General features: G+C 35.0%; 3 protein-coding genes, 2 long non-coding RNA genes and 1 pseudogene across 23 annotated transcripts in view; 4 read left to right on the top strand and 2 right to left on the bottom strand.

Annotated features, from left to right (window-relative positions):
* DCLK1 (doublecortin like kinase 1) overlaps positions 1-176,402 on the top strand; it is a 415,491-nt gene extending 239,089 nt beyond the window's left edge. The window contains exons 5-18 of one of the 9 annotated variants that reach the window (XM_007495323.3): positions 57,291-57,407; positions 72,007-72,101; positions 91,502-91,586; positions 94,783-94,891; positions 102,186-102,243; positions 102,704-102,823; positions 109,318-109,464; positions 118,849-118,982; positions 120,808-120,885; positions 121,252-121,348; positions 127,575-127,655; positions 139,425-139,538; positions 145,217-145,290; positions 170,418-176,402. In XM_007495323.3, the coding sequence (XP_007495385.1) occupies positions 57,291-57,407; positions 72,007-72,101; positions 91,502-91,586; positions 94,783-94,891; positions 102,186-102,243; positions 102,704-102,823; positions 109,318-109,464; positions 118,849-118,982; positions 120,808-120,885; positions 121,252-121,348; positions 127,575-127,655; positions 139,425-139,538; positions 145,217-145,290; positions 170,418-170,475 (1,367 nt within the window). In that variant the 3' untranslated portion in view covers positions 170,476-176,402. Of the gene's footprint in view, positions 1-57,290; positions 57,408-70,651; positions 71,012-72,006; positions 72,102-76,841; positions 81,732-91,501; positions 91,587-94,782; positions 94,892-102,185; positions 102,244-102,703; positions 102,824-109,317; positions 109,465-118,848; positions 118,983-120,807; positions 120,886-121,251; positions 121,349-122,646; positions 122,955-127,574; positions 127,656-129,865; positions 130,513-139,424; positions 139,539-145,216; positions 145,291-170,417 lie in introns of those variants that run through there. The other 8 variants (XM_056794751.1, XM_056794754.1, XM_007495321.3 and 5 more) reach the window with 8 other exon arrangements.
* A 26,785-nt stretch (positions 176,403-203,187) lies between these two features.
* Positions 203,188-299,705, top strand: LOC103103645 (uncharacterized). 2 transcript variants are annotated; one of them, XR_008911390.1, is made up of 4 exons: positions 203,188-203,380; positions 227,246-227,320; positions 289,625-290,548; positions 292,516-299,705. It is a non-coding gene; the product is annotated as an uncharacterized LOC103103645 (long non-coding RNA). The 2 variants fall into 2 exon arrangements; XR_008911391.1 differs by having other exon boundaries at positions 289,625-299,705.
* A 78-nt stretch (positions 299,706-299,783) lies between these two features.
* NBEA (neurobeachin) lies at positions 299,784-1,129,362 on the bottom strand. 9 transcript variants are annotated; one of them, XM_056794740.1, is made up of 58 exons: positions 1,128,501-1,129,362; positions 1,026,036-1,026,267; positions 1,021,875-1,021,975; positions 1,021,528-1,021,623; positions 993,922-994,043; positions 981,681-981,807; positions 976,862-976,981; positions 976,231-976,377; positions 967,090-967,287; positions 966,252-966,385; positions 948,202-948,310; positions 941,386-941,538; positions 936,947-937,115; positions 926,761-926,840; positions 926,084-926,146; positions 925,900-925,997; positions 917,191-917,283; positions 910,655-910,763; positions 881,589-881,670; positions 881,232-881,355; positions 880,025-880,217; positions 875,486-876,502; positions 872,238-872,455; positions 870,244-870,397; positions 845,606-845,786; positions 843,714-843,844; positions 830,320-830,427; positions 818,000-818,168; positions 816,351-816,446; positions 781,034-781,472; positions 762,483-762,637; positions 759,814-759,940; positions 738,853-738,980; positions 702,025-702,086; positions 682,652-682,716; positions 637,192-637,300; positions 630,821-630,987; positions 569,575-569,699; positions 548,374-548,517; positions 519,817-519,953; positions 430,665-430,782; positions 430,293-430,395; positions 428,066-428,181; positions 412,861-412,973; positions 394,189-394,329; positions 378,766-378,885; positions 363,158-363,310; positions 352,284-352,451; positions 331,063-331,125; positions 330,651-330,740; positions 328,217-328,409; positions 324,591-324,662; positions 320,555-320,710; positions 315,595-315,765; positions 305,402-305,503; positions 304,332-304,528; positions 303,743-303,894; positions 299,784-301,606 (listed from the first exon to the last, which is right to left on the bottom strand). In XM_056794740.1, the coding sequence occupies exons 1-58, from the start codon at positions 1,128,798-1,128,800 to the stop codon at positions 301,516-301,518; spliced, it is 8,901 nt and encodes a 2,966-aa protein (XP_056650718.1). In that variant the 5' UTR covers positions 1,128,801-1,129,362; the 3' UTR covers positions 299,784-301,515. The 9 variants fall into 9 exon arrangements, with proteins under 9 accessions (XP_056650718.1, XP_056650719.1, XP_056650720.1 ...); XM_056794741.1 differs by having other exon boundaries at positions 328,217-328,394; XM_056794742.1 differs by having other exon boundaries at positions 762,501-762,637.
* Positions 515,411-518,055, top strand: MAB21L1 (mab-21 like 1). The gene has a single exon (XM_001367787.5). It carries the CDS (start codon positions 516,147-516,149, stop codon positions 517,224-517,226), a length of 1,080 nt encoding a protein of 359 aa, XP_001367824.1. The 5' UTR covers positions 515,411-516,146; the 3' UTR covers positions 517,227-518,055.
* LOC103102398 (uncharacterized) lies at positions 520,448-554,632 on the top strand. Of its 2 annotated transcripts, XR_008911389.1 has the most exons (4): positions 520,448-521,024; positions 527,171-527,297; positions 528,641-528,762; positions 551,605-554,632. It is a non-coding gene; the product is annotated as an uncharacterized LOC103102398 (long non-coding RNA). The 2 variants fall into 2 exon arrangements; XR_468184.3 differs by lacking the exon at positions 551,605-554,632 and having other exon boundaries at positions 528,641-531,547.
* On the bottom strand, positions 997,164-1,021,517 carry LOC130453817 (nascent polypeptide-associated complex subunit alpha-like; annotated as a pseudogene).
* Positions 1,129,363-1,153,433: the final 24,071 nt, after the last annotated feature.

Here is a 1,153,433-nt window from a genome sequence, read left to right as displayed (position 1 = left end):
AGCTTAAATCCCTTTTAATTCAATTTGCAAGACTCCATACACATACATATACATAAGATGTATACACATACATCTTAACAGCCCTTATTAGGTGTACTACATGCTTGACCAAGAGCCTGTCATTTCTATATTTCATGTCATGATCCAGAAATCCAAATCACATTTTCAGACAGCATCTCCTCAACCTACTCACCATTCTCCTGGTAGGCAAGTCACTTTATCCATTACTGAATGGTTAGGTGTTTGTTTGTTTTTTTATAATTTACCAACATATTTTTACCCATTTGGAAAATAAATTCCATCAGAAACTTTCCAAAATGGCTTAATATGAATAAAACAATATAAAAGAAGTTGCCTTTTTCTTAACAAGTAATAGGAAAAAATAGAAATAAGTGAATTTTTATCTTATCTGTATTGTCAATTCGAGATTTCTCTTATTGTAGATAATTTTTTGTAAAAGCATTTTGCTTAATCATTTCAAAAGAACATAATTATTCAAAACACATAATTCATTATATTTTGGAAAGAGGGGAAATTTTTATTAAGTCATATGAGGACACATGGAATAGATTCATCCTTTTTATTCATGAAGGTACTTGAAATTGTTAACTCTGAGTATACTGAGCCAAAGGAGATTAAGAACAAATGGTTCAATTTTTTAAATTATAAATTGAAAAATAAGTGCATCCTTTTCCATAGGGCATCTCTACAGTTAACAGAAATCTTATAAGTATAATATAGTATTATCATATTGCTATAAATTTCTGGTATAGCATAGCTGTAGGTAGCCATATTTACCTTTTTTTTTTTAATACATTGCCTTGTTAGGGGCCAGCTTCAGGGAAATGAATGTGGGATTTTTATATTTCTGTGTATTCTCTACTCCCACACTTCTCCCCTCCCTTCCAATTCTCTGGGCATATAGCAGATTCAGAAATACATATCAAACCATGCTGTTTGTGTAACCATCAGCCATCTAAAGAAAGTCTTCCAAATTATGGCTCACCACAGGAAAACACTATGCTAATCTCTGCTTAAAATATTCTCAGGATGAATGACTAATTATTAAGAAAATTTCATGTTGCCATGGTACTTGAAACATGTAGGTGGAGGGTCATGCAGTTGTGCTTTGAATTCTGCAAATTTCCAGGTTATAAGCTTTCATCCTCATTGTTTTTAAATTTTTGTTTCATTTTAAATACATTGATATGAAAATAGAAAAACCAGGCTAAAGCTCATTCAGTTTCTTTTTTTTCTCCCTAGACATCCCTCCCTCCCCCCACCTTCTAAGTTACTTATGACTATTCGTGGTATAAATGAAAAAGGAATTGAAAGCCCTTGCCTTCAAAACAGTAGCCAGTTATAATGACAGGTGCTTTTTTTTTTCTTTTTGGAGGACGGCTTCTCCTCCAAAAGTCAATTTAGAGCCACATAGAATTTTTTAAAAAGCCTTATTGCTATTTATTTTGGATAAGTAAAAATACAGTATTTATCATCTTTTGTGGCTAAGACCAATAAAGTAATCATTTATTACTGTAAAGGAAGACAGGGTTCTTTGCTGTCATGACAAGAGCATAAGGCAAAGATCTCTGGGTCTGCCCCTTTACAGCAGTTTTGCCAAGTGCCTTCTTGAACCTGTTTAAGTCTCAAGGGAATTTTAAAGGTGTTGCCCAAAGCAACAGTATTTATTTGATAAGGGTTTAGTCCCACCACTAAATCACCTGTGGCCCAGCCCAGCTTTGTGTAAATTAGCTGAAACAAAGTAAAATAATTGTTATTGACAGTAAACTTTTCAAATATTACTTCTTTTAAAAAAACTTTTAATATGCAACAACAGTTGATGTCACCATTTATTTTGCATTATGAGATCACAAGATTTTGACACATTCTATAATTTTTCATCATGATACTAGTCATCATGTTGGCTAGTAAGCAAAATTTTAATAATCAGTCCACTTTTCCAAACCTACCTGTAGTTATAGAGCCCATACTTTTACAGATGTTTTTAAATTAGATGAATTTCCAGACCATCCTAGTATTTCTATCTCTTTTGTATCAATTTCTTAATCATTCATGGTGTGGCATAGAGCAAGGTCATGCTGCTATATCCTATTTTATTATTTTATTTTTATTTTATTTATTATATATGTAAATTAATTTTGGGGATTTAATTCTGTTTTCTCAATATATCAGTATATTTATCCAAATTAATTTTTTCCTCAATGGGCACAAAACTAGTCCACCTGAAATAAAGGGGAAAAAATTTCCCCAAATGTTTTTGGAACTGATATTTTTTAATCTGATGAAGATACCCAGATCTTAAAGCTCATTTGAATATCTTTAACAATTGTTTGAACAGACTTGAATGTAAAAGTGAGTTTCAATAGAAAATGACTACCAGAACTATAGTCTTTGTATGGTATTACCAGGCAAAACTATTTTTCTTAATAGCAAGTTAGCAGCTTAAAAACAAACAAAAATTAGTCTACTTATTCTTAACATTCCAAGCTTTCTGCCTGTGCTTCACTGAAATGAATAAATGGTAGTCCCTTCAATGACCAGGCCCTTCTGAAAATTTTTATTTATTTCCTGATGATTCCTGATGATATTATATTTCAGCGACAACATGATAGTTCTTGAGGTGCTTTTCAATTTGGGTCAAACATTACCCTTCCTTTTGGTATGAATTGATCTTGTTTAATTCTAGGCTTAAATAATCCTTGAAGCACTTGATTTCACTCATCATTATCCACTGTATTATTATCTCTAACAGTCACTGAAACATGCTCTTTAAGAGCTATAGCTATTCCACATTTCCTTGGAGTTTTATCTTTTCTTAAAATCCACAGAATTAAAAGTACCACAAAAGAATAATTCCACAATATCCATAGCATGGTGTCTTGTGCTCACTTGCCACAGAACTCTAAATATAGGTAAGGAACCAGTATAGTATTTCTTTATTTTGTCAAGATCATATGTTCTGAATCAATCCAGTTGTCAGAAGCTTATGCCACATTCAAATAATGTCACATTCAAAAAGTATACAATGGCAGCTTTACCACATGGTTGCTTTGAATCAAGGTGCCTGGATTCACAATATTGGGGGAACAAAAAATTACTGCTAAATTACCTTCTACAATCTGAGGAAAAGGAAGAGGGAAAAAGAGGGAAGGATGATCTAACCAATGTAGTTTATTGTTGCAAGATAACTGTAAACATTTTACAACTTAAAAGATCACTATGGTGTCGTCTCCCCAACCCCACATAAAGACTTCAGTGGATCCATGCAATGCTATCGGGATTGGACAGCTTCTAAGTCTGTTTCACAGGCCACCACAAAATGTAACGGTTTCAGACAACTCCAAATTTGAACAGTAATGTGATTCCATGTGGGGGCTAAATATTCCTCCAGTGCAATCTGTACCAGCAGAACAGATAGGAACTGTATATCAAATAGCAAAACATGCAATCAGAACAGTGCCAAAGAAAATAACAGAGAAAATCCAGCAGCAAAAACCTTCTCAACATCCATTTGTAAGTGGATATAATCACTCATGAATTCGATGTTTTTATACTGATTTTATTGATATCTTCTTTTTATATTACTTATATGCTGTGCTCCCCCCCTTCACCATATTCTCTTTCTTTTTCTTTATGGAGAGTCATCTCTTATAACAATGAATTTTAAAAAGAAAATATTGGGTAAATTTTCAGCAAGATTGATTAATAAATAAAAAAACTAACATTCTATACAGTGTTCTATAACCATAGGCCTGTTCCCTTTCCCCCACTTCTACAAAGATGTAAGGGAGGTATGTTCTCATATATCTTTTTTGGAGCAGCAATTTTATTCTTCATAATATTGCAACATTAATTTTTTTGCATTGTGGTTGTAGTTCTTCCCCCGTCTTTTCTCTGTATCCCACATATTTATATTTCTTCTAGTACAGTAGTAGTCAGTTACTTTTCTGTGTCACATTTGCCCATAGACTCTTTTCCCAAGGATAAATATTCCTAGCCCTCAGGTATTTCTATTCTGAAATGAGAAAGATGGAGATGCATGGAGAGGAATAACTCTCCAACTTTGTCACCTGGCAGTGTTTTGCTTTTTCTTGGTGCTACATCTCTCAGATCTCTTGGCATGGTTCTGGATCTCCTTTCTTTCTGCCATTCCACTTATCTATCCCCTGCTGATCACTGCTCTCTTCTGATTTCCACCTTTAAAAGTTTTTTTCAGTAAAGAAAGTACATCTGGTATACAAACAGAAATGATATGCATCATCTTGCAATCCCATGTTAGGATAATACACAAAGAATACATTATATGCATTTGACCAGATGGACACCATCTGGCAGTATGTGTAACTTCTTCACATGTTACTTCCAGAGTATCTTTTATCCTAGTTCTTAATCAGATAGTCTTGGCACCTTTATGGTAACTTGTCAATTTTATACCTTCAGTGTTCTAATAGCCATTAATTTGGCTTTCCAAATCTGAACCTACAGATAACCTATAAAGGCTTCTTCTTGCCCCTGAGTCTTACCCTGTAAGTGGTCTCTGCTAAGCTATTAGCCCCCTCTAAGGCATTTTTCTGGCTGGAAATTAAGAAAAGAGATGGCTTGTCTTTTATTTCTGAATGCCAAAGTGTAATTTGAAAACAAAGATTTTTTTCCATGGCATTCTTCAAAAGGCATCATCTTTGGTAAGTGTTTATTAAGCATCTCTTATGAGCAAAATGCTGTAATAAATACTAGGAGTGAAGAAGTTTTTTAATTTTAATTTTTCCCATTATATATTAAAAAACATTTACCCTCAGTTTTTTATAGTTTTGAGTTTGATATTTCTTGCACCTTCTTCTCCCTACCCACTTATTGAGAAGGCAAGTGATTTGATGGTCATGTTGTGAAAGAAAACACAGGAAAAAAACAATAAAAAGAAAGTTTAAAAAGTATGCCTCCATCTGCATTCAAATTAGGAGTGAAGAATTTTGAAATGACAAGAGTTCTTTCGCTCAAAGAGTTCACATTCTAATTCATTCTAATGAAGTCGGGGGAGAGTTGGATAGTACATGGAATGTGCACAAATAGAAATAATAGATAGAGTATGATGAGGGCAAAGAATATATGAGAGAGGAACACTTTCATTTGGGATGAGGATCAGGATGGCTTTAAGGAGGAGGTGAACCCTGAGCAGATCTTGGAAGAAGAGAGAAGCAAGACTAAAAGAGAAGAGGGAGTGCTTTTGAGACTTAGGGATGATCTGCACAAGTGCCCAGCATTGGGAGATGAAATGATAAGTATAGGAAATATCTAAGTCATCCACTTGGTTTGGACTAGAGAGTGTGTAAATCAGAGTAATGTGAAATAAGATTGGTAGGGTATATTGAAGACAGCCTGTGAAATACCTTAACTTAAGCATAAGAAGGTTATGTTTTTACCCCATAGGCATTAGAGAATCAGTGAAGCAGTGAGCAGAGAAATGACTTGGTTGGATATGCATATAGGAAAATCATTTGGGCAGTTGTGTGAAACTTGGATTAGAAATACAAAAGGAGGCTATTACTATAATCCAGGGAAGAAGTTAAGGTTATCTGACCTTGGTATCACTGAATGAAGACAAGGGGAGAGATAGAAAACAGGCTATGGATATAAAATTAACATTCTCTGGTGCCTGATTAGATGGGTTGGGGTAGATAATTGAGAAAAAAAAATCAAAGATTGAGATTTTAAACCTTTGCTGGTACCCTTAACAGAAATAAGGGGGAAGGAGAAAGGAAGGAAAGTGAAGGGGGGAAAGAAAAGAAGAGGAAAGAATAAGCACTTATATAGAGCTTACTATGTGTCAGGTGCTTTTATGAATACCTAATCTGATCTTCACAGCAACACTCTACAGTTGAGGAAACTGAGACACAGAGAGTATAAACAACTTGCCAAGGGTTCCACAGTAGCCAAAGCTGCATTTGAACTTAGCTCCTCCTGACTCTGGGCTCAGCACTCTATCTACTGTGCCACCAGTTATATCATAGAAGAAGAAAAATATTATTAGGGAAAGAAGAGTTCAGTATGAGCCATGATAAGTCTGAAGTGTCAGAATAACATGTAAATGTAGATGGTCTGCAGCCTTTTGAAGATATGTAACTGGAGGTAGGGCAAAGGAGAGATAGAGCTATAGTCAAAATTTGGCAATTATTGATATACAAGTGACCATTGAACCAATATACATAGATCTCCAAGGCAGAGAGTATAAAAAAGGAAAAGAAACTGATCTGGTATAGTGTCTTGGATGGAGGATGAGAATGCATATACTTAGGGACCAAAGAAGGAAGATGAACCATTATAGAAATAATTTTGGAAATATCTTGACAAGTTGGGGAACTCGGTAAGAATACTATCATAGAAGCCAAGATGGGAGAAATTATCCAGGAGAACGGAGGATGGTCAACACTGTCATATTTTATATAAAAGTCAAGAAGGAAAAAACTGAGAAAAGGCCATCAAAATTAGTAAGAGATCTTTTAGTGACTTTTTGAAAGGGAAGAGTCAGTGGAATAGTGAAGTTTGAAGTCAGATTATTAAAAAATTGCTGTGTGGAATGATTGACAAGTGAGTAGAAGTGAGCTCAAAGTGAGTTCTATATCTTGGAGTATAAAGGATGATAATTTTGGAGAATGCTAGAGTAATGAGAAATTTTCTTAAGATGGGGATAGACTAACATAGTAATAATCCAGTGGAAAAGAAAAGATTGAAGCTCAGAGAGAGGAGGAATGATCATATGCCAAAGATTGTTCATGAATATGAAGAAATTTACATTTTAGAAATTCTCTTTGGAATACTAGAAGAGGGTCAGTTAACTTTTTAGCCAGAAAATCCTTTCAACATTGAGCTTTATTTTATCTCATTCTTATTCTCTGAGACATGAGGCCTCCACAAAAGTCCTGCATTAATAACCACTTATTGACATTGAGATAATCTCGAAGTCCATTGGAGCAAAATGTTTGTTGTATGGTCTACCAAACTAAAATGGCTTTAAGTGCAGTCTAGATAGCAGAAATAGAGAAAAGCTCATCAATGAAAAATTAGTTTTACATAATGAATTCTTTGACCAGTACAATCCATTGAACAGACAAAATATATAATTGTACTCAGTTCCTTTCAACCTCCCCAACTTACTTTTGTGACAGGATAGAAGACAAAGCATAGAGTGCTTTGAGAATCATGAGTTTTAACTACCTCTTCAAACATTTCTCCAACAAAGAGATATTAAAATATATGAACAAGAATCTAACAGGTTAGAAATGCAAGGATGGATTATAAAATGTATTTTTACTTGTGAAAAGCACCCACTTAAGAAAAATCATCTCATTTGCCAAACTCTGTAGGTGTTACATTTAGAGTAAGCATTTGTTTAATTGTTCAGAGCCTTTTTTCCACCTTCAAATAAATCCAGGTTGGTGTTTTTTTTTTTTTTTTGGAACAGTGTCTTATTGGGACAGAAGAAACCAAAATAAGATAGACAAAATGGAGGGCAATGGCAAGAGAACTTGAGGAGTCAATCAGCTAATAACCATCCAAGCCTCCTCAACTCTTCTGATTAAGATATGTAGGTATAGCAAGGCACCATATCAAGGTTGTGGAATTTTTTCTGGCCATCAATTGACTGGGTAAACCTAAATATATAAGATATTTGCCTAAGGGGGCAGCTAATTGGCTCAGTAGTTTGAGAGGCAGGCTTAAAGATGGAAGGTTCTCGATTCAAATGTGGCCTCAGACACTTCCTAGCTGTATCTTGCTGATCAAGTCACTCAACATCCATTAACTAGCTCTCACTACTCTTTTTCTTGGAACCAAGTACACAGTATTAATGCTAAGATGAAATGAAAGGTTTTTTAAAAAGGTACTAGCCCAAGTATGGTCAAGTTAGAAAGGATAGGGACTAGAAGTCATCTACCCTTGCTGTAGGTAGCTATTTTTGTTATTGACAGTAGGTTCAATATCAGAGTTGAGCTAAGATTTTTTTAAGTGGAGCAGGGGTGGTGAATTTGACAAAGGAAGAAGGACCTTAGTAATGAAAATGTTCCCTGTCACTCCTCACGAATGTTTTCAATTATATAATCAAAATACAGTTGAAGCCTACTTTGGTCCTAATGATGCTCATGGATAACCAGCAAAGTTTAAAAAATGTTTTTAATGCCTAACTGACAGAGAAGTCATTGCAGTGAAATGACTTTTGTAACATGATAGGCACAGAGAAATAATATAACATCTTGGAAATTGAAAGGGGATAGATTAGATTCTCTACTTAATCAATCTTCATGACAGTGTTAAAGGTTATTTCCAACATTAGTTTTGTTTCCAATATGATTGTTGTTGATTCACTTGATTGCTTCAGAAATGTCTCTAGGTCTTGTATTTTTTGGTTGCTTAGTCCAGCAAAATGGTGATTTTTCTGACCTAAAGATTAAAAATTAATAATTTTTACATATGGAACATGTGACCACTATTGTGTACTCCCAGTTATAATTAACCTTTAACCTTCTCTTATATGTTTCCTCATTTGTTAAATGGAACAGTTAACTTTCTCAAAGGGGAATTCTGTGGACCAATTAATGTTATGTGGATTCCAAAGCACAGTGAAACAATTAATAATGGTATTTATTTGCTAGTTATTGTTGACATAGACAATCATTTTTAGTCTAGATTAATTTCTGTATATACTAAATCTCACTAGTTTTCCTAACTTCATTCTCATGATAATTTTGCTACATCTACATATCTTTTAAAAAGAAAAAAACAACAACAAAAAATTTCCTGTACAAGTGAAATTGGAATGAAATAATCCAGAGAAGATGTCCAAAGGAATCATCACTTCCCCATCAGTGCTTTAAAGGATACCAACCCAACTGAAAAAAAAAAAACATTGATTGGTTTTCTACAAATTGCATACCTTTATCTGAACTGCTACATTTTATCTCTTCTTTATCCAATTTCTTCCTACCTATCTGTAACTCTTGTTTTCCTTAGAGGCATAAGCTTTCACTTGCCTAGCATTTTTGAAAGACTCACACACCCAGCATCACAATTCCACTTAGCAACAAGAATTATATTTAACCTAGTTCTGTCTAACACTATAAGGAAAGTCAGAGCTGCTACTGGATTTTTAAAATGAGAAACAATGTGGTTCAATGGGCTAAATTACATAATGAAAGAGAAGTTGTTTATATGACCTTCCTGTGTCTCCTCCATTGCCCCTTCCTCAAATGGGGTCAATTGAAATAACTTATCTGAAGGAGAAATTAGGAGAAAAATATTTCCAAAAAAATAGTAAATGTATTGCCTAATAGTGATGCCATGGAAATATTAATTAACAGAATTTCTTTTAGAACATTCATATTATAATGCAAAGTGTTTAGGAAAACATACAGTAGAAATGGGCAGCCTGGAGAAATCAAGTTAAAAATAATTGTGAATTTATGTTGCAATGATAGGGAAACTTATTTAATCAAAACCATCTTTGAGTTGATCTTTTCTGAGTTTCATCTTTTTCTCTCTTTCATGAATACACATGTTGTAGAGAGAAAAGAACAAATATCCTAGATTTTTAAGGCACTGCTGTCTTGTGGAAATTCTTGTACTTGAAGTCACTTTTTTTTAAAATTTCTGTAATCAGGGTTCTAGCAGATTCATGTGAAATACTAATAATGTTAGGGCTTTTCCAAACTGTATAATTCTTATCCATCTCTTTCAGCAAATCCCTTATAGAGAAATATTTTTCTTAAAACCCTCTCTCCTTTGTTCTTTATCTTACCATAGGAGGAAGGGGAGAGTAATTTGGTTAGGTCAAAAGGAACTGAGAGTCATTATATATCATAGAGATATATGGTAGCTTTAATTTTGTTTCAGCTTATGGGGAACAATGATTAATAATAAAGAAGAAACAGATAAGATATTTTCTAGAAAATGAATGATTGATAAAAGTGGTAGGCCATACAAGTAGCCAAAATGCAGGATAACACATGGGCATCCCGAGTGTCAAATTGGTATCCATAAAATATTGAAAGACCTAGAAAAAGGGTTCAATCACATGAGTTAGAGCCTCTAGGAACGAGTATGGAAAGACATAGACAAGAATCACTTAGGTTGAGGAGGTGTGGATAAATTATAAGTCTTACCATTAAATTAAGGAACACAAGCATCAATAATATCATGCATCCTTTGGAATAGTATGTGTCTAAGGGGATATAAGACAAATAATAATAAAAAATTAATCTTCACTTAATAAGCAATATACCAGGTACTGTCTATTTTTCATATTCTCTCTCCTTCATTGTTATGTCAGTAAAAAGTACCCACAAAAACTCATGTGCCTCTTCAGCTCAATTCTGTTACTCAGTATAGAAGTTTACATATGTTTACAGAGACAAAGACAAAGACAAAGACAGAGTGGTCCATTGCCTTAAAGAACAAATGAAATTGAGGACCACATGAAAAAGTGATTTTACTCATATCCTATTTTCCACCATAGGAAAATGCAAAATGTTCATATGACCTGGTATGTACATTGAAAACAGAGAACCTGAAGTTTTATTCAATAAATAGAAATTTAACTGAGGAAAGAGAATGAGAAGAAAGGAACAAAGAAAGGGGAAGGAATAGAAAAAAAACAGGGGAAAAAGAACATCGAGAAAAGCAGGGAATGAAAGAAGAAGGAAGAAGATAAAAGTAGAAAGCAATGAATATTGGCAAGGACATACTACACAAAGGTGTGGAATATAAAAAAAATCAATTTTTTTAATAAATTTATTTTGCTAATTTCCCCCCTCTTTTTCCTTTTAATGCTTTGTTGTAAGATATGGCTCTATAGGAATGATATGGGGGAAGAATACAGAGGAAATCTAGGCCATATAAAAACAAAAGATAGCAAAATAGATTAAAAAATAAAAATGAGATAAAAGGCTCCCTAGGTTTGGAGGTAAGATTGTGGGCTTTGGTCTTCAGTGTGATCAAATTTATTTGCTTTAAAAGCTGATGGATTGATTAAATACCATTCATAGCTGTCTCTGCTCTAATCCTTAAACTCTGAGAGATAAATTAATGCTAAATTCCACACTCCTATTTTAATACATAAGTTCTGCAATAGCAGTAGACTATAAAATACCTGGAAATGTAAGTTATTTCTTTTATTTATTAATAACACAAAATGTGGCTTCACATTTTAGATCTAGCCCATCATTATGCCCCCATTCCCTTATCATTTCTTGGGGTTTCAGTAACAAAGGAACAAATTTTAAATTCTGTGGAAAATTAGTTTCTTATAATGCTAAAATGCTTCTAAAGTATCCTTCTTTGTTAAGAGTTTTGGTGACATCCAAAGTAACAGCATTCTCTGCTTTTTTGATATATACAAGCTTCCGGAAACATATGTTTTTGTCATATTGCAGTATGGGAAGTATTTTAGGATATAAGTTCTCTCTTATTCTTTGGTAGAGGAAATCTGTACATATAAATTCAGTTTCTCAGTACAAAGTTATAAGAAATAAATCTGTTTGCTAAATCAGTGATAAGACATGAGTATTCAAGGTTCAATTTCAGTTCTCTTTCTGCCATCACAGAAGACAAATTGAGAGCTTTGGTTGGATAATCAGATTTAGGCATAGCATGGTACAAGCCAAAGCTGTCATAAGGTGATGTTTTCTCCTTCCTGTCTTCCTCCTACTCTCTTCCTTCTCTCTTTTACTTCCCTCCCCCTCTTTTTTCCCTTTTTTCTTTTTCTCTCTCCCCTTCTTTGCTTTCTGTCAGACAAAATATCTGAATAATTAAATGAAATTTCTTCTTGGCTAACTAGAAATCTTTCATCTTCCAAATAGAAATAATGGTATCTGCTGGGGAGGGGGGGGGGATTATCTAGCACTATGTAACAGTTACGATTATTTATATATCTTGCTTAGGCCTTCAATCAATCAAGACTATAAGGAATATATTTTATTTTTTGGCAAACCAGCTGCTGTGCATTGTCTGTCCTTTTCCAAATCAAACATGATTAGAACAAGGGAGAAATAGAAAGTTAAAGAGTTCCTGAATGAATAATAGCTATGTTATTATAATGTCAGCATCATTCTATTTTCAGATCTTGAGCTCAAAATCTTAAGGGTGTGAATATGTCTAGACTAAAATTTCAAATTGGCAGTCCCTGAAGAAAAAAAGAGGAAAAAATCTTGTACTTGGAAGTGTTATTCTCTTAACCTGCAGATAGTTTATATAATAAAATAACAATCTGTACTGACAATCTCTGACTTACAAATTAGAGTTTTAAAAATCTGTTCTTCAGTGCAAACTTGAAATGCAATTTCCCATAGGAATTATTTTCTACATGGAACTTGGGTTCCAAAAGTAGTCCACAAAAACCCATTTAACAGATAATCCACATGGAAATTAATAGCAATGGTAGTTTTGAATTCTTCTCAATTGAATTGGTCATTGAGAATCTTAGAGTTGGATGTTATAGTGATGGAGGTATCAATCAGTTCACAGAACATTTGTAGGAGAAATCTGGGGTGGGGGAAGGGAATGATTGTGTATGTAGTAGAGGGAGGAGGAAGTTGTCCATTCATTTTTATAATTCATATACAAATTGTGCTACTTGGTTAGGACTGCCTTATTTTCCTTTTCTAATTTCCTTTTGTGGGGGACTGAGGTGGGGGAGATAGAGATGGAAGGCAGAGGCTGAACCTGTGAAATCTTTGGTATGGGAAACTCCCACTACCAATGGAGATCAGCAGCAGTTCTACAACTTACATAGTCTTAGAGATTTACATGGGCTTGTGAGAGTGACTTGTCCTGCATCACATCAGCAAAATATACCAAAAGGAATATTTAAACTAGCTCTTGATGACTCTGACACAGACTGACTATCCACTAGACCTGTGGTGACATTTTCTTTTTTCCCTTTTTTTAAGTTTATGTATTTAATTAATTTAGAATATTTTTCCATGATTACTTGATTCATGTTCTTTCCCTCCCCTCTAAGTCCCTCCCATAGCCAATGAGAAATTCCACTGGGTTTTACATGTGTCATTGATCAAAATGTATTTCCATATTATTGATATTTGCACAAGGACAATCGTTTAGTCTACATCCCCAGTCATATCCCCATCAAACCATGTGATCAAGCAGTTGTTTTTCTTCTGTGTTTCTACTCCCACAGTTCTTCCTCTGAGTGGATAGTGTTCTTTCTCATAAGTCCCTCAGAATTGTCCTGGATCATTATATTGCTGCTAGGAGAGAAGTTCATTACATTCTATTGTACCACAGTGTATCAGTCTCTGTGTATAATGCTCTCCTGGTTCTGCTCCTTTAACTCTGCATCAATTTCTGTAGGTCTTTCCAGTTCACATGGAATTCCTCCAGTTCATTATTCCTTTTAGCACAATAGTATTCCATCAGCAATGTATACCACAATTTGTTCAGCTATTCCTCAATCAAAGGGCATCCCTCATTTTCCAATTTTTTGCCAATGGGGTGGCATTTTCAATCAAACTTACATCTCTATAGGCAATATATTGACTTAGAAAACCACAAATTAACATTACATATGTGTATTTTATTTTTATTTTGCTAAAGATTTCCCAGTCTGGTTTCAACACATCAGGAATTTTGCTTCATGAGATTGACTCCTCTGCTCTATGTCCTATTTTCCTCTTAGTTTACTGGTATAAATATGACATCAGACCTTAGTAGAAGACTAACAAAGCCTAGTTTGAAGGCCAAAATTTCAATCATCCAAATATTTAAATGGAATTTTCCTAGATCTATCTTCATTTCCTTTCTCTATTTTTCAATTAATAAGCTTTTCTCTTTAGTTCTTTTCTTAATATTGCCACCACCTTGGAATGTTCTCCTTCTTATCTTTGTTTTTTGTTCCATTGCTTAAAAGTCCAATTTAGCTTTTAGACCATCCCTGAAGATTTCCTGGTTTCCAATCCCATCTTTCCCCAGTCTTTGATAACTCCTTAGGGTTCTCATATAGCACTCATATAGCATTTCTCTTGCAGTATTGTGTATTATAGTTCTGTGTATCTGTGTCTTCTGTACTAATATAAATCAGTTTTATTAGAGTATGGGTTACATGAAGTTCAACTTCCTCTCTCCCCCAGCATCAAGCATACTGTTTTGTGTATACCAGGTACTCAATAAATGTTTACTGAATGAATTCTCAAGATATCTTAACTTCTACATTCATAACTACCGATCTTCCAGATGCAATTCCCACGCCATCAAGCTTCTATCTCAAAATAAAACATACTTCCTGAGATCCTAGCAAAGGATGTTATTACTCTGAATTTAATTTTCACAATGTGGGACCAGATGCTGGGTAGCAGCTGAGCCTTTTCTGTGCCTACCAAATATGCTATCACTGAATCTGAAGCCAGGCAAGTTTTCATTTCCCTGAAAAGAAGACTGAGTTTACATTCGAATAAACAAAAAACTTTACAGTGCCATTTGTTTTTGAGATACTAATGACACTTTCCATTAATTTCTAACTTGAACTATAGATTAAGGACAAATTAAATTATCTCCAATTTACGGATAAACTTCAGATCTGTTGATTATTTTAATAACTATATAGTCTAGTCATTAGTAAAGATCTAGGGATTATCATAAATAATGATCATGTAGTCTCAATTTATCATTAATGTACTAGGACAGAAAAAATCATTGTTAACCCAAGACAATAAGAATTACTTTAAATTGTGTAAGGAAGTACTGTCAAAACCAGAAAAGATAATACCAAGCTCTTTCTTTTACTAAATAGGAAAATAAAAATTGTTCCAATTATATATTAAAAGACATTTTATCCTAGGTATTTGGGGTTTGGCAATTTGCCACAAATATAAACAATGGCCTTTTATAACCTTACAATCAATCTAATAAGAATGACAAAACATCAAAAAACAAGAAAAATAGCCATTGACAAAATGGCTAATTTGGTAAAAGAAAAAAGGCTTCATTTTCTGACATAGTTATTTTTCAGGTAAGAGAAACAGTTTGATGAAGTAAAAAAAAAACAACAAAACACAGATTTTAAGTCTGGTTCCAAATCCTACCTCTGCCACTCTATGACCTTGGGCAAATCATGTTCTTTCTATAGGCCTCGGTTTCCTCATTTGTTATAAAAGGAAATTAGGCTAGATCTTTATGGTCTTTTCCAGCATTAAACCTAAGAGTCTATGATTTCTCTGTTCCCATTGCTTTTAATCTTATAACTACAGAGTTGTTTTAGCTATAAATTCAACATGAAATTACACTTACAACTATAAAGTCAAGGACTTGTGTGAGACATTTTAATTATATTAGGAATATGCTCTTATCATGATGTTTTACCTTCATCTGTGAACATCTACAAAGAACTGACTTTATAATGATTGCTGGTGATTTTTATGCATTCTGTCATTTATTTTTAGTGCTTAGCGGTAATGTTTTAGTGGCTAACATGTAATACTATAAAATTTGCCAAACACTGTACATATATTATTTCATTTGATCTTCACAAACCAGATTAGTTAAGTACTATTATGATCCTCAATTTTACAGATGAAGAAACACTTCTTATAGAAGAGTTCCACAGACTTACAGAACAGACACAGAGGATAAGGGACTATTCTAGGAGTTCACAGCTAGTGAGCATCTGAAGAAAGATTCAGATTCAGGTCTTCCTGATACGAAGTATGCCATTCTATCCATGATGACACAATGTAAACATAAGATGATACAGCAGATCCTCTAATATACATAAATTTGTATCATCATTTCTAGCTTTGTTGTCTTTTAACAGATATTATCTATCCCACTTGAGCTATATACTAGCTGTACCAAGTATTATTAGCTCCATTTTATAAGTGAAATATCTGACATTCAAAAGAGTTAAGAGGCTTGTCCAACATGTGGCTAGCAAGAGTCTGAGATGTCACTAGACCCCAGGTTTCTGCTTTTATAGTCGAGGGCTTATGACAGTAGATCATCCCAGAGAGATTTCTTGGTAACAGTAATGATCCAGAAATGGAGTTGTATTTCTAGATATGTAATTAAGTTTAAAAATCAATATTAGCACACCTGCATTGGTTTGTTTTTTGAGTGACTTTTAAAAATTGTTCGATCATATCCATCCTAGTTTTCCATCTACTTTTCTTCATCCTTATAATTCCTTTTTTCTGATCATATGTTTCCTGAATGAAGTCTTTTGTGCCATTTCTTACATGCAAGTTGTTCATTGGTAATATACTGCAGACTACTGATGTGTGCCATGTATCTTTCCATTTAATGTTTATCATTAGAAAAACTTGTACAAGAAAGTACCTATTTTATGGTAGTAAAAATTATTTTGGTCTCTGGCAACAAGAAATAATTTAACATTGTTTTATCATCTGATCTTTTGGACATTTAGCAACAACATGGATTAACCTGATCAAAATAACAGGAAGTCTCAAGTTAAATTTTTCCAATTATCTTGCATTTTTGAGAGAGAGAGAGAAAAACGGGAAGAAGACACATTAATGCTAGACACTAACCAGAGCTCTCTTCCTCCCCACCCCAAATCTTGCAAATGCAAAGTCTACAGTAATTTTTAGAAAAACCATGAGATTTTTCCCAAAGCCTAATACCCTTTTACTAAGTCTTTGTATCAAGACATGTGAGCATAATGGAATCCATGTGCATGGCTCTTTGGATTTTTATAAAGTCAGCTTGGGACTCATTCCATGAGTTTATACTTAATAGAAAATTTAGCATTTTGTTTTGAATTTATGTTTAGCCTAAGCTTATGTACAGTCATCTTAAGATCAAAATATTCTTTCTTGTCTTTTTTTTTTACTGAACTGCTGGAAAATGTCTGGAGCCTAGCATATGGTCAGTCACTGATGTAATAGTGGGCTATGATTTCTTTTGCAAATGATTCACAAATGTTTTCATATTTCACAAAAGATTTGGGGGGAATTCTTGATTTTTAATACTTTGTTCTCAAGTAACCTTTTTTTAAGAAATGCCAATGAAACAAAAAAACTCATTTCTTGGATCTATAATCAAAAGTTCACCACTAGTAGTAATAGATAGTTCCTTAAAAGTTCATTTTATGGTGGCCCTGAAATAGTTTTAATCTGAAGCTAAGTTTTAGAAGCATTTTTTCTGATGTTCAAATGCCATGGATGTAGTGAAAGCTGTTTGGCTGCCAGCCACAGCCAACACCAAATATGATCATTATAATTTAATTCAGTGATGACCAAGACACTCAGTCATAAAAAGGTCATTAACTAAGTAAGAAACCCTGAATTTATAGGTTTTAAGGTATATTAAAAAAACAAGAGTCTGGTCAGAGTGACATCCTGTTAAATACAAAATGTAGAAACAAGCCTGATTGAAGTTAGAATATTATTCAGCAGGTTGTATATCAGTGTTAATTCAGTTAGGAAATGCTGGCTATATCTTTACAACTGGGCAATACTGTCCTCTCAGAGTCCTATTGAAATGAAAATAGTTAATTTGAAAGCTCAGTGGGTACAAAGGAAGAGAGAATACTTTGCACTGCTAACCTTGAGGCCAAGAGGGCTTGGTGAAATCTGCTTCACAAAAAATACCCTGGATTCCTTGGAAGTGGAAACTTCTTGATTAAGCACCATAATAAGCCTGCTTGCAATTTGAGATGTATGAAAATTGTCATTATCCTTGAAGTTGCTGTATATGTGACTTTGTTCATCTAATTAAGCCAAGAAAACAAATACTGTGCAAATTTTCTCTAATTTCACAACACCTGATATATGAAATTTCAGATTTAAAACAGATTATCATGTGGTTATTGGTACTAGAAGAAAATGTACTGCTTTTCAAAATGATTCATTCCTTTAAACTTGGTGGGAAATTTTTTTTATTTCATCTGATCCCAGCAAGTCCTCCAAAATCACCTGTTGTAACTCCTAGTTCATAAGATATGGGAAGTCAAAAGATAGGTAGATCAGATGATCAGTCCAAACATGGAGACAGCATGTACTAAGTTATGGAAGGGGGAGGTGAAAGCCAGACAGGGGATCTAAAGTTGACAACCTTGGCTGAAGTGTAAAGTGCATAAATGAAAGAAATATGAAATCACCATGAGAAAGTAGAGTGGACGGAGCTAAAGAATAGCATTAAATGCCAAACAGATGAGGTTGTATCTTAGAAACAGTAAAGAGCCACCAGAGCTACTTAAGAGGGGGAATGATATGGTCAGAGCTACTTTAAGAATATCTTGGCGGGGGCAGCTGGGTAGCTGAGTGGATTGAGAGCCAGGCCTAGAGAAAGGAGGTCCTAGGTTCAAATCTGGCATCAGACCCTTCCCAGCTATGTGACCCCTGGGCAAGTCACTTAACCTCCATTGCCTAGCCCTTAACACTCTTCTGCCTTGGAACCAATACACAGTATTGATTCCAAGATGGAAGGTAAGGGTTTTTTAAAAAAGAATATCTTTTTGGTATTTCTCTAATGCTGAATTATAGAGAGGAGAGATTAAGTAGGAGAAACCAACTATCACATTAGTTGAAGAGATGGGTGAGAAGAGCCTGTATTAACATGGCGGCCATGAAGTAAAAGAGATGGGATTAGGTATGAGGAATGTCATAGAAGTAGAATTAACAACATCTGACAACTACTTGAATGGGGGTGGGAACAAAGCATGAGTTGGGAATAAGTTCTAGTTGCAAACATGGGTTGACAGAAGAATTGTAATACCCTTAACTGAAGTAGGAAAGTCAGGAGGAGGGCTGAGTGGGCACCTGGTGAAAGTCAAATGAGACCTGTTCTGGATATGTTGAATTTGAGATGCCTATGAGACATCCAGGTAAAGATGTCCAAGCAGGATGTTGAAGATATAAGACTGGAGCTCAGGAGATAGATGAGTGCTTGAATGTGTAGGTGTTAGAGTCACTTTTATAGAGATGTTAATTGAATAACTGATGAGTCCACTGAATCAGAGTATAAAGAAGAGAGGTCTTATTACAGAGCCCTGCTATATACTAACAAGTGAGAGAAAAATAGCAATTAAAGTCCTGCATGGGAGACTGAAAAATATCAGTGAGACAGATAGTAAATAGTAGGAGAACCATGGCAAAGGAGAGTCATATAATCCAGGGAAATGGAGTATATAGGAGGAAAGGGTGATCCACAATATAAAACTTTGCATAAAGATCAAAAAAGACAATATTATGTGGAAGATATAATGGGTAAAGTTTCAGGAAATACAAAAATGAGTTTAATTAAAGGCAGTATGATTTAGTGCAAAGGGTTAGCAAACAGTATGACCCAAAAGCCAGATCCAACAGGTAGCCTGTTTTTGTATGTTGTTCAGTGTGATTCATTTGAGTCCAATTCTTTGTTACCCTGTGGACAAAGCATACCGATATTGTCCATGAAGTTTTCTTGGCAAGGATCCTTGGGTGAGTTGCCATTTTATTTTCCATTGGATTAAAGTTAACAGAGATTAAATGACTTGCCTAGGGCCACTGAGTTTGAACTCAAGTCTTCCTGTCTCCAGGTACTGCTCTCTGTCCACTGAGTCACCTAACTGCCTCCTGTTTTTTAATGACTTACAAGCTTAGAATTGTTCTTAGTGTTTTAAAATAAACTTTTGTATTTTAAAATGTAAAAACCATTCTTATCTCACATGTCATACTTGTCATGACTAATTTAGTAAAAAGTCAGAAAGAAATATATTTGAACCATGTACCAGACACTTACTAGATGTGGTATTCTGGGTAAGTCACTCGAATGTCTTTGGGCATCATGTTCCTCACTTTTAAAGGGGGTTAGGCTTGAGCTTTAAAAAAGCCCATTCCAACTCCAAATCCATGATCCTATGAATAAGACACAAATCATACCCTCAAGAGGGTTTATAATATAATTGGCATAAAATAAACCCATATAAGATCAAGTATGATAAAGACCACAAGAAATATATAAAGTACTTTGAAAACTCATTTTAGAGAGAAATTACTTTTAGATTTGGGGATTAGGGAAGATGTCAAAGAGGGGATGGCATTTATGCTCAGCCTCAAAGGATGGATACTGTTTTAATAGGCTTAAATGAACAACTAAAACGAAATCTTAGAGGCAAGAGAGTATGTATGGAACTAGGTTCAGGGAACATCAGGGGAGCATTGAAGCAATGGAATTAATTTAGTAAGATAAAAAGTACATGTGGAATAATGGAAAATATGTATTGAAATTGCTATTGGAACTATATTATAGTGGCCATTACCAATCAAAATGGCCATTTTGGAGAATGCCTATACTTAATGGATGGGCAACGAGTTAGTGCAGTGGATAGAGTGCCAGGCCTGGATTCAAGAAGACTCATCTTCCTTAGTTCAAATCCAGCCCCAGATATTGATTAGCTAAGTGATCCTGGGCAAGTCATTTAACTCTGTCTCAGTCTTCTCACCTGTAAAATGAGATGGAAGAGGAAATGGCAAACCATTCTGGTATCTTTGCCAAGAAAACCCCAAATGACATCATAAAGAGTCAGACAAGACTGAGGCAACTAAACAATAAAGGCTAAGCTAAGGAGAAGGCAGCAAAAGAAATGGTTATTGAGAGTGAATCTTCATAATGCAGCACCAGGGAAACTAAGGACTACAAGTATACAAAGAGAGGTGATCAACACTACAAAATGTTAGAAATATAATAATAGCTAGCATATATATAGCATGCTTTAAGGTTTGAAAAATGCCTTACATAAAATATCTTATTTAAGCAAGAAAGATAGATTTCCCAGAAGGTTTAATGCCATGACATTCAGTTATTCAGAGGTCACTGAAACTGCTGAAACATAGGGGTGAAAGCTATATTGTAAAGGATTAAGGCATGAATGGGTATTTAGGAAGTGGAAGTAGCAAGTATAAAATTCTTCTGAAGGCAAGGAAAGGAAGGTGAGAGAGATGGAATGGTAGCTCAGAAGGATAGAAGAATAAAGAAAAGGATTTTTATGATATAGGATACTTGAGTACATTTGTAGGCATAGAGAGTCAAGGATTGGGAGATGGCTCAAGGATATATGGAGAATGGATCAAAGAGACAAAAATAAAGGGATAATGGTTGGATAGATGGGACAAGGTACCAATGGTTGTCGCAAAGGAAAAGATCAGTAATATAGATGGAGAAATTAACCTTGAAGAAGTCAAGAACTCTCAGCATAGTGGGTCAGATTATTTGAAAGGGAAGTACATTCCCCCAAAGGATGGAGACTGATAATAGGTATTTTATAGTAGAGGTTAAAGTCTAAAGCAATAACAATTAAAAATGTTCCCCATTTCCCCTCTTTCTGTAGCAGCAGAGTATAGAATTGAACAATATAAACAAAAGATGGGGGAATGGATTGCCTTGAGGTATATAGAAGTTTAGACACAGTATCTTGGGAGTATTATCACAGTATCTTAGACTCTATCCTCCTCAAAGGAGTACTTTCTGTAGACCTCTGAGGGATTTCACTGGAATACCTTGGGGTATGTGCTTCAGAATTAGCCAGCAAAAGGACCTGAGGCATTCTTCATCAAAAGGAATTGGTTCATGATTCAAGAATGAGTGCCGGGGGCAGCTGGGAAGTTCAGTGGATTGAGAGCCAGGCCTAGAGATAGGAGGTCCTAGGTTCAAATTTGGCCTCAGACACTTCCCAGTTGTGTGACCCTGGGCAAGTCACTTGACCCCCATTGCCTAGCCCTTACCACTCTTCTGCATTGGAACCAATACATAGTATTGACTCCAAGATGGAAGGTAAGGGTTTAAAAAAAAAAGGAATGAGTGCCCATGCATTGTGCTATTCCTGTGAATACACCCTGCCTTTGGTCAATTTCTTCTTAAAGGAACCATAACAGAGAGCCAGGGCCTTTGACAATGAGCAAAGTTATTCTGACTTTACCAAAGACTTCCTCTGAGAATTCATAGGATAAAAGAACCTCATGGAGTTTTAAAGGCTTCTCAAGTGGAGCACAGGATCCACTCCCACTTTAAAGAGCTGAAAAGGCTTCTTTATGCTGATTGATTATTGGCCAGAGGCCAATCTAGCTGAGTTGGGTATTGATCAAGGACCAGCCTAGCTAAATTGAGTGAGTATTGGCCAGATTAGCTAAGTGGAGACACAGACAGACAGACAGACAGACAGAGACAGACAGACAGACAGACAGACAGACAGACAGACAGACAGAGAGACACAGAGAAAGAGAGACACACAGAGACAGAGAAAGAGAGAGAGACACACACAGAGACAGAGAGAGAGAGAGAGAGAGAGAGAGAGAGAGAGAGAGAGAGAGAGAGAGAGAGAGAGATTTATCACCTCAACATTAGTCACTGAGTGAGGTTTTTCCGTTTTTGGAAGAGGCAGCAACTCATGAAGATTCTCTTCTAAGAGTAGTTTGGAGAAGGGGTTCTGTATTGGAAATGAAGGAGTATTCAAATTTGCAAATTTCTGATTTCATGGATCATTTGAAGTATAAGAAGAGATTATCTGACATTAAATGGTATGTAAAGTTGTCACTATGTGTGTGTGTGTTAGGCATAAATATTTCATGTGTATGTCTACAATTAGTATTACTTTTACATTTCAAATTTAACATTTATTTCTTTCAATCTTTAGAAAATCGAGTTTCAATATAGACAACCTTTCCTAATGTACAGTACTAAATATGCTTTGATCCTTATCTCCCTTATATACAAATTTAAAGAAAAAAAGTACTGGAGTTTTCATTTTTGCAACTACCTGTCCCTTCATCCTAATTTCCCTACTTCCTTTCCAAACTCTGTCCCTATCTATTGTCCTGGGATTCCTGGGAGGCACATGGGTGACTCAGCTGGGAAGTTGAGAGTTTGATCATCATGGAGCTTAGGTAGGGCAGTGAATATTGAAGCTGGGAACAGTGGCTTGAGGAGAGAGGCAAAATAGAACCACAATGTCAATTTTATATCCATAGCCTCTGAAATTTGGGGACAGCATAAAGATGGAAAAAAGGTATTTGGTGCTAGGGTCCTGAACTATGTTAAAAACCCAAATGAGATGTGGAACCCTGATGGAGATCTAACAGACTTAAGATGCAGAATGAGATACATTGTTGGAAATAGCCAACGTCAAAATTGATTTTGCTTGACTTGAAAAGTTGGTTCCATGGGCTTTCTCTTTTTCAATTAAGGAGGGTGGGATGGGTTAGAAAGAAGCTAAAAAGAGTTGCCTATTCTGCCCTCCCCCCCCCCCAATAAAAAAGAATGAAAGAAAAGAACATCATTGAAGCACAGGAAAGAACCAAAGAAAGGCCAAAAAGAAACACAGAAAACCTTGGACAGCTTTGAAAGCTACATATTGAAATTTTTATGTATTTTAAAGGTAAAACAGGTCATAATATTCATAGTTTCATGTGCAAGTCTCTTTCTGTCCTACTCTACCACATATAAGGAAATGTTCATTTTATTTAATATTTAATTTCAGAATTTTAAAAATTAATATTTTTAGAAAGTGGCAGGGTCTAAAAGGGCTTGTAAGGAAGGAATATGCTCTGATAAGGGTAGACACAAAATTTTGGAGGTAACCAAAGGATGTAGATGGCTTTAACACATTTTCACCTTTAGCAATTCTTGGGAATAAAACTGTTGTAAAGCTTATACTTTATTAAAGCTCCTTAGAAAAAAGGAATATAGAGTCTAATGTATTTCTTCCTGACCCCCTTAAGTTTTAATTTTACTGTCTGCCTTAAACATTCACCTCAATAAACATTGGTAAGTTCCTTCAATGTGGCAAGCATTATGCTTGTTGTGACAATCACTTCACATTAGTTAAACTTCTCAAAGAAGTGGGACCAACCTGTGTTTTTCCTTTTTTGTCTATTTCTCATTTTTACAGAGTTACCAGCTTGTTTACAATAGATCAGAATGGAGCTACTGTCACCATCTGCCATGTTGTCTTCTCATTTTATCCTTTATTAAAATTTTATCTGCTTTTTAAAATTTTTGCGCTGAACAGTCAGTAATCTGCCTGTACACAAACAGCTAATTCTGAAATATTTCCTATGTCTAATTAGTTTTGGAAATATTATCCACTTCATTTGTTGTTTGGTACTCACCGTGACCAATGTCTCTGAAGCTTACCTTGAGACAGATGTGATATACAGATATTTCTTTGATCATTTTTTTCCTCTTTAATACCAGCAATGGAACTTCCCACATGTGGATCCTATGTAATTAAGTATATGTGAAAGCATATGGAAAAGTACCATTGGGGCTTAAAAAGATAAAGTCAAACATAGTAGCAGAAGCTAACCATACAGAGAGACAAATTCAGTATTAAAGCTGATCTTTTTAAAGGCATTGGATCAATGTTTCAGATATATCAAAGATAAGGATTCCAGAATATTGGTAAAGGCTATGGATGGTACTTGCCTCTCCCCTGGGGAAAAAAAAAAAGAGGAAGCAAAAAAAAATACAACTAAGACATTAGCAACTACTGAACCATATGCACACTTTCTCATCTCTAAAATTTTAATGAGACTGATCTATCCACACATTGGATATCATTACTGCAGATATGAGAAGAGAACAAACAGAATTTTGCAAATTTCCACAGCAGCCCACATCTTCACAGTCACGCATTGCAGAGAAAGGCAGAGAAAATCAGATCCAGCTGTGTCTATTATTTGTTTATTTTTTAAAGGTATTTACATCCATAGGACAAAATTTAACCTTTAAAGTTCTCAAAGTATGTCTCCCACAAATCAGCTAAAATCCTAGAAAATTATATAATGGATATGACCACCAAGGTAACTTTGTTTACTGACTCTCTGAATATCAGCATTGAGGGAGGTTTAAGAAAGGGAAGCATATGCCTATCTAAGATATCTTTTAGGGTCATGAGAGACATCCTACCCCAGCTAAATAAAAGAATAACATCTTATATTTAAAGAGATCCTCTTTATGAATAGCATTATACTTATGGTTTGGGTTCCCAGAATGGTGGGACCTCCTCCTCAAATGAAATGAGATCCATGATCATTTATATAATTCAAGATAATTTTTTCCAATCAATCTAAACTACTTTTTTAATCAAATTTTATTTTATTTACAGCTCCCTTATTGAGGTTGTGTATTTCAGTCCTCTTTTGAGATTGTCTTACTTAAAATTTGCCACTTTCTAATTGTGTGACATTAAGCAAGGCACTTAAGTCATCTGACCCTGGTGTGCTTATGTGTAAAATGAAAGGTTTGGGTATGATATTCTTTAAGCTTTTTTCTGTCCCTAAATATATTATGTTAGGACTCAGTGAACTCTAAGGTCCTCTTCAATTCTTAAATCTATGATTCTAATTGTCCATTATTGAGCTATTGGAGTATTATTTAACATGGCAGTTTCTCCTTGTGTTTCCATTGCTTGCCCAGCAATAACAACATCTGATTATAAAGAGAACATTGCTGATGGTTCTTTGCTTCTCAAGAAAAGAGATCATTCATCTTAATACAGTTTCTTCATCTATCCATCAAGTTACATCAACATAATTTAAAAACTACATCTTTATTTCTTGGATGATTATCTTACCTTTCCACAAAGTGCTCCCACTAAAGCCCCTGTAATTCTACTTCTCTCTGGAAATGACTGCTGAATATTTTATTGCCTCATCAATCTTATACTCTTTTTCCAGGCTAATATTGAAAATTATCCCCTTGTTTATATGTATGTATTTAACATTATATCTGGAAAGCATTTGTGGATCCAGTGCTTGTGAGAGATGCTATCAAAATTCAATACTATAATTGTATTCTTCCTACAGTGTTTGGCAGGAACTAAGTGTGGTTAATTGAGGTGTGGAGGAGGGGAAATATAGTTTTTTTGGCTAAGGATACCCTTATCTGGTTTTGCATGAGACAGAATAAGCTTCCTTAATATATCATGTAGACACTGACTTTGCAATTTCTAATCACAGAACTGCTATTGAATTAGCTACTTTTATTTCTTGGATTGATAGGATGAAATCTTTTTGGCAGTAAGTAGGATGATACTTTTTCCCTTCCTAAAAAATGACCCTTTCCCTCCAACTCTAACAATTTTTTTCACTATCCTAAAAATCAGTTTTTCATCAAGCTAATAAATCTTAAGCAGTCAGTTTCTGGAAACCACATCATATAGGAATTGCCATTAAATGATCAGAAGTTCCCCCAAGAAATAATACCATATTTTGAAGTTGTTTTTTCTGAACAGGTTCTTAGCATCAATTAAATAATAGATATTACCAATAATATAAAACCAAAGATAATATGACTAGAAATATCTATTATCATTTTACATTGTTCTAAGCCGTATAAAATTGGCCTTAATACACAACTGCACTATGTACTGATACTATAAACATTGGTTTTACAAGGACTCCAGGGTATTGTAAATGTATAAACAAAACATTAGAAACACAACTCTAGTGTATCATAAATCTGACTTATCAAAAACTCATGCTAGATACAAGAATAGTTCATAAATGAATAGCTGTTATTGCCTTCTTAGTATTTAGAACAGCTTGGCGGGGTTTGGGTTTGTTTTTGCTTTTTTAGAGATTTAGGTGTCTCGTTTCTCTTAGGGGGAAAATGTATCCCAGGATACTATTTCTAAATACTAAATACTAGATACTAAACTATTTCCCCACTTTCTTTTGGATAATTAAAACACCATTTTGTTGAATTTGATTAAGTTCCCATTGATAAACAGAGGTGTTTAGAATATGATATATTTATATGTGTGCATATATGAATATGTAGATGTAGATATAGGTATATACACTTATTTATGTAATCCTTTGAGGGAATTTTTTCTTTACTTACAGAACTGTGACAAGAAAACTTTCTTTTTTCATGTATTGGAGAGACAGAATATATATTTCTGTTGGGGTTTTTTTTTTAAGGGGTAAATGTCATGCTACAGATGTGAAATGTTACAAACACTTTCAGATGAAATCATTATTACTAGTTTAAGTTAGCTCTTTTACCTTATCACAAGAGATTTCTCATACAACATAAGTAATCTGTATGTGTTCATTATACAAAAACAAAACATGAAAAAATCTTAAAGAAAAAGAATCGGTCATATTAATCTGAGTAGATTTCAAAATTCAGATTATCCTTGATAAGAATAGTCAGGAAGGTGGCAGCTATGTGGCTCAATGGATTGAGAGTAAGAGAGATGAGAGATTCTGGGTTTATATCTGGCCTCAGACACTTCTTAGTTATATGACCTAGGTAAGTCACTTACCCCCCATTGTGTAGCCCTTACCAATTTTCTATCCTAGAATCAATTCACAGTATTGATTCGAAGACAGAATGTAAGGGTTTTTTTTAAGTGAGGCAGAATCTAAATATTTAAACAGTTTATTAAGACACCTTTTGTCCTTTTTCAGATATTTTCTGTGAAAAAAAAATCTTACTGCCATTACTTGTTTTCACTTCTATCCGAACCTTGCTATAATATGAATTCCTCCATGTGTCCAGCTCAATTCATAAATCATGCCTTTCTTGGACTGTATCTAAAGATTTTTTAAATGATAGCCCCTAAAGGATCCAGGTCAATCCAGGGGAACCCCACTCTAACACTCTAACCTATAATGTGGTGCCATAGCAAAGATAGTATTCATACAACATTCAGTAAACATCTTATAAATACTAAGACTGGGCTAAAGCATTGAGGGTAACACTAAGAGACAACAGCTTAGTTCTCAGCTAGCTTAAACACTAATAGATGTTATAAGACCTGCACAGGTATCATTCTTGATCTGTGTTCTTATTTAAGTAATGAGAGTATGAAGTAAGGTACAATTGGATAAGGCAGAGATTGCTTCCAAAAGGGTAGATCAGAGAAGAATTAATGGAGGACATAACATTTGATTTGGGTCTTTAAAGAGGGTGTTAGTAAGAAGAAATGAAAATGGGAATTTATTCCAAGACCTCCAGTGAATTACCTACTGTGTGGAAGTATATTCCAATCCACCTTCCCAAAAAACTTAAGTGCCTATTATGTTCAAAGTGCTGGAAACACAAAGATGAAATATCTTCCATAGTATATCTCTCTAAGAAATGGATAGTTTTATAGGGCAAGTAGGATACAACATGTATTCAGATAAGTATTATACAAAGTAAAGTTCGATGGGTGGAGGGCAATTAGATGGTTCAATGGATAGAGTCTGAGGTCTAGAGAAAAGAGGTCCTGGGTTTAAATCTGCCCTCAGACATTAGTAGCTAAGTCATTTGACCTCAATTTCCTCACCATTACTTCTCTTCTGCTTTGAAAATGATGTTTTGTACCTATTCTAAGAAAGATAGTAAGGTTTTAAAAAAAGTATGATCAGGGTAAAATTGATGAGGGATAGAACTTTTTCAACTGGGATAGAAGAGGCAGTTTCATAAAAACAGTAGCAATTCAACTACTTCGAATAAGAAAAAGGATTTCAACAGGTAGAAATGAGGTGAGAAGGTATTTTAGGTATGTAGTATATGCTGTATGGGAAATACCAGGCTAAGACAGAAGAATAGAATAGCTTGCAGTTCTGTAGAGTCAAAAAATTAGGTCAAGATCAGATTGTCATGAATCCTAAGTGCCAGGTTAAGAAGTTTATCCTTAAGATTTTTGAACAGAGGAATGATGTGGTCATATATTAAGAATGTTATTTTGGCTGTTGTGTGGGGGACTAGATTCAGGGAGAGTAGTTAAATGCCATTAGAGTCATCCAGGTGAGGTATTTCTTTATTCTTTTTAACTAAGAGGTAATTATTTGTTCTTATTAACCACATGAAGAGGTAAAGGGCATTACTGTAGCAGCACTGTGAGCAAAGAGTTGGGGATAGACTCAAGATGTGGCAGAAATGGAATTTGGCAAGTGATAAAAATTATGGCAGCAAAAGGAAAGGTAAAAGTTATAGATGATTCTATTGTTTCGAATCTGGCCTTAACTATGATCATAGTGGTGCTATTGATAGAAATGGAAACAGCACACTAGCATTGTTCTTGGTCCAAAGGACAAATATAGTGTTGGAAGAAAAGAAAAGTATTCTAGGCAGGAGGCACACATTGGCAGAAATGTAGTGGTAAGAAACCTAAGAGCATTTTGGGGGATCAGTGACAATGGAAATTTGACTAGAACACAGAGTATATGAGGAAAGGGAATAGTTAAATTTTATGTTGAGATCCATTATGTTTCCATGTGTTTGAGGGAAATGTGCAAAAAAAAAATATTGGGAATCAGAGGCATTATGGTATGGTGGAAAAAGCATTGTCTTGGAAGACAAAGACCATGGGTTCAAATCCTCATTTTGTGTCCTTTGTTGGACTAATTGCTTAATCAATCAGACCTCACTTTCCTTATCTCTAAAAGAAGGAGGTTGGTATAATGACCTCTCAGGTTTCTTCCAGCTCTACAGGATACATAACTCTAAGATCCTATAAGTGAGTTTGGAACAAGTAATACCACCGAAAAGAGTTTTAATGAGGATGAAGCTGCTCATGAAGATCCTTCTGTTAATATGGCAATAAATGTATATCTGTCTTCAAGAGACACAAGCTTGTCTTCAGAGACCTATCACATCCAGATTTCTCGTTGAATCAGAAAGCAAACAACTCAAAATTTAACAATTAGTTTTTCTGTTTTTATATATACAATATTACAGCTAGTAGCAAGTTAACCAATGTATGTCATTTGGAGTAATAATTTCTGCTTCATTCTGTCTTACAAATGACACAAAGCTAGAAATAAGTTAACACAATAAATGATAGAATCTGGATGTAGAAAGGTTTTGACAGGCAGAAATAATGAGCTAACTTTAATATGAAAAATTGCAAAGTCTTATACTTATAGGCCCCCTAATTGCAAAAAATCAGAATAAGAGTCTTGTATAGAGAGTGGCTTAAACAAAAAAGAAAGAGAAAGAGAAATACCCTAGGCCTTTTAGTTAACTGCAGACACAACACATGCCAACAGTGGGATGTAGCAATCAATTAAGTAAATGCAGCCTTAGACTACTTTAATTGAAGGGTAGTGTATAGAATAAAAGAGGCAAAAGACCCACTGTGCTCTGAACAAGTAAAAAGAAATTCATTTGCAATATTATGTGCAATTCTAGTGCCACATTTAAGAGGGATTTTGGCAATAAGAAACATGGCCAAGAAGACAAGTAAGAATATTAAGATGACACAAAGCAATCACAGCATGAAAATCATTTGAAAGAACTTTGAAAGAACTAGAGAAGAAACCAGGGTACATTTGGAGAGTGGAATGGAGAGATCTGCTCACCAGGCTGTCTATGAAGAAGATGGAAGGGAGGGAGAGGATAATCACTGTCTTGAAGCTTTTGACAGCTCTTGATTGAAAGGATTAAAATTTCTTTGCCTGTCTCCTTATGGCAGAATGAATATCAGTGGAGGGAAGTAATGGGGATGTAGCTTGAAGTTTAAGTTGTCCTAAAATAGATTTGCTACTTTGTGAGGTAATGATCTCCAGGTCAATGAATGTTCCTTTAGCTTATGCTCTCCTTGATTTGGGATCCTGCCATTGATTATTCTCTTTTTGTTGTTATTCAGTTGTTTCAGTCATGTCTGACTCTTTAGGATCCCATTTGGGGATTTCTTGGCCCAGATACTGGAGGGGTTTGCCATTTCCTTCTCCACCTCATTTTACAGATGAGAGAACAGAGGCCAGCACGGTTAAGTGACTTGCCCAAGGTCACACAGCTAATATATATATATATATATATATATATATATATATATCAGAGACCAGATTTAAACTGAGGAAGATGAGTCTTCCTGACTCCAGGCCTGGCACTCTATCCACTAGACTTCCTAGCTACCATCATTATTCTCTACTTCCACCTAAACTAAGATACTAAATTTGAGGTTAGACCTACCATGTTAACTTAAAGTTTTATCTAATGACAGTAATAATAAAGTAACAACCTTGATATAATTCTTTAAAGTTTGCATCATTTTCCCCATTTGATATCCCCATTTGAATCTCACAACTATCTTGTGAAGTTGATATAAGTAGTATACTATACTATGTATAATGAGGAAACTGAAACTTTGTTCAGGAAAGTGACTTATGCATGGTAACATGAACCAGGAAAAGTAAGAGACAGAATTTAAATGTCTGATACTCAGAGATCCGCTTTGCCTAGCTGCCTGTCTCATAAAGTCATCTAAAATATGACATGTTTGTGGGGTGGCAAGATTTTTAGGTTTTCCACACCTCCCAAAATGTTATTTTTTAAGTATAAACACACCTCTACTGATATTTAGGAAAATAAATGAAATGAACAGCATTAACTGTGGTTTTGTACTTTTAATCAACAAGCATTTTTAAGCACTTACTTTGTGCCAGACACTGTGCTAAGCTCTGATGGCACAAAGGATAAAAACAGCCCCTGCCTTCAAATAGGGTACCTTTCAATTGGGGAGACTCCATGTAAATAACTAGGCACTTCTAAGATAAAGAGAGTAGATGGAGGGTAATCTCAGAATGGAAGAAACTAGCAAAAAGAGGAGACTAGCAAAGGCCTTCTGAAGGAGGCAGGATTTGAGATGAGCTCTGAAAGAAGCCAGGGAAGCTTAAAAATTAGAAGTGGCAGGGCAGAGCATTTCAGTCACTGGAACAGCCAGTGCAAAGGCAAGGAGATTAGAGGTTGTATTTAGGGAACTGCAAATAGACCAGTGTAGCTAGAACATAAAATACATTGAGGAGTGTAAAGTTTGAGAAAATTGGAAGAATAAAAAAAGTCAGGTTATGATGAACTATTTGCCAAACTCTTTCTTAATTCTGTATTTGATCCTAAAGGTAAAAGGGATCTGTTGACTTGTGAGCAGGGGTTAAAATGGTCAGACAAATGTTTTTTTTTAATTGCTTGGCAGATTATTGAAGGATGGATTGGAGTGGGAAAAGACCAAGCAAGGAGAATAACCAGATGATTATTGCAATAGTTCAAGTGAGAGGTGATGGGGACCCAAACCAAGGGAGTGAATGAATAAGCAGAAAGGAAGGGATGTTTACAATAGGTGTTTAGAGTGAGTGATATAGTGAGAAGCTTAGAATGACACCAGTTACAAGGTTGAATAACTAATACATGACTAGAGTTCAGGTGGAAGATTAGGACTGGATGTATATCACCTGGGATTCACCTGATTAGAAATGACCATTGAAGTAATGGAAATTGATGGGATCATCAAGTTAGAATAGAGGGGAAAAAAGAAGAGGATGCAATACAAAGATACTGCATTCCCTCAGGATTAGTGAGGATCACATGGATAAAGAAACATCATGGTATTGTGGAATTATCACTGGCCCTGAAGGCAAAGAATCTGTCTTTAAAATCTTACTCTTGACACTTACCACCTGTGTGACTTTGGTCAAATCAACTCCCCTTCCTGGTCCTCAGTTTCTTCATCTGAATGGGGGGGGGGGTAACTGGATGTTAGTCTAGATGTATTCTAAGGTCCCTTTCAGCTATAGATCTATGAATCATTAAATGATACTTAGAAGGAATAGTTAGGCAGGTGGGAGGGGAACTAGGAGAGAGCAGTGTCAGAGAGGAGAAAACATAGGGAGGAGGTAGTATATAAGAGAAGATAATTGACTGTATCAAATACTGTCCAGAAATCAAAGAAAATGAGGGCTGATAAGGGTCATTACATTTAGCAATTAAGAAATTATGAGTAACCAACAAAAATCACATGGTTATCTCAATAGATGCAGAAAAGCCTTTGACAAAATACAACACCCATTCCTATTAAAAAACACTAGAAAGCATAGGAATAGAAGGGTCGTTCCTAAAAATAATAAACAGTATATATCTAAAACCATCAGCTAATATCATCTGCAATGGGGATAAACTAGAAGCCTTCCCAATAAGATCAGGATTGAAACAAGGATGCCCAATATCACCTCTATTATTTAACATTGTACTAGAAACACTAGCAGTAGCAATTAGAGAAGAAAAAGAAATTGAAGGTATTGAAATTGACAATGAGGAGACCAAGCTGTCATTCTTTGCAGATGATATGATGATCTACTTAAAGAATCCTAGAGAATCAACTAAAAAACTAGTGGAAATAATCAACAACTTTGGAAAAGTTGCAAGATACAAAATAAACCCACATAAGTCATCAGCTTTTCTATATATCTCTAACACATCTCAGCAGCAAGAATTGGAAAGAGAAATTCCATTTAAAATCACCCTAGACAATATAAAATACTCAGGAATCTATCTGCTGAGACAAGCACAGGAACTATATGAACACAACTACAAAACACTTTCCATACAATTAAAACTAGATCTAAACAATTGGAAAAACATCAACTCCTCATGGGTAGGACAAACTAACATAATAAAAAATGACTATCCTACCCAAACTTATTTACTTATTTAGTGCCATACCCATCAAACTACCAAAAAACTTTTTTACTGAATTAGAAAAAACCATAACAAAGTTCATTTGGAAGAACAAAAGATCAAGGATATCCAGGGAAATATTTTTTTTAAATGGGAAGGAAGGGGGCCTTTCAGTCCCAGATCTCAAACTATACTATAAAGCAGTGGTCATCAAAACAAAATGGTAATGGCTAAGAGTTAGGAAGGAGGATCAGTGGAATAGACTTGGGGTAAGTTAAGACAGTCTATGATAAACCCAAAGATCCCAGCTTTTGGGACAAAAATCCACTATTTGATAAAAATTGCTGCGAAAATTGGAATGCAGTATGGGAGAGATTGGGATCTCACACCATATACCAAGATAAACTCAGAATGGGTGAATGATCTGAATATAAAAAAGGAAACTATAAGTAAATTAGTTGAACACAGAATAGTATACATGTCAGATATTTGGAAAAGGAACGATTTTAAGACCAAGCAAGAGTTGGAAAAAAATCACAAAATGTAAAATAAATAATTTTGATTATATTAAATTAAAAAAGTTTTGTATGGACAAAACCAATGCAACCAAAATTAGAAGGGAAGCAACAAATTGGGAAACAATCTTCATAACAAAAACCTCTGAGAAAGGTCTAATTACTCAAATTTATAAAGAGCTAAATCAATTGGACAAAAAAATCAAGCCATTCTCCAATTGATAAATGGGCAAGGGACATGAAAAGGCAATTTTCAGTTAAAGAAATCAAAACTATTAATAAGCACATGAAAAGTGTTCTAAATCTCTTATAATCAGAGAGGTGCAAATCAAAACAACTCTGAGGTATCACCTCATACCTAGCAGATTGACTAACATGATAGCAAAGGAAAGTAATGAATACTGGAGAGGATGTAGCAAAGTTGGAACATTAATGCATTGCTGGTGGAGTTGTGAGTTGATCCAACCATTCTGGAGGGCAATTTGGAACTATGCCCAAAGGGTGATAAAAGACTGTCTGCCCTTTGATCCAGCCATAGCACTGCCGGGTTGGTACCCCAAATAGATAATAAGGAAAATGACATGTACAAGAAGATTCATATCTGCGCTCTTTGTGGTGATAAAAAATTGGAAAATGAGGGGATGCCCTTCAATTCGGGAATGGCTGAACAAATTGTGGTATATGTTGGTGATGGAATACTATTGTGCTCAAAGGAATAATAAACTGGAGGATTTCCATGTGAACTGGAATGACCTCCAGGAATTGATGCAGAGTGAAAGGAGCAGAACCAGGAGAACATTATACACAGAGACTGATACAATTGAATACAATGAACTTCTCCACTAGTGGCAATGAAGTGATCCTGAACAACTTTGAGGGATCTACAAGAAAGACCACTATCCACATTCAGAGGGATAAACTGTGGGAATAGAAACACCAAAGAAAAATAACTGCTTGATTACATGGGTCGAGGGAGATATGATTGTAGATATCGACTGTAAATGATCATCCTAGTGCAAACATCAACAACATGGAAATAAGTTCTGATCAAGGACACATATAATACCCAGTGGAATGGCACAGTGGCTATGGGAAGGGTGGGTGGAGGGGAGGGAGGGAAAGAATATGAGTCTAGACCAAATAATAATGTTCTAAATTGATGAAATAAAATTAAAGTTAAACAATAAATAAATTCCATTTCAGTTCTAAAAAATAAGAAAAAAATTATGAGTAGCTTTGGAAAGAGCAATTTCAATTGAATGCTGAGGTTGGAAGCCAAATTGCAGAAGATTTAGAAGAGAATTAACAGATAAATGGAAGCATCAAGCATAGAGAGCTTTCTTAATGAGTTTATCTCTAAAAGAAAAGAGAAATTTAGGGTGATGGCTAGCACAAGTGGTCAGATCAAATAAGGAACTTTTTAAGGATGAGAAAGCCATAAATATGTTTGGAAGCAGCCTGGAAGGGGCTGGTAAATGGGGGAGAGCCTAAAGATAAGAGAGTAAAGAAGATAGAGGGGGCACTCTGCAAGAGAAGATAGAATAGGATACATTTATATAGATGAGTTGGTCTAAGGGAAAAGCCATCTTTTCATGTGATACTAGAGTGAAGGAGATAGAGAAAATATCTAAATAATTTGAGATGAGGAGAAGAAAGGAACGGTATGGTTCTTAGCAAATGACTTCAGTGGTTCAGTAAATACTTAAGAAGAATGAGAAAGGTCCTCAGCTGAAGAACAGGCACAGAGGAGTGGTGTAAGAAGCTTGGGAATGGACGAGAAGGTTTGGAATGGTAGAGTAAGAAAGTATTTAGATAAGTGTAAAATAGAATGTACACCTTGCTAATATCAGCTTCCCTCTGCCTCATGCCGGCTTCTCTTGCTACATACAGCACTGAACTGGAAAGGGGAAAGAAGGAATAGAAGAATTCTTATTCACAAAAAAAGAAACTATCTACTAAAGAAATTTTGTGAATTACTTTGCCAGGCATAATATGCCTTGTCAATTGTAGCAGTGAGTCATCTGGTTTATGGACCAGGGCCAAATCTAAATAAAACATCATCTGATTTCAACTAGTTATGTTTCAAGCTCTTGTGTCTCCTTCCAGCCAGAGTCCTGTTAGATTTTAAAATTGTAAACCCTACAAAGCAAAAATGTCATATCATATGGCATTATTTAAAGTACCTGAAATTTTTATTATCCCTCCAGTAATATAAATAAAGGAATTGTATAAGTGCACTTAGGGCTTATTTTCAGCTCCCTTTTGAACTGCATCTTCAAATATTTTTCTGGTAGGTTTAAGGGGACTAAAACCAATTCAAACCTCTTTTTTTTTTTATACTAACTCCAAGAATGAGTTTGAGAAAATGGTGTGGTGGAATGAACACTGACCTGGGATAAAGGTGACCTGAGTTCCTCTGGACTTCATTTTCCTTCTCTGTAACATAGGGGTCCTGGATGAGATCATCTCTCAGGTCCCTTCTAACTGTAAAATTCTATATTTTGAAATGCTCTCCTGCCTCTTCCACTCCCCCACTCCCCATTGTTTCCTTAAGGTCTACTAAAGTTGCCTGTTTTCCATTCTATTCCAAATGCTCAACCAATGAATTTTGTTAGGCAGGTTCCAATTAGTCATTACCATCTCCTACTATTTGGAGCTTGCCAATGAAAGCGTGAGACAAATGTTCTAGTTCATTTTTATAAAAGCCCTATTACATTCACTGTGTTCATGCACAATAAGCTGGTATCTGCTTTAAAACAACTGTTTTCCTTCTTGTAAATATTAACTATTCAACAAAACACTTTAGTGCCTATTTACTTCCTTTAGCATTATGCCTAGTACCAGGGATACACAGACAAGAAAATAGCTCTTACCTTTGAGGAGGCTACATTTTCTTACAGAAATATAGTATATAGCCTGCCCTTGCCTCAGTTTCCTTATCTGTAAAATGAGCTAGAGAAGGAAATAGCAATCCATTCCAGTATCTTGACCAAGAAATCCCCAAATGGGATCATGAAGAGTCGGACACAACTGAAAAATAGTATTTATCCAGCTAAGTAAATCCAAAGATGTTTAAAGAGGAAAATAATCTCTCTTGAGGGAAAGATGAACCTCTTAGTACCTCAGCTAAGTACTCAAAAAGCAGATACAGAGATTTTAATAGATGTGAATCTCTTTAAATCCCTGGCTTCCTTGAGTCAGGAGTTGACTCAAGTATCATCTTCTGCTGGAAACCTTTCCCCATCTTTTCCAATTCTCAGGAGTTATTATCTCCACAAGGTATTTTTTCTTTATCTTTCATATACCTTTTAATAATAACAATAGCTAGCATTCATATAGCCCTTTAAGGTTTGCAAAGTGTCTACAAATATCATCACATTTTGCCGATATCCATATTGTCTCCTCATTAAAGTGTAAGTCACTTAAAGCCACAGAGCCTTTCCTCTTTTTTCTTTTTATGATAAGTACTTTAATATGCTTTACTGATTGGAAGAACCTTCCAGATATTGTACTCTGTTTGGCATCACCTTCAAAATCCCAGGATCATCTCCACAGTGCTAGAGTAGAATTTCTGGGTTTGCGCATGTATGTATGTATATGTATACATACATATATATATGTATGTATATACATATTTAGGCATAGTGAGTAGAGCACAGAATTTGGAATCCTGCCTCAATAGCATAACTCCTCTGTTCCTCGGTTTCTTCATTTACAAACTGGGGATAATTTATTACATACTTGCTAGCTCATAAACCTGTGCAAGTCATTTAACCTCTGCCTGCCTCAGTTCTTTCATCTATAAAAGGAGTATAATAATATCATCTACCTCCCAGGGTTATTGGAAGGATTAAATGAAATAATATTTATAGGAGCACTTATCTCACAAGGTTGCTATGAAGATTAAATATTAACATATGTTAAACACTTGACAATCCTTAAGAGCACTATATTAATGCTAGCCGTTTCTTTTCTGGGTCTGGGATTTCATTTGTATGAGGACTTCCCTCTGAGGAAACTAAGGCACATTTGCACTGAAGCTTATAATCTTATGCATTTATCTGAGAACCCTGACATGATAAGTTACTTACCTAGGATCATAAAGTCAGTGTATTTCAGAGGCAGGTTTTGAATCCAGGACTTCCTGATACAAAGATAAGATCCCTATCCACTACACCATGCTTCCTCGTTCTACGTTTTCCACCCCTAATTAATGGAGATTTACATGTTTTAGTGGAAAGAATGATGAATTTGGGGTCCAAATCCCAGTTCTGCTTCTTACTACACAATGTGATCTTAAAGCATTTCATTTCTTAAGGTTTTGGTTTTTTCATCTATAAAATTAAGAAGTCAAATTATCTTCCTTCCATAGCTCCTTCTTTCTTTCATTCTATGTTCCTATGTGATTCTGTGACCTGAGCTCAATATACTATGATCACCCAGTTAGATGTAAAGATCGACATGATGTAAATCAGGAGCAGTTAGAGGAAAATAGCCCTAGATTCTGTGTACAGGATTCTATGCATCCTGTGTACAATAATAGTTATTTAAGTCTCAATAAATGAAAACTAATCCAAGGCTTTTTGGACACCCCCTCCCTATCATAAATAACTATGATTATGGGAATTCAAGGAAGCTCTATTCCCTTTCATACGCTTGATAAGTTTCAAGAAGTTATTTTGGCAGTGAAAGTTTTACAAAACAGTAAAAATTTACCAAAAGCCAGATGACCTTTGAAGTCTCATCCAGCTCTATAATTTTATGATTCTATGGAACACCATAAGGAGCTTAATTAAATGGAGTGCTTCTGGCAAAAGTTAGGGAAAGAAAATGTTTTCAGAGCAGAACAAATAGAACAATTAGGGTCCTGCAATGTCTTCCTTATCTTGAATGAGTATAAAAGAGGAAAGAGACAAAAAGAAATTTTAATTAACCCCCCTTTAAAAAGAAAGAATTGGCTCATAAAAAGCTTCATTTAAAGCTGGACGGGGCCTCATAAGTCAAGTCAAGTCAGTCATCATTTATTAGGCATGTGCCAGCAAGCACCGTGATAAGCTTTGGAAATTAAAAAAAAAAAAAGGCAAAAATAATCTTGTCCTTCAAGTAGCCCACAGTCTAACGGTGAAGACAACATGCAAAGAACTTTGTAGATAACATGCAACTGGAAGCTAGGTGCCACAGTTGATAGAGGTCCAGACCTCAAGTCAGGAAATCCCGAGTTCAAATGTGATCTTAGACACTTAGCTATGTGGCCCTGTGCAAGACATTTAACTTTTGCTTACCTCAGTTCCTTTTCCTATAAAATGAGGATATCTACCTCCCAAGGTTATTATGAGGATTAAATGAGGTATTTATAAAATGGTTGCTATTATCATTATTACTATTATCATGTATATAATAAATTAGAAGTAATTTCGGAGGGAAAGCACTAGCATTAAAGGAGACCAGGAAATTTCTTTATTTGTAAAATTATAAAATTGGACTAGAGACTAAGTAACCTACAAATCTTCTTTCAGTTTTCTTTTTAGCCCTTATCTCTATGTTAGAATTGATACAGTTCCAAGGCAGAAGAGTAATAAGGGCTAGACAATTGGGGTTAAGTGACCTCCCCAGGGTCACACAGGTAGGAAGTTTTTGAAGTCACATTTGAACCCAGGATATCCCATCGGTAGGCCTGCTTCTCTACCCACTGAGTCACCTAGCTTCCCTTCCCACTTTCAATTCTAAACTTTTAATATCTTAGTATTCTATCCTTGCTGAAGAATGACTTAGCATTCTACCTTACTGAAAAAATTGAGTCCAGGTAATGAGAACTTCCCAAGCTGCCCTCTGTGATTTCTCTGAACCTGTAAGCATTATCACCCACTCTTTCCTTCCCATACAGAAGAGGTCTCAATACCCCTGCTCCATTTACTGTACCCTTGATTCCATTCCCTCCTGCCTCCTCCAGGTCCTCATTCTAGCAGTCATCCTCCCACACCCATGCATCTTTAATTTCCCCCTCTCCACTTGTTCTTTCACATCTGTTTACAGACATACTTAGATCTCCACAATTCTTTAAAAAGAAAAAAAAGCTCTTGATTCCTCAGCCCATTTAGCTTCCATCTCATTTCTCTCCTCCCATTCACTGCTGTCCTTGAAAGAACTTTGTCTCTATCCATTGGCTCCATTTTTTCACCACTCATACTCTCTCTTTATCTCTTTGCAATCAGTCTTCTATACCCACTGCTCTAAGATGACCAATGGCTGAGTTACCAAATCTAGTGGCTTTTGTTACTTCTCATTCTCCTTAACTTTTTGGTATCTTTGAAACTATTAACCATCCTCTTCTCCAGAATATTCTCTTTTCCCATCACTTTAAAGACTCTACAGTCTACCTCTCTGTTCCTCCTAGCTACCTAAACTGCTCCTCCTACCTAACTGATTCTTTCTAGGTCATCTCTTCTTTTCCCAGTCACCTTTTTCTATGTATTTCTTCAAGGTTTCCACCTCTTTTCTCTATCTTTTATTTGGCAGTCCCATTTGCTCCTATATCATCAGCAACCACTCCATCAACTCTTTTACCTCCTGCTCTGTTCTCTCTCCCAAGCTCCAGAACCCTATCTCCAATTTCCTTTAAGAATTTTCCACATGGGAGTTGTGAATTGATCCAACCATTCTGGATGACAATTTGGAACTATGCCCAAAGGGCACCAAAAGACTGCCTGCCCTTTGATCCAACCATACCATTGCTGGGTTTATACCCCAAAGAGATCACAAGGAAAAAGACTTATATAAAAATATTTATAGCTGCACTCTTTGTCGTGGCAAAAAATTGGAAAATGAGGGGATGCTCTTCAATTGGGAAATGGATGAACCAATTGTGGTATATGTTGGTGATGGAATACTATTGTGCTCAAAGAAACAATGAACTAGAGGAATTCCATGTTAACTGGACAGACCTCCAGGAATTGATACAGAGTGAAAGGAGCAGATCCAGGAGAACATTATACACAGAGACTAATACTCTGTGGTACAATAGAATGTAATGGACTTCTCTACTAGCAACAATGCAATGATCCAGGACAATCCAGAGGAACTTATGAGAAAGAACACTATCCACATTCAGAGGAAGAACTGTGGAAGCAGAAACACAGAAGAAAAATAACTGCTTGATGACAGGGTCGAGGAGATGTGATTGGGGCTGTAGACTCTAAATGATCACCCTAGTGCAAATATCAATAATATGGAAATGGGTCTTGATCAATGACGTATGTAAAACCCAATGAAATTGCACGTCAGCTATGGGAGGGGGGGGAAGGTGAGGGAAAGAATATGAATCCTGTAACCTTGGGAAAATATTCTAAATTATTTAAATAAAATTTTCTAAATTAAAAAAAATTCTCCACATGGATGCTTTAATGGCATCTCAAACTTGACATGTCCAAAACTGAACTTTGCATTTCCTCTCTAATCCTGTTCCTCTTGACTTCTACTTTGTCTGCCAGTCATCCTACTTTTCCAGTAGTTTCAATTTTCAAAACCTTACTAACTTAGACTATTCCTTCCTCCTCACCTCATATACCCAATTAGTGGCTAAAACCTTAAGTTCCACATTTGTAGCAGCTCTAGTCACTTCCTCTCTATTCCCATCCCTACTTTTCTAAGACATGCCCTCAGTACCATTTGGATAGATTATTTCAATAGCCTCTTCACTGTTATTCTTGTTTCCAGTCCCTATTTCAGTATTTCTTTCATGTCCTGTCACACTGATATTCCTTATCAATAAATCATATCATGTTATTCCTCTGCTCAAAAATATACTGTAGCTGCATATTGCCCCATCAATGAAAATTATAATTAATCTTTTTCCTGGTATCCAAGACCCTCTACAAATTGTAGTCATTTGCCTTTTCAGTTTTATCTTTTACGTATTTTCATATTCCCCCAGCCAGCCAAATTGTACTAACAGATTTTCTTACCTTGCCTGTACTTTCTAACTTGTCTTGGCATGTTCTTACTTCCTACACTGTTGAATTCCTACACAACCTTTAGAAACCAAATAAAATGCCATCTCTTCCTTGAAGTCTTCCTGATTGCCCTCATCAGTGAAAGCCCTCCCCCTCCAAATTAATATAGCACTTGGTCATGAGATTCTTTGAATATATGTAGAATTAACAATTATAGTTATTTATGATTTTATCTTATCCTCTAAAAAGAATAATAAAAGTCACAATATAGTCTTGATGAATTTGGAAATTGATCTCATGAAGTGATCGCTGATTTAGAGAGGAGTGGCTATTAATGCTGTATCTCTCTTCTGTTAGCCAATGTTGATCTTAATTCTCCATTGTGGCTCTGGCCCTGACTGAGCCACTTCAGAATGGTATTATTTTTAGGAGAATTATTCTAGAAAACAATCAAGAAGTTCAGCCAACCATTGTTTACTTCTGAAAAACAACTTAGTTGCATTTTAAGGTTCCTTAAGGGATTCAGACTGAACATCTGCTCCTATCTCCACCCCAAAGTGCCCCTGCCATCACCACCCCATGATGTATCCAACAGCTAACCCAGATACCAATGGAAACCAGGCAACCTACTCTGCTCATGACACAGACGTTCCAATTCAGTTTTACAAAGTGGTTTTTAAAGTAACTTAACTATGTGATTGATTGTATGAATAGCAGCTTTTTTTATTTAGAAAGAGAAATTTTGACTTGATGAAATTTGTGACTAATTCTTAACCATTCCTCATTTCCAACTTTGCCCAAGAAAAATGAAAGCATTAGCCAGGGTCTACCAAGAGCTGAAAATATGACTACGTATTTGGGGGAAAAAAGTTAGGAAGATAGAGCAAGGCACAGGAGTATGAAGTCCTTAGGACTTGTCCTTTCCAGAAGCTGATCTTTTAATGTCATAATGTAGGCAGTTTTATTTCTAGAAATGTAAGATCAATCTCTATTATTTAATCTTTAAGTTGGGCTAGTAGCCTCTTTTTCTTCCCAGAAATCTAGGAGACAATGAGGCCCCTCTGATAGCCTCAACTGAATCAGTAATTGCTAACTGGTAGAACTTCATCTGTACTGAATTATTTTTTTAAAGGAAATAATTTATTTCATCCCTACTTCTGGCCTATCTACTGGATTTTACAAAGAATAACCTAGAAATGATAGCTAACTGGTCCAGTGGATAGAGTACTGGTCCTGGAACTAGGGAAACGTGAGTTCAGGTCCAACCCCAGACATTTAACTGAATGTATGACTACGAGAAAGTCACTTAATCTCTTTTGGCTTCCATTTTCTCAACTGTATAGTGGGGATCATGATACCATTTATCTTCCAGCAGTATTGCAAGAATCAAATGACAATTTTTGTAAAGAGCTTAGCATAGCATCTAGTACTTACTAGCTATAATTCTTTTTCATTAGATTGTCAGTCTTGAGAGCAGGGATTGTCTTCGTATTTGTATTGGTATCCCCAGCATTTAACATAGTACTTTGTCATATAATGTATATTTGCTGACCAATTGAAATGACAGAATCCAAAGGCATAAATGATTCACAGAGAACTAGTCTATATATGGAGCACTTAATTTGTTTTTTTGCAGTTTGCCTCCCAGTAGTTTATCCAGAATTCTTTGGAAAAGGTGGCATTGTCTGTTTAAATAATAATAACAATAAGTAGTTATATAATGCTTTAAGATTACAAAGTATTTTATAACTATCTTATTTGATCTTTGCAACAATCATAATTATAAATGCTAGTATTGTTTCCATTTTACCAATGAGTAAACTGAGGCAGAGAGAGATTTATCCAGGATCACACAGTCTGCATCTGAAGCAGAATTTGAACTCGGGACTTCCTGGTCCCAAGTCCAGTCTTCTATCCACTATGCCACCTCACAACCTTAAGTGCTATACCAGCACAAGTCCTTTCTAGAAGACACCAAGGGTGTGTATTTTATTAGTACAGCCTCCTTTAAGCCCCTCCAGAGAGGTCACAGATACCTTCTAATACCTACTAACAAACAGATCTAAACCACTAATGTGAAACATTTGCCTATCTTGGCCTTGGGGAGGGGTCTTTATGGAAGGAATATATAGCTTTCCTTGGCAACCTGTTCCTGAGTCGATCATTCCTTATTGTCTAGATATTTTTTCTTGTATCAAAGCCAAATTTTCCTTGCTATAATTTTAGCTGGTTCCGTCTTGTTCCATCCTTATTTTAGATGTGAAACAGCTTCTTACTGTTTTCCTTATAATAGTTCTTCATAAACTTCAAGATGATTATTAAGCCTTTCCAACTTTTCTCTCCTTCAGAAACTGTCATGCCTGTACTTTTTAGGTCCCATTTTCCCAATGCTTTTAGCCATGTAAGTTATTCTTCTTTGAAGTGATTATCTCTCAGATTCTCTGATTGCCCTTAAAAAGGAAAAGTCCTAAACTAGACATGGCTACTTGGACCAGGGCTTCATCAGCTTAATATAGTGATGGAATGATGTTCAGTTTCTTGAATATTAGTCTCTTGCTAGAACCTACTTAAGCCAGGCCAGCCTTCAGGCAACATGTTATTCATTGTAACTTCTGAACTGTATTTGTTCATTCCTGGTATTATTGTCAATTTATTTTTTAATGCCATTTGTGAACTTGGAATATTTCTCCCTTATGAAATTGAAGGTCACAGAGGAATTTATGTGCAAGGTGTTAAGTCAGTGTTATCTCTCCAAATTTAACACAAGGCAGAAAAGTAATAAACTCAAATGTTTTCCAAACTTGGACCCAGATTTAATATCCTTTCCCAAATGCCCCTTCCACATTTTAGTGACGAGTCTTTCCAATGACTTACATCTCAAATGTAGTTATGCTTCCTGTATGCCAGCTATTCCTAGCTGATATCCTAGAGTTCAACAGATTTATCCTTTGTGTCTCACTTAGTCAAGCTCAATGCCTATTTCACAGAATCCCTAGAATGGAAAATGTGCCTTGCTGACAACTTGCATGAAGTGAGTACTTCTTAAGCTCTACTTTCCCGGGTCCCTTGGAGAAAGAGTGGCCTTCCAGGTGCCCTTCAGGAGAAACCAGCCTGCCCATCTATTCAAAGGATGAGAGGAAGAGAGGATGGGAGATCTTTGAAAAGGAGAATATGATATTCCTTATATTTTGGTTCCATCCGATTCTTCCCCTAAGATAATTCTGTTTTCCCCTAAAGGTTTCCCAGTTGCTTAGGACATTCAAATTCACCTGTCCTCCAGTTATAGCCCTTTTTGGATACTTCCTTAACCTTCCAGAGGGGCTTCCTTAGACAAAGCTGCCCTAGTTCTCATGGAAGGAATGATTTTTTTTTCTGTATTTAAGATGGAGTTTGATGAGTCATTACTCCAATACTTCCTATTATTCTCTTCCCCAAAGACAAATATATTATCCTATACTTGAATTCAACTTTTCAAGAGTTTTCACAATCCCTGTTCAGGATGCCATTCATTCACCTTTCCTCATCCCAGGCATTTGAGTTTATCCGCATATTCACTGAGCCCTGAACCACTCCCTGAAGATAGATTCCCTAGCAGGAACCTCAGCCTGTCCCTAAATAGTTTATCTTTTGACCCTGTCATTCCAGATAAATCTTTCTCAAAGATCTACAAATTATCCTAGAGTGAGACAGTATGTGTGAAATATATAGAATACCTTTTCTAAATGGAAGAATATCATATTTTCATTCATGTCACTTTGATACTTCATTTTGGCCCCTGAGGCATACCAAACCCTTATTTCCCACATCACTCGTAATTCTTGCTTGACTTCCATCTTGGGTTTGACAAAAGCCAGGTGGCCTCAATTTTTCTTTCCAGATGATTTCTTGTTATTCTTCCAAGGTCTGAGTTTGGCCTTGGGTGGAGCCTAGGTCAGGATGACATTTTGGTGTTCTTCCAAAAATAGACTTGGGTCAAATCTGAATCTGGATGGTGAGTTGTCCATTTTCTAGGATTGGTTTTCTAGATTAAGTTTACCTACATTTTAGTCCAATATTCTCTCTTTCCTTTCTTCTTTCCTTTTGTATAACTACTTTAAATACTAAGACTAATAATTTCTTAGTTATTCCACAAGCTTTTAAAATTATTATTGCTCAGGTCTAATAGCGTTTGTGACCTTCATAAGATCAAAGTTTTGGAGTTGGAAGGAGCCTTAGAGAATGTCCAATCCAACCTCCTCATTTTTCAGATGATGAAATTGAGACTTTAAGATGTGAAATGACTTGTTCAAGGTCACACAAGCAGTATGTGGCAGAGAAAAGATTCAAACAAGTTACTCTGACTCCAAATCCAGAACTTTTCAACTCACCCAATATTTATTAAGTCCTTTCAATATTTAGAAGGAGCTACAGGTGAAATGGATTGGATTCTGGGTCTCAAGTCAAAGACCTGAATTTACCCCCAGTCTCAGACATTTACTTGCTATGTGACCCTAGGCTTAAACTCTGTTTGCCTCAACTATAAAGGATAATCATAGTACCTATCTTGGAGGATTGTCTTGAAGATCAAATGAGATATTTGTAAAAAGTGCTTAGCATAGTGCCAAGCACTATATAAATATTTATTCCTTTCCCCTAAGCATTAGATATACAAAGACAACAATGAAATTATCCTTACCTTCAGAAAGCTTATAACTGTTCTGTATCCCTAAAGCAAATTACAAATGCTTACATATAATGGTAATAATATTATCTCTTCTCTAACCAAGAGGACTGTGACCTCTGGCAATATGTAGGGCACTATGGCATATCTTGGTGGTATAGTGGATATAGTGCCAGGACTAGAGTCAGAAAGATCTGAGTTCAAATCCCATCTCTAGTCAGTAATATTGGGCAAATCACTTAACCTGTTTGCCTTAGTTTCCTCATCTGTAATTGGGATAGTAGTAGCGCCTATATCCTAGCACCTACAACATGAGGACGAAATATTTGTCAAGTGCTTAGCATAGTGACTGGTGTGTAGATCCTATATAAATATGCATTTATTATTATTGTTCTTATTATTAATGTGGAAGCCATAGTGATGAATAGTACAATTAGACTCTAGGGTAGCCCTGGGAAGAGGCAATAGATCTCATAGTCTTCCTCCAGTATATCCTCCAAGTTTAAGATAGCTCTTAAGCCACAAAAATTCCATTTTGAACTATCTATTATTTCAGTTGGTTATAACAATCTCTGGGTCAAAATCTTCAGTGAGACCTTAGAACCAGAAAATCCATTGATTCCCTACTTTGATACCACTAAAATGGTTAGCTACAAATGAAGACAAATATTCTACAGTATTCAACCTAAATTAGGGGTTTTTGACCAGGAGTCATGTTCATTTGTCTATTTAGATAAAAGATATAAATGTTGGTATAGATTTTGGTAACTCTTTATAAATTTGATTTTCTGTGTAACACTATATATTTTATTTCATGAACTTAAAAATGGAATTTTATAAATGTAAATTTAATTCTGAGGAGTTCACAGATTTAACTAGATTAACAAAAGGGATACATGACACAAAATGTTAAGAACTCCTATTCTAAATAATGTCAATCGTCTGTACAGTTTTATAAGTCCTTTACCTCTGGGTGCTGATGATTCATCTTCATGTCAGAAGGTTTCTGATCATATTCAATGCCTTCCAAGAACAGCCCAGTCTCTTCTTGGAGAAGAGTTAAGTTTCAGGGACTAGAATCAGACTCATGTGTCAAGTATATGTTTATCACAGTTGATATTGAGTACTACTAGCTCTTTGACTGAATTCTGTTCTTCATTTCATGATGGTATTTGTCAACATAAAGGATTGAGTGTATTCCATAAACTTATCAAGATAGATTTCTTTCTGATAATGCAAATCACAAACCATTTGTGCCACCTCATCCTATAGGAATTTTGTCTGTGGCCATCCATAAATTCACTACAAAGGGTTTGGCCAATGTGTAGCGGATGGAGGTAGGGGAATTCTTGATCTCCTGACATTTGGGGGATACCAGAGAATCACATGGATCTTCCCATCATACTTTTGTATTTCCTTTATTCCATTTCTCACTTCCTCATTTGTAATGAGGGCTATTTATACCCAAGCATTTTTTTCCCTTACCACCTTGTAATACCTCTTACTTCCTCCAGTTCTGAAACAATCAAAACACAATAGTCATTGCTATAAGGTCTGTTAATCCACTCTCCACCTCTGTGATTTTCCAAATAAATATGCTATTACCTAGACACCATTCCAGGAAATGCCTTTGTCCACTAGAATATAAACTCTTTTAGGCAGCAGACTGTTCTGTTTTTATATCCCTGGTACTTAGCACAGCACTTTGCAGCAAGATATTAACTGCTTAATAAATGGTTTTTATTCACATGCCTCTGAGTGATAATCAAAACTATAATATTCTGTGACAACAGTCATGCAACATTTAGCCTGAATATAAAGCAAAAAATAAATTTTATTAAGACTTGGTAAAAGTTGAGGCTTTGGATAATGAACTTTGAATATATGGTTAAAGGATTGGATTTGATGCAACAAGCATGAAGAATTGATTGCAGGGACCTGAGCAAATGACCAATGATGAATCATGGTTTTGGAAATATTAATTAGGCAATAGTATACAGAGCAAAATAAAGCCATTTGATGAGTAAGTAGGTGATTAAAGAGATCTTTGCATAAGTACTCAGATAAGAGTGGGGGAGTAGAATAGACTGATCAGATCTGGGACATAATATGGAGAAGGAAGTGACAAGATTTTCTAAATGAATGCAGAGAAATGGTAAATGATGACTGCTAGACTGTAAGCCTTGGATATTGGGAGATAAGTAATGCCAGTAATTGCATAGGGAAGTTGGCAAAGAGAGCCATTTTGGAAAATAAGATATGACCTTAATTTTATTTATGTTATACTAGTTTCCTATTTGGTAGGAATACGAATAGAGAGAACACAAAGGTAATATGAATTATTTAGAGGATAAGAAACTTCTAGAGTTTGTGATAAAGAAAGGGGAGCAGCTAGATAACTGAATGGACAGAGAGCCAGGTCAGGAGATCCTGGTTCTGGGGTTCAATATGACCTCAGATACTTCCTAGCTGTGTGAACCTGTGCAAGTCAATTAAAACCAATTACCTAGCCCTTACCACTCTTCTGCCTTGGAATTGATACTTAGTATCAATTTTAAGATGGAAGGTAAGTGTTTTTATTTTTAAAAAGAAGGAAAGAAGAAAGGAAGAGAGGGAGGGAAAGAAGGAAGAGATGATCTTAATCTGGAATATGTAAGGGTTAAATTTAATGGTTGGACAATAATTTTATGAAATTATGTGATCGCCAATATTTATATCTTGAGTCAGAAATTTATTTACAAATATTTACAAAATAGAGAGGAAATAATAAAGTAGAGAAATGTGAAGAGGTTCAAGAGGTTATCTATCCTATCAACCTAAATGTTTACTCAAGGTCTGCTTAATCCAGGCACAGATTAATTAGCTCTCAACCGGGAAGGCTGGTAGTGAGTAACCATGTGGCCTCCTCCAAGATGAAGCTAATCTCTTAGGAAACTAGGAAAGTAGTCAGCCTTTCACTCACCCAACAAAGTAGTCCAGGAGTTAGTCTAAGTTGAAGCTGAGTTCCAAGCCCACAATCCAAGCCGCAGTCTCCAGTAAAGCTCACTCGAAGACTATCTAAGACTAGCTCCAGAAGACAATCTCTTCAGACTGTCTTCTCAAAGACAATCTGCTCTGAGGGAATTCAGGCTTGCTTTTATGGTGACTCCCCATCCCTGCCCCTCTTCACAGGGGCCAATCACAGTTTCCAATTTGTCTACACTGCCCAGGGGACAGTGTCTATAGAATCAACTTCTCACCTTCTGAAGGTTAAATTCTTATCTAAGGGTGTGAATTTTCTAAATCTCATCTTCTGGAGAGGTGAATACTCATAGGGTGTGAATTCACTAAGTGGTTTGAAGCTACTCCACCTAGTTCAAGCTTCTGTTGATTCAATTAAGTGGTGGTACTTAAGGTAGTATTAACTCAGGATAGACAAAGGGAATAAAGGATTCCCTTTCATAATTGTAAACTCATAATAGACAAAGAGAAAAAAGAATTCCCTTTTACACATACACAACCATAGTTAGGGAAGTTAACAAGGATTAAATTATGAAGACAAAAAGGGAAACATGTCTGATGAGGAGAGATGGAAATTGTTCTAAAAGATTGATGGGAATGCAAAAGAAAGACATGGTTCCCAATAATAAATTACTCTACCTTGCTTTAACCGTATCTTAAATATTGTGTCCAACTTTAAGGAACATAATGTTGGAAAGGATATTAAAAAGCTCAAGAGTATCTAAAGCTGGAGCATCGAGGATGGTACAGAACCATATTTCACAAGTTGTATAAAGATTATTGAAGGAACTACCTGCATGATGATATAAACTAATAATTGATGCTAACCAGAACAGTAAACACAGAGGGGGGGAACATGGACTTTACTGGTAGTGAGAAAAGAGCTCAAAGAAAAGAATGAAATAGTTAACTTGCTTGTGACATTGAAAATGATCATGTGTGTGTGAACAGAGCCATCAGGCAGTCTGAGTGATCCCTCTTTTGATGTTAATGTTATAAAAATCATGGAACCACAAAATCATTTGCAGAACCACATAGGGTTTCTGCAGTCAATTCAGTGCACACTTGGTATTGCTGCCTCTTTATTTCATGAAGTGCTCTCCAGCCAGCCAGACCACATTTGAAAATGTTGTGTACCATCTGGAATGCTTAGCCTGTGACAAAAATAAAAAGTAAAAAATTATTGACCCAATTTAATGATTACTGTGCATTTATACATATAAATGAGGATTTGATTTGAATCTCAATGACTAAAATTTTGTACTACAGCTTTCCATCCTTAGTGCAATATTGATTGCCTGTATAACATAGAGCAAATAACTCCTCTTTGTTCCTCAGTTTCTTCATCTGTAAAATGAGTCTGTTAGACTAGATAGATTTTAAAGTCTCTTCCATGTCTAGAACCTATGATGCTTCTTCCCTTGGTATGTTTTTCCTGTTGTACACATTTCTTATTCTTTTTCAAACTACTCTAGCTTTACTGGCTGCCCTTCTTTTTCATTTCATTTCAAAGCTGGAATTACCCCCAATTCCAGCTTTCATAGTTTATGAGTGGCAGTACTTATTTACATGAGAGAAGTTGTATTATTGACTAGACATTAAATCAAAAGATTTCTGATGGCCAGTTTTGTCCTTTGTCTACTGTTTAAGCCCATTTTTATTAAGTTTTCTAGGACAGACGGTGTTTTGGGCCCTTATTTGCATATAACTACACAATGAAAAGTAACTATTTTTCATCTTTACCTCTATGATAATGACTTGCTTCTTTGCCATATTTTAAAAGTGCATCAGTGATTGTCTTTGTAGTCTGGAACAGTCAAGAACAAAATACATTTATTGTCCTTACTGAACCCTTATAGAGGAATTTGTTCTTTTACGTGATTAAGAATCAAGAATAGAGATCAGATAGCTTCTTGAAAGTTATCTCATTCTGGCACATGTTAAAAGAGGTTCAAAAACCAAGTTCATTCTTTCTTTTAAGTATTATTCAGCAACTAGACTGCAAGTTCGAAAGAAGTTCAGTCACTCTAGTAACTTCACTTTTTACCTAATAGACATCCTAAAAAGGAGAAGTGAAATTAAAAGGTCCAATATAACAGTCAGGTTCTCTGGAGGATGCTGGTGATGACTTTTGTTGTTGTTGTTCCTGAAGTGACTCTCAACATCACTTCAGCTGATTTTCCCAATTGTTCCTTAAAGCAGTGAATATCAGCACCAGGTGAAGCTTGAGAGGCAGATAGAATTTGTGCCTTCTAAATTCATTCATTTATTCAACAAGCATTGCTCACTTTTGTTTTTTCTTTCACCTAAGTTTCTCAATATTTCTCTCTTCCCTTACTTCCTAATAAAGTCATCCCTTGTAATCATATTAAAATAGCCAAAAGATGATGGCATAATGGTTCAGCAAAACTAACCAACAAATCAATTGAGCATGACATATCTAGTCCCCTATAGCTATAGCCCCCCCACCCCACATCTGCAAAAGAGGGAAGAAGCTACATTTTCATACTGTTCCTTTGGGACCAAGCTAGGTCATTACAACTACACAGTATTCAGGTTCCATTTTTATTGTTGTTGGTGTTGTTTTCCATTTGCATATCTATATCAACAAGCATTGATCAGTTGTCTGTAATGTTCCACATACTGTGCTAGGTAATGCAAATACAAAGATTAAAAACAAAATCCATCCCAGCTATCAAGAAATTACAATATATTAGATCAAACCAAAATAGAACAGTTCATCCTCACTCTTCTCAGTATATTATTCACTGTGTGTGTTTGCCAGGTGTATTCTTCTCTCTAGGGTATTAACACTCTAAGGTAGAGGATACATTTTTTAATGTCTCCTACTTTTTAAAATCCCAGGAGACTTACCATGTTGACTATATGCAGATAATCCCCATAAAGATTGCAGAGAGGTGATAATACCCTTCAGAACTATTCCTGGAGGACATGAGGAATTTTTAAAAAGAAAGACTTAATTAAAAGCATATTTTTAGGGAAAATCAGAGCTTTCTTGTTCTATTATGATAAACTGCTAAAGGACAAAGTCATGTTGTAAGTTCAATGCAGTTCAATTCAATAAACGTTTATTTTGGGTCTCTCTTGGCACCAACACTGTGAATATGAAGACAGAAATGAAAAAGTTCCTTCCTTCAAAGTGCTTACATTCTATTGGGAAGAAACATGTATATAAAAAAGTAAACACAAAATATATATCAAATAATTTTAGGGGGTAGGCATCCTGCTCTGGTTGTTTAACTAAAGAATGGGATTCAGAGTTGAAAAGGGCAGGATGGCATGGGAGTACAAGATGTATAGAAGTGATATAAATATTTATAAGGGAACAAGAAGCAGTGGACAAGGAAGGGAAAATTAATTTGGGTAATCTAATACTCAGAAAACAGGAATTCTCAATAGAGCCTTAGAACAACTAGAGTGCCATGCCCTTTATAGTGAAGATAGCCATGTTGATTTTATTATTGATCCTTTATCAACAGAGGGAATAAAGGAATGGGAAAGCAATGGCATCAAGTCAGATGGTGAAAGCTTAGGCTTTCCTCTCACTGTCAAGGCACTCCTATAACTGGGATAGTTATAGAGGGATGAGACATGTTTAAAGTGCTCACCTTCCATTCCTCAAACAGGTTGGCCTTGCCCTAGGGCTTACTCCAATAATGAGTAGAAAGCTCTATTTTCCTTTATGACTCCACATTTTTGATAAGTCAAGATTTGTAGCTATATTAAAACATCCTGCATTGCTCTTTTCTTAAAGGCTTACCTAGTGTTCTTTAGCATCAGCAGCCTTCTCTCAGCACAGCCCCACCAAAAACCATCCTTCTAGAGCAAGAGCTCTTAACCTGGGATCTGTGACCACCATGGAAAGATTTCAAGGAGTATTTGAACTTGAATGGGAAGGGGTAGAAATCACATCTTTATTTTCATTAACCTTTAAGTAAAACATTTCTTTCAAAGATTTAAAGACAGTATTCTGAGATAGGTTCCAAGGGCTTCAGCAGACTGTCAAAGGAACCCATGATGCCAAAAAATAAAAAAATAAAATAAAATGTTAATAATGTTTGTCTTAGTGAGGCCTATGATAAAATGGATGAGAGGTCAGAAATAATGAACTATATCAGCACAAGCAAGTATTTCCCCTAAAAATCAAACTCCACAATCAGGCAGGGGTTGCAGAGTTTCTTCCTTGCCAGAATCTTTGACAAAGTCCTCTGTGTCAGCAAATAAGCTTTTGTACTTTCTTGGTCATTTAGACTGCATTATTAACAATGTTTCCAATGTTTGGTTTCAAACCAGCTGAGTTTTGGCATTCTCCCTAAACTAATTAAGCATTTGCTCTTCTTCACTGCATTTTTACCACTATAAAATATAATACTCATCTAAATTAATTAAAACATTTTAAAATCTAAAATTTAATGGGGAAGAGGTTGTTTTGCCTTAGGGATTGGCTCTGAATTAGTCCTAAAATGAATTTGCTGTTTGGTCTAAGAAAAAAAGCAGTGTCAATACATTTTTTCATCATTGTTACTCTTTTGCTGTTTGACCTCATCTTTTTAGTACCATATAGTTACCAGTGAAAGACCCTTGATGCTTCATTTTTATCCTGAAGGCAAGCAATAGGAATTTATTTCCAGGCCTTGCAGTTCTTAGCAATTATCATTCAGACCCAGCAGTGCTTAGTAATTATCATTCAAGCCTCACGAGCCCCCTAGATATTGCATCTTTTCAGTTTATAGCACAGACATTAAAAGTGTGAGTTTAGTATACACACACACACACACACACACACACACACACACATACACACACATATATATAGTTATAGAAATGGTAGCATTGGTGTCATTTCATTTATCTACCATATTTCACTCATCATAATGAAGAATTATTACAGTAGGAAAGTAATAGCTTTCCATTGGCTGTTCCAAAATGCAGCACTCAGATTATTTCTGTTTCCAAACACGTTGCCTCAGATTCCTTCAGTAGCCAATGATGTAGGCTGTTTTCTGAAGTTTCTTACTTAAGAACTTTCCTCAGGGGCAGCTGGGTGACTCAGTGGATTGAGACTCAGGTCTAGAGATGGGAGGTCCTAGGTTCAAATCTGGCCTCAGACACTTCCCAACTGTGTGACCCTGGGCAAGTCACTTAACCCCCATTGCCTAGCCCTTTGGCTCCCAGACAGAAGATAAGGGTTTTTAAAAAAAAGAATTTTCCTCTCCTCTAACTTATTGTTTCCCTACATGTCCTATGTTGATGCCACATCTTACCTCTTGCTTTTAGAAATTAGAGGAAGGGGAGACATCAATTTTTATTATGAATAGATACAGAATTTCCCATGTTCTTAACTTTTTTCCCACTGAAATCCTATGAAAATTTCTATTAGGCCATGTCAACATGGCTTAACTCTAGAGGTTTTGCCACAGATGACTTTTCAGCCATTTATGTCTTTGGTTGACTAGATTAACCTTTTTAGCCAGTATCCTAACATCATGGTTCATCACTGCAGTTATTTATTTCAGCTCCATGATAAAAGGCCTTAGATTAGCAGGTGTATATTGAGATGAAAACAAAAACCTTGTCAGTGAAATTAAAATATGTGCATGGCATAATACACATGTGAGAATGTGCACATGTACACACACACATTCCAAGCTAAATCACAGAATAATGTGGTTTAACCTAGTGCATCTTTGAAGTTTCTTTTTACCAGATCTCCCGATGTTAGTAATTTGCTTTTTCCTTTCTTGACAACATTTTTGTGTTTTTTGGATGACATTTCCATATATGACCCTCTTTTAAGAAATAAAAAACTCTGCTAGAGAAATTTCTTCTGGGGAACTTGAAATCCTGGTCATTCATTAAAGACAAACATCACAAGTGACTGTTAGGGGGTGGGAGGACTTGGGGAGACTTAGGGAGCAGTAGTGGATTTGATCTCCTTTTGGCCCTAAAAACAGGAAGGAGAAGCAACTAAATAAAATTTGAGAAAGGATTTCCTCTTCCATTTTGATTTTTCTCAAACAGTTTAAATAAGGTCTCTAAATACAAGCCACTCATCCCAAGAGAGAATCTACTACTTCATTCTGTCCCTGGCCTTTCTAGCATGAGCACAGCATAGACCCACAATTTGCAACATTCCAAAGCATGGTACAGGTTTTTATTAACAGAATAAATATCCAAAGATCATTATACAGAGGCATTTTAGGTAATAAGGGGGAAAAGAGGGCAGCAAGGTGGCACAGTGGATAAAATTCCAGATCAGGTCATGAAAGCTCATCTCTTATGAGTTCACATTTGGCTTTTACTAGCTGTGTGACCCTGAGCAAGTCACTTAATCCCATTTGCCTCAGTTTTCTTATCTGTAAAATGAGTTGGAGAAGGAATTGGTTAACTATGCTGCCATTTTTGTAAAAAAAAAATCCAAATGGGGTCATGAAGAGTTGTACACAAGTGAAACAACTGAACAGAAGGGGGAAACAAAAGCATTTTGGCATAAGATATAATATGACAAGAAAAAAAAGATTATCTTTCCTGTCCACATCAATCACCAGAATCATGTCTGAAACTTTCAGCTTGTATGAAATTAGAGTTAAAAGGTATCATCTTGAGTGCAGAAATGAAGATTTACATTTTGTACACTTGCATAATGTTACTGTAGTTGACTAACACAAAAATGATTCTTTGTTGTTTAAGATTATTCCAGTTGAATTTAGTGAGCTTGAAAGCAAAGGATTGAAATTTTGATGAGACCCAAATTGTTTCCCTTCCCCAGGCCAGGAACCATTTTGCAGGCATAATGTGAGTGTGCCTACAAAGCTGTGTGGGTGTATGCAAGCTCTAACCCGAACATGTCTCTATGTCAGTGTAGGAAGGCAATATTGCCTCTCCATTGATTTTACTGTTGTCTCTTATGAGCAAATGGTGTTATTTCCCTCAAACTGAGATGAACTGCGTGGTTCTCATTGGGTTATTGTTCACCAGAGGATTATCCAGGAACAACAAACTTGCTTTACTTTGCTCAAGCCTGTCATAATTGTCAGAAACTTGCGTCACCTCAGAAGTAGTGCTTATGTTTTGATTTATGAGACTTGCCTTTCCTATGTCATTTTTCTTAGAAGAAAGAAGAATTTAGATGGAAAACACATAGAGAAAAGTACATACTCTACTTTTATTCTTCAGCAGTAGTTCTTCATCTTTTGTAGGTCATAGAACCCTTTGCTACTCTGGTGAAGCCTATGGACCCCTTCTCAGAAGAATATTTTTAAATAATTGAGGGATATACCAAATTTTATTTAGAAGCACATGAAAATTAAAATATAATTGTTTTTCCTCACATCCAAGTGCATGGATCCCCTGAAATTTTTCCAGATACTTGTAGCCTGGGTTAAGAACCCCTGCCCTATAAAGATAAAGACAACATGACAGTGCCTATAAGTCTTCTCTAGCAATTTTTACTATTTGTTTTGTGAAGTTGCTATTCTTCCCAACAGTTTCCCAAGATGAAACTAATTTGATTCTTATGGTAAGGCTTAGTTTGATATCAGGAAGAGCAACTACGTCCTTTTACAACATGTATCCTGGCACCACTGTCAGAGACAAATTCCCCAGCTGGATGGATCATAGGTCTGACCCAGTGTGCCTGTTCTTATATTTAAATTCGCATCTCTTTTCTGGTAATGCTATTTTAATCCTGCCTCATCACTAACAATCCTCAATAATAACTTGTTTTTGTCTTTCATTCCTTAGAATGTCGGGTGGTAAAATCCACTTCCTACACCAAAATAGCTTCAACATCCCGAAGGAGCACCACCAAGAGTCCTGGTCCATCAAGACGCAGCAAATCCCCAGCTTCAACCAGTTCAGGTAAAGTAATGAAGAAAATTATTGTGAAGCAACTAGTTTTATCAATTTAATTTTTGAATCCTAGTAAACAGTGGATATGTGAAGCTTTTGTGTGGTGCTAATAAGATGGTATAATTTTTTTAAATTACAACTTTAGACCATCATACTGTAATAAAGGATAGTCGCCAATTGTAATAATTAAAAATTAAACTATGAGGCTATTAGTAGATTTAATAATTTAGTTTAATTAAAATAGAGATATTAAAGAGAGGGAAATGTAGGAAGGAGGTAGAGAATTGTCTAGCCTACCCTAAGTGTTGATCCAAGGAAATCTAGCTTATCACCCACAAAGGCTCCCTCGGGTCCCATTCTCCAGCCAGAAGTCTGCAGGAGTGTGAGCCTTCAGCAAGAATGTCACCAACACAAGTGAGAGAATGTCCAGCCAGTGTCACCATCCCAAGAGAGTCACCAAGGCAAAAGAGGCTAAGCAGTACCTGTGTCCCACTTATATGCATTTTTCTCCACCCATCAGCTCCTTCCCATCCCATGTCACACCTCAGGAACCAATTATAGTTCCTTTGCACTGCCCGGGGTGCAGTGCCTATCTGATCAACTTCCTTTCTCTGATAGTGTGAACTTCCTTGTAATCAGTGCTAAAATATCTTCAAGTTCCTGACTAAGTTAAAAAAAAAAATCAAAGGGAGGATAATTCCATTTTCACAATACTAATTTCACAGAATTGTTACAGGAAATGTGTTATGAAAATTGACAACATACTTTGATGAAAAGATTATCCAGTAGGTAATCTGAAGGCCCAAAACATTTGAGTCCACCTATATATTACTGTTCCAACATCCCATTGGGATTCCTGAAATTATCACTACTATATTTATTCCTTTGGGTTAAGATGTTGTCTTGAAGAGCCTTTGGTTAATATAAACTAGATAAGGCCCCATAGCTGTAGGTCTTTGGCCACTAAGGGGAGCATGGATGAACATAAGGGAGATTTTTGAGAGTGGTTACCAAAACCAGGTGGAAGTCATAGCTGATTAGTAATAATAGTTTAACAGCATAGCATAATGGATAAAGAGCTGGCTTTAGAGTCAAGAAACTTAAAATTCTACCTCTGATACCACTTAACTGTGTGACCTGGGCAAATCACTTAATCTCTGTGTTCCAGATTATAAATTGCCAAGAATAGGGAGTTCCCTATATCAATGAAATTATAGACTATCTCTGTACTACTATTTTTATTGTTACAATTCATTAACAGCATTTTCATAATAATTTATCCAGCAAACTTAATGATTTCATATGAAATGATAAGGAAGCCCTGTTCTCAGTCAATTCATATAAAAATTTGTATCTTTTACTTTGTGTATGTTTACTGTGAGACTTTTATAGTATTTATTTACAAATGTTCAAACCAGTGACTTTCAAAGAGCTATATTCATGTATCTACTCAGCAAAACTGCATCAAGCACTTCCCCTTGTGCCAGGCACCATGCCATTAATGTTTCCCAATTCCTTCTTTGTCATATTCTTTCTTTTGGCTCCATGCTTCCTCATCAGACTTACTGGTAATCAGTTCAGATTCTCAGGCAAACAATAGTAAATATAAAATTTAGCCTCCTTAAATCTGTCAACTGACTTATTCAGAACTTGCTTCCTGTATAGGAGAAGTATGGAAAGAGAAGCCATCTCTTTCCAATGATTCATCATTTCTGCTCCAATGACCAGTTCTTCCTTCTTGGTCATAATCAGATTCAGAATAGCAGTTCCAATCATCACTTCCTCCATATTTTGAAGAGTGATTTTTGTCATTAAGACAAATCAAGAATTTCTCAACTCCTTTGCTTTTAGGAGAGAGAGACCTCTTGCAGATTTAGTTCACCATATGTTCATATGTGGCTATTATGTAGAGGTCCCTGGGATAAATGCTGGGAACATAAAGGCAAAAATGGAATTCCTCATGTATTCATCCACAGGAGAGATGAAGCACACAACATGGCTACAGATAATAATAAAATGGTGTCATCTGGGAAAGGAGTGAGGGAGTTGAGGACTCCCCATATGGGATGCATTGAACCTTGAATATAAATAAGGATTCCAAGAAGCAAAGGGTAGTGAGAAGGGGATAGGGTTAAATGTAAATAATAATTACTGATAAAAAATATTTGGGGGCTGGGGTGGTGAGAAGTTCTAGAACTGGAATGAGTACTTCAATACACTGATTCAGATTACCTAGGAAGTCATAGGAAACTAATCAACAGGCATTTAATTAGTGCCTTCTATGTGCTATTCTGCTATATGCTATATATAACTATATTACTATATACTATAGTATGATAGGCACTGAGCACACAAAAAAATCAAGTAGTCTGTGACCTCAAAGAGCTCACATATTCTCAGATGAGACAATACCTACATAAATAAGGATATACAAGCAAAAGACAATGTGAAATTGTGTGAAAGAGGGAAGGTGCAAGCAACTCTCTCAGCCTTGGTTCCCTCATCTATAAAATGAGGACAATAACACCTGCATCCTTTGACAGGTTTGTTAAAGGATCCAATGTAAGGTACTCCAAAAACTTTCAGATACTACATAAATGCAAATCATTAATATTACATGAAATTTTATAGAGGATTTGAGAAAGACTTTATCTTCTCTTTAAGTGTAACCTTAATTTTGTCTCCTACTTAGAGCAATTTAACATAGGGAAGATACTGAGGGTCCTTTGTTTCTACTTACCTGGCTCCACCACTAATTAGCTATGTGAACCAGTGAAAATCACTCATAGACTACTATGGGCTTTGGCTTCTTCAACTGCAAAACGAAATTAAATGGTCCCTAGAGAAGGGTATTTCTCTAATAATTCAGAAATTCTATATTGCCTTATTAGGAAATAATGTCTTTCTTTCCTAGTTAATAGCAAATAGCTAGCCTTCAAATAAACATTTAAGGATTTGCAAAGCATTTTACATGTCACCTCATTTGATCCTCACATGAACCCTGTGGGGTAGAAGTTATTATTATTCCCATTTTATAGTTGAGAAAACTAAGGTTGAGAAAGGTTAAATGACTTGCCCTAGGTCACACGTCTAATAAGTGTCTGAGGCAGAATTTGACCTCCAATCTTCTTGTTTACAAGTCCTAAATTCTATTCATGACATCATATACGTACTCCTTTCAGTAAGCATTTACCAAATGTCCACCTTGCAGTAAGCTCTGTCATTTCTATATATACCATTCTCTTCTCCTCTGATATATTAGACTAGGCTATGTAAAATCTTACAGTTTTCAGCACATTCACATATGTCATTGGTTGTTGTATTTATTTTATATTTATTTTTATATTACATTTATATTATATTTTATATTTATTCTCTATAAACTTCAATATATACATTTTCAGACCATGAACTCTTTGAGAGCAAGGATTGTGTCTTTTCTCTTTGTCTTTGTATCCCCAGTGCCTAGCACATTATTTGGCATAATTTAAATGCTTAATAGGTGACTGCTAATTGATTGACAAACTGTTGTAGCATTCCATCACATGTATTTGACTCAAAGATTGAGGCTTCCAGAAACTATTTCCCCTTCCCCAGTCACAACAGAAGTTTTCCTTGAATTTTTTTTTCCTCTGAGAGACTTTCAACAAACACTCTCCTTTTTTCCACAGTGGCCTTTCAGAAGAACATTTTTTGAATTATCAAAAATCCATCTTTAATTACAAATCAGAAGAAAAATTAAGGTTATAAAACTCAATTAACAGAACTAATAAAAATTGCATTAGACATTAACTTAATCATCAAAGGGATTCCCACTTACCAAAATAGAGAATATCTAGTAACCATTTTAGAATAAGTATATTCAAAGCAAGTAATTCTCTTTCCTCATATATTCCACCCCTTCCTTCTTTGCTGTAGAGATCAATACCATCTTCCTAGTCCTTCCTGTTAACAACCTAGAAGTTATCCTCTAATCCTCACTATCTCTTACCATCCCACCTCCAATCCAATATCAAAGCCTGGCAGTTTCACCTCTGTAACATCTCCCAGATATGTTTTCTTCTCTACTCTGACACTGCCAACACCCAAGTGCAGATCTTCATGACTCCAAAAACCAGTCTGATTTGGTTTTATCTTGCCAAGTTGCCCAAGGCACAGTGACTTGCCCAAGGTCAAACAGCTAGTAAATGTCAGATATGAGAGTCCATATCTTACTGCACCAAAAATATTCTTACCTAATATATTCACTTAACTTCCCTGGCTGTTGAATTAATTCCTCATCCACAAAATGAGAGGTTCCCTTCCAGCCTGGAACTATGATCTTATAACCTCCTTTCTTTTTTTCTTTTTTTTTAAACCCTTACCTTCCATCTCAGAATCAATACTATATATTGGTTCCAAGGCAGAAGATGTTAAAGGCTAGGCAATGGGGGTTAAGTGACTTGCCCAGGGTCACACAGTTAGGAAGTGTCTGAGGTCAAATTTGAATCTAGGACTTCCCATCTCTGGGCCTGACTCTCAATCCACTGAGCCACCTAGTTGTGATCCTCCCCCATGATCTACTTTTTACCATACTGCTGAATTATTATCTCATCTAAGGGAAGACTATTACTTCCCATTCATTACTTCCCATTCATTGTCTTTTTTTCCCACTCTTATCCAAAATTGATAAATGAATGGGTTTGATGAAGCCTGGGTATGGAAGAGGCTCAGGAAGGGAGAGATTTGGGGGATTCAGATTGATTTATTCAGGTTGTATCTCTAACCTAGTCATGTTCACTAGGATGGCACCATGACTGATTTTCCAATTCACATAGTCTGGGGGGGGAAATAGTAGAGGAAAAATATGTGGAAAATGTCACCATAAAATAATGTGATTTTAATGTGGCTTTGGAAATTCTCTTACAATTAATTAACTTCAGAACTCACAGAACATCTTTTCACATGTCCTCAGTAGTGAAAAATGTTTATCCTCTCATCAATAGCAAATGTTTGTCCTCTGAGGGTGGATTTAATGTTTGAATATAGCCAAAAGTCACATGGAGCCAAGCTTGGTCATCAAGTCGCATTAATATTGTTTCTAATAGAGAACAAAGTGTGACTCACAAGAAGGCTAATTTTCTCATTTGGCTCATAAATTAGCTCTGAAGGTAAGTATGTAAGACAAGTTCCAAAAAGGTTTTAAATGCTATTGGAATATGTATCTAACTTCCAAAGAGGATGACTTTGGAGGATTGTCCTTCTTTTGAGCCCTCAGACATTTGTTTTTAGTCTCCATGCTATAGAATCACACTTCATTTGCTGTGAGGGTGAGGTCAGAGGAAAAATAAAACAGTGGCCGTTGAGGTAGAGGTTCAGAGATGAGAACACAAATGTAGCCAGATTTGTTATATTTGTTACTTGGAGCGTAGTTTAATAGGTAACCAAAAAGCAGCTAAATGTTAATAATATTTCATATAAATTTTTTCCATATACATCAAAGAAGAACTTTATTATAGTAAATGGTGCCCTGGACTAGGAGACAGAAGAACTCATTAGGATCAAATTGTAGCTCTACCACTTACATTGTCCTTGAGTAAGCCACTTATGTGAGCCTCAGTTTCTTTATCTATGAAAAAGGAATGATATTCATAGTACCTACCTTTATTAGCTTGTTGTAAGAATCAGGTAAGATATTGGAGGTCTTCAAACAGAAGTTAGATGGCCACTTGTCAGGTATATTATGAGGCGGATTCCTTTTAGATTTAGTTTGGAATATGTAAACATAGATATTCTTGTCAGCTCTAAAATACTCTGGCTCTGTGTCCATAAAGTGGTAGATAAGGGTTAGTCTATATTATTTAATCATTTTAAGACATTTATTGATTATCTGTTTTCAGACCTGATTCTCAAAATACTATGAGATATACAGGTTTTTCCAAAAGTCTTAGTGCATGCACACTTTATAAAAATTTGTAACAAGGAAAGAAAGTTTCTATATAAGGAAGAAAAAGTATATAAAGCTTACAGCTCTACTAAGACTTTTGGGACAATCCTGATAGGGGAGTTTTTGTTATTCCCTTTTTATAAATAATGGTATGAAGAATGAATTGTGGCAGTGGGAAGGTGATTAGACAAGAGACAAGAAGTCTTTATGAGGCTGTGATAATAGTGTTTTCTAGAAAATGAGTCCTTAACCAGAGGTAGTGACTTGTGGATGGAATTGGAGATATGAATAGAGGCATGATTTTGTGTATAGAATACTGAACTTAGAGCAAAGGAATAAGATCAAGTTCAAATCTCACCTCAGGCTACTTGTGTGACAAAGGATAACTCTGCGCCTTAGTTTTCTCATATTTCAAATAAGGGCTTGAATATGGTAGCTTCTAAGGTCTCTTCTAGCCCTGACGCTGTATTCATTATCCTGTGATCCTATGATATGTGTGAAACTAGAGTCAACAAGCATTTGATTGGAAATATGGGATGATGGAGAGAGTAAAAGGATTATCTCAAATGTATGAGCTTGGATGACTAGGAAAAGTGGTATATTTGGAAAGAAGTTGGAGAGAAGGGCAGGTTTGTGAGAGTGAGAAGTTGGGGGGGAAGGAGATGAATTCAGATTTTGGCTTCATTTTGGATATTCATAGAACATCCTGTGGTAATATATAATAGCAAGTCAAAAATGCAAAATTAGAACTTTTGGGAAATTTTGGAGGCAAAAATAAGAAAATGGAAGTCATTGACATAGAGGGGAATATTACTTGGAACCTCTGGATTGCATGAGCTTGTCATGAGAGAATATGAAGGAGACAATTAGGTGGGTTCAGTGGATAGAGAGCCAGGCCCGGAAATGGGAAGTCCTGAGTTCAACTGTGGTTGTGTGACCCTAGGCATATCCCTTGATCCCCATTGCCTAACCCTTACCACTCTTCTGCCTTGGAACCAATACATAGTATTGATTCTAAGACAGATGGCAAGGAAAGAGAGAGAGAGAGAGAGAGAGAGAGAGAGAGAGAGAGAGAGAGAGAGAGAGAGAGAGAGAGAGAGAGAGAGAGAGAGACTATGAAGAGAAAGAAAGAAGTTTGATCAAGAGTACAACCTTCAAGTATATCCCTGTTTAAAGAAGAGAAAGGAACTGGCAAAAAAAGGGGGGAGGTCAGAAAGGTAGGAGAACCACAGGAAGGCCGTGTGACTCATTAAGGAAGGAAAGAGTATCAAAAAGGATTAACTGATTCACAGAGTTAAGTACTACTAAGAGGTAATGGGAAATGAGGAGTGGAAAAAAGAACATTAAATTTAGCCATGTCTATAGTCATTTTATTAGTCCATCCTGAGCAATAAGAAGAGAGGTTCTCATTCTTCTCGGCCATAAATTTAATTCCTAATATTGTTGAATAACAATATTACCTACAATGTACTCTTGCCTCTTTGGTCAAACATAATATGAATCCTTTTTTGGTATTTATATAGTAGTTACCTACCTATCTTCTATCATTGACCATGGCTTTGCTGTCTCAATGTGGATAGACAATGAACGTGAAGTAAGGAACACCTGTGATTCCAATGTGGCCTTAGACACTTACTAGCTATGTAACTGGACATGCCACAACCTCCATTCACCATGATTTTCTCATCTATACAATGGGAATAACAATAACACCTATGTCCATGAATTGTTGTACTAATAAAATGAAATATGTGTAAAGCAAAATTCCTGGAACATAGTGGATAGTATATGAATGTTAACTATTATAATTATTAGATTATATAAGAAAGGAGCTATATATAGTTTGTACAGTGCTTAGAAGGACAATCCATTAAAACAGGTGTTTAATAAAAGCTTCTCTAAATGATAATGCAATGAGGGGAAGAGAAAAAGGGAGACATAGATCATGAAAATTAGAATTGTGATATATGTGTTATATTTGCATATGTACTATATGCTACATACACATACGAACATAGAGAAACATAAAGCATTTGTTAAGTAGTATTTATGTGTAAGGCACTGTGCTAAGCACTGGAGCTACAAATAAGCAAAACAGTCCCTTCTCTCAAGTAGCTTACATTTTTAAGTGAGGGAGGGGATGATATATTAAGGGATGGCAGAAAAGGAGACATATAAAAAAAATAAGAAAACATAAAGGCACCAAGATCTGCAAAGGATAGAACATCAGACCTAGTCAGCAAGACTATAATTCAAATACAGCCTTGACTAGCTGGGTGACCCTGGACAAGTCACTTATCCTTGTTTGCATCCATTTCCTCATTTGTAGAATGAGATACAGAAGAAAATGTCAAACTACTTCAGTGTCTTTACCAAAAAAGAAATCCAAACTCAAATGTAGTCACAGTAAGTTAGACATGACCAAATGACTGAACAACAACAAAAAATAAATGCACTGCAGCATGATCTTAAGATGGGAAAAATTTTTGGACGCCTGGTTTTGAACAAGACAAAGTAAAAGCTCGCCTATAAGATTCCAGCTTTGTAGGGCCATAATCCAATGCTTTCATGAGAGGGAATGAGAGTGATAGTGGGGATGTAGACAGCATAGTTTGGAGATGGCTTGGAATTGTCATGCAGTCCTGGTTCAAGATATGATGAGGAAAAAGCTCACCTCGTTTTCCTACATAAAATCTTAGATTAGTTCCTACATAGAATTAGTTTCCTACATAGAATCTTAGAGGCTAGTTCAACCCTCTCATTTTCTTCAGATGGGAAAAGTGAAGCCCAAGAAGGTCAAATGAGGGGCTAAACAACTTGACTGAAGTCACAATCAACGGCAGCAGAGGCAAGAGTAGAATCCAATTCAATCTAACAAATAGATAGTTTTTGTCTATTGTTTGTAGAATGTTATACACAGGGGGAAATGTTTTGATAATTATTTCAATATAATTGGTTTCCTTTGTAATCCTATGTATTTTATGAATTTTAAAACATAATTCTGAGAAGGAGCTCACAGATATCACCATACTGCCAAAAAAGGAGCATATGACCCCCAGAAAGATTAAGAACCCTAGGTCTAGGGTTTTGTTCTCACTGCTTTCCAGAATCCCTTTTAGCCTTTGTCTTCATCAAGGAGTATGTACTATATAGAAGGAAAAAATATATCATTATGAAATTATCAACAGATTAATTAAGAAATGACACATATTTGTGGCTTATACTTTGTCATCTTTTTTAAAAAAGACATTGAGAGTTTCCTGGCTTTCCTATGTATATAAAGATCCAAGTTTCTCTGCCTTGTGCCACTAGGAATTAGATGTTAGCCACAAGAGGATTAGGTCGCAGATGGTGAATGGGTTTTTCATTCTGATTACAGGACCATTCTATTTAATCCCTGAATTTCACATTTAATCACACTTATGTACTAAGATCCTAAAATTTCTTCTAATTTAACTGCTCAAATTTTATTTTCTGTAAATTTGAAAAACCTTTTCTCATACCACATAGAAGAGTAGGCAATAGCCAAAGCTAAGGAAATAGGGAGAATTTTTATTAGTTTATCAATGCAATTGGTCCAATCCTTCATCCTTAAAATAAGATCTCTCATCAAAAAACCAATCACCTTTATAAGTCACTCAGAGATTTCATCTTCATACACTCTGTGAAGTAACACCCCCTGTTTATGAGCTCTGAGAGAGTGGACAAGTTATGGCCCAAAATGCTAATGCAAAAAAAAAATGCCAGTCTCCCTAATGACATGCTACTTTATCAAATACACCCCAAAAGACTATTGGTTTAGAGTAACTACTAAGAGTTGCTATCTATGCGAGACATAAGGAGGCCATGTACCCATTCTATCACCATGCATTTATGAACCCCATTTTCATTTGTAGGAAAGCAAATATTGTCAGCCCTGCCCTTTTATTTACCTGAGAATTACCTCAGGTAAATTGCTCATTCTTCAGATGGGAAAAGTGAAGCCCAAGAAGGTCAAATGAGGGGCTAAACAACTTGACTGAAGTCACAATCAACGGCAGCAGAAGCAAGAGTAGAATCCAATTCAATCATTTACCTGAGGTAATTCTAGTGACGGTGTTGGTAGTGCTAGTGAGACCTTAAATGGCTATCTCAGTAGCCATTTCATGATTTACAGGCCTCATACAATAATGTGAGAAATTTGATCCAGTACTATAAGAAGCCAGGAAACAGAAGACTTCTATCTTCTTCTCCTTCCTCAATAGCTATCCTTAAAAGCCAATTCTGGACCACAATAAGCTTTTGTGGATTGATTTTTGTTGTTATTGTTCAGTCATTCAGTCATATCTGACTCTTTATGACACCATGAAACATAGCTGTCCAAGGGTTTTTTTTTTTTATCAATGATTCTGGAGTGGCTCCAATGGATTGAAATAAGTATACTGAAATAATATATATAAATATAACTATAACTAAAATAATAGTTTATTTTAAGATAAGGGAAGGAAGGGAAGGGAATTGGGATGATCTATCTAAAACCATGTTAACCTACACTATCTAATACTTCTCTACCTACAAATTTATTTCCTACAACTAGTTAAATTAAACCCCCTTAGCTAATATATAAAAGTGGGAAGGAATTGAAGGTAGCAAGAACAGGGTTCAAAGGAAGGTCTCACTGACAGTTGTCCTCTGGAGTCTTGAGCAGCTCTGTTGGAAATCACTATCAGCAGCAGCAGGAACCCACAGGAACAGACTGGATCACAAGGAAAGCCACAGGAGAGAGAATATCTAGCTTTCTAGGTCCACCCCAGAAGAACTAGACAGAAAATCAACTCCTGACTGCTCAACTGTGTCTCCCAGAAGAAGAAACTGCCCTCTCACTTCTCTAGAGTTCTGGAACCTTGCTCTTCTACCTTGCAGGATCTCCTGCTCCTGCTTTCCTTATAATAGGATCCAGTGGATCCAATGGATCATTTTGCCAGGCAATCAGAGATTAAGTGACTTGCCCACTCACAACAGCTAGGAAATGGCTGAGACTAGATTTGAACTCAGGTTTCCCTGACTTGAGGTCCAGTGCTCTTATCCACTGAGCCTCTATCTCTTTATAATTTGAAGACATAGTTCTATTGTCCCACTTTTGATAAGCAAGATCAACTTCCTGTAGTGATGATGGAAGACAAGATTAGAGGCTTCAGATGGGAATTTGAGGGAAACAGAATTCTTTCAGTGTCATTCAGTTGGTTTCTGTTAGTAGTGACTTGTATCTAGCACTCTGAAAACTGAGTGTTATATTGAGTTGAAAGAAATGAACATAGGGTAATCTCGTAGCATTCCAGGTTAATGTTACTCACTCATTGAGTAGAAAGATGGGGGCAACATGTGCATTACATAGTGGGAAGTCAGCATGACACAAAGAATCCCTTATTTCCTCCAAACACCACCTTCTCTAAGAAACCTTTCCTGATTCCCCCAAATGCTAGTGCCTTCCCTGCCAAAATTACCTTGCATTGTTCTACGTAAACTTACTTATGTCCATGTTATCTCTTCTGATATGGTATGATGGCAGAAATTATTTTATTTTTGTCTTTTTATCCTTAGGCCTTGGTGTAGTACCTGACAAATCATAGCAGATAAGATACCATAGTAGATTTATTTTAAATGCTTGTTGATTGATTGGCTGATAGATTTGGTTAATGACATCAGACTAAATTATTAAGACAGATTGCTGCTCAAATTAAATAACTAATTGTCCTCTTGGCTGTACCAGTCTTGATATATTGAATTTTAATGAGGTGTATTTCATGGCTAATGGAACAGAGCATAGACAATCCTTTTATTTTGGCATTTGGGGATTATTGGCACCATCTGATAAAAAAAACAAATGTGTTTATTGTATGTATCAAAGTTACTCATATAATAAGATTATTCATACCAAATATCATTTAAGAGTGTGTCATGTGGTATTTCTCTGAAAAAAATTATTCAGCCTGTCAGACAGAAGTATAGATTATACATTCAAAGATGTTTAGCAAAGGCAAGATTTATCAATGTAATTCTGACCCTAAGAATATAAACTATCTCCAGCATATATCCAGGAAGTGTTACAAAAATTCATTTTTAGATGGTCAGTTGGTGCTCTTTCCATTAGAAATCATATCATACATGTCAACAAAGTTCCAAAGAGAGACCACAGAGGTCCACTTAATTCAAAATATAGCTAAGCCATGAGACTGAGAATATCATAGATTCCAACCATCATTTAGAATGTGTGAAAAGTGATCCTGAGTTGCAAGTTGAGTGCCAAGAACATATTTCTTCCGGATGACACCCTGGCAATATTAGTAGAGACTCTTCCTCCTCCTGTTTTGCACTTGGCCACAGCAGTGGAAGTAGGACTCCTGAGGCTTTAACAGGAAGAAGAGAGTAGGGAAAGAAAGGAAGAAACAAAGAATGAACTCCAGTGACATTTCTAGAAGTGGCAGGCAGGTAAATGAGGCCCTGGTGAGAACACCCCTTCAGATGTAACATATGCTTATAAATCTAGTCTGCTGGAGTTCAAGTTTTTTCCCCTTACTTTAGTTATTAAGAGAACCTAAAAAAGAAAATGTTGCCATAAGCTTCTAAACATTTGCTCAGTTGTCTATTTCCTCTCCATATGTGCCACCTATTGGCAGTGTAAAGCCCCTACCCAGGGGTAGGCAAGAAGGAAGGAAACATACAGTCCAGTCATCGAACCAGGAGGGTTAATGATATATAGAGAATCCTGTTTTAACCTTAGCAAATAGTTCCTGGAACAAAATAAGAGTTTAACAAATGTCTTTTGACTTAACTTGTCCCCTTGAGCCACATCATTCAACATTTCCCCCATATCTATAGAAACTTGTAAGTTTTTTTATTTGCTAAGCATCTAATTGAGTTTTCCATCTGAAACTTAGTAGACAAGAAATGGGAATCTAAAAATGTTGGTAAATTAAAGATTATTTAAATTTAATGGATAAATTTAAATGGTTCCTTTTTATGTGATGCCAGGATAATGTGCAAGGTAAAGAATAAGTATCAGATTCATCTCCAAGGCAGAAATAAAAATCTGTACAGCCTGAAACTGATGCAGGTTGATAGCAAAAGAAATAAGAAGAAAAGAAAAAATGTACTTGTTTCTCAAGTGATGTGGCCCAGTGCTTTTATAAAAATGTTTTATGTTTTTTAATCAACAAATATGCTGTCTTACTTTGAATTTTTATGAAATAATTATTAGCCAGTAGACACTATTTAGCAAAAGGTTTTACAAAAGTTATTGTCGTTTTAATTTTTTCAGATGAGTCACTGGGTATATTGCCCCCAAAGGCATTTCATTATGATTCAGTGCACAACATTTGAAATTGTTTGGGCTTATGGGTGGGGGCTGAGATGGCTCGGCTCTCTGAATTGGTGGCATTATGCTTAATTGACACCTTTGATGTAGCCCTAAGACAGCACCTGCACCTCCCACTTCTGCTCCAAAAGACGTCAGCCTTACGCAGAAAAGGCATCTGCTGATGAATTCTGCATCTCATTCAGCTTGTTCTGTGAGCAGCCTTAGCTATCCTTAACTAATCCCACGGCTCTCCATCTCCACTATAGCTTGGCTTAGAGCTCGGAGGATTGTTCCCTCTGTTATTGTCAGGTTAAAACCCTAAGACTGTTTCCATGTTAGAACTCATAGAAGGTAAGTTAAATTCATTGTTGATTCCCCTTGTGCAAACTTGTGTTGTGAACCATTCCGAAATCATGTGTGTTTATTTACTGAATCCCTGTTCTTGCCTGTGGTACTGTACTACTGTCATTCACTGATTGTAAAAGAGAGACAGCTGGGGTGTCTTTAGATTGCATTTCTTTAAGTGTTTGGGTCACTTTGGAGACAAAGATGGTCTCACTCAGACCAAAATTGAAAAAGGAAACTTACTTGGCATGTGTGTGTTTAGTCCAGCTTAATAATCATTGTGTAGAAATCCTGAGAAAGGAAGAAAATATTAATGTTGGGGAGTGTTGAAATATTTGAAGGAAATTTTCATTTTCCTGAGAAGCCAAGGCAAACTGTGATGTGGTGGCCATAAGGGTCAGTAGCAAATTATTTTATGTTTTGGTGGCAGATTTCTCAGAGGCTATTGTAACAAGGTGATGCTTCAGGATTATTTCAGGGCAAGGAATGAGGGATTAATTTTCAGTCATAGTAATTTGTTTTCACAAGTAAATCACTGTGTATCCCTTGCAAAATGGGCTAAGGTTTCATTTCTGAGCAGTTGCCCAAGGCAACGGAATCAATGATAGCCAAAGAAACTCAGGCCACTGACCATTACTATGAGTACAACTTACCCACATTCCTGATATTTTCTGATGGCACAAGTACTTTGCAGTTAAAGTTGATGAAGTTTGCCAGCAGGTTGTTAAAAATGTACTTGGTCCTAAGATTAATTTAATATTTAACCAATATATAAGCCACTGCTACATTAAACACAGGGTTAGATTGAATTCCTGATTTTCTGAACAACTATTTGCCACCACCCCAAAGTTATTTGCTTCTCCATCCCAGGAGCTGGTATAATAGTGTTTAAAGTGCTGAGAATTTTAACAAATGTTTATGTTTTTGAGAAAATGAATTAATGTAAAAACAATGTTTAAAGTGCCATTTTTCTTTCTTTTTCTGATTCTTTGTATTTCTAGTTAATGGAACCCCTGGTAGTCAGCTCTCTACTCCCCGCTCTGGGAAATCTCCAAGCCCATCTCCAACCAGCCCAGGAAGTCTGCGGAAGCAGAGGGTAAGGAAAAAAAGGAAAATACTTTGTAAGTAAGACATGCTGTGTATCAGATGGAGAAGTTGGAGTATAGATGCCTTCTCTCTAAAGTACTATTATTAGAGGGAAGTACTGGTATAGGAGATTAGCCATTATAGTTCTATTACTATATGGCTTAGTATTAATTAGCAACTAGAATACAGGAGTTTTTTGTCTTGCTTTGAAATGCCATAATTGGCTTCTCTTTGAAAGGACATGTTTGGTGCTTTAGATCTTTTTCCTTCTCTCCCCCATCCAATTCCTAGTCAACAGAGAGTTTAGGAATACTCATGTTCAATTGCTTGTTATCTATCTTTATTTTTCTATGTGCTATCACTTGTAAAAAAATGATCATCTCTCCTTTAAGGTAACATAAAAATCTCTGGTGGATTGAATGAAATCTGTGGTGGTATTGAGTTTTGGTGACATAAAAAAGAATGGTCCAATATGGCCCTGGGTCAGAACAATGAGTTGTAAGCTATCCCTAGGGGGAGACCTGTTTTGTGAATGAAATCCACATGAGGCACCTTCCCTTTTGAAGGGATGTTATTGGTTGCAGTGTTTTCATTGTGGTTGTTGCTATAGCTTGGTTTTTTCCCCTCTGCCCTGCTGTGTAATAATTCTGTACCAGCTCAACTTGTATGCTGAGCTGGGATCTTAAGATCATATCAGGAAGGAATGAGTAGGTGACCTGAGGTTAGTGAAGGTTATAAGAGGCAATGCTAGTTACATGAGTATAACAAAGAAGAGAGTGAAGGTCAGCTATTCATTCATTCAACAGATATTCATCTACCCTTCTCCAGAATCTATCTTTTTTGTCCTCTTGACTCAAACCAAAGAACTAGAACAAAAGAAAGGGGAGGAAGTTTGTGAAGGGTGAAATAGGGGGCTGTGTAATTTATTGTTTCTACTTTTAAGGTGAGAACAGACTCTTGGAAGGCTTTATATCAGAGCCTAAACAGTGCTGATTTCAGCAAATGACATCCTTTAGAAACTATTGATTTATATTTATATGGATTTTTGTGTTAGTTGTCTTTGTTTCTCTACTTTAAAATAAACCTCATACTTCAGACCTTCACCCTCTAGTCACATCCAAAAGTCATTTCACTTCTTTTACATTGTTTCTATATGATTGTGCTATTAGAAAAGTTAAAAACTTAATCACAAAATAATTGTTGGGGGTGGGGTTGGCTTTTTTGGTCTTTGACACCAAACATCTAATTTTACTTTATTTCATTAAATGGGCTGTTATTTTGGCATCATCTAGTAGAACAGGGGTTAGTTTGGGTATCAGAAGATCTATGTTTTAATCTCAAGTCTGTGACTGCCCTGTGACTAAGTAATTTCAACTCTCTGAACCTCAGTTTCCTCATCTGTAAAATCATGGTGTTGGATGAGGTGATTTCTAAGGAACCTTCTAGTCTAAACATTATGATTCATGCTCATTTTTAAGCCACTTTGGAGTGATTAAAAAAACCAGCATGGTACTATGGAAAGAGATTTAGCTGGAAGTCTGAACCCTTGGGATTTAGTTCCAGCTTTCTTACTACAGCAGGAACTTGGGCAAGACAGTTCCCTTCCCTTCCCTGCACCTCAGTTTCCACATCTAGAAAAAGTTAAAGTTCTCTTCCAGTTCTAAGAGAAGGATTCTATGAATGTTCAGTTGGAACATTTTCACTGTAGTCTTCTAGACTGCATTTTCAGAGTTTTAAAAATTATATTCCCCTAAGTAATTGATTCATTCATATTTATGGAACCACTTTTTAAAATCCAGCAAATTTAATTTCTTGAAAAAGATATATCTGGGAGGGGATGATGTTTATCCCTGTCTCATAAACATGCCCAGAGAGAGCGCCTAGTTATCTGATATGAAAGATCCTCACATAATAATAAGCCATAACAGCTGATGTTTCTTTAGTTTACAAAAAGGCACTTTCCAAACATTTCCTCATTTGAACCCATCAATAATCCTGTGGGGTAATTGTTACAGATATTATAATTGTACACATTATACTCAGGAGGAAACTGAGAAGTAGCTTTTCTATGATCAGAAAGCTAGTGTCAGGAATGAAATTTTAATCCACATCTTTCCTATCTCGAAATATAGCTCTCTTTCCACTAATCAAGATACCTCATAGGAAGTGTTTAAAATTTTATTATTAAAAAATTAATTTAATTTTTAATCTAAAATTTAAACAAAATTTAATGTATCCAAGGGAAAAGGGGAGAAGACCCCACTCCACCATGCTAATGTCTAACCCTCAAAGTTAATGATATAGTCCAAAGTTACTTTAAATTAAACAAGTGTTCCATATTTAGGAATAATTGCTATTTCTAGCTTTTTGTCTCAACACTTAAGATTCTTTTTATATGCCTTATGATAAAGCAAGGTTTTGTACTTTGTTCAATTTTTCCCCTTGGGATCAGCATAGATATCGATATAGATATAAAAGTGATTCCTGCTGCCCTTCTTTATTTCCGTTTTAATTTTGACTTTTGCATGTTTGAAGGAATCCCTTCTAGAAGTAGGTAGCAGCTTTTGTAATTATTGAACAGAAAGCATCTTTATGCTGCTTATTATATAATTATCATTCCTGCTACCCTGAACAATCATTCTTTGTGATTTTTAAATTACCAAGTATTCCTATCTTGGAGGGAAAACTGGCATAAAGAACTTTGGGCAAAAGGAATGTTTTATTGCCATCCTAAGACATTTATAGACCAGGAGTATGGCTTGTATGTAAGAGCTAAGTGAAAAAGCAGACAGTCATAATTTTTAGCTTCCAAATCTCATAATTATTGGCCATCAATATACTCCCTCCTTCCATGTACCATATCTATAAATGAAGATGCTTTCCAACTGCTTGTGTTTAGGGTGCTGCTCCTTCTTCTACAAAGGAGATCTTTTATCTTACTTCTAGCCAATTGCACCACACGACCTTGACCAGTTTAAATGGAAGCAGAATATTCCCTAAAAATGGATTTTTTTCGGACTTAATGTTCTTGAGTTTTTGGATAAATTCCTATTCAGGATATACTAAAATAAATGAAAGATGGTATTGCTAAAAGGAGAACTTGAAAGAATAAATTAACTCTTGTTCATTGCAAATTTGAAAACAGCTATTTCTATTTCTCCACTTGTGTTGCTTAGCAACAAGGTTCAGAAAATGGATTTCCTTCACCACCACCCTCTAACACACACACACACACACACACACACACACATACACACACACACACACACACACACACACACACACATTTTGAAATATAGAAACTTAGGCCAGTGACATTTAGCAAGTTTGTTCTTTAGAGGCATATCAAATCATTTGGCTTCTTTAAAAACAATAAAGCAAGCCAAACTTCCACTTCTGATGATAAATAATTAGGGTTAGAACATATCCATATCTATTAATGCTCTTTAAGTTTCTTGTTTTTCTTCCCTTTTCCTAAATCACGTTCCTATTTGGAACCTCTTCTGCTCTGTTTGACGGACCTTTTACATTTTTTTCATCACCAGAGGCTTCCCTTCTCGAGGAATCATATATGGATGCCCATAGTAGTTTGTCCACAAACCTGTCTAATCTTCTTTTAGAACATATATTCCTTCAATTTCTCATTTACAAACTCTTGACTCTGGATATGCAATTCCCTATTACCACTGGTGACCTTTTTGGACCTATGTCTTAATATACTAGTCAGAAACATGTTGTATTGTGTAGACTGAATGAAGTTACCCATTATATTCCCAGATCGCTGGCTTTTGTAGATTATCTGATCAGTCTGAGGATGATAAGAGTGGGCGTTACAAAATAGAAATGAAGCCTACTCCAGACACACACTCTTTGCTGAAATGAACTAGTTGCCAGGCTACCAATAGAAAGAATGGGGGCGGGGTGTGGGTTAAGGGGGAAGAAGAATATGAGTGATAGGAATCCAGGGGAAATGGCACTGAGCAAGAGGAAGAAGTTTTGCAGTCTTCCTTTTCTCCAAATGCAAAGTTTCAAAGCCACAATTATGAGGTTCACAATACATAAAACTGTAGCAATTGACCTGCTGACTTAGAACCAGAAGCTGGAAGCCTTCTGTGGGCTCAATTTCAGCTCCTGATAATTTATTTTGTGACATAAGCATATTCTTCTTCTACCCAAAACAAAAAGGAAATTAGAAAGAGAGAAAGAGAGAGAGAAAGAGAGAAGGAAGGAAGGAAGGAAGAGAGAGAGAGAGAGAGAGAGAGAGAGAGAGAGAGAGAGAGAGAGAGAGAAGGAAGGAAGGAAGGAAGGAAGGAAGGAAGGAAGGAAGGAAGGAAGGAAGGAAGGAAGGAAGGAAGGAAGGAAGGAAGGAAGGAAGGAAGGAAGGAAGGAAGGAAGGAAGGAAGGAAGGAAGGAAGGAAGGAAGGAAGAGTCACCCAGATCTTAGTAAGTGACAAATCTGTCATTTATGAGACCTCAGTGACTGAGCTGTTTCCTTTAATGGTTATTTGAAGAAAAGAGGGATAAATGTCATTTAAGCAACAATATCAGTAAAGTATAACAAAGTTCATTTTGTTTTTTTTAAGATGTATTTTTCAACAACACAAAATTATTTGTCATTAATAGTCATTAATATGAAAGGGGTAATTATGCAAACCAAAGGCCTTCATTAAGTTTTGTTCCACACTTAAGACAAGTACCAAGCACCAAAGGAAAACGAGTAAACGATTCTATACCGCCCTTCATCTTACAGGACCTGTATCGCCCCCTCTCTTCGGATGATTTGGATTCAGTAGGAGACTCAGTGTAAAAGAGAAAATGGAGCAGTGTATATGGTTTGTGATTTGGTGAAGGTTTAACATTTCATAAGAGAAATTTTAACAGCAAGATGCACAAAAGAGTTTTGCATACGTAATCTTAAGAATATAGGGCCAAAATCATATACAATTTATATGGGCATTTTATATTTCTGACCTTAATCTTTAAAGGGGAGATTTTTTGATACCTCTTATTGGGAATTTAATTTGGAGGGCACAAAGGAGGTAATCTAACAACTTGGATTTTGGTATAATTTGGTACACATTTCCTATAAAAACCAAATATTGATTATAAGAATGCATTTTAACAACTAGATTAGCAAGATAGGTTCATATCTTCAGGAACAAAGTTGTTTTGGAACATACATAATTAGATATAGAGAGAATACTTTTTATCATTGCCCATAACTAAGTGGAATGGTGACGTCAGTCTACTTTTTTTCCAATTTAAAACTGGTACTGTTGATTAGGTTGGGATTTGAAATGTATCATTATTGCAAAAGGATAAATAGATTCCCGCTTATAATCTGTTCCCCCATTAGACAATAGACAAATGCATTCATTCTATAATTTAATATTTCTAAGGAAAAATGAATGGGAAAGGCACCATATCTCATGAAGGCTCTGATAACTGTGTCCTTTTCTTATTTCAGATGATTAAGTAAATTTAAGCAGAGAATTCTGCCTAGACTGATAACACCATTGATATCCATTTTCACATGCCAACCTGACAAACATACATAGTTGCATTGTTGTATTGTAAATGTTATAATTCTTCTCTTCTGGCATATGTGTAATTTTTCAAATCTGTAAAGGCTGGGAACACTTTTTTTTAAGCTCAGGTACAAAGAAAATGTGTTCTGGACTCTTTCCAAGAAATCCATTTGAACCTCCATAAATGGTACTTTATAGCAGGCCTGTGATATCTAAATCCCCACTCAGATATAATGTCTATATCTTGCTTTTATTTGCAAATTAATATGCAAAACTCATTTTGTGTTACACCAAGTAGGTCTATGGTAATAACTCATTGTTTAACATTAACCTACTAACTCTGCTCCTCTTATGCTTTATTTTGAAACTTAAAGTCAATATCTTAAAGTTAAATTATTTTTAAACCTGAATGTTAAATTTTAATTTTTATTGTATTTAAACCATATCCTAGTTATTATTTGCTTCTCTTAGTTCAGACACTAACCATTTAAGACTAGCAAAGCATGATTTTGATGTTCTGAAGACGTGTCATATCTCAGTAGGTGCTAACTTAAATATTTTCTGCCATTAGGAGGTTTATTAAAATGCTTTAAGAATTGATTTGAAGATTAAAATTTTTAAATATAAATTTGATTCAAGATGGAGAACAGTTCAGTTGCCATGTATGATTTTAAATGTTTCTGATTTAGATCCTTAATAAATTGTACAGCTAGCAAATTTTGCCATCTGGTGTATAGTTACATGTGTTACCACCACACTTCCCTACTAAGTAAAATATTCCACCCAAATACAAAAAAAAAAATTAAATGCCAGGCAACCAAGCCAGACTGAGCATTTGAACACTCCCATACCCTCTCCCTCCCACCCCCCACCGAATAATTAGTACCTCATTATCCTGTCGTTTGAGAAGAGAGCCTGATTTGGCAGCTAGTTCAAGAAATGCAAACTGAACCATTCCATCTTGAAAGAACAGTTCATAATACCTGTGCCAGGCTTCAGGTTTTTCAGCCCTTTCCAATAGAAATTAACAGAGACCCCTGCTGAGATCAAAAGGCCTCTTTGTGTTAGTGGAAACAGTAAACATCTGTGAAGTTGTCTGTGTTGGTGTCTGCTCCAGTTATGTCTTGGTAAAATGCATTATTATTAGAATAGGATCATGAATAGATTTCATAGACATTTAGCTGAACTATAAAAGATACCCAAAAAAAGGATGAAGAAAGTTGTAAAATAGTTAACTTAAATCTGGTGAGGGTCAGTTTCTCCAGAATGAAAATATTCTAATTGCAATAACTTCCCCACTCTGTCAATCTTACAGACAACTACTACACTGAAAAGTCCATTGAATATTGTTTGTTCTGGATGGATGGTAGATATTGCCAATTGATCTGGATTCCATAGCTTTGTTTAGACACGGCCAAAAAAGAAAATTGGACTTTGTACTAATTGTTGATAGATACCATAGCGAACTTTCCATTCAGGCAGCTCCAAGGGAAATGCAATTCCACAGCATCTAATCTTTGAAACATATGACTTTTATTAAAGGACTGTTCAGGGGCCATATATATCATTTACTCTTGAAATGAACGTCCCTTAGAGGTTGAAACAACACACCATTTATAGACTTTGAGATATCCTTCTACGCAGAGTATAATTCCATTATACCCAAGCAGAAATGAAATATTTTTTAGCAGCAAACCAGAAGGTTTCAGTTCAGTGGTGGAACAGAACTGATATTATATGGACACTTGAGATTTGCCTGCATTTTAGCAAAACTTTTTATTTTAAGTACCTTATCTTTTAACTTTTTTTACTAAGTAGGAAAACACTCTAACATCCTTATGATGTTTTGGTCTCTGGGTGGTTCTACCCTTTTAGAACTTGTTTAGTATGTGCTATAAAGGGATTACATAGCAGTTGGGTACTTTGTAATTTGTAACTTGCTTGTCTTGGACATTGTGGACAGACATTAGGAACATTTCTCTGCTTTGGGCATTTAAAATGCAATTAATGGTTCAAGTTGAAGTACAGCATGAACAAAGGACTGGAAGTTCTGAAATCCATGCAGTGTCTTTCCTTTACGTTTTGCTTAGTCAAAAAAAAAAAAAAGCAAAATGCTTGCCTCTCTACTGCCTTAGGGATTTAAAAACTGCCATGTACCCCCATCAATACCAGACAGACCTGTGTATATATACTGGCTCACCTTAAATAAAAATTTTAAAAATCATAAAAATACATTTAAAGAATGATTCTACCAATATATGCATTCCTTTCCCCAGTACCAACTAACGGGAATATTTTGGCATCTCTCTCCTGCAGATTCTCATTCGACTATCTTGCAATTATTTGGCTTTTTAAAACAAAACAACCTAAAAACTACATTCCTTAAGGAAGAATAAGATTTTTTTAATTAGTGATGTGATCTTCAAAAAAGCAGATTTCATAAATATTTTCATTATTAAACTAACCCAATGTGTTAGATAGGTGACTATATCTATACAGGACTGTGGGTGCATGTAAATATGCAGGGCTTGTGTGTGCATCAGTAATTGAGTATTTGTGTTATGTGTATATACCGTAACATGATAAAATAGAGGATTTGTGAAACAGCCTTATAAATTACTGGCTCTTCTAGATTTATCTGTAATATCTTCATCATGTTATAAATTGTAGCCTTATGGCATATAAAAGTCAGTGGCATGATGAAGTTCAAAATTAGTTTGCTACTTGTTCTGGCTAAATAGGTCTTACTTAAAACACTGTTCACTGAAGACCAAGCAAATTTGAAGGGTAAGTACCGTGCCAGTACAATTTGATGATAGATTTATATTATTCTGTCTTGGTGTTTGCTTATTAAAATCCAAGTATCCCAAGACTCCTATTTTTCTATGATATATGTATAGCTGATATCAGTGAAAAAAATCTTTGTGTCATAGATGGGAAAGTAGTTGACTATTTAAGCAGGAATCTTAGTGGGGGGGGGGAACTTGTTCTAACTGAATAGTAGAGGTAAACCAATATGCCTTTGATTTCGTGTTGGTTAAGAGCAGAGCCATGTAATCTACAAGGCAGTACTACTGCACATGCTTTTGAACCATTGTATTCTTTGTTCTTGATATACTTGAGATGATTCTCTTACTATATTTACTGTACATGTGTGTATATGTGTGTGTACACACATATACACACATATGTTGAAGTGAATACAGATGCTATTGTCCCTATGTGCATATTTGCATTCCTCCTAGCACCTGTATTTCTGCATGTGTATTAGTGAAACCAGTATATGTTTCAGATGCCCCCACAGCAGTACAGTGTGGAAATGAATGATATGCTATATTCAGTATACAATTGTCTGATGTAATTTGCTATACTGTCAATTGAAAATGAATGTAATTTTGTGCCTGTAACACGGATGGGGAGAATGAGAAATTTGAAGCTCTCCTTATTATGTTTCAGGGTGCATAGTATATGCTATTATTTAATTTTGATTCTCTTTTAAAAGATGATGGATAAATTCCAAGATAGCATAAATGGTGCATGTAATACCTAGGAATGTATATTATATACAGCTGTGAAAGGTTTTCAAAATCCACTGTAGAAAGTGGCTTATGATATGAAATGTAGAGGTTATAGGCACAGAGCTACGGTCATTCATCCTGTATATTGTTTTGAATTTGCATTTTACCTGTAAAAGAAGGACTAAATTTATTTCTTTTGATGTCTTTCTACTTTGCAACTCAATACAATTTTGTACATATTGGCTGAATTTTCCCAGAGAGTTTGACGTCAGAGATTTGTGCTTATGCTTTTTAGAGTTGCTTGAATGTGTACTCGAAAGATAGCATTTTGGTATTGATGTGTTTTTGAAAAAACAACCATTTTTATTATGAAATTCCATTAATCCAACCCATCAGCCAAGTCTGTGAGAATAATGCTGATGAAATGTTTCATTTGAACTTGCCCATGGACAAAATCCCCATCACTTTGTGTGACTGTTTCATTGCAGTCTGTTGTATTCACATTTCCATTGGACTATGTCGTTATTCTTGCAAACTACTTTGTGATGCTTACCACGTTAGAATGACTTACATAATAAACAGGAAAAACAAAAATCCGTGTTGTTCAGTGAGTTTCTTTTGGAAAATTCAAAATGAAGACATTGGGGATGATCTTGAAGGTTTATTTCTTTACTTGGGTGCATAATGTCCATGCGATGGGACTAACTAGCCTATCAACAAATGGACTATAGAGAACATTATAGATTTCTCCAGAGAGGGGTTACTCAGGAGCCTCTGAAATATGGCGTGCTGACAGTAATACCAAAAGGAATGGGATCTCTGAAAAATTACGTTTCACATGGTTCCTTTAGAGACAGTATGTGTACCTGCCTAGGGTTCCTTTCAGTGGAATTTGGCAGCTGTGTTAGCAGCTGGTTGATTTGTAGAACAAGTTTGTTGTGTGTAAGGACTGGCTGTCTCCTAGTACATTATTCCTAAGTCATCTAATTGTCAACAAAAGATTATTGCAAACTATAAACAGCCCAAACTATAGATGTATTATTAAATAAACACTGCTTCTTATTTCTTTTGATTTTTATTCTTTATTTTAGGCCAGCTGATACTTCATTTCACATAGAAAGAGGAACAAGAAGAGAAAATCCTGCTGCTTTAGTTAACTCTTGATATTTAACACTTAAAAATAATAATTGAGTATAATGACCATTTAAAATCTATTTTCATTATTGCAATGTATGGAACAATGAAGTTATAGTTTATTTTACTAAGTAATCTACTGTTATTTTCATCATATTAAATAATAATCCATTTAAATTATGTCCAAAGTAATGGTAAGATCAACTAGAAATTCAGTTGAAAAGTTTCAAAGTCCATGTAATTATGAATATTCTTCCTGATTTTCATTAATTATTACCCTAAGAAGACTCCATCAATGGAATAGGAAAATTAGTGAACCTCCATCACCAGAAGTGTTAAGGCAATGGCCAGATGTGACCACATGTCAGGGATATTGTACTAAAAATTATATAATTGAGTAGGAAGTTAGCCTAGATGTCCTTCAAAGTTCCTTCTAGCTTTGGCACTTTGTAATTGAATGGATAACAACTATCTCTTAAGAAACCAAGAGAAAATTTTCTTTCCTTAACTTTAAATTTCACAGTATCTTTGTTCATAAAAAAAGTCAACAGTACATTAAGAGAATCTCTCTAACTTTCCACATACAGATCTGGAATAAAATAAATACAATGAAATAATTTTGTTTATTTTTAATAAATTTTGTGGTTATACAGGGCCAGTAGGACTTTTACTCTGCTGATAACCAGATCAATGTATTTTTTGCACTTTTTAGAACTTTTAGTTCCCTTAGCTTCTTCAGTATTAGCACTGCTCTGTCATTCCCATGTTCTTCATTTTATATGTGTAAGTGTTTATTAATTGACATATCTTGACTTTTGGTATAAACATATTTTTCCAGTAAAATTCTACACTTTCTGGTGTTCATATGTAGTTTTTACAAAAGTGCATGACTTATTAAAAATGTTTAAATTCTCTCTGATCTATGTCCATTAATGAGGAAGGTAGAATTAGAGCCTCAAACAATCAAGTTTCTTTTGTACCTTATTTGTCAGATGATGGTGGCTTATTCATGAATATAGATTCTTATATTAACTTGGTCTTGGAAAGAGAACAACTGTATCACATTTCTTCCTCCACATAAGTTCACTGACTTTTACGCTTTCAGCACCAAGCTCATAGTTTCCTGTGAGGTAATTTCTGTAGATATAAGCAATTTTCTTCATTTTTTTCATTCTCAGCAAATCCTGCCAAAAAAGCAAATTACCTTAGTAAATTAAAGCAAGAAGGAATCCTCTCCTAATGGAAGAAGGTCTCTGTTTGCCATTCTTTCCCATTTTAAGTTTTAAAAAGAATTTCCTCTTGCAAATTTGAAGCAAAGGTTGACCTTTAATTTCATCATTCTTGAATATACAATATTCTATTAAAATTATTTTAAATATATTTTCTTTTTAGAAAAATATGGCTTTAAGGTCTTTTCTCATATACATGGGTTCGCTTTTGTTGAGAGTATAGGTTCCCTAGAGGATAGGGATGGCCTGCTACAATTCAGGGGTTTAGTAGTCAAACTATATTTAAATATTTTCTAAACACTAGGCACTCTAGCTCTGCCATCTTTAAGTTGCATATATTTAAGCTTCTATTTTCTTGTCTGCAGAATCAGTTATTTGACTCCTAGATGGACTCTAAGGTCCTTTCTAGATCTAATATTAAATAATTCCCATCCATACCATCCCATTCTCAAAAAAGTATCAAAATCTAACATTCCCTGAAATGCTGTTCCACTTTCACTTAGGAGGGATACAAAGTTTTCATATACGTTTGCTTAGAGAAGTGAGTTGATTGATTGAGCCAATAAAAAGTTCTTCAAAGTCCGGGTTCAGTTCCGACAAGCCAGATTTTCCAAAATCCCAATAGGTCTTTTCCATACTTTTATTTTTTAAGTTTCCACATGTGATTATGTATGATCTGAAGATTTGTGATAGGGCATGTTTAAGTAATGGTGAATGCTGGCAAAGCTTTGTAATTTCCTCTCATTTGGCCAATTCTTCTATCCCCAGAGAGACAAAGTACCATTCTCCCAATCACTGCAAGATATCACTGGGGAAATTCCTTAGGACATTTCTACAGATAGCCTGGCTTAAAACATGAACCCTCCTAGAGGGATTTATATTTGAAAAGTCAAATCAAATAGAGCCAACAACATTAATTAAGGGCTAACCATGTGCCAGGCACTGTAATGAAGTATAGAGATTTAAAAACAAAATTAAAAGCAGTCTTTGACTACAAGGAACTCACATTCTAGTTGAAGAGACAACATACAAATAACTATGTACGTTAAAGATGTTGTTTAATCTTTTCAGTCATGTCTGACTCATCATGATTCCATCTAGGGTTTTCTTTTCAAAGATACTAGAGTGGTTTGCCATTTCTACAACTCATTTTGCAGATGACATGACAGGAGTCAAAAATAGGGTTAAGTGACATGCCTAGGGTCACACTGCTAGTAAGCATCTGAGGCTGTTTAAACTCAGGTCTTTCTGACTCCCAACCTGGCATTCTTTCAACTGAGTCACCTAACTACCTCCTAAATATGGATGGGGCACAAACCCTGCCAGTGCCTTCTCCATTAGCCAGTTGGTTGGTACAGCAGATAAAACATTAGACCTGATCAATAAGAACTATGTTTAAATCTGGCTTTAGACACTTACTAGCTATGTGTGATCCTGGGCAAAGTCATTTAGCCTCTGTTTGCCTTAATCCACTGGCAAAGGAAATAGCAAACCACTCTGATATCTTTGCCAATAAAACCCCATGGACATTATAGTCCAGGTAGTCACTAAGAGTTGGACATGACTGAATGACTGAACAACAGAAGGAGTTCAAATTACCCTTCCGTTCTTCAAAGTGAGGTGTTTCTCTAGTCTATCATTCTACCCTTCTCATGAGCCTTAGCCATGAAGCCAAGAAAAAGGACACAAGACTGGATATTTGAGTCATTTACATAGTAATTGATATATAAAGCATAATTCCCAGCACACATAAACACACACAGAGTTTTTTCTTTTTCTTTCAGAGTAAAAGACTAAAGTCCTTCTCCATTATGACATGGAAATGATCATGAGTTCTTGAAAGCCTTGCCAGCAGAGTGAAAGCTTTGGCAGAACCGGTTACCAAGCTGGAAAGGTTTTGAGAATGGGGAAAAAAAATAATGAACAATGTGTTTGCAAATCATCTAGCTAAGTTCAAGAAAAAATCTCATCATAAGAGGGTTGGTTATCAAGTGATGACTTTCTTTCAGCTGCATCAATTCCAGAAGATGACCAGCTAAGGCAAAATCCAGTTGCTTTGGTAAAGAGAGTACTCATACTTCCCCAAATCTTGTATCCTTAAAGTATTCAAATATGCTAGAAAAAGAGAGTCCTTTGTTGTGAACAACTAAAGGAGTACACATGCTCCAAGATGGCCCAGTAGAGTGGAAAGAGTTGGGAAAGATTCCCGAAAGACTTTGGGAATCAGATGACCTGAATTTGAATCCCATACATTCTATTTACTGCCTTTGTGAATTTGGGCAAATCTTTTAACCTCCCTAAGACTTGTTTTCTTCATCTGTCAGATGAATGGATTGAAACTAGATAACATCTTAAAGCCCTTCTTGCTCTAAATCTTGTATCTTGTGCGAAGAGGAACTATTAAGCAGAGTTAAATTTATTTTTTTAATCCTTACTTTCTGTCTTAGAAACAACTCTAAGACAGAAGGGCAAGGGCTAAGAAAACAGAGTTAAATGATCTGCCTCAGGTCACACAGGGATGTGTGTGTTGCCTAGGAATGTATCTAAGGCCAAATTTGAACACAGGTCCTCCCAACTCCAGACCTGGCACTTTATCCATTGTGTTACCTAGCTGCTCCCACAGAGTTAAATTCAATCTTGTGCAGAATCTGGAAGAGTAAGGGAGGGAAGACTTTCTCCTCACTTTCCATCTACATCACACTGTGTTACAACTAGTATATCTATCATGGCACAGGGGCCATAGAAAGGACAAAAAGGATATACCACAATGATCTATTCTATGTGGCCATTTCAAAATTGTATAGTATATACTATTCAAAGACTGAGAATATGAGGTTTGTAGTAAGTTAAAACTCCTTGTTAATAGAGAACTACTATTCCAAAAATGGATCACCAATCTTCAACCTGAGAGAAAGAAAAAGAAACCCACTAAACATTTGCAGCATTACCAAGGATTCAGAGGATCTTTTGGTGCCTCCACATCAAAATCATTAATGTAAATTATTGCATTACAGAATTGTAGTCATGCTGGTCAGAATCACATTCTAGGTGACAAAAGTCTATGATACCAGTCAATCACAAGGCAGCTCACATAGCATCACTTTTACTGTCTGCCAGTCAGATATTGACCAGTGATGCCAAATTTTTAAGACTATATATATATATATATATATATATATATATATATATATATATCTTACAAAGCTGCTTTGATATTCTCTAACTCAAATAATAGTTGGTACATGCGTATGACTATATTTTAGATATCAGTTTCAGTTTATTAGAATTCTGTGTTCATTTGTTGTGTTAAGGCAGTTCTAACACTTAAAATATTTTAAATTGGATATTCTATTTAAGATCCCTAATATCTATTATAACCCTGGGTAGTTTTTATTATTTATAGTAGTTCAGCATCTTCCTTCAGTATCAACAAGATACTGAAGATACATTCTTCTTTCCTCCAAAAAAATTGTAAAAACTATTTTAAAAACCTTACATTATCTTAAAATGGATACTAACTATCAATTCCAAGGCAGAAGAGGAGATACATTCTAATATCCTGTGGACACCAAGCAAAATTTTTGAGAGATTAGAAAATGCTTGCCAATTATCTTCTCATTGTGACATTGATCCAGACATTAGAACTAAGTTTCAGCTTGCTTTCTAGACTTCCATATTAATAACAGTTCAAAAAGAGCAATCAGTACACTCAACACAGAAAGCACAAAGTAAGGTAAGAGTGATATAATTAATTATCCAGTTAAACTGAGTACTTTGGCATTCTACCTTGATAAAATGAATTATATCTTGTCAATATCTTCGCTTCCTGCTGCGTGGACCCCCAACTGAGTGGCAGTGACAGAATTTGCCCATCTGTCTCTGTTTTTAAATTCTTGATTATTGGCCGTATGGTTTACTCAAGGAATCTGGGTAAAATGTGGCTAGAACGATTGTGTCAGCATTTCCATTTACCTCATGAAGAAGTGTGATATGTTAGCCATCTGTTTTGTGAACCTGAACTAAATAGCTATACTGAAGCAATCTTTCTTAAGCAAATGCATTTTTGAAGGTGTGCCATAAAGACATCCAGGTGCTAGCAACCTGTACAATGGTTGATATTAAATCTTCTAGGAAGTGATGACATTTCAAATGTCACAACATCTTTTAAAGCGGCTAATTGCATTAAATTCCACAGGTTGAAAACATCTTGATCTTATAAGATCTTCCCCCATCATAATTTTAATGGTGTGTTCAACTGTGTCACGTGGTATTACACAACTAACTACTTCAGATCCAACAAGGTGGTTGAAGCAAACACAAAGCTTTGCCAAGCATACACATTCTATGATAGTTTCTCCTTATCATAAGTCCCAGATAATTTAAGTACCATTGAAATTCCAAGTATTTACACAACATGGCTACACACACACACACACACACACACACACACACACACACACACAACCACCTATATATTTAACCAACCTAATAGCCATTACTACCACAAAAGTCAAGCACTAATGCCTCTTCATGGTGTGGGAAGGATCCTTGTTTCTCAAGGGCTATGCCAAGAAGTCTTAATAAGTCTGAAAAACCTCAAATATGGACCTGCCAATGGGCTTTAGCCTGGAGGTCAGTCTATCTGAATTCAGAGATGCTCACTCCAAAAATATTTGGCTACCACAATGAACTTTAGGCACACTAGCTCAGCTCCATGGACAGTTTGTTATCGGCTTCAGGAGACAGAGCATCTCCATTGATGAAATCGGGAATCTTTCAAAGTACTGATGTAATAACTGTATATGAATTAACAGGAAACCTGGATTCAAGTTCCAAGTCTGCCAATAACTGGTTATATCACTTTGGGTAACTTACAAAATAATCTTCTAGGCTACAATTTACTTATGTATCAAATGGTGACTAGAATAGACAGGATGACATAAGTCCTTTCTGGCTATAAAAGTATGTGATTCTAAAAAAAAAATTTGTAGCTTAATCCCAAGGGAAAAGCTTATTTATAGACTATGATGTTCATTATTAATTCAAATTCCCAAACTTTTGAATAATAATCCATCCCAGTAAAAACTCAAAAGAAACAATCTTGAAAGAGAATGTAATGTCCAATAATGTAAAGCCCTGTTTAAAAAAAAAAAGAGCTATAGCAGTTAAAAAAAAACTTAGTATGCTGGTTTTTAGAGAAAAAAATAAGAAAATGGAAATAATAGCTAAAATGTATATAGTCCTTTACGTTTGCAAAACACTTTGCATGTATTATCTCATTAACCCTATGAGTTAGTTATTATTATTATTATTTCATTTTATGGATAAGAAAACCAAAGCTGAAATTTGAAGTGAAACATAAGGTAGTATATTGTCAGCAAATGTATGAGGCAGGATTTGAATTCAGATCTTCCTAATTCCAAATCCAGCTCTCTATCCATTATGTTATCTACATGTCTCAAACGTTTAGGTGCCAGAGCACACTATTTGTACTTCATTAATTTTCCTTTAAAAGTGATTACTCTCCTGTTATATTTCTCCAGATTGACATTTGCAATGACTTGAAATTAAGTTTTTACAAATAGTTACCTAGAGTTGAAACCACCTAATTGTAAGTTTAAGGGAACATGTACAAATCCTACTATTTAAACAGGATTCCCCAAACCTGAGTACTTCAGTTATTTAAGTGCAGAAAATATATTGAAGCCTGTGAAAAATCTATGGTGTACTTAATAGACATATGGTGGTAATTTGGGGAGTGGAATTCCCATTAATTAATAAGTAAACATTTTTCCCTGTGTGTAGTTAAAAACAAACTTTTGGAATTCCTTAGTGGCTGACTTGGAGAAATCTTTGCTGAGAATCTGTTATAGATGTGTTGATGCAGGTGCTCATTTTTCAAATTCTGTTTTTGCATTCTAAAATTGAAAACATTGCATAACAAGACTCCACCTGTCATCTCATACCACAGTGTGTCAGCTTTACTAAACACCATTTGTGATGCTGCTAGAGAAAACTCAAGAACCTAAAAAATTCAAGACAATGTCTAAATTTCGGCCATGTAGTTAGAGCTTTTCTGCTTAGAGCACTGTTCTGTCTATGCCTAAAGGGATGCCACAAGGAATAAGAGTTCTCAGTGCTCTGAAAAATAGCCCCCAAATGTGGTAATGCTATTGTTTATTTTCTCCATACACAGTTGAAACAAATTTGCCTCCTTTTATCTGGATTTCATATTTCAACTAGAAAAGCTTTAACAAAATGATCATCTATAAGAAAGACTAGAACTTGATTTAAACTTCTCCTGATCTTCGGGAGATCCAATCCAATCCAATCCAATCCCAATCCTGATCAAATATCTTTTACAGAGTCAATAGTGACAGTGGAGTTAATGTCACACTAAGGACCTCTTGTTTTGAGACCACAGGTTTGCATCCCCAGTCATCTTGGGACTGCATGCTATTGGCCACAAAAGGAAATGAGAAAATAGTGCAAATCTATCCCCACCAATGGAAAAATAACTGATTGAGCTCCCTGCTGATGGTGGATTACTTCATATTTGGAGGAAAGCACATAACCCAAAGTCTGTGGAATTCAGTACTATAACCAATTACTCATGAAACTGCTAGAATACCCTATATGGACAAGAAGGCCTTATTGGTGCCCAGTTAGGCTTTTTCTACAGTGTTTGCTGTCAGCTATGTTGAATTGATGCATATCTCAATTGGACCTCAACACATCTCCTGTGGCATTTGTTAATTGAGAAACTCCTGACCCAGTTCAGCTAGTAATTCTCCAATTCCCTCAGTATTTCATAAGATGTAAAACCTCTGAAGGCTTCTACTTGGCTCAGGAAGGAAGTACTCTTAGCTACAAAACAACTAAGGACAACTGGATTCTTCTTCATCTTCCCCCTGCCAGTTCCTCCTTTTAGTTCAGTGCAATATAGAATGAGAGAAGAGAGGAGGAGAGAGGTCAATTTTGCCTTCTCCCTGGCTGCCCCCTTGTCATCTCAATGATAGATTCTTTCTCCCTTCTCTGCTTTGCAGTCAGTCAGCACCATGAGCCAATTCCTCCCACTCACCACCTCCTGTTCCTATCAGCAAAACTAAGTGGCTACATGGATAAACCCAGGGGAAACAGAAGGAAGATCATTTAGGGCAAGCTGTGTACACTGTTTAGAAATAGCATTAAAAGAAAATGTGCAAATTGTTTTCTCAAAGGACATATTCTGAAATGGAAACTGTCCATCATGAAAATGCTGCCCAATAGTCTCTTCCACTATAAAGTGTTTAATATTGGGCTTATAGGCTCTCTAATGGAACAAGTTTTTACAATATTTGTTTTCAATTTGTTCCTAGGTCAAAATGTACCAAAGACACTTTAAGAGACTCATAAAGGTCTTTTATTCCTTTCACACACTCTGATTTTCTTTGGGGCTTTCACAAAATATTACTACTCCTTGCTTGGATTTCTGTGAAGTAAAAACAATAATCTCACCCTTGACATTTTCACAAGAATGTAAGGGGAGATGCTCCGCAAAAATAGTATTTCAAGAATCAACACACTGTAATGGTGAGGAGGTATTTTGAGATTCATGACTAAAAAAGCCATCATATTTGCACCAATTAATATGGATAATAACTACTGCTTGGAGGACCCATGGAAGAATGCAATATGGAGTCATGAAAAGGAAAATTTAAATTGGGTAAACACCAGTAGGTTTTTGATGAGGAAAAGAAGAGTCATAGGATATCCAAATTCTGCAGTAATTAATGTAATGGCTGACAGAAACTTTTTAATTCTAACATGGTAGGAGGAAAGAAATGACACTTGATAAGCCAGCTAGGAATTCCTCTTTCTGAATGTTAAAACAAAATAGCCCTACGTGGGGATCGTAGCTCTCTTCCAAGATTTCTGCCCAGTCAGGGCACTTGGAGACCCAGGTACACCTTCACCTATTGTTGAATATGTGTTTCATCCTCTTTCTCTGTTCACTTCCAGAGCTCTCAACATGGTGGCTCCTCTACCTCACTAGCATCCACCAAAGTGTGCAGCTCCATGGATGAAAATGATGGACCTGGAGAAGGTGAAGCATGCATTTTAACTTAATGCCAGGGCAGAAGGTTCAATAAAAGGGAGATTGAGTTCACTTTATATTGGAAGAGTATTATTGGGGAATTATAAAACTAGAGTAAAACTATACCCGGCAAGAATAGGATGGTTGATGCCTCTCATAGGAAGTAAAATAAAGATAATCTATAGGTTTATGTCATTAAATTTTCCAAATCCACGTTCACTTTGAATATGTTTAGGATTTTTAAAAAACTCTTACCTTCTGTTTTAGAATCAATATTGTATATTGGTTCCCTGACAGAAGAGCAGGAAGGAGTAGGCAATGGAGATTAAGTGACTTTCCCAGAGTTAGGAAATATCTAAAGCCAGATTGAAACCCAGAACCTCCCATCTCTAGGCCTGTTTCTCAATCCACTGAGCCATCAAGCTGCTCCCAGTAAGTTAAAGATTTTAACCATTAAAATACTTTAAGAATACATGGTTCAGTCAAACCATCATTAGGCTAAATTTACTCAAAAAGAAAAAGTCAAATTAGAGAGTAATTAATAGTTTCATAAATTATTATTTGTTCTGCAACAGAATTTCTTTGTTCTGTGGTATGAAGACCCTAGACCAAAGATTGGGAATATGAAAGTTGTAGATTCAGCTTATTCTGTTGCATGGGACAACCCACCGAATGAACCGAAGATACAGAATAATTGTGTATATAAAACATAAATGAAGAGAAAATAAGAAATTATGTGAAAGCAATTTAAAAAGCAAAAGTCATATAAAATACATCACATCCAGATGATCTTCATAGAACTACCATAATATTATCATAAGAATTTCAAGACTTGCCTCTAGCCCATAGAGGCTAAGTTGACCCAGGGCAAACCATTTAACCTTGATGCTCACCCCACACAGCTCTTTTAACCCCTAACTGTCCCAGGAAGTTCTCTAAGACTTTAAGAAGCTGCCCAGGTAAGGATCTTCACTAGGAGAGGAAGTTTTCTCACTCTTATGGGTGAGCCCTATGCTAATATAATTGTAGGTCCCATCCAAAATATCACCATCTCAAAATGATGATGATGATATTGCTGTTGAGTAGCAAGTTTCCTTGGTTCCTTTACAATTATTCAATTTACCAAAAGTAATTAATTTATACTTTTCAATATAATACATATTAAAAGTGAATCTCTGGGAGCAGCTACGGGATTCAGTGGATTGAGAGCCAGGTCTAGAGACAAGGGGTCTTGGGTTCAAATCTGCCCTCAAACATTTCCTAGCTATGTGACCCTAGGCAAGTCAGTTAAGTCCCATTGCTTAGCCCTTACCCTCTTCTGCCTTGGAACCAATACGTAGTATTGAATCTAAGACAGAAGAGATGGGGTTGGTTTTTTAATGAATCTCAGTGGCCAAGATTTACACAAAAGACCTACACTTTGTAGATGATGGTGAGCACAAAGACCTCAGAGGGATCCTGTGGGGTGAATGTCCTATAAAAGAGCATTTCAGTGCCTTTGGTCTTTTTTCAGAAGGTCCAGATCTGGAGTATCTGCCTCCCACACTATACCTAATATCTTTATTGCCAGACATAATGTTTACAGAGAAACTTAGAGAGGAAATCCTAGCATGAGAGAGAAATTCAAGGCCTGTCTAAAGACTTGAAACTATTCTACAAAAAGCTTGTAATCTATAGAATCCTAACAACACTACCCCCTTCCAACCTCAAATAGATTGGAATTCTCTGCTTAAATGTAAAACCAATCCAGAATCCTTTAGTTTGTTACCTTTGAACAGCATCTAGTACAGAATCCCAAATGTGAGGGGAGTGGATAACTGGGAGAAAGTAGGGTGGAGCAAGGAATACCAGCCTCCAAACTGATCTTAGCAAAGCAACTGTTAGGAGAGTGAATTGTCATTTGTAGGTCAGTATCATCTGTACTGAAATGCTGAGGTATTGAGAAAGCAGTAGCATCACATCCGAATTTCCCAGAGCTTTCGGCATTTTCATGGGCCCCAGAGTTGTGATTACAGAGGCCATTCCCAGAGGATTTTTAGCAGGGTAGCAAAGTTGGAACACAGAAATCTTGAGAAGCCATCTGATGTTTATGAGTTCCCATCTCCGGATCCCTCCAACAGCAACAAAACAAAACTCAACACATGTCACTTGTTGGAAGGAAAGGGAAACACAGAACCTTTCACTGCCTATTATTATCCTAAGAAGTCATTTTTGCCTCAGGAAAATGATCAAAGCATAAAAGAAGAACACATTTTGGTCCTAGCCAACAAGCCTATCACATTTTTGCATACAGATTGTATGCAGTCAAAGCTTTGAATTCCATGGACAGCCTTCAAAAGTTTGTAACACTGGATCCTGAGGTTGAGAATTTTCAAGAGTGTGAATTCAAAAACTATAGCTTTAAGATGATTTTTACATGTAAGGATGTTAAAGGTTAGGCAGTGCCTTCCATGGTCCAAATATGGTTTGTTTAAATCTTTGGCCTTTAATGTTAAAAAATATTATTGGGCATTTATAAACTTTTATTCCATGTGCCTTTTCAAGCCAAAAAAGATAATGATGCATTAATAGACACTAAAGTATTTGAAACCACAGAGCTCTTCGGTTCTCAAGCATAATAGATACTGTTATTTTACCTAAACATCTGCTATGCAGGTTGACAGTAATGGTAATGTCATTGAGAACATTTGCTTAAAATCTTTTCATTGCTATTGAGGTGAGAGTGGGCGGGGGAATCAGTATAGTTTATGTCTTTCTCAATTTCAAAATATAGTAAAGTAAATGCCAAAATGGTGACCATCTCTTTGGTATATTCATTGACAAGCAAGACCCAAATCCAATCAAAAGTTCTACTTTCTCCTCATGTATATCCCTTAGTAAGTCATTTCCTGCACACAGGGGATACTTATAATTGGTAACTTGCAGCTATAAAAAAGATCATCTGAACTGTCTACTTTTTTTGAGAGTGCATTTTACATTAATGTAGGCAAAGGCTAGAACCCATACGTTTCCTTTTATTTTAACATTTGTCTTAGTAAAACCTGTTGAGTATATACAATGTCAGCAGTAGGATTTTACCATATAGTCTGTGAGATGTTGGTTCTGAATAGGTTCCAGTCTCTGCAGTGCTTGTCCTAACTGCCTGTTCTGGGCCACATCTGGGTTTCCTTTCCTACCAATAAAAATGAACTAATGATTCTTTCAGAAGTGTTGGACGAAGGCTTCCAGGTTCCAGCCACAATAGCGGAAAGATATAAAGTCGGAAGGACAATAGGCGATGGAAATTTTGCTGTGGTGAAGGAGTGTATAGAAAGGTGAGGAGGATTATTTGCTTCTAACTGCAGAAGAAAGCTTTGGGGGTTGTGTTTTGTAAGACTATAGATTGATTTGCAGACTGTGGCACATATGGAATAAGTCAATGTCTCAATGCCAGATGTTGAAAAAAAAAGGAGGGAAAAACCTGTGTTATAACAGTTTTGAAAAACATAGATGACTAGAGACAATTTATAAATTAAATGTTTTTATTTTCTTCTGAAATCAGCAAAACTGCCAGATGTCTTGCTCAAAGATTTGTTGTTGTGTTTAGAAGACATTGAACTTAAAAAATGTTCTTTTTATATATTTTATCTTTCTGTGGGTCATGACATTCATACACATAATTTGTTTTCCCTGATATGGAGTACCTTGTGTTTAGGTGTGGTAGCACATGCCTGTAATTCTTGTTTCTGAATGTTGCTGAGAGTGATAGATCCCTTGAGTTTGGGGACTCTGAGCTGCCATAGAACTAAAGCTGACTGAGTGATCACACTAAGTCCAGCATCAATGTGGTAAGCCCCCAGGAAGAAAGGGTCACCAGCTACAAAACAAGGGCCCAACCAGCCCAGCTTGGGAAAATGGATTAAGCTGAAGCTTCTGTGGTGATTAATATTGGGATTGGACCATGAAAGGGTGCTGCTCTACCACTCAGGTTACATGGGGAAAGGGAAGCTTACAAAGTAAGATTTAAAGCATTCCATTCATTATTTCCTAATTCATTCCACTAGAAATAGAAAATGCATTTCATGTATTTGCATTAATGAAAAGAAATAAACCAGGTACCAGCTAGAAAGGAAGGATTAGGACATAAGATATAAAGGTACAGCATAGTAGATTAGAAAAATTATGGAGATTGGAGTCATAAAACCTATATCTAAATCTTGGTTCTGCCATTTACAAGCTATAAAATAGACAAGTTACTTAATCTGTATGTGAGCCTCGATTTCTGCACGTAGAAGAAGGGGCAATTGATAGTTATTTCACAAAACTATTGTAAAGAGCAAATTGGGATTTGCTCAAATTATAATTTCAGAAAGAGATTATGGAATTAAAAGCATTTTATAAAACCCAAGGTATTACACAAAGGTTGGCTGGTATCATCATTGATATCATCATCATCCCTGATTCAGTGTCTGTGTTCCTTCCCAATGCCTGATCACGAGCACATGTCACAGAAACAGTATAAAAGAGTTAAAACTGGGGATAAAGAGACAATAGTGTTTAGATCTGGATTTTCTTATGTTGTCCTTCTGCTGGTAGAAGGGCACAGCTGGTCATCATACTCTAACTTATAGATGGATGGACTTAAGAATAATTCATTTTGATTCGAGACATTTATTAAGTTCCTTTATGCAAGGCACAGTGCTATATGCTGGACCATTGAGTCAAGTAGAAAACTGTCTGCTTACCTGAGGTATACAGGCCATCTTGCCTTCATCCCTGATCTTCTCTGAGGAAGGGAAGCCCTATTGATTCTGTTAAAAAAGGCACCCCTTCCTGATGCAGGCATCCCAACAGTGTCAAAAGGAAGATATTCACTTCTTGTGGCTAAATGGCTTATACTTTAGACTAGAGACTTATAATACACTTTTTTCCTAATTTCCAGATTTTTCCTTCCCTTCCAATGTTAACACAGTTTAACAGGCAGCTAGGTAGCATAGTGGATAGATCTCTGGACTTGAAATAAGGAAGCCTTGATTTCAAATTCTGCCTTGGCCACTTACTAACTGTGTGACCCTGGACAAGTCCCTTAACTTTTCTTAGCCTTGATTTCCTCATAGTTAAAATGGAGGCAATTATAACATCTACATCTCTAGTAGCAATCACAGGATTGTTGAAAGGGACAAATGAGATAAGCTACATAAGGCACTTTAAGAACATTAAAGTGCTATATTAATAGCTGAAAATTAGTAGTATGAATCAATTCGCCTTGTTTCCAAACCATTAATTTGTCTCGTTTCCATTTGTAGCTTTCTGTGCTTTTCAGCACTGTTCCAGAGAGACTTTCCTAAGATTTTATCTTTGTCTTGGCTTATGAGACCCAAGGACAAAGTTGTCCCATGAGATCTGAAACAGAGACTGGTCATTTACTAAATAACAACTCAGGAACCAGTGGGTTATAACAACCCCTTCAAAACAAAGCTGATGAACTGGTTGGTATACAACTAAAGAAAGAAATGATAAAGTCATACAGCACTTGTTTCTTTGGCTCTGGGATGAGACAAAAAGATTTTTTTTAGATTTAGATTTCTCGTTATGTCATATTAAATACCAAAACCCTGCAATGTCAAAGTCCCTCTAGTCTATAATGAGCAGGAAGAGGGAGAACTGAACATTGTGACCTGAATCTTCAGGGACCCACTTCAACCTGACAGTGCCCCAGCTGTCCTCATAGTACTTTGTTGTTCAGTCATCCAGGCATGACCTACTCTTCATGGCCCCATATGAGGTTTTCTTGGCAAAGCTACTGGAGTGGTTTGCTATTTCCTTCTCCAATTCTTAGAGCCCAGATCAGTCCAAAAAGACTGAAAAAAATCTCGCCATAATATCCCCAAGTCACAAGGATAAGGAGGGATTCATTTCTTGACACTTCTTTAGATAATCACATCAACTCTGACTTTGTAGTACCCTGTGTCAACAGATGCCATGTGAGAATAGTTTGTGCTGGGCTCTAGGGAAAACAAGACAAACATTAATTTGTCCCTGCCCTCGAGGAGGTTTCATTCTTACCACTAGTTTGTCCTCTTCTTCTAGTTTGGCTGGTTACTTTTTCTATACTATAGAGGGAGGCAATGTAGCATAATGTAGAGAGAGAGGACCAATCTTGCAATCAGGATGATCTAAATTCATGTCCCATTTCTGACACATATTGGCTGTGTACGCCTAGGGAAGTCACTCAACCATTTAGTGTCCCAGTTGGCTCTTAGAACAGTTATAAAACAGTTATCTGGGGTCTCTATACCCTTGAGTCACAGTTCTGGACCAGAACCATCAACAGTTGCCTCCCTCAAAAATGAATTTGTATATCAACACTTTTGGCCATGACAATGGATCTTCTTGTGCTCAGTAGCCAGGAAGTTTCATTTTATCCACTTGTAGTTTTTGCCTTCACTAAAATAAGTTGAATCTTCCATAAAACAAATTAGCATTGCCAACTAGCTGGCATTTAACCAGCTTGGATAGTACTTTTTCACCAAAGTCCATTGCTTCTTCAAATGGTTCCATACTCCAGTGCATTAACTATTTTACCAACATGGTTATACTTTCCACAACCTGAACAACAGTTGTTCATGGCTTCAAGTCTTCCACATGGGCATCCACCCACCATACCAGAGATGGCAGGAAGAGGCAGAGTGAAGAATGGTGTTTATTTTTGTAGTTTTGACTTTGATTTTGACTTTGTTTATCCTGTTCAGTATCCTTAGGCCTTATGGACCCTTTGCCTACAAGGGATGGAGTTACCACAGCAACAATATAAACCAAAATCTAGAGCCTTTCTGGTAATTTCATACAATTCAAAGTTTAGTGGTAAACACTAAATGGAAATAAAAAGACAAATAAAACTTGTTCTCCCCTCAAATATCTTCTAAGCAAATAGGGAAGACAACAAATAGCTATAAATTCATAAAGAATATGCTATATGCCTGTGACAGACAGGAAGAAATTCATGAGAATTTAGAACAGGGAAGAGATCTTCTGCCTTATTTTGACTCCAAAAAAAAGCTTCATCGAGGAGGGGACATTTGAAGCTGAGACTTGAAGGAAGATTGGAATATTAGTACATTATATAGGCTATAAAATTTTTAAGATTTCTTCATAATCTGCTTGGTATTAATTTGGTACTTTGATGATGGATTCATAATTTCATCAACACCCTCTATTCATACTGATTGCAGTTTCTTCTTACTTCACATACTACTCCATTCTTGTCCATTTCACAAATCAATCTTCTATAAAGTATCTTCTCAAGTTGCTGCAGCATGTTCACATTTTAGTATCTCTAGGGTACCACTTAGTCTATCTGTCTGAGAGGTCTCAATTCATTGTGTGGTTGGCTCACTTCCTTTCCCTGACAGTCAAAGCTTAGCAGGGCGTCTTACTTATAAAAGATTTTCTTTTATACAAGTTGTCCTTGATTTTTAAATCCTTACTTTCTGTCTTAGAATTGATACTAAGTATTGGTTCTAAGGCAGAAAAAAGTAAGGTCTAGGCAATAGGAGTTAAGTAACTTGCCTAGGTCACATATATACTATGCCTGAAGCCAAATTTGAACCTTTAAAGAACGAAGCCAGGAGTCTGAATAGCCAAGTTTGAGTTCTGGTGCTATTTACTGACTTTGTGGACAATATTAAGCAAAATTCCCAAATGCTCTAATCTTCCCTAAGCAGATTAAAATGTAATTGAAAATGTTTGAAATGGGAGCCAGGAAAAAAAATTGGCTTAGATTTATTTTAGATTGAACTAAAGTAATCAGAGTTTGGCACGAGAGAGGGTTTTGTTCAGTTTTTACCCCTGATATTTATCATTAGTGTTACTGAGAGAGATTGGGAAACGATGTGCTAACAGATTATCTGAACACACAACTCTGTTTTCCTCGCTGTGTAAAGGAAAACTTCCTTGAGGTATAGGAGGACCCTGACCCATTTGAATCATGGAGCCCTCTACTGGGAAATGCATGACATCAAAGGGATTTTTCATTTGGAAATATATTACATAATATACATAAGAGAGCAGTATATTTCCCTTAAATTATTTACTGAATGCCTATAATGTGCTAGCATTGTCCTGGCTGCTGCAGGAAACCAATGAGGTACAACATAGAGATTTGTAAGAATTTCCTGAAATGTATTTTCAGTGCCTTTCCTTTTTCAGACCAATTTTTCTTCTATTAAGAATACATACAAGAATTCTAAGCTTAACCTTTAGGGTTAAAGAAAGAAAAAAGATATTAAAGATTTTTTGGTAAATAGATTTCTTTGTTTTGTTAGTAAAGGCCTCCCCAACTTATCTCTAAATAGTATGCCAGACTGTGGGTCTGATCAACTTTTTTGGTTAGTTTTTTTAAAATGTTAAGCTTTCTAGGATCTTAAATATTTATACTTCCTCACCAAATTAGAATTAAAATGGAAATCAAATTTGTGAACTCGTCATTTATTATGCTGATTAAATACACATTATGTATTGTGAAAAGAAAGCAGCTTTTATGCTTAGTAAGTCAGTGGGTTTTCTAAATGCTAACCTGTGGTTAGAGCACTTAACTTCTGAAATTAAAAGCTATTTAAAGTGTTGGGGGATGACTAAACTTGGCCTTCCAGGAAAGTGGCAGGGTTTACTGTGCTCTGCTAGAAGGAGGCAACCCAAGGGTAGCCAATCCGAATTTTAACTGGGACTTTGTTACTCTGGGCAAGACTTTCAGCTTCAATCATCACTTCCCTTGCCTTTCTGCAAACTGAGATAGTGAATAGAGACTGATTGATCACTTTAAGATCCTATGGCCCTTTTGTCCCAGTTGCCCCTACAGACATCACTCATTCATTCACCATCCTTCACCAAAACAAAACAAAAATGAAGCACACAATTCAAACCACAAATAATCCATGTTCGATGAAAAGTAATGTAACCCCTTTCTTCCTTAGGGAATTGGTGGAAATAAAATGAGATAATATCTCATGAAAACACCGAGTTCTTAGGCAAAACAGTAGAATTTCTTTCTATTATGCATTCTTGTTTCTCTGGTTAAAGTAATCTCCATTATTAGAGGCTCTGTTTAATAGTGCCAGGATTGCCTAGTCTTCTTCATTGTCACTAAAAAGTGAAGGGTTTTTGCTTCTTACCTGACAAGTAGTCAGGAGTGCTGCCTTTGGAGTGACTCCAATTTATTCTGAATCCCTCAAGTATAAATAGTAGATATGATTGTCTTGAGTCACAAAAAAACCTGGTTTTCCATGGATAGTCTCAGTTCACCCATTTCTTCTAGTCTCTACCAGGTCCACATACTTGCTTTAATCTGCTTCTGTTCCCTGAGGCATTTCTACTTAATAGAACCATAGTGTGAACAAGTCCCACTATAACAGAAAACAGTCAGCACAACTATATGGGCTCTCACCAACATTTTGCCAAATGCCTACTGTAAGCCTGTGGAAGACACAGGGTAGATTCAGTAGGTCATAGAGTCAGAATTCTTTCCTCCCACCTTCTCTGCAGTACTCTCTCTTGTGTCCACTCACAGATAGACACTTGGGCCATAAAGTCTATATGTGCACAAGGAGACAGACCGCTTTCTAAGTGCCTGAGAATCATAAAGAAACGTATCATGGCCACAAGCTCTAGAGTTGTGGGAGATAACGCTGATCCCATCCTCCTGCCGGGTGATGTATTTAGTGACAGAGGACTTGAATTTGAACCTTTGGGCCTTAAACAAATCTCCTAACCTCTCTGGACCTTGATTTCCTCATATGGACACTGAACTAGAAGGGTCTGAGGTACTTTTGATAACTTCTGTGCTAGATGATTCCTAAGATCTCTTCTACCCTAAAGTTATGATCCTGGGACCCTTTGTATTCAGAGTTGACCTTTTTCATAGTTTAGGGTACAGTAATTGAGTAAAACATTATTATAGTATTCATCATTGTCTAATATTATTTTGGCTATAGTTTGACACATTAAACAGTTTTTCATATACAAACATAATTCTTCATAAAATTGCCCAATTTAAATCTGGAAGGTCCTAAAAAGGACTACCCTAGCAATAATAATAGGTGGCAGAGTCAATACTTGAGCCTCCAAACACCAAAGCCATTGTTCTTTTCAACTGGTACACACCACCTCTCCTATTAGTCCCTTCTTCAGTTAATAAATTTACATTTTTTCTGTGAAATATTAAGATCCCTTTTAAAAAATAGTCTGGTATGTTAGATAGACCATCTAAAGAAGATTTATCATTGATGGCAGCCAGAACAAAACACAATGAGGAGGCCTGACAGATGAATTGCAAATTGTACCAACAGAAAGAGTAGCCACAACATTGAAATTATAAATCCATCCAAGTGTCAAAGTAAAAACCCTTTAGGCATAATTATGCCATAAGAAATCAACACCCCATTAAAATTATTCAATTTATCTGAAATTGCTTTTCATTTAAATATGTTCATAATTATATACACAAATGTACTTCGTGCTAACACAGAGCCTGGCACCTAGTAAGAACATAGTAAACTACTGTCAATTGGTTGATATATATGTGTATTTACATATATTATTTATAGATATACATATGCATGTTTTCCCCTGCAGATCAACTGCTAGAGAGTATGCCCTGAAAATCATCAAGAAAAGCAAATGTCGAGGCAAAGTAAGTACTATGCCTTTGTCATCATCTTCATATGTATGAATATTCTTATGAAAAGTTATATTTTCAATAGAACAAAATGCTTTTAAGATTGCATGACCAAAATAAACACAATCTCTAGAGTATGATAGCACTCAGATTTGGTGAAATATAGCATATGTCTGTAGTTGTAACATTAGATTCCATGTATAAACAAATAGCTCTCAAAATTGCTGTAAATATTTGGATATTGGTCCTGTTTCCTATTACTTTATTCTTTGCTTTCTTTGGTTTATTCCTTTGTTAGACTGTCAATGGGAAAATATTTGCTGTAATAGATTCTATAATGTATGAGACTCAGTCAGGACATTTTTCAGCATTTTATAGATTGCTACGATACCTGAAACCTGTTTCCCTTTATCCTCCCAAAGGAAAAAAAGCATTCTTCTTATTTACTCATGAAGGTGATTTTTCCTTTTGACAGGAACATATGATCCAGAATGAGGTCTCTATTTTGAGAAGAGTGAAGCACCCCAATATCGTTCTGCTGATTGAGGAGATGGATGTGCCAACTGAGCTGTATCTTGTCATGGAATTAGTTAAGGTATGTACTGAGGAGGAGGGACTTCACCTTCTACAAAAGAGGAGACATTATTCATCTATTCCACAGACAGAATTCTTTCCTCCAGGTGTTATCTTTTATAGCTCGTGCAATATTTCTGTCTCTCATTTCATGCATTGGCTCAACAGATTTAATACATATGTACCCCTATCATATTTGATGTATCTAAACACAGTAGAAGAACATTATTCTGCTTATTTCATTGGTAAAACCCAAAGTCTTCACCATTGCTCATAAAGACAAGAATTGAATTCTCTTAATCATTAAACTGAACCAGAAAGATAGAGAAGCCATACCAACTAGATATTAATCCATCAAAGTAAAAAAGTCTTTTAACCGTGAGACCAAACTTAAGGAATAAGGAAAAGACACCTTAGGAAATTCTTCAAAAGAACTGGTTTCTTTTTGATTAAGTATATAAATACACATGTGCATAACATGCATACACACACACACAGAGCTAGATCCCATTAGAATGGATAAGGAATCCCCTGAAGAGGGATGGCATTATTTGAATTCACACCGTGATTCCAATAAGTCAAAACCAATTATCATATTTTACACCATTAGAACTTCAAATAGTATGAATTTGAATATATCAGATCACTTCAAGGGATTCCCTATTCAAACTATCTGGAATCTAACTGGATACATATATCTATATATATACACACACACATATATATGCCTGTTTAGCTTTCAATCAATATTTATTTATTAATGTACTTAATTGAAAAGAAACTCCAGTTCTATGAAAGAAGTTAAAAAGAAGTTTAAAAAAAAGTAAAGATATTCCAAGATATTTGTTTCTTACTCCTTATTCTTGGTGTCATGGCTGAAAGTCTTTTACTTTGACAGATTCATCATCTAGTTTGGCACAGCTATTCTCTCTTTCTTGTAATTTAATGATTAAGAAACTTCAATTCTTGTCTTTATGAGAAATGATGAAAATTTTCAATTTCACCAATGCAATAAACAAAGCAATGTTCTATTGAATTCAGATACATCAACTCTCATATAAGGACATATGTATTAAATCTGCTGAGCTAATGTATAAATGAGAAAAATATCCACACTGTACAATTCTATTGAACTGGAACCAGTTACCACAGTTTATATAATTAAAATTTTAAATAGTATGGATTTTAATACATATGAGCACTTTGGTGGATCCCTGGATTTCCTATAAATGCATTCATATTACACATTTGCACATGTAATACCATGTTACATAGATATTACAGCCATGTCATAGAATACATTTTCCTTTTAAGAATGCAGATGGTACACATTAATCCAGTCTCTAAGATAACAGTGTCCTCCTATGTAGAGTTTACATTTTAAAATTCCATGATGATCTATTTTTCAACACCTCTCCTTTTTAGTTTAATTTTACTTTTTAGTTTTAACTCTCCTATAATTTAGTTTAATATTCATTGTCATTTACACTTTTTTGCTTGTGAGATATTCTTAACTGATTACTTCCCATCTTTCAAGCTCTATGACAGGTAAAGATCCATGTCTATTGGGACCATCTTTGAGTCCTCCCTTCTGAAACAAAGAGGAAATAAATAGCATGGCATAATGAAAAAATGCTTCAATTTGAGTCAGAGAACATAGGTTCAAATCTTTGCTCTGCCATTCACTATCTCTGCATCTTCAGGAAAATAACTTTCTCTCTCCCTGAGCTCAGTTTCATTATTGGCAAAATGAGGTTTCTGAACTGGATGTTCTAAAGTCTCTCCTAGTTCTAATCCATCACCTATGAAGCATATTTGTATTATTCTAGCATTTGAAGAATTGAGCGTTTACTTTGAGGAAGTACTAGATTTCTGGTTAATGGGATTAGATTTTAGATAAAAGTGAAAAGAAATTGACTTAAGGAATTTGACACAAAACCAATTTGTTACTTTTAGAAAAATATGTATTTTTAAAAATATTTTAAAAGTAATCTTGACTGTTTCATTTTGGAGCTTTCACAGTTTGCTTTATACTTCAACTATACTTCAATTAATGAGCATATTTGGTTGGGGAAAATTCATATTTGGAATATAACTTCATTCTCCCTCATGCTGTTTTCCATTTAACAAATTATGTATTCAAGGATAATATTTAGAGGAGGGTCGTTATTTATCTTGGTTTCCCTTTATGAGATGTTTTGTTCACTTGTGAGTAGCAGAATGGTGATGTGAACAGAGATCTCTCATTACAGTTCTGAAGTCCTAGTTCTCACTAATTCTATGACCTTGAGTGAACAACTGAGGATCTCAGTGCCCCAAGCAACTCTTTAACACTATAAAGCAGATTCCAATCTGCAACAACAAATGGGGTTTCCTGACTAGGAGATCTTGACACCAAGGAAATCACAGATTGGATCCAAAGTAATTTCATTTTTAATGGCTTAGTGCTGTTTCTTTCATCATTAGTTTCATTATATAAATATTATAGAATGTTCTTTTCTCAGCACCAAGGACAGTATTTTTACAGCAATATTAATTGTCAGTCCAACAATTGCTGACTGTTTTTGCTACCTACCATGTGTTGTTAGAATTAACTAACCATCTGTTATTGACTGACTTTTGAAGATCAGAGTTTAAATCCAGTTTTCAGACAGCAGTGGAATCCAAAAGGAAAAGACGTAAAATTGTAGAGAGTTCTTTGCCAGTTAATATGATACTGTGGATTATTGGTCATCATATGTTCACACTATGGCTGCCAATAAATTCTAATGAGGGGAAGCCATTTCACTGAATGGTTCCATGGAACCATTAGGACTCCCAGATGCTAAGGAATCTTAGCATATGCTGAGGAACCTTTGGGATGGGGGAGGGGACCTGTGGGAAGGGTTATTTGCCTTAAGGCCATTCACTTCTTCACTGAACAGTAGATAGGCCGGCCCTATTGCATAGTCCTAAGAGTTGGGTCTCATTGCTTGGAGATTATGTCTAGAGGCTTCTTGAGAGGTCAAAATTAGACCTAGACTGGACTCAAAAGACTCAAGGAAGTTACACAAGTTTAAATCCTCTTACAAATAAATCCCAAAATACCTGTCTTCCTTACTAAAACCTCAACCTTATTATAGAGAAAGCAATCACATAATATTCCAAATAGTACCATAGATCTGATTTGAATATTCACTAGAGTTCCAACCATCAATCAGGTTATTTTTTATCCCTCTCCAAAGTACAAAATATAATCTCCAAAAATCTATGATTTCCTTACTTATAAAGGAACTTTTTAGTTCACAAAGAAAACAATAAAAATTTTTGGCCCATACAAGTCATTTCATCAGGGTAGGAAATTTCCTGATGTAAAAACCCCTACAACTAATGCAGACTGGTAGTTACTGCTAATTTATAGTCTTAAAAAGTTGCATAAGATGCTGAGAAATTCAATTACTTATCTGATAGTCATACACTTAATATGTTAGAGACAACACTTGATTCCAGGTCTTTTTGACTCTGACACCAATTCTTTATTATATGATACTGCCTCTATGTTATAATTAGGGGTGCTATATAAATAAAATCTAGCCACAGCCTACTGAAGCATGGAAGAATCTCATTCCTAATTTTTCCTACAAGATGAAAAAAGTTAAATAAAAAAACCAACAAGAGTCATCTGTCTCCTCAAGAATAATTTATTACAAGTTTTCCTTTGTTAATCAGCAAATATTTACAGAGTATGTGAAATACATGTTATATGATAAGGATCAGTTTTTGATCATATATGATTAAATTAATAATATAGACAATAAGTGATATGAGAACTCTAAGAAGGAGAAGGAACTGAGGAAAGAGGTGGTTTGGACCAGACTCTGAAGGACAGGTAGAACATTTGGAGAGGTCAAGAAGAGATGGAACATACCAGGTAGGAAAGTTTCATGACAAACTTTAAATCTAGGAATTAGCTGGCATATTTGGGGAATAAGGAAAATAGTAAAGCTAGATGAAAAGGTATATATGGGGACATATAGAGAAATCATTTTGGAAAGATTACTGAGAGCCATAAATGCCTAACTGTCTGAACTTTATAGGTTCTATAGAACTATATTCTATAGGTAGGAGATAAGCTATTGAACATTCTTAAGGAAACAAGAAACATGATATAATCTGTGTTTTTTGAAAGATTCACTTGATGGTCAGGGACCTGGTAGGAATGATTTGAAGGAAGAAGATGTCAGGGATGGTTAGGTGATGAGGGCCTAGACTAGAGGAATAGCAGTGAGGCTATAGAGGCAAAGACCTTTTAAAGGAAGAGTGAACCAAATTTGATGATTGGGATTTAATCTCTGACTTCTCTCTTTCTCTCCTTTTTTCCTTCCACAAACAAAAATTAGACTACCAAAAAAAATACTCTCTTACCTTTATAAGTAACAATGAAAATGGACTGAATCCTGAAATGGAACAAAGGAACTGGTTAGAGACCTATAGGGCATCTTTCTGCACAATCAAATGACTATATTCTTCAGAAGATTTAAGGGAGGACATCACATAGGATGAAACACATGAAAAACTTAAAATCTGTACTATTTCTAGAAGCATGGGGTAGAGAAGTGTTAATGAGTCATGAATATATTGAAAAATTGAAACAGAAGTAAAACCCAGACAAGATATAATAGTGGTTGATAAGAAGATGATTCTCAAATCTATATTTCCTACCAAAATTCCTCATCTGAGGCAGCATAGTACAATGGAAAGAACACAGGTTTGGAGTCAGAGATCTTGGGTTCCAATTCTGACTTTGCTATTTACTACCCATACCACATAAGGCAGGTAATTAATCTCCTTGGGCCTCAGTTTCCTCATCTGTAAAATAAAGGGGTTGGATCAGATGGCCCCTGAGATCCCTTCCAATTCTAAATTCATGATCCTATGGCCATATCTTTAATGACTAATAGTACATCTACCTTTGATTGTCCCACTGTTATTTCAAATTCAACACATCTAAAATTGAACTCATTTTTAAACCTATACTAGTTCTACTTCTACTTTTCAAACCCCTCATTTCTATCATTATTACTATCATTCTCCTAGGCCTCATTCTCCACATCAGAGAAGTCACTAAATTTTGTTAACTACTCCTTCAAAACATCTTCATTGTTAGTCCAAATACTATTCACCTAATACTCCTTTTTTACAGCCAGATAGCAAATTGGATTATAGAACTGATCATTATACTCAATAATTTGCTCTATTATTTTCCAGAATAGTTTAGAACTATGATCAAATACTATTAGTACATCAAGTTCAAATTGTTGGATTAAAAGGTTGAAATTGGAGCTTAAAACTATTCTACTTTATCTATGTGATGAATCATCTCTAAAAGTTCTCCTGTCAAATTAAAAAAGAATAATTATAATTTTAAAATATACTCGAATAACTAAGGAGTTCTGAAAAACTTATGTTTAAACATTTTATTCTTGCTTTCCTTCGCTCTTTTTTTTGCTTCAGTCCCTCCTTTCCTTTTTCATTTATTCCCTCCCTTCTTCCTTCCTTGTTTTATTCTCTCCTCATTTTCTTCATTATCCTTCTTCATCTCCTAAGTCATTGTCTCCTTCATTCATTCCATTCCTTCTTTTATTCATTCTCTCCCTCCTTTCTGCCTTCATTTCCTCTTCCTTCTCTCATTCTTTTATTCCTTTCCTCCTCTCTTCATTCTTTCCCTTCTTCTTTCAATCCCTTCCTCCCTTCATTTTTCTTTTTTTTTTAAAACATATTTTCATGGATTTTTTTAATTTTTTTTCCTCACAAAGAAATCTCTGAAATTGAAAAAATCAAATGTTTCCCTGTGTTCTAATAGGGCTATTTTCAATAAGCTTAATTGGTCTTTTCATTTCAGAAGGCTACAGGAAACGTATATTCTTTTCCCATAATTCTTGTTTCTTGTTTTGAAGGTTGTAAATATGTCTTTTGATTATATTGAGAGGAAAGTTTATGCATGATATAATAATTCTGCCCAGGGTATATCAATGGCACAAAGCATACAATCACTAAGATTTAGCTTTGATGACCCATATTTATTAATTAGTAGGCAATTGAAAATGGTATAGCATATTTTTCTTCCCCCTTTCTACTTTGAGCTGGCTTTTTACTTTAGGAAGAGAAGCTATTCTAAGAGGCAAGTATAAGGGAAATTTTTAAATTACCAAATCGAGGCAGCTATGTAGCATAGAGGATAGAACCTCAAGCATGGAGATGGTGGGTCCAAGGTTCAAATCTAGTCTCAGACACTTTTTAGTTGTAAGACCCTGGGCAAGTCACCAAATCCTGATTGTCTAGCCCTTACTACTCCTCTACCTTGGAACTAACACTCAGTATTAATTCTCAGACAGAAGGTAAGGTTTTTGTTTTTTTTTTTTTAATCCCAGTCTCTGACTCCATCTTTCACTTTCCCTGTAATTTGTCGGCTTGCTCTGTAGGTGGCCCCAATAGACCATCTGCTAATGTTCTGCATTTCTACTGTTTTGTTCTCAGGGAGGCGACCTTTTCGATGCTATTACCTCCACGAACAAATACACAGAGAGAGATGCCAGTGGGATGCTCTACAATTTGGCTAGCGCCATCAAATACCTGCATAGTTTGAACATTGTTCACAGAGACATTAAACCGGAGAATCTGTTGGTAAGAAGAAATAAAATTTCTAATCTCATCAGTTTGGGAGTTCCTTGATATGATCACATGTTAACCTTTCTGAACTATTCCTTCCTTTTAACCCTAAAAATACAACTTGAAACCATTTCTTCAAGCTGAGTACGGCAAAAGCTACGAGCAATGAGACTGTCATCAATGGTCCCTCAGGGACTGGGAAGAGATAATGTTGCTAATCCCACGAAAAGACTGACATACTTGAAAAAATCAGGGCCATTGAAGCAGTGACTACTTTAATGTGTTGGAGCAACTATTGAGAGTCTATTCTGTGGTCTTTGTAGATTTCTTACTTACAGGCCCTACTTTTGACAATTATTCCTTTATTGTATATTTTGAGACAAATGGATGACAATTAACATGCCACCATTCAAACCCAACAAATCCTTGAAATCATAAATCTGGTAACACTAGATGTCTCAGCATTAAGAGGAAGAAAAGGTCTTAGAGAAGGCTAGCATTAGAACCATCAGGAATTTTTCAAGTTCAGTTAAATATTTTCAAAATTATTTCTTTATTAAAGTTGCTAGAAGATTAATGTGACCCTTTCATTTCCTACTCATATTCCCTGCTTTTGACTTTTCCTTTTCCTTCCCTAAATTAATCTCAGCATTCCAATATTATTTGTGTTAACTTCAGAGAACCTTTGAATCTCTCCACCTACTCCTGGAGAGACATATAGTATAGATAATAGAATGTGGAACAGAAAGGAGTGTCAAATGGAAGGGGTCACTAGGAAGACAAGGGTTCAGATCCCAACTTACTAGTATGTGATCATCAGCAAGTCACCTAAACCTCTCTCAGCCTCAATTTCCTTGCCTGTAAGTTGAGGGGGTTGGACTCAATGATCTCTAAGGTCCTTCCCAGCTCTAGAGCTATGAATCCATCATCCTAAAACAGGGAGATACAGATTTGATTAAATAGGAAAATGAACTCCATAACACAAAGACCTATTCTATGACTATTCAAGTTAATTGTAAAGAATAGCATTATGTTTTCTTGAATTATACAAGAGTCACTCATAGAAACATAAAGTATTTTTCTCTCTAAAAAGAAAAATGCTTGGTCAGCAATCAATACATAAATAGGGATCTTTTTTCCTGAAGGCTCCAAATTGAACCATTTGTCATCTCTTTAAATGACTTCCTTTGTTGTCCATAATCATAAATTTGTAGTTTATTGGTCTATAAGTGTACCCTCCAGGGACAAGAAAAGAAAATTGCAGATTCTTCTTGAAAAGTCCATCTTAACTCTATTGTCCTTTCCACTGCACATTCTGCTTTGTGTGTTATTCCATAGAAATTAAATGGGTAAAAGTTAAAAGGAGGCAGATTTCAGCATAAGAATTAACTTTCTAATAAGACTTAGCTAAAAATAAAAAAGGCTTCTCCCAAAGTAGTGATCTCTTCCTCCCTTGAAATGTTCAGGTGGTAGCTGGATAATAATCTACCATACATGTTTTTGTAGAGATTCTTAGCAGAAAATTAGACTAGATAGTTCTTATATTTCCATCTCCAATTATCAAGAAAGATGGGCTATCAACTAAAAATGCCAAGGTTTAAATTCTTTTTTTATGATTTGAAATTTTTTATTTAATTAATTAATTTAGAATATTTTTCTGTGGTTTCCATATTCTTTCCCTCCCCTCCTCATACCCCCTCCCATAGCCAATGAGCAATTCCACTAGGTTTTACATCTGTCATTGATCAAGACCTATTTCCATATTATTAATATTTACATTAGAGTCGTTATTCAGAGTTTACATCCTCAATCATATCCCCATTGACTCATGTGATAAGCAGTTGATTTTCTTCTGTGTTTCTACTCCCACAGTTCTTTCTCTGGATGTCAATAGTTTTCTTTCTCATAAGTCCCTCAGAATTTTCCGGGGTCATTGCACTGCAGCTAGTAGAAAAGTCCATTACATTCAATTGTGCCACAGTGTATCAGACTGAGAAAGAATGCTATCCACTTCCAGAGGAAGAACTGTGGGAGTAGAAACACAGAAGAAAAACAATTGTTTGATCACAAGGGTTGATGAGAATATGATTAAGGATATACACTAAGAGATCGCCCTAATGCAAATATTAATAATATGGAAATAGGTCTTGATCAATGACACATGTAAAACCCAGTAGAATTGCACTGTGGGGGAAGGGGAGGGGAGGAAAGAACTTAAATCATGTAACCATGGAAAAATATTCTAAATTTATTAATTAAATAAATTTTTTCCATTAAAAATAAATAAATAAAATAAGGTTCTCCTGGTTCTGCTCCTTTCATTCTGCATCAATTCCTGGAGGTCTTTCTAGTTCCCATGGAATTCCTCCAATTCATTATTCCTTTGAGCACAATAGTATCCCATCACCAACATATATTACAATTTGTTCAGCCATTCCCCAATCGAAGGGCATCCACTCATTTTCTAATTTTTTGCCACCACAAAGAGTGTGGTTATAAATATTTTTGTACAAGTCTTTTTCCTTATGATCTCTTTGGGTTATAAACCCAGCAGTGGTATGGCTGGATCAAAGGGCAGATGGTCTTTTAAAGCCCTTTGGGCTTAGCTCCAAATTGCCATCCAGAATGGTTGGAGCAAGTCACAATTCCACCAACAATGCATTAATGTCCCAATTTTGCCTCCCCTCCAACATTTATGATTCACTTAACTTCCATCAATCTCAGTTTCCTCATATGTAAAATAGAGATGATATACCTGTAGCACCTACTGCAAAAGATTGTTGTGGAGGTTCAAACAAAGGGGTAATTAATTTCTTAAGACTAAAAAGTTAATAATAGTTTTAATGACTTAAAGAGAATGAGAAAAACAGCAATTTACTGATGAAGTTCTATTTTACTTCTTGGAAGCTGAAATTTTTAAAAAATGAATCCAGTTATCTGAAAATGAAACCCTATGATCTAATATCATGATTTCCTGAACTAGTTGAATTAGTTTCTTTAAAATAAGAGTCAAACTTTAAATACTGAATTATAATTATGTCAACTTCACAAATGCAAAATGATATGAATAAATGTCCTCTTTAGTTTAACCCAGGTTTCATGTAATCATTTTGAATTTCTTTTTAGCCCCTTTACTGGTTAAATAATTCCCAGGATACCAGTGATCCTTTGGCCAAAATCTAAACAGGGTTATACATACTATAGTCCCATAGTCTGAGCACAGCAATGATGAGGACTATGTTTGGTTGGATACATCTGCTATAGTAGTCAGCATTTAGTCCCCTAACACAGGATCACAAGAACATTGCACATTTATCCTCAGAGTTTAGGGTCATCTATGGGGTTTCGTGTGGTTTTATGATCACCTGCTGCCTTTTATTACTTTATATTAAAGACATTTTTTAAAAACATCTTTTCCAAATGGTCTGGCTTTCCCATCTAAGACAAATCAGGTCTATACACAAACATCTTTTGTTGAGGAAGTTATTGTTAAGTGCCTAAACCCAAAGAAACAAAAAGCAAAAAATCGTCCCTTTTCAGACTCCTAATGTAAAATACCAGTGTGCCAAAAGTCTGCATACCTAACCTTTCACTGTGTCTATTCTCGGTAGGACATGCCTTCATGTTTTAATTGGGCCCTTTTTTCATAATTGCTGCTATTTAACACGTTTATTCTGTCAAATCATGGGATGTCTTTATAGCCATATAATAAACCCTAGAGAACAACTTCTCTGACTGTAGCCATCTGCAATGATCACAAGAGCAGCTTACAAAATACTGACAGTCTTTATAGTAATAGGATACATATGGCAGCCCACAATTATGTGTAGCTGCATTCAATTAGTGCTGTACAATTACACAGTTTTATTGCTTCGTTAAAACAGTGAAAGCACTACATAGTGGGTAATTTGCACTAATCCCCGTCTCTTTAATAGCCCTTCAGCATTTAAATGTAGGGCAGCATCTACAGTATTTATTGTGCCTAAGACGAACATTAAATTATCTCTCACGGTGTGATTACTCCTTGACGAACAATTAATGTCCCACCACCTCAAATGTGGGTTGTGGTGGTCATGGGCTTTACTTAAAATGTAGTTAGAATGAAAGCAAACTTATTTTCTTATTTTACAAGGGGACCATATCACTGAAGCAACTCAAATCAAGTTATCTGAGTAGTCTACACTTGCTGCTTGCAGTTATCAACTCTGAAGTATGCTTACTAAGTCACTAAGCTCTAAAGTATGGTTACTAAACAGAGGCATTGAGGAACAAAGTCAAGTGGCTTCGGTCAGTAGTAGATATCCTAGGACTTGGCATTGTAAACATGCACTTGTTAGATGCTTTGAACTAAGTTTTTAATTAAAAGTTAGAGATCTTTAAAGTAGATTTATAGCTGCCATTTGGGAAAATACTTTCTTGGAATTAATTTTTTTTTGGTGAAACAGATGTATTCAACAATCTGTGGTTTTAACAAAGTTTTAATTAGATTTTTAAATCATGTTACCCATGCCCATCTTTTATTGGTGCAGCAACAGAGAAGTGTGCCTCCATCTGTGATTGTTGCCCTCTCTTATGAGAAGACTCATTTGTAAGTTCATTAGAATTCTCCCTTAGCAAATTTCTCACTGGACTACGGTATACATTCCTCTTAATTCTTCTATATCCTATAGAAGAAAAAACCCAGTTTCACAGTTTCATAAATCATATATCATCAAGTAAATGACAAAGAATTTTAAAACTACAGTCCTAAACCTGAAACTCTAGACAGTTGATTAACTCATAACAAGTTTTTGAAACACATCTTGTTTGTTTATGAATAGAAATGTTTTCAATTATGTTCTAAGCTTTGGTCTCTGAGTTGTTATTTTCTCTCTTAAGCAATACCATGACCTGTTCATGTTAATTTTCTTTACAATTTTATAACATAACCCATAGGAGGAGAAAAGTTTTGATGCAGCCTTTAAGCATGGAAACGTCTTTAAAATACTATTGTTAAAAGAGGTGAAAGAGGGATCCAAAAAAGACACTGGAATTTTATAACTGTTGTAATTTAAATTGTTTCTTGAGATAGATTAGAAACAATCATTTCTTCAAGTCAGTCAAGCTTTTATTTGTTTTAAAGTAATATTTTTATACTTGTTAATATTTTTTGAAGTTTTGGACTATATCACAGAGCTGTGTTAAATATTTAGTATCCATGTTAGCTTGTGTTAAATTATTGGCATATTTCAATATAGCATTTGTCAAACTGTCTTCTGCAAGACCTTACTGGTCTGGGTGATATAAAAGGGGTTCCATTAGACAATTTTTATGTTATATAAAAATAGAAGGAATGAGTCCTGGGCAGAAAGACCACTCAAGGACCAAACCCAACATTGGTCAGATACTACACAGGTCCCAGGACTGAATTTAATGGACTCACTTCCTCTCTCTTTCTCTGGGTGCAAGAGAGATAGTCCTCATATAAATGGCAGCCTAGTCCTTTTCACTCTGACCCCACATAAACATCATCATTTCCCATCACACTATACTCAAATGTCCCTCCAATGTTACCTCATTGCCTTCCCACTCATATCTCACACCATGGCCCTAACCTGTCACACACTTAATTTTCTGTCCTTGTACCCAGTATCTCATATACACATACCTCATGGATTCCCTTCACACTCATTCTCTGACACATATCTCATTTTTCCCACATAAGAACCTCAGTCTGGGCTACTGCTTTTTCTAGTATGTTTCAGAGGGAGTTTGGGGTTTCCGGATTTTTTTATTTGTTTATTTTTTGGTATGGGTTTGCCTAGATGGTCACCGGGGCCCCTTCCAATTTTATGAAATTTTATGATTCTGTGACTTAGTCTCATACCACTATTTATCAGGCATACATATACCCTGTCTTCTCATACTCTGACTTACTTTACCAGATTTCTCCCACCCTATGTCTGTCACTAATATATACTACAGAGTCCCTTTACAGTATATATCTGACAGCCCCATATGCACCTACTCATCGACTCTTGCTACTTTCTCTTTCCCTCTTCCTTTCTCTCTCTTCCTTTATCCGTTCCCCTCTTCTTTCTCTGTTTCTCTCTTTGCCTCTCTTTCACTTCTTTACCTCCATTCTCTTGCTCTCATTTCTCCCTCCCCCTCACACACACCACACAGACTACACCTCACATCACATGTCTATCACACATGCAACCATCCCTTCTCACATTGAGTTTGGCACACGTGCACTTTCATACAATGGCCTTTATGACCTGCATTTTGTTCCAAAAGAGAGATGTAACAAAAATACCTTTGGTAAGTACAAAGGAATGACATGATCCTCAGTTAGACCTGGAATGTGATTTATGACTCGCTCCGTGGGTGGCTGCTTTTGTTCTTAGATTATTGTAGAATGTGGGGAAAGGCATCTATAGTTAAAGCAAACACTGTATTAGGAGAAGAGCCATGGAAATTCTGAAGAAGAGGAGACATAGCAAAAATGATGAGCTAAGTCTACCTAATTGGACAAAGCACATGCCATCAGTATATGGGTGACAGTGGAAGAGGACTAAGGGCTGAATTGCTTTGCTTCATAGAAAGGTAACAAAATAATTGAATTATAGACGCCAGAAGAATAGACTAGGTGACCTGTGAAGAATTTTCTATTTCTAGATGCTATGACTAAAAAGGAGCATCCATTTAAATTCAAAGGCTACTCAGTTCTAAGAATGCATTTAAATATTTTTCTGGGTGAATTGAAGGGTTGGCACTCGAGTATCTTGCATATTAAGCTCACAGAAAAATAGCAATTGTGTAAATGAAAAAGAGACACTCTTTGCCTAAGACACTTTTTCCATTGACTTGAATTTATTAGTAGTAGTAATAATAAGCACCTTCAGAATTCAGAGCACAATGGCAAGGTACTAGGGAACAATCTGGGAAGTGAAATCATCTGGTATTGATGTGTTGAAGCCTCTGACACTATCAACTGTGCTTGGCCAATGCTAGACAGCTTCCATGAAGCAAGATGGATAATTTCTCAGCATGTAGAGTAATTAAACAGGATCAGCTTGGGTTGATATCCACTTCAGAATGCCACAGGTCTATCTTTAGGGGTTTTGCTACTTTAATTTTTGTTCGGTGTCTTAAGGTAAGGCATAGATGGCACGTTATCACAAATTTTCAGATGAAGCAAAAATTGAAGTAGCTAACACTGAAAGAATTAATATCCAAAGGGATATTGACAAGCTTGGATAATGAGTTATATCTTTGAAGATAAGCCCCAACTGAATTTAAAGTTTTATCCTTGGATGAAAAAAAACAGCTTCATAGGAATAGGAAGCATGATGTTTTTCATTTTTAAAAATATACCTAGGAGAAGAAATGTGTTATGGGATGGATAGGACATTGGATTTGGAGTCAACGGACATGGCTTTCAGACTGAACAAAATGGAACAAATTAATTTGTCTCTTTCTGTGAAAAATATCAACATTGTTCTAGATGATATCTAAAGATTCTAACTCTAAATCTGTAATCCGTGAAACTGTTAGCTCAGAATAAGCCAACTCTTGAGTGATAAAACAGCCCAAAAAAGATGAAATCTTAAGTTGTTGAATTAAAAGCATCAAACTGTCCAGGATGGAGGTGATCATTTCAGTGAATTCAGCCTGTGTTAGAACACTTCTATAATAGATTGCGTTTAGATCTGGGCAGTATATTTTAAGAAGGAAATTGACAAAGCAGAATGAATCCGGAGGAAGGTGATGAGGGAACCATAGCCTATACAATGAAAGGATCATTTGAAAGGTCTTCTCTGAAGTAGAGAAGACTTGTTAGAGGAGACATGAGAGAAATAGAGAGGGTATCCAAGCTCTCTTCAAGGTCTGTCATTTGGAAGAAGAATTACTTGTTCTACTTGGTCCAAAATACCAGAATTAGGAGCAATTCTTGGTAATCACTGAGAGGTAAACTTCAATTTGATGTTTAAAAGTTTTTAACATTAGTATCATCCAGAAGAGGAATAGACTACGTCAAGAGTTAACAAGTGCCCCCTCACTGCAGTTCTTAAGGATGAGACAAGACGCATATTTGTTGGGGATGTTATCGAAGAAATTGTGTTTAGGTATAGTTAAAGCCTAGAAGACCTATAAGATTCCTGCCAATTGTGAGTTTTTGTGGTCCTGTGATTCAATTTCTGGGAGCAGCAGATAATTACAATCTTTTAACTTCTATGGGCAATCTAACGTGCTTCAGGTGCAAGACCCATTATGTCTCTGAGTAGATAAACAATTGCTTTCTAGAAAAACAACTCCACATGCATGATGGAAATTACCATAGAAGACCTTCATCCCAATTATGTGTCTGGAATTGGAGTGAGAACTTTCCCTCATTCTCAGACTCCCTCTCCCTAAAAGAGGAGGCTCCAAATACTATTACCACCTAAGCAGCTGGATCCAGATAATCTTTGCTGATGAAACAATGTAGCTAGCTAAAGACATCTGCACTTTACACTGCAACAAAATGAGGAGTTAATCTATTTCTTTCCAAGGAAGGCAGACATAGTATATGTATAGTAGCTGCTCTCCTGATGTGCAGTGAAGTGGCTTGCCATGCAACAGCTTTGATTGCTGAGGCAAATAACAGATGATCATAGAGTGATAACAGAAGAACATGTAGGAAATAACTTCCTTGAAGAATTCTTTCTGATGTGATGAGGAAAACAGCTTTTATTTTCTTTTAAAAAATCTCTTGAGGATATCTTAGTTTTTTCTATGATTTTCTTTTTCTCCTTCGTAATTGTTTCTGATGGGGAGCTGAGGCAAAGACTCCTGAGTGTCTTTGTATCACTCCTTTGAAGACAGAATTTGGGGGGATGATTTGTATAATCATTTCTGGTCATTATAGATTGGCATTAAAGGAATATGAAATATATAGGGTTTTTCATCAAAAAGAGTGAATAAAAGTACTTGTAAATTTTTCCCTCTTGTCAATAGCATGCTCTCAGAAAAATCCCCAAAACCTAATGTGCTAATAATAATCTTCCTGGTAATAGTTTCAAATCGCTTCAGTTGAAGTGCAAACAATTTCTTCACAGATTAGAACAAAAATTAAAGAAAATACCGAATAGAAACTGTCAAAATTTGGTGGTATCTAGCACTTAATATTAGACAGATCATTTTAATGAATATGTGTTTATGTAATGAGATGATTTGAAAAATTATTTCCTTTGCTTATTAAAGAACTGAATTTTTAAAATCCTTTTTATTAAGGACAGGAATCAATAGCTCTTAACATAAATCAGAAGAGACATTTTAGAGGATTTAAATTCCATTCCCCTTCATTTCTTCAGTAAAAACCTTCGTGATCCTTTTATGTTTTTCATTAGCTTGTGATTTTTATATTTATTTTAGGTTTATGAACACCAAGATGGCAGCAAATCTCTAAAGCTTGGAGATTTTGGCTTGGCGACCATTGTAGATGGCCCCCTGTACACTGTCTGTGGTACCCCTACATATGTGGCTCCTGAAATCATTGCAGAAACTGGGTAACTTCTTTACCATTTTTGTTTTTAATAGTAGTAAGTGATGAAAGATTGGTGCTGCTATTTGTAGGTCTGGCAGAGTTATCTAGCCTCTCTCATCTCACTTTTGTGATCTTTGCAGTGAACGCCTTTTCCGTGTGTTGTTCAAATCAAATCACCAATTACTGCAGTCTTGTTTAAGTCTCTCATTTGCCCTCTGTTAAGGGTTAGCACAGCAGTGATTAACCCCAGAGGAGAAAGTCTTCAGACTAACAGTGAGACATACCGTGATAGTAATTAACTCCCTCTAGGAGATAAAAGAAACAAAATTTGCTCTGGATGGCGATTACAGTTTCCTGTGGTTACTTTCTCTGTTGCCCTTAATCTCCAATCACAATCCCATTTTGGCCTTCTTTAGGATATATTGATTTAATGTAGCATGTAAACACTCACCAGTGGTAGTGACCTAGAGGAAATTTGCAGATTTCTCTATGCAGAAACTACTAGCTAAAATTCTTTCAAGCCCTAGAAGGAGTACCATAATTCCCTTCTTTCTCTCCTCCCCCCTCCTCCTATCCTTCCCTCTCTTCTCTCTCTCTCTCTCTCTCTCTCTCTCTCTCTCTCTCTCTCTCTCTCTCTCTCTCTCTCTCTCTCTCTCTCTCCTTTCCTTTCTCTCCTCTCTTTCCCTTTTTATCTCTTCTCTTTCTTTCCTTCCCTTTCTCTTCTCTCTTCTTTCCCCTCTCCTTATCCTCTCCTTTTTTCCTTTTCTTCTCTCTCCTCTGTTTCTGTCTTCTTTTTCTCCTTCCTCTTCTCTCTCCTTCCTTTCCCTCCTCCTTCCATTCATTCTCCTTCTCCTTCCACTCTTCTGCTTCTTCTCCCCCTCTTTTTTCTCTCCCTTCCCCATAAATATCCTCCCCCATCCTCACTCTTTCCAAATAGGCCTAATCCAGAAAGTTCTTGATACTGAGCATCTACTACCACAAGCAATAGAAAAATTTTTATACTTTTTCTGTGCTTATTGAAATAATAGTTTCTGGCTAGTCCATTTCCCTCCTTTTCCTCTCTCTTATTTCCTTCCTACCCTAATACCCCCTTTAAACCCTCCCCTACCCCCAACCTAGTAATCTCTGGACAGCCTAGAGGTAAATTTTTTCTCCTACCCTTTTTTGGGGGAAGGCAATCACCAAGTAGGCCAGAGAGAAAAGCAGTCAACAGGGAAGGAAAATATAAAAATAAGAGAAAAATGCTAAATTGTAGTCCTGAGAGACCTAGATTAAAACTTCATTTCTGCCACTAGATATGAATAATTAGAAGAAAGAAATTTAAATTTCTTAGCTTCCATAAAGTGATGATAATGCCTACATTACTTAGTTGATATGGTTATAGTGAGATTAAATTGGATAACATATGCCAGCTATTATGATAGCTGGTGGGGGAAAAGGGAGAGAGGTACAAGTTGACAGATGGGATAGCAAACAAGAACTCTCAGAAAAATGACATAAATAAGCAAGAGAATAGACTCTTTCCCTGACTGTGACCATAGCAACTATCTCATGTACCACAAGATTGGAACAATCACATTTTCCTTTCTGGCTCAGAGTCCAAGTTTTATTATATTTTAGTTCAACACTTATACATGTCTGCCTGTAAACATGGGTACACTTCCTCTGATTTTCATTCATGTGCTTTGGATGGAAAATCTTTTTTCTCCAGTCTCAGTCTATCTAGTGTTAATTATTTTTTAATGGGAGGATGGAGAGAAAGGGTAGAGATGTTAATGTATTGTAATATGTGCTAAAATTTAGCCAAGCTTGATTTCTCTAAATCATAATATCACTTACATTTTTAGGTATGGCCTCAAGGTGGACATCTGGGCAGCTGGTGTGATTACTTATATCCTGCTGTGTGGTTTCCCTCCATTCCGTGGGTATGGACCACAATATTCTATTCAGCTCCTAACAATGTATTTCTCTATTCTCAGAATGATCCATATGTCTTTCTTGCACTGAATACAAAGAAGTCTGCTGCAGGGGAAAGGGGAGATCTTTATTTGTAATGCCTATTATTTTTTCCATATTGTGCATGCTAATTTGTATAATGTTCATAAATCTCTGTGCTATTTTTAAAATTTGTTCACTCTTAAATTTACCAAAACAAATCCTCTTTGACATTTTGAATTGCTTAAAAACATTCATGTTACAAAGTTTATTGGGGGAGGGAGTGCTCCAGTTCATGATTATATAGAGTCTACAGATATACCCTGAATTTGCTTTTCTTTTCTCCCTGTAAACAGAAGTGGTGATGATCAGGAAGTGCTTTTTGATCAGATCCTGATGGGTCAAGTGGACTTTCCTTCTCCATACTGGGACAATGTATCTGATTCTGCCAAGGTAGAGTTTGGAGGATTTTGAATTCTTTATATATGTTAACACTGGGAATGTGTGCTAGTTACCCATGGCAAAGAGTCTATTGATAATGTACAAGTATCACTTTCTGGCACATTACACTGGGATAGATTGTCAGAGATTTTTACAGTTAGTATCCTTAGCTTCTGAAGTTCTTTAAAATCTTGATGCTGCCAATTCTGAATTCAATCTGAATCTACTGATAAGCAGCCAGTAGATCTTGGTTCAGACCCATTTGCATCCATTGTATCACTCCATTGTATTTTAGTTCACCTGAAGTTTTGATTCTTTCTGTATCATAGTGTTTGATAATTCAAAGTCATTTAGCATCACTAGAAGAATACTATGATTACATAAATGGGTGTTGGCATCAGCAAGCAGACAGGGATCAATAGGATCTTTGTAATAGACATACCCACTGTACAATTTTAGTACTTGTCCAAGACATATACTCACTAACTCATAACACTATCCATTCAGCTATATTATTATATGTATAATACATATTTTTATCACTTCATTTTTCCCAGTTCATATAGATTTAAAAACCCTTCTTTGTGTAGATTTATATTACATAAAATGTCCTTGTCATTCAACAAGTGTTTATTAATCACCTAGAGAAATGTGCCCAAATCAGCAAGGGTTAGAAGAGGTATATGATAAGATGCCTTTCTTTAAGACCTTTATGATCTTGTTGGAAAACCTAGATGTGCATACTTAAGAGAATTAAAGAACACAATACTGTCTATAATCAAATGTCAAAATGTACTAGAGATATTGGCATGCTTCATAGTGCCAGCCATGAAGGATTAGAGAAGGAAGAAATCCTCATTTAGTTAGAGCAGTTCAGAAAAGCTTCATGAAAGAAATAGGACTTAAATTGGGCCTTGAAGGACAAATTGGACTTGACTAGATAAAGAGAAGGGAAAGAGAATATCATTTCATCCAATAAAATCAGGAGATCCACTTGAAAAACAATTTTTACTGTTAAATACCTGCAGTAAGAAAAAAAGTGTTTTAGAAAAAGGAAGACTTTTCATTGCATGATTTTACTTTGTACAACTGTCACCAGTACTGAGTTAGTTTCCAAAATTTTTTAAATCTGTTTGGGCTATTAAGAAAGAATTATTTTGGCTTTTGTTCCCCTTCTTTATGAAATATCCTTTGTATTTTGAAAAGTTCCAAATCTGAGTATAATTTATTATTGGATACCCCTGGCTCCACCATTTGGCTCTGGTCTAGCCGCTCATATTGAGTTTCAGTTTTTTTTTTTTAATTTTAAGATCAACCCCATCCCAGATCAGCATGTGGACTCAGGGGAATGGTGGAACTTGAAGAATATTCAGAAGAGAGCTACTAAGATGAAAGAAATGGGTCTTATTCATCCCAGAGAAATAAGGTTCATGGATGACTTAAGAACCATCTTCAAGTATACGTGGCATTATTACTCACAGACTGAACAATAAAAAATGTGTTTAATCTCCAGTGAAAGGATTTGAAGTTATGCATAAGAAATTATTTCCTTATAATTAAATTTGTCAACTTTGGAATGGACTGCCATATGGAGTTTTATTGTATGCCTCCCTTGGAGGTCTTTTGAAAATGGGATCAATTTTTATCTGTCAGAGGTAATTTAGCTGTTGGGCTTGCCTAAAGATAGGGGGCTAGATGCAATGACTTCACATGTAACTTTGATTCTGTGTCATGACTCAGCAGAGGTGTGTTACCTCTAGGATTTAGAAATTCTGGTTTAAAGCATAAGTGATACATTTGGCAAAAAAGGATTACTTGGTTCCCCACCATTTTGTTGGGACAATTGAGAAATCAAAGAGACGCACCATAAGGGCATGGTTTTAAAGTCAAATGCCATGGGATAGATGATGTAAGCGTCCAGAGCTCTCAAGGATGATTTGCAGGATCAGCATAGGGAAGTAGAACGATAATCCATCTGACAGAGAATGAGTTGTTGTACCACCATCAAAAAAGAAAAACATCACATTCAACCCTTTAACACAATTAAGTGACCAATGAATTCGACTGCCTTGGGGGCATATTGCCAAGTGATGCCAACACCATCAAACTCAATTAAGAAATCCAGTGTGCTGGAAGATGAGCCAACACTCATTCAGCTCACTTTTCAACCATCATTTACTAAGCATTATGCAAGGGACTGGGGATACAATGTTGAAGAACAATTCTTTTCCCAGAATCTTATATGCTGATAGGTAGCATAAGGCATGTCCAAAACAGAAAGAAATATGAAGAAAGGAGAAGTATAGAAAACTACTTTCTGAGAAATCTGACAATCAAGATGAGACCACTTTCAACTGGGGTATAGAAGGAAGGCTTCATTAATATGAAATGTCAAGCCAAAGCTATGCCATTGACCAGTCTGTATGTTAAAAGAGTGTGTGATCTTACCTTCTACACTCTATGTATCTTCATGCCATGTCTCCTGTCTCCAACAGGATTTTTAGCTCCCACCCAGCAGTCCTGGTTCCTGACTAGTGAGGATTTTCAGTAATTAACTTGACCCTGATCCACCATGTGACTACTCTCCAGGCATTCTTATGCCATGCTACTGCCTATGTATACTTTCTACTGTCTAATACTCCCTGTTTTCAGTTCTTAGTTCTGAGAACCATCATCAAATCAACACTAATATTCCTGGGAAAGACATACCAATTAATTCCCCTATAACTCTATTTGCCAACCCTATAATTTTTCAGTCCAATAACACCCCTTACATGTGTTCTCTTCCTTTATTAGAATACAAGTTCCTTGAGAGCTAGGACTTTCTTTCTTCTTATATTTGTATTCCCAGCATCTAATTTAATGTCTGGCAAATAGGAAGCAATTCGTAAATGCATGATCATTCATTCATTCATTCAACCTTCTGGATAAATTTCTAGAATTACAAGATTAAAACTTGATACAAGATCAAAGTCTTAGAGAAGCTGGTCATGGCAGTATTCATTATAGCCCATCCTTACACCCCCAAGAGAAGGGTAAAGAATGTGAAAGATTCAAATAAATTGCTAGGAAGGTGTTTGGTTTGGGCTGAAAGGGAGAAATGCTAAAACCCAAGCAAGGAATGATACTGGGGATGATTAGGAAGTGACTATCCAATGAGTCAGGCTGGTATCAAGCTCTCGGAGATCACATTTCTCACAGGGAACAGAAACACTGCTATTTTGAAGCAGAAATAGATCCAGGGAATTCAGAGACCCCCAAAGCAATGGCTTTAACAGCTGAGTGAAAAATGGGCTCTAAATGTAATTGGCATGAGATATACAAAAGGTCTCATTAGTCACATCTGTACACTGCAAAGTACACAGTCAGCAGAAGTCTATATTCCATTCCCACCCAACTGGGAAGTACCTCAAAAGTTGCCTGATTTCTGACTTTCACTACATAAGCTCAAGATCTCTGGTCTGTTCTGGGTGACACTTTTTCCATTGGGCACATACCCAAACAGCATCCAAATTTGTGGGGGGAAAAGGAACATTCAAAATTACAAATACTCTCTGTTCTAAGTAGAAAAGACTCAAACACAATGTTCTCTAGTCAATTACATTCACTGTCATCCCTCCAAAATGAGGACTCTTGTAAGCAATTCATTTCAACAAATCTTTTCAAAGCATTTATAAGGTACAAGACATATAATGCTGTTCAATCATTTCTCAGTCTGTGCAACAATATGTGACCCCATTTGGTGTCTTCTTGGCAAAGATACTGAAAAGATTTGTTATTAACTTTTACAGCTCATTTTACAGATGAGGAAACTGAAGCAAAGTTAAGTGACTTGTCCAGAGTCCCACAGCTAATAAGTGTCTAAGGTCAGATTTGAATTCAGGAAGATGAGTCTTCATGTCTTCAATCAAGACAAAAGTAAAAAGTCTTTGCCTCTAGGACCTTATATTCTTAAAATATGTTCACAAGGAATACAGAGTAATTTCCGAAGTTAGAGAACACTGATGACTTGAGACATTAATAAAATAGTTGGGGGGGTTGGTCAAAAGTGGCACCTAAATTATGTGGTTTGAAGGAAGTTAGGAATTTCCAGAGACAAAGATGAAGAAAAATGCAAGGAAGACAGCCAGAGAACAGTGAATAGGCCAGTCTGACTGAATTGGGGAGTGCATGAAGGGAGAATAATATGAAATTAGTCTGGAAGGGTAGGTGAGAATCATATGAAGAGTTTTAAATGCCAACCTGAGAATTTAGTATTTTATGTTAAAAATAGTTAGTCACCAAAGATGTTTTTGAGTCAAGTTATAAAGAACTAAAAGTTCTATCTTTGTACCTTTGATCATAGTCCTTCCTTCTTCCCAGAATGTCCTCCCTTTACCTCTACCTAGCAAAGTCTAACCTATCCTTCAAGACTCTATTCCAACATCCCCTTCCTTTATCACTCCCAACAAGGAGGAGGCAATATTTCATTCCTCTAAATAACTATAGCACTTCTTCTCTGTACTGTTGCTAATGCCTTTACTGTTTCTTTCCTTATTTTTAGTTATTTTCTGTCTATTTTATCTCCTGTGCTTGATTATCTCTCCCAGATTCACTTACCCCTCCTTAAGGGCAGGTTCTTATATATTTTTGCATTTCTCAAGGTTCCCCGCAGAGTGCTTCCCACTTAGTAAATGTTTCCTAGATGGTTGCTAAATGAATGAACAAATCCTGGATATTCTTGACTTGGTTGAGATTGATAATGGTAGTATAACTGACCCTTATATAGCTTCTTCACAGTATACCAAGTTCTCCAAGTGTCACCTCATTTGATTTGCACAGTAGCCCTGTACCTTCTACATTATTATTATTATTCCCATCTTCCAAATGAAGAAACTGAGGTTAGAGAAGTTAAGTGACCCAGATAGATAGTGAATGACAGAACAGGTCTTAAAATCAGATCTGACTCCACATTTTCTGCTCATTCTGCTAACATTGCATTGTCTCCTAAGAGAAATCATCACCAAAGAGGACTCGACACTAATGGCCTGTGACCCTGTGCGGGGCATTTTCAAAGCAAATTCAGTTTACTCTGTTATCTAGGCATTCACAAGTAAAACAAACTTACTGCTGGCACAACAATGTGACCTAATCTGTGATTTTAAGGTCCCAGGACCTTCATTAATCCTTGGATTTGTTATCCTCACTTCAGGACTTTCAAGTCTTCCAAAAGACATCACATTGGCTTTTTAACTAAGTGCCTCCCAGTTAAGCTATCTTTAACTTCACAAAATATATATTATATGTGTGTGTGTATTTGTATGTATGCATATACATATCAACACATTTATTTATGTGTATATAATATCTATGCATATATACATAATAATTCCCATATATAAGCCATTATCATGTTCTTTCTCTGCCCTTCCTTTTTATTTTATTTTTTTTAACCCTTACCTACCATCTTGGAGTTAATACTGTGTATTGGCTCCAAGGCAAAAGAGTGGTAAGGGCTAGGCAATGGGGATTAAGTGACTTGCCCAGGGACATAAAGCTGGGAAGTGTCTGAGGCCAGATTTGAACCTAGGACCTCCCATCTCTAGGCCTGGCTCTCAATCCACTGAGCCACCCAGCTGCCCCCTTACCCTTCCTTTTTAAATGAAACATATTCTCCAGTTTCAAGAAGAAAGATGATTTTCCTTTGATAGCAAAACAATAAAAATAAATAAATGTGATTTTTATACATACATATACATATAGATATAGATATAGAAAGAGAGAGAGAGAGAGGTAATCTAATTAGAATTAACTTTTTTCTTTTCCTCTAGTTTAAAACTGCACCCATCTACTTCACCATCCCATCTACAAAAAGCTGGCCACTTTAAAAGGAATTTCAGAATTTTTGTATTCCACATTGAATGGGATTTTTTTCCTATACCAACCATTGGTTATAAAACTATAATTTTTAAAAAATCTTTTCTGGTTGTTTTTTTCAGGTATGAAAGGGTAAATCAAAAGAGAAAACTTAACTTGATTTGAAAATGTCTAGCATAGCATCACATTACATAAGTGTTGAATATTCTTTTGTGATCATTTATCCCTAGGAAGCAGTTAGCCTAGTTAGCAGAATACCACATTTAAGAAAAGATAGAGTATTAGGACGGATTTCCAACTTGGAACAGAAAACTAGTCATTAAAAATGTGTTTTTTTCATTATAGAAGTCATATAAACTAGATCTAATTTTGGGTTTCACAGGAACTGATTACCATGATGCTATTGGTGGATGTTGATCAGCGGTTTTCAGCTTTGCAGGTCCTTGAACATCCATGGGTCAATGTAAGTAAATTTTTACCTTTTGTGTTAAATCTTCATATTTCTTTTTTAAATTACTAACAAATTTTCTATTGACTCTTACCTTTTTGAGACTAAAACTTAGGGGGGAAAACATATTTCACATCAGTCACTGAAGAGATTTTTGTGCTGGATATGAGAAAACAGGAAAACAAAATCAGCCTTCTCATAGCTTTCCTTTGTTGCTACAAAGTTCTATCTTAAAAGTCACTACAGAAATTCAAGTGAGAAAATACACCAATAGGGAATATATATATATTATATATTATATATATATTAATATATATATTAATATATATATATATAATATGTGTATATATGTTTATGTGTGTAGAAAATATATCTATATGGATTTGTGTTTACAGACATTACTTTACTCTTTAAGTAAATGGGAATTCTTTGGCAAAACTGAGTATTATAGTAAGTATAGAACTACCAAATGACTCCACTCCAGGCACCATGGTGTCCAAAAATTAGTGCTTTTCTCACCCTGTGGTTCTAGTGATTCTTTAGGAGGTATAAATGATCATTCAATACCAATACTTCAAAAGGAGATGCTTTTAATATTTATGCTTCTGTGAAGTCACAATGGGAGGCGCTCTTTTTAACAGTTGGGTAATTGCACCAGTGTCACAATGGCTCAACTCATTCAAGATCCTATATGACAAAGATCTTGTTATAATGGCAAGAAACCACTGTGGTCTAACTCCATAGTTATGGAAGATGTGATTTAAAAAAAAAAAAGAAGAAGAATCAGTTGCACACAAAGCAGCATCTGGAATATATTCTTGTTTACCCTTCAAGTCCTTAAACAAATCAGGGGCTGAATATTGACCTTTCATCAATTCATCAAGGCTGGGTTTTGTTGTAGAACAAAGCAATAGGAAACCTACCAATCTTGCAGACCAGTCTTCTCCAAAAATCTATTTCAGGATATCCTCAGTAGTCAACCTTAATCCCTTCAACCTGACCTTCAGAAGTTTAAGGATGATAAGTTTTAGTAATATAACTCTTCACTGTACATTCCAACACTTTTAAGGTATATCAAGTCATATATTTCTCTCTTCCTTATCTCTGGTAAACTTTTAAAAATAATAATAATAGCTAACATTTATAGAGAGCTTACTACATGCCAGGCACTATACAAGGCATTTTATAATTATTCTCATTTGATCCTCACAACAATCCTAGAAGGTGGATACTATTATGATTCCCATTTTATAGAGGAGGAAATGGAGGTAAACAGAGGTTAAGTAACTTGCCCAGCATAACATGGTTACTGTCTGAAGTCTGATTTGCATTAAGATCATTCTGACTCCAGGCCCAGCACTTTATTCCCTGTACTACCTAACTCCTATAGTAGAATAATGAGTAAGCTATATTTGCAGCTTTCACTTCCTTAGCATGTATTAACTCCTTAACTTCTAATGATTTCACACACACACACACACACACACACACACACACACACACACACACACCATTAAAATAGCTTTCTCCAAAGACTCCAATGGTGGCTTAGTCAACAAATCCATTGGCCTTTTCTTCAATCATCATCCTTCTTTTCTATGTCATTTAACATTCTGATTGCCCCATCCCTCTTGATGTCTTTTTTCTCTTTTCCCTTGGCTTCTGTAAGCCTCTTCCTACTGACAACTTCTTAGTTTCTTTTTGCTTGATTCACCTACTTGTGCTGTCTAACTTTGGTTTTATTTTATCTCTTTGAACTCTTCTATTTGATTATCTTATTTAAGATTATTACTTCAATTTTCACTTACTATGCAAATAACTCAAATCCTAATCTCTTCTCTGGCCTATAGTGTAATTATCTGTTGCACAGTTATATCTAGAGTTCCTATTAGGAACTATTCAAATCAATATATCTCAAATGAAAATTATCATTCTCTCATTTGAATCTATCCTTCAGTGTCACCACCATCTTCCTAGTCACCCAAATTCAAAACCCAGGTCATCTTTGACTCAGTCTCCATCCTAGATTTAATTGTTTGCCAAGTCCAGTTGCCTTTGCCACTATGATATTTCTTGTATCTGTCTCCTTATCAGCCTAATTCAGGTTCTTATCATCTCTTACCTCAACTATTGTAATAATTCCTTACTGGTCCTCCTTGCTCTATTCTTTCCCTTCTGCAATAAATCTTTTTACATAAGTAACAAAATATTTTTCTGATTTACAGGTCTCATCATATTATTCCCATACTCAGAAACCTCCAGTCCTCCCTATTGCCTCTAGGAAAAAATATAAACGCCTTAGCAATCTGCCTCCAGCCTACTTTATTTGATTCTGGATCTTTTCACATGTTCTAGCCAAAGTGATCTACTTGGATTTTCTCCAATTTTATCCTACCCTTTCCTGTCTCCATCCATTAACAGGAGCCAAACCTACCATCTAGACATCAATCCTTCCTCATCGTTACTTGTCAAAAACCCTTTTTTCATCAAAGACCCACCCAGCTCAGTAGCCGGCACTTTTCTGAGGGCAGACTGACTTAATAAATTTTCTTTGCCCCTTGCCTAACAATGCTCATAGTAGGTGTACTTAATGTTTGTTGACTTGTATCCTAATAGGTTAAAGGCATTATATAGTTTCTCTCATTTGAACAGCTCAACAACCCAATGATATATGTCCCAGGAGTTACTATCCCTATGATACAAATGAAGAGTCTGAGACCCTGAGTGGTGAGCTGCCTGGCCCACCCCATCCTAGTTATATGCCTAGTGTCTTTGATAAGATATGAACCCCCCGCTTTTCTGACTGAGCCCACTGCACTTTTAACTCTACTCCACCACTTGTTGAATTAAATCTTAAGTTTCTGTGAAATAAATTTTCTGTATTCTGCTCATTCTGTTGGCAGGAGTTCTCTGTCTTATGTGTGACAGATAATATTCATATTTAAAATTGTTCTTTGTATTCATGTGAAATAGCGATTCAAGTCTCACAAGGAAAGGCTATGTCTTGGGACTTTGTAAATGTATTTAGGTCAGTCTAGAGACATCACTGGAGAATTTCATTGTGAATTCCCCATGCAAAGACATTTCACACGGGGATCCTTTAAGGTATCTCCAAACCTGCAACACCAAGATGGAGCATACAACTCTGTGATGAGTCCCTATACTCATGTGCTAATTCTGCCACTAAAATTAAAATCTTTGAATGAGTGATGGTATTGATGAGCAAGGTCCTTTCAATCAACCAATAAATTCAGGAGGCAGTGGATTGAGAGCCAGACCTAGAGATGGGAGGTCCTGGGTTCAAATCTGGCCTCGGACACTTCCTGGGTGTGTAACCTTGGGCAAGTCACTTAACCCACGTTGCCTAGCCCTTACCACTCTTCTGCCTCATAACCAGTATACAATATCAATTCTAAGATGGAAGGTAAAGGTTAAAAAAAAACAACAACAATTAAATTCATGTCATGACTTGGCATTACGAGGAATTGGTGGTAGTTTGCATTTTTTTCTTGGACACTCAGATTGACAGTCCTATCCTGGGCCCTTTCTTCTTTTCTCATCATCATAGCTAAAGTATATAAAGCTTAAGTTTATAATATGGCAGTATGGAAGAAGTACTAGGTTTGAAGTCAGAAGAATTGGGTTCAAATCCCAACTCTACTACTTATTAGCTTAATGAACCTCACTTAGTTATACCCACATCCTAGGGCTAGTATAAAATTCAGATACAAACTGTGGCACCTTTATTCCCACTTTACAGATGAATGGAAATTAAGCTTTATAAATAGTTTACCAAATGTCACCTAAATTTACGTGGTATGGCAAATTTCACTTCAGATCTTCTGACTCAGGTCCTTATCATTATACCCCCCACCCCCCCACCCCCCGCCTCTTCAAGAAGCACATTTGCTCTATACAATAACCCCAGATATGAAACTATTAAATATGCTTCCCAGTCCAAATATTTTACACATAGGGCCATTCCAGTTTTATGGTATAAACTGGGTTCATTTGCTTTCTCAATGTACTTGAGAATAGAAATATTTCTGATTCTCATTAATCAGCTTTAAAAGGATCTGAGTCTCAGTACCAGACAAGATTTTGTGTTCCATATCAGTAAGTAGGCAAAGAGACGAGTAGTCATTCACATAATCATTCTTTAATGCTTCAAAACAAATCTGGATGAAATCCTATCCTAGACATAAGGACAATATGCACCTTAGTCATTTAGAAGGAATTAAACATGGGAACTAATAAGAAATAGAAATATTAAACCAAGGACCTCTCATCCTCTTATATCCATCACATCTTTGTAAATGTGCTGGCCATTCCAGGATTGCCATTTGCTTCCATGAAAGTATCTGACCTGAAATAGCAAACATATTGATGACTCTTTTCTAAAGGTTCTTGGGTAATTGTTAAAAATATCCTACTCTACCCCATTCCATTAAAGCTACAACCCCACAGAAAAAGAAAAAGTTCCTCATCAGGTAGTGGTTTTTGTAACCATCTTTGACCCCAATTAGGGTTGAATTACCACCAAAAATAAGTATATCCCCATGAGTATAAGCTAGGAGAGAGTTTCCAGGTCACTATTAGACAGCAGACAGACTCCAGGTCACTCTTGCTCCAACTTCCCTCAACCAAAAATATCTGCTACATCACTGGGAAAATTGAATTCTTAAGAAGTCTAATCCTTATACCAATCCCTAGCCCACCAACTTTTTTTAAAAACTGTCAGGGTTAGATGGTCATTATTCCTAACCCTGTATTTCTCAGAAACATATTAGTAAGATTTATACTAATGTTTATATGTCTGCACATATAACTTTAAACAGAGCCCAATGCCATAATGAAAGATAAACAAATTGTGGAGTACACAATTTATCAGCCTATACCTTTTGGCAACCCACTCAATATTTTTAAAAAATATAGTTGTAAAATGCTTTTGAATCATTTCAATTATGTCTGACTCTTCATGACCCCCATTTGGAGTTTTCTTGGCAAAGATATGGGGGTGGTTTGCCATTTCCTTTTCCAGCTCATTTTACAGATGAGGAAACCAAAGCAAATAGGGTAAAGTAATTTGCCCAAGGTCACACACCTAATAAGTATCAGAGTCTGAATTTGAACTCAGTCCTTTCTGACACCAGGACCAACACTCTATCCCATAGCTTCTCCAGTTGTAAAATATAGGGAAACACAAAGCTATCCCCTCACTTCATTAAATCTTAGACTTTAGTCAAGTGACAATTTCTAGTGTTTCACTATAGAAAAGCAGAAATAGGAGGCTTTAGGATAAGTCTAGGAACAATGTTTTAATGCAGGAGTTGACAACTTTTTGAAAAATTGCATGCTAAGTTTCTTCTTTGGGATGCTGAGATGGCAATTTGGAAGTAGTGAATTCCAGCTACAAACTCTTCTACAGACAGCAACCACTCCTCTTATATACTTCTGGAAAGGCATAAATTAGCAACATCTCTCTTCATTGTCAATTGAGAGCAATGGTTATACCAAAAGTAGTGGACACCTCCAAAAAAAAGGAGTCAGAGAATCTTAAGTTTTGAGAGTGGCCTTTTTCAGGAATGAGTCAAGAGAATTCTAGAAACAAATAGCCTCTTTATAGCTCTAAGTAAAAACTTTCATCCTGGTTATTTACCGCCAGATTATTTGTTGAATAACTGATGTCTTTGGAATTTATCAGGACAATCTCAATAGGCCCTACCCTAATACATTTTCAGTTTCAGTTTTTATGATAAATATAGTTGGAATGTTGCTGGAAACAGCATAGCCTGGTAAGTCCATTCCCAAACCACTAAAACGACCTCATGTCAACCATTTCCCAGATGTTTTTAATTTAAGAAACAAAATTGTGCAGACTTACAACTGTTAGCATTGACATGAATGGACAGCCTGCTCTTTCAGAACTAGTTTCTTGCCTCTTGGTGCTTCCTTGGTAGAGTTTATTTCAATTTCTCTCCTACACAGTATATCTTGACCCAGTAAGGAAGATGTGATACATTTCCTAGAACTCCTAATCTTGCTTTTATTTTGATACTCAATGCATCTTAGACTCCCAGAAAATTCATCCTAAAATCCAGGACAAAGTACAGACAGTTTTCTAGATGATTTAACTAATATAAATTCCCTGCATATAATCTGAACTTCAAGACAAATGTTTCCTTAAACTCAAAGAACAGATAGTTTGTTTATCATTCAGTAAATTTCAAGATATTCAGATTTGTAAAACTATAATAGTAATATCATTTCTATATTACCCAAATTGATGCATTTTCTCCTCACAAGAAAATAAAGTAGATTTCTAATTAAGCTTTTATAATCATAATTTTGTATTACTGATGTTTCTGAAAGAAATAAATGAGCAACCAAGCAATTAGGAGTTATAAATTAGAAACAAAGAGAGGTTCATTGAAACCTTCAATTGGTTTTCATAGGAGAGGAAGTTGTGCAAAAATCAGAATAATCATGTGATCTTTAAGGAAACAATTAAAACACTTTTTAGGAGCCAGCTCATTCAATCTAATTTTCTCTCATTATTTTTACAATGATTTGTTCACTGGGCAAATTTGGAATTGAAGAGAAAATTTCCCTTAAGAAGTGAATAGCCAAAGGGTAACTGAAGCCTAGTTACCTAGAAACTTGACTATAGTTAACATTATTTCTAGAAGCTTACAGTTTTTGTCCACTTTACGTTATATGTACCCGTGTCCTGTTTGCCACTTTTCTTTATATCTGCTCTTCTGTCTTAGAAGAGAATTCATCAATTAGATTTGTTAGTCAACAGCTCAATCTATAAAGATGTCCGAGTGCATTGCTGACATACTGTAAACTTTTCATTAAATGAGTTTGCATTCTCCTCCTACCACATTGTGCCTTCTCAGAACATTAACCTTCATTTTATCAGTGGCTATGAATTCATGAAATGCAAAACAATTTTAAGAACAGCTTAAGCCAAACATTAAGGAGGTAAGTTCTTCCTCATACCAATTGTGTTTACACAAACACACACATGCACACTTCCTGAGTCCAAATGCAGCATTCTATCATTATACCACAATGGCTCTCTGTAGCAACCTAATAACTGGCCAAAGGAATTTTGATGAGCTTTCCAAAACTCAGAAGTGTGGATGGCTACCTCCTCTGCTCCTTACTTTGCATCTTCTCAATTCTCAATCAAGAATCTCCTCTAGACATTACTCTAAATTTCTGTTTAGATTATCTTAAACAATGATAGTAAAGGGATAAGGGAAAAGGACAAAAAAATCAATAGATGGTCTACCTAAGGAGTGCAGCAAAACTATGTGACTTTTTAAGCTGACCAAGAAAAGATTTCACTGTTCATGTCTCTAGTCCTTTGTGGATTTTATTCAGATGCTCTGTAAGGAGCATAATCCTCTGGATCTGGCAAACCAGACAAAAATTAAAACAATTGGTAAAATGGGACTGTTGAAATGAGATGAAGGCCACTGGTGGTCTGAGTAAATGACTGTTCTCTTTTCTGCATCCACAAAGACACATCAGGCTTCATAGATGATCTAAGGTTTTGGTGATAGATGTTGATCTTCCCCAGATTCTAAACAAATCCCAATTTACTTCAAAAATTTTCTTTTCAAACACAGTCTGAATTTGACCTTGAGTTTTCTCTACCAGAAATCAGAGACTAAGTAGGATAGAGTTAGTAGACATTGGGAGAGGGAACAGCTATCTAGGTGGTTCAGCGGATTGAGATCCAGGGCCAGAGATGGGAGATCCCATGTTCAAATCTGGCCTCAGGCACTTCCTAATTCTGTGACCCTGGGCAAGTCACTTGACACCCATTGCCTAAGCCTTACCACACTTCTGCCTTGGAATCAGTACTTAGTATTGATTCTAAAATGGACAGTAAGAATTTTTTTTAAAAAATAGGTACTAGGAGATTGTGCAGCTCAGGATTATTAATGGCAGTCAGAAAAGCTGAACAAGCAAGTAGGACACCAACCCTCTTATTTTATGGCAGTTTTTTTCTATTCTGGATTCATTTCTACTCTGGTACATTCCCTGATAAGTAGTTCAAGTTCTCTATTAAACTTACAGATACCCTGAGATCCTACAGCAACAAAAATCCTGGCAACAAATGAATAGGTTGAAAATGCCAGATGGGAAAAAGGTAAAAATGGACTTAGGGACAGTTCAGCAAGATAATACTCTTAAAATGATTCTTTCTAGTGGCAAAGGAATGGAAGAAATGCTTACTAACGAATAATTCTCTCACTCCACACGCCCAATTGAAAATGGAGAGATGAGGGAATGTTGGCTATCCAAGAAGCAGCTGCTGTAGTTCTTTTTACGTTTTACACCCTGATTTTTTTCTTGTAGGCTGCAATATTCTGCCAAATCATGGATGGGAATTTTTTAATCACAAACCACTAACCTCAAACCACAACCAACCTATGTCAGACTTCAGGAGGTGCTCAGAGCCCAGAATGTGTGTTAGTAATACTGAAACTATTTGCAAAATGTTGCCAGCTTTGTCATATCCATCCTGAAAATTCAGAGCACATTTTTGGCACATCGTCTACACTGAGATGATAATAATTCTAAAAATAAACACTAATGTTCCCTATTTATTTAATGAGGAATGCTTTAAGTTGTTTGTTTCATAAATACAAACTGTAATAAAACCACTGATATGCACCTGAAAGAGACCTTTGAGACTCTGTAATCCAACACTTTCAGTTTACAGATGAGGAAACTGAGGCCCGGGGAGGCTAAGTAATTCACACAAATAACAACTTAGCCAAGCCTACTGGTTGTTATTAATCAATGGGAAATAAATATAAACTTTGTCCCCTAAACTACTTGTTTATTGCCTTAAAATTACATTCTACTCAAAATTTCCAAATGGTACTGACAAATGGAAAAAACACCTTTGATTACTTATATGACTTAACTATACTCCAGAGCATAAAGACTTACTTTTACCTGAGCAAAGCTCAGGACTTCATTAAAGTCTGAAAAGTGATTTACATCCCAAAGTGGGGCCTGGCATCATCCCCAGAAGTGCAGGGCTAATGGAGTCCACCTAGAAGACTTGCATAGGTTATTAAGAATTAGGACTGGACTAAAAACCTAGAGGTGAAAAAGTAAAGTCTGATGAGGGACCTAAAACATAGTAAAGCTAAAAACAGACACTCAACTAGAAGCCAGCAAGAGACACTAATTCACAGTTAATACTTCTTAAATTTTTTTTCCATTCATTCTTTCATGGAATAGGAAAAAGATGCTGCAAGGCAGATATGATTTGGATGTGAAGGAATGTTTCCTAATAATTAAAAATATTCAAAAAGCAGAATAAGCTGCCTTGGAGCTAGTGGGCTTTCCCATCAATTGATATATCTCCTGGAGAAGTCTGTATGTTCATTTGATGGATATATTGTAGAGGAGATTTTTGTTCAGGAATATGTTTTGTTCAGGAATACTAAATGGCATTAGAAGTCACATCAAACTCTAGAATTCTTTGAAGCTGTAATTTGCTTTCTTTAAGTTTGTTCATCATACTGGTTGCCTCTCAGATCCCATCTAAATCTAAGTTTCTGTAATTTCACTATACCACACTGCCACATTTATATAACCAAAGCTTCTATAAAACTATGTTATACATAAATTGCTGATCGGGATCTGTGAGAGACATTTCCACACTGGGGGTTTTTTATATCAATGAAATTACCTGGGTTTTCCCATCCCCCCTCCAAAAAAAGTGCAGTACATTAATGAGTTGTCATGATTTGATTAACATGTGGGTGGCCCAGTAGATAGAGACCAAGGCCTGGAGTCAGGGAGACTCATTTATAAGTTCAAATCTGGCCTCAGATACTTATTAGCTGTATGATCCTGAGCAAGTCACTTAACCTTATTGGCCTCTGTTTCATCTGTAAAATGAACTGGAGAAGAAAATGGCAAACCATTCTGATATCTTTGCCAAGAAACCCCCAAACAGGGTCACCAAGATTCAAACACAACTCAGCAGCAATACATTATTATTATTGTCCTGTCTCTTCACTTACAAGTAGGATTAAACAAGTTTTGCATAAGAAACAGTAATCATATGTTTTGGTAACAGAAATGAGGAAATTTGTATTAAAGAATAACAGGAAATGAGAGCAGTGAAAAGGGGGGGAAAGTTGATGAAGACCATGAAAGATGAGTTTGGCAGAGATTGGATTCGACCTGAAGGTAGCCAGCACTTTGGGTTTTCTAAGAGAGGAGTAATATGATGAAAACAGTGTGTGAAGAAGATTATTCTAGCAGCTGTATGTAGGATGGTTTGGAGGAGGGAGAACCTGGAGGCAAAGTGAGCAATGAGGCTGTTGCAATAGTTTGACCACGATGTGATGAGGTCCTGAACTGTAGCATTAGCTAAGGGAAGGAGAGGAAAAGGCCAGATCTCAAAGGGAGAGAAAAGAACAAGGAATTGCCAGTCAGCGATCAAAGGAATTATAGAGACAAACATGGAGGAACCAAAAGTGGCCCCATTAAATGATGCTGATGAAACTATTGAGGATTTCATAATATTCACAGATCCCCCTGTATGGGAACCTTCAGCTTAGAGATACATAAATTAAAACTATTATTATCATAGCACAGTTATAGATATGCAGCATTGGAGCCAGGACCCCATTGTATTCATTTATTATAATATTGGAGGCACTCGAATAGTTTATTCCTATGAATTCATCCCTAATTGAATAGCATCTGTTAAAATATCATTAACTCCTTTTGTCATCACAGAATGCCCCCACAATATGCAAATAATGAATTAAAATGGCATCCCTTACAGTATCATATCAACAGGATAGATAGGCTGTGAGATCAGTAGGAAGGATTTAAAATCTAAAGAATGTTCTGACTATAAAATTTTGTCAGAGAAATTAGATTACTGAAGTAGATTATGAAATCTCCTTTCCACAAGGTCTTCTTTTTTTTTATTCTTGAAAAATATAAGTAAGAGATAGCATGGTGCAATGGACAGAGAACTGAGTCAGGAAGTCAGGAGGCAGGAAGATTTGTGTTCAAATCCTACCTCAGAAAATTACTAGCTTTGTCATCTCTAAAAGAAAGTGGCTGGACTAACAACCTCTGAGGTCTCTTTTAAAACTGTAAAAGCCAATCTTTTAAAATTTAATGATGCAAAGGGAAGAAATTACCCAAAGAAGTAACTCAGAAATCTACTCATCTAAACCAGTGTTAGACTGAACTGTTATTTAAACAAAGCCTAGGTTTGCTCAGTAGCAGAGCACTGAAGCATACAAATCAGTCCCAATACCTAAGTGCCAGAATGGTGCGCAAGGAAGGTTAGTTGAAGAGGCTCTTACTGTAGAGAAAGGATGGTTTTCATCGATTTCTGGATTTTGAGATCAATTTTGCTTTTTATATGTATGTACTTGGAGCCACATATTTTTGTTATTAAAGAATTGAGTAGTATTCAAAAATAAAAAGGTAAGAGCAAAAAGTAATTTTAAAAAATATTTTGAGAATTATAACTGAGAATAAAATGACAGAGTAAAACCAGATTAATTTTGTAGCAGCTATGAAAACCAAAGGGACCTTCAAGTTGAATTTCTAAGAGTGCTGTTGTTGTCATTGTTGTTTTAATGAGAACTTATGTTTTCTATTTCTAAGATCACTTCTTGTTTCTAGGAGGGGGGAAACCCCCTTTTTTTAATAAACTTTATTTTGCATTTCTCTGAGAATTTTCCTTCTCTCTACCTTTTTATTTCCTTTCAGGATGATGGCCTCCCTGAGAATGAACATCAGCTGTCAGTAGCTGGAAAGATAAAGAAGCATTTCAACACAGGCCCCAAGCCCAACAGCACAGCAGCCGGGGTTTCTGTCATAGCAGTAAGCATCTGAAATACACAACTATAACATTTTAAAAGGAGCCTGAGAGACAGGCTCTCCTAAGGAGACTCCTCCGCCAGTAGACATCAGATTGGGTCATTTTTTTAGACAGCTCTAGCACTAAATGCAACAGAGGAGATTCTAGTTTCTGAGATGTATTGGATACTTTTGCAGATGATTTTTCCCTGTGAGGCACATCATTATCCCACACCTCCAGGGTGTCCTGAAGTATACAGTCATTTTATAATTTATTTTTAAGCCAAAAGTCTCCTCCACACTGGACTTTCTGCCAGGATAAGCTTTTTGGCTGGAAAGATTAGTTCATGATGTTCTTCTGCCAAGACCCAAGGGGATGAGGGGCAAGCCGAGCAAGAGGACATCGCAGGAAGAAACTGTAGCAAAAAAAGAAAAAACTCACTAGAAATAGTTTTACCAGGCATAAATGTAGACTGAAATACAGTAGAATGTTTGGGCAGTCAAATTTCAGTGAAAAAACTCAAATGCTGTGAACACCAAAAGGAATCCCAATGGCTTGCTGCTGCTTATAAATTGTCATTCTTATTGTTGAAACTCTTTTAGCGTTTACCATTTTTGAATGCTGCTGTGCAAGAATTTTTTTCCTTTTGCATACTTTTAGATATACATGACACACAATTTGATAGCAGCTCTAGGCAAAGATTAAATTGGACAGAGAAATATGGAAACTTCATACTTGCTTGTGTCACATTCTAGTATAAATATAGTTAAGACCCAAATTATTGGAATTTCTAATATTTCCTATTTTTAAAAATTCTTTCTAAATTTCAGTGGCACAGTCAGTATGAAAATAAACACTGATGTGTTTTTCCTTTTCTGGGATGAGACATAGGAAAGTGGTTGATACCATGATATATTAAATTTGAGAGTATGCGTGCTCCTGAACAGTACTCATATTCATAAGAACAAGCCTGAGTTCTTAAATACTTCTCTGGGTGTTTTTAACTTTTTAAAATTCCCCTTCTTTATCTTCAGTACATTGGTCGAGCATGAGATAAAGTTAAAGAAAATGAAATACCACACTAAACATGACTCTTCCCATATCTGATTACTATTCAGTGTTTGTTCCAGGCTTCCATCAATTGCAGATGGTACATATGTACACTTTCTTGCCCTGTTCCTACTTTCATGTTTCTCAGCTCAACCCTTCCATGGTGGGGTTAAATCAGCATGAAGTAAACTTAACTCAAAGACAAAATCTGGCTCATGAGGGCGAACTGATTGTATTTAAGAAATGCATACTCCTCAGATGATTCCTCAGTATTATACGGATTTAAATTTTCAAGCTGTGTTTCTTACTTTTTCATCTTAGTTTTTCATTTTTTTAAAAACTGGCTTCACTGCAGAAGAAAATTGTCCCTCTTGCTTTCCATACTCCTCAACTTTCAGGCATTATCTATGACTGTGGATATATTTTTTAAGTAATTTTAAACAATGTCCATAATAATTCTCCCAGTAATGAAATTTCACATATCCATTGTTCATTTGAAATGTGAGCCTATTCCAAATTGTTCAATTCCTAAAGTTCTCTTTCAATATGGTCTATCAGCTCACTTCTCCATGAAAACACTATTCTATTGCCCTTTCCAAAGAATGTCAGCTTCAAGAAATGATGCTTTTTTTTGCCTTTATTTTCTTTTGGTTTCTTTTCCATTCTGTTTGGTTTCTTAGTTAAACCTTCCTCAGTTGTTCACAGTAGTAATGGCAGTTTCTCAAGGACTAAAAAGGCACCAGTACATCTTACTCATTGACAAAGAACTAATAATGGTGGGATGGGAACTCCCTTTTTTTGTTGTTGTTGACTCTGGAGAAATGCTAGACTCTTCCCTAAAGAGATTTCTAAAACCAACACATTTACTACAAAAGAGTCCTGGGTCCACTGGCATACTTTTTTTCAAATATTATGAGACTGTTGTGACTATAGTTAAATACTAATTTATCAGTTCATCAATAAACAGATTATAAACCACTCCAAAGGGAAAGTATACTTCTAAATTGCCAATGGGTTGGATGAAACTAATTAAGGGTGATAGACTTAAATTGCTTTAAATAATGCATTATTACTGTAACTTTGAACTTCTTTTAACTATTATCTATTAACTATCTATTAACATCTATCTCAAAATTTATAGAATTTGGAGAAAACCAAGTCAATATTTTTAAAGTATATTACAGAGTATTGGTGTAAAGCTCAATGGCTATTTTTAAAAAAAATAGAAAGTACTAGGGGGGAAAGTATGCATTTATATGCAATTTTATAAGCCACTTAGCCAGGTCTGTGTGGTGGGTGCTAATAGTGAGTATAGCATATATACTTCTATCCTCCCATGCATAGAATGTGTAGTTCTTAGTACACAACATGGCTAGGTCTGGAAATTTTCTTTTCTAGGGTAACAGTGGGCAAGCCAATGAATTCTTTAAACCAGCTTTCCCATTTTTTAAAAGAAGTCATCCCACCTTGGAGGATGGTATGAGGGGAAAGTATGCTAAATATGAAATATTACCCATCTAAAATTAAAGTATAACCTAATAATCCAGTCTCCCTATCATTTATTTAGCAATCATTACATGCAAGGTGCTGTGTTCAGTGCTGGTTATAAGCATGATATTAGACATTAATTTAATAAGTCCCATTTGATATGAATTTATAATATATTTTGTTTTCTTTGCCCTTGAAAATGGGCAGGAGGTCTAAATTTTTTAAATTTCATTTATGTGGTTCTCTATACCCTCTACCAAAAGGAGATGCAGCTTATCTCTCTTCTGTAACATAGCTTTAGATAGCTTCTTGAGGCACTGAAAAGTTAAATGACAACACAGTATTGTCAGTGGCAGAACCTGAACCCACCTCTTACTGACTCTAAAGCAAGCCCTCTGTCCATTATATCATGCTTCTCCTCACAACTTAATTAGTAGTCCAACTAAACACTGAGAAGTTCCCTCTTTAGTCATTAACTTTTTAAAATAGATTTTTTTATATGGATATTGGCATAAAACTATCTTTTAAGAAGACACTAAGTAACTTTGAACCCAAATAGAATTTTTAGTTTGGAATAACCCTTTCCCTGACACTTATTCAATGTCCATATATTTTTATTAAAATGTTTAATATCTTTATATTAATTTTCCACAAATTATGTTCCTTAGCCAAGTGTCCTAAATCCATTTCTTCCCCAATTTTCTTAGGTTAGGGTACACCAGGCCAAACTGTCCTCAAAATTGTCACTCTAACCCTTTAATGTTTCAATAGGAAAAAGTGACTATGTTTAAAGAGAGAGGGGTCAGAACAGGGATGGTGAAGCCTTTTGCAAACACCACATGGTTGAGGACTATGCCATTATTTAATATCCCCCGCACCTTGCACGTAGGAAATGATTACTAAACTAGGGGTTAGGGCAGAATTTTTCTCAAAAAAAAAAACAACAAAAAACAAATATTGAGGCCTTTAATTTTACTAGGGCCTTGTCTCTGAAGATCTGAGATCTAATGATCATTTTCCATTTTAAAAGGCTGTTTATGAAACAATAGAAATATTTCTATATTCTGTGACCATTTTTCTTTTGTAGGGCATCAAGAAAAGGGGACCCAGATTAGTTCTGCAAGAAATATTTTTTCGTATTTAAGGTCATTTAGTTCATGAACACAGTTAATTAGGTGTTCAGGTTTCCCCACTGTTAGTCCTTCTTGTTTGTGTTGTTAACTCTCTTGTTGGTGTTCTTTTTTCCTTCTTTCATTATTAAGACCAAAGAAAAGACTAATGTCATGAGTTTCAATTACACGAAAGCCACGGTTTTAGCTAGGGGAGCAGCGGCCCAGACCGAGGCCCAGAGGAACAAGGTAGCACATTTCAGAGAGGAGAAGCCACCCTGACAGCTTCGGGTCAGCCAATGACTCCAGGGAACTACCTTCTGCAACCCAGCCCCAGACGCCATTGTCTGCAAAAGGGATTCGGACTGCCTTCCCCAGGAGTTAAGCTGTGACAGAATAAAACAAAAGACCAGGGAGGGGGAAACAAAGGGTGATTAAAACGCAATCTGGGGACTTAGAGCAGAATTGGAGATGACATTTTAACAGTGGACTTTTCTTGGGCTGAGGGAGGAGAAGCCGCAGGCTTTATTAGATTTGCTGAGCTTGGTGGAGCACCTATGACAAAGCTGTCTCTTTTAATTTCTCCTTCCTCAATTATTGCTGTTTATCATCTTAACCTCTACTCTCCATAATACCTAAAAGAAAATTCTTGAATTTTCCTTATGCAAATAGGGTAGGTCAGGCTAATTGCAGAAACCGCTACTAATAGCTAAAAAGAGTGCCTCCGCTTTAAGGAGAGAATGGCTGCAAACAGCCCTTCGTCCCTCTCAGTGGGTTCATGTTGTACTCTAGTCAGCCAGTAGATGGCAATAAAGAACTAGCTCTTCCTCGGCTACATAGTATGAAGCGGTACCCACGCCCTCCTTTTTCTAACAGGAAGTATCCTTTGAATTTTTATAAATGAAACAAAGTGTATTAAAAAAAAAAAAAAAGCTTAGATCTTACACTTGTGCCGGAGACACTGGGTAAAGTGTAATTTATTGTCAACATGATAAATGCCCACCGTGGTATGACTAGTTAAAGTATGGTACCTGAGCATATTTTATAAAATACTTTTGTGAATTTCTAGTTGGTAGCTGTCATCAGCATTGCACCAATACTGTTGTGTTTTGCTTAAAATAAAGCACACAAGAGCTTTTCTTAAAAGAAAAGATCTGAAAGCTATTGCCTCCTCCGTGGAGACTTGGAGGAGGAAGGGAGAAATAGAGACATATTTTTGTTATGAAATATTTTTTTCATGAAAACGGGTGGTTGCTTACTACTAATCCAGTTGATTGTTGTTATTGGAGAATCAGTGACTCTTAACAAAAGATAAGCCCCCAAACTGACCACTTTAAGTATATGCATGTGTATGTATATCTTATTGGATAAATGCTTTCATTGCTTTTGTCCATTTTGTCACAGGAAAAATGTAGTGAATGTTTTATGTTATAACTTTGGACTTCACACTATTATTCAGACTCAGGTAGAAAGGTGAAGCAGTTAGTCATGGCTGAGTAGCCCTGCTTTTGAAGGTTACTATTAAAAGAAAGAATTCTGAGTTACTGTGATTGATGGAGCTCTAGAACCTGATTTTTTTCATCATTTTACATTCCATTATTATGAAATAGTCCAATTTAATGTATATGTGTGCATGTGTGTTTGTGCACGTGTGTGCAGATTGTTCTTCTCTTAGATGGGCTAGAGCTGATTTCATTATTAAAATTCCTCATTTAATTGGAAAAATGATTTTCTATTCTCTGCCCACATTGAAGATCCTTTTATAATATTTTCAAGTGAGATTTATGTTTTAGGTATGTAAGTACCATGAGTACCTGTTTTAGGAACTATTTCTATTCAGTGTAATTGGTTTCTAATTTACCAATATCTATAGAAGAGGTTAGTTTCTTCCTTCTTTTTAAAAATATTTCAAATGTGTAGATTGACCATGTTAGCCACCTTTCTGATATGAACAATACGAAATATGTGCGCTAAATGAGGAACGGCTTGGTCTGGAGTCTTGATTCTTTAGCACAATGTCGATCCACTGAGTTGCCCCATTTCTCTCTGCTCAGCTGGACCACGGGTTTACCATCAAGAGATCAGGGTCTTTGGACTACTACCAACAACCAGGAATGTATTGGATAAGGTATGAGATGGTGCAGCTCCAACAGTCAGTGTTTCCATGGCAACGTGCTGGCAGTCTCCATTAACCAGTTCCTTCAGTGGATAAACATGCTTTTGATTTGTTATCCAGTCCATATGCTGCTTTATCAGTTTCATTTTAATCTTGATTGAGATGCCACACCCCCTCATTCCTTTTCTTCACCCATTATTCACACTGACATTGCCAGCTTTCTTTCCATTGCACATGCTCAGTATCAATTTTCCTTCCTGTTAAAAGGACAGTATATTTAGTGTTAATGCCAAAGCATTTTCCCCTCCGATGCTGGTTAAAGCATCTGTTTGTGATGCTCTTCTGTCATTTAACAAGCAGAGGAGCAGGAGTGCCTTAGTCTATCTTTTCTTCTTGTACAAAATGTAGAATTATATACTGTCATTTTAAAGCCATCAAGCACAATCTTTACCGTAGACAGAACAATGCATTTGCACATTTAGTACTAGAAGCTCTTCAAAGTACAATGAGTTATACGATGCATTGTGTATGTTGGTAAGCTTGTGTTTTCAAACCCTCCACATTTTTTGTTACCTTTCTTTTTTTTTTTCCTTTTGAAAATCCTCTGTGTAGTAGCTATTGCATGATTTTTATTTGAACATTTTGTAACTGTCAGGGGGTGATTATTTTAGGTGACTTGATCTTCTCAATCAAAGGGGACTATGGGAGGTGTTAACTTTTTTTTTTTTAACTGGGTTAAGAATTCTACCGAGACAGATAGTCTTAGGATCATTTTCTATGCCAGGAAGCTAGCTCTGGCATTTCCTTCAAGGGCTATTTGCTATTTATGTCCCTCTAAGTGGTCCATGAGGAGGATTGGCTTTTTGATGGCTTGAGAGTCTAAATGAGAATCCCTAGTGAATATCATTCTCAGTTTTAATGGAAGTAGAAGGATATCCATAAAAAGTCATATAATGTCTAAGTTTACTATGAAATATTCCACCAATTTTGTATATACATAGCAAAATGACATCTTCAAGTGTTTGCAGGATTGTCATAATCTGCCTGACCTCTTTTCATGAATTAGACAATAATCTCACCTAAAAATAGCAGCCTCTGCTATCATTATTAAATCCAAGTGATTACCACCAACTTTCCCTCCAAAATTAAATAGACATCCTAACCAGGGTGCTTCAAAGAACAATAAAAGGTTCTTTTGACAATCTGAAAAACACTCCAGTCATGCCTACTTCATAATTTAAAGCAAAAGAGACACAATAATCTTTTTTCCATTGGTCTTCCAGTGAAGTGTTATTGGCCCCTCATGGGCTAATGTGTCCATATGTCACATCAGTCTTTAGTCAGTGGAGGAAAGTAGCTTAAATAGATTTGAGGAGAGCATTGCTTTAAAACCATTTTCCTTTTCGATGAATTCAGTTCTGAGCTCACTCTGCTCCGTGCCTATTCCTTTTAACTTGGTACTGGGAAAGATGACATCTGTGTTTAACTGCACCTCGTTTTCCCTCAAATGTATTAACTTAACACATAAGAGAGAAAAAAATTGTATATAATTAAAAAGAGGAGCACAACCATAGCATTTCAAAAAGTTGGTACATATATATGTGTGTGCATGCACACACATACACACATATATATAATGACAACGTATATGAAAAGAAATCTTCCTAATTCCACAGAGAATATAAATGTCTAGTATCCGAAAGTCAATATTAATAATCAAGTATGACATGCTATTTCTAATAGATCTTTAGTATTGCCTCAACTTGGGACTAGAGAGGGGGGAGATAAAGGGCAGGAGGAAGTCACCCAGGAAATAAATAAATAGTATAATATAGAAAAGGCCATTTGACTAAAATGCTTGTAATGATTTCCATCAGCTGACAAAATGACACATCCTTGAATAATGGGCTGGAGCAGATGGGTGATAATCTCTTTTTTCCACCATACATAAACTGCTCAGTTTTCCAGCTGGGGGCAGTAACAACAATGTTTATAGTTAATGCTGTTCTAAACAGTGCACCCAGTGTGTAAAGCTAAATTGGGGAAATGATGCTAAAAACTCATACGCAAATATGCTTAATTAGGAAGTTTTATAAGGCTGTTTAGCCACAGAGCTAACACTGGATGGAAACTGATTGCAAATGCTTCCCTTTTATCTCTATGGAAGTGAGAGCATTTGTCTAACCACCATGGTAGCCAACTTTCTAACATAAACAATCATTACAGTAAGAACATTTTCATTCAGTGATTGTTATGTTTACAAGGGCTCATGGCTGTTGTAGACTTCTATAATCAAAACACCAGGGAGTTCATTCCTACTCTTTGATAAAGAGCTCACATCACTGCACATGGTGGGCAATCATCTCCTCTGTATGCCCAGAATTTGAATTCTCCCCTCATTTACTTGTTGGTAGATGCAGAGGAGAACCATTTCCTTCTTTTTTTCAAATTGTCTAATCCTGTTCCTTAATGCAACACCTGGCATCTTTTCATGTTGGGAGCTGGTTGAGCCTTAGCCATAGTATAACTCCTCAAATTCACCCAAGAGACCTTTCTTCCCCTGTTAATAAATAGGCTAAGGGATGCTACCCCTGCAATGAACTCCTCATCCCATCTCTGGATTTCTGATGTTGAAATTGCCACCATGTTCCAAGGCTCTGGATCCACTAGAGGAGAAAACATTTCTCTTCTGTTGCATTTTCTCCCTCCTGAAAATGTTAACTCTCTCCAGAGAGAGAAGCAGCCACACACATCCCATATCTCTCAAGTAAAGCTGACATCATGGCAGGTGGTGCAGCCTGGTAATGGAATAGTATTATAATACACAGTGTCTTTAGCAGACAGAACAGCAAAAACACTGGGATTCAGAAACCCAGTTAAATAAAGCAAATACAAAAATAAGGTTCAGAAAGAATCACTAAGTAAGATCAAAACACTGAGATTAGCTCACTTCCCACTCATATCCCCAGCAAAATGTGTCATATATTCCAGGATCATAATAAAACCCAATTGATGAGGCTGAGCTAGAGTAGTAGTGTGTCTTTTTTGTGAGGCTATTAAATGTTGCCATGCTCTGTTGTTAAAAGGTATGGATGGGGTCAAGAAAAAATACCTCTTACCCTGTGCAACTTTTAAAGTGTGGTTCTGGTAAAGCAGCGTGACTCTGCAGCTTTACAAAAGAACAGATCTACGGCCAGCTCCGTTGCCAGCTATTGGACATCCAATCCTGAGTCGCAAAGTTGCAATGAACTATTTGCTTTGGACTTCTTTAGCTCTTCAGGAAAGGAGCTCCCTGCTGAATGTCAGGGCACTGCTGGAAAGACAGATGCCTCTGCATGAGCACGGGCACTTCCCAATCTCCCTCCCCTGGGACTTAATCTGTAACAGGAAGTTTGGGGCTTTAATCTTGGCTCCCTGGAAAAAGGAGAGTAGGAAGAGACTGGCGGGGGCCGCTGCTGGCTTCTAAGGAAGCATTAACTTTCAAAGCCACCAAATTATGGCTCTAGACAAAGTCTCAAAACAGGGAGAAATGTTTGGTTTTGCAGCTGTGCCTTGACACTGAAGAGCAAGTTATTGGACTGAAATGCCTAGAGGGGTCAGAAGCACCACTTATTGCAACTTACAGGGTCTTGGATGTTCAATAAAAGAAATGCTGGAATGGTGAGACATCTGCATTGCATTTTAACAAATCAAACAGGTTACTACTCACGATTTTCTGAGAGCCCCTCTTTATAGGGATCCCAGTAATTTGAAGATGTCTTTTCTTTGAATCGTGTGTTGCTAGGGCCAATCAGTTGCCATGGGAGTCGAGATCTTAATCCTTTGGGCGTAAGTACTACGTGTGTGAAAATACTGTATTTTTTTCTCTGAGATTTTTGTTCATCTATATTGATTCAAAATTGCCTGGAATCTTCTGCGGTTTTCAGCTGTGGATCAAACTTTGCTTTCTTCTCTCAGATTTAAAAGACAATGTAGAGTGGGGGGCGGGGAGGGTTGTTTTGTTTTTGTTACATTGATAACGCCCTTGGTAATAGCTTGTCTCCTAGCACAATAGCGCCTGTATCATCAGTGCAGTTGTAGAGGAAAGCTCATCATGTTATCATTATGAAATGATAGTAGCAAATGCCAGAGAACATGTCCATAGAAATTAGAATACTGTCATTTCATTAGGGAACTTTTTGCCTCCTCCTTTTAGGTGAAGCCTACATTTCCCTTGGGGGTGCTGCATCCCTTGCAACTCTCCAGGGCAGGTTATTCCTTGTTCTATTTTACAAGACTTACCAGCAGGAGGAGGGAAGAGTTGACATACTTCTCATTCCCTAAAGGCATATTCACACCATTTCCCCCTAAAGAAGCTCTCCTCCTTCAAAATGCATGTAATTAATGCACTCCCTCCCCACCCCCACTCCCTTCTTTACTGCTATCATTTGCCAACTCTAGGTTAATATCTCACCTTCAATGGCTTTAGCACAGGAATCATATTTTCTTCCTACTCTATCCCCTCCCTAGCTCATTCCCTATCATCCTCCAGAATGTCAGAACTTGTCGGTGACCATTCTTAGTATGTTCACTCTCAGGATCACTCATCCTCTTTAATTCTCACAGCCATTATCTCCAGTCTACTTCAGCCACACATACCAGCATAACAAGTTTATACCTGAAACCTTACTGTCCCCAGTTAAGTATCCTTGGATACTACTACTTACCAGAGGATTCTAAGCTTTGAAATTTGGTTCTCTGGCCAAACATTTTTCTACCTCTACGACTTTTTCTTCTCTCTCACAGTAAACTATTAATCCCATGATCCTTTCTGGTAATCTCAGTCTTCCTTCCCTACTCTGGTTTTCACTTTTCTCCCTATTAACTTTTAATCTCACTATCAACTACTTCAGTGATCCAGTGGTCATCATTGAATGGCTTACCCCCTTGTCTTCCTGCCATTCTTTTAGTAATTTTTGACTCTAGGTAGTCCCTACTGTCTTATTAGTAGTCCATGCCCACTTTCAAGCAACTGAGTCTTGTTAGAGTCACAGAATCAAGCTAATTTCTGAACCCTTGCTTCTGCTAAGTAATTTTTAAAATTACTACTACTATTATTAAATAATTATTACATAATATATTTAAATAATATAATTGTCTATATAATATAAATGCTAGATGCACAATTAATAGAGTGCTTGGCCTGGAGGCAGGAAAACTCATCTTCCTGAGTTCAAATCTGGCTTCAGATACAGGCTGTGTGACCCTGGACAAGTCACTTAACCCTGTTTACCCCAGTTTCCTCATCTTTAAAATGAGCTAGAGAAGAAAATAGCAAACCACTCCTGCATCTTTTCCAAGAAAACACCAAAAGTCACAAAAAGTATAACACAATAGGAAAAAAAATGACTGAAAAGCAATACTAAATAAAATCATCATCATAATAATCTCAAGCCTTTATATAGTGCTTTAAGATTCATAAAGCTTCTTACATAGCTTATATCATTTGAACTTCACAACCTTGTGAAATAGATACGGCTATTATTCTTATTTTACAGCTGAAGAAACTGAGACTGAGAATGGTTTAATGACTTGCACATGGTAACATAGCTATTAAGTAGCAGGTAAGATTCAAACCCAGATCTTCCTGAATCCAAGCACAGGTTTCTATCAGCTTACTCTATGTGGCTGCCCTAACTCATTCCTCACACCCATGGTTCCAGGCCTTCTATCTTACCTAGTCCCTAGACATTGACAGCAAGTGACTTCATATCCTCCTTTACTGAGATCAAGGCCTTTCTACCCAGCTCCCCAAATCAAAACTTCCCAGTGTTTTTAGCCTTTTTTCCTTCCTTCCTTCTCACCTCAGAGGAAGAGGTGTTCTTACTCCTTGCCGTAGCTAAACTGTATCCCCTTCCACCTCTTCCATCCACCATCTAACTCCATCAAGCTTTCCTTCTATCAAGAATCACTGCCCTCATCTGTCAGCAAACATATTTCATTATAAGAAGAAACCTTCCTTTGGTCCATTTATTCCTTTAAACTACTAGTCAATCAATAACTATTTATTAAAGTATCTACTATGTGCAGGGCACAAGTCAAAAAGTAAAACAATCCCTGCTCATAAGAATGTAAGAATCAATAGCAAGAATATAAAGCAAATAAATAGAAATATATGCAAAGAAGTTAAATATAATATCAGAGTGTTTGGCAGGACACTAGGAGTTGAGGATATTAGGAAAGCTTCCTGTAAAAAAATGATGCATTATCTACATCTTAAAGGAAGAAAGAGTCTCTATGAGCTAGAGGTAAGGGGTGGGGGGTATTCTAGGCATGTGAAATAGTGGGGAGTGGTTAGGGTAAAAGTTAGGTAGATAGAATAGAGGACTTTTAAATATAGAGATCTTGGTTGGGTTTTATCCCAGAGGCAATAGAAAGCCACTAGACTTAGTTAAATAGGGGAGTCACAGGGTGAGATTGTTGGATATGCTTCTACTGTGCTTATGGAAAATTAGCAACAGTGTATAGTGTGGACAGGAGTGAGGGAGAATTTAAGCAAGGAAACTAATTAGAAGGCTGTTTCAATAATCTGGGTGAGAGGTGATAACCACCTGGACTAAGATGTTAGTCATGTAAATGAAGAGAACAGATTGAATGGTGAAATATTCTGAAGGTAGAAACCACAGGATCTGACAATTGTAGATGTGCGTTTCAAGAGAGTGAAGAGTGCAGGATAATACTAAGGTTACAAACCCAAAAGATGGTAGTGCATTCAATAGAAGTAAAGATAGAAGAGAAGGCTATTAAAAAATTCCATTTTAGACACATTGAGTTTGAGATACCTGGGATATTCGGGTTGTAATGTCCAATACACAATTATTCCTGTGAAATCTGAGGTCAGGGGAAAGACTGTTCCAAGTATATAAATCTGGGAGTCATCTGCATAGAGATGATAAATAAACCCAATGGATGTTGATGAGGATAGCAAGAGACAGTGTGTAGAAAAGATTACCAAGAGAAGAAGGCTAAGGACACAACTTTGGGGAATGCCCATACTTAAAGGACATGACATAAATGATGAGTCAATAAGAGACTGTGAAGAAGTAAGTGGTCAGACAAGTAGGAGACAAATTAGAACAGTGTTGTAAAAATCCAGAGAATGGGGACAAATGCATTAGGTAGGTCTGGAATGAAGAGGACTGAGAAAAGACCATTGAATTTGATAATGAAGTCTGGTAATTTGGAGCAGTTTTAGTTGAGTGCTGAGATCAGAAGCTGTATTGCACAGAGTTGAAAAAGGAGAGAAGAGGAAGTGGAAACTGAGTATAGACAATTTTTTCCAAGGAGTTTGCCCAAGAAAGGGGGGTGGGGGGAATGTAGGATGATAGCCTGAGAAGATGGTGTGATTTAATAAAGTTTTTTAAGGATGGGAGAGACTTGGGTATATTTGAAGGCGGTAATGAAGGAAACTGCAGATAGAAAAGTTAAAACTTTGACAAAGACGCAGTAATCAGGGATGCAATTAACTGGAGAAGACAAGAAGTTGAATCAAATGTAAGAAGGTTGACCTTGGCAAGGAGAATGGCCTTTATCAGAGCCTGGGGGAAAGGAAGAGAGGGTGGGACTTGGTGTCAAGTGATTTTAAAGAGAAAGGGGGAGAGGTCTGGGGAGAAAGGGAAGTCTTTTCTTCAGCAAAAGAGGGGCAAAGTGCTCAACTAAAAAGTGGGTTGAAATTGAGGGAGGAGTGAGGAGGGATAAAACAGCTTGGAAGAGCTCCGATGGAGAACAATATGGACAATCAATTAGAGAGAAATAAAAGGACTGCCTTGATATAATGAGAATCCAACTAAGGCTAGATAACACCAATTTGTTCCTATTCAGTTTGATTGTAAGACTTAATTCCACCTGCATTCAGCAACTAGTGAATGAATGCAAAGAATGGTAGAAGCAAGACAGAGCTAAGATTTGGCAAGAGATAAGTGATGGAAGGACAAAGGATAAGGGATTTGAGAGCAGAGGACAGTATAGTTGAAATGGTTGTTTATTGAGTTGAGATTGGATTGGGAAGAGAGGGAAGAAGCAATCCGGAGGAGTAGGGGGATTAGAGGTCTAGATAAGGATAAAGAATAGGTTTAGGGGTTTAAGGCATATGGCAAGGTGGTTATGGTCAGATAGGGAATGACATTTTCATCTCTTCTTTTCACCAACATTTTTTTTCAATCTATATCCAGTCATTCTTACTTCCTCACTACCCATTCAATCTGAAAGCATCTGCAGTATGATTTCTGCCTCTCTTAATCTAATGAAATTGTTCTCTCAAAGGTCACCAATGACCTCTTTAATATAAAATCAGTGACCTTTTCCCAGTCCTCCTTAACTTTACTGAATCTTTTGACATGGTTGACTGCTCCTTCTTTCTACTTTATCCTGATGCCTCTCACTCTCTAACCACTCCTTCCTTTTCCTTATTGACTCTTCTTCTTGTGCCTCACCTCTCCCAAGATTCTGTACTCAACTGTATGTCTTTTTAATCTAAACCCTCTTCCTTGTAATCTTACCCTCTCCTACAATTTCAGCTTCACTGGGCTACAATCCCAGATCTCCATCTTTAGCCTTGACCCCTTTCTCTACATTTCAGATCCACCCTGCCAACTAACTCACTATTAGATTTCTCTGGACATTCTGTCAGTAACTAACTCATAATGTCCAGAACCAAATTCATATTTCTCAAAAAAAAAAATTCAAAAAACAAAAATAACCCTATTCTTCGTTCTGACTTTCCCATTTGGGTCATGTTATAAGGAAGAGATAAGTTTAGGTTTGCAGAACACAGTGGCATGAGATTGGTCTAACCTAAAATTATTTCTTCCTTATAACAGTCAGAGGAACCACAATTTACTCAGTTCTGATATTTAACCCTTTGGGGCTGTGTCTCCTCCCTTACCTCTCAAATGAAATCAGTTGCCAGTCCTATTGATTTTATCTATATCAGCTCTCACATTCATCGCCACCTTTTTGGTGCCATTATCACCACTTTAGCCCAGACACTCCTTGGAGCTTCCTAATTTATCTTCCTAACGCTGATAAAGCATTTCATTGTCCATTCCTTCATTCATATTCCTTCAATGACTCCCTGTTACCTAGCAAATAAAGACCCCAACTCCTATGCCTGGTATTCCAGGCCTTCCTTTCCTGTTATTTCATAGAACTCTGGACTGTATATTCTACCTTGCACACTCATTGTGCTCTTGTCAGCCCCAGAGATTTTGTGAATGTCATTCTCAACGTCTGGAAAGCCTACCTGGATCCCAGGTCCTCAAACACAAACTATTGTAATCTTCCCTTCTCTTCCCTTCCCGATACAGCTCACATGTCAAATTTTCCCTGATTCTCCTCCCACAGTTAGAAATAATTTTTACTAATTCAGTGTTGGCACATGTAGCATCTGATACTTCTTTTATGAATTTATAATTTGTACCGTATCATAGTAGATATGATACAATAGGATCAGGATTATGTTTCATTTTATCCTAACCCCTGAGGCTGGCTTGAGACAGCGAGGTGGTACAGTAGTAGAGCACTAGGTTTAGAATCAGAAGATTCCTCTTCCTGAGTTCAAATCCAACCTCAGACACTTACTAGCAATGTGACCGAGGCAAATTTCTTAACCTTGTTTGCCTCAAATGAGTTAGAGAAGGAAATGGAAAGCCATTCCAGTATCCATGCCAAGAAAACTCCAAATGGAGTCATGAAGAGTCAGGCACGACCAAACAAAAGGTTAGCTCAGGACTCTTTAAAGAATAGGAGCTTAATAAATGTTTAATAAAAGACAGCATGGTATAGTAGAGTATTGGAATTGGAACCAGAAGTCTTGTGTTCAAACCTCTCCGTACATATTTCCTGGCTATAATTTCCTTCATTGTAACATAGGGTGAATATCAATGCCTTTAATACTTACTGTATAGGATTGTTATATAGCTCAAAGGAGATAATATATGTAAAATATTTTTTCAACTTTTTGGAAAAACATCATAAGTAAAATTCAGTTATAATTGTTGGGAGTGAAATAGTTTAGCTATACAGTCCAGTAGTTACCAAGTGATATTTTGTACACAATAAAATTATATAAGGGAAATGACTAAGTTTTGAAATTTTAGAATAAAACTCCTTATCATTTACATATTTTGTTATAAAAGCTCCCTCTCATAGAATCAGGCATTGAAAGTAAAGCATCAGATTCCCCCCAGGTGATTTGTAATGTATTATCTTTATTTTTTTAATTTTATCTTTATTTTATTCCAATTACAAATTTACACGTTTTCCAAAGTTAAATGATTCAGGTCATCCCCCTCCTCCCTTCTTGCTCTACTCCTGGAGTTGATAAGCAATTCCACTGGGTTATATTATCTTTATTTTTTTAAGGAGTTTACTTTATACTATTTGTTAATAGCTAGGCAAGCAGGGTTAAGTGACTTGTCCAGAGTCACATAGCTAATAAGTGTTTAAAGTCATATTTGAACTCAAGTTCTCAGGCTCAGTGCTCTATCTGCTGTGCCACCCAGCTGCCCTCCTTGTATGACCTTTTCAATTATAGTTTTACTAAGAATTTTTAGTATCAAAATCTCACTTCAAATAACTGAATTAAAACCTGTACTAGGAAAATATACTATTGTTCAAAAGGCCAACTTCTAAAATGCTGTGTTAAAACTCTTTCAGCAAGCAACCAGATGGCACAGGCCTGGAGAGTTCAAATCTGCCCTGAGACACTTCCTCCTGTGTGACCCTGGTCAAGTCACTTAACTCTCAATGCCTAGCCCTTACAGCTCTTCTGCTTGGAATTAGTACAAAGTATTGATTCTAAAATGGAAAGTAAGGGTTTCAAAAAAGACCAAACTCTTTCAGGGACTTTGCAGCACAGTGGAGAGCAGGTCTGCATTTGGGAAAATCTGAATTCAAATCTGACCTCAGACATTTCCTAGCTGGGTGTCCCTGGGCATTACTTAACCCCAATTGGCTAGCCCTTGATGCTCTTTTATCTTGGAATTGATACTAAGACAGAAGGTAAGGGCTGTAAAACATACACACTCACACACACACAATCCAAACTCTTCTAAGAACATTTGGGGAGAAAGAAGTATCTTGTCTTCCATGGTATTGGACTGACAGTGAAGAAAACCTGAGTGCAAATCCTGCTTCAGACATTTCCCATTTTGTGATCCTGGGCGAGTCACAGAATCTCTCAGCTCTGGTGGCTTCATCTGTAGAAACAATAATGGAATAAACCTTTATGGGCTGTATCAAATGAGATAACATATAATGCCTACTATGTGCCAGGCAGTGTGCTAAGCACTTTACAATGTTCTCATTTGATCCTTGCAACAATCCTGTGAGATAGATGCTATTATTATTCCCATTTTACAAATGAGAAAATTGAGGCAAGTAGAGGTTAAATGACTTGCCCAGGGTTAACACAGCTAGTCAAGTGTGTGAGGTCAGAATTGAACTCAGGCTTTCTTGACTGCAAGTCCAGAGTTCTGAGCACTGTGGAGTCCCCTAGTGAAGTGCTTTACAAATCTTAAGATACTATATAAATGCTAGTTACTATTATTATTATTATTATTATTAAACTGATAGCTGGAAGAAACTTCTGAGGTCATTTAATCCAAACATCCACATTTTAGAGAGTGGAAACAGGACTAGAAAAGTGAAATGGCTTGCTCTTAGTCATACGGGGAGTAAAGCAGCTCTTCAGGGATCCCATCCCCGATCCTCTGACTCTGAAAACCTATATTTGTATTATTATGCCACCTTGGAAGTAGGTGAATTCTTCAGCAGTCAAGAGTAAATCAAATTTTGGTGAGTTGTCAATTTTTAGAAATCACTATACCAAAGAACCTTTGGCTTACTTGCCATTATAAAACTTATGATTCTGTTGCACTGTGCATTAAGTCTTTTAAATTCAAATTCATGCGGTATTTTTAAAGCCAGGTACACATGGTTCTTTTTGTCTTTTTATCATGAATGATGAGGTAGAAATAAAATGGAGTTTCCAATTTAGTTTTGGGGGTTGTTTTTTTTAAGCCCTTATCTTCCTTCTTAGAATCAATACTGTGTATTGGTTCCAAAGCAGAAGATTGGTAAGGACTAGGCAATGAGGGTCAAGTGACTTGCCCAGGGTCACAGCTAGGAAGTATCAGCGGTCAGATTTGAACCTGGAACTTTATGTCTCCAGCCCTGGCTCCATATCCACTGAGCCACCCAGCTACCCCACAATTTAGTTTTTTAATATACTTCTAGAACAGCTGATGCTCTGTGATGAGACAAGCATGTGACCTTTCTCTTCTGAAGATGGATTCAGAACTTGCCAAATATCACTAATGAAGATCAATGACTGCCATTTTCAGCATCTAATTTATGTGTGTCACAAAATGATCACACATTTTCGCCCATTTTCACCCTTCTGGGTAAAGGACAATTATAGCTAAAAAAGCAGATTTGGAAACATTGAGAAGCAGGATAAAGCCATAACCCCAAAAGAGCTTCTTGAACAGTCTCACTCCTGAGGCTATAGAAGGAGTCAATGAACTAATAATTTTGTATCTTGAAACCAGATTAGTAGATTTCTCAGTTTCATTCTGTAGAACCTCCCAGCTTATTACATTAATGATCACCTTTACTACTGGAAAATTCCATATAATTTACATGGATATACATTGTCATGCCTGGCAAGATCCCATTGTGTTGGGGGTGGCATAAGGGAGGGAAGCTAGGAATGGGTTTTCTCCTTAAACACACACACACAATTTAAGTATTATAGCAAACCAGGTAGAAAATAAAGAGGGCAGAAATGTGGATAGATTTGTCCATTTAATTTTGCCAACAAGCAGTTGTAGCTCTGTCCCTACAGAGTGAGAGAGAGAGAGAGACCAGGACTGAAGGGAAGGCTTTCTTAGATTAATGCATGAACATCTGCATCTATAGCTCAGACTCCTAGGTGGTATGAATAATGGATGGGCTAAAAGGCAAAATGCACAATAATGTTCTTTTATTAATGAAATGAAGATTTTTTGATGGCCAGCAATAAATTAGAAGGAAACAAAAAAACAACTCACTATTTGCTTCTGAAAAATGCAGTTACTTAAATCCAAAATTACTAACATGACAGAAAACATTGCCTCATTCCTAAAAAGAGGCCCTCCCCATTGCAAATCTTGCACGTGTCCCAGAGCAGAATTGCTGTAGCCTGACGGCTGAGAATTACGATTTTTGCTAAAAGAAAAGATTATCAAGGAACAGACTAGATCTATAATGATATTAATAATTATTATAATTTTCTAGCAGTAGGAGACCTAACATCTTTTGGTCTGATCTCATCATTTTGTAGAGGAGAAAATTGAGGTCCCAAAAGGTTGAAATGCCTTGCCAAAGCTGCAAAGCCAGTTAGTGGCAGAGCAAACAGTATTCTCCTGATTCAGTCAAGTTGTTGTTGTTGTTGTTGTTGTTAAGAAATCAAGTTTAAGTCTGGTAGCTCAGTGGATTGAGAGCCAGGCCCAGAGAAGGGAGGTCCTGGGTTCAAATGTGTCCTCAGATATTTCCTAGCTGTGTGACCCTGGGCAAGTCACTTAACTCCCATTGTCTAGCCCTTACCACTCTTCTGCCTTGGAACCAATACACAGTATTGATCTAAGACAGAAGGCAAGGGTTTAAAAAATTTTTAAAAAAAATCAAGTTTAACATGGTAGATGGTTGGGAAATGTTTGCTAAGTCAGTTCAGAAAAATCATAACTAAAACATATCCTATCTTCTATTTTACTGATGCCTGAGTATTTCCCTTACTTGGGGAAATTAGCCTAGAGAGAGCCAATTTCTCTTTAAATTACACTTTTAAAGAATTGCCTGATAGCATTGAGATGTTAAGTGACTTGCCCAAGGTCACATAGAATATGTCAGTGTGCCTGCCGTCAGCCACAAATTAATATCTTTGTGAGTGAACCCTGGAAAGGGAGGTTGAGGACTGAGGGAGAATGCATGGTGAGGGAAAAGGAGAGGGGAAACAAAAGAAGAAAGACTCAGAGTTTAAGGATTCTGCAACCTGGGCTCCAGCAGAGGTGATTAGATAGGATCACTCTGATGGTGATAAGATAGGGGAACACAATAAAGAAAGGCTCAGGGACCAGAGAATAGTAGCAAAAGAGTAGTCCTTACAGTGAGTAAGTTCTGAGGGAATAGAGCTCGAGTAGTCCAGAGCTTCCTTGGGTCGGGGCACACTCATTCTTATTGGGGTTACAAAAAGGCAGGGCAGGGGAAGGGACAAAGGTGGTCTCCCAAGACTCACACAGTGGGATCGGGAGACAACAAGTATGGCTAATGCCCAGATCTAGACTACATATGGCCTCAGGCATCTAAGCTTGTTGGATACAGATGTTAAGTGATTGTTATTGGAGAAACAAGGATGGCCAGTCTTCAGAGCGCAGCCTCAGGGTTGGTTTAGGAATGTGGCTAGGTTAAGTACTGAATGGAGAACATAGAACTTAAGCTTGGTAAAGATGAGGGGCTAGCTCCCAGCACCCCCAAACTACATGCCTGGACAGCCAGAAATGAGATTTTTAAACTCGGGTCTTCTGTACTTCAAGTCTCACATTCTGTGTACTTAATGGCTGCCTCTTTCTCTATACCTTTATGTATTTATAGGCATAAAGATATATACGAGCTCCATTTATGTAGCATATATAGATAGATCAAGTATAAAAATAAGTTTTCCAAACATGATGCCAGAAGCAAATGCTGAAAGATGCCAGAGGAGTGAGTGGAGAATACCCAAGAAGGTAAATGCCAATTACCAGGAAATAAGTCACTGTGTAGTTTCTCAGCTGCTCATTCATTAAGCAAACATGGATTAGAAGTCCTCCAGTGCCTCATCATGCTACAGAGGTGACCTTGGGTTTGTAGAAAGCTATATTCTAGGAGTATAGAAGCTTCAGAAACATCTGCCCATCTAGAAAGGGCTCAAAGGTTGAGCTCAAGAAAAGATTACACGTTATTATTTTATCGTTGCCTGGTTGTTTTTCAGTCATGTCTGATTCTTTGTGACCCCATTTGGGGTTTTCTTGGGAAAGATATTGGTATAGTTAGTCATTTCCTTCTCTGGCTCATTTTACAGATGAGAAAACTGAGGCAAGCTGGTTTAAGTGACTTTCCCAGGGTCACACATCTAGTTAAGTGTCTGAGGCTAGATTTGAACTTAGGAAGATGAGTCTTCCTGACTCCAGGCATAGTACTCTATTTGTTGTGCTACCTCACTGCCCTTGGATAACACATTACCCAGGGATAAAATTAGCTAAATTTGAAGAGGCTCATCATTTTGTTGTCAGTAGGATGATGAATTTTTCTGTCATACCTAGCCTGTGTCCTAAGGCCCCAGAGGTTGTGGTTTGCATCTCCAGTCCAGCAAAGTCATAAATCTTTAAAACTTGATATGTTGCGATACTAAATTCTGGGAGAATCACAGAGCTCAGATTGTCTTCTGACCTCAAGTAGTTTACAGCCAGGGGAAGGGGTAGAGGAGTGGGGATGAGACACATAAATGAGAAGTATAATACGAATTAAAATGAGATCAGATTAAGCTAGGTCCGAATTAGTCAAAATAATGACTCACAAAGCGGTTGTATGTATTTGAAGTTATAATTATGGAAAATATGGGCACAACTCAATGGACATGTGTAGTGCACATTCAAGTAACTCCACTGCTTTGGGGACTCATTATTCTTGCTAGGTTCTCTTCTCCGGCACCCCCAAGTCATAAGATAAGCAAAAAGTGTTATAAAAGTTCACAAACAGGTGAAATTAGTAATAGCTTTTTTGAGGCAGAGGTGAAAAAGGAAGACTCTCCCTGGAGGAAGTATAGAAGAGGGGTCTTAAAGGATTGAGAGGATTTCACCAGAAAATAGCATCCTTCATTAATAGAGCAATGAGGGGGAGAAGGCTAAATCTGAGTTAACTTTTACTTTCATTAATTACCCTCAACATCTCCGGACCGCAGTTTTCTATTCTGTGATATTTAAAAAATAATTTAGACTTGCCCTACCTTCATCACCAGGTTGTTTTGAGGATGTATGAGATTATGTATTGTGTGACCTTGACAAGCTGATTCTTTTTGATGGTACCTTAATGCCTTCATCTGTAATATGAGGGAATCAGAAAGGAAGGTTCCTTCCATCTCAAAATCTACATCCTGTATATGCAAATATGGTCTTTAAGATGTCATGTGCCATAAAATGCAAGACTTTTTTATAGCCCATGAATCTGGAATAAATTTCATTGTAACAATATAGGTCATCAGCCAATCACACTACAATAATCCATTGTTATGACAAATCCACTACTGATATAATCAGTGTCTTGGAAAAATTGCCTTCTGAATTATTTCCAAAATACATCATTTCCCTAAGAAATCCAACTAGTGTTGACGAATCCATCCAAGCTGCTAAAATAACTATCTTTGTGTTGTTACTCCGCAGTTTTCATACTAGCTTTATTTTTCCCCTAGACAGCCACATATTCATTTCTTGTGTTGGGGCAGTTTTACATGATATTTATTTTATGTGGGACAGTCATATCTAAGTAAGTTATTCTCCGTAATTCTTTAAAATAAATATCTAGTCTGCTTAATGGGTTTTTCTGACCTATTATTATGGCTATATCCTAGAGAATCACATAGCCTTTATAGATTTATTTTAAAATGGCAAAATTAAAGTTTCATTTAGCTAAGACTAGTAGTAAACTCTGAATCCTGAGAGTTTTCATGTTTACTTTCCTTTACTTGAGAATTAGCACTGAAATGTGAACACACAAGTTCAAGATTTATACTTCCTGAGGCCTTATTAAAAAATGCCTTGAGATTTAAGGTCCTCTTGTGAATTATTAATGATGCCATAACTTACTAAAGAAATATATGATAAATCTATTGCATAACCCATTCATTTGGTCCTTATACCCCAATAAACCTTTCAACCAAGTAATACTTCAATATATCCACGATCTCATTGATATGGGTCACACCTACAATGGTACAAATTGAGATCCATGCCTGCTTTCTCATCCTGTCTGACTCTTGTCCATGTTCTCCCATAAATCCCCAGGCATCCATCCAGTTTACTGGGTGCCTTTTGGATTTCTTGACATTCTGTGGTAAATAATGCAGCAAACTGACTGTCCATCAGTTAGCTCTCAATCTTGATATTTTTACATAAGCATCCTACCTCTTTCTCTGGTCATAAATCTCCTGTATCGTGGTTCTTTGGGATGCTTTGTATGTACAATTCATTATTTATAATTTGCTATGACCTATTCATGCCTACTATGTATCTCCAAACATTGCCCTCTGAGTAACCCTTGGTTTTGATTCCTCAGAGATTGTGATATTCTATGACTCACTACCATATACCACATTACCCGAAGAACATTGCTGTTAAAAAAATTGTCATTTTAGGGGCAACTAGGTGGCTCAGTGGAAAGAGAGCCAGGCCTAGAGATAGGAGGTCCTGGGTTCAAATTTGACCTCAGACACTTCCTAGCTCTATGACCCTGGGCAAGTCACTTAATCCCAATTGTGTAGCCCTTACTGCTCTTATGCCCTGGGACCAAAACAAAGTACTGGTTCTAAGACAGAAGTTAAGAGTTTTTTTTTTTTTAATTAAAATTAAAAAACATAATTTTGTTTCAGGGACAAGTAGTGATTTATTATTCTCACAGAAGTAACCATTTGCAATAAGGTATGCTAAATTAGGAGTCAGATATCCTGAATTTTAATTGTGCTTCAGTTGCCTTCTACTTGTGTTGCCCTGAGCAAGTAGCTATGCATTTAAATGCTTGTTTTTCATATGTAAAATAAGAGGACAGGATGACTTCTAAATTGTTTTCCAGTTCCATGATCTTATGATTTGATCAAAGCACTGAATCACTTCCCAAATGCCACATCCCATCCCCTTTTCCGGTTTGATTTTAGACTCAATATATTGTCCATTCAGCATATATTTATGGGTTTTTCCATTCAACTACTTGTCAGACCTTAAGTATCCATAGAATACTCAATTTCACTAGAAAACTGGAAAATAGAAATTTTATTTAGCAACATAAATTTTTAATTAAATATCAAGCTTATATCGCTTCTGAAACATACAAATAGGGGGAGTCTCTCTCTCCCTCTCTCTCTGTCTCTCTCTCTCTCTCCACTCCAGTTCTGCATTGACCAAATCAGCTAAATGGAGGTGAGAGAAGAGAAGAAGGGAAAGAGAGAGATAAATATGAATATACGTGCCTTATATTTTTTTCTCAGAGATCCAGAATTTAAATGATGTTGCCTCTGCAACTGGCTGCAATGCAGATGTCCAGTGTGCTTACAGCTCAGTGAATTTCTGAGAAAATGCCTTCAAGTGAGTTTAGTTAAATATTTGGCCTTACAGCACTTTTAAGGATTCACTTTGCTAGGGCATATATGGCTATTTTCTTCATTTCCTCGTATTTTCTGCATTCTGAAATGCCTATTCAACTATAAAAGAGAATGAATATAAATAGATGAAACCTTAAATGTGTAATCAAGTTCTTGGACCCAGAGAGTGAACCAAGATAGCCCAATTCTGTATCTATGATAGTGCTTTAGGCCAGTAATCAAGTCTTAAAGGAACACACAAGCCTGAATGTGACACCTAAAATTCAGGTTCTCATTTATCCAGATGGTTATTAAGCACTTGCTGCGTACTGATGCACTTCTTGCTGAGTGGGCTAGGACTCAATATTTCAGCACATATTCATGAATAACCCATTATGAATGAGGCACTAAGGTATCTACAATATAATTCATACCACTGAGGACCTTACAACCTTGTGTAAATAAGATAAGATGTGCACATAGATTAATAGGATACAAATTAGACCACGATAAATGTCTAGAGACAGCTAGATAAAGTCTGGAAGGTCTTATTTCAAATCTGATCTCTCTCATTACCTGTGTGACCCTGGGCAAGTCACTTAACATCTCTGCCTTCATTTCCTCAACTGTAGAATGAGGATAATCACAGTACCTCCTTCATAGTATTGTTGTAGTTCTTATTTGATATAATATTTATAAAGTACTTAGTACAGCATTCCCTTGTCGATCTTTATGTGATATAAGACCAGAAGGAGAGTTAATTCAGGGGCCAAAAAAGCATTTGAGCTAAGTCTTAAATTCATTTCAACAAAGGTATTAAAAGCTTAGTAGAACCAGAAGTAATACTGAGAGCCAGCTAGGTAGAAGAGGGATAGAGTGCCAGACCTAGAGTTGCATGACCTGGGTTCAAAATCTTGCCTTAGGCAGTGACCCTGGACAAATTACTTAACCCCAATTGCCTAGTCCTCCTTCCTGCTCTTCTGCCTTAGAATATTGGTGCTATAAAGGAAGGTAAGGGGTTGGTTTTTGTTTGTTTTTAAAGTAATACTGAGAGACTCTCTCTATAATGGATAGAGACTGGCCACAGAGGCAGGAAGACCTGTGTGCAGTTCTGGCCTCTCACAAGTACCATCCGCCCAGTGGCCCTATGGGAGGCACTTAGCCACTACAGGACTTCCTAGGACTGGAAGTTTGGAAGAATTTACCAAGCTGCATTGGTTGAGGGAGTCTCCTTATCTAGGAGTTCCCCATGTCAATGATGTCAGGCTGGGTCTCTATCCCACCCCCCTGTATGCTAGACCCTGGGGATACAAGCAAAAATGTTTGCCTTCAAGGAGCTGATATATGATTCTTTGAGGGAAATAGATAGTTATAATGTTGACGGATGACGCGGGGAGACAAGAAACAGAAAGAGACGTGGGTATATACAGAGGATAATTGGTTTGGTTTGCTTACAACAAGGGTTTTTAACCTGAGCTCTGTAAAACTTTTTTTTTACATGTTTGGATAACCATGTTTCAGTATTACTGGTTTCCTTCATAATCTTATATATTTTGTTTTCTAAAATGTTATTCTGAGAAATAGTCCACAGGCTTCACCAGATTGCTAAATAGGTCGGTTTCAGAGCCTCTGAGATCAAGTGAACCAGAACCCAATTCTGTACAAAAGTTGAATGTCAGGCTAGAGAATTTGGGCTGTAATTTGGTAGTCAATGGAAATGAGGGGAAAGACTTGAAGAAGATTGTAGAGGCAGTACTGAGCAAGGCATATTCAGAGGACTCACAATCTGCTCTGAGTAGAAGATTCAAGTTCACAAGATAAGACTGGGAAAATTGGGATTCGGTCAAATAGTGTAGAAGACTAAATGCTTAAGAGTTTGGACTTTATCCTATAAATAATGGTGAGCCATTAACAAACTTTGAGAAAGAGAATAACCTGATGAAATTAATCAATCAACTAGAATTTTTTAAATTTCATTTTTACTCTTTTCCAGTTTATGTCAATATCATTTTTAATAATCCTTTTCTGACAATTGTGATCTATGTTCTCTCCCTCCCTTCCCTCCTCCCCTTCTCCAACAGGGCAGGTAATGGGATATATTATATCAACTAGATGTACATGTCAACTAGAATTTATTAAGGGTCTACTTAGAATGTGCCAGGCAGTTACTGTCTATCTAGAGATACAAAGAAAGGCAAAAAACAAAAGGGGCAAAAGTCTTTGCTCTTAAGACCTCAGTCTAATGGGGGAGACAACACGCAAACAACTATGTACAAATAAGATATATTCAAAATAAATAGGGGAAAGCTTGAGAGGGAGGGCACTAAGATTAAGGAGGACTGGGAAATATTCCATGCAGGAGGTAAAATTTTAGCTGAAACATGAAGAAAACCAGGGAAGATAGGAAACAGAGATGAGAAATGAAAGGGTTCTAAATGTCTGGGACAGCCAATAAAAATAAGCAGGAGGTGGTGGGTCTAGTTCAAGAAAAGGAGACCAATATCCCTAGATTTAAGAGTATCTGGAGGGAAAGGTGTAAGAAAACTGGAAAAGTAGGACATAGACAAATTATGAAGGGCTTTAAGGGCTATATAGAGGATATTATATTTCATCCTGTAGGTAATAGGGAGCCACTGGGAGTTTATTGAAAGGGGAATTAAGGAGGTCAGATGTATGCTTTTAAAAAGATTAGTATGAAATGGTATTTATGGGATATAATCAGGAAACAATGTGAAGGATGGATGGAGATAGAGAGATGAAGAAAGGAGATTAAGAGAAATATGTTGATCCAACTATGAGGTGATAAAGACCTAGACTAGTCTCATTTAGCAGAAAAGAAATGCTTGCAAGAAACATTGCAGAGAAAGAATTGATAGAACTGGAATGGTGGCAGAGGGAGAAATAAAAAATGACTAACTACAAACACTGATTAAGTACCAGTGTGTGAGGCACTGAGGTAGTTAAACTGAGTAAACAAAAGGCACAAAGAAATTGTCCCCACCCTTGAGGAGTTTATTCTACTGAAAGGGGTTATTTAGGCAGTGAAGGGAAGAGCAGATATAGCAAGCATGTACACAATTAAGTAGAATACAAGGAAAACTGAAGAGTCGATAAATATTAAATACCTACTGTGTGCCAGGCATTATACTAAGCTCTAGGGATAGAAAGAAGGAAATTCATAAAGAAATACACAGTTTAAAAGGAGAGACAACATCTGGACATCTGGAGGATTAAAGCAGGCTTCATGGTAGAGGTGACACTTGATTTAAGCCTTCAAGGAAAATAAGAGTTCTGAGAGGCTGAGATAAGGAGGGAATACATTTGGCATATGAGAAGCAGTTTATGAACATTCACAGAAGAGGGAGATGGCAGGTTGAGTTAGAAGAAAAGGAAATAGAGGGCAGGTGGGTAGCTCAGTAGATTGAGAGCCAGACCCAGGGACAGGAGGTTTGGGGTCAAAATTTGGCCTCAGATACCTCCTAACTGTGTGACCCTGAACAAACCATTTAATTCCCATTGCCTAGCCCTTACCGCTCTTCTGCCTTGGAACCAATATACAGAAGTTGTATTGTATAATATACAATGCTTTTTAAATGGAAGGTAAGGATTTTTGAAAAAAGACAAAGAAAAGAGATAATAGTCCCCTTTGACTGGAGGATAGATATCATGAAGTAAATCTGAAGCCATATTGTAGAGGGATTTCAATGGTAGCCTAAGGAGTTTTGTATCTTGTCTAGGAATAAGACAGTGGCAAGCCACCAAAGTGTTGTTGAGCAGGAAAGTGGCATACAAGTTAAATTTATATACCTTAAGAAAATTATTCTGGCTGTTTTGTGGAGAATAGTTTGAAGAAGGGAGGTGGCTGTGAGAAAACCAAATAAGAAAATATTACAGCATTCTGGTCATGATCAGATAAGTTGGTGGCAGAATGAATGATGAGAAGAGGAGAGATGTGGGAAATGTTGACAGAACTGGCAATATAAGGAAAGACAAACCCTTCATTCTGTTGCTTCCTAGTAGTGTGATCTTGGGGCACAAAGCTTAACCTGGAGATGTCAGACTCTGGTATAATTCCCAGAATGGCAGAACTCAATTAAATTGTAATGGGGAAATGTCTAGCAAAATAAATAAAAATACAATACCATATAATGTGCATTTGTGGTTTTCAAGCCACTGGGATCCGTTTCTATTTTAGTTTGGCCACTGGCTTTGGGCTTCATTACCTTGTCTCTAAAATTAGCACATTAGACCAGATCATCCCTAGAGGATTTTGCAGCTGTATAACTCTGATACCAAAAATACAGTAATCAGACTATATTTCCCATCACATAGAATCATAATATTTTCCCCTCAAGAACAAATATTAAAAGGATAGCTGATTGATAGGATCATCTTCAACCTTGAACCTTAAAAATAAAGGAAGGGAAGGAACCTAGAAGCTGAACTACAAATCTCATAAAAGCTAAAAGGATGGAATTTGGGGGAATAGAATAAATGGACAACATTCAGTGTAAAGAGACTATTATCTAGGTCCACTGTTAAGTATCACTCTTAAGAAGCTGGAAAGAGAAATCTCCCTATGGGGTTAAGAGAACATTAGGGAAGAAACAAGAATAATCCAAAGAGAAATTCAACTTTAAACCTATCAGGGCCTGTAAAACAAGCCCAATTGCTAAGCAGTTGCAGGGTCCTAGATCCTGGTAGATAGTGTCAGGGTTATTGGATGGGTGAAGGTCAGGTAAAACTGATAGGAAGGTGAAAATCCAGAAAGTGATTCAAGGATTTTTAGTGTTTAACAAAGCAAAGTCAGGAAATATAATAGTGATGTCAGAAAAGTGGTCTTGACAGTTACTATGAGAAAAGTCCTCAAAGATATTTTTAAAATCTCAAATGTGTTTCCTTTTTCTTATTGTTTGCCTGGCCTATTTTAGCTCTTCCATTTGGTATTTCCAACTACTTATGTTTTAAATTCCATTCTGTATCCAGTTTTAAAGCAAAAGATCAGTATTCAATTTTATGGCAGAGTTTTTTTTTCCTTTCTCCAGAAGGTTGAAGTAGAAATATTTTAATTACCAAGAGGAGAGTGTCTGACTTTGGGATTAACTGCAGAATGATCGTTGTGATTCAGACTAAATAGACTATTTCTTGGGAACACTTGTATATACATATCCACTTCTTGACCATGTTTAAATAAAAGTGAGGAATTTAGTCTTATGATAACAAAAAATGATCATAAAATCAGTAGGCATGAGATCGAGAATTATATATGAGGGTCGAGCAGTATGTAGTAAAGGAGTCAAAGGTAAACATCACTGTGTTAATACTCTGGCCCTGTTATTTAGAAACTAGACCTGACTTATTAAAGTTTATCTTCCTCATTGATTTCTAACAATGTTATACAGAGCCTAGATAGGGAAAAAAAGGAGCAATTCAGCCTAACTAATCCATTTGCTGTACTCATTCTATACACTGTCTCCCTTTCTCTCTTTATTACTTCATTTGGGGGCTTTGATTGCCCTATTTTAGATCTTAGATTGCTGTAATGCTATTCTGCAGTTGAATGAAGGATTTAGTCCTCACTTTGTTCTCAGAACTAGTCTGGCTATAAATTTATCTCTGTTCTTTGAAGAAGTTAACAGTAAATTTTCAAGAGGAAAAATGGTGGCATATATCCCAGTAGAAGAAAAATAATCTCCTGAAAGCAGAATAACCTCTAGGCTACATCCTTTTTAAAAGGACTTTCATGGAAGGAAACTTTCAACTTTTATGTGCATTTGATATTTTTCTTTGGTCTTTTTACTTGCTCTTCTCTCTCTGTTTAAGCTTTCTTTTTGAGACTCTGCCTCCCTTTCCCACACCTGTTAAATCTCTTGTGAAGTCATAAGGTTCCAATTCTGATGTCACAGTCACTTCCAGGACTGGAGCCAATTATCAGGCACATGAGCTTATGGCTTGGTAGTAGGTTCAAGTAAGAGAAGGATGACTGGGAGAGCCAGGATGTTCAAAGCTATGTAATTCGACAGAGGCTTCCAAAAAGGAATCTATCATATAAACGTGTAGGTAGAATCAGTGGGGGTGGTCCCGCTTCAGTTTGGTTTTATTTAAAGCAACAATTAGCCTTATTAAAATTAAACCAATCCTAATCCGTTACACTAGTCCTCAAACAGCTAAACAGGAAAGAAAAGAAAAGAAAAGAAGTAGAAAAAAACTAGAGGCAGAGCAGTGAGAGGGCTGGGGGAGAGCCCATCTCTGCCACCATGTCTGATGGTTTCATCACCTTTCATTGTGATCAGCTAGAATGTTGATGAACACACCCTACACCAGCTTACCTTAGGTCACATCACACCGACAGCCCTACAGCTCGAGTTTGTCAGTAACTCTCAGGCTAGACTACAGGGGGCAGAGGTTAATCTGTATGTAACTGAGTTGAAATCTGAATCTCAGACTGTATGGAACTAACGTCCCCCAGAAGTTAAGCATATGGCATCCATCCATGCTGCACACACTTGATGATGCCCGGGCTGCTTCTTCAGTCCCGGGGATCTGTGTTTGTATAAGTTGTGAAGCAGCATGACCTGCTTTGTCAACCAGACTGAATGAAAATGGACAGGTTCATGAGGCCTGCATATTCTCCCATATTTCTCACACAACTCCAGAAGGGGGATGGTTTGCATTCATTTTGAATTTTTCGCCCAGCCTAATTTTATTCTTTCTCATTTTATGCCCCTGCCAGACCACCGCTCTTGATAAGGAGAGGCAGGTTTTCCGACGAAGACGCAACCAGGATGTGAGGAGCCGGTATAAGGCACAGCAAGCTCCCCCTGAACTCAACTCTGAATCGGAAGACTATTCACCAAGTTCATCGGAGACTGTTCGCTCACCTAACTCACCCTTTTAATAAAAAAAAAACTAAAAAAAACCCTAAAAAAAAAACCCTTTTACAAAAACCACAGCCCTTGCTTAACCCTTTGAGACTCTTAAATTCTCCAAACTTGTGTGAAAGTTTCATCTGATCTATCTGGCACTAAAATGTTTGAATGACAGAAAAGAAAAGTGTGCTTATGGTCATTTTGAACCCATTTCCTTATGATGAATGAGATGACACACGTTTTTTGTTGAGATGGCAACTTGCTGCTAATAGGATCCTCAAAGGGTTAAGTATATTTTGCAATTACTTTTTTTTCTTTTTAAAGATAGAAGCAATGAATGTTTTCATCAGCCAAGCTAGGATCTGCAGTATGTCATTATAGCACACGTTAACCCTCTGAGTGCATCGATTTCTTTAACATTATATCGGGAGGCCTCGTTAGGGAATTATTCAGGCCTTTTGGACTTATACACAGATGTTTCAGTGCTGTCAATCTGGATAGTTGGGGTGAAGCAGAGTCAGTAACTAAGCCAGACATCCAGAATATAATCTTGCTCCTCCCTCTTTGTGGGTTAATGGCAGCTTCCTAACATGGGTGGGTATAAGAAATAAAACACTCCTCTTAGAAAAGCAAATGGATTCATGATAGCTAATCAACGCCGGTCCCAATGGGGTCTGGCTCCTGGAATGGAGGGAACTGGTTTCATGTCAGGGGAACTAGGTGGTGCTCACCCCCAACAAGTCTACTTATGATGGTGTGCTGATGCCCCTGTAAATGCTGCTTCCACATCATCTGCTGCTAGTGCCAATGTAGACTCTTGGGAATAGTTATATCCCATCTTTATCTTAGTGTGTGAGGATCTAATCAGAATCACATTTTTTCTACAAAAAAGAAAACACAAAATACTGGGAGAAAAAAGCAATAACCTTGCCAGTTTCTCTGGAGCACTGGAATTTCCAGTGCAAAGATGGAAAATGATCCAGCTCTTCATCACTTTGGGTTCCTCCTGCTCTGAGATATGTATATATACCATAAGACCAATATATAGGGGAACTGGGATAAAGGGAGGGGGGATCTTGCCTTCTTTGCAAGACAGTAGCTGAAGGCTTAGCTGAAGGGGAGAAAGAAAGTAGAAAGATGAATCTGAATTTTCTTTAAAAGGAGAAAGAATAAAAATGCTTTTTTAACCAAAAATATTGGTGATACGATTTAAACCACATGCATTGCTTTAGACTACTTACCCAGGCTCTCCCTGGTAATACCAAACACATCAGCAGTTGAGGGAGGTTTAGATAGGAGCCTTACTGTTATGAGGACATAACAACCATCGCCAGCTATGGCTTCCTGGCATATCTGGCAACAACTTTCACATAGAAATTCTTTTCTTTTTTCCCCCAGCAATAGGCCAATTCTTGTCTAGGGTCTGTTTTTCACTCCTATTCTCTGCTCTTAGTAAATGCATCTTTCTCTCATGCTGTGTCTCTAGTGAATTTCCAGTAGCATATATAATCTTTGAGCAATGGGATTTCATATGTCCCTAGTTCTTTCCTTTGAGATCGAGTCACTGCAATGTTCAAAGGAGAGTGAAGCCTTGTTTGCTTGGAGGCAGGAGGCTGAACCAAATAACCTCCTAAGGTCCTCTTCAGCTCCACGTTTTGTAAAGAAGGAAGCAGTGAATCATATCTTTTAGCAAAATTGCATTGACTGACTTGTACATTAATTGCTTTTCACAGTGTTTTTGATGTTCTTCCCTTAAGGGTTTTAAAAGATAGTGTATGTAGTAGCAGAAATTTTGCTCCGAATTTTGTGTTTGGCTTCTCTAGTCTTTTTTTCCCCCCTCCAATAGAAAATGATCTTCAGAGTATACTTTTTACTCTTTCATTCATGCACCATAGTCAATATTTCAACATTTCCATATTTAAACTGCAGTGCTTTTGGTGGCACGGTGTCCCAAAGCATTTTACCTTCCCACTATTAAGTTTAATTTTTTTAGTATGTGTCATCCTAACATATATGTCAGCAATGTACACTTCATTGGGAGTTTTGTTTTTCTTTCAAGAGCCTGAGGTCACAGCACATGTGATCACAAGCTAAAGTAAATGAATTGTTTCTGAAGAGTAAAGGGTTCCCCTTTGTATTTTCAGAGCTCAATTAAAAGAACCCAAAGAATCCATGTTGGTGTGGTTCTGAGTAGATTAAAACCTTTGATTTGGATGACAAAATTCTAAAGCTAGAAATTGCGGTACCTTTTCATTCAATAACCTAATTGGTAGTTGAAGACACAGATCTGGTGAGAAAAAAATCGCCTTCTCTAGACCGATGAAGTAAAACACTTTTATAAATCTTGGAAATAGTCATTTAATTGGCCTCACCTCCTAACACAAGAATAGGAAGAATCATATGGCCAAACAGCAGTCTGCTCTAGAATAAATGTGCTTTTCCTTTCTTCCTTGGGATCAGTTCGTTTATAAATTCTATTTGGGGGGATGGCACTAAATGTATTTCAACAGCATCTGGTATAGAGTAGGTGCCCCACTCAGTCAAGCCTTTGTATCAACAAAGTCTGTGAATCACTCCATAGATTGTATGCAGCTTTGGTGCCTGAACCCAATGGTGTTGGGGATAGAGGATACCTCAATTCTGAGTGATGTATGCTAAATAAACTGTGGAAGAAAAGGTACCCAGCTTATTGAGAAGGAATATTGAGTCATCCCACAGAATGCAATTTTGATTGGCATTTATTTAGGTCCAGTAAGTCAGAGAGCATAGCTGTACTCAGAGGGTTAACATAAAAGCACAAAGCGTGCCAATTACATTGGTGTATGCAAACTGCTTCACTTCTTAGTCTTTGTTTCCCGATTTTGTTTCCAGAAAATTAATCCCAAGATGATCTTCCATTTGAAATAGCTATGTGTTGTTCTTCTGCAAGGAATTTCTATAACCAAATTCATCTTCCTTTCTGTTGCACCAATCAGAAAAATTCAGTGTATTATCATTATGAAAGTATGAGTCTATAGTTAAAAGTTGAAATTCTAACCCTACCAGTGATTCCAGATCTTTTTTTCCCTAAGTCTTGATAATCATTTATGACGGTGACATAGATGACTGAAGCCGTCTTCCCTTTAGAGCAAAGGAATAACAATATGACATTTTCAAGGGAGTTCTGAGATTCTGCTTTGTGGTTGAGTAGTGTACTAGTTAAGGGAAAGCTACTTTATTATGCATTGTGTAAATCATCTTTGTCAATGCGAACTGTTCATATTAATGAACACATCCATTTTCTTTTCTTCACATTGTAGCAGAAACCGTTTTACTTGTTAACAATCAACCAATATGTGATTTGCTTCAGACTGTTAGAGGGAAAAGAGAGATTCAAGTCTTTGAAAAATGTTATTGCTTTATACAGTAGCCCTCATCTACTTTCCATGTGGTGCATTTAACTAAAATAACCAACAAGAACCCTGTGAATAAACTACTGAAAAAGCCTGGCGTCTTGTATTCAATGGGGCCCGCCACCACAGCCCAGTCCGGTAGTACAGTAGCATATGGTGGTTAGCCAACCTGTCAAGCACTGTCGAAATGAAAGCAATATATCCATGAATGAAAGGTAAATTGCAATCCTTTGCCCTTTGAGGTATATTTCAGTCAGGGAGGGGAACAAAAAGGAAAAAGAAAAAAGAAAAATGGGCTCTGAGGGTCACAGTGCTACCATATGACCACAGGTCAAGTACATTAAATCACTGTTATTTGCTGGCCAATGGGCCACATTAGAAAATTGTATCCCCTGTATTGAGTTTAGATTGTGGTGAGGGAGATCTTTCTTAGCATTATTGTGGTACCCGCGAGCCCTGCTCTAGTCAAGGGTCTGTCAGCATTTCCATTACAAACTCCTATTTTCAAAGGTTTTTAATTTGACCATAAAAAATGTGCTCCCGGCTGAAACTTGGCATGTACTGCCTCAACCAGGGGGTGAAGGAGGGCTTGCTTTCTCATCTCCCTCCACCCAGCTCTCCCTGCAGAAAAGAAAAGAATTCATTTTGGCCCTTTACTGACAGTTATAGAAGGGCACCAAGAAAATCAGACATATTAGCTTGAGGGTGGATATTCATTTGCATAGGGTTTTTTTTTTAAACCATAAATAAATCACCACCCAGGTCAGTTGGCCTGTGGTATGGGTGATATATTTCTTTCTGTAATTTGTGAATCATTTTTAAAGAAGATTTGGAAGTGCTTGATTGACTTTGTTATCCATTCAAAGATTTGCAAGGACTTTGAATAGGCAAATCAGAGGGTAGGGCTTTCCTTGGTATTCTCAGCCCAATCCCTTTATAAATTAGAAAGAATCCTCTCCAATAGGCTATCACTTTGCATGCAGTGATAGAAGGTCACACATATGCTTATTTAATAGTGGAGTATGGATTTACACATTAAACTATAAGAGTTTCATGGAGCCATTTAATTCTGCTAGGCAAAAATACTCATTAAAAGCACTCCTATGATTGGTGGCTAAGGTGGAATGGAAATCCTAGAAGGAAGTATCTTTAATTTTTCAAAATACTTGCTCAAATACTTCACCCTGAATTCTTAGCCACAGCAAAGATGTCTTAAAATGTTAGTTAACTTATGTTTCTGTGTGAGAACATACAGAATGGTCTCACCAAATATGTTAGGAAAAAAAAAAAGACTCTGGGGGTGCTTTTAATGGGGGCTTTTTTTTTTTCAAATGGTACAAACATAACCTATCATCCAGTAACATTAAGGGTCATAAACTGGTGGGAAACAGGAAATTCAGTGTAGAGGCTTAGGATGCCTCTTTGAATTTCCTTGGTTGTACTTCAGGATTGCAGCTCCCATGACCATTTTTCAGTGAGCTTCCAAATGGCAGGTGTTTTTAACATGAAGTCTGCAATATTTTGGCCCACTGAGGCAGTCAAGGGATCTAATTTCATCCTCCCCTGGAGGGAGGGGGCAGCAGTCTTTAAAATTCAATTTTACCTGTAACTTAACTGGACTTCTTTCTTTCTTTTGGGGGTGGGGGGTGTCAATATAATTAAGATCCTTAATGTTACTTGAATATAAAATTGTTTCATTTTGCTGTGAACATAGTTTGTGTGTTTAAGTAACATCTGTCCAGAAACCATCCCTGTTGATATTAAAAGAAGGTAGTCTTTTTTTTTTAAGTGATAATAAAGACACTATAGTATCAGCTCATTCAAGTCTAATAAAGTATGGTAAGAAGAAGGTCTTGAATAGTTCCCAAGGGACAATTTTTCACTCTTTGGTGTGTTCTCAGAAAGAAAAAAAAAACCAAAACTGGTCCAAGGTTAGCAACATCTCTGTAACTTTTTTTATTTTATTAGGAAATTAATAATACCATTTTTCATCCTGACTGAAAGAAAATTATTAAAGGATTAGTTGAGTGTGAAATTAAGTAGTATTTTTCTCATGCATGCTAAAGAGGTATGCAAGGAGCTCACTGCATTCAAACAAGTCTCTGAATGGTTTCAATTCTGTGCAAGACAAAATTAACTGTTTCCTTTGAAAATACTGAACTTAACAGTTGCTGGGTGGATCAGATGACAGAGGTTAATCTTTAATTTTCAGGAGACTAATGAAATAACTTTCAAATGATTTGTATCAATGATTAAAGCTGAAATGAGGTCCAATTTTTTCTAATCCCTCAGTTTATGCTAACAAATGTAGGTTAATGTGGAATGGAATCATCTGTGATATATTATGTTCATTTCTGAACTCAGCTTTTTTGATGTTGCTTGTTTTTATGTAAAACATGTTCTTTAAATTAATAAAAATAGTAGTACTTGGTGTATAAACCACTACGGAATACCTTAGCTACAGTGTCCATCCTCAGTTTCTGTTGCCATCATAGCAAAAATTGCATTTTAGTTCCATTTGTAGCAACGTGGCCCAGGAGGAAGCATCCAGCTGCACACATAGGGAATTTTTTCCACATGAGGTTTTAAAAATTTGTCATGCAACCATTTTGCTGTTTTCCCACATATCCTATGTAGCAGAATGTTTGGTGGGCATCATTAAAAAGAATTCTTTTTCATACTTCCCACTCCTCCTCCAAATATCCTGCCTGGGACTGTGGCTTGGATAAACATGGGGAAATTAAATACCATTCCACCCTTTGTTACCCCCTTCACACTATGTATGCTAGTTCTCAAGAGAAATAGCACTGCCCTCTTGCCCACTAACCTGTAATTTGTTGACACTGGAACAGAATCTCCCCACTGGGCATCCCATAGGCAATGGTGGCTTTAGAGAAAACAGCCAGACTTAACATGACCACCATACCCTTTCCTATGGACATTAATAGTTTCAAAGATAAGCTAGTCGCTAGGCACAATGGTCGGTTGTATGGATGGAGAGTGGTGCCAGTCCTCTTACATATGCTGGCACCTACACATGAGGTCATCATTCCCTAACTTGTCCATCTGTACTCCTATTGCCATTTCCCATTTTGTAGCCCAAGTGTTGAAATCACCCCTGATCTTTTAAAGACTGTGCCCCAAACTCTCGCTAAGGTTCGAAGCCACTGCAGATCACTGTATATTGTATTGTTTTGTTTTGTTTTTAAACAAGATTGGCAAATCACCAAGTGATCTGTCCTGGCAGGGGGAGGTGGGGTGGAGTGGGGAGGGTGGGAATGTGGGAGAAAAAGTCTGGAAATCTAGGATACAAGAATATATACAAATAGAAGTGAATAAGGAGAGTTTTCAGTTCTTGTTGCTCACTTAGGTTGGTGGTCTGGAAAATGGGCCAGGTGGTGAGTGTTCATAGAGGCTGGTGTGCCTCTGCTCGTTACTTGGGGCAAATTAATTTCTGAGTCTTAGTTTGTTCACAAGTCAAATGAAAGGGTGGACATAAAAGATCTCTATGGTCCCTGTTAGACACTAATGGAATGAATGGTACAAGAAAAAAAGCATTTTGGGTCACTATGGCTTTCAGCTGAAATGGGGAGTTGTGGGACTCTTCCTTCCAGCTCATTTCAAAACAAGAAAGAAATGAGAGGAAATAAAGCATATATTAAGTGCCTGTCATTTGCCAGGCATTATGCTCAACACTTTACAAATATTATCTCATTTGATCTTTATAACAATCCTTTGGGCTATTATTATCCCCATTTTACATCTGAGGAAACTGAGGCAAGCAGAGGTTACACAACTTGCACAGGATCAAAGAGCTATTGTGTGAAGCTTGCTTTGAAAACTCAAGTCTTCTGACTCCAGGCCCAACATTCTCCACTAGGCTCCCTGTTGGTCGAGGCAAAAAGTATTTCTGGAGAAACTGTGATGTGTAGTTTATAAATATTTATTAAGCCCCCATTATGGACCAAGTACTAGGCTAAATAAGGCAAAAAATAACAATGATAATCAAAATAACATTGACTGCCCTCAAGGAACTCACAGTCTAAAGAGAGATGTCATGCAGATAACTAGGTTTAACCAAGATATATAGAGGATAAACTGGAAAAATATCAGAGGGAAGACAGTAAGATTTTAAAAGATTAGGACAGATTTCTTCTAGAAGGTATGGCTTTAGCTGTGACTAGAAAGCCAGAGAAGCTTAGAGGTGGAGATGAGGAGGGAGAATTCTAGGTACGGAGAACAGCCAGAGAAAACGCACAGAGTTAGGAGTTAGAGAGCTATGTGCAAGGAACAGCAAAGAAGCCAGTATTACTAGATCACAGACTATGTGGAGGGGAGGAAAAAATAAGAAGACTGGAAAGTGAGGAGAGGGTCAGGTTAGAAAGGGCTTTCGATGTCAAATAGGGCAGAGCAGGCTTTGGTTTAACAGGCAAGGTCTAGAAAGAACATGTCTTCCATCCCATCTCAAAAAACTATCTTGATAAGAGAGGTGTCAACTAACGGTGAAATATGTGGCGTGATGGTAGAGGTGGAAAGAATCACAGAGGCTATCTGAGCTGTATATTCCACCACCATCCCTGCCACTTCATTTTACAGAGGAGGAAACTGAGACCCCAAAACTTGCTTAAGCGATTTGCTTAACATCACAGTGTCTGTCAACCAATGATACAATTACCAAGTATTGTGAAAGAGAATTCTTTATTCTCTTTGTCAATTTTGAGTTAACACTTTGTTAGCCATCAAGTAAGAGAATTCATGAAAAAGTAAGAGAATTCACAAATCACTTACTTGATGGCTAACAAAGTGTTAACTGAAAATTGACAAAGAGAATAAAGAATTCCCTTTCACAATATCAAAGCAGGGATTTGAATCCAGTTCCCCTTCACTCCAGAAATTAGAGCTCCACAAACTTCCTTTATCTTTTTGGAAAGGGTTTGTATATTTTAATGCACCTCTCAGAAGGAGTAAAAACTGAAAGACCATCAAGGTACCTTCCAATGCATCACCATAGCTAGTTTTTTACCCTTTGCCAAATCACAGCTGTACTTTGAGTCCCCCTCAAGTGGAGACCATAGCTCTGAAGGCTTTTCACTATATGCCTTTAATAGGAATGTTTGATCCCAAACTGCTAGATAGGGACTTTGCCCTAGTACTTTTTATAACTATTCCCCTCTCTTGAGTGAGACAGACAGAGAAAAGGAGGGATAGCTGGATGGCTGGATGGATAGATATAGACAGATACACACACACACACACAACTATACAACGATAAAACTAAGACCTATACTCCAAGAAATCTTCTGCCAGCTGCATCTTCAGCCTGTCTCAGAGAGTTCCTAATTTCTTATCTACCAAAGTGATCACATTGCTCAGGAAAATGTCAGCCTGATGTCTTGGAGTTCCAGAAATCCTCTTTGTCTGAGAATAGACATCATGGTCATTGTAGTAACACACAACTTATTCAGACTACATACAAATTATATTGAAATGTTACATAAATCTGAACATGGCCTATGGAATAATCCTGATTAAGATTCTTGAATTCCTGATTAAAAGCCTCCTCCACTCCCCCAAATAAGGAAATAATTTCATTAGCACCCTTAGAAACAAGATTGGAAGCTAAGTATGTGAAAACAAAGCAGTAGTATGGATGGTATCGAAAAGACCAGACAAAAATATTTACCAAAAGAGAGAGAGAGACAGAGACAGAGAGAGAGAGACAGAGAGGAGTTGGGAAAGAAAAGTCATGTCTCCAGCCTTTGAACTAACAGTTATAAATTCATCAACATTTGTAAAGGAAATCATGAACATAGAGAATTATGTGAACTTCAAAACACCACGTAAATGCTATCTTTTTTATTACTCTTATTTAGGAGAGCCTCCTTCCCTAGGCAGCACAATGGATAGAGAATTGAGCATGGAGTCAGGAAGACCTGAATTTGAATCCTTTCTTAGACACTGACTAACTATGTGACACTGAGCAAGTTACTTTAACCCCTTTGAGCCTCAGTTTCCCCCTCTGTAAAATGGAGGCAATAATAATAACACCTACCTCCCAAGGATCAAAGAAGATATTTGTAAAGCACTTGGCAAATCTAAAAGGGCTATATAAATGTTTGCTATTATCATTATGAAAATGGTTTGGACTTTACCAGCTCCATGAAAGGGTCTTAAAGATTCCCAGGGGACCTCAGACCACATATTGAGAAGCAGTGTTCTCCAGAAGAGACTATCTGCCTCCCCTTCCTTCAGTCTAGGCCTGCCCATCACAGTCTGATCCACACCACTGGGACCTATAAAAAACTGCAGGAACACAAAAGAGATAAATGTTTCCTCTTCCCATTAGTCTTAAGTCAGGTGAAAGAACATGCCAAATGCTGTGACTTGAAAATGGGAAACTATATTAGTAACTTCCTTTAACGCCAGAAGCACTGGTAGCTGAAGAATTAAGAACCTAGTACATATGTGCAGGGTAGGGAAAGGCGGTGACACATGCATGCACGCAAGTTTGGTATAAAGGCACACGAAGAGGGGAAGGGGGGAAAGACCACTGACATTTGATAAAATTACAAAGGGTTCCAAATTGATCAATAGCTCATAAAGCCAGCACTGTCTTGAGGAGAAATCCAGAGTTTGGGTAGGTGGTTCACCAGTTTGCCAATTGACCACTTTGGTCAAATTTTAACCTACTTTATAAATAATGTGGTCCTTAGATATAAACCTTGTCAACTTAATCCTCAGAGAGGACTTTTTATCCCCCTATCTTCTTTCACTTCACTGAGTTCTGGAAAAAGATAAATCCATTGACCCCGAAAATAGCTCTCCCTTTTCCTCCTAGGCCATATCCACAATACCATCTTTCTGTGGAGCTGGGTGATAATTAATGTGCTGCCAGAGAGATTTTTTCATTATTCCATCAGAATTACCTATTAATTTTCAAGATTTCTCCGATTAAGCAACAGATCTGACAGTGCCAGTGGCTTGCTCAGGGTAGGAATCTCTTTTCCATTTCAACAGGTAAATCAAGGTCCAAAGCAACCCAGACATTTTCAATTTCTTCTTTTGACACATTCCCCTCAGTCCTCAATATTGTATAGATTCTGTTTTTTAATAACATTTTCTAAGGGCCCTGCTTTCCTGCAGAAGAAACCATTTTTGCTACATAAATAGCTCCCATTGTTTCCACTTACTTTGTAAAGGAGGGTAATGGATCCTGCTGGTTTCTTAAAATTGAAAAGCTGAAAATTTCCACTGGGGCTTGATGTTAATACATGCAGCTGCTGATTAGTGTTTCCTCGAAGTGCTTCTCCCACTCTAGTGGCCCCCTGAGTCATTTACTTCTAGAGACCCCAATAGCTTGCCATGTTCTCATGAGAACAGAAACACTGTGGAGTGGAAGCACCTTAATTTGGTTGCTTCTAGAAGTTTTTAGGAACTGACTATACTGTATGATGTGCCCCTTCTTATTCCCTATTATATTTATAGGCATGAATCTGGGTAAAAGAATGCCAATGGAATCCTCAAAAAGGACACCTCTGAGGCCAATGGATTTGTGGTAGTTGTGTGATCCTCGATTTTTTTTTGAGAGGGAGTCATTTTTTCCTCCCCACCAAACTCAACTGATTCCTTGAGCCACTGCCCAGCTGTCATATACTGGGGTGGACAGTGACAGGGGAATCACTCCTTCCCCTCCAAGGCTCAGGCTAGATTCCCAGAGTTTAGCTCTGCCTGTCTTGCCCCACCAGTCTGCCAGCAGGAAGACTTTCACTATGAGACAGATACTTTCTTTGGAGAATAGAAGAAAGGGCAGAGCACACAGAACCTGGATAGGATTCTTAGCTTGAGTTTCCCTACTTCCCCAGATGCATCAATCCTGAAGGTCACTTATGTTTTAGCAAGAACAGCAAGAGGAAACTACTGGACTGTGTAACTTGAACAGTTCAGTCTTTAAACTGCTTCTTTCCCCAAAGGTACATTAGCTGCTGAAGAGCTATGCTGCTACTTTATCACCTGGAGCCAATATTTTGATCCCTCTTATGAAGTTCTATATCAAACTTAGCTTGATAGCAAATCCAGGCATCATCTTCATCCCACCCTTAGATTGCCTTTGGGTTATTTCATCTCTTCACCAAGACAATTTGGGAATTGGATGAAATTTGTACCCATATTTGAGGCAGAAATCAGATATCAATCTTCAGAAGAAAGAAAAGGTGATAAATGAGGTCTTGGGCAAGCTATGTTCTGCAACAAGCAAAGGGAATATATAATCTTAGATGAATTATTTTCAGTATGCAAATTGAGTAAATTAATATTTACCTTGGTAGAGAATCAACCAAGAGAGTAGATAAGTGGCACGGTGGATAGAGCATTGGAATTAGGAAGATCTAGGTTTAAATCTGATCTCAGACACTTATTGGCTGTATGACCCTGGGCAAGTCACTTAATCCTATTTGCCTAGCCTTTGCCCTTCTGTCTTAGAGTCTTTACTAAGAAAGAAAAAAATAAGGTTTAAAAAACATTCTGACCTATTGAGGTTGAAGGTTTAGTTTATTTTTTTTTCTGTTCCATTGTCACTTGTCATGTCTGTTTTCAGCCAAAAAATGGGGTTAGACACTGGATATGACAAGTTTCCAGTGGGTTTACTATAGAATAACAACAACAAAAGCATAGTGTATGTGTGTGTGTGTGTGTGTGTGTGTGTGTGCTCATAATGATTCAGGGAATGTAGGTCAACAAGAATACATGGGAGGAAACTTCTTGTTGTTGCTTAACTGTTTTTCAGTGTTCATCATCTTATTATCCACCCTTAAAGCCCAGCTTCCCTTCCCTACATCAGTGTTAATAGCTTTCTGCAGCCCAGGATCTGGTTCTCTGCTAACGTAGTCTCCTTAGAGTTCAGTTTGCTTTCTAATATTGTGTTTCACCTCATCAGTTGGCATAGGAACAGAAGGCAGCCAGAGTAACTTGAGATTTGAGTCGTCAGACTCAAAAGTCCTGCTGTAAATTGGGAAGACACATTCTGGCACTTGGAAAATGAAGAGAAAGTCTCTAGTGCAGGATACAGTGTTCTCAGTTCAGAGCAAAAATAATCTTTGGCTTTCCCCTGATGCTGATGCCCCTTAGAGATATACACTGTGAAAGGCTGCCTGCTTAATGTCCATCACAAGTTTTGGGTGGAGGGGGATTATAGCAGGAGAAGATGGAGATCAGCATTTTAGTTCACTATAGTTTTTCAAAAAAAGAATCAGAGAAGCCCTAGCTAAGGTAAAAAGCAGAATTGCCCTCAAAAATTGACTCTCTCCCTCCATTCCTTTTTTTAAAAAATCATGAACATTTGGTAAACTTGCAGGCTTTTAACCTAATGATACGGGAGAAACTGAATATAATCATTTAGTAAGAGAGAAGCTACTTTCCTAAGAGTTGGCCTTATTTCCTGGGCAAGACGAAAACTAGGTCCTATTAGTATTAGAAACTCAACCTATCTGGGACACAACTCATTATTTGCCTTTGAAATCTACTCCTCTAACCTGTTGGAGAGCATCAGGCTTCCAAGTTCACACACTGGGTCTCAAGTCTTCTCTCACTCCCCTCACCCTCCCATAGGCAATCTGTTACCCAATCTTCTCCATTCCCAATCTATGAAATATGGATGATCTTTTTCTTACCTTTCTCAAAGGGTTGTTGGGAAAACAGTTTTTGCAGATGTCAAAGCACTGTATAGATGTGAGTTATTATCATGTTAAAGGAAGCCTATGATTATAGATAAAAAATAACCCACATTTATGTAGCCTTTTAAGGGTTACAAAATACCTTCTTTATACCAGCTCTGTGAAATAGGTAGTGAGCTTTATTTAAACTGTGTTGGAATTAGTGGTCTTTGGAAAAATAATCCCAGAACTCAGGTGGGACTTCATCTTATGTACTGTAACATGCATTTGCAGAGGCAATTCACTTAAAACTTTCCAGCTTTCTTATTTGCTGTGGGAGCAAACTTCCTGTTGTGGCTTAACTGTTTTTCAGTGTTTATTATCTATTACATACCCTTAAAGGTTAGCTTCCCTTCCCCACAATATCAGTCTTAATAGTCTCCTGCAATTTAGGGAGACTAGGAAGTCCCTGGGAGATTCTCCTAAGGACTAGCTCTAACCTGTTCAGCCCTGGGCAGTGGTCTTCCTGATGTTAGCCTTGCTTCTGCTTTTCACAGCACAGGCTATTGTTAGAGGAATGCTTCTGGGCTCTTAAAATTTTTTTTTTTTAATTAACAGAAATCCATCTTCTCTCCCTCCAATTCCTCATCTCATTAAAAAAAGAAAAGAACAAATATGATCCTTTTAACAAATACAAATAATCGAACTGACTCCTTGACCATTTTTAAAACAATATATGTCTTACTCTTTATGAGGAATTTATCCCTGCTTTGTCAGGAGGTGGCTCATACACTTCATCATTGGTGCTCTGGAATCATGGATGGTCATTGTGTTGCTCAAAATTCATACTGTTTTCTAGACCACCAGGTGCCACAGTGAATAGAGTGCCAGGCCTGGTGTCAGGAAGACTCTTCTTCCTGAGTTCAAATCTGGCCTCAAACCCTTACTTAGCTGTGTGGCCCTGGGTAAGTCACTCAACTTTTTGCCATGATGATGAGTTACCTCATCTGTAAAATGAGCTGATGAAGGAAATGGAGTACCACTCCAGTATCTTTGCCAAAAACAAAACAAAACAAAACAAAACAAAAAACAAATAGGGTCAAAAAGAGTCAAACACAATTGAATAGCAACAAAAATTATATTAAGACAGCCATAGGATAAAAGTTTTGAAAAGAGCAAGTCATTTTTTAAATAGTCATAGTTTTCAGAGTTGTTTGTTTTTATAGTGTTACTACCACATACAAATTTGCTCTTGTTCTACTCATTTTATGCTTCATCAGATAATGTCTTTAAAATTATTCATTTTTATGATATCGTTGTTATAGAATAAATTGTTCTGAGTATGCTTACTTTCCTCTGTATCAGTTCATTCAAGTCTTCCCATGTCCTCTTGAAATCATCTATTTCCTACTATGTGTAAAGATTAAAATTTAGGGGAGATGGGGAGACTGAGGCAGGTAGAAATTAGTTTCTCTCTGCAAGGAGTATTATATTTTTTAGAGGTTTATTAAAGGATAAAGATTAAAGAATATACAAGTAAGAAACATGTGCCTAGGCCAGAGGCCTAGACAAAATAACCTCACATCACGCAAGAGACCGCCTGCTCCAAAATGGAAGTCCAAAAAGAGCCAAGAGAGAGAGCGAGAGCCTCAAAAGCCTTTGAATCAGCTTAAATACCTTCTCGATCTCGGCCCCGGTGAGATTACAAGGCATTCTGGGGAAGTGGAGCAAAGGCTCGTGGGGATTGTAGTCCTGTATTCGAGTCTATTTTTTACATATGACAGCTCTCTTTGTGTTGGCAAAGAATTGGGAATTGAAGGAATACGCATCAATTGGGGAATGGCTGTACAAATTGTGGTATGTGCTGGTGATGGAATAATATTGTGCTATAAGAAATGATAGGCAGGATGGTTTCAAAAAGACCTGGGGTAACCTACATGAACTGATACAAAGTGAAATAAGTAGAACCAGGAGAACATTGTACACAGTAATAACAATATTATGAAATCATCAACTGTGATTGATTTAGCTCCTCTCAGCAATAAAATGATCTAGTACAAATCTGAAAGATTTATGACAAAGAACTACTGAAGTCAGATGCAGATCAGAGCACATCATCTTTCACGTTAGTTTATTTACAGTTTTATTTAGGGGTTTTAGTTTTATATGAGAATCCTCTTATAACAATGACAAATATGGAAGCATGTTTTGCATGATCAAATATATATATATATATATATATCCCAGATCAAATTGCTCACCATTTCTGAGAAGTTGGAGGGAAGGGAAGGGAGAGAGAATTTCACCTTATAATTTCAGATGTATGTTTTTACATGTAATTAGAAAAATAAAATATCTTTGAATTTTTAAGAAATCATCCATTTCCTCATTCCTTATAGCATTATAGTATTCCTACACATTCATATTCCATAACTCGTTCATCCAGTCCCTCATTGAAGGACATCCCCTCAGTTCCTTTTTCAGAAAATCTTTTTACAATACTGTGTATTGTTTCCAGGGCAAAAAAGAGATAAGGGCTAGGAATTGGGGGTTAAGTAACTTGCCCAGGGACACAAAGCTAGGAAATGTCTAAGGCCAAATTTAACCCAGGACTTCCCATCTCTAGACCTGGATCTCAATCCACTGAGTCACCCAACTGCTCCACTCCCCCTCAGTTTCTAATATTTTACCCCTGTATACTTATACTAATTCACCTTTATATTAACTTTTAAGCTTTAAAAGGGATGACTAGACTTTTTGTGGTGGTAAAAATTTGGAAAATGAGGAGTTGTCCCTCAATTGGAAAATGACTGAACAAATTGTGGTATATGATGGTGATAGAATACTATTATGCTATAAGGAACAATGAATCGATGGATTTCTATAAGAGCTGAAAAGACCTCCATGAACTGATGTGAGTGAAATAAACAGAACCAGGAGCACATTATTCACAGTAACTGAAACACTGTGGGATGATCAAATGTTTTTGACTTTGCTACTAGTAGCAATACAATGATCCAGGACAATTCTCAAGGACTTATGAGAAAGAATGCTGTCCACAGATAGAGAAAGAACTATGGGAGTAGAAATGCAGAAGAAAATGTACGATTTATTGTTTCTCTATATGGGTATGTGATTTGAGGTTTTGGTTTTAAGAGATTATTACAAAAATGAATCGTATGGAAATAGGATCTAAGTGATAATATATGTAAAACCCAGTGGAATTGCTTGTCAAGAATGGGAGGGGGCAGGGAAGAAGGGAGGCAGACAACAAGAATCATGAAATAATGGGGAAAAAATACAATAAAAGGGGTTACTAGGTGGTGCACTGGATAGAGCACCAGGCCTGGGGTCAGGAAAACCTGATTTCAAATACGACCCTAGACACAAATTGGTTCTGTGAAATATATTCATGTGGGTAATTTATAGAGCTCCTTGGAAGACCAAATTCATGTGAAGGAGACCAGACCCAACACAGCTAAAGGAAGATAATAAGAGTATTGGAAATGGAAGAAAGGTCTTATTGGAAAGATGAAATAAATCCAAAAGGCACTGAAATAATAGGTGGGTGTGACTTCTGACTCAAAGTCACTGAAAGGTTTTGAAGGGTGAGATAGGAGGATAGAAATTCCAATTTTTAAGAAAAAAAAATGGGATCTTCAGCCCGGTGAATTTAGTCTAAATTTCCTAAATATCTCATTAGAGGGATGGTTAATGAACATCTAGAAAAAAGAAAGCAGTGAAAATCACTTGGCTTTATCAAGACCATAATCAATCTTTTTGAATAGTTAAGAGATTATAGTTCAGAGAAATAGTGATATAATTTGTCTAGATTTATTCTGTCTAGGATTTAAGAAAGCATTTAACTCATACTAAGTCACTTATGCTATTCTTATGGAAAAGACAGAGTAATGTGACTAGATCACAGTCAGCATGCTATTTCATGGATTTTGTAGTGATGGAATGAATGATTGGATTCAAAGAGGAATTATTGGTAGTTCAATATCAACTTGGAAGGCTCAGTGGAGATTCTGAATCAACAATTAGTCTTGTACTGATGGAGGTAATAGATAATGTGTTTACCATATTTGCAGATGACACAAATCTGGGAGAGCTAACAAATGGGAGAGCTAGGGGAGAGCTAAAAAGATGGATGACAGAACTATGATTTTAAAAATATCTTGGAAGTCTAGAATGTTTAATAGAAAATAATGTTGTGACACTACAACTTAAAAATTAATTTCTAAAGTATAAGGTTAAGGAAGTATGGCTAAATAATAGTTTATCTGGAAAAAAATGAGGTTTTAGTGGTCTTAAAACTCAATAGTGTAATATAGCAGTCACAAAAGAACAAAGGGGGTGGGGAGGAATGGCCAAAAAAGAACAATTATTTCATTAGTTATTGTGGCAATGTTCAAAATAGCAAATTCGTAATCATGAAACAGAAGATGCACATTAACAAATACTCCTTAATATTCCTAATGAGTTGTTCCAAACTCATCTGATACTGATTTAGTTGGAGTAAGCAAAGACTATTGTCCAAGAGTCTAATAATCTCACAGTACTTGGTTCTGGGCAGCTAGGTGGTATACTGGATAGAGTGCCAGGACGGGAGTCAGGAAGACTATTCTTTCTGAGTTCCAATCGGGCCCCAAACACTTGACCCTGGCCAGGTCACTTAATTCAGTTTGCCTCAGTTTTATCATCTATAAAATGAGTTAGAGAAGGAAATGACAAACCAATCCAGTAGCTTTATCAAGAAAATCCCAAATGGGGTCCCAAAGAGTCAGATATGTCTGAACAACAATAAACAACATTTGGTTTCTTGTCAGAAATATGATGTTAATTTCTGGGCAACACATTTTTGGAAATGCATTTATAAAGTGGAGAGTGTCCAAAAAAGGATAGGGAAGAGGCCCAAGTTCGTTCCATATGATGATCAGTTGAGAGAGTGGAGAATTTTTATCCTGGAGAAGAGCATTGACAGGCACATGATACATGTCCAAACATATGAAGACCTGCCATTTGGGAAATGAATTATACTTGTTCTGCTTGAAACCAGCATGCAGAACAAGTGTGATGCATGCATGCAAAACTGCAGAGGCAAATTTAGGCTAATTATGAGAAAAAATCCCCAACAATTAGGAGAATTGTCCAAATGTCCAAAAGAAGTGGCTGCCTAAAGGGAAAGAGGCTCCACTTTTCCCAAGCAAAAGCTAGACTGCTATTTGTCAGAGGTCATCTAGTCCAAACCATACATGAAAAAGTTCTCCCCTACAATCTTCTTAAGATCCTTCCAATTCTGAAATTCTGTGAAACTCTGATTCTGTAACAAGCCAGAGTCAACGTGGCCCCTAGGATTACAAATTGGCCGTGCCATCCTCAATGGCCTCTCAGTCAGAGGAGCAAAATCGATTTGAAAGAAATGAGCAAGTTGGATTTAAGCCTTGAATGTTGAAATGAACATATCTTCAAACTTGCCTTAAATAAAGCCTTTGAGACCCTCTAGTTAATATAAGAATCTTCTTTGGCTTCCATTTGAAAGTTCTTTGGCCAACTTTAGCTATCACTTTGAAGTATGCACCAGCATCTGTTGTAGAAGATGTAAAGGTTAAAAAAAAATTCTAGGAAGAGCTCAGTAAGAGCCTTCAAATTAAGTCAATTATACTTTGGAACTCAGTCACTCAGTTCAGAAGAGGAGGTAAAGGTTTGAAGTAAAGACCAAGATTAACCCAAATCTTTTTCAATTACACAGAAACCCAAAAGCCTACATAGCAAGGTATTTTTTCCAAAAAAGAATCAGATGATCCTAGATATGACAAGTACCAAAAACAATACACACACTCTCACAACAACACAAAAGTAGATATATTTGTAAGATAGGAAGTGACTCATCACTGGCATGGGAGTAGTTTTTGAAACTGTTTGAGTCAGACCCTTGACTTTTTGGAGCAATGATCAAAATTATTTAAAAGCTAGAAGAATAAATATGAAGAAAAGATGGCATTTTAAAAGTCATATAATTGAAACAACTCCAAAAGATATAATTTTTGAAAGCATGTAATTAAAACAACTTTATACTAAGCTACTTAAACAAGTTACTAGCATTGAAAATGGGGAAATAAATGGAGGAAGGGATTGATAGGTACCAGCTATAATACAATAACACAGAAGTTTAACCAATCTAAATCAATTGTCAGAATAAGGAAGAGGAAAGCAAAAGAGTCTAAAAACTCCCTTAGTCAGCAAATAATGGACATCTTCCAGAGAAATGACATCCAAACAATAGCAATTTAGAATATAGACTCATTTTAAAAACTTTGCCAAGAAGGAATACTATACTTCACTTCCTTTCTTCTATTTTTCTGTTTTTTTATTTTTTGAGATCTCTTATACTAAATGATTAACATGGAAAAAATGTTTTTCATGGTTGCACATGTGTAATCTATATCAGATTGCTTACCAACTCAGGAAGGGGAGAGAGATGGGAAGGAGTGAGGAAGGACATATGGAAAGGAAGAAAAGAATTTGGAACTCAAAATTTTTTTTAAATCAATGTTAAAAATTGTTTTTGTATAAGGATGACAAAAGATCATGAATAAATCTTACCTTATAAAACAGTTAAGAGTCAGTGGAGAGAAAAGTAACTTTTTAAGTTAACTTGGTAAGAAATCCAACCACACTTTTATAGTTCCTATGTAATAAATCTATTATTAACTTTAGAAATAGCTCCCAGACTGGATAGCTCAATAGTAATAGATAAGAAAAGATCACATCTTCAGCTTAATGTATCTGTGTTCCCAAAGGAAAATACTGTCATTCCCTTCTAGCAATAAAAAGTACTACCCATTACTGAAACCCAGGGACAATCCCTTAATGCTAATCTTGCTATCTGCCTAAGTTATCCCCCAAAAGAGAAGTGAAAGGGGATAAAAGGTTAATTAGATATAGGGCAACTATTTGCTTCCATTACAAAAAAAAATGTTAAAAACACAAACATTGACCAGAAAAGACCTAAGCAACAGTAGCTTATAATTACAATGATAATTTCCTGGATATTGATGTTTAAAACATCAAAATATGAGGCATTTTGCAAAATTGCTAAACTAGAATTTCATCATCCTTCAGCTCTCTACTGTCACAAAAACTTCCTTTAAGTCCATATTTTCTAGCAAGCCTAGTCAGGGGGTAAAGTTTATCTTCTTATCCAAACCCATTTTCTCCTTAAAGTTCCATAGAAGATGCCACTGGCTCTTTCTGAAGTGAAGGCATCCAGGACCAATGGACCTCTTGAAATCAAAAGTTTGCTTCCAATACTGGAGACATCATCTCAGTCTTGCTGCTGTCACCTTTATTAAACAAAGACCCAGAGAACCTTAATGTTTGATAAATGCAAAGACCGCAGACATTGGGGAAAGAACTCATTATTCAACAAAAAACTTCCAGGAAGATTGGAAAAATAGTCTAACGAAAACTAAGCATTCACCAACATCCCATACTATATAACAACCAACATAAAGTCCAAAAAGGTACATGATTTACATAAAGGATGGCATCATAATTAGAGGAACACAAAAGAAATTACCTTTCAAAAGTGTGGATGAGGAAGAGTTCATAACAAAATATAGGCCAGCATTATAACTGGCATAATGATATAGGACTCCATGGCTATCTTTCATGACCAGGGATGACCTGAGCTGGGTCAGGAAGCCTGATTCTTTTAGGAGCTCATTATTCAGCCCCTCCTTTGACTATCCCAAGACATCTTTAATTGGTGATAGCTATTTAAGAGGTGGTCCATCAGACCCAAACTGACAGTGAAGTTTTGCTTAAAGATTGGGGAAAACCCTTCTCCCCTTCACTGACTAACCAAGTCTTGTTAAAAAGAAAGACATTCCTTGGAATTCCCAAGCACAAAGAAAATCCAAAAAGTAGCAAGCTATATGGTATCTCCCAGATGGTATATCCCAGACATCGGATTACGCAGTAATTCTATCTAATGTATAGGAATTAATAAAGTACATGAAAAGTTCATTCTCACACAATTCTAGGCACAGATGGTGGAGTCCATGGGCCCAAAAGCTCAAACCACAGTGACCTTGGACTCAGGGTTCTATGCCAAAGATTGCAGCCAGCTTAGTGAGGAATTCCTGAGAAACCAGGGTGCCAGAATGCAAGGAAGGGGGAAGGATGAAAAGGTGTTTGTACTTGGAACTTAATGAGACCATATATATAGGAAATGAGTTAAACTGTGAACCTAATCTCCCTCTTCTCCCCATAAAGTGAGGTGGCATAAAGAAGAATTAGGCTTCCAGGTGTTTTGGGGCAAGGAAGGAGAAATATTCTTAAATTTTTTTTTTGCTATATCATTAAATATGCCTTCACAAAATCTAATTGACTTTTTTAATTGAAAAGTTTTATTTAATGCATTAATTTAGAATATTTTTCATGGTTACATGATTCATGTTCTTCCCCCCCACACTTCCCCCCCCCCATAGCCAACGTGCAATCCCACTGGGTTTTACTTGTGTCAATGATCAAGACCTAATTGACTTTTTAAGTGGCCTCTTGTCCCCCAGTTAATTGTAACTAGGGTTCTAGGGACCTCTAATATTGAGAGAACCCCAGAGGTGAGGATTTAAGTCAATAGCAAAATTATTAATTTAATAATAGCAGAGCAAAATAGACACCTTCAAACCCTCGTAAGGTATTCAAGAACCCTAGAAAAACAGTGAAATGTAATATACTGGTTTTGGGGCATTGGGGCCAGATAGTTGTTACAGTTTCATCAATTAAAATAGGGTAGTTGGGAAGATGGGCAGATTTTTTTCCGTCAGATGATGAGTTGGGCTTTCAATACTTCCAAGTCTGAAACACTAGGGGCAATGCCAAGCAAACAGCTAGAAATACGAGATGCATTGAAGAGATAAGAGAGAACTAGAGATGTAGATATGAAAGTCATCTGTAGAGAGATAATGACTGAAAGCCTGAGAAGGGGTGAGATTGCCATGTAAGATTATATATAAAGAGAAAGGGACAGAGCATTAGTAAAAACCCATTTATTAGGGAACAGGAAAATTTAAGAGCTCATGAAGGAAGTAGAGGTGTAATGAGATAGGTGGGATGAGAACCAAGAGAGTGAGACATTATAGAGTTCACAAGATAATGGAATATCTGGCGGGGGGGGGGGGGTGGGTGGGGGGGAGTGAGGTGGAAGGATAGGTTGACAATGTCAAAGGCTACAGAGAGGTCAAGAAAGATGAGCATAGAATAAAAGGCTCTTAAGATATGGCAGCAAGGAGGTAATTGGTGAGAAAGAAAAATTTTTTGTTGAGTGAGCAGAATGAGAGCAATAAAGCAAGGGATTGAGGATGTCATTTTGGGTAAAGAAGTGGAATCATCAAATATAGGCAGGCTAGTGAAGGAGGTAAAAACACCAAACCAATAACAATAGTACAAGGTAGAACAGCAAAGAGAGATGTACAAACCGAATGGTATGAGAATTCAGAGAAGGGAGAAATCACTTCAGGCCAGGGGAAAGGGATAAAAATAAAAATAACTACCCATTATTTCATACTTTAAAGTTTGCAAAATACTTTGCATTTGAGCCTAGGGTTTTATTTAGGAGTTGCCATTTCAGGTTGAAGGTAAAGGAAATGAGCATTCAATTCAGCTATCGGAAATAGTGAAGAATAAGAACAAGAGGAAGGAAGGTACAGGTTATATTTAGGAAATATCAATGGTCTTATTTGGTAAGTACTATAGGACAAAAGATGCAGAATATGGGTGAGATAAGGCTGGTAAAGTGAGGGAATTGAGGGGATTAGGGCAGCAAGTGGGTAATTGTGGGAATTGAGTAAACCTCTGTGATTTCATCTTGTGAATTTAATTCTGGAGTTAGCTCACTTCCCTTTCTTTTCAATTATGGGTCTAGTTGAACTTTTGTCTTACAAGAAAACTTTGCTCAATTTTGGGAATTGGGAGAAAACCTTATTGCATTGTTTGAACTTAGCCCTTTGTGGCTGGGAAAACAGCACTAAGTTATGTTGACCAAAAGTGCAGTCATATCATAAGATTGATGCAAGGAATCTCTCAAAACTGTACATCTCAAGCAATTCATATGTCGTATCTGAAAACTAGTCACATACTAAGCAGTTATTGTTTCCATGTTTCTTAGATTGTTTACAGACACTTGTGAGGTGAGAGATCTCTCTTTGTCTGATTTCACTCCCTCCCACCTTGGAAAGTCCCTAATCTTTCATCTAATAAGAAGTCAGATTACCTAAAATGTTATTGTTTCCTTTAATTAATTGTTTTTAATTAATTGTTTTTCATGTATAAAAAATTCTGTCTTCTCCCTATTGTCAGAGTTACGTTCTAAGTAGAGGAAGGGGCCTGGTCCTGATTTGTTATGCAGTTGACATGCATTGCTTTTTATAAATCAATATGCTCAAAAGATCGACTCTTTGTTTCCTCAGTCATTTCATCTTTTGTTCAACATATATGATAGGAGGGACCAGGCTGGGTGATTCTCAAATACCAAGCTAAGCAGTTGACCCTATTTCCAAAGGGAAACCATTAAAGATTTTTGAACAAGGCAGAGACATGATCACAGAAGATTTGCCTTGCAACAGTCAATGACATAGTTGAGTTGTTAGATGGATCAACAACCTACATGTTCATAGATCAGGTTTGGGTTAACACTTTTGTTCTCAACAAACAAAATATTGCTTTTCTTAGTTCACTTCCAATATTCCATCCAATGGTTCTTTGTGACCAGGGGGAAATGTCTTAGGTTTACCCTGTTAAAAATTATATCAGTGAAGAATAATGTATTTGATCACAATCATGTAAATGAAAACAACTCTGAAAAACTTCAAAACTCTGATAAACATTATAACTGGCCATGACTTCATTTTTATTTTTTTAATTAATTATTTAGTTAGTCAATTTAGAACATTATTCCTTGGTTACAAGAATCATATTCCTTCCCTCCCTTCCCTCCCCCCACCCTTCCCATAGCTGATGTGCAATTCCAATGGGTATTACAAGTGTCCTTGATGGAAGCCTATTTCCATGTTGTTGATTTTTGTACTAGGATGTTCATTTTGAGTCTATATCCTGTAATAAGTTAAAATAGTTGAGGCCAGAAACTGTAATGATTAAAATAGTGGAAGACTTAAATTGTGGCAGTTAAAAGAGTGGATGAGTAAATTGTGACCGCAGAAAATATGTTTTCACTACAGTGTCTTGTTTTTAAATCAATATATAAGGTGGTCACCAGGGAAAAATTCCCAATTGTTCAATATACCCAAGTCAGCTGGGTTTTATAGAGATTTTAATTAATACAAGTGAGGATTTAATGAAAGTGAGAGAGAATAAGAAAGGAATAAGTATGAAGGGCCTTAGCCGAAAGGTCTAGACCTGAGTCTTAAGAGAGAGATCAGTCAATCTTTAATCACTCACCACAAGATCTGTCCAAAGCAAGAATATAGACACCAAATCAGCCAGCCATCCTTCTCCAAAGAGAGATTCTTCTGACTGTCCTCAAGAGACTGTGTCAAGAGACTGTTTCTGCTCTCAGATTCTCATCTCCTTATAAAGGGAATTTTCTCCTATGTCACCTCCCCCAAGTTCTCCCATCTACCAATCTGCTATCAAAGGACAGACCATTCTTAGTTCACACCTAAGACTAATCTTTTGAGTAATTCACACCTGAGTAGACTAGAATCTCTGAGTAAGTTCTCACCTCTTTGCTCCTTGAAAGTTCACAAGTTGCCTGACATTTATAGGTACTTAGCACCCTTTTGTATTAGTCCTAAAAATAGGCACAGCTTAAAAACTTTTTGCCTTATTATAAGTATGGGTTTAAGTACTTTTCATTGTTCAGCAAAGAGTTTTCAACTTTATCTTCCCCTAAGGCATGCTTAAGTATGGTGAAGTAGAGTCCTCACATTCCTGATCAAGTACCTTCACTGCCCAAATGGGGAATGGTCTTAACCAAATCTTATGAAGTAGGGTCTGAGAATTTTTAAGGTTCACAATCCCCAATCATATCCCCTCGACCTATGTAATCAAGCAGTTGTTTTTCTTCTGTGTTTCTACAGTTTTTCCTGTAAAAAATAGACTCGAATACAGGACTACAATCCCCATGAGCCTTTGCTCCACTTCCCCAGAATGCCTTGTAATCTCACCTGGGCCGAGATCGAGAAGATATTTAAGCAAAGGCTTTTGAAGGGTTTGGCCTTTTTTGGACTTCCGCGTTGGGAGCAGAGGCGTCTCTTCCATGATGTGAGGTTATTTTGTCTAGGCCTCTGGCCTAGGCACATGTTTCTTACTTGTATATTCTTAATCTTTAACCTTTAATAAACCTCTAAAAATATATATATTCCTTGCAGAGAGAAACTAATTTCTACCTGCCTCAGATGCCTCAGTCTCCCCCTCTCCCCTAAATTTTAATCTTTACATTCCTCTGAATGTGTATAGTGTTCTTTCTCATAGATCCCTCCAAGTTGTTCAGGATCACTGCATTTCCACTAATGGAGAAGTCCATTACATTCAATTGTACCACAGTGTATCAATCTCTATGTACAATGTTCTCCTGGTTCTGCTCCTTTCACTCTGCATCAATTCCTGGAGGTCATTCCAGTTCCCATGGAATTCCTCTACTTTATTATTCCTTTGAGCACAATAGTATTCTATCACCAACATATACCACAATTTGTTCAGCCATTCCTCAATTGAAGGGCATCCCCTCATTTCCCAATTTTTTTGTCACCACAAAGAGTGCAGCTATAAATATTCTTGTACATGTATTTTTCCTTATTATCTCTTTGGGGTACAAACTCAGCAGTGCTATGGCTGGATCAAAGGGCAGTCTTTTAGTGCCCTTTGAGCATAGTTCCAAATTGCCCTCCAGAATGGTTGGATCAATTCACAACTCAACCAACAATGCATTAATGTCCCAACTTTACCATATCCCCTCCAGCATTCATTACTTTCCATTGCTGTCATGTTAGCCAAACTTCTAGGTGTGAGGTGATATCTCAGAGTTGTTTTTATTTGCATCTCTCTGATTATGAGAGATTTAGAACACTTTTTCATGTGCTTATTAATAGTTTTGATTTCTTTAACTGAAAATTATCTATTCATGTCCCTTGCCCATTTATAAATCGGAGAATAGCTTGATTTTCTGTACAATTGATTTAGCTCTTTATAAATTTGAGTAATTAGACCTTTGTCAGAGGTTTTTGTTTTGAAGATTGTTTCCCAATTTGTTACTTCCCTCCTAATTTTGGTTGCATTGGTTTTGTTTGTACAAAAACTTTTAAATTTGATATTAAAATTATTTAGTTTACATTTTATGATTTTTTTCTTGCTCTTGCTTGGTTTTAAAATCTTTCCTTTCCCAAAGGTCTGACATGTATACTATTCTGTGTTCACCTAATTTACTTATAGTTTCCTTCTATATAGTCAAGTCATTCACCCATTCTGAGTTTATCTTGGTGTAGGGTGTGAGATGCTGATCTAAACCTAATCTCTCCCATACTGTCTTCCAATTTTCCCAGCAGTTTTTAATCAAATAGTGGATTTTGGTCCCAGAAGCTGGGATCTTTGGGCTTATCATACACTGTCTTGCTGAGGTCACTTAGCCCAAGTCTATTCCACTGATCCTCCTTTCTGTCTCTTAGCCAGTACCAAATTGTTTTGATGACCACTGCTTTATAGTATAGTTTGAGATCTGGGACTGTTAGGCCACCTTCCTTCGCATTTTTTCCCCATAATTTCCCTGGATATCCTTGATCTTTTGTTCTTCCAAATGAATTTTGTTATGTTTTTTTTTTCTAATTCAGTAAAAAAGTTTTTTGGTAGTTCAATGGGTATGGCACTAAATAAGTAAATTAATTTGGGTAGGATTGTCATTTTTATTATGTTAGCTTATCCTACCCAAGAGCAATCGATGTTTTTCCAATTGTTTAGATCTAGTTTTAATTGTGTGGAGAGTGTTTTGTAATTGTGTTCAGAGGAAGAGGATAGAAGAGGACAATGCAGATGAAGAGGAGAATTTAGGAATTAATGGACATTGTTAAAAGACTGAACATTTATAAACTTAAAAGACTTTGTGAAATTTTCAATGAAGAGTATTATAGGATGTACGGACTAATGAATTTCTAGTTGGGGATAATGTAGTAGTAGTAGTAGTAGTGGTAGTCTCTCGGTGATCAAGTATGACTATTGTCTTTGTGTAGTTTCATCTACGGTGTACCCTCATGTGGCTTTGGAGTCCAAAGGCTGAGGCGAAAATTTTGTGGCACATGGGGCATGGGACGCCAGTTGTTACGGGAGGTGCGGCTGTGGCCTGGTGTCAGCGTTCATGCGCGGCAGCAAGACATCGACGTTGCTCATCTTCAAAGGTGGTGGCGCCATGGTTAATGTGGGTTTGCCAGCTGCTTCTGTCAGAGGCAGTGAGTTCTAGTTGCTTTGGTGTGATGCCAGCCCACTTCAAGTTGGACTTTAGCTGATCCTTGAATCTTTTCTTTGGTCGGCCTTGTTTCCTGAGTCCAGCTGACAGTTCACCATAGAATACCTGTCTTGGTATTTGCTATGGGTCCATGCGGATGATGTGTCCAGACCATCTTGGCTGGGTTTGGAGGACCATGACTTCGATGCTAGTGGAGTTGGCTCTGTCGAGGACTTCCTGGTTGGTGATTCAGTCCTGCCATCGGATCCTCATGATTGACCGGAGAGAACATTGGTGGAATTGCTCCAGCTGTTTCATGTGCTTCCGGTACAGCGTCCATGTCTCACAACCATACAGGAGCGAGCTCAGGACCACTGCATTGTACGCTTTGAGCTACGTCGCAGTGCTTACACCTCTGTGTTGGAGGACTTTGCAGCGCAGCCGCCCAAGTGCCTGGCTGGCCTTTTGGATCCTGGCATTTAATCTTGTGGTCTAGGGACCCGTCGTTGGTGATGGTGCTGCCCAGGTACTTGAAAGTGTTGACGTTAGAAAGCTGCGTGCCATCAATTGTAATGCACGGCTGGTTCGTTGGCCTCCCTGGTGCAAGTTGGAACAGCACCTCTGTTTTGCTGAGGCTGATAGTCAGGCCAAACAGTTTTGTTGTGGTGGAGAACCTGTCCACACTGGTTTGGAGATGATTTTCTTGGTGGGCCATGAGAGCACAGTCATCTGCAAAGAGAGCTTCCAGGATGAGTCTCTCTGTTGTCTTTGTTTTTTCAGTCAGGCGGAGAAGGTCGAATAGTGAGCCATCCAGTTGGTATTTGATGTAGATGCCCAGGTCTAGATCCATCACAGCATGTCTTAATACTTGGGTGAAAAATAGGTTGAATAGTACCGGAGTGAGGACACAGCCTTGTTCACGCCATTGGAGATGTTGAAGCGATCGGAAGTCTCTTCACCAGATAGGACTTCCCTTGTCATGTCGACATGAAAGAGCTGGATCAGTTTGATGAATTTTGCTGGGCAACCAAGCTTGCTGAGGATCACCCACAATCCGTCCCTGTTCACTGTGTTGAACGCCTTTGTCAGGTCTATGAAGACAATGTAGAGACTCAGGTTCTGCTCAAGGCATTTTTCCTGCATTTGCCTCACCGTGAAGACCATGTCGATGGTGCTGCGATCTGGTCGGAAGCCATATTGTGATTCAGGCAGGTTCTGCTCTGAAACAGATGACAGGAGTCTGTTGAGTATAACACGGGCGAGGATCTTTCCGGCAGGGGAGAGTAGTGAGATGCCTCTGTAGTTGTCACAGGCTGCTCGTGAGCCTTTGTTCTTGTATAGGACTACGATGGAGGCATCTCTGAGTTCTGGGGGCATGTCTTCCTCTTCCCATATGCTGATCAGCACTATGTGGAATGCCTGGAGTGCCTTTCCCTTTAAGGCCTTGTACACCTCGGATCCCGTCTTTACCGGGTGCCTTGCCCTGTACTCATTTGTTTGATGGCTTTTTGGACTTCCTCTATTGAAGGAGGGACACCAAGTTGTTCAATGGTGCGGTTTTGGGGGATCTGGTCAAGGGTGCTTTGGTCAACTGAAGAGGGTCGGTTGAGAAGCTGACTGAAGTGTTCTTTCCACCTGTTGCTGATGCCTATTTTATCTTTTATGAAAGTGTCACCTTCAGAGGATAGCAAGGGAGTGGTAGTGGGTTTTGATGGCCCATAGACAGTCTTGAGGGCACTGAAAAATTGTTTGTAGTTTTTCGTATCAGCTAAGCGCTGGATTTCTTCTGCCTTTTTTTCCCACCATCGGTCTTGCATCTTCCTGATCTCACGCTGTGACGTGGCTTGGAGAGACTTGAATCTGTTCTTTTTAGGAGCAGAGTTTGGGTTATTTTGCCACTCCATAAAGGCTTTGTTCTTCTTGCTCAATAGGTCTTCAATGGCAGTGTTGTTCTCATCAAACCAGTCCTGGTGGTTGTGTTGTTTTGGGCCTAGGACTGCCTTTGATGTTTCCTTCACTGCGTCTCTGAACTGGTTCCATTTCTCGGTTGAGCTTCCAGTGAGTGGTCCCTTGGCAGACAGCTTGTCATCCAGGCAGGACTGGAATGTTTGCAAATAAGATGGATCTCTAAGAAAACTCACGTTGTAAAATGAGAGAACTGTTTGGGCGAGTTTTGGATGGCGAGGCGCAACGCGCATTTGAAGAGTCGCTCTAAGCAATCGGTGGTCTGTCCAGCATTCAGCTCCTCTCATGGCTCTGGTTATCTTTACATCCTGGATGTCTCGGTGGCGTACAATGATGTAGTCAATGAGATGCCACTGTTTTGATCTTGGGTGCATCCACGTTGTTTTATATTTGTTCGCCATTCTGAACACAGTGTTCGTGATGGTGAGTTCGAACTCTGAGCATTTGCTGAGTAGCAGTAGGCCTTTGTTCATTTTGCCCACGCCGTGTTTGCCGAGTACTCCTTTCCATCTTTCATGGTCCTGTCCAACGCGGGCGTTGAAGTCTCCCAGTAGTATCAGCTTGTCTTTGGTGGGCACTGCAGGACGGCACTCAGGTCAGAGTAGAACTTCTCGATGGTCTCCTCTGTGCTGGTCAGTGTAGGGGCATATGCGCTGATGATTGTGGCATACCGGTCTTTGCTGAGAGGCAAACGGATCTTCATGAGCCTCTCGCTGATGCCCACAGGCAAGTCTGGCAGCTGTTTGAGCAAACTGGTCTTGATGGCCAGGCCAACACCGTGGATTCTGTCTTCATTTGAGGCTCTGCCTTTCCAGAAGAAGGTGTATCCAGTGGTGGGTTCACTGAGTGATTCCTCTTCTGGTAAGCGTGTTTCACTTAAGGCTGCGATGTCGATGTTATATCGTGCCAGTTCTTTACCGATTAGAGCTGTTCTTCTCTCAGGTCTTGGGGTATTCTCTCTATCAAGTAATGTCCTGATGTTCCATGCTCCTAGTAGGAGTTTCTTTGTATTTTTTCTTTGATTTCGACCGCTTAAAGGGATGACCCGCCAGCCGCGGTGTGCTGACCGGGTGTTTGTAGGGCAGGCAATGTTTGGGACACCTTTTCTAGTCCCCTCCCTTGATTAGGGTGAGCAGTGCTGTCCTAGAGAGGGCTGCTCAGTCGCCTAGGATGCTGCCGAACATCCCTGCTGCCCACAGGGCTGAGCGACCACTGGTCCGTGGGCCGCCTACGTGCAGGATCGTGACTACAACTGCCAGTGGTCACCTCTACCTGTTGCATCGCCACTCCCCCATTGCCGCAGGTCTTGAAGAGGGTGGACGGGGTTAGGATAGATGAGTGTGCACAAAGATACTTGTGCGTGAAAGAGATTTAAGTGGAAAAGCCGATGCACAGAGACAGTCCCACTCTCTCGGTGTTGGAAGCCTGGGTCCAATGTCACAAAAAATTGTTATGTCTGGAGACTTCCTCAGCTGCATTGGATGGCTGTGTTGTCCTTTGTGCTCCAACACGCCCTAAGCACTCCACAGTGCTTTGCTGCGTCGCCATCTCAGCCGTTGAGCCTTCTTATTGGTTTCTTCTGTCTGTTCAGTCGAAGCAGTCTTCACATGTTGGGTGAGCAAAGCCTTGGTTCACCAGGGGTCTGCGACCCGATGGCTACCCTCACAAGGTTTGGTCAGCCTGTCAAAGCCATTGCCCGGGGTGTGGCCGCTGCCACATGCTAGCAGCTACTGGGAGCCACAAGTGAGAGCTGGGTGTCAGGTGGGGGTCAGAGGCTGGAGAGCTGCCCTAGGAGGGCACGACAATCCCTCCATACCAGAGATACTACCCCTCCCTGAGCACTCCATACACCCCTGGGGATAATGTATTATAGTAAATAATAACATAGCATTTATTCACATACAAACACAAATATATTTACTACTGTGGAATTGCAGAAAATTATTCAAGAGGAGGTGAGAAGAGAAAGAAAGATCTGAAGTAGGGGTAATTATGTTGCATACAACAGTAACATAACTCTTACATAACAGTAACACTGACATTAAAATAGCAAAACAACAAGCAAAATTAACAACATAATAAAACATAAACACAAAACATAAACATAGTTAGGTTACATTGAATCACTACTTAAATGAGTGAAACAATGTACAGTTAGGGTACTAACAGTGTTATGATTAGCATTAGATATGTTATTTACTAATAAATGGTAGTTACATACTTAGACTTAGTTTAGGTATAGAAATTTAGTTGAGAAGTATTTTGAAGATAGAGATTAGTTAGGTAAAATTAAGTAAGATAATAAAATTAGATACTGACTTGTACTACATCATATATTACCCAGCACAAACAACATATGACATCACATATCAAAAAATTGTAAATAAATATGTAAATATGTAAATAGGGTGTATAATAGGATTGTAAATTAATTGTATCATAGTATATGTCTATATGTAAATTATGTCTAAATATGAAGTGTACATAAGTGTGTATATGTACATATGTATAGCATACATGTATATGTTGTATATATGTACTATATGTATGTATGTAAATTATATACATGACTCACTAATATTTATTGTTCTATGTATTTGCATAAGTGAGTTTAGTGTTTGATTTTCATTGTAAAACTTATGCAATGTTGTGTTTATTGTAATTTTCAAAATTTTTTCTCTAAGTTTAATGTTAATGTACTGCAATAGTAGTACAATGTTCTGTATTAGCTGATAAGAGTATTTAAAGTTTGATGTTTGCATGGAAGTTATGTTCATCTTTTGTTTGATGTTATTTGCTGTTTTGATTTTGCTTCTGTTTGACTTTTGTACTTGTTCATTATTTACTTTGTTTTCCTTTTCCTTTTTCCTTGTTAAAATTTCCTAGAACAGGTTAGTGTTAGAGTAAGAGAGTTGAGTGCAGGTTGTTTGTTATTTTGGGTAGATTTCTTTGTTTAAGTAATTGGTAAGTATTTTAGATTGTGCACAAATTCAAAAATAGTGTTTCCAACACGATTTTTGGTTCATGCAAAAGGGGGGAGTGTGAAAAAGGATGAAAGGTTTACAAAAACTGAGAATTGAAAACCTTAGAGAATGATTGACAGGAGCATATGATCAAGGGTCATGTGGGAGCCTGACGGATCTGGGAGAAGATTCTATCTGCCCAACTGTCTTCTCTCCTGAAGGATTTGAGATTAAGGTTGGAAGAGGATTTTTTCCTGTGACAGAGGAAAGAGTTTTTCTGGATCTTTTTGGCTGGCAGTATCAATAAGAAGATCTCTGGACCTACTTGGACATCTACCAACTTAAGATCCTGGCCCTGTTTGATTTGGACTCCTGGTGTGAGACTTGATTGGACTCCTGGTATGAGACTTGGATATTGGGAAGTTAATGTTTATCTTAGTAATATAGTTTGGTTAGTTATAGATATTAGCTTTTAAATTAAGTATAAGTTTATTCCTAAACCCTTATTCCTTCCTACCCTTTCCAAACAATAAATCAGAATTTATATGTTTCCCTCTTGTTCTTTCCTCACCCCAAATCTTACCATAACAATATTTGTGTCTTGGCATTTCATCCTATCCAGTTTGTCACTGTTCCCTCTAAGTATAATTCTTCTAGCAATCCAGGTTATAATAACAATTTTAAGAGTTACCAATGTGCTCTTTTCTTATAGAGATACATATCATTTTAACTTATTGGGTCTCTTTAAAAAGTTGGGGTTTTTTTTGTTTTGTTTTGTTTTGTTTTTCTTTTTTCCCCCTTTCTTAATTATCTTTTGATGATTCTCTTGAGTTCTGTGTTTGGGCGTGACATTTTCTGTTCAGGGATGGTCTTTTCTTTACAAATGCTTGGAATTCTTCTATTTTGTTAAATTCTCATACTTTCCCTTGTAAGAATATAGTCAGTTTTGTTGGGTAGTTGATTCTTGGTTGTAGACCTAATTCCCTTGCTTTCCAGAATATCATATTCCATGCCTTTTGGTCCTTCAATGTAGATGCAGCCAGGTTCTGTGTTATCCTCATTGTAGTTCCTTGGTATTTGAATGACTTCTTCTTAGCAGCTTGTAATATTTTTTTCCTTGGTCTGATAGTTCTTGAATTTGGCTATAACATTCCTGGGTGTTGTCAGTTGGGGATTAAGTACAGGAGGTAATCTGTGGATTCTTTCAATCTCCACTTTTCTCTTTTGTTCTAGAATATCGGGGCAATTTTCTTGGATAATTTCCTGCAGTATGATGTCCAGGCTTTTTCTTTTGTCATGGTCTTCCAGCAGACCAATGATTCTCAAATTGTCTCTCCTGGAACGATTTTCTAAATCTTCTGTTTTGTGAATGAGGTGCTTCATATTTTCTTCAATTTTTTTTCATTCTTTTGATTTTGTTTTATAGTTTCCTGCTGTCTTATGAAGTTGCTTGCTTCTAATTGTTGTATTCTGGTTTTCAAAGACTGGATTTCATCCCTGGCTTTTTGGTCATCTTTCTCTTTCTGATCTTCATATCCTTTGTCTAATTTTCAAGCTGATTAATTTTGGCTTTCAAGACACTCTTTTCTTGTTTTAGTTCAAGTGCCTCTGTTTCCAGATGACTTATCTTGCATTTTAAGTTCTTTTCCCAGTTGTCTTCAGCCTCTCTTAATTGTGTTTTGAATTCTATTTTGAGTTCTTCCAAAGCTTGTGTCCAGTTTGCTGGAGTTTCTGTGTTTCTGCTTGGTGTTTCTTCATCCTTCTTTGTTACATTTGTTCTTTGTTCATTGCCTGGATAGAAACTGTCAATTGTAATTTCTTTTTTCTTTTTCTGTTGTTTGCTCATATTTGCCCCTTCTTTTTCTCCTGTTGTTGCCTGCACTCTTACTCCTCTCATTATGTTTTGGATCTGTGGTTTAGGGCTTTTCTGTCAGTCTTCCCCCTTGGAGCTTAGTCAACAAATCTCTCGGTGTGGTCTGTGGGGAAGGGGTGTTGGAGCTTTAGCTTCCCTGCCCTCTGAAAGCTTTGATGAGATTAAGTTCAGCTGGTTTGAACTTGAAGAACTGGATGTGCCCTGAGGTCAAAACCTCTGGAAGGTGGAGGGCAATATGGAGTGTCTCTGCTGCTGCAACTAGGTTGCCTACTCCACCTTTCTTCTCCAACTGATGCCCCACCACCTGTATTTGATGCTCTGAGCTTGGCACAGCTTTGCCTGTGAAGTACTCCCTCCAGACCAGCACCCTTGTCTACCCAGAGGTTCCAGCTACTGCTGGAGGTTCAGCGCTCTAGGTGGGGCAGGGGTCCCAGGACCTTCCTTCTTACTTCCCCTTAAATCAGACCGTTGTTCTCAAATTCAGGCTTTTTTTGGGGGGGGAGTACCTTTTAAGTTGAGTCCAGCAGAAGAGTTCCTTGGCTCTGTCTTGTTGTTAGGTTTGATTTTCAGTCCCCTAGGAGCATTTAGTTTGTAATTGGTATGGAAGGGTTTTCAGAGGTCTGAACTTTTGCTGCCTCTAAGCCACCATCTTGACTCAGCCTCCCTGACCATGACTTCAGAGGGCTAATGAAAAAGCACATTTGTGCCTCTTGGTGGAAAGGTAAGAGACCAGAGATTCTGACTGGGACATTTATTTTTCAGATATGTTGATTTATTTTGCTTCACTACACTTATTTGTTAAAAGGACGAGCTTTGATATGGGGAGGTAGAAAATAAGAGATGCAAAAAGAAAATCAGTGAGACACGTAAAAAGGTATATGAAAAAATTCATAAGGAAATGCAAATAGAACAATTTCATTACAATCTTCTTAAATTTAGAGAGAGACTGAGGAGTAATGGAGAACTGACCTTAAGGTAATAAAGATCCTATGAGGAAGGCTGTCTCGAAGAATTCTGGACAAGACGCTTAGCCATTAATTGTTCTATGTAGCTTGTTATGATGGAGAAGATTCCATCATCTGCATTGATGAAAGGGTTTTCCTCACCTGGGAGTTTCCAATGCCAAAGAAATTCAGGCTTAGTCCCTATTTCTCTGCTAAAAGTCAATTACATTTTTAGAAGCTATATAACAAAAGTTCTTAATTCTTTATACATAATCTTTTTGCTCTACCTTGTATAATACCTGCTCTGGGCTCACTCTCCCCAGGTATCCCTTGAATTGTTAGGTAGGTCCACAGAGGATGACTAAATACTTCTCCTTTAAGTTTTCAAGGAGTATCCCCAAATTTATGAGCCTCTATCCAATTTGTTCCTCATTGATCATCAAGTAATTAGTTACCTTTTAGGAAGGCGTATTAGTAATAGTTGGTATGAAGTCAATTGTACCAAAAGTCTGGGATGCCCTTTGCCAAAATTGCATATGGAATCCCTGAGGAAAGTGACTCCCTCCATGGAGATCTCAACAAGTTGCCCTTGGGGAGAGTAATTCTGATAAATATTTAATAACCTGTTTTCTGAAAAAAAATGTACAAATGACAAATTTTTTATTTGAATCTGCATTAACAATATTTTCTCCATCATTTGAGTCCAGACATTCCATGAAACAATAAACCAGACCCTGATTTGTACTTTATTCTAATTTCTGAGGTTTAAATGCTAACTCTGAATTTTTAAACAATAGGTTCTCAGGAGCTAGTAAGAGTGGGCTCTAGCATATGCCTGCTAAGTATATTTCTGTGTTGGGCTCTAATGGATATTAGATCTGTAGACTTCAGAGTGATGCTTTTCTCTACCCTACCTTAATTTATCCTTTATCAGTTCCCTGCTGGGTGTGGTATCTAGTGTCTCTGATAGCATGGTCAATGGGGAGGGAAGAAGACCATGGCTTACCCTCTGGACTAATTTTTCTATCCTCAACTCCACACTCTAGTACAGGAGTAAGGCATCTTCACCAAACCTTGTTTTTTTCCCATGTTCTTGGTTTTCTTGCTTCTAGACTCCCTTCTCTGATCTACAGAGATCCAGGGTTATACCTCAATTGTTTCAACCAATCCCAACCCATTTCCTATGAAGCATCATTTGATTTGACTGACATGACTGAACAACAACAAAAATTTGATTGATTGAATAGAGGTGGCAAGGAATTTTTCACACCTAGTTTATACCTCTAATTTTGTAACTCAAAGAAGCATTCTCAGCTGTCAGCAGAGATGAGATATCAGAGTCTCTTCTTTGTTGCATTAATTAAGTGGTTGGAGAAGGTGGGATACCCCTTTTAAGTTTGCAATATTGGAATGTTTCCATTTGTGGATGATTGAGTTTAAACTGAAAAAAAGAAAATTTAAAAAGTAGTAAGATAGTAAAGATTAAACACAATTCATCACTTTGCCAGATTCAACAAACACCATTCTGATGTTGTAACAGCTACTAATTAGGCCAGCAGCCTTCAGGAGAGGTGCTGACTCAAATTTAGGAAGGAAAATTAAAACCAAGTATCAGGGAAAAAACAAGGGAAAATAATTATGAATTGGTCAGGACTTTAAATAAGGCAGAGGCGCAGAGCCAGGACCATTCCTTTTGCCTTGGTCTCTTTTGCTGATGACACTGAAGAAAAAGCTGGCTTCCCAAGCCCCCCCCCCAAAAAATCCATTTTTAACCCTTTATGTTGGAGAAGCCAAGAACACTAAAAATAAAGGAAAAAAAACCCCTAAGATGCTCTTAAAGACTAGCAATCAGCACTTTAGGGAGGGGACAGCTGGCCCACATTTCATCAGCCTGGGTATGAAGTGTATTTTTCAAGGTCAGAGTCATTTTGTAGGACCAACATGGTACAGATGAAAATGCATTTTAATGAAGAGAAAACACAAAGAATGTAGGTTCAGTTCCAGGTAGTTAAAAGATACCCGACTAGGGGAAAACTAAGTACACACACGCACACACACTCACACACACATCTGGGATTTATTAAAAAGACTCGACCTAACCCATCCCACCAATTTAACCCCACCTCCCCCCATGGTAATAAGAGGAGGTCAAAGAGGAGAGGAGAAATGAGCATTTGGACACAGCAAGTTTTGAACCAAAAAGGAATTAGCAAGAAAGAGGGGCCTAGAGAAAGCCTGAAAGAATGAGCATTCCCCCAAAGAAATAAGAGCTTAGGGAGAGGTTAGCCCCATTGTTTCTCCACAATTGGAAGGGGGATCAGAAATAAGATATTTGCCCTGCAAACATACATTTTGTGGTTAATGGAAATTATGATGTAACAGAAACTTGGGCCAAGGTGATTCTGTGATTATATTACCAAGGTATTTAATCCCACAGATGGAGTAGGTTCAACAGGGAAAAGGGGGAAGTGTGACAATAAGTGTGAAAGAAAACATTACACTTAAAATAATGGCACAATGAAAAGGCAGTGGTAACCCAAATGATGAGGATAAGACTACTGGCTCTGGAGTTTAAGCCTAAACAACCCTGAGATTGGCAAATCAGAAGATAAGGCTCAAAAACATTACATTTTATGTGTTAAAGGTAAGCAAGGAGTCATTCTGATTAGTGTCAAGGTCACCAAAAGAAATTCTAGAATCACTAAGGAGCTTTAAAATCCCACATGGTCTGGGAAGTTCAGTAGTCTGGGAATCACAGCCCTCTTGAGGCTCTTCTTTGTCCTTTTTAATATAAATTGTTTTTTCTTTGTCTCCAGGCCATCTAGCATTCTGCCTTGGTCCTAAACTAAAATGAGAACTTTTTTCTTTCATTGATACAAATGATCCATTGTCACTTCTGTGTCCAATTCTATGGAGCTTTGGCCTGGCTATTGTTTATCTTTTTTGTGTGTTTTCTTATTACAGTAACTCTGACTAAATTACCACACAAAGTCTAAATTCAAATAGTAAATGGAAATATTTTTTTCTTGTCAAACTCTTGATTTTCATCTTCACCTCTGGCAGTTATTGTCCCTGGCACCTTGGGTAAATTTCTGAGTTATACTGCCTATCTGAGGAAAAAGTAGGACTTGCTTATTTTCTCAAATTTTCTCATCTATGTGGTGCATTGGAGACAGCACAAGCCTAGAGGCAAAACGATTTATTTTCCTGAGTTCAAATCTGACCTCAGACACTAGTTATAAGATCCTGTCTTAGTCACTTAACCCTGTTAAGTGGACAAGTCTCTGTACCCAAATGGGATCACAAATAGTCAGACACAACTGAAAATGACTGAAGGACAATAACAATTTTTTCTGATTACTTGGATCTTTATAAGTTAATGTTTCTCAGATTCCCTTAGGCAATTGTTTGACAGTATTTTTGGGAAAAGGCCTGGGTTGGGGAGAAGGTGGTAGAAGTGAGAGGCAGAATGAAATTCCATGATACTAGTCTAGGGAGATTAATTTTTGTATAACTTTTTAGCCAGACTTCTTTATCTTTGCAAACTCCCTCTCTCCTTACTTCTCCCTTCTCCCTACTTTTTCTCTTTCTATTTGTCTCCCTCTCTCTCTCTTATCTCCCCTCTTTCCCTTCTTCCTCCCTCCATCTCTCACACACCCTTTCCTTCTTCTTCTTCCTTCTCTCCTGTTCTCCCTTGTCTTCTCTTCCTCCTCCATCCTTCCCTCTCTCTTCTTCACTTGCTCTCACCCTCCCTTCTTGTCTCTGTGCCCCCGTTTTTATCTCTCACACACAGTATATTTCCCCACAGTTTCAGGAGAGCCTTTTCACTCTTACATTTGTAATTAAGAAAAACATTGTCTCTGTCATCTCAAGATGTCAAAATGATGAGTTAGAGGGAGGGAAAAAATGTCAAAGATTATGGAACCTAGAGAAGAGAAAAGTAAGGCACTTTATTAGCAATCTTGAAATAGAAACACAAAACAATGTGATAGACCTGGGGAGAAAATCAAAGATTAGAGAATAAATAGTCCCTGCTCTCATGGAGCTTTAAATCAATCAATAAGCATTTATTACTGGATATGGCAGGCTCTGGGCTAAATGCTGGGGATGCAAAGGAAGCAAGTGATAGCCCCTGCCCTCCAGGAATTTACAATCTAATGGTCTGGACTTTTGCTTTGTCTAAGCGGCCATCTTGAAGCCTCCCCCTTACAATCTAATGGGAGACACCATGTGCAGATAAATATATACAAAGCAAGCTATATACAAGATAAAAGAGAAATAAAACACTGGAATTAGGCACCAAGGAAGGCTTCCTATAGGAGGTGGGATTTTCATTGATTTAAAGGAAAGTCAGTGACTTCAGTAGTTGAAGTGGAAGTAGGAGAGCATACCAGGCATGGAGAAATGCCACAGAGAATGTCCAGAACCAAGAGATGGAGTTTCTTATTTCTTATTTGTGGAAAAAGCCAGTTGACCAGATGAAAATTGAGAAAGGACCATCAGATTTTGCATTTACTATAAGATCATTAGTAATCTGGAGAGAGAAATTTCTGTTGTGTGGTGAAGGGGAAGTAAAACTACAAATGTCTGAGAGATTAGTCAGAGGAGAAGTGGATGAAAAGAGGAGATTATTCTAGGCCTCTGAGAAAGGAAGGGAGAATACAGTATAGTAGTTTAAAGGGTCAGCAGAATCTAATGTGGGTTTCTTTGGGATGAAGGAGCTGGGACATGTTTGTAGACAACGGAGGAGGACTAGATGATGGAGAGATTGGAGATTAGGGAGAGAGGGAGGGTGACTATGAGGAAAATCTACTGAGGATTGGATCAAAATACATATAGAAGGGACACAGACTGGAGTAAAAGGAGGAAATAATCGTGGATGACTAAGAGAAAAGAAGACTGAGCTCAGAGTGAATGGGTTCAGTAAAATTTGAGACAAGATCCCCTGCTAAGAGGGAGGAAGTGGTGTAAGTGTTTAAGAGGAGATTTGTGTCTGCCTCCAATGGGGACAGTGGCAGAGATAGGGGAGATAGATGATAGTTCTCTTAATGCTGGTCTATGAGAACCCTTCAGTCAGGGAGTATAAGGACTGTTCCCAAAATAGTCTCTTTCTATTTCCCAAAATAGCTCGCTTAAAGTTGAATCCCTCCACCCTTCTTTTCCTCTCTTCCACCTCAATGAAATATACAATAAAACCCACACCCAAAAAGTGCACTCTAATAACAGTGTAGCCTCTGTAACAGCTGGGGTTTTGTTTACCTAAGCAAGAACTCTGCCAAGATGATTTTTTTTCTCAGTCCACTGACCCCTGGATTTTCTGCAACCCCAGGCAGAGATAAGGATGGCAATGCACAGCTCCAGAAGGGTCCTGCCAGCATGCTTGGAGCCCAAAGATAACCCGAGGGGTTCGGAGGAGCCATTGGCAAGGACTGCTAACATGACAAGTGCTGAAAATGCTCGACATCTCCTTGGGCTTCTCTGGGCTAGTGGAAGGGCATCTCGAGACACAGCCATGCTGGCTCATGGGCCCCTCTTGGTGCAGCTCCTCTCCCCGCAGCTGGTGCAGGAATCACCGGGGAACTCGGGCTGATGCTCAAACCAGAAACGTCAGCAGACCCAGCCAAGCCCTGCCGTCTGGGGGCATGTTCAAACCTACAAGCTGCTGGTGTCTGCCGGAAGACAAAACCCTCCTCCAGGCCCTGCTCTTCTAATTTCTAGGGTTGTTAAAGGATACCTCAGCTCGCGATTGGAAAAATGTTAGTAGGTATAGCTTGGAAAATGGTAAACACCCTTTTTAAAAATGGGAAGGGGCATGGAAAGGGAATAGGAGGAGATGTTTGGTGTGGGGATGTTCCTTGGCACACATTTGCATGAGAAAAGGGATTTGGAAAGAAATAGAAGACTGACTACCTTGCCTAGAGAGTGCCATCTGCCAGGAGCAGCCATCCCCAGCCCAAACTGCTAAAAGCCACTCCCCCAATTAGCATATGTTCCTGTTTATTATAAATCATTAATCCACTTAATATGCATTGTTTTAGCAGCTTTTTCTGTGTCCTAATGGCCCTGTGGAAAACAATTCTTTCTAGCAATCCCAAGGACTTCTTTCATAATTTCAAGTCAATTCCCTCTCATTCTTTCTGATTCTTCCCCAGCAGCTGTTTCCCCACTGTTGAACACACACACACACACACACACACACACACACACACACACACACATCCTCCTTGCTAGTGACAGTCAGATAGCAGGCGGCGAAACAACGCACAACTTCAACCGGATGTCCTCAGTTTCCTCAAAGTAAAATGGGAAAAACCTTGCTTCTGGTCACTGTGGGGCCTAGTAAAATCACAGCAGACCTCTGATGTTTGGAATGTAATTCCCATCAGATGAGAAATCCAAGTTAAAAGGGCCTAACAACTTAGTAAGATTCACCATCAAAATTGACAAAAATTCTATAATGAAACAATAGAGAAGACATTTAGGAGGACTTTCTTCAGAACTTTTACCACGTCTGAAAATGTTCATTTTAAATTCACCATTTATTAAGGTCCTGCTATGTGTAGGATCTCAAGAAGGGAGAAGGCGCAGGTACATATCCAACAGAGTAATTTAGAATGATGACTGTAACAAAGATTAGCAAAGTAATGGGGCAGCTCGGACCTTAAGCATTGCCTGTTCCAATCTGGCTAGAGCAGCATTTCTCAAACTGAGAGAATCCCACCCTTTTCCCTCCCCTTGATTTGAAGACACCCAGGCCAGCTGCTAGAAAGATGCATGAGAGGATGAAGGTTTCTTAAATTGGGGGGGGGGGGCAGGGAGAGGAGAGGAAGAGAGAGTCAGAGAGAGACAGAGAGACAGAGACAGAGAGAGACTGAGAGAGAGGCAGAGACAGAGAGAGAGAGGCAGAGACAGAGAGAGAGAGAGAGAAGACCAACTGGAACAAAGGCATCATGATGTAGTAATTAAAGTATAGGGGTTAAAGGCTTGTAATTAGCAAGACTTAGGTTCAAATTCTGCCTCTGACACATTAGTCTGCCCTCACACCACTTTGCATTTGCTACTCTGCCTAGTTTCAGCTTCATGAAACAAGTTACCTTCAGCCTGATCCCATCTGGTTCCCCCTCACCTTTCTTGTCTCCTTTTGTGTATTGTTTCTTCCTTTAGAGCATAAGATCCTAGAAGGCAAAGAGACTATCTTTCTTTTTATTAATTGTTTCCCCAGTGCCTAGCATATTTGTTGTTCAACTGTTTCAGCCTTGTCAGATTCTGTGATGTGACTTCATTTAGAGTTTTCTTGGAAAACAGCTCATTTTATAGATGAATAAACTGAGGCAGAGTTAAGTGACTTGCCCAGGGTCACAAAACTAGGAAGTATCTGGGGTCAGATTTGAAGCCAGGTCTTCCTGACATCAGGTTCAGTACTCTATCTACTGATCTGTCATAATAGGGAGGCACTTAATAAATGTTTATTGGATTTGTTGGGTTGACAGTGGACAAATCTCTTAGTTTCTCTGTGCTTCTGCCTCCTCATTTGTAAACTGAAGGAGTTAGATTAGATGACTTATAAGGTCACTTCCGACCCAAGATTTGTTTTTCTGTGGTTTAATCCATCAATACCCCCAGGCAACTCAAAGTCAAGAAGGTTCTAATTTGCCTGAACTTCCTTTACTAATGAAATAACAAGACTAATAAAGGATTTGTTTAATGCTAGGACAGGGCTGCCTAGGTGTACTGTTTGTAATGTAAATGTAATATGAAAGCAAAACAATAAAACTTTAAGGAAAAGAAATAACAGGTCTACCTTAAAAAACTGGAAATAAGAGTAGATGTTCTTAGGTGAATAGTTCAATAAATTACAGCATTTGCATATCATGGAAAATTACTATGACCCAAGAAATTACAAATATATATCAGTAGGAAGAGAAGCAATCAGACAATAAATGTTTATTAAGTGCCTACTTTGTGCCAGGCACTATGTTAAACAAGGAGACATGTCTTGTCCCATATTGTCTTAAGGGAGACCCTAGAGCATTAAGAAGTGACTTGCCCAGCATACAAAGACTATGTGCAGAGATGGGACTTGAAATCAGGTGGATGGAGGCTGAAAGAAAGTTAGGAGACTGGCAATGACCTGGGATGCAGCGAATGACCTTGGCATCTTTGATGTCTTACCAAGCTCTAAGCCCTCCAAAATGCCTACTTCAGTTGCCTTCATGACTGTTGGAATAAATTATTCCCATCCACCCCATTCCATCAGAGAAGTCTTCACATGTTTGTGGTAGATTATCACAACCCCAAATCATCAACAAATTTCAAATCTGTCACTTGTTCTCAACCTGGTTTAGCCCACCTGCCATGAAGGTTTTACTTGGGCATGGCTACTGAGCAGATTCTTGGAGCCACAAATGAGAGGTAAACACCAAAAGTGGATGAGCAGCCCTGAAAAGAGCCCAGTAAGCCCTAACAACAGAGATGCAAGTCCTCCCTTGAACACCTTTTCTGTAATCCAAGAATAACGCCTACAGTATGGTAAAAATAAGTTGCTTTTGCTGGTGCAGTAGGTTAAGGATCTGGTCTGGATCAGAAAGACCCATCTTCCTAAGTCCAAATCTAGCCTCAACACTTATGAGTTGTGTGACCCTGGGAAAATCAGTTAACCTTGTTGGCCTCAGTTCTCTCATCTATAAAATGATCTGGAGAAGGAAATGAGAATGTATAAACTAATGGAAGAAACCTGTAAACAAATATATACAGGCAAGCTATATCCATGAAAAATAAGAAAAAATTATTTTAATAATTGGACACTGGAATTAAGAGGAGTTAGCAATGCTTCCAAAAGGAGGTAAAATTTTAGTTGAAACTTGAGACTTAAAAGGAAGCTATGGCAGTCAATAGTTGCAATGGAGGAGGGTATGGGGAACAACCAGAAATTGGGAAAAGTCTCTGATGATTATAGCCTCAGTAGCCCCAAATGATTTTTTTTACTATGGCTGAGGCAGCTGGAGGGTCATTGCTAGTGTACTGTCATTTATTAAGTGCCTACTATATGCTTAAAGGGCAGGTAGGTGATACATTGAATAGAGTACTCGGCTTGGAATCAGGAATATCTGAGTTCAAATTCAGAATCAGTCACTTTACTAGCTGTGTGACCCTGGGCAAGTCAATTAATCCCTAAGTTCCTCATCTGTAAAAAGGGAACACAATGGAGAAGGAAATGGCAAACCACTCCAGTTTCTTTGCCCAAAAAATGTAGCATTGGACATGACTGAACAACAAATGCCCTCTGAGGCATTGTGTTGGGTACTTGGAATACAGAGACAAAAGAAAAAAATATATAACAGTTCCAGGCTTCAAAGAGTTTACATTCAATTTGGGAAAACAACATGGATACAGATAAAGCAATTATACATATCAAATACAAAGAGAGAGAAATTGATTGTAGCAACCTCATAGGAGTATATATTATAGAGCAGTGGCCATGGATAGAAGGAATATCATCACCCAGAACTCCTCATATTTATGGAATCATAGATCTGGACACACAGATCCAGATACACACACACACACACACACATCTTTTTTGCAATAATAAAACTCAGTCCTGCTAAAAGGTCTACTCTCTTGTCTGTTATCAATGTCTGGCATTCAACCCATTCTCATAACAAAAATTCCAGCTAGACCCTGGAAGGGAGCCACAATGCAATGCAGTGGAAAACATGCCAGAATGGTAGTTAGAAGGCTTGGATTTGAATTCTTCTTCCATCATTTATTGCCTGTTTGACTTTGGACAAGTCACATAATCCCTTTGGACCTCAAGTTTCCTTACTTCAGTGTGGAATGGAATTTGCGGGGAGCTTTCACCCCCAGAAATCACTCTAATGAGCAGACAGGAAACTTAGATGCTAGCAGAGAAAATGGGTCCTTTATTTAGGAAAAGGAGAAAAGGATGGGAGCACTGCCTGGAGTGGTCTCTTAGCAGCAGTGCCAACAGATATTCACATGAATTCAGAATTTATAGGCACTTAACACAATACTCTTCTTGTCACCTCCACTTGTATGTAACACAATGTTTTTGTATGTTAAATTTCTTGATCTTTTCCTCCCCTCCTTAAGTTTTCCCAGCACTTCCAAACCCAAGGGAGCTTTCCTTACATTGGCAATTTCTAAGTTGAATCAGAATTTAGACATGTCCAAGGCCTTTCAGACTGAAACATTTAGGACAGGGAGCTAAGATCATAATTGTAAGGTTTAAAACTTTTCCCATGGGAAGTGGGGCACTGACAATTTTCCATGGGAAAGAAAAGAAAGTGGGGGGAGTTTGGCCATATTAGAAAGGAGTGAATTAAAGGGGTATATTTCTGTATAATATATAAAGCTACTTGGGGAGGGGGATTTTCTCTATTCTTCATATGGAGATCTCCCTTCTGAAGGGCACCTAATTTTCACTAATATTTTCTAGAAAGATGCCAATCTATGATTACTAATACTAATACTAATTAATGTATACTGGGGGATAATGCACAATTTCATCACATACACCTCTAAAATGAAAAATGACTTTTAAGGCCCCTCCAAGACCTAAATCTACTAGACCCTCTGATATACTTTCAAATACTCCTGGCAAGGGGGAAAAAGAATCAAGCACTTATTAAGCACCTATTATGTGCAAAGAACTTTACAAATATTTGGTCCTTACAATAACCTTGAGAGTAGATAGTATTATGATCCTCATTTTACAGTTGAGGAAACTGTGAAAGGGAATTCTTTGTTCTCTTTGTCTATTCTGAGTCTACTCTTGTGAAAGAACTTGGTTAAGAATATCTTAAGTACCCCTACTTAGTACCTCACTAGATTGTGAAGACAGGATTAATTCTCCTTTGTCTACTTTTGAATTGAATCAACAAAAGCTTGAACACCCTACTTGGCACTAGTTGGAGAAGGTCTCCATCCTTTCAATTCAATCAGCCAGGAAATGAGAATTCACACCTCAATCAGTCAGGAATCTGTGAACCCTTTTGATAAATATTCACCTCTCCAGAAGGTGAGAAGTGGATACTACAAACACTACCTCCTGGGCAGTGTTGGGCAATTTGGAAGCTGTAATTGGCCTTTGTGGAGAGGGGAAGGAACAAGAAGCCATTATCAAAGGCCTTGAATTTCTGGGGCTAGAAAAGTCCACTCCAAGAAGGAAGGCAGCTTCAAGAAGGAGTTGGACTTCAAGAAGGAAGTCGGATTAAGGAAGAAGGTTGGTTCAAGAAAGAAAGTCAGGAGTCACCTTCATCTCAATTCATCATCTTGACCTGCCTCTTGGAGGGAACTTAGATAGCTGACTTTCCCTTCCTGTCTTCTGGAGAGAGTTTAATTCCAGTTGAAGGTCAACAAGTCCTGGATGAATCGAGCACTGGAGCAATATTTAGTTAGATAGGCTGATGTCTTCTCTACCTTTCTGTATTTTTCTACTTTCACTCTCTCCACCTCTTATAAATAAAAGCTATTAAAAGTCATTTCGACTTTGAACAATGATACTTTAAATCAGTGACTACCATATTATTTATAATTTTCATATATTTTAGTCAAACCAGTAAAATGTAATTCCTATAAAACTGAAGCAAACAGTCACATAGTCAATGAGTATCTGAGGTTAGATTTAAATCCAGGTTTTCCTAACTGTTCAGAGTTCAATTCACTTTGCCAGTCAGCTTACAGTCAGAACTGCAGAACTGAAAGGCATCTGAGGTCTTATCTAGTTCAAACCCCTCATTAAAAATTTAAAATATATTTTGTTGTTATATTATTGTTGCTATTTGTCTTTTGTTTCTGAAGAGGATTAGTGCTATCATAGGGTAATGTATTGACTTGTGTGTGAATTGGGTTTAAATAAGAGAATTGCAAGCCCTCACACCAGAGGTTCTAGTCTTCCCTGAATACCTCATCCATCCTCAAAAGACATGTGAAGAATAAACAGAAAATAATCAGTTTCATAGGGGAAGGCCCTAGCTGCTTGGAAATCAGAAAAGCTTCCTGTAAAGGGGGCCTTTTGACCTGAGTCTTGATCATATCACAGCTCAGTGAACCATCATTTGTAACAAAAGAGGGAAAAGGCAGTTCAGAAAAAGGATAGCAAATGACTCTGATAGCATATCTAATGCCCTACCACCAGGCCACCATAGTACCTGTTCTCTGCAAAGAAGAATAAGGATGTGCCTTGAATTCTTTTGTGGTCAGCTACACCCCCTGTCACATTTTGTGGATGAGGAAACCAGAAACAGGGGGCTGAAGGGGTTAAATTACTTGACCAGCCAACAAGCAACAGATCTGGGATTTGAACCCAGGTCTTCCTCTTCTAAATCTAGATCAATTTCTGCTGTACCATATTGCTTTCATTCTGGTGACCAGTGCCATAAAAATTTCAGTTAGCATCTCTGGGTCTCAAATTCATATAAACAGAAATGTTTCTGCTGAGTCACATGGAGCAAAGCTGTTTACAAAGATGACCCAAGGCACTGGGAGATCCTGACATGCCTTCTGAATCATCTTGAGAAGATTAAATTATAGTCTTGTGTATATGGAGGCCTAACTGCATTTTGTTGTTTTCTAATTCCTAGATAATTGGCAATTTGGCTTGCAGTGGTAGCAATCAGTGACACTCATCTTCTAGCCATTCTGGACAAAACCAGAGTGGATGACATCATCCTACATGAAACCCCAGCACCCCAGAGGGAGAAGAACGCCAAGGGCCTGGATCCCCATTTCAGGCCTATCATGAACAAACAGCTTGGATTCCCTTCCCAGGTGGCTTTAGATTGTAATCATGTCAAGGCAGGGTAGTCAGCCTTTGTTTTGGCTCCTTCTGACCATTGTCAAGAACCAAGCTCATTGTCTTCATTACTATAGCAGGAATAATACCTCACAGGTGTATTGCAATGGATTCCTGGGTCAATTTTGCAGTGGGCTTTGAAGACTCCAGTTATTGTGTGAATGCAAAGTGTTCTTATTATTATTCTACTCCATTAAGCGTGTTTTCTTTTGTTCTCTCCCAGCACATGGCCTTCACTTCTGGCAGATCAGCTTTCCCTCATCTCTTTCTACTAGAGTTTGCTGCTGTCCTCACCTATGGAATCCCCCTTCCCTTCATTCTTATGGTTCAGGTGAATTTTACACCCACACGCTCATATCAGCCTCAAAAGTTTCACGTTAATACATAGTTAGCCTCAGAATCCAGGCTTTTCAGAACTCTCATTACTTTTCTCAGTATAGACTAGCTTCTGATAATTAAAACCTGCTGTCTTGTCTTTAGACAGCAGAACTTGTCTTTTTTTTTCTCCTTTCCATCTGGCTCTATCTCCAATCTGGCATGAATATACCTTCTTTGCCCTTTCTGACTGGCTTCCTGTGTGGTACCCAGGATGTTTCCATTCACTGCTTTCCCATCATTAGTTCAGTTGTCACTCTTTTGAATCCTTCAATTGGGTTTAGTGGAAGAGATCTGCTACCCCCTAACCTGTGTTGGAAAGTAAATAGTTTTCTTTTGGTTTCCAGACATATTGTCATTTTGGATGTTATAAAAGAGCCCACATTTTCCCTGGGGCTCATTCAACTCAATGTGCTTCAACTGGTCATTTTGCCACTTTGGAAAGGCCAGAAGTGGAGGAAGAGGCAGAAGGGTTTTTTTTTTGGTTTTGTTTTTTTTAATATTAGAATGGCTTTGGTATGCTTCTGCTATATCTTGGAGCTTTCCTTTTTGTGTTAAGCAGGATAGAAAGGCTCAGAATTGAGTCACTTTCTATGTCCTCTCCTTGAAAAACTTTGAGACAAATATTTTCCTCCTAGCTTCTTTGTCCTAACATTACACAAGTGCTCCGCCTACTTTAAACTACCACCTGTCAAGAGTCTCTTGTATTTTTGTCTAACACGTGTCCATTTTATGGGACTCTTTTTTTTATCACAGTTTGTTGAAAAATTGCTTTTCCAAAATTTGGCTTGATATTAAAATTTTGATTTTGTTCATTTATGTTTAGGTTGGGTTTTTTTTTTCTCCATTCCATTTCTAAAGTCCCCGGTCATCAGAGGTCAGAGGATGCTCCAGGCATTATCTATGGAATCAGTTTTCAGAAAGTGTCTGAAAAAGTCCAGCTTCAAAGATTGACATTTCTCAGCTTTCAGCTTTGGTTTATCTCAGCAGACAACCTATTGGATCCTTGCCTAGGAACATAGATATATATTGTCATTGCACTAACATTATGAAAGGGATGCCCCATCTCCCTGCCTCTAGGTGTCAGGTTAGAAAACCTCAAGACAATAAATTGAATCTCTGAATAATTCTCTTTTTTTGCCCTATATATCAACAAGAATGTTATGTGATTGAAAATAACAGATTAGAAATATTCCTGAGTGGGTCTGTCAAAGATTACTGTAGCAAAGTTGTTAGAATACATGTATAATTAGGAAAATGAGGTGCAATACTAACTTTCATCTCATTTCCTAGGCTTCTTCTGCTCCTGGATAAAACCCAATGCAGGCCAAAAGTCAAACATTTAAGTGATTTCTCTCAGTCACTGTCATTTTCAGGTGGGGTAATGTACCAAGTCAGGATGGTTAGAGAATTACTTTTCTCAAAACTATTTGCTTCTAAGGAAGAGGTTGAGATTTACATCTTTTCCCAAAAAAGAGATGACACCAGAACTCAAGGTAACTGTGTAGAAATAAAAAATAACCCATATTTCAAATACCATCTGATACTTATACTTAACCTTTCTCAGCCTCAGTTTCCACATATACAAAATCGGGATACTAATAGCTGTACTTAAAGCTTAGAATTGTTGTAAAGCTCAAATTAGATGACATTTGTAAAATGCTTTGCAAAACATAAAGTGATACAATCTAGTGTAAAACCCATCTACCAGAGGATGTAGAGATACTGAGATTAAGCTGAGATGAATGGGATTTTGTGTTTGATCCACTGATATGAGATACACAAATTTGGAGGCAGCTTCATCCCAAATGTTCGTAGGCACGATTTGTGCCTGACCTGTGGCAGAGCCTTCTGAGATCCTATTGGTGTGATCAGCCACAGCTGGACACACTGTACATTGGCCTCCACAGAGTGACATTCTGGTCTTCTTTGTGTAGGAAGGACAACCAACCAACTGATCCACTGACTGAAAGAGATCCTGTCACCTAATGGAAGGCAGAGTCTCCCAGCAATAAAGATGAGCCTCTAGGATCAGGGCTGAGCTCAGATGTTCTGCATTTGAATTTTTGGAGAGAATGGAGCTGGCATGATCTCGCCATTGTGTTAGCATTTGAATAGCCTATTCAAGGGGAGACCAAGAGGGGAGAATAAGAGATATATTGATGGTTGGTGCTGAATTTTCCATTTGGGAGGTCTGATACTAGAAGGTTTTACCCATCTCCCTGTCCAGGAAAGTGGAAAGAAAATCCAAAGTTTACCCTTTTTTTGGTTTAGTTTTTTTTTTAATTTCTGTGCAATCATTATTGAAAGTCAATATAATATGAAAGTGAGGTCTGGCTAATAATAATAGCTAGTATTTTAAATAGCACTTTTTGTGACTTGCCAAATGTTTGACAGAAGTTATCTCATTTGATCCTCTCAACAGCCCTGGTATATAGGTGTTAACCTCCTCATTTTACATATAAGGAAACTGAGGCAAGCAGAGGTTAACTGATTTTACTAAAATTGCACAGCTAATATGTGTCTGAGAGTAGGTTTTAACTCAGGTGTGCCTGTCTCTAGGTCCAGTGTTTTATCTACTGAACAACCTCCACCCCTGGACTGTGAGCTTTTTGAGAGTACACAGTAGCTGCTTAATAAATGCTTGTTGGTTTAACTTCATTTGATTGAACTACATCAATTTTTGTCTGGTCTGTGCTTCCTTATTAGGAGTAGAGTGTAGGGGAGAGGCAGTGGCCAGGAGGTAACACAGAGAGGGACTGAGATAAAGAAAACAGACTCTTGGAAATTAACAGCACCTTCTCATCTGGAAGCGTTAAAACTAAATAAAGCATTCCTATTGATTTATAGTCTATAATATCCCCAAAGCAGGGGCAAGATTAAATTAATGTGAACTTGGGACCCCAAACAAAGCCAGAGCTGTAAGCAAGCATTTTAAATAATGGGAGACAGTGGCCCTCAGGCAAATTCTCCTTCTCTTGTTCCCAGAGGATCAAACTGTGGAAGGTCTCAGTCCCTGCTGGAGCTGAGGGCAAGAACTAGAGAGAAATTCAGCCTGAAAAGGAAGTGGTCAACTATGGCTGGGAAAAAGCAGCTCCTTCCTTCCACACATGGGTGGGATACACTGAGAGGGAGTAGATAATTTTCCTCTCCAGCCAAACACCTCTACATATCCAGCTATGCACTATTTATCTAGTGCTTTCTGGCTTACAAAAAATATTTCCCTTATAAGAGCCCTGTAACACAATAATGGGAAAAGTCAGGATATTGTCTACCATTCATGCTCAATCATATCTCCACCCAGAGACGTGCTAGATCCAGTTCTAGAACTTGCTAAAGGGCCAGTCCATACAAAATGAGAGTCAATTTTTTATTTTGTTCTCTAGATTGGTGGTGAGTCAGATTAACTGAAAAGTATGTGCATACATTTCCCCTCCATTTCCCCTTTATAAACATTTGCCAGTATATTCCCCTATTGTCTTATAAACATTGCTTGAGTTCAGAAAGAGTGTAGAAGGCTCAGGGAATGAAGCCATGACAGATTGGAAGCCTGATGACTGCATGCTTGTGGTGGTGGTGATAATGATAACCAAGATCTCATTTGAACCGTACAACACCCTATCTATACCATCTCATCATCATCTTGGTTATTGCTACCATACTCAAACAATAGTCTTTCAGTTACAATGACCTCACCAAAGCCTTCATCTTCCCTCTGATGTCTTTCGCAGAACCTCAGTTCATTTCATGAAAAGGGGCATGGGAGTAGCTAGATGACTCTGGGGATTAAGAGCCAGACCTATCAAAAGAGGTCCTGGATTCAAATGTGACCTCAGACAGTTTCTAGTTGCATGAACCTGGGCAAATCACTTAATCCCCTACTACCTAGCCAAGGGGAGGGAAGGGAAGTTCCAAGGCAGAAGAATGGTAAAAACTAGGCAGTTGGAATTAAGTGACTTGCTCAGGGTCACTAGGATATGTCTGAGGTCATATTTGAACCCAGGACCTCCCATCTCCAAGTTGGGCTCTCTATCCACTGAGCCACCAACTGCCCCAATGTGTACTTTTTTTGTTTTATGTTTATCAGTTACCTAAGATAGAAGTAACGACATTCTGATTCATCTACAGAAAATCTTTCCTGTTTGTTGGCAACACCAACTTACTTTCTGTTGACTAGTCCCTTCTTCTTTTGGCAGCCAGAACTTAATTTTGCTGAATGATTTGCTTCACTGACATCTTGCTCTCGCAGGTCTTATTTCTTTAATGAAGCCCTGTTCGGTCCAAACTTTTTGGCACCATGTTTGTCAAATGAATTTTGGAGGGTGACTTTGCATAGCCTAGAGCTCTGCTTGGTTTAGCCTGACAGAGCTGTCTATTCCCAGGATGTAGTGGGTGTTAGGGAGGAACTTAGCTGGGGCCAGGAGAAAATAGATGGGCACTAGATATCTCTTTCAAGTCAAGTCTTTGGGAGGGAGAGGTGAAACTTCATGATGTCCCTTGTATTGAATTTTTCCTAAAATCAGGCGTGCTCAAATTTAGCTGTTAGCAGAGAAACTCATCTGCAGAATAGTTGTTGAATTGTTTGTTTTTTTAATTATCTGCACTTCTGTTCTCTTCCAATGGTGCAGATAAATTGAGAGTTGGCAATGTTTGGAATTCAATTATTGTCTTTTTAAATCAAGCAACATGTTCCTCTCCAGCCTTATAAACATGACAATGCTTATCAATCCCTAAAAAATCATTTGGAAAATGAAGAGTTTACAAGTATCCATTTGAATCCTACAGCTATGTGCTCACAGCCAAAGCACAGAACAGTGTGTGGCTATTTAGGGGATTCAGGACACCTGAAATAGTCAGTCAGCTACACTCAGGAAAAAAAAAAAAAGTAGATCTGGGCATCTGACTTTTGCAGATAATTATGCATATGTTGGTTTGTGTCCTCAGCTGTGCATGATGGTCCTTTTAGGACTTCCCTAGCTCTGGTTCTTTTTTCTTTTCCTCCCTTTCAAGTAAGACTATCTAACTTTGTTCTTATAGATTAAAAAATAAAGGAAATATAAAACAAACAGCTTCTAGGCTTGTGAGAAACCTTAGAGTGATAATTTTAAAAATAGCAAAAAGCTAAAAGTATCCTTGCCAACCCAATTCTCATTAGAAAGACCACTGGACTCTTTCAGCAAATTTGAATCCATAAAGCCAAGACCCAGATGTTATTAAGTATAAATATTTATAAGACCTACAAAGATTGTCTCAGCTCAGTTTTGCCCTAATGTGGTGTTGTTTTAAACCCTACTCTCTAGCTTCTTACAGCCCTTTATAAGGCAGGATACAGTAGAAGATACATTACTTTTAGAGAAGGAAGAGGAACCCATTCCTCTTTCATGTTTTATGACCACTTTTTTTCATTGAGGGGAGCTTGCTTTTCTCAGAAATCACTTCTGGGGCCATTCTTTTCATGAAGTCACTAGAAACTACTGGGGTTACATCTGTGAATTTTGGGAGCATTGTATATGGTAAGCACATGCTGAAATATGCGTCCCCTATGGTGAAAGGATGAATTTGAGAGTTAGGATCTCTACTTTTTTCCCAGCTCACTTCCCAATTTACAATAAGCCCTCTGACCCTGGAATTGCTCAGTTTCAAGATCCATTAAAATTCTTCAATTTCACTATCCATTAAATAAACATGATAGAAACAGATAGTGTCAAATTTAGCTCATGTTTTGAAAACATAGACTCTTTATCCATTTTGTAATGAGAAATTTTAGCCTTTAGATTTAATGTCCTTTTTTTATGTGTACAAGTCCAGAGAGTAAGTATGTGGTTTTGCTCAGTTGGTCAACAAGCATACTTTGTGCTAGGCACTGTGCTAATATCATGGAAAGAATTCTGAATCTGCAGTTAGACCAGTGGTTGAGCTCTACTTCTGCTACCTGCTACTGGCAAATTTGACTTTATTCAGGTCATAATCTCACAAGAGTTTAGGTTTTCATCTATAAAATGGGAGGACTAATGGCCAGAGACTGTTATTTGGGGTCTGGTCCAGTGATTTTTTTGCTATAGTGAACTTTTGGATGTGAAAACTTCCTCTATCTGGCCTATCTTAACCTGTCTGGGCATTAAGAGGTTAAATGACTTACTCTGTGTTTTGCCTCCAGTGTGTTTCAGAGGCAACTAGGTGGTGAAGTGGATAGAGTACCTGACCTGGTGTTAAACCTGGCCTCAGATATTTACTATCTGTGTGACTCTAGGCAAGTCACTTAACCCTGTTTGCCTCAGTTTCCTCATCTGTAAAATAAGCTATAAAAGGACATTTCTTTGCCAAGAATTAGGTCATGAAGAGTTGTACAAGATTGAAATGACTAAACAACAACAAAAATATTTCAGATCCTCCAGATTCTAGGCTCAAATATTTTTAGCCTAACAAGAACCTTTTAGAAGAGGTAGCTAGGCAAGTTCACATTTATGAGAGGGAGCTGGAATAGAGGCTAGAGAGTGGACCTCAAAACTGAAGATGAGTGAACTTGGAAGACCTGAGGCAAAATGCTTGAGTCTCACTTTCTTTATAATGGCTAACATTTATATAAAACACAAGTATTATTTCATTTTATCCTTAGGTCCACTCTGGGAAGTAGGTGCTATTATTAATACCTTCATTTTACAGATGAAGAAATTGAGGCAGGTAGAGGTTAAGTGATTTTCCTAGACAAGTAATAAGTATTTGGGGCTAGGGGGAGGACTTGTTCTTGGGTTTTCTTAATAGTAAGTCTACTATCTGTCCACTCACTGCACCACCTAGCTGCTTCTATCTGTAAAATGCCCAGATTGGACCAGGAGCCATCCAAGGTCCCTTCCAACTCTAAATCTGTGCTCTCTGGGGAGACAGTCCTTTCCAAAGGACAGGTGCAAAAATTTGCTAAGTGATTGATAAAGAATATTTGCCTGAAGGTAGAGTTTGCCTCAGACATTTTGAAACAGGAGCTGAACTTATATGAAATCAGGGTAAATGTTCTTTGCCTGGAAAATTACATGTAATCCATTTGTTATTAAAACACACACACACAATACAGTGCAGAGGTTTCTTCCTCATTTTTCTCTTAAAGGTTTGCCAGCCTTTTGCTCTATTAAGAGGTTCAAATGAGATATTTGTAAAAACAGCTTTAATATGATGCCTAGCATCCTCCACATGGAAAAGGCAAGAAAACATGAAGGGATTCCCCCAGCCCCCAAATAAAAGAGGAGCTCTAGATCTTAGGACAGAGAAACTCTGGCTCCCTGGAAGCGGGCCTAACACTTTCCCGGGGTGGGGGGAGGAGGGGCAGCTGCAGTGGCTTCTGCCTGGGCCCCATCCTGCTGTTACCGGCAGAGGCATTCTGGGCAGGGAAAACACAGAGCCACCACTGCTGCCCATTTCGCTTTCAAAGTACCTGGCTTTGATGGTTTCTCTGCAGGTTTATGAGGCTTCCTCCCCACCCCCCTTCCCTCTCTCCTCTGCTTTTTCTTGCTTGTTGAATAGAAGCAGTGACTCCCGACTGATAATGGACGTCTGCCTGGATAACTCGCTGTGCCTCTTGAAGGCAGCCATCAGCTGGGCTGGAGAAATCGGCCAGTGCCCCATTGCGCCCCACCGCGCCGGCCCGCTGGCCTGCTTTCCCTGATTAATGTAGATGTAAAGATTTTATCCTAGTTTCTGGCGGCCAGACTTCAAGAAGCCATCGCAAAATCAATGTGCACAGACTAACTGGGAGGGAGGAGTTTCCCTCAGGAGAAATGCCACAATGACAGGCACTTAATTAATGCACTACACTAAGCTTCCTTCCTTCCCCAAAGATTCTGGCCTCTTCCCTCACAGGTACTGGGTGTCAGGGGTGTGCACACTGGCCCCAGGACCGCTCCTGCCCAAACTACACATTTAGAACAAGCAATAGCAGAAGGAATGCCAGATTTGGAGGTCCCAGATACAGATGTAGGCAGACACATATGCCAGCCAGCACTTCGATAGCACTTAAAAATTTTTTTTATTTAGAATATTTTTCCATGATTACATGATACATGATTTTCCCTCCTTTCTTCCCTTCCCCCTCCCGCAGCTGACAAGCAGTTCCACTGGGCTATACATGTATCATTGTTCAGAACCTATTTCCATGTTATTTATATTTGCAACAGAGTGACCTTTTAACATCAAAACCCTAATCATATCCCCATTGGACCACATGATCGATCCTAGATTTTTCTTCTGTGTTTCTGTTCCCACAGTTCTTTCTCTAGATGTGGATGACATTTTCTCATCTCTGGATTGTCCTGGATCATTGCATTGCTGCTAGTAGAAAGGTACACTTCTGTCTTTGATCCTAATAATTATAGAGATCAGACCTGTGATTTAATCAGAATAGGAAACTCCCTGAGAAGAAATTCTTTGCAACTTTATTATTTTAAACCTTTACCGTTAGTGGCACTATCAATTCTAAGACCAAATAGTGACAACAACTAGTAACTGGAGTTAAGTAACTTGCCCAGGATTAGAGTCTGAGGTTACAAAGTATATGAGGTCATCCAACTTATTTTATATATATAAATATCATTTTTCCTCAGAACTCCTAACTGATGAGATGTCTCCATATCCACTTACCTACAAATCCTTCCATCCATCTTCAAACCTGGCCCCACTGTTACAGCCTCTGCCTCTATTCCTTACCTACAAATCTAACTCCCGCCCAGGGTCCTGATTGGAAAGAATTCTCCTTATCTAGTTGAACCCAGACTCACTATGCTGCTCAATGGCCAGTTTCATGTCTACCATGTCTACCCCCTCTCTCTTCCCACTCCCCACTATTCACCCTTGAGGGTTGTGCACAAGTAGTTGAGGGTGAGCACACCCCCCACACACACACACACACATACACTGGAAACAGTAATCAGATCAATAGTACCTTTCCTGAAAAAGACTTAACAATTATCCCCTCTATGATCATCACTCACCACCTCTGTAACTTTCATACCCAATGCCCTCCTTGGCCAACACTTCCCTGCATATGTTGTCTTCCTCCATTAGAATATATCATGAAGGCTGTCCCAATGCATGATGCTCAGAGGTGCCGTAAAAGGGGAGACAGAAAATAGTTTGCACTATAGATTTCCCCAGAAATAGGTAATATTTTATTTGCTGCTTTAATCATTGTGTTCTACCTTCAGTGTTAAGATTTACCAAGTGGACAACCTTCCTTTCCCCAAGCTTAAAGTTTAAATTCTTCAGTTAACACTGCTAAGGAGTGGGACAGATAATCAGCATCCTCAGAAGTTAGGGCTCAGGAAGAAAGGTATGCTCAGCCCCTAAGGGAAGCATAACTATTACAGAGAGGTAAATAGCCTGAAAGACTGAAAAATAGACTGGAGATGATTCCAAGATGCTGGTAGCTTCTCCCAGAAACTGAAAGTTCATTGAAGGCAAGCTGTTTTTCCTTCTCTTCCTTATTCTTCTGACCAAATCTAGGATTTCACCAGTTTGGGGGGCTCTAGGTAAGGAATTTCTCCTCTAATGTAGATTAAAACTGCAACTTACAGTCTTAAAAAGTCATCTATTGTCCAAATAAGTTAATCGACTTGCCCAAATCACACAGCTACAAAGTTTCCATTGTGGGCTATGTTAAGGAAGGCAAGTGGAGAAACACAATGAATACCAGGGTATTCAGATTCTTAGATTCCACCTCCTCCTTCATCCACAAAGCTCCTGGTCTTTGTGGCTTCTATGTGTCAGGGTTCTTGGTTGGTGCTTGGTGACTTTGAACAGTTGGTAGTAACTGTGTACAGCCACATGTCATTTCTGCATGGTTTCTGTTGGGCTGCTCTTTCTTCCTCGTCCTTTATACCACTCTACAGATCCAAATGAAGTAGCAGTGCAGGAAGGAAGGTTATTGGGGGGAGGGTGTTCTCTGGACATCACTTGGGTGTCCCATTGAGGCTACCGAGGGACTTCTCTGCATACCAGAAACAGAGAGTGACATACTTAGTCTTCTCCCCAAATAAATCTTCCCTGAGCAACATTCTCCAAGGAAAGAAAGCCCCGTCAAGGACTTGGCCTTGGGCTCATTCAAAACCACATTCAATTGCCAAGTTTCCCAGATGTTTGCATGGTATGCTTTATGTTTTGCAATATTGCAGAGTTGTTCCCAAGTGACAATCATCCATTCACCAAGTTAATGCTTATTAAGAATGATCTATAAATTGTGACAATGCCAAAGAATCAGAGGATCATAGAGAGAAGAAATTGCCCCCAATGAGAACAGCTGAGCAAAGCAAAGCAAAGAAATAGCAGCAATATTAAAGATTGAGGGAGGCCTAGAAAAGGGAATGTGTATAACTTAGAGGAATGCAATGAGAAGTTTATTGCTTATTTTATGACTAGACATTTATTAATTTTTCTCAGGATTGTTATGGGGTCCCAACCTTGCCATTGAAAATTCACATGCAGTACCAGAATTAAGGTCAAATGACTTTAGAGTTGGGGTGTAGCAATCCCATAGGGCTGCCAATATTACAGGAAAGAGAGGTAAAATTGTATTCACCACATTTTGTAAAACATTGACATGCATCTGGTACTAAACTTGGAATGCTGAATTTAGTTATGGTACCTAAGTTTAGAGCCTAGTTCTACTACTTACCTGTGAGACCTTGATCAAGGTTATTTAATTTATCTGCGCTATAGCTTCCTCATTGGTAAAATGAGTGACTGGACTAGAAGACTTCCAGCTCCAGGCTGTACTCCTTTCCATCATGCCCCAGAAACCACTTCATCCTGAAAGAGCACTGGAACTCATACCTTGAAAGCATCCTCTTCCACCTGATGCCCCTACCTCTGATTGTGAACTTCTATTCAAGAATGGCACCCAAGGGGGCAGCTGGGTAGCTCAGTGGATTGAGAGCTAGGCCTAGAGATGGGAGGTCCTAGGTTCAAATCTGGCCTCAGATACTTTCCAGCTGTGTGACCCTAGGCAAGTCACTTGATCCCCATTGCCTAGCCCTTACCACTCTTCTGCCTTGGAGCCGATACATAGTATTGACTCCAAGATGGAAGTTAAGGGCTTTTATATATATATATATATATATTTTTATATATATATATATTTATATATATATAAAAAGAATGGCACCCAAGTCAGCCATTTCTTTACTTCCTGCTGCAATGATAGAAGTCACTTCCTAAGTCTGTCCTACCCCACACCCCATATTTTGCCTGCCAACACTGCTGGATGTGGAGGATAAAATGTGTGGAGTAGAGCTCTTCTCTTTCTCTTTCTCTTCATTTCCCTTTTTCATATATGTCCATTTTTATTAAAATTATATTGTTAAGAACTACTAATGGACTCCTGACTTAAAAGAAAATCTTATAATAGCGACCACAATATTTTATTAATATTACATTTAATAATTTTATTTATTTCATTTATTACACTACCAGACTGTACTCTCCTGAACTTCATCATGCTATCACACCAGGTACTTTTCTTGCTAACCCCTACCCCTCATTTTCAACTTCATTATGTGTTATCCTCCCAATTAGAATATAAGCTCCCAGGGCAGGGATGGACTTTTTTTTTCTTTTTTGCTTATATTTGTATTCTAGTGCTGTGCAGTGTCTGGCACATTCTAAGCACTTAATAAATGCTTGCTGACCAACTGACCAGTAGAACCAGGATTAGAGAACAAAAGTCTCTTCTCTTTCATTCTCAGGGTTTTTCCATTGCACCATCTTCATAGATATGTTGAGAACTAAGAATTCTTGCTCAACAACAGAAAGGAACTAAGACCTCATTGTATCCCACTATGATCGAAAAGGTTACATGAATTCTGAGAATAATATGAAGATAGGGCCCTTGGCAAAGCACTTTAGAGACAAATCATTTGAGATTTACAATTACCCTTCAAAGAAGGTGCTCTTATTATGCTCCTATCATAGGCTTCACACCCCATGGAGAATAGACCTATAAGAGTCATCCAATGGAACATGTGCCAAAGCTTCCCTGGAAACTTCTAGGGAGCCCAAGGATATATATGGATCAATGCTAAAAAGGCTTGATGCTTTGTGATAATGAAGGAACCTCCTTATTCATTTCTGGAGTGGGTTTGTAGAAAGACAAATAATGTTTTAAAAAAAGAGTTTGAACCTTTTTTTTGGTAGTCAGTCTCCTCACAAAAATTATTCTAGTCCTTATGCTACATCCAGAGTTAAGAGGGTCCCTTAGTGGGGAGATAAAGAGTTTGGAGTCCCAGTTTTCTGGCAGCAATTGTTCGATGTTAGACTAATTTTGCAGATTAGGAAACTAAGGCTAAAAGAAGTTGCCCAGACTTGGGCAGCTAATTAAGTGGGAGAAGACTCCAACTCTCATCTTCCTGATTGCAAGTCAGGTGGCCACTATGCCATACTAGGGACAACATCTAGATGGTAATAAAAGGACTTTAGCTTTTGTTTTCCTAACTAGCTGAATTAGTACCTCAGGACTGAAACTAGAAAAAAAACAAACCACCATAGTTCTGTGTTAGCAAATCTATAGCATGAATGTTGGAGCATACATGAGGGGCCTGCTCCCTTCCTCTTCTCTGCACATGCTGGAGGACATTTTTTCCACCACCACCCTCTCTGCCCAGCAGTCCAGTGGGAGCTCTTTCTCCCTCTTCAGTCGAGGGGGTAAGTGGGGGACTCACATTCCATGTGAGGGCTGCAGTTTGGACACTCAGTCTCGAAAAAGGTTTGCTATCACTGCTGTAGTTGATGCAACTCTGTGATCTCATCAGTTCCCATTGGTTCAATGATGATCTCCATGTAGATTACTCTTATACCTATACAGCCAACCTTAATCTTTGTTCTGATATTCAGTCTCACATCTCCAGTGACCTGCTAGACATCCCTACCTGTATAGCTCCATCTCAACATTGCCAAAATATAATTGATTATTTTCTTCCTCTTAATTTCCCATTTTCTATTGAAGGCACTGTCATCCTTTTAATCACCTCAGTTTGAAAACTAATCATCTTTTACTCTTCCCTCTTCATCACTCCCCACATCCACTAAGTTGTCAAGACTTCTGTCTTTACCTTTCACATCCATATTCTTCTCTCTATACTTAGTTACCTCCCTAGTTGCTATACTCTCATGTTCCACATATCAGTCAAAATCATTTTTCAAAAGTATGGCTCTGACACTGATAATCTCCCACCCAAAACTCCACAGTAGCTCTCTATTGCCTATAAGTTAATTTACAAACTCCCTGGCTTGATATTTTAAAAACTTCATCTGGTTCTAGGTTCCCCTTTCTGACTTATTTTACACTAATCTCCTTTTTCACATCTTTGTAGTCTACATTCCAACTAAATTGGTCCAATTGCTATTCTCTAATCTTAGAATTCCAACTCTCCTCTCTGTGTGTTTTGCACAAGCTCCCCAATACCGGAAAGCCACTCTCACATTATCTCTGCCTTTTACAATTCTTGGCTTCCTTCAAGCCTTAACACAGGTTAAGCCTTAACACTGCTTTGGGAAGCCCCTTGTGACTCCCCCATTTGGTGCTACCTTCTTCCTCAAATTATGTTGTATTTACCAATATTTTGTACATGCTGTATCCTCCTACTTTAAAATAAAGACCACTTTTGGTTCTACTTTTACATTTCCAGTGACTGGAACATAGCTGGCACTTAATGTTTAAATAATGTTTAGAGTAATTGGAGTGCACGAGTGGCAGGGCTATGCTAGAACCATCTCCATTGATCATGAGAGTGGACTATTAAATTTTTAGTATGTAGCTTCACACACTTCAGAAATCAGCAAATGCTACAAATCAAATGATTTATTGTTTTGCTGATTGTCTAGACTTAACACGATGGAGAAAATGTTACCATGTAAATTAAATTTAGAAATGTGTCCTGCATTTCAGAGCTTATCATTAATTAAATATTTACCAGCACACACCTGAGGGGGGTGGGAAAGATTTGGTTTTACCCACTCACACAGTGTATATGAATCCCAAATAATAAGGTAATTAATGTTTTAACAAGGTGATAAATACTTAAAGATTGCTTTATGCAGTGTGGACACCTTTTCTGGAATGAAATAGAAAGTGAAGATGACTTCAGATAAATAACAATTTACTACATACCAAGGGTAATCTTTTAAACTGTAGTCAGTGAAGTAAAAGAAGAGAAAGCAGATCAAACAATGGTGGGAATCAGAAGAGGTAGAAGAACTAGGGTCTGAGAGGGAATTAGTGTTGTGGGCAAAGAAGAGATTTCTTCATTTTCTCTTCTCTCTCCATTGGCCGTGGTATTCAGCAGTGGAGATACCTACAATGAAGAAGACCTCATAGATCAGAAAAATAAATTAGAGTTTGAGGTAGAGTTGAAGGAGCAAAGATCCTTTATCGATAAATACAAATATAGTAGCATTCAAGCTACTTTCAGCTGCAGAAAAGACTCCATGAAGAAGGAAAGAACATCAAGGCTCCATAGCTCTTGGAGTTATGAACTGCCTTGGTCATGTGTACATCATTACCATGGAAAGGTTGTACTCACTTTCCCCACAGATGCTTGTATGCATTTGTGAAAGAGTGTTTCTCAGGATTATGGAAAACATATTTTGTAGTTACTGCTCTTACAATTCCACCTCAGTAATACTTTTGCTTTGAGCTAATTTTATCTGCTGCTGCCTGGTAAGGGGAAGAATAGTAATAGGGACTCGTGAGCTATGGTTTTAGGAATGAGTATATACAGGACACTCATTCAACCTTGAGGTAGGAACCACCAGCTACCCAAACTTATTGAATGCAATTGAACTTTGGGATAGAGTATCAGAATATTATGCACCATTGAGAATTAGCATCATTTTAGAAATCAGAGAATAATGTGATTACAACATAGTAAATGGTTACAGAAATAGTTATAGAGTACACAATTTATATTAACATGTTTAATCCCTAAAAGCTTATTCCTATCAGAAAAACTACACATATAGTAACTTTATACTGTATTAAACACACACACACACACACACAGATTAAATAACTTTCCAAAACAATTCATGGTTCATGGAACAGGCACGGTTTCTACTGAGATGGAATAAGTGGTTTGCTGAGAAACCACAGTGTCTCTGAAACATCCCTAGCACATTTGATATTCCCTATTCTAAATGGAGTTTCATTTGTTTTTAACAACTGAGAGCTTTAGAGATGAAATTGTTGCTCTGAATTTAAAGGGGATCCATCATCAAAAAACTTTGATTATATAACATGGGAGGATAAAGAAAATTGTTTTAAAAGGGCTGATCCTCTATATAAAGACAATGTGCCTATCCCTCACTGCATAGATATTGAATTTATAGACTTTTACTTTAAGGAAGGATTTTAATATATGCTCTTAAAAATTACATGCAGGATATTTTGCCATAATAAGAAAATTCAGCTGTATAACAGGCATAAGTGTGGGTGGAATATACATTTAATGATAGCATATCTTTCTCCAACCTCAGTTGACTAGACTACATTTTCTTTCTTGCATTAGGAAAAGTCCCTAGGACTGAGAACAATTAGGTTGGATGGGGTGGAGATCTGAGAGAGAGATGCACTCGTGTACACACACACACACACACACACACACACACGTGTGTGCATGTTCACACTCATGTATGTGTACCTGGAAATTCCAAGCTCAATACTTTACTTATGATACGTCAAGTATAGTGCTAGCCCCAGCTACTCACCAAGGATTAATCCCAATACAAGGCCTAAAGGGCCAAAACGTCCACAAGAAGTCTTGTTTGTTGTTAGTGGAAAAAAAAAAAGAAATCATTCATTACTGTATTATTGGTTTTTCTTACTTAGGTGTATTTGATACTCACTTGAAAAAAAGAATTGCTTTAGTGGGGAGTTCAGGATCATGCCTTACTTTTCCCCACTAAAATGAATAGAAATAGAATTTTGGTTGGCAGAAACATAGCATCTTGGAAAGAGAGCCAATCAAAAGTCCTGAGTTCAGATCCCATCCTATAGACACACTAGCTATTTGACACTGAGCAAGATACTTTTACTTCACAAGGAAGAGCCTAAGATAGCCCTGAGGTTCTGAATTTTATTTTCCAGAGGGAACATTGCACTATCAACAATTAGGAAGATTGGAAGAAGAACCTAGTTTAGGAGAGAAGGCAACTTGAAGTGTTCTATGGTGTAACAGAAAGACCATTGTATTAGGAATCATGTTCAAACCCCTAGCTCTTACATTCATAACCTTTATGACCTTGGGCAAGTTGCTTCACCCAGTTTTTTTGTTGTAAAAATGGAGGGCAGGACCTCTAAAACATTTTCCATTTCCAGATTATAATACAGCAATTATATGGAAAATTCAACTTAGCAATATTGAGTTTGATATGCCAGGGAGCCATCTAAAAGATAACCAAGAGATGTTTATCAGTCTGTTGATCAATGAATAAGCATTTATTGAACACCTACTATGTACCAGACACTGTACTAAGCACTGATGATACAAAAAGAGGCCAGAAAAAAATTCTTACCTTCAAAGAGCTTACAATCTAGTGGAAGATGGGAGAGAACACATGGAAATGAATATATACAAAGCAAACTGTATACAGGTAAGATAAGAAGTAATTAACAGAGAGAAAGCACTAGAACTAAGAGGGGTTGAAGAAGGCTTCCAGTAAAAGAAGATTTAGTTGGAACTTGAAGGAATCTAGGGAGATCAATAGGTGGATCAGAGGAGGAAGAGTATCCATGCAATGCAGACCAGCCATAGTCCAGAGCAGAGAGATATGATGTTTATTCATGGAAAGGCCAGAAGGCCAGTGTGAAAAAGAGTACATATGGATGAGTAAGTTCTAAGAAGACTGGAAAGGTAGGAAAAATTGATCCTGGAATCAACAGGGAGTCACTGAACTTCACTGTTTAAACTAAAGGGTGATATGATCTGAATGGTAGATGGATTAGTGTAGGCAGACAGACCCACCACCAGGCTATTAGAATACAATAGATATGAGGTGAAGAGGGTCTGAACTAGAGTAGTGGCAGTGTAAGAGAAGAGAAAGGGACATATAGGTATACCTTGTTTCATTGTCCTTCACATTATCAACCTTCAAAGATACTGTAGTGTCTGTTTTTGTTGTTGCTGCTTTTTTTAATTGAAGGTTTGTGCAACTCTGCATCAACCAAGTCTATTGGCACCATTTTTCCAACAGCATGTGCTCTCACACCAAATCTGTGTCATATTTTGGTAATTCTCTTCAAAAATCTTCATTATTATTATATCTGTTATGGTGATCTGTAATCAGCAGTCCATGATATACTGTAATTGTTTTGGGATGACATGAATGATGCCCATATAAGATGGTGAATTTAAATGATAAATGTAATATATTCTGACTGCTCCACCAAACTGCTATTCCCCATCTCTCTCTCTCTCACCCCCTTCTCCTCAGCCCTCTTTATTCCCTGAGACACAAAAATATCAAAATTAGGTCAATTAATAACCCAAAATGACCTCTACGTGTTTAAGTGAAAGGAAGAGCCAATCTGTGTGACAAACTTCATTGTTGCCTTATTTTTAAAAATTGTCATAGACATTTCAACTTTCTGTCACCACAAGATCAGTTAGCAGCCACCGACACTGAGGCAAGACTCTCCAAACCCATCAAAAAGATGGTAGATCCCGGAAGGGTTGGATGATGGTTAGCAATTTATAAGCAGTAAGGTATTTTTTAGTTAAAGTATGTACATTTTTATATATAATGATACTATACATTCAATAGATTAAAATATGGCATAAATATAACTTTTGTATGTGCTCAGAAACCAAAAAATTCATGTGACTTGATTTATTGTGATATTTGCTTTATTGCAGTGGTCTGGAACTGAATCTACAATATCTCTGCAATATGTCTGTCTTCCAAAGATGTTCCAAAGGTGAAATTAATAGATTGGCAACAGATTGGACATGAGGGCAGCAGGAGAGATAGATAGTGAGGAGACCAGAAAGATCCCTAGGCTGTAAGCCTAGTGTTCTGGGAGGAGAGTCAGGATTAGGGTTCAGGGGAGAGGTTAGAGTTTAACATACTGATGCTTAATGAACTTGTTGAAAGAATTAGGCTTGCCCCACCAAGAAATCAAAGAAGATTGGAAAGGATCCACATGTATAAAAACATTTATGGCAACTCTTTTTGTGGTGATGAAGAAGAGGAAATTGAGGGGGCATCTATTAGTTGGGAAGTGGCTAAACAAACTATAGTATAGACATACACACACACAAATATATATATAAAATGCTATTCTATTGTACCATAAGAAAGATGAAGGAAATAATTTCAGAGAAACCTGGGAAGACTTTCATGAATTTATAGAGTTAAGTGAGCAGAAATAGAATGATTTACACAATTTAAATATAATTTATACAATAACCACTTTAAAGACAAACAGCTCTGGAAGATCAATAGTAAGACCACTCATAATTCCAGGACACATGATGATACATATTTCCTACCGCCTAACAGAGAAATGCTCAACTGTCCTTATTTTATCACAAGAATTTTGCTTTTCTTTTTTCCAAGAGTTGAAGGGAATGATGGAGGAATAGAAAATAAATTCTTGTTTATTGAAAAAGTTTAAAAAAATTTTTTAAATCTTAGCTAAAAAAAAAGGAAGGACTAAGTTTATTGGGGAAAGTCTAACATTTTTAGAAGAAATTCTTATACCACTGCACTTGGGGCATGAAGAATGAGTAACTTCTCTAAAAAAATAAAACAACATTGAAAGAAAGGGAAAAAAAACACTAACTGGAAATGTAGCTTCTTCATTATAGATGTTAAGTGCTTCTCAGAATTGAAGAGCTACATAAACCTGAATGGTCATGAAATTTTGATGAAAGTTGTTTTAGGACAGTCATTTATGTCTGTGACTATCTTCAAATCACAGATTATCATGGGACCAGACTCAGGTTAAGAAGATGGGGAGGTAGGGGGCAGCTGGGTAGCTCAGTGGATTGAGAGCTAGGCCTAGAGATGGGAGGTCCTAGGTTCAAATCTGGCCTCAGATACTTTCCAGCTGTGTGACCCTGGGCAAGTCATTTGATCCCCAATGCCTAGCCCTTACCACTCTTCTGCCTTGGAGCCAATACACAGTATTGACTCCAAGACGAAAGGTAAGGGTTAAAAAAAAAAAGAAGATGGGGAGATAGTAGCAAGATTGAACACTGTCATGGCATTTGCTGAGGAGGACTGAGTCTATGGAGTCTTTGTAAGATATTATTAGAAGTTAATGTCCCTAAGGAGGATGTGGATGAGTGACAGAAATGTCTAAGCTATCTCTCACTGGGACCAGATGGCATTTGCTGGAGAGTTCCAGAGGAAATTACTTAGGTACTTCTGCTTTGAGAACACAAAATGTATTTTAGAAAATAACTTTCTGAAAATTGGAAGGGTGCTAATATGCTGAAGCCATACTTAATGTAAAGGAACCAGGGACCTTACCCTGTGTTTGTAGGAATTATCAGGTAAATATGCCTCCTGGGTCTTCACCAGATCCACTTGGAGGAAGTGATAGGGGATGATGTTTGACCATCAGGATTGAAACTAAAAGGAGGCTAAGAAGAGCCAACTTACAAAGGTGTTGCTGTTATACAGTGTATATCCACCTGTTAGAAATTAAGATTTAGTGTTTTAAAAAAATCCTTGTCTTTTGTCTTAGCACCAATTCTAAGACTAAAGAGTGGCAAGGGCTAGGCATTTGGGGTTGTGTGACTTGTCCAGATTCACCCAGCTAGGAAGTATCTTTAGTCAAATTTGAACCCAGGTCCTCCTAACTCCAGGCTTGGCTCTCTATTCATTGACCCCTCTTGCTGCTTCCATGCTTAATACTTAATCCAAGGTCAGATCCAGAACTTCAAGGAAGCTCAGAGGCCATCTGGTCCAGCCTCTTTGTTTTAAAAATGAGGCAATAGAAGTAAAGCAGGCTGAGTCTCTGGAGGTCACATAGATAGTATGAACCCAGGACCTCTTGACTCAAAGTAACATCAATGTTACTTCTACTGTCTTAACTATCTTATGTCACTGTCTTAACAAAAGCATAATAACTCAGAAGAGTTTCAAATATGACTGAAAGTCCATCTGGTTAAGACTCAGTTAGTAGAATTCACTTATGGCCTGTCCAATTTCTTTTTCTAAAATAGATTTATTTAAATATTCCATTTCCTCCTCTATTAGTCACAAAGAGATAGAAAAGCATTGTGAGATGCAAAATGGGTAATTTTGATTATATTTAAGGTTTTTTTTTTTTTACAAATAAAACTAAGGTATCCAAGATTAGAAGGAAAGCAGAACATTTTGGGGAAAATTTGTAGACAATTTCTCAGATAGGGGTCTCATATATAAGATGTATAGAGAATTTTGTCAAATATATAAGAATATGGGCCATTTCTCAATTGATTGATGGTCAAAAGATATGAAAAGAAAGTTTTGAATGAAGAAGTCAAAGCTACATATAAGCATATGAAGTGTTCTAAATTATTGAATAATCTAAATTGATAAGAGAAATGTTAATCAAAATAATTCTGCAATATCTCACACCTATTAGATTGGCTGAAATGATGAAAGGGAAAAGTAATAAATGTTGGAGATGTGAAAAAATGGGGACATTAATACATTGGTAGTGGAACTGATCTAACCACTTTGGAGAGCAATTTGGAATTATGCCCAAAGAATTATAAAACTATGTATATATAATATAACCTTTGACCCAGCATTTGCACAATTAGGATTATCTCGGGAAGTGATCAAGGAAAAAGGAAAAGAGCCTGTGTGTTCTAAAATATTGACTGAAACTCTCTTTGTGGTGGCAAAGAACTGGAAATTGAGGGAAGACCCATCAATTAGGGAATAGATGTAGTAGATGAATACTACTGCATCATAAGAAATGACAAGCAGGTTAATTTTTTAAAAACACAAAAAGACCTAAGGGAAATTATGAATAATGAAATGAGCAAAATCAAGAAAACATTACATGTTGGTTGTCTCTCGAACCGAGGACGACGATTGTCTTTGTGCGTTTTTGTGCACAAAGATACTTGTGCATGAAGATTTAAGTGGAAAAGTCGATGCACAGAGACAGTCCCACTCTCTCGGTGTTGGAAGCCTGGGTCCATTGGCACGAAAAGTTGTTACACCTGGAGACTTCTTCAGCTGCATTGGGTGGCCATGTTGTCTTTTGTGCTCCATCATGCCCTAAGCACTCCACAGTGCTTTGCTGCATCGCCATCTCAGCCGTTGAACCTTCTTGTTGGTTTCTTCTGTCTGTTCTGCCGAAGCAGTCTTCACATGCTGGGTGAGCAAAGCCCTGGTTCACCAGGGGTCGACGTTGACCCGATGGCTACCCTCACAAGGCTTAGCCAGCCTGTCAAAGCCGTTCCCCGGGGTGTGGCCTGCCGCATGCTAGCAGCTACTGGGAGCCACAAGTGAGAGCTGGGTGTCAGGTGGGGATCAGAGGCTGGAGAGCTGCCCCAGAAGGGCACGACAAGCCCTCCATACCAGAGATACTACCCCTCCCTGAGCACCCCATACACCCCAAACAAACAAACATTACATACAGCAACAGAAATATTGTTTGAAGAATAACTTGTATATGTGCACCTCCAGAGAAAGAACTGGTAAATAGAAACAAGCAAGACTTGTTTTATATATACATATATAATTTTGTCAAATGATGCCTTTTCTGAGAACTTTAATGTAACAAGCAGATAGAAAAAAATGTCTAGTGGAAAAAATCCCTAAGAATTAATTTTGGTTAATATAATTTTCTCACAGGATCATAGGAGCTGAGTTGGAATGGACTAAATTACATAAGATTCCTTATAGCTGATTGTATTTCTGTGTGACTTCAATCATCCCAAGTAATCATAGTATAGTGTGGTTAGGGTCCTGGCTTTGGAGGCAGGAGAATCTGGGTTCAAATCCTACCTCTGACTCTGGGTAGTCACTTAAATAAGAAGGGGTTGACTCTACCTCTAAAGTCCCTTCCAGTTCTAAATCTAAAATCCTATTATCCTGGTCTCCTATCTCAACCCATACTCAATAGCATTTCTGATAAGATCACATGGCTGTCACTTCAAGACAAACAGCAATGGGGAACCCCCACTAGGTCTCAAGACAATCCATTCCACTTTAGGACAGTTCTAATGATTAGAAAATTCCTCTTTACCCCAAGTTGAAATCTGTCTATGACTGCTATCCATTGCTTCTTCCAAGGCCATGCTAACCAAACTGAATCCCTCTTTTATATAATACTGCAAATACTTAAAGACAGCTAGCTTATGTCCTCCTTTTCCAGATTTTATTTATTTACATATCCTCAGTTTTTTTTTTCAATTAATTCTCCCACAGTATGAACAGTACTATTGCCACCAACTTTCCTTTTCCAGATGAACTCTGGATATACTGCAGTTGCTGAGTGTACTTTATAAAATGGAGCAGCCAGAACCGAATGGTATTCAGATGTGGTCTGACAACCATTAAGTACAATGGAACCAAAACCTCCTTCATTCAGTATTCTACGTCTTAATTCATCATGTATAAGTTTGCATTATTTTTTTTTCCTCTGTATATTATGGCTTAGATTGGAGTTTGTATTGCTAAGAATGTTCTGAACTACCCTACCTGCTTTCAACTAAGCAGGTCAGAACTTGGGCACTTTGGGATTACAAAACAATCCATTCCCTTATCTTGCTGGAAGATCCAGAATTCCTGAGTCTGGATTGGTAACCCAGTGGAAGATGCTTTCTACAACTACGTATTCCCTTTCTGGAAGGAATGTGACTACCACTAAGAAAAGATCAAGAAAATCAAAGTAGGGCTGGTTGATAAGATCAATACTTTTAGAATTTCTCAAACCAATCCTTTTTTTTTTAATTTTACTGATATATTTTGGTTTTATTTTACAAAATTTCATAGATGACTCCTACTTTGTGAAAAGTCTATTATGATAAAATAAAATAGTTAAATATAACTAATAATATGGGGACTTCATCTGATTGAAAGTAGATACAACATTTCAGGTCTGTAATACCACCACTTCCCTTTCTATTTTTTTTTTAAATAAATAGATCACATCACTGTAAGATAGAAAAAAAATAATTTGCAACATATTTGCATAATTACACAAAGCAAATTCCCTCAGTGGCTACATGCCAAAATATGTCTCATTCTGAACCCTAGGATTTATCCCCCTTCTCTGTAACATGGTGTGTTTTACCATTTATGCTCTCATGAATGATCTTTTTTTCTAGAAAACCCTTACCTTCTTTCTTAGAATCAATACTGTGTTTTGATTGCAAGGCAGAAAAAGGGTAAGGACTAAGCAATGGGATTTAAGTGGCTTGCCCAGGATCACATAGCTAGGAAGAGTCTGAGGTCATATTTGAACCCAGGACTTCTGGTTTCTAGGCCTGGCTCTCAAACTACTGAGTTACACAGTTGCCCCCATGGCCATTGTTTTGATCCTAGGTCTTACAGTTTTCAAAATTATCTGTTTTTACAACATTATTCCTACTGTATAACTTGTATATTCAGAAACATGATGTGTAATACATGCTATCATAAAATTGTTCTCCAGGTTCTGCTCATTTCATTTTTTATCAATTTGTAAAAATCTTTAAATTTTTTTTTCATTTTTAGAAAATTGATGTTATAGTATAAATTGTTTCTTCTGGTTCTGCTCACTTAATCAATTCATGTAGGTCATTCCTTATCATTTTAGAAGATTATCTATGTCCTCATTTCTTACAGCACAAAAGTATTCCATCACATTTATATAAGACAACTTATTCAGCCATTCCTCAATTGATGGCCATCATTAGTTTCTAGGTTTTTTTCTATTTACTTCACCAACACAAAAAGATTTGCTATAAATATTTTTGTACATATGGCAATTTTTATACTTTAAATTTGATTCAATTCAATAAACATTTATTAATGTACCAGGTTCTGTGATAAGCTATAGGGATATAAATAAGAAAAAAAGAAAGACTATCCAAGCCCTCAGGGAGCTTACAATCTAATGTGGGAAAACAACACACAACAAAAAGGCTGTTAAATCAGGGCTGGAGGTGGAATAACAAGGAGCACTCAATGCCAGGGCATCATTTTCCTTGCATCTTAAACCAAGCAGAGTTGCAAATGGAAAGTGATGGATTAGCTAGAGAACCCGAATCCAGTTTTCTCTAAAGGAAAACTTTGGGAAGAGTTTAGTATTCCATCCTCCAAAGATGAGTTTAACAACTTGATGATGAGATTTCAGCGACTCGGTTTATCCTGAGTGGGACACCATGTTCCTTGGAGTTCAAACCAAGCAGAGCCCCAGATGGAAAATGCAAAGTTGGCTCTTTCTTTGGTTTCTTTTAGGTATAGACCTAGCATGGTATAGATATGTCAAAGGGCAAGAACTGTTTAGCGACTTTTTGTGTATAAATCCAAATTGCCTTCCAGAATGCCTGTACCCATCATAGGTCTTCCAGCAGTGCAACAATGTGCCTATTTTCCCACAGTTCCTCCAACATTTGTTCTTTTCTCTTTATTTGGTCATCTTTGCCATTCTAATGAGTAAAGCATAATCTCTAGATTGATTTAATCCACACTTCTCTATTTAGTGGTGATTTGGAGTATTTTTTTATATAGCTAGATACCTTAGGTTTCTTCTCTTGAAGATAGTCTGTTCATATATTTAAACTAGTTATCAACTAAGTAATGAATCTTTTTATTATAAAATCAAACCATTCCTTATATAATTTAGAAGTGAAATCCTTATCAGAGAAATTTACTACAAAGATTTTTTCAGTTAACTGTTTTTCTTTTAGTCCTAGTTTTACTAGATTTGCCTGTACAAAAACTTTAAAATTTTATATAATTAAAAATTTTCATTTTATCTTCCATGATCCTCTCTCTTTCTTTATTGGTCATGAACTTTTCTTCTATCCATAGGTCTGATAAGTAACTTTTTCTTTTTTCCTCTAATTTGTTTATGAGGTGTGACCTTTTATCTCTAGGCCATGTATCCATCTGGAGTTTATCGAGAATAAGGTGTGATGTGTTTGGTCTAAATCTAATTTCTTCCATATTGCTGTCTAATTTTCCCAGAACTTTCCCTGAAAGTAAAATGTGTTCAGTAGCCCCAAAAGTTTCTTGAGAGTTTTTGCTAGGTGATGGATTATTATTCCCATATCATATCCTTTTTTTTTTTGTTAATGTGTGCCTATGAATCTTTTGTATTGCATTTCCTTGGAAAGAAAAAAATAAATTGCTTTCCTGTACCTGATATTGATGACTTGTCCAGAGAATACTTTTCAAAAAGCAACTCTATTAATGTTTTAGGAGTGGATCCTAAATATGAGCCATGCTTTAAAACAAATTCCCTGGAATTTTAAGTTGGGGCCATGATAAGTCAGAGAGTTCAACAAAAATCCAGAATCTCCCTTGTGCATAATTAGGTTCATCCAGGAATAAACCCAGATCCATATGAGTCCAGAACAAAACCCCCTTGTGAATCAATAGATCAAATAGAATCAATATTTGATGCCTTCATTTTCCTTGTGGTAAATCTGTCGTCCTCTTCTTCTCCATCTCCCCAATCCAAGTCCTGACTACAAACCAACCAATGTGCCCAGCATTTTGCTAGGTACTACGATATTGCAAAGAAGTATGTGACATGGTTCTTAACTTGCTTGTGAGATAACCTTTCCAGTATTAAAACAAAATTCAAAATAGCATTTAATAAAATATAATTTTACTTTCAAAGACCAAACTATGACCCACAGACAGTGAGTATCATAGACTCAATGACAAGGAGGGAAGATCAGTGTTGTCTGGAGCTATCATAGAAATTTTTCTTGAATAGGTAAGGATGGAACTTGAAGGATTAGTTAAATAACTGGAAGTTGGGGGGATGCATTCTAGTTGTTTAACACAAAATCTTTCTGTTATGGGCCTTTCCCAGAAGCAAGAGAAGAGGAACACAGAATTGACTGGACTTGAGTATGGAATAGCTGAGACTTCTCCAGGATCCAGCACAATGAACCTGAGATCAATAAGTTGAGGGGGTGGGCAGAAAGAAGTCAGGCTTTCTTGTAGCAAAAAAGTAAACTCCGATCTGCTGTTGTCTCCTGTGAGACCTCAGTAAGTCAAGTCATATAACCTCTCTAAGCCTCCTTTCCTCCTCTGTAAACTGAAAAGCATGATAGAAGCAATATTCACCCCCCTTCCCCTATCTAGGTTAGGCTGATTTTTCTTTAAAGGTATAGAGAGAATGTTGGAGGGGATGTGGCAAAATCAGGACACTAATGCATTGCTGGTGGAGTTGTGAATTAATCCAGTCATTCTGGAAGGCAATTTGGAATTATACACAAAGGGCTTTAAAAGATTGCCTGCCCTTTGATCTAGCCATACCACTGCTGGATTTGTACCCCAAAGAGATAATAAGGAAAAATATTTGTACAAAAATATTTATAGCTGCACTCTTTGCGGTGGCAAAAAATTGGAAAATGAAGGGGGTGGCCATCAATGGGGGGGGGAATGGCTAAACAAATTGTGGTATATGATGGTGATGGAATACTATTATGCTCTATGGAATGATGAGCTGGAGGCTTTCTATATGAACTGGGAGAACCTCAATGAACTGATGCAGAATGAAATGAGCAGAACAAGGAGAATGGTGTACACAGAAAGTAAAATATCGTGGACAAATCCAGTATAATGGACTTTGCTACTAGTAGCAATGCAACAAACCAGAACACTCCTGAATGACTTATGGGAAAGAATGCTAACCACATTGAGAGAAAAAACTATGTGAGTAGAAATGCAAAAGCAAAACACAGGACATCACTTATCACATGTATCTATGGGTTTGTGATTTGGGTTTAGGCCCTAAAAATATCACTCTATAGCAAAAATGAATAATATGGAAATATGTATCAAGTGACACCATTTGTACAACCCAGTAGAATTGCTTGTTGGCTCTGGGCGGGGGAAGTGAAGAGGGGAGGGAAAGAAAATGAATCCTGTAAACATGGGACAATATTCTAAAAAATAAATAAATAAAATTTAGAAAAAATATAGAGACATTCCTCTAGACTTCATGGACTTGGGGAACTAGCCATCACAACCCCATCTCCAGAGTAAAAAGGATCCAGGAGGAGCAGGAGGACCTCTCACATGCTTGGTTACTAGATAGAGATAAGAATTTGGCTCAGCTGAATTAGCTCAAGGGGTTCTCAGTGTCTACTCTTGAAAAACCTTCTGCTATGGCTAAGCAATTTTCTTGTATTAACTGTTGAATGGTAATTTCGGGTCTATATTTGAACAAAATGATCCCCTCATAATTCAGTCAGACACAGACCAGAATAAGGGAGTAAGACCAAATATACCTTTAAGTTCCTTCTAGCTTTAAAATTATTATTCTCTGAGGGTCTACTACAATAGTCATAAAGAATCAGAGGCAGAAAAGAAAGTCTAGCATTGGAAGGTGTGTTAGAGGGCTATTCATGATGAAATGAGAGGGGGAGAAATCCAAAAAATCTAAGCATTAAGTCACCAAATCAAGGAAAAGCTCCAGGCAATGGATGAAAGCCGTGATAGGGTTATAAGCTCAGAGAGGAAAAGCAGAAGCAGATAATAGAGATCATAAAGGTCAAGATAAGAAGTCTGAACTTTATTTACTACACTATTTGGAGCTTTTGAAGTTTTTATAGTAGGATAACATTGTTTTAGGAGGGCAAGGCATCACGCATTTATTCATTTTTAATTAATAATTTATTACTATGAGCTAGGCATTGTGCTATGCAATAGAGTTATTCTCTGCCCCCAGGGAACTTATTTTTTTCTTATTTAATATTTTATTTTTTCCAATTACATCTAGGCTACACATGTGGAATCAATCATGTAAAACACATTTCTACATTAGTCATGTTGTGAGAGAAAACAAGAAAAAATTAAAAAATAAAGTAAAAAATAGTATACTTTGATCTGGATTCAGGTTCTGTCAGTTCTTTCTCTGGTGTTAGAAAACATTTTTTATCCTCCTAAATCCTTTGGGATTACTATGGCTCTTCGTATTGTTAGAAATGGCTAAGTCTTTCACAGTTGATTATTAGTACAATATTGCCTATTATTGTGTATAATTTTATCCTGGTTGTGCTCATTTCACTTTGTATCAGTTCATGCAAGTCTTTCCAGGTGCTTCTGAAAGCATCCTGTTCATTTCTTACTGTACAATAGTATTCCATCACAATCATATACCATAACTTGTTCAGCCATTCCTCAAATTGATGAGCATTCCCTCAATTTCCAATCCTTTGCCACCACAAAAGAGCTGCTATTAATACGTTTGTATACATAGGTCCTTTTCCTTTTGTATTTATTTTTAATCTCTTTGGGATACAGACCTAGTAGTGATATTTCTGGGTCAAAGGGTATGCACAATTTATAGCCCTTTGAACACAAAATGAACTTACATTCTAATGGGGGGAGACAATACACAAAAGAAAACTAGAAAATGTTGAGTGGGAGGTGGGGGAGGTAATGAACAAGAAATGGGGCATGGTGTTGGAATTTAGAAGCATAGCTAGAAGGGAAATGAAGGCTGTCTGTTCTGGGCCTCTTCCAAAATGGAGGCGCTGGAGAGAATTCAATAGCAGGAAAAGGGGGACAGCTGGTTGAAGGGATGAGAAAGCTACAGGGAAAGATATAAATATTACATACATGAATTCAGATCCTGATTATGCCACTTCTTATTCCTGTATCCTATGACTGGTAATTTATCCTTTATAAATTTTAGTTTTCTCATTTGTTAAAAAAGGGGGGGGGGCATCTAGGTGGCACAGTGGATAGAGTTGGGAGGACATGAATTCAAATGTTACTTCAGATGCTTCTTAGCTGCATGACCCTAGGTAAGTCACTTAACTCTGCCTAGCCCTTGCCTTTCTGTCTTGGAATTGTTAATAAGACAGAAAGTAAGGATTTTTTTTTTAATGAAAGGTTTGGACTAAGTTCCCTTTTTGCTCTAAATCTGCTATGATCCCTGTATGTGGTGCAGAAAGTACTGAGTTTAGAACTAAAAAAGCTGGGTTCTGATCCCAGCTCTGCCATTTAACCACCTGTGTAACTATGGACAATTCATTAAATTTTTCTGGGGGTATGTTTACATAACTATAAAATGAAGGGGGCTTGACTATATGGATCTCTAAAGTCCCCTTCTTCTATGGTCCTTCTAAAGTAAAAATCTATGATCTGAAAAAATTGTATTTAATAAATTCTAAAGACCCTCTAGCTCTAAGTTCCTACTATTCTTCAAACTGTTTAACAGATAATTTGCTTTCTATATGTGGTTTAAAAAAATCTATTTAGTGAAAGGAGCAGGAATCCATATCCCAGCTGTAGTCCTCCCCCATTTATCCCAGGAACAGCTAGTAAAAGATAGCTTTGCTCATGATGTTAGAAAGCTGGGTTGTAGCCTAGGCTGGGGACTTCCTAGTCCCTGCAGCATCATTGCACTGCTTGGCGCATTAGCATTAAAAATTATGGTGATAACATGATGTTCTTCAAAAAGAAATAGACTCAAAGCCAAAAAGCCTCCCTTCTCTTCCAGGAAACCCGAGGAGATGTAATTTAGACACAGGGTATAGCCTGACACATGGATATATTGAATAAGAGCAATTCACACCAGCTGGGATTTCAGTAGGGGAGAAAAGCACTTCTCTCACCTTTTACATGAGTCAGTAGATAAAAATGATTTGACTACTTTCGATAAATTCCATTTTAAAGGTATGTTTGGGGGAAGAAATGGGACCCATAGGAGAAAGGGCCAAACACTGGAGTAGATTAAAAACTGGCTTTAAAAGGGGAAAACCTTTCAAAGAGCTGTGAAATCTGGGGAGCAAAGGTGACTTTGCCTGCCTCTGGGAACTCAATGGAAACAGAAGTATTTAATGCCCCTGTAAGTGATAAAGATGTTTTATTAGACAGTAAGCTGGTTCAGTTTGTAGATGGCTCCTTTTTTATTTGGTTGGGGGGAAAGGAGGGAAGACTGAAAGAAGCATATTTCCATACACTTTGGACACTGGGAGGAAAAATAGAGGATTTTGGTGGGGACAGAAAGAGAGGAAAGATAGGAGAGGGCAGGTCATACACTCTAAATTACCATTTTGACCCTTATGAAGTCCACAAGGAAGATGTCTGTCTAGTTAGATGACTGTCCAAGATCTGGAATCAAAGGATTTAGAACTGAAAAGATCTTCAAAGGTCACTGAGTCCAACACTCATTTTACAGATGAGGAACCAGAGACCCAAAAACAAGTCCAAGGTCACAGAGAAAATAAGTCAGGAATGCTACTAAAAATTGAATTCAGATCATTGACTCAAAGCCAATGCTCTTCCCACTATATAAAAGCAGCTGTATATTGGGAGAAATAGTAGTTACCACCCCTTCTAGGTCACAGCATTTACTTGAGGTGACACCTCATGGCCTTTTGATGTGATGACCATTGAGTTAAATAAGCTATGGTTTGAAATGGAGAGTCAATGGCAACATCCAGTCATTGTCCCTAAATTCTTATCGAGAGCCATTCCCAGGGAACATTGCGACTGAGAAGTAAGAACAACTGAATTTAAATCATGGCTTTATAAGATGGATGATGAAGCATGTCTTCCTTTTCTCAAAAAATAGGCAGTGGACTATAGTATGAAAGCATATAGGAAGCATTATAGATAGTGCAGGACATCTTAAGTTCCAATTCAATTTCAGACACAAGTTCTGTGTGATCCTGAATGGTTCCTTAGAGGTCTTCTTACTTTCCTCCTCTGTAATATAGGATAATAATAGCACCTACCTCCCAGGGTTGTTGTGAGGATCAAATGAAATAAAATTTGTAAAGTGCTTTTTGAACCTTAAATGCTAGTTATTATTATTAGCACTGAGATCTCATTTGTATTATGAAATATCAAAATATAATATTTTGACAGTATTATGGTTTGAAGTCCCTGATCTCATCTGAAATCCCAATCAGGTTTCTTTGAATAAAAGATTTAATCAATGCAAGGAGACAATGCCTTACAACAGGAGTTCTTGGTTTCATTTGAGTCAAAGACCTAATCAGTTTGGATCAGAGAGGGAGAGAAGCCTGATTCCCTGAAACTAAGATTATTAGAGAAACAATTTGTTGTGTCTGTGGTGACTGAATATCTGCCAGTTATATACCCTGTGCTAAATGATGGCGTTACAAAGAAACAAACCCTGCCTTCAAGGAGATTACATTATGATATGAGACATAATATGTAACTTGGCACATACAAAATATATACTAATAAAGAGAAGATGAAAGGTCACTTCAGAGGAGAAAGCATTAGCAGCTGGGAGTGCAGAGGGGATGAAGGAAGACCTCTGAAGAAGGTAGGACTTGAACTGAGCCTTGATGGAAGTCAGAGAAGCTAAGAGATAAAGGTAGAGGTAGAGCTTTCCAGACAGGGGAGCTAGCCAATACAAAAACACAGTTGGAAGATGGAATGTCATTTTCTATGAAAAGCAAATAGGCCAGTATAGTTGGATCACAGAGTTTGTAGAAGAAAAGTACAAAAACATTGGAAAGGAAGGAATGGATCAGGTTAAGAAGCACTATCTATGTCATTGTCTTTTAATTAATTCAACCAAAATAAGTCTTTGTAGGTACTTAATCAGATTGAAAAAAAAAAATTTGTTTCAGGAAAATATTTCTCCAAGAGTATCCCAACATTGGCATTACTATTGTTCCACCTTAAACAAATCAAAATCCTAAACATAAACTATTCCATTTTGTTTCAAATTATTTTAGCAGGCTTTTTTATTTTTAAATTTTATTATTTATATTAAAATTTTTATTCTTAAATTTTAAGGCCCAAATTTCCTCCCTCTCTTTTATCCCTCCCTTACCCCAAGAAGACAAGTGAAATGATATCAATTATACATGTAAAATTAGGCAGACAGTGCAACATTGCTGTTATTTCAGCAATGATCTCAGTTCTCATTTCACTTATATATATACATACATACACACACACACACACACACACACACACACACACACACATATATATATATATATATATAGGTCTTGCCATGTTTTTTTTTCTAAAACTACCCTCCCCCCCTTAACATTTCTTATAGTGCAATGGTATTCCATTACAATCATATGCCACGAGTCCCCAATTGTTGAACATCTCCTCACTTTCTAATTCTGATGGCTCCCAGCACTTTGCCACCACAAAAAGGAATGCTATACTTTTGAACATATATATCCTCTTCCTTTTTCTTTGCTTTCATTAGGATACAGACCTAGAAGTGGTATTTCTGGGTCAAAGGATATGTACAAATTTATAGCCCTTTGTGCATATTTCCAAATTGTTCTCCAGAATGGTGGGACCAATTCATAAGTCTATCAACAGTTTATTAGTGTAATCTATTTTTCCTCATTCTCACAATTACATCTTTTCTGATAGATGTAAGGGGGTACCTCAGTGATTTTAATTTGCATTTCTCTAATCAATAGTGTTTTGAAGCCTTTTTAAATATGACTTGATTTGATTTCTTCTTCTTAAAATGACTTGTTCATATCCTTTGATCGTTTATCAACTGGAGAATGGTTTATATTTTTATACATTTGATTTGGTTCCCTACATATTTGAGATGTGAGCACATCCCATTCACATTCACATTTATGATTACTATATATCCTTTCATTTATCCTTCTGTCCTTTTTATCCTGTGCCTCCTTAAAAACTGGTTTGGCCCCTAACCACTGCCTCCCTTAATCTACCCTTCTCTTTATCATTTGACTCTCATATATCTTATCCCTTTCCCTTTCTATTTCTGATACCCAACTAAGTGTGGGTATGTGGATATCTGTATTTATCTTTACCTCTTTAAACAACTGTCAATGATGGTAAGGTTCAAACATTGCCTGCCATCTCTATCCCAATATACCCCTCCACTTAAAAATTCTTCCTTGCATACTTCTTTTCTGTGAGAAAAAATTTCCCACTCTCTCTCTCCCTTCCATCTCTCTTTCTCATTCCATTTTTTCTTTTGGAGATCATACCAACTTAAAGGACTCACATTCCTGGCATCAATGTAAACTATTTCTAACTGCCCCAGTAATGATAAAGTTCTTAGGAGTTACATGTATCATTTCCTCATATAGGAATATAAATAGTTTATCTTTATGAAATCTCTTAAGATTATTCTTTCCCATTTACCTGTTTATACTTTTCTTGAGTCTTGTATTTGAATATCAAATTTTCAATTCAACTCTGATCTATCCATTAGGAATGAATGCTTGAAAAGTCTTCTATTTCATTAAATATCCATATGACCATGGGCAAGTCACTTCACTCTATATGCCTCAGTTTCCTCATCTATAAAATGATCTGGAGAAGGAAATGGCAAACCACAGTAGTAACTTTGCCAAGAAAACCCCAAATAAGATTTATTCATTCCTATACTGATTTCTTCAAAAAATATTTAAGTGCCTACTGTGTGCTAAAGAGAGGAAGACAAAAGTTTGAAATAAGGCATGATCATTGTCTACATGGATATTATAAAAAGATAGGTCACAAACACAAATTATATATCTGATGGTAAAAGTTCAAATCAAAGTGCTATATGACTTTTAAGAAAAGAGGAAAATATCATTAGAGGATTTGGCAGAGATAAACCTGCACAAATTTTAAGATGCTTTTTAAGCGGTTTTGGTTTTTTTTTTACAACTGCCTTCATTACTCTCCAGACTTTTCTCTATTAAATCCAACAACTTTTAAAAAATAATATTTACACATAAGAACAATTTTAACATTCATTTTCTTTAAATTTTTGAGTTCCAAATTGTCTCCTTCATTCCCACCCTCTCCATCTCCCTGAGACAGTAAACTATCTGTAAATCCAAGACTTCCCACCAGAGACAATCTCTCCACTCCTCAGGCCCCTTCTTCTGAATGGTCAGTTCTTCCTAGAAACTCAGTTTTAAGGAAAGTAGCTAAGCTGACCACATTCATTTCTTTTTTTCCTCTCTGGGCTCCATTCAATTCTCCCAACATCTTTTTTTCTTCTGTTCCCTTTTGGGTATTTCTCTCTGTATTCCTTTTTGCTTTCCTTTTATGTATTATTTTTTCACTATAAAATACAAGCTCCTGGAGGGCAGGAAACATTCATCTTTTTGTTTGGATTTGTATTCCTAGCAGAGTACCTAGAAAATAGTAAGGGCTTGTCAAATGTTTGTTGAGTTACTGATGACTATAGAAAATTTCTATTCCAAAGCTTATTCAAAATGTAGAGGTGACATAGGGTATTTTATCCTCTGGTAGGATCTCTCACAGATTCCACCAAGCTAGAAAGGCTTGATAGACTGTCTATTTGCCTGAGAGTCACCTAGTGAAGCAGGGAACCAATCAACAAGCAGGGAACAATCAATAGGTTGGCTGATAGATGATGAATTCTTTGATCATGGGAACCCATGAAACAAGCATATGGACTGGTTCTCAAATTCTTATAGCTACCCTCCATCTCTTCAATGATAGAGAAAAAGTGACAGAAAAAAGGAAAGAAGATGCTAAGTGCCAGTTTTTAGTCTATCTACCAACATTCAGTTAACTCTAAATTAATTAGAAATAACACTGACTCAAGAATCAGAGGACCTGGGTTCAAATACCACCTCTGCTGCTTCAACCCAGGTAATCTTAGATAACTTATAATCATAGAAAACTTCAGTTTCCTCATCTAAAAATGAGGGCTTTGGACTAAACCACCTCTGAAGTCCCTTCCAGCTTATTTTATAATCCTATGATCCTGTCTTAGGCATTTTGCAACTATTGTGACAGAGGTTGGCACATAAGAAAAGTGCCAGGCTGAAAAGTGTGTGGAACTGATCATCTCAATGAGGGAGGGGCCCCACGAGTTAGAATCTTGTGGAGAAGACTCTGGCTGGTAGAGGAGTTGGGCTTTAAGTCTTGAGAACAGAAGAGAGAAGGTGGAAAAAGACTTTCTCCTGAGGGTTATCCACCTTTCCTGCTGGTGACTGGAAATCTTTCTCCCCAACAATTCCCAACTGAAAAGACTATTGAAGAGGAAACTTGAGAAAGACATTTTAAATCTGTCTGACTTTACTTCAGCTCCTGTTGCCCTGAGTCTGAATTGTGGTCAAGGGGCCAAACCCAGAGTGTGTCAACCTGACTTTCTCTCAGGGGGTCAGGCTGCCAAAGTCTGAGTTCCCCCCAAACTCGAGGAGGGAGGGAAAAGGGTTTTAGATAGAGACAAGAACTCCCTTTTCCCCACTTCCCTCTCCCATTCTTTCCCTGCTAGTTATTTTTTGTATTATCCCGATTGAGTTAAGTTGACATTAAATAGTTATATTTTTCCCCAAGCTGTGTGTGTGAAGTGAACAGATCAAGGGGTCAAAATTTTGGTCTCAAATAGTGGAGAGGGAACAAGAGGGACAAGAGCAAATCTGAGAGAGCAGCCTTAGCTAAGGATGGAAGGCAGAAGAGGGAAAAATCTTCAAAAACCCTCTTCTCTCTCTGAGCCAACCCTAAACATTAGTTGTCTCCCCTGAACCCCGCTTTGAGAATCTATACTGAAATACTCTATACTGAAAGACTGAACCCCTATAATTCAAATTAACCTTCCCTCAAATACACTATGTCACCCTATACAAGATATATAACTTCTCAGCTCTCAGTTCTTTCACCTATAAAAATCTCTATTTCACAGGATGTTGTGAGAATAACTGAAAAAATATAAATTTACAACCCTTAAAGGGCTACATAAATGTAAGTTATTATAGTAGGACCTAATTTTATGCAAGCAATATGTTCCAAGACATTTTGTGTAAGTTGAAAATCATGCATACCAGCAAACTCAATTATTTAATAAGTATTTCTTATAAGAATATACTTAGGCACTTGATGATTTGTCTTAGGCATATCAGAGCTACCAGCTTATTTTGGGACCATTATTAATAACTCAATAGCATTAATGAAGAGAAGCACTGTGCTGACATGACTTGTTACAAGTGAGAACTCCAAAGACTGATGGGGGAGCTGATGTTTGGTACAAAAACGACTCACACCAATGCTTCTCAGAATGAAAATTAGCATGATTGGGTGAACTTCAGTGAGATTTTACCCTGCTTGAGAAAAATTTTATGTATTTTTCTGCCTTTATTTTTTTTAATCATCATTCCAACATATCTGAATTTGAGGGTGTTGAGTTCAAGTAAAATGAGATTCTACTGTATTAGCATTTATTAAGGGCCTACTATGCAGCAGCAATCACTCTGATAAGAACTTGTGATTTAAGGACAAAAGTGAAAGAGTTCTTGCACTCAAAAAACTTACATTTAGGAGAGTGTGAGCAAGGGGGGCAACTTCCAGTTTTCTCCTTTCTTAAAAGAGGGTCCTTCCTTTCAAGCCCAGCCCATCAAAAAAATTGACTTAGTCCTTCAACATATAATGAAATAGGCTTCATAAAGGGCATGAAGTTGACAAAAATACCATTTCATCAAAATCTTTTTCATCTCACATTCCAGTGTGCATGATGAGTCGTAAACGAAGGGAAAGAGAATTCTATGATTCTGAAGATAGAATTACAGAATTTGACAGTGAGCAAGGAACCTTAGTTGTCCATCTATTTCAACCATCAAAAGGAATGCCCACTATTCCCCAACACATTCAACAAGGAATCGTCCAGCTTACAAACTTCTAAAGAAGGAGAAGCCACTATCTCTTTGAGGCAAGTCATTCTACTTTAGGGAAGCTCCAATCATAGTGTAAATGTCAAAATCTATTGCAAAAGGACAAAGAAGTCAATAAACTCTATGTGGAATTCAGCAAAATTCTCCAAACAAATCAACATAGATCTTGATACACAGTGACCTGGATTCAAAAATAAACAAAGGCAAGAATAGTATCCCACCCCAAAAGTGGAAAAAAAAGTGGGATTAAGAAATGAAAGAAGTAAAAGACATAGAATATTCAGTTATGATAGCGAGTAAAAAGAAAACAAAAAACATTATCCCCCAAAATGAATGAAGACTAGTTTCTCTTAAAACAATTATTTTCAAAAGGGTCTAGGTGCAGTTAAATAATTAATCAGCTAGAAAAAAGATAAAAATCAACAACAAATTAGAAAGGATAAAGCTGAGGTGACAAAATGCAATTCTAGTCTAGCCAAATCTATTTTTAAAAGTTGTAGTGAGGGATTGATGAAAAATAAGGTTTTTTTCACTCTGATTATCACCAGTTTGGAAAAAAATTAAACTTTATTCAGGAACCCTAGTAATTAATTCCTTTGCTCGTAAACAGGTAGTTTGTTATGACAGGCAACCACAAGAAGCACCAAGATAGAGGATGAAGGTTTTTTACTTCTAATAAGCTAAACATGACATTTTTTTCAGGGATCTTACAGAGTGTGCTATATTTGTATTTTCTCTACTACCAAGTTAGCAATATGCATAAAGTCAGTTTTCTTCACAAATGAAGAGAAGAAAGGTTCCTAGAGATCAGGGATTTTTAACCTAGGGGTCCACAGATAGATTTCAGGGGTTTATGATCTTGGAGAAGGAAAAAAAATACATCTTCATTACAATGTAACTGGTTTCTTTTGTGATCCCATATATATTTCTTTATGCATTTAAAAACATTATTCTGAAAAGGGGACTACAAGCTTCACCAGACTGCCAAAGAGGTTCATCACACACATAAAAGGTTAAGAACTTATGGGCCAGAGCAATAATGCCTTTCTATTGCTGAGGATGAATGGAGAATTCAGTAAAAGCATGGGAAATTGCTTCAAAGAGAAAACACATTACAAAAAGATTCTAAAGTGGTAAAGGCCAGCCATAATTTCATGTAGGAATTGAAAGATAGAAAAATGAGAAATAGAGAAGGTTGGGCAGAAAAGGAATCACTGAAATCTTGGAGTTATACAATGAGCCAAGGAGACGCTTAGAAGGTAGAGAGGCTAAGGAGAAATTTTTAGTAATCTTAGGAATAATGATGTTGATTCTCAGATGCTGCCCAAAGTGTCATCCAAAAATAGTCAAAAGAAAAGGTGAATGTGAATAGTGGTGGTTGGTGAATCTCTGCTAAGGGAAACCGAGGCAACTATTTACTTACCTGACATAAATAACAGAAACAAATAACAACCTGTCTCTGGTCTACTTGGTATACATATCTTTAACACGAGAGGCACACCAAAGACTTATCAAACCTAATTACTTTTATCCCCTCCTTATGACTCATGAAAATATACTGCATGGCCAAAATCTAGAAAGCAGATTAAAAATTTGAGTTCAGGACTATATCTACTATTGTTAAAGGGATGAAAACAATTATAAAAGGAAATTATCACACACATAAAAAAAACCATAATGATTTCATTAAGACCATGTCATGCCTTGTCTGAAATGATGCAGACGGAAGTAAGCAGAACCAGGAGACAAATATACACAACTATAACAATATAAACAAAATAACAATAAAATGAGACTGAACAGTATATAAATATGATGTCTAAGCTTGGCTCCAGATAAGAGATGAAAATACATAATTAATTTCATTGGAGAGAGAGATTCAGAGTATGCAATGTCACATACATTGTCAAACATGGTTGAAATGCTGGTTGATTTGGCTTAACTCCCTTCATTGGAAGGCTTAATGGTTAGAAGAGGTAGAATGATATGCCTAGAAATGACTGTGATATAAAGACAATGCATTCAGAAAACTTTTTTTTTAATTTCAGTATAACAATTATCTTTTTAGGGTTACTAAACTGGTATACAAGGGTAAGACACAGACTACCTAGATTTAGCAAAATATTTAGCCAAATACCTCATAAGCTTTCCTTGTGGAAAAAATGGGAGGGATGTGGGCTAGATGATAATGTAATTGGGTGAACTGAGGACTAAAAACTGGAACCAAAGACTAGTAATTAATAGTGTCCTTTTTACCCTAGAAAAAGGCCAGTAATGCAATGTCCCAAGAATCCTTTCACCCTGGTTCTCAAAATTTTTTTGTCATTAACTTTGATAAAGGGATAGATGGCCTATTTATTAATATATGTATATTTTATATGCATACCCATAGTATGTATATGTATGTATAAGACCAGTACTCTACTCACTTTTCCACCTATATGGCAGTTCACATGAGAAAAAAAGCCTCCAAATTCAATGAGCCAATAATGTGGCATGGCTGCCGAATACCAAAATCTAATTTGTTCTTGGTCTGTTACAGAGACAGAATGTCCATAATAAGGCAGGTAGCAGTCATGCCAAATTCTGCTCGGCTCCTACCACTTCAGGAGTAGTGTGTTCAGTTTGAGGAGGCCAATTTTAGGACATTATCAACAAGCTGGAGCACCTCCAGAAGAAGGAAACCCAGATGTTTGGGAAAATAGAATCAAGGCCATATGAGGATTGGTTGAAGGAACGGAGGATGTTCAGATTGGAGAAGAGATTCAGCCGGCGGCTATGATAACTGTCTCCTAGTATTTGAAGGGCTGTCATGTAGAAGAGGGATTAGACTTGTTCTGCTGAGCCCCACAGGGCAGAACTAGGAACAATGGTTAGAAGTTACCGAGAGGCAGATTTTGGCTGATGTAAGGGAAAGCTTCCTAGCAATTAGAGCTATACAAAAGGGGAATGAACTGCCATAAAGTAGTAGATTCTCTAAATAGAAGTTGGATGACCTCTTTTTGGACATATTGTTGGAGGGGGGGGTCTCTATTTTATTATAGGTTGTTGTAGAAAGTCTCTGAGGTCCTGATTGAAGTCTCCCCAATTTTAAAAGGAATTCCCTTCATCTTTCATCTACATACTGGTCCATATATCTGGTGCCTTACTTCCTTTTATGTAACTGGCCTTTTATAGATCTACCAAAAGGCTTGGAATGGGAAAAGAGATGTGTATGGCTGCCTGCTGGCAGACTTAAGATCCTCTCTCCTTGGAAGGGTTTGTTTAGATTTGATCTGATGGCAAACTACCTAGATTGCAATTGACTTTGACCTTAAATTCCAAACTGGCTCCCTATTTTTGTAGAAAAAAAGGATTTGTAAATAGAAGGGAAGATTGAAGGTTCTGATGCTGGCAGAAGTTGAAACCAAAACAGCAATCCCAGGTAAAGTCTCTCTTTACATATATTCAACTTTTGCCATCATGACTTGAGTCAAGTGACTTCTTTATCCTTAATGGTGAAAAGTTATAAACATTTTTGAGGTTCTTTTCTATCTTTTGCCTTTTTACAACCCTCCCTACAGGTTTATCCTTATTCTTTGAATTGGATTTGCTTAATTGGGTCTCTTTATAAGCTTTCTTTAAACTTGTTTTTCTTCCTACTATCTCTCAGCTTTATGAGGTAATACTATTACTTCCTGCTTCTCATTGAACTTGTTTTTTCCCCATGCTGTTCCCAGTCTAAGGTTTCCCTCCACAATGATGATAAGCTCTAGTGTTCTATTTCTGACCCTGCACCCATCCTACCCCCATAGCCTATACCTAATTCCTTCTCACTGGCTGAGCTGAGAAGACAGAAAACCCTTGAATCTAATAGGTAATAGATACACAATCTTGTTCTTACCTTTGTGGCCCCAGCTACTTTGCTGCTTTGCTCACATTTTATCCTTTTTTTTTTGAGGGCCCTTATTAAAAACCAGGATTACAAATGGGGTGGGTTATATCCTTCAATAGACTGAATATAGCAATAGAATATCATTCACTACTCACCCTTAACAACATGATGTTCAGCCAAGCAACACAGGCTAGTTTGGAGAATTTTTCTGGTCAGGGTTTAGGGAAAATGGAAACATTCTTTGATCTTACAAATATTTAAGAACCTACTGTATTGGGGCAGCTAGGTGGCACAGTGGATAGAGTGCCAGGTCTGGAATCAGGAGGGCCTGGAATTCAAATCTGGCTGTAGATACTTCCTAGCTGTGTGATCCTGAGCAAGTCACTTAACCCAGATTACCTAGCCCTTACCCCTTTGCTTATGTCTTAGAGTTGTTTCTAGAATAGAAGGTAAGAGTTTCAAAAAAAGAACCTACTACATCTAGAGTATATTGCTAGATACATTTGGACATGCAAATTTAAGATAAGGTACCTATATTTCTTTCATGAAGCTTGCAGTCTAGTAGGGGGACAAGATAAAATACAAATAATTATGTAAAGGGATCTAACACAGGCACAATTCTAAACAACCAGGGATTTTATAGTACAGTATATAATAAAAATAGAAACAGAAGATATAGTCCTGCTAGCTTTACCTAGACCTTTTTTCTTTCCCTTCTTTTATTTGCATGCCAGTCAAAGGGTATTATGGGAATTGAGGGAAGTCTTACTGCTTCAACCACAACACAACTAATATTAGCTTTATGGGGGCTGGGATTAATGATTAACAACATGATGATGATGACAATGATGATTGAACTTAGGACAGTGCCTGGCACATAATAGGTGTTATGTAACTGTTAGCTATTATTAACAATGAAAATAATGACTAACACTTATATAGTGCTTTAAGGTAAGCAAAATGCTTTGCAAATGTTATTTCATCTTATCCTCACAATCACAGAAGACAGATGCTATTATTTTTCCTATTTTATAATTGCAAGTACTGAGTGAGGCAGCTGTTGGTAGCCTGCCCAGGCTTGCCCAACTAGTAAGTATTGGATGCAGGATTTGAATTCAAGTATTCCATGACTCCAGGTCCAGTGCTCTAATCACTGAAACTGACTGGAGGGAGGAACATAATGGAGGCACCAGGAGGGAAAACGGTCACAAGAACAGACAACCTTAGTCTAACTAGTTCTGCCAGCTTTCCTAACTGCCTGGATAAGTGTGGTAGCTCCCAGCACTTCAATAAGTGCTTCAATAAAGGAGCTTCTTTTGCTAGGGAGAAGCTATATAATCCAGCAGAGAATGGCAAAGAGCAGGGGAAAGCAACACAAAAGAATGCAATGGCATAGCTAAATCCCAATAGACCTCCAGGATTAGAGATGTAAGTATATCCTTGTCATATGCATCTTACTGTGTACCCCTCATGTTTTCTGACTACAGGTTTCTTATATATGTGCTCTCCATATTTGTCCCCTAAATCATGTTTCTCCACATAAATTGACTAGGTGTAGTCCCTGGTCTCATGTATACCCTGCTTAAGCCCTTTCAAGTATGATCTGTTGGAGACTACATCCTATGAACCTAGGGAAAGATATTTTCTTATTCGACAGATTTTGATTAAATGTCTTTTGCTTTGTATAAATATGTCCTTTAGCCTTACAGAAGCAACCACATTGGTTGGGGCTCATGTACTATAATTTTAAAAGTACCTAAGTTTAGAGTAACTTTTTAGGAGAGCATCCTTAGAGGAGGCCCTAGGGACTATAATTAATGCATGCCAAGTGTCAGAGTAATACAAAACAAAATACTGAAATCTAAGGAGAATACCAAACAAAGAAGGCTTATTTTTGAGTTCAGTTTCAGAGGATGAGGAGGATTCAAAAGTAAGAGTGAGAAGAAAGGATATTTCATGTACAGGGAACAGAGAACAAAGGTACAGCGGTGGGAAAGCACAGGTAAACAGTCAGGGAACAGAGAATAGTACGGTTTGACTGGAATGTAAACTGTATGAAACAGGGAAAAAAAACCCAACCCTGAAATGTAGCACCAAATTGTGGAAATTGCTGAATACCAGACGAAAGAGAAGGGATTCTACATGGTAAGCAGGAACTCTGAAATTTTCTGAGCATATCTGTGGTATGGCCAGATTTATATATAAGCATCTAAAAAAAAAAAAGCCGTTTCAAGTAGAATAGTTCTATATAGAAGTTAAGGGAGTAACCTAGGGAATAGACCTAGAGACTAAGGACAGAAAGATAGAGAAGGAGAGGACTTGGCCTGGGAGTGAAAGTAAATTGAAATAGAAAAAAAATGTTACCCTAAACCTATCAGAGTCAACTTGAAACAAAGGAGCAGTGGAAACCTCTTTAACTTGCACCAGACTAAATTATATAAGTCTATGATGCTCTATATAGTTTATAGTTTCCTCTTTGTAGTAGTAAAAACAGCTGCAATTTTTAACGTGGCTTTGTTGTAGTGACCAAGACAGAAGCATTCCAAAAGAAACATGGAAGGAAAGGAAGAAAGGCATGAATTTCGGGGACCAGAGAAGAAGTTTAAAGCTTGGAGCAGCCTGACATGGTATTTAGAGTGCTAGACTTAAGAGATGAAAAGAATATTCTTTTCTAGGAATGGATTGGATTAGGAAGTCTCAAATTCTTTTTCAGCTCTGACTTTTTTATTCTATGAGAACTGAAGACAGAACCTAGATTCAAATCTCATCTTACTACTTACTAGTTATTTGAATATTGGTTAATCAACTAATGCTTCAGTTCCTCATCTGTAAAATGGTCCTAACTATAGTACCTACCTCATAGGATTGGTATGAGGCTCAAATGATGCCCAACTGATGTAACTCTAGAGGACAATTTTTATGAAGAGCACCTTTTACCCTCTCCTCTTCCATTACCCAAAGGCATGGAACTGATTTTCCTAGATCATGCCTAACTCTATCCACCATGGTTTGGTTTAGACTTGGCCTCTTGTTGTCTCTACTCTCCTTCCTTCTCTCACCTAGATACCTCTTAGAGATGATGAGATCAATTGTCTAGGCTAGGGCAAAGGTCCTAGTTCCAACACACATTATAAATAAAACTCATTAAATGCTCTGATCTCACACAATCTGTTGCTTGCCAAAGAGAGAGGGTGGTCTTTTAACCATTTGAATTTTATTTAATTTATTAAACACGAGTTTCCCTGTTCACCTATTATATTCAGTAGACTAAACCAGGGCATGCTTAAAATCATTTACATCTTTATCTAGTAAAACATTTCTTAAAAATCCAAATAACCATTAAGTAAAAATTTAAAATAACAGAAACAGAAATGAATCATGTAACCTATAAAATGCTTTAATAAAACAGAAAGGAGAAATAGAGATTAGAATAAATTCACTATAATTCTAACGTTTTCTCCAAGTAACTCAACGATGGATAATTCAGTCACTCAACGATGGATTTTCTTTATAAGCTGAGTGGTGAACTAAGCAAAAGAAAAGGCTCCAGTGGATATGAGGTTTAGAGCCAGTGTCCTGGAAAGCATCCTTCATCTGTTGTTCCTCCTGCTGAAATTCTCTCTCTGTAGTCCTTCTCTAGAGAGATTTAAAAAAATCTCACCATAGTAAAAAATTCTGCTTCCCAATTCTAGTTCCTCAACAGCCAATTCAAGTCCTGTCAAAATAAATATTACAGAGGGAAAACATTCAAAGCACTGCATGATTATCTATTATTGTTTTTTACCTATTTCATTCCCTTTTATCTTAGAGATAGAAAAACTGAGGCCAAGAAAAGTTAAGAGCTCTTGTCCCAGGTAAAGACAAATGATAAACTGAGATTGGATTTGAACCTTGATCCTTTGGTTACAACTTATTCAGTCATGTCTTACTCTTTGTGATCCCATGGACCATGCTATTCATAAGGTTTTCTTGGCAAAGATATTGGAGTGGTTTGCCATTTCCTTTTCTGGTTGATCCTTTTGTCAGGTAACCAGAGGCTAAGTGACTTATCCAGGGTCACACAGCTAAGCAGTATCTGAGGCCAGATTTGAATTCTGATCTTCACTTTAAACCCAGCACTTTCTCCACTGAGTCACCTAGCTGCCTCTTCACAGAGTTACAAAATATCAGATTTGGAAGGGATCTTAGACATCATCTAGTCCAATACATATTTGACCATTATGTCAATCTCCATTATGATATTGCTAATGAGTAGTCATCCAACCACTATTAGATCACCCATGAAAGGGAATGTAGAGACATCTCATTCCACTTTTGTCCAGCTCTGATTATCAAGATTTTCTTTGCTTAGCCAAAACTAACTTCTACTTTTGCTCTCTAGTTCTGTCCTCTGTTGCTAAGAACAACAGGTCTAATAATTTTAAAGGACAATATACTTGAAGATATCTCTTAAGTTCTACTCCTTGGATTCTTTTCTACTCTAAACATTCCCTTTTCCTTTGAAAGATTCTAATATGTTAAAGCCTTGAGTATTCTTTTTATGCTTACTGCTTTACTATAGATGAGCTCCAACTGTCAATGTCCTTCTTAAAACATGGCACCAAGAACTGAACACAACACTTCCTCCAGTCATATGTCTCATTGTGTCAGAATACCAAGTGGAACTATCACTTTCATTCTGGACATCATGTTCTTCCCACTAATCCATCTAAGTTTTGGAATAGAATGGATTCAACATGAGGGTTATCATCTCTCAGACTCAGCTCAGAATTTTATTCCCTGCCCCCACCCCAAGGAGTGAATAAATTTGAAATCAACTGTTATATAGCTACCCATAGTGTTCCCCACCCCTTTTTCTTTGCTACAAAGAAATAGATTCTCCTATATAAGGTTCACAGGCAGTTAACTCAAGAATAATGGAAGTAGGTTCTGGCTAGAGAGCCTTCTTTTAAGTTATCGTTTGTCTTTGTTTCATTGAATTGATTTCCATTCAATTTATTTAATGCCTGTGATATACAGGATACTTTTGCTAATACAGGTGCTAAGGATACAAAGACAAGACAAAAAAAACCTAAATTGGTAATAATTTATATCATAATTTACTTTGCTACCTTGGTAGAAAAATTGTTATTCTAAATAAAAGAATGATTCCCCATTGACAGAAAGATTCTACTAATGGTTTTGTTTGCAGCTAACATTTTGCTGAATACTTTTAACCCCAGAAGATTACAGAGTCCCACTCAAAAGAGATTGTCTATGATATCCACATGGGAAAATAAAGTAAATGAAGAATGCATATTACCTAGATTATAAATGCAGTTGAACAATTAACATATTTGTACAGGTACAACAGAGGAGCAATGAGCTGGGCCCTAGATATAAACAGAGAAAAGATTAGACAATCACTTTGATCTCAAACTGCTTGCTGTCATAAAAGCCTCTGTTTTCTTAATGTCAATTTCTCTTGAATTCTATTGGACCAGGGTTGGACTATGTAGCTATCATAGGATAATCAATCTAGAGCTAATGGGATCTCAGAGGTCTAGATCAATCCCCTTGTTTTTTTCCTAGAGAAATTGAGTCATAGGGAAAGTTGGAGAGGCTGCTTATCACCAATTTGGTCATGGTGTGATTTTTTCAGTTAAATCTCAAAGTTTGTCTACTAAAAATGGTGGGAGCACTCTGACTGAATCATGGATCATTAAAGTATTGAAGTAGTTTTTTAGGAATGATAGCAAGCTGGCTAGATAGATAGAGCAATTGATCTTAAACCACTCAATTCCTCAGGGCTTCAGTTTCCTCATTTTTAAAAAAAGGGTTAGAAATGACCTCTGACATCCCTTCATGGTTCAGGTTCTGTATAATCCATATTCTTGAATTATTGTCCTGTTCCTCTTGAAATTACTCTGTATAGATCTACATACATATCTTACTTCAATAATTACTTACTGGCATAGTTATCTAAGAATTTTGTATATGTGTAGATCTTTATATCCACAAAACTAGCAGAACCTTGCAGATATCTGGTGCTTACTTAATATATAAGCTATTTGATGGCAGGGATTTTCAGTTGTCTTGGTTTCACCAGTGCCTAGCACATAATAGGTGTTTAATAAATGTTTCTTGATGTATAGATGTTAAATCGAAGAATAAGATCCAAAAATAAAGCAATACTAGGAATGATTTCAAGATGGCACTAACATCTTTGGAGAATGTCCTCAGGTTTTCAGCCGTACTAGCTGGTTTGCAGCAGTACAAAGTTCTTTGAATCTAGGTACGGTGTGTTTGTGTGGTTCTCCTTAGTTCAAATAATTTATAAAGGAAGATTCAAACGTAGATATAGCAGCATAATCAAGGAATCGCATCCGCAATTTATTGCTTCTGAAAAGCATGTGTCAATTGATCCCTTAGGGTGCCAGTTCCAGTGAGCTCTCCAACCAAAACACCCCTCCCAGGTCATCACTGCCTCCTATCCTTGTCTTCCTTTACTCCAATATAAGATGTGATTGTCTTGCTTTTCTATCTCTAGGGCTTAGCACAGTGCTCGACAGATAGTATAAACGTTTTTCATTTATTCATTCAATTTGGAGTTGTGGTCCTGGTTGACTTTATTCTCCTTCCTTTGGGAAATTAAGGCCCTAGGAAAAAAAATAATAAATGCATTCTGCTCCCTCTGAACCTATCCCTGAAACACCTTTCTTCTTCCTCCCTCCCTCCATCCCAATCATGCAATGGCCTGAAGGTGTTTTTTTTTTTAAGATTATAAAATTTACAATTTCCCCCACCCCCATCCCAATTCAGCAGAATAAATCACAAATAATCTGATCATCCTTTCCAGGGCTTGTTTTATATGCAGTCTCCTCTTCAAAGAAACCCTCACTTTCTAGGTTTAGAGCCCTCACTCTTTGTTCTTGCCTGTTTATTTTTTCTCTTGCGTTTTAAAGGCTTTTCCCCTGAGCTGTTGTTTCCAATTGTCCTTCCACTTTCTTCTATTTCTTTGTTCTCCTCTCTCGACTCCAACTTCTATGGCCCTTTGTGTAAGTGCGTGTGTGTGTGTGTGTGTGTGTGTATGTGTGTGTGTGTGTGTGTGCGCGCGCGCGCGCCGTGTGCCCCGTTATTCCTCATTTTTGATAGGAATGAACTACTGCTCTCTGGATCTCTGTGGCAGTTACTTTCTGCAAACAATGCACCGGGTATCCGGCGGCGTGCACGAGAAACTCTTGTTTCCTTCTAGAACTGCAGGCTCCTTGGGGAAGGGACCCAGGAGCTGACCTCCAGGTGTGTTGTGGCCCCCAAATCGAGTGCAGCCCCTTTAGTGCAACAATACTCATTTACTTGAATGCTTCGGAATCACTGAGAACCATTTGCAGCTCTCTTCATGAAAGAAACGATCCTTCCGCCGTCAAGTGGTACAAAGATGGGGCGGGGCTTTTTTATTAGTCCCTCCGAGCCCACGTTCTACGTGCAGCTCAGACCGAAAATAATCAGTTTAACGTGTGTTAGTGCGTGCACGCACAAAACCGCGGGGTCCGGCTGTAGGTGAAAGCAGATTTACACACTGAAATCAGAAGGAGCTCGCAGGAGCCATCCTTCGCTACATTCCACGACAATAAATGGTCACACGATGGAGGGCTGCCAACAATAATCCCCGAAAATCTTTTTATTCTTTCTCAGAAAGTGCTTAGAGTTTGGGAGAAAAATAATTTTCCAATGTGTTCTCTCATGCATCTGCAAAATTTAGATTTTCGTTTTGGGGGAGGGGAGGAGGCCACATGTAAACAAAGGCCTCATAAACGAACAGGCGACTTGTAATTGGGGAGGCGTATGCTCAGTGTCATACGTTTTCCTTAAAACGAAGTGTAAGGACGTTTATGGGAATTCTTATGAGTGTGTGTTTGAGTTCGGGGAGTCGTCCTGCCCTTCTGAAGTCTTCACGGTGTACCTAATGCTAAGTGGGGTGGGGGTGGGCTCTGGGAATGGGTGGTTTTGGTTAAGGGGAGAAAAAGCTCCTTCCTTTTCTCGGCCCCCTCCCATTTTGTAATAAGGCTACTAAGTTACAAACCCGACTTAAGCGATGCAACATTAAAAAAAAAAATAAAACCATTGTGCAAAACTGAAAAGAAATTGGGGGAGAAGGGTGGGGAGACGCTGTGAAGTTTCCATGGAGATGTATATTTGGACATTATAAAGTAGCCAACCCTAGGCACAGAGAATATCTGCATACAATGTAATGTGCAAAGTATGAATGTGTCACGTTTTGGCTCCTCAAAGTAACGCATCGGGGGTTTGCTTCATAAAAGCAGATGCTAAACCAACTGCTGACCTCGTTTTTAGACGCCGGGAGAATGTCAAAAGGAAAGATAATTCTTGACTTAAAAAGGAACATTTTTTCCATATGAAGTGAAATAGCTTGGATTTGGGTGGTTGGTGTTTTGTCGTCCGCCCCTTCCTTCTCCCCCCCATGCCTTGGAAAAACAACTTTTCTCTTACTGTGGTGAGTTCATCCTCTAAAAGTGAATGAAAATCTGTGTCCCAAAGAAGGGGGTGGGGAGAAGGAGTGGCCTGTGAAAACATGTGTTCTTGTTTATGAAGGAGAGGTGCATAAGTGTGAAAAATCAAGAGTAAAAAATGGAAGAGGTGAAAATAGAGAGAGTTACTTATTTTTTCCATTTGTGTGTCTTTGGAAAAAGTATAAGTGGTTTCATCATGGCGTGGGGGTTGTAATGTGATCTGATACGAAGTAAAGAAAAGCTCGAGCGGATGGAATATTTTTTTGAGAGGAGGTCCTACAAGTGTTTAAAAATCCCAGAATAGAGACCATAGATTCACAGATGAGAGACACAAGTTGCTGCCTGATTGGCCTCATTCCCAAGCACTCAGGAAAATCCCAAAATCTATTTAAAAGCTCCACCCTCTCCCCAATTTGTTTTCCTTGAGAAGTGAATGAGTCCAGATCCTGAATTTTTACTCTCTCCTCTGGGCTGATTAGCAAATGTTCTGTAATTCTTAGTAAGTTGCCTGGAGCACTAAAAAGTTAAGCAATTTGCCTGGGGTTCCACAGCCGATATCAGGGAAGGATTTGAATTTAGGTTTTCTTGATTTTAAGGCCAGAAGGGCTCTAGCCTGGGCACTTTGCTCTCAGTCAGGGATTACAGGTGATTAAGTTATCCAGCTCAGGTAAATTAACCCGTTTGTATCCACAGCATTTAGCACAATGCCTGCCAGGCTCATAGTAAATTTAATAAATGTTTGTTGACCCTTCCCCCCCTCCCTTGAATAGAGAAGATGCTTTTTCCCCCTTGTATCTCCTTACAGATGGCTCTCCCTGGGTCCATAATTGAGATGGTGGAGATAGGCTTAAGGCTGTACTGTATAAATTTGCACTTGTGATCTGTTGCCCTGTCAGTCTGTGACAGACCTTCCAGAGCTCCTGCTGTGTAGAGACTATTGTAGTAGGGAAGGGAGAAGGGAAGTAAGAAGTAAAAGGTATGGTCTGTGTCACCCCTCCTTTCCCCTCAAGGAGCCATATAAATATCCTTAAAATATTTGGAAATGTCTGCAGTGGAAGCTGTGCGCCATCCTTGTTCCCCAGGCTTCATGGAAGCAGGAAATTGTTCTAATGCTTTTGAATTCTAACTTCAGGTAGGGCAATCTCATAATCCTCATCATCATGGTCAGCAACATTATCATCAACATTTATTGTGTAACTGCAGTGTTATTCCAGACCTTGGGGAGACAACCGATATTGAATAAATCACAGTTCCTGCCTTTATAGAGTTTGCTTTCTTAATGCAGAAACACGGAATACTTAAAGGATTTATGATTGACTCAATGTTTGATTCTCTTTCTGCTAGGAACAAAGATCAGTTGTCTGTGATTTAGTAGATAAACTTCAGGAAATTTTCTGAGGCACATAAATGTTAAATGACTTGCCTAAGGTCACACAACTGTTAAATCATTACAGAGGCAGGATTTGAATTTAGGTCTTCTTGATTTCATGGAGAGCACTCATGTACAATTCTCCTTTGCTTCTTGTTGGCTGATTTTTGTGATATGGATAATCCCATATTCTCCAGACCCTACATGATTACTTGTTTGAAACCCCACTTTAATGTTATACTAGTCAGCTGTGTATCTGATTTGTTCCCTTATTAAGATAATTTAGAGAAACAAGACAAAAACTAGAATTTCATTGGTTCAGGGAGCTCTACTCAGGACCTTCTCAACAAAGTTAGAAAGCTGCCTGAAGTACTGAGAGTTTGTTTCAAACACTAGTCCTTGAACCAAGGGCTTCCTAACTTTCTGGTTAGTGCTCTATCCATATCATATGAGTTCTCAGGTCATAGTAACTTACATTTTTATACCACTTTAAAGTTTTAAAAGTGCTTTCCTCTCAACAATTCTGTGAAATACAATAAAATGCTTTGATCACAGTGCCATAGGTAGCAACTGATAAGATCTGAATTTGAACGCGTAACTCCTGATTCCAAATCAACTATGCCTCCTACTACACTACATCTTTTTGTGCTAGTGAACCAATTGATTATAATTTATTAAATGCCTGTTGTGCAAGGAATTATACTAGGCATGGAAGGGATGGTTAGGTGATGTGAAGATCCAGAAATGTGTAAGACCTGATACTTCTGAAAGAATGCTTGTCTGATCCCTAGGTAAAGAATTCTCACTTGACCTTGGCCACTCTTTGGACTAGAATATTTGTATAAATGAATAAAATGAAGAGCTTAAGAATGAACAAGAAAAAATTTAAGTGGTCCCATTTCCTAAGTCTTCCAATCTGAAACCTTGCCCCCTTCCTGCAACTTATGAGCAAGTAGAAGGGGAAGAGGAAAAGGGATTTTTTTTTGCTCCACTGTAAATTGGTGTCCAGTTCCAAGCCCAATCTTCTTGAGAATCCTTATTGATTGCCTCAACATTGTACATGAATGCTTCTGGGGTCCTGTAGCACTCAGTATGTTCTACCCCATCATTTGGACTATCTTTAAAAAAAAAAAACCTTTTATGTTCTGTCTTAGTATCAATTGTAAGACAGATATGTGGAAAGAATTTGGCAATTGGGGTTAAGTGACTTGCCCAAGGTCACACAGCTAGGAAGTGGCCTGAGACTACATTCAAATCCAGACTCCCTTGACTTCAGCCTGATGGCCTATCCACTGTTACCTAGCTACACCCTCATTTGAACTTTCACTTTTACTCTCTTTTATTTTTTTCCCCCCACATATATAAACTGTCTCCCTGGCTAGACAGGAATACACCTTGAGGGAAGGTGTAGTGCTTTATCTTTGATTGTCCCATGACAGAACATAGTAGACGTTTTCATTTGTTGTTGCTAGGAAAAATGAAGATGAGAGGGGAACAAAAGGAAATAACTCCTCACCCCCCAAAAGAGCCAGAACATAGCTATCTCTAAAGGACTGAGGTACCTTCTCTTCTATCTTCCAACTTAGGGTGATGATCAGAGAAAAGCAGGAATGGAAAATGGAGGAAGAGAAGACTCCAATGGCAGGGATGAGCTTCAAATTGGATTGTGTAATCCTTTAGTGCAGGGACTCTGTAATTTCTTCATCTTTTCTATGCTTGGAGTCTAACAGAGTATGGCATATAGGTGCTCAATAAATGTTTATTAAATTAATAATATCAACCAAGAAATAATGGAGAGCAGAGTGTTCATTTCTATAGAATTTCAAAGCTAGAAGAGTCCTTAAGATCATCATCTTGTTCAACATTCCTTCCCTACTTCCACTTTACAGATGAGAAAACTGAAATTCAGAGTGGTTAATTTAGGTCCAGACTACAGAGACAGGATTGGAATACAGGTCTTCTGTCCTTTCTTTTTCAATCTAAGGAGTCTTCAGTGCTATTCAATGATCTGCAAATGAATGTATAGTTAATAGGAATTTATTCTTGCTTGACCTAATTTCCTAAAAATGGCAATTTTCCTCATAAAACAAACAGACCAAAAATGAGGGCATACTTCTAGTTCCTATTCTTTTAGGTGGGATGGGTGGGAAGAAGAGGGTTGGGAGAGTTCCTGACCAATGATTTAATCTCCATCTACTATCCAGACTGTAAGGATGATATTAGAAAATAAGTATTGTTTTATTAGTTTAGGGATAAGAAGTAAAGTGGCTGCTTGAGAAAGAACCGGAGTTTGAAGTAGAGCTGAGAGAGCATGTTAAGTTCAGATGTGACTATTATAACCAGATTTCTATGTCAATTACTCTCTCTGGCAGTTGGCAGAGACACTCTCAGAGACTCTCTCTCAGGGTTGGAGGAGGTAACATCTTTGCCTCTCTGTCTGAGGGAAAGATCTGAAGGAGTCAGTGTTTCCCTTTCCCGAGTTGGAAAACACTATTGAATATCTATTGTGGTTTTAATAGATTGGTTTATATCTGAGAAGACCAAAGAAAGATCTGGTCTTTGGTTTGGACTCTGTCTTAACAGTCTTAACAGACTCAAGAGTCCCAACTGGAATAGCAGCCTTTGCTATTTTATAATTTAAAGGTGAAGTTAAGATTTATAAGGATATTAGCAGTAGTTTTATTTAGATAGGATAAATTTGGATTAGTTAGGTCAGGGAGGATTAGCGTAGCCTGTGAAACACAGGAGAAGCAGTTCCTTGCAGAACCTAGGAGTTTATTTGGGTGAATTTAGAGTCCCTTAGAATTAGAAATCCTTTATTTATCCTTATATATTTCAACAAATACTTTATGTTTATAATAAGAATCTCTTTAGCATCCTTGCACCTGGCCCTGAAGGGAAGTTCACATTTGAGCTTCACTTCATCCCAGAGGATACTTTTAATTACCTCTATCAAAAGTATCTGAATAGTTTGAACCTGATTGTCCAGTTAAACAGTTTTGAACCTATATTGGAACTGATTTTCCATCTAAATATTTTATTTTATGTAGCTCGCTAATTTATTTTTACAGGACTAAGTCTCCTAGCACTAGATTGCCCCTCATTAAGATAGTCAGTATAGTGCCGTGGCATCAAATTCAAAATGTTATTGTTATAGAGATATAATAGAGATATCACAGAGAAAAAAAGCCTCTTCTAAAGACCACTGATAGTATTTGTAATGTCAGCCATTGTTCACCATTGCAAATACATTCAAGAAAACTCAGTGGGAGAAAGTATAAGTATCACCTTGGGTAGAAAATACAAATCCCGTGCCACAGTGCTAGTAAATAGTCAGGTAAGCCTGTCAGTCAAAAAGCATTTAAGTACCAGCTATGTGCCAAGTACTGTGTTAAATGATGGATATACAAAGAAAGGTAAAAGAGTCCTTGCTCTCAAGGAGTTTATAGTCTAATACTTAGAGTGTCATTAAAATGTAGCCATGTTACCGACATCATAACATTTTAGAGATAGAAGGAAGATTTTCTGGATCCAAACTTAGAATTTTATAGCCTATGAACCTGAAGACCATGGAAGTTTAATAACTTCTTCAGGACAAGTTGGAGCCAGGACTAAAACTCATTTCTTCTGGATCTCAAGCCAGTTCTTGACTGGCAATAAAAATTTTTAAATGGCTTTGTACTCCTACAGGAGATAAACTGTAGAAACTTTGCAGTGCTGGGACCAGTCCTTTTAATCATTGTGTTTTTCTGAGCATGAAGCCACTGTCTCAGTAACTGTTATCCATGGATAATATGTACCAGAGAACTTGACCTCTCAGTTCATAATCCTTATTCCTTTAATTTTCCCAGCTCCATAATATTTTATAAATTTGAAAGCTTACATCCAGTGCAGAGTTTGAACCATTCTATTATCTTCATTTACTTCAAGCAGTTCCAAGAATGGATTAGAAGAGGGTGGATACAGATACCTCAAATCCTTCCCTTTTTCCTAACTTCCCTCCAATCCCCCAGGCTCACGCATAACCTGGATGTCATCCTCTAGTCTTTACTCTCACCCTCCAGATCCATTTGGTTACCATTTTTTTTGCTTTTGAAACTTTTCTGGTTTATGCTTCCTTCTCTCTTTGGTCACTGCCATCCTGACCCCCTAGGCTAGGATTTCATCCATCAGCTTATGCTAGGACTATTGAAATGGCATTAATGGTTGATCTCCCTGTCTCAAGGTTCTCCCCCACTGAACTATATCCTTCCTCCACCATGTTGCCAAACTTAAAGTATAGGTCTGTCCTTGCCATCTATGTCTATTCCCATTCAATCAACTCCCTTGGACTCCTTATGATCTCAAAGCTACAATATAAAACACTCTATTACCACTTGAGAGCAGGGATTATTATTATTATTCATTTTTCTGTAGCCCCAGCACCTAGCATAATGACTTGCACAGAGTAGATGCTTAATAAATGGCTGTTGATCATCTCTGTTTGGGTTTTAAAAACTGGACCTTTCATATCTTTTCAGCTTTCTTATACCTTACTGCCCTCCACATACTTTTTGATCTAATGACATTAGCCTCTTTTCAGTTCCTTAAAAAAGATAGTCCATCTTCTAGAAGTTCTACTGACTGTTGTCCCCCAGGCCTGGAACTCTCTTCCCTTACTTCCTTCAGATTTCAGCTAAAGGCCACTTTATGGAAGAAGCCTTTTCCATTCCTCTTCAACCTTAATGCTTTCCCTCTGATATCTATCTTCAGTTTGTACCAGTGATGGCAAACCTTTTAGAGACAGAATGCCAGACCCCGCCCCCACCCCACTCCCCAGACCAAGTGCTGTACCTGTCCCCTCCCTTCCCCCCAGACCATATACCATTCCCTACCCCACCACCACATGCTGGATATGCCCTACCTCCATCTTACCCCACACAGGGGAGGGAGAAAGTGCTTCCATTGGGCTGTTGGACTGTTTGTGTTTGTTATTTCTTTGTATCCAGCACGTCACATTGTACCTAGCACTTAATAGTTACTAAACCAATGCCTATTGCTTTATCTTGGTGTCCTTTCATCATCATAATAATTTTTTAAAAATCCATTAATTGCATGGACATGTAAAGTGAACCAAATTAGCAAACTTTTTAAAGCAGATCGTCTGGCCCCTTAAGAGACACCAGCAGTAGATTGAGATACAAATCACCTGTTGTGGGATTAATAACTTTTTTATTTATTAAGCAAACGGTCAGGATAGAAGGTCATGCCAAGTTACTGGAGGGAACTTTCTGGAGAGGGAGTACCTCAGAAACTCACCTGAAAGTCCTAGCTTTTATCTCAAATCCCAACTGGCATTTCCAGGCAGCATTTAAAGGTTGCTGGGAGCATTTAAGTGTTCCTAATCCTGGAAACTATCAACATTAGAACCCACAGAACAGAAAATTTTATTTCCGGTGTCTTTATTTCAGGAAAGAAAATAGCCATTAGCTGATGTTATGAGAATAATTTGAGGACTTTCAAAGGAAGTATTTTGTTGTTGTTGTTTGGGCATGTTAATTAAAAAGGAATTGACTCATGGATATATGATGGTTTTTGAGAAGAGCCATGACTAGCTTGGCCTTCCCTGGAGGGAGCTGAAGTGGTGCCCCTTATTGAAGCTATTGTTTAAATCTAGACCAGAGCATCACAGAATTTTGAGGTGGGAATAAATGTGCTTCTTGGTATCTCCTTCCCCTTTTCCTCTTTGAAGGGTTGAGGGAAATCCCTTCTCGATATGATATGAAGTTAGGGGACAACGTGGTGGTACAGCCTGAGAGTCCTGGTCTCTTTCGCCTTGTCAGGTAGGGCTCCTGCTAACCACTTGCAGAGGCATCTGGGAACTAAGTACAGATGACTTCTGTTTTGACTCTTCATTTTCTCACATTCTTTTTTTCCTTCTTTTAAAGGTTGTCTGTCTTCTATCTTTCTTTTTCTTTCTTATTTCTGCATCTCCCCCCACCCCCCATTCTGTTCCTCCTCAACATAATTTTAAAGTGAAAACACATGGTTGCAACCCTTCCCCTCTCCATTTACTCAGCTGCACCTACTTATTCAATTTTAACTGGAGGACCAGTTTACAAACTTTCAAAAATAAATCCGGGGCCAGTGCAGAGAACTATATAAACAAAGGTCTGATTTCATTTCTACTTGTTTCATAAAGTTTGGGTTTTCCTTCCCCCACCTCCTTTCACAAATGACCTGCCTAGGATTTAAAAGACCTGTCCTTTCCCCTCCTCCTCTTTTCTGGAACTTTCCCCTTGACTTCTAAGGCAGTGACAAAATTAATAGGCCTTAGAAAGAAATGGAGAGTTTAAAATTGATGGCTTCTGGCAAACTGTCAACTGATATTAGTGATATCATTCAACAGAGTGTCAATTTGAGAAGCTTCAGCACAGGGCATTAGAATGTTAGAAACCTGATTAAAGGATTAAATGAATTCTACTTTATCTCTCAGCAAAGGACTTGTAAAACTAGTTCACTTGACTGGCTAATCCTTGCTAACTTTTGGAAGGAACAGGAAGGAGGCCTTTAGAAAAAAAGTGCCCAGAGAAGGGGAAAGTCATTTCCGGCTAGTTTAGCTACCCCCATTTCAGTAGAAGAAAAGAAAATTAACCTCTTGTGTATCATAAGGGAAATAATCAAGTGAAAATTTCTGGAAATAGGGCAGCCCTAAAATGATAAAGATCATCAGGATTCCTGCCCTTTTTTTCTCCTTTAGGAATGGGATATAGACCTAGGATTACATTTCTGTAAGATACTCCTTCTATCTGCACATTTCCTACAATTTATAGTTTGAGAGAGTTGCCTGGGGGCACTGGATGTTAAGTAACTGCCAAACTATGTCAAAAGTAGAAGTTGGACCCAAGTCTTCTCAAACCCAAGGTGGCTTTTTATTCTATATCTATATATACTATATTGCCTCTCTTTTGGCCTTGACAAATAAGGCCATTTTAATTAAAAAGCAAATATTTTTCTGGATAATTTCCAGAATAAGAACTCTGAGAGAGGGAGACTTCCTTAACAAGGACATCTATTCTGTTTTTCATTTATTTGATTATAACAATAGCTAGAATTTAGATAGCGCTTTAAGATTTATGAAGCACTTTACAAATATCTCATTTTATCTTTATGAAAACCCTGGAAGTAGAAACTATTACTATTCCCATTTTATAAATAAAGGAACTGAAGCAGACTGAGATTGTGATTTGCTTAAGTCGTGTAGCTAGTATTCATCTGAGTGCAAATTCAAACTCCTGTCTTCCTAACTCTGGATCCAAGACTCTATCCAGTCCATCTTCTAGCTGCCTAATTTGATATTCACAAATACACTAAAGATAGCAATCCTGATGTTGTGATTATACTTTCAATTATTTTCCAAACATAGACAAATAATTGTGAGTTTATGGTTAGCTTTTGAGTGTATTCCTTTTATTCATCCAACAGATTTGACCTTTTTCTACCCAGGCCAGGGAAACAAGCAATATTATTTTCAATCCTGTGGTTTCTTTCTTTCTCCTTCTACTACTCCCCCTAATGAATTATTTGGGATGCTTCATTTAGTTGTGCTTTTTTTCCCCCTTTTTTAATAACTGTATTCCTCAAGGTATTCTGCTCAAAAGCTTTCATAGTAGTCCATTGCATAACTATAGGATAAATTCTAAACTCCCAAATGTGAAAACAAATGTAGAGAGGTGAAAAAACTAAGGACAACAAAAGGTTTTTGTTTTAATTGTTGTTTTAACCTCTATTAAAGAAAAGCGATTAAAAGAAGAATAAAAATCATAGAACCACCAGTGGTAGATGAGAAATGGAGAAAAAGCAGAGCTTTTCAATTGAGACTTTGCTTTTTTTTTGCCTATAGAATGGTCTTTATGCTGATTAGTATTAAGATAGCACAAGGGTACCTATCAGTCTTTAATGAGTTCAAGGCACCTTGTCTAGATGATTGACATCCCAGTATACTGTAATAACTTGTGGACATGATTGCTGAGCTATGGTTAGTGACCTCTGGAAAATTTTGGAAGATAGGATAGCAAATATTCTTAAGAAAGTTCATCAATCTTCAGACTATAAGCCCATGAGCTTTACCTTTGTTCTTGATTATCTCCAGAATGTATTATTAAAGATATGTTTATTGAACATTTAGCAAAAGAAACAGGAAATGCAAAACTAGCATGGTTTCAAGAAAAACAGGCTATAACAGACTCATCTTACTTCCGGTTCTCGGACCAGAAGGAGGTGATGCAGTGGATAGAGTGCCAGACATAGAGTCAGGAAGAATTATTCAAATCCAGCCTAAGACATAAGTCATCCTCAAATAGTCACTTAACTTCTCTCTGCCTCAGTTTCCCCATCCTACCACCCAGGTTGTTGTAGAGATTCAAATAAGATGATATTTGTAAAATGTTTTGTAGTCCTTAATGCACTATGTAAATTCTATTTATTCTTCTTCATCATTTCAGGACAATGAGACTACCCAATAATGGAAATATCATAGACAAAGTTTAGCTAGATTTTAACAATTTTTAGAAAGCCTTTTATTCTTGCTATTCTTTCAGACAAAATGGAAAGATTCAGTGGCATAATAATAATAATCATAGTAGAGTTAGGTGGATACAGATTTGGTGGAATTCATGACTAGTAGTCTTGACCTTTGTCTTGCCACTGGACTTCTGTGCCTCTGGAAGACAGAATAAGATTGATGACTTTGTGCAATTTCCCTTCTCTTAAATCCAATTTATGCATGAGTCAAAAGACATTATCTGTGATGTCCTTTGTATTTGAAGGGGAGCAAAATGACAACAGCTTACCAGCAGAACCCAGTTATTAATAGTTTAGTATCAATTTGGAAGATATAGCATTTATTAAGTATGAATTTATGTCCACAGTCCTTATCTCTGGGGATCCAAATAGAAGCCAGCAGAATAGTCCCTGCCCTCAAGGATCTTCTTTTCTAATGGAGGAAGACAGCAATGAAGAGGCAGAAAATTGGGGGAGAGATACACAGGAGGTGGCAGGACTGGAGTGGAGATTTAGAATAAACAAAAGAAAGTCCAAAGAAGAGAAGCGCAAAACTGACCTCTCAGCCTCTGGGGTAGAGTCCCATTCCCTGATGGAGAGATGATGGCCTTGGGGGAATAGCGGTGCACACAGGATGGCTGGCATAAGCAGGAAATGTAGGCAAAGGTCTGTTTGGGTGTGTTTCAACATTATCAATGACTAGGATTTATCACTGAGTTGGGGGCAGCTCTAAGGCCAGCACTCTCTTTTTTTCAGGTTTGCTGTTGGGACAAAATGAGAACTAGCAAGCCATTAAACAATGAAAAGAAGGAAGGTGGGGCAAGAGGAAATCCAGTGGAATTTAGAATATTGGTCTAATCAGCAGGGAAGGGGATAATGAAGAACACTGTGATTTGACTGGTCTCAGGCACTTACCAAATCTCAGAGAACAACTAGAACTTTTTGCCTGTTTTGGTGACCATGAAGTTGTGTCAGGGAAACTGGAACCAATTAGGCTGGAGGGTTTTTCTCTTTTTAGAGAATCTTAATCCTTGTTGGAAGAGCAGCTTGAGCCTGCTCCATGGGAGTGGGGGTGGGAAAGTTGTTGATCAAGAGAAGGAAGCCTGGGCCAGTGGGATCCCTGGCAGTTTTTCCCCTTTTAGGGGAAGCTAATCCCTAAGTATTAATAAAGGGTTAGGGGCCTGTGTGGGCTCCTCCTATTGTGTGCAGAAGGAAAATTGCTGCATTAGGGAAACACTGGTAAATATTAGTCCTGGCCCAGCATGGAAAGCATCCTTACAACATACGCAAGTGCCACAGAATTGGAGCAATAGCTAACACACCTAGTGATGAAGTTAGGAGTCTAGAGAAAATCTTGCCTGGGCTAATTCTAGTAAGCTGATTTTTGTTGGTTTTAACTAGACTCCCAGATTTCATTGCTTTAGAGATTTCATGGGAAAGAAGTGCAGATCTGTCATATCTGTGTAATTTTATAGGTCCCTGGGGACGCCGAAAGGTGAAGTGACTTGGCCAGGTTCACCTTGCCAGGATGTGTTGGAGGCAGGATCCAAACTTAAATATTCATTTTTCAAAGCTAGCTCTTTCTTCACTTCTCTGTCTGTCTCTTTACCTTCTCTCCCTCTTGCCTCTTCCACCTGCATAAATGTATGTGTATACACACATATGTGTATATATATACATATATGCATACAAACATACATAGGTTTTAAACAAACCCTTTCCTTCCACCTTAGAATCAATACTGTGTATTGGTTCTAAGGCAGGAGAGCAGTAAGGGCTAGGCAATGGGGGTTAAGTGACTTGCCCAGGGTCACACAACTAGGAAGTGTCTGAGGGCAGATTTGAACCCAGGACCTTCCATCTCTGAATTTGATTCTCAATTCTCTGAACTACCTAGTTGCCCTCAGGCTATATTATTATATGATAAATTGCCCCTCTGTGTATTTATAATTGGTTTCAAAAATTTACCTTCACAAGCACAAGACAAAAGAGGCATTCCCAGAAAACAGCTAAAGAAGACACAGGAATTTCAATGGGGGTGAGCTGAATGTGTATCAACAATGTGATATGGCAGCCTAAATAACTAAAGTCATTTTAAACATAGTGTCCAGGACGATGGAGATGATAGCTCTGCTGTACTCTACCCTCGTTGGAATGGAAGGCTTTCTCAGATCCAATAAGTTAACATAGAAAAAGTACTTTGCAAATCTTTAAAGTGCTTAATGCTAGCTGCTAAAAGCTAAAAGGCAGCTGCACAGTACAGTAGCTATAACATTGGACCTAGAGTCAGAAAAACTTGAGTTCAGACCTAGTCTCAGACACTAGCTGTGGATCCTAGGCAAGCCATTTAACCTCTGCCTGCCTCAGTTTCCTTGTCTGCAGAAAGGGATGATAATCACACTTCTAGGTTGTGGAGGAAATGAGATTATTTTTTGAAAAGCTCTTTTTTTCAAACATTAAAGAGCTACCTATGAATATAGAAATGCTAGTTATTGCTTTTTTGGAAGGCTAGTAGGTGATCATCCAGAGGAAAGGAGCCAGGATAATGAAGGGGTTTGAGTTCAAACCATATGAGGATTCATTGAAGGAATTGGGGATATTTAGTTTGAAGAAGAGGAGAATTAGGGGGAATTGATGGCTGTTTTCAAATATCTGAATAATTGTCCCAGGGAAGAGGAGTTAGAGTTGTTCTTCTTGGCACCAAGGTGAAACTAGCTCCAATGGTAGAAAGTTGAGAAAAGGCAGACTTAGTTTTGTGTTTTTCTTTTAAACCCCTCTGGTTTCAAATCATTACTTTCTGTCCCTCAAACTTAGTTTTAATATCATGAAAACTTTTTTTAATGTGTTGCTGCAGCAGAAGGTAATAGGTTTCCCCATATTAGAAGTCTTGGGGTTGGGGGCAGCCAGGTGCAGTGCAGTGCAGTGCAGTAGATAGAGTGCCAGATTTAGGGACAGGAGATCCTGAGTCCAAATGTGGTCAGAGACTTCCTAGCTGTATGACCCCGGGCAAGTCACTTATCCTCTGTTGCCAAGCCCTTATTGCTCTTCTGCTTTGGAACTGACACAAGGTACCTTGGGTTTTTATCAATAATCCATCCGAAAACAATTAGGGAAACCAACTGAGGCAATTATTTCCATATGAAAATCCAGTTAATTCGTTCTAGACACTTCAAAAAATATACCAAAAACACATTTTATAGAGAATAAGTATAGTAGTTAATACTAAAAACAATAAGAAATGAATATAAAAAACTAATGTAAGGAATAAGTCAACATTTAAAATGGCATTTACCTTTCTGAAGACTCTTCAAGGTGTAGGGAAGACAGGGAGGAGGGGAGAGAGAGGTTATTGTTTGGAAGGGGAATCCCCTTCCATATATGGCCCTCAGGTATCAAGGCCCTATCTGGAAAGACTTTGGAAAGAAGCTGACATTTAGAGGAGATGCTACCTTGATTATGTTCGTCTTCTTGGCTGAGATACGATGGGAGAATTTCTACTTGACTGAGATGAGGTATCTCACCCCCAATGAGAGTCCATTCATTTTGTATATTGTCAGGTATATACCTTTATCAGACTTTCATTTGATATCTGTATGGATAAATGGATTTATTTGATTTTCAATACATGTATTGCTCACATTGAGCAGGAGAATGGATGGGTCCCCTTTGTTTTTGCAAATTAGCATCAAGGTCAAGTGAGCACACCAACGAAATCTGAGACAAATTTTTTGCAGAAAAAAAAATCAAGGAAAACCAAACATTAACCCAGGTCAATGAAAGCTGAGGTATTACTGTATTTGGTATTAATTCCAAGACAGAAGGTAAAGGCTTAAAAAAAATCTTTAGGCAAAGGCTGCATAATATTTACTTGCCAGCTTTGTTATAGATTTATTGCTTGAATATAGATTATACTAAACCTCTGTGGTCCCTTCCACCAGTTGAACTCTGTGTGATCCACAGCCTGGCCCTACAATATACCTTTCCAACATTATCTGTGCACCCCGCTCCTCCCCAGCCCCTTTCCTCACTCCTAACCTCCAAAATGACCACTGAAACATGGTGAGGATTTCCATGCCTTGCCACATTTACTTAAAGTATTTCCCTTCAGTGGAATGATATCTCTTCCCCATTCCTTTCCACCCACTGAAATCTTACCCATCCCTTGAGACTGAGCTCAAATCACACCTTTTCCAAAAATATTTTGACTACTAAGTCATCTCTCTCTTCTTTGTCCTCCACTACAGGCATGGATAGTCTATCTATGCCATTAACTTTGGCATTTTACTTTAGGCAAGGGAGAGGGAAGGTCAAGATTAATTGAGAGATATGTATAGATAGAGTGGGGGGGGGGGAGGGATGGAGGGGGAGGGGGCAGAGAGAGAGAAGACCCTAAGGCCATTTAGTCCAAAGTCTTCATTTCAAAGATGAGGGACCTGAGGTTCAGAGACTTTAAATGACATGCTAAAAGTGATAAAAGAGGTGAGCGACAGAGGCAGGATGTGAAGCCTGGTTTTCTGATATCAAAACCAGTTATGACTTGGAGGATGATAGTATACAGTGAACTTCCCCTGGCAAGTTACAGAGAGAATCCAGTTTTTTCCCTCCTCTTTTGTTTTCAGTTAACATTGAATTACATTTAAAGAGGGCAGTTTACTCACAACAGTCTTTGGGGTTGGGCAGTTCCATTTTATAGAAAAGAAGGCTAAGACTCAAAGAATTTAAATGATGTGTCACACAGGTGAAAAGGATTACTTCAGTCTGGGAGATGGTGAATTTGGTAGGATATTCATGCAAAGACAAAGAGCAGGAAGTAGGGAACATGGGAATAAATCTTAGTGGAAAATTTGGGGTTAAGGATAATGATTTGAAAGTCATGGACTAGGGAGGGGGACATGGAGTAAGATGGCTCTCCTCTATTGATAGGGAGAGTCTTAAATGATGCCATAATGCCTGGGTGGTTTTATAGGCAAAACAGTTTCAACTAGTGAGAAAAACATGGGAATCAGACTTTGGGGACCTGAATTTGGGCTCTTCTCTTAGACTATCTAATAATGTGTGTCCCCTGACATGCGGTCCTAGGCCCTATTTCTCTTTCTAGAATCTCTCTCTTTGCAATTTCATTAACAATTCTGGTTCAATTATCACCTCTATGCATGACTCCTAGCCCAGTATATTTAGCCCTAGTCTCTCTCCTGAGTCCAGTCCCACATCCATTATTTTTTCATTTTGTTTTTATTGTCATGCAAAACACACTTCCATATTGGTCAGTGTTGTAAGACCAAACTCATACATAACCAAAGCCCCAAAATAAAACCATAAATGCACAGATGTGAAAGATGACTCTAATAGTTCTTTCTTTGGACATGGATAGCATTCCCTGTCACAAGTCTTTTAGGATTGTCCCAGATCATTGCACTGATGAGAATAGCCAAGTTTTCACAGATGATTACTGTCCAATATTTCTCTTATTGTGTACAATGTTCTCCAAGTTCTGCTTATTTCATTCTGCATCAGTTCCTGCAGATCTTTCTATCCTTTTCTAAAATTATCTTATTTCAAATATCACAATGTTATTTAATTGATGACACTTAACATAATTTGTTCAGCCATTCCCTAATTGATGAACATCCCCTCATTTTCCAATTCTTTGTCACTAAAAAAAGACCTTTTATAAATGTTTTTGTACAAGTAGATCTTATCTCCTTTTTTTATTATCTCTTTGGGAAAAAGCAGTATTATATAGGATCAAAGGGTATGCACTGTTTTATAGCTCTTTGGGCATAGTTCCAAATTGCCCACCAGGATGGTTGGATCAGTTCATAACTGATTTTGCCATAACTGATTTTCCCCTACAATATTTACACTTTCCTTTACTGCCATATTGGCTAATCTGATAGGTGTGTTATGGTACCTCAGCATTGTTTGAATTTGCATTTCTCTAATCAAGACCACCAATTTCTTGGTGGTTAATATATCTCCAGTAGATGCCTTATAAATCTCTCAAACAACACATACAAAAGAAAACTCATTCCATCCCCAACCCCAACCAGCATTCTCTCCTTTATCAATGGTACCACTGTCATTCTGGTCAACTAGGCTGTAACCTTGGAGTCATTCTTACCATTTACTTCTCCTTTGCCTCTCATATATAATGCACTCTTCCCTCCCAGCTCTGATGAACAATTCCACTGGGTTTTACATGTATTATTTATCAAAACCTATTTCCATATTATCAATATTTACAATAGAGTAATCATTTAAAATCAACATCCCCAATCATATCCCTATTGAACCATGTGATCAATCAAATGTTTTTCTTCTGCATTTCTGCCCCCACAGTTCTTTCTCTGAATGTGGAAAGCATTCTTTCTTCTAAGTCCCTCTGCATTGTCTTGGATCATTGCATTGCAGCTAGTAGAGAAGTTCATTATATTCAATTGTGCCACAGTGTTTGAGTCTCTGTGTACAATGTTCTCCTGGCTCTGCTCCTTTCACTCTGCATCAATTCTTGGAGGTTGTTCCAGTTCACATGGAATTCCTCCAGTTCATTATTCCTTTGAACACAATAGTATTCCATCACCAACATATACCACAATTTGTTCAGCCATTCCCCAATTGAAGGGCATCCCATCATTTTCCAATTTTTTGCCACCACAAAGAGCGCAGCTATGAATATTTTGGTACACGTATTTTCCCCTACTCAGTAGACCCTTAATAATTTATTGAATGGAATTACATATTACCAATGACTTGAGCTTGAGCAGTGACAAAAGACAATAACAAGGAATATGTCTATGACTAGAAAAGGAGAGAGGATGTTCATAGAAGGAGATTGAAAAATAAAGAATAGAAGACTTGAGAACTGAACTAGGGTCACAGAATGTTAGAAAAACAAACCCTAGGAGTTTTAGAGAAGTCTTTTATGAAGGATTTAAGAAACAATACACATCAGAATTAATCCCAAAAAGAAAGCATAAAAGGGCTTCATAAGGCCAATAGATGGAATATTCTCTCTAGTGTGCACCAAGTACTGAGGGAGAATCATAACATATATATACAGCATGCTAAGATGTACAAAGAACTTTTTTTATAAGATACCTATGGGAAGTAGTCAGTATGGGTATTAGTTTATTTTTAATGAACTAGAAAATCATAAGTGTTTCCCTGTGTAGAATATTCTTTCTCCTCTTTCTTGGCTCTTGGAACTTATAGTTTCATTCTAGATTTTGCCCAAATGCCATCTTTTGCAGGTTCCCCTTTTGTTAGTGCCTTCCCTTTTCCCTACTTTGTATCTACTCTGTATCTTGTATGTACCTACCTTACCCATTAACGTAAATGTTATCTTTACCATTAGACTAAGCTTCTTGAAGGCAGGGACTGTTTTTTCTTTTTCTTTGTATATCCTGTGCTTATTTACTACAATGCCTGTTACGTCATAAATGTTTGTTGATTGATTGGTTGATGATGATTTGTCACCATCATTATTTTTTCCATTCCTAAAGCAAAATCTTCCTTAATAAATTTTTCCTTTTATCCTCCTTTATGATTTATTTCAAAGTCCTTGAGCAAATTCTTTATTCTCTAACTCTCCCAAATCCTCATAATCCATTTTCTGTTTAATCTATTAGAAATGTTTTCTTAATATCTACTAAAAAACTTTGGACAACTGTTTGAGAACCTTGTTTTAGGATTTTTATTGTCATTCTACCTTTGTAGAAAAGGCCATATGCTGAATCATGAGGATAGGGATAGGCAGGAAATCCTCTTCCATCTTTTCTGGAGGCTTGATCTTATGCTTCTAGCAAGTTTTTGTGGGTTGGTGAGACTCCAGCAAACTATTCTTTTCCAAATGAAGTTACGTTAAAATTACTAACTTTAAAAAATATTCTGGACACAGAATATACATATAATAAACATGTAGTATAAGAGGTAAAATTATGAAATAAGATAATAAAGAATAAAACTACAGGATAGCCTTTATTTTACTATTTTACCATTTTATGTATTTGTGTTTCATATAAACATATATGCATACATTTTCCTATTTCTCTTTCCCTTGCCTTTTCTCATCTCCCAGGCCATCACTCTTCTTTCTACATCCAATTAGCTTTCTGGAATTCTAAGGCTCCCACTTCTTATGGTTCCCTCAGGGTTCTTTTCTCCTCTTCTCCTCTATCACAGAGATTCTTAACCTGGGGTCCATGTGTACCCATGATTTCTGTGGATAGATTTCAGGGGTTCATGAACTTGGATGGAGAAAAAATTTACATCTTTATTTCAGTATGATTGGTTTCCTTTGTGATTCTTTACATTTTATGCATTTCAAAACACTTGAGTAAAGGCCCATAAATATCAGACTAGAGGTCAGCTGGGTGACTCAGTGAATTGAAAACCTAGCCTAGAGATAGGAGGTCCTGGGTTCAGACCTGGTTCCAGACACTTCCTAGCTGTGTGACCCTGGGCAAGTCACTTAACTCCCATTGCCTAGCCCTTACTGTTCTGCTTTAAAACCAATATACCCTTTTGGTTCTAAGACAGAAAGTAAGGGTTTAAAAAAAATAATGAATGTTACCAGACTGACCCTAAAAATGGTGACTAATTTCTTCCCCATGGGGATTTTCATTTTCTCTGTTGTCAATATTTTCTTTCCTTCCTTCTCTAGGGTTATTAGTCATTTATTTTTCATTCACCCTTCCTGAAAACATGGCAGATTTTCTTTCAGCCTCAAATTTCATACACAATAGTTTAGTAACTTTTGAGTTCCTTGTTGAATTTTTGATGGTGGGAGCCCTGTTACTAGGATATCTATCTCTTTTTGCTCTGAGAGCCAGCTAGGTGGTCCAGTGGCCTGGAGTCAGGAAGACTTAAATTTAAATGAGGTCTCAGAAACTTATTAGCTCTGTGACCCTGGCAAAGTCACTTAACTTCTGCCTAACTCAATTTTCTCAACTGTAATATTTTCTCAACTGAGGATAATGATAGCACTTACACACCATACAGAATTGTTTTGGGTTTCCAATGAGATGACATTTATAATATGCCTAGCACAGTGCCTGGCACAGAGTAGATATTAATTAACCTCCTCATCTTAGAGTCTTAGGGTCTGGATCCTTTAAACATGTCATATTACTTTAATACTCTTAAACAAATAATTATTCATATAATCATAGGATTTAGAATTAGAAAAAATCTTAAATTTTTAAAACTCTTAATTCTTAAAACTCCTCATGTAAATTCTGTCAATTTCATGATTTTAAAATTCATACTAAAACTTTAAACTCTTAGATCTTTCTGTTCCTGGATAGTCTTTTATTTTTCTTCCTCCTCCCCAGTAAGTAAATTTTCTAACTTAAAAATGAAAGAAAAACAACTTCTAAAGATGTGACTGTTGTTACTTAATCCTTTCATGATAAATTTACTTGCTTACCTTTCTTGTTTTTTGTTTTTTTTTGGTGGGGAAGGTTCTAGAATTTTACTTGTAACATTCCTTCCCTAGCCCTCTGCAATAAGCCATTTGGGTTGGAAAACAACCAATCCCTATATACAATCAGAAGGGAAAAATTGCTGGTCATGGAATCTTCTCTTTTCCCTACGTCTGTGCTCACAATACCAGAGGAGGAGCCAAGAGGTCCTACCTAGGGTCAGAAGTCCTGGCTTTTGTTCTTTGACTGTGTAAGGAACATGGGTTGAGTACTGAGTTTTGAACTGTTTCCTGCCCACTACTTTGCCTTCTCATTGGAGAATGAGTAGAGAAAAGTAAACTCAAACTTTTCATATCTTAGAACACCTGGGTTTGAAATGGCTCTTTATACTACTTCAGCCTTCTGGGCTCTGGGAGAGTCTATGAGCACACAGTTGGCAGAACATGTTTTATTATACTTTGTTCTATTGCACTTATGTATATTACTCTATTGTTCTACTTGATTCTAGGCCAAGATGAAATACTTTTATGCAGTTAAGAATTTCTGCTTCTGTGGGGAATGAATTCAGGCCACACACTGCAATGACTTTAATGAGGGCTATTTCTAGGAGTTTAAAATAAGGAGACTTGATCCTTTTTCTCCCACCCATTTCCCCTTCCCTTATTTGGTGACAAGGGCCTCTGTAAACAAATGATGGCATTGTAAACTAGCATCTGCATTAGAGGCAGGAAAAAGAGAAACTCATGCACAGAACTTATGGGTCCAAATAAAATTCATTGACAGATATTCTCTATAGCTGGCAGGAGATGTGAGGGAGAACTGCAAATCCCCAATTCTGCTTCCAGATGGGTGGAAAAAACAGTTCCAAAGATGGCTTCCCAGCATCCCTTTTTGTTTAGCAATCCCATCTCTGACATGTGTTAGAGATGCTCCCTCATTTTTGAGAAGTTCCACGGTAGTGATTGATGGGGGAACAAAATGTTATCTGTTACCTCTGCTTCCAGATCTACACTTTGGGATTTTTGAGCTCTGTAATCAATTGAGGAGGACATGCAGGATAGGATTTTTGAATGCTGTGTCCAGTCCCCAATCTACATGAGGTCTTCTAGCAAGAGATATGTGAATAATTTCATGTACGAACCCCAGGTGTGAGACGTGGCTTGAGTCTGAGTGAACATTCCTTCATGAAGTTAGAATTGAATAGAAAGGGAGACCATTGGTAGCTTTAAGGAGAAAAGTAAAAGAGTAAAAAGAAATCAAGAGTACGTAAGTAAATGTGATAATAACCAATTAATGTGGGTATAAGTCTTCCCCAGGGAGTTCTCTTTTTTAAATTGCCTCATCATGAACAGGAAGAAAGTCTTAAGTTGAACTTGTGAAGAACCCTGCCATATAAAGGTGGTCATTAACTCAAATAAAAAACAGAGATATCCATCTTTTGTTCATGACCTGAATTTCTAATTTGATTCTCCCAAGCTAGTCGGTAGCTTCTAAATCATGCTATTATTTGAGAACAAGCTAACATTCATTCTGTGCCTATTGTTCAGTATTTGTAAAGATTAAAATTAATATTCAATACTCCAAGTATTATTTTAATACTATTCTTTAAAATCAACTTAGAGCAAAGAGGAATTAAAAAAAAAAAACTCCAGCAAGAACCCAAAACGCCCCCTCCTTCCTGCTCATATGAGCCAGAGAGAGCGCATGGGCGGACACAAACTCAAAACTCCATCCATGTAAGGAGATGCACAAACAGGAAAAGGAAAAGGGGATTGTGGGAAATGTCTCTAGGGTTCAAGATTCTAAATCAATACAATTTCACATACTGGGTTTCTTAGGTCTTTGAAATGGGTCGCTAGGCAATTTGCTTGGATCTGTAAATAGGCCATAAAGCAGGAAATGACTCCTTTATGCAAAGGTCATAAGATTTGAGCTCATTCAGTGTATCCAGATTCAGGAGAAGATGGGACTTATGGGAAAGTGGCTCAGAGCTGTTTTAATTTGGATATATATTAAGGTATTTTGATTTATAGATGTACAATTATAATAAAATATATTTTATTTTAAATATATTTATAATTATATATATATATTTATATATGATCATAACTATGTTATTTCATTTTATAGGGGCATATATATTCCACAAATGGTTCCATACCTGTCTATAACGAATTGGTGATGTCCTGAAGAGAAGCAGAGGAGGGGAACAGAAGAGTCAGAGAAAGCTCAGCGCTTTACGTACTCAGCATTTTAACCTAGTGAGCTGGAATCACAAACCATGAATGACACTCGAATGCCAGGATCAGCATCTTTTCTTTTAAATGGAGAGTGGCTAGCAACACCACTTAGTGGTTAAATACAGATGAAAACACTGATTCACGGTCAGGAGAAGTAGCATGCTTATGACCACATAACTGGTAAACATCTGAGCCCGGATTCAAACCCAAATCCCTTCATACTACCTACTGCCAATGACTCCAAAACTGATCAGGGAAAGGACCTGTAATGTCACCCTTCCCACCTGTAAAGATTAAAATTTAGGGGAGACTGAGGCAGGTAGGAATTAGTTTCTCTCTGCAAGGAGTATTATATTTTTATGAAGTTTATTAAAGATCAAGGATTTAAGAATATACAAGTAAGAAAAGGCACGTGCCAGGTGGGCCATGAGACCCACCCAAAATTTCACTCACATCATGAGAGGCGGAGACAGGAAGTAAAGAGACCCCGCTGTGGGCGGAGACCCTCTAAATAACCATTATGCTCTGGACCCATTTGAGAATTCAGTGAGATTAGAGGGCATTCTGGGAGCTAGCAAGGACTCCTGGGGAATGGAGTCCAGAGTTCAAATCTCAATTTTACACACCTTAGTCCTATGGAGGACTTGTTATGCATTGCTGTCTGTGGAAACTTTTCTAGAATTAGAACAGTCTCGAGTTTTAAGCAGAGTGGGTATGAACTAAAAGGTCTTGTGCTGAGAAGAGAGACGAATGACTCCAAGAAGATTGGAACAGTTTCTCTTTCTCCAACAAGCAGGATAGGAGAAATCGAGTGGTAAGATGGTAAAAATGTTTTTTTGAAAATTTATTTTCAGTTTGGGATCCTCTCTCTAGGCAAGCCATTCCCCTCCCCACTGAGAAGCCAAGAAAGACAACTTGTAGGTAGAGGAATCACAAAATAGGCGTTTCCATGTGGTGCCAGGCAAATGTAAAACAGAAGATTTTCTATTTGATCCTTGAGGTGCTAGGGAGCCTCTGGAGTTTACTCACTAAAAAGAGGACACAGCTAAACCTGTGCTTTAGGAAGATAACTCTGATAGTGGAAGAGAACAGTCAGAAAAAGGAGAGAACTGAGGAAAGGAGACTAACCAGAAGGCTATTGCAATGGTCTGGGCATGAGGTGATGAAATCCTGCCCCAGAGCCTTGACTTTATTAGAGGAGAGAATAGTACATACAGGAGAGACGGGGAGAAAGAAGGCAGAAACAAAAGGACTAGCCAACAGATTGGATATGGGCAGCAGTGAGTGTGAATGAGGAGTGGAAGATGACATCTAGGTTGGGAACCCTGGTCTTTAGGAGGATATGTGATGCCTTTGACAGTAAAATGGAGGTTAAGGAGGCAGGATTTAGGTGAGGAAAAACACCGAGTTCTGGTTTGACATTTTAAGTTTAAGGTATCTATGGGACGTCCAGTCAAAATGTCTTAATAGATGGTTGGACATGTGAGACTGGAGGTCAAGGAAGAGATTAGGACTAAAAAGTGCTGATAATTACCTGCATTGAGATGATATTTAAATACATGGCAGTTGATGGGATTGCTAGGGGAAATAACATCGAGGAAAAAGAAAAGGGCGCCCAGGCCAGAGTCTTAGTCTTGGGTGGGGAATGGATACCTTTAGACTCCTGAATGCCTGCACTGAAGATTCAGCAAAGGAGTCTCAAAAGGAGTGGTCAGAGGAGAATTAGGGGACAAAAAACTTGCCAAAGAGAGACTAAGAAGTCTGGTCAGAAGAGAACCGAGAAAAGATCATTCAATTTGTAATTAAGAGGTCATTGGTAACTTTGGACAGAGGAGTTTCAGTTGAATGCTGAGGCTGGAAGCCAGACTGCAGAATTAAGAGCCTGAGAAAAAAGGGGAGGCATTAATTGCAGATAGTTTTCTTAAGGTCTTGAGCCATGAAAAGGAGGAGAAATAAAGGATTATAGCTAGCAGGAGGGATATGAAGTGAGAAAAGGTTCAGGATGGGGGAGACATGGACTTGGAGGCAGAGTTTCTGTAATTTGCTTGACCCTCCAACCAGGGCTTCTGGGTCTGAATTCAGCTCCTTGGGAACTCCTGCCAGATCAATTTCAACACATGTCCTGTGAAGGCGACAAGAGGAGGCCATCCCCTCCCCTCCCTAGGATGTCTCCCCCTGGGTTTGTAGAGCAGGGTGCACTCTTAGAAACTGGCAAGTTTTGGCTGCGTCTCCCCTCAGGGCCGCTAGCAGGTCGGGCTCAACATTTTCATCAGTAGAACCTCCATCAAACTCCAATCAGAACCATGGTGGGACAGAGCGCTTCGAAGGGGCTAGTACAAAAGACCATGCATTGAAGGAAGGCAATAAGGAAGCGTGCATTAATGGGTTAGAGTCAGGAAGACTTAGTCCCGGTTGTAATGGGAATGTTGGCTACTGCTCAGCAACTCCAGTCACCTCTCTAAACTTGACTAGCAGATGGCATCCTATATTGCTATAGAGAGTTTCCTCACCAGGAGGAAGTTCCTTGTACCAGTGAGCACAGGCTCTCTACAACAGTTGGAATAGGCTGAACTGGTAAGAAGGCTGGTGTCAGTCTTACTCCAAGCCCTTTGATACCTCCACCTTTGGTGATTCCCCCTCTCATTGGGTGTGATTTTTTTCTCCACTTCTTTGGCCCATTCCTTTTGGAGAGAGACTTTGCCTTCAAAACAGGTCCATAAAAATGGCAGAAACCTTACTTTTAATGCCAGCCTAACCAGTTCTTGCCTTATTTGTCCACAGAAACCCTGGAGAACTTGGCCCAAGAAAGTTGTGAAGAAAGAATCAATAGCTTTCCTTCCCTTAGCACAAATTTGAACTCTTCAGGAATTTGTGTTATTTCTGCAGAGGGGTCATGCTCATCTTTATATCTTTCCAATTTCAGTATATGTAATGCCAAAGCTAGCGCTCAATAACTTGCTTTTTTTAGCTCGGATACCCCATATGAAGACCACATTCTGGCAAAATTATGTGGTTTTAAAACTTTGTCTCTCCCCTTCTTGCCAAAGCCTCTCAATGGCACTGTAACAGTAACACACACACAGATTATCAATGTGAGTAGTTGACAGCTTTATCAGGGTTGCCTTCTTAAGAGGCAAAGCAAACATTTATGCAAGAGTAAACTGGAATTCAGAAAAATAAGGATGAACCTGCTAAGGTGGTCCTGGGATAGGCCCCAGTTGAATCAGGAGGAGGGCAGCAGACTTAGGTTGGAGTGCTCCCATTCAGTGTCCTACTCCAGATCGCCCATCCCTTCTTTTGGGTCTCCTTTTCAAGAGGGCCATGAACAAATTCTTTTAATCTTTTTGGTTTTTTTTACTCATCTTTTGGCCCTCACTTGAAACTGGCTCCTTCCTAGTTTCATTAATTTCTTTAATTTTTTTTTTAAACACTTACCTTCTGTCTTGGAGCCAATACTGTGTATTGGCTCCAAGGCAGAAGAGTGGTAAGGGCTAGGCAATGGGGGTCAAGTGACTTGCCCAAGGTCACACATCTGAGAAGTGTCTGAGGCCAGATTTGAACCTAGGACCTCCTGTCTCTAGGCCTGGTTCTCAATCCACTGAGCTACCCAGCTGCCCCCTCATTAGTTTCTTTAGCATCTTTCTCACTACTGGTTATTTTTTCTTTCATTCCATACCACACCAACTCCCTTGTTGCAATGGGAGTTGTCACAATATTCCTTTCTTCCCAGTGCCATCTTCAGACTCTTCATCTGTCATCTTTACTAAGCAAACTCTTTTGAGGTTCATGCTCTCCAAATTTTTCACTTAATCAAAATCCTGGTGACTTTTATCTATTAACCCCCAATACAATCTCATTTCGTCCTAAGAAATACAGTGCCTGATTCACAGTCTTTCTCCCCGCCCCCCATCTTTTATGCTTATGTCAGAGGACTTCAAGATTAATATTGATGGGACCTCAAATACTTTAACTTCAGAGGTTGTCAGTCTACTCAGTTTCCATGACATATTTCATTCTATCTCAGAGACACACACAAAGACAGTTAAATTCTTAATCTCAATGTCACCACAAGTACTTTACTTTCTTTTGAATGAGCTCAGAATTTTTTATTGGAACATATTCTTTTATCAAGTCATCTTTTCTTCTGTCTTATAAGGCCTAACCCACTTCTTTGTCTTCGCTGTGACTTTCGTTTCCTTTGCCCCTCTGTTCTTTTTCTGGTCGTCATCCTTGAACTGGTTGTACTCTCCTCTGTTCTCTAGCTCAACTTCCCAGTTCACTAAATCAGCTCCACACTAGCCTCTGCTCCAGAATTCCTTGCCCCACCTCTGTCAGGCTTTGACAAGCTCTGACCCTAGTCAGAAGGCTATTTACTAGTCCTCCTCCATGTGCTATTGAATGGAGTGGTAGGAAGTGACAAAACCATGTTGATTGGATCAATTACAAATATAAATGATCTAATCTCACTAGCCCTCACCTTAGTAAAGCAAAGACTGTATTTCTCTTTAACCAATCAACTTGTCAGAGTGGCTATTCCAAACCCTCTCATTTTTCATTGTCTCCCACAGTATCCCAAGCTCACTCTTTTAACCAAAGATCCTGACTCATACATCAAAGAAAAAATGTAGGCCATTCACTGAAGACTCTCCCTTTTCCCCTTCTCTTCATTTCACACCAGACATCTTTCCCCATTATCTCTGTGTAATTGTTTTCCAGTTAACAAACATTTACTTTCTCTACCTTCTGTCTCCTGTCCCGATTAAAAGAAGAAAATCTTTGTGAAAAATACTCACAGTTGAGCAAAAGTAGTTTCTGCATTGGGTACACCCCCCAAATATGCCCCGATCTCCACCCTGAGACCATAACTTCTCTGTGATAAGAATATCACTTCCATATAAATGTCTTTTGGATTCATGGTTGATTATTGAGTTACTTTGGATTCCAAAGTCTTTCCAAGTTGTTTGTCTTTACAGAATTGTTGCTATTGTGCATGTTGTTTCTTGGTTCTGTTCATTCCACTCATTTCCCCATTATCCCTTTTGTCATTTTTTGAATAATATGCTAGTATTACATTGCATGAATAAATGATAATTTGTTCAGCCACTCCTCAGGTGAGAGCTTTCCCCTGTTGTTACCAGTTCTTTTCCATCACAGAAGCAGCTGCTATAAATTTTTCATGTGTTTTTTTCCCTCTTGTTTTGATCTCTTTGGGTTGTAGGCCTAGTGGTAGTATCACTGGGTTAAATGGTATGCCCAATTTAGTATCTGTTTGAGCCTAGTTCCATATTGCTTTACAAAAGCCTAAACTAATTTATAGCTCCACCAACAATGTATGTGCTCATTTTCCCACAGCCCTTTCAACATTTGTTGTCATTTGAAATGTCCTTTTTTGGTCACTTTTGTCCATCTGATGTGTATGGGGTCCAACCATGGAGTTTTTCCTTCTTTTTTAACCCTTACCTTCTTAGTATCAATTCTAATACAGGAGTGATAAGGACTAGGCATGGTCCCATTGATAGGAATTGTCTAAGGCCAGATTTGAACCCAGATGCTTCTGTAGTCAGATTCAGTATAGCTGCACTTGGTAGTTGACTTTAGATAATAGCAAACAGAATGGGTAGAGGGTCATATAACATATTGAACCAGATATTTTTCCTTCTTTGTCTTTAAAGGAAAGAGACATCAGGAAAAAACTGTCCAATATATAACACAAGAGACATCTATAAGCATGCCAATGGATGGGCTGAGCAAGGAAGGGATCATTTTTATTTTCTAGAGTTCCCACCATCTTCAATCAGGGACAGAGAGAATGAAGAAAGAACTCACAAATATAAGGCTTATGAATGGAACATTACATTCTAGAGTAAGGGAAAAGGAATAAGAAAGAGAAGGAATTAAATGGACTTGTTATTTTTTGAAAGGAGAGACAAAAAGTGAACATTATTTGAACTTGGAGAGTAAATGAACGAGGAGTGGCAATGTGTAAAGAAGATTCTTAGTATAATATAAAGGCAAGACAGCCCCTCAAACCAAAACAAAGTCCAATAACAACAAAATTGTCTCTATTCCCTTAATTCTGACCTCAAGGATGGCGAGGGATGGTCAGCAACAGAAATGATGCCTGAGCTCTTTTCTGTAGAGAGCGTTTCTTTGGACTGAATTGAAAGGCTAGGGAAGTACAGTTTTTGCCCTTAGCAGCATTCATTAAGGGCATTCCATATGCCAAATTTGGTCTAACTGCTGGAGATAGAAAGGGAAAATGAAAAAAAAAAGGCTTTGCTTCTAGGAAGCTACATTCTGTTACCACACATGCACGTACATACACGCACGCACACATATGCCACTCTTGTGTTCAGTGCCGGTGTCCTACTTTGCTGCAATGTTGTCTGAAGAGATCTTGGTTCGATTATTTGGACTGTACAGTTGGCATAAAAGTGGAGGACCTCTCCCTTCTCATCCCTCCCTTGAGAAGTCTATGAAGTAATGAATCCACTAGGTATCAGCAATGGAAGGACAGAAAACCCCTGAGCCTTGCTTACAAAATCAGAAATCGATCAGATTTCCCTTCCAAGTTGCCAGTGATTCATTTTATGAAGTGGAATTTTTGGAATTCTGTGTTCATCTTTAAGCACAGCTAGTAACATTCTGGATAACAAGATAACAAGGGAGAGTGTGTTGTGCTAGAACACTGAACTATGGGTCAGGAGATCTGGATACTATTGATCTCTAACTTCCTGTGTGACCATGACCAAATCTATGGTCAAGAGTGCTGTATTCCAAGTTAGAAAAACAGAATTTGGATCCTGGTCTGCTACTTATTATGCGACCTTGAGTAAGTGACTTCATTTCATTGGCCCCCAGTTTCATCATCTGTAAAATGAGATGACTGGGCTATGTGACTTCTAGGTAACCCATCTGGCTCCAACTGTGAAATCACCTCAATTTTCTGAATCTCAGTTTCTTTGGGAAATGAGGGGGTATCAAAATGCCTTGCAAATTTGAAAGCAATATATAAATGTTAGCTATTATTTGTATTGGATGAGATGGTCTCCGAGGTCCTTTCCAGCTTCATAAATCCTGTTTTTCTTTCGCTAGCACATATTCTAGCTATTTGACAGGGTGGCTGTCTTAGTCCGAGCAAGGGGAATATGGAAAAAGAGCCTCTCATATTTAAACACTTGAGGTGTGCAAATGAGGGGCAGGGGATTAATATGAGGTTTCTCCCCACATTCCCTGTTGTGAACCTTTAGTGTGTAAATCACTTCTGATTGATTTATGGTGCCCCACTTTCCCTGCAACAGAAGGAAGTCTCTTCCTGCTCTCAAAACTGAGTATGTGTCTCTGGGCACCTGGAATGGCCCAGATGCTATTCATCCCTGACAGTGGGAGGAAATGTTTGCTAAAAAGTTCTTACTCTCTCATCAGTGAGGCCCAACCCGTATTCAGAAATAGCCAACTCCAGAACAGCAGTTCCTAAGTAGAATGAAAGAGAAGTCCCGTTGGCTCAATTATTACTCAAAAATAGCCAAGAAATTAGCAGTGTAGACTTTCTTGGGTCATTTGATGAGGCTTTTCCCCTCCCTGTTAGGGATTTTGCTTCTTAAAATGGTCTTTGGGTTTGAGTTCTACATCTACTATTTACTACTACCTTCATGTGTCAGGACCTAATCTATAAAATGCTATCCCTTCTAGTCCTGAACCAGTGATCCTTATGTTAAGGCAAGGGATCTATCTGTCCCTTCCCCCATTCCACTCCAATTCAATCAATGACAGGCTTTTAAAATGTGTAAACTAGATTGTCTACATGCACCAGTCTCTTTTACAAGGTCCTCTTTAATTGGATCATGAAGGGAATTGTGGTTGGGGTAAACTAAATAAAGAAGCTATTAAATAGTGGGGGAAAACTTCATTAGTAGTTTCCAAGTGGCAGCCCAGTAAGGAGAACTCCAGGTTTAAAGGGGATCATTTTGGGGAGATGTTTGGGTATGTTTCTCTCCCATCTCTCCTTTTCCTAACCCCTTTTATTTACCATGTATTGTAGAGACTGGGCCACTAGCAGACATGTTTGAGATTAAGGACAGACATGAACAGATATACAAAGAAAGTCACCCAATGGAGAGGGAAGCTTTAAGGAGCGTGCCCCATTGGGGGAGAGGAAAGTGCCAGCTTTGTACTCTCTAGGGCCCAACAGAGGGCATATCTAATGGGAATGTTGTGAGGATATTATAGAGGGAGTAAAGGACTTCAAGGAACCAGAAGGTGGGAGTTACCTCTTTGTCACAGGTTTCCTTCTGATATGTCTATCTACTAAGTTTGAGTCCAGTCTCCACCAGGACCATATTTCTATACAATGAAAAATACATTCCTAATTTGGGGAAAACAATTTTTAAAAAATTACTGCTCTTATTCTTTCACAGGTAGGTAGGGAGTGCAGTGGATAGAATACCAGGTCTGGAGTCAGAGAGAATCATTTTCCTGAGTTCAAATCTGGCCTTAGACACTAATCAACTGTGTGACCCTGCTCAAGTCCCTTAACCCTGTTCATCTCAGTTTTCTCCTCTGTAAATGAGTTGGAGAAGGAAATGGCAAAACATTCTAGTACCTTTGCCAAGAAAACTTCAAATGGGGCTACAAAGATTTCCAGACATGACAGAAATGACTAAATTAACTCTGCTTTCTCATTAAATTCTTTTTTTCCCTCTAAAAGCTAATTAAGTCTGATTGTCAATGGCTACCACAAATAGGGCTTTAAGAGTGACAATTTTAGAGCCTCAGCATCCTAAGAGTTATTCCTTGAACTCTGAGAATATTAAATAGTAGCTACCCTTTGGAGGATCTAACTTGCCAGTCCCAAGTTTGGAAGATTGGGTGGATGGCTGGTGGTGGTAGAGAGTTTGTGATTTACACTGCTACTCTTGGGTTTTGGGAAGGGGGTAATTCTCAGATTACCACTTGATTGAATTACTACTAAAATTTCTTCCCACTATTTAAAGTACCCAGCTTTGTGGTTCTTTATTTGGCTACTCAATCATGCTGGTTCCTCTTGACCCAATTAGAGTTCACACATGATAAAAGGTCACAGGATGTTACATCTTTAAAAAACCTAATCATGCCTGATGATTGTTAGTTATCACTTATAGTTATAATAGTTATAATAATAACAATATTAGTTGCTTAAGGAATCAAGCCAATTTTTAAAACAATTCAGATTTTTTTTAGGGGTGGCTTTACAGCTCTGTGGTAGGGGATGACACTGAAAGATTGAAAGACACAGAAGAAGCTGGCCAACATTGTGGAGATTAGAAAATAGAAATGGGGCAGGAGGACTGCAGAAACTTTATTACTCAGCGACTTTGCCTGGAGAATCACTTTTGGGACAGACTTGGGTTGGTATTGTTGATCCCTGGATTAATGTGCATCTCAGTTCTTTTCATTTTGAGTAAAAACATTTTCCTTTAACAGACTGAACTGATGCTTGTAGTTTTGCTGCTTTGCTCTCTCCAGCAGTCCAATGCCCTGGTGCTGAATGAGCCCCTTTTGTGCTTGTTCCTTGTGCCCATAGCTAAAAGACTGGGGAGTAGTTGTTTGAGTGTGTATGAGTATTGTTCCTGCCCACTGGGCTCCTGATGGGTCACTGCTCAACTACTCTGTCATCTATTTTTTAGCCCAGGAGACCTAAGCCACCAAACCATATACTTTCAAACCAATATTAATACTTAATGACACTCAGCATGTATTAACTTATATATCTTTCACTATCAGTCAAATTTATGATCATTTGGATACTTACAAGATTTAAAAGAAAAAGCAGTGCCTAATTACCATGAAAGTTCTATCACACTCTGGTTACTGCTGGTCCAAATCTCTGCCATACGGCCCAGTAGAATAGCTCATATTTCCGCAAATTACTAAACTTTATTAGAACTTTGGCTTGTGTTTTAGGTACTCTGGACCTTGCGTGGAAGGGGGTATTTGATTTCTTAAGGCTTTATGACATTATTATCAATGCATGTTAGTGAAATGCTATAAATGAAATATGAAACAATCAGTGAATTCTTTGCATATTTTATTTTTCTTTTTTGATTTCCAACTCACACACATCTGGCATATTTTACATCTTTGCAATAAAACATGGTTACAATAGCTTAAGGAATTTATATATCCAAAATATTTCACCATGGTCTCAAGATGAAATGGACTTATCTTCCAGATGTTCAGTATTCTCCCAATTCTAAGCTACAAAACTCAAGATATTGCTTACAGACTGGTGATGAATAACTTAATCATTATTTTGATTCCCCATGATTTCAGAATCTCATAAATACAAACAACAGTGAAGAAGGATTTGGTGCTAAAACTTACTAATACAAGGTGGGGAACAAATAAGTAATCACAGCAATAAATAATGATATGTTTCTGGTGCAAAGTGCCAATACAAAGAATCCATTATCTTGTTTTATCTTTTAAATAAATGACTGCAAGTGAGTGTAAATTCTGAGAAAATTACATTCCTGTTACATGCCTCATAGCCCTACCGACACAATATGTACATCTATGACAATACAGTCACCAAATATACAAAGAAGAAACATGAAGTAAGGTGTATGTACCCCTGGGTGTATAACTTGATTGGTACAAATGTATGGAAAATAATTTGAGAGCCATTGTTTAATATCATAAAAGATGAAATGCCTTAGGCTGCGAATGTGAATTTAGATGAAAATTTCACAAGAACTTAAATTCAATCATTACAATGAAATCCAACTTGTTCTTAAAGAAACCAAGCTATCTGGAGAAATAAAGAGAAAATGTGAATATCGGATCCCCTCCCTTAATGTACACAAACTAAGCCAATGGATTGACTCCAGAAGTATAGCACTCTTGACACATTATGATGGGGAGTCATTTATGTACTAGTAAACTGAATGAACATGACTCCTGCTTATACAATGAAAACCAGAACCATATCCCAAAGCCCCCATTTCTGCTTGGTTTTCAAATTAAGAAGGAAAGGATTTAATTTTCATTGTATAAAATGGCAAATGATGAATCAATATCCAAATGCTTTATGAGCAAAACTTCACTTAGAAGGGATGAATTTAGATTTAAAAGTGCAAACCATGTTTTTGTGAGAATGTCAAAAATTACTGATTCAGTCCAAATTCAACCCCTTAACACAAGCTGTGCCCTCGGACAAATCTCCAGTTTAATTTGTGTGAATGCACCTGTTCCATCAAGACAGCAGTTTTAAAGTACATGCAAGGTGTAATTCCACAATAAAATTAAGAAACGTTTTGTTCTTTATACAAGGTTTTACTTTTACAAAAGTATCCCTTTAAAGTTAAGATGCATCTGATGTACAAAGTATCAAACGTATTTTTTTTTTCTCAGCTTGAAAAAAGGCTGGAAATGGGATGTAGATTAGGTTCCTAGCGTAAGCATTGTAACAACTGGACCCAAGGTTCCTCAGAATTGTCAAAAGTCTCTTGTGACAGTCCTACAACCTTTTCTCAATAAACAACAATATATGAAATAATTACCAAAACATCTCCTAATTCATATAATTTACATGATACAAGCTTGCTTGGTAGCAGCTGGTGTTCAGTTGTGAAAAAACACACAAAGTAAAATGGTTGCTTACTACAATGTACAGCTATTGCTGGGTGTAATGGAATGTACAACGGAGGCCAATGGAGACGGGTTTTTTCACCAGAGATAATGTCCTTCATTGTAGCACTTGTGCTCTCAGCTTTAACTTAGATTTAGGTTCTCTGTCCATCTTCAGTATCTATTTTGATGCTCGTAATGCCATCGATTAAAATCTATATTAAAAGCTACAATGCTACCAGAAGCCATGCCAGTTATCAGTGTCCTGAAAAAGCAGAGATATTTGTTAAGTGTTTGTACCAATATTCAGACTATATTACGGATTTGCCACTTTATGCAGCAAAATCTCATTAATTTAAGATCACACTTACTTGCTCTATGCAATAATATAGATGGGGATAAAATTTATATTATGATGGAGAAAATGTCCATGACAAGTCCAGACTTAGGAAAAAAAAACTATCCTTTAAAGTATTTAAGAAGAAACCAAGGAATATTAGAACACAGACTTACAGGGATCACAGAGCCAGAGCTGGAAATTGGTCTTAGAGATCATTCTACTCTAGCACCCTTCATGAGAATGCTGAAGCCCACCCAGAGGTGAGGCAACCTGTCCAAGGTCATACCTCTAGCTTGTCCCAGACATGGAATTCTCTTTCAGGTTCTTTCTTTCTTTTTTAAAATTTTATTTATTTATGTTTAATGATATTTTTCCATGTTTACATGATTCATTTTCTTTCCCTTCCCTCTTCACTCTCCCCTCCCGGTGTCAACAAGCAATTCCACTGGGGAGTACAAATGTTGTCCCTTAATACCTATTTCTATATTATTCATTTTTGCTACAGAGTGACTTTTTTAGGGCTAAACCCAAATCACAAACCCATACATACATGTGATAAATGATGTCCCATGTTTTGCTTTTGCATTTCTACTCCCATAGTTCTTTTTCTCAATGTGGATAGTATTCTTTTACATAAGTTTTCAGGTTCTTTGTCTCTTCCATTATACAGAGACAGTTTTTAGTGCTTCACACATAGTAGTCCTTAAAAAATGCTTACTAACTAAAAGAGATCAGTGACCTCTCTAATTAGGCATAGTCTTTCTCTGTTCTTGGGCACAGGAAGCGTTAACTTCCCCTTCAAAAGGAGGGCCTAAAATCAGACCAAAATGTAGGAGAATGAAGAAATGGAGACATTCCTCATTCCTCATTCTTGCCTCCTAAACAATGCATTTCACAGTACTTAACCCCATGGAACACCCCTCCCACCCCTCAATATATAGTCGATAAATGCATTCATGTCACTGACTTTTTGACCTAGGGGATGCTCACCATTTTCCCTGTTCCTCATTCATTTAATCAATTTCTTATTTCATCAACTGCCATATTATATAAGTATAATTTTATCTAAAAGCACAATTAATGTTGAATTACATACTACATTAAGCATGTTAGAATTTATTTCTTAGAAAAAGAACTGAATTTGGAGTCAGGACCTGTCTGTGAATCCTTTTACTCTGGCCCTGTCTGCTTTGAGGGTCTCTATTTTCTCATGTTTAAAATGAGGGAGCTGGACTGGATGATTTCTAGCATTCTTTCTCTCTCTTGATTTAGACCTGGTTGACATCAAAGCAAGGAAATCTACCTTTGTTTTGCATTTTTAATATTCTATGCATTTTGTGATGAATAAAAGGAACTAGATTTTTGCTAACAAGAATAATCTGTCAATTGAGCAGTAACCATGAATAACATGAAGAAAAGAGCATATTAAATATGAAATGAAATCCAAGTATCCATTAAGTCTTTGCCTAAAAATTTAATTCATACATAGTTCCTGGGCACACTAGTTGGTTGACCCATATGCCCCAACCTAAAATGAATTTCTGTTTAACTGTAAAAGACTAATGTCTTTACTGGATAATACTTTTCGAATCCCTGAATTTAAGAAGCCAGGTTAGGTTCTGAGAGGTACACTGAGAGAGTACAACCAAACTTATTAAACATCACATTCAAACCAATTTATAATAAAATATACTTAAACATGTCAATAACAACTGATCTATAGTTTACTTTGAATGTGGACAATAGGAAAAGTGGGAAAAAAGTAGAAAAGTGGGCATCAGGTATGAGGTCTGGCCCTCCAAATTGTCTAGAGTTCACAGTTCTTTCCTTGACCCCATTTCTTCCACTTCTCATATTGTAGTACTGTTCCTATGGCCATTTTTTTCACCATTTAATTTCTCTTATTAAGGTATATCTTCTTTTCCTTTGGATCTTGGTTCTTCCTCAGGGCATAAATTGCAAGAGTGCAAACTAAGAACAGCATTATGAAACATACTTCATGTGGGAAGGATGCTTTACTATAATTCGTAATAAACAGATTTCTTCTTTATTGCCACTCACCTTTGATCGTGGGACAAATCCATTGCCCTAATGCCAGCATCACATCCAGGATAAATGTAAAGCTGTTTGAAGTCACAAGCCTGCCACACTTCTACAACTCCATTGTCTCCTCCAGTGACCAGGTTCTGTCCATCACTGCTCAAGAGGATGGCCTTCAAAAAACACAGAAAACCAAACCTTTTCTCAATAAACAATTTATGAAATTCTCAATGTTCTTACAAATAGGCAAAACTTATTGCTACAAAGAGCTCAATGAATGGGTAATAATAATATTTTGTTTTCCAAAGTGCTTCCTTAAGCATTTATCTTATGTGAGGTTTGGCAGGCAATATTATTATTTCCATGACTCTCACAAGTCTAGAGACTAAGGATTTTTATAGAGGTTCATTAAGGTTCCCTTTAATTTGCAGAGAGTTTATTAAAATGTTACAAAATAACTAAATTTGCCTCCATTGGAAAGTTATGGGGTTTAAACAAGTTACTTGCTGCTAAGGTTCCTTCTTTCAATTATAAATCCTATTATTAACCATGGAGTTCATAATAAATATATTTCCTTCTGAAGTTATTGTGTAAAAACTGTGAGGTTTACCCTGGTTGAATCATTGATCTCCATTTGAGCTAAAAGTTTCCCATTAATGCTGAAATTACTGAACCGTCCTCGTTCATAGTATATGATACAGTGGCCTTCACTGGACACAGAAATCAGTCGAGGGAATAAGCAGTTCTCTGGTCCCTCCAGTGCTCTCAGCAAATCTCCAGTGATTGTATGTACAAGGCAAGGGCCTTCTGAAAGGGAAAAGAATGGCAACATTCAGACAGAAATGGTGATTACAAACTCTGTATCTACTTGTTCCAAATCTAGGTACTATATCTATGTTCTGGTTTATTTTTATGAAAACATAAAAGAGAATACTGGTATATTAACTAAAACTAAATACTCAAGTTACAAGAATAGTTCACGCTAGTTTGAACTGTTTTTGTATAATCAAAAAGTACCAAACAAAATTTATTAATATATACTTTGTAATGATCACTAGTATAAAAATTTGGAAACAAAGCAGCTACAGAATTGATAGTAACTATAATAGTCTATTGAGAGCATATATAACAGAGAAGGTTTATTCCTAATGCTGTATTATTTTAGTTTCTAAACATTGCTCTGTATCATTATCTAATGGCACTTTCTTCATTCCTTTGTTTTGGACGGTCCTAAGAATGCTCCCTATCCGAGAGTGACTTCTAAAGTGGGGATATTTAAGATTGAGATTTTTATGTCTCATCTTGTTGAGTAAATGGAAATTAGTCTCAGCCAAATATGTCTGGGGCATCCTTGAGTATCTCCATTGCAGTGAATGGAGAAAGTCACTCTTAACGGGCTTAACCTGATTTCTTATCAAGACACTAAACTCCTATAAACAGAGAGGGACTAAGAAATTATTAAGCCTATCTCTTCATTTGGTATCTACCAATTAGGAATGTGTTGAATAATGAACTTCCAAAATTGTATTTAATGACTCAAGATGCTGAACGTGCCTGTCTTTGATCACTAAGAAAGCTCACTGAAACCAAGCCTAAGAAATTTTAATCATCACATAATTGAAAGGAAAATATTCAACAAAAGAAAAACCTACATAAAAAAAATTTTGAATAACATCTAACCTTTAGCACCACTGATAACAAGTCCAAGTTCTGCACAGACTGATACACAGACAACTTCGTGGTCATGCCCTGTAAGGACAGCTCGGGGAGCAGGATAATCACCTGTAAAACCCAGAAAAAAATTGTTAATATAAATCAATGCTCAGAAATAAACCAGTGTCTTTTTGAAAGGTACAAATTTTAAGTCCTCAGTAGAAAGGTGATATGCAGAATTCAGATATGTGATTACTTAATGTAAGATATGTTTTAAACTGATGATGGACAAGAACTTTTTATTGTTGTAAACCAGCTGTAGAAGTCTAACTCAATTTATCATTACATTAACACAGGGAAATGTGAAGCATAAATACTGTCAAATACTAAAGAGTACTCTGGTGTATGACTTAACCGGTACTAAGTACTGGGGTACAAAGAAGTAATTAAGACACAAAGTGCTGAAACAAATTTGGTCCTTTTCCTGCTGAAGCCTATACTCAAAGACAACAATGAACTGAACAAATCTTGGGGAAAAAATGACACGAACAAATTAGCAGTGATCAACTGATTATTAAGTTGGACATTGTAAGATTTGATATTTTACATTATATTTCTTTCTAAACTATATGAATAAGAAAATAAATGTGAGCTCAATAAGAAGCTACTGAATGGAGTAAAAGCATAAGCATGAAAGGGACACTGAGGAGAATGACAGAGAGATTACTGAGTATGGAACAGTGATCTGGTCTGAAGGTGACTGTCTGAGAAAAACAGTGTCAGCCAATGAAGGGCTTTGGTGACAATAAATATTGACTGCTGGGAGCATAGCTGAAAGAAGAGAGATCAGAAAGAAATTTTTCAAAAGTCCAGGAATGTAATTTTGAACCTGGACCTAGGAAGAATCTAGTTATGTGGAAGTGAGAGTAGACTCAAACAATTAATGTGTAACCTCAAATTCTTTATGAAAGCAGGTGAGATTGTCACTTAGATGGATGGATACATAACATTGCTGTCATAGCATCATTTATCAGGTTTGGATGAATGTTCAGATGTGGGGATAAGGAAAATTAAAAGTGGTTCCAAAATTCCAAATGATAAATAAGATGGTAGACTGTCCACAGTAATTAAGAATCTGTACATATGTAAAAGTGTTAAACAATGCATCGAGTACCATCATGGTGAGCCCTAGGAGCAGGAGGCTACCAAGCTGTCTAAGGAGGAGGGAAACAGCCCAGGTTAGAAATGTAGCAATATGCTCATCAATACTGGGATCTGGTTCACAAGTGGCCATTTTGGAGATCCAGCCTGCAACAGGAAGACCTAGTCTTAGAGAAAGTGAAAGGGAGGGAGAGGGTGACTTTAATTTCTATTTTACTTAGGTATACATCTATATAATATGCTCTAACTTGTTCTTAACACCCATATTTCCCTAAAAATGAAAAGGATTTTCCTTTATTTTAGATTTTCCAGAAACATATATTTAAAACCACACATCAGAAAAATTTTGAATGTCTCAGTAATTGTCCAAATTTTATGTTTATGACTATTTTAGAGGAAAAAATCTTTTAATTGTGTATTATCTCAGCATAAGTTTATATAAAATAAAGGTAAAGCATTAAAAGACTTTTCATCAAGATTTCCCTCTCATGTTATGAAATAATTCTAATGCTTGTTATTCTAGAAAAAAGTAAACCTAAAACCAAAGCTATCTATTAAATAGGTCAAAATCATCTCAAATGAGAAAAGTAAACAACTACTGTTCAAAATGTAATGCCCACAATAGACACTTAATATTAAAAACGCTCATTTTATTTGTATGATTCCTGCTTGATTTAGGAAATTTAAGACTCTATTTCAGGATAATCTTTTTAGATCTTTTGGGTAAATTATGGAAGCTGATAATTTGAATAACTGTTTCATGACTTCTGAAGATACTTTTTCTTTCATGCTCCATAAATATTCACATTGCTATATAAATGTGCTATAAATGTTATTCAGGGTTCTTCCAGTTAGTAAACCTTTCCCATATTTCATTTCACTGACAGGGACAGATGTCACACAACCCAGCAATCATTTCAGATCTTAAGAAGTATCCCATCACTGTCCCATTGCAAATGATAAAAGTAGATGGAGGCAAAAGGTTACCCACAGAGGGACCTGCAAGTGTTGTCACCCTATGAAGAACAGAAACACCACCACTTTTACTTCAGAATCACTTTTTCTAGGCAAGGATCTTCATCTGTGATGGAATTATGAGGAAATGAAAAGGGCTAACTTTTCCAGATTTGAGATCCTTTGTGTTTAAACAGTTGGAGTAGGAACTGATGTTGACATTGCACATATGCAATCTTATTATTATTACCCCGAGAGATAATATCATTTAATCTTTTCATGAATGTTTAGAAGATGAGTGCTTAGAAAAATGTGGAGGTATTAAATACTGCTATACAATAACTAAAGTTTTTTGGTAAGAATGAATGTTGAAATTTCTAATGAGTTATTTAAAATTTCAACTATAGTAATATTGATTAGCGGGACTAGAAATTATATCAAAAGAAATTTTTAGTTCTAGTATATTGAAAGAGAACAAGGGAGAGTGAAAGTCATGCCAAAGCCTGTTTGTTCACCAGTGCTATTGCCCTGGAACCAGGAGGCTGGTTTTCTTTATGATGCTCAGTGTTATTGCTGCACTTGTGACCTCTGTGTGCATTGAAGGGAAATAACATACCAGTCTCAAATGATAACATTGCTGTCTGCTCTTCTATTTAGGCCTAAAGTTTGTCACAAGCTATTGGATATACCAGGCTGAGATGCTCAAAGTACTTTCATTGCTTTTCCTTATTTGCAGGTTCCATTTAAAATGCCCTCATGGAAGGTTCTTAGCACATTCTGAGGATACAATTTAGGATTATCCTATCAGGTATGAATCAGTGTGTTAGGGAGTCATATCAAAATGAGTGTAATCATGACTTGGTAAAGGGCAGCTTCAGAACTATCACAGAGATTAATGGTGAATGGGCCTGCGATGTCTTTAAGCAAAAGGTACACTCATGAAAAAAATCAAAAAGTATATTTGTTGTCATTTCATTGATGTTGCACAACTAGCTACACTGAACTCTCCAAATCTTTCATGCTGCTGTTTGGCTTCCTCTATGCCCTGCTCTCATTCTGAGACTGTATGTTCACTGAGTGTAAGTCAAGCCCATAACAGAATGCTTTTTACAGTAAGCATTTCTTATGCATTATTTGAAATAAATGCCTTAAGGGATATGGGAACATATCTATGGTATTGCTGGACAAATTACAAAAAGAAGAAAGTGTAGTTGCAAGTACCATCTTCTGAGTTTCTTTTTATCAATTAAGTCCCATATAGTTAAAGGATTACCTGAGGGCTTGAAGTGAAAGCACCTTCCCAGGCCCATCCCATGCACAATATTCTCAAAATAAGTCTTACACTGAAGGAAGATGCTGTGTAGGACCATGGTGGCCCTCCCCTTTGACAACCATACATCCCATATGCTTAAGCTCTCTGGAGAGATGATCACTAAGTGCCACCAACTTTTCTTCTAGATCTTGCCCTAGTCCCTGCCTCTTATCAGATCCTGAACCCCATTTCCAGGTGTAGCAGAGCCAATCGGTGAGATGCTATTCCTCAAACACCATTGCTCAGTGGGTCTATAGTGAGAGAAGATACTTCCCCCAAACTAGAATCTGGATGTAGAAAGTACCTAGGAGGATATAACTGTAGAGAGAAAGGGGAAGAAACCTCTATATTTATGCTGAGAGGATGAGAGCATCCTGTTTCCAGAATTAATAAGAACGTTAGTCAATCCCACATGTTTATTAAGTGCTTCTTTGATGCCAAGTAGAGTATTAAGTATAGAGAATACAAAGAAAAGAAAAAGGAGTAGCTAGGTGGCTCAGTGGATTGAGAGCCAGCCTCAGAGATGGGAGGTCCTGGGTTCAAATCTGGCCTCTGACCTGTCCTAGCTGTGTGATCTGGGGCAAGTCACTCCAATTGACTAGTCCTTACTGCTTTTCTGCCTTAGAACTGATACTCTTTATTGATTCTAAGACAGAAGGGAAGGTTTAAAAAAAAAAAAGAAAAATTCTAGTAAGATCCATGTTCTGTGAATACTGATGATTTTGAGACTCATACACTAGCATCAAAATTCTTTCTACAATGAAAATATCCCTTTTGTGTGAAAAATATCATTTGACATTGATTAAGCTCCCTTTGGACCTCTAGAAATTAGAACACACATGGTATTGTATATGACCCTTTCCTGAAACTCTAGGAAAAACCTGAATTACATACCATTTTTTGTGCATTTAGAAATATTCATTGGTCAGTTGGGAATGTGGGTTTGGACATTTAGACAAGTTCCATAGGAGAACGTAGGATGGAAAGAAAAGGAGAAATAGGGCTTTGTAAATTCTTAGTAGTGGGTGGTAGGTTTGAGGGGCAGTAGCTAGTACTGAAAAGTAAAAATGGGAGTTAAGAGAAAGTATGGATTAAAGTTTTCTGGTTCTCTTGCAGGTTTCTTATTTTATGATTTGAAAAACTCAAAAATGAAAATATTTCCTTGAAAAAGAATTGGGGGGGGGGCACAGCTGGGTGGCTTGGTGGATTGAGAGCTAGGCCTAGAGACGGGAGGTCCTGGGTTCAAACCTGGTATCAGACACTCTGGGCAAGCCATTTCACCCCTACTGCCTAGCCCTTACTGCTCTTCTACCTTCTTACAGAAGGTAAAGGGTTTTTTTTTTTTTAAAGAATTGGAAGACAAAAGCAATAAGAATATTATAGATACTAAGATGCTATTCTTCTCAATTTGAAAAGAACAATAAATTTTCTGCTTTCAAAATATATTGCAAATAACTTAAATAATTTATACATACTTATACAATTTATTTTAAGTATTTTAAATAAAACTCTTCATACTTTAAAAGTTCATTATGCTTTCAGATGTCAGTGCAGATTGAATTCTGATTTTCAATTTCAGTGTTTTTTTTAAGTGAAGAAAAAGCAATGTTAACCTGCATCTTTTGTGACTATCCTCTTGGAAGCTATAGTATATAATGAGAAATGTCAAGTCCCAAGATCAATAAGATTTCAGACTCTAGGGATACAACAGGAATAGCATTGATCCTCTTAAAGAACACCAGTCAGAGGCAGAATGTAATATATTGCCAGGAGAGGCTCAAGAGGATAACCGGCCAAGTCCAACATACCTACCTGACAAAAAATTCAATCAGCTTTTCATACAAGCTGCCTGCTCTCCCCTCCTTTCTTTCATGCAGGAGACTGCTTCCAATTAAAGTGTGCAAATTAATTTTTATCACTTCCAAATTAGTTTCTGAATTTGTGTAAAAGTCTGTTTTAGATGAAAGCATCTGTCCCTCACTTTTCTTCAATTCTATCATCTAGTCAGGTATAGATTCCAAGCCTCCAAGATAATTTTCTCTGCTCAAAATCACAGATTTTAAAGAGTGACATTCAATAAAGAAATCATAAAATATATAAATGAAACAGTTACAATCAAAGTATAATGTATTTGAGGTAATCTTTGGCTGTTACTTTTATGATCTGAAACTATTCTATGTGCATTCCTTTGTTTATAAATTACCCCTGATGAGTCAATATGGTAAGTTCTTAAAAATCATTTAAAGAAAGATTAGCAGAGCTGGTAATGGCGATTTAAAAGTCTCTGAGTTGAGATGCTTGAATTATTCACCATTAGATTTAAGATGCAATGGCAGACTGTTTCTCTACCTACAAGATATATATATAGAAAAAGGTCTTTGTCTTCTAAGATATAAAAAGAACTACCAATCTTTTAAAAATACCAAAAATAAACATGTAATTTTGTGATGATGTGATAAAGAATCCTATGAGGGGAATGAGAAGGGAAGGGGATAAGCATTTATATAGGGTACTAGGCACTTTACAAATATTATTTCATTTGATCTTCACAACAATCTTGTGAGGTAGGTGCTGCTATTATTCCTATTTTAAAGGTGGGGGAAACTGTGATAGAAATTAAGTGACTTGCTTAGGGTTATAGAATTAATAAGTGTCTAAGGCTGGATTTCAATGCTTTAGTCATTGCACCACCTCAGTGCTTAAGAGTTTGCCTATCTATCTAGCACATTACAAAATAGTCAATCTCCATATTAAGTTCTCAAATTAGGCTAGCTAATGGAGCTTGGTTAGCCTGATAGATCCTTTTAAAATGAAGATATTCATATAGCTATAGTTAGGCTTTTCAAAAACTTTTGTAATAATTTATTATGCCCAAATTTCTGAATTGTAGTTTGTGTCTGTCTTAAAACTATATAGAGAAGTCCTCCAATTATTTACAGTTATGGGGAAAAGTTAATTTGCTCAGAATTTTGCCCCAATAGAGCTATAAATAAAGGGAAAATATTAAAAAAAAACCCTTAACAACTGCTTGACTACAGGGGTGGAGGGGATATGAGTGAGGAGAGACTCTAAATGAACACTCTAATGCAAATACCAACAACATGGAAATGGGTTTGAATCAAGAACACATGTGATACCCAGTGGAATTGTGTGTGGGCTATGGGAGAAGTGGGGGGGGGGAGGGAAGAAAAGAAAATGATCTTTGTTTCCAATGAATAATGTTTGGAAATGACCAAATAAAAATTAAAAAAAAAAACCCTTAAATTGTAAGCTTTTTCAGTTCAGTGACTGTTTGGGTCAACACATCTGACTAGATCATTGTGAAGGTAATCAATTTATTCAAATGAATGTGACTTAAAAAAAAAAAAACTTTGCCTAATGTTTAATAAAGAAATTGTACATAGCTGCTCTGGTCCTATGTATATTTCAATCTACAATCAGGAAATTTTAGAATTCGAGATCTAGGACTAGAAGGAACCTTAGAGGCCCTCTTGTCCATCCTCCCTCTTCTCCCATTTTATAGATAAGTAAATGGAAGCTCTGGGAAGTTAGTGGTCCAGGACCACGTAAGTAGTAATTCTCAGAAGTGAGATTTGGAAGGCAAGTCATCTGACTTTAGTTAGTGATTTTTCCACTGTACTACATAATCTTCCAAGGTCAGAAGGTAATCCAGTACCTCCTTTTCTCCCCCTGACCTTTCCTTCCTGGGACAGGGAAAGCCTATTTACATTTCTTTGTTTTAAACACTGACTTTGTTTCTATAAATGCATTTAACCACAGGACTTTGCAAGCTAGTCCAGGTGGAAATGCAGTTTGAAGGAGGCAATGGGGCTGGGGGGCTGGAGGGAACATCTCCAGTGAAAAGGGAAAGAGAAATCTAACACTGAGATACTCGCTAGAATGCTTTCTGCCTGAGAATTTGTATCTTAAAAAAAGAGGGAATTTTAGATGCCCTGATAGAATTTTTTCATGGCAGAGAGGAGCATCTATATGAGAAAACCTATCTAAACAGTGAGTTAGTAATAGCATAGGACAAAATAGAAGAATTAAAAGACTTGAACAACCACATTTGAATCTCTATTGAATTCATATTTTAGTTTGACTCAATTGTCTTAATGGCTAAAATGGCTGTTAATGAGAATACATCTTTTAAAGAATCTTAAATATGGATTTGATGAATGGCTGTTGTGTGTGCTCTTTAAGTATTTGCTGACAATCCTATGTTAGATGGCAACAATTTGTGATTCCAGCAATATATATTCAGATGAATAGATAATTTGCTTCCCAGCAGGAAAGGCAGTTTTATAAGTGGCTGTTTTCCCCTAAATTATAAAATTGTATGTTCAATACTGAATTTTCTGTGAAATGGTTTCTTACATTATAGACTATAAAATAAAGTCAAAAGCTAAACATGATGATAACATTAAAGTTGAGTAAAGATTTCTGTTTTGAGTATAATGAGACAGATTTAGGTATATGATGCAGATCCATACATAGTTGCATAAATTATATAGGAAAAATAAATTCTCATAAATTATAGCATATATATATATATACACACACAGATATAAAAGATATCTGGATGATCTGCCATAATGATATGCATCTATATATAATATACTACTATAAGAATAACTTATTAAAACAGTGACACTTTTAATAAATATCCTGAATGCTTTGTTACATTTTAATATAATTACATATGTATTAAAATAATTCAATGACATTTACATATTTCCTTTTGTTGGGGGTTTTGTAGGTCTTTATGAATATTACTGAATTTAATGGAATAAATATCTTTCAAAACTTTCCTTGCTAATTGGATGCAGAGAAGCTAAAGTCAATAATTAACTATCTTTGGGTTAAAAGATCATTATAAAATAAAGCATCTAACCCAGATAATTACTAAAACCTGACATTTTTCTTTGATTTCTTCACCTTCTTGAAGTCTATTATACACAATATCTTATCTCTGCTACCAGATGACAGCTTTTAAGAAACTAATCCTTTTCTGAAATATCATTTGTATCATTTTTTTGCTTAATTCCACAGATGCTACCTAATTGGATCTAAATTGTTCCATACTTAAAAGAAAAAACAACCTAATAAGTCCTAGGCATTAGATCTATCTATACACATATGTGATACAACAGAGAAACGCTGATTAATAGAACTTTTTTCAAGATTTAACATTAGCATGAAGCAAACTTCTGAAATTCAATGTATAGAGATAATCTGGGGCTATGAACCTGTCATAGGTCAATAAAATGTTACCAAATTTAGAAGTTGCCCAAATGAAGGGTTAAAATTTCTTTTTAGAAAGCTCATTTTAAAGCAAGATTAAAAAAAGCCTGCAAAAGTGTTAAGATGTTAGTAGTTCTGATCTTCATAATAACATTGTACATAGTCCAAATCAATAGTTAAGAATGTGGTTCACAATTCTATGTAAGGAACAGGTACATGATATACTTCTTTCTCTCATTCTCTGCACATACATTCCTCACATCTCATTTTCATTTGGCTATTGTGTTCACATATGCATGTCTCTTTCTCTGTCTATCTCACTGTATATTCTCCCCAAAATGCACTAAGACTTTTGGGACTGTGTGTGTATGTAAACCATGTATAAAATAGTTATAGAACCTTAGAAATTATAAAACTTCCACCTTTTTTCTATATTTAACAAATGACCATTCATTCATAGGGGGGCTTTGTGTGTGTATATATGTATGTGTATGTGTATGTTTTAAATCTTGAAAAAGTTCTATTAAGCAGTATTTTTATGTTGCAACTTACCCAAATATCTTTAGTGATTAGGATTAGAGAAAAAGAAATGAGACATTGAATAGAGGATAAAATAATCAATGAATATGAAAAATGATGTAAATGATACACAAATTCTGTCTCTTTTTAAAAAATTTCTTCTGCATTTTCCTCTTTTCTTGCTTCACTATCACTGTTAAAAGGCTTTTCCCCATTCCTTTTGCTTCTCGTAACTACGGGGAGCACTTGAGGGAATATGAGGGTGTATCTCATCTACTTTGAAAGTCTGAAATAGGCCAACTGTGCTGGTGGCAGGGGAGCAGCTGTGCTTAATCAAGCTATCCCAGAAGGCCTTTCACGTGGCATTCCTTCTCTACTCTCTATCCACCCAGACACAGCCCATTTTTGCCCATATTTTGGCTGGCAGCTGGGCAGGAGGTACACATCTGTATTCCTTTAGGAGTCACTCTATTGTGTCACAAATATTTAAATAAACTGACATTTGGTAGTTAAGTAGGGGTTTGGGAAAGAACAACTTTGAAGCTGTGTACTCAACCCATGGAGGGCAAAAGAAAAATACTCTATTATATCTGTATCTCTTTATAAACAAGTAAAAAAATTTTTAACATTTGTTTTTAAAAATTTTGAGTTTTAAATTCTCTCCTTGCCTCCTCTCCCTTCCTCACTGAGAAGGCAAGCAATTTGAGAGATGGCATATACTCTTTATTATTTATATTAACTACTGTATGCGTGTTTGAATTCTGACTTGCCTGAGTAATTGAAAAGTACTCTTAACTAAAAATACTAATTTGATAATAAAATAATTAACTGCTTTAAATTAATTGTGCCAATTAGTTTATTTACAAATAATTATTTAGAATTTCATTAGTCAGCTAAAAGTAATTTTCAATTTTCAAAATGATATAAATATTATTAAAATGAGTAGTATAAGCTATTTGGAAAACCATGCAGCAGAATATATGAAAACTAATTAATTCTCTGATAAAACAATTTATATGTAAGTACTTACTGCTATTGGGATTATCTCCTATGATATGGTGTCTTCCACTCCAGTACCACAGTAACAGGGTAGCATCTCGAGATCCAGATACAATATAGCAATCTCCCCCTATGTAGGATTCAGATCTGGCCAGACAAGTGACTACATCCCAATGGCCAAATACAATCTGAGTTAATTTCCCTGTAATTAAAATAAAAAGTTCATTTGTTTTTCCTACTTTATAAAAATAAAATCACATATATTTTGATTCCACTTATAATTAAGGGAAAGAAGACTACATATCAGTAAATATGCATAGTTGTCCAACTTTAGATAGGAATGTGTACTTATTCTGAAAAGCGATAGTAGGTCACCTTCCAGATTTCAGAGAAACATGATGTTAAAATAATCCTTTCTGGAGTTTGGGATTGGCTATCCTCAAGGAATTCTGTGTTTAATTAAGTCTGTTTGGAGAAGATGAACTAGAATTTAGTACAAAGGATTTTGAACTTCTTAATCAGAGAGAGGATACAATTGGTCATTCAACTTAATTTTTTCTAAAATAAATTGTATAGTTTTCTCAATTGGGAAAAATCTGCTTCCACAAAAGAAAAATAAAACCTTTGTTACAAATGTGTATGGTCAAGCAAAGAAAATTTCTGCATGTGATAATCCCCCATCCCCCAAATGTTTCAAATTGTTCTTCACTTTTCTATAAGGAAAAGAGTAGCATATTTCATTATTAATCTTCTGAAATAGTGATTGACCATTGTACTGATGACAATTTCTAATTCTTTCAAAATTATTTGTCTTTAACATATTTGTTGTGATTATATAAATTATCATCATGGTTCTGTTAAATTCACTTTGTATTAGTTTATAAGTTTTCCCAGGGTTTTTCTAAAACCATTCCTTCATCATTTCTTTTATTAAAAAAACATATTCGATCACATTAAATTATCATAACTTGTTTAGTCACTCCTCAACTGATAGTAATCCTCAGATTCCCATTCTTTACCACCTTAAAAAGAGCTATAAATGCTTTGGTACATTTATTTAGAATTTATTTTGCTTTGGACCAATCCCCTCCTCGATCTACTTTTTCTCTTTTGGCAGTGAGGTTGTGTCACAATATAGCATGCTGGGCTTAGAGTCAGGAAGACTTAAGTTCAATATGACCTCAGGCATTTACTAGGCGTGTGACCATGGGTAGGTCACATAACTTCTGTCTGGCCCAGTTACATCATCTGTAAAAAGTGAATAAAAATCGCACCTACCTTCTAGTATTATTTTGAGGATCAAATTTGTTTGAGAATAATACTTATAAAACATTTAGGATAGTGCTTGGCACATAGTAGGCAGTTAATAAATCCTCCCCTCTGTTCCCCTTTCCCTTCATTTTTCTTATTAAATGAAATATATTGCTGTGTCCAACTTGGTGTGTTCTTTTGTCTTCTAACTAGTTAAGATGAGAGTGAGGTTCAAATGTCAGTGACTCTTCCCACTTCCTCCTCCTTTTCTGGATAGATATTCCTGCACCCTTTGGTTAAGTGAGGTAATTTTCCCTAACCTTTCATTTTTTCCCCTCACTAGTGTATTCTTCTTGTCTCCATTCTTCTCCTAAGCCTTATCTAATTAGACAACTTCCTTCTTTGATCCCTGATGATAGTAGGATTCAGAAAGGAAACATAAATCAGCTCCAATATTAGAATGTAAGTACTTTTCCTTGTTTACTACATTATGATTGTTCATTTTGTATTTATCTTTTTATATTTCTCTTAACTTCTGTAGTTGAACTTTGAAATTTTTATGCAAATCTACTTTTTATCAATTTTATTTCATGAAAAATCCATTTATCATCCTATAGCATTAAACCTAGTATTTCTGGGTAAATTATTCTTGGCTTTAAGCCTAAATATACCTCTTGCCTCTTCGAATATCATGCTCCAATCTTTCTGCTTCTTTATAATGATGGCTGCTAAATCATGTATGAATCTGACTATATATTCTTGATACTTCGAGTTATTTCTTTCTGGCTGCTTCAGGATTTTTCTTTAACCTGGAATCCTTGGTCTTTGGTTATCATGCTCCTAGGGATTTTTCATTTGAGGTTTTCTTTAAGGAGAAGATCAGTGGATTCTTTCAATTTCTACTTTGCTCTCTGCTTTCAAGACAAGGCTGGCAAACTGTGACACATGAGCCAAATCTGGCCAATTGCCTGTTATTATGTATGCCTACAAATTAAGAATAATTTTTATACTTTTAAATGGTTAAATCTAAAGAATAATTTTGTGATACATGAAAATGATATAAAATCAAAATTTTAGCATTCATAAATAAAATTTTGTTAGAACATTTTAATTTATTGCCTATGCTGATTTTTCATAACAATAGCAAATTTGACTGGTTGTGTTTGAGATTGTATGTAGTATTCTCATCACTTCCCACTGTTGCCTGACACTACAAATTGCAGTTATGCAGTTATAATTTGATAGCATTTTGAGTGCTTTCTGTTTTTCTGAATTATTACATTAAAAAAATTACCTGTTTTTACCAAGTTTTATGAATATTTTTAAGCTTAGGGCTGAGGCAGAAATTTTTCTTAAAAAGAAGACTTATTCAACCATTATTGTTTAATGCTTTTGATAATGTTTTTTAATTCAACTTAAAATTACAAGGCAAAATAATGCTTATATGTGAAATATATTACAGTAAAGCCATAATATAATATGAAGCTGCTTGCTCTCTCTAAAACAAGAAGCAAGATCTCCATTCCCGTACAAATTTGCACCAGATATATTTTCTGAGCTCAAACTACAGTTCCAGTAGTGTTTTCTAAACCTCAATTCAAAGGCAGAAGAAATTTCTATATTTCAAAATCCATTTATCTGGGAAATTTAGGAGTTACCTAATGCTCAATTGGAAGGACTAATATGCAATATAATGACATACTAAAAGATAATAATCGAGAGAAATTGAATGAAATTCTGAAAATGCCTTCAAAATGATCAATATGCTCATGGATTGATGTCAGTAGTTGGCAATACCCATTTGTGCGAAAAAAGTGTCTTCAAAGATAAATCATACAAAATTTCATAAGGCAGCAATATTTGCAATCAATTTTGAATGAAAAGAATCTTAAATCTGACCCCTAATTAAGCAAAATGGTAAGCCTACCAAAAGAATTCCATTTTTTCATTAGTAGACCTATATTTCAGAAATGTTCTCAATTATTATTACATTTTGAATTTTTCTATAAAAAGTTTGTGGAAATTTGTTCTTTTGGGTTATCTGGATATCCATAGATGGATATTCAAAGACAAAAATGAGTCATGCTTTGTTTGAAAGGAGCTTAGGTTCTACTATTGTACATAAAGTGTATACTGAAAAGCAAATGCAATATATACAAAATAGATACAGATTAATTTGGTGGGGAGGGCACTACAGCTGGAGGATCAGGATAGGCTTTCCCTCAGAGACCCTGGAGATGAGTTTTGAAAGAAGCTGGGAGTTCTATGACATGGAGGTAAGAAAGAGAGTCTGCAATATGGGAAACAGCCTATGAAAGTAAACAGAGGTAGGAGATGGCATGTCATGGACAGTGAACAGCAAACAGGTCCATTTAGCTGAAGAGAAGAGTGTGAGGGAAAGTAACGTAGTAAGGTTGGAAAGTAATTGAAGCTGGCAAGTTCAATGGCCCTTTCTCAGTCCTCAGTCTCCTTGTCCTTTCTGCAGCCTTTGACAGTGCTTATCACTCTCATATTCTCTTCTCTTTAGAGTTCCAGGACACCATTTTCTCCTGGGGACCACTTCTCTCTGACTCATTTGCTGGATCCTCTTCCAGATAAGGCTCACTAACTAAAAGGATTCCTGAGGATTCTGTCTTGGACCTTTTCTTCCTCTGTATTACTTCACTTGATGATCTCATCAGCTTCCATGGATTTAATGACCATTTCTATGCTTATGATTCATAAAAACACCTATCCTGTCCCCATTCTCCTTCCTGACCTCCAATCAATCTCCCATTTCCAATTGCCTTTTACGACATCTTGAGTTGTGTGTGTGTCAACATCTTAAACTCACATATTCAAAACAAAACTAATTATTTCCCCCCAAACCTTGCTCCCTTCCCTATTACTAGGGAGTAATCATTGTCCTCCCAGTTCTGCAGGCTCACAACCTAGGAGTCATCCTGGACTCTCTCACTATCTCTCACCCCTGGACCTTATGCTGCCAAGGCCTTGGCCACATCTCTCAGATATGCTTCCTTCTCTCCTGACACTGCCACCACTCTGGTGCAGGCCCTTCTCATCCCACAGCTGCATTACTTCAGCAGATCCTGCTGGTGGATCTGCCTGTCTCAAGTCTTTCCCCACTCAGTCCATTCTCCATTTAGCTACTAAAGTGATTTTCCTATGCACAGGTCCAGGCATGTCACCCCCTTCCCCCTTTACTCAATAAACTCCAGTTGTTTCCTATTGTCTCTAGGGACTAATAATACAAAATGCCTTGTTTAGCATTTGAAGCCCTTCATATCCTTGGTCCTTTCCTCCCTTTTCTAAGTCTTCTTAGACCTAGCTCCTTACCACTGGCTCTTCCACTAATGAGCCTCTCCATCTCTCAGCTCCAGGCTTTCTCTTTAGCTTGTCTCCATGTCTGGAAAATTCCATTTCCTTCACTCTATAATTACTGACTTTCTTTAGTTCCAACTAAAATCCATTCTTTTACTAGAAGCCTGCATCAACCACTTAATTCTAGTGCCTTCTCTTAGTTATCTCCCCTTTATGTATGTATCTCCCCTTTCTTGTGTATATTTGTTTGCATGTTGTCTCCCCCATTAGATTTGAAGATCTTCAAGGGTAGAGACTGCTTTTTGTATCCCTTTTGTAGCCTCAGAACTTAGAACAGGGTGTAGGGCAAAGTGGACACTTAATAAATGTTTACTGATTGATTGAAAAGTAGATTAGAATCAGATTGTGAAGGACTTTACCAGTTTCTGTAGAATAAACTCTAAAGCTCTTATCCCAGAATCCACAAATAAGGATGTAGCGATTATCTGCTGTGACAACAAAACAGTGTGCATTGATTTGTATACTCTGATCCACAAGGTCTGTGATCTGCCGTTTGTTCACACCAGAATTATTTGCTGTAAATAAATGCAAAAAAAGCTAATAAATAAATTACTCTTATAATTTTACCAAGCAATCACGGAAGAAAAAACCTGTTTAAATTCTATTGAACTATGAATTTGTGATACATTTAAAAATATGAATATTTAAAAGTACTGATAGTGACAGAAATGTTAAGATTAATGTGATTTTCACTTTAAGGAAAATAAACTTTTTCCATTGGGGCAATTATTATAAAACTACTTCAAATACCTTAAAATATACATAAGTAATTTAAGTACTCTGCTGAAAAAAGAGATTAAGGAATTAAGGAAAACATGTTTGAAATACAAAAAAGCTGACTATTCTAGATATGTACAAATTCAAGAATATCAGCTAAAAACAAAACAACTATTACAAGTAATTTTAATCAGCAAATTCTATATCTAGTCATATCTGTATAATGAAAATATATCTATTTATCCCAGACTGTCATGTTCTGACTGCATTTGACATTCATGTGAAATAGACTTGAGCAAAAAATTTGTTTTCTGGGCAGTTCTATAAGGAGCTTTTAGGTCAACAGCTTTAAAAACTTTTATTGTCAACTAGTAGAATATCTTTCCAGAATGGGCTTGAGTTGGAAATGGAAAAATATATATATAGAGAGAAATGGGAGAGGAAGAATAGAGTATCAGTGTATAGCACTGGGATGAAATCTGAATAGAGCCAGCAGCCCAGAGAAAGTGATTTCCCTAGTGCCTGTCTTTTTGCTTGTCTGTCCCCTGTACTTCTCCACCCTTTCAGGATATATCAGTGTGCTGAATCCTTAAACAGAAAACAGAACCTTCTGTATAAACGTGTTTAAGATCACCAATCTGCCTCCACATCTATTAAATCTAAATGTTCTTTTCATATACTCTAAAAATAGCTATTAAAATGGTTAATAGTTGAAATAATCTAAGGATAGGCCACAGGAATAAAAGATTAGTCTTTAATTGGTATTTAATGGAAATTAAAATTTTTCTATCACATATTACACTGTGATTGTTTAGCAATCACAATGGCAGTGATTTCTAGATGCCAAACTATTCCATAGAATCCAACATAATATCCTTGGTTCTAACACTAATGCTTTCCAAAAGGAATTTGAGAATGGTTTTATGGAAAGATGGCAAATAACTGCTGAAAGGCTTACATCCTATCTTATTTTTAGACTTAAAGGTCAGAGTAGATCTAATAATGAGATAATAATAATTTGAATTTAGATATGCTTTATAGTTTACATAAAGCATCTCATTTGATTTTTTAGCATCAATTGTCAGTGATAATACTTAGTATTACTACCACATGTTGTGGAGAAATAGAGGCTCAGATGTTAAATAACTTCCCTCAGGTCACACAGCTACTAAGTAGCAAAAATGGGACTATACTTGAGGTCTTCTGCCTCCAGTACACTTTTTCCTTTCATCCCCTTGGCCTCTAGGCAACATGCAAATTGATGCAAGTGGGTATTTTCTGTGCAGTACTGAAAAAGAACAACTAACAGTCACACTTTGTAGGTTTGAGCTATATATCTGTATGTCTGTATGCCAGCTAAGTCTGTGATCAAATACTGATCCCCTAATACTGACTATCTTGTACATACATGACAGCTGGGTCCAGTGAGAGAATATTAACACAAATCCATCATAACTACTCAAAAAACAATTCAAAGTGCATGCCTTATTAATGGAGACCTACTAATACCATTTTCTTACAGAAAGAACTGAACCAATATTTGGTAAATGCACTTCAAAAGCAACAGAAATTATATAATTTTCAGGTTTTGCTTTCAAATCTCCTCTAAAATGCTTACACAAGATCAACTGAAAGCTTGTTTTTCTCATTATTAAAGTCCCCTACTTAATTTATGGGAGCAGATTGTGGAGTAGAAGATAGTCTTCAGGATGACCTGGGCTTATATTCTTCCTTGGTGGATGACCTTAGGCAGTGCTTTAGGCACCCAAGACAAGAACTTATAGAGCCTTTGCTGATTTAATGGGAACTTCTTCAATAGAGACAGAGCTCCTTAGATTGTTGAAATGACAAATCCAGAAACAACTCTCCCACTTCCCCCCCCAGGTCAAATCAATTTATACAAGGAATAACCTAATATAATAGAGTTGTTAGGAACAATCTCTAACATTAAACCTTTGTTATCTTGACTTTAAAATCTTGGTTTTAGCACCACTGAGCATTTTCCATACAAGCTACTCTCCCTGAATTCCTGTTCAGTCAAACTTCTAAAAAGTCCTTTAGATTCAGTGTCTTTATTTCATCACATTTCAATCATTTCCCAATTCCCTGAAATGTGGCTTTATGCCTTACCTCTCTAATGAACTTATTTTCTTCAAAATTACAATTGATTTCAATGGCTTTATTCCAAAGTTTTTTCTTGGCCCTCATCTCTTTTGATCTCTCACTAGCTTTTTATATTATTGTGTAAAAAAAATATCATTATTTAAATTGCAATGTTTAAATTCCTTTTGAGAAGAATTTTAGGTAAAGAAGATGCTACTTCCCTGAATTCAGAAACTGAACTGTTGGAGAAGCCATTATGAAGAAGCCTCCAGACCACGAACTGCACAAAATGAACTTTGGGTGTGGTTAATGAACATTTATTTGCAAGCATACTTTCATGCCAAAGGGGACTGCCCCCTAACTGGCTTTCTGTCAATGCGTCCAGTAATTATTGGTTTTCTTCTTTTCTTTCTCTTATCCTCAATTATTGTAATCTTTAAATTGATAATGTTTTCATGATCCTTTGGAAAAAAATTAATTTTTTTGCAAATGATCAAAGGGGGGAATGTAAAAAATAGACTCGAATACAGGACTACAATCCCCACGAGCCTTTGCTCCACTTCCCCAGAATGCCTTGTAATCTCACCTGGGCCGAGATCGAGAAGATATTTAAGCAAAGGCTTTTGAAGGCTCGGGGGTCTTTTGGACTTCCGTTTTGGAGCAGAGGCGTCTCTTCCATGATGTGAGGTTATTTTGTCTAGGCCTCTGGCCTAGGCACATGTTTCTTACTTGTATATTCTTAATCTTTAACCTTTAATAAACCTCTAAAAAATATAATACTCCTTGCAGAGAGAAACTAATTTCTGCCTCAGATGCCTCAGTCTCCCCATATTCCATAAATTTTAATCTTTACAATTGACCACTCTTAGATACTTTTTTCTCCCCTGGCTTCCATGTCACTGTTCTCTACAAATCTTCTACTTCTCTTATCCAGTTTCCCTGAATCATTATCCATCTCTTCCTTAGCATGTATGTTTGTGATTCTCTGTCTTGGTCCTTCTCCTTCTCTCTCTAGACTCTTTTCTAGAGATTTCAGAAGTTCCCAAGGATTGAAGTGTGATATCTACCCTGATGACTCCCAAATCTCTCTATAATATTAATTTCTCTCTTAAACTTTAGTTATATATCAGCTCATGCTGGATAGCTTCTGGGTATCATTACAGACACCTCAAACTCAACATATTAAGAAAAAAGTTCATTATCTCCAAATGCCTCCACTAAACCTTTCCTTCCTTCTAACTTCTCTATTTTTGTTTAGGGGAGTTTCTTGTCACTCAGGTTCTTTCTAGAGCTAATGTGAGTGAAGGATCAAAGAACATAGATTTAGAGTTAGAAGGGACTTAAGAAGCAACTTCATCCCATTGCTCTATTTTATAGATGAAAAGAATGAGGTCCAGATGGGTTTAATGCCATATCTATTTGTATAGATATATACTATGAGATATAATTTTAATATTAGGTAAGGTGAGTTAATATTTAGCTTTTTGTAAAAAAAAATCATACCAAAAATATGAAGACTCAATGTTCTTTGAAATATTTTTAAACCTTTACCATATGTTCATTTTTTTTACATACCAATTAAAGGATCCATTTCAATGGGAAGATGATGGGCTTGATCCAAAGAGTATCCTGGGGCTCCCCTGAGGCCTGGAGATAAAAGAATGAGTAAAATTATTATGAACTATTATGTAAAAATGATTTTTACCAATTAATAGTTTTATAAGGGGGCAGCTGGGTAGCTCAGTGTGTTGAGAGCTAGGCCTAGAGACAGGAGGTCCTAGGTTCAAATCTGGCCTCAGACACTTCCCAGTTGTGTGACCCTGGGCAAGTCACTTGACCCCCATTGCCTAGCCCTTACCACTCTTCTGCCTTGGAGCCAATACACAGTATTGACTCCAAGACGGAAGGTAAGGGTTTAAAAAAAATAGTTTTATAAGATGATGTATGTACTGCATGTACACAATATACACATATATTATTCTTTTTTGGAATAATTTTATTAAATCTAAAAATAAGAGTAGTAATATTTTTATAGTGCTTTCCCAAGTGTTTTAAATACTTTATGCCATTTGAATAATATACAATTCTTTTAGGGTTATAATTAAAGACAATTAAAAAACATTTTCTAACACAAATGCTGAGGAAAGTTATAATTTTCATACTTATGCAATGAAAATACATGGCTCTACACTTAAAAGTGTGACTGCACACATAAAATGATATAAAATATGAGGACATTTATAAGATGATGTAAGCTAGCAATAAGAACCTTAGAACAATTTTGGCCCAAGTATTTATATAATTTAGCTGAAAGTGTCTTGGGTCTCATCATCTAGGTATTTGCCTTAATTTCTCTCTTTTATTTTGAATGTGCCGATATCCTCAATTTCTTTCTTATACTTCCCATATTAAAAAAATCCCATTCTTTTAGTTGGGAGTTGCTAAAATTCCAAAACCTTGATAGTAAAAATTTGGAAGTATATTGACTAGAAGCTAGGAATAACAAATAGACCTGTTATTTCATTGGTACTGGTAACTCCTAAATGAGGAAATTCCCTCTACCAAGGTAAGCTGGTTTACTTTCTGCAACTTAAGAGTTTTAGAGAGATGCTTAGAACCCCTGGAGATGAAGGGATTTGGCTAGAATAACAGAGCCATTATGTGTCAGAATAGTAACTGAACCAAGGCCCTCTTCACTCTATGATGAATTCTCGTTGATGTTTGCAAAGGCACAGATGAAAGTTCTTATATTGGATGTAAGAATAGTGAATAGAAGTGATAATTTAATCTCTTCTCCCATTTATCAGTTGAATAAGATAAGATTTTAACCTTAAAAATTTGGAAGGAGTGCATTCAATGAAGCTGAATTTAATGCAATATGGCATTATACCTTTAAAGAATGAAACCAACTCTCCGAACTCATGGTGCTTCTTAGACTGGCTACCCAAGAGTTCCTATTCTCCTATAATTAGACATTCTAAGAGCAATTTTCATACTTCTGCCCTTTGTAAGCAGCTTTTAATAATTTCAGTTTTAATGAGAATATAGTAGAGTTATAAATTAATATTATCCCTTTAAGACAGAAAAAAGAAAACTTCTAGTAGCTTTAAACAATTAACAATTTAGTTTAATTAAAATAGCGATAGTAAAAGAATATTGTAAAGGAGGAAAATATAGGAAAGAGGTAGAGAAAGAAAATTTCCTAATATCTCTGCTAGTTATCTATTTCTACCTTACTATCTAAAACTGCCTATATTTACCTATAACTGCCTATAACTACCGCTAATAACAACCACCCCATAAAGTTCCAACCCTATCTACCCCAATCAAAACCAACCCAATCAGTATTTAAACCAACCTCAATTAGATCTGTCAACAAAGACCAGCAACCTTCCAAAAAGTTCAAGGAAAGGGGAAAAAAACTAGCAATCCAAACCAAAAACCAAAAATCCAAAAGGCAAAAGCCCTCTAAAGGCTAAAGCCAAAATCCTTCTCAGTAAACTCAGGCCCAACTTTATGTTCCAGCAACTAAATGCCAACCACCAACCCAACACACTCCCAGTAGCCAACTTTCTGGTGACTGCCAGTACCTGGCTGCTAGCAACTGACCCACGAATCCAACACTCAGTCCCTTTTATCACCTCCTCCTACCTCACTTCCTGTCTCTATGGTTTCTACTTCCTGTCCCTTTCGGCTGGTTAATCCTTACAATGTCTCTATGGTAAGAGGACCTCCAGGTCCCCCATTAGATTAAAAAAGGAATAAAGAATTCCTTTTTACACCTTTCTCTCAGGCTTCCTACTAATAGTTTAAAGTTTATATAATTCTATTTGTGGTTTCCAAATCTCTCTTCATTTTGTAGAATGGCAAACTGATGAACAGAAAATTAAAAATGACTAATTCCAAAGTACAGAGTTAAAGATATATCAAGAGAGCATTTAATAACAACAGTCTCTATATAACCAGAGGAGCCTCCCACAACTGAAAAACCGGTAGCAAAAGCAACAGCTGATAAATAGCCCTCCAAGGTTTGCAAAGTTCCTTATATAAATTATCTCCCAGCTGTATAACTTCAAACTTTAACTTGCTGGCTCTGGTCCTAAATGGGATAAATGGGCATCTATTGCCTTGTTATTTGCATTCTTTCTCTCAATTAGACTGTGAACTCCTTGAGGATAGGGGTTCTATTTTTGCATGTCTTTGGATCCCTGGTGCTCTGTTCAGTGCCTAGTAAATAATAAGTACTTAATAAATCTTTGTTGACTACTTGCTGACTCAATCCCAGGTCAAACCAGGTGAAAACATTCTTTTTTGTTTCTCATGGGAAAGGGATGTGGATACTGAAGTATATCAGGTTATTCAGGATACTGAAAGTATATCAGTATATATATATATATATATTTAAAAACATATATTAGCTAAAATCCCAATTTGAAAGAATTTTTATCTTCTTTATAGTTTCCTGTGCATTAATATAAGGGACACATAATTAAAAAGTCAAATATTTTTGTGATATTCTTGTTATATGTTTCAAAATAGAGGAAGGGAGCTTTACCTAATTAAATATGATGATAGCAATATCAACAAAAGAAATAGTTTAAGGAATTTTCATGAGACAAGCTGAAAAAGATGGTTGTCTAATTCTGACTAAATTAAAAACTACGTATGTTAGAGAAATAGAAATTTAATTAAATCAATTTGACGTGGCTAAATTCATCTCTGGCTGGAACTAGTATGGGATATTTTAATAATGATGAGTTTGGCTAATCAAATTGTTTGGTTATATCCAATTCTATCATGGCTATATAAAAAATGGAATGATTTTTCAAGGAATAGTTGGAATTAAAAAAAAATTACTTCACAAAAGTAAATTGTAAAGTCACAAAACAACTTAGTCTATGCCTACCACTACAAAGTGTAGAAGAAAACTGAGACAATTATCCAGACAATTCAGGTATAAAAACATTCCTATAAACTCAACTTTTCTTAAACTAAGGCCAAAATATTTTTAGAAATCAAAATTATTTTAAAATTTTCTTTGACTTCAACTTCATTTTATTTGTTTTGATGTGTACCGAACACTTTTGAGTGATTTCAGACAATCTTGTTTTTTATGTAATTTATTTCAAGCTCTCCTTTATCTTAAAAACTGGTTGCTACTCAATAAATATTTAAATCATAGTTTGCTTTTGAGTACATACCTACTGTGTTGTGCCATCTATTCACTGCAAAAAGTCTGCTGCAAGTCACAGTTACCACTGCAGGAATGGTAAGGTGTGGAAGAGTGTTGGCTGCCACATGTGTGACTGGAGAATTTGATGGAAATTTCAGCACCATTATAACATCCTGTTGCATCTGATCTTTAAACATGAGTGGACTCTGTGGAAGGAAACACTGTTGAATAGAAAGGAGAGGAAAGCAGAAGGAAACAGAAGGGATAACATAGTTAGTGAGGAAGTCCAGGAAAAAATGAGGTTAAATAGAGTATGGATACAAATAGGCAAAATGGAACAATCAGAAGTTATACTGGTAACATATGACAGAGGAGAGCTTTGGCATAAGGAAAAAGCTTGTAAATTCATATTCAGAAAGAATCATAAGGGTCTATATGATCGATATTATGGATGACAAAATAAAATAATCAGTACCAATTCAAATGTAGCAGTCAAATAAACTAACTAGTAAATTTAGGTGATTTGACTAAAAATCAGCTGTCCTGATAAAAACAAATTAATAAATTGTTAGTATGTCATAGAACCCATTCCCCTAAAAAACAAAACAAACAAACATCACTACCTTAATTTTTAAAACTTTATAGTGGTTGTTTTGGTGTCACATAAACAACTTCTGTACTGATTTGTAGTTATGAGCTATTAGTAAAAGATATTCAGATACAATTTTTTAAACATATAAATCAACTAATCAGCAAATAACTGTTGAGTGACCATTATGTGTAAAGAACATAGAAAATATAAAATTTCAAAATAATCATTATTTGGTGTCCACAAAACTTTCATTGCATTGGGCTTTGTAATCACTTAGCTCATAATTTTCTATTCCATGAACTCAGAAAATTTAAACATTCTAGCTAAATAATTCCACACTATTTTAAATACTAATAATGTCTCCCAGGAAATCAGTGTTTGTGACTGGGCATTTCTCCAGGATAAGCATTTTTCTAAATCTGGGAAGACTAACCTGGGAATAAAGTTTCTTTGCCAAACTTTTTTTTTCTTCAAAAAATGAAGTATTGGAGATGGTTCTCTGAACAATTCACTGAAAATGCTTCATGCTCTGTATTTTGAGGTCTTTTAGTTATTTCTACATAATATTCAAATATACTACCAGAAGGAATTAACAGGCATATATCTAGAAGGAGCTTTTTAACAGTGAAACCAGATTCATCTAAGGGAAAGTTTCTGCAAAATGTTTAACTAGAAATTAATCAAATCTGTCTCAGCCAAGGAAAAATCTATCCAATGACTGGTTTCTTACACAGCCATAATGCTTCTGTCCATCTGAGTGGGTGCCCCTGGATTTTCATGGAAAAGTATGACAAAAAATGAAAAAGAAAATAGAAAATCCTGGGGGCAACTAGGTAGCTCAGTGGATTGAGAGCCAGGTCTAAAGACGGAAGATCCTGGGTTCAAATGTGGCCTCAGACACTTCCCAGCTGTGTGACCCTGGGCAAGTCACTTAACCCCTCATTGCCCAGCCCTTACCACTCTTCTGCCTTGGAATCAATACATGGAAGGTAAGAGTTTAAAAAAAAGAAAAGAAAAGAAAAGAAAAAATGCCAAGATACTTGATTGTGTTATTAAGAGTATGATTAAATATGCATTCTTGGGGAGTGTATTGCTTTAAACAGCAAATAAATAATTGTACAGAGGAATTGCCTTACATGAATATTATGGACCATAATCTGAAGTTCTTTTTATTTTTAACATGGCTCTCCTTGATTTGATGATTACAGATGGTCAAGCACAGTTTTATTAATTCACTGCTAACACAAAAGTCACTGAAAATTGTAATTTTTTAATGTATTAAAGTTTTTCAGGAAATTTCAATCTGAATGGGCACCAAAAATAAAGCCATTACTACATGACTATGTACATCTCATGAACCTTTCCCCCAAAAACTATGAAGAAGATAAATATTTTGCTTTTGGAAATAAATTTTGTTGTTTAGACCAAAATCTACATAAGAATGCCTCTACTCTTCCCTGAATAATGGGAAGAAGCTCAATATAACCATTAATTCTTTAGTTTCATCTTGTACATATGTTCACAAATCACTTTTAAAATGTTTATTCCTTTTTTGAAATTCAATAAAAGTATGCATATATTCAATAAGAGGACAGTCAAGACAGAAAATGGCAGACAAATTAAAGGTAAAATACTTTTATGAATGCAAAAAAATGCAATCCAAAAAAGTATCTTGAAGGTCAGAGCTACACAAACTTTTCTCTCTCTTGGGAAAAATCAAGATTCAATAAGGTACATAGTAAATGAATGAAACCGTAATTAATTAATTACACATTTTAAAAAGTGTTGCTTAAACAGGTATTTCATATGACCTATAAAAGATACTCAGATATAAAGGAAATAAAAAGTTTCCTACAGGCTGATGTCTCACCAGGTGCATGGCAGAGCTCCGAGGTGGATGTGGCTCAATAAGCAACTGAGATGGCGTCTGTCCAAAGTTCTGTATCTGTGCCTCCATGGCCTGCAGGGAAAGAAGAGTGATTGTCATAATCAATATGCATCAAAGAGGTAGGTCAACACACTATCTGACAATGCAAGCATATCCCAAGTCAGCCATGAAAAAAGTCTAGAAGATTCACGTGGTGCCCTTCTCCCAGGGCGCAGACTTATCCAAGTGTTAGTATTTTGTCGACAAGCTTTGCTTCTCTTTTCAAGCATGCTGCAGTTATCCAGCTAACCATTCTTGTTTCCGGTAGCTAAGGGACCATGTGAGAATGTTAACCTGTGACAACATGCAGCTAAAGACAGGGGAGATTTCTTAACAGTAACTGCAACACATATACCTTGATAAAATCCTTCGTAAGAAGAAAAGTATGAGGATCTCTAATAAAATAAGCCTCTGGAATCTTAATAGGAAGAAATGGAAAAGTAAAGTCCATAAGTAACATAAAATTAAAAAAGAATCACATTTCTCATCAAACATGTCTGAGGATACCAAAGCAAATACATCCATGTAATAATCTCATTGGGAAACCCCCTTTTATGAGAGTTTAGCTTATTGTATTGTCTTAGAATTTTCATGACTATTTTTAAGAACACTACTCTGTATCTGTCATAATTTTATTTGATTAAATCTCAGGTTGGCCTCCCCACAGGGGGATAAAGGAAATCTGTAAAGCACCCTTAGTGACTGACTCTTCTCTTCTCTTCTCTTCTTTTCTCTTCTTTTCTCTTCTCTTCTCTTCTCTTCTCTTCTCTTCTCTTCTCTTCTCTTCTCTTCTCTTCTCTTCTCTTCTCTTCTCTTCTCTTCTCTTCTCTTCTCTTCTCTTCTCTTCTCTTCTCTTCTCTTCTCTTCTCTTCTCTTCTCTTCTCTTCTCTTCTCTCCTCCTCTTCTTCTCTTCTCCCTTCCTTGTTTTTCTAACCCCTTACCTTCCACCATAATATCATTTCAAAGACAGAAGAGTGGCAAGGGCTAGGCAACTGAGGTTAAGTGACCTGCCCACAGTCACACAGCTTGTGACTGGGTATTTCTTAAAAGTCTATATTACATAGAAACAGTGTTTACATTATTACTTTCAGTGAAAAAATATTTTTATATTTTAACCTTAACAAATATGAGGATTCTAAGCTTTACACTATTGTATTGGTAAGACAATTTTCTAAAGGATTATTAAATGATATTTCTTCTTCATTTTAAAATTTGAAAACCAAGATACTTCAGTGTATTAGCTAGACTCACAGGGAATTTTTTTTTCTTGAAATACAAGTATGTAATTTAAGTCAACAAGCAGAAACTTAGTATTTATTATGATCATTATTGTGTTACCACACTCATTTTCTACTGAAAATTGTGTGCAGTTCGGTTGCTCATAAAAGTGAAATACGAAAACCACTGGTTAAGGCTTTAAAAAGTCAGGTAAGTTGGTGGAGGTCTCTTATAATATAGTGTTGCTACTAACTAATTGTATCAGCTTCTGCAATTCTCATTTATAAAGTGCTAAAATTTAACAATTTGTCTGCCTGGACTACATTTCAAGAAAATGTTTATCAATAAAAATGTGAATTGTTAAATTTATTAGCAATATTAAACACGAATGCATCATTAGCCACCATATTTAATGGGTGCATAAATGGAACCTAGATTCTCTTGCTTGTGTAGGCACTGAAGTGAATTATTATATCTCTAAATGCTGTCCAATTTTAATGTACACATTTGTTTGCATGGTGTCCACTCATAAGCAATGCCTAACTCAACTAAATTCTACTTATATAAATATCATCTGACTTTGCATCCTAATGAAAGATTTATGATAATGAAAAGGGTTGGGGGAGGAGAGTATATCAGTTTAAGTTCATTTGCATTACAAACATTTGAGGATTATTTGAAAAAGGAAAAAATAATTTTATGGCTAAGAATGTCCTAGAAAGCAAATGCCCATTACCTAGTTTAATATATTAGTAGTAGCAAAATGCTCTCTAATAATAAATACTGATTGAAGACTATGTTTATACTCATTAAAAATATGGAGCACCAGACATACTTCACATTTTTCTAACTCTTTTCTTCATAAAAAGGAAGAATTAAAATTATAAAACAATTGCCATGTAAATATGAACTTGAAGGACTGTCTTATTTTTTCTCCATCTAACTCTAACAATTCCTCCTGTACTCCTGGCTTTAGGGGCTTTGCACTCTCCACTATTATAGCCCTGGATCCATGTATGCAGTGATCAGGTATAGTGTGGGAGAACCTGGCCTTTAATGTCAGACTCCTTTGATCATTCTCTTTGCCTCATTATACCTTTCAGCCTTCTGCCCCAGGGAAAATGACTTATAGGTTAGGTTAGGTTAGATTTAGTTTGGTTTACATCTAGGATCTCCCAAAGGGGCACAGTGAAATAGTACTCAATGGGCAATATGAATCAGGAAAAAACACTTTTTTCCCTCTAAACAAAGGAAATGCTAACATGCCCAAGATAGCCAAGTATATGTTGACAGAATGACCTAAACAGAATACAGTAACATTCACATAGCTACTATTTAGATCTCCTAAAAACAAATACATGATTTCATCACTGCTAATGAAACAACATTTACCAAATACACTCAGGTGGTCCTTCATTTATTATATTATAGGTACATGGCAAAATAATTTTTGAAAGCATTAGCTATATAATATTTTAAATTTTCTAAAAGCAAAACCTTAAATGATATTCTTCTCTGAGGTATTAGCATCTTTATTATAATTATTCATAATACTAGTGAGCATTTATATAGTGCCTAAGTGCCAGGCACTGTGTTATCACTTAAGTTATTTCACTGTTATTTCATTTGATCCTCACGAAAACCCTGGGGGATAAATGCCATTAGTATCCCCATTTTATAGTTGAGGAAATTGAGGCAAAAAAAAGGCTAAGTGATGGACTTGCCCATAATAAGTGTCTATATAATAAGCTAATGCGTGTCTAAGGCTGGATTTGAACTCTCCTTTTAGGCATGAAATGTTTTGTTCCTGTTTTTGTATCCTCAGTGTTTGCATAATACTTGACACAAAAGGTGCTTAATAAATGGCTGTTGAGAGAGAAGCTGGGTGGCTCAGTGGATTGAGAGCCAGGCCCAGAGATAGGAGATCTTGGGTTCAAATCTGGATTCAGACATTTCCTAGCTGTGTGACCCTGAGCAAATCATTTGACCCCCATTGCCTAGCCCTTACCACTCTTCTGCCTTAGAATTAATACACAGTACACAGAAGGTAAGGGTTTAAAATAAACCAACAAACAAATAAATAAATGAATAAATGGCTGTTGAATGAATAAGCCATTCATTGTATTAAATTAAGACTCATAAGTTCTGTAGCCCAAAAGAAAAAACAGATAAATGTGTATATATATATATATATATATATAATTTCTTTTTTCTTAATACATATATACAATATATACAATACTTATTGGTGTCATATGAATAATTTCTACCCTGATGTTTATAGCTATGACCTATAAGTAAAATGTATATTAAGATAAACATTTAGTATTTAAAAATGCATAAATCAACTAATCAAAAATAATTGTTGAGTGGCTATCATGTGTAAAGGATATGGAAAATAAACATTCAAAATAATTATCATTTGGTCTCAAACAAATGTCACAAAACTAATGTCTTTAATTTTAAATCATTGTTTGAAAATGTATTCAAAATACCTGGTTAGGATTTCTGAGTGTTATTGTTAGGTGAATCCAAAACATTCTTGTTGTTAAAGTGCAATTGTTGGGGCAGTCAGAGAGCTGAGTGGACAGAAAGCCAAGCCTGGAGACAGGAGGTTCTGGTTCAAATGTGGCCTCAGACACTTCCTACATATGTGGCCCTGGGCAAGTCACTTAACCCCAATTACTTTACCTCTCTTTTGCCTAGGGACAATATTTAGTATTGATTCTAAGACAGAAAGTAAAGATTTAAAGAAAAAAGTGTAATTGTTAGGTGAGAGATACATAAGTGGATAGTGATAATCTGATATTTTCTCAAGTAACAATTTTAGGACTCTGGACAAATTAATATATTAAGCATCTTAAGATGGAGGAAAATGATCTAATTCATTCATTAAACAATTCAATAAATACTTAAATATTTTCAATTAAATTGGTAGTGTGAAAGGTTGAAGAGTCCATATCTCTTATGTAGAATTTGGCAAATTTCTGAAAAGACAACAGAAAGATCAATGACCAAGAAGGCTAAGAATAAACAGCAAGTTTTTCCATCTAGTATGGGATTTCACAAAATGACCAGGAGCCTTCAGGCTTCTTTGAGAGCAGGCATGATAGCAACATGGAAGGCAAGAGTCAGTAAGAATGTAAGGACATGGCCCAAGGCCTGAAGCAATCTGGTGAAAGAATATGCTCTGGGGGCCTAAACTGAGTGGGTAGAGATGGAAACCAGAGTGAATGCTAGGAAACAGGGCCTCAACCAAGTGGAATCTCAGTCCTAGTATATAACAGCAGCATTAGGATCAGATTTGACATCCACAAATCAGTACATGAGGAAAAAAGGACTTCAGGAAGAGGGTAGAGTTTAATCTTAGCCACCATATCCAAAATTCTAGAGGCAGCATTAGACTACTGAGAGGACAAGACTTGATGGAATAGTGTGAGAGATGGATGCTGGCCTTAGCACAAAGTCCCAATCTAGAAACTAATAGTGAGGAAGCTGAGTAAAGAGGAAAAAATACCAAATGCAATGAAGAAATACTATGGATTAAGAGGTTAACTCTCTAAAAGGAAATAACTTTATAACAAATATAAGTAAAGCTTTAGAGTAAAAATTGTTTGGTCACAAGGAATCCAAATTAAGCCAGAGATTAAAATAAAATGTGAACTCTCAAAAATCCTGCAATAATGAACATCTTTTGTAATAGGGGACTGGCCAATAAGCCCAATCCTTTTGATTCCATGCAGGTGACATCAGTATACTTGGTGGATACACTTCCTCATGTGGAACAAGCTAGGGAGACTGCTGCTGGAGAGTTAAGATGATGTGGAATGGAAGGTCCTTGGAGAGACTTTGGACTAAAGCCATTTTGTAACTGTAGTTACCACATGGTGAACAACAGCCTCCTTGAGTTATTGCAGTTGCATAACTGGGACTGGGGAAGGCTTTTGTTGGCTTTGGTCTTTCTCTTGTCTATCCTCTCTTCTTGGTTTGAGTCTGTCTGATAGTATCTGGTGAGAAACAATTCTGTAAAGGGAGAGGCCCTCTTCCAAAGCTGACATATGGCCTAGTGAATATGGACCTCAGTTATTTGCTTTGGTGAAGGGATTTGTGGGCCATAACCTTATGAATTTCAAAGGGTCAGGAGAGTGAGCCAATGAAAGTTCAGGAGCTGGGTCCACATTGGTCTTTGCTGTTTAGTACTGATGGCCTGAGAAATGAAAAGGAATCTTCAGGATCCAGCCCAGAAGAGCAGCACTCAGGACTTGTCTGTCAGTAATGTGGAGATGAGATATAAATTTTGTGATACCAATTATATGTATCACCCTGGAGACCACACAGGGGAGGGCATGCCATAAAGTATTAATGGGGAAATGTATTTTTTTGTTCTTGCTCTATCTCTGATAGCTAATTGTAAAATTTTAAAAGCTAATTGGTGTTAATTAGCGAAATGGAAAGGGAGTGTGAGTCAAATCATTATGGTGAGAGGGAGCTTGAATTGCAGAGAGAAAAAAAATTCATCTAGGGGAGACTTCTAGATAGGTGGATGGAGACCAACTGGGTTAGTAAACCTAGAAAGATACTGGCTACACCTAGAAGACAGAAAATAGAAGCCAATAATTCTTTGAGACAAGAGGTATTAGAATAAAGTAAAAAGATTGAAAAAAAAATTGTAAAGTTTCTATTATCAAAAGCAACCAGAAAGAAAACAAGCAGAAGGCAGTGGTGATACTGGGTTTTCAAAGGCTAGCTTGGGGGACTAGAAGCATCAACATGTCCTACCATCTTGGAAAAGATAGCTGGGTGGCACAATGGATAGAGCATCGGGCCTGGGAGCTGAGTTCAAAATTGTCCTCAGACATTTGCTAGTTGTTTGACCCTGGGCAAGTCAGTTAACCCTGTTTGCTTCAGTTTCCTCATCTGTAAAATGAACTAGAGAAGGCAATGGCAAACTACTCCAGTGTCTTTGCCAAGAAAACCCCAGATGGGGTCACCAAGAATTGGTCATGATTGAAACAACTTAAAACAACAAAAAACAATCTGGAAAGATTTCAAGTTTGGGCTTGAAACACCAAATATCTGTTGTTTGAGGACCAGCTGTGAACATTTTTATTCAAGATGTCCCAAAAATGCAAATATAAAAGAATGTACAGTGTATTTTTAAAATATGAATTAAAATGAGTCACTTTAAGTTTAAGTGTTTTTAATATGTTCAGGTCTTTTTTTCTCTATAACATGTCTATAAGGGAATTAGATCATATAAGCAAGAAACTCATAACAAAATGTTAAATTAACATAAAAATGTGATCATGCCCAGTGTTCCCTTTATGAACTCTAATCAAGGCCTTTTAATTAGAAAGAGAGCAATGTGGGGGCAGCTGAGTAGCTTAGTGGATTGAGAACCAGGCCTAGAGATGGGAGGTCCTAGGTTCAAATCTGGCCTCAGATACTTCCCAGCTGTGTGACCCTGGGCAAGTCACTTGACCCCCATTGCCTAGCCCATACCACTCTTCTGTCTTGGAGCCAATACATAGTATTGGCTCCAAGACAGAAGGTAAGGGTTTAAAAAAAAAAAGAAAGGGAGCAATACCAGTGGCCAAGTAATTCCCACATGGTGCTAAAATGATGACGATAGTGGAACAATTGGAAAGAAAGGCAGTTTGAATGAATCCAGCTCTCAGTGACATGTGTAGACTATTCACAGACTAGAAATGGAGAGAATCCTAAGAAGCTATGTGGAACTGGAAGACTGAGAGGACAAGCAGTGGCAGCATCTATAAAGAGTCTCTGAGAATGAGGCTGTGAGCAGAAAGGGCATGAGGAGCTTTTGGACAGACACTGTGTCATTAGGAGTTTTGGGACAGAGTCTTGGTCATTGAACCCTCCTTCCATCCTCTAGTATCCCACTATATATTCTCCAAGTTGGTAATTCTTAGTTATTCTTTATTTCCTTTCTTTTTTTGAGATCCTTCATGGAAGTTTAAAATCTTTTCCCTTGGGCACAGGGAAAATATATTTCTTAAAAGTATATTTCTCTTTGTCTTAAAATTTTATTTTGCTGTATGTATAACAATAGACATTTTCTTGTTTGAATATACTTATTGGGACTGCATTGAGGAGTGAGAAAGAAATGGTCCTCCAAAAGGAGATATGTATATAGAGAAGGACCCAGATGGATTGGTGGTAAAAATCCACCTAAGGACCTTCCCAGAGCCATTGAAGTGCAAAACCCCTTGAGACTATATTGAAAAACATAAGAGTTAAGTTTATTTTGCAACTTAAGGTTAGGGAACGGATAGTAAAGATTGAAAATGTTCCTAATTCTACAAAGCTATATCTCCAACCAACTTCTATGCAAGACTTTCTCATGAGAGAGCTCTGCTAATCTTTCAAAATCTTCCTATCAGCTCCCTGTTCTTATCTAAACCCCCCAAAACTGACTAACTACCTAGATTAAGTATCCCAGATTGTTAAACAGCCAACCTTAAATTGTCTCTAAAAAGCTATTGAGAATAGACTCACAGGTGGACTGAGTCCTTCCCCAAGCTTGGGGTTGGCTTCCATAGTAAAAACCTCAAAGTCCCAGATATTAAAATCTTTGGATTACCTGAGCCAAACTGACACAACACTGCAGGGAAAACCAGATCACCTCCTAGATATCTACCAAGGCACAGGAACCTCCAAGTTTTTCCACAAACTGGTCAGGTCACAGTAGCTGATAGAGCTGCTGTTCTCCCTTCCGGCTCAGGGACAGGAAAACCAATGAAGTGATAATTAACTCCCCAAACTCTCCTCTGCAGTGCCTTCTCATTCAAGAATCTTTTTCCAGGGTTCCCAGGCTAAATTTTCCTCTCTCCCTTTTAGAGACAATTTTGCATTTTCTCTTATCCCTTATCTCTCTATTCCTACAGAAGGAAATGATTGAGGTTAAAGCATTCCAGGAAAGGAGAGGGAGAAATTTAGACATGAGGTGTTATGCCATAATGCTATGTGTGCTCTGGGGGCTTCAAGCTTTTAAAAAAAAAGGAAAAGAAAAACAATTATAGATTGTTTTGTTACAACTTTACAAAGCAGAGAAAAAATATTTATACTGGGAAACAACTTAGAAAATGAATCATTAGAGTAGGGATGGATGGTTAGATGCTCAATATACAACCTGATCAATGCTCATATAGATCCCTAAATAATAAAGGAAAATTTCAAAGATAATTTTGCAGAATTTCTTTTCCTCTTTGAGAAATTTTAAAATGAGTAATATTTTCATCTTTAAAATGTGGAGGAAGCTATACATAATCTCTAGCATCTGTTTCAGACTGAAATTTGATGAGTATGAATATTTTAAAAAATAATTTTTATTAGTAATAGAGTTAACACAGTAAGAGCTCTGGACTTGGAAGTCAGATAACCCTGAGTTCTGACAGCTACAATTACTTAAGAGCTCTGTTAGGGCAGCTAGTTGGTGCAATGAGTGGAGAGAGTGAGGGATGGAAATCAAGACTCATCTTTTTAAGTTCAAATCTGGCCTCATATACTTATTAGTTGTGTGACCTTGGGCAAGTCTTCTCACCCTGTTTCTTTCAGTTTCCTCTTTCATAAAATGAGCCGGAGAAGGAAATGGCAAACCATTCTAGTATTTTTGTGAAGAAAACCCAAGTGGAGTTACAAACATGACTAAAATGACTAAATAATAACAACAAAGGACTCTGTGGGTCAGATGAGCCCTTCCACCTATCTGACCTTAATTCCCTCATATGTATAATAAGAATAGAGGTAGTTTTTGCCTTACTGGATTTTTGTGAAGCTAAAATGAAATAATTAATGCAAAGCTCTTTATAACTGCAGCTCTGATTATCACTAGCTCTCCCCTTCTCTTTCTTGGATCTTCGTTTCTCTTCTTTTCCCATTCAGTAAAGCCTCTAACCCTCCTGACATACACATACTTTCCTTCTGACCAAAAAAGCAGAGTTACAAAACAATATTAGAATATTAATTTTTCCAGATTTTCTCTACTTCTTCTACTCGTCTGGCCATTTTTATTCGTATTTGCCACATGTCTTTGTCAGTACTGTTTTCTCTGCTTGTCCCTCTGCTCCCTTTCAATTTCACCAGTATCCTCTTTTCAAGGTCCAGCTTAAGACTTACCTCCTCCAAACTAAGCTGTTCTAGAATAATCACAGCAAACAATAATTTTACCTTTTAAAATTTCTTCACCATTTTTATTTCATACTCTACCACCTAACATTTGATCACCAACATAGGGACACTGAGTTTCATCTAACATGTATTATCTTTTTTCATTTTATATGTATTTATATATAATATTCTTCCTGGGAGAAGTGACATGTGCATATGCCTAGTATAATTAGAATTAGACTAGAGGAATTAGAAAAATCTGAAGAGGAAGCATGGTGGAGTGAATAGAAGCCTGGCCCTGATGTTAGGAAGTGTTGGGTTCTAAGTCCTGCCTTGGGCAGACACACATACTGCCTGGGTGACTGGCCATGTCACTTAAGCATCTGGGTGCTTTAGATAACTCTCTAAGAAGATAAATCATGGAGAAGGTACCAAGGAGGCTGCTCATTTGTGAATTCCCCATATCAATGAAATCTCAGCTTCAGTTCTTTTTTTCCCACGTAAACAAAACAAAATATAACACCTCCAATTGACCTTATGCTTAGATCTTGGTACTGAAAAAAAAATGGCGGAAAAATAATTGGGCCTACAAATTTTGATTCTAGAGTATAATTTAAAAAGTAGCTATGGGGGGAGGGGCAGCTGGGTGGCTCAGTGGATTGAGAGCCTGGCCTAGAGATGGGAGGTCCTGGGTTCAAATGTGGCCTCAGACACTTCCCAGCTGTGGGACCCTGGGCAAGCCACTTAACCCCCATTGTCTAGCCCTTACCACTCTTCTGCTTTGGAACCAATACACAGTATTGACTCCAAGATGGAAGGAAAGGGTTTAAAAAAAAAGTAGCTATGTAAGTATGAGTGACCAATATGTTATTTATTTCTTCCCTTTGTTCTAGTGAAGCACTATTAACATATCTCTTCATGCATGGAGGACAGGAAGCTGTCTTGTGCCAAACTTCCAAATGACTCTTTAACCTTTCTTTTGAACTGAACCCAGAGATACTTTTCTTCTATAATGTCTTTACAACTTGATTCTTGTTCCCTTCTTTCCTTCAAAATGTTACTTTTTTTGGAAAAGATATCAAGCTATGCAAAAGAAGGCAGAATGAAATCCATAGCCCAATATAAGTGTTCTGATCACCAAGTGGCTAGATGAATTCCTTTTTCCTATACTTGAGCCATATGAGTATCTGAATTTGGTTTTGACATGTGTAGGAAGGAGCCTGGCACAGAGAGGGACTTTTGGAATGTTGAAAGCAGGGACAGGAGTGATAGCTGGAAGGAGCAAGGTGGCTTCTGGGAAATTAAACAAAGGACGGGGCCTTTTGCTCACTGGACTCAAGAGGAGATGGGAGTGGAAGACCTGAGCTCAGGACCCCAAAACTTGAGATATCTGAGATTTGCCTCACTTTCCCCTGACACTGAAAAAAGATTCCTGACATCACTGAATCAATGACCAAAGGAGCACAGATACCAGCATCTGCTGCTGAGGGGTGATCAACCCTGAAGCCTCATGGGGGTCATCCCGAAGACCTGTCCTAACCTGTGCTTTCCCAAGAAAGGCACTAGTGACCTATTTTAGTGTAGTCTGGTAGGTAGATTATAGATAAAGGAAGAAAAGACAACAGAAGCCACAGCCATTTTGCTTGGCTTAGCAGAGAGGACACCAACTGCTTGGATAGTCCTTAGGGTTTCCTAAATCCCTCATTCCTATTCCTCCCTTGTTTCCTTGATCAATAAATCACCCCTTTCTGAAGTAAATCACAGTCAGATAAGGTCGTCTCTATAGAGGCTATATAAAAAGAATAAAGGGAAACGAAGAGGGAATTGGGGAAGGCTGTCTACACAAGCTTTGGTCAAGCAAAATACAGAGCTGTCTGCCATTCAGCCAATCCTTGACAGGAGTGTGTTCAGAGGAGGTTTCTGGGGACCCAGGCATTAGCAAAGCCCTGGGAAAAGTCTATTCCTCAACCCATAGAAGCCTCTTGTCTGGGTAACCGTCTCTGTCCATCCCTGCTCAACATCATCACAGGGATACGCCTCTTGTATGATTTAGTGTGAGAGAGGGAGAGCTAAACAGACTTTTAATCTTTCTTATCCCTTATTCCCTTCTCCTCCCCCCTCAACTGTTATAATCATAACACATGCTACCCACCTCTTAGCAGAGAGATGAAAGTATCTCAGTAAAGGATGGGATGTAATTTTTTTTGGACAAAGACAATGAGGAAATGTTTTGTTTGAGTATAAATATTTATAATAGGGTTTTGTTTTTCTTCTTCCTTAAAGGGGAGAGTGGTAGGGAGAGGTGGATTTTTGTTGATAAAATACATTTTTAAAAAATGTGGCTGAGAAAAATCAGCACATATAGTTTAAAAAGTGAAAGACTACATCTTTCAAAGCAGTATAGTATATTGTGTTGAAAAAGTATAAAAATAATTGATCATTTCAATAAAAAACTAATAAACAAAAATCATATAGGCTTTCTGTTGGCGGGCAAGGAAAATATTTCACTTTTCACCCAAGTTTTTGAGTAACATGTTGATAAATAAAACTCTGTAAGACATAACACAGAAAACATGAGTGTCTTTATTATACTGCTTGACAGCAGAAAATACTGGTTTTTTTTCTTTCTTATATGAATTGAAATTGATAATTCAGTTCTCTAGAAAATGCTTCAACCTTTTCAGGTCAAAAAAAAATAAATGAAAAAAATCCCATGCAGTTTACACTGTAGTTTGCCATACCTTTAAGATAATACTCAGTAGAAAGAAAAACAGAGCAGGAAAAGGTTGCTAGATTTTTAAAAGTTTGAAATAATAACAGGAAAATGATACTTCATGGTAGAATATATTTTAAGTGATAACACTTTGGCTACTGGTTTATTGTTAATAATAAGGCAAGATCATATATGACATTATTTTTTAATGGAAGAAAAAAGCAAAGTAAAACAGGAAAATAATATCCATATTTTATGATTTTTTCTCTGTAAATATTCAGGTATATATAAAATTTAAAATATGAGCTTATATTCTACTGTATTCAGAGAACCTGTAGAAATAGCAAAACAGCAGAAGGAAAGTCTATTCTCTCTTTTTCTTTATAATGAACCACAGGAAGGTTAGGTCTACATACATATTAGTAAAGAGAAATTGAACATCCAGGCCAAATGCAGTTAATTAAAAAAAATAAATTATTTGCTTTGCCTCAGTTTTGTACCATTGTGACAGGAATTTTTCTTGGATTGCATCTTTACAATTTTGTCTTGGTTCTTTACTACTGCATCACTATAGGTCTTAATAAAATTAAGAGATTTTTCTCCCTTTTATGCCAAAATAGTTTTTATTCTTTCATTATAACGACATGGGGGCAGTGAGGTGGCTTAGAGGATTGCAAGTGAGGCCTAGAAACGGGAGGTCCTGAGTTCAAATCTGATCTCAGATACTTCCTAACAGTGCAAGACTGGGCAAGTCATTTAACCCCATTTCCTAGCCCTTACTGCTCTTCTGACTGTGAACCAATACACAGTATCAATTCCAAGACAGAAGGCAAGAATTAAAAAAAGTGTAGTGACATGTTACAATTGGCTCATTGGGCAGAAGGATTCTTTTCCTTTGCAGGTGGCAGCACTATGTATGTCTTTCCATCTTTAAGATGGAAATTCATTCATGGAAATAAAATTAATTTTTTTAAATAGCATTTAAGAAGAGGTACCAGAAAGCTGAAGTGTATCTTTATGCTGGTGACTATACTATGTGATATATGGTAATTGGAGTTGCTGTTGAACCCAAAGAAAATGACTGGGGTGTAATAGGGAACTGTCCTAGAGAGATGTGAGGTGATACAACCCACCTAGAAACTCTCCAGGGCCAGTAAAGCACAAACCCATTGACTTATAAAACACAAAGTTTATTTTAGAAAGGGAATAAGGGAAACTGGTAACACTCTTAAAAACTAAACTCTACCCAATTTCTAAGTCCCCTGTGAAAGGAGTCTTCTGTTTCTTCTCTGGGCCCTGCTCTATCTAAAAAACAAAAACCCCACACACTATCTGACTTTCTAACCTTATCTGCCTACTAGTGATTAAAAAAGGAAAGGGAAAAATCTGAGCTTGGTTGCACTAAGTAACTCAAAGTCCAGATGAAAAATCTTTGGATTACCTTAGCTCCAGAGGATTTCTGGCAGATGGACCACTGGCAGATGATCTTTGTATTCAGGGAAAATGACTCTCTCCAAGTAAACTCTCTACTAAGAAGTCAAAATTTCGCCACAAACATTTGACTATCTAGGGGAAATCTCTCAGAGCAAACCCTCCTTCAGCTTAGTGGAAATTCAGGCAGAATCTCCAACCTACTTCCAGCTTGGTGGAAATCCAAGAAGTAAGTCAGTTATTATCAGTTCAAACTCCCACAATTCCTTTCTCTTTCCCAGAATCCTCTTCCAGGGCTTATATCAAAATTCCCTTCTTTTAACTAATCCTTGAAACAGTCTATCCTTAATTTATATTCCTACAGGGAGTAGATGTTGAAGGAGGAGGACAGACTGATTTGCTATTCTATGTGACGACTATTGATAAGTTGCTTTCTCTGTCTGGATTGAATGAATTGTTTAGTACATTTTTATTTGTGTCTGACTCTGTGATCTCATGTGGGATTTTCTTGGAAAAGATGCTAGAGCGGTTTGCCGTTTCCTTTTCCAGTTTATTTTGCAGATGAGGAAACTGAAGCAAACGGGGTAGAGTGACTTGACCAGGGTCACATAGCTAGTAAGTGCCAGATTTAAACTTACAATGATGAGTCTTCCTGATGGTAGGCCCAGCACTAGAGAACTTTTAGATTATCTGGATAAGAAAGGATCTGAATGAGACAGTGAGAGAAAGGGTAATGTCTCTTTCTCATTCATGTCTTCAAGAAAAGAACTGAAAGATCCAGTGTGGGGTGACTCACACTAAGACTTCAAAGCAGAAGCCCAGAACTCCCTTGTGCTTGGGGAGCTCATTAGAACAGTTCCCCTCATTCATTTTTGGGAATTTTTAAAAAGTATCAGGGATGTATATAGAGCTGCTTTAGGTGCTGGGAGAGACATGATGTTTAGGTAATGCACCATCCCTCCCCTCATGTAGCTTACTGTCATAAATGTACATGTAAAAGGCATTCTTCCCTGACAAATTCTTGCTGGTGTACTGATTCAAGTTCAGGTGAGCCCTATCCTTATTGCCTTGGGGCCTGTAGAGCTGAGCCTGTTACAGTTATGAATTATGTATGTAACATAGGAGAAAAGGTAACCTTTTTTCCTTGTATACAAATTGAAAAGAAAGTAGTTAATATGGAGGATCTATATTCACTAAAAGGTAAAAATTCCCCATAAAAATAGTTGAATTTAACTTATATAAACATATGTGCTACGGTTGGCAGGTGGCATAATTATTCCAAAATAAAATTATGTACTTATTTTTAATTGAATTTCCATTTTGAGGAAATAATTAGGCTTGGTTATAGGCAGTAGGACATGCTTTAAAATGTTCTTCTCTATTCCTGACATAAATGGAAAGCCATAATTTAGATATACTATACAGACTTCAAATGGCTTTAAGTAGGCACATTATCAATATGTTTAAAACCTTTAAAAAACAAGCTTTGAACATCTCTTACTGAAATAGCTAGGTACTTAGATTGAGTAATATCAACTTCAACAAATTGAGGGAACACAATGTGTTTTGAATAATTGTTAATTTATGCTGAGGTAACAACTGTGTAATATAACTGAAATCTATGTTAATAGAAGAAAAGGAAATCCCTTCCAGCTATTTCTGTTACAATCAGCAGGCTGTAATTTTCACCCCTCTTCCCTTGAGTAAAATATGACTTTAAATGCATGTTAAAGTGTTTGCTGTTAATTTCTGAAAATCAATAATTAGCACTTCTCAACACTACACAATAAAAATAACATGAGGATGAAGAAAAGCACCATCATATAAATGACATACATTATTCTTGGAATATCTGCATTATTTATGCTTTTCTACTGAAAGGCAAACAACCAAACCAATGAGTCTGAATTAGCTAAAGAACTGTTATAATTACTAGGGAAACAGATAACTAAATCAACTATAGACTTATTCACTAATTAAAATGAATTTGATGCCATTAGTTGCTTGATACTAATTCTATTCTCAAATTGAAGGATGATATCTTGTCTCTACAAGCTTTATTGCAACTAACAAGAAATATACTGGGTTATAAGATCTCCAAAGTCTTTTCTAGTCCAACTTTGAGAATCTTAATCTTTCTAAAAAAAAATGATTCATAGGAGATTCAAGAGACTCTCAATTTGATCCTGGAATTTAATCATGGTGATTTTTTTCATTTCTGTTATGATTTTTGCTTTTGAATTTGTTAAAGGAGTTTTATTTCAGGCAAATTTCCAGTTATTATAGAAAAAGCTCAACACTTTTGGAAATCTTTATTAATTATTTTGTCACTGGTTATAATCTCTGCATGGAACTACTTTCCTGGAGAAATATATCTCCTAACCCATATATGGAGGCAATTAGACCCCATTGAATTTGTACATAGGCAGTACTTTGGGTATGATTTACTCAAGCAGATCTAGAAGGGTGGTTTTGAAAGCCCTTGTCAGATCAAAGAAATCAGAAATGGGGGGGAAAACCCACCACCACTAAGCAAGGAAAAAAAAGTAAGAAACTAGAGTAAGTTATTCATAACAAGAAACAATGCTTGTAGAGGCTAGCATCAGAAGTCACTATGAAATCTCTTATCAGAATGGTAAAATATTAATTTTTTCCTCATAAATTTTATGGGTTCAACTACCAGGAAAGGCCAGAATTCCAGATCCTGTCTTAAAGACATATCTGTCTTGTTGGTTCTTGACAGCCATATCATGTCAGTTCTCTGTAGTAGCAAGGAATATTTCAGTAAGAAAATAAAGCAAAAATTGATGTGATCTATTCTGTGTCCTGTGGGCATATTTTCACTATAACAGATCCAAAGGGATGCTTTGTTATTCTTGTCAGATCAAAGAAAGAGATAAAAGTAGAAAATATAATCTAGAAAAGTAAAACCCAGTAAAGTCAAATAAAAAGACCACATTTTAATGATTTTATATAACTTCAATATAATAAATATTGGATACTGAATTTGAAAAACAGTCCTAAATCAGAAATGTTTCATCAACCATATACTTTAGTGGATGTTAGCAAAACTATACTGTAGGATTAGTTAGGCATAACAATTCATTGTCAAACTAGTCATTTTAATAATTTTCCATTTTGGCCATGTGGGCTGTAGGTTTGTTTAAATGTTTTGATAAAATGAACTGTTCAGAACAAAACCAGGTATAGTGAGTTGTGAAAAAATATGCATGTGTGCAATAGAAATGGCTTTCTTAAGCTGATTTTATATAGGGCTATAAAAGGTCTTGAGAAAAACATTTTTTAAGTTGATCAAATTAATGCTTTAGCTATATGATATCAAACAAGCAGTGTGGTTATATTTAATGGACTTACTTCTTTAAGCTGTTTTTGATTGGTTGCTTTAAGACAATGATTTATTTTTAGTTATTTAAAGACTGTTTTAGATATCCTCTTAGAAACAAACATATTATCTTGACCATGAGATAATATGAAACCCGCTACAATTATTTCGATGATCATCAATGTAATCAATCACTTAATAATTTTAAGATAAAATTCTTCCACAATTAAAATTAAAATACAGTAAAAACTAATTCATCTAGTATCTTAAATAATTCTTGAAATGTCCATAAGAATTTTATGTTATATACTCTGCTGCTCACCCAAGCAATACTAAAAATGATGAAGCAATAAAAAACCAAACTATCTTATAGTTATGAAACAATTATTAAATTATGTTCATTACAGTATAATTATGTATGGTCTCCCCAGAAATTGACAATCTCTCAAAGGAGGATCAACCTGGTTGCCTTTAGCAAAGTTCATCATATTAGCTATAGAATGCTCACTTTTAAAACCATATCCTCTCTCAAAGATTACCTACAAATGGCAGAGGAGACATAAGCTCCAAGGAGGGAGTCCCCATGCTGATGCTATGCCATTTCCTTAAAGTATTAAAGGCCAAACACATAAGATTTATCTATTCTAATTTTATTTTGAAGAAAAGTATAATAGGAAACAAGATACTGGCCTAACAGTAATGAAGCCTTGTTTTTGGTTCCAGCCTTATCACTAATTAAGTGTACAGGCAAGTGTACACCTAAATTCTACTTAAACTAGTTGAGCTCATCCATGAAAAAAGTGTCTAGATTATGATGTAAATCAAAAGCAAAGACAATTCAAAATATCATCAAATACCCACTATATTTGGTGTTTACATATTGAGGAGAGAGATACTGGCTTTGTACCACAACTGTTCTGTCATGTTTCTCCACAGGAGAAGATTGTCATGATAAAGTTCATTATCAATTACTGCTTTACAAGTACAAGATGAGTTAAGCTGTCATAATTTTCTCAGCCAGAGATCCTATCCTGTCAAAGTGTCAATTTTTAATCTGACATAGGAAAGAAAATTATCTGTTATTCTGACCTCTAATTTCTTGACATTTTAATGCCATAATTGCTGTGGTTAGTGCTGTTACCATGATTTCACCTGTCACATAAGAATGAATCAATAACCTTAGGCTGCTCTTCCAGTTTTAGCATTTATTTCAAAGCTCAAAGTTTCGGGTATGTTTTAACAAAAGAGGCCAATTACAAAGGTACATATACATACGTTAGAAATATAGAGTCTACCAAACCATTTAAGACCTGAGCCCTAAACTATTAAGTTAACTACATTTCAAAATCACAAAACTGCAAGATGTACTGAAAATAAGGCATTTTTCTGCTAAAATATTATAGTGATTATGGCAACTTCAAAAAGGAAATATAAGATTAAATCTGAAAGTATACTACAAGCTATGAAAATATGAGGAAAAATTAATATCTTCTTTTATGAGGAAGTTAGTAAACTTACATAAGTATCTTAAAAGTTCCAATCTTATTTTGGCCAACCACATTTTTGAGTTACACATTCTGGGAGATCAATTAACTCTTCTACCTGCTGGTATAGCAATGCTTATTTCAAGAAACAGGAGCCTCTTGAAAAAGTTAATGTGCTTTCCAGAGTTCCTATTTACTCCTGGGAATAATTCATATACTAGGAGGATCTAATTGGACCCCAAATTAAAAACACACTTTGTTCTACTGCATTTGGTCTTGATATGGTACCTATGAAAGGAGTCTCTCCAAGTGATTTTTGGGAGGGAAACACATGTTATTTGTTATTTCAATTTTATAGTAAGAATAGTTAAGGTAGAGAGAAATTAAGTGATTTGTCCAAGCTCACAAAGAAAGCAAGCAGAAACAGGATCATATCATATCTCTCCCCTTGAACAATGCAACTTTTCCCTTCACATGCCATTAGTCTTTAAAGTCTTAAAAGCAGAATTATTTTGTGGAAATAAGGTGCTTGAGAGGCACATTAACCATTTTAAATCCGGCAAGGTCATTTACTAAGTTATTGATTCAAAGATATTTTATTTTCCCCAATTACATGTAATAATAATTTTCACGTTTTCCAAAATTGTGAGATTCAAACTGTCCCTCCCTCCCTTCCTTCTTTCTACTCAGAGATGGTAAGCAATTTTATCTGGGCCATATATGTAGGTAATATTCATTTTTAGCAATTTGATTGACATCATAATTTAGGGTCAAAGTGGACTTTTCTGTGAGGATATAGTTTTGGGAAAAGAACCACATAGGCATATTCTAGTAAGCCTTCTGATATCTGATATTCTTGAACTAAGATAAAGGGAATTCCCTTAATACCACTGCAGGTGATTTAGGTGGTTACACTTAATACCTCCCTGGGTTTCCCAGGACTCCTATAATCCCATTCTAAATAATCTAGACTTTATGTTTGCATATGGGAGGAAAAGGGTGCAAGTAAGAAGCATCTCAGAATAAGGCTATATGGAGCATGGGGTACTATGTTTACCAAAGTCAAAACATAAAGCCAGTAATCCTGTTAAGCCCTCTGAACGATTACCAAACAATAGGAGAAAGTTTTGGCTGCTTATATAATAAACAAATAGTCTGGCTGGAAACTTCCACTCATGACAACAGTCTAAATAACTTTATGAATTTTTTTATAAGGCATCACATAGTTCAGGTTAAAGATATAGACTTAGAGTTATTTTACACTTAAGGAAACTAAATGCTATGTAACTTGCCAAAGATTAGTGGTAAGTGGGGATATTAGGGCATTACTGTCCACCTCTGTACAAACCTGTTTTATTCTTTGCCACAATAATGATCTGCAAGCATGTAGATATCAATGATATTAAATAGAATTAGGGTAGCATAGGGAATAGAGAATTGGCCTCAGAGGCATAGAGATCTGGGTTCAAGTTTGTTCGACATGTTTAGCACTGTGACACCAGAAAAATCTCTTAACCTCTCAGTAGTTCAGTAATCTCAGAGACTGCAAGTTTCAGAACACTTTCTGATCTTCATTGGTAGAAGGAGTTTGCTCATTGGTAGCTCCCTGCATCTCTGAAATCACAGTCAAGAGATGAAGATACCAGAAATGTGCTAATCAAATATTGTATTACTCTACCATTCAGAGAAAGTTTGATGCTTTCTATATTATCTGCAACTCTTATTTTTCTTTGGTAGTTAGGGAGGGTTTTTTGTTATTTGGAAGTCTGTAAAAATTTCTAGATCTTAAACAAAAATATTCTTTTTTTTTTTTTTATCTTTCCCGTCTGTCTTAAAATCAATAGTTAAGTATAGGTTCCAATGCAGGAGAGCAGTAAGGGTTAGGCAATTGGGGTTGAGTGATTTGTCCAGGGTCATACAGCTAGGAAGAATCTGAGGCCAGATTTAAAATATTGTTATTTTAAATCAAAGAATATTTTGATCTCAGTGTTAGAATATAAAGATAAAATCTTTGTTCCTTTTAGTTTGTTGGAAACTGGTTAAATGTTATACATATAGCCATAAGTAGAATGAAAATTCAAGTTTATAACAAGCACAACTTCCATTATTCAGTGAATAACTTATAAGCTTAGGTTCCTGTCTCTGAAAATCTGGTTACAGAGCTGTGTACAGTTAGGACTCTAAGTTAGGTATTTTGGTAAGCGATGCAATTTCCTAATTTTGAGTTGTACAGAACTTACCTTCCCATTTGTGCTTCAGGAAATAATTTTAGTCTTTATGAATGCAATTTTGTATAATATTGCTTCTAATTACATACTTAGGATGTATTCTCTGAATATTTAGCTTGAAGGTCTAATATAAGGTTCTTCCTACTTTTCTCAGCGAGTTGAAGTAAATTGATTTTTAAAAAGAAAAAATATAAGGATAACCTATATAGATGCAAATGTTACTTTAGTAGTGATTCTTTCCAAAATTTACAACTTTTCCAACCTCGAGATAAAAAAAAATCCATAGTCTCATAGTATATAAATGATGATTTGTTTTGTATACAGCAGATGGAAGCTTTCTCAGGAAATGAGCCCAGCTTCACTAAAGCATCATCTACTTAGCTGCTGTGGCATCATCATGCTTTTCACTCATTTAAAAATCCTTTTTTGCCGTGTTGTAATGATTTCAATAATATTTTATATTAATTATTTCCCTAAAATACACACACATTTTATATTTATATACATAAACACATGCATATATATGATTCCACTTTATAAACTATAAATATTTCATAATGAGAATGCACTGAAAAATAGAACTTTTGATTTTAATGAAATATTTTTCTGCATCAGCTATCTAGAATGTTACAATTGTACTTTTTTATCTTAAAACTGCACTGCCATATTTTCATATGAAATATTTATATTCAAATGTTCATATACTTTTTATGAATGAATAGCATAGACATAATATATGCTTAATTCATCTTCCAGAATAAACTAGAAAGTAAAAGAAAGTGAATACAGTATATTGAAATGTATCATCTGATGTGTGTCAGAAATTCTGGGAGAACAACAACATGTTGACCTCATTGCTTGTTTCTGACATCTAACATATTCATTTTTTCACATTTGTCAGGAGTCTGAAATTCAGTGTTTTGTATAAAGCCATGCCGTCGGGAAATTTCCTCTAAAGAAGAGGGTAAGTCAAATTCATGTTTTAGCAATGACAGAAAAATTTAGAATAATATGGGATTTAACACCTACCTCCCTGAGCACAGGATCAGTGATACTATCCAGGTTTACAGAGCCTTCATATGTTAGGTAGTGAAAAACATTCAGGGCACGGACTGCTTCTGGTCCTCGCTGTTTGTAGCCAAATATAAGGTCAATCCATTGATGGAGTTGGCAGGAGACAAACTCACTTTCTAGGGCCTGAAATGAAGAAACAAAGAAATGAGAAACTTCCAGATAATTTTTTTCTTATGTGGTTCTTAGGAACATTCTAAGTATAAATCACTAGAACATGTTCCTTGTAGTTAATGTTTCTGATCAGAACTTTTGGAAACTGGAAAAAGAAAACAAATAATAGTAATCATCCATCTTGGAAAAATTTTTCTTACTTTTGAAAATAGTCATTTATTTATATGATTCAAGTAAAATGTTATTCTGAGAAAACATTTTACTTTTTTGGTGTTTTCCAGTATAATAAGATATTTTTAAAAGAAAGATGCTTATGAGCATCTTTTTTTAAGGATAAAGATAACTTAAAATATCAATTTTAATACTATTTTATAACACATAATTGCTTATTTTTCAATATTATTAACCGATTAAGTCAAAGTTATATTTATTATTTTTTTCAAATTTATATTTAAAAACTTCAGGCAGTCCCAGAGAATACAAATCTTGAATGTTGCTTAGATTCCAAATTATCAAAGTGATGTTTCAGTTAACAGTTTGTTAGATACATGAGAGGGAGAGTGGAGAAATGGAAGGAGGAATGGCTTTGAAATCAGAGTGAACCTTGGTTCTACTTTTTGCTGGGTGACCCTAGACAAGATAGTATTTATTCTCTGTACCAACTCTGAGATCTCTTTTAGTTCTAAATGTGATACAATGCTACAAGGGGATAAGATATAATGCAATTGCTGAATAACAAATTTTGGGAAAAGAACATTGGGAGCTAGTAGTGACAGTGGCCACACAGGGCTAATTGTGCTGCAACAATAATGAAGACAAGAATTTATGTTTACATAGCACTTTATCATTTACAAAGTGCTTTCCTCACAATAACCAGGTGAACTGGGTAATGCTAGTGCTAAAAATCTTCATTTTATTACTGAGGAAATGAAGCCTGTGGAACCTTGAGGCTCCAAGATGCTGCATGATTAGCCAGACTCTGCTTGAGTATGTTTGGTGATGAAGAACTCTCTCCCCAGGATCCAGGCTCACAGAAGCACATACTTTCAGAAGGGCCCCTGGAGCTCACTGAGCCAATTCACAGTGGCTGAGGCTCGGAAGATAAGATGCCCTGCCTGAGGTCACAGAGGCAGTGGACATGGGAGCCAGTGTCTGTCTGACACCTGGTCCTGACTCCAGATCTGATGCTCTTCACACTGTTGCTACACCTTTGAAGGGACAAAGTTCATTTTTAAACCGGTTATTCTGAACCTAAAACTTGTCATCAAGTGTGCTTTTCCTGGCTTATCCTTGGCTATACCCATCCTGCTGTTTTGGGGACTGTTTATTCTTCCCAATTTGGTATTTCTTTGGGCTTGGTGACTGTTGCTCCTGGGATCCTGATAATGGGTTTGGTTGTCCTCAGCTTCCTGCTGCCGCCCAGAAGGGCCAGCAAGCTCACTGCTCCCTTGGCTCAGAACACCCAGAAGTGGTCAAGTTTCAAGTGAGGATGCTGAGAATGCAGGAGGAGTATGATATGGCAGCATCCTGGACTAGATGAGTACGAGGGCGTTTTCCCGGGGAGGAGAGGTTAGATATGGAGGCAGAAGGGGTGAAAGTAGCAGCTGAAGACCTCAGTCTAAACATCCTGAAAAATCATGACAATCTCTGCATGCGTTGGGGGGTGCAGGGCATGTGTCAGAGCAGTAGACTAAGCTTAGATTCAATAAGATTTAGGTTTGAATTGTGCCTCGGACACTTACTAAGAAACAAGTCAGTTATCTTCTTTGAATCTCACTTTCCTTATCTTTAAAATGGGGATGCTAAGACTGTCTAGCTCCCAGGATTGTTCTTAGTGCTGTCCCTGGCACCTAGTAAGTGTTGTTAGCTAGTTTTATTATGAATATTATTAGATGAGATAATATAAAGTGCTTATATAAATAAGAGCTATTATTATTACTTTGTTCTTGTCAATAATATCTAGCCTTTAAATAGCACCTACTGTTGCTGGGTCTTTAGAAATATCTCATTTGATTTTCACAACCATCTTGGAAGGTAGGTGCTATTCTTACCCTCATTTTACAGTTGAGGAAAGTGAGGCAAACAGGTTAAGTAACTTGTCCAGTCAGTCTGATGGGTAGACTCAAACTCAGGTCTTTCAGATTTCCAGTCTAGAACTGTATTCATTATGCTGCATAGCTGCCTCTTGAACCTGGGTCAAATCACTAGCTGGCTATTATTGTTTTACATTTAATGGTCTTCAGTCTGTTCGCTAGATAGATACAACAGTATTAGGGTATAAGCTTACCCTCTGTGATTTCCCTGATGGCATCCTTGGCAAACTCTAGTAGCAGGCAGAACAAGAGTGACGGGCAGCATCTCCTCCTGTTCCTCATGCTATGCTGAATCTCTTCCTGCCCAGGTGATTCCTGCCTGTGCTTTGGCTCTTTCAGTCCCGGCAAGACACCAAACACCACTGTCTCAAGTGCTTGCAGACTGCTCTGCCCTAATTGGCTAGAGAAAGGACTTGCTGCAATTTCTCCTAGGCCCATGTTGACAAACTTTATGGCACATGTGCCAGAGGGGGCTGCCCTCCTCCCCATCTCTGAATGCCTGAGGACATTTCTCACATGACCTACCCCTCTGCCCAGCAGCCCAATGGGAGCACTTCCTCCCTCTCCTGTCTGGGGTACAGGGTGACTCCCATGTGGTACAAGGGTGCAGTCTGTCTCTAAAAAGTTCACCATCACTGCCCTAGAGTTTTCCTAATCAGAATTCAGCAGGGTGTGTTTTGTCAATTGGAAAGTCTGATTAGGAAGTAAAGCTCCTTTCTACTCCATCATCTTGACTCCTCTCCTGGTTCTGTCAGGCTACTATACTGGCCACAAGGGAGGAATCCGTGTCTTCAGAGCATTTCATGCACAGTCATAGCTGGCCTGCCTCTGTGGTCAGTGCCATTGGCAGGGTGTTGGGATTTATGACTTATTTCAGGGTAACTTGCCAGACACAAAGGTATCCTGGTTACTGTGCTACTTGAGCTACAGCTCAAATGAGCATCATGTTTACTGATTTCTTAAATTCATAGGTGTTCTTTCATCATATTAATTGGGATGTAGACCTTACCTGTGGTATTACTACCAAAGCCCAAATGGTCAGGATTTCAGGGATTTTCAGGCCTTCACAGCTACTGCCATGGTCTCAAGGCACATAAGAACCCCCTCCCTTTCCCCAGATAAAATTCCTTTATTTTTCATTGCTCCCTAATGCCATGGAGAAAGGATCATGCTTTTAGGGAGTTAGTAATACCATTTATTAAATCTATGAACACACACAAAAAATCAATAAACTCTTATAAGAAAGTAGTCTATTGACTTGAAAAGCAAAAAGGATGTGCCAAAAAGGCCCGGGGGTATAAAGGACAACTTATTGATTCAGTAATTATTGAACAAGCTGCCCAAAAGTACATTAACATTTGTACTGTACTTGTTCATTATTACAAAGCCTTCAACTCAGCTCACTACTGATGGCTTATTCGCATACTTCAAAATACAAAACAGACCAGAAGTATAGTAAGAATGATAAAAGTATTTTATATTCATATGGAAAACCATTATCCATTTAAAAGATGCTGCCAACACAACAATGTTAAGAACAACTGATATGACATTTTTCAAGGAGATGCCTTAAGTGTACTTTTTAAAAGATTGTCATCTCTACTAAATATAGTGAAGTATGCCTTCCAGATTAAAAAGGAAGTTGAACTAAAATATCTTCATAATCATCTGATGTACTTACATAGCTCCTTCTACTTGTGAGATTTCTCTAATCATATAAAAATATAATTTGGATTTGATATGTGTCAAAATTCTTATCACACAATAAAGATAGAGGCTGAAAGCTGCACCTTCATATTGAAGTCACTCAGTAGATGAAAACAGTATCTACAAAGACCTTGATCTCATCTAGGTAACACATAGCAAGAAGTATTGATAACAAGAAGATGGGATGAATAAATGAAGAATTACTGGATCCAGAAATTAAAGGTGAATAGGAAGAAAATATTTAAAGAAATCAATACTTATTCAACAATAATCTTAATGCAATGCATATTTTTAGAGCTGTAAAATGAGCCGTAACAAATTTGGAAAGTATTTTAAGAAAACCCCATATAATATTAACAAAACACAGACCCCATTAGCCTAAGGCAACTATAAAAAATTAATGTTTACAAGTAAAAAAAAGGAAAAAGATTGATAGCTTCTTCTTAGCGCATATCATAACAGATCAAAATTACTGAAATACTTTTGGGATGAGCAAATATCATTTCATTGAATAACAATAACTTGTTTGATAACAGGTATGTGTAATCAGAATTGTCAAATATAATCCAAAGATGTTTACCTCTGGATGGAATCAAAGTCTTGACATGGAAAATGTCTACATGAACTCAGTCAACAATGTTCAGAGAAAGAAAACCATATTGGAACCTGGCCATTACTGTTCCTCATAACTGCCAGACAATTCACAAAACAATGATTTTAATAAATGTCACCATATCTCTAACCTGCATATGATGAAAAGTTATATAGAGACCTTGCATAGGGTATAGGAACAGATATTACTTGGCTGTTTAAAGCCCACTTCTCAGTTCCAAGTTGGACTGAGGGGGAGACCTATTCATAGGAGTTGAAGGGAAGAGTGTACCAGTGAGCTCTACTTAAGGGAGGGATTAGCTTTAAGTGAAACAAATCCTTAAAATGTACAGAAATACTTGTAGCTTTAAAAAAATGCCTTTACCTTTTGTCATAGAATCAATATTCAAAAGTGTACTTAGAATTCATAATGAGGCAGAGGAATGGTAAGGGCTAGGCAGTTGGAGTTAAGTGACTTGCCCAAGGCCACAAAACTAGGAAGTGACTGAGGTAAGATCTGAACATAGGGTCTCCCATTTCCAGGCCTGGCTCTCTATCCACTAAGGCACATAGCTGCCCCATTGCTCTTTTTAAAGTAGCAAACTATGAGACTCCTAAAGGATGCCCAATCATTTTACTGAACAAATTACAGCATATTAATATGATAGAATACTATTTTGCTTAAGAAGTGAGGAAATGGTTGCAGAGAAACCTAGGAAGATTTGAGGGAACTGTTGTAGAATGAAGTCAATAGAACCTGAAGAATAATTTATACACAGACAACAATGTGGTAAAGGCAATAAAAAATTGACCCTAGTAGCTCCTAGTCACTCTCAATATCAAATACCAAATTTCCCTTCATAACCTGTTCCTAGCTTACTTTTCCAGTCACTTTACACCTTGCTCTCCACTGGCCTCTGGGCTGTTTCATGAACAAGAAACTCCATCTATCAGCTCCAGACAGAGAACTAGAAAGGCAGAGGGATCAAGCTGCTCCCCTCCCCCTCTCCACCATGCCTGATGATATTCTTTCACATTCCCCCACCCCTCTGCACAGCAGTCAATGGGAACATACGGGGTAAGGTGGGTGGCTCACAGGTAGCAGAGCTGGAGGGGAGCAGAGCACTCAGGCCACTCCCCTTCCCCTCACTACACTTACTGAAGATATTCCTCACTTCCCCCACCCAGCAGCTATGTGGGGTAAAGGAGAGGCAAGGTGTACCCAGCACTTGGTGAGGGGAAGGGCACGGCACTCAGTCAGGGGGGTGAGGTGGGGGCAGGCTCTCTAAAAGGTTTATCATCACTGCTCTAGAAATGTGTTGGTCTTTTCAAGTCTGTCAGAGAACACAGAATTACAAAGGTTCAGTGCCCTTAAGGCATCTGGACTGATTGATGCCCTCTAAGTAGGAGCTATGGCTACTTAATTGCCTGGGAACCTTCATGTAGAAGCCCCTGGTTCTTCCTTTCCTTCTCTCTGGAGCATAAATTCCTAAACTTCCTAGATAAAGCACTTAAAGGCTAAGGGAAATGGAAGGCCTCTCAGCTCTTCAGCTTCTGTGATAGTGGACCTTTGAAAGACAGAGCGCTTTGCCCTTACCACCTCCCAGTCTGTGCCTCCCTCTTCCCCTGGCCTTAACCCAGACAGGGAAGGGAGGAAGTGCTCCCATTGGTTGCTGGGCAGAGGGGCAGGTGATGGGAGAAATGTCCTCAGGCATATGGAGAGAGAGAGGGAAACAGCTCTACCCCAAATCCCTCTGCCTTTCTAGTAATGAAGTCTGGCAGGTGACTGAAGGCATGCCCACAGAGAGGGCTCTGTGTGCCCTTTATGGTATGTGTGTTATAGGTTTGCCATTGTGGGCTTAGGCTTTCTTCCTCAGTGCATTAAGGATTTTAGAGGTCCTTCTTTGGTTTACCTTTGTTCAATGAGGGGTTCACTGTAGTTTTTGTTTTTAAATAATTTTTGGCTAATATTCTCTTATTTTATTATTTCTGTAATACATGTATAGGAATGGGGCAATTCCTACTTTGTCTCTAGTTCTTGGCTACACTGAAAAGTTCTACTATAAATATTTTGGCATATATAGGTTCTTTCTCTGTTTTGGGTAGGGCTTATTTGAGAATATGTATATACATATACCCATTGATTAACTTCTAATTCTAACTATATTGACTTCATTTGTGGCAAAAAACTTTCAAATTTATGTAATCAAAATTTTCCATTTTATCCATGTGATCATCTCTATTTCTTATTTGGTCAAGAATAATTCTAGTCGATACTATTTCCTTCTACAGTCTTCTGTTTGCCCTTTCATATCCAGGTCATATAATCTTATAAAGCTTTTTTGTGAGATGTAGTTTGAGTTGCTAAGCTCTACTTAATTTCTGCCAGGCTGCTTTTCATTCTTTTTTTTTCAGTAATTTTTAATCCAATAGTGAGTTGTCATGGGTTCCTATACTGCATTGGTTCTCAGTCTTCTATTGCTAATCTTTCCCATGGATTTTTTTCCTTATTAGCAGCAAATGGATTTGCTCTTTTAGTATCTGTATAGTTGGACATCAGCACTGCTAGGCTTCCTTTGTTCTCATTCCCATCCCTACCCCCATTATTTCCCAACACATTTGATCTTTTGTACATACAGATGAGTTTTATTATTTTTGTAATTCTACAAAATAACTAGTAGTTTGTTATGGCATTGAATATCTAATTTAATTTAGGCATTTGTCATTTTTATTACATTGGCACAGCCCAATCACAAGTAATTAATATCTTTCCAATTATTTAAATATTCTAGTGTAACACTTGGTTTCAAGGTTGAAGTATTTATTTGCATAAGACTCTTACAATTAATACAGAAAATAATGCTATCTGTCTATGTGAGAGGCAGAGTTGGTTGGGAAGTTTTGGAGAATTTTCTTCATTCTTGCTTTGAGATAGTACACAGGAGATTTTGGTCTCTCTAGGCCCAATTCCAGGGAGCAAGAGAAAGGATTTTGGAAAGCACACATTTAGGGAAAAGCTGATTCTTCAATACATCACTGATTTCCAGCTTGTCTCCCTAGAGACTGTGGGGAATTTCCCCTTGGGTGAGATCAGTACCTCTCTTAGTTAGGCAGAGATATTTTATTCCTGTCTAAAGAGTTCATTCAATCCCTGAATCTTCTGGTATATTCTAATCTGTGTAACTTCTCTGATATCTGGTTTTTATTTGTTTGGATAATTGGGTTTGCTTCCTATTCATTTTCATTGGCCCTTCATCTAATCAGTATCCGGAAGAGAGTCACTGCACAAGACACTTAAGTGTCTTCCCCCTAAAGGGTGACTAGGAAAGTAGTTTGAATTTTTAAAAAATACCCCTATACTAGAAAGATTTAGGAGAGCAGTTAGATTTAATTCTAGTTTGTTTTCTTGCTAGAGGAGACTCATATCCCCTTTTCCTGTTTCCGTTCTAGGAAGAATCAATCTCCCCGGGAAAGGGGGTGTTGAGATTTCTGAAATCTAGTCATGTTTCACCGTGAATTACATTTAGACAACCTGTATACATACAGATAATAAACATGAGCACAATATCATAAGCTATGTATGTAAAGAGGATTTTTACAATGCTTTCTATAATATATGATCTGTAGTTCTCTACACCCTTTCTAATCACACACACACACACACATATATATATGATATATTTTTTACTTAAAAATTTCTTTAAAACTGAAAGTGTACATCCATCCTCACTCTTGAAGAATGTAAGTGAAACAACATTGCTTGCTATAGAATATACATATGTATGCACATATTTATACATAACTAAATTAGTAAGGCCTTATTAGGATCTTTATGTTTTAGAAATTCATTATCTTTTTCTTCTTTGGAATCTGAATAACCATTTTCTATGTAGAATCTCAAGGAAAAAGCCAAAACTACATGAGAACTTTGATTCTTCATTTAAGGAAATTATCCTGTAATTTGCCAGACAATTGGTATGTATCCTTAAGTATTAACTGTTTCTTGCCCTTTGCCTCCACACTTAAAACTTCCTGAGGTGTCTCTTTTGTCCAATAATAGCACTATTGATAAATGTTTGTCTATATTCATATGGTTCTATAGCACCTAGCAATTTAAACAAGATCTTCCATATCTCCCTTGCTGACTAAACTTGGGTAAATCAAGGAATATTATGGTTCTATATGCTCATTTCCCTCAATCCATTATCGCTTGTCAAGATTCTAAAGTGTATATCTAGAAAGAGATACTTATTTGCTCTTCACTAATCATCATTCTGGAGCCTCAAAAAGGAAGGATAATCCAATACACATCAGAGATAGGATTTTTCCTCTAAAAAAATGGAAAAGAAGCCATTTTTGATGTTGCCAGTACCAAATCTAGATAGCTGTCATATGCCAAATCTGGACACAGATTGGGGGCAGGAGGTTCTAGAAAACCCTCTCTTTTCTTTCTTTTTTTTTAAACCTTTACCTTCCGTTTTAAAATCAATACTGTGTATTGGTTCCAAGGCAGAAGATCAGTAAGGGATAGGCAATGGGGGGTTAAGTGACTTGCCTAGGGCCACACAGCTAAAAAGTGTCTAAGGTCAGATTTGAAGCTAGAACCTCCCATCTCTAGGCCTGAGTCTCAACCCACTGAGCTACCCAGCTGCCCCCTACTCTCTCTTTTCTAATTGGCTATAAACATATCTTTTACATTCTATAGATCTCTTTTGGACCTATAAGCATTATGGGCTTCCATTTCTCACAGAGAGGATACTTGTGTTATCACATAATTCATCATTTGGAGAAGCATTTGTGACCAAATAAAGAAAATGAAAAGAGTAGGAGAAACTGATCAAATCTTCTCATCACAAGTTCCTCATACTTAAAAGAAGCCTTCATTACAAACTGCTATAGTGAGTGGCTTTATTTCAGTGGGCCAATGAGGCTTCAGGGTACATTAAGAGACGCTCAAACAAAAGGAAAAGCTCGGATACCAGGAAAAGGAGATCAGAATCATGCTGTACTCTGTACTGGTTAGGCCACATCTGGAATATTATACATGGTTCAGGCTGCCATGATTAAGAAAGTCATTGATAAACTAAAAAGCATCTTGAAAAAACAACCAGGGTGGTGAAGGACCTGAAATTTATGCCATATCAGGACTGGCTAAAGGCACTGGGGATGTTTAATTGGCAGGAATCCAGAGATTTAGACATGTAGCTGTCTTCAAATATTTGGAGGGGTTCGTGTACAAGTTACCTAAACTTGCAGTTCATAAACTTATGTTAAAATAATTTAATGATAATATTTTACTGTTTGGTTTCCTTTGCTATGCTGTTTATTTTGTGCATTAAAAATATTATTCTGAGATGTCCATAGACTTCACCAGATTGCCAAAGAGGATCATGACACAAAAATGGTTAAGAACATTTGGCCATGTGGATCAGGAGTTAAAACTCTAATCTGGGAAGTGGTTCAAGAGAGTAGGACTAGGAGCAATGGGTGGAAATTGCAAAAAGGCTAATTCAGTCTTGATGAACTGAAAATCTTCCTCATACCTAAAACTGTTCAAAAGTGGAAAGGGCTACAGAAGGTGGGTTTAAAATGATTATTAAAGGAAGTCAGGGAAGTAAGGAATTGGAGGTGATGAGGGAGAACATTTCAGGCATGGGTACAGTCAGTGCAAATACAGTTAGGACTGCCACTGTAGTAGAATCATTCTGTACAGAGAAGGGCTCAAAGGTTAAGAACCTCAGAAAGTGGGAAGAGGCCATACATGCTATAAAATTTTAAATCCAAGTGGAGGACTTTATATTTGATTTTAGAAGTAACAGGGAGTCACTGGAATTAATTGAGGGAGGAAGGTGACATCATTTTGGCAGCTGAGTGGAAAATGATTGAAGTGGGGAGAGATTTGAAGTAAGGAGACCAATTAGAAGGCTAGTGCAGTTGTCTAGATGAAAGGTATTGAGGGGATAATACATTCCAGAAATGAGAGAAAGCCTATGCAAAGAAAAGGCCCAGAGAGAGGAGAGAGATAAGATGCTGAGATGAAGTATAGCAAAGCTTACTTTGGCTGGACTAAAGAATTTGTGAAGGGAAGAGATGGGTAATAAACCTAGAAGCATAGCATGGGGGGAAACAATATGCACTGAGAACAAATACTGATTATGTAATGGAGCTGGCAAAGGACAGATGAGTAAAATCCCTCTTCCCTTCTTACATTTTTTTCTATAAACATGCTGATTTATATGAAATTCTCATTTGTTAAAACAAAAAAGAAATATATTGATTGTTTGACATCCACATAACAACTCAAGCAGAAATCAAAATCTCTCTTACCATTCTGTTGATCCGTACAAAGTCTTCTGGCTTTTTAGCCCATGGGGGAAGGTCAACATCATTTACAGCAACTTCATCTTCTCTTACTCCCAAATTATATCCATTACTGTTGACAAACATCTCAGGTAGATAGTAAAACTCTGGAATTAATTCCTGCCAGTGATAAAATTATAGCATATTATATCTACTACATAAAAGTTAAAAAATTATTGACAGTTAAAATATTGTGTGTACGTGTGTGTGTATAATAGACATGGTTTTTTTTTTTTGTTATATAAGACAACTCCTCTATTTTTTTTTCCTGTGGAAAAGATAGTCAAGGAAGATATGATTAAATTCTCTTTTTTGGTACTATGATTTGAATGTTCATTTTATAATATGCATTATTCTAAAAGTTCATCTTTTCTCAACAATACTTCCAAAACATATGTATTCAAGTGGGCATATTAACTTAAAAAAAAAAAAACAGGCCATGTTAGCATCAAGGAATGGAATATTTTTTTAAGAGCAGAATTTTTTTTGATGAATGAAAATCTATCTAAAATATTTTAAAACTGTAAAACAACATACAAATGTGAGCTAGTATTATTAAATCTAAGATACCTTTTTTAAGAAATCAAATTTTATACAAAAAATAAAACAAAATTCTCTATTATTTAATCAGTGTTAAGTTCCCACTGAGGAAAAGATAATTATGTAGAGTATTTAAAAATAAAAATTCTGGTTATTTTTTGTTTTGTCTTTTCAGTTGCATTACCATTTATAATATACTTCATTTATAATGGACTTTTAAAGATGGAATTCATAATTTCCTCTTTGAATCTAGTAAAGGAAAAGCTAAAAGAATAGTTTTTTAAACTAATTACTGGATACTATGAAAATAATATAATAACTCAAAATATTTAACACAGGTGATTTGAATGGTGAGTACTTAACAAGGAAAGAATACCTGGGATGCTTGGATTCATGCTTTCAATAAATTGATTGAAAGTATGTGATGCATAATGTGCAATTTATGTAACTTAGAAGAAAAAAGTAAAATAGATATGTTTTTTTTAACCATGTTTTTTAAACCATATTTTAAAACCATAAATTTCTCCACTTATGGTTGTCTTGTGGCCCAGAATTAGAATTTAAAATGTTAGTCTTAATTTGTATTCTTTTTCTCAAATATTTATTTACTTATTTCTTTCTACTCCCCACCCAATATTCTGGCTTAGCCTGCCTTCAGGGAGTGGACAGAAATGCTATTCCATCCTAGTTTCCCCAATGTCCTTTTGACCTGAGCTGCCCAATACTCTGAGAAGACTTCATATAGAGGCCACACCCCTAGTGATATTAATAAACCTTCTGAACTCATTTGGCAGTGATTAACAAATTCCCTGCTGCTTATACTTTACCTATTCCAGTGATCCTGAATCTCTAGTTATGTAAACCCCACTCTTTTGTCTCATACTGTCTTCCTTACTCCTATAGCTCTCAACCAATCCCAAATGTCATATTTTAAAGCTATTTATCCCTTCCACTGGGCTTTCTGGAGAACCTGCTCCATTTACAATAAACTTGTTTTCATCTGCTCTTTTCCCATTCCCATTCTGTGAAACTTTTGAGCCCTGGCTTCATAGCCTCCCTGGTCACCCTATAGGGCACTGGTTGCACTTTCCATCATTCCCCCATACAATCACTGGTTTCCCATCACCACTTCCAAATTCTCCCTCAATTACCCTTGGATTTTTCATTCCCTCATCTTGATTTTAAAATGAATTGGTTCAGATTTATACTATACTTTACTACAAATGTATTTACATAATCCCAACTGGACCCTAACTGCAGAAAGGTAATCCCTTTAAACCTTTCTTGTCCTGTTCTTACAGTGGCTGCTCTAGACATTCTTGCTTTCTCTCAAGTTTCCCATAGGACTCTCTCACCTAATCCTCTTAGCTCAGGACATTGGTTCATAGTTGACTGAAAAAAATGGAGACAAGTTCACTAATAACTCTGTCTTCTCATTTTTTGAAACCAAGTATAGCACTTTAAATTTAACTCAATTAAATTTGATCTTGTGAGATTTACCCTGCCACTTTAGAATGTTCAAATTTTTTAAAACCTAGTCCTAAAGTTGGACGATTGGAATCCAGTCAATATGTTAGCAAAGATATTGAAATAAGTTGGCAAACAAATAAATGCTTGACTCAGCTGCTTTTCTTATGTAATACTTTGTTGGTAATGTTCAGAGCCGTAACTAGACATTCTAATACTTGAAGAATTGTGGGGAAGAGCCCTTGAGGGCAGATTTCCAGATTGTTGCTGAGGTGGTGACTTCTGGGGGAAAGAAGATCAAGAGAGGGATTCAACAGGGGTTCATGAAGTAGGAGTCCAACCTATAGCACTTCATGGTGTATTGGGTGAATTTTACTTAAGTCAGTAGAAGGTGAAGCCATGCCTGTAAGCCTCCCCCCCACACCAAGTGAAATCCAATTGATGAGAAAGAGAGAGCAGGCTGAGGTGTAAACACGCATACCTCTGGGAAACTATGAGTTGAAAGAAGGTAGGTACTTTATTATTTTTTTAAGTCCAGAAGGGTAATATAGATAATTAGTTGAATTAAATGAATTAATATCTCTAAAAGAAGGCCTGATAACTTATTTTCCCCCTGCCTATATCAATCTGTTTCTACCTTAATGGAATTCATTTTAAGGTCCATTTAACTCAAATGCTCCCCTTTTCAGGGTGATTTTTCTATCCCTATAGTTCATTTTGATCTTTCCTTTATAGCACTTTATATACAATTTGTACTTTTTGTATTTACTTATTATACTCTGATTTGTAATATTGCTATTTGCATATATGCCATGCTTATATCCCTATGACATGAGCAACTCCTTAAGGATAGGGATCATATTGCATTTGTAATTCATACAGTACTTAGCATAGTGTATCTCACAAAGTTAAGAGCTTACTAAATGTTTACTGAATTAATGAAAGAATAAATGAATTTTACATAGATGCAAGAAATACCTCCATAGTAGAATTAACAGAGCTTAGCAACTGTCAGGATGCAGGGAATGAGGAAGAAGGAAAAATCTATATGATTCTATGACTTTGAATAAAAGTGACTAGAAGGAGATGGAAGGCTAAAAAGAACTTTGGGTTTCCAGAGGAAATTGAGAATGAGAGCTTTTGAATGCAGATATAGCAATGGATGTCTCTTAGTTATCCTGTATAGTCCCTATATAACTAATGCACTTTCTTTACCAATCACACATCTCTGTAAATATTCTTTTCACTGCTTTTCCTATATAATTATTTCTTAGTAATATGCTTTAAACCATCAGAGCCATCATTAGACATTGTAACTTGGGAAATTATGAAGAAGGGCTCTTGAGGAGAGGCTTCCAGGTTGTTGCTGGGGTGGCTACTCCTGTGGGAGAGAAATTCAAGAGAAGAACTCACTTTGGGTTCAGGAAGATATTTGGAGTTGGCACACACTGGTCTTCACTTTCCTGGTATAATGGGTGAGCTTTTAAAAATTCATTAGACATACAGTAATTCTTGTGCCACCCTCATCCCCCAAGTTTGTCCTATAACCTTACAGTGCAGATAATAACCCTTAATTTTTGACTCATATTTACAAGGAGATGGAACCTAGAGAGAGTGAGAAGAGAGGAAGGCAAGGGGGAAGACAAGGAAAGGGAGAAAATCCTTGGGGAAGACATGGTGTTGGCCATTTTTCATGACTGGGATGCAGCAACAATGTACACCAGGGGTGGCAGGAGCCCAAAGGACCTCACAAGAGGGGTCCTACATAGTTAAGGATTCCAGTGGAGGGACTGAGTAAAGAAGCATGGGAGGCCATGTTGGAAAGGTGCTGCCGGATTAGCAAAGGATGTTTTTGATGTATTATGTTTTAGGTTTGGTATATTTAGGTGGAGACACAGCATATTGCTGAAACTATAGAGCTATATAACTCAGATCTACAGATATAGATTACAAAATTCAGGTCTACAGATATTGGTGTCATTTGTGTACAGAGATCATCTGATGGAGGTCATTCTTTCTACTACTCTACTAAAACTGTTTTATTGATGGTCAACAATGATTTCTGAATAGCTAAATCCAATGATCTTTAATTCTCATCCTATTTTCACCTTCCATGGTCCTGGATCCTTTGCTAACAGCCTAAACATTTTTGTTCATTTGCCATTTCATCTTTCCCTTCTTGTTCTATGAATATAAATAAATATAGGTGTTTCCCAGATTTAATCTTGTTTGTACACAGTGGTTTTTTAATATTGTGTCCCCATCATACCTGAATTCCTTGAGAGCAGAGTCTGATTTCTTCTGCCTTTTTTTTTGTATTCCCAGCATTTAGCACAGCACATGACACATAGTAGGTGATTAATAAATGCTTACTGAATGACTTAATTGTTGAGTATAAAGATAAAACTATGTAAAGGAACTATAAGAGTAGAGTACATTCGTATTCTATGCTCCAATATAGCTTACGGAGTTTTAGTCTCTTAAAGATATTTTTAGACAAATCTCAGTGAATACTTATAGAAAGTGAAGACAGGAAGCAGCATAGTATGTTGGAAATAACATTATCTGTGTGAAGCTTGGCAACTCTATGCCTCAAAGTGTCTATCTATAAAAATGGAGATTTGGACTAGATGCCTCTTAAGGTCTTCACCTCTATGTTTATGATCCTGTAATAACAAAAATAATAATGCTAACAATAGCAGTTTGTATCCATATAATACTTTAAGTCTCTAGTACCAATATTAATAATATTTCAGTAGTACTGCAGAGAAATCTGTGCTAAATATTAAAATACTTTCACTCAACAAAAGTTAGAATTTATAAAGAATGTGTTAGGCTTATGAATATAATAGGAAGTGTCAAGTAATTTAACACTTCTATATTGATAGGGTAACTTGGTGGTGCAATGGGTAGAGTGCCAGGCCTTGGGTCAGAAAGACTCATCTTCCTGAGTTCAAATCTGGCTTTAGACACTGTATAACCCTGTGAAAATTACTTAATTCTGCTTTATTTCCTCATCTGTCAAATGAAATGGAGAAGGAAATGGCAAATGACTCCAGTTTCTTTGCCATGAAAACTTGAAATGAGGTCATGAAGAGTTAGACATGGCTGAAAAACAACTGAGCAACTCTACATACTAAGTCAAACTTTAAAATAAACTACTATTCAAAGAATTTATTTGTAGCTTTGTCCCTTTATTACTACTTTTAACTTAATACACCTTTGTAGGGTCATTAAATAAGCAGCTATAATCAAGGAAAAAGGGAAAAGTTTAGAAATAAACTGAAAAAATGGATTTAAAAAACTCATTGTATTATTTTATAATTCATTTGACAACAGTGTTTATAGCAATATGTAATAAGAATTGCTGATTTAACTCTATTCTAAAGCCTTTCTTGGATGCCTCATTGTACAATGAAGCTAATCCTGGATTCTTAACTATTATATATGTCATTGTACTTTTGGCAGAAACTGAGCTAGGAAGAATTCAAGTACAGTTAGGAACATATCACGTTTGTCTGTGACCACGTGGAATCATGAAACCTTCAACTAAGACATGAAGAAGTTGTAACCCTCACACAAATCACAACACAGACTTTTCAAGTAATTAAAAAAAAATTAAAGTAAAATTTAAAGTTTGTGCATAATATAAAAGAACCCAACAGATTGAGTTTTATAACTTTTTTGGAATTTGAACATTGTTTGACTGTTTCTACCAAGATGGTTGAAAATTTTAAAATTCCATCCAACACTCTCCTTTTTTTATGTAATGGAAAATAAAGAGGTAGTGAAGCAAATAGAGAGTTAGTTTTGGAGGTAGGAAGATTTGGGTTCAAATCCTGATTCTATAACATATAATTAAGTTACAATCTCTGTATCCCAGGCCATTTTCTAATACTATGTAAATTATAGAAGAATTGTTGTGTACTTAAGATAGAGATCTTAAAAAATCAAAGGTCTACCTCAACACACATACTCCTGGTGTGCTGGTAAATGTTTAATAAGAGGTTCTCCATAGAAAACTAAGAAATATGTTCATAACCTACTTTTAAGTTTAATCTGCATTAACATTTCCCCCATCACATTCTTAAGTCTAGACTAATCAACAAAATAATAAATCAATTTCTGATTTGTAGTATTCGCTAATTTCTGAGGTATAAATGTTCAAGGTGAAAAATTAATAATCAGTTGTGTTCAAGCTGGCTCTGGAAGACCTGGGCTTCTGCCCTCCTTTCCCCAGACAAATAACAGGTTAGAAATTAAACTTTTCATTGACCTTCCTATTTGATAGAACGATGGTTGTTTTGAGGTAAAGTTTGGTCAGCAGACTTGGCCCCTGTTTCCTTTACAAAATTCTAAATATTATTATAAATGTCTCTATTTTATTGTAAAATTTATTATTTTGTCATGCCATTTAACATATAAACAAGTATTTTAAATTGAAGAGTTATATAAATAAAAAGTTCAATTGAACTTCAATATTTTATTCAATTTATTATACCCCAATGTCTTTTGATATTTTTCATTCTAGTAATCTCTTCTCAAGCATCTACTCAGTAAAATAGGTTAGATTTCCATTTTTCAATAAAAATATAACTTTCAAAGGATTTCACGTAGATTAAAGTTCCTTAAATAAAAAATAATGCTAAAACGACAAAATGAGTATTATAGCAGACATTTTGTGTCTATAAATGTGATTCCTAGTTTATTTTAATAGCTATACTAAAACCCCAAGGAACAGTTAATAGTATTATATGCCTTCTTTGTACATATAAGAAAACATCCTCAAACACATTTTCTAATTTATAAGCTTATGACAAGTTCAAGCTGCTGAGAAATTAGACTTAAAAGTATGTCTTAGAGTGAAAGAAGACCACTATTAACACTATCATAATTGTATACCTCTTACATCAAATCTGACATTTTAGTTTAATATGTTTTGCTAAGGGACTATACCACTTTATGGTTTTTCAGTGAAATCAAATCCATTCCAGACGTTTTCACTTTTCTAATATAATTCTACTGAAAGGCTTTAAAGCTGCCATTTTTTTTCTTTCTCTTTTCCAAAAGATTAATCCCAGGGCATCCATTAATTCTGCAAGAGCCTCATTATGGGTCAATGAACCAGTGGCGAGCACCTCCATTAACTGTATGAATTTATACTATGTCACCTTAATGACATTTTGTCATTGCTACCTCTTCTGACATCTACATAGCTACTGAAAAAGTAGCATAACAAGTTTGTTGAGGCATTAGGAAATATTAGTGTAAGAAAATGTTATTTGTATTTCAATGCTATCAAAAATTGTCCTAGAAGAGGAAGGTGTAAGTGCTTGAAAGCTAACTAGTCAAATTATGCCTATTTCTGGAAAATATTTCTGGAAGTCACTTTACTAAGACATATCCTTTACCCAACTTGTACTCATTATCAAAGGAGAAGGCTGACATTAATAAAGATACAATAAAACTATCTATTTCATGCCAGTTTTCCCTTGTGCATTACCAAGCTAATAAAAATATATGCTCTATTGATTGTGTTCAAATCAAGACAGGGAATGAATGCTTTTATTTGCAAATGACCCAAGAAAGTATATTTTAATATGTCAATGATAACAAGGAATGGAATTCTTGTTTACTATGCATGCTTAATAAAGACCAAGATATAAACAAGTTAATATTAATGTAGTATGTGTTTATATGCAGAAAGAAGTTTGCAAAGTAAGTTGAAACTTTAGTAATTCATTTGGCTATTTTGAGAACAGTGTTGTCAACTGACTGGGAATTGATTTTGAACTGATTATGTTTGAATGAATTCAGCCATACTCTTTTTACAAGTTTCAGTAGGGTAGGCACAGACTACATATTATCGTTCTCTAATTTGCATCTTAGTTCTGTAAAAACTTTTACATAAAGATAAACACAAAGAAAACTGAATGATTTGAATATGTTAATTCTAACTGTTCAATCCAATTTGTACAGGTTTTTTTTTTTTTTGCATGTCTATATTTTTATTTTTTACAATAAAATTTCATTTTTCCAATTAGCAAAACTCTATCCTCTCCCCTAATTTAAGTCTAAAAATATCTTGTTATAAACATGTATAGGTGAGCAAGGCACATTTCTTTAACTTTCATGTATATAGTATAAATACATGTGAATAACATATATATATATATAATGTAGCCTCCAGTAGTGAGAGTAGGCCCAATAAAATCAAAGGCATGGTCTGGCCAGAATCACTCCATACATGGGGCCCCCAAACCTCTACCTGATGTACTTGGTAAATAACTAGTTGTTCTAGACAAACTCACTGAAGTCAAGATTTCCCTGAGAATCTGGACTAGATGGTTACATATTTCTCAGTGATTTATTATCCTATAGAAAACTCTGCTTAGAGTCACTGAGATAATCTAAATCCATTATCTCCATCTTGTAAATCATTACTAAACATTGTCCCTGAAAAAGGTTTACATAATCCCCTAGCATACACCATTTTCCCTAGACCCCAACCCATTAAACTTTGTCACTGCTCTAAGAGACTTGTCTGCATGGTTCTTGGACGGTACTGACCCTCCTGTAATCCCAGACCCATCCTTTTTGCGACCCATAATCTGTGTCATTAGAGCTGGATTCTTCATATATATGTACAGATATGTGTTTATATATTGTTTATATTTTTGTGAGAGTGTGTGAGACTCTGCACTACAAATTTTTCATCCATCAGGAGACTAACGGCATATTTGATCATTAATTCTCTGGAACTATAGTTGATCATTATGGTGACTAAAGTTTCTAAGTCTTAAAGTTGTTTCTATCTTATTGTTATTATATAAATTGTTCTCCTGCTTCTATTCACTTCAGTTGTTATCATTTCATACAAGAATTCCCAGATTTCTCTGTGTCCTTCATAATTTCGTATAGCACAACAGTATTGCATTACATTCATATACATTTCTCAGTTGATGGGCACTTCCTCAGACTTTCATTCTCTGCCACCCTAAAAAGAGCTATAAATATTTTTTTATATTCTTGGGATTTGTATTGCCTAGAGTGGATTTTTCCTTTAACTTTCTCTCTGATTCCCCCTTCACCCCTTTCTCTTGTTTCCCTCCCATTTCCCTGTTGAGTAAAACAAAAAATTTGCACCCAACCATATGCATGTGTAATCTTCCCTTCAATGACCAATTTGGATGTGAGGTTCAAGTATTGGCTACTTCTGCCAACACTTCCTCCTTGTTTATATAGATATCTACTTGTGCACCCCACTTTCCTTTCCCTATTCCTCCCAATGCATTACTCTTCCCCTTCATTCATTCTTTTAAGAACATCAAGATATTACAGTATTATTCCCAAGATTTATATATAATTAGATTCCCTTTATGACCCCAGATGATGATAAGTCTTGAAAGAGACATCTCCCCATATTGGAATATAGGCAGGTAAGGTGAAGTTAGGTGGTTCAGTGGATAGTCAGGCCTGGAGATGGGAGGTCCTGGGTTCAAATTGTGAAATTGGAATCTGCTACCCTAAAAACTATGATTCCCAGCAAAACTATGATTCCCAGGAGCCCACTCACTTCCTGTCATTATGTGTTGACTTAGACAGGAGATAAATTAGGTGGAGTTCCATGTCTAGCTCTTTTTCCTTCCTGCTGGTGGCTTTTGTGGAGTAGGTCCTTTTTAGCAGGTAGATTAACTTGGTCACATGGTTCTATTTTGTCAGATAATAAACTTTAAAAATATAATACTTCAAGTATTGGACATTAATTTAAATCTTAAAAAAATCTAACCTCAGATACTTCTTAGGCATATGACCTTGATAAGTCAACTTAACCCCAATTGCCTAGCCCTTACTGCTCTTCTGTCTTGGAACTAATATTTAATATTGATTCCACAATAGAAAATAAGGGTTTTAAAAAAATAACATAAACAGTTTATTCTTTAGTCCTTTATCATTGTTTTTGTTTACTTTTTGTTTTTCTTAACACTTGTTTTTGAACTCTATGGAGTTCTTGTCTTTTCATAAGGAAAGACTGAAAGTCTTCTAATTCATTAAAAATTCATATTTTCTTCTGTGAGATTAAATTCAGTTTTGCTGGGAAAGTTATTCTTGGCTCTAAGCTTGTAGGTCTTATGGAATATTATATTCCAAGCTTTCTCCCCCTTTATAATGGTATCTATTAAATCATGTGTGATTATGATTATACTTCCACTTTAGGGCATTTTCCCCTTTGACCTGAAATCTCTATATTTTTGCTACAATGTCCCTAGGAGTTTTCATTTTGCTGACTGGTAGATTTTTTTCCCCTCCTATTTCCATTTAGTTCCCTGTTTCTAAGAGATTTGGATAGTTTTCTTTAAAGATTTCTTAAAGTTACAATGTCTAGGGCTCCATTCTTCCCCCTTCCCCCACCTCTCCCTCTCTCTCTCTCTCTCTGTCTGTCTCTCTCATCCACTCTCATGCTGTTTTAGTAATCCTTTTATTCAGCTGGTCCAACTATTGTTAAAATTCCCCCACCCATTTGTTTTCTAAGTCAAATGTTTTTGCTGTGAGATACCTTATATTTTCCATTTTTTCCCCAGGACTTTAACTAAAAAAAAAAAATTTCTTGCTATCTCATGAAACATTAGATTTCAATCTGGTCCTTTCTAATTTTAAAGGAGCCTGTTTTTTAAGATAAAGTTTTGAGGGTTTTTTTTTTTACATTTTTGTCAAGATGTTAATTCTATTTCCAATTCTTTCTACCAAACTTCTCACTTATTTTCATCTAGGGTTCATTTCATTTGTTTAAAATTAAAAAAAAAATTTTTATATGTGTGTGTGTGTGTGTGTGTGTGTGTGTGTGTGTGTGTGTGTGTGTGTGTGTGTGTGTGTGTGTAGCTTTCCTTTGGTCTAGAAATCCTGCTCTGGTTATTCCTCTGAGCACTTGGGACTGGACGAGAAACTAAACCCGAGAACCCACTCTGTGACTACACTGCTTTGCTTGCTTCTGAAACTGTTCTACTCTTGGGTCACAGCTCAAGACCAAGGACTGCTCTTGCAAGTTCCATCTCTGGTCTGCCCTGCATCTGTGACCTGAAGTTGGGTAAAGAACAACAAAATTCATTACTGCTCCCATAGGAAAAGGTGTTGTGGTATGGGTTTGGGACATTGTCTTTTCCTTTGGCAAAATTTCAGTTCACTTTTACTCCCTGATCACTGCAATGGTTTGTTCCTATATTTCAGGAGAGTTCCAGTGCCCACTGTCCATAGGCCTTTCTCTCTTTCTCTGTTGAGAAAGACCTGGGCTGTAAAAATAACTCACTATGATTTTTTTTCTCTTGGATTTCTCCATCAGGATTTGGCCTGCTAAATTTTTTAGATCTATCTGGAGGAGTTTTGCAGGGAAGCTTGCTGTCCTGCCACTCTGCCATCTTTGCTCTACTAAAGGCCTATATTGCTTTCTCAGAAACATCATAATAAGTCTGGACAGAAAACAAATCTTATATCACAAGCAGTGTTGAATTGAATAGGAACATAGTTATAAACCAGATTTCAAATGCAAGCAGTTTTCTCTATAAGAACCGAACCCTTGCCAACTCTATGATTCTAAAAGAGAAAGAAGAGAACTAGGTGGCATAATAGATAGAGTGCTGGGCATGGAGTTAGGAAGACTAATATTCCTGAGTTGAAATCTAGCCTCAAACAATTACTAGTTGCAGGGCTCTGGGGAAATCATTGAACCTTGTTTACCTCAGTTTCCCCATTCATCAAATAAGCTGGCAAAGGAATAATAAGGCCCTCTTTGCTAAGACAACTCCAAATAGAGTTAGGGAGAGTTAGACATGACTGGAACAACTGAACAACAACAAAAAAGAGAAAAAAAATGCCTATAATCATACTATTATTGTTATTAATTTTTGAAAAACAATATATTATGTACATTATTAATCATTTCTGCTATTCGTGAAAAAGTACACTATTTTTAATCAGAGGATTAGGATAAGAATTTAAACAATTTATAAGGTGACTTCCAATATACATTCTGCCTCCTTTATAATAATTCTAATTTATCCTTGCTATGATTATTTCAATATTAAACATTATTTTTATCTGACCAGAATTAGATTGGGATTCTTCTAATACTGTATAAAATAAAATCCAGATCTTAAAATGTTAGGTTTAAGCTATGACTCAGTGTCAATTCTCATATTAAAAAAACATTGAGGTCAAGTTACTAGATGAAGAGCTATGCTGTTAATCCATTCTGTCTAGGCAGTGAAGGGTTCTTAACTTAAGCAGGAAACTGGCAGAAATCAGGGAATATTGAAAGATATGCCAATCCTTTAGTCATGTGTTAGTTGCAAAAATAAAGTAAATGGGCTTTAACAACCTTATGTGTTCTTATAGAGCCACTACTCTAGTTCACATCCTCATGACTTCTTGACTAGACTATTGTAATAGCCTCCTAATTGGTCTCTGAGCCTCAAGTCTCTCCTTGCACTAATCTGTTCTCCACACAGCTAGCCAAGTGACTCTCTTACAACACAGGTCTGACCATATCATTCCCCTGAGCAGTACTATGTTGCACACTTTGTTAAACACCTAGAATTCAAAAAGAGGCAAAAGACAGTCCCTCCCCTCAAGGATCTTATAATCATTCACACATATTTTAGCACAACAGAAGGCATTTGTTACAAATTTACTTGGGGGCTATATGTCTCAATAATAGCCTTTTGGTTTACTTAGAACTAGGGTAAGAAAACCTGAGCAGTAAACTCCAGGGGCTCTTATTATCTTTATAATAAACTGCTATTCTTTCTATTTAAAGCACATTTTAATCGGGTTCCATTCTGCTTTTCTAGACCTTTTTTTAGAAAATATTCTCTACTCAGTCTACAATAGAACCAAACTATTTTGTTTATTTTTCACAAATGAATTCCATTACTGTGTTTCCATGCTGCCCCCTAGTACCTTGCATATATTCCCTCCTCACCTCTATCTCTAAGGATCTCTTCAAATGCCATCTATTACAGGAGGCCTTTCCTGATTACCCAAGTTGCTAATGCCTCCTATTTATTTCAATTATACTTATATAGTCTTAGGTGAATCCATGCTGTCTTCCTTTAGCTCTGTGGAGGGCAAAAATTGTTTTAATTTTTGTATCTCCAGTGCCTACCATTGTATTTGGCACATAGTAGGTACTCAATAAATGTTTTATCACTTGATTTTCTAGCAACTCCTTTCTTTGAATTTCCAAAAGAGATAGGATCCAAGAGACAGTGAAATTGTGTCCATTTACAATCCTAGATATCTTTTAGCATAACTAAAATAAAAATTTTTTCAATACAATAGAAGCTCAACTCTATCACAAAAATAAATTTACTAGTTCACCTTTTTTGGGAATACTGTATGTGTAATATATGTTTTCTATCATGACATGAGCAATATAGAAATGTACATTGCATGAAAGCAGTGGTAAAACCTATATCAGACTATTTACTGACTGGAGGAGTGGGAGTGACGAGAAAATCTGAATCCTAAAATGTCAGAAAACCATTGTCAAAAAATTGTTTTTACTAACTGAAAAAAAAAAATAAATGAAGAAGAAAATTGTGGAGCAGATATTTTCCAAAAACTATTTGGGATGTGCTTTTTAATTTTACCTGTTTATACTATGTGATGCATGTAAATCAATCAATACTTATTGAGTACTTACTATGTTGCACACTTTGTTAAACACCTAGAATTCAAAAAGAGGCAAAAGACAGTCCCTCCCCTCAAGGATCTTATAATCATTCACACATATTTTAGCACAACAGAAGGCATTTGTTACAAATTTACTTGGGGGCTATATGTCTCAATAGCCTTTTGGTTTACTTAGAACTAGGGTAAGAAAACCAGTTCTTAGTATGGAATCTTATAAAAGGGTCCTGCACTTGAAATCAGAAGTCTCTGAGAAAAGTATGAGTCTAATGATCATTCTTTAATTTATATCTTCTGGAATTTTCCACTTCACAAATTCTCCATTATTTCCTATAGTGTTGCTGCCTGAGAGTTCATGGGGGTTGGGGAGGGTTGGGAGAGAATGGGGGCTGAGCCCCGCAAATAAAGCCTATGGTTCTCATAGGCCTTGGAACAAAGGTTTAGGTTCTTAACCTAAAGTCTGTGAACTTGTTTTAAAAAATATTTTGATAGCTGTATTTCAAAATACTTGGTTTTCTCTGTAATTCTATGTATTTTATTTCATGCATATAAAAATATGATTCTGAGAAGGGGCCCACAGGTTTCACCAGACTAGCAAAAGAGTCCATGACAATAAAAGGTTAAACTTAAGTAGAAAAAAATATGCTTTAAATCTTTAGGTCAACTTCCGGCAAAGGATACCACTGTTGGAAGAAAAATAGAAGCCTTCACAGTTTCAAAAGTTTGGGATTTACTTTAGGTTTTCTTATCTTTCCTAATCATGTCTATTCACTGTTTATCAATTAGTACTTGAAAAAATGGCTACTTAATAGGAATAAAACCCACAAGATTCTTCCTTAGATATATGTTTATGATGTTTTTTCCTTAAGAAAAAAATGTAAAGGTTGTTATTTTATCTGTACAAAATCTTCTAAATAGCATGGAATTTGCCTTTCTGAGTGAGGTGTTTCACAAAGAGTATCAACATATAAAGGAAGTAAAGGGCAACTGTGACTCTACTATCTTGTTGGTATAAGTCAGACCTTAAAAGGTTCCATAACATCCAATTTTTATATTGCATAATATGACAGTAATTAAATAAATTTGCCTTAAAATGAGGGCTTAAAACTAGACACACCTAAACTTGTGTGCAAATTTGATCATGTAGCCTTATTACCAGGGAAAATGAGAACCATGAGAATAAGGAAAAGATTTTATTGTTCGGATCCTGAAAGTTTTTTTTAATAAGATCCCATGTAAATGTACAATAAACCTTTGTATTTAACAATAGTTAAGTAATAACGACTGTAAAATTACTCTGCTCTCTGCTGTTTCTGTATATTGTGTGTATGTTGGTTTAATCTAATGCGTATTGTTGCATAATATCCCCAGGCACAGTCAAGTAAAAGCTAAAGCTGTACAGAAAAGCCTACATTTTAAATGGGTCTTGTCATTAATGCTTTATTAATTGCCCCAGGCTATGCAAACCCAGGACTGGGCAAGCTATAACAATATGACACTTTAAGGTCAAATCCAATTCCTGCTGTGTTTTATGGAATAGACCAAATATTGAATTAACAGCAGGAAAGAGCAATTTATTGGGCTTTTCTCCTTCTCCTGATTATTTGATCTAAATTAGATTGGAATTTTTAAAAGAACAAAACACCTTAACCACAGAATAAAACAGTAACTTTAATAATTTTCTATTGTATATAAGATTATTTTCAGAAGCTTAGATATACAGCATATTCTTTTTTAAATTAGGGTAATGTTCTGAGAATAAAATGTAAAATTTTTCTTATTCTCACTTAAAAAAAATCAAAATTGAAAGTACATAATTTAAGTTTTAGAAACTGTATTGCAGGAAAAAATATTCTGCAGTTTCTAATTTCCCTAAAGCTTACCTTTACATCTGATGTATCTCTTTGGCTTGTTCTCCAAGATCTTGCAACTGATGAGAAGGTTCGATCTGGGTGGTCAAATTTTCCATCATTTGAATTAAGAAAGAATGTTGTGAAAGGTTCCTAAATAAAAGCAAAGCAAAGCATACATTATTAGTTAACACACAGCAGTTTTCCAGTAGGAGGCAATAAGGAATCACTGCAGTTTTCTGAGTAAGGGGTTCGGTTATATGCTAGATCTTATTCCAAAAATAGGATTGGTCAAACAAATTGCTGTGATGGTATATTAGATTAGCTATACTTCATATTTCCCTGCTTATATTATTATTTTATAATTATATTATTATTAATTATATCATTACATATAATTATGCAATTAGATAGTTCTGACTCTGAAGTCAATGTGAATAGGACAAATATCCATGGATAAATTAAAAATTCCATACTTGCATTCAGAAAGTTTATTTTCTTTGTGGGTTTCATTTATTGAGTAGGGGGTGTCAGGCCTGGACCTGCAATTTTGGAAAATTACTTTGGTGGTTGAATGGAGGATGGATTGGGGTGAGGAGAGACTCTAAGAGGTGGACAGGCTATTGCAATAATCCCGGCATGAGGTAATGACTGCCTGTCCTAGAATATGGCATGTCATGGGAAAGAAGAGATCATATTTGGAAGATATAAAGGTGAAATCAACAGGCCTTGGCAAAAGATTGTCCATGGGGGAAAGGGAAGTGAGAGAGAGTGGGGAATCCAATAAGTCTTAATATTGTGAGCCTGAGGAACTGGGAGGATCATGTTGCCCTCTGCAGTAATAAGGATGGAAGGAAGCTTGGGGGAAAGTTAGTGAGTTCTGTTTCAGATATATTGAGTTTAAGATGACATTCAGTTGTATGAAGATGTATGAAAGGCAGTTGGAGAGTCAATACTAGAGGTCAGCAGAGAGGTTGGGGTAGGAAAGCACTTTTGTGAATCATCAGCATAGAAATGGTTATTAAATCCATAGGAGAAGATTTGGAGGGGATGCAATAGGCTTAAAACCAGCTAACAATGAGAGAAGACTTTACATTACATTTAACCATCAATTAGTGCTATAGGCACAAGGTAGTGGGATAGTGATGAACCTGGAACCTGGAAGACCTGAGTTAAAATCTGTCCTTATATACTTAATTATCTTTGAGGCCTGGGTTAAGTAATTTAACCTCTATCTATCAGTTTTCTTATTTGTAAAATGGAGATGATATAAGGACATATTTCCCAAGTTGATCTTTGTAGAGGATCAAATGAGATATTTGTAAAGTACTTGGCAAACCTTTAAAACTTTATAAAAACCCCAGCAAACCTTATTAAACTGCTATTATTATTATTGCTAAATAAATACTAAATTATTATGCTAAATATTAAAATATATAATTATAATAGAATAGAATATTAAAATAATAAACTACTATGCTAAATACTAAACTATTATGCTAAATAAATACACCTAGTATATATATGTATATATAAAATATTTATATATGTGTGTGTGTGTGTGTGTGTGTGTGTGTGTGTATGTGTTTACATATCTTTTGCAGGTTTAAGTGGGTAAGGGATACTTTTATCATAAACAAGAACCACTTATGTGGAAGTCAAAAATTAGAAACAAAGTGGGTTCCTATAATTGGGGAAAAGTTGAACAAATTGTGAAGCAAGAATGTAAATTCAATTATACTATGTTGTAAAAAATGATAAAGATGAGGAATTTAGAGAAACATGAGAAGACTTGTATGAACTCAGGCAGGAAAAAAGAAAGCAGGACCAGGAGAGCAAAATGATGAAGACGAAAACATTAATTCTGAATTCTGATTAAAAGGTAAGATTGGTAATAGAAGATAATTTATAACCCAAACCTCCTAGCTCCGTTTTGTAAAGAAATGGGGGGTGAGGGGAAAATATTGGTTCTGAACATTGCAGACACTTACATGGTCACTGTGTCAGTTGGCTTTGATTAAATGTTTTTCTTTGTTACAAGGGAGGATTCAATGGGGGTGAGTGGGGAGGATAATATATCAGGAAATGACTTTCGTATAAAAACAGATGTTATTAATACAACCTTTTTAAAAAATTACAGGATACTTTGGAGAGTGAATTTCCATTAAAAAAAACAAGTTAAAAACATCTCAAATAATACTGGCTAGCATAATTAAAATGAAAGCAATATTTCAAATGGTGCTTTATTGTACACTTATTTATCATAAGGAATAAAGAGATAAGACTTGGCATATAGGATAAGATTTTGTATGTTATTCTATATGTACATATTTAAAATGTTTTGTATATTATAAATCACTTCAAGTTAATTGGCTAAAAGCTGTTAAAATGCCACAAATATTTTAAAAACCTTTTTATTTTATGATATTATGTCTTCAGTTTTAAACCTGAGAAAAATAAAAAGAAGTCTCCCTCTTTAATTCTAAATAAGCTGCAAGGACCTTTTGAGAACATATCCTTAAAGACTGAAAAAACAATATTTTTGAGATATTATGATTAGGACTCAAAAATTCCTTTAAATAAGACATTTCTTATTTTCATTATTTCATGGTGGTAGCTTGAACTTTTAATTTTCCTTTATTTTTCTAATTTTAGAATACTTTTTTGGGGGGTTATATATACACATATGAAAAAGAGATTATAATATACACTGGCATGTTTTTACAGGAATGTGAAAATGCTACCTCTTAAACATAAAACAATGCAAAATAATGAAGCACTAAGAATGGAAGATAGATCCCCACTTCTAGACAAATGTGCATTTCAATTCTTATCACACAATTAGCATAATTTAATGAAATGGTCTAGAAAGTTGATCAGAGGTTGTACAAATTAAACAGGTTAAAAAGTTCTTTCTGAATGGGAAAGGGAAAAAATGGCTGGCAGATTAAAAAAAAATGTCATTGGGATAGAGAAGTCCCAGAGAATAAAGTCCTTCTATCACTGCAAATCTATAACTGTCTGTAATTGAGAGTTTTAGAAAGTTGCTCAGGGCACTGAGAGTTGACTTTGATTTGCCCATAGTCAAAAAAGCAATGTGTCAGAAGTGGGATATGAATCTAGAGGTCTTCTTGACTGAGGGGCTCCCTCCCTCTCTATCTTAGAAAAAGCCTGAGAAAAAGAATTGAAATAGAAAATAAAATATCCACACAATTCTTAGATTTATGGGTAGCTACACATATAATGATAAACTTTTAATTTATGAAAAAGGAAAATCAAATATAATGAGTTTTTGTTTTTCTGTGGATAACACTTTGATGACTCACTCAAAAAATTGAATAGCTGAAGGATCTCTAAAGAAACAATGTTAAATGAAATCTAAAATAATACAAAAACTTTACTTCAATCACTATTTAAGCTACTGATGGTGTCTAAAATGAATTTGCATCTCTGGCACAACTCTAGTAGAGTCAGATTTTAACTCAGAAAACAAGATGAGAAGGGAGAAGCAACAGAGCAGTATAATCCACACAGGACATTCAGTCTGAGTCATTCTGAGTTATGCTTTGACTGACTCTATCATAGTATTAGATACATTTTACCACTGAACTAAAATATTTTTTTAATAAAAAAAACAAAAATGAAAACAGAAAAACATTTTTACTAGTAACAACAAAGCCTATCAGGTTTCAGAACCTCAATTAGTACAGGAAATTGAGCTCCTGTGTGAGCTAGGATTTTATAAGTCTGTGTGCTATAAATAATAGAGCTTCTGTGATAAAAAAAGCTGTTTTGCCAGATTTCTTAGTATACAACTAATGAATGCCTGAAAGCAACAAAAGAGAATTAGAAAGCCATCAGTGAGGTTTTGTGAGCCATAATATTTAGTTTAATATTTTACTTCTATCCAAGGAAGGATGTAAAAGCCCCTATAAATTCTTAGATATTACTTCTGAATTCCAACATGACTGAATATTTTATTTGCATTTAGTTCAAGTGTTATTTTATTAAACAGGATACTGTGTGGATGAATGCTATAATTAGCTTTCTTTCCTGAATTATATATAATTTTGTGGGGATTATGAGGCAATCTTTTTATTTTGGCACTTAGGAATCTATTTTTCCCTCAATATCTTAGGCAATTTAAATGGGTTCTGCTTGAAGGTTTTTTGTTATATTTATCAAGGTCAGGCTTAATGAACAACAATAACAATGAAAACTTAAAACACCTATGAGGAAGAATTAGTTGCTTTTGTGATTGTTCATAACAAAGATCAGTAAGAGAAAAAATGGTGTACAATATAGGAAGCCAGTCATTCAGTTAGGAAGATGTGCTCTAATCTTGCCTCAGACATTTAATAGCTGTGTGATACCTTACAGTTGGTAAGTTACTAAACTACACTGGACCTCTGTTTTTTAATTTGTTAATGAGGGGATAGGATCTGATAACCTTTGAGATTCTTTCCATCTCTTCCATCTAGATAAATCTACGATCCTATGAACTTCCTCAGTGCTTCTCTATCAGGTTTTCCAGTCTTCATCTACCTCCTCCAATGGATTTGAACTAATACTGACACCACACTGTAAGTTATTAATCTTTACTTGTATTGCATTAAAAATAATGGTTTGCAAAAATGTTATAGGATATTTTCACTTAAAGAGGAAAGAGATGGGATAGTGACAAAATTTCATTAAAATCCAGCAAAGAATAGAATATATTGCTGCTTCTTTTCTTGCAGCATTTATTCAAGGTTAGTATTGAGATTCAACCCCTTTATTTTACAGATGAGAAAACAAACATCAATAGATGTTAGGTTATCTACACTGCAGAACCAGGATTTGAACTATATATATATATATATATATATATATATATGTGTGTGTGTGTATATATATATACATATGCAGAAATCACAGAATTGTGGACTTATAGAATTTGAAGAGACCTCCACCATCTTCTAATCCAATTATAATAAGAAGGAATCCCCATTATAACCAGATAAGTCATCAAGTCTCTCCTTGAATAAAAATATGACTGAATATTTCAGTGACACAGGCATTTAATGAGGAGAGATCCACCTTTTTTTTTTTAAATAAACCCTTACCTTCCATCTTAGAATCAATACTGTGTATTGGTTCCAAGGCAGAAGAGTGGTAAGGGTTAGGCAATGGGGTTAAGTGACTTGCCCAGGGTCACACAGCTGGGAAGTGTCTGAGGCTGGATTTGAACCTAGGACCTCCTGTCTCTAGGCCTGGCTCTCAATCGATTGAGCTACCCAGCTGCCCCCCCCACCCCCCTTTTTAAAGGAACAATCTATGCAACTTTTGTGTAGCTCAAATTTTTAAAAGTTTTTTTTTTTTCCTGGGCATATCAAGTATACATTTACCTCTCTGTCATGTCCAATCAGAGGGCCAACTAGAGCATTTCTAACCTCTCCTCCAAATGTCAACTCTTTAAAATATTTGAAGGCAGCTTTCATGTCACTGCTTAGTCCTCTTTCCAGGCTAAACATCTTTCATTCCTTTAATTGATTTTCATATGTCATAGACTCAAGACTTTTCTCTTTCCTGGTTATCCTCTGGATCCTCTCCAGTTTATCAATATCTTTCTTAAACCAGAGTGCCCAGAATAGAAATAAATACTCTACATGTAGTCTAAACAAGTTAAAATACAGTAGAGCTATTACAATTTTATTACTTTAATTTAAAAAATGAAAATTTAACAACCAGTAAGCAAAAATACATATAAAGAATAAGAAAATTGTATAAGAAACTGAATTTCTTTTATATGTAGTTTTTAAAAAATACATATTGAATTTAACAAGGATTTATTAAAATTATAGCTTGTTTCCCCATTTGTACATTTTTTACTATATTAAAAAGTATGGTTGATTTTTTTTTTATTTTTGCACTTTTATTACTAACCACTAATTCAACCCATCTCCTGTCCCTCCTTTCCGACCCTGAAGTCCTTATCTGAAATAAATACAGCTAGTAATACAAAACAAATCAACATGACCATTTCTGAAATTGCATATATCAACCTGCATTTTCAGTTGGTTAACTCTCTCTCTTTTCCAAGAGGTCAAAGAATAGAACACAGAGGTACCACAGAGTCCATATAATCCAACCCTCTTATTTTACTTATTAGGATACTGAGACCCAGGGAGGTAACATGTCTTTCAAAGTCACAGAGGTAGTAAGAATTAGGGAAGGGATCTGAACCCAGTGCTCTTTCCACTGTATCAAAATATAGTGGCATGCTTCAGTGTTTCCTGGAATGCTCTATGGATGTAGCCTAAGGTTGCACTAACATTTTTGGCTGCCTTATCATATGGTTTTGAGCTTGAAGATCATTAAATCTCTTAGATTTTTTTTTCCCCTCTAGACTGTTATGTAACTATGACCTCTCCTAAACTTATGAGAGTGATGTGTTAGAACAGTTTAAGACCTTATATTTATTCCTATTGAATTTCATCTCATTAGATTTAGGTAGCTAAGTGGTATAGTAGATACAGCACTAAGGAAGGAGCCAGGAAAACCTAAGTTCAAATCTAGCCTCAGTCACTTACTTGTTGTGTGACTATGAATAAGCTACTTAATTTTAATCTATGGCTACCTCAGTTTCCTTCTTTGTAAAATGGGGATAATAATAACACACCTCCTAAGTTGTGAGAATAAAATGAAATACTACTTTTAAAACTTTGCAAACCTTAAAGTACCATATAAATGCTATTATTATTATTATTCACTGTGTTCTAGCCTGTCAATATTCTTTTTTTTAATTTTCTTTATCCAACATGTTGGCTATCCTTCCCAGCTCACTGTCATCTAAATATCCGAGGACCATATCATCTATGCTTTTTATTCAGGTCAGTGATAAGAATATTAAACAACATAGAACCAAGGACAGAATCTTGGAATATTCCACCGGAGATTTCTAGTCAGGCTGACATTGAATCAAGATCAACTTCTCTTTGAGAATAACCATTGAGCTTGCTCTTAAATTGACCTAAATATTATCATGTAGTCCTCATTATTCCTTATCATTTTTAATAACACTTAGATACTTTTCCAAATGCTTACAAAAGGAAATATGGTTAGTGTGATGTTCTTGATGAAGCCATGCTCAGACTTTATAATTATGGTTTTATTTTTTTAAGGTGCCCACTTACTGTCTATTTTAATGATCCATTCTGGATTTCCCCCAGGAATCAAAGTAAAATTCTTTGAAAAGACCACTGAAGTCAAAGACACATAAAACCTAGGTTTCGGTAACAATTCTGCCATTGACTAGCTCTGGTACTCTTGTCAAGTAACTTCCCTTATATGGGCTTCCATTAGCTCTTCTATAAAAGGAGATAACCTCTAAGGTATGTTGCCTATGCATTAGTCTGGCTATATTTAGAGAAGCTGATGACCAAGTTAATAAGATCATACCTGGTGCATCAACTGTGCCCTGGTTATGTTAGGCAGTTTATTATCCTTTTATATTCAGCCAAAATACTAACGAAATAGCATTTAAGCTATATTTCTAAATTTGAATATTAAATTAAATCCAATTCAGTAATATATCTGTTGATACTGTGAAAATAATACTTTAAGACAATACTTTTTAAAAATTAAATTTTATTCTTTTTCTAAAGGAATATCTGCCACCTCTACCTCCAACTTCATCTCTTTTCTGCTCCCATTAGGAAAGGAAGAAAGATATCCCTGTTACATGTCAAGAAAACCAATTCTTGCATTGATTTTACCCTTCTAAAAAATGTCTCAATCTGCATTCTAGGCTCATTGCCTGCCTTATCAGGAGGTGGGAAGACTATTTTATTATTAGTTCTTTGGAATCCTAGTTGGCCAGTGTTGAGCAGAATTCCTAAGACTTTCAAAGTTGACTGTTTTTATAGCATTGTTGTTATTGAGGTGCTGATCCTAGAGTCAGAAAGAGCTAAATTCTCATCCAGCTTCAGACACTTGCCCAGGTCATATACTGTGTGATCTCAGGCAAGTTACTTAACCTGCTTGCCTCATATTCCTTAGTTGTAAAATGAAAATAATAATATACCTAACTTGCAGGATTGCTGTGAGGAATAATAAGATAATATTTGTAAAAATATTAGTGCCTGGTACATAGTAGGTCCTATATAAATGTTTCCTTTCTTTCCCTTCCCTTAGGTAGATAGGTAGCACAGTGGATAGAACACATAACTTTGGAGTCAGAAAGATCGGAGTTCAAAGCCAACCTCAGGCACTTAACTAATTGTGTAACCTTGGGCAAGTCATTTTTCTTCATCTTTAAAATTAGCTAGTGAAGGAAATGGCAAACGACTCCGTCTTTGCCCAGAAAACCTCAAATAGGGTCATGAAGAGTTGGACATGACTGAAATGACTGAACAATAATTTCCTTCTCCTTTTTGCATACATTATTCTCCTTCACTCAGCATCAAAATTCCATTCACTTCACTCTTCAGTGGTTCATACAAAATCTTCTGAGGTCTCTCTGAAACCATCCTGTCCTCATTTCCCACCACCTTCACTGCTTTTAGACTTCCTTACAAGTCTCTCATGCCTTCTTTCCTCAGGAGGCTCATAACAGGTAAATCTCAAGCTACAAGATTGACTTTGTCCTTCATACTCATATTTTTTCAGTAGCCTCTGTCCTTCTGATTGGACCCTCTTTAACACTTTGGGACTTCTTTGTAATTGTCTATTATAACTGACTCTCCACTAAGCTTTTTATCTTATTTATGTCATTTCCTCCTCCATTAGTTTGGATGTTTCCTGAGGCAAGGACTATCTTTCTATTTGTATTTGTATCCTTAGTGCTTAGGTGGAACTTGGCATACAGTAAGCATTTAATAAATATTTATTGTATCCATCATTCCTCATAGCACAACAATATTTGATCACATTTGTATACTACAACTTATCCAACCATCCCTTTGGGTACGATCTCAGTTTCTAATTCTTTTCCACCACAAAAGAACTGCTATAAATATTTTTGCTTTCACAAAAGAAAACATTTTCCATAAAAGGAAAAAAGGTAACAAAGGAAATTTATCTTAAGTAAAATAATCCTCTCTTAATTCACCCTATATAGATGGCCTAGATATCAATGTGCTATTTGAAGACAAAATTAAATTACTTCCAGTCATTAGTTTTTTGTTATTATAAATAATTTCAATATGGGTATTTACAAAGTCTGTATATCAAAATTTTAAGAGCTAAACAAAATTTGATGTTTTCAATTATTTTACCTTGAATTAAAATTTGTAATAATTTAAATAGATTCATACAATTCTAATTCATACAGATTGTACAGCTCCACAGATTTGTTCTCTCATTTTAACTGATATGAAGTAAAAAACAAAGAACTAAAAATATTATTTTTAAGGAAAAAAATTTAACTTTGATATAGATAACATGTTATTTAGAGGTAGCCTACATAGTGATGATGGCTAATTCATACATTATGGGTCAAGTCTCTGGACATTGAAAATCCAAATTTCTTTCAACTTTCTGAGGATATAACTTATTAAAATTCAAATATTAAAAATACAATAAAAATATTAAAACAAGATATATATCTTTAAATTAATGTAAAGCTATATATAATATATGTACTGTATAGGCTATATAACCAAAAAGAGAGAGGGTTGGGTATTTTTTGCAGCTATACAGAACTTATCACAGGCCTTGGTACACAGCAAACACTTAAATGCTTTTCATTCATTTATTTCTTTGAGGTTCATTATTCAAATAATGATCCAAAATTATTGATGTATTACAGGGTTTTGTCTGGCTCTCTGTTCTCTCTTTTGAAAACCTTTTAAAATCCCATGCATTTAATTATATTCTTTACTCAACTGACTTACTGATCTGTAAAGCCAACACACAAATCTCTCTAAAGATTCAGTCCCATATCACATTTTTCTGTTGCTCATTTTGGACTATATATCTTGGTGAAAATCTCAAACTCACTATGTCCAATCTAGAATTCAATGATCTTTTCTCCCTGAATACTGCTCTTTATACAAATTCCTGAATTCTGTAAAGGGTCCCACTAATGGGCTCATGACTTAACTCCTTGACTTCTCATTTTTCCTTACTCCAAAGATCTAATTAGTTGCCAGTTTTTGCCATTCTACTTCAAAACATCTTGCATATGGCCCTTTCTCTGTAATCATAGAACAGCCACCTTAGTACAGGTCCTAATTACTTCTCACCTGACCTCTTGCAATGGTCTCCTAATTGGTCTCACTGCTTAAGTCCTTTATTTAAAAGCAAATTGTCTTAAGTACCAGTATGAACATGAGACTTTCATATTCATACCTGTAAAATACAAACTTCTCTATTGGGCTTTGTAAAGCTCTTCCCAACTTGGCCTCAAACTACTTTTTTCTGTTTCCTTATATTTTTCCCCCTCCTACATTCTACGGTCCTGCTGAGCTGCCCTTCTCTCTGCTCGCCACACATGGAAAGGTATCTTCTGTGTCTTGAAACTGGGAAATTCCCATCCCTGAAATTTTTCGTTTGCCTTTAGCTCATAAAATCTCTTTATTCCTGTGAGACCCAGAAAAAACAACACCTTCTATTCCTGACCACCCCCCCTCGCCCCAATTGTTAGTATTTTCTCTAACTACAGCTGCGCCTGATTCTTTGTGAACCCACATAGAGTTTCTTGATGAGGAAATGAGAGTGGTTTGCCATTGCCTTCTTCACTGGATTAAGACAAACAGAGGTTAAGTGACTTGTCCAGGGTCATAAAGCTAGCAAGTATCACTTTGTATTTATTCTGGACATATTATTTTACATATACTCAGTATATATTCATTTTGTAAATGCTTATATATGTATATACTATCTCATGTAATGATAGAATGTAAATTCTTTTAATACAGGGACTGTTTCATTTCTTTGTATTTATCTTTGTATTGTTTCACTTTTTTTTTTGTCTTTGGGTAGCTATGAAGTTCAGTGATTAGAGTACAGGTCTTAGATTTAGGAAAATTTGAATTTGAATCCTGCCTTACACACTTACTGTGTGACCATGGGAAAGTTTACCCTCTCTTAGTCTCAGTTTCTTCCACTGAAAAATGAGGATAATAATAGCACCTACCTGTTGGGGTTTTTATGAGGATCAAATGAATTAATATATGTAAAGTGCTTTACAAAATGTAAAGTGCTGTACAATGCCATCATCACTTTGATGATGATGATGACACATACTATCACTGGGTCTGCATAAAGTAGGAATTTGCACCCAAATGGAAATAATCTTTCCTTCTTCAAAAATTGCTTGGCACTTTTTAATCTCTTTTTATTTACTACATTTCATTTTAAACTATGATTTTACCCACCTTATGAGACTGTACGTTCAAAGGAGAAATTCTTAAATATCTTTTTATCACAATCAGAACATAACACAAAGTATTGTCTATAAGCACTTAACATTTGTCTGTTTAAATGAATTGTAGAATGTGGCCTTATAGCACTCTAGATGTGGTCTGACCAAGGCCTAATAATAGTACACTAATCACTTCCAGTTTTGTAGATATTATACTCTTTAATGAAGCTTAAGACATGGTAGCTCTTTCATCTGGTACCACACTGAAATTATGGCCAAGTAAAAACTCCAGGTTTTAAAAATGAACAATTATCTAGTGATATATCTTTCATTTTGCCCTTGTGCTATTGACTGGCCTTAATAATTTATGTGATTCAGTCAAATCTTCTATTATATTGGTATTTTAAGGGGTTCCCTTTATATCATCTAACATATTACTTTTGCTTCTCATCTCCATATCACTGGCAATCTGATAAGGTTTCTCCTTTAAATACTTCATTATTTCAATAAGTCTGTGATACTGTTGACTTAGGTATTCCCTCCACTGGTGCACATTACAACTCACATTTGCTTTTTCATTTTATGCTATGCTTTTCCACTTTCTTTCATAGCTCATTAAAAGAAGATCCATCCAATATGATAGAGCCTTGATCTAGGCCTTCATTCTGTTTTGCAGTTACCAGTAAGAGCTTTGGCTATCAAATTTCTTATTTCTCAATCTTATCACACAATTGCATGACAAGCAGACAAATAAACTGCTTTGTTTAATGATTATACATTTCCTCATGTCTGTCCATTACTGAAAATATGGCCTTCATAATTTCAGTCCAGACCAGCTAGGATGGTCTGGACACGTCATCCGCATGGACCCACAGCAAATACCAAGACAGGTATTCTATGGTGAACTGTCTGCTGGACTCAGGAAACAAGGCCGACCAAAGAAAAGATTCAAGGATCAGCTCAAGTCCAACTTGAAGTGGGATGGCATGACACCAAAGCAACTAGAACTCGCTGCCTCTGACAGAAGCAGCTGCGAACCCACATTCACCATGCCGCCGCCACCTTTGAAGATGAGCGACGTCGACGTCTTGCCGCTGCGCGTGAACGCCGACACCAGGCCACAACCGCACCTCCTGTAACAACTGGTGTCCCAGCCCCATGTGCCACAAACTGCGCCTCAGCCTTTGGACTCCAAAGCCACATGAGGGTACATTAATAGATGATAATGCACAAAGACAATCGTCATTCTCGGTCGCCAAGAGACTACCACTACCAGTCATACACTTCTTTGAAGAAATCTTTTATACTGTTTATTAATCAATCAATGAATCAATAACAAAGTATTTATTAAATATGTGGCATTTGTCCGGACCTAGGCAAAACACTGGGATCTAAATATAAAAATTAAATGGTCCTCGACAGCAAGGGACTTATATGTTATTGGGAAGATAAAAAGTACAAAAATAAATACAAAGCAAATTGCTATTTGTAATACTGCTCATCATCTATTGTATTCCTTTATAGAGTTCTACAAATGAGTTAAAATTATAAACTAGCAAAGACCTGGCTTCTGCCTTTCTTTGCTTGACAAATTCTGTAGGCCATTAGTTTCTAAGCTCTTTTGGCTTTTTGTCTTGGCAACTTTTACACTGACTAAACTTTTGCAGAAAATGATGGTGATCAAAGTGGCTCACTTTTCTCCCCTATCCAATCTTACTATCCTTCACATAGCTACCATTGTTGTTTTCTTAAAATAACAAGTGTGATCATGTCATTCTCCTCCTTAATATACTCCAATGGCTCATTCTAGCCTCTAGGATTCTTAAATTCCTTTGTTAAGCTTTTAAAATCTTCCAAAAATTGTCCCAAAAAAGAAAACCCTTTCTTCACAACCATATTATCTATTTCTCTCCTTTTTATACTTAGTTCAGTCAACATGGCCTTCCTGTTATTTGCTCTCTTCCTCCTGGACACGGACTCCCAGCTTACCAAAATCTCTAATAATGCCTTTCCCCCCCCAAAAAAAATTCTGCTAATGCAGTTTCTGTGTGGTCTCTCCTTGTTTCCCCTCTTCTCCAATGACCTTCTGTTTATTTTTTTCATATACTTATTTATGAACCTATTATTTACCTGGATAAAATATAAGCTTTTTGAAGGCATGGACTTTTTTCTTTTTGTATCCATCTTCCTCTCCAGCCCTCCTCTCCACCCTCACCCCCACAATGCCTGATACAAAGTAGGTACCTAACAAATGCTTGCTGAATGCCTCATCTGCCTTTTTTCCATTTCCTCTTTTTCATCATTGACAAACCAATTTGAATGTTAATTATTGCAATAATTTACAGCATCTTATCAACTTTATCTTTTCTTTTAATTTGATGTTGACCTGGCCTTGGTTCTAACTAGTTAATTATCTAATTGAATGTAGACAGCCAGTTCTGCCATGATTTCCCACTTTTGGTAACCATTTTTGGTTCAGTTTTTGTGACAGTGTTTATGCTCACCAAATTTATTGCCTTTTGACTCTTCTAAAAAATGTATTTATGGTATATAAGTTTGAGACTCCTAAGTAGTTTAAAGCTGTCATATTCTTTTGTTTCTCCAACCTAAGTCATACTGACTTGATAAATGTTTCACCTTTTTCTTCTATTCTTTATTACACTGAAATAACTGAATCTAAAACTGAAAGTTAACTTCAATTGCCTCATAAAAATAGAAAAAAATGGTTGATCTGATCTTTTGATATGTCACTAAAGATATACATATCTCCAGGTTGACAATATTATCCCATTAATGAATATTTTTTAGATAATATTATTCAATAAATTTTAAGACCATCTAATCCTACCTTTTTCTAGTTCATATTTCTCTATTTTATTTTTAAAGATGTCATGAGAGTTTTTGTGTACACACCCACTTAGGATTTTCATGGTATCTCTTCCACTAGAACTCCTTGAGGACAGGGACTATTTTTGTATTTCTTCCAATTTTCAGTATTTAGTAAGTGCCTGCCACATAGTAAGCCTTTAATACATGCTTTTTAACTATTTATTGATATTATTTCCTAATCCCTGTATTCAGGAATCACTGTCTCTAGTTTTCTTCCCTATTAAGAAATAGAATAAAAAATAGCAGATATCATTATGTTCACAGGCAGAGTTGCAAGGGAGTTAAAAGTCATCTAGTACAACACTAATTTTCACATATAAGCAAACCAAATCTCAGAGAGATTGTCTTATCCAGGCACAAAGCTGGTAAGTGGCAGTTGAATTTGTACCCAAGTGTTTTAAGTCCAAAAGATGTAGTCTTTCAATTACGCTATTGATGAAGCATTAAAATTGGGCCACTTTGAAAATTCTCAACTCTATATTTTTACAATGATCCATAGGAAGCACATTTCAACAAAAATACTTAAAACTGTCATTAACGTGCTTTCAGGTTAAAATTATCTTGAATCAGTGTGGAATATTAAGTAGAGAGTTGATCTTGGAATCAGGAAACCCTGGGTTCAATTCCCACTTCCAAAAAATACTAGCCATTTGGCTGAGTAAATCATGCTGACTTCTGAGTAGTTCAGGAAACTGTAAGACTTTAGGTTGCAAAATAGTTGTGAGAGCAGCAATGGTAAAGGGAATTTTCTTGCTGGGATTTCTTTACAGAAATGAATCATACAAGCAGTCCTGATTTAAAAAAAAACAAAACAATTTACTTACAAATCCATTAATCCTGGAGCAGGAGAAGTAGATAAATTTCAGTGCTTATAAATATTGGTGAGTTTGAAGAGAAACAATGAGAGTGGATAAAGCCAGAAGCCAGGAAAAGTTTTTCTCATAATTTATTGGGGGAGGGTTACTAGGGATACTAGGAGTAGTATCAGTTAGCTGCAACTCAATCCATACACAACACAAAAAACTATATACTAACATTATCTAAAAAAAATTTTTTAACTACTTGATTAAAGTCAAGAAACAAAAATAAACTTCATTAGTCTAGGCAATGGAGTAAACTTTGGACTCTAAAGTTCCAAGGCCCTGGAATACAAAATGCCTCTTTTATTACAGACTATTTTGTAAGTTCTATAGCTAAAAAGTTTCCATGAAAGTACTTACAATTCGAAGTAGCCAGGATAATGTAGATGGTGATGTTGAATAGTGTGTGCTATAGTGGCAGGGTGGGCTCTGATCATCTTCCCAAGTCTCATAGCGTTCTGCATAAAAAACTGCCCTTTTGGGGTTCAAAGCGCCAACTGGCTATTAAGAAAAAAAAGAAATCCTGTTATTTATTTTAGAAATATGCTTTTTTCTTTTTCCATTAACGAATTTGACTCAGAGAGCAATGCTACCTTATTTTCTAATTCGTATACACTAAAGCTGTATTTGAAGTTCCTTTTCAATGGACAGAAATTATGAAATTATGAACCTAAAATATAGCTTCCTGGGCAGTTAAGAATACCTTTCCTCCACTGTTTAAGCAACAATACAAGGTTAAAGTAATTTAAATGATTTAATCCCTTCTTTCTTATCTACTCCCAGCCACCTAGATTTGCAAAGTTGGTGTCATCCTTGAATCTTCATTCTTACTCACAAAGTAACCTGTTGCCAGATCTTATTTTACCTTCACCTCTCTCATATATGTTCCCTTTTCTCCCCTCACACAACTCCCATCCAGATTTGAGTTCTCATTACCTTCTGTCTGTACTGTTGAAGTGTTCTCCTATTAGCCTTCCCAGCTCTCTCCACTCCAGTCCATTCTCTATTCAGCTGCCAAAGTAATTTTTCTGAAGTGTAGGCCACCCTAACCTATGTGCAGATCTTAAACACAATAATCCCTGTCTTATGTCCATGCCCTTATCCTGCCAGTCCCCTCTGCCTGGAACATTCTCCCTCTTCATTCACATTTATCTTTTAGCTTGCCTGCTTTCTTTCCTCCAGAACTCAGCTCAACTCCACCTTCTACAGAAGTGCTTTCTTTGTCTCTCCAGTTGTTAATGTCTTCCACTCAGCTTATCTTCCAGTTTAGATTTATCAATCATTTATGTACCCAGTTATTTTCATGATTGTCTTCCCCATGAGAATGTGAGCTGTTGGTTATACCCCCTTACCCCCCATCCCCGTTCCCTTTCTTTCTATCCTTTGCCCTCAGCACAGTGCCTGGTGCATAATAAATGCTTAATAAATCCGTTGTGACAGTTGGATTGTAAACTCAGTTTGGGAAGCAGATGTTCAAAATGGACCTCTATCTTTGATTCTATATTGACCTCTCTCTCAAACCACCTCTACCCTGTCTCTGTCGAGGGTACCACTATTCCCCTAATCAGTCAAATTTGAGACCTAAGAGTCAATTTTCTGTGATTCATGATGCTAGGATTCAAACACAGGTCCTCTAACTTTAAATCCAAAGTTCTTTCACACTATACCAAAGAACGTTCTATGTACATATTAAGGGTAAACTTAGTGAAGACATCTTTATAATCATATAAATGATAGAAAATTAAGATCTCTCTATATTATTTGCTTATTTCATTTTTGACATAATTAAAAATATAGCCCCATTCTCCTCAAAGTATTTCCCATATGAAAATTATATATGACTTCATGATACTTCTGATTATATAGTTCAATAATCTACTTAATATTGACAAGTAAGGCAAAGTCCACATAGATCAGTCATTCCCAGTGTAAGATTTTTCAATGAAATTGCACTGATTGCATTATTATCCATAATATTAGAAAGCATTCTCAATTAGATCAGTGGTCACTCAAAACAGATTTATTGAGCTATCAAATCAATATCAGAAAAAAACAAAGTGAATGAAAAAATGTTTATTATCCAATTTATGAATTGCAATTGCATGGGTTCTTAAATTCAGAAAGGACTTTTAAGTTCATCTAAGGGTTCTTTACTTTATACTTGCAAAGGGAATATGAATAGATTTCAGAGGATCTGTGAACTTGGGTGGGGAAAAAATACCTCTTTTTTCACATATGATTGGTTTCCTTTGTAATCCTTTATTTTATACATTTAAAAACATCATTCTGAGAAGGAATCCATATACTTTATTAAATTGCCAATGGAGTCCATGACACACACACAAAAAGCTAAAACTTCTGAGTCTCCTCTTTTACAGATAAATGAAACTGAGGCCCAAAGCAGCAAGTGACTGCTTAAAGAAACCTAAGAGCAAGACCAGAATTGGATTCCTCTCTACAGCATAATGAACAAATAGTAATTAACTATTATTTCTTTGACTTCAATGAAAATAAATCTACCGACTTCTTTGGGATATACTAACACTTTGGGATAGCTTTAATTGTCAGAAAAATGTCCCTATATAACACTTAAAATTTGCCTCGTCACTTCCAGTCATTGCTCCCAATTCTGCCCTCTGGATCAAAGCAGAGCAAGTCTAAATAATCATAAAACGTATCGATATATAATTCAAAGAGACCTTAAGGGTCTCCAGTCTAAATCCTTCATGCTTCAGAAAATGAAAACCAAGGTCTAGGGAGGCTTAGGAGATTTTAGTATCAAAAGCAAGTATCAGGACTAGAATCTACAATTCCAAATTAAATGTTGATTCTGTTGTAACATTACTTTAAAACAGCTACTATATTGATCCTAAATCTTTTCTTCTTATATGGGTTTAACATTTCCAGCTATTTCAACTTCTCATATGTCATAATTTTGAGAAGATTCATGATCTTGGCAGTCTCACTCTAGCTGCTCTCCAATTTATAAATCTGCTTCCTAAAATGTTGTCATTAGTCCACATATCTTGAACAGAAAGTACACATTGACAGTGAACTGGGTCCCAAACTGAACAATGAAAGCAGACCAGGCTAGACTGCACTTGGGAAATTATGTTAGTGGATCCCTAGCTGCTCTTTGCTGGAAAACAACAACAACACCCTCCCCCCCCCCCTTTTTTAATAAAGATATGCTCAAGGGGATGCTAAGATCTGAAAAGAAGAGAAATGTATAATATCAGAAAATTCAAACTTGCAAGTACCTCATAGGTCAAAAGAAAGACATACTGTGAGTGTAATTAGGTTAGAAGATATTACTAACAATGAATTTTGCTCAAGAAGACAGATAAAACACATCAAAAATCTGTAAGCTATACTAAAAGTTATAAATGCCTTATTAGGTGATTTTTGCCTGTTTTGGGGAAAGAATATTCTTGGGTTTTTTGTATATGGGTTTATCTATAATGATAAAACAAAATGTACTAATACTTATTAAAAAGAATATTTATGACCAGATTGTATAAAAAGCATGAGGGCAAAGAGATGGACAACCAGAATACTGTAATGCTTTCTAGAATATTAGAACCACAGAAAATACCAGCTTTTGGGGATATATAAAATATATATGAATTATTAATTATGAGAAGGCAGTAAGGTAGTGTGCTATTTATAGTACTGGGCCTAGAGTAAGGAAAACTTGGCATTCAAAGTCAGAAAAGAAACTTACTGTCTATGGCTAGTTTGGGAAGTCACTTATCAATTTGCCTCACCTGTAAAATGAAGATAATCATAGCACCTACCTCAATAGGGCTGTTATGAGGATCAGATAATACTTGTAAGGCACAAAGAACAGTCTGGTACATAGTAGATGCTATACAAATAATATGATAATGAAGATGACGAATGGGTAGAATTCTACACTTTTGAAGACAGCACCTATATCATTCATATAGTAGAATAATCAAAGTGTTGATATATTCAGATAAGTCATGAAAAAGATCCTTTGCCCTGACTATAATTAACTTCCCTATTGAAAAGCATATTTTCTAGGACAACACTGCTGTAATTCAAGCTGAAGTGGCTTTTTCAAACCTATGTTATTTGTATAATTGCCTTGAATCTCTATAGGGACCTAGACATTAATAATTCAAAGCTTGCATTCTTCCTGATTTCAAATTCAGGATTGTAATAGCAACATTCACCTGATTTTGGTCTGGTGGTCTTAAGCTATAAGACTTATATTGTTTTCTGCTTTATACCATTAAGAAAAACATTTTAGAGAATAAATGATTAGATGAGTAATATGTAGCATGTCTAATTACTTTATTTCATAATTTAATGTTAATAGAATTCTGCAAACTTTCCCCCAAGGCTTAATTTTGACACTAAAATTAGGACAAAAATTAGGACTTCAAAGAGGGAAATATCACACAAGGGAAAGGAATCAGCTAATAAATGGCTCAAGAGATTTTCCTTTAGCTCCCAGAAGGCTAATTTGTATAGCACAATGAAATAAGCAGTTAATGAGTCAGAATTCCTAAGATGAATATAAAATTTACTTATTGGTTTGGTTAATTTATTTCCTAAACCCTATATGTGACTTCATCTAAAATAATAAATTTAAACAAAGAAACAATACTACCTAGGCTATAATTCTAATATAAAGAGGTTTTTAACATTTTACATTTCATAGATTTTTTTGGATTCTATCATTTTAAAATTACACATAACTTGAATATGCATTCTATATAATTACATAGATATTGTTTGAACATTTAAAAATTGTGACAGCTCCATTCTTTAATAAATATGATGAGTTATTTAGTCACCTTAAGTTTCTAATGAAAAGCTGATTTAATCTCCCTAAGCAATGTGATAAATATTTACAGCAGGATTTACTAGAAGTAGTTACAGTTATTAATTTATTCTATAAAAACAAAAGAAATTACTTTAAAGTTTACTATAAGTTTTCAACAAATGAACAAAAATAATATCTTTTAAAAAAATTAAATGTGGTAACAACAGCCCAAATGCTATACTTTGTTTTGTTTGCACATTAATGTAAATGTGTTATTTTAGTTTTTCTAAATACTTTGTTTTTATTACACTTTACCATGTCATGATTATGCCAATATATTTTTCACATGTGTAAAATGTCTTAACAATTCCAAAGGAACAACCTTACATGATAAAGTTTGCCCTAGAAAAACTCACAAAATATTTTTTTAAAAAGAACAACATAATCTCTAATGCAATCTTTTTCAAGCTTTCTTTTCAAATAGTGGAAAAAGGATAAAGTAAATGTATATATTTTTCTGTTTCACTCAAGTTTCAATCAGTTATCTATGTATTACTAATTTTAACAAATTAACAAATAAGAAGCTTATCAAAATATTTTAATTTAATTTCTATTATCTTCTCATTAATGAGTAAAAATTATAAATTAATTTGTCAAAACTCCTGATCTTAGTATGTGTTGACATCTGTTATTTCAACTTTTACTGATGTTTTTCATTTACTTCCAAGAAATCATGAATCTAGAAGGAAAGGGAAATCTAAAAATTTACTTGGAAAAGAAATACTTCATTATGGTACAAGTTTCCTTTTTTAGATGGTTAAAGTGAGTATAGCGTAAGTTTGGAGATTCTCTGTTAGAGATACAAAAGTAATGCAATTAAATGTGACTTGGCTATTCTTTTAAAATGAACATTAATAAAGAGATAACCACCAGATTTCAGACTGGGTAAATGATTAACAGAGAAGAAATTTGAAATGTGATGTTCCAAAAAGCAATATAATGGTTTATCACCAAGAATGACTTAACCTGTAAAACTTGAGCATAATTCTACAGAGGGGAAATTACTTTTAACTAATTACTTAAAGAAATTTCAAGACCAGATACGTAAAAACTCTGAAATTCAAACATAAGTAGTCAAAAGGAATATAGAAAGGGAAATACATTCAAGTATTTGGAAAAGACTTATACTGTGGAGCCATATAAGGGATGTTCAGGGAGGAACAGCACCTCTGGTAGAAAGGCCTGTCAAGTTCTTTTCAGGATTGCTCATCAACCGTTGGTGTTCACCTTTCAACCAACTCTCATCTGCAGATCCAAGGAGTTGTTGCATGCACAGCAGCCACACTCCGGCAAAACTATCTCACAGATAGGCTAAAACAGGTTAAGGGAAACAAGAGGCCTCAAACCCAAGGAATGGGTGGATGAGAACAGTTTGTGTCAATGGCTATGAAGGTGGTTGAAGAAGCAGGAGCATGGTCAGATATTGAAGGCTGAGATGACATGATCAGACCAGCACTTTAGGAAGATCATTGACAGCTGAATGGAGGATAGATTGGAGTGGTGAGAGGCTTGAGTGTGGCAGAACCACCAGTGGACTATTATAATTGTGCAGGTGTGAGTTGATAAGGGCCTTCACAAGGGCAGAGCCAGTATCAGATCAAAGGAGAGAAGTAGGTATAGCTGAGTGATGTTGTAAAGACAAAATTGAAAAGCCTCATATTTTTCTTTTTTAAAGGTTTCTCTCTTCTCTCTCTCTCTCTCTCTCTCTCTCTCTCTCTCTCTCTCTCTCTCTCTCTCTCTCTCTCTCTCTCTGTGCATGTGTGTGTGTGTCTCTGTCTCTGTCTCTCTCTCTCAACTTTCTTCTTAGAATCAATACTAGGCAGTATCTGAGACCAGATTTGAAACCAGGACCTTCAGTTTCTAGTCCTGGCTCTCTATCTCCTGGGCTACCTAAGCTGCAAGAATGCATGTGATCTCTTCCATCTCTCTAAACCCTTACTTTTTTTCATTTTTGAATCAATACCATGTGTCAGGTATAAGGCAGAAGAGTGGTGAGAAATAAGTGAATGAGTATTAATTGAGGCCAGATTTGAATCCAGGATATCCACTTCTCTTGATTATAAATTAGCTTAATTGCTAATGGCCTCCATGATATATGATGGAATACCTAAAGAATCCTAGAAAACCAAACAAAAAATAATCAAAACAATTAGCAACTTTAGTAAAGTTGCAGGATATAAAATAAACCCACAAAAATCATCAGCATTTCTCTATATAACCAAAAAATCCCAACAGCAAGATAGGAAGAGGAATCCCATTTAAAATAACTGTAGACAAAATACTGGGGAATCCACCTGCTGAGACAAACCCAACAACTATATGATCACAATTACAAAACACTTTTCACACAAATAAAATCAGACCTAAACAATTGGAAAAAACTAATTGCTCATGGGTAGCCTGAGCCAATATAATAAAAATGACAATTCTTCCTAAATTAATTTACTTATTCAGTGCCATACCAATCAAACTACCTAAATCTAGGACAATTCTGAAGGACATGACAAGGAATGCTATCCATCTGCAGAGAGAAAGAACTATTGGAATTGTAATGCAGATGAAAATACACTTTTCCACATTTGTTTGTTTACGATTTTATTTTGGGGCTTTGGGTTTATATGAGTACTCTCATAACAATTACCAATATGGAAGTATGTTTTGCATGATAATACATGTATAATGCAGATTACATTGCTTACCATTTCCCAGAGTGGGGTGGGAAGGGAGGGAGACAATTTGGATGTTATAATTTCATAAAACGTATGTTGAAAATTGTTATTACATGTAATTGGGAAAATAAAATATCTTTGGGTAAAAAAATAAAATAAAATAGAAACATCATTCCTCATTTTATTTCTTCCTTGTTTCATATCATAATAAACATGGAAATATATATTATATAATAACATATGTGCAACCTATATTATATTAACTGCTTTCAGGGGAAGGGTAGGAGAGAACATGGATTATAAAATGTAAGAAAAAGAATATTAAAAATTATACTGACATATAATCTGGAAAAAATTTAAATATATATCATTACAGGTCTATACCAGAGGAAGATCAAAGAAAGAGGAAAAAGACTCATATATACAAAAAAATTTATAACAATTACATTCATGGTGGTAAAATATTGGAAATTGCAGAGGAGCCCATCAATTGGGGAACAGTTGAACTAGTTATGCAATGTGAAAGTGATAGAATACTATTGTGTTTTAAGAAATGATGGAAATGGTTTCAGAAAAACCTGGTAAGACTTGTATGAATGGATGCAAAATAAATAAAACCAGGAGAAAAATGCAATAACAACAATTATGTAAAGACAAAAAACTGAAAAATTTATGAATTCCAATAAGCACAATGGAATCAACTATAGTCTAGCATCAACTCATGATGAAATATGCTATATATCTCAAACTGAGAGGCAATGGATTCAGAGGGCAGATTAAAGCATACATACATGCATACATACATACATACATATATACACATATATATATATACACACATGGTCATGGCTAATAGGGAATTTGTTTTACTTGCCTATATATATTTAAAACCCTTGTCTTCTGTCTTAGAATCACTATTGTGTGTTGGTTCCAAGGTAGAAAAACCTGTAAGGGCTAGGCAATGGTGGGGTAAGTAACTTGTCCTTCGTCATATGACTAGGAAGTATCTGAGGCCAGATTTGAACAAAGGAGCTCTTGCCTCTGGGTCTAGCTCTCAATCCATTGAACCACCTAGCTAACTATACACATTTTTAATAGATTTCCTCTTGTTTTTTATTTTCTCAGTGAATGAGGAAGAGCGAGGTGAAAAAGGAAGAGTACTTAGAACTGAAAATTTAAAAATTCATCAAAGCACACTATGATCCTTTCAGTCACCCAAATCTAAAACCTACATTTTTAATCTCACTCTCATTCATCCCATATAACCATTCTGTTGCCTATTCTTGTCATTGACATCTTTGCAATATCTCTAACATATATATGCCCCTCTCCCTTCTCCTATAGCTCCCACCCTAGCTCATGTCCTCATCATCTCCTGCCAAGACCATTTCAATTGCCTTCTAAATGGTCTTCTTACCTTACATTTTTCCCAACTCTAATCCATTCTCAGTTGCAAAAGTAGTTTTTCAAAAGCAAAGGTTTGACTATGCCACTTCACTGCTCAGTGAAATAAGTGGCTCCCTTTTATCTCCATGACCTTTCCTTTGGCATTTAAGAATTCAATAGGTAGGAGGATTGTGAGAGACTAGAAATGGCATTTCTAATCATTGAACTGTTCCTCAAACATGATACTCTTATCTTTGGTCTTTGTGCCAGCTATATTCCATGACTTGAATGTTCTGTCTACTCACCTCCACTTCTTAACTTCTCTGGCTTCCTTTAAGGCTTGACTCAAAGAGCAGCTGGGTAGCTCAATGGATAGATAGCCAAGTCTGGAGATGGGAGGTCTTGGGTTCAGGTCTGGTCTCAGATACTTTCTAGCTGTGTGACTTTGGGCAAGTCTCTTGACCCCAAATTTGTAGCCCTTACTGCTTATTGATTCTAAGACAGAAGGTAAGGGTTTTAAAAAAAAAAGACTCAACTCAAATCCCACTAGCCTTTCCTACTGCCTTTCCTAGACACCCCCAACTATGCATTCTTTCCATCCTTGAGAGCTCCTTCCATGCACAATTTACAGATCTTATAAATACCTAATTAACTTCATGCTCCTTGGAAAGGACCATTATTTGCCTTTCTTTGTACAGTAACATTTAACACAGATTCAGGTATATAGAAAGTGCTTAATAAGTGCTTGTTGACTCATGGAAGCATTCTTGGTAAGAGTTTTTGATCCTTTTGAGAAAGGTTTGTTTTTACTTTTTGATCTATCTGTTGCAGAATGGCTTTTGATCTTACGTATTACTGTTTTCTCTCTCCCTATATAAGACCTAGAATTTGCAAAACAGATAAATATTCCTTTATCAGAGAACTGACAGGAATGAGGAACAAGATAAGGCCAAGCACTGTGAGTCCTGTAAATTTTCACTAGGAATCTCCAATCAGGTTGACAATGAATGATTTATAAATGAATCATTGAGAATCATTTTTTAACCAACTGTTAATCCACTTATTGGTACAGTCAATCTAAATTTCACCATCATATTCATAATGATCCAGCAAAGGCTATCAGAAGAGAAAAAATGATGAAAAGTTACAATGTCTAGAACTATTAAAGGGCCATTTCCTTTTCTTTTTCTTATTACATCTTGTAACTTAATTCCTTTATGAACATATTGTTCTCTTTAATGACTAGCAGAAATTTTCTCAAGCCACTTTATTAATATATTCTTAATACATTTTACCTGACTGCACTAACAAAGGTTTTAGTATACCAATAGTTTTATCCAATGTGAATTTCTTGGCCTTATACCAGTGATAACAAGGTGCATCTAGATGAATAGATGGATATGTGGTCTCACAAAATGCTGAAACTGCAACATGAATAATGGTATCCTGGCTTTTCTTATACAAATTACCTATAAGACAATTTGTTGTGTTGGGGTAGAAAAAAGGCCCACTAAGACCCTGAACACAAACAGGGTTGAAACAACCCAGATGAGAAGCCACTCACTTTTGGAAATGATAATTTTGCTTTAGGGCATGCAGGCCTTGATGGTAAGCAAATTCAGTTATTCAGAAAGAAATATTCTACCCCATAGATCCAAAATACCTAACTGTCTCTGCCAATATTGGTTTGTGCTATGTATACCTGTATGCAGAAGAGAACCTTAACAAATACCCGGGGGTCCTCAAGTCTCAGGTGAAGGCAAATACATCAAGTAACCTTCCTCAAACTTTGGAAAATTCAGAGTCAGATATAATGATTCTATGGTCTCAGTCAAAAGAACTGGCTATATAAGATTCTTATACAAGTTCATCACACTACAAAATGGAAAGAATTTGCCACATTTTGGTGACTGATTATTATAAAGGTTGTGGGAGGTTGGAAAGATGTAGGAGTAGTAGCTGAAGGGAGAAGGGTAGAGGTCTTGTCTCTCTACTGGAGAAAAAAATTGAGATAAGTAAAGAGAAGGAGGGAATATGTGAAAGCATCAAGAACAACTTCAAGTTTAACCAAATCTTCCGTCATGGTAAAAACTGTTTATGGCCAGATAAAGGGTGGGAACATTTGTTTAGTAAATGTTTGCTGAATTAAATTAATTTGAACATGTGAGGGGTGGCGAAATACAAATACAAAGAATGATATTTTTAATATCTATTTTAATTCCAGAAAATTATACTTTTAAGAGTATTTGTTTTGTGAATAGATTTGTTGTTCAATTGTTTTAGTCATGCCTGACTCTTCATGACTGAATTTGGTATCTTCTTGGCAAAAATATTAGTGGTTTGCAATTTCCTCTGCCAGCTCATTTTTACAATGAGGAAACTGAAGCAAAGAGGGTTGACTTGTCTAGGATCACCCAACTAGTAAGTGTCTGAGATTTGAATTCAGGAAGATGAGTCTTCTTGATCACTATTCACTGTATAATCTAGTTGCTCCAGAAAGCCTCACTTTAGCCAAAACTTTAAAATAAACTAGAGAAACATGTACCAGTATTTTTCTGGCATAAGATCATTCACCCTCCTCATTTACAATGTAAACTTTGTTATAAACAGATCACAGAGATTTGGCAGTATCAAGAGTGCCTTGTTGATGTGTATTCACACTTCAGTGCAGTCATTTGCATTATTACATTTAGAAGCCTCAAGGCATTATCACTTCCTTTTTTAAAAAGTGCCATAATAATTTCAGAAAATGGTTATGTTTATCATCATCTGTCAGTCAAATACCTTCTATATTAACAAAATATATTTTTCCACTCAATGGATAGGTATATGTGATGTCTCATACACATGTCAATATTAGTAGAATTTTCTTTTGTGAGGAAAACTATTTTATATAACTGAGTGCATGACTGAAAGTAAATGAGGAAAAATTCCAATTTATACTTTAATAAGCAGTGACAATATGAAGCTGGAAACGTCAAAATTGTGCAATCACAATTATTTGGAAATCAGGTTCAAAATGACTACACAACTAAAATAGTAAATTTTATATTTCACTACATGGGCATATTAAGAAAACTGATAAAGGAGAAAAATGGGCATGTTGTTTCATAGATTGATACTAAAAGATTATGTATGACAGCTTGTTTCATTAGCTTTCTATTCTGTCAAATGATAAATATAACTTCTAACCCTGAAAATGTAATAAATAAAACTTGAACTTATACTGCCTAATCAAATGAAAGATTCCATCTATCATACTATGATAAAGGATGTTGATTGTTCCCTTTGCAGCCCTTTCATAAAGTCCAATTAAATGGGGCAAGGAATATTAAGAAATAGAAAACATAAGGAGATAATTTGAGGAATATGGACCTTCATCTTTAATATTTAAACAAAATAGTATTTGTAGTGCTTATGGACTAACAACATGCTATATTGCCAGAAAATTATTCAATATTTTGGAAAGCTTAAAAAGGGATCAAAATTACATCATTAATTTAATCATTGCTATAAAGAATACTATTTTGTATATTATTTGCATGTATCATTTTATACAATCTGAATCTCCATGAGAGCTATGGATTCACAAATAGGATTTTTTCAATCTTATCAAGATGGTAAAATCTAATATACCATTATTGTGATTATAAGATTGACCACTGGGCATGAACTCAAATACACAGATGGCATTCAAACCATAATCTGAAGATAACTAAACTTGACATTTTTAGAATAATCACTTCTAACACCTGGTACTGAGAGTGGAAACACTAGCGTGCAGTCAATGACTTGCCTTACAACACAAATAGCAAATAAGTTAGCAGTGTTAGTGGCATATAGATACAAAAGTAAAGCTATGACTATCTTTCAGTCACCTTATCCTCTTAATTACCTTTTCTGAGCCCCACAAATGTCAGATGGCACAAAGACAATATACATTTTATACTACATTTATATAAACAGCATTCATTTATTTATTCAACATATTTTTATCATCTGTTTATTATATTAAATGCTGTTAGAAAGGCATCTAATGATTGGCTTGTCTATTAGATTTCTTATCAGAAATAAGTAGGTAGTCTGAGGCCCAGTATTAGGTGAAGGAGACATATACTAATTGTAATAATAAATCAAAGGAATTAGACCAGGCAGTGAGGAAACAAAACAATCACTTTGTAGATATATTTAGAGAGTCCTAGAGAGCTAAAAAATATTAGTTTAAATAACTAATAACTTTTGCAAAATTGCAAGATGAACCCACTTAAATCATTAGCATTTCTTTATATTACTAACAAAGTCTGGTAGCAAAGAGATAGAAAAAAAGAAATTCCTTGTAAAATAACTGTAGACAGTATAAAATACCTGGTGGTCTATTTGCTAAGACAAGACCAGGAACTATAGGAACACAACTACAAAATGCTTTTTTAGACAAATAAGTTAGATCTAAATAACTGGAAAAACATCAATTACTCATGGGTAGGTCAAATGAAAATAATAAAAATGAAAATTCCACCTAAACTAATTTATCAGCTCAGTGCCCTGCCAATTAAACTACCACGAAATTATTTCATAGGTCTAGAAAAAAAATTCAAATGGAAGAACAAAAGGTCAAGAAAATCAAGTGAATTAATTAATGAAAACAAAAGTAAAGAAAAGGTGGCCTAACACTATCAGATCTCAAACTATACTATAAAAGTGGTAAAAAACAATCTGGTACTAGCTAAGAAATTGAGTGATGGACCAATGGAATAGCTGCAAATTAAGCCAAAAATAACCATAGTATTTTAGTTTTAGATAAATCCAAAGACCTGAGTTTCTGGGACAAGAACTCACTATTTGATAAAAACTGCTGGGAAAACTAGAAAACTATGGCGGAAGCTGGGTATGGACCAACTTTTCACACCATATACTAAGATAAATGAAAATGGGTACATGACTTAGACAAAAAAGGGTATTACCATAAGCAAATTAGAAGCATGGAATAGTTTGCCTATCAGATCTATAGATAAATGAAGAATTTATTACCAAACAAAATATACAGACTATGAGCAATAAAGAGCATTATGAGATGTAAAATGGATAATTCTGACAACATGAAATATAAAATTTTGTACAAACAAAGCCAATGAAACCAAGATAAGAAGGAAAACAACAAACTTGAAAAAAAATACTTGTACAGCAAGTGTCTCTGGAAAATATATAGACAATTGAGCCAAATTTATTAAGAATAGAAATCATTCCTCAATTGACATATGGTCAAAAGATATTGGCAGTTTTCAGATGAAGAGATCAAAGCTATCTATAGTCATATGAAGAAATGCTCCAAATCATTATTGATTAGAGAATTGCAAATTAAAACAACTCTGAAATGCTATCCCACACCTAGCAAATTGAATAATATGGCAGAAAAAATGATAAATGTGAGAGGGGATGTGAGAAAATTGGGACACTAATGAATTGATTCAATCATTTTGTAGAACAATTTGGAACTATGCTCAAAAGGTTATAAAATTGTGCATATCTTTGATCCAGTAATATCCTTAAAAGGTCTGAATTCCAAAGAGATCATTAAAAAAGGAGAAAGGATCTCTATTTGCGCAAAATTCTTTATAGTAACTCTCTTTGTGGTAGCAAAGAATTGGAAACTAAGGGATGTCCACTAATTGGGGAATGGTTGAACAAGTTGTGATATATTGATTGTAATGGAATATTATTATGCTATAAGAAATTATGAGCAGGAGATTTCAGAAAGACCTATATGAACTGATGCCGGGTGAAGGGAGAAGAACCAGGAGAACATTATACACAGCAACAAAAATAATGTGTGATGGAACAACTATGAATGACAACTATTTTCAGCAACACAATCATCTAAGACAATTTCAAAAGATTTAAGAAAAATAATATTCACATCCCTGGAGAAAGAACTAATAATGGTATCTTAATGAAGAAGACCATTTTTCACTCTTTTTCTTCATGTTTTTCTTGATGTGTCTTCTTCCACATTGTGATGAAAATGGAAATATATTTTGTATGATAGCACATGTATAACCAATAACAAGTTGTTTACTGTCTCAGGAAGGGCAGGGAAAAGAGAAGAAGGGAGAAAATATGAAACTCAAAATGTTAGAAAATAAGCACCAAAAATTGTTTTCACATGTTAAGTGGGAAAAAAAATACTGAAGGGGGGAAAAAAGGCTCAACAACAACACACTTTCCTTAGAGGCAACAACAAATTAGATAAGACTAGGATTAAGACCCTGGTATGAATCCTGCCTTAAGCAGTAAGTTGGTAATTCATGCCAAAAACCCACAGACTCAGTGAATTCTTCTTGGAAAATTAGGATAACGATAACATTAGCCTCCCAGAGCTGTAGTAACTATCAAATGAGATAATATTTGTAAAGTGCTTTAAGGTACACCTAAAAGACCTAAGTAAATGTCAGTCATTTTTAATGTGACATCTTCCCCTTACTCCTATAATACTGTCAATTTCACTAGGCATTTATTGGCTCTTATTTATACCTGGTTCTGCTGATTATATTATCTTGTGCATTTATTTTCATAGCTATAGATAAATTCTTTGAAAGAACAGCCTATATCTTCACCTTTTTTGTATCTCTGAAGTACACAATAGGCACTTGAACATTTGAAGACTGAGTGCTCTTAATCTACCTCTCCAGTCCTACTTTACTTAAGTCAGAGTCTGAAATATGATGAATTGCCTAGCCCAGGGGTCCCCAAACTTTTTACACAGGGGGCCAGTTCACTGTTTCTCAGACTGTTGGAGGGCCAGACTATAAAAAAAATAAACAAAAAAAAAACTATGAACAAATCTGTATACCTCTCTCTGTCTGGGATAGAGGAGGCTGCAGCATTGGCTGTGATGGACCTGTCACACCTTGCACAGGCCCATTACTACCACCACTATACCGGTCAACAGTATACACAGTGTGGAATCCCCTTCCCCAGATCGCTGCTCACCATGCTGACGTCTTCTATTGTGCAGCCACATAATCCTTTGCCTGGCACCTCGTTCTTGTTCTCAGTTATTCTCAGAACAAGGCACCACGCAAAGGATTATGTCACTGGAAGTAGTACTGTATGTGAGCGACGCCGCGCTTTGTGGCGCCCCCACATACAGTGCTCCTCTCACTGTACATCAATGAAAGAGGTGCCCGTTCCAGAAGTGCGATGGGGGCTGGATAAATGGCCTCGGGGGGCCACATTTGGCCCGCGGGTCATAGTTTGGGGCCCTTGGTCTAGCCCTTCTGACTTTGACCTCTGGTGATTTAGGCTGGATGACTTGACTCAAAGTCTATACTGAATTCATATAATGTCATTCACGTGACTTTTTACTGATATGTCCTGCCACTCCAGCATGTAAAATTCAAATATATTTGTAGAGGTTATTAATGATAATATGCAATTCTGCCCTGGGAGTCAGCATTTCATAGTGGATAGAAGCTGACTTTGGAGCTAGAGGGACTTAAATTCAAGGCTCAACTTTGACAAAGGCTGACTGTGTGACCCTAGGCTTAACCATTTAACCTCTCAGTAGTATAGTCATCTCTCTTAGACCATTGTAGAGAAGGTACTGACTTGTATTGATAAAAGGAGTTTCCTCATATATCATTGAAATAAGAGGTCCATTTACTATCTTCTTGAAGCCTAATGTATTTTCCATCATCTAACCCAATAAAACACAAGGACATGGCCACAAAACACAGAAACAGATCTCAAAACATTTTCATGAGCTTTATAATACTTTATATAATATTTATATTACATATAATATGACTATATTATATATAATACATAATAAGTACAATTTACCCAAAGAGGAAAAAAGGAATAAAAATCTATTCCTAGTTCATCTTCAGTCCTTCTTTTACAATACATAATGATTTCAGGGACTCTAAATTGCATTGATTTCAGAGAGAGTCTTATAGAGTTTTTTAAGTAATGATTCCAATTTTATTATATTTGCTTGGGAAATAAAATGTTTTTCTAATTACCAGAGCCTTTAATATTTTTTTTTTGTTGAGTGAAAAAGGCTAAACACACAAAATATTTCAAATTTTTTGAGATTACAAAGAATACATTCATCATCAAAGTTTCATTTTGTAGTTTTCAGTATAGCTAAAAAATTTGCATTATGATTTATCTTTGCTAGTGTTTTATTATATCATTAATTATTATATTCTTAAAGTTTATTGGTATTTTCTCATCAGTCTATTAATAGTTTCTCTTTAAATTGTATATTTTAATATAATTTAATATTTACCAATGATTATTATTTAGGACAGTCTATCATGCTACAGAAGTCCATTTTTACGAAGTCACTATTTAGAAATTTAATGAAGCATGAGTTCAAAGCAATAACTTATTAGCACATTTAATTTGCTAAAGTTTTTCTGTCAAATTAATCTCACACGATATGAAGGAATCGTTGCTAGAGCATGGCATAGAGCAGAAATAGAGGAGAAAAATATGACAGGCGATGAGTTCAAATACTTGGTACATTAATATTTGCAAAAATATAATGAATATTCATATTTATGTAAAACAAAATGCCATTTGAGATTTAGAATTTTGTAGTCTTGATATGCTTAAGCTCTTTTGTCAAGTTTCAATCCATCTATAATCTCATAAATGTAAATATTCCCTTCTGGTACAGATCCAAGTTCTCCCTCCCTTTTCATTCTTAAAGGATCCACCTGCCATGGAAGTCTTCTGTCTTTTTACATTTTGTGGGCATCAGTATATCTTAGAGACTATCCAGCTAGAATTACCAACCTGTTGTTATGTAACTGCCAACCTTTTCCAATCATCATTTCCTCACAAATCCCCTACATCTGAACTTATAATTAATAAGGGAAAGATACTGCACAGGCTATCTCCTCTCACCAAGAGACTTCTTAGAATCTTAGAGTTAGAAAGGACAGTAGAGATCATCTAGTCTTAACTCATATGAACAATAATCTCTTTTATAACCCTTGAAAAATGATCATTCATCTTTTACCTCAAGACTTTCAATGAGGGGGAAAATCTATTTCCTAGTGCAGCCCATTCCACTTTTGGATATTAATAATTTTTTGGAAATTATTTTTTGCCCTAAGTCTACATTTCTCTATTTACAACTTTTATATATTTCTCCTGCCAAGCAGAACAAATTCATTTCTTCTTCTAAATGACAGAACTTCTGGGGACAGCTTGGTGGCTCAGTGGATTGAGAGCTAGGCCTAGAGACAGGAGGTCCTGGGTTTAAATCTGGCCTCAGACACTTCCTAGCTGTGTGACCCTGGGCAAGTTGTTACTTAACCCCCATTGCCTAGCCCTTTCCATTCTTCTGCCTTCGAGCCAATACACAGTATTGACTCCAAGACAGAAGGTAAGGGTTTAAAAAAAAAATTAAATGACAGAACTTTTAAGACTTGAAGACATCATGTTATCCATTTCCATGCTAAACATCAGTTAGTCAATGAAAAAGCAAGTAGACACAGTGATAAGCATGAGGGATACACTAAGTGAAATGGTCTCTATCCTCAATGATCTTATTATTATTACTAAGATAACATTTATTAAATGCCTACTATGTGCCAGGCATTGTGCTCATCACATTACAAACATAATCTTATCTAAATATCACAACAATCCTAAGAGGTAAGCAGTATTATTATTCCTATTTTACAGATTTGGAAACTGAGATAAATGGAAGTTGAGTGACTTCCTCAGTCACAGAGCTAGTGAGTGCTTGAGGACACATTTGAACTTCTGTACTCAGGCCTAGAGTTGTACCCACTACATTTTAATGGGGTAGTAAACATAATACACATTCACATGTAAGCATATGTACAAAATATGTGAAAAAAAAAAGGTGGTTCTTTTAATCAATTTACCTATGAAATGATTTTAAGGACCTTAACTTTTCCTTGCCTTTTTATTTTTTAAACTCTTATCTTCTGTCTTAGAATTAATGATAAGTCTTTTGGATGCTAATCTACTTTACTTTTCATATTGTTAAATGGATGTTATTAGAATTATGTCTTTAATGTCCTATCAAGCATAATTATATCTGCATATTGTAGAATGAATTGGTTTTCTGTTGAAAGATACCTTTGAAAGATCTCTGAAGTTTCCTGGAAGGGTCAGGTCTAATTCTTCTGATTCATAGTTTGTTAATACCCATGGAAATACTGGATATTGGTTCAGATCGTTGTATGTTCGTCCTGATAAAGAAAAAATATTATGTGAAATATTTTATACATGAAATGATTATTAAATATTATAAATGTATGTATATATGCCACAGAATAAACTATGGTATTGCAACTTCCTTATTTTGTCAAATTGTGTCTTCAATTAGAAAAAAATCACTTATCTTGCTGTGTTTATTATGTTAATTAAATTATAATTTATATATCAAAAGATATCTTCTCTGTAGTGTAAGAAAACATATTCAAGATTACAAATCTTAACTATATAACTCAACACTTCTAGTTCATGTCTATACAAAGCAAAGCTCTTTAATCATAGCATTTTTAAAAAACATAAGATACAACTTAACCACATAGCAAAGAAGGAAACAAATTTGGAAACTTTTTATACCAGTATCATAAACTTTATGCCTGATTTTGGTGTTATGAAAAGGAATTCCATTATATGGTTGGGATTTAACTGAAAGCAAACTTGCTCAACTTTCTCCCTTCTTTCCATTCACTGACATCAATATAGGCAGATACTATGTTTAAATTATCTTTGTATCTTGCTTAACATTTTATCTTACTAGCCAAGATAAAAAGGTAATTTTTTAAAATGCTACCTACCATTAAGAAGCTTAAAAATTAACAAGGAGATAGGGCACATACATGTAAAATATAACTCTTTAATAGCTCTAATGTAGGATAAACTAAGGTAAACATTACAAAAGAAAATGAAGTATTATTTAAGGACTAAAAGGGAGGACCTTTGACTCTTCTGGTATAATTAATTCTATGTGTAAAGGCAGAGTATGGGCAATTTTTTTCGTGAGTTTGGTCAAAGTGTAAGAGAGGTGTTGGGGAATAGTGTTGTATAAGGCTGGAGAGGTAGGGTGATAGAGAGTTCTTAAGTGCTTGTCTTAAAAGTACAGATTTTATAGTGAAGATATAATGTACATGTAATTTTCCTCATTCTTTATGTATTTAGCCCTGCTCTAGGATGATATTGAACTACATGACTAGAAGTCTGAGTCTGGATTTGTTGGTAACATTTTTTTTTCAACATGATTTGGTCAATGTACTAATGAAAGAAATAATGTAAAAATAAACCATTATGCATATTAAGAATTAATAACAAATTATAGTATTATGAGAATCAGAGGCAGCAATTTGGTTTAGTGGAGAAAGTGTTAGATTTGAAGTAAAAAAGACAGAGTAAAAATGTGGTCTCAAATACTCATTAGTTGTGTGACCCTGAGCAAGTCACTTAACTCTGTTTGTCTCAGGTTCCTCATTTGTAAAATGAAGAAGAAAACAGCAAACCACCCTAGTATCTTTGCCAAGAAAACTCCATCTGGAGGTTACTAACACTAGAATATGACTAAACAGTTATTGTGAAGATCAAATGAAATAATTATGTGAAAACATTGAAGATTGTATAATGCTACAAAATGTAGTGTACCATTATTACTATTAATAGAACTCACAAAATAAGTATTATGTTGCACAAAGTTGGTTCCATTGAATATGATATGAATTTATAAATCCAAAGACCAATTAAATAACTTTTAAGTTATTTTATTATTTTTTATTTATTTATATTATAATAAATAATTTTTATTATATTAAAGTATTTACAATTTATAATTCACAATCTGATGTGTGTTAATATTAAAAAATAAATATCAAGTTAAGAACATCAATTTTTTAATCAGAAAAACTTCCTACTGTATTTGATCTGCAGGGAAAAGGAGATAAAGAATATAAATCATGAAGGAATATCTTTAAAATGTTCAACTGTCCCAAAGGAAATAAAAATGTAAACATTTTACTTTAATTTAGCTGATCTGAAGGTAAAATATGCAATAATGTGAAAAACTTCAGTTAAAAATGGAAATTATGAAAGAAACAAATCATGTTAATAGCTTACCATGCTAAAATTTACATGCTGTCATTTTCCATTTAATTGAAATAAATGTAAATATACATTTAGTTGTATATAAACTCCTCTTAGCTCATAAAGTCCTCCACAAGCTAGCCTTAACTTTCCTTTCTAGGCTCACTGGACATTACTCTTCTTCTTATCTTGTGTGATCTAGCCAAAATGGCATTTCTAGGCCTCCTATAATGACACTCCATCTCCCTTCATTCACTCCTACTGTACTTCTTCCTCAAAGGACCTTTCTTTATTCAAGATACACCATCTACATAATCGCTTATGGTAACATTTCTTGGAATACTTCTGAAGTAACTGTAAAATTATTTATATTTTTTCAAAATTATTTTAGTAATTATATTCAATGATAAACTTTTTAGCAGGATATTAATTCAAGTGCATATAATGCCATGTGCAGATTATTTTAAAGGAGCTATGTTAATAGTAATTATAAATTTAAATTTTTCACATTAAAAGAGTGGGAAAATATCTAAATTTCAATTAAATAATGTACTTACAAATATAATAATATAAAGGAGTGATTGCAAGTGATATTAAATTCAGTGGCTCATAATTTTTAATAATGAATAAGGTTTACTATTTTAATCCTCTCAAATAAGACTATTACTATTTTAAAAAATGGCTGGCTGCCATTCATTAAATCACCGTAAGTAATTCATTTTTATAGCAATACTTTTCTGTTCTTATATAAAGTAGATATGTTCTTTAGGTGTTTTAATTTAATAGATAAACTTTTGGTAGATTCCAAGTCTTGAGCTATGGCAAGAGCCAATTTTTTTTTTTACCAAATAGGCTCATAAAGATTAATGTTAAAAGGCTGAATATTAAATATTGCAAGTCTATGACACTAATCTACTTGAACGATAAAAGTGAGGCACAGTAAATGAGATCTCAGAAACACTGGATATGTTTCTTCATTATAAAAAAAAGGTTAAAAAACTTTTTAATTAAACCATCCAATTTAATGTTTTTATATGGCACTTTAGTTTTGAAGGTAAAGTGATCCAGAGACAGCTGACAAAGAAATTATAACTGCAATTCCTTGGTGAAAATGTTAATGACAGCAAAATATTGTTTAATTAGATGATTGCAGCATCTGGATTAACACTCTTTAAGAGCGATGTTCCTATGCTTGTCTGCTTCTTCACACTTTACAGACATTTTGTCATCTCTAGGTCATTAGGAAAGAATTTTTAATGATTTTTCTAGAAGCAAGCAGTTCAAGTTACATCTAATTAGATGACAATAATAAGCCCAACACATGCAGTAGCTAAATATATACATAATTAACCAGTGAGGGCTTGTACATCACAGGGTAAAAAAAGTGGAAAATGCTAAACAGGAGAAAAAGGTTGGAATAGGGGAAAGTTATGCTGAATTCATTAGCTGATCATATGAAAACTTCACAAACCTTTATTAAAAGTTTAGTTAAAGGGGATCATTTATAACAAGCTTTATTGGAAAATCATTTTATCATTTTTTAAAAGGCAAGATGATGAATTTTTAATATTTTAAAATATTACTCAAGTAACACAATAAAATGTATATTTTAGAAACATTTAACCAAAATAAAGGAAACTAGAAATTATAAATTAAAATTAGATTTTAGTAAAATGCTACATATCATGTGATTCATAGACACAGATCTCCAAAATAAATGTATAGCTTTCAAAAAATGAGAATTTTCATTTAGATGAATTATAATTCAAGTAGCTTCTTTTCTTTTCCCATAAATAATATTTAGCTATTTGAAGACCTATCTTTGTTTCACATGTATTATGATGTGAAAAAATCTATTGAATGCTTAATTTATTAATGTACCAAGATGCTTACTAGCATAACTGAAGAACATCTCTGCAAGACAAAAAAGCACAGTCACGTTAATTTTTTTGTAAAATCAAAAGCATTATCTAACATTTGGTTTAAAACGAGTATCAGATATACTCAATACTCAGATCCTGGGAAGAATTTAAGGAGATCAAATTGAACTCACGAAATACTAGCAAACAAGAAATCTGTGAAATGTTCAAAATCATAGAGAATGTTAAGAAACAAAGTTGAAGCCACTGGCTTCATTTCCTGAACACAGGCTAAAATTTCAAAATTCTAAAGAAATGGTAAAGAAATTGAAGTGAAGCCACATTTTAAAGATCACTCAACCAGCAGGCATTTTATTAAATGCCTAGCTGGTATTTGCCAAGAATTTTGCTCCTAGAATTGCGGGGTTTAAGGGGGAGTCTGTTATTAGAGTGAAGAAATATTAATCCAGTAGTTATGACTATGAATGTAGACTATGGAATATAGCATTCCAAAAGGCAAAAAATAGTCTACAATCAAGAACAATTTACTCAGAAAAAGTAGGTATACTACTACCAGGGGGAAAAATGGACCCTCAATGAGAGGAAATTTCAAATATTCCTAATGAAAAGAGCTAATAACCACATTGGAATTCTGAAATACAAATATGAGAGTCAAGCATGAAATAAATTGATAAATACTAATGAACAATTACTTGATAAAGATAAACTACTACACTCTAATGGGAAGGAGGATGATAAAAAAAGTCTCTCCACAAACCTACTATCATAAGAGGTCACAGATATGTGATTACCTCATAGTTAAATGAGAAACAAGATCTTGTTATGTTTTAATGATGCTGAAAGAAAAAATTAAATGGGGGTAAAGATACACTGGGGAAAACTGGTAGAAGGCCATGGAAACTTATTATTTCTCATAATCAGGTTAGACAAGTAAAGGGAACCCCTTCCTCCCAGGGTCGTGAACTTTCTTCTTGTCCAACCAATCTGATTAGCAGTTGGAATGCTCAAAACAGAGGTCACAGGTTAAGAGTCCTAGGAACATGACCTAGAACTAAGGGTTAAGAGTGGGTCAGAGAGACTTTGATTGGTTCTTGAGAGGTGATAGATCAGCTCAGAGAGAGACAGGAAGAGATGTGGGAAAAGGGGCTTTAAAGGATGAGACCATAGAGGAGATCGAGGTCTTGGGAGAGAGTTTTCTGGGATTGTTTCTTCTACTCCATTCTGTGCTGATGGCTTGGGCAGAAGACACCCTCGTGGGCTGGCAAGATTCTTGCTCCAAAGAGACAACTGTTCTTCTATGTGGAGATTGGAATGTTGTCCAGTTATAGCTTATGCAGATGATATTGCATAAGCAATAACAAAAGTGGGGGAAGTATTTAAAATATACATAAAATGTGCCAGAGAAACTGGAATGAGTGAACAAAACAAAATGTGAAGCTATAAAAATTCTGAATGGAGGATGTTAATGTTCAATTTGTAAAAGTGGAGGATGGGCTGGTAAGGGTTTTTGGTTAAATCACTGAAGGAAAGCAAGAAGAAAGAGAGAAAGAAAGAGAGAGAGAAAGAGAGAAAGAAAGAGAGAGAGAAAGAGAGAGAGAGAGAAAGAAAGAAAGAAAGAAAGAAAGAAAGAAAGAAAGAAAGAAAGAAAGAAAGAAAGGAAGGAAGGAAGGAAGGAAGGAAGGAAGGAAGGAAGGAAGGAAGGAAGGAAGGAAGGAAGGAAGGAAGAAAAAAGAAAGAAAGGAAGGAAGGAAGAAAAAAGAAAGAAAGAAAAAAGAAAGAAAGAAAGAAAAAAGAAAGAAGAAAGAAAGAAAAAAGAAAGAAAGAAGAAAGAAGAAAGAAAAAAGAAAGAAAGAAAGAAAGAAAGAAAAAAGAAAGAAAGAAAGAAAAAAGAAAGAAAGAAAGAGAAAGAAAGAAAGAAAGAAAGAAAGAAAGAAAGAAAGAAAGAAAGAAAGAAAGAAAGAAAGAAAGAAAGAAAGAAAGAAAGAAAGAAAAAGAATATGTTGCAAAGAGCCACAAAGAAACAATTCAAAAGACATGGAACATACCCTATGACAGGCACTGTACTAAGCTCTAGCCATATGACCAAATATAAGGGTTATTGTTTGGCATTTTAAAACTTTCATAACTTGGCCCCTTCCTACCTTTCCAACCTTCTTGCTTAGAGGGATTTGACTTCCCTCTCTGTACTCTATGATTCATGCATACTGTAGTTAAATTTTACCACATACAGTCCCCATTTCTGGAATGCTCTGGTCCTTTACTTCCACTTAATGGTTTTCCTGGCTTCCTTCAAGACTCAGATTAATTCTACCTTCTCTGTTGGAAGTCTTTTCTGCATTCCCCATTCTCCAATATTGGAAATACTAGTCTCTTCCTTCTGAGATTACCTTTGATGTACACTTTATAACCTTTTATGTATATAATATTTGCATATTGCCTCCTCCTATTATAATGCAACCACTTTGAAGGTAGGGACAATGTTTTCACCTTTCTTTTTATACCTAGAGTTTAGCACAGAGCCTGGCACATTAATTATTGTTGACTGATGGCTGAAACATAGATATAAGATGGTAATGGATGCCATATGCCTATGCACAAAAATGTCTGATATAACACAAAGTATGCAAAAGGCCAATTAAAAAAAAAGTATTCTATAATTAGAAGCAATGAGGTGTAGTGGTTGTGAATTCAGGAAGACTGAGATTTAAGTTCTACCCCAGATATATACTAATTATATGACCAAAGGCTGAGCCTGAGGCAACTCTTTAAACTACTAATTATAGGAGATCTGCCAATCTAAACTGTTAGGAGGAATTGCCAGAATAGGAATTACCCACATTAGTAAAATTATAGGCTCAAACCAAACACTCAATCTTCACAATTCTTACAAACAAAAAACAATATAAAATCAGCACATTAAAGTATTCAGAAATGTAAAATTATAAATTAAGATGGATCACTGGTTTTTCAGACATAATACTAACTCTCTCAGATAAACATTCAGATATCTCTCAGATAAACAGGACAAAACAACTTATTTTCCTTTTGGTTCACATCTTTGATAAGGAATTTCAGTTTAAGAGAGGGAACAAAAACCCTGAAGATACAATTTTGTTTCACAATGACTTATTGTATCCACTCAGAGATTTTTCTGTCTATTTTATGGTATCTTCCTTTGAAAAGACGTTATTCTTTTGTTAAATCCTTTTAAAGTTTTCATTTCTAAATTTTGTCCCTCCCACCAAGTGAGAAGGCAAGCAAGCACTCTGATATTCATTATATGTGTAAAATTATGCAAAACATACATTCATATTAGCAGCGTAAAAAAAAAAGCAATAAAATAAGCTGAAAAAATATGCTTCAATCTGTACCCAGAATTCACCAGTTCCATCTCTGGAGATGAGTATCATTTTTTCACAATGAGTCCTTTGGAACTGTCTTGGATTGTATTGATTACATTTGCTAAGTCTTTTACAGTTAATGTGATCATTACCATTTTGTTGTTAATATGTAAAATGTTCTGCTTTTCATTTAACTTTGCATCAATTCATGTAAATCTTCTCAGTTTTTTCTGAAATCATTCTCTTTATAATTTCTTATATCATTCTATCACAATCATATACCATATGTTTAGCCATTCCTTGGCATCCCCCGCCAACTCAATTTCCAATTCTTTTTCTCATCACAAAAAGAACTGATAGATATTTTTGATCAAATGGCCTCTTCCTTTGTCTTTGATCCCTTTGGGATACAGATTTAGTAGCAGTATTTCTGGGCCAGTGGGCCTGCACAGTTTTATAGCCCTTTGGACATAGTTATAGATTGTCCCTCAATTCTTCCAAATTTCCTCCAGCATTTATCATATTCCTTTTCTATCATGTTACTGAATATAATGTGTAAAGTATTTTTAAATTGCCTTGGTCTAATTATTAGTGATTTAGAGCATTTTTTAAATATGACTATTGATAGCTTTGATTACTTCTGAAAACTGCTTGTTCATTTCGACCACTGGTGAATAGTTCCTATTGTTATAAATTTGACTCAGCTCCCCACATATTTGAGAAATAAGACCTGTATCAGAAAAACTTTCTATAAAAAAAATTCCCCCAGTTTCCTTCTAATTTTGTCCAAATTAAATTTTGTTTGTGTAAATTCTTTTGAACCTAATGTAATCAAAATTATTCATTTTATATTCTATGATCTTCTCTATCTCCTATTTGATCATAAACTCTTTCCTTACCTACTGGTAATTTTTTTCTCTAATTTGTCTAAATCATGTATCCAATTTTATTGGTACTGAAGTATTGGGATTATAAATGTTATTGAGGAAGATGCTATAGTAAAATACTTTGCTTGCTGATTACAAAGTATCTTTCAGCTCTCCTTGAAGGAAAGCCTGGAGTGACTCCCCCTTTACTAGGCTGGTATATGACTAGTTGAAGACTAAATATTTATAGAAAAAACTTTTATTTACATTTAATGAATATGAATATAAGGATTAGTAACAAGAAAAGCCTTAACATTAAAAGGAACTAAGTATCCACCCACTTTCCTATGTTTGCCTCTGTTAACCTTAAAAATTCTCAGACCTTACTTCATAAGGTTGGGTTAAGACTATTCCTCATTTTAAACAATGAAGGTACTTAGATCAGGAATGTGAGACCTCTACTCTACCCCTACTTAAGTCTGCCCTAGGGGAAGATAAAGTGGTAAACTCTTTGCTGAACAATGAAAAGTACTTAAACCCATACTTAAGCCATGCCTATTTTAGGACTAATACAAAAGGGGGCTAAGTACCTATAAAGGTCAAGCAACTTGTGAATTTACAAGGAACAAAGAGGTGAGAAACTTACTCAGAGCTTTCCTGGTGTGAATTACTCAAAAATTTACAGCTTCTTAGGTGTGAATTAAGAATGGTCTGTCCTTTGAAAAATGTCTACTGTGATTGGTAGATGGAAGGACTTAGGGGAGGTGACATAGGAGAAAATGCCCTTTAAATAGGAGCTCAGATTCATTCAGATGGACATTCAGATTGAGGATTGAGCTGGTGGAGGCAGCTGAGATGATGCTGGCCTGGTGTCACTAGAATCCTTGCTTGGACAGCTCTTGTGGTGAGTGATTAAGGACTGACTGATCTTTCTCTTAAGGGCTTAGGCCTGTGTTGGCCAGGGCTGCCCTGGGCTGGCCTATCCTTTCCTCATTATTCCTTTTTTTCTCTCTTTCTCTCTTTCTTTAATTCCTCATTGTAGTAATTAATTAAAATCTCTATAAAACCCAGTTGACTTGGGTATATTTAATAATTGGGAATATTTCCCTGGCGACCACCTTATATATTGATTTAAAAACAAGACACTGTAGTGAAAACATATTTTCTGCGGTCACAATTTACTCTCCAACTCTTAAATTTACTACAATTTATATCTTCCACTATTTTAATTATTACACCTCACAGCAAAGTCTTCAGTTTCTTCAAGCTACTCTGACCTGCTTAACACTTACTAAAAACCCATAACACGCTATCTGACTAAAACCTAATCAATAATCCTTATTAAAATAACTTAATATTGTTTAAAATGTCTCCAAGTAACGAGAGTCAGTTAGCTCAATGTCTCCCAGGTTAAATGACCAGAGTATATCTCTGAGATGTCTCACAGAGCTCAGGCAAAACAGGCCTTTGGTCCTTCTCCTCCCCAAAACTGTTCTCCAACACAGCAGATTTGACAGCTTTCTCTTCAGAGTGAATTCTCACAGCCAGGAAAGTAAGAAACCTCTTAAAATCATTACAAAGTTCTTTCTTTCCTATCACCAGCAGAGAACAAGGTCTGAGTTGAGTCTGCCTACAAGGTCTGAGTTGAGTCTGCCTTCATCAGAAGCTAGAGAACAACTCCCAGAAGACCCTGACCAAGTTTCAGAACTTTGCCTGCTGTTTCTCCTTCCAAGTTCTCAGCTCATGCCCAGGACTCTGCTTTGCCTACAGTCTCAGAAATACCTTTCTTAAAGTTTCTTATCTTATGTGGTAGAGGCATGCATGCAATAAGACAAGAAGCTGGAGATTGATCATCTGTCAGTCAAATGAACATTCCATTTGGAATGTTACTGGGAAACAGTTGGAGGCAAGAGCCAACAGTTTGACTGGATTTAAGGTCTTTGGCTGATGGTGGTGACTGAAGCTGAAGGTCTTTTGGCTTTGGCTGATTCAAAGGAAGAAGAAAGACAGTAGTCCTCATATATCTCTCTGACTAGTTCTGTTTCATGCCAGTGACTGAATTGCCATTTCTCTCAATATCCTCCAACCTAGACTCACTGTAGAGAATAGGGAAAACCCTATTCCTCTTACCTCCATCCTCCACCCTTATCCTGTCTTCCCCAAATAAACCCCTTGTTTGACAAAGAAGATTAAGAACTATTTCATTAAAACCTCATAGCTCTCACCGAGTGACTTGAAGGAGACTGAATGAAGAAGGGGGGAGGGGAAGCTGAAAGTCTTCTGAAGAGGGAGGAAAAGGGAGGAGGTTAGGCAAAAAAGATAACTACCTGATCCATTAGTTATCTAGTGTCCATCAAAATACACCCTCAAATGTCATCTATTACACTTATCAATACTTAATCAATATCCTTATTATAGTGCCTTGGTAAATGGTAGAAAATGTTGGTCTATGCCTAATTTCGGCTAAACTGCTTTCCAGTTTTCCCAGCAGTTTTTGTTGAATAGTGAATCCTTGTCCCCAAAGCTTGGATCTTTGGGTTCATTAAATAATAGATTACTGTAGTTTTTTACTTTTGTATATTGTATACTTAATCTATTCTACTGATCAACCATTACAACTTTCTGGTAATTTAGGTTGCCTTCATTCACCTTTATTTCCCTACTGATTCCTGCTGGGTTTTGTTGGTAATAAATTGAAAATGCTGCTAATATATGTTGACTTATTTTATAAACTGCAACTGTGCTAAAGTTGTTACTGTTTTTTTAGTTGATGTTCTAGAGTCCTCTAAGTATCCCATCATATCATCTGTAAAAAGTGATAGTTTTGTTTCCCTGTTCTTATTGCTATTCCCTCAATTTTTTTTCTCTTTTTGCTATAACTAGTAATTCTAATATAATACAGAATAATAATGGTGATAATGTACATCCTTGCTTTTGGTGATAATGTACATCCTTGCTTTACCCCAATCTTATTGGGAAGGCTTCTCGTTTATCCCTATTACAGATAATGCTTCCTCTTGGTATTAGATAGATATTACTTAGCATTTTAAGAAAAGCCCTATTTATTTCTAAGCTTCCTACCGTTTTTAAAAGAAATAAATGTTGTATCTTGTCAAAAACCTTTTCTGCATCAATATAATTGCATAAATTCTGTTGTTTTTTGTTATTGATATGGTCATTGGTGCTGACAGTTTTCCTAATTTTGAACTAGTTGGGGATTTCTGCTATAAATCATATCTTAGTCAGGGTATTATTAAAGCCATCACTCAAAGAGGTAATAAGGATGGCATAATGTGAACTGAAACTTCTATTTAAGAATTTAATGTCATAGAAAGTATTTAGAGTGTTTGAGTAATTGTTATATGGCTAGTTATCATAGTTAACCTAATCTGCCATAAAAGAACAATAATCCAGCAGATCAAATACAATTAATAGGTAGAATGCATTGCCTGTAGCAATGTAATGATTTTGTTTTTCATGATATATTAATCAATATATTGGGGAAACAATTTGCATATTGTTAAAGTCAATTGGAAGGTCATACAAAAAGTCTCTACAATCAGATAACTGTTGATGTATGTACTATGGGATTAAATCCTAAATCTACCATTGTAAAATTGCAACAAATAAATAACTTAATTCCATTTTTCTTGTTTAATTTATTTAACATTAATCCCAATATAAGCTCTCAATTACAACTTTCACTGTTCCTTGAACATGTTATATTATTGCCATCTTTGTACTTTTTCCTTATACTGCTTGGAATGTATTCTCCACTAATCTAAGATCTACACTTAGCTCTGGAACTTCTGCTTTGGGGCCTATATTATCTCTATTAGAAAATACATTACCACTAATTAACAGTCTACTCTAACCTATCTTCCTGCCATTCACCCTGTTGCTGCATGCATCCATCCCATGTAACACCTCTCTTCCTCTAGACCCACTCATTTGTACCTGCCTTTTCTCTGGAGAGCCATAATCAAATTATTATTGCCATTTATCCTGAAAAGGGAATATCCATCAGCTCTCCTACTGCTCTATACATGGGTTCTAGATCAGAATACCCTTTCTTGGCTATGACTTCTCTTATTCAAGGTGTTCCAAAAATCTTAGTTCAGGTTTAAGCTTTAATAACCATTATTATAAGTATGTATAATATATTTATTGAACTATATAAGTATATACAATATATATATATATATATCATGAATATAAATATCTCAAAGCCTGATAATGATTTTTACATTTCTATACTCAGTGCTTAGCATAGTACTTAGCACATGGTAACAGCTTAATAAATACCTTTTCATTCCTTTATATCCTTAAAGATATATCTCAAATCCCATTTCTTTACAGAGTCCTTCTCAACTATTTCAGCATATTCATTTGTCATTTCTCTAACTCCCATAGCATTTCTCTCTCTATACCACCCCTTCATAAGCACTGTTTAACTTCTCCAACTAAATTGCAATCTCCTTGAAGCTATAGGCTATGTCTCATATTTCTTAGTATAGCTCATAACACCTAGTACTTTCCTTTGCATTTTTCCCTTACTTGCTACTATTTCAGTTTATGTCTTCATTATCCTATACTACTTGAAATAATCTCTCATTTACTTTCTCAGATTAGCCTCTCTTTGTAGACATTTTTGGAAGAATAGTCTCTCCCAAACACTGCTCTGTATATACTAACACACATACAGATAGGGATTAGGATCGATGATTAGGATTTGTCATCTTATTAATATAGTAACTCTCAGATGAGGAAACTCTTTCAGCCAAAGTAGGTCAGCAACTTCTCTGTAATTTATTACCTCAAGGAGTTACCTAAAACACAGAAGAATGGTGACTTGTCTATTGCCCCAACCTTTAGCAACCAGCACCCTGATTAGTTAGTAGCCATCAACATTAAGACAAGGCCCTTCATCAGCAAATGGATTATAATTCAAAGAAGGTTCAGATGATGATTAGGATTTTTTAATTAATAAAGTATTTTAATTAAGGGATGTTCATTATTTTAGATGTAATACTATTTCACTTTTAATAGACTATAGTATAGTGTAAACATAATTTTTAGATGTACTGGGAAAACAAAAATTCACGTGATTCCTTTATTGTAATTTTCACTTTACTACAATGGTCTAGAATCGAACCCACAATATCTCTGAGGTATACCCATATTAAAAAATATGTATATGTGTGAGCACATATCACACACATATACATACATATATGTGTACGTATATATACATAACTATACATAATGATACAACTACAGAGTAAGGTTCTTTGGGCAAGCAACTATGTTTTGCATCTTTTTATACTTCACTTTTAAACACATCTTATACTCTTGAACTAGAAAGTTAAAGTACCATACATTAACAATTTGTTTCCTCCAAAAGAAATACAAATTTCTTTGGTCCAAGAGAGAGAATATATAAGGTTTTAAGTTTTTAATTCCCAAAAGACAAAATTAAGGCAAAGATAATTTTATAATGTAGTCAATGTATTCATGATTTATTTCCTGATCTTTTCATAAAAGTTCACATCTGTGTTATAATTAAGTTGGACTTAATAGTTAATACAAAGTGTCAAGTAATTTGAACTCATGCATGATTATTTAATTGTAACTAAAACTTTGCCTAGTATCACAAAGCTAGTAAGATTGTGGTAAAATTTAAACTCAAGTCTTCAAGTCCTACATATTCTACCATATAGCACTTAGCTTCCTCTCATATGCTATTAAGTATGTTAAAATATAAAAAAGAAATTACTTGAAGTAGCCTAATATCACCTCTAATACCAATGTCAGCAAAGTAGTTTCTTCCTTTGTACAAAATAAAATTGCTGCAGGATTTTGTAGATTCAAAATAACATCACGAAAAGCACGAATATAATACATACTGAAAATATATGCTATTTGATTAATAATTGTTCAATATTATTGACTGCCATGCCCCTCATGCCTCATTTAAAAAAATAGATTTAGTTTGCAGGGAAAATTCCCTGTATCTAAAGGAGTTATTTTTTATTTTTCATTTCATTTTTCAGTTGTTAATTTTTCCAAATGCCAAGTTTGAAGTGATCAATGCCAGGTAGACAAAACCTTAGTTATATTAATAAAATGCAAGAAGTAAAAGACACTGATTTAGAAGTAATAAGACCAATCTTCCATTACTAATGTGTAACACCTGAGTAAAAAAATTTCAACTGGGTTATATTAGCTACTTTTTTGATTAGCTACAGAGATCTCTGGAATTATCCTGAAAAAAAATATAAGAGAGATAGTCCTATTACCAGGGCACTATAGTACTCCCACCTCAGAGAACTGGGATTACTTGGTCTACAGATCAAGTTAAAGATGATCATTTTCCCCCACAATAAGAGTGACTTCCCATTGCTCTGGGAATCTTTATATGTTTAATGAATTGTATAGTAATAAGAGTCTAAGTTTTTTTTTATCCACAAATCAAACTAAAATCATTTATCTCTATTTGATCCTATAATTTAGAAATAACAAGAAAAAGCGGAGAAGCCTCACATATATGCTTAATTAGTGATATTCACTGGATGAGCAAAAATACCACATTTCATTTCATTCAAAGGAAATATCCTTTTCATTTGCAAATAATACTGCCTGTGCTGATGACAGTTATTCATTATTTGAAATATCTAATCTGATTTATATTTTATTTTGAAGGTCTGAAGAAGAAAAAATGTAGTAACCCAATCATGCCACAATCTAGATGACATCTGTACTAGGCAGAATACTGTAGTTATTCTCCTGTCTAGTTGCTGTTGCTAAAAATGACGAAGTAGTGAAATTATATTTTCCCATTATTATTTGTAGACACTCCTATGCAAAGGTTTGTTGACTCTAATAAAGCTTCAGACAAAGCTGTCAGAAATGGAAATGGCAGAAAGAGAGCAAAGAACAGTCTCTTCATCAATAAAAAATATAAAATTTAGGTGCTAGACTGTGCATTTTCTGAAAAAACTTAATACAATTGCTTCACAATCTAGCATAACATTGTAGACAAACTTGAAAGATAAAAATGTATTCTATCACTGATGGTGGTGATGATTTTGACCAATATTAACATACTTATGAGGAATTAAAGAGTCAGATACCTTACCTGCTATGGTATTGAGGAACATTAAATATTCAAAGTTAGAGATCTCTCGTCTTTGCCAACGTTGTGTCATGTTAGAAGATTTATAAAGTTGTCGGGGAGTGGCCAAGGATATTCTCCTAGTAATGAAATACAAATTAGATACTTTGAAGCCACAAGTATTTTCAAATCAAAATGCACTAAATTGTCTGATATGTACATATTAATAATTTCAATGACAATTATTAGAGAACTTAGTAATTTTTCAACTATTTTTATCAATAATAATTATACTTAAAAATAAATTCCAGATTTGACTAATATCTAAAAGGTTTATAACTGAGAAGATGGTATTTTAAATTTCACATGATAGATACTATTCATTTTAAAAGTAATTCTATTTCATGCTTGTAACATACTGTAGTCGAAAACATGGGTCTTTTAAAAAGTTAAAAATCAGAAGATGGCTTAGCAGAATCATCTTAACAATAATATATAGTTAAGGAAATTGTCTCAAAGTCATTAGTCAATAAAAAATAAGTTTGCTTTCCAGTGTTTCAGTTTATAAATAAAAATAGTTGCCACTGTCCTGCTCCATTCTTCTCCATCAACATCTCCAATATTCTTTTTAATCTATTAGAAGCAGCTAGGTTGAAGAAGCAATGGATAGAATGTTGGGCCTGGAGTCAGAAAGGTCAGAGTTTAAATCCAGCCTCAGATACTTTCTAGCTGTTTCATATCTCAGGTAAATCACTTAACCTTTATTTTCCACAATTTATTTTTCAGGCTATAATTTGTGTGTGTATATATGAATATGAAAGGCCCTCCAAAATTATCCTTGATCTCTTGTTCTCTTCATTTCTTGAATTGGCATTTTTTCACTCCCGTGTTTTCAGTAATGACCTCTGTTTCTGTCGACCTTCCTTCTGAGCTTCAGATCCATATCTTTAACTCTCTTCTGGGCATGTTCTCATGAATATCCTACTGCTATCTCAACCTCAATGTCTCCAAAACTGAGCCTGTTACCTTCCACCTTAAATCTGGAGTAAGGAAGATCTGAGTTCTAATCCAGACCCAGATACTTACTAGCTGTGTGACCTTTTTCAAGGCACTTAACCTTTATTTTCTAAGCACTAGCTAAGCACTTTACAAGTATTATCTCATCTGAACCTCACAGTGCCAAGTGCCTTTATCTTTCCAGCTTTCTTTGATGTACTATCTTCCCTTTTTGGAATGTAAGCTCTTTGAGGACAAGGATTCTTTCTTTCTATTTGCATTTGTATTCATAGAGTTTAACAAAGTGCCTGGCACTTAGTCAGCATTTAATAAATGCCTTTAAACTTTATTTGACTAGAGTACAGGACCTCATTACTGTATATCTAGCCTCCTACTTATAGTTTCCTAATTAGATACTCTTTCACCTCACATAGTACCTAGCACAAAATAGGAGCTTAATATATGCTTGCTGACTGATTGACTCCCTCTTTGCTTCTATCAATTATTTACACTATCATAGTATCTCCCAAATAAAGTTAAAATCCCTTTTCCTGGGATTTGAGGCTTTCCACATTTTAGAGTCATGTAGCCCTGACCTTATCTCATAGAACTCCCATTCATGTACTTATGTTTCAACCAAACTGGATTACTATCTATCACCCAAACATTTCTGCTTTCATGATTTTATTTGCTCTGTTGCTTGTGCCTACTGTGTTCTGCTTCCTTTCTATATAATGAATTTCTATGCAACCTTTAAAGACCAAGTCTAAAGTCACATCTTTTATAAAGCTTTCCCTGAACTCCAGCCCTTGATGATAATGAATTTCCTTTTAAGACATCACAAAGCACTTTGCTTTATACCACTGCATGCATTTAGCATTTATATTGTTTATTAAAAATTATATGCATTAGTATCTTTTGTATTCTATTAGAATATCAATTCAAGACAGCAGGCATGGGGTTTTACATGAACTTTATATCTCTTCTAGTGCTATACATATAAAGTGCATTTAACATATATTTAATTGACTTTAGTGTAAAACTATATCTAATTTTTCTTATTAAATAAATTTTATTTCAAAGATACAGTTTGTATTTGAAGAAATATATTTTCCTACAAATAATATACAAATAGAAGTATATTCCTTGAAGTAAACATAACTTATTAATCATACTGGTATAATTATTCTATAGTTATCATATTGAATATCAAATATGTTAAGAAAACACAAAACACTTGTAACATGGTAGTTACCTGGCTTGTGGCAAACCATAGCTGGTTCCTACACCAACCCGAGGCAAGCTGTACACAACTTTTTTTACTGTTGCTTGGTCAGGAAAATTGAACATTACTGAGGCTGTTTGAGAAGAGAAAACATTATTTAGAAAAGAAGAAAAGCACAAAACATATGAGACAATTTTCAAGTATTTGTTGTTATTGTTCTGTTATAGCAATGCATTATCTTATAAAAAACTAAATTTATACTCTATTCAGAAAGTGGTTGAGTTGGAACTCAGAACTTTTTTTCTGATATGAGGACAAATGAAAGAAAAAGAATCAAGAAAATTTTCAAACAATGTTCAAGAATTATGAGCATAATTTCCTTTGAAATATTTAAAGACATACTTCTGTTTGCCATAAACACTTCCAGAGCAGTGTTTTGGAGAAGATAGCGTCTTGAAAATACAGCTCGAATCTCGCTGAACATCCATTTTCCATGAAGTCCCTCTGTGTATGCAAGAACCTAAAATAAAATATTAAAGTCACTATATCTATGCAATTATGACTAGTTTTTATTGTTTTATTTTTATCTCTTAATTTCAGTACAAATAAGTCAGAGATTATCAGCTTGAACAATGACAGTCTAACAACATCACTAAACATCTAATACTTCTTTACAAAAAAGGCTCAACTTTCTTGTTTTTAAGAATATCGTTGCTTAGGAAATGAAAGTAGATATAGGTTAAGTTGCTAGTGATTAAGTAGCTTAGACAATATTTAGGTATAAATATCTTCACTATATAAGCACTATTAACATAACTTCTAAAAATGGAGGCATAAGAAATAGTGAAGTGAAAAATCATATCAGAATAAACTATCAATATGTAGAACAGGATAATGTCTTTTTTTGGGGGGAGTTGGTATTTGATATATGGACCACAAAATGAACCTATCCATGACCTCTGGCATAAAAATGTATTCTTTCAGCTGGCAAAAAAAAAAAAGGAATACTGTCCCCAGGCCTTCTTAGAGAAGAGTCAGGACACACAGCAAGATGGTGGTTTTACAAAGCAGAGGGTTGGTCAACAGAGACAAAGGTTACCCTGGACAGGAACAGAGTCAGAAAACTAGGCATAGAAATAGAAGATTAAAACAAGAGGCTGAAGACTACAGGATTCAGAGGCAGAAGGATGCTGAAAAATGATTTTACAGATGAAAGAAACTGAGGCATAGAGACTAAATGACCTGATCATAACTATAAAGATCTGGTCTAGGATCAGGCAGACATTTCATGTGTATACATGGAATGTAAGTGGGGTCTGAGGTTATGAAAGAGTACAAAACAATTGGTTACATTTTCCAATTTTAGAGATGTATGTATGTGTGTGTTTTAACACCTCAGCCTGAAAGATCAGACCTCACCTATTTTTATAGACTGAGAAAAGAATAGGCAGCCACTCCAGATTATATTACCATACCTTTAGAGTCATAAATCAGCTGAAAGGTTTAGATAATGCAAAACCATAATGCAGTTATAAATTTTTTTAATTTGGTAAAATAAAATATCATGTCTAGCTAGTCAATCCAAGGCATCAATCATGCACAAGTCAAAATCAGTCAAGATTCCTTGAAAGACATAGAAATAGACAATAGAAATAACTGGTTTCATACCCCTTTGAAGTATAAACCAGGAGATACATACTTGAAAAAAGCATTCACCAACCTTTACAGCAGCATAGTGAAATAAAATAGTAAGCTGAGGAAACCTATTTCTTATTGAGAGAGTGAGGTAAACTGAGGGGAAACTGTTGTTCTCTGGCTTGTGACTTGAGAGAGCTGCTACAGGGACCTGAAACTGCTTGGTAGTAATGGATGTAGAAATGAGAAATGCTGGGGGATGCCACCACACAGGGATGCTGGTACACTGAAGACACTGTTCTGGGGTTTACTCTGGGGTTTGCCTACTGGTCCCTACTGATTGCTAATGGATCAATCTATTTCCTAACCCCCTTCCTCCCTCACTCCCTCCCTTAACCAACCTCTCCCTTTTGCCTCCCTCACCTCCCAAATCTTCTTGAAGCCTTTGTTTCTTCCCTCCCTCCTGAGTGAACTATAAAGATACTCCAGTTGCTTTCTCAGTCAGGGGGTTTATTGGGGTAACAGGATGGGAAACTGAGGTAAGAGGTATGAGGGTTTCCCTAGACTACGGGGATAATTTTAGAAAGTTTTGAGGAAGTATTCCAGACAGTTAGGGAGATGGAAGACAACTGTTTGAATCTTCTTTCTTCTTTACCAAGAAAATCTCTTCAGTGTCAACTTCAACTGCTCAGAACCAGAGAACCCCTCCCCCCCAACAAAAAAACAAAAACAAAAACAAATCAGCTTCACAAAGGTCTTTCAGCCAGCCTCAAACTTCCAGGGAGCGAGAGAGTGACCTCCAGTCAGAGACACAGAGACCAAAAGCCAAGTTTCTATTCTCAGTGTGGCCAGCAAAAGCCCCCAACTGCCCCTCCTGGGAACATTCCATTGGAATACTCTCTTGACTGACATCTAGAGCTAGATCTCCAGCCCTGCATCTCATTCCACAAGTCCTGCAAAACCTCTCTCTCTCTTCATGTCTCTGCCACAATAGTCTGGAGAGGGCTAACATGATGCTTTCATTTGCAAATAAATGATATTGTACTCATTGTATTAAGCCCTAGAATACTGCAGAGTCCTCTAAATGAGGTCCATGATCACTAAAAGAGTTAAACCTATCTGTAGAAGAAATGTAAAGTAGATGAAGAAAGCCTAAAATCAAGATGATGATATGCATTTGAATGTACAATCCAGAGTGTTTCTCCATTGTTTCACAGATATTAGGGTAGACATTGTAAAGAAGCAATGATCTGAGCTCAGAAAGAGAAGAAAGGGTAGAATTCTTTAAATGATCTGAAACTCTTTCCTGAAACAAGAGCAAATCTCTTCTGAGATTCTTTTTGGTGATGGCTAAGTTTTGAAATACTACCCATTCAGAAATTGAAGTTGAGTCTTAATCAAACAAAAATGGAAAGAAGCACAGAACAAATGAGAAATTATGCAGGAAGAATGTTGTAGAAATTAATGTACTTATTTCTATGCCTCCTACCTTTTAGCAGAGAGGAGGTGGACCATGCAGTATGAGTGGAATGAGGTAAACATTTTCAGATACATATACACTAATTTATTTTGCTTAACTCCTTAACAGTTCCTAGAACAATAGGTGCTTAATAAGGATTTTTTACATTCATTCATTCATAAAAAAGAAGGTTCTTTTTTGAGAGTGAAATAGAAGAGAGTAATTAGGAAGTGAAAGTGATGGGGAAAAAAAACCCATCAATATGATATTTTGATGTACCTGGCAGGAATGATCAGGAGACTCCTCATTTGAAGAAATTACAAAATATATGGGGCAGATAACAAAGGTGATCCAGTGTTATAGTCTTACATGAAAAGAAATATTCATACTTGCATTTTCACTTTGTTATCCCTTTAGGAAGGGAAGACACTGGTCAATTTATAGGGCAGCTAGTCATCGAATGGCCATATGATCAGACAGCTCCTGGTGGATTTCAAAAAGCAAAGAATTCTCTAATGAATGATTTGAGGCCACAGATGGGCTCTGTTGTTGGCTGAGAACAGGGCCAATGGTCAAAGAAAAATCCAGTTCTTTGGAGGAAACTTATCTCTTGGAAAATGAGCCCTGGTATGTAGGAGGTGAACTGAACAGAAGAAGAGGTCTACTTGTCCCTACTGAGTAAGTAACCTGTTCAACCAAGAATTCACCTAATAGAAGTCACATAATTATGAGAAGAGAAAGCATAGTGGCATCTTAAAGTACTTTAGGTATGTGACCACTTTTCCCATGGATACCTTTTGTACTTGTAGAAGTACCATGTTTATAGGGTATGTTTTATTAATATTGTTCACGCTATGCTATTTCAGTGAGGGTTTTTGCTTTGAACTGATGTCTATGAGGTAAATAGTAGAGGCAAGTACATAAGTGAGGGGTTCTTAAGTAAAGTTTTAGAAGTATGGACACACAGAGCACCTTGAACCAGGGGAAATTGTTCCCTGGGAGATTCAACGTGTGAGTATAAGTTGGGATAAGTAGGGTACCTTGGATAGTGTTGCACTGTGGGGGGCTCATTCAGTATGTGTTTGTGATATAATTTGTATTTGCTGGAATCCACATGAGAAAAATTATTTTTGTTTTGTTTTCAGATTGAAATGGGACAGTGTTCTAATAGAATTCAATTACAAGTCAGACCACATTCTTTGATATAATTTTTACAAGGATGAATGCCTATGTACTTAAAATCTGTTGTATTTCTGTGTCCATTGCAAGTACAGGGGCTGATTGTGAGCATCTCAGAATATTGGTACCTGGCAGAGCATTTATCGCACATTATTTTTTTCTGGAGGCAATTTGTGGATTCTTTCAATTGGCACTTTGTTTTGTGTATTTGGAAGTTCTAAGCAGTTGCCTTGTATTATTTTCTTCATTTTTGACTTGTGTTCTTCTGGGAATCTAATAATTGTTACATCTTTTTTAGACCAATATGTTTTGCTTATATGGAGATTATGCTTTCTCTCTCTCTCTCTCTCTCTCTCTCTGTCTCTCTCTCTCTCTCTCTCTCTCTCTCTCTCTCTCTCTCTCTCTCTCTCTCTCTCTCTCTCTCTCTCAAAAACAACAACAAAAAACCCTTACTTTCCATCTTAGAATCAATACTGTGTATTGGTTCCAAGGCAGAAGAGCAGTAAGGGCTAGGCAATGGGGGTTAAGTGATTGCTCAGGATCACTGAGGTCTAGGAACTATTAAGGAGTTAAGCAAAATAAATGAGTGCATATGTATCTGAAAATGTTTACCTCATTCCATTCATACTGGTATCTTTGGTATCTAGGATGGTAGATGGAGGGAAGTGACTGAGACCAGATTTGAACCTAGGACCCTCCCATCTCTAGGCCTGGTTCTCAATCCACTGATTCACCCAGCTGCCCTCCATGTTTTCTCATAACATGATCACTTTTTGCTTCTCTTCCTCCAGGTTGTTCTTCACTTGTGTTCTTTGCTTCCCCAATCAGTTGTTCCCTCTTGTTTCTTTGATACTATGGATTCCAGTTTTTCTGTTCTGTGGATAATCCTGACACGCAGGCCATAATTTTTGTTTCATAATTTTTTATTTCTCATTAAACACATTGAGTAATATCCTAGTGTGGTTCTATACTTTTTGAAAATTCACAGAGACTGTTGCCCTCATTGGGGTATTAGTTCAATTTCCTTTGTCTCACAACATTGATTCATAGATGTATGGGCTCCTTTAGCAGATCTGGAGGCCACATTTCCTCCTGTTATTAATATCTTCCCTACTGGTTTATATGTGCAAGGTCATTAACAGTGTTTTTTTTTCTTCCTCTTAAGAGGAAAATTTCAGGCTATTTTCCTTATCCTTAGGATATTGTTTTCCTTGAGGCCATCTATGATAAATACCTCTACTTTCTCTTTGGGATTCCTTACAATTTGGCTTCCAACTTCATCATTCCATTGAAACTCCTCTCGCCAGTTATGAATGATCTCCTAATTGACAAAAACAATAGTGTTTTCTCATTTTTATTTTACTTGATCTTTCTGCAGCATTTGATAATATCAACCTCTCTCTTCTTGATATTCTCATTTCTCTAGGTTTTCAGGACACAGCTTTCTCTTATTCTTCTCCTACCTATTTGACCACTCCTTAGCCTCCTTTACTGAATCATCATCCAGGTAAGTCCTACTAACCATGGGTAACCATGGGCTATTTTCTATTCTCCTTCTATACTATTTTGCTTGGTGATTTTATTCACTCTCACAGATTTGTATTATCTTTATTCTGATGATTCTCAAACTTACCTATCCAGCTCTAATCTCCAATTTCATATCTTCAATTGTCTTTTAGATATTTGCAACTAGATGTCCTACACATACTTTAAACTCAATATATCCAAAACCAGACTCATTTTCTTTCTCTTTAAATCCTTCTCCACCACCCAAATTTCCCTATTACTATTGAGGGCCCCATCATCCTCCCAGTCCTTCAGACTTGAAACCTAAGTACCACTCTTGACTTTTTCTCACTACCCCTCAGCCCTCTCATTCAACTTACTGTTAAGACTTTTGATTTTACCATTGAAGTATTTCTTGAATATTCTCCTTTCTTTTATGTGATACTGCTACCACTATGGTGTAGGCCTCATATTTCCTTTTACCTGGACTGCTACAAAAACCTCCTGGTTGGTCTGTCTGTCATATGTCTCTCTTCTTTAGTCTCTCTTCTATTTTACAACCAGAGTGACTTTTTTAAAGCATATATCCAATCATATCACACTCCAGAGCTATTCAATAAACTCTAGTGACTCCCATCACTTCGAGAATCAATGACAAAATCCTCTGGCATTCAAAGTCCTTCACAAATCCTATACCTAACTTTGCAATATTCTTCACTCTCCATCTCCATTTCAGTTATACTGACTTCCTTGCCATTGCATGAACAAAATACTCATCTCTTGGCTCCAGGCATTTTCACCGTATAGTTCATGTTCTTGGAATGCTGTCCTTCCTCATCTTCATTTCCTGGCTTCCTTCAAGTCTCAACTAAAATATCACCTTCTATAGGAATCCTTTCCAAATCTCCTTTAATTCTATTACTTTCCAGCCAAAGTAGCACTTGTAGCTTATATGTATATACTTGTTTTCTTGCTGTCTACACCTTTAGCTTGTGAGTGCTTGCTAGCACTCAGCACCGTGCCTAGCACATAGTAGGCACTTACTAAATGTTTACTGACACATCAACTTATATTCTCTTATTACTCACTTTTTCATGACTTCCCCTTTAATGCAGTTTTCTTTTCCCTTTGAGAGTTGGATTTGTTTTATCTTCTGCCCATCCTGGAGAATTATATTTCTGAGAGGACAAAACTGGCCCTACTTGTATCCTAGCCAATTTTCCTTTAAGTCTAGTAGATGCACTCTATCATCCTGCCACAATTCCTTCTCTTCCTTAAGTCTCTGGTTAGCACAGAGTGCTGTCACTGGGCAGTACCAGTCAGGGACAACAGTCTGCCTTTTGATTTTCTGTGATACAAGCAGGTGGTCAGGTAGGAGAGGGGGAATAAGCAAAGTTAAGTTCTATGGTAATCCCTCAGGTAAACTAGTGTCACTTTGTCAGTGTGGTCCTAGTCGGGGAGAAGTGCTAAACCAGCTCCTTAGGGGTTAGGGATTAGCCTTCTCCATTCAGGTTATCATCTCATTAGAGTTCTTGGTATCTTAGGATGGTAGACAGAGGTTAATCAATAAATCAATGAACATTTATCGAGTACCTACTTTATGTCAAGCACACACCCCAAAAAACAAAAGATAGTCCCTTATCTCAAGAAGTTTAAAATATAATAGGGAGTAAAAGCTGCTTTACTTCTTTGGTATAATTTTTATTTTGGAGAGATTTGAGAGGTCATAAGGAATGGAGAAAGTTCCTAGTCTACTACCTTGCTAATCACGTTGCTTAAAAAAAACAAACAAACCAAAAAACACAAAAAACTAAGTCTATATAAATTACTTGTTTTATTTTGGCTAGCTTGCAGTAGGGCAACTTGTCTATTATCCTAATGATGTCAATTCCACAGTTGGTCTAGAAACTCTCAGTAATCAACTTTAAGCACTTACTTCCTTTTTGAGAACTTCATACCCTTACTTAAGAGGAGCATTTCTGATTTTATTTGATTTTTTTAAAGCTAATCACCTTGTCCTAATGAAAGACTAGTTTGAACCAGAAGTTCTAATAACCAATGTGTTATAGGAATCCAATGAAGAAATTCTAGGTTTTCTGTGCATTCCCAAAAACCAGAGGAATTTTCACCCCAAAAAATGTTTTTTTGGTCTGAAGATGAAGTGGTGACTTTTCATTAATGCAGATCCCATATTCATTTTGGGAGTTGTGTTGAGACAAAAATTACTCTTTGAGGTGTGTAAATGGAGATTTTATAACTTTGGACTTTTATCTCCCAGAAGTCCCTACTATTTCCCAAAATTCCCTTTTCCTGCATTCTCACATTTTGGGTGATTGTATTTAATTGTGGCTGTAACTCCTCCCTCCCTCTCTCTCTCTTTGACCTGCGACCAGGCAGTTATTTTGCTTTTGTTTTTATTAATAAAACTTTAAAAATATAATATAGTTATTGATTATTAATTTTTAAAACCCACATTTGGCTGACCACAAAGAAAGAATTCTCAAATATTTTAAAGATAGAATAGATATATTTTTTCAAGCCTGAGCTACTGCCCACCTGTTTTTGCGCCATTGCAGCCACTGTGCTCCACCTGCTGCCACTGCTGTTGCTGCTGATTCAGCCTGAGCTGTATGGCCTAGTCTCTGGCCCTCGGACAGCCAGGGACCATACCTGCCTGCCATTCTGCCCATGTTCTTCCCCCCGACCAAGGGTGAAATAAAAAAAAAAATTCTTTCTACCCCAATCCCTTTTCTCACCCCACATGGGTTTTGAGCCTGTGCTAGCCATTTTTCAGCTTGGAGAAAAGAAATTGCACACCTTCTAGTTTACAAGCAGATTTTTTTTTAAGCTGACCCTGGACTTCTAGTTTAGGAAACTGTTACTAAAGGTTTTTTCACAGGGAGAGGAGTTAGTTCCAAATCATTGGATTTAAAGTCAATTTTGGGAAATAAGCTTGCTTTTTTCCTCTTTCTCTTGACCCCCAAACACCAAGGAACTGTACTTTTTATATCATATGCAAATACCCTATTGTTTCCCTCAAAGTTTTGCCTCCTTTGTTTATTACTCTGTAAACAGACCCCTTTGCCTCCTTTGTTTATTACTCTGTAAACAGACCCCATCTATTGTCTTTTTTTTTTGAGGAATAATGCTATTAAAAAGCATAGCTCAGTTTCTTGCCTACCTCAAACAGTTTCCATTTCCACAGAGCCTTATAGAGCTCATGCAGCTTACAGATTTATAGTGTGTTTTCTTACTTCTGATCCTGGAGGTTTTTGTGCTGATTGAGATACTTTGCAGTTGAGTGCTAAACTAATATTAAGATTCAAGGGAGAGATCTCCTTATATCCCATTGTCATTTTGTCCTGCCCAGTTTCTGCACCACATCCCATATAGGATTCTTTATATTTTGTCCAATGCTTCTATCAGAAACTTCAGAGCTTTGACAAAAGAAATCTAAATGGGTAATAAATACTGGGGGGGGGGGGGAAGAACCTTTAAAAGAGATCTGGAAATTTACTGATAACTATTTTGAGTTTATTCTTCTCCGATAACATAGAACAAGTCTATTAGATTGATGAAAAGGATTCTGATTGCACTGCCTGCCTGTACCTTGTCTTTTCCTTATATCATTGATTGCTTTAAGGTTTAATTTTTTTAAAGTTTATCTGTATTAATCTAATCAATATCTTTCTGTTATACTGAATTATTTTAAGCTACTATGTTTTTCCTATATTGATTTTTGATTTGTACCTTTACCTTTGCTGAAGAACAAAATATCAATTGTATAAGTCCATGAACATCTTGCCCCAAACCCTTGCCACTAGATCCATTGAAGATCACATGTTGCCTTTGTTAATGCCACATAGATGATGATGGATGGATCTCAATAAAACTGGTTAAATTGTATGCAACCTTTGGAGTATTTAATGAGTTCAGAATTTAAAAGGTAATATCTAAGGAGTCTTCCATATATAATAAAGAATTGTAAACCTCAAAATTTCTTAGACTTATAAATGTTGGAAATTTCACCATTGGGAAATTTCATACTTGAAAAATTTCCTATTGATAGTGGGTCTTGACTATTGGAATGTGAACCCCATTGGCATGGGAGGTTCCTTCTCCTCCCTTCTTAAGATTACTTTAGGACAGAAACCTTTTGCTGAACAATGGAAAGGACTTTGACCTATGCTTAAGCATAGAACAGGAATTTCTTTGAGTCATGATTGATTTTAGAATTGATACAATGGAGATACTTGGAATCAATCTCCACCCTATTCAGTCCTAACAGGATTGAGTAAGGGCTGCAGCCTAGATCAAAATTTAATTATTCCAATCTCTACCCTACTCAGGTTAACAGGATTTAGAAAGGGCTGTAGCAAAGGATCAAAGATTTAATTATTTGAAAATATGACCTTCAACAGACATGTGCAAAGCCAGAGACCTCTGGGCGGTCCTGGGTTAAGCTAGAGCCTCCATTGGCACAGGGAAATTGATGGACAGGTGATTGGTAGATGTGAGGACTGAGGGGAGGGAACTTGGATGGTTTCCTTAAGGATAGGGGGGTCTGAAGACTCGAGGGGAGGGTTGAGGAGTTTGTCGGAGTGGTTGCGGTGTGCTCTGAGAAGCTTGCGCTGAAGGAAGCTGAAGGTGGGGGCCCTGGAGACTGTTTCTCCATTTTTGGTCACGTGAGTAATAGGGACTGATCTCCTTTCATTGCCCCAGCTATCTAAGGGCTTGGGCCTTTTGGCCCAGCCTAAACAGAAGGGGTATTTAAGCCCTATTCCCTTCTCTCCCCTTTCTCTCTCCCTCTATCTCTCTATCTCTAATTCCTTTCTTCCTCCTGTTTGTAATTAAAACTCCATAAAAGGTTGACGGCTGACTTGAGTTTTCATTAAGGAATTACATAGCTGAATTCCTTGGCGACCTTAAATTAATATATATCAGTCTTTTAAAAGTGATTTCCTTGTCACAGAATGTTGTATTAAAGGTAAAAAGTTCATATAAAGCAGGAAGTCAAAAGAGCTTCTGTGCATGCATAATAATTTAACTCTTCAGTTTAATTTACTTCGACCAGAACAATATAGATTTCTTGGTGATGTTCTGGACCCAAATAAGTTTTACTTTGTTTTAAAAATATGTTTGCCTAGGTTGAAAGATTTGGTACATCTGTAAAAATTGTGACAAATATCTATCAGTTCATTGGTTTTTTAAGTCACTCAGCAACTCATGTAAAATATGGTAGTGGGTTTGTTTGCTATTGTAATTAAGTGGGCTATTGTGAATTTTGGGGACTTTTGTACTTTCTTTGAATGTGTATTATCTACTGTACTACTGTCTAAATTCTTTTTTCTTTATTCTTCTTATTCTTATTTTTGGATTGAGCCAGGCTTTTGCAAAAAACACACATGCATATACACAAAGTTGGTAGGATTTTTGCAAAATGGTGTGATTTGTTGCAAAATTATAAATGAGGGTATAGGATATGAATGTAATTAATCTCCCAGCTGTGGCAGAACTGGACCCTCATGAACGACTTAATTTTCAAACTAAAGAACACATAGAATTTACTGGTAATGGAGGAAGGCACTCAAAAGGACAGTGCTTGAATCTGCCCATATCACTTGAGTTATTCAGAATTGGGACTATAGATAAATGTGCCAAAAGAACTCTATGTGGTTTTCTGGGGACAAAAATGTCTAACTGATTTCCTCTCAGGGAAGGACAGAGGCACAATGATGAAAGGGAAGGAATGAAGAGCTTAGAGTCAGGAAGACAGAGGCCTCTCCTCTTCTGTGAATTTCAAAACTACTCCACCCTGTTCAGACCATTCTTTGGAGGATGGGATTTTAGCTATTTCCTGATCAATGACAATGGAGATACTTGGAGTAACAGAGTCAGGTCTTGGAAACTGCAATCTCCATCCTACTCAGGTAGAGATTAGGAAGGGCTGCAGCAAAACTCAAGATTTAATTATTTGAGAATATGGCCCTCAACAGACATGTGCAAAAAAGGACAGACCTCTGGGTGGTCCTAGGTCAAGCTAGAGCCACCATTGGCACTTGTGAGGCACAGGAAGTGAGGTAGGGAACAGCCTCTGGAATTCGCACACTTCCAGTAGACAGGGCTAGATGCCAGTTTGTGCTAGAGTTTGAGGAGGGAGGAGGCCCGCAGACAGCTTCCCTTCAGATCGGACTGATTTTCTTCTCTACCTTGGCCCTTTGGGTCTAAACTCCCTCTAGCTCACTCAGAAGGTTGAGTTAACCTTTTCCCCTTTTCTCCTCTCTCCTTCTCTCCCTCTCCCCTTTTCTTACTCCCATTGTGATTAAACCTCCATAAACTCCATTCTGACTTGAGTGTTTCATTTTAGGAATTTCATAAGTAAATTCCTTGGCGACCATAACTTATTATAACAACCTTTAAAGGTGATTTTTCACCTTAACACTTCCATGCATTATAAGTGTAATCCTGGGTAAGTCACTTAATTTCTATGTATAGGACATTCTCTATGACTTAGTAACATGCTTAGGACCTTATCACCTCTAACTTATTTGATTGAACATCCCAATAGGTTTTACTTCATCTAGTCTCTCTGCACTCTAAGCCATTCTTTACATAACTGTTGAAGTTAATTTCCTTAAGGCAGTTCTGACCACTCACTCCTGTCACTCCTGTATTCAAAAATCTCCAGTGGCTCCATATTGGCCATAAAAAACAAACATCTTAGCCTGGAATTTAATGACCTCCACAACCAGAATCTAGACATTCTACACTAGTGTTCTTCACACATTCATTCCATGTTCCAGCTAAATTTGCCTATTTTGCTATTTCCAGGATTTGGGATTCCATGTTCCTTTTTTGTGCCTTTGCAAAAGCTATCTATACACCTGGAATAACATTCTCTACACCTTAAAATCTCAACATTCTTTCAAGGTTCAGTTTATTAGACACATTCCAAAGGAAACTTTCTCTGATTCTTTAATTAGTACTTTATTTTCTCAAATTATATTATACTCATTTATCAGTTTAGAGTTTGTGTCCTTCCAGGAGAATGAAACCTCTTTGGGGGAAGAGATTATGTTTTCATCCAAAATTCTAGAATAGACAAAGTCTTAATAAATGTTTGTTGTCTTATATTAAATACAAAGGAAGATGGGAGATGGTGTGAGGGGCTACTAATAGTTGGAAAAGGTATTGTGGTGGGGGGATCACTGAGAAGGCAGCAACTATGCTGTACTAAATCAAAGAAAAAATTATATGGCAAGTCATTCTATTTTACAGAGAGCATGTTCCAGGGAACATGTTCAAATACTGGGAGGAAAGAAAGGACAGAATTAGATAATGTTTCAGTTTGGCTGAAACATTCAATATATGAGAGGGTGTATGTAGTATGAAATAAAATTGATGCCTGACAACAAGAGTCCCAGATGAAACTTTAAATAGTTTGTTTTAAATCTTGTAGAAAACATAAAGACAATGAAGGCTTTTGAACAGGGTACCAACAAAATTACTTTACAAGTTTATTTTAATAGAGTTACTATAATTAGATCTGAAATGAGACCATAAAAGTATTAAAATATTTTATAATTTAAAGTCTATTGGCATTATATAACAACAAAGCAATATTTGGTAAAGTGATTCATCAGTGAGACTAGAAACAGATCTAGGTGTGGAACTAGTTTTAATTCAAATTATAACCACCATCACCACCCCCATCCTGCTAAAATATTTGCTCCTAACCAAATTTTCTAATCATTTGAGGGTTTATTACAATATAAAAGTGACACGATGGGCTATTAAGGGATGAAATAGCTAGGTTTCCACTTTAATTTGCCATTAAGATTCTCTAAAGAGAGGGAAACTTTTATGATTAATTCTGGAAACCTTAAGTCCCTACTCTGAAAAAAGCAAGGTGGTAGGGATACAGAGACAAAACCAAAATGCTGCACCATAAAAAAAAAAAAACAATCCAGAAATGATTTATGTATCAATAAGACTAAAACAGATATATCTTAGAACCAGATCTTGGAAGGCTTCAAATGCCATGTTAGGAAGCTTATATTTTAACCAAAATGTAAGATAGAGACAATGAAGGATTTCATTCAAGTCTGTACCTTAGGTAATTTTGGCATCCGTGTAGAGAGTAGATTGGAGATAGAAGACAGAAAAGAAACCTACTTGGGTTGCTTCTAAAACAAGTCCTGGAAGGAGAATCTGGGGAATTGAGCTATGACTCTGTGTTTGTGTATGTGTGTGTGTGTGTGTGTGTGTGTGTGTGAAGAGTAGGGGAATGGCATGAAAGATATTGGAGACAGTAAAATTGCCAGTGATTGGCAACTAATTTGATATAGGAAAGTAAGATGACATGAGACTACTAAATTTTGGTAAATGGAAGGATGGTAGTGGCTTCAATAGAAATAAGGAAGTTTGGAGGATAGTGATTTGTTTGGAGGAAGGCTAAAGATATCCATTTTGGACAAGCTGAATTTGAGATATTGTTAGAACATAAAGATGAAGATGTTCAAGAGGCAATTAGTAAAATGGGGATAGAGTTCAAGAAAGAGGTTAGGGAGAGATTACAGAGTTGGAAGTTAGTTGCTTAAAGATAATAATAAAATCTATGGGGATGATTAAGAAGGGAAAGAGTGTAGATAAAAAAAGGGGAATGAAGGCCAGAAATTTAGGAAAGGTTTGGGGATGCAGGCCAGAAATTTAGGAAAAGTTTGGAGCATCAGGGATGATGCAGCAGGAAAAGAGACTAAGAAGGAGTAGAACTATTTCTAGAGAAAAGAAACAAAAGAGAGTAATATCCAAGAAATCTAAGAAAGAAGATGTAGCAGTCCAGCCCATAGGTATTATGGAGAGACAAGGATTGTGAGTGAGCACATGGCCACCCTGCGCATGGCAATGAGTTCTATTCCCAGCGTGGCTGAAGTTTAGGGGCGAAACCTTGCTTTCCTTTGTCTCACTTGCCCGAGGATAATAACCCCACCTTCACCTTGTCATAAGTTGCATTATCCAATGGCAATACGCCAGGTAACTCATCCATATGTATTGAGGTATCATGTAACTGATCAATATGTATTGAGCTCATTTGTATATCAAAGAGAATATAAGGGACGTGACACAGCCAGCACGCCCACTGGGAGGACACCGACAGGTTTGCAATGGAGCAACTTCTCCCCTTTCTCTCTCCTCTCTATCTTTCTCCCTGAGGCCAGGCCTCCCTGTTTCTCTCTCTTTTCTAATGCTAATACCTAGCATTATCTACCGCCTTTAGTTTCTGATCTCCTTTCCTTCTGAGCTAGCATTATCCTCTGACCAGTACAGTGTTAAATTGAGACCATTGGATGGGAATAGCCTGAATTAATAACCACCAGTGGTCGGAGCAGGCTGTGGCTCCCGAAAAATAATAATTGATTACTGACTCGATTATTTAGATCTCTAAAGTCGGCTCGTTCACACCCTTCGCGGGATCTAAAACTTCTATCCTGTTTCTATCTTCTCTCCTTGCAACCTCTCGCGGGCCGGGAGGTTGCATCTGGCGCCCAACGTGGGGCGCCATATAAAGCTTCCTCGGAGGGGAGAGAAGCTTTAAGGTAGGAAGATAGAGACAGGATAGAAGTTTTAGATACCACGAGGGGGATGACGGAGTCAAATTAGAGATATGAGATGGCCAGAATGAGTCTTTACTAATTTTCCATGAGCCACAGCTAAGCTCTGATCAAAGGACCCTTCCGAAGGCTTTTACCAGTCCAGAGATCCACATTTAATACCACACAGGTCAGAGAGATGAAAGAGAGATAGAGAAGATTTAAAGATGGAGCTTGGCCAGAGGCCAAGCTCCTGCCAGGACAGCCATCAGCTAGCCTGAAAGAGAGAGAGAGAGAGAGAGAGAGAGAGAGAGTGAGAGAGAGAGAGAGAGAGAGGCAGAGCTGGCTGGGCTACATATACCCTTTGATACACAGTACATAGGGATGATCCTCATTGGTTAATGACAAGGCATAGGTGTGGTTTCTCTTAACCAGGCAAGAACAAAGAAACCTGTTTTCCCGCCTAACCTGGGGGAAGCTGGGGTCAAGGGTCAGAGGCCTTCCCAGCCATGTGCAATACTGAGCATGCTCAAGACTAAGCATGCTCTCTTTTAAGGCAATCTGCACATACCAACTGTTCCCCTTGCCCATAGCTAGGGGTGGACTGCTACAGAAAAAACATCTAGGAGGAGGCTGTGTTAGAGACTGCAAGTTATCAGAGAAGGACTGGTTTAAAAGTTAACGTTTCAATGAGCAATTGGAGTAGTAGATTGCTTGTAGTAGAGTGGTTGAGGTTAAAGTAAGATTTCAAGAGACTGATAAGTAAGCATAAATAATTTACTATGAATTTTTGTAGTAAAAGAGAAGGGATAATATTTTTAGAAGTAGGGTTAAAATAAACTTATTTTAAAATGAAAGAGGAAATTAAGGCATGCCTGTAGGCAATGAAGGCTATAAAGACTAACTCTGAGGGTGGGTAGAAGAATGATCATTAAAGGAAATCAATCAATTAATAAGTATTTATTAAGCATATACTGAGTGCCACCTATTATTCTAAGTACTAGGTACTGCAAGTATGAGGTTGTCTTTTCTTCTTTGGACATTAGAATAGATGTGAGAGCAGAAGAAAATGGAGAGGGATCTATATAAGCAACTTTATGACTTTAATAGACTAGATCTTGGATTTTTTTTTTAGAATGTGGTATAGGATAAATTTCCTAATAACTGACTGAGCTATAATTATACTTTAGATATCTTTAAAGTTTTACTCTCTAAAAAATCCTGTAGATATATATCTAGAAGACTAAAAAATACATGTATGATATTAGTAGTTTTCAATATTGACGTTCTTTTTTAAAACTTCTATAATAATAGATTACATTTATAAATTTAAGATTTACAAAACATTTCCCCAAAACTCTGTGAGTTAGGTAATAGAAGTATTATTGATTTTTTCATATTAAAATTGAGAAAAGTCTTAAAGTTAAATGACTCACGTATCATTTAGTCTATTAGTTCTGCTACTGAGAGAATTCAAACACAGTAATCCCAACTTTTTTTTTCTCCTAACTTTAGGTCAAGCTCTCTTTCTGTTATGCCACAAAGACTATTTTTTTATTCATATATGCCAACACAAATATAATATAATTGAATTTATAACTTGTGAGGATACAAATCAGAAATCTCAAAGGAATATTATGAAAAGGAAATTACTTCCTTCAATCTAATGCACCTCCAAATTGAAGAAAACAATATACTCAATGTCCAGTCAATCTTTCTATTTGTGGATTGTCATAAATATTAATAATGGAATCACTTAATATACATCCAATATTATGGGGACAAAATTTAGTAGTCCCTGGAATATAGCTTTGAGAAAATTATTGTTTTCCCACTAATTATGTGTTTTATTCAATTTTTTTCTAAGATCTAATTTTACTCTGACAAAGAATATTTTAATTCAACTTAAAAAAGGAAATCTTCTTTCACAAAAAAACCCATGTATTAAAAAGAAATTCACAAGTTAAACTAAAGCCAAGTAAAAATTATACTTCCTTCAACTTTTTAAGCACTAAAATAGGTTACCTTCATAGAAGTCTTAAAAAGAAAATCCAACATATGATAGCTGACAATTGCAAACTAATCCCTACCTTACTTTTTATTTATTTTGTGAACTGCAAAGTATGGCTAATAGATAGTCTAAGATGGATCTTAGGTCCAGTACAAGCTTTTCAAGCCTAATCAAAGAAGTGTAAAGAACAAATAAAAAGATGAAAGTGTCTTTGCTTTTACATATGGAAAAAAAAAATCAGTGAAAGGCAAAAAAAATAGTGAGATGTTCTATAGGGGAAGGTTAAGTCTGATGCTAATGCTTACTTAAAATGGTGACAGTCTGGAGTAGTGAAGCCTTGCTGGGCTGCTTTAATTTCTCCCTGGAATAGCTCTCTCCCAACCTTCTGCAGCACATCAAAGTCTCTGGAGCTCAATTAAAATTGGATTATATTGAAATGCTCTATCTACCGGCCTGTGTGCTCACTAACACTTTTCTCCCAGTAATACTCCAGATGACAGTTGCCCATCCCAATTTAAACAGTTGTCATAGAGACGGTGAACTAAAGCAGCAGTAACTAACAATACAAAGGAAAGGTAAGTGTGAGGGTTTCTGTGAATGAAGGGCTTGCTTTTCAACAATGCTGTTTATGCCACCAGTGGCTAAACAGAACAGACAGAAAAACACTATCAAGATCTATATGAATATAAATATAGCTAAACTTTTCAATTACCTTATTTTTCAAGATGATGGCCACATATTTTAGCATTTTGATCAGTACTAACTACTTAAAAATACCTAGATTTTCATGGTTTTCCCAAAGGAAGGTAGCTATCAGATAATGCCATAGATTATGACTAACATTTTGTAAATTAAAGGTGTCAACATATTCTGTCTAATTACAAATTCACTATAAGAATAGTTATCTGACAGAGGGTTTATTCCACCCCCCCCCCACCTTAGTGTTTAAATTCCAGTTCTGAAATAACTTTTGGTAGTATATGAATAAAAATTCAAATGTTCTATCAACTCTGGGGTAGCAACATTTATTTCTAAATCACAATTCTGATTTCATTTCTGGTTTTAATTAATAAGTAACATATAGTAATATATAATCTTATTTAATTTTTCTTTATTAAATCAAAGCCCATCAACACACCGAGAAAATGCTGGCATTTTCCTAAAAGACCAAAAATAAAGAGAGTTTAAAGTTGGCAGTCCTGGAATACGATGTATTTGACTGTGTTGATTGCTAGTAATGATATTATTTTCTTATGTGGATGGCATGTTTCTGGCACTTTAAAAGTTCTCAACTTTTTTTTTAGTTGGCTTATTTCAAGTCTCCAGATTGTTTTTTTCAACCATTGTGCTGATCACCATGAAAAAATGTGTAATTATTGCTATTTTACAGTATTGTACAATATTTCTTTTAAGCTCTCACTAACTGTGTTCTTTCTCTCCTGGGAAGGCTATGTTAGGATTTTGAAGCAGCAACAAGGCTGAGTGCACAAAGTGCAGGCCAAAGGGGAAGAAAACAAAAATGTGTCAGAAAATCTAAAAACTGCACAGATCAAAATTTGTCAAAACAAGGCCCTGGTTTAAACCAACAAGAAGGGCCCCTCCAGCTTGGGCCTTGACAAAGCACAGCCTTTATATTTATTTATTTTTTTATTTTTAGCCCAGCTGTAGAAAATACCATCTAATGAACCTGTCTGGGGCGGCTGTCCCCATCCTGTCAGGCATGTCAGGAAATGACAAGCACTGGGGACAGGCCGCCGCCAGTCATCGACAGGCCTGCCAGCTGGAGAGTTCAGCCCCAATCTAATCACACCACCAGAAAATAACTTTCACGCTTTCAGCCTGACAGGATGGACTCAAGGAAAAAAAAATTAGGACTGGAAACAATGCTTTTTGTTTCAATTATATACCTTTTTCACACAGTAATTAAAAAGAATCTACTGGCACATGCATTTCATGCTGCTTCATATTAATGCAACACAGTGTAAATGTCATTATTAAAATAAAGAAACAGATGCAGAAGTTGTCTAGATGTTAGAGAGAAAACAGGAGTAAGACTACCTCTGCCCCTTCTTTGAAAGCTATAGTTCTGAAATGTTATTTTAAAAAATTTAGTTTTGGTGATTTAAATCATACTTCTATCTATAAAAACAATCAAGTATATGATCTTTAGACAGGATAATGTCATTGTTTTCCTTTTATGTGAAAGTTAAAAGATTAATAGAAGACACTAAGTGTTTTCCTACAGCAATGGAATATTTTCTGTATTCTGTATTTAGAAGGAAAGTATCATTAAGAAAAAAATTAGTAGGCTGAAGCTATGTGACTCCAAAAAAAGGGGTTAAAAGTATATAAAGCCCTCTCTGTGTTTGCCTATACTCTCAAATAACATATTTAGCAAATTTATTCACTGCATCAATCAGTTGTTTTAGATGATTATTAATTTATCATTTTGGAATGAGGGAGGCAACAGCTAGAATCTGTTCAAGATTTTAAATGACAATATAGAATAGTAATGTAAAAGAATGGCTAGACATGAAAAAGTATGACTATTTGTTCATTGTATGCCTATGTATAAGTAAATGAAGGAATATATAAACTTCCTTTATGCATATTGGTGTTTTTAGGGAATATTTCATGACAGATTGTCAACATTCAATACTGAAAAGCTCATCCAAGTGTATAAAACATATAAGATAAAAATTTTAATCTATAATATGTCTATACAAACAAATCTGTATATAAATATGTATATATATGTACTCATGTGTGCTTAGAATATATTTTAACTGACACTTTATTATTTTGAAAAAATTCTAATTCTTTCAAATCAAAAGAAGATTAATGAGTTCCAAAAGCTTAAGCAAATAAAGGTAGCAAACCTATATTTAATAAAGGCTTCTTCTTCTTTGGATTCCATTAGTATAGGGAATGCCTATACTGGGAAATCTGAGAACATAAGTGATGTGCTGAAGAATCACACATCTAGGATGAGTCAGAGGTAGAAAATGAACCCAGGTGTTCCTGGTGTCAAGGCTACTCTCTATTTACTAGATCACAATGTCTTTCTATTTTAACAAAAAGAAATGTAATGATATACTAAATTCAAATATACTTCTTAAACTGGTTTTTATATTGTGTTAAAAACATGGGGTATACCTACATATCAATATTATATACTTACATTTACCAGAAAGATTAAAAAGCTTATGCTTTTATACAATAGAAAAATAAATTCTCCTGCTAATGATGCTTCAGATTGGGATGTTAGGCTTAATATACAAGCCATAGGAAGAACTCTGAAATACAATCTTGTTATCAAGTTGATAGTGCAAATAAGTAGGTTGAATGTACTAACTGAAATGGAAATACTTCTAGGAAACCAGCAATAATAACCTTGCGCATTCAAAAGTGCCATGAGTTCTCTAATGAATACAAAAGGAGAGGAATTCATTTTATATTCCACTTTGAAGATAAATGAGGTAGAAAAGGGCATATATTTGCAATTTTACATTTTCATATACTGCATATATATATATATATATATATACATATTTTGAATGTGTAGCAATTTTATTCAAGGACCCATGTAAGATTTTGTCATTAGCTTACACAGTATTTCTTTATTGCTGCTTTATTTAATTCATTTCATTCATGTGGGTACAAGGAAAGCTATGGCCTCTTGACCCCAATTTTCACTTAAAGAAACAAATTTCTTTTTTGCAAACTAATGTAATTTTTCTTCTGTCAACCTTCAACCCTTAAAATATTAACCCCATTCTTATTATAGTAAATATTCATGTTTTGTCACCCAACTTTACTTATAATTAATGAAAATTCCTAGCTTTTAATCAAGTAATGAAATTATTTCTGGTATTACTTATGCCAAATGATGAAAAATAATAGCCATATTTTAATGAGTTACTTTTTTTGTTTCTAAATAAGTATAATTTAATTTCTATCCTTCATTTATATTTGCCAGGTCAATGAGCCCATGTAATACTGACCTCAGAGTCAGGAAAATCAGAATTCAAATGTTATCTCACACATTGCCTACCTATGCAAACCTGGTAAAAAAAATTCTAAACTCTCTGACACTCAGTTTTCTTATATGTAAAATGGGAATAATAATACCTACCTCACAGGGTTACTGTGAGGATCATGAGAGAGCATATTCAAACTGTTTCACAAACCTGAAAACACTATATAAATACTAGTTATCAATAAGAATTTTGAATGACAATGACTATGCCTTCTGAGAATCAGCTTTACTTTTCTGTTGCTCTTGGATTCAACATGTAAAAAAGCAGAATTCTTGAATAAAACTATGATGCAACAGATTAATCAACAAAATTGAATATCAAGTATGTATCTGAATATTCTCAAATAATTCTACTATCTAATCAAAATGATATATTGGAAGTTACCAGTAAATACAAATCTATTCCACTGATAAGTTTCTTTAAATATGTAATTAAGGGTATTCTGTATCAGTTAAATAGATGACATATAGAAACCTCAATCATTTTTCACTGTTAGAAGAAAACTAAGTCAAGTAATAGCAAACAATCCCAGTCTTGACTATTGGAAAAATTTCATAATTATAAATTATATGATTTACCAAAGCTTCCCATAAAGGTGAAATGTTAAAGAAAATTTTTTAATGTAGTTTAAAAAACTACAAACAGGCTTACATAAATGACCAAGCCACTTTGGCAATGTCAATATGATGACAACTATCTTGATAATTAGTGACAAATAGATGACTGCCTACTCCCCTAAAATGGGGAGCTAACACATGGCAGAAATGTATTTGGTTCAATAATAGATTGAATAATAATACATAATATTCATTTGAAATTTTAAGTTTGCAAAACACTTGCTATCCATTATCTCATTTTATTAGAATAACCTTGTTATGTAAATATTATGGGTATTATTATTATTACTGTTTTACAGATGAATAAACTAATGATCAGGGAGATTAAGTAACATTCTCAGGGTTAAAGAACTAAATAACATATGTGGGATTTGAACCCAGATCTTCTTGATTACAAGGCTAATACTTACCCTATGCCACATCGTTTGCTAAGAAAAGCAAATTAGCTTCTTTTTAAAAATTAAAAACATCATAATAAATGCTAATTCAATTATTTTATAAATAACACATGAATCTGGAAAACTCACAATGTGGGGAAATCATCTGAAGCACATAGCTAACTAATCTGCCCAAAGTTACATACTTATTAAAAATCAGTGGTGGGATTTGATTCTAGGTCATATATATTCCACAGTTAGCAATCTATAAACTGTACAATGCTTTCTCTGAAAAACAATTCAGTAGCTTACTTGAAAATTAATAAATTATATAATATAGTATATTTTATATAGTACATTTAATAATTAATATAACAATAAATCCCTATTCATACATTTCCTTAAAAACAAAATTTAAATGTTATTCTATAGCATTTACCTGTTTCACCTAAAATATTTGTTTATTGGTTATACAAGAGTAAAACAAATTCAAAAATAGTATGTGAAGTTGAAATGAGATTGCCTTAAAAGAATACAACTGTGCCCCAAGTTACTGTGGCAGCTGAATTCCTGAAAAATATTATGTAAATCAATATGTTTGACTGGTCACAAGAAGCAGCAAATGAATTCTCCTTACATATTGTTGGATACCTAGGAATGGGGAAACATGGGTAAAAGGGATGAGAAGTGGGAGAAAGAAATAAAAATTACATAAAAATTTTTGGAATGGCCCTTATTTCTCTGAGTTTTAATGAGAAAAAGCTTCATCTCTTGGAAAATTGTAATTAGGAAGGAAGGAAACTGTCTGCTTCCAGTCTGTCCCATCATCATACCCTAGATCAAAAATATTAGCCTGTATACAAATTAGATTCATTTGTCCTAATTAGATTTTTTTTAAAAGGGGAAAAAACCTCTTAGGAAAGTTAGGTCTTCTGGTTGTTAACATATAAATTTAGTTTTTGGTTTGTGTTTTGGACAGTGGTGTAATATAACTTCCTGCTATTCTAAAGATCCTCAAATTGGGAATATCAGAGTTTAGGTCAGCTCAAACACCTGTTGGATCAGATATCTATGGCTCCGGTTATGCTCCAGGGAACATTCAAACACCTAGATCAGTGATAGCGAACTTTTTAGAGGGGCAGGTGATGTGAGAAATGTCCTCAGGTGCTTGTGGAGCCAAGCAGGGAGCAGCCCCTCCCTACCTTTCTATTAATGAACTCTGTGCTGGGGCAGTGGTGTGACGTGTGCCAACAGAGGACTCAGGGTGTCTCCTCTAGCATGCCTGCAGAACTAGATGGTGGTTAGCAGGCTTGCTTTAAAACCATTCTACTCCAAGCAATAGACTTCAATGTGGCCTACTCCTATTCTAATGGCGAACTGCCATTCTGGTCACTATAAACAACATAACTAGGAACAGCTTACTTCTCTTCTTTTATGATGGATCTCCCACAATGCTGAAATTGTCACTGTTTCTGAAAGAAAATTTCTAGTTCACAAACAGTAAATCAACAAGTGTTTATCAGATGTCTACAATAAGTTGCTAGAATTACAAGTACAGTGGGGTATCCTTATCTTCAGTTTTGCTTTCTCAGGTTTCAATCAACCAAAGCTCCAGAAAGCCTGATCTGCATTTAAGGGAAACTGCTTTGGCAGCAATATGTAGGATGGACGACAGTGGGAAGAAGGGAACTTAGTTAAAAGAGTATGTGAGGGACTGAGAAAGATGATAAGGGCTTAAACTGAGGTGATATCTGTGTGAATGAGAAAAGATGCAAAAGATGTTGTAGGGATAGGAAAGGCAAGATTTGGCAACTAATTGGTTTTATGTAATGAACGAGAATGAGGAATCACAGATAATTTTGAAATGATGAACCTGAGAGTTTGGAAGAATGGTGATGTCTTCAATAGAAAAATAAGTTCAAAAGGCAGGAAGAAGGTTCAGGATAAAATTGACAGTAAGATCAGTTTTGGATAAGCTAATTTTTTAGGCAATTGGTGATGCTGACTTGAAGTTCAAGGAAAGGGAGCTGATTTCTGTGGATAAATGAGAGTAAAACCCTTGGGAATTAATGAAGTTACTAAGAGTATAAGGGGCTGGGAAGGTGGGAGAAGGAAGGGAGGGAAGGAAGGGGAAGGTGGGAGAAAGGTGGGGAGCAAAGGACCTAGATTGGAACCTCTGGGGACACAAGGGGCTTAGACATATATGCTTTGTATGATAACTCAGCAAAATGGACTGAGAAAGTGCAGTCAGACAAGTAGGAGGTAAAGCAGGAGAAAGTAGTGTTATGAAAACTGCCAAGAAAATTTGTGAGGAAAGCATGGCCAACAGTGTCACATGCAGCATATATGTTGAGATGAGAGGGCCAAAAAAGATGATCAGATTTGACAGAGATAGAGTAGTCATTCAGTTGAGTGACTGAAGTCAAAAGCCAGAATGCAAAGGATTAAGGAGGAAAAGGAAAGGAAGTAGAGGCAATAAATGGTGATAATTTTTTCAAAGAGTTTGGCTAAGAAAGGCAGGAAAGATATAAGTCAATAACTTGATGGGATTGTAAGGTCTAGTGAAAGTGGTGGGCCTTTCACTGCTGTGGTTGAGACTGTCCAACTCCTTTTGAAATACATTTTTTGATTCCATAGTTTCCCTTTTCATAACACCTCTGACCAGGGCCCTCAATTTCTTTCATTCTTTGAATTTTGGTATTCATAATTTTTCAAGCAAAAATTCACATTGTATAAACTAGATGCTTGAGTAACATATCAAATTCTACATAGCCTACCATTAAAGGCTAGTTGCCCTCCTTTATACTATGAGAATTTGTCTATTCAAAACATGAACTTCTATTTGATCTCTATCTCCAGTTTTTCCCTGTAGTCACATTATATATCCAATTACTAACAAAGAGGCTTCACCATATATCCTGGATCATATCTGGCTTCCCTCCTAAAACTTACACAGAACTAGCCTTTCCTGGTAGCTAGTGAACTAAGTAATTAGCTTTTTCTCCATCATTCAGATATTGAGATCTATGGCCTGACTGGATAGAATTACAATTGTATTATGCATCTACTCCATATTCTAATAGTCCTTGTGATGTCTCTACTTCCACATCAAATTACATTTGCTGAAACCTTGTCCAACCTGATCAGACAAAAGATGAGAAAAATAGTTCAATAGGTCATAGAATCATATAGGTGATGAAATTACCTGATTGGCAGGGACCTAGCCTTGAGGAGAGATCTGCACATGAATCAGGAAACAACATATATGCTTCAGAAATAATAGGTGCTTTCCACCAACACAAACCCACTAAGCATCGGCCTTGAGTTCTATAGAGGCATTCAGAGATAGGGTAGGATGGGGAAAACATGGATGGTGTCCAGACCCAAATCAATACTGATATAACTGAAAAAGGAAAGGGTATGGCTAGAGAGTGCTACCACCCCCTCCCTCCATTCCCACAAAAAAAAAAATACCCTCCAAAAGTTATTTCTGTAAGAATTATTGGTTCATCTGTAGTAATTGTTACATTACTAGTCCTGTCCTGATCCCCCATACTTCCAGTCTGAACACAGTTCCAGCCCCTATTTCTTGATGCCTCCTCATCAGTTACCACTTTATGCCTACACTCTTCTCAGTTCAATGGATTTTCTGCTCCCCTACTTTTTCTACCCCCAAGTATGATCAAGGTTTCTTAGTTGCCCTTAAACACAAATATTTCTTGGATTCATCATTATAGGAAGTTAAAACTTGAAATTTATGCAACTGATTTTTTTTTGTATGACTACGAATAGACCTCTTTATCACTATTAGCTTTCATAGACCTCTCTATCACTATTAGCTTTCATCAATTTAAATTTAGCCCACTGTTCCACACCATCAAAATGGCTCTAGATCAAAGTTGGCAAACCTTTTCAAGAGTGTGTGCCCAAACTGCACCTTCAAGCTATCTATGAGCCCCCCACATTACACCAGACAGCAGAAAGAGGAAGTACTTGCACTGGACTGATGGGCAGAGGAGAAGAGAATGGGAACATTGTCCTCAGGTGTGGTGGAGAGGGAGAGGGGAACAGCCCCCTCCTGCACACTGGGACATAACGTGCCACACCTTTGCCAAAGGGGCTTTAGATACTGTTCCTACTATCTAATATATTTGCTACCTCAAAGCTTAATGTCACCTATGAATGTGATTAAAATTCCTTTAGCTAAATAATTGGTAAAAATTTTGAACATTACAAAGTAAAAGAGAAAGCCTGGTGACATTCCATAAGATGTTCCTTTGGGTCAATACCAATCTATTAACCAATTTTCATTTAACCAGTTGTAGGCTTTAATCCAGCTCATATTTCTCCATTCTTATTCTCTAGGTTCTAATGAGATTTTATCAACTTTCTTAATAAAATAATGATAACAGGAATAGTTCACATCTGTTTTATACTTTATAACATAAAACATTTTAAGCACAATAATCTTGTCAAATATGTATGTTAAATGCTATTAATAGAATCTAGAATCCCTACTTTCTTCAAGGGTTATCTTGAGTGTCATCTTCTTATATTGAATCTTTTTTGATACTCTCAGCTACCAGTGCCTTATATTTTTACATACATGTTGTTTCATCTTGCTAGATAGCAGTCATTTCAGAAATGTAGTTTCATTTTTTGTCTTTTATTCACAGTACCCAATATGTAGTAGTTGCTCATTAAGTGCCCATTGATTGACTGATTACCATTTTACAAATTAGGAAATTGTAGTTCAGAGAGGTTATGACTTATCTGCTGTCAAGTGGCTAATATGAAGACTGATGCCAGGATTTTTACTCTAGTTTTATGATTCTAGGGTCTGTTTTCCTTCCCCTAACCTAAGATATCCCTCTGAAATTTGCATGTACAGTACTGTGTGCTTGGGTCCCATGAACTAATTAATTAGCACATGACATGTAAGAGGAGGAATGGCTCGGAGAAAATCTTTGTTCACCAAGGACCTGGCCTACCTGATCCTTCATTAGATCTTACTATCTAGGTGAAAACATACTTGGGCTCCCTGCCAGAAAACAGCATATACCTGATTGCCTCACTTAAACATACAAAAGATAAATACTGCAAAAGACTTACTAGTACTGTGACTCTTAGATTATTATACCTCTGAACTTGACTCCCATTTTCCTTTTAGCCTCTCATGCAATGTCTCTGCAAGTTGTAGGGCAGCAACAACTGATGCTCTTCAAAGATGTACCAGACCTGTTCATTTTATTTTCCTCTCTTAAGTACCCTGGTTATGCATTCCTAGGCAAGATAATCAAATCCAGTGGTTATCCACTGCCCTGAAATGTCTAAAGGAAGTCTCTATAATTGGTCTCCTTTGTGTCATGTGTCAGAATGTGGCTGTGCTTCTTCCTCCTTCCTACATAAGCAACATTCAAATGATGTATCATTCTAATAATAATGATGATCATAAACTCATAATGTATAGCACTTTAGTACTTTTATGTACATTGTCTCATTTAGTCCTTGTAACCTCCTTGCCAGGCAGGTGGTATAATTACTATACATAGAAAGTGGCAAAGCTACACCTAAAATTTAGGTATATTAAGTCAGGAGTTCTGTCTTACACCAGAAGAATCTCATCAGTTCTCCTCGCCCTGCCACAGTCAGAAGTGTTCCAAGAAGTTTCTATGGAGCAGTCTCACTTGTACCATACTCCTTCAGGATCCACTTGGGCTAATTCCTCTATAATGTTCTGACAATATGTCCATAGTATTACTTTGGTCTAACAGCATATTACTATTCTAAATCTTTAATATTTAAATTTAAATCTCACCAAAACCTCACAACTCAAAGCCAAGGTAGGTAGTTCATGTGTTATTTTCTCCATTTTATAGTTGAGAAAACTGAGGCATAAAGTAAAACGTTTAATTCAGCAAAGCCAGGACTCAAATCTAGATCCTGTTAATTGATTATAAAAGTCTAGTACTTCTAATACAACATCCTGGATAAAAAGGAAAATAGGCTTAATCTGGCATCACTTCATTCATTTAGCAGATCCTGAAATACCTACTAGGTAATAAGGCATTGTGGATACTGCTAGTTTTTCTATCTCTGTGACATAGTGCTTGACCTAAAGGAACTTAAATTCTACTGGAGAAAGGGAAAGACTTATAAAATGAAGAACAAGGGTGTAGAAAGAATATTCTTAAACAGAAGTAGGAGGTTGGAGGACTTTGCAGGAAATCTTTGCAGAGTTTGACACTGAAGGCAGAGAAAAATTTCCAAAGAAAGATCAAATGGGAGTGCATTCCCAGTGTATGGGGTCTATTTGAATATAAAAGAAATAACAAGGTAATAACTTGGCTTATTTTTAGTGAATATGTATTAACTTCATGAAGCTCATTACTTCCCTAAGTGTTTGCAAAACATATTTAAAATAATACATTCTAGAATTTTGCCACGTATGTATATCTAGTTTGAAGGTCTTTTCTTTTTAACATTTTCTGAAAATCAGAACTTTAAAATTTCCCCCCCCAATAGAATCTCTGCTCTTCACGACTTCTCAAGGATCTTCAAAGAGCAGTTCAGCAATCATATCTGCATATTTTTTCACAATCCAGGGATATAAGACATTCAACCAGATCACAAGGTCATTTAGGGTAGTTAAGTGTTCTCTTATCTTGGGTTTTAATCCTTTCCTAGCAATTATTTTAATTTTCTTTATATGGATAATTTTCTTTGTAAAAGAAAACAGAAAACTGGCATCAAGAGAAACTAAGTGGCATCTTGGGTAAATAATTAAGAAAATAGTTATAGTTGAGCAACAATTCCAGTAATAGAATCCAGTCTATTTCTCAATTAAATGTGAAGTACAATCCTTGAGATACTAATATATAGGATTTGTATTTAGTTTTTAAAATGAAGATCACTAAAATTTTACATTACCCCAAGTGACTAAAAAATAGTACTAAGTAAAAAAAAATTGAAGTGATCATGACAAATTAAAAAAGTGGTCAAAATATAAAGTGATAAAGAAATCAAAGAAAAAAGAACGGCATTTAAATTACAAAAATACTTATAGCAGCTTGTTGTTGAAGTGAAAAATTTGAAACTAAGGGTTTTTCCAGAGAAAACGTTAGAATTTTATGAGTTGATATAGACTACAGCAAGCAGACACAAGAGAACAATTTACAGAATGTTAATAAAATTGAGAACAACTCTGAAAGACTTTATAAATATAATTAACACAATGATAAACCATAAATCTAAAATACTGAAGATGAAGCACTCTACTCATCTCCTAAAAGAGAGATGATGAACTCAAAAAGAATAAAGAAAAATACTCATATTTTGACAGTTAATGTAGGAATCGCTTTGCCAGATTATGTACATATGTCCTGAGAAATTTGTTTTTCAGGTCAGTTTTAAAATTTTGGTCAATGGTAGAAGGAATAACAGGAAGGACAAATAAACAAAAAATATGCTAGTTTAAAAAAATACAACTGATATAAAAATTAAGTTAATTCAATTTGCTGTTCTTGGTTTAAACTTCCCAATCATGCAGCTCTAGAAAATACTCGGTCAGTTATTCATTTCTAAACTGAAAAAAAATTTAGGAAATACTCTTTCTATAAGGAAAAACTAAAGTAATTGGATCACTTGGGCAACAGCAAAGGCTAAGGGAAGATTTTAGCATTTCCACCAAAGGTATGTAAATATCTGATTATTGGTGGCAAAACATCAGATTTATGAAAAGATAACTATAACTCTTGTTACCTAGGAGCTTTCTGTCTCCATCCCAAATATTCATATGGACTATTTCTGCCTGACCTGTGGTCAGGCAGTCACCACAGAACACACTGTACAATAACCCCAATATAGTGATGCTGCCATTTTGGCCCTCTTTGAGGGCGAAAGCCAACAACCACCATTGTTCTTATAGACAAAATGTTTAGTATACAAATTATCAATCCTGCCTTTGAATTAATATTTTATAAAAATAAGTAATAGAGATTCTTCTCCCACTAAGAATAGGGAAAGGAAGATAAGCATAAAATGCAAAAATCAGATTCGGCATTAGAAGAACTTTCTGACCATAACTGCTATTAGAAAAATGGAAAAAAGTCTTTCTGGAATCATTTAACTATAAGATAGAAGACATCTTTTCGTTTCAAAGCAGTATTTCCTAGACATAAGGAGGACCAGAAAAAGGAAACTTTTTTAGTAAGATTTTCTTTTCCTTTTTCCTAGTGCATAGTCTAAGATGAAAGAAAATCAGTTTCAGAGTATGTAAGAGCTTTAAATATGTCCTAAAGCTTGCTTCTCAACCAATATGTCATAACTTTGGTATAAAAGAGGCTTTTATGTATTATAAATGAAAATTTCTTCACTTTCCTTTATTAGTTTTGAAAAAAAGGGAGTGGTATTAATCACTGTGTAGGAAGAGAAAAAATAATTGAAGAATGTTTTTATTTATAATGTATATTTATATAATATGTAATGTGTCTGAACAGTATGAATAGCTGAACCATGAGATATGATTAGGAATAAGAAAAGGAAAGAGGAAGAAGGTGGGATAAATGAATTACCAGTGAATTTGTATGATCTGTTTTAGCCTATTTGGTAAGTTCATAAATATATATGAACTAAAAAAAGTTGGCAAACACTTTACTACAAAGTATGGTTACAACCATAGTCTTATTAAATTTCCTCTATCATAAATTTCTTTGCTTTTTTCTTTTTTCCTTCTTAGTTGCCTTGTCAGTGTTTTAACATTGTGGGATAAAATAATAGGTTTTGATATGAGGGAGACAGTCTTCATTTCCCAAAAGGGAATAAATGGCTAATAAAAGACAGTTTATATCCCTAAAAGAAGAGAATAATCTGCTATTTAAAAAATTGTAGTGTCCTTTATAAGAAAAGAATGTACTTCATTATTTCATTTGTCTGTGCCTCAGAAACCTAATCTCAATTTAAATGATTAATTCATCACCAGAAGTCATTACTGTAAAACCTAAGACTTTAAAATATTAGTGATCACTAGAACAGAACAAAAATGAACAAACATATCTAAATAGAATAGTGTTAACAATATATAAGAAATTATATAATATAGTGGACACAAGCATGGCCTTACAGATCCATTTTCTGCTACTAGCTGTGATATCCAGGGCAAGTCACTTAATCTACCATTAATTCCCTATTCGTTGTCAACTCCTCATTGCATCTAAGAATCCAGTTATGGATGATATGCTGATCTGCATTTGTGGAGGGAATTTCCACAAGAGGAATTTTATATACTGATGATATCATAAATCTGAATACTTTGTCATCACTTTTGCTCTTTTCTCTCCCTAAGGGGAAAAAAATCTCCAAAATACCAAATCAAAAGCAAATTGAAAGTGCTAGCAAAGATTACCAGCATTTTGTGAAACAATAAGTGAGGTAGGAGTCATGGAGTTTGGGTGGTGGTTAGCACAAACAGTCTGTCATAGAGATAAGACTGAATAGTGAAGGCTAGAAGTAGTTAACTTATGGAATGAAGAAAAAGAAGAAACATAGAAATGGTAAATAATCTAGAAGTATGGAAGAAGGGCCAAACGTTATTAGCCAATCTCATAATATTCAATTCAACTCCTTACAAAGGAGAACAGAAGTTTGCTATGATAAGGGAAGACAACCCTTTTGCTTGTTGTCATTCAAAAGACTCATCTTCCATAGCCAAAGGTGTATGTACATAAGGAGGAAGGGAAGGGGGGATGAGGGGAGAGAGAAATAGAGGGAGGAAGGGAAAGAGAGGAGGGGAGAGAGAGAGAGAGAGAGAGAGAGAGAGAGAGAGAGAGAGAGAGAGAGAGAGAGAGAGAGATTGATTTTAACTACAGAAGCAGAGGAAGGTCAGATGAATGGCCAGCCCCAACCCTATTCCTATCTTGGCACCAGATGGATGCACAGTCACAAACAGGAGCAGCTCTGCTAGTGGAGCAGCAATGCTTTGCTTTGCTCACATATTTTTTCTCTTACATAAAAAAAAAAATAAGGGTAGCCTTTTTCAGGTTACTCAGGTCTATTAATTATCCCTCAACTATAAAATGAAGTCAGTAAATATTAACCCTTGAAATAACCTAGTAAAAAGCCTACACAAAGTCCTTTCTTTTGGAAATACTTCTATACAAAGTAGTTATAAAATGTATTAAATCTTCCTTATATACTTATAAAAATAACATGTCAATAGGCCATAGTAATAATGGCCTCTGTGGGAAGATGATAAGGTTAAGTGTGATCCTGCAAGGACAGGATGCTCTTCTAATGCAGAAATAGTTAAGAAAACTGAAAAGACAAACATTAAAAATAATGAAGTATTTAAAGTTTTACTTTTAGAATGAGAGTGTACATGAGATGCACCTGCAGACACATTATTGAAAACACTGAGCTATTATTGTTACAAGATGAAATAAGTGTCTGGTTTTCAGTTCTCATAGTCATTTAAATCCTACTTCTTTGCTAGCTTTTTATGCATAGGAATTCCACATATGGGAAGAACATAAAATTCAGTCATTGTTCCTTAAGTAATCTTCAAGTTTGGGAATCATTTAAGTACATATTGAGTCTTGAAGTCTGATAACTTGACTCACCTTTGAGCTAAGTTCTCAGAAATTTTTGTATGGTAACAGTTAAAAGTTGATTCCACAGCTAGAATAAACAGGTCTTTCAGAATTAGAATGGAATTTTAGTCTCCAAAGGTTTTGAAGGTTTAGGCAAAACACTTCTTTTGTTATGAGATCAAAAAGACTGTGGTTACTTTAGCTTACTGAATTGCATTAGTACATTAAACATATGTTTCTGAATGCTGAAATGCTGAAAAAAGTAAATGGAAAGTAATTGGTAGATAATATTACATGAAAGTGTCATAATGTAACCTATGCTAATTATATCCACAATAATATATAACAGGAAGAAAAAGTCAAAAAATTTTTCTATTCTGTTAGAAAAATAGTGGCTTCTTATGAAAGACAAATACGTACATCAAAACTAAGAGTTAAGATTGATCAAAGAACTTATTGGCCCTTTTTCTTAATTATATACATTTTAGTCCAGTCAAGAAATTACCCTAATGCAATTTGATCTTTCTCAATCCACCATTCTAATCTCTAAGTAGCTCTTTAGCATTGCCACTGCTCTTATGCCTACACAGATGTAGAGGCCAAAAAAACTGCACACAGCTAATGCATTTCCAAATCCTATAATACAGATAATTTTCAAGGGCATGACTACTACTGGTAGCTGGCATAAGGCATAAAACTTCCATTGGTTTTATATTGTAACTGTAGAACATTTAAGAGGTAATAGCCATTGTGTGTTTTTTACAAACAGGAAGGTGACTAAAAAGTGCCCTGTCAGTTTTCTGCTCCTTCTTGCCAACTGCATTAAAATGCAGCTCTGAGCATTTTTTTTTTTGTCTGGAATTTCAGGAGCAAAGAGTACAAAAGAGCTGATGAGCAATGAATGCTTCACCCTTCCTCAATTAATCTTGTCTCTCTACCTTTGCTTTTGCTTTCCCTCTACATGAAGGTAATAATGACACCCTCATCCATTATCCTTTTATCCCTGTTATTCTCGTGAAATTGCTTAATAATATGTTACAGATTCGTCTTCACTCACATAATTCTTCCTGTCATTTGCAGTATATCATCCTGCAAACATACAGCCCACTTTCACTGGCCGTTCTTTGAAGATTATTGTCAGTGACATCTTCAGGATGCGTTTGGAATCTGGAGCATCATTTCCGTTGCGATGGGGAATTACACTGACTTATCTGTCATTGCCAAAAGCACAACAAGCAATTCAGTGTTAATGCAAAGGTAACACGGGTTTTTATCATGCCGCCAGAACAAGAGCGCTTGTAAATTTATGCTAATGTGGCCCTTTTATAGTTTAATAACCTCCTCCCCTACTAGAAAAAGACATACACATATTCAAACACTCACAAACACACCCAAATATATGCTCACACATCCTGGTATTTTACTAATCTGTTTCACAGTATGTTAGGTAATTTGTAGCTGATCCTCTTGTAATTATTTATTTTAAATCTTTTTATGAATGTTAATCTCACATAGAATAGCATATCCTGCAGTATGATAGCTATAAGAAATAATAAGAAGTAAGACTTTATTTTTGAAACCAATATATACTAAATTATTTTTGATGGAATTCTTTAACTTAAAGAATTTATAAAAGTGTTTCAGGGTTGCTGATTAACTTTGCTTTCCTCAACAAGAGTTCAGGACCACTACAAATGAGCAGTTTTCCTTGATTCAGGGTGGCATTCCAGAGGGACCCCAGCTATCCAACGTGCATGCCAAATCTGACAACACATGACAAGCTGGTCGGCGTGCAGTAATTTGACTAATTATACCGGATTAGAGCATATTAATGCAAGCTGTTTTCTCCAGAGTTAATGACCTGCTGACTGGGTTCTGTAAGGCCCCACTAGGTCTACTGGCAGCTAAAAAACAAAACCCTGTTTTCTAAGCCCTCGTCATTTCACATCAGCAAATGAGTATATCAAACTACTGAGCAGCAAAATGTAAGCGACATTTTGTGGCTACAAACCCATGCAGCCTTTCCTAACTTTCCACCTCAAGGGTTTCCTTTATATAAAAATAAAATCAGTTTCTTTTTTTTTTTCCCTGGGGGAGGGGCCTAGGGAACAAAGTCTAAGAAGAGAAGAAATATTTTCAGGTGGCTTTTGGAATGCTATTTTGGGGATAGAGAACTAAATGAAAATAAATTAAGAACAATAAAACTAAGTTAATTTTCATTGGTCATTTATGATTTTATAATTACCACCTACAGTTTACAGCATCAAGATTATATCAGTAGAACAATAATAATAAAGACTTTATGAAGAATAAAAAGAACTTAAAAAAACATTTTTCAGGCCTTTTAAAATTCCTTTGAAAGTTATAAGGCAAAAGGAAGCTTTATATATCAAAAGAAAATGGCTGTAAGATTTTAAATGAACAAAAGTATTCTTTTACATGTTAACATTTTCCAATAGTTGTCCTATTTCTTTTAAATTAGTAAAATTTAAATTAAAAATCATCTATAATGTCAGAATGTACCTATAGTCACATCACTTCATATATTTGAAAAACCCTCACAAAATATAAGACTGCATACATATAAATGCACAAACACATAGAGGGTTTATTAAAATATATTATTTTCTAGAACTCTGTAAATCCATATCACCATGATTATAGACAAGTATTGAAAATTAAAGCTGGTAAGACTAAATTTTATTATCTTGTTACTTATGCATATAAATACATTGATTTTTCACTCAATTAATTATATAAATTTAAGAAAATTAGTATGGAGTAAATGTACATGTTATAGTTAGTCTGGTGAACACTGACAGAAGCAGATTATATAAAAAACAAATTCAACAGTTATTAGTGAATGCTGATCGCCTTTTTTTCTTTTTAATTTTTGAAATTTTTATATCGCTGCTGAAAAATATATTGGCTTAAATGTTTACTCTGTATTTTAGGTCTCAAATATTTAACTCAATTGAAAGTAACCTGAATGCAAATGCTCAAGATTAAAGGAGAAAGTAAAGAATTATGAAAAAGTTAACAAATATCATCATCTTTCAATCTTTAAATATTTGAGGAAGTTTTTACTTAGTGGAGACTGGCTAACAAATAATGTACTCCACTGTAAATTCTCCTCTGAAACTAGAATGTAGACTAGCATATAGTATATATATATATATATATATATATATATATATATATATATATACATAGCATATAGTATATATACAATATAAATATTTACTAAGGTAAAGTGAATGGAAATGATTGATTATAGACAATGAATATATTATCTTAAATTATTTAATCTATACTGAATCTTACCTGCCATTATTGATATTTATGGTCTTCATATTGCCCAAGAAAGATTTATTTTTATAATATTCAATTTGTTTTATAATATTATTTTAGTAATATATATATAAATATAATAATATTTTACAATATTCAATTTAATATTCAAAACCTATTTAGTTTTAGTTTCACATGCATGTCTATATAAATCATACTTTTACCTTCATTCATACCTAAAATCATTGTATGATTTTTATAATTTATTCTTATAATTGTCCATTTTTATCTTCCAATTATTAAATCATAGATTTGATAGTCAACAGGCAATAGAATAGAGGAACAAAAACCAGGAAATTATATTACATACTATGTAAGTTAATCTGATCTTTTTCATCTTTAAAGAATAAATAATAGCATGTGGTACATATAAGGTACAACACAATCAATCAATCAATCAATCAATAACTATTAAGTATTAGGCACTGTGCTAAGTAAATATTAAGGTATAAGCACAAAGAATGAACCTATTCACAAGGTATTCCAATGTGAATTACAAGAGTATAAATACACATATACAGAATAAAATGAATATAAAGTAATTAAATTAAATTAAATTAAAATTAAATAAAAGGTAGCTTGGGAAGAAGGGCCCTAGCAGTTAGGAGCAAAGAGAAAGATTTCAGGGAGAAAATGGTGCTTGAGCGTGTCTTAATGGGAGAGAAGGATTCTATTAGGAAGAGGTTAAGAGGAAATGCATTCTATGTATGTGGGATAAAAGATACTAAAAGTGTATTTACCACTCTGAATAAGTGGCTACTTCTACAACTTGGACTCACATATCTGTTTATGGCACAGTGAAAACAGTAGTTATAAAATATTCCCCCAGATGAAGAGGCAGCCCTTCTTGCAAAGGCCCTCTCTAGTTAGACAAGCCTCCCAAATCACCAGACCTGTTTCAAGTCCAGCTGCCACAGACCTCAATGAAGGGAGAAATCTTTGTGGAGAAGGGGTCCATGTTCCTTATAACCACTAGCAACAACTATTGAACAGTGGCCACCAAGAGGCAGGCAACAGGCACACAAGCCTTAGGGAGTGGAAGCAACCTCCAGATCATAGGTCATGCTTCTAGTACAGCCTTGGCAGCCTTCTTTCAATCTAGAGCTCTGAACCCAAAAGCCTTTGGAACAGCAGTACTTCCAACACAAGCACCTACAGCCATCTTCCAATTGTGGAGATGTAAGCTGGGAACTGATCCTGCAGGTGCTACAGCCACATCTACTGAACACAAAAAAGAAAGTGCTTCTAATTTTCCTCTCAGTCTCTTCTTAACTGTAGGGATGCTTTGGACCTCCTCTTTCAAATGAAGCAGCTCTTTCAAAGTTCTCAGCAATCTCTTAATTGAGGAATTTAATGGCCCTCTCTCAATCTTTATCCTTCTTGATCTCTGTGGAGCCTTTGACACTGGTAATCACTCTCTTCTCCCTGATACTTTCTTCTCACTATTTTCATGACACTACTCTGTTATATCTATGGATGTCCCCTAATAACCTGTCCTGAGCCCTTTTCTTCCTCTATTTGGGTTGGTGCTCTCATTCACTCCCATGTATTTGATTGTCATCTTTATGCAGATATTTATTTATTCTATCCTACCCTCTTCTCTCCTACCCTCCACTCTCCCAATTCCAACTGCCTATTGGATATCTTGAACTGAATGTCCTGTAGACATTTTAAATTAAAATCCAAAACCAGGCTTGCAAATTAGATACCAACTTGAATGGTTCTCTACATTAATTCTTTATTCCATCAGTTGCCAAGCCCTATTGATTCTGCTTTCTAACTTCTCTCACATACCTTGTCTTCTCTCAAAGAATTGAGGATAACTAAGGTGAAGGTGACCCAGAAGAATGGTAATACCCTCAACAGAAACAGGGAAGTATGGAAGAGAGATGGGTTTGGCAAAGTTTAGTAAGTATTTAGTGATACATAATCTACAAGGAAATTTTTATAATGCTAGTTCTTTTTCTCCCCTCCTAGACATTAACTTATATATGTATGATATTTATATTCCTGGGACAAAAGCATAAACAGCTTTTCAACCAAAGGAGATATCTAATATTAACATCTGAAACAAAAAACACTTTGACTATAAATATGTATTTAAAAAGAAAAAAGTAAATATCTTTATACAAAATTATTTCATTTATTGAAAAAATTCATATGGGAAAATATCTCAAAGCTCTAAAAACAAATTAATAATAATTTATTAGAGAAAAAAGCCTCCATGATATATCAATCTAAATAGATCATCTAATAAATAACTACAAATATTTCAAATCCTGATATAATTGTCATCTTAGGCATACCAATGTAGATGTGCTCCAACAAATAGCATTGTTAAAGGTTGGTGATGATTCTATTTGGATCTGGGAAGGCATTTGTGAATCTAAAGAACTGAAAATTAAGTCAAAATAAATTTACATTGGAATTTTTTAAACATTATTTTATTTGGTCATTTTCACACATTATTCATTGGAAACAAAGATAATTTTCTTTTCCTCCCCCCCTCCCACCCCCCCCTCCCATAGCTGACACAGGATTCCATTGGGTATGACATGTGTCCTTGATTCGAACCCATTTTCATGTTGTTGGTATTTGCATTAGGGTATTCATTTAGAGGCTCTCCTCAGTCATGTCCCCTCCACCCCTGTAGTCAAGCAGTTGCTTCTCCTTGGTGTTTTTACTCCCAGAATTTGTCCTCTGCTTGTGGATAGTGTTTTTTCTCCTAGATTCCTGCAGAATGTTCAGGGACGTTGTATTGACACTAATGGAGAAGTCCATTATATTCGATTGTACCACAGTGTACAATGTCTCTGTGTACAATGTTTTCCTGGTTCTGCTCCTTTTGCTCTGCATCACTTCCTGGAGGTTGTTCCAGTCTCCATGGAATTCCTCCACTTTATTATTCCTTTTAGCACAGTAGTATTCCATCACCAATATATACCACAATTTGTTCAGCCATTCCCCAATTGAAGGGCATCCCCTCATTTTCCAATTTTTGGCCACCACAAAGAGCACAGCTATGAATATTCTTGTACAAGTCTTTTTCCTTTTTATCTCTTTGGGGTACAAACCCAGCAGTGCTATGGCTGGATCAAAGGGCAGACAGTCTTTTAGCACCCTTTGGGCATAGTTCCAAATTGCCCTCCAGAATGGTTGTATCAATTCACAACTCCACCAGCAATGAATTAATGTCCCAACTTTGCCACATCCCCTCCAGCATTCATTACTTTCCTTTGCTGTCATGTTAGCCAATCTGCTAGGTGTGAGGTGATACCTCAGAGTTGTTCTGATTTGCATCTCTCTGATTATGTGATTTAGAGCACTTTTTCATGTGCTTATTAATAGTTTTGATTTCTTTGGCTGAAAACTGCCTGTTCATGTCCCTTGCCCATTTATCAATTGGAGAATGGCTTGATTTTTTGTACAATTGATTTGGCTCTTTATAAATTTGAGTAATTAGACCTTTGTTAGAGGTTTTTGTTATGAAGATTGTTTCCCAATTTGTTGTTTCCCTTCTCATTTTGGTTATATTGGTTTTGTTTGTATATACATTGGAATTTTTTTTTAATCACTGTAACAAATAAATTTTGAATTACCAAAAAATAAACATCACATACCACATGGGACAGAATTTCATTTTTAAATGTCCCTTACTGACTAATCAAAGCAATGTTTAGTCATGATTCCAAAAGACCAATGACAAAGCATCTTCTGAAAGAAAAGTGATGGATTTAGAGTGCAGAATATGCTTTTTTGGTCATGCAAGGCCAATGGAGAAATTGTTTTCCTTGATTATGGCATATTTATTACAAGAGTGTTGTTTTTCTTTTCCTTTTTACTAACGGAGAGATGGTCTCTGAAGAGAACAGATCTTTGTTCATTAAAAAAAAAATTATATCCCTTATTTTGTCCTTTACTTTATGACACCTTAAAACTCTTGGCTGCCCTAGGCTTGCTCCATATTTTTTTCTTTACCCAAGTAAATTATTAACACAATCACATTCTAAAACAAAGGAGATAATACACGGATAAGTTCTTCATACTTTATAATGCTAGCTTAAATATCAGGAAATTGATAAAATAGGAGAGTTTTTAAAATTTTAAATTTTTAGATCTAGATCATAATTTGTTTAGAAATGCATTTTTACAGACTATGGAATTTGGGTGATTCTCTTGCTAAATGGTCAAATAATACTGCATATCTTAATGGTTCTATGGTGACATTCAATATTAGGTTTGGTTAAATGAAAGCTGCCCCCAAACCATAAAATCAATTCTTCCTTCCTCCCAAACACTTTTATCCCACATTAAGTGAATGGATTTTATGTATCTCATTTATATGGATGGTAAAATAAGATTTTTCTGGGTAGAAGGACAATTACAGATTTATAGTCAATTGACACCATTAAGTCCAATAAAAACACCTTATTTTTGGTGATTCAGTCTTAGAAACAAAGGATTTATTATTAAACAATTAGAATAGCAGTCCAGTAATATACCTCTATACTTGTACTGTCTGGTAATATACAAGAAACAAACAAAAAATTCTAATTAACAGATAAATTTTGTTTGCTCTGATATATCATCAAATAGCAATCAACATAAACCTAGAGATTTAATCATTTAACATTTATTGAAGCTTTGATCTGAGAATATTTATTCAGAGTAGGTCTCAAAGGGTAGATGACATTAATAATGACATTTTTAGATATCTAGAAATCTAAGAATATATTAAACCAGATTTTTAAAATATGAAACTGATTTTACTGGTAAAAGGGACTCCCTGGTAAGGAAACTACTACATCAGCAATTGTTCTATATTGTTTTTATAATTGTTTTAAATAGCCTGGAGAGACTTTGAGAAGTTAAGTGACTTGCTCAGAGACATATGGATAATATAAATTACATATAAAATTGAAATCTAGATTTTTCTGATTAGGGGGCCAGCTTTCTAGTCAACATACTCCTCAACTATATCTATATCTGTATATCATAAAATATCTTGTTATTAATTTAAAAAGGAGTAAAGACTAGTTGACATCTTTTCACTCATTTCCTGAGAGCTAACTGGTTCTACTATCACTACTCATGCCTTGCTGTACTCCGACTGTGAATTACTCATACTTCTCCACTGCCCCTACTCATGTTACTGAATGGAGATGAAAGAAATCACACACTAAATTTACAACTAAAGCTAAAATGTATTATATGATCTCAACTGGGCCTCACTGCAATAAGATGAACCTTTTATTCTTCCTTATGTTACACCCAAAGGAAGCCATTCCAAATCTTTTTTCTTTAAGTCTTCTACACGTATGATTCTCCATTCCAGCTTAGCTAAGGGTCTCATTCTTGATTGTGACAACAGGCGTCATTTACATTTTCATTTGAAACTCCTTGACATACCTTCCTCTTCATCTTTTTTTCCTTTACCCCAATCTCTTTCCAAGTATCTTAGTCTAAATCTCCATGTACACTTGATTCTATACCCTACCATTTTCCCTAGAAGATTACAATCTCAATTATATCCTCTCTCTTTTTCAATTCTTCAACCGCTTTCTATGGATTCCTCTCCTCTTTGCTTTTCTTTGAACACAATGCTCTATCTCCCAACTCTGGGTATTTTCCCAGATTGTCCCCCTTGTCTGGAAGACTTTCCCTGCTTACCTCCATCTTGTGGCTTTCTTCAAATCTAAGCTAAAGAAGCCCTTCCTGGTTGTCCTTAATCTTAGTGCCTTCCCTTTATCTTGAATTTATCCAGTCTATATCTTGTCTGCATATTATTGTTTTACATATGGTTTCCCTCATTAGATTGTGAGGTCTTTGAGAATAGGGACTGGTTTTCTTGCCTTTCTTTGTGTAGCATTAGTCCTTAACTTAGCAGTTTCTTATTACCTCTGGGATCAAATATAAGCTCTCATTAAAAAAAAAAAATAACCCTTACCTTTCACCTTAGAATCAACTGTGGTTCAAAGGCAGAAGAGCAGTAAGGGCTAGACAAGGGTTAAGTGACTTGCCCAGGTCACACAGTCAGGAAATGTCTAAGGACATATTTGAACTCAGAACCTGCTGTCTCTAGGCCTGGCTCTCAATCCCCTGAGCCAACTGGCTGCTCCCCAAATACACGCATCTTTTTGGCTTTTAAAACATTTTACAGTGTGCTCCCAGTTTTCCCAAGTAACCAAAATGGCTTTCTCTCTGTTCCTTACTCATATAACTCTACCTCTAATCTCTGTGCCTTTGTACTGATTGAACCATGGATCCCTTTCCCATCTCTATCCCATGTAATAATTTATTCCTTCAAGAGTTAACTCAAGCATTACATTTTTCTAAATGAATCCTTTCCCAAGTTCAAACTTTACCTGTTCCTGTTTCTCTGGGCCCTAGTTTGCTCATCTGTAAAATGAAGAGGTTTTAACTCTAAGATCCTTTTCAACTTTACATCAATTATTCTGAGTTTATTTTCCCAACAAAGGTCAGGAATCACTGACTTCACTTGGGTCTTGTTCCTCAGGAGGTAGATCCTGAATAAGGCTGTAACCTTATTTCCCTCTGAAATCATTTTCAATTTCTTCTCTATATATTTTGTATGTACTTGGTGTTTGCATCCTATCCCCTCATTAGAATGTGAGCTCCCTGAAGGCAGAGGCATTTTCTTTTCTTTTCTTTGCGATTTTAGAGCTTGGCATGCTGCCTAGTGGACAGTACAAACTTCATCTGATAATGCTGTATGTTGAAACAAGGTCTAATCAATAAACATTTATCAAGAGCCTACTATTATGTGCCAGGCATTTTTTTAGTCTGGGGATACAAAGATAGGCAAAAACAGTTCCTGACCTTAAGGAGTTCACAATCTCATGGGTGAGATAACTCATAAAAGATTAGGTTTGAATAAGACATAAACAGAATAAAATGGAGTCAATAATGAATAACGATTATGCTATAACACACAAGAAACTGGAGGCATTATCCCTCAATAACCAAGTGATGTCATTTCACCACTCTATCCTTATTGTTTCCATTATTGCTAATTTTCAGGTTATGAACATTCACTCAAAAAGGTAGATATGGAATATTTCCAGCAATTTAGAAGAAAAAGAAAATGTAAATAAGTTTTGGGAGTGTTTATGTTTTTACACTGACACTTTAACATAAGGCTACAGATATTTGATCAGAACTCAAATATTTTAAAGTTACAATTTCTCTCCAAAGTTACAAATTCTCTACAATTTAAAAATTAAAGACTTTATCATCTAAGTGAATGGAAAAGGGATAACTATCACTATAGACTTTTTTAAAGCAGAATGATTTGATCCTATATTTGAAACTATAGCAATAAAATGTAATACTGCAGAATTCTAACAAATAAGATAAATTGTGAGTCAGGATTTATGACTTCTTATAATCTTTTGCATTAGTAACTTCTAAAGTCAACTTAGTATGATAAAACCACTGGTTATATTGGATTAATAAAGTGTTAAATTCAGAAAGCATACACTTAGGTGAATGTAGACATTATTTTACCATCCTTGCAATAACTCAGTAATTGGGATTAGAGATCTGTTTAAAATGTATCTCCCATCAAAATTTGCTCTGAACTCAAAAGAAGTATAAAAAATTATTTTCAATAAATGTTCTCCTATGAAGAGATTAGTAAATAGATTTTGCAATGAGAAATTTATAAACTAAGTTTAAAATGATTTGCTGTCAGTGGAGATTGCTATACCTCATACTAATACTTTAGACAGATAATCTGTAGGCTGCTAGGCTAGAAGCCCCAGAGCCCCTGTTGTCCAAATGTAAACAAAGATATAATTGACAAAAGCAGCATGATTACTATTTACCATGCACTCTTTATTAGGGGTCTAAATTCTCAGCAAACCAAATGCTTAAGATAAAGCTTTAAAAAATCAGCATCTTAAAGGGCATTAAAGTTTTTAATTCAATGGACAACCCAAAATGCAATCCTTGAGCTACTAAGCATTACCTAATAATGATGCCAATATATATTTTTTTAAACTGGAAAGCTGTAGTATTAGAAGACAACAAAAACGACTTACATCAGAGACTCCATTAAACATTTAGCTCGCATTTTCCACACATTGCTCCAGTGAAAAAGGGTAAGCTGTAAAAATGTGCTTCTGAGAGTTTCAAACCATATTGTACAGAAGTCACATCAAATTAATACTGAGGACCATTTAGAGCCTTTATTCTGAAAAGCTTTTGAAAAGGGATTAAACTATGAAAACTCACATGATACTAAAGTACCTATTAATGGGTTGGGGGAAGAAAGGAACAATGAAAGTGTTATTTTTAGATAAATCGTTACTTTGTATGTAGCACAAAGAATTTGCTGAAGGGGCACTGCAACCTAGCAATATCCCACACATCTAAGAACTGATTAGCAGAATTTTTTTTTCCACAAATAGTATTATGAAAATAGGGTCATTTTTTAAAAAGACATTAACATAAAATAGTTAAAGCATACTAACCGAAATAAAATATCAGTGGTCATGGAAGAACTAAATAAAACATCTTCCTAGGAATGCATTTCTTCAGAGATGACTATTTTCATTAAAGTATTTTCTTGAATAACACAAAGCTGATTTTCCCAAAGCCGATAACACACTAGCCCTTTAAATAAATCGCTTCAATTCCATATGAAATACTTAACAGAAGGAACAATTATGTTTTCAAAAATAGCAGGAAATAGTATGACGAGTGAGAACAAGAACCTAGATAGTTGTCATCTCATCAAAAATAATGAATGCTCAAGAGATTTCTAAATTCATATCTTCCTAGTCATTTGTCCAATAACAATAGGATACCAGGAGAGAAAAGGATTGGTATAAAACATACTCTTCTTCTTTAAGTCCTAGCTAGCACCTGTAACCTCCAAACAACTCTGCACCAGCTGATTCAACAAGACAACAACCCTAAAAGACAACTGGAAATGTTGTTGGTAGCCTGCTGCGCCTCCATTCAGTTAAGGGCTGCACCACATGGTGGATGACAGACAGCTTTGTGTCCATCCCATCTTGCAGCCTTTACCCCTTCCCCCTGACAGTCATGCACGCACAGAACAGTCTTATGGCTAATGATGCAAACATGAAGTGTAAAGTCTCCTTAATTTGACCCTTGTTAAACTCCTAATTGGATTGAGGCAGGCTCCAAGAGGAAAGCAACCCTGGATTATTAAAAAAAAAAACAAAAAAAAACTTGTACAAAACGAAGACCAAATTACAAAAGGCTGCTCTGGTTGCAGGACGCCACAAAGAGCAAGCAATGAATTGCAGCTGTCACTTAAGTTAAAAATCTAATCAATTGCCTTTTTTAAACAGGTAACTTTTTGAACAGTTTCTTCATTGTGATATTCTTCAGAGTGCGCTTGACCCAAATTTAATAAGCTGCTATTAAAGCAGACGAGCAGCTGTAGAGCAAACACTGTAGACTGATACTGTGCATTCAGAGTCTTAATGATTTTAAAATGACTACAACCACTGCTTCATTCAGGAGGAACAAAGCTCAGGGCTCTTTGCTCAACAATGTCTTAACACAAACTGTCTGAACAGACAGCATTCATTTGTCCTTCATGAACCCAGAAGGTCAGCTTCATTGCTGAGAACATCTCAACAGTTTAATTGTATTTTGTCTGTAGGAAGTCTGAGGAGAAACTTAGGGATTCCTTGTATATGAAAACTAGCTTTTCTGCAAGGAAATATACAGCTTAAGTACAGAGACAAGGGTTGCATGATATGCAGACAGGTGTAAAACATGAAGTAATTATAGAAGCTCAAATTAGTTCATAGGCCTCAGGCAAAAAGGAGAACAGTGCCTTGACAAAAGGGAATAGCAAATAAGGGTAGCAAACAAAAAATGGCTTGAATGTGTAAATTAGCAAGAAAAATGAGACAGAAAAGCAGCTTTACTCTACTATTATTCACCACATGAGAACAGAGCAGCTGAACATGATCAAGAGGGCTTTGGAGGAGAGAGGCAGGCATCAACACGGAAATGAAGCCAAAGAGTGGCAGCTCCGCACTTTCTAGTCAGTCACTCATTATGTGGTGAAGTGCTCTTGAGAAGTGCCTCTTATACTTGACCTATCATATTACTTCTTCTGTAAACACATAATCCCTGCTTGTTAGGTGGTGTCAACACTAGCATTCATTCACTGTGGTAGTCCTTTTGTGTAGAGATACTTTAGAAGTGCTGCCAAAACCAAAGAATTGACACCATAATAAAACAATCTGAATTTCAACCAGGTAAACAGATCCTGTGCTTTTCGGGTAAAAAAAAAAATTAAAAAAGCAGTAAGGAGAAGAGCATTACCTCAGGTTTCTCTTATTGGGAAAAACAATGTGCTTATGAAGCAAGATGATTTCCTTTTTAAAAGTGATAATGGTTAAGCTGGGCTATCAACTCAAGGTTGAGGACATACTCATACTCTTACATTTTAGAACCCAGTCAGAGGCACTCATTTCTGCCATTGGAGTTTTATCAAAAAAGAGAAAGAACTGAACCAAAGCCTACTACGGATGTTTATGCATAACTGACTAATTATATCCAAATAATAAATGTAGCCTGTACAAACTACTTTGAAAGGAAGTTGCTAGGGAAAAAAAGAAAATAGAGGTTTTGTCACATATATTCTTCAGTCAGCAAAGACAGATATCACAGGAATGCTATGATTTCAATGTATTCAGTGAACCATCATTAAATAATATTTTACTTTAAAATTTCATATCCCAGTACTTTAGAGCACAGCTTTTCTATTAGTATCCATATTTAGATAAATAATTTTATTTGGGTTACATATGTATCATGCTTATGAATTTAGACTCCTTCGAGAAAAAAATTCCTGCCTTATAAATATATATTGTAATCTTTACGACTGTAGATAAAATGGAAAATTTTTAATTTTATTAGATAAATATAAAATATTGAATAGAGTAGGAATGTTGTTTCACATTGACTTTCTCTTCCATTGTTTTGAAACAACTTTTGAAAGGTATAACTAAAATAATCATTATATTAATTCATTAAGAGAAGTGTTTCATCATTTAGCATTCCTGAAAATATCTACAAAATAATACCATGCAGGGATGTCTTCATATTCTAAAGTAATGAGTTGTCACTTTCCCCCCCCAAATCCTTGAAAAGCCATTTGAGTAACTGCTCCTTTGTTTCTTCTTAATGACATTTACATAAAGCAAAACTACTGATGGATTCTTCACAAAGTCAGGAGAAATTTTTATAGGGCAGTGACTTCACTAGTTAAATATTTGATATCCATGAGCATAATATCTAAAGGTAAGAAATCCCCACTTTTTAGGTTATTACCTGTTTTCAAAAAGTAACAAAACACACATCTAAGAGAACATAGGAAAGTGACTTTTGCCAATTTAAACAAAAAATATTTCCTTCCTCTACACACTTCTTAGAGGTAAGACAAGAGTATTTCCTTGAAATACAAATCCTTTCTTCCTAGAACAACGATACACACACACACACACACACACAGAGCAGGTGCTCATTTGATAAATGATAAATTCGGGGTTAAATTAGTGATATGAAAATTCATGAAATCTAACTAGCATTCAGAATCTACAATCTTTTCTTCAATTAAAGAGGCTAAATATACTAACCAATTCTAGTTTCCTAATCTATAAAATGAGGAGATCAAACTGAATGAAATACAATCCAACAAACAAATTTAAGTGCCAAGCTCCATATTAGATCTGGTAATACAAAGTTAGAAAAAACTGTCCTTGCCCTTAAGGAGTTTATATTCTATTAGAGAAAGGGGAAGGCAACATGTGCAAAGAAAAGGATATACAAAATATATGCAATATAATTTTGGTGTAGGGGAGGGTACTAGCTAATGGGAGGAATCTGACATGGGCACTGTACCCCCAGAAATCCAGGCAAACTATTATCAGGGAAACTCCCTTGCCTTTACATTCTCTGACTCTTAACCTAGAAATACCCAATGACCCCCCAGGGTCCTGATATGTTTATCCTCCTTGATTGACCTCTAGATTTAAAATGGACAAAGAGATGAATCTTTATTCCTCCAGGCAGACCACAGTCAGATGACCACCCCATCCCACCAAATGCCTGAGGGACTAACACTCTTTAGGTCACGTCCACACCAGGACATAGCATCTAAAGAGTATAAAAACCCGCAGAACTGATGTCATCTGGGGGACAGCCTTTCCATCCATGCTGTCCCCATGGGGAACAGCCTTTCCTTTCATGCTGTCCTCCCCGGAACTGCTCCCCATCTTGCTGTCCCACCTTGCTATTCTCCTGGCCATTCTCAACATTACTCTCTAAATTAATAAATTTCTCTTTTTGTTTTTAAGTTAAGTTTTGGAGTCTTGCATTCTTGCAAAAGGTATCCTTCCCGAACCCCAGGGGTACACATCCATACCCCATAACAGAATCAATATAGAGTTCCTGGAAAATGTGGCACCTAAAATGAACTGAAGGTTAGAAGTAAGCAGAGTTCATTACAACAATGGGGGAATAGTTTATCATTAGCAGTGATGTGAGATCTGCCTGCTGAATGTAGGACAGTAAGCAGGTCAGTTTGTCTAGAATGCAGAGAAAGGGGGGAAAAACCCATGTAAAGGTAGACTGAATTTAGAATATGAAGGGCGTTACAAACCAAAGAAAGGACTTGAAATTTGAGCCTATAAGTAACAGAGTTATTATTATCTCCCACCCAACTGCATCCTGGACCTCAGCATAGTCTCCAGAAATTCTTCCTCCTGCAAGAATATATCATCTCTGAAACTCAGACCTCCTCATTGTCAATATGGAATCTAGAAGCCCCCAAACTTGTGGCCTAGAAAGATTTAGTCATCCCCAGTTTATTTAGCTTAGAGGTGAAGGCCCCAGGTTTGACCTTGTGGCATGAGAGTTCCTCCCTGAAGGGAAGTCCAATTTACTAGTCTTAGAAGTAGTTTAAGTGGGGATGGCTAATCCTATCAGGTGTGGAGTATCTCTTTTGTCCCAAAGGTTTCTCCCCTTAGGCCAAAGTCCTTTACCAAGGTAGCCCAGCCCTTGTCTGGGTCTTTCCCTTTTGTGTCATTCCTAAAGCATTAACCCCTCAAGGCAATTCCTGTCTCAAACTCTACATTTTCCTTTGTTACCATTGTAAAGCCAATCAACTATCCCTCTCATCCTCAGTCCCCAAGTGCCTCTAGAAAGGTATTTAAGCTTCCCAGTTTTAATGGCTTCTTGGAATTGTCAAATCTAGCCCAGTAGGCCTTCCCAGGGGTCAGTGGCCAGAGCAACCAGAGTTTAATCCTTGGACTGTGCTAGGGCATGTGGTGCACACCTCTGCATGGAGGCCTAATTCAGCACTGTACCCCTTTCCTTAATTAAAGCGGTTTTTCTGACTATTTAATAGTTCTGTGTTTTTCCTAGTCAACATCATTATCTTCTACTCCTGAGGTCCCCTCTCTTCCTCTGCTTGGGGAGGCTGAACACTAGAGAGGAGCCTCTATTTAAGGAAGGTACCCAGATCAGGCACTTCATCATTTCTCATCTGGCTACACTCTACTCTTCACCCTTCCTAGCCCATGGTCTCTGAACCCTTTCCAGCATCTTTTTATGTCTTCTCCCACTGGATAGTGAACTCTGGAGAATGGGAACTATCTTTTGCCTTACTTTGTATCCCCAGCACTTAACATAGTGCCTGTTGCAGAGTAAGTACTTAATGCATTTTTATTGGAGTTTTTTTTTTAAAATAGGGGAATGTCACAATCGGATTTATGTTTTAAGTATGAATTTGGCAACTGTATGGAGGATGAATTGGAGAGAGGAAAGGCCTGAGGCTGAGAGATCACTTAGGAGACTACTGTTATAGTAAAGGTGAGAGGGGATGGAAATCTGAATTAGGATGGATTTAGTGTGGGCAGACTGAAGGGGATAGATATGAAAGCTATTATGCTGGTAGAATGGGCAAGTCTTGTACAAGAGAGGCAAGAAAGAGGGAAGAGTTGATGATAAATCAGGGTGACTGGAATGATGGTTTTTTTTAGAATTTCCATTCTAAAAGGAATGGAAAAGTTAGAAAAAGGCTCAGAGCAGTAGGGGGAAGGGGAAGAAAAGATATTAAATGTCCTCTAAGTGGATGGTCTTTGCTATTAAAAGTTATAAATAAGAATTTGCAAAATGTTTTTCTACTTTGAAATGTAATGGGGGGGGGGTGTCAAAATATTCTTTAAGAAAATCTTTGATATTTGATATTTCCTTTTCCAGGACGATAAACTAGTTAGGGATAGTAGAATCAAGTATGGATTTCTTGGAGATATGGAAGATATAGATGTGTTTGTAGAAAGCAAAGAAGTAGTTTGAAGAGGGAGAAACTCTCAAGGTTAGGAATAATAGGTAGGGATAATAGAGGGGCAATTTGCTGGAAAAGACAGGATGAAATGGAATTATGAAATCATGTAGAAGGTTTGTATAAGAGATGAAAAGGGCTTACTCTTCATGTGAACCATGGGTGAAGGAGGAGACCTATCAAACATATGACTGATAAGAGATGAAGAGAAAAGGAAAAGGAGCTCTTGGTGAGTAGCCTCCATTTTTTTCATTAGTGTATAAGGTGATATCCTAAGTGGAGAAAGTGATATCCTAAAGTGAGAGAGTTCCATAGGAGGTTTGAGGAGATACAACAGTCTCAAAGGCAAGTTAGATAGCAAATCCATTAGGTAAATATAAAGTAGTAGTAGTAGTATCATTTGATAGTAGTGAGGACCCATTCGAGCTTATATAATTTAAATTTTTGGTGGACCTAATCAGTAAGAGTGTCATGATTTTTTCTAGCTCCATTCAGTAACATTAATAGGAGCAAAGGCAGTGGGTGGGAGTATTGAGCTGTTACACTGAAGAGTAAAGAGGGAGTAGGGAGGGCAATGCAATTGGTTTGGAGATGATTTAGGATATTTGAAAGAATTCATCAAGATGTATGTTAAAGATCCTTGGAGGAAGGGGTAGGAATTGTAGTGGAGAAATGGCCAGTGATATGATTAGTTGTGACTGACTATATTTTTTTGTTTCAGTGGAGGAAAGATAAGTGAGTTAGTTAAACCTGACATCTAGAAAAAATGCATCAATACCATAACAATCAATAAAGGGGGAAAAAAATTAAAGTTCCAAAGAAGACACAGTGTAATTTTATTACTATTTTGATAAAATGAATATATGCTTGTTTTAAGTAAACTATTTAAAGAAATTCAGAGTTTCATATACAATCTTTTGGGTCTTTGTGTTTATTGATGATGGCTAAGTTCATAATAAAAATTAAATGAATAATGCTTTCCCAATAGGCATTTTTTGTTCTGTATTTCCCCCCAAAAGGTCATTTTTTTTAGCTAAGAAAAGGGAAACAAAGTAAAGAGTAACCCTATCTTCTCTCTGTTTTCAGTTACTGTCATCTTTCCTCCACTCAGTAGTCCTATCCCTCATTTGATTTTCCTCTTTTCCCTAATAAATGTTTCTCCTTAGCTTTCCTTGCCAGATTTAGTTAACTATGAAATTCAGTCAATGGCCATGATTTTTTCCTTCATTCCATGTTACCTGCTTTTGGTTCCATATCTTAAGTTGATTAACAAGTTTTCTGTGTAACCATATCAACCTCTTCAGACATTTCCCATTTCCTCCCTAATGAAAAGTTTCTCTTTGTGTCTTTATTACATAATATTAAATCATCTCATCCCTTTTCCCAGCTCTTCCAGAATACACCATGAAGTCCTCTGTAAAATTTTCCTTCCTTCCTTCCTTCCTTCCTTCCTTCCTTCCTTCCTTCCTTCCTTCCTTCCTTCCTTCCTTCCTTCCTTCCTTCCTTCCTTCCTCTTTCTTTCTTTCTTTCTTTCTTTCTTTCTTTCTTTCTTTCTTTCTTTCTTTCTTTCTTTCTTTCTTTCTTTCTTTCTTTCTTTCTTTCTTTCTTTCTTTCTTTCTTTCTTTCTTTCTTTCTTTCTTTCTTTCTTTCTCTGTGTCTTCTTTGGAACTTTAATTTTTTTCCCCCTTTATTGATTGTTATGGTATTGATACATTTTTTCTAGATGTCAGGTTTAACTAACTCACTTATCTTTCCTCCACTGAAACAAAAAAATATAGTCAGTCACAACTAATCATATCACTGGCCATTTCTCTACTACAATTCCTACCCCTTCCTCCAAGGATCTTTAACATACATCTTGATGAATTCTTTCAAATATCCTAAATCATCTCCAAACCAATTGCACTTCCAAATATACATAGATCAAAAAGGCAATTTATCCATTAGTTCTCTGATCTGTTTATAATGTAACTTTTTATATCTATGTTTGTATCTTGGTATATGGTGGGAAGTATCAATCAAAAATCTAATTTCTGCCATACTGTGATCTAGTTTCCCAATCTAGAACAAGATCTAGTTCTTGTCAAAAATTGATATTATAATCCAGTAGCTATCGTCTTTAGGTTTACTGAACACCAGGCTCCAAGGTTTGTTTGCATCTTAAGTTGAATACCTAATCTGTTTCACTGATCAAACTATTTTTTAAAGTATCAAATCACTTTGAGAGTTACTGCTTTTAGTTTTAGATCTAACACTGCTAGGCCTACTTTCTTGCCAATTTTCTTCCATTATTGTCTTTGAGATTCTTAACCTTTTGTTCTATCAGATGAATTTTATAAATTTTTTCTAGTTCTTAACAGTAGTTTGGTTGGCATTGCATTAAATAAATTACTTTAGAGAATACTGGCCTGACACCCAAGACAATATAAAATACTTAGGAATCTACCTGCTGAGACAAACACAGGAACTATATGAACACAACTACAAAACACTCTCCACACAATTAAAACTAGATTTAAACAATTGGAAAAACATTGATTGCTCATGGGTGGGAAGAGATAACATAATAAAAATGACAATCCTACCCAAATTAATTTACTTATTTAGTGCCATACCCATTGAACTACCAAAAAACTTTTTCATTGAATTAGGAAAAAAAAAACATAACAAAGTTCATTTGGAAGAACAAAAGATCAAGGATATCCAGGGAAATGAAAAAAAAAATGCAAAGGAAGGAGGACTTGCAGTCCCAGATCTCAAACTCTACTATAAAGAAGTGGTCATCAAAACAATTTGGTACTGGCTAAGAGACAGAAAGGAGGACCTCAGCAAGACTGTCTATGATAAGCCCAAAGATCCCAGTTTTGGGGACCAAAACCTACTATTTGATAAAAACTGCTGGGAAAATAGGAAGACAATATGGGAGAAATTAGGTTTGGATCAACATCTCACATCCTACACCAAGATAAATTCAGAATGGGTGAATGACCTGAATATAAAGAAGGAAACTATAAGTAAATTAGGTGAACACAGAATAGTATACTTGTCAGATCTTTGGGAAAGGAAAGACTTTAAAACCAAGCAAGAGCTAGAAAAAAATCACAAAATGTAAAATCAATAATTTTGATTACATCAAATTAAAAAGTTTTTGTACAAACAAAACCAATGCATCCAAAATTAGAAGGGAAACAACAAATTGGGAAACAATCTTCATTACAAAAACTTCTGACAAAGGTCTAATTACTCAAATTTATAAAGAGCTAAATCAATTGTACAAAAAAATCAAGCCATTCTCCAATTGATAAATGGGCAAGGGACATGAACAGGCAGTTTTCAGCCAAAGAAATCAAAACTATTAATAAGCACATGAAAAAGTGTTCTAAATCTCCTATAATCAGAGAAATGCAAATCAAGACAACTCTGAGGTATCACCTCACACCTAGCAGATTGGCTAACATGACAGCAAAGGAAAGTAATGAATGCTGGAGGGGATGTGGCAAAGTTGGGACATTAATTCATTGCTGGTGGAGTTGTGAATTGATACAACCATTCTGGAGGGCAATTTGGAACTATGCCCAAAGGGTGCTAAAAGACTGTCTGCCCCTTGATCCAGCCATACCACTGCTGGGTTTGTACCCCAAAGAGATAAGGAAAAAGACATGTACAAGAATATTCATAGCTGCTCTCTTTGTGGTGGCAAAAAATTGGAAAATAAGGAGCTGCCCTTTAATTGGTGAATAGCTGAACAAATTGTGGTATATGTTGGCAATGGAACATATTGTGCTCAAAGGAATAATAAAGTGGAGGAATTCCATGGGAACTGGAACAACCTCCAGGAATTGAGGCAGAGTGAGAGGAGCAGAACCAGAAAAACATTGTACACAGAGACTGATACACTGTGGTACAATTGAATGTAATAGACTTTTCCATCAGTGGCAATGCAGTAACCCTGAACAACTTGGAAGAATCTATGAGAAAAACCATTATCCACATTCAAAGGAAACACCGTGGGAGTAGAAACACTGAAGAAAAACAACTGCTTGAATACATGGATTGAAGGGATATGGTTGGGGATGTAGACTCTAAATGAAGATCCTAGTGCAAACATCAACAACATAGAAATAGGTTCTGATCAAGGACACAAGTAAAACCCAATGAAATTGTGTGTTGGCTGCAGGAAGGGTGGGTGGAGGGGAGTGAGGGAAATAATGTGATTATTGTAACCAAGGAATAATGTTCTAAATTGACAAAATAAACTTAATTCAAATGGGAAAAGTAAATTAAAAAAAAAAGAATATTGGCTGGAGCAATTAATATTTCTCCTACTTTTGTTACTTTATTCAACCAATTCTTGTGTGTAGGTTGGCAGGTAGGCTCCTAAGTATATATATATTTTTATGAGTCCTGTAGTTATTTTTTAAATGGATTTTCTCTATTTTTTCCTACTAGGTTTTATTGGTAACAAAAAGCAATGCTAATGATTTATATGGATTTATTTTATGTCTCAAAATTTTGCTAAGATTATTGCTTCAATTTATTTTGTAGCTGGCTATCCAGGGTTCTCTGAGCATCATATCATTTGCAAAAAGCAATACTTTTCTTTCTTCTTTGCTCTGTATTTCCTTGTAAAAATGGAGACTTGAACCTGGGATTCCATTTCCCAGGAGTCCTTGCTAGCTCCCAGAATGCCCTCTAATCTCACTGAGATTTCCACCTGAGGGAGGTCAAAATTTTCTATTTAACCTGGCTATAAAGGCTACTGGGTCTCTTCTCTTTTCCTACTTCCTCTTCAGAGCATACATGGCTCTCCAACTAGCAGGCAAGATGTGAGTGGTCGTGAATAGGCTCTCTGGGCCTAGCATGTGCCTTTCTTACTTGTATTTTCCTAAATTCCTTATCTTAAATAAACCTCTAAAAATATAATACTCTTTTCAGAGAGAAACTAATTTCTACCTGCCTCAGTTTCCCACAAATTTTAATTTTTACACCCTTAATTTATTTTTCCGTCTTATTTCTATAGTTAGAATTTCTAAGCAAATTCATCTATCTTTGCTTCACCCCTGATCTTATGGAAAAGATCTAGTTCATCCCCATTACATCTAATCCTTTCTCTTGGTTTTATATGTATGTATATATGTGTGTGTATATGTATACACACATACATACTTACAATGTTAAGGGAAATCTCATTTATTTCTTAATATTTTTTTCTTTTTTTACATTTTGAGTTCCAAGCTGTTTCTTTTCTTCCCTCCCAACACTGCCCTAAAGGCCAACATTTGACATATATATGCATGTGTGTTTCTGCATGTGTTTCTGTGTGCATGAGAGAAGAGGGAAAGAAGAGGGAGTGAGGGAGAGAAAGAGACAGAGACAAAGAAACTATAAAACTAATATCTTGGCAACTGATTCCATTAATTCCTGGCAAAACGAAGTGGAAAAAATAGAGAGTTTCAGATTTTATATTTTTGGTTTCAAAGATCACTGGAGATGGCAGCTGCAGCTATGTAATTAAAAGAAACTTGCTCCTCAGAAGGAAACTGGCAGATCTGGGCAGAATACTAAAAAAGTAGAGACATTGACTTCTGGGCTAAGATGGCTGCAGAATAGGGTCTTCTCCTCATCACCAACTGATATAAAGCACCTCAAAAGGACAAAAATCAAAATCAAATGAGCGAAGTGGTTCTACCATAGGACAAAACCTTGAAGGTAGGCAGGGTTTGGGCATTTTCATGCTATAAGGGGGTAAAATTACTCCTACCAAAGTGTGAGCTGATCACTCTTCTCCCACTCCACCTACAGCGCCAGAGTCAGACTGCGGGGTAATCTCTAGGTTCTCAGGGGGGTTGGCCAAGGACATCAAAGACTTATCCCTTAGAGCTATGAGATTTGGGACACCAGCAGGCTGAGGAATGTGAAGGCTGGACACAGAGGTAGGGCAGAGAAGTGTTACCCACAGCAGACAAGGCAGAGACTGAAAAAAAGCCTTAGGGGAAAAAATTGCTCTGTAGCTCAATACACAGAAAGCCTGCCCAATAAATCTTTTGGCTGGGAAGGGAAGAAAAAAACTAACACAGAAATGGCAACCAACACCCAAGAACCACAATCTACAACCACTAAAAAAAAAATAAGAAGAAAAAGACATTGACCCTGGACAACTTCTGTGGTGAGAGACAGCAGAGGGTGACAAACAAGCAAACACATCCAAACTTTCTCCCCCCCCAAAAATGGAAATTGGTCACAAGCTCTCCAGGAGCTCAAATTGGAGTTTAATAACCAAGAAAGTTGGAGGAACAATGGGAAGAAAAATAGGAGAAAGAAATGCAAGTAATTCAATAAGAAAATAACAGTTTAAAAGATAGGCTCTCCCACTTGGAAAAGAAGCCCAGAAATAAAATGAAATGATATGCAACTTGGAGATCAGAATTGACACGCTGGAAGCCATGATAAGCAGGATAGACCAAACCAAAAAGGAAAATCAATAGATCACAGCTGAAAACCAGTCTTTTAAAAACTAGAATTGGGCAAATAGAAGCTAGTGATCTCACAGGACAGCAAGAATTAATAAAGCAAAGTCAAAAGAATGACAAAATAAAAGGAACATGAGAAGATGACAGACTTGCAAAATGGGTCAAGGAGAGACAATATGAGAATCATAGGCCTACCTGAAAACCTGGAAATAAACAGAAACATTGACATCATACTGCAAGTAATTATCCAAGAACACTGCCCTGATATTCTTGAACAAGAGGGCAAAATAGACATTGAAAGAGTCCATAGATCACCCTCTACATCAAATCCTCAAAAGACATCCCTCAGGAATGTAATTGCCAACTTAAAGAGATTCCAAGCTAAGGAGAAAATGTTGCAAGAAGACAGAAAGAGACAATTCAGATATCAAGGAACACCAATCAGGATAAAAGGATCTGGCAGCCTCCATACTAAAGGATCTCAAGGCTTGAAATATGATATTCAGAAAGGCAAGAGAATTGGATCTACAACCAATGATCATCTACCCATCAAAACTGACTATATAAGTCCAGGGGAAAGTATGGGAATTTAACAAAATATAAGATTTCCAAGTATTTGTAAAGAAATGACCAGAACTAATTGGAAAATTTGATGTCCAAATAAAAAAAATCAATAGAAATATGAAAAGGTAAACAAAAGAGAGAGAGAAAAAAATTTTAAGGGTGTCATTAAGATCAAATTGTTTATATAACTATATGGAAAAATGTTATTTGTAACTGTCAAAAACTGTATTCACTATCACAGTAGTTAGAAGAATTATTCATAGGTGGAGGGTGGGGTACTAAATAGCTTAAGAGGTTATGTACAAAAAGAAAAGGGGGGAATAGAAGATGGCACCAAGAGAAACTTGAAGAACTAAGAAAAATAGGATAATTTATAACACATAAAGAGGCTCATGGGAGCGGGAGGGGAAGAATACTATTATAAGAAGGAGAGGAAGAGAGTGCTAATAGGTAATACTTAAACTTTAATTTTGGTGAAATCAATTCTGAGAGACAAGAGCATCTAGATCCATCTGGGTATCTAATTCTATCTTACCCTTTAGGGAAGCAGAGAAAGAAAAACCAAGGGGTGGGGGAGTGGGGCAGAGAGTACCAAAAAGGAGAGAAAGAGAGGTGGGAGGGAATTAAAGAGACCCTAAATAAAAATAAGAGGGAAATAAGAAGGGAGGGGGAGGGAAGGGAAGCAAAATAAGGGTTATAAATTTTAGATTTACTCCACCCTGCTTAGTCTTTAGAATTTTAGCAACCACGAATGTATACACCCCCATTTAAGGATTAAGAGTAGGGTAGGAAGATCTATGACTCATGTGTGCTAACAAGTGACAAATCAGAAAAAACTGGCTAACCCACTGGGCTGTCCAAAGTCAAGTTTAAGCCACCGTTTGTACATGTAAGACACAGGAAGTGAGGTAAAGAACTGCCTTTATATTTCGTGTCACTTCCTGTGAGAGGGATTTGGTGGTGGAAGTTGACTGTGGAGGAGCTCAAGTGTGAGACCTCAGGCTGCTTCCCTTAGACTGTCACTTGGTGACTGCAAGATTTACTTCCCTTTCCTTGGCTTTTCTGGAGATACAAGCCTCTGAGGAGGCCTCATGGCTGGAAGCCATGCTAGATTTAATCCTCTTTCCCCCTACCCCCTGGTTGGGGCCTCTGAAATCTTGCCTGGTATCTACTTTTCCTCTCTTTCTTTCTTCCTTAATATCTTCACTCTATTGCAAATAAATTACTATGAAATTCTATTCTGACTTGAGTATTTCATTGGGATTTAGAATTTAAATCCCTGGCAACCAACTAAAAATATATTCAATGCAACCATAAGTTTTATCCCTAACAGGGTGGAAATTAGGGGGACTGATTAAAACAAACCACTGATGTAGAATACACAAGGGGTAATTATAACTCTGAATGTGAATGGGATGAACTCACCCATAAAATGAAAGCAAATAGGAGAGTGGATTAAAAACCCAAATCCTACCATATGTGTCTACAAGAAACACACATGAGGAAGGTAGACACACACAGGGTAAAGGAGCAAACTCTGCTGGGCATCAACTGAGAAAAAGAAGTCAGGAGTCAAAATCATGATATCTGACAAAGCCAAAGTAAAAATAGATTTAATTAAAAGAGATAGGGAAGGTAATTACATCCTGATAAAAGGCAGTATAGAAAATGAGAAAATATCAGTACTCAACATGTATGCACTGTGAAAATGAAATTAATTGACTATCCCCTGATTGTGAAGATTAAATTTTAACCCCTGCTCATTTTTAGATTTAATCACCAAAGGTATAAACACCCCATTCACACTTGAGTGGGGGAGGTCTGTGACCCATGTGTGCAATAGTGGGTGATGAAACAGAATTGACTGACTGCCTCCTTGGCAGTCCTAAACAAGGATTTAGACTATGATTTGTCTAGGTAAAAAGTGGAGGAAGACACAGGAAGTGACACAATTAAAACTTCCTGTGAGTCTCAGTTCTTCATTCTTTGGAGTTAAGACTGGGCAAAAATCTGCTGACTGGACCTGAGACCCTGCTTCTGGTGAGGCTGTTCTTAAAACTCTTCCTTTGAACTGATGTGGTGAGTAAAAAAGCTGACTCCTTTCCTGGATTTTGTGAAAAAGACTAGGCTCAGGAGAGACCTACCTCTTGAGAGAGACTTCCCCAGGCTTTGTGGAGGCCGGCTAAGGACTAACTCTCCCTGCCTGGGTTGAAGCAGGGGCCAGGAGTAAATTACTTTGTGCTTAGGCTATGGACCTGTAAAGAATAATTTTAGCGTTGTGACCTAAACAATATTAATTATTTGGTCACCATGGATATCCCAAATATAAATTAAAAAAAAATACCCAAGTCAGAGGGAAATTTATGGTGATTTAATTGATATAGTGGAAAGAAATTAAGAAGAAGGAAGAAGGACAGGATGTAGGATTTCTCCCACCTGGCTTGTGCCAGGAGGAAGACCAGAGGCTCTAGGAAGGTAAGGGTTTGGAGAGTAAAGGAGGAAGGAATCAGCCAAGATGCCTGAACCTGAACCAGCTCAAGGGCAAACTCACCGCCAAAACCCAGTCAAATACCTGCCACCACACCAAGATATCAGAATGCTTAGCATGCTGCCAGCCAGAGTCGCCTCTCCGGGAAAAGAGAGAGAAGAGAGGAAGTGACGTGCCTTATATTGACGGTTTTATGTCACTTTCCTGCATCTCATCTGTACCAATGATAGCTTAGCTTGACTTAGGACAGCCCACGGGTCTGTCAGCTATTTCTGCACATGTCTCTTGAAGGCCATCTTCTTAGATACTTAATCCTTGAGTATGAATGCAGACATTCGTGACCTCATTAAATTAAAAAAAAAAGTAAGGTGGAGCAATGTAGAGTTCCTAAGACCTGATTCTGTTAGACCAAGTATGTCTATTGTTACAAATCAGGAAATAGCTAAATCAAATCTTCTAAAATACAGTCTGAATAGGGTGGAGCAGTTTCAAAATTCACACACCTTTTTTAGGAATGAACCTTCTTTTCACCAGCACATGGTACATTTACAAAGATTGACCATGTACTAGGGCAAAAACATTGCAAATGCAAAAAAAACAGAAATAATAAATGCAACCTTTTCAGATCATAATACAATGAAAATAATAATTAGAAAGGGTACATGGAGAGGCAAATAAAAAGTAATTGGAAATTAAATAATATGATTCTCTAAAATTGGCTGATTAAAGAGCAAATAGAAACAAGTAATAATTTCATTGAAGAGAATGACAATGAGGAGACATCATATCAAAATCTATGGGATTCAGCCAAGGCAGTACTCAGAGGAAAATTTATTTCCCTGAGTGTATATATTAACAAATAAGGGAGGAAAGAGGTCAATGAATTGGGCATGCAAATTAAAAAACTAGAAAGATAACAAATTTTAAATCCCCAGATGAAAACTAAATTATAAATCCTAAAAATTAAAGGAGAAATTAATAAAATTGAATTGAAAGAACTACTGAATTAATCAATAAGACTAGAAGCTGGTACCTTGAAAAAACAAAATAAAGTACTGGTTAATCTAATTTAAAAAAAGGAATGATGAAACTAAAATTAATAGTCTCAAAGATGAAAAGGGTGACCTCACCTATAGGAAGAGGAAATTAAGGTAATTATTAATAACTATTTTGCACAATTATATGGCAACAAATATGGCAATCTAGGTGATCTTGATGAACATTTACAAAAATATAAATTGCCTCCATTAACAGAAGGAATTAAATACGTAAGTAATCCCATAACAGAAAAAGAAATTGAACAAGCCAGCAAAGAACTCCCTAAGAAAAAAAACACCAGGGCCTGATGGATTCACAAGTAAATTCAATCAAACATTCAAAGAACAATGAATTCTAATATTATACAAACTATTTGACAAAATAATCAAAGAAGGAGTTCTACCAAATTCCTTTTATCACAGAAGCCAGAAAGATCAAAAACAGAGAAAAAAGAAAACAACTACAGACCAATATCCTTAATGAACATAAATGCAAAAATCTTAAATAGAATATTAGTAAAAAGAGTCTAGCAAGTAAGTGATCACAAGGGTTATTCACTATGATCAGGTGGTATTTACATCAGGAATGCAAGGATGGTTTAATATTAGGAAAATCATCCACATAATTGACCATATCAAAGAGCAAACCAACAGAAATCACATGATTATCTCAATAGATGCAGAAAAAAGTCTTTGACAAAATACAACACTCATTACTGTTGAAAACACTAGAAAGTATAGGAATAGAATTTCCTAAATTTCCTCAAAATAATAAAGAGTATGTATTTAAAAGAATCATCAAGCCTCATCTGTAGTGGGGATAAATTAGAAGCTCATGGGTAGGACCAGCTAACATAATAAAAAATGACAATCCTACCCAAATTAATTTCCTCATTCAGTGCCATACCTATCAAACTACTAAGAAACTTTTTTTACTGAATTAGAAAAAATTATAACAAAGTTCATTTAGAAGAACAAAAGAATATTAAGGAAAATGATGGAAAAGGAAGTGAAGGATGGGGGCCTAGAAGTACCAGATCTTAAACTGTATGATTGGAGCTGCAGATTCTAAATGATCACCCTAGTGCAAATATTAATAATATGGAAATAGGTCTTGATCAATGACACATGTAAAAGCCAGTGGAATTGTTCATTGGCTATGGGAGGGGGTCAGCAGACGGGAGGGAAAGAACATGAATCATTAACCATGGAAAAATACTTTAATTAATTAATCAATTAAATTTGTTAAAAAAAAAGGAAACAAAAATGAAAAGATCATCTTGTCAACAAAAGTCCATATAGGCAAAGCTATGGGTTTTCCAGTAGCAATGTATTCCTTTGAGAGTTAGAATGTGAGGAATGCTAAGGGCCACAGAATTAACACTTTCAAATTTGGGTGTTGGAGAAGACTTTTGAGATTCCCTTTGATAACAAGGAAATCATTTCAGTCCATATTTAAAGAATTTAATTCAGACTATTCACTAGAATGCCAAATACTTAAAGTTCAAGCTAAAATACATTGGCCACATAATAAAAAGATGATGTATTATTTAGAATGTGTACACCAAAATATATTTTCCACAATCCCAATTTCCTTTTCAGTGTGAAGATTGGATTTGGCTATGTCTTGATTATAACAATGAAGGTACTTAGCTCTTCCATTATTGTGAAGATTGAATTGTAATCCCCTGTCTATTTTTTAGATTTTAATCCCCAAAGTGTTAACTCAATATGTAAAATAGATCTACCCATTTTAACTTCAAAAAGGTGTTAACTAACCAAAAAGGTGTTAACTAACTAAAAAAAGGTATTAACTAACCACAAAAAGGTGTTGACTAACTACAAAAGGTGTGACACCCATTTCATACATTGAGTGGACAGTCCTGGAAAGGAGTGTCTGCTGTTATTGTTAGATGTAAAAATTTAGGGGAGGTGACACAAGAGAAAAAGGTCTTTAAATAGAGGAAATAGAGGCATACAAGGAGATTGATCAATCAAGGAACATTCAGTCACTAGGAGTTGGACTGGAGAGAGATCAGTCACTCAGGCTTGGAGTAAAGACACTTGGCTGTGGAACTGGAACCCTGGAGGAGCTCATGCAGGAGACCTCAGACTGATTTACTTTTAGATGGTCACCCTGGTGAGTTAAAGGTTGATTTAGTTTCTTTGCCTTTCTGGAGGTGTGAACCTCCGAGAAAGGCCCATCATTTTTAGACTCCTTACCCCTAGCTGGGCCTTAGAATTTCTACCTGGCTTTGAGGAAGCCAGAGCTCTATCTGCCTCTCTCTTTCTCTCTCTCTCCCCCCCCCTTTTCTCTCATCCTTAATATCTTCCCTCTATTGTAAATAAACTGCCAGTAATTCCATTTACTTTAGTAATTCATTTTTGAGATTTAGAAATTAAATCCCTGGCAACCACCAATTTTATATTCCAGTCAAAACATATAAATCTACCATCCTTTACATGCACCATTGGTTAATTTGGTATTGATTTTTTATTTCCTCCATGCTGGCTCTCTCCCCTAGAAGCTCTCTCTGGCTTGGACCCACATGGAGGAAGGGGGTGACTTTTCTTTCCCAGCAATTACTTTCCCTTTGCTCTAAGTTGATTTTAATAAATAGTATTAAAATAATACTTGGAGTATCAGATATTAATTTTATTCTTTACAATGGACTCATTCAAAAAACATCCTGATATTGGGAAAGACTGAAGGCAAAAAGAAAAGTGCACTGAAGAAGATGAGATGGGTAGAAAATGTCATGGAAACAGCTAACATGAAATTGCACAGATTATAGGAAATAATGTAGAATAGAGGGCTCTGTTTTGCTATGGTCCATGGAGTCAGAAAGAATTGGACATGACAACTGACTGAACAACAAGAAAGCAATTCATACTTGCATATAACAGTTCTTTCTCTGGAGTTGAATAGCATCTTCCTCCATAAGTTCTTAGTGGTTGATTTGAATAGTCATATAACTCAGGATATTCTATTTATTCACAGTTTCTTTTTGAACAATATTGCTATTACTGTATACATTGTTCTTTTGGTTCTGCTTTTTTCATCCTTCCTTATTCCATTCAAGGTTTTCCATGTTTTCCAAAAATTAATCTGCTCATCATTTTTATAGCACAGTAATATGCCATCACAATCATATACCACAACATAGTTATTCCCCAATTGATGGGCATTTCTTCAATTTCAAGTTTTTTGCTATCACAGAGAGCTGCTAAAAATATTTTAGAACATACAGATTATTTTTCTTTTTCTCTGATCACTTTGAGAAACAGACTTAATAGTGATATTGATGGATCAAAGGGTACATACAATTTTAGAATTCTTTGGGCATAATTGGAGATTGCCCTCCAAAATGGTGGGATTACAGTTTCACCAACAGGGTATTAGTGTCTCAATTTTTCCATATCATCTCCCAACATTTGTCATTTCTCCCTTCTATTTATTTCAGTCAATCTAGGTGTGAGAGGGTATCCCAAAATTATTTTAATTATATATCTTTGATCTATAATGATTCAGAGCCAACTATGTATAACTTTGATTTTTTCTTTAAAAGTTGCCTGTTCCAATTTGGCATTATGCCCAAAGGGCTTTAAAAAAAGCATGTGCTTTGATTCAGCAATACTTCCATAGGGTTGATATCCCAAAGAGATAAAAAAAAATGAGAAAGATACTGTTTGTACAAAAATATTTATAACTGCTTTTTGTGGTGGCAAAAAAATTGGAAAATGAGGGGGGGTATCCCTCAATTGAGGTATGGCTGAACAATTGTGGTATATGATGGTGATGGAATACTATCGTGGTATAAGGAAAATGAACTGCTTGATTTTTATAAGAATGGAAAGACCTACATGAACTGATATGGAGTGAAATAAGCAGAACCAGGAGAACATTATACACAGCAATATTGTGAGATGATTAAATGTGATTGACTTTGCTAGTAAAAGCAATGCAATGAACCAAGACAACACTGAGGGATTCAGGAGAAAGAATGCTATCCACATCTGTAGAAAGAACTGTGGGAGCAGAAATTGAGAAGAAAATAAATGATTTATCACTTGTTTATATGGATTGCTGATTTTGGAGGTTTGGTTTTAAAAGATTATTACAAAAATGAATAATATGGAAACAGGATTTGAGTGATAGTATATGGATAACCCAGTGAAATTGCTTGTCAACTCTGGGAGAGGGGAGGGAAGAGGGGAAGGAGACAACAAGAATCACATAACCATGGAAAAAAATTTTAAACGGCCTGTTCATATTTTTTGACTCTTCATCAATTGGTCAATGATATATTCTAATAAATTTGATAATGTTCTCTATATATTTAATATATGAGGCCTTTATAAAAGAAATTGTCTATAAAATTTCCCCCTAATTTTCTGCTTTCCTTCTAAATTTAGCTATTTTGGTTTTATTTATACAAAATGCTTTTTAATGTAATCAAAATTGTCTATTTTACATCTATCTGTATCTCTTGTTTATTCATAAATCCTTCTCATCCATAAGTGTGATTAGGTAGCATGTTCCATGTTCTTCTAATTTACTTATGATATCTCCCTTTATGCCTAGGACATGTTTTCAGTTTTACACACACATATTTACACACACACACACACACACACACACACACACACTATCTATATATCTATATATGGCTTAAAATATTAGTCTCTACATAGTTTCTGCTAGACTGCTTTCCAATTTTCCAAACAATTCTTACCAAATAGTGAATTCTTTTCCCTAAAGCTTAAAACTTTGCAATTTATCATAAACAAAGTTACTATAATTATTTACTACTATGTGTTGAATGCTTCCTCTCTTCCACTGATCCATCATCCCATTTCTTAGCCAGTATCAGAATCATCCTATAACATAATTTAAGATTTGGTATTGCTAGTCCCCCTTCTTTTATATATTTTAAAAGTTTCATTCCTTTGATAGTCTTTGCTACTTTTTCTTCCAAATGAATCTTGTCATTTTTTTTGCTAGGTGAATAATTTTTTTTTTGGTAAATTTTTTTGGATGGCACTGAAGAAATAAATTAATTTAGGTAAAATTGGAATTTTAGGATATTGGCTTGACCCATCTGTGAACAATTAAAATTTCTCCAATTATTTAAATCTGATTTTATTTGCATAAAAAGTGTTACATAATTATGCCACAGAGTTTTTTTTTTATTTGTCTTGGCAAGTATACTCCCAAGTATTTTACATTGTCCATAGTTATTTTAAATAAAATATCTCTTACTATCTCTTCTTGCAGGACTTTGTTGGTGATATATGGAAATGCTGATGGATTATATGGGTTCATTTTAAATTCTGCTATTTTGGTAAAATTATTGGTTCAATAAGCTTTTTAATTGAATCTCTAGAAATTTCCAAGTATAACACCATAGTGTCTCCAAAAAAAAAATCCATTTATTTATATGTTCCGTAGATTTGAAAAAGAAATAACTTGGCAAAGTATTTTATAAAAGATTTTTTTCTGAGTATGGCTCTGTTACTTATTATTAAGGTAATTATTTTATAATTTTCCTACCCATGTACCAAACCAGAATTTACAGGTATAAATCCAAACAAGACAGTATATAATCTTTATGATATATTGATGAAGTTTCTTTGCCAATATTTAAAAATTTTCTTCATTTATTATGGATATCGGGTTATAGTTTTCTTTGTTTTGACTCTCCCTGGTTTTAGAATCAGTGCCATATATTTGCATCATAGAAGAAATTTATAAGATGCCCTTTTCCTGGTTAGCAAAAATTTGTATATTAATGGAACTGTTCTTTGAATGTTTGATGGAATTTACTTAAAAATTCATCTAGTCTCAAGTTTTACTCTTTAGGAATTCACTTATGTCTTGTTAAATTTCTTTTTCTGAGACTAGATTCATTAAATTCTCTATTTCTTCTTCTGATAATTTGGGTATTTTTTATTTTTGTAAACATTTACATCTTTTAATTAAACTGTTGATTTTATTGTTGTGTTGCAGGACAAAACAGTTAAGAATAACCTGTTTCTTATTAATTTTAATGAACTCTTTTTTTTCATTCTTTAATTGGTATTTTCACCCTTGTTTTGAAGAAATCAATCAATGATTTATTTTGTTTGAAGTAGCTCTTAAATGTCAGTTCTTAATCTTATGGTTTTTTAAAATTTTTATAAAACTCTTCTTTGATTACAAGAATTTCTATTTTGTTGTTTAGACCCAAAATTTTGATACACATTTTTATTCATTATCTTTTATGAAATTATCTGTAGTTTTCATATTTTATTATCTAACCTATCCATTCTTTAAGACTGGTATTTATTCACTAATTTATTTTTAATCTTTTCTTCAATGGCTTTTATTAAATATAATTTTATTGTATTCTGTCCAACAAAATATATTAAAATGATATTTTATTTTTTAAATCAGCAAATATCCACTTTATACTGAACTGAGAATAAAAGAAAAACAAATCCATTGTTAGAAATAGATAGAAAGATAGATAGATAGATAGATAGATCTCTATATAAGCAAAATGAATTTCTACTCTGGGCATGTTCAGAAAAACATACTGTCTGCACTGATTCCTTCATCTGTCTTATCACTTACTACATAGGTAGCATATATTATCATTATTTCTCTGAAATTATAGTTAGTAATTACACTGATGTTTCAAAGTTTATCTTTACTGTTTTTTAAATCATCATTTTATACTGTTTTGTTGGTTCTCCTCATTATGTATCAGGTCATTTTAAAAAAATGTTTTTAGTATCACTGCTTTTCTACATGTGAGGTTTTTATGCCCTAATGCAATGTCAATTTTTGTAAAAGTACCATTCAGAGCTGAGGAATATGCATACTCTTCTTTTCATGCAATCACCAGAAATCTATCTATAAACATCTAACTCTTTAAAAGTTCTATTGTCTCCTTAATTTCTTTCTTCTTTATATTTTAGTTAGCTAGCTTTGTCTTGCTCTGGAAGGTATAAATTAAAGTCCCCCACTGTGATAGTTTGTTGTCTATTTTCCCCTGCAGCTTGCTTTAATTTTTCATTCAAGTATTTTGATGCCATGCCACTTGGGGTTAAGCATTAACATTAATTCATTGTCTATATCTTTCAGCAAAATAGAGTATCCTTGTTTATCTACTTTAATTAAGCCTATTTTTGTTTTGCTACATAAGAGATGATTGCTACTCTTGCTATTCTGAGTTAAGCTTAAGTATAACAGATTTTTCTTCAGCTCATTTTAACTCTTCAAGTCTTTGTCTCAGTTGTGTATCTTATACTCAACATAATGATGGAAATGATTTGTAAGCAGAATGCTTCCTTTTTCCTATTTTATAAGTTTCTTTCATTTACATTCACAATTATAATCATTCATTATACATTTCCTACTATTGTATACTCTTATACTTTTTTCTCTTTGCTTTCCATTCACTCTTTATAACAAATAAAAGGGTAGTGAAGAAGAGTGCTCAGCACTGGTGTCATTCTACTCTTTCCTTCTCTTAAACTCTGATCAGAGGTTTTAACCTTTCTTCCTTTAACCCCCTCCCAAATCACTGTTCATGATCTCCTCTCTAATATTGTGTTTGTTTGACTTTTTACTAGTTTGTCCCTTCTTGAATCTACCTAAGCTCTTACTCCCCTTTTCTCTTCTCTTTGTTTCTTCTTGTTTCCACCTTGAGTTGAATGTATTCAAAATATAGGTAAAATATGAAATTCTATAGGTATTCTCTTTTGGACAGTTCAGATAAAAGTGAATTTCCAGTGACACACTCCCTTCCTCATTTGGATAAACTTCCATTTGAACTCTCAGATTATGTGAGATAACAACTCTCCCCCAAATCTCTACTCCTTTCATTTTTTAAGATAACCAAAACATAGAAAAACTACTCCAGGCCCTTAGTCTTATTTGCCATCCTATACAAACCAAGTTGACATTAAAGTTGTTAGTGAATGCTTGTATCATCCCTACCCTCATGAGAATGTAAACATTTCATTCTTATGAAGTCCTTTTCAACTGCTAACACATATTTACCTTTTTACGTTTCTTTTTACTCCCTCATTTGTATTTCAAAATTTATAGTCAGCTCTGATATTTTCATCAGAAATGATTTAAAATCCTCTATATAAGCTAGTTTTCCAGGTGTGAATTACCTTGTTCAGCTTTCATGATTACTTAAAATATGACATAAAGGTTCTGTTTTTGGTTATGGCTTTCACATAGTCCCCTAATTATTGAATCAGTGCTCATAGATCTGTTTTCCAGGTAATTTGTTTTGACTTCACAGTTTTCCAATTTTTTTGACTGTTTTAATATTTCTTGATACTTATGGAGCCATTAATTTCAGGGAGTGTATTACTTGGGTATGGTTATCTTGTGCTAAACTGTTAAATCTCTTTCTAAGTCTTTCCTTCATTTAAGTTAAACAACTATTTGTTTGTTCTTTTATTACTCTTCATCCAAATGCTCTGTAGCACCAAGTTTCCCCATGCTCACTCCTGGTTTGTTCATGAATCTGATTAATATAGTATTATATTAATATAGTATAATATAGACTATAGAATATGATTAATATAGTATATTACAATGCTAATCCTCACCAACATGGTATACCTATTCAAAGATCTCCTTTGAAGACATTCAGATTAAATGTATTCCCTATTAAGTCCACCAATGCCTAAAATAGTTGAAGACAACTATCATGTTCTCCTTATTATGTTTTCTCTTCTAAAGGTTTATAATTTCTGATAGTATCATTTTTCACATGTTGCAGCTTTGAGTTCTCTTCAACTTGCTTATGAATGGTCATTATTTTCGTCATATTTATTACTCTAGTTTCAAATTTATCTAAATGTATCATCTATCTCATTTCTCCACATCTTATCTACAAGTACTGTGTGAGAGATTTTGTCAAATCCTTCATCAAAATCTAAGTACACTGTCTGGAAAATAGGATTCCCCAGGTTGACCAGTTTAGTTAAGCTATCAAATGAGGAAATGAAGCTAATTCTTATTTAGTTTTTTTCAGTCATATCTGATTCTTTGTGATTCCCTTTGGACTTTTCCTGAAAAAAGATAAAGGAGTTGATGGCCATTTTCTTCTCCTGCTCATTTTACAGATGAGGAAATTGAGGCAAAACTAGGTAAGTGACTTGCTCAGGGTCACACAGCTAGTTTCTGAGGGAGGATTTTTAATTCAGGTCTTCCTGACTATAGGTCTAGCACTCTCTCCATTGGGGCACCTAGCTACCCTTAACTATATAACCTGTTACGGTGAAATCATGCTAATTTTAATGATCACTCATTTCTTTCAGGTCACATGCCCTTAAGAATGTATTCTGGGGGTGGAGTCAAGATGGCTGCTTAGAAGCAGCTAAAATCAAGTGTTTTGTAAAACTCCTTCCATGCCAGTCAAAAACAAAGTGCTTCGAGGGGACAGAAAACCAAATCTAACAACAGGACTGAGCCAGGGGCCCTTCTGCTCATTTCAACTTAAAAGTAATAATGAACTGGAGGAATTCCATGTGAACTGGAACGACCTCCAGGAATTGATGCAGAGTGAAAGGAGCAGAACCAGGAGAACATTGTACACAGAGACTGATACACTGTGGTACAATCAAATGTAATGGACTTTGCTACTAGCAGCAATGCAATGATCCAGGACAATTCTGAGGGATTTATGAGAAAGAAAACTAACCATATTCAGAGAAAGAACTGTGGGAGTAGTAACACAATAGAAAAACAACTGCTTGATCACATGATTCCATGGGGATATGATTGGGGATGTTGACTTTAAATGATCACTCTATTGTGAACAATGATATATGTAAAACCCAGTGGAATTGCTGGTTGGCTCTGGGAGGTGGGTGGGAGGAGGGGAGGGGAAAGAAAATGAATCATATAACCGTGGAAAAATCTTCTAAAGTAAGTAATTAAATAAATAAATTTCTTTAAAAAAATAAAAAGGAAAAGGAAAAAAGAAAAAATGTATTCTGCATTTGTTGCTATACCCCAAAGAACCAATATTTTAAAATATAATGATAACAGCTCTTTTTTTGGGTGGTGGCATATCTGAGGTTGTTTTTATGCACCAAGTACAATGTTATGAATCCTTTGGATGTTAAAGAAATATTCAACTTAATTTTATTATTTTAGCTTAAGATACCTAAGCAAGAATAAAGTAACCATTCCGAGGAGACTTTCTTAAGATTCTGGCTTTCCTAGGTATAGAAACAATAATAGCTCACATTAACATAGTACTTTTCATTTAAAATAACTTGGCATTTATTATATATCACTAAATCCTTTGAAGTTTAAAAAATGTTACCTCAATTTTACAAATGGACTGTAGACTAAAGTTGAAAAGGACCTTGCTCAAGTTCACAAAACTAGACATTTTCATCACTAGGACTTCTAACTTCAAGATCAGAATCTTTTCTTCTTATAATCAAGCAGTAAGGTTCTTCTTTTCTTTTCTTTTAGGAAGTGGGTTTTGTGAGTGTGTGAGCATCAGTCTTGTGCAATTACCATATGATACTCAATACTATTTTGTACTCAAGTAGTTTATGATATGAGCACTAGAGTTTGTTTGCATTTAAATATTGAGATCATCAGACCTCATGGCTTAAGTTTTGAAAATAGGTTCTAAGTATGGTCACTAGCAGATCAAACAGAACATGAATTCCAAAACTGCCTATCTTTTTAGACTTCAGTATCTTGTTTGCTGAGTTTAATTCATAATAAAATAGTTGCTTTTTCCCCCACTAAAATTATTGTGTCTGTTCTCATTCTGATGTGCCCTCAGCAGACTATCAAATCTTAACTTGAACAACAGAAGTGTCATTCAATTCAAAGTTATAACATGGAAATAGTGATAAATTCATGGGATTTAAAGCAACTTTGAACTCTTAGATTTTTATAAGCCATTGGGGCACTGAGTATTTGGTGAGGGTATTTTTTGAAATGTCAGTCTCATCACTATTAGTACACTATTAGTACAAGTACTAAAGATAGGTCTGATATATGAAAAAAATGCTATTTGCAATAGGCATTTTCTTATTTCAGATTTCTTTGAGAAATCTAATAAAATGCTAATCGTATAAATCTCCCATGGAGTTTGAAAAATCTTCTTTATTCATGGATTTTTGCTTCCTCAAAATATACTTTTCCTAAGGCATCCTTATGTTTACGTCTATTTATTTTATTCATGTTTAATATCTCATTCAAAAATGAACTTACATGAAATATAACACAAATATGATAAATGAGATGATATTCAACTTTGTGGGGTGGAGCAAATAATTTGAATCTCATTTGATTTTGAAAGTATGCGCTTTTAATTAAGATCAAGTTAATTACATGTATTTGTGTTTTATCTCTGACATTAGAAGTTTCTTGAGGGAAAAGACTACCTGAATCATCTTAGTATCCACTGAATAATAATAGCAGCAATGATTATAAAAGACATTTATATATACTGCCTTTAGGGTGCTGCATGATCCTTTCAACATAGTATTATCATCTCCATTTTAGAAGTGAGGAAACTTAAATTAAGATTAAGTGACTTGCCTCTGCTCCCATAGATATTAAGGTCTTCCTGATTTCAAAATAGCATCCTCTCTATTATGCCACATTTCTGTATCTTACATAATATCTTGTACGTTGTGGGTATTCACTAAACGCCTGTTGAATTTTAGTTGTACATTTTCCCAATTCTTCAAGCTCATAATTGATTTTAAATGTTCACTGAGAATATAGACATAAATTAAGCAATCAATAATAAAGTAAGAGAAAAATTACATGGATTAAAATCATTTCCCAGAAATCTCAAGAATCAAACAATAGAATACAAATAAATCACTTAGAGAACAAGCTGAGTTCCAGGCTTCATTAGTTATAATTACCTCTGAACTATGCTCATCAGAGTGCACATGTGTCAGCTGGGAATGACACACAATAGAGTGGGCAACTTATAAACTCCTCTAAGCCCAGAAAGAGTTCATAAAACAACTGCTTCCGCATTTGGATTCAAGAGACAGTACCTCCTCTCTTGCATAAACTACTAGATAACACAGATGGGGCAATCCTATATGTGAGTGTTTCTTTTGTAGAAGCACTGGACTTTGTAATTCATTCAAGAAATAAACTATAAGAAAGCCAAATATGGGGCATTACGTCTGTGCTTAATTGCTTATTTGTCATAATTCTATAACATGAAGTACTAGTTATTCACTTATATTTAGTAAAAACTTTAGGCTAATAAAAGTCATCTACACACACACACACACACACACAGAGGAATTTAATGATTTTTTTAAAAGTCAGTTAAGGACACATGCCCCTATGTGGTTTCTATAATTACTTCAAATGGTATTTGCTGCTATTTGTCCCTGATCACACAGTGGTAAAAAGAAATACAAGTAAAAAAAGTTTCAGCATTGTATACATTGAATACGTTTCACATTTTTTTAACATTCCAAATATTGTTTTAATTTAATTTTAATTGACATTAAGTACTGATAAAGAATTTGAAGCTTATTTTATTCCTATAAATTTCAAATAATGAAAATTGTTATTAAACTATCAATTCATTGTATTATATTAAGTTATAATTTCTAAAAGTTAAATCAGATCACAAATATATAAGAATTCCCTGTAGTATTATAAAACCTGTATTGTAAATGTACTGTAATTAAAAACCTTTTGAAAAAAAGTTCATCTGTTTTTTCAAGTAGTTCTGCTTACATATTCAGTTTATATTTGTCAAAATACATATGTATGTATATTCATCAACATGGTTATATTTGCCAATATTTGATAAATGTTAAAATGTTAAATATTTTCTTTAATCAGAAACAAGGCTAATTGGGTAATACCTTTATAACTTTTACAACATGGCCTTGAATGTTTAGAATAATTAAGATTTAAACTTCACTGATAGGAAAAGCTGTATGCCAATTTATGAACATACTTGTGATATACCAAGTGAATTTGAGGTATAGACTAGTATGACTATATAGGTGAAAATTTCAAAATCACTGCAGTAAATTTCCATTTTATTTTATTTGTGATAGATGTAGTCTTTCAGTCATTTTTAAAAAGTTGTTATGCCTAATACCCATATATAAATAAGTAAATATAGGAGTTTATTAGGATGGAATACATTATCACCTAGATCAAAAGTAAGATTCTGCTTTCTGAAACCCAGCACACAGTACAAGGTGTAATATAACATGGTGGTTCTATAAAACAGAATCTGTCCCATATCTTCCAACCAACATTATTATAAACGTGATTCATACACATGCACACACACACACACACACACACACACACACACACACACACACACACACACACATATATGCACACAAATACAATGAAAAATTTCTAGTCAAATGTCTATGTTCTAGACACATTTTATTACAGGAATGATTCTGTTGAATAGCACGGGATGTTATAACTAATGTTTATACAAGTGGTTCTTTTTTTTTTTTAAGTTATGATTTGGAAAATGTTCCTTACATCATGATGTCTATGACCAAAGAGAAGGTCACAAAGAAATAAGTAATTTATGTGTATTTCATGCACAAATTTTATTTAAATTCATGCTAAATGGAAATCAGTTTTAAAAGTGTTGACCTTTACGATATATAATCTAGCTCAAGTATACTTGTAAAACTCTTTAATATGACAAAGTAAAACCTCAAATGAATAAACTTTCATAAATAATAATGAAACAGCTGCTTATATTTGTGGTTTATATGTCTTAGGAGTCCCATTAATCTTAGTGGATCATATGCTGGGGTAGTTCACCTTATTTGATATTAGACTACTTAAAATTTCTGTCCAATTTTTAAATTTCCAAAATATAGTTTTACTTTGTAAAAACATATTCATAAGCAGTACATTATTCTTAACAAAAGTCATTTTAAAATATAGAAGTGAATTTATTGTAATGTTTACTCAATAAAAAGCACTTCTGTGACAGAATTAAAAAAAAATTGACATTTTCATTTAAATATAAAGCTGTGATTTATTTTTAGTATTAATTTAACTTACATTTCAGCAAAGTCTATTACAACATCAAATATTAATGAAAGCTATTTATTACTACTTATCTTATGTAGACATTTACATCATTTCCAATACCAAAAAAAATTCCAATGGAGATGCTAAAATTTAAAAATACTTGGATAAATTCATTCACTAGTTAGTATAGTGTTCTGAGACATTTTGTAGTTAAGTAATCCATGAAACTTTTAGATGCTATTTAATATATTTATTTTAAATTTTCAGAAGTGTCTCTGCACACACACACACACACACACATGCACACACATGTGCGAAAACTGAGGCAATCACCTGGATCATTCAAGTGAAAAAATAAAATTTTGTCTTCAATTATCCAAATCTCAAGCTCTCCTTTGGCCTGAATGAACTGGATAATTACCTTATTTTTTCACTCTGTTGGGTTTATATAGACAAATCCATAATGAACTATGTTCAAGAGATAATATTGTACACTTGAAGTTAAAAACTCATTCAAAAAAATTATTGACACTGTTAAGGCATATAATAATGTAAATGTGAAAGGAACATGGAAGATACATAAAAATGTGAGCCTGTACCATTTGAGAAGTTTGTGATTTCAGTTTTAAGAGATACAGATATTGAAACTATCATAGCTGATAATTTCATTTTGACATGAGTTTAAAAGGTTAAGTTACTATCTGAAGTAAGGTAATCTGGTTGCCTTTCACAGCAGCCTGCAAGCTCTGCAATCTGCATAGAGAGGGGCATTTGTCATCATTAGCTAAGCAGTGACAGCTGGCACCCAGGGTGTCCCAGATTCAAGAAGTGGCAGAGGCACTCTCTTAGTTTAAGTTGCCATTAAGTACATGTTTCACGAGGATCAAGGATTTCTTTATGTAAAACTTTATGATATAACATCAGTGAACATATTTGAATTCTCTATAACATGTATAATACAATGATAGCACACAATTAGCAGGTTGCCTCTAGACAACAAGATGCCAGAATAAAGTATGAATAAACATCCTCAGCCTAATACCAAAGAGGAATTGATGTTTACAGCATTTAAACAGCTCAGGTTGTGTATTTTTCTAAGGCTGTTCTAAGATGCTTGATTCATTGTCTACCCAAGGCAAAAGAAAACTTTTTTTTCCTTGATAAATTTAGATTTCATAATTAACAAGTTTTAATTCATCAGATATGATCTATGAAAATTATAAACCAACTTTACAGGCTTTATAAAATATTCCAGTGTCCAAGACAAAAACTTCTGGTAGTAAACACTTAATAAATGTTTGTTCGGTAATTTGATTAAAAAATTTTACATATGGCACATTTCTTGCAAGACACTATTTCTCTGCTAGACAATTTCTCCCTTCAATTCAATTCACATCTGGAATATGATATGAAATCAGTTAAAATTAAATAACCACCATGTTCTATATGCCCAAAATGCTATAAAGATATTTGATAGTCTAAATAATGTGGGTTATATGGATTAATGATTTGCTTGAAAGCATTTTTTAGAAATGTTTAAAAAGGTGATTTTATAGCTTAACAAGTTAGACCAACTACAGATGTATGGGTCTAAAAGTTATCTATATGTTGTTTAAGGGAAGAAAAATAAAAACTATTGATAATAATACTACTACAATTTTGGGTACATTTTTTATTTGAGAGTCTATAAGGCAAAAGAAAGTATAAATACTGAAATGATTTAAACTAAAAACATTTATTTGAAAGAAACAGAATATTATGTTCCTTCTAAAGTCATCTTCAATGTTTGGAAATGTAATCAATAACACTAGAGTTTTATATTATTATGTAAACTAGTTTTCACAAATAAAACTAATTTTTGTGTTAATGTAAAATCTATGCAAATACATGCAGTCATTTATCAGGAAAGCTGACAAGCATTCCATATTGGTGGGGGAAAATGAAACTGCCTCAAGAATAGAGGCAATTAATTATTTCTGTATTTTCTCTTCCTCTGTCTTGAGGCACAAAAGTTATCCATCCAGTTAAAACAGCAAATGAAATAAAGAGTTTTTTTTTTATTTAAACACATATGGCTTTTGCCTGCAATACTGATCACCACAAGGTCTACAGATGCCCGTGGCTAAATTGTACACTGGCAGATGCACACAGGGGAAAACTGTGCTAATGCAGCGTGGAGAGCAAAACAAATGAAGAACTGAATTTGCAGAGAGAAAAACACTTCCCCCCCCAAAGAGTTATGCATTTTGCCTACCAAAGACGGATTAAAATGATAATAAAATTAAATTTTGTTTGCTGCATCAAGTCAGAAAACAACTTTAAGTTGATATATTACGTACATGTTAAATTGCTTTTATGAAAACTGGATATGTAAATATTTGTCATTTCCAAAATTAAAAGCTAACATCTTAAACTTATACAGTGAATACAAATATTTTTATTTATTCTCATCATGAAGGTATAATTAAAAACTGGAAGAATTTAGCAAACGTGAGACTAGTCATCTCCTTAGTAGTAAGAACATTTCTATAGTTATTAGCTATTTCTTCTTGTCAGGGTTATTCAATATCAAATGATGAGTGGGCATATTCAGGATTTAAGTAGTATCTGAAGCTTGTTTTTGTTTTACATAGGAGAAAAAAGTAATTCTTAGAGTAAACATTGCTGGAAAAACATTGCTCTCAAATTATTGAGAACACATTAATTTTTCCATTGGGAAGCATGCATGTTATCAAAATTTAAAAGAATCATCACAATAATTTGTCTCTATCATGTGAAGAAAACAAAATAGAAAACCCATTTTGATGATTAAAAAAGCAATATAAACCATTTTTCACTTCTCATGAGGTTAATCATCAATGAAAAATGTTTAACAAGGACCTACTACTTTTATGGCACTGAGCACGGTACTTGGAGATGCTCAGAAGCAAGATAAATTAATAAAACCTTAATTACAGTTAGATTTTATATTTGCAATCACTTAAAATTAAATGCAAATTAATATTTTCAAAAATCTTACTTAAAAAGCATACTATTTTATAAATATGTATTGGCTAAAATTAGCTTTAGAAAAAAAAAACTTACTCAAGAAAAATAAAAAACAAAATTACCATTTAAAGTTGAAAAAGACTTCTCCCCAAGGGAACCACACAAGTAGATTATCAATTATGCCATAAATGTTTTTTCCTTCATAGTACACTCGGGTTTTCAAGTCCATATTTGGTGAACAAAGTATGAAAATTCTCATTTGTCTAATTCATGTAAGTATGCTAACATCTTTATTAGTATTTTCCTTTGAGGCAAAGGCCATGAAAACCCCAACAGTTGGTCAAACTTAAGTTAGAAAGGCCTACATTCAAAACAAATTATTTATTATATATGACATAATGGATATTTAAATAATTTCTATTCCTGAACTAGTTAGATGTTGTATACACTAATTTCCTTTTGTTTATAACCATTAATTCTAAGTATGCTAATGCACATTTTAAAGTATATCCAGATAAGTGCTTATGGTCTAAAAAACACTTTATATAAAAGTTTCATGTGAGACTAAGGTGAAGAGTACTGAAATTATTCTGATTGCAAAGTAAGAGAAACATTAATCACTATTTAATGTTAGTAAAATAAAGCTGAAGCTATAACTTTAATTCCACTGGACTCTCAATTTTTTGAAGATACATGAAAATTCTTTATTTTTTCCTTTAGATGTGATCTTAAAACAATAAGTATTTGCTTTTTTTTTTTTGATCAATCACTTTTTGTCAACCATTATTAGGAAGAAAACAGAACATTAATAATTCTAATTAGTATTAGTGATTAGTAAACATATTAAATAGTACTTAAATAATTTTTTATAAAGAAAAATATAATTAGGTGAATTGTTATTTTTATAACCTACTTAATCATCAGCTCAAAAACCAATAGCTATAAGATTTATGATTTAATAAACTAAGTTTTTGCTTTCCCCCCTTTAAATGACTTTATATTGAGGATAATGTAATAAAATAATAACTTTTAGTCTCTATACTTATTTTTAGATTTATTACTGTGTTTCTCTATCACTTAAAACACTAGATTATTAGATCTTTCATTAAAAAGTCAACTTCAAAAACTAGAACTTTTGAATGGAAAAGGTAATTCTAGACATGCAGTCACTGGAAGTTGATCATCATAGAACTATAGCCTCAAGGTCAACATTGACTGTTTTTAGTTTCTTAAAAATATACAACATAAAACAATTTCTTTAGCCCTAGATGACCCACTATAAATGTAATAGAATACATATAGATCTTTACTGATTATATACTCTTCTATGAATTATGGATAGTTGTGAAGACATCAAATAAATATGTATAAAACCTGGGTGAGATTTATTTTAAGGAATACCAAATTACCTATAATCTGCTTAGAAAAGAGTCATATGAAATATATCCTGTCTGAATATTCCTAAAAGTTGCAAACAAAACAAAATTTAACCTATTCTTATACAAAATGAATTTAAAATGAATAATGAAACTGATTACTTTGTATTATATATGAAAAATTGGTATGTCTTAACACTTGTTTCATTGTGTTCAATAAATCAGAAACCTGAACATACACTATATTAAGAGATTTTGGAAAGATTTGCCTTATGTTTTAATATGACAACTACGTGTTCATGGCATGATTATTTTAATATTAATGATGAAATTCAGAAGACTCATGAGGCTCTGTTTATATTCCCCAATGAAACGGAAAACTTAGGTAGTTATCCAGTTAATATGAGTTAAAAAAAAACAAAAACAAAAACCTTCCTCAACTATCAAGATAGCTGAAGTAGTGGTAGGGCTTTAAAAAAAAAAATCTCTGATCCAGATAACTGCTTCAATTCTTCACTTGTATTTGAGTGTGAAGACACTTCTACAGTGTAATTCTAAATTGAATCTTAAATGTGAAAATTATTATCCCTTTAACATCTGGTACTTCCAATAGAAAGTTTGATAATCACCATGGGAAAAAAGGATCTAGAAAACAAGTAAGATACAATCTGTGGATATCTCTGGCTGTGTCTATATGAATGAATAGGTAAAGTAAGGCAGTTAGACCAAGAAAAGAATTCCCTTCTCAACTGTGGAAAATATTTTTGCCTCACTTATTGGGGTAATTCAGGAGATGAAATGTTGAAGATGCCCAATTTACTGAGATGCTTGATTCATTTCTATATTCTTTCAGAGACTTGGTAAAACAAACATGCTTCCACAGAACCATGCATTCATCCAATAGTGGGTCCTCCTTTAGTCAATATAAAAACATGAAACAATCACTTTGGAAAATTATTGGGACTTTTGAACGTTTCTTCAGACTATTTTTTGTTTCAAATGTTCTTATATTAGACAGCACAATGGGAATGGGGGAAAGTGCAGGTGCTATCAAATTGAATTTTCAGAAAAGGTCCCTCTGCTTTACTTTATGCAATGTGACACATAAAGAAAACTCTCCACAAATATCTGTCTTAAATTTCTCTAGTGTAACAAAAAATGTATTGTAGATGGCAGAACAAAACAGATGAAATAGTCTGGATGTATTAAAAAAAAGTATTAGAGAAAGGTAGAGGAGGGGAAAGGAAGAGTGGAAATCAGATCTATTCAATGAGCCTTCAAAGCCACTCCAGCAGTAGGGATAAATAATTTAATAAACTCAACTTCATATTCTTTTTTATCTCCCCGGTGCAATAAGCAGATATTAAAAAAAAACCTTAAATTCATGAATACTGGTATATAGAATCATAGCCAGCAGATAATGAAAAAACACAGAAAAGTAATATCTCCAGGAGCACTTAACATATATGTGCATATGTACTAACTAACCATTATTTTTCCCACATGAAAAGACAGTATGGTGGAAATTTATGAGCCTGGAACTCAATTTTTCAAATTAGGTTTATTAAAACACAGAAACCTCTTATTCATACATTCCTCAACATAATTGGGCTTTTTCTGTATGTACGCACTAATAAGGTGGCTATTTACATGTCACTTTGTCTACAGCATGTATGTACAAAGGACTAGATAATGGGGGGGAGGGATATCTGGGGAATCATACTTCAGGAAACATGACCTTTCTTTGCCATGCTTAAAATTTTTTTATAATAAAAACATTTATTTTACTTATAGTAATAGTACTATGATTAATAATGATAAAATAGCAAATGGATGCTATAAATTCTAACTCTAATTGCCACATTTTCAAAATGTTGGACCAAAAAGGGTGCCCAAATAATTCCAATTCATGGTCACAGAAAGAAAAAAAAAATCCTAAAATGAAAGACTCTGTTATACCTCAGGGTCCCAAATACCATGCAAATGTAAACATTTCAGTCACGAAATCATGAGATTCTTGTTCTCCCTTCAATTTGGTCAGTTTTTGACAATTATCATTCTATTATTAGCTCATGTGAAGAATGTCTGCATGCATACCATTTAAAACAATTCAGCATTTATTTCTTCAAGCTGGGGAGACTTTGGTAAGTAGACATTTGCTGCAATATTAACAATTGAATGTTTTCATATTTTAAGCAAAAATCTTAATAATTAAAAAAATCATTCCTAAGGATTTACCACAGATAATTTTTGTTTACTAGATAGGTGAACCAAAGTATTTTATGTTATCTTGGTAAATAATTCTACTATTTTAAAACAAGCTATACTAGAGATATTTTTAAAAGGAAATGATTTACAGAAAATATTTCAATATTTAAAACATAAAAAATCCTTCATTTTAACTGAATTAATGAATAAGCCACCGTGCCAACAACTCTAGAGATTGAACATCTCTCTCCCCTTCATGGGACATTACAATTACAAGAGAAAGAGGGTACAATATTTCACTGAAGACTTAAATTTTAATTTTCTTTTCAGCAATGACTGGTGTCTAAGATCAACTGAAAGGTTTTTGCTACACAAGGCAATTCATTTCACGTGTTCATTGTAACAGAAAATCACTGTGTTGCAGCAACAAGCAGGACTTGCGCAGGAGTAATATTATAGGTCGCCCAGTTCACCAACAGTGACAGCAGCAGATCTGTGAATCTTGTGTTATGTAAATCACTGTCAGCTCCATATGTGAAGGGTGCTCAGAAAACAGCAGCAGACTCACTTTCTTTGAAACGGAATTGCTTCACTTTCCTGGAATACACTTTGACTAACAAGTTACCCTAGTTTCTTCTCACTCTCCATTTTTCTTCCTCAAAGTGCAAATCGTTAGTGAAAAGCCCCAGGTTGCACCAATTAGTTTGCACAAAATGTTTCGTTGTTTAGCTTCGTTTTAACCCAATTAGGCCGAATAGGCTAGAGAATCTCTAAGATCTACCACCTGCGTGTCTGGGTTTTTCAGAGGGTCTATGGCTCCCGCCTACTGCATCCCCATCGCGTTTCACATTAAACTCAACTGGAGGGCTGATTGAGCATGGATACAAACATATTAAATCGCCCCGAGTAGGTGTTAATGTCTCCCAAAAGTGCCCGGGGGATTTATCTGCCCTCATATTCCATCACATCCAGAATCAAATATGTTCATTTCCAGGTGGCCAAAAAAGGAAGAAAAAAAAGTAAAACCCGAAATTTCAATCATAACAGACAAACAGAAGAGTCTCTGAAGGTCGGTAGGTCGTTGAAAAATAAAGTAAGTTCGTTCTACTCTGAGCCAGGAAAAAGGAATTGCTGATAAAATTCAATTTTAAGTAAAATTGAGAAACATTAAGGAGAATTCTGTTGGGTTTGTCTGACTTCTGGCTACTGGGGCAAAATACAGTTGGGGGGGGGGGGGGACAGGGAAGGAGAGAGGATAGGTAAACTAGTAGGCACCAGAGAAAGTGGTGGGAGATGCGACACACTGAGCCAGAAAAAAGATTCGGGAGCGAGACAGAGGTGGAGAGATGCAGAGGTAGAAACAGATGGAGAGACAGTGAGGGAGGGCGGCAAAAAGAAGCAGCTAGGTGTGGTACAGTAAGCGAGAAGGGGGCAGGGGTTAAGGGCAGGAGAAGCAAAGCAAACCAAAACGCAGCAAGGCGGTGGGGGGCAAGAGGCAAAAGGCAGTTTCCAATTTTAGGCTAGGCACTACTAAAGGCAGCTTTTTCCTGAGAAGCAACAGCCATACCCTGCTTGTCAGAAGTTCTGCTCTGACTTGTCTTCTCTTGCCTCCTTCTCCTTCTACAAAAGTAGCCCTGTGTTTACTAGTAACTGAAAATTAATTGAGAATGAAGAAGGGGTGTTTTAAAACCCAATTCCCAGCCCTACCAGAGGGAACAGTGCTTGGAAAATAAGATGTGTGGAATCTAAGAGCCCAAAATTTATTTTATAATTTCCATCCAGTAACAAAAATTTCATGGACTCTTCACAGGTTACTAGAAAAAGCAAAGAAGATATGGTTTTGTGATCTTTAAAAATAAATGGAAACAATAAGTAACAAAATGTTAAGTTAATATTTTTGTCCTGTAGGAATATTCTAATACAAATAAGGGAAGGTCTCTTGAGACCAGTTATCTATAAATGTTCGGAGTGGGGGTGGGGGGGAAGGAGGAGGTTTAAGGGGGAGAAGGAAGGGTGTCCATGGGGAAGAAATAAATGAACTGTTGTAAAATAGGAAAGAACAAAATTTATAAGTAGCTTCCCATCAAATGTGACTGCATGTTACTGGAATTAAATTTAGGTATTTCAAAATCCATCTTGGTTTTAAAATATAATTGAGAACCCTACTTAGGGATACTTCAGTTTTATGCCCTTTGCAAAAAAAAAAAATCAGAAATATCAAGGAAAGGCTATGAGTGTTCTATACTTTAAAAAAGGATTCATTTTTTAAAGTCTGATGATTAATTCCTAATTATTTAAAATTATTATCAAAATGAAAAATTTCATTTTGGAAGTTTGATTCTCCTTCAAATACGATAAACTGTTCTTTCTGAAGTATATATCAAAGGAGGCAGAGATGCTGCATGGCAGGATTTGGCAGTCTTTATACTCTGCAAATCTAGGCCACCATTGTGGACATTTAAGAGAGATAGTTCCTTAAATATAGACATCCAAACAAACCCCAAATTCCAAACCTTCAAATTGCCAGATTAGTTATATGCCAGCATGTCCACAATTTGTCTCTCTTGTGCCCTTACATATTTTAACAGTTTGAAATAAGTTCACATTAAAATAAACTATACAAAGAAATAATTTGCTATTTATTTTTTAAGCATTTTCCAAGGTTCCATATATCACACAGCTCAGCACAATGACAATGATGGAGAAAAGGCTTCAATAACAGAAGAGGAAAAACAGAGTTGGGAGGAAGGTTCCCCAAGTATCTAACATTTTTTTTTCATGAAGTTGATTAATTAGGGACAACAAGCACCAGCCGCTTTAACAGTTGTGATTTAAAGATTTGTTTCAACTGCCACAAATGAAAAGTCCAGAAAAGAGCATACAAAATTCTGCCTAGCTTAAAAATCAAGTTTAACCCCACGGAACGCGTAAATGTTATTTAAAAGCTATTTCATAGCTACTTGCTATCTAAAGAGAAGAAAACTTCAAAACTGAAAAATTACAAACATCTCTAAGGTTCAAAGGAGAAGAATAATCTGACAGCAAACACAAGTTAATGAATTTGTCTATGAAAACTCCCTTCTAGTTCATCAGCTGATGGATGACCATCAATACACCTGCAGTCACATTTCAGGCGGAGAGATACAACACCAAGGTTTCACTGCAGAAGAGAAGGATTTTGCCAAGTTCTTTCAAAATGTCAATATGCTTCGAGTAACACCAAAGCTAAGAGATTCCTCTTGATATCCAAAAGTATCTAGGTAGCCTGGGTGGTTTTCTGCCGGCAGCAGCCTCCTACCTTTGGTTTTCGTGTCTATATCCAAGAGGGGGGATTAATTAACCGGGTTTGAGCTGAAGTAGGCTGCGGTGACGAGCCCAGTGGCGATTGGCCGCCCGCCTGCCTGGCCCTGCCTTTATAATTTCCACTCGAGTGCATCTGGGCTCTTATACAAACCAACAGCAGCTTCTTCTGACATACACACACATACACACACAGACAGACATCCAACACTTTTACACCATTTGATTAACAGCCTGGCACACACTGTGATTACAGGAAAACATAAATAAATACGAAAACAGTTGATTATTTTGACTACTGGAAGAGCTTTTCTGTGTCTCAGTGCAACTTTTGTTTTTATTGCTGGGAAGGTGATCTCTCCATGCGTTTCTCCCACACAAGGATCCTTTAAAAGAGGGAGAGGAAGAGAGACAGACAGACACAGAGAAAGAGAGCCAGACAGGGGGAGGTGGTGGGGAAAAGTAATCTTTCCCTTTAAAACCGGCTGGGCTCAAAGATAAAAGGAACTGGAAAACAGCAACTGAGAAACAACAGCTACAGCGCTTTGGAAAGACTTTTTTTTTTGGGGAGGGGGTTACGTTTCAGAGGATAAGCAGCCTGTTTCTCCTCTGAAGTTGGCTCCAGCTTTAGCAGCCGCATTGGATCCCACAGCCTATTGTGAGACTCCGGTGTACAATCCGGATCTCTGCCCCAACATGATCGCGGCCCAGGCCAAGTTGGTTTATCATCTGAATAAGTACTACAATGAAAAATGCCAAGCCAGAAAAGCTGCCATCGCCAAAACTATCCGAGAAGTCTGCAAAGTAGTTTCGGATGTGTTGAAGGAAGTGGAAGTGCAGGAGCCCCGTTTCATCAGTTCTCTCAATGAAATGGACAATCGTTATGAGGGTTTGGAGGTCATTTCGCCCACAGAATTTGAAGTGGTGCTTTATCTTAACCAAATGGGGGTCTTCAACTTTGTGGATGATGGTTCCCTGCCCGGATGTGCCGTGCTAAAGTTAAGCGATGGGCGTAAAAGGAGTATGTCTCTCTGGGTGGAGTTCATAACAGCCTCCGGTTACCTCTCGGCTCGGAAAATCAGGTCCAGATTTCAGACCTTGGTGGCTCAAGCAGTGGATAAATGTAGTTACAGGGATGTGGTAAAGATGGTGGCAGATACCAGCGAAGTGAAACTGAGAATAAGGGATAGATACGTAGTGCAGATTACCCCAGCTTTTAAATGCACAGGGATTTGGCCAAGAAGTGCTGCCCACTGGCCACTTCCCCACATCCCCTGGCCGGGACCCAACAGGGTAGCAGAGGTCAAAGCTGAAGGGTTCAACCTCTTATCCAAGGAGTGCCATTCTCTAGCAGGCAAACAGAGTTCAGCGGAGAGTGATGCCTGGGTCCTGCAGTTCGCAGAAGCAGAGAACAGACTACAGATGGGAGGTTGCAGAAAGAAATGCCTCTCCATTCTCAAAACCTTACGGGATCGACACCTAGAACTGCCAGGTCAGCCCCTGAACAATTACCATATGAAGACTCTGGTTTCTTATGAGTGTGAAAAGCACCCTCGGGAGTCCGACTGGGATGAATCTTGCCTGGGCGATCGTCTCAATGGGATTTTACTTCAGCTTATATCCTGCCTACAGTGCAGGCGATGTCCTCACTATTTTTTACCAAACTTAGACCTCTTTCAGGGCAAACCTCATTCCGCTCTGGAAAATGCTGCCAAACAAACGTGGCGACTGGCTAGAGAAATACTTACTAATCCCAAAAGTTTGGAAAAACTTTAGAGGACAATTTTAACAAGGGCCGAAATGATTCCCAAGTCCTGATGAAAATTAAACTTCCTGTTTGAATCACAGTTAAATATTCCACTTGACAATGCAAACAACAACTTCTTTAAAAAGGAATTAACCTTTACACATCATGGGGAGGGGCGCTGAAGAAAAGGGAAAGAAAAATTCAAACTTGAGAGTATTGAGACTTCTTTTTGGATGATTTTACAACTCCCCTGAAAAGTCTATACCTGGAAACAACTCGGCTGTAAAACAAGATAGTGACTACCCTGCTATAACATCAATGGATTATAACAACCTCGGTGATTTTAGGTACCTCAGTCAGTGAGTAAAAGATACTTGGATGCTGTCATCTGAACAAAAATCTAATGTACATTTTAATTTGTATCAAATATTGTGATCTCACATTGTCTTTGAAAGTGTGGATGTTGGTGTTTTGTGATTTGGTGAACAGAAGTTAAATTGCCATTTTTGGATACTTCAGGACATTCTCTGCTAATGGAGATACCATTTAAAGGTAGATTTTTCTCATGGTACTTTTGTTAACTGTCTTTAAAATTGTCTGAACTTAAAAGTTTACATTTTTGTTTCAAATATATTGCTTGTTCTATTTCTAACATTCCATAAATATACTTGAAATGTTATTTAAATATATTCAGAAGAAATTTGGATTCTGCTTATATAATAACGCTTGAATATCTGAATTATATATTTGAAAAAATGCACTTGAAATACACTGGATAATTAGTTTTGTGAATTAGATTTTAATTTCTGTTGCTGGTTTTTATTTAATTACAAGCTAATAAATGAAGTAAAAGAAAAATGTGTTTCAATTCAGAATTAATTTTTTTCTACTTGAAAACTTGTTTTTATGCTTCATTTTAAAAATCAAACCTACATATTTATTCTTTAACATTTCCGAAATATACAAGTATAGTCACAAAAAATAAATACAACTTGAAAGAATGGTGAAAGAAAACAACTACAACTTTCACTACTCAAGATTATCAATTTACTGTCGGTTTCTGAAGTAGCATTTAATTATTGGGACAACAGTTTAACTTTTTTTTTTTTTACAGTGGTCAAAACCTAGAAAAGGTTTACTGATCCAAGTTGGGGTTTCATTGGGAACATTAAGGAAAAGTCAGATCACTAGAGCAAAGGCTACTGAATATGGCTAATTCTCATGAAATTTGCTTTAACATTTGAATAGATGCAATTTAGCCAGTAATATTAAGACCTGATCTACAATAATATTTTGCTTGATAATAATGCCAGCAAGAACCCCCAAATCAGCAAGCAATTTAGCTAGCCTATGCCTAGAGACCATGATAAAATGCACTATAAATGATTAAAATTACTTAATATTAAAAACAGTGCACTTAAAATTATATGTGAACTGTTTTGAAAGAGGGAGAGAAGAGTTTGAAGAACAGACTGCTTAACTTAAATATTTATAGTCAACAAGTGCTAAAGTGAGCAAATCAAACACAGACTTGAATGAAAAGATTTGCTTTATGATTTTTGTACCACAAAGACCAATTCTGTGATATTTATTTTAATTCTCTGGGCAGAATTGGACATTAGACATGACTGGGTGAAGACCTAGTCCCAACTCTATTGGGAATTCATCTTTGAAAATGCTGGAATAATTATTTCTGAGAAACACTTTAATGAAAGATTTCTGCAAAAAGATTCCTTTCCCACTCTCCCTTTACACTCTCATTCTGAAATACAGAAAATTTTGTTTACAAGTGTACTGTACTATAAAGGAGTGGAGGGTGGGGAAGTACTGTGGTACAAGCAAATCCTAATACCAGATCGTCCTCTATAACACTCAAAGAAATACTAAATAAACAAAATACAAGAATTTATGTATTTTAAATGCCACCAAGTATTTTGTAATTTCGTACACTAATATATACCTTTCAAAAATTGAAATCAAACCATGCAAAAGTCAAGATTTTTTAGGGAATCAGTTTTTTGAAGCTTTTGGGACAGTCTAAATCTACTAATAATTCTTATTTTATGGAATAAACAGTGATGGTAAAAATAGAGGCAGAATTGTCTTTAAGAGCTACCCCCTTTTCTACAAAAGCTTTTAGTAAAGGATCCACATTGTTTCTATTTACACTGGGGGGTTGGAGGGGGGAGGTGCGGCGGAATTAAAGGCATTACAATAAAACCTACTCTTAGAGAAAAGCCCATCATGTCTTTTGAGGCTGTATGAGATCGCTGTTACCCCTAGGGATTTCAGGGCAATTGGCTTAACTACCAAATCTGCCCAAGTTCATACAAAGGCATTCATTGAAAGACTGTAAAAATGTTCCTGCTGTGGTAATAGAGGATTTAAAATTATGAATATATTTGACTTTCATCATCTCAACAAGAGTTAAAGAATCAGAGTTGCAGATATATTGCGCCCATTTCCTTTGCATCTAGAAAGGCAGAACACCCTTCTCACTGATTATTTTTAAAAAAACGAACTCCACCAACAACACTTCCTCCCATACATATAAATATTAAAATTATGCCACAAATTCACCAGTGGTGTCAGTAGGTCCATGGGACTACATGTACTCACTTTGGGGTCGACCTTCTTGAAGGCAGGATCATCTTCTTCCACCTCAAAGTAAATTTCCGTAGTGGTAATGGAGAGTGTCCCTTTGGCCACCACCACAGGGGCTATGAGCTGAGCCGGCGTGCTGAGGACCACGGGGCCTGTAAGACAAGCACAGGGCGTCAGGAGCTGCAGGGCCACCGCAGCCTTCGCTGTCTCTACCCCAAGGATGGGCACTACTATACTAACCAGAGGTTTGGTTAATAGCTATTTGTAAGAATGTAGCTTTATCTCATTTTCCAAATACAAATTTCGAGGACCCCTGCTGAGAAAACGTAGGTTTTTACACTTTACTCTAGCATCGGTTTCAGAATAAATTATAATTTTGTAAAAAAAAAGCTGCCCCATCCGCGGTGCAAATCTCCTCTCAGAAAGAGTAAACGGCAGGCTAAGGTGCCAGTATTAACCACCTTGGAGGCGCAAGGGGACATGGCGCTCAGATTTCCAATGAAAAGTGCACTTTCCTCTGGACTCCATTACCCTAAAGACACGGGATTATGCAGTACACCATGCTAGGGTTGAGAAAGCGGAGCTTCTCAAGGGACACTGGGGCTGGGGAGTCGGGGACAAGGGGCTCAAAAGGAAAGCCACTGTATTTGGGTCTTGCATCCTTTAAACAATTGTACAGAACCTCAAAATAGCATGCACTTATTATCAAGCCACTTCTCATTTACAATTGGTGAAAAAAAAAAGCAATAATAGCGATCAACCTTCCTGGGGAGTCTGTTAAGGCAGAAAATGGAGAAGAAACTTTAAGACGAATCTTCTCAGAAAACCATCAGTGGCTACTTGTGAAGTTTGAACTTTTCAAGGGCTGGAGCTGGTCTTATGGGCCAAGGAGAGTGTGCCCGGGCAACAAGCTGAGGTTTGGCATGGGATTCATGGGACTAGAGCTAAGTTCAAGAAGTAGAAAATTCATGTATGGGTGGAAAAGGAATAGTAATGTAACGGAGTGAGAGAAGTGATCTTTGGGAATACCGGAGGTTAAACACTGGACGGGTGCAGAACCACACACAACACACACACAGAAACGGGGAATTAAGAGAATCCTCTTTCAGACGTCAGGTAGTTCTCCTGCTCACGTTCTAAGAACTCGGCCTGCTCCCTTCCGACCGAAGCGTCAACTTCGGCAGGGGAAGTGACTGGCAGTACGGATAGTTAAGCAATGCCAGGTACTGGTCGCCTCAGCCCTTCCCAGCCCCTAGCTCTCCCCGAGCAGGCGGGGGAGGGGAGGACGCCGCACCCAGGAGGAGGGCTAGGCAGACGTGAAGGGGAGGGAAGGGGGCGCGAGTCGGGCCTCGGGCCGTCCTCCCAGGCCGCGGGCACCGGCAGTTTCTTGGGTGGAGGGAGCCTGCTCATGCATTGCCTGCCTTAATTCATTCCCCACCTTTTCACAATAAGCACATAGACCAAATTAGCCCCGTATCATGGTATCTAACTGTCACGTTGTTTATGTTTTACTTTGGTTTAACACCCAATTTGCGATTCTACTGCACAGCATAGTGTCAATTCCTCGGCCGAATTAAAAGAAAGGACGAGAGTAATTTATTTCGTGTATAAAGGAGTATTTGAAACAGTTTCAGTGACAGCTTTCAGCCTCTGATTGTGACAGTTTGGATGCTATTGACGCAAACTCTATTTTCTTTCATTTTATTGTTTTCTATCCCTTAATAAGCCAGCATAGCCTCTTGACCCCAGTCAGCTGATGTGAATCACATGCGCCCGTTTGTCGGGCTCATTTTCCCTTTTACCCTCCATCTTCTTTCCGTTATTTCCACTGTGGGAGTCAGGCACAGTCGAGATCTACCTTGGCCCAGCAACGCTTTTCTTTAAAGGGCAAGGCGATCGATCCGTAGCGCCACTTTAAAGGCTCATCAATCTTAATCTAGGTTGCTCAAGTAATTATGCCTGATTCTCTTGTACGATTACAAGTGGATTTGGGTTTCTATTCCCCAGGCCCCTCTTCTTTGTGTTTATTGAAGGATTCATATAGACAGCAGTTCCCTGATTTGCTGATCCATTTGCCCCTTTAAACAGACCATCCAAAACCCTCCTTTAACTCTTCAGCACCCAGGTTACTTCACCAGGGCCACAGTATGCACTCGACAAATGGAATGTATGCAAAGAATGAAATAAGGACTAGGATTTGAGGAAAGTTGGGGGGGGGGTACGGAATGCTATGTAATTTTTAAAGATTAACAATGAGTCCCACTAAACCTTTCTGTTCCTTGCTAATTTTCAGAAGACTGTATAACTGGCTGACGATTTCTGGTTTGAGAAATGTCACTTGGTCATAAAGGGAAGTTTAAAAAAAAAGAAAAAAGTTCCTTCTAGGAAGAATAATTGTATCCTCTAACTAAATTCAAAGAACAAATGTTAACTCTAGATTGAGAAAAATCAGTAAACTTGTTATTTAAAAAATAAAGCCAACATTAAAACAATTAAAATGGTGAAATGACAAAAAAGAAAAGGAAAACCTACAAAAATCATATTAAATCATACTTTTTGATTTTCTGATTACCACAGTCACCAAAGTTTAGTATTCAATTTTTCTAATTCCTAATAAGAATACATTTTCTTGCTGGGTACTTGGCATGACAGAGATAAGAAAGAGGTTTCTTTAGACAGAAATTCCTATTTAGTTCCTGGGGGTTAAGCCATTTTCTGATGGAAGTGGTGTCTTTGAAAGTTCTCTGAGTGAGTCCCTCTTTAAGAAAACTAGAAAATAAAACATTCAGCTTCAATAGTGTGTCATTTTTACACTTGTCCTTTGGAAATCTCCAATTACAACTTCTAGTACCATAGCATGTTTAAAGAGCATTGAATCTTTTTGTTACAACCTTCAGGAAGCAAAGCAACAAGACTGAGGGAATATGGAGTTAATCCACTACTGCTATATAGAGAAGATTATGTTTTAATCCCCTTTATGGGAGTCTCTGGGTTTTAAGGATCTGATATTAAACTGTTTACATAAGGCATAATAATAATAACAGCAATAACTTCAGCACTTCCATTGGGCATCCAGCTGTCTCTATAACAAATACAACTGGGACAATTGTATCATTTTAATTGAGTATCTGGAAATTCTGGAACCCCGTCCAAACATATATGCTAAATTAAAAAAAAAAAAGCATCATTTCCATACACCAGGCAGAAGATATTCTGGCTGACTATTCCAGAAAGATAAGGTGAATGGTTACAAATGTAACTCTTTACTGTGGTTTGGGGATTGAACCTAAATATATTCATTGCTATAAGTACTGCTGTAATAAAAAGGGCAAATGGTGGTTACTCAGTTTTCCCTTCCATAAAAAAGTATGTAGGTATAGTAATAGATAATACTAAACCTTTTCCCATTGAACTCTGGGCCAAAGATTATAATATTCCACCGGGGATGTTAATAAAAAGACTTTGTTTTCTCCCCTGGAATTCGAAAGACAATAGTATATAAAGCACTGCCCCACACTATTTATTTAAATTAATTAACTAATTAAAAATCCCTTACCTTCTGTTTCACGGCTTGGCAACCAAGGTTAAGTGACTTGCCTAGGTTCACACAGCTAGAAAATGTCAGGCCACATTTTAACCCAGGACCTCCTGTCTCTAGGCCTGGATGTCTATCCACTGAGTCATCAGCTGTACCCCCATATTTTATGACAGGTGAACAAAAGGTATTATACTGGATGCTATAGTGACTACTAGTTAACAAATATTTTGAACACAGATCACCAATGAAAAATTTAAAGAATGGCAAAAAAAAAGAACAGCAATTCCATTCTTCAAAGTTCTGGAATCCTTTGAGATGCTGATTTTAATTTTGGATGTAGTTTGGTAAATACATGTGTTTTGCATTTGTTAAGGGAAGAGTTAGTCAAATATATTGAAAAGGATGGCAGCTAGGTGGCTCAGTGGATTGAGTGCCAAGCCCAGAGACAGGAAGTCCTAAGTTCAAACTTGAACTTAGACATTTCCTAGCTGTGTGACCCTGGGTAAGTCACTTAATCCCTATTGGCTAGCCTTCACCACTCTTCTGCCTTGGAACCAATGCACAGTATTGATTCCAAGATGGAAGGTAAGGGTTTAAATATATAAATAAATATATAGATATAGATAGAATGTTTTTTTTTTAAAGTTGTGTTTGGAAGGACACCTTTAAAATTGGGAGACTAAATTTAGTATTGTTTTCCTACTTAATAGTTTAATATTTACAAGTTCACAATAAAATCAATAAGAACAATGTGAAATGGAAGTTTTAAGGACTATTACTAAAGCAAAAGGATGAAATTAAAAGTGAATTAGCAAACATTGTCCTCTGCTCAATTTTTATCTCTGTTAGTTAATTTCAGAAAATATAAGCACTAAGAAAGTTTTTAAAATAAAGAAATAAATTCTTGCTGATCTGAAAAATATTTGGTAAATAAGAAAGTATATTTGGGGGGGGGTCTATTTATTTCATTTATATTCTAGGCTTCCCAAAATGATTTTGTCTAAGAATCCATTGCCCCGAGAAATATTCTGTTCATGTACCTAGGTGATTTCTTGGGCAGAACCTCTCTCTGAGTTTTGGACTATTTGACACCTCAAATTTACAATTTTAAATTTATGATTGTATAATCTAATACTCCTCTATTTTTATTAGGCAGTATTAACTGGAGTATTATCTAGTCAGCTGATACTGAAAACAGTAGTTAGAAGTAGATTCTATCATCTTATCTTCCAAAGCAAGTCAAGAGATTAAAAAGGTACCTTATCTTTTCAGGATTCAGTGCACCTCCCAAAGCACCCAACTTAACTAGAAGTAATAACAAGTAGAGGACAACACAATACTCCTCTTTCTTTTGAGCAATTATTATAACTTGATGTTCATTCTATCACACCAAAAATTAAAATAATGTTACCTATTTAAGATAAAAATTATATTCCTTATTGGTCATTTACCTTAATACTTATCTTGAAAAACAGAAGCCATAACTAGAATCCAATATTACTTAAGCATTTGTTAAGCACCTACCTAATATTTTCAGAAGCACTGTGCTAAGTAAGCTGGAGAGATATAAAACCAAAGCTATATACAGGATATGCAAAATATGTGACAAATGAATACAAGGTAATTTTGAGAAGGGCACTAGAAGCTGAAAGGTTCAGAAAAGGCTCATAATAGAAAATGACACTTGGGCTTATTCTTGAGCAGGATTTCCAAGAGTTATTGGTGAGGAAAGAGTTCATTCTAGGCATTCTGAATAGCCAATGAAAGAGAAGAGGGAGATGGAGCAAAATATCATATGCTTATATAGTCACAGAAGAGAGTAAACTGTATGAAGACTAAAAAAGTGGAATGCTTTAGGATGTGAAGAGTTTTAAATGGCAGAAAGAGGAATTTTGGGGGGGGGGCATCTCATGAACCTTTTTTTTTTTGACAGTCTAGTGAAATCTATGGATTTTTTAGAACCAAAATTTTAAATTTGTAAAATTAAATGCATAGAATTACAAGGGAAACCAGTTTCACTGAAATCGTCATCAAATTATTATTATTTTTTTGGACCCAGGTTAAGAATCTTTTCCCTAGAGGTAACAGGAAGGCACTGTTTATTGTGGGAATAGATAAGGGATGTGACATGGTCCAGCAAAAGATTTAGGAAAATCACTTTGGCCCATGGATTGGAGTGGGGAAAATTTTGAAGCAGAGATAACAAGTAGTAGAGAGGGAAAAAAAAGCTATTGTATAATAGTTTATAGAAGTACTTAGGGAGGAGACATTTATGTGCAATTCTGTGGAAAAAGAAAAGATAAAATTTGGAATCTGATAGGATATAAGGGGTAAGTGAAAGTGAGTATACAGGAATTTTAAACCTGGATGATTAGAAGGTGATGATACCCTCAAGCAATAAAAACAACAACTCTCTTACAACTTTAAGAGAGCATTTAATAAAACAAATGTTAGGTGTATTATTTTCTCAAGTTAAGCTACCAAAGAGCATTATCAAATGAGATAGTATTTTTAAAGCGCTTAGCAAAGTGCGTGGCATATAGTAAGTGCTTAATAAGTGCTTCCCTTCCTCCACTGGTTAATTATTATATATAAATATGCTAAATATATTAATAATACACCATACATGTTATGCTATTTCTATAGTGTTTTAAAAGAACACTTAACATAGTTGATTTTGGAAGACTGTCATAAAATTGCCCTGAGAATGAGGCTTATTCCAGAATGACTTAGAGATGTTCCTATGGACCAGATGATAAGGGACAAGTGGAACTTGATGAAATGTGCTGATTGAAATAAGCCTAAGAGTCACCAGGTTCCTAGGACACTAGATGTTATTTAATATTGAAGATCATTATTGTATTACTTATTTTTGTTTGTTTGTTTGTTCCAAGGTACTTATGCTAACTGAATTTTCTTGTTTAGTTTGGTGATATGTAAATTTCCTTTCATTTCCACACTCATTTAATTGCTATCCCCAGGGTTCTGGTCAGGTTGAGTGAATGAATCAGAATTTAACCTCAAGCTGGGTAAACTCCACACTCTCACTTCATTCTACTTAGTAGGGTAAGGGGGAAATGTCTTTCACCCTTTGAAATGTTATTTGGCTATCCTCCTAATATGGCTGAACCTTTCACCTCAGTCTATACCTCTCTCTGGGATAGCAGAGGTCGAGGGGACAGTGAAGTATCATTCACTTCTTATATATTTTCTCTCAGCTTATGTCTGGGTCGGTAGATTCCCAATTTCAGTGTCTCTGCCTAGATAAAAATTTCCCACCAAGTGCTGAACCCTAGGGCAAAAGAGGATAACTGTAAAGTGATTCTATTTTGTGACTATATATAAGTTTCACTTTTCAATACTAAAATATCCTTCAAATGTCTTCTATAAAACAACCATTCTTGAGATAACAGCATCTAATCCAATCCCTGATCTAAACACAGCTTGACTGGTGAATTCCAGTCAATTCCCCTCTTGTACTATGTAAAAATCATATAAAAGTCAAAGAGCCATACACATCTGGCCCTTTGGATGATCAGGAGCCTTAGAACTGATCTGGTTTTGCAATGCATGCCTTGCCAAATAACTGCTTATCTGAATGTTAAAAACATACAAACAAGTTGATTACATCCTTTAAATTTATTTCTGGAAATAGTTTAAGTTTATATTTATAATAAAAGTGTTAAAATTGGACTTGATGGAAGATTAAAAAAAACTCCCAACCAAACCCAAGTTTGAAAAACAATTATAATTTTAATGTAATGGTTCAGTTTGACAATTTATGTGTTCTTTAACTGGATAAAACAAACTTATCTCCTATTTATTTTCTAGTGATAGGACATGAAAAAGTGCAAGTTTATGTATATGTGTGTGTATATACATATTCTTTTTTCAAAAAAGAAGATGAAGCTGTAAAAGAGGATAGACAGTAGTGTTACTTTCTAGTTTCCTTGACTAGGTAAGTAATATCCTGATCATAAGTTTAATATTTGAGATACATGTTAAAGCCAATTTTTTTTTTTGCAAGGAGACAAAAATAGTTTAATCAGTTGGTGGTTATTAAAATACCTAAACATTTTTACTGACAACCAGATTTGGCAATATCGGGAAAGTAGACTTAGACTTTTCTTTTTTCTTTTTTCAACCCAAACCTTCAGTCTTGGAGTCAATACTGTGTATTGGCTCCAAGGCAAAAGAGTGGTAAGGGCTAGGCAATGGGGGTTAAGTGACTTGCTCAGGGTCACATGGCTGGGAAGTGTCTAAGGCCACATTTGAACCCAGGACCTCCCATCTCTAGGCCTGGCTCTCAATCCACTGAGCCACCCAGCTGCCCCCTTAGACTTTTCTTTTTACATAGGCACCAGCTTGACTGCTAGGTAGCTAGGAATTGATTGGCAGTCTATGAGGGCAGTTCTTTGTATAGTGACTGTACAATGCTTGCCTTTTATGCTACAGTGCTTAGCTGAAGTACTTCTAGGATCTTTCCTTGGCTTGATATGTAACTCGGAGGGCACAGAAGTGAAAACAATCAAATGTTTCCAGTGTATAGTTCATTTTCCCCTAAAAATGTATTTGTTGCTACTGAACAGTTCAAATGCCAAATTATAATAATAATGATTGAAATCTTACAAAAATGTTTTGAGTTACTTTCTCCAGATATAGCCAGTTATTTCAGATCACTAAGGGACTGTTGTGGCCAGTAGCAATGATTTAATGCAAACTAATTACTTTTTCTTCCCTCTAATATCTAAATTAACATAATCATAGAATGGATCTCAGAGGCCATCAAGTACTAATCTTGAACTTTAAGTTTGAGAAAATAGATTCAAGGGAATTTAAGACTTTTTCAGGATGATATAGGTACTAATTATTAATGATAGATTTTGATCCCTCTCTCTAGGTCCTCTAATGCCAGAACAATGTTTTAACTTACTTTATATGTTTTTTTTTTTTACAAAGCACTTTAAATGACTTATTTAATTACCTTGAAAAAGATGAAAAAGATAAGGCAAGAATTATTATCATATGAGAAAACTCAGAGCAGAGATAGTGACAGAGCCAGAAATGTAATACACAGTTGCCTCTACCAACTTAAAACCAAAAGGCTTAGAAAGAAGAGGTAAAAACTGTTATTTCTCAATGTTGTTAGCAGATGATGGAACAATATTACACAGTTCTAATTAAACTAACTTGATTAAGTAATTGTCCCTATCTAGAAAGATGATTTTAGTGGGTGGATTTTAGGCGCTGAAGTCAGCAGATACTACATATGAGTGTTTCATTGTTTTATTGATTGTCTAGACTTGAGAAAGGGATAGAGAAATAGTTGATGGAGATCATACTTAAAAGTGTTTCCTGTACTTTCTGCGAGCTAGTCCTTAAACATTTGCCAACACATTGCTGAAACTCTGTTGGAAACACAGGTAAGAGTCATATAAACAATTCTGTACTACCCTTAAATTTCTAGATCAATATTAAGTTTACTTCTATAGAAAGCATTTTAGAATAGGTCAGTTTCACAATGAAGAATTGTGCAAAGGAAGATAAAAAGCTCCAAATATAAGATGGTTTGTAAGACTAAGTATTTTTTTGAAACACTTGTGAGATCATAGATAGGTGAAATAGAAAGATTTGGTTTCCATTAAAAAAAACTAATAAAGTTGTATAATGGTATCATTGCCTATGGTAATGAGGTGAGCTATTCTTTTAACATAATTTAAAAGTATGTACTTAGTGTCAAAACAAAGGTGAATAGTTTAGAGTATTTTAAAGTCATGAATATTTCATATTTTGTAAAACTGGATTAAGTTTTTTTTTTTTTTAAACAGAATCTGATAGTTTTTCCAAGTTTGAATAGTTTTCCATTGTAAACTGAAGAGGAGGGGGGCAAAGAGTCATTTGAGATTCATGGCAAAACTTTTACTATTTTGTCTGGTCCTACATAAGGTTTAAAAAAACCTAAATCTGGAAATTTAAATATAGCATTTGTGAGAAGTAGGGATGAGTGAATATGGCTTTTCAACTTTAGAACTTTGTGGGTTCTAAGTTTTAAACTGAATTTGAATCCTTTGGGAATAGTATTTATGACTGGCAAAACAACTTCCTGATTCAAAGAGAAAAAAAGGGCTTATAAAAAGGCTCATAAGGCTTGTTGGACATCAAATAGCTTTTACAAAACAACATTTTGATGAGTTAAGTGTGAGTGAGTAAGGAACATATGGATTAAATTTCCCTTGAATACACATGGGTTTAAAAATTAAGGGAAAAGAAGTAGGCAAAAATGCATTGGGGGTTTTAGTGAACCCAAAATATTTAAAAGACACTCTACACTGATCCACAATCTTAGGCTCTTGCAATTCTTGTTAGAAATCAATAACATAAGAAAATATGGCCAAATTTCTGTGGTGCTAGAAAATACTAACAATTCTATAGGCTAATATAAAACTTTTATAGCATAAAAGTAGATATGTTTCAGTAGATATAATTTGACTGAAAATATAGTTGAATCTATATGCTAACTAGATGTTAATTAACATTTATTTTGGGTACTATTTAGATAGTAATCTATTTGTCTCTTTTATTATTTAATTCTTTTCTGAAAAACCCAGCCTTTACAATTATATTTTTACACACAAATTCATGTTCAACAATCTTAAACTATTTAGCCTCTTTCTCTTTGTCCATCATTTTGTCTGACTTCTGAGTTCAGTTTTACAAAAGAAAAGTGAAGTAGGGAAGTAATGATCTAATATTCAATCTATGAAAATGTTTGCTTTGATAATACATATACTTCATGTTAAAGCACTCTAGGTGCCTGAATTATCTGGATATCTGTCTTAATTCTCCATTATATTTGGGGAGGAGAGATCTAACTATTCACTGTAATTAATACTTGGTTATTCCAGTTACTAAAGGTAATATTATCATATATAAACCAATATGACATAGCCTTTGCAACATGAACCAGTAATATGGAAAAGATGACACTCAAATATTCCTTGAATGAATGAATGAATGTATTCTGAGATAAGATGATAGAAAGGGACTCTGATAGGAAGATTGTAGAAGTTTTGATACCCACTCATTCCCTTGATCTAATGGGTAACAAATGAAATTGCAGAAAATGAAAATAAGAAAAAAAACCCCATAAAGTTGAATTAATTTTCTAAGAATGGCAACTCTAGACATTCTGTTGAAAGGAAAGTAGCCATCATTTTGGATTACCTCACATTAAAATAATCTTGTTTCTTTTAATCTACATTTGCTACATTATCTGTTTTTCTCTTTTTGTCCTAACTTCAGGGAACACATTTGCTCTGAGTGCTAAACTCAAGCCCATGAAAACCTGTCTTTTTTGCCCCCTCAAATTTTAATCCAATTCCTTTAAAAATCTTTCTGTGTGAGCCATTTCCCAATTGATAAATGGGCAAAAAATATGAACAGACAATTTTCGGATGAAGAAATCAATGTCCTAAATAGGTATTTGAAAAAATGCTTCAAATCACTATTGATTAGAGAAAATCAAACCAAAACAATTATGAGATATAACTTTACACCTACCAGACTAGTTAAAATGACAAAGGCAAAATGTTAAAAGTTGGGGAGGATGTGGAAAAATGGGGACACTAATGCACTATTGTTGCAGTTGTGAAATGATCCAAACATTTTGGAGAGCAATTTGGAATTATGTACAGAGATTTATAAAATTTTGCATACCCTTAGACCCAGCAATACCATTGCAGGGTTTGTTTCCCAAAGAGATTAGGGAAAGAGAAAAAGAACCCATATGTTCAACTATATTTATAGCAGCTCTCTTTGTGGTGGCAAAGAATTGGCAACTGAGGGGATGCTCATCAATTGGGGAATGGCTAAACAAATTGTGGTATATGACTGTGGTGGAATACTATTGTACCATAAGAAACAATGAACAAACTGGTTTTTTTAAAAACCTGGAAAAAACTATATTATATAAGGAATGGTGAAATGAATAGAATCAGGAGAACATTATACACAGCCACAGAACTATTATTAAAGGAATAAACTGAGAATGTCACCTCCAGAAAGTGAACAGAAAGATAAAACACAAAAGATTTAATTTATATGAACATGTTGGTTTCCATGACGATATCCTATGTTATGTGAAGAGGATGGGGAAGAGATAGGACACCAGTGGACAGTATATATTATGGAGATATGAAGAAAAGTTTTATATATATACATATATATATATATATATATATATATATATATATATATATAAATGCTTTTGTTTGGATTTAAAAACACTTGGAATAATAAAAAAACAATTGTGTTTTTTTCAAGTCTTTTATAAAAACTTTTTTTTAAATGCTATGAACCCCTAAGTTATATAGCATCTTTAGTTTTGAAGCAGATAATGAATATAAACTCACGTTATTTTTCAGAGTAATTTTTAGACATGTCGTATATTATATAAGTAACACATTACTTACAGTAATTATAACTTATAGATTTTTCTTTCGCTACTTCTACTAGATAGGTTCACCAACACTGGCTAGGCAATGGGGGATAAGGGACATAGCTGGGAAGTGTCTGTGGTCAAATTTGAACCCAGGACCTCCTGCCACTGGGCCTGGGGCTCAATCCACTGAGCTACCCAGTTTTCCCCCAGGTTGAATTACTTAAAAAAATTCATTTTCATTTTCACCTCAAAATTCTCTTCTTCTCATATACTCCTTGATAAAATAGGAAAAATAAAATACAGAAACAGGTATAATTAAGCAAAATAAATTCCTGCATTAGCCATGTACAAAGAATAAAAACCTAAATCTGTACTCTTGGGCCAATCACCCTATCTGGAAATCGGTAGCATATTTTATCATAAGATGATGAGTGTATAAACACATACATATAAGCATATGTATATAAAATATATCTTAAATGTTATTACCAATAACAGTAGCATATTGTCCTTGAAAAAAAGAACTCCAGGAGACAAAAAGATTGAATAATTTGCTGTGGCACCTTAAGTAAATTATTAGAATAACCTAGAATGGATTAAGTTTCTTGAGTTTTAGATTGTTTCCTAGGCAAAGAAGAGAATTGAGCAATTATATAGATAATTCAATCAATATAAATAGCTAACCTGTATAATATAGATCAAAAGAACAATATCTTTGTAAATAATAGTTTTCTTTTCCTGAATTCACCAGATAATTATTATTATATCACAATTATTCAGTTTTCTTTTATGCAAATTCATTAATTAGTAAACTTTTTTCAGAGCCTGTTTTAGCAAGGTGCTCTGCTGGGCACCTTAGGGACAAAAATAGACATAAATCATGGTGCCTGCCATTAAAGTGTTTATAATCTAGTGTGGGAGGTAATATAGGTAATGAAATTAAAAATGATAATTGCTATAACATAGATATGATAAAGGTTGTATACAAGTTCAGGGGAGAAACAGGTCACTTTTTTTCAGGAATAATCAAGGTAAACTTCATGAGATAGGCTTTCAAGTATTTCAAGTAGGATTTTAAAAAGGAAGAGAAGAATAGAGAGGAACCAAGGTAGAAAGAATGGCATACAGCTATGATTAAGGAAAAAATTTTGAACTTTTCACAGAATTATAGAGTCTGAAAGTTGGATAAATCCTCAAAATTCTATCTAGTACAAACTTTGCATAAAAGTAATTCCCACTCTAATATATCAGATCAGGTCATCCAGCCTTAAAAACAATAATATGCCTTTATTAAATGCCTACTATTTGTAAGGCACTGTGCTAAGTGATGGGGATATAAATAAAGGGAAAAAACAAAAACAAAAAAACTCCCTCAAACAGTTCCCTGCTTTCAAGAGCTTCAGAGTCCAATGGAATACCAGTCAAACATGCAAACAACTACATAAAAACAGAACAAAACAAAACATACAGGATAAATTGGATGTAATTTCAGAGTGAAGGAAATAAAAGAGAACTAGGAAAGTCCTTTTAAAGGAGGTAGGACTTTAGCTGAGACCTGAAGGAATCCAGGAGGTGGAGATGCTTTGGGAAAGAATTCTAAGTATATGGGAGATGCAGCTGTCTCATTCAAGGAAGCAAGGAGCCTGGTACCCTTGTATTAAAGAATAAATGAGAGGGGAATATGATATAAATAGACCAGAAAGGTAGGAAGGGGTTATGTGATGGGCTTTAAAAAGCCAAACAAAGGTATATTTGATTCTGTAGTCAAAAGGAAATCAAAGGATGGGAAGAGAAAGAAGGCTGATATGGTCAGACATGAATTTTAGGAAGACCAATCTGAAGGTTGAAGAGAAGACAGACAGGAGTAAGGACAAACCTGAAGCTGAGAGACTAATGTAAAGAGTGAATATTATGGTTGAGACCGTAAACCTTAAAATTTCACAGACTTATGAATGTTAAAAATTTTACTCCACATAGAGGAATCCTCAAATTCCCTACTGAGAAACATTCCCCATTTTGATGTGAGAACTCGCCAGGATCAGAAATGGGAGGACCTGCTTTAGGGGAGAAAACTCATTGCTAAACAAAGAAAGTACTTGGATCCATGCTTATGGTGGGGCAAGGAGTTCTTTGAGCCAGGCCTGTTTTTAGAATTGATACAATGAGATGCTAGGTACCTAAAAGGGTCGGGCAAGTTTTCTTAATGAGATTAGTTGACTCAGCTGTGTTTTCACTGGTTCAGACATACTGAGGAGATTTGTCGACTTAGCAGGAATTCAGATGGGCAGTCCTTTGGAAAGCGTCTACAGTGATTGGTAGATTTAGGGACTTAGGGGAGGTGACATGGGAGAAAAACCCCTATATAAGAAAAAGCAGAATCTCTTGATAGATATATATCCTTTTGGAGAAATCCTTTTGTAGGATCTCTGATGAGGATCACTTGGGAAGAATCTCCTGAGAGAGGCTCTGGAGAAAGGCCCTTTGGAACAGTCTCTGGCTGGAAGGCTCTCTGGTGAAGTCAGCTGAGATGGAGCTGGCCTGGTGTCACTAGAATCCTTGTTTAGGCAGACCTTGTGGTGAGTGTTAAAAAACTGACTGATTTCTCTCTTAAGACTCAGGTCTAGGCCATATTGACTTGAGGCCCTTCATACTTATTCCTTTCTTACTCTCTCTCTCTTTCTTTGATTACTCATTGTATTGTTAATTAAAATCTCTATAAAACCCAGTTGACTTGGGTATTTGAATAATTGGGAATATTTCCCTGGCGACCACCTTATATTTGATTTAAAACCCAAGACACTGTAGTGAAACATATTTCTGTGGTCAAAATTTACTCACCCTCTCTTATATCTAACACAATTTATATCTTCCACCATTTTAACTCACTACAGTTTATGGGTTTCACTGTTTTAATTCTCAGAAGACTGAAAAAAATCTAAATTTAAATGGTTGCCAAGGGAAATCCCAAATAATAAAATACCCAAGTCAGCTGCCAAAATTTTATGGTGATTTAATTACAACAGGAGGAAGAAAATATTAGTGGGAGAGAGAGAGAGGGAGAGAAGGAAAGAGGGAGAGAAGGAAAGGAGTTTAACTCAGAACCACTCTGGCTCAGGCTGAGCCAAAGCGGGCGTTAAGGCCTTGGAAAGCCAAGGCAGAGAAAGGGTTCAGTCCTTATCACTCACGTGACTAGTCTGAAGGAAAGCTGTCTGTGGGGCTCCTCCAAGCTCAATCTCCAGGATCGAACTGAACTCTAGCCCTCTCCACAGGAAGTCACGAGAACTCCAGAGGCTGTTCTCTACCTCACTTCCTGAATCTCACATGTGCCAATGGTGGCTCAAGCTTGACTTAGGACTGCCCAGAGGTCTGTCCTTTTTTTGCACATGTCTGTTGAAAGCCATCTCCTCAGATAATTAAATCTTGAGTTTAATGCAGACTTTCCTAATCTTGTTAAACTAAGAAGGGAGGAGAAATATAGTTTCCAAGACTTTATTTTGTTATTCCAAGTATCTCTATTGTTATTGATCAGGAAATAGCTAAATCAGATCTTCTAAAGAATGGTCTGCTTAGGGTGGAATAGTTTTGAAATTCACACTAACTAGAATTCAATTTGCAATAATCCAAGAGTGAGATGATAAGGTGATAGGGTGTTAGCAGTGGCAGAGGAGAGAAAGGCTTATATACCAGAGATTTTGTGATGCTAGAAACAGGACATGACAACTGAATAGATATGGGGAATGGTAAGAGAATGATAAGGATTACACCTATCATTGAGGAAGAAGAGAAGAGGGCCCAGGAGAGAGATCTGAGAGACAACAATGGTAAACAGATTAGCAACCTGGATGAAAATCAAGCAAAGGAGATTGAGATAGAGTAGTCAGACAGGCAAGAGGAAAATCAGGAGAGAATAGTATAATCATGTGAAAAATTTTTGAGGTAGGGGAATGTAGGGGTATGTGTATGTGTAGGTATGAGGAAAGTAGCTAGAAGAAAGAGAGAACCTGAAATTTCATGGGGGATAGCATTACGAAGAGGGAAATCTGCTGGAGAAGGCATGATAGAATGGAATCACTAGTATATAGACAGAACATTAGCCTTGGCAGGAGAAGAGCTACCTGTTCATATGAAACAGGGATGAATGAGAAAGCAGCTGGGTGAAGTGAGATGAGGAGGGTAAAAGAGGAAGTTCTTGGTGAAGGGCCTCCCCCCCATCCCCCCCCCCCAACAGTGAAGTGAGATAAGGTCATTAGTTGAGAGGGTGTGGGGGATAAGAGCCATGGGAGATTTGAGGAAGCAAGAAAAGATTTGATTTAAAAGTCTTTGCTTGAAAATCTCTGAGGTTGAACCCATCTCCCCTTGAAGTAGCTCAATCAGCTTTTGGACAGCTCTAATTACTAGAATGTATTTTTGATACCAAGTCTATATTAGACTTTTTGCAACTTCCATGCTGGTTCTATATTAAAGTCTGATCCCTCCTCCATATGACAATCCTTCAAATACTACTGGAAGATAGCTAAACTTTCTCCACTCCTGTCCCTCACTTGCCAGGCTTAATTTTTCCATCCTATCTCATATATCTTGGATATTAACTTCCTATTTGTCATTTCTATTGTCACTCCAAAAAGATCATACTCATTTGCAGGAAAAGCAGAAACAAAAAGAGAACTGATCAGCTTTGCATCTGCTAGTGAACATCCTCTATTCTCAAAGCAAAGGTATCATTCTCTTCTATTGTCTTTTCTCTAAATGTAGCTAAAAACTCTTTTGGCTCTACCAAAAGGTGCTATTATATCAATCTTAACTCATTCTAAGCAGCAACATTTTAAACCCTGTTTTTACAGGATGATGCCATTTATCTTATAACCTTAACTTGCTTCCTAATTTGGACATTTTTAAAAAGTCTGTTAAGTCCACTGTGAATTCACATCAGTCTTCAGATAAATCCAATTTTCCCTCTTCATTAAATTATTTCCTTTTATGTCTTCAGAATTTCATTGTTGAATATCTCCCATCTTTCCTGGGTTGAATTTTCCTGACACTAATATGCTCTATGGAATTCTACATTTCTTTGCCTCTGAATCCTTTTAGATTAGCTTTCCCTAAATCTAAGCTAATAACCTTTTTTGGCTTAAAGTCATTTGGGTTAGATTGGTAAAACACCTGGAAAATGTTTTTATGAGCCCTTATACTCCATCTGTAGCCATCATTCTGACATTTATGTTTTATTGATACTACTTAGAGGTATGGATTGCTAATGAAAATGGAGGGGAATTATATGTAAGCATATTAAATAAAATGAGGATATATATTGTTAAATTGCTGAGAAACATTGTAAGTAGTAATATGTAAGAAATTTCAGCAAATGAGGTAATACATACTTATTAATTGTCTTCTATATGCCAGGAACTATGCTAAAATCAAGAAATATAAAGAAAAGTAAGAGTCCTTACTATAAAGGAACTAAAAATCTAATAGGAGAAACAACATTTTTTATGACTATTTACAAAGAAACTATATAAACTGAGTATAATCAACAGAGGCAAATTACAATGAAGAGAAATTTAAAAATATTCCATGCATAAGATTTTCCATTTTAGTTGGGATTTGAAGGAATCCAGGAAACAGAGATGAGGAGGGAGAGAATTCCATGCATGGAATAGACAGTGAGAATGATGAAAATTGGAATATAGAGTGCATGAGGAACGGAAAAGAGGCTGGTATCACTGGAGTACATGCAGAGCTCCTGGGGATATAAGATGAAAGAAGACTATAAAAGTAGAAGGGAGTCAGGTTATGAAGGGCTTTGAATACCAAAGAGAATTTTATTTTTGATCCTGGTTGTAATAGGGAGCCACTGGAGTTTACTGAGTAATGGATGACATGGAAAGACCTGATCACTGACATCTGAAGAGAGCATTAAATGGAATAGGGAAAAACTTGTGGTAGGGAGATCAATCTGGAGTCTATTGTTATGAGTCACGAGGTGATGATAAGCTTGCACCAGGGTGGTAGGAAGTTAAGGAGAAAAAGGGAGATGTTCTGAAGGTAGCTAATTGTTACCTTCTAATGTGCTAAAGCACATTGGGTAGAGTCTCTACAAAAGTTGAGAAGAGAATGAAGATGAAGAAGAGATTATAGATGAACTTGAAACAGAATGTGATGGCATGGCTTACGTTCTGAATTGCAATGGTGGAGAAAATATTTGTCATATGATGAGATACTAAATTCAATAAAGTACTTAAATGTAATTATAATGTTAAGTGATAATAGGAAAAAGGATTATCATCATCATAATAATGTTAAATGACACATGATTTATGTAAGCAACTTAGTTACAGTTCAAGAGCCTATGAAAACTGTAGTCTGAATTTTGATATAGAGATTTCAAATGAACTGCAATTCTATATCACTTCTCATTATTGCCAGATCTGCCAAGGGAGAAAAAATATTCTAATGCAAATGAACTGTATGTCATGTGTGGGACACAGAATCTTTCCATTAGTTGAAGAGTATTTCTAACTTCACATAGTAAATTAATCAATTGTAAATTTCAGTTATACTTTATCTTCCATGAAATAAACAAACTATACTCCCATAGCCAAGCCTGAATCAAAAGTAAATTATGGTAATTTCAGTTTGAAATCACCTCTAAAATTTTTGTGTATTAATTTCATATTTTAAGAAAAGGATGTGGTTAGCAAATTTAAATTTTTAGATGGATAAGGAAATCATAAATGTAATTGTGCTTCAGTGACTTCATTAAAATTTTGAAAAGTCAACAAAAATAAGAATGTGGCATTATGAATATTAAAACTATTTGTTTGGCATATCTTTGGCATTCTATATCTTTGGCATGCTATAGCAGTAATTAGCAATCATTTATGACTTGCCTTTTGAATAAATATCTTGGAAAGGAAAGGAGCTAAAACTGAAATAGATAATAAGAAATTTAAAAAGCAATTCTGTAACTATGTGGAATAGATATTTTTATTATAATCTGAAAACTCAAGAAAAAAGAAAGATGTAGGAGGAGTAGCATTTTCATCATGATTATATTTAAAAACTGATACCAGTTTTTCAACTTATTGAAACAAACTTATTTATTTTGAGTTATTCATTTGGCCTATTTGTATATCAAATGAAAATGAACAATTTTCAGAGTAAAATTTTTTGCACTTATAAGACTATATAAATGTTCCTTATGTGAACCGTAATAAATTCTCAGACCCTACTTCATAAGATTTGGTTAAGACCATTCCCCATTTTAAACAATGAAGGAACTTAGATCAGGAATGTGAGATCTCTACTCCACCCCTACTTAAGCTTGCTTTAGGGGAAGAAACTCCTTGCTGAACAATGAAAAATACTTAAACCCATACTTATAGTAAGACAAAAGTTCTTAAGCTGTGCCTATTTTTAGATCTAATACAAAAGGGTGCTAAATACCTATAAAGGTCAGGCAACTTGTGAATTTGCAAGGAGCAAAGAGGTGAGAACTTACTCAGAGGTTTTCTGGTGTGAACTTAATAAAAAATTTAAGCGTTCTTAGGTGTGAATTAAGAATGGTCTGTCCTTTGGAAAACGTCTACTGTGATTGGTAGATGTGAGAACTTAGGGAGGTGACATAGGAGAAAATTCCCTTTATAAGGAGACGAAAAGCTCTCTCTCGGGACAGTCTCAGGGAGGCTGGCTCAGAGGAACTCTCTCTGGAGATTGCAGCTGGCCAAAGCTGAGAATCCTTGCTTGGACAAATCTGGTGGTGAGTAGATAAAAGGCTGACTGATTTCTCTCTTAAGGCTTGGGCCTGGGCTGGCCTGGACTGGCTTGGGCCAGCCTATCTTTTTCTCATTATTTCCTTTTTCTCTCTCTCTCCCTTTCTTTAATTCCTCATTTGTATGAATTAAAATCTCTATAAAACTCAGCTGACTTGGGTATATTTAATAATTGGGAATTTTTCCCTGGTGACCACCTTATATTTGATTTAAAACAAGACACTGGCTTGAAACCATATTTTCTGTGGTCAATTTTAACAACCACTCTTATATCTGCCACAATTTATGTCTTCTACTATTTAATTATTACACTTATAAGCAAAAGAAAATTCTTGACTTCCAGGTTAAGATGGCCCCAGAGTAGATGCAAGGCTCTTCCTCTCCTTTCAACCGAATGCTATAGAGGGCCTCAAAAGGACAAAACCCTCAAAACAGATGAACAAAGAGGCTCTACTATAGGATGTAGCCTTGAAAGTAGGTAGGATTTGGGGATTTTCATGCTATAAGGGGATAAAATAACTCCCACCAAAATGCAAGTTGATTACCCCTTCCCCATCCCACCTAATATGCCAGAGTTAGACCCAGCACTCCAGAGTCAGAACGAGTATGAGGAAATCTCTAGGTTCTCAGGAGCTGGCTGAGAACACCACAGATTTACCCCAGAGAGCAATGAGACTTGGGACAGCAGGAGGCTGAGGAATGTAGACGTTGGGTGTAGATAGGGCAGAGAGGGGTTCACACAGCAGACACTAGAGACTCAAAAATAGCCTCAGGGCAAAAACCTCTCAGGAGCTCCATACATAGAGAGACTGTCCTCCTCACTCAGACCTCTGGCTGGGAAGAGAAGTAAAAAGCAACGGCCAACTCCCAAGAAACACAATCTATTACCACCAAAAAGAACAAAATAAAGGCATTGACTCTGGATAATTTTTGTGAAGAAAAAACTAGAATACAAAGGAGACAGCAGAGGACAACAAACAAGTAAACACAACCAAACCTTCCCCCCAAAATGGAAATTGATCACAAGCTCTTGAAGAGCTCGGATTTGAGATGATGAACCAAATTAGAAAAATAGAAGAAACTTGGCAAGAAAAGTTGGAAATAGTTCAAAAAAGAAAACAACAGTTTAAAAGATAGAAACTTCCACTTAGAAAAAGGAGCTCAGAAATAAAATGAAATGATAAGCAAATTGGAGACTATAATCAAATAGCTGGAAGCCATGAAAAGCAGGATAGACCAAACTAAAAAGGAAAATCAAAAGATCACAGCTGAAAACCAGTCCTTAAAGACTAGAATTGGGCAACTAGAAGCTAATGATCTCACAAGACAGCAAGAATTAATAAAGCAAAGTCAAGAGAATGACAAAATAGAAGGAAACATGAAATATCTCACTGAGATGATTGACCAGGAAAACAGAACTAGAAGAGACAATTTAAGAATCATTGGTCTACCTGAAAACCTAGAAATAAACAGAAACCTTGACATCATACTACAATATATTATCCAAGAAAACTTCCATGAATATTCTTCAACAAGAAGGTAAAATCGATATTGAAAGACTACATAGATCACCCTCTACACTAAATCCTCAAAAGACAACCACCAGAAATACAATTGCCAAATTCAAGAGCTTCCAAGCTAAGGAGAAAATATAAGAAGCCAGAAAGAGACAATTCTGGTGTTAAGGAGCAACAATCAGAATTACACATGATCTGGCAGCCTCAACACTAAAGGACAAGCATCATCTATAATGGGAATAAATTAGAAGTCTTCCCAATAAGATCAGGAGTGAAACAAGGATTCCCATTTTCACCTCTATTATTTAACATTGTACTAGAAACACTAGCAGTAGCAATTAGAGAAGAAAAAGAAATTGAAGGCATTAAAATAGGCAACGAGGAGACCCAGCTATCATTCTTTGCAGATGATATAATGGTCTACTTAAAGAATTCTAGAGAATCAACTAAAAAGCTAATGGAAATAATCAACAACTTTAGCAAATTTTCAGGATACAAAATAAACCCTCATAAATCATCAACATTTCTATATATTTCCAATACATCCTGGAAGAAAGAGTTAGAAACAGAAATCCCATTTAAAATCAACCTAGACAATTTAAAATACTTAAGAATCTATTTGCCAAGACAAACAAATTATATGAACACAACTATAAAACACTTCCCATACAATTAACACTAGACCTAAATAATTGGAAAAACATTAATTGCTTTTGGATAGGATGAGCTAACAGAATAAAAAATGACAATCCTACCCAAATTAATTTCCTTATTCAGTGCCATAACTATCAAAACACCACGAAACTTTACTGAATTAGAAGAAAACTATAACAAAGTTCATTTGGAAGAACAAAAGATCAAGAATATCAAGGGAAATAATGAAAAAAAAAGTGAAGGAGGGGGGCCTAGCAGTACCAGATCTTAAACTGTACTATAAAGCAGTGGTTCTCAAAACAATTTGGTAATGGTTAAGAGACAGAAGGGACGATCAGTGGAATAGACATGGGGTAAATAACCTCAGCAAGACAGTGTATGATAAACCCAAAGATCATAGCAGTTGGGACAAAAATCCACTGTTTGACAAAAACTGCTGGGAAAATTGGAAAACAGTATGGGAGAAATTAGGGTTTAGATCAACATCTCACACCCTACACCAAGATAAATTCAGAATGGGTGAATGACTTGAACATAAAGAAGGAAACTATAAATAAATTGGTGAACACAGAACAGTATACTTGTCAGATCTTTGGGAAAAGAGAGATTTGAAGACCAAGCAAGAGTTGGAAAAAATTACAAATATAAAAGAAATAATTTTGATTACATTAAATTTAAAAAGTTTTTTTTCAAACAAAACCAATGCAACCAAATTTAGAAGGGAAGCAACAAATTTAGAAAAAATCCTTATAACAAAAACCTCTGACAAAGGTCTAATTACTCAAATATTTAAGGAGCTAAATCAATTGTACAAAAAAATCAAGTCATTCTCCAATTGATAAATGGGCAAGGGACATGAATAGGCAATATTCAGATAAAGAAATCAAAACTATCAATAAGCACATGAAAAAGTGTTTTAAATATCTAATAATTAGAGAAATGTACATCAAAACAACTTTGAGGTACCACCTCACACCGAGAAGATTGGCCAATATGACAGCAAAGGAAAATAATAAATGTTGGAGGGGATGTGGCAAAATTGGGACATTGATGCATTGGTGGTGGAGTTGTGAATTGATCCAACCATTCTGGATAGTAATTTGGAACTATGCCCAAAGGGTGCTAAAAGCCGGCCTGCCCTTTGATCCTGCTATACCACTGCCAGGTGGTATACCTCAAAGAGATTATAAGTACAAAGACTCAGACAAGAATATTTATAGCTGTGTTCTTTGTGGTGGCAAAAAAAAATTGGAAAATGAGTGGATGCCCTTCAATTGGGGAATGGCTGAACAAATTGTGGTATCTGTTGGTGATGGAATACTATTGTGTTGAAAGGAATAATGAACTGGAGGAATTCCATGTGAAGTGGAACAACCTCAAGGAATTGATCCAGAGTGAAAGGAGCAGAACCAGGAGAACATTATACACAGAGACTGATACACTGTTTTACAATGGAATGTAATGGACTACTCTATTAGTAGCAATGCAATGAACCAGGACAATTCTGAAGGACTTATGAGAAAGAACACTATCCACATTCAGAGAAGGAATTGTGCGAGTAGAATCACAGAAGAAAAACAACTGCTTGATCACATGGTTCGATGGAGACATTATTGGGGATGTAGACTCAGAAAGATCACCCTAGTGCAAATATCAATAATCTGGAAGTAGGTCTTGATCAATGACACATGTAAAACCCAGTGGAATGGCATGTTGGCTATGGGAGGGGTTGGGATGAGAGGAGGGAAAGAACATGAATCATATAATCATGGGAAAAATTCTAAATTAAATAAAAATTTCCAAATTTAAAAAAGAAAAAATTCTTTATTTAAATTGCATCTAAATATTCTAAAATAATCCATCAACAGGCATGAGATGAAAATAACAGAGTAGCTTATAAACCAACATACTATTATGTATCTATTTATCCAGAGAGATGACAATTGTTAAAATTATTAGGAAGAACCAGAATTGAGGATTAATCTAATTTCTTATGTTACTGATGTACAAAGTATTATTTTTCAGTACAAATATTACATCCTATTGTATTCCTTATGTCCTCTACATATTGTGATCCTGAATTTTTTATTGAATATTTTATATATATTTTAATGAATAATCTTCTAACTTCTTGACCTCAATAGTCTCTATAACCCTTTAATTTCTATATCAACAACAATTAAAAGGATCTTGGAAATAAGGGGAAAGGAGAAAATTTTATTCTTACAACAGTGGTTTTTAAGTCAATAATAACCATTATTAAAGATACTGCATTTTTAAATATTTAATCTGTCATTCTGAATTATTTCATTTTAAAAACCATAAATCTCTAAAAATTTACATTTAGAAGTATATATTAATAATAATAATATTTATTAAAGAAAAATCTTTAAAAGTAGTACAAAATTAGAAACCAAGAAATACTAAGCTGATAATTTACACCCCACTCTGAGTCTCAGAAATTGTAAACAATATCTCAACTTTCTATTTCCAGTTTCTTGAATGAAAATAATTTTATTTCTCTCACTGGACCATTTTAAAAGATGTGAAATTCTGACAATCTCATAGTCAAATAACCCCTTTCTTAATAATACAAAGCCTCAAAGTAAATATTTACAGGGGTTATTTGACTATGGAATTGTCAAAATAGCAAATTTATTAGATTATGAAACTCAACGAATGCAGAAACTAAATCAGACCTAATATTTTATTTTATCTGACCCCTAACATAGTTCTAAGGATCATTATAGTCATTTAAGAAATGTTTATTGAATTTTGTTGTTATATTTTTTCTCTAAATGCTGGTGAGTACGCATATTTCATCAGTATACTCTGACCCTCTTACTGGAGGGCACAGCCCTGAACTCCAAGGCCTTCCTTTTAGGAGGGTGTTCAGTATAGTTTTTTCCTCTTCTCAGTTAGATTGCTTTTGGATTTATTTGGGCTTTTCTATTCAGCCCTCCCCCCAACCCCCAACCCCCCCAATCCTGCCAAAGATAACTTCTCCCTTCTACTTACCTAGCAACAGTATTTTACCAATTTCCCCCCCAAGCATACCCTGTTTCTTTGGGTATTCTCAATTAACAATGCAACTTGGTATTACTGTTCAGCTTTTTATCTTTCAAGCACACTGTAAATTTAGAATGAAGTTATATTACATAATTCCATGTATTCCATGGAAACATGATACCAAATGAAGCTTCCTTAGGAAGACTGGTCTAATTTGTACATTAATGCACATTTGGTACTACAGATAAAGTACTATTATATAACCTCAAAACAAATGTCCAAATGATTTTATTCTTCTACAATTTTACTGTAAAGAATATTTCTCCAAAGCTGGCTCTAAGAATTGTATACCAGCCAAATTTTGTAATTGGCTACTTGAGGCAGAATGGTACACTATGAAGAATGTAGAAAAAGCCAGTCTTAGAGCCAATAAACTACAAATGAAATTCTGGCCCTAATATGTAAATCTCTTGGAAGCTTAGTTTCCTCCTTATGGGGATAATAATATGTATGCTAACTGCATCACATGGTTACTGGGAAGGAACTTTGTATATTATAAAGTACTACAGAAATGTCTAGAAAAATAAAGAAAAAAGTGTAAAATAATTGAATATAAGGACCTATTTGGGTAAAGGCAATATCTTTTCCATATGAAGCTATTTTATTAATTTACCAAAGTTCTTTGAAAAATAGAGAGAAATGATAAAGTGGACTGAGCAAGAAGTGATATTTAATTTAACTTTCAAGGTGATCCTGAAAACATTTCACATCATAAAGAACTCTTTTAATATAATTACTATGATACCAATAAGATAGTAGAGACACTTTCTAGCATGCATAATTGTTAACACTGGAAAGCTTTTGAAACTGGTGCAAACCTTAGACATGTTGAGTTTGATGTTCCTGGATGATATCTATGTGATAGTCATGATGTCATTAAACAAGCAGGACTAGTGTTTAGGGAAGAGTTAAAGGCTAAATATACAGAATTATTAGATGTCATCTATAGAGAAATAAGCTCACGGAAACAGATGAGGTTACCAAGAGAAAGAGTATCTAGAGAAAAGATCAAAGAGTTTTTGGGGTTCTTCTGGATTAGGAGGAAACAAGCAGAGAATGAACCAATATTTAGCCATTTTATACAGTAAAATGCTAGGCTAATAAAGAAAATCCATAAGTTCTCAGAACTACATGAATAGGCAGTAGGTGGTAGATGGCCTTTCTCCTATTAGAAAAAAATAATTCTGCTTACAAAATGGGCTTTGATTTTATTTTATATTTTGTGATGATTTAAGAGAGGGATCTTGGAGTAACTGTAGACTTTTTCCATTAAGAAATCAATCAGTGTAATTTAATATCCAAGAGGGCAAAAACCAAAACAAAACAACCTCCCCCCTCCTACACACAAAACCGGGCGGCATTAACTAGGATTTAAGAGATAAACAAAAACCCCATAATCTTAGCCTGCACAAAATTAAAGCAAATATAAACCTAAAGTTCTTTGCACAATTCTGGTTATCACTCAAGAAAGACATGCCAAGACTTAAGTTCAAAAATCTATGTATTATCAAACCTCTCAAAAGTCATGTATGTGCATTGTTGTATGTTTCAGCTGTTAAGCTAATACTAAATATGGTATTCATGACTCAAGTTCAGGAATATATTCTTTTTTTCCTTGATCATGTTACAAATCTTCTATTGTGTCCTTTTCAAATGATAACAATGATGTGATGATAAATTGTTTGTTATATATCTGACATTTAGTTATATCTTATCCATTAAATAACAAGTCACAAAGCAACACTCTTCTCTGTCACCACCCTTCATTCCTAAGATAATTTAAAATAATTTTTCTTCATTTTCCATTAGAACACTTTTCCCTACAGAAACAATGCCAGTAAAGCTTACAGTATACTCTATTCAATTTAAAAAATACTCACTGAGTCCCAACTGTGCAAGAAGCTGAGAAAAGACCAAGATATTGTATCATCCTTCCTGGCACTGTGTCTATTAACTGCCACACATCAATACTCCTAAAAGTACTGAGTATCCCACTAAATGCTTTAAACATATAAAACACTTAATTAGTGGATGAAGGAAAATAAATTCTGAGTTTCAACTCAGATTTCCAGAAACAAAAGTCCTCTATGCTATAGCAGTATTTTGGCCTCCTCTGGTTAACACGGGTAAAGGATTCCTCCAGTTCAACAAGCATTTATTGAATACTTTTTATATGCAAAACACTGTGATTAGTGCTAGGGATATGAACATAAAAATGAAAACCATTTTCCTCCTCAGCTAGGGATAGGGAAATTCAAAGGAGGGATGAAGCTAGTAAGAGGTTAGAAATAAAAGACTGGGGCAGGGATGGGTAGGACCTCTTCCAGGCAGGAAATTTAAGGGCTACAGTCTCCATTCTAGAAAGGTTCTCTATTAATTCTTTCTATAGTTATCACACTTTACTTCTAGTTAGGGTTTTGCCACTCCCAGGTTTACTATAGAATAGTTTAAGAAAAATTTAACCATTTGTTGTAGAATTGATACTAAGTGTTGGTTTCATACAGAAGAGCAGTTAAGGGCTGAGCAAGTAGGGTTAAGTGACTTGCCTAGGGTCACACAGTTAGGATGTAGATTAATGATTTTTGTGTTAGCCTCCTTTAGCAAAGAACCCTTCTCAGAATCAAGTTTTAAATGCATAAATATCATAAAAGTAGCATTACAAAGAAATTAATTATATTGAGATAGAATAACTGAAATATTAAGGTAAAGCATTCCTGATGTAGAATAAAACACAAATTTGATATTTGGATATAATTTCTGCCTTTGAGGAAACCATAAAACTCTTTTTGTGATTTTTCAGTTTTAACTTGCTAGAAGCTACAGAAAAGTAAAGGTCAAAAATGTCTCCCTTAAATTCTCATTTTGGCCTTAGACCTACTTGGGAAAGAAGGTCTAAGAGTACACATAGGGGGACCTAAAAATAGATCCAAGGGCTTGAAAGAAGGGATAAGATGGGGACTGATGGTTGGAAGATGTATGATGAAATGGAACAAGGCTAGAAGCAATGCTAGTGAGACCTAGAACCAGCAATGCAACTTGGAGGAGCAGCAGGGGTGGACCTGGGCAGAGAGAGGGAGCAATAGCTACACACTTCATGCTAATGTGTCCTGTCACCACAGACTCTGCCCTGGAAAAGCTAGTGCACGTCTTGGGTAGCAAGAAGAATGGACAGTAATTAAAGAGAAAGGCAAAGAGGAAGGAATGGAATAAAAACTCCTGTGGCTGGAAAGAGCATTGTGTCAGAGGCAGTAATTACTATATAGAGAGCGTATATAAGATAGGGATTTGTATAAAAATATGCATAGTTTGCAATATGATTTTTCTATGACCAGGGTAGAACTTGTTATATAAGATGGTAGACCTCCTCTAATGCCAGGAATATAATGTACTAAGTCACGGGCATACATTTTTCATGACCACGATAAAAATTGGAAATGCAATATGTAGTTGTGGCACAGCTTTCCCACATCCACATCTGTATGTATGCATGTATGTAGATGGATAACTCCATAGACAGACTCAGAGACACACAAAGCCAAACAGCCTTATCCTTTACATGTCTGACAAAGATCAAGACATTACCTGCAAGGTTGTCGATTTCCTTTTCCTGAAGTAAACTGACTGCATCATCATCTCCTTCTAGCATGAGCTCAGTTTCTGCATTCTGGTTCACCACAGCTTGACTTCTGAATGTTTTCTTTGACTTCAGTACATCTTCTTCAGTGCCTGAGAGCAATAAAATATTTTTATTTAGGTCATTCAGTTTCAGATTTTTAAAAAGTGAATACATGTTTGTAAGTTGTTTCCATACCAAAGGCAAATGTTATAAATTGCCATTCATTACTTTTGAATGAATTGCTAAAATGTCAGTTATTTCAGGTGGTCACAATTTATGTCTATTTTTTAATCTATAATTAGAGGCAGGGTGTTTAAGTGGGTCAAGTGCTGAGTCTACATTTAAGAAGAACCAGGTTCAAATCCTACATCTGATATTTACTAGCTGTCTGATCTCAGAGCATGTTATTTAACATCTATATTCCTCAGGTAAATTCCCTAGAACTTTTCTGCTAAGTTACAGACATCTGCATTAGTGGAGGAGTTCCAACTGGAATTCTATAGCAAGGAAATAATAAATCCCTCATGTATATTTCATTTACATTAGTTATATATGTGTGAATACATGCATCTATCTCATATAAACTAGCTGTGACACTGGGCAAGTCACTTAACCTTTCATTACCCCAATGTATAAATTGAAGAACAAGTGCCATCTTCATTGAGGAAGTTTCTCATGCATGTAGGTCTAGATAGAAGTATAGTCTACAACAATAAAATCATAGGTCTGATTTACATTTACCTATCTGTCTTGTCTGTCTTTCTTTCTATCTATCTCTAACATGACTCTACTTAACTCTAACCTACTATGATAGTTCTTGAAGACTGTATTAATAAACATGAACTTTTATAGATCCCATGCCACGATGGAAAGGCTTCAATATGGTCTGAGCATCTGAGAACATGTTAACCAAAGTCTGATAAGGTTTATTATTAGAAGACTGTCTACCAATTTTGAAATATGCCCAAAGGAGTATAAAACTGTGTATACCTTTATGACCTAGTAATATCACTACTGGATCTATATACTGTAAAAAACGGAGACTTGAATCCAGGACTTCAATCCCCAGGAGTCCTTGCTCACTTCCCAGAATGCCTTGTAACCTTGCCTGGGCCGAGATCGAGATGGGGTATTTAACCTGATTGGAAAGGCTTTTGGCTTTTTTTTCTTTCCTGTTTCTGCTTGCAAGCAGACAGGGCTCTTTTCATAATGTAGGTTAGGTTGTCTAGGCCTGAGGCCTAGCCATGTGTTTTCTCATTCTGTATTTTCTTTAATCCTTAACCTTTAATAAACCTCTAAAAATATAATACTCCTTGCAGAGAGAAACTAATTTCTATCTGCCTCAGTTTCCCCCCTAAATTTTTAATCTTTACAGTTTGGTGTACCATGTCGGGAAAACGAAATACTCTCAATCTTCTGATTCTTTTCTTTACTGATCTTCAGTTCAGCCTTTAATAGCTACTGCCTAGGAATTTTTTTTAAGTCACGTTTCTCTGGTCAAGATTTTTTTTACCCTCGCAAAGCTGCTGCTCGTTCCAGCCATTAGATAGCTCACCCCACCCAGCTCGGCCACTTCTCCCTGCCTGCCTGCAGCCATCTGCTCCAGACCGGTTTGCTGTTTTGACCCAGATTGCAGCTCACCTGCCCACCCCGGCTGCCCGCTCCGGCTGATGGTCCTGTTGCTTGTCTGCATTCCTGTCCTGGCGCTGCTCACCCTGGTGTTCTCTCTGGCTTACCAGGCCCACCTGATTCAAATTAGATTGCAATCACCTGGTGACTTGCCTGCCCAACAAATTCTAGTCTTGTAGCAGATCACTCATTGCTCAGGACTCATTTCTACTAGCTGGTAACAAACGGGGGTATTAGCTCCACATGGGAGGATTGGGCTCCATGTGGGCGGATCAGAGCTTAGGAGGGAGAGAGACAAGAGGGAAAGAAGAAAGGTTTTTTTTTTTTTCCAAGCAGGAACTTAAAAGCATGGCTATTTTACAAGAATATCTTTTAATTGCATTGATCCTTTTATTGACTTCACCTGCGTGTCAGGGAAAATATTCAGCTCTGTACAACCTTTTATCTAACTTTGGGGAGGCAGCTGGGTGTCTCAGTGGACTGAGAGCCAGGCCCAGAGACAGGAGATCTCTGGTTGAAATCTGGCCTGAGACACTTCATGGCCGTGTGGCCCTGAGCAGATCGCTTGGCCCTCATTGCTTACCCCTTATCACTTTGCCTTGGGACAATAGGCATTTAAATGGATAAAAACCCAAGGAACTTAAAGAAACTGGAGGTTATGAATTTTAAGGCATTTCAGACTCCAATGGTTTATAAAAAAAAACTCTGTATTTTATTGCATTTTACTGTTTGCTTTGTTTAAGGTTTAACTTTGTGATTTTAAATTCATATATTACTGCATTCAATATTATTCTGTTACACTGAATCATTTTAATGTACTGGGTTAACTACTGCTAAATTCTGTTGCTTTTCCCCTATAACCATATTGAGATCATTGTAATTAAGCCCATATATGAAAAAACAGCCTTTCTATTTTTGACTTTGTAAATTGTCACATAGAGGATAGACGGACTTCATCAGAATGGGTTACAATTGCTATAACAACCTTTGGAAAAATTAATGTGCTAAATTTCAACTGATTTTAAGGGTTTTTAAAATATGATTTTTGGATTTTTTTTAAATCTCTGGTTATTTTGCCTGCCCCTACCATGAGGTAAGGCCAATTCTAGTAGCTGAAGTAAAATGCATTTTATAACCCCCAACCTACCCGCATTTCTAAATATGTGAATGGAAGTTGGGGCAGTTAATCTCAGGGCATTTGTACCCCTAAAAAGCCTCCAAAAAAGGAGCACTTCTCATTTATACTCTTCAGCTCACTACTTCCACCAGAATGATATTTCTTGATTATGTTCTTAACCCAAGATGAGTTTTACTTTGTTTAAAAATATGTTTATTACCAAGGTTGAAAGATTGCTATGTTTATAAAAATTGTGACAAATATCCATCTGTTCATAGGCTTTTAAAAATGCCATACAGCAACTTATGTGAAATATGATTGTGTTTTTTTGCTATTGTAATTAATTGGGCTATTGAGAATTTTGGGGATATTGATATCCAGCATATTTTTACTACTGTTCTTTAAAAATGAAAAATGTTACCTTGTTCAATTCATTTGCTTGTACTCACAGTGGATCATGGCCACATATGAAGAGGAAATGGATCTCATTTTTGGTGAGAAAGCCTTGCATTCTATATTTTCTTAGCTGACACAGAGTGTCAATGACGATAAGCTATATTTTTGAAGTTTTAAAACTCTTTTGTTACTATATTTTTCTTGCACATGCAATTGTAAACCTTAAAATTTCTTAGACTTATAAATGTTGGAAATTTCACCATTGGGAAATTTCATACTTGAAAAATTTCTTACTGATAGTCTATTAGAATGTGAACCCCATTGGCATGGGAGGTTCCTTCTCCTCCCTACTTAAGATTACTTTAAGACAGAAACCTTTTGCTGAACAATGGAAAGGGCTTTGACCTATGCTTAAGCATAGAACAGGAAGTTCTTTGAGTCATGATTGATTTTAGAATTGATACAATAGAGATACTTGGAATGACAGAACCAGGTCTTGGAACTTCCAATCTCCACCCTGCTCAGGGTAACAGGATTTAGGAAGGGCTGCAGCAAGGGATCAAGATTTAATTGAGAATATGACCTTCAACAGACATGTGCAAAGCCACAGACCTCTGGGAGGTCCTGGGTTAAGCTAGAGCCACCATTGGCACAGGGAAGACATGGATAGTGATTGGTAGATGTGAGAACTGAGGGGAGGGAACTTGGATGGTTTCCTTAAAGATAGTGGGGTCTGAGGACTGAGGGTGGTTGGAGAGTTTTTGCTCTGAGAGGTTGTGTTCTGAGAAGCTTGCTCTGAAGGAAGCTGGAGGTGGAGGCCCCTGAGACTGTTTCTCCATTTTAGTCACATGAGTGATAGGGACTGATCTCTTTCCTTTGCCTCAGCTATCTAAGGGCTTGGACCTTTTGGCCCAGCCTAAACAGAGGGGGTATTTAAGCCCTATTCCCTTCTCTCTCTCTCTCTCTCTCTCTCTCTCTCTCTCTCTAATACTTTTCTTCCTCCTGTTTGTAATTAAACTCCATAAAAGGTCGACTGCTGACTTGAGTTTTCATTAAGGAATTACATAGCTGAATTCCTTGGCGACCTTAAATTAATATATATCAATCTTTTAAAGTGATTTCCTTGTCACACAATATACTATTTCAGTATTTTTTATTTTTCTCTCCTTTTTTATATTTGAAGCACATGTCACCAGTATTAAGATTTTCTTTAACTTTTTGACTTTTCAATACTATAAGTTTAAGATACATTTGTCAATGCATGCCCAAGAAGCTAGAGACTATAAAAATTATGCCACTAATCATTAAAAAAAATTATGGGACTTTGCTTAATGATTCTGTCTGATTCCAGGACAAGATATACACAAAAGAGCCATTGCACAGTGCCAAAGAAGCACAAAGCTAAACTGCATAGTGCCAATCGAGCACAAGGTCATAGAGACCAACCAATCCTGGTGGGATTGATGTAATTTTGAGCCTAGACAAAGAGGACTTGAACGTGTTTGGGGTGTGAGGTTGCGGCTGTTTAACATGTATTAAAGGCAGGTCTTCCTTGTACCACATTCTACCAAGTATCTCAAAACTTGTCTCCTACTTGGCTCCTATTATCTGGTCCCTTTTCTGCCTTTCATAGTGGTACCTTTCTGTAGTCCTGGCTACTGACTGGGTAAATGCATCTTTGCTTAGATTGTTTGATTGGGCCCTGATTCAAGGACCTGTTATAGATTTATTTTTCTTTTTACTTGGAATTTTTACACTTAAGACTTTGATAGTCTAAATTTTCATCCAGAAATTTTTCTTTTTTTAATTTGGATTTTTCTGATGTCTTTTTAATTTCTCTTACCAATTGGTTCATACACCTCATACCTCAGCCATGCATCCCTAAGTGATCCTGTATTTTTCAATCACCCACAACACAGGGAAATGTAAAAAATATTATTATTTAAATTACGAAGTTTAAATTCCTTTTGAGAAGAATTTTAGGTAAAGAAAGATGATACCTCTCTGAATCCAGAAACTGAACTTTTGGAGAAGACACCATGAAGAAGCCTCCAGAACACAAGCTGCACAAGAATGAACTTTGGGTGTGGTTGATTGAACATTTATTTGTATGTATACTTTCATGCCAAAGGGGACTGCCCCCTAACTGGCTTTTTGTCAATGCATCCAGCAATTATTGGTTTTGTTCTTTTTTTTTCCTCCTCTTATCCTCACATTATTGTAATCTTTAAGTTGATTATGTTTTCATGATCCTTTTGGGGAAAAAATTAATTTTTTTTCCAAAAATGATCACACGGAGAAATGTAAAAAATGGAGACTTGAATTCAGGACTTCAATCCCCAAGAGTCCTTGCTCACTTCCCAAAATGCCTTGTAACCTTGCCTGGGCCGAGATCGAGATGGGGTATTTAACCTGATTGGAAAGGCTTTTAGCTTTTTTTTCTTTCCTGTTTCCGCTTACAAGCAGACACGGCTCTTTTCATAATGTAGGTTAGGTTGTCTAAGCCCAAGGCTTAGACACATGTTTTCTTATTCTGTATTTTCTTTAATCCTCAACCTTTAATAAACCTCTAAAAATATAATACTCCTTGCAGAGAGAAACTAATTTCTACCTGCCTCAGTTTCCCCCCTAAATTTTTAATCTTTACAATATCAAAAAGCTAAAAAAATGGGAATTTCCCATCAGTTGGGGAATGGCTAAACAAATTGTGGTATATGTTGGTGATGGAATACTAATGTTTTATAATGGTTTTTCTTAATGCATGGCTTAGGAAATGAGCAATGACTTGATTATTTGTAATTACTTAAATGTCAAACAATTCTGAAGAATACTAATTTTGGTTGTATTATTTTAACTGTGAATTTAATATCTCTAATATCAAGAGAAAATGAAAAAAGATAACCTTTTCAAGGTTACAAGGTTTCTGTAACAGAATAAGTAGACAAGATTTTTTCTATACTTTCTTTCATCTTTAGAAAGGTATTAGAAGATTGGAAAATTAGTTCCATATGAGTAATATTTAAAATATTATAAGTTTCACGAGGCAATGCTCCTGTTTCTTTTTCATATACTACATTTTATAACTGAGCATAAAAATGTTTTGACAAAATAAAGTCAGTGTTACAAAAATACTAAAATTTATTTTAAAATATAAATACTTTGTTTTAAATAAATTATATTAATTTAGTTTAAAAACCATGGGAAATTTAAAAAAAGTTAGTCTGGAAAGTGATATTTAATAATAACTAAAAACAAGGAATATTGGAATAATGTATTCTAAAATGATTACAGCATTGGGGATGACATGATCCTATTCAAAATTTCTATAAAAAATTTCAAACTTATACATACATAAATTTGTTGTAGACCCAAGTCATCAGTTTTTTGAAAGTCTCTAAATAGTTTTATAATTCTTATCATGACAAAGCTAAAAAAATGCCTTTCAACTGTGTATAGAGAACCTATTATCTGTATTTTTATGTTAAACCACCGTGTTTCTGGGAGAAATTGCTAGTAACTACACTACATGGAATTCACTATAATAATTCTCCACTGACCAGTAAATAAATATTTTTATTTTTTAATAAATTAGGTAGTACTTATATTTACATGACAGTATAGTAGGAAAAAAGTAGGTAGGTAACAGTGGGTAGAGCACCAGTCCTGGAGTCAAGAAGACTAGAGTTAAAATCTGGCCTTAGACACTTACTAGTTGGATGACCCTGGCAAGTCACTTAACCATATGTACCTCAGTTTCCTCATCTATAAAATGGGTCAAAGAGCAAACCACTCCAGTATATTTGCCAAGAAAACTCCAAATGTGGTCATGAATTGTCACACAGGATTGAAATGAATGAACAACAATGGAATAACCATTGGACTTGGAATGAGAAAACTTGCTGTCAAGTTTTGATTCTAAAATTTCCTAGTTAAAATTTTGGACAACAAATTTACTATTGTTGTACCTTAATTTCTTCATCTGTAAGGTGGAAATAATAGTTTTTACATTACAGGATGGTTGTAAGGATTTAATAAGATTCTATAGATAAAATATGTGTGTATATATATGTAACATGTATGCACATATACACATATTTCATAAAAACAAATGTGTGCATATAAGCAAGGCATGTATACACACATGCATGTGCACACATAATCATAACATCTTACTTTCAGGGACAATATTTTTGTAGGAAACAAATTTTTGATTAATACAATCACACAGGTAGATCTTTTTAACACTGAATAAAAACCATATCATATCAGAAAAAAAGGACTAGAAATTCCAATTATCTTTTTTCTTTTATACCTTATGCCTTGACTTTGGACTTTGACTTATGATAACATATGCAACATAATTGATTCTCATTGTAAAGCATTTTGAATACCAACAAATTCAATAAGTACAAAGATAGTTAAAATAGTGGAAGTATTTTGTTTGTATCTACTCAGTTGCAATGAAGAGTTGAAGGTATTGTTAATTTAATAAATACAGGTATTATCTACATTATCATTAAATAAAAAAACAATTTCCAACTTCACATTTATAATGTATTTGCTTCACAAATACTGTATCTTATCATTAAAAATGCTCACATTAAATCAAATGCAAAATTAAGCACTAAAATAAGGTTATAGTTGTAACAATCCCAGTATTTCTAAACTTGAAGTTATTTTCTAAGGTGTTCTTCCTGTGTCTGGAGAGTAAGTATAATGTTCATTCAGGTGTACCACAATCTAGCAAGTAGGAAATAAGGTAAGATTTCTAAGGTCTAAGTAAAGGTGTATGCTAGTGTTTGGAACACTAATTAAAATTCTATGTAAATAGTAATAATTTTACTTGGTAAACACAATATACAGATCAGTTATGCTTGCAAATAATTTTAAAGGTTGATTAATAACAGAAGAAAATACCTAACCCCAACAGTAATTGTTCAATGGAAAGGACATCAAGGACACTTGCAAGTAAAAGAACTGGATCAATATTAACGCGATTTTCATTTCATGCTTCCCCAACTCCAGTAAGCTGACAATATACTCTGATTATGTGAACTGCCTGAGAGTAACATAGAAAAGGTTATTAGAGCAAGAGGTGGAAATGGAATGCACTTTTTATATTGACAGGTCTCCTAATAGAGTATACTGATTTTCAAAGACATGCAATGCATTTTTACAATTTGGTTCTGACAGCAAAAAAGGAATTTCATTTATTTTTAATTCAAAATATTCATACGTAAGCAAGATTTCTTAGGACAGACCACCAAAGAAGATGTTCATAAATAGCAAATATTTTCAATAGAAAAATGCAATTAAAAAAGGTGAAAGAAAATATGATTGAATTTAAATGTAGGACTATATAAGTATGAAACGTTAATGTAATAATCTTAATAGAGTGAATATAGAAAAATGCATTCTATGCTTTTCAAATGAAATTTGATGAACCATGTTTTTAAGAATACATATGTGATAGCAAGTATGGAATCTTTTTGCATTTAGGACTGGATGCTATTTTTTGTAGGATTTTGATTAGCTGCTCAGTAAAGGATTTTAAAGAAAATATTTAAAATAGGGATATATTATACTGAAAAATAAAAGTACAATTTTTACTTGTGGAAGAAAATCTAGAATGCTCTGGGATCCAATTCCCTCATCTGTGAAATGTATGAGTTAGACTAGCTTAATTATAAAATTTTATGATGTAGGAAACAAAAATAAAATGTTGAAATCAAAGCAGTAATTAAACAAAAATTATAATGAATTATTTAAAAAAGTTATTGGTCAGTCAATACACTTAAATAATGCAAAACAGGACTTATTATTACTTAGACTTGGCCTATTGGTTTTTGCTGTTTCCCACAAAGAAAGGAGAAATAGCAGATGAAGAATATTTTATCATCTTTATCCAGCTGAAAACTTTCTCTGAAAGGTACTGACAGGTATGGATGACTTCTATCAGTCTTCATTATCACAGATCATTTTTTCCTTTAAAAATTTAGAAGGTTGGTACATGGAAAGAAAATGAAGATTAAATTCGTGTGGTGAAGGATTAGTATCATAGAATTAGGGTTTAAAAGGAATTTCAAGCCATCCATTCCAATCTCTACATTATATAGGTAAGGAAGCTGAAGCCCAGATAGTAAGGTGACTTATTTATTTAATGTCATGCAAGTTGTTATGTAGCAGAGGTCAAGATACAAACCCTTTAACTACCAACACTGACCTCTTTCCACTACTCTGTCCAAGCTGAGGAAGGATTGTAATGAAGGGCTCTCCATAGTGCTGAATGCTGCCTTTCCAGATGGAAAAGGGAGGGACTATCTGCTGGGAAGGTTGCAAAACCATCATGTTAATAAGTCCTTACTGGCATCAGCCCTCGAGCTGGAGACATGAGATAGGGGGACTATAAACAGTACACACGGAAAAACAGACACATACATAGTTGGGCTTAAAAATAAGCTTTTAGTCCCTCTATCTTGCTCTCTAGCTGGAGGGTTGATGGTAGTGTTTCTGTGAAAGCAGTGACTGATAGGAGCACAGCCATTTGCAGTAGAAGCTATTTTAGGGATGTGATATTAAGAGTGGTTGGCAGGGAGTTCATGGAAATAGTAAGGGTTCTGAGAGCAGTGAGATTAAACAACTCTGGAGGAATATACTATTATTAGAGGAATAAGAGGAAAGGAAGATGGGAGAATAAAATGAAAAATAACCAAAGGGTTAGAAAAAAGGGGAAACAGGAAGAAGAAAGGGAGGAATTGCAAATGGAATGGTATCATGATGTTACAAAGGGAGAAAGGAATTGGAAAGATAGAAATGACAATGAAAACAATGAAGTTGGTTAACTTCAATTCCACTGATCTATTCCTAAATGATATTTGGTTCTAAGCCAGTGGAGACTACTAGGCAAGTGGGAATCTCACACCTGGAACATGTCTGGGCCAGCCAATTGTTCCCAGTCTAATACCTTATTTTTACGTAGTCTAGGTATGATTTGGAGCTTTTAAATCTTGAAATTTCTCAGACTTGTGAATGTTAAAAATTTCCACATTGAGGAATAATACTCCATTGGAACAAATTCCCTACTGGGAAACATTCTCCATTTTGATGTGAGAACTCACCAGGATCAGAAATGGGAGGACCTCTACTCCACCCGTACTTAAGACTGCTTTAGGGGAGAAAAATCCTTGCTATGGGAGGACCTCTACTCCACCCGTACTTAAGACTGCTTTAGGGGAGAAAACTCCTTGCTAAACAATGAAAGTACTTGGACCCATGCTTATAATAAGGCAAGGAGTTCTTTGAGCCATGCTTGTTTTTTAGAATTGATACAATGAGATGCTAGGTACCTAAAAGGGTCGAGCAAGTTTTCTCTTAATGAGATTAGTTGACTCAGCTGTATTTTCACTGGTTCAGACTTACTGAGGAGATTAGTCGACACAGCAGCATTTTTTCTGGTTCAGACTTACTGAGGAGATTAGTCGACACAGTAGCATTTTTTCTGGTTCAGACTTACTCAGAAGATTAGTTGACTTAGCAGGAATTCAGATGGGCAGTCCTTTGGAAAACATCTACAGTGATTGGTAGATGTAAGGACTTAGGGGAGGTGACATAGGAGAAAAACTCCTATATAAGAAAAAGCAGAATCTCTTGAAAAAAAAAGATCCTTTTGGAGGATCTCTGATGAGGATTGCTTGGGAAGAATCTCTTGAGAGAGGCTCTGAAGAAGGGAAGCTCTTGGAGGACAATCTCTAAGGAGGTCTCGCTGGAGCTCCTCTGAGGGGACTCTGTCCCTCTGGAGGCTCTGGAGAGAGGCCCTTTGGAACAGTCTCTGGCTGGAAGGCTCTTTAAGGAGGACTCTGGCTGGAACTCTCTCTGAAGTCAGCTGAGATGGAGCTGGCCTGGTGTCACTAGAATCCTTGCTTAGACAGACCTTGTGGTGAGTGTTAAAAGACTGACTGACTGATCTCTCTCTCTTAAGACTCAGGTCTAGGCCATGTTGGCTTAAGGCCCTTCATACTTATTTCCTTTTTCTCTCTTTCTCTCTTTTCTTTAATTCCACATTTGTATTAATTAAAATCTCTATAAAACCCAGTTGACTTGGGTATTTGAATAATTGGGAATATTTCCCTGGCGACCACCTTATATTTGATTTAAAAACCAAGACACTGTAGTGAAACATATTTTCTGTGGTCAAATTTACTCACCCTCTCTTATATCTATCACAATTTATATCTTCCACCATCTTAACTCACTATAGTTTATAACATCACTCTTTTAACTGTTACAGTTTAAGGCCTTCAACCATTTTAAATCTAACAAGCTGCTCCCAAACCTAAGTCCAACATGGGATAAGATTATCAAACATCAGGCATTTATTGGATGGTCCAACACATAACTGACTTGTCTGATGCCTTAAGACTATAAACAGGAAATGGTCAGGCATCTCTCCTACAGAATATCAGTCCATCTTATTCATATGCACATTTAACTGTTCTAACATATTTCATTTCAAAAGCTTAAGGGGTTGATTCTTCACTCTTTAGATTTATATATCCTTCCTCACTGGAGAAATAGTTTCATGTTTTGTGTAGAGTAGATTCTTTTATTTGTGCTTAATTTATATAGATTTCAGTGGGGTTTAGTTTTACTATCATGAGGTTTGGCAAACAACCTTGTGTTCATGTATCTATACCTTTCATAATTTTATAGACTTTAATTGTAACAAACCATTTAGTTTTTAAAAAAAAATTCTGTAAAGAATAAAGTGGAAAGGTAACTGTTAGGGGAAAAATTTACAGGATTTCCTGGAAGTTTAGCAAGAAATGTTGTGGATGGGGAGAGTAAAGAGACTACTCATCCTATAGCTGTCCAAATTATATTATTAAATAATGGGTATGACCATGCAATTTATTCTCTTGCTCAAAAAGCTTTAGTGGCTCCCTTTGCCTCTAGGATAAAGTACAGACTTCTGTGTTTCGCATTTAAAGCCCTTCACAGTATGGATCCAAGGCTGAATATGGAGTTGTGAAGATTGAGTTTAGATCCAGCCTAGACATTTACTAGCTGGTTAATTTTGGGCAAGTTATTTAACTTTTTCTTGCCTCAGTTTCCCAAACACTAAAGTCAGAAAATTGAACTTGAGGTAAAATTAGAAAATTAAGCCTCTTAGACCCTTCTAACTTTAAGTCTAAGATCCTAGTACCCTAATTTTTTCAGTTTTATTACATATTATTCCTCTTCATGTACTCTACAGTTCAGTCAATCTGTTCTACTTGTGTCTCCTATATGATAGTCTAGTTTCTGTCTTCTTTTTGCTTGTCACATATTAAATGCTTTCTCTTCAACTCTGTTTCTTGGAATTCCCAAGTGTAGATCACTGTGGATAATAAAGAATTATCAATATTAAATGTGTATGTATGAAGTGTTATAGCATTCAGATCGATAAAGGAAAAATTGAGAGATAGATGGAAATTGATAACTAAATAATAATAGCAGACTTTAATTTTCTCCTATAAGAAACATCTAATTACAAAATAACCAAGAAAGTTAAGTTTCTTGTTTTAACAAGAAAGTTAAGGAGATGGGTAGATAAGTTAAATATGATAAATATCTGTAGAACCCCCACATATGTAAAATGGAGATTTGAACCCTAGACTTCAATCCCCAGAAGTTCTTGGTACTTCCCAGAATTCCCTATAATCTCACCTGAGTTTCCACCTGGGTGAGATCACAATATTTTAATTGGCAGCAACACCTACTTTCATACTCTTCCATTGCAATAATGTAGTAAGTAAGTTAAGTGCAGGGGGTTTTGAATGGGCTAATTAGCCCTAAGCATGTGGTTTTCTTATTTTGTATTTCTTTATTCCTTGATTTCTAATAATCCTTAACAAACCTCATAAAATATAATTTCTATTACTAGAGACTAAATAGAATTTTTACATATACTTGCATGAGCTTAGAAGTATATCTAAGCCTGACCATAAAAATACACATAATCCAAACATAGTCTCTGGTGGGACAACAACAGTTAAGGGATCATATTCTGCAACAGTCTTATTTTAATACTCATCATAGTATGGAGATAATCCTGTATCCTTGAAGGATTGTGGCATTAGAACAAAAGTTCCACTGGGTGGGACAAAGCTGGAAAGAGGTGGTTTTGGAAAGAGTATGGTCTTTGCAACTGATTGTGTCTGTTGCTTAAGGGTCAATCTAGCTAAATATGAACCTAATAATGTATGTTAACTGAGAACCAGAGGATTAAAATGATTACATTAAATGCTGATAGAAACATGGAGAAACAGGCCTAATATTACATTGTTAGAACAGCTGTGAATTTTTTTTTTTAGAAAACAAGATGGAAATATACATTATGAGCTGCAAAGTTGTTTGTCCTCATTGACCTGGGGATCTAACTAATTACTAAGGTTAGGCCCAAAGGGCGTTATTGAGGGAGTAAAACATGGTATATGTATGAAAATATTCATGGAAGCTTTGTTTGACAAAATAACTTGAAATAATACAAATAAAATGAATTGGAGAAATGGCTGAATAGATCACGATATTTCAAGGTAATGACTGTATTATATTATTAGAAATGATAAATAGTGGAAATGTAAAGAAAATAAGAGACACATGAAGAGATGAAACGAAAAGGAAAGAGAATACGAATAACACATGATTATATAAAAAAGATCCCAAAATCCAGAGAAAAAAATATTCAAGTAAAACCAATTGAAAGGGAACTCAAAAGCAGAGGTTGTTTCTATTAGCACACACATAGAATTTATGTATTTTAAACAAATTGTAATGTGGAGTGTGTGGGTTTGCACATAATTTTTTTAAAATGTGTTTTTTTTAGTTAAACTTTTTTGTTGTTGTTGGTAATGACTACTAAGTATATGTTTTTTAAAAAAGGAATTCCTAGCTTCTTTCTTAGACCTGTTTAAGTACTTTCTGCCCCCCAAATGGTTTTAATTCTTTCCCATCACCTCTTAGTGCCTATCTCCCCATTATCTTGAACTTACTTTGAATATATTGTATATTTACTTAGTAATAACAATAATAACTGTTTATGAAATATTTTGAAGTTTGCAAAGTGTTTTACATGATCCACACTATGACCGTGTGCTATTATTATCCCCATTTTACAGATAAGGTTACTGAGGCTGAGAAAATTTAAGTGAATTGTTCAGAGTCAATTAGCTAGTAAGTGTCTGGGACAGGATTTACCTCAGATCTTCCTGATTCAAAGTCTAGAACTCTTATCTGCTATGCCTCCTAAATGTATGAAAAATTTTCCTCAGTAGAATGCAAATTCCTTAAGGGCAGGGATATTTTTTATTTTGCCTTATCCAGGTCTAGCCAGAGGCCTGGAAGTAGAATAGATGTTTAATAAATATATGTTGGTAGACTATTTGCTAGCAGGTGAAAGTTGAATGTCTTTAAAAGTTGAGAAAAGTTTTAATTCATCTTTTTTCTTTAAGTCCAGGTTAAGTTGAATGAATTTGAAAAGAAAATTCCAATCAAGGTAAAAGAATATCAGGTTTAAAGTAGCCTGATTACAGCAATGGTGGGAGGGGAAGGCTAAAAGCATTGGCTTATATATTAAGCAAATATTTTTTAAAAAGTTATTTCAAAGTAAGAATTTAAGATTTTTTTTGTGTGTAAGTTCATTAAAAAATGCTTTACTAAGTTTTTTTTTAATAAAATAAAAATTAAATTAAAAAATGGATGGAACAATATCCATCCAGAGTTAACAAAGGGTTTGGAGCATTTATAGAAAACTCTTTCTGTAGCTCTAGTATTTAAGAATGTTAAACAAAGACAAGGTCATGTTTCTAGAGAAGTATCTAGAAATTGAAAGCTTAGTTGTTTTTTTTTTCCCTGTGGGGGAGGAGGGGTGGACAAAGAGTTGGAAGTAGGAGATAGGAGGAATAAATCTATGAAACTGAGGGCCAGCTTTACAACAGGATATAGTAATAACCATCATAAACAGATTTCTGTCACAAAGGTTCCTTTCCTAGGACCTTACTATTAGGCGAGAGAAAAAAAAATTATTTAATTTTAAAATATTCACTTATTAAGATGCCTACAGTCATGGCTATAATGTAAATATTTATTTTGTGAGAATATTTGTTCTAATGGTAGTGTTACTAGATGTTTCTGTCAAACTGATATCTCATTTTGCTATTTAGCATTTACATAAACCATGTTAGTTATTTTAAGATACTACAGGCACAATAGAAGGAAGAAAAGGGCTATGCAGCTATAATTATAGCATGGATTAAAAAAATAACAGTTGGGTGTTCTCCCCCCATTTATATAATTTGATTTTATTAGAACCTTTTAATTTATAATTTCACATCTAATGCTTTGACCTACAAATAAAGCAGCTGAAAACAATTTAACATAGTAGAGAAAAAAACATGATCACAAACTCTGCATTATACCAAAAAAAACCTTGGGAATTATTTTATAGCTCTTTAAAAATAAAAATGATTTTTAATGAGCAAACATATATGAGAGTTGTCAAAATAACCTTGTAAATTCTTTTTTTATCTTTATATCTGAGAAACTAAATTTTTTATACTGCTTTTTCAAACAGGTAGATGACCAAATTAAATTTTTTGCTCCAAATAATTCTTATTTTTGTTGATTGAAAGCACTACAATATTAGAGTAGCCATATTTATATAAATACACACACACACACACACACACACACATATATATACTATCAATATAGATTTCATTTCAAATCTGTTATGCAGCAGCTTTTTATTCAAGGTCATATTTTGATGGCTTCACAAGCTCAGATAAATCAGGTGTTAAGTAGACATCTCTGAGGAACCTAGAAATGCTCTCATCTGCAGGCCTCAGCATATCTCATTATTTATTGCCAAAGAAACGACTGATTAACTTTGTCATCATTGCTTCATGGTTTTTTTTTTCCTTCTACAGAAGTTGCCAGCCCTCTTCTGTAATGCCTGAACAAACCTATTTAAGATGATGCCTTTGATCACAGTCAGGGAGGAGCTTGCTACTTTGGGGCTTTTAATAACACTGTTTCACAGTAATATTATGGGGACTAAATGAAGGCTTAAATGGCACCTGACAGTCAACATAGTTAACCAAAAATTAGAATATATTTTCTATGTTTCTATTGATAATTAAAAAAAAACAACATCTTTACTGAGACTTGTAAGGTTAGATTTAATTTCACTATACAAAGACTGTGTCAAAAACCTTTTAAAAATCATTTTCTTATTAGTCTGCTATATGGAAATTAAAATTTGTTTTATCTCATAGTAGTCTTGTCTTTTGCAGTATTCCCTATAATTAAATAAATGTAGCTTTATAGCATTTCATTAGAAAATTTCCAAATATATCAGTTTTAAAAAAGAATATTAAACATCATGGAAAGAATTATATGGAAAGAATTATATGCCTCTAGGTTTTTATTAATCACATTCTAACACCAGAGGCAGAAAGTATATCAAAACACCCAGAATCTTTTTCACATGACAACCTCATAAATTATTCAACTAATTAATATTGCAGAGAGAATTAAAAAAACCCTATCAGTGGTAAAGATATTTTCTTACATAAAGAGGTCAACTAAGTTTTTAATATTACAATTTATAAGAAATATCCAAAAAGTAAATACAAGGTAAAAATCTATGTTACAGCTTTAAAATTTTTCTTACAAAGCTGCACTTTACTATTTCATCTTTTAACAAGAAACCCATTATCAATATCTCTCTTTTAATGCTGTCAAAAAAGATGGGTTACTAATGTTACTATAGTTAGTTCATAGCCAGAAATTCTTATTCCTTCCTAACAAACTTTAAACATAATTTAGGGTATAATGCTTTAAAGTGTAAGAATTGACTCAAACCATTTTAATGGAGGATTCAGTCACATTAAGACAGCCAAAGCAGGATGATCTATTTTACCCTTATCTAGGGTTCCTCTCTTGCTCCCTGATGGATACTAATGGCTAGAAATGACTGACAAGTGTATCAAACCCCAATAGGGCTTACTTTATAACGTAGATTTGTGGCTATGTAAATAGTGTATGCTTAAGCAGTTCCAGACAGCTCTCCCAAGCTCACAACTATATTCAAAATGAAGGACAGAGAATCACTGAGTGAAATATATTCAACGTAAAAGTTCCTTTATTTAAAAAATAGTTCTATACTTTTTTTGTTGTGGTCACTCTGACCAAGATGGTTTTAACCCCAACATTTGAGTCACTAGATCAGTTTGGACACAATTTTGCTTTCAAGACCAAAATGTAGCAAGAGATAAAACCTCTTCTGTTGATTGTAATTTCCTTGAAATCAAGCTATTTAAAATTTTTTTTGATAACTATCCCCATAACTTAGCATGTCTTCTATAGTTTTCTTAAAACCAGATCTGTAAGTTTATTAGTCTAGGGTAATGAATTTCCTCTACCAATGAAAATATCTTTTGGAAACTTATAGTCTTACATAATTGCCTAGGGCATTGAAGGGTTAGGGTCACTCATCCAGTAGGTGGCAGAGATGTCTTTTTGGTTCTGAAGCCTGCTTTCTATCTGCTACCCAATAATGCCATCCAGCCTTGTATACAGCAGATAATTAACAAATATTTGAAAAACTGAATATAAATTCTAACATCTGCAAGACCTAAGACCCAGAGGCAACAAGAAGGATTTTATTTATTACTGGAAGTTTTCTTAGATTTTTGTTGTTATTCTGTTTCCTCATATCAGTCCTTCTTTAAGGGAGGAGGGACTAATTAGTCTCTCACCAGTGGATTTCACCATCTGATCCCTTCACCTCCTTTAATGTAGCGATAGAAAGCAAAGTAGATAACAGAGGTACTGATATGCTAATAAGGTATAGAGATATGCCAGGTAGACAACAACCCTTCATTTATTAATTAATTTATTTGTTTGCTTATTTATTCATTTATTTGTTTGTTTATTATTAATTAATTTGTTCATTCATTCATTTATTTATCTATTCATTCATCAATTTATTTATTTATCTGCTTATTCATCCATTCATCCATCTATTTATTTATCTACTCATTCAATTATGTTTATTTATTTATGCATTCATTTATTTATTTATATATTTGTTTATAATAACCCTTTCTTTAGAAAGTAGGAAAGAGCCATATTCTGGATGGTCCCTTAAAAAGAGAGCTCATTAGATGGGATAAGAGGCTCCATTCTCACCACTTTAAGAAGTGATAACTTTTGGCTGCAGAAGAGACAACAGTGACTCAAAGGAGAGCTAATCCTGTTGGGAGTGCTGCTCTGTGGAGAGGGGCAGTGCTGGGAAGCCCAATGAGCCCCCTGCCAGAGGCACTGCACCTACAGGGAAAGAGCAGGAAGACTTCAGAAGAAGAAAGAGGGGCCCAAGAACAGGAAGGCCTTGTAGTCCTGGAGGAATGAGGAGGCTCTGCCACAGGTAACTCTGTAAGTAGTTCCTTGCTACTCCAAATGTGTGCTCTCTTTTTTTCTGTTGGACATATTGTACTTCTGGGGGATAGTGTACACCAAGTTTTGTAGGGTACTGTTTTTTTTCTATGCCATATTATTAAAAGCCCTGGTTATGCACTAATTGTGCCCACTGGTTGATTGTTGATGGGGGACTGGTACTGATGGGGATAATATTGACCTATAATGGTAGGAATACACAGCTGCAGGGAACCCTAGAACCATGTATGTTAGAGCTAGCTTGAACCCTTAAGAGAGCTGTTTGTTAAATTTTCAGTGGGAGCATTTATTCTTTGGAAATATGCAAACTAAAAATCAGGGCTTGATTTATTGTTTTGATGATTGACTAGACTTATGAAAGTGATGGAGAAAACTTAAGTAATGTAGACTAAATTTAAAAGTCTGTTGTGCTTATCTTTTTGGGGTGGCAAATGGTGAGTCAAGTGTTAAAACATCAGCACACTACTTCCTAGAACCCCTGGAAGGAGTTTACTAAACATATAAATAGATATACTTTGACTAATTGTACACAACACAAAAAATCTGGCTGTAAAGTAAAAAAACAAAAGTTGTTTATCTAGATATTCTGTCTCAACAAGACCAGAATTTCCACTAGGTTTAGTGGAAAGATGACTGAACTTTAAATCAAGGAACCTAGTCTTAGATACTTATGAGCCATTGGGCCCTGGTCTATTTACTCAGCTTCCATAAGCTTGTCTAACTATAAATATAACAGTAGCATATACTTCACAGATCTGTTATTTCAAATGATATGATAAAATATAAGGTGCTTTGCAAACCTTAAAGTATTATGTAAATGTCAACTGTTACGATTATTAATCATAGGAAAGTCTAAAGCATCATATGTTAAAGAAGTTGTACAGAGAATTATGGCTTAAAAGTTGTTCTGTATACTTTTTTGAGGGGGAGAGCCAGGTGGGGAAGTGGTACAGGGAATTTTAGCTCAGGAAGGTTTTGGACTAGATGACTATTTCTGAGGTCCCTGTCAAATTAGAAATTATATAAAAATCACCTGTTCCTCTAAAATTCTCATAACTTTAAGCACTTATTACATTTTGTCATATAACATAGCTATCCTCCCCTGTTGTACAATAAGGTTTTTAAGGACAAAGCCTTTGTCTATTTTACCTTGTATCCCTAAAACCTGGTATAATAGCTTATACTTTGTAGGTGTATAATAGGTGCTTAATATTTGTTGAATATTATTTAATAATCCATAATATAAAACCTTGCCTAATCTAGTTTCATGAGTCAAATTTGGTGTAAATTAATGAAAAGTTTGACTTGTAGAATTTGTTAACAAGCATGTATGGAATGTGTGTCAAACACATACTGTTTTGTGCCACAAAGTAAAAAATAAAGCCATTTCCACCCTCAATAAGTTCTAGAAAATCATTTCTTCAAACACATGGTTAATAGGCAAACTGCACAGATCCACTTAAATCCTAAAACATGAACAATAAATGGCTTATATATTTTTAAACTTAACTAAAGTAACTATGGATATTATTTGTAGTAGAATTTTTAATAATACTTTGCAGTCTATTAAATAAGTTATGTACTGGGCTATTTTTATATACTGAACATCTTAGTGAAACACATTTTTTAAAAAAATAATTGTTTTACCATCCAATTCTATCAAGCACATAAAAGTCATTGCATTAAATTCATTTTGTGATTTGATTTATAAACAGATACTTCATTTGGAACTTTATTCTACTCTGTGTTCAGGAAACCTTTAAGTGCTTATGAAGTGCAAGATATTATAGTAGGTACTGAAAATACCCACTATAGAAAAGAAATAAAAACAGCTCTACCCTCAAAGAGCTTACATTCACCAAATATATGACCATAGACATAAAAGAATAACACAAACAAGTTAAGTATGAGCAAACATAAAGCAAAAGCATTATATTTATTGTGTATTCTGTCATAGTATGTTATGGTTTATGAGAAAAAATAGAAATAAGAATGAGATGGAAATGCATTCCCTTGAAAAACATTTTAGAGATGGATAAATCTAAATTTGGCTCATTATAGCATTAAAAACTAGTCTGATGGTCAGAAAGACATGTAAGCATATGTAAGATTTTGAATGGACAACAAGAGTATAGCTTCTGCCATAGTGGTGGGCTTATCATGGGGATACACAACACCTACATTGTATGAGACAAGTTTTCCTCTGGCTCTAATTCTTCAAGTTGTAAAAGAGATTTGGATGGAACTTCATAATAGTCAAATATGTCAGAACTTTTGTCCTATTATAGAAAAATCTGAAGACTAAGAGAAAACTATTATTTAAAAAAAATTAAAACCCTTACCTTCCATTTTGGAATTAATACTGCTTGGTTTTTATTTAAGTCTTAAAAATTAAAGGAAAGTAAAGATAGGGAAAAATTTATCATTTCTGACTGGTTTGAGAAATTTTGCTAATGTCAACAAAAGTATGCATTCTCAACCACAGTTTGGCTTGTAAATAAATCAAATTTTTTACATCATAAATACTAACCATATTCTGCAGCAGCTTTAAGCAAAGCTTCAGCATGAGTAGATCCAAATGCATTCCGAACAAACCTTCTCCGTCTACGCAGGTCATCTTCCCAATAATCTAAGCGCCAGAAATCATGTAGTTGACTAGAAAATTAAAATGAAATTCCACAAAATATTAAACATGACGTTTATAAGAAAAGATCATACAAACATTTGTGTAAAACTTACACTAATATATTTTATTCTGCTACTTTAGCATTAAAACATTCAATTCTATCTTTTCAAAATGCTCTTATTACTACTAAAAACATAATCAGTATGAGGTCAATAATAAATGCAGCATCAAATTACAAGTATTAATGGCACAACCTGTTTTGTTTTATAATGTTTTAACAAGGCTTATAAATCATAGGATGGATCTCAGTGCAAATAGTTTGCAATTTAATGACCATAGTCCCTGAGTCGACTGAACTTAGAAGTATAAAATATTGCCCACTTGAATTTTGTGGAGCTATGATTAAAATAATGTGCTGAAATATTCATTGAAATAATTCCCCACTGCCCCTAGCAACCTGAAAAAGTGCAATTTTATTCATTATTAATAATACTGAATTAGCACTGCACAAAAATTCCAGCATGTGGTAATTGTCTTGGTAAATTATTATTCTAACACTAACAGAGTCTTTGGATGATTTTATAGCTTCCAGCTAATACAAACCATTAACAAACATGACCATCATCAAGTTACAATGCTTTTTTACATTCAAAGCCAATATTAAAGGGTCATGAAATACTCCAGAAACTACAATCAACCTATATCCAATTGAACACCTGAGTCAGTATTATCATTTTGATCCTCAAATCAGTATAAAGAATCACTTTCCTGAAAGAAAAGACTTAGTAATATCTTTTTGTCTAATTTTCAGAAATGTGGCATAAAAGAACATTTATATATTCACTTTATTTCTGTGCTTTGTTCATATTGGTTTCAAACCTCCAGTCAGTCAATCAATAAACATTTATTAAGTATCTGCTATGTCCCAAGCATTGTGCTAAAATACAGATGGTATATTTTGGCTGAATAAATTTGGACTTTGTGGATTTGGTTTATAAAAATAATAATGTAAACACATGATTTTGATAAGTTTGGAGGGGAACATACAGTTCTTTGTTTATATGAACAATAATGGATTAGATGAGTTTAAACAAAAATCAAGTAACTTTCTGAAATGTTATAATTTTGGTTTCTGAAAGTTTTCCTTCTACCATTTGAAGATGAACTTTAAAATAACACAAGACTATAAAAATAACAAAATAATTTCATATTTATAAGGATTTGATGTAAAAGCAGTATGTTAAGATTGTGACTATTTTTAAAATCATAATGGAATCAGGTATTTTAGAGCTTTTAAGGGATTTTATGAAATTATTCTAACTTGCTTGTTACAGATGAATTGAAACTTTAAAATATTTTTCCTTTTTAGTATGTGATTTATATCTCTTTCCATAAATGATCAGTAATAAATAATAATTCTGTTATGCTTCTTTAAGTAGGATAAATTCTTCCAAATAAAATAAACAGCGTCATTCTTGACCACATTAAATATTGGCTATAATGCTATCAGGGTGTATGGGGTGCTCAGGGAGGGGTAGTATCTCTGGTATGGAGGCTTGTCATGCACTCCTAGGGTAGCTCTCCAGCCTCTGACCCCCACGTGACACCCAGCTCTCACTTGTGGCTCCCAGTAGCTGCTTGCATGCGGCAGCGGCCACACCCCGGGCAACGGCTTCGACAGGCCGGCCAAACCTTGTGAGGGTAGCCATCGGGTCGTCGACCCCTGGTGAACCAGGGCTTTGCTCACCCAGCATGTGAAGACTGCTTCGGCGGAACAGGTGGAAGAAACCAACAAGAAGGTTCAACGGCTGAGATGACGACGCAGCGAAGCACTGTGGAATGCTTAGGGCGTGTTGGAGCACAAAAGACAACACGGCCATCCAATGCAGCTGAGGAAGTCTCCAGACGTAACAATTTTTTGTGCCACTGGACCCAGGCTTCCAATGCCGAGAGAGTGGGACTGTCTCTGTGCATCAGCTTTTCCACTTAAATCTCCTTCATGCACAAGTATCTTTGTGCACACTCATCTATCCTAACCCCGTCCACCCTCTTCAAGACCTGCGGCGATGGCGGAGTGGCGACGCAACAGGTGGAGGTGACCACTGGCAGTTGTAGTCATGATCCTGCACGTAAGCGGCCCACGGACCAGTGGTCGCTCGGCCCTGTGGGCAGCAGGGACGCTCGGCAGCATCCTGGGCGTCTGAGCAGCCCTCTCTAGGACAGCACTGCTCACCCTAATCAAGGGATGGGACTAGAAAAGGTGTCCCAAACATTGCCTGCCCTACAAACACCCGGTCAGCACACCGTGGCTGGCGGGTCATCCCCTTTAAGTGGTCGAAATAAAAGAAAAAATACAAAGAAACTCCTACTAGGAGCATGGAACATTAGGACATTACTTGATAGAGAGAATACCCCAAGACCTGAGAGAAGAACAGCTCTAAGTGGTAAAGAACTGGCACGATATAACATCGACATCGCAGCCTTAAGCGAAACACGCTTACTAGAAGAGGGATCACTCAGTGAACCCACCACTGGATACACCTTCTTCTGGAAAGGTAGAGCCTCAAATGAAGACAGAATCCATGGTGTTGGCCTGGCTATCAAGACCAGTTTGCTCAAACAGCTGCCAGATTTGCCTGTGGGCATCAGCGAGAGGCTCATGAAGATCCGTTTGCCTCTCAGCAAAGACCGGTATGCCACAATCATCAGCGCATATGCCCCAACACTGACCAGCACTTGAGCAGAACCCGAGTCTTGAGCAGAACCTGAGTCTCCACATTGTCTTCATAGACCTGACAAAGGCGTTCGACACAGTGAACAGGGACGCATTGTGGGTGATCCTCAGCAAGCTCAGTTGCCCAGCAAAATTTGTCAAACTGATCCAGATCTTTCATGTCGACATGACAGGGGAAGTCCTATCTGGTGGAGAGACTTCCGATCGCTTCAACATCTCCAATGGCGTGAAACAAGGCTGTGTCCTCGCTCCAGTACTATTCAACCTATTTTTCACCCAAGTATTATGACATGCTATGATAGATCTAGACTTGGGCGTCTACATCAAATACCAACTGGATGGCTCACTATTCGACCTTCGCCGCCTGACTGCAAAAACAAAGACAACAGAGAGACTCATCCTGGAAGCTCTTTTTGCAGATGACTGTGCTCTCATGGCCCACCAAGAAAATCATTTCCAAACCATTGTGGACAGGTTCTCCACCGCAACAAAACTGTTTGGCCTGACTATCAGCCTCAGCAAAACAGAGGTGCTGTTCCAACCTGCACCAGGGAAGCCAACTAACCAGCCGTGCATTACAATCGACGGCACGCAGCTTTCTAACGTCATCACTTTCAAGTACCTGGGTAGCACCATTGCCAACGACGGGTCCCTAGACCATGAGATTAATGCCAGGATCTAAAAGGCCAGCCAGGCACTTGGGTGGCTGCGCTGCAAAGTCCTCCAACACAGCGGTGTAAGTACTGCGACGAAGCTCAAAGTGTATAACGCAGTGGTCCTCAGCTCGCTCCTGTATGGTTGCGAGACATGGACACTGTACCGGAAGCACATGAAACAGCTGGAGCAATTCCACCAACGCTCCCTCTGGTCAATCATGAGGATCCGATGGCAGGACCGAATCACCAGGAAGTCCTCAACAGAGCCAACTCCACCAGCATCGAAGTCCTGGTCCTCAAAACCCAGCTACGATGGTCTGGACACGTCATCCGCATGGACCCACAGCGAATACCAAGACAGGTATTCTATGGTGAACTGTCAGCTGGACTCAGGAAACAAGGCCGACCAAAGAAAAGATTCAAGGATCAGCTAAAGTCCAACTTGAAGTAGGCTGGCATGACACCAAAGCAACTAGAACTCGCTGCCTCTGACAGAAGCAGCTGGCGAACCCACATTCACCATGCCGCCACCACCTTTGAAGATGAGTGACGTCGACGTCTTGCCGCTGCGTGTGAACGCCGACACCAGGCCACAGCCGCACCTCCCGTAACAACTGGCATCCCATGTCCCATGTGCCACAAACTGTGCGCCTCAGCCTTTGGACTCCAAAGCCACATGAGGGTACACCGTAGATGAAACTGCACAAAGACAATTGTCATTCTCGATCACCGAGAGACTACTATATATATATATATATATGATGCTATCAATGGAATTCATAAACATTCTTAAGTGAAATTAAGTGATAATGAAGTAGTTACTTCTCCTAAAAGGAGGTCCTAAACAGGTTTATTAATATAATAATGTAAAGTTATATATGTAATATGTATATAATAATTTACTTCATAATGGATAATGATATAACAAAGTTCTACTCAAGAGGTGTGCATATGTGTATATGTTTTTATACATAAACAGTTGGACTTTAAAAATACCTTTTTTTGTATATTTAAAGCAATTATCCTATATTGTGAAGTCACTTTCTTATATGATCTACCTGTTGTATTTCATATGTTCTCCTTTTTGTGTTTTGTGAAACTATTCTTTCCTAGTAAAGTTCTACCTATCTAAAAAATTTCTTATTTGCTGGCTCAGTATCCAGATCATGCCTTCTCACTGTAGATGTTTCTCAAGGATTTGTCCTGAGTCCTCTTCTTTTACACCTCCACGCTCTTTTTGGTAGTCTCATCAGCTCCCTTGGGTTTAACTACAACTGTCAAGCAGATGAATTCCAGATCTATGTATCTAACCTCAATCTTTTCCACAGTTCAATATCATCAGTTGCCTACCGAACATTTAAAATTTCACACCTGTTCAAACTATTGTGCCAAATAGGTATCCAGTAGGAAACTAAGGAGGAGCCCACCAACTAAGAAATGAATAAACAAATAATGGTAGATGAATGTAATGAAATGCTATGCTGGAAGACTTGAAAAAAGTAGTTTCGGAGAAACTTGGGAAGACATTTATGAACTGATACAGTCAAGTGAGAAGAACTGGAAGAATAATTTGTAATATAACAACACTGGGAAAATGAACAATTATGAAAGACATATGAACTTTGATTAATGTATTGATCAACCATGAAACTGAAGGATCACTGATGAAGAATGCTACCCATTTCCTGATAGAGAAATGATAAATAGTAAATATTCAGAATGTGACATTTTTGGATGTGGCCAACACGGTAATTTGTCTTTCCTGACTATGCATATTTTTTTCTCTTTTTTTCCCCTGGGGGTGGGGAGAGGAATGAGAAAAAATAAATGTGATCATTGAGAAATTAAAAGTTAATTAAAAAAAACCATTTGTTAGACAATTTTAAATGTCTGAGTTTTGAATGGAAAATAAATTTATACATATATATTTGGGAATTATCTTTGTATAGATGATAATTAAATTAATGGGGTGGGTGTCATCAAGTGAGAGGGTATAGACAGGACACAGAAGTGGGCTTAGGGCAGAGCTCTGGGCTACCTCTCCAGTTAGTGATAATGATATGTCGATAAGCAAAGGAGACTGAGAAAGCAGTCAGAAGGTAGGTAGAGAACCAAGATAAAGGCAATACATTGAGAACCTAGAGGAGAGAACATATTAAGGAAGAGAGTGTAAAAATGTTGCAGAAAAGTTATGAAAGTTTTAAGTCATGAAAGATTTAAGAAAAGGCCATTTGACATAGCAATTTATAAAATCACTGTAAACTTTGGAGAGAGTTGTTTCAGTTGAGTGATGAGGACAAACTGCAAAATAATAAGTGAGAGGGAGACTGATTTTGTTATTTGTAAGTTAAGGGCCAGAAAAATTAAGTGAACTCCTCACACCCACCAACCTCAGACTCAGTATAGCTCTTTTGACTCCCAGTCTCAAAATGCTAATAGGGAGAATCAAGGGGCCAAAAGCAAAGCAAAATTCCAACTTATGATGGAGCTATGAGTTTATTATCAATTTCACAACCCAAACCTACAGATATGCATTCCTCTTTTTCTATTACTGGAATCACTTATTATCTGTGTGCAAAATCTAAGTGTTATTTTTGGTTTCTCTCTCTCCTTTATGTCTAATATCCAACCAGCTACCATTCCTGTCAATTCTTCTTCTCTTTGCTCTCCTTTCTCTTCCCATTGCCATGATTTTATCATATATCGTCACCAATGCCCATCTAGCCTCTCAATCCAGTCTCGTGTCTAAACCTCTCACCTACCCCTCCTTTAAACAGTATCTTATCTTAACTTATTTGACAAAAAAGGAGAAATTGTTTGCTGAAGTTTCATGTAGATGACACAGTGGATAGAGCCTGGGAGTCAGAGCTTAGTTCAGATCCAGGTTCAGACACTTATTAGAATAAAAGTGTGATCCTGGGCAAGTCACTTTACTTGTTTGCCTCAGTTTCCTCATTTATATAATGGAGATAATTGTAACACCTACATGTGAGGATCAATTGAAATAATAATAACAATTTCTGGCACATAGTAAGTGCTATAAAATGTTAGCTATTATTAGACATGGTGGATCTTTGGGATAAAATGATAGCTCTCTCCCTTGGAATTTTTTTTTAAACCCTTACCTTCTGTCTTAGAATTAATACTGTGTATTGTTTTCAAGGCAGAAGAGTGGTAAGGACTAGACAATGGGGGTTAAGTGACTTGTCCAGGGTCACCCAGGTAGGAAATGCCTGAGGCCAGATTTGAATTTAGGACCTCCTGTCTCTAGTCCTGGTTCTCAATCCACTAAAGTCACCCAGCTGCCCCTGGGAATTTTGACAAAAAAAGAAAGTCATAGTAAGCTGACAGATATTCCAAATGGTAGAAGAGTAGAGTTCTGAAGTTCAGAAAGATAACAAGTGGGTTTAAATGATCTGGGAGTTCAGAAACTCCAAAGACTGAAATTCTAATGATAAAAACAAAAATTATTATTTGATTATATACATGCACAGATTGGTAAGAGTTGAAAAAGGCCTTAGGAACCATGTAGTTCAATCTCCGTCTGAATAAGAAAGCTCTTTATAAAATATCCAATAATTGGACATCCAGCCCTTGCTTGAAGACCTCCAGTGATGGGTGACCTACTATTGTATGATGCTGCACATTTCCAATTTTGAACAGAAAAAAATCTTAGTAAATTTTTTCTTAATTTTTTTTGGTAGGTGAGGTAGGAGAGGGATTCCTAGAAATTACTGTTTTCATTAACAGTTTTGAAAATTGTAAGCAGTAATATGGTAACATGTTTACAATAATTAAAAAGATTTATAAAGCTCCATAGTATTTGTAAAAAATAAAAGAGGAGAGATTATAGTTTATTGGGTTAGTAAAAATAATTATTATAATAATTAGCATTTATATAACACTGTAAGGTTTGCAAAGCACTTTAAAATATTATCTCATTTTATCCTCACAACAAATCTGAAGGATAGCTACTATTATTAGCTCCATTTTACAAATGAGAAAACTGTGGCAGACAGGAGTTGATGATTTAACCAGGATCACACAGTTAGAAAATGTTTGAGGTCACATTTGAATTCAGTTCTTCCTGACTATAGACTCAGCATTTCACCCACTACACCACTTCCCTCCCTCTATTCCTATGTTCCATAAACTAAAGCTTTTCAATTTTAACTTTTAAAATTCATTCCAAAAGTTCAGAATGAATATAATTTTCAAACTTTTCAGTTAATTTGACAGATTCTTTATCAAATTAAGGGAATTTATAACTACCATACAATAAAATTATTAATTTTTAGAACTTATTTCAGAATTGAACAAAATCTAGTAATTTAAAAAATCATTATTTGTATTTCTAGTCCAAAATAAGATGAGTTCCATGAATAAAATATATCATTAAAGGCTGTCATAATAAGTATTTACAAAAAGATAACTATAAAAATAGTTTCAGCTCATGAAGCAACACTGCTGACTGAAAATGAAGATGAATAGACATTACATAAAGAATTTCATAAAATATTCCAAACTAAAACACTATGCATTCACATATTTACTGATTTAAATGAAAATATGAGAATAGGCAAAGAAAAAAAAGTTGTATCAGAAAATATAGTTCAGGAAGAAAGAATGAGAGAAAGGCCTCATGCCTATACATCATGAATCCTTCTTTTGTTAAATAATCAACAAATACTGGATATGAAAGGTACTTAATAGAATAACAAAAAATGAAATTCATTAATTATTAACACACAGGAAAAGTCTCACTATTAACATAGGATTTGTCCTTGAATTAGCTATCTCTGAACAATATAACCAGCAATAGTTGTAGTAAGGAATTAGTATCAAGTTAAAAGGAAGGATAATAATGAGGAAAAGATGTGGCAGGGGGTTAAAACAACTCAATCTTGACCTAGTTAAAGTAGTTATTGCAAATCACAAATTAAATAATATATAGCAAAAATATTAACATTGGTTACAATAATTTTATAAACAAAGTTAAATTATGTAAATCAACTGATGTAATAAAGTAACCAAAAGACCCTTAAAAGTGTCTTAGTCTCCAGCTATTTGATTTCCTTGCCAAGCAGGGGAAAGAGTGGCCAAAGGCAACACTAGTTTAGAAAAAGAACTGGCAATATTTCAAAAATAAGGTCGATGGAAAAATATGAACAATATGAAGTATTGTTTCATAAAAACAGAGAGAAACAGTGGAGTTTAAAACTAGTTTAAAGAAAGTGTGAAAAGAGACTCAGTCATGACAAATCATTTATATAAGAATGAAAACAGAAGGACAACAATTAGGAGAAAAAATGGAAAAAATATGCAAAGATTTTTATGATAGTTTTTGTCATAAAGGACAATAAAGCCTCATTTACTAACTCAATATCATTGTCCTGCATGTACTTAGAGAGGAATTAAAAATGGATCTAATATAGATGGGAAAGTAACTTGCACCACGCAGTATCAAAGATACAAATACAAGCAAGCAAAAAACTCTACCTTCAAGGGGTTCTATTCTAATTGGCAACATATAAAGAAACAGGACCTGGGAAGTAGGATATGGTGGTAAAGGTAATGGTTTGAGATGACCTGGAAGTGGCATAGAAGTCATGTTCCCAGGAAGACATGATAGAAAAAAAAAACATACCTATGAGAGCCTAAAGCTCTAGGGGAAGAGTTCAAGTTCCAATGAGAGAAAAATGAAGAGGACCAGAGAGCAGGCACATGTCTGGAAACATTTTTCTTTAGTGTAAGTTCCTTAAGGGCAAGGGTAGTTTCATTTTTTGTATGTGTATACTCAGCACCCAACAAACTGCTTAAAATAGATTTTTTTAAAGTTGAATTGAACAACAGAGAAATCCATTATTCATTAATTTATCATTATGCTCAAGTTAAGACTTCCAGATTATGTTAAAGGGGATTACTTAGATCTAAAATTTATGTTGATACTCAATATACTGCTAACCCTAAATCTGCCCTTGCTTACAACCATGAAGTTAGACAGAAGAGGCAGAGTGGACTTCATGAGAATATCTACAAAATATCTTTCACAGAAGCCACCGCCCCATTCCTGAAATGCATTTTTATCAAAATCCTTTCTTTTAATGTCAATTTTGGGTTCCACTTCCTTGATAAAGCTTTTTTCTAATCTCTTTTACATTCTACTTATGTATTCTATCACCGTCTTTTCCTTGTCCCTATCATATTAATCCTGTATCATAATGTAAACTGTATTATTTCTTACCCATCTCAGACATGCAAGTAAAATGAAAGGATAAGGACTGTATTAATTTTATCTTTATATCCACAGCACCTATCATAGTAGTTTATACAAATTAGAGAATTATATGCTTGTTGAATTCAATTCAACATGACCTTATTCTTTTTGAGGGTAGGGAATATATCTCATACTTCTTTGTATTTCCCATTGTACCTCACACAGGTGATATCCCACCATAGTGCTTCATAAATAGTAGGAAATCAACAATATCTGATGAATTACCATTGTGTTTAGTGGTCTCTTTTTTAAGAAAAGTTAAAAATTTTTTTTTCTAGATTATATCAGCACAATTTTCAATGATTGTTTTCTAAACATTTTTCCATCCATGTTTTCTCCTTCCCTCTTACCCCTCCCTCTCCCCAAGATGGTAGGTAATAGATGTTATACTTGTGTCATCATGTAACACATATTTCCATGTTCATCATATTGTGAAAGAAGAAACATATTATTTACACTAGGAAAAAAAAAACTCAAGGAGAAAATAAAGTTAACGATTGAATGCTTCGATTTGAACTCAGACTTCCTTAGTTCCTTCTCTAGTAGTGGTTAGCCTTTTTGGTCATAAGTCCCTTGAAATTGTCCTGGATCCTTGTGTTGCTGATAATCTAGCAATTCATTGTTGATCACTGTACTTCATTGCTATTATTGTGTACAATGTTCTCTTGGTACTGCTCACTTCACTTTGTATCTTTTCATGAAAGTCTTTCTAGTTTTTTTTGTGATCATTTTGTTTGTTATTTCTTAAGGCACAACAGTCTTTCATCAGTCTTAGATCATAACTGTTACTTCCTGATTTTTGAACTTTAGTTGAGGTATAGTAGATTCTCTTCCTGCACTTTACCTTGACGCTGTGTGTGTGTGTGTCTCCATGTTTCTTGTAGACAGCATATTGTGGGATTCTGGCTTTTCATCGACTTTGCTATGAGTGAGAACATCTTGTAGTCATGTCTTTTTTTTTTTAATTTTAAACATTATTTTATTTGGTCATTTCCAAACATTTTTCACTGGAACCAAAGATCATTTTCTTTTCCTCCCCCCCCCCCCCCCCTCCACCTTTCCCTCTCCCATAGCCGACGCACCATTACACTGGTTATCACATGTGTTCTTGACTCGAACCCATTTCCCTGTTGTTGGTATTTGCATTAGAGTGTTCATTTAGAGTCTCTCCTCAGTCATTTCCCCTCAACCCCTGTAGTCAAGCAGTTGCTTTTCATTGGTGTTTTTACTCCCACAGTTTATCCTCTGCATGTGGATAGTGTTTTTTAGATCCCTGCAGATTGTTCAGGGACATTGCATTGCCACTAATGGAGAAGTCCATCACCTTCGATTGTACCACAATGCATCAGTCTCTGTGTACAATGTTTTCCTGGTTCTTCTCCTTTCACTCTGCATCACTGCCTGGAGATTGTTCCAGTCTCCATGGAATTCCTCTACTTTATTATTCCTTTTAGCACAATAGTATTCCCTCACCAACATATACCACAATTTGTTCAGCCATTCCCCAACTGAAGGGCATCCCCTTGTTTTCCAATTTTTGGCCACCACAAAGAGTGCAGCTATGAATATACTTGAACAAGTCTTTTTCCTTATTATCTCTTTGGGGTACAAACCCAGCAGTGCTATAGCTGGATCAAAGGGCAGACAGTCTTTTATCACCCTTTGAGCATAGTTCCAAATTGCCCTCCAGAATGGCTGGATCAATTCACAGCTCCACCAGCAATGAATTAGTGTCCCCACTTTGCCACATCCCCTCCAGCATTCATTACTTTCCATAGCTGTCATGTTAGCCAATCTGCTAGGTGTGAGGTGATACCTCAGAGTTGTTTTGATTTGCATCTCTCTGATTATAAGAGATGTAGAGCACTTTTTCATGTGCTTATTAATAATTTTGATTTCTTTATCTGAGAACTGCTTATCCATGTCCCTTGCCCATTTATCAATTGGAGAATGGCTTGATTTTTTGTACAATTGATTTAGTTCTTTGTAAATTTGAATAATTAAACTTTTGTCAAAGGTTTTTATGAAGATTGTTTCCCAATTTGTTGCTACTCTTCTGATTTTGGTTACATTGGTTTTGTTTGTACAAAAACTTTTTAATTTGATGTAATCCAGATTATTTATTTTGAATTTTGTAACTCTTTCTAATTCTTGCTTGGTTTTGAAGTCTTTCCCTTCCCAGAGGTCAGACATGTATGCTATTCTGTGTTCGCCTAATTTTCTTATAGTTTCCTTCTTTATGTTCAAGACATTCACCCATTTTGAATTTATCTTGGTGTAGGGTGTGAGGTGTTGATCTGTACCTAATCTTTCCCACACTGTCCTCCAATTTTCCCAGCAGTTTTTATGAAATAGTGGATTTTTGTCCCAAAAGCTGGGATCTTTGGGTTTGTCATATACTGTCTTGCTGAGGTCGCTTGCCCCCAGTCTATTCCACTGATCCTCCTTTCTGTCTCTTAGCCAGGACCAAATTGTTTTGATGACCTCTGCTTTATAATATAGTCTGAGATCTGGGACTGCAAGACCCCCTTCCTTTGTATTTTTTTTTTCATTATTTCCCTGGATATCCTTGATCTTTTGTTCTTCCAAATGAACTTTGTTATGATTTTTTCTAAATCAGTAAAAAATTTTTTTGGAAGTTCCATGGGTATGGCACTAAATACATAGATGAGTTTGGGTAGGATGGTCATTTTTATTATATTGGCTCGTCCTACCCATGAGCAGTTAATGTTCTTCCAATTGTTCAAGTCTAGTTTTAGTTGTGAGGAAAGTGTTTTGTAGTTGTGTTCATATAGTTCCTGTGTTTGTCTCAGGAGATAGATTCCTAAGTATTTTATATTGTCTAAGGTGATTTTAAATGGTATTTCTCTTTCTAATTCTTGCTGCTGAAAAGGGTTAGAGATATGTAGACATGTTGATGACTTATGCGGGTTTATTTTGTATCCTGCAACTTTGCTAAAGTTGTTGATTATTTTGATTAGCTTTTTGGTTGAATCTCTAGGATTCTTTAAGTAGACCATCATGTCATCTGCAAAGAGCGATAATTTGGTCTCCTCCTTGCCTATTTTGATGCCTTCAATTTCTTTTTCTTCTCTAATTGCTACTGCTAGTGTTTCTAATACAATGTCAAATAATAGAGGTGATAGTGGGCATCCTTGTTTGACTCCTGATCTTAATGGGAATGGATTTAGTTTATCCCTATTGCAGATGATATTAGTTGATGGCTTTAGATATATACTGTTTATTATTTTTAGAACGACCCTTCTATTCCTATGCTTTCTAGTGTTTTTAGTAGGAATGGGTGTTGTATTTTATCAAAGGCTTTTTCTGCATCTATTGAGATAATCATGTGGTTCTTTTTGGTTTGCTTGTTGATGTGGTCAATTATGTGGATAGTTTTCCTAATATTGAACCAGCCCTGTATCCCTGGTATAAATCCTACTTGATCATGGTGGATGACCCTTCTGATCACTTGCTGGAGTCTTTTTGCTAGTATCCTATTTAAGATTTTTGCATCTATATTCATTAGGGAGATTGGTCTATAGTTTTCTTTCTCCATTTTTGGCCTGCCTGTCTTTGGAATTAGTACCATGTTTGTGTCATAAAAGGAGTTTGGTAGAACTCCCTCATTGCTTATTATGTCAAATAGTTTGTATAGTATTAGAGTTAGCTGTTCTTTGAATGTTTGATAGAATTCACTGGTGAATCTGTCAGGCCCTGGGGATTTTTTCTTAGGAAGTTCTTTGATGGCCTGTTGGATTTCTTTTTCTGATATGGGATTATTTAAGAAATCTATTTCTTCTTCTGTTAGTCTAGGCAATTTATATTTTTGTAAATATTCATCCATATCACCTAGGTTGGTATATTTATTGCCATATAGTTGGGCAAAGTAGTTTTTAATGATTGCCTTAATTTCCTCTTCATTGGAGGTGAGGTCCCCCTTTTCATCCTTGATGCTGTTAATTTGCTTTTCTTCTTTCCTTTTTTTAATTAGATGGACCAGTACTTTGTCTATTTTGTCTGTTTTTTCAAAGTACCAGCTTCTAGTCTTGTTTATTAGCTCAATAGTTGTGTCACTTTCGATTTTATTAATTTCTCCCTTAATTTTTAGAATCTCTAGTTTGGTTTTCTTCTGGGGCTTTTTAATTTGTTCATTCTCAAGTTTTTTGATTTGCATTTCCAATTCCTTGATCTCTGTCCTCCCTAATTTGTTAATATATGCACTCAGGGATATGAATTTTCTTCTAAGTACTGCTTAGCTGCATCCCATAAGGTTTGAAAGGATGTCTCGCCGTTGTCATTTTCTTCAATGAAATTATTAATTGTTTCTATGATTTCTTCTCTAACTATCTGATTTTGGAGTATCATATTAAATTTCCAATTAATTTTTGATTTGGCTCTCCATGTACCCTTACCGATCAATATTTTCATTGCCTTGTGATCTGAAAAGGCTGCATTTATTATTTCTGCTTTTCTGCATTTGAGTGCCATGTTTCTGTGACCTAGTGTATGATCTATTTTTGTGAATGTGCCATGTGGTGCTGAAAAAAAGGTGTATTCCTTTTTGTCTCTATTTATTTTTCTCCATATGTCTATTAACTCTAATTTTTCTAAGATTTCATTCACCTCTTTTACCTCTTTCTTGTTTATTTTTTGGTTTGATTTATCTAAATTTGATAGTGGTTGGTTCAAGTCTTCCACTAATATGGTTTTACTGTCTATTTCCTCCTTCAATTCTCCTAGTTTCTCTATTAAAAATTTGGGTCCTATATTATTTGGTGCATACATGTTGATTAGTGATATTTCCTCATTGTCTATACTCCCTTTTAACAGAATATATTTACCTTCCCTATCCCTTTTGATCAGGTCTATTTTTGCTTTGGCTTTGTCAGATATCATGATTGCAACTCCTGCCTTCTTTCTATTAGTTGAGGCCCAAAAGGTCTTACTCCAACCTTTAATTCTAACCTTGTGAGTGTCAACCCGCCTCATATGTGTTTCTTGAAGACAACAAATGGTAGGGTTTTGGGTTCTAATCCAATCTGCTATTTGTCTACGTTTTATGGGTGAGTTCATCCCATTCATGTTCAAAGTTATGATTGTCATTTGTGGATTCTCTGGCATTTTGATATCTTCCCCTAGTTCTGACCTTTCTTTTTAGCTATCTCCTTTTGAACCAGTGATTAACTTTAGGTCAGTCCCCCTAGTCTCCTCCCTTGAGATGCTTCCCTTTCTAGCCCCTCCATTTTTATGCTCTCTTCCCCTCCCCCCTCTCCTTTCCTCCCTTTTTATACTCCCTCCCCCCCTCCTTAATTTTCCTTTCTTTCTTGTCCTAATGGATAAGATAGAATTTAGGATCCCACTAGATCTAGATGTTCTTCCCTCTCAGATTTGATTTCACTGTGTAAGGTTTAAGTAATTCCACTTCACACTCTCTTCCTCTCCTTCTCATATGAGAGTTTTTCCCTTACCCTTCCCATGTGTATCTTTATATGGGAAAGATTATTCTGTTAAGTCCCCCCCCCCCCATTTCTTGAAGTAAATTTTAGTTTTATCGACGGTTCCCCCACTCCCTTTTCCTTTCTTTGCCCTAACTTTCCCCAAATCTTCTTAATGCCCCAATCTTTCCCTATGCATGTTTCTTCTAACTACTCTTATGATGCTACAATTTTTGGGAGTTACACAAAACATTTTCCCCACATATTAGTATATATAATTTGATGTAAATGTAGTCCTTATAGAAGAGAGTTTGACTTAAAGAAAAAGATAAGATTTATCTCCTTTTCTCTTTCTTTCATATTTACCTTTTCATGTTTCTCTTGCTTTCTGTACTTGGATATCAAATTTTCCACTAAGTTCTGGTCTTTTCTTAGCAAATGCTGGAAATCTTCTATTTTGTTGAATGCCCATACTTTCCCCTGGAAGTATATAGTCAGTTTTGCTGGGTAGTTGATTCTTGGTTGGAGACCCAGCTCTCTTGTCTTTCTTAATATCGTGTTCCATGCTTTGCGGTCTCTTAGTGTGTTAGCCACTAAGTCGTGTGTGATCCTTATGGGAGCCCCCTTATATCTGAAGCTCCTTTTCTTGGCTTCTTGTAGAATTTCTCCTTTTTTTGGAAGCTCTTGAATTTGGCAATTACATTCCTAGGGGTTGTCTTTTGGGGATTTAGTATAGAGGGTGGTCTATGAACCCTTTCTATTTCTATTTTGCCCCCTTGCTCCAGAACGTGGGGGCAATTTTCTTTTATGATCTCCTGTAGAATAATATCGAGTTTATTATCTCTGGTTTTTCTGGGAGACCGATAATTTGGAGGTTGTCTCTTCTCCCTCTGTTTTCCAAATCTGTGACCTTCTCAGTGAGATATTTTATGTTTTCTTCTAATTCATTAATTTTTTGGGTTTGCTTTATTGATTCTTGCTGTTTTATGATCTCACTTTCTTCGAGTTGCTTAATTCTGGTCGTTAGGGACTGGTTTTGCTTTTCAGCTTTGTCTGCCTTTCTATTGGATGCTTTGAGCTCTTTTTCCAATTGAGCAGTCTTATCTGTCAGACTGCTGATCTCTTTCTCCCATTTTTCTTTCCAGGTTTCCATCTTTTGGATAAGTTCCAGTTTGAGATCTTCCAGAGCTTGTTGATAGTTTCCATTTTGGGAGGCATGTTATGATTTTTTTTTGGATTTCCTCCTCATTCTCTTCTTTTCCTTGGGTACTTCCACCATAAAAGTTTTCAATAGTCACCTTTTTCCTTTTCTTCCTGGAGGCTTGATTTTGGGCCATGTGAGCCATCCCTTTGGTGGTTTTATTCCCCTTTCCTTTTTGGTCTGGGGTCTGGGTGATATGGATGGGTTTTCTGTGAATTTAGGTTGCCTCAGACTAGTTCTTCCCAGCCTCCGAGGTTTCTTAGAGAGCTGGGCCCCTGATCACATCCAAACTTCCTAGGTGTTCAGCTCTGCCCAGATAATCAGTGCGTGGTCCACCCCTGGTGTTTAGCTCCGCTCAGATGCTCAGCGCAACCACCCCGAGTAAGGCTCCGCAGCCTGTGCTCAGCGCCAGGTTCTCCTGTGAAACTGCCCTGAGATGTTGTTTCCTGGCAGTCCCCAGATCCCAAGGACCTTGGAGTGTCCCCCCCCCCCACCCCCCCTCAGACAGAGACGTTCACCACTCACTCAGTGTCCCAGTGAGCGCTCCAGTAGCTTGCTCTGGTTTGGTGGGGGAGGTGGGGGGGAAGGGCGGCTCAGTTCACGTTTCTGTGCAAGCTTTTCCTCTGTCTTATTATAGTGTGGAAATGTTCAAACCCCACGTACCTTCACCTCTGTGGGGTACTGGGGAGTCCTGTTCCGCCAAAGGTGATTTTTATGCTCCTTTGATGTAGTCTATTTCGTTCGGTGCTGGGGAGAGGAAGCGTGTGGCGTCTAGATTGCAGCCATGATTACCCGGAAGTCCTGTCATGTCTTTTAAAAAGACATCATCAATCACTTTTCTCTCTAGGTTTTCAGGACATCATTGTCTTCTGGTTCTTCTCCTACCTGACAATAACTCTTATCTCCTTTGCTGGATCTGACCCATGTCATGATTGCTAACTATAGGTGTTTTGAGCCTTCTCTTCCCTCTGGGTACTATTTCACTTGTGATCTCATCAGCTTCCATGGTTTCAATTATCATCTCTTTGAAGATGATTTTCAAAACTATTTGTCCAGGTCTTAAATTCTCTTCTGAATCTCTGGTTTTGGTACTACCAGTGCCTATTGGATATCCTGAACTGCATATTCTGTAGACATCATAAAAACAACATGTTCCAAACTAAACTCACTTCCCACTCACCCCAAACTCTACCTTTTCCTAACTTCCCAAAGGTACCATAAGGATCTTCTCTGGTATCCAGGCTTGCATTCTAGGTGTTATCTTGGATTTCTCACAGTCTCTCAATCCTCCGCTCCATATATAATCAGTTGTCAAGTCTTATCATTATAGATTCTAAGACAAAAGGTAATGCTTGTTTTTTTTTTAAACAAAAACCAAATCAAACCCTAATGCCAGCTCTTGTACCTGGAATATTGCAACATATCTTTTCTGTTGGCATTCTTGTTTTAAGTATCTTCCCACAACCAGTACTTCCACTCAGCTGTTAAACTGTTCTTCCAAATATGTAGGTCTGACCACATCACTGGAGTATCTTCTTCTCAGTCTCATTCAATAAACTCCCAAGCCTCCCTATTTAACTTCCAAGATCAAATGAAAAATCTCCTATATTTTTAAAGACATTCTTAACCTGGACCATTCTTACCTTTCTAGCCTTTTTATATCTTAATCACCTCCACATAACCTGCAATCCAGTGACACTTGTCTCTGTCATTCCTTGCACACTAAATTTCATCTCCTGATTCTGAGCATTCTGATTAGCTGTCTCCTATGCCTGTCACTCAATAAAAATGTATTAAGGGCCTACTGTGTGCTAGGCAAAGTGCCAAACCATGCTTAGAATGCTCTCCCTACTCATCTACCCTGGCTTCTTTCAAATATCATTTGAAGTTTTACCTTTTGTAAGAAGCCTTTCCTAATGTTATGGTAGGATTTGGGGTGAGGAAAAAAAAAGAGGGAAACATATAAATAAATTCTGATTTATTGTTTGGAAAGGGTAGGAGGGAATAAGGGTTTAGGAATAAACTTATACTTAATTTAAAAGCTAATATCTATAACTAACTAAACTTTATTGCTAACCTAAACATTAACTTCCCAATATCCAAGTCTCACACCAAGAGTCCAATTCAAATAGGGCCAGGATCTCAAATTGGTAGATGTCCAAGTAGGTCCAGAGATCTTCCCACAGAAGCTGCCAGCAGCCAGGACAAGAAAACCTCTTTCCTCTTCTGGTCACAGGAAAATTCTCTTCAAGCTTTAGGCCTTTACAGGAGAGAAGACTCTGAGATGAAACCATTGGGCAATAGAATTTTGCAGATCCCAAGGCTCAGGCTCCCATGTGACCCTAAGTCACATGATCCTGTCAATCAATCTCTAAGGTTTGCTTCTCTCAGTTTTTGCAACAGTTTTTGCAAACCTTTCATCCTTTTTCACATTCCTCCCTTTTGCACGAATCAAAAATCATGTTGGAAACACAATTTTTGAATTTGTGCACAATCTAAAATACTTACCAATTATCTAAACTAAGAAATCTACCTAAAATAACAAATAACCTACACTCAACTATCTTACTCTAACTAACACTAACCTATTCTAGGGAATTGTAACAAGGAAAAAGGAAAATGAAATAAATAATGAACAAGTGCAAATGTCAAACAGAAGCAAAACCAAAACAGCAAATAACATCAAACAAAAGATGAACATAACTTCCATGCAAACATCAAACTTAAAAATACTCTAATCAGCTAATACAGAACATTATACTACTATTTCAAAACATTAACATTAAACTTAGAGAAAAATTTTTGAAAATTACAATAAACACAACATTGCCTAAGTTTTACAATGAAAAATCAAAGCAGACATTAAATGTACATATGCAAATACCTATAACAATAAATATTAGTGAGTTATGTATATAATTTACATATATACATATAGTACATACATACAATATACACATGTATGCTATACACATGCACATCTATGCACTTATGTACACTTCTGCCATTATGTTTTTACTATGGATTGTATGAAGCCATTGATGGACTTAAAACTCTGTGATATTATGGTATATGTACCCCTTGCTGTGATCTGTGGGTGTATTGTATACAAGTCTTGTGCCTCTGTGTGCATATGTGTTAAGCATCTTAAATATTTGGTAACCTGGTTCAGAAGGAATTCTGACTTAAAGATGATGGTTATACAAATGAAAAAGCAAATGGATACACTGGAGCAATTTATAAACATGAATATGAATCAAGGCTGTACACATGATAACAACAAATTAAACACTAAAATAGGCTAGAACAGGAAGAAGCAGCAGGAATAGTTAATTTATACCCACTTAGAGATATGCCAGTGGTTAAGCAAAATGAGGTACATAAGGTAAAGATGTATAAGAAATTTTCCCCGGAGGACCTAGAATCCATCAAAAGGAAGACCCCAAATTTCAATGATGAACCAAATAAAGTAATTAAGGAGATGTGTAGGGCAATTGACTAATACGATCCTGATTTCAATGATTTTGCCCTATTAATGAAAGAGGTCTTGACAAAGAGAGAGCACAATTTATACAGGAGACAAGAACAGATCCTTTATTGCAATCTTGGCGAGAAGACTTAAAGCTGGATACGTCAGATGAAGGGGTTTATGATACGTTAGGAGAAGTAAGAGATGCAATCTTAGAGGTAATGAGGAGATATATACTGAAAGGCCCAATTCATGGTCAAAATTTGAGGTTATAAAGCAAAAGATCTCTGAATCTCTGAAGGTCCTGTGGTTTTCCTGCAAAGGATAACCAAGGCAGTTGAAACTTTATTAGGGATGGATCCATGGGAAGAAAACACAATTGCACACATTAAAAGGGTCTTTGTAAGGAATACAGTCCCAAAGGTCAGACAATTTTTTAAAACAAATTACCCCGACTGGAAAGAGTTAGATCTCGATGACTTAAGGAGGAAAGCCACATATTTGATAAATGACTTAGAGGATAAAAATGATGAGAGAGATGTCATTGCTGAAGACTTGAAAAGGAAATTAAAGGAAGCTGAAATGAAAGGTAGACAGTGAAATTAAAGAAATAAAGGCTGTGGCTGCACTGAGATCTGTTTAGCCAAGGTATAATAATAACAATTATAAGCCTAATGAGAGGAGATCAGGCCCTAGGCATTGTTTCTTTTGTGATTGGATTGGATATTTGTACAAGGACTGCAGATTCAGGAATCAGGTTAGAAGACAATTAAATAATGGGTTTAATAAATACATTAACTAGAGTAGTAATAATAATTATAATAATAACAACAGATGGAACACTAATAATAATAATAACAATAATCAAAACAGGAACAGGCATGCAAATCAATGTGGGAATCCCTGTTGCCACGGACAACAGGCCCAAGATTTAAATACTACACAGTCTTAGGTAAATGCTGGAGCTAGACTTAAATAAAGCCAAGTAGTAAAGGGTAACTAGAGTAAGAATGCTAGTGCCTTATGAAGGTTTCCACTAAGACACATGAAAATGAATCAAGAAATGAGTGTGGTATAATTGAAAATGAGTTGAGGATAAATGAAATTGGGAGTAATGAAAATAAAATACATGGTAATACAAATGAATTAATTGAATCAAAGGAGGATATAATTGGTGTAAATAATTGTACAAAGAACACTGTAATATAAATTTAATAGAAAATCCCAATAAATGTAGAATATGAGAAATTAATGAAGAATGTAACCTAAATAATAATAATGAAATTGTAAATGAGAACAATGATACTAAGATGGAGAATTTAAGGACCAATGAGAGTAATATAAAAGCTGATGATGCAAAATCCTGGGAAATTCATGTAATTCAAGCAGATGTAGACTTGGATGGACGGGAAATGACTGAGTTTTGTACTGATGTTACTGTGCTAACACCAATTCTTGAAACCTTCCAACCTCCCAAAACCTCCTGAACCCTATGTTTCTGTAACTATAGGGGATCAGATATATGATCTTTTGGTGGATACTGGAGCCAGTAAATCAGTTTTGCAAAGTCTTCCTAAAGATTGTAAAGTTGTTGGTTCTATGGAAGTGATTGGAGCTACTGGAAAACCAGAGAGAGTAGCAAAGCTACAACCTAAATGATAACTTTAGGTCCACTGACTGTGAAGCATGCATTTCTTTGTATGCCAGAATTTCCAATGAACCTTCTCGGGAGGGACTTGCTTTGTAAATTGCGAGCAACGATTCAATGTACTGACACTGGGGATATATCATTACAATTCCCAGAAGAATCTCTGAAAGCTTTTCCATTGCTGTTCTCAGATTCAGTCAGTGCAGAGAATGAGTTGAATTTGATCTATCCTATTCCTGAGGATATACCAGAAGATTTATGGGCAAAGTCTTGCACAGATGTAGGTCTACTGAAACCAGCTACTCCAGTAATAGTGAGAACCAAGGAAGGACCAGTTCCTTGTGTTCCTTAATACCCTTTGAGTAAAGAAGCTATAGGCAGAATAATTATGGAGTCCCTAATTCAACAAGGGATCATAATACTGTGTTTCTTAGATTCCAATACTCCCATTCTGCCAATAAAAACAAAAAAACCAAAACAAAAGCTCGATCAAGACGGCAGAATTGTCTATAGATTCATGTTGGATTTGAGAGCTGTAAATAATCATGTAATAAAGACTCATCCTATAGTGCCAAGTCCAGCTGCTATAATCTCATCCATTCCAAGTCAAGCAAGATATTTCACCGTGGTAGATTTTTATGTTTTGCGCTTTTCTCGATACCAATTCACGAGAATTCTCAAAAGATCTTTGCTTTCACATGGGACAGGGCCCAGTGGACTTTCACTTGCCTTCCACAAGGTTTTTGTGATAGCCCGAGCCAATTCTCTCAAATTTTGAATAGCGACCTTAAAACAATATCATTCAAGGAAAGTAAAATACTACATTTTGTAGATGATATCCTCCTAACATCTCCACCTGCTAAAGTGTGCTTAAGTGATAGCAAGATTCTTTTGATTGAATTATATAAAACGTGGACATAAAATCTCTAAAGCAAAACTTCAGTGGGTTTTGCCTTGCATTAAATATCTTGGCTTTGTGTTGTCAGAGGGTTCCAGAAGTATCACTAAGAAAAGAATAGCTGATATCCAGAAACTGAGTGTACCTAAGACCAAGAAGCAACTCAGAGCTATTCTTGTCTCCTGTATAAATTTTGTTCTCTATCTCTTTGTCAAGACCGCTTTCATTAATAGGGCAAAATCATTGAAATTAGGATTGTATAAATCAATTGCCCTATGCATCTCTTTAATTATTTTTGGTTCATCATTGAAATTTGGGATCCTCCTTTTGCCAGATCCTAAGGCTCAGGCTCCCATGTGACCCTAAGTCACATGCTCCTAAGTCAATCAATCTCTAAGGTTTGCATCTCTCAGTTTTTGCAATAGTTTTTGCAAACCTTTCATTCTTTTTTCACACTAGTCCTTAAAATTAGTGCACTCTGAGAGTAAAGCTCCCATCAATTTATCTTGTATGTAGACATTTATATATATATATATATTTATTTTATATACATTTGTTTGCATATCTTCTCCCTTATAAGTCCCTATAAGTTCTCAAGATGGGGGTGCAGGGATGGGACTTGTTTTTTGGTCTCTCTTTGTATTTTCCTTGTTTAGTACAGTGCTTGGCACATAGTAGGCAGTTAATAAATGAAAATTGACTACTAGATTTCACTTTGAAAAATACAGAGATATGAATATTTAAAGAATAAGCAAGGCCATTGCATATTAAATATATTATTTTGCTTAGGAAATGCAGCAGGAATACATACATTATTTTCTCTGCATGATTATCCACTAAGTGCTCAATTAAATGGAGTGCAATCACTGTATCCCACAAATGTATCCTGGATTGATGGAATTCATTACTTTCCTTGTTGCACATTATTCCCCTATAGTATGGGATGCTTTGCCAGAAACAATGCTTACCGCAACAGGAATATACAACACTGGCAAATCAAGGGCATGGTGGCAATCTTTATCCAGAATTGCCTGAGTTTGTGGGAATTTTCCTTAGGCAAACAATTAACTGAATAATAAAAATAATATATTTGAATTCTAGTCTATTCTTTTTGATATTTGCACAGAAAACAAAAATGTTTCATATAAATTTGTACTATATCTCATATTTTTCCTTAAAGTAATTGAAAAATTATGTTGAATATTTTCAGATATTTTCTTGCTCGAGTACCAGTTCTAAATTGTGTGCCTTTTCCAAAACTACTTGTTTTGTGTTTCTCTTCCTTTAAGTGCTAAACATTAAAAATATAAACCCATCCAGAAGAAGAATTTTAAATGGACTTAATGTATATGAAAGATGAGACTATAGGATAATGAATAAAGCAAACTACAGACCCACATTAGATTTATGAATCCAAATAATACTCTTATCTCTTCTGTGCCCCAGGTGATTCTCTAAGCCTATACCTAACAGAATTTTTAACCACCTGTATTATTAGAGGTTGTTCCTTCACTAGGATTTCACTATACTAATAGAAGCACAGGTCTAGATGAAAAAAAAAAGAAAATGAGGTAATGCAATTTCTCTTGCAATCCTCTTTTGAGCTGCTCCTTAAAAGCTAAAATAAAAGTCTAGTGAAACATGGGTTACATACATTTCTCTCTCTCTCTCTCTCTCTCTCTCTCTCTCTCTCTCTCTCTCTCTCTCTCTCTCTTCTCTCTCTCTCTCTCCTGTAATCTTCTGTCTCAAAATCAATGCTAAATATCAATTCTAAGGCAGAAGAGTGGTAAGGGCTAGGCAATTGGTTAAGTAACTTGTCCAGAGTCACACAGATAGATAAGAAGTGTTTGATGCCCGACTCCAGGTCTGGAGCTACTTAACTGCCCACGGATTATATAGTTTCTAATCATTTCTTTAATTCTTTCTATAATTACTGTGAATTATTTTTTCATTTTTGATAGTTAATCTGCCTTTCTCCTTTTTTAAAATTTAAATTTTAAAAATTTAAAAATTTTAAAAATTCATTTATTTAAAAAATTTTAAATTATTAAATTAATTTAATTTAATAAAAAATACATCAATAAAATTCATTTAAAAAATAAAATTAGCTAATGGTTTATCTAGTTTATTGTTTTTAAACATGGCTTATTCATTCACTTTTAAATGTTCAATTTTGTTAATCTCTTATTTCTTTTCCAAATGACATTTATTAGATTCCTAAACCAAGTTTCTGTGTAGTTGAATTTTTGAATATTTTTTTTTACCTTTACATGAACATATAGACAAATTGTTGCAGGAGATCCTTGAGGGTTACCTTTTATTTTAAGACTTTAAAAAAATAATTACTAACAATAACACAAGCAGAATTCACATTTTCTATATTTTTCTATCAATTGTGTAATTGTAAGGATGAAATCTGCAATAGAATATCAGTTTCAAAGTCCTGCTAGTTCTCTTCTCATATCTTCATTAAAGGGATGCATGTGTACTTCATTCTTATGAAGATTTTATGAAGATGTGGAAGTAGGCATATGGAATATCAGTTATTTATGTCTTGTTGATTATCTTATTTTAGAAGTGAAGTTGTAAAAAAAACTTTTTTTTCCTAGTTATTGATAAGACATGGATCTCTTGTGTGCTTGTTCATGTTCTTTGCTGCTATTTTTACTTTCTCATATAGTACATCAGAGATTGAAGTACATGAAACCAAATGTAGTGGAACAATTGTTATAAACGATGATAATAGGTCACTATAAAGCTTGGCACACTTGTTCCATTTTTCTGTCTTTGCTCTCCTCCCAGCCCTGGGACAATTACTTAGCTGGGTGTGTGCCATGCTCTAAGTTGCCTTGTTTACCTCCCCACTCCCCCCTGCTGTTTTATGATTCAGTCCTGCTCCTTAACTTTTACTATCATATTTTGTAGAGTCGGATGAATAGTTTCTGTTAAAAAACCAACATTATCCTTGGCTTCCATATGTCTCTATTTTGCAAGAAGATCAAGTGAGTGTTAGCTGAGGCAGCCTGTGAGCTTTGTGGTCTTTTCATTGAAGTAATTATTTCCCATAAGTTAAACTTCCGTAAGAAATGATGATATTTCTTTTCCTTGTTATTACTAAGATATAAATGAATAAAGTGCAAGTGTCTATCATTAATTTTAAGATGAAGAAATACCTTTACCCCAAGAGTTCCATAATTTTTACTTCTTCAAACAGATCTTTTTTTATTATTCAGACTCATGATTTTCATAGTATTATGAGTTGAAAAAGATCTTAGAAATCCTCCAATCCAGGACCTTTGTTTTTCAGGTGAGTAATCTAAGATTAGAGAGTAATAAGAAGAGCCAGGATCCAAATGCAGGTATTCTGACTTCATTTCTTTTCATGATTTATTTTATTACTATATTTTTGTATTATTATATTATAGTATGTATTTTTGCCTTGATTCCTCCTTTATCTCTCCTGTATCTGCAGACAGATTTTTTCGGAGATTTTCCTTAAACCAAGGGAAGAGAAAAAACACTTAACAAAATCTTTCGACACGTTGAAAAAAAACCCTGATATTATATGCACAGTTCCATAATATATATCTTCTACCTATGCAAGAGAATGCCAGAATATATCTTTTCATATTCCTTATTTTGAGGTCAAACTTTCTCTTTAGATTTTTGTGATATTAAGTTTCAATTTTTTTTTGTGCTTGATCTTTCCATTTACATCATTGTGAATATTGTTTTCCTGGCTCTGCTTAATTCACTTGGCATCAGTTCATGTAAAGCTTTCTATACTTTCTCACAAACCATGGGTGTCTACTCTCAAATTTTTTTGCTACCATTAAAAGTGCTGCTATACATATTTTGGTGTATATAAAGCCCTTTTTCTGACTGTAATTCTAACATTTGTTTTAGTCTAACAAATGAGGTCCAGAATATGTCTCTGCGGTCTACCTACTATACCTGTTTGTCATTAACTCATAAAGCATATATGTATATATAAATATTATTCTATAATATATGTATATTTCTATGTGTGGTTTCTTGGGTTTTACTTGATTAAGTTATTTTGTAATATTTTCATTGAACTGATGATTATGGTTACTTGGTTTGTTTCCTATATATTGGTTGACTTTTATTCTGAGGTTTTAAAACCAATTTTCATATCTTATATTTCTACTTTTTTATTTAAAAGAAATGTCAAGAATTCTGCAGTCTTTGAATCTGTTTTGCAATCTCACCAGAAAATCAACTTCCTTTTCTTTTTTTAATAATTCAGTTTTCACTAAGCACAGCCAAGAATGTTTATCATGCTCTCATCAATTTGATTTGTTCCCTTATGGTAAAGCAGACTGCAACCTATTTATGCTTTTTCCCTTTTTTGTTACTTGTTCATTTACTTCCATAAGTTTGCCATAGGGAATGGCCATGTACTAGAGGATTTTCCATTTCCAATATTATGGGGATACCAGTGGAACACTCTAGGTGCCTACTTATCCTTCTTTGACATTGTCAATGCCATAGCAAGGATGAAATAGTTGCTTGCATTCTTACAAAAAGAAAATTCCAGGTCCAGATGTCCAGATATCCAAAGTCCTCCAACATTATATTGTAACAATATTCTCTACAGCATCTAATTTGATAAATAAAGGGAGTTTTCTTCCTAATCCTTTCTTTTCCCTTTTCAGTTTAAATTCCTGTTGATAAAATCTGCAAGATCCACAGCAGATACAATATTTTCTGTTTCCCTTTTGAGTATTATCCATGGCTGGTCAAGAGTTGCTCACTCATATTTAAATATGTGTTTCAAAAATTTAAATCTTGTTATCACATAAATTCTTGAATAGATCTTCACTTTTCAAATCTGCCTTTCTTTTCTGAGGACCTCATTTTCAATCAGGAGGAAAATACCCCATGTATTCTTAAGGTGTTCAGTTTCTTGCCCAGGACTTCATAATTTCTAGCAATGATTTCTAGGTCACTTCTGGCATACCACTTTTGCCCACTCAAGACACTAGAAATGAGTAGTGGCTATTAATTGGGTTTAAAATAACTTGAAGCTTTTTATCACATCAAGATACATGTCTAGAGAAGGCAGTGAACCTTCCATTTAATGTGGTTATCAAATTACTTCTTTGATACTGTTCATCAAGGAGTTATCAATGAAAACTATTATTCTTTTCCTTATCCTTGGTTCCAAAGGGTGTGGTAGAGATTGGGGATGAAGGAGGAGGTTGAGATACTGATGGTTTAAATCTGCCTAACACACCTTGCTTCATATCTCCCTCTCATATTTTGCAATTACCAATCATGTCTTGACATTTCCTTCTCTTTTATCTTGTTTGCCTATTTTTTCAGCTTAAGTATTTAGAAGCCTTTTCCTATTTTCTCCCTTCTCTGCCAATAAACTTATTGCAACTGACCTTTGCCTAGCCTTGCCAAAGAGGAAGCTGATTCTTTCCTCTTCCAAGTATTAGAATGCAATTATACAATTTTCTGTTTCTTTATCAAATACTTGCTTTCTTTGCCATATTGAGAGAAACTCTAATCAAGGAAGGGCCAGACAAGTTTTGGATATAAACCCATTGACTTAAATTCTAACATAAACCACGTCTTGCCTTATTTTTCATTGAAAAAACAAAAACAAACCTTGAGGTCACTTATAGAGAGTCCCCTCTTCTGTCCTCCACTTTATCTAACATCTCCCAGATATCTTCTGCCACTATGTTCTTCTTTATCCTAGTTTCAGATGAATAAATGGCCTTTTTTTTGACAAACTCCTATACATGCATGAGTAATCCTATTCCATCCCATCTTCTCCAACAGACAATCCCTTCTACCATTTCTAGCCTCTGACTAATTTTTAATTGTTCCTTTTCTACTGCTACTTCCTGTCTACAAACATGCTCAGTGTCTCCCCTATCCTCAAAAAACTTTCACTTGATCTATCAATTAGCTATAGGCTACCTATTAGTAATTTTCCTTTACTTCTCTTCCCTTTTGTGGCTAGTCTTCTTGAGAAGACCATCTGTAATGTGTGTCTCCACTTCCTTTGCTTCAATTCTATTTTTATTTCTTTACAATTTGGCTTCTGATCTCACCATTCAACCAAAATTGTGTTTTCTAAAGATACCAATGTAAATTAAAGTTCTTTTATCAGTTCTCATCTTTTCTGATTTCTCTTCAGCCTCTGGGATGGTCAACTGTCCTCTTCTTTGATATTCTCTTTTTCTTGATACAGCTTTTCCCTGGCAATTAATTCTGTCTGATCATTCCTTTGATAGATCTTCATCCACATCATGCCCATTAATTATATATTTTTATTTAATTTAATTAAATAGAGTATTTTTTCAAGGTTACAAAAATTATGTTTTTTTCTTCCCTTTCCCCCAAAACCCCCTCCTATAGCCAGTGCACAATTCCACTGGGTTTTACATGTCTCACTGGTCAAGACCTATTTCCATATTGTTGATGTTTGCATTAGAGTGATCATTTAGAGTCTATAGCCCCATCATATCCCATCAACCCATGTGATCAAGCAGTTGTTTTTACTCCCACAGTTCTTCCTCTGAATGTGGATAGCATTTTTTCTCATAAGTCCTTCAGAATTGTCCTGGATCATTCTATTGCTACTAGTAGAGAAGTCCATTATGTTCGATTGTACCACAATTTATCCGTCTCTGTGTATATTGTTCTCCTGATTCTGATGCCCATTAACTATTGAGGACTCAAAGGCTCTGTCCTGGGCCCTCTTATTTTCTCCCTTTATACTCTCTCACTTGGTGATCTCATCAGCTCTCATGGTTTCAATGATCATCTTTATGCAAATGACTCTGATTTATTTTATAATTTAGTTCACATTGGATGTTTCTTCTGGTCCTTTTTAAAAAAATCACTTTCATATTGTAATATTTATTGGGAAAGATGGGGAGGATATGAAGAACAGGTTTGATGTAGAGTAAGGAGGAGTTGGGAGCTAAGACCAGGCCTCACAGGCTGGTGGAGGGTTTCTCCCACTCCCGTCCTCTGCACTAGTTTTGTCAATTTCAGAATCTTAGCAGTAGACAGAAAGCAATAAGAAAGACTGACCTTCAGAGCTGGTTGGACCTGTGTCTTTGGGCTGAACCAAGAAGAGGCACTCTGAATCCAGACCGGGAAGTCAACACTCCTCCCACCTCCAACACCAGGAAGGAAGTGAAGCCCGGCAGGAAGGAAGTGCTAGTCACAAGACCCAACTGCCACTCCCAGTTGCCCTTCCCCTACCAACTGTCAGTCTTGTTTCCTTTCCACAATATCCTGAATTCTTTGCATGACAACTTTTAAAGGAGTAAAAAGACTTTTCCTCTTGGGATATTTTAAATATAACTTGAAGATAGGGAACACAATAATACAACTTCTTTAAATATGTTGTCCAGTATTTCAATACAAATAAATCTAGTCACACATGTGAAAGTAATGTTTTTGAATCAAGTTATTATTTCTGTCTCAAAATTCATCCAATTTCTCATTCATCTCCAGAAAGTAAAATAATCCTACTAATTCTTTAAGACACAGTCTCCTCCATGAAGTCTTTATAGATACTATACAGCTTGAAGTGATTTCTTCCTGCCTCCTTTGAATCTTAAACCATATTTATTTTTGTACTACTTTGTCTTCATCCTAATTTATATTACACTTATATATGTATATAGTGTGCTTTTCTCAATCAAGTTGTAAGCTCCCTAAAGGAACAGATTGGGCTTTATTCTACTTTACTTTATCCTAAGAGTTTGGGCCTAGAGCTCTGAATATAGGATGCACTTAATAATGTGTTAAGTTTTTTGATTGATAGCATTATTAAATGTATTTTAATCTCCAGCCTGAACTCCTACAATACCTATGCATGTGATTTTAATAGTTGTTTTAAAATAAGAGAAAACAACATTCATACTAATTTTCAATATTTTATCAGAAATGCCAATTACAAATATTGGTGGAATAATTACTGCTACAGAAGAATTAGTGGTAATATAAGTGGTTCACAGTGTCTAAATTAATCATTTCAGAGACAGTGTACTGTGCTATAGTTAAGAGTTGGAGACCAAGATAGGAAGCCCAGTTCCTACATGTGATTAGATATGCAACCACAGATAACTTAAAAACATGTCTGACATTATGTTTCTTTGTCTGTAAAATGGAAATAATTTTTGCAAAGGGTTTTGTAGAAGGTTATTTGCATATTGTATTTAGATATATTTATTATCATTATGTCATTATCCTCCTCCTCCTCCTCATCTGTTGTAGTAGCAGTAATAGCAGCAGCAGTGTTAACAAGCAAAATATGGCGTTAAGACAAGAAAACATTTTTTTTTTTGGAAAAAATAGTTGTAGATCTGAAAATCCTGAAACTAATATTAATTCCTTCACAATCTCAATTGCTACTTATTTGCACATATGTTGAACATTTATAAATATAATAAACTGGTGAAATGTCTTAAGCAAAAAGATTTTAATGAAACAGTTTGAAAGATTAGTAATAAAAACAATAAGAACCGAGTTACAATAAGATTAGTATACTGAACTAGCAATTGAACCTTTTGTAAAAGGCATGGCTTCATCAGAGCTCTTTCTCTTTGCAAAATTCAATAAGCTGCCATTATATTCTTTTTAAATGGTTCCATTACAAAAATTCTATAACAATGGACTAATCTCCTAATAATTACAATAAATGTCTGTAATCAAAGCAGGAACTACTCAAAATAAAGAAGGGCTGTTTTCTATCAAACTCATTGTAGGTCTGTGACCTCTGCAGCATTTGGCCTCATTGCACACGATCACATACCACTACCATATAGCTTCCCATCTAATATAATTCAAATAAATATTTTTAAGTGGGCTAATTTAGTGATAATTTGCACTGAGGCACTTTAAGAATTGTTTTAAAATTCTGGAGCTTATGCAACATTTTGAAGAAAAGGCTTTCTTTGCACAATATCTAAATTGCTAGAATTTGGACAAATTTGATGGACAAATTTTTTAGTGAAGAAGCAGTGTTTATCTCAAAGGAGGGATGGAGCAACAATTACTTTTTAAAATCTTATTTTATTTTGAAGAGCTATACACATCAATGGGTTTAAGGAAGTATTATTTTTCCTAAAAGATAGTACATCTCAACATAAAACTTGGTATTGTACTCACATGAAAAAACAATGACTTCCAGAGATCTTTTCGGTAACAGAAGCCTGATAAAATTACGGGAAATGACTATATATGATCAGAATGGCTTTCATCTGCATTTTGTTAGCCCAAGCATCAATTTCACTTTTCAGCTGTGAACAGCAAGAGGCCAGCTGTGGCCAAGGAGGGAGCAAATACTGAACTAGGGTCACACCAGAGGTTGAATTGTCAGAAAATTTAACACTTTTAATGAATAAATACCAGTAAAATCCTCCTAGTTACTATTATTGAAACAAACACATATACACACAGCAGGTCTGACAAACTGTCAAAAGATGGTGGTTTTAATTTATGACAAAATGAAACTTTTGACCTTCAGTTATGTGAATAAACAGAATTATGTGAAGGAAATAAATAAAGTGAGGAAAATATAAAATATACTACCTTCAAGGAAGAAACAACTACATTTGGCTTGGTATTTCCAGATGTGTGAAAGGGAAATTTATGACAGCATTGTGGAAAGTAAGATTCCCTCTGTGAAACCTTTTACATTTATTTAACTAAGCACAATCATTGAAAATGACCTTTATCTAAACTCTTCACAGCTGTCTTAAAATGATCTAAAACTATTGCCAGATTTTTTATATAACATTATTTTTAAAAAAAGTAATTACCCAGGGGCCATATTATAGTACTGGCAAGTAACAACAAATCCATTTTCAACAATGTGCTACAAAGTCCTAATGAAAAATTGATAACATATTGAACACCCCTATTAAAAGTCTGACAAACAAAACAAATCATCTTAGTTTTTCAAGACTAGTAACAAATGTATGATTTTCACATTCATGACATCCTATATGTCACTTCTTAGGGAAAACAGATATAGAAAATGTTTGAAAAACCTAAATGAGATTTTAAAAATTTAAAAATCTATAATAAACATACTATATTAATATTCTGACAGAACTTTCCACCTCAATATGAAATAAATTATTCTTTTGTAACCACAGAATTAAAAATTACATGGTTAAATAAAAATTTAAAAATTGTCTGCAATGTATCTCAGAAATTTCTACATTGTCAAAATAAAGGTGTAAGGTTTAGACATTTATCTAGATTTTTTTTCTATTTAAATAGAAAATGTAAGGCTAAAAGCTTGATGGGCAGGTCAAGGACAATTGATAGGTTCTAAAAAGGAACTTACAACTATGGGTCGCAAATATAAAAATAAAATTTTCTCTTTTCATAATACAGTTCTGATTCAGTTAGCAGAAACTGGGCATACTCTGAAAAAAAGGGTCTTCTATTAAGAAGATGATTAGTTCAGTAAATCATGTCTTTCAGATAAAGATGATTACAGTATCTCCTTGATAGAAGAAGGAGAAGGGTACAGGAGGTTCATTTCACCACAAAGTAATTATGCTGAGCCAGAATGTTACCATTTATCATGGCTGAAAGATGACACTCACTGTTAGCCAAGGGAAGCTACAGCTCAAATGCTTCCATTTAGATCAATACACATGGCATTTTTTTTTTATCCAGCAAAAAGTAATTATACAATAGAAAACTTCAAAATCAATACCTGCTCAAGCTAACTTAAGAGCTGCTGTTCAAGCATGAAGGTATGGCACTGTCAGCTATCACTAAGGTCTACTACATTAAATCCAAATTAAAGCTGTACATTTTTGCTCTTAATCACTCTCATAATTCTTTTTTGAAGCATTTACAGCTATTTCCAAAAAAATAAGATGTGGCTGCCAGAGTGCTAAAGATCATACCAAATAAACATTTCAACTACTCAACTACACAGAATAATTGTCATCAATTAACCCATATGGATTTTTCAAAAGGTAAAAAATAATACTAAAAAAGAAAAAATCAATTCAAGAGTCAAGAAATCAATTTCCTTCCTTACTCAATGCAAGTTAAAATACTTCCTGAAGCATGTTTCTTAATCTGCCAGTTGAGACCCTGACCTTTCCTGAACTTCCAAGAGCAGAGGGATAGAGAGCAGAAATCTACCTTTAGGAAATACTAATCTAAAGTTTTCCAAGACTGAAATAAAAGAAAGAAAAATAAAACAAAATGTAATGAAAATCTTTAGCATTTCTATGCATACACATTTATAATACAGACATAAAACCAAGCAAAAGAGAATGCTTGAAAATGTGCAAAATGTCAGATTTGACAACTACTTTTACTAAGATAGAGCTTAGTCTTATAAGCCAATCTAATATATGAGGAAAGGTTAAAGGGCACAGAAAAATCACTGCTTCAGTGAAAAAATTTGACATCCAATTTTCAAGCTGATTTATCAGTGGAAAGCTAAAATTGATAGTTTGCCATTACTGGGGAACAGTCTGTCTAAGAAAGCTGTTACAAAACCTCTCATTTTGATTTAGCCACAGAGATCAATACAAACCTATACTGTTTCAATTTTTTAAAATATTGATTTTTGGATACAACCTTAGTATAAGAACATTTATCAAAAAACGCACTAAAAAGACAACATTAATTTCGCAAAATTCTGTTTTACTCAACCAAATAGATTAAGTGAGCAACTGAAAATCAGATTTCTATTTACATTTTTGCTAATCATTGTTATATTCTACCAAATGTTAAAATTATTGTTTAGTTACAAATTCAAGACACTTTCACAGAGTGTGCAAGGGCAAAACTGCTCTTGAAGATGTTTTAATTTCTAACATGGTAAAAATCTAAGGATTTAATCTATTTAAGCAAAAGCTCTTTTGGGTACTTAATACTTTTTAAGAATAAAGAGGGGTCCTAAAACCAAATGGTTTGAAAACTAATAATCTAATATAAAACCTCTCACTTTGCAAAAAAGGAAAAAGTGTCTAAGAAAGGTTAAGTGACTTGCTAAAGGTCATAGAGATGTTAAATGGAAGAGTTAGAATACAGAAATTCTAATTCCAAGTTCTCTGCTTTTTCCCCTACATCAGGCTTCTTGAATTCTTCTGGAATTTAATTTCTTCATTTGTAAAAAGGGGAAAAGAATACTGTTGTTTCCTACTCCATGGAATATTGAGGAAAGAGATTTTTTTCCACATCTTAAGTGCAAATTATTATTATTATGAAGTTGTAAAAATAAAATGAATATAAAGATATACAGAATACTTTGTAACTATGGTTCTAAACTTGTGAGATGATTACAAAATAATCATATATTTTCTAGTGTCATAGCAGCTTTCTTGAATTGTTTTTTTTTCAAATACTGGCAATTATAATTATACAAAATTGGCCAGATTGGAGTGACTTAGCACTTAGAGTTAAAGATTCTTGGTCAATGGCTTTTGTTAAAGGACATATTTCCAGGGCTTTTGAAAGAACACCACATTGGATATATATGATTGGCCCTGATGCAAAAAAACCAAACATTAATTAACAAGTCTATCTTGTTCCATTAGAATCTTTAAAGAATCAGAGACTCAAACTCTTAGGCAACTGCAAGGATTCAAACATTTTTATATGATATAGAAACAAAAGATAACGTTTTTTCCCATTGTTATGAGAATGAAGTGGGGTATAATGGAAAACCTGCTGGATCTTAAGGTGGAAGATCGCGGTTAAAATCCTGATTGTATTTAAGTCAGCCTGGGCTTTAGTTTCCTGATGTATAAAGTGAGGAAACTATGTGTCATACCAAGTGGCCTCTAAAGACATTTCTTGCTCTAAATATACATATGTATGAACCAAATGCTGCAATTGCATAAGCTTATTATTCAAATATGTAAATTTACCATGTAAATATCAAATATTTTAAAACATTAAAACAAAATGTAATACTAAAAAGGCCTAGGAAAATCTGCAAGTACATGTTTTTTTGGATAGTGAAATTTCATTATTTCTTTCTAAAGGGCAAGGCTCAAGGAATTGGTGGAAACTATGAATTTCTGACTATCAAAACATTCAAGTATTAAATAAACCTAATCTCACTACGTGAAAATTTACAGAGTTCTCTTCAAAGGTCTGCTTTAAATAGATATTAATTAAAAAAAAATAACCATTCAAATATAAAGTTAAACATTTTTATAACACGTGTTGTCTTATAGACCTTTAAATATGTCCCTATGTAAATCAATTAACACTATTCACTTGCTTAACAAATTTTAAAAACAGATTATATAAAGGTGAACTCCAAACTAATTTTTCTTGAATTAGCTCAATTTCTGACTAAGTACAAACTAAATCAAGTTTTATATTCTTTCTTGGGGGACAGCTAGGTGGCAGAATTTATCAGGCCTGGAATCTGGAGGTCCTGGGTTTAAATCTGGCCTTAGGTTCTTCCTAGTTGTGTGATCCTTTGCAAGTCACTTAACCCCATTTGCCTAACTCTTGTCCTGCTGTCTTAGAGTTGTTACCAAAATCGAAAGGGTTTAAAAAATGAATAAATCAACTAATAATTAACAAATTAATTCTTGGGTTGGAGCTAACTCTAAATCTAACCTAACTCTAAATCTAATTAGGACTAGAAAAATTTCATCAATCTGTTAACTCTAATAAAATAACCTACACTTGGAGGCTGAAAAAGAATGTAGCATAATGTATGATTTCAAGGCCAGAGTCAATACTATCAGTTTTGACAGAAATTATTTTGGTTTGATACTTCTGGATGAATAAATTAATATGAAATGGATAAAATATTATACATTAGATTCCATTATAAATATTCTCAAGGTAGCTTATTCTTAAATTTGCAGAGTTGGGTAATCACCTGTCCATAAAAAAGGTAATATCATTAGTAAATCATATCTATGAAGCCTAGGAGAAAAATGACAGCAAAATTATTGAAAATGTTATTTGTGTTATGTGATGCTATAAGTTTTAGAGGTTTAACATTTATTTTAATATTTGTGGTTTTTTTTAAGGCTTTAGGAGCAGAACATTGACAATAATAAGAAAATCCTGCCGGATGAATAAATTATTCTCTTGGTATAACTTGGGCACTTCTGAGGATGTATTTACTCTTTTTAACCCTGAAGGCACCATTCAATGCCCCAGAGAAGCAATTTACTATTCTGTTCTTTTCACTGAGAGTAAAATATACATCTAAATATGATTTGCAACTTATTGCTTAAAATATTGGGATAAAAATGTTTTCTAACTTGTGGTTTTACTTCATAATAAAGTACTTTTATGGTTTAAGCCACTTTTGACCAGGCAGGTCAAACTAACTCTACCACTACCACTTTGATCACCTATTCTCAGATAATAGTGGAAATAGGCTAGTACCTGGTGTTAAAGTGACAGGAATAATCATTTCTCCACAACCGTTGGGCCTGATTCTACTATGTCCCCAGGCTCATTATTTAGGTAGATGTCTATCATGGTGATGGACATATCAACCTACCTTGCCCCTGCTTCTTTAGTAGTCACAACTTTTGAAGATCTAGAAAAGAATATTCTTGATACCAAAGCCTTTGGCATTATCAATTTGATCTAAGACTAGAAATAGGTATGGTTTTAGCAATGAAAATGGCAGTAAAGAAGATTCATTGTACTTTTCTTTGCAGTTTCACATGAAAGACAACCAGTCCTGTCCATCTGCCCTGCAGCTGAATTCTGGAATTTATATTGTCTTATCCTATTAGAATATGAGCTCTTTAAGAATAAGATTTGGCTTCCTTTTCTTTTTGTACCCATAGCTCTCAGCAACATACTTTTTAAATGTTAAGTTATTAATAGAACAATTATCTATCAAGTCCTAACTTATGTGTGAAACACTGTGTTAGGTGCTGGAGATACAAAGAAAGGGAAAAAACAGCATCTGAGATCAAAGAGCTCACATTTTAATTGGTAAGATAACATGCAAACAACTGAAAAGGATAGGTAATCTCAGAGGGCAGGAGAAATGAGGGTTGTGTCAGGAAAGGTCTTGAAAAGATGGGACATAATTTGTCTCCCCTCCTCCCAATTTTTCCACAGACTATTTAATCACATTGTTCATTTTTTCCCAAACATTATAAAACAAAATATTATATGTAAAATTTTTATTTTTGAGACAGTGGGATAATTCTGGCTCTGTCACTGACTTCCTACCTGACCTTGAACAAGTAAGTTCTCTATGGTTCTTAGTTTCCTCTTCTGTCAAACAAGGGGGTTGATCCAGATAAACCCTAAGTTTTTTTCCAGGTCTGACACTGGTTGGTGCTATGATGATGAGGACTTAAGGGCTGGACTTCCTTCATAAGGTTAGCTGGTAAACTCCCTGAGATAATCTAAGTCTTTATAGAAAGAAATCAGGAAAGCTGGAATAGTAGAGTCAAGGAGAGAGAGAATTCTAGGAATGGCAGATGGTCAATGAAAAGAGAAGGAATTGAGAGGTGAAGTGTCTTGTTAAAGAAACAAGTAGTTCAGTGTTGCTAGATCAACAGAAGGGATGAAATGGGGCAAGGAGTTAAGGATACTAGAAATGTAGTGAGTAGTTAAATTGTGAAGGATTTTAAAATCCAGAGATTTTATAATTGACCATGAATGTAATAAGGAACTATTAGAGTTTAATGAATGTGTGGATGAGGGATTAGGGGGAAAGGGGACATGATATAATAAGCCCTGTGCTTTAGGAAGGTCACTTTGGTATCTCAATGAAAGATAGACTGGAATAGGAAGATACTTAAGGCTGAGAGAATAACCAGCAGGCTAAAATAGTTCAGGTATAAGAGAAGGAAAGCTTGTACAATGGATGTTAAATGTGTTGAATAAAAGGAAACATATATAATAGATGGTGAAAAGGCAGCAAAGTCAGGATTTAGCACAGATTAGAAATGTGAGGTATGTGATTGAGGTGTCAAGAAGGACACTGAAGTTGCAATACTAAATGAGTAGAAGGATGAGAAGTTATATTATTGAGAAGTTATAATTTGGAAGAAGGGAAGATTTAAGAGAAAAATAATTAGTTTTGTTTTGGACATCATGAATTTAATATATTTATAAACATCTTGTTCCTATCTAGATCTAGTGCAAAAGGCAGTTGATCATGCAGGAATGGAAGTCAGGAGAGAGGTTAGGAATGGATAAAACTGAGAATTATCTGCACTGACAGGATAATTGAATACATAGAAACTGATGAGATCACCAAAAGACACAGCATAGAGAGAAGAGAGGCCCCAGGATAGAACCTTGATTCATGCATAGCAGGCTTGACCTAGATAAAGATGTTAAAAAAAAAGACTGAGAAGGAGTCTTTAGACAGGTAGGAGAAAAACCAGAGAGGGCAATGTCATGAAAACCTAGAGTGAAGAGTATCAAAGAGAAGAGGGTGATAACACTGGTAAAGACTTGTGAAAGGGAATTTTTTCATCTTAACTAAGTCAAGTACTTGGAGTGCTCCACATTTTTAAATTAATCAGTCAGGAACTTGTGAATCTTTTTGATAAGAGTTCACACTCTCAGAGAATGTGAGGTATATTCCACAGACACTGGTCCCTGAGCAGTGCTAGGCAAATTAAAAGACTTTGATTGGTTCCTAAGATGTGATATACTAGCCCACAGTGAAAGGAAGGAGGAACTAGAGAAAGAGGAAGTGACGTGGAGAAAACTGTTTAGAAAAGCTAGGCGAGAGCATTCTGGGTCACTTCTGCTTCTGCTGTGCTCTAACTGAGAGAGGACTTCTACTTCTGCATTGGTGGCTCTTGCTGAGGATATTCTTCTGCTTCTGTTGGATTGGTGCCTCTTGCTGAGGGAGGATCTTCTGATTTGACTTCTGCTTTGTAAGCTGACTCCCAAGCTCCTCTGGCCAGGAGATTGGAACTTTGTCAGGGAGCGAGTTAGATTTCTTTGGAGCAGACTTAGAGTGGTAGCCTAGACAATTCCCCTATCATCCTCCTACATTTCCCTCTACTATCTCTACCCTGCTGTAATAAAACTACTAACACTGCTAGCAGCCTCATGACTTAAGAGTTAATTTTATAAATGGTGACCACAATATTTTTTTAAAAAATCCTTACACTTGTCAAACCCATTTTTAATTATTACAGAGTGCAGAAAAATCAGTGATGATGAAGTCTGAGAAAAGGCCAATAGATTTGGAATTAATAGATCATTGGTCCATTCCAAATAACTACAAAATGCATCATAGTATCTGAGGATCAATCTACCAAAGTATACTAAGTACTTGTATAGATTCAATGAGAAAGTGTTAAAAGAACCACCTAAATCACTTGAGAAATATTCAGTGCTCATGCTCATTCAGAGTTAAGTCAATATGATAAAAACAAAAATACTTCCAAAATTAATTTATCATATTAATGCTATGCCAATAAAATTATTTAAGGGGATCTTTTATAGAACTCAACAGAATAATAAGATTCATTTGGAAAAATAAATGATCTAGAATATGGAAGGAAATAATGAAAAGAGGTAAGGACAAAAAGGGGGAAAACAGTTTCAGATATCCAAGTATAAAGCAGAAATTATGAAAAACATCTGGCATTGGTTGAAAAATAGAGACATATCAATGGAAGACATTAAACAAGAGAAAATTAGAAACAACAGAACTTAATAACACAGTATTTAATGAGGTGGAAAGAAATACCCATTTTGAAAACAACTTCTGGGAAAAGTAGTCAGGTGAAAATTAACCTTAGACTAATACCTTACATCATATTCCATAATATATTCTAAATGGATACTTGACTTTAATATTAAAAATTCTATGACAAGCATATCATCTACCCATATATTTGGGTACACAGTACATAATACTTTAGCAAATATTTCAAATAGAGTATATACTGAACTCAAGATTGAACAAAAGGAGAAAGATGAACAGTACTGTATTTGGAAATATGTGCTACACTCAGAATAATTCAAAAGTCTTCCTTTAAAAATTCATCTTCATAACCATAATATACTTCCAATAATACCATAGTTTCTAAGGAATTAAAATTGAATTGCCCAAGAGACAGTGGAGAGTTGTTGAGAGGGTACAAATAAACTTCAACATATCATCAATGAATTATATACAAAAAGCAGTGTAAAGAATACACACACACACACACACACACACACACACACACACACACACACACACACATTTATGTCACCAGAAAAATTTAGGAGCTGATCATGTAGTGAAAGCAGAGTAATAGATAGCATGAGTCCCTTTAAGTTAGTCTATAAGCCCTGAGTATTCAAAACTCTTTATAGCCTAGCTCTTTCCTACCTTTCCAGTCCTCTTACATCTTACTTCCTGGAATACACTCTTTGGTCCAGAGACACTGGCTTCCTTTATGTTCCATTAATAAGACACTTCATCTCTCCACTTCAGGCATTTTCTCTGGCTATCTCCTATCCTTGTAATACTCTCCCCCTTCATTTCTCTGGCTTCCTTTAAATCACAAATAAAATCTCATCTTTTACAGGAAGCCTTTCACAACCCCCCCTTAAGTCTAGTGCCTTCCTTCTGTTCATTTTTATTTTAGTCTATGTATAGCTTATCTTTTATATATTTGTTTGGTTCTGTCTCCCCCATTAGACTGTGTGCTCCTTGAGAGCAGGGACTGTTTGGAATTTTTTGTATCCCCAGCACTTAGCAGAGTGTCTGGCACATAGTAAAATGTTGACTGATTGAATGTTAAGGACTAAGGATAAAAAACTGCAAAAGACAGGTCTTGTCCTAAAAAATGTTCAAAGTCCAAGATGCAAATGCACAACTTAGAGACAACATGGGAGAGACAACATGCAAACTAGGTATACCTTATATATATATATATATATATATATATATAATGTCAGAAGACCTAGAGACTTCTAGCTTACTAGGTGACTTCTGTGAAACATTTAGTTTAGACATGGATAGGAAATATGAAGGAAGACAAGATGTATATAAATTGGGATCTGTTTTGTCTAATGGAGTGTCCACTAAGATGAGACTACAGAATGATTAAAAAAAACCCAAACCATGATCTCCTATCCATATCCTTCTCTCCATTCACAAGGCTGCCACCAACATATAAGTCCTTATCACTTCTTAATTGGTCTCCCTGCCACTAGTCCTTCTTCCCTTTAAGCAAAGTCTAACTTAGTGGTCAAACTGACAATCTTAAAACACAGGTCTGAAGATGTCAACAGCTCTAGCAGGAGCATCTTTTGCCTCTAGGATAAAATACAAATTCCTCTGTTTGGAATCTAAAGGCTCTCATAATCTCCTCCATCCCATCATTACTGGAAGGTTTGTGGGAATATAGGCAAACTAATTTCATGGTTGCTGGAGCTGTGAGTCACTACAACTATTCTGGAAAACTACTTGGAATTTTGTAAGAAAGTGATTAAAATGTTTGTATCCTTTAACCCAGAGATTTTATTAGGTTTTTGATTAGAGTAAGTTTTTGATTTTTTTATTAGGGCACTGATGAGAAGAAAGTCCTCATATATGCAAAAATATAGTTTCACTTTTTTGTAAAGCAAAGAATTAGAAATAAAGTAGATGTTCATTGATGGAAGAGGGCTAAATAAATCATGACATAGTAATATAATGGAATATTACAGTGCTGTAAGGCATGGTGTATGTGAAGAATACATAGAAGCATATATTGTTTCACTCAGTGATCTCTTCAGCTCCAGTGGCTTTAATTATCATCCCTATGTTGATGATTCTCAAAAGCCCTAAATTCTCTGCTGATTTAAAGTTTAGTATCTCCAACTGCTTATTGGACTGGATGTCACTTAGACTGAGTTTAGACTCAGTATGACCAAAATTTATCTATTTTATCTTCATAATATTTCTCTCCTTTGACCCTGATACCACCCTCCTGTAGACCCTTATCATCTCAAGTATTGACTATTTCAGCAGACTGCTGGTTGGTGTGCTGTCTTTCCCTATTCCAGTCCACTACTCAACTATCAAAGTGAGTTCCCTATGTAGGTCTGATTATGCTATATCTCTAAGAAATAAATTACAAACCTTCAATTTTGTTTAATTTGTTTTCTAAATTTCTGATCACAATATAAATATTCAGATTTTCATCTTTGCAAGGGAATATAAATCCAAATGACAATAGATCTTATTTTATGTTGTCTTTACATATGTACATTTGGAGAAGGGAAGGGAAGAAGCATTTATTATGTGCCTACTATGTACCAAGCACTGTGCTAGGCACTTTACAAATATTATCTCATTGGATCAGGTTGTGAAGGATAAAATGAGATGTTGTCTAATATGAAGCTTGACTTCTGGGTTTATTCAGTAACATAAATAAGACAGAGAAACTTATCTATATAGGCAAGGCATCATGGAATAGTGTGTATTAGGTTGTCAGTGGAATCAGAAAGATCTAGTTTTAAGTAATGCCTTTGACATATATTAGCTCTATCACTACAGGCAAGTCCCTTTGAAACCTTTCAATGCCCCAAATAACTCTCAAGTTACAATCAATTGCTGGTCTGCAACAGAGGAGTAAATTTCCATACTAAGAATTTCCCATAGTGAAAAAAAATAAGACCATATTCACCTCCTCCCCTACCTCCCATATAAATATATATATATAATACCCTCTTCCCATAAACATTTATACATTTTTTTCTGTTTTGTATACTTCCACTGACTGTAGGATAAGAGTTTATTTTATTTTCTCTGAGCATGGAGGCTGCTTAAATGGCACAAAAAAAGCAATGGGAATGATAATTTCTTATTTAGAATGACATGTGCATTTTGTATAGGAAAACAGTGTGAAACATAAATTCCACTGTGAGAAAAAATGATAAAGAAATCATCACCAGGAGTGTGTTTCAATGGGACTAAGTTATTCAAAGAAATTCTGGTTTCTTGAGTACTACCAAAAAAAACTAAGAACACAACATACTAGTTATCATGTCATCACTACTTTAGCAAGGAATGATAAATGAGAAATACCCTGACTCCTACTACATACAAATCCTTTTTCACTCTCATATATCACCCTTGAGTACTATCTTGGTTATTTCCTTTTCCCTAATGCCCAGTGACCTCATTTAACAATAAATTTCATATGGCATGCATGTCTGTATGTCATTCAAAGCTACAAAATATTTTTTTCCTTCAAGACCCAGCTAAAATGTCATACTTTCCATTAAACTTTCTCTTATTTTTTCTAAAAGGATCTCTTTTCCCCTCCTTTCTCTATCATTGCCTATCTCTCCTATTTCTCATCAATGCATTTCCTAGAAGTGAGCTTAGGTAAAGTAGGGAAAAAAAGATAAAAAAAATACTGTATGAAAATATATCAATGGAACTAATTTTGTGCTATACTTTATCAGAGAAAACCATATTGTTGGGAGATGGATCATTATAAAAATTCAATTTAATTAGATTTAACAAGGATTTATTGTAGTATTTATCCCAGGTACTGGGATACAGAGACCAAGATGAAACAGTCCAAATGAAGCTTTCCCTAATTATTATTCCAACTTTTGTTCTGATTTTCTTTTACTAAAGGCAAGTTACTTGAATTTTTAGAGTCTCAGTTTTTGTCAACTATGACCTAAAAAGCTATGATTATGGCTAGCATTGTAAATGGAACAGAAATAAAGAAGTTACTCTACTAATAATTGGTCAAAGGATATCAAAAGGTAGTTTTCAGAGGAGGGAAGTCAAGGTATCAAGAAACATATAGAAAAATTATCTAAATTACTAATAATTAGAAAAATGCAAATTAGAACACTCATGAGGTACCAATTCACATTGCTAAGATTGGAAAAGTTCACAAAAAAGGAAAATCACAAATGTTAGAGGGTCTATAGGAAAACGAGTATATTCATCTACATTGGTGGAGTTGTGGTCCATTCATTCTGGGAAGCAATTTGGAACTATGCCCAAAAAGCTATTTAATTGTGCATCCCCTTTGACCTAATGATACTATGCCCTAAAGAGACCAGAGAAAGAGAAAAAGAACCCATACATACAAAAATATTTATAGCAATTCTTTTTGTGGTGGCAAAGAAATAGAAATCAAGTGTATCTATCACCAGGGGCATGATTGAATAAGAAATTATATATATATATAACTAGAACTATAAGAAATGATGAATGGGATGGCTTCAGAAAACCCTGCCTAGAATAGTATAAAGAAATGAAAAGTAAAATGAACAGAATCAAGGCAAGGATTTATATAATAACTATAATAATATAAAGATGAACTTTGATCAACCTAGTGAAATCAACCCCAGTTCAAGAGCTTTCATGATGAAACATACTATTCACTCCTAGAGAAGGAGGTGGTAAATTCAAAGTATATGCATTTTTTTGCACATGGTAAATATAGGAATTTTTCTTCTTTTGGTAACCTGTAACAAGTTTTGCTTTTAGTGCTTTTCTCAAGGGGTGAGAGAACAGGAGTGAGAGGGGGAGACTATGGAATAGAAAATAAAGTAAAATTCTATTAAGAAATAGGGACGTTGGAGAGAGGGAATGATTTTGGGAGAAAGATAATTTCTATTTTAGAATATTCAAAATATCCACTTTTGGGATGCTTATGAGATACTCTTTAAAATGCTTAATGTTGGACTTCCACTTTTGGGAGCCAGGATGGTAGAGTAAGGAAGGAACACTCTGAGCTCAAAAAAACCAACTACCAAACAACAACAAAAAAGCCTCAAACAAATTCTGGAGCAGCAGAACCAACAAAAGAGAGGGTGAAAAAAATGTTCCAACCTAAGACAACATGGAAGGATGGTAGGAAATATGGCTTCACTGGGATAAGAGAGGAAAGCAACCTAGCAGACCAGAATCTGGGAAAACCAGATATGGGAGGGCCTGGAATCAATTTTAATCAAGAACAGGCTTTATTTAAGCAAAATAGCTATATGCCTCCCCACAGCAAGGCAGCCAAGAATCCCAGCAAAGCCTATATTGTGAGATTCAGGGAAACCATCCTGCCCCCATGAAGCATGAATACTATTGGATGCTAGGGCATATTCCAAAACCCAAAAGTAGCTAGGCAGTTCCCAAGAAGTGCACACTGAGGGATCTAAGCAAGGCCACCCCTAAATACCAGAGTAGACCCCAATACAAGCTTGGGATAATATAGCTTCTCCTCTGGGGACAGAGTCAAACTTTAACATATAGGCAAGATCATGAAATATGCTAGAAAAATGAGCTAAACCCAAACAATAAAAAACCCAAATATAACCAACCAGACTATAGAAAGTTATTTTAGTGATAGAGAATTTAAAAATAAAAACTCAGAGGAGGATAAAAATGCCCAGACAGTTACATATAAAGCCTCAAAGGAAAATGGGAAATGGTGTCAGGTCCAATAAGAAATATGGGAGAATCTCAAAAAGAATTTGAAAAGTCAGATAAGAGGATGAAGAAAAGCTCAGTAAAGATGCAAGAGAAATCAAGAAAAAGGTATATAAAAATCACTGAAGAAAACAACTCCCTAAACAAACCAAACTTGGTCAAATGGAAAAGGAAGTACAAAAGCTCAAGGAAGAAAACAATTTCCTAAAAATTAGAACTGGGCAAGTAGAAGCTAGTGATTACATGAGACATCAAAAAACAATTAAATAAACAGAAAAAAATGTTAAATATCTTATTGGAAAAACAATTGACCTGGAAAAGAGATCCAGGAGAAATTATCTAAGGACTATTAGAAAACCTGAAACTGCAGATGGAAAAAAGATCCTTGACACCATATTAGAAGAAATTATCATGGAAAACTATCCCAATGGTCTTGAAAAATAGAATAAAATAGATATTGAAAAAACCCACCAATCACCTCCTGAAAAACATCCCAAATTAAAAATTCACAGGAATATGATAGATGAATTCCATATCTCCCAGGTCAAGGAGAAAAATTGCAAGCTGCCATAAAAAACAATTCAAATATTGTAGTCACAGTCAGGACTATATAGGACCTTGCAGCTTTTATATTAAAGGACTGAAAGAACACGATATTCTAGAAGATTAAGGAACTAGGATTACAAAGAAGAATCACCTACCCAGAGAAATTGAATATGTTCCTCTATTGAAAAAAACTGGATTTTTAATGAAATAGAGTACTTTCAAACATTCCTAGTAAAAACACTAAGGCTGAAGAGAAAATATGATGTCCAAATATGAAATATAAGAGAAATATTTTGTAAAAGGAAAGAGAAACTTGAGAGGGATTTCATAAGATTAAGCAGATTATATTCTAACATAGGAAGATGATACTTGTAGATCTTAATATTATCAGTATTTGGGCAGCTAGAAGGAAGTATATATAGACAGATGGCATTGGAGAAAATTGAATATGATATAATGATATAAAAAAACAAAATTAAAGGGTAAGAGAAAGAGGAATATGTGGGGAGAAAAGGAAAGGAGAAATAAAAAAGGGTAAATTACTTCACAGGAAGAAGCATAACAATGTTCATAGAATAGAGGTGAAGAGTGGGGGCTGAGGGGTAGCAGGCAGTGCTTGAATCTTATTCTTAGCAGAATTGGCTCAAAGAGGGAATAACATCCACATTTAGTAGGGTACTCTCTTACTCTATGAGGAAGTAGAAGGGGAAGGAGAATAAGGCAAGGAGGGGGACTGACAGAAGAGAGGCTGAATTGAGGGAGGCAATGGTTAGAAGTAAAACATTTATGAGCAGGGAAAAGGGGGTGGTGGGAGAGAGAAACAGAGAGAGAGCGAGAGAGTGAGAGATGCAGAGAGATACATAGAAAGAGAGAGAGACAGAGACAAAGAAAGACAGAGACAGAGAGACAAAGAGAAAGAGAAGGATAAACAGGGAAAAATAAGGTGGAGTGAAACACTCAGTAATCATAACTGTGAATGTGAATGGGATGAACTCACACTTAAAATGGAAGCAAAAGGTAGAATTGTCTATAAGAAACACATTTAAAGCAGGGAAATGTATAGAGTAAGCTAAACATAAATACACCAAATGATATAGCATCCAAATTCCTAAAAAATTTTAAGAGATACAGGAGGAGATAATAAAACTACCAAAGTGGGAAATCTCAGCTTTCCCCTCTCAGAACCATATAAATCAAGCCAAAAAATTAACAGGAAAGAAGTTAAGGAGGTAAATAGAATTTTAGAAAAAGTTAAATATGATAAATATCTGAGAAAATTAGATGGAAATAGAAAGAAATGTATCTTTTTTCAGTGGTACATGGCACCTATACAAAAACTGATCATGTTTTAGTGCATAAAAGCCTCATGACCAAATGCAGAGAAGCAGAAATTTCAAATGTAGCCTTTTAAGACCACATTGCAATGAAAACTCCATTCGACAAAGGGCTACAGAAAGAAAGATGAAAATTTAATTGTTAACCAAATAATCTAATCCTACAAATGAGTGGGTTAAAGAACAATCAGAGAAATAATAATTTCACTAAAAAGAATGACAATGAGACATCATATCAAAATTTATGGAATGTAGTCAAGGAAGTATTTAGGAGAAATTTTATATATCTAAATGCTTACATCAATAAAATAGAGAAAAAAACAGATCAATGAACTGGGCATACAACTAAAAAACAACAACTAGAAGAACAAATTAAAAAACCCACTTAAACACCAAGTTGGAAAATCCAAAAATTAAAGGAGTGATTAATAAAATTGAAAGAAAAAAATTCAACTAATTAATAAGACAAGGAGCTGGTTTTATGAGAAAAACCCTGATAAAACATATAAACCATTAATTAATTTGATTAAAAAATAAAGAACACCAAATTACTAGCATTGAAAATAAAAGGGTGAATTCAACAACAATGAAGAGGAAATTAAAGCATTCAGTAGGAGCTGTTTTGCCCAACTATATGTTAATAAATCTGACAACTTAAGTAAAATGGAGGAATATTTACAAAAAATATAAATTAACCAGATCAAAAGAAGAGGAAATAGAATACTTAAAATATCTCTTTCTCGGAGGAAAAAAGAACAAGCCATCAATGAATTCCTTAAGAAAAAATCATCAGAAGCAAATTCTGCCACACATTAAAGAATAATCAATCCTAATAATATATAAATTATTTGGAAAAATAGGCAAAGAAGGAATTCTAGGGGGCATCTGGGTAGCTCAGAAGATTGAAAGCCAACCCTAGTGATGGGAGGTGCTAGGTTCAAATCTGGCCTCAGACACTTCCCAGCTGTATGATCCTGGGCAAGTCACTTGACGCCCAATGCCTAGCCCTTACCACTCTTCTGCCTTAGAAACAACACACAGTATTAATTCTAAGATGGAAGTGTAAGAGTTTTATTAAAAAAAAAAAGATAAGATTATAAATAAGTCAAAATAAATTGCTATGGAAATGACTCTATTCTTTCAGGCTACACATGTATGAGACTTTACTGAAGAATCATCAATGTTCTTTCTCTGAGTAAAATTCAATGTATTCCAGATAATTTAGTATTCATCAACAAGATTTCACTACATTTGTATAAATTACATTTGCTATTTTAGCCTCAACAGTGATTTGGATGTTTAGCTTTTGCTATGTGTATCTAGGGACATTACATTCTTTTACTTATTTAAATGTGTTACCAATGAGTCATGTTATTAGGGGATTTGTATCATATTTTTATCAGATAATAACATTAGTGAAAAGGTGTTCAGTGTATTATAGGTATAAAAAATTGAATGAGAGATATTAATCTGTATGACCACAGCATGATTAATTTAAGATAGGGAAGAAATTATAAAAAAAGCTTGTTCTACTTATCAGGAAGGATTTACTGGAAAGTAAATCTTTTCTTTAAAAGAAAGACTTCAGAAATTAAACAAATTTGTTTCATAAATATATTTTGGATGTATTGGGTACCAGAGTAATGTTAAAAGTATGATTTGAGATGGACCTTAGCTTTACTATTTTAAATGAAAGTGAGTATTGAATAAAATAAGAATTCAGAGGACTTACATATGATGATGTAATAGAAGTTCATAAATCAAAGGTGAAAGATCTTAGCCTGATTCATGGAGCAGAATTAGCTTCAATTCTGCTCCATGAATCAGACTATGTTTTCTCAAAATGTAACAAAGACTTGAATGAAACAATACAAATATACATAAAATCAAGGAAGCTCTTTAAAGGCCACATGAATATTTTCATATAAAAATACAAAATAAATAATGTTACTTGTAGGGTTAAAAGATCCAATACAGTTTATGAGAGCTACAAGTAATTTATCACAACCTGTACATATGAGTAAAGCTGGAGATGGTAGAACAAGATAGCCTACTGGAAGTCAGCGTATTTAAAGAGAAATAATGTGAGATTAATCTATAGTTTTTAAGAAAAAAAATAGTTTGGATTCAGATTATTGAGGGCCTAAAAAGCCAGGATAAAGCTTTTGTCTTTATTCTATATATAAAGGAGTAATATAAAATAGTAATTTTTTTTTGGAGAATGATGAGATAGTAAATTCATAATAAAAGCAAGAGTAGGAAGCCTTTGAGGGTTTTTGAGCAGGGAAGTTAGTCAGGTCTATGTTCTATGATAATTTTGAAAGCTATTTATGAGATGAAATTTTTTAAAAGGAGAATTCAGAGACCAAATTGGATACTATTGCAATAATTCAGGAGAGACATAAGGAGAACTTGAATTAGAATAGTAGAAATGTGTATGGAAAGATATAAACAAGCATTAATTTGATGCTCTAAGTAATTGGGGAAAATGATGGTGCACCGGCAAAATAGAAAAGTTGAAAAGAGTGAATAGGTAAAGGGGGAAAGATGAGTTTGGTTATGAACATGTCAAGTTGATGTGCTTGTAGCAGAAGAATATCATATATCCTTGGATAGATTGGGTGTATTTGTGTCTAAAGGAAAAGGCCTAGGATTTAATGTATATTTGAAAGTCACTTTCTAGGTCTTGTTAGATCTACTTCAACATTTTATACCAAAAGAAACAACAACAACAAAATAAACAAACCATAAAACCTGAAATGAAACAAAATCTCATTGGGTTGAGTGAATAACTAGTTCTAAGGTAAATACGTTTCACTCTTGCAACAGAAGAGTTACTTTTTAGGTTAAATATTTTAATCTGGGAAAAGTATTTCAAAATGGTTCATGGAGAAACTTCAAATTAATTTAATGAGACATTATAACAAAACAAATGAGAAGGCCAGAAAAGACATTACTAAAGGAGAATACCTCATATGATACCAAAGGTCAGTCTTTATACTGAATAGGAGATATATGAAGTAGTCATTTAAAAGTCAAGATAATTTAATTACAAAATTGGCAATTCTAGTTGTTGAAAATTTGAGAAATGTAAGGGTAAGAGTTATTCTAGTTTTCCAAGTACTACAACAAATTTATACAGAGAAGAGAATAGTCACCAGATAGAGCTGAGAAGATATTAAAGGAGATTAAAGAATGGAGAATTATTGGAAAATCAAACTAGATTTATACTTGTTCAAAGTTTATTTGGATATAAATTTGGTGAATCACGTAGAGAGGTGTGGTCTTAACTTGGGAACTGATTAGAGCATGTGGATCCAGAATTTTATTTCAATTCAATGAGAGAAACTTTTTAATTAGCCATCTCAATGTGGTAGACACAGCATACAAAACTGAACAATCTCTCTTCTCAAAAAGTGTACATTTCTAAAAATGACAGAATAATAACAGAAATGTCACTCTTGGATTCTCAATTGAATATTTACAAATTATAGTAACTTCTTTCTGGAAAAGGATGGAAATCTCGTGGTTGAGAAATTTACTACAAAGCAGTAACATTGATACAAAAGAAGCCTCTCACTCTACAGCAACATATTCCCATACAAATGTTTAAAAAGTAAAAAAAAAAAGTTTAACAATATCAACTAAGCATCCTTGCTAAATTGGCTATTTGTTTGGCTTGTCACCTATGACAAAAGTGTATTAACTCAAGTCAGGAGGACACTGCATAGCAAAGTACACTAAAAAGTATTTTCAAAAAGCCTCAATCTCTCTGAGATAACTAGTCTAAAAATGTCTGCATAATGTTTTATTTTGGAATATTTTATTTTTAATCCCTAAATTTCTCTGCTGAAATGGTTGCTATATTTAGTCTCATATGATTTATGGAATATATAGAATTCTCATTTGATGCTCAAAGGACATAAAATGCTCTTTTATGTAATAGCCTGTTCTCTACCTCTAGGCAGTATTTTCATCTATAGAATGTTTGACTGAAACTTGGTACATTGAATAATGATTGTGGAAAGAAGCTGTGTTTATTTTTAGAGAAAACAGTTTGTGTTCTAACCCTGTCCACAAGGAGACATAATAATTTGCAGCTTCCAGATAAATGATATGAGCCACATTTTTATGATATATCTTGACTTGAAAAGCTGTTAAGATGGAGGAATTATTTTTTCTCAGTCCACTGTGGTCAGAACTGAAGTACCTATTTATTTACTAGCACATATCAACCTTTGCTGTATAGAACATTTTTTTTTTCATTCATCTCAATGCTAGTGGTCTAAATCAGTAAAGATGGCTGATTAAATCTGGTTTCCTGGGGACACATATCACTGGTGGCTAGCTTTCTTTTCTGACAGGTTTCAGTCACTTTATTTTCTCAGCTTTCTGCTTCAGTAGTTTAACATAAACCTGTTAATATTGGCACTGAAAGTGCTTTAAGATTCCTTACAATTTTTGTTATATAACTTCCAATAATATTTCATTCTTTTTTTACACAAAAAAAACACACTGTGACTGAAAAGATTACTCAAAGTTTAAGTTTGCAATTTCTCCCATAGTAACATTATATATAACAAAGAGGCATCCTGCTGTAGTGAATAGAGTGACAAACCCTAAACCAGGAAGACCTAGATTCATTATTCCACCTCTTACATATACTGGATTTGTGTCCATGGAAGAGTCACAACCTTTCACTGCTTTAGGCAACTCTCTCTGATTATAAATTACAAAGAAGTAATCTTAGAACTGGTACAGGGAGTTTTCTCATCCAGGAAATTTTTTCTAAGGAAACTAAAGGTCCTGTTACTAAGCCTATATTTTATTTCCTACTAAGATAAAACTTCACAAACTTAAGTTCATTTCAGAGAATTCCTTTTTTCTTATTCTGGAACTTGTGGAAGCCAACTTCAACTTCTTTGAATCTCATCTTATGATAGAAATTTTGGTCTCACCCATAAGCAGTAATGGGGTCACAAGAATTGGACATAATTGAAATAATTCTACAACATTAGCAAGAATGAATGATTTTTGACTTGCTCAGAGAGTAATAAAGGCCAATAGCAGTTTCAGTAAAGCTAGTGTACTGGAGACCCATGAACACACCAACTTGGTTTATCAGAATTACTTATTAATTTATTTATAATTGATTTATTACATTAATCAATCTCAGCCTAAATATTTATAAAAAATAAAATGAATTAAAATAGCTTTCATAAAATAGTCCTATGAAAAGAATAATAAAATAAATAGAGAAAGGAGAGTCATCTAATGTTGATAAAAATTAATGAGTTTCAGGAAAAATATAACCTCTAAGCTAACATTTGTAAGAGAAAAATCAGATCCAGCATGGAAAAAGAACAACCCAAGTGGGGGAAGGGTAAGGAATGTAAACCTCAAAATTTCTTAGACTTATAAATGTTGGAAATTTCACCATTGGGAAATTTCATACTTGAAAAATTTCCTATTGATAGTGGGTCTTGACTATTGGAATGTGAACCCCATTGGCATGGGAGGTTCCTTCTTCTCCCTTCTTAAGATTACTTTAGGACAGAAACCTTTTGCTGAACAATGGAAAGGACTTTGACCTATGCTTAAGCATAGAACAGGAATTTCTTTGATTCATGATTGATTTTAGAATTGATACAATGGAGATACTTGGAATCAATCTCCACCCTATTCAGTCCTAACAGGATTGAGTAAGGGCTGCAGCCTAGATCAAAATTTAATTATTCTAATCTCTACCCTACTCAGGTTAACAGGATTTAGAAAGGGCTGTAGCAAAGGATCAAAGATTTAATTATTTGAGAATATGACCTTCAACAGACATGTGCAAAGCCAGAGACCTCTGGGCGGTCCTGGGTTAAGCTAGAGCCTCCATTGGCACAGGGAAATTGATGGACAGGTGATTGGTAGATGTGAGGACTGAGGGGAGGGAACTTGGATGGTTTCCTTAAGGATAGGGGGGTCTGAAGACTCGGAGGTGGTTGAGGAGTTTTGCCGGAGTGGTTGCGGTGTGCTCTGAGAAGCTTGCGGCTGAAGGAAGCTGAAGGTGGGGGCCCCAGAGACTGTTTCTCCATTTTGGTCACGTGAGTAATAGGGACTGATCTCTTTTCTTTGCCCCAGCTATCTAAGGGCTTGGGCCTTTTGGCCCAGCCTAAACAGAAGGGGTATTTAAGCCCTATTCCCTTCTCTCCCTTTTCTCTCTCTCTATCTCTAATTCCTTTCTTCCTCCTGTTTGTAATTAAAACTCCATAAAAGGTTGACGGCTGACTTGAGTTTTCATTAAGGAATTACATAGCTGAATTCCTTGGCGACCTTAAATTAATATATATCAGTCTTTTAAAAGTGATTTCCTTGTCACAGGAAGATGGAGGATTCCAGGAAGGAACACAGAAGAGCTGAGGAGAAAACTGCCAGATCACCTCACTTCTCTTTGGGAGCTCTCCTGGAGTGGTGGGTCTGAGAAGAAACCTCTGAGACAGAAGATCCTTCTGAGCATTGATCACCTCTCAGTGAACCCCAAACCCCTTGGATCCAACTGAAGATAAAGGAGTGGATGGGACTTTATTAGGAAGCCATTCACCCAAAGAAGAACTCTATTCCCTGAAATATGTCCTTTGAACTTCATGCTACAATTAGGCTAGATAGAAGTCAGGACAGATCTCACAACTGACCAAGGAAGGTCAGGCAGATAGCCTGAGCCCTCAGGATTTGGGGAGGGGGTCAGTTGTTAACTCATAGGGATTTCCTATTTCCCACTTTCCTTATCCAACAACCTCACTCTTTCTGTCTTATGTATCCCTTTAGAATAAGATTTATTCCTCTTAGACCAAGTTTGCATGCCTCATAACATCAAGGAAGGAAACTGAAGCTTGGGGAGGAAAGCCATACTTTCTCCCCAAGGGTGGGGAGACAGCTTCAGTCCTTAACCTTTATACTCAACACAGTCTCTGAAGGGACATATTCTTTCCCTTTAAAAGACAAATTTGTGCTATCTCCCCTAGGGGAAAAGAGAGGGGAAGATCAATCTATCCTATCTCTCCATCTTCTGGCTCTGTCACACCTCTCTCACTCTCTAGTACCCAAAGTAAACAATAGGTGACCCCATTCTGTTCATCTTTTACACATTAAATAAGAAAGAATATGGTAAAAGAATAGTTGCCATAAATGTCTGATACTGAACTAACTTCCTTATTTCTATTGAGGTTATCATCATCCCATTAATTTAGGCTTGAACTGTGCTATACTTTATTCCTTATTTTCTCTTATTCCTCATGTTTTTTCCCTATGTCCCCTTCTCTTCTCTGACATTGTGACTATCCTACTTGCACGAATTCACTAGTGGCTTCGTAATACCTCCAGGAACAAATACAAATTTTATTCGTCTTTTAAAGCCCTTCATAAATTGGCCCCTTTCTTTCTTTCCAGTCTTCTTATATTTTACTCTCCCCTACATATTCTCTGTGATCCAGTGACACTAGTCTCCTTGTCCTTCACACCAACACTTCATTTCTTGACTGAGCATTTTCTCTGGCTGTCCCTATACCTGGAATGCTCATACTCCTCATTTGGAACTCCCAGCTTCCCTGGGTTCCTTCAAGTCTCAACTGAAGTCTCACCTTCTGATAACAGGCTTTTCTCAAACCTCCTTTATCTTAGTAACTTTCCTCTGAGATTATCTTCAAATAACCCATATATAGCTTGTTTATGCCAACCTTTTTTGCATGTAGGCTCCCTCATTAGAGCATGAACTCTAAAAGTAGATGTATTTTTTTTTACCTTTCTTTGAATTCTTAGTCCTTATTACAGTGACAGGAATAAAATAGGTGCTTAGCAAGTGCTAGCTTACTGACTAATAAGAACATAAAGGACTTTAAAAAGATCATACAAAATAAATCAACTTGAAAATAGGGGGATGAGGTATATTGTTGGTATTTATAATCAATATCAAATATACAAATCACAAATAATCCTTTAGTAACTTCCCTTTATAATAAGCAAAAGTATCTATAATGGCTTGCTACAAAAATTGTTGGGTAGACTATTTTGTAGTATTTAGTATCTATGCCATATTTACACCGCAATATAGTTAATTCCCAAATCTAAACTAATCATTAAGTTCTGATGTTTATCAATTTTACTGAAAGAGCCTAAGGGAGCTTTCTGGGAGCACTATCATGTCAAGGTCACAGGATTAAGTGAACAGTGATGACAGTAAAAAAGGCATTTCTGTCTATTCCAAAGGGTTTTACTAAGTTACTTAAAATGCCATAAACATAAATAGTTGTCTTTCACTACAATGCATCCATGACAGCTAACTTCAAAATACAGCACTCTAGGGCAAGGAAGCTTTCCAATCTAACCAGGAGCCTTTGTTATTGACAAATGAGATTAATGTGTAGGAGACTAGAGATATCAAGAGATGTTTACAGTCTAATACATTATCATACTTTCCTTTTGTGTGCACAGACAATGTAAAATCATTGTAAACACATTTTATTTCTGAGAAGAAAATATATAATGTGTGATTCTGTAAAATGAGCAAAATATTTGTAATAAAAAAACAACACTGGTTTAACTATATTGTATACTTATATAAACTCTGTCTTTTATTTTTCTGCCAGAATATTTAAAAATAAAATAAAATTAAACCCAATATTTTATTTCACAGAATGCAGAAAATATAAATAAACATCTTTTAAACCGAGAGGCAAGCTGAAAAAAATACATCAAGAGCCTCACTAGTCTAATAACATAGTATCTCCAGTGATTCTAACACAAATCCCTTTAAAAGTCTACCAAAAATGTTACTGCTTCAAATGTATTTTCTACAGCTTGTTATAGGTTTCATAATTATCATCTAAAGAAAGAATTATAGAATGTGGTAATCTTGCTATAACCTGAGGCACTTGTTATAAAATGGTGAAAGTTCTTAAGTTTTATGCCATTTGTGTGCTAAATAGCAATAAAGATACTTCCGTTATAAAATTTATAAACACAAATATGTGTATATACATGTGTAAATATACATTTAAATATACATTTTATCATGAAAAGTGCAAAGATATTTCTCTGAGTCTTTGAGAGGCATCACAAAATAAATACCATCTAATACTTTGCTATTCCTAATCACTTCATTATTTCAAAAGATCTATGATTTAATTAATGTATTATCTCTCCAATGATACAGATCACAACCCCTCTTACTTTTTAGTACTTGATTTCATAAGTTGCTATAGCCAAAAAAATTACCAGACAGCTATGATTTTAGTGATGAGCACCCCTGAATTTTGCTGGACTTATCTTCAGATGACAATTTGTTATCCAACCCTGTTTGTGGTCTTTCCATATCTGTAGGACCTGTCAAAACTTAAATTCTTCCAGCAATGCCTTTGAAAAATCTGTATCATTTTACATAACAATGAAGTTTCTCATTAGGTTGCTATAAAACTAACCACATATTGGATGATAAGAATGTTAATTAAATTTATTATGTACCTCGTTACTACAAAATATCATTTAGTTGTGCACTATTTTAAAGAAGAGTTGTAATAAGAGGAAAACCAGATTCAACATGCTGGAAGAGCAACTCAAGCAGGGGGAGGGGCAAGAAGGACAGAGAATTCCAAAGAAGGAACAGATGAGCTGAGAAGATAGAGCAGTTGTTCACTTCTCTTTGGGGAGCCTTTCAGAGAGGTTGGTCTGAGAGAACCTCTGAGTCTTGATCATCCTTCTGTGAATCCAGACTCCCTGAATCCAGTGGAAGACAACAGGAGTGGATAGGACTTCGATAAAAAGCTATCCATCCTAGGAAGATTTCCTTTCTAGCCCTCTAAAGCAGTCCTTGAACAACAAAGCCTGACCCTGCAGGATTTGGGGAGAAGGGGGTCAGTTTACTTATCCCACTATCTTACTTGCCCTACCTTATGTGTGTTCCTTGAGAATAGATATTGTTTGATTAGATCAAGTGCTTCCTTCATAATATCTAGGAAGAGAGACCTGAAGCTTGGGGAGGAAAGCTACACCTTCTCCTCAGGGAGGAAGAAGCAGTTCAGTCCTGGACTTTATTTTAACCCAGTCTTTGAAAAAATAGCCTGTGACTGAAAAACAACTAGTGTGGAAAAACAATCTTTTCCCCCCCTCTCCAACTTTTAGTTCCATTTCATCTCTACCACACTCTATAGTTCTAAATTAAATAGTGGGTGACTCCATTTCTCCCCCCCCCCATTATAGAATCTTATTTAAAAAACCTTAATATTTGGAGTACTATTCAAAAAGTGTTTAAAATTCTGCAATGGCTCTCCACTGCCTAATAAAGTTCACTTTCCTTAGGCTGACCTCCACAATCCCCTAAAAATTTTAAAATGCTGACTGGAAGGAGTAGCCCAATTGGTTCTTCATCTTATTCTGATCTATTTAATTCATGCTACTTTTGTCAACTGAATAATACTGTTGGGCTTTTTTTTTTTTTGCTTTTGGCTCCTTATGAAAAATATGAGTCACTTTTGTGAAAACATTTCATTAAAATTTTAAACTACATAGAGAAGTCTGCTGTGTTTAAGATTCCCATTTTACTTACATTATTTTTATATCCTCCTTGAGACTTCCTTTTTGATTTTGTATGTCCAATTTCAAATCCAACTATTCCTTTCTAATGAACTTAATAGATTTTCTTTCTAAATTTGCCCTTCTACTTCAAGATGCAACATCCTATCTATATGCCACCATGCTCTACAATACTGATGAAGCCACACTGGTTCTTCAGAATTACCACCTCTTCACTAACTATTTAAAAAATTTTAAAATTTAGAATTATTCCAGGAATTGAATTCAAATGAACTGATCTTTTAGTTTGCAAATTCTATTTTCTTCGCTTTTCTTAAAAAATCAGGAAAACATTTGAATTTCTTCAGTTTTACTGCATCACAACTTTTTTCCAGTATCTTCATAAGATTACTGACCATAGATCAATAATCTCATATTTCAATTTTTTTTCACTATTCTAGGATGTAATTTGCCTGAACCTGGTATATACTGATCTCATCACTGGCAGCCATGGATCTTATTAATTATTCTCTACCTGGGCTTCAGTTCTCCATTAACACTATATTTTCTGTTCTTTCCAGTTCCAAGATTATTCTCCTTAGAAATCAGTGGTCCAAGTCAAGATAGAAGTATAGTCTGGATTCTCCAACATGAACTTTCCAAAAAAGATATAGAAAACACACCAGATTGAGTATTGATTAATAAACCCAAGAAAAAATTGTGATGAGTAATTTTTTTAGCCAAAGTTGGCATAGAAGAATAGAGAGAGGTTACATATCACTGTTTCCTATACTCTACAGTACAGCTAAATTAGATTCATCACTGTTCTCATATATAATACAACATCTTCTGCCTCTGTGCCCATGTACAGGCTTTCTCTGGGCCTGGAATGTATTCATTCTCACCTCTGGCTCTCACAGTTCTTTCAAATTTCAGCTCATGTGCTACCTCCACAGAAGCATTTGGTGATCTTCCCAATTGCTAGTATTTCCCACTCTGAAATCATCTTCAAACTACTTTGTACATATTTCAAGTTTACTTTTATGTCTACCTGTTGTTTGCTAGTAAAATGCAGGCTCCTTGAGGACAGAGAGTTTTGTTTTTGCCTTGTAAGGCAGTACCTGGCAGCTTCTAGCATACAGCAAATGTACACTAATTATATGAGTGTGAAATCCCTTACCCCTTTCTATGATCATTTTAGTAATAGCTTAGTTAATCAAGATTTGCCTTGAGCATAGATAAGCAATGTGATCATAAGCCAAGTGAAAGTTAGCATCTTTTATTAAGAGCAGTTACTCTTAGCATCAATGTAACTCTATTATACTCATATCAGTATAAGTCATGCTACATCAGCATATTATAATTTAGCTCTTTAGGTATTGATCTAGTGCTCAGTTGGTAGCCTAGCTCTGTTAGCATTAAAATACTTCTTATTTAAGGCTTTCCTCATGTTTCTCCACCATTTTCTTTCTATTATTGGCAATTTTAGCGCAAACACACCCATGCCATCTGATTTTACTTGATGCCTGAAGAACTGTAAGAGATCTATCTTATTTTGCTACTGACATTTGTAGTGATACTTGTACTTGGACCTGATTTTGTACCTGTACCTGACTTTGTACTTTGAGTATCAATGTATTTTTAGTTGAATATATAAGGAGTAGTAAGCTTTTTGCGTACAAAAGTAGCACACTCAAAAGGCTCGAGGTCTTTGGTATTGACCAGAGTCCAACTTTATTGTAAGACTGGCCCTCTCTCAATAAACCTATTTCATTTTTGGCTTGGTGACTTTGTTTTACTTTTTTGGCATCTCTGCTAATAAATTTTTCATCCCAATGGTAAGTAATTTGTCAAGTTCTGCCAAACTGGAATATTTCAGACCCAATGGCAGACTGTATGTCTGTTGTCTAAAGACCCTGGCTATGTTCAGAGAAGCATCTCTTTAGAATGTTAATCTTCAGGTGGTGAATTTATTTAACTATAGCAATTCTCATGGAATCTATTTAATAAGGTATAAAGGGACTGCAATTTCAATTATTAGGAGTATTTACATAAAAGAAAATGTATATAAATATAGCCCTAATATACTATGTATAGAGTACCGAGGGGAAAGGAACAAGCATTTTTTTAAATACTTTCTATATGACACATATCATGCAATGTCTTTACAAATATTTCATTTGTGCCTCACTAAAATCTGAAGTAACTGGTGCTATTAGTATCCTCCTTTTACACTTAAGAAAACTGAGGCAGAGAGTTTAAGTGACCTGCCTAGGATCAAGCAACCAGTAAGCACATGAGGACAAATTTGAACTAGGGTCTTCTTGACTCTAAGCCCAGTGCCTTCTGTACCCAACCTTGAATAGGGAGATAAAACAGAACAAAACAAAAAACAAACAAAAAAAACCCCCATTCAAGTATAGTTATCCAAAATTCCAGGACAATAGATCAAGACTATTGGGAGATGGAAACCTTTACATAAAAGAAAACCAAAAACCCCAAACTTTCTTCTTCTAAAAGTCAGATTGAAAAAAGATTATTAGCCTAAATCAAGAAAAAAAAGAAACACTTTTTATAAAATGGAGCAATCTTTTGAAAAAGATTTTGTGAAGCATTATAAACTGTTAAGTTAAAGAAATAGTAAATGGGTCTAAAAAAATGACATTTAGTTGTTTAGATCTTCCACATATTCTAAAGGATGATTTGAAAGATAAAGGTGTCATTCATTAGTGATTTTGTACATGTTTGCTATCTTAGAGAGACGACTACTACTACTACTACTGCTATCTTAGATAATGCCAGATATTTGTAACAGAGGGCTTGACTTTAAAATAATTACTTCAAAAGATATTTTTTTCACGTGACATTGTTAATAGAAAGAAATATTGGCATTTGAGCTGAAAAGCTTGAAAAATAAAAAATTTTAAATTGAAACCAAAACTGGTTCCCAATATGGATTATTAACTTTTTCATCTTTTGCTTTTCTAAAGACTCATACTAGACACTTACCAATGAGATACAGCTCCCCAAGCCCCATGTTTGTTCGTGAGAATATTAAGAATCTTTTGCTTGAGCTGATTGGCTGTGACATGATCACGATGCTTTGCAGCACTGATAAGATGGTCACACATCTTTTCTTCTTCTCTTCGGTCAGCAGCGTATTGGGCACATTGTGACTACAAAGGAACACAACAATTTAGAATGGTTAATTTTTCTGCTTTTAGAAAACAGAATTATATTTCCATCTTTAATAAATTTGGTAATGAATATTTTTTCCATAGGTTGAGTTTTTAAATTCATTTTTTAGTTCAGATTATATATGTAGAGTCCTTCAATTATAGGATTATGGGATCTCATAATCCTGGCAATCTCATCAACTGCTATGTCTTGGACTAGAAACCATTCCTTGGAAGACTTAATCCTTAATCTCCAAACTCCTATTTTGAGGTCCCTATTCTGATTGGTTTCTCAAATCCCTCCAACCCCCCATATCAGGCCAGGCTAGTTTCCAATAATGTTTCACTTTACTCTCTGGTCATTTCTTCACCAGCTAGTGGTGATCTTGCCACTTTGATCAGGGATCATACCCTTGAGCACTTCACTTTTCAATCACAGGAACTCTTACAACGTACTAATATGATAATGCTTCCTGTGGATATTAGGCAGTCTGGTTCCAGTCATGATTCCTTATTCTCTGGTCCTTATATAATGACCAGCTTTGCCACTGTGCATGTATGTATACTCTGTGTTCTTCCTCCCTTTGCTTTCAGCTGCTAGAACATGATCAAGTCAATGATGACATTGCTATTAGAAAGGTTGGATGAATCTTCTTATTGTCTCCAATCACTTTCCCTGAGACTTTTTAAAACAAAAATTGGCTACTATTCTATTTTATTGTCTTTTCTTTCTGAATGCAATCTTCTAAAAGACCTTGACCATATGTATTTGTATATTGTATCTGCATATGTATTTGAGGTTATTAACACAATGCTCGGCATACAATAAGTACTTAAAAGTACTTTTCACCTATTCATTTAAAGAATTTTGGATACCTCCATTTACAGATGAAGTAAATGAAGATCAGAGAATTTTCTAAGAATTGAACTGCTAGAAAGTAGAAGAGGCAGGTTTTGATTCCAAATCTTCTAATTTGAGGTTCAGGATCTGATATATAGTACACCTGTAATAACATGACTATAATACAGACTAAAGGATGGAATGTTGTTTTAATCCCACATCTGACAAGTTCTGCTTGAGTGAGAGAATGGTAAGGTTACTTAAACTGTTTTTTAGTTCAGTTTCCTTAGCTGTAAAAATGATAGTATCTACCCTATAGGGTTGGTTTTGTGGATTTTATAAAGTCATGCACATAAAGAATGGCATAAACTTAAAATGCTACATAAATGACAGTTATTTCTATTGTTACCCACCTCTCTGGGACTCAACTTCTCCATTTGTAAAATAAGAGGGATTAGCTAATTTCTAAGGTCCCTTCAAGCTCAAATTGCTATAATCTGAGCAACTAGTGTAAAATGACTTAAAATACACACATGTGTGTATAAAAATAAATTAACCTAGAGATGTAACTTATCCAAGATGATACAACTTTGCAAAGCAAAGATTAGGACCCTTCTCACTTCTAGTACAGTAATCTTAAAACTACATATTACAGTGATTTTTAAGTCAATGGGAAGTATGATTTGATTTATAAAAATTCAATTTGTTTATGCTTTTTCAGGTATAGATCTAGTCTATGAGATTTTATACCTGCTTTTCAGCATATTTTGACTTCTAATATCTCTATTAGGATACACATATAGTTGTATTTACATGTCATGTGACATGTAAATATTCCACAGGCATCTATCTAGGAAGCTGGGGACATCTTTTGGTTTTCTTAACATTTTGTGGATACCAGTGGAACAAGCAGGTTGCCCACTGCTTAGCTCTTTCTATTTAAATAGTTTCCCTTTCTTTTCTCCTCATTCAGAAATCTTTTCTCACTAAATCCTACTTCTCTTAATTCCCCTATAAGAAACAGAGATGGTCCTTCTCCTTTCCATGGAAAATTCCTCTCTATGAGTCCTTGATTCCATTCTATTCCAACATCTCCAGAAATTTGTTCCCACTAATCTCCCCTTTCTTTCATCTTTTGGTTTCTTTTCTGCTGCTTACAAATGACTCCTCTATTATTAAAAGGCAACTAGGTGGCAAAAGAATAGAGCACTGGGCCTGACATCAGTAAGATCTAAGTTCAAATCTGGACAAACGCACTTGCTGTGTGACCTTAGGAAAGTCTTAACCTCTGCTTGCCTCAGTTTTCTAGGTTATCTGTAGGATAGAGATAATAATAGCAACTAATTCCCAGGGTTATTGTGAAGATCCAATGAGATAATATTTGTAAAGTTCTTAGCATAGTACCTGGCATACAGAAGGCATTATATGAATGCTTATTCCCTTGTTTAAAAAAATTCCCTTGGGGGCAGCTGGGTATCTCAGTGGATTGAGAACCATACCTAGGGACTGGAAGTCCTAGGTTCAAATCTGGCCTCAGCCACTTCCTAGCTGTGTGACCCTGGGCAAGTCGCTTGACCCCCATTGCCTAGCCCTTACCACTCTTCTGCCTTGGAGCCAATACACAGTATTGACTCCAAGACGGAAGGTAAGGGTTTAAAAAAAATTCCCTTGACCCTATCATCTCTGACAGCAATAATCATATGTTTAACCCTTTCAGCTAAACTCTGAGAAAGTTGCGTGTGGCAGGTGCCTTAATTTCTCCTCTCAATCTCTTCTTAAAATTCTGTAATCTGGTTTCTAATCTCATCAAAGAAATAAAGATTCTTTCTCCAGTTATTAATGCTTTTGTCATCATCAAATTTAAACATTTTCCCCAAGTTTCTTTCTTCTTGACCTCTTTGCAGCATTTGTCACTGCTGATTACATTCTCCTCCTAGAATCTCAATGTTTCTGTTTAAAATGGGAATTATGATATTTGCATTTAAGAGAATTCATGTTTGAAGGAGAGATACCTGGTAGTCATGTAACATTGGGCAAGTCATTAAACCTTTTATAGAAAAGCTAGTGATTTTTATCAGAGGATGGAATTTCCCCATACCAATGAAATCACAGAACCATACAAAAAATAAAAATAATTGTACGTGGGGGGCAGCTCGGTGGCTCAGTGGATTGAGAGCCAGGCCTAGAGATGGGAGGTCCTAGTTTCAAATCTGGTCTCAGACACTTCCCAGCTGTGTGACCCTGGGCAAGTCACTTGATCCCCATTGCCTAGCCCTTATCATTCTTCTGCCTTGGAGCCAATATACAGTATTGACTCTAAGACTGAAGGTAAGGGTTAAAAAAAATAATTGTACGACCCTCACAGGGTTGTTTTGAGGTAAGTAACCTACAAATGTTAAAAATTATATAGAAATTTGAGATGTTTTTATTATTACTACTGAAATCTCTTTTTGATACCTCATTTCCTCCATTTCAGTTGTCTTGTCAGCTATATCTGTTAGTTTCTCTGACAAATCTTAGGTACACACACAGACAGCTGAATAGTGAATTCTGTGGGATAATGAAGAATTCTCTAAGAATAAACAGCTATGGTCTGTTTTTTTTCTCCCTAAGTTTGGATTTCTGCATAACAAAATAATAGACTATTAAGAGACAATATAATGAGATAATAGGATAGTGGTAAGAAGTGTGACAGAAGAGATAAAGAACTATGTGAGGACTATCTTTGTTCAACTCTGATACATAGGGTCTGTATGATGTGGCAAATCACTTTAATACTCACTTCCTCAGAAACTACTTAAATTCTATAAATTGAAGAAGAGTTTATCTCCATTAGTTTAAAGTGTTTCCTAATAAGGAGCTGCCTGCTCAGAGCAAATCACAGGTTCAGATTAAAAAAAAAAAAGATTATAGTATTGAGCTCACTTGAAAGTTCTAATATTTCTAAATATTTCCTCAGTGATTAACAATAAATGAAAAAAAAAAACCAAGCTAACTTGCTGCACATTAGCATTTCTTAAGACTAAGCAATGAGGTGGAGGAAGAGCCTTGTGTTGTAGATATTTGAGTAATTGAAATATTTCCCTGTATATAGCCCATCTACTATTACAGACCATGTTTTTTGTAGATTTCTGTTGAAAAGTAGCCACTACAGCAGTCTATAAAAGGGTTAATTCATTTTTCAATTTATCTTCTTGTACAGGGAAGCACCAATTAGTACAATGATCTGCCTCAGTAATGAGGTTAATATTTCATCAGCTCATTGGACAGTAAAATTAAATTTTCATTTTTCTTCCTTAACAATTACAAATGCTAACCAAATGAATACTAACTATGAAGTTACCATCACAAAATAAATCTGGCTTTTCCTTTTCATTTTATGCTTATAAAACAACTTCTACCAAATTTCTAGAAATATTTGATCAATTTCTTAAAAGTCCCTTGATTTATAGAATTATAAAATCCAATAGAAAAGGTTTTTTACATTAATAAAACATATATTCATTTATTAAGTTAGCTCCAGCTTTAAAAACTCCAGTTTTTCATTTATTGAGCAAAACCTAGTAACAATAAACTATATTAATTTTTCTTAAGTGACAGAATATCTTTGTTGTAAGTCTATAAATTGTAATAAGTTTTTTTAAAAAGTCTTAACCATCATATAATTTCAATGACAGTGGAATTATCATGAGCCTATATTGAGGCACTATACTGGTTAACTAAGTATTAAACCTTATAAGTATTATCTTTTTGCTTTAAATTCTATTTTAGAGGTTTTCATATGACAAATACAATTAAAATGTTTATATCCCATAAAATATGTTGTTTTTCTTACTGGAAAACAAGATTGACTTAAGGCTGTTCCTTTAGGGAATTTAGTTAATATTCCAAATCTTATTTGCTAACAGAAGCTGAAAGTTAATTGAATATTTTCATTTTGCTTAGAGTTCTGACAGATCTTATACTTAAACATATTCTTCAAAGAACAGATAACTCAATCTTTTCTTGTCATCTTAGGTTACTGCTTCATATCCTGATAAAGATCCAATGTTATATATTGTTGAGGTAATATGAAACTTCATTCTGAGATATGGTTTATTACAAATTTGCTTTTTATCAAAGTTTAAAATATCTACTATATGATGGTAATAAAGTTGTTACAGTCCCTTATGACAAGTGTCTGATGCCTGAACTGACAAAATGAAGCAAGGTTAAGTCTACTGAAAATGACAACAGATATCTCTGTGTCTCATACTTTACAGCTAGGTCAAAGAGCAAAAGAACTAGTATATCAAACTGTAGGTTTGAGAGAGCTGCTTCACTTAGATAAGAACCTCATCAAAACTGAGAACATGGGCTCTAATTTCCAACCAAACCATACTTGTTGGTATTCCACAACATGCTAGTGAAATAACACAAATATTTTTTTTTCATTCAGTGTGATATTTCAAACCAATTGCAATATAAGGCCACCCAAATATTTTAATCACTAGTACGATGGAATAATAAGTTTAGTTTTATAAAGGGAAAGTAGCAAAAAGTTGTCTAAAATACTTAAAATAATAAATGCAGGAGAATTTGGACAGAATAGCAATATATAATGGGGCAAATAATTATTGAGAACTTTAAACCTCAAAATAATGTATAAAATGTTTTGGGTATTCCTATAAAAAACTGAATTCATAGGTTTTTGAATGTTACATTTTTCAAACAAGAGATGAAAGATCTTTCAAACTATTCTTTTAGTACTTAATCACTTTGAAGGCTATTTGACAAAACAGCAATGCTTTAGAAATAATTTTAGATGACACATAAGTAAAGAAAATGAGAATTAAATTGGTGCTATACTGGATGAAATTTGTAGGATGGTTGATAAAAACTATTAGTTCATTTGTATAACCAACCCATTATCTTCAGCATCTTTCTAGGTGATTAGAAAATCTGACTAGGTGAAAAAAAAGTAATTACCTTTAAATATTTATTTACATTTTCCATAAGAAAGTTAGTAAAATTTTATTTGAATATTTGTCACTCTGCTATATCAAATTATTGGGCAATTAATTTGATTAAGGGATTTCTTCCAGTGTAAATATTCTTTTGGATTTCACTGAGTCAGATGAAAAGATAAATTGATATCTTGTGTTTGACATTTAAATACTTAAAAAAATGGTCTGAAATACCTTTAATGTTATTTTTTTTTTAAAAAGAAAAACGAAAAACTACCTTTTTTGGTTCAGGCTTATACACAGGTGATGGATAACTGAAAATAGAAATGCTGAATTCTCATCTCTTTTCAAAAAAATTACCTCAGGAACTCCAGTGACACAATCAGTTAGAGCGCAGTACTTCTACAAATAAATTACCTCAAATTCTGCATGTTTGTGCACATCCTCAGCCCTCTGCCGATTCAAAATAAACTCTGCTTCATTGGCAACACGCACTATATGGTCTTTCATAGCATGGCACAATAATCTGAAAAGGAAAAAGTCTTTGATTCAGTCCTCAGTATAGTTTTGGCAGCTAAATTCCTTCAAAGATTAGTTTATAATACTGTAAATATCAAACTATAATAAATACTATTTGATTAAACTATTAAGCACATTATATTTTTTGTGTTTCTTTTAGAAAATATACCATTAAACTCGTAGGTCCTGTAAAACACAATGAAAGTTGGTTTTAGAAAGATTTTTAAGTTGAAGAGAAAGAAAAGTTTTCGGTTCTCCAACATAGCAAGAAGTGGCCTTGTAATTTGGGAATCTCTCTCACTACCTACATTAAAACAAACACTTAATGATTATTTTTATGCTATAGAAGTGTTATAGTGCTATAGAAGTGATTCCTACATTGAAGGGTAAAGTGAACTAAATGATATATCTAAGAGGGTTGCCATTTACAAAATAATATAATTCTTTAATTCCTGGGAAAAGAACTAATTATATAAACTTTTACCAGGATAACTTTAATAATGAGTGAGCAAATGATTCCCATTGGTGACTGCTGGCAGCTAGCAGGATTTCCCAGAACAGTAACTGTTTTATAATTAAACAATCTAATTTTGTACTTTCTGTAGTTCATCATGCAAATAATTTTTTCTTAGAAAATTAAACTTACTCTTTTGGGCTAATTTGATTTTATCTGCATTTTCTTATTTATCAGTATTTTACTCTCACTGGCTATATTTTTGATATTTCCAAAATAACATCTACAAATCTGATGGGTGCATAATTTGTTTGTTCTGAGGTAGTTACATAGGCATTGAGAATAATTAAATCCAAGATAGTTCTAGTATAAGTGTTTCTAAAATATATGTCTTGTCTGACATAGAATTAATTACTCCATTATCAGATTTTGGTTAAATAACTACCCTGTCACTCTTGGGCTAGTGGGAATGGTACTGGCAAGTATGACAGAGACAGTGGTGACAATCTTTGACAACAGTACGAGAGGTAAAGCTGTTACACAGCAATATTCAACAATAATCCCTCTAAACCAACTGAGAATGACACAGGCATATTCCAGTGGGAATTCTCTCTAGATTTCAGGAAAAATAAAAATAAGGGCAGCAAGACATTAAACTATTATGAGGATTGAAAAATCTATTGCAATTTGTGGAAATATATCCCCCATATCTCAGAAAATAATTTAAAATACAACAGTATTAGGCAGAGAGAATTAATATCTTAGTCATCTAAAACTGCAAAAAATTAAAATAAATGATAATAAAATGCATTTGAAATTCAGAGGACACTCTCTTTCACTGAAAAGTATTTTCCCACATTTTGCAAAGAAGCTCAACAAAAAAGGCACAGAGAGATTTTAAAAGTATTTACATTAGTCTCTGGGACTTTGGAGTGTTTTTTGTCATTCTAGTGCTATACAAATAATAGATAGTTACATTTTTATTCAGTTAAATAAAAAGACTAGGAGAACTTAGTAGGACAATTAATTAAAACAATTAACAATTTAGCCAATTAGCAGAGGTTAGCAGTAAGAGAATGTTTAATATTGAAACAAGAGAAAAAGCACCATTTTCACCACCTTTATCACCTTTACAACAAATCTTGTGGCAAAATGCATAACAATTTGATATAACTAATTTTCAAGAAAGTCATAAAAATGTAGGTTAAACAACAAGCTGTGAATTAAGATTGAAGCATGCCATTCATTATTTTATCTCCTCCATGAATTTTTCTCTAGTATAAGCAATATGCATCTTCTTTCCCAACATGATGAACATGGAAATATGCATTGTATAATAACACAAAACAAACTATAGCATATTACCTGTCTTCTTGGGAAAGGGGAAGAGGTGGGAGGAAAGGAGAGACCATGAACTGGAAAATGTCAGAAAGTAAGTTTTGAAAATTGTACCAACAAGTAATCTGAGAGAATAAAAAAGAAAGGCAGCTACATGGCTTAGTAGGTAGAGAGCCAAATATGGAGATGAGAGATGCTACCTTTAAACCTGGTCTCAGAAACTTCCTAGTTGTGGGACCCTGGGCAAATCACTTAACTTTCATTGACTAATTCTTATTATTGCTCTTCTGCCTTAGAATACATAGTAATGAATCTAAGATAGAAGAGTGCTTAAAAATTATTTCACTGGATCCTCATAACAACCCTATGAGGGGTTATTTTTGTCCCCATTTTATTGTTGAAGAAAATGAGACTGAGAAGTTAAGTAACTCTCCTAGGCTCACACGACTAATAAGTATCTGAGGCTAGATTTGAACTAGGTCAGACTTCCTGACTCATGGCACTATCCACTGCAACACTGAGCTGCTTCTAGATGTAGATATAGCTTATCTTGATTCAATAGATCATGTTATATTGACCTACAGGATATTAATTAAGTTTCTCCACCTGAGGTAATTTACTAAATATCTAAATATAAATGATTTCAATCAATCAACAAACATTTGTTAAGTCCTTGTTATATATTAGTCAATAAGTTAGGCAAAGATGACATAAAGACAAAAATAAAAACTACTTTTGATCTTCTACAGCTTAAATTCTATTGGGGAAGATAACATTCACATATAAATGAGTAAAATAGACACATATTTTAAGGAATTTGAGGAGGAAGGATCTTCAAAACTGGAAGGGGGGAATCTGGAAAGGATGCACGTGAGAAGGTGGTGTTTAATTAAGTTGTGTTTTGAAGAAACAAGAGATTCTAAGTAGCATAGTATGGAAGACACATCTAGAAATGGGGGACAACCTGGAGGCTCCAAAGCTCATCCTTGAGGAATAGTAAGGCAGTTTGGCAGGAAGAATGGAGAATACTATGTAATGGGACTGGAAAACTGAGTTGTGGTCTGGTTGTTAAGCATTTTAATTGACAAAGGGGAAGCAGGGCATATTTTATCCTAGGGAGCTACTGGATTTTATTGGGTAGAAGAGTAATATAATCATACCTATACTTAAGTAAAGGCACTTCCACAGCTGTATGGAATATGAATAAATGAATTTTCTCCTCCTCCTCATCTTTATTTTTTTCCCCAATTTAAACATTATTTTTTTTGGTCATTTTAAAACAATATTCCTTGGAAACAAAGATTCTTTTCTTTTCCTCCCCCCCTCCCACTCACCCTCCCCTAGCCAATGCACGATTCCACTGGGTATCACATGTGTCCTTGATTTAAACCCATTTCCATGTTGTTGGAATTTGTATTAGGGTGTTCATTTAGAGTCTCTCCTCATTCATGTCCCTTCCACCCCTGTAGTCAAGCAGTTGCTTATCTTCGGTGTTTTTACTCCCACCTTTTGTCCTTTGCTTGTGGATAGTGTTTTTTTTTCTCCTGGATCCCTGCAGAATGTTCAGGGACACTGTATTAACACTAATGGAGAAGTCCATTACGTTCTCTTGTACGACAGTGTATCAGTCTCTGTGTACAATGTTTTCCTGGTTCTGCTCCTCTCGCTCTGCATCCCCTCCTGGAGGTTGTTCCAGTCTCCATGGAATTCCCCCATTTTATTATTCCTTTGTGCACAATAGTATTCCATCACCAACAGATACCACAATTTGTTCAGCCATTCCCCAATTGAAGGGCAACCCCTCATTTTCCAATTTTTGGCCACCACAAAGAGCGAAGCTATGAATATTCTTGTACAGGTCTTTTTCCTTATTATATCTTTAGGGGACAAACCCAGCAGTGCTATGGCTGGATCAAAGGGCAGATATTCTTTTATCGCCCTTTGGGTATAGTTCCAAATTGCCCTCTAGAATGGTTGGATCAATTCACAACTACACCAGCAATGAATTAATGTTCTGACTTTGCCAAATCCCCTCCAGCATTCATTACTCTCCTTTGCTGTCATATTAGCCAATCTGCTAGGTGTGAGGTGATACGTAAGAGTTGTTTTTATTTGCATCTTTCTGATTATAAGAGATTTAGAACACTTTTTCATGTGCTTATTAATAGTTTTGATTTCTTTATCTGAGAACTGCTTATCCATGTCCCTTGCCCATTTATCAATTGGAGAATGGCTTGATTTTTTGTACAATTGATTTAGCTCATTATAAATATGAGTAATTAAACCTTTGTCAGAGGTTTCTATGAAGATTTTTTCCCAATTTGTTGTTTCCCTTCTGATTTTAGTAACATTGGTTTTGTTTGTACAAAAGCTTTTTAGTTTGATGTAGTCAAAATTGTTTATTTTACATTTTGTGATTCTTTCTATGTCTTGCTTGGTTTTAAAGCCTTTCCCCTCCCAAAGGTCTGACATGTATACTATTCTGTGTTTACCCAATTTATTTATGGGTTCCTTCTTTATGTTTAAGTTATTCAACCATTTTGAATTTATCTTGGTGTAGGGTGTGAGGTGTTGATCTATTCCTAGTCTCTCCCACACTGTCTTCCAATTTTCCCAGTAGTTTTTATCGAATAGTGGATTTTTGTCCCAAAAGCTGGGATCTTTGGGTTTATCGTATACTGTCTTGCTGAGGTCGCTTTCCCCCAGTCTATTCCACTGATCTTCCTTTCTGTTTCTTAGCCAGTACCAAATTGTTTTGATGACTGCTGCTTTGTAATATAGTTTAAGGTCAGGGACTGCAAGGCCCCCATCATATGTGTTTTTTTTTCATTATTTCCCTGGATATCCTTGATCTTTTGTTCTTCCAAATGAACTTTGTTATGGTTTTTTCTAAGTCAGTGAAGAAGTATTTTGGTAGTTCAATGGGTATGGCACTAAATAGATAAATAAGTTTGGGTAGGATTGTCATTTTTATTATATTGGCTCGTCCTATCCATGAGCAGTTAATGTTTTTCCAATTGCTCAAGTCTAGTTTTACTTGTGTGGAGAGTGTTTTGTAGTTGTATTCATATAGTTCCTGTGTTTGTCTTGGGAGGTAGATTCCTAGGTATTTTATTTTGTCTAAGGTGATTTTGAATGGGATTTCTCTTTCTAGTTTTTTCTGCTGAGCTGTGTTGGAGATATATAGAAAAGCTGATGATTTATGTGGGTTTATTTTGTATCCTGCAACTTTGCTAAAGTTGTTGATTATTTTGATTAGCTTTTTGGTTGAATCTCTAGGATTCTTTAAGTAGACCATCATGTCATCTGCAAAGAGTGATAACTTGGTCTCTTCCTTGCCTATTTTGATGCCTTCAATTTCTTTTTCTTCTCTAATTGCTACTGCTAGTGTTTCTAGTACAATGTCAAATAGTAGAGGTGATAATGGACATCCTTGTTTCACTCCTGATCTTATTGGGAATGCATCTAGTTTATCCCCATTGCAGATGATATTAGCTGATGGTTTTAGATATATACTGTTTATTATTTTTAGGAATGACCCTTCTATTCCTATGCTTTCTAGTGTTTTTAGTAGGAATGGGTGTTGTATTTTATCAAATGCTTTTTCTGCGTCTATTGAGATAATCATGTGGTTCTTGCTGGTTTGCTTGTTGATGTGGTCAATTATGTGGATGGTTTTCCTAATGTTGAACCAGCCCTGCATCCCTGGTATAAATCCTACTTGATCATGGTGAATGATCCTCTTGATCGCTTGCTGGAGTCTTTTTGCTAGTATCCTATTTAAGATTTTTGCATCTATATTCATTAGGGAGATTGGCCTATAGTTTTCTTTCTCTGTTTTTGACCTGCCTGGTTTTGGAATCAGTACCATGTTTGTGTCGTAAAAGGAGTTTGGTAGAACTCCCTCTTTGCTTATTATGTCAAATAGTTTGTATAGTATTGGGATTAACTGTTCTCTGAATGTTTGATAGAATTCACTGGTGAATCCATCAGGCCCTGTGGATTTTTTCTTAGGAAGTTCTTTGATGGCTTGTTGGATTTCATTTTCTGATATGGGATTATTTAAGAATTCTATTTCCTCTTCTGTTAGTCTAGGCAGTTTGTATTTTTGTATATATTCATCCATATCACCTAAATTGGTGTATTTATTGCCATATAATTGGGCAAAGTAATTTCTAATGATTGCCTTAATTTCCTCTTCATCGGAGGTGATGTCCCCCTTTTCATCTTTAATGCTGTTAATTTGCTTTTCTTCCTTTTTTAAATTAGATTGACCAGTACTTTGTCTATTTTGTTTGTTTTTTCAAAGTACCAGCTTCTTGTCTTATTTATTAAATCAATAGTTCTGTCACTTTTGATTTTATGAATTTCTCCCTTAAATTTTAGGATTTCTAGTTTGGTTTTCTGCTGGGGGTTTTTAATTTGATCGCTTTTGAGTTTTTTTATTTGCATTTCCAATTGATTGATCTCTGCTCTCCCTAGTTAGTTAATATATGCACTCAGGGATATGAATTTACCTCTGGTTACCTCTTTGGCTGCATCCCAAAAGGTTTGAAAGGATGTCTTGCCATTGTCATTTTCCTCGATGAAATTATTAATTGTTTCTATGATTTCTTCTCTAACTAAACAATTTTGGAATATCATATTGTTTAATTTCCAATTACTTTTTTATTTAGTTTTCCATGTACCATTACTGATCATTATTTTTATTGCCTTGTGATCTGAAAAGGCTGCTTTTATTATTTCTGCTTTTCTGCATTTTTGTGCCATGTTTTTGTGACCTAATGTATGGTCAATCTTTGTGAATGTGCCATGTGGTGCTGAGAAGAAGGTGTATTCCTTTTTATCCATATTTATTTTTCTCCATATGTCTATTAGTTCTAATTTTTCTAAGATTTCATTCACTTCTTTTACCTCTTTCTTATTTATTTTTTGATTTGATTTATCTAAATTTGATAATGGTTGGTTTAAGTCTCCCACTAATATGGTTTTACTGTCTATTTCTTCCTTCAATTCTCCTAGTTTCTCCATTAGAAATTTGCCTGCTATATTATTTGGTGCATACATGTTGATCAGTGATATTTCCTCATTATCTAAAGTCCCCTTTAACAAAATATAATTACCTTCCCTATCCCTTTTGATCAGGTCAATTTTTACTTTGGCTTTATGTAAACCTCAAAATTTCTCAGGCATATGAATGTTAGGGGTTTCCCCCATTGTGGAATCTTCTACTTAAAAAAAAATTCCCTAGCAGATGGTGAGAACTCTACTTGAGTGTGGGGGCTCCTAGCTATGGGAGTGTCCCTGCTCCACCCTACTTAAGACTGCCTTAGGACAGAAAACTTTTTGGTAAACAATGAAAGTACTTTGATCCATGCTTATGGAAGGGACAGGAAGTTCTTTGAATCATGACTGTTTTAGAATTGATACAATGGGATACTAAGTACCTATAAAGGTAGGGCAACTTGTAAACTACTTAAACCTAAAAGGGTGATAACTTATTCAGAGGTTTTTTCTTAATGAAATTTGTCAACACAGCAGCATTTTTTCCTGACTTACTAAAGAGATTAAAACTACTCAGCTGTGAATTCAAAATGGGAGGTCCTTTAGAAACATCTACAGTGATTGGTAGATGTAAGGACTTAGGGGAGGTGACAGAGGAGATTTTTCCCTTAAAAATAAGAGCTCAGAGAAGAGCAAGGGGATCTCAATTTCTGACTCTCATTCTGAAGGAGAGCTCCTTGAGGAGCTCCTCTGAGGGGCTCTGTCCCTCTGGGGTAGGAGCTCTGGAGGCTCTTGAGAGAGGCCCATTGAAACAATCTCTGGCTGGAAAACTCTTTGAGGAAGGACTCTGGCCTGGTGTCACTAGTATCCTTGTTTAGTCAGACCTTGTGGTGAGTGTTAAAAAACTGACTGATTTCTCTTTTAAGACTCAGGTCTAGGCCATATTGGCTTGAGACCCTTCATACTTATAATCCTTTCTTACTCTCTTTCTCTTTCTTTGATTACTCATTGTATTGTTAATTAAAATCTCTATAAAACCCAGCACTCTGAAGGGGGAGGGGCCGCAGCTTCCTGGAGCTCCAAGAGCTCCTGATAGGATTAGCTTTCCCTGGGTTGAGCTGAGTATGCCCTGAGGCAGGGACCTTCCGTGAGACAGGGATAGAAGGATCCAGCCAGGGGGTTACAAGCTCCCCCATCGTCTCTCTCTGTTTCCCTGCTGTCTGTTGGGTGCCCCCTCGTCTGAGTCATGTTGTTTTCAGGATGTGGTCTTCAGAATAGCCGGCCCTGAGGCTCTGAGGTTCCCTCTGCTACCTTGGACTCGGCGCTCTGGGTTGGGGGGATGGGTCCTGGGACCTTCCTTCTGCCTACCCCTTAGGTCCAAGTGATCTCGAGTTCTGGCTTTTGTGGGGGGGCCATACCTTTTGATCCAGGTCCAGGAGGAGGATTCCCGGGGTCTATGCTGTTGTTTGTTTTGAATTTCAGTGCCCTAGGAGCATATAGTTTGAGTTCTGTAGGGAAGGGTTTCCGGAGATCTGAACTTCAGCTTTCTCTAAGCCGCCATCTTGATCGGAAGTCCAACTCTAATTTTTCTAAGATTTCATTCACATCTTTTACCTCATTCTTATTTATTTTTTGGTTTGATTTTTCTAAATTTGATAGTGGTTGGTTCAAGTCTCCTACTAATATGGTTTTACTGTGTATTTCCTCCTTCAATTCTCCTAGTTTTTCCATTAGAAATTTGGGTGCTATACCATTTGGTGCATTCATGTTGATTAGTGATAATTCCTCATTGTCTATACTCCCTTTTAACAGAATATATTTACCTTCCCTATCCCTTTTGATCTGGTCTATTTTTGCTTTGGCTTTGTCAGATATCATGATTGCAACTCCTGCCTTCTTTCTATCAGTTGAGGCCCAGAAGGTCTTACTCCATCCTTTAATTCTAACCTTGTGAGTATCAACCTGCCTCATATGTGTTTCTTGAAGATAACATATGGTAAGGTTTTGGATCCTAATCCATTTTGCTATCCTTCGTTTTATGCATGAGTTCATCCCATTCATGTTCAAAGTTACAATTGTCACTTGTGGATTCCCTGACATATTGATATCCTCCCCTAATTCTGACCTTTCTTCTTTAGCTATAACCTTTTAAAACAGTGATTTACTTTAGATTAGTCCCCCTAGTGCCCTCCCTTGATATGCTTCCCTTTTTAGCCCCTCCTTTTTTGTTCCCTTCCCCTCCCCTCTCTCTTTCCCTCCCTTTTTATACTCCCTCTGTGAATCTTAAAAATTCTCAGACCCTACTTCATAAGATTTGGTTAAGACCATTCCCCATTTTAAACAAGGAAAGGACTTAGTCAGGAATGTGAGAACTCAACTCCACCCATACTTAAGAATACTTTAGGGGAAGATAAATTTGTAATCTCTTTACTGAACAATGAAAAGTACTTAACCCAAACTTATATTGAGGCCAAGCACTTAAGCTAAGTGTATTTTTATATCTAATACAAAGGGGTGCTAAGTACTTATGAAGGTCAAATTAATCACTAAAAGGTCAAGCAACTTGCAAACTTGCAAGAGGCAAAGAGGTGTGAACTTACTCAGAAGTTTTAGTCTACTGAGGTGTGAATTACTCAAAAGTTTAGTCTACTCAGGTGTGAATTAAGAATGGTTTGTCCTTTGGAAAATGTCTACTGTGATTGGTAGATGTGAGAACTTAGGGGAGGTGATATAGGAGAAAATTCTCTTTAAAAGGAGCTCAAAAGAGGTCTTTGAGAGATTCAGCTTGTCAGAGCTGCCTTGAAGGGGGTGGCTGGCTGAAAATTCAGTCTGCCAAAGCTGAATTGGAGCTCGGACTAGTTGGAGTAGCTGGGTCTCTCTGAACACTAGAATCTTGCTTGGGACAAATCTTGTGGTGAGTGGATTAAAGATTGACTGATCTCCCTTAGGGCTTGGGCCGAGGCTGGCCTAGCCTACCCCTTTTCTCAGTATTTCCTCTTATTCTCTCTCTCTCCCTTTCATTAATTCCTTAATTTGTATACATTAAAATATCCAAAAAAACCCAGTTGACTTGGGTATATTTCATATTTGGAAATTTTTCCCTGGTGACCACTTTATATTTGATTTAACTCAAGACAAAACCATATTTCCGTGGTCACAATTTAAGACCTCCACTCTTTTATCTGTTACAGTTTATGCCAAATCACTCTTTTAAATGTCACACCTCTCCCCACCCCTCCTTAATTTCCCCTTCTCTCTTACCCTGTTGAATAAGATAAAGTTCAAGATCCCAATGGATCTAGATGTTCTAAGCTCTCAGAATTGATTTCACTGAGAGTAAGGTTTGAGTAATACCAATTAGCACTTTCTTCCTCTCCTCCCTATAAGAAATTTCTTCCCCTCCCCTTCCCATGTGTATCTTTGTGTGAGAAAGAGTATTCTATTTAGTTTTTTCTCTATTTCTTGAAGTATATCTTAGTACCATCAACGATTCCCCCCCTCCCTTTTTCTTTCTTTCACCCCCCTTTCTCCATATTGTCTTAATGCCCCAATCATTCCCTATGGGTGATTCTTCTAACTATCCTAATGATGCATACAATTTTTGAGAGTTACACATTACAATTTCCCCACATATTAATATATATAATTTGATATAAATGTAGTCCTTATAGAAGACAGTTTGAATAAAAGAAAACGATAACATTTTTCTCCTTTTCCCTTTACTTCATATTTACCTTTTCAAGTTTACCTTGCTCTTTGTGTTTGGATATCGAACATTCCACAGATCTCTGGTCTTTTCTTTACAAAAACTTGGAAATCTTCTATTTTGTTGAATGCCCATACTTTCCCTTGGAAGTATATAGTCAGTTTTGATGAATAGCCGATTCTTGGTTGAAGACCCAGCTCTCTTGCCTTTCTGAAAACCATGTTCCATGCCTTACGGTCGTTCACAGTGGAAATTGCAAGATCTTGTGTGACCCTGATTGGCATTCCTTTATATCTAAATTGTTTTTTTCTGGCTTCTTGTAATATTTTTTTCTTTTGCTTGAAAAATTGGAATTTGGCAATTACATTCCTGGGAGTTGTCTTTTGGGGATTTAGTGTAGAGGGTGTTCTGTGAACTCTTTCAATGCCTGTAATTACCCCTTTGTTCTAGAATCTCTGGGCAGTTTACTTTGATGATATCTTGTATTATGATGTTGATATCACTATTTCTGGCTTTTCTGGTAGGCCAATTATTCTCAGATTGTCTCTCCTTCCTCTATTTTCCAGGTCTGTCACCTTGTCAGTGAGATATTTTGTGTTATATTCTAATATCTCAGTCTTTTGGCTTTGCTTTATTAGTTCTTGCTCTTTTGCAAGATCATTATCTTCCAGTTGCCTGATTCTAACCTGTAAAGCTTGATTTTCCTTTTCATTTTGGTCTATACTGGTATTTGAGTCTTCAAGCTCTCTCTGTAGTTGTGTTTTTTCGTGTTTCAGATTGCCGAGTTCCTTTTGTATTATTTCCTATTTTTCCTGCCAGAAGGCTTCCATCTTTTTGATAACTTCCAATTTAAATTCTTCAAGAGCTTGTGGACAATTTCCATTTCTTTTGGAAGATTTTGGAGCATTTGTTTGCACTTCCTCTTCTGCTATTTCCTCTGTTTTTTTTGTGTTTTCCCTCCATAAAATGTATCCAAAGTCACCCCCTTCTTCTTGCTTTTCTTGGTGTTGGGGTGTTGAGGTTCTTGGGTACAGTTTGGCATCTCTCTGTTTTGTTTGTTTGTTTTTCTTCCTCCCCTTTCCAGTTAGAAATCTGAATGAGTAGTACTTGCTCTCATTATAAGGGTCTAATGGTCAAGGCTTTAGTCTCAGGCTAATTTTAGGTTCTCTGCAGCTGGGCTGTCTTCCTGGGTAGGCCCAGGGACTGCCCTCCCCTGCCTGCCGGCGTTTTGGTAGTTAGTGCTCTCAGGTGAAAGTCTTTGGTGGTCTTAACTAACTCCCAAGACCTGTAGGTGCCCCTTGCTCACATCAGGGGGTCCCTTCATGCACTTGGTGATTATAGCGCCCGAGTTCTGGGCATCCAAGATCTGTGTTCTCCTAGGTTTTGGGTGTTAGTAATCTCAGGAGAAGGACCTTAGTGATCTTATTCAGGTCCCGAGACCTGGGGCTTCCTGTTGTTCAGTTCTGGGGTACCCCTCCCATACTTGTTGATTCTGTCCAGTGCTGACTTTAACTCTGGCTCTGACTGTTTGGTGGGGGAGGGGAGGGTGGGTCAGCTTTTTTTTCCCTTATATTGTGGAGATGCTGGAATCCCACCTCCCTTCAGAGCTTTGCCTTGTTGTGGGGTCTTTCCATTCTTCTTAGGATGGTTGTTTTTTATTTTGGGAGGGTCTTTTGAGGTCGTCTGTGTCGTTGGGTCTGATGAGAGGAAGCAAGCCGCATCTACTCTGCAGCCATCCTTACCCAGAAGTCCCCTCCTCCTCATCTTATATCACTCACCCTACTCCTTTAATTGTTTCAAATGAGGAGGTGAGGCCCTCCTTGCCAAGGCAAAATCCCTCTAACATGCACAATGATCCTATTCCCTCCTGTTTTTTCCAGTAGATTGACACAGTCCCCACCACTCCCATTTCTGCCCATCATCCCTACTCTATCACTAATCTTCAAGCACTTCCTGACTGATTGAATTCAAACACATGACTATTCCATCTTTTAAAAAAAACAAACAAGATATTTCACTTAATCAACCCATAGATACCTTCATTTCCTTTCCACTTATTCTTGTTTTAACACTCAGCAATCTGACTACCAATCTCATCAATTAATTGAAAGTGCTCTCCCCCTTATCAATAATCTTGTAACTGCTAAATATAATAACATTTTTTCAATCTTCATCCTTTTTAGACCTCTTTATAAATTTTGCCTCTGTTGATTGCCTATTTTCTTTAATATTTTTCTATGTTGCAGAGTGAATTAGAATCCCAAACCCTACCATATGCTGTCTACAAGAAACACACATGAGGAAGGTAGATATGCATAGGGTAAAAGTAAGACCATGGAACCAAATCTATTGGGCATCAACTGAGAAAAAGAAGGCAGGAGTCTCAATCATAATATCTGACCAAGCCAAAGTAAAAATAGATCTAGTTAAAAGAGATAGGGAATGTAATTACATCCTGATAAAAGGCAGTATAGACAATGAGGAGGAGAAACTAATGGGAGACCTGAACCTTCCTCTATCAGAACTAGATGAATCAAATCAAAAAATAAATAAAAAAGGTAAAAGGTAAAAGAAGTGAATGAAATCTTAGAAAAATTAGAATTAGTAGATATGTGGAGAAATATAAATAGAGACAAAAAGGAATACACCTTCTTCAGCAGCACATGGTACATTCACAAAGACTGGCCATGTATTAGGGCATAAAAAATTGTAAACAAGTGCAAAAGTGCAGAAATAAAGAATGCACCCTTCTCAGATCACAGTGCAATGAAAATAATAATTAGAAAGGGTACATGGAGAGCCAAATCAAAAATTAATTGGAAATTAAACAATGCGATTCTCTAAAATCGGTTAGTTGAAGAACAAATCATAGAAATAATTAATAAGTTCATTGAAGAAAATGACAATGAGACATCCTTTCAAAATCTATGTGAAATAGAGAAAGTAAACTGAGGAAATTGTTTCTTCTGCAATGACTGCTATCCTTTGGCTGTGACAGGAGAACTGTTAGAGGGAACCTGAGACTGCTTGGTTGTAATGGAGGTTGGAATGAGAAAAGCTGAGGGATGGTAATACAGGGATGCTGCCACACAGGAGAACTGCTCTGGGGTTTGCCTACTAATCCCTACTGATGGCTGATGGATAAATCTATTTAATAACCTCCTTCCTCCCTCACTCCCCCCCTTAACCACCCTCTTCTGGAAGCCTTTGGCTTCTTCTTCCCCATCCCCTGAGAATAATATAAAACACTCTAGTTTTTTTTCTCAGGTGTTTATTGTGATAACAGGATGGGAAACTGAGGTAAGAAGGATGAGGATTTCCCTAAACTACAAGGAGAATTTAGGAGGGTTATGGAAATAATCATATGGGATGCAGCCAAAGAAGTACTCAGGGGAAATTTATATCCTTGAGTTTATATATTAACAAATTAGAGAGGGCAGAGTTCAATGAACTGGGCATGCAAATTAAAAAGTGAAAAAATTAAAAATCCTCAGATGAAGACTAAATTAGAAATTCTAAAAATCAAAGGAGAAATTAATAAAATTGAAAGTCAAAGAACTATTGATTTAATAAATAAGACTAGAAGCTGGTACTTTGAGAAAACAAATAAAATAGACAAAGTACTGGTCAATCTAATTAAAAAAAGTTAAGAATAAAACCATATTGATAGTATCCAAGATGAAAAGGGAGACCTCACCTCTAATGCAGAGGAAATTAAGGCAATCATTAAAAATTATTGTGCCAAATCATGTGGCAATAAATATGGCAATTTAGGTGAGATGGATGAATATTTAAAAAAAATATAAATTGCCTAGATTAACAGAGAAAGAAACAGACTACCTAAACAACCCCATATCAGAAAAAAGAAATCGAACAAGCTATCAAAGAACTCCCTAAGAAAAAATCCCCAGGTCCAGATGGATTCACAAATGAATTCTACCAAACATTCAAAGAACAACTAATCCCAATATTATACAAACTATTTGATAGAATGAGCAAAGAAGGAGTTCTACCAAATTCCTTTATGACACAAATATGGTACTGATTCCAAAACCAGGCAGGTCAAAAACAGAGAAAGAAAACTATAGACCAATCTCCCTAATGAATATAGATGAAAAAATCTTAAATAGGATACTAGCAAAGAGACTCCAGCAGTGATGATAAGGGTTATTCACTATGACCAGGTATGATTCATGCCAGGAATGCAAAGATGGTTCAATATTAGGAAAACCATCCACATAATTGACCATATCAAAAAGCAAACCAACAAAAATCACATGATTATCTTAATAGACACAGAAAAAGACTCTGACAAAATACAACACTCATTCCTATTGAAAACACTAGAAAGCATAGGAATAGAAGGGCCTTTCCTAAAAGTAATAAACAGTATATATCTAAAACCATGAGCAAACATCATCTGCAATGGGGACAAACTAGAAGCCTTCCCAATAAGATTAGGAGTGAAACAAGGATGCCCATTATCACTTCCATTATTTAATATTATACTAGAAACACTAGCTGTAGCAATTAGAGAAGAAAAAGAAATTGAAGGTATTAAAATAGGCAATGAGGAGACCAAGCTATCACTCTTTGCAGATGATATGATGGTCTACTTAAAGAACCCCAGAGAATCAACCAAAAAGCTAGTCGAAATAATCAACATCTTTAGCAAAGTGTAGGATACAAAATGAACCCACATAAGTCATCAGCATTTCTATATATCTCCAACATGTCTCAGCAGCATGAATTAGAAAGAGAAATTCCATTTAAAATCACCCTAGACAATATAAAATAATTGGGAATCTATCTGCCGAGACAAACACAGGTACTATATAAATACAACTACAAAACACTCTCCACACAATTAAAACTAGACCTAAACAATTGGAAAAACATCGACTGTTCATGGGTAGGTTGAGCTAACAATAAAAATGACCATCCTACCCAAATTAATTTACTTATTTAGTGCCCCAAAAAACTTGTTTACTGAATTAGAAAAAGCCATAACAAAGTTCATTTGGAAGAACAAAAGATCAAGAATATCCAGGGAACTCATGAAAAAAAGGAAGGAGGCCTTGTAGTCCCAGATCTCAAACTATACTATAAAGCAGAGGTCATCAAAACAATTTGGTAGTAAGGGACAGAAAGGAGGATCAGTAGAACAGACTTGGGTTAAGTGACCTCAGCAAGATAATCTATGATAAACCCAAATATCCCAGCTTTTGGAACCAAAACCCACTATTTGATAAAAATTGCTGGAAAAATTGGAAGACGGTATGGGAGAGATTAGGTTTGGATCAACATGAGATTAGGTTTGGATCAACATCTCACACCCTACACCAAGATAAACTCAGAATGGGTGAATTACTTGAATACAAAGAAGAAAATTATAAGGAAATTAGGTGAACACAGAATAGTATAATTGTCAGATCTTTGGGAAGGGAAAGACTTGAAAACCAAGCAAGAGCTAAAAAAAAAAATTATAAAATGTGAAATCAATAATTCTGATTACATCAAATTAAAAAATATTTTTACAAACAAAACTAATGCATTCAAAATTAGAAGGGAAGCAACAAATTGGGAAACAATCTTCATTACAAAAACCTCTGACAAAGGTCTAATTACTCAAATTTATGAAGAGCTAAACCAATTGTTCAAAAAATCAAGCCATTCTCCCATTGAAAAATGGGCAAAGGATATGAATAGGCAATTTTCAGTCAAAGAAATCAAAACCATTATTAAGCACATGAAAAAGTGTTCTAAATCTCTTATAATCAGATAAATGCAAATCAAAACAACTCTGAGGTATCACCTCACACCCAGCAGATTGGCTAATATGACAGCAAAGGAGAGTAATGAATGCTGGAGGGGATGTGGCAAAGTAGGGACATTCATTCATTGCTGGTGGAGTTGTGAACTGATCCAACCATTGTGGAGGGCAATTTGGAACTATGCCCAAAGGGCACTAAAATACTGTCTGCCCTTTGATCCAGTCATAGCACAGCGGGGTTTGTATCCCAAAGAGATCATAAGGGAAAAAAGACTTGTACAAGAATATTCATAGCTGTGCTCTTTGTGGTGGCAAAAAATTGGAAAATGAGGGGATGCCCTTCAATTGGGGAATGGCTGAACAAATTGTGTTATGCATTGGTGATGGAATACTATTGTGCTAAAAGGAATAATAAAATGGAGGAATTCCATGTGACTGTTGAACCCAGAAATGTGAGATAGGCAAGGGTGTAGAACAGTTCATAATGCAATGTTACTTGGATTCTTCTCTAAAACAGTGTCCCAATTGGTAATATAACTCTCCAATAGAATCAAACCTCATTCAATCCCAGGGTTTAAAAAAAAAGCAGTAAGACCTGGAGGCAGGGAATAATAGGTCTGGACTTTCCAAAGAGGAAGAAATTATGGTCACTATGTCAAATTTTCAGAAAGAATACCTAGAAAGATCAGGGTTTTTTTTCAGACCTATTAAATCTGAACTAGAAAAGCAATTAGCAAGTATCTTAGGAAAAAGATAAGGGGGCATCTGGGTGGCTCAATGGATTGAGAGCCAGGCCTAGAGATGGGAAGTCCTAGGTTCAAATTTGGCCTCAGACACTTCCCAGTTGTGTGACCCTGGGCAAGTCACTTGACCCCCATTGCCTAGCCCTTACCACTCTTCTGCCTTGCAGCCAATACACAGTATTGACTCCAAGACAGAAGGTAAGGGTTTAAAAAAAAAAAAGATAAAAATACTCTGAAACAAAGGAGCCAAAGGAGCCAAAAATCTCTCTAGGAAGGTAAAGAAAGTGCAACTAATTGTTTAAGGTAATGTGAAAAACAAACCATCTCCATCAACCTCAAGAATACTTTGGAAGAGTCACAGTATGTAAGAACAGCAAAGCAATGAGGATTAGAGATTAGTATTTTTTTAGGGAAACAATTAATAAACCTAACTAAAACCTAGGAAAAAAGAAAGAAACCCTCCATAGATTTGCTAAAAAAAAGTAAGTTTTCTTAAAAAAAAAACCAAAACAGCAAATTGGAAAGTTAAAAAAAGACAGAAAAATCAGGATAATTAATCATGCAAACAACAAAAATTTGATAATTATTTCACAAACTTCTGAGAAAAAGTCTTCGAAAAAATACAAATCAAAATAGATGAGTTATGTAATTTTGACTACATAAAATTTTTTAAAAGTTTCTGCACAAATAAATTTGTATTGAGATTAATTAAATGTTCAGACTAGTTAGGACATTGTTAGCTAGGAATGGGAAATAAAAGGGAGGTTTTATTTTAAACCCCATTTGGAATATTGGGAACAATTCCTGAAGAGAATGGTCAGGGCCTATAGAGCTGATAGGATCTTAACTAACTTTCTTCGAGTGAGGGTTTACTCTGAGAGGGTGGTTGGATCTTGCTCTCTGGAAAACTGTGGAAAACCAAGTGGCAGTTGAAAGAGAAGAAAGAGAAGAACAGGTTGGAGTTTGGGGATAAGTTTGTGATAGAAGACCAACTAAAAAGAGAAAAGGGAGACTGTTTTCTTCTGTTTGGCTGCAGAAGGGAGCAGGCCAACTGAGGCCTACCAAGGCCAACTGAAGCCTAACTAGGCCCAAAGAGCTGACAGTTGGAAGAGTGAACTGGAAAGAATACAAGGAGAAAATAAATGTAAACTATATATGAAATTATTAATTAGTATAGGTTATTTAGAATAGATACTGGGGATTAATGAGAGTTTTAAGGGGTTTTAAGGAGGCTCAAGTTTCTTGAGCAGGAAGAAAGTTCTTGCAAAACAGTGGTATGAGAAAAGTTTAGTTTCCTTTTAGAATTAGGAACTATTTCCTTAATACTTTGTTTACTTCTCCTTCTTTTCCTTAAACCCTTTCAAAAATATTAAATAAGTTTATATAAACTGTCTCCATTGTAGTTTTCTCTCAGCCATTTTTGAGTAGGTCCAAAATGTTACCAGAAGCCTTAGCTCAAACCAGCTGGTAGCCAGCTGGCTTTCAAACACCACCACCACCACCAACAGTTAAGAAAATATACTGTATCCCAATTTCCACTCAATATTTCATGAAAACATTATTAGAAGAAAAATGGAAGAGTGAGAAAAAAATCAATAATAAAAGTCAAAAATATCAATTACAAAAAGCATCATTTCCCAAAAGGTAAGTGGTCATATCTTCATATGCCAAATAACAACATATAACTGTCCAAGTAAACACAAATATAAAGTGACAAATAGGAAATGGAATGCAATTGAAACAACTGAGGCTTACCTTGCACTCTGATAATTGTTAAAAATGAAAAATGATATAAACCATCAATGTTGGGGAAGAAAAATGCAAAAGCTGGGAAGTAGTCTATTTTATTTTCCAGTTTGAAATTGTGCAAGAAAAATAAATAAGGTATTCATCACTGCCACATAGAGACAAAGGGTATCAATAAAGGGTTATTTTAAAACCCCCAAATAATATGAAAATGATCAGTAATCTTGTTTGTCTGCATTAGGAAGTAGTATGGCCCTTTCAGTGTTCCAAGAGTATTTATTGCCACAAAACTTAACTTTTCAACATTCCATTTTCTTTGGGTGGTACCATATTGCTATGATTGATAAAACAATATAACATTGGTGTCCTAAAAGGTAATGAAGGCATGGAGCAGAGAGGTTACAATTATTACCAACAATGATTTATATAAAAGATAATATTTAGAGTACAGACAATTGGAATGTGACATGGAAGTTATGGAGTCAAGTTAAGATTACTAGCCTGATTTCTAAAAGATATTACTGGAATTATAAAGAAGCACAAAATATATTGGGTAGCTCTTTTATGTAAATAAATCAAAAAAGATTACAGGGGATGAGGAGATATAGTGAGGTTGTGATGTATACTAGCAGGGGAAGAACCCATTCTAATCATGTCATAGACACACTGACAATGCAGATAAAAGAATGGTGGATTATAGAAATAGGACAAAATATGAAAAAAAGAATAATTTAGTTCAATTGAACAAGTATGTATTAACTGCCTACTTTGTGCAAGGCACAAGGAAGGAGTGGTACCTATCAAATTCTTGAAGACAATAATTCTGAGGATAAAAGAAGAGGAAGTATACATTCTAGATGGGAGGAATGGCTTCTGAAAGTTGAAGGAAACATGAAGTAGAACACTGACTGAGTTTCTAGTAACAATCGCCTGGAATACAGAATTTAGAAAAGAAAAACTGTGGAATTTTTTGTGAAAAGTATGGAATTTTTTGCAGTCATCATGTGGAAGGTCTGAGATACTTGTCTTGAGAAACAGATATCTTATCCAAGATGATACAGGGAACCACTAAATGTTTGTGAGCAAGATGGTGAAAAGATCAGTTCTGTGTCTTTTGAGCTGATTTTTGGATTATTTGTTGGAGAGGAAGAGAGACTGGAAGCCTTTTGCCCCATCTAGGGGTTAATACAGCCAGAAATGAAATAATGAGGATGATAGTCCTGTGAGTGGATAGAAGGGGATGATGCAAGATATGTTGTGGAGGCAGAATGGACAAGATATACCAATTAATTGGATATGTGGGGTGAAGGAGAGAGAAGCATTAAGGATGAAACTGAAGTTACTGATCTAGGTGTGCCTGGAATGACAATAGTGTACTCCTCAGAAATAACAAAGTTTGAAGAAGGGGTAGGGTTTGAAGGAAAAACTATGAATTCTGCTTTTAATATGCTGAATTTGAGATATTGATGTGGCATCCAGGAGGTTGAGAAAAATTAGGGATGAGTATAAAAATTTAAATATATAGTTATAGCACAATACTTGATTGTTTAAATTTTGTCTTGACACAAATGTATTCTGGCTTCAGAATGGTTGCTACTGCTGAAAAACTTTAAGCTTTCTCTTAAGTTCTTTTGCTTTCTGGTAGCTTGGGGCACTCCCCAATTCAAAGAATTTCAGAGTTTCCAAGTCTATTAATATAACACAAAGGAAACATTTTTACTTTGATCACAAAATCTCCTTACTATGAAGTATTCTGACTGCTAAGTACTACTTGTTGAATTGTATCAGACCCCATTTGGGGTTCTCTTGGCAAAGATACTGGAGTGGTTTGCCATTTACTTTTCCAGTTCATTTGATAGAAGAGGAAACTAAGGCAACTCTAATTTAGTGACTTTCCTAGGATCACACAGCTAGTAAATGTCTGAAGTTGGATGTTAACTCAGGAAGATGAGTCTTCCTGATTCCAAGCACAGTGCTCTATCCATTGTGCCACTTAACTGTTCCTGCTAAGTATTATAAAGGACTCAAATACTGAGATATTATACAGAAAGCAGAAATGAATTAATAGTATCTGGAATGGATTAATATGTAAAATGGATTAATAATATATGAATTAAAATCCTTGTTCTATCACTTACTAGCTGTAACATTAGGCAAATCATTTGATATTTGATAGAATTAGATGAGAGCTTCTCTATGGTATCTCTCATTTGTATTACTCTATTAATTAATGAATAGGAATTTGAGAAAAATCTATACTAGATTGGAATATAAAGGAGCTCCTGATTCCATGAAACCCCTGGGGAGAACACTGTCAAATTCAAATGTTGGGCTTTCCATGAAAGCATTTGGGAAACCTAGTGTTGAGCTCATTGTCTATATTTTGATGAAAGTATACCTGTGAAAGAGGGAGTAAGATGAGGATTTTACCCTCAGGGAGAGTAAGATAAGGCTTTAAAAATGAACAAATAACTTACTGTCTCAACTTCCTGTAAGTTAGCTTATTATTATTATTGTTGATCATGATAACTGCTAAGAGGACTATGCAGTTAAAAAAAACCAACAGCATGATATTTACTTTCTCAGTTCATGTATTATATTTACAATTATTTTAATAAATGTCATTAGTATAGTTCCTTTTATGATTATAAGAAATACATTTATTGCTACAATAATGAATTTAGAGAGGAAATGTCCCCTCTACTGCTTCTGTTACAGGCAAAACTCTCTGTGTTGTGGTTATGGTTTTTATTTCATGTCATAAGGAATACGAGATTGGTTTAATATTAGGAAAACCATCTATATAATTGACAATGTCAGTAATCCAACTAACAGAAATCATAAGATTATCTCAGTAGATGCAGAAAAATCCTTTGGGAAAATACAAAACTCATTCCTTTTGAAAACATTAGAAAGTATTATATGCCTTTGTCAAATCAGTTTCATTTATGATTGATAGATTTAAAATTAACTCAGGACTTTCCATAGCTGCTATTTTTGCTGTTGCATCATCTCTGTGATTTCCTCTTGATATAAAGTCATTTCCACCAGTGTGTGCACTGCAATGAACTAACATGCTTTGTAAGTCATGGTGCTATGGCATCTACTCCTCATAATGTTAACAATGCTAACATTTTTGGCAACTGAAGAGCAACTAAGAGTTCATTAATTATTTTATTTAGCATTAGCTATTGTTTCCCCTGATGATATTAATAATCCACACTGTAACCATGGAGATCTTATAGCATGGCAAATGCCAAAAGAATATTTTGAGTCTGTATAGATCAGTGGTTCTCAACCTTTCTAATGCCATGACCCTGCAATACAGTTCCTCATGTTGCAGTAACCCCAAACCAAAAAATTATTTTGGTGGCTACTTCAAAACTGTAATTTTGCTACAGTTATGATTCGGAATGTAAATACCTGATATACATTATGTATTCTCATTGCTACAAATTGAGAGGTTGAAAACCCCTGGTATAGATGGTAGCTCTTCTATCCCTTGCTATTAGAAAGGCTCGCTTCAATGCTATTAGCTGAGCAGCTTGAGTAGTCAGATTTGATTGAAGTGAGGTTGACTAAAGTGTTTCATATTTTGTCACTACAGCAGAACCTGTATATCTTATTCTATCCCTCATATGAAATGACCCATCCCTGAATAATACCATATCAGCATTCTGCAATGGAGTACTATTAAAAAAAGGTAGGCTTTCCTTCTTTTTGTAATGAAGAGGGTTGGATGGTTTGTCTCACTGGTTTCTTCATTTGGTTTGATTTTCCTCTCCATGTTCTCTTACTCATTATTATTTTTATTGCATTATGATCTTAAAGGTTGCATTTATTATTTCTGCTCTTTTGCACCTGTCTGCCATGTTTTTATGCCCCAGTACATGGTCAATCTTTGTGAATGTACTATGTACTTCTTAAAAGAAGGTGTATTCTTTTGCCCCTATTTATTTTTCTCCATATATCTATTAACTCTAATTTTTCTAAGATTTTATTCACATCTCTTACCTCTTTCTTATTCTTTCAATTGATTTACCTAATGCTATACCATTTGGTGCATACATGTTGAGTACTGATATTTCCTCATTGTCTATACTGCCTTTTATCAGGATGTAATTACCTTCCCTATCTCTTTTAACTAGATCTATTTTTACGTTGTTTTTTTCAGATATCATGATTGTGACTTCTGCCTTCTTTTTCTCAGTTGATGCCCAATAGATTTTGCTCCAGCCTTTTATCTTTACCCTATTTGTGTCTACTTTCCTAGTGAGCGCACACGTGTGTGTGTGTGTGTGTGTGTTTCTTGTAGGCCACATATGGTAGGATTTTGGTTTCTAATCCACCCTATTTGCTTCCACTTTATTGGTGAGTTCATCGCATTCACATTCAGTGTTATGATTACCACCTCTGTATTCCCCATCATTTTGATTTCTTCTCCTAGTTCTGCCCTTTCTTCTTTCACTATTTCCTTCTACACAAGTCTTTTGCTTTTAATCAGTTCCCCTAGTCCCCACCCTTATTTTACTTCCCTTTCTCCCCCTCTTGCTTCTTATTCCCCTCTTATTTTTCTTTAGGGTCTTTTTAAACTCCCCACTCCCATTCTCCCTCCTTTGTCTTGCTTCCCTCCCCACCAGTCCTTTTGTTTCCCTTCTACTTCTCTATAGGGCATGAATCAATTCTTTGCCCCAGTGGATCTGATTATTCTTCTCCTGTGTTTCTGCCATGCACTTCTTTATGAAATATAAATTTACCCCATTTTGTCTCTTTTCCCATTTCTTTTGGAATTATCCTCTTTTTTACCTCTAGTTTTATTTATATTTACACATACATACATACATACATATATATGTATAAATACATATATATTGACATTTCATCCTATAATGTATAATTGAAAATCTGTTACCCTAAAAATAGAAATACATTTCCCAGAAGTCCACTGACTTCCTGTCATTACAACTTCCTGTAGACAGGGGATATTAGGATATCAGGCATATATGTGGAGGGTCCCACCTTTTGACTTCCTGTCCTGAGCTTAGTGGTGGTAAGGTGGATGTTGGAACTGGCTGATCCTCTTTATTCCTTGATTTCTAATGATCATTAATAAATCTCCTAAAATATAATATTTTTATTCATTGAGCCTAATTTTAAATTTTACATTGATAGCAACCACTTGGAGAAAGAATTCTCAATTTTTTTAAGATAGTCTTGATAAAATTTTTTAAGCCACATTTCTCTGCCAAGGATTTTCACCCAACCACCCTCACAAACTCTGAGAGAACTCTGAACTCTCTACTGGAGCTATTGTCCTTTTCTTTACCCCCTTTTTGCCTGCTTGCTCTCCCTACTGGCCAGTGTATTTTTAGCTGGGGAACTCATGGCAAAGAACAGATAAGCTGCTTATCCTGATTCTGCTGTTCCTGCTGCTAAATCCCGGTGGCCTGCTACTGCTCCTAATACTGCTTGCTCATGCTCCTGAAATCTTCCTTCTGATCTCTGGCCCCCCAGCTCTGCTCCCAGACTGCAGGTAGTTGCCGTTGTATCTTCAGAACTCACAAACTTGGAGCCTCCCCCTGGGCAACTGGTAAAAACTGCGGTTATTTTCCTTAGGCAACAATTAGCCACCTAACTCCCTCTCCACACGGCTGGGGAAACTAGCATTTTACCTCAGGGGGTGGGGGGGTGGTGATGGAGAAGGAAGTCACTCTTCCAAACAGGAAGTAAATTACAAGAATGGTGTAATCTATGAAAGAGCAGTATACCTTGCCTATTTCAAACAGCTTCTACCATTCATGTATGCACTGATCCTCTCACTTATCTTGCCTGAGATTCAGGGGTGAAATTCATCTCCCTACATCCCTTTACCATTTGGGCCTTCCCAGTCTCTAAGATTCATCTAGTTTGAGATTCCTCAAACCCGTGTTCTCCCTTACTATGGGAAATCCCACAGTTATGACAAAAGGACTCCATTGTTTTATGGATGTCTCTGTATTTTATTGTATTTTGCTGAGTATTTGCTTTAAGATTTAATTTTGTTGTTTTAAGTTCATATACTAATGTATTCAATATTCTGTTACACTGAATCAGTTTAATCTATTGTGTTTTAACTACTGCTCTATACTGTTGCTTTTCCCTTATGACTACTGAACAAAATATTGTAAAATATTATAAAAGCACATACACAGTTTTTTCTTCCATTTTGGCTTAGTATATTGTCACATGGGTGATGGATGGACTTTATCAAAACTAGTTACAATTATATAACAACCTTTGGAAAATTTAATGAGCTAAATATCTCAAATTGAATTTAAGGGGTCTTCAGACACAATTTTTAGATTTTTTCTTTCAATAACTCTGACCGATCATTTTGCCTATCTCTGAGCTATTTGTAACAAAAGGTAAAGGGTCCATTTTAGTATCTGAAGTGAAGTACAATTATAATCCTCGCCTTCAGCATTTGTAAAAATGTGAATGGATGGGACATAACTGTTTCATACCAAAGGAGCTGGGAAGTTGATCCTAGGACATGGTACCCCTGGATGTCTACCAAGAGGGAGCATCTTTCAATTTTAACTCCTCAGCTCATTCTACCCTTCCACCAGAATGATCTAGATTCTTGGTGACATTTTAGATCCAATAAAAACAGTATAGAGGCTTGTTTTTTTCTAGACACCTCTGCCACATTTTTGTAATTATGGCAGTTATAGATTAAAAAAATACATATATATGTAAATACACACACACACACACACACACACATATATAAATATGTATGTATATCAGTCAAGGCTGAAACACTTTTACACCTGAAAAACTTGTGACAAGTATGCATTAGCTTCTAAGGTTTTTTTAAACGCATTACAGCTGACTCATGTGAATCCTAATGATAGTGGGTTTATTTGCTATTGTCATTAAATGGGCTATTATAAATTTCGGGATTATGATACTTTTTGAATGTGCAATATCCGTAGTATTACTGTTCTTTATTAAAAAACAAAACAAAACAACTGTTACTTTGTGAAAATCATTTGCTTGCACTCACAGTGGATCATGGCCAGGTTTGGAAAAGGCCATGAATTTCATTTTGGGGTCAGAAACCTTTGTATTCTACCTTTCCTTAGCTAACACAGTCTGTTAATGATTGTAAGCTATTTATTTTTGATTTTTAAAACTTTTATTATTGTTTTTGCTTTCATGTGCAAAATAGTATTTGAGTTTCATTTTTCTCTCCTTTTTGGATTTGAAGCACATGTCAATAGTATTAAGATTTTCTTTAACTTTTTTGATTTTGCAATAAGTTTAAAATATATTTTCTATAATATTAATGTATACTCCAAAAACTTTAGATTATAAAAATCATGCCATTGATTGTTTAAAAAAAATATTATGGGGAGGCAGCTGGGTGGCTCAGTGGATTGAGAGCCACGCCTAGAGATGGGAGTTCCTAGGTTCAAATCTGGCCTCAGACACTTCCCAGATGTGGGAACCTGGGCACGTCACTTGACCCCCATTGCCTAGTCCTTACCACTTTTCTGCCTTGGAGCCAATACACAGTATTGACTCCCAAGACAGAAGGTAAGGGTTTTTAATAAAAAAAAAATAAAATAAATATTATGGGGCTTTGCTTAATAATTCTGTCTGATTCCAGGAGAAGGTAATACAAATAAGTTATTGCACAGTACCAAAGAAGCACAAAGCTACTTTCATAGTGCCAACAGAGCACAAGGTCAAAGAAACCAAACTAATCCTAAAGAGCACAAGGACTTAATCATGTGTGAGACTTGAGTTTGCGTTTGTTTAACATGTGTTAAATGCAGGATTTCCTTGAACCATACACTCTATATCAAATACATGACATCAATTATTTTGGCTCCATCCTGGCTCCCATTTGCTCCTATAATCTAGTCTCTTTTTTCTCTTATAGTATGGCAAATTCCTGTAGTCTTGGCTGCAAGTGGGTAAGTGAAATATTACTGCATTTTGTCCTACAGACATGTGGGATAGAAATCACTTTAATTGGGCCATGATTCAAGGACCTGTTATAGATTTATTTTCCTTTACTTAAATTTTTTACACATAAGACTTTGATAGTTTATATTTCATCCAGAAGTTATTTTTTTCTTTTATTTGGATTTTTTTGATGATTTTGATTTCTCTTACCAATTGATTCATTTACCTCGTAATTCAGCCATGCTTCCCTATGTGATCCCTGTGTTTTTCAATACCCTCATCAGGGGGGGAATGTATTATTATTCTAAAATGCAAAAGTTTAAATTCCTTCAAGAGTAATTGTATGATAAGAAACATGTTACCTCTCCAAATCCAGAAAGTGAACTGTTTGGAGAAGGCACTATAAAGATACCTGCACAGACTGCATGCTAAACCATAAGATTCAGAGTGAACTTTGGGATGTGATGATTTGAACTGTGTGGGGTTGAATGCATTTGTTTTGTATGTATACTCTTATGCTAAACAGGACTGCTCCCAAACTGGCTTTTAGTCAATGCATCTAGCAATCATTGTTTTTGTTCTCTTTTCCTTTTATCCCCAAATCACTGTAATTTCAAATTTGGTTATGTTTACCAGATCCAATGGAGAGAGTAGTCTTCCACAGATCTCAGGGGGGAATTTATAATTGAAAATCTGTTACCCTAAAAAAGAAATACATTTCCTGGGAGCCCTCCGACTTCCTGTCATTACATACTTCCTGTAGATATGGGATATTGGGGATGTGGAGGGTCCCGCCTCTTGACTTCCTGTCCCAAGCTTGGTGGTGTTAAGGTGGGCACTGGAACTGGCTGATCAGCCACGGGCACATGGTCTTTATTTTGTATCCTCTTTATTCCTTGATTTCTAATGATCATTAATAAATCTCCTAAAATATAATATTTTTATTGAGATTAATCTTAAATTTTACAATACAGTTTGTCACTGTTCCCTCTAAATATATTTCTTCTAACTACCCTGATGATAATAACAATTTTTAAGAGTTAGCAATATCATCTTTTCTTATAGGAGTACAAATCACTTGAACATATTATGTCCCTTAAAAGTGTTTTGTATTTTTTAATCCCTTTTCTTAATTAACTTTTGGTGATTCTCTTGAGTTCTGTGTTTGGACGTCAAATTTTTTGTTTAAGTCCGGTCTTTACGAATTCTTGGAAGTCTTCTATCCATTAAATTACCATCCTTTCCCCTGCAAGAATATAGTCAGTTTTGTTGGGTAGTTGATTCTTGGTTGTAGACCTAGTTCCTTTGATTTTCAGAATATTATATTTTATGGCTTCCATTTCATCAGTGTAGATGCAGCCAGATCCTGTTTTATCCTAACTGTGGTTTCATGGTATCTGAATGACTTCTTCTTAGCAGCTTGAAATATTTTTTCTTTGGTCTGATAGTTTTTGTATCTGTCTATAACATTCCTGGGCATTGTCAATTGCGAATTAAATGCAGGAGGTGATCTGTGGATTCTTTCAATCTCCATTTTCCCCTCTTTTTTTGAGAATGTTGGGGCAGTTTTCTTGGATAATTTCTTGTTGAATGATGTTCAGGCTTTTTCTTTTATCATGATCATCTGGTAGTCCAATATTTCTTCTATTGTTTCTACTCGATCTGTTTTCCAAGATCTGTGGTTTTATCAATGAGATGTTTCATATTTTCCTCAATTTTATCATTCTTTTGATTTTGTTTTATAGATTCTGTTTTATAGATTGCTGCCTTGTGAAATCATTTGCTTCTAGTTGTTGGACTGTAATTTTTATAGACTAAATTTCATCCCTAGCTTTTTGGTCATCCTTCTTCTGGTCTGATTTTCTTTGTAGGTCATCTTTTACCTTTGCCTCATTTTCAAGCTGGTCAATTCTAGCTTTCAAGATACTGTTTTCTTGTTTTAGTTCATGTGCCTCTGTTTCCAGATGACTTATTTTGCTTTTTCAGTTCTTTTACCAATTGTCTTCAGCCTCTTTGAATTTTTTTTTATTGCATTTTGAGGTTTTCCAAAGCCTGTGTCCAATTTGCTGGATTTTCTGTGTTTTTGCTTAGTCCAACTTGGTCCTCCTTTTCTATTTGTTCTTTGTTCATTACCTGGATAGAAGCTATCTATTGTAATTTCTTTTTTTGTTTTTCCATTGTTTACTCATATCTTTTTCCTTCTCTCTCCCCACTCTCCCTGTAATTAGCTCTCATCTTGCTCCTCTGAGTATTTGCTAGATCTGTGGGTTTAGGCTATTATGTCCTATAGGGGCTTCTTCTCTGCTCTGCTGATTGTTAGGCTGATGGTATTAACGAACTCTGAGGTCAGATCTTCCTCAGCTTGCAGCAGAACTGCTGGTGTAGGTAAAAGTATAGAGGCTGAATTGGGCTGTGCTTCCCTCCCTGTTAGTAAGCCTTTGCTCTGAGACCCCAGTCAGCTGGATTATTACAGCTACTCTAAGCATGGTCTATAGGGGAGGGGTGTTGATTGAGCTTCTCTGCCCTCTGAAGGCTTGTCATCTGCCTGGTTGATAAGATTAAGCTAGGGTGGAGTTGATCTGCAGAACTGGATGTGCTTTGAGGTCAAAACTCGAGAAACCTGGGGACAAGATGGATGGAGTGTTTTGGCTGAGACTAGGCTGCCCTCTCAGAACTTCTCTTCCAGCTGTCTTCCTGCTGCCTATATTTAATGCCCTGAGCCTGGCGCAATTTTACCATCAAGGCACTCCTGCCAGACTAAAGCCCTTGACTGCCAAGATATTCCAGCCACCCCTGAGAAGGTAAATTCAAATTTTTGTTTTTCAAAATCACTTAGAACCCTTTGTTAATCCTTTTATTCTGAGGCTTGTTGATTAAGGGTGTCCCTCTGACCCCAACCTCTACCCAATATCACCATCTACTGGTAAAAAAAAGCAAAAAATTACAATGAATTCAATAAGTCAATACTACTTAACATGGATTTTAACAACATAGTAGTAATAGTAGTAGTCTCTCGGTAACCGAGTATGACGATACACTTGTGCATGAAGAAGATTTAAGTGCAAAAGTTGATGCACAGGGACAGTCCCACTCTCTCGGCATTGGAAGCCTGGGTCCAGTGGCACGAAAAATCGTTACACCTGGAGACTTCCTCAGCTGCATTGGATGGCCATGGTGTCTTTTGTGCTCTAACACGCCCTAAGCACTCCACAGTGCTTTGCTGCCACTATTCTAATTAGGGAAGGGTCAGTGGGAGTTGTCCCAATTGAGAAGCACACTAAGACAGGAAAGAGAGGCAATGAGGATTTGAAAATCCGAAATACCACAAACTGTAGAAGAAACATATGTAGCTAAAGAAATCAACTAGATGTTTTCTCATTCATAGGAACTCATTGGATGTTTTCTGTGTAAAAACCTATCGAAGCCTTTTCTTAAAAGGCTACATAGAAAGATAATTAAAAACCTAGCAAGCATACTGGCTTTTGCCAATTTCTGTCTTCCACACACAGACACACAAACTGGAGCAGAGGACCTCACTAGTCAAAATGAATGACAGAACAGCAGCCTGAGTTGAAAACATGTTGTGTATTCTTGGTTTAAAATGGCTCATATGTTCAGAAAAATTTCACAACATGCGTATATAGCTGGTGAAATAGGGTTGATACTCTATGTATTATACCTTAAGAAAAAAAAGGAAATTTGCTTATTTATACTCAGAGCTCCAAAGGAAAGTATGGAGTTGTGAAATTGTGTAAAAAGTTCTATAAAAAACATTGGAAGAATCTTGAAAATCCTTTAGAAAAAATCTCTCCATACTTCTTCATTATTGGAGCCAATGCAATCTCTGACCCACCCAATCCTATACAATCTTGTTCCCACTACTCAATTTATCACTCCCAAACCCCCACCTCCACCCCAGTCCCACCTTTCCCTGCCCAACTCACCCCTTCCTCTGCCCCTCCCTCTGCCCCTACCCCAGTGCATTTCAAATCTATTCCCACTGCTCCTCTTGCCACTGCCCTCCTCCAACCTGCCCCTACTTATTATCCCTCTGCCCCTCCTGCCCCAGCCCCTTTCCCTCTCTCCAACCTATCCCTCTTCATGCCCCCATCTCTATCCCAGTTTCTTCCACCATTGCCCAACTCTTCCCTCCCCCAGTCCCTACCTCTTATCCCTTTGCCTCTGCCTAAGCCCTTTCCCTGGTCAAATCTATTCCTCCCCCTTCCCCTCTTGCCCCAGGCATCCCCCACCCTGCCCCTACCTCTTATCCTCCTACCCCTCCCTGCCCAGAACCCCTCCCTCTACCTACATATCCCTCTGCCCCTCTTTCCCCTGTCCCTCCCTGCCTAGAACCCATCCCTCTCAGCTTACCTACTCCTCCCTCTCCCCTTACCTACCCCATTGAAAATCAAACATGAAAGCTATAGATAGGAATACAAAAATAATCTGGCTGAAACCCTATACCTCCTGAAGTTAGCACTCAATTTTAATAAGAATGGGGATGTAGTTTCCCTTAGGCACTATTCACCATTCACACCCCCTTCCCCCATTAAAACAAGTCAATCCATCTTTTGAAGATGAACCAATGGTGGTAATCAAAAAACTAGAGGGTATCTTTTGCACTTATGACCATGGATGGGTGGATGTTGAAAACCTACTATAAGCCTTTTTTATAGAAAAGGAGAAAAATAAGAATATCTCTCTCATTAATCAGATCCAAGGATGGAAAGCAATTAATTGGCCACATAATGACCCAAAATGGAACTCCAATAATGAATAGGATTACACAAGATTATGTCAGTCTAGAGAGGCATTATTAACAAAAATGAAGATTTGTTCTGATACACCAGGCACATGGATGAAATCTGAAAACTTAAAACAAAAAACTGACAAAACTCCCTCCCAATTTATGGACAGACTCATTGAGCTGAGAGGTAGATATATAGATCTGGATCTTTCCAGAGAAAAGGATGTCAGACAGATTAGACAATAGTTTGTACAAAACTTCTGTAAAGTATTAAGAGATTATTTTAGAATCAACTGCCCAAATTGGTCCAGTATGAACCTTGAAGAATTAAGGAGAGTAGCTGTATACCTAACTGAAGGCCACCAGAGAAAAAGGGAAGAAGATAGGGAGTCAAAGGAGGAAATAAGGAGAAAAAAATAAAGTGTTAAAAGAAAAATTGTTAAGAAAAGATCATGGAGTGACCCTAGCACCTTTGTAAGAATCTACAAATAAACCACCAAAATGTTATTTATGTTGTAGAAAAGGTCACTTAATGTTAAATTGCAGAAACTGAAATCAGGTATTTAATAACATGAATTTTAGCAATGGGTAATTTCAGAAATAACAGATATAACAATTATCAAAATTATAATAGAAGTAGTTATAAAAATTATATTCCAAATGAGGAAAATGACATACAACAAAATACCCACCAACAATACATTCAAAATGGAGCTCATCCTCTTTATACATAGAGTGAAAATCCCCCTAAAGAAATGCCCAACCATCTTTTTGAAGGTGTGTGTGTGTGTGTGTGTGTGTGATAAGAACCTTGGAACCAGAAAATGAAATCTTCAATCTTTCAGAACCTGATGCTTTAAGGTCAATTATTCCTATCCACCACCCCTCATTAGTAATAAACCACATGTAACCCTAAAAGTAGGGAACTCATACTATGATTGCCTTTTAGACACTGTAGCATCTAGATCAGGTCTGGTGAATAAACCAGATGCAAAATGTGATCTATAAATGAGGCAGGTGTATCAGGAACACCTCAAAAGTTTAATGCCATAGTCTCTAAAATTTCATCCAAGTCCCAGCCTATCTGAGCACTCTCTCATTGTCCTTATTGTCTGCCTTGCTTTGACCAGTTTTTCATAGTCTGCCTCATTGTTTGTACACCATTTTGGGTCCCGAGTTGGCCAATCAGCTATTGTATAATCCTGGTTTTCTTGCTTATTAACTTTTCCTTCTCCCTATTTCTTAGTAATTCATCCATTAAAAAATTGAATGTCAAGTAAAGTGAGATCAAACTGCTTTACTCTCTTCTCAAACTTCTTTATGACTGCAATATTTCCTTTTCAAAAGAAGGGATACATTTCTTAAAACTGTCCATATCTGCTTGTATGAACACCTTGTGATGTTTTATATTAATCAGCTCATGCCCAGGTGTAACTGTTGGTACCTCTCTGGGTGGAAAAAAATACTAATATTGGTGTCAATACTGCTGATTGATTTTTTTAAACTGTGGTTTCCTTATCTTTATTATTGATAGCCTCATCCATTTTCTGACCATTGAGTAGATATTCTATGATTCTCCCTTGCTTCATTATTATATTCTCTAAATATTTTACCCTGCTTTTCATTTTATCATAATTCTTTTGTTGTTTCTTATAATTGAGTAATGAGGCAACATAGATGGTATTACATTATCATTCCTAATAGTAATATAAAAGAGAGTATTGCAAGTATTTTTAGTATATACAATACTGTAAGGTAAAGGACATCTGTCAAGGTTTTTGGAAAAGAAAGCTTGTTTAAATATTCTAAAACTCATTTAGTCATCATTTGAATCATGGTCTCTTCACCCATGATTTATTGCAGTACTTTTGTAGTATCCTGAGCCAAAAATTTGTAGATTCTGATCCTGTTTGCTCTGCAACTGCTATTATGGTATTGATTTTTGTATTGGTTATTGATCTTTATGGTCAGTTGATATTGATCAGCTAACTGTTAGGGTTGCCTGGTGGTAGACAAAATATGAATCTGCTGGACACAGTGTAATCCAATAGAGATTTATTAATTATTAAAATGAGAGGAAGGGAAAGAATAAGGAGGTAGACATATAAAGGGTATCTTAAATCTAAACTGTTTCTAACTATTCCCAAACCCCAACTATCCCACAAGTGATTTTTTTCCTGTTCAACAAAGGTGAACCTCCTTTTATCTATTCTACCATTATCTATCTAAACCTCAAATATATCTTTCTAACCTTATTCTAATACATACATTTAAATATAATTATCCTCTTTAAATATTTGTACAATTAACAAGCTGCTTCAGCCAAACTTTCAAGATGGCAGCTAGAAATCCTTAAGCTATCAGACTTCTCCACAGAATGTCTGAAGATCTCATTCTACCATCTTGAGGAAAAACTGTGCTCCCTCTTGGTAACAGGTTATTTTTTTCTCAGAAAAGCCTTCATTCACCCTCTTCTTTAACTTTTCTAGATGGTATTTCAATTTCTTACAGTTATCTCTAAAAATCATTATCAGAGAGAGCCCCAACTGAATCTTCTCTCTGGGGGTTCTGGGATATTTTCTTAAGGGGCCTACATCACTCTTTGCTCTGTCTCTGCCATAAAGTAATAGATTTAAAAGTGACAAACCCTTTCTCTGGGCTGAAACTCTTGCTTCTAAGTAGGACCTGTTCTCAATGCAGTTACTTAACTAATTAAATCTTACAGTATAAAAATAATGTTCTAAATTCCTGCTGATTACATAAATGCAAATCAAAACAACTCTGAGGTATCACTTGAAATCTACCAGATTGGCCAATATGATGGGAAAACAATAAATGTTGGAGGGGATGTAGCAAAATTGGAACTCTAATGTGTTGCTGGTGGAATTGTGAATTGATCCAACCACTCTGAAAGGCAATTTCGAATTATGCCTAACGGGCTTTAAAAGAATGCTTGCCCTTTGATTCAGCTATATCACTGCTAGGTTTGTATGCCATATAGATAAAACAAAATGGAAATGGACCTATTTGTACAAAATTATTTAAAGCTGCACTTTTTCAGGTGGCAAAAAACTGGAAAATGACGGGATGTCCCTTGATTAGGGAATGGCTAAGCAAATTGTTGTGTATGATGGTAATGGAATACTATTGTGCTAGAAGGAATGATGAACCAGATAACTTTTTTTTAAGAATTAAAAACACCTATATGAACTGATGTAGAGTTAAAGTAGCAGAACCAGGAGAACATTATACAAAGTAACTGAACACTGTGGAATGATTAAAAAGAACAGTAATGCAATGATCCAGGAAAATTTTGAAGAATTTATGAGAAAGAATGCCATATACATCTAGAGAAAGAACATTTGGAGTAGAAATGCAGAAGAAAACATATGATTTATGTCTTGTTTATATGGGTATATGATTTGAGGTTTTAGTTTTAAAAGACTACTCTATTACAAAAATGAATAATATGGAAATAGGTTTTGAGTGATAACACATATGTAACCCAGTGGAATTGCTTGTCATCTCCAAAAGTGGGGAAGGAAAAGGGGAAGAAGATAAGAAGAAGCATGTAAAAATGGGGAAAAAATAATAAATAAGGAATATGAAGTTCAGTTCTTCTTCCCATTAAATAGTTTCCAAGCTCTGACTCCTCTAAACTTCAAATGTGGCTTGATTCTATGGGTGTCAGTAGTAGTAGGAACAGTTCAAGTAGAGAAAAGGGCAGTGGAACATCTTAAAATCTATGGGTGTATGGCATGACTATATTTCCCAGACTCATTAGAGTTGAAAATATTTTATAACTACACTTCTGAAATTTTAGTCAGTAGAAACATTTTTCATTTGGAGAACATGAAATCTTTTTTAATGGGTTTCATTTAAACAGATTTGTTATGTGGAGTAAAATGTATAGAGAAACAAACTTTTTTTTAATGGGTATGTTTGAAATGTTCCTATCTGTTTATAATGCTGCTTAGGTGATGATAATAAATGCAGAATAGTCATTCAGTTATAAAAATGTTGAGTAATGTAAAATAATAATATCTTATAGGATTGTATAAAATGATTGTCATTTAATTTTATCTTTATTTATTTATTTAATTATTAATTATATATAAATAAAAAATATTTATTTAATTATTTAATTATATTAAAAAAAAAAAAAAACCTTACCTCCTGTCTTGGAGTCAATACTGTGTATTGGTTCCAAAGCAGAAGAGAGGTAAGGTCTAGGCAAGGGGGATTAAGTGACTTGCCCAGGGTCACACAGCTGGGAAGTGTCTGAGGCCAGATTTGAACCTAGGATCTCTCGTCTCTAGGCCTGGCTGTCAATCCACTGAGCCACCTAGTTGCCCTCCTAATTGTCATTTTAAAAATAAAGCTTTAGGAAGTTTTTGGCAGGTTTCTGTTGTGTTTTGTGCTTTGTGGTTTATATTGGTCTTCTGTGACAAGCTAATTTTGAAAATAAAGAATAACCATTCTTTCTTCTTAAATAACAGAAAACTATTTTCTGTTTTTCTTCTGTATCTTTTATGGTGGGTGTTTATATGTAAACACATACACACAGAGAGGCAAAATGTGGTCTTTGAAATGCCTTGCACTTCATATCTAGAATCCTTTGACATCCATTCAATAAATAATTCAGTTCAATAATTCAATAATAAACTCAATAAGCACATATTAAGCATCGATTGTGTGCCAAGTATCAAACATTAGAGATTCAAAGACACATATGAATGTACAAAGAAAATAAATGCAAAGATATGCAAAGTAATTATGAAGTAATTTGGGGAAGGAGAAAATATTAACAAATAGGCAGAATAATGAAAAGGCTTCCTATCAGAGATGGCATTTAAGCTGAGCTTAAGAGAGTTAGAAATTCTGATAGGTAGTGGGGAAGTTAAATTAGTAAGCATTTATTGAGTGCTTACTATGTGATAGAGGCTGGCACTAGAGAAAAAGCGCCAGACTGAAGAGTATGTGAAATTGATCACCTCGATGGGGGAGGGGCACAGGAGTGGAATCCTGAGGAGAGAAGACTCTGGCTGGTAGAGCAGTGAGGGTCCCTGGGTCTTGAGACACCGAAGAGAGGAGGTGGGGAAAAGACTTTTTCCTTACGGTGACTGGAAACCCCCAATACTTCCCAATTGAAGGGACTTCTGAAGAGAAACCTGAGCCAACTTTACCTCAGCTTCTGTTGCCCAGGAGTGAGTCAATCTGACTTTCTCTCAGAGGGCTCAGGCTGCCAAGGCCTGAGTTCCCCACAAACTGGAGGAGTGAGGGGAAAGGGTTTAGATAGAGACAGGGACTCCCTTTCCCCACTTTCCTTTTCCCATTGTTCCCTGCCCATTATTCTTTTTGTATTATCTGATTGAGTTAACATTAAAAGTTATCTGTTACCCAAGCTGAGTGTGAGTGAATGGATCATGGGGAGACCATTTGGTCTCCAGTAGTGGAGGGGGGACAAGAGGGACAAGAGTGAATTGGGGAGAGTAGCTAAGGAGGGAAGGCAGAAGGGGGACAATCTTCAAACTCCCTCTCCTCTCTCTGAGCCAATCCGTTACATCTGTATCTCCCCTGAACCCCACTTTAGGTGTGGAAGGGGGTTCTCTTCTCTATCCCCCTCTCCATACCTTGGGGTACAAACTTCCCTCAGGGGCACAAAACTTCCCTTATTTTATTTTTTAAGACAACTATGTGCCAGGGACTATGCAAAGAACAGGCAGTACAAAGAAAAGCAAAAACATTACTTGTTTTCAAGGAGCTTGGAATTTAATGTAGAAGATAACTTGCAAATAATTGTACCTACAATGCATATAGGATAAATTTCAGATAATGAACAGAGGAAAAGCTTTAGCCATGGTGGGGGCAGTGGGGAGAAGGAAAAAGTTCTTGTAGAAAGTAGTATTGTCCTGAAAGAAGACAGGAAAGTCAACATGGGGAGACAAGGAGAAAAAGCATTCTGGGAAAGAGAAAAGGTACAGAATCAGGGGATGGAGTGTTTTATGTGAGGAAGAGCAAGGAGGCCAGTGTCACTGGATCACTGAGGATATGGAAGAGAGAAGATTATAAAAAGATTGGAAAAGTTGGAAGGGGTCATTTTATAAAGGGCTTTAGAAGTCAAAGATAAGAATACAAATCCTTGATCCTGGAGGTTACAGAAGGCCAATAATTTATTGAATGGTGTTTAGGGGTGGGTGACAGGAACAGATCTGCACTTTAGGAAAATCATTTTCATAGCTGTGCAGAAGATGGGCTAGAGCTGGGAGAAGCCTGAGGCAGGAAGACAAACCAGAAGTTTATTTCAATAGCTGGCTGTCCTTTAATCCTAGAATGTTGTGCTACTTTCTAGTCCTTTTCCCCCTTTCTTTCCTGGAGAGTGGGATTCCATATCTCACTCAGGTTGGAAGTAAAGAAGATATTCACAGGCTCAATATCAATACTAACTGGCATGGATGCATTAACCTGCCCTGTTTACTGACTTGGTCTGGTTTGACTCTCCCTAGGCAGTATGGTGGACATTCATAGTAGTCACCACATAATAAATACCTAATGCTTGATGCGCTTGCTGACTGACTGAATGAAGAGAAAGCTGCATGGATCATCAGAAAAAATAATGAATTTGAAGTCAGAAAATGTAGACTCAAATGACAGTTCTGATATTTTAAGAGCTATATGACTTTCTGAAAATTACTTCACTCTGAGCTCAGAACATGTGTACTATTTTGGTCATAGTATTGTGAAGAAAATAAATTGTGAACCTTAAAATGCTGTATAAATATATGCTATTGTTTAGGTACATTAAAGGGTAAGATTAAGATATGTTCTAATTTTTTTTTAATTTGGTTAATTTCAAACATTATTCCTTGGTTACAAATATTATATTCTATTCCTCCCTCCCATTCCCCCACCCCTCCCATAGCTGATGCACAATTCCAGTGGGTATTACATGTGTCCTTGATCAGAACCCATTTCCATGTTGTTGGTGTTTGCATTAGGATGTTCATTTAGAGTCTACATCCCCAGCCATATCCCCATGACCCATGTAATCAAGCAGTGTTTTTCTTCTGTGTCTCTACTCCCATTGTTTTTTCCTCTAAATGTGGATAGTGTTCTTTCTCATAGATTCCTCTGGGTTGTTCCAGAACACTGCGTTGCCACTAATGGAGAAGTCCATTACATTAGATTGTACCACAGTGTATCAGTCTCTGTGTATAATGCTTTTCTGGTTCTACTCCTCTCACTCTGCCTCAATTCCTGGGGGTTGTTCCAGTCTCCATGGAATTCCTCCACTTTATTATTCCTTTGAGCACAATAGTATTCCATCACCAACATATACCACAATTTGTTCAGCCACTCCCCAAATGAAGGGCATCCCCTCATTTTCCAATTTTTTGCCACTACAAAGAGCACAGCTACGAATATTCTTGAATATGTATTTTTCCTTATTATCTCTTGGGGGTACAAACCCAGCAGTGCTATGGCTGGATCAAAGGGCAGACAGTCTTTTAGAGCACTTTGGGCATAATTCCAAATTTCCCTCCAGATTGGTTGGATCAGATCACAACTCCACCAGCAATGCATTAATGTCCCAACTTTGCCACATCCTCTCCAGCATTCATTACTTTCCGTTGCTGTCATGTTAGCCAATCTGCTAGGTTTGAGGTTATACCTCAGAGTTATTTTGATTTGAATCTCTCTGATTATAAGAGATTTAGAACACTTTTTCATGTGCTTATTAATGGTTTTGATTTCTTTGACTGAAAATTGCCTATTTATGTCCCTTAAGATATGTCCTAAATTAATATAAAATTCATTAATACTGAATAATTTTAAGTGTCTCATGATTTCAAGGCTCTTTTTATTAAATACAATGCATTTATTGATTACATTTGTCAAATCATAACTTTATATATCCCAATCTCTATGAATATATTTAAAAATTAGATACTTTGATATTTCTGTAATATCATAGTGTAGGAATATAAGTTAGGGATGGTCTGGTTTTCTGGGGTTAGCTGCAAGAAGGGAATTTTGAGATAAGTCCTGGAAGAGGATTCTGGGTAGGAAAAGGAACTGTGGGAGTTTGAACTGAAAATCAACTGAACTTCACTTTCTTTTTGGATTTGATCTGAGCTAGAAGTGGGTTTTGTCTCTCTGCCTACAATCTCAAGTTGAAGGAGGGGTTTTTGCTCTGAGAGATTCTCCCTGGAAAGTTAGGATTTCCTGGAGAAATCTTTGGCATCCAGGTAGAGGATTTGTAGAAAACCAAATTTCCTTGAGTCTAAACATCATCTGCCAGTGGTCCAGCTGCCTGATTTTCTATTGGCTAAGTTAATCCAAAGTTTTCCATCTATAACTTTGGTTACTTAGTATAAAAGCCAAACCCAGGTTTTTTTACCCCCCTTTCTTTACTAATTACTGGTGGGAAGATTAGGATCAGTCAGATAGCTTGGGGAAAGGGTTTTAGGTAGGACAGGGACCTGTAGGCAGGGCCCAGAGAAGAACAGAAGACTCCCCTTAAGCAGGGAACTTAGGAGCTGGGTGGAGGTAGTTTGAAGAGTGTTAGGGTCATATCTACCAGTTTCCCTTATTCCTTTTATTAAAATAAACTTTGTTTCCATAAACCAAGGGTTTGGTGCTTAATTGACCCTGAGGAGTTCCTAGGTGGGTTGCAACATCGAACATCCTTCTAGGACAGTCCCTCATTACAATAGATATGACTACGCCTTTCACTTATTCAAATTAAGAAGCATTTTCATTCCTGGTCATAATCTTTTTCTTCTTCATGTCCTCCCCCAAAATCATTCACAAGAAATTTCCCCAATATCATAAAAATCTTGCTCCAGACACTTGATATTTGATATAACTTCTGCCATGTAAATGACTCACCCTTTCTGGTCATATGTCTTATTTAAAATGTATATGCAAATATTAAATATATGTGTATGTATTTATGAAAGCTATTAAAGTTTAAAACTTCTCTAAGGCTTTTGGGATATACACACAGGCCACTTAAGGAAACTAAATATATTTTCAGTCAAATCTATGCAATATAAAGATATATATGTACATATTTATGCCATATCACATAAATCTTTGAATGGCATAAAAATGGATCTAAAATTCAAATTTCAAATAAATGATTTTTAAAAGCATACATTTCTTGATTTTTAAAACATTTTATATCTATATTAAAATCATATTATTCCCTAGAATGAAATTAATTATGAAATGAAAGACATGAAATTTGCAATTTTAGGGACAGGGACTAGACTATCTCAAAAAGAAGAAAGAAGCTGGGTAGTAGAAGTGGTAAGGTCCTTATTTATATGCTTACAATAGTTTTCCGTTTCAAATTAAATCCAGAAATACTTAAATAAAACACAAAAGTGACCAAGTTTCTATTTGTCATTATTGAACAAGATTTTAAAGTTAAAAATTGTATAAAATTAAAAATGTATGAATGTAATATCTTTTCCTGTATTCTTCCCCTTGCCCTGAAAAAGGTTCTTTTTAGATAATTTAATCCAATTTAATTTTTATTTGTTAAACTGGTTACCTGAATGTTACAATTTAAGTCTTTTAAATTCTTCTAATTATTTAACTCTTGTTTTAATAATTTTAAGTAGGTCCATTATTACATAGAGGTTATAAGTAATTTTATACCTCATTAACCTAGCTTTGTTTTAATTACAAAGATCCTTTGTTAGATTCCTTTAAATGATCCAATTTCTAATTTCTGGCTGTCCTAGGGAATATTTCAATTCAACTGCACATTCATCAACTGTTTTTGTCCTGTTAATTGTTGACAACTACACAATTATATTCTCTAGCCATGATTGATGAATTATATTCATAAATTTAGATGTTAAGTAGGATAATTATTTATAACAATTTCCACTTAAAGATTATCTTTATCCCCTCTAAAGCACTAATGATTGAATCTGAAGAGTAGAGAAAATGTATTTTTAGCTCATATACCATTTAAATCTTTGAAAACCTCAGATGAAAGAAGATGTACTTTTTCGTATATTAGAGAGAATTTTGTGCTATTTATGCAGAAAATTGTCGAATATCATATTTTGGGCCTAGAATTCATGAGCCAGATTTATGATAGTAAGAGATTAAAAGAACACAAACCAATCTGAGTTATAAGTCCAGTTCTGATAGGCTCTATGTCTGATAAGTTGTCTCAAAGGTTATGTGACCTTTATAATCAAATTACTTATGTTCTCTGGATCATCACTTCATTTGTGAAATAAGATGAGAAAAGAAAATTTCTAGAGATCCTTTCCAACTATTAAATTCTGCAAGTCTATAAAAGTGGAGCTGTTAACATATAGTAAACAACAATTCTACATCAGGAAGTATAAAGATATAGAAAGGAGTAGAAGACATGATTCTTTCCCTTAAGGAGATTCTAACCTAGCTTGGAGATAAAATTGCTACTTAACAAACAGCTAATCTAGCACCAGCATTACTGAAACATGAATTAATGTGGGCTAGCCCATGAAAGAGAATGAATGCAATAGATTCTTATCTTCTGATGGTCTATTTTTGAAACAGAACTGTTTGTAAAAAAATAAAAAAAGCCCTTCCTGGATAGAAACCGAGTAGGTCTTCATGTTCTGATAATTTATGTGGGTTTATATGAAACTGTTTAATTTAGAAGTATAAAAGACTCATTTAAATGGTATAAATGCTTTCTCCACAGAAACTGATTTTAATGCTTCTACCTTTCACATATTGCCATGGTTAAATATATTAACTACAGTTTAATATTCAAATGATAGAGTTCTCTGAAATTTTTTTAGGCTGGAACTCAGTTGAGAAACAATCATTTCATTAAAACTTAATCTTTTAATTTTTTCAATTACTTCCCAGATGAGAAACAGTATTCACAAGTGACTAGAGGGGATAACCTTGAGCCAATAGCCCATCTTGGACACATAATGGTTGTGTGACCATGAACAAGTTGCTTAACATCTTAGTTTCCTAGGCAATTCTTTAAGGCTTTACATTGCCAATTTGCATCAATTTTGATAGACCTGCGAATATAGGTAATTCCTTGTAAGGATGAAATAAAAAAAATATCTACCAGAACTTATTCTCTCCTGTATAGATTGAGAATAAAGGGTTACCTGGCACTTCTCAGATGAATTTAGACTACAATATTAAAAAAGAATTCTGTGCCATCAGTTTAAGGGTTAACAAAAGGGTACATATACAGCATGAAAAAAAGCTTTGTAGAGGTTCTTACAAAATTCCGAGGATTTTAGCCAAACATATAATAAGGTCAGTTTGAAATAAGAGAATGATACAAATTGCTAAGAAATCTAATCTAATAGCTTAGAAATTATAGCTTAGAAATGATATTTTTAGTTCAAGAATCTGAAAAAAGTTCAGCTTGAAGGAAGGACTAAGGGGAAGACATGATGATTGCCTGCATATACTTGAAGTGACCTCAATAAAAAGAGAGTAGATTTTTATGTTGCTTCAAAGGCCAGAACTAAGATCACTGAGAGAGTTAAAAAAATTAACTAGAAGTAACAATTGGATTGACTTATGATAGTGATTTTCTTATGATTGGGAGAATTTTGAGGAGGATGAGACTACCCGAGATTTGGCAATGGAAGTGATTGCTACATGTAGTAAGGGGTTAGAGGTAGCATGGGATATTGGGAAGAGAGCAAGGCCTAGAGTTTAGAAGAGACATAGTTTTAGATCCTATTTCAAACATTATTAATTTTACTATGTACAATTTGTTTAACATCCCAGAGTGTCAATTTTATTTGTAAAATAGGGATAATATCACCCAAAGTAACTATTCTATCAAGAGGTAATTGTGGGGGGCAGCTGGGTGGCTCAGTGGATTGAGAGTCAGGCCTAGCAATGGGAGGTCCTAGATTCAAATCTGGCTCAGACACTTCCCAACTGTGTGACCTTGGGCAAGTCACTTAATCCCCATTGTCTAGCCCTTACTACTCTTCTGCCTCAGAGCCAATACACAGTATTAATTCTAAGACAGAAGGTAAGAGTTAAAAAAAAAAAAGTAATTGTGAAGACTGAATCAGATATTATATGTAAAAAGTTTGGAAACATCTTATTATCATTTTACTCCAAGGTCAGGAAAGAGACTGAAAATCAAAGTCAAGATAATAATTTCTGTTACTTGTTAGCACTGTTGGGGGAGGGAAATAGTAGTGGTTGAAATCATTGGGAAAAATAATATTGTCACAAAATATCAAGGGATTTCAGTTTTCCATTCTCTACCTGCCCTGAACTACAACAGAAGGTTAAGGAAAGATTACATTGCAGGGATTTTAAGGAAATCTATAGCTTAGCAGTTTGAGACTAATGCATGTTTTTCAGGGCTTTTTCTCCTTTTTTTCTTGATTTCATTTTTTATAGAAATGTTTGCTGTAGAGGGTCAAAAGCATCACAATATTTATTAACATATGTGTCCTGGTAACCAATTTTTGTGTTTTGTAAAGAAATAATTCAAAGCATACACTCCTATACCTCTCCTTTTTCCTGTGTACCACCACTCCCACTTCTAAAAAATAGCCCATTTCATTATTTACATACATTTACCACCTCTTCTTTTTAGCAATAGGTATTAAGAAATGTACTGATTTCAAAGAAATAACACTAGTTTTGAAAACCTATGAAATCTCACTTTTTTTAAGCTGTAGGTGCCTCTTCTAAAGTCATGGAATTATGAACTGGAGGAAATCTTAGAGATCATCTAGTCTTACTTCTATATTTAACAGGTAAAGAAACTAAAGTCCTGAGGACAATGTATCCTACTTATTCAAGTCAAAAGAATTAATATAGTTCAGTAAGTCAAGGGGCCTGAATTCTTAGCTCAAAACTAAAATATGTTATGTATAACTTTGACTGAAGTTATTAATCTATGAATACAATAATAACTTAAATCATTTGCCAACGAAAAATAATTTAAGATTTCAGTAGCAATATGAAGTTACTGTTAGTGTACAAAGAGAATTTATCTTCACCAAACCTTTTTTACTCATTACATTAAATAGAGGAGCTTGTTTAACCTATTAAATAGTATAATGAGTTTAAAAGGAATAGTTCAGAGTATAATGAATAAGAGAAGAACAATTGAAAATAACTTTTCAGCAAGGCAGTTTTTTTCCAGGAAGATCAGTAATTTTGGGTATGTTCATTTTAATTTTTTTAAAGTATGTTGTAAAAATAAAATCAGTCTCTGACTTAAAGGAAGTCATGTATATCATAGAAGAGAAAGGTACATCTGTTTTGATATGTCTGTTGCCAAATAAGCCAAAGAAAGTCCATTACTAGTCAACTGTAAATAAAGCAATGGAAAATAAGGGCAAAAAAAATGACAGAAGCTAGGATAGGAACAAAACTATAGGATAAGTATTCTATTCTAGTTGATCAACTTTATGGTATAGCAATTTAATATTCTGCATGTTTGAGTATACAAGAATCTGAAGCATTCAGATAAAATTATTTCATATGATCTTATAAAAGAATGAGGAAGTATTCTGTAAACACTATGCTCCCCAAACAGATGGAGTGGCAGATGGGTTTACAGATTGGACTCTCTTGATCTTCTGAGTAAAAAAACTTGCTTCTCTGAGATAGTGGCTCAAATCTCAAATAAGCTTCATAAACCTTTCTGGTTCTTTTGCTTTATGTAAGGATTTTTGGTAAATGAATAAGTCCAACATTTTATATTTTAATAAAATAAATATAACGTAGCCAGATACCTATATGGTAACTCTTATTTAAGTTACAATGTGCTTTGAGTCTTTTTGAAGCAGATAGTTAAAAGATATAGTCACCCAGTGGAATACAATATAAAATGACTTCCTGTCCCAAAACTTAAATTAATTACCTTCCTTCATTGATGAGCTCAATAAAAGCTAGTCCTGCATTCTTCTGAATTGAATTTTGCCATTCCTAAATGGAAAAAAAAAACAAATCAGAGCATGATTAAAGAAGCAATAGTAGCTTAACAGTATGAATATGTTTTACTGTCCTAGCTAAATTGACCTTGAACAATTGAAATGTGTTAGTTGGATGGGTCTTCTAAACTTCCACATATAATTTTATTTCAAATCATTTCAAATTTGATGATGATTCACATACATGTGTTTAAATGTACATATGTGTTTATGTTAGGCACTGTTTTGGTACATTGTTTTATATACACATATAAATATTGTGGCATAGGTGGGCTCTCTGTAAAAATTCCACTCCCAAATCAATGATACTGGTCTTTGGAGTCCCAATCCAGAAAAAATCTAAATGATCATTTTTATACTTTATGTAAAAAACAAAAAAATATAGTAAATTACTATTTAGAATGGCTAGAAAATAAAATATTCTGATTATTGTAATGTCTGGATGATTAAGAGTTGCCACATGGTTATCATAACTGAATCTTTTGAAAATAGAGAAATACATAATATTAAAACCATACTCCACATAATTTTACCTTTCTAATGATTTAAAAGAAATTATGGGATTTGGGGAATACCTCTGGGTCACTATGAACATGATTTATCAGCAGATTATGCCAAATCTGTACTGATTCTATGATATCCTCAAGAAGCTACTCTGAATATAAATCCCAGACATAATCTTATTCATTTTTCTAAAAGTGAACAAAACATAACAGTGATAGTAGGTATTTCATAAACAGATGCTAAATTAAAGAGAGAATTTCAATTCAATTTGTAAACTTTTACTAAGAACTATCTGCAGAGCACACTATTAGTACTGGACACAAAAATAAAAACAAAACATTAAAACAGTTCCTGCACTCAAGGCATTTAAATGTTACAATAGGAGGAGGAAACAAGAAATGACCAAAGAAACCAAACTGATTTAAGGATCCAGTCAAAATTTCACTGGACAAGTCCTATTTACTTAGAAATACATGGCTTAATTTTTGACATAAGCAAGAGGCCTCTTAAATCATCTTCTATTACATGGCATCCTAACACCATTATTTTAATTTTTTAACAGCTAATAATAACTAGAATTCATATAATGCTTAAAGGTTGGAAATATGTTTTCTTATTTTTTGTAAGGTTGATTCCATTATTATCCTCATTTTGAAGATAAGGAAAAAGGCTGAGAGAAGTCAAATAACTTATCCAGGATCCCACAACTAGAAAAAGTCTCAAATAGAAAGAGGCATGTTGTTAAGGGCTTTAAATGTGAAACAGAAGATTTATTATATAGGATCCTGAAGGTAACAGGTAGCTACTGGAATTTTCTGAATACGGAGCTGTATGGGGGTGGTTGTGGAAGGAGGGAGAGGTACATCTTTATTTTAGAAAAATCACTTTGGCAGCTGAGTGGAGGATGTACTGGATGAGAGAAGAGACTCTGATTTAAGGAGACCAGCTACAAGTCTATTGCTGTGATCCAGATGTGAGAAGATGAGGGCCTCAACTCAGGTGGTAGATACTACGTGAGTGAACAGAAAGGGAGTTTGGGGTTTGAGAAATTTAGTGAAGGTAGAAATAACTTGGCAACAGAATGTGAAACTGAGCTTGCAAGTCTGAGGTACTGAGAGGACTGGTGTTTTCATTAACAATAATATGGAATTTCAGAAGAGGTTAAGTTTTAGCAATATAGTAAGATATTAAATTTTGTTTTGGAAACAATGAGTTTGAGATGCCTAGGGGACATCTAGTTTGGGATGTTTGAAAGAAAGTTGGGTGATGCCAGAATGTAAGTTAAGAGAAAGATTAAGGCTGAATATATAAATGCAACTGAACTCACAGAAGTTTGTGATCACCAAGTGAGATAGTATATAAAGAAGACCAAGGATAGAGCTTTGAAGGATATTCATGTTAAGTGAGCATGACCTAAAAAAGGCTTTGCAAAGAAAACTGAGAAGAAGCAGTGAGAGAGATAGGAGTACTAAGACAATGCAACATCATACCTAGAGAAGAAAGTGTCCAGAAAGTGATCAACTGCATCAAATGTTACTGAGAAGTCAAGAAAGATGATTGGCAAAAGGTAATTTGATTATGCATTGTTTCCTACCTTTAACCTTTAATCACTTATCTTCCTCCTTGGCAAAATTCATCAAAAGCTTTCTCACTTTCCCTCTCATTTTAAATTGCTTTACAACTACTGGCAATTTGCTGCTGTCTAGAAAGATGGTTAGAGCTCTCACATCTTTCAAAAACAAAGCAAACATAAAAAATGTTCACTTCAATCTTGGCTTCCTAAAACTGTCTCCATATATTTCTCCTTTTTTTTTTTAAATGAACTAATTTCCTCACTTCCTACTTTTCAACCTGCTACAACATTGCTTCTGGGCATATACACCCCACTAAAATTGCTAACTGAAAAAATAATGTGGATAGATGATGATACTTGAGATAGGGAATTAGTTTGCTGTCTACAGAGTATCCCAGTTCACTTTTGTGAAGGGAAGGCAGACTGAGTCTTTCTTCACTGGACAAGCACACACAAAGTATTAGAAACTATCTTATAGAAAAATATCTATATATAAATCAAAGGTAGAATATGAGGATCAAAACAAAGGGATGATCTAGCATTAAAAGAAACCTAATATTCCACCCATCGCAAGATGGACTTGTTGGGACTTGTTACACTAAGATGCCTGTCACTAACTAATATTCCCACAAAAAACTAACTGATCTAGCTGACTAGATCCTCAGTTGTTTGATTATTTGCTTCAGGAGTTGTCTCCAAAATTGCTAAGAATTAGCCCAAGATGGAAGCGCTCACTCAAAGTTGAGTCTGGCTCTGAGGTAAAACCGCAGAGCCCAAACATACAGAGTCTTCAGGTAATCTTCCTTTCAGGCAAAGTTGGTAAAGCAGCAAGTATGAATGAATCTTCTTTCAGGTGTTTTCTTCCAGTGAGAAAGGAACCTCCAAAGATGGGGTTTCAGTTTTCCTTCTCAAAATCAAGTTATAGTTCACAGCCACAGAAGAGAGCAGCTCCTTCTAATTGCCAAGGCAAGGAACTATAGTTCCTCACACACACCTCCCCCACTAATGATCCTTACCTGCTAAATCTGATGCCCTTTTCTTATCACTAATTCCACTAATCACTAAATCACTAATTTCTAATCATTAATCCACTAAATCACGAACACTGAAGCACCTTTTGATACTGTTGACTATGTCCTAATCTCCCTTCTTGATCTCATATCACCATAGGTCTTTTGCCACTAATTTATCCACCCATTTCACATGATGAAGAGTCTGAAGTCAAGGCCAACTTTTCAACAAGGACAAATAATTTCATTCCACCTTTGTTTTTCTAGTAAATCTCTTTCTTCCATACTCTGATTTACCTTCAGTCATTCCCTGTATTCTAGTTGCTTCATTTTTATCTATAGTTCCTATTCTCGCTTATTCTCAAAAAACCCTTGCTTGATTCCTACATCCCTGATAACTATCAACCCATATCTCTTCTGGCTAAATTTGGGAAGGTAATCTACAATAGGTAGCTCCACTTCCTCTCTTCTCCCTCCTCTAACATAAACCACTCAATCAGTACTGACTTCTAACCTAGATCATTTGATCAACACTACTCTCTATAAAGTTACCAATGATCTCTTTATTTCCAAAACTAATGGGCTTTTCTTAACCCTCATCATTCTTGACCACTCTGTAGCTTGTGACACAATAGATCAATCCTCTTCTTTAAACCTTTTTCTTCCTAGTTTTTCAGTACTCTACTCACTTCTTATTCTTCTTCTACTTATATGACTATCTCCTTTGCTGGATCTTCATCCAGGTCAGGTTCCCCAAATATGGGTGTCTCAGGATTCTGCCCTAAGTCTTTCTTTCTTCACTCTCTATCCTTCTTCACTCAATTATCTTACCAGCTCCTATGGGTTCAATTATTTCTTGACTTTGCTGATGAATTTCAAAATCACTTATCCAGCCCTAACTTCTCTGTTGACCTCAGCTAACATATCCAACTGCCTATCAGACTTTTTCAAACTTCATGGCACAAAGACATCTTAAAACCAACATGTCCATAACTGAATTTCCCTGTTACTATTGAAGGACTTACCATCTTCTCAGGTCCCTAGGAATGAAAGCTGGGTATTACACCTGACTTTTCATTTTCTCATTCACCCTATAGGCTTCCTGATTTTCCATTTGTTATATTTCTCTCATATGGCCCCTACTCTTCTCTGATACTGCCACCTACAGTACAGTAGGGAACAGACCCTATTCTCTTCACATTTGGACTCTTACAGTAGCCAGCTGATTGGTATACTTGCTATAAGTCTCTTCCCATCCTCCTCCAATGAACTGTTAAAAGTGATTTTTTTTTCTGAAGTATAGACACAACTATGTCATATCCCTACTCAAAACAGTCCAGTGGTTCCCATCAACTCCAGACTCTTTTAAAATTCAAATTCTCTATTTGGTATTTAAAGATTTTAATAATCTGCCCTACCTTTTGACATCTCCCATCCCCTAAGAAGGTTATGATCCAGTGACACTGGCTTCCTTCCTGTTCCTCAAAGAAGACACTTCATCGCCTGACTTCTACCATTTTTCCTGGCTGTCCCCCTCTCTATCTCCAACTCTTGGCTTCCCAGGCTTTCCTCAAGTCCCAGCTAAAACTCTGCCTTTTATAGTTAGCTTTTCCAAATCCTTAATTCTACTGTTTATGACCTATTATTCCCTATTTATCCTGTATATAGCTTCTTATAGTAATTTGCATGTTGTTCACTCCATTATATTATGAGATCCTCAAGGCTAGGGAATGCCACTTGCCTTTATATCCCTAGTGCTTGGCACATAGTAGGCATTTAACAGATGATTACTGCTTGACTGACTGGCTTGCTGTCTTCTGGTCTTCTCTTTCTCTTTATTCTTTCTTTATCTCTTTTACTGAGTATGTCTACATCCTGTCCCTTCACTGAGTGTATCTCCTAAAGCTTTGTACTTTGCCAGCTTCCTTTATCTCTATACCCTTACATGGGTTCAATTATCATCTCCAGATAGATGACTTTGAAATCTATATATCCAGCCCTAATCTTTCTACTGAATTCCCTCTCCATACTACTAACTTCATGCTGGACATCTTTTCCAAGATGGACCCATGGGCACTTTGAAGACAAGTAGAAAATGAGATTTATTACTTCTTTGCATGAATTCATCTCTCCATCAAATTTCCCATTTTTATTGGAGGTAATAACACCTTCTTCTAATCATTAGGTTTAAAATCACAGTTATCCTTGATTCTTCCCATTACTTATCCCTGATTTATAACCAGGTGTCATTTCTTGCCAAATCTACTTTTATATTTTTACAACTCTCCTTTACTCTCTGTTCCTGTAGCCACAGTCTTAGTGGGAACCCTCATATAACCTCTTGGTTATACTACTGCAAGTACTTCCTAATTAAGCTCCCTGTTTTCAGTTTCTAGACTGTTCCATTTATAATCTATTTTGTAAACACCTACAAAATAAAGAGTAAATGTGATATTAGTCCCTCTACTAAAAAAAATGTTCAATGGTTCCCTCTTATATATTTTAAAGCATTCAGTCTCAAATTTAAAATCCTCTACAGTTTGGTTACAACTTATCTTTTATACTTACTTTAGTTCACTTCTCAAATATTCAATATCCAATTGGCCTGAATTGTTATTTTCTGAATGAATTATTTTCACCTTCTTTATCCTTACCTTCACATAGGTGGTGCTCTCCATAAGTACCTGAAACATACTCATTTTTCAACTCTAAATATCTCAGAATCTTCATCTTGCTGCAAACCTCAGCTTAGACACTATATATGCTACATATACAAAACTTCCTTATACTCTGACCCACCTCCTCCACCCCATTACTAATCATTCCTTCTTAGAACCATTTTGTATTTATTTATGCTACTTATAATCTATCAAATTAGAAATATATAAAATGATAAAACTCAATATTGGTGGGGCTTAGGGAGATTAATAACTTGTATATGTTAGTGAAAATTAAATTGGGTAGATATTTGAACAATATGGAAATATTCAACTTAATGCACTGAAATGTATTAAACTGCCTATTCTGTTGGGCACTAAGGTGATAAAAAATGAATATAGCTTCTCTTCACAAAGATCTAACAGGAGAAATAACCCATAGATATCAACAGCTCAACTTCTTCCTTAGAGGAATCTGAAGCCAAGTGAAGGAAAAGAATTTGTTCAACGTCAAAAGAGTGTAAGGAAGCAAGGAATTTTATCCAGAGAACCAAAAACAACAGGGTTGACAAGGACCTTGGCATTCACTTAGTTAAATCCATACCCAAGTGGAATCCTCACTATAATTTATTACACAAATGGTCATCCATCTTGTACTTGAAAACCTAAAATGAGAGGAGAATTTTGGTTTTCTGACTTCAAAAGCAGCAAGCTTTCAATTATATCATGATGTATGAACTATAAACTCCATGAAGGAAGGATCTATAATTCCTCCACCTTTATCTCTACCCCTAGGTCTAGCAGAGTATCTTATATAAAGTAAATGTTGAAGAAAAATAGCATGACAGGGTGGACAATGTGCCAAAGTTGCATTCAAAGGGTTAGAGTACAAATCCTGGCTTTACTATTTATTCCACCTGTGTGACTTGGGGAAAGATATCTCTTTTGGGTTCTCAGGATATGGTTTGGGAGATCTTGTCATTTTTCTGTTCTCCTCTGCATCTGTTCCATTCTTTACACTCATTCTGTCACCCTCCTCCATCTAGTCTTCATTACCTCTCATCCATATTCTTCAGTGAGGTGAATTGATCTGTACCCTACACTCCAGTATTCACTCTATGTAGTTGTCAGAATGATTTTCCTCAAGTTTGACCATATTGGTCTGCTACTTACAAAACTGCAACAGTTTGCTATTACTTCAGAAGTCAAATACAAACTACTCCATGTGGCATTAAGAGCTCTTCCTCATCTGTCCACAACCCCAAAAAGGAGACATGTTTAATAAGATTAGAAAGGCAGGTTGTCTCTTCTGCTATAGCTAAATGTCTGCAAAAGTCCTAAACATAAAGTAGTGATGATCTTGAGTTCTTGAAAGCTATATTAGTGAAGTGCATACTCTGGATGCAACTCACAATAGAAATAAATCAGTAAATATTTATTAAGTGACAACTATATGCCAGACCCCTTCCTACCTCCCATGAGCCTCATGGATGAGGTGTATTCCTCAATATAATTTCTCTCCTTCCCATTTGTTATTTGGAAATAAACTTCTTATATAAATCAAGAAAGAGATTTTGTGCCTCTGCCCAAAAACCAACCTAAATTTAGAGGCTCATTACTGGAAAGATGACCCCCAAATGATGCTTTAAAAAATTCTACACATAAACTCAAGAAGACTCCTGACTAACCTGTCAAGGTATCTTGATTTGGATCCATGAAGAGAGTATCCACAGTAACATCCTAAATGTAATGAAGTATAAAGGAAGCAACTCTGTACAATAAACTTGAAGATTTTGAAGATTTTTGCAGTTAGTAATAAAGCAAGAAAATCTGTGTCTTTAAAAATTGCTTTCTATTATCTGTTATTTTGGTGGATTTGTACACACCATCACAAATGTATAAGAAGGCTAAGGTATTGAGGGAAACACTAAACAGTCGGTTATGAATAAAACATTTTTTTTTACTTTAGAAAAAAATTATTTGGATATGGGAGTAAAAACACCGAGGAAAAGCAACTGCTTGACTAAAGGGGGGAAGGGGATACGACTGAGGAGAGACTCTAAATGAACACTCTAATACAAATACCAACAACATGGAAATGGGTTCGAACCAAGAACACATGTGATACCCAGTGGAATCGTGCGTCAGCTATGGGAGAGGTGGTGGGAAGGGGGGGGGGGGGGGAAAGAAAAGAAAATGATCTTTGTTTCCAATGAATAATGTTTGGAAATGACCAAATAAAATAATGTTTAAAGTGGAAAAAATTGTTTGGATTACATTTCTAAAATGACATCATAACTGCTAAAGCATTAATACATGCTCAAAAATAAGTTGAGTAATTTTCTTACACTTTTGTAAATGATGTAGAGAGGTATGTGCATGCATGTGTGCATGTTGGGCAGTTCTTTATAAAAGTACTGATCTGATAACCTTCATGAAATAAATCTAGCTTTTATCCCCCAGGAAGCTGCCAGAGTTTAATGTGGTTTTTCAGCTTTTAAAAATATTTGAAGACAAAAGTAAAAATAGCAAAGCTATTCCATTTTATTTCATATTCATAAATACCTGAAACTGAAGCCTCTAGGAACTTTATATATTAGAAGAAATATATATGACCTGAAAATATTGGGCGAATGAGTAAAGAGGAAGAACTGCAAAGTTATAAACAAACAGGGAGGAAAAATTATACTGAAGAGGAAGAGCTAGCACAATTTCCTTTTGTTTTCTGTGGCTGAAAAGAATTTTTAGAACCTCATCCTTATAAGACGGGGAGGAGGGTAGAGGAGAGGGTCAATACAAAGCCCAATGGTTGGTGAAGGCAAAAGAATAATATCCATGCTTGCCATTTAAAAAGAAGAAAAATACCTTTTAAAACTGGAATTAGGGAATAGAAATCCCTTATTGACATTTTTAATTTTTATTCTAGCTTCACTTAAGACAAAATAGGTTTATTTTTCCTATTATATGTTTCTTTTTAAGAAGAGCTGAGAAGAAAATGAACTCTTTCAAGTCACTGTGGTATGTATTTCATTTTTCTTTTGTAGCCTGAATCTCTCTCTCTCTCTCTGTCTTTGTCTCTCTGTCTGTCTGTCTCTGTCTCTGTCTGTCTGTCTGTCTGTCCGTCTGTACCCCCTAATATACTCTCATGGAGTAATACAGTAATTGAGTAAATTTGGATTATAATACATATATTTCTCTTCAAGAAGATTAACTCTGGAACTTATATGATAAAGGTTGTCATGTGTATAATATTATGACTCGGGCTTTAAAAAACTAAATAGTCAAAACAGACATGCATATAATGATTTATGGTTTGTAAAGTGCTTTATATATAGTTTCTTATTTCATCCTCACAACAACTCTATTAGTTAGGTGTTCTCTCAGTTTTATAGATGAGGAAACCAATGGCTCAGTCATACAGACAATAAGTATTGAGGATTGATATCAGTCAAGTCTTCTTGGCTCCCAAACTACTCAATCTCAAAACTACTCTGCACCTGCACCTGCACAAAACTACTCTGAAAAAAAAAAGGATTTATAAGCCTAAAAGGAACTTTATATATCATTTAGGAATAGAATCATAGAATGTCAAGGCTGGGAAGGATATTGGACATAATCTAGCTCAAGGTCTTTATTTTATGGATGAGAAATGTGAAGCTATTTGCCAAAGGTCACATATGAAGCAACTGGCAGAACCAGAACTAAGCTCCAGATCTTTTGTCTCTAAATTCAAAGTTTTTCCCCCCAATATCATGCTTCTTCATGACTGTCCTAGTTTATGACATGATCAGTTACTTATGATCATACCTGCTTATATGTAATTTTATTTATATAATACCTTAAGGTTTACAGAGAATTTTCTTTCCCTATAAATTATTTAGTTTGATCTTTATACAGTCTTGTGGGGTTAGATAGGGCATATTATATCCACATTTTGCAGATGAGGAACCTAAGGTTCGAGAGGATAAATAATTTGCCTATGGTCCACATAGCTAAGTAATTAAATGATCAAGAATTTGAATTCAGTTTTGACTGCAATGAACTAAAGTTATTTATATAATGAGTATGGTTTTTGGAACCCCAGTTCATGTATATTAATGAAATTGTATAATACTAATGTATCAATGTATTTCCCAAACTAATTAATGTTTTAAAATAACACATAGAGATTCATATAGTATGCTCCTATCTGTATATGAATACCAGGGCTTCAAATGAAAAAATAAGACATGACACAGATGAGATAAAGAAAACAATAAAGGAAAAATGAAAAAACAAAAACCAAAATCTTCTAAGTGACACCCTAAATTGTGTCTGTTTTGATTGTTATTAAAGAACTAATATGAAGCAAAATGAAACAAGTCTCAGTGCCTACAGTGACTGTCAGTTTTCCTTAATGTAAAAATCTTGCGTTTTTTTTTTAAGAAGAGTAAAAAATAGAGGGGATATAATTTTTATTTCAGTAAGATCTAGTAACAGATGGTGAAATGAAGTCTGATGTACAAATGCTTGGTTTGAACTCAACTGACTGAGAGGTGTGTTTCAAAATAAAGTTTTAAAATCATTTCCAGAATTTTCCCCCTCTCTTGCTTGCTTGCTGCTTTTCTTCCTTCCTTCCTTCCTTCCTTCCTTCCTTCCTTCCTTCCTTCCTTCCTTCCTTCCTTCCTTCCTTCCTTCCTTCCTTCCTTCCTTCCTTCCTTCGGGGTGGGAGACATTAAAGCTTATTAAAAAGGGTGGGGAAAACTGAAGTAGTATTAAAAAAGTATAAATTACTCCTAGTATTAAATAATTATTTTCATCAGAGGAAATACTTAACTTTGAGACTGAATGTCTATGGAGAGATGCCAAGTCTCTCTATCTGACACAATTCTTTAACTCTTCTATGTGGAAGCATAAAATTTCCTTAAAATTTCAAGGGATCTGGATCTCATATTAAAGATTCTTTTGAAAATAAACACTTTGAAGACAAATAAGCTCCAGAAGGATGACTATTAAAAACTCTGTTTTTTTCACAATAAGGTAGATAACCTTGTAGAATCTCAGGCCTAGAGTTTATTTTAAAAATGAAACAAGTCAGCATGTACATACACATACACACACAACAGAAAAAAGTAGCATACCACCTCATTTTAGTAATCTAAATGAATATTTTGTACCTCCTCTCCTGTATACAATAAATTAATTATAATTAAAATTCCAATAAATCCAATTTTGCTCAGGCATCTAGAAAATGTGAATACATGTATTCTATTTTTTGAAATTAAGCAAATTTTTATGGAGAAGAACAAATATCTGATAACAGAAACAACTTTTGAGGTTAATGTCCCTACTCTGGAATTCTATGACAAGGATACTAAATAAGACAAAATGTTCTAGGCTTGAGAATTTTATTTCATGTTCCATATCATTTGAAAGACATTCTCTTATGCATGTTTCATGAACATAAATTATAGGAATATAGATTATCTAAGGAAACTAATTAGTTCTTTAAAAGGATATAAGAGAATATGACCAGGCCTCTGATTTCATTGCTGAAGGGAACTCCTACAGAGAAAACTCCCTCAAATGATTCTGATCAGCAACTGTTCTGCAACATATATTTTGAGGGACACAAAAAGGTTATATTACTTGACCAGAGATACAGAGCTAAGTGTGTTGGAGACTAGACTTGAAACAAAGTCTTCCTGACTCTAAGGCCAGGCCTTAATTAAAAAATAATAACAGTGGTAATCAATATTGTATTGGACACTAAAACAATTGAAATATTCTCAATTTATGTAAAAATAGAAAATCTATATACAAGGTTGTAGTAAGAATCCCCTATAAAAGTGCTGTCCAACTCGGTAAAAAAAAACCCCAGCCCCCCCCCCCCCAACAGGTCTATCAAACTATATAAATATATCTGTAGGTTGCATATTAACTTAGAAAAACACAAATAAATAATATTTGTTTTACTGTCATTATCTGTCTTGTTAAATCTTTTCCAATTACATTAAAAAACCCTTCCCTTTCATTTTAGAATTGATTCCAAATATTGATTCTAAGGGGAAAAAAAACAAACTAGTAAGGGCTAGGTAGTTGGGGTTAAGTGACTTGATCAGCTAGGTCACATAACTAGGAATGGTCTGAGGCTAAAGTTGAACTCAGGGCCTCCTGCCTCCAGGCCTGGCTCTCTATTCATCAAGCCATTCACCTGCTCCTCCAAATTTCATTTTAATCTTATTTTGTGTCCTGTGGCCATATGTCTGACATCCTTACTCTACAATATATTCTACAAAGTCATGCAGCCCCATGATTAAAGGAGACTCTCTTAAAGCTGCCAGGTATACTTTTGGATAGGTCTAATTGTTAGATTTTCTTTGTGAAGAACTCAAATTTGCTTCTTTACTCATTCTATCCTTTGCTTTTAATTCTGTCCTCCTTGGCCAAGATGTATACAATGAATCCCTCTTTAATTTGATGTTTCAAAAATGCGGATCACTCACATGTATCTGATTCAACTAAAAAGCATTTAGTAAGCTCTTTCTTATTATGTGCCAGATGCTGTGAAAGGACATAAAGAATATTAGGGGGGAGGAGTATTTTGGATCCCACACACCCACCCACATTATTAACATCCCTGAAAGAGAAGAATATATAGGTAGCATTTAGCTAGTCCCTGGCTACACTCTTTTGGTCTTCATAACTACAATCTCATCATTAAGGCATTTATATATTACTTTAAAGTGTGAAAAATGTTCTATATATTGAGTATCTCTTAATTGTCATGATGTTAATCTAATTTCTGAGGTCTTTATTAGTAGATAGTTAGAATTTAGATAGGGCTTTAAGATTCAAAAAGAGTTCTTCACAACCCAACTGTTAATATCCTCATTTTACAAACAAGAATAGTTTCCTATTTGTAAAATGAGAAACTGAGGCAGAGAAAGATTCAGTGACTTGACTATTCACATAGGTACTGAGTGTCTGAGGCCTGATTCTTTCTGACTCCAAATTCAATGCTTGAATGAGTCACTGAGCTAACAGAGTGGTATGAGAAATTTGAAGAAGGTAAATTCACCTATAGCTTGTAAGATCAGACAAGAGTTCAGGGAAGAGATGGAAAATGATCTGGATACTTCAAAGTAAGAGAAGTATTTCAAAACAGAAAGATGGAGACATTTCCAAGTTTGGGTAGGGGATAGGATGCAGAATAAAGTTGAAGGGAAAAGGTAGAGAAAGAGGGAAACGATAAGTCATTTGGATTTCCTAGAAGGTAGTGATGTATGCAATAATGTTGGAAACTAGTGGAAAACTACTAAAGGTTTCTGAACATAGGACTAGTATAATTGGATGACATAAGATGGTAATAGTTTATTTTCGAGAGGATGTGAAAGAAGATAGAGCTGTAAATTGGCTAAACATCCTTAAAAGACAAATGAAATGATAAGAGGAGACTAAAATGTCCAAAGCCTTTTAACCATGCTGCTAAGCATATACCCTAAGGAGGTCAATAATGAAAAAGAAAGGTTCCAAATATACCAAATATACCAAGTATAGTAGCACTGGGTAATGAGAGATTACTGTAAAAAAAGAGGATATTCATTGATAAGGCAATGACTAGAAAAATTATGGCATTAATATATGATGAGTATGAAGAATACAAAGAAAAATGGTATGATATAATGTGAAGCAAGTAGAAAAAGGAAAACAATTTACATAATTATAAGGCTATAAATGGAAATCACTACATAGAAACTGAATGCTATGAAATAATGCTGACCAATTTGATGTCTTCATTTATTTCCCTACTTAGTGCTATCTTTCTCAAATTATCTTTCATACAGCTATGTACTGTTGTATGATCCAGAAGATTATAAGCTCCTTAAGGCAAGGTTCTATTAAATTCTTGCTTTTATTTCCCCAGCAACCAGCACAATGTAGGTAAGACATTTAAGAATGGCACCCAAGACATCCATCTCATAATTTCCCACATGGTCACATTCTTCTGGACTTCATCTGTGTCCTTACTATAATCTCCTCATCCTGCAAGATCATATCAACTCTAAAGTTTACAACTATTTATCCCCCACCCTGAATCCTTTTCCTCCCTCTGACTGGAGAGGGTTGAGGGTACATAGTGAAGAGCTCCTCTGACAAAAGAGTGCCCGGGGAAGCCATCTCATCATTTCTTGACTGGCTTTCTTTCTCTGGACCTTCATCGTTGCCCTTTCATCCTGTTTCTTCCTACACCCTTCCTCATTAGGCTTTTTGGTTTTTTTTAATATGTTATCTTCTAAGTTGTGAGTAACTTGAAAGCAAAAAAATCTCTTTAATCTTTCTTTGTATCCCTAGCTCATTGCCTGGCAAATAGTAGGCACTTACTCTAAGTTTACTGACTTACTGATTATTTAACAGATGGTTACTGAATTAAATACAGTTATTTTGTTTCCTCTGTCTGCAGTGTTCTCCTCTATTGTCTTATCCCTATACAAATATAAGTTCTTCAATATAAATTCTTTCAAGGCCTATGTAAAACCTGTCTCCTTCTATAACTCCAGCTTAATCTTGCCCTTTCTTTATAGCCTATTGGACTTATACATGCCATTCTTTTGGTACTTGATTATTTATAATTTAGCATTTAATAATATGCTATTTTATTCTCTCTTTTATGTCCAATATATTTTATTTCTATATATTTTTTGTCCAAGACAAACTTATCAAAGACAAAAATTTCACCATAAATTTTCTTCTGTCCTTAACATTGCTAGGCAAGTAGTTTCTCACTAAGCACTTGCTTAATGGAATATGAAACTTATCTCCTCACGAGAGCTTGTACTACAAAGTACAAATATATCTTCTCAAGATAGCTTGTAGTACATCAGTGATGCTGGGGAAAAATACAATAGAGGATAGTACTTTGCACATAATAGAAACTTAATAAATGCTTATTTAATACAACCTGCTGCAAATCCTATCATGGAACACAAGATTTAAAGAAAGCCTGTTATTTGTTTACTATCAAATCAAAGGACAGGAATCTGGTACCATATGTGATTCTCAAGAAACCACTGATATTAGTGTTAGTGTATATGATAGGTTAAAATTAGGATAATTCACGACCAAGAATCCTTGCCACAAAAACTATCCTTAAACAATGGGCAATTAGCACAGATAGCTATCTTTTCCTCTGCCTCATTTTATTATTTCCTGAATTAAAAATGGTTTTCTCTTCTTCTTACACCTGAAAATAAATAATTTATCTATGGAGGAAAATTCCAAAATTGAAAAATTTCAAGATACAACCTTTGCTGTGGTTCAGTTCTTTTGTAAGTAACTTTTTGAAAAAAAATCAAGGGTTATGGCCTTGATCAAACTGATAGTTAAGTTTAAGGATGCAGATTATTTGTGGAAAGAATAAAGTAAATGAAAACCACAAAATAATTACTTAATAACATATACGCACAGTTTTTAAAAGTTACTATACTTTAAGGCCATTGCTACATCATTTTATGAAACTTAGGTTTTAATGAACTTATAGTTATACAATTGCTTATTTGTATTTTCAAACAACTAAAAACTTAAATACTGACATGCTACTTTTATAACATTTCCCATACTATAAAACCTTTCTTGTTGACATATATGGCACAGAAAAAAAAATCTAAGTGACATCTGCTAAAGCTTTACTTATGAAAACTTAAGGAATCCTATGGGATAACATCATTCAGTTTCTCTAAAAGCACCTCTAAAAGAGAACTTCCTTAAAAAATCTGGAAATAATTAGAAACTATTATAGTACTTTAAAAAAGTTTACATGAAATCCAAATCTGCAACATATCAAAGAAGGAAATGCACTACAAAGAACGTAAAGCAAATTTTAGCCCCCTGCTCCAAATTACATACATATTTAAAAAATTTCCCATTAAAGACAGTATCAGCAGTGTGACCTATTAAAGAGCACTGTGAAACAAAGACTAACTGATCACACACTGACCTTGTCAACTGTACATCTTAATTATTCTACTTGAAAACATGCCCCACTATGTTAGTTATAGCAATTTGAACTAGTTATTTACAGAAATAAAAGTACCACAATATAAGGGGGGATAATGGACCATTATACAGCATTCAATGAGAAGGAAAAAATAACTAATTAGCAGAAATATGCAAACTTTTTAGTATCTTAAATCCTGTGCCTTAAGAAAAGTTTTTATTTGTAACAATAAGACATGACAATATTACCATTTAAATAGCACTCTATTGACAACTCATCTGATCCAACAACCCTTCAAGGTACATATTACAGGAATTGTTATGCCCATTTAACACAAGAAGAAATGACATTAGAGTTATTAAGGGACTTGTCTACACTTACACAGCTGCTAAGTCACTTAACCTCTCTAAACTTCAGTTTTCTTATCTGAAAAATGGAAATAATGCCAAGGGTTTCTCCATAAGACCAAACATAACCTTTCAAGCTTAGGATTAAAACATGACCCCCTTCTTCTTCCCATCTCCCAAACTCATTTAAATGACACACTATGCCCACAGGAGCCTTTTTTAAGCTGAATATATTTTCCACAGAGACCTTAAATTCCTTTGGGAAACTGACTTGATTGCATATCCTTCAGAGTTTAAAAGGCTATCCATATGAACTGAATTATCCATGACATGTACCTTCAGACGTTTGTAATGTGATATTTCATGTAAATTTAGACCATACTTTAGAGGAGCTGCTGGCAACAGTCAGTTTATTCAGGAGCTCAGATAAGAAAAAAAAATCTGACATCCTTGCTAATCTGTAGTTGTTAACATGGAATTTCCAACATAAGAAGCATAACAGCATCTAATTTGCTATAGCAAATTAAAGGGAAACAAAAGATGCGTTTCTTTTCCTTTTTTAATGTTTAATTACCTAGTCTATGAAAATGAGATTTTCCTTTTGAAAGGTTTCTATTATATCCTCATTTAAAAAACAGAAATATATTTCAAATTTAAATAAACTAGAAAATGTAATTCACTTTGAAGATCTATTTTAACTAAGGATTAAATTACACCATAGAAAATATATCACCAGTTATGAAATAGCATAAACTCTTCAAGATGGTTACTCATGGTGTGTTTTTCTTAATGTTAATTAATATTATTTCTCATAATATGTAGCTAATAGTGTCTTTTTTTTAAGAAGCTGACCATGAAAGTGAAATGTTAATGCACCTCTGAAAAGTTCAGCTTTAAAGTTACATTAGTAGTAGTATGGTAGAAATCTTGGCTTAGTATAAAAGCATGTAATGGGTTATCCCTAGAGGGAATTATGGCAGAAGCAATACATTCATCTCTAGAAGACAGAATCATGTTATAATATCATAGAAGACTGTATCGCTAAACTCAATATTAAACAAATTCTTTGCCAAAGGCCTAGTTTAGCTATGGTGCTGCTGCTGTGGATGAAATATAGTAATTAGCTTTAGAATGAAACATTTTTAAAAACTAGTAACCAGCACATCATCTGAAAGGAATCTGAGGGCATTCCTGGTATTATTTACTTTTTCTCTTCCTTCAATCCTTCAAATCAAATGTTTTAAATATCTTTAGAATAATTAGCTTAATACCTGATGATTCTAAGGGTCATCTAAAGCTTAGCATTTATTTAGCTTTAAAATATAGGATGATTATTTATATTGGAAATGGTTCTATTATATGGAAATAGTACTAAAACATACTTAAAAAACATTTGGAATGATGGGTTTTAGCCTTTCCAAACAAGATGAAATAATTGTCTTTATTAACATGCATTCTCCCCTCTGATTACACAGAAGTAAGGAAGTACAGACACATGAATACATATATACATATGTGTGTGTGTAAAATGAAACTATAATAATAATAAACCATAAACATCAAAATTAGCATTTTCATTTGTTACCCTGCTTCCCTGAAACCTTTAAAGAAAGAACACTGCAAAGGAAGCTTAAATTTCTCACTCTTCCTTTCAATCAATATCTGAGGCAAAGTTTCATCTCTAGGGCCCTTAATGGCAGGAATTCATGGAGCCAGCAAATGAGTAATGTTAAACCTATGATTAGATGATGAGGCCATCAAAGACACTAGATCCTAATGCTACATTCCTCTATATTCTTCTGAACTGCAGAGAAATCCAAGGATAAGGAAGAAGCCACTGTAAATTATGCCTTTTCTGAAAATCTTTAAAAGCTGTTTAAAAGATGTAGCACAACATGAAACTTAAGGTTTATAAATGATTTCTTGGAATTTCCCTTGAACCTAGGACTTAATCATTAGGTAACAATTATTTCAAGAACCCTGAAGGAGATGGTTTGAAGTTTAAACCCCATCGAGGATTCCCACCAGTGATGTGTTGGTTTTTTTTTTAGCTTTTCCAGAACTAATAATCATTCTGGGTAACAGAATGAAAACACACACACACACACACACACACACACACACACACACACACACACACACACACACACACACGAAAACTGGACCTAATAATTTCCTTATGGATATGAGCTTGAAGAAATGAAATCCCAGAAATGGAACCCAATAGGTAAGTGTAAAAAGATTAACTAAATTAATATTTTTATTCTTTTGGGGGTTAGCTACAGAATTAAATGAAGGATTTTACCACAAACAGTTTAGATGTGTACAGCCGTTCATTGCATAAAACATGGATAATTTAATCATTTTTGGAAGTCTTGCAATATTTTGAACATGCATGTTTTCAGAATTCTACTGCTATCTAAAGTTTTAGTGTCTGTGTGATATTATGTCATTGAAGAATTTATAAAATAATATAGCAAGAAAGGCCTAATGAGTTATGAGTAAAACCTACAATAAATAAAAAATCCTGATAAGGTAACTGTCAACTGTTAAAAAAATAAATGAGACAAGCATTTATTATAATAATTATAATATTTAATTATTCTAATTCTAACTTAGTTCTGGTTATTAACAAATGTGAGAAAAAGTCACAATGCTCTTAAAGAGGCAAATATTTCACTTATTTTAATCACTGAAATCATTCTAAAAGCCTACAGTGGAAGTTATTTTAAATATAAATAGAAAAGATTTAAGTTTTATTTATCATAATATTTACTAATAGAAACATAAACAGTTTTAAAAATATTGGCTGAAAGCATGTATTATACTTTTCAATAACTTAAGACATTTATAGACAAGGTGAAGGTTTCCATCACCACTAAACTTTCCATATTACTAAATTAGGAATAGCAAAATTCAACAAAAAATCCTGGGAAATATATACTTTTTATACTGAATATGAAAACAGAAGTATTTTACAAAAGTACTTGCAAATGAAAGCTTCTATCAAGAATAGAAGTACTTTTTTCAGTGATAGAATGAATGCAAATACCCCTCAAATACCTCTCTCTCTTTTTCTCTCTTTCTTACATGCATATATATCTTCAGAGAAAGAAGTAAACATTACATATTTAGCATATGAAATGGAAAAAATAAATGAACAGGCTCTATACTGAAATGAACTAACATGCAAGAAGTGAATTAAGTCATATAGTTATTAAAATAAGAAGGCTTACCTGGGAACAAAGCAACATAACAAGCTCAACCACAGATGTGCTGGACTTCATACACACAAGGCCTGCAATAAGCAAATATTGAAAGGAAACATCATGATTAGATTGTCTAAAGTTGTAATTTTTAGATAAAGTTTTCTAGAGAGAGTTGATACATAAAAAACATAAAAACTCTGTATATCCTTACATATAAATAAGAAATTCAATGACTAGTTAAATGTTTCAAAGACTTCAATTAAAAAATATCCAATAGGATAATGAGTGATAGGGAAAAATCATATAACAACTCATGATGAATTATTTTTCAGCACTTCAAAATTTCTCAGCATTTCAACAAAACTCATTTAATTTTAGTGAAAAAAATTTTATAGGCCTGTTTTCTGAGCAAAAGATTTCTTATCACTTAGATCCAAAATGAGTATCAAAATGTTCTTCCCAATAGAACTTATAAAAACACAATTTTTGTAGTATGACATCATTAAAAATTATATTAATTGGGGGCAGCTGTGTAGCTCAGTGGATTGAGAGCCAGGCCTTGAGACAGGAGGTCCTAGTTTCAAATCTGGCCTCAGACACTTCCCAGTTGTGTGACCCTGGGCAAGTCACTTAACCCCCATTGCCTAACCCTTACCACTCTTCTGCCTTGGAACCAATACACAGTATTGATTCCAATATGGAAGGTAAGGGTTTAAAAAAAAACAAAACACCTTACATGGGTTAAACAAAAATTCCAGATAAAACATTTAAACAATATTTTATTCAAGCTCTTATTCTACTACCTCTTAATAAAGGTTCTGAAGGAAAAAATACAATTCATAACATATCAGTAAGCAGAAGCTTCTTTATTCTTTAGTTTAGAGAAGAACTGAATATGAGTTATTCATAATGAACTTAGTTTTCAAATTCAAAGGGTTTAATCATTAAACAAAGTTTTATAAACTGATGATAATTTGCAGTTTTGGAAATGCCAATAGAGAGGAATATATTTCTAAGAGCTTATTAATATCAGGACTCTTGTAAGGGAACATGATGATTTTCTCTAATTTTAAAAGAGTTAACACTATCACTTGATTGTTTCCATATTAAAAATAATACTCAATAGTTTTAATAAGTTGGTTATTTAAAAATTAAAAAAAAAACGAATCGTACAATAGAAGGAAAATAAAATAATCAAAAAAAGAGCTGACAGAGAAAATGTCATGCACTAAATGGAATGCTGGATTCCAAAGATTTGTGTCTAAGTAGGTTTCAACAAATATAAATTAGAGTCAAATGACTTCCACAGAAAAGCATGTATATTTATTGCAGGTAGCAGATAAATACACCTTTGTGCCCACCTTGCTAACATTCCTAAGCTTATTGTATAGGAAGGCAGATTAACTATTAAAAAAAAAACTTCTAGACTTCTCTTATCACCTCTTTCTGCAGACAGTTAACTAATGAAATAAGAGGCAGACATGTAAAGCTCATTTAAGAGACAATTACTATAACTGATCACCAATTCTCATTCTCTTACATTAGAAGATACAAATGATTAATGACACACTTATCAACTGCAGGTAACCTAAGTATTTGAATATAATACAGGAACAGTAAATGAAAGAACAAACTACATAACAACATTATTACAATTCATATGACTACTAATTTAGAGTATATTCAACTGGTAAAAGTACTGCATATTCTAATAAAGACAAATACTTGCTATCTTTCTACTTGAGCCATATTAATCACTCAATAAAAATTTACAAAGCACCTAATATGGTTTAGGACTATGCTAAGTATGAGAGATCAAAGAAAGGCAAAGACAATCTCAGATCTCTAAAAGCTTACAATCTAACTGGGAAGACTACATATAATAAGAAGTTGAAAAGGGGGAAGAGAGGAAGGAAAGAGAGAGAAAGTTCTCATTGCAGGCTTATGCTAGGTGAGAAAATGATGAGATAGATGGCTGTTCTTGGCTCCCTCCTTAAATAGAAAATCTTTGAGGAGATCTCTAATGCTTGTTCTCTACCCCCTCCATTCAGAGGAAGAAAGGGGCAGAAGGGCCCTGGGGTATAGAGGAGGTGTGCATTTCAGAGCTAATATGATATAGGAGGAAGATTAGTTCCTGGAGATGGAGTACATATAATAGTTACAGTAGGAAATGAAGCTACATTTACTCAAAATAACTTGTAATAAATTATTTACAACTCAATTTTTGTTAAAGAACCTGTAAAAATTATTTGCTGCACACACATACATAAACACATCTTTTCTCCATTTTCTAAATAGCATTAACTCTATTGTAAATCTTGAAGAGCTATGAATTGTTGTTTAAGATCTTATGACTTCTCCATACTATCACAGAACTGCTACATGATTTTTACCTTCCTTTAAACTGCTCACTGAACAACTTGGGGGAAAAAACAACTACTTTGGTGGAAAATATACATTTTGAAAATAGAGAAAATATCATAATAACTTTCCAGGACAAAGGATAAACACCCAATGTTGTCTAGGTATATGAAAGTATGCTGAATATATGAGGAGAAAATAAGTTTTGTTGGGATCTTGGCCTGAATGTGTTGTGATCTGCAGGGTTGGAAGAAATCACTGATTCATCATTTTCTGCTGAACAGTCATTAGATTTTTGTAAGGGGAAGAATAAGAGAGAGTTAAGAACTAATATTTCAGTAAAGAATGGAAACATATGCATAGATGTGAACATACACCAAAGTGGTTAAATTTCCTGTAACAGTTCCCAAGGTAATGTTGAAAAAATTAGGAAACTATATAAAGAACATATGGCTAAGAAGAAAAGCTCCACCTCTAAATGTCAGAACTATTTCCTTATTAGAGCTACTTAAAACATGAATGACCTGACAGACAAAGAACACTAACTTATAAAGTATGTGAAGTTAGAAGCCTAGAGAAATAAGGTAAAGGTTACTCACCCTATTATCATATGAAATGTGTATAAGTATTTAGGGTAGGTTCTCCCTTAAGCCAGTTTCAAATTAGCCTTATCCAAAATAGAACCCTTTCCCTTCAAATTTCACCCTCTTCCAATCTAGATTTTTTTCTTTTAAGTACATTAACATCTTTTAAGTTATCCATTACAATCTTAGTGTCATCCTTAATAGTCCATTAAATCCACATATTCAATCAGTTGCCAACTCCTATAATTTCTATCTCTACATCTCTCCCATCTCCTCCTTTCTTTCCCTTCAGAAAAGGGACCTCTACTATTTAAGCCTTCATTACCTCTCACCTGCACGATGGCAATAGCCTTCTTATTTCATAAGATATTATTAAAGAGGCTACAGAAACCTCTTAAAAAATCCATTCACTATGAACATACTGGAATTATGACTGGAATGCAGAGATAGTTGAACATTTGGAAAGATATAAAAATCATATTAATAACAAAAATAATAAAAATCATTTATCAATATATCCAGAAAAAGCATTTTCTAAGTCTAAATATACCTATCACTTATGATTAAAAATCTAAAAAGTAAACGACTTTTTCTTAATATGTAAAACAAAGCTTACTTGTTAAGAAGCAGAATAAAATTTCTATAGGCAAAGTAAGGATGCCATTATTGCCTACATTGTGTAATATAGTCCTAGAAATGCTAGCTGTAACACTAAGACAACCAGAGGAAATTCAGAGAATAAGCATATTTCTATTTGTGGATATGATGATTTATTTAGAAAATTCTAGAAATTTACTAAAAAATCAATAGAAATAATAATAACCTTAGTAAAATAGCAGAACCTAAAATAAAACTAAAATCCATCAGCCTTCCTTTTATATTATTAGAAAACCCCAGAAGAAAAGATATATTGGGGATTCCATTATAAATAATTAAAAATGTTTATAATTATACTACCAAGAAAAATCCATATTTTATGTTAACACAAGTAGAAAGTACTCTTTATAAAACTAAAGACAAATAATTGGAAAGATTTTCAATGGCCATGGCTCAGCTGTGGTAAAATAGTAAAAATGATGATACTATGAAATTAATATATATTTAGTACCAAATCAAACTTGATAAATGGGTCATTTTATAGAAGCAGACCAAAACCCCCAAATTTATGTCAAGAACCTCTAAAAGAAATAACACAAATAGAAATGAGTAGGAATGAAACTGCTCTAGCATTACTGTACCCTAAAACTTTTTATTAAAAAGTCATATGCATGAGAATTTTTGGTACTGGAGGAAAAAAACCCGATCAAATGAACAAATTAGATAAACAAGATGAAGAGAAAGTCAAACATAGGAACTTAATATTTAATTAAAAAAATCAAGTTGTTATACAACAAAATGGTTCAAATGTATATCTGACTTCATTATTTCATTATACCACAAGAAAACAAAAGTTAGAAGAGAATAGAAGAAGGTATCTTTCACAACTATGACTATGAGAACTATTCAAACAACAAGGGAGAAGGGTTCTCATAAGAGATAAAATGGTTAATTTAGATTTCATAAAATTAAAAAGCTTTTTCAGGAAGAAAATTAACAGAACAAAATGAAGATAAACTTTTGAATGGAAAAAAATTCCACAGTAAATATCTCTGGTAAGGTCTGATATGCAAAATGTATGAGAAATCAACATAAATATAAACAAAGACCAATTATGAAATAATTGACCAAAAGTTATAAAAAATCAGTTTTTTTAAAAGTAAAAATTATCAACCATCCTGAGGGTTTTTTTAAATGACAATAATGTTTACTGTTAGAAGGGCTATTTTTGGATGGGCAAACACATAAAAGGTTGATGATTTGATGAATTATTTCAACCATTTGAGGAAAAAAATAAGTATATACTGAATAGTATATGCACTTTGATTTAGCAGTGCTAACATTTCCTCAGTATAAAAAGGAAAAGTTGCATGTATACAAAAAATTAATACCATATTTTTGAGGGGTACCAAAGAACTATAAGCCAACCAAATGCCTAATGATTAGGGAATCACCAAATAAACCAAGGTATAGAAATGGAATATAATGGAATTTTATCACAAGATATAAGAATTTGGAGACACTTATGATATCTATGAGCTGATTCAATGGAAGTAACTAGAACTGAAAAAATTATTTTCATAATAGACCTAATAATGTAAAGCAGGTGTTCTTTATTTGGGAGTCCATAGATCACAAAGAGGTCTGTGGATAGATTTCAATGAGTCTGTGAACTTTGATTTAAAAAAAAAGCATATTTGTATTTCAATGTAACTAGTTTCTTTTGAAATCTTAAGTACTTTATTTTATCAATTTGGAAATCTGAGCAGTCCATCAGATTCACTACATTGTCTAAGAGATTTATCACACACAAAATGGCTAAGAACCTGAAGGTAAAAGAAAAAAAAGTAGAAAAGGAGATGGAAAATTATCTATACTTTAAGCAAAGAACAGAATAATCTAGAATTCAGAGGGCTTCTCAGGAAACATAATTCTATTTGTCTGGCAGAGATGTGGTGGATGATAGGTGTAGAAATGAGGCATATATGCCAATGACTTGTTTTGCATAATTAACTTTTTTGGGTTACAATGGAAGGAAGTATAAAACAATGAGGGATTGAACCTGTATCTGGCCTCAGACACTTACTAGCTCTGTGATCCTGGGCAATTCACTTAACCCTGTTTGCCTCATCTGTAAAATGAGCTAGTGAAAAAAAAAATGGAAGCTATTCCAGTACCTTTGTAAAGAAAACCCCAAAATGAGGTAAAAAAGTTGGACAGGATTGAAAAGGGCTCAACAACAACTATACTTTTGAGTCTTATTTTCAAATCCAACAAAGAGGTGGAATTTATAAAAACAGAATGAATCAATGAAAAATTAAATAAATATAAGTTATTTTGGCAACATTAATGTGATTACTAAAGAAGAAAACAATGCTCACATCTGCTATAGTATTTTGAGGTGAAAAGTAGATGCAGGGATGAGAATCAGCCTTTATTAGAACTTGCAAAACAATACCACTACCAATAACAACATATAATTCTTACATAGTTTCATATAAAGCCAAAAACAACTAACAAAGAAAAAGAAAATGAAGTATCCTATTTAAAACTTATCTACTGACATATCAAAAGTACTGGTTAAAACAAAGGCACTATTTGTAGGATCATCATTGTCATAATAACACAAATATCTTACATTTATATAATGTTCTTTATAAATATTATCTTATTTGGTTCTTACAACATTCCTGGGAGATAGGTGCTATTATTATTTTCATTTTACAGATGAGTAAACTAGGGGAAAGAGGTTAAGTTACTTACTCAGTGTCACACAGCTGTTGCCTACGGCAGGCTTTGAACTCAGATCTTCCTAACTTCCAGTGTATTGTTCTATCCACTATAGCACCTAGCAGCCTCTGGATAGATATATCTTTAGGTGCAGATATTGCTGAAGGGACAGCCCTTCCACAAGAATAAACACAGACCAGTCCTAGTTAATATTATAGAAAAATAATATTTCATTAATTGATAACGATATTTTAAATGATGAAATTTCTAAGTTAGCAAATGATAATCATCTCTTTCAGAGACAGTCTAGGGGTCTAGGATAAACTACGGGGTTGGGGATGATGATGATGATGATGATGAATCAGTTCAACAACCACATGGCATGGAGAAGTGAATAGAATGGCCTAGTTTCAAACTACACAGCTGGCCTCTACTGTTAGTGTGATCCTGGGAAAAGTCACTCAAACTCTAAGTGTCCCAGGCACATCTCCAAGATAAAAAAAATTGCAGAGTATTTGCCCTATCTGTACTGGTAGAAGCAGTTTCTATATCAGTGGTTCCCTACAATAATGGAAACATAGGTTTGGACACAAATACAAATTCTACTTCCTAGGGATTTATGCTATGATAGACTATGGCGGGGGGTAAGATAGTTTTTTTCCTTCAAGGGAATAAAAAAGTGATAAAATGAACATCTCTCATGTACATCCCCTTTTCACACTACCTGCTTAGGCCTTCATCAACTATCTCCTGAATTACACTAGCCTTCTAATTGAGCTCTGTCTCATCTTTCTTCCAACTGCAACTGCAATTGAATGTACATTCAATGGCCAAAGTGATTTTTCCAAAATGTTGTTCTTTGTGACTTCTTACCTTCTACTGAAATTCTAATAGCTCCTTATGACTTTCAAGATCAAATACAAACCCCTGGTTTGGCATTTGAAGTCCTTTGTAACCTGTCCCTTTCTTACATTTCCATTTTTATACTTTATTCCTCTCCATGCACACTATGATAGAACTGTATTTCCAACACTAAATAAATGCTTTTTGACCAACTATCCTTGAATATCGGATCTGCTTTGAATGATTCAGAAACTGTGTTAATTATATATAATGGGTTAACTTTGGTATACATTTGCAATTTATATCTTAAAAAGAAAATATGAAAAAAAACAAATACAGTTTTAATGGCTTCTGCATTTATGCAAACAAAAATAATTTATTTCTGTTTCTTTTTTACATTTTCCTCATGTGCAGTGATAAAAATGGGCTATTTCACAAACTTTAAAGGTACATTAGAGAAAATACCTTTTCCTTCATTGCTAATATACTGTCATTAAATTAATTAAAATGAAAATGAAAATATACCCAAAGAACATTTTTACTTCTTTTTTTTTTAAACCCTTAACTTCCACAGTATTGACTCCAAGGCAGAAGAGTGGTAAGGGCTAGGCAATGGGGGTCAAGTGACTTGCCCAGGGTCACACAGCTGGGAAGTGTCTGAGCCCAGATTTGAACCTAGGACATCTCGTCTCTAGGCCTGGCTCTCAATCCACTGAGCTACCCAGCTGCCCCCAACATTTTTACTTCTAAAAGATTAGTCTGTTTATTTTATATGAATATTTTGTAGAGCTTATAATTACTTTGAAAAGCACTACTACTTTCTTTTTCACCATTTAGAAATCTCATTTTCTTTGAAAAATCACAATTATCTTCTTATCCTAATAATTTTACTTGATGTAAGACTATAAAAGATTCATGTCAACTTTATTATTTTAGTTATGCCTATAACATATGAGGACTAATAAATTCAAATTTTTAAAAAAGAAGTTGAACTATTCAATTAGAATGAGTTTCTACTTCTAATCAAACGTGATAGGTAAAAATTCACTTAAAAATTCCTGTATAATAATCACTGTCCAAATTCTTAATATCATTGCTACTATCATCAAAAGAATGTTTTCGAAGTTTTACTGTATAGTCTTACTATTTCATCTGGACTGTATCAAACTTTGGCTGCATTTTCGTTCAATGGTTTTACTTTGTTAACATAAAACTTCCCTGCAACTGGAATCAATTATAGTATTAATAGAAGGGAACTGAAATAACAATGATTTTCCTTTATTTAAAAAAAAACCTCTAAAATGTAACCATGCTAATAGAAGTTCATTTTTTAATGTTAAAATTACAAATTCTAAGTGAAAAAATGTATTCAAAATGTTAGAGAAAGTGACACTTGCCTCTTTATTCTTAGTCTATTCTCCTAAATCCCTAAAGCCATGTATGTGCTTAGTTGATGGCAAAATGTAATAACCAAAGATTTGCTACTATGTAAGGAGAGAAACATATTCCCCTCCCCAACTCAGTGTATATATTTGTCAGGGGATCAGCTATAGAACCAAATGAGAAGGGTGAGTGTACCCACAGACCAAGGAGGGTGCAAGGCTGAGACCAGTAGCAAACTAGAGGAGGGGAGGAGGCACAAGGAACAGTAGCATTGTGGAACATTCAGGATAAAATTTGGCTTTCTCAGTTTGGTCCAGGAACATAGGCATCTAAGCTGTAAGATGGAAATATGTCTTTTGAAATAGGTTTGAACTCTATCAAAATTAAAGGCAATTGGATCTATGAAAAAAATCAAACACCTATTTTGAACGACCTTTGCCCTTGAATTGACAGAACTGGTTGCTTGGTATTATACAGACATTGTTGAGAATCTTGCCCTCTTAAAGAGTACAGATGAGAGTTACTGGGAAAAAGGGTTATTACTTCTATTGCAGAAGTTCTGTTAAATCATATATGCATTGAGAACATAGAAAAGTTTCTAAAATTACATTTTCTGATATTTTTCCTTACAAACAGAATATCTAATCAAAATAAAGTGGTACCATGTTGAAAGATCCTTTATAAACCACTTACTGGACCCATAAAGAGAACGATAAAAATATTACTGTGAAAGCTATCAAAAATATGAAACAGTATACTCTATTTACTTTAAAAAAATATCCACTATTGTGGAAAATTTGGCATACAAATGCACTGCTAAGGGAATTGAAAACTGATCCAACTATTCTGGAGATTGATTCTGATTTGGAATTATGTCCAAAGAACTTTAAAACTATGCATACATTTTGACCCATCAATACTATTACTGGGTCTGTATCCCAAGAAGACTAGAAAAAAGAGGGAAAGGACATGCTTGTGCAAAAATATTTATAGCAGCTCTCTTTGTGGTGCCAAAGAACTGGAAACTGAGGGGATGCCCATCACCTGGGGAATGACTGAACATGTTGTGGTATGTGATTATAATGAATTATTACTCTACTTAGTCTTATGAAATGATGGGAGGGTGGTTTAAGAAGGATCTGAAAGATCTACATGATCTAATACAAATTGAAGTGAGCAGAACCAGGAGAACATTGCACACAGAACCAGCAATATTATGTGATGAACATTTATGATGAATTAGTGTTTCCTGGCAATATAGTAATCTAAGAAAATTCTCATGACAAAAATGCCTTCTGCCTCCAGAAAAATAACTGTGGCAATCTTAATGGAGACTGAGACATACTATATTTCATTATATTTCTTCACCTTTCTTTCATTTGTCCAAGTTCTCTTTCACAAAAGGACTAATATCGAAAGATATTTTATACTACTATGCATGTAAAATCTACAACAGACCACTCCCTCTCTGGAGGACAGGAGGGAAGGTGGGTGAGAATTTGGCTCAAACTTAAAGAAAATGAAGGTCAAATTTTTGTTTTTTATGTAACTGAAGTAAAAATAAAATGTTAGTAAATTAAAAAAAAATAATGTATCCAATGTTTTAGGACTCACATGTTTTTAAAGAAGACTAAAATCTTCATTTTAAATCCCTAACATTTCCCCTCCCCATAGTCAGTAGCTGATGCTAATTAAATTTTTATTTTATTTTCTAAAAATTAATACAAAGAAGTGAAAAATGGAGTGCTATAGTATAAGAAGCAAGAAATTACAAAGGAGGACACAAGAAGTTAGTTAAAAAAAAGATGATTAATTCTTTACCACAAAAGGGGGATAGCTATAGGCAAACATTTGTAGTAAAGTAAGAAAAAACTATTAAAATATTAATGCAACTATCATTTGTCATAATAACTTAGAAAATAGCTATCTAGATCAATTTAGTATAGGAACACATAGATCTTTAACCCTACCTACTTCAATAAGTCCTGATAATTTACAATCGTAATGATAGCCTTTTGTCAACAAAGTAATTTTTACAATACTTTAAGAAGAAAGTTTGCAATATGTTTCAAAAAGATTTTTAAGATACTTTTTTAAAAAAATAGGTGCTTATAGATTTTTCTTTTGCTAAACCTTCAACAATTACAAAAGCTCATGTAATAGATGGTATTGAATGACTAATGGATCAGGGTTTGCCTACCCTCCTCCCTCAATGCCTCTCATTTTCCTACCTCTCTTCAGAAGCCTTTCAGCTTCCCCTGCCCCCTTTTTTCACTCACTCAATGTGAGCTATTAGATTTCAGAGGAAATACTCCTTTCTCTTCTTTTCTCAAGTAAGGGTTTATTTGGGGAAGACAGGACAAGGGTAGAAGAAAAGGTAAGAGGGGTAGGATTTCCCTATTCTCTACAAATGAGGGTTAGAAGGATATTGGGGAAATGGCAATTCTTCCACAATTGTGAAACAGAGTCAGTCAGAGAAATATGAGGACCACTGTCTTTCCTTCTTCCTTCTGCCTTCAATTCAGCCAGCCAGCAAAAGCCAAAAGCCCTTCAGTGTTAGCCACCACCATCAGCCAGAAGCCAAAAGCCAAAAAGCCTCCTTCAGCCAAATCCAGCCTTTGACTTGGCTCTAACTGTTTCCCAGTCACATTCCAAATTGAATCTTCATTTTGACTGGCAGCTTCTGTACTCAGCTTTCTGCCTTGCATGCAGCATGCCTTGCAAATTCTTTCCTACACACTTATCAATGCAGATTGATATTCAGAATTATATATACAATGGCATGGAAGCTCTTTAAAGTTGAGATTTTAATTTATAACAAAAACAGTTAATAAAGATAAATAAGATAAGCTTTTTGGGAAAATTTTTTATTACAATGGACTATCTCATACATCAGAAATAAATTCACTACTAACTGTTATTGAAAGCCAGAGAACTGGTCAAGATAAGTAAGCATTCTTTACCTGATAGTGGTGGCAAAAAATATTATAGAAGAACATGAGGATGGTAATCATCCTTGATGCTATCCCCAAATATTAAGGGAGATACCAGAAAACATCCTATTTCCATCATTAAGCGTAACTTAGGATTTTGTGAATTCAAACTATTGTACTGGATGTTGAAGCCCTTAAAAATTCCATAAGCTTATTATCCAATTAAAATTAGTATTTTTATAGAATCATCTCTCTTAAGATTTAAGATCTGCATTTATCAGCACAATGGAATTTGTTCAACTTCAAGTTCAATTTGTATTCACCTTGTCTATTCTATTCAAAATTTTATAAACCTATCTGAACTGGCATCAGTCATTTTCCTCAATATTTGCAGGGCACTGTCTCTTTGATTAGTTTAGTTATTTTCTATGTATTTCTTTGTATTAAAAGGATACTCTGGAGCTATGTCTAGTTGTAATAAATGAGATACTCTATGGTGACTAGAGAGATACTAGGGGAAACTTGAGAATGCCTAGTTGTAATAGAGAGATACTACTACTAGGGGAATACTTGAGGGAGTCTATCAATTACCTAGATGGCTAATTGATTAATATTTTTCCTACCCTCTTCCTCCCTCAATACCTCCCTTCAACACCCTCTTCTGAAGCCTTTAGCTTTGCCCCTCCCCCTCCTTCCCTGAGTGGACTAAACCTTTTCTCTTCCTTTCTCTAGTAAGGGGGTTTATTGGGAATAACAGGACAAGGATGGAAGGTGAGGTGAGAGGGATGGGGTTATCCCTAATCTATAATGAGGATTAGGAGGATTTTGGGAAATGTCAGTCCCGTCACAGCTGTGACACAAAAGTCTGTCAGGGAGTTATGAAGGATAATTGATTTTCTTCTGTCTTCTTCTAATCAGCCCAGGATATAATGGTCAGTCACCAACATCAGCCACACCAAAGCCTTAGCCTATGTCAGAAGAAACCAGTCTCTCCCTTGGTCAGAAGCCAAGGAAATCTCTCAGTTCATCTCCTGGCTAGGCTCCAACTGTTTTTTCCTGGGAACATTCCAAACACCTTGATTGACAGATAATGTTCCCAGCTTTCTGTCTTGCATGAATGAAAATTCTCTCTTCCTTCATGCCTCTTCCACATCTTCTAGTTCTAATTTTCTTGTAGTATAATGACAAAAATTCTAGGTCTACATATATTATTATTTTATATGTCAGTGAATGATGTCAGTAGGTCCAGACTGAAATCCTGCTATAATTTCTATCCTGTGTAATTTTTGTGTCCATAGTTTTATATAATAGAAAATTTTATATTTTGTTTCTAATATCTATGATCAAAATAGTGAGGTATAATGAAGAGAAAAAAAAAAACAACTGGAGCTGAATCCAGAAGAAGAGGATCAAAATCTTGCCTTGATCATTCAAAAGCTGAGAATCTCCTGGTAAATTAGAGCCTAAAAGAAACTTTAAGACTCTAGGTTCTAGTAGGCTTGTATATTGCCTTGGTGGAGGGAATTCTCACATACCACATAATAATAGGTCAACAATAAATCAATCAATACACAAGTATTTATTAAGCATATACAATTGCATACTGACATGAATATCTAACATTGCTGGCCTTTTTCATTGCCTTATTAGTGTCATGTTTTTAGGGAATGGTCTGCAATCTCTTAGTCTTTTTTCTGGTATGTAATTACTCATTTAAAGATCGTGGTTTGAATGATTATTTCTTTAAATGAATCATGTTAGGCTTTCTCACAATAAAATTCATTGCCTACTTCCCCCCCCCCTCAAACTTATGATCTTGAAAGATCCACTTGCAAAGGCAACTACATGGCTTTTCATTTCTTTAAAAAGTCTAGCTTCAATCACCCATCATTCTCCTCTTTTCCTTGACCTTTGAGGTCATATAGGTCTCTCAAAATTCACATAGTTCAAACAGAACTGATTATCTTTCCCTAAAACCCATATCTCTTCCAAAATCCCCTATTATTATATCAAGGGTATCACAATACATTTAGTTACCAAAGTTCTCAATCTGGACATAATCCCCAAATTCCCTTTATGTCCTCAACTTGGGTACTATACTCAAGCTTCCATTCTCACCCATCACTCATACACATTCAATTAATTGCTAACACTTATGGTTTAATCTCTACAAATAGCATATTTGTCCCCTATTTCCATTAGGGGGTTCACTGCATTTCCTCCCTGCACTATTAGAACTACCTAATTGACTTCAAATCTATTCCTTCTTCCATCTATCCTCCACAGTATTGCCAAAGTGATTTTCCTAAATCACAGGTCCATGGTACCTCATCTATATTGAATAATCTGTATTGGTTAAATATTACATATAAAAGATCAAGTATAAACTACTAAGTTTGGCATTTAAGTCTCTTGACAACCTCAACCCATTCTATGTTTCCAGAATTACTAAAAAATGACTCCTTCATCTATTCTATAGTCTAGTTACACTGACATTCTTGCCACTTTCCCCACATTGCACTCCACCTCACATCTATTTGCCATTGTCCACATGTCTGGAATACTTTCCTTGTTCACTCTTATATTTTATAATCTAGGATTTCATGCTAGAATCAGACCAAGTAGATCCCACATTCCTCAAGATTTCCTCTCCCAAAGTTACCTTGTAACTTGCTTTGCATATGTTTTATGCACCTATAAACATCAAGGTAGGGACTATGCTTACTTTTCTCTTTATAGATTCACTACTTAGCTCAGTACCTGGCATGTAGCATATATTTTTTTCCAAACTCTTCTCCTCTCTCCCTCTTGGTAGTTGCTAATTATATTTCATATACATTTTATTGCCTTCATTATTATAATGTAAATCCTTTGAGAGCAGGGGTTAATTTTACTTTTTTATCTGTTTTCTGAGGGTTAACAGAGTTTGACACATAGTAAGAACTTAAATGTTAGTTGATTATTTGAAGATTTAAATCCTAAAACCCTAACACTTATCCATAAAGAATAGTACTATTAAGATATTTTCACATATAAAAGAAACAATACAACCCTTTTCTGTTTCTGAGAGTTCTCAATGTATAACAAATATTTCTCCCCAAAATCAATTAAAGCTCCATTTCCCTAATAAAAGTAAAAGCAAATTATATCCAATGGTTATCTCTTTTATACAAATATATATTGACCCTTTCAGGTAACTAATGCTAGTTTATTTATAAAAAAGTAAATGTATATAAAAAAGAGACCATGGGAACATAGACTAAAAATATTTAGAGACTAAACAACTTAAAGAATGAGTGGGTTAAAGAAAAAGTCATAAAAACAACAAATTTGACTGAAGAGAATGATGAGACAACATATCAAAATCTATGAAATACGTCAAAAGCAATAGAGTAAAATTTATATCTCTAAAAGCTTATATTAATAAAATAGAGAAAGAAAAATCAATGAACTGGGAATACAATTAAAATAACTAGAAAAAGAACACATTTAAACTAGCAAAATTCATTTAGAACAACAAAAGATCAAGAATATCAAAAGAATTAATTAAAAATATAAAGGAAGGAGGTGTAGCAGTACCAGCTATTAAATTGTATTATAAAGCAGTAATTATCAAAACTATCTAGTACTGGCTAAAAAATAGAAAGGTAGACCAGTGGAACAGAACATATATACAACAAACAGTAGTGAAAGAGTATAACAATTTTATATTTGACAAAACATAGATCCAGGTTTTGGGGATAAGAAATTACTATTTGTTAAAACCTGATGGGACAATTGGAAAGTAGTTTTGCAGACCAATATTTTACATCATTGTCTGTGATAACAATGGATATGTGATTTAGCCATAGAAGGAGATATAAACAAATTAATAGAATAGATTTATGGATAAAAGAAGACTTTGTGAATAAACAAGAGATGGATGACTAAAATGACAAATGTTGGAGAGCATGTGAAAAAATAGGGACATTACTACATGGCTGGTGGACCTGTGAACTGATCCAACCATTTTGGAGACAAATTTGGAATTACAACCAGAGATTATAAAACTGGGAATACCCTTAGACCTGCCTGTTTTCTAAGGAGAACAGAGAAAAAGGAAAAGAACCTATATGTTCCAAAATATTCATCATAGCACTCTTTTGTGGTGACAGAGAACTGGAAATCAAGGGGATGTCGCTCAATTGGGGAATGGCTGAACAAACTGTGCTATATGATTGTGATAAAATGCTACTGCACTTTAAGAAACTGTGAGCAGATAATTTTTTTTTAAACTTGGAAAGACCTAAAGGAGATAATGAAGAATGAAATGAGCAGAACCAAGAAAACATTATATAGAATATAATATTTGAAGAATAACTTGCACATGTTTACCTCCAAAGAATGAACAGAAAAATGGAAACATGAAAGACATAATCTATACATATTTGTTTGCTGAATGGTGCCTTCTGTGGTGTAATAATGGAAGGGAGGGGCTGAGATAATTGGAAAAATTTTATTAATAAAATTTAAAAAAATAAATGAAAAGTAGAGTGACACAGGAAGAAGACAATTCAACGTGGAGAGAAAGGACATTAATCCCTACTAAGCTATTTAGTGACCATGTAGGCCATTTTATTTTTTTGTGCCTTAGTTTGCTTGCTTGTAAAATGTGTGTTGGATTAGGGTTTCTTTTAGCTCTAGATCAGATTCTTTTTTTTTCCATTATAGAAATCATATAGTCTGGATTCCAACTACAAATATTGAAGTGAGATATTCTGTTGTGTTCTCCAGAGTTCTTTCTGGCCTTCATTTCAATAAAGTGTAAACCTTAAAATTTCCCAGACCCTACTTTATAAGATTGGATTAAGACCATTCCCCATTTGGGCAGTGAACTCTACTTAAAGCAGGAATGTGAGAATTCTACTTTACCTACTTGGGTCTGCCCTAGGGGAAGATAAAGTTGTAAACTCTTTTCTGAACAATGAAAAGTACTTAAACCCATACTTAAGCTAAGTACCTATAAAGGTCAAGCAACTTGTGAATTTACAAGGAACAAAGAACTGGAAAACTTACTCAGAGCTTTCCTGGTGTGAATTACTCAAAAATCCACATCTTCTTAGGTGTGGACTAAGAATGGGCGGTCCTTTAGAAACATCTACAGTGATTGGTAGATGTAAGGACTTAGGGGAGGTGACAGAGGAGATTTTGCCCTTAAAAATAAGAGCTCAGGGAAGAGCTGGGAAGTGATTCTGAAACATTCAGATGGAGGAGGGAGCTGGTGAAAGCAGCTGAGATGCTGCTGACCTGGTGTCATTAGAAATCCTTACTTAGACAGACCTTGTGGTGAGTTTTTTTCTTTCTCTCTCTCTCCTTCTTTGATTACTCATTGTATTGCTCATTAAAAATCTCTATAAACCCCAATTGACTTGGGTATTTGAATAATTGGGAATATTTCCCTGGCAACCACCTAATATTTGATTTTAAACCCAAGACACTGTAGTGAAACATATTTCTGCAGTGAAATTTACTCACCCTCTCTTATATCTATCACAATTTATATCTTCCACTATTTTAATCACTATAGTTTAAGACCTCAACCATTTTAAATCTCACAAAAGACCACACTGACAACATACCAATCCTCAATTGTTATTTATATTTATAGATTACTTCTGTTGGCTAACTATTTTTAAAATTTTAGCATTGTGTTCCTTAAAACTCTTGTTTGGAGGCCAACTAAGATTTACCTTATCTACTAATATTTTACCTATCCATTTGAAATTTACTACAGAATAGGTTTGTAGAGGTAAATCTTCTGTGGATGGCAATTTTTATTTTTATTTTTTTTTACCCCTACATTAGTTGAACAATTTAGGTAAGAAAACAGTATATTTAATCATCATTTTACTTTCTATTTCTACTGCTACCATGTTTTAAGTCTGCTACATAGAACTAAATGTGGTATTTTGAATCTATTAAAAGGAGGCTATAAATTACAGGCAGTACTCTATTTACAATTGGAAAATGGTTTCTCATTAAAGTGGCAACCATTATTCATGAATTTACCTTTCAAAATATGCACATGATGAAGACAGGCACGTAGGGAAACAATGTAAAAAATTCACCAAATTATATAATTTGTAATCTTCAGGAAATATTTGAATCCTGGATTTACTTTTCTTACTCTTATTTTATCAATAGTAACTAAAAGCAGGTTTAGATTATGAATTATTTTTTTCCTGTGATGTTGGACCATTTTTAATATTAATGTTTAAACATTAAGCTTCAGCCTAAGATTCTAAAATGTAATTTCACACATATAGCCTCAATCATGGAATTACTAAGCCCTTTCTTTACTATATACATCATTATGCATAAGTGTTCTCATGCTCTGAAATTTTTTTATAATAATGTCAATCGGCATTGAATGCTATTAATAACAATGTAGCAATATTCAATTTATTTATATGCTAAATTTTGTGCAACTAGTTCCCTATTGTTAACTGTATATCTTGTCTCTAGCTTTTTAAAAATTACAAATAATTTTGCTATGAATATTTTTACATATAGATTTTTTATTGCCAATAATCTCTTTGGAATCTAGTCTCAGAAATGAAACTCTCAAAGGGCACAAAATAGTATGTCCTGCATAACTACAAATTGTTTTCCTGAGCAGTGTAACCGATTCATCACTCTATCAAGAGGGAATTAATATAGCTCTCTTCCCTACAGGTCCTCTAAAGATGACTTTTACATTACTTTAGCATTTTGACTAGCACAACTGTAGGGGATAATTTAGTGTTATTTTAATTTGTATTATTTTGAGTAGTAGTAATTTTGAATATTTTTTCATGTTATCAATAGTCTATTTTTCCTTTTTGAAAGTTTGTTCTAGTCTTTTGAGTATGTATCTACCTGAGAAGATCTCTTCTTATGTATTTGTTTATTCCTTAAACATTTTGGGTGTCAGACAACTATAATATAAAACACAAAAACTTTTCCCTCACCAATTCCTACTAACTAGATTTATGAAGGAACCTTTATGATTTCAAATAAATGGAATTGTCTACCTTGTCTTTTGTGATGTTGAAATTTTCTCCTAGTCAATATCATTAAAAGTCTCTCTGGTTTTCATTTAAATATGTCTTTTAAAATCACTTATCTATTTAGAATTTATTGTGGAACAGGTCTATAGAATGCAAGCTTTTTGAGGATAGGTACTTGTGTTTTCTTTTTGTATCCCTTGTATTTAAAATGGAATGTGCTGCTATATAGATGCTTGTTTAACTGAATATTTAATTGAAAACAAGGTATAAGATGTTGGGCTAAATCGTCATATTGAAAAATCTTGGGTTGAAGTCCTAACTCACACCAGCTGAGTTACCCTTTGCAAGTGGGAATCTTTGTGTGTGTGCCCCCCAGACAGCTGTTTATAAATTGCAAAAAAGATATTTTCTGTCTTGATATAAGGAGTTTTCTCATTGGGAGTTCTCTACACCAATGAAATAAAAAAAATTAGGACAAAAATTATGTCAACTTATTTTTTGGTTTATACAGTAATCTTAAACCATCACATCATCTAGGGATCATTATGTCTTTTTTTCTTATGCATATTCCCTCAATGTATGTTTTCTTGTCTCATTAGTAAAGGTAGCAGATCTAATACTATTACAATAACATCAAGGTCAGGGACATATTTAGTAGGAGCGATCCAACCTCCTTTCCACCACTTCCTGGACAAATGCATATTAGGCCATTTTCTTCCTAGAGAATTTAGCTGTCTTAGGGGACTAAAGTCAATCTGTTGAAATGGCTTCCACATTTTTTAGAATATAAAACATCTTTGGAGAGCTCCAGGTCTTCTCTGTAAGGCTTAGGTGGTGGATCAGGATGACCAGTTCAAGAAAAGGAGTTTCACTAAGCTTAATCAATTCATGTTATCTACAACGTCTAACTTTGTTGAGTGTCTTTTTTTGTTTTGTTGGGAGATGTTCAGTGTTTCTGTTATAATTAATAATACTTTATTCTAGATTTTTAAAAAATCAAGTTGAATATAAATAGGTATTTCATGAAAGTATATGTATAATCAATATCAGACTTTTTACTGCCTTAGAGGGGGCACTAGTAGGGAGAAAATCTAAATTCTAAACTTATATTGAGAAAATTTCATGTTATTCCTAAGATTTTGTGTTCAAAAACGAATACTGTATTTTCTGTAAGGCCTTTTATAACTATTAATATTATCTTGATTTTTATTTTGCATTATAATTTTATTAAATTTATAATTTTTCTTCTGTTCAATAATTCTGGGATTCCTGATATGAATTAAAACTAGACTTAGGGAAAAATTTGAATATGTTTGCAAACATCTTAAATATGTTTTCATTAATGTTAAATAGTAGGGCTAACCTAATATTATAATTTCTCTCTTTAAGGTTTCAATTTCCAGCCTATTTATAACACATAGAAGGAGTCTGGTAAAGGGCCTTTTTTTCTCTAATTCTGTAGACGTATTTAATAACATAGGAATTATTTGTTTGTGAAATGTTTCATTTAATTCACTAGAAAATTAAAATTGATCTCTGTGTCCATCTTGTCTTTCTGGGAATTCATGAAAGATTAGAGTAATTTATCTGAGATTATATTATTTCCTATTTTGTTAATCTAATTATTTGACATTTTAATAAACAATTATTTTTTAATATTTATATGGTAAAAGTTTTTAATTTAATTATTTATAATTGAGTATATAAGAATATAATATATTTATATGTAGAAATTATCATTTATATGATTTTTTTTGCTTTCTAAGCCAATCTATTCAATTTTATGGAAAATTCATCTTATTTACTTTCATGATTATAATTATTGGGTTGATTTTCCAATAAATACTTTTATTTCTTATCATTTTGGGTATAGGAGAGGGGAAGAGAAAGAGAGAAAAACACGACAGTGCTGGATAATTGCTGTTTGTATTTTATTGTTTAGTTCTCTCCCTCCTTTACCACATCAAGACTATCATGATCAGATCTTATCCTTCCTTTCCAACAAAATTTAAAATCAGGCCTCCATTGCTTTTAGATAATAATACTGACCCTCCCCTCTTCTCTACAATCACAGCATGCTTAATCATCTAATTGCTTTATTGTATTTAATATTCTTTTCTTCCTTTCAGTGACACTATTCTCTCTTGATTCTCCTTATATGTGCTTTACTATTCCTTCTCTCGATCATAATTCTCCAACTACTCACCAAGTACTTTTATTTCCCAAACATGTTATGGGCCCTCTCTCAATCTCTAATTGTAGACTTTTTTTAAATGATCTTATCAGCTTGTAAGGTTTTAGTTAAGTTCCAAATAAAAACATCAAATCATATACCCAAATAAAAAAGTGAAAAATCATGTTTTCATCTGCTTTTATACTTCAAATGTTCTTTCTCAGGAGGTGGACAGCATTATTTTTCATAAGTCCCTCAGAATTGTCCTGGATCATTGTATTGCTCTTAGTAGCAAAGTATCACATTTGATCATTTATTTCACAATATTGCTGTTACTTTACTGTGTACTGCTAATTTCACTCTACATCAGTTCATATAGGTCTTTCCAGCTCTTTCTGAAATCATTCTGTTCATCATTCCTTATAGCATAATAGTATTCCATTACATTCATATACCACATTTTGTTCAGCCATTCCCCAACTGAGACATTCCTTTAGTTTCCAATTCCATGCCACCATAAAAAGTACAGTTATAGACATTTTTGTACAAATAGGTCCTTTCCAATTGTGCAGGGCACATTTTAAAATTTTATTTGCATTATTAATATTTTTCCATCACTTTCTTAACTCTAGACAACCAACAAAACAATAAATCAAGTCCTGATTTGTAGTATTTCCTAATTTCTAAGGTGTAAATGCTCAATGTGAAACTTTACATCAGGAAAAGTTCAAGTTGGCTTCAGCATTCTCCTGCATCCAGCCCTTATACCACTCCTGTTCTCCAGTTGCCTTCTACAAAATACTTGCTAGACTTCTCCAGCTGCACATATCTTAAAACACTCAATTTCAACAGTTTGACAAATAGAACTCTATGTATTTTCCCCCAAACCTATGCTTCCTCAAAACTTCCTTATTTTTGTTCAGGTACAATTATTCTTTTAGTATAACTATCTTTCAGTGATCCCCCAGATCATTTTATTTTTGTGATGAGAGACATATTTTCTTCTATTTTTTCAGTCTTTTGAATTCATTTTAATATTTCATTTTATCTCAGAATTGGTTTCTATTTGGTCCTATTTCTTTTTCAATTTGTTTTTATTATATCATATATTTATTTTCATTATTTCCTCTAAAATTTCAATTCATTGAAAAAAATATTTTAAACTTTTAAAAAAGATCTTGTTTTATCTCTTTCAGAAATTTGAGGTGAACTCAGCAAAATAGCTTTTAATGGTTGGGTTCTTTTTTGCTTGTTCATTCTTCTAGGCAATTAGCTGTCTATATACTTGATATTAGGACTGGTATCTATATACTTCTGGAGGGAAAAACTGGAATGGGTCCTATTGCTGCATAGAGAATATTTAAACTGACTCTCACTGGAATTTGTTCAGAGAGAAGAACAGCATGATTCATTGAAATATAGGATGAAATCTTAACACACAGGAAAATTGAAGGGGAATAAGAAAAGGGATGGTGGTGAGGGGAGGAATATAAGGGAGGGAAAATGGGAGGAGTGATTAAAAGCAAAATGGTGGTGTGGAGGGAAAGAGTGAGAGGAGAAAGGACAGGATTAAAAGGGGAAAATAAGATGTAAGGGAATACACAGATGGTAATAACTGTGAATATAAATGGGATGAACTCACTCATAAAACAGAAGCAGATAGTAGAGTGGATTAAAAACCAGAATACCCCATATATTGTTCATAAGAAACACATTTGAAGAAGGTAGATACACACAGAATAAAGCTAAGTGCCCAGAGCAGAATTTATTGGGCTTCAACTGAGATCAAAAAAGCAAGAGTAACAATTGTGATCCTGGAAAAAGCTAAAGCAAAAACTGATCTGATTAAAAGAGATAAAGAAGATAATTACATCTTGAAAAAAGGTAATATGGGAAAATGAAATAATATCAGTAATTAACATATATGCACTAAATGGAATAAGATGTAGATTTTTAAAGGAGAAACTAAAGGAGCTTCAGGAGGAAATAGACTATGAAATTATACTAGTTGTGGATCTCAACCTCCCCTTATCAGAACTAGATAAATCTAACCAAAAAATAACTAAGAAAAAAGAAAAGGAAGCAAATTAAATTTTAGAAAAGTTAGATTTAGTAGATATCTGGAGAAAACTGAATAGGGATAAAAAGGAATGTACCTTCTTTTCAGTAGCATATGATACATATACAAAAATTGACTAGGGCATAAAAACTTCACAACCAAACTCAGAAAAGCAGAAATAATAAATGCAACTTTTCCAGATTAGAATGCAATAAAATTATAATCAATAAGGTTTCATGGAAAGGAAAATTAAAAATTAATTGCAAACTAAATAATCTAATTCTTCAAAATGTGTGCGTCAAAGAACAAGTCATAGAAAAAAAATTCACTGAATTCATTGAAGAGAATGCAACAAAGAGATAACACATCAAAATTGATGGGATACAACCAAAACAGTACTCAGGGAAAAATTTATATTCCTGAGTGCTTATATCAGTAAAACAGAGAAAAAGTAGGTCAATAAATTGGGCCTGAAATTTTAAAATAACCTAGAGAAAATAATAAATTAAAAATCCTCAATTAAAGACCAAATTGAAAGGAATAAAAATTAAAGGAGAAATTAATAAAATTGAAATAAAAATAACTCTTGAACTAATAAATAAGATTATGAGTTGGTTCCATATAAAATTAGGTAGAGCATTGGTTAATTTGATTAAAATTATTCAAATGCTGATTTTTGGATTTGATTATTAAATTGATTAAATGATTAAAATTAAAAATTAATTTTGATTTATAAAAGGAAAGAAGAGAATTGAATTACCATTCAAATACCAAAAATGAAAAGGGTGATTTCACCTCTGATGAAAAGAAAATTAAAGCAATCTTTAGGAGTTATTTTGCCCAATTAATATCACAATAAACCTGATAATCTAGATGAAATGTATGGATATTTGCAAAAATATAAATTTCCTCAATTAACAAAAGAGGAAATAGAATACTTAAATAGCCTCACCTCAGAAAAAGAAATTGAACAAGCCATCAATGAACTCCCTAAGAAAAAATCCCCAGAGCAAGATGGATTCACAGGTGAAATCTTTCAAACATTTAAAGAACAATTAATTCTAATATTATATAAACTATTTGGAAAAGTAAGCAAAGGAGTCCTATCATATTCTTTTTATGATGCAAATATGGTGCTGAGACAATAACCAGGTATACCAAAAAAAAGAGAAAGAAAAATATAGATGAATTTTCTTAATGAATACTAACTTAAAAATCTTAATTAAAAGACTAGCAAAGAGACTACAGCAAAATATCACAAGTATTTTTCACTATGACCAGGTGGTATTCATACCAGGAATGCAAGACTGGTTTAATATTGGGAAAAATATTTGAGCATGTCAACAATCAAACTAACAGAAATCACATGGATTGTCTCAAAAGAGACCAAAAAAGCCTTGGACAAATACAAGATCCATTCCTATTAAAAACACTAGAAAGCATAGGAATAAAAGGGTCTTTCCTTAAAATAATTAATATTTGTTTAAAACCATCAGCAAGTATCATTTATAATGGGGATAAGTTAGAAATCTTCCCAATAAGATCAGGAGTGAAGCAAGAATACCCATTATTACCATTATTATTTAATATTTTATTAGAAATGCTAGCTTTAGCAATAGAGAAGAAAAAGAAATCTCAGGAATTCCAGTAGGCAATAAAGAAACTAAACTATTATCTTTGCAGATGATATGATGGAATAACATAGAAAATCCTAGAAAATAAAACAAAAAATGGTTAAAATAATTAATAACTTTAGCAAAGTTGCAGGATACAAAATAAGCCAAAATAAATCACCAGCATTTCTACATATCGCCAACAAAGCTCAGTAGCAAGTGTTAGAAAGAGAAACTTCATTTAAAATCACCCCAGACAATAAAAAATATCTGGGAATCTATTTTCCAAGACAAATAAAGGAATTATATGAACAGAATTACAAAACATTTTTATCATTAGTAAAGTTAGATATAAACAATTAGAAAAATATTAACTGCTCAGGGGTATAATAAAATTTACAAACCTACCTAAATTAATTTACTTATTCTGTGCCATATCAAACAACCCAAAAAACCATTTTTAGAACTAGAAAAAATAATAACAAAATTCATATGGAAGAGCAAAAGATCAAGAATATCAAGGGAACTAATTAAAAAATATGAAGGATGGTAGCCTAGCAGTATGAGATCTTCAACTGCACTATTAAGAAATAATCATAAAAACAATCTGGTACTGGCTAAGAAATGGAAGGGTGGATCAATGGAACAGATTAGGGGTAAATTACCTCAGCAATCTAGTGTTTGATAAACCCAAAGATTCCAGTTTGGGGGATAAGAACTTACTACATGACAAAAATTGCTGGGAAATTTTTCAAAAAAGTATGACAAAAATTAGGTTTAGATCAATATCTCACCAAGATAAGGTCTAAATGCATTTATGATTTAAACATAAAGAGTACTATTGCAAGTAAATTAGAGAAACATAATAATTCATATATCAAATAAATGCAAAAGAGTATAGAGAACATTACAAGATATAAAATGCATTATTTTGATTATATTAAATTTAAAAGGTTTTGTGCAAACAAAACTAATGCAACCAAGATTAGAAGGGAAACAACAAATTGAGAAAATATTTTTATAACAATTTTCTCTTATATAGGTCTCATTTATCAAATATATAGAGGTAAGTCAACTGTATAATTATCTAAATCATTCCCCAATTGATAAATGGTCAAAGGATATGTATAGGTAATTTTCAGATGAAGAAATAAAGACTATCAATAATCATATGAAAAAATGTTCTAAATGACTCTTAATTGGAGAAATGCAAATAAAAAATCCTGACAAACTATCTCATACCAGACTGTCCAATATGACAATGGAGGAAAATTATAAATGTTGGAAGTAATATGGCAAAATTGGGACACTAATGCCTTGTTGGTGGAGTGGTGAACTGATCCAACTATTCTAGAGAGCAATTTGGAACTAGCCCAAAAGGCTATAAAAGAATGCATACCCTTTGATACAGTAATACCACTACTAGGTCTGTATACCGAAGATATTAAAAAAAGCTGGGAAAGGACCTGTTTGTACAAAAATATTTATAGCTGCTTTTTGTTCTGGTGGCCAAGAATTGGAAACTAAAAGGATGTCCCTCAGTTGGGAAATGGCTGAACAAATTGTGGTATATGATGGTAATGGAATACTCATATGCTACAAAGAAAGATGAAGAGATCATTTCAGAAAGAGCTGGAAAGACCTACATGAACTGATGTAGAGTGAAATAAGTAGAACCAGGAGAACATTGAACACAGTAACAGCAATGTTGTGAAACAAATGATCAAATGTGATATGCTGTTAGTAAACAGCAATACAATGATCCAGGACAATTCTGAGGGACTTATGAAAAAGAATGCTATCCACCTCCAGAGAAAGAATTGTTGGAGCATAAATGCAGATTCAAAAACATGATTTCTTACTTGTTCATTTGGGTATATGATTTGGGTTTTATAAGATTATTCACTTATAAAAATCAATAATATGGATAATGTTTTTCATGATTTTATATATATAATCCAGATTGAATAGCCTGCCAGGTCCAGGAAGGGGGAGGGAAGAAGAAATGGAGACAATTTAGATCATATAACTGGAAAACTTTTTTGTGGAAATTTGTTACTAAAACAAATAAAAAAGTAGAACTGGCCCACCTCTTAGTAAAAGAGGCACAAAAATTTAGTGAAGAAAATAAAATCTTAAAAGCCAAAATCCATCAAACAGAAAAAGGAGATACAAAAGCTCATTGAAGTAAATAATTTCTTAAAAATTAAATTAGGAAAGCAGAAGCTAATAGCTTCATGAGACATAAACAATAAAAGTTAAAAAAATAGAAGAAAATATAAAATATCACATAAATTGATATGGAAAACAGATGCTGTTAATTCATTTTCATTTGTTTCTCACTTGTTGAGACCCCATTTGTGGTTTTCTTGACAAAGATATTGGAGTGTCTTGCTATTTGTCAACTGAGGTAAATAGAGTTAAGTGACTTACACACAGTGTCACACAGCTTGTAAATGTCTCAGACCAGTTTTGTACTTGGGAAGATGAATATTCCTCAATTTAGGCTTAGCTCTCTAATGTACAATTTAATTGGCTTGAGAAAATAGGAGAGATAATTTAAGAATTACTATACTATATGAAAGCCATGATCCAAAGAAAGATTCTAGACTCAATAGTTCAATAAATTATGAAGGAACACTGCCTCAATATCATAGATCCAAAAGATAAAAGAAATTGATAGAATGCACTCATCAGTTGCTGAAAGAGATCCCAGAATGAAAACATGTAGGAATAGTATGATCCCAGGTAAAGGAGAAAATATTGCAGGCAGTGAGAAAGAAACAATTCAAATGTTGTGAAGCTCCTGTCAGAATCACATAAGAGTTTTAACATTTTCCATGTTAAAGGAGTGTAGGTTTTGGAATATTGTATTCTAGAAGGCAAAGAGGCAATATTGTGGCCAAGAATAACTGAACCAGAAAACCTGAGTATAATTCTTCAGGGATAAAAACTGGCATTTAATGAAATAGAGAACTTTCAAGCATTCCTAATGAAAAGACCAAAACTGAATAGAAAATATGATATTCAAACACAATCCTCCAGAGAATGATAAAAAAGGAACCATAAAAAGAGAAATTAAACTAAACTATTTACATTTCTCTTTGAGAAAATACATGAAACTACTGAGAACATTATCATTATTAGTGAAATTAGAAGGAATATACATAGACATAAGTATGAGATTTTGTTCAGATGACCTCAAAAAGGAGTTACAAAGGGAGATGGACTGGTAGGAGGGGGAAAGGAGAAATAGAATAAGGAAAATGTTTTTATATAAAAGAGATGTGCAAGAAAGACTTTTTACACTGGTAGGAAAATTGGGTAGGAGGTAGTAAATTGCTTAAATCTTTCATTAAAACTGGTTCAAAGAGAGAAGAACACATATATACAGATTCATTTGGTATAAAAATCTATCTTATTTAAAAAGGAGGGTTAGGGGATGAGAAAAGGAGCTGGTGGGGATAAAAGGGAGGGTAAATTAAGGAAGGCAGTGACCAGAAGCAAAAAAGAATTTTGAGGTGGAAAAAGATAAATAGGAAGAGAGAAGGATAAACAGAAGAAAATAGAATAGTGACACATTGGGTTAGCAATCAGAACTGTGAATGGGAATAGTATGAATTCTCTCACAAAACTGAAGTGGATAGCAGAGCTGATTAGAAACTACAAGTCTACAACATGTAGTTATAAAAGACACCATTGAAAAAGAAAGAGAGTAAGGGTTGGAACAGAACCTAATATTCTTCAATTTCAATAAAAAAGACAGGGTATCAATCATGATCTCAGACAAAAACAAAAACAAAAGCAAAAAAGACACCTAATTCAAAGAGATGAGAGAAACTACATTTTGCTAAAATGTAGCAGTCAATAAAGTGATATGAAAATTTGCAGCAACTTTCTCTGAAAAAACCTCACTTCAAATATATAAGAACTGACTCATTTTTTTTAAAAAGAGAGATTCCTGAAAAAACAACTTTAACAAAGTTGTAGGAAATAAAATAAACTCACATAAATCATCAGCATTTTCATTAATCATCACCAAAGTTCCAAAGCAAGAAATAGAAAATGAAATTTCTTTTAAAATAACTGGAGATATTATAAAATATCTTGTGATATACTCAACAAAATAAACTCAACAACCATATGAATATAATTACAAAACACTTTTCACACAAATGAGGTCATTCCTAAACAATCAGAAAAATATTAATTTCTCATGTAGAGGTTGAACCAGTATAATAAAAATACTACTACCTAAATTAATCTGCCTATTCAGTGCCATGTCCAAATTTTATTTTCTAATTATTTTCTAGAACTAGAAAAAATAACAAAATTCACCTGAAGAACAAAAAGTCAAGAATATCAAGGAAATTAATGAAAAAAAAAGTGAAGGAAGGAGGCCTAGATCTGGATCTCAAACAATACTATAAAATGGTAATGAACAAAACAATCTAGTACTGGCTAAAAAACAGAGCAGTGTAACTTTTGAAAAGGGTAGGTTATCAACACACAGCAGTTAATGATCATAGCAATCGAGTGTTGATTTGCCCAAAGATTGAAGCTATTGGAGGAAGGGGGGGAAAACTCATTTGACAAAATCTGCTGTGAAAATAAGAAAAAATTATGGCAGAAACTAGGCATATAGCAACATCTCATTCCATACAGTAAGATAAAGTCAAAATGATCTATAAATAATAGGTGATACCATAAACAAATTAGGGGAACATGGAAAAGTTTAGTCATCAGACTTATGGATAAAAGAAGAATTTATGATCAAACAAGACAGAAAATATAATAAAAAATGAAATGGATAATTTGATTAAATTGAAAACTTTTTGAACAAAGAAAATCAATGCAAACAAGATTAGAAGAGAGACAACAAATGGGGAAAACATTGGTATAGCAAGTGTATCTGACAAAGGCCTCACTTGTCAAATATATAGATAATTGAGTCAAATTTATAAAAATATAAAACATTTCCCAATTGATACATGTCAAAGGATATGAACAGGTATCTCTCAGATAAAAAATTAAATTATCTATAGTAAAAATGAAAATTTAAAACTATAAGATACCATACTTATGACCAAAATGAAAAATGATAAATGTTGGAAGGGATGTAGGAAAATGGGGACATTAATACACTTGTTGGAATTGTGAGTACAATATCCTGGACTACAATATAGAACTAGACTCAAAAGGCTATAAAACTATTCACTTTGTCCCAGCAACAGCACTAACTAGCTCTCTACACCAATGAGATCAGAGATAGGGGAAAAGGTCCTACTTATACAAAAATATTGTAGTAGCTCTTTTTGTAGTGGCAAAGAATTGGAAACTGAAGGAGTATCCCTCAATTTGCAGAATGGCTGAACAAGTTGTAGCATGTGGTTATAATAGAATACTATTGCTACTGAGCCATAAGAAATGCTAAACAAGTTTAGTTCAGAAAAACTGTAAAGATTTATGTAAAGTGGTGCAAAATGAAGTGAGTGGAACCAGGAGAACAGTTTATACAGTAACAGAAATAATGTATGATATTTAATTGTGAAGGACTAAACTATTATCTGCAAAACAAAGTTCCTTGATAACCACAAGGGACTCATGATAAAAAATGCTATCCACAGCTAAAGAAGGAACTGTTGGGGGCTAATGGCAGATCAAAGCATATCATTTTTCATTTTATTTCCTTCATGAATTTTTTATTGATAGTTGTATATATTTTCTGTCATGGCATGAGGAATATGGAAATATGTGTTGCATGAAGGCAATGGTATTACCAATATTAGACTATTTGCCACTTTGGCAGATAGAGAGATAGAGAGACGGAGGGAGAGAATCTGAATTACAAAATGTCAGAAAACAACTGTCAAAAATTGTTTCTACATGTAATTGAAATTAAAAAAGATCAAAGTCCTTCCTGATTAGAGAAATGAAAGTTAAAAATACTGAGGTACCATCTCACAATTAGATGAAATGAAAAATGCTGGAGGTATATTAATGAACTGTCAGTAGAGTAATGTTCCTACCATTCTGGAGAACAATTTGTAATTATGACCAAAATGCTTTAAAGCTATATATACTCTTTGACCCAGCAATACCACTACTAGGTCTAAAGCCCAAAAAGATAAAAAAAAAGGCCTAGTAGGTTCAAAACATTTATAGTAGCACTTTTTGGTGGCAAGGAATTGGAAATTGAGGGGGATGTTCAACAGCTGTGGAATGGCTGGACAAGTTATGATATATGATTGATAGATTCTATTACTGTGCTACAAGTAATAACAAGGGGAGTAGTTTGAGAAAAATATGAGAAGTTCCACATGAACTGATGCAAAGTGAAGTAAGCAGAATGAAGAAAATATTCTAATGAAGACCAACTGTGAAAGACTGAGCCATTCTGGTTAATACAATGATCCAAGGCAATTAAAAAAGTCTCATGATGAAAATTACTATCCAACTCCAGAGATAGAAGTGATGAATTGTGAGTGCAAATTTTCTGTCTTTTTCTTTGACATATGGTTAATATCAGTATATGTTCTACATAATTGTATAAGTTTAACTGATATAATTTTGCTTGCCTTCTCAGTGGGTAGGGGAAAGGCAAGAAAGAAGTGAGAAAATTTTGAACTCAAGTTTTTAAAAAAGGTTAAAAAGGAAATAAAAAGATTTTTAAGAAAAATAATAATTAAATATAGCAATAAAGGGGTCTGATATAATGGAAAAGGGGGAGAAAATGTTAATATTATTATAGGCATGAAATTATGACCATGAAAAGGAGTTTATAATATCTTGTTCACGTAACAATGCAGTTTTAATCACATGAAATAAATACTTATAAAGATATTTTATGACTCGTTCCTAAAAATAAATCACTTGGATATATATTCATGAACTGGGAAAAATCCTGAGTTATCCAAGGATATGCTAGAGAAGCATATCATTACCTTTGGCAGATCCTACAAACTATGAAGGACAGTAAGAAAGAGTTTAGCTAAATTCTAAAATGTTTATCATTAGGTTGGCTACATATAAGTGAATTTTATATACAAAGATAGTGAAATATTGTGAAAAAACATTGATTTTGAAATTCTATGAAACAGGTTCAAATCCTGATATGTTATACTTTGTCATTTTGAGTGAGTCATAATCCCTCAAAGCCTCAGATTCCTAATATGGAGAATGAAACATTGGCTTAGAATGTTTCTACAATCATTGATTAGTCTATGTATAACTCTATGATTTTTTTTTTTTACTAAAGGGTAGAGGACTTGAGATCTGTGTTGGTAGACAGCCTTACATGGTTACTTGAAATGCTGTTAAAATATTGAAGTATAACTATATTTAAAAGTTAGAGGGGGGAAATTTTAAAATTGTTATTATTTATATACACCAGAGTTTGCATAAATGGTCTTTTACATGATTATTTTTCCATCTCTAGGATATATTGAACTACAGTTCATCATTTTGTGTATTGAAAGAATAATATAGCTTTATGATATTAAAAAAAACTACTTGTCAAATACATTTAAATGTAAAAAACTAATGCCAAAAATATTCAGTAGATTCAAACTTAGTCATTTCAACTATCAATTTTCACAACAGTAAAAATTTTAATAGAAAAAACTGACAGTATAAAAGTGACTATTAGATCTATCTAGTTATCTAAAATATCTAGTCATCTCATAGAAGATTTAAGAAACAGTCAACATATGAAGGCACAGACTATTGTAAACTAGTTTAAAAATATACTGTTAGAAATGTCAATATTGTCAATTCAAAATTCATAGTACTAAAAATGGAATTAAATATCTCACAATAGTATTTAACAAATATTTGAATGAAGACAATTTGCTTCACCACACAAACTACATGGATAGCGAACTTGATACTTAATGTCAGGTGAGTTTCATCCTGCAATTATTAAATAGGAGCTCTCCCAGATTTTTCTTAAGGACTTGTGTATCCAAGCTATTGATGGAAATGGAGGAAAAACCATGTTGAGGCATCTCTCTTTCCTTCAGGAGATTTCTACCTCTGATTATAATTTTCCATCCCTAAATTAAAACTTTCATCATTAAACTCCACTTATCTACTGGTCACTGAACTCTTAAAATAATCTTTACTTGAGTCTACTATTCTTTCAAATTATTGTAGCATATTTCCCCTTCCTGTTAAAGTCAAATTCTTAAAACTATCCATACTTTCCATTTAACTTTCTCAAACCCTTACTACCTGACATCTGACCCAATCACTCAACTGAAACATCTATTTTTCTATGCCTTTGTGTTTCTGGAATTCAACATCTGATTATTTCAGCTTCTTAGAGAGTTTTAAGCTTGATTCAAGGTTTAGATTTCAGTTCCTATGTTGTTCATCATCTTCAGTGGTTCTTGACCTTTTTCTATCTCATGGCACTGCCATGCATAATTGCCACATACTAAGAGAAAGTTGGGAGATTTATTTATGCCCATATGATTGCAAGTGACAATTTCATGTAATTCTCAGAAAACCTGGAGAAACCTTGAGGAACTCTATTGGGCCCAACAATTTTTTGAGAATAGATGTTAATTCTTTCTCCATCCTCAAATAACATATCAACTTACCTGTTTACCCATTGCAATTTATATGCTTATACATTGCATTGTAACCACCCTGAGAGCAGAAATTGTGTGTTTTTGTCTTTGTTTCTTCAGGTCCTTGAATGAATCAAGCACCACTCCAGGTGCTTAATATATAGTTACTAAACCGTAGAAGAAAATCTTTGGGGGACATGACAGTTAAGTTTTTGAATGGCTATTTTATGTATGTGTGTATGTATATGTGTATATACATACATGCACATCCATGTATGATTCTGCTTGGCCACAGAAGACAGACTCATTAGGAATGTGCTGAGGAGAAAATTTTGGTTTGGGATATGGAATAAACTTCTTAAAGATTAGGGTTGTCTCTTTTTGTGGTAGCAAAGAATTGGAAATTTAGAGGTTGTCCATCAATAGGGGAATGCTGAACAAGTTGTGATATATGATTGGGATAGAAAACTATGGTTTAACAAGAAATGCTGGGCAGGATGATTTCAAAAATATCTGGAAAGAATTGCATGAACTGATGCAAAGTGAAGTGAGCAAAACCAGAAGAAAACTGTACACAGTGACAGGAATAATTTTTGATTAACAGCTGTGAATGACCTAGTTATTCTCAGCAATGCAGTGATGCAAAATAATCCAGACACTCATGATAAAAAATGCAATCTGCCCTCTGAGGAACAACTGATAAGAGTCTGAATACAGATTGAAACATACTATATTTCAATTTTTTTCTTTTGTTCATTTGAGATCTCTTCAACAAAATGATTAAAATAGAAAAATGTTTTATGTGATTGCATAAGTAAAATATATATCAGATTGCTTACCATCTCAGGGAGGGGAGAGGTGTGAGAGGGAGTGAGAGAGGGAAGGTAGAAGTTGAGAGAGAATTTGGAACTTAACATTTAAAAAATAATGTTAAAATTGTTTTTACATATAATTGGGGGAAATGAAATATTACTTAAATTAGGGCTGTCAAAATGTAACCATTATCTCAGGATGCAATGAGTTTCTCATTACTGTAGTTCTTCAGGGAGAGTACTTAGGATAACCATTTCCTTAGGAATGTTCTAGATGAACTAGGGCCTCTTTAGTCCATTCCAGCCCTGTGCACCTATAAATCTTTGAATTTCCATTGGTAATATATTATTTACTCCCATGCAACTTTCTGCCAAATACCATTACATACTGGCTTAGCTCTGAAAGATGAAAACATTATTGTATAATTTAACTGCAATATAAATAAGATGTTTCATATCCTAAAATTGACAAAACTATTCAAAATCAAAATCAATTCTAGTGCCAGTAGTTCTTCTTTGATGTAAATCTTTTACTTAAAGATAATCTCTTTTTGTATAGTCCTTTTGTGTATGAATTGGAAAAGACAACCACTAAGATCATCCCCTTCTAATTCTTAAAATTTGTGAGAAGTGAACTCTTTCAAAAAAGGCAGTTGGTTGCTTGATCACATAGTTTGATGGGAATATAATTGGGGATGTAGACTCTAGAAGATTACCTTAGTACAAATATTAATAATATGGAAATAGTTCTTGATCAATGACACATGTAAAATCCAGTGGAATTGCTTGTTGGCAATGGGAGGGGGGAGGAATGAAGGGATGGAAAGAACACGAATCATGTAACCATGGACAAATATTCCAAATTAATTAATTAATTCAGTACTCTTAAAAAAACAGCTGGTGATATAGTGGACAGATAACTCTGTCTAGAGTCAGGAAGACCTGAGTTCAACTCTGGTCTCAGATACTTACCAGCTGTATGATCAAGAGAAAGTGACCTAACCTCTTTTTACCTATTTCCTTGACTATAAAATAGGGATAATAATAATACTTACCTCCAGAGATGTTATGAAGATCAAATGGTAAAATATTTGTAAAAAGCAATTATCATACAGTATTTCATACAGAAAGAACTATATAAATATTCCTTCTCTTTCCCTAAAATATTATTCAATTGGACTTTAGGTAAATATTATTTTCAAAAGTATTGAAATTTGGCCAAGAAATATGAAATTACATCAAAGAAAATTATAAATAAGATCAATTGTTTATGAATGGCTTTAAGTAGTTTGCACTTTATTTCTGTAGAATCAAATATAGTAAATTGATACAAATGACTGCTACTTCATTTAGATGATTCTAATATAAAAACCAAAAACATTTAATAAAATTATGTGAGTTTGTATTTCAAAGAATACAGAAAAGGAAGGTTTTCAAATAGAAGTTAACTTAAAATATAACACTCTAACGGGAAATTGGGAGTAACTTAGTATTAAGCATAATATTTAATTCATAAAAAAGTTTTTGCAATAATAATTATTTCCCTAACTCCTGATGGCACTGATAAATAAACTTCTTACCTTGGTGTGAACTAGTCCTCCATTCCTTTTACTGATATTTTCTCATTATTGTCCAGGCTGCTATCTTCTCCCATTCCTTTCCAATACCCTTTTTATATGTTATCTTCCCCCATTAAAATGTAAACTCCTTGAGAGCAGGAACTGTCTAGTTTACTTATATTTGTGTTATTAACTCTTTACAAAGTGACTGGCAATGTTAAGATGTTAAATTCTTTGTTTTCTTTTTCATCAGGAAATTGCTATACTTTCAATGACCTAATTTCAGCTCTATGAAATAAAAGAATTAAAGATTTATTAAGTACTAATTATGGGCAAAGCACTGAGCTATCATTTTTATGCATGATACAGTCAAGTGAAGTTGTTAGGCAATCAGTAAATATTTATTAAGTGCTCACTACGTAAGTTTAGTACACTGTGTTAACTGTTTGGAGACATGAAGACACATAAAGAACAATCTTTGCTCTCAAGGTGCTCATGGTCTAACACATGAGACAAAAGATACTTACAAAAACAATGAGCTATGAATGTGCAGGAGACAAACAGTTCATTAGTAGAAATGAACAATTAAGTTGTATCTTGAGGATGTTTTTGATCGATATTCATATCTAGACTTCCTCATTCCTTATTAATAAATTTGTCCAGAACAGGGAGATGAAGTAATAAAAGTAGTAGGAACCATGTTGGAGAAAAATAGCATGGGCCTAGTGTTTGTGTATATATATATATATATATATATATATATACATACACATATAAATATATAAATAATTGGTGGGATAAAGTGAATAGCTAGCTAGCTAGCACAATGTCTGGTACATACTGGACTCTTAATAAATGATTTTTGACTTGACTAGAGCATAGATTCCTATAGGTAGGTACATTGGTCTTCTCAGTGTGATATAATAAGATCGTGTATCTATCATATTGAAGAGATTAAGAAATGTTCCCCCAGAACATTATAAATTTGTTTCCTTTTATTATATTTCTAAATTTATAGTCACCAAGAGTTAGTTCTCACTGACATTAAAAAACAGTTTTATTCTAATAGAACATGGACTTAATGAAGACTAATTGGAGAAAGATAAATTTTATCCTGTTCTTATGTATATATATATATGTATATATATATATATGTATATATATATATAATATAGATAGATGTGAACTGTTTTCCCAGTACCTTCCCACTTGATCCCCAAGAATATGTGTTTCTTATTCATTGTTTATGCACACATTAAATTATGTTCCCTTCTGGATAGGAAATGACGGCACTTTACAGAGCCTTGTGGGATGAGTATTGGTTGTTTTTGATGAGCTTATGCACCATCTCTTCCTGGTTTTTATTTTGATTCAAAGTACATATTTCTAAAATGCCTAACCAGGGCTTAGAGTTATATTCTGTGGTTGGGAAACAAAGCATATATTGACTTTTCTCTCTATATTTCTGCAAGTTGTCTCTACCATGACCAGAGACCCCATTTCCTAGTAATTATAATCATTTTTCTAAAAATATATTGCTTCAAAACACACAGTTTAACAGATAAGAAAATAATTAGCATACATACAATAAAAAATAGAAACTTTACCTTCAATCAACAGCTCCTGCCCATGACTACCAAGTAGTGTACGAGAGAGGAATGGGGCAAAGTCTACAAATATTTCACGAAGAAGAGGGGCAACTTTTTCTAAAGCTCTTTCAAGTTTTGCAGTGATACTGTTGAAATAAGATATGAAAAGAAATTAACACCAATAATTGCAAATAGCAATGATATGTATGTTGTGTGTTAAAATTTGCTAGGTGTTTTATACATTTTTTTTATTATTCAAGCCTTGCAAGAATGCTGCTGTAAATATTAATCCTCTTTTCAAAATTAGAAAACTAAGGATCATAGAGATTAAGTGATTTTCCCTAGGATTTATAAATTGAAAACATAAAGTGATAGGATCTGAACTCAAATATTCCTTCCTACCAAATGATCACTACATCCATTATATCACAATTTGCTTTTAATATTTTTTTTCCAAAAGGGTTACCAAAGCATAATTCTCCACTCAATGAATTAGGGACCATGACAGCTGATGATAAAGAACAAAATACAGTTTTATAGAGCTATGGAAGAAAGCTCTGAATGTCTGTATCAATGTCAAATGGACCTCTGCATGTTCCAAAGCTCTATACAGAAAGTGGCTTTAAGAAAATACATTAAAAAGGTAGCTAGGTGGTTTAGTGGATAGAGAGCCAGAACAGGAGACAGGAGGTCCTGTGTTTAAATCTGGCCTCATACATCCTAGCTATTTGACCCTGGACAAGTCACTTAACCCCAATTCCTAGCCCTTGATAACTCTTCTGCTTTTAAATCAATACACAGTATTGATTTTAAGCCAGAAGGTAAGGAATTTTTTTAAAGGTGGAAATTAGAGTCTCTAACACAGAAAAACTATAGAAACGTGTGATGACTGAAAGCTCCATATAAAATGGATTTCTATTTCCTAACGGAGTAGAGAAGAATGATAAATAAAACCATAAGGATTATACCACTGAATTACATAATAAAACACATATAAGTCATGTTTCAGAAGGTGCTTTATCCCAGAATTCCCAGGCTAAAAAAATGCAAGCAGATATTATAAAAAAAACAATTTAAGTGTCATAGAGTCACAGTCAGGATAAAATAGGATTTAACAGCTTCTACAATAAAGAATCAGAAGGAATAGAATATTATATTTTGGAAAGTGAAGAAGCTAGGATTATAGTCAAGAATGACTTACTCAGCAAAACTAGGTATAATCCTGGGGGTGGGGAGGATGGATATATAATGATATTGAGAACTTTTAAGGATTCTTGATATAAAGTGTTGAATAGAAAATCTGACTTTCAAATAAAAGACTCAAGAGAATCATAAATAGATAAACACAAAGGAAAAATCACAAAAGATTCAATAGTTAAACATTCTTGTATGGGAAAATGATAATTATAATTCCTTTATAATTATTAGGGTAGTTAGAAGGAGTTTATATAGAGGGCATGAATATGAGTTGGCTATGAGGTGAGTGACGTAAAAAATAAAATTAAGGGGTTAGAAAGAGGTGTGCACTGAGAGATGGTGAAAGGTAGAGAAAGAACAAGGAAAATGATCATCCATAAAAGTGGTGCGAAAGGAAGAACTTTTACATTAGACGGGTAGATGTCAGGGTGGACAATGTTAGAACCTTTCTCTCATCAGAATTAGCTGAAAGAGGAAATAACATACACACTGAGTTGGGTATAGAAATTAATCTTATGTTAAAAGGAAATAGTAGGGAAGCAGGAGAAGAGCAGGGGTGGAAGGCTGATAGAAAGGAGAGTGGATTGAGGGGGGCCATAGTCAGGAAAAAAACAGACTAGGGGCAGTTAGGTATCACAATGGGTAGTGTAACAGGGCTGGAAACTGGATCAATTGGATTCAAATCTGGCCCCGAACAATTCCTTGGCAAGTCACTTAACCCCAATTGCCTGGCCCCTGCTGTTCTTCTGCCTTCAATTCTAAAATAAGAAAAATGTTTAAAAAAATGGTAAAACAGACTTTTGAGGAGACACATGTGAACGAAAGAGAAGATAAGTAAGAAATAAACAGGATAAAGAAAAAACATTAATCATAACTGAGAATGTGATTGGAATGAACTAACTCATAAAATAGAAGCAGATATCATATTGGAATAAAAAATAGAATCTGATATTATGTTGTTTATAATAAATAGATTTGAAACAGAGAGACAATAAAAATAAGGGATTGGAGCAGAATCTATTATGGTTTAGCTAAGGAGAAAAAACAAAAAGAATGAAACAATGTCATAAACATGATCTCAGACAAAGCAAATATAAAAATAAACCTAGAAGAGATATTCAGGGAAGCTATGTTTTCCTAAAAAAGTGCTAAAGACAGTGAAGTAATATCAATACTAAACATATGTACCAAATGGTATTGCATTCAAATTCTTAAAGTAAAAGTTAGAGAGATATAGAGGGAAATAGAAAGTAAAAACAATACCAGAAGGGGACCTCAACTTTTCCCTCTTAAAACTAGATGAATATAACCACAAACTGATCATAAAAGAAGTTTGAGATGAATAGAGTTGTAGAAAATGGGAAATGATAGACCTCTGTGGAAAACTGAATTGGGAATAGAAAAAGGTGTATTGTTTTCTCAGCTGTACCTAAATATTTCTCAAAAAAAATCTCAAAACCAAATGTAGAAAAGAAGAAATATTAAATGTATCTTTTCAGACCATAATATAATAAAAATTCTATTTAATAAGGGACTATGAAACTAGAAATTAAAATTAATTGTAAACTAATCATCTAACCCTAAAGAATTAGTGGGTTAAAGTACAAATTATAGAAAAAAACCAATAATTTCATTAATGAGAATGACAACAATGGGATAACATACTAAAATTTAAGGGGTGCAGCCAAATCAGTACATATGAGAGAATTTATATCACGAAACTATTATATAAATAAAATAGGTAAAGATCAAATCAATGAATTGAACAGGCAAATTACCCCCCCCTAGAAAAAAACAAATTAAAAATCCTCAATTAAATACCAAATAGGAAAATCTGAAAATCAAAGGAAAAATTAATAAAAGTGAATATAAGGAAACCATCAAACAAATAAACCAAACTGGAAGCTGGTTTTATTAAAAAATAGATTAAGCAAAAGTAAATGCAGATGACCAATATGAAAAAATGAAAAGGATAAGTTTATAATCATGAAGATGAAATTAAAGCAATTATTGGGAGATATTTTGTCCAATTGTATGCCAACAAATCTAACAATTTAAGTAAAAGGGATGAATATTTACCAAAAAATAAATGGCCAAGATTAATAAGAGAGAATATAATACTTAATCATTTTACAAAAAAGAAATTGACAAGAAATTATCAAAGCAAACTGCCCTGATATTCTTGAATAAGGAAATAAAATAGAAATTGAACAATCCACTGATCACCTCCTGAAGGAGATTCTAAAATAAAAACTCCTAGAAATATTATAGCCAAATTCTAGAGTTCCTAGTTTAGGAAGAAAATACTACAAGCAGCTAGACAGAAATAGTTTACATATTGTGGAGCTTCAGACAGGATTAAATTGGATTTAACAACTTCTATAATAAAGGATCAGAGGCATTGGAATAAAGTATTTAGGAAGGCAAAGGAGCTAGGATTACAATCAAGAATCATCTACCCAGTGAAACTGAGTATAATTTTCCATGAGAAAAAAAACAAAAAGGTCTTTTAATGAAATTGAGGAATTTCAATAATTAAATGATGAAGATTAAAGTTTAAAAAAATCTTTGAAATTCAAATACAAATGCAAGAAAAACATAAATAGGCAAACAGGAAAGAAAAAAATATAAGGTTAAACTGTTTACCCTCCTGGATAAAAAGATCATACTTGTAACTCTTGAGAATTTTATCATTATGAGAGTAGTTAGAGGGAGTATATGTAGACAGAAGATGAGGAAATAACTTGATTATGATGGTGTTTAATAAAAAAAATCAAGAGGTGAAAAAGAGAATTACATTGAGAGAACAGAAGGGAGAGGTAGAATGGGGTAAATGAAAAAAAATCTCACATGAAGAGATGCAAAAGAGCTATAACAATAGAGGGGAAGATGGGGATGGGAGGTGATGGGCATTGCTTGAATCTTGGAATTAGCTCAAAGAGGGAATAGCATCCATACTCAGTTTGTTATAGAAATCTATCTTACCCTATAGGGAAGTAGAAGAAGAACAAGAAAGGGGAGAGAGTGCTGATAGAAGGGAAAATGATTTGGGAGAGGCAGTGGCTAGAAGCAAAATATTTTTGAGTAGGACTAGAGTGGAAGGAGAGAAAAAGAAAGATAAACAGGGAAAAAATAGGTTGGAGGGAAATACATAGTAATCATAACTCTGAATGAGATGAACTCACCCATAAAATGGAAGCAGATACCAGAGTGGATTAAAAAAGCAGAACCCTACAAAATGCTGTTTACATGAAACATCTTTGAAGCAGGGAGTCACACACAGAGTAAAGGTAAAGGCCTGTGGTAAAAAAAGGTAGGGATGGCCATCATGATCTCAGACAAAGGAAAACAAAATCAGATCTAATTTAAAAAGATAAGGGAGGAAATTATATCTTGATAAAAGGTACTACAGACTTTGAAGTAATATCATTACTAAATATATATACATATATATATATAAATACATCTATATATGTGAACTAAATGGCATAGCATTCACATTCTTAAAGGAAAAGTTAAAAAGTTATAGGAGGAAATAAATGTACTATTGAGGAATCTCAACTTTCCATTCTCAGAACTAGATTAGTCTAATAAAAAAATAAGCAAGAAAGAAATTAAGGAGATGAGTAGAATTTTAGAAAAGTTGGAAATAATATAGCTGTGTAGAAAACTGAATGGAAAAGAAAGAAATATACTTTTTTTTTTCTTAGCAGTATATGGCATGTATACAAAAACTGACCATGTATTAGGGCATAAAAACCTCACAACCAAATACAGAAAGGCAGAAATATTAAAAGTATCCTTTTCAGATTACAATGCAATTACATTCAATAAAAGTCTCTGGATAAGCAAATTAAAAATTAATAGGAAACTAAACATTCTAATATTAAAGAATGAATGGGTTAAAGAACAAATCATAGAAATAACCAATTTTCTTAAAGAGAATGACAAGACAACATAGCAAAATTTTTGTAGTCAAAGTAGTAGTTAGGAGGAAATGTATATCTCTAATTGCTTACATCAATAAAAAAAAGCAGATCAATGAGTTGTGTATATAACTAAAAAAACAAACAAACAAACAAACAAACCAGGAAAAGAACAAATGAAAAATCCTTAATTCAAGATCAAATTGAAAATTCAGAAAATCAAAGGAGTAATTAAATCAATTTAAAGTAAAAAAAAAACAAAAAACAAAACAAAACTACTGAAGTAATAAATAAGATTAGAAGTTGATTTTGTGAAAAAACAATTAAAAGATTATTTTTGGTTAATTTGATTTAACAAAAGAGAAGAAAATCAAATTGTCAACACCCAAAATGAAAAGGATGAATGCACCACCAATGAAAGCAGAATTAAAGAAATTATTGAGCTATTTTGCCCAGTTATATGCTAATAAATCTGGTAATCTAAGTGAAATGGATGAGTATTTACCAAAATTTAAATTGCCCAGATTAACAGAAGAGGAAATGAAATACTTGAATCACTCCATCACAGAAAAAGAAATTGAACAAGACATCAGTGAAGATTAAGGAACATGTGGGTGCTGAGGGTTAGGAAGCAAGTGTCACTGATTTTTTCTTTGAGGTTAACTATGAAAGAGAGAAGAAAAAGAGATACAGAAATATTTTGAAGAGATGGCAAGGTTAAGGGAAATTTTTTTTAATGGAGAAGAAGATCTGACAATATTTGAATTCAACAGAGAATAAATAAATATTAGCAGTTAGGGAAGAACTGAAGATGGCACAGCGAGAATTATGAATAGTGTGAGCTATCAAAGGAGATAGAAAAAGGAATGGATTAAGGCCACAGATATGAGAGTGTTATCCTGAATGTGGTATGATGGAACACATAGGGATACTGGACTTAAAACAATCTTTAATTGAAAGCGTGTTTTAAAGCAATACAGGGCCCAGATACCCAAGCTATGCACACTGTATTGAAATTGTCACCCTATTTAATAAGTGAAAATATTCAGTTTTCCTTTTCTTTTGGTGAAGTGGTGACATGAAAAAATTACTGAGACATGAAGGTGTTAACTGTCAAATTTGGGAACCTCTGGGCTAGAAAACAAAAACTAAAATCTACTGGCAAAAAAAAAAAAAGATTTAAAAGGAAGTAGTCAAGAAGGTTTCTTTAAGTCAAAAGAGTTCCCCACCATAGTCTCTAGAAATTCTTTGACAGTATTCTTGCCTATAGGGCTCACAGCTGAGTCCCAGATCAATATACTTGGGAGCAAAGCTAACACAAACTGTCCTGTAACTGGATAGTAACTTTGTTTGCAACATTTCTGGTTGGTGTTGTGCAAGTGTAAGAGGTTAAATCATATTTCCTGTTCCTGATCAACAACAAGGGTATGTGGGGGAAGGAATAAAACTAAAATGTCCTCAGTGACAAGAATAAAGTAAGACAGATTAAGTAATGACAATGGCTAAAATTATTTAAGATTAATGATTTATAAAATGTTTTCCTATGTATTAACTCATATGAGCACCAAAATAACCTTCTTAAGTGTGGACTATTATTATCCCCATTTTATAGACAGGGAAACTGAAGTCTGGATTATTTAGCTACCAAGAGTCCAATTCCAAATTTAGTGTTTTATCAATTATTTTTCAATGTCATTTATTTATAATAATATCCAGTACACGGAGTGCTTCAATGTTTTCAAAACATTTTATATGCATCTCATATGTATCTTATTTGATTCTCAAATCAACTAAGAGAAAAAGCAGAGAGAGTGGAGAAGTCGAAACAGAACAGTGTTTCTACTCAACTGACCTTCCTGAGCTGCCATTTTATCATCAGCAAAATGAGGAACATGGACTAAATTGGCTCTGTGGTCTCTTCTAACTCTAAATTCATGATGCTACAACTAAGGGTAAGTGTTCAGGCATTTCTAAAGTAGAAAATAGGGAAGATATAGAAGTTCCCAGTGAATGGCCTTGAGGTTCTCTGTAGAAAAAGAAGGAAGGTCATTTGCTAAGAAAAAACAGGTTGGGAAACATGTGAATTTTAGATTTGCTCCACCTTGCTTAGTCTTTAGAACTCTAGCAACCAGGAATGTATACACCCCCACTTAAGGATTAACTGTAGGGGAGGATGGCATGTGCTAGCAAGTGACAAATCAGAAACAACTAACTCCCTGGGCTGTCCTAAGCCAAGCTTAAGCCACCATTGGTACATGTGAGACACAGGAAGTGATGTAAAGAACTATCTATATATTTTGCGTCACTTCCTGTGAGTTTCCCCCAACCCCCCTCCACTGCATTGGGAAATTTTGGCAGTGTTTGGCATTGGAGTTTACTGGGAGGAGCTCTGTAGCATAGTTTAGGTGAGGTGGTTTCCATGAATTGACCTTGGTGAGTGATAAGGCTGACTCCCCTTTTCCTTGACCTTCTGAAGGCACTATCCTCCAGGGAGGCCCCTCATCTTGGAGGAGACCTCATGGCTGGAAGTCGAGCTAGATTAATCTTCTGAGAAGGCCCCTTGGCAGAGGCCTATGAACTCCCCCTGGCTTAGGCCAGGCCAGATCAGATTGTCTACTCTTTCCCTCTTCTCCTTCTTAATTTCTTTCTTCTATTGTAAATAAAGCACCATAAAATCCCATACTGACTCGAATATTTCATTGGGTTTGAATTGAAATCCCTGGTGACCACTAATATAATATATTCAGCCATAACCCCTAATTTTACCCCTAACACATAGTTGAGAGTCTATGATGGAAGAAAAAAAAATATTACAATGCATCAATGAGCACTCAGCTGTATTTAAAAGACATTAATTTGTTTTAGATAGAGAGAGCAGTATTGTATTATGTCTTCTAACTGCACTGAGGAGCAAAGGAATAGGACTAAAGAAGGCGAATGATAGGGAATGACCCAAGGATGAGGACTGGCTAGAGCAGGGGTCCCCAAACTATGGCCCACAGGCCACATGTGGCCCCCTAAGCCAATTATCTGGCCCCCACCGCACTTCCAGGAGGGGCACCTCTTTTATTGGTGGTCAGTGAGAGGAGCACTGTATGTGGTGGTGCAGCAAAGCACAGTGTCACTCACATACAGTACTACTTCCAGTGACAAACCATTGCGTGGTGTCTTGTTCTGAGAGTAACTGAATGAGAACAAGGCACCATGCAAAGGATTATGTGGCTGCACAATGGAAGACATCAGCATGGTAAGCGGCAATCTAGAGGAGGGGATTCTGCACTGTGTATACTGCTACCGGGTACAGTGGTGGTGGTGATGGGCTGGGCAAGATGTGACAGGCTCATCACAGCCAGCGCTGTAACCTCTGCTATCCCCTCTGCTAGACCCCTGGGTTAGAGTATGAAGAAGAGGAGAGCAAGAGGCTTAAGGGTAAAGAATAGTGGATAGCACACATAGCACCTTGAAATCTACCTTTATTTCTAGGAATAGTAATAAAAATAAACTTTTGTGGAAGCAAATTACTTCCAGAAAAGGTACCTCAACAAATTATTCTTTGGATCAGATCACCATCCTTGTGACTCCAGACCAAAGAAGTACTGTTCTTGGTCACTACTTTCCTATACATAATGATCAGATGTAGTTTTGTAGAAGATAGAGTGAATGGGGAAGAAATTTGAAGCTGAGAGAACTATTGTAAAAATTAGTTCAGTTGAAGTACAGTGGGTAGTATAATGGCTCCCAAGACCCACATGGTTCTGAATCCCTGAAAGGTCAGCATCCAAATGACAGTCTCCATCCCCTGTCCTGTTGATTCCTTATTTGCATTCCTCCCAATGCTCCTACCTCTATATTACTCACCATATTTCCTGTGCCCTCTGGAATGCCTGTTCCATAGTCAACAAACTTCCTTTTTTATTAAGTTGTTTCCTCTCCCAATCCTTCCACTATCTATTACTGTAACTTAGTTACCTCTGATAACATAGCTTTCCTGGATACCCTTTCCACTTTACTCACTCCCCTTGGCTCACTAAGGCAAGGGAGCTGGCATATTCTTTGCTCCCCATCATTACTTTTAGGTTCCCTCCCTTCCTCTCTTATTCAATAACCTCCTCCTTTGAGGTTCATGCTATTTATATCTATCACTCAATCAAAATCTTCATAATTATTGCCTATAGATCTCCAGGTCACTCCCATTCCTTCCTTACTGAGTTCAGGGCATGCCTCACAATTTTTCTCTCTTTCCTAACTCCTGCCTTGATACTCGGAGACTTCACTGTACATACTGATTCTCCTTCAAATACCCATACAATTCAATTTCTCATCCTTCTTATTTCCCATGATCTACTTCTCTACGCTACCTCAGTGACACAGGTAATTTCTAGGTTCAAGGATATTCTAAAATGACCTTATAAAACCATAATCTACTGATTTTCACCTTTTTATCTTTCCTTATTAAAACCCTACTGCTCATCCATGCCATGACCTCTAATTCCTTGATCTTTTAATTTTCTACATGGCCATTTCCCTAGCATTTGCCATTCATTTGTTTTCCCCATTTCCCCCAATTTATCTCAATACCACCTTTCTCTCATGAATCACTAGACCCTTTATAATTGATCTTACTCTATCCTGCTTAGCCTCAGCCTTGAATACTCCCAACTATTTTCTACTTCACAAATGTGCTGATGACTGAAGAAGAAAATCATACATTCTGACTAGTCACTATAAATTGATGTTACACAACCTCAAATGGGTCCTTACTACTGATATTCTAGAACATTTTCATCCCTTCACTATCCCACTCTCTACAGGGGCTCATCTAAAATTTTTAATTCTTCCTCAAACATCTCTTGACTCCCTTTCCCACTACCCTCAGAATCTTGTCTAAAAATTCTGAAGAAAGATAGAGGACATTCATCATGAACTACCTATTCCTCATTTCCTATAATTCACATATGTATTTTCTGCCACAATCTCTTCCTTCATTCCTTTATCACATGTCGAGGTGGCCTTCTTTATCAAGGCTAACTAAATCCTGTATTTGTTTAAGCAATAAAGATTAATTTTCATCCTAATGATTTTAAATCCAAAAAGTTGCAGCTATTTTATTCACTAAATCTATAAAATGTTCAACATAAATTATAGCAAAATATTGGCTTATCCCAGGATTATTTCTAATTGTATTTCACTTACCAAAATGAAACTAATGATTTTTTAAAACAGTAATAACAATGGGGCCAAATCAATTTAAGGCAGCTACAGGAAGACTAACACAATTAATGGAAAAAGTATGAATAAATATACTCATAGAACATGATAGGCAAAAAGGTCAGAGAATTTTTTTGGGGAAAATACACATAACTTCATTAAGCAATAAGCAGAAGTAATAATAATAGTAAAGAATGACAATAGTTACACTTCAATCAATAAATTTATCCAAATGTAACCAAAAGTATTTTACTTCCAGGTGAAATCTATAATATGACTAAGATTCAAGAAAGGGATTAAAGGACCCTACATAGGTGAAACCCACATGAATTGCTTAGTAAAAAAACCAAAACAAAACATAAAAAGCACTGAACAAATAGTTGACTAATGTTGATTTATTTATGAAAATACAAGATTTTTTAAAAATTGAAATCCAGAATCAGATCATCACCACCAGAAATTACAGAGGAGATATTTTAAAGGGGCTTGTATATGATCAATCCAAATTATTTAAGGAAGTAGTGGAAACTAAAAAATATCACTGCAGTTTGCAAAACTTCAGCACCTACTAAAGTCTTTCTTATGGTGGTTAGCTACAGAACAACAAACTATCAAGATATATAGACCTAGGAGGAGAAATGAAAATTATGCAAGAATAAGAAAAGCTAAAAAGTGTCTCCATTGTCCTGTTTGCTATTAAGAGTTATACCAAGGTCATATGCAATGATTAAACAAACAAAAAACTTACATCTTAGTATTTTTCTTTAAATAGCAACTATTTTATCAATATTTGAAAAATTTTACTGACATTAAGTATAGCACAATTGCAAACTGCTAAAGAAATGTTTCTATATGAAATCCATAAAACATTAAGTATAATAGGATACTCATCACAGAAGTGTTTCTGTTGTCAGGAATAATTTTTTAAAACATTGGTAATAGTAATAATAACAAAATAGTGATTCAAGATCAAGGTCACTGGTACCAAGAATTACAAGAAGGATATTCTTATGGAATCCACACTTACTAATCACTGATTAATGAAAATATAATAAAATGGCAGGCAGAAAGTATATATAACAGCAATTTACAAAAAAAAGCAACACATCAAATACTATATTTACAATATACCAAGTTATCTTATTTTAGAATTCAGTAAATAAACTTTACTGGAACTGAAGTATATTACCCTTATCTGCAATCATCTAGATATACTACTAATCTATAAAATTTTAATATCTATAAACATTTATTATCAATGCTTTTAATAGATGTTATCATACCAAATGAGTCAATCTCCAAACTAAATGAAATGACAAGCAACCAAAATACATAATCTAGAAGAAATTTTAAAAAAAACCATGTGTTTTTGTCAGTTATTGGAATTGTCTCAAGTATGCTTAATTATATATTATTAAAGCAAATTTATAGAGTGCTAGGTGGCACAGTGGAAAGATAAAGTGCTGGACCTGGAGTGAGTAAGATGTGGATGCATATATTCTCTCAGACATTTAATCATTTTGTAGTGCTGGGAAAGTCATTTAACCTTTACTTGCCAAAAGTTCCTCATGTATTAAAATTTGGACAATAATAGTACCTTATTTCCCAGAGCTGTTTGTGAGGATAAAATGGGATATTTAGTAAATATTGAAGCACTAAGTAAATATCATTTTTGCTGTTGTTTTATTCATTTGTGTCATCATTTTCAGAGTGTTAAATATAAAAGAAAGTCTGTCAGAAAGTGGTATGTCCTACGGACATTTCTATATGAGCTGCACTGAGTAAAAAATGATACAATTACAATGAAAAGTACTTGGAACACTTTAAAGTGATAGTATTTACAATTTTATATCAACCCAGTAAGATAGGCACTATATGTATTACTATCCCCATTTTACATATGAGAAAAGTGAAGTTCAGAAAATTCAAAATTATAAATGTATGGAAAATTTCTCAGTTTTTATTTAGAACTTCTCTTGAGGAAATAAAAAGTTAATTCTGTTTCTATTTAGAGTACTGTAAAAACTGTGGGCTCCAATTCTAATAAACTCTTTTGGTTATGTCTATTCATAAAATTAAGGATACATTATTTTTGTCTGTTAAAAACTAACCTGAGGCAATTCTACAAAGTGCTTAGTAAAATACTTCTTTAGTAGAAGCCACTACAAAGACATGTTGCAATGTTTTAAATTTAATTTAGTTTTTTAGTGGTTTGAGAAAATGCTTCTATTGGATGCAGCTGCCTTGTGTTGTTCTGACTGTTCTCATTGCAACTGTTGCAACTCTGTATAATAACAAATGTAACTGACATAACAGAAAGTTGAACACTAGAGAGGAGGAATATTGTTTTTTTCTCCTTCATTAATCTCATCCAACTTATTTTCCTTACTTTCTCTTTTTCTCTGTAGTGAGTTAAAGGACAAATAATAAATGCATATTTACTTGGAATAAGGAATCACACAATCTCAGAATCAGAAATAATTTCAGTGGTCACCTTGTTCAAAATGTACCAAGTAATAATTATTTCTAGCAGATTTGATACCATGCACTACTTATTATAAGGATTGTGGACAGAAGAGTTGATCAAAGGAGTATAGGATTTAGAATTGAAAGGGACCTTGGTGATCATCTACTCTAATTCTCTCATTTTATGGAAGAGAAAAATGGTGTTCAGAGTTTAAACGACTTACTGAAACTTATGTAGACAGTAAAGAGCAGAATTTGGATTCCAATCCAGAGATTTTGACTCCAAATCAAGTTTTTTTGATTTCACTGAACCCAACAGCTGCTTTTTGTTATTTGCTGTTATGTAAAGAGGACTTGATCTCTGTTTAAGTCTGAGCTCTATCATTTACTAGGTAGACCCTGAGGCAAACTGTTAATTATAAAGGGCCGCTAATAAGAGAAAAACAAGAAAAAAAAGCTGGCTTTGAGTAATTGTCCAGAAAGCAGGAGAAATTTTATAGTTGACAGAATAGGGAGTTTATCATTTGTATTACCCTCATAATAAATGACTAGTGACTTTGCTTAAAGTGCAGTATATTGTATACTGTCCCTGCTAGCATTTAAAGTAAAAGAACTAGAGGAATGCATCTCAACTCTTTGAATTGTCAAAAAGAATCAAGTATTAACATAATGGCTTCATAATACATATTTGGAGAGAAAATCACATGTAATAACACGAGTAGCTAGCACTTACTCCCACAATGCTTTGTTTGCAAAGCAGTTTATAGATATTATATTATTTGATCTTCACATTAACCTGGGAAATAGGGGCTAATATCACTCCTAATTTATAAATGAGAAAATTGAGGCTTAGAGAAGTTACATGACTTGACCAGAGTCACATAGAATCTGAAGCTGAATTTGAACTAAGATCTATTCTGATTCCAGGTCTACTGTTCTAAGCATTTTACCAGCTATCTGCTATAACACAGAATGGTACAACTAATGAAATCCAGTACAAACAGAATGAACAATTTCCTGCCCTTATATAATAGAGCCAAAAGAGCTATTTGAGAAATGTTATTAAATAATTATGTAAAATTCTATTTATAAAATATATTATGTTTCAATAATTATATTTTATAACCACTAAGGGACATATAATTCCATTAGTGTATATTAAGGAATCTAATGTGTAGAAAGGTTAGGTGAAATGTCCAAATAAAGAAAGGACACTAAGATACTGTAATTTTCCAAAGGTTTATATGATACAAAAATAATTTACTAAAAAGAAAAATAATCAATGAATAGCTTTGTAAATGAAATGCCAGGAAACTGGCAAAACTTCTCCTTGCCCCGCAACTAAATTGATTACTTGCACACAATTAATTTAATTGTCTAAATATCTGGTATTCTATTGACACAATATCAGAATTTCTAACACTGATTTTCCAACATAATATATAAATTTTTTTATGTTAGTCACTAAACAACAACAAAAATGCTAATAAAATGCATTTATTTTATTTAATTCAATATTTAAAATCAAAATCTGACTTTTATTTTTCCTTCATGTCTCTTGAGTGAATTTACCAAACAATATAAAGCCTTTCAATGTCATGTATGGTCTAAGAAATCAGATAAGGTTACCAGGAAATTAAAAAATGGAAGCTAAATACTATCCATCTTTGTTTGGGAAGAAGTTTACTGCTTTTATATGGTATGCTGAATTCCAAATAAACATGTTCCAGGTTTTATTAAATTTAATGCATCTCTGGGGATATCCCCAGATAACTGTAAAAGCTTCCTGGAGTGCATATTTGGGAATTAGTAATTGCTTGTTTTGCAGAAATGGAAGGAAACTAAAATGTAAATGGATCTAAAGAAGAGAAGAAGACTATAGAGGAAACATTCAATTTCCAATTAACATATCAAATGAAACTTTAAGAAAATTACTAGGTTGAAATTTAAAGGGGGATTTCCAAAATAATGGACAGCAAAATGACATAATGAAGTAAAAACATAAACCATAATCTGATGATGTCAGAAATTTAAATGACAAGTGTAAAAAATGAAATCAAATTCCTAACAACCATTAATGTTAAATGTAGTGTAAAATATTCTTAATTTATTTTGTCTAGTATTGGTTTTAACAAATATTTTGAAAGGGAATAATTATAGAACTGTCCACTAATATTCTGGGCCTTTTTAAAGCTCTCAATTAGTAAATAACCTGTAAATTTTCTAATTCTATAAAACATTTTCAATCTGAGAAAATGTTTGAGAAATACTGAAAATTTTTAAACTAAATTTATATAGATATATGTATATGTGTACCATATTTTCAAATGTGTCATCAAATAAATGAATGATACAAAAAAAAAAGACAGGTAAGTCACATGTAAAGAGTGAGAGATAAAAGAAGAAAAGAGTGCAAGATAATCCTTTGAATTCAGGAGAAATTGAGGAAAAGAACCCAGAATGGTCGATAGGACCTCAACGGATAACAACAAAGGACTTGAACAAGAGTCACACAGGATACATAGGCATGATTGTTTTTGAGATTTTGAAATTGATGAGATCATAGATACATTTGACTGAATGTGTGTCTTAAAAAGAAGTTACATATCTGACAGAGAGAAGGTTGTTTGGTAGAATAATGTTGGTAACAACAAATAAAAATGCTAATGACAAACCCAAACTTAATGCTCTAATTGATTTGAAATATTACATTTATATCCCAAAACAGAACTGAGCAATAGTATTCTTTGCTACATAGTTATCAAGGTTTATGCATAGCTTAATTTTGTATTTTGAAAATTTTGAAACTAGACTATAAACATGAAAATCTTTACCCCATCATTGTTTTCACTAGTCACATAAGAAACAATTATGATGTACTCTGACTTTGATGTTTATGTAATTACATTTTGATATTACTTTGTTTGGGCATTATCATTCAATAAAAATTTATAGTAAGCATTTCTATAAGTTTAAAAAGCTTATCAATACATTTTGTCACTTCATCCTCATAAAACCCTAGGAAGTAGATACTACCATTTTCCAGATGAGGAAACTGAGGCACCAAATAATTAAATTACTTGATCATGGTCAATTATTTAGTAACTGTTTGAAGCAGGATTGAGACTCAAGTTTCCTGAATGCAAGCTTTACACTATGCCAACTAGCTGTCTATATAATATAAATATATGAATGGGTATATATGAATTAATGTATATTCCTGTATAGATGAGTTTATGCATATTTATAAGTGTGAATTTGTGTGCATAGGGTAGATTCCTAATTATCAGTGTCTATAGTTTCCATTACTGATTAAAAAGTGAATATGGCTCCTTAATACAATCAGTATTCTTACAATAAGGAAGTATGTACTTAGTGATTACAAATTCATTTTAACACAAACTTTACTAAAGCATGGTTAAGGTAAATAAGTTTTTAAAAAAATCATGTTAAGCCAAATACAATACAGTTTTGGTCATCTATTTTGAACTACATATAAAAAGCATTTCTTTATACTAATTCAATATCTACAATAAGTATAAAATAAACCATGAGTAGAGAATCAAGGATCAATGAATCTGAGAGTTAGAATGTATCTCAAAGACCATCTAATCTAATATATATCTAACTAAGAATTCCACATAAATCACTGACAAGTGGATATTCTAGTCTATGTTTGAACACATTCTCTTTCCAGTCAATTAAAAGAGATTTTATTACTCCTGAAGACAGTGCATTCCACTTGTCTAAAACTCATTTTTTAAAAATATAAATGTCTTACAGTCACCTCTTCTCTCTACCCTTAATACTTTTTTGTAAGAAAAAACAGAATTAAGCTAAAACTAACACAATGGTTGTGGCTGACAAATTATGCCTCATTCCAGATTTATATTTCAACCATTTTCTGCTGAGAGAGATTTCTTTCTTAGATGAACTATTTCACTGTCAAGCTTCTAGAGAAATGATTGGTTGTTGTATTAATCAGCATTCTGATTTTTTTGGTATGGTTACTGCATGAACTTATCTTGATTTTGCTTACTTCACCTTGCATCGTACTTTATTTCCAAACTGTTCTATTCTTCTGATTTTTTGTTTCTTAATAATACAATAATATGCCATTACATTCTTATATTCTGATTTGTTTGGCCTTTGCCAAATCAGTGCATAGCCACTTATGTTTCCAGATTTTTTCTTATTATGAAAAGTAGAATTATAAAAAATTTTGCATGTGCAGAACATTCCCCTTCTCAAGAATTCTAACCAGTAAAAAGTTTTTTCTCATATTAAGCCTGAATTTGTTTCAGCACCTTAAGTACATATTTAGAGCTGAAAGGAAATTTTAAAATAATGTAGTCCAATCCCCACATTTTACACATAAGGAAATTAAGGCCTAGAGAAATTAAGTGAATTACCTCCTAGTCTCACAAGTAAGTAACACAGATAGGATTTAATCCAGGTGCTCTAACTAGAGATAAGAGTTGCTTCTAGCTCTTCCCCTGAAGCTAAATGGAACAAATTTAATCTTTTTTTTCCCATACGGTAGCTCTTTAAATACTAATCATCTTCTTTTTGCCAGGATAAATATCCCTAATCATTTCAAACAATCTTCATATAACAATCCCTCAGTTCTCTCATCAATCCTGGTCCTATTATCTGGAAATGTTCCAGGGTATTTCAAAATGTGTTGCCCAAAGCTAAAAAGGGTCCAGATGTGACCTTATGAAGGCAAATTATAGTCAGACAGCACTGGCCTCCTCGGTTCCTATCATTCTAGATACTATGCTCCTCTTACTGTAGTCTAGTTAGTATTAGTTTTGATGGGCTTTGTCCTACTGTATAAACATACTGATGTTCCAGTTTACTAAACAGCTGCCTTTTCCATCTTTTAAAAAATGAACAGTTTGTTTAGCAAGAGTCCACATTCTTCACTAATGAAATTGTTTTTTTAAACTCCTGAATAGATTTTTAATGCTTATCTTTATTAAATGTTATCTCATTAGATTGCAGATGGTCTAGCCTATCAAGATCTTATAGGATTCTGACTCTTGTCAGACAGTTTTCCTTCCCAGATATGAGCCACTGGAAAATTTGACTAATATACCATTTAAACCTATGTCCAAGTCATTGATAAAAGTGTTCATCAACACAAGTCCAGGAAAATATTTCCTATTATACTCCACTACAAACCTCTCTCTAGGTTGATATGGAATCACTAATGACTCCTTTTTGGGTATGGTCATTCATCCATTTCCCTATCTATCTAACCATCTAGTCACATATCTATCTATTCCCCAAAGACAGTGCTAAATCAAGTAAAACGTGGTTGAAGTATAGCATTCCCACAGAATGTTGATTGTGGATCCTGAGTTTGAATCCTGCCCATATCATTTAGTAGCTATGTGAACCTGGACAAATTATTGAACCTCTGTCTGTCTCAGTTTCCTCATCTGTAAAATGGAGATGATAACATTAGTACCTCCTTCCCAAGGGTAATAGTGAGGATAAAATGAGATTATACTTCCAAAATACTTTACAAGCCTTAAAGCACTATATAAATGCTAGTTCCTGGTGGCTCAGTAGATTAAGAGCCAGACCTAGAGAGAGGACATTTTGGGTTCAAATCTGACTTCAAATACTTAACTGTGTGGCCCTGGGCACGTAACTAAACTCCCATCCCCTAAGCTTATAGCACTCTTCTGCTTTGGAACCAATTCACAGTATTTATTAAAAGACAGAAAGTAAAGGTTTAAAATATATAAAAAAGGCGAGTTATTATTATCATTATTACTATTACTTAACTTTTAAAGAAATAAAATGTGATTAATCTGAAATTCCTAATAAAGTCATGCAGACTGCTGAATAATTACTTTCTCTCCCACATGTTCAATAATAATCCATTTAATTATATATATATATATATATATGTAATGTGTTTTGAAATTTTGCTAAGAAATTAAATCAATGTCATTGACCTTTTAGCTTTCAGACTACAAATCTTTTACTTTATAGACTATCAAGATATTTCCCTTTCTCCAGGCCCATAGTACTTCTTTCCATTATCTATGGTCTTGCAAAGACTTTTGACAGTGACTCAATAAATGTTCAGTGCCTTGAGATCAACTTACTTATCATCTCCTTATTTATCTTGGCTTTCAATTCTACCCATATTTTCACCTGGTTCTTTCCAGTCCAAATTCATTCTTCTTAATAATGAAAAAGGAAACAAAATAAAAATGAATAGTCCTTCTCAAGTCAAAATTTACAATTTATTTTAAAGTCAAAACAAAGGTTTATTTTTAGAATTCTTAAAATTTCATTTAAATGTGAAAAGTTTTATCCAGTTCAAATTATGTTCTAGATTATCAAAATTATTTGTTGTATCATTAGAGAAACAATTTATATGAAATATGAAATAATTTTAAAATGTTGGATGTTGGAGTGACTAGTCACTGAACATTTTACCATGTTATTGCTAGTGTCACATCACAATATGATTTTGGAAATATTTTATTTCAGCTTTACAACAGCGAATTCTAGCAACCAGAAAAAATTCAGAGAAGTGGGCAAAGAAGAATGGAAGAGGTAGAGTTCAGAATACATTACAATACAATACAAGGCCAGTATATTCAGCCAGTGCCACCGACTCGTATGAGTTCCCCAAGCAAGTGGAATGCAATTACTTGAGAATGTAAAGTTCAATGAAAATATGGCAGTCTTAAGAGGCAGGCTCAGGAAAGAGGCAGGATGGTATAAGACACTTGGAAAGAGTTGCTGACAAAAGCAGGAATACTTCTCTGACCAGAGTGCCTACATATTGGTACAGGGCTATGTGCAATACCTGGTACAACACCCATAGCATGTAAGTGCCCATCACTATGTTGGGGCCATGAAAGAGTTACCATGCTACTATACTAGTGTCCTGTGGTAAAGATTCACTATCCCTATGAAAATTACAGCTTACTTTTACCATGCTATAAAACACAACACAGTTAGCAGATTGATTAAAAATAAAATTGTCTCTGGTTTTAAGTAGTTTGGTAAAATGAATCTATTACATTTGTACTGTAATACCAAACATTATATTCCATGAGTTCAATTAACAGTCTGAAATGGTCATTTTACCTTTGTACACGTACCTTCCTTCTATATCTGTCTCATTAGTGTTAGCTGATAAGAATAATAAAAGGACTAGCTAAACCAGAAGTATATAAGATGTTAGTTTTTATAAAGCAAACAATTTAGAAATGAAAGTTCATGTGTAAAGGTTATCTATAACATGTCAGCAATACAATAAACATTTAGCACTCACCTTTTTGTATGTAGTGCACTGAATTTACATGAGAAATGATTCCCTTCCTTTGAGGAACTGACAGTCTAATAGTGATATAAAACACAGAGCTAGCTATAATTAACATCATATGAAAACTACAAAATGTCTAAGACATGGGATTCCAAGGTTGGATTCAATAGGCAAAGGAAAGAGAAGGATAATTGAAGCATAGAGAATATTTGAATAAAGAGGCAAAGTTAAGAGAACAAAATGCTTGTCCTGAGGCAAAGAGCTATCTAATGTGAGTGGCACACAGAAGGAATAGAGAGGATCAGTGGAAAATAAGGGTCAGAGAGTAGAAAGTTGACATATTGTATAGGTCTTGAATGCCAGTAAAGAAACTTATATATTGCTTGGGAGGCAATATGGGGTCCATGAATATATTTAAGTAAAAAAGCAACATGACTATATATATGGATAAAGAAAATTATTATGGCAGAGGCATGTAGGATTGTTTGAAAGAATGGAAGCAGGAATACCTGTAAAGAGGTAATGGTTCACACTTGTAATGAATATTTGTCCTTGAGTAATGGCTGTGAAAAGAGAGAAGATTGGGGGAAGATATTCAAGAAATGTTTTAAAGATATCAACTCAATAACTTGATGAGAGAGGTAGGGGTGAAGAGGATCACCTAGCTAGAACTATATGGCAAACTGAGAGGCCATCTAGTCCAATTCTCTCATTCTCCAGGTTGGGAAATTTCAACACTGGAAGGCTGTAGGAATTCCCAAATTTATTCAGGAAATGGTGAGAAGGAGTATCAAAAAAAGTCCCATATTTGCAAAAATGGGACAAATAAATAGTGTTAAGATTAAGTAAACGTTAAAAAAATGAGGCTTGCACCTTTCATACCTCATATTTTCAGCTGAATCCTCTGGCATTGGAGCCACAGTTTGAACAGCTGGGAGATTTTTGCTGGTAGCACCATTCACAAAACTAGAGGAGGAGGAGGAGGAAGATGACCCTGAATCCACTGCACCTGTTTACAAAACAATACTAATTTCAGTCTTAAAAATAAAGTTAGTTGTAGATTTAATAGAATAACTCTTATTTTTATGGCTCTTTTCTGGTTTTGAAAAAATTATCTCAATTAAAAAAAATTACAGTACTTTTTAAAAACAAAATAATTAGCCATTAGTACAATTTATAATTCATTCTAAATTTAAACAGCAATAGCTGCATTAATAATTTAATTGTTTTACATATCTGACTAGCAAAAACAAATGTTACAAGATGGGATATATTTTAACATAAAATGAAAGACAACATGAAAATAAAATTTAGCATGAGAATGATAAACTTTCAAAACAGTGCAAATTCTAAAGCAGGAAACTTCTCTTTTGTTGCTATGTTATAAAATACTTGCTTTTTTAAGTCTCTAAGTTTGGTCTACAAATATATTTCTGACTCTAAATTGTCTACCTTGCAGCCACAAGGAATCATAGTGAGAATGAATTTGCTTCAGCAATAGTGTGTTTGATTCAATATTTCTAAGATTTTTATATTGTTACTACACGTTTTCTTCCATGACAAAGTATTATTTCAGAACAAATTGTTAATGATATATTATAGATGCATAGTAAATAGAAGTGGAGTTGAGGGACATCTAGTGTCCTTTCTTATTATCAAATCATATACATATATGCACATATATATTGTATTTTCCAAAACAATAAACCATTGAGTTGGACTTATGATATAATATTTAATCAAAATTCCTCACTGCATCTTTAAAGAATATAGCTGGCAATTAAATTATGGAAAAATTGAATTAAGCATTTTATTCCTAAGGAATCTGTATATCTAAAAGTGATTACAGTAGGTTTTCTATAAAAACTAACTCAAGAGATAGAAAAGGATTGCGGACAAAATACTAGATTTCAAGTCAAAATACTCCAGTATAAATCTGACTCTGCCACCTACTGGGCAAGTCACTTAAGATTCTCTAGTCCTCTACTTTCTCATCTGTAAAATGAGTCTTGGTATGGATTGTAACAAAGGTTCTATCTAACTCTAAATCTTTATTCCAGTGAAACTCCTTCAACTCTTATTCATTTCTTGAATAGAAACTAACTTTATGGAAAATATCAGGATGTCTTTCCTAAGGCCCATAAAAATATTTTTTTCAGGATTTGTCAATCAAAAAAAGATTTAGATAAAAATAATTGTTAACTAAATCAGCAGTATGGAATATGTCCAAATTTTCTTTACTATTTTGACATATTAAAAAGGATCCATACTGGGTATATGGTTTTAGTAAAGGGCATTAAAATGTGCTCTTTTATAGTAAGAATAGTGGAGAAAAGAATAAGGAATTGAAGCTGATGAAAGAAGGCTTTGGAATAAATTTGCAGACAGGTCAGATGTTTAAAAAAAGAAAAATAAGCTACAAAATAGATAAATCCCAAATGGCAGATCATTCCTTTATACCAGGTCAAAAAGAGAGTTCATTGTTGTGGATATAATTAAGCTTGATAAAATTAGGAGTACTTTCTCCACTAACTAGTCCCATAAATATGTTGTGGATGGTTTGTCAGACTCAGAGATAGGATGATAAACAAGATACAGAAAGCACAAAATTAATCAAAATGGGAAGGGTTTAAGTAATGATGATAGATGGAAAAGTTTAAGGCTATACAGTTTGGAGAAGAGAAGGCTACTATAGTCAGGGAAGGAAAGGCAGGGATCATCTTGCGTTGTATAAATACCTAAAAGGGAATCACAAAGATTTGGGTAAGGATTTATTTGAACTAAGCATCAACAGGAACATTCCTGGAAATTAAAAAAAAAAGTTAACTTCAGCAGGGCTTTAAAAATTAATGATGCTGAATTTTCTGTGGTAAAGAGTCTTTTGGAAAAGGCAGCCAATGACCTAGACAGCAATATAATCTCAAACTTTAGATTAATTCAATGCCAGAATAAAGACTACTCTTTTTAACAAACACTATTCATCAATTTTTAATATAAATTTGAATGCATTTGATGAGTATATTGCCGGAACCTTAAGGGAATATTGGCATTTCTTAGAGGACTCAACAGAGACCACCTATTAGGACTGAATTATCTATCTACATATAGATATCGATAGACAGATAATCTCAAAACCATTTTCTGTCAATGAAAAGTACTCAAGTGCTGACTAATAGTAGAATATACTATAATTTCCTGATATAATCCCCACTTACACAATGCTGTCTTAAATGTTCAAATTCCTTATTGCTTTTGTAGCCCATATATCTTTCAATATGTATATTTCCCTTTGGAAATAAATGGCAGTCACTGTTCTGAGAGATAAATGGGGAGTGGAGGGAAAAAAATGCAAGTGTGGACTTTAAAATAGTAAGCAGAGCATTCTAAAATTGCAGGCAAATTCCCCCCAATACTACCAATTTTGACTCCCAGAAAAGTCAATAGTCTTAACTATTCAAGGTGTTTATTATTAAATAGAAAAAAAAAGAAAAAAAGAAGAAAGAAAACAGAAAGCAAAAGATGAGGGTCACAAAAATATTTAAGGACAATACCTGTTGTATTAATCATACTTTTTGGTGTAGCTCCAGTGGCAGCAAATATATTAGGTGTACTGCCTGTGGGCAGCCCACTTCCAGCAGTAGCAGCGCCAACAGTGGTGACAGCCAGACTACCAGGAGGAGCCTTCTTCACAGGAACTACAACACTCCTACAAAGAAAGAAGTAATGATGAAATTTATATTGGACATAAGTTCTACATGTGCACCTGGCAACACATCAAAAAAGCTTGTCTATAAATTTATAAACCTACCTGTATGATGAGTAGAATGTTAAAGGTACTATATCTAAAGGAATGTGGTTAACTATTCATTATGTTCAACGAGGAAAAGTTATGTGTGGTAGATGGTTTTCAAATCTTTGAAAAGAAGTCATATGACCTTTAGAAAGAAATCTATACATACTAAAAAAAGTGTGCTCAACGCAGCAGATTCTTATCTACTAACATAGAGATTTTCTTAAAAGTGTACACAAAACACCATCCCTGTGATGTACATGTATATATAAAACTACCAAAACCAAACAAAAATACTGTTAGGTTTTTGTTTCAAGAAAAAAAAAAGACACATAAGTGCATATTAAGCAGCTCCTACTTTTCATTTATCTGCTCTCCTTGGGTTACTAATAACGGTCTCTTAATTGGCAAATCTAATGACTCAGTTCTCATTCTTTTGCTTGGGCCTCTCTGTTGCCTTTGTTACTGTTGATCGCCCTTTTCTCTTTGATAATTTCTTCTTTTTAGATTTTTGAGACCCTACTCCCTCCTAGTTTTACAATTTATCTAACTATTCCTTTTTCTTCTCCTTTGTTGGCTCTTCATCCAGGTCCAGATCACTAACCATAGTTGTCCTACAAAGTGGGCTCTTCACTTGTTTTTCCCTATCCTTTTTTGCTTGGTGATCTCATTAGTTCCCATGGTTTCCATGACAATCACTATATGGAAGGATTCCCAAATCAAATTAGTCAGCTCTACCCTCTCTTCTGATTTCCACTCTCCTGTCTCCAGCCTCAAACATCTTGAACTGGATGTCCTAAAGACACTGCAAACTCAACATGTCCAAAACTAAACTCAGCTTTTCCCCCAAAGTTTCTCCCCTTCCAAAATTTTGTTATTATTATTGAAGCCATCACTATCTGCCCGGTAATGGGTAAGCTCCCCAGGTTTACAACCTAAGTGCCTTCCTTGGCTCCTCACTCTCACTCTCCTTGTTCAATCTGTTGCCAAGGTCTAGAGATTTCATTTGTAGAATTTCTCAAAAACAAACAAACAAACAAAAAAAAAAACCCAACCCTTCTCTCTTTTGATATTGTCACCACCTTATTCCAGGACCTTTTCTCTGAGCTATTGCAATACCTGTATTTGGATCTCCCTGCCACAAGTTTCTCCCCATTCCAGTCTGTCTTTCAACTCAACCAGCAAAGTGATTTTCCTAAAATACACATCCAGCTATGTCACTTCTCCCTCTAAATAAGCTTTAGTAGCTCCCTATCACTTTGAGGATCAAAGAGAAAATTTTGTTTGGCATTCAAAGTCCTTCACAAACCTACTCCCTTCTGCCATCTTTCTAATTTTCTTATTCTTTACACTTGTCCACCAAAAAAATGCATACTCCCAGGCACATAAGTAGCACAATGGATAAAATGCAAATCTTAGCTAAGGCTAAAGTCTCAGATTTTAATAGCTGTGTGAACCTGAACAAGTCATTTAACCTCTGTTTGCCTCACTTTCCTCAACTGTTAAATGGGGATAATAGCACCTACCTCACAGGGTTGTTATGAGACAATATTTTAAAAGCACTTAGCAAAGAGCTTTTGACACATAGTAGGCATTTATTAAATTGTTCCTTATCCATCGTTCCTTCCTTCAATACTGGCTTTCTTTGTACTCCTCAAACAAAATACATTTGCATAGAGTAGCTATCATGTACAGAATATTTCCCAATTCATCTCCACCTCCTGGCTTCCTTAAAGTTATAGCCAAAATACCACCTCTACAGGGAATCTTTCCCAAGCATTCTTAAATCTAGTACCTTCTCTCTGCTAATTATTTATTATTCTTGCATACATCTTGTTTGCACATAGTTGCTTGTGTTCTGTCTCACCCAACCCCACTAGATAGTGAGCTCTTTGTGGACAAAGACTATCTTCCGCATTTCCTTGTATTCCCTGCACTTAGCACATTGCCTAGCACATAGGATGTGTTTATAGAAATGTGGACTGATTGATTAAAAACAGCTACTTTATTTTCTAAAAAAAGGGGCTTACAAAAAATATATGGCATTATAATGGTATAAAAAGTCCTGAAAAATGCAATAATTAAGATCCTTCATGAGATACTTGGACTTAATTCAACAATCCTTTAAAATCTCAATTCCTTGAATGAGAGCTTTCAACTTTTTTTGAAGTTCCTTAGAAACTCTGGTATGTTTCTCAGAGAAAAAAAAAGTTCTGATTTCCATATTTTATTAAGCTTAACAATGAATAAATGACAATGAGAAAACAGTCTTTTGATTATTATTCATGACTAAATTCTAAATTATCTAGGAATATAAACATACACATAGTTATCAATTGTAAGCAGTCACAGTCTTATGAAAAATTTAGTCTTATAAGCCAGATTTAATCAATATTTGTCAGAATTTTTAAACTTTAATTTACTATTAGGAAAATATTAGCACTAAAATTGTACTTAATAATGAGAAAAATATTTAAATAGTCAATGCTTCTTTGCAACTTAAAAGCAGTTACAAAGGTAATTTAGAAAGTCAAAAGGTATGCAGTTTTACCATATTTTACCAAATGAAACTACAGATTTCTCTTTTAGAGTAACTGCAATCATGATGTTCATAATCACATTCTAAAATCAAACTACTGCAGAAATTCAATGTTTTATTCAAATGCTACAAAGCAATTGAATAAATGTTTACTTTGCAACTCCAATGTTCTTGTGGAAATTACTATGCTGATGGTTCAAATGACCTTTTAATTATCAAAGGTAATTTTCACTACTTGTTTCAATGAAATCATATTTAATCCCAATTATAATGAAATGGGTAACTTTCTCTTCCCTGTACTCTTGACTCTTTTTCTGAACACCATTTTCAAACATTTTTCTTAAGTCTGTTTACCTATCCAAATGCTATTTTGCAAAAATTCATAAAACTTCAATTCAATTACTTATAAGCATCAAGTGCACAAGCACTGGGGATATACATTTGGAAAGAGACATGTTTTCTGGCCTCAAAGACATAACTATTTTCCTGGAGGTGGAAGAGTCAGGAGAACAGCATGTACATAGGTAAGTATATTAAAAGTTAAAATGATATGAGGTAAAAGGAGAAATTTTGACAAAATGCATTAGAAATATCTAAGGAACCAGAGGAGACTCAGGGAAAACAGAGAAGGCTATACAGAAGGAATGACACAAACTGATCCTTGAAGGTGAAATTTTGAAAAGGAAAGATGAGAAGGCAGTATATAGGGACAGCAGCTATACAGGATCTAGGAGCAATAATAAAGAAATTCAAACTCTATTCACAAAGGTCTCACATTGTAATGAGGAGAAAAAAGACAGAAGATTTCAGCTACAAGTAAAATGGAAAGACTTCACAATTCTTAGATTGCAGTAGCAAATCAGATGGTATTGAAGCTTTTTAAATGTTATTTCCATTGATAAGACATTAATTTTATATGGTTAAAACTTTGACATTGCAAAGGATTCTGATGCTGAGAACTTTTGAATTGGATTTTTTAGAAGCAAAAGCTGCTAATGGGGCTATATCTGTTTTCTATATTTATCAGATCCCTGTAAGCAGAATATTATTCCAAAAGGCTTAGTATAGTTTTAAACTGTTGAAGCTATTTTATTAAAATTTGAAACTTCACTAAATTTTTTTGAATATGCTTCTTATCTAGGAGTGGTACCTTCTTTGAGTGGAGGATATCAGACTCTTATCAGAGATTTGATATAAAAATTTCTTTTCTAGTTGATATCTTTCCTTATTTTAGTTGCAATAATTTTCTCTTATATAAAAGTCTTTCAAGTTAATATAATTTGTTTTATTTTATCTTTTGTGATGAGTTTTCTCTCTGGTTCAGTTAAGAATTCTCCACTGGCTAGAGATAATGAAAGGTTCTTGTTTAATTATTTTTATGTTGTGTGAAGAATGAATCAAACTCTCTTTGTCTACCAATCAGCAACTTTTAAGTTAATCAATCAAAAACTTAAGTACCCTACTTAGTACTATACCAGTCACTAAGTATAAGAGTTCACAAGTCACTTGCTAGAGTTGGTGACAATTCTAGAGGCCACTGTCCAACCCCTGTGCAGTGCTAGGCAAATTGAAAGATTGTGATCAGTTCCTGTAAAGTGGGGGAGTGACAAGAAATGTTGAGAAAACTACTTTAAAAAGGTCAGCTGGAGAATTCAGTCATTTTCTCTACATTAGTGAGCCAGACTGGAGGAGGAGACCTTTTCCCTGGATCCTGCTTCAGCTTGCCATAGTGAGTGGAGTGATTCTTTCCTTGGTTCTTTGGTGAGGAGACCCTCTCTGCTCATTGGAGCTTCGGTGGGATATTCCCTTCACCATGAGTTCTGGGGAGATTCTTGGCAGTCTTAGTCTTGTGTGCATAGAGGGTTCTCAGAAGATTCTTCAGTGTCTCCTGCCTCTTCAGATTTTGGCTCCCTAATTAGGACTTTGAACTCATGAGATTTGCATTTGTGGTCTGGGGAGACATTAGGATTAAACTCGGTATTTGTAGCTAGGCAGTACTTTCTGTCTTTATCTACATTTTTCCACTTTTACTCTTTCTACCTTTTAGTAAATAAAACTGCTAAAAGTCATTTTGACTTAAGCTGTATATTTTTAAATCAGTGACCACAATATTACTTTAGAATTTTCATATTTAGAAGACAATCAAATTTAAATTCTTATAGATGCTAACTTTAATGTTCAGCATATGGATTTATTTTGAACTTATTGTGGAATAAGGTGTAAGACATAGGTCTAAAACTTAATTTCCTCTAAATTATTTTCCAGTAGTTTTTATAAAAGAGATGTTTCTTTAACATGTAATTAATGTACTCAAGTTAATGATTCAATTTTTTTTAATGAACTCTTATGTTCTGAATACAGTAACCCTTATTTTTTAGCCTGTTTAAAATACCTTTGATGATTATTTCTTTTTTAAAAAGTTTTTTATTGTCAGGTGAAGCACCATTGGTCATTGTTGTAAGAGGACACTCATACAGATTCAAAACCCCCAAATAAAACTGTAAATACAATGATGTGAAATATTACTCCAACAGATCTTTTTCTGGAGTTAGATAGCATTGTCCCAGATCACTGCATTGCTGAGAGTATCCAACTTTTTACAGGTAATCATCATCTAATATTGCTTTTATGGTGCACAATATTCTCCCAGTTCTGCTTATTTCACTCTGCATGATCACTATTTCTTAAGAAATAAAAAGGAGCCTTATATAGGAAATTGCTCCTTTACTCTCCCTTTTCTTGGTATTTTCCTGGAGATGTGAGACCTTTGTTCATGTTTGAAGAAATTGCTATTATTTGATCCTTCTCTACAAAGTATCCTTTTGTCAGTTTATTAACACTAAACCTATGTATTATTTAGGTAGTTTCTTAATTTTTATTATACTGATGAAATTCAATTAGGAGCAATGAATATTTCACCAATTACTTATTTTTTAAGCAATTGTATTTTCAAAAGCTTTTAGTGTATATGAGTAGTCAGCTCTCAGATATCTAGTATTTTGTAGCCATTTTTAAGAAAATATTTTATAATTTCCTCTGAAAATTTATTATAGTATTAAAAAACTGTTGATTTTTGTAGATTTAATTTGTATCTTTACTAAAGGTATTAATTATGTTAGTATGATTATCTGCTGAGTCTTTGAGGTGTGCTAAGTAAATCAGGTTGTGAGCAAAGAAGGGTAATATTTTATCTTTCGGGGGGTATAGTATGCATTAACTTACTGCTATTACTAGCATTTTTAAGACTATGCCAAAGGATAGTGTAAATGGAAGCAAACTCTGCTTTAGATCTATTATTTATTGTAAAGCTTCTAGTGTTTCCCCTATTGCAAATAATGCTAGCTTTAAATTTTGAAATACAACATATTTTATTAAAAGAGTCCTTCTGTACTTAGGTGTAGGTTTCTTTTGCTTAGAATCAATGAGTGTTATACTTTGCCAAAGGTTTTTTAAAAAATCTATTGATATAATAACGTGACTTAGGAAGTTTGTTTTTAATATAATTATGTTAGTTGTTTTTATGATGTTGAACCATTATTGATTGTTGGTTAGATGGCAAAAGTAGATAGAATGCCAGGCCTGAAGTTAGGAAGAACTGAGTCCAAATTTGACTTACTAGCTTTTTTGACGGGACTATATTTTTAAAAGTTTGCATCAATCACAGGATTCCTCAACATGTAAGTTCACATTTGTCATGGTGATCCCCTAAGAGTCCCTCATGCTCATCTCACATTCATGTCTTGTTCTTCTCTTTGTCTATAAATATTCAACCAATTCAAGGCTCATATCAATCATTTATGAAACCTTTCTCTGACAAATTTAATCAATACTGATACATCTTTTTTTCCACAACCTATTGAATTTATTTTCAATATCAAACATTTGAACACTTTAGGAATATTGCCCTATAGCTGTTTCATCAGACTACCTTTTTCTAGATATTTTAAAAGGCTGTCAGATGTCTCCACAATGATGAGATTGAAGGTCCATCAAAATATTTAAGTATGACATAAACTATACAAATAAATAAGAAATTATTTCTTTTGCCAGGTACAAAAGGCTTAGATGGAAAATATATAATGACCTTGACCTTAAAGTGTCACATTATGTTTAGATAGGGTCCTATTTAAATATCATTTAGAAATGAGAATTAGGAGGGACTTTAGATATTACTTAGATGATATGTATATATATAAGCTTTCATAAACATGAAACAATGCATAAATATTCATAATTATCACTACTTTAGAATGTTTCATTCCTATTCTATTTTAGAAGATCTGGGCCATTTCACTACTACTTTCACTACCATCATCACCACCATCACAACTCTTCCTCCTCCCACCAACATCACCAATAATGATAATAATAATAATATTTATAGAGTAATTTAAGATTTGTGAAATGTTTTCCCATGTATCATCTCATTTAATCTTCATAAAACCCTGGGAAGTTGCTGGTATTATCATTATTCTCATTTTACATGTAAAGAAATAGAGGCAAAATGAAGTTAAGTGATTTGCTTGGGATCACATAGCTAGTATATATTCAAAGCTAAATGCAAACACAGATTGTTCCAATTTGGGAGTCTAGCTGTCTATCCTGCCAGATACTGATTCACTAACCTGCCAGAACACAGTGTCAATTGAAAATCTCGTGATGAACTACATATAGTAGAAATATATTTTTGCAGACTAACTAGGCTAATTTAAAAAGATCATGATAGATGATTAGAAATTATTTACCTAATTTTTTCTACATTAAAATACTGCTTCATGGTAATCCATTTCCAAACCATACATACTGCCACTGTCAAAGTTAATCTATTTGATCAAACCCAAGCTATGCTTTTATATACCAATAATCAAATTGGTACTTCAATATTAATTGAGTTAAAAATCATTAAGATAATTCAGAAACATCTAAGTTGCAATCTCAAAAAGATGTATGGTTTTTTCCTTAAATCTTATTTGATACTGTTGTGCTTTAGTAATTTTCAGATGTCTGAGTATCAGTGACCCAATTGGGGGTTTTCTTGGCAAAGATACCAGGTTACCATTTCCTTCTCTAGCTTATTTTATAGATGAGGAAAAATAAGGCATATAGGGTTAAGTGACTTGCTAAGGGTCACAAAGCTATTAAATGTCTGAAACCAGATTTGAATTCTGGTCTTTCTGATTCCAGGACTGGCATTCTTCTCCACTGGACCAGTTAATTGCCTTCATTTGATACTAGCAGCCTAAAAATTCCAAGTAAAAAGTACTTTGGAGATTTAATAGTAAATTGACTAGGTCACATACTGGTCTTATAAGATTCATTTGAAGAAGAAACTAAATGCTTTTATGCTTAGGAACTTCTCACATCTGTGTAACTTGCTCAAAGTAAACCATCAGATGTGTGTGTGTGTGTGTGTGTGTGTGTGTGTGTGTGTGGTGTGCACTTGTTTCTCTGCAAAATTTATCTTTTGTTAAAAGTAATAGAAGCATGTATTGAGAGCCAGGCCTAGACACAGGAGGTCCTAGGTTCAAATCTGGCCTCAGACACTTCCCAGCTGTGTGACCCTGGGCAATTCACTTAACCCCCATTGCCTAGCCCTTACCAATCTTCTGCTTTGAAACCAATACACAGTATTGATTCCAAGATGGAAGGTAAGGGTTTTAAAAAAAAGTAATAGAAGCAATCGAATCTAACTTAATACCTAAATGTTACAAATATATAAAAATATCTTCATAACAAGTCTACTTGTTACCTGAGTGTCCTAGATAATATGCTTTTCCATACACTGTCCTGTCTTCTCTTTCTATCTAAATCCTTTCTACTCTTGAAGGTTCTACTAAAATTACAATTCTGTAAAGTCTTTCCTGTCCCTGGCAGAAATGATCCTAAAAAAGTCATTTAATCTGATAACTTTTTATCTGGACTCATCATTTGGCATTTTTCTATTGATTTGGAATGTTAGTTTTCAACTGTTGTTCATTTAGTCATATCTGATTCATTGTCTTGTGGATCATACTGCCCATGGGTTTCCTTGGTACTGAGGTATTTTGTGATTTCCTTCTCCAGTTGATTAAGGCAAACAAGAAGCTAAGTGACTTGCTTTGAGTAACAGAGCTAGTTTCTGGGGATGGTTTTAAATTCAGGTCTTCTTGACTCTAGGGCCAGGATCTAGTTTTCAGTTGAGGAATTGAAAACTACTTCCAAAACACTCTCTACTAAGTGACCTTTTGGTTTAAAAAAGATTGGAGTGAATTTTAATATACCTGTTATTGGTTATATATTGCATCGATCAAAGTTCTGGCCAACTCCAAACATAACACTTTTCATTCTAAATCAGATATCTTCACTAGTTATCAATTACCTTTTGGGTAGAGTTGACCAATATAAAGTCAGATATTTTAGTAAAAGAGGAGAAGGTAAAGTGAATAAACATTTATATAGCACCTAATATTGTATTAATTTTTATTAATTAATTTGCTAGTTAATGTGCTAAGTGCTTTTTTTTAACAAGTATCACTTTATTTGATCCTTATTACTAAACTCAAAATAAATGTCTTATCCAGGGTCACACAGCTGTTATCTGATGCTGGAGTTGAACTCAGGTCTTCCTGCCCACAGGTCTAGGTTTCCATCCAGTAAGCCATGAGCTGTCTCTAAAGGTCCCATATACAACCAAGAAATATTTATACTACTTCCTCTTTCTAACCAGGAATTTCCAGGAACTTATAAACTAATTTTTAAAAGTTTCTAATTATCTGATTTCCCTCTCTTTAGAGCATCAAAATACAATAAAACAACTCCCAGGTCCTCTGCATGACTTGTTAACTTTCTGTAATAACCCTTGAGGACCTTAGAGATCTGAAAGGCTATTTTTACCTTTGTACCTTTTTAGCATGCAAATAACTAATATTTGCATGGTCCATCATCTCTGTCCCATAGAAACTATATTCAGTTTTGTTGGAAAGAGTATTTTTTGGTTTTAAGCTTTTATCTTCTTTATTTTGAACCTTTATATATCAAATTCTCTTCTCTTTAATTGAAGCAGCAATCAAGTTTTGTGGGATCCTGACAAGAGCTTCTTGTTATTTGACCCTTTCTTTATGGATATGTGTAGTATTCTTTTTTTTCTTTGACTTAGAAGTTCTTGATTTTGGCTCTGATGTTCCTAGGGATTTTCATATGAGCATTTCTTTTAGGATGCACTGGATAGAATCTTTCTATTAGCTCTTTGATTCTAAAATATATAGCAAGTGTTCATTTATAATCTCTTGAAATATGGAGTTCAAGGTAGAGGCAGAGAGGAAATGAGTTCCATGCAGTTCAATGGTTTTTAGATTATTTCCCAATGTCCTATACTTCATGCCAATAAAAAAACAAACCCTTACTTTACATCTTAAATAGATATTATATGTAGGTTCCAAGGCAGAAAAGCAGTAAGGGCTAGGAAATGGGGATTAAGTGATTTCCTCAGGGTTACATAGCTAGAATGTCTCTTGGGACCATATTTGAACCAAAGACCTCCAGTTTCCAGTCTTGGTTCTCTATCCACTGAGCCACAGAGCTGCCCCTGTGACATTCCTTTTTATTTAAAGTTTTAATTGAAACTTTTAAATTAATTAAGAATATTTTTCACGTGACATTCCTTTTTAATAATATATACCCTGCATTTTTTCTCTCTTTTCAATCTTTTATATTTTCTCTCAATTCTCAAAGAATTGAGAATTCTCAAATTCTCAAAGAATTATTTTCTGTTTACACCCTTCTAATTTTAAGTACTTTAATTTTTCTATAAAGTATGCCACTCTGATAGAAGGGATTAATTATCCATGCCATTTAAAAAAAATTCCCCAACTAGTTCATGTTATATGTCTTATTTCGTTTTCCTAGGGTCTTGCCTAGTCTTTATAATTAGGATGCTTATTTGCCAGAGGCTTTACTTTGATTTGTGTGGGATTTACTCTTTTCTTCTATGTTTATTACTTGAGCTTCATTCAGTCCAGGATATTTCTTCACTGAATTACACGTTTGTTTGTTTTTTTTTTTCTGTTTACTCATATTTCCAACCTCAGTTTCTGGATTGGGAGTTTCTACGTTGGCTAAATTCCACCTCCATAATTCCTGGTTATTGTGACTAGACCTGCTTGATTTCGAGTTCATTGTGTAAAAACAGAGGTTCTGCCTTCTTTATGAACTGCCAAGCCTTGTCTCCTGCTATCATTCAAGCCCAGGCTGGCTACATGATGGACTGAGCAAATGCTACCAATCTGCCAGGTCAAACTGGTAATCCTTCATGGATATTAAGTCTTAACTTGTTGTCTTTGGGGTAGGCAATACCTTACATAAGAGATGAGAAGTAATAAAAGCCATGAAAAGGTTTGAAGAGTCAAGGAATCCTGGCAAGCATGAGGAATTTGTCCAAAAAGATAATGAATCCTAGGTTCATAGAACAAATGATAGCAGACACTTTTGAAAGTATCAGAAGGAAAAGGTGGTAGAAGCAGTAATGGAGAGGGATAGATTCCTGTTTGTGATTAACTAAGGGGTTTTAGGTAAAGCAACTAGTAAAGTAAGAGATGCTCCTCAAGAGCTCCATAGGTAGTGGAGGAAGATGAGAATAGCACTGAAGCCATGCAGACCCAACTGGCCACTCTCCATAGGTACATGTGGCCTCTGGGTGTTTTTGTTTGGCCAATGGCTAGCAATCTTTATTCTGAAATGCACAACTTTTTACATAGCTCCTATAATGCACTATTTTCATTTGCTGTCACATCAAAGAGGCCGTTTCTACTGATTTCTGATAAACACTGCAGAGATGAGCGGTTGTCAGAGGTGTTAAAGAAATTACAACTAACCAAAGGTGACTTATGACAAGTTAATATATAATTTCTAGATGTAAAAATGAAATGTCTTATTTGAGAAGAACATTCTATCAAACAAATTATATCTTCCCACAAAGTACTTCTAAGTATTGCACCTCTTGAATGCTATGTATTCTGTATATCTTGAAACTATAAATGTATTTTAATTAAATTTTGTTGGTCTGGCCTTGTCTCATAGAGATAGATGAGGACCTTTATTCATCCCGCTAAATGCTATTGTACTAGGGACTGATTTGGCTGGCTCTTTAGTTGTGGTACTGGGCTGATTTGTATTTTGTCTTCTATCTACCCAATTTGTCCAGGCTTCTACAAGACTCTGGCTGGCTTTTTGGGATGATCCTAGACTGAAAGGAGGGGTTTGTTGCTTTTTTATTTATTATTATCATCATTTCTTCTGGTGCATAGTTAGAGCATTACTAGGGTGTCAATGGGGGAACTAGGCTCTGCTAGTTTTTAATATCCCTTGACCCATATTCTCACACCTTCTACTACTTTGGCACCTGTAGAAGTGCTTTCTTGTGTCTTATCACATAGGGCCATAAAGTGATAGTAGCATTGATTCCAGGAATAAGCAAAGGTTTATAGAATAGGTAGAGAAAGCAAAAAGTGAGGCTATCTACTAAGGAAGCTAAATATACTCAATTCTGGAACTGTTGTTCCATATTACCTATATTCTATATTATTTGCACCTGTCTGCGTATTTCAAGTCTTCAGCACAGATAAACTATATTGTCAGGTACTTAAAAACACTTGAGTGATGGCTTGATGCAGTATTAGTAATATCTGAAGGACCATGGAAATGAACAGCACTATGATGCTAGATATGGGAAAATGTCTTGATTTTCACAAAAGAAAAGAGAATAGAGTGGGCAAATTATATACCAGTGAACTTGAGGAATGCTGTGAACATAATTTTGGCAAAGTTTTTCATAAAGTACTTCATATTACATGGACTAGATAAGAAATTTAGATGGATTCACAATTTGCTGAATGGCAATACTCAAAGAGTAGGTGTTAATGTAGCAATGCCAAGATGGTAAGAGGTCTTGAGTAGAATACCTCATACATCTCTGCTTGGCCCTGGGATATTTACTATTTTTATCAATGACTTGGATATAGTCTTAAATGTCATGCTCTTCAAATATGCAGGTGACACAAAATTGGGAGTAATGACTAATACTAGATGATAGTTATGGTCCAAAAAGTTCTAAAGAAGATAGAGCCCTGGGCTAATTTTTATAACATAGAAGTCAACAAGGATAAATATAAAGTTTGGGCACAAATGATTACCAAAATAGTCACCTTCACAAGTACAAAAAATCAACTTCACAAGAACAAGGTGGGGACAGGAATAGCTAAATAGCTGTTGTTCTGAAAAAGGTCTATGAATTTTAAGTCATATCAGGTTTGATGAATAAGAAGTGTAATAGAGCAGAAAAAAACTAATGTGGTCTTAGGTTGCCTTAGAGATATATGGGGAAGTGATCATTCTATTGTGTTCTGTCCTTGTCAGATTTGTTTTGGCATATTGTTTTCAATGGAATATCGTGTTTGGGTCTGAGTGCCAAAATTTAAGAACACTTATAATCTGGAGAATGCCCAGAGAAAAGCAACAAAGATGGTGAAGGACCTGGAAAGTCCATATCATGTATTACTGGAAGGAACTGGGAATCTTTATCCTGGAAAGAAAAGACTCATAGCTACCTTCCAACAGTTGAAGGTCTGTCATGTGAAGGAAGAACTACAATTAATTTTTTTGCCCCTTAAAGAATGAACAATAAAAATGTATAGAAGCTGTAAATAAGTGATTTGGCTTTATAGTAAGAAAAACTCTCTTATAAATGTTAAAAAATGGAATGGGCTGCATAGAAAGGTAATGTCTGAAATGTCCTCTGTGGACATCTGAAAGCAGAAGCTGAATATTCATTTGTTATAATCATTTTAGGGATTCTTTTCATATATGTGTTGGAATAGTCGGCCCCTGAGTTACCCTCCAATCCTCAAGTTCTGTGATTTTGCTTCTGTTAACACAGATCAGAGAGTTACACACTATAGAATTATGTAAATTTTTACATTCAGGTTGACTAATAGAAGATACATTAATTCTATAAAATTTACATACCAATTTTCTAAATTACTATCTGAATTAGTATTAAATAAAACTTAGCTTATTGAAACAAAAGACACTGGTAGAAATAGTACTAGACAGAGTCAAAGAGATATGGGTTCTACTTCTGGTAGAGTCAATAGCTAACTGTATCACTTTTGATAAATCACAACCTCTGGGTCTAAGTTTTCTCATCTGTAAAATAAAAATGTGCCAGGTACATACTATATTCAGCTTCCAGTATACCATTATAAAAGTGGATAAGAATATATTTTATCTTAAATGATAGAGACAGTTCCCACTTTTCACCACATTCAAGATTTCACTCAAGTACTATTTAGTGCTACTTTTAGCTATTCAAGGATGATGTCCACAACAGTTCAATTGAAATCACTATCAAACATGCACTTAGGATTTAGCAACTAACTTTAAAAGACAGTATCTAGCAATAGAGTGCATCAAAGGACAAGAGCTTCTTTACTGATATATATCACAGAATGCAATATAATAGTAGTAGTAATAATAATTTAATCCATTAATGTTCTATCCTAATATATTTGAAAGACAGAAAATATTTTTTAGAATGCTGTATATTTTATAGTTTTTTTTAGTTTTCAAATAAGATTAATACTTTCCTAGCCAATCATACAGTTAAAAGATCTCAGAGTGAAAGGAGTACATCATATCTATCTTATTCTAGTATCAGTATTAATTTCTATTCCAAGCACCAAATTAAAGCAAAATAACAGAAAAGGTGATAAAATGGAAAAATACCATGATATCTTAAATATCAGACCTAAAGATAAGAATTTTTATTTGTAGCTAATTTATATAAGAAATGGAGTATGGAAGCAGTAGAGTTAAAACAAAAAACAATGAACATAATAAATTAGTTTACCAGTGAATATACAGAAACCTCAGGGTTTTTTAACAAACAAGAATGCTATTAATAAAGATAATTACTAGCAGTGATGGTAGAATGATGTTTTAAACTTAATATTTTAAAAACAAAAGAAACATAAAACTTTATTAACCAAAGGAACTACACGTAAAATATCTTTCTAGAACTAATATTTTTAGATTCTACTATGGAGACAGATGGAGGGAAAAGTAATAAACTTTCTGTGGTAGGGCATTTCTTTCTTACCATGTTAGCAAATAGACTACACATAAGATTTTTTTTCACATTTTTTGCCTTTAGGCCCAAACCTGAAAAGAACCCCAAGAAGAGCAACGACGACAACAAAAAGTGTGTGTATGGTCTCAAAAGATGAGTCATCTAAATAGCAGTCCATGAAATCTTTTTTTGCTAACATTTTAGCATTCAATTCCAAATAAAATTTTAGTTTAAAAGATAGGGATATATTCCAAAAATAATGATTTTGGGAAACCATATACTGTCAGTATCATTTTACATATATTGATAGTTAGTGCTAGTAAACACAAAAACAATTGCCCAATTGTAATATCTTTTATGTATATAAACCATGGAAATGATATGAGAGTGAAATAAAATTTTATAGATGATGAAATTGTCTTCAATCTAAATATAATATTGTAATTTGATATAATAAACCTTTTAGGAAACCTGTCCATTCACATAAATATACATTTTATTAAAATTTGACAGCTTAAGAAATGAATTTATACATACAAATTGAGTTAATTTTAGATGACATTAGTACTTTCAGTCTTTCATTTAATAAACTTTTATGTCACATCAGTTAATTATCAACATATTTAAAAATACACAAATTTGATGCAACAATTCAAGACAAATAAAGATATATGTCATTATGAAAATTTCTTGACATATGACTTCTAAGAATATGAAAATGAAATCATTTGAAAAGGACTGAATAAAACAGCCATCTTTTACAAATTTTGAAACACTGGAAAAAATAAACATTACGTTTTGAAAACATTCTGGGAAGAGACCAAATAACTTTTCTTCATTCTAGTTAAGAGAAGACATATAGCTATCTTCCAGAAGTTGAAGGGGCATCAAGTGGAGGAAGAATTACACTTTTTTTGTTTTGCCCCAGAAAGCATAACCAGTAACCAAAAAGATTAGTAATATGGAACAGGAAAACTTCTCAGTAGAACTAGAAAAATGCTATTTTAAAAATAGTAAAGCTCTGCATGATTTCTGTGGGGATTTAGAAATAAGATTTACCTACTTAGAATAGGTGAGTTATTTCATATATTTAAGTGAATATAAGAATGAAAAATGGATTATTAGCCGAGTCAGATCTAGGATAATTCTTTGTATCAAACTAGTACGATTCAGAATGTTGGTTCTAAAATCCATCATCTAGAATTGTACTTCCAAGAAATTCAATCTGATGTCAAAAGACATGTCATAACTTAGATTTCAGACTCTAGTGTCTCAAATCTGTTTATATAGTTCATAATGTAATTACAGCTACCTTAAGACAGATGAGGCAGAAGGCAGCAATATACTGAAATCTAATTGAAAAATGCAGTTGTCCAGAAGCACTTGTGGGGAAGAGGTCTCTGAAAAGCTGCTCAGAGCTTCAGAGTTTGAAGTGAAATTTTTGATGTTGTCACTCTCAATCTATTGAATGGCTGACAGACAATCAAACCCGTCTGGCTGGCTGGCAGCTCATTTTGCTGGCAGGTGGCAAACAATTAGACACACCAATTTGTGCCTCCTGATGACATTAAAGCATGAAACTAAGTTGTATGCAGGGCCTAGTGATTTGTGTGAAAGCATTTCAAAAATAATACTCTTTGCCGTGGCAACTCATTTCAGACTGCCACCTCCCATTATGGCTTTGAGCAGTGAAGACGACAGACTTGAGTTACGTGCAGAGCAAGGCCGCTTCTGTTCAATCCCTCATCAGCGCCCCCCGAGACCTCAATCCCCTCCTTTCATCAATATCACCTCATCATTTACATTTGATAGTACTTCAGCTTCTGCATATATTAACTATACAGGAGTAGCTTTTCCTAATATGACTTAGAAAATGCTTTGTGCTCTGCTACCTCACTGCTACTTGTACAATTTAGAAAATAGATGTATTCCCCATATTTTCTAGGTTTTACTTAGAACAAAATAAAAGTTTTATGATTTTTGAAGCACAATGATGTTAAAAATTTAGAGATGTTGCTGGGAATATGGTTTTGTTAAATTTTAACCTTTAGTCAAGCTGTAATCCACATTATATAGCAAATCTGAAACATATTCCTGCTTATTCTATATATGATTTGGTTTTTCTTAAGAGAATCTCAATAACTCTTCACAAAATAAATTGTTACATAAAACTTTGGTGAAAGTAGATTAACAAGAGTTTTTACATATTTGAATGGAAAAACGTGTCACAGAACATTCTGAAAAGATATCATTGATTTATTATGCTACATGGTTTAAAGCACATTTTTAAAAACTGCATATCTGGATGCATTAAAATAGCATCATTACAAACTTGATTAATTAACTTTTAACTAGCGCAAATCCTCTCAAAATTCTTAAAATTTTCATAAGTATAGTTATTTTGTTTTTTTCACTAGTGATGACATTATTTTCAACATAAATATAAAAACAAAATACACCCTGCCCCCAAAAGTTAACAAGACAGAATTTCCTTGACATAAAATTCTTTAAAATATATGAAAATATGATATACTCCCTATCCTTAAGAACTATTCATCAAAATTATTATGGTTCTAACTATGCATACTCATACATAAAATTTTAGAAAAATTAACAAAATATGTCTCTCAAATCATGAAAAATCAGTTGATAATCATCAGAAAGGTATAATTTCCTATCAAATTTAGAAGAGAATTAAATTCCTTTAAGTTTGTAAATTCATTTGAAATAAGATTTATTGCAGTACAGTGATGATTTTGGATTGCACCTCAGTTTTCAAGTGATCCTTTTAATTCTTGGATCATTCTTTTTTTTTCCTCACCAAAAGAAATAAACCAACTCCCCTTTTAAACTAGTCACTTCCATACACATATTTCTTTGGATAAGAAGTACATTCAAGCTTCAATTATAATGATTTGATTCATGAGTCAATCTAATATTCTTTATTACTTTAGCATTTTAGATTTGTACATTCATCTTAGAATTTGGTATGAAGTATTTAAAAATATAACTTAAAAAAAGGTTTCCTCTTTAATATATCATCTTAGATTATTGAAATGGAAAGTTTACTCCTGCTCAAAATTCTTTTATTTAATTTTCCTACACTAATATTATCTTTTATGTTCCTAGGCTTTAGAAAAAAGATGTATTTTTTGCTTCTGAATTAAATGAAAATAGCAGAAAACATTTTTGAATCATTTTAATACATTGTCAGCTTAGAATTTTCTAATATAACCGGGACTACTATTTTCACAGAATCTATCAATTTTAGAAATAAGAATATATATCACCTTGTCCATTTTACAGGTGAGGAAGCAGGAGTCTGGAGATATTGTCTAAGGAATAGTACTAGTTTGTAATACTCTGGATTAAAATTCAAGTCTCCTGCCTAATTCAATATATTTTCCTGGTGTGATATTGCCTCCTACTTTTAAAGAATATTATAAGTAAATATTTATTAAATTAAAAATTGCTTTCTATGAAACTTCCTAATATTAATTTGGTTGTTCTTTCAACTTGATGGTCTGAATTTAATTATAGCACATTGATCAAAACACTAGATTCAATTTCTAACTAATTAATACTTAAATATCACTTCAAATATTTTTGAAGTATCATGATCTAATTATATATGTTTACCTATAAAGATATAAGTAATAAGATAAGTACATACCTGTCAAAGGAATGAAACTGCATAGGAAGAATAGTGTGGGCTTCTCTCTTCAATGCAGGATCTGGGTAAGGGATAGGTTCAGGACCACATTCTGGAATTTCAACTGGGGCAGCCACCAGGCTCTTTAGTATTTCCTTGACATTAATGCCTTTGGTTTGGCTGATGCTAGATATAGATGGTGCAGGCTTGAGCATTTCATTAGGGTTCTCCGTTAAGCTTTCTTGTGATTTTTTCACTTCAGAAGACAAAGTTGACAATAATTCACTCATGGCATCAGGACCTGCACTAGTCTCTAGTTCTGCTCCATTCAAGATGCTAGGTATCTGTTCCTCTCCAATTCCAGAATCTGTATGAGGAATTGAACTTTCCAGTTGAATCTCTTCCCCAGGTGTTGGTGTTTCTTTCTCTTTCATGTTATCCTGAAAAGCAGCTGGAGTTTCTGTATTCAAAAAAGTGAATAAAACATATTTAACTAATTATTAAACTACTGATTTATGTAGATTTGAGTATTTTAATATTTCAATTCATTAGAATGAAGAATATGCTGAAACCAGTTAAACATGACTCCTGAGAACTGACCATTAAATTTTCATTGTGAGTATTTTTACATCAGAAACCTGCAAACATTATAAATAAGAACATTATTTGTTTTATCTCAACTTAAGAAAGTGATGAAGAAAATGTTAATAATGTAGATGAAACTTAAAAGTGTATAGTGGGACTTTTTTTTTTGGTCAGAGCCACTTGTTAGCTATTTACCAGAACATCCACTGATTAGACTATAACAAAAAAAAATGAAGATTTTAAGAATAAAAAATGTAACAAAGTAACAAATATAATTGCCTAAAAATTACTTCTTAATAAGATAGAGAAATATTATACATGGCAAATATCTAAATACAGAGGAAATATCCATTTAGCACATCAGCTAGACAAGAAAATTGATACTTTAGAAAGCATCAGAAAATATCATTTATAATACTTTATTAGAGTAGCTCATTAGTAATTACTACATGAGTGTTTTCTTTGTTTTTTTTGGTTATTGTATTATCATAGTTACAACTGAATTCCTAAAAATTTCTAAAAGCCTATCAAGTTATGATAATTTCTTTAAAAATGAATCATGTGATATAAACAACCAAGACATTCTGAAGATATTAAAACTTATAAAGCAAGAAATTTACATTTATAAGTTTAAAATGTTGACATGAGTAACAAAATAGGTAGAATGAGAAATGTGAGCCAGGAATAAGAATATTTTTCCAAATTGTTATAAATAATGGAAATACATATAACAGTTAATTCTTAGGAAGTGGATGATAGAATTATAAGGAACCTTGGAGATCTAATTCAAACCCATAATTTAACATAGAAGGTAAATGAAAAATTTCTTTTTCTTTTTCTCCAAAGATGAAGCATTCTTAATATTGCCAATTTCTAACCCTCTGATCGTGTCCTTCCTCTTATCATAGCCAATTCTCTCTCAGAACTTGTCCTTTCAATATCCTTTCTATTTAACAAGAAGATTATTTTCTATAGACCTTAAACCTGACCAGTTCTCCTTCGTCCTTTAATTTAAAAAAAAATTGTTTAATTCTGTTAAACTTTTAAACTATCATCCACTCTCCTCTCTTTCTAGCTTTATTACATATTATTCTCCTTTACACATTGTGAAGATTAAATTTAACTCTCCCTTGATTGTGAAGATTAAATTGTAATCCCTGCCCATTTTTAGATTTAATCGCCAAAGGTGTAAACACCCCATTAACAAGCAAGTGGGGGAAGTCTGTAACCCACATGTATAATAGTGGGTGACAAATCAGAATTGACAGACTATCTCCTCGGCAGTCCTAAAGCAGGACTTCAACTGTGATTTGTAGATGTAGAATTAGGGGAAGCTCAGGAAGTAATGCAAGAAAAAGTGTCTTTAAAAGGGAGTGACAACTTCCCGAGTAGAGTTCTACTGACAGTTCTTCATTCTTTGGAGTGGAAGCTGGTGGAGAATCTGCTTACTGGACCCAAGACCCTGTTCCTGGTGAGGCTGTTCTAAAATATCTTCCTTTCTATTGATATGTGGTGAGTAAAAAACTGACTCAACTTCTGGATTTTCTGAAAAACAAAAACAAAAACAAACAAACAAAAAACTAGCCTCAGGAGGAATTTACCTCTTGAGAGAGACTTCCCCAGGTCCTTGGCTTTGCTGAGGCCTAAGGACTAACTTTCTCTGCCTGGGTTGAGCCAGGAGCTGGGAGTAAATCACTTAGTGCTTAGGCTAGATATCTTACCCTATCCTCTCTCTGATTTTCTTACTTCACTCTTTCTATATTTTGCAATTATATTGTAAATAAATCTCTTTGAAATTAATATAAATTCCTGGCAACCCTATTTTAAAAATAATCCAGTCCAACCTTTTATAATAAACAACTCCTTTTTCCCATTACAACATTCAACATTCTAACCAAACTGTTCAATTTGATGTTTCCAGAAAGCATTACTTCATTTCCTACCTTCATGCCTTCTTAAAGGTTAGCTCCATTCCTGAAATGTTCCCTCTTTTTGCCTCTACCACTCAGAATCCTTAACTTACTTTTAGGGTCATCTCAAGAACCATCTCCTATAAGAAACATTTCCTGAACCCCTTAGTGCTTTCTTCTACTTCAAATTATTATGTTTATATTTAGCTATTTACATATTATTGTTATTTCTCCTGTTGTTTTTCATTTTATCTTATTATCTCCAGTGACAAGCATAGTGCCTTGAACATAGAAGGTACTTAGAAGATACCTTTTAAGAGTGGATTAAATTCTTTGGACCAACTATAAGAATTGATAGATAGAAGATGTGCATAATGTATACATAATTTGAACAGATTTCAGCAAAGCTTTTTTTTTGAAATTACTTAATATTGCTCTTGTACATAAGATAGACATGGATTAGATAATAAAAATAAAACTGGTTGGACAATCAAATTCTTAAAGAAATTGATAATGAAAGGGTGTCTAGTGGAGTGCCCTAGGGACCTGTGGTTAGTTCTGCACTATTTAAATATTTCTATCAACAACTTGGAAAAAAGATATAGATAGTATTTTCACATTTAGGAAGCCCCAGGCTTTTTCCTTAATCCCTTTCTCTTTTCAGGCTATACTAACTTGGTGATAGCAAAGTTTCAATTGACACTTCCATTCAAATAATTCCAAGAGGAATATTCAGCCAGTCTCAAGGTTGAGTTATAGGGTGTATTTCCAACATCTTATTTGACATCAAAACTGTCTATCCTGTAGATATCTCAAACCCAACATGTCCTAAATAGAAATCTTCCCCCCCCCAACCCTCCCTGCTTCTGAAAGTCTTTATTACTCTCTAGGAGGCCACCATTCTCCTATTTACTTAAGTTCATAAATTTAGTGTCATTGTCCACTTCTAGCTATCACACATATACATTCCATTGACAAATCTTGCCATTTATAATTTTACAACATTTCTAATATATTCCCCTTCTCTCCATTCATCTAATTAGTCTACAGGACTTCATCATCACTTACCTGGACTATTGTAAAAGATTTCTAATTATTCTCCTTGCCAGTCTAATCTATCTTACACTAAGCTGCTAACATGATTTTTCTAAAGCAAAGATTTGTCCATGTCACTGCTCTGCACAAATAAAAGCTTCTTTTTGACATTAAAACTCTTCAGAAATTGAGCCTACCTTTCCAGTCTTCTTACAACTCACACATTTCAACATACCTACAATCCAGCTAGACTACTTATGTTTCCTTGAATATGACACCCCATCTCTCATCTATGCACATTTGCTCTGGCTGTCACCTGCAATCTTTTGCCTCCTCATTTCTGTCTCTAAGTTTTCCTGGTTTCCTTCAAAACTTAGCTCAAAATCCACCATTTTCAGAATATCTTTCCTTGTCTCCTTCCCTACTCCTTCTACTGCTAATGCCAGATTACCTCTATACATTCTGCATTTATAGCACAGTGAATGACATATATAAAAGGCCCTTAATACGTACTTGCTTATTGATAGGTCAAGTGATGTCATAAGGCTGGGAGTGATAGTCATTCTTAATGACAGAGTCAATATCCCAAAGGATCTTAAACAGGTTAAGGTTACTCTAATAAGATGAAATTCAAAAGGACAAAATGAAAAGTTTTGAAATTAGGTATAAAAAATCAAGTTCACCAGATAAAATGGATGAGATACAAATAAACAGTTATAAAGATCTAGGGGTTTTAATGGAGTAAAAGGTCAAAACAAGTCAGCACTATGATTTAGAAGTCAAAGAAAAAAGCTAATGCCACCTTGGCCTGAATTAAGAGAAACATAGCTTCCAAAAATAGGGAGATAATTGTCCTATTCTGTCCTCATTTGACATTATTTGCAATACAGTATTCAGACTGGAGTATTAGTCATGATTTTAAAAAGACACTGATAAGTTATATAATATCTAGAGAATGATAACTAGGATAGCTAGGCCTTTAATTTGTGACATGATGATTAGCTGAAGCAATTAGATATAATTAGCCTGGGAAAAAAGAAGACAGGCAGGGGGAATTTAGGAAGGAAAACAGGGGAAAGATACAACATAATAGTTGTCTTCAAGCATTTGAAGGGCTGTTATGAGAGGAGGAATTATATTTGTTTTGATTGGCCTAGGAAAATGAGAAACAATAGATGGAAGCAAATAAAAATGTCAAGCCATAAAGGATTAATTAAGTGTCTACTGTTTGCTAATCAATATGCCAATAGGCTGTTTCATATTACTAAGGCCATAAAAATTGACATGAAAAATTAGGATTTCAAGATTTATAAGAATTATGAAAAATAAAATTAAAGAACTACTCATCTTTCTTATAGATTTATCTGCTTATGTTTAAGGCCTTTAACCAAGTTTTCTTCTGAAATTTTTAGTATTTAAGCCTTTTTCTTTAATTTTCTGTTATTGCTCACTTTCTGAATCCTTCTTTGATTGTAGTTTCCCAGGAAACTGGCTCTCAGAAGTGTCTCAACCTACTCCTTTATGGGCCAATTCACAGTTCACTTGTCTCAGTCTCTTCTCCAAGTGACTTCTGGATGAAAAGAACTGCTTCCAACTGGATGCTAAGTTCTTTACCTCACTCTTATTGAAGTGATACATAGTCCCATTCAAGAACACTGTTCCTGTTACCCTAAATTCTCTGCCCAAACTCTGTTGTGGCTCAGAATTCTATTGCTCCTCAATGCCTTTACACTTAATGCTTCTGAAGCCTAAATGATTTTTGCCATCTGGATCACTAAGTTACTGTGGATAGGGGGAGAAAGGCACTAGGAATAAACCTTCTATGATAGTACAGCAATTTTTTACAGTGTTTGGATTCTTGGTATCCTGGACTGGAGAAACAGCTGGTGCAAAATTCTTACTATAAAAAAGTGTGAAAGGTTATGAGGACTGGAGAAAACATTTAGATCTCCATATTGTTAGTCATGTGACAGGCATTTGCAGTGGCTTCCTGATTAGTCTTCCTGTTTTTGATCTTTCCTCTCCCATCCATTATCAGACAGCTGCTTAAATATTCTCTTAAGGTATAAATTTGGCCATATAATTAGCCTCATCCTTGCCCTCCAAGTACTACCCCATCAAACTGGTCCTGCTCCCTTCCTTCCAAAGTTCTCTGGCCTGGCACCAGAAGTTCAGAAAACTGCCAGCCTGGTGCTACAGTGTTGATTTTTGTAGTTTGGGTCTCAGTTTGTAGTTTGATTTTTTCCAATATGTGTTGTATATATTCTGTATATAGCTAGATGTTTACATGTAATATCTTCCATTAAAATTTCAAATTTTTTGAGGATAGGGACTTTTCTCATTTGTTCTTGGTATCCCTACCAGTTAGCACAATGGCTGGCACACAGTAAATGTATAATGTTTATTGATTGATTCATTGATTGTAAATAAATTTGGGGAATACTGACATTTCACTGTATTTTTTCACCCAAGTATATACAGGATATATACACTTCCATTTGTTCAGTTCTTCCTTGATTTCTGTCAAAATTATTTGGATATTGTCTGTGTGTAGGAGATATGAGTTATGTCTTAGTAAGTTATTATATAAATATTTCGTAGATTTTGTTGTTCTTATAAAGGATTTTTTTCATCAGTTTCACTTCATTTTTTGGTAGCAGGTTTGGTAGTACAGAGGATAGAAGCCTGAACCTTTAATTAATAAGATCTAAGTTCAAACCTGCCCTTAGACACACAGTATTAATGCTTTGTGATCCAAGACAAGTAACTTAATTTGCCTCAGAATCCTCATCTGTAAAGTGAGGATAATAACACTTGGCTCCCAGTAAGAATCAAATTAAAAAAAAAAACCATTATAAAGCACTTTGCAAACCTTAAAGCACTATATAAATGCAAGCTATTATTACTATTATAAAGAAATATAAATGATTATTGCAGTTTTATCTTAAACTATTCTACTTTACTATTATTTATTAATAATATATAGATATCAATGTATAGATAGATTAATAATATATTATATCACATGTAATGTAATAAAAATTACATATGTATATAATACAATAAAATAAATAAAAATAAGCATTTGTCAATGCTTAATCTTATCATTTCTTTTTTCTTCCTTATTGCTATAGCTAAAACTTTGAAAACTATATAAAACATTATGGATCTAGTGATAGGTATTAAACTGTTCCCACCCTAATTTCATGGCCATGTCAAAATGTATTGGAAGTATCAGTGAATGCATTTTGATAGTAATTTAGATTTCCAAATTACAAACTTTGAGGCTTTAGGTGAGAATCAAGAAAAAGACTCATTTTGAGTATATGATACTAGCAAACAGGGAAAGAAAGAGAAATAAGAGGTAATGAGGATGGGAGAAAGAAGCAGCAATGCCAACACCATAATTTTGATTGCTGTCATGATCTCTGCTAAATTCTCTCCCTCTCTTCACTGAAGCAGAAAAGAGAATCCAGTATATCAGGGCATTTTAAGGAATAAATTAGGTAAACTTTGCAGAAAGTGATAAGGGCATTAATTATTTTTTAAAACCCTTACCCTTCCATCTTAGAATCAATACTGTGTATTGGATCTAAGGCAAAAGAGTGATAAGGGCTAGGCAATGGGGGTCAAGTGACTTGCCCAGGGTCGCACAGCTAGAAAGTGTCTGAGGCCAGATTTGGGCCCAGGACTTGCCATCTCTGGACCTGGCTCTCAATCCACTGAGCTACCCAGCTGCCCCCTGATTAATTTTTTTAAAAAAAGGTAAATTCAATGCTTAAATTCACTAATGACAACAATGTTTATGTGTAGCCAAAACAACAATTACAACAAAAACAAAATTCTAGTTTAAAAGGGATTAAATGAGTGACGTTAAATTTATTTTAATATATATTTAAAGCTATTTCTATTAGAATGCTTGATTTTATTTAGTTTCTAATTATATACTAATTTGTATAATTTTAATCCAAATCAATTCATATAATATAATCATTCATTAATTCATGCATTCATGAATGCAACAAATACTGAGAAACTTCTGTGAGGCACCAAATAGAATTTCTAACTAAAGGCTTAACATTTTAAATAGTATACGGATGCTAGAAAAGTAGTATTCTAAAGCAGATCTTAACCTGGGATCCCTGAACTTATTTTTAAAAAAATATCTTGAGATGAATTTCATTCCCAAACTTTCTTAATATCTTTTGATTATCAGTTGGGGGAATAGCTTATATTTTTATAAATTTGAAAAAGTTCTATATCCATCTTTAATCCCACCCCCCATTTTCTTCTTTTTTTTTAAATTTTGGCTACATTAGTATTATTTGCACAAATTCTTTTAAATTTAATATAATCAAAATTATCCATTTTACATTTCATAATACTTTCTATCCCGTTTGTTCATAAAGTCTTCTCTTAATTAATAAATCTAATAGGCAATATATTTCCTGTTAATGATATCTCCCTTTATGACTAGGTTAAGTATCCATTTTGTTCTTTTCTTGGTAAATGGTGTAAGAAACTGGTCTCTACCTAGTTTCTGGCAAATCGCTCTCCATTTTTCCCAATAATTTTTACCAAATAGTGAATTCTTATTCCAAAAGCTTGGATCTCTATTTCTGTCAAACACAGGGTTATTATAAACTCTTATTGCTGTTAGTTATATGTCTGTTCTATTTTACTGAACTACTTTGCCATTTTTTTTAGTGAATACTAGAAAGTTTTGATGATTTCTGCTTTATAATACAGTTCAAAATCTGGTAATGCTAGACCTCCTTTTTAAATTAATTATCTTGATATTCTTTACCACAGGAATTGTATAATTATTTTTCTAGTTTGATAAAATTTTTTTTGGTGATTTAATTGGAAAGGCATTGAACAAGTAGATTAGTTTAGGTAGGGGTATCATTTTAATTATATTAGTTCTGTCCACCAATGAACAATTAATATTTCTCTAATTATTTAAATCTGGTTTTATTTGTATAAAGAGTGTTTTATAATTATTTTCATGTGACTCCTGAGTTTTGTTTGGCAGGTATGCTATTAGGTATTTTATCCTATCTATGGTTTTTTTTAATGGGTTAATCCTTCACTATCTCTTCTGATAGGACTTTGAATGTGACATGCTGATGATTTATGTAGGCTTATTTTATATCCTGCTACTTTGCTAAAATTATTGATAGTTTCAACTAATTTTAAGTTGAATTTCTAGGTTTTTCTATACATTAAATCATATCTCAGTAACAAGTTAGTTTTATTACCTCTTTGACCATTCTGTTTGCACCTGATTTTTATTCAATTTGATATTTATTTTAATATAATTATTTTCCTTTATAATTCTCTGTATTTTATGTACTTAAAAATGTTACCTGGAGAAGGATTTCAAAGGCTTCACAATACTGAGAAGGGATACATAACACAAAAAAGGTCAAGAACTCCATATATAAAGGAATATAAGAAGCCTTTAGTGATGGCCACAAGAGGATTTAAAAAAAAAATCTTATCAGCCATAACTATTAAAAATCTTTAATTTTTATGGATATTCTAGATTTGTGTCATATTATGATACTATGATAATGTCATGAGAAAATAGTCTCTATAGTATTCAAATCAAGAAAAAGCAGCTTATATATCATACTAGTGTCCTTTGATTCCCTACATGAGCTTTCTTCTCACAAATCCAAGGTGTTTGCATTACTCAAATGGCAAAAATGTTTGGGAGTGTCCCGCAAGTTAGAAATCCTGATAGATGGCTATTTATCAGCTTTCTACATGCACTAAATCTTCTCTGTCTCCTTAACATCATTCATAAAAGATATGGAGAGGTGAGGAATGTACAACTATCAGTACTTAAAAGAAACCCCAGTTATTATTAAGAATTCATGATATAGCATTTGGCCCCTTTTACAAGAAATACACATCAATTAAAAATAATTTTATCAAAAATTCCAAAATCATAAACTATATATCATAAATATAAATAAGAATAGATTGAATCTTGATATGCAAAATGTAATAAGGATATCTTTTCAAGAAAGTATATACTGCCTAGTAAGATAAAAAAGACAATGAAATTAAAATTTATCTAAGACTTCAAATCAACTTTTTGACAACTTCCAAGTATAATACTACTAGGTGTAAGATTTCATTTAATCAATTTTATTTATATCTATGTCTTTTCTTTATTTTCCTTAACCTTTTTTTCTTACATATATATAAACTATAATGTTGAAAGTATTACAAGTACACAAATCAAGTCGGGTAAAATGAAGTATTTGTGTGTGTATGCACATATATGCACACACACGTGCACATGCACAAGCACATGCACATACACACACACACACACTTTAAAGAACTTCCCTTTAGTTACTAGAGAACATATGGTCCACACTAGCCTTTACTCTGAGTTTGGCTGATTTATGACTTAGTTTAGAGACTTAGCTTTACGTTAGCAGGATATCTAAGCATCTGTGATTATTTATTGTATGTTTTTAAAGTTAAGAGAACATCAAGAAACATGTGACTAGAGTGAACAGAATTTAAAGTTATATTGAACAAATTCAGGGAACTGGTTAGCCATAACAAAATATTTAATACTTTTCTATTGGGAAAAGGTTTTTTTGAAGGGCAAAGATGATATTTTTTACTTCATTATATGGTCACTAAAGTACAGCTGACCATCAAGGAAATTATAAAATCTAATATATATTCTGTATTCATATATTCTAACCCTTCAATTCTAGTTTCTTCACTTTGTTAATTATTTCATATTTACCCTATATATTGCTTATATTTACATATATTGTTGTTTCCCCATTAGATTGTGAGCTCTATATGGGCAGGGTCTATCCTAAGCCTCTTTTTGTATCCCCAGTGTTTAATACAGTGCTTGAGACATAACAGACTTTTACTAATTGATTACTGATTAATATCTATAAATGTAATATCTTATAAGTAAAATTTATAATAAAGCCATTTTACTAATAAATAAAAAACAAATTCTAAATTAGAAATGTCACTGCAAATATATTTTCAAAATATATGCTTACATAAATATTAAAAATATTAATTTAGCCTGTTTTAAATTAACAAAATATCAAGTCAAGCAAATAATAGTATTTTAATGAAATGAATTAATATTAAAACATATTTGTAGAAATATTTAATTAGAATAATCAATGAAATATTTTAGAATATAAACAGCAACCAAATTTTTAAAAATAATTTTTAATTCTATATTAATATGTTACTTTTATTAGTGTTTTTATTGGATTTGGAAATTAGTATTAAAGGATGTGCTTCCAATTTTGCTGTCAATTAAAAAAACTGTTTCCTTAACCTTTCTATATTTCATACTGCTCATTGATTATATTTGAGAACCATGAGTGTTTAACTCAATTCATTTAAATGGGAAGTTAAGCATGAACAGCAGCAAAAGTATAATCGATCACATCTGTGCACGTTATAATAATGACATTAGGCTTGTAAATTTTCAACAATTCTCATCAGTTTCTGTTGCAATAGGCCATGTCAGTATACAAAACAGGAACATTACTAGCCTGAGTGATCTTAACCTTGTCAGAAACAGGCAGTTGGATGCCAGATGCTTTATTTTCTTACTGGTTTTCATTGAATCTAATGAGTTTGTCTATTACTTTGGGGGGAAAATATGAGCTTAAATTCAGTAAATGACATGGTGTCTACATGGTGACCTCATCTGTCACATTTCTTCCTAAAAATATCTTGTTTTACTGGGATTTATGAAGTGTTCTTCAATATTTATTACTTATTAAGTTACTCAAATAGCTGTTTTTAAAATGTCTACACAAGGAATAATAGGAAATAAAAATCATGCAACTTTTAAAATTATTCTTGCTTATCTTTATTTGATTGAAATATTTTTAAAAGATTTATATCAATTTAGTTTTCCAAATAAATTAATAAAACAAAAAATTAATAGGAAAGTAAAAATAAATTAATGCATCATAATTGAAGTGCTCCCTCCACATCCAACCCTAGGATTTCTAATCATCATTGAAATCAAGTCTATTCTAAGAAAAAACTTTGAAAATATTATTTAAAAATCAATGTTATTTTCTTCTGGATTTTTAAAATGTATCTATATGGAATATAACAAAATATGCTGGGCAATAATTTAAACAAGTAATTATATATATAAAAAATAACAAAATGAAAATTTAGGAAAATGTTATTGAGGAAAAACAAATCAGACATTTACAAATGCTAGTTTAAACTCAGGCTTTTAAAAATCTTCCCTAACGTATTTCTCAGAGGCTTAAAACTAATTTTTTTTCTATATTAGAATGTTAACTCCTAAAAGACAGAAGCTATATTTTTGCTCCTGAAAGTGCTAATTAAATTCTTGTTGACTCTAGTTCTGCCCAAAATCATATTTAGATAGGGGCTCAAATGGGACTTTATTTCTCTGCTTGACTGTAAGTTTCAAGCAATGTAGTTATACTGGATTAAACAGAAAGACAGGTAAACTACCAAGGGCGCTTAATTTGTTTTTCAAAACACTTGTCTAATATGAGTGAAATTTCTTTAAGCTTCACCTTAACTTCTACACTGAATAAGCTATTTGTTTGGGGGAAAACAGAGGCAGAAGCTATATTTTCCAATCTTCTCTTCTAAGGCCACATGACAACAAAAATTCTTCATTAAACACAATTAACCTTTTATATATCCAGAGCCTCCACTAATTTAGGTTTCTTTAGAGATTCATATCTTTGTATTTACCTCTAGGAGAAAAGACCCAAATTACAAGTGAAGATCATTATCATTTGAAAGCTATTTCCCTTAGTTCCTAGAATAATCTTAGAGTACCTACACAAACCAAAATGTCTTCTAGTCTCCTAAATTTTAATATCCAAGGAAAAAGGAAGGGAAAATTTCAATGACTAACTTGCCCTTAGACCCCTCAATTAGAGAATTACCATAGCAACACAGAGTCTGCATTATGTACAATTAAATTTTTAACATTATGGAATAATTTTTTAAAGAATATTGTAGCAATCTTGTTTTTTTTTTAAATAGAAAAACATCATTCTGATTATTTTTGTGGCATAAAATCCTTTCCAGCCCCAATGAATTTTACAACCTTACTAATGTGCATGGCTATAAATCAAAGGAAAAAAAAAACACTCTACTTAATATGTTCAGTATTTTGAGAGATGCAAAAAAACCCAACTAGATACAGTTTATACTCTCAAATTGTTTAAAATCTAAACTTTAAACAAAAACTCTAAAATATCAAAAAGTAATCAAGAAGCTCTTTGTAAGCAAATAAGTGCTATTTATTGATATGAGAGATTATTTCTGGTCTTATTTCTGGTCTTAAGGGAAAGTTGTTTGCTTGGATGAGGTAGAAATTGAGTGATATTCTTAAGAACTACTTGGATTTTGACAGGTGGAGATTCAACTAGATTCAACAAGTATTTTATTAAAAGCTTATTTTATAGAAGATCTCTCTGTTAGGAATTGAGGTTATGAATGTTAAAAAAAAAAAAAATTAGTCCCTGATGTCATGTAGCTGAAACCCAATGAACAGTAAGACAAATGAATAACTTTAATATGAATTAGAAGATGAATAAGTATATAGATAATTCAGAGCATCATAAGAAAGTCAATTAGGGGTTACTTAAAGTGGAGAGGGATCAAGGAATACTCTAAGAAGAGGAAGGAAGGAAGGAAGGAAGGAAGGAAGGAAGGAAGGAAGGAAGGAAGGAAGGAAGGAAGGAAGGAAGGAAGGAAGGAAGGAAGGAAGGAAGGAAGGAAGGAAGGAAGGAAGGAGGAAGGAAGGAAGGAAGGAAGGAAGGAAGGAAGGAAGGAAGGAAGGAAGGAAGGAAGGAAGGAAGGAAGGAAGGAAGGAAGGAAGGAAGGAAGGAAGGAAGGAAGGAAGGAAGGAAGGAAGGAAGGAAGGAAGGAAGGAAGGAAGGAAGGAAGGAAGGAAGGAAGGAAGGAAGGAAGGAAGGAAGGAAAAGGAAGGAAGGAAGGAAGGAAGGAAGGAAGGAAGGAAGGAAGGAAGGAAGGAAGGAAGGAAGGAAGAAAGAGGAGTCTAGATCATGCTTAGACAGAAGGAGAAAAGGGCTAGGAAAGGAAGATATTACAAAGAGTTGTTATATGGAGCAATGGCTTATATGGTTAAGAACCAGAAGAGGATAATGATAGCCACACATGCTTATATGGAGCTGAAGGTTTGTGAAGGAAAAGGAAAGGAAGGGAGGAGTATGGTAAGAATTATATCCATTTAATAAATGAGGAAATGGGTTCAGAGGAGAAAAAAAGATTTTATTTTGGCCATTACTTTTTAAAGTTAGGAGCAGTAACCCAAGATTTCTGAGTTAAAAATTTTCTACTGCATCTTGCTAACAGTGGTCAGGTTTGGAAAGAATAAGGGGCAATTTTTAGTAAAGTAGAAAGTTAAAATAAATCCACATAAGTCATCAGCATTTTTACATATTATTAAAAAAGTCCTGCAAGAAGAGAAATATCCCATTTACAATAATCACAAATAAAATGAAATACCTGGAAATATGCCTGCAAAAACAAACCCAGGAACCATACAAACATAATCATGAAATACTTTTTAAACAAAGTCAGATCTAAAAAATTAGAGAAATATTAAATTTTCATGGTTGGACTGAGCTAATATAATTAAAATGACAATGCTACATAAAAGAAATTACTTAATACCATTCCAATAAAACTACCAAAATTATTTTATTGAGCTAGAAAAAATAATAACAAAATTCTTTTGTATCAAAAGAATTAATTAAAAAATGTAAAAGAAGAAAATGTAGCAGTATTGGATTTTTAAAACACATTAAAAAGCAGTAATTATCAAAACGATCTGGTACTGGCTAAGAAATAAAAAGGAAGATCAATGGAACAGAAAAGACATAATATAAACAGTAATAAGAGATTATAGAGACATTGTATTTGACAAAATATAGATGCAGGCTATTGTGTTAAGAATTCATTATTTAGAAAAAATTGCTGGGACAACTGGAAAGTAGATTAGCAGAAACTAGGTATATACTATGAGATAATTAAGAAAGTTGTCTAATTAAGGATAAAAATGTAGTCAGATATAGGTTGTATCCAATAAGCTGAGATTTCTGGAGGGTACTTTAAGATTTCTATGGAATGTTTTAGATGTCAGAGGGACAGAATTCCCAGAAGTGTTTTAGGTGAGGAATTGGAATATAACGGACACAATTTTGGGTTTGAAGCTCGAGTGGTTGTTGGTTGGCATTTTCCTCTCTGTATTCCTGGAGGATTGTGGATATAGCTGGTTAGGAATAATATCTGGTGGTTGAAAATTACTGAAGAAGATTCAAGGCAGAGTGAGTAAGACTGACTGCTTCCCTTATTCTATTCAGCAGGGGGCAGAAAAGGACAACTCAAGTCTGTGACCTTTCAGTGACTGATTTTCCTGACACAGACAGAGTTTTGGAGACAGAGAGACAGAGAAATCTTAACTGAACTTTGAAAATATAATGATTTTATAATTAGCTTAGAGTATATAGATAGAAAATATACTTTAGATAGATTAAGGAGATTAGAGAAGGCTTGGTTTTCAGGCAGAAGTGACTCCTCACAGAGTTTTAGTTTTGGGGTTTGGGATCCAATTAAGAGTCATTAGATTTAGGGAATATATAAATAATATGAAAATATATTTCAAACTTTCCTTTTCATCCTTCATTTCCTTTTTCTTTATTCTCAGAGTTTTGAATAAATAATAGTTTTTATATATCAGTCTCTAGTTGACTTTTATCAACTGCAAGTCCAGCCATTACTCCAACAGTCCACCGTTACCTACCAATAAAATCCAATACTAACCAATACATAATCAATACTAGGATGATATTCCTCATAACAATACCAATTGTCTCACACTATTCATTAAGATATGATCAAAATGGATACAAGGTCTAGACATAAAAGGAAACATAACAAGCAAACTATTAAAACAGATATATGGATAGGAGAGGAAATTATACTCGTAGATTACAAGACTGTTTATACCTTTAGATATGTTTCTGAAGGAGATCAAGGAAAAAGGAAAAGAATCTATATATTCCAAAATATTTATTGTAGCTCTCTCTGTGGTGGCAAAGAACTCGAAATGGAGGGGATATCCATCAACTGGGGAATGTTCAAACAAATTATGTTATATGTTATATTTGTTATATATATGTATATATATATACATATATACACATATATATAAAATGTTATATTACTACAAACTATTTTGTAGTAAGAAACAATGATAAGAGTGGTTTAAAAATAACTTAGAATTACATGGGATGATGAAAAATGAAGCAAGTAGAACAAAGAGACCATTAGATATACCTCCAAATTTAACTATTTAAAGAATAACTTGTGAATGTCACCTCTGGAGAATGAGCTGAAAAACAGAAATATGAAAGACATAATCCTCTCTCTCTCTCTCTCTTTGCTGGATGATGCTTTTTATGATGTAGGAAGGAGAGAGGGGCAGAGATAACTAAAAATTAATTATATTAATAAAATTTTAAAAAACCCTACCTTCTGTCTTAGAATCAATACTGTGTATTGGTTCCAAGGCAGAAGAGTGGTAAGGGCTAGGCAATGGGGGTTAAGTTCCCTGTTTCTAGGCCTGTCTTGGCTCTCAATCCATTGAGATACCTAGCTGCCCCCTAATAATTTTTCCTAAATATAGAAAAGAAAGAGGGGAACTTCATCCTTTAGCCTGGATGGAAGGAGAAATGAATGAGAAAAGAAAAGGAAGTTTGGCACTATGGAAAAGGGAAGATGAGGTAACTCAAATCTGATGATCTTATTCTAAATAAGTGTAGGGCTAAGTAATCTAAAGAAATGTAGTGGAGTATAAGTCTGAAATAGTGGTGAAGGCAATAGATGTAAATGATAATCTTGATAGTCATAGTCATGATGATGTTGATAGCAATTTGAAATTTGAATAGAGGTTTACATGTAATTTCATAATCTCATTTGATCCTCAGGCCAGCTTTGTGAGGTAGCTGCTATTATTGTGAAGGAAATGGAGACATTTCTGATTCCAAGCCCAATGTTCTATATACAATGGCACTGAGCCAGTCTAGGCCCAATGATTTAAGGTTGTTTTAAGTTTGTATTGAAAGTGGCATACTTGTCATGACTTCTTACTGCCAAATTTTGCAGCTTAGAAATATGAGAAAAGCAGACTGATGATGGAGTCAGAGATCCAAAGTTAAGGATTCAGTGAAAGTCCAGGGTGAGAGTGACTTAAGATAAAGATGATAAAGGCCTAGAGGAAGTTAGGTGGCACAGTGTTTAACATTTTAAACTTATAGTCAGGAAGTTCTGAGTTCAAATTCAACCCCAAACATCTATTAACTATGTGATCTTATGCAAGTCATTTAAGTTGTCTCAGTTTCCTCATCTATAAAATGGGGATAATAATAGCACCTAACTTCCAGAGTTGTTATTGATAAAATGACATAATATTTATAAAATCCTTTTCAAAAGTTAAAGAACTATATAAATACTCTGATGATGCTAAAGATAAAATGGAAAGAAGAGGGTACCTTAAGGTGCCATACAAATATAAAATGAATAAAAAAGGCTTCAATGCAGTTAGTTGATAGTCACTATGGCCTATAAGATTGCTGTGTTCTCTTCCTCCTGGGTTAAGTTCTCTATGGTTTGTTGTGTAGTCCATTCAGAGCATGCTGCTATCCAATGATTTTTGTCATTTATTTCAGTACTTTTTACACAATTTAAATGAAAAAGTAGAGTGATCAAAACTAGAGAACATTAATAAATGAGATCTGAGACACATTGGTGGGATACATTCCCTGTCTTGCACTCGTTTAAGTAAAGGATGTCTGAAGGGGAGGGTCACCAATCTGATTATGCAGAGGATGTACAAGTCAATGACTAAGGCTGCACCACTCCCAGTCATAAATGATGGAATCATGTGAACTCTAATAGTCTTATCTTCCTTTTGCTAAACCAAAGTGACAGCCATCTCAAAGAGACTTGTACCTGAATCATGGTTGCTGTCATCTATTCTGACTCACACCAACACAGCTATTAAAGGAACCAGCACTTATTATTTAAGCAACATGTGCATTCAACTGAGAAAAAGTACAGAGAACCATTGCTTCTCAGTCTTTGCAAGTCATACTCATAAGTCAACATTACATTGATTTATATTGTTTATTTTCAGGGTTTTTTTGGTTTAATTTTCATAAAAACACTATATTGCTGATTGATAATTGTTCCCAATTTTAATTGCAAAATCCTTTCTTGCTATACTTGCAAAGGATGCTAAAGAGTACCACACTGTAGATTTCATCTTTATATGAATTAAGATAATCTAAAAAAGACAAAAATACTTATTTCACAATTGGAAACTGTACTATTACAGATTCTGGGTGGTTTCAGGCCTTCTCCCTTGTCCCTCCCCCCTTACTTTTCCAAAACATCCTTTACATGTCTGCCCAAGTTATTTTCTTAATAGGTAAGTCTAATCACATCACTCCTCTACATACTTTATTGCCTGCCAAATTAAAAAAAAATTTTTAGTCTGACATATGAAATGCTTCATAATCTGGCTCTATCTTACCTTTGGAGTACCTACCTCACTATGCCACCCCCCCTCATTTTTTTTAAACAACAGTGAAACTGAACTACACATTATTCCTTGATCTGATCCTGCCCTCTACAGACCAAGCAAACCTGCTTATCAGTGGTGCTATTTGGCACTGGGCCAGGGCTCACAGTGATTTTTTTTCCAAATAAAATTCTGACTGGAAAAACAAAAATGAAATGCCTGTACTAGAAACAAAGCAAAAACCCCCTCAAAGTTCATTCTCCAAGGATAAGGAAGAAGACTTATATGGAAGACTTAAAATATTTATTGAAGGATTTTTATAATTTTAGTTCATATTGAATATTCTTATAAATGGCTGCTAATTTTATATTATAAAATGAGACCCCCAAAATACACATTACTCTTTTAGTTAACAGAATGAAAAAAAGAAGAATTTGAAATAAGAATAAATCTTGCAAATCAAATAACTCACAAAAGTACTATCCAGGATTAGAGTGGATTGTAAGAAAAGGTGGTAAACCTTTGATCCAGCCATAGCACTGCTGGGTTTGTACCCCAAAGAGATAATGGACAAAAAGACTTGTACAAAAATATTCATAGCTGCGCTCTTTGTGGTGGCCAAAAATTGGAAAATGAGGGGATGCCCATCAATTGGGGAATGGCTGAACAAATTGTGGTATATGTTGGTGATGGAGTACTATTGTGCTAAAAGGAATAATAAAGTGGAGGATTTCCATGTGAACTGGAACAACCTCCAGGAAGTGATGCAGAGCGAGAGGAGCAGAACCAGGAGAACATTGTACACAGAGACAAACACACTGTGGTATCATTGAACGTAATGGACTTCTCCATTAGTGGTGGTGTAATGTCCCTGCACAATCTGCAGGGATCAAGGAGAAAAAAACACTATCCAAAAGCAGAGGACAAACTGAGGGAATAGAAACACCGAGGAAAAGCAACTGCCTGACTACAATGGCTGAGGGGACATGACAGAAGAAAGACTCGGAGCGAACACTCTGATGCAAATACTAACAACATGGCAATGGGTTCAAGTCAAGAACACATATGATACCAGTGGAATCACACATCGGCCACGGGGGGCGGGAGGGAGGAAAAGAAAATGATCTTTGTCTTTAATGAAAAATGCATGGAAATGATCAAATAAAATACTATAAAATTAAAAAAAAAAAGAAAGAAAAGGTGGTAAAGATTGGATGAGAAAGATCATTCTGCAGCCTAAGGCTACTTTCTTGACTCTTCTAGTTTAAGATAGCTATAATTTAAATCTCATTCTTTGCAATCTACATTTTCTTCTTTCTCTTCTGAGTACATCAAATTTATTTCATTCTCTTTATCATTTTCTATTTAGCAAAGAAGTAATATCAATCTCTTTTTATGTGGATTATTTCATGGATTACCTACAGAGTTCTGAATGACTTATAAGGCAAATTTGTAGAAAAATAGGAACAAGAATTAAAAAGGAGAAGGTAGAGAGATGGGTTTCAATTTTCTGTGATTTTTATCAGTGTGGCAAATTTTTCTGCTGGAGATCTACTTATATATATATATATATATATATATATATATATATATATATATATATATATATATATAAATTACATTGCTTGATACACTTTATGTTTTTAAGGTACATTAGTATATTTGATAGCAAAGAGAGGGAATCTCTCTCCTAGAGCTTAATTTCATTTACTTCACAGTACTGATACCAATGTCTAAGATGCAGTAGAACTTTAAATATACTAAAGATCCTTAAATATATCGAAAACTAAATCTCATTCAGAAATTATTCCTTCCTCCTCCTATTTCTCTTGTTATTCAAAGCCTTAGAACCATCACTGACTCTTTTCCCCTGATTCTACATCAAAAAAATCAGAAATACTATGAACTTTTTACTTTATAAATTTTTTTCTATTCCCACTACTGTCATCCTGGATTTGGCCTTTGTTATCTTAAGCCTAGACTATGGTGAAAAAATCTCTTAATTAAGTTCGATCTAACTACCAGATAATCCATAATTGAATTAAATGCCAGAGTAATATTCCAAAAGCACCATTTATCTTAATTCCCATGCGCTTTTGTAAAGGATGTCTCTTATGCCTGAAATGTACTCCGTTTTCATCTCTGCCTCTTAAAATTCCTAGATTCCTTAACTCCTTAAGTTCCTTAACTCAAGTGGCATTTCTAACATGAGCCCTTTCCTTATCCTCTTCGTTGTTAGTGTCTTACCACAAAATTACATTATATATTCTTTGTAAAGACTTAAAAGTTTAGCTGTTATTTCTCTTGATAGGGTATATACTCTTTGAGGAAAGGATTTGCTTTGATTTTTTATTTTTGTATCCCCAATGCCTATCACAGTGTCAAATTCATTTTAAGTATTTAAAGAATATTTATGGATTATTTGAATGAAATGTCACTTTCCTACCCAAAAATGTTTAATGACTTCCCTTTACTTGCAGGGTAAAAGCCAAAATCCTTATCCTGGACTTGAAGGTCCTCTATATTCTCATCCCAAATTCATTTGTATTATACAATTTACAAAATATACTGATCCAGTCAAAATTATATCTTTCACTGCCCCCAAATATATAACACTATTTACTCATTCCCATATCATTATCAGTTTATTCATTTGGAATATACCTTTTGATTCTTCTTCTCAACCAATCTAAATCCATATTATTTTTTTAAGATCTAGATTACTCAATTCCTCTCAAATTATTTTATCTGAAAACCTTCTCTTGAAATGAGCTCTGTTCTCTTATTTTCTGTTGTAATTACTATCTATATACTTTATTTGGAAAAAATGCTAGGCTGCCATAGCATGCCATGTCCTCTGAAGTTTTCTTTAGTGACTCAATTCTTGCAAAGCAAGGTGGGAGTGGGAGGGATGAAGAAGTGTGTAGAACATGATAGGCCACAGACTAAAAAGGAAACGCACACTTAATGACTTTTAAGATAAAATAAGAAGAAACATATCCCCTCACTCCTATGTCTCTCTCTCTCTCTCTCTCTCTCTCTCTCTCTCTCTCTCTCTCTCTCTCTCTCTCTCTCTCTCTCCTCCTTCAACTCCATTGCTTTCCAATTTTACCTGTGTGCATGTGTGTGTGTGTGTGTGTGTGTGTGTGTGTGTGTGTATGTCTGAGTATATACTTAGAATTTCTCTGCCCTGAATTTGCTTCAAGCAAAGGACAAGAAGTACGTTATTTATGTTTAAGTTAGAGACTGAGATCTTAACTGCCTGCTGCTTCTTTCTGTTTTCTTCCCTGTGCATAAACCAGCAACAATCACTATTGAAAAAATGGTCATTTGCAGTTCCTAGCAGTTATGTCATGAGTTTGACACATGGTGCCAGCTGACTAAAGGGAGCTGATTCCCACAATAGCACAAATTTATAATGGAGAAGCTCTACCATTCTTAGGAGATACTACAACTGAAAGCATTGAGAAAGCTAAGCTATATCTGGCCAGAAGAACTAGACCTTAAAAGCTGGTCATATAATAATGGTCTGAAGTGAAAGTGAAATATCAGATTTAGTAGTACCAAAAAGCTGTCTTTAACTTTAAGAAAAACAAGGTAACCATCAATTCAGAAACAATGTATGGTATATTATTGTTTTATATTTGTTAATGTATTCATGCTTGTGAATCATTTGTGCTTTAAGCATTTTATTTATTTTTTAAAAATAAACCTTTACCTTCTGTCTTGGGATCAATACTATGTATTGGTTCTAAGGAAGAAGAGTGGCAAGGGTTAGGCAATGGGGGTTAAGTGACTTGCCCAGGGTCACACAGCTAAGAAGTGTCTGAGGCTAGATTTGAATAAGATCTCCCATTTCTAGGCCTGGCTCTCAATCCACTGAGCCACATAGCTGCTCCCAAGCAATTTCATACGTGGAAAAATATACCTGATACATTAGAACGAGGAGCATCTTTTCTATTAGGGACCATATTATTTCCTCACAAATCAAACCCCAAATTTATCTTAGAGATTTATCTTGAGTTAATTCAAGGTGAGGAAATTGAGAAGATTTACTCTCTCTCTTCCTCCTTCTTCAGGTTTGTCCTGAGTCCTTGTCAGTCCAGAACTGGAGGCCCTTATAGAAGGTATGTATTATAGGCCAGAAGTTACATGAAGGTGTAGTTATCATCTGACCTCTACCTCTGATTGTAAGTACTTTCAGGACAAGGAATAGTCTTAGCTTCTTGGTAACTCCCACAACACTTAACACTGCTTGTATACAGTAAACAATCAATAATTAAATAACTTTTGAGAATATTTGATTTACTGACAGTATCATAAAAGACCTCTAGATGGTGATATTAATATGTGAAAGTAGTCTTTGCAAAGCAAGAGGTTTCTCTGCTGGTAAAGGGAGGGATAAAGAAAAGTTACATGAGGAGTTAGCTAAGGGATGAGCACAAAGGAATCCCTGGGAAGTCACTGACAGACTAGAAGAGGCCACTACAAAGTCCTAACTATGATTTATCAAGTATCTCTCTTACAGAGAGAGTGTCTTCTCTGTTTCTCCCATAGCACTCATCACAGGGATAGGAACCCAAGATAGTTAAAACCCTCTTTTTATTGTCAACAGTAGAAATCATAAAACATTTAGCAACTGGAAGCTGCTTATTGAATCAGATCACATATCAAACTTAAAAATGTTCAAGATAGAATTTGAGATCTTCTTTAATCTGCAAACTCCTCCAAAGCTGCCTATTTCTGTATTAGGGTTCTACCATTCTTCCCATCACCCAGTTTGCTGAATTCAGAATCATCATATTCAGAATTTTCTCATCTTCAAGATTCACTACACCTCTATCTCCAATCAGATGCTAAATTTTCTAAAATATACCTCCATAAAATCTCTCTAATCTCCTTTATCTCTACACCTTTATTGCTTCTTGACAAGATTATCACAAGAAGTTCATTAGTGTACTCTCCTTCAAGTCTCCCCTCATAAATCCATTCTCCAAACTAGAGCTAAAATATTCTAACAGAGCAAGTATATGATTTTTATAGTTGAGAATCTTCAGTGACTCCCTACTATCTTTTTAAGATAAAATACGAACTCCTTTGTTTTGGGTATGTAAAGAACTTTAGTCTGGCTGGAGCCTGCCTCTTAACATTACTTCACATCATTCTCATTCATCTAATCTATATTCCAGTTAATCAAACCTACCTGCCCTAACTTAAATGTTCCATCTCCTTACCTCCATCACTAAGAGTCAATTTTAACATTCAACTATATTTTACTACTACCTATGGGGAATTTTCTGTCATTCTCATAGCTGGTAATGTTTCCCTATCTTCAAAAAATATTTAAATTTCCAAAGCAGAATGCAAACTCTTTAGAAGCAAAAAAAAAAATTATATGCCTACTCACACAGTATATGCACAGTAGAAACATATTAAAAGCTTACTCAATATTAAAATAATTCAGTGAGGGAGAGGAGGAAGGAAAAAGAAGGAATTGGTACACAGTTAAAAGAGGCAGAAATGAAAGACTGAATCATTCATTCAGGCCTTCTAAACTTTAGGAAAAAAGCACTTCAATTAACAGATTTTGACACTACCTATTCTTAATTTGAAACCTATAGTCATATTCCTTTTCTATTTTCATCCATCCCTGACACTAGGCAAATAATAATATTTTAAAAATAGGTAGGACTTTTGAATACATGGGCTTTAAGGAAACAATACATTTTTCTAGATTTGGCATTCTCAAATTTTATGAATTCATGGGTGTCCCGTAAGGATCTTTTTTTCCTCTATACTATTTCACTCAGTAATTTCAGCAGTTCCCACAGGCAAATTATCATCTCTTCGCCAATGATTATCTGAAACTGGATATTCAGTAGGCATCACAAATTAAAGCATCCAAAACAGAATTCATTATCTATCCCTCTAACTCTCTTTTTTTTAAACTTCCCTATTATTGTTTAGGGCATCATCATCCTATCCCATCAACTAAGTGCCCTCTACTACTCAATGGCACTTATTTGCATATCCAAATTGATGTAACTACTTTGACCCAATCACATCGCCAATCACATAGCTACAACTCTAGCATAGAACCTCACCATCTGAAATCAAATCTACCACAATAGCCTGCTGGATAGTATGTTTTGCCACAACTATCTCCCTTCTTTATTTCATTAGTGACACACCTACCAGAATAATTTTCCTAAAGTGTAGATCTGACCTTGTTACTGCCTATTCAGTAAAATCCAGTGACTCTCCATCATATCTAGGATCAAATATAACTTCTGTTTGGCTTCTCTTCTTATATTCTTAAAATCCATACCTTTTTAATAGAAATCTTCCATACTTGTAATGTTCTCCCATCTCACCTCCTAAATCTCTTGGCTTCCTTCAAGAGTCAGCTCAAATTACACTTTTTGTACAGGGTCTTTCCTGATCCATTCTCCTTTCCCCATGATGTTAATTCCCCTTTTCTAAGATTACCTCACATTCACACTGGATATATAATGTATGCATAAAGTAGGTCTGCATATTTTTAATATGAGATCCTTTGTGAGATCCTTTGTGCGTCATTTTGCCTTTACTTACTGGGTGTCATGGTTTCCTATATCTGCTTACATTCCTCTATACTGTTCATAGAAGGTTTCCTATGCTTCTCTGTAGTTTTCATATTCACTGTTTCTTATGATGCAAAAATACTCAATTCCATTCGTATATCAAAATTTTTCTTAGTTATTCCCTAATCAAATTACATCAACTTTGTTTGTAATTCTTGGCTATAATAAATATTTTCAAATATTTGGGGCTTATATTTCTGCCTTTGACCCGGTATATTCCTAGCAATGAGATATCCAGGGCAAAGCCTATGCACATTTTAGTTATTCTTAACATAATTCCAGATTACTTTCATATCAAGCACCTAATAGAAGCTACTTGATTGAGTGATGTGAATGAGATCAATAGAGGCATATGAGGAGATTAATTCTAGGCTTGTAGAAATTGGCAAGGCAGGTAAACAATAACATAAGAACGTAAGGGAATATATAGTGAGGATAGAAAAGAGCTGAGTTAGTTTACCAAAGAGTAAAAAAAGAAGGAAGGGAAGAGAGTGTTGTCTTGGAGGAATAGTGGCCTGGGAATGAACTGAGGGATAGAAGTAATGGAGGTCATGAAGGATGAATTAGGTAAATTTTTTATTATTATGTGGGGACAACCCAATTATGAGTGTTCACATTTCTCAAATTATGAGTCTTTTATTTCTCCAGTGTTTTGCAGTACAGCTACATATGTGTCCCAAATAGGACTTGGTAGGTGGACTCCCCAGAATTTTATACATTTTATACTTATTTTGAGGAATTTATTTCAGAACAATTCAATAAACATTTAATAAGTGCCTACTTATGTGCTGGGCAGTGTGGTAAGCCTTAGCAATACAAATGAAAAAAAGAAAAGCAGTTTGCTATCAAAGAGCAAACAATCTAATGGGGAGAAGACAACATATGATAGGTAGTTCTTCAAGCAGAAGGGAGAGGCAAATGAGAGTTTAGATGGTGTTCAGTATCAAACCTAGGCATATCAGCATGGTGATGAAATTTCAGGTTATCTGCATAGGCTAGAGAAAAGCATGATGTTTTACAGAGTTTAAAGGAAGCCTTTTGTGTGTTTATTTTTCTTTCTTTTGCTTCATTTTGTTAGCAAGATACAAAGGGATTATTTAATGAGCTTATTTCATATAAATACCTTTACTGAAGTTACTGTTTAAATTAATTTTAGTTGAATCTCTACTGTTTTATAAATAAACCACTACATGTAATAAGGGACTTTTTTGAATGGTAACTGATAACTTCAGATCAGACTGTTAATCTTCTTTTTCCCTTCCTCCCTCTTCCTCCCTTCCTCCCTTCCCCCTCCTTCTTCTGTTGGTCTTTTAAATCTACTCAGGGTGAGTTTATTAAGTCTTAAATGAAATACTATTTCTCTTCTCTCTCTTAAGTAAGGGATTGATTGGGGGAAGACAGGGAAGGATAAGGAAATGAAAGGAAAGAGGGGTTTGGGGCTTCCCTAATCCTCGGAAGAGTCTTAGATTGAAGGATGGTGAAATATAGTTCAATTTAGAAAATGCCTAATAGGTCTGGAAGTTCAGTCACTATCACAACAGAGCAAATCAGAGAGAGCTGGGCTTTGTCCTTTTTTCTTCTGTTTCTAAGCCAAAGACAATCTTCAGGCTTCAGTCTCTAAAAGCCAAGAGATATCAGACCTCTTCTGTCTTTCAAGCCAAAAGGTCCAGACTTCAGTTGGTCTGCTCCTTCCTCCAACTGCCTCTCCTGGTCACATTCCAAACCAGAATGCTCGTATTTGAATGACAGGACATCAGTCTCAGCTACTCCAAGCTCCTGCTACAAACCATTCTCAATTTCTCACTTCCACATATATCACTTCGTTTTCAGTTGGCCTTTTTATTATTTTAGTTAGTATTTCTAGAACTGCATATATAGTATCAAATCCTTGTTTCCTCACAGTATTATTAGAAGGGTTTCCAACATATTTCTATTACCAAAGATGCTAGTTTTTACTTTTAGGTATATAATGTTTTCATTATTAAAACAGGAAAGGTTTGTTTCAAACTTTTTTAGTATTTAGCACAAATACGTGTTGAGTTTTTCAAAAGCTGTTTTTTTTTTACATCCAGTAATAGATATGGCTTTTTTCTATAATTTTCTATTATTCATATAATCTGTCATGTTTATAGTTTTCAAAATATTGAACCAACTCTGAATTCCTAACATAAATCCAACACGATCATAGTAAATAATCTTTTCAATATATTGTTGCACTTCGGTTAACATTTTGTTCAATATTTTTCCATCAATATTCATTACAAGTATTGTTTCACAGATACCAATCTTTCTCTACATTTTCTCTTTCTGAATTATATATCAGAAGCTGGTCCCAATGTTTCATAATGAGAACTTGGTAGATTCCTTTTGTTCCTACTTCAAAAAAATTATGCAACTTTGAAGTTAGCTATTCTTTTAGTATTTATAAGAATTCATCTGTAAATATATCAGGCTTGAGGGTTTTATCTTTGAGAATTTACATAGTGCTTACTTTCTTTTTCTAAGATTCAGTTTAAATTTTGTTTTTTTTAATTTTTTTAATCTTTTTTTAATCTTTTTTTTAAAATAAAATTTATTGTCACATATTCTGTACATTTTGATATTTTACATTTTCCAAGTTACCTTCATTTTCATAATTTTATTAAGCATATGTTTGGGCATAATAGTTTCAAAAATATATATTTCCACATCTATTGTAAATTCTCTTTATTTTTGCAAATTTTTGGCCTTTTTAAAAAAGCTAATGAATTATTATTACTTTTTAAAATGTAACACCCAGTTTTATTTATATAAAAATGTTTTATATTGTCTTATTTCTTGTTTATTTTATGAGATTACTATTTTTTATGTACTTGTGGTATTTAGACTTTTCACTTATCTAGTTGTATTTCTTTCTTTGTTTTTTCTTTTTTTGTTGATGAAAATAAATATATTCATATCCTTTTAAAAATTGCTTTACCTATATCCTAAAAGTTTTGGTATTTTGTATTATATTATAGTGTATTGTATGTTAATGTTTTTATGGTTTGTTTTTGGTCCATTTTTACTTAAAGTTTTTTATTTCTTACTCTTCATGTGAGTCTGAAATTCTTCGAAATTCCCCATTTTAATTTAACCTTTATTTCATTGTAATTAGTAAAAGATATGTTTAATGTTTCTACTTTTCTGCAATTAAGTTTTTTATGCCCTGGCACACATTTTTGAAAAGATGATATGAAAAACTTTAAAATATGTGTATTTCTTATAATTCCATTTCATTAATCATCAGAGAGCTGTCATGTAGCAAACTTCCCTAAAATTCTATTCTGGCCTTTAACTTTATTTATTTTATATTAGATTAATCTGAAAAGGGACACACTGACATTTTTAACATTTATTGTTTTGCTTTTTCTTTCTCCCTATAGTTCATTTGGTGTTTTCTATAATTATATGCAGTGCCATTAAATGCTTACATACTTAGTATTTGATGCTTTTAAATGGAGTTTCCTTGCTTACATATTTTAATCATTTGTTTTTGCTATTTTTCTGACTTTTGATCATATTTTTGCTTTCATTTCCATTCAAGAGGTGTAATAGATTCTCCTCCAGACCCTTATTTAATTCTTTGTTTTGTTTTGTTTAATTCTTTGTAACCCCATTTGGAGTTTTCTTGGCAGAGGTACTAGAATGGTTTGCTTTTTCCTTATCAATATCATTTTACAGACGAGGAAACCAAGGAAAATATGATTAGGTGACTTGCTCAAGGTCACACAGTTAGTATCTGAGTCCAGATACTGAAAACTCAGGAAAATTAGTCTTCCTCACTGTAGACCCAGCACTCTCTATCCACTGCCATTTCATTCCCTAAAAGACATTTTAAATGTATGTAAATTCTTTCATTTCAAGAATATTTCCTGTAAACAATGTGTTATCAAATCCTCATTTCTAAGCCATTGTGCCACCATCCTTAATTTTATGATTGTTTGTCCACTTCAAATTGGTATTAATTGTTTGGTGTGTTTTTCTCTATCATAATGTCCCTTAGCCCTCCAGTTGCCCCTTCCTCTCACTATTTCTTTTACAAAGAAAAACAAGATAGGAAAACCAAGAAAAAGGGATCAATACCAGTAATGTGCAATTAAAGTAGTCAGATTCTCCTATACTGCTTTTCCTCTCTTCACTAGCCAAAAATTAGATTATGGGACTTTACATTTCCTTTCTTGACTTTTAAACCCCCTTTTATAGTCACCTATCTTCTACACACCCCAGTTATAGGAAGTACTAAGTTTTCCACCGTGTCATTATTTCTTCCCCAAAATATTCTTTTTTTTCTTTTACTTTTTCATCACTCTTTTAAAATACAATGAAATGAATCATACCACTCTCAGGCCCTGAGTTGCCTTTCTTTGCTCCCTTTTCCACTCTAGAAAATAATGCAGTTCAGAAGAGACAGTGATCTCTTTTCCCTCTTTTGTGATATTAGCTCCTGGTCATGATTTAGCTCTTTCATATTGTTCAAATACATATATATATATATATATATGTATATATATATTATATTTGATTATAAATGATTTTGGTTATATATATTATATTTTGTTATATAATACACACACACACATATATATATATGCATATATATATGTATATATATAAAAGATTCTTCCTTTCTGTGTTTGTGTTTCAGAGATTTTACCCAGTTCTGTTTTTCTCAACTGGAATTCTTGAAAGTCATCTCTTCTTTTTAAAGTATATTTTCCCCATATAGAATAATATTTACTTTGTCAATATGATTTTGTAAGTCTTTTTTTTACTTTAGCCATTTGACTTAGATTTGAGGGAGGAGGCAAGAGGAGTAAAAGAGTAAAAAGAGTTTTACTGTGTTGTCAGGTCTGGAAGAGCAGCAGCCACTTATGGCCCAATCCTCTGCTGACTAACACAGAAACTTTAACTACCTCTATTTCTAACCTGGGACAGTTTGTAATTTTTTTGGCCAGCCTGGTGGTCCTCTTGTTCTTGGAAACTCACTGTATTAATGTAAGTCATAAGATAGACTAATTGGTTTTAGTACTACTGAAGCTCAGAAATGTTCACTTTCAGGAAGTTTTACTTTCATGTACATGAACTCAAAAATTCCTTTAAATGCTATTTTTAATCTATTTCTACCTATGCATTCTTACCTCTTCCTTGTGCATGTTCTTCATCTTTTATTACCTCCATTATTTAAATAAGAAAAAGAAGCAATTAAATAGTAGCAAAATGTTTGATTAAATTCAAGTTTACCAACTACTTGGATGAGAATTATTTGGCAAATAGAACTGGGAAAACTGAAAAGTCAGTTAGCTGAAATTAAGTTTTAGATTGATATGATACATCTAAATCACATATAGGACCTAAATACAAACTGTCATGTAAAAAAATCAAAGAGAAGGAAATAAAATCATTTTATAACTGGGTTAGAAGAAGTGTTCTAGACTAAAGAATAGGAGGTTTATAAAAGATGAAACGTACTCTGATTACTCTGAACAGAAATCAATTTTCACAAGCAAAATAAATGCAGCCTGAATTGGGGAAAAAATTGCAGTGCATTCTCTGAATAAAGGTCTGATGCTGAAAATATATGGAAAATGTGATAGAAACATTAAACAAAAGCTATATATCTATAGAAAATGGTGAAAGAACATCAATTTTCAAATGAAGAAATGAAAATTCGAATAAGAACATGAAAAAAGTTCTGTAGCAAAAATACAAATTATAACATCACTGAAATTCATAAGGATGATATTAGAAATTAAGTCTTGTTATATTAGTTTAGAGATAAGAAGTGAAGAAGCTGGCTTCAAAAAGAATTGGAGTTTGAAACATATCTGAGACTGAGTGTCAGTTTCAAATGTTGACAGTATGTGGGGAAGGGGTAACGATTTTTCTGTGGCAGTTGGTCTCTGGGAGTGGCAGTTATACTCTCTCAGAATGGTGGGATCAGGTGATATCTTTTCTCTCTCTCCTCACTGTCTGAGGTAGAAGGAAAGAAGGGAAAAACCTGAAGGAGCTAAGTAATTTTCTTTTTCCACTTTGGGAAACAATAGTGACTGTCTATTGCTATTTCATAAATGGTATTTATATCTGAGAATGAATGACCAAAGAATGACCTGGTCTTTGGTTTGGACTTGAGTCTGTTAAGGCTCAGAGTCCTAACCTGGTTCTTGCTGAGGCTCAGCCAGCTAGTCTTTGTTAGTTTCATAACTTGGAGACAAAGTTAAGAGTTATATACTTTGTACAAGGATAATAGTATTTAGTTTATTGTAGAATAGTGAAAATTTGGATTAGTCAGATCAGGAAGGATCAGTGTAGCCTATGGAAACAGGATAAGCAGTTCCTTGCAGAACCAGGGAGTTTTAATTGGATGGAGTTACTTATTATAAATCCTTTTTTTTTAATCCTTATATTCTCAATAAATAGTTTATTTTTATATAACAAGAGTCTCCTTAGCGTCCTTGCGCCTGGCCCTGAAGAGAAGTTCACTTATGAGCTTCATTTCACTGATATAAACTGAAGATACTTTGCAAACACAGCAAGCAGAGTATCAAATCAGTTTAAATCAATAATCAATTCATTGCCTATTATTTTTACAAAGTCCACCTCATTTGTCCTCATTGCAATGATAAAAATAATAAAAAATGAAAATAGTAATTATTGGAGGGGTTACTGTAGGATAGGCCCAATAGAATTTTGAACTGTATCCTGAAACTAATTAAACAACACATAATCTGACCCATATGACATCATTACATATATGCCCCTAATAAAATCAAACACACATGAAAAGGATTCATAATGGAAATAAAAAAACACGTATAACAGTACTCTCATCACAGTAGTGACATCACAGTGGCAGTAGGAATGCAAAAGAACATGAATTAAATTAAAAGAACATGAATAAAACATTAAAAATATAATGACAAAATTCAGAGGGTGACAATAAATAAAAAGGGTAATTTTGTTATTGAATTGTTTACAGAAAAAACAAAAAAAGAAATTGAAGGAATCAGAATCAACAAAGTAATAAAACTATCTGTAGACAACATCTTAGAGATTCAACTATAAATTTTGTTGAAACAATTAATAATTTTAGAAAAGTAACAGGATAGAAAATAAAGCCATATAAATCATCAGCATGATACTCCATTTAAAACACCTACAGAAAGAATAAAATACCTTAGAGTATACCTGACCCCCCCAAATCCAGAACTCCACAAACTATAAAACACTTCTTACACAAATAAAATTAGAGCTAAATAATTGGATAAATAATAGTTATTCATGAATAGGCATGGTCAATATGCTTAAAATGACAGCCTTACATAAGCTAATTTACTGATTCAATGTCTTCCTAATTAAATTATCAGAAAATTATTTTACTGAGTTAGAAAAAAAATAACAAAATTCAAAATGAAAACATTTTTGAATAAAATTTTAAAAGTGGGCTTAAAAGAAGTTTTAGAGTTTCACAAATAATTTTTGTGTTTCTTTTTATGCTGAAATGTTTATGTTCAATAACTGTTAAGTTCACTAAATAGAAAAGTTTAAAATAAATTTATTAGAGATAAGGAAAAGTAAAGAGGAATGAGGCATAGCTAGATAATAGTCCAGGTTAACATAACCATGGTTTATATGAATTTAGACCTATTATGAAACAAACAAAAAAAAGACTAAATTCTGCTATACAGATCTTTTCTTTAAGGCAGTACCTGATGCCATATTTTATGAAGAACAAATGCAAAAGGGACAGCATACTGAGGTCTACATTAGGATGGCAAAAAGTATGAAGTGGACATTAAAGAAGAAAAGTCTATTTGAAAAGATGAAAGGTGAAGGATTGATTAGTCTTTTTAAGTATATATTTTACTTAGCACCAGAGGGAAGAACTAGTAAAAGTTACAGAAAAGCAAATTTCTGCTCAACTCAAGTAGAGACTAAGAAATATAGTTGTCTAAAAGGGGACTTGGCCTCAAAAAGAAGCTGGATAAATCACAAATTGTGGATGTGATGGGTTTTTGTTCAGTTTTAATTGTGATAAATGTGACCTCATGTTCCTTCCAAATCTGAAATATAGTAGATTTATGTGTTATTTTTCTTGTTATTATTAATTAGCTCAGATGATGGTCAGAGATGGGACTAGAAGCCATGCTATTTTAACCCTTTAGACTACCTCTATCCACCAATCCATGATGCCTTTCAGGTAGCTATTGTTTTTGCTTGTTCTTTAATACTTTTTCAGTCATGTTTGACTCCTTGTGATCCAATTTGAGGTTTTCTTGGAAAGGATACAAATGGTTGGTCATTTCTTTCTCCAGCTCATTTTACAGATGAAGAACTGAAGTAAAAAGGGATAAGTAACTTGCCAAGGATCATAGAGCTAATAAGTATCTGAGATGGGAACTGAACTCAGGAAGATAAGGCACCTTTTTTTTTTTCCTTTTTCAGGTGGTTACTGTTAGCAACATGTTTCTAAATTTTAAAAGTAAATATTTATACACCTTTATTCCCTATAATGAAAACTTTTATATGTAATGGGAATTATTTTAAATTCAAAATTAAAATTTTAAGATTGAAAATGAAAACATTTCCAAATACAGAAAATATTAATTTAATGGGAGAACACTGTTAAGAGAGTTTTTTTTTATTAATATCTCCATTTTTACATCTACGAGGAACAAGTAGCAATAATATTTTTCAATAAGAGACCCCCTGCTATGCAGTTTGGCAATTAGAGACCCCTTGCTGTGCCACTTGGCAGTTGCAATTAGAAGAGTGTGGATGAATGTGGTTTGTAAGTTGCAGACTGTTAGAAAGAACTTTTGTCTCTGGGTCTCCTGGGGGGAGGTTGTGCTGATAGCGATCTCTCTGGTTGGAGTCAGAGAACTGAGTTAAGGCCTTATTAGCCTCATTAATTGTCGATTAACTTGGATAGATAAGGTAGATAGATAGTGGTTATATTATTAGATAGAAAGAGTAGGGAGAGTAGGTGAGAGCTTTGGTCTGGAAGAAGATACTGCCATCTGAGGCAGTTAGATGTAGGGTTTTCTAGAAAAATTTAGTTAAGATTGGGATCTTGGGTATAGTTATAATCTACTATAAGATTATTTTCACTTTCCTCCTTCCTATTTCCTTTCCATACTTCCTAATAATAAACTAAGTGTTTTGTGTTTAATGAACTGCACACTGGCTTTTGCTCAAACTCCTGCATCCCAAATTTTAACCCTTCACAATGCTTAAACATTTTAAAGGACATTATATCTAGAGCCTATGTGACTGCTGTGATAAGTACACTAATTACAAGGTCATATGAATTTCCCTTTGGTTCCCACTACTGTCCTTTGGTGAGTCTATTTTTCTCAGTGCATTTCTTTGATTCATATTTATTTACAAATGTATTATTTATTTCTACCCAAAAAGAGACTTCAATTAAACAAAAAAGTTTTTGGAATTTGATACTGTTTTAATCAAAGATTACATTTCTTCATAATGATACAATAAAAAATACTGAAATACTCCTAAAACCTGTAAACTACTATATGTACATTAACCCAGAAAAAAATACACAACATTTTAAGTCAGAATTAGGTTTTAAAATTACAATTATTTTCAATTTAAAGTACAACTACAAAAAAAATGAGCATTCTTAATGTTCACATTAAATAAGCAAATAAAATGTTCCCATCAATAAAATAATGAGCTAATCTTTTACCAATAGTTACTATATGAAATTTAACATTTTATACAGACTTCAATTTAAGATTACCTTTGAATTTTCAGAAGAAAATTGATCATTTAATTGTTGACCCTGAGTGAGTAAAGCATTCACAGACAAGGACACTCCCAGTACATCTTGGTAATGGCTAGTAATTTACCTCTTCTAGGAAGCCAAATGTTACTCTGTCTAATGCACTGAAAAAGTAAATTGACTTTATATATGTGATGTGTTGTTCTGGCAAATGATTATATGAATAGACATGAATGCGTCCAAATGATTTGGAAAACAAACATGTTTGCTAAAAAAGGACATTTTTTAGAAAAAATACATAATACTATAAATACTCAAATATGTCAGTATTATCTCTCACTAAAATAATTTCCAAAAGCTGTGGTAACTGGTTGTTTTTCTCTGTGAAACTCCTTCACAGTATCTTACATTTAATGATTACTAGCAAAAATAATAATGCTGAAGGAAACGATTTTGATTAAATGACAGAGGATTGTGAAAGTGCTTTGTTATAAAGTATTACATGACAGAAGAAATGGTTATTAATAACATTCATTTTAAAATATATATTTGCCTCATACACATTAATGTATGTTCAAGCTTTTTAATTTTGCAAATGTTATTAAAAGGACCATAATGAGTACAAATGGAAAAGCTATAATTTTTTCAGATAAAGATGTTCTATGTCATAAGGTTGACAGTTCTTTATGAAATCTAAGGCATTTTTTACAAAACATTTACATTATGATTATATTTTTGAATTAAAATTTGTTAAATAAGAATACTGAAATGGGTCAGGAGATATCAATATTACCTTTGTAAAATGAGTGGGCAAAGCTTTGCTCAGGAATTAACTTGGCAAGGAATCCATGGTTCAAACTTGGATGAGGAATAGATGGTATGACCACAACTGTGAAGAAAATCATGAATCAAATGTGAGCCAGCTTGTAATAGCAAGTGGCCTGGTCTCTTATGGATCCATGACATAACTCCTATCTCGTTATAACAAGCAAATATGAGACACTATCAACAAAGAATGCATCTCTGAAGGAAGGAAACAAGTTATGTTTTAAGAGATAGGAAACAACATTAAGAAGTATACTTTTAGAAACATACAGATAATAAAAACAGCAAATATACAAGCAGATTGGAATACGGAAGATTCATTATAATAGGAGTTTCCCATTTCCAGCATCATGAATTAATGTAATAAACATGAAATGAAATGGTTATTTTTTTACAGACTAAATAATAATCTAATATTTTTTAACTAAAAGACAGTGGAATTTTGGGTAAGAAGCAAAAGAAAATATAAACAATGTCATGTTGTCGATAACTAAAAGTAAGGATGAAATGTCAACATGCTAGTACAGTAAAAGGACATATGTTAATAGCTTAAAAAATGAAACAAACAAACAAACAAAACAATGACAGCCAGTCCAGAAAGTAAGATGACAATTCATGACGAATAGCATGCAGAGATTTGACCACTAATTTCTACTCACTTTTTAAAAGTCCATTTATTTGTTTTGTAGCTTTTTTTTTAAAGACTGTATCAACTACAAGCTAATCCAGATGAATAAGGAATGGCCACTGAATTAAAAAACTAACATTAGAAATAATTATCATCTAAATCTCTAAATAGGCAATATAACTGAAAGACAGTATCCTTTGGGGCTGGGAAATTAACCATCAGAAAACAAAAAAATAAATCTTTATAAAGTTTCCAGAATTTGTTTATACTTTCCAAAGAGATGACAAGGCCAATAAAGGCAACCCCTACCATAATATTTTATTTTTATTACCTTTTCTACTATTCAAACAGAAAAGTAGAAAGGAAGATGCAGGAGGTACAGTGTTTATAGTATTAGAGTTTTCAAAAATTTTCATTGTTGGACAAATCAACTTAAATATATGTGTTTAGTGAATTAAGTACTGACTAGATTACCGAATATTCAATTGAGACTGAATATCTGGATACTGAAATAAGAAATAAATAATCCCACTTTGTCCCATAAAAATGTTTGTTCTGATAGGTTTATATCTTCACTTTCTCTAAATTCTGCTGTAACTGCTGGAACCACTCCTTGTTGTATCACATATAAAGGTTCTTAAAAGAATACCTAAAAAGTATGAAAATAATATATAGTATCCAAAGAAGTAATGAAAATAGAAAAAACTTATTAATGTATAGCAAATATTAAAAGCAGTGGTGAGAAAATGAGAAAGTAGCAAATGCCATATAATTAGTCCTTATATTCTTTCTTAAATTTAGGTTTGTATGTAAATATATATATATATATGTATATATATATATGCATATATGTACATATGTGCTTATTATGTATGGCCTAATGACTACTGAAAGAACTTAAAAGTGCCTAAAACATATCTCTTATACTTTTAAATTTTTTAAATGGTTAGATGAAGTATAATGAAAAATCAAATAAAAAAGGAAAATACCTGTACTTGTTGGAGAATTTATTTCTTGTCTGATGTTTCTACCTGCCTGGCTTCCAGATCGTGCAGTCTCTCGCTGGGGTTCTAGTATGTCACGATATTTGGAGACCATCAGAACAGAAATGAAGTAGACAACAGCCAAAGCTAAAAATTGAGCCTGTTTGCTATCATCCTATATGAAAGGAAAAGACAGATATCAGAATAAAAATTTATACATTCATAGGATGTTTCTAGAAGAATTCAAGAAAATGTGTTTTCAAGAAAGGAAATAAGGGCACACAATATACATAGGTGTGATTTATCACTTTAGCAAGAAAATACAAAGATTTTTTTGACTAAACATATTCTCTTTAAGTAAGATGTGAATAGCAATTCTGCTACATATAGCCAAATGTTTCTGCTATTCTATTTGCTTCATTCTCTCATTTCTGTCTTCTCTTACCATATCCTAAACTCAGATCCATATTGCTCCTCCACCCTTAACTATTTTGCTCCAGACCTTCACTATCCTCCTTTAAAATGTTCCTCAAAGTTACCCTTTTCAATGAAACCTGTATGAACAGAAATACAAGTACATTAGAGATCACTTACTCCAACCTCTTACTTTAAAAATGAGGAAACTAAAAATCTCAGAGATTAACTAATAGGTCCAAGGTTAGACAATAAATCTGTGACTCAGAAGGAACTTGAAACCATAACATTTCATAATATTATCACATTTCATATTCATAAAAACCCTATCTATTTGAAGCTGAGGGGTAAATTATAAATTATTCTGGGAATCAAGATTTATAAAAACTGGCTAGAAATATGTGAAACCATTAAGATAAAACATAGAAACATAAAGTTTGCACTTATGTTTAAATAAATAAATATGGAATTAGAGAGGTTTTACTTAAAATTTGCTCTTATAAAAACTTGTCTTGTGAACTGAAGCTAATTTTTAATTCTATACACAGGAGTAAAATAGCTCCAGAGCAAAGGTGCCCCATCCCCAATCCATGAAGTCATCAGCATTAATCTGATGAAATTTAAGAGATATTATATAGGCTATACTTGTCATATATATATATATATATATATATATATATATATATATATATATATATATATATAGGATACTGACATACTATAAGGAATCCAGATGTGTTGAGTGAAGATTTTGCAGGATCTTATATTGAGATTGGACCCTCTTTAGTACTCAAAGAACAGAGAAGGCCTTGATAGAATGCAGACAGTTGTGGCTTTAGAGTGCTTAAGACAAAATGTCCCATCTATGTGCAAGAAAATACTTTTTATAATAAGATTGATGCAATATCCCCTCTACCCCCATCCAACATCATGGAGTGGGGAGGGGAGAAATGGTAGGGGGAGAGTGGGGCTGTGATGTTATACTCTTAAGCATGCAATTTTAAACATTACATACCCCCAACCCCATGATTCATCAGGTGGTCTTTAGTCTGGCATAGTAAAGATATATTTGAATAAGACAGGAACATGGTATCTTGGAAAACTCCTATCACCACCCCCCTCCCTTTCCCAAAGCTGGCATCCTTCCTGGACTATACTACAGATAAATGCCTTACTCAAGGTTTTGAAACTAGGCTAAAATTGTGGAAGGAGGGTAGTTTTACTCTGAAGTCCCAACTCTTGCCCAGGGTCCTGAAAACAGGCCACAAGCCAAATAGAAATTACTCAGGACAACAAAGGATCAGAAAATTATGTTGCATAAGGAACAACAATCAAACTGATATTTTACCTGAAAAAGTCTTATTGTGAAAGGGAGGAGGAAACAGGGTGTAAGTTATACTTGTCTTACAATTTTTTGATCATACTAATAGATGGCTTACCTTTGATAAAATACAGAATATTTTAAATATACTGGATTTATCTCAAATGGAAGGATGTCACATGGAGAAGGAATTAAATTTATTATTTGTACCTTCAGAAGTAAGAATGAAATCTGGCTGACAAATCTTTCAGGCATATTTAATTCCATATTACTTTTGTTAGAAAATTGTTAACAAGCACTATTTCAAAATGGGAAGTATAATGTAACTTTCAAAACTTAGTAGATACTAGTAAGTAATTAAACTGATTTGTCAGGGACTGATTTTGACATTGAGATGTATGTAGGATAATCTGATGCCTAAGCATTCATCTTGAGTTCAAGTTTCTCTGATTTTATGAAGTTAGCTATCAATTAAGAGGCCGTGTCATACAATATTCATCTACTAGGTTTAGAAGACCTGGATTCAAATCTTGACTAGCTATCTAATCTTGGATAACTTCTCTTAAGTCTCAGTTTGTACATCTATAAATAGAGATGATAAGAAATGTCACAAGGTCATTGTGTGGATTAAATAAAATACTAGATGCAGCATGCTTTGCAAAATGGAAAGTGTTATTATAGTCAGCTAAAACTATTTAAAAATAAAAATTTTTTTCTTTCACTGAAAATGATTTAAAGTGCAACAATGGAAGGCAAGTAGATGGTTCAATGGATTGAGAGCAAGACCTAGAGATGGGGAGGTACTCATCGTTCAAATCTGGCCTCAGACTCTTTCTAGCTGGATTACCCTAGGCTAATCACTTATTCCCCACTGCCTGGCCTGTACTGCTCTTCTGCCTTAAAACCAATATTACTTATTGATTCAAAGATGGAAGATGAGGGTTTTTTAAAAATGCAACTATACAATGTCCATATGAAAAGAAAAAAACCCAATGTTCTTCTATTTCTGATACCAATTGGTCTAGATCTCTCCTGCCCATTTCATTGCCTATATTTTATCACACTTGTTTTTAAATGTATCTGATACTGTTTGATGGATTTAAGCTGAAAGGTTTTCTCTTTCTCCCTGACATAAGCCCACAGAGTAGCAATGTAAATTACATGAAGTAGCTTTCTAATTATGTTTAATTTCATTGTTCACATTTTAGAGACTAAATAGGACAGAGAAAATGGGAATCTGGCATTATTTTTATTTTTTAATATCAGAGGAAATAATTAGAAAGTGTAATGATAGAATTAGTATTTTTTATGAAGCTATTTATTCTGAAACTATTACACATAATTTCATTATCCATAGGCATATACCTACTCTGTTACTATTGAAGAAATGCTCAAAAAACAGAACTCCAAGGAGCAGAACCAGGATGAAAGAATAAAAGCAAAGATTTATTTTTGCACTCCCAAATTTCCTTTTAAATAGCTTTAAAATAACACCTCAAAATGATTTCTGGAGAAACAGAACCAACAAAATGACAGAGTGAAGAAATTTTCCTTTGAAAGACAACTTAGGGCCCTCAAAAAAAGTCAGATGGGGAGGTGGAGTCAAGATGGCTGCTTAGACATAGTAAAAGTCCAGACCTCTCTGAAAACCCTTCCATACCAATAAAAAACGAAGTGCTTTGAGGGGACAGAAAACCAAATCTAAAAACAGGATAGAGCTGGGGGAACCTCCTGCTGAATTCAACTTAAAAGGTATGTCAAAAAGAAAAAACAAAAACAACTGAATTCTTGAACTCTCAGGTTCAAGGGAAAGGAATAAGGAAGATCCTAGGACCCCTCCCCCACCTACTGTGCCGAGTCTCCAGTCATCCCTAGAATCTCTGGGTGGGCAAGGGCTCTAGTCCTAAGGGAGTGCATTGCTGGCACAACTGTGCCAGGCTTAGGGCACTGAACATAGGTGACAGGGAGGTAGCTGGAGGAGAAACCCAGAGAGGGCAGCCTAGTCACAGCCAAAATACTCTATCTTGCCCCACTTTTTTCTTAAGGTTTTGGCCTCAGGGCACATCCAGCTCAGCAGATCAACTCTGTTCTGGCTTAATCTTATCAATATGGTAGATAAGAAGCCTTCAGAGCTGGGGAAGATCTGAACTCAGGGCTCATAATACCTTCCGCCTAACCTAGTAGATCAGCAGAGCAGAGAGGAAGTCCCTTCAGACCAGAATAGTCCAAACCAACAGTTGCAGTTGCAGCTCAGAGGAGCAAGATTACAGCCAATGACAGGGTGGAAAGAAGGAAAAATATGAGTAAACAACAGAAAAAGAAAAAAGAAATAACAATTCATAGTTTCTATGCAGGTAATGAACAAAGAGTATATGGAACAGAGGAGGGCCAAAGAACACCAAGCGAAAACATAGAAATTCCAGTGAATTGGACAAAGGCTTTGGGAGAACTTAAAACAGAATTCAAAAAACAATTCAGTGAGGCTGAAGACAATTGGGAAAAGAACTTAAAAAAGCAAAATAACTCATCTAGAAACAGAGGAACATGAATAAAACAAGAAAAGTGTGTCTTGAAAGCCAGAATTGACCAGATTGAAAATGAGGCAAAGAAGGTGAAAGATGACCTACAAAGAAAATCAGACCAGAAGAAGGATGACCAAAAAGCAAGGGATGAAATTCAGTCTTTAAAAATTAGAATCCAACAACTAGAAGCAAATGAGTTCACCACGCAGCAAGAACCTATAAAACAAAATCAAAAGAATATGAATAAATTGAGGAAAATATAAACACCTCATTGACAAAACTACAGAAAGAGATCCAGAAGACACAATTTAAAAATTATTGGACTACTGGAAGATCACGACAAAAGAAAAAGCCTGCATATCATTCTACAGGAAATTATCCAAGAAAACTGCCTTGACATTCTAGAGCAAGAGGGAAAAGTAGAGATTGAAAGAATCCACATATTACCCCTTGTACTTAATCCCCAACTGACAATACCCAGGAATGTTATAGCCAAATTCAAGAACTATCAGACCAAGGAAAAAAATATTACAAGCTGCTAAGAAGAAGTCATTCAAATACCATGGAACCACAGTTAGGATAACAGGATCTGGCTACATCTACATGGACAGAAAAGAAGGCATAAAAAATAATATTCTGGAAAGCGAGGGAACTAGATCTACAACCAAGAATCAACTACCCAGCAAAACTGACTACATTCTTGCAAGGGAAAGCATGGTCATTTAATAAAATAGAAAACTTCCAAGCATTCGTAAGACCAGACTTAAAACAGAAAATTTGATGGCCAAATACAGAACACATATATGAAATAAGGAAACATGCTAGATGGATAGGAGATGATAAAATTATAAAACCCACTAGGAATCTCCCCAGGGCCAGTAAAACACAACTCTGAAAATTTGTAAAAATAAGTTTATTAATGGTAGCAAAATGATGAATAAGTCCTAAATCTATCCAGCTATATCTCCTCCCACCAATCTATGCCTTCCCTCATGGGAGCAACTCAAAAAGATATAATCTAACCAGAGAAGTTGATAAGTAAAGAATGGACAGTCCTGGAGAAAAATATAACCAAAGAAAGTGAGAAGTAAAGAATGGGCAGTCCTGGAGAAAAAGCATCTGCTATGATTGGTAGATGTGAAAATTTAGGGGAGGTGACACAAGAGAAAAAGATCTTTAAAAAGAGGAGTTTTGGAAATTCGAGATTCATTTGTTGAGATATTTGGGCACTGACTCAGAGGAGTGACTGGAATACAGACACCTAGTCTTCTTTTAGACTGACACCATTGGTGAGTGAAAAGCTGACTTAGTGACCCCACCTTTCTGGAGGCATGAAGCCTCCAGGTAAGGCCCATAGTTCTTGAGACTCTCTTCCCCTGTGACTTAGAAATTCTAACTGGTATAAGAAGAAGCCAGAGTTTTCTCTCTCTCTCATTCCTTAATATCTTCCTTCGATTATAAATATTGTAAATAAACTACCATAAATTCCATTTACTTTAGTAATTCATTTTTGGATTTAGAAATTAAATCCTTGGCGACCACCTAAATAATATATTATCAGTCCAACAACAGTTTAATTTTAACACAGCCAGAAAAAGGCAGTAACAGAGTCAGGAGGTCATGAGACCAAGGTGGGGTAATGTCCCCTCCACTGGTCCTTGGTAATCCCCCCTGGGTGGCCCAGGAAAAATAGAAAGCCACAACTGGCTCCTGAGATGTGATGCATAAGAGTTAGTAGGCAGAGAAAACCTTTGATAAATTGAGGCAAGAGTGGATTTTGTTCTTCTCTTCCAGTTTTGTTGCAGGCTGGACTTCCCTGTGAGTGTGGCTAGGGGGCCCTAATGGTGGCCACAGAACAGCAAGGAACATGGAGCAGTGAGGAAAGTATATCTCTCCTACTTTTCCACCTTTTTTCCCCTACTACTTTTGATTACTAAAATTACGCATTTACAGCCAGTCTCATAATTTTCCCTCTTATAGCATTTAATTTTATCTTCTATCTTCTTCTCCCAAATAAACATCCTAAGTCCCTCTAAATGATCTTCTGTTAAGGTTAAAATTTTGAGTCTGGCCATAGATTTTAATATATTTTTTTATATTTATATTTTATATTTTTTTTAAATCAGAAAGGAGAGGATGAGAGTAGACCTAGGACACGGATTATTTCTAAAGAATGGGTATAAGCCTCCATTTTGTTGACTAAGGAAAAATCTTCCCTCTTACCTCAGTAAGCGCCTAGTACCGTGATGCCAAACCTATGACATGCATGTCAGCAGTGACATGCATAGCCATTTTCAATGATATGTAGCTGCATGTGGCCATATACAGAGAAGTATGGGGCCAAATGCCGAGAAGGACATTTTGTTTTTTTTTTCCCCTAAAAGTGACACTCTACCAAAATTATGCTCTTTTTTTTTGGTGAATTTTGACACACCAAGCTCAAAAGGTTGCCCATCACTAGCCTAGTGCATCTGATCTATTTCCATCCCAGAAGCCAACAGTCCCAAATCCGTTCAGGCCTTAGTTTATCTGACTTTCTCTCCACCATGTGACATGTCACACCTTATAAGCCAACTGTCACCCTTTCTCTGCCTGGGTCACCAAAGGGTCTTCTGGCTGGCCTCGTTCCCTACCTCAATTGCTGGCTTTTCCTGATGACTACAGGTGGCACCAGAGTTTTGATTTTATCTTTGTGATCAAAGTCCTTTTGATAATTTCCTTCATACATTTCAAAAAGCATTATTTCAAACCATTTTACCATCTTTGATGTCCCAGATCCAGCTCTGAAAGACTCTCCTAAATATCTCTTTCCAAATTGACATCAGACCATTAACCACTACATTATGGGTCCAGCTAGTCTATCAGTTTTGACTGTATATAATTGCTCTATTATCCAGTTTATATCTTTCCACTTTTCTCCAAAAGGAGAATGAGAGATTATCAACTGATTTTTAAATACTAGAAAAATATCTACAGCTTTCTCCAACCTATGAGTAATAATAATTAAAAAAAAAAGGAAATGACAATCTGGAGTGACCTATTCTTGATGAAGCCACACTGATTCTTTGTAATTATTTCTTTCTGTTCTATATTTTCAATAACTATTTCTTTAATTCCAGAATTTTAACAAGAACCAAAATTGAGTTTACTGGTCTACAATCTGCACATTTCATCCCCATCTTTTAAAATAAAAAAGATATTTTGCTCCAATTCTGGACTACAGCTATGTCAGCCAACAAGCATTTGTTAAGCACTTACTTTGTACCAGGCACTCTGTTAATCACTGAAAAAAACAAAGCAAGGCAAAAGCACCCTTCCTGGCCTAAAGGGACACGTATTTTAATGGGAAAGACAACATGCAAATAACCATGTACATACAAGTAGATACAGTATAACTAGGAGGCAACTGTGGCACTGAAGGATACATTTAAAAATGAAGACCAGGAAAGGTCTAACCTTTCCAGGTCTAACCTAACCAGAAGATGAGACTTGAACTGATTCTTCAAGAAGCTTTGGAAACTATATGGCAAAAGTGAGGAGAATACTACAGTCACAGGGTACAATCACACCCAGCGATGGAGAAAGATAAGGAAATGGAATGTCCTGGATAAGGAATAGCAAAGTGGGCCAGTAATGTAGGATTGTAGGATATATAGAAAGAGTATAAGAATAACAGAAAGATACATACAGACCATGTTATTAAGACTTTTAAATGCCAATTGGGTAATAGAAAGCCACTAGAGTTTACCAAGTAGAAAGATAGTATGATTTGACCTATACATTAGGAAAATCAGCTAAGTGAGGGATAAATTAGAGGAGGGATAGACAGAAGGCGAGGAACTAGAAAACTATTTTGCAATAATCCAAGTGAAAGGTTACAAGGACTTTGCCTGATGTGGTAGCTATATGACCAGAAAGGAACATGTGGTAGAAAATAAGATTTGACAATGGAGCAAATATGTGGGTAGATGAAGGAATTGAGGATATCACTGACGTTTTCAGCCTCAGTGAATAAGAAGATAGTTGTATCCACAGTGATAAGGAAATGTAGAAAATGGAAGTTTTGGAGAAAAATATATAATGAATTCTAGACATACTGAGTTTGAGATATGTCTTATAATTGTTGACAGATTAACAAAATGGCCTGAAGTTTTTCTGTCTAATACTAATACAGCTAGTTTTGTGGTGAAAGTTTTGCTTAAGGAAATTGTTCCCAGATTTGGTGTACCACTTAACATAGATTCTGATAAAGGATCTCATTTCACATGAGATATCGTGAAAAGAGTCTATGAGAATCTAGGAATAACACCTAAATATCATGTTCCTTATCACCCACAAAGTTAAGGTCAAGTGAAACATGTGAATACGGAATTCAAGAATATGGTGGGGAAAATTTGTGCTGAAACTCATCTAAAATGGCCAGATATTCTCCCCATAGCTTAGTTTTACCTACATACAAGACCAAAAGCAGATTTACATATATCGTCTTGTGAAATGCACTTTGGACATGCTCCATTGCAGGCAAAAACTTGTAAGACAGTATATACATCTCTCGTAGGAGGAGATTGTCAACTTGCTTCATATTTAAGTGCATTACAACAACGGCTTAGAGAACCCCATGATATGGAAGTATTGATCCAATCTGTCCATTGAATTATTCTCTTCATAATTTTCAACCAGGTGATATGGGTATATGTGAAAAATTTTGCAAAAACATCAGCAACTCAAGAGAATTAGGTAGGTGCTAATACAATTATTAGTTTCATCTTCTTCAGTAAAAATATTAAAAAGAGATTCATGGTTTCATTGTTCAGATATTAAATTAGCTCATGGAATTAATAATGAAAATGTACAAATTAATGAAGAAGAAAATGAAGAAGAAGAGTTTGTGGAAAACAGATTCATCAGTCAAATAGAGTCTGTAGTCAGAAAGATCAGTAAGGAGAGGACCATTTCGTGGAAGAGGAGGACAGAAAATTAATTGACATTGTAAAATACTGAAAGACTCCTAAATATTAAGCAGATAAAGACTTTGAAGAGAATTTTTAGTGAAGAGGATCAAGTGATTAATGGACTGATGGTTTTAAGGAATTTGGGTAAAGTAATGTAATATAACACAACATAGCATATATTCACAAGCATTTATTAATACATTTTACTACCACGGATTATGGAGAGGAAGAATTCTGCAAACCAGTTGAGAAGAGAAGGAATAATCTGAAGTTTTGATAGGTACATAGCATGCAACAGTAATAAAATACTAACCCAACAGTAACAATGATATAACACTAACAAAACAACATAACATAGTATGAATAACTACATAACAAAACATATACAAAAAAAACATATTTAGGTTACATTGAATCACTAGTTGAATAAGTGAAACAATGTATAACTAGGATACTAACAATATTATAATTAGCTATAAAGTAGTTAGTTACTAACAAAAAGAGTTAGCTACTTAGTAGAGGGATATAGAAAGACAAGATTTTATTAAGAGAGGGATTTATTAGTTAGACAGGATTAAAGTTTAAGATTGATAAAATAAAACGCTGAACTACACTACAAAATACATTTCAATAGACATAACATATATTGCATAACACATACGACATATCACATACCACACAAAATTATAAATACATATGTAAATAATGTGTATAATAGGATTTTAAAATTAATTGTATTATAGTGCATGTATATGTATATATGTGATATATTTGTAACACATGTATAAATATGAAGCATATGTATATACAGAATACATATATTGTATGTATTATATGTATATATGCACGTGTGTGTAAAATTTATGTAAATAGATCATGTATGTTTAATTTTATCTATTGTTAAATGTATTTTGCATAAGTGAGTTTGATGGTTTGGTTTAATTTTTTTTTTGTAAAATTTATGTGATGTGTTCATTGTATTTTTCAAAATTTTTTCTTTAAGTTTGATGTTTATACATTGCAATAGTAGTAGAATTTTCTGTAGTAGTTGATAATAGTAGTATGTTATTATTTTAATGTTTGTGCATGTATTTGTGTTTATCTTTTGGTCTTGATGTTATTTGCTTATTTTGCTTTTGCATATGTTTGATTTGTATTCTGAACTTTGTAATTGTTCATTGTATACTTTCCCCTTTTTCCTTTCCTTGATTAAATCCCTAGAAGAAGATAGTATTAGACAGGATAAGATAGTTGAGTGTAGGTTGTGTATTATTTTGGGTAGAAATTTTAGTTTAAGGAATATGTAAGTATATTAAGTGAACAAATGCCAAAATAGTGTTTTTAACACAATTTTGGCTTTGTGCAAAGGGGGGACTCTAGAAAGGGAATCGTGCAAGGCTGACTGACAGCCTTAAAACCAAGATTCCACAGAGCTGGCTGGGTCAGCATTCTAAGGCAGTTGGGAAACTGAAACCTGGCACTCTCAAACTGGGATGCAGACAGAGACACTATGTGGAAGTGAATCCATGAAGGAAATCAACTTTGGAACTGCCAAAGACTAGGATCATCTTTTAGGAGAGGTTGGGTGTGTGTTCTCTTTCACACTAATAGACAATGTGAGTGGGTGTGAACCTCCTCCCTCCTGAACCTTTTGAGGATTATTCATCTTGATACTGCAATTTGAAACAACCAAGGACTCTGGAGTTGTGAGAATCTGGGCCCTGTGGACTTTACTAATCCCTTTATCTTTTATTTATCCTTTTATTTAGTTAGGTTAAGGTTATTTAGAAAGGTTAAGATTTTAATATCTGGGTGGGTTAGAAATAAGTCACTCCCTGATTCCCCTTCCAAATTCCTTGTTCTTTTAGCTAATAAACTTGTGTACACACACACACACACACACACACACACACACACAATTAATTATCCCTTCTGTTTAACCTTCCTTAAAACCCTCCTTATTACATTTACCAATGTTTTTCCAAAATCATTGAAAGTTGTTCTGGAATTACATCTTTCATAACTTTGCTATACTAGGATGAAGCTCACTTGAGCTTACTGTCTTGAACTCATCAATGGCAGTTAGATGTTCTCTGTTCCCCCATTTATCTTGAGCACTAAACCTATTATCTATTTTTTATTCTTTCCACTCTGAAGATCATTCTTTTTAGAAGAGCAAATAGATTCAGAATAAGAACTGAGAATCTATTTTCCATCATCTTATCATTGACCCGAACAGGTTCCTTATTCCATTTTTTTATCCTCTTCTTTTTTCTAATAGTTATTCTTAAATCTCTTCACTTGAAGTTTCTCTCCTCTCTAACCAGCCTTCACAACTGCTAAAGTACAGATCTGGTACATAATGCCTCTGTTCAAAAAGCTAAATTAATTTTCACACTCTTCAGGGTAATGATTAAATGTTCTCTAAATCATAGCTTCAAAACTACCTTCTGTATCTTATTTCACATTTCTTCCATAACAATGCTACGATAATTCCCTTTTATTACTTAGATTTCTCAAATTTAAAAAATGTTCTCCATCATGTCTGTATGTTCTTCACATATGCATTTATTGAAATCTTTATTCTTCTTTTGAGGCTTATTACAAACATCACTGAATCCACAAACCCCCACCGTTAGTTCTCCCTGTTATTTTTTTCATGCTGTTGTACCACCCAATTTGTCTTTTCTCTCCAAGTTATTTAACTATAACCTAAATTTTTGTGTCCCAAAATGGTTTAGAAGAATGTGATCAATGAAGTCATGGTCATTTCATACAAACAGAATTTATCATTATATTCCATTTTTGACAGTACTTCATTTTTATCTGTATGCAATTTATGTTCGATCATAAAACCCACATTTTTCCTCTATAAGCACAATTTATAATAAATCTTATATTTGTTTGGGTTGAAACTTCAGTTCAAGACCCCATCATTGGCAGGAAACGGTTGACTTTAGGGTGATTAGGTTTTCTCCTACTTTTGGAAAGCATCTACTAAGGTGTAAATGGATTGTAATCTGGATAAGTGGAGGAAGCAACATTATAGATGAATTCATGGCTCGTTAAGTAATCAAAGTAGATTTTTTTCTGGTTAAAAAAAAACAAACAACTTACCACATCACGAAATACAACTGCACGCAGACGATTAATGTCTACATCCTGAAGAAGTCTATCAGGATCTTTAATAGGAGAAAGATTACCAGGGACACTTTCAAGTGGAGTCTAAAACAACAAACAGAATTTTAATGGTATCATTTATTTGAAAAAATAAAATTCTAACCATTGAGATCAACTATAGTTAGATCTGCATTATAAAATCTTATTTAAAAAATTCTTTCACTATTTTAATTTTTCCAATTATACATGTAATAACAATTTTTAACATTAGTTTTCTGAAATTCTATGTCCCAAATTCTCCCTCTTTCACTGAGACACTAAGAAATATGAAGATTGTACATGTGAAAACAAGTAAAACATATTTCAATATTGGTCTTGTGGTGGCAGAAAACTTTTATCAAAAACAAAAAACAAGGGATAGTTAGGTTGCTCAGTGGATAGAGAGCCAGGCCAGGAGAGAGGAATAACTGGGTTCAAATCTGATACTCCCTAGCTATGTGTCTCTGGTCAAATCAGTTAACCCTAATTGCCTAGCGATGCTTCTTCTGCCTTGGAATCAATATTTAATTTCAATTCTAATACAGAAAAATCTTAAACAAAAACAAAAACAAAACCCTTGAAGAAATAGTGAAAGAATAGTGAAAAATAGGATGTTTCAATCTGCATTCAGACTCCATCAGTTATTTCTTAAAGTTGGATAGAATTTTTCATTATAAATCCATTGAAACTGCCTTAAATTATTGTATTGCTAAGAATAACTAGGTCATTCAAAGTTGATCAGCATACACTATTGCTGTTCCCATATACAATGTTGTCCTGGTTCTGTTCACTTTACTTTGCAGCAGTTCATGTAAATCTTCCCAGGTTTTTTCTGAACTCATTCTGGTCATCGTTTCTTATAGCAAAGCAATCTTTCCATTACAACTCAGTACCACAACTTGTCTGGCCGTTCCCAATTGATGAATAGCCTCTTAATTTCCAATTCTTTCCCACCACAAAAAGAGCTGGTATGAATATTTTTCTACAAATAGGTACTTTTCCCTTTTTATTAAAAAAAAAAAATCACAACACCTACTTTAACCACAAACCTAGTAGTGGTATAATTGGATCAAATGCAGTTTTATAGTGCATTGGGCACAATTCAAATTGCTCTCTAGAATGTTTGGATCAATTTGCAACTCCATCAACAATGCATTAATGTCCCAGTTTTCCCACATCTCTAATATTTGTTATTTTACCCTTTTGTCATTTTCCTTTTCTGAAATATTAGTCAATCTGATAGGTGTGAAGTGGTACCTCAGAGCTGTTTTAATGTGAGTTTATTTTTTTATTTTTATTTTTTTTAATTAAAACATTTTTTTATTTAGAATATTTTTCCATGATTCTATGATTCATCATTTTTCCCATCCCTCTTTCCTCCCCACTCCTGGAGAGCTGACAAGCAATTCCACTGGATTATACATGTATCATTGTTCAAAATGTATTTCCATCTTATTCATATTTGCAATAGAGTGATCTTTTAACATCAAAACCCCAATCATATCCCCATCCAAACACATAATCAATCGATCATATGTTTTTCTTCTGCATTTCTGCTTCCACAGTTCTTTCTTTGGATGTGGATAGTGTTCTTTCTCATAAATTCCTCTGGATTGTCCTGGATCATTGCATTGGTGCTAGTAGAGAAGTCTATTACATTCGATTGTACCACAGTTTATCAGTCTCAACCCACAAACTTTTGTTTGGAAAATCATATTTTTCTTAAATCTTCTATTTGTTTTATAGCAAAAGGAGGAAAAGCGAGAAAAAAAGTTCTTCCTTTCCTACTGGATGAGAAGGGCCTACTCCCAAGTTCTATTTTCCTTTAAAAATTATGGCCAAATCTCGCTGCAGTTTCTTATTTTTAAAAATTACATTAACGTGCATTTATTTTCCCTCCCATCCACTTGGGGGAAGGAGGTGGGGAGAATAACCAAAATCCTTGCAATAAATAGGCATAGTTAAAAGTCCAAAGAGCACTGACAACTCATCTCTTTAGGGACCTAGGGGTAGCTGAAGGATTGGGGTATTATATCTATAATATAGGTGCTATAATTCAGGAATAAGCAAAGTGTGGCCCATGGGTCAAATCCAGCCTTTCTCCATTTTGTATGGTAAGCTAAGAATATGTTTGCATTTTAAAGTAAAGTGTCATTGTATTTAAAAATATAAAAACCATTTTTAGCTCAGAGGCAGAACAAAAACAGGCTGCTGGCCTGATTTAGCTCTCTGGCCAGAGTTTGCTAATCCCTATTATAGATTGTGAACTCCAACCAGTGCGTATTATTAGCTAGGCAATTAGCTTTGAGAAAAGATTATTAATTAGCTAGGCAATTAGCTTTTAGAAAGGAGTACTTATTAAGGTGGTACAGTAAGAGCAGTTGCTACAAAACAGGACCTCCCTCCCCAAAATTTGTAACACTTTTCCCCACCAATTGGGCCAAAACTTAGAGGACTCATGTGGTAAAAGGATAACTTACAGTTCCTAGAATACCTTTTACCCAAATTCCCAAAATGTAACCCTTAAGTATAGAATAACTGTTCTTTTCTTTTCTTTTTTTAATTTTTATTTGGTCATTTCCAAACATTATTCATTGGAAACAAAGATCATTTTCTTTTCTTCCCTTCCCCCCTCCCACCACCTCTCCCACAGCCGACATGCAATTCCACTGGGTATCACATGTGTTCTTGATTCAAACCCATTTCCATGTTGTTGGTATTTGCATTAGAGTGTTCATTCGGAGTCTCTCCTCAGTCATATCCCCTCCACCCCTGTAGTCAAGCAGTTGCTTTTCATCAGTATTTTTACTCCTACAGTTTATCTTCTGCTTGTGGATAGTGTTTTTTAGATCGCTGCAGATTGTTCAGGGACATTGCATTGTCACTTAATGGAGAAGTCCATTTCCTTCGATTGTACCACAATGTATCAGTCTCTGTGTACAATGTTTTCCTGGTTCTGCTCCTTTCGCTCTGCATCACTTCCTGGAGGTTGATCCAGTCTCCATGGAATTCCTCCACTTTATTATTCCTTTTAGCACAATAGTATTCCATCACCAACATATACCACAATTTGTTCAGCCATTCCCCAATTGATGGGCATCCCCTCATTTTCCAATTTTTGGCCACCACAAAGAGTGCAGCTATGAATATTCTTGTACAAGTTTTTTTTTCCTTATTATCTCTTTGGGGTACAAGCCCAGTAGTGCTATGGCTGGATCAAAGACAGTCTTTTATCACCCTTTGGGCATAGTTCCAAATTGCCCTCCAGAATGGCTGGATTAATTCACAACTCCACCAGCAATGAATTAGTGTCCCTACTTTGCCACATCCCCTCCAGCATTCATTACTTTCCATAGCTGTTATGTTAGCCAATCTGCTAGGTGTGAAGTGATACCTCAGAGTTGTTTTGATTTGCATCTCTCTGATTATAAGAGATGTAGAACACTTTTTCAAGTGCTTATTAATAGTTTTGATTTCTTTGGCTGAGAACTGCCTGTTCATGTCCCTTGCCCATTTATCAATTGGAGAATGGCTTGATTTTTTGTACAATTGATTTAGCTCTTTGTAAATCTGAGTAATTAAACCTTTGTCAGAGGTTTTTATGAAGATTGTTTCCCAATTTGTTGCTACCCTTCTAATTTTAGTTACATTGGTTTTGTTTGTACAAAAACTTTTAAATTTGATGTAGTCAAAATTATTTATTTTACATTTTGTGACTCTTTCTAAGTCTTGCTTGGTTTTAAAGCCTTTCCCCTCCCAAAGGTCTGACATGTATACTATTCTGTGTTCACCTAATTTACTTATAGTTTCCTTCTTTATGTTCAAGTCATTCACCCATTCTGAATTTATCTTGGTGTAGGGTGTGAGGTGTTGATCCAAACCTAATCTCTCCCACACCGTCTTCCAATTTTCCCAGCAGTTTTTAATCAAATAATGGATTTTTGTCCCAAAAGCTGGGGTCTGGGTTTGTCATAAACTGTCTTGCTGAGATCATTTACGCCAAGTCTATTCCACTGATCCTCCTTTCTGTTTCTTAGCCAGTACCAAATTGTTTTGATAACCACTGCTTTATAGTAGAGTTTGAGATCTGGGACTGCAATTCCTCCTTCCTTTGCATTTTTTTTCATGATTTCCCTGGATACCCTTGATCTTTTGTTCTTCCAAATGAACTTAGTTATGGTTTTTTCTAATTCAGTAAAAAAGTTTTTTGGTAGTTCAATGGGTATGGCACTAAATAAGTAAATTAATTTGGGTAGGATTGTAATTTTTATTATGTTAGCTCGTCCCACCCATGAGCAATCAATGTTTTTCTAATTGTTTAGATCTAGTTTTAGCTGTGTGGAAAGTGTTTTGTAGTTGTGTTCATATAGTTCCTGTGTTTGTCTCGGCAGATAGATTCCTAAGTATTTTATACTGTCTAGGGTGATTTTGAATGGTATTTCGCTCTCTAATTCTTGCTGCTGAAATGGGTTAGAGATATATAGAAATGCTGATTACTTATGCAGGTTTATTTTGTATCCTGCAACTTTGCTAAAGTTGTTGATTATTTCGAGTAACTTTTTGGTTGATTCTCTAGGATTCCTTAAGTAAACCATCATATCATCTGCAAAGAGTGATAGCTTGGTCTCCTCCTTGCCTATTTTGATGCCTTCAATTTCTTTTTCTTCTCTAATTGCTACTGCTAGTGTTTCTAGTACAATGTTAAATAATAGAGGTGATAATGGGCACCCTTGTTTTACTCCTGATCTTATTGGAAAGGCTTCTAGTTTATCCCCATTGAAGATGATGTTTGCTGATGGTTTTAGATATATACTGTTTATAATTTTTAGGAAAGGCCCTTCTATTCCTATACTTTCTAGTGTTTTCAATAGGAATGGGTGTTGTATTTTATCAAAGGCTTTTTCTGCATCTATTGAGATAATCATGTGATTTTAGTCAGTTTGCTGGTTAACATGGTCAATTATGTGGATGGTTTTCCTAATATTGAACCATCCTTGCATTCCTGGTATGAATCCTGCCTGGTCATAGTGGATGACCCTTGTGATGACTTGCTGGAGTCTTTTTGCTAGTATCCTATTTAGGATTTTTGCATCTATATTCATTAGGGAGATTGGTCTATAGTTTTCTTTCTCTGTTTTTGACCTGCCTGGCTTTGGGATCAGTACTATGTTTGTGTCATAGAATGAATTTGGTAGAACTCCTTCTTGGCCTATTCTGTCAAATAGTTTGTTTAATATTGGGATTAGTTGTTCTTTGAATGTTTGATAGAATTCATTTGTGAATCCATCTGGACCTGGGGATTTTTTCTTGGGGAGTTCTTTGATGGCTTGTTCAATTTCTTTTTCTGAAATGGAGTTGTTAAGGTAATTTATTTCTTCCTCTTATAGTCTAGGCAATTTATATTTTTGTAAGTATTCACCCATATCACCTAGATTGCCATATTTGTTGCCATATAATTGGGCATAGTAGTTTTTAATGATTGCCTTAATTTCCTCTTCATTAGAGGTGAGGTCTCCTTTTTCATTTTGGATACTGTCAATTTGGTTTATTTCTTTCCTTTTTTTAATTAGACTGACTAGTACTTTGTCTATTTTATTTGTTTTTTCAAAGTATCAGCTTCTAGTCTTATTTATTAAATCAATAGTTCTTTGACTTTCAGTTTTATTAATTTCTCCTTTGAGTTTTAGAATCTCTAATTTAGTCTTCATCTGAGGATTTTTAATTTGTTCACTTTCTAATTTTTTAATTTGCATGACCAATTCATTGACCTCTACCCTTCTTAATTTGTTAATATATGAACTCAAGGATATAAATTTCCCCCTGAGTACTGCTTTGGCTGCATCCCATAGGTTTTGAAAGGATGTCTCATCATTGTCATTTTCTTCAATGAAGTTATTAATTGTTTCTATGATTTGTTCTTTAACTGGTTTTGGAGAATCATATTGTTTAATTTCCAATTAATTTTCGATTTACCTCTCCATGTTCCCTTACTAATTATTATTTTCATTGCATTGTGATCTGAGAAAGTTGCATTTATTATTTCTGCTCTTTTGCACTTGTTTGCAATGTTTTTATGCCCTAATACATGGTCAATTTTTGTAAATGTACCATGTGCTGCAGAAAAGAAGGTATATTCCTTTTTGTCCCTATTTATTTTTCTCCACATGTCTACTAACTCTAATTTTTCTAAGATTTCATTCACTTCTCTTACCTCTTTCTTATTTATTTTTTGGTTTGATTTATCTAGTTCGGATAGAGGAAGGTTCAGATCTCCCACTAGTATAGTTTTTCTATCTATTTTGTCCTTGAGTTCCTCTAGTTTCTCCTTTAGAAATTTGGATGCTATGCCATTTGATGCATACATGTTGAGTACAGATATTTCCTCACTGTCTATACTGCCTTTTATCAGGATGTAATTACCTTCCCTATCTCTTTTAACTAGATTTATTTTTACTTTGGCTTTGTCGGATATCATGATTGCGACTCCTGCCTTCTTTTTGTCAGTTGATGCCCAATAGATTTGGCTCCACCCTCTTACTTTCACCCTATGTGTATCTACCTTTCTCATATTTATTTCTTGTAGACAGCATATGGTAGGGTTTTGGACTCTAATCCACTCTGCTATTCGCTTGCATTTTATGGGTGAGTTCATTCCATTCACATTCAGAGTTATGATTACTAGCTGTGTATTTCCCAGCATTTTGATTTCTGCTCCTTTACCTGCCTTTTCTTCTTTCACTATTTCCTTCTACACCAATGTTTGCTTTTGAACAGTCCCCTTTGTTCCCACCCTTATTTTACTTCCCTTTCTACTCCCCTCCCTATTTATCCCCCCCCTTATTTTCCCTGTAGTCTTTCTAAAATTAACCCCCCTCCCTCTCTTGTACTGCTTCCCTCCCCACCAGACAGTTTGTTACCCTTCTACTCCCCTATAGGGTGCAAATATATTCTCTGCCTCCAATGGATTTGATTGTTTTTCCCTCTTTGAGTCACTTTCAAAGCACGTAAAAGTTGAGTATTTCCTGTCTCCGACCTCTTTACCCTTCCAGTGTATTGATGTTCTCCCCCCTCCCACCATGAGCTTTTTTATGACATATAAATTTATCCCCATTTGTTTCTTTTCCCTTTCTTTTAATATTAATCTATTTTTAAGCTCTAGTTATATATATATATATATATATATATATATATATGCATACTCATGTGTATGTATTTTTGCATGTATATATCTATATACCTATTTATGTCTTGTCCTTTCATCCTATACAGTTTGTTGCTGTTCCCTTTTCATCCTATACAGTTTGTTGCTGTTCCCTCTAAGTATACTTCTTTTTGCTTCCCAGCTAATAACAACAGTTTTAAAGAGTTACCAATGACCTCTTTTCTTATAGGGATACATATCATTTTAACTTATTGAGTCTCTTTAAAAAATTTTTTGTTGTTTTTCTTTTTTCCCCTCTTTTTTAATTACCTTTTGATGATTCTCTTGAGTTCTGTGCTTGGACATCAAATTTTCTGTTCAGGTCTGGTCTTTTCTTTACGAATTCTTGAAATTCTTCTATTTTGTTGAATGACTATACTTTCCCCTGTAAGAATATAGTCAGTTTTGCTGGGTAGTTGATTCTTGGTTGTAGACCTAGTTCCCTTGCTTTCCGGGATATCGTATTCCATGCCTTTCTTTTTTTCAGTATGGATGCAGCCAGATCCTGAGTTATCCTCACTGTGGTTCCTTGGTATCTGAATGACTTCTTCTTGGCAGCTTGTAATATCTTTTCTTTGGTCTGATAGTTCTTGAATTTGGCTATAACATTCCTGGGTGTTGTCAGTTGGGGATTAAGTATAGGAGGTGATCTGTGGATCTATCAATCTCCACTTTTCCCTCTTGTTCAAGGATTTCGGGGCAGTTTTCTTTAATAATTTCCTGTAATGTAATGTCCAGGCTTTTTCTTTTGTCATGGTCTTCTGGTAGGCCAATAATTCTTAAATTGTCTCTCCTTGAATGATTTTCTAAATCCTCTGTTTTGTGAATGAGATGCTTCATATTTTCCTCAATTTTTCATTCCTTTGGTTTTGTTTTATAGTGTCTTGCTGCCTTGTGAGTTCGCTCGATTCAAGTTGTTGTATTCTGGTTCTTAAAGACTGGATTTCATCCTTAGTTTTTTGGTTGTCCTTTTCCTTTTGGTTGGATTTTCTTTGGAAGGCATCTTTCATCTGCTTTGCCTCATCTTTCATCTGCTTTGCCTCATCTTTCATCTGCTTTGCCTCATTTTCCAGCTGGTTGATTTTGGCTTTCAAGACACTATTTCCTGTTTCCAGATGACTTATCTTAGTTTTTAAGTTCTTTTCCCAATTGTCTTCAGCCTCTCTTAATTGTGTTTTGAATTGCATTTTGAGTTCTTCCAAAGCCTGTATCCAGTTCGCTGGGATTTCTGATTTTTCCTTTGCTGGATCCACCCCCTCTGTTTCATTTGCTCTTTGCTCATTACCTGTGCAGAAGCTGTCTATTGTAATTTCTTTCTTTTTTTTCTGTTGTTTGCTCGAGTTTATCCCTTCTTTGCTCCCCGTATTTGGCTGTGCTTTTGCTCCTCTCATTTTGTTTTGGTTTTGGGGTTGTCAGTCTCCCCTCTTGGAGCTTTGTCAGATCTCTTGGTACAGTCTCTAGGGGAGGAATGTTAGCTTCCCTGTCCTCTGGAGGCTTTTGATTGGATTGAGTTCAATTGGGTTGGGCTGTATGTGGTATGAAGCTCTGAGGCTCTGAAGACTCCTGGAAGGCTGGGCCACCCAGGCTCTCTCCAGTTCTCTCCAGCTGCTTCTCTAGTGTCCTCAAGTGCCTTTGACCGCCTCCCTAAACTCTGAGGAGTTCTGATGGGATTAGTTCAACTGGATTGGTCTGGATGTGCCCGAGGCAAGGGTGAGACTGGAGCCTGATGGAGGGACCCAGCCACCGCCCGTTTCTCCCTGGCTTCCTCCCCGCTGTCCAAGCTGGATGCTCCGAGCCCGCGCCCCGCTGCTCACAAGGTAGACCCTGCAAACCAGCACCTTTGCCTGCTCAGAGGTTCCCGCTGCTGCTGGGGGCTCAGCCATCTGGGTTGTGGGGGAGGGGTCCTGGGACCTTCGCTCTGCCTTCCCCTTAGCCCTGAGTATTCTCGGATTCTGGCTTTTGGGGGGGGGTGTACCTTTTGATTTGAGTCCAGAAGGAGGGTTCCCCGCTTCTGTCCTGTTGTTCAGATTGAATTTCGGTGCCCTAGGAGCATTCAGTCTGTATCGGTAAGGAAGGGTCTTCCATGATGTCTGAACTTTTGCTGCTTGCTAAACTGCCATCTTGACTCCGCCCCTAGAATAACTTTTCTCAATTTGTGTTTATTTTTAACAAAGTGATTTAGAGTATTTTTACATAACTAAAGATTATAAAATTTTATAAAGCTATGTTTTAAATTACTTTAAAGAACATGTTAGTGTGTCCTAGGATGCTAAGATACTGGATTTGATTATAGAAACACGATAAAAGTATAGAAGAGGGGAGCATCCAGTTGCAGGAGGGCTTTGGAAGCTAGGCAGAAGACTATGAAAAGTACTCAATGTTTACATTAGCTATATATTAGGTTTAATACTGAAAAAAATGTTATAAATACACTTGGCCAAATACAATTATAGTCATATCCAGCAAAGGAAATATCACAACACTATAGTTTGATGCTTGAATGGACATTAGAGGTCATTTAGTGCAAACACCCATTTTAAAGATGAGGAAACCAAGGCTCAGGATGGTTAACTTAATTACCAAAGTCACATAGTTAGTAAGTGGCAGAGTTGGAATTAAAACTCAGGTCCTCTGACTCCAAATCCTGTGCTCTTATTAGCATAGCTAATTCCTTAAGAACGATTTATAAATTTGAGATTAGTCAAATCCACCTCAGAAATTCAGTGGAGTTTAGTGATTATGTATTAATGATGTTAATATTTGTATACTTAGTTGTTGTTCAGGCTTTTCGGTCATATCTGACTCTGTGACTCCATTTATGGTTATCTTGGCAAGGATTTGGGAGTATTTTGTCATTTTCTTTTCCATCTCATTACAGATGAAGAAACTCAGGAAAATAGGGTTAAGCAACTTGGCCAGGGTCTCATAGTTAATAAGTGTCTTAAGGTCAGATTTGAATGAAGGAAGATAAATCTTCCTGACTCCAGGCCTAGCATTCTATCCAAGGTACCACTGAGGATCTGTGATCACATCAATATGAATTATCTTTCCATGTATAGAGATTATAAAGGGAGACCTTTTGGAATTTCATAGTTGATGGATAGGAGCTGGGGTGACAGTTTGGATAGCAAAGGATTGTGGGAAGAGAACCTTTGGCTGAGGGATATTCTAGAGAGCCCAAGGTTTCTGACTCAGGACTGAGAGCTGTGAAGTTCAGTTCTGAGTGACTAAGGGAATCCCCCAACGCTATGAGAGGACCCAGATTTCCTGCCTTTGACTTCTGGAGCTGTATTTCCCCAAGACCATTCTAGTGTTTCCTCCACCTGCCATCAAGGTCTCTGTTCCTGAGGAGTTGGAAAGGACTCACACAAAACCTGAGCCCAGCCCTCCTGCTTCTTCTTGGTCTTACCTAATCTTCACTGAACTGATTTAGTTTTAGTTTAAGATATAATAGCTTAGAGATCATTAAGAGTGCAGTCAGTTGAGAAAGGGGCTGAGGTGTTGGGGAGCTCAGGCACTGGCCTCTTGGATTCCAGCTGCTGCCAGTTTAGCTTGACAGGGCAACCTCCTCCTTTTCCTTCAACCTTGTTCTACCCCTTACCTTCAAATAAATATTTAGATGTAAGTCAGACATGGGTTTGGCCTATCACTTCAACAGGAAGGGTGTTGTATAATTGGGAACTGGGCTCAAAGCTTGAATCCAGTCCCTGTCTGTGGAAAGATCAGACTAGATCTGACTCACATTCTCCATTGAGGAAGGTAGATTAAAACCCTTCCTCAGAAGTTGCTGACAGGGGAAATGGACATCTTTTCTCCTCAGCTTTTGCTCTTAGGGAACTCAAGGGATATAATCTGTCTGATATCCCTTGAGAAAGGAGAGAGAGAAAAAGTCATCCTTCTTTCTCTTTGGAGGTTACCTCAAACCCCTGCTCCAGTTCTCCCTAGGGAGGGAGAGATCTTGCCATTTTGCCTCCTTCAACAGGGTTCAACTAAAACCTCATATTCCCTCTCCTCTTTGGTCCACTCAACTTCTTCACTGGTGTTACATCCTACCAGTGAGACAAATCATCTAACATCTTTCATTATAAAAAGAAGGAAAAGCCTCCCTTTCTTTTTAACACATGGTTACCATACTGCACAATTTTCATCATTATCTTCCCTTTATAATGATTATCCAATAAAATAGAAGATATTCCTATGGCTCTTTTTGGAAAATGTTTTCTTAGTGATACCTTTTGTTTTTACTTCACTAGATATTCCTCTGGATTTTTCTTCTACTTCCTCCCACCAAGAGTTAGTTCTTATAAAAATAATTTAAGAAAAAAGATAAAAATCTTCAAAACCATTCAACATTTTAAATGAAATCTGATGTTAAAGACAGACCTACTCCTTTTGATTCCAAAATATCCAGTTTCATTTTTTTGTGGTTGCATTGTTTACTTTGCTTTAGTTTATTTAAATCTTTCCAAGTTTCCTTGTATTCATCATACTCATTTCTTATAACAATAATATTTTAATACATTCATATTTGACATCTTGTTTTCTCATTTCCTAATTGGCGGGTAATTTTTGTTTCCTATGCTATTCCGTATTAACCAGTCTTATATACAAATTTATGCAGAAAGATTACAAACTGGATGGTATACAAAATGGAAAGGTAAAAGGAATGATGATGTGTTAGAATGGAGCAGGGAGATTTGGAATTCTGAGGATGACTGACAGAAGTGGAGTAACAGTTGAGGAGAGGCTTCTGGGATAATAATGGTTGGCTGAGAGGATTCTGGAGAACCTCTTGGTCTTCTGCCTTGGGACCTGAAGCTGGAAAGTCCAGTTTGGGGAAGGCTGAAGGATCACCAAAGCCACCTGAGAAGACCCTGCTTCTTTCTCCAAGTTTTTTGCTTTTCTCTCACCAGATAAACAACTATTGCTTCTCTCCACCTGCAGCAAACCATCTCAAATCACTGAGGGGAGCTGATTGGACTCTCAAAGCAGGGCATGGCTCCCTGCCTCCCTGAATTACTTCTTTCTTATTTCTTTAGGACATACTAATATTTAGGTCAATAGAAGGGGCTACTTAGCTGGGGAGGGAAGGAGATGCCATTGGGTGATGTTACAGGCCCATTGGACTACAGACTGTGTGGGGATTGACAGGGCTACCTGCACCCACTCCCCTCAACCAATTTACCTAACCCTATTAATAAATCCCTCAATAGCAGTCAGATTTCTATATTGGCTTTTAACCATAGTAGGGAAGGTACTTCAAAAAACTGGGGACAGGTCTCAGGCCTGAGATCAGTCTCTTTGTGGTAAGGCCCAGACTAAGGCCTGCCACTGAACCCCTTTGAGGAAAGGGCATTCAAACCATTCACAAGTGGGCTGAATGGGGAGAGACATCACATCCTCACAGTCATTTTCTCAAGGGGCTCTGAGTGATAACTAACAGCCTGCTATCACAGGAGAGAAAGAAGGAGCTGCCATTGCTTCTTTCACATAGGCATTCTCTCACACCCTGTTCCTGCTCCCAATATCTACCCCAAACCTCACTGGTATACCACCACAACTAGTAAGCTAAAACCATTTATTATAATTAACAAGAAGATCCATCATTTTTACACATGGGATTTATCTGCTGAAGGAACATGGAATATTTAACTTCAAGGAAAGAAAAGCTTAACAAGCAAATGTTAGTTTTCTAGTATTTTTAGTATCTCCTTATCATATGGAAGAGGGATTTATCTTGTTCTATTTGCCCTTAGTTTGCAAAAGGAAAGAGGGTTAAGACAGGGAGGAGAGAGGAAAGTTAAGGGAAAAAGAATAGGAATTCCTGGAAGGTAGATTTCAGCTCAATATAAGCTTAGAGTAAAATTGGCTTCTTATAAACTAAAGATCTTCAACTGGAGGCTCGTCTGAAATATTGAAGAAGGTTCTTCTTCCGGCACATATAAGGCTAAATAACCTAAGAAATCTTTTACATTTTTATCATTCATAGTGGTAAGAGATTAGAGTTGAAGAAAAACTTAGAAATATGATAATTTTCAACAATTTTTTTAAGGAAGTTTCATATTTCTCTGTTAATTTCTTTCATTTCTTTGGTTTGCTTTTCAAAAAGACCATAAATACTACCTAGTAATAGGAATACAATTTTAGTTACCTTTGAAGTTGCTGCACCAGTCACACTTTGGGGAGCTTCTTGAGGTTTACTGCTAATAAGGGAAGATTTGTTCACTCTTTCCCTTTGCCTTTGTCGACATTCTAAGCAGTTTCGTACAGCAACACAGCAAACTGAAATAAGTTGAATACATAAATTAATTAAAATATATTGGAGCCTTTTAAAATGTTAAGAATAAAAGTTGCTTAATATATCTCCCTAATTTTTTAAAACAGCAAAATTAAATGGAACAGATCTTAAGATTACCAATTTCTAAAAGTAATCTGTCCCCATTATCAGATAAATTTAACATATTTAATAATATAATGATTCTGAGCCAAATATTCTACAGTCAAACAAAAATGAATAAGTAAGGTTCACAAAACCCCCAAAGTCCCTATGTATACCTTTTCTTCGGATAATACTGGTTTCTTATCCTGTAGAATATAATCAGGGAGAGTTGCTTATTTATTCCTCCTCAGAGTCTTAAGGATGAAAAGTAGAGAGAAGGCCTCAGAATAGTATTAAATTGGTGGTTAAAGTGCTGGATCTAAAGCAAGGAAGGCTGAGAACAGATCCATCCTAAGACACTTACTAGCCTAAGTATGACCCTTGGTAGTCACTTAATCTCTGTTTTCCTCAATTTCCTCCTTTGTAAAATGGGGATAATAACAGCACCTCCCATGCAGCGTTGTTATAAGGATCAAATGAGATATTTGTAAAGTGCTCATCACAGTGGCTAGCATGCAATAAGCAAGATATAAATACTTTTAGCTGCTTAGAGCCATAAGATAAATGCTGGTATTAAACATAAATCTAAAATGCTGTGGAAAAAGACAGCCCTAATCTTCCAAAGAACAAAGAGAGACAATCAGGAAACTATTTGTGAAGAACTCTCAGCTTGTTAAAATCTCTTCAATTTTTTCCTCTAGAAAGATTCCTTCCCTGTCTGTTCTTGCTCTTCTGGCTTTTTCTAGATTGCTTCTAATTCATTATTCTCCATGGAAAGTCATTCCTCTTCTTTGATGGAAAGAACCCCTTTCTAACTTTACTCCTTTCTGTAAAGTGACAGAACTGAGGTAAGGGCAAAGACTTCCAATCTGGTCAATAAAGAGAATATAGATGAGGATTTCCTTTCTGTTCCATCACTGTTAGTCAAAGCACTCAGATCTAAATATTAATTAAGATGCTGCCAATATTGCTGTTATTATAACCTTTGCCTCAGGCTCCTGACCCTATTTAAAAATAAAGCAACATGTTTTTATCCATTAATAATGGATGACTCCTTCTAAAAATAAGTCCAGCTCCAATTGTTTTGACAAAGTAAGATTTCCTAGCAAATAACCTTTTCCTACTTTTTGAAAATCTAGGAAGTATATAATAGGTTTCTAGGGAAAAGTGAATTTGGTATAATCCATTTTTGCCTTTGGATGTTATGTGCCCAAAGACCAGTCTTATTATGTATTTTTTTTCAACCTGGAAAATCTTATTGTACTTAAACAGAATTCAGACATAAATCTCCACTAACTCATTTTTAGAAGAAAATGCTCAGATGTATAAAATTTTAAAATATTTCACAGTATTTTAAACAACCAAAAGGTTATCAAATCTTGGTGACATTTTTTTAAAGTCTTAATAAATTTGAAGCAATCCAACAATGTTATTCACATACAGATGTATAAAATTTTAAAATATTTCACAGTATTTTAAACAACCAAAAGGTTATCAAATCTTGGTGACATTTTTTTAAAGTCTTAATAAATTTGAAGCAATCCAACAATGTTATTCACATATTCAAAAAAGGCCAATTGATACTATAACTGCATGATATATAATGACAGTTTTAGATTACAGATCAATGCCACAAATAATTACTCAAGGAGCACTAAACTTACCAAGCCTCAGACACTGTCGCATTAAACCTCCAGAAGACATGTTTTTTTCAGCTTCAATCTCACTAAAATTTAGAGAGCTGGCAAACACCAGGACATCAACCATAGCCATCAGTCTGCTGAGGAAAGTCACTGCTGTCTCAGCTGACATGCCTTGTGTCACTTCAATACTTTCCAATTCCGTCTTTAAAAGAAGTAGTAGTTAGAAATAAGCTTTCTATGAAAAATATTACTAAAAACTCAATATTTCACTGAACAAAAATTTGGTATATTACATTTTCAAAAATTTACAAAACAAATGACAGAGTAATAAGTTCCTTTAACAAAAAACACAATTTGAGATTATAGATGAACTTAAATTGGTTGCCTCAAAAAGTCCATACTCTTTTCCCTATTAGAATTTTTATTGATGAAAAGTGAATTTGACTTTCAAAATTGGAACAAGAGAAAACTGAAATTATGTCCATTTGTTCCAGAATTAAATATAAAAGCTGATATTTGCTCTCAGGTTCCCAATCTCCATAACAAAAGTTGTTTTGGCAATATTTTTAATAACTCTAAGTTAAACAATGTGAAAATAGAAAAAAATTAATAACTTTCACCGATACAAACATAGAAGATGCTTAGAAATTATAAAATACATTAATTTCATGCCCAATTTGGATTTGGAAGGCAATATTTGCATAGGTAAAATTCAACAATTAGCATCTGTGTGGTGTTTTACTTCTATAATCAAATAAGCACAAAAAAATCCTGGTAAACTTCTGAAATCAGTGAAATACAGTATTATTAAAGTACTATGGCAGCAATCTTTACTTCTTTGCTTTTGCTTTTTTGCAGTGCTATAAAGGTTTTCTGTACTTTATATTTTTTAAAACATGGTTATTTCATGGTTTGATGAATAAGTTTCAATTATAAAAGTAAATTACACATATAGTTCTGTCTTTCATTTTGATTAGTTTTTCATTCCATAACATCTGAGCCATTATTTTCTCAGTGCTTCAAGGAGGTTAAAAGAATGTTTCATAAGCCAAAATTTCTGCCATTTGAATTTTCTGAAAATGCTTCATAAGAAATGAAATTATTAAATCCACTCTGTTGTAAATTTCTACACTAGGTACATGAATACGTTTATATATAAAACAGGAAAATCACATTTGTATTTATAAACTTCTTTCTTGTGTGAAATGACTATTAGGTAAGGGGAATGCTTTCAACAGTATACCTGATAAAACAGTAAAATCACTACTGAACTGAGAGCCAAAGACATTTTATTTCAGTTAAACTGTTTTTCTTCTTCCTATCATAAAACTAGAATGAAATCCCACTCTCTGAAATGGACTAATTTAGGAGTCCAGCTTTTATTTTAAAGTCAATGACTTAAAATAGTAATGCAGTCAGTCTCCACTGAGGATGGGGTTTTGATTATTATACTATTTTTTAAAAATTTAAGACCTTTGAAATATTCTCAAATTAGATTATGCATACTAATGAAATGGAAACTTATACATGATATAATTCTGAATACTAGTTATTTTAAAATCATTCATTTATTTGATGCTTTTCTTTGTATCAACATCTAATTAAATTATTTTAGCAAGACACTACTATATATACTAACCAATGAGCAATTATTTTGGAAATATAAAAGCTTAACTGGAAAAGCAAAAATTTCATAGTTAAAAAGTGATATATAATATAATAAATAAGATATTAGACTTGAAGTTGAGATATCTGTTCTTGTATGATGCCTTGAATAAATACAAGCTACATGATAATGGGCAAGTCATTTATCCCCTCAGAGTTACAGTTTCTTTCTCAGTAAAAGAGGGCAAAAAAATTCCTTCAATTATCTACCTCAAAGATTTGTTGTTATGAACACATTTACAGACATTAAAGGGCAATATAAATGATAGTGATGATGATGACCACTATAAAATTATAGATTTAGAGATATAAGGTATCTTAGAAATAACCTAGTTTTAACCCATTTATTTTACAGATTAAGTAAAGGAAGCACCAGAAAATTAAATGACTTGCTATAGGTCATGATAGTAATAAATGCCATATTTGAACTCAGGTTCTTTGACTTTACAGTCAATACTCTTTCCACTGTATTCTTTCTCCCAGAAACTAGTTTCTGTTTCCAATTTCCTATAAAAAAGGGACCACTTAACCACTGAATTATTTTCAAACATCATGAATTATTTTCCAAATCATCTAGTCTATGAAGAAAATGTTATCCACATATTTTTATTACTGTATACTTATATCATAAAAGCATTTTTATGAGGATCCAGGGTGACTAGTATAATAAACTAATTCTAAAATTTTATTTGTGATTGAATAATTACCATTTCCTAATTATAAAGACCCTTAATGAATATTTTTATATATAATTCCCACAAAATACATGAGTTTTAATAAAAGTTTTATATTTATATATTCCTTTAAAAAGTATCATTATAGAACTTTACATAAATATTATAAAAATCAGTGTATTTTATTTACCTCCAAAGAGGTTTGTTTTTTTTTTTAAATATTGAGGTACGACATTTTCCAGGCAACTTCCATTCTAGCAAGAACCTGTTACCATTTGATATACTACTTGGCTGAACCATTTTAGGGGCAAATTTAATTTTCTCTTTGTGGGAAACACTGAATTAATAAATAATGTCTCATAAATTAATAATCTTAATGAAATCTTCAGGTATACAAAAGATATTCCTTCATGTTGCAAATATGATATGGCAAATCAAAATAGAACTACATCAAAAATAATATTTAAAACTGAAAAACTGAAACTTATAGCAGTAATACTAACCTTAGAACCCTGGACATGCATTAGACAAAACAGACAACAGAGCAAAACAATACAAGAAAAAGAAAAATATTAAAATCAAATTAAAATACAATGTAAAATTGAAACAAATATATTTTGAAATTATATAACATTTTTATTAAAAGTAAAAACATTCACTTACATGAAATAAAAACTTCCAATGAAAAGAAAATACTTTAAAAAATACCACTAGTATTTTTTTCCATTAAAAAGATGCTTCCCAAGTAACAACTATAAAAAGGAATTCTTTATTCCTTTTTTAATTTAACAGGAGACCTGGAGGTCCTCTTACCATAGAGATATGTAGGGATTAACCAGCCCACAGTGAATTGGAGAGCTCCCTGATGGGCTAAGAAGCATTTGGTTGGGCTGTCAGTTTGCTGGGAAGTTGGCTGTTGGGCGGGAGTGGGTCTTTGGGGATTGATTGCTTGCTGGTGGTGTGTGTTGGTGGTTGGAAGATGTGTGTGTGTGTGTTGTGTGTGTGTGTGTGTGTGTGTGTGTGTGTATTCTGCCTTGTGAGCTAAGCTGAAGGGTGATCAGCTGGACTTTTCTCTAAAGGTAGCTATAGGTAGATTTAGGCATTTTTAGGTAGTAAATGAAATTATTAATTGTTAAAAGCTGCTAGAAGTTTTTCCTCTGGCTTAAAGGGTTCATATTCACAACTCTACTATGTTCTCATTAAATTTAAATTATTAAAAGCTGCTCTCTTATTTTGTCAAAACTCCTCATTTAACCCTTACATTTAATTGATGACTCTTGTCTCAAACCTACAACCTTCTGATCATTTTCCTTACTTTTTACAGAAACTATCCCTAAGTCAAGTTCCTAGGAGTTAATTCTGTTACAGTTATTGATCCTTTGTTAAACAATGCCATCTACTGGCAGAACTTAGAACTGCAAACAAAATTAACAATTAGATGAACTATAATTCCGAGTAGTCTAGTTCAACTTGTGATGCTGTTTCTTTTCGATCTAAAATGGTTCATTATCCAACAGAGTATTTCACAGTGACTCTATATAGCACTGTTCCTAGCCATACTTATATTGATAGGATTGGCATTCTACCTATTCCTCCTCAGGAAGAAACACCTTGAAGAAAACCTAGAAAATAACCTGAATGACCTTGAAAAGAAGCTGGTGGAGTCTGGGGAATCTCAAGGGTTATATGAAAAGCATTGAGAAATCCCAAGAGCAAGAAGGAAGATTTATCTCTCAACACTCCCTCATCATTAGAGCCAACTCAGTTTATGTCCAGTCCTGTTCCATGTATTTCTGTTCATACTCAAACCACCTCAACTCCTTGTCCTAGTCTAACTATCTCTAAATCTACTCAAACTCCTCTTTGTTCTGTTCTATCTCTAAATCTACCCAACCTATTCTCTCTCTCCCTATTTCCCTGCTTATACCCTTAACCTGTTCTATGGCAACTCAAACACAAAGCCAAGAGGCAGAAACCGAAAATAATTCAGTTATAGGACTATTCCTCTTATAAGAAGTATCCATCTTTAATAAAAGTGGAGATGTAATTTCACTAATGCAATCATACACCATTCACCCTCCAAGATGTAGAGAGATACAAGTAAACTATCCTTTCTTTTGAGGAAGAGCCAATTGTGATTATTAAAAAGCTAGAGAGCATTTTTGACAATTGATCCTGGATGGATTGATATTGAAAATTTGCTCCAAGCTTTTTTGACAGAAAGAGAGAAAAATAAAACCATCTTTCTTGTCAATCAGGCTGAGGAAAGGAGAGCAGTTCATTGGCCTCCACAAGACCCAAAATGGAACCCCAATAATGAGCAAGATTATACAAGACAGGGTAGAGAGGCAATATTAACCACTATGAGAGATTGCTCTGATATGCCTGATATATGGACAAAATTTGAAAATATTAAACAAAACATCAATGAAAATCTGTCACAATTAATGGATAGACTTATTGAGCTGGGAGGTATATATATAGATCTGAATCTGACCAGAGAAAGGGATGTCAGACAAATAAGGAGACAGTTTGTGAAAAACTTTGGTAAAGAGGTCAGAGATTTTAAGACCAATTGTCCAAATTGGATGGATCTTGAAGAACAGAGGAGAGTAGTAGTTTATGTATTTAATAGCTATGAAAAGAAAGATGAGGAGGATAGTGACTTAATAGAGACATTAAGGAGAGAAAAGTTTAAAGGAGGAAATTGAAAGAGAAAAATCAAGCAGTGGCCAGAGCCTCTTTGCAAGAAAATAAAAATCAAACACCAATGTGTTCCTTCTGTGGAAAAAAGGGGTCATGTAATGTTAAAAATGTAGAAACTGGAACCAGGTACTCAATAACTTGAATTTTAGAAATAATAGGAAATCTAAGAATAACAAATTTAGAAATAATAACAAATATAGAAATAATAACAACAATAGAAACACATTTAGAAATACTAATCCAAATCAGGCATAAAATAATTTACAACTATATATTCGAAATGGGACTCATCAATGCAATACACTAGGTGGAAATCCTCCTCAACGAGAGAAACCCAGAGAAACAGCCAAGGACTGTTTTTGAAGATCAAAGAGGGGAGAATCTGGAATCAGAGAATTGTGAAGATTGGATTTGGCTCTCCCCTGATTTTAACAATGATGGTACTTAGCTCTTCCCTGATTGTGAAGATTTAAATTGTAACTCATGTCTATTTTTAGATTTTAATCCCCCTAAGTACAAAAATGGCACTTGAAAGTTAACTATGAAGATGTGCCCATTTAGATCTCATCACCAAAAGTGCAAATATCCCACTTAATCATGAAGTGGGAGGTCTGTAACCCACGTGTGCAATAGTGGGTAACAAATCAAAATCAACTGTCTTCTGTGTAGTCTCTGAGCATATCATCAGCTGTGATTGGTAGACATGGAATTAGGGGAAGTGATGCAAGAAAAAAAGGTCTTTAAAAGAATGCGACAAGGGCCTGAACTCAATTGTTTTGGGAGTTTGACTTGGAGACACTTGTTGTGGAACCTCCTTTGAGAGGGGAGTTCTTCAATTTTTGGAAGTGGTGATGGGGGGGAATTCTTCATGCTTTTGAGTTGAGGCTGGTGAAGAGGGGCATAAGGATCTGCTGACTGTACTGACACATAGTGAGTGAAAAAGCTGGCTCTTTCCTGGATATTCTTGGATATCCTGGAGAGACTTCCCCAGGTCCTCAGCTTTACTGAGGCCAGCTAAGGACCAATTCTCCTGGTACTGGTTTTGAGCCAGGGTCCAGGAGTAAATTACTTAGTGTTTGGGCTTACCTTATCCTCTCTCTGATTTCTTACTTCACTCTTTCTACATTTTGTAATGAAATTGTAAATAAAATTTCTTTGGAATTAATTAAATTCCTGGTGACCAAACTTTTAAATAATCAAGTCCAACACTTTAAAAATTAACCCCTTTTCCTCCTTACATAATGAAATCTTTGATTTCCCAGACACTAATATCTTAACACCAGTTATCTGAGTCCCTTCTCCCCAACATAATAATGAACTGCAAGTTGGAAATACTTATTAGACACTGAAACTTCCAGATACTGCCTCAAAAGTGACAGCCTTAGAAGGGCTTGAATGCATTTTAACTTTTTAAACCTTTTCTCCCTACATACACTTTATTGCTAGGGGGAGATACTTCTATTGCTTCCTATAAATGGGATTTACAAATAAAATTTAGAGAACTGCAAGAATCCACAGCTGTAATACAAGCAGGACCTATAGACTTTTCCCTTCATGATATAAACCCAGGAGACAAAGTATATATAAAGAACTTTCAGCAAGCAGGGACAACTCAGCCAGTCTAGTGTTAATATTGTTTTTGTATTCTGCAATAGAATGAGTTTTTTTATTTTGCAATAGAATAGTCATCCAATAGCCAGTGGGTAAGTGTATAATTTATATTATATTATAGAATTTGTATTTTGTTTTAAATATCTCTGGCATGTATTCTGTTTAGAAGTTATTATTATTATTATTATTATTATTATTATAGGACTATAGAGAAAAGTTAAATAAGTAAATGATAAGTATTACAAAGTGTTATAAATGTTGGTCAACACCCACCTCAGGCTTTATTGTCTTTATACTTTATGTAATATCTGTTAGATTTAAATTGATATCTCCAGGTTCTTATTTGCTATAGAGTATACTTTTTATAAATTCTAAGATTTAGGATTGTATTATTCATGACTATAATTTGTAATTATTTGTAATTTGTAATTGTATTTTGTAAAATCCAAGATTTGAAATATTTTGAGAGTAAATTTAGGATTTCTTAACTCCCTAAATCAAGAAAAGTGAACTGTTTTAAGGAGACACCATGAAGAAACCTACACTGCATTGGAAGATCTAAAGTAAACTGTGGAATGTATTGATTGAACTGAAGGAGGTTGAACGTATTAATTAATGAATGTAAATTTCTTATGCCAAAGGGGATTGCCCCGTAACTGGCTTTTTGTCAACATGCTGACCTACCATTGGTTTTGCTTTCTTACTTTTTTGTTTCCCTTATCCTTTATTATTTTAGGGTTATTATAGGTACCTTTAACTAGAAGAGTTTTAGAAATTAGATATGTTTAACTGATCCACTGGGGAGTCTAGCCTCCCAAAGGATGACAGGGGGATTGTAAAAAGGATTCTTTAATTTCTTTAATTTAATAGGGGACCTGAAGATCTCTTACCCTAGAGAGGTGTAGGAATTAAGCACACACACAGCATGTGTCCAACAGAGGCAGGAAGTAGGAACTGGGGAGACCGTGCTGGGTGGGGAAGTTGGCTGCTGGGTGGGAGTGAGTCTTTGGGGGTTAATTGCTGGTGATGTGGGTTGATGATTAGTTGGTGGTTGTATGCAGGTGGAAAATTTGCCACCCCTGAGCTACATTCCCAGTATCCTTTTAAGTTACATCCTCATTATACATAAGGAGGCTTGGGAGATAAATTTATATGAGACCCACACTCCAGGACTCTTTTTTTTTTTTTAAGAACTTGTGCTTTTGGTTAAGTGCTACAGGTGTGAGTCTCTGGCTCTTTTTATTTGACTGAAAAAAACCTTTTTTCCCCTTTACTCTCTCTCTTTCTTTTTTCATTTATTACTAAAATTCCTATATATTTTTCAATACTAGTAGTATTTATATATTTTTACTCCTACAAAAATTTTGGCAGACCACTTAGGGATTAAGAACTAGAGGAACCAGATTTCTTCTCCTGCCATGTTTTTCCCTCTCCCATCTCCTCTTTTCTTTCTCCCTTCTACTTTTTCCCTCCTGAAAACATTTCAAAGCCTTCTCAGGCTATTTAACTACACCTGCCCACCAGGTAGCCAGGTCTCTCCCTCATAGAGGCTGTTCCTGATAACTTCTTCTGCTGTCACTGCTGCTTGGTGTTTCTGGTACTGGTAAGCTTTAAATTCCCTTCCCCAAACCCCAGCCCAGTGGAGGGGGATTCTTTTTCCCTTTTTCGGGGGTGGGTGGGTCTTCTCTCCTAACTACGTTCGGTTCTAAAAAACAAAACAAACAAATAAATCCCACCCAGTTTCTGATACTCCCTCTAGCAAAAAACAAAAACAAAAATATTCTTTTCACTCCATCTAAAAGGAGTCTTCACTCCACTACCAATCCCAGCCCGCAAAATTTACCTTACCATACAGGTTCCTATTTGTACTACCTCAGTATCTGTACAGACACCTCCAAGAAAACCACAAGCACTGATTAATTCCTATGAAAAACTTTTCCTCTTAAGGGAAGTGCCCACATTAGCACCAAATGGTGATGTCTTAACATTAAGACAACATAGACATTTCACACCACAGGATATTAAAGAATTTAAACAAGATGTCCCCAGTTACGAAGATGAACCTATCCTCGTCACTAAAAAGATGACTGATATATTCTTTCATTTTGATCCTTATAAGGATGTTGAACAATTGCTCCATGCCTTTTTGATAGATCAGGATAGGGATAAGATAATCTCAAATGTTAATGAGGCCCAAGGGCAAAATGCACTTGTAGATCCTCATTGGAACTATAATAATCACAATGAACATATGCAACTACAATGTGCTAGAGATGCCATTTTAAAAGCAATGAGGAAGTGTTCAGAAAGACCTCATGGTTGAACTAAATTTGAATGCTTGAAACAATCTGATGATGAGACACCCTCCCAATTTATGGATAGGCTCATTGAACTAGGAGGTTGGTACCCAGAACTTGATATTTCTACAGAAAGTTTAAATAGACATATAAACATATAGACATATAGACATATAAACATAGACATATAGACATATAAAATGACATTTTGTAAACAACTGTTCCACAGTACTCCAAGATTATTTTAAAACAAATTGCCCAAAGTGGCATGAAATGGACATTGATGAGTTAAGGCGAATTGCTGCTTATGACTTCAAAGGCAATAAAGAAAAACAATCAAAGACTAATGATCTACTAGAAAAGGTGCAGAAAGAATTAAAATCATTAACTGAAAGAATTGATTAAAAAAATTACATGATACTCAACCAATGCCATTTGCCCCTCTCCAAGAACCTAATTATTAATCTCTTACCTGCCACTTCTCTAGAAAGAAGAGCCACATAATGATAAATTGTGGAAAGTTCATCCAAGTAAGCAAAAATAATAATCAATGGAATAATAGATATAGAAATTATAATAACAATAATGAATTTAGAAATCCTAATTTTAGAACTGAAAGCTTTACTAGAAATTTAAATCAAATAACTGATAACCCAAACCAAATAACCCCTCAACATTATATCCTAAGTGGAGCTTGTCCATGAAATACTCATGGTTCTACTTCCACTCCACATGGGACAGAAGATGGCACACTTTAGACTCTATTGTTTTTGTTGATGTTAACCCTTTTCAGTTTTCTCTCCCATCCAAATAGTACCAAAGAAGAAGAACGGGCTTTGAATATAGTGCCTGTCTACTGTCTGTCTTTATTTGTACCATCCTACTTGTCACATTGATTTTAATGTTTTTTCATAGCACCACTACCTCTGAATGCTTGCTTTATATTTGCATATAATAAGATATAAGGGTCAATTTAGAAACTGTAGTAAAATACTGTAACAATATTTGTATTCCCCAACTCTACTTTTGTAGAAATGCAATGGATGAGACATATAGAGTGTCAGTCTCATACCAGCAGAGGTATATATTCCTAGGGCACATGATACTCCTGGATGACTCCCAAGAGGGAACATTTCCTATGAAGTCCATTGACTTCTTTTTGATATTTTGGAGTAAAAGAGTACTTTTATCAGCAGTATAGTGGTTTGTGTTTTGGAATTTGTTGAAACCAGTCTCCTTCAAGGTTGCAAATTTGCTAGACATAAGAGAACTTTTAGCATGCATTTGTCATACCACAACTCATGTGAATGATTGTACTGATTTTACTTGACTATTAATTGTGATAAGACTTCCTTATTATTGGATCTGTATTATTTTGTTACACTGTATTTAATATTTCTATTTGAACAAATTGCCCTTATAGAACAATACATATATTACCTCAAACAAAACAAAACTATGTTAGTAACCTAAATTGCCCTGATGTTCCTTTTATATCATTTTGTGGCTTCTATAAATTTTAAAATGTATTATTGCTACTATACCTCCATTATTTTAGCTACCTTATTTACACTCACACTACAAATCATGGCAAGTTAAGGAGGAAATGAATCTTATTTTGGCAAGTAGCCTTTATATTTTACCTCTATAACTGTGAAATATATACAATTTTAATTTTTTATTATTGTTTTTTTTCCTGCATGTGCAATACAGTATTTGAGTTTTTCTCTCATTTTTTTTATATTTAAAGCACATGTCACCAATATTGAAAAGATTTTTTTAACTGTTTTACTTTTTGCAATAGAATAAGCTAAGATGTCCATTTGCCTATAGCATATAGATGAGTACCTAAAAAGCTTTGGACTTTCAACCTGCCATTAAGTTATATCATGAGACTTTTACTCAATGACTATGTCTGAATCAAGGAAAAAATGGACCAGAAAGGAACACAGAAGTTGACCTGCAAAGTGCCACATAAGCACAAAAGATAAGAAACCAAACTAATTCTATAGGGATTGATGAGATTCTGCTCAAAGAGCTCAAGGGCTTGATCATGTGTGAGACTCAAGGTTGCAGCTGTTCAACATGTGTTAAATGCAGGACTTCTTTGTACGACTCTTTATCAAATATATAACATCAATTGTTCTGGCTCAGGCTCAATTATTCTTGAAACCAGAAAAAAGGTTCAAACCAGGGAATGCTATTTCCTATTTGTTTCGAGACTTAATTTTTTTTTCCTTCTCTGCATTTTCCTTCATGATGTGACAACTTACTGTAGCCCAGAATGCTAAACTGGGTTAGTGATTGTCATTGCAGGTTTATGGGATATACATCACTACAAGAACCTGTTGTGATTTGTGATTTTTTCCCCTTTTTCCTGGAATTTATTCATGTTTTTGATATTATATATTTCATTCAGAGGTTATTTTTCATATTACTGATGACTTGAACATGTATCCCTGTGTGATTCCTATGTGTATCCCTGTATCTTCCTCAGGGGGAATGTGTTTTAATTTTGTAATTAAAAGTTTTAAGTTCCTTTTGAGACAAAATTATTTTAAAGATAAGAAATTTGCTGCCTCCCAGAATCCAGAGATTGATTTCCTAGTGGAAGATGCCATGGAGATGCCCACAGAGACTGCAAGCTGCGCCAGGAGTTCCTGAGCAAAACTGAATGTGCAGAACTGAACTTTGGGGAGTTGAATACATTTGTTTATATGGTACAATAGGGGACTTCCCCCAATTGATTTTGTTCTTGATTCCTTATTCCCAAGTTGTATTTTCCCTGTGTAAAATTATATATACTTTAGTTAATTATGCTTAAACTGATCCACTGAGGAGACTGGTCTCCCAAAAGATCACAAAGGGATGTGGAATGGAATGGAAAATTTGCCACACTTGAGCTACATTCCTAGCATCCTTTTAAGTTATGTCCTCATTTTATGTAAGGAGGCTTGGGAGAGAAATTTGGCTGAGACCCACACTGTGAGGCTCTCTCTCTTTTTTTTTTCTTTTTCTTTTTCGGAGCTTGTGCTTTTGGTTAAGTGCTGCAGGTGTTAGTCTCTGGCTCTTTTGCTCTGCTTACCTGACTGAAAATACTTTTTTTTCCTTTACTCTCTCTCTTTATTTATCTCTTTATTTATTCATTATTTATTTATTTATTATTATATATAAAAATAAATATATTTATTATTTATTATTATAATATATATTATTATGTATACTATATATAGGAATATAAAATTCCTATATATTTTTCAATACTAATAGTATTTATTTATTTTTACTCCTAAATTAGGATATATATACATATATATATATATATATATATATATATATATATATATATATATATTCTGCCTTGTGAGATGAGCTGAAGGGTGTTCAGATGGACTTTCTCTAAAGGCAGTTATAGGCATTTTTAGCTAGTAAACTAAATTGTTAATGTTGGAAGCTGCTAGAGGTTTTTTCCTCTGTCTTAAAGGGATACTATTAATTTACAACTCCACTATGTTCTCATTAAACTTAAATTATTAAAAGCTGCTCTCTTATTTTGTAAAAATTCCTAATTTAACCTTATACAACATTTATAAATATTTGGGATGGCAGCAGGGGAGCCTGAATCTGTGATTTCATTGGTCTAGAAATTTCCTTATAAAACTTTCTTTTACTAGTGAAGATAAAAAACTTCTTTGTAACTTCGATTCAAATGGAGTAGCCTGGAACACTGAGAAGTCATACAACTTGACTAGAATCATCTTTACAATATTTGGTGGGCAAGGGTGGGCTTTGGTGGCTTCAAGATCACTTCTCTACTTTACCTCTTTACCTTTCCCATATGTATATACCATACATTTATCATCATACACATATAAAACTTTACAAATAATTTCTTTTTGTAGTGAAGTACTGATGAAATGCATAGTAAGTTAATATTTTCTAATAATTAGCGTAATCTCTCTGCAAAGGCCATGCATAAAATAATTTAGGGATATTGACAATTTATGCCTGACTTACATATATCAAGAAAGATTCAAAGCTATTATTCTCTCAAATGTTTTGAGTTTATCCTCCCAAATTAGATAACATACTAGAGAAAAGTCAATTTAGAAACCTCTTGGTTCATGTTGTATTAGTATTTTCCTACAATAAACAAAGCGTTTTTGTATAAGGAATGAAACTTTAATTTTTCTTATAGAAATGTCACAGATAAATCATTTTCTAATTTTTGACTTAAATTACCAAAAAATATGTAAACTTAATTATGTTCACAATTTTTCATGTCATTAAGTCTTTTTCTACTCATGGCAACCAATATCTTAGGCAGCAATTTGAAAGGAAGAAAGTATTTTTGTTTCATGAAATTTTACTGTATATAAATAAAACTCCCAGAATGATCATTTTTATAAGAGAGGTAAATATCAGTGAAAAAAGTAGCATCAGATTCCTTATTACTAATAAATTACCTAAACAGTATGCTATTTCTAACATAGCAATATGGCATTACTGCAACAATTTTGAGGGGGAGACAGAGTAGACCAAAACGTTCACATCATTTGAATCTTCTCTGTCCAAAGTAGCTTTTCCATTATTATGGACATGTTTTGTAGTTCTGACTGTCATCCTCAAAATTCTGAAAATACCAAGAAATATCTAAGAAATAAAAAGGCTTTAAAATTTTACTCTTTATAAATAATTCAAAAGCAACAGCCTCTATCCCAAAGATTAAAAAAAATAGGTGTAAGATATCCTTTTAACTATGTCATTTTCTAATCAACTAAAAATAATTCCTTAAATGCAATTTTGAGAAATAATCGAAGACATATTATTTCCCTTGCTTCTGAACCTTTATTTCTGAAACTGAAAACTAGTAATTGAAAATGGAATACACTATCAAACAGAACTCCAAATAATAGTATATTTCCAATACTATGTGAACACATATGTCTAAATGTAAAAGTTACATCCCTTTTCAAAATTAATAAAATGACCAAATACATTTAATCAATTGCTGAAACCTTAAATTTCACCTAAAATGTTTAAGTTAAATACTAAGAAAGGTCTAATCATCCTTTTCTTTTGGTTATTGTATGTATAGATGAATATAACCAAAAAATAAGCAGATAACTATAGAAAAAGCTTTTAAGAACCACCAGTTTTTAACTTCATTTAGTGGTACATTTGGTTTCTCAAACCTTTAAGAAATGTAATATGTAAAGAAAAGTTATAGAATTTTTACTTTACAAAGGGTGTTATATCTTAAACTATTATCAACTAGCATTTATGCAATGCCCCCTGGAAAATGCCATGTGAAAGAAAATTGAATTTTAAATATTTGAGTTTAAAATACTATAAACCTTAAATAGAATTATTAAAGAACAGTAGGCTTTAAATTTTTGTAATTAGTCTCATGAATCTAGACTTCATATCCCCATATATTCTAAAAATATCTTTTTTAATATCTAAATATCTCTTATATGATATCTCTTAGTGGTTGATAAGCTTCCAAAGTTTCTGTATTCACTTTTACTTCCATTTTTCAGCACTTTTAAATTAAAATAAAAGAATCTTTTCAATTTCTTTCTTTTAGTAAGGACATATTAAATTTTGTCAAAAACACTACAGAATCCAGTTGTCAGAAAATAAATCTAGAAAGAGTAAAATAATGCTTCACATAGTCTTCAAAATGGGGCAAGATAAAGGTCAAACAGGAAAAGGTACAATGTTTAGAGCTCTTTCTTAAAAAAAAGGTAAATTATATATGAACTTAGCAGTTAAGATATAGAATCTGGCACAACTATCAGCAATCTACTGAACACAATGACCAAAAAATATGGGAATACATAGTGGTAAAAACTATCACAGCTAAATCCCTAACTAATCTGGAGATCTGTTTGGACAATAAGATAGATGCTTCAAAATATCAATCTAATGAGATCATAAATTGAAAGTGTAAATTAGACAGGGAGAGGCAAAAAATTTTTTTTTATCTAAATCAACTACTTGTATCAGTATATTCATGCAGATAATGATAAATAAACATTCATTGAGATTGGCACTATATTAGTTTACATTTAAAACAATTTATCATATATTTGGCATAGTGGAAAGTATCCTAGGTTATAGTCAAGAAACTTAGCTTAAAATTCTAGGCATTTTAGTATATGAAATAATGCCCAAGTCATTTAAATTATTCTAAACTCTAGCTTTTTCATCTATAAAAAGGGTAAAGATATTTATTCTATTTACCTTTCAAGATTTTTATGAAGAAACAAATTTTAAAGTAAGCTACTGTTCTTATTGTATAAAACTGATTCTAAACTATTAAAACTAAATAAATATGAACATTATAAGGACTGCAACAAAAAGATGTACAAGGGGAATAAACACGTAAAGCATATAAATAAAGCAAATAAACCAAAAGGATCTATGAACAAGAATAAATGATAACATAAAGAAATCATAACTCATTAAGAAAAGATGAAGGCGTGAAGTTGCCCATAGAAAACATTCATGTTTTAAGATGAATGGATTTCATTTTGCAAGATGGCTGTTCCATACAGGAATTGCATTTTAGAAAATCAGAAATTCTTTGGTTTTTAAGAAGAGATATTTTAAAATCACAAGCTATTTAATTTCTTTTTAAGAAAGAAAAGAGACTGGAATAAGCTTTTCAATAGTGCCAAATATGTGCCAGACACTGTGTTAATTTTTTACAAATATTATCTTATTTGATTTGCATAACAATTCTGGCTATCTAATTTGTAGAATGTTTTTGTATTTTAATATGACACTCTATGATTTATTAATATGCCTTCAACTTAAGGTATAGCGGGAGGAATGTCTTCTTTTGACTTTGTGAAACACTAGATTAAAAGTTTCTAATATATATTAGCTATTTGACTAGTGATGAGCAAGTCATACAAACTGCCAAAAAAATAAAACATTAGTGTAATAAAGACACCTGTTGCATCTATAACAGGATTAATGAAAGGATGACATATAATTTTATGTTTAACATTTTATAAACCTTGAAGTGATTAATTTATAATTGTCAACTCTGACCATCTATTTTTATATTGATCACATATGGGGTACATAATATTAATACAACTTTCAAAATGAATGTCATTTCATTTTACATGATCATAAATATACTTTTAGTGCAACATCTCTCTTGAAATAACTTTGCAATATTTCATATATCTTTTATCTAGTTACACAGACACACTTCTTTATTTTCTCAGTAGAATGCAAGTTCCTCAAGGCAGGTAGTATTTCATCTCTCTATATTTCTTCAACAACTAGTACAAGGTGCGTTGTGCATATTAGATGCTTAAAAAGTGTGGAATTAAACTGAATTATTTCCAACATTTCAAACAGTAAGTGAAGAGTTGCTGTAATATCAAAATACTTTCAATATAATAATGGGCTAAGCACAGATGCATTTTAATCTGAATACATGAATGTTTCTGCTCAAAATTTTTTCTGCACTTCCTCCTGCTGATATATTTCTTATTTCTTTCTTTCATTATTAAAGGATAAAAGTAAGGAAGATGCTTAAAAAGGTAAAAATAAGTGAGAATAAAAGAGTAGAAAAAAAGAAAACGAAGATTCAGAAGTTTGAAATAATGGGGTAGTCTTTTGGTCAGTTTTTTTAAAGCATTCTAGTGGTTTTTAAAAGAAATATATAGTGTATCCCAAAAGTCCCTGTGCTGTTTGAAGCTTCATTAGTATAATGAATAAATTCTTAATTTGCTAAGTAATTAGAAATTCTTGATAATTAGGAATAGGTGGTTAGCTAGAGATGTGGTAAATGAGCTAAGTTCCTTTAATAATAAGTTAATAAGTGTACATAGACTTTGGGACACCATATATATTATTTCATAGAGAGAGGTCTATCAACATGTATTTAAATTTAGCCATTAAAAAAATTCTGTAAACTCTGGTAAGAAATTATGTTTTATATTAAAAGCAGAAGTTGCAGAGTAAAGATGTTACAGCAGGTCTGTTCAGTAAATACTCCATTCCTTTCCCCCTTCCATCAATTAGTTCTTTTTTCACAGCTTCACTGCCCCTATCATGTTTCAATTGCCCTTATAATGAATGACTGGTTATGGTTTGTGTTTCTTTTTCATATGACCACATGCTTTCCTGACAGGGTGTTGAATAGCTGTGCCAGAGTTCCCTGGCAAGCACATCAAGGACTAAAAGGAAGTTAGAAAGGAATCCAAGCTGCCACTGATGCTGGTATATTTGAAAAATAGTCTCCCTAATAACTAATATAAACTACCATTTTATTACCACAATTATGGGGGCAAGGCAATTGAGAATGGGTATAGAAAGGCAGTCTCAGATGCTAAAAGACCTAAAAAGAACACCAGTCTCCATCTCTCTGGGACTCTCTATAGGTATCTCATCAAGGCAGAAAGAGACAGAACTTTGGTTCTATAGTTTATAAATGGGTGCCCTACACTGCACTCCATAATGACTTTATCTATGGTTCTCTACATTGCTCCAAGTTGCATGTGGCCCTAGGGAAACTTCCAGTATGGGATTATGTTGAGATGCACATGTGGTTGAAACACAGGGGGAAAATTGTTTAGGTAATTATTACCATGTTGTCATAAGACCAGAGAATATGTCTATCAGAACCTTATAAGCACTTCCCTATTTTAGGCATTCTTGCATTGGAGGCTGAAAAATGATAGAAGTCAGAAGTCACTGGACATTTACAATCTTTCTTGAAATATCTACCTAATCTGAACAATGTATTATCATGGCACACAGGTGATCCTAGAATCTCAAAGACAAGGCCAAGGGAATACAAAGTCTAATAGATCCGATCCTACAATTTTGCAAAGGTTTTGAATTCTGCCCTTGTCCTAGGACCCAATGATCAAAGTTCAAAGAATTTTATCACTAGAAATTTAGCCTCCAAATGGAGGGCATACTACTGAAGTTCATGAAGACTATTTAGTAATGAAAGCTTTGCAAGTTGGAGTAACTAGAGAGGACAGAGTACCAGCTCGGGAGTCAGGAGAACCTGGGTTCAAATCTGACCTGAAGATGCTTCCTAGATTTTGACCTTGGGCAAGTTACTTTAATCCTAATTGCCTAGCCCTTACTGCTTTTGTGCCCGGGGACTGATATCAATCCTAAGAAAGAAAATAAGGTTTTAAAAAAATATTGCAAGTAAAAGATCTTTGAATTAGACGTATTTATTGAAATAATGGTGCATGTTATAAGGAACAGGTAATTGAACTTAAGAGCTAGGAATATGCAAATTTTAAAATCTCACCTCAGAAACATTATTTGGAAAATCCATGAAAATCACTTTTTCCTCAATCTGTCTCTTCCCCTAAAATATGTATGTAATAAAATGTGTAGCAAGTACTTCATCAGTTTGTTCTAAGAATAATCTATTTTTCAAAACGTTGAATACAAAAACATGGTGTCCAGTATTAAATAGACTGTAGAACACAAACTACTGAAGAAGAACTCTCTATAAGATAAAACCTATTAAGAAAACTGGCAGGTACATTGACAGAAATTAAGTTTAGACCAGTACCTGACACAATATAGCATAGAAACTCATAACAGTAATGAGAACAAAATCCAAAAAGGGTATTTTTATCAATAAAAAGTTTATGAGAGAATGGAAAGCTATGCCTTTAGAAACCATAACTAAAGGGAAATTCATAAGCAAACAAAGGACAAAGATCACAAAAGATAAGGTAAAATTTTGAGTATATAAAATTAAAAGTTTTTCATCAACAAAATCATGCAGCTAAAAATCACAGAAATAACTGACTAGAAAAAACACTTGCATTAAGTAATCCAATAATTAAATTCTGATTCCCATGATTTAAAGGCAACTGAAAAAAAAACTGAACAAAAATCATTCCCCAATAAATGATCAAAAGAAATGAACAAATAAAAGAATCATAAATAAAATTTAATCGCCTGGAAAATGTTTAACATCATTAATAACAGAATTAATATAATATATTCCTAACATTTAACCTCATATCTCAAAGTGGTAAATATGACCAAACTCAATTTTGATAGGATCAGAAGAAGACAATATACATGTAATATAGAATTGGTGGCTTGTGAATAGTACAGCCACTCTGAACAACTAATTGGGATTATGCAGAAAAAGTTAGTTAAGTATTTGTGTTCTTTAACCTAGCAATATTCTGACTGAACATTTATCTCAATGAGGTCAAAATTAGAGATAAAGGTCTAATATACACCAAAATAAAGTAGCAATTTTTGTTGTTACAAAAAACTTTCAACAAAGTGGGTGCTCCTCAATTGAAAAATGACTGAACAAATGTAAATCTGAATACAATGAAATATTGTTATAAGTAATGAAAGTAAGATATTCAGAATGTATGCATTATGCAAAGGCTTATAAAAATTGTTGAAAAGTGTAGTGTGTAATTAGAATCTGTTACTCTAAAAACTACGATCCCCAGCAAAACTATGATTCCCAGAACCTCACTCACTTCCTGTCGTTATGTGCTGACATAGACAGGATATAAATTGGGTGGAGGTCCATATCTCTGTCTCTTGTCTTTCTGTCTTGACTTTGGTGGAGTGGGCTTTTTGAGCAGGTAAAAAAAAAATTGATCACATGGTTCTATTTTGTTAGATAATTAACTTTATAAATATAATACTTCCAGTGTTGCACATTAATTTTAAATCCTCCTTTTACGGTGACCAGAAGTAGGATTCAAAACCCTTAATTCTCTCTGAGTAGATTTGTTTGAATAGGAACCACATTTCTCCTGCCACAGCTTTTCATCCCCCGCCCCCTGCCCCCATCCCCTTCCAGGAATTCTCTTCAGAGCTGTCTCTTGCTTCTGCCACCTGCTTCTGCTGCTGATAGGAGCAGCTCTCCAGAGCATTGGAAAATATAAATCCCTCTTTCCCTTACATTGCCAACAGCTGAGTGCTTGCTTACTGCTTGACTTGGAAGTCTGGGTATGTTTCCCTTAGGCAAGAGAGCTTCTACCCTATTAACTCCCTGTCCATGTGGCAGGGGAAGGAAGCTGTTCCTTAGTGTTTTACCCCTAGGAGGAAGGGGAAGGAAGGTTACTCTTCCAAACAGGAAGAAGAATTGCAAGCATGGATCACTCAATTAAAGAGCAGTACATTACCTTTCTCAAATAGCTCCCAGTTTTAGGATGTCTTTTCTTCCTACTGTTTTTGGGTGCACTGGTTTTTGTGAATGGGAGAAGAAATTCACCTCCCTACGTCCCTTTGCCATTCTGACCTGCCCAGTCTCTACAATATATCCAATATGGGATTCCTCTACACTATGTTCAGCACGGAATTCTGCCTCACCAAGGGAGATCCCAAAGGTGTGACAAAAGGAAACTAAATGGATAATAATCCTGGGGAGGGGAAGGAACCTTAAAGAGCCTGGAGTTGGATTTTTAAGCCTTTTCAGACTCAATTGTTTTATGGAAGAAATGAAAAAAAGGACTCTTGAATTCAGTGCCTGTATTGTGTCACATATATTGCATATTCTGATTGCTTGTTTTAAGATTTTATTTTGTTTCTGTTACACTATGTCACTTTAAGTTATTGTATTTTGACATTTAGTTATATATGTTGTTACACTGTATGTATTTGTACCTCCCCATATGACTGGCCTGGAGAAGATACCATTATAAAAGTACCTTTGAGTTGTTTGTAACAAGAGGTAAGGGTCCATTTAGTAGCTGAAGTGAAGTGTTATGGCACTAATCCCAACCTCCTCATTTATAAAAATGTAATGGATGAGACATAAAACGACATGCCTTTTATGGCTATTAAAGTCTCATACCAGAGGAGTTGGGAAGGTTTTCCTAGGGGGTGTGGTACCCCTGGATGGCTCCCAAAAGGAGGTATTTCCCATGAAGCCTAAGTAGCTTCTGGATTATTTTTAACTCTTCAGCTTAATCTACCTCCACCAGAATGATCTAGATTCTTGGTGGTGTTTTAGACCCAAAAGGTTTTCTTGAATTAGCTGATATACTACTGTATTTTATAAAGCTGTTTTCTTAATGAAAAGTAATATATCCTGAGTTGATCTGTGTTTGTCAAAACCCTCCAGGGGGCGGGGGGTGGATTGTATAATTGTCATAAAATTCTAGTTTTATAAAAGTTAAGGAACTTGCTATCCCAGAATCCAGGAAGTGAACTACTTGGAGAAGGTGCCATGGAGATGCCTGCAGAAACCTCACACTGCATTGAAAGATCCATAATGAACTTGGGGTTGTAGTGAAATTAAACTGTGGGGGGTTGTAACACATTTATTTTGCAAGTATACTCTTATGCCAAAGGGGACAGCCACCTAATTGGCTTTTTGTCAATGGGCCTAGCAATCATTGGTTTTGTTTTCTTTCCTTTTTATCCCCAAATGATTGTACTTTATGAGTTGGTTGTGTTTACAAGATCCTTTGGGGAGACTAGTCTTCCAAAGGATCTCAGGGGGAGATTCTTTAATTAGAATTTGTTACACATAAAACTATAACCCCTACCAAAACTACGATTCCAGAATCCCACTCACTTCTGTTGCTACATGCTGATGTAGACAAGATATAAATTGGGTGGAGGTCCATCTCTCTGTCTCTTGTCTTCCTATCTTGGCTTTGGTGGAGTGGACTTTTTGAGCAGGTAAAAAAAAAATTAGTCACATGGTTCTATTTTGTCAGATAATAAACTTTATAAATATATTACGTCAAGTATTGCACATTAATCCTATAAAATTGAGATTAATAAATTTTAATCTTTATAATCCTACAGTAGTAAAGGGAACCCAAAAAATAATCTATACAATGGCTAAAATAATATAAATGGAAACACTAAAAGGAGGCCAAAATTGTATTGCCTTTACTGATCAAATTTGGTCATAGACAACTCAGTCAATCAATCAACTAACACTTATTAAGGGTCTACTATATCCCAGTGGCTGTACTACACACCACAGATACAAAGAAAGACTTAAAAAAAAGTACCTCTGCCCTCAAAAGCAGTCAAATTGCAATAACTTGCAAACAACTGTGTACAAATAACTGTGTACAAACAGTATGCATACTGTATAAACTGGAGATAAAAAGATGGATATTAGTTGGAACTTGAAGGAAGTGAGGAAAGCTAAGAAGCAGAGGAGGGAGAGAGTTCTAGGCATAGCAGATGGCCATTGAAAATATCCAAATTCCAAAGAGAACAATGTTCAAAGACTACAACTAGGTCAGTGTCAAAGGATTTCAGGGTATATTGAGGGGAGTAAGGAGTAAGAAGACTGAAAATATTGGAAGGAATTATCTGGTGAAGGGCTTTAAAAATCAGAGGATTTTTCTATTTGATCTTGAGGGTAACCATGAGACACTGAAATTTTTTGAATAGTGAAGTGATATAGTCCTGTATTTTAGAAAGATCTCTTTTACAGCAAAACAGAAGATAGATTGAAACAGGGAGATCTGAAAGGAGAACAACCAACAGGCTACTGAAGTTGTCGAGACCTGAGGTGATTAAGGCTTTCACTAGAGTGGTGGCAGTGTCATAAGAGAGAAGTGGGTATATAAGAAAGATGCTGCAAAGGTAAAAATAACTTCACTTGACAAGTGATTGGATATGCAGGGGAGAGAAAGAGTTACAAAATAGAGTATAACATTTAGGTTCCCAGATGACTGGAATGATGTTTGGTACACATAGGGAAGTTAAGAAGAGGTGAGAGATTGAAAAGAAAGATTGGGTTCAGTATTGGACATGTTAGTATAAAACATTTACAAGACATCAAGTCAGAGATATCAAGAAGTCAGTTGGAGATGCTAGACTGAAGATTTAAAAAGAGGATGGATGAGAGGAAAGGAAGTAGACATATCTATTTTAGTTTCTCAAAGAATTTTGCCATTAAAAGGAGGATGGATAGAGGATGAAAGCTACTGGACAAAGATGGAGCAAATGAAAGTTTTCCACATTATCTGATGATGAAATCTACCTCTCTTGTCTAAATAGAGATGTGAAACTGAAGGTGTAAAACACGGAATAAGCTGTCAGATACAAAGAAGGAGAGGGAAGGAACAAAGACTTATTAATCAACTACTATGTGTCAAGCACTGTGCTCAGCAATTTACAAATATGACCTCATTTTATCTTCACAACAATCCTGTGAGCTAGCTATTACTCTCCCCATTTTATAACTGAGAAAATGTAGACAGACAAAAGATAATTGACTTATTCAACATCACAAAACTATTAAGTGCCTAAGGATTGATTTGAAGTTATAACTTTCTTACTCTAGGTCCTGCGACAGTTGGAGGTGGTGAGGACAGGTCAGGGAAAATGACTGTGGTGTAAAAACAAAATGCAACAATAAAACTTTTCCCCAAATCCACATAAAATGCTATATAAATATCAGGTGTCTCATCCTGCCCCCTTGCCATACAGGTTATGATTAATATAAAATTATGAAGAAATTCTTTCTACCAATGAAAATGAGCATTTGTCCTGAAAGCTATTTCTAGCATTGCCTGGGATGCTGAGAGCTAAAGTGACTTGTCCAGAGTCACAACTAGTAAATGTTCAAAGTGGAACTTCAAGTCTTCTGAAGTCCAAAGCCGGCTCACTATCCAAAATATCATTCTACCTCATTTATTATTAATAATTATGCTAGTAAAAATCATTTGACATGGAGAATAGCCAGGAACTGGTCACTTCTAAGAAGAATGGAAGGCACAGGAACAATACAACAACAGAAAAAAAAATAAACAAATAAATAAAACCCCACAAAAGTCTTTTCACAAGAATGTGTCCAAAGACATTCTAATAAATTAAAAAGAACATACAAATAGGAACATTTCTATAAGCTTTCCTCATCCACGTTCACAGAATCTATAATTTAACTTTTAAATGAGTAGGGATACAGTAATTGCAAAATAAAGATTAGCTAATAAAATTTTTCTATACATAAAATTACAAATCATATGTGCCTTTTAAATTCCTTTTTTACTAATCACATATAATTTATTCATTGGGAAGAAAAGAATAAATGTTGATAGTGTTAAAATTAATCTAAAAAAACAATGTCAATGAAGCTCAGTTGATCCTTGGTATCAGAACTATTGATTTACCTATGGTTATTCAAGTATGTTAAGTTCTTCTAGTCAATGAGAAAACAATACATTATTTTAAATCAGCCTTTGGAGATGCTTGGGATTTCAGAAAATGAGAGAATTGAGAATTTCATAGCTAAGAGACTGGACCAAAAGACAGCTTTGCCAATAATTATTTCATAAGGAAATTAGCTTGATTCCATTTGCAAAATGATTTGCTAGTATCTTTGACCATGTGTAACAATATAAAACAAAATATAGAAGTATCTCAGCATAGTTCCTTTCTATTATTAAATTTATGAGTATCAATTCAAGCAGTTCCCCATAAGAATCCTGTATCTAACTTAAATTATAACTTTTCAAAAAATTTCTACTTGCTATCACATAGAGAATACAATTAATGCAGTAATGAACTTAGATTTCAAACAAAAGAATCTAAAGAATAAAGAATTTTTATTTAATTTAGTAAGTTAAAATTTATAAGACAAAGGCATACATGTAACATTTATTTATTTGTAGCAGAGACCACTACAGGAATGCTCTGAGTGGTATAATTTTAGAATATGGCCACTAGATGGAAGTATTGTACTTACAGTTGGAGATGTAGCAGCAGAGAGCAAAGGTAAAATTCCTCCACAAGCAATGATGATGTTGTCTACCATCTGAGAAATGAGGTGAATTGTGTTGTGTACAAAAATAATATTTTCATTGCTATTGACAAAATCCATTACAGATTTTGTGGAATGGCTACAAAAAAGGGGGAAAAGAAACCTCATGAATGAACACAAATTTAGTTTAGGAAAAAAAACATAGACTTTTAACTTTTATGCTGGTTTGATCCTAAATTTTACTGCTTAATTGGGAAAAAAATATGAGATCTAAAATTAAAATGACATTAATAGCTCAAAATGCCCATGAATCATGGGATTTAAAAGAAATATAAATTAAAATTAGCTTGTCTCTAAATTATTAAAAAGGAAAACCTTAACAGAAATATAATCTAAAGCTGAAGATTAAAAGCATACAGCTGCAACACTTGATTTTTTTTCTATGCACTATAGGTACCAGACAAACAGCTAGCTTGATCAATTTGTTGGGGAGGAAAAATCAAGGCAGACAAAACAAACATTTGATTAGATTAATAACGGAATTTTCCACCTTTTAGTCAGTTTTACTCAGGTCTTGTGAATAGTTATACAGACAACTACTACTATATGGCTAAGTTAATAGATACCTAAGTTAATAGATATCAGTTTCAGAGACACTGATTAGGTCTCACAGAAGCTAGCACAATGTTTTATACATAGTAATATTCTAGAGGCTGCATATTGTTTCTATTAAAAAATACAAACTCTTCTTGGCATTTAAAGCTTTTACAACTTGGGTTCAGCACCACTTGCCTCCTGTAGACCAGCCAAACTATCCCTGATCCAATTCCATTCTTTAAGTGTTTCTACTGGCTGTATTTTTTCCCAAAATAGACATTCTCTACACTTCTTAAAATTACTTATTTTCTTAAAGAATAAGATCCAGTACTCCTTTCACATAAAGTATCTGCTCCTAATGCCCTTCTTTGCAAAATTACCTTGTTCTCATTTTGCATATATTCTGTATATATTTATTTTGCCTTCTCTAAGCGAATATAAGCTCCTTGAGGGCAGGGATAGTTTCTTTACTTTTTATATCCCACATAATTGACCCATAATATGTATATGCAAATATTTAATGGTTAATTAATAGAGTATAATTCAAGAAGATGAGAAAAATAAGTCACTATTTGATAAAAAAGGGCAGTGATTTCCATACAATGATGTATGTGTCATTACTTGACAATATTGTAAGATCCTGAAAAAAAATCTGTATTAAAAAGTTAGAGTAGGCATTAATGCTGGAAGAAAATAGCCATAGTATAGAGAGAACACGGTCTGTAGTCAATTGAAAAAATGTGAGTAATGCTCATTTTAAAAGATGAAATCATTTTAAGCAAAAAAATGTTTGGCAAAATTTTATTTTTAGAATGTATAAAACAATAAAATAAATAGAGTATAAAACAGCTATAAAGAGAAGTATAAAATTTAACTCAAAATTGCTATACCAACATGTCTTTCACAAGAAATCAATGCTGGGAAGCAAAGATGATGTTAATTTATTTCAATAGTTATTTCTGTTAGGAAAAAAGATATCAAAATTGATATACACTTTTGATAATATGAGCTCTAACATGTTAGCTCTGGGCTTATCTTTTAATTCATCTAAATATTTTCATATCACTTAATTAGAACAGAAATTAACTAAACACATAAGATCTCTTGAGCTTTCCAAAAAATTAATTTCTTTACCTAGTCTTCCTTATACAGTAAAAAGAATAAAATAGGAGAGGTAAATTTTGCTTTATTTTAATGTCCTACATTTTGACCTAATCACTATGCCTATAATTAAAAAAACAGTTATGTGCATAACAAATATATTATTTTAATAACAATTTAGAACATATGAATCAATCCTACCCATATGCATTCTGCTTACACTTTTAAAAAAACGGTTTGGTTTTAAATGAATGTTGTTTTATCTAAAGAAATATTTCTACCTCCTCCAAACATGTACATCTGTTTCTAAAGCAAACAGCAAGTCCGTAAGAAGCCTCTGGTGCATTGGAGACCATTTAAACTCAGGAATCCGAAACATTGTTGTGCGTGGACCTGGACTAAACTGACGTCGTTGTTCCTCAGTCATTGGCATTCCTCGAAATCCTAAATCAACTCTGAGATCTCTGTCTTGTTGAGTGATAGCTCGTCCCTGAACCGCCTAAATAAAAGATATATTTTTAAGTGCACATAATATATCTGACTTCAAAAATATTAAGAACAAATTAGTCATAACTTCAAGTACAGATATAACAGGGTTAGTAGAATAAATCCTTTGTATGTAATTTCTGTAATCATCTTTCCAACTAAGAATTCCCTGTATAAACATTTTTAACAATTAAGCAGAAAGCTCTCCCTTTATTTTATAAATTTTAAAAAGTGCGACAGAGAATATAATGATTATGGTAACTTTACAAATCTAAACCTTTTAGTCTAAATTGGAACCAAGTTCTCCCAAATCATATTCACAGCAATCTGTACAATATATGATGAAAATTTTCTATGAAATGAGCTGTATGTAAATAAAATATATATGGTTATTCTGCCCTTCTTGACCCCTTACAACTAAAGCAGGTCTCAAATTAATTATATCACTAGACAATTTTCATAAGAACTTATGGCCAAAAGAAAAAAAAAATTGCCAGTTGGATAACTTTAAGATGATAAAATAGTTCACAGCAAGTTAAGTTAGACTTCTGAACATAATAGGTTGCAGAATTCCAATATTCCAAACATTTTTGTATAAGTAGAAATTAGCCAAACTCTAGTCTTCTGGTAGCATAACCTTCTAGAACTCAAAACTATCTCCATGCCTCAGTTAAGTCTTGGAGTAAGAATTTAGAAGTTAAATAATAGTCATGAAAACTGTACTGATTATTAATAAATTACCATTTTGAACATTGGACTGAAAGAAACATTATTAACCAAGAAATAAAGGTAATAATTCTATCATCTCCTTCACTGTAAGAAATGCAAATAATAAAGCAATCTAGCCTATCTCAAAACACATTTCACTCTCTATATTGAGTGCATTTTTATAAGTATGGTATAAAGCTGCAGGTACTCTAAAATACTCATAATGAGTGATCAATATATCTTGCCTTATTTAAATTGTTTTTTTAATTAAAAACTGTCTCCCAAACAAAGCTGTTGCACAAAGGTTTAATAGTATCTAACAGGAATAGAACATGCCTTTTACATAGAGTATCTCATTATGGAGTTATAGTCAAAGTAAAAAATCTGATAGAGATAAATAAAGAGGTAAGTAAATCAATGTTTACTTTTTCTATAGGGTTTCAAGATCACAGAATTTTAAGAGTTATAAAACTTCTTAGAAATTATCTAGTTCAATATATTGAAATACCTACTTATCACATATGTGACAGTCACCCAACCAATGCCTGAAGACCTTAAAGGAGAACCCCGTAATAACCTCCCAAAGCACCCCATTTCCCTTTTGGGTACATCTAATTGTAGTAATTTGGACAAAACTAGTTGTTTGCAGTTAGGTGGCAGAGTGGATAGAGTGTCAGGTCTGGAGTCAGGAAGCTTTATCTTTCTGAATTAAATTCTGGCCTTAAGACACTTAATAGTTTTGTGATCCTGGGCAAGTCATTTAATGTTTATCTCAATTTTCTCATCTATAAAATACACTGGAGAAGAAAATGGTGAACTACTCCATTATCTTTGCCAAGAAACCCTAAATGAGGCCACTAAAAGTCAGAAATGACTGAAAAACAACAATTGTAAGGAAATTCTTCCTAACATTAAACTCGAATTGGTCTTTTCAAAGCTTCTATTCATTTATTGTTTCTAAGTTTTGCCTCTAGGGAACAAATAGAATAATTCTAATCCCTCTTACATATGATAGATATGTTCATTAAATACACTGATATTGATAGCTGTCACGCTCCCCCTCCCTAGGCTTCTCTTCTCCATTCTATTTTCCTCAGTTTCTTCCATTTATCTTCATATGACATGAACTCAAAGCTTGTTCATTATCCCAAGTGTCATTTTTACATTCTCTTGTATATCAATGTCCTTAAAGTGCACAATCAGAACTGAGCACTAAATTCTAAACACAGTAGTTATAATATAGGAGTATTCAGAAAGACAATAATCTCCTTATTGTCTTTTTTAATACAAGCCAAAATTGCACTGGCCTTTTGGCTGTGGCATCACACTGCTAACTCACAATAAGCATGCACTACACTAAAACATTTACTCATTACTAGGAAGGTTTCAGGCAAACTATTAATAACTTTTTATGTTTTGTAGAGGTGTTGTCTTTCAACTCAAGTATGAATTATTATTTTATCCTCAAAGATTTCAAAATAACAGTGGAAAACTAAGAAGATTTAATAAAGATCAATGAAGACAATATATTGCTGCCATTTTTCTCAAACCTTTGCATATAAGACCCATTTAGCTTGAAAAAGATAAGCCTAAGGAAGAAATGAGAATCTTAAGTAATATAAATGAATATTTTATAACAAAATAAAATGCAAAAGCATATGAATAGTATGTAATGTTGTGTCTCATTCACATGCTAGATTAGAAGTCAAATGACCGGAGTTCAAATCTCCATTCTGCTATTTAAACCATCTTTATGTCCTTAAGGCAAGTCACTTCCTAGACCTTGGTATCTGTAGAATTAGTAGGTTGAACTAGATATCCTCTAAGGACCTTTCCAGCTCTAGATCTATGATCTTGTGATCTGATTATATCTGTCTGAATACAATTTCTTTTTAAATATTTCAAAAATTAATGAAATGAAAAACTTATAGCTTAATAATGACAATGACCAAGTTAACTACTTGGTTACTAAGTATTCTGGCCCAGCAACCATATAGAGAAATGTCGTGTAGTCAAAACCTTTGCCACATTTAAATTACTACTTGAGTAATTCAGCAGTGATGATTTTTCACTGAATGTTTTTTCTGGTTGGAAAATGAAGTAAAAATGCCTTACTACTAGGTAAATATTAATGGGTCAAAATGAGTAAGGTGTTACTAATAGAGTTTTGTCCAAGAAATATATCTACTCAGTAAGCAGTAATGCTTTATTGCACAAAGATATGATAATGAAGTATTTAAAAATAATTTGATATCATATAGAAATTGCAAATAATATTCCATGTACACATATTTCATTTATTGTTGTTTATTAGAATTCATAAGGTATAACTTACTTGAGTTGTTGTAGTAGTCTGGATCTTCCTGATTTCTTTTCCAGCTTCTTTACCATCATCAGATCTCTCAGTATCTGAAATTATGCTTCCTGCATCAATATTAGGCACAACTTTGTTACCAGAAGACTCTGTTTCAAGTGTGGTAGCAGTCATCTCAGCATATTCTAAACCTTTAGTTGATGAAACTAATTCCCTTTCAGAAATGCTACTCATTCCATCTGAAGTTGTATGAATTTTGAATTCTTTTTCTTCTATTATGTTTGATGTACAAGTTAAGTCAACACTACTAGTCATATGTGCAAGTAGTCCAAGATCATCACTAACACCAAGATGTACTTGAGTTTCCTGTACATTTGGAATAATGTGATTACTAGACAGTTCAGGAAGAAGTTTATCTTCTTGGCTAGGAATTTTGTCAAAAAGAAATGAGGTACTATTATTTGTAGGTTCATCTTTCTCATCAGCCAGTGTTATCAATGGGCCATTATCCTTTTCTTCACTCTTCTTAATCATGCCAACACTTCCATGGACATTGTTTTGAAGTTTCTCAACAGCAGCACTATATACATTATCCAACAGAGATTCAACCTCCACAAGTGCACCATTTTCACCAGTAACTAAAGTCTCGGGTGATAAATCCATGTCATCAAGCTTTACTTCTGTTGCTTCCACTTTCTCTGCTTTTATGTCTACTAAAAGATCATGTACTTCCACATGTACACCACCTCCTGGCCTATCTGAATTTCCTAGAACATCATCTGATACTTTTGTTGCCATGAGCAAGTCCCTGGCATCTGTGCTGACAGGATAATCAGTTTCACTTTCTGGGCTTTGACTTTGGGAAAGATCTTCTATTTCTCTGATTTCCATTCCCCCTTTTGTACCAGTTGCCTGAGATGAAAGACCTGATATTGTGCTCACATTCCCTTTCTTTCCCTTTTTAATGTTTTCTTCCTCTTGTCTTTGATACTCTTCATACATTTTAGCTAGATATTCCTTATGAGCTTCATAGGTGACCTTAAAAACAAGACAGATATAAATGATACTTATATCTTTTATGTACAAAATAGAAGTAAAATGATTGACCAGAAGGTAATTTATGATACTGAAAATATTCTTATAATGGAAAAAAATTTGAACTTAAAAATTTTAGCACATTTTAATCTTCCATGAGATAGCATGGCATAGTGGTCAGAGAAGTGGCCTTCAAATCGAGCAGGCTTGGGGGTCAAATTCTATCTCTGATGTATACTAGCTATGTCATCCTAGAGAAGTCACTTAACCTCTTGGAGCTGGTGCAGTGGATAGAGTTTGGTCTGGAATCAGAAAGACTCATCTTCCTGAATTCAAATCTGGCCTCAGACATTTAATAGCTTGGAGTCTCTGGGCAAGTCATTTAACCCTGTTTGCCTCAGTTTCCTCATCTATAAAATGAGCTGATGAAGGAAATGGCAAAACATTCCAATACCTTTGCCAAGATCACAAATGGGGTCATGAAGAGTCAGACATGACTGAAAATGAATCAACAACAACAGACTGCAAATCTCCAAAACTATTATAGGAAAGCTATTCCTCTATTAAAGAAAGGAATTTTCTAGACTGATAAATCAAAGGTTTGACTCTCTTAAAATGCTCAATAAGAAGAGTATAATTATTTGGAATATACAATAAAACCAAGGAGAAGAGGTAGGAAGTCTTAGTAAAAAAAATGATCTAGGATCTTAGAATCATAGTACTAAATAAAGAACCTTTTGGATCATCTGGCACAAGTCATTCTACAGTTTAGGAAAATGACGCCTCAGCAGATAAAAGTAGCATAGGCAAAGGTAACAATGATAGTAAGTGATAAGAGACAGAATTCAAACTCCTGTATCCTCTGATTTGAAATCTTATGTTCTTTTCCACTATACTTCCTACTTACTTAAGGCGTATTATACTCAATGTCTCACATACAGTGCTCCTCCTACTCTAGGATACTAGTAAAATAAATGCCAATATGTTCCTATGTATAATATGCAAATAATCATGTTGTAAAGTTTTACTAATTACATTTAGAATATGTAATTGAGAAAAATGCTTATGTTTATTTGAAATACAATGCATTTACAAAATACTTATAAGTACAAATCTGTCTAGTTTGGATTCAATGTGAAGCTGAGACAATATGCTGAGGCTTGGTGTGCTATTCACAACAAAGTCCTATGATGAGACTACATAATTTCCCTTTTTTCTCTAGCTCATCCACCTAAATGTGCTATCATGTATAAAAAGAAAATGAACTTATGACTATAAAAACAGAAAATGCAAGTGCTCCAATAGCTCATATCCCATAGAAAATTGCAGAGTATTAAAAAAAATCTCTAAAGTTATGCTAATTTAATGACAAACTAATATTGAGATGAAAGAATTGGAGAATTTTATCGCACAAAGCAACTTTGTAGAGAGCAACTAAAATAGCAATTCATTTTAAAGATGAAGTTTGATTTGCTCAGAGTCATACATGATTTGTAGCAAAATAAAAGCTAGTTAGAACACGTCTCCTGGCTTAAAGTTTAGTAACAATGAAATCATTTTGGAAAAGACCACCTGAGAAAAGAGTTGTAAGTTAGTGAGCATGAGAACAAAGCTAAGATAAAATTAAATACTGCACACATTACAACAGTAAACATACTCTTCATAAAAATTTTTTTGAAAAGAAAATGGAAGTAAAGATTAAGATAACAAGGCTATTTATACTCTTTGAGATAGTAATCTCTTACTCTGATTACACTCTGAGATTATAATTAAAAGGAGAAAAAATACCAATTTAGATAAAAATACTAATAGCTTTATACATGACAACAAAAAACTTCTTAGGAATTAATTTGAAAATTTCAATACATGAATTAAAGAGAATTACTGTATCAAGTGACAAATATGAATAAATAAAAAGAAATATGGAAAGATTTTTCTTAATTGATACAAAGTGAGGAAGTTAAAACCAGATGAACACTCATTGTAACTACACAAAAATATAAAAAATTGATAATATACCAAGAAATTTAAAGACTCAAAAACCAAAGGACAAGATGGGATCAAATGATAGAATTTTTATAAAAATATTTTACAAAATTCAATGTTATCTGAAATGGAAGGTAATGTTATTTTAATAAATTGTAAATAACTTAGAGCCTCTGGTTTTAGGTATTTAAAAATTAATGAAAAGGAATATCAGACAGTTAGAAAAAATGCTGGATTTGTGGTCAAGAGACCTGGGTTTTCTGTCACACAAACTTATAAGCTGTGTGATCATGAACAAGTCACAACCTCTTAGAGGTTGTATCTTCAAAAAAAACTTTAAAGGTATAATGCTGTCATACTTTATATCTTACAAGGCTGTTCTGAGGAAAACACTCTAAACACCTGAAAAAAGTCTATAAAGTTGATTCTTTCATAAGTTAATAGGCATATTCTTTTAGCAGTTGTTTATTTAACAGATAGATGGCATGGTATAATGGAAAGAGAAGTGGACTTGAGTCAGGAAATACTGATCTGATTCTAATCTCCAATGCTTCCTAACATTGTAACCCTAAGAAAATAATTTCTCTATTCAAAGATTGTTTCCTCATTAGTAACATATGAAAAATAATACTTGTAGTATAAACCTCATAGGTACACTACTGTGAGAATTACATGAAATTAATGTAACAAGTATTTTGCAAACATTGCAGCCCAATGAAAGGTCAGCTGTTGTTAATAAAACATAAAAAGTATGAACCTAAGATTTAAAATATGATCATTTTAAATAAGGTGTAAACCTAAGCAAAAATCTTAAGTCAACATTTTCAGAGGCATTTACTTTAGAAGCATAATATTTAAACTTTAGATACAAAGCATGTCTCCTAGAATTAAGACAAAAAGAAAACATGCTATGTGAAAGTGACAAAAACCATTTACAACAAATTTTGGAAATAAAAATAAATTTTGATCATTTTTTTTGAAGACGAAAACAATTACATATCAAAGTATATTTAATGAATTGAATTATTTCAGAAAGAACTCACTGTGATATGGTAGAACAAGCACTGGATTTGGTGTCAGAAATCCCAGGCTAAATCTTGGTTCTATAATTTATGATATGTGAACTTGGAAAAGTCTTTTGCCTTCTTTAACCTTCAGTTCAGTCTCTTTATCCATGTGTGTGTGCAGGCTTGTGTGTGTGTTTATATGTATGTGTGTAAGAGTTGTTGGACTAATCACCTCAAAGGATGCTTAGAGCTTTAAATTTGATTTTATAATAATATGCTACATACAAATAATGCTGCTATATACATATACACACAAAAATAAAATGAAATGGTTAGACTACATATCTTAGATCCCAATCTAGCTCTAAAATAAAATGGCTTCATTTTTTAAAAAAACAACAGTTTTAAAAAACTAAGTTGGTCATAATATGTGCTATCCACAAGATGGCACTAAACAATTTTTTAAAAGTAATTGACGAAACGATCTGAGATCCACTATCATTCAACACAAAGTTTTAAAATTAGTTGGTACCTTTGAATGAGCTATTGAGAGTGTATCCACCCAGACTCTCCAGCCTCCCCATTCGTATTTTATTGCATGATACAAAAGGATCCGAAAAATATTATACACCATTTCAGTAATCTTCTGTTCTTCAGAATTTTTGGGATTAATATAGCCAAGAGAAAACATCCAATCCTGCCATACTGAACACTGCAGTAAACATCTAGAGAGAAAGATAATTTCTTTTTAGGAATCCATGTAAAATTCCAAATTGTCACATTTAGAATGAAACAAATAGTATTCTAGTTTTGAAGAAAAGGATTTTTAACTCATGAAAACCATGCCAAATATTCACCACAGGCTTAAAAATGGGGGGGATAAAAGAAAAATTTACACAGCATGAGAGAGAAAACATGAATAAACCCATTACTAATATTAAAAATGGTAAAATAAATTTAGTCTGAATGAGAGAATGAAGACTAGGTGGGACAACAATATTTTTCCCATCATACAAAATCAAAATATTAACAACAGTAATGTTAAAAATATAAATGCTATATATTATCTTAGAGTAGACAAATCTGTAGGCAAGCAAGACATGATAATTATCTGTTTGGGGATATAGTATCCTTTCGTAAAACATGTTACTCCATTAAGAAAACAATTTAGAGAGGTTAGAAAAAGAGACTGTTTCTCTGAAAGAATTTATTTTACTGTTTTGTTTGAATAGTAGACCATCTTCAAACTCTATAAGCCCAATATTATTTTTCTATTCCAAGGTCACAAATTATACCCTGTTAACAATTTAGTAAATGTACAAACTCTATTAGAGAAACAGGGTAGAAGAATGCAAACCCGTCACAAAACTGGCAAAACAATTTAAGTGCTATTGATTGAACACATCAGTATAAATTTCATATGTGTAAATGATATATATGTATATATGTATTTTCAAGTGTGTGTATATATAGAAATATGTGCATATGCTATGTAGAAAAAATCTGGAATTACATATTTGCCTATGGATATACATTGTGTGTGAAAACTGAAGCAAAATTTTCTCTAATGACATATTAGTGACAAATTTGGCCCACACGATATGTCTTGAACTCATATTCTGATATTAGATATTATAATGATTTCAAATATCTTTAACAATATATAATAAAGATTCAAAATCAGGATGAAAAACACAAAATTGAGATGAATGAATCAGCAAAATATTAAAAATATATACCTCCTATTTTCACGGCTATTGCTGAAAAGTTTTATCATATCAGATAAAAATAAACGGCGAACTTCCATTAGTTCTGCACTTGGTGTAGAGTTTTTTAATAATGTTGCCACAACTTTAAGAATCACTGTAAATAAGCAAAAAAGTTATATTAAAATTAAAATCAAATGAAGTCTAATTCAGTAGGATATGAAATTCAAATCAATTTAATAATTATTCATCTACCTCCCCTTCTGTGATTAGCAATGAGAAAAAGCCATGGCGGTCATAAGATGTCCAGATAAGCTTTTGATCATTTAACTTCTGATTAAATGTTATTCAAGTTAATGAGATTATGAAAAGATATTAGAATTTGCTTACTTGGATTCTGAATTTTCACTGTGGAATCTGGCTCTGGATGTGGTTTATGGACAACTTGAGTGCAAACTTGTTCTGTCAAAATCTAGAATGTGAAAAATGCAGTTCATGTTAACATAAAATAATTTTTCAAATCCAGCCATTAAGAGATGCAGGAAATGTTTCCAGCAATATGTACAACTCATTCATGAAAAAACAGTAGACACAAATGAATAAATGAACTTTTCCTTAATATCATAAAGAATAGCTACCTAAAACTAAGAGATAATAGAACTTTTTTTTTTTTGAAATTTTACTTAATTAGTGTGACAGTGGCTGGCACTAAAGAAAAAGTGCCAGGCTGAAGAGTGTGTGGAACTGATCACCTCAATGGTGGAGGGACCCCAAGGGTTTAGAATCTTGAGGAGGAGAAGATTCTGGCTGGAAGAGCAGTTGGGCTCTCAGTCCAGAGAGGCCAAAGAGAGAAGGTTGAAAAAGACTTTCTCCTGAGGGTTACCCACTTTTTCCTTCTTGTGGCTGGAAATCCTTCCCCCCCAATATTTTCCAATTCAATTGAAAAAGACTATTGAAGGAAAAAAACCTGAGAAAGGCATTTTGAATCTCTGTCAGACCTCAGGTCCTGTTGCTCTGAGTCTGAACTGTGTGGTCAATGGGCCAAACCCAGGGTGAGTCAACCCGACTCTCTCAGGGGAATTAGGCTGCTGAAGCCTGAGCTCCCCCCAAACTCGAGGAGGGAGGGAAAGGGGTTTTAGAGACAGGGACCCCAATAGAGACAGGGACCCCATTTTTCACACCTTCCTTTCCCATTCTTTCCTTGCCAGTTAATCCTTTGTATTATCCTAATTGAGTTGACATTAAAGTAGTTATCTTTTCCCCAAGCTTTGAATCAAGTAATGAGTGAACAGATCAAGGGGAGACACTTTGGTCTCAAGTAGTGAAGGGGGGATAAGAGGGACAAGAGCAAATCTGGGAGAGCAGCCATAGCTAAGCTAAGGAGGGAAGGCAGAAGGGGGAAAATCTTCAAATCCCTTCTCCTCTCTCTCAGTCAACCCTAAACATCGGATGTCTCCCCTGAACCCCACTTTTTCTCTCTATTCTGAAATACTGAACCACTAAAATACATGAGATGATTTAGAATATTTTTCCATGGTTACAAGACTCATGTTCTTTCCCGCCCCTCCTCCTACCCCCTCTCCCCCATATCTGACATGAAATTCCACTGGGTTTAACATGTGTTAAAGACCTATTTCCATATTATTAATATTTGTACTAGAGTGATTGTTTAGAGTTTATTTCCCCAGTCAGATACCCATCGACCCATTTGATCAAGGAGTTGTTTTTCTTCTGTGTTTCTTTTCCCACAGTTCTTTCTCTGGATGAGGATAGTGTTCTTTCTCATATGTCCCTCAGAATTGTCCTGGATTTTTTTTTTTGCTACTAGTAGAGAAGTTCATTATATTCGATTTTATCACAGAGTATAATTTTCTCTTGGTTCTGCTACTTTCACTCTGCATAAATTTCTGGAGGTAGTTCCAGATCACATGGAATTCCTCCAGTTTATTATTCCTTTGAGCACAATAGTATTCCATCACTAACAGATACCACAATTTGTACAGCCATTCCCCAATTGAAGGGCATCCCCTCATTTTCCATTTTTTTTGCCACCACAGTGTGACTATGAATATTCTTATACAAGTCCTTTTCCTTATTATCTCTTTGGAGTACAAACCCAGCAGTGCTATTGGCTGGATCAAAGGGCAGACAGTCTTTTAGCACCCTTTGGGCATAGTTCCAAATTGCCTTCCAGAATGGTTGAATCAATTCACAACTCCACCAGCAATGCGTTAATGTCCCAATTTTGCCACATTGCCTCCAACATTTATTACTTTCCTTTGCTGTGATGTTAGCCAATCTGCTAGGTATGAGGTGATATCTCAGAGTTATTAATGATAATAGTACTTTTAAAAGAAATACAGGATACAATTTTGACACATGAAGCAAAAGATCTAGCGTACACATGTTCACTATCATGATTATTATTTGAGAAAAAAGAAGGAAAAAAACCCAAAGATTCAATGAAAAAAATTTGTATAACTCATTTCGGTAAAATAGCAGGTTATAAAATACCACCACAAAAGCACCAGCCTTTCTATATATACCACCAAAATAATAGCTGATAGAAATAAAAGGAAATTCTATGAAATGTATAAAATATTTGTGAATTAGACTACCAAAGTACAATCCAGACTTGTACAATTCCAAAACATTCCTGACATAAATAAATAAAATGCTAAAATATTTGAAGACACATTTCTGGTTCATGACTGGGCCAGAAGAATCTAATACTGATGATATTACTTCAATTAATTTGTAGATTTTTTGCCATTACTCAAAATATCACAGGAATGGAAAATTGTAGAAATAGAAAATAATGAAATTCATCTGATTGAACAAAGTTGAAGAAGCTCAAGAAAAATAATGAAAAAAGGTGGAATGAAGGGAACATGATATTTTTAAGCTCTAAAACAATATTAAATGAGCATAAAATTATTTGATTTCTGATTTTTTAAAAAGACAGAAAAGTTGATCAGTAGAACAAACTAAGTAAGCAAGACATAGAAGTGATACTGGATGAGTAACTGATAAACTCAATAAAGCAATTGATGGAAATAAGACTTCTTATTGGACAAAAAAAATTAGGAAAACTTTTGGCATTTAGGTGGCATAGTAGATAGAGCACAGTGCCTGCAATCAGAAAAATCTGAGTTCAAATTTGTCCTCAAATACTTATTAGTTGTGTGACCTTTGGTAATTCACTTAACCCCTCCATGCATCAATTCCCACATCTGTCAAATGAGCTGGAGAAGGAAATGGTATATCACTGCAGTATCTTTGTCAAGAAAACCCCAAATAGAATCATGATGAATCAGACACAACTGAACAATAATAATCAGGAAAACTAAAAAGCAGTTTAGCAGAAATTAGATTTAGGCAAAAATATAACTCAATATCTAAATCTTATACCAAATGAAATATCTAAATATAAAAGGTCATATGATAAAAATCAGTAAATGAAAGATACAGTGAATAATTGAGGAAAGAGATGAGATAATTTTCAAACAATGAATATAGGTGATATATACTACTTTTCCAAATAAAAAAACAAAATTATAAACCATGATAAAATGCTCTGGATTATTAGTAAAAGACAAGCAAATCTGAACCAACAGACCCTGTGGTTTCACCTCAGACAAAAAGATAAAAATGGTTAACTGTCCAAGTATCCTTAGAAAGTAGCACACTACATACACAATTGGTAGAATTGTGAACTGTCTGACCTTTTTAAAAAAATTATTTGGAATTAAGCTTAAAGAGTTATTGCTCTATACATACTCATTCACCTAGTGATACTGCTGCTATTAATAAAAATGTCCTAAAAGTCTTAGTACAGTTTAGCTTAAGACTACACTGATTCTTGGAATACCCTATATAACTTCAGTAAATAAAACATAGAAATAAAGATCAATTACAATTGCAACCTACACCTAGCCACTTTGTCTTGGAACTGATACTTGTATCGATTCTAAGACAATTCAAAGGTAGTGATTTGAAAAAATGTAAATAAAATAAACCTAGGCAAAAGCAAGACTGATGCTTCATTCTGGATACAATAATGATAAAGAAGTGGTTATGATGAAAAATATCATTTGAAAAGCCTACTATGATTCCTCCCAATGGCCTCATCAAGAATGTCTTCAATGAACCTGTAGATTACTCTTCATCTACATATATGTGTGTGTTTATGTATGCACATCTATATGAAAATAAACAAAAGATTCAGCACTTACTGATGCTGTTTCCTCAGTCATTCTTTTTAGTACTAATGATACATAAAAAATTTTCCGCAATTTTATATAAAGTTCCCCTTCAAATACCTTAATCAACCAATACCTCAAAATACTCACAAATATATCTCCTAGGAGGAGCTAGGTGTCATAGTGGATAGAGTGCCAGGTCTGGAGTCAGGAGGACATGGGTTCAAATCTGGAATCAGTTACTTCCTAGCTGTGGGACCCTGGGCAAATCAGTTAACTTAATCCTTGCTCTTCTCTTTTAAAGTTGATATACTAGGTGTCAATTCTAAGACAGAAAGTAAGGATTAATAAATGAATGAATGAATAAATGTTTCTCCTCCAATTTGGACTTGGTTTAGTTCAGTGCTTTTCTTACATGTTTTCTCTACTTTTACTTCCATTTCTTCTAGAAGAATAACAAGGACTGTGAGCTTAAAAGTCCAGATGCATATAGCTCAAATATATTTGTGAAGAATTTAGTGAAAAACCATGAAAGTCTTTCCCATACTTTAAAAAATTCTAATCATTCACCTACTTCTGGGGGATGTAATGTAGGGTGGTTTAGGGGATGTTATTAAATGTTTTAATTATGGGTCAATATCAGAAGAATCACTTTGGGAAAGCCAGCTGTGGAATGACGGGCTCAGTCCAGGCAAAGCTTCTCCTGAGGTAACAAACAGGGTCCAGGTTATATCAAGAATAGATGATGGATTTATCAGTCAAGGGAAGGTGAAAAAGGGATTTAGATAATTCTAATCTAATAAAAACTGCCTAAAACCCCTCCAGATCTTAATGTCCTGTAACCAGGAATCTTCTTGGATTCAAACTACACTGAACTACCTACCTGTCTAAAGACCCAGACCTTAATATAAATAGACCTTCACTAACCAAAAGGAAGTCCGCTTTTGGTGATATTAGAGGTAGTGGGTTTGGCAGTTAGGCAGGACAGGGCACAGGAAAAGGTCTTAGATCCAAAAGGATCCCAGACCAAATCTTATAGACAGATGCCCAGACAGTTCAGGATCACACTAGGAAACACGGTAGTTATCAACCAGCCAGCTGGGAAGCAGGTACAATAGAGAAGACCAGATAGAAAACAGTCATCAAGGGAAGGCAGTCAGTTCCCTCCAGGTAAACAAGAGCTATAGATCCAGCACAAGGCCCAACTGTCCCTTAGCAACAGCTTAACTCCCCCTTGCAGAATTTCAGAATTCCTTACTCTGTTATGCCATGCCTCTGCCCTCTGCAAACACACACTTTCCTACTTAACTTTTCCTTATAACAGGGCAGAGCTAAGATGGTGGAGTAAACCAAAGTAGCTCTGAGTCACCACGAGAATCCTGTCCAATCAATATTAAAATATCACCATAAACCAAATACAGGAGTGAAAGAACCAATAAGGAACAAAGTGAAACAACTTTCAAGAAAAGAAAAACCCAAAAGGTAAGCAGAGAACATCTGAGGCACTGTGGTGAGAGAAATGAAGAGTCAGCAAAAGGCTGAGGCAAGGAGGGGAGAGCAAGCCAAGAGCAAGCCAAGAGCAAGCCACACCCCACACCCCACCACACATTTGCTGTCATAGGTTTGGAACCAAGGTCCAAACCAAAATTCAGATCATGAAATCCTGCCTGGGCAAATAGTGGTACAAGCCAACCCATATCCCTTGAAATTTCAAAACTGTGGAGAAGAGCAGAGTCTCAGCCCTGGGCAGTCTGAGCTGAAGTGGACTTATCCCTGTGGGCCCCCCCCAAAAAAGCCATAAATACCAGTCTGGGCTTGGGATGAGGACATAGATGACACTTTGGGGTGGCTGATAGTACACTAAGGGGGAGCCTCCACCATCTTTTTACCTAAAGTTCAATCAAGGGTGCACCAGATTAGAACAAGTACATAGTAAGACCAAAAACTTACACCTAAGTCAGGAAGCTACAATTTAAGTAGTTCTTGACCTATCAAGACAAAAGTAAGACCAAAAGCTTACAACCAAGCCTAAGGCAAGTCTTTCAGTTTTCAGGATCTCAAAGGGTCAATTGAATAAGCTGGGGAGGGAAGAAGACTCTCAAAGCTCTCAGCCCTCAGAACATCATTTAATCCTATGAAATCAAATCATTCAATTCATAAAGAAATATTAAATGTATAATATGGATGACACAAATTCTAAATACAAAAGTGAAACAAGAGGAGCATTTATCCTAGATATAACACATTTTTGAGAATGCAGGAATTAAGATGTTTTATATCGGCAATTACAAGAATTACATGTAGCTATAGATCAGTAGTTTGTCAAACACATTCTAATAGCAAACATAATAATCATATGATTTATAGTGCTCTCAGCAAGAGGTTAAAATTACAAATGTGTGTGTGCCAGTGATTGTGCACACATGTGAGCATACTTGGTGGGGGGTAAGGTGAGAGTGGGAGATAGAGAGAGATACAAGTCATGTGCCACAGCAGCAAAGCAGAGAACAAAATGTCAGCTTCCATCAACTCCAGAGTTGGTTCAAAAATTGAGTGGATTAAACTGCCTCTCTGGAAGGGTAGAGGAGCTTAGGGCTTTTGTGTCAAGGGATCTTATCCCCTCCCCCTCCTGAGAAGCTGAACTGGTCCATTAACATTTTTTAAATAATAGAGTTACGTCTGTGAACGTGATGTATGTGAATAAAAGAAAGGGGGCAGGAAATCACAAGAGGCTTGTGGTGTGGACTCTGAGAGAGAGGGGACAGGTGAGGGGGGAGAAAGGTTACATGTGGTCTGAGAACTTAGAGTAAAGGATGAGATTTCAATCTGTGATGATCTACCCTTTTTTAAAATAAACTTTATAAAAAAAATATCTGGTAGATATATTAGTTCCACTTATAACAGCTTGGCAACCACTGGAAAGGTTAATTTCAAATTCTTAAATTCTTCTGAGAGATTTTTGAGTAAATGCTTAGGTAAGCGTAGGAGAAAAGAAATGGTTTCCGCTGCTCATCTGTGTTCACAAGCAAAACACAACTTGGAGGAGACAGGGAGGTGGCTTCTGTTTTCCTAGATCAGTAAGCTCCCCCTTACCCCCATTCCTTTAGCTTAGATGAAGGTAGAGTGGTGGAAAACAGGGCCCAAGTTTTTTGCACAGAACCAGGGTTTTTTTTAGGACCCAACAGGAACTTCCGCTCTTTCCAAGCCCAGTGTCTGCCTGACTTTACCTGGCGCATAAAAATGCAGACTTCTAGTTGCCATGAGCACAGCCCAGCCTCTAACTTCCCCCAGCGGGAAAAACCTGCTTTGGCTCTGATGCAGAGTCCTACCTCCCTCTGAGCTCAGCACAGCATAGCCCATGGGGAATAGGAGAACAGCAAGCAGGAGTAGACCACTAGGTGGATTTGGGGACTATAGTCCCTTGCTTTTAAGACCCAACACCCAGTGAGGGGCTGAAGCAGAGACTGTAAGTTAGGGGTAGCAAGCTAGGTCAGTAGCTTGAGAGCCTGACCTGGGGACAGAGATCCTGGGTTAAAAAAAAAACAAACAAACTAGCATGGATTAAGGATAAGATCTCTGTCCCCAGTGCTCACAACTTTGAAACCATGTGGCTTCACCTCAAGGGGTAAGGAAAGGACTGTACTTTTACAAGGAAATTTTCTTTTGAATTTTCTTTCCTCCCTTCCCCTATCAAACATTCTTTAGAACTGAGTTAAGAGGAAGTGTTATTTTTTTATCTCTCCTTTCCACCCTCACACATTCCTTTTTTCTTGCTTGTTTAGATGAGGCCTAACCTAAAGTGTGCTCCACTCTACACGCAGTTGTAGAGCCACCTCCTGGCAATAAAGAAAACTGCAGGAAATTTAAAATAAAATATCTTCCCTGCTACAAGTAGTGATCCAAAAAAAATAACATTAAATTGAATACATTTAAATAAAAGGATTATTAATAGTGGAATATTAATAATATAGAATTAAAATCAAAACCAAATTTCAAAAATTGAACAAAGTCAACATTACATTGAATTAAATGCAACATTAAGGAATAATTTTAGAAAACAATAGTATTATAATACTATCAATAACAATAATTATTAATTTTCAATGACTTATTAGCCATTAACAACTATTATTAATTGTTAATATTATTATTGATAATCAATACATGTTATTTATTATTACCATTACTTTTTATTACAATAATCATAATAAATACATATTTATTATTACTACTTTTGTTGTGCAAGAATTATTTAGTTCCTTATAATAGCTATTTTTTTAACTTACTCTCACTGCCTTCCACAATAATATTGAAGAAATTTGTATCTCCATTTTTCCATGTTTTAGGAACATTTCCTTGTTTAACCTGACCATTTAGCAATACTCAAACTAAACTAACTTAAATAGGCAGATTAAGGCATAAAGACTAGACACTATGGGAAATACTGCAAGACATCAAGGGAAATCAGGAAATATTGCTCCAGATTCAACCCTGCATACACTTTTTAATTCTCAGAGTAACCCTAGTCTTCTTAAGGAGAATTGGATGAAAAAGAAGGAAGCTAGAAAATTATGCAAAACCTGGATCAAAAAAATATTATACATGGCAAAAATTTTGCTCTTTTGACTTCAAGATCTGAAAAGATTAAAAGTTAGCCATTAAAAATAAAGATTCCAAAAATTACAAATACTGGCTCTTGTGGGCATATCATGTTGATAAATCAAACATGTCCTCAAGTAAGGAAATCATTCTAACTTTGGTACCAGACCATTCTAGCTTAACTCCTTCAGTTCCTACTCCTGAACCGTTGATTAGATCTAGCAAGAAACACACCCTATCATCCCACCAGGCCTATGAGGAGGTTTCTCCTCATACTGACCCCAACCAGGACTTGAACCTTTCAGTTCCTCTCCCTATCAGACTTCACTCATCCTCTACTCCTCCCATCCCCTTTCCTCCTGATTTATCTCTATGCACCCCCTTACCATCCCACTACTCATAACCTCAACAGTTTCCTTCTCATTACCCAGTGCCCACCCATCTCCCCTATTCCCACCTGTACCATCCCTACCTGCCTTATCCTCTTCCCTATATGTCTTCCCCTGACCGATGCCACCCACCTTACTATGACTCATCCTCTAGACCTCACCCATTCTACTCCTCTCCTTCCCAGCCCTACCCCCTGATCTTTTCGCACTGCCTCCCCATCCCCTGACCAGACCCTGCCTTTCCATTCACCCACCTCCCCACTTCCCCTACAATCCTCACTACAACCAACTCCACTGAACTACAGAAAACAGGTCAAGCAGCAGTTACAACAGATGATTCAAATATAGGTATATTTCCTCTAAGGGATGTTCCAACTTTTAATGGATTGGGAGATTTAGTCCACATTAGACACCATACACCTTTCTCTACACAGGATATAGTGATATTCAAAGAAAAACTATCTTCCTTTGAATCTGAGCCTGTGCCGCTCATAAATAAAGTTGAAAGCATTGTCCACACATATAACCCCACATGGAATAATGAGGAAGATTTGCTGTAGGCCTTGCTAATGGAAAGGGAAATAAAATTCTATCTCTTGTTAATCAGGTCCAGGGCAAGGGAACAACTATTTGGCCAAATGAGGATCCCATATGGAACCCAAATTCAGAGAAAGATTACTTACAACTAAGCCAGGCTAGGAATTCACTGCTAAAAGCTCTGATAAATTGTTCTGATAGGCCTGGTACTTGGATTAATTTGAAAATCTTAAAAAAGAAGATAATGAAAACCCCTCTCAGTTTATGGATAGGCTTATTGAGTTGAGTGCATGGGATCTTGATAAGGAAAGGAATGCCAGACAAATAGCATACAATAAAAATCAGAATTACAACAAAACAGTTGTAAGGCAGTTAAGAATTATTTTATGACAGGCTGTCCAAACTGACCTACTATGGACTTTGAAAACTTAAAAAGAGTGGTAGTATATGCTTTGGAGGGGCATAAGATGTATAATTGAATATCTGTTACCCTAAAAAAAAAGAACTACATTTCCCAGGAGCTCACTGACTTCCTGTCCTTATATACTTCCTATAGACAGGGGACATTAAGCAAGGATGTGAAGGGTTCCACCTCTTTACTTCCTGTTCCAAGCTTGGTGGTGTTAAGTCTGGTGTTTGAATTGGCTGATCAGCCATGGGAACATGGTTTTATTTTGTATTTTCTTTATTCCTTGATTTCTAATAATTATTTAATAAGTCCCTTAAATATATTTTTTTATTATTGAGATTGTAATTTTTACAATGACTGTAACCACTAATTGGAGAAAACCTCTCAATTTTTTTAGATAGCCTAGTAATTTATTAAAGCCACATTTCTCCTGCCAAGCCTTTTTGCCCACCTCAGCTACCTTTGCAAACTCCACGTCTCTTTGGAGCCGATGCATTTTTTTTCATACTTCTTGCCCAGTTTCTTGCTTTCCCTATTGGTCCGGATATTTTTAGCCCAGAGACTCATGGGGAAGAAGAGATAAACCAATTCTCTAGCCCAACTTATTGAGTCCTTTGTCCCTCATTCCTCCTGCATTCCTCGTTCCTTGCTGCTGACTCTGGCATTGCTGATACTGCCTGCTTCCTCCTGACCTTCTCAACATAAATCTCTCACCTGGCCCCAGCCCCTGGAACCCCAGAAATCCTCCTACTATTCTCTTGCACCTCTCCTAAATCAGCCTCCACCCTGAACCAACCCTGACCACTATTGCTGCCCCTGCTGTGCTGATTACTGCTGCAGAGAAGCTAGGAGTCCTTGGTGTTGTTCCTCAGGGCAGATTGTAAAAATAACAAAAAATGGGGTGTCTTTTTCCTTAGGCAATGATTAACCTCCTAACTCCCTCTGGGGAAATTGAATCAGTACAATCTACTGTGCTTTAACTATTGTTATATTCTGTTACCTTTTCCCTATAACTATACTGAACAAATATTATTGAATAAGGCCATATGAAGAACAGCCTTTTTTTCTATTTTGGCTTTGTAAATTGTCACATAGATGATGATGGTTGGATTTCAACAATACTGGTTAAATTCTGTGCAACTTTAAAAAAAATAATGGACTAAGAATTTAAATGGTAATTCTAAGAGGTCTTCAGAAATAATTTTAAATTAATCGTGGTTTCTGAATGAATATTTTCTATTTATATTTATATTATAAAGAATGTTGTATTAAAGGTAGAGGAACAAAGAGATGTCCCTACCAAGGAGTTTCTGTGAAGCAGGAAGTTGAAAAAAGAGCTTCTGCAAAACTCTTCAATTTAATTTACTTCCACCAGAACAATGTCGATTTCTTAGTGATGTTCTAGACCCAAATGAGTTTTACTTTGTTTAAAAATATATTTACCAAGATTGAAAGAATAGTTATATATTGACAATCCATCATTTCATATTTTTTTTTGCCATACAGCAAGTTATATGAAATATGTTAGTGGATTTGTTTGCTATTGTAATTAACTAGGCTATTGTGAATTTTGGGGACATTGGTACTTGTTTGAATGTGCATTATCTATTGTATTACTATTTTATTTTGAAAATCATTTGTATTCACACAGTGGTTAAGTTAAAAAAAGAAAAAGATCTCATTTTTTTTTTTGGTTGAGAAACCTTTGTATTCTACCTTAGCCAACACATTATGTCAATGATTGTAAGCTATGTATTTTTTTTATTTTTAAACTTTCTATTATTGTTTTTGCTTACATGTGCAATATACAATTTCAGTTTTGTTTTTTCTCTCTTTTTGTATTTGAAGCACATGTCACCAGTATTGAAATTATCTTTAAGTTTTTTTGATTTTGCAGTAAAATAATTTTAAGATATATTTGCTATAATGTTAATGCATAACCAAAAAGCTTTAGACTATAAAAATGATGCCACTGATTGTTTAAAAATATTATGGGACATTCCTTAATAATTCTGTTTGGTTCTAGGACAAAAGAATACAAAAAGAGCCATTGCGCAGTGCCAAAGAAGCACTTAGGTTACCTGCATGGTGCCAATCGAACACAAGGTCAATGAGACTAACCAATCCTGATGGGATTGATGAAAAATTTGAGCCAAGAGGACTAGTACTTGTTTGAGGTTCGAGGTTGAGGCTGTTTAATATGTGTTAAAGACAGGTCTTTCTTTTCCCACATTCTACCAAGTATCTCAAATTTAGCTCCTACATTGCTCCTATAATCTAGTCCCTTTTCTATCTTTCATAGTATGGCAAACTTTCTATAGTCCTGGCTACTCACTGAGTAAATGCATGATTGTTTAAATCATTTTAATTGGGCCCTGATTCAAGGACCTATTATAGATTTATTTTTCCTTTACTTAGTATTTTACACATAAGACTTTGAGAGTCTATATTTCATCCATAAATTATCTTTTTTTATTTGGATTCTTTTTTTGATGTTTTTAATTTCTCTTAAAAATTAATTCATACACCTAATAACTCAGCCATGCATTCCTAAATGATCCTGTGTTTTTCAATACCCTCTTCAGGAGGGAATGTATAATTATTATAAATTGCAATTTTAAAATTCTTTTTGAGAGTAATTTTAGGTTAAGAAACATGTTACCTCTCCAAATCCAGAAAGTGAACTGTTTGGAGAAAGCACCATGAAGATGCCTCCACAGACCTCAAGCTGTACCAGAAGATCCAGAGTGAACTTTGGGATGTGGTGATTTGAACTGTGTGGGGCTGAATGCATTTGTTTTGTATGCATATACTCATGCTGAAAGGGACAGCCCCCTAATTGGCTTTTTGGCAATGCATCTAGCAAATATTGGTTTGGTTCTCTTTTCCTCTTATCCTCAAATTATTGTAATTTCAAAGTTGGTTATATTTACAAGATCCATTGGAGATACTAGTCTTCTATGCATCTCGGGGTGTGTGTGGGGTGGTTAATTGAAAATCTGTTACTCTCAAAAAAGAACTACATTTCCCAGGAGCCCACTGACTTCCTGTCCTTACATACTTCCTGTAGACAGGGGATATTAGGCAAGGATGTGAAGGGTCCCACCTCTTTACTTCCTGTCCTGAGCATCGTGGTGGTAAGGCGAGTGTTTGAACTGGCTGATCAGCCATAGGCACATGGTCTCTATTTTGTATCTTGTTTATTCCTTGATTTCTATTGATCATTAATAAATCTCTTAAAATATAATGTTTTTATTATTGAGATATAATTTTAACTTTTACAAGGAAAGGGAGAACACTGATTTAATGAAAACATTATGGAAGGAAATAAAGGAATTAACTGCTAAGCAGGGAGAGAAGGATAAAGAGAATGCTATTTTAGTAGAGACATTGAGGAAGGAAATAAAAGAATTAACTGAAACAGTTGGAAAGGCAAAGCAGGGAGAGGTCATAGCTCCCTTAAAAGAATCCATAAAACAAATATTAACATGTTATTTTTGTGGAAAGGTGTGTCATGTAATTATTAATTGTAAGAAGGGAATCAGGAAAATAGGAATAAAGATTTCAGGGATAATAATGATAAGAGGAACAGTAATTTGAATGAGGCAAATCAAAACTTACACACAAACATCTGTACTCAGTGTGGGAATTCACTTCAGTATGGAGGACCCCAGAGGTGTGGACAAAGGAATCTAGATGACTGATTGTACTTGAGAGGGGAAGAAACATCAGAGTCTGGAAGTGAATTTTAAGCCTTGTCAGACCTCATTGCCTCATTTATGTTAACTGTTTCAGTTTGTTCCCCTCCCCAAAATGAAGACGTCTCTGTAACACATTTCTAAATACAAGATATATATATAAAATTTACTATTAACAACTTCATAAGTTATCTGGATGGAAACATTCTGTTACATTGTCTTTATTTTTACCTCTTTATGACTATACTGAAGAACATATCATTGTGATAAGCCGCTAAATAGCCTTTTGTTTCTTTTTTTTTTTGCCTTTGTTAATTGTCACACAAAGACAGATGGACTCCATCAAACTGGTTTCAACCTGTATGAAATTTTTGGAGAATTTAATTATCTAGTAATTTAAATTGATTTTAAATGGCACTTCAAAAGTGATTTTTTTTTAGATATCTGGGAATATCCTCTGACTGATCATTTGCCTGCCTCTGAGTTGTATATAACAAGAGGTAAGGGTCCATTTATAGTTGAAGTAGAACGCAATAGCATCATTGTATTTTCCCATCTCTGCATTAATTGAAAATGTAATGGATGACACATCAGAAGTGAATTTTATTTTTAGTCCTCAGCTCCACATGAAAATGGGTGGGATATATTTGAGACAATTCTGTTATACTGCTAAAGTCTCATACCAAGAGGGAGAGAAGTGCCCAAGTGGTTTAGTTAGTCTGTGGTGTGTTATAATCTCATTCAGGAGGTGAGAATGATTTTTCCTTTAAAGCCTAGTAGCTTTGAAATGGATTTATTACATGAATAATCTAGATTCTTGGTGACATTTTAGACCCAAAAGGTTTTCATCAAGAGTCAGAGATTTTTCTGGTTTCTCCCACCAAATTTTGGAATGATGGTAACAATAGACTTTGTTAAAAATATTTAACCCAATGTTGAAAGAGTGGATAAATCTATAGAACCTGTGAAAAATATTCATGATTTCAAAGGTTTTTTAAATTTCACACAGAGACTCATGTGAATCTTAATGATAACAGGTTTGTTTGCAGTTGTTCTGAAATGTGCTCTTATAATTTTGAGGATTTTGGTAGTTCTTTGAATCTGTATTGGTTGTTGTACTCATGTTTTGAAAAGACTTTTACCTGGTGAAAAAATTATATACACTCACACTGTGGATCCTGGCCAAGTTAAGACAGATATAAATCTCATTTTTAAGTGAGCACTTTTTGTGTTGTGTCTCTGATTGGCTAACATATTTTCACATGGACTGTGAATTATGAAATTATGATTTTTAAAATTATTTTTTCTTTACAGTTACAATAGGATATTTCATTTTTCCCTTTCTTTTTTTCAATCCTTGGTGATACTTGAAGTACATGAAATGAGTATTAATGTTTGTTTTGTTTTGTTTTTTACTTGAAGGATAAGGTTTACAAGATAAGTTTACAGTATCTATTAGCCCTAATAACTACGCATACCCAAAAGCTTTAAACTATGGAAACCTGTCATTTATTGATAAATTTTATGGGACTTTGTTTAGTGATTGTGTCTGATTCCAATAAAAAAGGAACAAAGAGCCATTATACAGTGCAAATAGCACAAGGTCAAAAAGGACCAAAACAATACAGGGAAGATTGTTGAACTTCTATGCCAATATGAAAGGACTTAAACCTAGTGTGAGAATAGAGGTTGAGCCTCTTGACATATGTTAAGATGCAGGTCTCCTTGCACTACATTCCTTGTGCATTATTCTGAGTTAAGTACCTCATTTTGGCTATCACCCTGGCTCCCCCTGTCTCTCACAGTGAAGTTATTATCAGAGCAGGGAATGATTTTTTTCCCATTTGCTGCTGAAACCTAGTCCCTTCTCTATTATAGTTTGGCAATTTTCTGTAGTCCTGGCTGCAAATGGGTAAAGTGCTGTATTGCTGCTTTTGTCCTACAGGCTTGTGGGGCATAAGTCACTTTAATTGGGCTTTGCTACTGATTAGAGAACCTGTTACAGGTTTATTTTTTATTCAGAATTGTATACAGTAAGATTTTTATTTTTTTATCATTTCTATACTTATTAACAGAATTTAATTTTTACTCTTTTATTTGAGAATTTTTGGGGTGGCTTTTTTTTCTTTTGGCAATTGTTTCATACACCTCATAACTCGGCCCAAGGTGATTCTGGTGTTTGTCAACACCCTCCTCAGAGGGGATTGCATAATTATTCTAAAATCCAAGATTTAAAATGTTTTGGAGAAATTTCTGGAGAAGAAACTTGTCAACACCCAGAATCAAAAAAGTAGATCCTTTTGGAGAAGGTGCTGAAAAGCTGTCTGAAGAAGCCACACACTGCATCAAAAGATCCAGAATGAACTTTGGGATAAAATGAACTGAACTGAAGGGGGTTGAATATACTTATTCTGGAAGTAAACTTTTATGTCAAAGGGGACTGCCCCCTAATTGGTATTTTGTCAATTTGCCTGTTAATTAGTTTTGGTATTTTTCTTCTCATATTTCACTCTTAACTCTAACTATTGTAACTTCCTCTTAGAAAATTCAATGATGTATGTAGTTTTAGCAGGAAGATATTTAGAAGTATAAAATAGTTACGTTTAAATGATCCATAGTTATGTTTAAATGATCTATTTGGGAGACTGGTCTCCCAAAGGATCACAGGGGATTTGTGTCAAGGGATCTTATCCTCTCCCCCTCTTGAGTAGCTGAATTGGTCCATCAACATTTTTCAAATACTAGAGTTATGTTTGTGAATGTGCTGTATGTGAATAAAAAAAAGGGAGCAGCAAATCATATCATCAAATCATGTGGCATAGACTCTGGGAGAGAGGAGACAGGTGAGAGGGGAAAAAGGTCAATGGAGAATAGGCTACACATGGTCTGAGAACTTAAAGGATAAGATTTAAATCTGTGCTGATCTACCCTTTCTATTAATAAAACTTTACTAAAAATAATAACTGGTAGATATATTACTTTCACTCATAATACTTTTGTAGACCTTAAGTCTGGAATATTACTGTCTCCAGTAAATGAAAGCAAGCAGTGGCAGGGTAGATGGTAAGATGTTTATTATGACTAAGTCTTAGAATACTAATCTGCTTCTAATTAAATAAATTCTTTTCAATCAGCTTTTCTTAGCTGATATTCGTGCCAATGTTCAAATTTTCTTTCTTCCATAATTAGGTGTCGCCAACTGCCTAACAGGCATCTTAAACTAGATGCCTTGAAGACCAGCATGCCTAAAATATGAATCATTTTCTTTATCTCCAAACCATCAACTATTCTTAAATTCTTGAAGATACCACCATACTTGCAATCACCCAGGTGCAAAATCTAGGTGATAACCTCATCTTTTTACTGATGGTGGTTTAGGTTGAGGGAGGGGGTTAGGGTTCCATTACTTTCTTCAATATGGTAAATTCATGGGTTAAACTTCTATATGAAGCTGTAAAAATCAATGGACATAACTTTTCCTCCATTCACCATTTTTTTCTTTTACAATCAAAATTTTACTTAAGTCAAATTGATATTTTAGGTACATGGAATACCTTTTTCTGATTTGTTTTTATAAATAGGTTTTATAGTCTTCTTTTTTGTTATTACAGTCTTCCTGTTACTTTAAGAAGCTGGTAGTTCTACTTACACATGCAGATAATTAAATATATAACAATATTAGTAGTTAAGCATAATCTCCCTTTTAAGCTATACCAAAATCTTGGCACAAACCAAGGGGAGACAAAAGACTGTCTACTGACAAGATAGTTTATCCCAGACTTAGCATTGGGACAATCTGTCCAAATTATCAATGACCCCAAAAATTTGAGGAAAGTTATTATAGACAGAAGGAGGTAAAAACAAATTAACTAAAAAAAGAAAGGAGGGAGAAGGTGTGTGAGAAAAAGATAAAAATGTAAGGGATATGCAAACATGAGGAATTCACAAACTACTAATAATCGGCTTTGCTATACATAAGACTAAGTATATGTATATTTAAATACAATGGGTTTCTTAAAGAAATAAAGAATACTTTAAACAGCTGGAGCAATATTTAGTGGTGATGGTTGGGCCATGTCAGCATAATAAAAAAGACAATACTACCAAAGCTATCCTTTTAATTTTTATAATCAAAATACTTCAAATTATTTATTATTTTAATGCTATGCCAATTCAAATTATCAAAAGGGCACTTTATAGAACTTGACAATATAACAAAATAAGCACAACTAGAATGTAAATGGAAAGAACCATAAAACAAAACTGAAAGTGAATGTAGCAAAATTATAAGAACAAACATGTTTCCAAAGAAAAGAGACGAGAAGACATTAACTTGCTCCTTTGTGGAAACAAGAGACCCACAAGTGTTAAATACTGCACATATTTTCAGATTTCTTGATGTAGAAATCATTTTTGTTTTCTCTATTTTTGGGGGAGTAGAGTCTTTAAAAATATACTCTTTTGGGAGGGAGAGGAGGAAATATAAGGATAAGTGATGATGGATAGAGAAAAATGCACAGATTGTCTTTAAGAAGAAAGGAGCAGAATTTAGATATAAACTCTGAGAGAGGATTCTGGAAGGAGAGGAGGGTCTTGGGAGTTTACTGGATTTAACAGTCTCTCCTGATCTGGCTGCTTAGGAGGATCTTTGCTCTGGCATACCCTAGGAAAAGATTAATCCTATGGAAAGATTAGGAAATTCCTGGATTGGAGAACTGCCTTGGAGGAGACCTGCTTTTCCCTGACGTACAGAGATCAACCTGTCAGAAACAACTTGGTTAAGGTAAATCCAAGGGTTTTGTCACCTGGGACTTTAGGTTTACCTAGGAAGCCAACCCCAGGCTTTGAGTAAGGACTCAGTACATCTATGAGTCCTGCATCCTCAGCCTTTTAAAGATAATCAGAGTAACATGAGGTTCTGTGCTGCTTGGGGGAGAATGCATTTGTATAATAGGAGTTAACAAAGAAGGATCAGGAAACTCCATGCCGAGTATTACATTCCATCTCTCCATTTACTCCTGCATCCTGATTTTCCCATGGTCCCACATTACTATCACTCTACCAGGATTTTTCTGACACACTACACTTTCCATCATTCTCCATATTGCCATTGGTCACATTTACTATTCCATCCACTTCATTACTTATATTAATTATTTCATCATGTCCTTCAATTATCTCAACATATTTAAATTCTTTTAATTCTTTATCATTAACAATTTCTTTCCCACAATCATTATTTAAATTTAATTTAACCATCCCATGCTGAGCACACCTTCATGCTGAGCAGGCTCCCTTCTGTAAATGCCCTTTCTGTGTATTCCCATCAGCCACCTGAGAATAACAGGCCATGCTCCTGTTCTGATGAAATCCTGCATTGATTCTAAGTCCAGTGCTTGCTGGGAACCATTACAACAACCATGATTACAACAATTATTATTTCCACTATATACATTATTATTAAATCCAAAAATAAACCTATTATTTCTACCATAATAATTTTGTCTATAACCATTATAACTATTATATGCATTGCCTTGGTTTCCCCTATTCTGAGTTGAAAATTGATACCTGAATCTACATTCTCTCATCATATATCCAAGTTGATTGCATAGATAACACCTTGGAGGATTTTGCCTATTCTGTCTGGAATTATATTCATATCTTGGAGGCTTATAAGACTGTAAGGCAGCAACAGTCTTGACCTGTTATATTTCATTCTCTTGGATCTTTTTATTTGCTTCCTTTAATTAGCAACCTAAATTCATCAATAACATCAATCTTATCTTCAGCTTGCCTATCCAAAAAATCCTGGTATTGTGTAAGTCACTGTCCTTTTCAATTCATCAAGACCTCTGGTGAACCAGTTTGGGCAATTGCTTTCGAAAAAATTTTTCACCCACTGGACAGGCATTCTTAACAAATTGCCTCTTGATGTGACTTACACATATCAAATCTAGGCCAAGCCTACACTCTCCACAACAAATAATCCTATCAAAGAAGATAGCTTGTGTTTCCCCTATATCTTCCCTCAACCTCTCAAATATGGACCATGTCGCAGGGCACTTAAGAGTTTGCTCTTACTGTTTCCAAGATAGACTCTCTTGCCATTCCAAGTTGCCTATAATTTTCTATAGAATTTATCTCCACATCATTATGCTCAGGCATCCATGGAGTAAGAGGAGTATTGTTGTTTGTTTGCTTCACAATCTGTTGTTTTTCTCTCTTTGTTAGAACCTAATTCAAGATAAGGTCAAAATCTTGATAACTCAGATTAAAGAGTCTGATATCTCTTTCCAACTCTTTTACAACTTGGCATCTCATTGACTACATCATTGTATGCCGGGGAGACATCCAGGATGTACAGATCATCAGAGCCATGAGAAGAGCTGAATGCTGGACAGACCACCGATTGGTGAGAGCGACTCTTCAAATGTGCATTGCGCCTCACCATCCAAAATGCGCCGAGACAGTTCGCGCATTTTACAATGTGAGTCATCTTAGTGATCCATCTTATTTGCAAACATTCCAGTCCTGCCTGGACGACAAGCTGTCTGCCAAGGGACCACTCACTGGAAGCTCAACTGAGAAATGGAACCAGTTCAGAGACACCGTGAAGGAAACATCAAAGGCAGTCCTAGTCCCCAAACAAGGCAACCACCAGGACTGGTTAGACGAGAACAACACTACTATTGAAGACCTATTGAGCAAAAAGAACAAAGCCTTTATGGAGTGGCAAAATAACCCAAACTCTGCTCCTAAAAAGGACAGATTCAAGTCTCTCCAAGGCATGGCACAGCGTGAGATCAGGAAGATGCAAGACCAATGGTGGGAAAAAAAGGCAGAAGAAATCCAGCTCTTTGCTGATACAAAAAACTACAAACAATTTTTCAGTGCCCTCAAGACTGTCTATGGGCCATTAAAACCCACCACCACTCCCTTGCTATTCTCTGACGGTGACACTCTTATAAAAGATAAAACAGGCATTAGCAACAAGTGGAAAGAACACTTCAGTCAGCTTCTCAACCAACCCTCTTCAGTCAACCAAAGCGCCCTTGACCAGATCCCCCAAAACTGCACCATTGAACAACTTGATGTCCCTCCTTCAATAGAGGAAGTCCAAAAAGCCATTAAACAAATGAATGCAGACAAGGCTCCCGGTAAAGACGGGATTCCAACTGAGGTGTACAAGGCCTTAAATGGAAGGTGCTCCAGGCATTCCACATAGTGCTGACCAGCATATGGGAAGAGGAAGACATGCCCCCAGAACGCAGAGATGCCTCCATCGTAGCCCTATATGAGAACAAAGGCGCATGAGCAGCCTGTGACAACTACAGAGGCATCTCACTACTCTCCACTGCTGGAAAGATCCTCGCCCGTGTTATACTCAACAGACTCCTGTCATCTGTTTCAGAGCAGAACCTGCCTGAATCACAATGTGGCTTCCAACCAGATTGCAGCACCATTGACATGGTCTTCATGGTGAGGCAAATGCAGGAAAAATGCCTTGAGCAGAACCTGAGTCTCTACGTTATCTTCATAGACCTGACAAAGGCATTCGACTCAATGAACAGGGACGCATTGTGGGTGATCCTTAGCAAGCTCGGTTGCCCAGCAAAATTTGTCAAACTGATCCAGCTCTTTCATGTTGACATGACAGGGGAAGTCCTATCTTGTAGAGAGACTTCTGATCATTTCAACATCTCCAGTGGTGTGAAACAAGGCTGTGTCCTCGCTCCGGTACTATTCAACCTATCCTTCACCTAAGTATTACGACATGCTGTGATGGATCTAGACCTGGGCATCTATATCAAATACCGACTAGATGGCTCACTATTCGACCTTCACCGCCTGACCACAAAAACAAAGACAACAGAGAGACTCATACTGGAAGTTCTCTTCGCAGATGACTGTACTCTCATGGCCCACCAAGAAAATCATCTTCAAACCATTGTGGACAGGTTCTCTACTGCAACAAAACTGTTTGGCCTGACTATCAGCCTCAGCAAAACAGAGGTGCTGTTTCAACCTGCACCAGGGAGGCCAACTAACCAGCCATGCATAACTATCAATGGCACGGAGCTTTCTAACATCAATACTTTCAAGTACCTGGGCAGCACCATCACCAACAATGGGTCCCTAGACCACGACATTAATGCCAGGATCCAAAAGGCCAGCCAGGCACTCGGCCGGCTGCGCTGCAAATTCCTCCAACATAGCGGTGTAAGTACTGCGATGAAGCTCAAAATATATAACGCAATGGTCCTCAGCTTGCTCCTGTACGGTTGCAAGACATGGACACTGTACCGGAAGCACATGAAACAGCTGGAGCAATTCCACCAATGCTCTCTCCAGTCAATCATGAGGATCCAATGGCAGGACTGAATCACCAACCAGGAAGTCCTCGACATAGCCAACTCCACCAGCATCGAAGTAATGGACCTCAAACCCAGCTACGATGGTCTAGACATGTTATCCACATGGATCCACAGCGAATACCAAGACAGGTATTCTATGGTGAACTGTTAGCTGGACTCAGGAAACAAGGCCGACCAAAGAAAAGATTCAAGGATCAGCTAAAGTCAAACTTGAAGTGGGCTGGTATTACACTAAAGCAACTACAACTTGCTGCCTCTGTCAGAAGCAGCTGGCGAACCCACATTAACCATGCCGCCACCACCTTTGAAGATGAACGACGTTGATGTCTTGCCACTGCGCGTGAACACCGACACCAGGCCACAACCGCACCTCCCGTAACAACTGGCGTCCCGTACCCCATATGCCACAAACTCTGTGCCTCAGTCTTTGGACTTCAAAGCCACATGAGGGTACATCAATAGATGATAATGCACAAAGACAATTGTCATTTTCAGTCCCTGAGAGACTACCACTATTGGTTCTTCTTCATATTTGAGAATCTCTTTAAGTATTCTAGTTCACCTTGTGTAAAATTCTTGTACTATCTAATGTGCACAATGCCCTGATCAGATGGGATATCTCTTAAAGGACACATTGTAACTGGATTATTTTCCAAAGCCTCAGTCTCTAGTTGCAACTTTGTAGGAGCTTGTTGGTCATTAGCCTCTCTAAGCTTCACTAGTTCCTGTTGCTTTAAATAATGTGCCATGCCATTAAGTTTCATCAAATCCCCACAAGTTAGTTCAATTTGGTCCAATTTCAGTTGAAAGGCAATAACCATTTGCTTTAATTCAGCAGTACCAATTTAATTCACCAGTATCCAGCCATATACATTGCATCTCTTTAAAACTAAAACCCAACTTAAACTTTTAACCAGCACAGATATAAAACAGCAAATCATTATCACCGATGAAATATATAATATATATTATATATAAATATATGTAAAATTTATATATAAATAAAAAATAAAAAATAATAATATATAAAATAATATAATATTTCATGAAATAATAATATTTCAACCCTAGATCAATCATAGAAAAAGTCAGGTATTACTACCATAAGAACATAGGGAATGAGAGAAAAATAATATACCAAACCCATATTTGTAGTAATTATTGGATATATTAGAAATAAAGTTGATTGAAAAAGTTAAATGGAATTTTCCACAGCCCCCTACCTCCATTTGAACTGCAGAGTGGCATTTCCCAAGAGAATGTTCCCTTAGTACCAGTAAGACAGAAAATTCCAACCAAAGTGGCTACCTCTCAGTCAGAACCACTCCCCCTGAGAGCAGCACCAAGATTCTGTTAGCTGCTTTTTCCCAGTCAGAAGTAGCTCTCAGAATTCGAAGGGACTCAAGGTGACAGTTTCCCCTGAAATTCAAAATTTCCTTGGCTCTTGTCCTTTAAACTCATCAACTGAAAGAGAAAACTACCTCCAAAAGGAGATATTTAATGGAAAGGACCTAGAGAGATTGGAAAAGGGAAAAAAAACAACAACAACTAGGAACCTCCCTGGGCCAGTGAAGCATAACCCTTGCAATTATTTAAAAAAAAAAACACATTTATTGAGGGTAGGGAAATGATAAATAAGGTCCTAAATATATACAACTGTAACTCCTCCCACCAATCTATACTCCCCCTCGTGGGTCTTCTGGTCTTCTCAAGCCCTTCTTATTCACTCCCTGTTCTTATTTACATCCAAAATAGTTATCTGACTATCTATATACTATAGATTGTCTTTAAAAGGTTAAGGATGTAGGACTCACAATTGTACTGAGTCCTTACCCAAAGCCTGGGGTTGGCTTCCTAGGTAAACCTAAAGTCCCAGGTGACAAAACCCTTGGGTTTACCTTAACCAAGATGTTTCTGACAGGTTGATGATCTCTGTACGTCAGGGAAAGGCAGGTCATCTCCAAGGCAGTTCTCCAATCCAGGAATTTCCTAATCTTTCTACAAGATTAATCTTTTCTTAGGGCATGCCAGAGCAAAGATCCTCCTAACCAGCTCAGAGGAAAGCCAGATCAGGAGAGACTGTTAAACCCAGTAAACTCCCAAGATCCTCCTCTCCTTCCAGAATCTTCTCCCAAGTTTGTGTCTAAATTCTGCTCCTTTCCTCTTAAGGACTATCTGTGCAATTCTTTCTCCCTTATCACTTATCCTTACAGAAGGATGCTATGATGATATATGAAAAAAAAATAAAACCTCTCTACTAATCCTGCTGGAGGAGAGATCAGTGGCATACCCCTTTCTTTCCTTTCTTTTCAGAGATGGCAAAACATATTGTGGGTTAATCACCTTTTTAAGAGGCAGATAAGTGGTTCAGTAGATAAAGTACAAGACCTGGAGTCAGGCAGGCAGACATGAGTTATAACCCCCCCTGCCTCAGACACTTACCAGCTGTGTTGCTCTGGACAAGTCACTTAAACTTCTTGTCTGAATATACTGGAGAAGAAATAGCAAACCACACCAATACCCTTGCAAAGAAAACCCCATAGATAGTACTGACTTGCTATAGCCAAAGGGGTCACAAACATTAGGATGCTATAACAACAATCACTTTTAAATAGCCTGCTTCCCCTTCTGAACTGAGGAGCTAAATATTTATTTTGTTAGTGTCATAAAACTGTTGATTAACAGAAATTCAAAGTCAAGTTGTTTCTTTGCCAAAATATATAAAGAAGGAGAAAGCGGACTCTTCTTTTGTGGGACAAAAGGTATCTTTCTTGAGTTAGGATGGGGAACCGGGAATCATACATTAGAATTAATAGGGAAAATTAGAGGTGCTATCAGTAAACTATTTTCAGCCTATCAAAGGATTGAGAACCCAAATAGTATATATGAAATTAAGAGATTAGTAAAGAATATAGAGTAGGCAGGAGTATGACTCCAGTCAGTTTTGCATCCAGTGCAACAAACATCAAGGAATAGACTAGAAAGAGTGATGAAAAAGATTCAGGGGAAACCACGATGGGTTATTTTTCCAGCTGAAGTTCGCAGTCAAGCCACAGGGAAGTAAAAAAGGGCAGGAACTAAGAGCTATGGGTGGACCTTTCTAACCCAGGAGCAAGATGAAATCAGCCCAAAGACAAGTCTCCAGAGCAGGGATTAGTCTTCATTCTTTTCACTCTGATACAAGTATATTCAGTCCACAAACAAATAAGGATTAAAGACTAGAAATAGGTGAACAGCTAGTTTGCTCTTAAATTGTCAGAACCATCCAGTTAGCTAACAGAGTTATAAAAATACCACAATTGGGATTAAATAATATTTGGCAGCTTCTGTTAAAAAAAAAAGAGAGTTTGAAATAAGATATTCCAAAAGGCAAAAGATGTAATGATTAAGTAAACAGTAAAACTGAGCATAATACTACAGGCGATAAAATAAACAGTTAATCACAAAGAAGAGTTCTAAATATTCCTGAGGTGCTGAATTGGAACTCAGAAGTCAAAAGAAAAATAAAAAGGTAAAATTTCATTGTTCTGTTATATTAATCATATTCAAGTTTTCGTCACCCAATTTGGGTTTTCTTGGCAAGAAATGGTTTGCCATTTCCTTTTCCAGATCATTTTACACTTGAGGAAATTAAGGCAAATTGGGATAAGTAAATAGGGATAAGTAATTGGCTTAAGTAGCAAGTAAGAATTCAAGCTTTCCAGATTTAAGGCCCAATACTTTATCCACTGCACCTACCCATAGAAAAAGGTAAATGCATTTCAGTAATCAGAAGGAACTATTAAAGAGTGAAGTTTTCATATTCTAATAGAGGGAGAAGAAACAACTGCCTTCAAACTAATAAAATTGATATCAACCATTAGACAATTTGACAAAAGCAAGAAATTTAAAAATCAATGTCTCACTATCAAATATAAAAAGAATTCATAGCAAATAAAATGAAGGATATTAGAAAATGTCCAACTTTAGACTAATAAAGCCAACAAGAAAAAAAAGAAATGGATGAAAAGTTAGAAAAAATATTAAAATCACTGATTTATAGAACAAGAAATAGAAAATTTAGGCAACCAATAACAGAAAAAGAAATTGAATAAGCAATACATAAACTAGCAAAGGCAGTGGGGGAAAGGGGAAGAAATCCCACAGACAAATTTAAAAGCTAATTCTAGCAAACATTAAAAAGAATTGATCACATCATATATCAATATGATATATCAATACAATATATGAATTCTTTGCAAGATTAGCAAAAGAAGGGACATACTAACTTCTTCCTATCATACAATTATAATATTGATAACTAAACCAGGGAGAGCCAAAACCTTTCCCTCAGTTCCATTTCTTGCTTTCCCTGGATGTCTTCAGGTCTCAGCTGCAGTCCCACCTTATATAAGAAGATTTTCCTGATCCTTTTTAATCCTAATACCTTTCTTCTACTGACTAGCTTCAAATTATTAGCATATATCTTGATTATATGTAGATAAATGTTCTTTGCCCCACTAGACTCTAACCTCTTTGAAATCAGGACTGCTAACATGAATAGAATGATCAACTACTCTGCATTTACTTCTAAGGTGCTTAAAGTTAATGGAGGGAATTATAATAAACTACAAAGACAACATCTAGATATTATAACTGAGTTATAGAAAATTTTATTATTTATCCATTATTCATTAGTATACTTCCCACAATAATTATCCAAAGCCTTCTCTTCTTCCCACAAGAATCCAAAATTGTAGCAATTCACTCTCAACAGGTAACATCTCTTACTTTCCTGAGAATATTAATGTAATTAGATGTAAACTTTCCTTAAGAAAAATTGCTAAGAGGCAGCTAAGTGGCTCACTAGATAATAGAGCCAAACCTAGAAATAAGATATTCTGAGTTCAAGTCTGACTTCAGACACTTCCTAGCTGTGTGACTCTGGGTAAGTTACTTAACTCCAATATTTTTTAAAAGTTCATTCATTAAGTTCATTTACCACATTTCTGCCTTGGAACCAATACATAGTATTGTTTCTAAGATGGAGGTATGGATTTAAAAAAAACAAAAACAAAAACACTATTAACACCATAATGTCCTTATTGCAGTGTACATGTTCAACAACTGCCTCTCCAGAAAAAAAAAATTCTTGAAGAATATTTTTAGTTTAATCTACATTATTAACATTTTCTTCAACATTTTCCTAAGTCTATATAAATCAACAAAGCAATAAATTTAGTCCCTGTTTGTGGAATTTGCTTATTTCTGAAATATAAATGCTCATAATGAAAATTTCATAATCTTCTCTAATGGGCCAGTATGAACTGGCTCCAACATCTCTGTACTGTAACCATCATTTCCCACTAATCCCTAGGCCCAAAGGAAGAATTTCCACCTTTGCCCTAAATATGACCTCTTCTGATATTTTTCATGATCTTGTTTTATCATTTGTCCACCTGACTTCTTCCATGTATCTTGAATCATCTACAGGCTCATGTGGGACAGCTAGGTGTTACAGTGGATACAGCACTGGGTCTGGAATCAGGAAGACCTGGGTTCCAATCCAACCTCAAGTACTTGCTAGCTGTATGGCCTTGAGCAAGTCATTTAACCTTACTTGCTTCAGTTTCCTCATCTATAAAAATGAGCTAGAGAAGGAAATGGCAAATCATTATAATATTTGTGCCAAGAAAATCCTTTTAGAGTTAAACACAACTGAATAACTAAATAGCAATAACGGGTTATTACCACTCATTCACAAACATGCTCCAATTTCCTTCAGCATTAAACAAAAACTTTCCTTTGAACTTGATAATTCATTCAAATTATAAGGCTATCTAGTTATTTCCCCTTATTATCAAATTTAAATGTACTATGTCTCTTACAGTGAAACATTTTCAACTAGCATTGTAAAAGTTCCCTTCATAGTTAATGACTTGTGTACTCAAATCAAATCAATATGCTTTTCTTCCTCTATTCTTGGACTTTCATGCTGCATCTGACATTACTATCCATTCCCTTCATTTTCTCACTTCTTGGTTTATCTGACAACTCATTCTCTTGGTTTAATACTATTCGCTGACCACTCTTTCCTTCTTCCTTTGCTATTCTTCATGTTGCTCCTATCCTTTTAAAATGAACATCACTAGTTCATTAGTTAGCTTTTATTTTCTAATTACTCTCTTCCTTGAAGATCAAATGAAAACTCAGAAGTTCAATGATATAGACATCCAATCTCTATCTTAAATCTCAATCTTCCTCTAGTGTTTGAAATCCATATTTTCAATCACCTATGTCAATTTTCCACTTGGGTGTATTTCAGACTCAACATTGCCTAACCTATACTTTTCTTCTCAGGTTGTGCCCTACCTGCTGACACACTGCTACTGATGGCAATGCCTTTCTTCTAGTCACTCAGACTCATAACCTTGGGATCACCTATAATTCTTTTCTCTCCCTCAATGACAGATTCTTATATTCTATAAATTCAATATTTCATGATTCTCTCTCTTTCAATTTCCACCAAAATCAGTTTTTTTAAGACTGTTATATCTGCCAAATATAAATAAAATAATCTATCCTATCCTCAGTTCATCCTTCACACCACTTCCTTTTTTACCAATTTGAATAAACCACTTCTCTATTCAAAAACCTTTGGTAACCACTCACCACCTAACTGAATGAAATTCTGATTCTAACATTCATGACCTCCCCAAACTGCTTCTTAACTACATTTCTAAACCTGCCACATGCTAAGTAAATCCATCTGTCTATACAACACTATTTTTATCTTGCCCTTTCCCATTTTGTGGCTTTGTAAAAAAAAAAAAACTACTGGAAATGGATTTTCTTTCTTTCCATTTGTTTATGTCCTTTATTTTATTCAAAGACAATTCAAATGCCGTATCTTCAATGGAACCTTCCTTAGTTCCCTCCAATGAAAAAGATCTTACCAATTTTTTTATTTCTCACAGCACTTTGGCTTTTCTTTTCATTGGAACACAGCTATCTAAATATATTTTTCTCCCTTGAAACTTTAAATTTCCTTTAACATATGAAAAGTAGAATCTATGATATAGTCCCTAGCACATACACAATACAGTGAACTATGTGAAGTTAATGCTTAAAAAGTGATCTATTAATTTGTTGCTAAATCCTATCATGAGAAATTATATAAAACTTAAGACAAAAGGTATTCAAAATTCAATGAAGTTAAAACAATAAATATTATACATATGCTTTTTCAATTATTTTTCTTTTACCTCATAAAGTGTGTTGTATGTAGTAACAGTCACAGTATTTGTATGCAGCATCAATCTCTCTCCAAGAAGAGTAAAAAGACTGTGGGTATGCATAATTTCAACTTTTCTCCTATAAAAGAAACAAAACCATAACAGAATTGATTCTCTGATCATAAAACAATGGAATAAGGCATCTATAAACACAAACACAATGTGTAACTATTTGAAATATTCACCTAATAAAAATGTTCATGTATACAAATTAAAATTTTAATGGAAAAATGCCACTAAAAAGATAAGCTACTTTTTAAGTTTTTGAATATTAATTAATATTGCTATATTTGTTTTTATATCAACTCTACATCCAATTCTTCCTAGAGAGCCAAAACTTATAATCGAGTATTTTACAAGATTAGTATAGAATTAACAAGGTCATAAGAATAGCCAGCACGTTAAAAAAAAAAAAGTCTGACAAATGAAGTATTACACCCATATGATACCTGTATTCCACAGTAAAGCTCATTTTTGCAACTTTATCAATGTTGTAGATCAGATAACCCAGTGCCAGGAGAAGTAGTGTGGTTTATAAAATTTAATGATTTTTATTTCCTTTATTTTTATGGCTGAAACTAATCAGGAGTAGTTTGCTTTCACTTGGGAAGAAATCAAATATACCTTCACAATTCCTTCTTCAGGATGCCTAAACTCAACCTCATATTGCCAGAGTCTACTGGATAGAGACCTAAAAGAGGCTTCCCATCCTTTGGGCAACAAGGTATGACACAATGTTGCCAGGCAAGGTCAAAATTAACTGAGATCCTGAACCAGAATATGATCCATATGAGGAATAGAGGGTGGGACACCAAGAAAATCCAGAGGGTAACCTACTTAGCCAAATTTTGAGGAAAACAATAAATAGTAGACAGATGATTTTTAACAGTTTGGAATGAGTTACTGACACTGGCTCTCCTACAACCTAAAAGGAAATAGAAATATTTTATTAAACATTCTGGTTTCATGAGAATCCAAACTCCCAATTATGTATCCTAATGTACTTATTCACCAGGTCGCCTATAAGCCTGACTCTTTTTTTTTTTTTAAGGCAATGGAGGTCAAGTGACTTGCCCAAGATCACACAGCTGGGAAGTGTCTGAGGACAGATTTGAACCTAGGACCTCCCATCTCTAGGCCTGGCTCTCAATTCACTGAGATACCCTGCTGCCCCTAAGCCTAACTTTTATAAGTGGGACCTAGAAAGAGACACAGCCTTAAAAGACCTAAAGGAAGTCATTCAGGAGATTCTTTCTGCTCCTTTAGGATCTTATGAAGTCCACATTTTTAGAGGTCTCTATCCACAAAGATCAAACAAAACAGAGTCTTTGATAGAAATCTAAGGGTGGCCAATAAAATGCTCATTAAGTTTATGGAACTACAATCTTCTTAAAGCAGTTGCTTGACAAAATACTTGAAGTAAAGATACTCTTCTACTACTGAGTCCTAAGTACTACTTATTAGATGATATAAAACAATACTATCACCATTTGCTTAGAGTTGTCTATTATAAGTTGGGTGATATAAGGGCTGAGACTTCAATTTCAAAACCCAACATTCTACCTCCTCAACTAATTCAATAGCTCCCTGTCGATGAAGACGAATATGTCTCCTAAAAATATTATTTTGCCTGATTTGACAAAGGTTTCCTTATGGAACCCCTGCATCATTGATGCCTCTGATTGAGGGACCCAATTCACTGCAAAGGTCATAGATTAGGCCCATAGCCATTATATCTGCTTGGTTTTCCTTCTCTTGTGCTATCCACAGGCAGGTGGTATATCTGAAAGCTGGAATGGACTCTTGAAATAACAATTCTGTTACCATTCTCTGTCATGCTCATATCACTTGATTCTAATGATGGAGCATATCAAAAGCTTTGTTTTCAGCAATTCAATACTACTGCAGAAAGGGAGAAAAGTTCTGCAACAAAGCTATTTCTTGTTTCTGGCCACCAAGATGATCTAATTTGATAACAGACTGTTTGGAGGCAGAGTTCCAACTGATCCTCTCAGGTCCTTCCTTGTCTGACTCTGTGAAAGTGGCCACTTGGAGGCTGAAGGTCCCTGTTCTCCAGTGTATCTAGTGTGTACACTAGGAAGCTCAAGTCACTTCAATTGGTAGGTCTCTTCACTACCAGGATAGTTAAAAAAAAAAAAACTTTCCCATTGAACATTTTGGTAACATGGGATTAAATTCTTAAATTCTTGGAAGGGGCCCTATTTTCTAATGATATTGCAAAGGTGAAACTTTGTTCATAATTATAGTGATTGTGAATTGGTATGGAAGAAAGGAGATGTAATCAACTTAGTGGTAATACTGAGTACCTAGATGAAGGTTCAAAGAAGCAGCAAAGGTCTTTTCATATATACAGTACAGACAAGATTGCTTCTCTTTTTAGTCTGTAATATTTATTGAGAAAGGAAATAGGATTGGGAAAAATGGGGATAAATGGGAGGTTTCTATGGGGTATGGAGGAGTTAAGGGGAGAGAGGGAACACTGGTGAGGCAAGGGAGGGAGATGCCCCCTGCTGAGAGGAAACAGCAGGGGTCCAATAAGGATGGTTTGTCTTTGAATGACTGAAACTGAAGTTCAGCTCCCTCTATGACCAGAAGATATAGTCCACTTATCTGACTGCGAATTCAAATAATATAAAGTTTAATAATCCAGTTGGAATCGGAGTTTTTCCTTAGCTTCACAGTATAGGGCCAGGCCCTAGAGGCTGGCGGAGGGTTTGTCCCACTCCTGTCTACTCTCGTTGTTCTAATTCAGACTCTTAGCAGTATACAGAAAGCAAACAAGAACAATTCTAACCTTTAGAAGCCTGTGTCTTTGGGCTGAAACAAGAAGAGCATGCCACTCCAGACTGGGCTGAACAAGCTCCTCTCCCCACCAACACCCGGAAGCAAGACCCACCCTGGCAGGAAGGAAGGACTAGTCACCAGACCCCACTGGACTAACACTCCAGAAGCTATGCCTCTTTCTTCGTGTACAAAGAGATGGAATTCTTTGTTGTAGTCTGGAATACCTAAGGCTGGAGCTGTTATGATTGCTTCTTTGAGCTGTGCCAAGGCTTGGAGATGCTCTTTCATTAGCTTCAAAGGTTCTGTGACTGTGTTTTTGGTTAAGTCCGAAAGGCATTTTGTTATTTGGCTATAGCCTGGGATCCATTGTCTACAGAAACCTGTCACTCCTAAAAAGGCTCTCAGTTGTTTCTTAGTCTTTGGCACACTGAGTTTCAGTACGTCTTCTACTCTTTTCTTGGAAATCCTTCTCGTCCCCTTTTCCAAGATAAATCCTAGGTATTCCACTTTAGGCATGACCCATTGTAGTTTTGATTTGGAAACTTTGTGACCTTTCTTATATAGCTCTAGGAGGAGTTTTTTACTGTCCTGGTAACAAACTTTAGCAGATGGGGATGCAAAAAGAATGTCATCCACATAGTGCACAATTTTGCTTTCTTTGAATCGGATGTTCTGTAAGTCTTGTTGCAAGATTTGGCAAAATGCGGATAGGCTATCACAGAATCCCATTGGTAATCTTCCCCATGTCACTGAGTCCCATTCCAAGTGAAAGTGTGGCCCTTCCCCCACACAAACTGTTAGTCTAGTTTCCTTTTCACAAGTCATATGCCATATACAGAATGTAGTAAGTATAAAAATGAAGGCCAAGAGCACAAATGCTAATTACACATCAATCTTAGTCAAAAAATCTGATACTATAGACAAAAGTCCCTCAAATCTCTTTTTTAGAAAAATAAGAGGGGGGAGCTGGGTAGCTCAGTGGATTGAGAGTCAGGCCTAGAGATGGGAGGTTCTAGTTTCAAATCGGGCCTCAGATACTTCCCAGCTGTGTGACCCTGGGCAAGTCACTTGACCCCCATTGCATAGCCCTTACCACTCTTCTACCTTGGAACCAATACACAGTATTGATTCCAAGACAAAAGATAAGGATTTAAAAAGAAAAGAAAAATAAGAGTAATGCATTGAATACAAGTGAAGGCAATCAAGATAGAAACAAATCCATTTCTTCCTCTTAGTATCAAAATTCTTTGCATAAACTTTGTTATGGTGGGTAATTAGGTGGATTTTACAAATCTTTGGTGGTGAAGGTAATTGCATGAACTCTAAAAAGTTGAACTACAGCACAAATAGGCTTGCCTCTGAATCAGTAAAACAAATAATATTAAGACTTTATGTTACTGGTGCTCTAAGGGATTCTAAGAAACAAGCCTCACATTTTTCCAAAATGTAATATAATTAGTGTAATTTTTTTTTTAACTTTACCATATACTGAGTAACTGACTTGCTTCCCTGGGCTAGTCAGGGACAAAGATGAGTTCACATGATTCTATGCCAGCAAAATTCTGGAAGGTGAGGTGGTCTGACCAAGGCCATACATGTTGAGAATGTTTGAGAATAATAAAATTTCTTGTTATCACAATGCTTGATATTTTAAGTACACTATTTTTGTTTCTAGGCAATTCTAAATGGCTTAAACTAAATAGGAGGCATCTCTTAAAATTAGTACCTATTAGTAGTAGGTTCTGGGGATACAAAAGAAAAATGTAATAACTGCCACCAAAAGTTTAAGCTCTTCTGGGGTGATACTATATCTTTAGAAGTAAATCCAGCATACATTTGACATAATTTTAAGAATCAAATTGCTAATAATTGGGAGAAGGGAAAGGAACAAGAATAGGCTTCATATAGATATAGAAGGTGACAGTCAGATATGTGTTTCAGGAAAATCATAAGCAAGCTACAGGAGAGATGGATCGGAGAAGAAAGAAATTAGAGACAGGAAAGCATCTTAATGATAAATATATATAAGAACAAAACCTGATTTTGTGTTATATTTTGGTCAACTTCTCTTTATATGCTATCTAATCTTGGCAGGGTCCTCACTGAAGTTAGGAAATACTTTTACTCTTCCCTAATTGTTTCTCTATTTCATATAAAGCTGTTTTTAATTGCATGCTGTATTTTCTTCAATTCTATTCTTTCTTCTGCATTAATTGGGCCTAACAATAATATATTCAAAATATTAGATCTTTAAACAAGTGAATAGTCTCCACAAGGTGAAGAGAAGAGTTTAGATGCAAAGAAAATAATCAGGAAACAACTGCAATCACAGGTAATATGGGCTAAAACTATAATTATAGTCATATAAATAGAGAATGGAAGGTAGATGAATATGGGAATGAATGAAGGATTTATTAATGTGTGTATATATATTTTTTTTACTTTACTTTGTGTAAAGCTCTGATCTCTGTACTGGAAACACAACAGAAAAGTAAGACAACCTGTACTCTCAAGAAATTCATATTTTAATGGGAGAGAAAACACATATGAAAAGTTTTAGATACAATTCATATGGAAAGATCTCATGATCCTTAGTGTGCAATGATGTCATTTCCAAGGTTAAAAAATCATAGTTTCTGATGTTGAATCATTTAACCATACTAAGTATTTTGTTGGCAAGAGCTTTCTTCTCTTGATCTTCAAGAGAAATGGCTATAGCACCTACAATAACAGTTGCAGGGTTATACAATATCCCAGTAGGGGATTGCTTATGAGGATAATGACTAGAAGCAGATATGTAAAAGACTTGCTATTCCAAAAACTACTACTACTAGGTTCAGAATCCTCAGTTGTCTGTATTGAGGTCTGAGAAGAGACAGTGGTCAAGGTGGTGGTAGTGATTTAATTTGCCTGGCATTTTCTACCTTCTATCTTTCCCTTAGGCTGCAGCAAGGGCTGTTTCAGCTAGACTGACTTGCCTGCTCTGTGAATGGCAGTTAGTTGGCAGCTATGCCTGACACCTTCTCCATAGGAGTTGCTGATGATAACTGGAAGCACGGCTAGATGTCTAAAGGAGTACAACTTCCAGGCCTTCTCATTCTGCCTCTTGGTGGCAATTGGTTAGCAGCTATTGCTAATGGTCATGACAAATTTATGTCCCTTCACCACAATGATTTTTTTCCCTTCAATGATAGCTGTAAGGGCTGGTCTGGAAGCTGGTCTGATGATTTGGGGGACACTGCTATTCCCAAAGCTCTTGGCATCAGGGTCTTGGGCTAGCTCCATAAGAACCTGAAGGGAGACAGTGGTAAAGATGGTGTGGGGGTTTGTCTTGACCAACATGGGTCTCTTCCTGAACTATCCTATGGGAAAAGAGACCCTGACCAGGTCACTGGGTCTCAATTTATTTCTCTATAAAATGAGGGGGCTGAATTAAATGGACTCAAAGATCACTTCAAGTTCTACATCTATTGCCCTATAAGCCTATCCATTCAGTTGGTGTCTAAGAGGCAAATGGTACTAACAGACTGCAACTGAAATTTATTATAATTTCTTTCATTTCACACAAAGCAATTACTTTATTCCTTTGGATAAATAATTTCAACTCACTTTATAAATGGATTTAAGCACTAAAAAAGGAAAACAAAAAGCTATTCCCACTTGACATTACTATAACTTATTTTTAAAAATAGTTAACTTACTTGTGACCCAAGTGCTTGAGAAAGTATCCCAGTACCTTCAGAGCTTGAACCCAAATACTTTCACTTTTGGAAGCCAATAATTTGTAGATCACTCTAAGAAAAAAAATTCATATCATTAATTACTTGCTAATAACAAAATCAGATTTTTCCTTAGTATCTTTTAAGAAAATAGAAAAATATGAAATGACAATCAATAATTTATAATAATTCAAAGAAATTATAAAAATGGGTATTTGTATAAGCTGATGCAGAACATTTTTAATTTTTAAAATTTTAAGCAAATGGTAACACCAAAAATAATACTTTCATATGAAACCAAGTTCTTGGTTTCAGGTTACTTTTTTAAGTTAAAGTCCACATGTTGCTTTCCAAACTGCACCAGTCTTTGCTGATTTCTGAACTTCTCTTTTCTGTGTAGTTTTAAAAAAATATTCCAATGGTTCCTTTTCCCTGGCATTATAATTATAAGTCCTATTGCCCTTACACCACCCTAAATGAAAAACAGAAGGATCAAAAAAACCCCAAACCCAACCTAATTAAAAGTTTTCATTATAATGTTGTCTTTATATAAACTGTTCTCTTTCTACTAACTTCAATATGCTGCAGTATATACAATTAGGACCTAATGAAACCATTTCTTTCATGATTTTTAAATGCAGAAATACTTTATTATATTTATACACAAATTTGGTTCATTCACATCTCAGCTGACAGACACTCTCTTAGATTACAACTTTCTTTTTCTTCTTTTTAATAACCCCTTCAATGTGAATTTTGTTTTACTTGCTCCTATTTCCCCTTCAGGTAATAGCTTCTCTCTTATCTTCTCCTCTACCCCTGCTCTTTGGGATCAAGATGGGTTGTTTTTTATTGTATTTCTGTTGTTTTTGTTGTTTTGCTTATGACTTACCTCCATAGTTTTATTCTACTTCTTAATCTATGCCCATCCTCACTTATTTCCCCATTCATTTTTAGGAATTTTTGCTCTAGAATATATGCATGTTTCATTGAAAGTTCTGGATACCCGTTATGACATTCTTCAGACTTATTTTTTAGGTTTCTAACAAAGACTGGTGGATTCTATTTTAATTTTTCCTATTGACTCTAATAAAGCAGAAAGTTTTAATTTATTTCTTGAAATATAGTGGTCAGGTTTTTTTTAATATCATTTTCAGGGGGTCCAATTATTGTTAAAGGAACTCTCCTTAAAAGACTTGTACCAAAACATTTATGACTGCACTCTTTGTGGTGGCAAAAAATTGGAAAATGAGGGGATGCCTTTTGATTGGGGAATGGCTGAACAAATTGTGGTATCTGATGGTGATGAAATAATATCTAAAAGATATGCTAAAAAAAATAATGAACTGAAGGAATTCCATGTGAACTGGAATGATCTCCAGGTATTGATGCAGAGTGAAAGCAGCAGAACCAGGAGAACCTTATACACAAAGACTGACACACTGTGGCACAATCGAATATAATGGACTTCTCTACTAGCAGCAATGCAATAATCCAGATCAATTCTGAGGAACCTATGAGAAAGAATGCTATCCACATCCAGAGAAAATACTATGGGAGAAGAAACACAGAAGAAAAACAATTGCTTGATCACATGAGTAGATGGGGATATGATTAGGGACGTAGACTAAATGATCACCCTAATTCAAATATTAATAATATGGAAATAGGTCTTAAAACCCAATGGAACTGCTTGATGGCTACAGGAGGGGCATGGGAGAAGGGGAGGGAAAAAAATGAATCATGTAACTATGGAAAAATATTCTAAATCAACTAATTAAATAAAACTTTCCAAATAAAAAAGATCTTTGAATGCATTCAAATTCTTTATATGTGTGTGTGTGTGTATATATATATATATAATCAGATACCCTTTTATTTTATCAATTCTTCTGACTATTCTAATGTTTCATGCTATCTCAAAGAACTGCTAATGTTTGTTTGCTCTATTTTAATGTTTATAGAATATGTTATTCAGATAAGCTTTGCTATCTTATATTCTAATCTATATCCATTCTAATTTTTTCACCTAGATCTTTTATTTCACATTTTATCTCATTTTATTTTTCCTTAGTTTTTGTATAGTTCTTATATGAAGTTTAATTTTTTCTTTTGAGCCTCTATAGCTTTTTATTAATATTCTATTTATATAGGTTGAATTTAGAGGCATCTGTGAAACTATAAATATTCTTTATATCAGTTGGTAACTTCTTCAGTTTCTTCATCTTTCTATTTTTAATACCTAAAATGAGACTTTGTGCCATGGCCAGGCTCTATGTTTTCTTGTGCTTTTGGTGGACTGATTGGCCCTGCTTAGTTTTCCCCTGGATCCCCTGGGTTTCAACAATGACCTCCACCTATCTCCTATGGTGGGGAGTCCTGTCCTCTTAAATAATTTTTAAACCTTTCTGTCGTAGTAATAACTGTAAGATGAAGTTAAGTGACTTGCGTAAGGATTCATAGCTAGTAAGTGTCGTAGGCTAGATTTGAATCCTAGTCTTCCTGACTCTAGGCCTGGAACTCTATCCATTGTGCCCCCTAGCTATCTATTCCTGTTAGATCTTTTAGACTTATACCCCTGGATATTCACGGTCCTGTTTGGCATCTGATAATAGACTACCAGATCAAGGAGCCTTTCGGTATCCTAGCTTGACCTTGCCTAAACTAGTCACTGCTCCTCTCAGCATCGTAAGGCTTCTTACCACCCTGAGACTATATGAGAAGTCCACCTCTCTTCACTCCTCTAGACAAAGAGCACTGCAGGCTATAAGGATCTTTACACCTTTCTTAGATACAATGAGAAGCTACTGGCTTGTTTGGCTATGCTGGATCTGTTTTTGTTGATGGACCCCTTTCCTATTGCCCATAAACTTCTAGTAAACATTTTCTGTAATTCAGGGAGAGAAAAAAAAATAATTTTCTGGAGGGCATTATTCAATTTCTTAATGAATACTCAGTCACAATTTTTAGGTAGTTTTCTAAGTAGGTATGTGGAAGTAGTGCATTTGTCTTTAATTTTTAACTCAGGTACATATGAAAAACAGTAAGAATAAGTAAGATTTTTTTCCTCTTATTTGAATTTCTATTTAAGTTCCACTTCTGATGCTCCAGACTTCCTTCACAATGCCACAGTAGCCTTCTCATCTTATAATTGATTCATTCCTGATCTTCATAGTTTGAGACCACCCTCTGCCACTGAAATCCCTTTCTCAGATTAGTTGTTATCAATCATGAACCTCTAAATTTAGAACTTTCTCTCTCTACATATATATACACATATGTGCAAGAAAAGTGTCCAGGACAGTCATGTCTCCATTCTTTTTTAAGACTCCAATCCTGACTACTTCTTGACCACTCTTTTCAGTCACTTTAAAAAAAAAATAAAAACCCTTACCTTCTGTCTTGGAATCAAAACTGTGTATTGGTTCCAAGGCAGAAAAATGATAAGGGATAGGCAATTGGGGTCAAGTGACTTGCTCAGGGTCACACAGCTGGGAAGTATCTGAGGCCCGATTTGAACCTAGGACCTCCTGTCTCTAGGCCTGACTCTCAATCCACTGAGATACTCAGCTGCCCCCTCAGTCACCTTTTGTTTGCTGTCTTCCACTATTCGAAAGAATGATCTTTGAGGGCAATGATTGTCTATCTTTATATTAACATTTATATTCATTTAGCAAGGTTTCTTAAACATAATAAATAATTGCTTAGTAAATACTTCTTGCCTTGAGTTTTTCAAGGTTCTCTCTTTCAATATAAAATAACTTCAAAATTGATTAGCCAACATATGATCACCTAATCTATACACAACCACTTCCAATTCAGTAATAATTGCCCTTTCAATTAAGATCTACTCTTTAGATTATGCCATCATATGACTGCATGAGTAGATAATTTTGAATTCTAAAAGGTTAGATAAATCCTACACCTAGTTAAATGTTCTAAGTTTGGAGTCAACCCATTGCTCAGATAGCCAGTTTGTCATGACTGGCCAGTCAAGAACATTATGACTTTTAAAAATTGCAGGTGAGTGTTTTTTTTTGTTTGTTTTGGGTAACAGCAATGTCTGAACTTAACCAAGAAAAGGGTGGATGGGGAACAGTTCTTATTCCTGAGTGACCTCTTTCTGCTTCCAAAGTGATGATGAGAAGTGAAGGTATAAAAAGTTATATGCAGAATTAAACAGTATCAGTGTATAATTTCTGCCTAGAGATGAACAAAATAACACCTACTCAGAAAAATAGAACTATATTCATATAACAATTACACAAGAAGGGGGAGTCATAACAAAGCAGAATATAGTGCAAATATTACCTATAACAAGGGAAAATAAGTTAATTTTATTTCATCCATTTCTTAGAAACAAAATGAAGCAATTTCATGGACTACCTTATAAAGTGGTTTTACTGAGTTCATTCTGAGTAGAAATAAGAAGATCATTGTATAGATAATGGGTAGTTCTTTATCAATATCCCTTCCAAAGATTGAATTAGGATATTTCTACAAAGCTTAATAAGATACTGCATATTACACTTTTTATGATACTCATTAATTTCAATATGAAAGAAGAGGGCTAGGAAAGCTATATTGGAAAAAAAAAACATTCAGAATAAGGAGATGAAATGCACCCATATGTTATAAACAGATTTTTCAAAAGGAGAAACTAATGGTACTAATTATATGAAGCCCTGATTGTCATGACATAAAAATGAAAATAACTAAGTTTTGATGAAGTTATCCAAATAATCCAACATGCTATTAATTGTATCAAATAGGACAATATAAAAAGCCTCTTCAAAGAAATACACAGTATTATAAGTTATATCTATCCACTCATCCTTTATTTAACTCATAATAAAATACATTTTAAAAGAATTCTTGTCCAGATGTGGCATGCTGGGTGGCCTGTTAAATTAGCCCATCAATATATATACCTCTTTGTAGAAGTTCAATGAATTTAACCCAGAAATGAAGAGAAAATCAGCCTGGAATTTATTTTTAAAATTTTCATAGTGCTTTCTGATATAGAACTTAACTGTTTACCATTATGTTCTCCAGGTTAGAATAGCATAGGAACCCCAATTATAAATCAAAAGATAAAATGACAAAGAATTCCAAAAGCAGTAAAAAGATATGTGGTCAATATAAGGATCACTCAGTATCCTGAATGGCTTGTACATAAGTAGTATCAAAAGAATTAAAAATTTATATGATCAAAAAAGTAGATCAACAAACACAAAAAGATATAAGAGATAATTCTAAGGGGTGCCTAGTTAACCAAACTAAATTAAGTCATAATAACTATACAAAGGTTGTTAGATGGTGAAGTGGATAGAGAACCGATCCTTGAGTCAAGAAGGTGTGAGTCTAAAACCAGTCTCAGATACTTACTAGTTGTGTGAACCTGGGCAAGTCACTTAACCCTAGGTCTTAGTTTCCTCATTTATAAAATGAGCTAAAGAAGGAAATGGCAAATCGCCCCAGTAGCTTTGCAAAGTAAACCCCAAATGGGATCACAGAGAGTCAGACATTGCTGAAACAAATGAATAATAATAAATTACATGAAAAGGCAGAGAAAGTATCTAGAAAGAAGGCTATTTTCTTTATGGAGGTTTTCTGGTAGAAACAGGAACAGGATCACCCAGTATAAAATGGCATCTAGTAACTAATAAAAGAAAAAGTCCATCAAAGTAAAGCAAAAATTGATTCATATTCTTCTAAACATTTAGAAGTATATTTGAATAACTAATCAATTTGCTTAAAAATCTTTTTTAGTTAGGTATAATGTATTAATATTCTTTCCTGCAAGATCCTAGAATATTTTTTGGGTTAGAAGTGATGTCAACAAAATTTATTGGTCTAAAATGGAATGATAAATACTTGATTCCTATTTTAGAATTCAAGTAAATTTAATAAGATATACAAAATACTTAAAACGTGATATGTACTGGTTACAAAAATAAGACATCTTTTAAATTTCTTAATCTTAAACAACCTAGTTAGAAGATAGAGAAACACATAAGAATCTTCAAACTACAACATGCTATAAATGCATAACAAAGGTTAAAAACAGATTAATTTGAAAGATCTTTTAAAAGAGACAAAATTCCCTTAGTGTTCTAATCTCTCTGGGAATAGTCTTCTTTGGCAATCTTTTCACTATCCACTACCTATGGAAGATGACTGATATTCATATCTCTAATCCTGAATTTTTCTGAGGTGATACTCAGACCAAATACCCCTGTTTGGCCAAATAACCAAATCCACATCTGCTAAATTGATATTCCTGAAGTTCAAGTCTATGTTATTTCTATGCTAAAGAAGTTCAGTGGTTACCTAATACTTCTAAAAATTAAAAACTTCTGCTTGTCATTTAAATCTCTTCACAATCTTATTCCATCACCTTCAATGATTTGACATTACTATTCTTTATGTAGCATTATAGCAAAAGTGTCTAACTTACAATTCTTTATATGTAACATTCCACCTCTCACATACATGCTTTGATCACGACATTCCTTGTGCCTGTAACTTTCTCCCTTCTCCCTGTTGCCTCTTGGAATCCCCACCTTCCTTCAAGGCTCAGTCAAGTTAAGAAGAAATATTTCCTTTTTTATACTTCCCCTATAAGCCTGTTACCAGTACTTTGTAACCAGTCCACCTCCATTCTTATACTCAAATTAAGTGGTATTTTCTTTGATATATTTTGTATTTATTGATCTATATGCATACTATTTCACTGCATTGGAATATAAACCATTTGAAGGGAACAATGACTTAATAAATGTTTTTTTAACTGAATTTACACCTGATTAAAGGATATCTCTAAGCTATACATCCCACTGAGGTATCACAAAATTAATATGCACAAATCAAAGTCATTAGCTTTATTCCTAAATATATTCCTTCTTCTGAATTCACTTCTGTCTAAAGCACTATAATTCAATCACTTTTACATGTTTATAAGCCCAGTACAATTTCTGACTCTTCCCTATTAGACCACATTAAATCCATTATTGGGACTTAGAATGAATTCTTCATATTTTCTTACATTTACTTTCTTTCCGTTATTTCCATTATCACCCTATTTGAGGCTTTCCTTACCAGCTAACTTAACACTCTTGCTACAAAGTCATTGTTTGGTTAACAGTACTGATAATGCTATCATTTCTTTCTGCTCAGAACTTCAGCGGCTCCCTACTACCAACTAAATAAAGTTCATTTTGCCTAGCAATCAAGGACTTCCATTAAATGACATCATAATACCTTTCCAATTTAATTTTAAATTACTCTTCAACATAACTAGATATTTCTAAGGCTACAAAATACTCAAGATAGTCTCACATCATCATGCTTTTACTGAAGCTGGTTGTTAGGTCTGATATACCATCTCTCTTTCTCTCTCTCTCTCTCTCTCTCTCTGTCTCTGAACTGAGAGACTCCATTCAAAGCTATAGAGCCCCAGTAGGAAAGTTCTTCTGAACTTACACAGCAATTTATTTTGAAACTGATTATTCCCATTATATAATGAGTTGCATTTTTGTTAGAGAATAATGACAGAGACACTGTTTCATTAAAATATTTTACCTACTCTAGTATCTATCATAGTACTTTATACAAACAAGGTATTAAATAAATGTTTCATTATTCATCAACTTAGTTCAATAGGAAGTAGAATTGATAGATTGATAGATTCATTCTTTTGAGTTTTTTTGTTTTTTTTTACAAATTCTATCCTTATGTGAATTACATCATTTCAAAGTTGCAAGGTACCTAAAAGGTCATTAGGGTTTGGCTCATATCAGAACAGTTAACAAATATTTATTACATGTCTACCATATGCTAGATTTAGGTAGTAATAACGGCTAGGGATACAATGCAAATCAAAAATAGTCTGTGCCTGTAAGATGGTAATGTGGAAATTGATATACACATAAATACATAAATAGGTATACATATACAGAGTGGATAGAAGGTAACTTTAGAAATTTATGGCAGCTAGAAAGACTATGAAAGGCTTCCTGTGGAGAGAAATATTTGAACTGAAACTTAAAAAAATCTTTTGGGACAACCATTAATTTTTTCCCCTCCCACTACCCTAACACTGAAAAAGAAAAAAAAACTTTGTAACTAATATGAATCATCAAGCAAAATCAATTCCTATATTGACCATCTTCAAAACTACATGTCTCATCCTGTATCTTGAGACAATTGCCTTACTTTTAGTAGGTAGAGAGTAGGTATTCACTAAGATTTGGAATGATAGTATCCCCCACTGATAAGGAAGGACTATTGTACAAATTGCACAATAATATACAATGTACTTCATTACTTCTGTATTTAATGTTGGTAATGTCTTACTGTGTGTTTAATTTGTAAATTAAACTTTATCATACATATATATGTGTAAAAAATGGCATTATATATGGGACCAGCAGGTATTTGCTTATACCTGCTGTTTCAACCATCCACAGAATGTCTTGGAACATATTCTCCACAAATATGAGGGCCCAATTGTACGTTACATATGATTATTTTCCTAATAATCAATTCATGTCTTCCATTTCTTTGCAAATAAAAGGTCTTCCCATATTTTATTATTTTGCTTGCTTCATCTGCAAGAATAAGACAAATATTGCTCTTGGTAGCTCTGTGAATATTTAATGTTGATGCCTAACAACACAATTATCTTACCGTATCCCATTTCTTTGATCAAAGGCAGGTATCATTGAGGCTGGGTGTTCTGACATCAGAGCCACTAATAACTGCAAAACATCATGTATGTTTTCATCCTACAAAGAAGGATTAGCAATATTTTAAATTTAAATATAGTATATACTGTAAAATAAAGAATTCAAAGAATATTCATAAAACTTACCTCATGCATTGTTAATAAATAATTTAATATGCTCTGAAGTTCATCTTCCTTGACCCCTCGATCCTAATAGAAATATAGTAAGTTTTTTGGTTAAATAAAATCCAAAATGCTTACCTATTAGTAAAGGAAACTATTGAATGACTTTTTAAAAGAGAATAAATTATAGTCAAATGAAAATTAAGTCAGACATTAAAACTTTCATACCTCATAGAATAAAATTGTTCAAATTACAAAACTTAAATTTAAGTAAATCAATAAAGAAAATATTACACTTAAAAGGAAAGTAGACCACTAAAATTAGACGACAATCATTATCAATTGTCCATTTACTTTCAGGTAAGTTATGACTACATTCAAATAACATTCTTCTATTCCTTATATGTCAATGAATTTTCACAACACTATAACCTTTATGTTGAAATGTAATGTTTACATAAGCAATTGCCTTTTCTATTCCACAACTTTATTCCACAAGAGAAGAATTTTCATGAACAAAATGTGACATATTAAAGTTCTCTAAAAGCCAGTACACAATTTGTTATTTTGATAGAACTAAAACATTTAAATGAAGTTATATGTTGATATCATATTTGAGATTTGCAATTCTCTTAGACATTAAGACTTAAAAGTTATAATTTCAATTTTTAAAAAACACAATGAATTGTAAATGAATATACCTTTAATATAAGCTGCTTCAAAAAAAGCAGCATAAATGCCCGTAATGATATAATTTCTTTTTGTGAGGGTCGAGGACCATCTAGAATAAAACAGAAACAATGCTATTTTAAATTATCTTTATGAAACTATTATAAAGAATAATAGATTTTTCTAAGTTTCAGAGATTTTATGTAACATACCAATAAACAGTATATCACTTTATACGAATAAGAGATTTCTTGAGAAAATTTTAACTCTGGTGATATTTTCTTTTCTTAAATTGAAAACATGTAATTATGTATTGCCAAAAATGCTCATTAAGTTTATAAAAATGGGTCTAAATCTTCTCTGTCATATCTCCAAAACTGTTTCATCCTCTTAGAAAGACACCAGATTTGGAAGAACTTGATTTAAGTGTTCAGAAATTTAATTTTAATCCATAAAAATTTGAGGCCAAATCAGTTTAGGGGATACTAAGGTATACTTTTATAATAATATCATTAAATCCAACTTTTAAACTTTTCATGTTTTGATCATTTGAAATTATTAATGTTATTAATACCCATATAAGGATAATAAAAAATTAGCATAGATTTATTTAGTATAGATTTGGGGGGTTTTAGTGGTAGATTTAAGGAGTTCAGAAAAGGCCAGGGGAAACCCTATAAACAAAGCAGGTACATGAGGACTAGTGGGACTAATATAAATTAGTACCCCCTTTAGATTAGGGAACATAACCATACCCTTTTATTTATCCTTACCTTTCCTTTAAACCTTATTGAATAGAGGGTTTTTTTACATCTGCCTCTGGCAGTTATCCTTATGTAGCCTCAAGTCAGTTATACTGTTACTTAAGAGCCACAGCTCATAGCGGCCTGAAACCAACTCTTTTATAACAAAAAGATACCATACATCAATTTTAATCCAGCATTACTCTCACTGAAAATATGGAGAAACAAATATTTCCCCATCCTAAAATCTTTACTGGACTTTTCCCCTTTTAAAAAAAGTACAGAAGGGCAAAAATTAAAGCAAAATAAAAGCCTGCATTCATAAAATGAATTATGGGTGATAAGGAAATTTGGAACAAAAGTACTTGTAAGTAAAGACCATTCTCTTCCAAATAAAATGAAAGGACTGAATATATAATTGACCAATAGGCAATAATCTCTTTTTTATGTAGAAGAGACTGAGACATTGAATACAAAGAGAAAGGAAGCTCAATCAATCCTTATGGAGAGTAATTAAAATGGGAATCAAGTAGTTTGAAGAGATTAAGTAACTAACAGAATATCAACCTCAAACTGTATTTTAATAATATTGTAACTTCATATACTAGTCTCTATTTCCCTGATTTGTTTTTAATTAAAGGTTTAAATCATATACCCATTTTGACCTTATCTTGATATAGGGCAGTGATGGTGAAGGTATTCAAGTTCTCATGCCCAAACTGCAACTTCAAGATAACTGTGAGCCCCTTGCATTACCCCAGACAGTGGAGGGAGGAAGTGTTCACTTTATGCGACTAGACAGAATAATTTTGACTATATTAAATTTAAAAGTTTTTGTACAAACAGAACCAATGTAACCAAGATTAGGAGAGAAAAAAACAACTGGGGGGGGGGGGGATTTTCATGACAAATTTCTTTGACATGGGTCTCATTTCTCAAATATGTAGAGATCTAAGTCAAATTTATAAGAATACAAGCCATTCCCCAATTTACGAATGGTCAAAGCATATGAATAAGCAATTTTCAAATGAAGAAATCAAAGCTTTCAATAATCATGAGAAAAAATGTTCTAAATCCCTCTTGATTAGATAAATGCAAATTAAAACAACTCTGAGGTACTATTTCACACCTATCAGATTAGTTAACATGACAGTAAATGGAAATAATAAATGTTGAAGAGGATGTGGCAAAATTGGGACACTAATGCATTGCTAGTGGAGTTGTGAACCAATCCAATCATTCTGGAGGGCAATTTGGAACTATGCGCAAAGGGTTATAAAACAGTACATACTCTTTAATTCAGTAATACCACAACTGAGTCTGGATGCCAAAGATATTTTAAAAAGAGGGTCTGGTGGGAGAATCTACTTGTACAAAAATATTTATAGCTGTTCTTTTTATGGTGGAAAAGAATTGGGAATTGAGAAGATTATCATCAATTGGGGAATGTCTGAATAAATTGTTCTATATGATGGTGACGGAATGATATTGTGCTGTAAGAAATGAAGAACAGGATAGTTTCAAAAAGAATTGGAAAGACCTATGTGAACTTATGCAGAGTGAAATAAGCAGAACTAGGGGGATATTGTATACAGTAACAACAATATTGTGGAATGATCTACTCTGATAGACTTATCTACTCTAAGCAATACAATAATCCAAGACAATTCTGAAGGGCTTATGACAAAGAAAGGTATTTGCCTCCAGATAAAGAATTGTTGGAGTCAGAATGCATATCAAAGCATGCATTTTTTTACTCATTTAGTTGGGTTTTTGGTTTTATATTTATTCTCTTACAAAAATGTGTTTTGCAGGATAATACCTGTCCAACCCAGATTTAATTGTCTGCCAGCCCTGGGAGCAGGGAGGGAAGGGAAGGAGAGAGCCAATTTGGATCATAAAAGTTTAGAAAACTTATATGTAAATTTATTATTAAATATAATTGGTAAAAATAAAATATCTTCATTATAAAAATTATAAAAATAACTATAGAATAAAATACCATTGAATCTTTCTGCCAAGACATATCCATGAAATATGTGAATACAATTACAAAACAATATTTTCAGAAATATAGTCATAAATAATAAGAAATTTTCATTGCTGATGATGAAGTTCTGATAATATAATAAAAATGATTAAACTAGCTAAATTAATTTATTTAGATAGTATCACATTAATCAAACCACCAAAGGATTATTTTTGATAGTAGTAGGAGAAATTCTGCAGGAGGGAAAAATGTTGAGAATATTTAGAGAAATGTTGAAAAAATTAGAAAGAATGGGTCTTAGTTGTATCAGATCTCAAACTCTACTACAACATAGTAATCCTACAAATGAGATCTAAATAAAAAGGGGTCCAGCAATGGAAAGTATTAGTCACATAACACACAAAAGTCTAATATTAAATAAAAACAACCTAGCTACTACATAAGAACTTTATGCATGATACAAAGTGTTAAAAAAACTGGAAAGTAGTCTTGCAGAAATTAGTTTTAGGCCAACAACTTATACTATATACCAGTGATGATGAACATTTTAGAGAGCACGTGCTATGCCTCTCCCCCCTGACCCCCAGAGTTCACATGTCATGCCCCATCCCACCCCATACCCTATACAGGGAGGGAGGATGAGTTCCCATTAGGCTGCTAGGCAGAGGGGCAGGTGATGTAAAAAAAAAATGTCATCAGGCACAGTGGAAAAGGGGAAGGGAGCAGTTCTGCCTAAGTCCCTCTGTCTTTCTAGTAGCAAACTCAGGGTGAGGGGAAAGAAGGGGGGACAGGCAGAGAGAAGAGGACAGTATCTTGTGTTCCATAGGTTTGCCATCACTGCTATATACCAAGGTAAATTCCAAATGAAAAGAATAACATAGAAATATAAAGTAATATAAGTAAATTGGAGGATTATTTTTCTGATCTACAACTGGGGGAAGAGTTCATAACAAAACAAAAGATGAGCGAAAATCATAAGTCAGAATGGACAGTTTTGAATATATGAAGCTAAAACTTTTGGCTTGACTAAAACCAAAAGTTAAAATTAGAAAAGAAACAGATAACTAGGAAAAAAATGTTTGCAGAACCCTTTGCTAAAGGTCTCATTTCCAAAATAAGTAAGAATTATTTACCAAAGTAAAGCATTTGAAGAAATAAATGGGAAGTTTTCTAATAAAGAAATTTATGCTATCAATAGTTGTAAAAAATTCTACAAATCACTAAAAATTAAATATACATTAAAGCACCCTGAAAATTCATCTCATACAACTGACTGGTAAAGATGACAAAAAAATGAAAATGAAAATTTGTTCTTAGAAATTGTGGGGAAACAAGGCACACTAATTCACTACTGGTGGAATTGTGAATTGATCTAACCAATCTGAAAAGCAATTTGCAACTATGGTTATTTTGACTCATTTTGACTCATATATGGTCATTTGACAATAATAATAGTACTTGGCATGTATCCAAAGAAATCAAAGAAAAATATTTATTTGTATGAAATTTTTTATAAGTTTTTTAGGGAGGCAAAAAAACCTAAAGGCATTCCTTCTGTAAGGAAATGACTAAAAATAATTATGATATATGAATGTAATGGGGTATTATTATGCCATAAAAATGAAAAAAGGGGAAGTTAAAGAAGAAACTGGTTAAGACTCTATTAAAAAACATATACTCATAATGAAGTCCACAAAATGAGGAAAGCAATTTATATAATGATATTATGAAAGATAACTGAAAATCTTTAGAACTCTGGTCAGTGCTATTAATCAAAATAGTTGAGAACCAGAGATGAAGTACATACCTGACAAAGAGGATTGTAGCCTCATATTTCATGGGAAATTTCTCACTATCCATTTGCAATGAATAAGGTTCATTCATTGGTGATATTAATTATAGCCCAAACTTACTGGTGAGAATAATAGCTGCTATAAATTTAGCATTTCAAGGTTTGTATGGTAGTGTGCTATCCTTGGAGCTGAAAAGACCTGGGTTCCTATCTTTCCTTTGATACATAATAGCTGAATGATTACTCTTTAATCACCATCAACCTACAAATAAACTATCCTCAAACCCCATCCCTGTACTTTTGGCTCCATCCTTCTCTAATCTAACAATGCCTACCCAATCTACTGTGCCCCTCTAGAATTTCAACTCCAAAACTAATAAACTTCCATTAATTCTGGATCTTTTCGCTACAACTCATTCTGTCTATTGGCTGGCGTTAAGAGCTGACTTCCCATAGAGGAAATCAAATCTTCGTCCATCTTCTCCCATACTGGTGGTACACTCACTTACATTGGTCTTGGAGCAGGATTTGGAAAATTCTTTGCTACTAATTGTCACTTCCAGGCTCTCCCTTTCCCACCATTATTTAATAATTTTTCCTTCTTTAAGTTCACTCTCCCATATTTTTCATCATATATGTATCATTATAGCTACTATCTATCAAACTTCAGATCATTCAAGGAGTTCAGCTCCTGATATCCTCCTCCTCCTCCTCCTTTTCCTCAATTCTTTTCTTTATTCTATAGGCCTTCAACAAAATACATGTTGATGATCCCTACAATATCCTAACTAAGTCAATGAGACAAAAAACATTTAAATGCCTACTATGTGTCAACAAGCATTTAAGTTTCTATTATTTGCCAGCTACTGTTAAGGGTTGAGGACACAAATCAAAATAAAGGCAGACTTTGTCCTCAAGGAACTTAAACTCTAATGAGGAAAAATAACAGAAAAAAAGAAAGAGGAAAAAGCAGGGAGAATGGGGGCAGGAGAGGGATTTCACACACTGGAGGCCAAGGTATGATAAGAAGAAATCTAAAAGCAATATAGCTAGGGTATAATCAGAAGAAAACTGTTTTGAGGCCTAGCTTTTAATAAGGGCCCTGGAGTCCACAACCTGAACCTAAAATAAAAGGGTCCAATCGGGGGCAAAGAGTTTTGTTGAGATGTGAGTACCAAATAAATTCAATACTGCAAGATAATGAGATTTCTTGAGTATGAATTTCCTAGAGAAGGAAAGTGTCATGGAGAGTTTCAATGAGGATTGATTGTAAAAGTGCTTAATATTTCATTTTATTCATTCATGTCCAAAAACAAAATAAATCAGAAATATAAAGGAAAGCACTAACATAAGAACTGAGAGACTTTGAAAAATTTGGATATTAGCTGAAACTTGAAGGAAGCCAGGAAGTAGGGAGAAAGGAAAGCACTAGGACTTTAGAGAACAGCCAAGGAAAATGCAAAGTTTCAGGAAATGGTGAGTCTCATGCAAAAAAAAGGAAAGAGATCAGTCTCTGGATCATAGACTACAAGAAGGAGCATATGGTATAACTTTTAAAGTAAGAGGTTGTGAAATTATAAATACTTTTATATTTTATCTAAGAAACAACAGGGAACCATTGGAATTTGTTGAATGGATGAGAGGTAAGAGACAAGCTTTGAGGTAGGGTAACCAAAAAGAAAGCTATTGCAATACACCAAATGGGAGGTGATGGGGGTCTGTTCCAAGAACTTCCCTGTTTTTCTATGCCCTCAAATTCCATAACTGACTCCTCTACTCCACGTCAGTCAAACATTAAGGATGATCATATCTTTCCAATAGTCTTTCTCTGATCTCAGTTTCCTCCCTTCCCAATGTCAACCAAATTGAATTAAAATCCCCACTGTTCTCCATTCTGAAATCTCTTGCCCTACTGACATCTAGTGGATTGGATGATTTCTATTATTCACCTCCTCTGATCCTACTTGTGCTACTGAACAGAGCTGTAAGAAGTCAAATAATCATACTAACTGGATATACTATAAATTTATATACAACCTCAACTGAGACCCTTAGTGCAATAAAAATTCTTTTATTCTTCCCCAAATGATTCCTTATGTCAACTCTCACAGAAGTTTTTCTGAACTTACTTTTCTCTCCTCAAAACTCTCATATTTCCACTTGCCTGGACCCACTCTGCTGGGAACATATAATTTCTTACCTGAGAAAAATCAGGCTATTAATTCTAAGCTACCACTTTTCGTTTCAAAACTCCTTTACATTATCCTTGAATTTTCTCCTCATTTCCTTTAGTCATGGATAAATGAGATTGCCCTTCTCCTTCCAAGGTCAACCCCATTATATGTGCTATTAATCTCATGTCCTCATATATTCTTAGCAGATTACTTCTATACCATCCCTTCTTCCTTTTTAATCTTTGACTTCCATACATATATTGCATATATGTTTATATATAGACATACATAATACATATATTAATTTATTATTAAACATTTTGAAATCCTTCTCATTCTTTAAAAAACCTTCGATATTCCCTCAATCATCCAATATATCTTCTACCTTCTTCAGATACACACCTAAAAATTTTGTATTTTTATTGTTCCCACTTTCTATTCTATACTCAATTGACCCTTTGCAATCTGTCTCCAACACAATTATTCAAAAACTGAAATGACTCTTTCCAAAGTTAGTTTTCTTGTAATTGGCAACTCTGATGTTCTTTTCTTAATCTTCATTCTTTCTTGACTTTTCCAGTTTTGGTTATTGTTGACAACAATTTTCTCTGAATTTTAATTACCTTGTTCTATCCTGGTTATCGTCCCACTTGACTGACTAGTCCTCCTCAGCCTCCTTTCCTGGTTCAGAATCCATATTACTTTATCTAAATGTGGATGAATGTTCCCCCACAATGCTATTCTTCTCCGCTATATGTATATACTCTCTTAATGGCTGCATCAATTTCTACAAGTTTAATCATTGCCTTTTTTGTCAATGGCCCATAGACCTACATATCCACCACTGGCTTCTTCCCTAGGGTTTAGTTGTGCACTGGCAACTACCTATTAGATGGCAACCAGGACATATCTGAATATATCCATTACTGGACTTCCACTCAGATTTACCTCTTTTCAAAACTTCCCTATTTCTTTCATATAAACAGTTATTCTTCTAACCTCCTAGATTTGTAATTTTGTTATTAAGCTTGACTTTTTACTCTACCTTAACCAATAAGTTGCCAAATCTTGAAATTTCTACCTGCATAACTCTTTCAGGTCTAAAACTTCAAAGCTATCATCTGAATTGTGGCTCTTGCCTAGGCTAGGTCACCTAACTGTATTTTTCTATCAGTGATTTCCCCATTCCAATCTATCAAGCAGACCAGAGTGAAATTCCTTAAGAACAGATCCAACCACTCTACATTATAAACTTCAGGGGATTCCTAATGTCTCCAAGGGAGTTCTTAATGTAGGGTTCACAGACCTCCCCAAAAGTTCTATTGAGAAACCATGGGGGGTGGAAATCTGTGAACTTGGATGGGGAAATATATATATTTATTTTCACTAATATCTAAATGAAATTAAGAATTGTCTTCAATTTTTTTAAATTAATAGACTAAGAAGGAGTCCATAAGCATCATCAGACTGTCAAAGAAGTCCATCAAACATATAAGCAAAAAATTAGTCTTGACAGAATAAAATATAAACTCCATTTTGAGTTTTAAAAGCTGTTCACAACTTAATCCTAATCTCAACTTCATTAGATATCTCTCCTCTTCTCTCACTCTATGGTCCAACCAAATTGATGTTATTTCTGTTCCTCACACCCAGTATTCATTTTCCTGTCTCTGTGCCTTTTCATCAACCATCCCCTTATGCCTACATTTCCTCCTTACTCATCCTCAAAGAATCCTTCTCTTCTTTCAAAATGCAACCCAATTAACACCTTCTACACAAAGTCATTCCTGATTACCCTCCCCCCAACTTCTTTTGTACTCTCTCCCTAACTACCTTACACTAAGTTCTATTTGTTTCAGAACAAGTATTCATACATGGTAACTCTCTCAATAGAGTGAAAAGTCCTTAAGAGAAGAGACTGTCTCTTAATTCATTGCTGGTGGAGTTGTGAACTGATCCAACAATTCTGGAGGGCAATTTGGAACTATGCCCAAAGGGCGACAAAAGAATATCTACCCTTTGATCCAGCCATTGCACTGCTGGGTCTGTACCCCAAAGAGATAATGGACAAAAAGACTTGTACAAAAATATTCATAGCTGCGCTCTTTGTGGTGGCCAAAAACTGGAAAATGAGGGGATGCCCATCAATTGGCTGAGCAAATTGTGGTATATGTTGGTGATGGAATACTATTGTGCTAAAAGGAATAATAAAGTGGAGGAGTTCCATGGAGACTGGAACAACCTCCAGGAAGTGATGCAGAGCGAGAGGAGCAGAACCAGGAGAACATTGTACACAGAGACTAATACACTGTAGTATAATCGAATGTAATGGACTTCTCCATTAGTGGCGGTGTAATGTCCCTGAACAATTTGCAGGTATCTAGCAGAAAAAAACACTATTCATAAGCAAAGGATAAACTATGGGAGTGGAAACACCGAGGAAAAGCAACTGCCTGAATACAGCGGCTGAGGGGACATGACAGAGGATAGACTCTACATGAACACTCTAATGCAAATATTATCAACAAAGCAATGGGTTCAAATCAAGAAAACATGTAATGCCCAGTGGATCTACGGGTCGGCTATGGGGAGTGGTGGGGAGGAAAAGAAAATGATCTATGTCTTTAATGAATAATGCTTGGAAATGATCAAATAAAATATATTTAAAAAGAAAAAAAAAGAGAAGAGACTGTCTCATTGTGTTATATTTCAAACCCTAGTTCCTAGTGAAAGCAGGTATTTGATGACTATTGATTAAACTGATTCTTGACTCTAATCATGATGTAACACTACCTCTCATCAAAAGCAAGGGAAATAAGAATGACTAGTGAAATTTGTAGTGGCACCTCTAAAATAGAGACTATAACACAGAATAAACTCTGCAGGTCAATTAATATCCTAAAACTTAATCCTTTAGAATTTTTACATTAGTATATTATAATAGACATATTTTTAAAAAGCAAATGCTTGAAAATCCAAACACTAAAATATACTTAGCAGAATAATTAATCTGAATGAATGCTGAAAAAAAACTTTTTTCCTACATAAGTGAGGGGTGGGCTGAGGAAGGGGAAGTTTTGGGAAGAAGATGGAATGATATAACAACAGGTAACACTTATATGCCCTTTTAGGTTTGCAAAGTTATTTACAATATTATTTCATTTTATCAACACAGCAACCCTGAAAGGTAGCTGCTAAAATTATCCTTGCTTTATAGACAAAGACATTCAAAGTTTAAGTTGATTTGCTCTGGCCATGTACACTTAGTGTCTGAAACACTTTATAGACTTGAGTCTTCCTAATACAGTGCTCTGTCCAGTATTACCACCTATTTCATTCTATATATACAAAAAATTGACCTCGTCACTGTACACAATTCTCAGTAGGCCATTTCTTCATTCAACAAAGCATTCATCTATACTGTGTTTTTTAAAGGAAGTATAAATCTATAAAATGTGATAACATTTAATACATAAATATTATACAAATAAAACATAAATGTTACAATATTGTACTTACCTAATCCTTTAGGAGAAATGCCACTGCTATCAGCAGGATTAATAACCCAATAATAATATTTCAGTGTGTGCATTAGCTGTAATACTGTTCCAACTCTGCGTATCGTAGTGTAGATGGTAGCAGTTCCAATAAATTCAGCAGATAAATAGGTATACAAAGAAAGTTGAACCTAATAAATAACAAATAATATTAATGCCTTAGAATTAAAGGAGCTGAAAGAATAAGAATAACTAGTTCTTAAAATATAATTTTATTTTACATTTAGACATTTTAAATATTAAAATTTAAATAAATTTGAACACAATATAAAGGTATTTCCATAAATCTATTACAAAATATTTGGATATTCATTTTTCCTTTAATAGGATCTTTATACTCAGCTTTGATTCTGCCAAAAAAAACTGCTATTCATAATTATTTTTCAAATTTATATGTCATATGTTTGCCTTAATCACATTTTATTATTTAATTACTTTGATCTGCTATAATTCATTTGAACATTCTACTAAATGGAAATTTTTATTTTCCCCAGGATTATTAATTATTAAAAATAATACCAATATAGCAATAATAATACTAATATAACGATCTTTGAAAAGATTTATCCCTTTATCTTCCCTCAGCAGCTACACGGGGGCATATTTCCAACAAAAGAATTATTGGTAAAAAAGAATGACTAATTTTGTTATTTTTGCTATTTATACCCAGATTGCTTTCTAAAGGATTCTATTATTTCCCAGTTCATAAATATTAAATTTAGTTCCTTTAGTTATTTGCCAAGTAGAGTACTAGAAGTGGTACTACAATACTATTTTAAATATGTATTTATTCAATAATAAGGAGGAGTATATTTTCAATGACTACTAATACTAATGAGTTTCTTCTGAAATTGTATTTTTGTTTTATTTGCTCCTTGAGAATTAGGAGCTTATACAGTATACAATGAAAATCTAAATTCATTCTCCCCCCTATACTACTACTCTATTTTCCAGAGTATATTTTTCTAATTAGTAAATCAATCCCTCATTTTTATTTTCTATACATTTAGGGAAAACTGACTTTTTATATGATTGGTTTTTAACTCTGCTTCCTGAATGAAGCTCTCTGTTTTTTAATTAGTACCAAATAGTTTTGATAAACAGTTCTATGATACATTTAAACGAGTATACTTTTGTTATTTAGGACCACAGATTCACCCAGTTATAAACATTTATTAAGAATCCAATAAGTTCCAGGCAGTCTTTGTTCTCAAGCTCTGTCTATTGGATCAGGCAACAGGGAAACATCTATATACAAACATGTTATATACAGGATAAAATGGAAATAATGAAAAGATGGAATATATTAATGGGAAAAAAATCTAGTAGGAGTTGAAATCTTATCTAGAACTTGAAGGAAATCAGGGAAGTCAAGAAGAGGAGATAGAGAATTCCATTCATTAGATTTGGCTAATGAATATACCCTGAATCCTGAGATAGAATGTCTCGCTAAGGAAATGCTTGGTCAGTAGCACTGGATCACAGAGAGCATGAGATGTAAGACTCAAAATTAAGTAAAAGAGACAGGTTATGAAGGACTTTAGAAGCCAAACAGAGGATTTTCAATTTCATTGGAAGTGTTAGTCACTGGAGTGGCTTTAATATACTTGCTGGGGACAGGAAAGGGGAGATTTGTGAAATGGTTAGACTTACATTTTAGGGTAAGGAAGAAAGGTAGGCATGGGGATCAACCTGAAGCAGGCAAACAAATTAGCAGGCAGTTAAGGGAAGAAATCAGAACCTTCAACAATGCAATAGCAGTGTTAGAGGGAAGAAGGGAATACAAAAGGTGGCATTAACAGGTCTTGGAAACAGAATAGATATGAGGAATGACTGATAGTAAGGAGTCAAGGATGACAAATAAGTAGCAAATCAGTGGGACTGAGAGGATGGCACTGCTGTAGACAGTAATAGAGAATTTAGGAAGACAAGAAGGTTTGGGGAACAAAATTCAGTTTTGAACATGTGCTTAAGATGCCTACAGTATATCCAGTTCAAAATGTCCAAAATGCAATTGGAGATAAGTCTGAGGATCAGTAGAGGGATTAGGATAGAGATTTGAGAATCAGCAAGAAACATAAATGAATCAATGAGGCCTAATAATATCAACAAATAATAAAGGAGAAATGAAGTGGCTTCAAAAGAAAGCCGTATGGGACACTCATTTAAATAACTGAGAAGGAGTAGTCAGACTGAGAGGAGGAAAACCAGGAAAGAGAAACATTGTAAAAAGCTATAGAAGGGATATCAAGAAGAGAGTGAAAAGACAGTGTCACAAACTTCAGAGGATTGAAAAAAGATCATTCATTAGTTGTGACAATTAAGAGATCATGGGTAATTTTGGAAAGATCAGTTTCAGTTGAATAAAGAGGAGAGTTAGAAGAAAAAGTGCAGAAGCATTTGCTGAAGACGGCCTTCCCAAGGAATTTTAATGATAAATTGAGGCAAGATATGGGATGATAGTCAGCAGGGATGGGAAGATTAAGTGAGTTCCTAGAAGATGAGACACAGGCATGTTTGTAGTCAATAAGGAAACGAATCAGTAGACAGGATAAGTGACAGAGTAAATATGATAGAGGGGATAATCTGCTGGAGAAGACAGAATGAATGGGGCTCCAGAGTTGAAAGAAACCCTCAAAGACCATCTAACTCACCCTCCTGATTTAAGGGTTTTCAGATATTCAGGTGTATTCAGAGTATGTTGCTTTTTAAAAATATTTTAGTATGTCTTACTTAACCTAATTTTTTAACATTTGAACAAGCCAATATTTGTGCTAAAAATAAACTGTTTATTGAAATATTTAAGTAAATAGTAAAATAATGTGTTATAATCTATATGAATAAAAATGAATATATATAATAAAAGGCTAACATAAAATTTTAAGATAAGGAACAAGCACTTAGACTAGTAAACTCTGGCAATGCCTAAATACATCTTTTTCTCCTAATAGGACACATTGTTGGGCACACAAATTACTTGATATGCAGGAGAACATAAAGCACCAGTTGCAAGATTAGCTACAATTCTTAGATCAATGACTTGCATGTAATAAAACAATGTATCTCTGGACCTCAGCTACTTCATTTGTAAAGCAGATGGTGAAGGTTTGTCACACAGAACTACTATGAGGACAGCTCCTTAAAAATTTTAAAGTATCTTCAGAGCCCATATCAATGCCTCACATACAGACATTTAAAAAAATGTTTCTAAAACTGAAAAATAGAGTAATTTATAAACATACAAATGTTATGAATTTTAGTTTCATTTTTAAAATGTTTTATCTCAGAAACTCTAAGGCAATATAAAATATTATGAAATTTCCACTATCATAAATAACTTATACTTATTAAGTCCCTAAGTTGCATATGAAAATCCTATTTAAACCACAAAATAGTTTTATATATTACTCTATCTTCCTCAAAGAATACTACCACAATTATTACTGCTACTATCACCTTCTCTTTATTTCCTCCTCAAGTTGATACAGTATTTTTGAACTTACAATTCATTTTCCTTACAGTGCTGCTATTAATGGTTTGGTGGCTGGAGTATTTTTGTTTTGGTTGTTTTTTTATGCTTTTTTTTAAAACTCTCCTAATGGCAATACTTAAACTCAGGTTTTCCTGACTATGAGGACAGTTCTCTATCTGTTAAAATTCCTTGCTCTTCATAAGTTAGTCTCTATAAATATACACCATTTTACAGATATGGAAAGTAAAGTTCAGAAAAGTTAAATAATTTGCCTATGGCAACAACAGATTTGTCAGCTGATATCAGCAGAGCTGAGGTTAAAACCTACATCTCCACATAGGAATCTAGCAAATAGCAGAAGATTTTAAGTTCAGTGCTCTTTATACTAATACATGCAAGCCTAAATATATTTTCTCTTAAACTAAAGAAGCTCAAAATATGAAAAAAAAAAGAAAAGATCTCCTTTTTTCTTCAATAAATGAGACAAGATTTTTTAAAAAGTCCTACAGAATATTCCTTCTTGAAAGAAAGCATGCCTTAGTGAGTAGAGGATTTTCTTTGTTGTCTGCAATATCTGGTTCCAATCTTGTCTCTCAAACATCTTAGGTATATATTAGGGGTCAAACAATTTGATCTTTCAGTGCTCTTAGGCAACTCTCTAAGACTCTATTGGCAAACATATATTCAAAGGGCGGTGAACAGAACCAGCAGAGGTATTGCCTAACTGCATCAGTAAATTCAGATTTTACACGTTATTATAAACATGGAAATCACAGGTTCAGAGAAAAACAAAAGCCTTCAATCCTAAAAGCTAAAAATTACTATTCCAAAAAACAAAAACCAAACATCATTTAACTTCATAATTTAAAAATTTAAAGTTATTAGTATTTTCATTTTGATGTTTTATAGTGAGTAATTCTGATCCATACCTTTGCAGGGGTATGTATCCAGATAGCTGGGTTGAAAAGAATGTGATCACAAAGCTGCTTCAGTAACGGTGCTCCATGAGATAAACCATCAAGATACTTTGCAAAGGACAAAAACTGTTCCAGAACAGCTCTGGTTATATGAACCCTGGATGACTAAACAAATAAAACTCTTATTAGAATTAAGTTTCTTTTCAGAATATCACAATGGAAAATGTTGGACATTGTAAAAGAATATGATTTTGGTCATACAATAATAAATTTGGGTTTATTTATTTTCATAAGCCTTATGCTCTGTAATAGGGTCCATTTTTAAAAATTTAGTCTGCTTTTTAAAGTATTCTTTCCAATTATAGAAGATGTTAGAATCCTAAAAAAAGTTATTTTTGAGGCAGTTTATATCATAATGATTGCTAGAGATAATTTTGGATAAATAAATTCATTATATACTTAATACACTCAGTATCACTTTAAAAACATGAAATAAGAAAGGCAAAAAATATATAATTCCATTTTCAGCCTAGAGAACAAAGTGGTAGAAAAATATTTTGTGACTAAAAGAGTCTTCTTAAATTTGGGTTTCTCTGATTAAGTTAACATCTACCTTAATACTTAGTGACTACAAAGAAAAACAGGTATAAGGGAGGAGAGCAAATATGTATACATATACTGGAAAACATGGTGAAGGAATAAGAAACAAGAGAAGTCAAAGACTTATAGACCATATGGAAGCAGCACGTCTATACATTAAATCATTTTGATTCAGTAAACATTTATGAAGCACCTACTATGTGCAAAGGACTGTGCTAAGTATTGGGAATACAAAAAGAGGAAAAAGATAGTACCTGTTCTCATGGAACTTACAATATAAGAGAAATCATAGAAATAAATAGATACAAATGAAGCCATATAAAAAATAAATAGGAAATGTGGGGAAGTCTTCTTATAGGTGGTAGGATTTTAGTTGGGACATAAAGGAATCCAGGGAGGTCGATAGTCAGGGTGGAGGTGGGAGATCATTCCAGGCATGTAGGAAGTCAGAAAGAATGCCAGGACCTTAGAGAATGTTTTGTTCATGCAATACCCAAGAGGCAGTGTCACTGGAGTGAAAAGTACATGTTTTGGAATAAGGGGTAATAAGCCTGGAAAGGAAGGAGGAGCCTAGGTTAAGACAGAGTTTGAAGGCCAAATAGAATATTCTGCATTTGTTTCTTGAGACAACTGGAAGTCACTTGAATTTATGAATTTGGAGGGCAACATAATCCAATCTTCATTTTAGACAAATCACTTTAGTGGTAGATGGAGAATGGATTAGAATGGGGAGAGATTTGAGGCAGGCAGACCCATCAGGAAACCATTTCATTAATCAAGCTGTTAGATTTGGCAGCAGTGTCAAAATAGAGATAGAGGCATATTCAGGGGTTATGGCAAAAGATAAATCAATAAGCCTTGATAAGGGCTAGATATTAGTGAAACAAAGGTAGGGGTAGGTGGAGTTTAGGAGGTAAGATCAAGAATTCAGTTCTGGATATATTGAGTTTAAGATGTCTATTGGACATCTATTTCAAGATGTCTGAAAGGCAGTTGGAGAAGCAAAATTGTAGATCAGGAGAGGCAAGAGGGCAGGAAAGGTAGATTTGACAATCAGTAGTATAAAGATGGCAATTAAATCAAGAATACTTTCTTTGAAAAGGTAGATGATGTACCAAATAACATTTTCAAATGAAATTTATTATACATTTAACGAATATGAAATGAGTGTTAAATGATGTGTTCAACATTTCTGGATCCATGGCCTATGTGTCATCAACTTACTAAGGAAAAAAAAATCAATACAGAAAAGGATTAATAAAAGTAGTTCTACCTGACCTATGCAAACAATATGCTTATGCAGAAAAATGGGTAAAAAGGCACATCTCAACAAATATACCTTTCTATAAGGAAGTTAATATAACCGAGGAGTATGGAAAGCACCTCAGCCAGCAAATATTTTATCTTCTTAAAGATTACACAGATATGGAAACTAAAGACAATACAAATTTAGAATTTAAACTCTGGGCATCGAAAGATTAAACTGAAAAAAATAGACTAAAAAAATAGGAGAAATATGTAAAGACTTATGATGAACATGCTTTACTATATCAATGCCAGGGAAAACAATAGACTTGGACCCTGAAGACCTGCATGAGAAAATAGAAATAGCGCTTATTAATAAGAGAGGAATGGCTGACCAAAACCAAGTACGTACACACGAGGCATATGCTAAAAGGTAACAAAAATTTGAGGCTGTTAAGTAAGGGACATATCATCAAAGTATCTGAAAGAAAATAGTATCAAATGCTTGGGAAAAAACCTGGACCCTTCCCTTTACAAAAAAAAAAACCAAAAACAACAACAACAACAAAAAAAAATACTAACAATACTTTGTAAACTATATATGCCCAATTTCCTATCTTGACCAAATTTTTATATTAATGATCTATACATTCATGCTTAAAGAAAGTAATAGAAAGGAACAGAAAGGCTTCTACAAATTATATTCTACAGTAGATCACATATTCAGTCTGCTATTGACAGAAAAGTGTGTTACATACACAATCTACATGTTTATTAGTTTACAATTGGCTTCCTGAAGATAAAAAAAGTAAAATGTTGCCTTTACAAGTGACCTTCTATAGAAAGTCTTCCTCTTAATTCCAAATTCCACTGCTTTCCCTCTAAATTATTTTAACTATATCTTAAAGATAGCTTTGTATACTTGTTTGAATGTTGTCTCTTCCACTGGACTAAAAGCTCCTTGAGGACAAGGACTGTCTTTTGCTTCTTAGCAGTGCTTAGCACAGTACCTGGAACATATTGGTATTAGATAATTATTTGCTGAAAGAATTATTGAATAAAGAAACCCAAATCAACAGTGCCTACTATGTGCCCAGAATAATACTAAGCAGTAAGGATACAAAGAAAGGCAAAAAAGGTCTCATTCTAATGGGGGAAATAAAAGGTAAATAACTAGATATATAAGGGATTAACTGTAGATAATATCAGAAGACATTAAGATTAAAAAGAATTGAGAATGGCTTCTTAAAGACAGTGAAATTTTAGCTGAATTTTGGAAGTTGTTTTTCACTAATTTGCTAATAAAAATAAGATTTTATAAAAGGCATAACAAAAGAACTTAATTGAGCCACAGAATATAGACATGCTCACAAAGACATCTGCTATTTTCACATAGGCTGTCCAACACAGAATCTGAATATAAAGGAGATTTGCTATTAAAAAGTAATGTCTCCATATATTCCTTTTTTCAAATGAGAACCTGGGCTAGAATCGATTATATCCTGGACCACTGCAAAGCTTCCTAGTGAAATCTGTGATCCCACAATAGAGTTTGGTCTATCTATACACAAAGGTAAAATCAATTAGATGAAGAAAGTCTATTGTCCAAATTATGATAAGCAGATGGAGGAACAGCCATAGTGCTGGTCCTCTGTGTGTGTATAGAAGAGTGTCTATATGGACAATGAGGAGCCTAGTCCAAAATGGAATAGGGGATAGTGGTCTGGACTGTTTTCGTGAAATATCTCAGTGCCCCAAGATTCTCCCCCAAAACAAAGGCCTATCTCTTTAATGTCAACAGTTTCCTGGTGGTTCTATGTGACATCAGGGCAAGGAAAACCACTCTCTGAAGAACTGAAACTGAATTTAAAATGGAGGTAGGGCAATGGTTAAAAAGAAAAGATATTAGCACAATATTAACCTTCTGGACTGGGAAAAAAGAAATTTTTTGCCTATAGAAGAAAAGGTAGAAGGATTTCCATGGTAAGAATAAATTAATAGGAAGTTTTTGACACAAAGATAAGTAGATGAATTAGTTGATTCATTTTGTCACTGGATAATTCTCTTAAATTGAGGAAGAATGATAAAAGGCCTAAAAATGGTCACAATTTTGAAGTTTTTTGTTTTGTTTTTGGCTTTAAAATTTGTTTCAATACCATTTTAAATATGCTTATCTTTAAATTTCATAAAGAGATGTGCTTCTGATAAATAAAGAAGGAAAAGAGAAACAAAGTCCATCAGAAAGAAGATAATATGACTAAATTCAAGATTCAAAAAATGTCTTCAATTGCTGGAACCAAGAAAATATTTAACAAGTAAAAAAAAATTAAACTTACATTTCTGTATTTAAAAAAGTATACCAGTATGAGCCAGAACAAAAATGTCTTGACAGCAATTTGTTAATTTTCTTCTTTGCAGCGGTTCATGAAAATTGACCATGTTTCTCTGAATTTCTCAGACTCATTTTTTTAACATGCAAAGTATTCTATCATGTTTTTTATACAAAAATTCTTTGGTCACTCCCCAGTCGTGGGGTAATTATTTTTGTTTCTAGGACTATCTTACAGAAATGAACTACAAACATTTTGCTTTATATGTGTCCTTTCTTCTAACACAGACCTCCTTGGAGTACATGACCAATGGTAGAATTGATGGTCCAAAGGATACTAACAAGTTTGGTGACTTCTCACAATAAATACAAACTGCTTTGCAGAAAAGTTGAACTAATTCATTTTCACTATCAATGTATGTGTTTGTCTTCCCACAGCCTATTTACTGCATTGACTACTTTAATCTTTTGCCAAAATTTTCTCTTTGATGAGAATAAACATCAAAGTTGTTTGAATTTGCAATTATCCATTTGTTAGTATTTTGGAACTGATGATTAGTGATTTTGGCTGTGGTTAGCCTATAATTCTTTTTAAAACAATCTGTATATATTGAACACTGATTTGTTTGGGAATGGCTTTTTGTCTTATATCTTTAATTTCTTATATATTTGGGATGGCAAATTTAATGCAATGATTTTTCCACACTATAAAACTTATCCTCTTATACTATTTACATTAATTATATTATTACAATAGCTTTTAAATTTATACATAAAAATTATTTATTTTGTTTTCTATTCTTCCTTCTGTCCTGCACTTTGGCTATGAATACTCAAAAGAATGATTCCTATTTCTAATTTTTTTAATAATATTTTATGACAGTATACTTTTTACATCTGGATAGCTCATCCATTTAGAGATTAACACAATTCACTGTATAAAATACTAGTTCATAGTCTATTTTCACAGGCAAATTGCCTTATAGTTTTCTAAGATCTTTTCTAACAGATTCCTTTACCCACTACTTCAACTACTTGGTTAATATACTTTAGGTATTCATGATTAGGTTTTCCACTGATCAAAATTTAATTATTTTCATGCTGATGGATATTTGTTTTTCTTCTATTAACAAATATCTATAAAACAATTACATACTGTTTTGATTATTGATAATCTATTGATTAAATGTAAATAAAGGATAAAGTATTTATTAATTAATATTGCTACAATGTAAACAAATGTTATTAAATAATATTGAAGTATACTTTCCAATACCAGAAATGCCTTTAACTTTTCAAACCAATGCTCTTGAGATCTTTTGGTTTATTTTCCAATTCTTGAAAATCATAGGTCATATCAATGTCCAATTGTTAGCTATTTTACTTTACAAAGAAGTTAGGGTAATCTATTTACACACTATCAAAAATGAAGCTACTAATATTTATTGTAGTTGTCTATGAAATTATATTACTGGCATAACACATGTTTCCATAGCAAGCAAAATTAATAAATCAGTTCTTGACTTCCAGATTAAAACATGATATACAATCTGCTTCAAAAGGGAGGAAGAATGAAAAAATTTACAAAATTAAAATAGGAATTTGGAAAAATACAAAGTATAAGTAGTGGGGAAGTCAAGTAAATAAAACACTATTAGGTGTATGCCTTTGGAGCTAATGGAATATTTCCCAAAGCATCCTGACAGAAAAGGTGAGCAAGTGGTGTTCATCAAAATTAAGGTGCCCTGAAATAACACTTTAGTACTGTTCAGTGAATTCTCAATTTATGATTCCATTTTCATCGATATAGTTACATAAAAGACAATTCTTATACTTCACTACTAGTATAGTAAATAAAGAATTGAAGAAAATCATTTGCCAAATTAGGGAACATATGTACCCAAGCCCTGCTGGTTATGTTTTTTTATGACTTCTTTAAATTTGATAATCAATAACTGCTTTTACTCTGCAGAGCTATTTGTAAAATAGTCATGTGAATACTTTCTCACCAAAGTAAAACTTAAATGAAGAGGCATGTATAAGTAATAATTACTGATACCAGAGTTATATAGAAAGATCAGAAAAAAGGGAAAACGGGAATGATAGAAAATCTTTTTGGAATTAAAGTACATGTTGCTTAATGCAAAAATTTATGCATTAAGAATATATTAACACAGTAATAATTTAGAGAACAAAGTTATCTTGCAGTGTTTACCTCAAGTAAAAAAAATGAAAATTTCACAAATTTATAGCCTTTTATTTGACTCTATAATTAATAGTTGAGACAAAACTAAAACAAGAATTTTGGATAGAATCTGAACAAAAATATGTTTTAAATACTAGTCAAGCTTTATCAGGAAATAATAGGATACTTTGATGGAAAAAACACACTACATGAAACATGAGATAAAGTAAATGACTGAAAATTCCTTTGTGAATTAGATTTCTAAGATTCTCTTCCTCAAAAATTTTGAATAACTAAAATTCTAAGAGCATATAACTCTAAATAAATCTATTTTATATTGCCTAACATGTAAAACATGTGACTCTAGAAAAAATATTTGACTCTGGACATGAGAGAATAGAAAAATAATAATTAAGAATGTTTTGTTTTCTATTATTTTTGAAGTAGCAAAATAAAAACCATTACTTACCTTTTCAAGTAGGTAACCAATGACTAGAAAGCCTTTTCCACCCAGCATCTGTTCTTGCATGGCCACTGAACTCTTCAGCAATTCAACGAGGAATGCCAAAAGAGTCGCACTGTATACAAAGTATAGATAGTTATATAGATAATGAACAAAATTGGATTATAAGTAGATTCCTACTAAAGAAAAGATGACAAAATAACATTTACATCTAAGATACAGTTTATTTTCTCAATAATTTTTTCATATTACCTTTCATTAAAGGCAAATACAAAAAAATTATGAATTCATTCTTTAAATTTCTGTCACAAATTTATCTTATTCTAGATACTGATTGAATGTCATAATGCTATGTTCCAAACATAGAACATAGGACTTTGACATAGACATACAGTGTTTACACACACACACACACACACACACACACACACACACACACACACACACACAAACACACACACAGACAGAGTATACCACCCTACATTAAGGTAATATATCAGAGGTTAAACTATTTTACCAAAGGTAGCATGAAAAGGCTTCCTTTAAAATTATAAATACCAATGTATTTAAAATATTAAAAAAGACATGACTTTTAAGGAAAATATTGTCTAAAACTGGATACATTATTAAAACAGAGGTAGACTACATTATGTTATATGTATACACATGCATATATCATATATATACATTCATTTTTAGCAATGGAAAAAGTTAAAGAATGAAATGAGTTGTTTAAATGGAGATATACAAACATGTTTACTGAAAAATGCATGTATTCATTAAATTTCATCAAGAAACAAATTGCCAAAATAACCAGAAACTAAAAAATTTCAACAAGGATTATTGACATATAAATTCACTGGGATCAATTATGAATATCCCAGTGCATTTATAAGTAAAAAATCTTAGCACTCTTACCACAAAATTATGAAAATCAGTAGACTTAAAAGAAAATATGACTAACATTTAGGCAATATCCTATTTACCATGTTTTTTAAATTTCTATTGAATAATGCTGCTAAATTGATACACATTATGTTTGAGTAAAAGAAATTAAAGCAATTTGTAAATTAAATTTAAGTTAATATAGTTTAAAATTTTATGCTCAAGAATCAATATAAAATAACATTTAATTATAGGATGAATGGTTGTAAGTTAACCAGAAACAAGATAAGCTATTACTTTTACTCTATCTATTGATGCTAAGCAAGAAAACTTTCCTTGTTTCTAAAGGGTTGCCATAGAATGCATTCTGTTAAATTTATGTTTAATAATATTTAATCAAGATCAAAGTCAGAACTATGCTCGAAGATAGGATTCATATCAAAATTAGAAAAATTATTAGAAAAGATAATAAGGTTGATGATATTTTAATATGGGTGAGATAAAAACACTATCCAAAAATCAAAGACTCCTTTACCAGAAAATAAAGATATCTGTATATATGTATATATATAAAAATATATATACACAAGAAAGCAAAAATATTAGCTGGCCCTAAAATATCAAACCACAAAAATTTGACTACTATACAATTTTGAAATTGAGTAACATTCTAGTAACTTTCTCCTTCAAAGCATTGCTAGACTTTTCCCTTAGACACAAATACTAAATATCAATTAAGATTTTTGAATGCCATTATACATAAACCAAAACTAATAGAGGAATCACTTCCATTTTAAATGAAACAAGGAAAAAGGAAAGGGCACTTTACAGGTGTTAGCTTCTTAAATACTACTGCACCTAGCACTTCTGTCTGATTGTTTCTAAAGATCAAAGACAACTGTAGAATGTAGACTGTATGATTTCCTAACCTATTCATGAAACTCAGACAAATGTGAATTAGGAATTTCGGGGGGAGGAGGGTGAATATAGTTCCTAAAAATTAATAATTCCAAAAAGAAAGACAAGAAAAGCCTCACAGTGGTCCATCAAATAATTCAAAAAACTATATTGAATATTAGAGATACCTATCCTATGCAAAATCACTATAAAATTACAAGGATGTCATGGGTTTCCTCATTTTGTTTCATGACTCACTGTCTCTTCAAGCATCCAATAAATTAAATCTGATCTACAAACACCATGGACTTTTATCACAAAGGAAAAAAGCCAATAATTTCTTTATCTCATCTCTAGATCTTAAAACTTAGCTAGCTGGAATTTTAAAGGACTTCGATATCAATTATGTCAGCAACTGAAAAAAAAACAAATAAACAAAAAATTGCATTTACTAAGTAAAATCTTTCAGAACTTATAGATGCAACCAGTGGACATATTAGCAATACCATATCATTTTAAAAAACCTTCAAAATAGGTTAAAGTTGACATGGTGGGAATAAAAGTAATTAGATGGCCATCTTCCAAGAGGAACATTTTCAAACAGAATTTAACAAACTTACCAGTAACTAAAATGCATCGGTTTGCTGCAGGGCTCACATTAAACTTGCAAAATTCTGTGTACTGCCATACAAAATTTCTCTCCATTCTTGCCTATTTCCAACTCCCCTAGATACAAAGGCAAATATAAAGGATACTTCAGCCCATTCCTATACTCCTACATACCACTTCCTGTCTAGAACACATCAGGTCATCTACAAAGGAACTAAATTTATATACCAAATAACAAGCATCCATGTCAACCAGAACTAATATAAGCAAATATAGCATTCTTTTGAAAAGTATAACAATACTAGGATTTCAGCGATGTTTTATCGAATAAGCAAAAAGTTTATTAATTCTTATAAGATTGTTAAACTTTTCAACAGATGGTACTATACTCTGGTATATTCTTGAATAAAAATAATAAATTCTGCTTTAGGAGTACCTTTTCATCTCATCTACCTTTTAAAGAATATGGATGGTATTGATAAACTAATACTAAAATTTTCCTTAAAATTAATAAATCCTAAAACCCTTAAATTGCAATCGTATTATAAAAAGAATTTCTCTGAAATTTAGTCTTTTAAAAGCTAGATTCTTTGTAAATAATCAAGAAGACAAAATGACAACCCCAACCCAAATTTTCCTGTTTATTGTCTCAGACTATACCTTTCTAGCCTGTTATTCATAGACACTATTATATTCCTAGCATACATGCAAAATACTCAGAACATTTCATAACTATGTATAGTTTTTTTCTATGTAATTAAATGTCAAGGTATATTTTGAATCTAATAAAAATCTAATAAATATGGATTCTTTAATTGTTATTTAGAAATTACTAATATAAAATTATTTGTGTTTAATATAATTATTGAGAAATTATTAATAAATTATACATATGGTAACTGAAATCTCAAGAGACTTAGAAAATGTTTACTTTTATTCATTATATAAAACAAAATGGTGAAAAACAATACACTTAGAAAACATTTTGACTTAAATATGAAGAATACATTAATGTTAGTATTAATATGAAGAAAGTTACTAAAGGGCAGAAAGTCTGTTTAACTTGTTTTGGGGGTTGCAATTGGCAAGTACTACAAAGAGAATATTATAAAAGATGCTTTTAAACTTTAAAATGGAGACCAATTCAGTAAGATGGATTCTGATATTTATGATTCCTCCTTTTAAAAATATTTAGAAACTTATAGTCATTTTTAAGGCTTGTGAAAGCTACTAGCAATAGGAAATAGATTATAAATTATTTAAGGTTGGAATAAAAAGTTTCAAAGTGAATTCAAAGTAGCACTAAAGGGAAAGGGAAGAGAAGAACACATTAACATTTTACTTTGGTTCATGCAAAAAATCCCAATTCTATGAAGATTCAATTAATTTTAATATTAATAAATGCTTTAGAAAAATGTTTGATACTGAAAACATAATCTACTACCCTGTGATATAACAATGAGATGATCTGAGGAGTGACCTGATGCCATCTATTCTACTCCCCACTATGAGCAAAACTCTTCCTAAGTAAGGATGATACCAGCAACAAGAAAAAATCAGCATGAAGGCCATCTAAGATAATTCTTCCCAAATTACTAAAATATTCTCTACGAAGTTGGCAAAATTTAATTCTTTGACAGTTGAATAATTAAAAGAATGATTGAAAAGAAGTATAAATAACTTTAGCTATATGCCATTCTTCCAAGTTTTGAATGACTGCACCTCAGGGGACCACACAGAATATGATTATCTTAAAGTAATTCACTGCCAGAGGAAATTCTTAATGTATTTGTTCTTGCTTTCTTTTTAAAAGACATACTAATGATCATTATGAGCAGAGATTATATATTATTCTTTGAATCCCCTGAACTAAGCAAAGAGCCTCCCATAGATGCTTACAGACTGTCAGTCAGTTAGGGTCATATTCAAATAAAAGGAGATCCTTGCTAATCTTTATCTTGGCTTACAAAATTACAAATTAACATATTGTATTTTTATTTTTAAAAATTTTTTTCTAATAATATTTTATTTTGGTGCAGGCCCACTCAGGAGTTTAGCAGGTACTAAGTTTGTCATCTTGGCTCTATGCTTTTCATTAGCTATCAGACCTCTTTTTCAGTCATGTTAATCTACAATTTTAAAGATTATTGACAAGGATTATATATAGTGGCACTTTTTTTATTCCAAACAGATATTGAACAGAATCCAAGGTTCAGTATATATCTCTGACTAGAATGGTAACAGGTTATCTACAATGGGATATTGCATTATTTTGGCACTGCCCAAACTGACAAAATCTAAATCTAAACAATGTTGATGTTAATGATATATAGGGTTTTTTTGCATTTGACAAAAATAGTTACTGATGTACAATCAGAATAGTTAATATTAAAAATATATATGTCTGCTACCCTGATATATGAAAATCATCTGTTCTAACACGAAGAAAACTTGGATTTTTGAAAACTATTGCATTGGTTTTTAGGATTATTGGATCATAGATAGATGGCATATTAGGGAGTCAAAAAGACTTCTTGTCCTGAGTTCAAATCAGGTCTCATGCACTTACTAGCTTTGTGGCCAAGGGCAAGTCACTTAACTCAGTTTGCCTCAGTTTCCTCATCTGTAAAATGAGCTGGAGAAGGAAAGGGCAAATCACTTTAGTATCTTTGCCAAAAAAACAAAATAACAAATGAGGTCACAAATAATCAAATGTAACTACAAACAACTGAAGACAGTTTTAGACCTAGAAGGGATTTTAGAGATCATTTACCCAACCCTTTCACTTGAAAGGCTAATGGCTAGGGGAAAGCGACTTACTCTGTTAGGAAAGAGAAAGACTGGTAGGAAACCCAGGTTCTATTATTCCAAATTTGGCATTCATTTCACTATTCCACAATCCTGGAAGATCCAATTAAGCTGCAAGTTTTACCTAAAAAACCCTATAACATATTCAAAGGCAAGCCTGGAACTTAACACAGAATGATTGACCATGTTTAAGCAAGAAGTTGGTGTTTGGGAGATTTTTTTTGGTCATGGGTTAGGAATCCTAAACTCACAGAATCATAGTAGTATAGATAACTCAGAAATCCCATATTAAGGAATAGAGGAGTTCCCAATCTGCAACAGTACAAGAATATTCACATCAATGAATCACAGCTCACTGAAGTATATGTTATACACAGGAGTTTCCATTTGGAGATAACCTGCCAAAGAGGACCTCATGAGCAACAATTACTTCTTACTCTTTTGCTTCCCTCTACCCAAACCTAAACACACTTTCCCGCATCACATGTTAGGAATGTATGAAATCTAATTAAATTAAACCCACACTAATGATAAATTATTCATATTATACTCTCTTAATCCTGTGAGTAATACTTATTAATCCAATTTGATAATTAGGAAAATTTGGAAGGCTATTTGATGCTTGTGCAAGAAAACTAACAAAACTTAAAGATCTGCCTACTCCACTTATATATTTAGAGAAAGGAAAAAAATATGTAGGCCTTACCACCTTTCTTCTAATAGATAGCTCAGGCCTCAACCTCCAGAAAAGATTTCATTATAAAAGGAGAAACAGAATGCATGTCTGACTATTTAAAGGCTACAACTACTATTTTCCCATCTGTCTACTCAAATTTTTTTCATGAGCAGGAAGAAAGGGCCACTGATTTATTTTTATTTTCCCAATTCTAGACTGGGATCTAAACAGCATTTAGCAAACACTTGCTAAATATGAGGATAAGAGATATTTCCTCAGAAGAGAAAAGAATATTGTCTTTAAGTATAACCCTCAGGACCTTAGTGATTGACCTGTCTTGGTATAGCTCAGCTATATATTTCATCTTGTGGCTTCGAAAATGGCCAGACTATAGTTATTACTTTTTAAAAGGGGGTTGGGGCGGGGGGGAGAAGAAGTTCAACCAGGGTACCAATAAATGGTTTCTTCTATACTGTGAAACCTAGGGTCTTCTGGGAAACCTCAAGATGGTATACTGCTCTATAAAGCTACTGTATCATTGTAAATAAATAACTCAGAATATGCTCATTTCTCAAGCAATCTATATTTTATCTCCAGGATTATCTGTTCCCTATAGTTACCTATCTATTCCTTCCTTTTCCTGGAAATTAAAAAGGTAAAAGAAAAAGTTTATCAAATTAAACTGTTTACCAAAAAACCAACTCTTATTAAAGCCATCTCCACTCTCAGGCCCATAGTTGGATCCCCAAACTACAGGGAGGAAAGGAAAGTAACCATAGTATCTTAGCTGTGTTTAGAACTATCCCAACACATAAAACTACACATTTGGGTCCTTCTTCCATCCTGAATGCTATGAATAATAATGAGAATGCATATTATAAATAACATCATTCATAGTATAATCATGTAAATAACAATTTTGTATATTCCACTATGAAAATGATTTTTTGTAGTTTCCATCAATAAAAATGAAATTCAATAAGAATCTGTTCAGTAGGTCTAATCTTCATAGTTTTTGCCTTGGGAAATAGTTATCTAATCAAAAATGTGAAAACAAGACAGGGAATAATGTTGTTAAGAGTGAAGAAAATATGTATACAACTAGTAAGCCAAGGTGGTAGGACAACTCCCCCTCAACCTCCATTAAAATTTAAGAGGAAGGGTAAACAAAGATACTATTTGATTTAATCGACTTTAATAAACTCCTGTGGAGAATCAGCAAAGCAGAAAAAAATACAAGTACTGGCTCTGAAAAAGTTAAAACAAAAAGAAGTGGAAAAATAATGAAATTACTTTTTAGTAATATCGTGCAGAACTGGAGATATATTATAACAAAAGTAGTTGCTAAGATAAAATTAAGATTTCTAAATATAAAAAATTAAACTAGGAAAATAATATTTTATACCTCCAATCTCAGCAAACTAAAGCAACAATGACAAAAAAAGAATCCAACATTAAAGATACACTATAAATACCCAGAAGAGCCTAGGTCCTTGAACAATGAGAAGTTAGAAAATAAATCATTCCTCCCCACCTCCCCAAAATGATTACTTTTTAAAAGAATTGCTAAGTGGACTGAATGAAATGCAATGAATATAATATATCTTAATTTTAAGAAATCACTTTACATTTTATGAAATATTAGCTAACTATATGAATTTAAAGTAGTTTGTGAATGAATACTATGAGATTTTAAACTTACTAAAAAAGAATAAGCAAATAAAAAATGATACTGAATTGGTTAGTGTACTGTTAAAAGAATGTTAAAGTAATTTATCTACAAGAATGTTAATAATGAGAATGTTGCAAATATGAACAGCCAGGAATGTTAATATAGGAATGTTAAGTAGGGGAAACTCCATGTAACAATTTGGGCTTGTGCAATGGATAACTGCTGGAGACAGATATTTTAAAAAAACCCTATATTTAATAAATATTGGAAAAGGTTTGAGGAAAGGGAAGGAAAGATAACAAAGGTTGAGGATTAGAAATCTAACAGCTTTTACCCACTTCACTCTAGTTTGGAAGAACCTGCTTATTGCTCAGGTTTCCCTGAGCCTAACTTATAATTCCTTATCACTGAACTAAATCCCCAGAATCTATTCTAAATAGCCTATTCTAAAATTTAAAAATATATGTGTATATATATATATATATGCATGCATATATATATTTGCTTGTTCATTCATTCATTTTTTTATTTATTTATTCACTGCCTCCTTGTATCCCTTCAGATCATTCCTCCAACTCCCAATACTTTCTCGGCCTAATCAGGCTTCAGGGCCTTTGGTAGGCCTCAAAGGCTCTGCCTACTCTGCAGTCACACAGAGAGGAAAAAAACTGCCTCCTTCTTTCTTATATAAGTAAGTTTAGTGTCTCCTTAGATCTCTTTCAGCTTTAAATCAGTTCTCTCTGCCAATTTCTAGCCCTTCCAGAGCCCAGGCTTTTCGTTCTAAGCAGATCTCAAAATGGCTTGGCCCTCTCAACTGCCACACAGAGGAAAAACTGTCTCTCTCTTTCTCTTTTCTGTTGATTTCCCCAACAAACTTATTCCAGAAACTTTAACCTGTTCTCCTCCTTCACCTGCCACTGAGTTTTTCAGGGAACAGAAACACTAGCCTTCTCGTAGGGAAAAAAAAATTCCCAGAGACCCCCTGCTTTGCAGGTCATCAGTTGGAAAACCAATGGACTCAGGCTATGCAGAATTCCAACTGGCACTCTCCCCAAGATTCTGTCTGGCCTTAAAGTAACCATATCCACTATTCTTTACTCTGTCCTTAGTCGCTAAGATCCCAATTATTCCAAATGAATCTCATTAGCCCTATGGCTTAATTAATCCTAATAATACCTAGTTATTTACATGTTGTCTTTCCCATTAGAATGGGAGCGCTTAAAGAGGGGTGTTTTTACCTTTTTTTTTTTGTTACCCAGAATTAAGCAGCCTGCCTATGCAAGGAGTAAGCACTTAATAAATTCTTGTCGACTGGCTCAGTGACCATCATATATGCAGAGAAGTTTCTTCCTTTACTCAAAGTATGTATATTGCCGAATGCTATATCTCAGTAAATATATGAGACCACATTTGAACTCAGGTCTTTCTGATTCCCAGACTGAGGCTCTATCTACTTGGCCAACTACCTGTTTAATTTTAAATAAGAAAGTATATTATTAAAAAGACTTTTATATTCATATTTCTTTAAAGGGAGCAGCCTTAATTTTATCTATTCTATAAATATAGATATCAGGATAGTAAAAACAGAACATTAAATTCTAATTGAGTTTCTGTTCAATCTAATAATTCTAAATAATAAATTCTAAAATAAGTTAAATAAGCAAAATACTACTAATGAAGAACACTGATAACCTTAAATTGATGCCTTTCAGGGCCAAATAAAAGGCTATATCTAATAATTCAATGAAAGTATAAAGATTAACACATGAAAGAACTTAAATGAAAAGTAAAGAAATAAGTTGCTTTAATGAAAGGTGACAATGCTGTTGTCTGCTTATGGGAAACATTTTCTAGTCATATGTACACACAAATATGAATGCAAATTAGACAAAAATATTTTATTCAAAATATCTCTCAAGATTTTTCTGTACAATCAACAAAAATAAAAATGAAGAATGAGTCAAATTTAAATAATAAAGTATTATAACAGGATCTCTAGATCAAAAAGGCTAGAAAAATATTATATATAATGTTTCTATTAGATTAAAAGCTCCATGACATTACTACTTGTTTTTTCATCCCCAATAGAAATTCACAAAGTATCTTACATTCATGAGGCTCACTTTGCTAAGTGAATGCATAAAGGATGCCATAAATCAGTGGTTCTCAAACTCTCAATTTGTAGCAATGAGAATACATAATGCATATCAGGTATTTACATTCCAAATCATAACTGTAGCAAAATTACAGTTTTTGAGTAGCCACCAAAATAATTTTTTGGTTTGGGGTCACCGCAACATGAGGAACTGTATTGCGGGGTCATGGCATTAGAAAGGTCGAGAACCACTGCCATAAACAAACAGAGCAAAAGTATCAGGTCTGTAATGCCTTCATTCTGTTTTTGGAGATCATTATCTCTAAAATATAACATATATATGGTAGAGGTTTTTAAATTTTTGCTTAATTATATTTAAGAACAGACTAATGTAAAGCAAAGGCACTGAATAAGACAAACAGTTGTGTCACCTCTCTAACAGATACATGACAGAGAGGAGCTTGCTTTCTATACATTATGCTTTTTACCTTCTTCTTTCTTCGAGTTCTAAATCCTCCTTATCCTTATATGAAACTTAGGACTTCTAAAAAGATTTTGTAATATATTTATTTTGGCTTGCATGTTTTACCCTATATGAGCACAAAACTCTGATTTGGATCATTAATAAGACTATTCTAAGAGATATACTTTGGGAAATAATTTTTCCCTTTTTTTCCTTTTCCCAAAAATTAATTTTAAAAAATGTACAGAAAACAGAAAATGGAGGGGGAAATTATACATGTGTTTATTACTTAAATTGTGGTTTTAAACCTGGTTTTGCCTAATTGGTCCAAACAGTTTTGAAAGATTTAGTCCCAGTTGTGGCTACATGTTAGAAACTACATTTTTTATGACTTAATATAGACAATTCTTAATATTATTCAAAGGAAATATTTATTTGTAATTTAATAAACTGACCCATTCATATACAATCCCTCCTAATAATAATTCCCTTTCCCATTCCCTACTCCCTTCCTGCTGGTACCTAGGTTCACAGAGCTGTCATCCTTGACTCCTCAATCTTTCTCATCTTTGTATTGTCTTCTCCCTAATATTCTCTCCTCTCTAGGTTTTCATGATCCTTCTCTCTCTCCTGGTTCTCCTCCTACCTGCCAGAACACAACTTCTCAATCTCCTTTGCTGGATTTTCATCCAAATCATGTTAGATAACACATGAGTGATACATCTATCCTGAGCTTTCAACTCTTCTCCCCTAATACTATATTAATTATAATAGTTAATATCTATAGAGCTTTTACTATGTACCATGTTGTCACTTAGTGCCAGTACAAAGTGCTTTACAATTATTATTGCCTTTTACTCTCACAAGAACCATGAGAGATAACTATTACAATTATCCCTGTTTTATAAATGAGGAAACCAAGGCAAACAGAAGTTAAGAGACTTATCTAGAGCCACACAACTAGTAAGTATCTGAGACTGTATTTGAATTCAGGTTTTCCTTACTCCAGAGCATGCATTTTTATCCATTAGGCCATCTTTAAAACAACATCTCCATGCAGATGATTCTCACACTTATTTGTCCAGTTCTAAACTCTCCTGACCTCTAGATTCATATTCAACTACCTACTAGACATTGTAAGCATATGCATCTAAAACTCAACATGTCTAAAACTAAACTCATTCTCTTTTCCTTCAAACCCTTCCTTCCTCCATATTTCCCTATTGCAGTGAAGGGTATTAGCATCCTCCTTGTCACCAAGACTCACAACTTTGGTGTTATCCTTAATTTCTTATTCTCTCTCATCTCTGCCTCATGTCCAACCAATTGTCAGGGTCTGTCACTTATAGCACTGTAAAAACTCTTTTATAAATCCCTTTTTCTCCTCTGGCACTGCTACCACCCTAGTATCAGTCCCTCATCTCCTCATACTTATTTTACTGAAATAGCTGATTAGCTGCTCTCCTGCCACAAGTCTCTCCCAGTTTTAGTCAATTTGGCTCTGCTTTCAAATTAATCATCCTAACTAATGCTCAGATATGACTATGTTACTCTCTTATTTAATAAATAGCAGTAGCTACCTATTGTTGACAGGATAAAATTAAAAAGTCTCTACTTGCCCTTTAAAGCCCTCTATAACCTGACCTCTTCTATCTTTCCCGTCTTATCACATTTTATACCCAGTTACTCTGTGATACATTTATACTGTTCTCCTTGCTTTTCTCAAAAGCTCTCTCAACTTCAGACATTTTCACTGGCTTTCCCCCTATGCCTGGAACTCTCTTTCCTCCTTATCTCTGATTTCTAGGTTCTCTGGATTCTCTCAAGTCTCAAGTACTACCTGCTGAAAGAAAATTTTCTTGACCCATCTTAACATCAGTGCCTTCTCTCTGCTGACAATCTCCAACTTATCCTGAATATATGCTCTTTGTTCACGATTATTTGCATTATTTCTTCCACCATTATAATGTGACCTCCTTGAGAATGGGGACTATTTTTTCCTCTTCATATTCCTACTGTTAGGGCAGTGTCTGGTACAGAGTAGATGTTTAGTATATGCATACTAAAGGCTGAATGACTGAATGAACTGCCTTCTTCAAAGAAAGTCTTACAATTGAAGATGGACACATACTTATGAGAAATGATCCTAATTACAGAGAAGATGGCCTAAATGACCTAAGTTCTTTCCAACAGTGATTCTCTACAGTCCAATTGCATGCACTGATGAGTAAGGAAGGACAGGTGAAAAAGACCAGGGAGACTGGAGTTATTCATTTTATTATCCCTAAGTATTATAAGAAATATTCATATATTTCTAATGATACAACTTCAGTGTAGCCAGGTAAAGATATACTTTGTATAAATAGACCATTTTTCTCTCATTTTGATATCAACTGGGTTATAAGGTTCAAAGTCAGTTAAGTAATTTTGATTCTTTGTTTATAGCCATTATGTAAACTCACAGAAGAGTAATAAAAGCTATTGTATTAACAGAGAAGACAGAAAGAAAAAAATTGTTGTCTCCTCTGGAAATCATAATAGTTGAAATAATAAAGTAAGGAAATACAATTAATTACTCATGCCACAGGGTAAATCATCAAGGAAATTATATTTATACACACACACACACACATCTAAACTCAAGCATGGTTCAATCAAGCATTAAGCAGAGTTAACTTTATTGTGAATGAGCTATTCTTGGTCAATGGAATAATCATCACCTCTAAGGTCTCACCTCAAAGCAAATTATTAAGGAAGAGAAAATTTTAAAGATTTTATTTTCAACAAATGCAATCCTCCAGAGGGAAAGAAGGGATTTCAAAAACAGAGGGAAGAAGACTTACCTAAAATTAGACTAAAACTAAAGGCAATTGTTCTAGAAATGAAAGAAAGTTTCTTAACAAAATAATGGTGAGACTATTCTCACCTGAGCTAAGCAAGAAAGCATTAAAAAAAAAACCCATAGGTAACAAGCTAAGATAATTGGATGGTGAATTAACATCCCTAATTCTGAAGTCAAACAAGAATTCTTTCTATTGCTCAAAAAACTCATCAAATACTAAATTTATTAGATATTTTCTATAAAGAATCCATATATTTAAAGGTTTGACTGGACAAGACTTTCTGAATATTTGCATTACAATTTCTTTTCAATGCTTCAAAATGACTAACCAATATAATTTATTTTTATCTCTTTACAAATTAATTTGTGTAACAGATTATATAAATCCGATTTCATTGCACTGAAAGCTCAAAGAAATTCTTTGTTTTATCAATACATTGGGTATATTTTATATGCTTTAGGCTCCAAGAAACTTTTCCTTCCATAATTATAAAACAACAAATGATGACAACAATTCAAGTTTAGAAATTGTTTAGGTAAAATAGCTTTTAAAATAGACTCAAATTACAAAAGAAAGCATATATATATATATAATATATGCACACATGTATATAAATTTGGAAATAAAAATTAAGAGGTTTAATTTACCTTTCATTAAAGAGTCCTCTACAAGATTTATCAATTGAAATATGGTAATTTTGTTTCTTTTCTCTTAAGATTTTAACCATATCTTAAAAAAAGAAAAAAGGCAACAAGTTGATTTTGGATGATAAAATACTGTTTCTTACTTTCTTTGTCTCCTTAAAATTTAGCACTATATGTAGCACATAGTAACTATTTAACAAATGTTTGTTGAGTGACTGCTTTTTAATTATTGAAGGAATGAATGATTACCAAGTTTATGAGTTTTGTAGATTCAGAAGAATATTTTCAGAAGAACAATGGAAAGAGTAGACCATAAAACTCAAATTGGCTAAAAATGTTATTTTTACCAATTGTTTAAAAGGTATGTTGCAAGATGAATTAAAAAAACTACACATGCTATTACTACATAGAAATCCAAGAATAAAAACTATAAACTCATCAAACACATTAAAATTTAAAATGAAAGGTTTTCTGCTTTACCAGACATCTGATATGGTTCATTTAAGAGCTAATTTAACTTTCTATAAAATCACTTGATCTACAAAATTTCTAATTATATTCAATACTTTAAAAAAGTCAACAAAATCAAATCCAGAAGAACTATATATTGGGCTAATCATGTCCCAAATTCACATAATTCAATTGAAGAATCATAACAAGCTTATGATTCATATTCCAATCACATAACTAATCCTGTGTACACTGAAGTCCATATTAATTACAAAGGAGTGAGCTAATATGAAGAAAAACTACGAAAAAGGTTTATTTCTTCCACACAATCTTTTATCTAAAATTCCAAAGCTACATCTTCCCTGGTTTTACTAAAAATAAGCTTAAGAATGGCTGAAAAGTATTCTGGCCACTTTTTCCTTAAAAAAAATTCATATTCAGAGTTTTTATCTTTCACATGTGTTACATTTTAATGTTTAATATGTATATTTGTTGACTTTTGCTTTCTCCTCCTATATATTTTATTATCAATGTATGAAATAGCAAATAAAATTTGGGATAATTAATTCATCTACTTGGTTTTAAGTAGATAAAAGTGGTTCCCAGATCTCCCTGTTGTCTTTGCTTTTTTTTTCCTCTTCCACATTTCTCCTAATTCCATGCCCAAATCTCAAAATCAAATTTCCAAAAGGGTAGTAGGATATGGTACAATTTGGAAGAAATGTGTAAGGAGAACTATACTACTTTCTTCAACATCACTTCAACACTAAACATGCCTATTTGTATTGACATTGATTTTTCTTATTTTTATAAAACCAAAGCCAATTGCTTTTTAGTATAGAAGATAGAAACAAATATGTGGTCATTTCACTTCAAAAGGATAGTACAATCAAAAAACTGTAACTGCTAGGTAAATGAATAAATAATGTTGTTATTATTTAATTTAAGAATTCTCAAACAATGCAATGACCATGATATTAAAGACCTAACATTCAAGTCACTGGTGAGAAAAAATAACTTCTGAACATCAAACTGTAAGACTATTTCTCCTAAATGAACGTCAATACTATTGTGTAGCCTTTTAAAAAAAGATATGCTTTTAACAAAATCATCACAATGCTTAACAACTTATTAAAAAAGGATTATATGCCAATTGGATACTTTGTTTCAAATTAAACTATCTCAGCACCTTCTGTACAACTACAATATTCAGTTTTAGAAGTAAAATAAAACATTCACTCTAAAAATCTGAAAGACCTCACAAAAACACAGAACTTGAACTCAGATCTTGGTACAACCTAGCTACTTTATAAAACAGTCCAACCTTTTTTGGTCTCAAATATAGACTGATCATTTATTTTCTGATATTTAGAGTTAAGTTTAGCTCCAAAGAATTTCAGAGAATCACTGCTGCTTGTCAGATGTATGAGCCCACGGGCTGATGTGACATATAAACATCCTTGACAACCAGCATTTGGCAAGTAAAGGTCAAAAAGGGAATGAGGAGTGAGAATCATGGGAAGAAACTGCTCTTGTGGTAGTCAGGAGGTGTCATGTGAACTAGAACAATTCATTCTGAAATAAGAAGACAAAGGGCAAATACTGTTCAGTACTAGTTAAGCTCACTTTCTTTAAATTAAATTTCTATTTTTCAGTAGAGAGAATAGGCTATAACTAATCTTTTACAAAATTATAAGACTAAAAATCTTTGAAGATGGTTTATGAATAAAATAGAAGTATCTCCTCAAATGAGTTTGAATAGGCATTAGAATAAAATATAGTAGGGATGATTACCAAAATCTTCTCTCAACGTTTTTACAATAAGTGAACCATTAGGCATGATGCTGAACAAAAGAAGAATGACTATCTTCTCAAATGACCTTTCAATTCTATGAATAAATGAATAAACATTAAATGACAAAGCACTTAAGATTCCTGTCTTATGGCCATGTATCTCTGATCTTCAAGTTTAAGAAGAGACATGAGAAACACAGTAAAAATAATTTCTAGGATTTCTTTATATCCTTTTGTTATAAGACAAATTTATATATTTGTATAGAAAATATACAACCTAGATCCCAAGATCCCAATTTCTTTGGCAATCAAGAAAACTATAAAAGTAATTTACCTGGAAGAATTAATCATATAGGCAAAGTAGTAGTCTCAAAACAAGATATATGACTAAGAATTAAATGACAGCCTTGTAACTAGATTATATACTTTAGGATATAGAAGTAATCCAAACAGAAAAGATTCAAAGAGCTAAAGCTCCTGAAGGTAAAGACAGGTTGGGATAAAAGAAGAGTTGAAAACTAACTAAAATATTCCAGTGTTAAAAAGATATCCTTTTTGTCTAATACCTTAATACAAAGACAGAATCAAAGATGTTTAGGTTAGATATAAGAATTCCTGTCCTCATAAAATGATAAATTAAAAACTGAAACAAGAATATAAAGGAAGTGGCAAAAACTTGACACCAGATTTTAAAGAAATGTGACAGACAACAGATATGAAATATAGCCTTGCACTGAAGCAAAGGAATAGAGAATAATGTGGACTCTTTCATCTCTAGGACGGTATAACAAAGAATTCATGATCAGTTACATGTTATCTTCTTCATGGGACACAAATTCAAATACATTATTTTGTTAATTCTCTTCAAATATTATGATTCACTGCTTAACACAGTGCCTAGCTTATATTAAATGTTTAAGAAAAGCTACATTGGTGATTAAAAAACATTATGCCCTACATTATTTCATTGTGAATATTTAGCAACAATTGCAGAGCAACTCCTATTTGTCTATTAGAAATTTTCTTCAGAATACTTAAAAATATCAAATTACTATTAAATACATCTCTCAAAGTAAGTAGGAAAAATTATCCTCTCTGTAGTAAAAAAAAAAGTAAAAAAAATACAAAAATTACAAAAAGTCACATATCAAGTCTGTACCACAGTTTGGACAAATGCCAGGATTACTAATTTCCTTTAAGTAATATGTTTCCCTAAAAAAAAAGTAATTAAATACTTAATGAGAGTTGTGGGTTTTAAGTATGAAGTCACTTTACTATTCTCTTTTTGTTATTTGATTGAAATACATATTTCTATTATGGGGGAAATATTTTTGAGACTGATAAAATACACTGCCATAAGATTAATAAGCAAAATGTGTTTTTACAAAACACTGGATTTTTCTACCTTTGTTTTATTTATATTTCTCCAATTAAAAAATTATGAAATATAGGCATACTAAAAATGTATATTTTCCTGTATTGCTGTTTAAGTAAAATGATAGTCCTATATCTCACTTCTTTTGGAAATTAACCTAACAGCAAATGAAATGTCATGTATCATTTCTCTCATTTCATATTTTATGTCTATCATGTATCTTTCTACTGTAGAACGTTAAATGGAGTACACTAACTGAATTTATTAATATAAAACTAAGAATTTGCTTTAAAAATTACATAGAAAACTCCACTAAAACATATTATTATTACATGGTAGTTTACAAACTATAATCTGATCATGTTTTCCTTGAAATGCAACTACAAATAGCAAAAGTCTGGGAAAAAATACATGTACTAATTGACATGCTTCTTGCCCTGTGCCCTGATAATAGCATTATAATGCAGTTTCACCAATTAAGATAAAATTATGTGCTTTTCAGAAAAAATCAAGAAATAGTTTAAGTTTTCTCGGTATTCATTTTTCAGTTAAGCAGAACTCCTATCAGTATTCCAAACAAAAAGCTTACAAACATGATTCTAAGTCTAAATTTTTGTTCTAAATTATATTATAGAGATTGTTCTTGATAAGGATTTTTGATAGTCTATCTAAGCAGTCTTACCTTCAGATGTAAGTCTAAGTATCTTAAAAACTATGTTATTACTTCAAAAGTCAAGAACCAAGTTTTATGGTTCACGTATTATTTTTCTTAATAAGCTTACCACCAATGATCTCCAAGTGTTAAATATGAATAATTGCATATGTATATATGACAAAAAACTTACCAGACTGTAGTTTCCATTTGACTATCATTCAGTTGACGATTATCCAGTTGTGCAAAAAGAGGAAAAAGTACTTGAATCCCTCCAATTGAATGAATTGCACTGTGAATTGAGTGTGTTACTATAGCTTTCACATCCTATGTTTAAAAAACACAATAAGTATTAAATATTTAGTTAATATTCTCCACAAGCATGCATCACTCCCTATGAATAATATGCATGTAACAGTTTGCAAATTTTCATCTACAATATGAAATATTATTATATAGTGCAGTATAGCATAATATAACATAATGATATAAAATATATAAGTAGGATATTAGATCAAGAATGGCCCTGAGAGGCCTTCTAGATCACTTCATCATTTTTCTGATGAATATCTAGGACATTTGGAAATTAAACCTGAATTATACAGCTTGACCTAGACCACCTGTGTTACCATTCCTGCTCTCAAACTCTGTGACTCTTTAAGCAATTCGCCTATCATCACAATAGTAATATGTCAGAGTTGTGATTATGAATCCAAGAACTTTGAATAGAGAATCACTATAGCAAACTGCCTTCATGAATCTAGAATATATTCATCTAATCAATTAAATTTTAAAAGGATACCAAATATAGCTAATTAAATTAAACTAGATATAATATCTATGCAATAACAAATACTATATTTGCTGCTACAAAATGATAATTTATATTTTAATACAGAAGAAAATTCTATCCAAAGAAAATTATAGATAATAACTGAATAGGGAAAGGCCAAATAAAAGAGGACAAATTATTATAGTACCATATATTAGACTATGATTATTTTAACATTCAATAGAGCATAAAAACTAACCTGGAGCATGAGAGCATGTGGGGAGTGTACAAAAATAGATGCATTTTCTTTGGGTGATGATTCTAGGCATAGCTGAGCATCAGTAGCTTTAGCATTATATGTAAAAGCAATACTACTTGCAAGTTTCCCATCATACAGAACCTGTTTATGATGTTCAGCAAGATGAATATCACTCTCAGATTTAAATTTGAAAGTGCTCTGTAAAAAACAATTGGAAAATAAATGTTCTGAAACTAAGAGCAATATATAATATTCACATACTATTTTTTCAATTGACAAACAGTTATTTTCTCTCCCTGAAACTCCTTCCCCTCACTGAGGAAAAAAAATTAAGATCATTGTAAAACAATATGCATGGTTAAGTAAGACATATAGCTGCACTGGCCATGTTCAAAAAATACATAAGTGATCTAGGCATCCTAATTCCATCACTTCTCAATCAGGAGGTAAGCAACATGTATGATCATTGGTCCTCTGGATTGTGGTTGATCTGTTACCATCAGAATTCTCAAGTCTTTTAGAGTTGTCTGTCTTTACAATGATATCATTACTATATACATTATTCAGTCTCCTAATTCTGCCTTTTTCATTTATTTCTGCATTACTTTATAGAAGTATACTTAGGTTTTTTTTAAATAGTTATTTTATTCAATTCTTATGGCACAATCCTATTTTATTACATTAGCATTGCAAAATTGTTTCAGTCCTTCCCCAAAGGAAAAGGCACTCAGTACTTTACTTTTCAGTACTTTACTATTATTAAAAGAAAACACACACACACATACACATACACACACAGAGGAAGAGATTAGGGAAGGGATCTCATAGGTCTTTTTCTTCTTTTATGATCTCCTTAAGGTATAAGACTGGCAGTGATAAAAGTGAGCCAAAGGGTAGACAAAGTTCAGCAACCTTAGAGGCATTCTTCAAAAGCACTTTCCAGAATACTAGGACTTTTTAAGCTTCACCAGTGGTATATCACTGTGTCTATTTTCCTGTATGGAGGTATATTTGTCACTTTCCTTGACAATGTGTATAAGTATATAAGTGTATAGTATAAGGTGGAACATCAGAATTGATTTAATTTGCATCTCTCTGATTATTAATGATTTGGAACAATTTTTCATAAGTCTGTTTTATAGCATGGATTTCTTCTTTTGAAAATATTTTCACCAAATCTTCTGACCCTTTATCAATTGATAAATTGCTTTCTTATTTTCATAAATTTGAATTTATCAGAGAAATTTCCTGCAAAGATTTCCCCCCCTCCTAGTAAACTACTCACCTTCTAATCAGAATAACACTGGTTTTGTTTGTGCCAAAATATTTCAATTTGATGTAATTAAATTGTGTATTCAATCCAGAAGAGCACAGGTAAATAGCTCTCCAGGAGGAAAACATATATACATGACAAATTTTTAAGTTTAATCGGTATCATTAACATTTTTCTCCATCATCCATCACTTTATATCTAGACAATTAACAAAACAATGTCAATCCCTAATTTGTTGTATTTGTCTTATTTCTGAGATGTAAATGCACATAGTGAAAATTTAACAAAATTTAAGAAATGTTAAGATATGGTTCAAGGTGGTGCCAGCATATCCCTTGTGTGAATTGAATATCTGGGGGACTTCCAACCCAGTCCAACCCCAGAAAATTCACCAAAATGGGCATCTATGAAAGTCACAGAGTTGTGTGGCTTGGTCTGCCATGACAGCCAAGATTCCTGACCTTTGGAAGTCAGCGAATGTGAGGTAATCTTGGGTCAAAATTGAGGGAACTCAAGGGAATTCTTTGACTGAGTTTGGAAAGCCAAAATGGGACTCTCAAACATCCTTTGGGCTTGTGAAAGGACCTCTCTCTCTCTCTATCTCTATCTCATAGTCATCTGGATTATCTGTGTAGCTATCTCTGGCAAGTGGCATGGCAAGGATACATCAGACTGGGAATCTGGGAATTCAGTCTCTTCAGCTTTTGTCAGCTCTTTGGCTGGCCTTAATTTGTTTGGCCCAATCATGTGGGTATCTGGACCCCCTGGCCCCACTTGTGAAATATACCAGGGTCCAAGAGGAATCTGGAAGCTGATGGGGCAGAATTAACTGGGCAGGGGACTTATTATAAGTTAGAAAGGATGGAAACCTTATTTCTCTCTTTCTCTTTACTAAAAAATACTTATAAATTTAGTATAAAGTCTCCAAGATTAATATTTAGTCATAATACTCTGATTTTATCTTCTGTGATTCTTTTTAATTCCTTTTTGATCATTAGTTATTCCCCTATTCATAGACCTAACAGGGAATATTTTCCTTGTGTCCCTAACTTATCATGTCCCTAACATAACATATCACCATAACTTAAATATTTAAAATAATGTAGTCATTTGGAACTTAACTTATCATATGATATGAAGTGTTGGTCTGAGTCTAACTTCAGCTAGACTCCTCTTCAGATTTCTCAACAGTATTTGTTGAATAATGAGTATTTACCCCCAATAGGTGAGGTCTTTGGATTTAGCAAACTCTATACTATATTCCTTAAGCTTCTATATAATGTATTCCTAATCTTTCCCACTGATGACCTTTTTTTTTTTTAACCAGTACCATGCTATTTTGATGATTACTGATTTGTAGGATATTTTGGAATCTAGTGCTCTATAAGTTTTCCTTCTTTCTGCTTTTTTTGTATTATTTTCCTAAAAATACTCTCTTCTCTCCAGATAATTTCATTAGTACGTTTTCTAGATCTACAAAATAATCATCTGGTACACTGATTAGTATGGCACTGAATAAATAAGTAAATTTAGGTAGTACCGTAATTTATTTATACTATTGAAATCTGAAAACTAAACCATCCATTAAATGAAAATTATTATTTAACATTACTATGTTACAAGTCCTCTAAAGTCATTTGCAATGTATCGTCAGGGTACAGAAGTGACCCTGAGTTTTTTAATGTTAAGCCAGCTTCATCAGACACAGTCAATTAGGGAAAGCTTTTAGTATGGTTCCAAGAGTGGCTTAGCTAATTTTGGAGAGGCTCACCTCAGATTGGTCACAGCAATTTTCAAAGACTTAAGTACCAAATTCCAGGTATTAGTATGTGTATTGATAAAAGTCCCCCCAAATCATAGAACCATAAATTATTAAGTGTTTTTAAATTATTCCCTTTTATATCTTAATTTTTCTCATATGTTTTAAGTTTAAAAAAAATAAACCAACAACCAAGTGTCAGCCATGCTGTGGGTCAATGCTATCATATAATGCCTTTGCTCCTACTCAAAAGTTGCTGAAATCTAATGGAGGAAGTCATGAAACTTAAACTGAATCCAATAAAAACAGAAATAACCAATTAGGGATGCAGAAAAATTCTTTAATTCTTCATTATTAAAGGAGAAGCTATTTAAAGCCCCCCCCCATTGCCACATGACTCTTCACCCACTTACAAAAGATAATCTCACCTACTATTTTAAATGAAAGTAGTTTTTTGTCCTTAATGTTCACATATTCCCCATCTGTCCTAAAATCCCTTTATGCCTTCACCAGTATTATTCTTTACTCCTTTGCCGCGGAAAGAATTTCTCTTTCTCCTTAGTAAGCTCTCTCTTTATGCCTTTGATTAAATTCTTCCTTTAGTCTCTGGGAATTTGAACCATTAATCATTGTCTCTAGTAACCTCAAATCTTTATAAATGAGGTAAATAAGCATATGTATGTACAAATATAGACACATACATATGCATATCTTTATGTGTATATGTATATCTACTCCCAACTCCTAAGGATTAAGTTTTCTTTACACAGATGAAACTCTGATGAAATATTAGCCTGATGTCTATCCTAAATGAGAATTCAAAGCATTCCTGGAAATTTCAATTTAAACAATTATCTCAAGCACTACTCTTCATCTCCTTTACTCTTGGTCAAACATACTCCTACAAATTCTTCTATTTCTGTTTAAGGATACCACCACATTTCCAGTCATTCACATTCATCACTTTTTACTTGGGCATAATAATCGAAATCTTCCCACTTCCTTAACCAACTACATATAGTTAGTTGCCAAACTATGTAAATAATGCCTTTAGAACATGAATTGCATCAGTATCCTTCTCTCACACAAAATAAAAACCTGGTGCAAGTCTTCATCATCTCTAAACTTAACTATAACATCCAAGATAATGCCTAAAATATAATTAATTTTTATTAGGTATAACAAAAATGATAGGCAGTCAATAAAAATGACAGAAATGTCTCTCATTTTGTCCATAATTGAGAACTATATAGAATCTTAGAAGTCTTTTTTTGTAGGACTAACTTAATTTCAAAAATAGGATCATCAAAAACAAAAAACAAAAAAAGAAAGTATCATTTACTTTTTTAAAATTTTCTAAAAAGAATATTCTCATAATAGGTTAGGAATGTCATAATATTTATAAGCGGAGAGTTTTAAGATATCACAAATCCTATTTTCATAGAGGTCATATTATATTATTGAAAGCAATACCCATTCTTAACAAGCTGCAAATATTTCAGGTCAAAGCCTAGGAATGAAAAGTCATCTAAGAACAAATCAAGCTAATATCAGAAATGATCAGTCACTAAAACTTTGGTCGTCAAGTGATAAATTTTGAAGATCACAGTTTTATGAAAAAAAGTGTTAAAGGTTATAGGAACTATGGCCTCCATGACTACAAATAATTATATATCAATGAATATTTTGAAGCACAAAAAAACCTCAAATAATGAAATTTAAACCTATTTTCTTGATAAAGTCTCAGTAGAAATGGAAAAATTAGGTTGAAATGATAAATTCTTGTTTAAAGCCATTCATTTAATCTATTCTAAACCCAATGTAATACTCTGCCATTAAGAACTATAACTTGTTTTTTTTTTTAGTTCTTTCTTCCTCAATTATTCCTAGAGGCAAATAGTTTCTACTAAGGCAAATACTTTCGTAATACTTTAATTTTTAATAGTAATGCTATATTTATAAAATCATCATAATATAGAGTTGGCTATGTGAAAGTCAAAACTATCCTTTAGGTATACCAATTTGAATTTTTCAGGATTTTTCACTGATCATAAGAAAACAAATTTTAAAAAGTTAATGAAATTAGATTCCATCCTAGAATCTACCATCCAGATAAATTGGTAATAGTATATAAAGAAAGAAATCATTTTTCCAAAACCCATGTTTCCAAAAATTTGGGGACAGTGATGGGAAGGAGAGGATTCTAGCTATGTTTGATATGCAAATAAGCCTAAAAAGGAATATTTAGATAATTCCTGGAGAAATCATGTTGAAGTGGAAATGTGATAAATAATCAAATAAAAAAAAAAGACATTAGGTCATTTTAAACCACTGAATCTCTGAATCACTAAACAGTTATTTCATGTAAATGTTATATGGTACTACCAAAACAAGGAAGGATGTATTAAAAGATTAAAGTATCTCAAAAAGCAAGGAAAAAATAACAAGGCAAAGGATGCATATCAAATAATCAAGATGAACAGAAGTCAGAGTTGTTATCATCTACTGTAGTATATCAAGAGACAATGAGAAAAAGGGGGAATCCTATGTAAATGTTCCTACATAGCTAGGAAAATGGCACTAAAGGAGGCAACAATAATTATCAAGATAAATTGTAATTAAAGGCTACTGTATGGCATGGCTTCCGGTCTTACATTATCTATGCCAGTTATTCTTCTCTAATTTCCTTTAAATCAAATCCAAATTAAAATGCTATTAACTAATCTTCAATATTGAAAACAGTAGTTAATAAATATTTAGTTTTGAATAGAATGTATTAAGAAAAATTAAGTTCAAACGTGTTATCCCTTATCTAATAGATCCCTTATCTAATAGAGAGTATACAGTTATGTTTGCAATGAATTCCTATCCAGGGAACATGTTTCCCACTGATTTAATTATGAAAATTATGAATTATGAATTATATATAATATAATTATGAAAATATGAACTTTACTGCCAGGTAAATATTCTGAATCAGGTATGGAAGTTATAATTATCACAGGAAAAATGTTAAAAATCACCTACATAAAAGTAAGGAAATAATATGACATAATGGTAGCCCAGGGTTCAAAAAGAATTGAAGTTATTAGTTTTTTTTACTTTGGGGAAATCATATTCTGGATAACACTCTAATCCTATGAATTACAATCAAGATGGTGATCTACATTGATATACTGGTTCCTGAGCAGTAGTTCCTGATATAAATGAAATGAAAGGAAAAGCAAGCAAAAAAGATTTACAAGAAATCAAAATATTAAAATGACTATTTTTACATAAAATACTCAAAGTAAGACAACAAAAGCAAAAAAATCTAACATTATGATAATTTTTCTCACTCTCCCATATTTTTACAAAGTAGCAATAGTCAATAAATCTCATTTAAAATTTAAACTAATTTAATTATTTCAATTTTAACTATAGTGATCCTTTTTATTTATTCCTATTTTTCAAATTTTCACCAATAACTTGAATTTCTTTGTTTCTCTTCAGGAAGTTCACCTGAAGACCTCTGTACATCTCTGTAATGTGAGGATAAATAACAAAGAATTTATCATAGTATTTTATAAAATGCACTAGACCAAGAAATCAAGATGAATTAGGAACATTTACAAATCTGACATTAACCTTGTGACCTTGGGTAAGCTACTTCTCTGGGTGCTGGTTTTCTTTTTTCTTTCTTTCTTTTTTTTTTTTTTGCAAATCATGAAAAGATGGACTTGGGAACTGTAAGATCTTGTTAAGTTCTAAGATTCAATGTTCCTAACTAAAATGCCCAATCTTTGCCAAACCATGAAGAATATTTGTTAAATTTTCTGTTGCAGCATTTAACTGCTATGTAAATGGTCAATAATGATTAGGAAACAATCCTAGAACTTAATTAAATATGGTCCTTAACATCTATACTAGTGGCTCAGCTCTCAAAGAATAAGATTACAATAAAAAAACAGCATTCCAAGGAAGATGATCCCATTGGTTCATCAGTAAACTCCAAATGTTCAAAGAACCAAAATTAAACTAATATAAATAAAAATGTTTAAAACTAAATTATTTCATTTTTTGATTGACAACTCAATTTTTTATTAACATTTCTCTCATTTTGGATTGTGCTCACAAATTTGTTATTTTCAAAACATGGCAAAGTAAAGATCACTAGTATAACCCAGCAGTTCAGCTGGTTGCAACTAGAAGAAAGGATATAGTGGTAATATAATCATGCTACAAAATACAAAAATTCTGTATTCCTACTTGTATACAATTAATTTAAGAGTGAATTTAATTCCATAGACTTGAAAGTTTTAAGTAATAAATGTCATACCCAACACTTTAATCAATAATATTCCTTTTTTGAAAAAAATGTTACTTTTAAATCTCAAAGAGGCACAATCTTAGCACAACCAAGTAAATCTTACTTCAAGGATTTTTGTGAACTATAATGTAGCCAAAATTTGCCTTCATTAAATCAAGATGGTTCTTTAGTTCCAGGACTGTCCATGACACCTTAGGTCAATTGGTAAGAACACTACAGGAAGTAAGGAGGAGATAAGAGGCTTAAATGTATAAAGTGAAGAAGTTAATAGATTCAACTCCAAAAGTCAAATGACACAATTGTTCCATAATTATAGAGTATATCTATGCTTCCAGGCACATATCTTACAAATGGTATCACGAGAAATCAAGAGATAAACAGAAAAACAAATTAATCTCTGTGGTTAGAAAATAAATTCAAAACCAGACCTTGAAGATGATCACAGAATCAAAGAAATATTTGGAAATGGAAGTCATCTAGTCTAACTCCTTTATTTTCCAGGTAAGAAACCGTAAGAAGACTAAGCAACTTGTTCAAGGTCATATAGGTACTCAGCATCAAGGATAGGATTTGAACCCATGTCCTCTAACACCAGAGACAGTGAGTTTTATACTGTGCCTTATTACCTCTCCCCAACTATAATGGAGTATGATTATCTCCTCATGCAAAGGATAGAATTGATATAATCTAAGTATTAATGTGGTATTGAGATATTCACTAAAATAGTAAAATTCTTTGCCTAAGAAACTATAATTTTTTAATATTTTAATTTAAATATTTTAAAATAGTTATAGCAAATATAATAGGTAAAATCAAATGGAAAGCATTAGTAAAAGACCTTTTGAAATGATATATTGCTTTCAGAGAGTAAAGAAAGAAATGTTTCTAAAAATTTGGAACCAATGTTTTATGTCACTTAGAACTTATTAGTTCAATATTAATTTTTGTTAAAAATTAAGTCATATCTGTGAAGTACAACAGGTCTTTACGAACTTTAGTAAGGAATGCAATACATAGTCTTATAATAAGGTAGCATTTGGGATATCATTATGTTCAAAGTTAAATTAAATTAAATTAAATTTTAAAAATCCCTTGAGACTCTTCAATGTCTTCCTATTCAAGTTCCACCATGATACAAATAAATTTTCTATAAATGGTCTAAAAACTTTAAGTAGAAGCACAATAAAATAATTATATTTATCAAAAGTTATAAAAGTATAGGAGATTTTAATATAGGCAGAATAGAAAGTAAACAAACTTGTAAGATATTTTAGCTGTATTAAGTTTTTTGTATAGTCTTTCCTGGGGCTAGGCATGGGGAGAACTGAAATTCAATTATTTATGCATAAGACAATGTTACCTAATACCTTCATTTCCATTCTTTTTCTCATTTTTTTTGTTTCCTCTTTACCTTAAATCTAAAAAATATGAAATCAATTCAAAATGTATTTTTAAAAATTTATTTAACTCCTTAATGCACTGTTTTAACAATTATTTTCTAGACTCATATTTTATCAGGTTTTTTTTATTTTTGAATAACAAATCACCAAAATATTTTGTCAATATTATAAAATTCAATGAAGGATTACCACATGAGAACATGAGGGCAAAAAATGCTTAAGGAGAGAAAGAATAATGGAAATTTTATAAGGTTGAGAATGCCAGATTTTATTTACGAAAGTAATTATGGCTCCTAGTTTAATTTAAATTAGAACTTTTATGAGGTACTATATTATATAACATTTTAAATATGCAGTTTCATATTGCACATAGAAATTATAATAAGATACTAATTACTACCTTATATCCAGGTCCTAACTGATGTATTGCAAATATCTGTGCTGGGTTGAGTGCTTCACCGAATACATAAACTGCACCAAGTTGACCACAGAAAACTCTATTTGCATCAGCAGTTTCTGAAGATCCAAGAAAGCACTTATCATAGCTCTGTTTAAAAATAAAAAGGTGTATATATGTATGTATATATATGTATATATAAAATATCAAATGCATTATTTTTGAATGACATCTTATAGTGGTAGTCTCTGGGTGACCGAGAATGACTATTGTCTTTGTGCAGTTTCATCTTTTGAATGACATCTAAACAAAATACTTTCCCCTTTAACTACAAAACATAATATAATAGCACAATAAAAATTTAATAGATAAGAATAATCAAATAAACTTTTGGCAGTTGTTCATCCTTCATTGTTAAGAAAGAGCAATGACATCACTGGGTGATGTCTTGACTTGCACATGAATTAGAAGCAGAGTTGCAAAACCATTAACTTTCTTTAAATAATGTTCATATTCTTTGTACTTAATTTTTCAGACAATGATCACTGCCATTTCATTTCTAGTCACATTAAAATACCAAAACAAGTGATAGAGTGATAGATAAGTTTTAATAATCAAAAGATAATAAACTTACATCATTTGTATTAACATGCCAGGCCATATCACCATATGAAACCAGCTGACCATTAACATAACACCGTATTTCACTATTTCTCCAACGGTTGTAGATATGAACAATGCTGATCATGTACCACTTAAGGGAATTGAAAAAAGGCAACAACGAACATTAATAAAATTTTAATCAATTACAATGAATAAAAATGATTAAAATGCTTATATCACATCAAATAAAATTCAGTTTATGATAGAAAAATATTATAATTCAAGTTTAAAGCAAATGACTCCAATAATGTATTTCAGACTAGATAATGTAGTTTGCTTTACTCAGTCAGGTAATTGCTAAATACTTACTGTTCTGAGTCTTTGTTATAAATAGATATAGGTGAATAAGAATAAATGATATTAATTCCCATCTTATGGCTACCACATAATACAGTTTAAAAAAATCTTTACATGGGTATGTTCTATATTTTATTCATATCAAGCTAAGAGAAAAATATCTAAGATGTTATAATCTAAAACTAAATTCTTCCTCTTCTCTGTAAAACCTCTTTTTCTGATCTGACTACTGCTGTTTTACTAATAACCTCAGAGTTATAGCCAACTTTTCTTTAACCTCCAACTTCCTGAACATCAGTTTTAGCAATCGTATTTTCAGAATAAACCTCGCATTTATCTTTCAATTCCATTCTGAATGCTAACACCTTAAGCCTGGCCTTCATTCCTTTTTAAATCAAGATTTTTTTCCAATACCCTCCTGCTCTAAAGTAGCTCAGTCTACTGAGGGGGACAACAAGCAAAAATTATAACCAAAAAAGACACATACACTTGTATCACTGTTAATATTACTACTAGGGATAGTTTCAGAGAGAAGGTACTAACATTTGGGAGGAATGGGAAAGACTTCTTACAGAAGGTGACTTAGCTGTGACTTGAAGGAAGGCATGGAAGTCAGGCAGCAGAGGTTAGTGAAAGGCAAGGGGGACAGCCAGTAAAAATGCATGGGGTTACGAGATAAGAGAGTCTGGTGTAATGAATAGCAAAGAGGGCAGCATCACTGCATCTCCTATCCAATAGACTATGGAAGAGGTATGAAGATGTGGTCAGATCTGTTTTTTCAGGTGAAGTTGACAGCTTTGGATGCACAGACTGGTGTACAAAGAGATTTCAGAAAGGGAGATTAACCAAAAAACCATTGTAATAATACAAGTGTGAGATGATAAGGATGTGTTGTAAGATGGTGGTAGTATCGGAGGAGAGAACAAAGTGTACACAAGAGATGTTATGAAGATAGAAACAAAAGGGCCTAACAATTAATTGGATGTGGAAGGAGTGAACAAAAGGACAGTAACTATGGTGTTAAGGATGAAATATAAGTTGTGAGCCTTGGTTTCTGGGAATATGGGGGTGCCCTGGAACTTAATAGGGAAATTGGGAAGTAGAGAGGTTTATAGGGAAAGAAAATGAGTAGTTTTTGACATGTGGAGAGTAAGAAGTCTATGAGATATCCAGTTTGGTATGTCTAATAGGCAATTAGAAAAGTGAAACTGGAGGTCAGGAGAAGGTTAGGGCTAAACAAATGAATCTGAAAATCAAATAACTAAATCCATGGGATTTGATGAGATTACCAAGGGAAATATAGAATGAAAATAAAAGGGACTCATGAAATAACCTTGAGAGATCCCTATAATCAGCTAGAAAAAATCTGGATAAAGATACATCAAGGGAGACTAAGACCAAAACTCTACCTCTTCTGTCTGAAACCAGTTCAAACAGGTAAGAAGAGAACAAGGAGAGAACAGTATTTTGAAAATCTTTTATTTTAACTTTTACCTTTCATCTTAAAATCAATACTATTTATTGATTCCAAGTAAAAAGAGAAGAGCTAGACAATGGGGAGGGGGAGTTAAGTGATTTGCCCAGGGTCACATGACTAAGAATTGTCCAGAGTCACATTTGAACCCAGAACCTCCCACGTCCAGGCCTGGCTTTCTATCCAATGAGCAACCTAGCTGTGTCTGCTCTCATTCTCTATAGGCTGGCTTCTGACTTCAACATTCAACTGAAACTGTTCTAAACAGCTAACAATGAAATCATCTTGTTTTACTATTGCTCCTATTATTTCTGCTTTGTAGGCCATAAGTTCTACTTCCAAAGTTTATATTTCTCTTTCAAATTATTTAGGAACATATCTTGCTATGGTTCCATTCTGTCTTGGGAATCATTAGGGTATTCTCCCTAATAGAATATTAATTAATTTTCCATTGTTTTTCAAATTTTATTCATTGATGTCTGGACTCTTTTTAGCTCTTCTGAGGCTATACTCTCTTCTGTTATTAATAGCATTCCTGTTGGTATATTTGCTTGTGCTCAAAGTATTAGTTTTCTTCCTCCAGAAGAGGCAACTAATGATTCCAGTAATTTCAGGTTGTTGGTTTTTTTTAAATTCCCCTTCATTCATTTTCTTATACCTACTCATTTGATGCTAATTTACCAGGGAGCTGGACCCCAAAACCTTCTCAGTTTCTTCCCATACCAGGTAAATCACAGGTGTAATTCATATGTGGGGACGAAATTCGCCCAGCTAGATGTTGGACATTTTCTCTCAGGCTTAGTTGAATATCACATGTCCTTTCTCAGTTTCCTCTGTTTAGTTCTCTGGATAACCATTGTTAGAGAACAGATAGTTTCCATATTGTTATCTCAGCCTGGTTAATCTGCCACCTTTTGGTTTTCTGCAACCATAAAGTTGAGTTCTGTTACATGTCTGGTTCTGCATTGTAGCCCTGTTATAATGTACAGTGTGGTCAGTGATGAGGGAAGAGGTAATAAGAAAACATATTATAAGATGGGGGCTAGTTTTTTTTCTGTTACTAGTTCACTGAAATATTATTTTGTGTTCTTGATTCATGAAGATAGCTAAAATTGATTTATCTCATGCATGATTCCTATTATAGATATCTTTGAAAGCTCACAAGGAGCAGGAAAAATGTCTAGTCCTCTAGCTTGTTGGTCACATGAACTGGAAATCTCACTGATGTTTTTAACTACCGAATGCAATAAATTCCAGTGGTTTGAATTACCTATCTGTCAAAGATAAATTTGGCTTTTAAAATCTTTCACAACCTGGCTCCTTCCTACCTTTCCAGTTTTCTGACATCTTATTCCCCTCCACATACCTTGAAATTCATGTGACATTGACCTTCTTATACAAGGAACTTTATATTGCCCATATCTAGGATATTTCCACTGGTTGTCTATTATATCCAGAATGCTCTCTCTCCTCATTTTTGCCTTTCAGCTTCTTTCAAATCTAAACTTTTAAAAATCTCACTTTCTTCAAGATATTTTCTTAGGCCTCCTTTTTTCTCATCCCTTAAGATTGTCTCAAATTTATTTTGTATAAAGTCAAACAAAGTGGAATGAATTCTCTTTGGGTGAAGAAGCTCAGGAATAACCTAGTTTCTCTAGTAAAATAGAATCCATCAGGAGAAAAAGTGTCCATTTGCAAGATATGGTAAAACATTAAAGTCATTAAAACCATTAGAATTAATAAATGACTTAAGAGGAATAAAAATATCACTTATCAAATAAAAACTAGTTCTGCTATACTTCCCTGTCTTTCAAAGTCATCAGAGCAAAGTTAGCAAATCATAAATATCTTACAAATAATGCAACTCTATCATTAGGATTTATTCCTGACTCATTAAAAGTGCTGTCACACATTAATTTAAGTGACAATGAATAAAAATTTAATTCTATTTCAAAAATATCAAATTACCTTTCCAGAGAAATGGAAGAACACAGAGGGATCATAAGATCAATGTTGGATAACACTATTCCACCAGTGTTTGTGGTTTAATTTATAGTGTTAGTTTATTTTGTTAAACAAAAGTCAAAGGTGATGATGACATATAATAATTATCTTTCACAATATGCTGTCATTTTATTTAGATTTGGCAATTATAGATTTCTGTGTAAACTGGGGCATGGCCCATATATTCAAGAATAAGTCTGTTGTTCATATCTTACACTATAGCTTTTCACATAAAGGGTAAAGGATAGTCCAGAACTGGGGATGATTTAATGAAGGAAAAACTTTAGGGGAATGTGAGAGCAATTTTCAATATGAATAGCTGATATGTTATGTGGAAGAAGAAACAGATTTTGTTCTGGTTCATCCAGATGGATCACTGTCTAGGCTCCAAAGAGAAAAATGTATATTCATGTAAAAAAAAATCCTTCATAATAATGAGATTCATTTAAAATTGAAAGAAATTGTCTTGAGAAAGAATGGCTTTCCTTTCTAAGCAAAGACCAAATAGGCACTTATCATCATCATCATCAACATCACAACAATTTTTATAACACTTTAAGGTTTACAAAATGCTTTACAAATAATATGTCCTCTGTCAGCTATGATATTTAGAGGATTCTTATTTGTGGATGAATTTAACTAAATGGTCCCTTTCAGCTTAATCTTTGGGATTATTTAATATATTTGTTTCCTCAAAATAATTATCATTTTTGTTATGAATTAACTGGTCTCATTCATAAGCTATAAGAATCAACAACATCAAATTTGTCTTCCTGCAAAGATTTTGTCTCTATTTTGTTAATTACAATATAATGTGAATCCAAAAAAAAAAATCGGAGCCCACAGATTTATTTATTGAATGGTTTCTTTCTCAGGTTTTACCCCATCTGAACTTGTAAATCATGGAAAAATATACCTAAAATTCAACAGATTTTACAATTTATTCTATAAGCCTTGGTAATAAAAATATTTCACCTAATAGAAACAATCCAAAATCATTTTCATTTTTACTTACTTTCCGTGGTTGAAAATCATACTTCACACAGTGCTGAAAACCTTTGCCCTTTGACTTCAGAGAAGTGACTATCAAACAGTTGCCAACAAAATGAGCAGAATAACCAACACCTTTACTAGTACGAAAACTATAAGAGAGAGAAATAGAGAGAATAAAACTGCATAGTATCAAATTACTATTAAAAGCATGTAAGTACACACAACTTGGCAAGCAGAAAAGAACAGGCATATACTTACAGACAAAACAATAAACTGTAACATGTTGAAATTCTGAGTGTTTTGGTTTGGGGCAGAGTGCAGAAAAGCAAAGATTTGAACTACTGAAAAGTTAAGAATGATAGAATATTTTAATGTTGTATTCAAGTATAGAGAATAACAATAATTACTGGCTGACAAATACTGACAGAAGTCCTGGCCTGACCATCAAAGGCCCATCTGAAGAATGTGAAAAAATAAGAATAACAGTAAATCACATTTAGACGACATTTTAAGTTTTGTGAACATCTTCACATATATCATCTCAATTGATTCTTACAAAAATCTTTTAAGACATCTTATTGTCCTCATTTTACAAATGAAAAAAAAAACTGAGCCACAAAAAAGGTTAAATAATCTGCCCAGTAATAATAGAGCTAGTCAACCAGAAATTCCCCTAAAATTTACTTACTAAATCACTGATGCATAGCCTATTGTTTATTGGAGAAGTTCCCACTTGGCAAGTTCCCTATACAAAGGAAATAATCACTCCTTTGCAAATTTGCTTATAAAGCAAGACATGCTGCAAGGTAAGGTGTTGGTAACATAACTTTAAAATGAATAAAGTCCCAACCCACATTCTACCTGACTATTATTAAGAAATCCATACTGATTCACAAACACAAGACAATTTAAGGAAAAACTAATAACTCATGAGTTTAGGATAAGCTTTTAATGGGAAGTAGCAAATAATATAATGTAGGTAAAAGATACTTCCAATTGAAGACCCAAGTTCAAATATGTCCTCAAACACTATAGCTATGGGCAAATGACTAAATCTTTATTTGGCTAAGTTTCCTCAAATGTAAAATGAGGAGAATCATAACATTTCTCTCTCAGAGTTATTGTATCAAATGACATATTATCTGCTTAAAGCACTTACCACAGCGCCTGGAATATAGCTGATAATTTTAAAATGCAAGTTACCTTCCCATTCCTTTTCACCTTCCCTTTATGAAGTTATAAACAAATCAAGGTGGCATTATTGATATATAATGGAACTTTGGTGGAACTTTGATATAATGTCTTTGTGGGTATCTTCCTTTATAGCTCCCAACCTTTTAGCTCCCTTTTATGTACTGCTTTTCCCCTTAGAATTGTAAACTCACTGAGATTATAGTTATATGCATTTTTTCTTTTTTGTATCTCCACCACTTAAAACACACACAATTCCTTTAATATTGTTGATCAGTTGTGTCCTACTCTTCATGACTTCATGGAACATATCTTCCATTATCTCCTAAAGTCCATCCAAGCTCATATGCATTGCTTTTGCAATACCATCTATCTATCTTATCTTCTTCCATCCCCTTTTCCATCAGCATTCAATCTTTCCCAACATCAGAGTTTTTTTCTAATAAGTCCTATTTTCTCATTATGTGGCCAAAGCATTTAAACTTCAGCTTCAAGATTTGATCTTCCGTTGAACAGTCTGAATTTCTTTAAGTACTGATTATGTAATATTTATAGGGAAAATGTGTGGATTGATGAACAGAGAATATGGAAGGTTTTGTAATAGGGAATGGAGGAGTTGAAGGGAGAGAGGGTATATGGCTGCCTGTGAGATAAAAGGAGAGAGATGCCCCTTGCCGAGAGGCTATTTTTGAAAAATAGGGTTCCTGAGAAATGGGCCACTTATGATAGCCTGACAGGACTTCTTCTCTATAGAACAATGCTACAGACACCTCAGAGCAGGTAAGCATGGACCCTCCTGAAGGACAAGCGTCCCCCAGACCAAGGTCGCACAGCAGGGGTCCAATAAGAACCATTATAGTTAACTGTCCTTAGGTTCATCTCCCTCTATGTCCCCTGAAATGTTAGTCCTCTTATCTGACTGTGATATTCAAATAAAGATATATTTTAAAAACAAGTTGGATTGGGAGGGTATCAGGGAAGAGGGAAGAGGGATTCCCCAGATGAGGTTTGAGTTTCTCTCAGCTTTAGAGCTGAGGCCAGGCCTCACATGCTGGTGGAGGATTTCTGTTATTCCTGTCTATGTTATATCTATTCTAGCTTTCTTAATTTCAAAAGTCTTAGCAGTAGACAGTGAGAGGAAGAAAAGTTCTGACACTCAGAGCTATTTGGTTCTGTCTCTTCAGGCTGACACACCTAAAGACCAGCCTTACAGTTCAAACTGCTTCCCTTAAGTCCTTTTGTCAATGATATAATCACAGGAATCTAGTGAGAATTTTGTTTAGCTTTCCTTATAGTCCAAATATAATAGTCATATATTGCTACTGGAAAAGACATAGCTTTGACAATAAAGACCTTTGTTGGTGTGGTCTCTGCTTTTTAGTATACTGTCAAGATCTGACATCACTTTTTTTGGAGACCAAATTGAGAACATTTTTTGGATCATGAAGAAAGCAAAGGAGTTCCAGAAAAACATCATATTATGTTTTTTTTGACTAAAGCCACTAACTATGTAGATTACAGTAAAATGTGACTTGTCCACAAAGAAATGTGAATACCAGATCAAATTACTTAACTTCTGAAGAACCTCTATGTGGGCAAAGAAGAAACAATTAGAACTGAGCATGGAATAATTGATTAAGATTGGAAAATTAGTATAACAAGTCTGTATACCTTATTCCTTAAACTTATATGTAGAATACATTATACAAAATACCGGACTGAATTAAAAGCTAGAATTAAGGTTGATGGGAAAAATATCAATAGTCTTAGTCAGGAGGATGATACCACACTGATGGTAGAAAGTGAAGAAGAATTAAGAAGCCTCTTTATACAGGTAAAAGAAGAAAACCTTGTTATTAAAGCTTAATATCAAAAAGTAAACTGGTAAATAGAGTGAAAAGCAATAGAAATGGTGTCAGATCTAGACAGTATTCTAAAAAGCAGAGACCTCACCACAAAGGTCTTTATAGTCAAAGATATGTCTATGCCAGTAGCAATATATGACTATTATTGTTGGACTATAAGGAAAGCTAAACACAATAGAATCAACATTGCTTTTTCCATTTTAACTGCTATTTTGTTTATTTTATTTTTTAATTTTATTTGGTCAATTTCAAACATTATACCCTGGTTACAAAAATCATATTCTATTCCTCCCTCTCCCTCCTTTACCCTCACCCTTCCAGTAGAGCACACTCAATTTCACTGGGTATTACATGTGTCCTTGATCAGAATCTATTTCCATGCTATTAATGTTTGAACTAAGATGTTCATTTAGGATCTATATCCCCAATCATACCCCCTTGATACATATAATCAAGCAGTTCTTTTTCTTCGGTGTTTTTACTCCCAGAGCTGTTCCTCGGAATGTGGATAGTGTTCTATCTCATAGATCCCTTTGGGTTGTTCATGATCACTGTATGGCCACTAATGGAGTAGTCCATTACATTCGATTGTACCACAGTGTATCAGTCTCTGTGCACAATGTTCTCCTGATTCTGCTCCTTTCGCTCTACATCAACTCCTGGAGGCTGTTCCAGTTCCCATGGAATGCCTCCAGTTTTTTATTCCTTTGAGCACAATAGTATTCCATCACCAACATATACCACAATTTGTTCAGCCATTCCCCTGATGAAGGGCATCCCCTCATTTTCCAATTTTTGGCCACCACAAAGAGTACAGCTATGAATATTCTTGTACATTTCTTTTTCCTTACTATCTCTTTGGGGTACAAACCAAGCAGTGCTATGGCTGCATCAAAGAGCAAACAGTCTTTTAGCACCCTTTGAGCAGAGTTCCAAATTTCCCTCCAGAATGGTTGGATCAATTCACAACTCCACCATCAATGAATTAATGTCCCAACTTTGCCACATCCCCTCGAGCATTTATTACTTTCCATTGCTGTCATGTTAGCCAATCTACTAAGTGTGAGGTGATACCTCAGAGTTGTTTTGATTTCTATCTCTCTGATTATAAGAGATTTAGAACACTTTTTCATGTGTTTATTAAAAGTTTTGATTTCTTTAACTGAAAATTGCCTATTCGTATCGCTTGCTCATTTATCAATTGGAGAATAGCTTGATTTTTTTCATACAACTGATTTAGCTCTTTGTAAATTTGAGTAATTAGACCTTTGTCAGAGGTTTTTGTTCTGAGGATTGTTTTCCAATTTGTTACTTCCATTCTAATTTTGGCTACATTGTTTTTCTCTGTACAAAAACTTTTTAATTTGATGTGATCTAAATTATTTATTTTACATTTTGTGACTTTTTCTAAGTCTTAGTTTTAAAATCTTTCGTTTCCCAAAGGTCTGGCGTGTATACTATTCTGTGTTCACATAATTTACTTATTGTTTCCTTCTTTATGTTCAATTCATTCACCCATTCTGAGTTTAACTTGGTGTGAGGTGTTAGGTGTTGATCTAAACCTAATCTCTCTCACACTGTCTTCCAATTTTCCCAGCAGTATTTATCAAATAGTGGATTTTTGTCCAAAAAGCTGGGATCTCTGGGCTTGTGATAGACTATCTTGCGGAGGTCACTTATCCCAAGTCTATTCCACTGATCCTCCTCTCTGTCTCTTAACTAGTAACATATTATTTTGATTACCACTACTTTATAGTATACTTTGAGATATGCAAGACCATTTTCCTTCACAGTTTTTTTCATTGTTTCCCTGGATATCCTTGATCTTTTGCCCTTCCAAATGAACTTTGTTATGTTTTTTTCTAATTTAGTAAAATAGTTTTTTGGTAGTTTGGTTGGTATGGCACTAAATAAGTAAATAATTTGGGTAGGATGATCATTTTTATTATGATTGCTTATCCTACCCATGAGCAGTTAATGTTTTTCCAATTGTTTAGATCTAGTTTTAATTGTGTGAAAAGTGTTTTGTAGTTGTGTTCATATAGTTCCTGTGTTTGTCTCGGGAGATAGATTCCTAAGTATTTTATATTGTCTAGGGTGATTTTAAATAGAATTTCTCTTTCTAATTCTTGAGGCTGAGATGTGTTGGATATATATATATATATATATATATATATATATATATATATATATATATAAATGCTGATGACTTATGTGGGTTTATTTTGTATCCTGCAACTTTGCTAAAGTTGTTGATTATTTCAATTAGCATTTTTGTTGATTCTCTAGGATTCTCCAAGTAGACCATCATATCATCCACAAAGAGTGATAAGTTGGTCTCCTCATTGTCAATTTTAATACCTTCAATTCCTTTTTCTTCTCTAATTGCTACTGCTAGTGTTTCTAGAACAATATAAAATAATAAAGGTGATAACAGGCATCTTTGTTTCACTCCTGATCTTATTGGGAACGTATCTAGTTTATTCCCATTGCAGATGATGTTGGCTGATGCTTTTAGATAAATACTGTTTATTGTTTTTAGGAAGGACCCTTCTATTCCTATACTTTATAGTGTTTTCAATAGGAATGAGAGTTGTATTTTGTGAAAGGCTTTTTCTGCATCTATTGAAATAATAATGTGATTTTTGTTGGTTTGCTTGTTGATATGGTCAATTATGTGGATGGTTTTCCTAATGTTAAAACATCCTTGCATTCCTGATATAAATCCCACCTGATCAAAGTGAATAACACTCGTGATAACTTGTTAGAGTCTTTTTACTAGTATACTACTTAAGATTTTTGCATCTTTATTTATTAAGGAGATTGGTCTATAGTTTTCATTCTCTGTTTTTGACCTGCTTGACGTTGGAATCAGTACCATATTTGTGTAATAAAAGGAATTTGGTAGAAATTCCCTCTTTGCTTATTATGTCAAATAGTTTGTATAGTATCAGGATTAGCTGTTCTTTGAATGTTTGATAGAATTCACTAGTGAATCCATTAGGCCCCGGGGATTTTTTCTTAGGCAGTTCTTTGATGGCCTATCCAATTTCTTTTACTGATATGGGATTATTTAAGAATTCTATTTCTTCTTCTGTTAATATAGGCAATTTATATTTTAAATAATTCATCCATATCACCTAGATTGGTATAGTTATTGGCATATAATTGGACAAAATAGTTTTTAATGATTGCCTTAATTTCCTCTTCATTGGAGGTGAGGTCTCCCTTTTCGTCTATGATACTATTAATTTGATTTTCTTCTCTCCTTTTTTATTAGATTGACCAATACATTGTCTATTTTCTTTGTTGTTTTTTCAAAATACCAGCTTCTAGTCTTATTTATTAGTTCAATAATTCTTTCACTTTCAATTTTATTAATTTCTCCCTTAAATTTTAGGATCTCTAATTTAGTTTTCTTTTGGGGGGGGGGTTAATTTGTTCACTTTCAAGTTTTTTTGATTTGCATGTCCAATTCATTGATCTCTGCCCTCCCTAATTTGTTAATATATGCACTCAGGGATATGAATTTTCCTCTGAGTACTGCTTTGGCTGCATCCCATAAGGTTTGAAAGGATGTCTCACCATTATCCTTTTCTTCAATGAAATTATTAATTGTTTCTATGATTTGTTCTCTAACCGATTTTGGAGCACCATATTATTTAATTTCCAATGGATTTTTGATTTTGGTCTCCAAGTACCCTTACTGATCATTATTTTTATTGCCTTATGATCTGAAAAGGTTGCATTAATTATTTCTGCTTTTCTACATTTGTATGCCACTTTTTTATGACCTAGTGTATGGTCAATCTTTGTGAATGTGCCAGGTGCTGCTGAGAAGGTGTATTCCTTTTTGTCACTATTTATTTTTCTCCATATATCTATCAACTCTAATTTTTCTAAGGTTTCATTCACCTCTTTTACCTCTTTTTTATTTATTTTTTTATTTGATTTATCTAAATTTGATAGTGGTTGGTTCAGATCTCCCACTAGTATAGTTTTATTATCTATTTCCTCCTTCAATTCTCCTAGTTTCTCCATTAGAAATGTGGGTGCTATACCATTTGGTGCATACACGTTGATTCGTGATATTTCCTCATTGTCTATACTCCCTTTTATCAGGATGTATTTACCTTCCCTATCCCTTTTCATCAGGTCTATTTTTGCTTTGGCTTTGTCAGATATCATGATTGCAACTCCTGCCTACTTTCTCTCAGTTGAGGCCCAATAGGTTTTGCTCCAACCTTTGATTCTAACCTCATGAGTATTTACTCTCCTCAGGTGTGTTGCTTGTAGACAACATATGGTAGGATTTTGGATTCTAATCCACTCTCCAATTTTTTTCGTTTTATGGGTGATTTCATCCCATTCACATTCAAAGTAATGACTGTCACTTCTGTATTCCCCAGCATTTTGATATCCTCTCCTAGATCTGTCCCTTCTTCTTTTGCTACGTCCTTTTAAACCAGTGGTTTACTTCTAATCAATCCCCCTAATCCTCTCTATTGATATGCTTCCCTTTCTGGCCCCTCCCTTTTTTTGCCATCTTGTTTTTTTAGAGTCTGTTGAGTTCACCCCCTCTCTTTCCCTCCCTTTTTGTACTGCCTTCCTCCTAACCCCCTTAGTTTCCCTTCTCACTGTCCCTGTAGGATAAGATAGAATTCAAGACCCCAGTGGATCTAGATGCTCTTCCCTCTCAGAATTGATTTCATTAAGAGTAAGGTTTAAGTATTACCTATTGGCACTCTCTTCCTCTCCTTCTTATAAACTATTCTCACCCTCCCCTTCCCATGCGTATCTTTGTATGATAAAGATTATGCTATTCATTTTATTTCTTCAAGTATATCTTGGTGCCATCTATGATTCCCCCCCTTTTTTCTTTTTTCTCATATCATCTTATAGCACTTACTACCCCAATCTCTTGCTGTGAATGATTCTTCAAATTACTATAATAGTGAATATAATTTTTGAGAGTTACAAATAACATTTCCCCCTATATTGACATACATAATTTGATCTAATTATAGCCCTTAAAAAAGGTTTGAATAAAAAAGCATTTTTCCCCTTTTTCTTTACTTTCTTATTTACCTTTTCATGTTTCTCTTGATCTTTGTTCTTGGGTATCAATCTTTCCACTTCGTTCTTGTCTTTTCTTTACAAATACTTGGAAATCTTCTAATTTGTTGAATGCCCATACTTTCCCTTGGAAGTATATAGTCAGTTTTGATGGATAGGTGATCCATGGTTGAAGACCCAATTCTCTTTATTTTCTGAATATCATGTTCCAAGCCTTGCTGTCCTTTAGTGTGAAAGGTGCCAAGTCTTGTGTGATCCTGATTGGTGCTCCTTGGTATCTGGGTTGTCTCTTTTTGGCTTCTTGCAGAATTTTCTTCTTAGTTTGAAAGCTTTGGAAATTGGCAATTACATTCCTCGGAGTTGTCTTTTGGGGATTTTGTGTAGAGAGTGTTCTATGAACTCTTTCAATGTCTATTTTTCCCCCTTGTTCAAAAACATCATGGCAGTTTTCTTGAATGATTTCTTGTAGTATGATATCAAGATTTCTGTTTATTTCTGGATTTTCAGGTAGACCAATGATTCTCAAATTGTCTCTCCTTGCTCTGTTTTCCTGATCTGTCATCTTGTCAGTGAGATATTTTATGTTTTCTTCTATTTTGTCAGTCTTTTGACTTTGCTTTATTAATTCTTGCTGTTTTGCAAGATCATGCTCTTCCAGTTCCCAATTTCTGGCCTTTAAGGCCCGATTTTCCACTATAATCTTGTGATTTTCCATTTTGGTTTGATCTGTCCTGCTTTTCCAGGCTTCCAGCTGTCTCTCCAATTTGGAGTTCTTGTCTTTTAAACTGTTATTTTCGCTTTGAATTATTTCCCACATTTCTTGCCAGAAGGCTTCCATCTTTTTGATAAACTCCAATTTAAATTCTTCAAGAGCTTGTGGACAATTTCCATTTTTTTGAAGGTTTTGAGTTTATTTGAATTTCCTCCTGTATTTCCTTTGTAGCCTGGGTTTTTCCTCCATAAAAATTTTACAGGGTCAACCCCTTCTTCCTGATTTTCATGGAGGGAGGTTCTTCCTCCTGGGTATAATTTGCCATCACTGTGGAGGTTTTTCCTTCCCTTTTTAGTCAGAAATCTGAGTGAAATGGGCAAGTTCTCTGTGTATGGAGCTAAGGAGCAAGGATTTCACCTGAGGCACACTTTCAAATCTCCACAACTTCTGCTGTTTGCTGCCTTTCTCTGTTATATTTTCCAGGAGCACCCACAGTCTGCGTTCTTCATCCTGCATCTGCTCTCAGGGGTAGGTCTTTGGTCGTCTTAGTCAGCTCCCAAGAATCTAGAGGTGCCCCTTACTCACTTCAGAGGTTCCCCTCACTCACTGATTCTGGGGTGCACTGGCTCTGGCTCTGGAGGTGGGGAGGAGGGCGGGTAGATAATCTCGCAGGTTGGGAGGGAGGTTTTTCACCCCCTTATAGTGTGAAAATGCCCAAATCCCACATACCTTCAATGCTGCGCCTTACTGTAGAGTCCCTTCTTTCTCATGAATTTGGTTTCTTGGTCTTTTTTTTTTTGGTATTCTATATTGGTCGGTGCTGAAGAGAGGCAAGTCTTGTGTCTAGACTGCCACCATGTTTACCTGGTAGCTTCTCTCTGCTTATTTGAAAACTAACCTGCTCTTCAACTACTTCTTCATTCACAATTTGCTGGAGTCTGACTTACAACATTTTTTTTCTTTCCTGCCTTCTTTTGCTGCTCTTCCTTCTACTCTATTCCCTTTTTTTTCCTTCCTCTTTTTTTCTCTCTTCTTCCTCAAGTTTTTCTTTTTTGTCACAACTTTTATTTTTTCCCCCAGGATACATATCGATACTATTTCTTAATATTCATTTTTTGATATTTTATAATCCTTTTTCTCTCCCTCCCTCCCTCTTCCCCTGTCTCCCCCACACACAGAAGGCAGGTATTATGATATATGTTGTATATATTTATCATATAAAACATATTTCCATGTTCATCATATAGTGAAACAAAACATTGCTTACACTACAGAAAAATTACAGAGGAAATAAAAGTAAAGAATGGTGTGTTTCAATTTGCATTTGACTCCATCTTTTCCTTCTGTTGTAGCATATATCTTTTTTATTTCATGAGTCTCTTGCAGTTGTATTGGATCCTTACCTTATTGATAATAATCAAGTCATTCACAGTTGATCATTATACATTATTGTTGATATTGTGTACAATGTTCTCCATGTTCTGTTCACTTCACTTTGCATCATTTCATATAAGTTTTCCCAGGATTTTCCTGTGATCATCTTGTTTATCTTTTCTTATGGCACAATAGCATTTAATTACAAGAACATATCACAACTTGTTCAGCCATTCTCCAATTGATGGATATCCCTACAGTTTCCAGTTCTTTGCCACCACAAAAAGAGCTGCCATAAATGTTTGCAAAGATTGATTCTTTTCTCCTATCTTTAATCTTTTTGGGATACAGACCTAGTAGTGGTATTGTGAGGTCAAAGAGTAGATATAACTTCCAACATCTTAGGCATAACCTTGCTCATATGTGAAATGAACACAATTGTTTGGTAATTAGAACATTCCTTGGCCTTATTCTACTTTAGGATTGGGACATAAACTAATATATTTCAATCCAGTGGCTACTCTTTTTTTTCCAAATTTGTTGGCATATGTGGAGTAACACTTTAAAAGCATCTTCTTTGTGGATTTTAAACAGCTCAGTGTGACCACGATAATTTTTAGTGTCTTGATTTTATATCAAAAATAAGTGGACGTCATGGGAAAAATTCCCAAATATGGAAATACCTAAGTCAGCTGGGTTTTATGGATATTTTAATTAATATAAATGAAGGAATTCAGGAAAGGGAAAGAGACAGTGTAAGAGGAAATAGTAGGCCTTTCTCTTTAAGAGAGAAACTAAGTCAGTCTTTAATCACTCACCACAAGATCTTTCCAAGCAAAACTCTAGTGTTCATAGACCCAGCAGCCTCCTCTGACTCCTGACCTCCAATTCAGCTACCAAAGCTGAACTCAATTGACTAACTTGAACTGGTTCAGACAGCTCCTTTTAAAGAGAAATTTCTCTTGGGTCACCTCCCCTAAATTTACATGTCTACCAATCACAGTAGACACTTTTCCTAGGTCAGCCCATTCTTAGTTTTTAGCTCTCACCTTCTCTGGGTAGATTATATCTCTGAGTACTTCACACCTCTTTGTTAAGCTTGCCCCTTGCAAGTTGCCTGACCTTTTAGTGATTAATTTGACCTTCATAGGTACTTAGCACCCTTTTACACTAGATCTAAAAATAGACCTAGCTTAAGGGCTTTTGCTTACTATAAGTATTAGTTAAGTACCTTCATTGTTCACTAAGGAGTTTTACAACTTTATCTTCCCCTAAAGTATGCCTAAGTATGGATGGAGTAATGTAAAGATCTCAATACATTCCTGACCAAGTATTAAATTTAAACCTCTGACATCTAGGGTCAGAAACAGTATAAGGAAGAGTATATCCCACAGTTATTGGAGGAAATGTCTGTACTTCTATTTTTGGTATATCTTCAAAATAAACAATCTTGTGAAAAATATAATAGGTGTTCATTGTTTTAATGGAACTGGGAAGTTAATTACTAGCTCTTAACAGTAGGGAAAAAAGAACAGAATGGGAGTTAAAGACAGGAGCATTAGAAAGAGACACTCATAATTACTTAGGTATACAGCCTAGAATTCTTACTGAATGATTCAGTGACCTGGCTTTGGAACAGTAAAGCCAGAAAATCACTACATAAATGTTTTCAAATTCATGTGAAAAAAAAAACAAACCATGGACTTAGTTTTCTCTTGATATATACTGTCTATTTACATATTTGAAGCAACATAGAAACAGCATCTTATTTTAGTAAGAAGATCTAGGTTCAAATCTAGTTATTAAGTGTCTGTGTAATCCTGGCTGAGTCATTTAGCCTTCCTTTGCCTATTTCTTCATGTGTAAAATGGAATAATAATACCTGCACATAATCTAATTCATAGAATTGTTAAAGGGGGAAAATTGCTTTGTTAATAAACCATATACAAATGTGAATTATTCACTTTAACATAAATATACAATTGTAAATGGTATAAGTAAAATTTATTTTTAAAAAGAGGTTCAAAATTAAACAAATTACTTACCAATAAAGATAAGGTTTATCTTTATCAACATTGATGTTATTTAATGGATCCATACGAAACCAAGTATTGAGTGTAAACCCATTTTGGTAAGGCCACTTTGCTATAGGAGGCAATGCAATTGCCTACTCCCCCAAAAAAGAAAGAAAGAAAAAAGAAAAAGAAAAGTATCAATTAACAGTGAATAGAAATAAGTCACAATATGGTTAAACATTTTCTACTTGATTTTAACATAGTTCATGTATTCACAAAAAGATGCAAAAGAATTTGTATCTATTACAGAATTATGTAACTATATACATGGGAGAAATACAATAATGTGAGTACATATAGAATATATAAGATACAAATAACATTCAAAAAACACCTCCAAATCACCATCAAAACAATCACAGAATAACAAAAACACTTGAAAACAAATATTGGAGCTCAGAACTAACAGAGAGGTAAAGCCATGCTCCAATTCAGAACAACATCAATAGGTAAAAAGAAGTACTCCATTTCATCAGGATATGAGAAAGGAGTGATGAACAAACCTTAGTGGGATTCAGACCACAAACACACGAGAAAGAGAACAACTGACTCAATCCAACCACAACCACAACCAAATCCAACCACAGGGTAAGAACAGAAACCAATGTAATATACAACAAACAACAGTGGGAGGAAAGCAGCCTTGCATAATTCAGCTGGAACAGAAGCTGTGTGTGACTCAGTACAGGCAGAAGTAGGTGCAACTCAGGCCACAAAGGCCAGCCTTGGTGGGACTGGGCAGAACTATCCCCAATCACTTGAACTGAATAGCTGAAACCCGCACACAGCAGGCCAACTATGAAGAGTGCTCAATCTGAGACCAAGATAGTTGACTTGACTCAAGAAACAGTACAACTGTAGAACAGTATTTCTTCCACTCCAGGAATGAAGCTAACCTTCAGCCTAAACATAAAATCAAGTGGAAAAATAATTGAAAAATTAGCAAAAGACTGATAAAAAGCCTTATGTCAGGAAAATATCACAACAAGACAGATGACCAAAATATAAGCTCCAAAGAAGACACCAATACAGAAATGAAAACATGTAAAGTCACAAAGGAAAATTTGGAAGGATGTTGAGTCCAAAATAAAATCCCTGAAATAACTCCAAAAAAGGATATCGAAAAAATAAACAAATAAATAAATGAATGAATGAATAAACAAATAAATAAATAAAAGAAACTTAGAAGAAAAATTAGAAAAGAAAATTACAGAAAAAATAACAGTTTAGAACAAAAACTTACTAAAGAAAATAATTTCCTAAAAAAGAAAATATAATGTCTTAAACATTATTATATATATAATTACCTAATAAAGGAAGTACAAAGTCTCAAAGAAGAAAATGGCTCACTAAAAATGAGAATTGGACAAATAGAAGTTAACAACTTCATGAGACAGCAAGAAACAATAAAGTAAATTTTGAAAAAATGATAATAGAAAATCTGAAATTTCTCACTGAAAAACAACTAACCTAGAAAATAGATGCACAAAAAAATAGTCTAAGAATCATTGGACTGCCTGAAAGCCAGGATAAAAAAAAAGAACCTAGACAGCATATTGAAAGAATTTATCAGAGAAAACTGCCCAGATGTTATTGATCAAGAGGAGAAAATAAAACTGGAAGAATTCCCTGACCACTTTCTGAAAGAAATCTCAAATCTAAGAATCCCAGAAATATTATAGCCAAATTCCAAAACTCCCAAATCAAAGAGAAAATACTACAAAGCAGTCACAAAACAAAAATTCAAATGTTATGGACCTACAATCAAGATTACACAGGATCTACTAGATTTTATACTGCAGGATAAGAAGGTATGGAATCTAATATTCCACAAGGCAAAACAACCAGGCCTACAGCCAAAAATCACCTACCCAGAAAACTGTGCATTATACTCCTGGGGAAGAAACAGGCATTTAATGAAATAGAGGAATTCCAGGCATTCCAGACAAAACCTCTAGAGCTAAAAAGAAAATTCAGTGACCAAATTAGAACCTCGAAAAAAAGTATATAAAGGAAAATAGAAAAAAAAAAACTCAAAGGAATTAGTGGAATTAAATTAATTACATCCCTGCATGGAAAACTGGCAACTAGGACACTTAAGATTTCTTTAGTACAATAGATACCTATACACTTAAAGCAATCAAGGGAAACAATGGGGTTAAACTGATTATATTACTAGTAAGAAAGTGATAAATAAGATGCTCAAGATATCTATGATATCTGAAGTACTTAAGATATCTAAAGTGCTCAGGTTTCTTAAGATATTGAAGATACTTATGAATTTTATCACAATTAGAGGAATGAATAGGAGTATATATAGATAGACCAGGGAGGGAGTTAAATATAATGGGATATTTTTTTAAATCAAGAGAAAAAAGTAATACTTCAAAAAGAGAAAAGCAAAGAAAGTTGGCAGTAAATTATTTCATATGAGGAAGCATAAAAGAATTAATACAGTAGAAGAAAAGATGAGGGGATGGTGAGCAATGCTTGAAATTTACTCTCATCAGAATTGGCAGAAAGCAGGAGTAACACACAAATAGATATAGAAATCTATCTTACCCAATATGGCAGAAAGGGAGGGAGAATAAAAAAAGGAAGGGGAAGACAAAAGGGAGGAAGAATTTGAGGAGGCAGGTAAACAGAAGCAAAAGCATTTGTAAACAGGGAAAAGGCTGGCAGGAGAGATAGAGAAGGTTAAACAGCAGAAAAATAAGCTGGAAAGAAATACAGAGTTAATCATCATAACTCTGAATGTGAATGAGATAAACTCACCCCAAAAATGGAAGAGGATAGCATAGTGGATTAAAAGTCAGAATTCCACAATATGTTGTCTATAAGAAACTCATTTAAAGTATTAGAGCAAACTCTGCTGTGCCTCGGCTAAAAGAAAAAAAAAACTATTGTGCTTCAGAAATGATAAACAGGAAAAAAATTATGAGCAAGATGGGTTCAAAAAAGTTAAGAGAGACTTATATGAACTCATGCAAAGTGAAGTGAGCAGAACCAGGAGCACACTATATGGTAACAGCAATATTTTAAGTATGATTAACTGTAAAAGACATGGCTAGTCTGGTCAAGACAATGATTCAAGACAATTCCAAAAGACCCATTATGAAAAATTCTGTCTCCAGAGAGAATACTAATGAACTCTGAATACAGAATGAAGTATACTTTAAAAATTTGTTTTATTTTTCTAGATTTTATGGGTATGCTTTCTTTTGCAAAGTGGCAGTAGAAATATGATTTGCATGACTTCATATGTATAATTGAAATAAAAAGTGTCACTTTCTCAAGTAGGAAAGAATTGGGAATTCAGTTTTAAAAAATGAATGTTAATATATTTACATGTAATTGGTAAACATTTAACAAAATAAAATAAAAACACTACCAAATGTTAATTCATTACCTCTGCCATGAAGAAACATTAGGAAATGTAATTAGGCAATTAAGATTGTTAACAGATAAAAGATTGGGGGGGGGGGATTACATTACCATATCAGGTTATACCAATAATCTACTTTTATTTAAGATAGAGAGCCTTGAAGAATAAGAGAATGTTAAAGGTCTCCTCTAAAAATGTAGAAAGTAGCTCATTGTTGTGGACAAACTAGTATCAAGTGCTTAAAAGGCATCAAATATTTTGTTAGAAGACAAAAGATAATCCTTGTTCTCAAGGAGCTTGGAATCTCATTGGGGAAATCCTCCACCAAAGGAAGTTGGGTAATGAGGAAGTTGTAGAGAAGAGGCAAATAAAAAAAAAAGAGTGGCATGAATTATGACTGAGATTTTCCAGAAATAATGTTCCTTGAAAGCAGTGCCCCATGGCTCAAGTTCCTCTAGGGTATGGCCTCTGGTAGGGTAAGAGAGATATTTAGCAGAAGGTTGGAGAGCAAATCAGAAGAGAGGTGTCAGCGGCATATCATATTCCCTACAGATCTAAATAAAAGCAGCAATTTGACTCTCCAAATATGATTTGTGTGAATCAGAAAAAGGTCACTAGAATAAATGCTGCAATTATTAAGCAATTAAGTTTGGGTAAATCTATTATGAATGTCACATACTGAGAAAGGCCTTGCTTCAATTATTATTTTATATGCTAATTGTATAAAATTCTTATCAACAAAGTAATGCCTCCTAAAATTTCTCTAACCTGAATGATCACTTTTATGTCATCTTCCATAAATGCAAAAATGAGGAGAGAAAGTACTTATTTATTCAAAAATAAGACACTACATATATTTGATGGTAGGAAGGTGGAAGAGACATTGAGGGAGAACACATAGATTGCAAAATATCAGAAAATGATTATCTAGATTCAAAGATTGCAAAATATCAGAAAATGATTATCTAGATTCCACTTGAAAAAATATAATTAAAAAGATTAAACAATAAAGATTATTGATGGAATCAAAACTTTGTATTAAAAATATCTAGGGGCAGTTGAGTGACTCAGTGGACTGAGAGCCAGGTCCAAAGAGAGGAGGTCCTGGGTTCAAATCTAGCCTCAGACACTTCCTAGCTGTGTGACCCTGGGCAAGTCACTTAACCCCCATTTCCTAAGACAGAAGGTTCTTCTGTCTTAGAACCAATGTACAGTATTGATTCTAAGGATTCTAAGATGGAAGCTAAGGGTTTTGTGTGTGTATACACACACACACACACACACACACACACATATATAACAGGCATTCTGCAAAGACACTATTTGAGTTTGACCACTGAATTTTAGAATGACAGATGAAATTTCTAATATAGAAAATAGATATATAGCAGTTAGAACTATGGTAATTACTTTTCATTGAAGAAATTATTTGCATGAAAAATTATTAATGAATTACAAAAAATGGTATGTTAATTAATTTCTAGTCTTTACAACCAGGCCCCTTTCTACCTTTCCAATATCTTAACACCCTTTTCCTCCCTTCCTTGTACTCTGTGAACTAGTGAGACAGTGTTTCCTGCTGTTTCTCCCATACAACTCTCCATCTTCTGACTACATGTATTTTTTTTTTTACTATCTCCCATACTTGGTATGCTTTCGCTCCTTAACTCTACCACCTGGTTTCCATTAAGTCTCAGTTGAAATGCCATTTTATTCTAAAAGGGACCTTTCCCTTCCCATCTCACTTTTCCCACCTCTACCCTCAATGTCTTCCCTCTTAGATTACATTTCATTCACATTGTATAAATCTTATATGTACAAGATTTTGCTTATGATGTTGGGTTTCTAACCCCATTAGAATGTGAGTTCCCGTGGGAATAGAAATACAGAAGAAAAGCAACTTCTTGATCACATGGGTTGATGGGGATATAACTGGGGACACAGACTCTAAATGATCACCCTAGTGCAATTATCAATAATATGGAAATAGGTCTTGATCAATGACACAAGTAAAACCTAGTAGAATTGCATGTCTGCTACATTGGGGGGGGGGGAGAACATGAATCATGTAATCATGGGAAAATATTCTAAATTAGTTAAATAAAATTGTTCAATTAAAAACAAAAAGAATGTGAGTTTCATGAGGCAGATACTGTATTTTAGTCTTTATTTTAACTCCTGCACTTGTTACATTGCCTGGAACATGGAATGTTCTGGTGAATAAACAAAAAATTAATTTATTAATCAAGTGTTATATGCAGAGAACAATGCTAAGTGCTAAAGAATACAAATATAATAGAAAAACAGTTCCTACTCTTAGAAGCTGACATTTTAATAGAGGTACAATACACAGAAAATTTTAGGTCCTAGTCAGATAGAAAAGTGTCATGGTCAAAGTATAATAAGAAAATAAATGGTGATACATGTTCTTTAATATTTTTCCATTAATAAAACTATAATGGTTGGAGCACCTTGACAGTGTCAAGGCCTTTTGTGGACAGAACTTTCTTTTTTGGTCTTCAGTATCTACAAATGCTAAGGAGACTTACATGCATACAATTGACGACACATCATCTCCATGAAGTTGCTTTCCTGGACCATACTTTCAGGTGCCAGGCTTGATGCAATATGGTTGATTTAGAGCCAACACTTTTCCAGGTTTTCTGAGTTTACATTCCGATCAGTGGTACTTAGAGTTATCATTAGCAGCAATGAAGATTTCAGGTTCCTTATTCACAAGGTTTGTTTGCCTTGATGGTGGCTTTGAGAGACAGACTTGGAAGCAAAGTCTGGAAAACACTGCTTTTCTTAGAGTCTTAAATTGTCTCCAACAGTACTTGAGGGAAGTTGATAGTTGGGGTAGTTGGATTGGCCTGCCACAAGCCTTTTACTCTCTCCTTTTTATACTGCCTTGCTGCATAAGCTAGACTGGACTGACTAAGAATAAAGATTACTACAGTGCCTCCTGTTCCACTGACTGCCTGACCAACTCCCCAATTTCACTTTCCCTTCTATGAACCATAAAGGCCTGATAGCTTCAGCCTATGCCTCTTCCCAGGCCTGATCCAACTAGCCTGCCTGCTTCATGGGCATGGTTCTTTGGAGCTTCCAGGGTCCCAATTCAGAGTAGGAACCTACCACCACAGTTCTGGGCAAAGCCTTGCCAAGAGGTACCAAACCCTGAAATGCAACATGTTCTGGGAAATACTGCCTCTGAGTGAAGCTGGGCTGCAATTGCCAGGCATAAGAAGGCAGTAAGTCATAAGCCCTCCTCCCCCTTCCATGAACTCCATCCCACTCCTCTCACACTAAGGCAGCCTCTGGAGGGAAGAGGCTTATGGGACTGATAAAGGACAAGCATCTTTCTGCATTTATAGATAGCATCCCTTGATCTGGTGAGTAAATCCAAGCCTCCTTCCCCCTTGAGAATCACCCAAGACCCAAGAGAGTTCAATCATGTCACAAAAGAACTTGAAGAAGCTCTAACTTATCCTATTCAGTCGAGATATTGATGTTAAAAATGCAAAAAGAATGCCCTACAGTTTCCCAAATATACTTCAGTCTACTTTTTTTCCTGCACATATTCTTAGCCCAATTCATTGTCCATAAGTAATGTCTATTCTACTGATTTGCTATTAATGATTGAAATGTTATCAGAGTTATCGTTGGTTACATTCCTCAAAGAATCTTATATACCTCTGAGAGACTCCTCATTGGAAGAGAGTCCTTATGTGTTGGTATTATAATCTCTGAAGTAAGAGGATTCTTAATGGTCTTGGTAGTCTCTCAGTGACCGAGAATGACAATTGTCTTTGTGCATTATCATCTATTGATGTACCCTCATGTGGCTTTGAAGTCCAAAGACTGAGGCACAGAGTTTGTGGCAAATGGGGCATGGGACGCCAATTGTTATGGGAGGTGCAGTTGTGGCCTGGTGGCGGCATTCATGCGCAGCAGCAAGACGTCAGCGTCGTTCATCTTCAAAGGTGGTGGCAGCATGGTTAATGTGGGTTTTCCAGATGCTTATGACAGAGGCAGCAAGTTCTAGTTGCTTTGGTATAATGCCAGCCCACTTCAAGTTTGACTTTAGCTGGCCCTTATATCTTTTCTTTGGTCGGCCTTGTTTCCTGAGTCCAGCTGACAGTTCACCATAGAATACCTGTCTTGGTATTCACTGTGGGTCCATGCGGATGATGTGTCCAGATCATCGTAGCTGGGTTTTGAGGACCATGGCTTCAATACTGGTGGAGTTGGCTCTGTTGAAGACTTCCTGGTTGGTGATTCCGTCCTGCCATTGGATCCTCATGATTGACCATAGAGAGTGTTGGTAGAATTGCTCCAGCTGTTTCATGTGCTTTCGGTACAGTGTCCATGTCTCACAACCTTACAGGAATGAGCAGAGGACCACTGCGTTATACACTTTGAGCTTCGTCGCAGTGCTTACACCGCTGTGTTGGAGGACTTTGCAGCGCAGCCGCCCAAGTGCCTGGCTGGCCTTTTGGATCCTGGCATTAATCTCGTGGTCTAGGGACCCGTTGTTGGCGATGGTGCTACCCAGGTACTTGAAAGTATTGACGTTAGAAAGCTGCGTGCCATTGATAGTTATGCATGGCTGGTTAGTTGGCCTCCCTGGTGCAGGTTGGAACAGCACCTCTGTTTTGCTGAGGCTGATAGTCAGGCCAAACAGTTTTGTTGCAGGAGAACCTGTCCACTATGGTTTGAAGATTATTTTTTTGGTGGGCCATGAGAGCACAGTCATGTGCGAAGGGAGCTTCCAGGATGAGTCTCTCTGTTGTCTTTGTTTTTGCAGTCAGGCGGTGAAGGTCGAATAGTGAACCATCCAGCCAGTATTTGATGTAGACTCCCAGGTCTAGATCCATCACAGCATGTCCTAATACTTGGGTGAAGGATAGGTTGAATAGTACTGGAGCGAGGACACAGCCTTGTTTCACACCACTGGAGATGTTGAGGCAATCAGAAGTCTCTCCACCAGATAGGACTTCTCCTGTCATGTCGACATGAAAGAGCTGGATCAGTTTGATGAATTTTGCTGGGCAACCGAGCTTGCTAAGGATCACCCACAATGCGTCCCTGTTCAATGTGTCGAATGCCTTCGTCAGGTCTACGAAGACAATGTAGAGGCTCAGTTTCTGCTCAAGGCATTTTTCCTGCATTTGCCTCACCATGAAGACCATGTCGATGGTGCTGCGATCTGGTCGGAAGCCACATTGTGATTCGGGCAGGTTCTGCTCTGAAACAGATGACAGGAGTCTGTTGAGTATAACACGGGCGAGGATCTTTCCAGCAGTGGAGAGTAGTGAGATGCCTCTGTAGTTGTCACAGGCTGCTCATGCGCCTTTGTTCTTGTATAGGGCTACGATGGAGGCATCTCTGAGTTCTGGGGGCATGTCTTCCTCTTCCCATATGCTGGTCAGCACTATGTGGAATGCCTGAAGCACCTTTCCCTTCAAGGCCTTGTACACCTTGGTTGGGATCCCGTCTTTACTGGATGCCTTGCCTGTACTCATTTGTTTAATGGCTTTTTGGACTTCCTCTATTGAAGGAGTTGTTCGATGGTGCGGTTTTGGATCTGGTCAAGGGTGGTTTGGTCGACTGAAGAAGGTTGGTTGAGAATCTGACTGAAGTGTTCTTTCCCTGTTGCTGATGCCTTTTTTATCTTTTATGAGAGTGTCACTGACAGAGGATAGCAAGGGAGCGGTGGTAGGTTTTAATGGCCCATAGACAGTCTTGAGGGCACTGAAAAATTGTTTGTAGTTTTTAATATCAGCAAAGCGCTGGATTTCTTCTGCCTTTTTTTTCCACCATTGGTCTTGCATCTTCCTGATCACACACTGCACCGTGGCTTGGAGAGACTTGAATCTGTCCTTTTTAGGAGCAGAGTTTGTGTTATTTTGCCACTCCATAAAGGCTTTGTTCTTTTTGCTCAATAGGTCTTCAATAGCAGTGTTGTTCTCGTCGAACCAGTCCTGGTGGTTGCGTTGTTTGGGGCTTAGGACTGCCTTTGATGTTTCCTTCACGGTGTCTCTGAACTGGTTCCATTTCTCTGTTGAGCTTCCAGTGAGTGGTCCCTTGATAGACAGCTTGTCATCCAGGCATTAAATATAGCAGAATCTTGTCTTGTCTGTATCTTTCAGGAAATGTTGACTGTAAAGATGTAGTCTTTTGTAGAAAACTTTTTATTAACATTTATAGGTTCATATTTTTGAGGATTACCTTGATAAGTGTATATCATTCCTACAAAGACGTTACTGCAGTAGTTTTTGTTTCTTCCTCTTTTAGTTGATCTAATTTTGTCCTTCAGAGTGACTTGAATTGTACTCTTGTTTGGCATGAAAGAGAGAAGGAGCCAGGTATACATTGTAAATAAAAATGTGAGCTATGGTATCAAGATATAGTGAGAGCTATAGAAAGGGTGAAGAGGTGAGAAAAGAGGGGCACACATGGCATTAAGACTGAAATCCACTTTAAAGTGACAAGGGTCACCATGGAGGCTGGTGGAAAATTAAGTATGCAATTCACTCCAATTGTCATGACCTGCACTATTTCCCATAAAGTTTTCTCCAAGACCAAACTAGATACATGACCCTTACCATATAGCCATGTAAGTCATTTACATGGAAAGTAAACTGAAGGTGAAACACTTCAACGTGTCTCTCACAAGTATTTAAATCATGAGAATGAACCTTTGGAATTAAAACTCCTGGTTCTGGGATTTGATAGATAGCACTGAGCACTGCACATTCCTCATGTTGTGAGTTTTACATTCCAAGCATCCCCACAAATAAGTGTTCTACTACTCTGTTTCTCAAAGAACTGGATGAACTATCGCGACAGGGAGGAGATTCCTTTATCTTTGGCTGTCTCAGGGGTGTTCCTAGTCAGCTAGTGTGGAATGTTATGCCTATGGTTGAGCACTCAACCATAGGAGTGCAAGGGAGTGGAGTTGTCTGTTGACTCAAAGGCAGAAAAGCCACGGTGGCAGGTTTTTAATGAAGATCTTCCCAAGACTGTCACTAATAATACTATCTCTGATCTGATTCGGACTAAAATCTAAAGAAATCCTTTAATTGTTCTAGAAGCATCTACAGAGAAGAAAGCATTTGCTTTTCTGAGAGCTAGATATAACCTTCCAAAACAGGTCTTGACTTCAAAAAGTTTTTATCAAAATTGGTCATGGAAAGTAGCTTTGCATTAAGGGGAAAGAACTAAACTTTGGCTGTTTTCTGATTGTTCTTTGGTATTTGTGAAATAGTAAAACTGCACATCAGGTGATAACAGGCATCCTCCCTGAGCAAGTTTAGATGAGTATATTTCCATCTGACAAAGCTACATGATAAAAAAGGAATATATTGTGCTCGGTTGCCTTTAGCACCTTAGGAATTTTTTATAGATGAACTTCTAAAATTTGGTACAGAATATATTTAGGCATCTCTTCATTAAAAGTAAAATTGGAATATATGATTGTACCATTTGGGAATAGTCAAGACAGATATAAGTTAAACATTCCAACATAAATGAAGACTTTTATAAAACAAGACAAACAATAAAAAAAAGTTTTTGCAAAGATGTAAAAATGGGCATCTAGTTTAATAGCTTTTGATGTTCTGTGGACCATATTGGGGATGGGAACCATGGTTTTTTACCTATTACTTTCCCCTCTCTGAAATATACATGTGAAAAATGATCATCTTTTTAACACAAATATTCTTCTCTTAGTGATCCTATGAATGGAAAACTTGCAATCTGAGAAAAAAAAGTTTCCAGTGAATCCAAAGGGAAATGAGACTTTATCTAGTAGGCAAATGTGGCTATTTACTGATAATCAGTGGTTATGGTTGAGAAATGAAGAAAAAGAAATCTATGATGGGAAGAGAAAGTAGACCAGTAAAGTATCAGGCATCAGGTAATAACAGAGAAACAACATAAATGATCGTCTGGTACCCACAAAATGTTAACAAGTCCGAGAAAAGCATTTGGTACATTGGGTATTTTTATGGATATTTACTATGAGAAAACAGTGAAAAGAATCATATAGGATGAGAAGGTAAAAATGAAGTATCAATGAAGAAAATCCAAAAGAATGAGATTATAGAGACAAGTGTTAGGAGTATAGTTTAGCACTTTTATCATAAGGAATCAGGGTCATATTATAAATAGCTGGCCAAAAGAAACATCTCAATTTAAGATTTTCACTAATGTTATTTCTAAAATATATTTGCTTTTGATGTATTGAACATGTTCATTGTTTCCCTAATAAAATGATTTTTTTCAAGTTCCAAAAAACACAATTTAAAGGGCAAAGTATTTGGCAAGACAAAGAAATAACAAGTAGAATGTATTAGACAACAAAACAAACTAGAAGAGCGTATTAGCAGGTGAGATAAATTAATGAAATTGATAAAGTTGATATAAGTAGGGATGTAGTGCTATTGAAATTATGTTGACTGATAAAAAGATAGTTCTATGGAGCTTTCAAGTTAATACATGGTAACTGGCTATAAAGAACTTGGATGGTTAAGAAATGAGGTGTAAACACCTCTGGGAAAATTTTTTTAAATTAGACTGAAAATTTTAATCAGTACAGAGACATTTCTGCAGAAATCTGAGTGTGATTTTTGCAGTAAAATGATAAAAAACTGACTATCTGTGTTTCTAGTATGTTTAGGCTGCTTTTCCTCTCAGAAAAGAGGTAAAAAGTCTCAAAGACTACCTCTCCATACTCTAGGCGAGGGAAAATGAAGTATTCCTAAAAGGAAAAGAGTCAGTTTTTTAATAGGACAAAGAAGAGATGGCAGAGAGAAGGGAAACTTCAGTCTAGTGAGGAAGTTAGAGAATCAAAGAGAGCCACAGAAAGAAGGAATGAAAGGAAAAGGACAGGGGTGTCTACTCAGCAAAAACAAACCAACCATGGTGAGCATCTTCATTAAGAGAAAAAGATGTTCTGACAATGAAGCATTTGCTTTTCCACTAAGAAATGCAATGAGATCCACACAAGCTGTGAGATTAGAATCCATATAATGAGAGATAGAAAAGAATAGTGGTAATTTGGTGATTCTTTACCCATGGATATTTATGTAGCTATTTCTTGACCTAATAACAACAATAGAGAAGATTATTGTCTTCCTAGGTCATATAGTCAAGATATAGCCAGGACAGAAAACTTCCCAATGCTCAACACAGCTGGTAAATTCTACACACATGTCACTCATGCCCTAAAAACTATCATGAAAAATTATGACATCTTGGACAAGAAACTAACATCATGGGTTTTCATTTAGTTTTGTTCCTTTTCTCAGTGCTGCCTACTGAAGACAAAGAATGTAGAAAAAAATTTATTCAAGTAAGCATATGGCTAAAAAGGCAATAAAAATGTAAGAACAATACACTGTATTTGAGTTTCTAGGCCATGGCTTAATACAGAGAATTGTGGAAAGGAAATAAGACTGACAGTTTGTGGGGGAAGGGGCCAATTGGGAATGGCAGTTGGGTCTTGTGAATAGCACTTCCTGCCTGCCCTGGGGGACTGGCTTCCGGGTGTTGGAGGAGAGAGGAGCTTGTTCAGGCCAGTCTGGAGTGGCATGCTCTTCTTGGTTCAGCTGGAAGATTCAGGCCCAGTCGCTTCTGAAGGTTAGACCTGTTCTTGTTTGCTTTCTATCTACTGCTAAGATTCTGAAGTATACAAAACTGGACTGATATAGAGGAGACCGAAGTGGGAAAACCCTCCGCCAGCCTCTGGGGCCTGGCCCTATACTCTGAAGCCAAGGAAAAACTCCAATTCCAACTGCATTATTAAACTTTATATTATTTGAATTCGCAGTCAGATAAGTGGACTATCTTTTCTGGTCATAAAGGGAGCTGAAAATCAGTTCAGTCATCAAGGCAATAAAAGTCCTTATCAGACCCCTGCTGTTTCCTCTCAGCAGGGGACATCTCCCTCCCTTGCCTCACCAAGCAGTGTTCCCTCTCTCCCCTTAACTCCTCCTTACCCTCATACAAACCTCCCATTATCCCCCATTTTTCCAATAATCCTATTTCCTTTCCCAATAAATATTACAGAATAGACTCCTGGACAGTAGTGAAATACATCTAACAAATGGGTTAAGAATGAAGTAAGAATGGTAATTATATATTTGCCTGTAGTCTTCAAAATCTAATGAAAATGTCATTACATTTTGAAATTGATTTGAATTGAATTGATTGAATTGAAACAGAATAGAGAAAAATATCTAAAACTGCCAAGATAAACACCAGAAAGAATAATTGCAATGAAGGAAGGTTCAGATACCCAGAAATGCAACAGAAAAACTTAAAAAGGAGGTAAGAGTAAAACCCATGATCTTAGACATGTATACAAAACCTCAAGTTTAGATAACAAACAAGAGAACTTAGAGGTTTCAATACAAGGAGGCAGATATCTCATAATTATCAGGGTTTTTTTATTCCAAAAAGAAGCCATAACTTCACTGATAGAAATGGTACAAATTTCAAATCAGATTGCATTGAATTTTCTCCAAAACACTGAAAAAATTGCTACTGTCTACAGATTATTACATCATTAATTCTATAACAGCATTTACAATATCATTACTGTTGTTTTATAAAACTCAGTCTTTACTCTGGTTACATTTGCCTAGAACTCAACCAATTCTATGTCCTTAACTTCCATACTTGTTTCATCAAACTCTTCTCTTTGCTTTCTGCTTGTACAATTGGAGTTTACATATTTTCCTCTATATTAAAGATGGTTTCACCCTGAACTTTGACTTTTTTTTTTCACAGAAGCTAACTATGCCTGCTGACATATATCCTCATTCTTGGCTTCCCCAAAGACTATAGGTATATAAAGCTGAGCTTGCGAACATCTGGCTTTGTGATGACAAAGAGGATACTATGAGATTTCTAAATCACTTGTAAGACCCAGTTTGGATATCATCTTTTGTGTACTCATTTCACTTGACATTGTTTTGCTTTATTAGTTCCTCATCAATCTCACTGGTTGCTGCCAGTTGGACCTGTTGTGTGGTTGCTTCTGGAGAATCATTTTCCTCAAACTGTGGTACTGATTCATTACTGTTATATTCTGTTCTCATCCCTGACTCACTTTGGGGTTGTAGCAATTCTTGCTCAGTTGCCAGGATGGATTCTGTCATTTCACTAGGCATTTTGTGAGTGGAATGTGGATCCAAGATGGCTACAGAGAGAGATCTCATCACTGATATTTGTGATAAAAAACATGACAATAATATGAATTAGGTTACTTTATTCAAAAGAAACAGAACAGATGAAAAGAATATATGTGAGAGAAAGAATTTTTTAAGAAAATAAACTTGTATGAAAAAATCCAAGAACCAGACAGAAGAAGCATGACAGAGAATATTTAGGGCAAATATCAATAAAAACAATACAGTGTTTGTCATCAAAGTTTTACAGGCTACATGGAAGAAAAAGGAAATAAATAATGTCAGGAAACAGATTATAATCTTTCCACAGAGACATAATATAGTACAGATGAGAGACTTCAGTTACATACACATTGTTAATAGTTCTCTATAGAAAATCTAATAACTTTTTTAAAAATTTGCCTTAATGATAATTTCATTTCTTAAAAAATGGAAGGACCAACAAAGGAAGATAATAAACTGTATCAGACTTTCAACAAACAGGGAAGAAGTGGTTTCTGGAAAGGAAATGGCAAGAATCTTACAACCATTACCTCATACAGTTTGTAACAGATGAATAAAAAGACAAGGCATGGTCTTGTGTGCACCCAAGATTTCAGGAAGGTAGATTTCAAAATGTTCAAAGAAAGGTTATCTGTCAAAAATTCTATCATGTAAGTCAATCCACAATTTAAATGAAGGAAAATAACTCAAATAAGGAAAAATAAGGAGAGGGGTCTGAAGAAACCCATATAAATACACAGAAACTCAGAATTTTTAAAGATATGAAAAGAAGAAAAATGTGAAGACAAGTAATGAAAGATAAGTATGTGGAATGATTCTGTAAAAAAGAGAGAGGGGGAGGAGTGTTAAATCTAAGAATTAAAAATTCTTGGCAAGAGAAGAATGCATCAGCAAAGGGAGATGTTTTTCTATATTGGGGGAAAAAGAATGAAAAAAGTGGATATGACAACTGTTTAAAGTGGATTAGATGATAAGCAGCAACAGAAATAAAGTACAGTCATTTAATTATTTTACTTCTTTTATCTCTGCCAAGGATAATAATTGGAAACACCAGAACAAAAAACAGATAATCGTAAGCTGATACCCAAGATGAAGAAGATAGTAATATAGTATCTAGTTGTCCTTGATGAACTCCAGTCATTTGATCTGGATAAACTATCTCCTACGAAACTAAAGAACTGGCAAATGTGGCTGCTAAGTTACTCTCAGTTTTAAATGAAAGATCAAGAAAGCAAGGGGGAGAAGTGAACTGGAGGCAGGCAAATATATCATTTTTTTTAAAGAAAGGCAAATGAAGAGGTTTGGGAAACTATAGGCAGATTGAGTTTGACTTGAATTCTTTTGAAAATTCTAGAATTTAATAGAATTGTTAGTAAGATGTTGATTACAAAGAGCCATCAAAAATTCACCAAAAACAAGCCAAATTAACCTTATTTTCTTTTCTGATAGCTATTTGTTACCTTGGTACAATAAATATAATTTACCTATTATAGGTTTTTCCAAAGTATTACATAAAGTACTTCATACTATTCTTGTGGAGAAATATTCACTAGACAGTAATACAATAAGATGGATTCAGAACTGGTTGAATAACACATTCAAAGAAAAATCCCTAAAGCCCAGAGGAATGAGCAAACAGGAACCTAGTACAGGGTTTTATAACATTTTTCTGTCATTGGCTATTATGGCTGTCTGATGATGCCCATGGATATTTACTCAGAATAATTTTTTTTAAAATACATAAAATAAAATAGGATTTCAAATGGGAAACCAATTATTTTGAAATAGGACAAGGGGAAGGTAGGTGAAACAATGAATTGAAAGTCAGGTCTAGAGATGGGAAGTCCAGGGTTCAAATATGACTTCAGACACTTTCTAATTGTGTGACCCTGGGAAAGTCACTTAATCCTAATTGTCTAGAGTTTACCATGCTTCTGCCCTGGAAACAATATTTAGTATTGATTCCATGGCAAGTAGGGGTTAAAAAAAAGAGATTATTCATTTTTTTTACTTAAAATTCACAGACTCCAGGTTAAGAACCCCTAGCATAAAGGTTACCATGGTGACTCCTTATAATCCTTAGGTGGGCCTCCAAGATCTCAAAGCAGAACAACTAAGCACTGTGTTTTTAAAAATATTCTTCCAGATTACATGTAGGTAGAATTTTTAATAATCATTTTTTACACTTTTGAGAACCATCTTTTCTCCCTCTCACCCCTCCACATTCCCCAAAACAGCAAGTAGTATGATATAGATTATAGATGTGCTATCATGCAATACATATTTCTGTCATCTTGTGAAAGAAGAGAAATACTGTTTATACTAGAAAAAACTTGAGAAGAAAATAAAGTGAAGAATGGTATGCTTCAATCTACATTCAGATAGCAGCCATTTTCATCATGTGTCACATGAAGTTGTCTTTGGTCCTTGTATTACAGATAATATATAAGTCATTTACAGTTGATCATCATACATTATTGTTGTCACTGTGTACAACGTTCTCCTGGTTGTGTCACTTAACTTTGCATCAGTTAATATGACTTTCCAGGTTTTTTGGTGATAGTCGTGTTCGTCATTTCTTATGGCACAATAACATTCCATTACAATCATATACCATAAATTGTTCAGCAGTTCCCCAATTTATGGGCATCCTCTCAATTTCCAATTCTCTGCTACTACTCTGCTATTAATAGTTCTGTAGACTTCCGGGTAAACATGGGGGCAATCTAGATGCGAATTGCTTCCTCTCCCCCATACTGAACGAAACAGACTACCTCAAAAGAGCATAAAAATCATCTTTGGAAGATCGGAGGGACTCTCCAGCAGCCCACAGCAACGAAGGCACATGGGGTTTGAACATTCCCACACTATAAGACGGAGAGAAAGCTCGCTGCCAAGCATGAGCTGAGCTGAGCTTAGCTGCCCTTCCCTACCCCACTTACGGAACTGGAGTAGGGACCAGTGCACTCACCTGAGACACTGAGTGAGTGAGGAACATCTCTGCAGTGAATGAGGAGCACTTCAGGGTCCTTGGGATCTAACAAGGACTCCCAGGGAACTATCCCTCAGAGTGGTTTCACTGGAGAGCGAGAAGACTGCTGGGGCTCCTGCAAACTGCGAATGCTGTGGAGGCTCTAGAAACAGCCTGAGGCAATATCTCCTCCGCTCCTTGATGTAGTAATGTGGGGGAACCCCAGGGTCCTTCGGAACTGACAAGGACTACCAGGGAAAGACCCCTCAGAGCGGTTTTACAGAAGAAGCCTGCGCGCATGGAGAGAAGAGACCACAGACCACGTGGGCAGGCACGATAACAAACTTTGGAGGCTGGGAAGAATCAGCCTGAGGCAAAAACATCAAAATCCGCCCACATCACCCAGATTCCTGAATAAAAAGGAAAGGGAAAACCACCAAAGGGATGCTTCAGAGTGCCCAAGATCAACCATCCAAGAAGAAAGGGGAAAAGGTGATTATTGAAAGCTTTTAAAAAGAGGATGAAATGCAAACAAAACCAAAACACCCCCCAAAATGGAAATTATCCACAAGCTCTGGAAGAACTCAAAATGGAGCTTATCCGAAAGATGGAAACCTTCTGGCTAGAAAAATGGGAACAAATTCAGAAAGAGGTCTTCAGCCTGACAGACAAAAACTCACAATTGAAGAAAAAGCTGTAAGCCTCGAACAGAATGGCAGACCAAACTGAAAAGCAAAACGAGTCCTTAAAAAACAGAATTAAGCAACTGGAAGACAATGATCTTGCAAAACAGCAATGATTAATACAGCAAAGTCAAAAAATTAATGAATTAGAAGAAAACATAAAATATCTCACTGACGAGGTCACAGACCAGGAAAACAGAGGAAGGAAAGACAATATGAGAAACATTGGTCTACCTGAAAAACCAGAGATTAACAAAAATCACGCTGCAATACTACAAGAAATCATTGAAGAGAATTGCCCTGATGTTCTCAAACAAAGGGGCAAAATAGAAATCGAAAGAGTTCATAGAACACTCTCTATACTAAATCCCCAAAAGACAACCCCCAGGAATGTAATCACCAAATTAAAGAGCTTCCAAGCTAAGGAGAAAATATTACAAGAAGTTAGGAAGAGAAACTTCAGATACAGAGGCGCGTCAATAAGGATCACACAAGACCTAGCAGCAAACACGCTAAGAGACCGTTAAGTCTGGAACACAATATTCAGAAAGACAAAAAAACTGAATCTTCAACCAAGAATCAAGTACCCATCAAAACTGCCTATATATTTCCAGGGGAAAGTATGGGCATTCGACAAAATAGATTTCCAAATATTCAGAAAGACCAGAACTCAGTGGAAAGTTTGACATTCAAACACAAAGAGCAAGAGAAACATGAAAAGGTAAATACCAAAGAGAAAAGGAGAAAAGTGCATTTTTATCCCTTTTATTCAAAATCTCTTATATAAGGGCCACAATTACATCAAATTATGTATATTAACATTTGGAGGAAATGTTATGTGCAACTTTCAAAAATTGTATGCATTAATAGAGTAATCAGAAGAAATACTCATAGGGAAAGATTGGGCATTAACATGATTAAGGGGGGGTGGAGAAAAAGAAGAAAAAAAAAGAAAGAAAAAGGAAGGGGGAAATCAATGATGATACTAAGATATACTTGAAGAAATAGAAATAAATTACATGGAACAATCTTTGTCACACAAAGATACACACGGGAAGGGGAGGGGAAGTATTCTCTAATAAGAATGAGAGGAAAAGAGTACTAATTGGTATTACTTAAACCTTACTCTCAGTGAAACCAACTCTGAGAGGGAAGAGCATCTAGATCCATTAGGACCTTGAATTCTATCTTATCCAAAGGGTAAGGGAGAAGGGAAAACCAAAGGGGGGAGGGGGAAGGGAACATAAAAAGGAAGGGAAGGAGAGGAGGAGGAAAAAAGAACACAAAAGGAAGGGCTAGAAAGGGAAGCATAAGAAGGAACAGGACTGGGAGGACTGATTTATAATAAACCAATGGGTTTAAAAGCTAATAGCAAAAGAAGAAACGTCAGAATTAGGAGAGGATATCAAAATGCTGGGGAATTCACAAATGACAATCATAACATTGAACGTGAATGCTATGAACTCGGCCATAAAACGAAAAAAATTGGAGAGTGGATTAGAATCCAAAATCCTACCATATGTTGTCTACAAGCAACACACCTGAGGAGAGTAGATACTCATGAGGTTAGAATCAAAGGTTGGAGCAAAACCTATTGGGCCTCAACTGAGAGAAAGTAGGCAGGAGTTGCAATCATGATATCTGACAAAGCCAAAGGAAAAATAGACCTGATGAAAAGGGATAGGGAAAGTAAATACATCTTGATAAAAAGGAGTATAGAAAATGAGGAAATATCACTAATCAACATGTATGCACCAAATGGTATAGCACCCACATTTCTAATGGAGAAACTAGGAGAATTGAAGGAGGAAATAGATAATAAAATTATACTAGTGGGAGATCTGAATCAACCACTATCAAATTTTGATGAATCAAACAAAAAAATAAATAAAAAGAGGCAAAAGAGATGAATGAAATCTTAGAAAAATTAGAGTTGATAGATATATGGAGCAAAATAGTGACAAAAAGGAATACACCTTCTTCTCAGCAGCACCTGGCACATTCACAAAGATTGAACATACACTAGGTCATAAAAAACATGGCATACAAATGTAGAAAAGCAGAAATAATTAATGCAACCTTTTCAGATCATAAGGCAATAAAAATAATGATCAGTAAGGGTACTTGGAGACCAAAATCAAAAATCCATTGGAAATTAAATAATATGGTGCTCCAAAATCTGTTAGAGAACAAATCATAGAAATAATTAATAATTTCATTGAAGAAAAGGACAATGGTGAGACATCCTTTCAAACCTTATGGGATGCAGCCAAAGCAGTACTCAGAGGAAAATTCATATCTCTGAGTGCATATATTAACAAATTAGGGAGGGCAGAGATCAATGAATTGGACATGCAAATCAAAAAACTTGAAAACGAACAAATTAAAAAAACCCAGAAGAAAACCAAATTAGAAATCCTAAAAATTATGGGAGAAATTAATAAAATTGAAAGTGAGAGAACTATTGAACTAATAAATGAGACAAGAAACTGGTACTTTGAAAAAACAAACAAAATAGACAACGTACTGGTCAACCTAATTCAAAAAGGGAGAGAAGAAAAGCAAATTAACAGTATCATAGATGAAAAGGGGGACCTTACCTCCAACAAAGAAGAAATTAAGGCAATCATTAAAAGTTTCTTTGCCCAATTATATGGCAATAAATATGTCAATGTAGGCAATATGGATGATTGTTTACAAAAATATAAATTGCCTTGACTAACAGAAGAAGAAATAGAATTCTTTTTTTTTTAAACCCTTACCTTCCATCTTGGAGTCAATACTGTGTATTGGCTCCAAGGCAGAAGAGTGGTAAGGGCTAGGCAATGGGGGTCAAGTGACTTGCCCAGGGTCACACAGCTGGGAAGTGTCTGAGGCCAGATTTGAACCTAGGACCTCCAGTCTCTAGGCCTGGTTCTCAATCCACTGAGCTACCCAGCTGCCCCCAGAAATAGAATTCTTAAATAATCCCATATCAGAAAAAGAAATCCAACAGGCCATCAAAGAACTCCTTAAGAAAAAATCCCCAGGGCCTGATGGATTCACTAGTGATTTCTATAAAACATTCAAAGAACAGCTAATCCAAATACTATACAAACTATTTGACATAATAAGCAAAGAAGGAGTGCTACCAAACTCCTTTTATGACACAAATATGATACTGATTCCAAAGCCAGGTAGATCAAAAACAGAAAAAGAAAACTACAGACCAATCTCCCTAATGAACATAGATACAAAAATCTTAAACAGAATACTAGCAAAAAGACTTCAGCAAGTGATGAGGAGGGTTATTCACTATGATCAAGTAGAATTCATAATAGGAATGCAGGGCTGGTTAAATATTAGGAAAAACCATCCACATAATTGACCATATCAACAAGCAAACCAACAAAAATCACATGATTATCTCAATAGACACAGAAAAAGCCTTTGATAAAATACAACACCCATTCCTATTAAAAACACTAGAAAGTATAGGAATAGAAGGGTCATTCCTAAAAATAATGAACAGTATATATCTAAAACCATCAGCTAATATCATCTGCAATGGGGATAAACTAGATGCATTCTCAATAAGATCAGGAGTGAAACAAGGATGCCGATTATCACCTCTATTATTTAACATTGTACTAGAAACACTAGCAGTAGCAATTAGAGAAGAAAAAGAAATTGAAGGTATTAAAATAGGCAATCAGGAGACCAAGCTGTCACTCTTTGCGAATGAAATGATGGTTTACTTGGAGAATCCCAGAGAATCAACCAAAAAGCTAATCAAAATAATCAACAACTTTAGCAAAGTTGCAGGATACAAAATAAATCCACATAAGTCATCAGCATTCCTATATATTTCCAACACATCTCAGCCTCAAGAATTAGAAAGAGAAATCCCATTCAAAATCACCTTAGACAAAATAAAATACTTAGGAATCTATCTTCCAAGACAAACACAGGAACTATATGAACACAACTACAAAACACTCTCCATACAATTAAAACTATACCTGAGCAATTGGAAAAACATTAACTGCTCATGGGTACAACGAGCTAATATAATAAAAATGAACATCCTACCCAAATGTATCTATCTATCTATGTAGTGCCATACCCATTGAACTTCGAATAAATTTTTTTACTGAATTAGAAAAAAACATAACAAAGTTCATTTGGAAGGACAAAGGATCAAGGATATCCAGGGAAATAATGAAAAAAATACAAAGAAAGGTAGCCTTGCAGTACCAGATCCCAAACTATACTATAAAGCAGCGGTCATCAAAACAATTTGGTACTGGCTAAAAGACAGAAAGGAGGATCAGTGGAACAGACATGGGGTAATGACCTTAGCAAGACAGTCTATGACAAACCCAAAGACCCCAGTTTTCGGGACAAAAATCCACTATTTGACAAAAACTGCTAGGAAAACTAGAAGACAGTGTGGAAGAGATTAGGTCTGGATCAATACCTCACACCCTACACCAAAATAAATTCAGAATGGGTGAAATTCTTGAACATAAAGAAGTAAACTATAAGTAAATTAGGTGAACACAGAATAGTATACATGTCAGACCTTTGGGAAAGGAAAGTCTTTAAAACCAAGCAAGACATAGTAAGAGTCATAAAATGTAAAATAAATAATTTTGATTAAATCAAATTAAAAAGGTTTTGTACAAACAAAACCAATGTAACCAAAATTAGAAGGGAAGCAACAAATTGGGAAACAATCTTTATAACAAAAACCTCTGACAAAAGTCTAATTACTCAAATTTATAAAGAGCTAAAGCAATTGTACAAAAAATCAAGCCATTCTCCAATTGATAAATGGGCAAGGGACATGAATAGGCAGTTTTTAGCCAAAGAAATCAAAACTATTAATAAGAACATGAAAAAGTGTTCTAAATCTCTGATAATCAGAGAGATGCAAATCAAAACAACTCTGAGGTATCACCTCATACCTAGCAGATTGGCCAACATGACCTCAAAGGAAAGTAATGAATGCTGGAGGGGATGTGGCAAAGTGGGGACATTAATTCATTGATGGTGGAGTTGTGAATTGATCCAACCATCCTGGAGGGCAATTTGGAACAATGCCCAAAGGGCAATAAAAGACTGTCTTCCCTTTGACCCAGCACTGCTGGGTTTGTACCCCAAAGAGATAATAAGGAAAAAGACTTGTACAAGAATATTCATAGCTGAGCTCTTTGTGGTGGCCAAAAACTGGAAAATGAGGGGATGCCCCTCAGTTGGGGAATGGCTGAACAAATTGTGGTATATGTTGGTGATGGAATACTATTGTGCTAAAAGAAATAATAAAGTGGAGGAATTCCATGGAGACTGGAACAACCTCCAGGAAGTGATGCAGAGTGAAAGGAGCAAAGCCAGGAGAACATTGTACACAGAGACTGATACACTGTGGTACAATCCAAAGTAATGGACTTCTCCATTTGTCTCAATTTAATGTCCCTGAACAACCCGCAGGGATCAAGGTGAAAAAATAAAAACACACTACCCTCAAGCAGAGGACAAACGGTGGGAGTAAAAACCCCAAGGAAGGACAACAGCTGGACTACAGGGGTGGAGGGGATTTGATCGAGGAGAGACTCTGAATGAACACCCTACTAAGGAAACCAATAGCATGGAAATGGGCTCGGGTTGAGGACGCATGTGACACCCAGAGGAATCACGCATGGCCAGTGGGAGGAGTGAGTGGTGGAGGGGAGGAAAAAAAAAGGTGATCTTTGTTTCTAATGAATAACGTTTGAAAATGACCAAATAAAATAATGTTTAAAAAAATAGTTCTGTACAGGTATAAGCATTCTAATTCATCTATTCACCTCTATTATGCCTAATGCTTGAAAAACTCCAACTAGCTGTTACTCTTCTGCCTAACAATACAAGTAATTACCTCCATTGGTTCTCTTAGTCTCATCTTCCTCAATGCAGTCCCTGGAATTGTCTTCAGTGTCACTGCTGGGGGAGAATTAGAGTGATAGCCCAGAGACACAGCTAGTAGGCCCCTGATTCAAGATTCAAACTCAGATCTTTATGACACCAATTCATTACTTTCCCCAACACATTACCTATCTGTCTCATATGCAAAAACTTGTTTCCTCACAAGGCCATGGAAAATTTGTCTTTTCTCTTCCTCTCTACTTTGTGCATATCCATTTCTACTCTCATTTTCTTTTCAACCTTTTGCAATCTAGTCTCCAACCTTGATAACCATCTGTCACTTCAAAGTTAACAATGTTTTCTTATTTGCCAAATGTAATAATCTTTCCCCATACCATAATTCTTATTTTCATTGCAATATCTGACACTGTTAACTACCATGAATTGACTATAATACTCTGACCTGCTTGTCTTACTTACTGATTCCTCATCTGTGCTATCTCATCATCCATATCATGCCTAACTGGGTATGGGACAGCTAGTGGAACAGTGGATGGAGCACCAGGCCTGGAGTCAGGAAGACTTGGGTTCAAATCTGTCTCAGATACTTACTTAGTAGTTGTGTGACTTTGGGCAAGTCACTTTACCCTATGTGCCTTAGTTCTTTATCTATAAAATGAACTGGAGAAATGAGTGTGCAAAACACATCAGTATCTTTGCCAAGTATAGCCCAAATAGAGTAAAAAAGAGTCAGATACTACTGAAAAACAACCAAACAATAACAAAAAGCTAAGCTTATGCCAAGGTTCTATCCTGGGCATTCATTCTTCTCTTATTAGTATTGTTCATTTAGTGACCTCATCAGAACTCCTGAGTTCCATTATCTCTATTTATATTATTACAAAATACATATCCTGCCCCATGTTCTTCCCTCAGCTTCAATCCCACATTCCCAACTACCTGTTCATATTTCAAACTGAATGACTTGTAGGCATTTCAAACTCAACATGCCTAAAAAAGGGCTCATCATTTAAAAAGTCACACTGATATGTTTTTGCCTATAAATCCTAAAAGTGTCTAATTCAAGTATTAGAGAACCCAGGGAGACACGAAGCAGCAAGTGCCAGGTAAGTCAAACTACCACCACCACCATCATGATCACTATCTCTATTCAGTTATGATGGATGGTCTCAGGTTCTAACCCTAAAGGCCAAAGAAACAGTAGTGCTCCCCAAGCAACAAGACCTGCTGCCATCCTGGCCTCCATAGCCACCACTGAGAAGAGAATTCATTAAGAAGAAGGGGATGGGTCCAACCTCCTGAAAACTACTAGCAACAACTATATCTGTCACAGATTCAGGGCAGACAGAAGAAGGGACCTGCTCCTATAAACAGTAATCAGGGAGAGTTGCAGTGATGAGCCCTATCCTGTGCACCCAAATCAGGAATAAATGCAGAAGCAATCAATAGCTGTGTGGCTATGATCACAGGAATGAGGCCGGGTCTCATTTCCAGATTCTAGCCTAATCTGAAGTCTGCAGAAGAATAACCATGGCAAGAATCTTAATTCAAAGGAAAGTTTAAAGTCCTTTCACTCTGAACAAACAAGTCTTTTAGATGATTGATGGTAGCTAAATCTAGACCCAAACCTACCTCAGAAATTTGCAGAGCTGAGACCACTGTAGAATAAATCAGGTTTTACTCAGGAATAGACCACTGGATAAACTGAAAACCTGCTAGTTCCCTGCCTGAGATGCCTGAGGGCATGGAACAAAATAATACTTAAAAACCCAAGAAAATAACAGCATGAACACCTCAGATATTCCCTTTAGAAGTGTACTGAATCTGCCCTAACATAAAGTCCAGTCAGAAAAGAAAGTAGACTAGAAAAATGAGCAAGGGAAAAAAAAGAACACTTCAAAAAATTATTTTTACAAGAATGCTCAAGACACAAGACAGTTTCAAAAATATCTACACATTGTAGCCTTAAATTAAAACACAGTTTTAAATACAAATTCTATGTGAATTTCTAGAAACAAACTCTAGTTTTGGAGAGAATTGTTAAAAACATCTTATAAATGAAATTTATTAGCATGAGAGGAAAAAATGAGCTATGGAAAATCTGGAGAGAGAATGAACAGATTATGTTGAGTGCCCAAGTAACCAGAATGCTCAAGTAACAAAATGAGCATAAGATATGCCTAAGTAACAAACCCCCTGAAAATTAGGATAAACTAAATAGAAGCCAAAGACTGTAAGAAAATGAGAAATAGTAAAACAAAGTCAAAAGACTAAAAAGCAAATAGAAGAAAATGTTGGGAATCTTGTAGAAGTAAAAATATATCTGCCTTAGATCGAGAACAAACTTAAGAATCACTGAACTACCTAAAAGCCCAGATTTAAAAAAGAGTCTACATATAATAATTCAAATGAGGTCTGAGAGATGTAAGTCACTTAGAATTTAATATGACAACAAATCAATCAATCAAATATATTTTTCTCTTTCACACACACACATACACTACTGCTTTGTTTAGATATTTTTAATGCAGTGAGAGTAATAGTTAACTAAAGAAATTTTTAAAAATTTATTTTAATGTAGGCAACATCCATCTGGAAATTTAGTAATCTATCATTTTGTATCTAATCTAAGGTGGCAGAGATAGTCTTTTTCCAAAAAATTCCTATAAAAAATGAGACCTTGAATTCCTGCTCTCCCACTCTCCCTAGTACTCTTTTATCTCTTTTACATCCATGTTGCCTAGTGCTCCCAGATCTATTCTATGGTTATATGCTAAGTGATAATTTCTACTTTTCTCCCTCTCCATCCTCTTCCCAATACTGCTTGTCTTCCTTCATGACTCAATCCTCAAGTTCCCATGCAATCTGCCTCTGTACCTCTTTCAACATTTGTCTTTGTATATATGAATTTTGTCCCCATACTCTCTGCAATTAAAGTGTGATTGTCATCCTGTTTCCTGCTGCCAATTGTGAGCTTTCCCTGCAAGTCTCCAAAGAACCAGACAAGCCTGCCCTCACTTTATAATTTCATAAATTAGTTATCAATTCACTATTCATGGAGAATATTACAAGAGCAAAATCGAAGTTTTTCTAATTTGTGATTCAATCTTGAGATTCGAATTTAATGTTAGCTAAACAGTTGAACTCTCTATCAGTACTCTATTTTCACTTTTTAGTCAATTGGCTATTATTTGTTTGTTTGTTGTATGTTTTTAACAGCAAGTAGGGAATGGAATCACCTACTTAACAAGATTAGACAGTAATATCTTTGGCAAAAACAATGGCTCTACTTACACCAGGTATTCTATTTTGTCCCATGTGTTATAATGTCAAGCACAGGTACTACAATTAATGTTTGTAAGAACTATAAAATTTTATAATAAAATAAATTATTTTATTTTTAAAATAAATTATTAAAAAACTTACTGCAGCACTACAGCCAGGGAAATTGAAAAAAGTATCAGGCCCATGTCTCTGTGGCATCTGATTAAGGACTGACAATAATTTAACTGCGTGTCTTGGCTGAGGAAACAATAAAATAGAAGAACTGTCAGTGTACCCACACAGTAATAATATCTTACATGCCATGTTAGCCAAAAGACCATTTTCAGACTAAATAGTAAATTAATTTTAAATCAGTTGCTAAAATTTCTTTTAGAGAAACATTCAATTAACATTAAAAATTTAACTTTATAGCTCTCTAGAGACAATTTATTGAACCACAAGCACTAATGCACTGATACTTAGAACTTCTCTATCTCATTACAGCTTACCCAGATTCCACTTTCTCCTCGAAGCATGCTGAACAAAAGCTTCAACTCCTTTACCGTGATACTGTAGCTTGCAAGAACCCCCAACATATCAACCAGGAGATCTTCAAAGGAAAATAAAATTATTCTGAACTTTAGTTGCAACCCAGAACCAGTCAAAGCAATATTTTTATAAAAGAGAAAATATGTTCATTTAAAAGTTTCATTAAATACTTCTAAATATCCATAAATAGTCATCTCTTGATTAACCCCTCTAATAAACAGCAGCAAAAATACAGGCAATACAAGCATCAAGTAACGTCCTTTGCAATACTTAAGTATCAATTTATATCAACTTTTTATTATACTTTATTTGCGCATTAGCTTTCAAGAGCTATTGGTAGTACTCAAACAGATTTAACAATAAATATGTTCAAAAAACTTTCCTAACAATTATATCTCTTCATATATAATTAAGGGGCATGTTGATATTTTATTGTATATGTAGAACATGGATCAAGAATGGTTTCATATAAAACCAATTTCATATTAACAAATAATTGATCTTTATATGAACACATGCAAAGAACATATTATTTGAGATGAATGAATTTCTACAAGTCATAATCATTCAATACAAGTGAAATGAGAATAAACAGTTAAATGTTTGTCCTCTGAACCATTCAAGGTACACAATCTAAAGTCTTTTGTTGAACTACCTTAAGGATCATGACTATAATGAAGTATTATTAATCAATGTATCTGGAATAATGAGATCAGTTGGTTTCTTCTTCCTAAAGTTATACAATTTGAAAGGGTTTTAAATGAATAGCTACTGAAAAAATCGATTTCATGTTAAAATATTAATCCATTTATACAGAAATGGAATTATCAGAAAGAAAAGTTTTCCTTTAAATTTAGTCATCAATAAAAGAAACTGAACTACTGGGATGTAACATACCAACTGAGTTACTATTGTTATTACATGCATCACTTTAAACACATTCATTGATAATAAATATATATATATACACACATATATAAAGAATACTGAATGAAGTAGAGTAATCAAAGAAGGTCTAAGTTTGAGTTTCAGATATCAACATTTACTATCGGCTTGATCTTGGACAAAGTTTTTAACCCCTCAGAATCTCAATTTTGTTATATATCACAAGGTGGTTGTGAGCAAAAAGCAGAGTAAATAATAAATCATTATATAAATGCTAGTTACTATTTCCTTCCCATTTCAGAGTCTACAGTAAAGTTAATAATGTTTAACAGAATAAAAGAAGAAAAATAATTATCTTTTGGCAGGGGGAAGGGAATGAGTTAAGAAAATAAAATCAACATGCTTTATAATAAGCATTAAACTATATCAGAGTAAATTCTGTTATAATGCTATTATTTTAATCTCAAAAAGAAAAAGTCTCTTAAATATTAAACATCAGTGACCTAACAAGCATAAAACCCCAATGCTCACTGTGTATTCTTTGAAGAAAGAAAAAAATTTTCAAAATTAAACTTCTGTTTTAAAAGGTCAAAGTGCATTATGTAAAATCTGTAAAACTGCCAGTTTACACACAGGAACCCCTCTTGTGATAACTGTAGAATTTCCCAAGGAAAACTACCATGTTTTCCATTCATTAGATAAGTGGTATTTAACTGGTATCAGCAATCCACAGCTACTTTATCTTAATCAATCAATGAATATATAATAAAGATATTTTGAATTGCCCCCTTGAAAGAAATCAGAAATCATTTTACTATTATGAGAAAAAACTTTTTAAAGTCAAATGAACTCTTTAATAAAAATAATTCAGTATCTTATTTTTCCTCTCAAACATAATGTTGTACAAATGTGTATGTCCTTATAAAATGGATTAGAATTACAAGGGAAAATGTAAATATATAGTCTAAATCTTATATAAAAATATCATTTACATCCAGTTTTCAAAAAAGTATTTGAAGAGCTTTAAAAATCTAAAATATATAAAACAGAACAATTTAAAATAACAGAATAAAAAAGAAATAGGATCTTTCAAATACTTTTTTTAGAATTCTCAAAATTAAAAAGCAAATTTAAAAGTGTCAAAAAGATAAACATCAGTTTCAGAAGAAAAAAAAAGTAGGGAGCCAAATATTACTTATTTCTTCCATAAAATATTAATAGGAAATGAAAAGAGATTACAAAATTCTTCTTTTTTCTTGTTTTCATATGACAGAATTTTACTAGATTATCATGAGGAAAGGAAATAGAAGAAAAATCCTGAATAATTACTAATAACTCTTTTAAGTTCCAGAGATAACTAACAAAGACTGAAATTGGTAACAAACATAACTGTGTGTGTGAATGTTTTAATTTTTTAAGTTTAAAAGAGAGATATCATATCTTTCTGGTACATGAAGTAAAATGGATACCTCAGAGATGTACACCTTTATTTTCAAGTTTCTATGGCAATAATTCAGTGAACTGAAACATAAACTATTTATTTAAAAAAAAATTTTTACCTGAATGAATTTTACCTGACTGATCAGTTCTCAGTCTCCTTGGTTGGATCACCTTTCATGTCCCACCCACCAATTTTGATGGTTCAAATATCTACACATAGTTAAATTTCAGATCTATACAAAGCTTTAGTCTATTTCCTCAAATACAGACCCACATTACCAACTGTTACTATCCATATGCAGTAGATATCCGGTAGGCATTTCAAACTCAAAACATGTTTAAAAGAATTGTCCTTCCTAAAAGACATTCCTCTTTGGAACTTCCCTAATTTCTGTTGAAGACACCATAATACTTCAAGTCAACAAGTTCTCGACTTCAGAATCATCCGCTTTATCCCATACTGTGAAATAAATTGTCAAGTCTTCTCAAATATTTCTCATCATTGTCCCTCTCCATCACCCCAGTTCTTCAGGTAAAGGTCTCATTCCAAGTATTACAAAAGTTTCTTAACTGGTTCCCCTATTTCAATTATCTCCCTCTATCTCTCCAATTTGTCCTCTACACAATCAACAAAGTGTTATTTATAAAGCTAGCTCTTACCATATCATTCCCTTAGTCAAACTACAGAGGCTCTCTATTACCTTAAGATCAACTATTAACTCCTCTTTTTGGAATGCAAAAACTTTGAAAATGTTTCCAGTCTCTCTTCCAAGGCTTCTTAAAGATTCTATGTTCCATCTCCACAGTCTGAGCCCATTTCACAGGCTGTCCCCAAGGCTTGCAATAAACTCATTCCTTAGAATTTTTAGAATCTCCCTAGTTTCCTTCAAACCAGATCAAATATTAACAAAATAGAAGTTTCATGAGAGTAGAAACTATTTCATTTTTGTCTTTCTATTTCTTGTTTTAAGCATAGTGCCTGGCACACAGAAAATACCTAATAAATGACTAGTAACTGGTTTTATTGAAGAAATAAAACAGTGATGTGTAAAAGGGTTCAACTAATATTTTTAAATACCATAGTTATTCTCAGAATTATCTAGAAGTTCGGTAAATAGTCTGTTATAAAACAATTATATGTTATAGGATTCAATTTTATTACAAGCTCACTAAAATGATGTTTGTTGTAGTTGTAGGGTTTTTTCAACCTATCAGAAAAAAATATGTAATAGCACCTTAAAGTTTACCAATTATTTTAATTTTTCATTTTCTCATTGATAGACATAAGAACCCTGTGAAATACATGCATGCACAAATATTATTATTATTATTATTATCCCATTATATAGATGAGAAAATAAAGTCAGAAAGGTTATACGGCTTGCACATGATCACACAAATATTCAATAAAAGAAGGATTTAAAGCCAGGTTTCTCATAATTCCAAGTCCAACACTCTTTCTACTGCACTAGCTTGGCACTTAATTTTATTCTGGATATTAAATATTGAGAGGCAGGGTGATGGACTGAAAGATTACAATATTGAGACTAAATAAAATAAGAAAAACAAAATATATGCATTTATATTTAAGCAGCATCAACAATTCACTTAGCTTCACCAAATTATTCAAAGACTAATGAAGAGAATGCTTTTAACTTTATAAGTTCCTTTTAAAAATAAAATGTAAATATAATTCCATTTATTTTAGATGAAATCTGTATAATTTAAAGTAGGAAATCTAGTGTGTTTGAATCTTTATGAACATTAAAATTATACACTTCTTATATAACTCATACCTGCAATCATGTCATCTACAGTACTCATTTTCAGCAATACTTGCTCAATTAAGCCAACTTCTGTACTGGTCTGCAAATTACGGACACTTTTTCGTAGAATGGCAGTAAACATGCTCCAAATTTCTGCTTGACATGTTACATCACAATGTTCCAAAAGCTCTGACATGCATGTTATACTCTCAGCATCCTGGATTATAAAATTCATCTCCAAATCGAATTCCCCACCAACAAGCTGAAAAGGAAAATAAAAATAATTACTCAGGATAAACAAAATCTTATATATCTTCAAAAAATATCATAGGACATAGAAACAGATTGAAAACCTGGAAGGAACCTCAGAGTCATCCAGTATGAAATACTCATTTTACATATATAAGTGGCAGGGCCATTTTTCTAATACTGGATTCCTTCTATTACATCCACGTTGTAACATACTAGATAATAAGAAACTTAAATGTAGTTGGTTCATTAGATCACATATTCAACAAATAAAAAATGCCATCATGTCTGTTGATGGGGACATGAACTATAGATACAGTTTCCTTATCTAAGGAAAGTGACATGTTACATCACAATGTTCCAAAAGCTCTGACATGCATGTTATGCTCTCAGCATCCTGGATTACTGATATATATATATGAGTGATAACTGATATATATATATATATATATATATGTAAGCATAAAGCTTATTAAACATCAAGGTGGAATGATTTTTAAAAGTTTCTGTATGTCTTACAATCTGTAGAAAGATCCATCTAACATCACAATTGCCATAAAACTGGTAAAATTTAACAAAAAATAAATTACAAAAACTGTTGCTGCAAAATGCAATCATAGGAAAATGTTTTTCTGTAGTTCCTGCCTTCAATTTTTTTCTATTGCTATTTCTATTCTAAAATCTAAAATCAAACAAGTTGGTTTTCCATAACCTCAGGTACAAATGAATTGAAAATGAAAAAGATAAAAGAATCTATAAAGAGAGTATAGCATTCTTTCAAAATCTTCAAGTCTACATCAGGAAAAAAAAAAAAAAAACATGATTTACCATAATGTCACATTTCATTTCTTTATCTAGTCCAATAATTTCATAAAATAGCATGCCAATAAAAACTAGGTTGGTTTTGCTCGAATTGCAATTGCCTATGACCAGCTCTTCTTTAACACTTTTTAATGAGAATACAATATTTCATACACCTTTAAGGACCAAATCAATCTTTCTCAATTTCTCCATCCTTTTTTCTCCATTTCCTCCCCTCTACTTTCCATCTTAGTATCAATTCAAAGACATGAAAGGCCAGTGCTAGGCACCTGGGGTTAAGTAACTTCCTCACAGACACAAAGCTAGAGTCTGAAGTTAACTATGAACCCAGATCCTCCTGACTCCAAGCCTGGCACTCTATCCACTATGCTACCTAACTGCCTCTCAACTGCCTAGTTTTATAGTTACAAAAAGTCTATTTAAAAACATTCTGATCTTTTATAAACATTATTTCAAAGCTTTTAAAACTGATTTAGTTTTTGCTGTCTTCATCATTTAAAAAACTTGGTCCTTTTTGCCTAAATCTTTCTAGTTAAACAATTTCTTTGTAAATTCCCTTGGCAAATTCTCCAACTTCCTTTCATTCCCTCTTCCTTATCTCTCCTGTCAGCTTCTGCAACAGATTTTCTCTTCCTCATTTTAAATTTGTTTTAAATGATAGTCGTAACTACCAAATTTGAAAGTGAATCAACATTTTTTGTGCATCAGCTTTCTACCATTTAAAATTTAATTCAATACAATTATATTTTAATTGAAAATATATAAATAATTAATGGAAATTAAGTATTTTGAGCAGGTTAACATTATAACTTAAATGATAAAGATCAAGGCTAAAGAAGAGCACATCATTGTTTTTGTTATTATTGTTGTTCAGTTGTGTCCCTCTCTGGAGTAGAATGCCATTTCCTTCTCCAGATCATTTTACAGTTGAGGAAATTGAGGGAAACAAGATTGAGCGGTTTACCCAGGGTTTTACCTCCAGCATATGAGGTCACCCAGTTCTATATTTTCTCACATTACTTATATAATAGGAGTCTGATATGGTCATTTTTAATTCCACATAATTCCTTGCAGCTAACTCCTTTTCTCTATACACATAGTAAGAAAGATGGTTTGGAAATTAAAGGGATAAAGGGAAATCAATGGAGATAATATCAAGGAGTCTAAGGGAAAAAAACGGAAAAGGAAAGATCCAAAAGTGGAACTAGAAGGAGAAAAAAAAGTTAGGAATAATTTCTTTGAGGAGGGAGACCTGGAGTTGATTGAGCCGGAATGGGGGACAGGAAGGAAGGAGAGCCTTATTACTATGACCTACAATAAGTATTTTTTGTACATATAAGTTTTCCAATTTTGTGTATATAATTCAAATTGCTTTCTAAAATGGCTGTGCCCATCTGTTCATAGCTTCACCAACATTATATTAATGTGTCTGTTTTTCCACATACCCTCCAACAAGTATCATTTTCCTCTTAATCAACTTTGCCTATGTGAAGTAGGATTTTAGAATTGCATTAATCTGCATTTCTCTAATATTTATTGGCTGACTAATTAAACATTAACCATGTCCCAAATAGACACTGTGTTAATTAAGTCCTGTAGACCCAAGTTCTATGTCTAAAGGGAGGACAACGTACAAAATATATACAAACAAAAAATATAAAAGATAAACTTTTAAAAATCAAGACGGAAATAATTAGAATTAAAGGAGATTGGGAAAGACTCCTTGAAAAAGGCATAATTTTAGTTGTAATTTGAAGTAATTCAGGGAATACAGAAGGCAGAAATAATTAGGGAAGGAATTCCATGTATGGGGTTAACAGACTTCCAATGAAAATTCCTAAAGTCAGAAGATGGTGTGTCAATTAGGCAGAGAGGTAGTGCAGTTAATAAAGAAGAGGACATGACTTCCGGGTAAACATGGCTGCAACCTAGACACAACTCGCTTCCTCTCGCCGGCACCGAGCGAAATAGAATACCTCAAAACAGCATAAAAATCACTTTTGGAAGAACAGATGGACTCTCCAGTACCCCACAGAAAGGAAGGTACGTGAGGTTTGAACATTTCCACACTAAAAGAAGGAGGAAAAGTTTGCACAAAAATGTGAACTGAGCCACCCTTCCTCGCCCCACCTCCCCCACCAAACCAGAGTAGGATATCAGAGCACTCACTGGGACAGCGAATGAGTGAGGAACATCTCTGTCTGGGGGGGGGGGGGGGGCACACCAGGGTCCTTGGGATCTAAAGACTCCTAGGAAACATCCTCTCAGGGTGGTTTCACAGGAGAACCCTGAGAACTGGAGAGCTCACAAATGGAGGGTCCCCTGCAAACTGGGAACAATGAGGACACTCAAGAGTTTGTAAAAACTGTCTAAGGCCAAAGCTTTACCCCTCGCTGTAGTAACGGGGGGGGGGGGGGGAGCCATGTTCCCTGGAAACTGACAGGGAATACCAGAGATCCACCCCTCAGAGCGGTTTTACAGGAGATTTCTGCGCAGGGGTGAGAAGAGATCACAGAGCACGGAGGCAGGCACGCTGAAAACAGGGGAGAGCTCACTGAACACAGGGCCTGCACACTGAGCACAGGGGTGGACACACTAAGAAACCTCAGAGACTGGGAAAGAACTAGTCTGAAGCAACCTAAATTCACAGAAAACCCACCCATATCACCCAGAACACAGACAAAAAAGGAAGAAGGAATGAAACCACCAAAGAATGGCTCACGTGGCCCAAAATCAAGCCTCCAAGAAGAAAGGGGAAAAAGTGACTATTGAAAACTTTTATGGCGGGAGTACCCAAGGGAAAGAAGAGAAAGAGGATAAAATCCAAACAAAATCAAAACAGGCCTCCCAAAATGGAAATTATCCACAAGCTCTGGAAGAAATCAAATTGGAGATTATCCAAAAGATGGAAACCTTCTGGCAAGAAAAATGGGAGAAAGAGATCAGCAGTCTGATAGACAAGACTTCACAATTGGAGAAAGAGCTGGAAGCATCTAACAGAAAGGCAGAACAAGCTGAAAAGCAAAACCAGTCCCTAACGACCAGAATTAAGCAACTGGAAGACAGTGATCTTGCAAAACAGCAAGAATTAATAAAGCAAAGCCAAAAAATTAATAAATTAGAAGAAAACATAAAATATCTCATTGACAAGGTCACAGACCAGGAAAACAGAGGAAGAAGAGACAACTTGAAAATTATTGGTTTGCCTGAAAAACCAGAGATAAACAAAAACCTCAATGCTATACAACAGGAGATTATAGAAGAAAATTGCCTACATGTTCGGGAACAAGGCGGCAAAATAGAAATAGAAGGGGTACTTAGAACCCTTCTATACTAAATCCCCAAAAGACAACCCCCAGGAATGTAATCTCCAAATTCAAGAGCTTCCAAGAAAAGGAGAAAATCCTACAAGAAGCCAAGAAGAGGAGCTTCAGATATACAGGGGCCCCAATAAGGATCACACATAATGTAGCGGGTAACAAATTAAGAGACCGCAAAGCCTGGAACACGATATTTAGAAAGGCAAGAGAGCTGGGTCTCCAACCAAGAATCAACTACCCATCAAAACTGACTATATACTTCCAGGGGAAAGTATGAGCACTCAACAAAATAGAAGATTTCCAAGTATTTGCTAAGAAAAGACCAGAACGTAGTGGAAAATTTGATATCCAATCACAAAAAACAAGAGAAACATGAAAAGGTAAATATAAAAGAAAGGGATAAGTAGATAAATCTTATTTTTTACTTTAAGTCAAACTCTCTTCTATAAGGACTACATTTACATCAAATTATATATATTAATATGTGGGGGAAACATATTGTGTAACTCTAAAAAATAGTAGTTAGAAGAATCATGCATAGGGAAAGATTGGGGCACCAAGAAGATTTGGTGAAAGAGGGGGCAAAGAAAGAAAAAGGTAGGGGGGAATCGTCGATGATGCTAAGATTTACTTCAAGAAATGGGGGGGGGGGCGCTAAATAGAATAATCTTTCCCATACAAAGTTAAACATGGGAAGGGGAAGGGAAGAACTCTCATATGAGAAGGAGAGGAAGAGAGCGCGAAGTGGTATTACTTAAACCTTACTCTCAGTGAAATCAACTCTGAAAGGGAAGAACACCTAGATCCATTGGGATCCTGAATTCTATCTTATCCAGCAGGGTAAGAGAGAAATGAAAATCAAGGAGGGTGAAGGGGAAGGGAGTATAAAAAGGGAGGGAAGGAGAGGGGGGAAGGGAAGGGAGCATTTAAAGGGAGGGGCTAGAAAGGGAAGTATATCAAGGAAGGGGACTAGAGGGACTGACCTAAAGTAAATCACTGGTTCATAAGGTTATAGTTAAGAAGAAAAGTCAGAACTAGGGGAAGATATCAAAATGCCAGGGAATCCACAAGTGACAATCATAACTTTGAACGTGAATGGGATGAACTCACCCATAAAACGTAGACAAATAGCAGATTGGATTAGAACCCAAAACCCTACCACATCTTGTCTTCAAGAAACACGTATGAAGTGGGTTGAAACTCACAAGGTTAGAATTAAAGGATGGAGTGAGACCTTTTGGGCCTCAACTGATAGAAAGAAGACAGGAGTTGCAATCATGATATCTGACAAATCCAAAGCAAAAATAGACCTGATTAAAAGGGATAGGGAAAGTAAATACATCCTAATAAAAGGGAGTATAGACAATGAGGAAATATCACTAATCAACATGTATGCACCAAATGGTATAGCATCCAAATTTCTAATGGAGAAACTAGGAGAATTGAAGGAGGACATAGACAGTAAAACCATATTAGTGGGAGACTTGAACCAACCACTATCAAATTTAGATAAACCAAATAAAAAAATAAATAAGAAAGAGATAAAAGAGGTGAATGAAACCTTAGAAAAATTAGAGTGAATAGACATATGGAGAAAAATAAATAGGGAGAAAAAGGAAGACACCTTCTTCTCAGCACCACATGGCACATTCACAAAAATAGATCATATACTAAGTCACAGAAACATGGCATTCAAATGCAGGAAAGCAGAAATAATAAATGCAACCTTTTCAGATCATAAGGCAATAAAAATATTGATCAGTAAGGGTACATGAAGAGCCAAATTAAAAATAAATTGAAAGTTTAATAATATGATACTCCAAAATTGGTTAGTTAGAGAAGAAATCATAGAAACAATTAGTAATTTCATTGAGGAAAATGACAATAGTGAGACATCCTTTCAAACCTTATGGGATGCAGCCAAAGCAGTACTTAGAGGAAAATTCATATCCTTGAGTGCATATATTAACAAATTAGGGAGGGCAGAGATAAATGAATTAGACATACAAATCAAAAAACTTGAGAGAGAGCAAATTAAAAACCCCCAGAAGAAAACCAAACTAGAGATCCTAAAAAGTAAGGGAGAAATTAATAAAATCGAAAGTGATAGAACTATTGAACTAATAAACAAGACTAGAAGCTGATACTTTGAAAAAACAGACAAAATAGACAAAGTACTGGTCAATCTAATTAAAAAAATGAAAGAAAAAAGGCAAATTAACAGTATCAAGGATGAAAAGGGGGACCTCACCTCCAATGAAGAGGAAATTAAGGCAATCATTAAAAACTACTTTACCCAACTATATGGCAATAAATACACCAATTTAGGTGATATGGATGAATATTTACAAAAATATAAATTGCCTAGACTAACAGAATGAAGAAATCAATTTCTTAAATAATCCCATATCAGAAAAAGAAATCCAACAGGCCATCAAAGAACTCCTTAAGAAAAACTCCCCAGGACCTGATGGATTCACCAGTGAATTCTATCAAACATTCAAAGAACAGCTAATCCAGATACTATACAAATTATTTGACATAATAAGCCTAGACGGAGTTCTACCAAATTCCTTTTATGACACAAACATGGCACTGATTCCAAAGCCAGGCAGGCCAAAAACAGAGAAAGAAAATTATAGACCAATCTCCCTAATGAATATAGATGCAAAAATCTTAAATAGGATACTAGCAAAAAGCCTCCAGCAAGTGATCAGAAGGGTTATTCACCATGATCAAGTAGGATTTATACCAGGGACGCAGGGCTGGTTCAATATTAGGAAAACCATCCACATAATTGACCACATCAACAAGCAAACCGACAAAAATCACATGATTATTTCAATAGACACAGAAAAAGCCTTTGATAAAATACAACACCCATTCCTATTAAAAACACTAGAAAGTATAGGAATAGAAGGGTCATTCCTAAAAATAATGAACAGTATATATCTAAAACCATCAGCTAATATCATCTGCAATGGGGATAAACTAGATGCATTCTCAATAAGATCAGGAGTGAAACAAGGATGCCGATTATCACCTCTATTATTTAACATTGTACTAGAAACACTAGCAGTAGCAATTAGAGAAGAAAAAGAAATTGAAGGTATTAAAATAGGCAATCAGGAGACCAAGCTGTCACTCTTTGCGGATGACATTTGGTCTACTTGGAGAATCCCAGAGAATCAACCAAAAAGCTAATCAAAATAATCAACAACTTTAGCAAAGTTGCAGGATACAAAATAAACCCCCATAAGTCATCAGCATTTCTATATATTTCCAACACAGCTCAGCAGCAAGAACTAGAAAGAAAAATCTCATTCAAAACCATCTTAGACAAAATAAAATACTTAGGAATCTATCTTCACAGACAAACACAGGAGCTATATGAACACAACTACAAAACACTCTCCACACAACTAAAACTAGACTTGAACAATTGGAAAAACATTAACTGCTCATTGATAGGATGAGCCAATATAATAAAAATGGTCATCCTACCCAAACTTATTCATCTATTTAGTGCCATACCCATTGAACTTCCAAAAAAATTTTTTACTGATTTAGAAAAATTCATAACAAAGTTCATTTGGAAGAACAAAGGATCAAGGATATCCAGGGAAATAATGAAAAAAAAATACAAAGGAAGGGGGCCTTGTAGTCCCAGATCTCAGACTTTATTATAAAGCAACAATCATCAAAACAATTTGGTATTGACTAAGAGACAGAAAGGAGGATCAGTGGAATAGACTCGGGGTAAGTGACCTCAGCAAGATAGTCTATGACAAACCCAAAGATCCCAGCTTTGGGGACAAAAATCCACTATTTCATAAAAACTGCTGGGAAAATTGGAGGACAGTGTGGGAAAGATTAGGTTTAGATCAACACCTCACACCCTACACCAAGATAAATTCAAAATGCGTGAATGACTTGAACATAAAGAAGGAAACTATAAGAAAATTAGGTGAACAGAGAATAGTATATATGTCAGACCTTTGGGAAGGGAAAGATTTTAAAACCAAGCAAGACTTAGAACGAGTCACAAAATGCAAAATAAATAATTTGGACAACATCAAATTAAAAAGCTTTTGTACAAACAAAACCAATGTAATGAAAATCGGAAGGAAAGCAACAAATTGGGAAACAATCCTCATAAAAACCTCAGACAAAGGTTTAATTACTCAAATTTACAAAGAGCTAAATCAATTGTACAAAAAATCAAGCCATTCTCCAATTGATAAATGGGCAAGGGACATGAATAGGCAGTTTTCAGTCAAAGAAATCAAAACTATTAATAAGCACAGGAGAAAGTGTTCTCAATCTCTTATAATCAGAGAGATGCAAATTAAAACAACTCTGAGGTATCACCTCACACCTAGAAGATTGGCTAACATGACAGCAAAGAAAAATAATGAATGGTGGAGGGAATGTGGCAAAGTAGGGACACTAATTTACTGCTGGTGGGGTTGTGAACTGATCCAACCATTCTGGAGGGCAATTTGAAAGTATGCCCAAAGGGTGATAAAAGACTGCCTGTCCTTTGATCCAGCCATAGCAATGCTGGGCTTGTACCCCAAAGAGATAATAAGGAAAAAGACTTGTACAAGAATATTCATAGCAGTGCTCTTTGTGGTGGCCAAAAATTGGAAAATGAAGGGATGCCCTTCAATTGGGGAATGGCTGAACAAATTGTGGTATATGTTGGTGATGGAATACTGTTGTGCTAAAAGGAATAATAAAGTGGAGGAATTCCATGGAGACTGGAACAACCTCCAGGAAGTGATGCAGAGCGAAAGGAGCAGAAACAGGAAAACATTGTACATAAAGACTGACACATTGTGGTACAATCGAACGTAATGGACTTCTCCATTAGTGTCAATGCAATGTCCCTGAACAATCTGCAGGGATCTAGGAGAAAAAACACTATCCACAAGCAGAGGACAAACTGTGGAAGTAAAAACACTGAGGAAAACCAACTGCTAGACTATGGAGGTTGAGGGGATATGACTGAGGAGAGACTCTAAATGAACACTGGTGCAAACACCAACAACACTGAAATGAGTTCGAATCAAGAACACTTGTGATACCCAGTGGAATCGCATGTGGGCTATGGGATAGGTGGGGCTTTAAAAGATTTCATGCCCTTTGATCCAGCGTTCCTTGATTGGGGAATGCCTGATGATGGAATACTATTGTGCTATAAGGAATGATGAATTGTTTGATTTTTATATGAACTGGAAGGACCTCCATGAACTGATGTGAAGTGAAATGATCAGAACTAGATGAACACTGTACACAGTAGCTGAAACATTGTGGTATGATCAAGTAGACTGCTACTACTAGCAATGCAGTGATCCAGGACAATCCCAAGAATCCCAAGAGAAAAAATGCTATCCACATATAGAGAAAGATCTGCAGGAATAGAAATGCAGAAGAAAAACATCGGATTCATCACTTGGTTATACGGATATATGATTGGGGGTTTTGATTTTTAGGATCACTCTATTACAAATAAAAATAATATGGAAATAGGTTTTGAGTAATAATACATGTATAACCCCAAGGGAATTGTTTGTCAGCTCCAGGAAGGAGGAAGGGAGAGGAGAGGGCGAGAACATGAATTGTGTAACCATGGAAAAATACTCTAAAATAAAAAAGTTTTTAAAATATGCTATTTGTAAAAGGCCTAGGTTTATGCAGGGTGCTGTACTGTCAAAGAAAGAAATGTAACTATGATTCAATCTTTCCTTCTACCCTAGGAAGGAAGTAATCAATAATGATATCTTGAGTAAAATAAGAAGGAAAATCTTCTGAAGTGCCTCGACAAGATATGTTTACCAAGGTGAGTTGCATACATGCCTTCAGTGTTCTGGAAGGTATCCAGATTTATGACATCTCAGTTGGCTTTGAAGCTAGAGTGACCTTGACTATTACCATATATGGAACAGGATGACTATGTTACCTGCTATCCATAAGACAAACAGAAGAAAATTTTTCTTGAAAATTAGAAAAATAAAACTGATTCTGTTTTATTAATGATTTCATTCTTTTTCACTGCCTTCATTTTTTTAACTGCCTAAGTCATAATTCACTTGTCTCAAAGTTAAATTTAGAAATTCTGATTTCTTGTAAATTAATTATTGTCTCTGAGTTAAGTTTAGAAAATCCATTCTCCTGATAATCACTGTTCTTTTCTAGCCTTAAGGAAATCTGTTATTATTGAAGGATATAGGTACATGCCAGAGTCTGGTCTGTTATCCAAGGAGGCCATTATCCCTAAACTGTCTTTGCAGGAGAACAAACATTGCATCCTTCAAAAGGCAAATATTTCTTAACAATGCAATGGAAGGAAGAATTGTTGATAGTCCATTATTAAAAATTTCTAGCCAATCATATTGTTCCAAATGCCTATGATGTTATAAGCTTAATAATCAATCATACCATTTTCCCCTTTTATCATGCTGCTTTCTATTCTGGATGTTTTTCTTTTTATCTTTAAACAGAACTATCCCGCTCATTCAAGGTCTTAATTTTGCCAACGTGGCTATTGGCAAAGTCGTGCTTTGTCAATAAGCTGTACTCAGAACTTGGTGCCTCAGTTTATCTTAATTTTAGAAATAACATTGAATAAACAAATATAGGTTCAGTTTTTTGAGGCTGGCAAGTCTACAATAATATATTACAAATACTTTGTTCATGAAAAGAATGAGAAAGAAATGGGCATGACAGAATCAAACACACAGAGTGAAAGTATAGGAGCTAGAGCAGAATATACTATGCCTCTGCTAATCCAAAGAAGGAAGGTGTAGCAATCATGATCTGTGGCAGACTTAGGGCTTAAATGGATATAACTGGAAGGGATAAACAGAGTAACTATAGCATGTTGGAGGCGGTATTATGAATAATGAAGCATTATCAATAGTAGATCTGTATGATTCAAGTGCTACAAAACCTAGATTTTTTAAGTAAAAAATAAATGAGATACAGATGGAAATAGATGACAAAATAATAATAATGAGAGACTTTACTTTTCCCTCTCAGAACTAGATAAATCTAATCAAAATATAAGTAAGAAAAAAAAATAAAGGAGATTAATAGAGCCTTAGATAAGTTAAATATGATACCTGGAGAACCCACATACATCCAAATGAGGTAATGACAAAGGGAATAAATATTCTTCAAAAGTCTTACTTTAATACTCATCATACTATGGAGGTATTGCTGCATTCCTTAGGGGTTATGCCATTGAAACAAAGGTTCTACTGGGTATGACCAAGCTGGAAAGACTTGGATTTAGAAAGAGTATGGGCCTGGAAACAATGTAACTATTGCCTAAGGACCAATATAGCTAAATAATGACCCAGATGGATTAAAGTGATCAAATTAAATGCTAATAGGAACATGGAGAAACAGGCCTAATAACACATTGCTAGGGCAGCTGTTAATTGTCTTTTTTCGAAAACAGGATGGAAATATACACATAGCTATAAAGATGTTCATGGTCATTGACCTAGGGATTCCATTACTTGGCATTATTGATTGAGAGGGTTAAAAGCATTATATTAAAATATTCATGGGAGCTTTGTAATGATAAAATAATTGGAAAAAAGCACAAATAGAATGAATGGGAAAAATGGCTGAATAGATTGTAACATGTGAATGTAATAGATTGTACTGTATGAGAAATGATAAATACTGGAAATATCAAGAAAATACAGGAAATATATGAAGAGAAGAGAATAATATATACTGTGATTACATTAAAAGAATAACAACCACAAAATCAAGAAAATAAAGTATCCAAGTAAAGCAAATCCAAAGGGAACTAAAAATCAGAGTATATTTATATTAGCACACATATCTAATGTACATATTTTAAATGAATTGTAAACAATGTGAAGTTTGTGGCTTTGCACATTATTTTTTAGGTACTTGTTTAGTAAAATATTTTTGGTAGTGGTGGCAGTCATTGAGTATATAACTTTTAAAAAAGGGAAAAAAAGTTTTTCAGCTTCTTTTTGTATTTTAAACTGACACACAAATTCTACTGAACTTAGGTTTCTCTTTCCCCCAAAGGTAGAAAAGAGACCCTTAGCAACCTCCATCTCACTTTCCTAAAATAGGGAAATAACTGAGAGATAGGATGTCATTAAGATCAAGATAATTTTTATTAGGTGAAAACATTCATTTGCATCTACAATTTTTATGAAAGAATTCTATCTAGCATTCTAAGAAATGTTAATCTCAATATTTACACAATCTTTTGATAAAAGGAAAATAGTCTTTTTTATGTTCATAATTAAATATTGTCACTATATGTGAACCAAAGACTGACAAAAAGGAGAAGAAAAATATAGACCAATATTTCTAATGAACATTGACGTAAAAATTTCATTACAAAATATTAACAAGTAGGTCACAACATGTTAGAAAGATTATAAACTACTTTCATGTTGGTTCATCCCAAAAATTCAGTGTTAGGTCAACATAAGGAAGACTATAAATACATTGAGTCATTTAAAAATATGAAAAATAAAAACCATATGATAAAACAATAGATGATGATGTTTTTCACAAAATATAGCACCCATTTCTACTGAAAACACATCAGAATAAAAGATCATTTCTTCAAAATAGTAAATGAAATTTATCTAAATCTAAGAGCAAACACTATATATAATGAAGAAAATGCAGTTAATTCCAATAATTTCAGACATAAATTAATAATGCCCACCCCTACTATTTAACATAATACTAAAAATGCTAGCTGTAACAATGACAAGAAAAATCCAGCATTAGAAAAAACTATATGATTCCTTTTGTATTTTGGACACTCAGCCTCTAAAAGTTTTACCATCACTGCTGTAGAGAGTAGAATCTAGCCCAGCTGTAGGTAAGTAGTACTGCAGTAATGCATATTTGAACATGAAATTTTGGGGGCAAATTAGATTTGCTAAATATAATATTGTGTAGATGTTTTAGAAAATGTATTTTTATAAAGACCAGGAAAAATCATTAGTATTCCAGTTTAAGTTTTACAAAAGTTCTGTTAATTCTGACCTTTATTTCTACAGGTTGAATAGATTTCATTCTTGCCCCCATTCCAAGTATGTAAGAAGGGAATGTTTATACTTCAATTCCTGCTACAACTTCAAGGAACTTTCTCTTTGTAAAAGCTAATTGATTTAACTATAAAAATCTAATTTATTAATTGGCTAATGGAACTAAACTATTAAGTCAATCACAGTTACAAACATAGGAAATCACACCAGAATGGAAGAGCTCAAGTTGACAACAGTAGAGAGACACTATAGGGAAAAACCTTAGAACTCTGAGAAGAGATAGACAAACTGACTCAGGGATATTTAACTCAAACTATTCCCTACTCCCAACACTTTACTATCTCAAAGAAGGCAAAAAGAAATGTGTTCAATTTTCAAAGAACATTCTTTTAGTAAACAGTTTGATAATCTATTGGATCATATTCAGTAAAGAAAGAGTAGAACAGGTAGTAGTAGTAGTCGTCGTCGTCGTAGTCGTCGTCTCTCGGTAACTGAGGATGACGATTGTCTTTGTGCGTTTTCATCTATGATAGATGAGTGTGCACAAAGACACTTGTGTGTGAAGGAGATTTAAGTGGAAAAGTTGATGCACAGAGACAGTCCGGCTCTCTCGGCGTTGGAAGCCTGGGTCAAGTGGCACGAAAAGTTGTTACACCTGGAGACTTCCTCAGCTGCATTGGATGGCCGTGTTGTCTTTTGTGCTCCAACACACCCTAAGCACTCCACAGTGCTTTGCTGCATCGCCATCTCAGTGGTTGAACCTTCTTAATGGTTTCTTCCGTCTGTTCGGCCGAAGCAGTCTTCACATGCTGGGTGAGCAAGGCTCTGGTTCACCAGGGGTAGAACAGGCAGAAAATCCAAAATAGCATGTTATACATACACTGGCTAGACCTAGTATTTAGTCTGAAATAAAGATTTACAAATAGGAGAATATCATCTTCAAACAGGTACATAGGAGGGATAATTTCATTTTACTTGACTGAAAAGGTAGAATTAATAGGTAGAAGTCACTAGAAAACCTACTTTAGAAGAATTTCCAAAATGAAAACCTAGTATTAAATGGAATGGGTTCCTTTATAAAGTATTTAGCATCACTAAACGTGTTCAATAAGTAGTTCAATAGATATTGTATACAATTATTATACTCTTGGAGAGGTTGAACTTTTATGGCTTTTGTCAAATTCTAAAATATATAGTTCAAAAGTAATAACCTAGTTATGTTTTAGGCAGACAAACAAATATTTGTTTAGAGCTAAGTACCATGCAAAGTGTTAAGTATTGGAGACACATGTGAAAGAGAATTTAAACTCTTTTTGTTTACTTTAACTTAATCAATCAAGAACTTGGAGTCCAAGGCCTTTCACACTTACTTCATCATTAACACTTAGTCTTAAAAGACTACAAGCACTGCTAGACCGGACTCCTCGCCCTGGACAGTGCTAGGCAAATTGGGAGACTGTGATTGGTTCCTGAGATGTGATAGACCAGTCCACAGGGAAAGGAATTAAAAGCCAGCCAGACAGGAAGTGGTATGGAGAAAACTGCTTATAAAAGCCTGACAAAGGCATTCTGAGGCATGCTGCTGCATTGATGACTCTTGCTGAAAGAGGGATTCTGCTGTGTGGGTTTCACTGCATTGGATTTCATTCTGCATTGGAGATTCTGCATTGGTGGCTCTAGGAGTTCAGCTTCAGTGACTCACTTGGGTTGAGGAGACCCTGACCAGAGACACTGGTCTTTTGGCTCGTCTCATGCCTTCAGTAGGAAGCTCTCTTCTGTGAGGCACTCAGATCTAGAATTAGGGAATTTAGCTATGCAATATTTTCTACCTCCTTCCTACATTTCCCCTTTTACTATCTCTACCTAATGGTAAATAAAGCAACTAATGCTACTAAAACCTCATGACTAAGAGTTAATTTTTATAAACGGTGACCACAAAAACCTTTTTAACTCTTATAATTTGAACAAACCTATTTTAAATCTTACACACAAATATAGAAATTTTTAAAAATACCCCCACCCTCAAAGACTTCAAGGTCTAAACTATTCTTGAGGAGCTTAAACTCTAATGAGGGAAGACAAGACTTAAAGGGAGCTGAAAGGGGGGAAAGGGAGTAGTGGCATGTGGGAATGGCATGAAATTCCAAAAAGACAGCAACAAAGCAGAGAGGTAAATGAAGTATGGTCAGCCTCATCCCATCAGCAAAAAAGGTTGTCCAAAAGGAATTCACAAACAGTACAAGAGGGCCTTTAAAAAAAAGTCACAAACCTAAACAAGAAAATTTACTTCACTCTGAAATAAGTCCTGGTATAGACCTGGCCTGATAAGGAACTAGATGGTGAGTACTTCAAAACCATTCACTTTATCACTAGCCAAGTTTTAGGACTCCACCAACTATTACCCTGTCTATGATTTAGAATAAAGAATTTACTATCTACTCTATAGTCCCATATTCCCCTAACTCTTCTACTTTCTATCTCTTGCTCAGGGATTAATATCAAATCAGCAATTATCATTTTTATTGTAAATAACAGAGCACTAGTGCCCTATGATTCCACTCAGAAATCCTATAATTTTGAATAATGAAATAACTAAGTCAAATAACTCACTTCCCTGGTTACCATTCTCTCACTTATCCTTGCCTGTCCTTTTCCTCCTGTATCCCTATCCCACTCTACTTTACCCTTCACTACTCCCTCAAGAAATTGGGCTATATTATTAATGAATTACCCTTCATATTGAGCCTATTCTCTTTTTCCAGAAATAAATTTGAATGTATTTTGTATTTAATTATATATGAACATGCTTCTCCCAACATAAGTGGAGGACTGTTTCATTTCCGTCATTTTATGGCTAGCACCCAGAAGAATGCATATATACATGGCACTTAATAAATGATTGCCATATTGAATGTATCAGAAAATAACTTGAAAACTTAAGTAAAGAATTATGAATTGTCCAATATATAATTATTTAAGTGTGGTATTTGGTGAAATAAAGACTGATTTTTGATTGGTATACAATTCTGGACAAGACTTAAGATTTCATTTTCTGCAAATTTTACATAAAAGTATTTCATTGTAAAACTTTAAACCAATAAGTAATAGTCACCTGAAGGTGTCTAAATGTTTTCCACTTTAGATTTCTATGAATGAATGAGAATTTATTAAATGCATACTATTTCTCAAACACTATAAAAAGCACTGGATATATAAATAGTAAAACATGACAGTACCTATTCTCAAAGAGATCACGTTCTTAATTGAAGAAGACATAAATACATTGCTAGGCTTCAGCAGCAGGTCAAAAATTATTAGAATGCATCAATATTAAACACCTAGAGCAACAGTTCTAATCTATAATATGACATAGTATGTATGATTTATATTTATAGCAAAGTCACAGGTACTGCTAATAACTGCTGTGGCATATTGTCTATATTCATAACTAAAAGGAAGCTAAATTTCAGTTAAAGATTAGAGAGCATAAATATATAATTATTTCCTCAACTAAGTTCATAAAACTCTCTGAAATTTATCTACAAACCCTTTTGAGGGTCTATAGACCTCAAATTAAAAACCTCTTCCCCAGAGTAATCAGAATAAAATCATGAAAGGAAACACTTAAATCAACTCAAAAAATCCAATTTTAGCACATACTGTTTTCCCTAATAATTACTAAATTTAACAATTCTTGGTTAACTATTCATTTTTTAGAATATTCATGGGGTCATTACTCTTATAGAATAATATGTAGTGATAAATCAAAATACATTGGAACCACTGCCACTATGAAGAAGGAATAAATATAAGCTGGAAAAAAAAAAGGATTTGATCTAGTAGAGAAAAGAGAGATTTCCAGACATAGTGGTAGGATAGGAAGTTATTAGTCCAATTCATGAACCATTTTCAAATTACTGTTTGTCAAAGGCACCATCATTCTTCTTTTATCAAATTCTAACCTTTAGTTATCTTTGGCTGCTCCCTCAAATTCTCCTATATTCAGTCAATTAACAAAAGCCATAATAATGCTTCTTCTTCATTACTCAGATTCAAATTTTCCTCATTTTCACAGTTCACACAAGTCCAAACCCATATCACCTCAAACATGAGTTCTACAACATCTTGCCACTCTCCTTCACTTCCCTTCCTCTTGTTCAAAAATCTAATTACAAACAGAATCCCTCTGTAAGGGTTAAATTAAGGAGTTCGACAAAATGAGGAGAGCAGTTCAACAGAAACTGTTTAATTTAAGAAAGAAGTACAGATAGAAAGAAAAGAGGAAAGAGAAATTATAAATCTTATACCCTATAAATAGACCTAAATTTCCTAATACTACCTAAAATTTCCTAAAACTGTCTCTAACTGTCTTCTCAGGGCAGGTTCTTCTGCCTGGCACACCAGGCCTAATCTACTCTACTCTATCAATTATCCACTAACACCCTAACTCCCTTACATAATAGACATCAACCACTCACACTCCTGCCATCAGTTTTCTATAGCAGCCAAACTGTCAGTAGCCAACTGCCAATTGATCCTTGCCTCAGAGACAGACCTTCTGCTCTCTAGAGATTCCAGAGGCAAAAGACTCTCAACTATCAGCCACTGATTCCTTTTTTTCCTCACTGACCAACTGTTCCCACTAACTTCCTGTCAGAGGACAGGCTACTTCCTCTCCTCAGGTCCTTGTCTCTTTGGTAACAGAATCTTCAGTTCTGGTTTACTGACTCACTGAACCATGCTCTCTAGCCTCTTAAAGAGACAGAGGGAGAGATTAAGAAAATCCCTTTAACACCCCTAAGCTTTTTAATTGGTTTAGGGGGAAAAAAAAGATTATTAGGTCTAACAATGGTGCTGAGTAGGTAAATCCATAAGAATAATTTTACCAGTGGGCAATTAGCCAAAAAACATTATAGTGAAGTATCATGGCATTGTGGTTGGGCTTACAGATAACATATTAAAGACATTCCACAAATATTGCTGTTTAGGGGAAAACAATGTGGAGTATATCTTTATTTACTGGATAAAACACACACAAATTGCTATGTTAAAGATAGTAAGGTCCTTAAAGAATATCTAGTCAACCACCATCTTTTTTATAGATGAGGAAAGTAATATACAGAATGGTAACTTGACAATAAGAATGGCATAAATCTAAGAAGAGAGCCTAGATTAGAAACCACACCAAGGAAAAATCAAGCAATCTTCCTAATATAATACAAATCCTCTAAGTTAATATTCTGTTATAACTGGTCACAAATTACAAATCCAAACTTATCTTTCACTACTCTTCATTAAAGGATCTCTTCTTTTTATAAATTATTGTCTTCAACAAAACTATACACAACACATGCATCCATCACTTTTAGTTGAGTCAGATATGCGAACAAAACCAATGCAAAGGGAAACAAAAAATTGGGGGGGGGGGATTTGATATTCACTGTCTTTATAAATGTTTATTTATATAGAGAGAACTGAGTCAAATGTATAAGAACACAGGACAGATAGGTGGTTTAGTGGATAGAAAGCCATGACTAGAAATGGGAGAACCTGAGTTGAAATATAGCCTTAGACATTTCTTAGCCAAGTGACCAAGGCAGGTCACTTAACTTCAACAGCCTAGTGCTTACCTCTCTTCTGTCTTAGAATTGATACTAAAACAGAAGGTAAATATTAAAAAAAATTTGTAAAAACATAAAGCATTCTCCAACTGAAAAATGGTTGAAGGATATGAATAGGTAATTCTCAGCTGAAGAAATAAAAACTATCTTTAGTCATATGAAAAAAAAATGTTCCATATCACTATTTATTAGAAAAATACAAAATAAAACAATTCCTTACTTACCATCTCACACCTATCAAATGGGCTGATATGACAAAAAAAAGGAAAATGATAAATGGTAGAGGGTCTATAGGATAAACTCATTAATACACTGTTAGTGAAGCTGTGAGCTAATAAAACCACTCTGGAGAGAAATCTGGAACCAAAGGGCCATAAAACTGTGCATAAACTTTGACCCAACACTACCAATACTAGTTCTGTATCCAAAAAAAAAATCAAAGATAAAGGAAAAGGACACACTTGTACATAAATATTTACAGTAACTCTTTTTTGTGGTAGCCAAGAAATGGAAACTGAAGAGCGGTCCATCAATTGAGGAATGGCTAAACAAGTTATAGTATATTATTGTAATGGAATACTATTTATTATGCCATGAGAAACAATGATCACAAAAAACCTGGAAAGACATATGAAATAATGAAGTAATGCAAAGTGACTTGAGCAGAACCAGAACACTGTGCACTGTAACACTAACAACTGTGAATGATAACTTTTATCAGTTATCCAAGGATCCAGGACAATTTGAAAGGACTGAACAAAAAAAAAAGGGTTAACACCACCCGAGAAGGAACTGATGAGGTCTGAATGCAAATTTAAGCATATCATTCTTCATTTTATTTCCCCAATAACTTTTCTCTAGTGTAAGCAATAAATATCTTCTTTAATAATATGATGAAAATGGAAATATGTACTCTATGCTTTTTAAAAAAAGAAATGATCTGAAGTGGTATGATTTATTGAGCTGAATTCATCTTGCAGAAGGAGTTTCTGGAGATCATGAGATCCAGAAAAATAGCCAGGTGGGAAATGATGACCAATCAGTCATTAAACATTTATTAAGCACCTTACTATGTTGCCAGGCTTTGTGTTGTATTATTATTTTCCGGGGAGGGGGGCAGGGGAGAGAAGACTGTGTTATTGTTGTAAACTTTGACTTGAATTTGAGCCTAATTTGGAACAAGAGACTATCTCCCAGACTCTAGAAGGTGCCATGAAGATGCCTGGAGAGAGAGAGAGAGCGACAGAGAAAGAGACAGAGACAGAGAGACAGAGACAGAGACAGAGACAGAGTCAGAGACAGAGACAGAGACAGAGACAGAAAGAGAGACAAAAAGAGAACCTGGGCAGGGCTGAAAAGAAAATCAAAATTTCAATCATTGTAATGTCACACATGCAGGAAAGGAAAAAGGGAAATGTAGTCTGGGGTACACATTCTAATTAATACAGTGTTATATGCTTGGGATAGAATAAGAAAAAGATAGCCACATTACATACTAATGGGGGAGACAACATATAAACAAATATATATATATATATGCAAAGCAAACAACATACAAGATAAATAGGAAAAATTTACAAGAAAGGTACTGGAGCTGAGAGAAATACATCTTGTAGAGGTGAAATTTTAGCTGGGGGCTTAAAATAAGTCAAGGAGGTCAACAGGTGAAGCAGAGAAGGGAGAGCATTATAGCCATGAGGGAAAGAGAAAATTAATCACTGCTGAACAGAAAGATTTAAGATATAAAAATAGAGGTGTTTTGTTGTTATATTTTAACATGACCACTATATATATTCATTTCGCCTAACTATGCTAATTTGTTACATGGTTTTTTGCTTTCTCTTATTTTAATTTGAGAAGGATGGATTTATGAAACTAAGAGAATGGCAGAGGAAAAAGAAGTAGCTAGTAATAGTGATGATCAAAAATAAGAGCTATTGAACTTTTATTTTAAATGCACAGAAGAAAACAGGAGGACATTTATAAGGCAGCATAAACAGTATAGTTTTGAAAGTAATGTTTAATTTGCTATAAACTTTTTAAATCAAGTATAAAGTATTCACAATTCCATATATTTTTAATATTCAATCATGTATGTGGGAATAAATTTTGAATCTTAAAATTAATTTTTAAAATTAAAAAAGAGTAGTTTATACAAGTATAGCTAGGCTGATCCATTTAAAATAAACATCACCAAGTATATATGGAAGTCTTTCTTCCTTGGGGGAACCTGCTACTTTTAATTTTATTAGAATAGTTATCAAGAACTCAGGGTCATACAAAAAATCAAGTCATTCCCCAATTGACAAATGGTCAAGGGACATGAATAGAAAGTTTTGACATGAAGAAATCAAAACAATCAATAAGAACATGAAAAAATTGTCTAAATCTCTCTTGATTAGAGAAATGCAAATAAAAACAACTCCAAAGTACCATCTCACATCTTGCAGACTGGCTAATATGACAGCAAAAGAAAGTGATAAATGTTGGAGGGGATGTGGCAAAACTGAGACGCTAATATACTGCTGATGGAATTGTGAATTGGTCCAACCATTCTGGGCTTAAAAAGACTGACTGCCCTTTGATCCAGTCATACCACTACTGGGTTTGTATTCCAAAGAGATAAGGAAAAAGACTTGTACAAGAATATTTATAACCATGCTCTTTGTGGTGGCAAAAAAATGGAGAATGAGGAGATGTCCATAGATTGGGGAATGGCTGGACAAATTATGGTATCTGATGGCAATGGAATACTATTGTGCTGAAAGGAATAATGAACTGGAGGGATTCTATGTGAACTGGAAAGACTTCCAGGAATGGAGCAGAACCAGGAGAACATTGTACACAGAGACTGATACATTATGACACAATCATATGTAATAGACTTCTCTACTAGCAGAAATGCAATGACCCAGGACAATCCAGAGGAATTTATGAGAAAGAACACTATCCACATTCAGAGAAAGAACTGTGGGAGCAGAAATGCAGAAGAAAAACATATGATCAATCGTGTGGTTCAATAGGGATATGATTAGGGTTTTGATTTTAAAAGATCACTCTACTGCAAATATGAATAACATGAAAATGAGTTTTAAACAATGATACATGTATAACCCAGTGGAATTGCTTGTCAGCTCTGGGAGGGGGGAAGGAAGAGGAGAGAAAAAAATCATGAATCATGTAACCATGGCTAAGACATCAGTGGGGAAAGACTCTTGAGATTCATAAAAATACAACTGATAAGATCTTTGGTTTATCATTGTAGGTACTATCTTATATAGAACAATTCTTGATCTTTATCAGAAAAAATAGTTTCCACATGTGGAATTCAGGACATTGATAAAAACCATAGGTCTGCAAATAAAAAGTTATTTATGATTGACTGAATATAAAATTGTTTCATCCATACATACCTAGAGGATTTACTATTTTAAGCATAAATATGAAAGCTAATTATTATAAGTTGAAACAGAATTTTTGCAAGGGACTGTAAGGACAAAGAACCTGTCTGATTTTAAGGGACCAATTGTCAACATAGGCAACTGGAACCATTGTCTCAGCAGGAGGTCTGTAGCAGTAGCTAGAGCTAAATTTCACTGTGAGCTGTGGTAACAATGAACTGAACTCTAGGAGGCTTACAAAATCCATCCCCCAGTCAACTTGATACAAAGAATCTGTACTCTCAGAAAAACTGGTGAATTAGCTACATAAAACATCATAGGATTTTCTCTTAGATATGACTTCTCTCATTTTTACTATTATACCAAAATATGTACAAAATGTACTTGCCTATTACATTCTAATGCCAGTACTCTCATTGACACTCATACAACTAATCTATTATGTGTTGTTTATCATGTGCTTTTACATGATGATCAAATCTAGCAGTTGTGTTTAAACATTTAAAAGCAAGCTACTACAAAGAGTGATCTAATGTTAAAAGTGAAATATCTAGAGACTAAATTAGATAGAAGGCAAACTCAATATGAGGAATTACTCAAGGCTAAAGGGACAATGGCTGAAACTAAAGAACAGGAAGCAACTAAATTAGAGGGTGTAACTAAATCAGATAATCCAACAAAATTAGAAATGCAAACTGAAGTATTAGAAAGCAAACTAGCTCATATATTCCCTCTAAAGGAGGTACTCATAGTGTCTGTCCTCAGAGCATGGTATAGTGAATCTCATGTGCCACAAAAAGTTTACACAGGCTGATATAGACAGTTTTAAGAAAAATACTCTAGCATATGAAAAAGAATCCATGGCAGTTGTAAAGCAGTTTGAGTGCTTAGTTAAGCTTTACAATCCTTCTTATTTGGACTTTGACATCCTTATGGATGAATTATTAACAAAAAGGGAGAAACAGCAGATTATACAAAACATTAATAATAACCTCCTAATTGCCAATTGGCCAACTCGGGATTCTGATTGGGAATATAACTCTTTTGGGGGGTACAGAGACTTAACTACAGCCAGGGAGGCAATAATTGAAAATATGAGGCAAAATTCCAGATGGCCAGGAACCTGGTCTAAATTTGAGCACCTACAGCAAGAAGTGGGAGAGACACCCTCCACTTTCCTCAATAGAATTATTGACTGTGTGGAAAAATGGATTGGGTTGGGTACTTTAACAAATGAGAATGTAAATCATATTCACAGGCAGTTTGTAAAAAATGCATGCCTTGTGGTCTGAAATTATTTTCGGAGTAATTGTCCAAACTGGTTTGACATGGGTCTTCATGAAATTTGGAGGATTGCTAACTATGTTTTCCAAGACGAGAAAGATAGGCAATCAGAAGAGAAAAATGATATAATTGATAACTTAACCAAAGAAATCAGAGAGCTTAAACAAAAACTGAAATCCTATGACGTATAGGAAAAAAGACTAGCTGAACTAAGAACTTATAGATAACCCAGAAATAATTACAACCCCAGACAATACAGACAAACCCCAAGATGTTTTCTTTGTAACAGACCTGGTCATCTCATGAGAGAGTGCAGATTTAGGGGGCAATTCTTTGGACAAAGCTTCAGGGGAAACTGAGGCAATAGATTTAATCACTTTAATGGATTCAGGCAAAATGGATATAGAAAATATGGGTTTAATAATGAATTTAATAATGCATTCCAGTATGAGAGACCAAACTACCCAAATTATTTTGATACTGGATGCTACCATAATTTACAACAAGCCACAGACCTGAATACAATGCAAGAATATATCAAAGCAAGTGCTCGTCCACAATATTCCCAAGTAGCTGGTGGGAATCCCCAAAAACTTGATATGTGCTAAGAACTATGAAGTTAATCTAATATATGGAGAAAATGGACTAGAAAGTATGGGCAATGGAATGAAAACTAATGAAAATGGTAAAGAGATTTTTAAAACATGGCAAATTAGTGCAGGAGAAATCAATGAAGAATTAGAGAATAAGAACAGAGACAAGTGTTGAGTTTTCCTGATCCTAGTGTGTTAGCTCCTATGATATCTGAAAATAGGATAGAACCCTATGTAACCCTAAAAATAGGAATACAAGTGTATGACTGTCTCTTAGACACAGGTGTTACCAAATCAGTGTTACAAAAATCAGTGCAAAGCAGTGGAGTGGGTTCAATAGAAGTTGTGAGTGTGATGGGTGTCTATTAGATTATGCACTCCATATGATAAAACCTGGGAATTCAGTTAACAAAAACTTTAAGTATTAAGTATATTAGAGAAAGAAATATGGCTGCATTGTTTGCATGTGGAAAAAAGCAGCAGTAAAAGAAGAAATTAGATCAGACAACATGGTTGCAGGGAAGAAGAAGAAGAAGAAAAGAAAGAAGGAGAAAGAAAGGAGAAAGGAAAAAGAATGAAAGAGAGACAAAGATCAAGACAAAGGAGAAGACAATATGGAAGAAACAGAGGTGACAGCTAAAAGGACTATTAAACTGTAACAGACATTGAAAAACAAATCAACACATAAGAGGAACACAGACTGATTATGGATATGAACCGTAAGATTTTTTTTTGCGCCATTCTAACATTATACACTTTTACTATAGTTGCAAACAAACACTACATAGTAACAAAACAAAGATAGAAGACAATAGCAGAGGAGGTGACTTTAAAGATTTAGTAAGTATTCAATATGAAATAACATACACATATAGGACACATTTCTCACAAACTCTGCAACATTATAACCAGGTGATGACTCTCCATAGAAATAAATACAGAAAAAGCACCTTAGGAAAATAATAATAATTCTATATATTAAAATAATAAGATCTTATCTCACAGGAAGACTATGTGTTCCTTGGATATAAAATCAAGAAAATATACATAACTTTCTAAAGAAAATCTTAAAGTTTTTCTTAGATTATCCTACGGGGGGGAATTTATTTTCCTCCTTCAACATGTAAATAATTTATACATAACATATACATATATGTAGAAATTGTACAGATCTGTATATTTATATAGATGTATATATAGCTAAATTATTACAGAGTTTTTATTTTATTAGTATAATAAGTTGATTTTGAGTTTTAATGTAGTTAGTTTTGGTTTTCTGTATTAGCGATAGGATAAGGTCTTAGCATAGTAAAATGCCCCATTTGAATTGTTCAAATAAAATTTGTATAATGAAGTTTGCTTCAGTTTTGCAGTTATTATTTTAGATAGACTTTAGTTTTTTGTAAAATATAAGCTAGTTTGTAACTGTATTTTATTATTTCAAAAGTTTTTCAAGTCTGCATTTTGTATTTTCCATTTTGAATTTCTGTAATTGTATGTTTTGCACTTGCATTTGTGCAAATGTTTTCATTGATTATTTGTCTTATTGAAATTTTCTTTTCTTTTATTCATATCCCTAGTAGAGGTTAGCATAGATATAGTGTAGCAATAAGAACAGGATCAGATAAGCATAAAATCAAGACTATTTTTAGTAAATATAATAATAATGTTAAGTATACCTTTAGATTTACAGAGAATAGTGAGCATAAGGGAGAGATTTTTCATCTCTCCATATGCTCGAAAGGGGGAAATTATAAAGATGATATTAGAAAATAAGTATTGTTTTATTAGTTTAGAGATAAGAAGTAAAGTGGCTGGCTTGAGGAAAAAAACTGAAGTTTGAAGCAGAGCTGAGAGAGCATGTTAATTTCAGATGTGAGAGTTATAACCTTTTTTCTGTGTCAATTATTCTCTCTGGCAGTTGGGAGTTGGTCTCTGGAAGTTGGCAGAGACTCTCAGAGACTCTCTCTCAGGGCTAGAGGAGGTAACATCTTTGCCTCTCTCTCTGTCTGAGGGAAAGATCTGAAGGAGCTCAATGTTTCCTTTTCCCAACTTGGGAAATACTACTGAACATATATTGTGCTTTTTATAGATTGTTTAACTTTGAGAAGACCAAAAAAAAAACAAAACCCTGTTCTTTGGTTTGGACTCCGAGTGTTTGAACCTGATTGGCGAGTTAAAGTATCCAAACAGTTTTGAACAGTTTTTCTATCTGTATTTTGTGTAGCTAGCTTTTTTTTTTTTACAGGACACAGCATAGAGGTCTAACTTCCTCATTTTATAAACAAGAGAAAAAACTCAGGGAGTCAGTTCATTTAACAAATATTTCTTTTCTTGTAACTATTCAGAATTTAATAATAAGAAAAATCTTAACAAGATTGGTTCCAATTTTGATGAGTATTTGATAGTTTGTACACTTTTAAAAAAACTAATGAAAGATCTGAAGTTCAGCATGGTTACAAACAATTGGCTAACTACCATTAGTGAAATTATTTCTAAACTATTGTAGGTCTGGTTATCAAGTAGGTAATTCCACTTCTTGAACAAGTAGGTAACTCCACTTTTTTGGGGAAAAAAATGACAATTACTTCTTTTGGAGCAGGGCTAGAATAGATAGAATGTAGCCCTGCCCAGAGACTCCAACATTGGATTAGGTCAATTTCTTAATTTCTATCCAAATGTAATCAGGGGATTCAAACCCTAAACTCTAAACCAACGAGAGGAGTTTTACACAAATTAAATCGAGATCCAAGATTATGATTTTATGAATGCCTCTTCTGACCGTGTCTTCTATAAACACATTACAATTAAAAGTACTAGCTAAGAGACAGAAAGGAGGATCAGTGGAATAGACTTGGCGTAAATGATCTCAGCAAGACAGTCTATGACAAACCCAAAGACCCCAGTTTTGGGGACAAAAATCCACTATTTGATAAAAACTGCTGGGAAAATTGGAAGACAGTGTGGGAGATATTAGGTTTTGATCAACACCTCACACCCTACACCAAGATAAACTCAGAATGGGTGAATGACTTGGAACATAAAGAAGGAAACTATAAGTAAATTAGGTGAACACAGAATAGTATACATGTCAGACCTTTGGGAAGGGAAAGACTTTAAAACCAAGCAAGACTTAGAAAGAGTCACAAAATGTAAAATAAATAATTTTGACTACATCAAATTAAAAAGTTTTTGTACAAACAAAACCAATGTAACTAAAATTAGAAGGGAAGCAACAAATTGGGAAACAATCTTCATAACAAAAACCTCTGACAAAGGTCTAATTACTCAAATTTATAAAGAGCTAAACCAGTTATACAAAAAATCAAACCATTTTCCAATTGAAAAATGGGCAAAGGACATGAATAGGTACTTTTCAGCCAAAGAAATCAAAACTATTAATAAGCACATGAAAAAGTGTTCTAAATCTCTTATAATCAGAGAGATGCAAATCAAAACAACTCTGAGGTATCACCTCACACCTAGAAGATTGGCCAACATGACTGCAAAGGAAAGTAATGAATGCTGGAGGGGATGTGGCAAAGTAGTAATTCACTGCCGGTGGGGTTGTGAATTGATCCAATCATTCTGGAGGGCAATTTGGATCTATGCCCAAAGGGCGATAAAAGACTATCTGCCCCTTGATCCAGCCATAGCACTGCTGGCTTTGTACCCCAAAGAGATAATAAGAAAAAAAGACTTAAACAAGAACATTCATAGCTGCACGCTTTGTGGTGGCCAAAAATTGGAAAATGAGGGGATGCCCTTCAATTGGGGAATGGCTGAACAAATTGTGGTATATGCTGGTGATGGAATACTATTGTGCTAAAAGGAATAATAAAGTGGAGGAATTCCATAGAGACTGGAACAACCTCCAGGAAGTGATGCAGAGTGAGAGGAGCAGAACCAGGAGAACACTGTACACACAGACTGAAACGCTGTGGTATAATCAAACCTAATGGACTTCTCCGTTAATGGCTTTACAATGTCCCTGAACAATCTGCAGGGATCTAGGAGAAAAAAAACTATCCTCAAACAGAGGACAAACTGAGGGAGTAAAAACACGGAGGAAAAGCAACTGCTTGGCTACAGAGGTTGAGGGGACATGATGGAGGAGAGACACTAAATGAGCACCCTAATGCAAATGCCAACAACAAGGAAGTGGGTTCGGAGCAAGGACACATGTGATACCCAGAGGAATCCCGCGTAGGCTAGGGGAGGGATGGCAGGGGGCTAGGGGGGCGGAAAATAAAATGATCTGTGTTTCCAATGAATAATGTATGAAAATGACCAAATAAAATAATGTTTTAAAAACTAAAAAAAAATAAAAAATAAAGTTCATTTATGAATTTATTACATGAAAATACCAGTTAACTGCCTCCCTCCCTTTTTCCTCTCCTCCCATTAGAGAAGACATTATTTGGCAAAAAAAAAATGCACATAAACATAAAACTACATTGTACTTATTTCAGTTCTATCTCTGGAGGTGGCAATACAGAAGTCATTCTTCAAACAATATTTCTGAATTTATTAATAATGTTCTCTTGTTCATTTCACTTCATAATTTCATGACTTTTCATGGTTTTCTCAAAATTAACTTGTCTATCATTTCTTAAAGCACCTTAGTACTACATATAATCAGGTGCCACAACTTGTTTAATCATTACCCAATTGATAAGCATCCCTTCAATTTCCAGTTCTTTGCCACCACAAAGAGAGCTGATGTAAATATGTTAGAACATAGTTTCCCATTTTCCTTGATCACATTAGTAAATAAACCTAAATAGTGGTTTTTTTTATTTTGAGTTCTTAATTCTTTCCCTCCCTCTCACAATCCTTCCCACTACAGCCTCCTTCCAAAGACAGTAAGATATCTGTTACATATTTTACATGTGCAATTATATAAGGCATTTTCCTATATTAGTTATCCTGTCAAAGAGATCTCAAAAAGAAAGTGAACTATAGTAACTTTTGGCCTTCAATAAGACTCCACTCGTTCCTTCTCTGGAGATAGCATTTTTCATCATGAGTCTCTGAGGCTTTCTTAGATCACTGTATTGCTGAAAATAACTAGGCCATACACAGTTGGGTTCATCAAAAAATATTACTATGTACAAGGTTCATCTGGTTCAGTTCATGCAAGTCTTTATTGAGCTGGGTTCAAGTCTAGCCTCAGACACTTCCTAGCTGTGTAATCCACGGCCAGTCACTTAATCCCAATTGCCTAGCCCTTGCTACTCTTCTGCCTTAGAAATGATTCTAAGACAGAAAATAAAGGTTTTAAAAAATTATTGATAACCTACTGTAAAGATTGAATTTGGCTCTCCCCTGACTGTAACAATGAAGGTACTTAGCTCATCCTTTATTGAGAAGATTAAATTGTAATCCCCTGTCTATTTTTAGATTTTAATCCCCATGGTGTAAACCAAGTACTTAAAGTAGATCTACCCATTTTAACCACAAAAAGGTTTGAACTAACCACAAAAAGATGTGAACTAACAACAAAAAGGTATGAAAACCCATTTCATACATTGAGTGTGAGGTCCGTGACCCACATGTGAAAGAGTGGACAGTACTGGAGAAGAGTGTCTGCTGTGATTGGTAGATGTAAAATTTAGGGGAGGTGATACAAAAGAAAAAGGTCTTTAAATAGTGGAAGCAGACACACAGATAATCAATCAGTCACTTGGGCTTGGAGTGAAGACAGTCACATGGAGCTGGAGGGAAAACAGACACTTGAAGACAGACCCTCAGACTTGAAGTGAAGACACTTGACTGTGGAATTGGACCCCTGGAGGACCTCATGCAGGAGACCTCAGACTGTTTCTCTTTTAGTCAGTTAGTTTGGTGAGTGTAATTAGTTCCTTGCCCTTTCTGGAGGTTTGAACCTCCAAGAAAGGCACATTGTCTTGAGATTCCTTTACCCTTACTGGTACCTTCGAAATTCTAACTGTTTTCAGAGGAAAGAGTAATTCTTTCTGGGATTTAGAAATTAAATCCCTGGTGACCACCAATAATATATAAAGACCAAACATAAATTTAATACTACATAATACCAAAAAACACAGGTTATATAATCCAGTAGGAGAAACAATGCATATATAACAAGTTGTTATTAGCATAGGTTTTTTTTCCTTAAAAGGGATTCAATCAATCAACTAACATTTATGAATGTTATGAACATGAATAAACTGATAGTTTATTTTGGGAAAAAGTTCAGATAGGAAATAGGAAGGAAGAAAATGAGAATATTACTCTAATATCTTATAGCTATACCTAAAATTCCAATCCTATCTAAAATTTCTTTTTTTAGTCTTAAATTTTTTTATTTAATTAATTAATTTAGAGTATTTTTCCATGGTTACATTATTCATGTTCTTTCTCTCCCCTCATCCCAGCCCCCTCCCATAGCCAACCTGTAATTCCACTGGGTTTTACATGTAGCATGGATCAACACCTATTTCCATATTATTAATATTTGTATTAGGGTGATCATTTAGAGTCTACATCCCCAATCATATCCCAATCAACCCATGTGATCAAGCAGTTGTTTTTCTTCTGTTTCTATTCCCACAGTTCTTTCTCTGGATGTAGATAGCATTCTTTCTCTTAAGTCCCTCAGAATTTTCCTGGATTATTGCATTGCTGCTGGTAGAGAAGTCCATTATATTTGATTATATCACAATATATTCATCTCTGTGTATTATGTTTCTCCTGGATCTAGTCCTTTCACTCTGCATCAATTCCTGGAGGTCATTCCAGTTCACATGGAATTCCTCCAGTTAATTATTCCTTTGAGCACAATAGTATTCCATCATCAACATATACTACAATTTGTTCAGCCATTCCCCAATCGAAGGTTATCCCTGTTTCCAGTTTTTTGCCACCACAAAGAGCGTAGCTACAAATATTTTTGTACAAGATTTTTTTCCTTATGATCTCTTTGGGGTATAAACCCAGCAGTGCTATAGCTGGATCAAAGGGCAGGAATCTTTTAGTACCCTTTAGGCATAGCTCCAACTTGCATTCTAGAATAGCTGGATCAATTCACAACTACACCAGCAATACATTAATGTCCCAATTTTGTCACATTGCCTCCAACATTTATTACTTTCCTTTGCTGTCATGTTAGCTAATCTACTAGGTATGAGGTGATACCTCAGAATTCTTTTGATTTGCATTTCTCTAATTATAAGAGATTTAGAACATTTTTCTTGTGCTTATTGATAGTTTTGATTTCTTTATCTGAAAATCGCCTATTCATGTCCCTTGCCCATTTATCAATTCGGGAATGGCTTGATTTTTTGTAAAACTGATTTAGCTCCTTATAAATTTGAATAATTAGACCTTTGTCGGAGGTTTTTGTTATAAGGATTTTTTCCCCAATTTGTTGCTTCTGGTTGCATTGGTTTTGTTTGTACAAAACCTTTTTAATATAATGTAATCAAAATCATTTATTTTACATTTTATAATATTCTTTATCTCTTGCTCAGTCTTAAATTCTTTCCTTTCCCATAGATCTGACAGGTATACTATTCTATGTTCACCTAATTTACTTACAGTAGTATCCTTCTTTATATTCAAGTCATTCACTCATGCTGAATTTATCTTGGTGTAGGGTGTGAGATGTTGATCAAAACCTAATCTCTCCCATACTGTTTTCCAATTTTCTCAGCATTTTTTGTCAAACAGTGGATTTTTGTTCCAAAACTTGGGCTCTTTGGGCTTATCATACACAGTCTTGCTGAGGTCACCTACTCCCAAGTCTATTCCACTGATCCTCCCTTCTGTCTATTTCTAAAAAGCTCTAAATCTGTCTTCGAGGACAGGTGCTTCTGCCTGAGCCACGTCCGGCTTAACTTCTCTACATTGTCTACCTAAAATTATATTCGTTATCTAACTACCTAAGCTAATCAGTAAACATTAATTACCAACAACCTCTGAAAATCCAGTTTCCTAATCTCAATTGTCAAAAATCCAACTGTGACTCTCACAGAGACAAAAACAGACTGGCCTCCTGCTCTCTAGAAATCCACAGGGGGGAAAAAAGCTCTCTCAACTATCTTTCTCTTAAATATTCTCCTCATCTTCTAGGTAAAAGAAACTTTGGCTCTGGCTAACTCTTACTTAGAAATGTTTTTATTCCTGCCTTTTCTCTGTCTCTTAAAGAGACAGAGAGAAAGATAAAGAAACTCCCTTTAACATCTCCACCCTGAGATCCATTGGGAGACCAGTTTCCTGAATGGATCTTTCAAACAAAATCATCTTAAATCTACATTAGAAACATGGAGAAGTAAAGAAATATAGAATGAAAGCAAATTATAATTTGAGACTTGCATATTGTAAGATTTATACAATTACATATACTTGCAGTTACAGAATAACACAATTCTGACTATACTCTACAAATAAGAGCCTAAAGATATTAATCCAAATTTACCTTAGAGTTATTATGTAAAAAATAATCTACAAGAATATTATATACATGTAATATTCCCCCTTGAAGTTGGTGTTGACCAACACTCATGAAATTTTGTAATACTTCATCATTCATTCAGTTAATTTAACTTTTTCTATAAAAAGTATATTAATAATTATTTCTAAACAGAAATCCTAAATCCTATAAAATCACATAAATTATATACTTACCTACTGAGTATTATTCATTCTTTTTAAAAACCAAACCTTTATGTACAAGAAAATCAAATCTTTCATTTGAAACCTTTTATTTGAAAGCAAAATATAAGTTCAGGAATCCACTGTCATTGAAAATAATGTCCAGTTGTCTCTGTAGTTCTTGATATATGCAGTCAATCATTTTTGACAGAAGGTACTCTTTTTCACATGAGAATAATGAATCCACAATGTCTTCTCTCCTACAATGATTATAAGCTATATTTTTGAATTTTAAAGCTCTTTTATTATTATATTTTTCTTGCATGTGCAATACACTATTTTTTATTATTTTTTCTCTCCTTTTTATATTTGAAGCACATGTCACCAGCATTAAGCATTAAGATTTTCTTTAACTTTTTTACTTTTCAGTACTATAAGTTTGAAATACATTTGTCAGAGCATGCCCAAAAAAAGCTTGTCACTATAAAAATGATGCCACTAATTATTTAAAAAATTATGGGACTTTGCTTAATGATTCTGTCTGCTTCCAGGACAAGATATACACAACAGAGCCATTGCACAGAGCCAAAGAAAAGCCAATCCAGGATGGATTGATGCCCTTCTAGGCCAATACAAAGGTCTTGAACCTAGTGTGAAGACTCGAGTTTGCTGTGTTTAACATGCTAGACATAAGCTTTCCTTACATTAGGTTAAATAATTTGACTAAAGTCACAAGAGTAAATTGGAGAGTGATAGATCCAAATTTGAGCCAAGACCCTCTGATTCTAGATCTGGGACACTTTCTATTATACTACATAAGTGAGAATACTTGGACTGAATGACTGAAAGCTAAGAACAAAGGCCATCCAATTTTTGTCTCAGGCAATCAGCTGGTTAAATTATAACAGTTTGTTTACTTTAATGAAGTTACTGTAAAATGATACTGCTTCTAATATGTCTCATATACTTTATAGCTTACATAAATTCTGACATTCTTCTCTCAAACCCTACTTCCACTAAACAGTAGTGGTTCCCAATAAGACTATGAGTTAAAATATCTAAATTTAGTCAGACAGTTTTAAGTAATTATGGTTTTATTTTCCCCAAGAAAGAATTATTTACTAATATGAGGCAATAAGTACAGATGGCATGAGAGATACCTCCCAAAACTGTGGCATACCTACTTTACATATACTGAGGAAAGTAGCATAATTATAGAGTACATGGGGTAAGGGACTAACCCATTGTTCCTAATTAATAGAAGTCCTTTTCTCCTGTAAAATATGTGGCCATTTCAGTAATAACTCTCAAGAGCAATCAGAACAAATTAATATGTAATGGGGTGGGGAATGGGGGGTAGGGAGGAAGGAGCTAGATGGCTTAGTTGATATGTCAGGACTGAAGTCAAGAGGTCCTGGGTTCAAATATGACCTCACATTTCCTAACTATGTAACCCTGAGCAAATCACATAGCCCAAATTTGCCTAACCCTTACCATTTTTCTACCTCAGAAATAAAATTTGGTATCAATTCTAGGACAAATGGTACATATTTAAAAGAGAAAAAAAAAAGAGATGTAATTGGGGTAATATTTAACAAAATAAATATACAATAAAATATAGGTAATTTTAATATGTGATTTTTAAGACAATATGTGCTGGCAGGGATCTTTATATATGGTTTCTTTTTAGAGCTAGATGGATAAAGAGAAATATAGGATGACAGCTATTATCTGATAAGGATTTTTTTGTTTTATTTTGTTTTGTTTTTTTCAAAATAGGGAGTTGTGGGAATGTTTGTAGGCAACAGGGAAGGAAGATATTGAAGATAAGAGAAAGAGAGATGATTACCAGGGTATTAATTGAAGATGGTAGAGACTGAGAACAAAGATATAATTAAGAATAGAGAGAACAGGAAAGAACATGAGTCTGGGCTTGAAGCAAAGCTCAAATCTTCATCTCCTCCTATTGAAATAGAGATTCAAACTCCAAAAAGCAAAAATTTGTACAGGCTACAACATCACTAGTATTCTGTATTGCTGGGCCAAAGAATTGGTTAACAGCAGAACTAGAACAGGACACTATATAAGTGTGTAGGGGGTAAAGAAGTCAATAGTACTTTTCTAAGCCTAAAGAAAAGACTCCAGCTTTCAACAGAGGCCAGTTTTGTTCTCCTACAAGTCATTTGGGGCATAGATCTAGGTTGTTGAACTATGAATGGCACAGCATGGGAGGAGGTTGAAAAGGTTCTAGATTCAGCTCAATGGAAACCAACATAAGAGAGGAGGTAGTAAAAAAATAAAGCAATAGGAAAAAATAAGAAGAAAAAAGAACTAAAATTACCAAATAGCTCACAGGAGATCAAACTCACAGGCCTGGGGCATTAGCAGATAGATCAAGAGGCAAGACATTAACAACAGAAAGAAATAGCCTCAGGTATCTATGAATATATACTCTTAAAAAAAAAAGAAAATGTTTCAACATCTGAAGATGGAGCAGACCTTATGGATTTTGAGAACATGGTGCTACAATACATTGTTCCAGTGTAGTTTAAAATAGAAATAAATTGTAATAGCAAAATTTATGGCCTGAACCACAGGAACAATTGTCAGGACAGAAAATCTGAACACTGAATTTTATGTCTTACCAAAGAAATAAAAAACAGAAACAAAAGATAGAGCAAATGATTGGGAATGCAAACATATAAAAGTTAAAGATGATCTGGAAGAAGAGCAGCAAAAAAGAAACAAAAATTTAAAAATCTAAATACTGATCTTGAAGACAAGATGCATACAACTTATATATTAAAGGTCCCTCCTCGAAAAAAGTCAAAAAAATCTGATCATAATTAAAGAACAAAAGAAAGAAATTAAAAAAAAAAAACAGTGGCAGAAACTGTTTAGATGTTAAAGTTCAGAATAATAAGTACATCAGAAGTTTTGATTCTATGAGAAATTAGAGAGGAACTAGATAAGTATAAGGACAATGAAGCAGAAAATGAGGGTCTAGAATAGAAAGAAAAGGGATATGAATAAAAGAGTGATGGAGAGAAAATCTTTCTGGAAAAAATTAAAAAACAATGAAATGTATTTTTCTAAAATTATGATATGTCTTTGTTCAGGACAAGGGGAATATGGAAATATGTACTGCATTAAAGCACTGATATAATCTATATCAGACTATTTACCACCTAAGGACACATGGGAAGGGAAAGAGGGAGAGAATCTGAATCACAAAATGTCAGAAAACAAATGTCAAAAAATGTTACTACATGTAATTGAAAAAATTAATAAAAAATTAAAATCTTAAAATACATAAAAACTTAATGAAAAGGTCAATTTGGAGAGGAAGGTAGAATACTACTTAACTGAGAGGAAAAAGAAAAAGGTTAGAATTAACTAAATTAAAACAAGCAAGGAAAAAAACCTAATTATTAAAACTCTAAAAGGAAAGGAGTAATAAATGAGAGGCAAGGATAAAGGGAACAGATCTATTATTAAATAAGGCTATCTTTAAAAAGTTTAAGCTAAAATACTGAAAAAAAAGTCCAATATTAGAGAGAAATGGAGAATATAAACCTAACATTTATATCTTTAAATGAGAATGGTGTAAACAATCTAATAAAATAAAAAAGTGACATTGGATAAGAAAACAAAACTCCAATTTCGTTTTTTACAAAAATATTAATTTAAAATGCAGAGACATATATAGAATAAAACTGAGGACTTCTTGTGCTCTTTTTTAGGATGTCTACAGTTTCTAGTCTTTAGGTTATTTTCCCTCCTAATACTCTCTATCCCTATTATTCCACTTGTTGTCAACCCAAAATCTTAGGATTACTCTGGTAACTTGGTACAATAGTCAATACTTCTAGTCTATCAGATAATCCAGTCCAGGAATACTATCATCTCAAATTGCTAAAACAGCTATATGATGAAGCTTTCTTTGGAGTCAAAAACCTAAATTCAAATCTGATTTCAGATACTTACTAGCTCTTTCTCCTAGGCAAGTCATTTAACCCCTTTGCCTCAGTTTCATCATCTGTAAAATAGATATCATAAAAGTACCTATCTTCCAGGATTACTGTAAGGATCAACAACTGTTGTGTGAAATAATATTTTCAAAGCATTTAGCATAGTACCTGACACACAGTAAATACTATATAAATGTTATTTATTATAAAATAAAATTTAAGATTTCCTATGTTAAAATTTTAACTTCTATTTCTAACATGGTTAAAATGGAACTAATTGTATCCAGTAATACCATTTTACTTAAAATTTTGTTTAAATGAATCAAAGGATTAAGTGAGGTATGTTTATATTTTTATCATATGTCATCTTTTATCTTCAAAGTTATAAGCATACTAAAAAATAAAGTTTTAAACCGACTTAAATGTTAAGCTAATTTTTCGTTGGTAAGTGGAAGGTTTTCATTAAAATCTATTTTAAAATATCAAATGTTATAAATATCATTTGGAATAATAAACTTTTATCCCTCAGACTTCATAAATGCTAATCAAAGTCAACATTTACAGCCAATTCTAATACAGTAAGTTTCTGCCTCCACACAATGCTTTGTTAACTGAGTTTATCAAATCTACTATATAAGTGTAGGGGGTAAAGAAGTCAATAGTACTGTTAACTCTCTCAGAAGCATAATACTAAGGGTGCACACAAAATGGAATTAAAGAAAGCCAGCTGGCACCATGCAAAAGGCACTATTGTGTATCTCCTCAGTGTCATTATATCAAGGTCATTTGAGTTAGCCAATGAGTTAAATAACACAAAGGCTTCTAACATATCAGAAATCCTTTTGTTAATGCTTATTAAGTATAATGTGAGGGTAGCTGACAGTAGAAGCAAGTAGGTATGTCACCAGTAAATGCAGGCAATTAATGTAGATTTGAACATTACTATCATAGTACTACTCACAGACACCAGGAAGTGAGAATATTTTTAAAAATTAAGTCTTAGAATAGTTCCCAAATAAATGTGGGAAAAGAAGTTGTTAAAAATATAGGCAAAACTTTTGTAAGTACTACTACCCCAGAAATGACAAAAACAAAAAACAAAAACCTGGCTTTTAGCTCTATAATACTTTAAAAAATATTTTATTTAAAAATATTTATAAACAACATAAAAAAGTCTTGGTATATCCTGCTGTGATTCCAGGTAATAAAACAAAATGCTTACTAGTTCATTACTACAATTAGTAGTAAAGAAAAAAAAAGTAATAGTAAAGTAAAAATAATAAGCAAAATAGAAAAAAAAAAGGTCACATTGCAATAAAGCTATAGAATTTTTGCAGAACTAAAAAGTAACTCAGAATACTGTGGGCCCAATCTCCAGATGAACAAAATGAGCCACAGAAAAGAAGGTAAAACATTATTTTGAATCAAGGATCTGTGGTTCCAATTTTTGTTGGCCACTTATTGCTTATGAGGACATGAGCAGACCACTTGATTTCATTAAATATTACTTAGTTTCCACATCTTTAAAATGAGAGGATTGGATTAGATGATCTCTAATCTAATCCTTTCCAGCTCTAATATAGAATTCTGAACAATCTGAACTAACAAGTTAGCTACAGACTAGAATGAAGATTGCTTGACTCAGTCCAAAACTATTTATATTTTGGACTAATTATTACCACAAAAGTCTTACAAGTAAGGAGGAAAAAAGTCTACAAGAAGACCCTCTCTGTTAAGATCAAGTTCCATTTTTTTTTCACATTGACTTTCCATGTACTCTGGAACAATGGTTCCCAAACTTTTTTGTGTGAGGATCTCTTTTAAATTCAAAAATTGTACAAATACTCATGTGACATATCTATTAATATATTCATATGCTGAGGAAGTAAACAATAACCAATTGTGAAGATTTTGCCAATTAAGTGCAAGTTTTGGCAAGCTCTATCATAATTTTCCCCATATGGTCCCCAAATAAACAGTTTTCTGAGAACCAGCCTAGTTAGAAATGGAAAGGATCATCACTTGTATAGGTTTGCTACTTAGTAAAGAATTATTTTGCTGTGGAAGCCGCAGGCTGTCAGAAACCATGCAGGACTTAGGCTATTTATAAATTTAAGATTAGCTATTTAAACCCTAAAGTCCTGATCTTTATTCAATAACCATGGAATTAAATTACATTAGTCGTGACACTTTCACTATTAACAAAACTAGAAGACAAAAGATATAGATCAAAAGGATCCTTTGCAAATCGCCTCTGTACATATGAAGCTAGAGGAGCTGGCTTTAAAAAAATGTGTCCAAAATACAAGAAATATTTCTTGGGACAATTTGTCATCTAACATAGCACCATTCAATCAACAAATAATTATTAAATTCCTACTAAATGAGACACACTGTCTTAAGTACTGAGACCAGAAAGACAAAATTTAAAAGTTCCTGATCTCAAGGAGCTTACTAATGGAGACAGGATGTACAGATTTAAATATGTACAAAATTAAGACAAGATATCTATTTATCAGTTCTTTCTCTGGAGGTGGACATATACATATCATTCTTCAAAGAATATTTCTCTCACTATATATAATATTCTCTTCATTTTGCTCTTCATTATTTTATTTAGGTCTTCCCTTGTCTTTCCAAAATTAACCTGTTTATCATTTTTTATGGCACAAGAGTATTCAACAATAAAATTCCACAACTTGTTATGACATTCCCCAACTGACAGGCATACCTTTGGTTTCCAGTTCTTTGTCACCACAGAGTTGCTAGAAATATTTAAGAACATATGGGGGTGGGGGATACAGCTAGGTGGCTCAGTAGATTGAGTCAGACCTAGAGATGGGAGGTCCTGGGTTCAAATTTGATTTCAGACACTTTCTAGTTGTGTGGCCTTGGGCAAGTCACTTAACCTCTATTGCCTAGCCCTTACCACTTAAAGCTGTATCAGAGTTATATTTTTTTAACAAAGTTTTGGATTTCCATTCATTTTCAACACATTTCCTTGATTAATGAATTGGGGATATCCTCTTTTGCCTCCTCCTCACATGAAGAAAACTCCCATCACCAGCTGTTGCTGTTCCCTTTAAAGTTCCTGGCGCTCCTCAAATGTTGAGGTCTTCTTTATGCTCCTGAATTAACATGTGATCTCTTGTTTTGGCTGGAGAAGACATCCCAAGAACACAATGCCAACAAGTTCTAGCAAGTGCTTCAAGTGCAAAGCAAATGTCAAATACCAACATAATATTTTATTGTAAAAATGTATGAAATACCAAATTCAAAAAATTCTGAAACCATAAAATACCAAAAGTTTGACTATATCTGACAAAGTTCTCTATATATTTTAGATATGAGACTGCTATCTGAGGAACTGTATATAAAAACTTTCCCCCCAATATACTGCTTTCCTTTTGATCTTGGCTATATTAATTTTATTTGTTCAAAAATTATCTATTTTGCATCTCACAATACTTTATTAATATACAAAGATATAATAAAATACCTATGAGTATAGCCTCCAAAACAAACCCAGAAACTACATGAACACAATTATAAAATAATTTATACAAATAAAGTTAAGATTTAAATAACTGGTGAACTATTAATTGTTCATGAGTGGGCAAAGAATATAATTAAAATGAAAATCATACTTAAATTTATTTACTTATTCAATGTCATACCAATTAAGCTGCCACAAATTTATTTTATTGAAAGAGAAAAAGTAATAACAAAATTCATTTAGAAAAGCAAAAGATTAACAATATAAAAAATTAGTGAAAAATGTAAAAGGAGGGTTGGCAGTACCAAATTTTTAACTGTATTATAAAATAGTAGTTATAAAAATTATCTGGAACTAAAAAACAGACAAGGAGATTAGTAGAACAGGACACACAACAAACAGTTAAAAAAAGATTATCATAACCTTGAGTTTGACAAAAAATAAAAGTTTTGGGGACAAGAATTTACTCTTTGTTAAAAACTGCTGGGAAAACTGGAAGCAGTCTGGCAGAAACTAGATATAGACCAGTACCTTACACTACTTCCCAAGATAAGATCAAAATGGATGTATGACCAAGGTATAAAGTCTTTCTAAATCTGTGGTGCCCAGAACTCACCATGTATTTCAGCTGTCATCTGGAGAAGGCAAAGCTCAATGGAACTACCTTCCTAGTCGAAGAAGTGATGAAGTTCTCTTAAAGGAACTGGAGATCTCTTTTTCAGGACTGCTATCTAATTATAGCCTCCACATCTTATGCTTAAGATGATTTTCATATTCAATTGCCAGACTTCATATTTATCACTGCTGCATTTTATCTTATCAGACTGATCCCAGTGTTCCAACTTGTCAAGATCGTTTGGGATCTTTATCTGATGGGTTAGAAACTTTTTTCTAATTTGGCATCATTTACAATTTGAAAAGTTACTATAAGAAAACAATATTAGAGGTAAGTCGTTGGTTTAGAAAAATCTGTTATCAAATATCTCTGAAAAGAGTCTAATATACAAAACATATAGGGAACTAACAAAAATATGTAAAAACCATAACCATTATAAGTGCATAAATTATGTGAACAAAAAGTACTCAAAAGAGTTGCAAAATTTTGAAGCCATATGAAAGATCACTAATATTAAGGAAAATCAAAATCAAAATAACACTGAAACTTTACATCATACCTAGCAAATTAAAAAGATGACAAAATATAGGAATATTTAATCTTGGAGAGCTTGTGGAAAGAGGTAAGCAAAATAACTGCTTGTGGTGCCTTGAATTATTATAACCATTTTGAAAAGCGATTTTTCAATTATTCTAAGAATGCAAACATCCTTAACTGTCAGCCAAACAGATCAATGACAAAAAATAAAAATCTCATGTATACCAAAATAGTTATAGCGAAAATTTTACACTAGCAAATTAGACGTCCACTGACTGAAGAATGGATAACAAGTTGTGGCATAGTAATGTAACAAAATTGTGCTCTGAATATAAAGAATAGACAAATGAGAAAAATATAAACAGATGTAAAATGAAGTAAACTGAACCAGTTAATATATGTAACAACAATGCAAACAGAAAGAATAATAATTAAAAAAATGAAAAGCAATATGAAATTATAATGACCAGATGTCCCTGAAGGAGAGAATAAAGTCTTTACTTTGCTCTGTTTTTAGCAGAGTTGGAGAACTATGATTGAGAATACTGTATATATCAGATTTGGTGAGTGAGTTGATTAGTTTTCCTAAAGTTTTAAATTTTAAAAAATTCTTTGCTATAAATACAGTTTTCTGGGGAAGAATATTTGGAATATGAAATAATATAATGATAAAAATAACAATAACAGGTAGGAAGAAAGATAAGAAGAAAAGGGAAAAAGAAAGAGGTATTCTAGACTCACTTCATTCATTTTTTTGAAAAGATTTTATTAAATAAACAAGAGGAATGCTATGGGTATGGTTCACTTGGATCTAAGCAAAACTTGTGATAAAGTACTTCATAATATTTTCATGACAAACATGTGAACTATATATTACAACTGGATAGATTCAGAACTACTTGGATGACTAGACTCAAAGAGTAGCTGTTAATGATTCAATGGCAACACCTTATAAGTTCTCCAGTGGAATATTCCATAGAAGTATGTTTGGCCCTACATTTTTTGGCATTGTGGTCAATGACCTGGATAAAGATAGATATGGCAGGCTCATCAAATTTACAAATAAGACTAAATCTAAGAGGATAGTAAACACATTGAATGATAGAACCCCCAAACAATTTTGGCAGGTCAGAATATTAGCATGAATGCAATAAAAGGAAATTCAAGAAAGACAAATGGAAGTTCTTACATCTAGAGAAAAAAACATTCAACTTCACAAATATGAGATGGGTAAAGTATGATTAGACATTGTTCTTTAAAAGATCTGGGTTTTAGGAGGCAGCTAGGTAGCTCATTGGATTGAGAGCCAGGCTCAGAGATGGAAGGTTCTGGGTTCAAATCTGATCTCCGACACTTCCCAGCTGTGTGATCCTGGGCAAGTCACTTAATCCCCATTGCCTAGCCCTTACCACTGTTCTGTTTTGGAACCAATAGACAGAAGGTAGGGATTAAAAAAAAAATTTTTTTTAATATGACCTGGGTTTCAGTCAGTTAGAAGCTCAATGACTCATCAGCATGATAGGATAGTAAAAAAAAAAAATGTAATCTTGAGGTACATTAAGAGAGGTAATCTTCCAGGAATATGAAGACTATACTTTGCCCTCATCAGATTTCATGAAGGATAGTTGGGTCTTATTAGAGTACTATATCTCACTGATTTTAAGAACCACAGGTTTAAAAAGGATAGGGATAAGATGAAGTGTGTCCAAGGAAGACCAACCAATGTGCTAGAGCAGTGTTGGGGGGAGCTATTCCATTCCCCCTCTTCCCAGCTTCTGAGGTCATTTTTGGATGACTCACCCCTCTATCCAGCCGCCCAAAGCAAGCAAGTCCTCCCTCAGCTTGTAATGCGTGGGGCTCACAGGCAACTTGCAGTTGCAGTTTTGCCATGTGAATTCAAAAACATTTGCCAACACTGCTAGAGTTTTGACCCCATAACATATATGGAATATTAATTGAAGGAATTGGGGATGTTTGTCCTAGAGAAATGAAGATTCAGGGAAAATATGCCATCAGACTTCAAATATTTTGTGGAGAGTCATGTGGAGCAAGGATTGGGCTTGTTCTGTTTGGTCTCAGAAGACAGAACTAGGAGAAATGTGTATAATTTGCAAAGAAGCCAGTTTAGTCTTGGTATCAAGATATAACAATTCAAACTACACCAACATGGAACTGGGCTACTTTGAAAGATGATGGTGAGTTCCCTCTCCCCAGAAATTTTCACAAGTAAAAGCTGGGCAATCACAGACAAGTTGGAGGGTAGTCATCATATCCATGCTCCTTAAATCTCTAAAATGTTACTTTCTAAGGAATCATTGCTAATAGGTAGAAATTCCTTATGTTATAAAGCGGACTGCATGATATATTTCCTTGTTACAGAGATGAAAGTTTATAAGGGATAAGCAAGAGTAATCTATGTTGAATTTACTCAAGATATTAAAATTATTCCATAAGCCCTTTACTTTCAAAGTACAGCTGAGGAATAGCAGAACAACAAAATTCCTCCATCAAATTTCATATATATTTTTATCAGTTCATCAAAAGAAGCCAAAATTAATTTCATTTTTTAAAAAAGAGGAAGTTGGTTTCACTGAGGTCATATTTATCTAAGTCTATTCTAGTGTATTCCCTCTCCTAAATTTTATAACTTGTCTGTAAAATAATTGTTTGCCTGTTGTTTCCACCAATTACATTGTGAGAGACTTTAGAGCAGGGATTTTTTTTTGCCTTTCTTTGTATTACTCAAAGCTAAGCACACAGCAGGAGTTTAATAAATTATGACTAATTAACTGTCCAGCACAAAACACTATAGTATGAAGGTTGGAAGAGGGGGAAAATAAATGTCATTATTCAGAAATATTTTGCCATATCACACCATGTGATTAACATAAGACAACAGCAACAAAATAAAGATAAATATTCGTAGGTCCATATTAAATTTATTTCTCAATTATTTAACAATAATGATAATTTTTCATATTTTTATCATTATTCAATGAACTAAACAATGTTTACTTAACTAGAAGCTTGCTGCCACTATTGGGCTCAAGGAAGAAATATTGTCTTTTTAAAGCAAGTTTTTTAGTTCTCAGTTAATTTTGACATTACTTTGGCTGAATACACAGCCAAAATTATTGAAAAACAGAATTATGTGAAAGATTAGCCTTTGTACCACTGCCAAAAAGATCTGACTATACTATATGGATCCTTAGTGGAGGCTGGTAAAGAATAAAAGCTTTTAGATATTTTTGTGGAAGCTCCACAGAACACTAAATTTGCATAACATATTCAGTTACAGCATGCATCAATGAAGAGGTCATAAAATGATACTCATTTTTAAAATTATATTCATTATCTAATAAAATAGAGGAATTTTTCAAAAATGTTACTACCATCAATTTCTGCATTAATGTGAGAGCTAGCTTGGGGACACATAACTAGTTAGAAAATAATTTGACATATTCTGTGAGGTGAGCCAAACTCTCACAGGGGATGGGGTCTTAGAGGTGGGACAGTGTCGGAAAATTGATGGATGGGACACAGCTTTCGCATTCAACCTGCAGCACAGGTTTCACAGGATAAACTGCTCCACCTTGCCTGAGGCCTGGCTTTATTTTATACCCTCGTGATCACACGTCTACTTGGCACACAGTTTCATTCTCAACATACATGTTTCCATGGAACCTAACATCAGACAGGAAGCCTAAGGAGATAGTCAATGAAACTTTGCTAAGTGCAGGATTAGAGGGTACAATCAACATGACCCAGATATAGGTTAGGGAATTCAGAGCACAAATTTGCCAAAAGGTTTTATGCCTAGAAAAGAGGGTCCTATCTAATTGGGTATATAAGAATCCTTAAGTTTAATTTTGTAAGTGGGATCTCCTGGTAATATCCTAGGGGGACAGAGTGGGATGTCTGTATTAACCCTGCAAGCATATTGCTCTCATCTATTTTTTCTGGGGCTAAGGAAGAATAATAATCATAGCAATTCCAATAATAAGGGGATGTTAATAAGAAAAGTCACTTGGGGGGGGGGGTTCAATGGATGTTTCCATCCTTCCTGGGGGCTGCTTTGCAGTCCCCGGTTTCCATGTATGATTATGTCAAACAGTGTGGTCTTTGATGGCTCCCAGCAAACATACATTTAGCATCTCTATATGCATCATTAATTATGAAATGCTTCCTAGCAGTCTACATATAATCACAGAATAAAGTAAATATTTAAAGTATTTAAAATTTTATATGACATTCTGCAGTTAATAAATAAATGTACTCATACATATATCATTCATATAACATAACTTAAATTTGCTTTAATTTGTTTTTGAGAGTACTACAATAAAACATTTTCAATAATATTGGAAATAGTACTAAGATTGTTAATACATTTTAAAAGCTACCTATTTATAAACTTTAAAATTTCTTAGACTTATGAATGTTGGAAATTTCCCCATTGGGAAATTTCATACTTGGAAAAAATTTCCTACTGATAGTAAGAACTCTATTGGAATGTGAACTCCCTTGGCATGGGAAGATCCTTCTCCTCCCTACTTGGGACTGCTTTAGGACAAAAACCTTTTTGCTAAACAATGGAAAGGGCTTTGACCTATCCTTAAGAATAGAACAGGAAGTTCTTTGAGTCATGATTGATTTTAGAATTGATATAATAGAGATACTTGGCATGACAGAACCAGGTCTTGGAAAATACAATCTCCACCCTAATCAGAGTAAAAGGATTTAGGAAGGGCTGCAGCAAGGATCAAGATTTAATTATTTGAGAATATGACCTTCAACAGACATGTGCAAAGGGGCAGACCTCTGGGCAGTCCTGGGTTAAGCTAGAGCCACCATTGGCACAGGGAAGACATGGACAGTGATTGGTAGATGTGAGAACTGAAGGGAGAGAACTTGGATGGTTTCCTTAAAGATAGAGGGGTCTGAGAACCAGGGAGTTCGAGAGGTTTTGCTCTGAGAGGTGGTGCTCTGAGAAGTTTTGCTCTGAAGGAGGCTGGAGGTGGAGGCCCCTGAGACTGTTTCTCCATTTTGGTCACGTGAGTGATAGGGACTGATCTCTTTTCTTTGCCTCAGCTATCTAAGGGCTTGGACCTTTTGGCCCAGCCAAAACAGAGGGGGTATTTAAGCCCTATTCCCTTCTCTCCCCTTTTTTTTCTCTCTCTCTCTCTAATACCTTTCTTCCTCCTGTTTGTAATTAAAAACTCCATAAAAGGTTGACTGCTGACTTGAGTTTTCATTTAGGAATTACATAGCTGAATTCCTTGGCGACCTTAAATTAATATATATCAGTCTTTTAAAGTGATTTCCTTGTCACACTATATCTTAATGAGAACAACTTTTTAAAATTCATGTTTAGAATCATTTACAATATTTAATTAGATTGATCCCCAAATATTTTATGCATTTTGTAGTTATTTGAAATGGGATTCCCTTTCTACTTTACCTTTTTTTTTGCTATCATTATATGAGAATACTATTACTTTTTGAGAATTTATTTTGTAGCTTGAAATTTTGCTGGTACCACTAATTATATCAATATCTTCAATAATTTTCTGGAGTTTTCTACGTATCAACAAATATGGATTTTTGTTCTCCTCCTTACCTATCTTTATTTAATTCATTTCTCTTACCTTCCACTACTTTTGCTAATATTTCCAGAACCATATCAAATAACAGTGAGAAGAGTGGGCATAAAATATCTGGAGGAACAACCTTTCAAAATGCAGAAAAGATTTATTTATAATCAATTACAAAGTACTCCTTAAAGAATTTAAGAACAATCCAAATAACTGGAGGAATATTCAGGACTCGTGGCTAGGCCATGTTAAATAAAAATAACAAAATTAATAGTTTTAATGCTATATTAATCAAATTACCAAAGGGATATTTTACAGAGTTGTTAAAATCATAAAATTCATTTGGAAAAACAAAAGATCTAGAATATCAAGGGAAATGATGAAAAGAAGCAAGGAGAATAGGAGAATAGCACTCATGAAAACTTCTAATATTGGTTAAAGAATAGATGAGTGAAATAAGGGAAGATTCAAAAATGATAGAACTCAATAATTCACTATTTGATAAAGTAGAAAACATGTTACCTAGGGAAAAAATTCTCTAATAGACACTGTTTCATAAGAAAAAAACCACTACAAATCAGAACAAATTAAGCCTACATGACTATCTCATACCACAATCTAGTCATGTGATCTTAATATAGAAGATCATACTAAAGAAACTTAAAACAAAAACAGATCATATACTTCTCATACCCATGAGTAAGAGATGTATTCTAAACCAAACAAGAGAGAGGCAATTATATAAAACAATAAATAATATTGACTACCTGAAACTGAAAAGCTTCTCCATAGACAATATTAATGTATCTGGGTTAAGAAGAAAAGTGGATGAATGGGGGGAAAAACCCTTTGTATCACATTTCTTTTAGATGGGTTAGGTATAATATAGAAAACATATATATGTATGTACACACACACACACACACACCTAAAAGACATTCCCCAAAGATAGATGTTCAAAGAATATGAACAAATAATTCTAAAAGAACTGCAAAGTATTCATAACTATGTGAAAAAAGCTCCAAATGACCAATAATCAGGGAAATGGAAATTAAAAAAAAAAAAACCACGTTTCAATTCACACCCTGCAAATTGGTTTCAAAAAAAAGCAATAATCAGTGATGGTGGGAATATGGGAAGATGGCCATAATGCCACATTGTTGGTGGAGCTCTATAATAATACAATCATTATGGAAAGTAATGCTTTCATTTTTGTACTGCTGTCCTCTTCTGAGCTTGCATTTTGATCATCTCTCTTGTTGAAATATTTTTGTAGCATAAGGTATTTTTCTATTTCTCTAGCTCACTTTGATGTTATTTTTTCTCTTGATTTTGTCGACATGCTTTAGCTTACCTCTATTCCTGGGGTGGAGAGGAGTACCCATTTGTTGCCTCAGCTCAGCTCAGGTGTCTTGGTCTCAGATTGAGCACTCTGCATAGATGGTTGTACAGAGTTTTACAGTTGTTCAATCCAGCTGGTTCAATTTGAATTCTATCCAAACTTGTGAATCTGGGCCTTGTTGGGTGGAGCAAGCTGCCTGTGCTGAGGTGTCCCTAGTCTTTATTCCAGTTGGACTATGTGGGGCCACTTTCCTCCCACAGCTGCTTGTTCTGTAGGACTGGATTCCACTCTTATCCTATTGAGGCTGCATTGAGGTCACTGTGCTCTTTCCCCTGAAGCTGTATTCTGCAGCTGAGTTCCACTGAGGTTTATTCAGCACTCTTTCCTCATATCCCAATGAAATGAGTCCTCCTTGCTGTCTCTTCACATTGTTCTGGGCAGGAGCATTAACTTCACCTTTCTTCTGTTGGCTCTGCCATTCCAATATTTGTTTTCAGGCATTTTGATTCTCTGTGGTTATTTGGAGTGTAGCTGATGGACTCAGAGTTTCTTACTCCACCATCTTAGGAAATGAAAGCCAACTCCACATTTTGGTAATTCTCACAGTATTTAAAATTTTTTTCATTATTATATCTGTTATGGTGATCTGTGATTAGTGATCTTTGATGTTACCACAGTAATTGGCGTGTGGCTCCATGAACTATACCTATATAAGACATTGAACATAATCCATAAATGTTATGTGTGTTCTGAATGTTCCACCAACCAGAAGTTCTGTCTCTCTCCCTCTTCTCAGATCTCCCTATTCTCTGAACAAAAATTTTGAAATGAGGCCAGTTAATAACCCTATAATGAACTCTAAGTGTTGAAGTGAAAGGAAAAGTCTATCAGTGCAGCAAACTTCACTGTTATCTTATTTTAAGAAACTGTCAGTCATTCTAACCTTAAGCAACCACTATCCTGATCAGTTAGCAGCCAACAAGACCAAAACAACTCTCCACCAGCAAAGAGTATAACTTGTTGAAGGTGCAAATGCTATAATTTTTTAGTAATAAAGTATTCATCGGTTTAAGCATATATATATATTTTTTTAGACATAATACTATTGTATAAGCAATAGATGACAATATTGTAAACATCATTTTTATATTCACTAGGAAGCAAAAAAATTCATGTGACTTGCTTTAACTGAGATACTTGCTTTATTGCAGTAGTCTGGAACCAAATCCATAATATCTCTAAGGTATTCCTATATATCATAAAATTCTTCATTCCTCCTCCCCAACAGCCATTCCATGTAGCAGTATTTTTAAAGAAAAAGGGGGGGGGGAGACCACAAAACTGATCACTACAGGGAAAAAATTTGAAAAGACATGCAATGTTTCAAATCTGTGTGGGACTCCAACCAAAGAAATGAGGTAAAGAAGTAAGGAAATCTCATATTTCTTCTTTGGGAACATGTTCTTTGCAGTTTTCCAATACTCATTACTGATTTATTTTTTGTCATAGTTCTAAACATTTACAATGTTGTAAATCATACACTGTCAATATTGTTTTCTTGGCTCTGCTTACTTCACTGTGCTATCAATTTGATTTTAAGTTTTTCCATAATTCCCTGAATGTTTATTATATTGTTTCACTGTAATATTCCTTTATATTCATGTACCATGATTTGTTTGGTTGTTCTCCATCTATAGATATCTACCTTGTTTCCAGCTCATTGCTACTACAAAGGTACTGCTATAAATATTTTTATAAATGAAGACGTTTTTCTTCTCACTGACCTACTCAGTAAATCTCTGGGTCAAAGGACATGAACATTTTTATCACTTTATTTGCATAATTTCAAACTGCTTTCCAAAATGGTTATAAATTATTCACTCACAGAACTACCAACAATGCACTAGTGTGCCTATTTTCCCACAACCCCTCCAACAATAATTATTCTCATTTTTTGTCATCTTTGACAATTTACTGAGTAAAGGGTGAAATCTTAAGAGTTTTTTTGATTTGCATTTTTCTTCTTAGTGATTTAGAGAATTCCTTCATAATGTTATTGATAGTTTGTAATTCCTCCCATGATAATTGTTTCTTAATATCCTTTGACCACTTTTCTCTTGGAAGAGAGCAATGCTTTAAAATGTACTTTTAAAAATGCTAATCAAATGACAAAGAACTGGAAACTGAGGGGATGTTTAGCAATTGGGATTAGGAATAAACAAATTGTTGTATGTGATTGTGATGGAATACTATCATACTATAAGAAATAATAACTAGGATGATTTCAGAAAAAGCTGGAAAGACCAATATATACAAAAGCAGAGTAAAGTAAGCAGAACTAGGAGAACATTGCACACAATAAGAGCAATATTTATGATAAACCACTATGAAAAACTTTATTATTGGCAACACAGTGATCTAGGATGATTCTGAAGAGCTTATAGCAAAGAATCGTATCTACCCACCACATGAGTGTGAATGAAGATCAAAGCATATTTATTTTACATTTTTTTTTAATTTTTGAGTTTTGGTTTTATAAGATTATTCTTTCATAATAATGACCAATATTTAAATATATTTTACATGATTATACATGTATAACCTAGATCAAATTTTTTACCACCTTCGGGAGTGGGGGAGGTAAAAGAGGGAAACAATTTGGACCTTATAGTTTTGCAAAATGTATGTTGAAAATTATTACTACATGTAATTAGAAAAAAAATTTTTATGCTAACCAGCGAGATTTATATTTGATACTAGCAATAATAGGGAGCCATAGGAGCATTGGGTGAAGTAGTTAGCAGGAGTTCACAGATCAGTACTTTTAGAAAATCACTTTAGCATTTGTAGTTGCTAGATTGGAGTCCAAGATTCAGTTAGTGAATAATCCTTTTTTGGGAAGGTCATTCCTATACTCAAGAAGACTTTCCTACAATCCAATCCCCTTAAGAATTAAGAATGGGAGAATTTTTAAATATTAGCAATATACAAATACTGAGTTGTGAAAAATAGGGCAATCTTAATCTGATTGATGGATTAATGGATATTATAATTAGTACTAAACCTAAACAGCAATAGCAAGTGCCTTACTTTTATTGGGAATTGTATTCTAAATTTCTAATGGTTAAAATATCAATATATCAGTACTGAAAAGTCCAATGTGGGAATTTTCAAAAGTATTGGTATTTTGACCACTTCATTATCTGAATGATAAATCACAAATGAAAATCTAAGCAAACAAGAGGAAAGAGAATCTGTGAATGAGGGTGGGAATGTAAGAAACTAGTTGATCATTCAGTGAATTTAGGATGAATCATATATTCACTCTGCAAATAAGTGTAAGACAACAAGAATTCCTCAGATACCCAAGAAAACAGCTCCCTGCCCCAGAAAAACACATTAACACTGGCCTCTTTAGTACTGAATACACTTTTCATGCCCGTCATATACTAAGTCCGAAGCAAAAGAGAGGCCTACTCCTTGATCTTCACTTCTACTTCCAAACTTTCTCATTTCTGAAATTACTCAGCAACCTTTCCTTTAAGTTCATGATTCCATTCATCCATATATGTCCTATGAGAATCCTGTAAGAATCCTGGTTGTTATCTAATGGCCCTTATAATCCTTCCTCTTTCTTAAAGAGTTTAGTGCCTGGTTCAGTCAGTCTCCCTTCCTACCCCAATGCTTCCTCCATAGTCTTTGGATTTCAATACATTCTAATATAAAACACTCTTTCTTTTGCAACTTTACTCCAGCTCTGCTGTATTGTCATTTTTATATATATATTTCACTACCAAATATAACTGTATCCAACATGATCCAGAACTCTGAGATTTTTCTCTTGAACCTTAAACTCTTGTTCTTCCTTCCACCTCTTATCTCTCCTCCTAAACTTATTCTTCTTCATCATCATCATCATCCTAATATTCATTATTCTCTACTTTCCCGTATGATAAGGTATAATTTGGTCTCATTTTCCTCATTTCTGTTCCATTTCTCTGTTTCTATTTCTAAACCAATATTAGATGGTGTGGATGACTGTTGCTTTATATAATATAGTATTTAGTATGGAAGTGCAATTCCCAATGTTTCTAATCTCCTCTAATGTATATGTAATAGGTCAAGATATTTCCAAAAATTCAGAGGTCCTAGAGGGTATACTGACAGTTGATATTCTAAAAACATTGTACAGCAACAATTTAGTCCCAAGAATTTGCAACATATGGAAATAACAGCAGTTTGGGGACAAACATACCATTCTGTCAATGATTCACACTAATGTGAGAGGCAGGATTACCACATAAAAACTGGAACCAAAAAATGTCACCTGAGCAGTAGCATGGACCTGCAATGTGCAGCAATTCAGGGTCATTACACACAATATAAACCTCCCAACATGCTCCCTCTTTACTTACAGGTCCATCTGCAATTAATAAATAAAATCTCAACAAATGCCTCAGATATCTTCCACAATTAGATCCCTCTACTTATTATATACACCAAGGAGATTAAAGGTTGACAAAAAGATCCCATTTATACCAATTTATTCATAGCAACACTTTTTTGTGTTAGATGAAAAGAAACTACAAAGTAGATATCCATCAGCTATGGAATGGCTAAACAAACACTGTACTATAAGAAATGACAAATATGATTAATTCAGAAAAGCACAAGAGAATTACATAAACTAATTCAAAATGAAGTTAAGAATAACTACAAAAATAATACACACATATAAGTAAAAGGAAAAAACATCAAAACTATTCAAAACTTTGGTATTAAAATGTACCTGGGGACAGAGATGGTGGAGAAAAGGCAAGAGGCTGAGCAGAGCTCTCTCTAATTCTCCTCCCAAGAACACTTGCATAAAACCTCAAAACTGATTCTGGAGCAGAACCTACAAAAGGACAAGGTGAACAATTTTGCAAACCAAGACAACTTAGAAGGTCAGCAGGAAAAGTCTGTCTCACCGGGATGAGAATGGAACATAGTTCAGCCCAGTCCCAATCTGGGTGAGATATGCCTCTGCAAGTTAACAACGGGCCTTGAAAGTAACTGATTCTGCTGCAGTGGCTTCTTGGGCTCTCAACCCACAGACAATAAGTTGGGCAGACAATTGGCCAAAAGGAGAATTGGCATTGGGTATAGAACAATGTTGCATTGCCCATATGCAGATCTGGTTAAGTCCTAGGTTAAGGAGAGGTTATTAGCATACCAGAGCTTGCTGCCAGTAAAAACAGAACCATTGTCACAATGCCAGAGGAGAAAAGAGTGCTTGAGGTTGCTCACAAACCACAACAGAGGTCAAGAGAGGAGTAAATACAACTCTCCTTAGATCATACTGTCTTGGAAGAAATGAAAATTTATATATTCCTGAAATGATCTCTGAAAGCAGCTGCATAAAAAAATTTGAAGCTAGAGACAGCACTCTCCCCATTTTGTCTAATTTTAACACCTTTTTTAAAAGTTAAAAATCAAGAAACAGTTTGGAAAAAATGACCATAAAAAGTTACAATGGGGCAGGAAAGATCAAAACACACAAGAGTAAAACTGCTACATCCAAAGTCTCAAAGAAGAATGTAAAATGGTTTTAGATCCAAAACAAGTCCTATAAGAGCTCAAAAAATGTTTAAAACAAAATAAGAGATAAAAGAAAAATTGGGAAAAGAAATGAGAATAATGCAAGAAAATCATGAAAAATGAATCAAAAGCTTGGTGCAAAAGAAACAAAAAAATTTACTAAAGAAAATAAGATCTTAAAAAAACAGAATAGACCAAATGGTAAATGAAGTGCCAAAAAAAAAAAGACGCTGAAGAGAATAACATTTTTAAAAGCAGAATTGACTACATGGGAAAAGATGTACAAAAAGTCACTGAAGAAAAGAACTTCTAAAAAAGTAGGATTGGTCAAATGGAAATGGATATACAAAAGCTCACTGAAGAAAATAATTTCTTAAAAATTAGAACAATCAAATGAAATCAAAAGAATGAAAAAAATGTGAACTATCTCACTGGGAAAACAACTGACCTGGAAAAAGAAATGATTTAATAATCATTGGATTACCTGAAAACAATGATAAAAAAAAGCCTACACATCACCTTTTAAGAAATTATCAAGGGAAATTGTCTTGATCTTTTAGAACCATGAGGGTAAAATAAAAAATGAAAGAATCTACTAATCTCTTCCTGGAAGAGATCCGAAAATGAAAACTTCCAGGAATATTAAAGGTAAATTATAGAGTTTCCAAATTATGGGGAAAATATTGCCAACAGTCCAAAAGTTACAATTCAAACAGTAGAGAAAGTCAAGATGACATAAGATTTAGCATCTTCCATTAATGGATCAGAGGGTATTGATATGCTATTCCAGAGGACAAAGAAGCTAGGACTACAACCAAAAGTCTCCTACTCAGCAAACGTAAGTATAATCAATCCTTCATGGGAAAAATTGGACAATCACTGAAATAAGGATTTTGAAGCATTCCTGATGAAAAGACACATGATTCATGAGAAGGATAAAATGGTAAACAAAGAGAAACCCTAAAGGTCTTAATAAGGTTAACCTGTTTACATGGGAAAGTGATAATTATACTCTTAATAATTTTATCTTTACTAGGGCATTTAGAAGGAATATACATAGCCAGAAGCCATAATAAGTATAAATATAATAGGATGGTATCCAAAAAATAAAATAAAATAAAATAAAATTATGGGGTAAGAGAAGAATGCACTGGGAGAATATGGAAAAGAAGAGGTAGAATGAGGTAAGTTATTGCATAAAACAAGTACAAAAGAGCTTTTACAGTAGAGGGGAAGATAGTGGGAAGGGTGGTCTTAAACCTTACTCTCATCAGTATTTGCTCAAAAAGAGAGTAACACATAGTCACTTGAGTTTAGAAATCTATCTTACTCTACTGAAGAGGAGAAGGAAGAGGAGGGAATAAGAGAAATGGAGCTTATAAAACTAAGGGTGAATTAGGGGAGGCAGTGTTAAGAAACAAAACACTTGGATGGACAGGTCAAAAGGACAAAGAGAGTAGGATAAACATGGGGAAAATAAGGAGGGGAATACCCAGTAATCAAAAAATACAAACAGGAAGTTCTCAGACAAAGTAATCAAAGTTTCTACTCATGTGAAAGAATATTCTAAATAACCACCAACTAGAGAACTGCAAATTAAAAAACTCTGAGTCATCACCCCACACCTATCAGATTAATATAACTGAAAGGGGAAATGCCAAATGTTGAAGGGGAAGTGGGAAAATTGAAATACTAATGCAGTTGTAAACTAGTCCAACCATTCTGGAGAACAATTAAGAACTAAACCCCACGTGTACAAAAATTATTTATAGCAGTTCTTTTGGCGATGACAAAGAATTGGAGATTGAGGGCATATCCAGCAATTGGTAAATGGCTGTACAAAATATGGTGCATTATTGTGATGGAATGCTATTGTGATGCTATTGTGCCATAAGAAATAATGGGGAAAATATTCTCATAAAAACCTGGAAAGTCTTACATGAATTGATGCAGAGTGCAATGAAAAGAATAAGAAGCACATTTTACACAGTAACAGAAATATCATACATCTATTAATGACTGAGCTATTCTCATGAATACAACAATCCAAGACAATTCTGAAGGACTTGTGAAAAATTCTATCCACCTCCAAAGAAAGAACTAATGGAGTCTGAATGCAGATCAAAGTACACTTTATAAAACTTTCTTAAGATGGGAGAGTCTGTGCTTTATTTCACATCATAAATAGTATGAAAATGTATTTTCCATGACGATATGTATAACCTATATCAAATTGCTTGCTGTCTCAGGGTTGTCTCAGGGTTGGGGAGGTAGGGAGGGAAGGAATGACTTTGGAACTCAAATGACTTTGGAACTCAAAACTCCAAAAAATGAATTTTTTAACATATATTTTGGAAAAATAAAGTATTTCCTAAAATTATAATGCATTAGCTTAGCTAAGAAGAGTGTGTCCTGGACCCATATTATTCCTCTACATAAGCAGCACTATGGATATGGAACAATGTGTTAAACAGTGTCAATTTCTTTAGCACAAGGTTCATAGATCACAGAATAACAGGTTTAGAACCAAAGGACCTTAGAGGTCACATAGTCAGATCCCCTCATTTTACAAATAAAAGATATGAGACCCAAAGAGATTAATTGATATGCCTACGGTCACATAAATAATAGGATCACAGGGCCTCTGATTCCAAATCCACCATTCCTGGGATCATAAGGACCTTTTGCTAATTTAGCTTAACTTTTTTTCTTCTTTTGTTTTTAATCCTTTTGTTATAGAAGGATCCTTCTCCATCTGTCCAGAGCCAAAAAAAAACACCAAGCCTGTTAGAACAAGTGCCTCACAGGTACTCCTCCACCACTTCTAGTAAATTCTCTTTTCCTCCCCTTAGCTGAAAACAAACAAATCCTATCCTCATCCCTACAATATGTCTAATCTCCCAGGGTTGTGAAAATAACATATTCATCAAAGAAAATCTAAATTGCAGAACACAATGATACTCATAAATAGACTACAGCATATTACCAAACTTATACATGAAAAGTAGTATAATTAATAGCTTTCTAAACTTCTTACTTTCAAAGGTCTTTAATTCTGTTTTTTTTTTAATGGTTAAGTATTTATTATAAACAATATTACCTATCAATGCAACTAAAGAGTTTTGTAATTATTTACAGTTAAGACTAAGAACTTGACTAGTTATTTCATTGAAATGGGAAATTCCTGGTATGGAAATCTCCAGGAAGGCAGGCGGAAATTTATAGTCTTAAAAAGTTGTCTTTTTAGAGGGATGAAAAGTTAAGTGACTTACCTCCCCAAGGTCACTCAGCCATGACACTTCATTTGAAATCAGCTATTAGTGGCTTTAAGGTCAACTCTCTGACTGCCTCATTATTTACATTTAAATAAAATAATTTGATATATGTTAAATATGAGTGAATGTATGTAATTACAGTTATATATTTTTACTATTATTAATCATTCCAAAAGCAGAAATTTGAGCAAAGAGAGAAATAGGCATTTTTTCAAAAGTAAAGTCCATAGGATTTTTAATTTTAAAAATGTTTTGAAACTTTCTGTTCTTTATTTTCACCAATCTACCTTCACCAAAGATGTATGCACTCATAAAATATGCAGATTAACTATTAATATTGGTACATATTATATAATACATGACAATTATATATATTATATGATAATTTTAGCAGTCTACATACATATACAAACTATACCAATAGAAAGAATCCCCCAATTGTATCAAGATTAAAAAAAAAAAAACCATGGTGCAAACTCCAAAGACATGAATCTAACAATTAAAATAACAACAAATACAAGTGGCCCATAGAAAGGCCTTCAGATATATAGGAAAAAATAAAATAAAAAAGAAAGGAATGATAAATAAATTACTCCAAGGGAAAAAAGAAAGAGAAAGGGCTACTAATAATAACAAAATAACAACAGAAAGACCAGAAGATAAGGAAATGGGAATGAAAAACAGAAATCAAATAGAATAAGGATGGTAGAGGAATGGACATGAGACTTAATGGGACTAAAATTCCCAACACCTGTCTACAGGTGAATCAGTGTTTTTCTGTATAACTAAACTAAGGAATGGAGGACTCAAAAAAAGAGGAGAATAAAGAAAAAAGATAGAGGTAAAGAAATACAATTGCTAATCAAGTCAACAGTTAACAATGAAGGGTGAGAAGGCAATGGTAGTGATTAAAACATGAAATCTCATGGCTATGGCGGGAAGGGAGTCCCACTCACAGAAGACTACAATGAAGTAAAAAATAATCTATTAAAAAACGACAGAGACTTCACATATAATCTTAAGGGATTTGATGCTTAAAGAGACCACTTAGCTTACCTCAGGTAAAGGGAAATCAGCTCCTAGAAGCAAATGACACCCAGAAAAGTGGGAGGGTATCAGCCTATAGAAGAGGTTTCATGACAAATGAAGAAAAAGAAAATTTAACATTGGGAGAGCAAAGGGTGGTAATGAATTACACGATCAAGAACATAGGAAAATTCTAACCAAGGATTACCTGCTGGAATTACTATCTCTGAGTGAGGCATAACAGAAAAAAATGGGAGGGACAAAAAACAATTATATAGTGTCTATTATGTGCCAGAAGTGTGCTAAATGCTTTTAAAAACCGCATATCTCATTTTATCCTCACAAAAATCCTATGTAGATACTATTATTATCCCCATTTTACAGTTAGGAAAACTGTAGCAAGTTAAGTGATTCAGAGTCACAAAGCTAGTATCTGAAGTTGGATCTGAATTTAGGTTTTTCCTGCCTCCAAGGGCAATGAGGTAGCCAAGCAGATAGAGTACCAGGTCTAGAGTAAGAAAGACTTATTTTCTGAGTTCAAATGTGATCATACATACTTATTAGCCGTATGACCCTGGGCAAGTCACTTAACCCTATTTGCCTCAGTTTCCTCATCTATAAAATGAACTGGAGAAGGAAATGGCAAGGCATTTCAGGATCTTTGCCAAGAAAACCCAAAATAGGATCACAAAACGTTGAAAACAACTGACCAACAATATGGTGCCTTAAGACAGTAGGGTTGTTCAATACAAGAGCAGCTAAATAGCACACAGGGCAGATTATCAAATCTTCAGTCAGGAATACCCAAGAAAAAAATTTTTTGAAGTAAAATTCTATTAACTCTGTGACCATGGATGCCATTTAAACTTTCAGTGACTAGGTAGCTCTATAAGATTCTGTTATAGATGACTTACTGGTCTTCATCAGGTGGAGTAAAGCACTCTACAGAAAAATCACAAGTTCAGGCCCACTAACCCTCAAAAAATAAACAGAATTTGATGAATGAATGATGATATTATTAGCTACATAGTCTTTTACTGGAGCATCAAAGCCCTTATAACTTTCCTCTTTAAAGGCAGGCAGGTGGAGCAATGAAAAGAGCAGTAGGCCTGGAGTCAGGAAAAACTAAGTTAAAATCTGGCCTTGAAAACTTCCTAGCTATGTGACCTTGGACAAGTCACTTAGTCTGTTTGCCTTCAATTTAAAATGGGGATAATAACAGTACCTACTATGCAATGTTGTTATGAGGATCAAATGAAATATTATTCATAAAGCTCTTTACTTAGCACAGTGCCTGACACATAGTGGGTACCAAATAAATTCTTATTACCTTCCCTCATTTTCAATGTGGTTTACTTTACAGCTGCACATTACCTTATTTACATTGAGCTCTTTAAATTATAGATGAAGAACAAAAAAAAAATTTTTTAAGAGACTCAATAAGTTAAAATGATATGTATCCCTATAAGAAAAGAGGTCATTGGTAACTCTTAAAAACTGTTGTTATTAGCTGGGAAGCAAAAAGTAGTATACTTAGAGGGAACAGCAACAAACTGTATAGGATGAAAGGACAAGACATAAATAGGTATATAGATATATGCATGCAAAAATACATACGCATGAGTATGCATATATATATATATATATATAACTAGAACTTAAAATAGGTTAATATTAAAAGAAATGGAAAAAGAAACAAATGGGGGTAAATTTATATGTCATAAAGAAGCTCATGGTGGGAGGGGGGAGAACATCAGTACACTGGAAGGGTAAAGAGGTCAGAGACAGGAAAAACTCAGCTTTTTACGTGCTTTGAAAGTGACTCAAAGAGGCAAAAACAATCAAATCCATTGGGGGCAGAGAATATATTTGCACCCTATAGAGGAGTAGAAGGGTAACAAACGGTCTGGTGGGGAGGGAAGCAGTACAAGAGAGGGAGGGGGGGATAATTTTAGAAAGACTACAGGTAAAATAAGGGGGGATAAATAGGGAGGGGGGTAGAAAGGGAAGTAAAATAAGGATGGAAACAAGGAGGACTGTTCAAAAGCAAACATTGGTGTAGAAGGAAATAGTGAAAGAAGAAAAGGCAGGTAAAGGAGCAGAAATCAAAATGCTAGGAAATACACAGCTAGTAATCATAACTCTGAATGTGAATGGAATGAACTCACCCATAAAACGCAAGTGAATAGCAGAGTGGATTAGAGTCCAAAACCCTACCATATGCTGTCTACAAGAAACACATATGAGAAAGATAGACACACATAGGGTGAAAGTAAGAGGGTGGAGCCAAATCTATTGGGCATCAACTGACAAAAAGAAGGAAAAAATGCAAAGGAAGGAGGACTTGCAGTCCCAGATCTCAAACTATACTATAAAGCAGTGGTTATCAAAACAATTTGGTACTGGCTAAGAGACAGAAAGGAGGATCAGTGGAATAGACTTGGCGTAAATGATCTCAGCAAGACAGTTTATGACAAACCCAAAGACCCCAGCTTTTGGGACAAAAATCCATTATTTGATAAAAACTGCTGGGAAAATTGGAAGACAGTGTGGGAGAGATTAGTTTTGGATCAACACCTCACACCCTACACCAAGATAAATTCAGAATGGGTGAATGACTTGAACATAAAGAAGGAAACTATAAGTAAATTAGGTGAACACAGAATAGTATACATGTCAGACCTTTGGGAAGGGAAAGATTTTAAAACCAAGCAAGACTTAGAAAGAGTCACAAAATGTAAAATAAATAATTTTGACTACATCAAATTAAAAAGTTTTTGTACAAACAAAACCAATGTAACTAAAATCAGAAGGGTAGCAACAAATTGGGAACCAATCTTCATAAAAACCTCTGACAAAGGTTTAATTACTCAAATTTACAAAGAGTTAAATCAATTGTACAAAAAATCAAGCCATTCTCCAATTGATAAATGGGCAAGGGACATGAACAGGCAGTTCTCAGCCAAAGAAATCAAAACTATTAATAAGCACGTGAAAAAGTGTTCTGCATCTCTTATAATCAGAGAGATGTAAATCAAAACAACTCTGAGGTATCATCTCACACCTAGCAGATTGGCTAACATAACAGCTATGGAAAGTAATGAATGCTGGAGGGGATGTGGCAAAGTAGGGACACTAATTCATTGCTGGTGGAGTTGTGAATTAATCCAACCATTCTGGAGGGCAATTTGGAACTATGCCCAAAGGGCGACAAAAGAATATCTACCCTTTGATCCAGCCATAGCACTGCTGGGCTTGTACCCCAAAGAGATAATAAGGAAAAAGACTTGTATAAGAATATTCATAGCTGCACTCTTTGTGGTGGCCAAAAATTGGAAAATGAGGGGATGCCCTTCAATTGGGGAATGGCTGAACAAATTGTGGTATCTGTTGGTGATGGAATACTATTGTGCTAAAAGGAATAATAAAGAGGAGGAATTCCATGGAGACTGGAACAACCTCCAGGAAGTGATGCAGAGCGAAAAGAGCAGAACCAGGAAAACATTGTACACAGAGACTGATACATTGTGGTACAATCAAAGGTAATGGACTTCTCCATTAAGTGAGAATGCAATATCCCTGAACAATCTGCAGGGATCTAAAAAACACTATCCACAAGCAGAAGATAAATCGTAGGAGTAAAAATACTGATGAAAAGCAACTGCTTGACTACAGGGGTGGAGGGGATATGACTGAGGAGAGACTCTAAATGAACACTCTAATGCAAATACCAACAACATGGAAATGGGTTTGAATCAAGAACACATGTGATACCCAGTGGAATTGCACGTGGGCTATGGGAGAGGTGGTGGGAGGGTGGGGAGGGAAGAAAAGAAAATGATCTTTGTTTCCAATGAATAATGTTTGGAAATGACCAAATAAAAATAAAAATAAAAATAAATAAATTAAAAATAAATTATAGATGAAGTATGAGGTCATGAATATGCCTATATCAAGAAGGTGAATACCCATGAATCAAGAAGTTAAACATGAGTTCAAATTCAGCTTCAAATTTTAGCTCAGTAGCATGGAGTAAATCACTACAGTTTGTCTCAGTTCATTTATAAAATGAGCTGGAGAAGGAAATAGAAAATATTCCCATATCATTGCCAAGAAAATCCCAAATTGGGTCCTGTAGACTAGGACACAACTAAACAAATTAACAATAACTTCATGACTCCAGTTCCAGTACTTCATCTGCTGTGCCATCAACTGCCTCCACTAGATTTACAAGGTAATAACAGAAACCATTATCTTAAAAGCTTAAAAACCATGAGGAATACAAAAACTAAAGAATTATTAAATAAGTATAGTGGTCATGAATCAAAAAATCTAGATCTAAAATAAAGAGAAAGGGAAAAGAACAGGGGAAAGAAAGTCTTTTTAGAAAAAAGGTACAAAAAATGAAATTAAATCTGACAAGTTGAATAAGGAGAAATTGAGGGATTTTACTTGACCACTTATTAAGTATAAGACAAAAAGGAGATGATTAAATAACCAGCAAAAGGAATTTATAATTTAAGCAAATCCTCCAAAACTTGGAAAAGAAGACAAAAGGGGAAAAGTTGTATGTGAGATTAAGGATGAAGAGAAAAGAGGCAACAGGAATAGTGCCACTTTAATTTAATTTAAATTAAAATAACTGAAAAGAAGTACTATCTTCACAGAGGAACAGTGGAATACTATTTTGAAAAAATATGAGAGACAAATGAAAGAAAAGATAAATCTCTTATAACTCCAATGTATATGGATTAAACAAGACAATAAAATAAAAAGGTGACATTGCATAAAACAAAATGTCACATTCTGCTAATTTTTTTTTAAAAAACACCTAAAAATGAAGCTATCTATAGAATAAAAATGAGAGCCTGTAACAAAATTTATGATTCATGAAGTGAATCCAAAAAAAAAAGCCCAAAGAGTTGCAATCATGCTATCAAAAAAGGCAAAAACAAAATTCTTAAGTCAGACAAGTAAACTATATTATGATGAAAGACAGCAAATCAATATCAATATTAATGTTATATGCTCCAAAAGCCTTAGCATCAAAATTCACAATGGAGAAATTAACTGAATTACAAGAAGATATAGCTTTCTAATAGAGCAACAGATTTCAATCAGTCATACAACTATTAAAAAGACAAACAAAAAGGAAAATAATTTCTAAAGATACTAGATCTTAAAGAATTATGGCACCTTCTAAGCAAAATTGTTATAGACTATATTTCTCTGTACCATTTACAAAAATTGGCCATGTGTTTGAGCACAAATTGTTCAGTCTTTTTCAGTCATGTCTGATTTTTCATGATTCCATTTGGGGATTTCTTGGCAAAGATACTGGAATAATTCACCATTTCTTTCTCCAGCTCATTTTACAGATGAAAAACCTGAGGCAAACAGGATAAGTGACTTGCCCAGGATCACACAGCTAGTGTTTATTTAGACCAACTTTGAACCCATGAAAAGAAATCTTGCTGGCTTCTGTCCTGACACTCTATCCTAGGGCACAGGGATACTGCAAATAAATCTGAAGATGAAGAAATGGTAAACATATCCTCCACAGACCACAACTAAACAAAATGATAATCAACTTATTAAGAAGAACAAATTTCATCAAACCTATAACAAAATCCTAGTCAGTCAAAGGACAAATCATAAAAACAACAAATGTAAAGTGAAAGAAAGTAATACTGATCAAACAATGTAAGAGAACTTCTGAGTTTCAACTAAAGTAATGCTCAGGAGAAAAACATGTTATCCCTATAAAGATACATTAACAAAATATAAAAGGAAAGAATTAATGAACTGAGTATATACATTTTCAAAAAATTAAATGCCAACAAATACACAAACTGAGAATACAAAAGGAGAAAAAAAAATTAAAGAAACAGAAAAAATTAGATAGTAGAGAAATAATAAATAAAAACAATTCTTTGAAAAGATTGAAATAACTGATTAATCCTTAGCCAATCTAATTAAAGAGGGCAGAAAATCAAATGAACAAATCTTGTTCATACAAAGTAAATATTTAAAATGTGTTTGACTGAATTGTTCATTAGTGAATAAGAAGGGGTTTTTAGTTAATATCTTTAGGCTGCTGCTGCTGGAACAATAAAAGTAATTATAATACCTCACTCAGTTTTTTTGTTAATTTTTGTTTTGTTTTGTTAATTTGTATTTATGATGAATTATACTGTTTGTAAAGTGAAATTATGGTATTATCTATAAAATTGAGTTACTAAGATGTTTAATAGCATAAATATTTTAGCACATGAATACTTTGTATGCAAATTACTTATAATAAATACAAATAATGGCTCAATAGCCCCTTGAAGGAGCATATTTTAAAAACAAATTAGTAAATAGTTATGATTTCAAAAATAAATTTGTATTGATGCCATTTTGTTATTTTTTAATATTACCAAATTTACCTCCATCTCATATACTGCCCCATCCCCAATCAGTTGCTAAATCCTGTCATTTCTACTTTCACCACCTTGTGAAAGCCTTCATCCTCTTATGCCTAGGCAACTAATACCATGCTGATTGGTTTCCCTGCCTCAAATCTCTCCCCACTCCAGAAGATATAAATAAAAGATGTGGTAGAACTAGAAATGACAAGATTTAACAAATATCTTAATATGTGGAATGAGTGAGGAGTTGAGGACAATCCTGACATTGTGAACCTGTAATAAGAATGACAGTGCTGCTTTAAACAATAATAGTGAATTTCTGAACAAGGGTGGGGTGGGGTGGAAATATAAATCTATCTGTTCTGGACATTTTGAGTCTCAGATTCCTAAAGTGGCATCAAGTTTAAAATGCTCAAAAGGCAGTTGGTGGTGAGTGACTATGGTTCAGAAAAGAGACTCTAACTGGATATATTGATCTGAAAATCATCAGCATGGAGATGAAATCTTAGAAGGTGAGGAGTTCATCAATTGAGATAGTGTACAGAGAAAAAAGAAGGGGTGGACCAAGAGAGAACCTGGAAGGACTCCCTCGGTTGGCAGGCATGACATAGATGAATCCACCAAAGATGATTTGAGAAAGAATTGTCAGACAGGAAAAAGAAGTATCAAGAGAAAAAAGTTTCATAAAAAAATAGAGTAGAGACAGTATCCAAAAGAAGGTGATTAATAATGAAATTCTAAAAGATGTCAATAAGGATGAAGACTAAAAATTAATCTTAATATCAAAAAATAGTAAATAAGTGATCATTGGTAACTATACAGAGCTATTTTAATTGAACAGTGAGTTCATAAGTTCTATTGTTGAATATGAGTTTAGAAGAGAATAAGAGGCAAGGAAGTAGAGGCACTAAATAAATAGGTTTTCAAAATATATATTATTTTCCCCAAATTGCATGTAAAAACAATTTTTAATATTCTTTTTTAAAAATTTTAAGTTCCAAATTCTTTCTCTCCTTCACCCCCCCTTAATCTGATGTAAATCATTTAAATCATGTGCAATCATGTAAAACATTTCCCCATATTAGTAATTTTGTGGAAAATATTTCAAACAGAAAAAAGTAGAAAGTCCAACAGGTTTTAGTCTGCATTAAGACTCCATCTGATCTTTTTTGGAAGGCAGATGGTATTTTTCATCATAAATATCTGATACTGTCTTGGATCATGCATTGATGAAAATAACTAGGTCACTAACAGTTGTTTGTCAAAAAAAAATATTGCTGTCACTATGTACAAGGCTCCCCTGGTTCTGCTCACTTCACTTTGCATCAGTTAATGTAAGTCTTTTCAGATTTTTCTGAAATCATCCTGCTTTTCATTTCTTATAGGACAATAGTATTTTATCACTATTCCCCAATTGATGGGCATTCTCTCAATTTCCAATTCTTTGTTACCACAAAAAAAAAGCTGCAATAAATATTTTTGTGCAATTAGGTCCTTTCTCTCTTTCTTTGATTTCTTTAAGATACAAACCTAGTAGTAGCATTGCTTGATCAAAGGGTATATGCAGTTTTAGAGTCCCTTGAGCATATATAGTTGCAAATTGTCCTCCAAAATGGTTGGATCAGATCACAATTCTACTAACAGATATATTAATGTCCCAATTTTCCTTCATCCCCCCCAACATTTATAATTTCCCTTTTCTGTCATATTAGCCTATCTGAAAGGTATACAGTAGTACTGAAAAGATGTTTTAATTTGCATTTCTCTAATCAATAGTGATTTATAGCATTTGCTTTGTTTATAGAAAACCCTTTTAATTTAAACATATAACTATCCATTTCACTTTTTATAATGCTATCTCTACTTTGGTCCTAAATTCTACCCTCATCCACAGATCTAACAAATAAACTATTCCAGGTTCCCTTAATTTTCTCATGGTATCAACCTTTATGTTTAGATCATATATTAGATTACTTTTTAGGGAGTTTAACTGAGAAAGCAGATAGAGGTGGCAGAGATGGCAGGTCTGTGGAAAGTTAATATTCATTTGTACCCTTCTGCCCCCCCCAAAATCTTTTTATTTTAAACAGTTTGATTTTATCAAACAGTGTAATAAAATCAAACAATTTGATTTTATGACTGAAGCTCAAGCTTTCTCTCCCTGAAGGTATGCTGGGTCCTATTTGTAAAAATAAACTTGATTAAGTAATGAAGTGGACTGGGCAGCCCAAGTTGGGGGGAAGTGTGAGTAATACAGTAAGTACAGGGAGGAAGAGGGGCACCTATCAGAATGACTTGGCATTCAGAAGGCCCATCACTTGCTGAGAGGAAGTCTCAAGTTTATTTCCTGTGTGCTGCTGTCCAATAGAAACTTCTTAGTTTGCCCTGGGAAGGGACTAGGTGATGACATCAGAAGGGAAATATATTGCTAGCACAACAAGAAGTTGTTTTTTTTGTTTGTTTGTTTTTATTTTTTTTGGTCAGCCCAGCTCTCCTTCCCAGCCCTCCTGCCTAACTGCTGATTCTGCTTATGCTTGTGCCTCAGCTCTGGCTTCCTATTTTGGAAGCACAGATCCATTGGCTAGAACTTGGCCTGCTTCTAGCCCAGATGAAAATTATTTAAATGTCATCTATTCAGACTGGAGGGAGTTCATGGCTAGTTAGATTATAATGAACAGTCTATTTTGATAAATTTATATTTTAAACTAAATATAGAGCCTCCAGGTAATTTAAATCATCACAGGTTCCAGTTTTTAAGAACAGGGAAGATATGTTTATAGTTATCAGGGAAGGAATACATACAAAGGGAAAGATTAAGATTAAAGAAAAAGGTGTGATAGTATGGACAATATTATGGAGAAGTCAGGAGGAGATGGGATCAAGAGCTTATATAGAAGGACTGGCCCTGATAAAGAGAAAAGCCATCTCTTTATCAGGGAATAGAGAAAATGAGTAGTGATTAGAGGATGACATTAGGAGTATCTGAAATGAGAAGAAAGGGAAATGAAGCTGCTCTCAGAAAATGTTGGCCGCAGGCATTTTTGATCATGTAGATTTATCGCTGAAAACATGAGGAAGAAGATACAATGAGAAGCTTCCTAAAACTATATCCAGCTCTAAAAGTTAATGGTGAAGTTTCAATATTACCAGAAGTCTGTGACTAGTAGTTAATGGTAAGAATTTAGGTAAGTGTTTGGCAAGTTGTGATCAGCAGTAGATAAAGGGAATGAGGAATTTGAGGGTAGAGAACAGTATAAACTTACTCCGAAAGGTAATTATTTAATAATTCTAAATTCTCTGAGTTATCTATAAATCTTTGGTACCTTTCATCCCTTGAAACCCAACTCATTTTTTCACTCTCTTCCAATGACTCCCTACACACTTAACTCACTTATGCTAATGTCTACATCTGACATATAGAAGGTGCTTAATAAATACTTGTTGAGTGATCAAAGCATTTGGTAATTTAATATGAAGGACCTTCTCATGTTCACCATCTACTTCCTCTACTCCATCTTTTCCAATAAAAACTGGCACATGAACTGCAATGATCCTCACAATGATCACTGGGTGATAGTTAAAGTCAAAAAATACTTTTCATCAATGCTCACATTATCTGTGTTAACCATTTTAGAATCCTTTGCTAAAAATCCATATCCCTAGGCAACCATGTCTAGTATAGGCTGAAATGCCCCATGGTCAATTATGTTATTCCAAGTTAGATACCTAAAAGCAGAGATTATTAGTCTGTGATTTTTTAACTTTAAATTTTTAGAACTTCTTTTCAATATAGTTTCCTCTGAAATCCTATAAATTTTATTTTATTCATTTAAAAATATTGTGAGAAGGGATCCAAAGGTTACCCTAGACTGACAACAAGGACTATGCCACTCAAAAAGAGATAAAGAGCCTTAATCTGCCTTAGAGTAGCTACAAAAAAATAAAAACATAGTTGATGAAGTTACCAGAAGAAAAAACAAAGAATGGAGTCAGTAGCAAACAAATGGCCTCAAATTTGTATACACAAATTTGGGGGCAACAAACAAGAACCGCTGGTCCCAATACATGGAGGAAAATTTATCTTATAGTTACAACTAATAACAATTGCTAATATGCATATGGGACATTAAGTTTTGCAAAATGTTTTCTCTTACATATATTATCACATTTGACCCTTACAATAACCTTGTGAGGTAGGTACAATTACTATCACCATTTTAAAGATGACATTAGTATCAAAAAGATTAAGCAAATGGCTAAAGCAGGAGTTGAACCTAGATCTTCCTGACTCCGAGCCTAATATTCTATTCCTATATTCATCATGAACATTTCGAGATGAGATAACTATTTTTTGTTGCTTTAAATTCCTTATGAAACTAACTCAGCTAAACTATGTGCCTTGAAGAGGTCGCATCAGCCATCCTCTGTATAAGTGGAAATTGTGTACCTTTGAACTATGTTCCCCAGAATTCCTTTAGTATTTCCCAGAATTCCTCTCCTCTCTCCACCATGATACTTGGAGTTATTGTATGTTAATTTTTAAGCTTATACCTCTTTCCATTTAGTCATGATTTTTTACTTCTGATTTTATCACAAAATATCAATATTGACATAGTTTGGTTTTTCTAATAAAACATCCACTTGTTAGTCACAATACAAAGAACATTTATTGACTATCTAAAAAAAAGTATATTTCATAATATCCTTTTCCACTACTAAACTACCATCACTATGAGGAGCAGGAACCATTTTTGCTTTTCACTGCTTTATGGGTTGTCATAATCAAAGATTTAATAAAAACTTAAAGATGATAAGCCTCTACATTTCTATAAGAAAAACCATCTGGATAAAACATGCCTATTCAGATTGACAATTTATTTTACTGAGAGTCCATTAAGTACACAAGTCATAGATACACATTTCAAATAGATAATAAGCTAATGTCAGGAACAAAACTAGAGGAAAAGACCGAGTTGTATTGCATTTGGTAAACTGTTAGTGCTTTCAGCAATCCCAAATGCTAACAAGTACTTAATTGACTCACCTGCAAAATAATGTCTTGTGCAAAGGAAACTGACCGCTAACTAGAAATTGTGGTAATATGCGATTCAGAGTACATAAGTACATAGAAAATGTACAAATGTTGTTTACAATAACTATTCTTTGGCTGGAAGAATTATAACACCAAAGTTAAAAAGAAAATCCAGGTTAACTGCTTCCTGGGGTTCACCTTTCTCTTGTTCTCCATGCCTGCAGATTAGAATGCACAGCAGGTAGTTTCTGAGGCGGGCCTCTCTGCTGGGTAGTGTAAGCTCACTGGGATTTCTCAAGAATATAAGTAGGTTAAAGCAGCATCCCTGGGCCACAGACTTGTGGTATTTGTTTTCCCTGCAACCAGTTCAGCCATGAGGAGAAAGTCAAGAATAAGGAGATCCTGGAATTCTTTAAATTCATCCTCCTGGGCAAAGGGCTGAACCCAACTTTCTGCTGTTTGAGAAGCACAAGGTGAATAGAAAGAAAATTTCTCCCTCCTCACCTTCCTATGAGAGGCACTGACAGTGATGAAATTGATGACTAGCCCAATCATTAGCTGGTCTATCATGTGCATGAATGATAATATATCTCCTAAAGTTTAGGGAAGTTCCTGGTAGGGTTTGGTGGTATGCAAGTGAGGAGGAAGAACAGAAACTTTGAAGTCAACAATATTAAAAGGAATATCAAAGGGCAGGTAGGTGGCTCAGTGAATTGAGAGCCAGACCCAGAGATGGGAGATCCTGGGTTCAAATTTGACTTCAAATACCTTCTACCTGTGTGATCCTGGGCAAATCACTTAACCCCAACTGCCTACCTCTTACTGTTCTGCCTTGGAACCAAAACACTATGTATTGATTTTAAGATGGAAGGTATGGGGTTTAAAAAAAAAAAAATCTTACAGGGCAGCTGGGTAGCTCAGTGGATTGAGAGCCAGGCTTAGGGATGGGAGGTCCTAGGTTCAAATCTGGCCTCAGACACTTCCCAGCTGTGTGACCCTGGGCAAGTCACTTGACCCCCATTGCCTAGCCCTTCCCACTCTTCTGCCTTGGAACCAATACACAGTATTGACTCCAAGACGGAAGGTAAGGGTTTTAAATTTTTTTAAAAATCGTACATACCATAAAAGCCAATTTCAAATATAACCTTGGTTTTTATGGCATTTAGATGGCACTTACCATATCATTCAACTATCTTTCAATATATTTACAACTAGATTGTATGATCTTATTGAGAAACACTAATTTAAAAAAATTTTTTTCAGAAACGTTGGGTGAGGAAAGCTGAAGAGGGAAAGAGAGTTGAAGAGAAGGGAGGATCTCCTTCAAGGCTCACAGAAATATCTCTTATTTGTCAGAAGTTTTTGGTAGTTTATAAACCATTCAGAATAAGATCATTCTGATATTCAAATTATTCGATTCAAACTTTTGCCTCTAGATATCATCAAGAACTTTCCAAAAGAAATTTCTTCCACAGTTTCTCATGTGAGGTAGGCAGCAACATGGATTTTAATTCTAAAGGAGTCCTAAAGATCAGAATCTAGTTATTCCAAAGTCTAAATCTGGTGGCCTGAATTTTCTAGAAGATGAAGATGTCCCCATTTCCCAACAGTCAAAAAATATAACTAGGCATAAGGTGAAAAAAAAGTTCTTCCTTTCTAATTCTTTGGTCATTGTAACACCTGAGGAACTATATATAACCTGCTTCAGTTAAAACTCAGAAATCTTTTAGTTTAAAAGAGTTAAAAGGAATGTGATAAAAATAATTAAATTACTATTGATAGATTACTTTTTTAAAAACCCTTACCTTAGGGGGCAGCTGGGTAGCTCAGTAGATTGAGAACCAGGCCTAGAGATAGGAGGTCCTAGGTTCAAATCTGGCCTCAGACACTTCCCAGCTGTGTAACCCTGGGCAAGTCACTTGACCCCCATTGCCTAGCCCTTACCACTCTTCTGCCTTGGAACCAATACACAGTATTGACTCCAAGACGGAAGGTAAGGGTTTAAAAAAAAAAAAGAAGAAGTAAACTCCCAGAACTTCAAAACATAGAAAATGAAATTCCAATAGAAAGAATTTGCAGATCACCTCCAAAGTAAGTATACTTATGCTGTCAGGAATACTACTGCCTTCTTTCCAGCTACCCTTTCTATACTAATCTTCTGGGGATAGAACAGGGCAAGAACAATCCTATTGGTTTGTATCTACATCTGTGGGCGCCTAGCACAATGCCTGTTATATAGTAAGCACTTAAAAATGTTTTATCTACCTATAAGGAAAGAGATTTCATTATTCAAATTTAATTTCCCAAAATACATATCAATACACCTTAAATTTTTTGCATACAAAGATAACTAATTAAGACTTCATAGTATAGAATATATCATGTAATTATACAAAAACCTCAACAGAACTTTTCAATGTAATTGTAAACTCCATCAATGTCTTCTTAATTAATGCATTTTCGAAGTCAGTCATCTTTCAGGTTATTCAAATATTTAGCAAAAATTTTTTATTTACATAATTTTTCAAGGTAATTGGGTTTGCCTATCATTATGAATTATATTATTTTCATTTCAGAATGAATTATCACTAAATAAACATGATTTCTAGAATTCAAAAACAATTTAGTATAATTAATGAAAACATTCAGTATTTTAATCAAACTTCATTTATTCATTATACTTCATATAAACTTAAATAAGCTTTGTCCAGAGAAAAATTCTTTGTCGCAGTCACAAACAGTACACTTAATTTCATATAATCATTCTAAAAATGTATTTGGTTGACCCTATGTACTGTGTTGTATACTGTTCAACAAAAATCCCTAACAATTTCTATTGTGAGGATGTATTTGTCTATGGTTAATTATGTTAACTGGTCACAGTTAGGTGCTACTGAGGACTAGCATAATAGATTCTAGTATCCCAGTTCTATTAATGCCCACAGAAATCTGGTCAGAAATCTCTCACATAGACTTCCGGTTAAGATGGCGGCTTAGAGAAAGCTAAATAAAGCTCAGATCTCCTGAAAACCCTTCCCGACCAATCTCAAACTATAAGCTCCTAAGGCGCCGAAATTCAAAACGATCAACAGCACAGACCCTGGGAACCCTCCTCCTGGACCTGGACCTGGATCAAAAGGTACGGCTCCCCTTAAAAGCCAGAACCCGAGATCCCTCGGACCTCAGGGGTAGGAGCGCAGAGTCCAAGGCTCCTGGAAGCCGCAGCCCGGCCGGGCTCAGAGAGCAGGGTCCTCCCTCGGAACAACAACCCTCAGGGCCTTCGAGTACCGGTGAAAGTTACTGCCTGGGGCTTCCGCTGCAGAGAGCTGGTGAAACAACAGCAACCCTCAGGGCGGGCAAGACAGCCTCACAGGCTGGATCCTGCTATCCAAGTCTCAGTGAAAGTCCTTGCCCTCGGAGCTTGGGCTAGCTGCAGCCCATCCCCCCGCAGGCCGACGAAACAGCCTCACGGCCAGCGATTCTGAAGGCAACTTCCGGAAAGCAACGTGGTCCGACCCTTCCATTCCAGTTCCAGTGAGGCATATTCAGTTTAACCCAGGGAAAGCTCATAGAACCATCTGCCCAGGACTAAAGCCTCTGAACACCAGACAGAGACAAGAAAAACTAATCCTCCACATTCAGAAATGGCAAACTCCACAGAACCACAGAAGCCCCAAAATACCAAGAAAAATAAGAAGAAAGGGGCGACTTTGGACACATTCTATGGAGCCAAAATACAAAATACAGAGCAGATAGAAGATAATATAAAAGAAAATGCTCCAAAACCTTCCAAAGGAAATGGAAACTCTCCACAAACCTATGAAGAATTTGAATCAGAAATGACCTAAAAGATGGAAGCCTTCTGGGAGGAAAAGTTGGAAATAATGCAAAAGAAATTCACGCATCTACAAAACCAGTTTGACCAAACTGTAAAAGAAAACCAGGCTTTAAAGGCCAGAATCAGGCAGCTGGAAGACAACGATCGTGTAAAAGAGCAAGAATCAATAAAGCAAAGCCAAAATACCAAGAAATTAGAAGAGAACATAAAATATCTCACCGACAAGGTGATAGATCTGGAAAATAGGGGGAGAAGGGACAATTTAAGAATAATTGGACTCCCAGAAAAGCCAGAAATAAACACCAAACTGGACATGGTGATACAAGATATAATCAAAGAAAATTTCCCAGAGATTCTAGAACAAGGGGGCAATACAGCCACTGACAGAGCTCACAGAACACCTTCTACACTAAACCCCCAAAAGACAACTCCCAGGAATGTAATTGCCAAATTCCAAAGCTATCAAACAAAAGAAAAAATCCTACAGGAAGCCAGAAAAAGACAATTTAGATATAAAGGAATGCCAATCAGGGTCACCCAAGACCTTGCAAGTTCTACTCTGAATGATCATAAGGCATGGAACATGATCTTCAGAAAGGCAAGAGAGCTGGGTCTCCAACCAAGAATCAGCTACCCAGCAAAACTGACTATATACTTCCAAGGGAAAGTATGGGCATTCAACAAAATAGAAGACTTCCAACTTTTTGCAAAGAAAAGACCAGAGCTCTGTGGAAAGTTTGATACCGAAAATCAAAGAGCAAGGAATACCTGAAAAGGTAAATATTAAGGAAAGGGGAAAATGTTATCTTCTTCTTTTACTCAAACTCTCTTCTATAAGGACTACATTTATATCAACCTATGTATACTAATATGTGGGGAAAATGTAATGTATAAATAGGGGGTAAAGAAAGACCAAACAGAAATCTCTCACATATGAGTTAGTAAAGGAGATTAGGCAAATCTTTTAGAGAATAATCAGAAAAAAGAACCATCAACATTGCTAGAAAAACACTTCAAAGATCATTCCTTATAACTTCTTTACAAATGTATTCCTTCTATCCCACACCCCTGAAATCAATGTAAAAACATATATCCATATTGCACAGTAATCATCAAAATAATTTTTGAAACTGGTTAAAAATACAAAGTTCAAGCTGTAAAATGTTAAATATACATCTTGAATGATATATAACTATTAGTATCATGTTTGATAACTAAGCCTATATTCCAAAAATATAAAAGAAATAGGATATACATACAAAAAAAAACATTTATAGCATCTTTATTTGTAGTGGCAAAGTACTAGAAAATAAGGAGTGCTCCCAAATTCTGGAATGACTGAACAAATTATGTATAGTATATGAATGTAATGCTATACTATTATGCTGTAAAAAGTGACCAAAAGGATAATATCAGAGATAAACCTGAGAAGATATTTATTTACTTACTGATGGAAACTGAAGTGACCAAGAATCCAGTGAATAATTTATACAGTAACAATAACATTGTATAAATGAACATTTCTGAAAGATCAACTATAATTCCCAAGGACTAGTTATGAATCACGCTACCCACATCCTGATAGAGAAGTAATAGGCTCAAGATACAAAATGAGACATACATTTTTTAACATAGAGTTTGTTTTATCATTCATATATATATATATACATATATATATATATATATATATATATATACACATATATATATATATACACATATATATATGTACTTCTTACAATGCATTTGTTTGTCTTTACTTACTTGCCATTTGGGAGGTGCTGGGAGAAGGTGAATGCTTGTTAATTTAAAAAATAAAATTTACTTTTAAGAAGAAAAGTCTTTTCTCTTATTAACTTCCATAGTACTGTTCTAGGCATCACTCTCCTTCCAATCACTAAGTAATGTTTTAAATTTTGGAGTCATCCTCAACTCTATTTTTTCCCCTCTACTCTTGGTCCTACCTCCACAATATCTCTTGCATTCATCCCCTTCTTTCTAGGCACAAAAACATTAGACCCTCCTCACCACTTTCCTGGCACTATTAAAATTTGCATATGTTAGTAGTGTCTCTTCTCTTTCACTCCATCCACCAAACAGATAACACAGTAATTTTCCTAACATACAGGTTTGAATACATCACTTTTGTTCAACAAATTCCAGTGGCTATTTCTTCTAGGATCAAATAAATATGCATTTCTCTCTTTAAGAGGCTTTTTTTTTCATTAGTTGGGTTGAACCTAATTATTCATTATTCTTCCCCCAATCTACTATCTAACCAATCTACTTTCTGGATGTCCCTTATAAAACCATTCCATTTCCTTGTCTCTGTCCCTTTGCACTGCTATCCACCATGTAAGAAATGCACTCCCTCCTTATTCCCACCTCTCAGAATCAGTTTTTTTTTTTCCTTTTCTCAGCACACAGCCCCATGCCTGAGGTACAGCAGGCATTTAAAGTCTGTTGACTAAGTGATTAAAGCACAGTACAGGTATCCCCTCCACAATGAGACTTTCCCCAATGTGGTTTTGATAGATCATAAGTCAGTATGAAAATTTAAAGGAAAATTTAGGAGGAGTTTTGAAGAAGCTTCAGACAACACACAAAGCCTAGAAATGTTAACACTGACCTAAGTATATCTTATGACAAAATACTTAAACCAAATTTTTCAATACGGTATTGTAAACACCCCATAAAAGGAAAAGGAAAAAAATCAAACCTCTCTGGTACAAGGGAGGACCAACAATTTTTACTCCATTTTTCCAGATTTGAGGGTAGGGGCACCATGCCCCTAACCCAAGCAATGTCTAAAAGATATTTGTATTCCCCTTCATACATACAATTCAGGTAAGCAAGCTATTTACTATTCTTTATAGCAGTACTATCAATCTCAAATAGAGATGGATCACTGTTGGCCACATATAGATTTTAAAGAGCCTATAAAATAACATTGCCTATGTTTCACTGCATTTTTATTTAACTTGCTAAATATTTCTCAATTAAATTTTAATCTTTTTCAGACCTCACCCTAGGAGCATCCCAGGGAAGAGAGTAACACCATTTCCTATCTCCATGTCTTTACTATTCAACATGTCTGGAATTTCCTCCCCCCCTCATTTCTACCTCATAGAATCCACAGAGCTTTCTGAGTTCAAATCCAGGGGTTTCTTTATGTCACAAGACCTGTCAAGAACTCTGTAGTTTTATAAGTCTGCTAAACTTCCCTTAAAAAATTATTTGGGGGACAGCTGGGTAGCTCAGTGGATTAAGAGCCAGTCCTAGAGACGGGAGGTCCTAGGTTCAAATCTGGCCTCAGCCACTTCCTAGCTGTGACCCTGGGCAAGTCACTTGACCCCCATTGCCTAGCCCTTACCACTCTTCTACCTTGGAGCCAATACACAGTATTGACTCCAAGACGGAAGGTAAGGGTTTTTAGAAAAAAAAATTATTTGATATTTTATATGTGCTTTATATTTAACTTATCCATAAACATATTGTTTCTCCCCAACACTCAATATAATAAGCTCCTTGGGGACAACAATAGGGCCTGTAGCACTGTAAATAATTAATAAATGTTTATTAAATGAGTTGGTAACTTTAGATATGTAACTTCTGCTACATTTTGTATTACATATAACCAAAATTGAGAAAGTAGTATTGAGAAGCTAAATTTGATTTAATCTGAAACAGTCAGTTATTTCAACACACTAAAGACAAATGCTATTAAAAACGGGGCACACTCTATGGGAGAAAAAATGTGATCCATGAAGGTACTGTAATGAGACATGACTGTGCCATAAGAAACAACTGAAGAATTCTGAAAACCCTGGGAAGGTTTAAACTGATTCAAAGTGAACTAAACAGAATAAGCAAATAACAAAATTGTAAATGAAAGCAATGAAACAATATAGCATACTGACCAGGCTTCAGCATCAAAAAAGGGCTGGGAAAATGTGCCACAGAGTCAGCCTGGACTAACAAATACAGAGCTGACCTTGGACAGTAAGACTAAGGTTAAAAAATCGTCTCTGACATATTTGTTATAAGACTCTAGCTAATTAAATAATCTCTTGAAGCCCTCAGCAACTCTCTAAAACTTTAAATTACAGAATAAGGGCCAGTCTGTATTAAGAAGGGCAGTTTCTCAAAAGGAACTTCTTAAACCCTGATAAAATTACAGGTGTGTTGGGGGCTGCTGGGTAGCCCAGTGGATTGAGAGACAAGCCTAGAGACAGGAGGTCCTAGGTTCAAATCTGACCTCAGCCACTTCCTAGCTGTGTGACCCTGGACAAGTCACTTGACCCCCCATTGCCTAGTCCTTACCACTCTTCTAATTTGGAGTCAACAGTATTGACTCTAAGATGGAAGGTAAGGGTTTAAAAAAAAATCACAGGTGTGACCTTAAAAGAGAAAAAAAGAAAACTTATCTCCCCTACTTCATTTATAGGATTGTGGAAAACTACATATGCAGCCAGATGATTTATTTTTGTTTTGCTGAATGCTTTATTTACCTCTCTTGCTGGGTATACAATCAGGGTTAGGACCTACTAAGAAATGAACTTAATAATGCAGGATGATTTTGGAAAAAGCAAGAAAGACCTATATGAAATCAGCAGAACTAGGAAAACACTGTACTCAGTAACAGCAATATTATACAATGATCAGCTGTGAAACAATTAGTTACTTTCAGCAATACAATGATCCAGGACAATTCTGAAGGACTTTTGACAAAGAATGCTATTCACCTCTAGAGAAAGAACTTTTGGAGTCTAAATGCAGATCAAAGCATATTATTTTTCACTTTAGTTTATTTGTGTTTTCATTTGGGGGTTTTGGTTTCATATTAATACTGTCTTACAACAATGACCAATATGGAAGTATGTTTCACATGATAATACATGAGAGGGGAAATTAAGGAAGGGAGAGACAATTTGGATCTTACAATTTCAGAAAATGTACTGAAAATTATTAAATGAATTAGGGAAAATAAAATATTTTTTTAAAAAAATGAACTTGATGAAAAAAGGCATCAATAAAGAAGTTAAATAACCCATGATAAAACAAGGCAAGTTCCTGGCACCTACTTAACAGAAAATTTATACTACATAATTATGTATTTTCTATTAAAAGTGACATGATATTGTTCAGTCATATCTCTCTTTTCATGACCCCAGGACCATACTGTTCATAGGGCTTTTTTGGCAAAAGTGCTGGAGTATTTGGCCATTTCCTTCTCTAATGGATTAAGGCAAAAAGAGATTAAGTGACTTGCCCAAGGTCACACAACTAGTAAGTGGCTAAGGCACAACTGGGACTCAGTTCTTCTTGACCTCCAAGTCCATCCACTAGGCCACCTATTGTTCTCCTATTAAAGTGATAGCACTTAAAAAAAAAAAGTAGCTCCAAGGCCAGCTATAGAATTATTTTCATTCTTATTATTATTTAAAATTAAGAAATCAGGAGGCAGCTGGGTGACTCAGTGGATTGAGAGCCAGGCCTAGGGACAGGAGGTCCTAGGTTCAAATCTGGCCTCAGACACTTCCCTGCTGTGTGACCTTGGACAAGTCACTTAACCACCATTGCCTAGCCCTTACCACTCTTCTGCCTTGGAGCTAGTACACAGTATTGACTCCAAGACAGAAGGTAAGGGTTTTAAAAAAACATTTTTTTAAATAAATAAAATTAAGAAATCAGAATGGATTTGAAAAAAATAGGAAACTTGATTTTTCTTTACCCACATATAAGTTTTGTGGAGTTTTTTGTTGTAATTTCATTAAAGTTCTCATGTTGATTTTATTATGTCATAATTTTTATCAATCCATCAAAGTACTATTTTTTCAAGTATATCCAGAACACAGAATCTTGTTGCCCTGTTTAAAATAATATCTACTGTTTTTAACAATAATTATAGTCATTCTCACATAGCATAGCAAATACTCTTTCAATTACAACTGGTAAACAAAACAAAACCAAATTTGAAAGGCACAATAAAAAAAAAATTCTAAGGTCTGCTGCTTTAAAATCAATGATACATAATGTACAAATATGAATCTTATCTCAAAATTTACAATTACAATTTAATGATTTCATTATGTCAGTCATATCCTTTATCCCTTATCTCATTATCTCACTCCATCCTTGTAATATTTTAAAAAGTGGGAGCCATAAACTGTAATAATTAAAATGGTTGGTTGTCATAAACTGAAGTAATTAAAATGGTTGAAGGCATAAATTGTAGTAGATATAAGAGTGGATGAGTAAGTTGTGACCGCAGGAAATATGTTTTCACTACAGTGTTTTGTTTTTAAATCAAATATAAGGTGGTTGCCAGGGAAATATTCCCAATTATTCAAATATACCCAAGTCAACTGGGTTTTATAAAGATTTTAATTAATTACAATGAGGAATTAAAGAAGGAGAGAGATAATAAAAGAGGAATAAGTATGAAGGGCCTTAGCCAACATGGCCTAGACCTGAGTCTTAAGAGAGAGATCAGTCAGTCCTTAATCACTCACCACAAGATCTGTCCAAGCAAGGATTCTAGTGACACCAGGCCAGCTTCATCTCAGCTGACTCCATCAGCTCAATGCCTCTCTGAATCTGAATCCGAATGTCCCTGAGAGAGTCCCAAGAGAGACCCTTCAAGGCAGCTTTTCCCAGCTGACTCTTTTAAGAGAGAGCTTTTCGTCTCCTTTTAAAGGGCATTTTCTCCTTTGTCACCTCCCCTAAATTCTTACATCTACCAATCACAGTAGACGTTTTTCAAAGGACAGACCATTCTTAGTTCACAACTAAGAAGGTGTGAACTTTTGAGTAATTCATACCAGGAAAGCTCTGAGTAAGTTTCTCAGCTTTGTTCCTTGTAAATTCACAAGTTGCTTGACCTTTATAGGTACTTAGCACCCCTTTGTATTAGTTCTAAAAACATGCTTGGCTTAAGTACGGGTTTAAGTACTTTTCATTGTTCAGCAAGGAGTTTTCTCCCCTAAAGCAGGCTTAAGTATGAGTGGAGTAGAGGTCTCACATTTCTGATCAAAGTATAGTTCACTGCCCAAATGGGGAATGGTCTTAATCCAATCTTATGAAGTAGGGTCTGGGAATTTTTAAGGTTCATATCCTTTATGCCTTTATCAGAAATTGGTTTTTTACAAGACACCATTCTCCAGAGAATATAATTTGCCAAGTCACAATACAGAATCAAAAGATTAATTTTAGTTCAATATTTTAAACTGACTTGATCTCTAATGTTCTACTCTGATTCCTCCTATTGGCCCAGAAGTGATCCTAAGTTCTTGAAGGCCTTGGAAAACAAATTACTAACTCTGGAAAGGCTAAATTGATTTTAAGCAAGTAAGTGACAACAACCTTTCAACCAAGGCCCAACCTAGCAAATAATGATAAGGTTAATCACCAGGGAATTGACTAATTCCTTCATTACTTAACTGACAGTTTCTCAAATTATGAGGCACACAGTTGTGACATCCAATTGTGATGAGGCACACAATTATGATGGCCAAAATTTGGGGTATTTTCTGCTACAACTTCTACATAAGTAAATTCACTTTAAAAAATAAAAAAGTTCAGGTCCTAGGTTCAAATCTGGCCTCAGACACTTCCTAGCTGTGTGACCCTGGGCAAGTCACTTGACCCCCATTGCCTAGCCCTTACCACTCTTCTGCCTTGGAGCCAATACACAGTATTGACTCCAAGATGGAAGGTAAGGGTTATTAAATAAACAAATAAATAAATAAACAAACAAACAAATAAATAAATAACCAACTAAATAAATAAATGGATGAATGGATGAATGAATGAATGAATAAATAAATAAAAAAGTTCAAATCTAAGTTAAAAAAAAGGAAAAGACTAACATTAAATCAATCCAAGTGACACACAATGAAGCACATCAATTATTAAATATCATGTGTATAAATGAAATCAAATTCCAATTGGCCCAAGCCCAATATCAACATGAGCAAAATCTGCCACCATCAACTAGTTCTACAGTTGTGACACTGATGAATTGTGTTGTCATACTACTTGCTTGATTTCAATATAAAACAGGTAAACTCAAAATTTTCAAGTCTACAATACCTATTATATTTTTCAATATCATTTTGACAAGTACAATATAATCAATATAATACATATACAATATAATACAATATAATACAATAAAAACTGAAATAATTGATGACATTTGAAATTTTCAACAACCAAATTTAAATTAATTTGTCTTACTTTTTATGCCTCAAAATTTTCTTAAAGTAAAATAACATTACTTTATAAAAGGTAAATACATAACAAGTTTGAAGAGAAAGTCTAGTGGAGTAGTTGAAACTAACAAAAGCAAAAATCACACAATTTAAGCAACAGAAACGTAAAATAAGGTAAAAGGCCTTCATCTATTAAAAAAACTATCAACTATATCACTGGGATTCAAAAGCATTAATTATTAGTAGTAAAGAAAGTCACAGAGTTTGCTTCATATAAATGATTTTGCCATAAAACCTAATAAACTAAGCAATATCTTTAAAGAATATACATAAAGTAATATTTTTTAAGAATCAATACAAAGTATCAGTTCCAAGGCAGAAGAGAAATAAGAGCTAGGCAATAAGAGTTAAGTGACTTGCTCAGGGTCAGACCTATTTGAAACCAGGACTTCCACTCCAGGTCTACATGAGCCACTTAGCTGCCCCTCCCCAATTTTTTTGTAAAGTAAATTATTAGGGCAAAGGAATTATTCAAGAGAAAATTAGATGGTTTTAAGTAGATAAAAACAAACATTTTTAAAGAACATAAAAATAACTTCAAAATGATCTCTTCCATCATAAAAGCTATTTATAGGATTGCCAAGTATAAAAAGATTCCCTGGAAAAAAGAAATCCTAACCAATGTCTGTTTTTTGGGAAACTATATGACAAAACTAGGACAGCATATAGGACATGTCTATAGTTTGGAAAACACTTGTTTTTTTCATGTCAAAACAACTCCTAACAATTTTTGAGCTAAAAGATAAAAACTCATTTTTGTTAGCAACAAAGGATGAAACAAATTAAATAAAATTTTTTCTCTTGAAATCTGCATATTTGGTGGACATTTGCACTAAATGAACCAAAGCAAGATACTCAAATTCATATCGTTAGCTAGAAACATATGATGATATTGTGCTTATGAAAAAAAGCAGACTAAATTAATAAAATAGTTTATATATTTCTTAGGTTTAATAATACCTGTCCTGAAAATGAAACAGAATAAAGATCTAACTATTAATCACTTGAATGGACTATAGAAGGAATTCTCAATTTAAAGACCCTGATATTTCTAGATATTAACTTGCTTATATTTTGTATTACTACATATGAATAAGAATGGTTGAAAGTATTAGAGTTTGGGCATGGGTGATCATTCTGGTTCATCAAAGTAATATAAATTTTACTACCATTCATAATATCTTATAAGTATATAACAAAGTTATTTTTTTTTATTTGGTCATTTCCAAACACTATTCATTGGAAACAAAGATCATTTTCTTTTCATCCCTCCCCACCCTCCCACCACCTCTCCATAGCCCACGTGCAATTCCACTGGGTATCACATGTGTTCTTGATTCAAACCCATTTCCATGTTGTTGGTATTTCCATTAGAGTATTCATTCAGAGTCTCTCCTCAGTCATATCCCCTCCACCCCTGTAGTCAAGCAGTTGCTTTTCATCAATGTTTTTACTCCCACAGTTTATCCTCTGCTTGTGGATAGTGTTTTTTAGATCCCTACTGATTGTTCAGGGACATTGCATTGCCACTAATGGAGAAGTCCATCACCTTCGATTGTACCACAATGTATCAGTCTCTGTGTACAATGTTTTCCTGGTTCTGCTCCTTTCGCTCTGCATCACTTCCTGGAGGTCATTCCAGTCTCCATGGAATTCCTCCACTTTATTATTCCTTTTAGCACAATAGTATTCCATCACCAACAGATACCACAATTTGTTCAGCCATTCCCCAATTGAAGGGCATCCCCTCATTTTCCAATTTTTGGCCCACCACAAAGAGTGCAGCTATGAATATTCTTGTACAAGTCTTTTTCCTTATTATCTCTTTGGGGTACAAGCCCAGCAGGGCTATGGCTGGATCAAAGGACAGACAGTCTTTTATCGCCCTTTGAGCATAGTTCCAAATTGTCCTCCAGAATGGTTGGATCAATTCACAACTCCACCAGCAATGAATTAGTGTCCCTACTTTGCCACATCCCCTCCAGCATTCATTACTTTCCTTTGCTGACATGTTAGCCAATCTGCTAGGTGTGAGATGATACCTCAGAGTTGTTTTGATTTACATCTCTCTGATTATAAGAGATGTAGAACACTTTTTCATGTGCTTATTAATAGTTTTGATTTCTTTGGCTGAGAACTGCCTGTTCATGTCCCTTGCCCATTTATCAATTGGAGAATACTTGATTTTTTGTACAACTGATTTAGCTCTTTGTAAATTTGAGTAATTAAACCTTTGTCAGAGGTTTTTATGAAGATTGGTTCCCAATTTGTTGCTACCCTTCTGATTTTAGTTACATTAGTTTTGTTTGTATAAAAACTTTTTAATTTGATGTAGTCAAAATAACTTATTTTATATTTTGTGACTCTTTCTAAGTCTTGCTTGGTTTTAAAATCTTTCCCTTTCCAAAGGTCTGACATGTATACTATTCTGTGTTCACCTAATTTACTTATAGTTTCCTTCTTTATGTTCAAGTCATTCACCCATTCTGAATTTATCTTGGTGTAGGGTGTGAGGTGTTGATCCAAAACTAATCTCTCCCACACTGTCTTCCAATTTTCCCAGCAGTTTTTATCAAATAATGGATTTTTGTCCCAAAAGCTGGGGTCTTTGGGTTTGTCATAAACTGTCTTGCTGAGATCATTTACGCCAAGTCTATTCCACTGATCCTCCTTTCTGTCTCTTAGCCAGTACCAAATTGTTTTGATAACCACTGCTTTATAGTATAGTTTGAGATCTGGGACTGCAAGTCCTCCTTCCTTTGCATTTTTTTTTCATGATTTCCCTGGATATCCTTGATCCTTTGTTCTTCCAAATGAACTTAGTTATGTTTTTTTCTAATTCAGTAAAGAAATTTTTTGGTAGTTCAATGGGTATGCCACTAAATAAGTAAATTAATTTGGGTAGGATTGTCATTTTTAGTATATTAGCTCGTCCCACCCATGAGCAATCAATGTTTTTCCAATTGTTTAGATCTAGTTTTAGCTGTGTGGAAAGTGTTTTGTAGTTGTGTTCATATAGTTCCTGTGTTTGTCTCGGCAGATAGATTCCTAAGTATTTTATATTGTCTAGGGTGATTTTAAATGGTATTTCGCTTTCTAATTCTTGCTGCTGAAGTGGGTTAGAGATATATAGAAATGCTGATGACTTGTGCGGGTTTATTTTGTATCCTGCAATTTTGCTAGAGTTGTTGATTATTTCGAGTAACTTTTTGGTTGATTCTCTAGGATTCCTTAAGTAAACCATCATATCGTCTGCAAAGAGTGATAGCTTGGTCTCCTCATTGCCAATTTTAATAACTTAAATTTCTTTTTCTTCTCTAATTGCTACTGCTAGTGTAACAAAGTTATTTTTAAAAATATGTTATGAAGACAAAATATTCATCCCAATTAGTGGCTAAAAATTATGAGAAAAAATATCAATAACAACAATAGTTTGAGAAACTGCTAAAAAATGTCTAACCCTCACCTTATTTTAGTTAGTATTTTATGTTGCAAATAAATACCTGCGTACCTTATTTTATTGAATATTTATGCATAATAAATGTGTTCCTAAATAATAATATTTTATCTAACTTTAACAGAATTATCTAATAAAACTGTATATCTTGATTGTTTTATGAAGAAGGTTTTTCCCCCAATAAATATAAGAAATGATGTAAATATAAAAGAATTTGGGAGCCATCTATCTATAACATGAAGAAGTTAAGATCAGTTTCCATGGAAGAAAACATATACTGATTTAATTGTGCATCATGTAAGCATTAACAACAGCTCGTATTTACATAGTATTTTCCTAAAAATAACAATGAATGATAATAGATAATAATTCTTGTACCTACCTAAGTTGGGGAGTAAGAGGGAAAGAAAGGAAAAGGAATAAGTATTTGTATGTGTCTACCATATGTGCCAGGTGCAAAGGTTAAATGACTTTCCCAAGATTACATACTAATAGTATGAGTAAAGTACTCTTGCTTCTAAGACCTGCCTGGGTCACTGTACTGAAAAATGGGGAGATTGAAAATGGAACATTCCCAAATGTAAGGAAGGGCCTTAAAGGACACAAAAAATTGTGGCCTGGTCAATTTCATCATAATAGTTAAAATGCACAAGTCAAAATTAAGAGTAGAATCATCTAAAACAAATTGGAAATATATTATTTTTCTACCTAGGAAAAAAGCATGCTACCCTCACTTATTTAAAGTGACATAACTACCTAATATTTACAGCTGACATTTAGAAGTGTAATTTATAGAGGCCTCTGTTGTCAACAGCATGGTCCAACTAGGCTAGATGGACCAAGGTGTTCAGGGAGGAGCAATATCTTTGGTATGGAGGGCTTGTTGGGCCTTCCTAGGGCAGCTCTCCAGCCTCGGACCCTCACCTGACACCCAGCTCTCACTTGTGGCTCCTAGTAGCTGCTAGCATGCAGCAGCGGCCACAGCCCAGGTAACAGCTTTGACAGGCCAGCTAAACCTTGTGAGAGTAGCCATTGGGTCATCGACCCCTGGTATGTGAAGACTGTTTCGACGGAACAGGCAGAAGAAACCAACAAGAAGGTTCAACAGCTGAGATGGCGACACAGCAAAGCACTGTGGAGTGCTTAGGGCAAGTTGGATCACAAAAGGCAACATGGCCATCCAATGCAGCTGAGGAAGTCTCCAGGTGTAACGACTTTTCGTGCCACTGGACCCAGGCTTCCAACACTGAGAGAGTGGGACTGTCTCTGTGCACTGACTTTTCCACTTAAATCTCCACACACAAGTGTCTTTGTGCACAAAAACGCACAAAGACAATTGTCATCCTCGGTTACCGATAGACTAATACTATGAATGATCTCCTGAAAACCTACTTCATTCTTCAATCTCTCATAGAAGCCAGTACTATATCCATTCTCCAAGTGCCTGTGTGCCCGTGAACAATTTATTTCACCTTTGAGTCTAAATCTTCTATAGCATAAAAGGTTAGAATTAGATAATTTCTGAGGTGCCTTCCTAATTTGAATTTCAGTGATCTTGTTTCTACCTAATACAATATATGTAAGACAAAATAATTTTTAAAAATATTTGAAACATATACCTACACACCAGTTTAATTAGAAGAGGTCCAAATTGTAAAAGACAATAGTGTTAAAAAATATATAGTAATTAAAAAATATTAAATAGCTATCAGCCTGGCTTCTTCAAGAAAAACAAAAACAGAAAGAAAATAAGCTTTATGAGACACCCTCAAAGAATTAAAAATTCCAAGTTTTCATCAATGGTCAAGTAATAGTGTTAGGGCTAGAGTTGTACTTAAAGCAGCAAAGAACATTATCGCAGACCTACAAGTAAGGCTGAATAAGAATTATAAATAACTCATTTACCTCTCATTTCCCACCAGTTTCTATAGTTGTTTACTCCTGAACTTTCAAGAAACAAAAATTACAATTCTTATCTGGAATAAACTTGATTCATCCTTTTATCTAAATTTACTTTGCTACCTAAATTCCAAGTATAATGGATTCACATTTTTTAAATCACTTTCTCTTTAAAGTAAAAAACAAGTATTTTTCTTAGAATTATTTTTCAGAGCTACTGAAAGTTCTTTATTTTTCTAAGGAAATTTTTTTTTTAATTTCTCACCACTTTAAACATCCTGATTATGTTAAGTTTGAGGAAAACTGTTTGCTTTCTCTGTTGTTTTATTTTGCTTAGTTGACCTCAAAAGCAACTTTACCTTCTAAGATTTATGATGTTCCTTACAACTAAGCATTAACACTGAAGCTAAGTCTGGTTACTAGACAAAAGATTAATGGTTAATAAAGTGAGCCATTTCTAAAAAATATACAAATAAGAACCCAACCAATCTAGTTTCATCCAGGAGAACAATGCAGGGATTTTTTTTTTGCCTCTAAGCAGTTTTACTTCAAAATCCTCATTTAACCAGGACATTCTATTTCACCATTCACCAGCCAGGAAACTAACTGAAATAACATTGTTTATGTCCCCACATACTATTATTATATTTAAGTTCTGTTTTAGAACAAACTCCCAAAAAGACAGGAAATCATGATTATTTGTAAAGTTTAATAAGTATTATTTGATAAATAACAACTTGTTCCAATGGAAGAAATATCCACAACTGACTCACATCATGATGTCTCACCGGATTTTTGAAAAATTACATATTTTTTAAAAATTAATCACAAGGACTTCCAAAAGCTCTTCAAAATCAAATCTCATGGTTGCTATACTGCCAAGAATATAAGTGAATCCAGAATTGGAAGGTACTTCAGCAGTCATTTAGTTTAACATATTCCCAAAAAAGACTTCCTTCTATAATATAATTGACAAATGTCATCCAGTCTCTACTTAAAGACTTTCAGAAAGGAAATCCAACTTTTTCCAAAGCTTCCTTTTCACATTTGGATATTTCTGTTAGATTTTTTCCCTCATGACACATTTAAATTTGCCTCTTTTCAACTCTTGCAAATTGCTTCTCATTCTACCCTGGGTCCAAACATAACAAGTATATCCCTCCAACTTCTACATGTCACACTTTCACGTATTTGTAGACAGCTAGGGTCTCAGTCCTCATTTTGCCCTCCAGTCTCCTCTTCTCCAGGCTAACAATACCCAGCTCCTACAACCAAACCTTGAATGGCATAGTGCTCTGGATATTCTCCATATTGTCAATATCTTTCCTAAGGTGTGGCACTAAGAAATGAACTAAATTTCATTCCATTTTTCACCTTCTTTTGACAGTATGACAAATAACAAGATAGTTCAAAGTTGTTTTCACTTATTATTATCTCTCTTATTGGTGATTTTGAGAATTTTTCCTTATGTTAGTTATAGCTCACATTTCTACTTTAGAAAACTACTAATCTCCACCAAACACCTGTCTGTTAGAAGTAGCTTTTAGTCTTAATAGATTTGCATCAATTTTTTACAGGTTTTAGTCAGATTTTATCAAAGATTTTCAATGTGCTCTCTTTTCCTCCTTTTCATATCTTTTTTTATTCTGATAATATTGCTCTTATTTATGTAAAAGTGTTTTGGATTTGGAGTCAAGGGATCTGGTTTCAAAATTCAATTTCTCCACTTTCTTCCTGTATTATATTATGAAAGTCACTTAATCTCTCTAGCTTCAAGTCTCATCAGAAAAATGAGAGTTGGATTTGGTTACTTCAACAATCCTTTTCACCTCTAAAACTGATGCTATAAAACTGTACTTGTTTTTCTTTTATAATCTTCTTCATCTGATGTCTAGTTATATAAGTTCTTTCCTTATTCGTGACTCCAAAAGTTGTTCTCCTGTAGGGTTTTTTTAAATGGTAAAATGTTTATTATATTTGTCTGTCTTATCAATTTGGAATTTTTTTCTCACATAAAAATCTCCTATGGTAGAAGACAATAGCTGAAATCTAATTTCTCACAAATTCTTTCTCATTTTCTAGGAAGTTTTGTTAAGTAGTCTCCACAAAAAGTTTGTGGTTTTGAGCTTACTAAACTAACTAGGCTGCTGTACATATCTGCTTCTAGGTCTTGTCTATCTAATCAATTCCAGGGATCTACTTTTCTGCTTAATAAAAAGCAATGTTTTTGATAATTTTTGGTTTTGAACTATTAGAACTCTATTTGCTGCTAGGATTTCTTTATTCCCACTTTCCCCCCTTTACTTCCCTTGCTATTCTTGACCTTTTTCTCCTCTAAGTTTATTTCTTTTTTTTTTCTAGAAAGTTTAAAAGCTTTTTTCTATCACTTCAAGCCATAGACTACCTTCTACCACAATCTTTAAAGAACTAAAAACAAGTATTAGGAAAATGGATAAGTACATGATAAATATGAATAGGCTATATAACATTAAAACAAGTAATTATAAAGAATCAGAGTAAAGACTATCACCAACGAAATATATGATTCAAAAAAAGTGGGCCAAGTCATATGGCAAGAGTGAAAAATAATAAATGGGCAGCTATTGTAAGCCACTGGTATCCTTTTGGAAACTCCCCCAAAAAAGGTGGGGAGGACCACTTAGTAGTTTGGGTGACACCTTGTGGTGAACTTAGACCAAGAGTCACACAGCTGGGCTCTGATTCTGCATTATTAGAAGGAATATCAATGAGATCATATATGTACTTTAGTATCTCTATGATAATATTGTTGGCATAGTATAATCTATTACTTAATTAAAGTAATAATGACATTATTGTTATATTGGATTGGCCTAGCCTCAAACCAGTTGGCTCTGAGATACTTAAACTTTCAGTTTGCTCTTCTTTAGTTCTTTATTTCTATTAACTAGCATTTGCTAATTTTATTTACTTAAGTCCTGTGTGGGTTGATAGGTAAATTCCCAGATGATCTGCATATTGTATTACTATTTAAAATTGAATTTTCCTATTCGTTCTTCCTTGTTCTCAATTCTATAGGGGAATGATGATAGTTTTATGGATTTTATATCTAGCTGTTCCTTTAAGTGGGTTTGATTAATTTATTCCTGGATTCTCTACGGTTTTCTAAGTAAATTATTATAATCTGAAAACAGAGATGATTTTATCTACCCTTCATCACATCTATTCCCTTAATTTCATTTTTTCTTATTTATTGCTACATTTTATATGATTGTAACTTTTATTTTGTCCTTTGAGCTGACAAGGAACAGTCTACTTACCAATATTTGCTATTTAAATTAGAAAAAGGGGGAAGCTGGGTAGCTCAGTGGATTGAGAGCCAGGCCCAGAGATGGGAGATCCTATATTTAAATCTGGCTTCAGATACTTCCTAGCTGTGTGGCTAGGGCAAGTCATTTAATCCCCATTGCCTAGCCCTTACCACTCTTCTGCCTTAGAACCAATAAAAAATATTGCGACTGTAAGAATAATTTTAGGGTTGTGACCTAATTTAAATTAATTTTGGTCACCAGGGAATGTCCCAAATAAAATACCCAAGTCATTTAGTAAATTTATGGTGGTTTCATTAATATACAGGGAAGGAATTAAGGAGAAGGGAGAGGGAAAGGGTATGGGATTTCTCCCGCCTGACCTGTGCCAGGGGAAGTTCAAAGTCCTCCGCCAGGAGGTTGCTGAAGATTAGTGGCTTTCTAAGAGGGTAGTGTTTGGAAGGTAAAGGAGAAAGAATCAGTCTAAACTCTGATAGAGCTCAGTCAAATGCCTCACCTGAACTAGGCTACTCAGCTTCTCCCAGTATAGCATCAAGGAAAACTCACCGCCAAACCGGACAATAGCTGCTGCCATGCTAAGATGCTGGAACGCTTACCATGCTCAGCAAGCTGCCGCCAGCCACCTCTCTGCCGCACCAGATGCCAGAGAGAGGAAGTGACACGAAATATATAGAGGATTTTACATCACTTTCCTGCGTCTCACCTGTACCAATAGTAGCTTAAGCTTGACTTAGGACAGCCCAAGGGCTTATACTTCTAAGATGGAAGGTAAGAGTTAAAAAAAAAAGAAGCAGAAAAAAGGAAATTAAGTTATAGAGTAAAATTTCTGATCTAAGTTTATTTACATGGTAGAAATATGCTGATAAATACAATTCAGAATAGACAGAAATATTTTAATAATTTTTAATTAAAAATTTCATCCCAAGTTAAATTTAAGTCAAATATTATAATGAATGTTTTCATATTTAATTATATATAAATGCTTTATTGCAAATCTTAAAATTCTTCTCACTTGGTTTGTGCCTATTAAAATGTAATTAACTAAGATAATACCTGAGTCTGAGATTTGGATTTCTGAGTCAATGGCTTAAAGCACAAATGACAGCCTCCTGGCCAGGAGTGTATAGTACCTAAGTGAGGACATATTTTCCTAAAATAATAAACAAAAGGCCTTAAAGTTTAAAAGGATGGAGAAGCTAGCATTTTTATAATGCTTTATGGTTTACAAAGTGCTTTACATGGGTAAACAAAGGTTATGTGACTTCTCATTATTAACCTCATTTTATAGAAGAGAAACTAAGGCAGGCAAAGGTTCTGTGACTTGTCTAGGGTCACAAAGCTAGGAAGTGTCTCATGCTCAATTCAAACTCAAGACTTATTAACTCCAGGTCCAATATTCTATCCAATGTGTCACCTAGCCACTTCAATATATATGTTGATGACATCTGGGATCACAGCAGTTCATAAGAAAATCTAAGACCAAAGCTTATAAAAAGCTCAAGACCTCAAATGTCTAATTACAAAGTTTAGGTAACAAGAAAAATAAAATTACTGGGACACAAGTCTGAAAAATGGTTTTGAATGGATATATCCTATTTAAAAGAATGTGGGTAAATTAAAACAAGAGTGGAGTTGAAGAAATAGCACTGAATATTAAGAAGACATTAATATGAAGAAATCTAGAACTGGAGGAAGGAAGCATGATAGAAAGGCATAGGAGTGAAGATTAACAAAAGATAAAGCATTAGTGCTGCTACACTTGTTAGGCATGATGTCTGCTCTATACCAATAATGGTGAACCTTTGATACAGGTGCCAAAGATGGTAGACAGAGTGCTCTCTGTGGGTATGTGGCTGCCCCTTCACCCCCCAGAGTTAGTTACTAGAAAGGCAGGGGGACTTGGACAGAGCTCCTCCCCTCCCCCTCTCCACCCTGCCTAATGACACTTTTTTCACATCTCCCACCCCTCTGTCCAGCAGCCCAATGGGAGCACACATAGGGTAAGCTCACAGACAGCAGGGCTAGAGGGGAGCAAAGCACTCAGGCCACTCCCCTCCCCCTCTCTACACTCACTGAGGACATTCCTCACTTTACCCACCCAACAGCCCAATGGGAGCACTGTCTCCCTCCTGTATGGGATAAATAAGTAGGGGAGAAGAACATGGCCCACACTTGGTGGGGGGGGGGAGGGAGGGGGAAGAGAAGAGAGGGAGGGAGGGCATCTCATGTCACTCAGTCTGGGGTGTGGGCAGGGCCCAGCACTTCATCTCTAAAAGGTTCACCATCACTACTATATTCTATATACCTAGTACACTATGTACTATTGAAAGAGAAAAGCCATCTATTCAGAAAACTCAAAAGGTTAGTTAAGTAATAATCTCAATGAGGAGACTTCAAGTACACAAACATTGCTAGATTGGTTTTTTCTGCCAAATTCAGCAATTAATAAAATTTTGAGTTGTCTTAATGATAACTTCATCCTTTAAAAGGTGAAGTTACTACATAAGGAAAAAATGTATTCTAAAGCTGACCAGGAAGTGGTAAACGAGGTGAAAATTATGGAAATCTTGGACACTTTTTCCTATGATTTGGTGAAGAATATGATATGTAGTATATTCCAGTTATGGCAGCACTAATGTTTCATGTTCTGTTGATCTTCACCCATCCTCTGTCATGTTTCTGTATTTCCTTAAATGAATGTACCTTCTTTAATATATAATTCTATCTCTTCTCCCTTCACTTTTGAGTTATCCAATTTCCTTTAAATAAAGTACACCAACATGCACCCTACATTTTGGGAGAACAAATTTCAGATAGTTAAAGGGAAGGATAAGTAGGATGTCATGACTTAAATTCTACATGGAAGTAAGCAAAGGAAGGATGGGAAACTTAGCAATGAAGTTCTGAAAATAAAAAAGGAAACCATTTCTGAAGAAAAAAAATTGAAGTTGTCTAAAGAGATTAATGTGAAAGCAAAGAGAATTCACTGAGCAATGCTGATTTGAAAATGATAATCAAAGACAAGCTGAGTGGTTCAATGGATAGAGAACCAAATCTAGATCAATGGTTCAAATCTGACTTCAAACACTTTTTAGTTGTGTAGCCCTGGGCAAGTCACTTAACCCCAATTGCCTAACCATTATCACCTCTTCTGCCATGGAACTGATACTTAGTATGAATGTAAGGGTTTAAGAAAAAAAAGAAAGAGATAATCAATAAACTTTATTTAAGACCCAACTTTGTGCCAATTACCATTCTAGGTGCTAGGGATATAGAGAAAAAAAAAATTAAACATTCCTTGTCTTTGAGTTTACACTCTATTGATCAATATGTATAGACAGACATGTTTTTCAAACACAATACTATCTACTATCTCTTTACTTTTTCATTGGCTGTGCCCTGACCCCTACCTCAAATGTATTTTCACTTCATTTTCAACTCTCAAAATATATTTCCTTCAGGGGGCAGCTGGGTAGCTCAGTAGATTGAGAGCCAGGCCTAGAGACAGGAGATCTTAGGTTCAAATCTGGCCTCAGACACTCCCCACCTGTGTGACCCTGGGCAAGTCACTTGACCCCCATTGCCTAGCCTTTACCATTCTTCTGCCTTGGAGCCAATACACAGTATCAACTCCAAGATGGAAGGTAAAGGTTTAAAAAAAAAAATATATATATATATATAGATTTCCTTCAAAGCTTTGTTTTCATGTCCTACTTGAAGCCTCTTCAGATACTTCCAATTGCTAGCACCTTCCCTTAAAAAAAAATTCCTTTATTTTGTCTCTTGATACATAACTTATTTATATATGTATTGTCTACTCCTCCTATAATATAAATTATTCTCATGCTGAAATAGTTTCATTTTTTATTTTGGTACATCAGACCCACCCACAATTCTTAGTACATAGTAGGCCCTTAAGAAATGCTGAATAATTAAGAATGCAAGAACTTCAGACTATATTGCAATAGTTCTGTTTTTATATTTTCTTCTAATCATTTCCACAGTCTGCCTTAACATTTTCAAACAAAAGGTAAATATAAATAGGAACTTCTCTGAATGAGAAAGCATTAACACTAAAGTCTCAAAAAATATCATTACTAGAAATCACTCAGTATTCTCATGAATGATAAAGAAGAAAGAAATCTAACTGAAATTTTATTTTTTCTAATGGCAAATTATTCTAGGTAGTGAAGTAAATAATATGAAGACATCATAAAGCTAAAAAACATGAATTAATCTAAAAACCAGAAAAATGTCATCCAATGGGCAAGTATTGGTAATGAATATGGGGGAAGAATCATTCTAAATTATTCTTTAAAAATTAGATTACTTTGAGTTATGAATTATAATCCAAGAAGGAGACCCAAAAGTGCTTAAAAGGCTTCTCCCCTGAAGACAGTGTGACACTACAAAAACATCCAAATCATCATCACAAAAGCTAATTATCATCAAATTTTGGGGAAAGTCATTTAACTTCTCTGGGACTCAGCTTCTTTGTCTGTAAAAAGTGAGAAGTGAATAAAATTACCTATGAAGTCCCTTCAAGCTCTAAACTATGATGGTACTCTTACACAAAATCATGGCAAATATAATAAAAATCTCAAGTGCCTCATAGCTGCAACTCAAAAAACGCATAACAGAAGTGAAGAATAGCTATAGAGTGGTTTCCCTAGAAGGACTAAAAAAACGAACACTTTAGTATCTTTTGATAAAAGCTGGTGGGATTGGAGGAAGCAATGATCAAAATATTTTAAAAGTCATGAAGTATAACCACAGGGTTCATAATGTTTTATTAAGGGAAAAGTTGGGATTTGAAGCATAGGAATTAATTTGACTCCCCCAACTTTCCACATCCTTCATTCCTAACACTTGTCCATGTTAAATTTCTTCTAGCATTATTAGCCTAAATCTAGTTTTTGGTCTTTTGAAGACTTTTTCCAAGGTTGAAATAACAGAAAACAACTAGGCCCTCTCATAAGCATCCTTTGGTAATACTGTCAAATCCACCACTAGCAAACTATACCACAAAAATGCTTAAGTGTTAACCATGAAGCCATTTATGCTTCAATTTAAATAGTTTTAAGACAAATGCTTCTGTACTTTCATCCAGAAAATACAACAGCATCTACTCTTATTAAAAGCTGTCCTAATTCAAATTCAAATTTCATATTTATTCCACAAAATTCTAAATATCCAATAAAATTGCTTTATTCAAAAACAAGAGAAAAAATTTTAAGAAGTTTTCTTCCAAATATAAACATACTTTTAAAAATGCCTTCCAATTTGCTTTTTGAAAAAGTAAACATGCAGACACACAAGATTCCCTAAAGGTGGTGGTCTCACACTTAGAGCGCTTTGTGTCTGAAGAGTAAATTTACAGTTTGAAGTTTTCTCCCTTTGTGAAGAAACTTTCCTTAAGGGATAGCTCCCTGCTAGGCTGTGTTCTTATAGAGTTTAGAAGCTTTCTGGATATGCAAATTTGTCCTTATAGTGTTTCTCAACTCAAGATAAGACACTGCCACTGGTCACTACTATACTGGCCAATGAGAATTCCAGATCTCCAACCAAAGTTCACAAGTTTATCATTCAGTCTATGATGGGGAAAGGAGATGGGGAAAAATATTTAATCCTTACTGCACCTTCCCTCCCCAGGACACTTCCTTTGACTCACTGCTCCTAGAATTTTCATCTTTAAATGGTTTGCTATAATATACAAAGGCCCAAAGATGTTTCTGAGGTTTTTTTTTTTATAAATCCCAATATATTTCTTATGTGTATTCTTTTTATTTCATCTGATGATCAAAATATTTCACTATTCCCAAACTGATTAGAGACTTGTTTAGACCTTTCATCCTTTAACTGATGGATTCAAGTGATAAGTTTGGGTCTTCTATATAATTTTGGGATGAGGTATATGTTCACTCTTAAGTATAGCTGTATATGTAAAATAGATGCAAGGGAAGGAAGTGTGGCGAGCACACATGCACAGCATGCTCCTGAAGATGAAGAAAGCCTTTATGTAAAAAGCTGAGCCTTGAAGGACAGTAGAAATTTTAAAGAGACAGAGGTAAGAACAAAGTACATTGCAGGCATAGGAATTAACAAGTAAAAGACACAGATAAAAGAGATGGAGTTTTATGTGTAAGGAATATTCCAGTTTGGCAGGACTGTAAAAGTGAAGGAAAGGAAGTAATATGTAAGAAGGATAGAAAAGTAGATGGAAATCCGGTTGTGAAGGTCTTTATATGTAAATCAGAACAGTAAATATTTGATTCCAATGTAATAAGGAGTAGCAGAGTTTACTAAGTAATATGGTCAGAGCTGAGCTTTGGGAAAATCACTTGGCAGCTATGTGGAGAAAGGACTGGAGTAAAAAAGATACATGAGACAGAAAGACCAAACCCAAACATCTCACAATAGCCCAGGTGAGGGGTAATGAGCCCTTTTATTCAGGAAGTAAAATTCAGGAGGCAATTATAATGAGAGGAAAAAAAGGAATGTATATGAGAGATGACACAGAAGGCAGAGACCATATAGATGAATATTGGGGCAGGAAGATAATAAATTGGACAAACTACTGGGAGTCAGAACTTCTCTTCCTGAATTCAAACCTGGCTTCAGATACTTACTAGTTATGTGACAATGGGGAAGTCATTTCACTCTTTTGCCTCAGTTTCCTCATTTTTAAAATGAGCTGGAGATGGAAATGACAAACCATTCCAGATTGTATAAATAGAAAACACCAAATAAAGTCACAAAGATGCAACTGAAAAATGTTTGAACAACACAAAGGCTGAAATTTAGCAAATGATGGAAAAGTAAGTAAGGGATGAAGAATGACAAAACTACAAGTCTAAGAAGGATCAAGCCCTTGACAAACACATAGGGAAGTTCAGAAGAAGAGTGGACTGAAGGTAGAGAAGTGGGTAAAAGAGAATTAATTCAGTTTTGGACATGCTGAATTAAATGTGTCTACAGGGCATCCAATTAAAAGTTTTTCATATGTAACTTAATTTAATAATATGGAATTGTAGCACAAGAAGGTGACTGGATAAACTTAGAGTCATCTATTTAAAGATAATTACACCTTTGGGAGCTGATAAGATCACCAAAAGAGAATAGAGAGAGAAGAGGGTCCAGGGCCCTTGGCAGTATGTCCAAATAACATCAGAAACATGAATGTTCTCCTTTCCTCAACTCTAGTTCTCCCAAAAGTCCAGTTCCTCCAGGCTATTAATGATCTCCCTATTGCCCAGAAATTACTATTAAATCAACAAGAATTTATAAAACACTTACTGTGCTATGTGCTAGGAACAAAAAGAAAAGCAAAAACACACAATTCCTGCCTTTAAAGAGCCCACATTCTGATAGAGACAACTTACAATTATGTACATACTAGAAATATTCAGAGAAGATAGGAGGTAACTGCAGAAGAAAGATACAGTAAGGAGGTCTGGAAGTCCTCCCAGAGTAACTGAAATTTAAGCTAAGTTTCCCTTTCCTTCAGGGAAGCCAAAAGGCAGAGATAAGGAAGGAACACATTCCAGGTATATAGGTAAAGGTAAAGGGGGCCAATGAAAATATATGAAGTCAGTATTTACTTATCTTTATATATGATTCCTACCAGTAGAGTATGAACTCACTGAGGTAAGGGGAAGTTTCATTGTCATCTTTGTATATTAATCACCTAGCACAATGCCTGGCACATAACATATTAAGTGCTTAAGAAATGCCTCTGGAATTTAATAGAATTAAGAACAACTGAAGCACAGCATTACAATGTGAATATATGAACATTCTACAAAACTTTTTTCAAGACAGTGGCCTCTGTTCTTCTCTAATCCCAAATACTAAGATAAAATTCTTTTTTTCAGAAGGAATTTTTACAATTCAATCTAAAAATCTCACCCTTACAAACCAAAGAGCAATGGAGTATACTCCTGGTATACTTCAAATGTTAGGAGAAAGCAAGGAGTCTCCTGACCATAAGGTAGAAACCCTGTGGCAAATTTATGAAGAGGAGGGAAGAAAGGGAAGAGTCAAACAATCATGATTAATGGGTTACTATCTGTATCCAATCTATATCACAAATTCTAAGCAAGACACTATTTTCCACTGTGATTTTTATTATCAATTAATCTTCTAACATTAAAATTAAAATTAGATAATTTAGACAAATAATATAAACAAAAATGTATATACATGTGCAAGACTCCACTAAAATATTACTACTTATGGCATGGAGCTTACCTTTGGGCATTTCAAGGCTATGCCAGCAAACTATAAGCTAAATATGAAGGTTCTATCCAAGAAAGGCTTTGAATAAAGGCCTGCTAAGGACCATTCTAAATATGGAGAGACTAATCAATAGGATGGCCAGGAGATGAATTCTTTAGTCTTAGTAATACTAAACAACTATTATACATTAAGTCATGGAAGTAGGGATCAAGTAGGTGGCTCAGTAAATTGAGAACCAGGCACAGAGACAAAAGGTTCTGGATTCAAAATTGGCCACAGAGCTATGTGATCCTGGGAAAGTCACTTAACCTCTGTTGCCTAACCATTACCACTCTTCTGCCTTGGAACCAATTCTAAGATAGAAGGTAAGGGTTAAAAAAAAAAAAGGTTATGTAAGTGATGCAACCTGAGATGGTGAAAGGAGTTCCCACATATCAGTGATATTAAAGATCCTTGAAGTATGTTTAATTAACATAATTCATTTTTTCTTATTGTGCTGATATAACTTGGTATGGTCTATCATCTTGGTGATGGTTCTCATCAATTCCTCTTCCCATCTCTGCAAAAGAATGTGTCTTATCCCTGCCATCCCTAACAATTGCCAACTTCATCCATAAGCATGACAAAAGACATTCTTTTATTTTCTTTTGTTTATAAAGTTTTATATTTCTTTAGAAAAAGCACAAAAGAAGTAACCTTTAAAAGCAATGTATATTAGGCCTACAGAAAGAGCACTACAAATAAAGAGGGCTGAGTTCAAGTCCAAGCTCTGCCAGAGTCAGGTGAGGAAAGTCACTTAACCTCTCCAAGATCTATAAAAATAAGGTCATTGGATCCCTCAGGGCCTTTCCAACCCTGACATTCTATGACTAGCCATTTTACAGACAGGAAAATAAGATAGACTATGACTATCAAAGATGAGTATTAGAAAAGTTACTTTTAAAATGTCTCAAATTTAAAAAAAGAAAAAAGTCTGTTTCCCTTACTATCTCAAACATAGTAACTTTTGACATTCGTTACCATACAATCTTTTTCAGACTGTTATTCAAATATTTCTAAGATCTTTTAGTCTCCTTTCTTATAGTATAAGTGGTCTTAAGAAAAACTGTAAATTGAAGGAATACTTTAAAATATTTTACTTAGCTGAAAAATCTGAGCCATAGAAATAGGATCTTTAAATGTGCTTCATCATAATTCACAGAATTACTAGAATTAAAGATTATATAATTATCACAAACACTCACTGCCTCATATGGCAGTTCTAAATACTTAATTTACATTAAAGGGTTCACTCTAAAATTAAAATAGTGCAATGCTTCCAATGATCAATTCATATGCCATTAACTAAAATCACAAATGATAACAATTATTATTTTCTTCAGTGTTACACTCAAAAAATCATCATTCCTCCAGTTGAAAAAAACCCACTTAAGTTTTTATTCCAAAAATCAATAATGCAAAAACAAAGACTTCAGTTGATTTAAAAATGGATCATTTTGGTTTTTATCTCCTTGTTTCTAACTTAATTTTTAAGCATAAAGTGGTTTGGATAATGCAAACTTTTAAATATGTTTGAATGCTGAGACTTTCCATAATATTTTTGCTGCACTAAGGGTTAAATTATCTTTTTAAATCAAATAATTATTTCATTTTCTTTCTTAAGCCATTGTATATCTATGAAGCCCATCTGTTAGGCAATGATCTAGCATGCATTTCTACTGCAGCAGCTTCCCAAACTGGTTTCCACATTTAGAACATTTCCCATTTTGTGAAAAGCTGTATTGCCTTTACCTGATACCAGCCACCTAATATAAGAGCATAAATTCACAAAACTGAAAATCACTTAAGAACATACTCTAAAAGTATAAAAGGTTAAAAAAAAAGGTTGCTGGTTTAAAAAATAAGGAAAGATATGCCATATTGATTCCAATTTGTAGATAGAAAATTGCTAATACAGTAAAACATTTTAAGATTTAATTTTTTTTTTCAATTTAGAAGAAAACAGGAAAATAACCACTAAACCCCTACTGGTGGTTGGTTAAAATAAGGATTAAACAGTATATCTGTTACTTTTTGGACAGAATAGGGACATATATCACAAAACGGTAAGCTTCCCTCCAACTTAGAATGACTTTGTGAAGTAATTTAATTGAAGGCTTATTTTGTGTACATAGCTTTATGAAAATATATAACTTAGAAACAGTAACAGAATATAATAATGAAAAGGGAAACTCCTGAGCAGAGTTCTCTTATCTGTGGACTTAACACATTCATCAAACTAATAATCAGTTTTAGCATTTCTGTGCATTTGAGAAATAAGCAGGAAAATATAATACATGCTCTCTCAATATCACATTGCTGTAGCTGTAATTCTTTCTTTTAGCTTTCTAGTAGGTCAAATGTAAATAGCTAATTAATATTAGAAAAGCATATTACATTCAAATATCAAAGAGAACCCTAACTCAATCTACTTACTTTCGTTTCTTTAAAAAATAAAATATAATGTGCATATAATAATGAAGTTTTAAAGTATTCTTAAAAACAAAACTGTAAAATTCCCATGACTCCACACCAAATACAATAGACAACTGATTACCAGTGAGTTTTAAGCCATGCTTTCTCATCCAATATTACATGCAAAAGACTGAATGTTGCAGATTGAATTGCTTCAAAGGTAAGCTGCAGTAAAAATCGCATTCACAAGAAACAAAAATTGTAGATATTCATTTATGAATCCATTTTTCTTATTTCCTATGACATCTTGTACGTTTCTCAGCCTCTCATGGTTAGCGCAAAACATTAAGTCATACACAGTCCTGCAGTAACTCCTTCTTACCATGAAAAAAAACCCAGAACGACTATATTTAATATCTTTACCTTAGTCTTTACAAACATGCCAAGGTCTCTAAACACAATGGCCATTTAAACAAACCTGTAATATTTCAATATCTCTGATACTTCAATTTCAAAACCATCATATATACAAATTATTAGGCAGGAAATAAACTCAGGGAGTTGGGGGGAAGTGTGAGAAAAGAGGGGGAAACATCCTAAAGCAGGCTCCATTATATATTAATATAATGATGAGACATTAAAGATAGATGCAAACCCGTATCTTTTCCCCCCTTCACTGGAAAACATCACACCCAACTAAAGCTTAATGCTTCTCACATTCCTCCAACACCAGGGAATTCCAGTTTCTGGAGATAAACCTTCATCTTCAGGGAGCAATACTATATACAATTTAAAGAAAGCTAGGGAAAGAATCCCAAAGACGACGCACCCTTTCACCCAATAACCAAACTCTTGGGCCCAAAAGAACCCTACAATGATCAATATTTCTCTCATAGCCACTCATAACCAAGATGAGTGATACCAAGCAGTTAAGTTGGACACTGTACTGGAATCGCAGGAGGGGACAAGGAGGGACGAAAGGGTGAAGCTCAGAGTACATACGGATCACCCACTGGGTGATACAAGCAGGACGATCTGAGCTCCAGGAGACGTGATGCGTGTGTTATACTTGGGGGGTGGGGGGGGAAGGGGGCGGAGGACTGGAAGATGTGGTGGGTGTGGAGGGAGTTAGGGGAGAGACATTCCCAGAGACACATGCCCATTTCTCTTACCAGGTTGAGCACCGTCTCCACGATGTCCCGGTTGCTGACCTCCCCGACCTGTATGAGTCCAATCAACACTGCAAATTTCATCCGGATGTTGCGGATCGGAACCGATGGGTTAATCATTCCCGCGGGGAGCACCATGGAGCCGGAGCCGGACGCCCCTCTCAGCTCCCCTAAACCACTAACCCCGCCACCACAGCCGCTGCCTCCGGGGCCACCTCCAGCTCCGGCTCCGGCCCCGACGGCGATGAGCCCAGCAGGCTGAGGCTCGGGCCCCGGCCCGGGCCCGGGCTTCTCGCTCGCCATTTACCCCGCTTCCGCGGAGAAGGAGGACGAAGAAGAGGAGGAGAACGAAGAGAAGGGAGGAGGCGCTGCCACCACCACCGCTGGTACCGTTATACCTGGCTCAGCCCCCGCCCCCCCCACCCCCGGCCGCCGAGCCCCAGCATCCACCAGCGCCGCGCCGCGGTGCCGGCCACGGCAGCCCGGGCGGCTGAGGAGCCCGAGCCTCGGAGCGTGCGCGGGCGGCGGCGGAAAGCTAATCCCGGGGTGATTCTCCGCCGCCGCTGCAGCCGCGGTTGCCCCGCTAGCAACGGTGCCCGCCTCTCTCTCGGTCCAGCTCGACCCGGCCCGCCCCCCGCGGGGATGCTGCTGTGACTCCAAAGGAGCCGGCGCCAGAAAAGGTGATGGAGAAGCGGGGAAGGAGTCGTAGGCACCGAACGCCAGCCAGTGATGAAGCTGTGGCCACCGCTCCGAACGCTACCGCCGGCAATACCGCCGCTGCAGCTGCTGCCACTGCTGTTGTTGTGAAGCCCCGACGCCGCCGCTCACTCCGCCATGTTGCCGCCCCCTGCCTGCGGTAGCGGCCGCTACGCCTGCGCAGAGCCACCAGGGGGCGGAGCCCTAGGTGCAGCCCCCTCCCCGGTCCTGCCCTCCTCTCCTTACCACCACCACCCCAACACCATCCCGGCACCCTTCATCCCTCCCCTAACCACACAAAACCGATAGGCAGGTGAGCAGGTGCACGGGGACTGCTGCCAGTGACTAGGACTAGCTGGAAGGGGAGGAGCAGGTATTGGCTTCTATTTAGTATTCTCTTGAGGGTAAATTTTCCCTCTAGGGAAAGACAGCGTGTAGCTTGTCTTCTCTGTAGCTTCATTCTTTTAACATCTCTAGCTAGGAAGACGAGGATGCACCAGCATCAGAGTTGCATCTCCTGCTGCTTCTGTCGTTTCTGGGTGCCTAAGAAGACTAGGGAGTGGCAGGCGCCCTCTTTCTGCTCCTCTTCACCATCCCTTCCTTGCCCACCCGCACTGCAACTTCCCAAGAGGAAAAACTGGCTGGGCAAAGCAGAAACAGACATACCGTAGGGAACAGTCCTGCATTGTCAGGAGGAATAATATAGATGGAGTCTAATAGGTCTTTTCTATTGCTATAAAGGAGGCTGACACCTGCACACACGCGAGCAACTTAAAATAGAACTTGTCACACGCTAATCCACTGTATAGAATTCTGAAAACAAATAGTTCTTGCGGTTGTCCTCCAACCGGTGAGAATGTAGCCACATAATACCCCAGAGTATTTTGATGGGAATAAAGCTTTGCTTTAAAATATTTCCTTAACTTCTCTCTTGTGCACTGCCGATTACGTGCATAGTACAGAGACTTTGAAAAGACATGAAAATATAATTGATCTTTACTCTAGCCCTAGGGTTGGGATAAAGTTATGCTTCTGAAGAAGAAAAAAAGTAAACATGATAGGCAAAATCAAAAGTCATCTATTTTAACAATAAGCTTTGAAATATAATTTTTGATGCAAATCTGTAATTAAAACTGACCAAGTGTGACAGCAGATTTTCCAATCAAAATGAAGTAATAGTGGGGGGGGGGGGATTATTCTTTTACAATAGTTTTGCTCTTTGAGTCAATCCTCTTCAATAAATATATTTTAAAAGATATTAGTAAAGTTACTTGTGAAGTGGCAGGTATATGTTGTTTTTAGTTGAATCAATGGATAATGAGAAGGAAATAAGCATTTATTAAGCACCTACTATGTTTCAGGCACTGTGGTAAACATTTTACAAATGTCTCTTTTGATCCTATTAAATCAAATTAATACAATATGGTCCTATTAGATCATTTGAACCTATTGGATCAACATTGTATGTCATATTAGAGTTAATGTTATCTCTACTGAAAACATCCCAAAAATGCCATCATAAATTAAACTCTATCAAACAGATTCAGATTTACCATTATGGTCAAATTATATCTCAAAGAACATTAACACATTTGACCAAAAATTTTTTTAAAAAGCATCACATACCATGGTTATTCTAATTCAACAAAAGTATTTATTAAGTACCTACTATGCTGCAAGATATTTTACAAATCTGAAGAACTCTTTGTACTGTTTTCCAAACCACAGTTCCACTCTACTAGGTTTGCTCTTGTCTTTTTTAAGGAAGTATTTTATTTAGGTAAATTGATATATTGACTCATATAAATATTTAAAGAGTCTTCTGAAAGAAATATTCACATGCCTGCCATTTTAAGAGAAACGCCAAATACTATTATAAAATGCTAGTATGGTTGAAAATTAAATGAAAATGAAAACGAAAAGAGGGGGGAAACTATAAAATCTAAGATCACAAAAGATGAGAACTGAAACCTATTGTCTTTAGAAATCCTGTCAAATTTACACAGTTCCACAGCATCTTGTCTCAATTTATTGACTGGTAATTTTATTTTCAGATACTCTATTTCTAATCAGAATTTGAAAATAATATATTTTAAAGCAAGTAAATATAAACTGAATGATAATCTTCATTTCACCCTCTTGTACATATACAGGTCAGAAAAGGATAACACTTGCTGGTTTTAGACACCACTCTCCCCTTAATTTTCTTAAGATATTTAGATAATGAAAGCCAAAACTCTAGATTGTCTTTTTGTATATATAATCTAACATTACTGAAACAATTTTGCTTTTCCTCTTAGTCTTTTCATTATAATTTTCAGACAGGGATGAAATGAAAATGTCAGGTCTTCAAGATTCAGGTGTTTTTCGTACCCGATTTTAATCCCAGAGCCATTTAAATGAGCCCCCTATTGAAAGGGATGGTTGCTGTGATCTTAGTAGAATTATGATAGACTATTTATAATTATATTGAAATCCTCACTTTGATTATATGTTATCAAGATCCTACACACACACACACACACACACACACACACCACAAAAATTAAAAAAAAAAAAGTTAATGTCTATGTGGGCTACACATTAGTCAGAAGTAAATTCCCTGGCTATTTCCAATGTGTTTTAAATGGGTGGGGGGAAGGTAGGTATCAGGTTCATGACCCCATAGTAGTAAAAAATACTACTGAGGAAATTCTGCATTGGTAAATTATGTTTAAGACATTAAAAGGAACTTAAAAAAAAATTGCATCAATACAGTGAGAATAGTTGAAACTATTTAATTTAATTAAGGACATTAATAGAGATCACTGAAATGATCATTTTATAATCTCTAGAATTGGCTAATCTTAATTTGGAAGCAAAGGGGTATTCCTGTATAGTCTAAATGTTGTGTTTTATGCAATACAATACCTAACAAATATTAAAAATTTTAATGTTAATTTTAATAACCACTAATAATTATCATGCCAAATTTATGCAAAGTATGAATTGTGGAGTTTTAATACAAGAAATTTTAAAATATCCATTAAAGTAGAAAAAAAGTCATTTGAAAAATCATCTGAGGGGGCAGCTGGGTAGCTCAGTAGATTGAGAGCCAGGCCTAGAGATGGGAGATCCTAGGTTCAAATCTGGCCTCAGACACTTCCCAGCTGTGTGACCCTGGGCAAGTCACCTAGCCCTTGCTACTCTTCTGCCTTGATTGATTCCAAGATGGGAAGGGTTTAAAAAAAATCACTTGAAACTATAGTTAACTCTTAATCATCCATAAATGAACTTCTATCTATATTCAAGTTTATATTTAATTCCTGATCTAATAAAAATTTGATGTGTAGTTATCTCCTTTCAAGTCAATGAGTGATAGCATGTAATCAGTACATCACTTTTTAGTTGACAACAACTTCTATTTACTTTAATTTAAATACATATGTGATATATACACATATAAATATATACATATTTAACCATTGGTTCCATTTTGGGAAAGTTCTAAGAAAAGTTTGCATTGTTTTGATGCTTTGATACTAAGAGAGACTAAGCACTGGGTGAAAATTGAACTGACATCAAAAGAGGAAGCTAAAGAGCTTCCCAACCCTTCCTGAGTAAGGACTTTATTGTGTGCTTTATTTTCTTTGAAGTAGATTCCCAGCATATTAAATACACCCATATTAAAAACATGAATTCTAAAACAAAGAAGGAACAATTAGTGAATTATGAGTAATTTATAGGAGATTATCTATATCTCTTTTCCTTGCCATTAATAGAAATGAGTAAAATGAATATGTTTTGAATATTTTATTTGGTATAAATGTCTGAACTACATTGGAAAGTTAAAATGACAGTTAAAAAAGAACTCTCATTCTGAGAAGATTTCTTGTATTTTCAGTTACAGAAGACACTTGTGACATAAAAATCTTTCATAGTTCATGTGAAAACAATTTCATCAACAATTAACCACACCTTCAATCAATCAATAAGCCTATACATTCAGAGTTTAAAACAATTATCTTAAAGTATAACCTGGGCATCAGCTAGATACCTTGGTTAGATTTAGATTGCCAGGCCTGGTATTTTATGGACCTGGATTCAAATTTGACTTCAGACACTTCCTAGCTGTGTGACCCTGGGCAAATCACTTAACCCTCATTGCCTTGGATTATAGACTTAACATAAATTCTAAGACAGAAAATAATGGGTTTAAAAAAAAATAAAAGCATAACCTGCATATGTCTCATATATTCTAAAATACATATTATCTAATTTTTAAAAATTAAATTGCTTTATATGAGTGTTAATCAATCACTAAATATCTAAGCTTCTACCACATAACATCAAGCAATATGATGGTTGTGATGCATTAAAAAAGCTGTAATGTATAGTTCCTTTCCTTAAAGCTTGTAGTCAAGTTGGAGAGATATGCAAATGATCCCAGATCTCTGTATCCAACACATCTCTCTTCTGAGCTTCAGTCACAACTACTTAATGAGCATTTCAAACTAAGCATTTTCAAACTGAATGTTCTACAGGCATTTCAAACTCAACATGTCCAAAACAAAGCTCACTATACCCTTCCCTTCTCCCCCCAAAAACACTTCTGTATTTTGCAATTATTGGCTATGGCACTCCCATCCTTCAAATCATTTAACTTTAAAACATCAATGTCATACTCAATTCCACCTTTTCCCTTACCCTATACATATAGTTATTAGCCAATTCTTGTCATTTATTTCTACACATCACTAAAATGAAATGGTTTCAGAAAAACTTGGAAAGACATATGAATTGGTACAAAGTGAAGTGAGCAGAATCAGAACATTTTATATAGTAACAGCAGTATTGTAACAATAATGAACTATGGAAAAACTTAGCTACTCTGAATAATACAATAATATGTAACAATTCTGAAAGACTCATGATTAAAAATGCCATTCACTTCCAAAGGGAGAACTAGTGTAGCTTGAAGAATATTTTTATTTTCTTTTTTTTTTGCAACATGGCTAATATAGAAATATATTTTGCATTACTTCACACACACACACACACACACATATATAATGAGTATTATATTGTTTACCTTCTCAATGTGTATTGACTGGAAGATGGGAGAGAATTTGAAGTTGAAAATAAAAATTGAAAAATATAAAAAAATTTAAATAGATAAAAAACTAAATATACTGATGGTAGCCCCCCTGAATATCAGTAAATCATATATATGTATATTTACTATCTAAATGGATAAATATATATTTCATTATTATAAATTGCCCATCAGTAACTTTTATCTGCTAAATTTGATCATCTTAGCCATTTTATACATACATATATATGATTATATACATTTCTAGTCATCCTCTTCTATCTATTTATATAGTCACCATCTAGTTCAAGCCCCCATTGCATTTCTCCCAGGCTCTTGCAGTAATTTTTGTTTTTGTTTTTCTGGGGACTTTTTTGTTTTTATTTTTTGCCTTTTCTTTGTATCCCCAAAGTTTAGCAGTGTCTGGCATATTGTATAATAATTTTTTCTTGACTGAAGCAATGTTAGTTAATGACACAAGATAACATGAAAAAAATGTGAGGGCAGCTAGGTAGCAAAGTAGATAGAATGGCTGGCCTGTAGTCAGGTCAGTAGGTCCTAGGTTCAAATTTGGCCTCATATACTTCTTAGCTATGTGACCCACTGCAAGTCACTTAACCCCAATTGCCTTGTCCTTGCCACTCTTCTGTCTTAGAATTGATACTAGAACAGAAGCTAAAGATTTTTTAAAAATTTGTTTTAATATTAAAAGTGTTAAAGGAGTTATATAAGCAAAAAAATCTGTAAAAATTTAAAGAAATATCATAATCATTTGAAGTGGTCAAAGGGTCACAATCCATTGGCCACCTAGTCCAACCCTTACATTTTACAGATAAGGAAACAGAATCAAGAAGATTAGGTGATTTGCCCAAGATCACAAGGGTAGCTAGTATCAGAGTTGAGATATGAAGCCAATTCTTCTGATTCCAGAGCAAATGCTCTTTTACCTGCTAGGTTAGCCTTTACAGAGGAGTTAAGGCTATATTTTAAATAGATTTAATAGAGTAGAGGGCATATTTCAATGCCCTATCATATATTTCCACCTGAATCAGTATCAGTACCCTAAATTCAACATATTTAAAATAACAATACTTAACTTCTCTCAAAAATGACTTCTATTCCTCATTTCTTTATTTCAATTAATGGTGCCATCATTATCCAGGTGTAAAACCACAGAATCATCTTTGAACATGATCTTTATATGAGTAAGAGGACATTTATTAGCTTCTTACTATGTTCTAGGCACTGTGGTTTTACTCCTGTACCCCCTTTCTCCAATCTAAGTCCCCCAATTCAGTTTACCTGGCTCTTTTGATATATCTTTGATATCAATCACTTGGTATTCACACTGTTTTATTTTCTTACATGTAGACTAATGTGACACTATAATTAGACTCCTCATCTCCCATTTAGACCTTCTTAAGTTCATCCCATCAACTGGGATTTCCATAAAGTATCACTATGGCTTTGTTATTATACTATTCTAAAATCTTCAATGACTCCCAACTGCCTTTGAGAAAAAGTCCAAATTCTGTAGCCTGATATGATCCCTACACAATTTTTGTAATAAGGTCATCTTCATAATAATATTCCCTTTGTAATCTTACTTCCCAACAATACTCAACATCAACCTTACACTCCAGTCAATCTGATAAGTGTATATATGTATGTATGAAATGGCTAAGATGATCAAATCCAGGAGATAAAAGTAACTCATAAGAATAAAGGCAATTTGTAACAATGAAATATATTCTCATGTTTGGTGTTATTTGATGAAGCTAGCTATCCTACAGGTGAGTTGAGACATATATTACAGTTTTACCATTCTATGTTGGTATAATTGATATTATATAGATTCCAACCTGTGGTGTATCTTAATATAGATCAACCTGTAGTAGTGGGGAAAGACCTCTGGATTTGGAATATATGAGAAATCCAGTTCAAGTCTTCCTTTTACTCCTTCTAAGGTGCTTGAAGAAGGTTGTCATTTAATTTTTCTGAGTCTCAATTTCCATTTAGCACAATTCCTGGTACACAGCAGGCACTTAATAAATGTTTGTTGATTGATTGTTCTGTAAAATAGGAATCATAGGAACTATAATATCTATTTGACAGTTATGCAGATGAAATGAAATAATGAATGTGATACACTTTGTAAACCTTAAAGTGCTATATGAATTTCAATTATTGTTATTATTAGAAAACTCCATCAGTTATAGTTTCCAAGAATCATTTGGCACAGGAAGTCACAAAAATGTGAACTGCAAACATTATTTTAAATTATATTCACTAAACTAAACCACATTTAATATTGTGGTCTCATCACATCAATCTATATTATGAACCATTGCACAGGACTTTTAGACTTAGCCAATAGCCCAATGATGGAGTCCTGAGTTATAGAGCCATTCAAAAGTTGGGGTTGAACCTCAGATTTTCTGCCTTTGAGGACAGTTCTCTATCCATTATATCATGATGCTTATCATTTTTGTGTAATTATACTGAAAATACTTTGAGGAATTCAATGGAGTATTGATCTCATTGGTAAGGTTACTTCTGATGCTAGTTTATATCACAATCCCTGCTTTTCCCAATATGGAAAGCTTACCCAGGTCTTTCTGAAAATTCTCTGTAGCTCTGCTCAATATGTTAAATGTCTTTTTCTGGTTCCTTTATTAACAGTATGACACTTGAGAGGTTCATTTTTGACCCCTCATTCTTGCTAAATAACAATTTACCTTATTTTTAATCATTCATAACCTTTATGCTATATTTTATATCAATTTCCATATACCATCACTAGTAATATGCTACAAACTACCAAACACAAAAAGCATGTGTAATTACATATAATTTTGTTTCTTTTGAATTTATAGTGTTCTATTATTCATGGACCTACAGCACCACTATGACAACATTGGTGATAAAAGACAAAATATCTTGTGGCAGCTATCCCTTTGGATCACTGAAAGGTATATAATTTCCCAAATATAATACAACTCAATTTTCCTGCTCAATTCTGGACCCAATTCAGTGTTCATCTAAAGAACTTTTTCATGCTCTATGTGTTCATTGGCTATTTCAGTGGATTTCTCATCCAAGTGTCACCTTATAATCTAAATAGTGCATGCTTTAAAATTCACTTAGTTTTTCTGGTATAGAAAGTTAAACCATTAACTTTTGGGTTAATTTGGATCTTGTTGAAGAGACTTGATAAAGTTAATGGCTTCATTGCTGTAGGCCCAGGATCATATGCAATAGGGACATTTGGAAAATCCTTAGTATGATGAGTTTGCAATGCTCTGGATCTGAGAAGAGAAGACTGATGAAGTTAATGGGCTACTTTTTCAGGAAGATTTTCCCCTCTTGAAGGGAGGCTGCAAGAAGATGCATGGGATTATAATTTGGCTGTCAGAAAAGGAGAAAAAAATAGAGGAATTAGGAAGATTACTGTTCTAATGTACTATACTACTGCTGTACTCACTGCCTTAGTATTGTGAGTGTAATTTCATGGATAGAAAGCTAATGCTTGAAGTGAGTGTGCATTCAAGAATGAATAAGAATTATGGTTAGTTTGAGAATAGGTTAGGATATATAGTGGCGGATTACAAATGCAATGGTTCCACTATCATAACTGATAACTGAACACTAATAAGAATGCCAAAATATCTGTTCCATGTTTTATCTATTTGTTGCCCTCTTTATTTTATAAGCTTATATAGGTATAACACCCTCTCTTGGCTCATTTTCCCAACTACTGGCACTGGTAGGTTAGGTTACCAGAGGGCATTGACTCTTCCTGCAGGGTTCTAAGAGTAACCCTAAAGAGCAGAGTGTTTCTAATTCTATAGTTGTGAGCCCAGTGTTCTCTACCTCATATCAATTAATGATTGATATTAATCCACTTATGCAAAAGAATGGTTATTTAAAAGGTATATCAAGAAGAAGATTTGGAAAAACATTCTCCTAAGCCAGGGCTACACTCTCCCATCTGCACACACTTGATCCCTGGGGAAAGTAGGCATAAAAACACTCACATATGGAACACCAGTAGCCAAAGAGTACTTCCTAGTCCTGGAAATCTCTCTTTTTTTTCTTAACTTCTCAGAGTCCTGATCAAGTTCATTTCTGGTAAAGATTTGATATAGAAGTGTTCAATGCAATTGAAGAGTTGCAATGAGTTCAATAGTTGACTTGTACCCTTGTTCAGCTCGGCCAACTTTGCAGGATTTGATGTGTTGGCTGCATTGCTACTAGCCTAGGACTTTGGTTGCAGGTGATAACTAGAATGGCTTTGATGGATTTTCTGTTCTCGCCAGTCATCTCAATGTTTATTCAGATAAGGATAGAAAAGAAGAGACTCAACAGAAATTGAGATGCCTTGCATTCACAGATACTGACAGTTGGATGGCAGATAGGCTGTCCTTCCTTCATGGACAATTCATTGCAATCCCCTTCACTTGAAAGCTTCCCTTTGGAAGAGAGATAGTTAAAAAGACCTAGAGGAGGGAATGTCAATCCTTTAGTGTGTGAATGCAGTCCTGGCTCTATCATTAGTCCTTCTGAGAAGCTTTAAAGCCATCCAGAAAACTACTCATCACCACACAGTACTAGCCCTTTAGTCCTCTGTTTCTCATAGAAGTAGACTCCCTGAAATTCCATGTGTTCTAATATAAACGACAAGGAATATTACTCATTCTCATTCTCAAAAGATTTATTACTCATTTTCGATGACCAGTCTTCCATTACATTTTTTTAAATCAAATGCCTTTCAATATTTGTGAAGCAATACTCCATTTTCCTTCTCCATAAAATTTTGCAAATAAGTTGTACAAAAAAACACTGTTGCCATAGGTACCCATCTCTATTTACTGAGAAAGAAGATCGGGGCCCTTGCTGACATGACAGTTTCAATCTTCTGGTTTTGTCAAATATTTTACATCACTTAAATTTACATCACTTAATTTTATAAGGAAAAGGTAATAGAATATTTCTTTATTTTTGTCTATTTCCATTTTTTAAGTAAAAGCATGTTTAAACTGGTATTTCAGCTACTGTAATGTAGGCAATGATTTTGATCTTTATCCTATTTTGGTATTGATTCAAGCTTTCTATTCAAAGTCACATATATGTAAATAATAAATGCATCCTTTAAGAAGAAAGTTGGACTATGCCCAAAGGGCGACAAAAGAATATCTACCCTTTGACCCAGCCATAGCACTGCTGGGTCTGTACCCCAAAGAGATAATGGACACAAAGACTTGTACAAAAATATTCATAGCTGCGCTCTTTGTGGTGGCCCAAAATTGGAAAATGAGGGGATGCCCATCAATTGGGGAATGGCTGAACAAACTGTGGTATATGTTGGTGATGGAATACTATTGTGCTCAAAGGAATAATAAAGTGGAGAAGTTCCATGGAGACTGGAACAACCTCCAGGAAGTGATGCAGAGCGAGAGGAGCAGAACCAGGAGAACATTGTACACAGAGACTAATACACTGTGGTATAATCGAACGTAATGGACTTCTCCATTAGGGGCGGTGTAATGTCCCTGAACAACTTGCAGGGATCCAGGAGAAAAAAAAAACACCATTCATAAGCAAAGGATAAACTATGGGAGTGGAAACACCGAGAAAAAGCAACTGCCTGAATACAGAGGTTGAGGGGACATGACAGAGGATAGACTTTAAATGAACACTCTAATGCAAATACTATCAACAAAGCAATGTTTTCAAATCAAGAAAACATCTAATGCCCAGTGGACTTACGCGTCGGCTATGGGGGGTGGGGGGGAGGAAAAGAAAATGATCTATGTCTTTAACGAATAATGCTTGGAAATGATCAAATAAAATATATTTTAAAAAAAAAAAAAAAGAAGAAAGTTGGAAGGCAGTTGATGTGGTGAGCAACAAATGACAAAATATACCAAAAAAGAAATTAAGCATAATTTTTGAAACAGAAAATGAACAATTGTCCATATGAGACACTAGATGAAAAAATACATACTTAAAAATTAAAAAAATAAAAGAGCCATAGGAAAAAATGCCAAAAGTTTTCTGGAAAAGTTAAATAACCTTTCACCAATAGGCTGTCAGCCATCTGTTCAAAATCAGAATAATGAGGGGCAGCTGGGAGGCTAAGTGGTTGAGAACCAGGTCTAGAGAAGGAGCCTACATTCAAATCTGGCCTCAAACACATCCTCCCTATTGGAATATTTATTGGGAAAAGAAATGGGATGATTGGGAAACAGGGGGATAATGGGAGGTTTGTATGGGGTATGGAGGAGTTTAGGGGAGAGAGGGTATATAGCTTGGTGAGGCAAGGAAGGGAGATGCCCCTGCTGAGAGGACACAGCAGGGGTCCGATAAGGACTATTTGTCCTGGAATGACTGAATTGAGGTTCAGTTCCCTCTAGGACCAGAAATGATAGTCCACGTGTGACTGTGGATTCAAATAATATAAAGTTTAACAACTAGTTGGGATTGGAGTTTTTTTTTTCAGCTTCAGATCTGAGGCCAGGCCCCAGAGGCTGGCAGAGGGTTCTCCCACTCCTGTCCACTCTATATCAGTCCAGTTTTGTCTTTTTTAGAATCTTAGCAGTAGACAGAAAGCAAACAAGAACAGATCTGACCTTCAGAAGCCTGTGTCTTCCGGCTGAACCAAGAAGAGCATGCCACTCCAGACTGGGCTGACCACGCTCCTCTCTCCTCCAACACCAGGAAGAAAGTCCCACATGGCAGGAAGGAAGTTCTAGTCACAAGACCCAACTGCCACTCCCAGTTGGCCCCTTCCCCAACAAACTGTCAGTCTTGTTTCCTTTCCACAATGTGTTACTCTGGGCAAGTCACTTAATCCCCATTGCCTAGCCCTTACTGTTCTTCTGCCCTAGAACCAATCAAGAGTATTGATTCTAAAGTGGAAGCTGAAGGTTTAAAAACAAACAAACAAACTGAAAAATCAGAATGATGCCCTTGTGTTCCTGGTATTGCCCAGGCTGAAAGCACATCTTATAAGCATTATAGCTTATCAGGAGAATATCTAATAAATGGGGTTGTACTTTCAGAGGGAAAAGATAGAGGGGAAAGGGAATGAGAAAGTCTAACTATAATGACACAGATGCATTTGAACCTACCCTGTATATACACAAGCAACTTCAAAAAGTTAGGATTGTATTATTACTGTGAGAATTAATCTTAGCACATGAATAGCAGGAGAGCAGAGAGCTAAGACAGTTCTTTCTCAAAGGGACATCTTGTACATACTCTTTTCAGTAGTCAGTTCTTCTGTGTCTGGTAGATGAACACATTTAAAAAATTATTTATCTTTGATGTTCAATTGACAATATATCCTATGATAATGTACACATAGTATATATTGTTGGAAACAACTTAATTTCTAGTCTCTTTACTTGCTTTAAAACAATTGTAGCCAGATTTGGTAACATTGAAATGAATATATAATGTAATATTGTTGCAGTATCATCAAGATAATTAAGGTTAAAAATGTTTCTGCATCTATTGATTAGGATTTATGAAAGTGATAGTCACATGGTTTGCTTTCATAACGTCACATATCTCCAATGTTCTTTTAAAAAATATAATAGTTCTCTTATAAAACTATACTTGGGAGAATGGCTTTCATCATCATCATCTCACTATCATTTCCCCACTTTGATATGCTATCTGCCTTTGCACCAGCCCCTGTAGTGAATAGATCGCTGACTGTGGACAAGTCATTTAACCTCTCTGTACCTCAGTTTCTCTATCCATGAGGTAATTGAACTAGAGGATCTTTCAGGTCCTTGCCAATTCTAAATGTATGATATCATAATCTGGCCAACTTTTTTCAGTAAAAAAAAAAATTGGATAGTGTTTTTAAAAGTTATATTTAAAGATCTCTGTCTCTGTCTCCCTCACAGATCTGTAGTTGGATGAGGGATGGTGTGAATTCTAAAACAACACCACCCTAATCAGACTGTACTTTAGAAGATCTGATTTAACTATTTCCTGATCGATAACAATAGAGATACTTGGACTAACAGAATCAGGTCTTGGGAAGTCTACATTTCTCCACCCTCCTTAGTTTAACAAGATTAGGAAGGTCTACATCAAACTCAAGGATTAAGTATCTGAGAAAAATGACCTTCAACAGACATGTGCAAAAAAAGCAGAAAGACCACTGGGCAGTACTAAGTCTAGCTAAGCTATCATTGGTACAGATGAGATGCAGAAAAGTGATGTAAAACCGTCTATATAAGGCACGTCACGGGCTCTCTTCTCTCTCTTTCCCTGGAGAGCGACTCTGGATGGCAGTGTGCTAGGCGTTCCAACATCTTGGAGTGGTGGCAGTTACTTGTCTGGGTTTGGCAGTGAGTTTGCCCTTGAGCTAATTTGGGTTCGGGCATCTTGGCTGAGTCCTTTGGATTTCAGGCATATTCTTTTCCTCCTTACCCTTCAAAAAAACCCCTTACTTTCTAGATCTCCTAATCTTCCCACCCGGTACTAGCCAGGCGGGAAAAATCCTACTCTTTTTCCTTCTTCCTTCTTCTTAATCTCCTCCATTATATCAATTAAATCGCCATAAATTTCCAGGTGACTTGGGTCTTTTATTATTTGGGATTTTCCCTGGTGACCAATTAAATTTTAGATTTTAAGTCACAACACTAAAATTATCCTTTACAATGGGGAGAGAAAGAAGAGAAGGAAGGAGGGAGAGAGGAAGGGAAGAAGGAAGGAAAGAAAGAAAGGAATAAGGAAAGAACAAAAAAGAAATATGGCACAATAGATAGAGGATTGGGCCTAGAGTCAGGAAGATCTAAATTCATATCCCACTTCAGACCCTTATTAGCTATGTGACTTAACCTGGACAAGTAATTTAAGCTCTAGTTGCCTCAGTTTCCTCATCTGTACAATGGTATTAATAGCACTTACCTCTCAGGGTTGTTGTAAGAAGCAAATGAGATAATATATGTAAAGGGTTTAACACAGTGCCTGACACATAGTGAGCTCTACATCAGCATTAGATATGTATTTTTGTTGCTGTTATTGTTATATATGGGTTCAGCAATGGTTTAAACAGGAGATAGGACTCCAGCTCTGGAAATTTTCTTTGCCAACAGAGATAACCAATTCCCCAAACATATAATTTTGGAGACCTACCTGGGAGCACTAAGAAGCTAAATAATTTATCTATGATACCATGGCTAATATGTGATAGATGCAAGATTTGAACCTGGGTCTTCCCAGTTGGACTTCAATCCTCTATACCACTACTTCTCATTAAAAAAAAATGAATAATGGAGTCAAGATGGCGGCATAAAGGTAGCAAAAGTTCAGGTCTCTGAAAACCCTTCCTTACCAATTACAAACTAAATGCTCCTAGGGGACTGAAAATCAAACTGAACAACAAGACAGAGCCACAGAACCCCCCTGCTGGACTCAATTCAAAAGGTACTCCTTCAAAAACTGGAATTAGAGAACATTCCAGTTTAAGGGGAAGGAAGAAGGAAGGTCCCAGGACCCCTCTCCCACCTCGAGCATTAATCCTCCAGCAGTAGCAGGAACCTCTGCGCGGGCAAAGGTGCTGGTCTGGAGGGAATATCTTGTGGGCAGGGCTGTGTCAGGCTCAGAGCATAGAACACAGGAGGTGGGGAAGGAGCTGGAGAGGGAGAACAGAATGGGCGGCCTGGTCACAGTGGTGGAAACCTTCCAATTCACTCCAACCTTCCAGGAGGTTTTAGCCTCAGGGCACATCCAGCCCTGAACTTAATCTCATCAAAAGGCTTCAGAGATCAGGGAAGCTCAAGCTCCAACACCCCTCCTTTACAGACTGCACTGAGAAATCTCCTGACAAAGCTCCAAAAGACCCCAAAACCAAAAAAAGAGAAGAGCAAGAGCACAGACAACTGCAGGGAGTAAAAAAGGGGTAAATATGAGCAAACAACAGAAAAAGAAAAAAGAAAGTACAATCCACAGCTTCTATACAGGCAATGAACAAAGAGAAAATGAAACAGAAGAGGATCAAGGAACATCAAGCAAAAACACAGAAACTCCAGCAAATTGAACACAGGCTCTAGAAGAACTCAAAATACAATTCAAAACACAATTAAGACAGGCTGAAGACAACTGGGAAAAGAACTTAAAAACTAAGATAAGTCATCTGGAAACAGAGGCACTTGAACTAAAACAAGAAAAGAGTGTCTTGAAAGTCAAAATCAACCAGCTTGAAAATGAGGTAAAGAAGATGAAAGAAGAGGCAAAGGAGATGAAAGATGAGGCAAAGAGAATGAAAGATGACCTCCAAAGTAAATCATGCCAGAAGGAGAAGGATGATCAAAAAGCCAGGGATGAAATCCAGGCTTTAAGAATCAGAATACAACAACTAGGATTAAGTGACCTCACAAGGCAGCAGGACACTATAAAACAAAACCAAAAGAATGAAAAAATTGAGAAAAATATGAAGCATCTCATTCACAAAACAGAAGATTTAGAAAATTGCTCAAGGAGAGACAATTTAAGAATCATTGGTCTACCAGAAGACCATGACAAAAGAAAACGCCTGGAAATAATACTATAGGAAATTATCCAAGAAAACTGCCCTGATATTCTAGAACAAGAGGGAAAAGTGGAGATTGAAAGAATCCACAGATCACCCCCTGTACTTAATCCCTAACTGACAACACCCAGGAATGTTATAGCCAAATTCAAGAACTACCAGACCAAGAAAAAAATATTACAAGCTGCCAAGAAGAAGTCATTCAGATACCAAGGAACCACAGTGAGGATAACACAGGATCTGGCTGCATCGACACTGAAGGACAGAAAGGCATGGAATATGATATTCTGGAAAGCAAGGGAAGTAGGTCTACAACCAAGAATCAACTACCCAGCAAAACTGACTATATTCTTACAGGGGAAAGTATGGTCATTCAACAAAATAGAAGAATTCCAAGCATTCATGAAGAAAAGACCAGACCTGAACAGAAAATTTGATGCTCAAACACAGAACTCAAGAGAATCATCAAAAGGTACTTTTAAAAAAGGGGGGAAAAGAAAAACAAAACAAACAAACAAAAATAAACCACCCTCTTTTAAGCAGACCCAATAAATTAAAATGATATGTATCCCTATAAAATAAAAGGTCATTGGTAACTTTTAAAAATTGTTATTATCATCTGGGCAGCTGGAATAATTACACGTACAGGGAACAGTGACAAACTATATAGGATGAAATGACAAGATATAAATATGTATATAGATATATGTATGCATAAATACATATACATGTGTGTATATGTATATATACACATATATACAACTAGAGCTAAAAAAGAGGTTAATACTAAAAGAAATTGGAAAAGAAATAAAAGGGGGTAAATTTATATGTCACAAAGAAGCTCATGGCGGGAGGGGGGAGAACATCAATACACTGGAAGGGTAAAGAGGTTGGAGATATGAAATAACCAACTCTTACATGCATGGAAATTGACCCAAAGGGGGAAGAACAATCTAATCCACTGGGGCAGAGAATAGATTTGTGCCCTATAGAGAAGTAGAAGGGTAACAAATGAACTGGTAGGGAGGTAAGCATTACAAAGGAAGAAGACAGAATAAGCAAAGAAGTTCTACCAAATTCCTTTTACAACACAAATATGGTACTGATTCCAAAGCCAGGCAGGTCAAAAACAGAGAAAGAAAACTATAGACTAATCTCCTTAATGAATATAGATGCAAAAATTTTAAATAAGATACTAGCAAAAAGACTCCAGCAAGTCATGACAAGGGTTATTCACTATGACCAGGTAGGATTCATACCAGGAAAACAAAGATGGTTCAATATTAGGAAAACTATCCACAAAATTGACCATATTAACAAGAAAACCAACAAAATCACAAGATTATCTCAATAGATGCAGAAAAAGCCTTTGATAAAATACAACACCCATTCCTATTGAAAACACTAGAAAGTATAGGAATAGAAGGGCCTTTCCTAAAAATAATAAACAGTATATATCTAAAACCATCAGCAAACATCATCTGCAATGGGGATAAACTAGAAGCCTGCCCAATGAGATCAGGAGTGAAACAAGGATGCCCATTATCACCTCTTTTATTTAACATTGTACTAAAAATACTAGCTATAGCTATTAAAGAAGAAAAAGAAATTGAAGGTATTAAAATAGGCAATGAGGAGACCAAGCTATCACACTTTGTGGATGAAATGATGGTCTACTTAAAGAGTCCTGTAAAAATGGAGATTTGAATCCCAGACTTCAATCCCCAGAATTCCTTGGTAGTTCCCAGAATTCCCTAAAATCTCACCTGAGTCCTCACCTGAGCCTAGAACACAATTTGTATTTAAACTGACTCTCCACCTACTTTGGCCCTCTCTGCTTCCACTTCTAAGCAGACATTTCTCTCAAGATGTAGTAAGTGAATTGTAAATGGGCTAGTGCTCTAGGCACATGCCTTCCTATTTTGTTTTTCTTTATCCTTGATTTCTAATAATCTTTAGTAAACCTCTAAAAAATATAAATCTTTTAGTAAAGAAACTAATTTAATTTTTACAGTCTTGGAGTATCAACTGAAAAGCTATTCAAAATACTCAACAACTTTAGCAAAGTTGCAGGATACAAAATAAACCCATATAAGTAATCAGAATTTTAATACATCTCCAACCTATTGCAGCAGCAAGAAATTGAAAGAGAAATTCCATTTAAGATCACCCTAGACAATACTTAGGAATCTATCTGCCAAGACAAACACAGGACTATATGAACACAACTACAAAACACTCTCCACACAATTAAAACTAGATCTAAACAATTGGAAAAACATCGCTTGCTCTTGGGTAGGAGAAGCTAACATAATAAAAATGACAATCCTACCCAAATTAATTTGCTTATTTAGTGCCATACCCACTGAACTACCAAAAAACTTTTTTTTACTGAATTAGAAAAAACCATAACAAAGTTCATTTGAAAGAACAAAAGATCAAGGATATCTTGGGAAATCATGAAAAAAAATGCAAAGGAAGGAGGACTTGCAGTCCCAGATTTCAAATTATGCTATAAAGCAGTGGCCATCAAAACTATTTGGTACTGGCTAAGAGACAGAAAGGAATATTAGTGGAATAGACTTGGGGTAAATGACCTCAGTAAGACAGTCTATGATAAGCCCAAACAGCCCAGCTTTGGGGACCAAAACCCACTATTTGATAAAAAACTGCTGGGAAAATTGGAAGACAGTATGGGAAAGATTAGGTTGGGATCAACATCTCACACCCTACACTAAGATAAACACAGAATGGGTGAATGACTTGAATATAAAGAAGGAAAATATAAGCAAATTAGGTGAACACAGAATAGTATACTTGTCAGATCTTTGGGAAAGGAAAGACTTTAAAACCAAGCAAGAGCTAGAAAAAATCACAAAATGTAAAATCAATAATTCTGATTACATCAAATTAAAAAATATTTGTACAAACAAAATGAATGCATTCAAAATTAGAAGGGAAGCAACAAATTGGGAAACAATATTCATTACAAAAACCTCTGACAAAGGTCTAATTACTCAAATTTATAAAGAGCTAACCCAATTATACAAAAAAAAAAATCAAGCCATTCTCCAATTGGTAAATGGGCAAGGGACACAAATAGGCACTTTTCAGTTAAAGAAATCAAAACTATTAAAAAGCACATGAAAGAGTGTTCTAAATCTCTTATAATCATAGAAATGCAAATCAAAACAACCCTGAGGTATCACCTCACACCTAGCAGATTGGCTAACATGACAGAAAAGGAAAGTAATGAATGCTGGAGGGGATGTGACAAAGTTGGGACATAAATGCATTGCTGGTGGAGTTGTGAATTGATCCAACCATTCTGGACGCTAAAAGACTGTCTGCCCTTTGATCTGGCCATAGCACTGTTGGGTTTGTACCCCAAAGAGATAATATGGAAAAGGCATGCACAAAAATATTCATAGCTGCACTCTTTGTGGTGGTAAAAAATTGGAAAATAAGGGGATGGCCTTCAATTGGGGAATGGCTGAACAAACTGTGGTATATGTTGATGATGGAATACTATTGTGCTAAAAGGAATAATAAAGTGGAGGAATTCCATGGAGACTGGAACAACCTCCAGGAAGTGATGCAGAGCGAAAGGAGCAGAACCAGGAAAACATTGTACACAGAGACTGATACACTGTGGTAGAATCGAAGGGAATGGACTTCTCCATTGTGCTCCAAGGAATAATAATGTGGAGGAATTCCATGTGTAAAGGATAATTTTAGCGTTGTGACCTAAACTATATTAATTATTGGCCGCCATGGATATAACAGATAACAAAAAAAAAATTACCCAAGACAGTCTGGAAATTTATGGTGATTTAATTAACATAGTGGAAAGAAGTTTAAGAAGGGAGAAAGAAAAGGGTGTATACAGGCAGGAAAATGAGAGACTCTAGAAGGTATGGTTTTGGAGAGAAAAGATTATGGAATCAGCCTGAACTCCAAGAGGGCTCAGCCAAGATGCCTGAACCTGAATTAGCTCAAGGGCAAACTCACTGCCAAAACCCAGACAGATAGCTGCCACCATGCCAAGATGTTGGAACGCTTAGCACACTAACAGCCAGAGACGTCTCTCCGGGAAAAAGGGTGAAGAGAGGAAGTGATATGCCTTATATAGATGGTATTATGTCACTTTCCTGTGTCTCATCTGTAGCAATGATAGCTTAGCTTGTCTTAGGACAGCCCAGGGTCTGTCCGCTGTTTCTGCATATGTCTGTTGAAGGCCATCAAGAAGGAAGTCGTACATATGTCAAGCATTGCAACCTCAAGTCTCACATTAGTTTTTCCTCTGTGCTCTTTTTGGCACTATTCAGGTTAAGTCTGTGCTCCTTGTTTTTATCCCTTTTCCTAGAATCAGACACAAACATTAATCACAGTCGCATAACATATTATCAATAAATGGCAGGTTCCCATAGTTTAAAGCTTTTGGGTATGCATTGATATTCTAGCAAGTATATATATTAAACTTATATTACTGCAGAAAAAATAATAGTAATTGTATTTACCTATAGTACAAGAATTGAAAAAAAGGGGGGGAAATCAAATATTCTAATCAAAATAAGAGAAAAGTAATAATAAAAATAAGGGGGGAGAATCAGGAATTCAAATATGCTCCTGAAAAACAGCATCCACTTGACAATGGATTATCTCCAGTGCATGTGATAGGGTACAGTCAATCAGTCTCAACAGAAGATGCTCTCTTCACATGTGACCAATGAATCCAAGAGTCCTTCTCTCCAAACTTTATTGATGTTGGAGTATTTAACAATATTTGGAATGGTCCTTAACAGGAAGGCTGAGTTGCTCCAGTATGCTTAAAATTCTTCCAGTATGCTTAAAATTCATAATATACACTTTAACTCCTGGGTTCACGTCATAAAGAGAAAAGTCTAGTGATCCAGCTTGTACTGCAGCTCCAGATTCATGGAATTCATGTAGTTTGTGCTGTAATTCCTGTATATAGGAAGCAATATTAGTATCTCCCCCTAATAGTGATGTATATGCCGGGGAGAAAGGTTTAGCCTGTATAAGTGGATATACAAAAAGCATCTCAAATGGTGAGATGTGTAGGTCTCCTCTAGGCCTGCTTCTAAGATAAAATAGGGACAGAGAGAGAATTTCAGGCCATTTTAAATGAGTCTCAGTGCATAATTTTCCAATCATAGTTTTAAGTTCTTTATTCATCCTTTCCACTTGGCCTGAGCTCTGGGGATATTATGGAACATGGAATTTGGGAGTTATCCCTAAGCAAGAATATATTTGATTTAAGACAGAATCAGTAAAATGACTTCCTCTATCTGAATCAATACATGCTGGCAAGCCAAAGTGAGGAATAATTTCTGTTAAAAGTATCTTAGCAGCAAAAGCCCCTGTGGCTTGGGTCGCAGGAAATGCTTCTGGCCATCTGGTCAGTTGATCTACTATGACTAGACAAAATTTATATTGTTCACCCTTTACTATTGTTATGAAATCTATCTGTAGGTGCTCAAAAGGTGTATAAGCCAGAGGATGCCCACCAAAGGCTTTGCCATGAAATGCATGTTGGTTATATGCTGGGAAGGTTGAGCAGGTTGAACAAACTTTAGAGGCTATAGTAGTTATACCATGGGCTATCCATACTCTCTTAACAGAATCCACAATGCCCTGGGTACCAAAGTGACCATTTTTATGAACAGATTGGCAAATTTGGTGATAGAAACTTCTCTTAAGATGACACCCATACTCCATTGATCTGTTTTGCTTTGAATTTTTGTTTCCATTTTTTCCACCTACTTTTCATTATAGGAAAGTGATAAATTTAAGTCATCAGTGGTTGTTAATGTTAAAATTAATTCAGGCCCTTCTATGGCTGCCAGCTTTGCATCAGCATCTGTTCAATCATTTCTCCTAGAGACAAGGTCAGTGCCACTTATATGGGCAGAGCATTGAACTATAGCCAGGGCTTCAGGCAGTTGGAAAGCAGAAAGAACTTCATTAATAATTTCTGCATTAGCTATAGATTTTCCAACTGAGGTTAAAAATCCTCTCTGTTGCCATAGCATCCTGACTGAGTCACAAATGCCAAAAGCATATCTAGAATCCATATAAATTGTTGCCCTTTTATCCTTGACAATTATACAGGCATGTTTCAGAGCTATGAGTTCTTCCCCTTGAGTGCTAATATTAGAGGGCAGTGAAGCTGACCACTCAGTGGCAAATTGTGTGACTACAGTGGCTCCAATGTAGTGTATGCCATCCCTCATAAAAGAGGCACCATCAGTAAATAAAACCAGATCTGGATTGTCTAAGGGAGTGTCCAAGAGATTATCTCGAGGCTTTTCTGCCATGGATACTAGTGTTTCACAACTGTGTAATGGTTCTCCTGAAGTTGGTAAATCTGGAAGCAAGGTGGAGGGTTAAGGGTTGTACAGTGTTTCAAGGTAATGTTTACACTATTTAAGAAGGTTATTTCATACCTAGTGATTCGCTGATCCGAGAATGCCTGTGTTCTATGACTTCGCAAAAATGCTTCTACCCCATGTGGGCACATAATTGTTCATGGGCTTCCCAATACTAGATCGACAGTTTTTGTCACTAGTTAAGACTGTAGCAGCTACTCCTCTAAGACATGGTGATGCTCCTGATGCTACTGGGTCTAGTAGGGCAGAATAATAAGCAATTGGGCACTGAGAAGAACCCAAAGTCTGAGTTAAAATACCTGAAGCTACCCCTCTTCACTCATGTACAAAGAAAATGACTTGTTGTAATCTGGAATGCGTAGAGCAGGCACAGATAGGATAGCCTGTTTTTGATCTGATAGAGCTGACAGGTATTCTGACTCTAATTTGAGGGATTCAGGGACCGAATCTCTTGTTAGTGCTATAAGGGGTTTAGTAATTTCCCCATAGCAAGTAATTCATTGTCTACAAACCCTGTTGCACCTAAAATTGCTCTCAACTGTTTCTTAGTGGTAGGAGTGCTTAAATTTTTAATATTCTCAATTCGTCTGGGAGAAATAAAGCAGGCACTCGCAATCAGGATGAACCCCAAATATTCTACTTTAGGGAGACACTACTGAACTTTACCCTTTGAAATCTTATGCCCTATTTTGTGCAATTCCAAAAGAAGGTGTTTACTATCTTTCTGACATGCTTCTGTGTCTGTTGAAGCCAAGAGTAGATCATCTACATATTTGATTAATTTGCTATTTTCAAATGTTATATTATCTGTATCTCGGCTCTAAATTTGTGCAAATAAACTTGGCCTTTCAATGTAACCCTGTGCCAGACGATTCCATGTATAATGTGAGCCCTTCCAGATGAAAGCAAAGATATGCCTGGAGTTCGGGTATGGAAAAGAAGGCTGAGAACAAGTCTACTAATGTAAAGTATGTAGCTGTGCTGAGAATAGAAGAAATAATCGTTATGTATGTTGGAAATTACGGAGTGTCTCTTTATAACGTGGTAATTATTTTTCTAACAGGCTTCACAAAACATGTGGGGAGCAGGACAAGGCCAAAACTCTCTTTAGGTCCCCTTCACTCCTAATTAAGAGTAATCTAGGCAAGACTTCCAAGTAAACATGGCTGCAATCTAGACGCGACTTGCTTCCCCTCCCCAGCACCGAACGAAATAGACTACCTCAAAAGAGCATAAAAATCACCTTTGGACGAAAGGAGGAACTCTCTAGAACCCCACAGAAACGAAGGTACGTGGGGTTTGAACATTCCCATACTATAAGGAGGAGGAAAAGCTCGCACAAAAATGTGAACAAAGGGCTACATCAATTGTAGAAAAAAATCAAGCCATTCTCCAATTGATAAATGGGCAAGGGACATGAACAGGCAGTTCTCAGCCAAAGAAATCAAAACTATTAATAAGCACATGAAAAAGTGTTCTACATCTCTTATAATCAGAGAGATGCAAATCAAAACAACCCTGAGGTATCCCCTCACACCAAGCAGATTGGCTAACATGACAGAAAAGGAAAGTAATGAATGCTGGAGGGGATGTGGCAAAGTAGGGACATTAATTCATTGCTGGTGGAGTTGTGAATTGATTCAACCATTCTGGAGGACAATTTGGAACTATGCCCAAAGGGTGATAAGAGACTGTCTGCCTTTTGATCCAGCTAGAGCACTGCTGGGTTTGTACCCCAAAGAGACAATAAGTAAAAAGACTTGTACAAGAATATTCATAGCTGCCCTCTTTGTGGTGGCCAAAAATTGGAAAATGACGGAATGCCCTTCAATTGGGAAATGACTGAACAAATTGTGGTATATGTTGATGATGGAATACTATTGTGCTAAAAGGAATAATAAAGTGGAGGAATTCCATGGAGACTGGAACCACCTCCAGGAAGTGATGCAGAGGGAAAGGAGCAGAACCAGGAAAACATTATACACAGAGACTGATACACTGTGGTACAATCGAAGGGAATGGACTTCTCCATTAGTGTCAATGCAATGTCCCTGGACAATCTGCAGGGATCTAAAAAACAGTATCCACAAGCAGAGGATAAACTATGGGAGTAAATACATTGAGGAAAAGCAACTGCTTGACTACAGGGGGGGTAGGGGGATACGACTGAGGAGAGACTCTAAATGAACACTCTAATG

The sequence above is a fragment of the Monodelphis domestica genome, chromosome 4 (assembly GCF_027887165.1).
Source record: "Monodelphis domestica isolate mMonDom1 chromosome 4, mMonDom1.pri, whole genome shotgun sequence".
NCBI lineage: Eukaryota > Metazoa > Chordata > Mammalia > Didelphimorphia > Didelphidae > Monodelphis > Monodelphis domestica.
Note: the sequence above shows the minus strand (reverse complement) of the source record. Positions and strands in the feature narration are given on the sequence as shown.

Excerpts from the sequence above, each read along its gene's own strand:
- MAB21L1 (XM_001367787.5), top strand. The coding sequence starts at position 516,147 with ATGATCGCGGCCCAGGCCAAGTTGGTTTATCATCTGAATAAGTACTAC.
- NBEA (XM_056794740.1), bottom strand. The coding sequence starts at position 1,128,800 with ATGGCGAGCGAGAAGCCCGGGCCCGGGCCGGGGCCCGAGCCTCAGCCT. Across the intron at positions 430,396-430,664 it reads AGTGTTTATGGCAAACAGAA|CCTCAGTAATGTTCAATTTT; the intron begins GTATGTCTTTAA and ends CTTCTCAAACAG. Across the intron at positions 394,330-412,860 it reads ACTTCAGAGATCTTTCAAAG|CCAGTTGGCGCTTTGAACCC; the intron begins GTATCTTTCAAC and ends TTTTCTTAATAG.